Here is a 1,104,034-nt window from a genome sequence, read left to right on the forward strand (position 1 = left end):
TTTCTATATATTCTATGAAGCCAGGAGTCATTCAGCCACTGACAATAAGAACATGCAGGGAGAAAGTCGAAATTCTGTTGTGTTCTCTAGTAGACCTGAAGCATTTTGTTGTGACGTTGAAATAAAGAATGCTATCTTGAGGTTCCTCAACAACTTTTTTCTAGTGAAAATGTAGTCTTGTGTAGTCTTTCCTCTGTACAAACTAAGCTCTTTTGTCTATTCATCAGAAATTCCTGATTGGATCCATAGTGCATAAACAAATACTGCAAACAACAAAACATTATACGAAAAGCTACATTAGAAAAGTTGTGATGAGAACAGGCCATTGAGCTCATCCATCCTATTCAGCTGGACTGTCCAAAAAAAAAAGTCAGGTCAAGATTTGAAGGTCCCTAAAAGTCTTCTCTCCATGTGTGAATGTTTTTTTGCATGAAGAGAAACATTGTAACATTCAGAAGAAATGTGCTCTTAACAGGTTGCTAACTATGTCCCTGTGTTCTTGTTGCAGATTTGTTTTTAAAGTAGCAATTGGCATCCATTGTACTGATTCCCTTCATCATTTTAAACACTTCAATCATGTCCCCTCTTAATCTCCATTTGCTTAATATCTGTATTCAGTAATGCTTCACTGGACAAGCTTTCTCTTGCCTTTTTATTAATTTCCATAATTCACTTCTGTCATGGGATGAACAAAAGCAACATGTTAAACAGACTTTGCATCACAAATGATTTCTATTTTTTGTTAGTATAATTCTTATCAACTAAACATTCTTTCAGATTCACAAAACACTGCCTTGAACGCTAGATTATTAAGCTTACTAGTATACTACAGTACTACAACATCTTCATTTTTGTATTCCTCCAAACAGCCAGTAAGGTTAACATGAATCACTCGTATCAACAAACTATAATGCAAAATGCAGCATTCTGCAAAAAATGTTACCATTGAATTAGAGTTGCTTTTGAAGCCATAATCTGTGGGAAAACACAAAACCTCCAAGTGCCCTCTACTCAAATGATCTGCATTGACAGATACTGTACGTTACAATCTCTTACATTTGTAAATTTCATAATTCAAGGTGCTTAGGCAAGTGTGCATTAAAAGGCAGACAAAACCTTATCCTTTAGTGACATGCTATATAACAAAAAAAAATATTTGACACTATAGGTCTCTAAAACAAAGCAAAACATAACAGATAAAAAAAAAATTGTTTCTGTTTTGTCCACCATATTGAGGATAACCCGGGAGGCAACTTTTGTAAAAAGAAAGACGTAAAGACAACAGCAAAAATGTTACCTGAAGAAATCCACACATTACATAATCATCAAACACTGGGAGGGTGGGCCTGCTTTCTCTGTAAATGTAGAGTGTGTAAATGGACTTAATTACAGGCTGCGGCTGGAACTCATCCACCACCAAGATGTTGATTCTATTGATGCCCAAGCCAACAGGGTAGTTTGCAGCACTGTAAAAAATATAATATTGAGATCATAAGGTCATTTTCAAAATGTGATTACAGCTTGTTAGCAATACACTAATGTCTCCTAAATTTTATAGGTTCCTGAATCCTAAAAAAGCCTGAAGGCAAACTCACTTGGCAGCACACTTCATTAATGCTGTGGACACCTTTTTAGAATAAAGGTAAAATGAGTTACATTGAAGGGCATACTGCCATGACTGTGACAGTGAAATCAGAAGTTTTCTTCCTTTTTAATTTCCTTCTTTGTTCAGAGCAAAGTGTGCATGTATATTTATTCATTTATTTACTTACTTTTCTACCTATTTATGTATTTATTTAAAGAGCTTCTGCAAAAAGCCTCGTTTTCCCTTGGGGACAAATAAAGTTAGATCTACCTATCTAAATGAAATGAGAGACTTACTTATTAATTGGAAAGGAGTATAGAGTGGGGTGTTACATTGAATAATGATTTATGCCACCAAAAATGTAACAATGTCAGGTGACACAAAGATTACTAAAAGATTTCAAAGAAGGAATCCAGCACCTTTAAGGCCTGTTTCATTCATGGACACTACTCTATCCAAATATTAATGCCTGTAACTATTACTTGTGGCACAATCCGAGCAGATCTTACCTTATCTTACTGACACTTACAAGCCTGTTTTTGACAGTAGCAGTTCTTTGTTATCCAAGGCAAGTTTTTATGCATGTTTGGTGATGGGTGGGGAGGATTGTTGTTTGTTTTTGTCATGTTTATTTATTTATTTTTGAAGCTTGAAGCTAATTTCCAGTTGGGTACAAATAAAGTATAATATATATGTCTATCTGCGGTGGGCTGGCGCCCTGCCCGGGGTTTATTTCCTCCCTTGTGCCCTGTGTTGGCTGGGATTGGCTCCAGCAGACCCCCGTGACCCTGTAATTAGGATATAGCGGGTTGGATAATGGATGGATGGATATATGTCTATCTATCTAGCACTGTTGCCACTGAGGTCTAGGACACTGGACATCTGAATTCCTGCATAGTCACTGTAATGCAGTTTTACTTCCACAACCCAATGGCATGAAGGTTTGGTTAATTAGCAAAGCTAAACTGGCTCAGTTAAGGTTTGTGTGTGTAAGGGTTAGTGTCCTACCCAACTGACTATTTCCTGCTCCAGGGTTAGTTCATGTTTTCCATCAAGTGATGGCATGTAGACTCCAGCACCGTGTAACTTAAAACAAAACAATTTTGGCAGGAGTGGGTCATTTATCAACAAACAGCTATACACTTAAGTTTAAAAAAATATAAATCAAGTAAACTTCTGAAGGTCTTCAAAGCACTGCTATCCATCCCACTACGGTACTTGGTAGCTTATTTCTTGTATCTATGACTCTGTAGTGTTTGTGTGAAATCGACCTTGAAATAGCTTCCATTTTGCTCATAATATTGATAGATACTTTCTATCGTGTCAAATGACAATGATCCTATAAACCTGTACTGTACTTACATTGAAAATGCTACACTTTTAATACATCTGTGAAGGGGGTACCTTGCTGCCATGATGTTTCCAAGGGTAAGTGCACGAGTCAGGGTTAAATCCTGCTGATGAATCCCAGGCAAGAGTCATGGAGCAACATTGGTACAATCAGAGGTTTAAAAGTTGTCACTGTAAAAGCAAAGTGACTGTTATGAGGCAATATGCCATGTGTGTTGGCGTAGGTGTTTGGCCAAGAACAATATTAAGCAGTAGAGCCAGCTTGAACATGAAAGAAAGATGGCTTGGATAGAAGCATGCTATGCATCCTCCTGGATGATAAGGGGCAAGTGAACAAAGATCCATGGCCTTCTAGCTAAAAAGAGAGCAGGGTCTGAAAGGAAAAAAAACAGAGATGGCAATACTTCAATGCTACTAGAGAGCACACTGTCCAAAACAGCGGACATACTGTATGAGATCATACTGTTGCTCAATAGATACTGCATACAGATAAAACCGTTTCCTTGCTGAAATAAGATATATTTCTCTAGCTCTTATTACATTCAGTGCCCAGTCTACACAATTAAAAAGGATACAACACCAAATAATTCTGAGCAGGTTACTTTACTGAGAGTGGTTTACACTTTCAAATATCGGCAACTAAGGGAAGCCCATTGCAAGTAGCTAGGTTTTGGCTCTCTGGCTTTCTTATGTTGACACAGAAAAAAATGGAACATCTTGTCTAGGGCATGCCAGGGGGTTTGCACATTTTTCATGTTGTCCGTGAGTGAGCTGCAGGTTTGATATGCGATAGCTCAGCAATTAAATCTGTTACAGTTCCAGCTGTGAATGTGGAACAGAGTTCTTTAAAAAAGACTGCAATTGGTCACAGAGGGTTTTTCATTCACATCTATCTGGTTAAACCCTTACGTGTTACTATTTGTTAGTGAAGTCATCTGTGTTAATAAGCATGGCTGGTAGCGTCGGACCACTCCATATTCTTGTCTCACAATGTGGTCTTCCCAGCTCACTTAGGGCAGGAAACAGTGGGGTAGCTACGGGGGAATCTGTCCCCGGGTGCAGCATCCAGGGGGCGCCAAATTGATGTTACGAAATTTTAGAATGAAATGTTTTCCATTCTTAAATGCACTAAAAAGTAAATAAAAAACATTTGCATACTCAGTCCGTCACTCCATCAGTATTAGGATATCTTTTTCCAATGTTTTTTGTCTCTTTCTGATTTCGAAGCACGTATAAGTTCTATATACACAACAGACAATAATTTATGCCCTCCATTACTCTAACATGCTTGACGCCCACCCAAAAACATTTTTGACATTATTAAACAGGTCGCGCGACTGACATGAGGCATTAGTGTATCATTGTCTAAGTTGTTGCAAACGCCATTTCTGTGTGCCATGTGATTTGTGTTTATGTGTTTAATAGAATATTGATTTAGCTTTAGTATTCTAGTAGATGGCTGCAAAAGTCTAGACGTTTCCCCATCATATTTTCATACGAATAAATTGTAAGTAATGCAGTTTTTATAAATATATAATTATTTTGCTTTATCATTTGCTATATACTTTCTTTAAAATTATTTTTAAATTCGGAAAACACATTTTTTCTTACAAAAACTAATGACGGATTTAGATTTCAAAGAACATGAGGCGGCGTTATCATTTTTGGAGACTTATATGAAATTTTTTTTTTAAAATACTATTATTTTAAATACATTTTTAAAAATGTTCTTTCCTTTCCCCATTGCATTTTGGCAAACTGGAGGAGGCGCGAAATCTTCAGTTGTTCCCGGGCGCTGAAAACCCTAGCTACGCCTCTGACAGGAAGGCCTGCTCAAACCAGAACAAAAACGTTACAGTATCACTTTTGAAAGAAAAGTTATGAACAAAAACATTTTGTTTACACCTTTAAGGTGTAATATGCAATATCCAATTTTTAAGCTATACTGAAGCAGCAATTCTCCCAATACAACAGAGCAGACAACTGGTGGCTAACTCAGAGGCCTAGCCCTTTAAGGGAAGCTAAAAGGTAAGTCACTAAGGGGGATTTCTATCCTGGGGCCACCACTTTTGCCTTTATTTTTGTTAATGTTATACACTGTGGTCCCCGGCCGGGACGCCCAGGAGGAGGAGAGGAGGGCTCGTGCCTCCTCCAGACCGCGAGGGGGCGTCCGTCTTGGTTGTGTAGGGGACCACGGGTACAGGGCTTGGAAGCCCAGCCCTGTAGGGACCGTGGACACCGCGGCGGCGCCGATGCCGGTTTACCCTGTGTGGTCTTTGGCCGGGGATGGAGCCCGGCCGGGACGCCTTGGAAGACCGGAGGAGGGCGTGTGCCTCCTCCAGACTGAGTGGGGGCGTCCGTCCTGGTTAGGCAGGGGGCCTCGGGTACAGGGCTTGGAAGCCCAGCCCTGTAGGGACCCGTGGACACCGCCGGGCGGCGCCCCGATGCCTAATTATCCCGGGAGCCCGGCACTTCCGCCACACCAGGAAGTGCCGGGGGGAAGACTTTGGGTGGCGCCCGGAGAGCCGCCAGGAAAGCAGCCGACACTTCCGCCACGCTGGGGCGTGGCTAAGAGAAGAGGCCGGAAACACCTGGGGCTCATCCGGGGCATTATTTAAGGGGACGCCTCCCTCCATTCATTTGGTGGAAGTTCGGGAGGAAGCAGACGGAGCTGGAGAGAGGACAGGAGGCGGCCAGAGGAAAGGCACAGTGACTCTGGGCCCTGGACTTTTGGGGGATTCAGTGCCAGCAGCACTGGGGTTGTGTAAGTGCACGTGACTTTTGTACATAATAATAATTGTAAATAAACAGTGTGTTGGGCAAAATATGTCGTCCGTCTGTCTGTGCTGGGGCCAGCGTTCACAACACTTTTAATTTTAAATTTAAAACAGCATAAATACATGAAGACTCTCCAACAACCTGGCACATTCATACTGAACCGCAGAGTTTTAGGGCAGTCAATTGACAGTGATGGCCAGGTGGCCCTGCCTCTTGGGGGACCACACTCAAAACACATGGTATATAATAACTGATGCTTAAAACATAATGAAACTAAAGAATCATTGTTAATGTAAATAGTGAACAAAATAGACATAAAAGATGCATTTGAACCCCAACCAGGGGAGGAACCCTAAGTAGTATGAAGTATAACATATTGTTGTTTTTTTATTTTTTTATTTAAGTTTTTATTGAAAAGAGATACAATCCAATACATCTGTTTATGACTTTTGTCACGTTTACAACAGATATAGCTTATATATTATCAAAAAAGCTCTTCATGGCATAAAACAGATCAATATATCTCTTTGGGTTATCTCTCAATTATAGAAAAAAAGAAAAAAACTATTTACAGAAGACAGGGGATGTATAGACAATACCTATTCATAAAACACAGATTCTATAACAGAAAAACATCTGGTTCAATAGGGGTTATATACTCAATCCACCTATCGACAAACAGATCTATTTGGTTATTGATACTGAAAGTAATTTTCTCCATTATAAACACATTTTTTACAACATCAATCCAATCCTGTATTAGTGGCGGATTAGGTTTGTACCAGCATCTAGTAATAGCTTTTTTACTTGAAGCAAGAATTATTCTATACATGTATTTATTTTTCCCTACCCAGGAAACCATTGACACCGTGCCCATATAAAGTACCTTAAAACTGAAATCAATTGTAATGTTTAAAATAATTTCCAGTAACTTATGTATATCTTTCCAAAAACCTCTAATTTTAGGACATCCCCAAAATATGTGAAAATGGTTCGCATCCTGTGAGCCACAATGTCTCCAACAATTTGAGTTGCCTTGAACATTATTTTTCTGTTTTGGGGTAAGGAAAAACCTAATAGTATTTCTCCAGCAGAATTCTCTCCAATATGGACAACGGGAAGTTGCCCATTGTTGTTTGCATATGTTTTCCCAGTCTTCGGTTGAGAAGATAATCCCACTTTCTTTCTCCCATCTTTCGTTAATGTACAAGGATGAATCTCCTTGTAAATCCATCAAGGCTCTATAAAGTTTTGTAATAGTATTTAAACATTGGTTCAGCCTTATAAGCTGAGGAGAATATTTTAACTAGAGCACTCTTATTTGGATCCTCATCGATCCCTTTTTTAATTTTCTGGTAGAAATGTTGTCGGAGCTGGAGGTATCTGTAAAAGTCTTTGGATTCCAAACTAAATTTTTCTTTTAGAGAATTAAAATCTAATAATTGTCCCTTTTCCAGGATTGAGCAATAAGCAGTGATCCCTTTTTTAGCCCATATTTTAAAACGCATATCTAATGTACAGTATTTGGTTTAAAATCAGAATCATATGATGGCCATTTCAATACATTAACAGAATCCTTTAGATTATAGTCCTTAATAATCTCAAACCAATTTTTAAGTGTTACCTTAATCCATTGATTTTCTTTCTTATTTTTAATTAAATGATCATCTATGATGCTAGCTTGAATAGGGATCCTGTCAAACCAGCCAATCTCTATATCCTTCCACCTTGCTTGATAAGTATAACATATTGTTGACGGTAATGCTTGCCTTTTGCTATTGGCTGACACCAGGAAGTGATGCATCGTAATATCACCTGGAGAGTATTTAAGATGGACTGCCAGGGCCCAAGATTTTGAATTATGATAACACAATTGTTATGGTCCTAGTTAAAAGCCCTTTACATGTTACTATTGACTACATTTTTTTGGTTAATGTAGGGGGCTTTGGAATTTTGTTTGTCTTCCTGGCTTCTAACAACTGCATACTTGACTAAGAGTTTTTCCTTTCATTTCCTGATTGATTTGCCTTTTTCTCACTGCCACTTCCAACGTGGCAGTACACTGTGAATTGTTTGCTTCAACACAAACCCATCTCCATCTCAAATCATATTTCAGTGAGGGCAGATTTGGGAGAAAACTGGAGAAAGATTGTACTTTAAGCCCTTTTTTGTATCTCTCTCTTTTTGCAATAAGGTTGCAATTCTTTATGTGTGTGCCTTCTTTCTTTGGTCCTGAATGTGGAAGGTTAGACTGAGAGCTACAGTATCACTCCATAGAGACACAGACACAAATGAAAAGTAAGGATTTGTGTTTTGCAGCTTTCAAGCAGAATGTTTCTTTATTTTTAATTTTTCTTAGTATAAAAGGATCAAAAACATCCTCTTGCAATAAATACACCATGAATTTTAATGCTACACACATGCAGTTGTTTATATGCCTGTGTCCATTCTTTGAAAAAAAGGAACTTTTATATGGATTCAATTAGAACGTCGATTGGAACAACATTGCTGTCCTGTCTGCTCAGAGGAGACTTTTAATCATCATCCCTCCTCTAAAACACGATGCTGTACACATGAGTATACCTGGACAGCTCAGAGGTATCGTGGGGCTAGCCTAACCAGCTCACAGCACTCAGGTGGAGGTTCGATCCTTCACTGTGTGAAGGTTGCATATGCTTTTTGTGATTATGCAGACTCCAAAGACATGCTGCCAAACTAGCTGGCGACTCTAAATTGTCCTGAATTGAATAAGTGTGTAGTACTGTTTGTGTGCTCTCTATGGTGATTAGCTAATTGGATTGAAAACAGCAGCATGACTATTTGTATATGTTGTACTTTAATAGCCAATTTCATAAAATGTATAAAGTTTTTAGTGCCATTAAAGTAATATACAGATGGTATAGTGGTTAACATGGTTGACTATTCTGCCAGCATGGAGAAACTGACATGTCACAATGAACAAGGTAATGATCAGAGGAAAGAGACAAAATGGGAAAACCAGGGGGTCAAAAAGGGGATGAGCAATCATGCATCTAATTTAATATGTAAACCAAAATTTGAAGTCAAAGAAAAAAAAAACTTAAATTTAACTTATTAAAAGACCTTTGCAAAGGTTTTGTTTTAATTACTATACTATAAATTTGAATGGTAACTCGGTCATATATAACTGACAACACATGATGTGATTTCTGGCCACCATAGCAACTGTTCACCATTGCTATCAATTAAAAACTAAAAAATAGCAACATCCATCCATCCATTTTCTAACCCGCCGAATCCGAATACAGGGTCACGGGGGTCTGCTGGAGCCAATCCCAGCCAACACAGGGCACAAGGCAGGAACCAATCCCGGGCAGGGTGCCAACCCACCGCAGGACACACACAAACACCAAGCACACACTAGGGCCAATTTAGAATCGCCAATCCACCTAACCTGCATGTCTTTTGGATTGTGGGAGGAAACCGGAGCGCCCGGAGGAAACCCACGCAGACACGGGGAGAACATGCAAACTCCACGCAGGGAGAACCCGGGAAGCGAACCCGGGTCTCCTAACTGCGAGGCAGCAGCACTACCACTGCGCCACCGTGCCGCCCTAAATAGCAACATGTATTAAAAAAAATAATGACGCAGAAAGGTTAACTGAATAATAATTAAAATTAAGCAAAGTTCAAAATTAAAACTGATAGAAAAAATAAGAGCAGAAATATATTCCACATGTAAAAAAACCCTAAAACTGATAACACTGCCTCACGACTCCATGGAGTTTCCCCACTCTGTGATTGTCACTTACATTTTCACCCCATGTTAAGCTTGCCAAAGACATGAATGTTAGGTTAATTTGTCACTCAAAGCCAACCAGAGTCGGGCGTGAGAACGACTGTGCACTCTGATTGACAAGCATCCTTGTAATGGAGCAAGTAAGTCGAGAAAAGAGACTGATTAGAAGGTTCCCCAATACTCTTGGTCTTAAAATTATCAAGCAGGCACAAGGCGGCCAGCAAGGTTAAGTTAAATGACCCTTTGTTTCACTACTAGCCATGAAGGTTGCAAATTTTCCACTGGCAATTGGTATCCTTTGAGTGGCACTAGCATTCACACTGATCTGGGCAAGGCTACTGAGACAAAGAGCACATCAAAGCACAAAATGATGTTGGCCTCAAGTGGGCCACATTTGAAAGATGTTTCACATAATCGAGGTGTGAAGAGGCAGTGAGCCCCTCTAAACTGATAGGGATTAGATTGTCAACAGTAGCAGCTGTTAGGAGATAAAACCCAAGACAGATGATAGGACTGCCTACCTGGGCCCTCTTCTCTCATCCAGATGCACCTGGCAGTGACAATTAATGGGCTCAGCTCTAATCCAGACAGTCACCATATCAAATGGCACATCCACGTGGTATTCTTTCAGTTTGGGATCAAACTGAGGCTTCAGATCCAGGGGCGGGTCCGTGATAATCTGCTTGATGTAGGGAAGCGTGCATTTGTCTGCAAACAAAATTAAAATTTGGAGATAAACCAACTTTGGTAAGATAAATTTAATACAGCAGTTTCAAGCATTTATTTGAAATACACACTCAGTTGTCTGGCAGAGCAGGCATTAGGGCCACCAGTTCGCCTTCACGGTACAGGTAGATACATGGACGTTACGGTTTATTAATGAACATAGGACTTTAGTGAAAGCTATTGTGTGTATGAAATGTTGTTATTCGATGATGGGAGGCAACATACAGAAAAAGAACAAAGTATTACTCAGTTGTGTGTGCCCCAGCATCTCAAAATAAAGAACGTTAAGTTCTGTTTTCATTCTACTGACAGCACTGATCATTGGAAAACAACAAAAAAAAATGTAACAAATATATTGTATATTCATTGTAAGGAGCACCCTCTAGTGGTATATTATTTCTACGGCAAGAACTGATCAAATGCATGGTTTTCACCAGAATTTTATCTGTTTGCTACAATCGTCAGTGACATCATCAACTATAATGTGCTGAGTTAGACTACAAGATTTTTTTCTGATTGTTCAATGTTGTTCTTAAGTATCCTTCTATTGTTGAATTAAAGATGTCCTAAAGAATGGTTTTTGGGTAAAGAACAATTTTGTAGGGGTGGTGTGTTCTTGTCTTTTTCTATGCACTGTGTTAACCTTTAAAATGTGTATTTTAGCCTTCTCTTTTATTTTGCTTAAATGTTTCTTTTGCCTTAATTGATTTTATTGTGCAGCACTTTGATTGACATTGGTTGTCTTTTAAATGTGCTATATAAATAAATATGACTTGAGTTGACTTTTTTACAAAACCCTGCATATAATGGGCCCCCTTGATACTAGTTAGGAGCTGAGAAAATTGGGAAGACAGGTTAAAGTTCAATAAAGATAAGCTATGTACCTCTAAAGTGCAGTCTCTGGACCAAAGTATAGTCATCCAGAAAAAAATAACCAGGGTCAGAGGTTTTATAAACAACATTTCAAGTTTTCCTTTTTTCTTTATTCTTAAAACTCATTTTCCCCATTTTCATCTCCCTGTTCACATGTATTTGATTGAGACAGTGAGGGGCCATTTAAATCCCATTCTATGCACTCAAATTCCTCACATCAGTGCCACCAGAGAGCCAACCAATAAATCACTTTTACAATTGGCATTAAAGTTAATTTTCACTCTTCCAATCACAATCAGAAAGCACTTGACAGCAGTTAAAACCAGGTGTCAACGTACCTGTGAATGGATAACTCGGAGCGCATACAGAGGTGGTCAGAAATGTGATAACAAGTGTACATGGAAATGCACTTTATACCCACATACAGAAGCAGAACTTGGTTTGAACTTTATGAGGAGAATATGACATCAGATCTTTGTCCCAGTCTCTGTGTCAGGGTATAATTGTTATTTGGCTAAATTAAATGTAGATACAATCCAGATACAGATCTCACATTAATTACATATAATTAGTAATGCAGTATGTGTGTAATTATTAATTTGTAAACTCGGAGTTGTACTTTACCTGTGAACTTGTCACAGCATTCTCAGCTTGTACTCTGAGAAGAGTGCTACACAAAAATAAACTGAATTAAATTGAGAGCCAGGCAATGAAGTCAAAGACAGAAGGTTGAGGTATAGGGTCATTCTTGTGTTTGTCTGTCCACCCTATTTTTCATCTGGACCCAAATACTATCTTCTAGGCAGCAGTGCAACATTGTAGTATGTGAATTTAACAAGCTTTGAGCGCATATAAATAGCCTACTTATAAAATATTTTCTTTCATAGGCAATGTACAGAATGTATTTGTAAATTTCTGTGTATTACTGTTAAGTTATAGTGCTTGTTCTTCCTTTTTATTATGCACTGCCTGCCTTTTATTTTCATTCTTGTCCTGTATAAGTCAGTGAGATATCATTTCTTGGGCTTAGCCAGAAGAAACGTTGAGAAAGTTGTTTTGCATACATTTTTAAAAAAGAGGTCATGAAGCTCCTAGTTAGGCATAGATGGTTTTATTGTAACAAAACATTATTAACATAAGATTACCAACATTGTGACTGCACTTTAGCACTTGAGAACTCACAGGTAAGTAGAAAAACCTTTCCACAGTTTGATTCCAAACACTGAACCTGGTCAATTCATGGAGCTAGCACTCCATTCTGGGCACATTCTCTTCATGAGAGGGCCTACTGCAAACCCAATGTGAAGAAGTATACAATTTGGCTGAAGAAATTTCGATAGAAAACCATACCTACTTAACTGTCAATCTCTAAATACGTCTTTTCCCACTTTATCCTGACCCACATCATGTTTTCTAGGATTTTATAAGCACATTATAGGGTCATCACGGGTTATATAGCAGAGGCTCTACATGATTGTTAAAATCAGTTCTTGTCCTTGATCAACTACATAAAAACCATTCTTCTTGGCTGGTGGTACACTAATATATTCTCATTTGGTACCATTGACAAGATGTTTATTTATCTATAAAATGTCCTACAGTTCCTGCTACAAGTGAAACAAGGGATTCTTTTTTAATTATTTCCGAATATGGATTGATTACAGCAAACAATATTGGTTGGCCTCGTAGTAAGCAGACCAGGATTTGCATCCCAGCCACTCCTTGAGTGGAGTTTGCATGTTCTCCCTGGGTCTGTAAGGATTTCTCCAGGTCTTCCAGTTTCCTCCCACTGTCCAAAAACACATTTGTTTTGTGAATTGGTGATGCTAAATTGACCCTGTGGTGTGTGTGTGTGTGTGTGTGAGTTTGCACTATATTGGACTGGTGGTCTACCCAGGGCTAGTTACTGCCTTGCACCCTGGGTTAGCTGGGAGACCAGGGACTCTTACCAGCAACTCTGGTCTGGATTAGAAAATTAGAACACTCTAGACGAGAACAGGCCATTCAGCTCAACAAAGCTTACTGTCCTATCCACTTATTTCCTCCAAGAAAACATCAAGTCGAGTTTTGAAAGTCCCTAACGTCTTACTGTCTACCACACTACTTGGTAGCTTATTCCAAGTGTCTATCGTTCTTTGTGTAAAGAAAAACTTCCTAATGTTCGTATGAAATTTACCCTTAACAAGTTTCCAACTGTGTCCCTGTGTTCTTGATGAACTCATTTTAAAATAACAGTCTCGACCCACTGTACTAATTCTCTTCAGAATTTTAAACACTTCAATCAAGTCACCTCTTAATCTTCTTTTGCTTAAACTGTAAAGGCTCAGCTCTTTTAATCTTTCCTCATAATTCAACCCCTGTAGACCTGGAATCAGCCTAGTCGCTCTTCTCTGGACCTTTTCTAGTGCTGCTATGTCCTTTTTGTAGCCTGGAGACCAAAACTGCACACAGTACTCAAGATGAGGCCTCACCAGTGCATTATAAAGGTTGAGCATAACCTCCTTGGACTCGTACTCCACAGATCGTGCTATATAACCTAACATTCTGTTAGCCTTCTTAATGGCTTCTGAACACTGTTGGGAAGTTGATAGCTTTGAGTCCACTATGACTCTTAAATCCTTCTCATAAGGTGTACTCTCGATTTTCTGACCGCCCATTGTGTATTCAAACCTAATATTTTTACTTCCTATGTGTAATACTTTACATTTACTGACATTAAATTTCATCTGCCACAAATCTGCCCAAGCCTGTATGCTATCCAAAGCCTTCTGTAATGATATAACGGATTCCAAATTATCTGCTAATCTACCTATCTTGGTATCATCTGCAAACTTAACCAGCTTGTTACTTATATTCCTATCTAAATCATTTATATATATTAAAAATAGCAACGGCCCTAGCACTGACCCCTGTGGAGCACCACTCTTAACATCGGCCAGTTCTGATGAGGTTCCTCGCACCATCACCCTCTGCTTCCTGTGTCTGAGCCAATTCTGCACCCATCTAAAAACATCACCCTGAACTCCAATTTCTTTTAATTTGATGCCCAACCTCTCATGTGGCACCTTATCAAATGCTTTCTGAAAGTCCAGATAAATAATATCATAAGCTCCACTTTGATCGTATCCTTTTGTTGCCTCCTCATAGAATTCCAACATGTTAGTAAAACACGACCTCCCTCTTCTGAACCCATGCTGACTGTTCAGAATAACTCCTGTCCTTGCCATGTGTTGCTCAATCTTATCCTTAATAATTCCTTCCATTAATTTTCCCGTGATGCATGTTAAGCTTACCTAAGCTGGCCTAAGGAGCAGGTTAGAAAATAACATAGTAGTAAACAATATTAATTTGTTTTACTTAAACTATTTCTTGGCTTGAAATAGGTCAACTCTCAAACAATTCATATAAAAAACAGTAAACCTTACCTTTCTGTTGTTCCCTCCATCCATTTTCTGAGCCTACAGGAACACTAAATGGAACTCGTTTTTGATGTGGCTCATGGTTTCCTTGCCTGTGGAAACAATAACCACCGAGACTTTATCTGATCTCTCATAAATACAATATAATGGCACTCCCCATGAAAACTGTTATTTGAAATATGCATAAAACAGGTACAGTATATTCGATTCATTACCAGTTTTAAATTAATTTTAAGCACCACATTTTCCTGTGTAGGGTTGCAGAATACTTTTCAAAAGACAGAAACAATATAATAAAATAATTGCCTTATTATACCACTGAGGCTTTACTCGACCGGCCATATTTACATTGCAGAGGCTCAATGGCTGCTCTGAAACCAAGAAACCTCTGCTTTTGTCTTCTATTACAAGTTAGTCTATGTTTGGCAGGAAGTAGCTACAATATTTACACCTTATAATGGAGTCAACTTTAAGAACTGATTTAGAGTAGGTTGATGAGTCAGGGTTCACTACCAATGACCCACAATCAGCATACAAAACTACCTCTGCTGATCACTCAGGGGACTGCACAGATGCCAAAATGATCTTTAAAAAAACTATGGCCATATTCTAGGTCACAAATAAAACCATCCCTCATGTTTCACACCATTTCATGCCACATCCCAGGAGACAAAATTTTTTACTGATCTCAGACATGTGTAACATCTGTGTGTACTGTCTGTATGAACCTGAGTCTGGCTTCAGTCGCCCTCCAAAACAAGTTTTCAGTGGCCTAAATCTGTAGAGTTTTCTCTAAATGACCAATTTCTGTGTTCATATTTCTTGTCATGCATCCCATGTTACAGTGTACAGTGAGGACCAAGCTATACTTTTTTGTCGATATGAACTCTTTACTGCCTGGATAAAAATGTATTCCTTGTGCTTTGAGTTTATATGTGACATGCCAGCCCTAATTGGAATAGAGGAGATGTCAATGCAATGGCAAAAAACATTTTACTTTACTTTTACTTTTAAATTGCCAGATTAAGAAATTATGTTTAAAAGAAAAAGTTAAAAACAATCCTATAAGGTTTAATATTCTATCCAAAAGTTCTCTGATTATAGAGTAGGAGCAGATCATGGGCTTCCACAGGTGATGTTACCAGAATGCAAGTCGTCATCTGTTTATTTATTCATTTGACTAAATCACCAATGTAGTTGCACCCAGGACATCAATAACAAGGTCATCCTACTGAAATGTACACAACCCACCATGCAACCATTACACAATTTTTTTTCAGTTTTCTCAGAAATAACATACATTGTTTGCCCATATCAGAGCAATTCAACCTTTTTGTGACTATACCAAAAACCTTAGTAATAAGAAGAAACTTTAAAAAGTGGTATAATTGCTTATAAGTCACCCCTCTACTTAGACATACATGCTAGGTAACAACTGAGAGAAACTTTTGTTTGTGATGCTTTAAAAATATTACCCTGGCAAATGATCAGTAAAATGCTTTGCTTCAGAGGAGTGAAGTTCTTGTAGCAGCCAAAGCAGCAGTACGTTCCTTCTAGTGACAGAAGAGCCTCCTTGCTGTTGATCGATGGCAAAAAAATCTGACAGGTGAGCCTGCAGGCTGGGCGATGGATAAAGCTGTAAAACAGAGACGTGCAGAATTAATTCAGCATGTTATTCTGGTTTCCTTTCATCTACTGTAGATCCACATACTTCATACTCTTGCACTGTTCTGTCTTGCTACAAGCTGCTACTTTGTGATGTCATTAATCAATTTCAGCAGAAAAGTATGTCAAAGATTTTGAATATCACCTGGGTGAGTGTGGAGTTGAGCAATGAATTCAAAGTTCTCATAATGCTGTAAAGGATAGATTATACTAAAAGGCATTAAAAAGCAGACAAGCACAAATTTTTTAAACTTTTTTATATAAAACTTTTTAATAATAAGCACCAATTTACATGTACTTTAAGTATAAGATTCGTCCTTTACAAATATCAAGAATTTGATGAAGCTAGCAGGTCACTTCTCATATATAAAACTGAATTTTGCAGTTTTAACCCATCACAATGCATACACCAACAGTAGTTATCTCTGTAGAGTAAAATATATTGTGTGAATGGATTTACATTCTAACACTCCAAAAATTGTCTAACTTTGGGCACACTAACATTACCTTCAACATACAGTATATACTGTTGCGTACGGGGGTGCACAGCTCCCTAAACCCAACACAAGCGGATGCATGACAAGTTCAGCACACACTTTTTTATTTTTTGCACAGCACACCGAACTTTCTTTTCTTCTCTCTTTCTCTTTATCTTCCTTCCATCTCCACTCCTCCCGGTAGGCTTTTTTTCCCTTCCTCCTGACTCTGGTCCCCAAATGGAATAAGGGGGCTCCTTGTACAATGCACTTGGAAGAGCTCCAAGTGTCACGTAATCTGCAGAGTGTGTTGCTGTGCTGCCACGTTTGTGCATTTATGCTGCTGAATCAGGTTGCCACAAGAATAAATTTGCAGGTCCCTGCCTTACAATGGCCAGGAATCCTGCCAACTACGCCATTTGTCACCTGCAGGGGGCACACAGCTCCCCTAAACCTAACACAAGCAGACGCAGCACACAATTTCAACACACACTTTTTATCAATTTGTTTTGTTGTGGGAAACGCTTTCCCTCATTTCCTACCTCCTCATCACAGTACAGCAAGCACCCTTAACACTTTTGCACAGCACACAGCCCCTTCTTTCTAGTCTCTCTTCCTCTTTGTCTTCCATCCACCTCCACTCCTCCCAGCAAGCTTTGTCTCCCTTCTTCCCAACTCTGGCTCCCTGAATGGAGTTAGGGGGCTTCTTTTATAGAACACCGGGAAGTGCTCCAAGTGTCCCATAATCTGCTTCTGGCAGCATTTCCAGGTGTGGCAGAAGTGCCGCAATAAAAGGGTTCAGCAGTTCCTGTAGCACCCCCTGGTGACACCCACAGAACCCAACAGGGCTGTGCTGAAGTCCAATTCCCATGTTGCTCTGCAGGAGTCCAAGGCATCACTGCAAACCCAGGGGTCCTGTGGAAGCTCTCTCACCTAGTCCTTCCATTATATAAGCGTTCTGGCCAGGTAAGGGCCCTGAGTGCCAGCCACTATATATATTTATAAATAAAATCTATATATATGCCATATGTAGTGTGGTCCCCAGCCGGGACGCCCAGGAGGACTGGAGGAGGATTTGTGCCTCCTCCAGACCGCGAGGGGGCGTCCGCCCTGGTTATGTTGGGGGCCTCGGGTGAAGGGCTTGGAAGCCCAGCCCTGTAGGGACCCATGGCCACCGCCAGGCGGCGCCCCAGTGCCTAAATATCCCGGGAGCCCAGCACTTCAGCCACACCAGGAAGTGCTGGGGGGAAGACGACAGGGGACACCCGGACGGCTTCCGGGTGCGCAGCTGGCACTTCCGCCACACTGGGGTGTGGCTATAAACAAATGCCGGGAAGCAGCTGGAGCCCATCCGGGTTCCCATTTAAGGGGCCGCCTCCCTTCAATCATGTGTGAATGTCGGGTGGAAGAGGACAGAGCTGGAGAGAGGACGGGAGGCGGCCAGGAAGGCATAAGGACTGTGAGGCCTGGACATTGGGGGAATACTTGGTGCAAGAAGAAGCACTGGGGAGTGCACGTTAAATTGTAAATCTATTGTAAATAAAGAGTGTGTGGTGAGAAACAACGATGTCCGTCTGCCTGTGTCCGGGTTCAAGTCCACAGTAGGAAAAATAAAGAAAGTTATAATACATGAATGTACAAATTAACAAGTAATGTTATATACTATTATATGTTATTTAACCATCCATTTTCAAATGCACTACAGCATATCCAGCTATACTGTCACAAAGGGCTACAGGGTATCCTGGCAGCATAAGTTTGGATTGAGCTGTCAGCTCATTGCATAGCATACTTATTCATGTACCAACACTCACTTATACCAGGCCAGTTCAGTATCACTAAGAATTTTAAGATAGACTATTAGAATGTAATATATTTTCAGTATGTCCATCCTGTTTGCAACCATCTATCTATTATAAAAAATGGCAATGTTACATGTTCAGACATATGAATGTGTAAAAAAAAAGGTTAGATTTAAAATAACATTGTTATCCAAATAACAATACTACAAGAAAATCTTCATTACTGAAAATCAGTCTTAAGGTTTAAAATGATTTCTGTGTAACCTTACAGTACAGCAACAACATTTATTTATATAGCACATTTTCATACAAACAATGTAGCTCAAAGTGCTTCATAAAATTAAATTAAAGGAAGTTAATATAAAACAAACAAACAAGATTAGGCAATAATATTATACAGTATGTAACAAGCAAAAAGATAAGGTTGAATGGCCAAGAGGACAGAAAAAAAAAAAACTCCAGCCAGGCTGGAGAGAAAAACAAATTCTGCAGGGGTTCCACTGGGTGTTCTACCTAAAATAGATTTTCTAAATCAGTCCTTATGATTTTCAGGCTTCGAATGGAAGAAATTGATGACGATGGTCATGTGGACATCTGGCAGAATGGTGCCTTGATAAGGTGGTGGTGGCACAGATCGCCACCACAGAAAAACTGGAAAAACTACAGAGTACACATATATTTTTTATATGATACAGTACCTGCCAAATAATACAAAGAGTTCACAACACATGTTTCACCATAATTAGGGCTCATCAGGTATATACACTTTTGCTTCTCCCTACAGGGATGGAACCTCAGATGTCAGCACCTGAGACAAAGCCTCTGACATTGCGCTTTGGAGGCTGGTTCACTTACTTGAAAGGGTGAAGATCAGAGTATTACATTCATAGCTCTAAATCGCAATCTGATTATTTGGATGGTTACCGACCAGGTAACGTTTGTGGTTGATCGGCCAGTCAGTAAACATCTACCACATCCTCTCAGTTGTGAGAAGCATCCATCCATTGCCTAACCCACTGAATCCAAACACAGGGTCACGGGGGTCTGCTGGAGCCAATCCCAGCCAACAAAGGGCACAAGGCAGGAACCAATCCTGGGCAGGGTGCCAACCCACCGCAGGACACACACAAACACACCCACACACCAAGCACACACTAGGGCCAATTTAGAATCGCCAATCCACCTAACCTGCATGTCTTTGGATTGTGGGAAGAAACCAGAGCGCCCGGAGGAAACCCACGCAGACACGGGGAGAACATGCAAACTCCACGCAGGGAGGACCCGGGAAGTGAACCCGGCTCTCCTAACTGCGAGGCAGCAGCGCTACCACTACTCCACCGTGCCGCCTCTGTGAGAAGCAGATTATAGATATACAAAGGACCTTAGGAACGTGGAATAAATTATCAAGCAATATGGTGGAGAACAGGACATTGAGGACCTTCAAATCACAACTTGGTTTTTATTTTGGACAATCTAGGTGGATAGGATGGACAAGCTTGTTAGGTTGATTGTCCAGTTCTGGTAACAATTGTTGTAATTTTGTAAAGTAAATTAGAATAAATTAAACATCTTCAGCCCTCATCAGTTTGCTTTACACTTACTGTATGTCAACTTTGTAAATAACAGAGATTTTTTTATAGATAAGAGTTTATAGCAGATATTTCCAAGAATTTCTTAAAGTAGGTTGGAAAATTGATAACAGTACTTATTCTTCAAGATGGCAGATGCAGACTCTAATTCTGAAGAATAGATTTTTGTGTTGATTGAATTGCATATTATTGTGTGGTGCAACCTTTTAGGCTGTCCTTCTGATCAATTGGTATGTAGGTAGTCACTGTTTATTTCATTGCCACAGATACATATTCTTTTTTTTACCACTAAAACACATTTGTCACTCATTGGCAAATACAATATTAAGGCTTATCCTACTGATTGTTCTCAGATGGTATACTACAGCTTTGAATGTATCAGATTGCAAATTATATGGAACAAAAGTCTTTTCTTATTATGTGGCAGCAAGAAAGGAGTGCTAATCCCCATCCTGCTTTAGTTATGAGTAAAGTTAATTATCCTTTTCTGCCTATTTATTTATTTATTTATTTATTTATTTTGTTCATGATCTGGCCCGTATTTTTTCCTTATTGCCTTTCAATTTCACAGTGTGTTTTAATATTTGATTATTTTCTTCAGTCCAACACTCAGTTCTTCTTACCTACTCTTTTCTTCTTAAACACAGACCCAAGCAGAGCAACAAAGCCTGCAGTAAAAGGAGCAGGTTTCAACAACACTATTTACCGGTACCTCTAATCCAGTATACAAAGTTCAAAGCTATAAGTCTGTAAATTAGGCTTGTCAAACAATATAAATTTTTAATCATGATTGATCACATGTCCCATGAATAATTGCATTTTTAACCAAGCCGATTCAGTGATGTCCAGTATCCCTTGTGAATGTAACTGCTCTACAACTTCTTAGCTGATCAAACTATAAAGATGCAGTATGTGCCTTTTATATATATTCTTGATTTATAATACTTTTGTCCCATGTGAAGTTAATGTGTAAGAATTGTCAGAGCTTCCTGAATGATGTCTCTCACTCCTGTATCTTCAAGTAAACTTAGAGGTCTATAGTCTGATAGTGATAGCTAATGGTATAAATTTTATAACGTTGAATTGTACATTCATAAATTATAGTGTGCTTCAGATTTTGCTTCCTAACAAAAACAGTTTTTGATGGTCACCTCAGGCATGTTTTGCTCTTAAGTGATAAGCTAAAGATCATGTAAATCTGAGAAATTTACTGTAAATTTGCTCACTGTAAGTTTACAAGTATTTACAGTTTTATCCTTTGAACTGTTTTGGAGAGTTTTAAATTAAAAGCAAGCATAATACAATTTCATGTTTCTCAGCAGTTGTTAACAGAATAGCTTAGAACAGGGGTTCCCAAAATTGAAGTTAAGGCCACACCATTAATATAAACCTAAAGCAGTGAAGAGGAGAACCATCTTGCATCTTGGTCACCGATAAAAGTAATAATTAGTGCTGATCGGCGAAATTTGTCAAAGCATTTTTCGCAGTGAAACATACTGTAATTGCTAGTGATCTTCTTTACTGAATATTCTCCTGGAAATTTGCCTTTCAGTCAGCTTAAACATCTTTTTCCTAGTGCACCATGATGTGATGTCACAGAGCTGTAGCAGCCACATGCAGAACTTTAATACGTGAACACTGTTTCCTATCTGCTTTGGGCATGTGTGATGTCAAGACCCAATGAGTATATCAGCCTTCCACTATCATGCATTTCAAAAAACAAACAAAAAAAACTTGCAATATTTTCATTTAGGGGTACATTAGCTGACCATAATCAGAATATTACTAGTAGTGTGACCAGATATATTACACAGATCCCTGTAGCAACACATGGGCAATGTTCATGCATAATTAGCCATGTGCTGCAGGTTCATCCAAAACAAGCCGTAAAGGAGCCCTCCCCTTCCCACACCCTGAGAAAGGTGAGCCCGTCAAATAATATTAATAACAAAAGATTTATTACTGTTTACAAGGAATTTCTATTTTTTCATGGAAGTAAGAAATGCAAAGCACCTGCACATATACATGGGAAACAAAAAAGACATTCCAGCTGCTGCCTGAGCCACTTCAAACCATGGAAGGAGCCAGTCACATCCTTCTGCAAATGTGTGTACTGAGATTGGAAGTATACATATAATTTTGGCTAGTTTATAGTCATTCACCAGATTTCCCCATGGACTAATAAAGTTCTATCTGTTTGTTGTATTTGTGTTCATGGTTATCATTCTGGGTAAGCCATTTATTGTTGGAGGCACTGAGGTACAGTGGTTAGTACTGCTGCCGCAAAGCTCAGATCACATTTTTGATCACAATAATTGGTACCCCTCGTGCCTGCATGGTTTTCCTCCGGGTGCTCCGGTTTCCTCCCATAGTCCAAAGACATGCAGGTTTGGTGCATTGGCAATCCTAAATTATCCCTAGTGTGTGCTTGGTGTGTGTGTGTTTGTGTGAGTGCGCCCTGCCTGGGGTTTGTTTCCTGCCTTGAGCCCTGTGTTGGCTGGGATTGGCTCCGGCGGACCCCCGTGATCCTGTGGTTAGGGTATAACGGGTTGGATAATGGATGGATGGATGGATTCTGGTTAAGCCATTTGTTGTTTGAAGCACTGAGGTACAGTGGTTAGTACTGCTGCTGCAAAGCTCAGATCACATTTTTGACCACAATAATTGGTGCCCCCCTGTCTGCTTGGGTTTCCTCCGGGTGCTCCGGTTTCCTCTCACAGTCCAAAGACATGCAGGTTAGGTGCACAGGCGATCCTAAATTGTCCCTAGTGTGTGCTTGGTATGTGGGTGTGTGTGTGTGTGTGTGTCCTGTGGTGGGCTGGCACCCTGCCCGGGGATTTGTTCCTGCCTTGTGCCCTGTATTGGCTGGGATTGGCTCCAGCAGACCCCCATGGCCCTGTATTAGGATATAACGGGTTAGAAAAGGGATGGATAGATGGATAATTGGTCCCACATAGTTGGTAGATGCTTCTCTAGCTATTTGGGACATTTAGTAACGCCAGTGCAATCCACACAAAACAAAAGTTTAGTTCCTACTTTCCTGGTAACCTCAATACAATGTCCCTGAACATTTCCGTGATTTCACAGCAATGCAAAATCCACAGGGTTCACTCACCATTAGTAGTAACACGGCATGATTTTGTATAATAGCTGAGGTGTTAATCAAAGCAAATGCTTAACTACAGCAGGCTGTTGACACATACTGCATGTGATTATATGTCACATCATAACTCTAGGCCAAGTGTTTTCAAACTTTTTTCTTGATGAACCACTTTCAGGAGTTGAAATATTTTAAAATAATTATATATTTTTTTCAATCTTAAATTGTTAAGTACTAAACTCTAACTAGGCACAACTAAAAGTGAAACTTCTTAACTCCCACCTCTACCCCTAACATTGAATTTGGGGATTTTAACCATTGATTACAGAGATTGTTTTGTGTGGTTGTGTATGTCTTTTAGCTTTTCTTATGCACATCAAGTACTTTTTTCATGAATTGATTTAATTAATGTAAGGACGATAGCATGGTTTGAAAAGATATACAAATTAGAAAGCCTAAAATTTCCATAATTATATATGAATCCAAAATAATGAAAGTTATTATCATTATTATTAAAGTTACAAATTACTTCAGGTCAAAAACTTGAAAATATCTCAAAGTAAACGTCGAGGGACTTGATATCCATTATTATCAATGTCAGATTCCAGTTTTGATAACTATATGCACAGATCTGCTTCTAACGTTAGCCTATTACTGTATTTATTTTTAATGAAAGAATGAAGGTTACCAAACATTGGCAACTCTGTCTGAAACAATATCTTTGCACTGTTGATTAATATTAGTAATACAAAAATGAAATGTTAGATGCATTTAATTTATTATTAATAATTGTGAAAATTCGTCTTCATTGTACAGTATAATAGTCTGTCATAGTCTGCCCATTTCTAAAAACGGTTGTAAAAATGACAAAAAAGACATTCATCAAAATTAAAAACTTTTAACAACAGCTGACCTGACCTAAAAGATAAGAGATACAGACAGACAGACATGCTGCCCAGCCTGCTTGTGTGGGCGTGGGTGTCGGGATTGAGACAGATGGCACTCACCTGAGATTTGCCCTTTCACTGAAATCCAATGGCTTTGGTGCAAATTGTGAAAAGCCAGAAAGAACTTCTCTCTTGGAGCCAATGTGAAATTTGAAAGGCTTCGATTTGGAAAGACCGGAGGACCTCAGGAGCACCGAGAGGAGGCACAGTTAACTCAAAACATGTGGTGATGTTGGTTCAGCTGCTCTGTGTCATTTTAAGGCCCTCTTTTGACCAGTTTATTTATTGATGTAATTTTGGTTCCCTTGCTGTTTGTGTACCACGCTTCTTTCGGGTATAACTATTCATATACAAATACTTTTATGTAACAACAATGTTTTCTGTCAAATGTATGGTTATTCAAAAACTAATTGATGCTTTTAATAATTCCAGCCTCTCAGAGACCAAAGCCCTCAGTGTGAAAACCATTGGCATAGATAGCAAGGGATGTCAATTAATGTGATTAAGGAAAAATAATACGTATAACTTTGAAAATGAGTCGCATGTGTTAATGCGTTAACTTTGACAGCTCTACTATAATATTAAATGGGTAATTTTAAAGATCAATTTCTAATTATTTTTTAATGATTTTGCAAACTTCCTTATTTTAGTATAAGTTTTAAAGCACTAGAATCTGACACACAAAACCGTGAATGACTTTGCAAGAGTCACACAATCCCTCACACTGGACCAAATTAGATACCCCAATTAAGCCAACATGCATACATTGGGAGTCTAGGAGGAAACCAGAGTATCTTAAAAAAAAGACACACAAATGCATAGGAAGAACTGGCAAACCCCACACAGAGTTACTGGGCCAAGATTTGAATGTCGTCTCCCAGAACTGTGGGGCAAGAGTGCAAAACACTGCATCATAATGCCCTGAAAAATACATATAAATGAAAGACCTGTGTGTGTATGGAGCAGTCCACTCTGCCTCTGCCACAGCCACTAGATGGCGCATGCATGCACTTTTAAAACTTTTCGGCGCTTGCATGCATGTCAGTTCTCACGACGAAAGACATGTATGCAGAAAACACCACCGCGCAACAAGGACATCGTACTAATGACACGGTTGGTGACAATGTCTAAAAGAAGCAAATGCTGCGGTTCAACAACGTGTAAGTGAAACACCTCAGCAGCAGAGTGCAAGCCTTGAAGTTTTCACTAAAAACATTGTCTATCTGGAGATATTTTCTCGAGACAGAGATTAATAGGACTCATATGCTTGTGATACAGCTAAGATACGGTATCGCCAGTGTCTTTTATGATAGCCAGTGGGGCAGCAAGCAGAGGTGGGTCCATGTCCCCTGGCCTGGCTAATTCTTAAGTTATATTAACTAAGAGTTAGTTAATGCCTCTACAAGTTCACAAATATAGTAGAACTGCTAGGGAGTCTTTGGGTTGTTTTTTTGTCCTGAAGACCACATGCAGCTAGTCTAAACTAGGGTTTTCAGATTAGAAAATTGAGATTATATTACTACTAGCAAAATACCCGCGCTTCGCAGCGGAGAAGTAGTGTGTTAATGAAGTAATGAAAAAGAAAAGGAAACATTTTGAAAATAACGTAACATGATTGTCAATGTAATTGTTTTGTCACTGTTGTGAATGATGAGTGTTGCTGTCATATATATATATATATATATATATATATATATATATATACACACACATAGAAACATATATATATACATATCCATACATATATACATATACACATATACACACATACATATACATACACACATACATACATACATACACACACATATATAAACATATATATACATACAGTATACATACATATCTACATATATACATATACACACATACAGTACATATATATATATATATATATACAGTCTTTGGGGTGCGAGCAACTGTTGCTGGGGGTGGCAGAATCCATCAAGGAAGAAAAATGAAAAACATTACTTGTACAAAATCTTAATTAATTTATCCATTCCTAAATAATTAAATGGGCAGGCTATTTCGTATCAGTGCAATACGCTGCTTGTTAAAACGGATGACTCCCGCTCTTACGTGCAAGTCTGTGTGGATATTATGAACTATCGTATCTGTTCAAGTTCTATTTAAATTTTAAATAAAATGAATTTTTATTTAGTCGACAGAAATATCTTTGGTAGGAACGTAAGTTAAATGTAGGCATCATTGCATAAATTTTTCTTCACCATACTAATGTAAAGAGTAAATTCGCCTTACATTCCAACCAAAGATATTTTTGTGTCGACTAAATAGAACTTGAAAAGATATATTTTTTCGAATGTGATCACGCAATTCAGATCGAGTTGACGCGCACTACAGTACATCGAGCCCGAGTGCTATTGTGGTTTTGTCTGTGTGCCTCAATAAGTCACCCTCCCCTCGCTCTTACTTTTTTACCGTTCATCTAATGAATACACTGAGTATGGTTTTACAAAAACAATCATTGATGGCAAATAAAGTATCCATTATTCATGAAGCTTCAATTGGTGATCTGTCTTTCTGCGTTAACCGCATATTTTTTCATATGTCTCAAACCAAGGGGATGCGAGGGTAAAATGAATCGGGAAGCGCACGTACATACTCAGTGCAACCCCTCTTGGGAATCGAACCTCGGCACTAGAGGCGAAGCCTCTACCACTGTGCCACGGTGTGTGGTTTGTCTATTTGAGCATATGTAGATCGGGGTATATATATACATATATATATATACCCGCGCTTCGCAGCGGAGAAGTAGTGTGTTAAAGAAGTTATGAAAAAGAAAAGGGAACATTTTAAAAATAATGTAACATGATTGTCAATATACAGTAATTGTTTTGTGAGTGTTATGAGTGTTGCTGTCATCAAGGATTTGATTATCATTATTTCTTTCAATCAGGTTCTTATTTGAAACGTGACACACTGCATGCACGGGTTTTTTTTTACACTGTCTTCCTTTAGCGGGACATTGAGTTTTTCCACCGTGTGCTTTGTTTCCGCAGTAGCTGCACTTATGAATATGCTTGTATGTATCACACGCTTCATATTGTTTTGCTGCTTTCTCAATCGTGTAATTCGTTTTTTGTTCAGCACTCTTTGGAATTGTTGCTTTTTGTCTGTGCACTGCGTCATTTCACGTTTCAAGTTTCTCTCGCAGTTTCGCCGAGTTTGTGCCAAACACCACCCTGGCCATCTCATCTTCCTCTGCATAAGCACAGTCCTTCACCCGTGAATATTTAGCGGCAGTGTTTCTATTGGATTGCCGTTGACGGACGGCCTTATATGGGCAGGCACTAAATTGCGTGGGAGGCGTAACTCCGCCTCCCACGGGCATCGAGCAGAAGTCTATTATAGTATATGGACGAAAAAATAGGTTCCAGTTATGACCATTACACGTAGAATTTCAAAATGAAACCTGCCCAACTTTTGTAAGTAAGCTGTAAGGAATGAGCCTGCCAAATTTCAGCCTTCTACCTACACGGGAAGTTGGAGAATTAGTGATGAGTCAGTGAGTGAGTCAGTGAGGGCTTTGCCTTTTATTAGTATATATATATATATATATATATATATATATATATATATATATATATATATATATATATATATATATATATATATATATATATATATATATATATATATTATACATGCCCCCTACACACCCAGACCAATATATTATGTAAAAGTAGAGACATAAGTTAAAAGCATAAAGCAAGGATTTTAATGAGTTATGAGGAAAACAAAAGTAAAATCATTTGAAAATTATTTAATACAAGCTAACAAAAATTCTGTAAAAGTGAAATCATTTGGAAATATTTATTTAATACAGAGAAATATTATTATTTAATACAGGCAGTTAGAAAAAAAGTGGGCCGTGTCAAGTAGTAACAACACACTTTGTTGACGCTGTATGTTGCAATGCTGATACAGAACTACACAGCAGCGCGGCTGGAGAGCAAAATGGTAACAGTGTTGCTGTCCTCAGCCAAACATAGCAAATGAACAAGTTGCAAACAGGCAGCAAACACTAGTTTCCTCGTTACAATTTAGGGTATTTTCAACAAGAGAATCTGAGAAAAGAAAGTATAATTACTTATAAAGTTACAACTAAGTACCGTAAGAAGGTAGTAAAAATATATTTTTATTAAGAAAATTGAAAATGAACTAAATACGGAACATTTGGGTGTCCCTGAAAGGTCAGTACGGGACAAGGGACAAAATTATCGAATATGGGACATGTCCTGTATATAAGGGACGTCTGGCAACCCTAAACCTTAAATATTGTAGCAGCCAGCATTGTCACCCTAGAGATGGGCGGGGGCTGGACGGATGATTGACAGCAGGGTATTCACAGGTGTGATGAGCTCTGCCTTCCAGGAACTCCTGGAACTTTCTCATTATACCTTTCAAGTCCTAGAAGTCTCGAGAAGACAGGTGGAGACTTCCATGGAATCATAAATACAGCCTTGCCGATGATAACGGGGGAAAAAGACACGATACGAGACACTGTACACTGCGAGAGTGGAACAGCCTGCTTATAATGAAGTGACTGTTATTTTTACAGGGCGTTTGCAAGTTTGATTCTGAAAGAACACATGCGAAAATGAGGAAGACGGGACAAATTACTGCTTTGAAAAGGCTATGGCTCTGGAAAAGAAACTGTTTAGGTGTCTATTAGTTTTAGTGTTAATTAACCTAAGGCATCTACCAGAGGGGAGTTTTTGGAACAAGTGACGGCCTGGGTGAGCTAAGACAGTGGTGATCCTTTTGACATGGCTTATGACATTGAATGCATTTAGGTCTGTAACAGATGGATGAGTTCAGCCATTTATTTTTTCAACAGACCTCACAACACACTGTAATTTATATTTGGAGTGGACCGTTGCTGAACCAAACCAGATGACAATAGAGAATTTGAAGACACTTTTAATTTGGTTTTGAAGAATTGTACTAGGATGGGTCGGGAAAATTTTAATTTCTTTAACTAGCTTAAAAATAACATCCATTGCTGAGCCTTCTTAGTGAAGGAAGAGGCATTAATTAGTTGAATCCACAAAATTTGAAGGATTTCAGTTCCACCATATTGACTGTAGAATCATTAATATCTAGTGAGAAGGGTGGTAACTGCTGTTTGCAAAAGTCAATTACCATTTCCACTTTCTTGGTGGCATTGAATACCAGCTTATTGGTAGCACACCAAGACACAAGATGAGTCCCCTCCTTTCTACAGTATATGCTGTTTCATAACCATTAGTAATTACTATAAAAATGGTGGTGTCATCAGCAAACTTAATCATTTTTACCAAAATGTCAGTGGATCTAAAGTTATTGGTGTACAAGCAAGGAGTAGTGGGGAAAATATACCTCCTTAAGGGACATTAGTGCTGATATACAAACAGTTTGAGAGGTGGGATCCCCTCCAAACATGCTGCTTTCTGTTTGTCATTTACAGATAGAAACTTTTGGGTCAGTTTGTAGATACTTAGTTAACAACAGTTCAGAGACAATAGGGCCAATGCTGAACTAAAGACTGCAAATAGTATTCCGGCATATGTTCCTTTACAGTTCTAGCACAAAGTGAAGGCCTATGTTTATGGCATTGTCCACAGATCTCTTTGTCCTATGCAAACTGGTGTGGGTGAAGTTGAGGAACAGTAATAGATTTAAGATGAGTGAGAACAAGGCGTTCAAATGTTTTCATTAGAACTGATGTAAGTGCAATAAACCTGTAATCATGGAGGCAGCTTATTTTATCTTTTTTGGGGATTGGAATGATAAGTTAAAATTTTAAACAATTTGGAACAGTGCACTGTGCTAGAGACTTAGTTAAAGATGTCAGTGAAGAGAAGAGAAAGGTGGCTTGCACAGTGTTTGATTGTTGAAAGTGAGAGAATGAAATTGCTATTCAGGTTAGCTGTATGTGCTTGTGGTCTTTAAGATTGTGCTTCGGACAGTAGGACATTTGTGAATGCTGATGATGATGTCCTTCATCAGCTGTATTGCACTCTTGTTGCCTGATAGGAACTATAGTCCCCATGTCTTCTCTAGTTTTTGGGTTGTCCTTTTATTGTATAATCCCTCTGCCCGAAATGTCATACAATCCATATTTTAAGGTGGACACAACAACTTGTTATGTGCAAAATTTCATGAAAATCGGTTCAGCCATTTTTGCACAATTAGCACGTAATCAAACAGACATCCAAATGACTTATGATTTTATTTATATTGATCATACAATTACTTGAACATAGGATTCAAATGACAAAAAAGTAATATACTGTACCAATTGGAAGGGTCCAGGGTTTTTGACTTCATTTAGAAATTGACTGAAAAAGCGAATATCTTCAGGAGTTAAGCACACACTTTGTATTGAAACACAGTCATCAACCTGTATAAAAAAAGAAAAAGAATGTCAAATTAAGAGGAAATGTATTCTTTTTGTTACAATTTGAAAAATAAATGTATACAAGCATGGAAAATGTAAATAATAAAAATGTTTATGTCAGTTCCTAGATGATGAATTTCAACAGCGGAACTACAGCAACCTGAATTCTCCTGGAATTCCAGCACTGTCTGTGATTCTAACACTTCAAAGTCATTAGATGTGTGTGCCCACATCTTTCATTTGCCCGCAGCAGACTGCAAAGATAAGAAAGGGCTTTCAGAAAAGCTCTACAGTATTCAGGACAACTTTTCTGACAATTTGGTAATAAGCAACCTTTTGATTTTATTATAAGAAAAAAATAACACATTTCAAATATCACAGAAGTACACAGCAAAATGATGACAGCCTGAGTCCACATAAAGGTTGCTTTCCTCTTGTCATATCTCATTCCATCAGACATATAGCTGATTTCTCTTAGTAAGTATCACAGAGGGCTAAACTCAGCTGTGGCAAGTGCATGGTAGGAACCAATCTTGGAAGGAATCCCACAGTTCCACTCACACTAAGCTTATTTAGAGACATGAGTTTAGCTAATTAATGTCTATGGATTGTGGGAGAAAAAAAAATAGAACTTTTCAGAGAAACACATGGAGAGCACAATCAGCTACCAGTTCCACAGGCAGAACCACCTTAAATCCCATCAAAGTCTTGTGTATTTCAAATTTGAAACTTTAAAAAGTAAAATGTTTTATATTATTTAAGCCAATAAAATAAAGAAATCAACCCAGTTTAAGTTACATTGAAAAAAGAATATCCAAACACATGGGTGCTGTGAATTTAACTGTTTATGAATTTTTATATCACATAAACCTAGCTGTTTCTTATACATTTAGAATATGTAATTGTTTTTGTTTAACTATTTTTAGACTGTAGATTAACAAACAATTAGAAAATAGTGGCGCTTTCCACTTAGAATTACTACATGAACACACTTCAAGTGATAGCTCTCATTGGGACCTGCTTAGGTGCCTGAGTATGTTGTTATTGTGTAACACTGATCTCATTTCTTTGTATAAAATGATAAAAAAAATCCAGCACAGCCAAAAATGGCACCTACCAGTTTCACTGCATTGCAGTAATGCTATATCTACCTAAATGCAGGTCATTTTAATTTGTGCTTGGTATGGAGGGGTGGCACTGCTGACTCATAGAACCAGTGCCATAGGTCCAAATCTCATGCCAGGTTATTGCATGTGTGAAAATTTCATGCTTTCTTCTTCTTGCATTGTCTGTGTGGGTTTTCCTCTTGGTAAACATTTTCTCCTTAAAGACATGCATGTTAGGCCGGTGAGTCCAAACTAGCTTTGTGTGAGTATAATTGTGGGTAAGGGTGTTGGTGGTTGCTGTCTTTCACTGATTACTGCAAGGACATGCTCCAGCCATGTGTGACACTAAAGATGGATTAGCGAGTTACAGAATGTTATTATTGGCATAAGCAGTAAATCTGCAGTGACCTCCCTCAAAATGCCGACTGGAGATATATGTGAAAAGAACAAAGACAAAGGTATCACAAATGGTGTTTCTGAACTCCATACACTGCATCAACACCACCATACATCACTAGAAGGCTAGTAACTTTTAAACGAATACCTGATCTTCTATGGTTCATTAGAAATGCTTACATCTCTGTAGGGTGTAAGATCATGGTATAACAAGCTGTGAGAATTTAATCAATTTGTTCAAGCCCAATGTGCTAGAAACTGAATTCCCCCACTTGCTGCAGTCCGGATGAGGTAGTTTTTAGACACCTCGCTTTCTAGCCCACACCATCGAATGACAAAAGTTTTCAGGAATAAAGGTTTGGATGATGTCATGATTAGGCTTTTGTTTTTGATTCTCTTTTATAATATCTCCTTGGCCTCAGAAAATAAATTAGACTTTGCTTTAGGGATTTCAGAGGTCAAGGAATCTAATGGATATATTTGTTTTTGTGTGGATTCCTCTCAACAACCATTGTTTTTCTTATGGATGCTGCCATTTGGAGAGTTACTTGTAGGTGGTTGCTATGCCTTTGCTAGGTAAGCTTAGCTGGAAGTGGACAGTGTGTGACATTATCAGGTCGAGGGTATAAAAGTCCATATCATGCATTTCCAGGTTGTTCTTTCCAAGGTTGTGGCTTCACAACAAACCTTAAGTTGTTTTTCCTTTATTGTTATGAAAAGCTTTGATTAACAAATTACAGCGATGTTTCTTGACTACAGTTTAAGATAAACATTTTGGCTCTGGTATCATGTGTATTTACTGGTTTTTGAATTCCTGTCCTACCACTTGACTATGATTTTTGTTACATATATTTAGCCTTAATTATTAGTTTGAATTCCTGTTTACGACTTGCTGCTTGATATTTCAGTTGTGTTTCACTTTGCGATTCTAATTCCAACTAAAATCTGCTCCTGCATTTTGCGGTCAGCATAGCTGAATTATTATAATGAACTCAAATTCAGATTCAGATTTTTAATAATAATAATAATAATAAATTACATTTATTGAGTGCCTTTCACAAACCCAAGGTTGCTTTACATACAGAGTAAAAAAAAATTACACAGATGACAAAAGTTCATAGAAGAGGAAAGTTTTCAGTTGAGATTTAAAAATGCAGGAAGAGGAGCAATCTCAGAGAGACTAAGGAGGAGAGTTCCAGAGTTGAGAGGCTATAGCACTGAAGGGCCTGCCTCCCAAGGTGGACAGTCTGGTGTGTGGGACAGTAAGGAGATTACTGCTCAAAGACCTGACAGAGTGACAAGGAGTGTAAGGAGCTAGTAGCTGAGTGAGGTAGAGGAGGGCAAGGTTATGTAGGGTTTTGGAGGTGAGAAGCAGAATCTTGAATTTAATCCTTGATGGAACCGGTAACCAGTGAAGCTGGGAGAGAACAGGGGAGATGTGAGCAAAACGCTTTATGTGGGTGAGGACTCAGGCTGAGGAGTTCTGAATATACTGTAGCTTCTGTATATATTTTGCAGGGAAACCAATGAAGAAGGAATTACAGTAACCAATAAGAGACATTATGAAACAACGAACCAGAGTCTGAGCATCATTAAAGGACAGAAATGGACGGAGGCGGGCAATGTTACGGAGATGATAGAATGAAATTTTGGAAAGAGACCTCATGTGTAACTCAAAGTTAAGTGATGAATCAATCAAAACACTAAGATTTCTGATAACAGGAGCAGGTTTGACAAGTGTACCATCAACAGAAACAGAGAAATTGGATGCCTTAGAAAGTTGAGATTTTGGACCTACCAGCAACACTTCAGTTTTATTGGCATTAAGTTTGAGAAAGTTATTTTCCATCTAGAGCTTAAGATCAGTGATGTGGTCAGTGAGTGTGCTGGGAGGTGAATCTGTAGGGGAGTCTGTACTAAGATATAACTGTATATCGTCTGCATAACAGTGGAAGTTAAGGCCATGTCTGTGAAAAATCTTACCCAAAGGAAGGATACAGAGTAGAAAAAGTAATGGCCCAAGGACTGAACCCTGAGGGACACCACGCGACACAGGTGATGCGAAGGATTTATATCGGCCGAGTGTGACAAACTATTGCCTATTAGAGAGATATGATGTGAGCCATTGAAGGGCTAAGCCAGAGATGCCTACAGCAGAGAGACGTGACAGGAGGATTTCATGATTAACAGTGTCAAATGCTGCACTTAAGTCAAGAAAGAGGAGAATATTAAGTGAACCATAGTCTGCAGACCGGAGAAGATCATTAACTACACGGAGAAGAGCTGTCTCAGTGCTATACGAAAGCCAGACTGAAAAGGCTCATAGAGTGAATTATCTAGAAGAAAAGCATGAAGCTGTGTAGCAACCACGCGTTCCATCACCTTAGCCAAAAAAGGGAGATTAGAGGTTGGAGATATTTTTATGTTTGTATATCATGAACAATGGGTTCATGTGAAATTTCCCAGTGGGTGGCTTCTTTCACTCATATCTACCATAGCACATTTTATTTGTTTTTTTTTACTTGTATTAAAGTTCCATGTGATGTTATACTGCATGGTCCTACATGTGGGTAGGCTTTTCTAGAGCTATTGATTGGGTACCTCATGGAAGATTTATTATTAAAATAGATGAGGCCACATACAGTAACTGGTTCTGCAGAGGTTTGTTTTAGAGATGATACACCTCAAATAACATGAAATCCATCCATCCATCCATTTTCTAACCCGCCGAATCCGAATACAGGGTCACGGGGGTCTGCTGGAGCCAATCCCAGCCAACACAGGGCACAAGGCAGGAACCAATCCTGGGCAGGGTGCCAACCCACCGCAGTAACATGAAATAATTTACATACAAATGTAGCTAAAATTATACTAAGTAAGTATGTCTAGAAAAATGCATAATGTAATGTTCTTATAGAATACTGGTCTTTAGCCTCCATGTTACAAGAAGGATATACATAACAGTGCTAGAGCGTTATTTTAGAAATTCATAAGCTACAGTATGTGGGGCTGAGTTCTCTTTAAAATGTTTCAGTTCTTGAATTATATAATGTTTCTTTAGATTAATGACACATTAAAAATGTTTAAACAAGCTTGAAAAACATCATTACTTAAATGCTTATGTTAAGGACGCATTAAAGCACAAATGAATATTGTAAGTATTTATTGAAATTTTAAATTTGGTTAATGAAATCTGGTAGAGGTTTTGAATATAGCAGAGCTTGGTTATCAGTAATAACTCCTGCTAAATCAATAACCCAAGGGTTCATGACATGAAAATAGTTAGTTACACTAACATGCTTAAGGTGAATGAAAAAACTTTTGACTAAAGTGAGTAAATGAATTATGAGTACAATTTTAAAGTCTAATTTGGAATTTACTTGTGTAGGCCTGAAACTTTGAGCCTCAGATAAGGAGCATTATGTTATGTAGGAAATAATCCAGCATTGTACAGAAGTTTATTATTTGTCACTAAAAGACTACTGCAAGTTGTAAGACGTTTTTACTTGTAGCAAGGGTGTGTTTTATATTTTTGACAGCTGGATGGAAGAAAAGAAACAATCATAAATGGAATACTTTATTACTTTACTCATTTCATTTTGCATGGACAGAAACGTTCATAACTTATATAAAAGTACTCTATGCTGTATGGCAGCAGGATGACATAGTTGACATTACAGCTATCTAAAAACATCATCTTCTTCTTCTTTCGGCTGCGCCCGTTAGGGGTTGCCACAGCAGATCATCTTCTTCCATATCTTTATGTCCTCAATATTCAATTCCTACCTTGGACACTGTGTGAAGTTTGAGTGTTCATGAGCTAATGGGTATTTGTGCGTGTGAGTTTGCCCTAGGACTGTTGGACTGGTGCCCCTTAAAGGGTCAGATGCTGCTTTGCCTCAAGTACTGCCAGAATATGGTGGGCTCCAACTCATGAGTGACTCAGTTTTAAAAAATATGTGTTAAGGAAAGATTGAAAAAAGCATGCTGTTATTTGAAAAATACACAGTGAGCTCTACACTTTAGGCCCTGTGTTAAAATAACATTCACAATGAGTGGAGCCACAATGATATCAGGGTCTGACTAGTAAAGTATTCAGACATTGTCATACAGGGAGAATAAGGTAAATGTGACATACAGTATACCAGCTTACTAACAAACTAAAGCTATTCATAGAGATAACCTGACTTTAGTAATCAAACAAGAAATGCCACCAAGATACGTCAGTAACAGAAAAATAATGTATTACCGTTTCTCCCACTGCTAAGCTGGTTTGCCTGAAAATGTTATGTAAGCTGCCATCATCCACGGTGCTGGGCAAAATAAAGTTCAGTGCATCCTCTATGATGAACTTTTTTCTTATTTGACCATCACCTTTAAAGTCTTTCAAGTCTTCTGAATCAAACTCACTATGTATCTGAAATGAGAAAAACAAACCAATTAAAAACATCACAGAGAATCTTAAGGATCCACCAGGCATTACTGCAATTGAGCACCTAAAGCAGCACTTGTACAACCTGAGACTGAATAACCTTTGTGGGACTGAATACAGAAAATCTGCATTCATTTAAAAAACCTTTAAAAGCATGTCATGTTCTAGGAAGATCTGTGTGGTTCATTAATAGGTTCCCATATTACAGGTATATTAAAACATTGGTTAATTTTGTTACTGTTTATAGTACGTGCACATAATACACTGGACAATTTTAGGCTTTAAACCTTTTTCTTTTCATTTTTACTTTCTATAAACTTATCCAGGTGAGCCCTGTGAGGGCAGGGAACTCAGTTTGGCCTTGAGCGTAATGAGGAACAATGTGTACATTTGGGAAATCAGTCTAATGGAGGGAGCTAAAGAATAATGCAAAATCAAACTATCTTTCTTCATAAATATCTTTTATTGAATACTAACAACACATGGGTTGTCCATTCGGTCTTCTGTTGTAATGTGCACCTGATCCCATTCCCTTGCTGCGGCCCTTTCCTCTTCAGACAGTGCTGCTAATTTTTGCCACTTCCTCTCGGTGTCACTGGTTGAAATGACCACTCTTATAGTTGAAGTGTTTTGCTGGGAAAATGTGGCAGTGGTCCCATTTTGGCCTGGTTTGGTGACTCTAGCCTAGTTGTGTCAGAGCATTGGCTTCCTGACTTGTGTGTTGATTTATTGTTATTTTCACTCATTTATTACCCACAAGACAGAGTTAGCAGTCATTAGCATTACAGCTACAAACATCAAATAAATTGCTGCTAAACCGCTGTTGCTGGTGTATAATATTGCTATCAGAATAGGTCAAAAAGACTAATATTTCTTATTTTTTGAATCTTACTTGGTATTAGTATTATCTTTATTTATTTTTTTGACCCTTGTTCTACATGCTTTGCCTATTTTCACATTTTTTACCTAACCCTAGCAACCAGGCAGAACAGATACACAGACACTTGTTCTTTTATTAAGGTGGATTATGTTGTGGAAACAATAGAATTGATCTCATTTTTCAGGTGTACTACTACTTTTTTTAAGTTTCTAAGGATATAATGTTAACAAAACTACCTAAAGGTTCAAATGGTTTGAAAAACAATCCTACAATGTCCTTGTTCACCCTCTGCTGACTAAAAAGTATATTAAAAAAAAAAAGCCTAGTTAGAAAATGGTGGAGTGTTAGCACCATCTGTTGGACATGAAGCATAAGGACACGCATATGAATAAAGTTTCTAATAAATTCAGCAATGTAAAAAGCAGAGAGCAATGAATGCTCCTTCAGCAAGCCATTTATACCAGTATTTGTAGAGCAAGGGTTATTTATGTGTTCTTGATGATCTAATAAGAAGTTGTCTTGGCTTCTTATGCATTTTTATGGTGTTCATAATAATTACTTAAGAATGTCTGAAATCATTTCAGTTTTTTTGCCCTGTGCATCCTGACTTACCAATATTAGATAACCCATACATATGATATACCGTTCAGCTTGTCTTGATGTCTAGTTTTGTTTTGGGATTCCCCCCAATTTTTGTCCTTCTAGTCTGCAAAACCCTAATTTGTAGGCCATGTTTGGACCATATTTTGTGCAGAAAATTATACCCTTATGATAAAGAGCAAACCAATAGGTGTCTTCAGCAAAAATGATCAGAAGGATTTGAAGTTGTGCAAAATGTAAAAAGTAGTCAAAACATGTAGAAGAAGGGTGTAAAAATAAAATGATAATAAAAATACCAAATAAGGGTGTAAAATCTGGATTTATATGCCTATTCTGCTGTCCATCATTATATATTGGCTACTGCAGTGTGGTAGCAACTTTCTTGAACCTGCTCAGGTCATGTGAATGAGGTTTATAGCTGTAATGCTAATGAACATAATGAAAAATCGATACATGCATCAAGAAACCAAATCCCTGGCACAACAAGGCTAGAGTCACTAAACCAAACCACTGTCGTAGAGACTACTGCTGCATTTTCCCAGCAAAACACTTTGAGTGGTTGCTTTAATCAATGATACTCAGAGAAAGTGACAAAAATGGGTAGCTCTGTTTACAGAGGGAAAGGCAGCAGTGATGGAAAGGGATCAAGTGTGCATTGCTATAGAAGACCAAATGGATAACCCATGTACTGTTGGTACTCAACAAAAGAGATATATAGATAAAATATGGACAGGAAAGGCACTACACGATAGATAGATAGATAGATAGATAGATAGATAGATAGATAGATAGATAGATAGATAGAAGCAAGAACTTACCTTAAGAATCACAGGAATCTGAGTGAAATTATAACCAAGTGTAAAAGTGAGGGGCTGAAAACATAACCTACACCTGGAAAACAAATTAAATTCAAATGAGTCAGCATGCAAAACCAACAAAAACTGTAATCCAATTTCATAAGATCAGGTTACACGTGTGCATGCCAGATGTAATTACATGAAAAGGTAGAATTACTGCCAAAGAATATAAAACAAAGTGGCGATCTTCTAAGAAGGGCTGGCTAATGCAGGGTTAAGACAGCCTAACAGTTTTCCCTGAGTTTGAAAGAAAAAGAACGAGGGCAAATCTGTGACTTAATACAGAGAGAGGTGCAACATAAGTGCAATGTTTATAGGGTACAGAGCTCAGTGAAATTGTTACTTCTATGTGCTAATCAACATGCAACACATCAACACTCTCTAGTGCCATGATTGCTATTTACTTATTTGGCTGATGCCTTTACTTGCAACATTTGAGATACAATTATGTACATTTCGTTTATTTTTCCAATTGACTTTCCAAGTGACTTACTCCTGATCACAAAGTGTGAGTGGTGGGATTTGAACACACAACATCAAGTCCAACATCTTAACCACTTAAAAAAATATCAGAATACATTTAACAAAATGTGTCATAACTACAACCATCCCATTGCAACAGATACTGCACTGACCCAGATGGAAGATGTCACAGTAGAAATTTGAACTTAAGGACCAAACAATGTGAGAAGGCAGCCATGTGCTGTCATTCCTTCTATGTAACAGCCATTCATGATGTTATTTTATTCTGTGTATCTGACCTGGAGTACTGTAATGTAAAAACCAGTATTTCCCAAATGTTGTTATTGACTTTCATAAAAGAAAATAACAATAAAAAAATAATAAAGGTATTCTAATTAAATACAGATTGTCACAAAAGAAAGCAATAATGTCAAAGGGAGTGCTGGAGTCTATCCCTGCTAGAATAGGGTGCAAGGCAGGAACAATCCCTGGACAGGGCACCAGTCTATCGCAGGACAAAACACACACCAAGCACACACTAGGGACAATATAGGATCACCAATGGACCTAACCTGCATGTCATTTGACTGTGGGAGGAAACCCACGCAGATACCAGGTGAACATGAAAATTCCATGCAGGGAGGACCCAGGATGTGAACCCTTGCCTCCTTACTGCGACACACCCATTGAATATCCTCTACTTTAATACTCACTTGCCTAACACTGAATCACTGAAGTTGCATGCACGTTCTTAATTTCTCAATACCCTGTGATATTAAAGCAGAAAAGCAAGTGGTGTTACACTGTATTCATGCATTGACTGTTGACTGCTTCCTTACAGTGAAACATGTACATGGTGCCATGTTGCAATATGTTGGACTCCATTGCACATGTGTTGTCAGTATCTGCAGCTGTGTTCAGATTATATCCCAAATACAGTCCATTATTACCTTTGATTTGGCCATCATCATATAATTATTTGGATTGTTACTCAATAAACAAGAAAGTCTGTTGGTACCAGAACCTGGACTGGGCAAGCAATGGTCTAGTAGTAAAAATGTGATGTAATAAACAACAAGATCAGAATTAACAACACAAAACTTCAGTTTATAAATAAACTCAGGATGAAAAGCATTTAAATTAGCTTTACTGTAATAGTTCATATTTTAAAATACAGTTCAGCTTATTAGATAGATTATTAGACAGAACTTTATTTGACCATCTTTAAAATTTCAGGGTGAAAAACATTTAAAGTAGACTTACTTTGATGCTTTATATTTAAAAATAAAATTCAGCTTATTAGATAGATTATTAGACATAACTTTATTTGTCCCTTTGTGAAATTTGTTTTTTTACAGAAGGTTTTAGGTAGATAGATAGATTTTTAAAGAAAATTTAAAAAGGCAGAAATCTTCTGACTTGTCAGTCCCAGTGAAGCATTATTCAGGCATGCTGTTGGTATAAAGCAGCCCAGTAGCAATTCTTGACACACGTCTGCTTAATAATGCAGTGACAGAACGTGTTCATTGTTTGTGTGTCAGAGAGAGGACGTGCCAGACTGTTCATTCAGTTTTGTTTTAATTCTCTCGTGTGCCACTCCCTCCAGGGGGTGTTATAACTGAGCTTCACCTTTTAATTAGTATGGTGATTCAGTGGGCATATCTTGAAGTAAAGTTACTGACCCAGAACACCACAGTGTAGAAAATCACACTGGCCATCACAGAGTTGTAGACGTTGTGCAAGATGTCACTGCCCACATTAAAGGAACACAGTCTACTAAGAAAAAGGAGCCTACTCTGTCCTTTCTTATGTAGCTTCTCCGTGTTATGAGATCATGTTATGTTATGAAGTTGTGGGGGGAAAAAAGAGCTTAGAACATATTGAGGTAAAGTTTTTTTCTTTAATCTGCATATAATACTGAGGTTGTGTTATTTTTTATCTGCTCTCAACTGGCCTTAAGCATTTTTTAAGCATACGACATTTGTTATTAAATATTCACTAACTAAACTTATGTACTTCTTTACATATGACAGACTATGTAGCATTCTGAGCTGACCTTCTGTTAAGGACAGTATACAGAAAAACCCTGAATTGAAATGACGTAATACATTCTCTGAAATAAGTACCCTTTCCAATTACCTGTAAATGTGTGCTGTGTTTGGCGAACAATCAAAGACAGATTTAGTTTCAAACATGGAGCAGGATTTTGTAGTTAAGCCTGTTTATAATGTTGACAGTTGTACACTCTAATACATTCAATTTTGATTTTAGTTTCTATAAAAAAAACCTTAGTGGTTAGAAATGTATACTCCATAAATTTTAAGCCAACCATTCCTAAAAAAAAAATACATTAATTCATTTTCAAATAATTGTGATTCTTATTCAGGGTCAAGATGGACTAAAGCCTCTTCCTGTTAACATTTGGCACAAGGCAAGAATCAGTTCTGAATAAGATGCCAGTTCACTTCTGGACACCATCCCTTACACTGAGTCAGTTTAGATGTGTAAATCTCGATCAACATCTGGGAGGAAAACAGAGTCCCTGGAGAAAGGCCATACGGACACAGTAAGAACATGCAAATAGAGGGTGCTAGGCCAGGATTCTTAAAGATAAAAGGTTGCACTCCTACATATCTGGCAACCCAAAAGCTGACATCAACCTAACAAATTCCCTTAAATTCCCTTTAAATTGAATAGAATAATTTGTGATCTTGCTTCATGTCTCTTGATCCTGGAATCAGTCTCGTCTCTCTTATATGGACTTTCACTAGTGCTATGACGTTACACCCCTCTTATAATACAGTATGGAGACTCAGCCTAGCTTCATTTAAATTAGCCCAATTGATTTTCTGTCCTCTCAGCGAAAAATCTGGGCTCCACTCAGTATAGATATAAAGAAACAGTTCTCACCAGTCTCCCGCTGGACCTACACAGTGGGGTTGCAGGGGTATAGCATGTATTCTTTAAACTGTGGAATAAACTTTTTTTTCTTTTCATTTTGACTTCATAACCTTTAAGCATATAATTTTGTTTAGGGGTACAGCACATTCACTTGGAGTTTAACATCTTATTACAAGCTACCTTTTGGCTGTTGATTGTTGATTTCTTGGTTGCAAATAAAGGAACTGTTAAAAATGTTTGGTTCAAGTGGACTAAGGAATACAAACACTGGAGAATAAAGAGCTATAAAAACAATAACTAGTACAATGAAAACAGCCGTATGTTGTAGCAGAGGAACACATTTTAAAGTAACAGCTGGCATCCATCCACCTTCGTAATTTTTACACTCATCCAACAGTAGCCTTGGTCATGTATTATCCTGATGGTCATGTTAATCTTAAGGTTAGTGTTGTGTGACAATATGAGATGGCCAGTGGTAGAATCGTGATCAGTGCATTTGAGGCAGAATAGATGAAATGAGAAAAGTAATGTGGAAAGCACATTCAGATTTGAGATAGAGAAGGTGGGTTCTTGATTGATTTAAATGAACTTCATGGATAGACCAAGGGAGGGATGTAAAGAAAGCAGGAGTGAAAAAGATACGTGAGCTTCATGAGTGTACAGAATAGTAAGAAGATCAAACAATCTTCAGTATCTGGCAGGACAATATAAGGCAAGCAAAGGTGACATAAATGTCTTCTATGGTTATGGCTCTTTAATTTCAGCCTCTACAGCAACAGTAAAGCTTACTTTTATTACTGCTATCATTCTTAACTTCCATCCATCCATTATCCATCCATCCATTTTCTAACCCGCTGAATCCGAATACAGGGTCACGGGGGTCTGCTGGAGCCAATCCCAGCCAACACAGGACGCAAGGCAGGAAACAAACCCCGGGCAGGGCGCCAGCCCACCGCAGGGCACATTCTTAACTTTTGGGATCAAAACAGTGATAGGTAAGGGTGAAGGGCATGAAAGATAAGTTAGAGAATGGGAGATTAATAAATAAAGATGTTCTGAATAAATACTCTGCATTTCATATAATTTCTACATTATACATTTGTTCATTATTATACATTGTATAATATAATATATGACATTGTTAAACCTTTATCTGTTTAAAATAGCATGAAAATAACTTTATAAACAACAGGGACATAAGGTAATCTGAGGCATACCAACCTTGTTAAATTTTTTATTCTTCTGTCTGATGTTTGACTAGCCATTTCTGCAGCAATTAACATCATTGATATTATTTTCTTCATGTTGTCCAAAGCATGGCTTGAAGCATCCATTCCAAAGTGACTCTCAAAAAATGTATGTATCTGTTAAAAATATAACATTTATAATTTTAGTGTAATGTATGACTAATCAAGGAGTGTGGATTTCCAGTATATTATGTTTTTTTATAGTTTTTTTTCAGTATCTATTATTATGTCTCTTTCATTCAGAAGGATCATGATTTTCTTGTAAAAAAATTCTTACAATTAAATGCCAGACATTTGTAGGTAATATTTTATACAAAATACATATACAGTACAATGTCTTCCGGCACTCAGTATAAATTGTGTTCAGTTTTCATAGAAATACCTGTAGTTAAATACATCTAAACATTCCCTGTCTATTTTAGGTCAGCAAAGCTTCCCAATGACAATGTCACAGGTCTAATTAGAATTTGTTCTGTTTTTATCTTAAGGAATACTCAAAAGTGTGTCTCTTTTAAGGTATAAGATAAGACAGGCTTAATGTATACTAACTGTATATGGCTACACCCTGTGATGGGTTAATTTCCTATCTTATAAGCAGTGCTTCCAGTACTAATAACTGGAAAAACTGATATTGCTTACTCAACTTACCTTAATAGCATAGCTGCTTTTATCAACTTCATTGATCACCAGCACAGTAGAATGAAAAAATGCAGTCAGCGGTGGAAATGAGGTAATCAGAACATATACTTTGATAATGGAGAACATATCTTGCTCTGTTAAAGACTGCAGAGGCACATGTGCCATGGACCTGAAATTAATAATTAGCATTAGACAGACAGACAGACAGATAGATAGATAGATAGATAGATAGATAGATAGATAGATAGATAGATAGATAGATAGATAGATAGATACTGCTATTCTATAAACGCCTAACCTATACATGACCACTAGATGGCATATTAGGAAGCAAAGAAATGAGATGGACTGACTTACTGAATAGAACAGAAACTGCTGCTTTTGACAAAACATTGCTTATTTGAATATGTGTGTGCTTGTTGACTTAAGAGAAACTCCACAGCATATTTTCTCCTCATCAAGTAATGGTCTATACGATAGTCACTATATACTGTATATAGTACTGTATTGATTTTTTGAAATTCTTCCTGCTTGCCTGTCATGCTGTACATCTCTGACATTACTACAGGTACATACAGTTGATATTTCTTCTTCTTTTTCTGGACCACATTCACTTCATTTAATTTAATACGCTCAGTGTGCTTGTTATATCTGGTGTCTGTATCCAGTCTGTATCTACATTCACTGACATAAATAGCCCACAACATATATTCATAGCTACTTTGATACCATATACACGATTCACAATTCATTTTTCAGATGTATGTTTTTTAGCTGGGTGGCACGGTGGCACAGTGGTAGCGCTGATGCCTCGCAGTTAGGAGACCCGGGTTCGCTTTCCAGGTCTTCCCTGCGTGGAGTATGCATGTTCTCCCCGTGTCTGCATGGGTTTCCTCCAGGTACATCCGGTTTCCTCCCACAGTCCAAAGACATGCAGGTTAGGTGCATTGGTGAATCTAAAATTGTCCTTGGCATGTGCGCCTTGCGGTGGGCTGGCACCCTGCCCAGGGTTTGTTTCCTGTGTTGGCTGGGATTGGCTCCAGCAGACCTGCATGACTCTGTAGTTAGGATATAGTGGGATGGATGGATGTTTTTTTAACTCTCTTGCTTTCTTCTTTTTGAGCATCTAGCACAATTCTATTTAATTCTTGTTCGTATAGTTCTTCACTTGATCATCCTCCTCCTTGAGTATTCATTTCTACTAATTGATGATTTTGGTATCCTAACCAAAGCTGACTTACTGACATCATTTACAGAGTTAATCCTTTCTCAATGGCTTATATCTATTTATTCCTTATTCTTTCAGTCATTTAATATATTACTTCTTAGTCGTGCCATTTTAGAATTTTTTTTTACATATCTCTATATTTCTTGCTATATACTGTATTGTATTCCCCCCAAAACTGTACTTCTCTTTCCTCTTCTCCACAGCCCTATCATGAACACTTTAGGCCTTTAACTAATTTCCCACGTAAACAGCTGAGTGTGCTGTCAAAGTTCAGGCACACTTATCTAACAAGTTCTTTTTTTATTTTCATAGTGTCCAACGTATTAACCTTTCAATTTATAGACATATTACTACCTACTGTAAATTCTGTATTTACATGCACAATATACAGTATACATATATTTATATAGGTATCCAAGATGAAAAGCTGAATCATAAACATTTAAACAGGGAAATATGTAGCAACAATGGAGCAAAAGCAAATCTTGAAGTCACAAACAGGCAAAAACCTGCAATCACAAAATTGATTTTTATTTTTTCAAAAAGAATGAAAACATCTTTCATTTTCAATTGTGCAATTAAGATGAGTTAGACCTGAATGTTACTCTTTTATAACATGGCATTGATTAAGCCACGAGCTGATGCAAGCACAAAAGTACTTTAGGAAAAGGTTAAAGAGAGATGGCTCAGGAAAGAGAAGGTTGCTTTAATGTCAGGCAAAGAAACAACTAGTGCTGTTTTTGCATCGTGACAGCATATAGTGGAGAACTGAGGAAAACAAAAAGATTTGCTTATGGAAAGGAGATGAGAAAAGTATGTGATGATTGTCTTGGATATGTTTGGGGGAGTGATGACCTGGGTTAGAAGAATTGTCAAGGTAATAGACAAGATTCCAATCAGGGATCTTCATTAAATCCTTGCCTCTTTGATCTCATTATGGATATGTTGAGTCATGGGATTAAAGACCAGTTCCCCTAGTGCATGTTTTTTTGCTGATGACATTGTGTGGTGGAGCACGAGAGGTTTAATGATGATAAGGATTCAGAAATTAGCCTGCAAGTAGAGCTATAGAAAAGAGTTGATAAATTTAAAGATCTAGAATCAGTGGTAACCCAAGATGGAAAATCAGATGTTGAGAATACACAGAGTGACGTGTGAATAGAATGGAAAAAGACATCAGGAGTGTTGTGTGATCGAAGAATCAAGGTTAGATTTTTAAGATAGTGGTAAAATCACCAATGATGCATTGAGCTTGTAAAGGTAAGCACTAACCTCTTTTCTTCTGTATGATCACTGGCATTCTCTGGTCCGACTTTCACCTCCCCACAAAATGAATGAATGATAGGAAGTCCAGCTTCTGAAAAGCACATTGGCATGATGTCATGTTATATGTGATTTACACTGCAGTTCTTACCACTTTGAATGCTCCTTCCAATTTACTTTCAAAATATGAACAAAAAGTGTCAAATGGCACAAAAACCATAAGGTTCCCCACCCAACTTCGTTCTTCAAAGTATATTTGACAGAATTCCAATTATAAATATGTATTTGGTGGTTATTAAACAGTAACTTAAATGCTGGCATATTACCAAAAAAAAATCTGTTGCAAAATTTTAAAATCTTTGTAGGAAAACGTTTACATTTACATTGTTAGAAGATGATCCCAAGTTTGAGACTCTTTTTTATTTTTTTTAAACCAGTCCTATGAATAGCTGTGCTTCGTTCAAAAAAATCATTCAAGGCATTAATATTACATGCGTTTATCATGGAGATCAATTTTGAGCAAGTATGAAGAGATAAACAGCTTTAGTGTAGCAAACCCATACTGGGCACCTTTATGGAGAATACTGAACCTTGGAGAGAGCTGGAAAAAGCTTAAAGCAGGCAGGAAGTGTGGCTTTGTGGCTATAAATGTAGACAACAAGACTGCTGCTTCAGTCCTCAACTCTGACTCATTCTGCGAGTCTGAGAAAGCTTCTTAAGCTGTCCACACCTAAAATGAAAAACTATGTGGAATCTACAGCCCTATTATAAAAGGTAGTATGGAGACACGAGTAACGAGTACATCAGTGTGATTTCTCATCTGTTAAATAAAATTTAGTTCTGTATTTTAATACATTGTAGTTAATTGTGGCACTGCAGCGTGGGGATGTACTGGAGTACTGGCACTGGAGTGTGCGGATATGTTGGCTGGACGTACAAATTCGAATTTCACCATGACAACACTACTGCTACTATTACTTCTAAAAGTGTTGATGTTAATTATATAAAGATGCTATGCCAAATGAAAGTGTGTTGTTTCTAAAGTTGAAGAAGTGACAGGAACAAGGGATTCTAGCTTAGAGTCCTTCATTGGGTTAGACACCCATGGATAGCAAACTGATCACCATGAAACAAAGTGGACATTGGCCGATTTTGGGACTTATTCATTCATTCATTTGCTGGTTTAAATGTGGGTTACTTCAAGGCAAAAGCAGCATAGTAATACAAAGCCAATGCATAGTTGTTTTCTCTCTTGTGTCTATGACACTTCAGCGAACAAATTTTAGTCGGTGGTGGAAGACAAGCACAGCTTGTAAAAGCCCCTGAGGAGTAAAATGAGAAAGAAACAGCCATTGCTCTATATTTTGAATGGAATGAAACTCCATCATCATTTAAGGAATGTCTGACTTGATGTCACACAAGTGGAATTAGCTACTGGGAAATATCAACTAACTGATACTCTATCTTGAATCTTTATATGAGCATACTTTGCTCTTGTTATTGATTGAAAAATAAAATCTGTCGCAATTTCTTCCTACTGTGTCACAGGTAGACTGAAAACTGATACACCTCTAATGAAGTAAAGGTTCAGCATCATAAACATTGCTGTTAAAGTTAGGTTAGCTGCATATTAAACATACATATATTTTCTAATTAATTTTAATGTATTATTGTGTCGGATGTCAGCCCAGTGTACACTGTTAACATGAGTGTCTAATACACCTGCAAACACAGAATCATGTTATCTGTCAAAAGTAATACAGAATCTCACATGTAAATCTATCTAGTATGATCCTGTTTTTGAATCTTCATTAATGCAGAAAAAAGATATGGCTATCACAGATTAAGGAAAGGTTTAGTTTCTAAATAAATATTGTTAGATTATGGCAGGAGAGCAAGTATGTGTGTATGCAGAGGAAAAGAAAGAAAACAAAGATTTTAAATAAAGCAGAAAGGAACAGCAAAGGAAACTGGAATGACCGATGATGGACATTTTGAGCACGCTGCCAACCTGAGTTGGGATTTGGAAATTTCTCTGAAGTAAATGAAGGAGGCAAGCATGCAACCTAGCATAGGCAAAAAAAAATATTCAAGTTCAAACTGTGCATTGGCAGTCGTTCACATTGTGTAGAAGCCAGTCACTTATAGTTGATGAGGTTGTTTGCTGTGTATACAATATATGTGCATATAAAGTATACTGAATACAAAACAAAAATGAACGGAAACACCAAGGGCAATATTCTGGAACTTCTGTCTACTCTATCTCATCCTCACACAGTCTTAGAAAACAAGTAATGTCTTCTCAGAGGCCCTACACCCAATGATGTCGATACAGCCTTTGGCTCCCTCCGATTGAAAAGTGTCTCCTGAAAAAGGCATGGATAGAATATACTGTATATGATTATTGTGCTATGTCTGCAGAAAACCACCATAGTTTAGTTGAGAGGGTGACCAGAAGATGGAGATTTTGTCTTTTGTTTTTCTTTTCTTCATTATGTAAAGCACTTTGAGCTACTTTTTGTATGAAAATGTGCTATATAAATAAATGTTGTTGTTGTTGAGATGAACCTAAGATGACATGCCTAAGTCAATAGCCAAAAGATCAAACCAACCGAAGTGACAGAGCCTTAATATTGCTCAAAAAATGATAACTCAGGGGCTTGAATGGAATCGATAAGAAAGCACACTAAGTATTTATTTGTGCAGATTTTAGAATTTGCCCACAACCTTGGATGGCGATGGTCCTGTGCGGTCACAGTATATTGACACTAGTAGGTGATGTCACAATAAGAAAAACATGGGGGTCATGTGACTGCTGTGCCTCATTGTTATTATAGAAACCTATCATGGCTGCTTGGAAAATACACAAAGTGGCGATGGAGCATGAAAGTAAACAATGCACAAAATGCCAGAATGAACCCTGATAAAAGTATTTGGCAGTAAAACTAAATATTATTGAAATGGGTAAAACAGGACAAAACGTGTGAAACCCATACTAAATAATCCTACAGTGTAAAAATCATAACAATTAGCTTATGAAATTCACCTGCTTTACACAGGTGGCAGTAATAGAAAGATTATTGGAAGAAGTAATCAACAGATGAAGTCATTAAAGATGAAAATGGATCATTATTGCTGACTTCAGGAAGAACCAGGTTTTTTTTCTTCATTTTTTTGAGCTCAAAATGTAACAGAGCAGGAATTATCTTAATGCTTTAGTTTTTGATCCCATTGTTTTTATTATAAATAAGTGTTTTACACATTTTGAAAAAAAAATCTTACTATATTGTCAAAAGCATTATTATACAGGAAAAAGGAATAGAGCAAAAGGTATACATGCAAAAAGGAACATTAAAGCCATAGTAACAATATAAATGATCATAAATAATTAATATTTCAGGGATATTTCTTATTTCGTAGTCATGCTACCTGTCTAAGACAGGTAATAGAATAATGTAAAAAATATCTGCTTTGTTTTGCAGTATGTGTACCTTCAGCTCCTATCCTCTGTATTTACGTGTGCGAATGTCTCTTAGGCAGCACTCCTTCTCTTGAGTGTGTTCCCGTAACGCCTGCTTTTCAGACCCTGTCATTAATATCGAGGCACCTTTCTCTCCTCCTGTCTGGTTTTATACCTGCTGTCTTTGAAGGCAACTCTTTCAGTGTGCACTAACTCCTCCTTGTGCATCTCACTTTTGTCACCGCACAAAAGCCAAACTGACCAATCAGATTGTTTTGGGGCCTATTATATAGTAGTTTAGGCTTTAATGTGTCATATTAACATTATATTATTCCTTAATTTTAGGATAAATAGTTGTCCATAGCCAGGCAAAGTGCACTGCCCTTGTTTTACATTAAACTTTGTTAAGCTTTCCTAAAGGGAAACAGCATCCTTTAGAAGCAAAACACTGAGGAATTTGTGGCAATTCATAAATACTTTCTTACAGTGGTGTTTACCTTGGTATTCCCATTAAAATTCCTGGTCAGCGCATCAGAGCTGGTCCAGATGACCCCATGCATGTAAGGAATGAAAAAACTAACCTGCTTCTACTGCCTGTTAAAGAAATGTATTGGAGCCTATGTGGCTGAAGCCATCCATAAGTTGAGAGAAACAGCAGGTGAAAATAAACCAAAACATGAGAATGCCAGACTGATTATGAATGATTTCAAAAGAGAAGCAGATAAAATCATTTTTCTGTGATCTGAAAGGAAACAAACAAGCATTTCAGCTACTCTGCAACAGTATTTCCTCCTTGTGTTCCTTGGATCAAAAGGTTACAGCTTCTTCCATGGTGTCCACTGTTAAATTTGGCTTAGATTATATTTTTGATTTATAAATGCTACACAGTTTCAATCGCCATACTTTGGAAATAACGCTTTGTAGTATGAAGACTATACAATTCACATTAACTGAGACCTGGCAGACACCATAAACAGCAGTATCTAAAAAATGTTCACAGAATACAACACTGCGTACCCTTTGAACCGCAGTAAATAACTTCAGTGTTTTTCATTTTTATTTCTTGGCAGTGGTTGATCTCATGTAATGAACAATATTTTGAATACTTAGCTATAATAACCCTCCCACACACCTTTGGCATATTTAAAATGTAACAAAAACATGCTTGTTAATGATAACCACACCATCTAAAATACATCTGAGTTCTTTATACTATGTGATTCACCACTCATTTATTTTTGCGCCTAACAGTAACATTCTAAAAGGAGAACACAGCAACTTTTTTCTGAGAGCAATCTAACCAGACCTGCCTTGACTTAGAACACAGCACACTCATTTCAATGAATCCATGGATCTCCCCGAGGTATCAGCTTTTCTGATCCTCTTGACAGACAATTTACCAGAGTATTCTGATTTATATTCAATTTGTCACACTATGTACTCTGTTGTCAGGGTTAGGATTGCAGGGTAAAAAAGGGGCTGAATCATCAGTGTGGGTTCTAAATAATTCCCATCTTAAGGAAAATAGAATACTTTGGCAGGAACGACACAGCTGCTAGATCCTGTCTCCTTGAAGATATCAGATTGCATGAGTAGAATATGCAGGGAATGCAAATTACACAGCTCCATGATGACTGTTCAGTACAGTTTCAAATATCCTAAGCATCATAAAGTGACAGCCAAGTAACGTGTTGCGTGAACAGTGCTGGTGGCTGTAGTAATGCTTTACAGGTATGTTCAGTTTAACCAAAATATCAGTCCTTTCCTTTTCCTTTTGCCACTTTGCCATGATATGACAAACACAATATATCAGGAAGACGATGGTCTTTTCGGTTTGTGCAGTCCAAAAGACCCATTTTCATTTTTTTCCGAAGTCACTAGAGAAGCAAATGTCAAAAACCTTAACTATTACGTGAATTAGATTTCTCAATAAATTAACTTATTTTTACAAGACAGGCTATAACTCTGAATGCAGTGCCAGTGCATTGAGGAGGCCACTGGTGCACATATCTAGATGCGGCCAACTTACAGTCACCAGTTAGCTCAGCACGGGATGTTGGGGGGAATCTGGAGGATGTGGAGGAAAAACCATGTAAACATGAGAGGAAAAAGCAAACCTCATTATAACAACAACTTGGTAACTGGGTATGGGAGTCAAAAACAGGACTCCAGATCGTACAGAAGCAGGATTAACCACTGTGCCGCTTTTACAACCTTGTTTATTCCGTTCACAATCTAGACACTTTGGAGGAAAAATACCACTGTTTAAATGAATTTTATAATAAATCGCACTGTTTAGTCATGGGATAAGTTTGAAAGTTCTCAAAATACATACCTGATTTTTCAAAGAGTCATAATTGAAAACTTAGCAACATTCAATACATTTGTAGGAACTGTGCCATATTAGCATTACTATATTAAGTCAAAGTTAAAGTGAACTTTATTGTCATCTCAACCATATACAAGTATACAGATAGACGAAATTGCGAAGCTCAGGGTCCACAGTGTAACAACATGATGTGCAAATAATAAATTAAAAATAGAATTAAAATTTAAAAATTAAAAATTAAAACACAAACAAGACAAGACATTGTGCAAAGATAGGACAAATAAATAGCAGCAATATTGATGTGTAAGATATGTAATATAATAAATAATAAATAATAGATATAGATAATACAGAGATTATCAGTGTATGATAATAGTTGTTTAAGACATTTGTAAACAACGACAGGTCAGAATGTTTCACAGCAGAAGGATATCAAGAGTGTCAAAATACTTAAAGGTCAGTATGACAGTGGTTTTCATGTATAAAAGTTCTGTTTTTAGAGGTGGTTGAGGCAGTGTGGAAGGTCCCAGGGGGCAGCCTGGTGTTAAGGAGTCTAACAGCTTGGGGGTAAAAACTCTCCTGCAGCCTGGCAGATTTGGCTTTGATGCTGCAATATCTTCTCTTGGATGGCAGAAGTGTGAAAAGTCCATGTGATGGGTGTAAGGGGTCCTGCACAATGCTGCAGGACTTGCAGACACTGCGTTTGTAAAATATGCCCTGCAGTGACGGGAGAGGCACCCCAATAATGTTCTCTGCTGTCTTCACTATCCTTTGCAGGCGCTTGCGGTTGGATATGTAACGTGTATATTATTAAATGATATGCAACTGAAATCCACTGGGTCAATTTTGATTTAAGAGAAGTGTCGCCACCACCTCCAGTGAGCCTCAGTAACTTACTTGAAAAGGAAAGTATCCACCAGGAGATGTGCTCTGTGTCAGAAGGCCAGTAGAGCACCACTGAGGTATGAGATTTAAAGGCCAGAAGAATTAATGAGGAATTGAAAAAAAGAGAGAGAAAGAGGGAATAGAATTTGAAATGGGAATGTGCCCTGATGCTGGACTGTTTATCTGAGGTAGGCAAATGAGATAACCACCCAAATCGCCAATTAAGGACTGACTTACAACGTGGAGCAGGAGGAGTATAATATGATATTTGCTGCTTTTGTTCTTCTAATAAGTATACTCCTCTGGTTAACTGGCACAATTTTGGAATTTTTGGCTTTTTCATTATATTATCATTGATCTGTTTGAAATATTGTATTACTGATACATTAATCAATGGGTTCTCATACAAATTCTAAATACTAAATGGAAAACTGACTTAATGTAGTAATTTCTGAAATGCACAGCCTTTTGATTTGCCACCAGGCAGTTAGTATTTTTCAAAAGGTGCTTAGTATGACCTCAAGTCCCTATGGATCCTACTTGAAGAGTCAGGAATAATTACAGTAAATTAGTGGTCAATTGTAAAAGGCAATACTGCTAAGGTATGCCTAGGTCCTGGTCAAATGTCTGTTTAAGCTTGCACAGATTAATTTTGTGCTCTCTAGAACACATCTTCTCTCTGCTGCATAGGCATTTCATTAATCAATTAGTCACAATTCCCTTAATCTTTACCCAGAATCCTCATATTTTAGAAAAGCAGAGTAGACTGCAAATTTCCAGACCATTTGTAGCTTTGTTCCCTATTATCATGTCTTCTGCTTTTATAAAATTGTTATAATTTTCTGCACCACTGTCTCATGTCTACATTGCCTGCTAAGTACCCATGCTAGACTCACAAAGAATATTTTCCTGTGGTCAAAAGGTTAACCTTTAAGCACAGGGATGGGTGATTTGCTGCAGAATTAAATGTGTTTTAAATGTTAGAATAAACGAGTTAAGTACAAAATGAGAATATTTAAATTTCAAAATGAAGTTTATGGAAACACTTCCAGACTACTGTTTATTTTAGGCAGAATCTTCAGAACATTTAAACACATTACATAAAAGAACACCTTCTGGTAAAAATATTACAGGGGGAAAAATATTTCTGTTTCTCACAGCTTTAAAAATTCATCCATAAAAGGCATGATAATCATCTAAAGAAACAATATTTTTAGAGGCTTATAATGAAGAATTCAAATTTGAATAAATATAAACATTGGAAACAAGCCAAAATAAACAATAGCAATGCCAAATCTCACTGTAGCATTTCTAGATCTTTAGAAAAGTCTTCTGAAAACAATAGGTCAGTTTCCGTAGGAAAAACCCTAGTCATATTTGCAGTTTTTTTTTCTTTGGAATACACAATACTCACTTGTACAGCAGCCAATAGCTTCAGGGAGATATAATAAAATCATTCACCTTTATTAGACTAACCTCGCAGCAGTGGGCAGATGGTAGAGACTCTTCTTGAATGGGAAGTCAGCCTCTCTGGGTCCAGACATGTATGCTCCCAAATTTAGGCACCCACTCACACAGCAGGAATTTAAAGACATCTATTCACCTAACAGCTTGTACTGTTCCTGCCATGCGGCCTATACTGGTTGTAATAGGCTCCAGCTTCCTTGAGACCCTGCTCAGGGTAAAGAAACTTTAGAAGATGGATGTTTCAGGAGAACAAGGACAATAGGCGCAGTTTCCATCCATCCATCCATTATCCAATCCTCTATATCCTAACTACAGGGTCATGAGGGTCTGCTGGAGCCAATCCCAGCCACACAGTGTGTATTGATGATATGACTGCTGGCAAAAGTAGCAGGATGAATTCTGAAATGTATAGGGCTATACTGTCTGCTCAGAATCATCCAAATCCTGCAAACCTGATATGATGCTTCACAGTACTGATGGACAATGATAATATACTGCGAAAGCAAACCAAGTGCTTTTTAAAGCAAAGTAGTGAAATATTCTTCAAAGGCCAAGTCAATCAACTGACGTCAACCCAAATGGACATGCATTCCACAAAAATTATGGCAGAAATTCCAACGAATAAACAGCAACTGAAGACAGCTGCAGTAAAGGTCTGGCAAAGTGTCACTAGAGTGAAACCCTGCACTTGAAGATGGCCATGGGTTCCAGACCTCAGGTAGTCATTAACTGTAAAGGATTTTCAACCAAATATTGATTATATTTATGACTGTTTTGAGCCCCTGATAATAGGGGGACTATGTATAAAAATGTCTGCTCATACATTATTTTTGTTAACCCCCTTTAATTAAAGCTGAAAGTCTACACTTCAATCACATTTTCATGGCTTTGTTTCAAATCCATCGTGGTATTGTAAAGAGTCAACATTATAAATTGTGTCACTGTCTCAGCAGTGGAGTGCCCTCTCAGGGTTGGGGGAGAGATCCTGCCCCAAGTGGAGGAGTTCAAGTATCTCGGGGTCTTGTTCACGAATGAGGGAAGAATGGAGCGTGAGATCGACAGGCGGATCGGTGCGGCATCCGCAGTGATGCGGCTCTGCATCGGTCTGTCGTGGTGAAAAAGGAGCTGAGCCGTAAGGCAAAGCTCTCAATTTACCAGTCGATCTACGCTCCTACCCTCACCTATGGTCATGAGCTATGGGTAGTGACAGAAAGAACGAGATCGCGAATACAAGCGGCTGAAATGAGTTTCCTCCGCAGGGTGTCTGGGCTTTCCCTTAAAGATAGGGTGAGAAGCTCAGTCATCTGGGAGGGGCTCAGAGTAGAGCCGCTGCTCCTCCGCATCGAGAGGAGTCAGATGAGGTGGCTCGGGCATCTGATCAGGATGCCTCCTGGGCGCCTCCCTGGTGAGGTGTTCCGGGCACGTCCAACCGGGAGGAGGCCCCAGGGAAGACCCAGGACACGCTGGAGGGACTATGTCTCCCGGCTGGCCTGGGAACGCCTTGGGATTCTCCCGGAAGAGCTGGAAGAAGTGGCGGGGAGAGGGAAGTCTGGGCCTCTCTGCTTAAGCTGCTACCCCCGCGACCCGACCTCGGATAAGCGGAAGAGGATGGATGGATGGATGGATGGTCACTGTCCAAATACATATGGACCTGACTGTGTTCCTTTACGTGACAGGTAGGCAAGTAGGCAAGTTCAGTAAGAATGGCCGGTACCTCTGCATTAATTAGATACTACATACAATAATTGTGAGCTCCAGAAGATGCAAATAAGCCAAACTCAACATGTGGCTGGTGAGGCAAAAATAAGTAAAATAAAAAAAATCTATTTCTGTACATGAGAATTTTACTTGTTCAATAAATCAATCAGATACTACACATGTTCTACATGCTAGCTTACTAGTGCTTGTTGTGAATTACTTATGGCACATCTTGCAGCATGTTTCAAAGTATGTATTACTTAGATTAAGCTCACTACAAGCGAATACATTATACATGCGCTTGCACTGATGTGAATGTCAGCACAGAAAAATTAATTTGCACTAAAATTAACTTGGCTGCTGCTAGCAATAAGTGCAGCTCAGTAAGAACACCATGACAACAAGAATATCTGGATGCTTGTTTTTCCAAAGTAACACCTCCACTACTTTAGGTCTATGTCCCTTTCCCTGGGTAATTCTTTGGAAATAGCTGACACCTCTGTAATATGTGACTCTAGAATCATCACGATTTATCTGTGTGAGGGTTTTAACTAGTTTTAACTAGTATGGCAGTCCAGAGGCTGTCTGAAAGACCTGAGATTTTAAGAGTTATAGAATGTGTGGGGGCTGTAGTGGCTATAGGGGTTGCCAAGTGTGCACTGTGTCAAAATGGCACTGAGACCTATCCCTGATAACAGAAGTAATTCTGAGTTTAGTCAGACATGACACTGGGAAGAAGGTTAAAGCTGTCTCACAGTAGACAACCTTGTATGTCTAGAGTTATTATGGGGAGATGGGGGAAGAGTGCTATTTGTGGGAGAAAGAAAGGCCAGATGTGGGAGATGGGAGGACAGATGGAGAGAAGAGAGAATTGTTCTGTATTTTAAGGTGAGTGAGTAGGTAATCCAGCACTTCTGGCAGACACTAATAAAAAATCAAAAAGGTAGCTCATAGAAGCTACACGGCTTGTTGTTTTTGTTTCATTTTTGGGTTTGGGCACATAAACTAGACTAGGCACATGCCCATTTCAGAGCACACTCATTCATAATGGACCAATTCAGAGTTACCAATTAACCTTACCTTTTTTGAAATAAGTGATTAAACTGGAGTAGCTGGTGAAAAGACATATGGACATAGGGAGAATATTTAACTACTGCTAAACATGGAATGAAACAAGGTGCTCGCCATTCAAGAGGCAATGCTTTACTTTTAAAATTAAAACAGATAATAAATACATTAATGGTGCTACCTGGTAGTCTGTCAAGTATTTCAAAGTTGCACAGTTTCTCTTTGTCCCCGATTGCTTCTTTAATTTCTGGAATCATATTCACCTACAAATGGCAAAATGGAAAGTTTTAGTACCCAAATACAGCAAATAATCATTATGTGTCATTTGTCTCAGAATGAGTATAAGGCACAATCCCTTTAGAACCCAGGTGGATATGTGTAGTTGATGGCCAGCTCAAACATTTCATCCAGAAGGTTTCCGAATGACGGAAGAGAGCCTGCATCAGCCATGTGACCAGATAGATTGTATTAGACACCTACTACCTTTGTGTGAAGAAGCTCTTCCTGGATTAAGTACTCTCTCATTTCCTGTCCACCTCTGCCTACTGTATTTCAGTATTAACATAAAAAACTAGTTCAGAGGGAGTTTTTTAAATCAAAATTAGGATCCCAGAAAGTGTTCTCCACTGAAAACAGATACGATGTATTTCCATTAGTTGATCAGTGAAGAAAATGTCCTTTATTTCATTGCTGCATCTTTTTCAAATAATTGCTTATGGAGTAGAACAGTGACTTCAATTCACATTGTATTTCATGTACATTAATCACAGGTGTGCACACAGAGATTTTGTCATAATCTGATCATATCATTGGTGCTAATATTAGGAAATATAATTTATCAAACCAGGCAAAGACCTTCTAGTATGCCAGCACTTGTGCACCTCTGCCCACCACAACTACACCATCCAGTTTTCAGCAGCACCAGTACAGCTTACTTGAAAAAGTAACTCGTAGTCGCTTATTTACTAAGTGTACTGCATGAGTTATTCTGCACAAAATATTTGAACTCCAAAAGACATGTTTCATTAGTTGTCTGTTTTGATTCACAGGATCATGGAATTAAATATTTCTTGGACGCTGACTCTTAGTCTACCCATGACACTGCTGTCCAAGAAACCCCTAGGAAGCTTTCATACAGTTTGTCATTCTTTGTTTCTTAATAAAAAAAAATATGCATTATACATTTTCTCTGTCCTGGTTATTAAAAATGATTTTTACTTTGTTTATGTGCCTTTTTACATTATTTTAATATTTTTTTTTTTGTTTTGCATTTTTTTGCAGCAGTAGTACTGAAACAAAAGTAGCAAGCTGGCCCAGTTACACTTGTTGCTGCATTATAGTTCCAGAAGTTAAGGACCGATCCCTGGCATAGTAATGGAAAATTGCTCATCGCCTCCCAGTTATGTATGAGTTTACTCTGTGTGCTCCAGTTTTCTTCTGCATTCCTAATACACTTTTATAAATTTTATTTAATTGACCCAGCATGAGAGCGTATGTCAGCCCTGCAAAGGACTGCTGTTTACTCTGGGCTGAAGGGTCACATGGTGGAAGGGTTAAGGGTAAGGGAAGCAACCCAAAGTATGGCAGCCCAGTATACGGGAGAGGTATATACTAGTACTGCTTGATGGTCCCTTGCTATTGTTTATTATATTTATTTGTATTCAGTGATGCTCAACGAATGAGAACTGTGTTTGCTGGTCACCTGGTCTTGGATCCCTCTTTCATTCAGTGATGTTGACTGGTGGTCTGACTAAACTGACATACCTTTTTTTTTCTATGTTATCTTTGTGGATAGAGACATTGAAATGTAACACACCATTTTTGAAATATGGCTAAAAGTACATGTATGACTGAACTGGATATATTAGAACATATTTTTCAAGACTCTCTCAGTGATGATTCTGACAAGCTTGACAGTTTGTCACGTCTTACTGTGCGCAACCACTTCCCAGGTAAACGTCCTTATGAAGGAACTGGCTTAGGTCTGAACTTACTGTGTGATTTTGTTGTTTTTTTTAATGCTGGATAGTGTTAGCAATAATGATTGTTTGCCAGTGTTATAGTGTGAATACACGTGGTGTATACCTCCTAGATTTGATCTAGATTGTACTATATATATTCATTCCTTCATTTATTTTCTAAAGCAATTTGATCAGTTATTGATTTTCAGTGCACACACACACACACACACACACACACACACACACACACACAAAATCATTTACACTAGGCCAGTTACAATGGCCAGTCAGGTACACTGGCAGAAAAAGCAACGTCCAAAAAGACGCCGACCTTGTGAGAACATGCAGTTCAAACTTCTTTTCTTCCTCTTTATTATCGATAAGCAAGCCTTGCTGCATTCGTTCTGTCTCGAGTTCTGCGAAATCACGGAAATATTCAGGAACTTCACCAATGTGAGAGAAATAAATTGAAGTCAATAGGAAAGGACAAACTTAACTTAATTTGAGTGGATTATAATGGTGCAATGTTTTTTAAGTGTCCCTAAAGGATAAGGAAATGTCTGTTGGCTGTGCTGAATTTATTATTGTGGTCAAAAATGTGAACTGGGCTGGAACGCAGCAGTTTTGACCAAGGTGCTACCGTGCCTCCCTGAGATAGATTCAATAGCATTAAATATCAGAACAGTAACATTTCTTGCAGACAGTGGAGAAAAGTATGAATTCTCTAAGGCTTGCAAACCAAAAAGTACTTTGTTTTTTATTCTCCTGACACACTTCCTTGCTTACCGCCGCTTCTACCAAGTAAGTGCACCAGTAAAGCGTATTGATAATTTACTTCTTCCTTTTTGCATTAACTGTACAGCACTCTGGGTAATAGAGTTAGCTGATATCATACAGGTCACATACAAGTATATACAGAAAGACATTACATTTACGACACAATTACACCAACACATTTCCAATTTCGTTCAGCATGCATGTTTAGTGTTTAGATAGATAGATAGATAGATAGATAGATAGATACTTTATTAATCCCAAGCAGCAGCAGCATACTGATAAATAACAATATTACATTAAGGAGTGATAAAAATGCTGGTATAACAGACAATTTAAATGTATTAATTTACATGTATTTGTAAGTTTTCTCCTAATTTTTGGCGCACTACTAAGATCAGTGTTATATCAGTGTTAAATACTCAGGGGCTGTCCAATCCAACATTGGTGGTTACAGTTCTGCCATGTTACACTGGCTTTGCAAAGCATCATGGGGTGCTGGAAAAAAAAGTTTAACACGTCAAATTTACAGGAATATATTTGGGGAACAAAGTCAGTGGCAAACACAGGATATTTGCAATGAAAAACATTTTGCCACGTAAATAAGTACCGAATTGTGCTTTACACTTACTTCCCTTCACAAATTATACTATACTTGTAAAAAAACAAATATGTCTTCATTGAAAAAAATCACAGGTTTAAACAGAATAACATTCTCAAATCTAAATCTGCACAGTCCAATTCAGAGTTAATGGGATCCAAAGCACAAGACAGGAACCAACCCATATAGGGCTGTAGTCCACTGTAAAACATCATGAACTGAAAAAGGAAAAAATTGGTATAGTAGACAGAACCAAAACGAGACTTTGATTCTCATGAATTATCAATTCAAATCTCTATAAGAAAATAATCCTTGATCAGCAAAATTACAGAGGCCAGCAGCTTCTACATGTGTGTAAAAATGCATTATATTTGACCCTGAAGAACTGAGTCGTACCTCTTGGATTTCAAAATCTACATTCCTCATTCATTTTCTCCATCCAAATGACTGTCTTTAATGTTTTCATAACAACCTATCACCAGGGGGCCGAGATCATTTGACTATTGCAATTTAGAAGACATCTGGAGCACAGACTTTTGAACCTGACAACTCAAAGGTTTACTCCCTTTAATTGTTAACACATTTTCTAAAATAATATAGGAATGTGCATGCATCTGTTTCTTAACTTTATGCCACTACTTAACAGTTTTCCATGTGGTTTACATAAAAGGAAAAACAAAAAGGATGTGCTGGATAAAAGCTGTATGTGTAGAAGTACAAAGCCTTTCAACTTTTCTTGATTCATTATATGGTGGATATTTTAAAAGTCTATCCTTCTTTAACAGAAAAGTCCACTTTAGTAATGTGAAGGCAGGCATTTTATACTGTAGCAAAATCTTTTAAGTGAAAACAAATGGATTATAGTTAGAAAAAAAATATTAGAAATAAAAAATCACTCTGATATGACTAGTTATGATCTTGACCGCAACTAAATATTTGCTTCTTTCACTTATCAGCTGTGTTAAAAATACCTAGAGGTCTTTTACAATGTGATGCCTTCCAAGTGCACAAGTGAGAAACCTGGGAGTGTGGACAGGCTTCTGGCCAGAGCAGGGTGCCTCCATGTGTCTACACAGATAAAAGCAGGCTGTCAACTCTGTGTGACAAGTTTAAAGAGATAGGTACAAAGTCCCGGAAGTCCTTCCCATGCTACCTGTCAGACCAGGTAAGCATGAGGAGATCAGACGGTTTAATATACAGCTCAGATCATGGTGCAAAGGTTTTTGGGACATTGGACTGACTTCTGGAACAGATGGGACTTGCACCACAGGGTCAGATTAAATTTAAAACGGAGGGTCAGTGATGTATTTGGAAGGGGCAAGAGCAGGTTAGTTGAGGACTGGGAATTGTAAGGCAGGTACTTTAAGGAGTGCAATGTTTAAAAGTTCAGGAAAGACAATGAACTGTACAGTTAATAAAAATAGAAAAGGCAAGTTGAAATTACTAGCTCACAAATCAAATGCTAAAATAAAATCAGAAATACACTAAAAGTTACTTAATGCTTTAACTATTGAAAATAAAGCAAATGAACTGGAGATATGTGGAGCTGCAAATAATTTTGATGTTATAACAGACACAGAAGCCTGGCCAACTCCTTGAGACAGGAATGCGAGTAATATAAATAGGTACATGTTTAGAAAAAACAGTTAAAATCAAAAAGGAGGGGAAGGTGGTCATTTATATAAGAGAGGATTTAAATATGAGATCTGCTTCAAATAGGTGTTGACTCATATCCTAATGAAAATTTGAGCAGCATGGAGGAAGACATTGTGAGTTTGTTATAGACCCCCTGGCCTCAATAATAGTGTCAATAAACAACTCTGTAAAAATGTATTAAAAAATACAAGTTTACAATGGAGTTCTAGATCTTTAATTACTCAAATACACAAACACCATACAAAAAGTGAAGCAAAAGAACAGGAATTCACAGATGTAATAGTATTTATCTCATTATGTTAACCTAAAACAACAAACAGATGAGAGGCCTGTCCTGATTCAATATTTTAGAATAATAAGCCAGGAATTCATGGATAAAGGTCATTGCAGATGCACAGCAATCCATTAGGATCTACAGTAGTTATCACAAAATAACACATTTCACAGTGTTCTGGCAGAGCAGATATTACAAAAAAGTAAAACTGTTACATTTTATTTTAATAAGACCAATTATTTCCAAACATAGATAAGCCCGAAAGACACAAAGTGGGACAAAATATATATGAAGATGGTCTAGAAGCAGTAGAGTAAGTTAAAAAGTGCATTACTTGCAAAACACGATACAATGAGAAGTCAAGCAAAATGACACCTTTTATTGGACCTCTAAAAAGATTACGACATGCAAGCTTTAAAGGCAGCTCTTGCCTGAAGAAGAGGCCTCTGAGCTGCCTCGAAAGCTTGCATATTGTAATTTTTTTAGTTAGCGAATAAAAGGTGCCATTTTGCTTAACTTCTCTTTGCATCCATAATGGATAACACAGTATAACACTCTGCTATTGCAAAGCAGGACAAATTCTTTCTGATGGTTTAGACGGATAGATGGATCACACTTCATTTGTCTCAAGGGGAAAATGTAGCGTTGTACAGAAGCTCAATAGATGAACAAATGAACACTATGATAAACAACAACATCAACTCCTTCAAATAAACCCCAGAAACAGAAAACAGAAAGGAAGACTTCTGACTTGGCATTCGCCGTCCCAGTGAGGCAGTATGTAACTGTACAGCTGTTGGTATAAAAGAGCTCTGGCAGCTCAGTTTTTTGACATACTTCTGCAGAATAATTCATTGGCTGAAAGTCTCAGTTTTATTGTGTCAGATAAAATGGCACTCAGTTTTGTTTTCATTCTCTCCTTTGCTATGACGTCCAGGGTGTGTCCTATAACTGAGCTTGCCCTTTAAATTCGCTTTTTGATTCAGTAGGCCTCTCTTGAAGTGATGTTACCAGCCCAGCCCAGCACACCACAGCATAGAAAATCACATTGGCCATCACAGAGTTATAGAAGATGTGGAGGATGTCACTTCCCACAATGGTCTGAAGGAAAAAGAGCCTGCTCTGCCACTTCTTATGTATTTCCTTTGTGTTTTGAAACCAATCCAATTTTGAAACATTCAGAAATTTAAAAGATATCCACAGTGAATGAATTTTAAACTTTGTAAGAAGCTACAAAGAAAAAGCAGCTGACACGTACACACCTCCATAATTAATCATAGGACTTATGGAGATATGAGGACTATGGTTAAAAGGAATACAGTATTTGGCAAGATAAAAGGCAGCTAAAGAGGAATAGCATGAAGAAATCAAAGGATAACCCGAAGAATGACTGTTAAAACAATCTTTTCACTTTACAAAATGGATATTAAGATGAGCTCACTCATACATGTTTTAAAGCAAAACTTTTTTTAACAAAGTTTCTGTGCTCTTTATCTTAAACTCATGAACTCTTTTAATTCTTCACTTAGTGAACCTATTTTAATTTTGGTTTGGTTAATTATAAGTCCAGTCTTTTAGATGTCCTGGAAACCCTACCTGAAAGAGGAAATATCTCTGTAGGTCAAAGGTGTGCTTTGCTTCTTCTGAGAAAACCCCTTTCAGTCACAACCACATATTATCCTGGTGTGCTGGTTGGTCTCAAGATTATACCCAGAGGTTCCTCTGTGGAAATCCATACTTTCGGCCCCTATTTGAGCGTTAGGAGTAGCCTAGATTGTCAAAATCATAGTGAACTGCCTGCTTACTCCTCAACTCCTCATCCTTCCTGCATAAAGCTGACAGGTCTGGCCATATAAAGTCCAACTTGTCATTCGACTGAAGTACTGAAGTGTAGGTTGTTATGTGTAAGAAACTGAGCTAGAGAGAATCCATGCTCTAGTGGAGTAGTACAGTATGAAGGCAGTACCCTGCTTTGATTCTTGTCCCCTTCTTAAAAGGTCTGTAAATTTTTGTACAACCTTCCTATTTGCTTTAGGATAACAAGAGCTGTTGTCATGTGTGTGAACATACCCTCATTTGCAAATATTTTAAATACTTCTGATGAGAACTGTGGCCCCTTGTCCCATGTCGGAAAATGCTTCTGTGATGGCTCGTATTGTAGCATTTCACAATGTGGACTCAAGTTCAGCCAGCTCAATAAATCTAGAGAAGTAATCCACAATCAGTACACAAGTCTTCTTCGACCACTCAAACAGACCCATCTCCACATTTTGCTATGAGCGATCTGGGATTTAGGAGGGCACCAGTGGTTATCTATATTGAGATCTGTGTTTCACTGCTCTCCATTACCTGACCTCTCTGGAAGGAGATATCAGGCCAAAATACAGACTCAGGGGGGTTAACTCCACATTTTGAAATTCCCTTATGCTCTTCCTGGAGTTTCTGTAGTATTTCAGCTCTTAGAGATGGTAGTAATCACAAGTCTTTCTCCTTTCATAAGAACATTCCCAGGAATGTGAAGATATGTTCAAATTTGCCAGTATGGCTTAATCTCTTGGTCGAGGCAGTATTGTATCACTTTTTTTGCAAATGTCATCTTCTTGTTATGCCTTTCTGATTTCCTCTAGTCTCTTGTCTGTGGCAGGAAGGTAAGACACAAGTCAATCAACAAACTGTAAATCTGCTGCAGTTGGTGGACTCTTCACTGTTGTGGTAAATCATCTAAACCTCTATTCAAAGGTTTGTGGTCTTTCAGCAGTATGAAATGTAGACCCTGAAGGTAGGATGGGAGTCTTTCACATACACATGAGGCAGTTAGTGCCTCTTTCTCAGTGTGCGCATAGTGCCTGTCTGTGTCTGTTAATCCTCTTGAAATATATCTCTTATCATCATGAACCATCAGTCTGCTTGTGAGTTAGCACAGTTCAAATACCATATGCTGATGTATCAATGACATTTTAGTACAGTGCCAACACCCTTGGAGATCTTAGTTCTTCTTTCAGTGTCTGAAAAGTTACAATTTGAAGCTCTTCCTAAAATCCATTCATTTTTTCCTCTTAATAATTTTTTCAATGGCATGGCGATTGTGGCCATTTGAGGTAGAAACTTACTAAGATAGATAACCATTCATATAAAATGCCGAACACCTTTTGGTGCATGTTGGTTCTGGCATCTGTCGAACTGCCTTCACCCTATCAGGGTCAGGTTCAATGCCTTTTGTACAGACCTTATACCCCACAAGAATAATATATTCTTTTGTGAACTCACATTTCTTATTTAGGGCTAGACTTTCATTTTGCATTTTCGGCAGAACACAGAGTATTCTATAGTCATGCTTGTTTTTATTTCTTCCAAACATGACAGAGCACTACATCAAAGCCTTTATCCTCCTCTGAAAATGCCCCTCATGAGCTGGTAATCTTCCAAAGGGGTGTTGACTGAACTGAATCTCTCAAATGGAGTGACAAATGGTGTAAAGTTGTGTGACTCTTGTATGAATGGAACTTGCCAGAAACCAGACTGGCATCCAGTTTTGCAAACACTTTTGCATCTGTCATCACTGCCAGATTTGGTTAACTGCTCGTAAGGTAGGCACTCTCTTTTCAGTGCTGCATTCAGAGGTGTGAGATCTACACAATTCCTGATCTTATCTGTCATAGGCTTACAGAAGACAACCATACCTGAACACCATTCTGTTAGTTTGTCACTTTTGTGATTACTCATATCTTTTCTGTTCTGTCCGGCTCTGCATTCTCTCTGTCTCTAAGGGGCAAAGGGAGTGAACAAGGTTTGGCTCCAAGTTCAAACTCAGTGAGATATGGATCTTTTAGGCTGACCCTGAAAAACTGCTGAATATGTCGATGTAAAATCAGGTTCTTTGTCTCCTATTTCATCTACTCTGTAGACTAGTCTTAAAGCCTTTAAATATGGTCGGCCTAGAAGGACTTGTGCCACTCCTGCTACCAGGTAAATGTTCTGTGAGGTAGAGCCTGTGATTGTTGCTATTTCTCTTTTAAATCACCCTTCCACCATAAGTAGCTATTTACCTGTTCCAAACAATGTCTTCTGTGTTGTTGTCAATTTACCATGTCTCTCAGATCCTTTAATTTGAAACAAACAGGTACTGAATTTAAAAATTATTAAAATCAGAAAAGACAGGAATACCGAAATTAAAGCAAACCTTGAGACAGGAATCAAGGCCAAAAATGGGAGCACAAGTCAAAAAAATGGAGAATCAAAAAATTAGCAAAACATTAAAAGGCTCAAAAAGAGAGGTAGTACATTGAATCTTGAAACTCAAATAGAAAGGCATCTTTTTAAATCCATTGCACCATTTTCAGTGGTCATGACTTCTGAGAACATGTCCCTAACAACATGGAAAGCTGCCTAACAACAACAGCACAAAATGCTGCCAAGCTTGAAACAACAAAATAGTTGCAACAACGGCCTACATACATTTACACAATTGAAACCAAGCTGTTAGTCAACAAACTAATAGTAAATTCAGGTTGTGGGGTATAAAAAACCAAAAACAAGACCAAGAACTCACAAAAAGGTGAAGGATTTCATCCACAAAATTAAATAAAACTTGTGGCAGACAGCTGTCAGCTCATCCTGGCCAGGACACCCCTGTGGTGGAAGGATGGGGGAAGGCAGCTTTTTCCGGTCACTGCCTCCCCCAAAACGCTAGATAGCTGCTTCCCTGGGATCTGGCGATGGCCTGGATTCCCACATGGCATCCTGGAACTTGAAGTTCGGTTGTGCAGCCCTGTTGGGTGCAACTGGTGGCCGCCAGGGGGAAATGTAAAGGAACAGAAGGACTTGTGCCATATCTATAGCCTGGAAGTAATCCCAGGTCACGAGGACGGGAATCCCAAAGTACTTCCGGGTTGAAGAAAAATCCAAGTCTCCATCTGACCCGGAAGTGGTAGCAAGTCACGTGAGTGGAGGAACAGAAGCACTTCTGGGTCAATAACTATATAACAGACTAATGGAGACCCAGCAGGTGAGTCGGAGTCAGGAGGAGTGTGACAGAGCTTGCTGGCAGGTGGGGGAGAGAATTATTCGATCCATCCATTATCCAACCCTCTATATCCTAACTACAGGGGGTCTGCTGGAGCCAATCCAAGGCACAAGGCAGGAAACAAACTCACCAGCTCACTGCAGGGTGCACACACACACCCACACACCAAGCACACACTAGGGACAATTTAGAATCGCCAATGCACCTAACCTGCATGTCTTTGGACTGTGGAAGGAAACCCACGCAGACACAGGGAGAACATGCAAACTCCACACAGGGAGGACCCGGGAAGCGAACATGGGTCTCCTAACTGTGAGGTAGCAGCGCTACCACTGCGCTACTGCGCCACTGTGCCACCCGAGAAAATTATTGTGTTTGTTTATTTATTGCCTTTTTATTATGGCTGGCGTGCTTTGAAGGCACTGCAAAGGAAAAGAAGAATTAAAAAGATCTTATTGCTTTTACCCTGTGTCTACGTCTGTTTTTTGGGTTTCAGGGGGTAACAGCGCCACCAAGCATTTGACAAACTGTAGTTTATAACACAAAGACACATTATATGAGTTATATAAATAAACGTATTCTGGTTTTCCTAATTCTGAGAGTATTAATGTAGCAGAAAGTGTAAGATTCTATGCAGTCATACCTTATCTTCATGCAGCCCTCTGACCACTGTTACTAGGATAAAGACAATACTGCTTGACAGTGACAGTAAATAAAGCTTTTTTAATATATCTAAATCATAAAGACATACATCCATAAGAGGGTAAGAGATTGGTGGAGAGCTAAGTTGGTTGATATAAAACTATTAAAGTTAAAAGAGTATTTGTAGCACATCTCTTTGCAAATGGTTGTTTAGTTTGTAACTGCAACAAAACTCTTGTGCACAAGCAGCTAAACATGTGATGAAAGGACACAACATTACAATATTATAGACCATTGTACTTAGCTTGGTTTTTATTTTATCTCTGGTTTAATCTGAAATATAGAACTAAGCTACATCTCATCATCAGAACAAAGAAATCTCTAATCCACAATAGTAAAAGAAGGAAAAGCAGAAGGCAAGCCTCTTGTCAAAAGTTGGATTCTTTACTCTTTAGTGATGTCATTGTGGCTTGGTGTATAAAAAAAATCCAAATAGCAGAAAACCTGATTGATTCATAATGGCATTGGATGATGTAGTCATCACATTATTCAAAATCTGTTCATAAAAGTCTGACAATTAAAGATGTAAAAATGTTCTTCTCTTTCTTTTCTCTTGCACTGCTTACATAAAAGCTTTTGAAAACCCTGTGGCTGTTCCAGTGGAGCTCACTAGGCAGATCCCAGGCATTCCTGGATTCTTGAGATCACTTAAATAATTAAACAGCCTGATATCCTTTGTAGCTCTCGTGCTGCCTACTATTTGTTTGAGGCAGGAACTCATGGTGATACCTATTGGTCTCAGGAAGTTCACCTGGCCTTCTACCATTCTATTATAATGTCTCCTGTGCTCTCTACCCCCAAGACATCAATTAAAAATAAAACATACCATAAACTGTTTACTCATAATGGCATTTGGATGGGTTTCTTCAGTCAATAGTGCAGGTTGCAAGTCTTTCCCATGGTTATTTGCCAATCTTCTGACCGCTTCCCTTGCCAGCTGAGTAACTGGTTACATATCATTTTATAGAATTGTTTCACAATGCTGTTAGATCACACAACATTAGCTCTTACCTTCTGGTGTGGCTTTAGCAAGTTAAACTCTTCTTCATTAAGACAGCTTCTTTCTGCAGCAGGTAAACACATCAGGATGTCCCAGTCAGAAGAGACAACTAGAAAAGTCAAAAGAGTTAAAATGAGACTGGCCACTTTGCAACTCCTTTCATTATTCAACCAATCTTTGTTTTAAGCAGAACCACCATGATATGACATTAAAAAGCCAACAATAATCAAACAAAAAGACAAAGGAATAAACTTTAGGTTTAATGCAAAGAAATGATACTGTAAACCATGAGACACTTTAATGAGCATGCAGATATCATTGGGTTAAGATAGAATACAAACCAGCCAAGCAAATCTTAATAAGGGTATATTGTGAAAAATAATGAATCCATTTATTAGACATAATATAGTACGCGTGCATAAACAGTAGTGACAAAACAGAAATAAGCATAGAGAAGACAAAGTACTGCATGATGAGCTATTTAAAGGTTATGACTGATGGAATCTCACAAACAGAACAGGACAACACATTAGAACCCCAAAGCTAATTAAAAGAAAATAAAAAACAGCTTCTCTATAAATATAGTTGAACAAATATACTGTACTTTACTTTGTAAGGAGTGGAAAGCTTCCTTGTCCACAAAAGTATGAATCTTCAATTTGAAGAAGACCACATTGGTTTGTTCCACTTTTATCTTTCTACCCTTCCATATGTAGCTGTTTGTTTTCCTCTTCATTGAACAAGATTTTAACTTATCCGTCAAATACCACATGTCAAGTTTACCTATATAATCTTCTTAATACTTGATGACCTCCTGTGATCTAACCGTACAAATAAACAAGCATGTCCCAAAAAGAACATTATAGTGCAGTAACGTGTTGAAACACTAACTTCTAAGGCAATATTTAAAGCTTATGTAAAAAGATAAATTTCTCCCTTGGGACAAATAAAGTACTATTTATGTATAGTTTTGTCTCTGGACAGGAGATGAGATGCAATGAAGGTATTCTTTGTACTGCCATCCCATATAACCATATAAGTGTTACCCTAGTTTTGCAGGGCCAGACGTGATTCCTGAATGAGAACATACATATGAGGACAACTTCCTAAAAAGTATGTGGAGAATAGCTGCAAAATAAACTGCAGAAAAGGCTCCACCCACTGGGTTTCCTTCAAAAAAATTAGACACACAATTTCCTCCAGTCCGTACACTTTAAACATTCTGTGTTGTGGTGTCCTATTTCTACTCATGTATTAGACAACTACATAAAATAAATGGGGAAAGACAGGGAGAGAGTAAAAACTGAACAGAAGGCGTGCCACTAAGAGGAAATAGAAAGGTAAAACTGCTGTTATCAATTTAGGAGCTCAGTAGCACAAGATAACTAAAATAGAATAATTAATTTATACATTGTAATGAGGTCAGCGAAAGAGACAGAAACAAACACTTAGTCCATTCCAGGTACTTGGCCCCATGCGTTTGAGCTGTGATTTTTGCCTGTTACGATATCTTCCTGTCATTTTGCCTACTACATATAAATTGCAAATTGAGTTTACATTAAGCATTGGCATCTATGGATATACTACGTGTTAAAATGGTGTGGCTCTTTTCTAGCATGGCATGTTTGCATTTCCAATTAGAAAGTAATGTTAAATTTCTTTAGTTTTTAGATATGCAGTCAGAAATCGGACGCCGTGCAGTCTAGTTTATGGTTCTGCTGGAGTTGTGTTAGTGTCGTTGGCATATTTAGTGATTTGGATGTTTTGAGTATTGCTTCTGCATCTCTAGTTGGTCTTCATTATCAGCTCTCTTAATGGCAGTCCTTTTCACCTCCTTTTGATGGGGTGTGACACACCGTTTACTTCAAATGCAAATTTTGCAATTCATATTTTCACAAATGAAGCTTCCAATTCTTTCACCTTACTTTAATTCAGACACTATCGCCATAAGTGAACAACAGAGAGCACCAGCAGCAATAGATCATTCACTTTTACCACTCGTCTATTGATGTCTTTGAATGCCAATGCATAATCTGATCCTACAGAAAGTTTTTTCCCTTGCAACAGATTATATTTATCTTTTACTGAAGCAGTGTCCTCTACAACCCATGTGACACAAATTTATGTTTAATAGGGGTCTTTCTAGGGGACTTTTCAGCTGTAGACAGTATGTTGTAATCAGAAACTTGCTCTCTGTGAGACCAGGTTAACGAGAGTACTTTAATCTTTGCAGTTCAAAATCACCTCCCCTACTTTGAATGAAGTCTTCATATGGGTTGGATTGGTTTAGAAGTGTGATACTCTGTGAGCTCTCTAATTGTTCCCTCCCTGTTTTAAGTATAATTCCCTTATGGTTGTCTCCAGGTACATATTATACGTTTGGCTCTGTGAGACTAGTGTTACCCAAGGATGTGGATTGGTATTTAGAGATTTTGATTTCTCAATTAAATTTTTATATTTTTATTCAATTTTCTAAACCTCACCTATAGACATTTTACATGGAACTCCTGTACTATCTTGTATAACACTGATTTATAAATTTTAATCCATAATTTGCGCCTTGTGAAAATCATTAGTAAAATGTGCTGCGTTAATCATCAGTAGTGCATTACTTAAATAATTTCAAATGCTAAAATGATAGATCCAAGTATCAGTTGTCATCACTTTTTGCATCAGGTACACCATTTTGTCACCATGAAACACCCAAATCTATTCCTTGCACAATATTTTATGCAGGACTGTTCTCCTGTTTAGCACATGTTCAACAATTCTATCTTTTACCTAACTCCTTGAACCGTCACCCCCCTCCTTGAACCGTCACCTTATCGTGGTGGAGGGGTTTGCGTGTCCCAATGATCCTAGGAGCTATGTTGTCCTAGGTGAGGGATGAGACAAAGAGCGGTTCAACAAACCTCCGATGAAGAAAAAAAACCTTGGACGACGTTTTCCCTTGCCCGGACGCAGGTCACTAGGGCCCCCCTCTGGAGCCAGGCCTGGAGGTGGGGCTTGATGGCGAGCACCTGGTGGCTGGGCCTGCACCCATCGGGCTCGGCAGGGCACAGCCCAAAGAGGTAACGTGGGTCCTCCTCCCCATGGGCTCACCACCTATGGGAGGGGCCAAGGAGGTTGGGTACAGTGTGAGTTGGGTGGTGGCCAAAGGCGGGGACCTTGGCGGTCTGATCCTCGGCTACAGAAACTGGCTCTTGGGACGGAATGTCACCTCTCTGAAGGGAAAGGAGCCTGAGCTTGTGTGCGAGGTCGAGAGGTTCCGCTAGATATAGTCGGACTCACCTCGACGCACAGCTTGGACTCTGGAACCAATCTCCTTGAGTGGGGCTGGACTCTCTACCACTCTGGAGTTGCCCCGTGAGAGGCCGAGCAGGTGTGGGCATACTTATTGCCCCCCGACTCGAAGCCTGTGCATTGGGGTTTACCCCGTGGACGAGAGGGTGGCCTCCCTCCGCCTTCAGGTGGGGAAGGGTCCTGACTGTTGTTTGTGCGTATGCCAACAGCAGTTTGGAGTATCCACCCTTTTTGGAGTCTCTGGAGGGGGTGCTAGAGGGCATACCTTCTGGGATTCCCTCGCTTTGCTGGGAGACTTCAATGCTCACGGGGCAATGACAGTGAGACCTGGAAGGGCTGATTGGGAGGAATGGCCCCGATCTGAACCCGAGCGGTGTTTTGTTATTGGACTTCTGTGCTCGCCACGGATTGTCCATAACGAACACCATGTTCAAGCATAAGGGTGTTCATATGTGCACTTGGCACCAGGACACCCTAGGCCTCAGGTCGATGATCGACTTTGTGGTCGTGTCGGGACTTGCGCCATATGTCTTGGACACTCGGGTGAAGAGAGGGGCGGAGCTGTCAACTGATCACCACCTGGTGGTGAGTTGGCTTCGATGGTGGGGGAAGATGCCGGTCAGACCTGGTAGGCCTAAACGTGTTGTGAGGGTCTGCTGGGAACGGCTGGCAGAGTCCCCTGTCAGAAGTAGCTTCAACTCCCACCTCCGCAGAACTTCAACCACGCCCCGAGGGAGGTGGGGACATTGAGTCCAATGGGCCATGTTCCGCGCCTCTATTGTTGAGGCGGCTGACCGGAGCTGTGGCCGCAAGGTGGTCGGTGCCTGTCGTGGCGGCAATCCCCAACCCGCTGGTGGACACCGCGTGAGGGATGCCGCCAAGCTGAAGAAGGAGTCCTATAGGACTTTTTGTCCTGTGGGTCTCTGGAGGCAGCTGATAGGTACCGCAGGCCAAGCGAACGCTTGGTTGTTGCTGAGGCAAAACTCGGGCATGGGAGGAGTTTGGAGAGGCCATGGAGAACACTTTCGACGGCTTCAGGAGATTCTGGTCCACCGTCCGCGCCTCAGGAGGGGAAGCAGTGCAGTGTCAACACCGTATATGGTGGGATGGTGCTGCTGACCTCACTGACGTGGGTCGGTGGGGGAGTACTTCAAGACCTCCTCAATCCCACTAACATGCCTTCCACGAGGAAGCAGAGCCTGGGGACTCTGAGGTGGGCTCTCCCATCTCTGGGACTGAAGTCACCGAGGTGGTCAAAAACTCCTTGGTGGCAGGGCCCCGGGTGGATGAGATACCGAGTTCCTTAAGGCTCTGGATGTTGTAGGACTGTCTTGGTTGACACGCCTCTGCAACATCGCATGGACATCGGGACAGTGCCTCTGGATTGGCAGACGGGGTGGTGGTCCCCTCTTTAAAAGGGGACCGGAGGGTGTGTTCCAACTATAGAGGGATCACACTCCTCAGCCTCCCTGGAAAAGTCTATTCGGGGTTCTGGAGAGGAGGGTCCGCCGGATAGTCAACCTCGGATTCAGGAGGAACAGTGTGGTTTTCGGCCCTGGTCGCGAACAGTGGACCAGCTCTTCACCCTTAGCAGAGTCCTGGAGGGTGCATGGGAGTTTGCCCAACCAGTCTACATGTGTTTTGTGGACTTGGAAAAGGCATTCACCGTCCCTCGGGAATCCTGGGGGTGCTCGGGAGTATGGGGTACCGGACCCCTGATAAGAGCTGTTCGGTCCTGTACAACCGTGTCAGAGCTTGGTCCGCATTGCCGCAGTAAGTCGAGCCCGCTTCCAGTGAGAGTTGGACTCGCCAGGGCTGCCCTTTGTCACCATTCTGTTCATAACTTTTATGGACAGAATTTCTAGGCGCAGCCAGGGTGTTGAAGGGGTCCGTTTGGTGGACTCAGGATTGGGTCACTGCTTTTGCAGATGATGTTGTCCTGTTTGCTTCATCAGGCCGTGATCTTCAGCTCTCTGGATCGGTTCGCAGCTGAGTGTGAAGCGGCTGGGATGAGAATCAGCACCTCCAAATCCGAGACATGGTCCTCAGCCGAAAAGGGTGGAGTGCCCTCTCAGGGTTGGGGAGAGATCCTGCCCCAAGTGGAGGAGTTCAAGTATCTCGGGTCTTGTTCACAAGTGAGGGAAGAATGGAGCGTGAGATCGACAGGCGGATCGGTGCGGCATCCGCAGTGATGCGGGCTCTGCATCGGTCTGTCGTGGTGAAAAAGGAGCTGAGCCGTAAGGCAAAGCTCTCAATTTACCAGTCGATCTACGCCCTACCCTCACCTATGGTCATGAGCTATGGGTAGTGACCAAAGAACGAGATCGCAATACAAGGGCTGAAATGAGTTTCCTCCGCAGAGTGTCTAGTTTTTCCCTTAAAGATAGGGTGAGAAGCTCAGTCATCCGGGAGGGGCTCAGAGTAGAGCCGCTGCTCCTCCGCATCGAGAGGAGTCAGATGAGGTGGCTTGGGCATCTGATCAGGATGCCTCCTGGACGCCTCCCTGGTGAGGTGTTCCGGCACGCCCAACCGGGAGGAGGCCCGGGAAGACCCAGGACACGCTGGAGGGACTATGTCTCCGGCTGGCCTGGGAACGCCTTTGGGATTCTCCCGAAGAGCTGGAAGAAGTGGCCGGGAGAGGGAAGTCTGGGCCTCTCTGCTTAAGCTGCTGCCCCCGCGTCCCGACCTCGGATAAGCGGAAGAGGATGGATGGATGGATATCTTTTACCTCAGCCTTTCTACCTCCCAGCTCCCAGTTTTAACTGTGCATTGGTGAGGACTTTGCTTATTTAAGAACCATACCCTCTAAATCTATCACTGTCTACTGCAATTATTACTAAGCCTATTTATTTGCATTAAATACAATAAAAATAAAGTATGAAAATTGAATAGACATGGCAAAGAAAGTGCCATAACACTGCATTGAAATAAGTCTCAAGAATGGATGTTGCGACAGGTGAATGAAAAAGAAAATCCTATAGCACCTTACTAGAATAAGTAGGTGGGAAAATATATGAATGAATGAATTTAAAAGAAAAATCAGAGTCCCTGGCTTTTTTGTTCTGCTTTGATTAATTTAAAATAAATTCTTCATTTACAATGATTCCTTGTTAGATTGATTCATTAGCCTAAAAAAGCATTTTTAGTGTATTTTGCAAAAATGTAAATATATGTTGAACATTTTGAACTTCAAAAGGAAATTTCTCATTTCAGGTTTGTGCAAGATTAAGCCTGCCCGTTTGGGTTTTGGCACCCCTGGAGCACAGACAGGCTACTGAAGGTCGTGGGCTGGTTTTGTGGGCTTTTTGACACCTCTGACACTTTTGTTATTTTTCAGTACATTTCATGACAAAAGTAAGACAGTTCAGGTGATTTCAGTTAGCAAACATTCATAGAAGCCGAATTGCTGTTTCAAATCTCTGGCTGTTGTAACCACATCAAGTAGACATGAGCTTTGGAGATTACATTGAGTCAATGACTTTAAATGGTGGGTGAAGGGAGCGCTTGATAGGGTGCACCAACAGGAGGTTCTGGTGTTAGGAGTATTTCTGTCTCCTGCTATACTTCCTTCCTTCCAAATGGAAAGGAGAAGGAACACCTAAAAATTTTATAAATAGCAGGACACTCCCTCTGCCATTGCTTCCTGCTGTATTTTGCAGTTTGGCGCCATTTTCTACTGGATCCTGACCAGTGCCAAGGGGTGATGGTAATACAATGTTGGTTATTTGTTTTATGTCAGCTACTATGCAATTTGAAATATTTTATTACATTATTGCAATTGCACTGGGATAAGAGAGAATGTCAAATTATATTTCTAAAAATTGAAAATGCCACTTTTCCCCCCGTTATTAACAGTGGATACCAAAACATATCTCAAGTAATTTCTTCCATTAGTTTTCGGAACATGAAAAGCTTAAATGTGAGCCAAGTTTAAACAACATCTGGATACAATTTTGTAATGCAGAGCCACCTAAGGAAATGTTTTAGTTTTTTTTGGATCAGAAACCAGACAACAGGCGTCTTGCAGATCTAAGTAATAAATATGAGAAGCACAGTATTTAAACTGAAATTGTTTGTGCTTTTCTGAACCTATCAGTGAACCTCTCAAAAATAAAATGCTACTGCTAAAATGGTGAGCATCCAGCCTAGTGGTGTAAATTTCCCATTTTTTGCAAATCTGATTAGAAACTCCTAACATATTTATCACTGTGTGTGCTACCTCAAAGCCACAGCCAGTCCTCCATATCAAATCCTAGTTGTTTGTTGAGCAGTATGTTCTTCCAAAAAATGCCGAGCACAAATGTATCAAAAAGACTCCCATCGTAATCACTAGAACATCATAACACACTTCAGTGTAGACTTGTACTGTCAACATTTAAAGACTTAATAATGAGCTGAAACATAGACAGCCCATCTATTTTTAGTTTGGTGCTGTAAGCTTTCAAATAAAAAAAAAAAAGGGCTAGCAAGGCCCACTTTACACAACGTCACAGTACATGCGGAACAAAAAGCCATTCTTCAACAAAAACCATAAGAGTCGTGTGTGGGGCAGGATGCAGAAATGTACAAACTGGTTATCTAGAATAAGAGTTTATTTATTCTCACAATTGACTTCGACAAATACAGTTTGTGCCAGCGTTGGAGGCTGAATACAAAGACATCAGTGCTGAAAGGGGAGACATGAGGTGGGGGGGAACTGACAAGCAGGCGACATGGTAGTCAAATTATACTCAAGTTTCCTCTAATTACAACATTACTGCCACATTTTACCTCTAATTAGGTATCTTGATTTCAATTAAACTGTGTTCAGTTCTGCAACTTAATTTTTCATTGTCCGAATTGTTACTTTTTGCCACAGGGGATGAGAAATGTCTTCAGCTGATGCGTGCTTGCATGCCATAACAATGTGTAATGCATTTGGAAAGCAGTGACATGGCAATGTGAGCTTCCTAGCTGACTCCGACATAGAGAAAGTCTTTATTTACCACAAATAAATCTGGAAATTCAATCAAATTCAGCAGTGAGAGACTCAATGAAAAGAAAAGAGTATAATTTGATTTTATACTGAATTGGATTATGTGGGTTGAGAAAGTTATGTTACTTGTACTAAAAATATATATTTTTAATTATTTCTATAGTATATGGGAGGCCCAGCAGCAGCTTGACCAAAGTGCCTCATAGCTACTAGAAGCTCGGTTCAAATTTCACTCTGTCTGTGTGGAGTTTGCATGTTCACCCTATGCCTGCAAGAGTTTTTCTCCATGTGATTCAATTTTCTCTCACATCCCTTGATGTGCATCTTAAATTGGCTGATGACTCTAGTGTGATTGTGTGGCCTGTGGTGCAACATCCAGGGTAGGTTTCTTGCTTGTGCCCAGTGCTGCTAGAATAGGCTCTGGCAACCGTGACACTGAACTGGACTATATGGCTTAGATAATGGATGGAAACTTAAAATCCTTTATCAATTTGGATTAACACAATGTCCTTGAGATGGATCTAGAGGTCTCATAAAACATATAGCAATAGTAGTAATGTCATGTCAACATAGTACAATGAAATTCTTACTTGCATGTTCAACTGAGGGCAGCATGGTGGTACACTGGTAGTGCTGCTGCCTCACAGTAAGGAGACCAGGGTTTGCGTCCTGGGTCCTTCCTGCATGTAGTTTACATGTTCTCCCCATGTCTGTGTTGGTTTCCTCCAGGTGCTGTGGTTTTATTCCACTGTCCAAAGACATACAGGTTAGGTGAATTAGTGATAATAACTTGGCCCGATGTGTGTGTGTTGTCCCAGGAATACACTCGCTCGCCATCCCGGCTTTATACCTGGCTTGCGCCCTATGCTAGCTAGGATAGAGTCTGGTGTTCCCCTGCAACTGGTTTAAGTGGGTTAGAAAATGACATGATGTATTCAACCAGCATGCCGGAGAACTCCACTGATGGCATGATAAACAACTATGTATTTAAAAGTAGATGTTACAATATCAGTTATTTCCCTCATTATTTTTATTTAATAAATGTATCACATTTTCGCTCATATCACTCTAATGAACAAGGAGGGCTTGAGATTTATCAGACTGATTGTCAGTGTAGCATTTCTGGCTCATTATAGTTGGATCCTGCTTTGATTTTTATCCCAGGTGTCATCTATGTGAACTTTACATGTTCTCAGAGATTCTGGGTGGATTTCCTCAGAGGAGGCCCCAAGCCACTAAACTTACTGGTAATGATAAATTCTCCACAAAACCTGACCAGAGAAGAGATGAATAAAATGATTACATTTTCAAAAATAATAAGTTCCACTGGAACAAATGCCCATTGTATTAATTCCATCTCTTTAGTAAGCATTCAATGTGCAGCCTTAAGTCTACAAGTGTCAAACTACTCATTCGTTACTGCTAAGCACAGCAGGCCAAAACTGCCCAGTGTGCAATGGAAGAGTGTGTGTCTACATAACTGGTGCTCACAGGGCTTAAAAGCAGAATATAAAATGGTAATGTAAGGAATAAAATTATAGAATTAACCAAAGTCAATAAAAAGTTTCAACACAGTCCTGAAACAGAAGAAGTAACTTAGAAAAAGAATTGAGGGCCAAATATAATGTGTAGCAAGCAAAAGAGACAGGCAGATAGCTTAATGTAGCTATTATTTCTAAAACATTTAAGGTCCTCAAGCTGCTCCAAAATTTGTTTCATGTACCTACAGTTCTCGGAGAAACAGAGACATTTAAAGTAAGGACTAAAATAGAACTTAAGGTAAATAATGGCAGAGTTCATATCAGGCACAGTCATTTACCTACTAAGTAAGTCAAATACATAAAGTCCCAATGACAGGCCCAGCTATTCATAACTTTCTTTTTTGGATATTTTTTTAGGCTTTCAACCAGAATAAACATTCATTCATTGGTGAGAGATGCATTTTTAAATTAGGATTGTGGAAGACAGAGGAGCCTACTGGTACAAGGAAAACTAAACTTTCCCGACTGAAAGTTGACAATATCCAAAACAACTACTTCTTTATATTTAAAATTTGCCACCAATGCAAGCTTTACGCTCATATATTTTTATCTAGTCATTTTCTGGATTCACAGTCAACTTTGGGCAAAATGAAGGGACAATCTCCAGATAGGCTCATTTATAAAAAGCCAAATTTAGGGTCATTGGTCAACACAACATTGATATTTCTGTTATACTTCGAAATTGAAACTAGAGAAGTTCCAAAACCCATAGCAGGAACCTGAAAACTTTAAACAAATAGTGATCTGGCCACATACTTGCGAGGGAGCTAATAGTCCAAACCACGCCACCATACATTCCTATAAAGGGGAACATAATCCTGATATGGTAAATCAGAGGATGACATCTTTACTGAGTCTTACTGAAGTCAACCCATACATTTCAGTCTCTTTGAACTTTTCAGTATAATTAATTTCAGTCTAAATAGCTCAGAACCTCAGACAGGGCACTGTGGAGCTACCTCCTAATTTCCTGCAATAAAGTACCAGGGTATACTCATAAATTTAAACAAATAAAGCATGCATTGGTTTCTTTTGAGTTTTAATTTCATACTGATCAAAACTGCCATCCAGGTACTAAATGGAATTTCAAATACAAATATATTAGGGTTACTCAATCAATGTTTGAAATAACAGGCTGTCATGGTCATGATGAGTCACACATACCTAACAGGAATAAGCAAAGGGAGTTACAGGAATCTCATTAGAGGGTTGTGGAAGATGCCAATGAATTACCGCTGTTGTCGGCTTCCTCCACAAGTCCAAATGTAATGTGCAACTTGTTTTACACAATGCCTTTGGCAACACCATTGGTGTCTTAGTGCATGTTCAGGTCCTCAAAATGAAATGGGCTGTTACCATCACGGACACAAATCCTTACCAAGCCTTTTTTTGTGTTTGCACTGACAAGATAAAATAGTTTTGATTTGTACAATGATGATACTCAATGAATTATAATTTCCATCCATCCATCCATCCATCCTTTTAACCCATTTACCTAAGACAGGGCTATGGAGATGTTGGAGCTTATCTCTGCAAGTATCAGGTGCAAGGTAAGAACGATTCCTGGACAGAGTACCAGTCCATAACAGTGATAATTTTCATAATTAGAAAATATTTATTGTTTCTGACTGCTGCCATATAAAAGAAGTCAGGAGGGAAGATCTATGATAAAAACCTGGGCATAATCTGCAAAGCACTGCAGGACAAAATCTGCTGTTTGATTTTGATTTCCTTATTCTATATATTTTTTTACTGTTTTCTATATTGTTACCTTGTTTCATGTTATATAGAAAATATGGGCTTTTAATTAAACATTTATAGCTTTAACAAATTTGGTAGGAAGTTTAACTCTTGAACAAATTGGCTAGAATAAATCTCAAGTTTCTATCATACACATAAATGTGGTCCTAATTTGAATATTCAATTTAAACATAGCAATAGTTCCCAATCGCTTTTGCCTCTCACACATTTAAGATGTGGCCAGAAGACTTCTTAGCAAATACCTTGAACTTACTCCCTTATGTTCATGTTGCTCATGCTCTTCCTCCAGCCACCTACACTTTGCACCAAAGGATACAATCAAAATACAGATTAACAGCAATAAGATCAAGTTTTTTAAAGTTTAAAGTACTCCTGCTTTCAGATTTACTGCCTGAGTCAAGCACATGGAAGCACAGTATGGGTAACACTGAAAGTGTTTAACTTTTGGTTATATATTACTTTTGTGCTATTTAACAAAGAGGCAATCTTGATAACTCTGAGAAGTGATGGTTATGGGAAGTTGAGAATGGAAATATGGGAATTTGATGCATTTTCCAGGTCTATCCATTTTATTAAAAAAATTATCTCTGCTAGGTAAATGTCTATGTACATCTACTCTCTCTGAAATCAAGATGTAGCCATGGATTCACAGACACTTTTATTTTGAGCAACTAGTTTTAAAGATATATATCATGCACTTGGATCAGTTTAACACTCGTAATGTGAAACTGATGATCTTATATATAAACATGTATGAATGGAAGTGTGTGTGTCTGTCTGTCCAGCCTGGATGTGCGAGGCTACAGCATGAAGTACAAAGAAGGCAACTCTGCCGCCAAAGTGAAACCACAGAGAAAAGAGAAACACGCTTACCTGCTAATACACAAGTGAGGCGCAGCACGTCGGCAAAACGAAACTGCCGAGGAAAGTGAACCTCGCTTAGCCAGTAATGCACAACTGATGCGATTGATTGACTGATTGAAGTGCCAGAATCCATGGTTTCTAGGAGCCCGGGCCTTTTACAGCACGGGCTTACACAGCTATACATACATATATATATATCGCCAGATGGAGCCCTCCTTGCAGCATAGGTGCCCCAAATGCCATCAGGGAATTATGGACCGTGGACTTATAATGTACAGCCCTGCTGGATACCAAGGGGGCTGCCAGGAGTCGCTGCAGGGAGGCCCAGGGATTTATATTTCCCATATAGCCCGGAAGTATTTCCAAGTCACAGGAATGGAAGAAATGATATACTTCCGTGCTGAAGAAAAAGAGTTTTTACCCGACCCGGAAGTGCTGGATAATCACATGGACTGAGGGCTCAGAAGCACTTCCGGGTCGAGGACTATAAAGGACTGTGGGAAATCCCAGACAATTGAGCTGAGTTGGGAGGCAGTGTGGCTAAGCGTCTGGGAGTGGAGGATTGGTTTATTTGAGTATTGAGAATTGTGGAGAGGAGTTTGCTTTGTGCACTTTATTATTATAATAAATCTTATTATTTGACTTTTACCTGGTGTCTGATGTGGTGTCTGAGGGTTCAAGGGAGCAAGAGAGCCTTAAACTGTCACAATATATATACACATACAAGTATATGCTTCATTGTCTTCAGCTAATGTAGGTAACTGATTTTTGGGCACATCTAAATCATGAAACATTTCTGGAAGTTCTCCTTTACTAGTAGTTCTCTCTTCTGACTAGTAGTTTTTGCAATGACTTACGTTGTGTGACACTGCACATAGTTTTGTAACCTTTATTTGGAGATTTGCAGTGAATTAAGACATCATACCATCAGAGTTTCAAATTCATTTAAACTTGTCTACACACACATATCAGTGGATCATCATGTGCAAGATGTTTGATTCACACTAGACACAATAAGTGCAAAGTTCAACATTCATGGCATTAAATGAAAAATGAACAGAAAAAGTCCCACACAAACATACATTTTTCTTATTGAAAGTTAAACAACCAGGAATCAGCACCATGGGTATTTATCGGTTACATGTAAATGGGATGTGTACATCTAAAAAAAAAAAAAACATAGCTAATAAGTCTAAAGAGAGTAGAACTTCTGATTAGGAAGAAATCATTATCTTCAGCATCTGGGTGAAAACTGGAAACTCAGTTTTATGAGGAGCTGCATTAAGATACTGCATAAATAAGAAAAAAGAATCACAGCTGCTGTGGATGAGGATTGATATGCAGTTTATAGCAGCTTATGCTTGAGTGGGGGCCAGGAGAATCAAAAGATGGAGAGGTGAATGTCTGGTGGCTTTTTATGTTCCACTTGGACTAAAAGATGTAGAGTCAAAAACATAAGCGATGCTTAGAAAATCATTTGCTTAGCTCACAGAACTGGACTACCACATTCAGAAACTGTTCAAATAATTTAATCAAATAATTTCCTTCTTGGGACAAAGAAAATACTATCTATCTATTTACTGATAATAATAAATTTCTTTCTCACCTACAACTTCTGGTTTTGTGTGGTGTAAGAAAGTCTGACCTATTTAATTATCCTTGCCAATTTATGGTTATGATTTCTATATGTTGTGCTCTGCCTCCTGGGAAACATATTAAAATAAGTAGTAACATGGTCTATTTTCATTGAGAGGATCTCGTTAGTCTCATAGCTACAGACTATGAGTTACTCGAAGGTTCGATTGAAGGTAATGAATTAATACTAAAAGTGGCCCATTTGCTGGTTTATGTAGGATGATAATTGCAGTCTAGAGGAGCGACTGGGAGAGAACAGACATGGAAAGAACTCCACTGAGAGGCTAATCTGGGTTGAATGTTGTATATTTATCTGGCTATTTAGGTATTTAGTTTTTTCTGTGATAATCACTCAGATAACCGGGGGCATAACCAGGCGTTCTGTTTTATAGGCTCCTATGCTGACCATGATTTTTCCTTGCATATCCCTCATTGTTAGACATTACCAAAATACCTTAAATCTCATACACTTACAAATCTGTAGCCAGCTACATTACTTTGGTTCAGCACTTCCATCCCCCCTCCTTCTTTATTTAAACTTCAAGCAATTAGACAGAATAAAGGATCCGACAGGAGTTAAGTTACATATTTAATTATGTATTATTGATGATGAGGTCAAAAATATTAAGGAAACATGTTACAATGTGAATGCTGGAAAACCAGACCCTTACAGCCTAAGTAGCAGAGCATCTTGTGTTCACAGGTGCCTCTTGGCTTATTTTCAGTCTAGCTTGCTTTGCTACCACATGGCCTTTGAACGAAGTACCAAAACAAACCACAGGCTTGTCTCAATATGGCTGCTGAGACAGAGTTGTCTACATCATGGTCATCTCTTCATGGCCAGATGGTAAGAGAGAAAGGTAAAGGCAAGTTGCCAAACTTAATGTCAATCTTACCACAGAACACAATCCAGTGGTACAAGACGGCCTACATTTCAAAACCAATCATAAACAGCCATACTTCAGACCAGTAGAAATAGTTTACCTGTCCTTTACTGGCCCACTTACCAATGAATACAACTCATCTCAGCTTTGCTTTGTTTAGGTAATTTATGGCCTTCCTGCACTGGATGTCTTATAGGCTTAAAGTTCAAACACAGTCACCCCTGCCAAGCTGATGTGATACATGCTCAATCACCCCCACCATAAATGTCTCATCCTGAACCTGCCCCTATCCTGAGCAAGTCTGGGGAGCATGGTTAGGTAAATAGCACCGCTGTTCTCACCAATGAAGTAATACACAATTTAATATTACATTTGTTTTGCCTAGCTTACAAATAAAAACATACAAAATATTTATCAAATTATATTCTAGATATCACTCCACCATACCAGGGTAGCACTACAAGTATCCTGCATGTCTGGAATTAAGTTTACTACACAGTATTTGAGTACGTTTACTGCGTGCTCATGTCAGTGACAACATTTATTTTCTGTAAGGATTTTTTGGCAGTATAAAATACGGCACTTCATTCCCAACACTTTCAAAATCCGGCTAAATACTCCCACTTTTTCTCCTGCTGTTTCATAACCTCATATCGTATTTTTAGCAATATCCTCTATTATTAACTTTTATCTTGAGCTACTTTGGTTGTTCACAGGAAGCTCTTTTTCTTCTTGCATCTGCTCTGCACTGGCAGTCCTTGATCTTTTAGATCTGTTGGTGTAGGCCAAGTACAGTTTTCCAGTATTTTAAATACTGTGCTCTTTCTTTAGAAAATAATACAGTGTTATATGCAATGTTTAACATTCCTTAATATGAAGATCAAGGAAATTCAGTGTCAAGAATATTTAATAGTGAGTAACCTTTTTTTTTTTTTTTTTACAAATTTATGAACAAATGTATTGTTTGCATGCTTTCTGTATTTCTGAAAAAATAAAAGCCAGAAGCTTAGTGTTGGTCTTACTTGTGAAGTTTAGGTGAACAAAGTCAAAATAATGTTTAAAGTAAAACTGTAAATGTGCCGTAAGGCTGTATCACATTACATGACATGTACGGTGGTTTTCAGCCCGAGATTATTGCCGTACCCACAGAATCAATTTAATCAGTCTGTGACTCATCCAAACAAGTTCTCTTTCCTGTCTCTCTCCATATTCTCCTCATCCACACAGCAAACCAAAAAAAATGATATGAAAATATTTATTGTATGTGCACTTCTATGGCCATGAGAATTCACAACTTGCCTTTGAAGAAGAACTACATGGGTGGCATTTGTCTGCCTTGCTTCCTACTGTTTGTACAGCTTGTGTCTCACTCAGGGTTTTCTACACAATTCGGATTCTCAGAAAATTACATTTTCATTTAAAAAAAAACAATGAATGACTTTAGTGTTCTACTGATTTGTATCTTCTATTGGAGTCACTGCATAAAAGAATCGAGCAACTCCAAGCAAAAAGTAATTCTGAATATCACATGTGCTTGTAATGCCCCAACTCCCGTAGCCATGAACATCTTTATTTATCTGAGACATTGATAATCATGAGCCAAGCAAGGACCATGGAAAGTAAGCAGAAAACCTAGACTTTAAAGTCAAAAGAACTGCAGTGTACTAAAACAAGTCCAAAAAGTGTGAAACACTGCAGTTCAATAAAGAGTTCCATAAATTAAATCCATAAAATCCATGCCATTGAACAAACTGTGCCTTGGGGTGAAAATACATAAGTAGCAAATCCGAATAAATAAGTAGTTTGTTAAAATTCCAAAAAAGGTGGAGAGGGAACACCCTTGTTGTTCCTTCTCTTTTGTCTCTCTCCATGTCCTCATCTGGACATTGGGAGACCCCTTAACATAATCTGCCACATTCTGGTCCACCATGCAGACCATTTGCCAGCGGCCTCTATGAATGCTACCACATCCTGAAACTTCATTGTCCAACACATTCCAGCACTCTCTCTCTTGTCATTTCGACCAGCACACACTTTCACGAGCAAACCTTGTACCGGCATGAGCAAAAAACAACGGGTTATGCTAAACTCTATGAAAATGATTACATAAATGGAACAATTAACACCCTCCTGGACACGTCTTACAGTGCTCAATAATGCTTGTGTGCAGATATAACGGTTGGGGGGTGTCTTTATATGCATTATTCACTTAAGAACACAGGCTCTCCATATATGCATTTTTAGTTACTCCCTCCATTTCCCCAGACTACCCAATGGAAGTGATTGCCTTTGGAAACTGAACATTTCCAGGGAATAACTTAGACCAGAAATGAATGGAACATTACATCTGGAAATGCATGATTTCTAAGTCAAAAGGGAGACAAAAAGTCTTCATGAACTTAATAAAAAGAAGTGCATCAGTGGCACACTAAGCAACTCACAAGTTCAGCATGTAATATATACCAATAAGTTAAGAGGACAAAGAGTGAAATAAAGCCACAACCAAAATATAAAACAAGTACCTTCCTGGTTTGGGTTTACCATATTTCATTGTACTCTCAGCTTGTTTGAGATTGAGCACTTCCTGTTTTCCAACATGTGCACAATAAAAGCAGTATGTATTTATTATCTGTTCTTATTTTAAGCAGTGAATTTATCCATCCATATGTTAAACTCATTCTTTCAATTCAGTGTTTCAAGGCCTTATCACACCCTTGGTGTAACACAACTCAATTTGCAGGGCACATGTACCCACTTATTCATTCCAATATTCCAGATGTGGGGACACGCAGACACACTGAGTTCACTTTCACTAATCTTTACACCTTTGTGATGTGGCAGGGAAAGCTAGAGAGTCCTTACTATACATACAGTATTAAGCTTACCTTGTTTTTGATTCTGGAGACATCCCTTCTTAGTGCATCGTGCCAAAGTGACCAAGTAACCATGCCGAGCAAATATGCGCTTGTAGAGCTGAATGTCTGCTTCATTTATCGGCTGATACCCAAACAAAAGTGCTCGTTTCTCACTGCTGGCAGTTTGTACCTGTCAAAAAATAAAATAACATTAGCATTTACTAATTCTAACAAATGCCAGTGTGGTCCATGCTGCATAGTTTTAAGGAGCTATAAAAGAATTGTAAAAAGTCTATAGAAAAACCTATACATTTGGTTAAACTGACAACAACAAAATTTTGTGGCTTTATTGAATGGTACCTAGAGGCCACAGGAAATGAGAGAATTAAATCAAAACTGAGTGTCATTATGAACAATGCTGCACATCCTCCCTCTGTCACACTAACACTGAGTATTTTCATCCAATGAATTATTCAGCAGACGTGTGTCATAAACACTATGGGAGCTCCTTTCTACCAACAGCAATATCTGCATAATGCCGGACTGTGACTGGGACTGCCAAGTCAGAACTTTTCTTTCTTTTTAGTCATTCTGATGTCTGTTCAGATCATAGTGTACACACACACATGTAGCTATTGTGGTCCTCCAGGGACTGCACTCAACACTGCTGATCTACTTTCTGGTTTTTGGTGTCATTGTCTGAGAAACTAGCCTCACCTCCACAACACTTTATTGTGTTTGTTCTTCCAAAAAAACTGAGTCTAGCTTGCAAAATTGGGTGTAATTTTTTTGTCTGAATGTAGTTTCTACATTTGCCCACTTTTTTGTTAGAACTGGAGAACACTGCACTTCTTCTGCTTGTGAATTTAAGCATCCACTTTTCTTGAGATTTGTATTGTTTTTCGGAGTCTTATTTATAAAGTTTCCTTTGTGTAAGTTTGATTCTTTATTGCATTAATACATTGAGTCCTATGGATATTAAACATCCATCACTAAGAGCTTTCTAAGGAATGAGGTTATCAATATGTCTATACCAAATCTAATGGAAAGAAAGAGGCAATATTATATTATGATAAGCTTAGTTCATTTTAGAAAGAAATATCTGGTCTTAAAATATGATATGCTCTGTCTTAGTCATCCTATTGGGATGCAACTATGGACTTCTGTCAGTAAAGGACTTTGGGAAGCATAATTGTTTTAATTTAAACATACTTAAAAGAACATTTTTTGAGCGACTATGGATGAAGAATTTTGAACAGAAGAATTAATTTGAACTATTTAGTCACAGCATAACTAAATTTTACCTTTCTCCATTTTATACCAGATATATAAATATGAATATTAACTTGTTCCTCATTTAACTTCCATCAATAAATTATCAACACATTTGCACACTCACCAACTTTTATAGAATGCAGTTTGGCATAATAAAGTCACTGCAGGAATTCAAAGGAACTACGTGTCATAAAACTTGTCAAGAATTACAACAGGTCACGCCACAGGAATAGGAATTTCATGCAAAGTATTTTGCTCAGACTTTTAGTATGACGACAGAAGGTCAAAGGTGTAGAAGTAAAGTATTAGGCTAAGCTGGCACACTCTTGGACGTATCCACATAGGCCTTACTTTGAAATGTTGTTTTCTTTTAATTTATAAGGATTCATACATCCACATTTCTTTATGGAGTTACTGAAGGACTATGTCAATTGCATCTGCTAAAGGGTGGATGGATGGATGGATGGATAGATAGATAGATACGTTATTAAACTCCAAGAGGAAATTCACATACTCCAGCTGCAGCATACTGATAAAAACAATATTAAATACAGAGCAATCAAAGCACAGTGCAAGTTAAAAAATGCAAGGTGGAAAGTGAGAGGCAGGTATAACAGTCAATAATCTTGTGTAGTGTTAACGTTTAACCCCCCCGGGGTGTGGGGGAGGAACGATCTCCTCAGTCTGTCAGTGGAGCAGGACAGTGACAGCAGTCTGTCACTGAAGCTGCTCCTCTGTCTGGAGATGATACTGTTCAGTGGATACAGTGGATTCTCCATGATTGACAGGAGCCTGCTAAGCGCCCGTTGCTCTGCCACAGATGTCAATCTGTCCAACTCTGAGCCTACAAAAGAGCCTGCCTTCCTCAACCAGTTTGTCCAGGCGTGAGGTGTCCTTCTTCTTTATGCTGCCTCCCCAGCACACCACTGCGTAGAAGAGGGCACTCGCCACAACCGTTTGATAGAACATCTGCAGCATCTTATTGCAGATGTTGAAGGACGCCAGCTTTCTAAGGAAGTATAGTTGGCTCTGTCCTCTCTTGCACAGAACATAAGTATTGGCAGTCCAGTCCAGTTTATCATCCAGCTGCACTCCCAGATATTTATAGGTCTGTACCCTCTGCACACAGTCACCTGTGATGATAATGGGGTCCATGAGGGGCCTGGGCCTCTTAAAATCCACCTTCAGCTCCTTGGTTTTGCTGGTGTTCAGTTGTAGGTGGTTTGAGTCGTATCATTGAACAAAGTCCTTGATTAGGTTCCTATACTCCTCCTCCTGCCCACTCCTGATGCAGGCCATGATAGAAGTGTCGTCAGTGAACTTTTGCACATGGCAGGACTCTGAGTTGTATTGAAGGTCTGATGTAGGCTGAACAGGACCGGAGAAAGCACAGTCCCCTGCAGCACTCCTGTGCTGCTGACCACAATGTCAGACCTGCAGTTCCCGAGACGCACATACTGAGGTTTGTCTGTAAGATAGTCCACGATCCATGCCACCAGGTATGAATCTACTCCCATCTCTGTCAGCTTGTCACTAAGAAGCTGAGGTTAGATGGTGTTGAAGGAGCTAGAGAAGTCCAGAAACATAATTCTTACTGCATCACTGCCTCTGTCCAAGTGGGAGAGGGATCGGTGTAGCATGTAGATGATGGCATCCTCCGCTCCCACCTTTTCCTGGTATGCGAACTGCAGAGAGTCGAGGGCGTGGCGGACCTGTGGCCTCAGGTGGTGAAGCAGCAGCTGCTCCATGGTCTTCATCTCATGTGACGTCAGAGCGACAGGCCGAAAGTCATTCAGCTCACTAGGACGTGATAACTTTAGGACTGGGATGATGCAAGATGTTTTCCAAAGCCTTGGGACTCTCTCCTGTTCCAGGCTCAGGTTGAAGATGCACTGTAGAGGACTCCCCAGCTCCAACGCACAGGCCTTCAGCAGTCGAGGTGATATTCCATCTGGACTCACTGCTTTGCTGGCACAAAGTCTCCTCAGCTATCTGCTTACCTGGGCTGCTGTAATTGTGGGTGGGGGGAAACTCTCTCCTATGCTGGTATCAGCAGAAGGATGGGTGGAGAGTGTAGTACTCTAAGGTGAGAGTGGGTTAGGGTGGTCAAACCTGTTAAAGAAGTTGTTTATCTGGTTTGCTCTCTCCACGTCTCTCTCGAAGGTGGCACCCTTTTTCGAGCTGCAGCCGTTGATGATCTTCATCCCATCCCAGACTTCCTTCATGCCGTTATTTTGCAACTTATGCTCCAGTTTTCTCCTGTGCTGCTCTTTCGCTGCCCTGAGCTGGACTCAGAGTTCCTTCTGCATGCGCTTGAGCTCATGCTGATCACCGCCTTTAGAAGCCCTTTTCTTCTGGTTCAAAAGGCCCTTGATGTCACTTGTAATCCATGGCTTGTTGTTAGCATAGCAGCGTACTGTTCTTACTGGAACTACAATGTCCCATACAGAAGGTGATGTAATCAGTTGTTCAGTCAACTACCTCCTCAATGTTCTCAGTATGTGATCCCTGCAGGATATCCCAGTCCGTAGTTCCAAAGCAGTCTCTCAGAGCCTGCTCTGCCTTAGGGGACCACTTCCTGAATGAGCGCGTGGTTGTAGGTAGCTCTTGGTTTGTAGTGAGGCTGAAGCAGAACCAGGTTATGATCTGCTTTCCCAAGTGCAGGCAGCGGGGTGGCGCTGTATGCGTCTTTAACATTTGCATACAGTAGGTCAATAGTCCTATTTCCACGGGTGTTACAATCCACATACTGGGAGAAGGCGGGTAATGTTTCATTTTTGATGAAACATATAAAAGTTATTTCCATGCTGAAAAATAGTAGGGGAAAATATTAGAGACACAATGTGTAGCCTTCATCATTACACACCTGAAACAGGCTATGCAGCCAAAACATTGTGCCCGTAAACTTCTCTCTTTTAGCTGAGCCAGTTACTTCAAGTCTATACTGTAGAAAGCACAATGTCCAGGATTCAACCGCCAAATGAGGGGCACTCAAAGCAAACTCAATCACTGTAAGTTTAATGCTACAGACTAACAAATTCAGAAAGAAGATGAACAACTGTACAAAAATATCAAGTAGAAAGACAAATCAGTTCTATTAGCGCAAAAATCAAAAGGCATTTCAGCCTTCCACAAACTGTGTTAGACATTCCTACTACCACTTACAAGAGTAGAAATGCAGACAAATTGTAAAAAAAAACTCACCTAACTTGGCAGGGTAATTTGCATAACATCATTTATTTCAGATTTCATGAGTCTTCGGTGTCTAATTCAATAAATATCGATGGGAGAATGAAGAAGAGAACATCATGAAACCTGATCCTATAGGGCCATTTGTTTTTAAATAATGAACTTCTTTTACAGAATAATGGCAGAAGCAAACAAAACTGAAAATTTTTAAAAAGACTGAGCATCGCCAAGAGAAGATCTACAGTATGCTAGAAAAAAGACCAAATGAACATTTGGGAGTTAACTGCTTCCCTGAAGATTGTGCATTCATCAATTTATGAATCTGCTTAATCTAAATCATATCTTAATCATCATCAAGAGTAATTTGTTTAGTGACATACAGTATGTAAAAGAAGACCATTTTATTAGATGAAAGTTTCTATTTCTATGTATTATTTTGTTAACAAACTTGTTTAATCTCATTCGGGGCTGTTTTGGGATTAGAGCCTATCATGAATTAACACGAGGGAATGACAATCCATCACAGGGCACATTCACATACACATGCAGAAAGTTAGACTTGTGAATCAAACTAACATATATCTTAGGGATGTGGGAGAATACTGGTCTACATGGAGAGAATATGCATTCTCCACAAAGAATTAAATTAAATGTATTGAGATTGTGTTCCTGCATTTCCATAACTCTCAACTAGGGAACAGCTAAAATTAGACTGTGTATCAGAAAGTGTTGCTACTGGAAAACATAGTTAAATCATTCAGTCACTAAAGATAACAATTTAAGTTGTAAAGTACTTTTTATTTCAAACATTGCATTCCCATATTTAAAAACTGAGTGAATTTTCCATGAGCTATACAAACATTGCATGCCCATATTTAAAAACTAACTGAATTTTCCAAGAGCTTGGCAAATGAGAACTCTGGAACTGGCAATGAAACCTTTGTTATAGTTGCTGGGTTACAAATTTCTCATAATAAAAAAATCATAACATAAAAAAGCACAACTCGAACAAATAAAAAGTTATAACACTGAATATCCACTAAAACTGGCCAAAGCTTTGCTCCTCTGCTCAGCCTGCATCCTCATATGCTGTTAATTTACTACTTCATTATCAATTCCATTACAAATGTCACTGCATATGCAGGACAAAGTGGCAAACAGAAGGCTGGATACATACATTTAAATGCAGAATTTAAGCAGCAATATACTGTATGGCAATAAAAAATGAACTTAATTGAATCAAAGATTGTGCACTGTCAACAAAAAAAATGCTCCAAAGAGATTTATTTGCAATGTGGCTTCACAGCTGCTACCATGGCCTACAAAAAAAATAACCAAAACAAGTAAAAATTAGGCCCCTATTTAATTGAAATCTCTTTGCTATTTTATAACATCGCTGTAGCAGAAAGGCTCAAATGAATGAAGATATTAAATTGTAATAGAAAATGCTCCTCTGCCATCAGTGTTAAATTGCTCATGGCCATGCTCCTCTCCGTTACATGTCTTCACACACAGTGACGTGCGGTGAGGTTCATAGCTGGTGAGGCACTGACTCCTTCAGAGTCAGAGTTACAAATATATGAACCCCAAAGAGTAGCTTATTCACTATTCAGCTGGCAGCATGCACATTGACTACTGGTTATGTTTCATATCTCATTATAGGTAAGGCACATATTTGGATAAGAAAGAACGTTACATTTATAGTGGCAAGAGAGAGCAGAGAGGGCGCATTTGCTCTGCACCCTCCAAGTGTTCTAAATGTGCCGTTGCAATTCCACAATTCATACTCATTCACTACAAATAAAAGTGTAGAGTGGTGTACAAAAAAAAAAAACGGATTTCAATTTTAATCTTATTTTAAATATTTAGTTGTTAAAAGTTTTTAATTATGGTGCTTTATCAATTTTAATACAGACTATTCAACAAAAGGATAACAAGAAAAACAAAAGATATTTTATTTAAGGACAAAATTTAGTTTATAAGTATTGGAATGTTTTTTTTTTCTTAGTCTGATCCCATTTTGAAACCATTTATGGTTTTACCTTTATTTGTAAATGAAGTCAATGCGCCTATCCTTCTCTATGAAAATCTCCGTCACTTTCCTGTAAAAGTCCTCCTTATTTTCCTTTAGTTTTAAAAGTCTCTCTTTGACTTTCTGATATCACTAACGTATTGGCACCTAGAGCATCTGCATAGAAAAACAGCAGCCTCAAGCACAAGTTGGGCTCACATCCGCCCCCTTCAGTGGGCACAGTACTGTCTGCCTTTTCACTGTGGTTTTATGTCTGATCAGCAAGACTAAATATGTCACACACATTCATTAAAGATATTAGCCAGACTGTGGAAAGTCAGGGTGTATAATAAACGTGTCTGCAAACATTATATTGGCGACAATACAGAGAGACAGCAACAGGCATGCACCAACTTCATGGATCAACACAGTGTGTGAGGGAGAGTGCAGTCTGAGGTGAGGTGAGGCTCGCGCTGCCGCACCTCACGTTTCTCTCCCGTATTTGAACAGGAAATGTGCAAATTTAGCGATTTTCACTATAGAAATTATCACAATTATTGGAATCGTACAGAAAACAAATTTATAGCACAGACCAGTGGAAAAATTTATTTTAGATTTTATGCTATCATTATTAGTTTTTTTACTTTTCATAATGCCTCACCTGACCGCACGTCCCTGCTCACATGGAGAGTCTGACTATGAACTGGAAGCCTTAAAGTCAGTAAGCAGCAGCTTATTCAGAGGTAACTCTGCTAATCTAATCACCCTCTGCAATCGCTTGTTAAAATCCCCAAGTACAAAATTAGAGTCTGGGGTGGAAGTTAAAAAATGTCACTTTTAGTTGTACCTGGTAAGAGTTTAGTACTTTAAGACTGAAAGAAAATGGGGATACTTCCAAATATTTAAATTCCTGGAGGTTGAAAACCTCTGACCTAAAGATATCATGTGACCATTAATCAAAGATGTGTCAATCGTCTGCTTTAGTTAAGCATTTGCTTTGATTATTAGGTCTACTATTTCATACAATCACGTAGTATGACTACTACTCTCTCTTCTGTTTCTTTTTCCGGTTTCTTTGTGGTGGTGGCCTGTGCCACCACCACCTACTCAAAGCATCATGGTGCTCAAACAATGATGGATGGATTAAAAGCCAGAAGTCTACGTGACCTTCATCATCAAGTCCTTCTGTGAGAACCCTAAATACAAAGAGGACTGTTTCACTTATGTTAGGTAGAATGCCCAGAGGGGACTGGGCAGTCTAATGGTCTGGAATCCCTACAGATTTTATTTTTTTTCTCCAGCCGTCTGGAGTTTTTTTTGTTATTTCTGTCCACCCTGGCCATTGGACCTTACTCTTATTCTATGTCAATTAATGTTAACTTATTTTATTTTCTTACTGTGTCTTTTATTTTTCTATTCTTCATTATGTAAAGCACTTTGAGCTACTGTTTGTATGAAAATGTGCTATATAAATAAATGTTGTTGTTGTTGTGGTACTGTTAGTCGTGACTGAGATCCAAGATCAGGCTCTGTACCACTGCATTGGCTTTTTATTAGTGGGATCCTGACAAGAGGAACTCTAAATGTTTAGGAAGCCCTGCTTTAAGTTTTTTTAAGACAGTCTGAATACAGACATAGACTAAAAAGTTAATCTTCAGAGATCACAGTGATGAGATGAGTGTCCTAGGGCCTTAAACCAGAGGGGACTGGGTGGTCTCTTGGTCTGGAATCCCTACAGATTTTATTTTTTTTTCTCCAGCATCTGGAGTTTTTTTTTTTTTTTGTTTGTTTTTTCTGTCCACCCTGGCCATCGGACCTTACTTATTCTATGTTAATTAATGTTGACTTATGTTTATTTTTTATTGTGTCTTCTATTTTTCTATTCTTCATTTTGTAAAGCACTTTGAGCTACATTTTTGTATGAAAATGTGCTATATAAGTAAATGTTGTTGTTAATCAAATGTAATGTATTAAAAAGTTGGCTGGATGCTTTTTTAAGTTGACTGCATGCAAACATCATTAATTAACAGCCAACTGGCTTTGCTTATTTTTTGACTCTTCTGTCTAAGAGGTTCTTTCAGTAACAACTAGAAAGAAGCCATATCTGAATACACACACACAAAAGTATAAGTATTGAGGCATCATAATGGAATTAAGAAAATGAGTGAGACTTTAAGATATACATTTGTTTGAGTGGAGGATTGATGTCATGATATTTTTATGTTAACATTTCAGCATTATGGTTTGAATGTAATTGGCACTATTTTATTTGTAATTATTGTATAATACACTGAAGGCATACATGGAAGTTCACTTAATAAGAATAAACTGATTTAACTGAATGATGGTTACATACAATTGTGAAAATATTGTTTTACCATACCTAATATATGTATGTGGTGGTACCCCATGGCTCCAGTAGGCTGAGTTCTAATCCCAGTCTGGGTGCTGCCTGTGTAGAGTTGGCATACTCTCCTTGTGTCTGGCACTCCAGTTGTCCTCCCACATCCCAGTATGAAGCTTAGTAGATTAATTAGAGACTGTTTACCAGTCTGGTGTGAGTGAGCATAGTTGATGTCCTGATCATGTTGTGGACTTGCTCTCCACCCAAGGTTGGTTCCTTCCTTATGTCTGATGCTTCTGTGATGATGTGTAGATAAACTAAAATTAATAGACCTTTTTTTCCAGAGATACATCAGATTCCAACTAAAAGGCTCCCTGCTGATAAATCTCTCTTTGAATTGTATGGGCCTGTTTTTCAGAGGACCAGCCTGGCCAAGCAGCATCAGGTGTAAAACGGAAAACAATCTTGGATGCGATGAAACTCTCTCACATGGCACATTCAACCAAGAAATCCACAATAGCCATATTAGAGACATAAATTGATTTTTGCATGCATGTTTTTGAGACTAAAATTTTACATGGAGAATGGGCAGACTCACAACATGACTGTGAATTGATTCTAATTTACTTAGACCATGAGGCAGCAGCACTAACCACTGTGTCTCTTAAAGCACACATCACGCAGTCAGCATTCATTGTGTCCAGGCTATCAGTGATGGCTGTCAACAGAAAAATGCACAGCTCTAGGCAATGCTTCATTGAACAGCATGGAGTTCCTGGTAAACTGCCAGTGGCTGAGATAATTTTCTGTATGATGAACTCTTCCTAACAAAAAGGTTTTTTTAACAACTGTAAAAATTTGATCTGAATTCCCTCCCTGTCTACAATATACATATTCCATCTTCTAAATTATTGTTCTAAAGCGTAAGTTGATTTTACGATCTGTTCATCCCCCAGCTCCTAGACCTCAATCAGCACAGTCTCAAAGGAAAATAATAATTAATATCAGCCGGCAGTCTGCTGCGGCCAGGATATGAAAATGAGACAAAAACCCACTCCGCATTAACAAGTGTTTATACAAGGAAAGAAACTGGCATCTTAATAGTCCCTACTTTGGAATTTGTTTGATTTATTCCTCAACCATTTCAAAAATAATCTCCTTTTCACTTCCTTTTTGTCATGGGCTTGCAAAAAAAAAAAATCCCTAGTGAGGAAATAATAGCATTAACATGTTGGATGACCTCCAGTGTCACAATTCTTGAAAGTACAGTAGCTTGTCAAGTTTGTTTGTTTTTTATCTTTGTGACAATCATCTATAAAGCAGGCTCACATCTTCCAGAGACTGGACCTGAATCCCAACTTTGTCACTATGTGGGCTTTTCATGTCCCCTTGATGTCTATGTGGCTTTTCTTATAGTTTTCAAAAGACCTGCAGTTAGATTACATCGGTGACTTCGGGTATGTACAGGAGTGTGTCCAGTGATGGATTGGTACTCTTTCCAGAGATGTTTATTCCCATCACACCATTGCTGCTGTGGTGGGCTCTTGATCCATTGTATCCCTGAATTGAAGATTGAAAAACCTGAGGGATAAATAGGTGGATGGATAGATTTATTAAGCATTATTTGACTTTTTGGTACAGATGAGATCATTTGACTCTTCAATTCCACACGGGGGAGTAAATGCGAACATTAATTTTATTTTAATTCTTTTCATTTTTATTACTATTTAATTTAATATTGTTTCTTTGTATCAGTATACTGCCGCTGGATTATGTGAATTTCCCCTTGGGATTAATAAAGTATCTATCTATCTATCTATTAAAGTTAGTACTGTCAAAGTTTATTATAAAAAGCATAATAATTAGTAATGTCTTTTTTCCTCAGATGAGGCGGCAGCACCGAGAAACACCATCACAGGCACTCATTTCTTTCCTATCACTCCCTCTTTGTTCAAGCCCTCTGACTACCTCCCTTCTTCCCAGCTGAATTGTGGGTTAATTTTCCATCCAGTCATGACACTTTTCAAAATTGAAATATTTCATTCACCAATATTCTTATTCATTTTTTAATGTCTCAGGATCACAATCCTGAGCTGAACCTATTCAGTTTAAGCAAAAGATGACTGAAATGTTTAAAATTTTGAAGGGAATTAGTACAGTGGATTAAGACTGTTATTGTAAAATGAGTTCATCAAGAACACAGGGACACGGTTGGAAACTTGTTAAGGATTAATTTCACACAGACATTAGGACGTTTTTCTTCACACAGAGAACCATAGACACATGGAATAAGCTACCAAGTAGTGTGGTGGACAGTAAGACTTTAGGGACTTTCAAAACTCGACTTGATGTTTTTTTTAGAAGAATTAAGTGGATAGGACTGGCAAGCTTGTTTTGGGCTGAATGGCCTGTTCTTGTCTAGATTGTTCTAATGAGTCTAAACCTGCTCAGCAGCAATGGTCAGGAGTGAGGAACCATCTTTAACTGTTAGTCCAACGTAAGCCACTTTCTTATGAGAGCAATGTCTAGATGTGAGTTAAATTGACTGAATGTCTTAAGTTTGGGGAATAAATCAGTATCTTAACAGAAAACTTATCAAAAGAAAAGAAGAACATGCAAATGCCACACAGATGGAACCCCAGCCGATATTTGTAAGTGCTCTGAGGTGACACTACTCACACTACTTAGTTATTATGCCTGCCAAATATTTCAACTTAGACTAAGAAATTTACTCCAAATTTTGCTTTTTGCTTAATGCTGTTATACACAATCTTTTGATGTTTTTTTTCCATTTTAAAAAGTTATGAATACCCACGACTGGGTATTTGATTAAAGTGATTCAAAAGTAAATGGATTGATGAATGGTAAAACAAAATAAAAAAAAAGCATGTTCCTTTATAGTGGTGAAAATTGCATTAGCTTGTTCTGTTTTGTTTCTGATATCTACTATTTAAGGAACATCAAAGTAGCTATTATATTTGCTTCTTACATTTTTTTTGAAGTTTTATTAATTTTATTGTAATCATTCCATACAAATCAATCAATTTTTACAAAAAGTAAAATTGAGTTAAGAACAAGTCGACCCCCACCCCTGATGCTTCTTAAGGTTACTAAATCTTTAGAAAGCACTGAAACTGCTGACCAGCAGGCTCACTGTGCCTTTTCCTATATGGAATGAGACACGTGTTGATCATTTCAATGGGACAAAATAGAAAAAGTTTGTTAGATTGATAGGTTGAGACTTTGCCCCTTCTCTGCTCTCCTGAAAATATTCCTCATAAGAGTACGTTGGTGGTTGCATCGGTGACAAGGTCATGGACTACTGTACACTTATATTAATAGAACATAGCATTTTGTAAAGTGTGCTGGGGTGGCTTGGTGGCTGTGAACCAAGAACAGAACTGTCTGCTCATGACAGGTGGTGATAGGTATTTCCAAAAATAAAAAATAACACAATTATGAATAATGTGTAAGGAAGGTAAGGGAAGATTAATAAGAAAGAAGTACAAAGTCAGATTGGAATAGCAAAAAGATCCTGGCATGATCTGATCAACAACATTTTAGAATAAGCATTTATAATGGAGAAAAGGATTCTCTTCCCTCTTTCATACTCTTATTAAAGTTTTACTCTGGCTGTTGGCCTTCCTCTCTTTCTCTTGGGTGGGGGTTGAATTGAATTTAGACTTGTTAAGTTTGACTTGATTGTATGGAATGTTACTTGCTTTTAATAAAACAAACAAACAAATAAATAAATGTTAATGCCAAACAGTTGGGATATATGAGTAACAACTAAGAAAGATACATATTGATGAACATGTGAGAAAGAAAATCTACTCATGGATACAGAGACAGAAAAAAAATGTGGACCCAGTGGCGGACTGTTTCTTATTGAGCTGTGTGATGCTTAGCATGCTCCATCTTCCACACATGATCTGTTGATAAGCAATGGCTGGCTATTGCACACTTTTTAAACATTGCCACTGGTTCATAGGAAAGTAATGAATGATTGTGTACCTAAACTGGACAAGAGTGCATCGGTGGAAAAATCCCTTCAAGGGATCATAACGCAGCCTGCCTGGGGAAAGTACCACAAAATTGTTGAGATCAGGTAATTATTTGCCTTTCGCACATGTAGCATTCAAACTGTACAAAATGCAAATTAGATACAAACAGGCAATCAATGCAACATGCTCCATGGAAAGCAGCTTTTATGTGGGAATATGATTTTCATCAGTGAAGGGTGTCCAATCAGGGAATGTGAAGTTGTAATGAGCAGGATCCAATCAGTGAAGAGTCATGAAATAAGCAATCAGAGCACAATTGCAGTCTTTGTTTTCAAATGTCTGTGGTTTCACCCATCAACACTGCAATGCTGAGCTGGTGTTTTTAGAAATACATGTCTCTGGGAGCTGTTTCAAAAGTCTCTATATTTGGGGGTTAGAAACCCTGGGGTAGTGTGGATGAAAAGCAAAATAAACAGTCTTTTTTTAAAAAATGAAAACATAGTAGTACAATACAAATTTATTTTTGTATAGCCCAAAGTCACACAAGGAGTGCCACAATGGGCTTTAACAGACCCTGCCTTTTGAAAGCCCCCCAGCTTTGACTCTCGAAGAAGACAAGGAAAAACACCCAAAAAAAAACCTGTAAGGAAAAAAAAAAAATAATAATAATAATAGTACAGTGCAAAAATGAAATCTAAGCAAGTGAAAAGTTTTTATATCATGACATTAAATCTTGATTTCCTTATTGTAAGAATTATTGACTTATTTGTATGTACAATTATTTAGCCTACTTTAAGAAATCTTGTCAAATAAATTTTGCTTACCCCATTGGCTGATTCTTTTGCTAAATAGAAGCAAAACAATTCCCCTTTAAAGTTTTTTTGGCTAGTTTTTGCTTGTGCATTTTTTGTAGCGTATGGATGTTTCCTTAGAGCACCAACCCTTAAGTTCTTTAAAGTCTGTTATTTTTAACTTGTGTGTTGTCTCCAGCCCACATGAACACTGTTGTAATATCCTTGTGGAAAACTCATTTTCTGAACTCAAATCAAACAACCTGAAACTAAAAAGAGCAATGACGCAACAGCATGAGGCAGTAAGTCTGATACTGTTACATGATTTTAAAAGATGTTTCTCCAAAAAAGACTGCCCTCCTATCTTTAAGTGACCTTTTATAAGTTATATTCCTAGCATTAATAAAATTAATCAGAAAAAAAACATTTGCCTAACCATTCAACTCTTTTTTATTTAAGGGATAAAAAAAGTCCTGGGCCCTGTGGTGGGCTGGCACCCTGCCTGGAGTTTGTTTCCTGCCCTGCTCCCTGTGTTGGCTGGAATTGGCTCCAGCAGACCCCCGTGACCCTGTAGTTAGGATCTAGCGGGTTGGATAATAGATGGATGGATCGAAAAGCCCTAGTTTTTTTTTTTTCTTTTGTAAGTTTGTTGGAATAAATAAGCATCACCCCTTAGGAAATCTGAAAATGTGAAACTCCAATGTAGCTCAAGATTGTTAAATAAATACAGAAACCCTGCAATGTGCTTTATCAGCCCGCCCGCTGTTTTCTGGTTTGATTCCCAGAGACAGTATGTGCTTGCAGGTACACCACCATACATGGCCGCTGTCAGTTTTCACCTAAATGGAGAGAAAATATTCAGTTTGCGTTTTCCAACCTTCTCTTCTCAGTTTACATAAACACTGCCATGTGTTTAAGAGACCACACCAAATAAAGGCACCGCCGCCGCTCCCCGCCAAGCCTCTTCACAATACTCCTTAGCAGCAGACCTTATCAGAGGCCTCCAATTTATTCTTTCTCCCTCTAGACATGCTCATTTAGCTTTTCCTATTTAAAATCCACCCAGTACACCTAGTGATTTAGCTACCTTCAAATGGTCTAATTGCAGAGTTGCTTAAGTCTAGAAGTCACTGCATGAGAGTCGGCACAGAGGGTTTCAAGGAATCTGAAATAAAAACAGCTTTACAGAAGGACGCAGGACTTTTACAATATGAATGCAGACACCACATTCCATCATTTATTCAAACCATGTACCTCAAGTTTAAAATGGGTAGCAGCTGGTATTAATTTAGTGTCTTTGAATGACCGTAGCACTCTGCCAATACCCTGTGCTCCTCCGAGTTTCTGTATGTGATTACCTAGGCCATGTATTTTAAAATGTCTGACATGAACAGCAAACTATTCACCTACCCCAGCACCACTGGATGGATGGGAGCTGCAATGTCTGGATACACAAACATCACACTCAATCACACTGGGCAAAGCCTGAGTGGTTAATTCACCTAACACACATATGTTTGGGTTATGAGGGATAAAAGCCTACCCACTCATGGGGAGAAAGTGCAAACTCCATGCCAGAAGTGTCTAAGCCTATGATTCAAACCCAGAAATCAGCAGCACTGCCCCCTAGGCCCCTGCAAGACAGCAAATCTCATTGCAGCATTTCCAAAACCACTCAATCTAAGTTATAGTTGTGGAGGGCTAGAGTCTATCCCAGTTGCACTGGGGTCAACAATAGAAAATTAGAAAATAAACAGTGTTGTAAAGATGTAGTCGAGAACGGGCCTATCTCCTCAACAAACTCACCAGTCCTGTCCCCAAAATAACATTAAGTTCTAAAAGGCCCTAAAGTCCTACTGTCTACCACACTACTTGCTAGCTTATTTCATGTGTCTGTGGTTCTCCGTGTGAAGAAAAACTTCCTAACGCTTGTGTGAAATTTACCCTTAAGAAGTTTCCAGATGTGCCCCTGTGTTTTTGATGGACTCATTTTAAAGTAACAGTCTCAATCTACTGGGTTAATTTCCTTCATAATTTCAAACACTTGAATCATGCCTCCCTTTAATCTCCTTTTAGTTTAAACAAGGCAGGATATAGCCCTCAATGGGACGCTAGGCTGTTGCATGACCCACCCGTGCATGCATCCACATTGACATGGGGCCAGTTTAGAGCCCCCAGTTCACTATTTGTGGGGTTGTGGAAGAAAAACTGGAATATCAGTGCAAACAATTATGGCAACTGCCAGCGAGGACCAGTGCAAACACAGGGCACACATGTAGGCAAATTCACAAATTCCTGCTTCCTTTTAGTAGCTCTAAACCACCATGCCACCAAAGGACATAAAATGCTTCTTTGTAAATATTGCAGCACTTCTACTACTATATGTCATATTTCATAAATGGATTTGTGAACTAGCAGATTAGATTCACACTGGGTGTCTGAACTGTACTCCATAAATATTGGGTGGGAGTGGGTGTGGGGAAGCTGTCAAGAGTAATAATAATAATAATACTACATTTTATTTATTTATCTCCCAGCTCATGCTTGAAGAAGCAGCTAACCCATTATATCAATCATTCTCTTTAAAATAAATAAATGTCATCCAATGACAACATTTATCAGCAGCAGACGGCTAAGTTAAACTAAAATGAGGGAGCGTGGCATAGCAATGTGACCCGTGCTGACCTACTCAAGCTATGACTTGGGCCCAGTGTGTACAAACCTCTCCCTGTGCAGCTACTCTGAATAAAGCAGACCAAGGCTCGCAAAAATGAAAAAATAAATAAATAAATAAATAATTAAAACAGCTCAGAAAATGCTCCCCGTGTTCTGCCTCACCCGCAGTGTGTAGAAACTGCTACAGTAAGCAATATCAGTTTTCAACCACTAAGCAAAAGGACGTAAATTGATAGCCATCAGAAAATTTCTTAACCAGTGAAATTAGGGAAAAAACTGTTCTTCTTTAAGAAATGTTTCATAGTAAAAAAAAAACAAGAAAAAATGTTCACCAGCCCTTCCAAATATGGCTGAAAGGCACCTCCCCATTTGCTGTGGCTTAGCTTATTAAAACTCCACTAATCAGAGCTGAGATAAACCAAATGATGAACAATCATGTGTTATTATTCACATCGGCCTGTCAGTTAACGCTGCTCCATATTTAGAGTTTACTGGCTGATGTCACAGTTTCTGCCACTCCCTGTCAGACTTTTCAAATGAAATGATGCAAGTGTGACTTTTGTACTTATGGAGAGTTAAGCAAGTGCTTTAAAAACTAAAATCTCATCACATTCTCCGAGCAGTTCAGTGGTACTGGAGCTTCTCAAGGCCATGGCAAGTAAAAGATAGGAAACAGCCCTGCACAGGCTACTAGTCTACCTCAGGCCCACCTGAAGGCCCACCACACAGAAGTTTATTTTTTAAATATACACTTACTTATCGTCAATAGCTATTTTTCATATAAGGCCAGTCATAGAATACAACATTAGAAAGAAAGAGCGTATATGCCTACTATATGTCCGTACTGACCCCTACTCTCTTTTTCTGTTTCTTTTTACGGTTTCTTTGTGGTGGTGGCCTGCGCCACCTCCACCTACTCAAAGCTTCATGATGCTCCAACAATGATGGATGGATTAAAAGACAGAAGTCTACGGGACCATCATCATCAAGTCCTTCCGTGTGAACCCTAAATCCAAAGAGGACTGTTTCATTTATGTTAGGTAGAATGCCCAGAGGGGACTGGGCGGTCTCATGGTCTGGAATCCCTACAGATTTTATTTTTTCTCCAGCCGTCTGGAGTTTTTTTTGTTTTTTCTGTCCCCCCGGCCATTGGACCTTACTCTTATTCGATGTTAATTAATGTTGATTTATTTTGTTTTCTTATTGTGTCTTTTATTTTTCTATTCTTTATTATGTAAAGCACTTTGAGCTACTGTTTGTATGAAAATGTGCTATATAAATAAATGTTGTTGACGTTGTTACATTGGTCTAATTCAGAGCTTGTTGCACCAGTTGGAGCCGCACTGACACACAGCTCCAAGGATTCGGATTTCAATTCCCAGTCAGGTTGCTGTGCATGTGGAAGTTGCACATACTCCCTGGATTCCAATACATTCTCTCTGATCTAATATGTTCAAGTTAGGTTAGCTGGTGAATACTTGAGTGTGCCCTGCAAGGCATTGGCATTCCGTCTAAAGTTAGATACCGCCTTGCACCCAAAGCTTCTAGGATAAAGTAAAGCAGATTCAGAAACGATACTGGGCCAAAGTACAATATTTGATATAGGGCCTTTGCTAGCAGGTATTATAATTATGTCTGCCAGCAGAAAAAGTTTGAGAACATTTTAGAAATTAAACACAAAACACACTAAAAGACCGTAACTAATAATAGAGCCAAGCTATACTTCTCTCTCTAGGAAGAAAGTGGCCAAGTTAAGGGAAAGACTCGTTGTGGAGGCAGTAGTGTGCTAAGGAAAAGCTGACTAAGGTGGTGTGGAAATGTGGTGTGAAAAGCAGATGAATGAAGAGGTGCGTCAAAATGGAGGTCAACAAAGGTGTGGCAGATGATACGAAAAGAATGGGCCTCAGCAAAAAAAATGTCCAGGAATACAAGAAAAAAAGATTTGGAGGACAACCAGATAAGTTAGTCTGCTAAAACGGGGATAATGATGACGCTGATTAATACCTGTCTATTTACTAAATCCTCTTCATATTGTTGAAGGGAAGTTCAAGAAGAGAACCCATCCCAGACAGGATACTTGCCCTTCACATTCCCATATCAAGCTAAATTAGAGCAACCTAAAATCTTTGAAGGAGGAAATCTTAGAGATGGACATAGTGAGGACCTAAAAACTCTACATAGACTGTGACTGTGTTCAGAATCTGTGCCAAGTACTACACCACCATGCTGCCCTGAGCTTAAATCCACTTTTTTTTTTTAATTAGTATTCCCATTGTTTATACGTTAAAGCAGAGAGCGACACGGTGGTTCTCACTGGTGCCTCATAAACCCAGAGTTTTAGGGGTGAATCCCACATCCAGTTCTTAACTGTATGAATTTTCCTCAAGATTTTCCATTTCCTGTCTTGTGCCCAGTGCAGTCAAGATAAGCACATGAGCCCAAATTGAAATAAGTAAGTTTAAGAATATTTTTCCTTAGCCACATGTTGGATGTAATAATTCTAGAAATCCAGAGTAACAATTTGAGGATTTGTTTCCTTTACCTGCATATGTGTTTGATGTAACAAATCCAGAAGAACAATTCAAACAGGATGAGCGACTTCCCAACTGTCAATGGTTATTGGCAACTGCTACCCTAAAAATTTCCATTCCAGAGTGGCACTCTAGTGTTGGATGAGGTTACATAACAGATGAACAAGTTTCTTGTTGCCTGACCATTTTATACAATTTGGATAACTTCCTTGTTTTAAATACAAGGTGCTACTGTATACAGATAAAATGTATTGTTGTTATTATTATTATTATTATTATTAAGCACTTGGGGATCCACATTAATAACAGTTTGGACTGATCTCATAAAACAGAGGAACTATATAAGAAAGGGCAGAGCAGGTTCTTTTTTCTTTGGGGACAGCATTTCTTTAATGTGGATAGTGGAATCTTTACATCTTCTACAACTCTCTGATGGCCAGTGTGGTGTTACTGTGGTGAATAGGCAACATCACTTCAAGGGAAGCCCACCAAATCAGCAAAATAATTAAAAAAAGCAGGCTCTCCCAAAAGGAGAGAATTAAAATGAAACTGAGTGCCATTATGAACAATGCTGCACATCCTTTCTCTGACACACTAACACTGAGGACTTTCAGCCAATGAATTATTCAGCAGACGTGTGTCAAGAAAAGCTACTGGGGCTCCTTTATACCAACAGAAATACACCCGCGTAATGCCTCACTGTGACTGCTCTCTCATTTTAAGACAAGTCCGTTTATTCTTTTTTTTTTCGTAATTCTGGTGTTTGTTTGAGTCGGGGTTGTTGTTGTTTGTTATAATACTCTTATATATTCTGAACTTCCGTAAAAGCTGAATTACTCCTTGGGACAAATAAAGTGCTATCTATGTATCTATGTATACAAATGTGTGTCATAAAGCTTTAATATTTTCCATCATCTAATCATTTTTAGAAAAACATCCAGTTTTCTTTCCCCAGGCAGCCACTTTTATTTATTTTTTATTTATTTAATTTAAAGTTGCAATCATTCATCAAAGTAGCTGGCACAAGTAAAACCTGAGTCTCCATTAGTAATGATATAATGACAGTAGCATGAGTATACTCCAAATAGCATTCTGCTTCTGCATCAAATATATTAAGCTTTTTTGGGTTGGACCAAATGGCTTCTTCTTGTCAAAACTGTTCTTACGTTATTGTCAAGACAATGAAGCCAGTTAACCCTGTTGCGCCATCAAATCATCATTAATATGTGGAGTTAACACCTGTTGTCCCTGCTTAATGTGTCACAAATATGAATGCAAGTGTCATAGACTGTACAGCATTTGGCATTAACAGTTCTCAAAATTAGCTAATGGTTACCCTACAAAAAAAGACAAATTACATTGTTCATTATTTACACCATGATAATGCTGGCATAGGCCAATTTAGATTTACCACGCAACCTGAAATTGCCTATCTCTGGGATGTGGGAGGAAGTCAAAATACAGAAAGAATAACCCCACCTGAACACAGAGAGAACATGCCTACTCCACACAGAGAGGGGCCAAAATGGGTTTTATACCCTGAACATACGGTTTTGCCTATGTTTTACAGAAACTCTGCAATCACATGAGCTTAGTGCTGCACCACTACAGTACCACAGTCCTTGGAGCAAACCCCAGTTTGGCTACTTTCTGTGTGTACATTCTTCCTGCACAGGTTCTTCTCTGGATATTCAGTTATTCTGCCATATACCCAAGACATGCGTGAGGGACTAACTGGCGAGTTGAAATTGGCTTGGTGCGAGACTGGGCTTGCTCTTTGCAAAAGATGAAAAATTAATACTTATGGCATGGCATAAAATAACCATGTATATGTACAGTATGTGTCTGATTATATACTATACAATAGGGACCACCTTTTAATAAGGGAAGAATGACCCCCACCTAGGGTGAGTTAACATGGTCCTTAACTCCTTCTCCCCTTTCATCAACATAACGAAGGAGGAGGGACAAGAAGACGTCTGATGTTACTTTCTAGAGCAGCCCATAGTCTCGTCCATTCTGCCCTGTTAGGTGTTTAGGAGATTGTCAGACCAGAAGTTGGTGGTTAGTTTTGAACCCATGCTCCCTACAAAGAAAGTTGGGTTTATTATAAAAAATTAGGCACACACAGGGAAATAACATAAGGAGCAACACAAAGTACAAATTAAATAACGTGAAGTAAATTAAATATTGCTGTTCTGGGCCTGCCTACAAAATATCTGCATCTTTTTCTCATCCATGGGGTGCACTTGCCTTTCCACACTACAGTATATTTGTAACTATCATATAACATACCTTTTACCTAAGTGGAAATGTCCTTAATAAATATAAATTGAACCAAATTAATGACAGTTGCAAGCAATTGTGGATTTTGTTTATGCCACACAGTTTCAGGAAATTGAGTTCAAAACCCACCTTCCTCATTCCTTGTGTGGAATTTGCACCTTCTCCCTTGTCTTTGTGTTTTTCCACTAGGCCCTTTGGTTTTCCTCACACACCACAAAGACCTTTAGGGTATTGTAGTTGGTGTGTTATGAGTGGTGTCCTTTAATGGACTGGTGGCCCATTCCTGATGGTTCAGTTCAAGGTTCTTGCAGTAAGTGAGCTCAGAAAATGCACAATACATGTACATGCTAATTATTTCTTTGCACAGCTTTCAAAATTATAAACAGCCTGAACACTTCTAGACATGGGATCAAGTAGTCCTAATGACTTCCCAATCTTGATTTGCTTTAATAAAGCACAAATTTTTACTTCCACCTTTTCATTTTGTCTTGATAATTATTTTTTTTGGTAAAATCTGAAATATGCATAACAGTAAAGCTGCATTTCTATGACAGATTTACAAGCACTTGAATATATTTGTTGTTGTGTTAAAAATACTACCAGTCAGAACATAAACCCCCTTCAACCATGTGGCCTGCGCTGACGACTCCGGCTGTTTGTATTACAAGGCACACACAGAAGCTTCTGGCCCGGGACAGGATGTGGCTTTCAGTTACAGCTGGCTCCAATAAGGTGGTTATAAATACACTGCGTACGTCGGATTTCTTTTCTGACTTCTCCCTTCTATCTGCAGCAAGTCAATTCACATTCCACCCAAGGGCAGCCTTGATGAACATCAAAGTGTCAGGATCCATTTAAAAGATTGTCACACACATTTCATGCTATTGAAAGCCTGGCCTGTTTGCTGGAGCAGCGCAAGGAAAGGGGCACAAGACTGCTGGGTCAGTTGCAACTGATGCTGTACAGAAAGTCGTTCTCTGCAGCTGACACTTCTGTCTTTTTTGGAAGCTTACCATCACTATATGGACATATTATACCATACTGGATAAAATCACTGTTTGGTGGTACTGCTTTAACTATTTTTCAGCCATATTCTTGAATTAGAAAGCCGTGTATTAACATATGAAACTGGTATAACTGTGGATGAAAGGAGCATGCAAGGGTTATTTCTCAATTCACTAAACACCTAAAAGAATCAGAAATAAAAAAAAAGGATTTCTAAAATCAGAATAATAAGCAGAAGGGTCCATGGTGATGCTGAGGGAAAGATGCAGGATAAAGAAAACCAAAAGTTCACAGCCTCTCTGAATCTAACATTCTTACTTGTCTGCTGAGTAGGATGGGTGCCCACTTGCCTTCCCTTCAGTATTTTACAACACCTACAAGGGTTCTGCCTTCCAGAGCAATCTCAAAGTGGGGCCGAATTAGTTGGCTGCACAGGATCCCACGCTTTGGGTGGGCCCTGCACACCAGACGTCTCCATATTCCACAAATCTGCATTCCTTCTTCACACATGCATAAAATACATTTAAAAATGTTGAAATATTTTAATAAAGTGGCACAAAAACTCAAGATAAAGACTAAAATATGACAAACAGTGGCTGTATTGTATATTCCAAAGAGGATACATCTCCATCAAACACAAATTACATTACCACTTGCAAGTTAAGAGAGTCTGTAGAATGCAGCATTACCAAATTAGACATCATGCAACTCGGCACAGAGAACAACAGGAGAGAAGCTTCACAGAGAGAAGCCTAAAAGTAAAAATAAAGGAGCAAGATGAAAACACCATACTTGCAGCATCAAAACCTAGGCTTTAGTGCTGTGACTAAGCCACTCAGCCATCGTGTCACCCATTAAGATGACCATTAAATATATATATTATCACACACGTACGATTTGGAAGCAGCTAAAGGGCCTGAATAATAGTGATAAAACACCAGACAGGGGCAGCAAGTTGCACTAAATCTCTCTCTCAATCCTCTGCAGACCATCCACGAGAAATCCCACTAGGTTCTGGCACCATTGATGACATTACTTTCATTATCCAGAAACATTGATGATGTCACTTCCGTTACCTTCTTGGGGGTTTAGAAGGGGGCATGCACCATTGATGATGTCACTTCCGATCTGGTTCATATGATGACATCATTTCCGGTCATGATGACATCACTTCCGGTCCCTGATGACGTCATTTCCTGTAGTGGCCTTCAAAGCTGCCATCTTTCCTCCATTACCATCAGTTCCATTTTGAAATCCAATCTATGCATAACTTATACCCTTTTTCAGCCAGGGAACAATATATGGGTGGCTGCCCCAAACCTTTTTTGACTTTTTGTTTGCTTATTGTGACAATATATATATATATATATATATATATATATATATATATATATATATATATATATATATATATATATATAAAATGCTAAGTGTTGTCTGTCACTCAAAAATCCACGCACGGTTGGTCCTTGAATCTTCACCTTGGTATCAATAGACAGCTTATGCCATGATAACATGTCCCATGAATTGAAAGGTCAGGCCATGGTGGCTTGGAAATTGGGCTGCTGCTCCTTTTCACAGCCAGCAGAGACTCGGTAGTGCATGCAACTTAGCTGGGTCTGAATTGGACGATTTACAACACATACACAGCTCCTTATTTTTTCTACCCTCTATTGATAATCCTCCATGAAATGGTACCAGCATGTTCAGAATTCATAATCAAGTTTATCATTATATTGGTGGACTATGCCCCTACAAAGACCAACCTCCAGCCTATGCCAAACGTACATTATAGATTCTAATAAATTGCTAAGTCAAAGACTTGTAAGGCCTGAAAATAAGCACATCTCTCCTCATTTGCTCTGAAAACTACAAGATTTCATTTCTACAATTCTTACGTCTGAGCCCTAAAATATGACACAAGTTCAAGAAAATGAAAGACAAAAACAACAGATGGGTGCAGTCCAAGAAGTTAAACCATGCTTCACGACCGATATTACACTCACCTGGTGATGTTATAATGTTAACACAGTAAGTGCTATTGCTTCCATGATCACTACAAACAATGGGCAAACCACCACCATGGAATTTAGCCATTTTCTACAACAAAGACAAAGCTTGACACTCATCCATTTTAGACCCTCATGTCAATTTGATTGTTGTCCATTCCCTTTATCCAAGGACCAGTGGTCTGCTTGTTCTACTAGTGAAATAATATTTCAAAGAGTTATACATTAGTTTTATTTCTCATAATGTGTTAAACTGAGATTAACAACATTTTGTTTCCACTAACACACATACCAAAATAATTTTGCTCACCTGAATGACATGAGAATGCAGAAATGAACAAAACTATTTACAGTCAGTTGTTAGTGGTGTGCTGTGACTTGCTCAATAAGGCATGTAAAAACTATTTATGTAAGTCAGAGAATGTAATGTACGTAGATGGGCTGGGATTTAAGGGACCACAAAGACCACAAATGAGTACAAAAATGAATATGCTCAGCCTCTCCTGAAAGACACTGTACAGTACCACAATCCTCTGACAAATATTCTGCTATAGCATCACAGAGGCTCTTCCTCAGAAACCCAGTCCACTTGGTAATGTAGCGACTCTTATAAATACATTTTATGAAGACCAGCCAGTAACATGTATGCTTCACAAAGGGACATGAGAAATATGAAAGCAAATGGTTAGCAATACTAGCTTGTAGAAGCCACAAAGGCAATCTCTGGGCCTGGCATTCAGACCTGGGGCTATGAGGCAACAGTGCAAAATAATTCCCATTTGTGAAATATTTAATTATTATATAATTATTCACTAATGCCTTTACCCAAAGTAAATTAAAAGCCACAGGTATGGTATGTGTTCTCCTTATTTCTACCTCTGGACTTATCACCTTGCTCAAGGCCACATTTAAGTCACCTATTACAATTATTAAGCTTCTAAATAAGTTAATTACTTAAAAGATAATATTCGACACCATGCCACTTATTTTCAAGTTAATTATCAGGTTGATACAGTGGCACAATTGTTAGCACATCTGTCTCACCGCCCCAGGGGCCCAGGTTTGATTCCTGGTCAGGTGTCTGTCTGTGGCTGACATTTTCCTTCTATTTTCATGAGATTTCCTCTGAGTATGCAAGTTTGTACAGTACTTTACACATACACACGTTAAGTTAGTCAATAACTCTAAACAGCCCGGGATGACTGAGTGTATATGAGTGTAAGTATTGTATATGCACGGGTGTGACCTCTGATGGACTGCTGCGTCATACAGAGTCAGGACCTACCTTGCACCCAGTGGAAAGTCTTTAATCAGACAATCATTTACAGACCTGTTTAATCCAGTTCTTGGTTGTGGAGAAAATGAACATATCACATGAGCACTAGGTCCAATATAGGAAGAAGACCTGGGTAGGGTGGCAGCCTGCCACAGAAACACACTTGCACTGGAGACAATTTAGAGTCGGTGGTTAATCTAATCTGTACATGTCTGGGGATGTAAGAGGAACATAGGACTATCTGAAGGAAAAAACCCACACACAGGGAGAACATGTAAATGCTACATAGACAAAAAAACTGTTGCAGGATTCAAACAAAACACACTGGATCAATGACAAAGCATCGCTATCCACTGGACTAATAGATAGATAGATAGATAGATAGATAGATAGATAGATAGATAGATAGATAGATAGATAGATAGATAGATAGATAGATAGATAGATAGATACTTTATTAATCCCAAGGGGAAATTCACATAGGTATATAGATGTTCTCAATACTTCAGTTACTGAATTTTTCCTCCTCAGTGTTCTAATCAACTTTGTCAACAGGAGGTAGCAATACATTTTGCACAAAACTTGCAAACGATTGTGTCTGCTGGAGATGACAAAAAATAAAAGATATAATATTTTTATGCCTCTGTCCTTTTTGCAGGGTTTAGGTCTAAGGCCTTCCTTGAAGGATTTAGGCTTTTAATGATTTGGTTTATTAGGCCTGTATCATAACAAGGGAGAGGTTTACAGCCACATCAGGATGAAAAGCTTATAACTGATTTGAGGCAGGTACTTACTGTCAGGAGGAATACAGATAACAGTCCTGAGTGATATGGCTGTAGGGGGGGGAACAGGGTTACTTTTTAGTACTGGTTTGCATGATAAATGGATATGTCACTGAGATCAACAGTTGCAAAGGCAGGTCCACAAAGGCTAAAAGGTTTGTTGATTTGCTGTGTATTTTGTACTTTGCCATTTTCCTTTTGTCCATTGTTTTCTTATTGTGCATAAGGTCAGGATTTTGTGTTCTTTAGCATCCTGTTTTGGGAAGCCTGGCACAAGAGCTGCCTACTTCTGTTATAGACACAATGTCAAAACAGAATAGCTAAGATACAAGTCATTGTCATTTGCTTTCTTTACTATCATTAGGCACCTTAAAATACTATAAGCATATAGAAGCCCTTAATACATCTATGTGTGTATTATATGCATCTCTGCCAGGAGGCAATTTGGAGTTGGTATGGGACCAGAATGTGAAACGTAGCAAAATATCAAACCAAAGTTGAAACTGGGAAGTCAATGGAACCAAATAATGATGGTAAAATGCTAAGTGTGAAATGCAGTAGAGAAGCCAAAGTGTAAGGATCTAAACCAGCACTTCTTAAGCAATTAAACACCCACAAAAGTCTTTAGTGTAATCCACAATTTGAGAATAACCAGGAAGTGAAAAAATGGTGCTGAGAAAAAGGTGAATACTTTGCATCTAAATTAAAAAAAAAACTTCAGAATAAAAAAATGAATATCAGAATTAGAAAGAGCAACTCCAAAAAATTATATTTGAAAATATGCTTCCGAACAATGATTAAAAATAAGAAATGAATCCAAGTGATAACATACTGTATGTATGCAGGTGTCTTTTTTTATTTCAAATATATTATTTTTACAAAAGCCCCAAAGTAGACAGGCATTACAGAGTTAGTTTCTGCATTGCGGACGATGTTTTCAGAAAAGCCTTTGGACCCCCACAAGATTTAACTGAATTAAGTAGGTTTGAGAAAGTGTTCTGTAAGATAAACCGGATTGAGTGAAAGTAAAAAGCTTTTTTTTACCCCTAGAGTCTTTTTCTGTCATAGGATTAATATGATTTCAAATCATACACCTTACTTCAATATCTAACCAGGATTAAGCAATCAGTGACAGATGCTAGGCACCATTCTCATGCAATTACATTTTCACTCTGATGTGTTGGGTCTGAATTGGACTAAAAGTCAAAGGAAGAGTCAAGTTTCTTTAAAGATCATTTGAGACCACCACCAAAACCAACATGCTAGACTAATCAAAACCTGAATTCAACACCAAAAAATCTTTCTAAATCACTTGTTTCTGTTTGCTCAAAGGCTGCTCTCTTGCTCTCATACATTTTACCAAAGTTCAGATGTCTTGGGCACTTGAACAAGGCCCTTAACCTGCAATTGCTTCATCCAGGGTATGACGTTAATCTTCACCCAGCCCTGAAAGCAGGTCCTTCAATTTAAAGTGCCAGGGAAAACTTGGGGGTTGGGGTAGGATTGGCACTCCAGCCATTGTAAAGAACCTCACACTGTTCCAGTGTGGTGTTGAGGTGTCACCCACTGCACTTGAGTCCCAATCCAGGCGGTTCATTGTGTGGTGGGTGCAGCAATACTGCAATCAGCGCATGCTCCCAACCTCTATCTTGAATATCATGGCGGTCATGAGCTCAGAGATCTCATGGCATGTGCATTCCATGAATAGCAACAACACTTAAAAAATGGAGATGTCTATTGAATATACAAAAATAAAATGGTGACACTCTTGGGGAAAAAAAAAAATAGACAAAAATGGCAAAGCAATGATGTGACCAAAATGATAAAAAAAATTAAAAGCAAAAATCACAACAATATTGTTCAACAGATTAAATTAAACAAAAAGGTTTTTTAACAAATTCTTAACATGAAATATAAAAATGCTGAATAAATAGGAGTTCTATATTATGTTAGAGACCAGGGATCCATTTTGCGGTTACTAGTGATATGAAAGTAGTAGTGCAGTCAGGATGCTTTCATGAATTCAGCAATGTAGGGAATTATACAGCACCATCTACTGTCATGCAGTGAAAATGCAAAATTGTCTAAAGGGATATAATCTGGAAATCATTGGAAACAAAAAAATATAAACAGTGTGACCAGTATTGCATTGTAGAAGCCCAAATCCCAGTCACAACTGCAGAGACAGAAGTTTCAGTTTATTGACATAAATATCTCATGAAAGGGATATAAACATAAGCCTTCTTCTCCTTTCTTCTTTCCCCTCTCCTTCCACTCCCTCAAGCAAGCCTTGTCTGTCTTTCACTTGACACTAAGTCGCCTGGATGAGTCTGAGCAGCTTCTTTTATCTTATACCTAAATACTTCCGGTGTTAGGGCATGACCTGTTGGAAGCACCTCTGGATTGAGCGGAAATTCCTGAAAGCAGGGATCACAAATCTCCACAGCACCCTCTGGTGGCACTGCTGGAACCCAACAAGGCTGGACCCATTGGGATTATAGTTCCCAGCATTCCTTGTGGGTGTCTGTACTGGTAGTGCTGTCCAGGGATGCTGCCACCTAACGTGATGTTTGGGGCACATAGCCCTGCCAGGTTGTCTCCTCCTGTCCGTCCATCATACTGGCCTCCAGGTTGGGAATTGCCAGCATGCCCGCTTCTGCACTGACATCTTCTACCACCTTCCTGGCTTAGGCAGTGAACACCCTGCTACTCTTTCTGTCCATTTGCCACCTGGGCCTTCCAGCAGGGACGCTAGTCTCTGTTTTCTGCCCCTCATGCTGTTAACTATTACTGTTATTTGTGCTCCCCCTTTGTCTTGCAATTGTGATAAATGTCTATGAAACTCACATAAAACATGTAGGTCCCATAATGAACATTTAAATGCAATGCACCCCATGTGTCTCATGTAAGCACCTCTTTATCTCTTGTTTTGGTCACATCCGAAACATATCTTTAAGGTATATAAACCCCTGGGTCTGGTTAGTTGTGGTGCACAGCAATCTGAACCTGTCTACGTGCTTCTCTTTTTCACGATCCGACCGTGGAAATCACTCACCATGCAAGTGTATTTTAAAGCTTTATTGTTTAATGTATACTGTCTGCTATGTATTGATTTGTAAATCATTATTCATTGTCTTTGGTTGTATACCGATAGGTTTCTTTAGTATATATTTCAGTTTACAATGAGGTACGTCCAGTAAATGCGTTCAAGGAAGCTCACTCTTGTCGTTTTTAAGTTTGTGCTGAATTGTTTAAGCTCTTTGTGGCCGCGATGCACGAACGCTGCTGAGTGAGATAGAAAACCCTGCATGCCATCCATTACACAATAATCATGAGAAAAGACTAAATCCTCATATCTGGATGTCACTGAAGAGCATTTAGAGTATTTTATTTATTGTTTGGAAGCATTACATTATTTTGTCATTGTTTGGTTCTCATTAAATGTGTTTTATACCTGAAATTATTATTGGAATCATTTTGGCTGTTATAAAACTTGTACTTGTTTTTGGACACTCCTATACTGATAGCAACAGCACACATTACTAGCCACAAAGGCCAGCAGTGATACAAAGTGTGACATCAGTGCAGTGCTGCTATAAAAGATGGCTGTATCCAGACACTGATGTCTGAATTTTGGAAAAACAAAATAATGACCAGAAATATCTTGCTGCTTTAGCAATCTATGAAGAAAATAAAAGACATTTGAACGTCTCAAAAACAACTAGATATTCTCTTTGCATCTCCAAGCCTGATATGCAATAACATTCAAGGACAGCTGGGCAGGCAGTGCTCCAGATGTTTCACTTTGACCACTGACCTGGAATGCGTTTTTGTCTTTAACCTTGGCATGTCTTTAATAAATTCAGTATGGGGAGCAAATAGCAAACTTTTCTGATGGAAACAAGAGCAGTCTGGTGTGTTAAAAAGAAAAAAAAAAGAGGTGAGGTGAGCTGTGCCATGTGCAATTATTAAGGTGTAAGTGGGGCAGATGATTCATCATTTTGCTGCACTGTTTTGTGCCCTGCACCTCATGCTGCTCAAACAAGCCATGAAAAACATGTTCATAATATTTAATAAGCGGTGTGACTGCAGGACACATAGTAGCTGAGGTCTGATACTCCTGTTTGCTATCATCAAACCTGCTTAACCCAGAGCTGAACAATGCAGCCACCTAATCTGGACAGGATGCCAATCTATGACAAGACACACTCACAACAGGTACATAAACAGTTGCTCATTAACCTAACTCATACATCTCTGGGTTATCAGAGAAATATCGGAAACCCCATACATAGACCATGCAAACTCTAGACATACAGGTGCCGGTCATAAAATTAGAATATCATGACAAAGTTGATTTATTTCAGTAATTCCATTCAAAAAGTGAAACTTGTATATTAGATTCATTCATTACACACAGACTGTTGTATTTTAAATGTTTATTTCTTTTAATTTTGATGATTATAACTGACAACTAATGAAAGTCCCAAATTCAGTATCTTAGAAAATTAGAATATCAATTAAGACCAATGCAAAAAAAGGATTTTTAGAAATGTTGGCCAACTGAAAGGTATGAACATGAAAAGTATGAGCATGTACAGCACTCAATATTTAGTTGGGGCTCCTTTGCCCTGGATTACTGCAGCAATGCAGTGTGGCATGGAGTCGATCAGTCTGTGGCACTGCTCAGGTGTTATGAGAGCCCATGTTGTTCTGATAGTGGCCTTCAGCTCTTCTGAATTGTTGGGTCTGGCGTATTGCATCTTCCTCTAGGTCAGGTGAGTTTGCTGACCAATCAAGAACAGGGATACCATGGTCCTTAAACCAGGTACTGGTAGTTTTGGCACTTTGTGCAGGTGCCAGGTCCTGTTGGAAAATGAAATCTGCATCCCCATAAAGTTTGTCAGCAGCAGGAAGCATGAAGTGCTCTAAAACATGCCCAACATGTTTATTTTGCATATGTAACTGTTTGCTATAATTGCTTAGTGTTTTGAAAGTATATATTAGGAATATCTCTGCCACTGCATCAAACGTTTCACTCACCAATCAATGTTTTACAACATTCCACAATAACCAGTGCTTGTCAGAGAACATGGGCTGCTAAATACAGCTTATCATCACCTATTAAATTGTTTGAATTTTGCACAATGAAGATCTTTTCAATAGGAAGAACCTTTTAATACAGTAAACACTTTCACGCAGCTTAATCTGTTGCAGTGTGGCCTTAGTCCCCCATTGGTGATGTTCAGTATGCATATTCTCCCTGTGTTCATATGATCTGGTAATTGACAAATCTTAAATGGCCTGTTGTAAGTGTCAGTGTGCCTTGTAATGGACTGGGATCCTACCACAGAGTTGGTCCTTGTCGTGTTTCTAATTCTGCCACGATACGCTATGACCACATATGGGAAGGAGTGGTTTTGAGAAAATAAATGAATGGATAGATGGACCTCTTTTCAGCACTTTCCCAGCACATGCAGCAAAGCTAAGTTTGTGATGTAAACAGCTATTTCATTGTTGTGTCTGGATTAAAATGGTGGAAAAGGAAGGGGGGCTAGAAATGGAGAGAAAGAAATGGAAGGAAAAAAATAAAAGAGTTACTTGGATTGCTTTTCTTATTTAAGTGTTTCATTGCCTACAACAATTATAAATGGTACTAATGCATGGAGGGCAGCATGGTGGCGCTGTGGTAGCACTGCTGCCTTACAGTAAGGAGACGTGGGTTCGCTTCCCGGGTCCTCCCTGCATGGAGTTTGCATGTTCTCCCCGTGTCTGCGTGGGTTTCCTCCCAAAGACATGGAGGTTAGGTGCATTGGCGATTCTAAATTGTCCCTAGTGTGGGTGTGCCCTGCAGTGGGCTGGCGCCCTGCCTGGGGTTTGTTCCTGCCTTGCGCCCTGGGATTGGCCCTGGGACCCTGTGTTAGAATATAGTGGGTAGGACAATGACTGATTGAATAATGCATGGAAAATCATAGACGTTGAACATTTTATTAAAATTAGAGCATTCAAAAGCCAATGCTCAGAAACATGTGGAATCTATTTTAACATTCCTCTTTTAAAATGACAGTTATGGATCATTATAAAGCAGGCCATGTGGCTTATTAATCTGCACAAGGATGCAGGTTCAGTCCCCGCTCTTGACATGTCGCATGATCCTAAGCAAGCCACTTCAAAAATCACGGAAGCAGTGGCTTCTCTGTACTTATGACTTTCTTTGGAGCTGGGTTCACAATGGAAAGGTGCTATATAAAGCAAAGGCTGTGTTTAATGTGTTAATGATGACGCTGGTCAGCACAACATCCAGAGGAAAATTAAAATACTTTATAAACTATACTGATTTTGAGAGTGGAAAGCAAATATTGCTGTAAATTATTAATGTGGCTTTATCCATCTATAAGCACAGGCATGACAATAAAGTCATTCAGTACAATAAAATGGTAAATGGTTATAATTACTTCCTCGTGCATATCTTACTGTAGGGCATGTCCTTCCCAACTATTCAACAATTGTACTCTGATGATGTTGCTTAAGCATTGCGCCCACAAGTATAATGTGATAATGGGAAATGTATTATGTATCTTATTAACTGTTTTCATTTTACAACAAGCTTGCAGCTCCAAGTAAAATCATACAATTGTAAAAATACAACTTACACAGAAATATACAGTTTATACATTGTGAAATGGTATGCTAGTGGCCATCAGACTGACCACATGTTAGGGCCGTGAAACAAACTAATCCATGCGTGAAAATGCCTCATTATGAAGGGCATTCTGGTGAAGATATGACCACAACTTGCATGGTATGAAACAAATTACATGAAAATGTCCTTGAAAGCTAGAAGCATACCACAAAGGATAAGTTGCACCAGATGGACATGTTAAAATTGAACATTTCAAATTAAACTGGGCCAGGCTTCTTTTTTGTGTCACAGTGTTTACCATCATTTGTTAATGATAGCAAAAGATTGCTGTTCAAGACAGACCCATTACTAAAAAGCATAATCATTCCTTCATTCTAAAGCTTTTTAAAACACTACAGGTTCATAATATGGATGGAGTGCTTAAAAATATTGTGTTGCAATCCTTTCTTAGTGGAGTGGGATGGTTGAGAATATCTGGCTACCTCCTGCCCCGTATCTAAATGCTGCTGCTTCTTAAAGGAGGAGAAGAGAGTGGAGGATAATTTAAAAGAAATGCAAACTGAATGAAGAGGATCCGTCTGAGCTTGAACAACAACCCTAACGCTGATCATAGATCATCTTTCTTTTGCTACTACTTTTCAAAGAAATCAGTCATTAAGAAACTCATTTCTGATTCAATTCAGTCTTTACTGGAGCATCAGTTCCTTTGTCTTGATCCCCACTCCATGAGTCAGTACTGGATTAATCAGGTTCAACGAGGGACGTAACAAAAACATGGCCGACGGTAATGGACTTCAGCATACACGGCACAAAATAGACATAATCACATAGGACACTTCATACCAGTCAAGCACGCTTAGCTTTCTCAGGTTTTGTTTAAAAGTAAATTTACAAATGCAAACCTGACCCTGAAAGTGGTATCAAAAGAAACAGGTAGATTTTATTTTTGTACAAATATTTGCACTAATTTAGAAGCTCAAGTGTGAAGTTTTAGCTTTGCCCTTGTGTAAGGAGTGCAAGAGTGCAGTGCAGCTTTCTGACTCGACACCACAAAGCTTCAAGCCCATCTCAGTCCATTCACTAGCCATTTGACTCGAAGCAAGCCACTCAACCTGTGAGTGCTACAAATGGAGCAATAAGGCATGAGTTAAAGAATATTAGTGTATAAGTGGCATTTGTTAGGTGTACTGATAAGCAATCAAAACATTCTGCAGTTCTATATGGAAGGTATAATGTTGTATATAAGATTACTGCTACTGGAAACATTACTCTGTTTAATGATTCTCATATCACACTTATTCTTCATATGAGGGATCTCTATTACTCTGACTTGTCATAGACAAAAAGTTTTAAGACGTGTTCATGGTCAAGATTCCATAAATAATGTCTGTTTTGATTTTTATTCTTATTTTTTACCTATATGGTATTTTTTTTGTTTATTTATTTTTATTGTCACTACCATTTTGAGATTTTGTCAGACACAAGTGCTTAGGGGATACCTTCAGTGCTCTGATAAGGTAAGCAGTATTAAGCTACACCAGATGTGTGGTCACTAATACTTTCTCCTCTTGCCTCTGAAGTCATGGGGAACCCAAAGAGACCAACTGAGGTCACTTCTATGTACAGTATGTCCACCCCTTCTAGAATCCCACAGTATATAAACACTGGAAGAGAGTGTTCATAACTGAACCAGTTAGTGCTACTGAGCTCGCACTTTGACGCAGTTACAAGCCTGACACTTTGTGCAAACCAGGTGTTGTCAATGAATTTGCACTTGCTTTATTACGTTAACTGTCTTTTTGATATTCAGTTACACAGGGATCATTGTAGAAGTGGCCAGATTCTTCTTTTGTCTTGTTCCCCACGGTTTCAGTTTATAATATAATATAATGACCACCATAAAGTCACACACAATGCTGCATGAGCAGCATGTGCCTAGCAACACACAGAGTCATTGCACTTAGTCACACCAAAATGGAAATCCACATGAAAAATAAACAAATGACATAACCATTGCAGTGGTAAAAGATAAAGATAAAAATAAAACAAGCTATATATTATTTATCCAGTTCTGGCACACATCCTGTGAATTTAGCATATCTTCCTTGAGTGTTTTCTATGGACATTCTGTATTCTTTCCACATCCCAAACATGTGGAGGGTAGACTACCTGGCAACTCTAAAGTGTTCAGATATTCAGGTTTGATTCCTGCCTTATACCTAATAACTGTAGTGCCAAGATCAAAACTGGCTTGTCGAAGACCTCTAAAAGAATGAATAAAATATCAGGGGGAGAATAGTTTGAAGTTTTAGTCCTGCCATCTTGCATCCATTCATCCACCATGATGAAAACTAAGAAACCCACACTGATGGGTCAGCAACCCGTTATCAAACGCACACTGGCACACACCAACAAAAATACTTAGATGTGCCAGTCAACCTCATGATACTGTATTTAGACTATGGTAAAACTACAAGTATCATCTTGTATTTCTCAGCAAATTCATACCACGTCAAACCTAGTAATTAGTACATTCTTAACAGATCATATGTTCTTTTTTCCCTGCGGAGGTTTTAGTTAGTGAAAGGTTTCATATTCACAATTAGATTCAGTATCAGTAACAATCCAGTAGTGAATTCCACTTTTTTCCTTCACAACAGACAAACCTGAACTTCGTAAAGAATATATTTTTATTTATTGATTGGTGCTAAATGCCATTTTGGTCATTACACAATACTAAAAGCAAAATGAATTGAAGTATACTTTCCACAACTGCAAAGACTAACAGTGGTTTGTGTGGCATTGTCCCAGACACAAAGATGGTTCATCACATCACTGCTTAAGATCAACTGTAATTTTACTCAGAAGTTACACCTTGAGGTCAAGGTGGCCACATAAAAAACACAAAATAAATGTCTACAAATACAAACAGGCTGATATTTTTACTGGTTCATCTGCTCATTCCAGTGTTTCAGGTCCCTTACACTAAGCAAGCACGGATGACTCTTTGTTTTTTGTCTTTTTTTCCACACCTTCTGCTTCTCTTTGACGTTTCAACACCTTGCATTTCCTTATGCTCTTGGCTCCAGCTGTAACTTTAAATATCTTAATTACTGAAGTATTCCAGTATAACCAGGCATCCAGAGTGTGTTCCATCAGCACTATCTACGGAAGAGTAAGATAAAGGATTCACAGGAGGAATGTTGGGGGAAACTAGGGGAGATGGGAATTTGTCTAACTTCTTCAGAACTCTTGACATTACTAACCTCAGACTGACTCTGCCCTTCACCCACACCCACAGGAACTCCAATATAAAAAAGGCATAACACTGTACTCTAATGTCTCTTGTGTGATTCACTAACTGATTTTATCCTTATGTTTCAGTTTTAAAGATTTTCAAGATTTTTTGGCCTTTTTATTTGTCTCTTGAATTTTGCCACATGTTCCTTTTCCTGCTCATAGCTCTTCTTGAGTTGTACTCTATCCATTGTTGAATAACCCTCTTTCCTTTTTACCTCTCGTGAACTGGGAGTCCCAAAAGCACATACCTCCCATAAATACTTCCAAAATTGCCCACTAGGGGAATTACTGTCAAAACCCCAAATAGAAACAAAAAGGGCCTTGAAAAATCTTAAATAAAATGGAAGACTTATTTTTAACAAAAATTTCTTAAGCACGAAAAGGAGTTCCTCGAGAAGGCAAGGCAATCTAAAGCAAACACAGCCTCAGTACATAATCCTAAGGTGAATTCAAGAAACAAACTAAAGGACAAAATACAGTGGGATGCAAAGGTTTGGGCAACCTTGTTAATAGTCATTATTTTCCTGTATAAATCGTTGGTTGTTACGATAAAAAATGTCAGTTAAATATATCATATAGGAGACACACACAGTGATATTTGAGAAGTGAAATGAAGTTTATTGGATTTACAGAAAGTGTGCAATAATTGTTCAAACAAAATCAGGCAGGTGCATAAAGTTGGGCACCGTTGTCATTTTATTGATTCCAAAACTTTTAGAACTAATTATTGGAACGGATGGCTCGGAAGCTATCAAACCTGAATGAACTAGAGATGTTTTGTAAAGAGGAATGGTCCAAAATACCTTCAACCACAATCCAGACTCTCATTGGAACCGACAGGAAGCGTTTAGAGGCTGTAATTTCTGCAAAAGGCGGATCTACTAAATATTGATTTCATTTCTTTTTTGTGGTGCCCAAATTTATGCACCTGCCTGATTTTGTTTGGACAATTACTGCACACTTTCTGTAAATCCAATAAACTTCATTTCACTTCTCAAATATCACTGTGTGTCTCCTATATGATATATTTAACTGACATTTTTTATCGTTACAACCAACGATTTATACAGGAAAATAATGACTATTAAAAAGGTTGTCCAAACTTTTGCATCCCACTGTATTTCCATAAATTACAATAAGCAAAGGCACAGCAAACAAGTACTGAAGTCACCAAGAACTCCGTAGCACATTTGAAATGATCTGCCAAGAATTATTGGAGGCTCTCCAGCTTTACAGGGAGGAGGGCAGTTCCTGGCAGCAATTGGCCAATGGCCCCATCTCTTGGGGGAACAACCCTCAAAACATATGGGACATAAACAAGGCATTTCATAATTAAAGACAAAAGCAAAGAATAATGCACATAATAAACAAAAGAAACATTAACATAGATAAATGGCACAAAAATTGACAAAAAAAAGGCAAGAAACACGACTTTTGAACCCCAGCCAGGGGAAAACCCTGACTGAAACATTACATTGACCACTGATCTTCTTGCTCCTGACCTGCTTTTGCTATGGCTCTCATTTCTTCCTATAACTTAATCACAAGTACTACGCTATTTCATACAGTGTAAGTTTATTCTGTGATTAAAAGTCTGGACGTCCATCAAAATAAAGCCATTTTGGTGTATCATGGTGAATGCTTGACCACACTTGCCTGTTCAATAGAGTGCGGCAGCATCATGGCACAGTGCTAAGGCCCAAGTGTGGTACTAAATATGGATTCAGCCCACATGCATACTGAGACAGGTTTCTGTCATTAATCACAGCTTCAGAAAGCTTTGAGCTTCTCCTTAGTATGTAACACATCGCCTGCGCAAAAGAAAAAATTGTCAGCTTTCAGCACTCATAAATCTTGCTAGTGACTTTGTCCTTTACTGTGCTCATTCGTAAAATCCCCCTTTACAATTACATTTGCAGGGACTCCTCAGTTATTTCCATTCTATACAGAATCTATTTTATGAAAATTTTCAGTAGTCTACTGCGGTGTGATTCTTTATTTCTCACTTTTAAGTTTATGGTCATCTGTCTTTTCGTCTTTCGGGTTCATCATCTTATTTTGAACTTTCATATCTATTCAGTTGAAAAATATGTCAACATATCAGTTTTGGAAACTTGTAAAAGTAAATATCAAGTCAATGAAAAAAGAGTTGAAGGGAGCAGTAGAGGGTAAATGAAAGATATTCAAGTCAAAGTAGAAGTGGCATGAGCTTCAGGTCCAGGTCCAACGTGGTGGTGAAGACACGGTCTTGAGGGAGACCTCTGGCTCAAAACAGCATCATCAAGATCGACTTAGTAAACAAAGGTTTTTGTTTTGGGATACAGAGGAAAGTGAGATCTGTTTTTAAAGAATGGACTAAATGTTTTGATGTTTAGTTTATTTTTTCCTAGCACACAGTGGAACTTAGCAGCTAATGTACTGGATTGCAAAGCAGATGGTTGTCCAGTCTCCACCCTGACCTAGTGTGCCAAAACTGGGCAAGGCACTTGGATTTCCTGTGCTTCATTTGTGACTCTGTATTCTGTGTATAAAGTTGTTTTGAACAATGTTTGGCAAACCTTCAATTTACTTCCAGACGTGAACAAATTTATCAACTTTTTATTTTACATTTACCTACCATTTTTATAAGCAGCTTGGTGTTGCCTGAAAGGCATAGCTGCTCTACTGCCAGACACAGTAAAGGAAAAAAAAGATGAGGTGCAAGCAACACAACTTTGAAACTCTTATTGTAAAGGTCACCTCAAACACAGCTCACGCCTTCATGTAAATGGTATGTGGGTTTATAAAAATTGTTCATTAAAAAAATGCATCTTGCCAACTACAGTCCTATAGCCAAAATCTGGTAAATGTGAGGAGCTCATCCTGGTTACATCAATAGTTTTGTGGCAAACACAGGCACAGGCTAAATGAGTCTTTAAAATAATAATAATTCTTCACATTTATATAGCACCTTTTTCACTACACAAAGTGCTTTCATAGTGAGTGGGCAGCCACTTCAACCACCACTAATGTGTAGCATCCACCTGGATGATGTGACTGCAGCCATTTTCCCACCAGTATGCTCAAAACACATTAGCTATTAGGCAGTAAAGTGGTGAGAGAGAAAACCAACTAGGGAGAGGGGATGATTAGGGGGCCAGAATTACTAGGCACTGATGGGCAGTTCAGCCAGGACATCGAGATACATCCTGCTTCTTATGAAGGATGCCCAGGGATCTATCATGACCACATCTCAATCAAAGGATGGCACCATTTTTACAGCACAGTGTCCCCACCTATTCTTCTGACAGTCTCCACCAAGGTACGGCTGATTCTTTTGGAAATTAAGGTCATCATACATATTGTATTATATTATAATGGGTTTGTAATGTTTCTCCTTTTAGTCCCAATCTCTGACTGGACTGTAGGCTAGCTCCACTCTAACTGAAAGGAATAGTTGAACTGACCACTTAACTTTGATACTGCAAAACTCACCAACACCTGCTGTTCAGATGAAACAGGTGACATCCAGCGACAGGAACACCAAAAAAGAAAGCGGCATGCCAGTGACAGGATTAAAATAACTGATACAGTGATCCCATAATATAATAAATACCTACAATTTATAAATAGATATGAACAGTTTGTGTATCTTATAGTGATCAACTGACACTGAGCAAAATATAATCGTGCAACTAATATAGCAAACTTCTGATTAACGTATATTACAATCATACTTTACACAGAAACAATTTTCAGTGAATACTGTCTTATGACCTGGGATGTTTAGAGTACAATTGTCACATATTTCTATAACTGGACAGTTAAGAGTTCTGGCCAGCCACATACAATGGTCTGGGTGTTAAGCCAGTGAGTTGCACTGCCTCTGAAATCACAGCAAATCATCAAACGGCAAGCTTTTTATAGGGCAGAATTGTACCTTTTTAGAAGGCTGCCGGACTGTAATTACAGTTGACTGCTGACTAAAGTCAGCTGTCGCTCCCTTTAACCCTCACAGTCAGTGTCTTCAGTATGTCGGCATGTGGAATAAAGCAGCACAAAGGCTCCAAAAACAGGGACACCTAGCAGTTACTTACTTCAGGTTATTTTTAAAACACTTCAGAATATGCTTTTATCTTTGGAAAAATCAACATTTAAGAAGTATGCTAAGAATACAAAATAAAAATACAGAATCATCTATGGCAGATTAGGCTTACTTTACAAAGCAGTTTTGAATGTATTTAATTTCTTTCTTTGTTTAATTTCCTACAGCGTATACCATCCTGAGGGGCTCGACAAGAAGACGGATTTCGTACAGTTATTCTGATATATTTTAATCTTTGGATAACAAGAAAATTAATTGACTTGCTCTGAGTCACAATATAGTTTAGAGGTGTGCAATAGACTGGTCTACAATCCAACACCTCAGCCACTAGGCCATGCTGCTTACGCAATGTGCTTCTTAAAGTGAAAATCTTTACAAAATATGGTCAAGCAGGACAAAAGCCATTTCTAGGAAGATCTGAGCCACATTAGTAGTATAACAGAGTTTATGCTTTTACTTTTTTCTCAGATCGTTTAATAATAATTTATACTTCATAATCTCTGCCTATGAGGAAAGACAGAAGTGCTAAACATTAATTTATAGTATATACATTAGGTAGTTTAAACTTAAATGGTAGCTCATATAAGATTAATATGGGTACAACAGGTTTCATGAAATTAGATGTGCGTTTAAATTGTATATTACTGGTAATAACGAAAGCTTGCATGCTGAAACCTGTTTTATGTTTCTTGTGAAATGGATAACAGTTATCATAATAGTACATACTAAAAAGAGAAATCTGCGGAATAGTAATGACTTTTGAACAGGAGTGATAATCCTATGCATCCAGACAATAAAATATAAAATAAACAGCTGTCTTAATACGCAACAAACAGAAGACTGAACAGTATCAATATCTTACATTTTTCGGAACAATGTGGGAGAATACTTTTTTCCTGATAAGATATACGTTTATAGAAATAAAGAATGTTTCATTGTTAATAATAATAATTCTTTGCATTTATATAGCGCTTTTCTCACTATTGTTGATAACATTTAAGTAGTATTAATACTTCTGAATATATTTTTATATATGAAATATAAATAAGATCAAGATGAAAAACAAAAGGAGACAGGTGAGATTTGAACCTCATCAAACAATGACTTGCACTTGCTATCATCTGCGTTATTCTGCAGCCTCTTGTAGACTGACACAAAAACTCACCTTTCCGACCACTAAATGCGGTTTCTCAGATTCTTTCAGAAATAAATTCCTTTTCCAGTGAGGCCGGATTGTTCTTGGCCTTCTTCAAATAATGAAAAACATTTCAATGAGGCTTTCTAGAAATAGCTAAGAATTTCATGTCAGTCTGTCAGCAAATCAGTTAGGGCCATGAATTTTTAACTTTTGTTGATCACTTAAACCTGGCGGGGTGGGGCCTCTGTGTTTTATTATTGCAGTGACTTGATGTGCAACACAAGAAGCTGCTGCAGTCTCATTCTTTGCTAAGCCATTGACTGGCATTCCCTTCTTCACAACAGCTGTCCTCTGAGGATTAAGGTTTTTGTTTCATTATGTTATATCCTTTTAAATCTTCATTTTTAGTACATATAATCTTGAGGCTTTGTTTTGGGATTTTTTTTTGTTTGTCTTTTGAAAATGTGTTTGTCTTATTATTATTATTAGATAGATAGATAGATAGATAGATAGATAGATAGATAGATAGATAGATAGATAGATAGATAGATAGATAGATACTTTATTAATCACAAGGGGAAATTCACATAATCCAGCAGCAGTATACTGATACAAAAAACAATATTAAATTAAATAGTAATAAAAATGCATGTAAAAACAGACAATAACTTTGAATAATGTTAGCGTTTACCCTAGGGTGGAATTGAAGAGTCGCACAGTGTGGGGGAGGAACGATCTCCTCAGTCTGTCAGTGGAGCAGGACGGTGACAGCAGTCTGTCGCTGAAGCTGCTCCTCTGTCTGGAGATGACACTGTGCAGTGGATGGAGTGGATTCTCCATGATTGACAGGAGCCTGCTCAGCGCCCGTCGCTCTGCCACAGATGTTAAACTGTCCAGCTTCATTCTTACAATAGAGCCTGCCTTTCTCACCAGTTTGTCCAGGTGAGAGGCGTCCTTCATCTTTATGCTGCCTCCCCAGCACACCACCGCGTAGAAGAGGGCGCTCGCCACAACCGTCTGGTAGAACATCTGCAACATCTTATTGCAGATGTTGAAAGACGCCAGCCTTCTAAGAAAGTATAGTCGGCTCTGACCTTTCTTACACAGAGCATCAGTATTGGCAGTCCAGTCCAATTTATCATCCAGCTGCACTCCCAGGTATTTATAGGTCTGCACCCTCTGCGCACAGTCGCCTCTGATGATCACGGGGTCCATGAGGGGCCTGGTCCTCCTATTCCTTTGCTTTGGAGTTGTTATCTACTCTCTATATATAAAATCCTAAGCCTAAAATTGCAACGATTTTGTGCAATGATTTTATGTGACGTTTTTATGTCACTTTTTTTTGTCACGCATTAAATCAGGCTTATTTTAAAACTTACATATATATGTTTGGTATCATTCTTTAATGTGATGTTGCTAGATTTTCAGATTCTTATTTCGTTTTTAAATTATAAGCTAAAATATTAAGAACTCACATCCTGCGAGACGAGACTTTATGCCAGCAGATTGAACCACGCCTGGGGCCGGAAATAAAAGACAAAGAGCAGATGACAAAGACAGCTGCTGTACAGGTTTTTAAACATTCAAAGAACCGTGCGAGATGCAGTTCACATGGCAGGGCAGCAACAGCATCCCAGACACCAGCTGATCGAGCAAAAAGGAGGTTGAAAAAAAAACTGTATTTGCTTCAATAACAATAATAATAATAATAATAATAATAATAAGACACCCATTTTCTGTTTCAGGTCCTGATTATAAAATTTCCTTTACTATTTTTTAGCATATTAGTAAAGTGCTAATTCTTGTTACTGTATCTCCCTTGGTTCATTACTGAATTGGTTTCTTAGCTGTTCTTTTTATTCTGTATTCCTTTTTATTAACAAATTATTTATTTAAAGTATTAATAAGCTAAACTCTTTTGGTAGTTTGTTCAGATTTTTTTTTTATTTCACACAGGTTATTAGAGCTAAGAATGGCATTTTGTCTCTTAAGAGTGTGAAGGTCTGTTAGTATCTTCACAGCCATAACAGTGCACACATTATTTACAAGGTATTTAAGATATATACTCTACTTTTCCTTTTTCTTCCTTCTTTCTTTACTATAGTCTGTTTTTTTTTTACATCTGCTTACGATACATATGACCAAACTGTTTCCTGCAATGGGACAACAAAGTTTTCCTTGACCCTAGAACCTTTAATATTGCTTAAGTCATCCATAATATTAACATTAATAAAAATTCAAAGATTATTTTGTTGTTTTTTTAGCTTATAGTACAGATTTTAGACTATTTCATAAACCTTTATTTCATATACATTGTGTGGGCTCACTTTTTCTAATACAGGAGCCAAAGCCCAATGAGTGTATAAGTGCAGTGCCACATGCAAGACAGGAACGAGCCCTGAATGAGTCCATCACACAGTACACAGACATGGTCAGTATAGAGTCACCAAGGAATTTTAGCTGCAGAGTAAATGTAGCCTAACACACAATGCTGGCATGTGGCAGGAAACTGTATGCCCCCAAGGAAACCTGCATGAACACAAAGAGAACACACCTACTCTACTTAGACACTGACCAGGTCAGCAAACCAACATATGGTCCCTGTAACTCTGCAAATCACATCATCAGTCTACTGATTTTTGTTTACGTAATGAAAATTATCTGTGATGGATCAGTTGCCACCCAGAATGGGTTGTGCCATTCACTCAAAGCTGACAATTGGGATGAGCTCCAGTACCCTGTGACCCTAAATTGGTGTAAAGTGGTTTGAGAATGTTACTTTATGTTACCTTTGATCATAAATTGCTATTTTATTGTATTTTACTGCCTAGTCATTTTTTTTATTAAATACTTCTGGTTTCCTCTCCACTCTTCAGAATGCTAAAAATGAATGGATGTTTTATTGATTCCCCAATTGCTCAGAATTGCTAGGACAGGCTCAGGATTCCCTCAAATCTAAGCTGGACTGAGCAGATTCAAAACTGGTTGGAGAGATGGATGGATTATCATCCTGTTCATCTCTGGCTCCTTCCTTGAACAAGGGATAAGCCATTATTTAATATATTTTTGACAATAATAATTTAGTCCTGCAGTGGGCTGGCGCCCTGCCCGGGGTTTGTTTCCTGCCTTGCTCCCTGTGTTGGCTGGGACTGGCTCCAGCACACCCCCCGTGACTCTGTAGTTAGAATATAGTGGGTTGGATAATGGATGGAGGGATAATTTAGTCAGAAGTTGTGATTTTTATTGATTTCATCTGGAATGATTCTGTGGAACCATACGAAAGGCAAGAATTATTAGTGTAAATCAGCAAAAACAAAATACTACTTAGTCTCCTGATTATTAATTTTCTTTTTCTTTTCAAAATAGAGCAAATACAGACCCACCTTGTGATGATGTTTTTGGAAACATAGTCAGTCTGTTTCCTATTGCTATTTGTGACAGTGATCATAGTGGATGCCCTACAGCTCTTGGACATTAGGTTTGAATCCCATCCCATATTGTAAAACTAAATGAACTGTGGACACCAAGCTAACATTCTGTATGACTGAGTATAAATTTGGGTATGAGTTGGCTCTCTTTAATTAAGCAACTCACATGACTGAAATGAGCAGGGATGTAGCTTCAGCACTTGCAAATCAGTTCTCAGATGAGAAAGGGTTAGCACAATGCTTTAGGTTATCCACACAGGACACTTCAGGGGATCCCATCCATTAGGTGTTAAGACAAGGGAATGGTTTTATAGTGGGGTAACTCTGCTCATATTTACATCTATGGAAGTCAGTATATCAGTATGAGGGCATTCCATTTACTTCCTTCACTTAAAATGATGAGCCCAACAGTAATATTAGCAGCTCCGACTGGTTTTGTTGTAAATTTCTAATGTGAATTAAAGCTTATATTCAGTTTTAGAAATGTTTTATTAGAACTCATCATTTGTGTGGTAAGATATTGTAACCTACTTCCATATTTCATTGTGTAAGGATCAGCTCAGTTCAGGACAGCAAGGAGCTATGTGTTACAAAAAGGGACCCAGCTATATATTATAGACAGGCCTTCTAGAGAGATTCATGGATACTAGGTACTTCTGGGTGTCCCTTCCCCAAACAGGAATTAGCCCCTGATCCAGAAGTATGTCCAATGGGAATGGAAGACATCTCATATATGTTGACTAGGTGGGGCTAGCCTGAGAGCCTTTGACTTGAGAAGGGCATGGGTTTAAGTGGCATAAGGAAGTGCAGCCACAGGTATTGAGTGGGAGAGGCTGAGTAGTGGCATTAAGTAAATTTCATTTTATTTTGTTTAAAAACTGCCTGTTAGACAGGATTAAAAACTTTGTAATAGCTAGGCTCAATAGGGTGACCAAGTTTTTTTTTTATTTTTCTTGCTTAATTTACTTTTATTTGTTATCCAGTTCCCTTGTTATTAGCTTTTATCAAACACAGTATTTTCAGGACCAGGGAGACCAGATGACTCACTCTAGTGAACACATAAAAACCTTGGGAGTCGCCAGCTAAACAATGAAAGATACCATTGGACTGGACAGCTAGGCAGATGGCACTTAAGTCAGTGGGCTGTAATTGCAATTTGTAGGCAGCATCATTATTTGGGCTGCTCAGCTCAGCCTGTTATTAAAGCAAAGGAGAGCAGAAACAAGAGTTTTGCTAGGATAACCTGGTGAAGAAAAACCGCGGGTGACTTTCGTAATCTACTTTAACTCAGTCACACAATTACTGCAGTCATGCATCAGATCTGGGCAGATGTTTAGCAAAATTCACTTGCCACATTTGCTTTTACTTCGAGTTAGTATTTGGTTATATGTTGTAGTTTAATGTTTATAATGTTCATAAGTGCAAAGAACCTGGGAAGAAGCCAGAAGTTCAACCCTAGGTAAGGGTTCTCATCTTCAGTTAAATGGAAATTGCAGTCACATCACGTTGCTGAAAGCACATTGTTTTTTTGCTATGAATTTATTAAATTAACTTAATTACCTTTATTAACAGACTACAGTGCATCCAGAAAGTATTCACAGTGCATCACTTTTTCCACATTTTGTTATGTTACAACTTTATTCCAAAATGGATTAAATTCATTTCTCTCCTCAGAATACTACACACAACACCCCATAATGACAACGTGAAAAATGTTTACTTGAGGTTTTTGCAAATTTATTAAAAATAAAAAAAACTGAGAAATCACATGTACATAAGTATTCACAGCCTTTGCTCAGTACTTTGTCGATGCACCTTTGGCAGCAATTACAGCCTCAAGTCTTTTTGAATATGATGCCACAAGCTTGGCACACCAATCCTTGGCCAGTTTCGCCCATTCCTCTTTGCAGCACCTCTCAAGCTCCATCAGGTTGGATGGGAAGCGTTGGTGCACAGCCATTTTAAGATCTCTCCAGAGATGTTCAATCGGATTCAAGTCTGGGCTCTGGCTGGTCCACTCAAGGACATTCACAGAGTTGTCCTGAAGCCACTCCTTTGATATCTTGGCTGTGTGCTTAGGGTCGTTGTCCTGATGAAAGATGAACCGTCACCCCAGTCTGAGGTCAAGAGCGCTCTGGAGCAGGTTTTCATCCAGGATGTCTCTGTACATTGCTGCAGTCATCTTTACCTTTATCCTGACTAGTCTCCCAGTTCCTGCCGCTGAATAACATCCCCACAGCATGATGCTGCCACCACCATGTTTCACTGTAGAGATGGTATTGGCCTGGTGATGAGCGGTGCCTGGTTTCCTCCAAATGTGACGCCTGGCATTCACACCACAGAGTTCAATCTTTGTCTTATCAGACCAGATCATTTTGTTTCTCACGTTCTGAGAGTCCTTCAGGTGCCTTTTGGCAAACTCCAGGCGGGCTGCCATGTGCCTTTTACTAAGGAGTGGCTTCCGTCTGGTGACTCTACCATACAGGCCTGATTGGTGGATTGCTGCAGAGATGGTTGTCCTTCTGGAAGGTTCTCCTCTCTCCACAGAGGACCTCTGGAGCTCTGACAGAGTGACCATCGAGTTCTTGGTCACCTCCCTGACTAAGGCTCTTCTCCCCCGATTGCTCAGTTTAGATGGCCGGCGAGCTCTAGGAAGAGTCCTGGTGGTTTCCAACTTCTTCCACTTACAGATGATGGAGGCCACTGTGCTCATTGGGACCTTCAAAGCAGCAGAAATTTTTCTGGAACCTTCCCCAGATTTGTGCCTCGAGACAATCCTGTCTCGGAGGTCTACAGACAATTCCTTTGACTTCATGCTTGGTTTGTGCTCTGACATGAACTGTCAACTGTGGGACCTTATATAGACAGGTGTGTGCCTTTTAAAATCATGTCCAATCAACTGAATTTACCACAGGTGGACTCCAATTAAGCTGCAGAAACATCTCAAGGATGATCAGGGGAAACAGGATGCACCTGAGCTCAATTTTGAGCTTCATGGCAAAGGCTGTGGATACTTATGTATATATGCTTTCTCAATTTTTTTATTTTTAAAAAATTTGCAAAAACCTCAAGTTAACTTTTTTCACGTTGCCATTATGGGGTGTTGTGTGTAGAATTCTGAGGAAAAAAATGAATTTAATCCATTCTGGAATAAGGCTGTAACATAACAAAATGTGGAAAAAGTGATGCGCTGTGAATACTTTCCGGATGCACTGTAACTTTACATTTTTCTTTAATTAAAGTGCTGCTTAACTTGAACCAAATAGCAACAAACTTATGAAAATCATTTATAACGCAGTTGCCTGTTCAAAGATTATTTATCTTGTTATTGGTTAAATATTTTAAACTGTCCCGGTGAAGCCAATCTTTATTTAAGTTGTTATAATTATTCAGTTGATGATTTGCTAAAATCTAAAAACAAATATTTCAAGTCAACAAAAATAACACAACAGATTGCAACAAGGTTTTTGAGTTATGTCAATTCTGTTTAAATTAAGTAGATCCACCACACTCCAATGAGTAAGTTAATTAAATTTTCCTTTACATTTAAAACTTTTTTAATTACTATGAGTTTAATAATTACCAGTATAAACACAAGTTTTTAAATTGGCTACACAAAAAGATTCCAAAGTAAAAATATTTTGACCATCAACTATCCCTCTCAGAACATAAACCCTGATCTTTTCATTGTGAGGGAGCAGTGCTACCGCTGTGCTAATGGGTTATGTAATTATAAGTAGAAACAGAAGTTTTAAAATTGATAACATTTTATACATTTACTGTATGCTGTTCCATAATGGTTTTATCTAAATATATTTAGAAACTAAAAAATTTATATGCAAACCTCACTTTCTCTCCACTAAACCAAAAAAGCGACTCCACTCCGTTTTTTTTTTTTGCAATAAAAGAAGAGCTAATACCTGTCCTTTAATTTTTTTCCAACAATGCCTTTGGCTTTATTCTTTGACATCTGCTGTATTCTTTCAATGGCTTTTACTTCTGACTCCTTGTTCACAAGGGTGGTATGCAGGTCACTGCCGGCTGGATGCTCACTTGTGCCTGTGCGGATTTGCCTCCAGGTGCTCCGGTTTTTCTCCAACGTCCCAAAGACGCGCATGGTAAGATGATTGGATGCCCTAACTGCACCTTCTCTGCAGACAGCTCGCAGATTATAAAGACAGTAAACCATTCTAAAGAAGTACACAAGAGCGTCCCTTCTAGCGATAGGGTAAAGAGACATCCCGTCCCAGTCCTGGCTCACTCACTCTACGAGAAGTTCGCCAAACTGCTTATCGAAAAGTTGCCTTTCCAGACACTAAGGCGATTTTTGTCACAATATTCATAAGATCGATCTCCGCTTCCAGACTTTCGATCGCCATTCTGTAAGAAACCTACTTAGAGGGTCTGTTCAAAAACTTATGTGCTGTCCACGCCATGAGTGACAATAATGCCTAAGGACACACAGCTCGCTGTTTTCGCGGGACAAGCTGCCTGATTTGCTAAGATTCTTCGGCGATGCTGATGGTTTTGATAATGGATGGATGAATTCTAAGGATCGACTGTTTGAATTAATTACTGAGGTATTGAGTGTTTAACAATATGTAAACAAACCTCGTCGAACGAATATCCGATGTTTCAATACAACATATATCAATGTATAAACTTAAAAAGACACGAAACGGTGAATATGTACAGTTTCAGACTTGCACTTGATGAAATGCATCACACGTGCGTTACAGAAAATACCCACTTTGGAAATCTCCCTGGAATTTTGCAGCTCAAAAGGCGATGCCACTCGTTACAGATGTGCATATATATAAGTATACATGTATTTGTGCAAGCATGAGATCACTGAAAAAGACGCAGCCTACTTCAGGGTACAGTTTACTGGCATAGGCAGGCACGGTAACCGTTTAATACTCACTCTGCTCAGGCTCTGCAAAACTTCCCTCCAGGTCTTCTTGGCGTAATCCTCCCGAGTGTCACTTTGCTTTGAGTCGTTCCGGACGCTTTCCGGGTCGGTGCTTGTTTTAAAAAACCGAGTACGTGCCGTCATCAGAGTCTGGTAGAACAGGCAGAGCAGTAGTGCCACAAGCAACAGCGGACGGCGGCGACACAACTGGACGCGTCTGCAGCGCATCGCCACCCTGTGCCCAAATCCCACATTAAGGTTGTTCATTTAAAAGAGACATTGGTTCGCGTTAACGATCCTCCTGGGCATTGCTACTACTTATACGAAAAAGTAAGTAACATTATAAGTTAGCAGATCACTCAGTTTCATGACGTTTGCTCTTAGTCTTCAGAGAACCACCATAAAGTATGGAGCGCAAGTTTATCCGTAACGGTCACAATGATTCATCGCAAGCACCCATGCGTTCTTCAGCTCCAAGATCTTTTGATGTAATCCTGGCGTTCAAATGTAACACAAAAATGGTTATCTTGGAAAAAAAAAAAACTGCAGAGGGATTCTAATGGACTGCTAATTAAAACCTCCCCGCAACCCCCCTACTCTACCTCATGACTCCAGCTAGATACAAGGCTTCTCTGTGCAGATTTGACAGTTACACGCACATTTTCTCCGTAGTCAAAGTTCCAAACAAAACGTTTTTCATATTTTTTAAACCGGCGAAATATTTGAATCGTTTTTTCAGGTGTACAAAATATATATATATATATATATATATATATATATATATATATGTATTCTGTGAAATTAAAAGTCCAGCAAAACGCGCGAGATGTCCGAACTCCCTTGACAGATGATTCGCTTTGACAGACGAGTGAATATTTTCTCCTCCCTTTACTCTCCACCTGGTTTGTGTTAATCGCACAAATGTAAACAGTAACTTCCTTTCGGCGCAGTGGAGATGGAGAAAATAAAAGACTCTTGTGCTCGGAAGGAAAAAAAAAAAGAAAGAAATTACAAACCGCTAACTGCGCCTGTTTTGCCAGAATGGTTGCGCACTCCAAACACTAAACAAAGTTCGCTGAGGCTTTCGTTTCGTCACAAAGGAAGTTCCAGGCTCTACAAATGTCAGTCCCGATGTCAACTAGCTGCTTAAAAAAAGAATTCTATTCTTGGTATCGAGTCTCATTATGATTTTTAAGCCGCGCAAGACACTGAACTATCCGTATGATGTTTGCTTTGGCAATAAAGATACAAAGAATACTTTAAAAAGTTGTGTGCTTAGATACTGAGGTGCTTTTAGTGCGTTATAATTAATGCTGAATAAGGATCTGGATTTCAGTTGCAAACTAGTCAAATTTGATTTAATATTTTTCCTTCAGAATATTCACTAGGACACATAGGTTTACATAGAACTATTATTATAAAATAGTGAAAGCATTGCGTGGGTTGCTGTAGCTATCAAGTTTTATTTTATTGTATAGTTATGCATCTTTACGGTAAAGGAATCTGTAAGAAGCGTTTGGGAGGAAGCAATGTTTTTATGACGTTTATTAGCAACACATGTCTATTATTGATGACAACTGTGTGTACTCTCAAAGCATATACTGTATGAAGCTTTATTTTACAAAAAAAACAGGAAACAATTGAGCTCATGTTTATTCCTACGCACAGCTCATTTCTGGTTGTATCTGTATCCTCAGTAGTTGACGGCATCTTATTTTTATTCATTTTGATAAGTGCCCTGACAAGAATGCCATCTAAGTGGAATTTGATAAAAGAATCTCTGCCAACAAGGTATTAATCAAATATTGCCTTTCCAAATGGCAGTCTCACTGCTCTGAACAGTCCCTGTGAATGCTGGCAGGGTTCTAATGTCTGATTTGAAATTGTGTTTGTTGATATAAGGCGAGTAGACTGAGAGGAAACACAAGGGTGAGAGAGGGCAGAGCTGTATCAAACTACCAGTACAGTACTCAGCAGACTGAATGGACTGGTTACTTTTTCCAAGAGCTGCAGCTACACATCATTGTAAATGCATCAGAGGGTCCTCAACTCTCACAATCACAACATTCTCCAAGCTAGAAAAAATGCATCTTGCAACTTTCAACAATTAGTAACAATTACATAGCAGATTGACATCTACAACAAACCCAACTTAATTAATCTTTTCTACACAATCTGCCAAAATGGAATGGATTTAACAACAAATGGAATCTCCATTTTCAACATGGATTTTGAGGATATAGTTCCATAATATAAGTTCAGCTAAAGACATCGAACAGTTGTGATGAGAACAGGCTATTCAGTCCAACAAGGCTTGTTCGTTATATTTGTTTAGCTTGTCTAAAATAAAATCAAGTTGAGGTCTAAAGGTCCCTAAAGTCCTATTCGCCATCACATTACTTGGGAATTTTTTTCCATATGGTTCTTTACAAGAAGAAATACTTTTAAACATTTAATTAAAATCTGCTTGTAACAAGTGTCCAGTGATGTTCCTGTGTTCTTGTTGAAGACTTTAAAGTAACAGTCTTGATCCATAATACTAATTCTCATCATAATTTGAAACACTTCCATTATGTCACCTTATGATTTTGGTTTGCTTAAACTGAACAAATTCAACTCCTCTCTCCCCTGATAGCTCATGAAATTAGCTTAGTTGCTTGTCTCTGTACTTTGTCTATCTCCACTACATCTTTTTTTTGTAATATGGAGACCAAAACTACACACAGTACTCCTGCTGAGGCCTCACTAGTGCACTATATAACTTAAGTACAACCTCCTTTAACACCACACCTACAACCTAACGTTCTAATAGTAGACGGATTGAGAGAGCATGGGGGGTCATGAGGTCGCTTGAAAGGGGTGTGTGGCTATCTATACAAAAGGATGAAAGGTCCAAGTCTTTAGAGTCCTGTTGCTTCCTGTCTTGCTATACGGTTGTGAGACATTGACGCTATCCAGTGACCTGAGATGAAGACTGAACTCCTTTGGTACTGTGTCTCTCCAGATAATCCTTGGGTACCATTGGTTTGACTTTGTGTCAAATGAGTGAATGCCCACTGAGTCCCGAATGAGGCAAATTACCTGCATTGTGAGGAAGCGTCAGTTTTGACACTATGGCCATGTGGTGCGATTCCCTGAGGCTGATCCGACTCACAGTATCCTCATTGCTGAGGACGCGAGTGGCTGGACCAGGTCAAGGGGATGCCCACGTAACACCTGGCTGCGGCAGATAGAGGGTCATTTCCGGAGGGTGGCACTGGACCCCATGTCTGCCTGAGGGGTTACTAACCAGATTCCCGAGTTGTTTCATTGTAAGGTGGATGCATCAACGCACTGTATACTCCCCGACCCTGTTCTAATAGCATTCTTGATCACATCAGTACATTTTCTGGATATACACTCACCTAAAGGATTACTAGGAACACCATACTAATACAGTGTTTGACCCCCTTTCGCCTTCAGAACTGCCTTAATTCTACATGGCATTGATTCAACAAGGTGCTGAAAGCATTCTTTAGAAATGTTGGCCCATATTGATAGGATAGCATCTTGCAGTTGATGGAGATTTGTGGGATGCACATCCAGGGCACGAAGCTCCCGTTCCACCACATCCCAAAGATGCTCTATTGGGTTGAGATCTGGTGACTGTGGGGGCCATTTTAATACAGTGAACTCATTGTCATGTTCAAGAAACCAATTTGAAATGATTCGAGCTTTGTGACAAGGTGCATTATCCTGCTGGAAGTAGCCATCAGAGGATGGGTACATGGTGGTCATGAAGGGATGGACATGGTCAGAAACAATGCTCAGGTAGCCCGTGGCATTTAAACGATGCCCAATTGGCACTAAGGGGCTTAAAGTGTGCCAAGAAAACATCCCCCACACCATTACACCACCACCACCAGCCTGCACAGTGGTAACAAGGCATGATGGATCCATGTTCTCATTCTGTTCATGCCAAATTCTGACTCTACCATAATATGTCTCAACAGAAATCGAGACTCATCAGACCAAGCAACATTTTTCCAGTCTTCAACTGTCCAATTTTGGTGAGCTTGTGCAAATTGTAGCCTCTTTTTCCTATTTGTAGTGGAGATGAGTGGTACCCGGTGGGGTCTTCTGCTGTTGTAGCCCATCCGCCTCAAGGTTGTGCGTGTTGTGGCTTCACAAATGCTTTGCTGCATACCTCGGTTGTAATGAGTGGTTATTTCAGTCAAAGTTGCTCTTCTATCAGCTTGAATCAGTCAGCCCATTCTCCTCTGACCTCTAGCATCAACAAGGCATTTTCACCCACAGGACTGCCGATGTTTTTACCTTTTCACACCATTCTTTGTAAACCCTAGAAATTGTTGTACCTGAAAATCCCAGTAACTGAGCAGATTGTGAAATACTCAGACTGGCCCGTCTGGCACCAACAACCATGCCACGCTCAAAATTGCTTAAATCACCTTTCTTTCCCATTCTGATATTCGGTTTGGAGTTCAGGAGATTGTCTTGACCAGGACCACACCCCTAAATGCATTGAAGCAACTGCCATGTGATTGGTTGATTAGATAATTGCATTAATGAGAAATTGAACAGGTGTTCCTAATAATCCTTTAGGTGAGTGTAGACTCTGATGAGTCCACTATGACTCCTAGGCAGGAGCTAGCTCTTAATTTTTGGTGCCCTAGGCAAAGGTGGAAATATCGCAGCCAAAGCACACAGTCTTAAATGTAACTGCTGTACACATATCACCTGGAAGTGCTTGGGTAGGGTTTATATATATATATATAAACTAGACATTAGGCCCGTTACAATAACGGGTGCTAGAACAGTATTGCATAAACATTAGTAGGAACAGTCTGTATTAAATGGCAAGGGACCTCAACCTCATTCTGCTTCTTGTCATAATTTTTTTTTTTTAAATATTTTTGCAAGAAGCCTAAAGTAAAATAATAATAAAAATAAAATAGAAACATATATGATAATACAGTAAGTATAATTAATATTGCCTTAGTGTAAAACTTTGTAACAATATGTAATATACAATATCTGAAGAAGATATTTAGGAAAAAGGTTTTATTTTTTTACCTCATGAAATTTTTCTATAAAATTTCATTATAGACCACATTCTTTGTAAATATTCTGTCTGAGTTTGGCAACAGTTTGCCTTGTTCAGGACCATCTACAACCTTGACAACAACATCTGAAAAACTTCTAACTCTTGATAATGCCACATATAACTGACTGTGGCTAAATACTAGTTGGGGCAAGTAAATGGCAACTTTTTCTAAGGTTTGCCCCTGAGCTTTATTAATTGTTATGGCAAAGGCTAATGTAACTGGAAATTGTCGCCTTTTTAAGGTAGAGGGTAAATTAGTAGAGGATGGAGCCAAATCAATACGGGGAATAAAGACGATGTCCGCTTCAGCTGAACCTGTTATTACTTGAGCAATGATGAGGTTTCTAAACACTCTTTTAGTGTTTATATTCCTAAGGAGCATAATTATTATCCCTTTTTAAGGTTCAGTTTATGTCTCGGCATTCCTGTTGGAGTTAGCTGATTAAGAAACTCAATAGGGTAGTTCTGCATATCTTGCTCAGTTGATAATTTTTTTTTACGCTCATTTTCCTGCTCTTCTGAGTCTTTCTCTTGTAGCTTTTTTATGACGCTCATTTTCTTTGTCTTCAATCGATCTATGTGCTCGTATTTTTCTTTGTCTTTCAGCCTTTCTTTTGTTGATGTTTACTTGTTGAGCTGACCGTTCTTCCAGGAGATGTTGCTTAAAAAGGGTTTGAGTGTCTGTGTCTTTTGTCCCACTTGACGTGTCCTTCTTTTTGGGTGGCATGTTGTTAGTAGATGTTAGTAAAAATGCGTGGGGCACTATGTGTGGCGTCTCTCCAGCAATGGATTTTATGTGCGCGGCCGTGAGTACCCAATTAGCACTCTCCCCAGCAAATGCGCGGGGCACTATGTGTGGCGTCTCCCTAGCAATGGATTTAATGTGCATGGTTTCCACCTTTATTTGCTTATCATGCGCGGCCGAGGCTACGCCATTCACTGTGTTGCTTATCATGCGCGGCCGAGGCTACGCCATCCACTGTGTTGCTTATCATGCGCGGCCGAGGCTACGCCATTCACTGTGTTCCCAGTTTCCACCTTTATTTGCTTATCATGCGCGGCTGAGGCTATGCCATTCACTGTCGTGCAAATGGGCGGGGCACGGTGCAGCCCAGCGCATGCGCACTTCTCCAGAAGACACACACACACGGACACCTGGACGTACACAGGGGTTTTATTAAAGAGGATGATATATTACAGTGAGTGTAGTAAATGTTCACGAAGCTGAAGATTCCTTGCAATCCCCATTTCATTTCCATGTGTGCTATTAAAATTTATCTTGAATATATCGAATCAAAGGCTAGGGGTGAAGGGTGGGGGGTTTCCTCAGTGTTAGTATAATAGAGTTTGTGATGATTGACAAATTAAGCCCTTTGCCATTTTAGGAGCCTAGTACATCGGTATGGTAGAGCCAGCCCTGCTCCTTTGTCCCTCTCATCACAGGGACTTTCATCTTTCAGATCTCCCATTGTGTATTCAAATTTAACAAGCCATGAAAACCATGTTAGCAACCTGATGTCAAGTAATCAAGTGGACAGGCCTATTTGTCCTCTTTGTATTCTAACTGAGCATATCAAGGACCAGCGTTATTAGTAAGTAGATGGCTAGTGTTCTTCAACTCATCTTTTTTCCTGTAAAGCTTTGCTTTTTTAGATTTTTTGACTTAGTAAATAATAATACTAATATAATTAATTTCATTAGTGCAGCAGGTTTTCTAACTACTCAAAATGGTTTACATAGACAATGAGAAACCACTTCAACCACCACCAGTGTGTAGCATCCACCTGGAGGGTGCAACAGGAGCATTTCTTGAGCCAGCACTCTCATCACACATTAGCTAATAAGTGGTGAAGGGATGATAGAGTTAGCCAAATAGAAACAGGGGATGACTAGGGGACCTGTTTAGCCAGGACAGCTGGGAAAGATTGCCTGGCATCTTTTATTACCATAGAGAGCGAGGACCTTGGTTTTACATCTCATCCAAAGCAAGCATCATTTTTACTGCACAGTGTCACCATCATTGCACTGGCACATTGGAATCCACACCCAGACCACAGGGTAAGCATCCTGATAGGCTCACCAACACCTCTTCCAGTAGCAAACCAAATTTCTCTAAGATGTTCTCCAATCCAAGTATGGGGCGGGACCAAAAATGCTTAGCTTCAGCCAGCTTACTGCTCTGAAGAGCAGGTGGTACGGCTGCTGATTATATGGCATTCTGATTTTTTATTCATTTTATGTTCATTTTAGAGTTTTGTATTTTTAAATTTAATATTTTATTTTTTAATTTGGTATTTCTGTAATTGTTAACTAAATAAATAAAGATTTGTATCGTCAAGGCATCTATTGTTTTCCTATTCAGGAACAATTATAGCAGGATTTGAGTGCAACTTCTGAGAAAAGTGCTATATAGAAATAAAATGATTTACATGAATTGAATAAGCCTGTTTCAAGACTTTTGTTATTTTTGGAAGATTTCTTTCACAGTGAGCATTAGATTTCACTACACTATTCTTTGTGCAGCAGTATTCATCTACTGGGATCAGGTGAGCCACACAGTTTGTTTCTGGTGAAAAGGGCAACATTTGCTACATGCTGTTTAAAAGGCTTATGTGTGACTCTTGGATCTGCTTTTGCGTTCATTAGGACAGGTGCTCAAGTTGTGCTCCAGTGCTATGAATACCAAGGGCACTAAAACAGTCCAGTCCCACGATCATGAATGACAAATAATTTAAAATCAATAGCTCTTTAACCATACACCTTCAAAAGATGATTATAACAACTGGAGCATTTCTGTACAGTAATGCCGGATCAGTGATAGATCGTCAGGGCACAAGGCATGATATGTTTCTTTATGGATTATCGAACATATGAAACCTAAATTCTCTTCCATTCAAAGCAACATCTTGTTTAGGTAAGGCATGGCTTGAGATGGATCCCAGGCTCGTCAGTTACCTTAAATAACAAGGTCATCTGTACCTTTATTGCTTATGGTATGTACTGTACTATACTGTTGTTGTGTCTGCTTCTTTTTTAAACAGTTTTGTGGGTCAATATTTCCTTTTGCATACTCGTATTACAGATATTAGCTTGCACAAGTTGATTAAATACATGTGGAAAAAGTCAAGTTCTGTAAGTGTCAACATTAGCTGCATGGCTTTTACTCTTCATGTTGTGGTACTCCATTTGACATGGTTGGAAAAGGGCCTTCTTATAAACATAAGCCAAAAGGTAGTATAGGTGTTGCGGAGAGAGAAGCATTTCAGGTTTGAGTAACACTGAAATATATTTTATGTCAGTTCCAACTTAGTTATTGATGTACTTCCTCATTGCCCCATGAAATTAATCCTTGCTATGCACCCGAAAGGTAAGAGTTGTTAAAGAAAGTAATCTACCACTGATCTCTGAGATAAATGCCTTTTCAGTGGTCAGCTTAACTAAGAAATGTAATATCCACGGTTCTTCAGTCTGATCCTGTAATTAGATGTGAACCACCCAATCTCACTGAGATTGCACAGAGGATAAATCAGCTAAGGGTAAGGAAGGCTGCAGGGATCTGTGGTATCTGGGGTGAACTCCTCCAGGTTGGCGTTAAGGTTGTCATCCTGGCATTGAAAGCAGTCTTTGTTTCCTTTTTTTTTTTACATTTTATTAATTTTACTAGCAGAATACCCGCGCTTCGCAGCGGAGAAGTAGTTTGTTAAAGAAGTTATGAAAAAGAAAAGCAAACATTTTAAAAATAACGTAAGATGATTGTTAATGTAATTGTTTTGTCATTGATATGAGTGTTGTTGTCATATCTATCTATTTATATATATATATATATATATATATATATCAAAATAGCTGCATTGGCAGCGGAGAAGTAAAAAGAAAAGGAAACATTTTAATAATAACGTAACATGATTGACAATGTAATTGTTTTGTAATTGTCATGAGTGTTGCTGGCATATATATATATATATATATATATATATATATATATATACATATACACACATACATATATATATACATATACATATATATACACATACTGTATATATACACACACACATATATACATACTGTATATACAACATATACATATCTACATATATACTGTATATACACATATATACAAATCTACATATATATATCTACATATATATATTAGGGGTGGGACTCGATTAAAAAAATTAATCCAATTAATTAGAGGCTGTGTAAGAATTAATCTTGATTAATCGTATGTAATCGCGCACGTAAATTTGCCCCAAATCGCAAATGTTTTTTTTTTTTTAAAAGGTTTTAGTGGGCTTACAGAATCAAATAATAGACATGGACATGAATATTGTAAACTGAAGCTGTTTTAATTTCTGGAAAAAAGCTTTTAAACTGTATTTGAATTCAAAACAGAAACAAAAATATTATCCCTGGTTAAAATTGGGCAGACTTAAAAATAAAGTGGTAGTTTAAGTACTTTAAGTACATTTTCAGAATAGTATTGTCTTTAAATAATAATAACCAAAATTTCACCATAAAGTGCAGTTTTTCTTCTTAAAAAAATAAGTCAGAAACATAAAAGGTAATTTGACCAGCTTACTCTTTAAACTCTGAGTAACATTAGCCAAAATTATTTTGTACATTAGGCTAAAACAGTGTGATCATTGAACATTTTGTAATTAGATGTATTTAGAATTACTAACGGTCACGGAAGTCCAATGATCCCCAGTAAGAGCCACAAAGTCCGCTTTCTGTAATGCATCTAATTTTGCTTGCTTTTCAGTGTGCACAAAACCATGCTTTTATCAAGGCTTCGCTCGGGTAGTCGAAATGATCAGTCGTAGGAGCGCGCTTTATTCCGACTCTAACATTTTTGTAGCTGTGATGTGTGCATCAGTGTAATGGATGTACCAGGAAATCATGCATTGACAAAAGTTCCCGTTTGCTTGGAATTGAAAGTGTGATTAAATGCGTTATTTTTTAACACGTTATGGAGTACATGCATCGAAGCTTCTCAACTGTGCTTGTGCTAAGAAAGGGAAAATTTTAAAAATAACGTAACATGATTCTGCGTTACGTTTTTTTTCATACGTCCCAAACCAAGGAGATGGGAAGGTAAAATGCATCAGGAAGCGCGCGTACATAGTCAGTTCCCTCTCGGGAATCGAACCTCGAATATCGGCGTTAGAGGCGAAGACTCTACAATTGCGCCACCGCTTGTTTATGCTAAAGTATGTATTGTAGATCGGGCTATAGATATACATTTATATATATATACCCGTGTATCGCAGTGGAGAAGTAGAAGTTATGAAAAAGAAAAGGGAACATTTTAAAAATAACGTAACATGATTGTCAATATACAGTAATTGTTTTGTGAGTGTTATTGAATGTTGCTGTCATCAAGGATTTGATTATCATTATTTCTTTCAATCAGGCTCGTATTTGTACGATGTGTTCAAGTTACATTCCGTGTTTGTCAATCGTTGTAAAGATAAGAGGTTTCATTCATCGATTAGTTCCTTACTGCATCAATAAACAGCTCGCCTTCCTTTTTATCTGTGATGTGACAAACTGCATGCACGGGTTTTTTTTTTACGCTGTCTTCCTTTAGCGGGACATTGACTTTTTCCACCGTGTGCTTTGTTTCCACAGTAGCTGCATTTATGAATATGCTTATCAGACGCTTCATATTTTTTGCTGCCTTTTCAATTGTGTAATTCGGTTTTGTTCAGCTCTTTGGAACTGTTGCTTTTATCTGTGCACTGCATCAGTTCACGTGAGCCACTCGGTGTACTTGCATCGAAGGTTCCCAGCTGTGCTGGTGCCATCTCGTGCTATGTCCATGGCTTTATTTAATGTTACCTTAGTCCTGGCACTTAAAACTTTCTCTGGCAGTTTCGCTGAGTTTGTGTCAAACACCACCCTGACCATCTCATCTTCCTCTCCATAAGCACAGTCCTTCACCCGTGAATATTTACCCGTGGCAGTTTGCTATTGGATTGCCGCTGACGGATGGCCTTATATGGGCAGGCACTAAATTACAAACGCCAGCGGCAGCCTGTCTATGAACTTAATTTAAAGTGTAGGTTTACATCGTGCTTTGTTTCCGAAGTAGCAGAACTCGCTTCTTATTGTTTCGCTGCCTTCTCAATTATATAATGCATGTTTTCTTGAGCGCTTTTTTGAGGTCTTCCTGGTTTTCTATGTACTGCGTGATTACGTGGGAGGCGTGATGATGTCACACGAAACTCCGCCCCCACGGCGTTGAAGCTCATCTCCATTACAGTAAATGGAGAAAAACTGCTTCCAGTTATGACCATTACGCGTAGAATTTCGATATAAAACCTGTACAACTTTTGTAAGGAAGCTGTAAGGAATCAACCTGCCAAATTTCAGCCTTCCACCCACACGGGAAGTTGGAGAATTAGTGATGAGTCAGTGAGTGAGTGAGTGAGTGAGTGAGTGAGTGAGTGAGGGCTTTGCCTTTTATTAGTATAGATTGCAATCATTCCATACAAATCAATCAATTTTTACAAAAAGTAGGATTGAGAACAAGTCGACCCCCAGCCCTGAGAGAGAGAACATGGCCAATGGAGTAAAACTTAAGGCTTGTAAACATACCTAAATTGATGAGTTTGATAAGCCAATAGAGATGAATGGAGAAGAAAAAGAAATACTGAAATAATTGCTTCCTCTGTGCTTTAAGAGCTTATTCTAAATATTACTGATTAGATCCTGCCATGTTTTGAAAAAAAATCTGTACAGATCCTCTAACTGAGTATTTCATTTTTTTCCCAATTTCAAATACAGTAATCCTTCCTCGATTGCCGGGGTTGCGTTCCAGAACCCCCCGCGATAGGTGAAAATCCACGAAGTACAAACCATATGTTTGTATGGTTATTTTTATATATTTTAAGCCCTTAGAAACTCTCCCACACTGTTTATAAATATTCTCCGCACAGTTATACAGTAAACCCTCGTTTATTTACAGTTAATCCGCTCCAGACAGATAAATGAATTTCCACGAAGTAGGATTCTTTATTTATAAATCTAATATTTTCGCAGTTAGAGCATAGAAAACCTGCTTACGACCTTCTAAATAAATTTTTTAACATTATTAGAGCCCTCTAGACATGAAATAACACCCTTTAGTCAAAAGTTTAAACTGTGCTCCATGACAAGACAGAGATGACAGTTCTTACTCACAATTAAAAGAAGTGCGCGTCAGGAACAGAGAATGTCAGAGAGAGAGAGAGAAAACTAAACAATCAAAAATCAATAGGGCTGTTGGGCTTGTAAGTATACAAAGCACCGCAATAAAGCGGCCGCAATGAAGGGATCAATGTGAAGGTAGTCTATCAGCATTTTTTAGAGAAGTGTCTGTATCTTCTAAGCAAACAGCCTCTGTGTAAACAGCCCCTCTGCTCACACCCACTCCGTCAGGAGCAGAGAATGTCAGAGATAGTGAGAGAGACAGAGAAAAGCAAACAATCAAAAATCAATATGGGCTGTTAGAGCTTTGAAGTGTGCGAAGCACCGCGCGGGAAGCATATCTTATATCATTGAGGAGTTTTATTTAATACGTAATACGTGCTCTGATTGGGTAGTTTCTCAGCCATCCGCCAAAAGCGTCCCTTGTATAAAATCAACTGGGCAAACAAACTGTGGAAATATGAACTATAAATTAAAAGACTCATTGTCCACAGAAATCCGCGAACCAGTGAAAAATCTGTGATATATATTTAGATATGCTTACATTTAAAATCTGCGATGGAGTGAAGCCGTGAAAGTCGAAGCGCGATATAGTGAGGTATCACTGTAGTATACACATTGGTTTCCCACTGACTTAAAAGAGGAGAGTTAGGATTTTTCCAGTTTAGCAAAATAAGTCTGCATGCCAAAAGTGTAGTGAATGCAATCACAGTTTGTTTGTCCTTCTCCACTTTAAACCCATCTGGAAGAACCCCAAACACAGCTGTTAATGGGTTAGGAGGGACTGTGACACCAAGGCTGTCTGAAAGGCAATTAAAAATTTTGGTCCAACAACAACAACATTTATTTATATAGCACATTTTCATACAAAAAATGTAGCTCAAAGTTCTTTACAAAATGAAGACTAGAAAAATAGAAGACACAATAAAAAATAAAAATAAGTCAACATTAATTAACATAGAATAAGTAAAGTCCGATGGCCAGGGTGGACAGAAAAAACAAAAAAAAACTCCAGATGGCTGGAGAAAAAAAATAAAATCTGCAGGGATTCCAGACCAAGAGACCGCCCAGTCCCCTCTGGCCAATCTACCTAACATAAGTGAAACAGTCCTCTTTGTATTTAGGGTTCTCATGGAAGGACGCGAAGGATGATGATGGTCACGTAGACTTCTGGCTTTCAGTCCATCAATGTTGGAGCATCATGATGCTTTGAGTAGGTGGTGGTCACCACAAAGAAACCAGAAAAAGAGAGAGAGACTAGGGGTCAGTATGGATTTTAGAGCCACTATGAATAGTTATTATGATGAATTGAACATACAGAGCATCAGGATTAAGTTAAAGTGAAGTTAGGAGACAGCCATGTTAAAGTAATGTGTTTTCAGCAGTTTTTTAAAGTGCTCCACTGTATCAGCCTGGCAAATTCCTACTGGCAGGCTATTCCAGATTTTAGGTGCATAGCAGCTGAAGGCCGCCTCACCACTTCTTTTAAGTTTAGCATTTGGAAATTTTAAGGAGACACTCATTTGAAGATCTAAGGTTACGATTTGGAATATAAGGTGTCAGACATTCTGATATATAAGATGGAGCGAGATTATTTAGGGCTTTATAAACCATAAGTAGAATTTTAAAGTCAATCCTGAATGACACAGGTAACCAGGGTAGTGACATCAAAACTGGAGAGATGTGCTCGGATTTTCTAGTTAGGATTCTAGCAGCTGCATTCTGCAATCGTTGCAAGTGATTTATGTCTTTTTTAGGTAGTCCTGAGAGGAGTGCGTTACAGTAATCTAGTCGACTGAAAACAAAAGCGTGAATTAATTTATCAGCATCTTTCAATGATATAAGAGGTCTAACTTTAGCTATGTTTCTTAAGTGAAAAAATGCTGTCCTAGTGGTCTGATGAATATGCGATTTAAAATTCAGATTACAGTCAACAGTTACCCCTAAGTTTTTTACTTCCATCTTAACTTTTAATCCTAATGCATCAAGTTTATTTCTGATAACCTCATTGTATCCATTATTGCCAATTACTAAAATCCAGAATGATGTTAATTTGGTGCAAGGCCAAAACATGTGACCCAGTGAGGCTGGGACTTGATTGCAGCGTTCACAGATTGGATCTTTCCCTGGAAACATTTTGGAGAGTTTTAGGTGAAACAGATGTGCTCGATATATAAATTTTGAGTTGAATAATTGTATGCTTTGCGCATATGGAGCTCGAGTGAATTCTCTGCATTGCTATTTTCCACTCCTTTTCTGATATATTAATTGAGAGATCTTTTTCCCAGTGTCCTCTTGGATCTTTGAAAGGGAGGACCTGTAAAATAATTTCATATATTGCAGAGGTGGCATCTAAGTCCTTGAAATTGAGCAATATTTTTTCCAGCATGGATGAGGGTGCAAGATGAGGAAAATCGGGCAGGTTATGTTTAACAAAGTTCCTAATTTGAAGATGGTGAAAGAAATGTGTAGCTGGAATGTTAAATTTGGAATGCAATTGTTCATAGGATGCAAAGATGTTGTCTATATAAAGATCTCTAAGCAAGTTAATCCCAAATTGTTCCAGACATTAAAAACTGCATATGTTTGTGAAGGTTGAAAAAGGTGGTTCTCTTGCAGAGGTGCCACAGATAAAAGATTCTCCATCTTAAAATGCTTTCTACATTGGTTCCATATTTTAAATGAGTGAAGCACAATTGGGTTATTAGTATATTGCCGATAACTTGCTTTTATTGGGGCACAGAGCAGGAATATAAAGAAGTACTGCAGGATTTTACTTCTATTGCGGACCAAGCCTGTGTATGTTCTTCTATTTGTGTCCAGGTTTTTTTTATAGCTTGTATGTTTGCTGCCCAGTAATAAAACTGGAAGTTAGGTAGAGCCATGCCACCTTCTGCCTTTTGTCTTTGTAGGGTCGCTCTTTGGACACGTGGATGTTTTGAATTCCAAATAAATTAGGTTATTGTTGAATCTAATTGCTTAAAAATGATTTATTGATGTATATTGGAATGTTTTGAAATAAAAAGGAGCTTAGGAAGAATATTCATCTTAACAGTGTTAATTCTTCCAGCTAGAGTGAGATGAAGGGTTGACCATCTATGCAAGTCTTGCTTAATTTTTTCCATGCAGACGGTGAAATTTTGTTGATAAAGAGCTTTATGTTTACTTGTGATGTTTACCCTAGGTATTTAAACTGTTCTGCAATGATAAAAGGTAGGGTGTCTAATCTAATATTATATGCTTGAGAATTCACTGGAAAGAGTACACTTTTATTCAGATTAATTCTGAGACCAGAGATCTTTTGAAATTCTGTGAGTGCTGTTAAGACTGCAGGCAGAGAATTTTGTGGGTCTGATATACAGTACCATATCATCTGCATATAATGAAATTTTCTGTTCCAGTCCTTCTCTGATAATCCCCTTTATCTGATCAGTATTTCGACAGTGTATTGCCAGTGGTTCAATGGATTGCAAACAGCAGCGTGACAAGGGGCATCCTTGTCTGGTACCACGTTCTAGTTTAAAGTAGTCTGAACAAATGTTGTTGATACAAACTGAAGCTTCTGGATTGGTATACAGTAGTTTGATCCATGCACAAATGTTGGGCCAAACCCAAATTTCTCCAATGTAGTAAAAGGTATTTCCATTCAATCATGTCAAATGCTTTTTCTGCATCCAATGATAATAATATTTCTGGGGTGTTTGAGTTGGTGAGTATATTACATTAAACAGGTTTGAAGATTTGACGAGAAGTATTGACCCTTGATAAATCCAGTTTGATCTTGTGATATTACCGAATGGGGCACTTTCTCCATCCTTCTAGCTATGATTTTGAGAGTATTTTAACGTCATTATTCAAAGTGAAATTGGTCTGTATGATGCAGATTGTAATAAGTCCTTATTTTGTTTAGGAAAAACGGTGATTAAGGCTTGGCGAAAATTTTGAGGAAGAGTTTGATTGTCTCTGGCTTCTGTAAATGTTGCTAATAGGAGGGAAGCTAGCTGAGCGAAGAATTTCTTATAAAATTCTGCAGGGTAGCCATCAGGGCCCGCTGCTTTCCCGCCTTGAAGTGACTTTATAGCATCTAGTAATTCTGATAATGCCAGGGGTTTATCTAGTTCCTCCGCACTAAAAGTGTCTATTTGTGGTATCTGTAATGTATCCAGAATGCATTTGATTGTGTGTTGTCTTCTTTAAACTCAGTAGAATATAAGGATTTATAGCAGTCTCTAAATGTGTGCATTATATTTTTGTGGTCGATGATTTTGTCTCCGTTCGTGTTGGTGATTACTGGGATTGTGTTGCGGACTTCTTGCTTGTGAATTTGTTGAGCTAAAAGCTTATTAGCTTTCTCTCCATGTTCATAGTAATGATGTCTGGATTTATAAATTAGTTGTTCAGTTTCTTTAGTTGTCAAGAGGTTTAGTTCTGAATGCAGAGCTGCCTTTTCCTATGTAGAGCCTCGCTTGGAAGTCTGGCATGTTCTTCATCTATTCTAGTAATTTGCTTTTTCTCTGCTACTTTCTTGGTTTCTAATTTATTTCTGTGGGAAAGATATGAGATAATTTGTCCTCTTAAGAAGGCCTTAAGAGTTTCCCAGAGTAGAAATCTCTGAGGATGTATTTGTCTCTAGGAAGAAACTGATTTGTTTGGATAAAAATTCTGTACAATTCTTGTCTGCTAATAGAAGCGGGTTGAGACGCCATCTGCGAGGTGAGTGTGTGGGGCTTAGTAATTTTAGCTCCAAGATTATAGGTGCATGGTCAGAAATAACAATAGCATTGTATTTGCAAGATTTAATCGTAGGCAAGAAATTATTATCTATAAAGAAATAATCAATTCTTGAGTAGCAATGATGTACTGGTGAGTAGAAAGAATATGTTCTTGAGTTTGGGTTTAAAAACCTCCAGGGTCTGATAAGTTGTGATCAGTTATAAACTACGTAATTATCTTTGCAGTGTTAGATGTCATCCCCCCTGTGATAGAAGTCCAATCTAAGAGTGGATTTAAAACACAATTAAAGTCCCCAGCCATTATAATTTTATGAGTGTTCAGATTGGGAATGGATGCAAATAAATTTTGTATAAATTCCTTATCATCGACATTGGGTGCATAAGCATTTATCAAAATCATTTTACAGTTAGATAGTTAGTCCAGGATCCAATACTGCATCTGAAATGAGACTGTTCTATGTATGAGAATTCCCACACCTCTAGTTTTCTTTGTAAAGCTAGAATGGAACATTTGGCCAGTCCAGTCCTTTTGCAGCCGGAACTGATCCTTGCTTAGTAAGTGGGTCTCCTGTAAAAATACTATTTTAGCATTTAAACCTGTTAGGTGAGAGAGTACTTTCTTTCTCTTTAATTCATGATTCAGGCCTTTAACATTCCAGCTCACAAAGTTAACTGTCCCATCATGGAGACATTGATTCTGAATTTTTGATGTCATTTTATAGTCTTAACTGCAAGTGAGACAGCTTTTACCTTCATTTCCTATGTCCCCAAGAGTTATTGCCATGCTGCCTATTGTTACGTCGGTAGTTATAAAGATTAAAAGGATAGATTTGATACAGCCTGCTCTCTTTCTCTCTCCCCTTTAACCCCCCCGTCCTCCCATTTTGCTTCCCCACATGAGGCTGGACCCCACTTCACAGAGTCCCGGTCCTCTGACATACCCAGAGACAGAGCACGGCCAAAGCAAAACAAGCCCCCACGCAGCGGTGTTTTAGGATTAAAAAATGGAGATATTGCCAATATAGTCTAAATACTATATTCCTAAAATATAATCATTAACAAACTATGAACTTAAAATATATATAATCTTCAGCAATCTTAATGTATTAAGATAATAAACCCAGATAATAAAGCCATGGAATGGTGTTAGAAAGTGGTCCAGAATAAGCACAGTTAGTCTTAATGCAATAATAACAATAACAATAAACCAAGGATATGATGTTAAACAGTCTCCTTTAGGGTAGAGAAAAAATAAATAAGACAAAAAAAAAAAGAATTAAGCACAAACGTCTATAATTGTAATTAAAACATAAACAGCATCTGAGTAATAAAGAGGATATATAATTATAAAAACCCGTATCTTAACAAATAGATCAGACAGTAGGCTATTTATCCTTGCCATGTCATGACAGGCTACGACTCACTATTATGTTTCAGAATAGTGTCGGGATCAGCTTTCTTAATTCCTTTTCTGCTTCTTCCTTGCTGGCAAAGACATAGAATTGACTGTGCAATTCCACTTTCAGTTTGGCAGGATACAAGAGGCTATATTTGATATTGGCTTGCCGTAACCACTGTTTAATGTTGTAGAAGGCTACACGTTTAGTAGCTGTTGCTGGAGAGAAATCAGGGAAGATACGAATGTGGTTAATTTCATATATAATCTCTTGCTTGTGGCTGAGGAGTGCCATCACCTCTATCTTAAATAATAATCTCTCGAAGTGAATAATAAAAGATCTAGGTCTAACGGTATTTGATCCGCATACGCGATAAGCTGCTGCTCAGAATCTGCTTTAAAGTCCTCTTCAATTATTTTGGAAAATAGTTCAGCTGCGAATTTCACTTGGTTTGGACTTTCTCGATTCTCAGGTAGACCTTCGATTCTAAAATTATTCCTTCTACTTCCATCTTCCAAAGCAGCAAGTCTGTCTCCGAGTTTTTTGCATTCGGAGTTGGCAGTTGTTGCTTTTTCTTCAGCACTGGCAGCTAGATTTTCGGCTGTTTCAATCCGAGTCGTGAATGTCTCCTTGACATCCTCCAGTTGATCAGCAAGTGTGCTCAGTTTTGACGAGGTTTCCTGAATGTGCTCTTCAATTTTACCCAGCATATCTTTAAAGACTGCCTCAAAGCGAATACATATGCGTTTCTCCAAGTCTTTATTATCCTGCTGCCACTCCTGTCGCAGCTTCTCATTTAGCTTCTCATTTGCATTTTCCCTTGCCTTCTCGCTTTTCTTTATATTTTTCTTTATCTCTTGCTTGAGCCCAGCGATCATCACCTTCAGTTCAGACAGATCATTTCTGCTTTCGTGCATTTTAGGCGAGGCGGTGGGCTCTATTGCAGCCGGTGTTCCCGGCTCATGTGGAGTAGTCGAAAGTGCGGACTGCAAGGCCTTTTACAGTTTCAGATGATCTTCTCCAATCGGCGAGCTATCGTGACCTGCGTCACTCACACTCGTATATTCGCTCCCCATTTCTCTCTCAGCCGGAGACGATGTAGCAGACCGTGGTCCCAAGGAGTCTGGGCTTTTGCTCATCTGATCCAGGTCAGTCTCTGAAAGGCCGTACCTTGAGCTTGAACTTGCCGATCTGAGCTTGGATGTAGCTTTAGTTTTTGTTTCTTTCGTTACTTTCTGAACCCCTTTCTTGTTGGCCATGTTTATATATGCTTGCATATATTGTAGTAGTGTCCTCAGGTTGGATAAATACAGGATCTCTCAGGATAATAAGAAGATAATATGAAAAATAACACCGCCGCTAGTGGAGCTCCGCTTCAGACGTCCATCTCTCGCAACGGACGAAACCAAAATGCCCAGACGAGACCAAAATACAGTCTTTGCTTCCATTTGGGAGATGGGCATCATCCCAACTGACTGGAAAAGAGGACTTGTTGTCCCTTATCTGGAAAAGGAAGGGTGATTGCCTGAATTGTGGCAACTACAAGGTGATAACACTGCTCTCAGTGCTGGTAAGGTCCTTGCTAGGGTTGTCCTCAATAAGATTGGTGATCACTTACTCACCTACCAGTGACCGGAACAGTCTGGTTTTATGCCTAAGAAGTCTACCATTGACCACGTCCTTGCACTGAGGATTCTCACAGAGCATAAACGCAAATATCAGCAGAGTTTCTTTGCAGTCTTTGTCGATTTTGGTAAAGCGTTTGACAAAGTTGATCACGCTGCCATGTGGGATATCCTGAGACTTTGCAAGATCCCCCCAAGGTTGCTGGATATCATGGCCAGCCTGTACACTGGGACTGTGATGCTGGGCAGAGTGGAGGCAGAACCTCTGTATTTTCAACTTTCTGCAAGGAGACAACCACGTAACACCAGGCTGCGGCAGATACAGGGTAATTTCCAGAGGGTAGGACTGGACCGCTTGTCTGCCTGGGGGGGGTTGCCAACCAGCATCCAAAGCTGTTTCATTGTGTGGTGGATATGGCAAGGTGCTGTACCAGTGTTATGTTCCCCAACCTGATACCACTTTTAACCTAAAATGTAAAATAAAGCACAACACACAATATTAAGTAACATAGCATGCTTACCTGTGCCAAGTTACAACAACAAAATTTGCTTCTATAGCACATTTTTCATACACAGGCTGTATCTTAAAGTGCTTTACAAGATGTCATAAAAAAAGTTGCAAGAAAAGAAAAATAAGTTCAAAATAGATAAGGAAATGGAAAACAAAAAGGGATCTAAGGAGGAAGATGTCATGTGGTGGTCGGTGGAAGTGCATAGTTGGAGATGGTTGGATCTGGCAACTCAAGCTATCAAGGCCATTGGCCCTAGCACATAGGTGTACTATCAAATTGTTCAAATAATTCTTTTATATAACTAATCTCTGTAAACTGGTCTTGTTGGGCAAGGTGTGCCATAAATGGCCAGGAAAGCTGTCTTGTTGAGATAAAGAAGATGACATACACAACAGCCATTTAAATGCATTTTTAAAAAGTGGTGCTATGTTGTGCTGAGCTAAGTATTTATTTAATCAATACTTTTCTACCATACACTTTGATTTATTGATGTATACATGTGGGAGCTTAGCACTGTCATACAGCAATACTCCTTTTACCGATTTTGTGACCTGCCATTATGAAAAACCATTGACATATGTTGTTCAAGATAAAAGAGAAACTGAGCCTCCATGAGTGACAAGATGGAATCCACAGTTCCTCCATGTGACTAGAAACAAGTGACAGTGTGAATGTGATGGAGCAGAAGTTGGAGTGGAAAGTAGTAATGGAATAACTGATGATGGTTAAAATATCTTACTTTTGCAAATAAAAAAATACAAAACACGTGAATACATTGCCAGAGCCCCTACACAGCGAATCCAGCTTTTTAAATTTACCCTTAGAGAGGTTCTTCCAACTTTCATATTCATTTTATATGCCACTCATGATGGCAAAACATACAAGTTATTGAAATGGCAGTGGGGCTAAAAACACAGGTTTGAACTTAATACTGTAACCCAAAAAAATACTTGAAACTGCCTGCCTGTTTAACTGGGACATCTTGACATTTCCACTTATCTTTACATAAGAAAATAAGTTCATACAGTAAATATCATTTAACTTTTCTGTTCTCTGACAACAGTTTACAAGAAGTCTTTATAAGAAGTCTTATTTCTTACAGTTTGGTATTTTACTTATTATTCAATTCAGAAGTGTGTTTCTGGGGTATACCATTTATGCAAAGCTGATAAGTGAAAATTAAAACATATTTCACTTTGCTATGTAAACAAACCCAGCTGATAAAAGGAAGTGATCTGTACGATTTCTTCTGTCTGCCATGATGCTTTGAATAAGTCACATAGGGGCTTAACCAATAGATGCAAATATAGGACGGCCATGTTTGAATTTCACATATGGCGACGGCTTAAGACTTTTGTTTATTTTGTATTTTCTGCAGCACCATTATGTCAGCTACTTGTGCTCTTCAGAACATGTTTTAATTCTCTGTCAAATACTTCTTCCAACATTTTTATGTTAAAGAAAGATGAATAATTAGATACTTCACAACAATCAACTGTCAACAGCACATCAATCAATGCAATTTTACCATCACTTGAGTTGGAATCTGTTAAAGGTATTTAAAAAAGAACTATTAAAGCTATTTCAGTCCCCATAAGCCTTTTTGGCACAGATTTATCTACCTGATGTTGTAAACTGCTATTAAAAGCAAGTATTTTATGTACATTTCTAATAAGAGGAAATACTTTGAATAGCATCAAACAATAACAGTAATAATAGCAATGTTAAAGATTTTTAATGAACAAAAATGTGATATACAGTAAGTCTCTATGACTAACAAACAGAAATTAACAATTTCCCAACTTCCAAAACAGTTGGCTAAAAGTTACATCATGTGTAAACTTTCAGACTTTTTATTTTTTTTCATGTCATGTGGAAACAAAACCATTTAGTGATGCACTATGACCATCCAAATCAACTCAGAGCACAATTCTCTCCTAATTCATTTAAAATGGGTACTCAAGTGTTGCTAGTCAACCTCTCAAGCATGCTGAACTGTTTGTGGAAATCGGAAACCCACACTAACAAAAGGATTAGATGCAAACTTCAATGTTCAAAGCCCAATATCACTGAGCTGTCTTGTTATTTATACAGCACCTTGAGCTGTACCATAATCCCAAATGACGCACAAGAAGGCCTCTCACACTGAAAGAAAGATTCAGATTTATAAAATTAGGAGCTGGTCACTTGCCAAGGATCACACTGAGATACGTTGCAACTTGTAAGCCAAAGAGATGAAGCCAACTTCACTGTAAGGCTCCACCACATGTAGCAAGCCACAAGATCAAAGATGAGGATCTTTTAGAAAGAGTTATGTTGTTTAATGATTTTTGTTTAAAAAAAAAAAACCAAACATTTCCTTAGATCACATGTTAAGTAAATACGTTTTCATATAAATTAAAGAAATAAGTTCATCAATGATCATTGCCAATGCGAGACCTGTACCCCCATACTAGAGAGTCCACCTCCATCTTTACAAAATATGCAGCTTCCTAGAAAAAGGGTTGGTGGTGAGGAGCAGAGAGCAAACTGTAGAAATATATAGTTGGTGCTCTATTGTCTAGACATAAACAAAGTAGAATAGGATGATTTATTGTCAATTGCTTAATGAACTCTCTACCACAGCTACTCAGCAAACAGCTGGTATCAACCTCTCAGATTTTTTTGTAAGGTATTGTGAGAAGATGAGGAACATTTGGATTAATACAAAAACACACCCTTCTCATTTCTAACTCTGAAATCAGAGTTTCCAGATTCTTGTAATCTTCCTGTAATCAAGACTGTCGGCATGTATACTGGGCTTTCCTACGCCCACTGCACTACCATGTTATTTCATATTTCTTTTTAAATGGTTTTATTGTCTGTGCAAGTTTATTTTTAACATATTTTAGATCACCCTGAAACTGGACCAAGTATATTATGACAAGAAGTAGCTTAAGGACACAGAAGTGGAGCAGCCATTCACCAGATGATAGGACCAAATGTCACTTATGGCTCCCTGTAGGATTAGCAGCAAGTAACATAAATCGGTCTTTTCATATGGAAGATGTCATATTAACAGATCACACAAGACACAAATTAATAGCCAGCTTTGATGGGCATAGGGTAAAGTCTGGATGTAGTTCATAAAGATAAGTGCCAGGAGAAAAGGACAGTATGGCAGAATTCAGTGGAGGTTTATCACTTGAGAGTAAAGAAGTTTAATGCCGATAAAATACAAACTGATAACTTTAGATTTGTACTAACCATTGTGCCGGCCAATACCCCCAGGCCGCCAGATGGAGCCCTCCCTGCAGTATGGAGGTGCCCCAAAGATACCACAGGGGCTGCAAGAGGAAGCTGCAGAGAGGACCAAAGACTTATTTGTGCCCTATGACCCGGAAGTTCGTCAAAGGAAGAGCGACGGGCTTCCGGGGTGAAGAAAAGAACTTTTACCTGACCCGGAAGTGATACAGGATCACATGGACTGGGACTGGGAACACTTCCACGTCAGGGAATATAAAAGGATTGTGGGAGCTCCCATACGGCGAGCTGAGCTGGGTGGAAGGGTGGCAACGCGTCTGGGAGTTGGAGGATTGTATTATTGTGCTTGTATGAGTATAGTGGAGGAGAGGGTGCTTTGTGCACTGTGGAAGATTAATAAAGTCACTTATTGGACTTTTACCTGGTGTCTGGAGTCGTGGACAGGGGTTCAAGGGAGCAATATCCATTTTCTGAGCTTGTGTAATCCATCATAGGTAGTACTGGTAGCACGTGGCAGATCTGCTCTTAATCACACCAGGCCAACCGACATTTTCATATTAGCCTAATATGCAAAAACCCACTAAAGAAAACAGTCAACATCCATGAAATGTGTTAATTAAGTTGTCTATCTGTCTATCATCATACCTGCCTGATCCAATTTGGGGTCACGAGGTACCAGAGCAAGAGGTATGATCCAAAAATTAACTGTAGATTAGGTCCCCCTCACTCATACATTCAAAGGGGCTAACTGCCAACTAACCAGAGCCGGCACAAGCCATCCTGTCATTCTTAGCAAGAAGTGTTTTAGCCCTCTTTGAATTAACAAAATCACAATCAAGGAGCAATACCACATAAACAGTAAATATTGTAGTGCTGCCGCACTTCTACTTTAAACACTCATCAAGTGTGTTATAGGACAGTGCGAGAATAGGAAGTTTTCATGGCGGTTCGATACATCCTGCACCAACTCAGATCTCTTGATAAGACACCGTCTCTTTCTCTCCCACATGTGTGAGTCAACCTGGACACTTATGGGGAAAAATGTCTGCACAAAACAGACTGACAGCATACTTAAACAACTAAAAATAAAGCAGTATAGCATTAGTTAAACTTTCCTTTCTGAATTTTAGACACTGGATCTTTATGGCTGCAAAGATTTTAACTACATCTTTTAAGAAAGCATGGAAAAGGTTTTATATAAATAGAAGACATTATTATAATAAACACATGCAGGGACAGGGCCTGGATTTAAAGCAAGTGTCCTTGAGCTGGCACAGCAGCACTGTGTCATTTTAATCTGACTAACATCATTCAAATTATTACCAGTAATATTAATTAACCAAATGTATTGCAGTTATTCAAATGCAATGTTTTTTGGAAAGCGTCTTTAGTTTCCAAATGAATACATTTAAAGCTCTAAATACTTCTTGATATTTTTATTAAAATACAGTAAATGTATTAATAAATCTCAGGGAATCAAGTAGACTGTAAGGTGAATATTAATAAAATCAGTGCATTATTGAATATTTAAAGTACATCCAAAGTCATCTAAACATTACTGAAAGACTAATTAATTGCTATAGATTTTATGGTAACCAATATTAATTTCGAATATTAAAAAATAGTTTCATTTTCTTGGTATTATTTAGTAGAATGTTAATAAAATGGGTCTCTGTCCTCACTGCCATAAGGAAACATATTGCTCATTAAAGGATAAAATTATACACATTTGATTTGTTTAGTTTAGTTATTTATATTTTTTGTAATAATTAATCATTAAAATTTATAATATACTTTTAAGTATTTAAAAAAAATCCACTTCTCTACCATTCCTAATTGCTTTACACAGTAACAGATTATTACAGATCCAGTTCAATAGAGAGTTGGTTCTACTTGCTAACATTTCAGAATCACTAAAGTTTAAAATGTTTTAGGAAAGTCAAACAACTTCCTTGACTTTTAAGCTAAGTGATGTTTCCTTCACATCAAAAAGTCAATATTGTTTTCCTCTCTGTAAGTAAATATCCCCATTTTTGCCTTGCAGTCAGGATTAAATTCTACAGTTTACACCTCATCATATAAAGAATAGTCCCACTATACTTCTTTGAAAGTAAAGACAACATAATATTACTTACTACACTCTGTTACCTCATGAATTGGGTACTTCCAACCTGAATATGGACCACTGCCCCCATCCACCCACTCAGCCACAGGGAGATGATCTGTCTGTCAGGCAGCCGCAGCCCCAATGAAGTCTGTATTGAGCGTGAGCAGCTACTGGCCCCCTAATACAGATCCCCACTTCTCAGCCTCTTCTAGGTTAAGATCAAGTGTAGTATCTGTACTTATTTTAATATCTGATAGATTCCCCTGCTGGCAAGAAGCTGCTCCATATTAAACAGATTTTTGAGAACAGGGGCTGAGAGTCTTTTCCGGACCCTAATCATCCCTAATGTCTAATTGGCTAACTTTCTCTTCTGTTTCCACTCCTCTATCCCTCAGACACTTTATGTGGCAGTGTAGGTGCTGCAATGCCAACACGTGGAGCTGTCAATGGAGAATGACTACACTGGTCTCTCAATCGCATTTATGTGCTGAATTAGCCAAACACTTCGTCAGACACTCACCTCACTGATGCCACTGATCTGAGTAGCCACTGTACCACTAAAAACTGAACTTGCCATCTTTGCCAGAGCTCCATGACATGTAGTGTCACACTCCTAAACACAGATGCATAATTATATATAAATTAGTTTCTACACAATTCTGATTCAAGCATTCAATTTCAAATTATATTATCAGTTTTGAATTCAGTAGCAAACAAAGTCAAATTGTTGTGATTGCTTGTCCTTTGATATTGTTTACAGTTCTCTAAAAAGATTGGAGCTGTGTCATATATGAGTGAAAAAAATGAGAAGTGAGCTGCCGTGTCTACTACTACATGTCAGGATTGCATCATTAATTTATTACATTTTCTTTTGTTTCCATATCGTCGCATTGCTCATGAAAACATAAACGCATTACCAGTTTGTGCGTCTGACTACCGTGATGCTGAGTAGTTGGAAGGCATGTGATGCACAAGCCATATGACATCATGGTGGCCATGATATAAAACATTGCTGCCTGAATTAACTAATCATCCAAATTTTAAGACCTCTCAAAAGGAAAGATCCCTCTGAGAAGCTACTACTTGAGTGATAAAAAGTACTATTTAGAAACAAAGATTGGGTCTTATTTTTGGTTGGTTGGTGCTACAATTCTGTTTTTGTGTTACAGATCGCATAAATATTATTATAGTTTTCTGTAATAAAGAACTATTAATGACTTGGACGATCCTCACGCCTAATCCCTAAACAAAAATACACCTGTGCACTTTCATGTTTTTGCAACTCTCTTCTAAAAAGCAGCCAAATAGAAATGCCTTTCTGTCCATCTTAAATGTAATAATGAGGGGGGTGCTTCACCTAACCAGGCTGTGTTTTGGCTGGAGAAGTCTGTGTACAATGAAAGGAACAGTGTTCACTACGAAAGCCATTTCACTAAATGTATGTGTAAATTTAAAGAGTGTAGTAACAAAAATGATGTCATCTTTACTTACACAGAAGTATAGTGGGAAAGAAGAGTGACATTTTCTTTATATGAAGAGGTATAAACTGTTATATTTAATCCTGACTGCAAGAATAAAATGGGCAGATCTATTTATAGAGAGCAAAACAATGATTACTTTATTTATGTGAAGTTAACATCACTTACTGTTTAAGTAAAAGTCAGGGAAATTATTTGACTTTCCTAAAACTTTGTAGAATGAAACAATTCTGAAATGTTAGCAAGTAGAGCCCCCATGTGGCCAACTGTCTACTGAACTGGATCTGTAATAATCTGTTATTGTGTAAAAGAATTAGGAATGGTAGAGAAGTTGATTTGTTTCTTTTTTTAATGCTTACAAGTATATTATACATTTTTTATCATCATTTTTACAAAAATATAAATAAAATCAAACAAAGAAAATGTTTATAATTTCATTAGTGTGGCCAGAGACCAATTTTTATTAACATCCATCCATCCAGCCATCCATTTTCCAATCCGCTAAATCCGAACACAGGGTCACGGGGGTCTGCTGGAGCCAATCCCAGCCAACACAGGGCACAAGGCAGGAACCAATCCCGGGCAGGGTGCCAAGCCACCACAGGACACACACAAACACACCCACACACCAAGCACACACTAGGGCCAATTTAGAATCGCCAATCCACCTAACCTGCATGTCTTTGGATTGTGGGAGGAAACCGAGCGCCCGGAGGAAACCCACGCAGACACGGGGAGAACATGCAAACTCCACGCAGGGAGGACCCGGGAAGCGAATCCGGCTCTCCTAACTGCGAGGCAGCAGTGCTACCACTGCGCCACCGTGCCGCCCTTTATTAACATTCTTCTCAATAATACCAGGAAAGTGAAACTATTTTTTAATATGTGAAGTTAATATTTGTTACCATAAAATCTATAGCAATTAATTAGTCTTTTAGTAATATGTTTAGATGACTTTGAAAGTCTTAATTTTAAAAATATTCAAATTGTAATAATGCACTGATTTTAATAATAGTCACTTTACAGTCTACTTACTTACTTGATTCCTTTAGATCTATTAATACATTTTTTTTAATAAAAATATGAAGAGGTATTTATAACTTTAAATGTATTAATTTGGAAACTAAAGAAGTTTCCCAAAAAACGTTTGAATAACCGTAATGCATTTGGTTAATTAATATTACTGGTAAAAATTTGAATAAAGGTTAAAGGTGAGTGCCAGCTCATTGCTTTAAATCTAGGCATTGCCATTGCATGTTTGTAATAATAATAATAATAATAATGTATCTTTATATACGGTGCATCCGGAAAGTATTCACAGCACATCACTTTTTCCACATTTTGTTATGTTACAGTCTTATTCCAAATGGATTAAATTAATTTTTTTCCTCAGAATTCTACACACAACACCCCATAATGACAACATGAAAAAAGTTTATTTGAGATTGGTGTCCAGGTTGACTCACACACGTGTGAGTGAAAGATACGGTGTCTTACCAAGAGATCCGAGTTGGTGCAGATTGTATTGAACGCTGTGAAAGCTTCCTATTCTCGCATTGTCCTATAACACTCTTGATGAGTGTTTAAAGTAGAAGCGCGGCAGCACTATAATATTTACTGTTTATGTTGTATTGGTGCTTGGTTGTGATTTTGTTATCTCAAAGAGGGCTAAAAAAGAATAGCAGAATGGCTTGTGTCAGCTCTGGTTAGTTGGCTCTCGTAGCTACTGTGGATGTATGAGGGGGTGAGGCCTCACCTACAGTTAATTTTTGTATCATATCTCTTGCTCTGGTACCCCATTACCCCAATTTAGATTAAGCAAGTATGAAGACAAATAGGAAGCTGGATTAACACATTTCATGGATGATGACTGTTTTCTTTAGTGGGTTTTTGCATATTAGGCTAATCTGAAAATATCAGTTGACCTGATGTGATTAAGAGCAGATTTACCACGTGTTACGCATACTACCTATAATGGATTATACAAGCTCAGAAAATGGATAAATGGCTAGTACAAATCTAAAGTTATCAGTAGGGGTGCAACGATACACAAAATTTACGGTTCGGTTCGGTTCGGTACTTTGGTGTCACGGTTCGATATTTTTTCGATACAAAAAAATTTTCATGCCTTTTTTAATTTGTAATTTATTAAAATTATATATATTTCTTTTAACTCAAAAATACAGTTTTTAAATTAAATGTTGCTGAAAAAACAAAATAATAAAAAAAATAAAAGAGTTTGGAAACGAGTTTATTACAGAGAAAGGTCCCTTTCCAAAATAAAAGCTATGCTATACCCTTCTTCTGGGGTATATTCTCAGGAGCATATTGAACATATCATGTCCCCATAAAATGAACCACTCTCTGATGGACCTCCCCTCACACTCATCTTCTGGAGTGCTAGCACTTAGCTGCATATACAACAAAACAACTTAAATAAAAATATGTATTGCACAGAAATGCCTTCCTAAATATATTTTGAAACATTTGAAATGTTCTAAAATTAAGGTATCAACCACATACAGTTCTGCATTATTTGGGATCCCTGACTGTATTTTCTATACTTGGTAGAATATAAAACAAACACACCCAATGGTACATGCTTCCTCAGTTTGTTTGCCCAGTTGATTTCATACAAGGGACGCTATTGGCGGATGGCTTAGAAGCTACCCAATCAGAGCACGTATTACATATTAACTAAAACTCCTCAATGCTATAAGATATGCCTCCTGCGCGGTGCTCGATTGTTTGCTTGTCTCTGCCTCCATCTCACCCTCTCTGACATTCTCTGCGCCTGACGGAGAGGGTGTGTGCTGAGGTGTTGTTTGCACAGAAGCTGTTTGCCTAGTGGATACGGACGCTCCTCTAAGAAATGCCGCTTTATCGAGGTGCGTCCAAAAGCTCACTTATTGATTTTTTGATTGGTTGCTTTAATCTCGCGCTCTCTCTTTCTCTCTCTCCGACGTTCTCTGCGCTTGACGGAGGAGATGTGAGCAGAGGGGCTTTTTGCATAGAGGCTGTTTGCTTAGAAGATAGGGACGCTCCTGTAAAAAATGCTGAAAGGCTACCTTCGCATTGATCCCTTCATTGCCGCTGCTTTATCGCGGTGCTTGCATAATTAAAAGCGCAACAGCCCTATTGATTTTTCATTGTTTACTTTACTCTCTCTCTGACATTCTCTGCTCCTTACGCGCGCACTTTGAAGAGGAAGATATGTTTGCATTCTTTTAATTGTGAGAAAGAACTGTCATCTCTGTCTTGTCATGGAGCACAGTTTAAACTTTTGACTAAAGGGTGTTATTTCATGTCTAGAGGGCTCTAATAATGTTAAAAAACGTATTTAGAAGGTCGTAAACAGGTTTTCTATGCTCTAACTGCGAAAATATTAGATTTATAAATAAAGAATCCTACTTCGTGGAAATTCATTTATCTGTCTGGAGCGGATTAACCGCGATAAACAAGGGTTTACTGTATAACTGTGCGGAGAATATTTATAAACAGTGTGGGAGAGTTTCTAAGGGCTTAAAATATATAAAAATAATCATACAAACATATGGTTTCTACTTCGCAGATTTTCACCTATCGCGGGGGGTTCTGGAACGCAACCCCCACGATCGAGGAGGGATTACTGTATATAATTTTGTATCGTTCAATACATATGCGTACCGAACCGAAAGCACGGTTCAATATCGATACATGTATCGTTGCACCCTTAGTTATCAGTGTTATCAGCATAAACTACTTAATTCTCAAGCGATAAATTTCCACCAAATTCTATTAGTTCTGCATTGTTATTTTTTGTATCCTGACAGTTATCATTATGGACTACATCCAGACTTTACCCTATGCCCACCAAAGCTGGCTGTTAATTTGTGCCTTGTGTGATCTGTTAATATTACATTGTGGTATAGTGGCTATGGCTTTGGACAATCCACGAGGTTGTGAGTTCAAATGTTGCTATTGACACTAAGTGATCATCAGCATGACACCTCAAGCCACTTCACCTGCCTGTGCTTCTATTGGCAAAACAAAAGTAATCTAATCAATTGCATCGCAAATGTTCTAAGTTGCCTTGGATAAAGGCATCAGCTAAATAAGTAAATAAATAACTTGCCAAGATGTTGCCACTGTGGCCTTTGTGTATGGCTGCCCAAATCAAATGTACTGTAAAATGTCAGAGTCAACCTGTTCTACCATTCTGATGTCCAGTACCCATTGGTAAACATGAAATTTGTGGCAGCAAATATCTCACTAAGTCATTTCAGCAGTCCTCATGATGGACCTATATATGTTGTACCTGTTACTATGTACAGTATACATTGTGTGCATGTGACAAACCAAGCTTTGCAGTCTTAAAGTTCTATTTGATGTCTCCCTTTCTATGGAAAAATACCTGCATATTTAAGGAAAAGCATTTAAAAAGTGGTGTGCCATGTGGGTTTCCTCCCACAGTCAAAAGACAGATGGGTTAGGTGAATTGGCATTGTTAAATTAGCCTGGGTGCTTGTGTATGTACTGTATGTTCTCCCTGTGATTTACTGGCACCCTCTCCAGGTGTTACTCCTGCCTTGCACACTATGCTATCTGGGATAGACTCCACATGCCACATGACCCTGCCCTGGATTAGCAGGTTAGGCAGGTGGATGGCTGGATGGTAGGAATGAGTAAGTCCATCCATTCATTTTTCAAACTTCCTTATACATGCACTCTGTAATTATGACTGGTGTAACTTTATAAGCACTTTCTAGTTCAAGTAGCAGGTTCAGGATAAATATTGAATGTCATATTAGATGTGATACTCTTTTAATAATAACCAGTAATCCTTACTGGCTCTTTAAGATATACAACTCATTTCATACTGCTAGCTAGTTTAAAAATGGACATTGCCTGCATGTTAGCGTGCACCATCTTTTTACAGAGCATTCCATTGATTTACTACAAGTCACTTCCCATATTTAGAAAATATACTCATCACATTTTAAAAGGTAAAAGGTTATAGTGGAATTTAAATAGAACTCGTGTTCAGAGGGAAAACAATGAACAGCTGAGTACTCCCATAAAATCCCATTTTAGGCATGGAATTTATTATAGCTATGCAAGAAGCGCCACTAAAAGGTGCAACACCATTTAGGATTTTATAACTGGTGGGTGTGTGTTTTGTACTTTTTTTCCTGAAAACAAGTCTTAATTTTTTAACAAAATGTTTAGATTCACAGAACATGTATATTTGTTGTTTATTAAAGGGCCAAAGTATAACACACTTCATAAATGTTAAGCCCTTCATAGTCAAGAATGGAGGTTTCACCTTCTGCTTGGATAATACTCCACTAATTCTTAGAGCTTCAATATGGTGTTGAAAGCCTTGGGCTCAGGGTGGGGAAGAAAACATTAATTACATCCAAAATGAATGACTCAAAAATTGACTAGCATTATAGAGTCGATGAGAACAAACAGAACTTGCCAGTGGTGTTCACAGATGAGTGACTCACATAGCTCAGTCATGCTTAGCCTGAAAAAGCTACCTGGAGCTTCTCAGTCAGCAAAGCAGTTGTGTATGTTTGGCACTGATTTGTGTGAGACGTGTTGGCTGCAATTGCGGTTAGAAAATCAGCATGAGAAGGAATTGGTATGTTCTATGAGAGAGACCAATGGTGGGTCTGGGGTAGTTACAACCCCCTGGCTTTGTGTCATGCAGTCTGTTTTAATGAAGTTCAGGCTCGCTTTAAAATGATATCAAGCATGTCTGAGTTACATAAGCTTTGATTGTCTTTTGTATGTATGCAGTGCGGCACGGTGTTGCAGTGAGTAGCGCTGCTGCCTCCCAGTAAGGAGACCTGGGTTCTTCCTGGGTGTTCCCTGCGTGGAGTTTGCATGTTCTCCCAGTTTCCTCCCACATTTCCTGGTTTCCTCCCACAGTCCAAAGACATGCAGGTTAGGTGCATTGGCGATTCTAAATTGTCTCGTGTGTGTGTGTGTGTGTGTGTGTGTGTGTGTGTGTGCACCCTGCGGTGGGCTGGGATTGGCTCCAGCAGACCCCACGTGACCCTGTAGTTAGGATATAGCAGGATGTATAATGGATGGATGGATGTATGCAGTGCTTAAGTTGAGTCAGAATGTAGTCCTGGCTAATATCCCAGTCCAGACAACCATACAGTGTAGCTCAACAGAGTACCAGTCTGTACGTCTTTTTTGTAAAACATATCGTCTTACCCAAACCTGCTAATCCAATTAGTGTGTTTAAGCGATGCATTGACAAGTAAACCTGCTTCCAGTTAGTTATCCAGCAATGGATTGGTTTATTCCACTTTTCACCTTTCATATCCAAAAATCAACTTTTCAATGAAAAAAGAAGTATCATTGAAAAGCACTACACAGTGAAAGCATAAACAGAGGACAATGGCTATAAATTTTTCAAGTAAGTATTCCTTTACAATTACCAATGGAAGCATCTTAACTTGTTTTTATACCAGTATAGTGGCAATTTAAGGTAATCCGATTTTTTTTTTTATTTTTAAAGTTAGCTCACTCTGTTTTGACTGGCAACAATATATTAGAAACAATATGGAATAAATAACATAAATTAGATGAAATGTCATAAATTAACAATATCTAAGCGGTGTTACTAAGTTAACATTTATCTCACTATTGTTTCAAAAGTTTTTTTTCAGATTTGTTGTATATTAATTACTAAGTTCCTGCCATGATATGCAGAAACATACTACATTAGATGTGCGTTTAAAGTTACAGTTCATTTTCTTGGTAAAAAAAAAAAAATGTATCTCATTGCAGTTGCATTAAGTTGGACAAACTGACCAGGAGCAGATGTCATGGAGTAGTCATGTTTCATTGAAAAGAGGCCTGCTGTGCTTTTTTCCATCAGCACAGCCTGTCACATATTAGCTCAGAGACAAGCATTTGTCCTTCCAAAAGGTGATTCCTGCTTCAGTAGGACACTAAAGTTGATCCAGCTGAAAAATCTGAATTTTTAGACTCCCACCAAAAATTATTTCTCATTGTATACACCTCACAAACTTCAACTGAGGATAAATATTTGACATAAAGTACAAGACACTGAATGTGATTCCAAAATACTGCTCAACATATTGGACAATTAGTCTCTACATAATGCTGGGGGAGTAATCACATCTGAAGATTACCATGACACCTTATATATGCTATACATACCACTGTGAACATCTTCAGCTGTATCACGTAAAGGGGCTAAAAGAAAGCAAGAATGATGGCCAGTAGAAATTGGCTAATCGCACTCAGTGAGACAGATTTTTAAATGACAGATATAGTCTTTTAGCAGTTTCTATCTTGGATATCTTCATTGGCACATGTATTTTGCTCTAAACTGTGTTAGTATTGTACTTGTGTTTGCTTTAATTATGTATACTAGTGATAACGTTTCCAGCATTTTTTTGGTTAAGAATTTCCAACATAATTACAAAAAAGAAAATAGGTCTTTTCCCAGGTCTGTTATAACCACGTGCCTTTTCCAGCAATAACAGTGTGGTTGTGGAGCACCCTCAGATCTATATCCACCACTGAAAGATGAAAAGGGCTCTTGCTGAAGGTGTTAAAAAACACATGATAACCTTACCTAGAACTTCGGTCTTCCTTGCCTGAAAAATCTCAGAACATTATCTGCCATAGGTGACATTAAGATAGATTACTTTCAATTTTGCTTTTTCCAACAAGGCATTTTTGGGTGTTTTTTATTGTCTTTTTACAGGGCCAAGGCTTGGGTGTGGGTCAAAAAAACGGCCTGTTAAAGATAATTGAGGAATTCCTTAAGTGAATTTGAGTTATAAAAGAATAAATTGTTGTTGAATATGTTCTGTGTAACTACAGGAAATGACAGTGTTTTTTCTTTTTAGGAATAAAGCCAAGTAAGAATCTTCATTATCATAAAACATTAATTGGCCATGATGCCTCTGTTACATAGAAATGAAGTACCTTAGTAGGAAAGCCACTATGTATGTAAAAAGATGTTATTTGGATAATAAAGCTAGTTACACACATGCAACAGCTGACATTTGCAGTTTATAGTGGATGAACACCAGTGATTTCCTCTTGTTTTTTGTGATGTTAAGATCAAAACATCTGTGAAGTTAAGGCTGTTATTGCTTGTCCTTAACTGAACATGCAGATGCTAAAACTTCACAATCAGTGAAATGCATCAGATATAAAACGGAGAGAGAGCCTGTCGTAAGGATCCTTTTTGATCACACACTCTATTGATCATTTTTCCATCTCAACTTGTTTTATAAAAGGAAAATGAAAACAAAAAAATAATGTTGTGTACTGTAATGTGAATAGTCAGTTAATTTTATTATTTGAGCTACTATTCACATTTTCTTCCAATATGGTGTGTGTAATGAAAATGTGATGTGGGTATCTCCGAGCTTATTTCATATCATTTTCATAATTTTTACATATAGTTGTGCTCATAAATGTATATACCCAGGCAGAATCTGTGAAATATTGGCCATTGTTTGGAAAATATAAGTAAACAGGCTTTCTGTTTAATTAGGGAATATTCTCGGAAAAATAAATTTATTATCACATAATTGTGTGTGCCCTTTGTAAAATCAAAATGATAACTGAAACAACCTAAATGGACATAATCAAAAGTTTACATACCCTTGAATGTTGGCGCAGATAATTTCAAATTAAGGGTAATCAAGGGAGGGCATCTACACCTGTAACCTCTCTGATTGCAATCTGTGTGTGTGTATAAACAGTCAATTTACTGGATACCAAGCCATGGAGAATGCAAAAGAACTGTCAAAGGACCTGCAAGAAAAGGTTGTTGATATGTATAAATCAGGAAACAGATTTAAAAAATATCCAGAGATCTGAAATGCCTGTTAGTAGTGTTCAAACTCTGATGAAAAAATGGAAAGTTAGGGGTTCTGTTGTTACCAAGCCATGGTGAGGTAGACCAACCAAGATTTCAGCTACAACTGCCAGGATCATGTGTCAAGATGCCAAGAAAAATCCACAAGGCACTTCAGCTGAAATGCAGGCGAGATCCACCTCCATTCTTCACAGTAGGGATGGTCTACTTTTCATCATGGACCTTGTTGCATCCTCTCCAAACATAGCGTTCACAGTTGTGAACATAAAGTTAAAATTTGGTCTCATCACTCCAAAGGACTTCATTCCAGAAGTTTTGAGGCTTATCTAGATGTTGTTTGGCATATTCTAAGCAGACCGTTTTGTGGCGTTGTCGCAGTAAAGGCTTTTTTATTGCAACTCGACTATGCAGCCTATTTTTGTTCAAGTACCTTTCAGCTGGAGTGGCTTGTGGGTTTTTCTTAGCATCTCAACAAATAATCCTGGCAGTTGTGGCTGAAATCTTGATTGGTCTGCCTGACAGTGGTTTGTTAACAACAGAACCCCTATATTTCCAATTTTTTATCAGAGTTTGAACACTACTGACAGGCATCTTCAAATCTCTGGATATTTCTTAATATTTTTTCCCCTGATTTATAAAAGTCAACAACCTTTGCTTGCAGGTCCTTTGGCAGTTCTTTTGCTTTCCCCATGGCTCAGTATCCAGCAAAGTCAGTGAAGCTCTGCATGAATTTAAATTGACTATTTATACACAGATACTGATTATAATCAAAGAGGTTATAGGTGTAGACACCCTCCCTTAAATACCCTTATTTTGAATCTCTGTGTCTATTATCAGCACCAACATTCAAGGGTATGTAAACTTTTGATCAGGCTCATTTGGGTGATTCTGTCCTTATGATTTAAAAAGGGCACACCCAATTATGTGATAATAAATTGCTTTGCCGGAGCACAATCCCTAATTAAAAGGAAAACTTTCTGCATGATATATTTTCCCAAACAATGGGCAATATTTCACAAATTCAGCAAGGGTATGTAAACTTAAGAGCACAACCGTATGTACTTTTGTGTACTTATATATTATCTTGCTATTTTGGCAATGTATTTTAATATTTTGTGAATGGATGCAGCTATTTCATAGCCATCTTTGCAAGGCTGCCCCACGTTGTTTATAGTTGCTATGCCCGTGACGAGTGTCATTACACTCCTATAGAAGATGGTGACTCTTCTGAAATTTTAACAGTGTGGTACATTCAGATAAATCCATCCTGTCACTGATCAAATGTACTCCCAACTACTGCGTCTTTTCACAAACATTTAGGTGGGGGTTACGTCTGTAATTCATTTGCAAAATTAGAAATATTTTACATTGAAAGCACAAATGAAAATGCAACCATTTTAAAATGTAATCATGTATTTCTAAAATATTCCTTAGCATCATCTACTTCCTGTACTTGAATGAATGACAGGATCTGGGAGCACATTGAAAAACATGAGAAAGTGGACTGAAAGCTCAGGAAGGCTTTGAATCATTTCTATTCACCTTTGAGGTGGGAACTGCAAATACATCACAGGGGACACAGCTAGAGGTGCTGGTCAGACAATATGCCTCAGGAGAGTCGGAGAGATGACAAACACACTACCTGTCTGGTTTCATATCTCAAGCACATAGAAAAGGAGACTCAAGAGGAGGGACATCCATTTGTCAGTCTTCTTTTTAGATTAAACCATTTTTATGTCAGAAGTGGAACTGCATGCAAATTAAAAATAAAGACATAGTTTTATAAATTATTGAAATGCTGTCTAAGTCTATTTTAAAGTTCCTTCCTTTTAAAGATCCCAAAGTACAGTGGGAAAAGGATCTCTTACTCAACATTTCAGAAAAGGAGTGAAAGGGAGCCATGCACAGTATTCACTTGAGATCCATAGGTGCAAAATGTTCAATTTTTCAACTTAAAATTATCTATTGAGCACATCTATCACATTTAAAATTGTCCAAAATGTTTCCAGGGTAAGATCCAACCTGTGAACGCTGCAATCAAGTTCCAGCTTCATTAGGCCACATATTTTTGGTGTGTACCAAATTCACATCATTCTGGACAAACATTTTTAAATGCCTATCTAACAGCCTTGGTGTCACAATTTCCCCTAATCCACTAATACTAGTGTTTGGTGAACTCCTAGACGAGCTTAAGGTGGAGAAGGACAAACAAACTGTAGTTGCCTTTATTTCACTATTAGCACATAGACTTATCTGGCTCAGCTGGTAGAATCCTGGCCCACCTCCATTAAGCCAGTGGGTAACTGATGTTATATACCATTTGAAATTTTAAAAAGGGACCAGATTCTCTCTTAGAGGATCTGTTCATAACTTTTTTTTTTAACCTGGCAGGATCTAATCAATAATAATTTTAGAATAAGCACTTATATTGGGGAGAAAGACTCCTTTCCCTCTATACTACTCTCAAATGTTTTACTCTGGCTGTTGGCCTTTCTCTCTGTCTTTCTCTCTCTCATGGGGGGCATTGAATTGAATTTAGTTTAAGTTTGACTTGATTGTATGGCATGTTACATGCTTTAAATAAAATTCAATAAAAGTAAAAAATAAATAAATAAAGACATAGAATGCCTGGTTAGCACAGGTATAGGGTGTCATTAATACAGCACAAAAATACACTGCCATTACACAATTATAAACTGAAAAAATGTACAGTCTCAGGTGTAAAACAGTGCATACTTTAAACCTAACTGCTGTTTTTAAGGGTCATTGTGGCATACCCTTACTTTAAATTAATTAACTTTGAGACTAAATTAGTGCTGTCTTATGTAGTCATTTAACTTCAATGTTCGAGCATTACCTAAGGTTGACTCTATGCTATAAAAGTAGTGCTGAAGGAAATAAAGGCAGCATTTCTAGACTCTTTCAAAATATCCCAGAGGCATGATTTGATTAGAACCTGAGATAACGGATGGGATTCAGCCATTGTCAAGATACAATTCTCACCAATTTGTGCCAAGAACGGTGTAAATACGTTTTAAAAATTGTACATTACAAATTTGTTTCCACTAAAGACATTCAAAATTTCATCATATTTTCAGCGTAATTTATGCAGCATAACGAATTACACAAATTTATTTAAGCGTCTCTTTTCTTCTCAGAGACAGAACGTGAAAAAGGACCAAAACAAAAGCAGCGGGGGGCCTGATGGTTGCCAAAGAGATCAGCTAAGATACGTCAGACGCCGGGCTTCCCAAGAGTTCGGGACATCAATGTCACTAGGATGTGAGCCCAGGTGAAGACGCGGGGTGCCATACGAATGTCAAGGTGCTCGAAGATGAAGGGCTGCAAATGTGTTTAATGACAACTCAGACGCGCATTCGGCCACTTTCGTGGATGATAAATATGGGGTCATTAGATATTCCAAATAACTTCCGAAACAACACCAGCGGAGAACTGATCCACCTGATGTCTCTTCTGGCCCACGGGTTAATTTTGTCGCTCACCTTCTTAGCAGGCATTGCGGGGAACACGCTGGTCATCTGGGCGGTGTACCGTAAGGCAGCACTTCAAACTCCCAACAACGCCCTGCTGGTGAACCTAGCAGTCGGCGACCTCCTCCGATGCCTGATCGACATCCCGTTACTTCTGACGATCGTGCTATTGGGGGACCGCCGGCAGGATTTGGGCACCGGACCGTGCCACGCTCAAGTCTTCGCTTTTTCCTTGAGTTGCTGCGTGCAGTTGTTTACCTTGGCGAGCATCGGCGCCGAACGGTATCAGGCTATCGCGCACCCTTTTAAAACGGCCAAGAGGAAGAAGAGAGTTCAGGTGCTCATTCCGCTCACCTGGCTCGGGGCAGCGCTCATCTCTGCAGCGTGCATCGCTTTCGTGAAGAGCACTCCGGTCTACGCGGTGTGCCGGGGCATGGCAGTACACGTGTGCGTCTACAGCGACTCCTTCGGGTTGTACGTTCTGGTGCCAGTATGGCTAGCGTCCCTTGGTTTCATTGTGGGCTTTTACGCTCGGATCTACCTTTTAGTGAAGACTCACGCCAAGAAAATTTTTGACGAGGGAAAGTCCCAGGACGGGAACTCAGCAGGTATGCGGACACAAGACAATACAGCGGCTTCTTCAGCCGCTGTGCCAACCGGAGTCAATGAACAGATGAGTTCTGCTTTAAAAACACAGGCTCAATCATCAGGGTGCCCCCCTCTTAAAGCAGATATCAACGACGAGCCTCAAGTGCAAACCACCGTGGGGCAACAGGCGGTTGATCAGCCGGCCGGGGTTGACTGCACCCCGAGCGGGGCACTCCCTATGGAGACAGAGGACGGGCGGTTGGCGGCCACGGCTCCGCCTGTGGATATTGTCGGGGCCGTGTGCATCATGCCGAAAGGAAACAGAGAGAAAGCGCGGAAGAGGACAGAGGGCAAGCTGGCCAAACGCTCGGGCTACATCATTCTTACCTTCCTGGCCTTGTGGTTGCCGCTTATCGTGCTGGTGATTTTTAATTTCATTGTCTGCCACAGCAATACCGCCGTAAGTTATTACAACACGCAGTCGGTTGAATGAAAAGCGCTCAGTATCTCACAGGAACTTTATCGTTTACATTTGAATAGCAACGCTCTGTAACAGCATCCACTCACCAGAACGGCAATTCAGAGTCTAAGGTTAAAAGTGCGATTGGTTTACTGAGTGGGGTTTGCTTCTGACACGTGACGAATCGGTACAGGTTAGTTAGGGTGATCAGCCTTTACTGCGCGAGTGCGTTATATCCAAGTTGGTGAACACAAGTATCCTGCTTCTGAAGCGGACAGAATAGACTCGGAGCGCATGAAGCCCGTAAAGGCGGGGCGTAGTTAAAACATAGGAAGGTTGTAAATGATCAACGCAGTGATGTTTCATTTCCATTACATTGCGCCAGGCGACTACTAATATTTGAGATACAATTGGTTGCAATCCTTCTTTTTTGTTGTACGTAAGGAGTATATTTAATCATTATTGCACTGATGAGAATTATTGTAATGCTAGTCGTTCAGCATAACATTTAATTATGTTATACTGGAGAGATTAATCATGCAAATGAGATATATTAATATTAATTAAATACTCACTGCTTGGTGCCAGCCTGAGGGCACCCCTTAACAGATGTGTGTCCTTTCAAAGACAAGTTTGCTACCATGTGGCCAATGATGATAAGATCAGTTCACGCCCACAAGTTAGACAGTTTCTAACCTGCTTACTCCTGAACAGAGTCATGGGGAGTACTGAAGCCTATCCAGGACAGCACAGAGTACAAGGCATGAACAACCACTGGACAGCGTGCCACTTAATTGCAGGGCGAACAAACAAACACCCCCCAACCACACAGTAGGTCTAATCTACAGTAGTATTGTCAATCCACCTGACCTGTTTGTCTTTGGACTGTGGGGGGAAGCTGGAGGACTCAAAGGAAGCCCACACAGACATGGGTAGAACATGAAAAATCCATGGAGGGAGGACCTTGGATATGAACCCTGGTCTCTTTACAGCGAGGCAGCAGCACTACCATGCTGCCCCAGGTTCATAAGTGATTTTGAATATGATAATCTAGGTAAAGAATGAGCTTGATTAAATAGTAAACACTTAACATGAACGACTGGGATACATTGGGTAATGCACTTAAATCTGTGTTTTTCCATCTGATTTAAATTAGGTGAATGATAAACATGACTCTGTTAGTGTGTTCACCCTGTGACAGGCTGTCGCCCTGTCCAGGGATTGTGCCTGCCTTGCACCTTATGTTTGCTTGGACAGGCTTCTGCTTCCCTATTGACCTTGCTCAGTAAAAGCAAAAGAAAAGTAGGAAAAGGATGGATGGTTTAGCATTATTAGCTTTAATTGCATTCAGCACTTAATGTAGTGTATCTCAGATAATCACTGCAGAATAAACTGCACAAAAAGAAAGACTTGGTCCCGCTTATTTACATCACAGCCGCTTTTAGGACAGGACAGCAGTATCCACTATCCAGTGGTTAGCATGGCTACCTTACAACTGTTAGGTTAAGTAGTATCTTTATATTAGTCTTCTGTGCACATTTAGTTAACATTTCTATCTTCTCTGGATGTGTGCGCCTTGCAATGGAGAGACATATGAGCCAAGGCTGGTTCAGGCCCCATGCCTAAAACTGCTTGAAAGAGGTCAGGCATCCAAAACCCCAGTCAGGATTAAGAAGGTAAAATGGTACATAAGAAAAATTTAGTCACCAGGAAATGAGACCATGAAGATGCTCTGAAACAGGGAGTAATAAAATTCTATTGGTACTGTTTATCAAAAGTAACACACAGTGAAAGCAACATCACTTATATTCAAATGGATACTTAAGGGTTTCTTACTGAAACGTTTGGTAAAATCCAGTTTACAGTGATTCTAGTATTTACTAGGTAAGTACCACACAAAATACATGAAATTACAACTCCCATTCTTATTCTCCATTGGAATGATTTTGGGGAACAATATAATACAGAATTGTTCTTTGGGAATACAATATCAATTCTTCCATGTTCTTGAATAAGCATTATACATTTTCAAAATCCAGATGAAATTGCCATTTGTAGGAGTTCTTTGAATGCACATTGAATATGTTCAATATGCATTATTATGGTCATTGACACTGGAATTGCCATGTTAAAATGTCCATTTCTAAAGATGAAAATACACATGCTAACAAATACAACTGGCCCAAACTCATTACATATTATGTGCTGCACTAAGAAAACTCAGGATATAATGCTGCTATATTAAACATGTTGTGGAAAAAAAAAGAATACACTATAACCAGAATTTGAACTTTTTATTGTATAAAAACTAAAGATTACTTTGTGCAAAATGGCCACAGTCATGTTTTCACATTATTGCTGTCTGCATTATGCAGAAGATATTCAGAAATTGTAGCTGTTGTGAAGAGCTGAACATCTAACTGCATTACCCCAGCTTTGTGAAATGATCACTTATGAAAACAAGCAAGTCACTGTAGCACCAATTACAGCTTAAGGAGTTTATAAAGAAAATTATTAGAACCACAGAGGATAACAGAACACTTTGTTACTTAATGCACATTTAATCAAAGTCTATTTTTGTCACCTTTTTCAGATCCAGCTGGCATTAGAAGGGGAAATATTTGCTACAGCAGTAACATGCACTACTTCAGCTATAAACCCCATAACCTATGCTGTTGTCAACCCACAGTTCAGAACAGAATTTCAGCAACTGCGGATAAAAGTTATTTCTAAACTTTGCTCTAGAGTTACATAAAATGTAATATAATTTGAAATACATATTTGTAAAAATGTAAACTTTAATGTAATTATTTCTATACTGCAGTATCTTTGTTTAAACCCTGTAAATCACTGTTCAACAAAAGTTAAAGACACTTTAATGCAGTAAGATTACATACTGCAGGTTTGAATGACTGAATGAAGACCAGCTTATCAAGTAAAACTTGTAATTTGTAAATAAATGTAAAATAAACTTGGTAGTATCAAAATATTTTGATCATTTTTATTTTTATACAACTGTGTAATATCCAAACCGTAACTAAATCCAATGGCACAGTCAGAATTACATACTGAACAGCACTGTTTTCTTGAGTTTATGGTGGTTGCTGTATGATTTGCCTTTGGTAGACAGCTTTATCTTGTCTCAGCCTGCTGACAAGATTGTATAAAACCAAGATATCACCACAGTTTATATAAGGATATGTGCACATTTAGTTAACATTTCTAGCATCTCTTGCTGCAGCCAATGTTAGCTGACTTTTTCTTTCTGATAGACAATGTGTAAAATAGCTTTTTGATGCTATGATCATTTAGGTCTTCTTAATAAACATAAAAAGCATTTCATGCCAATAAAAGTACAGAATAGTATGTGGCAGATGTTCACAAATTTAGGAATGTGTGGTTTGTGTTTTCAAAAATAGAAAAAAGGAGAAATGACAGCATCCACCCTATTTTATTTACAAAATATTTCAATTCAAGGAATAGTTATCCTTGTTTAGCACAATAAATTCTAGAATTTCTAAACAAAAGCAGCATGTAAAAATGTGTGTCAAAAATAACACCACGAATATTCATTAAAAGTCAATGAAGTGACATTTGTGAAGAAGTTCATTTTGTGATAAAATATTTAAACAGTTTATTTATGCCTGCTTCCTCTTCTCTTCATAGCAGCTGTACATTGAGGACAGTACCACTTGCCCTTTGGAGCCTCTGTTAATCCAACACATCCATAATGAAACCATTCAATCGGACACTGGCAAGAAAAATATTGAGCAAGCATTACCACAACTGAATAAATATAGTAATTCAAATTTGTTCATTACATATTTTATAATTATATATATATATATATATATATATATATATATATATACATACATACATACACACACAAGTCAGTCACGGGGGGGGGGACTCGCATCCTGACACTGTATGAGCTACGCAGCAATTAGACTCCAGAATGGGACAAAAGTGTAGTAATAATACTTATAATGTTATATATAAATTATCTTATTAAAAAAATTGCATCAAAGTTAATTACGTAGCCTTAAGTACATATATATATATATATATATATATATATATATATATATATATATATATATATATATATATATATATATATATATATATATATATTCATCATAGTGGAACTTAAAAACAAACCAAAAAAATCTATTTAGCCTAAATTTGTATATCCTTTTACATTTTTAAAACTCGTTGCAAGGCTGGGTTCATAACCTTTAAGACATTACTTAAAACCACCGTTGAATTTAAAATAGAATTTCATTAAATATTTATAAACATCTGAACTTGATACTTAGTTGTGCACTTTTTTATTCTCTGATATGTTATTAAAAAACATTTACTGAAATGTACATGTGCATTAAAATTTAGTTTAATTCTTAGGATACTTACATCTTGGTTATCACAACCCACCATTTCTCCATATGATACCTGAATAAGACATGAACAAATGAAACTATATTTTATGGAAAAATAAAATTTGTGAATCAGCGTAAACGTTGACTCTGCTAATTCTGAAATGAAAATATGTGAATCACAATAAATTTATAAAACATCATACAATTTTTTAATATAACAGCAAGCAACATCAGGTGCACCTAAAAGTATCAAATATTTAGTAACTGTGCTTCAAATGTTAATTTTCTCAGAGGTGGTTGGTTAGACCTTTCACTGTGAATTTAGAGTTACATTTAAGTCTTGTACAGGAAATGTGGCACTCCCGACAATCCAAATGCAGGTAAAATTCCGTTACAACGAATATCTTTACAACAAAATTTTCATTACAACTAAGTATTTTTACAGTCTCGACAGCTTCCCCATATGACACGAGTCTATAGAAATCTCGTAACTACGAAGTACATTCAGCAGATACTTTCATTACAATGAAATGCACAAAAGACCTTGAAATGCCTGAATGAATCATCTGCAGAGCAGTTAGTTCTGTGACCACAGCTCAGTTGTGTACAAAGATCCCCAAACAGAAACACTGTAAATTTATTTTCTTTCTCATACTGTTTTTTGTTTTGCCTTTTTTTGTTTCCTGCAGTTTTCAGTGATACCTTTTGCTTATTGCTCGTCAACATTTGAAAAACATCCATTGGAATAACTCATTGTCACCCTCCTATAGAAACGGCAGACACGAAAAAACGATAACAGTTCATATTAGGGAAAAAAAACTAATTTTTTGCAGCTCTCAATTGCGGCAAAAAGAAAAAAGACTTTACCAATGATTTCGGAATTTTGCCATCAACTTTCTTGAAAGACAGAGCAAAAAAAGAAGAAAAATCTTGGGCTGCAAACGTATGTGAAATGCTGCATTTGAAGACATCGAAAAAGCAGTTTTTATGTGGTTCAGTGATGCTCATTCAAGAAACATTCCTATAAATGTGGCACTCATTCAAGAAAATGTGAGGTTTGTAAACTCCCTTGGGACCTCCCCCAACTAGACAGTACACCAAAGAGCGCCTTGAAGTGCGATCTCCGCATCTGTACGGGGCAATAGCAGGGTCACAGCTATGCTGCATCTCTCCACCAAAGAAAATAGAAAAGGTCTCGATGGGTGATGCAAAGTTAGGAGCACATACATTGTAAATGCAGATAATAGCATTACCTGGTCACTGACCTGGCCACGACCCTGTCTGACTGCTGTGTCTGCATATAGCAGAGTGGCAGATCACACTACAATAAATAACTGTGCCGATCTGGTTTCAAGCTGAATAAAGCAGGTTTTGCCAAAGTACTGAGACTAAGCCTCATGTTTTAGGGTGCAAGAGAGGGACGTCTAGTGCAACCCCGATCTTTTATGATTTGCTTCTGTGGTGCTTCACTGCACCGCTGTGAGCCTGCTATTGCCCTGCCCTAGCAACGGACAATCTTCCACAGACGCTGCCATCGCTCTTCGGGACGCACTTCAGTGTGTCGTTTCTGTTGGGTGGGGGGATCCCAAAATGTGTTCAGAAACCTCACAATATGAAGAAGAAAAGGATGAATCGGCTTCTGATTGATAACTATGCTGCACACAACATGCTTCCACATTTAGATAATGTTTGTGTTGAATTCCTCCCACCCAATTGTACAGCAGTGCTTCAGCCATTGGATTTGGGTATCATTCGCACCCTGAAAGTGTATTATGGCAAGGAAATGCTGAGAAAAATTCTCGTCAGCATAACTTGCAGGCAGGAGCTATTGAAATGATTGCAAACGCCTGGACACAAGTTAAAGAAAACACTATAGTAACACACAATCTCATTACAACAAAATATTTTTAAGGTCCCTGGGAGTTTGTTGTAACGGAATTTTACCTGTAGTTTGTTGGTGTTGAGTTTAACTGCATATGTGCGAAAAAACACTAGCAAAGGACCATCAGTATGTTTCTATTACCCCTTTTGATGGTTTAATCATTAAAAACTTAAGTTCTGAAAACTAAACACATGAAAAAAACATATAAACACAAATTCCTTTCCTATGTGTATGATAGTAATAGCTACATTCTTATAACATTTTCTCTTTATCCACCATTCAGCATTTTCATTTAATAGTCTCACCTATTTTTGAAATCATGAGTCCAAACCTGACAGATATACTGTATCTAGCAGATACGTTTTTGCAAAATGAACAATATGTGGATATTTGACACTTGCCTGGATTTTCCACCAGTCAGAAATTTTGTGCCTGCATTTCTACCAGACAGAAACTCTGTCAACATTGATATCTTCCTATCTTATATATAAAAAAAACCTTGTACAGAACCTATGTAAGTTTTACTAAAAAGAGATCCCAAAGAGGTCAAAACTACCTTTCTTTCATTTTCCACCCCCATTCAAATGAGGTGCATTAATACTTTTTATTTTTGTGCAATTCTGAAACACACCTATTTTTCTTGCTCCTCTTCTAAATAGATTACACTATTGTAAATAAGTAGTTTTTCTTTGTTTTAATAGCATATACTGTATGCCAAGTAGTTATAGGAGAAAAGGAGATTGCACATTTTCCTCCTTGGCTCCTATTAGCCATAAGGCATTTTATGGTAAGAAACAAGAGAATGATGCAGAACTTTTTGTAACAAAAAATACATACAAACATACATACATAGACAAATAAATCTGTACTTCCATTCCTCCTCCTCTCTCCTTTTATCATTCCTAAGTTGTCAGTTTCTCTGTTGCTGGTCTGAGCAATAGTTTCTCAACTGCCTGTACCTGGTACACCTAGAACATCAGCTAACATCTGTAAACCAGGCTCAAACTCTTAGTGTTGCATATTATACGACTGTTGCTATCCACAATATTACATTGAATATACATTCTGATGTCAAATTTTCACAGTAGAGGATCTTCAGATGGCCAAGAGGTTTTTCAATTATTTCAATGCACATATACAATGCTAAGTCATCTGAAATGCCTAGCCCTATATTTATTCTACACTCTACTCAAAACTGACTCACTATGGTATGTACTTAATTCATCAAGGACTTTAATAATTTTAAAGAAGAGAAAGGATACTTTTTCTTTTTTTTTTTTAACTTTAAGGTAGGGCCATTCACAACTTTGAAATATCTTTAAATGCTGAAAAATACATTCAGAACCTTACAGTGCTCTACCACTAAATATTTTTGTAAGCAAATAAGCATTAAGTGTAAAGTTCATATTGTAGGCAGAAAATGTAATATGTTTCAAAAAACATTCTATAACAGCAAGAGAGATTTGCATGAGGGTTTTTCTTATACATTTTATCATTATCATTTTTCATTTGTTTAATGATTTAGCAGCAAAGTAAACTGATGACATCTCATCTAATTTATTAAAACTACTGGCTATAAATATAGGCAATAGTATCTTTAATTTATCAGAACAAATTTCAAATCACAAAATGAAAACTTCTCTATATCCCACAGGCAGCTAACAAACTACCTTAATCACTATTATCATCTGACTACATATCACATAAGCTGAATTTTTCTTGAGCTAATTTACACAGACATTGTAACATTGTGACATTGGAAAACTGTGCACCTCATTTCAGTGTAAATGCTAATCTAGTCACTTAATCTGAAATAATCATCATTATTAATTGTTCTGATAAGTAATTTTCAGGGTTGCTCTGTAAATGAATCACACAATGAATCCTTGTACAGCCAAGTGAAAAATAATGATTGGATATGAAAATATCCTCATTGTCAGATTATATATTTCTATAAAGTAGTTCACTTTCATATCAAAATCAAATTTTTCTTTTTTAACTTAATTGTTATTTTTAAATAAAACTTGTGGCCCCTGTAGAATGGTGCTATGTTACATGTTGATTACACATTCAAGTACAAATTTCATTGTGCTCTGCACTTGTGATAATATTTACCATATAAATATAGAAGTGCAGTACTTATATCATGCATTGTGGTTGAATATCACTAAATCCCAGGTTAAACAATAAAATGTGCATACCTGATTACAAATACAATAACGGGGCTCATTTGGATCATATGTCCAGTCAACTTGACTGTTTGAGTCAGATTCTGGAAGTGAAGCAGCCTGCTGTGAAAGTTCCTGTGCTAATGCTGAAGACGATGAACAGGAGGACAAAGAAGATGAGGAAGAGGATGATGAAGACTGATGGTTTGAAGATTTGGTGTTACTTCTTTACAAAAAAAAGAAAAGAAAAGGAAGATTAAAAAAAAGATTAGGATTCAGGAAATCAATATCATTTTGTTTAAAAACAATCCATACTATTAAAATTTTATTTTTCCCCCAAATATTACAACCACCAGGCACATATCTGTGACAAAACTTTTGTATTTAAAAGAACTGCAAAAATAGTACAATTTAACATAATTCAATATAATAAATAACCACAATATCTTTTGTTTCCCCTTTTTTAAGACAGAACCAAGGAAAACATTTTATAGGCAATAGTTTAATTTTTGATCTCAACTATAGTGTACAAACCGGATTCCAAAAAAGTTGGGACACTAAACAAATTGTGAATAAAAACAGAATGCAATGATGTGGAGATGGCAAATGTCAATGTTTTATTTGTAATAGAACATAAATGACAGATCAAATGTTTAATTCAAGTAAATGTATCATTTCAAAGGAAAAATATGTTGATTCAAAATTTCACGGTGTCAACAAATCCCAAAAAATTTGGGACAAGTAGCAATAAGAGGCTGGAGAAAGTAAATTTGAGCATAACGAAGAGCTGGAAGACCAATAAACACTAATTAGGTCAATTGGCAACATGATTGGGTATAAAAAGAGCTTCTCAGAGTGGCAGTGTCTCTCAGAAGCCAAGATGGGTAGAGGATCACCAATTCCCACAATGTTGCAGAAAGATAGTGGAGCAATATCAGAAAGGTGTTACCCAGCGAAAAATTGCAAAGACTTTGCATCTATCATCATCAACTGTGCATAACATCATCCGAAGATTCAGAGAATCTGGAACAATCTCTGTGCGTAAGGGTCAAGGCCGTAAAACCATACTGGATGCCCGTGATCTCCGGGCCCTTAAACGACACTGCACCACAAACAGGAATGCTACTGTAAAGGAAATCACAGAATGGGCTCAGGAATACTTCCAGAAACCATTGTCAGTGAACACAATCCACCGTGCCATCCGCCGTTGCCAGCTGAAACTCTACAGTGCAAAGAAGAAGCCATTTCTAAGCAAGAGCCACAAGCTCAGGCGTTGTCACTGGGCCAGGAATCATTTAAAATGGAGTGTGGCAAAATGGAAGACTGTTCTGTGGTCAGACGAGTCATGATTCGAAGTTCTTTTTGGAAATCTGGGACGCCATTTCATCCGGACCAAAGAGGACAAGGACAACCCAAGTTGTTATCAACGCTCAGTTCAGAAGCCTGCATCTCTGATGGTATGGGGTTGCATGAGTGCGTGTGGCATGGGCAGCTTGCATGTCTGGAAAGGCACCATCAATGCAGAAAAATATATTCAGGTTCTAGAACAGCATATGCTCCCATCCAGACGTCATCTCTTTCAGGGAAGACCCTGCATTTTCAAAAAGATAATGCCAGACCACATTCTGCATCAATCACAACATCATGGCTGCGTAGGAGAAGAATCCGTGTACTGAAATGGCCAGTCTGCAGTCTAGATCTTTCACCTATAGAGAACATTTGGCGCATCATAAAGAGGAAGGTGCGACAAAGAAGGCCCAAGACGATCGAACAGTTAGAGGCCTGTATTAGACAAGAATGGGAGAGCATTCCTATTTCTAAACTTGAGAAACTGGTCTCCTCGGTCCCCAGATGTCTGTTGAGTGTTGTAAGAAGAAGGGGAGATGCCACACAGTGGTGAAAATGGCCTTGTCCCAACTTTTTTGGGATTTGTTGACACCATGAAATTCTGAATCAACATATTTTTCCCTTAAAATGATACATTTTCTCAGTTTAAACTTTTGTTCTGTGATTTATGTTCTATTCTGAATAAAATATTAGAAGTTGGCACCTCCACATCATTACATTCAGTTTTTATTCACGATTTGTATAGTGTCCCAACTTTTTTGGAATCCGGTTTGTATATAGGACTTTTGACAATATACAATTAGGTCCATAAATATTTGGACAGAGAACTTTTTTTCTAATTTTGGTTCTGTACATTACATTTTTTTAATTTTAAATGAAACAACTCAGATGCAGTTGAAGTGCAGACTTTCAGCTTTAATTCAGTGGGTTGAACAAAAAGATTGCATAAAAATGTGAGGCAACTAAAGCATTTTTTTTTAACACAATCCCTTCATTTCAAAAGTAATTGGACAAATAAAATAACTGGAAATAAAATGTTCATTTCTAACACTTGGTTGAAAACCTTTTGCTGGCAATGACAGCCTGAAGTCTTCAACTCATGGACATCACCAGATGCTGGGTTTCCTCCTTTAAAGTCCATAAAGACATGGGGAGAATGTGTAAACCTTAAGCAAACCCTGGTGGTGTGAGGCATGAATATGAATGTCAGCTCTCTGCTACCTGGAGAAGCCAGCAGCAAAAAAAAAAAAAAAAGCTTCATGAGCAATAGCAGAAGTAGCAGCAGCATTGCCTAGGGGGAGCTTGGGCACACAGACACAGCACTTACAGACCATTTCGGACGTGTCTCCAAGTTACCACAGTCCATATTTGGCCCCGATATGTAGCCACCAATAAAGAGTCAAAAGAAAAGAGTTGCATACAGGTGGCATCTAACCCAGGAGACATCTACAGTGGTGTGAAAAACTATTTGCCCCCTTCCTGATTTCTTATTCTTTTGTATGTTTGTCACACAAAATGTTTCTGATCATCAAACACATTTAACCATTAGTCAAATATAACACAAGTAAACACAAAATGCAGTTTTTAAATGATGGTTTTATTATTTAGGGAGAAAAAATCCAAACCTACATGGCCCTGTGTGAAAAAGTAATTGCCCCCTGAACCTAATAACTGGTTGGGCCATCCTTAGCAGCAATAACTGCAATCAAGCGTTTGCGATAACTTGCAATGAGTCTTTTACAGCGCTCTGGAGGAATTTTGGCCCACTCATCTTTGCAGAATTGTTGTAATTCAGCTTTATTTGAGGGTTTTCTAGCATGAACCACCTTTTTAAGATCATGCCATAGCATCTCAATTGGATTCAGGTCAGGACTTTGACTAGGCCACTCCAAAGTCTTCATTTTGTTTTTCTTCAGCCATTCAGAGGTGGATTTGCTGGTGTGTTTTGGGTCATTGTCCTGTTGCAGCACCCAAGATCGCTTCAGCTTGAGTTGACGAACAGATGGCCGGACATTCTCCTTCAGGATTTTTGGTAGACAGTAGAATTCATGGTTCCATCTATCACAGCAAGCCTTCCAGGTCCTGAAGCAGCAAAACAACCCCAGACCATCACACTACCACCACCATATTTTACTGTTGGTATGATGTTCTTTTTCTGAAATGCTGTGTTCCTTTTACGCCAGATGTAACGGGACATTTGCCTTCCAAAAACTTCAACTTTGGTCTCATCAGTCCACAAGGTATTTTCCCAAAAGTCTTGGCAATCATTGAGATGTTTCTTAGCAAAATTGAGATGAGCCCTAATGTTCTTTTTGCTTAACAGTGGTTTGCGTCTTGGAAATCTGCCATGTAGGGCGTTTTTGCCCAGTCTCTTTCTTATGGTGGAGTCGTGAACACTGACCTTAATTGAGGCAAGTGAGGCCTGCAGTTCTTAAGACGTTGTCCTGGGGTCTTTTGTGACCTCTCGGATGAGTCGTCTCTGCGCTCTTGGGGTAATTTTGGTCGGCCGGCCACTCCTGGGAAGGTTCACCACTGTTCCATGTTTTTGCCATTTGTGGATAATGGCTCTCACTGTGGTTCGCTGGAGTCCCAAAGTTTTAGAAATGGCTTTATAACCTTTACCAGACTGGTAGATCTCAATTACTTCTGTTCTCATTTGTTCCTGAATTTCTTTGGATCTTGGCATGATGTCTAGCCTTTGAGGTGCTTTTGGTCTACTTCTCTGTGTCAGGCAGCTCCTATTGAAGTGATTTCTTGATTGAACTCAGGTGTGGCAGTAATCAGGCCTGGGGGTGGCTACGGAAATTGAACTCAGGTGTGATACACCACAGTTAGGTTATTTTTTAATAAGGGGGCAATTACTTTTTCACACAGGGCCATGTAGGTTTGGATTTTTTCTCCCTAAATAATAAAAACCATCATTTAAAAACTGCATTTTGTGTTTACTTGTGTTATATTTGACTAATGGTTAAATGTGTTTGATGATCAGAAACATTTTGTGTGACAAACATGCAAAAGAATAAGACATCAGGAAGGGGGCAAATAGTTTTTCACACCACTGTATGTGCAGTCTAAAGGACAATGCAGCAGGGAGCACATGTCGCTGCATGGTGGAAGCAGCCATTCAAAAAACCATGATGTCCTTTTTAAGGCTACCTCACCAACAGTCAGCGTAAAGTGATTAATTTCATTCCTCTATCTCTCGCAGGGGTCATTACAATGACCCTCTCACTACTGCATGCGCATACATTATCAGTCCAGCGGAAGCAGAAAATACTTTTACTAAATAATAAACAAGCTTCAATATAGTGAAAGAGATAAGCAATTGTAGATGTGACTTTTTGGTTATTATTGCCTAGTCAACATAACAAAAGACAGAGATTCGCATATGGACACCAATACTTATTAAAGTCAATAACCGTGCTTGGCAATGACTTTCAGAGGTGAATTCATGTCCCCAGTCCTGAAAGAAGAAGAGCAGTGGAATAGAGTGCATAGTCTCCTTTTAAAATCTCCATGTGTCACCACAATGTTTTATATTGTGCTCATTTTCCTTCTTAAAATTACACGGATATGCTGTTTTGCAATACGTATGTAATCTCAACACCCGAATTAAAACTTACAAAATATTATTAATCTTTCAAACCAAAATGTTATCAAGTATTAAAGTTTTTTCAGACAACCAGTTCAGTTAGATACATTCTAGCTGTGCAACTTTAGGAAATTTTACAGCCCCATTAAAACGGATGTAAACATTATACCATTAAATGCCATTAGGCATGTCCTTTCTGGAACAACCTTTACCTACTCCATTCATCTATTAAAGGTTAGTGGGCAACTCATGCTTGCAAAACATTTCTGTAAAACTAATCAGACACTCCGACTGGTGAACAGCCACAATTAACCAATCAGAGGGTGTAGGGAAATGTGCCGTGACACTGCACAGCAGGGAGTGCTAAAAGACTATGATAAGCAGTGATCATTATGTCAGTGTTTCCCAACCTCTGTCCTGGTGACTTACTGTGGCTGCAGGTTTTTGTTCCAACCAGATTCCTAATCAGTGACCACACCTGATAGCACTGATCTCCTTTAATTAGCTGGGATTATTTTTATTTTATTCTACATTCAGAAAAGCACAGCAGCATGATTTGTACATTTATAAGACATTTAGAAATATTTCTGCTTTTGCTATAGATTTAAATACTTGACTCTCTTTTGTTGATTTCATTATATTTTGCCCTTTCTCTCTGCAGTTTTCCCCCTGCGTTGTATCTTATTAATGGCAATTAAAAATGAGATGAGCAGATACACTGGCAAACAACACTGAATGATCAAAGGCTGCAACTAACTGAGCGTCAGCTCAATACCTCCCCCGGGACGCTTGGTGGCAGCCTCCCCGGCCGTTATTCGTTTCTCAGTCTCCCACGTGGCTCCATGGGACATGGAGTCCTCCACAGCCTGGTTGGGAGATGGGGTGGCCGCTAGGGGGTGCTGCCAAGAGCCAATAACCCGGTTGGACGAGTTATCAGCCCCACCCAGAGGTGCAATCAGGGCCAGCTGGTCAAGCACCTGGAACACTTCTGGGTGGGCTATAAAATGGGCCAGCCTCCCTTCATTCAAGGCCAGAATCGGGAGGAAGAGGTTGCCTGGGAGGAGTGGTGGTGCCAGGAAGGGTTGTTTCAGCTGTGTAGTTGTGCTTTTGGAACTGTGCTGGGCATGTGGGACACTGGGAAGACGTGTATATAGCGCCTTTTACTATAAAGGGCTACAAATTCTACATTTGTGAAATCCATACTTTCTCTGCAAAGAATTATTTGTTTTTTTAAGTCATTGAAATGATTTTGTCATCATATCACTGATTTGTGCTTAAAATAGACCTTTTCTGCCGAAGTAATGAAGAGCTTCCTGTTTAAACGGGGCTGCAAGACATGAACTCAGCTCTTCAGAGCACCTCATTTGATTTTTTTCCGGCAAACAAATTTTCAAAACAAACTATTTTACGTGGTCATTTGAGATCTGAGATCAGCTAAAATTTAAACAATGACCATTGTTAATACCCATCCTTCATTACTCAGTTTGGCAATACATGTCAGAAGGACGAATGCCAAAACTGAACTGCCCAAAGATAGATTTCGACGTACAGAGGCAGAGTCCCATTGCATGATTCTAACTTGTATTGAGTCGAGGTATTGATGCGAACACCATACATATGGATAGTATCAAATATATACTATATATATATATATATATATAAATATATACTATATATATATATATATATATATATTTTATATATATATATATATATATATAAAAACATAGTTTTCCAATTTCTATACTGTTCCCAAAACACAGAACTTGGGAAATAACACATCACTTAATTAGCCCAAGTGTCCAATTAAAAACAGAAGCTGATTGGTACAAAAATCTGCAGCCACAGTGTACCCCCCAGGACTGAGCTTGGGAAACACTGCATTATGTGATGTGGAGCACAAACATTTCTGGTGTTCCTCTGGGATGCAATAAAGGGCAGGACTGGACATTTGTTTATTTTCTAAATTTTCTAATTCTTTGCTAAAATGTTTGCAAAACTGGGTCTACGCAGAGCACTTAGATCTAAGTTGACAATGTTAGAGTAATTCAAATATAAAAAGGATTAAGATTTAAAGAAAATATAATGAGTGATATATACAATTAGAAGCTCACACTGGATGAGGACAACAATGACCAAAACGAGTTTCATCAATTCAGTCATAGTATGACTGCCACTTCCCATTTAAGAAAAAAAAAAATCATTTTTGATTTTCCTGTTTGCAAGCAGACTGTCTGCTGTAATTGAGTGATTACTTCGTATATTGTTTATATAATTTGACGTTCCACACATCTCACAAGATTGCTGCAAACCCTCTACTGCAGTGTCCTATACCTCTCAACATTGCTGGTCAGTTTTTTCCCTCTGCAGACAATGGTTGGTCTTTTGTTTGGTAGGCATATGTCTCCTTTCAGCTGACTGTATGATGTTAGGCTTGTTGGTCCTGACTAACAAAGCAGGACTGCAGGAGCAATGGATCTTGCCCATTACTGGGTTGAAGTCCTGTGCCTCAGTTATTACAGGTCTCATTTTTCATCACATTAATACACTTTTATCTTCTGGCTTTGTTCCATCTTCACTTAAAACTGCTACTGTTAACACCTTTTCTTAGGAAACCTGGTCTTTATAGCTTCAGGCCCATTCTTCAAATTTTCAGAAGCAGTTTCAGGCCGACTAAGTTAAACAGGATCTTTATGAACCTTTTCAGTGTGATTTTCATGTTGCCCAAAACTGAGACTGCCCTCTTGAAAGTCTTTATTGATTGCCTTTTATCTACTTATACTGGGTCACTCAATATTCTCCTATTTCTTGATCTTAGTACAAGCATGATCAGGTTGGCAACAAAAATGGAAAAAAATACACTTCCAGTAATTTCATTTGAGGGGAACAATAGCTGAGCATAACAGGAATATTATGAGTACTACCACCAGTTATAACACTGATCCCTGTGTGCTCACTTATACACTTGCTGCTGTACATTGCCTCATGGCTAAATTTGTATGCTAAACTAATGCATGCCTATTATACCACGTGTCACAGTTATTAGTCAAAACATGCATTAAAAAAGCCTTCCCATTTGCTGGCCTTTCTGTTAAAACACTTTCTTTGCTGCACTATATCCAGAAGGCAGTTGCTTTGTTCTCACATACACCAAGCATGCAGAACACATCTCTCTCCCTTTACCATATGCACTGGCTGCCTGTTTCATTATGTATAACATATAAACTTGCATTCTTTACTATGACCAAATTAGAAATTACACATCCTTTACATCAGTGCCCCGGAAGATAGATGCTAAATTAAGTAGTAACTTTGTTTGAAAAATATTCCAAGATGTTGCTACTTTGAAAGATTTAATCTGCAGCACCCCTAAGAAGTTCAATCTAAAGTTCTCTCAATTAATAAACACTCATTCATGGCCTGCATGTCTCCCAATCCTTAAACTAAAGAATTTACTGTTATAGCTATCTGCAGAATCTGTTCTCACAGACTCATTTTATTCACATTTATCAAAAGTTGTAAGCCATTTTGCAACACTGCAGGATGAGATGGGTTAAACATCTAGGAGTTGTATTTGTAGCCACATGCAGTCAAAAAAAAAAAACCTAAGAGGCCTATTACGCATGAGCAATAACGAGTCTGCAATGCCATTAGATGTTTAGGGGTGCATACGTGCTATACTGAACACATCAATGTGTGTCTATGCAAAAGTGACCGAGAGGTGTGAGTAAATGGTTGAACACCATTCAAGATGGAGATTGGGACTTGCAGTCATGCCCCTGCCCTTAGACCACACTGCCTGTTGCTACTATCAATGGGTTAGTTAGGTTCTCAGTTTAGCCATGCTGTGGTCGATCACAGCCTCTGGCATAGAGCCTAGAAAGCAATCGAATTTGACTACAGAGGACGTTATCCTGTAACAAGATTTCAGCAAGCCACAGAAAAAAATGCTTCAGCATCTGTAGTTTCTGTATACATGGGGTTTTTCTGGAATATAACTCCCACGAACAATGAGAATCGACTGTATCATACTCAGTCATTATAAAGTAACAAAAAAATATAAAAAATTCTATTAATTCTTCTTTGGCTTAGTTGATATACACCAATCAAAACAGACAAGTGTTTAAACTGGCAGTGAAATACATTTCAGTGTAAATTCTGTTTCAACACTACTCCAATTTTTCAATGAGAGATGCATACACTAAAAAAAAGGTGAAAAAAATCCATCTTAAGACAGACACAGCTATGCCTCTATTATGATCAATGCATATAACAAAAAAAACAAAAACACACACACACACACTCAACTACTTAATATACTGTAGTACCTTTTCTATTATTGACTTTACAGTCTCCTAACCACTACACAACAAAACTTGCAAACTACTGTACATTAAAATACATATTTTAGCTTAACTTTCATAGTAACTTAAAAAAGACAACTCAAAAGAAAACCTATTCCACAGAGGTAGTCATAACTAAAAATGTTAACAAGCAGTTTTTATAATCCAGATACAGAGAGAGAAGTTAAAACTTACTTGGTTTTACGGCCACTTCTTGAATCTGACGAGTTTGAAGTTAGTGTTTGTGTAAGTGTTGAAGCCAAAGCAGAAGAATACCCTGCATTCTCTCTTGTTAAAGAAAATTCTCTTCCAATCTGAAAATCGTTATTTTTGATTGCTTCAAAACTAGCCTTTAAACTTGACGTTCTCCTTCCTTCTTTCATCTAAATAAAAATGGGGTAAAATATTAAAGTTTTAAAAAGTATTTTGAGTCATTAATGAACTACCAAAGTAAATTCTACACACAAACATAATAAAAATAATGATACTTAAATGAGTATCAAATGCATTTATTTACATGTTGACATTGACTTTTTATTGTAGTAGAGGTAAGATCCCACAATATATTGTCCAAATACAACAACAACAACATTTACTTATATAGCACATTTTCATACAAAAAAGTGTAGCTCAAAGTGCTTTACAAAATGAAGAATAGAAAAATAGAAGACACAATAAAAAATAAACATAAGTCAACATTAATTAACATAGAATAAGTAAGGTCCAATGGCCAGGGTGGACAGAAAAAAAAAAAATAGGCTAGAGAAAAAAAATAAAATCTGTAGGGATTCCAGACCAAGAGACCGCCCAGTCCCCTCTGGGCAATACGTCATTAGGATACTATTGCTGTTTTACTATGTTCTGAGTTAGTGTGAATCAATTCTGAAATTATTTAAATATAAAGGAAGAACTAAGTTATAGTAATGTTAAAGCTGAAAGCATATCCCTAAAGGCAAAAAATGCACAAAAATATTACACTCAATAAGAAAAACCTTTCACTATTTTTTTCCTCCAATTAGAACTTTTTCATATTTTGGAAATACATATCAAATATCTCACCAATCTTCACAGAAAGACTTGGAATCCTCAGTTACTTTACATAACAAACAAAGGTACAACATCTAAGGTTAGTTCTGAATGAAACCATGTGAGGTGAACATCTGTGTTTGTAGTTAAATCAAAGAACAAACCCCCAGAGTGGGGTGGCGCATCCTATGATGTTTTTTATCTGTTTAATTATTAGTTTTTACTTTATATATATATACTTTTAACTATATTAGCTTTACTGCTTATTATAGAACATTATTGCAGTTTACACCAAATAAACTTAATCCAACTGCAGTCGAATTGCTTCTTTTCTTTAATTACATCAGTTTTTATAAACCAGTCTTGTCCGCTGGGTTTGGAGGAATTTAGAGTATGCCAAATGATACATTTTAATAAGAAATACTGGCATAACTTTTCACAATTTTTTTTACTTCTTGTCACCTTTGATAATGTTAATTTTGAAATACAAGGTTAATAACTTTATTAGCTAAAAAGGTAATCATGTAAAGATTTGCAATAAACAAACAGATAAACAAGAGACGTCTTTTTTTTTTTTTTAACAGCTCAGTAGACATGAACAGTAAATATGCGGATTCCAAACTAATTTATTCATCTCGAAATGCAATGAGCAGGTTGTCCTCATTTGATGACTGCATTGGAGTCGCTTATGAAGCAGTGAGCACCACAAAGCACCATCATTCAATCAATGACTGCAACGCTTTGGTGACGGGGGACTTTGTGGAGGAGGAAATACTCCTCCATAAAGTACAGCAACATGGTTACCAAAAGCATTTTCATTTGCGCTAGGTGTCCTTATTTCAATACGAGTCCAGTAAATTTTAGGAAAACTGGGCACTGCTGCAAATTGCCTTTTCATGTTTGCAGAAACATGTTATGTTTTACATATGTACAACCACACCACACAAAAACTGAATATAGCATCTCGGTCAGTTGGTTTATTAATGGTTGGTTAATCCAGTACAGAAGGCATGATGGAGTGTATGTTGGCCGAGATATTTCTCACCTGTCAACCAGTTCCCTGAGAAGCAAGAACTGGTAGCACATATAAAAGTAACCCAAAAAAAAAAAAAACAGTTCTTCAGTGCAAATACACAGAACTGTTCCTCTTAAAATTAAAATACAGTCTGGTACAGAGAACTAAAAAGCAGTCTGTACATCATATTCATCACTTTTGAGGCTTAATATATTTGTCGTGCCAACGCACATTACAATAAAGGTTCAGTGATATGAATTTACCTGGTTTGGCTGCCAATTCTCTACTTGATCAAGGGTGTCACCAAGATATCTCATTATATTATGTTATATTATATGCAAATATTTCAAAATCCAAAATACTTCTGGTCCCAGACATTTTGGGTTAAGGATACTCAACCTGTTCTAGTCTCAACAAAAATGAAAATGAATTGCTTGGGCATATTTCAGTATTGGTAACTAAAAAATAAATAAAAAAAATTGAGGACTCACCTTTAAAATATAAATGTTTAGAATTTGGCAAAAAACAGTTATATATATAACTGCAAATTAAAAAAATAGAATTCTAAGAAACCATGGTACTTTACGTAGAAGTGTCTATACAAAATTCTTCAGTATTAGATGAAGAAATAATTTAATTAATGTGTTTTTTATTTTACAGGAGGTAGATGTGCCTCTCTACACATGTCAGATATAAACGTATTTAATACCTGAGCAGTTGCTTGGACAGCTTGAGCGGCTGCCATAGTGATTGCACCAGCACCAGCTGCAGCTCCCGAAGACAGGGAGTTCAGACTGTAGGATGTAATAGGCTGAGCAGAGTTTACATTGTAAACATTGTTTGAAGAGGTGGATATATTATTGTTGCGACATCCTGTGAATATAAAAAGGAATTTCGAATATATTTTAAATGTTAAACAGTAATACAAAAACAGACATAAGATACTGAAGAACTACAGCTGTATCAATTATAATAAAAGTAAAGGCAGACTGATCTTACTTTAAGCTAGAACTTGTTCAGTGACACACTGATAAAATATAATTGAGGCTTTGCAAATTCTTTTTCCCTACAAGGAATATTTCTAAAAAACAAGAATACACATTACTTTTATATTATTAACAAAATACTGGCATTTTAATATAACCTATATGACAAGTCTGTGGTTGACGTTTTGAACTTACTTTGTTGATGCGTGCACTTTACAAAGAATCTCTGAATGCTGCAAGAGGCTGTTGTAAAAATGTGCACATCATAAACCAACACTGAAAAAGGTCACATTCCATTCCCGATAATCAGGTCTTGCTCATAAAATAGAGCCATTTAAATGGAGACTAAAAAATTGTGTTATTTCTAGCATTTAAAAAGAGTTATGGAGTACAAGTATTATTGCAGAGTTAATAAACAGATTTTACCAAATTTAAGTTCGGTAAATATATATGATAAAAAAAACTTAAATATTATAATCATGTGCAGAGTTAATGCTACACCAATTAGAAGATTTTTTAAAAAAAATGCATTATCTTAGGAACATGGTAAAATCTAGAACTGTCAACAGATGCTTTGAAGGATCCACTCACCACTCATTCATTAGTCATTTCTAAAAATACATACAATAACTCCATGTTGGTCAAATAGAAATACAGTAATTGGGTAAGCTTTAACTTAATGACTTCAAGCAACTAAAATGTAATTCATTTAACAATTGCTTTCCTGTCTATTAAAAAAAAATCTTTCAATAAACAATGAAATGTAATTACTGCGGGTAGAGTTTATTACTTTTTCTTTTATTTAAAAATGTGAGACTGCTAAATTTGGACTGTAGCAATTAGTTCTGCCAGCATTGTCAGTCACTTTTGCAAAGATTTTGCAAATGCTCCAGATCCTGCTGGAATTGGCCCCCCACTAACCTGGTTTTATTTAAAGTAACTGCCAAGATATGCCATCAGTCTGCTTCTCAGGTAGGAGAGGCCATGAATTCCTTCATTCACAAAAAGGTTTTAACCTAAAGCTTATTTAACCTAATTTACTCTTCTCCTTCTGCATTATTACTGACATTAAATGGATAGACCAAAATAAACAAATAACAAGATAAATAAAGCATGTATTTTTTTTTTTTAACAGATGGATGCAATATTACCTTAGAATAGGTAAAATATACGCTTCTGAACTTTACTGGGTGACATTTTACACTAGGGTACAGTCACATTAAAGACCAGAAACAAAATCTGATCTACTGTATGCATCATACTCCTACAGCTTTAGTCCTATCAGGACGTTTAAAATTCCTCAATTATACATAGGATATGTGGTAGTATTTTACATACATAAAACACACACAAGGCTAAGATTACCTTGATTATTTTCTTTAGAAGCATCTGAAGTGAGGGTGGATAAAAGTGCTTCAGATTTAAACTTCTTTTCAGGAAGATGTTCTGTAGCATGGTGAGTAGGAGTTGTATATTTTCTTTCTATTAAAATATAACAACACATTTAATATAATAAAATGTAGCAAGTCTGATGCTTGAAGGAACAATAATCATGGGGGAAACAAAGCACTTACTTTCAACTGAAGTGTGTGAATGAGAATGATGATTATTTACTGGTTGAGATGGGCTATCCATTTCTAAAGAGCCTGGAGGGAAGCAAACCAGATTAGGACAATACAGGATTTGAATACTGTAGTTGATTTTTTTCAAATGATTAAGTGCATTAAAGGATGATATTCACACAAGACTGTAAACACTTCATACTAGGGAATCCATTCCCGGGAATTCAGGAATCTCGCATGTCATTCCCGGGAATCCCGTGGATGACACAGTGCACGGGCATCTCACATGTGAATGGTTTTATAACGACTGACACTTATTTTTAATAAAACTACTGCAATATGTTGACACCAATAAAAGACTAACCTTATCTACAAGCAGTTCAGGCTGTCATATAAGTACGCGTATCTAGTTCAGGGGTGCCCAATGCGTCGATCACGATCGACCGGTAGATCGCAAAGGTAGTGCTGGTAGATTGGGTTGCATTCAAAAGAATTTTTTTTTAATGTTAGTCATTTGCCACTTGATTGACATACAGGGTGGCCAGTCTGAGATCCCGCACGTATGATCAAACGCGTGAGATACTGCAAAACTCCGGCTGTGATCTAGTTAGCCTTCCAATTTATATCGACTAAGAAGGGATTTTAAAAAAAATTGTTGGAGGAGGGTATGGGCTGGATGTGGAATTGGAAGAGGATTTTTTTTCTCACAATGTCATAATCGAAGTGCGTTTGATCTGTCAATCTATCATTGCTATTCCAAAGAAGGAAAATGTGGAAAGGCACTTTCAAGCTGTTCATAAAAACTACAAAACTGACTTCCTTCCAAAAAGCGATCTGAGAAAGACAAAGGAGAGGGAACTAAAATCGGCTGAATTCAAAAGCTCCTTGACTGCATTATTCGGCTCTACTTATTTATGCGAGTCAGCCTTTTCCCACATGACGATTATTAAATCCAAAACCTGTAGTGACCATAAATATATTGAATTGTTATTATATCATAAAGGTTATTCAGTTATGCAAGGTACGACAACATATACTGTATTTTATGTTATTATATATATATATATATATATATAAATCATTTTAATGTAGGTACATCATTTCGACCTGGTCATTTTAAAAGTAGCTCGCAAGCCGAAAAACTGTGGGCACCCCTGATCTAGTTAGTTGCAGTAATAAGAGAGTAGAAAGCGCAACATGTCCAGCGTGCAGTCGTCAAGGCGAGAGCGTACTTCATGCAGAGTACGCCAGCTGCTGAGAAAGCACGCTCTGCCTCCACTGAAGTAGGCAGCACAGTCATCAGATACAGATACACTTGTTCTAAACAACGCCCACGCTTGCAGTCGTTCTGAAACACTGCCATTTCAGCTTTTATTGATGCATCCAGTTTCTTGTCATCATTCTATGATGGCAAGTTTCTTGGCACAGAAAATGTGGATGCAACAGACTGACGCATTGCAATTTCAAGTTGCTGTTCAAAGCTGTTTTCTGACAGACGTCAATGAAATCTTCAGTTTTAAACTATACCTCTGTTATTTCTTGATCGAGTTTTACACTTTTATACGCTATATATGTGAGCCTGGCTGTTCCCTGTCTCCCGGGAATTACAGCAGTTTCATTCCAAGGAATGAAAAATGTCCGGGAATCGGGAGCCCGGGAATGGATTCCCTACTTCATATCTATTCATTTATACAAATGATTAAAAAATAAGAAACTTATACACTAAGAAAACGCATAAGTAACTGCAGTACAGGAAAATAAAGCAATAAAAAAAAAAAAGATTATTTTAAGGTAAAGAACAATCACCGGAAAACTGATGATATTAAAAAAAATAAAAAAAAGCGCAAGTACACTCTGACTTATACAGATTAGTCTGCCACATTTTGTTTTATAATTGTTATTTTTATTTTACTTTTTATAGTGGGTGATTGATTAAGTTGGATGATTTTTTGTGTCTTATTATATCCATTATTGTGTTTGCAAATCTTGAACAATTTTTTAGATATTTATTCCCCTTAAGCTTTGTTACATGCTATAGTTCGATTGTTTCCACTGTTTGTTAATGAGCGCTTGTATGAAATTTGCCTAATAAATATGTACCTCTGTATCTGTTGATTTTTGTAACTGAATACTACTTACTAAAGATGATGAGGTCATTCTATTTTGATTAAACAAATTTTGATCTTGGGGGGAAAAAAAAGTTTAGGAATAAATACATGGATTTTTGAGTTTCCAATGAGCTACAAATGAGCTATTTAGAAAATTATTTTCTTGCTGCCCATGGTGAATAACAGAGCTAATTACCTCAAGGAGAAAAATAAAAGCTCTGAAAGTTTCATCAACATCAAAAAGAGCACTGTATATGCAATTTACTTAATTGAAATGGTATTACCAATTGGATCCAAACAGTCTTAACAAAATTGTGCAGTGTGCCAAAATGGTTAAATGTGTAACCAGCATAACTTTTACATATTATGTTAGGAAGGCTCCAAGTATGAATCGATTTCTAAGTGGTTATGAGGCATTGTATGTTATTGAAAGTCTTCAAAAATTAATCTTTCATTCTTTACTATGACAAGAAAGCTGGTTTTATCTGTACCCCAAAATGAATTACTGTCATTAAATACAAGAATAGTTTAGTTGTTTAGTCACACAAAAATTAAAAAAAAAAAACAAAAAAAAAACAAACAAACAAAAAAAAAAAACCTTCCTGGTTCTTGGCTTGATCTGAAAAAAAAGGGTTTTTTTTTTGTTTTTTTAATTAAAGTTGGTGGTTTTCTGGATTTAATTATATTAAGTGGGTTTAAAATGAAATGGTGAATTTTGTTAAATAAATAGATGCACTGTCAACGACAAGCTTGCCAAATGACTGTAAAGACAACTGTTACAAGTTGTACTTTTAAAGTGTGATTAAAAATACTGAATAATATAGATGTCAGTCTTCATACTACTCTTAGGGTGTAAAATATTCAGAATTAATGGAGTGGTACAATAACTGTGGAAAGAATTTTACTATGCTCTTCCAGCGTATGTGACAATAAAGATCTCTAATCTCATATAACCTGAAAGGGTGCATATACTTATGACAATATAAGATTATATTCTAAAGAAAAACAATGTTTTCACATATGTAATATCTTGCATAAAGTACTATTTTCATGTTAGTATTGTGAAAAACAATCATAATACTCACGTCTTTCTAATATTTCTGTAATACCAGCATTATCAGCTTCCAATTCCATTTTAAATTTTGCAAGTTCTTGATCGAGTTTTCTGAGGTGTCTATCAACCTGTTTAACAATTTAACATAAATTAATTCTATACATCTCATTCAACTAAAATAAATGGTTTATTTAAATACCATGTAAATAAAATGCTAGGAATTCAATTGTCTTTTCATAAATTAAAAACTTTTCCTCACTTGACTAAGCCATTCATATCTGAAGACTAACCAAAGCTAGAGACTGCCATCTACTGCCAAAACTATGCAAAATGCTTGGACATTTTCTTAAGAAAGATACTTCCAAAAACTGACTTCAAGGATATTATTCAGAATTTCAACTGTTTGACACTTTAAATTGGTTACTTACCAAATCATATATCTGGTTTGCTAACTGAACCTTCTCATCAGCATCTTCTAATGCTTTGTAATAATCCTTCAAATGAGATAAATACAAATCAGATACTTTTGTCAACATTACGTTACTCAAATTTAAGATTGCTATTAAGAGGGATAAAAATGACAAAACAATCCCTAATAACATATAAAAATGCATACATATTTTGCACCACCAACTAAATTAAATTAACAAAAACAGATAGTAATGATACACCTGAAATAGTCAGGTTGCCACCACCATACCAACATAAAATCACTACATGTTAACAGAAAAGGCTTACTGCAGAGCTTTAAACTTCTTCTTGCTGAAAAGGTTTACTATAAGACAAAGCTTTAATAATAGGAAGCATATCCTGTTGTGGTTTAATATTTGTATATCTAAAGCTTAAGTACATGTGACTGCTCAATGCAGACAAGAAAACCTATAAATTATATATATTATATATCTGGTTTAAAGGGATACATTTGTAGAACCACATGAAACTTAGGATGAATGTTCTGGCTAATAATTTATTTTCATCTTGATTAAATGTGAAAAAATTAAAAAGGCTAAAGTGCACCTACATATTATTAAGGTATAAAATAAAATTGCACCACTTTACACCGATGTTTTATTGAAAGTATAAAATGACACAAATTTGTTGTACAGCCTGTCGGGGCATAATCCTAGTAAACTTACAAAAAGTAGCTTTGCATTTCACAATATCATGCACATTTGTTTCTCATGCGTAAAAATTCTGGACGCTCCAGAACAACGATTCTTCATGCACTCCAAAATGATCGAAACTACTTTAAGATTTAGATGTAAACAAATAGAAGTCCTCACTATATTAAACAATTATTAACACCAAATATTTCACTTTACTTTCCAATAAATCAAGTGTCAGGAAAAAATACATTGCTCTTTAGCACGTCACATAAATCAGGTTTCATAACAAACATTTTTGAGCAAGTTAAAATATTAATACTGAAATTTAGAAATACTCGTTACTTTTCAGTCAGACTAAATGTGCAGATGATTTTTTTTCTTTAGCAATTTTCAAAACAAAAAACTAAACAGCCTTACCTTTTTTATTGCTTCCATTTGTTCATCTCTCCACTCAGGCTTGTTTTTCTTTGCATTTATAAAAAATTCATTGACTCTCTGTTCGAGTTGATCCATTGCATCTAAAAAATGAAGAAATACTTAAGCTGAAATATTCTGCATGATTTTTAAATAGAAAGCAAAATAAAAAATGAAGTCCTATTAACACAGAATCTCAGTTTTAAAAGTTGTGCCAAGTAGAAATGTAAGATTAGACCATTGGGAGAATTGAAAACTTCTGAGTGGTGTAGCAGTGCATGTCACTTCTTCTTTCGGCTGTTCCCGTTAGGGGTTGCCACAGCGGATCATCTTCTTCCATATCTTTCTGTCCTCTGTACAGTATCTTGTTCTGCTACACCCATCACCTGCATGTCCTCTCTCACCACATCCATAAACCTTCTCTTAGGCCTTCCTCTTTTTCTCTTCCCTAGCAGCTCTATCCTTAGCATCCTTCTCCCAATATACTCAGCATCTCTCCTCTGCACATGTCCAAACCAAAGCAATCTCGCCTCTCTGACTTTGTCTCCCAACCGTCCAACTTGAGCTGACCCTCTAATGTACTCATTTCTAATCCTATCTATCCTCATCACACCCAATGCAAATCTTAGTATCTTTAACTCTGCCACCTCCAGCTCTAAAAACTGTTTTTAATGACATTTTTCTGGGTTTTGTAGTTCCTCATAGACCAACTGTTTGACCAAATAGAATTTCATTCTGAGAAGAGCTCTGTGCATTTGAAATTAGTTCTTTGGACTTTGAAAAGATTTCTAACACCTGTATGTAGAAAAAAACAGAAACCTTTTAATGTATAATCGGCTACCTAGAAGGATACAGCAGATCAAGAAAACTCAAACTTATCCTGTGTTATTGTATGCAGCAAACGTCAGTCTAAAAATCACAAACCCTTTGGTGTTTCAGAAATCTGTTATAATCATGGTTATTTATGGAACCTGATTTTGGATCTAAATAAAGAAAAGTTCTTTCATGAACCTTCTTGTGGACGTCTTTTTAAGGAACCAAAAATGGTTCCCCTATAGCATCACTCTGAAACCTTTGTGTACATTGGTCAGTAATCATAAGTTTTAGATAAATGTGAAATTTCCTAGGATCAGTTATTCTGTGATCAGGTCTCATTTTTATTCTCAATAACTAACTTAAGAATCTGGAAAAATTACTTAACTAAACACGGGGTAATTTTGTAGCATAAAGTTGTTAAAATGCACAGTTTAAAGACTACATGTACTAACCTCTGGCTTTTAAGACACTTAAATTAGTAACTGTCATGTACTTTAAAACTTAACTTCCTATTAAAATTCTTAAAGAGGTCGAAAACGTCATTCTAGACTTTTAAGAGGTAATGTGTACATTAAATTGGAATGACTGACTGTTTTTTTTACAAATTAATGTACGTGTGTTCAGAACTAGTGCAAAATATAAAAACTAATCCGTATCATTCATCTTTAGGGATGAAAATTAAGAAATTCTAAAAGTAATTTATTAATAAAGCATTTTGAGACATCCATTCCATACTACATCATTTAGGTGTTAAATCCCTTTGGACAAAATTTCTTCTTAGGAGTTAATCATATTCAAAACTTAAATTCCATATAAATCATCAGAATTCGTGGTTTGCATTTAAACTTCTTAAATACTTTTCCTCCTTATCAAAACACCAAGGACCGTAATGTTATCAACTCTACAGCACGGTGTCACGTTGCCGCAATGCATACTCTGAACTTGTAGATCCATTTCTCTCATTTCCGTAAACCTGTCGCGCAGATCCATGGGAAGCTGCTCGATCACTGCCAAAAGGAGGAGGAAAAAAAACAAGAGAACCATAATAAGTCACCGATTGTAAACGGAGAAATGTAATAGCAGTTAACGTTTCAAATTAAGTGTTTGCTTCCGTTCCAACGTCAAACAGTAATACTTACTTTCAAGATAATCTTCGAGGTACAGCATATTTGCAAATTCGATGTTCTTGTACTTTAATTAAAAGAATGTATGGCTTTCAATATGGCGTCTCCTTCCACGACCGCTTCAGCGAAAAAAAAACTGTCGGAGGTCACCCTGTCAGACTCATCCGAAATACTGTTACCGGATTGGTGGCCCTCCCACGGCTACGTCATCGCGAAAAGCTTATCGGTAATTGTAGTTTATTTTCTGTTATCAGTGCTTGCCACAACAACGTATAAAACTACAAAGCCCATAACTCACGTTAACTCGCTAAGTTTCCAGAGAACGCACATATAAAACTATATTACTATAGTGCGTACATGCTTGCATGTTGTTTTGAGAACGATAATTTAAAAGTAAATTTGCCAAACAAAAACAAACATGCTTCATGCCTATATTTCATCCTGTTGAATCACAGCATAAAGAAATAAAAAAGGTTGTATACATCATTAATAACAATGAAAAAACTAGCAAAATAAAAAGTGTTTTAGGGTTGCACCTGACAGCAGATAACTGTTCTATAAGTCATTTTTATGTCATTTTCTTGCGGGAAAAACATGCTTAGTAATTTTTATGGTAGAATGTCAAAAATGTAATGTAATAATACCAAAATTACTTGGTAATTGTGTATTGACCCTGGTGTTAATAGGGGTGTGTGTTAGTGAGCCCTTGTGTCCTGTTTAGGGTAGTTTCCTGCCCAATGCTACTGGGATAGGCTCCATAAGCACCCACCACATTTGCAAGATTGTGAATGAGTTGGATTAAGCAGGCTTGAGAATGCAAGTTGTCTTTTTAGTACAAGAAATATACTTTAATTTAACAATTTTTTTCAAGTTTAGGTGTAACTGGAGCATGGGTTTGCAAATATATAATTTTTCTAGTTCCCCAGGTAAACCAAACTGGAACAGCAAGATAAGTCATAAAGAAGGGGGTTGAGAACTCTATATCTCTCAGAGCCAATATTTCTTTTCCTGCAGGAAGAAACTCAAAGTGATGTAGGAAGGAAAATGTCGGAGAGGGTGACCCGATGTCCTAGGGAGAAGGGCCAATCTATGGTCTACAGAAATGCAAAATACCCGCTGCCTCTGTTCACATGCCTCAAAAATATATAAAAGAGAGCCAAAAAGAGAAAGGTTATTTTATGAATGAGCACAGACACAAGAGTTAGAACTCCACCTGTGAGGCTGTTGCAGATAAAATTCAAAAACTGAAGTGGACATTAAGGGTGGACATTGTAACTTTGTCATGCCAGTTAGTAAATAATGTTTTGTAAAAGTATGACTCAGATAATTCAAGAAAGAGAACTGACAGTAGGTGCTGTGGAACTCCAATAATAAAAATATCTATATATTCTGAACAAAATACTACAGGATATTTTTTCTTTAGTTTGCCAAGCACCTATAATGGTCAAGATCTATATCTATCTATCTATCTATCTATCTATCTATCTATCTATCTATCTATCTATCTATCTATCTATCTATCTATCTATCAAACTGTTCAACATATTTACAAGGCTACCCAATCTTTAAATGTGTCTTTCTGTGGTAATGTGCAACATTCTTATGAAGCTATCCAAAAAGTTATTGACTATCTGGGCATTGTTTAATTGCTTATGAAAACATTCTATAGCATTAAAATAAACAGTAATAAATGTTAATGTAACAACAAATAATTCATTGAGTGTTCTGAGGCCCTCTTCAAATGGCTAGAACAACAAATTTTTGCATCCCAAACCTCTCCTTAAGGCACAGCTGATTCATGTTAATGAGATGGATACTAGCTGAACCAGGTGTGCCAGTGGTTCAGTTTAACAAATAAATTGGTGTATTGGTTATTAACCACATATACTGGGTTGTGCTGAGGAAAGGTTTGGAAACTGCCAAGCAAACAAACTTTTACAGAAATAAAAGAATAATTTTGAATCAACAAAGCTATATCCGTGAGCAGGAGCACACCAATCTGGAATTTCAAGATGTAATGTTCAAGCTGTTCTAAAGAAATTAGAAGAAACTTGGCAAACTGAAGAAAGAAAACAAAATGGAAGACACAAAATGCATCTGATGAACAGAACTTAAAGGTCACTTAAGGGACAAAAGGAAATCCAGTGAAGTGCTTGCTCAGCATCTGGTAGAGTCATCTTTCACCAAAGAACGCAACTATTTGGAGAATCTTTAAGGAAATAATCTTGTAGGAATTGTCCCAGCTAAGAAACCAAAAAAAGCAACAAGAAAAAGAGATTGAGAATGATTGTAAAGCACAATGTAATGACATGTTGCAAATATTCTTATCAAGCAATGATTTCCAAATGTGAATATTTTTGTTCAAAAATACACTGGTATGTCAGAAAACGTGTAGGCAAAATGCCTCTCTACAACCTTTTCTGATGTAAATTGATGGCTCTGTTGCGGTCTGTATGTGCAATTTAGGCAACGCTTTGGGAGAAATCTGGTCAGAAGAGGTGCAATTATTATTGCTGAATAATATAAGCTGATTTAAGAAAAAGACTTACTGGTAGCATCTCTTATTTCAGCAAAACAGCTGCCTCAAACACCTTGCAAAATATAATTATACCATACTTTGACCACCTCAGAGTCCTGATCACAGTGTTACAGATGTTGTGTGGAAAAGAAAAGAATAAAATTTAGTCAGAAGAAGAGTTATAGCTAATTCTGTAAGGAGTTCAGAAGAATTTACCATAGGAAGTCTTGAAAAAAATATGCAACAGTGTACCAATGTTAATTGCCTTAGGATTACAATCTAAGGGAGGCCACATAAACTGTTATTTGGTTAAAAAGCAAAATTCATTAAAATTTTTTAGTTTATCTATTTTTATTCCATTGATGTTTATTATTTTGACAAACAAATAAACACACATTTCTCAGATAAGGTTTAGAAATAATTTTACAGCACGCAATGCTTTTCAATGGCGTTGTTATACAGCATTGAATCACACTAGATATAACTTGTCTTTTTTTGTTTTATATACACTGTTATTTAATATTGAATAATAAAATGTGAAAAATATCTGAGAAGGTGAATGCATTTTATAGGCACTGTACATACCTTGTTTCATTGTGTTTCATTGCATGGGTAACTTTAATGAGATAAATTGAAACATTCTTGGATTTATTCATTATCAGATCCTTAATATCTACCCATTATTAAACGTAGGGTGATACCTAAAGTTTTAGAGCTAACTATTCACTCTTAAAAATGCTACAATTCTTTTCTGAAAAATTCTGATTTCAACATACTTTAATGAAACATATACTATACATTATATTCGTCGAGTAAATGTTTCCAGCTGCTTACTACATTTTTTTAATGTTTCTTATTCTTGTCTGTAAAAGTAATGAGTATTTTTTCACCTCTTCTATACACGGCCCTTGATACAGTAGTTCTTTAACTTCCCTGATAAAAATCATCTACGTCATTTTATAGTTTTTATTTTGACATTCTTGTTTCTGTATAAATGGACTCTAGATAGATATACAGTATTCTACTGATCCTTGAGGATTTCAAATTAATTTTGTAATGAACATTTTTATTGTCAAGTCAGATTTCTCATATTTTTGATATTTTTTCTGTAACATTTTGTGTAAACTCTGACCTTAAATATCAAATCATCCTACCTAATAATGTTTCATATTCATTAACATTAGCAATATATTTTGTTAATGATTGGATGTGCTTAGAGTAGTTTTATTTTTTAGTTTTGTTAAGCAAGATATTTTTTACTTTAAAAATTTATTTGGCTTGGTTTTATTCCTCTAAATACTGCATATACCCCATAAACAATGGAATTAGAATTAGTGAAGAGCTGAGTCAACATGTATCTTTAAAAAGTAAAAAGTAAAGTGAAAATAATACAAAATAAGGTTAGAGACATAAATGTTCCAACTGTATAGCCTTCATTAGAGAGACTAATAAAGAAAAAATATAAGTTACATGTATAAAGGTGAGAGAATTGTAACACTGAAAGACAAGAGTATATGCAAAAAGCAACCATTAAACAACATGAATAAAAATCTTAAAAAGTTTCTGTCTCATTAAAATATGGAGTAATATGTGATCTAAGCCTGAGAATGAGATTAGCTTCTCCTCTATTTGGTAATGGCATATATGAAAATCAATGAAAAATCTCATATTAGTGTGGCTGTAATTAAGGGATATGAAATGTTGTACAGTTGGTTTGTAAGGTCTCTGATCTTAACTGCTTGAATGTGCTTCCAGAAATTATGTGTAAGCTGTCTCCCTGTTTCACCCATTTAGATGACAAGGCATTTCCTAGAAAAGGTGCAGTAGGGCCCCTGTTGCAACTGAAAGTGCCCAATGGGGAAAGTGCCCCTGGTTTTTGAAGTGAGCTGTAGATAATTCTTCTTGAAGGAAATCTAGGGAAGTTAGGAAAAAAAAAGATCTGTTTGTAAAATGGTGAAATTGTGTTTAATGATCTGTTGGAAAGATACCACGTTAGGATGCAAATGGAGAATTAACATGATGCAGGTTTCATTTCTGTTTTTTCTTTGGGTAGATGTTGGGAGGTTTACCTCTGACTTATTAAAGAACACTATTTGTAGTTTATGAAAGGTAACCTAAAAAAAAAATCCTCATTCTGAGTGGAATTCAACTTTATTGCTGCAGGAGAGACAGAGTTCAGAGTTTTGTGTATGTCAGGGACGGAACCATCTATAAAGAAGGCAATTGTGTAAGTTAGTTGCCTTTTATTACATTGAGGTTTTAAGTTTTGTAAAGCTCTCAGAGATGCTGATATTCAGAAATAGTACAATTTTTAGCCATATTTTGACTGTGAACCAAATAGATAAATGGAAAATGGTAAAATTGTTAATGCATTACTGAGGAAGAAAGCAATACCAGACACAATCATTGATACAGTTTATCTTTTGTACAGGTCAGGTATAATGCTAAGTGGAAGAGAAATATCCTCCTACCCGGCTGACAAAGATGTTAGCATCACTAGTTTACATCATAGTACCCATTACAACTCTACTGACCTTCTATCAAAATAGAATGCATTAAGCTTAAGAACTAATTCTGCTACTCTAAAGAGGCTGTATGTAGGCACATCCTGCACTTGCATCTGTTAACTAAATGAAAGGACGCCTTCATTGTGGTGAATGATGGTAGAGAAGTGGTGTCCATGATAAAAATGAAATGTTCAACATCCTGGAACTGCAAGATGTCAAACAACTGGGGAGCATGATTATTGTCCTTTAAATATGCTAAGAGAGATTCAACCATTGGTTTGTCAAGAAAAACTAAAATATGAGTTGTAGGACAGTTACATCGAGAAACAATTGTGCATCCAGGATTGTCCAGTTTATGGATTTGGGAAGTAACACAGAATTAAGATATCTATGGGTTTCAGCAATGAGATAGTTAGCATTAGGAAGCAATGGTAGAAATAACTATTGGTAGAGAAATTGTAGATATAACATGTTGTTGTTAGTCTTTTGCAGGTTCCCGTGTTAGTGACAGATAGGCAGCAGTGTCAAGGGGTTGTCTCAAAGCCTCAGCAATACAAAGGTCCTTCTGCCAGACCACCAATGAATTTTGAGCCTATCGTTGCAGGACTGGACATAAGGCAGAAAGCTGTTCTAAATAGGGCATTAGTCTATCTGAGACTGGGTCATAAATGTTTATATATATACTGTATTGATTATTATAATAAAACAATTATTCCAATTGAAAACAACTAAGGTTTTAATGCTCATATTAGTTTCAAGTAGCAGAGACACCCTTATCTACCCAATTATAAGATTAGACTTCTACAACATAAACATTTTGACATCCAATAACTAAAATGATTTTATCTCCCTAATATTAAAGAAATTATTTCTCCTTTTAGTTCCTTTCAGAACATAAAGAAAATCAATCCTAGATCTGTCATTTGAAAATAAACATTTTAAACCCAGTACATATGGATTTTCTAGGAAATGTTTCTTTTTTCTTTAATCTTTTAAACCATAAGAAGATTCCATTTTTATTATTTTAGTTTTTAAAATTGTTGGGATGTCTTGGCTGATACAACTTTTCAGTGTTGTCAGCCCGGGGTGTAGGCCCCTTTTTTAAATAGGGATCACATTTGTCAGTCTCTGCCAAGTTGTGGAACCTTAGATCCAGGCGGAACAATGTGGATTTATCCAGGCCATTGTGCAGTGAACCAACTCTTTACCCTCATGAGGATCCTGGAGGGGGCACGGTAGTACATACAGTTGGTCTACATGTGTATTGTGGATTTAGAGAAGGAGAATGACTGTGTTCCTCACAGGATTCTAAGGGAAGTTCTGGGAGAGCATGTGTCTATATGCTTAGAAAAACATCAGCACTGAGCTTTGTCTCCTATCCTGTTTGTTATTTTAATGGACAGGATATCAAGGTTCTGCCAAGGAGTTGGGGGTGTTCAGTTCAGAGGCCCTAGAATTGTGTCACTGCTTTTTGAAAACAAAGTGGTCCTGTTGGCTTCCTTGGACTTTGAACTCTAATACGCATTTTGACAGTTTGCAACTGAGGGTGAAATGGCAGGAGGATCAACACATCCAAATCTGATGCCATGGTCCTCATTAGGAAAACGATGGACTGTCCTCTCAAACTGGGAGGTGAGTTACTGCCACAAGTGGAGGAAGTTAAGTATCTCAGGGTCTTGTTCACGACTAAGTGGAAAAGGGATGGTGAGATTGACAGATGGATTGGGGTGGTGAGCACAGTTATGCGGTCACTATACTGATCTGTGGTGAAGAAGGAGCTGAGCCAGAATGCAAGCTTTTGATTTACTAGTTGATCATTGTCCCAGTCCTCACCTATGGTCATGGACTTTGGGTAATGAACGAAAGGACCAGATCAGGGGTACAAGTGGCGAAAATGAGCTTTCTGTTCAGGGTGCTTGGACACTCCTTTAGAGACAGGGTGAGAGGTTCAGACATCTGGGAGAGGCTAGGAATAGAGCCACTGACCATTTACATCGAGAAGAGCCAGTTGTGTTTTGGATATCTAATACGATTCCTCTCAGGCAACTCCCTTTGGTGGTTTTACGGGCACAACCAGCTAGGAGAATACCTTATGGAAATACCAAAGGCTCACTGGGAGTATTATCTCTCCCAGAAGGCCTGGGAACTCCTTGGGATCCCACAGTATGAGCTGCCAAGTGTGGCTGGGGATAAAAACATATGGGCCTCACTTCTTCTACAGTTGCCCTCTTGACCCAATCCCGGATAAGTGGTAAAAAATAAATTAATGTATAAATGAATTCCACATTCCTAATTAGTATGAAGTTTATGTATATTTGAGGAGTGTAGGCTAGCACTTGATTTTTAAGGTTTACTTTTTTTTAAATTATCACAATTTCAACTTTGGCATCTTGTTCAAGTAGTGCTCTATCCTGGGTTTATTCTAGCCTTGCCACAGATGCTGCTTAGTATAGAGTCTCAGTTTCCATGATCATGAAATAGAATTCTGTTTCATGTTGTCACATGAAATAGATTAATGGATGTATATGGTATGAGTAAGTGTAGTTACTGTATGCACTTATCATTAATATAAAGCTCTTCAAAAATTGTCTAAAATTAATCCAGGACAAGACCTATTATGAGTCACTAGGTCACATATTTTGTTAATTTTCTATTAAAAATAATTTTCGACAAAACATTTTGTATATCTGATAGATTGTCAGATCTAAAATCAGTCCCAACACTTTAACAAAATTATCTTTATATATAGTATGCTACTGTGGCCGTCTGTTTGTCTGTCCAGGATTTTAAATCGCCTGTAGCTTACGAACCATTTGAACTAGCATTTTGTGACATTTCTTCTTGAGAAGTGCTACATAAATAATATTTACTTACTTACTTGCCTACTATAGCTATAAAATATTTGCCAAATTTTTTTTAATGGGCAACAAAAGCACCCGGCATGTATTTCAGACTTACTAAACTTGCATACTAAATTTAAACAGTTTGTACTAAACAATCTTTATATATAATATGCTACCGTGGCTGTTCTTTTGTCTGTCCAGGATTTTAAATCACCTGTAGCTCGCAAACTGTTTGACTTATTGACCTGAAATTTGGTACACATATATTACGTGATGTCTGCTATCTGCTTTCAATGTGATGATTGACCTCCAAGGTTATTCCTCTTTTTATTTTTATTTTATTTTATTGTAGAATCAACTCTTGGCAGCAGCCAGCAAGGCGGCCATGCAATGCATGTGTACGGACGCCGTTCTCATCCCTACCACTTTTGCCATCACCTCCCCTACCTCTTGATATCGTAAATAATTCTTGAGGCAGATTGAAGACTTAAGTGCCAGCTTAAGTGAACAATTAAAGAAAACATATTAACACAAATACTGACTTAAAAAGATGCTGACCAAAGAAGAGAAGAAGCAGGCCGCTAGGGTGGAGAAAAGAAGAGCTGCTCAGGAAGCAGCAAGCACATCAACCTCTGAGCAAACGAATGCTAATAGTACAGAGAAAGAGTATGAAAACTACGAATGCTCAAGTCAAGTGTATTCACTGCACATTATCGAACCATTACTGGTTCAGAATAATACCAAATGGGATAGTATAATGCTATGAAAGATATGTTGTAATATAATTTACCAAACTATTTGCACAAATGTTTTCTTTGCCCAACTGGAAGAATCATAGTCTCTCGATAACTCATCAAGAAACCAATATTATCCTATTCTAAATTTCTTTATGATTATCAATTAATAATTTTTTTAGAAGTTGATAAGAATTCATTCATATAATTCAAAACTAAGTATGCCGATACTCTGTTAAAACATTTTACTTTGTTTTCTAGTTTATTCTGTAGTGGAGTTCTCTTGTCATACTGTACTGTTTAAGTTGGGTGGGACTGTGGCCTGTGTTCTATTTTATGGATTGTATTTGAAACATTAATGTACTGTACAGTACTTGTGTTTTTTTTCTTTATTCAAATTGAATTGTTTTTTCTTTCTGTGTTTTGTCTTTAAATTCTTAAAAAGAAAGTGACTGAATAATAATAATGATAAATTACATTTACATAGAAATTGAGGAACCACTGTATAACATCCACCTCAAAAATGCAGCTGTTCTTGCATTAGTTTGCTCACCCCACACTAGCTATTGATGGTGAAAGAGTTAGTTGGCTGTGGTGGGCAGTTTAGTCAGGACATTGGGAAACACCCTACTATTTTCAAAAGACAGCCAGGGATCTTTTATAACTACAGATATTCAGGGCCTCATTTTTAAGTCTCATCCAAAGGAGGTTCCATTTTTTACAGCAGTGTTTTCGTTGCTGCACTGGTGAATTGGGATCCACACACAAACCACAGGGTCAGTGCCTCCGGCTGGCCCCACAGAAACCTCTTCCAGCAGTAATCCAAGCTGTTCCTAGATGGTCCATAATTCTGAATTGCAGGTAGTATGACTGCTGGATATAGTGTTCCAGTGTTAACATGTTATTTTCTACTGGGGCAGATGAGCATTTATAAATTCATAGCAAGAAATGCATGAAAGCCTTATATATCATAGATATTTGAGCTTTCTTTCAGCTGACACTTTAAATTTAAGTGTCTTAAATTATGTGATTTTCATCAATTTGATGCTGAAATTTTATTTGTAAGCTATTTCACTGAGCCTCCATCCAACAAAGAAGAAAAAATTAAAAATTAATAAAAATGTAAAAATAAAAAATGTCATTTTTAAAACATTTACACCCCTCAGTCAGTATATTGCTAAATATCTCTGTCAGGCAGTCACCATTGCAAAACTACTGTTACTCTTTGACTCTTCCTTAATGGACCTTCTTCTTCTTGTAGACTGTCAATCCATTTTTATAGCCATCTACATCTAAAAAACGCTTTCATTATAACTACTGGCCCAGCAGTAGCTCCCCTAAGAAGTGCCATTGTTTTTAGTGAGTTAGGTTCAGAGGGGCAGCTAGATTTAGACACTGTGGTGTAATTAATTTTTTCCATTCCTGCCCAATAGACTGTGTCTAGCCCCAAGGTATTTTCAGTTCCTTTAAATGATTTTGTACTGTACTGTAATCAGATTTTTGACTGGGAATACTCCTTTGTCATTATTAGTGCCTTTTATAAATATAGTATATTTATCCAATAGATTATTTTAAACCATGTGATCCACTAATTTCCTACACAGATGTAAAGTCCACCAGATAATAATTTGAATTATTTAGCTAATATATTAAGACTGAGCAAATTTAGGTCATAGTAACAAAAAGGATGAATGTTTTTTGTTCTTTTTAATCTTTTAATTATACAGAAGAATAATGTGACATGGTGCATTATCATGTTTTAAGTAGTCATTAGAAGATAGGTAAATTGTAGTCATAAAGGAATCCTCATGTCCAGGATAGGCTGTGGCATTCAGGTGATGATTGATTGATATTATACAATACAATACAATACAATTTATTTTTGTATAGCCCAAAATCACACAAGAAGTGTCACAATGGGCTTTAACAGGCCCTGCCTCTTGTCAGCCCCCCAGCCTTGACTCTTTAAGAAGACAAAGAAAAACTCACAAAAAACCCTTGTTGGGAAAAAATGGAAGAAACCTTGGGAAAGGCAGTTCAAAAAGAAACCCTTTTCTAGGTAGGTTGGGCGTGCAGTGGGTGTCAAAAAGAAGGGGATCAATGCAATACAACAACAACAACAACATGTATTTATGTAGCACATTTTCAGACAAATTATGCAGCTCAAAGTGCTTTACATGATGAAGAAAGAGAAAAAAGACAAAATGAATAAAAATTAAAATAACACTAATTAACATAGGAAAAAAAGTAAGGTCCGTTGGCCAGGGAGGACAGAAAAAAAAAAACTCCAGACAGCTGGAGAAAAAAATAAAATCTGCAGGGGTTCCAGGCCACGAGACCGTCCAGCCCCCTCTAGGCTTTCTACCTAACATAAATGACCTCAATCAGTCCTCATGGTAGTCAGGATTCTTATGGAACCCTTTAATCCATAAATGTAGGGATATCACGGTGCTTTGATCAGGTGGTCGTGGCGCAGGTTGCCACCCCAGAAAACCGGAAAAAGAACAGAAGAGAAAGTAGGGGTTAGCACGGATTTTGGAGCCACCATGAATAATCATGATAATTAATTGAATATACAGTGCATCAGGATTAAACTAAAATGAAGTTATGAGAAGGCCATATTAAAGTAATGTGATTTCAGCAGTGTTTTAAAGTGCTCCACTGTATTAGCCTGGCGAATTTCTATTGGCAAGCTATTCCAGATTTTAGGTGCATAACAGCAGAAGGCTGTCTCACCACTTCTTTTAAGTTTAGCTCTTGGAATTCTAAGCAGACACTCGTTTGAAGATCTAAGGTTACGATTTGGAGTGTAAGGTGTAAGACATTCTGAAATATAAGATGGAGCGAGATTATTTAAGGCTTTGTACAGTAAACTATAAGCAGTATTTTAAAGTCAATTCTAAATGACACAGGTAACCAATGTAGTAACATCAAAACTGGAGAGATGTGCTTGGATTTTCTTTTCCTAGTTAAGATTCTAGCAGCTGCATTCTGCACTTGTTGCAATCAATTTATGTATTTTTTGGATAGTCTTGAGAGGAGGGTGTTACAGTAATCTAGTCAACTGAAAACAAAAGCAGGGATTAATCTCTCAGCATCTTGCAATGTTATAAGTGGTCTGACTTTTGATATATTTCTTAAGTGGAAAAATGCTGTCCTAGTAATTTGATTAATATGTGATTTAAAATTCAGGTCAGAGTCAATAGTTACCCCTAAATTCCTTACCTCTGTTTTGACTACAATACACAGATCAGAACAAATCCTCAATACAGTATATAAATAAAAATTTTACAAGTACGGACCAGAATTTAACAGTAGATGATATTGCATAATATGATTTGGATTTGTTTAGAGTCCTGGAGACTTCAGCCATCAAGCTGCCTCCCCCATTTGGCCATTCCACAGCTGAAACAGCACTGGGCCAGCCAATCTGATGAAAGGACCCCTCTAAACCACGATTCCTGCGATCTTCCATCAGGGATGACTTTACCTTAGGCAGGCAAAACAACTTGGCAGGTGGGCCATGGCACCAACTGCCACATTTGAGTACCGAGAAGCGAAACAGAATAGGTGAGGGTTAGTAATAAATTATAACTATCATGTTACTTATGTTTTAGTGCTAATGACTAACAACAGAGATGCAGTATGTACAGTTAATCAGCAGCTCTATTCAGGATATGCTAAACTGAAGTAGTGAGTCTTCAGCTGGAATTTAAAAGCTGAGACCGAAGGGAAATCTCTTATAGTAGCAGGCAGACCATTCCACAATTTAGGGGCCCTGTAACTAAAAGCTAGACCTCCCACTGTTATTTTATTAATCCTTGGAATCATAAGCAGACCAGCATCTTGAGATCTTAATGTGCGCTCTGGTTTGTAAGTCATGATAAGTTCAGACAAGTAAGCCAGACCTTGGCCATTTAATGCTTTATATGTTAAAAGGAGGATTTTGAAATCTCCCCTAAACTTAAATGGGAGCCATTATCAGGCCAATAGATAAGAAATGTTCCAAGAGAACTTTTCCCACACCAGTACCTCACCACCAGCCTGGACTATTGACAGAAGGTTGTCTGGGTGCATGAATTAATGCTGTTGGTGCCAAATTCTAACTCTTCCATCCATGTGCCTTAGCAGAAATCGAGATTCATTCGACCAGGCTATGTTTTTCCAGTTTTCAGTTGTCCAATTTTGTTGCACCTGTGCCTAGTTCAGTCTCAGCTTTCTGTTCTTAGCTATCAAGAGTGGATCCCAATATGGTCTTCTGCTGTTGTAGCCCATCCTCCTCAAGGTTCGACATATTGTGCATTCTAATATGTTTTTCTGTTCACCATGGTTGTAGAGAGTGTTTATCTGCATTACTGTAGCTTTTCTGTCAGTTTGAACCAGTCTAGCCATTTTCCTCTGGCCTTTCTCATCAACAAGGCATTGCCATCCACAGAACAGCCACTTACTGGATATTCTTTATTTTTCTTACCATTCTGAGTAAACTCTACTGACAGAAATACTCAAACCAGCCTGTCTGGCACCAACTGTCATGCCATCATTAAGGTTAAGATATATTAATTAAAAAATATATATAAAACATATAAATAAAAAGGTGCATACTAAACAATAATTGTCCTCCAGAATAAAGTCAAATAAGACTTTCCAAAATAAGATTCACTACTTAGTCAATAAATATAATAATGCTCTTTAGAGTATTTATTAATACAGGTGACATCTCATTATTATGTGCTAAGGGCATGGGAAATGATCAGGCATAGTTCCAACAGGTTTTATAATACACAAACAAGCACTGTTAGGTATTAAAAGAAGAAAAAAGTGATTGTCTAAAGAAGGTTTATGTCTTATTTTGGATTCTATTATTCTGGGCACAAGATCAGAAACAATCCTGAAAAGTACCCCCAGTCCATTGCAGGGATTTTTTTTTTATTTAAAATTATTATTTGACATTGCAATTATACAGAAAACTATATTAAAGTGATTTCAATGTAAAACATGTACATAATGTGATTGAAAAATATTTAATTATTAAATAAAATAGATATAAGCTTATCACCATACTGAAGGATATGCGTCTGAGCACTTCATTATGCAGCTGAATTTTTAACTTCCTGACAGGCAGACATCACCTCATCATTCCTCACCCTCAACACAGGTGCTCCATAGAACTATGTTCTGAGTCCTCAGCTGGACTCCCTCTATATGTATGACTGAACAGATACACATGATTATAACATCATTCTCAAATTTGCTGATGACACAGCTATGGCAGGTCTGATATCTATCAACAACATACAGTTTTCCTGGATGAAATGGAGAGTCTGTCACACTGATGGCAGGACAGTAGCCTACTCCTGAATGTCAGTAAGATAAAGGAACTGATTGTGGACATACTACTATCCCTTCACTGCAGCACTCAGGGATAAAGGGTGGACAGTTTCAGATACCTAAGTTTCCACATTATGGACAACTTAGCCTGGTCCAAACACAATGACACCTTAGTAAAGAAGGTATGACAATGCCTTTACCACCTATGATGCCTCAGGGATTTCATGCTGCACTCCCAGAAACTAAAGAACTTCTATGTATTCACTATTAAAAGTGCTCTGACAGGAAGTATTACAGCCTTGATTGGGAATAACATGTAGCTGGATCTCAAGGTTCTGCAGAGTGGTGTAGTCAGCTGAATGCATCACTGGATGTGCACTCTGTAACATCAAGAACATCTGCACAAAGCAATGTTGGACCAGGGAAAAGAAAATTATCAGAAATATCAACCATCACAACAATGGCCACCTCTCTGTTCTGTGGTTAGAACAATGGTACTGTTGCCTGAAGACCAGCTCAGAGAAACTGAGAAGCATCTATTTCCCAAAGACCATTCACATCTTGAGTAAGGAAAATGTTTATAACTATACAATGCCCCATTGTTAATTCTCTTACATTAAGTTATTTATTTAGTTATTATTTATTATTAATCACATATTTACAATTTCATGAATGATTTTTGATATTTATAAAGGTGTGTATTATTGTCATTGTCCTTAAAATTCGTCTTAAATGCACAGTCATTGTTGTTGAGCAAATGTGACAAATGCTATCTTATTTCAAATAAATGTTTAGTGTAGTTTTTTGCAACAAAGATAGTGCAGTACGTGCTAATTCTTTAGATGCCATTTTAAGATACAGGCTTAAAAATCTGTTCTGCAATGCTTGTTTTCAGCAATTTCACATGGAAATGTCAAATTTAAGCTTGGGTTGGTACAACACAGAAAATCAAGCCCCCCCCAAAAGGGCTGGGTAGCAATAGCAAACTTAGCTAGAGCCTCTCAAAGTGTAATAATTATTTAGAGTGATAGTAGTAGCATTGCCATGTGAACAGAATACAGTACAGTGAAGTTTATCTTGCATGACGTCATCACATGATGAACACAAAATTATTAAAATGCATAACTTCACTTTGTTGAATACATACTGTAATGCAAATCAGCTTACCTGACGTACTCCTTAACCTTCTATATATACTATTTGTTCAGTGATAATTTCTGTGCCTGAAACCTTGTGGAGAACAGCTATAGTTAGAAAAATATAGTACTATTTCAAAGTGCAAACAAAATTGAATGAATAGTAATACAGTTATAATCAGATTTTATGAAATACTGCTACACAGTGTAATAGTTAATAATTCAGGCAACAAATATGTGACAATATTTTTAACTTTTTAATCTTCCATTCATCCATACATTAGCCAACCCGCTATATCCTAACTACAGGGTCACGGGGGTCTGCTGGAGCCAATCCCAGCCAACACAGGGCACAAGCGAGGAAACAAACCCCGGGCAGGGCGCCAGCCCACCGCAGAACTTTTTAATCTTTCACTGCAGAAGTCTGGTTTACTACAGGGAAACACCTTGTCCCTAAAAAACATAGGTTATTTAGTTGACAAATTTAAGGGAGGCTAATAAAATAATATTTGATACATTAACCCAAAAGGACATAACAAAAGTGCCTGGCTGCCTTGAAAACAGAACTGCTAATGAATAAACATAGTAACTAATAATTACATCATGATGTCTCTTGGACTGGTAGCCAAGACTCAGAAGAGTTTTCAGATCCATATGATAGTCCAATGCCTACTGTAGTAGGGTCAAGATCCAAATAAATATATTACAAACAACTGGAAAATGTTCACAACAGCATCATACCTCCTTGTTGTCAGAGAAGCTAAGGAGGTTAGAGGAAAATGCAAATGGTATTCAGCAGGTTCAAGTCAGAGTTTTTATTAATGGCTTGATGATCACAACCAAGTCAATATCTGTGAGCAGATAACAATGATAATTAAAATGTGAGGTTTGCATGTTCTTTTAACATGTCCACATGAGATTTCTGTGGATGCTTGGGTTTCCTCCCACAGTCCAAAGACATGAAGTTTAGATGGATTAGCAAAAACGAAATTGACTCCTGATGTGAATGTGTGTATGTAGTGCAGGATGGACGTTCTCATGGCTTAGGAACCCCTGCAGATTTTGTTTTTTATCTTCAGCCCTCTGGAGTTTTTATTTTGTTTTTTTGTGTCCTCCTGGCCATCGGACCTTACTTTATTCTTTGTTACTTAGTATTGTGCCCAATGCGTGGATCACAATCGACCGGTAGATCGCAAAGATAGTGCAGGTAGATCGCGTTGCATTCAGAAATGATTTTTTTTAAATGTTAGTCTATCATATATCCTTCCTATGGCATTTGCCACTTGTCTGACATACAGGGCGGCCAGTCTGAGATCTCTTTTCTTCTAACACACTGGTCATCCCACACACATGATCAAACGTGTGAGCTACTTTAAAACTCTGGCTGTGATCTAGTTAGTCTTCCAATTTATATTGACTAAAGAAGGGATTAAAAAAAATTTGTGTTTGGGGAGAGTATGGGCTGGATGTGGAATTGGAAGAGGATTTTTTTTTCTCACAATGTCACAATCGAAGTGTGTTTGTCTCATCTGTTGATCTTTCATTACTATTTCAAAGAAGGAAAATGTGGAAAGGCACTTTCAAACTGTTCATAAAAACTGCAAAACTGACTTCCTTCCGAAAAGCGATCTGAGAAAGAGAAAGGAGAGAGAACTAAAATCGCAGTTAATCGGACAGCCGTCATTTTTCACTCGGCTGAATTCAAAAGCTCCTTGACAGCATTATTCGGCCCTACTTATTTATGCGAGTCAGCCTTTTCCCACATGAAGATTATTAAATCCAAATACTGTAGTGACCATAAATTTATTGACTTGTTATTGTGCCATAAAGGTTATTCAGTTACGCAAGGTACGAAAACATACATTTTATGTATAAAGTATGCTCAGTATATAATATATATATATAGCATTTTTAATGTAGGTAGATCATTTCGACCTGGTCATTTTAAAAGTAGCTCGCAAGCCGAGAAAGTGTGGACACCCCTGGTCCAATGTTATTTTGATATTTTACTTTTTTCTTTCTTCATCTTGTAAAGCACTTTGAGCTACATCATTTGTATGAAAACATGTTACTGTATATAGATACATTTTTGTTGTTGTTTGCCCTTTGATTAGCTGGTGCCATGTCCAAGGACTGTTCCTGCCTTCTGCGCAGTACTGTACTTGCTGGAATAAACTCCAGATTCCCTGACACCCTGCTCTGTATAAGTGGGATTAGAAATAGATGGATTAACTAAGCATTCAAGTTTAAGCAAATTCCTGAATCATAGCTTCCTTTCTGATCAGACTGTATAATTCAGGTAGTAGTCTGCAGTTACTTCAGAAGTAGATTGCCTCCAGGCTAACAAGACACACATCGCCATGATTTCAGAAAGTTTGGAGAGAAGGTTTAGCAATTTCAAACAGGTCTGGTTGGAAATGCAGAGCACTCAGACAGGAAGCATAATTTCTTCAACATGTCAGTATTGCTTGGACCACAAATCAAAGTTGTGAATTGTACATTAGTTAAAATCATAGGAAGGCAGGTTGGAATGAGTAAATGCATATGGTTCAGAAAAGGTTTAGAAAGATGGTGGAGGAAACTCTGTAAATAACAGCTAAAAAATTAGAATTCAGAAAAGCTGAAATTTTAGACATAGATAAAAGCAAATATTAATTTCAACAGGTTTGGAAGGTGAAACAATTTCTATGTCATTTATACAATCTTTAATAAAACCCCTGTGTGCGTCCAGGTGTCCGTGTGTGTGTCTTCTGGTGAAGTGCACATGTGCGGGGCCACAAATGTTCAGTCTCTCCCTGTGCATTCCCTGTGCAGAGAGAGAGAGAGAGAGAAAGAGAGAGAGAGAGAGACACACACAGGCGTGTGCGTGAGAGAGACACACACACAGGCGCATGAGAGAGAGAGACACACGCACACAGGCGCGCGAGAGAGAGAGAGACACACAGACACACAGGCGCGCGAGAGAGAGAGACACATATACACAGGCGCGTGAGAGACACACACAAACACACACACACAGGCGCACGCGTGCATTGTTGCAATGTTACTTTTCTTGGTTGTTTATTAAATTACGGATTTTTCAAATGTTCATTTTTTTCCCTGTGCTTAAAACTTATTAAAAAAAGTGTTTTTCGCGAGCTGTTCTTAGCGCTATAGCGCAAACTCTTGCAGTGTTACTTTTCTCTGTTGTTCAAGGTTTTCTCAGTGTTATTCAATGTTTTTACATTTAGTTTACTATTACACTGTGCATTCTATGGTGTAATTAATTATATTTGTGCTTAAAATCTTAAAAAAATATATATTTACATACAGTTCATACGGCCTGGAATGGATTAATTGTATTTACATACAATCCTATGGGGGAAATTACTTTGGTTCACGACCAAATCAGATTTCAACCAGGGTTTTGGAACGAATTATGGTTGTGAACCGAGGTTACACTGTATTACTGTCAGAGAAAATTACAGGCATTTTACGGAAATACAAACCAGTATTACTGAGAGAGAAAATTAAAGGCGCACAATACAGTGACACATATTACAGCCACATACAAGGTTCCTTGCCATTTAATATAGACTGTTCCTACTAATGTTTATGCACTACTGTTCTAGCACCCGCTATTGTGACAGGCTTAATGTCTAGTATAATAATAAACAGTTAACTAGGAGCAGCTTTAATGCACTGTGAAATATTCAGCTATAAATGTATTCTTATCTACAAAGTGTTACATTTCTTGTCTTGTGTGCATATTAGAAAATATCAGCAAAATACAAATAAAATATATTTGTTATTCATCTTTACAGGAGCATTTGAACCTTAGATAATTTATTTATTTTTTTATAAATGAGATAAGCTACAGTATTTAGGGTCCTAAATACCGCTGCATTAATTCTCTGACTTCTTGTATTGTTCTGTGCCATCTGCTGGTGTGGTGTCCACTCTCAGTTCTTTCACACAGACAACTGTTAAATGGATGCTCACAGGAACAAGCTCTTTCTATGCATAATGCTCCATATCTTGACTTTACTATTGAACCAATGTTACCCTGTGTTGACCAAGAGACCCAGGTGAACTATACATGGGAAGTCTAGGCAACTTGGACCATGTCCTACAGTCTTGCTTTGACATCCTAGTTGATGGAAGTGTCAAGAATATTAGAAATGCTATGACAAAAAATACACCACCATAGCTCTCCATTTCCTGTTTGCTTAATGTTAGTAAAACAGGCCTGATATATGAAGAGCTACTATACCACCTGGTAGCCTATGTTATGTGTTAATAGGTCCTTCCTATTATGTGTGCAAAATTTACATTTAAAAAGCTTCTCTCTTTGTGTTGTGTTCTTTTTGAAGAACTTGTTTTAATATAGCAGCTGGCATCTACTGTAATCACTTCCTTCATAACTTTCAATACTTCAGTTGTTACCTCTTAATTTTCATTTTCTTAAAATTCCTTTAATCTTTCCTAACTGAACAGCTCATATACTATAGTCCTGAAATAAGCATATCTTATCTGAGATTCTGAAGCCCTCCTCATATTATGAAGATTATCCTACTCAGAGGTTGTCACATGTGGTTTTCAAAGTATTTAACAGTTAAGCATAACCTTTCTTGACATGTACTCTACTTAACCCAGCATTATTGTAGTTTTTTATATTGTTTCTATACACTCTCTGAAACTCCCCAGCCTCTCACATAAGTCAGACTGTACTTTCTAGCTCACACAGTGCATTGTGACAATACGTAAAATAGATATATTGGGTCATTGTCATATGTTTAGAATACAGTAAATTTTTACTTGCATGTGCTAAGCAGCTTGCAGTATGTCACAACAATGATTGGCAGGTATATTTACCTTGCCTTGACACTTCTGTTTTCCTTACCTAAGATTTCTGTTTATTTACATTATACTGTATATTGAAACTTCCATTGCACATAAATGCAACATGTGCCAGACATTATATTCTAGGCCCTGAAACATTGCACCAGAGTAATAAAGAAACCAGCATTTCACTAGGAGCAGAAGATGGTAGATACCCATTAGTTTAAGCCTGGGAAATATCACCTCTTATCTATAATTCCTGCTGGAAAGCCTTGATCTCTCTAGTGGACATTGGCAGTCTTGGAATAAATAAACAAGGTTTTGTGAAGGAGCTTGAGTGTGTTGGAGTTTGATGGAACATGCAAGAGACTGACAAACAGGCAGGGGAAGATTCATGGTGGATATGGCTGAAAATGACACATGACAGAAGCCTCAGTTAAGTGGGGGTGGTTCTAGTGTGATTATCCTAATACTAAATCCACTCAAGTTACTTTGGTTTAATCAAGATGGGAAGTTCTCCAGAGAGAATCTGGTGGGAGGCTTTTCAGCTGTTAAAGCAGCAGCTAAAAAGGAACATTGATTGACCAGCCAATTTCTTAGAAAAGACCGGTTAGTGAAGACTGGTCAAAACAGCCATAAGTGATGACTCTGTTTTATTTGTATATTCAATACAGTACATCATATCTTTAGTACAATGTCACTCAGCCTCTCGTTCTTATGATATTCACTAGTTTGAACTGACTTCCAAAGAACATTCTGTGGTAAATGTGTGCTGTTTTGGAGATATTTTTGTTTCCAGCTTTTACATGGCAATTTCTTTCCAACTTATTATAGTTTGATAACGCCTCACCCTCTGTACCTTTGGCATAATTTATTATTATTTGAATATCTTTTTCATCTTTAACCTTTTGATTATAACATTTTATTAACAATAAAAAACATGTACAATAATATTTGCCCTGCGATATACTGGATATTAACCTTTCTGACCTTTCTTCAGTTATTGCCAGGATAGGCCCCTGCAACTCTGCACTGAAATAAAAGGATTCATAAAATGCATAACATTACTTGACATTCTCACATAATCTTAATCTAGTTCAGAGTCACCAGGGTCCAAAACATAGAATGGGAAGCATAGGACACAAAGCAGAAATTAATATAGCACTAGTTTATTGAAAGGACAGCTCAAACACACACATACACATGTGCACACTCACATGGGGTTAGTTTAGAGTCCCCCCTTAACGTAGCACACACGACTTTGATGATATGAATGTAAAAATAGTGCCAGAAGAAACCCCTTTCTTACATGGGTAGAACATGCAAACTCCTCATAGTCAGCCACTAGACATGGAATTCAAACTGGGTATGCTAGGTTCATAAGATAATGGCTCTGTGCCTCTGTGTATGAACAGATGAATACATTATATTTTATTATCAAGATGGTATCAATTGTATTTGAGTGAGCAAAGGTTTAATGTATATTCTTCAGTTCAATTAAAACTCTATATTTGTTTAAATAAACAATATGCATTATTTATCCTTCTAGCTCTTTCTAATCCTGGTTAATCCAGGTCAGTTTCACAGGTGGAAGTCTATCCCAGCACCACTGAGTGAATTGCAGGGACCAACCCTAAACAAGACATATGCCCATTATAAAGCACACTCATGCACGCATATTCACCCTCAATCATGCAGACCATTTTAGAGTTGTTAAGTTACCAGAATGCTCCTAGGATATCTGACTTAGACACAGGGAGTGTGTGTCAAGTTCATAAGGATGGGAAGGAGACAAGGATTTCATGCAACCCAAAAAACAGGTATAAGGCCTCAAGCATAATAGAAAATACTGTATATTAATTTGTGTGGACCTATTTGATAAAGAAATTGCAAACACTACTCATGAAAAATAATTTGAATTGATTTATTTTGTTCTCATTGAGCTAACCTGTTAAGTCCTCTTTTCATTTGTTATTATTTGATTTTTTTTAAATTTTTGTTGTAAAATACGTCTCTCCTACCTTTGATTATATTGATTTATTTCACAAGTGTAGGTATCTTTTTAAAGTTTGGAGACTGTAATTTTTTTATTTTGATTTTAGTTATGAAATAATTATCAGTTAAGGCCATTTGCTATATAAGACAAATGCCTTTATTGGGGTGAACAAATGGGAAGAAGAGAGTGCAAAAAAAATTTTCAGTAATGAACATGACATGAGCTGCAGCAAAAAGGCTCTCATGGATTTAGTCCTTGCGGTTTTTGGAGTATTATTGTTGCTCTGTGGGATGGTTTTGAAGGAGTTCTTAACCTTACTTTAACAGCAGACACATTTATCCAAGGTGACTCATAGCATTTGAGGCACAATTAGGTACATTTATTTTGTATTTCCTATTCGAGCACAGACTGATGTAGTGACTTGATCATGGTCACACAGTGTTAGTAGCAGGATTTGAACCCACAACCTCGGGATTTAATGTCCAAACCACTACACCATGCTGCCTATATCTAGTGTGAAGTTTTGCCTGATAGGTACAGGGTTGCCAGGAAGAAAAGGGTGTGATTGGACAGGGCTAGGGCACATTGTGCTCAACAGAGAGAGTAGAAAGGAGAGCGCCAGTGAGGAGAGAAAGACTTAGAAAGGGACAGAGGAGGTGAAGAAATGTTTTTTTGATACTTTTAGACTAGGCAAATGTAAAAATTTTGTTGACAGAGGTTCAATGCCCATTAACAAAGGGCTAGTGTGGTTGAAGACATTGTCTTTTGTTTTGTGTTCTCCCTTTGTTTTTCCCTCCTTGGCGTGTATTACCAATAGGTGGAGTGTGCCTTTTAACATAAAATAGCATTTTTGTGATGTGAAGTGTTATCCATTTGTAGACAATTTGGATCATAATTGCTGAGCTTTGACACTGCTGCGAAACAGGAACAAGAAAGTCGACTAGTTTAGATAAGATTAGATTAGATTAAATAAACTGCATTAATCCAATGGGCAAATTTGGATGCAAACAGCAGTAGTGACATAAAAAACAAGGATACAGACTCACAGCACAAATAATACATCCAATCAAACAATTAATCAAATCAATCGATAAATAAATAAATAAATAAATAAATAAATAAACTTGATGAGTACATCGGGTGGAAACAGTGAATTGCCTGATAGCAGTGGGCAGAAAAGAACACCAGAGTCGCTTCTTAGCATACCATGGTGGAATGAGTCTGTGGTTTAAAGTGCTTCAAGAGAGTGCCTCCTAGAAAGGATGGAAGGGGTTTTTCATTTGATTTTTCATTTTTCCCCTTTTCCACAACAGCTTGCAGTGTGTCCAGAGTTCGCCCTGTGATGGAGCAGGCATTCCTGATAAGTTTGTTTGGGCATTGTGCTTCCTTTGAGAACTGATGAGGTGATAATCAAGTACAGTAAAATGAGATATTTTTAATTATTTTATAATACACATATTTTAGGTTCACTCATTTCTGCATTTAGATCCATAACTTTCTGTTTGAGGTCTGAACTAGAAGCAATAGTCCATAACTATATGTATATATAGTTTCATATAAATATATATAAATCTATATATATATATATATAAAAATATATATATATATATATATATATATATATGATGAAACATGGGGCATGTATTATAAAAGTAAATATGATTATTTGTTAAGACTCAAAATGTATTACATTACACTTTGGAAAACATTATCTTTTCAAAGCATTCTGATTTTTTTTGCTTACTATTTGACATTGAAAATGTTTTTTGCTTCTAATAAGAAAGTGTTAGCAACCAAAACTATAGCGTAATATATGTGTGCTTGCAATTCAAGGACTAGTCATTCATCAGGCATCCAAGCAGACTCCTAAGAGGCTAGAACAGCTGTCCCAGCTTAAAAGATTATAAATACAGAATTCTTTTTTCTGGACACTCCATGGCCTTAATGTTAAAATAGGACAATTATTAGTGGCAGCTATGTCAGAATTGCAGGCACCAGTCTAAATCTGGTGTGTCATGTGACAGAGTGGCAACCCCATCTTCCTCTTGTTTTTTGAATCCTTTTGAGTATGTTACACTTTATTGGCCTTCTTAATATAAAACCTTAATATGCAAGATACATGTATTTTTGATCAGTATTTTGGTTATTAATTTAGAATGGATCTTTTCTGTATTTGCCTTTGGAGTCTGCATTTGGGCTGAATCCATATTGGGTTTATGCCTATAAGATAATCAAAGGATGGTCTGGCATGGAGGTGTCTCCCTGCAGTTGGGCTGTGGTTTAAATGATTGAGTTGAGATATGGCTTGCATCCAGAGACACATATTTAGATTAACTGTTACTTAAGCCAGCCTGGTGTTAATATGTATGGATAGTTATATTAATGGCCTGTGCAGTAAACTTTTTTCAAATTCTTACTGTCCACATTTTGCTTTCTAGATAGGCTCCTGCACTTATGGATTCTAAATAACTAGCAAAGTGGACAAAGAGATTAGAAGAATGAATTAATGGATAGACAAAAATTTCACTGTTACTGCCTGCTAGATAATCTACTGTACATTGTTAAAGCATCAATAGTCCCTAACCTAACATTTTTAGATCCTTAGCTGCAGAGCACAGAAATACCTGCCATAGTTTTCTCTGACAGTAAAAACAAACACAAAGTTCCTGGCCTGGTACTTTTCAATTTGGAGCTGTTTAAGTTTGAGTGGACAGACATTATATCCAGAGCTGTTTCTGGCCTTTCAGTTTTGCCAGAATTTGCTGCAACACCATCCCCACTTTGAATATGTATTGGCATGGGAAGATTTAGTTAATAAATGGAGCAATGGAATTTTACATAGTGAACATCATCCCAAAGCTACCAACCTAGAATACAGATGACTGCATACATTTTCACAGTTGCAGTGCTGGCATATTAAGTTGACTCACCGAAGGTCATGCAGCAAATTAACAGAGAGGACTGATCCTGTAGTTTAAAGCCTGCTGCCTTAACCACTAGGCCACACTGCCTAAAAGAGATGAGTATTAGCTGACTTCAAATAGCTACACTGCAAGTATTCTGACTTCTGCCCACCTTTAAGCTCTGATGTTCACTTCTAAAGCTGGAATACTCACTTATGCCCATGTGTGTGAGAGATTCCTCTTTTCAGTATGCAAAATTTGATTGTCATGATGTGTGCTTCACCTCCTGGTTGTTGCAATGCTTCATAACAAATATAATCATACATATCAATTACCTAATAATCCTGTTGAAGATAGCACTTTGGAGCCTATAGATTACACCTTTATACAGTACTGTTTTGGAAACACTTTCTTATTTGGACTTCATAAGCTATTTCAGCAGAATTGGCTGTCTATGTCAAAATTTTGTCGAATTTTTAGAGGCTTACATTACTAAAGGCATTGATAATGTGGGCTAAAATGAATTGAAAATGTGACAAGGTTTTTGAATTGGCCTTAAATGCCTATGACTATAATAGTCCTGAAGAATGTCATTAATTATTATTTCACATTTTTTAGTCTTTTTTTCATATTTTAAAACTAGAAACATTTCTCAAGTTGACCTTCACATTCATGAATGTAAAATTCCTTCACTTAAACACAATACACCTGCACACCATACTGCATCACTAAATATAATTGATTTCATAGTGGAAATTACATGAAAAGGAAGTTCCATTGTTGTTTTCTTTTTTATTTCTTTAATTATCTTTTCTGCAATTGTGATTCGTTTACTAATCTCAAATAATTTCTGTCTTCTGACACAAGGTTTGTATTATTGAAGATGTGCTGGCAAATTATGTAGGCAGGGACTATGACACTTGACTTTAAAATACAAGGTTGTTTGTGACATTCGCTGCTCACTCACTGTGTGACCCTGACTAGCTCATTCAATCTGTGTATATTTGAAATGTAAAAACTTATTCAAGAAAGAATAATGCATACTGATATTGTAAATCACTTTGGAAAAACGTTTCTGCCATATAGGTTGTAACAAGAGGAGACCAGAGACGTAGAAAGGTTTGGGGCAGCCACCCGTTTAATTCGGTTTCCCGGCTGCAAAAGTCTTTGAGGCATAATTAACAGTTGTCACACAACAGAGTCCAAAACAGAACTGCCTGCCTAAGCAAGGCAGTGAGCTTTATAGCACAGAGGGCGGAAATGATGTCGTCCTCTGGGCCGGAACCGGAAGTGACCTCATCCTTGGGGCCGGAACCGGAAGTGACCTCATTCTTGGGGCCAGAACCGGAAGTGATGTGTCCTTCCTGGAAATGGCGGCTCCTGGTGGGATTTCCCGGGTAAGACCTGCAGAGAACTCAGAAAGAGCGTCAGTGTACCCCGCCCCCCCCTGGGCAGATGTATAAACAGTATTTCCTAAGCCCTTCAGCTGCTTCCCATGCACACGTGTGTGACAAGACTCCCCTCAGCCCAGACCCGTGGGTCGGGCGACCTGCACCGAGAGGTCGTGGGCCCGGGAGAGGGCATCGGCGTTGGCATGAAGAGACCCCTGTCGATGAACGAGTGTATACTTGTACTGCTGCAGGTCAAGAAACCACCTCGTGACCCGTGGATTCGACTCCCTGTGAAGGGCCATCCACTTCAGAGGTGCATGATCCGTCACCAGAGTGAACACGCGACCCAAGAGGTAGTACCGCAGCTGAGTTACCGCCCATTTGATCGCCAGAGCCTCTTTCTCCACCGCCGCGCACCTGGTCTCCCTGTCCAACAGTTTCCGCTCAGGTACATAACGGGTGTTCAACACCGTCGACGCTTTGGCTCAACACGGCACCTAAGCCTGTGTCCGAAGCGTCCGCCTGGAGGATAAAAGGAAGAGAGAAGTTAGGGGAGATCAAGATAGGTGCTGAAGTCAGAGCCCTTTTAAGTCACTGAATGCAGCCCCGCTTTATCAGACCATACCACCGTATTAGGAGCTCTTTTCTTTGTCAAATCGGTCAAGGCGCCTCTCTCGGAGAAGCGAGGCACAAACCGGCGGTAGTACCCGCCAAACCGAGAAAGGATTGGACTTGCCGCTTGGTTTGGGACGGGCCAGGCCATTATGGCTTGCAACTTGGAACACTGTGGTCTCACAGTACCCCGGCCCACTAGGTAGCCCCAAATATTTGGCTTCCTCAATCCAAAGAAACATTTCTTGGGGTTGATTCGGAGCCCGGCCTCTCCCAGCGTCCGTAATACTGCTGTGACCTGCTGTATGTGTTCCTTCCAGGTGCTGGAATAAATGACGACGTCATCCAGATAGGCAGCACAGAACGAGTTATGGGGCCGGAGCACTTTGTCCACCAGACGCTGAAAAGTCGCAGGCGCCCCGTGTAACCCGAATGGAAGGACACGATACTGCCAGTGTCCGCTAGGAGTGCTAAACGCGTTTTTTTCCTTCGCGGACTCGTTAAAGGAACCTGCCAGTACCCCTTTGTCATGTCAAGTGTAGTCAAGAATTTGGCTGGTCCCAGTCTCCGAGGAGGTCATCCACGCGAGGCATGGGATAAGCATCGAATTTGGAAACTTGGTTAAGCCGACGGAAGTCATTGCAAAACCTCCAACTGCCGTCAGGCTTAGCAATCAAGACGATGGGACTGGACCAGGGACTACTACTTTCCTCTATTACTCCTAGTGCCAGCATTCGCTTGATTTCCAGCTCCACTTCAACTTTCTTTGCCTCCGGGAGTCTGTAGGGTCGCTCACGGACGATCACCCCCGGGTCAGTCAATATGTCATGCGCAATCAGAGAGGTCCGACCGGGTTTTCACTTACCACCTCTGGGACAGAGCAGATAGCTGCTTCGAGCTCTTGTTTCTGCCTGGGGATAGCTGCTCACAAATTAAGGGAACTTACTTCAGCGAAGAGAGAGCAGGGCTGTCCGGAGGAGGGATCGGGATCCCTCTCCTTCCACGGTTTCAGCAGGTTTACATGATATATTCGCTCAGTTGGTCGGCGATTGGGCTGTTTCACCAAATAGTCAACCAATCCCTTCCTTTCCTTAATTTCGTAGGGGCCTAGCCAATGGGCGAGCAGTTTAGAGTGAGAAGTTGGTACCAATACCATGACGCGATCCCCCGGTTGGAACTCCCGGAGAGTCGTACACGGTCATAAAGGCGGGCCTGTGCTGATTGCGCCTCCTCTATATGACTTTTAGAATCGGTCTTATTGCATCAAATCTACCGCAATTGGGCGATATATTCCAAAATATTAGTGGAGGGCTGTGCCTCCCTTCCCAGCCCTCTTTAAAATATCCAATAAACCCCGGGGTTGTCTTCCGTACAGTAATTCAAATGGAGAGAACCCCGTAGAGGCTTGAGGAACTTCCCGATATGCAAAGAGGACAAGGGGGAGGAGTTGGTCCCAATCCCTCCCATCCTTGCTGACTACCTTACGTAGCATTTGCTTGAGAGTTTGATTAAATCTCTCCACTAGGCCATCGGTTTGAGGATGATACACCGAGGTCTTTAAATGCTTTATTTTCAGTAACTTGGCAGTCTCCTTGAACGTTTCCGAGGTAAAAGGCGTTCCTTGGTCTGTCAGGACTTCTCAGGAATGCCTACTCGCGAAAAGACTCCTACTAGTTCCCGTGCAATATTTTTTGTGGTAGCCGAGCAACAGGAACGGCTTCAGGGAATCGGGTAGCATAATCCACGAGGACGAGTATATATTTATATCCTCGGGCTGAGGGTTCTAGGGGTCCTACTATGTCAACCCCAATCCTATCAAAGGAACGCCAATAAGGGAAGGGGAATCAGAGGAGCACGGTCCTCCTAGGAATTTGCCGCAGTTGACATTCCGGACAGGAAAGCAAAAGCGCTAACCTCCTCATTAATCCCGGCCAGAAAAAACGGAGCTTAATTCGCTCTAATGTTTTATCGGAGCCGAGATGGCCTCCAAGAAGGTGGGAGTGTGCTAACTCGCAAACCTGCCGCCAGTAGGTCCGCGGGATTAGCAACAACTTCCGGACCTTCCCCTCATGTTCAGCGACCCGATACAACAAATCATTGTCAAGGACAAAGTGAGGTCCCTGTGGCATGGGCAAATGCGTGCGTTGGCCGTTAACGAGAACCACTGCATTCTTTATGTGTTTCAGAGAGTCGCCATTCCACTGTTCTCTCTTGAAAGAAGCCGGCGTCGCTCTAAACTGAAAGTGCAACTCAGAGAGCGGGTCCGGTCTGACCTCAAGGGGCGGAGATTCCTCCCTCGCTGCCGGGGCGCTAGTGGATGACGTAGTAGCCCGCGACGGTCCGGGAGTGTCTTCGTCATTCTCTTGGCCTACCGCCCCACTCCCTGTCGGCTGATTACACGGTGTGGAAGCAGCTTGAGATGAATCGTTGTCATCTATAACGAGGCCATAAGTTTTTCGGGGACACCATCCTGCCGACTACGCCACTGTAACAAGAGGAGACCAGAGACGTAGAAAGGTTTGGGGCAGCCACCCGTTTAATTCGGTTTCCCGGCTGCAAAAGTCTTTGAGGCATAATTAACAGTTGTCACACAACAGAGTCCAAAACAGAACTGCCTGCCTAAGCAAGGCAGTGAGCTTTATAGCACAGAGGGCGGAAATGATGTCGTCCTCTGGGCCGGAACCGGAAGTGACCTCGTCCTTGGGGCCGGAACCGGAAGTGACCTCATTCTTGGGGCCGGAACCGGAAGTGATGTGTCCTTCCTGGAAATGGCGGCTCCTGGTGGGATTTCCCGGGTAAGACCTGCAGAGAACTCAGAAAGAGCGTCAGTGTACCCCGCCCCCCCCTGGGCAGATGTATAAACAGTATTTCCTAAGCCCTTCAGCTGCTTCCCATGCACACGTGTGTGACAAGGTATAATAAAGCTTGCAGACTCTATTAAACCTTCTTATTGCTATCACTGTCTCTCCATGTGCTTCTTGTATTTTTCATCCTTTATTCAGGGTTTACTCCCATCACTTCTTATAAACTTGTTTTTCTTTCGGGAACTCACAAAGTTTTCGTTTTCCTCTCTTAAAGTTTCAAAATTTTTCAACTTGACGTTTATCTCAGAAATGTGTTTCATGACCTCTGTCACTTACCTTTCCCTTGTTGATCTCTTTTTAATATTTTTCATTATTTATTCTTTTATTTTCACATAATTCTCATTCTAATTGAACTCATTCTTCATTGCTTTTAATTTAATAACCTTTACATTATCAATCTTGTTCTAATTCGCTCACTCTCTCTTCCTCACATGCCTGTAATTCCTTTTGATTTATTACAAATAGGGTAATTTTTCTGACTTAATGCCTAACATTCTCAATGTCTTCTTTTAGCTCACTTTCATCCATTTCATCCACCTTAACCCAACTACTTCTTCTGTTTTGTTCTTTATCTGTTTCAGTCACAATACATAGTTATTTTCTTTTATCTTCCTTGTGCTCTATTTTAACTTGGCTTGCATTTTACTAGGAAAGGTTTCTAAATATTCACAAGAAGCATCAAAAATGGTTGTCTTGCCCCATGAGGAATAAGAATGCGAAGCTAGGTGTTGAACCCCCTTAATATGTTAAATAATGGATGGATGGATGGACGGGTGTTCTTCCCATTCACGCATTCTGTCTTGTTGGAACTAATCACCAAATGATACTCTTTTACTCTAATCAAATTTGGATTATTGTGGGTATATACTGTGTAGTAACTACCTTACCATTTTTATATTTCATTTTGAATTTGAATGTGCAGCGTTTAGTCTTGGTCCTGTTGCTTTCATGAAATTGTTGTCCCCAATCTACCAAACAATTTCTCAATAAAAAGTATTTTAGAAATGAAAGATTTAGTTTGCATTTTTATATCAGTACATTGAGTACTCTGCGGTGGGCTAGTGCCCTGCTTGGGGTTTGTTTCCTTCCCTGTGTTGGCTGGGATTGGCTCCAGCAGACCCCTGTGACCCTGTAGTTAGGATATAGCGGGTTGGATAATGGATGGATGGACATTTTGTACTTTTCAATACAGCCATAATCCTCATACCTATCAAGACAGTTGCCTTACCTTTCTTGTTTTTAAAATCCTCTATATATCTTTCATATTGTAGCATCCCAGCCAGGATGAAGCCTGGCGGCTGAGGGACTGTTGAGTCTATAGCGGGTCGTCGGAGAGCAGTGCGGAGGCCTGCAGTCAGGGAAATGATTAACAATACATGAAAAGAAAGAGGTTGTTTCTTAAACGGAGGAGTTGGAAATGGAGTTGGGGGGTTCTGGATGGTTCTGGGAACGATGGGCAGGTGCAGTATATAGGGGTGAGGTATGAGTGCTGGGGGTGGAATGGATGCTGTGCAGTAACCGGAGTTTTTCTTTTATGATGTCTCTCAAGGCCACAACAATAAGAGGTTTATAGATACAGTAATTGTAAATAGTTCATGTTCAATTTCCTATATTTTTATTTCATATCTTGTGTATTTTTCTTACACTGTTAGGAGTACACTTTTCTGTAACCAATTCTTTAGTCGTGCCGTGTCTTTCTTCCAAACCTATTATGATGAGGGTGCTACAATATGATTCCTTGATTGCACCAACAGCTCAGTTATTTTTCTGACATGACTGGTCAAATTAAAGATCTACTTACTAAAGTGTGCTTCCAAGCATGTCTTGTGGAATATTATTCCATTCCGTACTGTCATTTAGCTTTTTACTTACAGTACAGCACTTCAGACTCCTTCTGGTTCTTCTGGATCTCCTAAATAGGATCTTCTCCTCTAAAATCCTCACCTGCAAAGTACACCAGACCTATTCTGTTCTTCTGTTCAGAAAGCCCAATGCAATGATGGATCTGAAAACCGATTGCATCAGCAACCCATATGTTGCTTGACTAATTTGCTTGAAATAAGTTCTGAACCCAGCTATTATATTTGATTTTAGCCAAAATCTAAAAAGTAGCTATTCTGACAAAATGAGAACCACAAGAGGGCACACAGTTTTGGGATTATACCTCAGGAGTCCTCTGGTACATGACCTGAGTGAAGAGACATTAGTATCTATGTTTAATTTAAACTATGTAGTCCTGAAGAAGTTTTACTTGTATGTGGCATGTTGGTTTTAGGAATTGTAGTGGACTTGACAAGTGCCAGACAGTGTTCAGAAGCCATTAAGAAGGCTAACAGAATTTTAGGTTATATAACACAATGTGTGGAGTACAAGTCCAAGAAGGTTATGCTCAAACTTTATAACACACTGGTGAGGCCTCTTCTGGAGTACTGTCTATGGTTTTGGACTCCAGGCTACAAACAGGAAATTACAGTGCTGTGGAAGGTCCATAGAAGAGTAACTAGAGTGATTCCATGGCTAAAGGGGATGAATTACTGTATATGGTAAGATTAAAAGAGATTAGCCTTTTCAGTTTACGCAAAAAAAAAAAAAGATTAAGAGGAGACCTGATTGAAGAATTTAAAATTATGAAGGGAATTAGTAAGGTGGACTGAGACTATTATTTTAAAATGAGTTAATCAAGAACATGGGAACACAGGTGGAAACTTGTTAAGGGTAAATTTTGCACAAACATTAGAAAGTTTTTCTTTATACAAAGAACTATAAACACATGGAATAAGCAACCAAGTAGTGTGGTAGACAGTAGGAACTTAGGGACTTTCAAAACTCGACTTGATGTTATTTTGGAATAGTTAAGTGGATAAGACTGGTGAGCTTTGTTGAGGTGAATGGCCTGTTCTCATCTAGAATGTTCTAAAGTGGATACTCAAAAATGAGAGGTGCAGTCTTGTGTGGCCAGAACTGGAATATAGATACAATGCATATTCTTTACCAGAAAATAAAGAGAAGGGGAAGGGAAAGCATTATAATTTCAGTCTTTCATGTCATCATTTAGCTGAAAAGATCACTAATAAAAACACAGATGTCAACATTAAATCATGCAATATGATACTCATCAATATATTAATTGAATTAAATTTTCATAGTGCTACAGTGACAGCAAACTCCTTATTTTCTTTAGAAACTGCAGCAGCAGGCTATACATTCAAAAGTTTTCTAGAAAATATGTTACATGAAACTTCCTTTGTTGAAGCAATGTTTCTTTCCTTGCATTTCCTTCTTATTGTAAGGAAAGAGTGTATTACAACTATGCTCCTTTTTAAAGAAACTTTATCATGGTATTTGGGTTATGTCCTTTAAGAAAGTAGTACGAAATGGTACATAGAGTTCTCTTAGCACCTCTGTTCTGTTTCTTATCAACTGGATTCTGCATCTTAAACATCACTTCTCTGGAGGTGAAATGTACGTTAAGGATAATAAAATAACATCCATTTGTGTGCACCAGTGGGTTTTATATATTGATGGGCATGTTACAATTCTAAAGGCTTTTTTCACATGGTGTACTTTTTAACTGTAAAATTTTATACTGAATATGTTTATTGAACAGCAGTTTGAGCTTGGTGCTATTGGAATAGGATAGGATAGAATAGGCTAAGAACCGTCATAACTATGTGGGTTCAGAGAATGTATGAATGGATTTTTCCTTCCATTCCTAATAATACTTTTAGTTACTTTAGTTTTTTTTTTTTATTTCCCAAGTGTCATCTAATCAATCTTTAAAAAGACTGACAAATGCAAAACCTAATGGCCTCAAAATAATGAATAAAGAATTCTGATCCTTGAACTCTGGATTTAGAAGCCACACTGTTATGCAAAGGCTATGTACATGTTTCAATAAGTAAATGTTGCTTATCTCTTAATTACTTTTCTGACAGTATCAGCACTTTCTCTATTATTTATACTTATCAGTTTACGGCCTATGGGACTTATTAGCCTAAACCTACTGTAAATGCAATCTATCTCAGATGTTAATATAGCTGATAAGTATCTCACATTTGCAATGATAACCTGAAGACAGTTGTCACTCTGAGAGTCACCCAGTATATCAGTGATGGGGACTGATAGTGTAGCCATGTCCTTTCAATTCAGTACTCTCCACCATTTAAAAGATAACCTTGCAACACATAGATAAAGTATGATGTTGTCCGGTAGTGTTGCTGAACCATATTTCAAAAGTGTGAGCCAACAGGCAGGTCAGCAGTATTTGCAGTATCCTTATCTACTATCTTGCCTCTTTTTGTACTTTACTGCATCTGTGTTGTAAAGTACATACTAGGAAAAGTGCTGTTTCAGCATTTATTAATTAATATTTCAATACCATAATCATCCCAAACAATATTTATTAAAAACCTAAATTCACCGATTGATTAACAACATTATAATGCATTTTAATGGGGACCTAATCCAGGTCTTCAAAGTCTTCAAAGGCATTGATAAAGTAGACCCAAAGGAATTCTTTCAGTTTAATGGTGAATCACGTACAAAAGTGAAAATTAAGGGCAAAATAATTTGCATTTAAGACTGAAGCCAGGAAGCACTTCTTTATGCAAAGATTTGTTGGAATCAGGAACAAACTGTCAAGACATGTAGTTGAAACAAAAATTCTGACAACCTTTAAGAAATATCTGGATGTGATATTGGGGTAGCTTAGCTATTAGCTAAACAAAGAAAAATGCTCTACTCTCATTTGCCAAATTTGTTATGTTCTTATGCTACCAAATTTGTTTTGGGGCTTTCTCCTGATTTAGTTCCATTATTTCAGTAAATTTCCACCATGGTGCCATACTAGAATTGTGAGATTAGGAAAATGGACGGAGCCTTGGATAGATCTGAGATTATATACATTTATTTTATACTTTGTTTTTGTACTGAGGTTCACTTATCTTGTAAAGTGATAGTTATGGAACATGTTATACAGAAATGTATTGATTAATATTTTTTTTTGTAGTCATTGTAAGCAGCAGCATTACAAGATGATAGCTGGATATTTGGATAAATAGAAAAGGGAACTAAATGTCACAACAAGTTAAAACTTTATTTTTTGCTGATTTTTCATTAGGTGAACAGATGACCCTTTTAGGCAAAACTGCCCAGCACAATTAACCACGTTCCAATCAGGTCACACACTCACACTTACTTATACTGGTACAGGTTAGTTTTTAACCAGTCTAACAGCTTGTCTTTGGACTGTGTCCTTGACTGGTCCCAGCCTTGCCCCCAAAAGACTGCTGTGACAGATTCCAGATTCCAAGTCTCCATGACCCTGTACTAGAAAGGCAGGCTCAGAAAAAATATGGCAAGATCATAAACATGCACTGCCTTCTTTCATTTTGTTATCCATCTATTGTAAGATGAATAATATAAATGGTTCTACATAAAAATATAGAGTGCATTGACACATTTGCCCACATTCATTCACAACAAGGCAGTTAAAATTCCCAAGTCTTACATTTGGGATGTCCCTAGACTGATCTTCACTTTTTGCCTATTACCTGTTTGCTGCCATAGTAAACTCTAGTTCCTTGAGTCTCTGCAAAGAAAGAAGTGACTGAAAAAAGAAAGGAAGAATGGGTGTTTTAATATGAAAGTCTTCATACATAAAAAGTGTAGCTGTTTTTGTCAGGGTTTTTCAGTAATGCCAATCACCTTTGTGAACATTGTAAAAAATTGTAAGAAAAACAAAAAAGTCTGATAACTAATGAATAATTATTAATAGTTATGCTCTCAAATGAAAATGTAAAAACTATTTAAAAAGCTATTATAAAAATGCAAATATAATCTATCCATTGTTTAACCAGTTGCATTCAGTTCAAAGTTGTGAAAGACACAGACTAACTCATCAATACTTGTTGGGGCCAAGACTTGAACCAGTTCATTGCTGGGGACAATGTGGCAGACAAATTTAAAGTCGCTAGTTGACACATAGGCCGCAAGATTCCGCACACATAGATGGGAAGACCATGCAAACTTCACACATGCAGTGATAAGGTTGGGAGACAATGGGGCCAAACAGTCTTCCTCCGAGGACAGAGGTAGTAAAAGTAATAATAAGAGTATGTGAGTTAAACCATAGCTCGAGTCAGAGGAGAATAAATATTCTCTCGATAATCATCTTGAAAGTCAGGTCAGATAGCCTTCTTTCTGTTTCTTTGCAGTTACTCTGAATTGCTGATAAGATAAGGAGTGAGTTTATTTGTTCCAGAAGGTGACTGACTCTATTCAGTGCTTCGATCTCTTTTCTTTGGCAGAAGTGTCAAGCCTCTAGGACCCAGAAGAGCACCCGATGCGCCTATTTTTTTGGAGAGGAGAGTGCGCATTTTGTCCGAAAGAGCTCTGCCTCATCTAGGCTGTTGAAATTGTGACAGCAGCAAAAACATTCGGCAGGGATGGCAACTTGGAGAACCGCCGGCGAGAGGAGTTTGCAAGAACGACGTTAACTTGAGGCTCCGCTTTAGGATATTGTCTTGTCGTTTTTAAGATCACATCCAGCAAGTGCGCTCTTCCAGCTTTCACCCAAGTTTGCCTAAGTTTTCCGCTCTCTTAAGTGCTAGTGGGTGGCAGATGAGCGTACGGCGTGCACTGATTTTCTCTGCTCATGCTTGTTGTGGGTAAGATTTGCTCCGCTCTGGATTACAATGCTGTGTTCACACTCTTTTAAAGACATGTAATGCCTCTTTTTCGATTTGATTTTAAACTTCCGCGTAAGGAAGTATTGATTTTTCTGTGAATGAACAAGACAATTGTTTACGCTTCATCATCTGGCAAAGTTAAACGCGGAAAGCTGTCTGCCCTAAAATCATCATCGTGATACATATTCTGTCCAGGAAACGGCAAAAAGCAAGCGGACAACATGTGTGCACAGCTGTGGTGATATTGCCTGATTCCAGGGAAATTACAGCGCAACAATAAGAGCAAGATCAAGTTTGCCATCGGCGTACTTAAAGAAGTTAATGTGGCATGCCGGGTTTTCTTCGTCTTCATGTTTCAAGGGTGATACGCCTTTGCCGACGCCTGTGATTGTTTCTGCGCCCTGTGTCAAATGTCAAGCAGAGCCGACACGTCTCGGATTGGATCAGCACGGCTCGCTCCGCTGCGCCTTCTCTAGATATGGTGCCAGCTTGTGCTACAATGCCGGGATGTGCTGAGCCGCCGCGAATCTCAGAATGGCCCGCGAGGACTCGTTGAAGTGCCTACGCTCCCTCCTCTACGCTCTCAATTTACTCTTCTGGGTAAGACAAGACACCGGCAAGCAGGTGGCAGCTTCTCTGCTCACATTACACACTTTAATAAGGCTGAGTAGGCGTATTGCCACATGGGGCTGGCACGTAACTTGTCTCTGTATATGTAATAGAATTATTACCATCTTTCAAATTAAAAGTGGTTGCCCCATCGGTCACCATTCAGTGCAATTAACGCGATCCTTCCCTTGCAGCGTATAGTATTCAGGGTTTCTCAACCGCTTACCTTTGAGAATTGTAGTTGCTGAATTTCTTTGCGAATGTCTTACTTATTTAAAAGCGTATTTATTTAGTACAATTCCCTATTTGCCTTTTCAGTTTTTTTCTCGCTACAAAACCAAGTTTACTGCCTAAACATTTCAGACAAGCCTCCCTTAAGGAAGAGTTGGATTGTTTTGTTGCAGTAAATTGCATTTCAGTGCAAGCACATAAACAGTACAGTATTCAAGACTTAAAGATTTATAGAAATAATCTCCTAAGAAAATCAGCTACTCATCACATGAACAAATGTCCTATTAAAAGGCATGTTCTCCACTTGTGCCTGTGTAGGTTTTCCATCCGGTATTCCAACTTTCCTACCACATGCCCATGTTAGAATTCCCATTGTTTCTGAATATCCCAATAGTAATAGAAAATGAATGTGCCCTGTGATAATCTGGCAACTGGTTCAGGATTTGTACCCTCTTGTACCCAGTGCTGTCACAACAGGCTAACACAGATCTGGGTAAATGGGTTAGATTCTATTGTAGATTCCGTTAGAAAATGGATGAGTGGATAATGTAAAGCATCTTGCTAAGGAATTCAGAAAAAAAAAATCTCATCTGCTCAAATTCCTGAGAATCACTGTAACTAGAGGTTTTCATTTTAGGCCAAGATGCATAGGATTTTAGCAACTTATTTTGTAAACCAACTGCATCTATGTGAGGCCATACGTTTGAATTTATTAACAAGTATTTCAAGAGGTTACCATACTGTGTTGATTATGATTTGTTGCTTTAAAGTTTGCCATCTCCTGAATTACATGTTTGCATGTTAGGTTGTAATAATTAAAATAATTAATTGTTTATAGATGAGATCTGCCTTTTTCAATGTTATAGTAAGAGTTGAATTAAGAAGAGTGCAGTGACATTAATGAAAGTAAGCTCAGTCAAAGTATTGCTACAAAGAAAGTCAAACTATGGAAAAATGACCTCTAATAATGGGCATGTTAAAGTGTATCATTATCAGTATGTTAGGTGTCTGCTTATGTCAATAATTAATGCACTTTATGTTATATACAAGTCAGTGTGCTACCTTTGATTTCTATGCTGCTCATTTTTTGTGGATGTGAACTTTTCAAAAAGTGAATATTGGACTGTTTGGGTATTTGGTTTTGAAATGTGTATTGCAATTGTACTAATACTTTAGAGTAATTTGTGATACCGCATGTTGTTAACGGCACTACATCAAATAGAGATTGAGTAATTGATTCACTGAGTTTCTATAGAAATGAATGATGTTATCATACCTATTTTAGAACAAGCAACTCCCTGTCCATAATGGTGAGCAAACTATTAGCATGGTCAGATTTTATTTTCTTTGAATTGATTAACCATCCATCCTTTGCAAAACCTGCGTAATCCACTTTAGGGTTGCAAGGGCTGATGTCTGTCCTTGCTACATCAGGCTAAAGTCAGGAAACAATCCAAGATAGGGCTTCAGTCCATCCAAATTTTTATTGATTCACAAAGCAATGTATATAAGATAATAATTGACATTCAGTTCATAGTGGTTCATATCCTATCACAGATTCATAGTTTACTAAATAGTACAATACATAGTTATAAGTTTTAATAAGTCAGCACATTCTTTGATGAATGGATGTGCAGGTAATTTCTTTACATTGTTCCATCACAAATTTTTTGCAAAAACATTGTCTATTTCATGTTGCATATTTATCCTCTTGAGTAATTATTATTATACACAAACCTCTGTAGATAAACACTCCATACTGGAAATTTGGTTTTATGTAATTACTTTTTTAAAGTCTCTTTTCCAAAAACAGGCTCATGCCCACTGCCTAACTTTAGAAGTGTTGTGTTTAATTGAGTAGCCCTGAATGAGATGAGGAAAGAAGCATCTGAATTGGTATCGACCAACACTAAACAAACAGTAGCAGATAAATAAGTAATGAACATCCATCCATTATCCAACCCACTAAATCCTAACTACAGGGTCACGGAGGTCTGCTGGAGCCAATCCCAGCGTGCAAGGCAGGAAACAAACCACGGGCAGGGTGCCAGCCCACCACAGGACACACACACACACACACACACACCAAGGTCAATTTAGAATCGCCAATCCACCTAACCTGCATGTCTTTGGACTGTGGGAGGAAACCGGAGTACCTGGAGGAAACCCATGCAGACACGGGAAGAACATGCAAACTCCACTCAGCTAGGACCCAGGAAGAGAACCCGGGTCTTCTAACTGCAAGGTTGCAGCGTTACCCACTTCGCCACCGTGCCACCCCTAAGTAATAAACAAAAAAAAACAACAAAAAAAAAATCATTTTGAAACCTTATTAATCAAGTTCAGGGTCATGGGGGACTGGAACCTAGCCCAGTAACCCTGAGGATAAGACAGGAATCAGAATAAGATACGGTGCAATCATATTGTAGTGCACTCACCCACATACCCATACCCTTATTCAAACACTCACAGTAGCAAGGTGTTGTACAGTGTTTGCCATTATGGATGTAATGCGAAGTCAAGCAAAATGACACCATTAATTGGGTAACTAAAAAGATTGCAATACACAAGCTTTTGAGGCAGCTTCTTTAGGCAAGATTTAAGAAGAAGAAGGGGCCTGAGCTGCCTTGAAAGGGAGTGATGACTCATTTTTTTATAGTTCTTTGTGCACAGTATAATAGAGTTTTCATCTTCAAATTCACTTTTCATATTGGCTTATTGAGCTTTGCTTTGCCTTAGCATATCATAGCATACAGTAAATTGTTTAAATGAGCATCAACGTTACAGCTAAACTAAACTGTACATGATCAATGTCAGCGAGAGGAAGATGTAAGACAAACCAGTTGCATCATTTTAATGGCAGCATATAAAATTATTCACTTAGCTATTACAGTGCTTCCCAAATTCGGTCCTAGGGACTCACTATAGCTGCAGGTTTTTGTTCAAACCAGACTCCTGGGCTAATTAAGTGAACCGTTATTTCCCAAGTTCTGTGTTTTGGGAGCAATATAGAAATTAGAAAACTAAGTTTGGTAAAACAAAAAATATATATCAAAATGTACCAAGCAGTTATATGGGAATAATGTATTTTTTTCTTTTTAACAATATTTTCATCTTGATTTTCATTCTACTTTTCCAGGTGTTTTACTTGTTTAATTAATCCATTATTTACTACAGTAATTAGTGGGTCTGATGCTAAAGTAGTTGCAGCTTTTGATTATTCAGTGTTGTTTGCCTGGGTGTCTGCTCTGCACATTTTTATTAATCATTAATAAGATACAATGAATGGGGAAAACTGCACAGAGAAAGGGCAGCGTATAATGAAATCAACAAAAGAGAGTTAAGCATTTAAATCTATAGCAAAAGCAGAAATATTTCTAAAATGTCCTATAAATGTAAAAATCATGCTGCTGTGCTTTTCTGAAAGTAGAATAAGAGATGAGAGAAAAAAATACCAGCTAATCAAATGAGATCAGTGTTATCAGGTGTTGTCACTGATTATGAATCTGGTTGGAACAAAAACTTGCAGCCACAGTAAGTCCCCAGGACCGAGTATGAGAACCCCTGAGCTATTAGGATTCTTTTTACTGTCAGGTTAATGCAGATAATTCCCTGATTTTTGTTTTACAATTTATGATATTTGTACCATTATTTTGTGATTTCAATTTGTCACCATTTTGTGAGTTTGTTTTTACCATGGGTGTTGAGATTCTTTTGTATTTGGTCGCTATAATGCTTTGGGGATCCTGAACATGTCAGGCATTAATATAATATAATTTCAACCATGTTTTAGAAAATGGCTGTGCAGGTAAAATAATGTTTGAACTTTGAAATAATATAAAGAAAAGACCTCATGAAAAAAACTGTGTTTTGAGAACATCTTTTTGTTAGGAAATGCCTGTTTTAAATTTAGTGTAATCCCTTTAATGGCGCTACAGCTAGCTTTCTGAACAATTCACTTAAATTAAATAAATGTGGTCCTACAGAACTTCATGGAAAAATTTAGATGGTTAAACACACACCGTCTTGGACACAAGTGCAGTAAACAAGAGGATTTATTTTTGTGGCAAACTCTTCCAGTAGGCAGTTCCCATGCCACAATACAAATTTACAGACACTCTGCAATTCTGTAGTCTTCCCTGTCTTTCTCTCTGTCTTTGCTTCCTCCACTGCTCTACAAAAGCTTTCGTCCTCCTCCTCCCAACTCTAGCTCATGGAGATGTGGCAGGCAGCTTCTCTTGTGTCCCCAAAGCTGTGGTACAAAAGCACTTCCAGTGTAGGTTTAGGGCTAACGAGCGCATTCACCACCCCCTGGCAGCACCCATGGAGTCCAACAGGAATGACTCAACAAACTCCAAATCCCAAGATTCCCTGTGGGAATTCATGGCAATACTGTAGCCCTTTGGCGGCTGCCATCTAGCACCCTGGTGTAGACAAACCTTATGCAGACTTTCTCCCCTGTCCTTCCATGCAGGGGGTATCCTGGTCAGGTAAGGTTCCCTAGTGTCCCTCAAACCATGTTGAAACTCAGTCTTGGGTTTCTGTAGCATTGAGGCAGTTGAATTGAAAAAAAAGACTAGTAAAGCATAACCTTGTGTTTGTTTCAAAACAAAGATAGTATAAGAAGACAAATAACATTGATTTTAATCAACAGCAAACAAATTATTGATTAACAACCTCCAAAATCCATCATTTGTATTTCTTTCCTTTTGGGAATGCTAAAAAAGTATTTTTTTTTTCATTAAATACTACTTCAGCATTTTCTGGCAGAGAGCGGTCTTTAGCGTGACCTAATTTACTCTTGGCTGCCAGCCTTATCCACTGGGCACAGATCAGTCTGATCACTTTGTTCAAAGATTTATTGTACCACATCACACCTTTCAATAGACCAAACCAACTGGCTGCAGTCCAACTGTAATTGGAAACATTTTGGATTATTTCCCAGTTATAAGTTCCGTTAAACGCAATTTAATCCTATTTTTGTGTCATTCAGTTCTGTACATTACAGGTAAGTGAATGAACTTTCATTTTGTCAACATGTCACTAAGAGTTCCAGGAGAGTGACATTAATATTTAAATATTGGAGCCCCTTTTACATGATGAATATAGAAATATGATCTCTGGTGAAGAATTTAAGTACAATCGAGAAGGTTAGTACAATGAGAAAATCTTTCTTAAAATGCATACTAATACAATATCAAAGCATAAATTGACAAGCAGTTCAAAAGGAATATTGAGGTAAAAATCAATTCACGCTGCGTCAAAATATCTACTATCATGCCTGTTTTCCACCTCCATGGAATTATGGAGACAAGAGAAAGAAATTCAGATTTAACCAAGTAATACAGGTCTCATAGACAAATGCATTATGGGAAATCCCTCCTTCACATTTAAACTTCATCCCAGATTGTAGCCCATTTACTGTTAAAGCACATACTAATACTATCATTAATGTGGCAAGAAAACATTCTTAACAGGTTGGAAGAAGTCAGCTAAATTTATGATTGCTTCTTTACTAAAATGTAAAGGAAAGTTTAGTGACGCACACTCTAATTATAATTTTGTTGCACTGGTTTCCATACGTTCTGCCTATGGCAAATTAACATCTTTGACAATTTCTGGAAATGAGTAGGAGCCTTTTGTACATGTTGGTACAAAAGGTTGATAATGTTCATTTGGTGCCTTACTTTTTCAATTGTTAGATTAAGAATATGCAGTAAAAGTTCTCTATAAATATAAATAATTAATTTGTCTTTCAGTTGATGTCAGTCTGCATTTTGGGTGTTTCTGCTTGGATGAGGGATTACCTCAACAATGTCATCATTTTAACTGCTGACACCAGGTACACTATGCTTCCCTGCTTATTTGAATATATGACAAATTGAAATAATGAAAAATTTGCATGTTTATAGTCAAATGCTCACTTTGTTTGGCAGCAGTGAACTTTAATTGACAGGACAGGTACAATGAGTGAATGCATCAACAACAAAAAAAATGAAATGTGTTGAAATAGAAATTTAAAGGAGAACCTTAATTTTGTCGTTTGACTCCGCTACCTTGCTCATGTCCAATACTATGCTTACTCTCGCAGGACTGGATGCACAATTCATATTGTTCTGGTTAGACACAGGATGATATACAAATAAGTGCATATGATTATTACATTAGGGTGTACTGTCAAGTACTGTGGCATGCAGTATTTGCAGAATACAGAAGATTGCAAAATTCCTGTGATGTAGTTAACTAACTGTTTCATACTCTTATTTTCCAGATACTAAACACCTGTAATGTGCATTTAAAACACAGTGTCGCATACTTTATTATAAGCGCTTCTCCAGATAATTAGAAAAATGAACCTTACATAAGCACAGCAAATAATGTCTTTACAAATGCATGTGTGACTAATTAAAATTACACACGTTAAACATTTTTCTCACATCTTAATGTTTTCTTAAGTGGATGCTAAAATGGAAAATACAGCAAGTTTTTAGTATGCTAGACAGCAGAATAAACATAAAGAAGAACTATTAATAACAACTGCTGAGGGCAAGCAGGCTTCCCATGGGTAAACACAAAAGTAAAACCAACAACATCTTTTCTCCAAACTATGTTGCATAACTTGCTTTTTATTTATTTATTTATACTTTAATTTTATTTGCAGGCTGGAAGAAGCAGTTCTTCGGACCTATTCCCCGGTGATTCATCCAGTGATGATTACTGTGTGCTGTTTTCTAATCATTGTGGGAATGCTTGGGTATTGTGGTACTGTGAAAGGAAATCCTCTGCTTCTGTCATGGGTAAGTATACTGTGTGGTAAAACTGCTGCATCTGTGACCTTTGATTCAGAAAATGCATTATTTCCTGTTAGTTCAGCAAAATGCAGTTTATTAATTGTAATGTTTTCAACATTCCTACTGTTAACTGTGTGACTTTTGGAGAAATAAATCTGTATTCTTGAAAAATGAAAACACTTGCAGTCACTGGCTTTAACTGTAATATGTTGCTATACAGTATGTATTGTTACAAACAATCATATTTACTGTATAATGTGAAGTCACTATCCAGTTTAGACCTGACACAAAATTAAAATGCTCTCACAGACAGGGGGTAGTAACAGAAGGAGAGACACAATAGAACAGGCAAAAAACAATAAAACAGCTGTCATTTCATGTTTAGGTTTCTTTTTTTACAGGTGCTGGCAGCTCTTTACACCGTCTGCCATCCAATACTACACTTTTCATTCTATGGCCAGCAGCCGACTGGCCTAATTCTCCAAGCACAAAACTATCAGCCAGCTACAGAGATAAAACTTTTATATCACTTAAGATTTACATGCTCATTCATACCTTTAGATGGATGTTCTGTGTGGCAGCTTCAGCCTACAATGCATCCCATAGCCTAGACTCTTTATAAAAAATTGGATGTCCATGAAATTCGTATTGTATTTCCTGATCTTATCTGTCAGCGACAAGTCTCATAGAGCTCCCTGAATTTGGTCTTTTAAGGCTAAATTTAATATAATTGACCCAGAGAAGGATGCTAATATTATAATAGCAGGCTAACCATTTGGAATGGAAAGTACTGGTCTTCTAGAATGATCTTTTCCCGAAGAGCTATGTAGGCCTTTAGGAATGATTCAATTAGATAAACTTTATTAATCCTATGAGGAAATTCAGAAGCATACAGTAGCAGAAATATAAAATCAAGGATACAGACTTACAGGACAGACAATGCGGCCAATAAAACAATTGATACGAAAATAAATATATCAAAATACACTTAATGAATACATTGAATTGCCTGATAGCAGTGGGAAGAAAAGACATGCAGGGGTGTTTCTTAGTACACTGAGGTGGAATGAGTTTATGGCTAAAAATGTCCAAGCGAGCAACACCTGGAGGAGATGGATGGGATTTTTAATGATGGCATACAATTTTGCCATCATCTTCTCTTCCACAACAGTTTCCAGTGTGTCTAGGGTTCACCCTGTGATGGATCAGCCTTTCTTAATAAGTTTGTTCAGGCATTGTGCTTCTTTTGAGCTCAGTTTACTTCCACAGAAGACTGCAGCTTGGAACAGCACATTAGCTACTATGGACTGATAGAACATTTCCAACACTTTCACTTGTCTATCATAAATTAATTTAAAAAGAGGTGAATGTCAAGGAGAGTGGCCAAATTGAGACAGCCCATAAGGAGCAGGACATATGTGTGGTTGGTTTGACTACAGAGAGTGTTTAAGGAGTATGATCACCACTCATGAATAGAGTGCAGTTAGTGAAGTAACCAGTAGTTTCAATTCAGTTCATATTTGTTCCTTTAGAGGTGATAACTCCTAACCCCCTATCATGAACCTAACAGCAGGAAACTCTGCTTTGGAGAATGAAGATTGGGGAGCAATCAGATTTTCAGTAAGAAAGATGGGCTGAATTGACAATTCCGATGTTTTTTTCCATCTTGGTGCTTGTTAAAATATTGCATAATACATCAGCTTAGTTTTTCCATGCATGAAGGTCGTCTTTCTTGCTCAGAATCTGGTAATATGTAAATATGTTTCCCTAAATACTGACTTTACTATGTACTCCCATCTCCTTTCTCCATGGAAGTCCCTTTTATCTTCCACTGTTGGTGGTGTGATGGATTAGGAGAGTTTTCTAGGCATACATGCATTTCACTGTTTGCCTGATTACAACAATCAATTTGAACTTTGTTACTGTCTTGCCACATTCTTTCATGCTTATCCATTATTCATCTATGTACTGTGTCAAAAAAAGGTGAGGTTTGTCTGGGAATGGTTATACAACTAAGATAAGCTTTAAGCTTTAAATCAAAAAATGATAAAATAATGCATTAGAAGAAGTGTAGGAGTCAATCTGGCTTGTTGGCCTGTACATAATCAATGTATGTACTGTATGTATGTGTATATGAGTAGTATATATTACATGTTTAGAGTTTAGTATTTAATTCTGCAATAGGTGTAAGTCAGTGCTGGAAAACTCAAATCAGCCAAGTGTGGACCTTTCAACCTACAGTATTTCTACTTCAGATGAGTTACACTCTTTCTCAGGCTATCTCGAACAATTGGTTGCCTATCTGGTGCAGGTCACTTACTGGTCATCAACTCCTGACCTATTGACAAACCATTTAATGGGATAAATACAAAAAAAGGTAATGCTAGGAATTCCAACTTTCCACCCCTAAGCCTTGTACTTAGTTAACTAACAGGCAGGTGCAGTCATCTCTGTAGCAGCTCACGTGTACACTCTCGACTCTTTTACACCAGATGGTATATGGATTAATTGCTTTGCTTTTAAAGTCTGTGCTGCATGTTTCTCATGGCTTCACATTGTATTTGCTCTATTGAGATCTGATTAAAAGCCCAATTGTTCTGGTTGCAAATCATGATTATATATTAGCCTGCAGAGAACAAAGTAATGTGAAATCCAATGCCAATCCGGATACAGAAAGCTGCAGTTAAGTTTTTCACACAGCACTGCAAGGTGTACACCTGTGAAATAATATTTTACCTCATGGTATAAAGCTATTACTGACACTTGTGATTTTCTTTTACTCATTTGAGCTTTCAGATTGGTAAAATATACTGATTTCCAAAAGATTCCAATGTCAAAGTTTAAAAAAATAATGGAAAAAATCATTTTAAACAATTTAGCATCAGGACATAAAACTACTACATATTTGTTGTGTTTTTGATCTCCATTATCCTAAAACCCAATTGTTTTACAATTAGATATCAGCTTTTACTAATTGTATATTCAGCTGATACATTTATTCAATTTGAATTTTATTTGCCGAGGGGCTACAGTTGGAGGACAGGCTGGCTAAATTAGCTCAAGGTCACACAGTGAGTCAAAGGCAGGACCTGAACCTGCATCCTATGCATTGGCCACTAAACCATTGTGCTGCTATTATTCTATGGTAGTAGGTCTCAAAATAAAGTCTACCGTCCCCTCACAATGTATTTATTTTCTGTTACAGCCTCCCAAAAGGAAATGCTGGGATTCTGTGACACTATAAACAAACCTTATGAATATACACAATAAGAAGCCTCACCTGCTCTTAGTATGTGAGAAAACACAGACAGGGAAAATAACTCTTTAACAATGAATTATTTCAAACACCACCACCAACACAGTATTTACAGCTTACAACAAAATGCTTAAATAAATAAAACTTTACAGAGTTAAAAGTACCTGTCTATGATGAAAGCTGAGTATTTGTACTAGTATAGAACAGATGGATAAAGCAGATAAACTGAAGTAAGTCACATTGTATTATTTATTAAGTACTAGCAAAATACCCAAGCTTCGCAGCGGAGAAGTATTGTGTTAAAGAAGTAATGAAAAAGAAAAGGAAACATTTTAATAATAACGTAACATGATTGACAATGTAATTGTGTTGTCATTGTCATGAGTGTTGCTGGCATATATATATATATATACACACACACATATAAACATATATATACACACATACACATACTGTATACTGTATATAGATACATAGGCTTCCGTCAAGGCTTCCATCGGGTAGTCTTTTGAAATGAAATTTCCCTCCGATCAGTCCTAGAAACGCGCTTTCTTCCGACTCCTACATTTTTGTAGCTCTGATGTGTGCATCAATGTAATCGATGTAAAAGAAAATCATACATTGACAAAAGTTACCCTTTGCTTGGAATGCAAAGTGTGATTAAATGCGTTATTTTTTTAACGCGTTATGGAGTACATGCATCGAAGCTTCTCATCTGTGCTTGTGCTAAGAAAAGGAAACATTTTAAAAATAACGTAACATGATTGTCAATGTAATAGTCTTGTGACCGTTATGAGTGTTGCTGTCATCAAGGATTTGATTAGCATTATTTCTTTCAGTCAGGTTCGTATTTGGAGGAGGTGTTGTGTTCAAGTTTATTTCGTGTTTGTCACCCGTTGTAAAGATAACAGGTTTCATTCATCGAAGTGTTCACCACCCAAATCGGAACTCGTGAGTGTAAGATGTTCAACAGACATTCCCGGTAGTAAGTTGTGGAAATTGCCTGTGAATATTTAGCGGTAGTGTGTGTATGAACTTAATTTAATCTTTTCCAGTCCTGCAAAGTCAGTTGACGCGAGCCGCTCGGAGTACATGCATCGAAGCTTCTCAGCCGTGCTCGTGCGATCTTGTGATGTCCAAGACTTTATTTAATGTTAGCTAAGAAACTTCAAAGTTTCTTGCTACAGCAATTTTAACTCCGCAACAAAGTGATCCAAAGTCTCGTTTATACCTCGTGTCTTATCATTAAACTTGTATCTTGCGAATACCATACTCGTCGTAGGCATGACAAACAACAGCGGGAGTGTGTCTATAAACTTAATTTAAACTTACGGTTCACACCGTGCTTTGTTTCTGCAGTTGTGTAATTTGTTTTTTGTTCAGCACTCTTTGGAACTGTTGCTTTTTGTCTGTGCACTGTGTCAGTTCATGTGAGCCACTCGGTGTACATGCATCGAAGGTTCCCAGCTGTGCTGGTGCCATCTCGTGCGATGTTCACGGCTGTATTTAATGTTAGCTAAGACCCGGCACTTAAAAGTTTCTCTCGCAGTTTCGCTGAGTTTGTGCCAAACACCACCCTGACCATCTCATCTTCGTCTGCATAAGCACAGTCCTTCACCCGTGAATATTTAGCGGCAGTGTTTCTATTGGATTGCCGCTGACGGACGGCCCTATATGGGCAGGCAGTAAATTACGTGGGAGGCACCTCCCACGGCCATCGAGCAGACATCTATTATAGTATATGGACGAAAAAATAGGTTCCAGTTATGACCATTACGCGTAGAATGAAATGAAACCTGCCCAACTTTTGTAAGTAAGCTGTAAGGAATGAGCCTGCCAAATTTCAGCCTTCTACCTACACGGGAAGTTGGAGAATTAGTGATGAGTCAGTGAGTAAGTGAGTGAGTCAGTGAGGGCTTTGCCTTTTATTAGTATAGATAACTTTCTGACAGAAAGTATGAATGAGACACTTTGAGGTTTACATCCCATCGCAGCTTCTAAAGAGGCTTGGTGCCTGTTATCCTTTGTCATTCCTTTTATCAAAATTTTAGTGTTACTTTAATGTCACTTTAAGGTTTTCTTATTTCAAGATAATAAAACTTTTAAAAGCAGACAGTTTCCTGCCATTAAGTCACAAGTGCTGGTATTGACTCATTTTGTGATCTCACTTTCAGTATTTGTGGATAAAACCACAAGTTTGAAAACTAATATTCTATGGTTTAGCTTCAATTATTATCCTTCAGGACAACCCCGTCAAATCCATTTAACATTTACACGGCCTACCACTGGCCAAATTGAAAGAGCTATGTACCTTTGCTAACGTAACATTATGAAGTACAATAAATTGTTAGCAGTACTTATTGTGTAAAGACGAGACAAAACAATGTCAAAGAGTTGGGGCACCACCCTTGTCACCCTGTATAATTACAAGATTTATAAACACAAAATACCCACAAAGAGTTGTGGATGCGTCTTTTCACAAGAGAACTCAGAATAGAGCTAATTTAAAATGTCCAAACTTCTGGTCATATGGGTTCCAGGCAGCAAGGGTTAGATTCAGTGGTGGAACAATTGAATGAGTGAAGGAACCATGGTTCAGCGAGTAATTGCCATCACCAAAGCCCTTAAGCTGTTTCTTATGTGCGCAAGCGTGTGAAAACTGTATATAAAAACACACATGTAAATGATCACTTCTTTTATATCAGAGTTAATGTTGCAGTGGCGGTAGTTTTTCAATCCCACCAATTTGTTATTTCCTGCTGTTAACTGAAGTTCTCATTGAATTATATGACTTGCCCCCGCTCTCGACTAAAGTCTGAAACAATGACTAACCCTGTGGATTAAGCATGATGACAAGCAAGAATGATGTTTATTTCCACAGCATGTTACAAGATCAACACACCATACTCATTATTTGTTTCTGTTATCTGTCTTGATGGGTGTAAAGACTAGAGCTATTATCATTCTTATAAGAGCTGTTCAAAACTTTTCTTAATGCACACTAATATCATGCATAATAGGGGATATAATTGCAGTTCAAGCTCAGGTCATGTTTTTAAGCTATTTTTGCATTAAGCAAAGAGAATAGTTTTAAAATAGATAACCAGCTGTTGATTACACTTTTGATAAACTGCAGTGGAGCAACTCTGACTCAGCCTTCATCCGTTGGTTTCCGATGTAAATTTAGTATTAATACACTACGCAAGCAATAAAAGAGCACTAAATCAGGGGTTTTTCTCTTTTGCTTGTTTATGTTTTGCTGCCTAACACTGAAAATGTCATTAAAAACTGTACTGTTATGAAAGAAATCATTCGAAGCCTGTCAACATATTTGAATAATTGTGATATAAATGATTTATGGCTGTAGTATTATGTATTACAAACCGGAGTCAACACATTCATCAGTCTTACAAGCCTGACAGGACAAGTGAACAAACAGGACCTCCCAAGCATTAATCAGCATTTGGAGGTGTGGGATTAGCTTGTTCAATCACTGGCATTACCCATGTGGAAGATAAAACTGTTTTATGACTAGGGGTCTGGCAGCATGTGGAGAATTTGCATGTTATAGTTCTAGCATATTGTGAAAATGTAAAAAAGTAATAGTTTATCCAAAACCATTTTTATGTTAGGAATTTCCTCTTCTAAGGCTATATTTAAAATTGTCACACTGATGTATAGTATATACATTAGACAGTTTTACTCATATTGATTAAAATGTAAAGTTTGAGTATATATTATAGAATAATCCTGTCAGATATTTTTAAGTATATATACTTTAATCAAAAACAAAGGGCAGGTTGGTACAGTAGGTAGTGGTTAAAGGCCGCTTGTCCTAGACTTGAATCCCAGCTTAGCTGGTGTTTATGTAAAGCTTTGTACAGTTTCTCTGTATTTTTTCACCAGAATCCATGGTCTTCCTCTCACATCTAAATGACATGCAGATTACAGTATGTAGGTTAGAAATTCCTAATTGGTCCTGCGTGGGTTAATATGTAATTCAGTTGACAAGGCGTTGCATGAAAGGAGAGTCTCTTCATTTTCTGAACATGTCAGGAAAGGCTTTGCCTTCTTGTTTCCCATGTTCCGAAAGTGAATGAATGAACGAATTTAGAAAAGGAGATGAGATGGTAAGGTTGCTGGTGGACCTCAAAGATCCTTTTCTGGCGTTATAGGCTCCTGATAGGTTTATCCTTGACAGACTGCCAGGAATGTGCATCTTTGCTTCTGGAAGCACAGAGTGGCTGCAGGTTTTTTAGTCAACTGCTTGTTATGAAACCAATGTTTGCTATTAACACAACCAGTTAAAACAATCTGTTTTTTATGTTACTGCTTTGATTCAGCCAGGGCATTTTTATATTGTAGATTTTTCCAAAAAATATCACCTAAATGATTGGTGGGTTAGCAATAATATTTTTATTTCTAAGAGGCCCTATCATTTTTATTATATGTTTTGGTTACAACTTTCTTCTGAATCTGAATTTCGATTTTTGTTTTGTCCTTTGATTCTTGTTCTTGTTTTAGCTTCACCACAATTCTGACCCTTTCTTGTCTTTTTGACCATGATTTCATGTTTTTACTGGTGGTTTTATGCTAATTATCCTCGGTACTCTATGAGTAACAGCCACATTCAATTACTGTGCTGCCTTACAGTGCCTGTATGAATGTTTTCAGTTCAGCTGCAATCTTGTCCTAATCATTTTCCTTACTCTTGTGGTATAACAAACATGAAATGTTGGATTGACAAGCCTCTCTTCTGTTTGCATTGTCCTAAACACCTGTTTTCTTTTATTTCCTTGTGCTGGTATCACATACATTGTAATTTCAGATGAGTACACATTGATTATCAGCTCTTGCACAATTAACACACAAGCCTGATCCTATGGCTTAAGACAAAATAAAACCTGTTTGACTGATAACATCTCATGACTCTGTAGCTCTGTAGCTCTACTGGAAAGTAATTGTGGAGAATGATGTACATACCTTTTGGGGTATGACTGGGAGGATTGTCTTTCCAGAATTGAATCCAAGCATCAGATTTTTATGGGTTTCTGTACTATCAACTAGGGTTGATCAAAAGTGTACTTGGGCCCAGAACACATTTGGACAATGATCAATCATTGTCTTTGTAATTGTTTCAGTATAATGGAGACTATATATTCTGAAAAGAAGGCCGCTGAGTCATTAGCAGATCACTACTTGAAGGTAAGGCAGCTCAGAACTGATGTAGAATCTGCTGCCAGATTTCAAAGACAAATATGAGTCGTGAGGGTATGCTGGGAAAAAATAGTGGATGCCTCTCTTCAGAAAGAGTTCAACCTTCCCTTTCTGAAGAACTTCTCCCTCATCCTGGGAGAAGTCAATGGTATAGGGTCTGAATGGACCCTGTTCATGACCTCAGCCATGGGAGGCAGCTTAACTCTTTGAGGGCTGAATATTTTTTCAAAAACTTTCTAAATTTTCTTAAAAACACACAAAGCAATGGTTTCATACATAAATCAACATAAAAAGTCTTTTGTTATGTGCTGTGGCTGCTGTTGACGCATGTTCGGCATCTCTGGCAGCAGTTGCTACGCAGGGGTGCCTTGATGGTCAGCAGAAATACACAGTGGGTCGGCTGCCTGGCTGTCTTCGCAAAGCAGGTGGGCAGCAGTGGCAGCAGCAGTGTGGCACAATATGGTTTGTACATCTTGTCATCATATGTGGTGGTCCTCCCAGGTGAATGCTGCTGTAGGCACATCAGCTACACAAAAGTGTTAATCACCAAGATCATCTGGGGACCGATCAGATGATGCTGGTACCTCACTTTTGTTTTTGATCTCCATCTCCAGGTCACTTGCATTAAACTGAAAATCCGAAAAGTCATAGTCCTATTCAACAAAATTACATAAAACGTCCATGGAGTATTTTGCTTTGCACATTCGCTTTGGTCTCTTGCCAGATGTCGATGCCATTTTAGAGGTTGTTTGCTCTTCACTGCTCACACATGCATAGGGAATCGAGGTTAAATCGGCAAAGCTATGTAACTTTCCTTCTAGCAAAGAGAGTCGAACAGTCGAGTTTTGTCGCAGTTTACAGCCAATTACTGTCCTCTAGCCCTGAATTTTGACAAAAGTTGACATCAGCCCTGAAAGAGTTAAAAGAGTGGTGGCCAGGAGAGTGCTGACACCTGTCATGTCAGCAATCCTGTAATCTTCTGGTGTTCACCCATGTGTTGGAAAGCTGTTAGGTTGAAGAAAACCCCATTCTGTAAAGTGCTAGCAGATCTTTAAGTTTAACTGAGAGATACTGTCAAAGCACAGGCACAGATGTGGGTAGAGTTTGTTGAGGTCATAGATAATTTCCTTTGGACAGCCATCAAGAATTTCTGGCAGTTGAATCAATGATTCAATGATGCACAAATTCTTTACAACTTGAGAGGTGGATGAAAATTTTAGGACACCCAGCAGATACACTCTCCTAGAAGGAATCAATGCCACAAATATCAGTTGGGGTTGTGTTTGTATCTTCGGTGGATGTCTCAGTTTTACTTAAATTGTTCTGTAGTGACAAGGTTGCAGGAGAGGATGAAGCAGTGGGTGTTGCAGGGATGTTTTGGTTAATAAACAGTGTTTCGTAGAACGTTGGAACAGTACATTGAGACTAACAGATGTGAGTGGTAGTCTCCAGTTTTAAAAGAGGGACAAAATGTGTGTTCCAGTTACAGAGCACCTTAGCACCCCTCAGAAGACCTTTTTTACTAAGGCTATTTAAATGGTGGTTCAATCTGATACATCTCAGATCTGTGAGAAGCAATGTACTGAATATTTATTTCTGGACATGTAACAATGGACCAACTCTTTTTTTGCACAGATGTTTGAGGAAGTACAGGAGTTGCCAGTCCTGTGTACATGTGCTTTGTATTCTTTGAAAAAGTAAAGTTTGTCTGCCCTGTGCTATCTTGTGGAGTATCACTGGTTGAAAGATAATTTCCTGTGTTTAGCCAAGTAAGCTAGTTTCCCCCCTCAAATCTATCTCATCCATTTCCCATTGTGCCTGGCATTCTTTGGGGTGAGAATCACACTTTTCATACAATGTGCCACCCCATTTCATAACATTTTTAGCCTGTTTCCTGGCCCTCATGCCCTCCACTTCAATCTTGGTACATCTCCTCCTCTGCCTTTTTCTCCACATTCCCAAACTGCCTTAGTTTGTTTTTGGCCAGGACAACATCTCTCACGTCCATCCCAAGTGTTTCTCTTAACTCAGTACTCATCTTTGTCTCATTCTGTAACACTCTACACATCTATTTGGTCATTCTCATCTACGTATGTTCCTCCCAGCATTGCTTCAAGTTCCACCTTCATTGGCCTTGTCTCACTCTCATAGACCATGCTACTTCTCACACAGCTTTAATAATTACTAGGGAGAGACTCCTTTTAAAGAATTGTAGACAGCTCCCAGAATTTCTTTACATTCCTCTCACCAACGCTGTCACTGCTGTGACTGCTCTTCAATCTGAACTCAACATGTTACATAAGTAGAAGACCTACCATAATTTAACCAAAACAAATCTATTGCTTATATCTAAGTTTACACTTGCTGCAGGATATCAGTATTTAGGACATCAGTATCTTCTCTTTTCTTTTCAGTTTTTGCCGTCAGTACAAGATCAGTTGTATACAACAGCTCCAAGGATTTCAATGATTTCTATGATATATAAAATTGCTAATAACCAATATTAAACCATTTTAATTTTCAGAGTTATTGAAAATTGGTATACACAATATGATAGGGTATTAATATTTATGAGAAAAATAAGAAAAACACAAGGAATTGTCTTTAGCATATGATTTTTAAAAATTAATTCTTTACCGCTTGCCACAGGTCGTAATTTGATTAATTGAACGTCTTAAGTGTTTTGCTCTGAAAATGGGGTTTTTCAGACATACAGGGTAAAGACAACACTACATGCCTATCTTTAGTTTGACATAGGCATCACTGGTTGATTTCACTGATTTGCTTAGTTAAGCAAAGGAGTCCGTAATAATTTGGATTATATCTTGGACTCATCATGCATATCCTCAAAAGTCAATTACATTTGACCTAATTCTTAATCAGGACTTGTAGTTTAATAGAAACATTAATCTTTTTAGTTGTAATACTTGCTCCTTAGATTTTGGCCTAGTCCAGAAAGAATCATTTGATTTTAATGAATTGCTGCCTTAGCTGTAGTTAGCACTTAGTCACCCTGGCGTTTTTTGTCATACATCTATGATTTGTTTGGCACTTAAAAAAAAAAGTCTGATATAAAATAAAATAAAGGCAAATCAGTAACATATAGTATATATATATTTGACACTACCATCATAAGCAACAGAAAAATTACTGACAAGTTTTATACCATTTTACAGAATTCCAACCCAAACCAAAGAAACACTGACTAAGAAGCATCCTAGATCTTAATCAGCATAGCTTTGTTCAGAAGAGTAATTTTCTCAAATACATACATTCATCTATGAGAGCAGTAAAGGCTCCATTCCATTTGAAATTGCTGTATGTTTTTAAGTACTTTTAGGGTTGGTCTGATTGCTGATACAGTGACATGGGATGCTCCTTATCTAGAGAGTGTGCTTATGATCTCGGTCCAGAACTTTAGCAATGTTTTGCAAGGTATCAGTTCTCTCTCTACCAGGTATTGAATTCCATGATGCCCACTCAGGAGTCAGAATTACAGAAATAGTGTTCTGCTGTCCTAGAAATGCAAGACCATTTCTTGCTATATGCTGACTCAAATCAAGTCTCACCTTCTAAAATTAGTTGACCCTAGCAAGTTCCTGCCATTTTTTTCAGAAACATTCTTTTCTTTTTCTAGTTTGTGGCAAGTGATCTGTTGAATTGCCTTGTTAATGCCTTCACCTCTGTGATTTTTGGGGCAATGCATTTAGTCGGAAATAGGTTGTGCTATCTTCAAAATAGTAACAAAAATGATTAATATGTAAGTGCTTGGGTCCTATACTTTTTCAACAGTCACAATATGTTCTTTATAAAATAAGCAATAAAATTTAAGGTTTAAAAAACACTTTACAGCTATAATTTCGGTGTAATATCTTGAGAAATGGACACTGTTTCAATAGAGCTTAATTGAAAATGGCAGTTATCATCAATGATCTGAAGTGTCAGGCTCATGCATGTCTGATACAACTTTAAATTTACTGTACAACAGCCATTCTCCTTCTTCTTCTGTACTCAGCATTTCAGATAGATGAAATTTTCTAAGAAGTAAATATATTACTTGGGCATAACAGTGGTTCAGTTATTTATTTATTTATTTTTTCAAAAGATTTCACTCCTGTCTTCATTATACATTATACTTATGTGTTCTTTGTCCCTTACACTCTTTCTTTGCACTTTGAGCTACTGTTTGTATGAAAATGTGCTATATAAATAAATGTTGTTGTTGTTACACTAAGTAGTCATTGCCTTGTTCAATTTGCTTGTCTGGAACTTTCTCAATTTACAATGAATGTTTGGATTTGGTGTCTGCATAAGAGAAAAGCTATATTTAGAAATTATAAACTCTTTTATAATTCAAGCAACAACATGATATACTTGAATTTAACGCAATTCACACATTTATCCAAATTGCTATATCAGTTTTTATCAAAATGAAAACATTGTGAATCACAGTAATTATAACTATAAAGCTTTAATGCAACAATAAATATATTTAAAGTGTAATCTATGACAAATGACATGAAAAAAGTACAAATAATAAATTAATTTATTAACAGTGAAAATAGTAAAGTGCAGCTTTATTTATTTGTGTTTCCATAATCAATGATTTAAGGTTGACTACTTATCTCAGTCTCTGTCTCTAATCATTCTAAGTTTTTGTTCATCGAGACCTCATTTTTGTGTAGCTTTACTCTTTTGACTGACTTTTTCCTGTTGTTAATATTTTTCTGCACCATTCTGAATTTTAGTTTTATTGCAGTTGGTGCTATGTTGTTGGCAGAAATTAAGTTCTGTCAGCAGTCATGTACATGCCATTATAACACTTTTTCAAAAGTTGTCTGCTTGTTTACCTGCAGTATTCATTTGTGTATTTGATCCAACTGTGAAATTAATACCAGAGGATCAGCAGATTGATACACTGTTTATTAGGCTAAAAAGAAACCAAAATGTAAAACACATGTGAAGAGCACCAAAAGCCAATTTTGTAATCCAATGAAAACAGTTCTCACAAAATTTCAAATAATAGTAGCAATATATGTAAATAAGGGATATAGACAAGAATATTGATAGTGGTTCTATAGTTAAAATGGTCTTCAATTTCTGTCACTCATTTTATGTTTATCCATTCACTTAATTTCATTTGTATTACATAAAAGCTCTCTCATATACACTGTTTTAGGAGACTTGGTGTGAAGAAGTCTTCCAACCTTTAACACAAGTAAAAAAACAGTCTGGTTAAAAAGTCTGGAAAACAAGCACAAACTGATCTTGCAGATGGACAGAAAATAGAAAGTCTTTGGAAATTTTAAAAATATAGATTATACCATGATGAAGTGATTTGAATGCTTCTTTCCTGACATTACTGTTAGACCTTTTAGTCAGTTTTACTTAAAAGCATATACTTCATAAGACATAAAATAATACCAAGGGACAACTGTACATTACTCCACAATCCCTTTCTGTGTTGCTCAATCTCCCTTTAATCTTTTGTTAATGTTAATGGAAGCTAAAGAATACCTCTGTGAAAACTTTAGTGTTAGGACCTTTTGTTTTTTTTCCTTGATGTATTTTTCCCTTATTTGCAGCAGTGTACCCTTCAGTGTGGTTACTAGTTAAGAGATACAGAAATTTCATAGTAGTGATGAGCTTAAGATTAGGTATCCACAAACAGTTATTTTTGCTCATCTTAGCGTGTACTCACACTGGCAGTTTGTTTTGTGCCCAAGCATGTTGTTTTCATGTAACCCCACAAAGTCTAGTTCGTTTGACTAGTGTGATCGCTCCATGCAGGGCCAACTATACCATGTCCTGACCCACTTCAAAGAGGTGCATGATTTAGTAGCAATCGGGAACAGTGTGATCACTAAGCGTGCCAGAGCACGGAAAACAAACATGACGTAATCGATGTGACAAGTCAGATAGTGCAATTCTTATTTCATTCAATATCTTTCAAAATAAAAACAGGTTTTTATTCTCACCTTTCACATGAATATGAATTGTAGTTTGCATGAAATGCAGCAAATTCCCTTCCTTAGCATCAATTGTCTCAGTAAAAATCTTCTCTTACGTGCAACAAAAGCAAAACACTCAATAAATCTGTAAGAGGGTAGAGCGTTACCCTGCACTACATGACTCCAAAATAGCTACAAAATAAGTAAAATCATTTTGACATGAACGCTATCACTCTGTTTTCAGATCTTGTTTTGACTTTACACAAAGTAGCACAGTCATGACAAAAGCGGTCCCAGGCCCAGTACGTTAAATGCAGTACGTGAGTGCAGGCCAGCGCGGGAGTAGGGAAGGGGGCATGGTACAGAGAAACATGCCTAGTTTGACAACACCTATATAAAATTTGTTACTGGGGACTTCTGTCAACCTTTTGCAGTAAAAAGGAGTGTGGTGGACAGTGAACACACTGACTGATACAGGAAGGCAAGACATTTCAAAGGAGACAGTATTCTTTTTAGTATTTCAAGTTTGAATTAGGCTCCACTGATTAATGTGTTAGTCATATGCTTGTTTGAACTCATCACTATAGCTCATAGTTTTGCAGGAATTAAATTTTCCTTGCCAAACAAGATGGTCTCCTTTCTTTAATTTTTTTTCTCTTAATAATAATTCCAGAAACATAAGAAGCATGTTTTAATGTAGGAGCAAGCCCTGTGTCTTATTTCCAACACTAAAAAAGTAAGCTTCTCTCGAATTCTGCATAGTTGCATATACATGACAAATATTCTTATTGCATTGTGCAGCCAAGAACAGAGATTTTTGAAGTAGGCCCCTTTCTTTTCTGATTCAAAAGAGTTAATGCAGACTATCATGACACTATAAAATATCTTGATTTGGTGAAGGCCAGGGAATTAAATCATTGTACCCAATCCTATGAATTTTGTAGAATGTGTCACAATGAAAAAATCTGAAGCTTTTGTGCCTAATGGTTCCAGAAGGCAGGGCTCAGTTGCATTCTGGCTACTGTGTGGGGTCTGCACATTCTCACATGTCTTTGCTGTTTTCCTCTGAGTTCTCTGGATTTTTGCCACATGCCAAAGGTGTATGAGTTATTTTGAAGGAAAAGCTCTGTACTGTCCCAGTATGAGTAGCTATAGGTGTGCCCAGACGTGGACTGGCATTTTTCCAAAGGATTATTCCTGCCTTCTGCCTGACCTCTTTGGAAAGTCTCCAGCTTCCTGTACTTCTCTAACCAGGTTTATGGATACTGTAGATGGTATTTCATGGAAGTCTGAAATAGTTCATAAAATGATCCATAATCAAAACTGTACAAATTAAATGTGTTTACCTTAACAATAAACACCAGTTCAGAAAACAAAAATGAAAAATAGTTGATAAAGTTTACATGATCTTAAGTACACTATTTATTGTTCAAAAGAATAGGTGCATCTTCATTTGAATTAATTAAAAAAACAGCTTATACTGTATAGCTGCAGATGGAGATATGCAAGGTGAAAATGAACACATCCTCACTTACTGTAAATACTGTGTCTTTTAATACTGGAAATCTAAGAGTGGTGCTTATCCCCACTTGTCCATTTATTCTTTTCACTGTGGTGTTTAATGTATTTATAAAATCATATACTGTAGATCCTGGGCAAGGATTAGTTTTATTTATATTAGTTCTATGTATATAGAGACGGCATGTTCCCCCACGTTAGTTACCATCTTGGATAACTGATTGCTTGCTGTAAATCTGTTCTAGTGGGAGAATCTACAGTGTACAGTGTTTTCCATTTGTGTTACCATTTGTCCCCTATTTCATCCCAAATACTGTCTTTTGGAATAGTAAGAAACAAGAAGAGAATGACAAGTCTTGCATAATAATTGATTAATCATCTTTTTTCTCATTGTATCTTCATTATTGTCTTGTCCCTGACTGATGTTCATTTTTTGGAGCAAATGATTAAAGGTGGAAGTTTTATTTCACTAAGAAGACATTGGAATTCAGTATTGTTTTTTTTTTTTTTTAAATACATTTTACCATACAGATAATTGTTTGAAAAGAAACATATCAGCTATATTTGTCCAATGAAAATATTTAGAATGTTTGGGCAAACATACCAAACTTTGGAATTTTAATGTAGTTAAGGGCTAACTTAATGGAAAGTAAACTAAACATTGGTCTTAGTAGTGGGGAATTTGTGAGCTTAGCATTAAGATATTGCTGTACATTAGCTACAGTAGCAGTTTACATTATATTCTTTGCAAAAAAAATTCTCTTTTCATCTTTTATACTCATAATCATACAGTATACTAATTTTTCTTATTGTAATAACCAGAATGTCAGTCTCTCCTTTGTTTCCATACAGAAATGCTGGAGGTTCAACAGCTTGCTCTCCATTTCACCCCTGTCAACTTCAACTCTGTAGTGTTGCTATTAAAAGAATGAGCAGTTGTGAAACAATTATATTAATACAGCTTCCCAAGTTATAAATTAGTGCTGTCAGTGAGATGGATCAAACTATAAAATTGTGCAATAATAGACAGAAAATAAACTTAATCACAGCACACTTAGTACAGTATATAATACTTACACTTTATGATCTATTGACTGAGAAGCAGCACCACACATACTGTGGTGGTACGATGGTTTTCAACCAAAAAATCCAGGTTCAACTCCTGAACCAGAACATTTAACTTTCTCTTTAATGAATCTCTTCTCTCACTGTTTTAGTCCTGGCCCCACATTGTTGTTGTAACATTGCAATCTGAAGTTGCAAGTGTAACCTATCACCATTACTCCACAATCAAAAAATGCCTGGCACTGTTCCTTTTCTTTTTCTGAAGGTGCATAAATCAGGTTTTTAACAGATGACTTTCGGCATTGCACCCCCATTTGGAGGGCAGGAGTAATTCACAGTATAACTCCACACCTGACTCAACTCTCTTAATAAACGGGGATTACATCTCATGTTTACTCTAAACATAGTGCCTTTTCCCACTTTAAATTTGTAGCAACAAAATCTGGAAATAATAACGCAGGGAATCGATACTTTGAGCTTGAGAGTCCCATAGCACGCAGTCCCGAACAATGACTCAAAAATGCCCACTGGGAGGGAAATACTAAACCCTGGCAAGAAGAAAAAAGGATGATGAAGAATCTCTATATAATAAAATTTTACATTTTCATTAAAGCTCTGTAGAACACAAATAATCTCTGAGGAGCACAAAGGCACAGAAGGCAGTGCCTTCAAAAGACAAACCCAAAAGCGAACAAAGTCCGAATCTGAAATTCAAGAGGCAAAGTCAAAAAACAGAACACAAGTTAAAAAAATCCAGAATATTACAAAAGCACAGAATAAACTCTAGAGAGAACTCACCACACCATGAGCATATTCACAATGAACTGTAAGAGACTGTGAGTTGTCCTCACCTTTATAGGACTGAGGGCAGTTCCTTGATGGAGAAGGGCAGGTGGACCCACCTCCTGGAGGACCACCCACAACACACATGGAACATTAAGAAAGATACATAGATACAAAGAAAATAAATGACCAACAACAGTACCATAAACAAATATATAAGAAATGAACAAAACAAACATAAAAATGGCATTTGAACCCAAGCTAGGGGAGGAAACCTAGCTGAAATATAACAACAGACCTATGTGACCTATCAACTGAGAAACAGCACCTCAAAGATTGTATTGGTGGTTTGATGATTAGTATGCTTGCCTTTCAATTAAGAAATCTGGGTTTGATTCCCACCAATCACATTTTGTATCCATCCATCCACCCATCCACCCATCCATCCATTATCCACCGCTTATCCAAGGTCGGGTCACGGGGGCAGCAACCTAAGCAGGGAAACTCAGACTTCCCTCTCCCTGGCCACCTCCTCCAGCTCCTCTGGGAGGACTCCAAGGTGTTCCAAGGCCAGCCGGGAGATATAATGCCTCCAGCATGTCCTGGGTCTGCCCCGTGGCCTTCTCCCAGTGGTGCATGCCCGGAATACCCCTCCAGGGAGGCACCCAGGGGCATCCTAACCAGATGCCCGAACCACCTCAACTGACTCCTCTCAATGCGGAGGAGCAGCGACTCTACTCCGAGTCTCTCCTGGATAACTGAACTCCTCACCCTGTCTCTAAGGGAAAATCCAGCCACCCTGCGGAGAAAACTCATTTCGGCCGCTTGTATCTGCGATCTTGCTCTTTTGGTCACCACCCAAAGCTTGTGGCTATAGCTGAGTGTAGGAACATAGATCGCCTTTTGGCTCAGCTCTCTGTTCGCTACGACGGACCATTGCAGAGCTCGCATTACTGCGGATGCCGCACTGATCCATCTGTCAACCTCCCGCTCCATTCTTCCCTCACTCGTGAACAAGACCCCGAGATAGCAATATGTTCCCAACCTGGAGAGGGCATTCCACCCTTTTCCAACTGAGAACCATGGCCTCGGATTTAGAAGTGCTGACTCTCATCCCCGCCGCTTCACACTCGGCTGTGAACCGCTCCAGTGAGAGCTGTAGGTCACTGTCCGATGAAGAGAAAAGGACCACATCATCTGCAAATAGCAGAGATGAGATTCTGAGGTCATCGAACCAGACCCCCTCCGCTCCTTGGATGCGCCTAGAAATTCAGTCCATATAACTTGAACAGAATCGGTGACAAAGGGCAGCCCTGGCGGAATCCATACATTTTGTAACTAGTATATTATACTGTCGGGCGGCATGGTGGCGCAGTGGTAGCGCTGCTGCCTTGTAGCGGGTTGGATAATGGATGGATGGATGGAATTAGGTATAAATGTGAGAGTGTGATAAGGTGAGATGGCAAAAGATTGTAATTAAACACTGTTGAGGAATGTTAACTTATCAAAATGTTTCACATCTTTGATTAACCAAAGCTGTACAATAAAACACAAATCTAGGTGGCTACCCTAGTGATAATAGTGGAATATTTTGACTTAAAACAGACACGTGAGCAATGTTAACACAATATCCTTTTTGTTTTTATGACGCTTTTGCTCAGCAATATTCATGAGGGCATTTATTAAAATTAGCACCTTATACATAAGAGATATCCAACTAATGCTAGCTGAATAACTGAGACAGTATAATATCCATCCATTTTCTAACCCGCTGAATCCGAATACAGGGTCACGGGGGTCTGCCGGAGCCAATCCCAGCCAACACAGGGCACAAGGCAGGAACCAATCCTGGGCAGGGTGCCAACCCACCGCAGGACACACATAAACACACCAAGCACACACTAGGGCCAATTTAGAGTCACCAATCCACATGTCTTTGGATTGTGGGAGGAAACCGGAGCGCCCGGAGGAAACCCACGCAGACACGGGGAGAACATGCAAACTCCACGCAGGGAGGACCCGGGAAGGGAAGGGCCCTGGGCCCTTGGGAGATGGATGATACTCATGGCTGCAGGAACCCAGATATTGGTGCAAGTGCAAAGTACAATAAATACTGCTCAGAAATAAAGTGCGGTACTTCAAAAGGTCTTCAATAAAAAAAGTGTTTCTTTTTTTCTCATCTCTGCTGCTCATCCTCTGAGTTTTGTAGCATGGCTGAGACACCAGCAAACACGGTCAACCATCTGTCCCTAGTCCCAACCAACTTTTCATCAGCACAGACCCACAGACTCTCATATCCTCCCACTTTCATTGGCATCCGCAGAGCCCTTGGGGCACTTGACCCTCTCCTGCAGCATCATTTCCCTTGCTCAAACATGGACTTTGCAGTCTTACCTTTAGTTCTATAGGGGGACATGTTATATGCAGTATAAAATCAAGGTTAGAAGTCACTCTGTTAATCCAGTGCTGTCATGTAGTTTTGCTTAATGTTTGTCCCATTGTGTCAGTTGCCTGTCTAGCTAAAGCTACCAAACAATAGTCTAATCAGACCTACACCCATATCTAGTGGAAGCCATTACCTCATTTTGAGGCTTCAAGTACTTTATAATATAATTAATTGAGCTCCTTGGCTCGTCTTATTTGCTAGGTTATTGTGTGCTAAAACTTGGCATATGTTCATTATAGGTCTCAAATTGTCTTTGGCATCCATTTTGCTCTTAATATGCAAAGCACCTAAATGCAAAGTCTTCAAAATAATTATCTATCCATTTTCTGAAGCTAATGTTTTCATTGCTAGAGCCCATTCCTGTGGCATCTTTCACAAGATGGGAGTCTGCTCTGGAGTAGATGCTGCCGGTCAACTGCAAGACACCTAAACATATTAAACCAGGACAGATGAGCTAACTTACATGTTTTTAGGGATGAGAAAAAAAACTAGAATACCTTGAGAAAACCAACTTTAATAATGGGACACAAAGCAAATGTCACACTAACAGTAGTTGAGCTGGAGAGAAATGAGAGGAGAGGTTAGGAGCATGCACTGATGCAGACAAACCAACTCAGGAACCCTGTAAATAGGACCCAAGTGCAACCATGCAATGGGTAACACCTCAGCACCACACTAGTTCAGATGGAATGGAACAGTGTGAGTTTTTTATGGTGGCTGGAGTGCCAATTCTGCTACCAACCCCCAGGTTTTTCCCTGCAGGCTGGAAAGTCTACATGCAGGGCTGGATGCAGATTAACATCATACTCAGGATGGTAGAATTGCAGGTTAAGGGCCTTGAGCTGGGAAGTGAAAGAAAAAAAAACCCTCAGCAACAGCCCTAAGCAGTTTTCCACTGTGCCATGGCAAGAAATGTTTTTTGCCATTTCTATCAGTATATACTGTATACATTAATATATTGACAACCTAATGTATTTATTAATTTCTAAATGAAAATCTAAATATTTTACTTTACCATTAATCTTACAATACTGGCATTTAATTTAAAAAATAGCCATGCTGTTGTTATTCTTTGCTTAACTTGGGAATCAACCTGATAATCATTTGATTTTCCATTTTTACTATATTTTAAACATAATTCTACAGATTCTCTTTTAAGTCAGTCAGTCAATCAGTCAGTCATTTTTCAACCCGCTATATCCTAACACAGGGTCACGGGAGTCGGCTGGAGCCAATTCCAGCCAGCACAGGGCACAAGGCAGGAACAAATCCCAGGCAGGGCAGCAGAACACCGCAGGGTACACACATACACCCACACGGGACAATTTAGGGGCGCCAATGCACCTAACCTGCATGTCTTTGGACTGTGGGAGGAAACTGGAGCACCCGGAGGAAACCCACACAGACATGCAAACTCCATGCAGGGAGGACCGGGGAAAAGAACCCAGGTCTCCTTATTGTGTGGCAGCTCCACTACCACTGTACCACCGTGCTGCCCTTCTCTTTTAAGGTTTATCTTTATTTTGATTCAAAGCAACATAACAAAGTAATATAAATGTGGAAAATAATGATGCTACAGTGCTGAAAAATACACAGATCTTGGTATTAAGTAGAAGGCATTTACTGGATCTACTTGCAGGGCCTGCCAAAGTTAGTAAAGTTTGATAAGACTTTTTTTTTACCAAATAACTTTCTTTTCCTTCCCAATGTTAGAATGCAATATAAAAGATCAGTTATCTTCCAAAAATGTAAACAAACATATATCTTTAAAAAAATCAGCCATCTCGCTGGCATAATGAAGGGAGACTAAATAGAGATTTACTAGAATTTTTTGGAGAAGGTGCACAGTTCATTTTCACATTTTTCTTATCTAAACACGGAATCTGTTTATTTCTTGAACACAGAAGTAGCTAATAGCCTGAAAAAACACTTTTTGTAACAGAATGCTGTACTTTGTAAAAAATATTGCCCTCAAAAGGCTTTGTTAAAACTTTTTCCCCATTTTGTGTGGTTTTACCATTCATATTGCTGTATTGTCCAATGAAAAGTGTCCTTAGTTTGTAGCTTTTAGCATATCAATAGGGGAAATTTTAGGTCTCACTCAAATGTGAAAAGAAATTATTTCCAAATGGTTATTGATTCTGTCCACATCCAGACTCCTGCCATTCTCCCAGTGCTTTCGAGATAAAAGTCTGCCCCTGAATTGATAGATAGATAGATAGATAGATACTTTATTAATCTCAAGGGGAAATTCACATAATCCAGCAGCAGTATACTGATACAAAAAACAATATTAAATTAAATAGTAATAAAAATGCATGTAAAAGCAGACAACAACTTTGAGTAATGTTAGCATTTACTCCCCCGGGTGGAATTGAAGAGTCGCATAGTGTGGGGTTAATTAATTAATAATTAATAGTTAATAGGATTAAGCCGGTTTGAGAATGTTATGTTAGGCTTATTGATAAAATAAAAGAACTGTTCACAGTCAAGTCTTTATTTTCAGTTTCTACAAATAAGGCACAATTAAAGGAAAGTATTTTTATTTTCAGTAATTTCTTTTTTATCTTTTGAGCAAAATATGTATAAACACTAGTAATATTCAATCTTGTATTTAACCAACTACCATCATTATGTGTTAGGAATGATTTTAAATCCAATTTGGTCTGAGATATATTAAAAAACATTTGTCCAAAATAATTTAAGTGTATGTAGGGGATTTCCAAAATATATGGCCTAGCACTGGATACACATTATTTTAAATATGATTTTGTTTGAATTTTATATATGTCTTGTTTATCATTTTACAGTATTTTGGGAGTTTGTTGGTTATATTCTGTGTGGAATTGGCCAGTGGTGTTTGGACTTATGAACAGGATAATGTGGTAAGTCTCTGTTTTGTATTTCAAAATATTATATTTTTCATTCTTATTGTGTAAAACCTTGGATCAAGTTAATTATTTGATGTGCATCTATGCTTTTTGTAGCAACTGCAACATATAAAAAGTGTTGGATTGAGACTGTTAAGAGAATGCTGCCACATGGCTGCCATTGCAGATTGTTGATGGCTAAGTTTGTTTTATTCCTATGTTTTAATCAAATATGATGAATGTGATTTTATTATTAAATATATCACAAAATACATTTATTGAAAGACTGTAAAATAAAAACACTGAAATATACTGAGCAGTTACAGTAGAATTAGATTCAATTTTTTACACTGCATATTCAGCACACATTTGTTTTGAATTGTTGCTATGGATGAAAGCATGTGGGGGAGTTAGAGATGGTACAACTGATGTTGTATGATAATTTCAGTCATTGCAACCATCTCCGAGTCAAAAATCAGATAATCAGATTGCAGTTAATAAAATAACATTTTTATGCCTGCTTAACCAATTCTAGTTATGTTGTTAATAAAATATAAAGTATGTAGAAAAAGGGATCTTTCTTCATATAACACATGTCCTTGTTTGATTTGTAAAGCTCTTTGTGAAGGTGAAGCATGTTATATAAAATAAAGATAGATGGATATATAGATAGAAGCAATAAATCAATCCATACATATTTCCATTCATCTAGTCATTTTCCAAATCAGTTTAAAATATTTTAGAGTTGGAGCTGATGCCAGAAACATTGGGCACAGGGCAGAAATCAACCCAGAGTGAAGTACTTGTCCATAGCCGGGCTTACTTCCTGACAAATCACTCTTGCTCAGTCTGGACTAGTACAGAGAAGGCAGTATAACACATACATCTTTGGGCTGTGATTGGGAAATGGAGTACCCAAGAAGATGTTCACACAGCCAAGACGATATGTAAATTCCATACAAACAGTGACTGAACATGGTATTCTAATTCAGTTATAACCAGGACTCTGCAGCAATGTAGTATCAGGGTGAAAAGTCTGCTGTAGTAATTGCATTAGTGCAGGTGATGCCAAAAAATTCTTAAATTTATAAAAGAAACTCTGTCCTTGGAATCAGCTTGACTCTATGGAGGCAATGTCTGAAAAGGAAAACTTAATTAAAGACTGGCCATCATAGAAAGTCACACTTGCTGTGTCTTTGTCATAGTATCTAAACAGAGAAGTATCTTTGTGACAGTTCAGGTCAGCACCGTGCTCCCACTTCAGCTTTGGGAGCCTCTTGAACCTGACACCATCGATAGTCATGACCGGATGAGCCAGTGGATGAGGACAAACACATAAGTGTAAAAAGTGCTTTAGTACTTTTATTAAATATTCAAAATCAATCGGTGTACAAATAATAATGCAGTGTGTCCATCCATAAATAAATAATCCTTTAAAGTGAACTGTGGAAGCTAAAATGCAATAAAATATTCCCTAAAAATGAGGTTAAAAACACAGGCAAGAATCTTCTTCAAAATATACAGTCCCTAGTGTTCTCCTTTAAAACCAATGCCTCTCCGGATTATCCTGCTTGGACCTTGAACCAAGGTGAGATGTCAACCAACAGGAGCAGACACCCTTTAGTCTGTGTCCCTGCTGCCCAATTCATGGCGTTCCACGGGGAACCACCAGGCCCTGCTTTGCTCTGCACTTACCACTGCCAAAGAACTCGACCTGGCGAAAGGACACTCCTGAGTGTAATGATCACTCCTGCCCCCTAGTCTCTCAACAGGTGTGATCCCCAAGCCCCGTCCAGTGCGCTTCCCATGTGCTTCTCCCTGGGGCTCCATTCCCATCCACCTGCTTCCCTCTCTAAACACCAGCTCAGTCTCATTCCTGCCTGTCTCTCTGTCTGGTTAATCTCTGATCTTCTTTCTCCATTTTCCTTTCCTGGATCATTCTCTCTTTTTTATTCTTTTCTCTTTTTCTTTGGATTACTTTTTTTCCCTCATTCGTCCTCTTTTTGTGCTGGCTCGTTCTTATAGGCCTCTGTGTGTGCAGTGTCTCAATTGTTCGCACCACTAGAAGTTGAAGAAGCAATTAAAACAGACTGCACCCTCACGTGTAGGTGTATCTCACCCCAATCACTCAATGAGCTCCCCACAGTTGCATGAGTACGCACAATCACGGAGAATAAGCCAGCCAATCAATCATTTATTTTTTAAAAATGGGCTCCTGATTATCAAGCTGCAGATCTGTCATACTGCAATCTTCAGCAACACACCATCCCAAATACACTGCTGTTCTTCTTCTTTCGGCTGCTTCCGTTAGGGGTTGCCACAGCGGATCATCTTCTTCAATATCTTATGTCCTCTCTCACCACATCCATAAACCTTCGCTTAGGCCTTCCTCTTTTCCTCTTCCCTGGCAGCTCTATCCTTAGCATCCTTCTCCCAATATACCCAGCATCTCTCCTCTGCACATGTCCAAACCAATGCAATCTTGCCTCTCTGACTTTGTCTCCCAACCGTCCAACTTGAGCTGACCCTCTAATGTACTCATTTCTAATCCTGTTCATCCTTGTCACACCCAAAGCAAATCTTAGCATCTTTAACTCTGCCGCCTCCAGCTTTGTCTCCTGCTTTCAGGTCAGTGGCACCATCTCCAACCCATATAACATAGCTGGTCTCACTACCATCCTGTAGACCTTCCCTTTCACTCTTGCTGATACTAGTCTGTCACAAATTACTCCTGACACTCTTCTCCACCTATTCCACCCTGCCTGCACTCTCTTTTTCACCTCTCTTCCACAATCCCCATTACACTGTACTGTTGATCCCAAGTATTTTAACTCGTCCACCTTTTGCCAGCTGTACTCCCTGCATCTTCACCATTCCACTGACCTCCCTGTCATGTATTCTGTCTTGTTCCTACTGACCTTCATTCCTCTCCTCTCTAGAGCATATCTCCACCTCTCCAGGGTCTCCTCAACCTGCTCCCTACTATCGCTACAGATCACAATGTAATCAGCAAACATCATAGTCCATGGGGACTCCTGTCTAATCTCGTCTGTCAACCTGTCCAACACCATTGCAAATAAGAAAGGGCTCAGAGCCGATCCCTGATGTAATCCCACTTCCAACTTGAATTCATCCATCACTCCTACCGTAGACCTCACCACTGTCACACGTCCCTTGTACATATCCTATACAACTGTTACATACTTCCGTGCCACTCTCAACTTCCTCATACAATACCACAGCTCCTCTTGAGGCACTCTATCATATGCTTTCTCCAGGTCCACAAAGACGCAATGCAACTCCTTCTGGCCTTCTCTAAACTTCTCCATTAACATCCTCAGAGCAAACATTGCATCTGTGGTGCTCTTTCTTGGCATGAAATCATACTGCTACTCACTAATCATCACCTCACTTCTTAACCTAGCTTCCACAACTCTTTCCCATAACTTCATGCTATGGCTCATAAATTTTATTCCCCTGTAGTTACTGCAGTCCTGCACATCCCCCTTATTCTTAAATATTGGCACCAGTACACTTCTCGCGTTGCACTTCCTCCACATCATGCAACCTCTTCTCTCTCTCGTTCTCTTCATTCATCAGCCTCTCAAAGTACTCTTTCCATCTGTTCAACACACTGTCCTCGCTTGTGAGTAAGTTCCCATCTTTATCCTTAATCACCCTAACCTGCTGCACATCTTTCCCAGCTCGGTCTCTCTGTCCAGCCAATCGGTACAGGTCCTTTTCTCCCTCCTTAGTGTCCAACCTGTCAGACAACTCATCATACACCTTTTTTTTAGCCTTCGCCACCTCTCTCTTCACCTTGCGCCTTCTGCATCTCTCTGACTATCCCACTTCTTCTTTGCCATCCTCTTCCTCTGTATACTCTCCTGTATTTCCTCATTCTACCACCAGGTTTCCTTTCCTTCTTCCTCTTTTCAGATGTCATGCCAAGCACCCTTCTTGCTGTCACCCTTACTACATCTGCTGTAGTTTCCAATCTGTCTGGTAAAACTCTTCATTCCCACCCAGTGCCTGTCTCACCTCCTCCCTAAACTCAACCTTGCAGTCTTCCACCATTTGATCCTTGGCTCTGTCTTCACTCTCTTCCTCTTCTTGATCTCCAATGTGATCCTACATACCACTATCCATTGCTGCTTAACTACACTTTCCCCTGCCACCACTTTGCAGTCTTCAATTTCCTTCAGATCAACTCTTCTGCATAGAATGTAATCTACCTGTGTGCATCTTCCTCCACTCTTGTATGTAACCCTATGTTCCTCCCTCTTCTTAAAATACGTATTCACCACAGCCATGTCCATCCTTTTGACAAAATCCACTATCCTCTGACCTTCTTCATTCCTCTCCTTGACACCATACCAACCCATCACCTCCTCGTCTCCACTGTTCCCTTCACCAACATGCCCATTGAAATCCGCTCCAATCACCACTTTCTGTCCGTTGGGTACACTGTTCATCACTTCATCCAAATCACTCCAAAAATCGTTTTTCTCACCCACTGCACACCCAACTTGCATATAAACTGTGGTCCCGAGGACTGGAGGATGGCTTGTGCCTCCTCCAGACCGCGAGGGGGCATCCGTCCTGGTTATGTTGGGGGCCTCGGGTGAAGGGCTTGGAAGCCCAGCCCTGTAGGGACCTGTGGCCACCGCCAGGCGGCGCCCCAGTGCCAGAATATCCCGCGTGGTACCTGGCCGGGACGCCCAGGAGGACTGGAGGAGGGCTTGTGCCTCCTCCAGACCACGAGAGGGCGTCCGTCCTGGTTATGTTGGGGGCCTCGGGTGAAGGGCTTGGAAGCCCAGCCCTGTAGGGACCCGTGTCCACCTCCAGGCGGCGCCGCAGTGCCTGAATATCCTGGGAGCCCAGCACTTCCGCCACACCAGGAAGTGCTGGGGGGAAGACGACAGGGGACACCCAGATGGCTTCCGGGTGCGCAGCCGGCACTTCTGCCACACTGGGGCGTGGCTACCGAGGAATGCCGGGAAGCAGCTGGAGCCCATCCGGGTTCCTATTTAAGGGGCTGTCTCCCTCCAGTCAGTGGCAGAAGTTGGTGGAAGAGGACGCAAGGCGGCCAGGAGAAAGGCAGCGGAACTGTGTGGCCTGGACATTGGGGGAATCGGTGCAAGAGGCACTGGGGTTTGCGGTGCACGTGACTGAACTTTGTAAATATAATTATTAGTGTAAATAAACTTGTGTTGGGTGAAATATGATGTCCGTCTGTGTGTGTCTGGGCCAGCGTCCACAACACTAATAACATTCATCATCACACCTCCAATTTCCAGCTTCATAATCATTACTCTGTCTGGCACTCTTTTCACCTCCAAAACACTCTTGACATTCTGTTCCTTCAGAATAACGCCTACCCCATTTCTCCTCCCATCCACATCATGATAGAACAATTTGAATCCACCTTCGATCCACCTGGCCTTACTCCCCTTCCATTTAGTCTTTTGTACGCACAATATATCAACCTTCCTTCTCTCCATCATATCTGCTAACTCTCTCCCCTTACCAGTCATACTGCCAACATTTAAAGTTCCTACTCTCAGTTCCACTCTCTTTACTTTCCTCCTCTCCTCCTGCCTCCAGACATGTTTCCCCCCTCTTCTTCTCCTTCTTCTTCTTCAGCCAACAGTAGCCCAATTTCCGTCAGCACCCTGTTGGCTAACAGTACTGGTGGCAGTCGTTGTTAACCCTGGGATCGACCGATCCGGTATGGAAATTTATATTGTTGCGCGCATATTGATTTGGCAAAATTTGCCCTTCCTGACGTAACCCTTCTCATTTATCCGGGCTTGGGACCGGCACAAAGAAACAGCTGCTTGAGAGTGTTACTTGAGGTAATTTTTTTTCTAGCAGCCTTTAATTCCTATAATAAAACCTTCTCCTTGGGATCAGTAAAGTTTCTAAACTAATCTAATTTAATCTCACTTTTTAAAATAATAGTTAAAGTCCATTCATCTGGAGTATTCTAACCTGTTAATCCAATTCAGGGTGGTGGGGAGCTGAAACCTATGCCAGCAGCACTGGATGTAAGGTGGGGCGGAACCCTGGATGGGATGCCTGTTCTTCATTAAACTGTTAATAATTTATCCCTTGGTTTGACTGCAATCGAATATCTTTGCTGCAGGATGAATTTTTGTAAAATATTTATTCTTATTAATTATGTATTCATCAGTTCAATACATAGAAACGTTTTTGATCCGGTAAAGGCACTGTTAATGAAGTGTGGTGCAATACCCATCTTTTGATGCATTTGTCAATATTTGGAAATAGGGAAATTATTATGAATGCATTCATCACTCAGGATATAATTTGAAGGTACTTTTATTCTGCTTAATGTCAATATTTGAAAATATTTCTTCTAAGCCAGCACTCTTTCAAGCACTATGTAATGTTTTCTCTATGGAATGGGACTATACCCCTTTGGGAAAATATTGCCTTTGTCGCTGAAATTGATTTGCTTTTCATTAAATTAAACACTGATCCATTCACTCATTGCAGTTGCTCTCCTGTTTGTTTGATAAAACACTATTTTTAATTATTCATCCATCTATCTTTTCTACATACTTTCTATTTTTTCAAGGTCACAGGCAGAGTAGAATTGGCTGAAACTAGAGTGAATGTTTCCCCATCTGTTGGAATACTCAGTATAGAGCCACACTCAGTCACACATGCTAGACAAATTTAGAGACACCAATTAAGTTAGCATACATTTTTTTCAAGTATGAAGAAACTGTAGTACTCTGAGAAAAACTGACAAAGACATATTTTCCTTGTAAAAGGGAAGTTGACAGTGTTGACAGCCAGACCATTATCTGCCCACTCTACTTGTTGGCCAATTCAATTTCAGTCACTGCCTTAAAAGATCCAAATAAGTAATAATAAGATACAAATACGGTATAACATGTTCATTTATATATAAATTATATAATTTATATATAACACAAGTTGAGTTTAAAGATATGTAACATTTTGAAATCTTCAGGGGTTGATGACCATGTGCATGAAAGCGAGAAAATAAAATACGAGTGAAAGGTTCCATAACAAGTAAGACACTGCCACTATTAAAGAACATATTTACTATGACATCAATTCACTGCTCAATTATGTCATTTAAGCAATCTAAAGCAAAGCCATAGCATATCAAATACATTTCTATAATGACAGTTTAACAAAGATAATTGTTACATTGAAAATTGTGACGTGTGGTCTGTGGCGCAGTGTCAGTTTTAAATATTTAATTGTGCCCTGTGTTTTCTCTATGTGTGTGTGAGGGTGTGTAAATGCGTTTAGCTCTGTGGTTAGCTGAGGCACTGTCTCGCCATGCTGCATTCACACAACTGCAGAGGCGGGCGGATCAGGCAGGAGCATCCATGTGGCTGTAGAGGTAGCAGCTATAGGATAATAAAAGTTGAAAACAACAAGAAATACAAATTAATAACATATCAAAATTAAGCAAAAGCTGTTGACAACTTACAACATTCTTCTGACATGATTAAACTGATAATTAAGATGGTTATAGATATAAGGGAAATGAATTGAAGAATGACAGAGGAGTTAACCGATATCAAACAGTTAGTTAAAGTGAAATACCAGACAAATGCCAGACTGTTTTTTTGAAGTGACACTAAAATAAAAATGCTTGGGTCTCAACTCAAAGATGCAAGAAACATGTTAACAACTTGCAGAGTGAAGAGAAAATGAAATGGTAAAATGCCAAAGATGAAAGGATGACTGCCATGTAAAATTAATATAAAACACTTAAGGATAAATTAAGGAATTTATAAGAGACAGCAAAAATAAAGGACATTCTTGGAATTTCAGAAGGTTTTGAATGTAGAAATCTAAGGACATTTATTTGGTTTTACTTAGCTTATCATTTACCTGGTAAATGCTCTCTGAGGACTATCATCATTAAATTTGAAGAAAATAGCATATTATTACATGTTACAGAGACTGATATTTTCTCTTCAGTTTTCTGTTTTCTCTTTAAGTGTTGTCTTTTCTTTAATTTATCATTCTGATTGGATATTATTAGAATTTTTTTAATGCAGTGTATCATAGTTTAGTTCAAAATTATAAACCAAGATAGTGTTTTTTTGTCATGTTTACCTTCTTCTCTTCACATTGTGTTGATTCCCTTTATTGTTTGCATGATTATTTTTATCTTTTGATTATTTACTTGAAATTTTTATAATGATTTGTATATATTGATATTTTAAGCAACTTATATTCTCTACTGTCTGTATGTTTTGGCCATGTCATATTTTCTTTTTTCTTTTTGTGATTAACTTTTTATTTAACAAAGTCAAAAAGAAATCAACATGAGAATAAACCCAAATAGTGTCCCTCATTCACCCCTTTCACCCTATCTGATGTCCTGTATAATACTATAGTAGCATCAGTAGCACCAATCAACCACACTAGTACACTTGACTAAGGGACTGACTGCATCAAAAGTCTGCACATAACAGACTTAACTCTAGAATTAGCAGAATCCCAGTTGGGAATATAGTCACTGAATACTCTGTTAATTTGAGATCTGGACAACATGAGAAGAATCAAGCTGTCAAAGGTAAACAGTCAGCATAATTAGATTAGGGGTCTTCCAGAGGCAAGCAGAAGTTTAGCAGTGTTGTGCTTTAGGTCAAATTGGACATAACACATTTTGGTAGAGATTTTAATGGCACAAAATGCGGGTTAAGACAGCAGATTTAACAGCAATGCAGAAATTCAGCTGTGTCCATGTGAAGGTGCGGGTCCTGCTTCACACTCCCTCTTCTAGATTTGGGAGCCCTCAAACCCAACACTATCGGTAATGTAACCACATGAGCTGGTCTGATGGGACAAATCAAACTGAGCAAAGTGATGGTACAAAAGGTGCAATTTCTTTTATTCAATAAAACAAATCCAAACAACAGTGTCCAACTAAAGTGCAGTGCATCAAAGTTCCATAAATAAAGAATCCATAAAATCAGGTAAAAAATCCAAATGCTTAAAACAAGGCTAAAACATGAGAATAAAAACCTGCAGCAGTCATTGGGGCCACACTAGCCAAACACACTTTCCAGTCTCTCCAGCTCACCCATGGCTTGCTCAGCTGAAGCGCCTTCAGCTGCCGCAGTCCTCACACTACACGGTCTTGGCTGCCTCCGCCGGCGTCTGCCAGACTGCTCGGGGTCGGTTGACCTCCTGTCTTCATTCTCACACCCGTAGTCATCCCTCAGATCCCTAGGGAGGACTCCACCTCGATAATGCCCACTCCTCATATTCAGTGGGCGCAATCCGTCCCTCAAGCACCGATCCTTCGCTCCAAATGGGACCCCTGACCATGCTGACCTCTCTCATAAGCTAGCTGGCTCATCCGCTCACTTTCACTGCCCCAATGCCGCACTGTCGCTCTCAAAGCCTTTCCTCCCTTTTTCTTTTTTGTCCTCTTTCTCCCTTTTTTCCTCCTTTTATATTCTTCCTCCTGTACGGCTCCATGGGTGCAGCGGCTCAATCACGCACCAGAGTTAGATCGCACCCTCACGTGCAGGTGTGACTCACCCCAATTACTTCATCTACTGTCTGCACAATCATGCCAATGGGGACTGACATGGCCCAATGGATTATTTAAAAACTGACCTTTCATTTCGAGCCGCGGACCCACTATATCACATTCCACCCCTTCTGCATTCCTCCATAAATGCACGAACTGCATCTTGAAGCCAACCCTTTGGTCAGCTCCATACTTCATTTTATAACAAAGGTGCACAACAGAATTGACACCCCTGCAGAGACTCCTGAAGACAAGAAAGCACACAAAAGGACGTTTATTTTAGACTTGTAACCACTAATTGAACTATGACTTGATGTGATTAACAAAATTACACACTAATAAACAGGGACTGGATATGTAACTGGAAGAAACTTTGATCCAATCACCAGAGGTTACACTTTCCTTCAAAACTAGCTGCATTCATCTCTTCTGTTCTCTTTGAGGAAGTGAAAACTTATGAACCACCTCTTTGGGTTGAGAAGCCACCCACTCTCTGTGGATTAAAAAGTTCACAGATTTTCTTTGGCCTGGAATCTACAGTCCATAGAGCCTTTGAGTTGGACAACCTGTACTAGCTCTAGGATCCACACTCTGTGCTCAGTGACTAAACCCTGTCTGACAAGACTGAGAAGCTGCATTAATTCAAGAAGGGAACAGCAAAGAGTCTAACAGTCATCTGAGGAAGGCAGCATCACACCATGGACAAAGGGCCAAGAGACAAAGAGAAAGAATGCACTCCAAAAGAAGAAGAGTCCTCCACTTGAACTTGCATCAACCCCGCTTAAGTCCACACAGCATTGGACATCATCCTTGAAGCTTGGCATCGTAACACTGTTTATCTGTGCCAAGATAAATTAGAACTCTAAATAGCCAGTAAATAGTTAGTCTTTTCTGTGTTATGGGTTGTCTGTCTTGTATGTGTTGCATCCCGTTTTCTTTGTAAATATGTGTATATATGTCATATATATATAGCTATATTTCTATAACCCTTGTGTTTATCAATAAATTGAATTATTCTATTTCTTAAAACAAGTGTTTCATTTATTTTGATACATGTCTAACAGCTGGAGATCTCCTTTCAGATAAAGGTAAGGAAGATAAAGTGGATCCTTACCAAATTACTGGCATTGTCAAAGCCAAAATGGATAATTAATTAACTGATTGATTAACATCAATCAATTATTTTTCCCACATCCCTACACCATTGTTCTACATTTAATTTGGAGACCCTGGGTGGGCAGAGACATCCTTCACTCAGTTTTGCTACAGTAATTTGGCTTCACTGGGTGGGAGGTGAAAGTGCCCAGACAGTAAAGAAATACCATATTTCATAGCATGTCAGAGAACAGGGTGTCTGAAGTGTTTGATCTTAACCTTGTTTAGGGTGGGAAAGAAGGAAAAGACAAGAAGCTATACAGGATCTTATTCAATAGCGTGTCATTGTGAGATTTTGCTAAATGTGTTTTTGTGACATTTTTTTAGCTGCGGACAAAGCTCCATTTTCCTGGAAAAAAAGAATAAAATTTAAAAAGATTTTTTTTTTTCTGTTTCAAAAGACTAGTTGAAAAAAATAAAGATGATATATTGGTGGGGGCTGATTGAGAATCTGAGTTGTGCCCTTTGCAGAAGACCAGCAAGTTTCAAGTGCACACTTTTAACTTGCCAGTCAAGCCTTAAGGATGGGAAGATTAGGTGGAAGCATGATGAGATTCTTGGCTCAAGTGGCAGTGGGCCTAGAGGAAGAGAGGAAGAAGAGTCGAAATAACATCAAACTAAAGGGGCCCTGCTTTATCAGATTTGCAAAACCAGAAGAAAGCTATAGCACAACATCAACTGGCACTGGAGTCCTGAGATGAGAGTGAATCTCTCATAGGAGATTAGCAGCTCAATGCTCAGGCCAGATATAGTAGTATCGTCTAAAGAAACTTGTGGCTAACATTACCAAATAAGTAGAGTTAGCATTGAGGTGTCTGTAGCTGACGTGCAATGAATGCTAGAAAACTCACTCAGCAGAGGGGAGATACATAGAGTTGAATGGATGTGAGGCATGAGGGGGCCGAAGGGGCTGCCCCAGAATGCTTATGTTTGCTGTCAAGCACCCCAGAGGTGTTGTGGGGTTAAACAACTGAAACACCTGGGAAGGAGGGTGCCCACCTGATGACTCTCAGAAAGTTACAACGGCCCTACTACAAATCTCCGCAAAGAAGGAAACTTGATTGCTTGCCATCCATCTCATGCAAGATACAATGAACGTCCCTGCTAATGAGATTGTAGTGTTGAACCCATTGTATTGTAGATATTATATATTATGTTTTAAGCTTGAATATTTAATATCTGAATCCTAAACATACTATGAGAGGAAAACTGTTTCCACATCTAAATTCCCTATGTTCATTTGAAGAGTACAGTAAAAATAAATATCAATCAAAAAGAGTTTGGATTGTTCAAGAGTAAAAATTCTGAATCACAAAGCAATCAACTTGATAGCTGCTAGGATAATTGCAGACCCTTAAGGACACTATATCATCATGGTAGAAAACTAAAAACTAAATGGTTAATGTATTTTCTCCAAATTCAGATGATAAGGAATTACTAGCTAAAAGCTTTATGTTAAATCTCAGTATGAGTTCTCAATAAGCCTTTAATGGCAGGTGATATAAATTGTGTGTTAAAATTCTATTAAGTTACAGCATGAAGTCAACAATTGTAACTGCAGCATCTAAAATGGGGATTTTGTAGTGTTTTATTTTTCATTTTTGCCCTTTTATTCAGTTCCATATTGATTTGGATTATTTGACAATTTTTTGTTGCTTTTTTCATTGATTATTGTGTCACAATTTTGTTTCCCAGGCACTGATACTTTGAATTTTTTGTTGTTGGAAACAGCTCACAGTTGCTACCACATGCTGGCCGAAGGTTGCATGGTGGGACATCAGAGGTGTATTGTCTGCATTGATTCTGTTATTCAAAAGATTTTGCAGTGTGCTGTTTTGTTTTTTGTTTAGAGTTTTTAATTTATTAACTTTTTTGCCACAATTTTCATTTAATGGTTTAATGTGAGGGCGGCACGGTGGCGCAGTGGTAGCGCTGCTGCCTCGCAGTTAGGAGACCCGGGTCCTCCCTGCGTGGAGTTTGCATGTTCTCCCCGTGTCTGCGTGGGTTTCCTCCGGGCGCTCCGGTTTCCTCCCACAATCCAAAGACATGCAGGTTAGGTGGATTGGCGATTCTAAATTGGCCCTAGTGTGTGCTTGGTGTGTGGGTGTGTTAGTGTGTGTCCTGCGGTGGGTTGGCACCCTGCCCAGGATTGGTTCCTGCCTTGTGCCCTGTGTTGGCTGGGATTGGCTCCAGCAGACCCCCGTGACCCTGTATTCGGATTCAGCGGGTTAGAAAATGGATGGATGGATGGATGGTTTAATGTGATACGTTTGGTTTTGATTCATTACTGGTTTGATTCGTATATGTTATTATTACAACTTCACTTTTTTGTGATCTGGTCCAGATCAATCTTTTTCACAGTCCCTCCTGAAAAAAATCCACATTTTATTAAGAATCATCATTTTTTCAGACCTATGTACTATAGGTTTCTGTACCTATACTTTAGACAACATTCCTGTTTTTGCTGGTAATTTGTTCTGAAACCTGTAGGTAAAGGCAGATTTAATTTGTAATAAAACAATGAGACATAGACAAAAAGTCAGTCCATGTTCAATACCAATAAATCAATAATTTGTGATGTCTAAATTCAAACACTAACCCAAAATTCTTTGCCAGGAAAGCACAAACAGAATTGTCTAGAAAAAACAGGTAAAGAAAAACTCACTGACAAGTCTTTCCAAATTTTATCTACAGTCTCAGACAACTAGGAAGTATGTAACGTTGACCTTTATACCTTTGACCCGATGATGTCACGTGCTAGACACTTCCAGTTGACCTTGCCTGCAGCCATCAACAAAAAATTCTCAAAATGTTGGTGCCCAGAGGGAAACAAAATGCCATTGTAGGAGATTACTAACATTTTTAACATAATTAAAAAAAAAAAGCTCATCAAATAAAAGTTTGGACCCCTAATATATTTGTAGTTAATTCATTACATTTCTACTATTACCACTGCCTCATTAATATTAGTGAATGAAGATTTATGATTCTACACAAACTGATATTTTAATAGAGACAAAAGCACCCTCAGTGCATGTCTGAGGATACAAATCTTTTAATATGCCTCACAAAAAATAAATTGCAAATTAGAAGGATGACAGTACTAATTACTGAGATTTTTAAATCACCTAAGGATATGCTGAATAAAAATGATGCCTTTACAAACAGTACATAATCTTTTGACCACAAGAGAAACAAAGCAAGTAATATGTTAATCACATTATTCTTTTTTGGAAAATTGTTCCTGCCTCACGCAAGATGCTTGCTGTACCGTGCGCAACATTCAATGAAATAATTTATTGCAGCAGTACTGTCTCTTTCAAATGTACTAACCTCAATTCCTGTCCTTCCTTTTCTTTCTCCAAGTACCCAATCGCCACAAAATCAGCTCTGTAATAGACGTTACAGCCATCTGTAAGCTTAGAACGCCGATTAATCAAAACTTTTAAGGAACATTGAAATATCTTCGTAGTGCATGTTTAATTATTTTATACATCTATCCTTCCAGTGTTGCACCAGCCCCAGCAAGAATACAGCGCGAGCCAGGAACAATCCCTGAATGAGGCACCAGCTCCTTGCTAGTGTCCTCACAAGTTTAATTATTAACAATATAGATTATTTAAATGATGTTAACATTTTATCTGTATAATGTAATTATATTTTGCTGCATTTCATCTTAAAAATAATATCATCATCATATGTAAGTATGCGCTTTATAAAGTGGCTGAGGTTGTGCAATATTATAACTGTATCGCCAGTTTACAGTGAGGTAATTGTACTTATAAGTACAAACAGTTCTACAAGGAGAACTTGATGGAGTGATTGAGTGAGTTTATAGTTCTTGGGATGAAACTGTTTCTGAGCCGCAAGGTCCGTGCAGGAAAGGCTCTGAAGCATTTGCCGTATCTCGTATGGAAGCAGTTCAAATAGACAGCATGGCGTGTGTGCTTGATGCTGTATACCGATAATTCTCTTTCCAATCATCTGCTGTAGAGCTGTGATTGCACACTCGGATACAGTGATATAAATACTCATAGTGGTGTAGTGAGAGTAATATGGAAAAACATGATCCGCTCTGGCAACCCTTAACAGGAGCAGCTGAAAGAAGAAGAAGGTGCAGCTATGGTATTTGGAATAGTTTGGCCATTCCGTGGACCATTATATCGTTACAGGTTAATTACAATCAGATGACTTAAACTAATAAACAATATGCGTTTAATTTCAGTGTATATGATAAAGTCGCATCAGGGATGTGGATCTAAAAAAGAAAGGAAAACCACACAGGAACAGTAGCACTGCTTTGATGCTGGATGCTGCCAGTTTGCAAAACTGAGCGGAGAAGTTGTGTACGCCAAGTATTTAGCTGGCATTAAAATGTGCGTGGCTTTATGCCAGGTTTAGTTTTTATACATCACGAAGTAAGCGTGGAAACAGGCATATGCAACATTTTTGTGCGTACACACTGTTTATACATGAGGCCCCTGAAATGCAAGAATGAATGTATGTTAACAAATGAAATGAAGTTGACCAGACAAAATACAAAATATCTTGGGTTCATACTGTCTGCAATGAAAAACGTCAAAGTACATGTAAGAATCACTACATCTTTGTGTTTTTAATTAGCATTTTTCATACTGTCCCAACTTTTGGATTGGACTCTGGATTGGGGTTGTATAGTATTAGTAACAGGCAAAAGGAGCTTTGTTGAAAACAGAAAAAGACATAAAGAAAAAGTTAAATAAATTATGCAACTCTCTGGTTTATTAGGCACTTAGATTAGGCAGGGTCAGTTTCAGACAGGATGACAAACTAGGACTGTCAAATAAAAAAAAGTTTGATTACTAATATATTTAGTAATATTTACAAATATATTTGAATGTAAGTTAAAATTTAACTTGTTTCATGCACATTTGTATTTGTGGGTTTTTTTATATTTATACTTTTTTTTCGTATAGTTCATTTATAAAGCATGAAGTGCATATGTCTTTGTGAACTTTGGCCTAAAAGACACACATGACACTCAAACAAATCTGACACTTGAAAACACAGTCATCACAAAAATGTGTAAAAAGTGACATGATCAAAGAGAAGATGGAGCTAAGAACGATTCACACAACCAGTAATGCACATAAGAAACCCTGACAAATTCACTTGAGAAACATGTTAAGTACAGTGACTAATATATATATATATATTTTACAGCTACAGTTCTTTATGCTCTTAGATGCCAGAAAATATTGAACTCAGAACCATATTGTGCTTGGTATTTTGAGTTACTGTATGTAAGTGGGGAAGCTATCTGCACTAAATACTCAGAAACTGACTTCTAATGTTAGTTTGTTAATTCTTTACATGTTTCCTTTGGTCAACCCTTCTTTGACTTTTAATCTATCTATCTATCTATCTGTCTATCTATCTATCTATCTATCTATACTGGTATATCACTATATATACTGTATATATCTATACTAATAAAAGGCAAAGCCCTCACTCACTCACTCACTCACTCACTCACTTACTCACTCACTCACTCACTCACTCACTGACTCACTCACTCACTGACTCATCACTAATTCTCCAACTTCCCGTGTAGGTAGAAGGCTGAAATTTGGCAGGCTCATTCCTTACACCTTACTTACAAAAGTTGGGCAGGTTTCATTTCGAAATTCTACGCCTAATGGTCATAACTGGAAGGTATTTTTCTCCATTAACTGTAATGAAGTTGAGCTGGAATGACGTGGGGGGGCGGAGTTTCGTGTGACATCATCACGCCTCCCACGTAATCACGTGAACTGATTGTCAACGCAGTGCGTAGAAAACCAGGAAGACCTCCAAAAAGCGCTTAAGAAAACATGCATTATATAATTGAGAAGACAGCGAAAAACAATAAGAAGCGAGCGAGTGACATATACTACCATATTCATGACTGCTGCTACCTTGGAAAGAAAGCAAGGTGTAAACCTAAACTTTAAATTAAGTTCATAGACAGGCTACCGCTGGCGTTTCACATGCCCACAGGTAATGCGGGATACAAGTTTAATGAGAGGACACAGGATATAAACGAGAGTTTTGATCACTTTGTAACTAAGTTAAAATTGTAGGTGAAGGGGTGTGCTTATGCAAATTCGAGAGACTGTGTTTGTGGGGGATTGACGGATAAGGCGGGTGGGGGAGTCACGTCATCATATCCCCTCCCATTTACCTCATTTCGCTCTGAGCTGAGCTCCGCACCGTCTTCCGAAGCAACTTTGTCACACTGCCACCAAATACTCCCAGAAAAATCCACAAGTTAATACACACGCTGTCTCTAGAGTTTCTACACACTGAATCCTCCAGGCACTACTTACAAAAGGTTACATTGACAATCGTGTTACGTTATTTTTAAAATCTTTCCTTTTCTTAGCACAAGCACAGCTGAGAAGCTTCGATGCATGTGCTCCATAACGCGTTAAAAAATAATGCATTTAATCACACTTTGCATTACAAGCAAAGGGGAGCTTTTGTCAATGCATGATTTCCTGGTACACGATTACATTGATCAGCGCATCCCGATTCATTTTACCCTCGCACCACCTTAGTTTGAGAAGAAGTATGAAAAAATATGAGGTTAACACAGAAAAACAGATCACCAATTCAAGCTTTATGAATAATCGATTCGCCATCAATAATTGTTTTGGTAAAGCCATCCTCCTTCCATTTTATAATTTTTCCGCCATTAGCCATGATTAAATGAACGGTAAATAAAGTAAGAGCAAAGCGAGGGTGACTTATTTAGGCAGGCATATATATGACAGCAACACTCATGACAATGTCAATCATGTTACGTTATTATTAAAATGTTTCCTTTTCTTTTTCATTACTTCTTTAACACACTACTTCTCCACTGCAAGGCGCGGGTATTTTGCTATATATATAATATATGAATGACCTCCAAAGAGCGCTGAGACTTTTGATATCATGAACGTGTCTGCAAAAACTGTAGTCTGCTGCCCTGCAAAAGTCGAGCAGCCAGCGCACGCATAGCTGTGCCGCCTTTGAGACGCTGACTGCGCTTCCGCCTTAAGTCAAAGTGAGCACTTTTAATTTTTTTCATCCTCCCCCTGCGCTATAGCCCAGACAAGTGCAAACACGGGACCCCTTTTCTACACTGCGGCAAACTAATATTAAGGCGATTCGCACTTTCTTTTACGTTACGATTATGAGGTTGTCAGCTCGGATTATGAAGACACGCATACGAGTGGAGGACTCACAGTGCCATCACAGCCGATTAATGGCGGGACGTCTCACCAGTCTACACAAGACCCACCCCAAGACTGTCCCCAAAAGGTGATCATAACGTCAGCGAACACATCTCTCTATACTATATAAAAGAAAAGGCAACTTTCCTTTCTTTACACCTTTTTTTCCTTTTATCCCAAACCAAAGCCTTTCTCTCTTAACACTGCAGAAGACACAAAACTAATTTTCTTTAAATGCCGGTAAGGCACATTACCAGAGGCACAAATTTGAACGCTCACATAGAAAATGTAATTTCTATACCACAGCCGTCGTGTAGCGCCTTTCAAAAGGGATCTACTACCGAGAGATGATCCATATACATTTTAGCTGCTGTTAGTTACTTACCTGTTGTGTTACACGTCTTTAAAATGTAGTTTACCCAAATCACTCCAGTAGTGCTCAATGTACCTGTACTTCTTAAAACGTTAATGTTTTACTGTTTAATAACTTATAGACTATATTTTATTATTTTTCCCTTGCACTCAGTGACCAAAGCTATACACACACATATAGACACATACAAACATACACACAAGTATATGTATGTGTATATATATGTATGTATGTGTATATATATATATATACAGAGACACACCCCATCTACATTTTATATATATATATATATATATATATATATATATATATATATATATACACACTCACATACACACACACACATACATACATACACACATATATATAATTTGTGTGTGTGTATGTATGTGTGTATATATGATGTAGATAGGTATGTATATATATAAGTGTATATGTAGATATGTATATAGATATGAAGATATGTATGTGTATATATATGTATATATATATATATGTATGTGTGTGTGTATGACAGCAGCAATCCAAGCTGTGAGAAAACGGTAAAAAGGAGGCGTGTCAGACGTCGTGGTACATTTTCTGATTCAGCTAGATGAAAAAAACTTTGTGACGCTGCCGCCAAATACACAAAACAATTACTTTGACAATCATGTTACGTTATTTTCAAAATGTTTCCTTTTCTTTCTCTTTCCTTCTTTAACACACTACTTCTCCGCTGCCAATATATATATATATATATATATATATATATAGATAGATAGATAGATAGATAGATAGATAGAGATATATAGATAGATAGATATGAGAACAACACTCATATCAATGACAAAACAATTACATTAACAATCATGTTACGTTATTTTTAAAATTTTTCCTTTTCTTTTTCGTACCTTCTTTAACACACTACTTCTCCGCTGCGAAGCACGGGTATTCTGCTAGTATATATATATAGTGCAGTATGTGCATACATTCGTATTTAAGATGCACAGAGGTGTCACCAAACATTTAAACACAGCTGGTTAAGGGGATAACAAAATGTAGGCTCAGTGTCATACGCAAATAGGTCCTTCTGGATTAAAAAATACATAAACTCATAAGTAATACAAGTGAGTAACTGGGTATCATTGTAAACCATAGCAGTGTTCTTATTTTTAGAATGTTTTTCTTAATTAATTTTCACAAAGTAAACTAACAAAAATACCTATCATTTTTGTTTGCTCATTACTTACAGGTCCCTGTACAAAGGTCCGATATGATTAGTTTAAAGTCTCGAATGCACAGCTATGGCTTACCCCGCTACCAATGGTTAACACACGCGTGGAACTTTTTTCAGAAGGAGGTAAGCAGAAATGTGTGTTGCAAAATGTTTCTGTATTAATGTCTATCAATCCATTTATTGAGGCCTGTAACTGTGCAGTGACGTCTAATATAAATAGTGAAAACATTAATTTAATTCATTCATTTTTCCATATGTCTATTTTCAAACTCTTCATCTACAAAACAAAGAGCATTTTTGGTAAATTGATTACATCACTAAACACTTAACCACTTGCCACATAAATAACTATAGCTATCTATCTATCTATATTCTCTGACATGTGTACAAATATTGCCTGCTGCAGTTTTCATTTTACAGGGCAGAATATTTATAACCCAGCTGGCACTGTACAATCAAGAATCAGTGAAGGTCTTAGGTTTTTTTAACCCACTGGACATCCATTATTTTTTGTGACAGAGTGCTCCCACGTCCTTACTGTTCATTTGAGCCACTACAGATAAAGCCTGGAACATAATTACATATAAACAAACGTGCCAGCCAGGCTACTGTAGTATCGTCTCGAAAGTCACATGTACTACAGGAAATCAGCAGTTGTTGTAATTGGTGCCCTTAGCATTTACATAAAGTTTATTTATTATTATTTACCATATCTGGAAAGGTTACTTTTTATCAAAATAATGCTGTCCAGAGTGTACAAGCTGTGTTTTCTGAGTAACCAACAGCTCTTATTTTAATATTTTCAGTTCAAGTGCTGTGGAGTTTTATACTTCACAGACTGGCTGGAAATGACAGAGATGGAGTGGCCCCCTGACTCATGCTGCATGAAGGAATTCCCTGGGTGTGCCAGACAGGCGCACCTCGAGGACCTCAGTGACCTCTATCAAGAGGTAAGTTAATGCAAAACCGAAGAATGAACAGCTTAGAAAAAGTAGGTTATCTCTGAGTTATTACCCTGTGGGCACAGGACATCTAAAAAGTAATCGTCATCTAAAGTCTGTAACTAAACTGTCCTCCCCAAGACCAGCTTTAATAGGGGAGTTAAGTGTAAAATATCAATTCCAGCTAAACTTGTCTTATCTCCAGGGATATTTCATTATTCCCAATGTAGGAACAGATTAATGTATGTGGATATTTCTAATAAGATTAAGCTATCTTCTCAAGTTACACAAATTTGAATTTGCACTTGCTAGTGTCTTTTTAATTGATTCAGAGCTTTGTTTAAATCTCTCAGTAGGTTTGACATATCTTAGGTAAATGTGCACATTTCAGAATATATCATCGTGCTTCCCTCTTTTTTTCTTAAAATGACTGTGCCTCCTTGAGAATGTCTTGGTGAAAAGCTGGAGGAGAATTTAAATTAGTGTTGATGTTTCTTAGTTTTTGTTGGCCATAAAGAACAAAAAAGTGAGGATTGTAAAACTGTTTGAAAAATATTGGTTTTCCATATTGATTTCATAAAATGTTCTCCTTTGTGAAATTTTTACATTCAAAGAAAAATATGATGCTAAAACAATAAAACCAATTTTAACTCTTTCAAATTTACTTTAGTCAAAAATTTAAAAATATTTAATTCTAAAGCAAGCGTTCTCATTCCCTACCACCTTCGCGGTCACTTCCCCTATCTCTTCATATCATTCTTGAGGCAGATTGAAGACTTAAGTGCCAGCTTAAGTGAAAAATTAAACAAAACGTACTAAGTAATTGCAACACAAAAACTAACTTAATCAGCTTTAATGCAGAAAGATGCTGATGCTAGGGTGCAGAAAAGGAGAGCTGCTCAGGAAGCAGCAAGCGCATCAACCTCTGAGCAAACGAATGCTAAACGTACAGAGAAAGAGTATAAAATTTATGAATGCTCAAGTCAAATGTATTCACTGCACGTTATCGTGCAGTACAACAACAACATTTATTTATATAGCACATTTTCATACAAAAAGTAGCTCAAAGTGCTTTACATAATGAAGAATAGAAAAATAAAAGACACAGTAAGAAAATAAAATCAGTTAACATTAATTAACATAGAATAAGAGGAAGGTACAATGGCCAGGGTGGACAGAAAAAACAAAAAAAAACTCCAGACGGCTGGAGAAAAAAAATAAAATCTGTAGGGATTCCAGACCATTAGACTGCCCAGTCCCCTCTGGGCATTCTACCTAACATAAATGAAACTGTCCTTTTTGGATTTAGGGTTCTCACAGAAGGACTTGATGATGAAGGTCACGTAGACTTCTGGCTTTTAATCTATCCATCATTGTTGGAGCACCATGATGCTTTGAGTAGGTGGTGGTGGCGCAGGCCGGACCGGAAAAAGAAACAGAAGAGAGAGTAGGGGTCAGTACGGATTTTAGAGCCACCATGAATAGTTATTTTAATGAACTGAACATACAGAGTATCAGGATTAAGTTAAAGTGAAGTTATGAAAAGGCCATGTTAAAGTAATGTGTTTTCAGCAGTGTTTTAAAGTGCTCTACTGTATTAGCCTGGCAAATTCATATTGGCAGGCTATTCCAGATTTTAGGTGCATAACAGCAGAAGGCCGCCTCACCACTTCTTTTAAGTTTTGTTCTTGGAATTCTAAGGAGACACTCATTTGAGGATCTGAGGTTACGATTTGGAATATAAGGTGTCAGACATTCCGATATATAAGATGGGGCGAGATTATTTAAGGCTTTATAAACCATAAGCAGAATTTTAAAGTCAATCCTGAATGACACAAGTAACCAGTGTAGTGACATCAAAACTGGAGTAATGTGTTCAGATTTTCTTTTCCTAGTTAGGATTCTAGCAGCTGCATTCTGCACTAGTTGCAAACGATTTATGTCTTTTTTGGGTAGTCCTGAGAGTAATGCGTTACAGTAATCTAATCGACTGAAAACAAACTCGTGAACTAATTTCTCAGCATCTTTCAGTGATATAAGAGGTCTAACTTTAGCTATGTTTCTTAAGTAAAAAAATGCTGTCCTAGTGATCTGATTAATATGCAATTTAAAATTCAGATTACAGTCAACAATTACCCCTAAGCTTTTTACCTCCGTTTTGACTTTTAATCCTAATGTATCCAGTTTATTTCAAATAGCCTCATTGTATCCATTATTGACAATCACTAAGATTTCAGTTTTCTCTTTATTTAACTTGAGAAAGTTACTATTCATCCTTTCTGAGATGAAAGTCAGACATTGTGTTAGTGAATCAAGAGAATCAGGGTCATCAGGTGTTATTGATAAATACAGCTGTGTGTCGTCAGCATAGCTGTGGTAGGTCACGTTGTGCCCTGAGATAATCTGACCTAACAGAAGCATATACAGTTGATTGAAGTACAGTACAGTACACCGTTACTGGTATTTTTATAATTTCTTTGAACATTTGATGTTGGTTTTGTCAATGATATCACCAGCTTCCTTGTAGTAGCAGGAGGATCTTTAAATTTAAATAAATTAAGAATTATTAAGAAAAAAGCTACAACTTTTTTTTGTCTTCATGTTTTTTTTTCCCTTACAGTTTTAGCATACTTTATTTCTTATTTAGTGTTTGATCTTTTCATATTGCTGATTATGAGTATCTCTACCTTATTTTTTATAATCTCTGCTACTCATAGATCATACATCATAATACATCATGTTAAGTGTATATGAAAGATCTATACAGTAATGAAACACTAAGGCCTACCATCTCACTATTCCAATGACTCAGTGTGTAGCTTTTGGCCAGCACTCATTGAGCACCAGGTAATAATCTCTTTCACACATGCAGGCTATCCCACTAATCTGCTTTTACAATCCTGATTCAGTTACATGTGTCAACAAATATGGGTCCAGGATTTCAGAAAACTTGACCTGGCAGTTTCCTGTGCCAAGAGATAGCATAACTCATAATAGAACTTACTGATTGGCATGTATGTAAAAAAGAAAAAAAAAAAAACAGCAAATAGAAAATTGCTTAATAAAATGTAAGAGGGTCCTCATTTAAGATGTGCAAATGCCCATTTGAGTAAAGAGTAAAACATGACGGATGTGGTGTGATGATGAATGCAAGTCTTGCTCTTAGGTTAGTATTTTGAAATACGGAGGTTCCATCCAAGCCCAAGAAATAAACTTAAGCCCACTTACCACCTAACCCAGCCATGTGTTTCCTTCAGAACTGTTGTTTTCCACTTGTGAAGAAGCAGTATAATGTGAGGCGGAGGGGTGTGTAGTGCTTAGCGCATATCTTCTGGAAACTCAGTTTAGTGAAAGTAGTAACATATATCATTCTATACTCATTGTTTTATATTTACATTTGGTTTTTTTAGTGCCTGATAGTGTGATTTATTCCTCAAACACATTTTTATGATTCAAACACATGATATATGATAAAAAATAAAAATGAGGTCAGCATTTGAGCATTGTGGCCCCTTGCCAATTAAGAGGCCACTAAACTTTTTCGATGCCTACCTCCTTTCATGGCAAGAGAGGCTCATGTATCAACATCATAAACCTGGAAAGGGCAAATTTTAGTAAATCATTATGATGGTTAACTTTTAAATGTCCCAGGTTGCGTGGTCACATAAAGTACTTAATCTCTAGCCAGATGACCATTTTCCACTACCTGTTTAACAATATAAGCAGACTCTTGATGTAAATTCATAAATCTGTAAATTTATAGTTGAAGAGTGCCCAGTAGTCTGCTTTGGATATATTTCAGGCGGACAACAATACCTGGTGAGTGGCATAGTGACAGAATGGCTAGCACTGCCTCATTATGGATTCACTATCCTGAGTTCAAATTCTGCACCTAGCTTCTGTACGTTTGGAACTTTTGTATTTGCCTTTTTTTTCAGAATAATTCTGTTTCCTTCCCACATTCCCAAAAATGTTTATATGACTGTAGCTGAATTGGTTGACTCTAAATTGGCTCTACATGGGTCTGTGCACAGGTGGGCACTGTCCAAGGCTAGATTTTGTGTTGAGCCAGATGTTGCTGGGATAGCTTCCAGTCCCTTGCAACATTTCTTAAAGTTGGTTTGAAAATGTTAGGTTACCGTATGTTAACAATATAGACTGTAAGTGTAAGCAACACATGAAAAAATGTGTAACTCCAGCCATGTTTCTGGATGAGATCAGCTTCTATCAGCCACAACCTGACTAGGAAATGGAGGTAGAATCTGAGAACAGGCCCATCCATACTGGACAGGACAGTGATTGCTCAGATGGATGATGGAGCAATCTGCATGGCATTTATGTGACACAATAGAGGTTTATCACAAAGCAGAACAAAGAAACGGGTAGGTTACCTTTTTTTTAGAAAGTCTAAAGTTATACAGTCTGACAATTAAAGATCAATAGGTAGATAGATAGATAGACAGACATACAGTCAGATGATAAGGTTAAAATCAATTAAAAAGACAAACGTGAGTATTCTACAATGAAAAGGTGAATATTGGAATGTACATGTCCTTTCTGGTGCATTAGTCTCTTGTATGACAGCTTTGTAAATTGACAATCAAAGGGTGTCTATGCAGTTATCCTTAAATGACGATTCTGTATTAGAAACAGGGCCCATGTAGACAAAGAACTCTGTCATGACTGGCTGGCAACAGACACAATACTGACTGCTTTCGCTTATGCAAGTGTCCCATATCCAACTTTTTCCTGGGGGGAGGGGATTCGCCACTTGAAGGTTTTATGGAACATTACTTTAACATTTATTTGTCTTCCTAAAATTAACCTTTTCTTAAAAAATTGCTTATGGCTAATTAACTGTGTAAGACGAGGTATGACAGATGTGTTGAAAATAATAAAAGAGAAATACATGTAATACTAGCTGTTATATTAAAATAAAATCTTCAGCAGGTTAGAAAAATAATGCAAAAGTAATGTTATATAAGAAATATTAAAACATGAAAATGTTTTAATATTAATGCCTAGTGAAATGGTACACAACAGTACATTACAAACATTCTACGAAAGACTCATGTCATTTCTTTTTGAGAGTGGGAAAAAAAGCATGAGTATCGATAGTGTATCTAAATGACTTTATAAGCTGACTACAAAAATCCTACTTCCTTTGTTTAGCACTGCCTGGAAATATTCAGCTATTTTCAGTGCATTTGCTGCATTATGCATTACACAAATAATATGTCTACTTTTTTGCAGTTTTTTAAGTTTTATAAAAGGAGATCCTCAGTTTATTTTTCCACAATCAGAAATAACTCCAAAGAGTCACAAATAAACTAAAAACGCCATCTTTCTTAGACAACAATATTACAGTGAAGGAGTGTCAGGATAGCACATTGGTTAACTTATGGATATACATCCTAGTTTTGAATGTCTTGGTCATTTATTTTGTGAACATTCTTCCTGTGTCTATATAATTTTGTTTCAATCCATTCTGACTTTCCTCTCATAGTTTGTGCTAAGATATCAAATCGTTCTAAATTGGCCTCTCATTGTGCTTATAAGTTTCAGTCCCTTACATTCCAGGACTGGATTATGAAAGTTTAATAATGTACAGCAGCAGTTCCCAAACTCGGTCCTGGGGACCCACTGTGGCTGCAGGTTTTTGTTCCAACCAGATTCACAATCGGTGATAATAATCGATAAAAACTGATCTCATTTAATTAGCTGGTCTTTTTTACTCTTCTCTTATTCTGCATTCAGAAAAACAGAACAGTATGTTTTTACATTTATAAGATATTTAGAAATATTTCTATTTTTTCTAAAGCTATAAAGGCTTAAATCTCTTTTGTTGTTTTCCTATTATTTTCTCCTTTTCATGTGTAGTTTGCTCCCTTCATTTAACCCTAATAGTGACAATTAACAACCAACACAGCAGACACCCAGGAGGATGAAAGCAGCAATGACTTCAGTGCCAGACCTGCTAATTACTAAATAATCAATTAAATAACCAGAACACCTGGAAAAGCAGAATGAAAAGAAGGCTGAAAATACTGTTAACGACTTAAAAAAAATTAATATTCCCCATATAACTGCTTATTATATTTTAATAAAAATTTACCAAACTTTGTAATTTCTACATTGACAGAGTCCAATGAAAACCAGAACTTGGTTGGAACAAAAACCTGCAGCCACAGTGGGTCCCCAGGACCGAGTTTGGGAAGCACTGATGTACAGTATATATGTACTGTATGTCTGTACTGTAGGAAGGGAGTGATGAAGGAAGAACACAAAACACACAAAAAGCAATAACAATCCCTAAACAACAAAACCTGCTGCCCCTTACTAACAGGATTAAAACTTTTATCTACTTGCTGGAGTGGTTTGCCACTTGCCCACTGCATTGCTCCTCAAAGGGTCCCTGTCAGCCCTCTTTAAACTCTACTCAGATTTTATTTTCAGTTAAACTCCAGAATCACTTTTAAGGTCAGATTAAACCTTTAATCTTCCTTGAGGGGCACGAGGTCATAGTTCCCTATAGTGGCCCTGCAATCCTGAGCCTTCTGTTATGCCTCCAACACAATTACCAAGCCTTTTACGTTATCATAGGAACAACAAATTAATATACATTGCCATTTAGGGCAACGTGCATTGTAGTTGTCAGCAGGTGTTATCTATTTGCTGTTTACTTCTTGGTCTCATTCTCTTTTCAAGGATATGGTCAAGCACATCTAGCTTGTCTGCTAGCAACTCTGTAGCTAATATGCTGATGTTCCTCCCTAATTTGCTTCCAGGCATCTGCAGAATTGTTCTTATTACCAGCGTGATACTGTTTTCTAGAGGTCCTGCATGGAACTACCCCTAACCTGTGCCATCTTGGTGTTGCCCTTGCCACTAATAACATCCCTCCAGCCACTCAGTCCCCTCCTTGTATGTAGATGATACATATAATTATTATAACATTTTACTTCTGAAAGCACACTAAATCTTGAATTTATTTACGTTTTACTATACTTAACCTGATTTGAATGTGTCCATTTCTGGTTAATGTTTGAACATTACAACAATCTAGTTGAGAACAGGCCATTTAGCCCAACAAAGCTCGCCAGTCCTATCCACTTAATTCTTCTAAAAAACATCAAGTCAAGTTTTGAAAGTCCCCAAAGTCCTAATGTCTACCACACTATTTGGTAGCTTATTTCAAGTTTCTATGATTAAGTCTAGGTTTATTGATGTAAGTCTCCAAAGAAGCTGTTGATCCACCTGGTAGGGTGTCATCTGTATGTTAATTTTACATAATTTGCATAATGAGCATATTTAGTTGTCATTATAGAAACAGTTCCCTGAAATGACATTGAGCATCTGTCTATCCTTGAGCAGAATCAAATCCTCACATTTCCTCCCCATCTACAAGCCACACACTGTCCATTATAAGTTGCTTGTTATCATTATTTAGTGTCTGTAGACTCCCAGTGCTTCCTCTGCTTGGGAAATGCATTCCAGAAATTGTTGACCTTAACCTTTGAAATGAGATTTCCTCCCAGAGTACATAAGCATTGGCTGTGCATTGTTAAGCACATAGATTTTTTTGGGCACCCAGTTTACATTTGTCATACTGAAATGCCAGTGTTGAAATCATCTCAAGCACACACGCAAGCCATCAGTGTCACTCCCACAAATTAATGTGCAGCAGCTTTATAAAGAACTTGGCTAATGCTTTGGGATATGTCCGCCTTTGTCATAGCTTGCATACACAACATTTCCTGAAGTGTGCAAACAGTAATTGTTTCCCATAATCAATAATTAGCATGTCACTGGAATGTGTGCTTTAAATAATTATGCAGACATGTATCTAATATATTTTTACACAAAGATTTAAGTTATATTGTATATACTGTACACATATAAAAATATTTTGGCTTGTACTGGGAATTTGAGACACAATACGAGCCACAGAGCAAGACCTTTTAAAAAATTTAAAATCTAGAGATGAACAAGAAAACCAGACTAGAACTGAAAGCCTAGACATTGTCAGAGTTTCTGTTAAATGAGGTAAAGACTGGGAAGAAGGGACACATATAGTACTGCATCCTTTAGTGGAGAAATGTAAATCATTTTTAAATGATAAGAAGGGCAACGTTGGCACTGGTGTTCTAATTGTCTCTTGCCTTTGAACTCTTCCACTAGGACTTAGCTAGAAGTTCGCCTTGATCCTTTGGTACAGAGTCTGATGTTTGATAATATTAGTGGCTTGCCTTGCTTGAAGGCATTGAAATTCCTCTTGAGTGATATTTTCCTCTAATGCCTGACTGTTTTGCTCTCCACTGTTTGTTTTAAGGCATGTGTAGCTGTGTCTGTGGGCCAACATTAAGCCATGAGGTAAAGGTAAAAGAATCTATTTTTCAGGCAGAATGTGTCCCACTCTACAAAACACACAGCTAATGACTTCAAGCTTAGCTTAAAATCCACATGCTGTAGTGTCATTGTTCTTTCTCAGACTTTATCTTGACATTCTAAGTCCTTTTATAATAGACTTAGAATCATTTAAGTGTCATAAATCAGGAGAGGACATGCTCCATCATTTCTGGTCCAGAGTCTAGACAAATCCAAATGTAAATTCAGTTTTAGAGAGATGGTGTCAATGGAAATTCAAAAGCTGCAATTGAGCTCCAGCCTCACTGGGCCACATGTTTTGGGCCTGCACCAAATTAACATCATTCTGAACAAAAATCTGTGCATGCCTATCAGACAGCCTTGGTGTCACAATCACTCCTAGCCCATTAACAGCTGTGTTTGATGTTTTCCTGGATGGGCTTAAAGTGGAGAAAGACAAAAAATTGTATTTGTCTTTACATCACTAGTAGCTTGTAGACTTGTCTTGCTCAACTCTAAGAATCCTGTCCCACCTCTTTTTAGTCAGTGGTTAACTGATGTCCTATACTATCTGAAATTGGAAAAGTTTCAAATTCTTGTTTAGAGGATGTGTTTGAAACTTTTTTAAAGTATGGAAGGATCTAATCAATAACATTTTAAGACACCCTTCCTGCCTTGCTGCTTTTAAAGATTTGCCCTGGTTGATGGCTCTCAAGTTTGATTTGATTGTATGGAATGATATTTGCTTCTGATAAATCAATTAAAAAAAAGCTGCATTTGTACATTAACGTTGTTTCACCATTAGTGACAGGCCTGATGTGAAGGAGAATCAAATCGTATTGGCTACACTTGTGTCCCTACTTGTGAAACTGCAGTATTTTATCCTGCAGTTATGTAGGATACCACAAGGGGTGTAGTACATTTTCCTGGATGGACATTTGACCCATTATGTAGCATGATTGGTTGACCCAGTGTACAACCAGTGGATGGTAGAAATAACCTTGGGAGTAGCCTTGGGCGTAATTTAAAATTGAAAGATGCTGGGGATAGTGTTGTAATGGGCAAGGGTTCCCAAGTCTGTAGTGGGCAAGGAACCAAGGGTTTTGTTTGGCCCTTATTAGAATATTGGCACGTACGATGACATAGATACCTCTTGCTGCTTGATGGAGCTCTGCAAGAATGATCACAAGAATGGTCAAGGACATTTCTGACCCTAAGATTTATTCTAGGGACATGCCAGATAGCAGTTTCTAGCCAAAACCTAAAATCTCAATTTAGCTAGTTGAGCTCTAAACTTAGAGTTGGGTGACAGAAGCACAAACGCTTGATTGATGGTGAGAATAGAGGCCAGAGATGGTGTTGAAGAGAGTAGTATGAAAAGTGAGGAAGAGGAGTTCTTGTGCAATACCTTTGGTCAGAAAAAGCATAAGACATCACACCTTTTAGACAGTGGTGCAAATCATGTTTAGTAGACCCAGAAGAGCAGCAGTTTATTTTCCTTTGCTTATTTTTTGTAGTGTATCTCTTACTATGTCTATCCGTCCCTAGTATAATTTGTTTTTATAATAAGCATGCTGTAGCACCAAACCAGTGCTCACCAGTGCCTACTAAATGTATTTTTGCTTTTTACATTGCTGTTTTAGTTAGTTCATTGTCTTTAGAAGGATAGCTAACTGTTGTCCCTCTAGTTTGAATTCATATATATGACTTTGGAAAGCTTGTCATTCTTATATCCTCCCCTGCAGTTGGCTCTGAAGCTCCACATTTGCATATCGGAACCTTCCCCCAGGCTGGTGTAGCTTCTCAGTAGTACCTTTTTTTGTATTTCATTGGTATTATATGGATTCGTGGATGAACACCCCCTACTGACCACACTGGCAAAACCAGTAATAATCTTTATTACACTATAAGTGTTCTATAAAGTACATTTATAATAGAATAATTTGGTATATTACTGACATTTACATCAGCCCTGTCTTTTCTATCTAATGCATTCAGAACCACTAATGTCTGAATCTAAACAATGAATACTGATAGTCATATACTGTATTCATAGTACATGTATCTGTGCATTTATAAATACGCTCATATATGCTCACTTTGTCTATAAGTACCTCCAATGGATTTGTGCAAGTAAAAGCTTAGGATGGTTAGCCTCATATTAGCACGGCTTCTTTTAAAGCTATTTTACAATGAGCCACACTTATAAATCTCTTGACATTTTGCATTCTCAATATTTATTGCATGCAGTTGTCTCCCTGAAGGATTCTGTTTAAGGAAATAATAAGAGTGTTCCATTTCTGACACTCTGAACTATGCAAGCTTTCAATAAAGCTAAAATGTGAACTGCCTGACAATATAGCATATTATTTAGAGCGTATTCTTTTGAGAAATTCTTCCTAATGGGAGCATATAATCTTCTGTGCGATATAATTATCGTTTTATATACTTCAGTATTGTGATGGTTTGCCCCCATAGATTTACCAAGTGGCTCACAAGCCAGTAAATCATCTTCATTTATTTGGATGTGTCATCTCTGCTGAATAATGCACAAGAAAAGATGAACAAAGGCAAAGGTACATGTACTCAATAGAATCAAACAATGATGCATAGCCCTTTCTGAGGCATACCTGATACACTTTGAGGGTGAGGGTGCTTTGTTTGTTTACAGGACAGATAAGACAAATTAGCATTTCTTTACCACCCATAGATTAGATCCTCAGTACCTCCTGCAGTATTATCCTACTCCTTAGAATAAAATGAGTAAGCACTTGAATTAAACCAAAGTGTAATTTAATTCAATTGAAAACTTGTTGTGTAATCTATTTGCTAGGAGTATCTCTTGGTATTTCAGCCATTCATATACAAATAGGAATATCACAATAAAGCAAAATATATAATACTTACTGTCACTGCACCATTAAAAAGCACAAAGAAAATGTTTGCCTCCCGGTCTGATTTTGATTGTTACATATTTGTCTGATGGCAAGGTGAGTTACAAGATCAGTCCTCACTAAATGTGTCTACTCGGATGATTTTGTGTGATTGGAGCTCAGGCAGGTCAAGTGATTTGCTCAGGGCAACATAGTGAGTTGGAGATAGGGGTTGAGAGGGCAGCCTTGTGGATAAAGTTTTAATGGCATACCACTCCTTGACACCAGCATCTGTTGCGGCCACTTTCTTTTTTATCAATTAAACCAAATTGATTTTGGAAAATTAAACATTTTTTAGGCATTTCACTGGTTTTTCCTTATAAAACACACAAACAGCTGAAGAGCTATAAAAACAAGCCTGACGTTATTATTAAGGAACGTGAGGCCTGTGTGGCATCCACTGCTGTGAAATAATATATTATTGTATTACTGTGTGAGTTTGTGGCAAATTCCCTGACACTGCAGGTACTTTTGGTTTTTGATTGGCAAACAGCCGCTCTGCTCACACCCCCTCCGTCAGGCGCAGAGAACGTCAGAGAGAGAGAGCGGGCAGTTTAAAGCAAACAATCATAAAATCAATACTTTTGTGCTTTTAAGTATGCCGAAGCACCGCGATAAAGCTGCATTTCTTAGAGGAGCGTCCATATCCACTAGGCAAACAGCCTCTGTGCAAACAGCCCCTCTGCTCACAGCCCATCTGTCAGGCGCAGAGAATGTCAGAGAGGGTGAGATAGAGGCAGAGACAAGCAAACAATCAAGCACCGCTCGGCAAACATATCTTATAGCATTGAGGAGTTTTAGTTAATATGTAATACAAGCTCTGATTGGGTAGCTTCTAAGCCATCCGCCAATAGCGTCCCTTGTATGAAATCAACTGGGCAAACAAACTGAGGAAGCATGTACCATAAATTAAAAGACCCATTGTCCGCAGAAATCCAAGAACCAGCGAAAAATCTGTGATATATATTTAGATATGCTTACATTTAAAATCCGCGATAGAGTGAAGCCACGAAAGTCGAAGCGCGATATAGCAAGGGATTACTGTACTGCAATTTTGTTTCTCTGTTTATATTGGAACATTATGTTCTTTTATTATTATGCTCGGTTTTGATTGCTTTTGTAATCATTGTACATCATACTGAACTCATATGTGAAGTGGAAGTAATGGAAATAAATTGAAGAGAATTTAAATAATTAAATACAGTTTTCTCTTTTTCAAAGTGCAACTTAATGTACCCATCCATCTAATTTCTTAACCTGCTTACTCCAAAACTAGAGCAACAAAAACCCATCTAGACACAAGAAGTACTCCACAAAAACAGATTCCGGGATAATAATCTCTCCATGTCTCTGGAGCTTTGAGACAGTAGTACCAACCACTGCTTCACTGTGCTGCTCCAGAAAGCTGACTTTATATGACTACTGATGTGGATTCAGCTTCTAAGAGTATCTTTTCAGAAGCTGCCCCATTTCTTCTATTATGTTTTTATATACAGTATCTGCCTCTCCTCAACCTGCTGTGCAGTGTTTAATGCTCCTGCCACCCAGCTCCAGAGTCCTGGTTTTGACTCCCTGTATGGGCACTGCCAATATGGTGTCTGCATACTGTCTACATGGGATTCTATTAGACATTCTAAAGATGTGCTTTTTTGGTTACAGTAAACTGACTGTGTGTGGGTGTTTGCATGACCAATCCCTGGACGCAGCCAAACAGGGTTGGTCAGAAAAGTGGATGAATGGATTTTCTTTGTGTCATCTGATGGATTTGTTGATTATTTAATACCAGTAACGGCACACTGCACAATAACGTGCAGTGAATACACTTGACTTGAGCATTCCTAGTTTTCACTGTCTTTCTCTGTCTCTGTTTAGCATTCGTTCACTCAGAGGTTGATGCGCTTGCTGCTTCCTGAGCAGCTCTATTTTCCTCAGCCCTAGCTGCCTGCTTTCTTCTTCTCTTCTTGCGTCGGCATCTTTTCGTATTAAAACTGATTAAGTCAGTGTTTGTGTTGGAATTACTTAGTACATTTTCTTTAATTTTTCACTTAAGCTGGCACTTAAGTCTTCAATCTGCCTCAGGAATGATTTAAAATATGAAGATGTAGGGGAAGTGACGGTGAAGGTGGTAGAGATGAAAACGGCGCCTGTACACATGCGCTGCACAGCTGCCCTGCTGTCCGCTGCTGAGAGTTCATTCTACAATAAAATAAAAATAAAAATAAAAAGAGGAATAACCTTGGAGGTTAATCATCACTTGAAAGCGGCTAGTAAACGTCACATATTATATGTATACCAAGTTTCAGGTCAATACATCTGAGGCACAGGTGATTTAAAATCCTGGACAGACAAACTAACAGCCACGGTAGCGTATTACAGTTGTGGAACATGGCCCGGACACAGACACACGGACATCGTTTCTTCCACCACACACCCGTTTATTGTACACACTATTTACAATATTAATCAGTACACTAACCCAGTGCCTCCAGCACCGATCCCCCCCAAAGTCCAGGCCTCACAGTCACTAAATGCCTTTCTGGCCGCCTCCAGTCCTCTCTCCAGCTCCGTCCTTCTTCCACCCGACTTCCGCTACTGAATGAAGGGAGGCGGCCCCTTATATAGGAACCCGGATTGGCTCCAGCTGCTTCCCGGCATTCCTCCGCAGACACGCCCCAGTGTGGCGGAAGTGCCGGCTGCGCACCCGTAAGCCCTCCGGGTATCCCCTGTCTTCTTCCCCCCAGCACGTCCTGGTGTGGCAGAAGTGCTGGGCTCCAGGTTTCTTCAGGCACTGGGGTGCCGCCAGGCCAGGTGGCCCCCAATACAACCAGGGCGGTCGCCCCCTCGCGGTCTGGAGGAGGTACAAGCCCTCCTCCGGTCCTCCTGGGCGTCCCGGCTGGGCTCCACCCCCAGCCGGATGCCACAGTATATATAAAGATTGTTTAGTACAAACTGTTTAAATTTAGTATGAAAGTTTTGTAAGTCTGAAATACATGCCGAGTGATTTGTTGTCCATTAAGAAATAATTGGCAAATATTTTATAGCTATAGTAAACAATTAAAAAGTAGATATAATTTATGTAGCACTTCTCAAGAAGAAATGTCACAAAGTGCTTTACACACATCGCAGACACTAACACAAAAGCAAGTTAATAAATTACAACCAGGACTACAATGCATAAACATACACAATGAAACTTAATAACTTACAAAAGTAAACTTAAGCAATTTAAAACAATGAATATGCATACACAAACACAATAAAACTTGAAAACACATAAAAGCAAGCTTGAACAAATTAAGACCTGGAAAAAAAAGACATACATAGTAAAACTCAGTAATGTTACACAAAGGTGAGCTTGAATAAATGGAACTTAAGCTTATTTTTGAAAATGCTACATTGTCTATTGATCTCACATCTACAGGAAGAGAGTTCCAGAATTTAGGGGCCACAACCTCAAACGCACATTCTCCTTTAGTTTTAAGTCTGGTGTGTGGCACAGCTAACAAACCATGATCAGAAGACCTCAAAGACCAGTGGATGTAATACAGTATAAGTCATCAGTAGCTCAGTAATATAGGTCGGACTTTGACCATTTAGGGCTCTGAAAGTGAGAACCAGGATTTTAAAATGCACTCTGATTTTCATGGGAAGCCAGTGCAAAGGAATCAGTATGGGTGGAATGTGAGATCTTTTATGGTAAGAAAAATCTTTTGTAGTCAAATTCTTTACCAGGGAGTAATGTCAATGTCAATGTCAATTTATTTATATAGCACATTTAAAACAACATAGGAATGCTGTGGCCAAAGTGCTTTACAATAATAGAATAAAAGAAAACATACAAATAACATAAATGACATAAATAGAAATAAAATATATGAACATAAATAAAATAAATAATAAATAGAAGTAATGTTATATAATCACAATGAGGAAACCATCAGTATTACTGAAGGTCACGGAATGCAAGTGAATAGAAATGAGTCTTTAATCTTGTTTTAAAATTTCAATTGTAGCCGACTCCTTTAAGTAATGAGGTAAAGAGTTCCACAGGCGAGGAGCAGCAGCTACACCTAAGCTTACACAAGAGACAACTGACAAGAAGATCTAAGCACTCTGGATGGTTAGTGTAAAACACACAATTCAGATAAATAGGCAGCCCATGTAAAGATTTAAAAACTAGCAACAAGATTTTAAAATCAATTCGAAAACTGACAGGCAGACAGCGTAAAGAAGCTAAAACTGGAGAAACAGAGTCAGACTTTCTTGCCCCAACCAGAAAGCGAGCGGCAGCATTCTGGACCAACTGTAATCTGCGTATCAGGGATTTGCTAATCCCAGAATACAGCGAGTTGCAGTAATCAAGGCGAGAAAAGATAAAAGCATTAGTAGCTTTCTCAAGATTCCTAGAAGATAAAAAAGGTTTGATCTTACCTAATAGACAAAGTTGGAAAAAGCAACTCTTGACTACAGAATTAACCTGTTTCTCAAAAGAGAGGTTACTGTCTAAGATAACACTAAGATTGCAGACTTGAGGTTTGCAAAAGACAGAGAAAGAGCCGAGAAGTCCAAGACCAATTTGGGCTTTAGCTGATAGACCTGCTATAAGCACCTGTTTTATTTTGATTCAGATCAAGAAAATTATTAGCCATTCAGGATCTTAGTTCAAAAAGACAGTTGTGCAGTTGATTTATTGCAGAGTTGCAGACGGGAATATAAACCTGTGTATCATCAGCATAGCAGTGAAAAGAAATGTTCAATTTCCTAAAAATAGATCTTGTTACTTTGAGGATGTCAGATTACCAAATAGGAATCTCAGGGGGTGACGAGTTACATAACTCCGTGCAGACTTTTCAGCACTGTTTTAAAAATACAAGATATCAGACAGGTAAGCAACGTTGGTCCTGGAGGGCCGCAGTGGCTGCAGGTTTCCGTTCCAAGCCAATTGCTTAGTTAGAAACCAATCCTTGCCAATCTTAGACCTCATTAAATTTCATGGCTTGTTAGTCTACAATGTTAGGTTCATATATTGTTGATTTTTCGGTTTCCAAGGAAATCATCCAAATGATTTGAATCCTAAAATGGATCGTTTTCAATCTGTCACATTTTTCTTTTATGTGTTTTATTATAATAGATGCATGATGAACACACATAGGTGTAAACAGAAACTAGTTAGAATGCGAACTGCTGGATCCTTTGTGATTTGCATCTTATTGCTAATAAGGATCGATTAAAAACAGTGATAGCAGCTGTTTAAGACTGAAAAAAGCAATTACGAGTGAGGAACCTTAACAAGCAAGACAACTAAAATGAAGCATAATTGACTTCTCTTTAAAAAATTGGGTTCAAACTAAAACCTGCGCCACTGCAGCACTCCAGGACCGACACTGGTTCTCCATCTAACTTGTTTCCATTTACCTGTTACCTGTGTGTGTTCATCATGCACTATATGGTTTAATAAAACACTTAAGAGAAAAATGCGACAAACTGAAAATTTAGGCTTGAATCATTTAGATAACATCCTTGGAAATAAAAACAATCTATGATACAAGAACCTAACATTGCAGACTAACAAGCCATAAAATTAAAATAAAGTCTGAAACTGGCAAGGATTGGTCTTTAATTAAGCAATTGGGTTGGAATGAAAACCTACAGCCACTATGGCCCTCTAGCACTGATATTTCCTACCTCTGACCTAAAGTAACTCACAAAATAACATCCATCTGAACTCCCAAGGTCTCTAATGTCCTACTATTTACCACCGTACATGATGTTTTATTCCACATATCTACAGTATACTTCTCTGCCTAAAGAATAACTTTCAAATTTTTTTCAGGATTTATCCTTAACCGATTCCTATCTGCACATGAGTTCTTTCTTAAGAGTTCATTTTAAAATAACAGCTGGAATCCACTGTTCTAATTCCCTTAATAGTTCTGAACGCTCCATTGCTTTAAGTAAAGGATTCAGCTTTTTAAATCTGATCAGTTTTTCTCCTGTCCACACAGTGTACTTTAAACTCCCACTTGTCTTAATCTGATCACTAGCCTTTCATGTGCTGCAATATCAAAAGATTTTTGAAAATCAGGATAATTGATATCATATGCAACTCTACAGTCACATGCTTTTGCTGGTTTGTCATAGAATCTGAGCCTATTAGTGAAACACAATTACTACCATTTACAAATCTGTTGAGTGTTCTGAAATACTTGAAGTTCAACCCTGAATTCCTGGCTCAATTGTTAAAAGAAAATGCCTAGTGCAAGCGAGATGTAAAATTCCTAGTGGTTTGTTATCTCATTTATTTCTAAAATTATGGCTTAACTGTGTTTTGATTTGATATCAGCACAATTTTCAAATTGCAGATATCATGGAATATACTATATGCTGTAGTCGTCAACAGCGAAAGACACCTTTTTGAAATGCTCTGATTGCTTTGCTCTTCTTAATTGCCATGATTAACTACTTCAATCAAAACTCCTCACTGAGATTTACATATATAAATACGAATGTCCTCATTGTGCAGTACTAGCTTACTATAAGTGGTGCTAGCTATCATGGTAAGAAATTAGTACTGTATAAGAGTTAAAAAAAACAATGTGAAATTTGCCAATGGTGCCTGGTACTAGTTATAGAGTTCAAAATGATGTTTTTGCGACCATTTGGTTTAAAGTGACCCCAAATTCTCTATAGTGCAGTGCTGTGAAAGTACATAGATTTCATTTAAATGTGTTATTGGAAGGTCAGGTTTAGTTTTTTTTTTCCAATACTTTCATTTTTCATTTTATAATTAGAAATGAATTTCATGTTTAATTGATAATTCAAGATCATTTCTAATACATACAGTGATCTTAAAAACAAACTGTTGAAGAATGTCTTTGGGAGTATTCGGGTCAGAGTGTGAAAGGCATTGAGGTGTACTTAACATTAATATTTAATTGTATTGTAGAGTGGATTTAAGTATACAGACTACATTTTTTCCATAATTTAATTTACCTTGAGAAGTGTTTTGCTGAAATGTATGCTTTCAAATTGACAGGAGTCTTTTCTAACAAGCACCAGATAGGTCTCAAAGGAAACTATTAACACAGGTGTGAGACTTGCAGGAGGAAGTGAGGTTGCCCTTCATGACAAGCACTTTAAAATTCATCTAAAACACAGTGTGATGAATGTAGTGTTCATCAAAGTTATTAGGATAATAAAGGCACTGGAGACTGACAGGGTTGGGTTCAGCACTAGACATTACGGTATAGTAACCTGACAAGAATTGCTAATTGTTTTTGGAAAAAGAAGTTTATCTATCTATTTTTGAGTGTCAGTGAAAAAAATGTTTTACTTTTATTTATAATACCAGTCACAACTGCATAAATAGAAATTATGCTGCCCTAATGAGGTAAAATTTTACATAAGGTCCACATGTTTACACATTGTTAAATTATTAAAGAATCTAGTTTATAATTTATTTTGAAAAGTTCCAAATTAACATTGTAACAAAACATCATCCAACACTTGTGTCTGCCTAAACCTTAACTGAAATCCAGTCCTCTTGGTGTCAGATCTACAAGGTGTTACGCACACAAGTTGCTTACCAAGCTGAGAAAAACAAGAACTAGTTTGAAATTTCCACCATTGTTATTTTCTGAGGGTTCTGTGCTCTTGTGGTGTAACTGGTTTTCATGTTCAACACAGTTAAACCCCACACCACCAAATCAGCAAAATTTTCAGTTATCAACAAAGTGTATCATCTTTTCTGATTCCTTTGTAAATGAGACATAGGACCTTGTTAGCACCAACCCCAGCGTGTCCCCCACCTCAGCACAAATCCTTATGCTGTGTTTAAGACCTTTTTTGCAAACTACAAATAAGAATATATGAAAGATTTAGAAAAAGTGGTCATTCAGGCATAATAACTTGCTAATCCCCATTTACTCATCTCTTGCAAAATATTCGTATCATTAAGTCAAGGTTTAAAGGATCCCAAAAGCACTATTTACTAGACTGTTTGATATCACATTCCATTGACTTATGATCATCTGTATAAAGAAAACTTTTCTAATACAGAGAGAGAATGCGTCCGTTATATTCAAGTGACTAATGATCTAAACTAGAGAAGTGCAGTTACATTAGAGCATTGGAACTTTAAAACAACCGAGATGAGAAAAAGCCATTCAGCCCAACAATCTCATCCATCCTATTCACCTTGATTGTCTAAAATAACATCTTGCAGAGTTTTGACGGCCCTTTAGAAATCACTCTCTACCACACTTCCTGGTAATTTAATCCATGGTTTTTTGTATGAAGAAAAACTTCACCAACATCTGTGCTAAATTTGCTTTTACCAAGTTTCCAACCATGTCCCTGTGTTCTTGTTGAAGAATTTATTTTAAAGTAACAGCCGGGATCCACTTTATTAATTCCATTCATAACTGTAAACACTTTGATAATGTCTTCTCATAATCTCTGTTTGCTTAAACTGAAAAGATTCCTGTCCTTCAATCTTTTGTAGTAGCTCATAGCTCTTAGTTTCAGAATCAGCCTAGTCGCTCTTCTCAGAACTTCCATGAGCACTGCTTTATCTGTTTTTGTAATATGGAGACCAAACCTGTACACATTACTCCATGTGAGGCCTTATTACTGCCTTATATAACTTAAGCGTAACCTACCTTTACCTGTGGGAGTATCATAAACTAGACATCCAATATTAAGGATATGGATTGAAATTCTTGATTTTACCATTTGACTGTGAAGTTTAACTTGCATTACTTATTTGTTACAATGTCTTATATTTACTAAATTATTTTCAGAGTTTTCCAGGTATAGTTAGGTAAAGGTATATTATTTGTTACTAAGCATCACACAGATTGATGATAGAGTTGCAGTTAAGGATCAGTTTTGATGGTTAAACTGAAACACTTTTAAATGATCTTTATCTGCAGAACTCATTAATCATTTGGAATTTTTTATTTTGTATAGTAGGATGAGATTCTCCTGTTCACATATAATCAGTGTAAAAAATGTTAGTATGCTCTGTTGCAGATGTCTGGTTTTCATACTCAAATTCCTCTTTTTGTCTTCCCCTGCAGGAGTTCCATACAATTTTCATATAGCTCGACCAACAATTCCTATCAGTAGTTGCCAAAGGTTGTTGTTTTCTCGTCCAACTTGTACTAATGTTCTAATATTTTAATAGACAATTGTCCTAGGAATTTTACTTTTTCGGATAGGGCAATCCTTGGTAGGAATTATGTTATAATTTCTATACCATGCTTAATTGGAAGGTAGTTCCGCTTTGTGGTGCTCCTGTAATGCCCATTCAGTCTTTGTGTTTAATACCTAACTTACTCTCATTTACTTTTATTTTACATTACACAAGTGTTAAAACTATGATAAATGAGTTCATCTGCTGTTTTTTTTATTTTATTTTGCATTTGCGCTGTATATTTTTATCTCATCATTGTTGACCAATTTATTTACATATGTGTTAAACAAAATGGAAAGCAGTCCTGGTTGATTTCCTAAAAGACAGATGTCAAGTTAACACATCTTATGCAATCATATTTTTTGCAAGTACTGTCAATCATCCACTTGCTGTTGCACATTTAGACATTTAAACAATCTATATTTTGAAAAATGTCAAAAAGGAAAGCTTCTCTGTCAGCTACAGTTTTACTCATGTCATTAATTTTAAAATGTTACGGCTTGAGATGCAGTGTTTGATTTTCCAGTGGAAATGCACAGGGATGTGCAGCCAATTCAGAATAAATCAAGTGCACTAATCACACCACATGTCAATTTGTAGAAAAGTGGTGAAGGTGAAGTAGTTTATATACAAGCTTAAGATTTATAGAATGCTGTTTACTGTTCATATTTTGCTAATAAATCAATAACAGCATAAGAAAGGTAACAAATGTATGGACTATTAAGCCTATGGCATGAAGTTCCTGTATCCTTTCACATTCAAATTTTATTGCATTTAGCTTGTGACGTATGATAGAACCTCTGTTTGAAATGAGAATTCACATTTTAATATGGCCATTTTAAAGTTCTGTGAAGAACATACATATATTTTTTCATTGCTCTGTACTGAAAATGTACTGTTTGATGCAAGATGTCAAGCTATACAGCTTTGATTACTGGCATTTTAGTCAGCTCTCACCAGTAGACCGACAGTGTAATGTTGTACCAAACTGCAGTGTAGTGATATGAAAGTCCCCATGGATAACAACAATAAACAAAATCAATTAAAGCAAAAATGTTACATTATAAAAAACTACTGGGTATAAATTTAGGGATATTATGCTAAAACATTATAATGTACTACTAAGGCCATATTTGAAATCTAGTGTGCTGCTGTGGTCATACTGAGAGTTGATGAAATGGACAACCAAGGCTATAGTCCCTGAAATAAAAGGTGTGGTCTTCTCTGACAGGCTAAGAGAATTAAACCTTGCTAGTCCTGGATAAGGCTGCATGGTAACCTGATACAAAATTCTAAAATGCATCAATAAAATTAATTAAGCAGAATTGTTCCAATTTAATACTGAATTATGTTCTTCAGGATATGTTTGAAGATTATAGGATGTGCGGTCAAGGTGATACCAGGATCACTTCTTTACATAAAAGATTGTGGAAATATAAAAAACAAATTCTCAGTCATGTAAATAAGATATACACTTTTGTAGTTTTTAAAAATGACTTAAAAATGAGGTTTGGCTATTGATTAACTAGAAGTGGTTACATTTTTGAGATGATTGGGGGCTATTGCTCTTATTAGTCATGTTAATTAAGTTATTGGTGTATCTGCTCTTCTTCAGAGGCGTGATGAGCACCAATAACCCACAAATATCTTTTTGTAAGACTCCCATAAAACTCGGTGGATGGATGAGCGCTAGTGTAGGGCCACTCACTTTCTTCTACTTTTTCTATATATATCTTCTAAAAGCTGCTCATAAATACTTTAATCCTCTCACCTTTCATCAAAGGTTGAAAATCACAATAAGGCCTTGGAACAGCGTGGGCCATCTTTTATTCCAGTATGTACAGGGCAGGTATCAAAGAAGTAAAGCTTGCATCATAATCATTAAAGAAAAGCAGTTAATGGTGACCAAATATATCCATCCATTATCTAACCCGCTATATCCCAACTACAGGGTCACGGGGGTCTGCTGGAGCCAATCCCAAACCAACACAGGGCGCAAGGCTGGAGACAAATCCCGGGCAGGGTGCCAGCCCACCGCAGGGCACACACACACCAAGCACAATTTAGAATCGCCAATGCACCTAACCTGCATGGCTTTGGACCGTGGGAGGAAACCAGAGCACCCGGAGGAAACCCATGCAGACATGGGGAGAACATGCAAACTCCACTCAGGGAGGACCCAGGAAGCAAACCCAGGTCTCCTAACTGCGAGGCAGCAGCGCTACCCACTGTGCCACCGTGCCGCCCCTTGACCAAATATAGTTCACAAAAAATCAACCAATAGGTGGCTTAAAATAGCACTATCTTTCAAAACCCAAGGTGGAACTAAAAGTGCTCATGTTTCTGCAGATGTACACACTTGAGCAAAGGTATGTAAAGAGCACAAGGTTCAAAAGGTCCGTCCAAGCAACCCAGAAAAGGCCAGCAGCACCAGAAACAGAAAATTTCACATACTCTTTTACACAAGAAATATTTTTCTTTCACACAAGAAATATTTTTCTAAATAAGAAATTTAATTGAGTAAAAAAAGGAAAATTGGAAGAATTTGATTATGATGTCAAGGTTGAGTTTACTTTGGAGATTATAACAATCTGTGAAATTTCTGAGGCAACTTTTCTATAGGGTGGTTCAGATCTAATTATGCAATTTTCATTACACTATAACTTATTAAGTTTATTACATAGAAAATCACCCAAAAAATCCCGGACCATCGAGAAGTGTGCGGACTGACAACATGAAGAATCGTATTCGCGCCAAACTGGAATCATCCCCACATAAATCAAAGTCATCCAGATGATCTGGATCTGCATAATTAAATCTGGACCACCCTGTACTTATTTAATTACAGTGGTGTGAAAAACTATTTGCCCCCTTCCTGATTTCTTATTCTTTTGCATGTTTGTCACACAAAATGTTTCTGATCATCAAACACATTTAACCATTAGTCAAATATAACACAAGTAAACACAAAATGCAGTTTTTAAATGATGGTTTTTATTATTTAGGGAGAAAAAATCCAAACCTACATGGCCCTGTGTGAAAAAGTAATTGCCCCCTGAACCTAATAACTGGTTGGGCCACCCTTAGCAGCAATAACTGCAAGCAAGCGTTTGCGATAACTTGCAATGAGTCTTTTACAGCGCTCTGGAGGAATTTTGGCCCACTCATCTTTGCAGAATTGTTGTAATTCAGCTTTATTTGAAGGTTTTCTAGCATGAACCGCCTTTTTAAGGTCATGCCATAGCATCTCAATTGGATTCAGGTCAGGACTTTGACTAGGCCACTCCAAAGTCTTCATTTTGTTTTTCTTCAGCCATTCAGAGGTGGATTTGCTGGTGTGTTTTGGGTCATTGTCCTGTTGCAGCACCCAAGATCGCTTCAGCTTGAGTTGACGAACAGATGGCCGGACATTCTCCTTCAGGATTTTTTGGTAGACAGTAGAATTCATGGTTCCATCTATCACAGCAAGCCTTCCAGGTCCTGTAGCAGCAAAACAGCCCCAGACCATCACACTACCACCACCATATTTTACTGTTGGTATGATGTTCTTTTTCTGAAATGCTGTGTTCCTTTCATGCCAGACGTAACGGGACATTTGCCTTCCAAAAAATTCTACTTTTGTCTCATCAGTCCACAAGATATTTTCCCAAAAGTCTTGGCAATCATTGAGATGTTTCTTAGCAAAATTGAGACGAGCCCTAATGTTCTTTTTGCTTAACAGTGGTTTGCGTCTTGGAAATCTGCCATGTAGGCCGTTTTTGCCCAGTCTCTTTCTAATGGTGGAGTCGTGAAAACTGACCTTAATTGAGGCAAGTGAGGCCTGCAGTATTTTGGAAGTTGTCCTGGGGTCTTTTGTGACCTCTCGGATGAGTCGTCTCTGCGCTCTTGGGGTGATTTTGGTCGGCCAGCCACTCCTGGGAAGGTTCACCACTGTTCCATGTTTTTGCCGTTTGTGGATAATGGCTCTCACTGTGATTTACCAGACTGATAGATCTCAATTACTTCTGTTCTCATTTGTTCCTGAATTTCTTTGGATCTTGGCATGATGTCTAGCTTTTGAGGTGCTTTTGGTCTACTTCTCTGTGTCAGGCAGCTCCTATTTAAGTGATTTCTTGTTTGAAACAGGTGTGGCAGTAATCAGACCTGGGAGTGGCTACGGAAATTGAACTCAGGTGTGATACACCACAGTTCGGTTATTTTTTAACAAGGGGGCAATTACTTTTTCACACATGGCCATGTAGGTTTGGATTTTTTTTTCTCCCTAAATAATAAAAACCATCATTTAAAAACTGCATTTTGTGTTTACTTGTGTTATATTTGACTAATGGTTAAATGTGTTTGATGATCAGAAACATTTTGTGTGACAAACATGCAAAAGAATAAGAAATCTGGAAGGGGGCAAATAGTTTTTCACACCACTGTATGTATAACATGGCCATCTTGGTCCTTGAAAACATACTCCAGCCAAAAATATTTTTTTATATGTTAATTATCCTGTGTAGTCTGTAGTGATGGCCGAACAGATTTCGTCCATTGTTAAGAGCTGTTTTTTTTCAGCTAAGACTGCTTACTAGAGTCACACCATTTCTGAGGCTCTCTGATTTGAAGAAGGTATGCCATGCTTTTATTATATCGCACCTCAATTATTGTAATTCACTTTATTTTGGAATCAGTAAATTACATTTTTCTCGGCTACAGATGGTTCAGAGTGCTTCTGCTTGTTTTCTTACTGGGTCTCAGAAAATTGTGTCCATTACTTCAATTCTGGCCTCACTTAATTGGCTCCCATTTGAATTCAGGATTAATTTTAAAATTTTACCTTTGGTTTATAATTTGCTAAATGGTGTTGCCCCATCCTATCTGGCCGAGTTGCTGGATCCATGTACACCAGTCTACTCTTTACGTTCCTCTCAACAACAATTGTTGGTTGTACCAAAGTCTAAGATGAAGACAAGGGATGATTGTGCCTTTGTAGTACTAACACCAAACTTATGGAATGCTCTGCCAATTAAAATTAGGTCAGCACCATCAACTCAAATGTTTAAATCTAGACTTAAAACAAACTTGTTTTCGATTGCTTTTAACTGTAAATGAGTAACTCGTATCAATTTTATTACTATAAATAATTTTATTATTATGACTTATTAATTTTTTCATATCCATTGTTGTGGTGGGCTGGCACTCTCCCCGGGGTTTGTTTCCTGTCTTGCGCCCTGTGTTGGCTGGGATTGGCTCCAGCGGACCCCCGTGAGCTGTAGTTGGGATATAGCGAGTTGGATAATGGAGGGATGGATATCCATTGTTTTTCTGTAAATTGTTTATCTTCTAATCTGTTATTTTAACGTATTTGTTTTAGTATTAATGTAATTTTTGTCCTTTGTTTACTGATTTATAATTGATATTTTTTGATTTTGTTGTACAGCACATTGGTTTGCACTTATAGTGTTTTAAAATTGTGCTTTATAAATAAATTTTGATTTGATTTTAATTTTGAACAAGACTTTGAATGTCATGTTTTCATGCAAAACAGAGAAAAAACTGTTTACGGTGTAAAAGAACCCAATGGTGACAAACAATGTGAAAAACGTCCATGAAAAAAAAGAAAAAAAAATCTTGTGTTACTCGTGTCTCATAATCCACATGCCTGTTATCTAGTTAAGATGGATAAGATGAATTTGGCCAGCAAGAAACAGTAGTTATCTTAAAGACTCCCTTTAATGTGTGTTTTAGCATGATGCCAGAGATGTAACAGACTCATGATGGAAGAGTAGTTCAACTTAACCCATTCCATGGCAGTTACGCCACCTACTTTTTAAGGCTGCCCACGCTTCTGCAACTTACCTGACTAATGACTTAATTGTTGTATGTGGACAGAAAATGCATTTGCATTTCCAGTCACGCTGAATGTGATTGCTTTCAATTTCCCACCAACTCTCAATGTGGTCTGTGTGATCTATCACCAGCATGTTTAAATCCATATTTTTAGTGTGGTCAGGTGTCATGATACATGTTAATGCGGGTGTAAATTAATATACTTTGCTTTAAAAATTCTTATTCAATTGTATGTGTTGATGTAATTTTTTCACTCAATGCTGATTTCATTTCCTTGGCTGTTGGTTGCTTTCCTAGCCAGCCATAATGTCCAAAAAGAGAAAAGCTGGCAAAGAGGAAAGGCATGAAGCAGGATATACAATTGTGATGAGCAGAAAGATAACCGTTTATCTTGTTTATTAAGAAAATATGATGGTAGGTGTTTGTTGATATATCCCAGCCTCCATTGGTTATAGAGAGTTATTTTGGGTCCTTAATAAAACTGATTTGACACCTTACTCTAGCTTGTGTGTTGTTTTTAAGATATAAAATATCCAAATGGCAAAACGACTCTTTCAAAAGTGCATTGCTAATTTATGTAAGACGGTAATAGAAACTATAAATAACTGTTCTAATCAGAGAGTCTAATATACAAATAATCTTCTGTTAGCAAGTGAGCAAATGTGCTCTTCTCATGAATTTATTCTTGATTGTCAGTTGCTATGGTATTTGCCAAGCAATAATAGTAATCTTCTCTGCAAAGTCAATTTTCATAATACGACAGCAATTTTCATAATTTGGAGATTTCCAGGTGAAAACTAGAAAGTTATAAGCAGTTTTAACCAGGTGTTATGCAGTCTGTCAAAGTACATGAAATGTATTAATACCTTAAAAATGCAATTTGCGCAAATTATCTCACATTGTAACAACTTACCTGAGGTAAAGGTTTTGGTCAAATTAAAAATTGAATTTACTTATTGCAATTAATACTAATTGTAAACAAAATTTATCAAATGAATAAATATTAATGAATGAATTACATGAATTTTTATTTTTCAGTTTGAATATTATTGTAATTAATAGTGGAAATATCTGGTATAGTATAATTTTCCTTCTTTACATGTTTAGTATCAATATATTATTTTTTAGTTAGTATGGAATATTTGCTGCGGTGGGCTGGGTCCCTGTCCAGGGTTTGTTTCCTGCCTTGCACCCTATGTTGGCTAGGATTGGCTCCAGCAGACCCCCGTGACCCTGTGTTAGGAGATAGCCAGTTAGGTAATGACTGACTGACTGGAATATTTGTACTTTTCCCTCATTTCTCATTTTTCCCTGAATCTTCCAAAAAGGCCAGCTCACCGTGTGTCCCCAAAAACCTGTATCTTCCTGGGCATCTGATCAGCTTTTTACCCACCAATACCCAATGTTTGCCATTTAAATTCTGATACATAAAGAATTACATTTCCAATTATGGTCAAAGAATACAGCATTTTGCTGCTTCTGTGAAATAAGGCTGTAGATAAGTTGACTGAAGTTGCAATAACTAATAATATTAATTTAATTTACTAGTTATATTACAGATCCCATACAATATTTAAAAGGTTTGGTATTTGTTTACATTTTGAGCTATACAGTAGTTCATGTAAGAGCAGGGTACAAAGTTTTATGGTGAAATAGGAAAAACTTTATTGGAGGCTTCAGGATGGTTTTCAGTGTTCTATTACTTTCTCCAGAATTTAGTATTGTACAGTTGGTGGCACACTCTTCTGCCTGTTCTGCCAAGGTAAAAAAGGCAGGTCACCCAGGCTTTATTTGAAAAATGGGTAAGTAGAAAATTAATGGTAGGGATTTGAGCTCATAGACCAAAAATACTAATAGCATGGAATAGGGGTCCATGGCTGGGAAATTAGGAGACAATTTCAAATAAATAGATGATTAATTTTGCTGGCTCGGTTTCCGTGGGTGTGCATGCTCATGCAGCTGCAGGAGGTTGGTGAGGTAATTGGTGCGAGATGCACCAGTATGTGAGGGTGTGGTCTGTCTCAATTGCTTCATCGGCTTTCTGCAGTGTGTGATTGAGGAGCTGTGCCCCTGAGGCATATAAGAGACAGCATGAGAAAAAGGAGAAAAGAGGAAAGGAGGGAGGATACACTGGCTAGTGAGAGAGAACAGAGAAGAGAAAAGCATGAGGTTAAAAGAACAGGAACAAAATAAAAAGATTAAGAGAGCACCCATGCTGAACTGAGTTAAGTAGGTGGTTGGATATGAGTTGCGGGGCTGTAGGAACCACAGGCTGTGAAAATGTGCTCCTACTGAGTGTTTGCCTGAGAGTAGGAGCAGCCTGATATGCGGTGTTCCCACAGATGCCGAGGGACTGGTGGTGGGAGACGTGTGCAGCTGAGTGTAGCACCCCAGGATTGCCGAAGGCTGGGTATTGGGCACCTGATCAAGGATACAAAGGTTCACTGCACACCAAGTAAGAAGAAAGGATTTAGGCTCATTTTTTTTAATGGACTATCTGTAGCTTTAACAGAGGTGGGTAGTAACAAGTTACATTTACTCCGTTACATTTACTTGATTAACTTTTTAGAAAAATTGTACTTCTACGAGTAGTTTTACTGCACCACACTTTTTACTTTTACTTGAGTACATTTGTGAAGAAGAAACGCTACTTTTACTCCGCTACATTGGGCAACACTCGACTGGTTACTTTTTTCATTTACACATTTAAATCTCTATATATAATCTTCATTTGGATCTTGATCTTTGTTTGTCCGCGAATGAATTAGAAGAAGCACTCGATGGCAGTAGAGAGACAGCTAAAACATAGGCATTGCATTAAGAATCTCCTACAAGCTTATACTACTGAAGACTGTAGTACTCCAGTCACACCTCAAAACACAGACATTCAAACTAAACAAATTGTTGTACTTTAAATTAACTAAAGAGACCTTCATTTAGATCTTGATCTTTGTTTGTCCGCGAATTCCACGCATGCGTAGACCACCTTCCAGTTTAGTACGTTGTTGTTACTCACGGATGTCAACAATGTGCTGGAATAACGAAAGGGGTGGTGGACAGTGTTACGCTGGTTAGCTCCTGAGGCCTGGTTAGAGAATGAGATTGCCGAAGATAAAAGGTACGTGCCTACGTAACATATGAATGAAAGAAAGACGGTGGGTAAAATGAATGACAACATAACAGCACATTCTGGAAATTATTATTTTTACGTTGTAGCCGGCGAGTGCTGCGCGTCTCACAGTTGTACCGTGGCTTGCTCACATGTCAGTGAAGTGATACCTATTTATGCTTTAAAGAGCCTGGATACGTATGTGTCCCCCTTTTATAACCATTGCTCCGTGTATATTGCCTTACTCTTTGGATTGCCAAAAAGCAACCTGCGAGATTAGAGAGAGGTTAAGAAGACATCATGAGAGGAAACGGCAGCGTCGTGAAAACGAGACGGACTGTGAACGGACAGAAGCAGAAATGCTCCTACACCACCACATAATTACTATTCGGACAGTGATTCCGAGTAGGCCGTTCCTATCGAATCAATGTCCAAGGGTTTTCTTTTGTAATTTTGTTTCCATTATAAAAAATTATAATGCTTTGCGACAAAGGGCCCAGTACACGACTGGCAGCCGCGTTTAAACAGGGAGCCCTTCACAGACAACTAACACATGCAACGTAGTTGGGCGCACATGGCTAGTACGTTATATTTTAGTTGGAGAGAAGTCGCCAGTATATCCACTGAATGACTGTTTCACCAATCAGACGTAGCAACAATAATCACATGAGTCTGTTTCACCAAACAGACGTAGCAACAATAATCACATGACTCCGTTTCACTAATCAGACATAGCCATGCAGTCACATGAACACACACAAACTTCCTGCGTCTGCAGCCTGTGAAAGACGTTTTAGTCATACAAGGCTCCTGATCACTGCTAAACAGTCACAGCTTCACTGCAGGAACCTTGAGAGCCAACTCCTGCTGAAGCTTAAGCATCACTTCACTGAATGAAGAACAAGCACGTTTTAACCAAACATGCACAGACACTGACAGTCAAGGTAAATTGAGACTTCTTGTACGTGCAGAAGCTGCCTTGGTCTAATGTTATTTTCTATTAGCTGTGCATTTTGGAGGGCAAGTGAATATGCAGTATTATACTGTCAGTGTACAGTATATCTTGTCACTGTAAGGAGTTTGCACTGTTCAGATATATATGATACCTACTGTAGGTATTGGCTTCAAAAGCTTTTTTGTGAAAAACTGAGATTTGGAACTTTGTGTTATTTGTGAATCTTTATTTTGTAAAGATGTGATTTATTTTTACTCATTTTTTTATTTTGTTATTTGGAAATAGCAGAATTTGCACATTATTTTATATTTTTTCTGCCTTATTACATTTCTAAAAAATAAATAATTTATTATGATTAAACAGTTACACAGTACTTGAGTAGTCTTTTCACCAAATACTTTTTTACTCTTACATGAGTAATTTTTTGAATGACTACTTTTTACTTCTACTTGAGTAATATTATTTTGAAGTAACGCTACTCTTACTTGAGTACAATTTTTGGCTACTCTACCCACCTCTGAGTTTTAACCTCTGATTTAAATGGATTATCACCTTCACCCTGTTTTTATTGGATTATTTATTTCTTGAAGAATGTAGAGCCTTGCACTTTGGCACTTTTTTTGCACTTTTGTCCACCTACCTCTTCCCTTGTGTGAGTGTCCTCATCTGCTGGCCCATCCCTCAGGTACGTTATGGACAAAAGCAGGTTCAAGAGACACCTTAGAGTAACTGGGAATGTGGAGCCGACCAGCATATTCACAAACAGCAGTAAGATCAAGATTATTACAAAGAAAGCACTCAGTCAGTAAACGTGCAGAATTCTAGCAGGTTCAAAAGATTTTGAAATGATTAAACAAGCACACCAGGTTTTTATTTTAAATTCAAAAGCATGGGCATCAGAACTGATGCACCACCAAACATGCCAAAAATATTAGCATGGCTATGAGATCATGTGTTGCATCTTTCCTCTTCATGTGGTGGCAACAAGGCACTGTCATTATCAACAACACACCCACAGTCAAGCAAAAACACACAAAATGGAAGCAATCGTAATCAAAAATTCACAAATAAAATGACAACGTGAGGATGCCAGATGAATAATGATAAATTATTACAATAATGACAAAATGTAAGATTAAGATAAGAAAAAACAGAAAAATAAAGCAAAATTACAAACACTCTGAATTATGAAACTGTTATTGATGATTGTGATAAAAACCAAGTTATTTGTATTAGCTCAAAAAAAATACTTGGAAAGGAATACATTTTAAGAAGCTTTTTTCACATTGTCATTATGGGGTGTTGTGTGTAGAAATCTGAGGAAAAAAATGAATTTAATCAATTTTGGAATAAGGCTGTAACATAACAAAATGTGGAAAAAGTGATGTGCTGTGAATACTTTCCGGATGCACTGTATGTCATCTTTCTTTTTATTCAGAGAAACTATGCAAATACTTAAACTGCCTTTATACAGTATTCAGATCACACCTGACAGTGAAGAACCATTTGCCAAGAATTAATGAAGTTCTCTTTCATGCATTTTTGTAAGAACATGTTCCTTCTGAGTCCAGATTATACACATTTACTATTCAGAGTGATGAGCTGATAACAATAAAAGACTACTTTCAGCATGTCAACAGTCATTGTTGATGTTCCAAAAAATGGAAAAAGAATTCAAAAAATCTAGACAGCAAAAACTTACTTTGCTCACTTTTTTTTCTTTTGTAGCTAGTCTGAAAAGAAAAGAACATTTTAATAATTACTATCTGGCTCTTCTTTGAGATATCAAGAAGTTGAAATGTTGAAAAAGAAATTGAAATGATTATTATACTTAAAAACAGAGCATTTTGTAGGACAAGTCATGAATGTTTTCTATAAGCCTTACTTAGTATGAGGGTGTAATTTTAATCCAGCCATTGTGGTGTACTTGCATTTCAACAATTGCTTGACTGCAACTCTTTAACAGCTTTGGGTTGATGCTTATTTTTAAATACACTAGTTAAAATAAACCTTTTCTGATTAATGCTGGGGGCCACATAGTGGTAAAGCATTTTGAAACTCTTCCCTTCTATATGCATTTTTCTCCAGATACTCCAACTTATTTCCCACATCCCAAAGATGTTCAGGTTAGGTGGACTGGCAACATTTAGCTGCCCTAGTTTGAGTGAATGTGACTGTGTATGAGTGGGCCCTGTGACCCAAGGAACTAGTGCTAGATCTTGGGTTGATGTTTGCCTGATGGTGCTGGAATAGACTTAGGCTTCCTTGATCTCAAATTAGATTACTTTAAAAATGATTGTTGGATGGATAGATGGATGCATCAGATGCTTGGGGTGGTTTTCACAAATGAGAAGATAAGTTGTTAATATTGAGGAGCTTTATGACCAGAGGTGCTTTCAAAAAGCAGGATTGTCTTAAGGCCACATCATAATTGACTTCTTTTTCCTTGATCTTAGTGAGTTGGGCATAGTTGTGGTATGCTCCCATAAACGGAAGTTATGTAGTATGGTGTACCCAGTGACTCTTGTCCAACAAGCCTGTGACTAGTGCCAACAACATCAAAAAGGAAGCACAATGCTTATAAAGCAGTAATGAGGAATAAGGAACATGAATATTTTGGACCTCGCAAATAGTTGAAACTGATTAATTCGACATTGTCTTTAGCTAGACCAGTTGTCATCCAGGTGATACACCTTAGCATGTAAAGGTAAAACTATTCATACCCAAATCACTTTCTCTCCAAAGAAGTGGAACCACATGAAAGTGATATTTAATCATAGATGATATTTTACATGAAAGGTGTGAAGCAGCGCAAGTGACTGAATTTTCAGGGCCAGTAAATTGTCAGTAATTCTTTAGTGTTAAGTAATAATTTTGAAATCTTTTAAACTTGTGTTACATGTGTTAGAGTATGAATGATTAGGGTGACCAGTTTGCTCTAGAAGAATAGGGTACATGTGCCTACAAAGAGCCTTTTTATTTGCAGCTGGAAAAAGATTCATTTTATAGATGGCTGATTGTGACAATGTGCACAGTTCATTTTGGCATTAAACAACTATTTGTTTTTTTGCATTTAAACATGGAATACTAGAGTCATCAAGCATCTTTAGACAGTTGGAGAAACTGGGAATCCCAGGCAGAAATACACATTCTTGTGGCTTGTAGCTAATCCTACTCTGCAGGAAGACAGGAATCAGCTGTGAATTGCATACAGTAACTATTCACTTACCAAAGGCTAATGTAGGACCAACAGTTAACATTACATCTTTGTGTTTTGACTGAGGAAGGAAAGTCCTGAAAAAACCCCAGTAAGTAAAGGAACAACAGTCCCACAGAAGGTCAGTTTCACTTGGAATGGAAAAGGGTGCTACCCATTCACTTAAATGATGACTTATTTATTTTAACTCATGTTATATTCAGTAACACATCTTTTCCATAGAAACAAATTTGAAAATTGAATTTGATTGGCAACCTACCATTTTATAGAGACAAACCTTCATTGAGTGATGTTTCTGGTGCAAGTCACCTCTGTGTAATCACAGTAAAACAATCAAAGGAAGCTACAGTTCCATGTTTCTTTAACACCACTGTGATCTTTTCAGCTGGAAATAGTAGCAACCTCTTGTGACAGCTAAGCAAACTGCTACCACTTTTATTTGTTGTCTTGGAAGCTGTCCCAGCTGCTAGTAAAAAATGTAGAATATCAGTTTGCCAGACACTTTTCCAAAATAATAATTACATTTACTGGCCATAGGTGGGTGGCACAGTGGCGCAGTGGTAGCGCTGCTGCCTCGCAGTTAGGAGACCTGGGTTCACTTCCCAGGTCCTCCCTGCGTGGAGTATGCATGTTCTCCCTGTGTCTGTGTAGGTTTCCTCCGGGTGCTCCGGTTTCCTCCCACAATCCAAAGACATGCAGGTTAGGTGGATTGGCGATTCTAAATTGGGCTTGGTGTCTGGGTGTATTTGTGTGTGTCCTGTGGTGGGTTGGCACCCTGCCCAGGATTGGTTCCTGCCTTGTGCCCTGTGTTGGCTGGGATTGGCTCCAGCAGACCCCCGTGACCCTGTGTTTGGATTCAGCAGGTTAGAAAATGGCTGGCTGACTGGCCATAGGCTTACTGCCTACAAACATTTGCACTTTTAAAGATTTAAAGTATAGAAAGGAGTTATTTTTGGCATCAGAATAGCAAGTACATTAACCTGTTTGCCTTTAATATGAATTCTCCCAAGATCAAATAATCAATATGCGATGGGCGCAAAAATAATATTAATTGATGAAAACATATTTCTTTCATTAAATGTAAACTTGCTGAAGAGCTGTACTATAAACAATAAATCTGTGGGCACAGTTCCCACCATTTACTGAGTAAACTTTGAGAAGAGGTTGTTATTTTTGTTTTAAATATAGAACTATAAATTTATTTATGTTTGCTTGCATTGGTTTGATGATTAAAAATATCAAATGATGGCAATCATTAAACACGAAATGGAAGAGGCAAAAAATGTCAAACTTAAAGTAAGCTTGCCAGATGTAATAATTTGGTTACTTTTAAACATAGTTGTTAGCATATGTGAGCCATGATTAAATTCCAGTTCAGTGGCCATGTAAAGGCTAATTAAACAAACTAATGCTAGCACAGACCATTAGAATTCGATTCAGTGAAAGATTTTTGGCTTTTGGGAAACATTATGGGCCCCCCTTCTAAAGCTGTAAAATATAGAACTGAGGGCTAAAGGCATAGACATGCTAGTTCATCAGAAAAGAAGTTACTTAGATGCAATACTTGCCTGTAGATAGTAATGGCAACAATTTAAAGCCTCCATTTGTATTGAACAGCTCAAAAGGTAAAAGGGACCACCTCTGTAGATAGATAGATAGATAGATAGATAGATAGATAGATAGATAGATAGATAGATAGATAATCAAAAGAGAAACTGCATTGTTACAGCTGTCAGATAACAAACATACATACATACATACATACATTCTTCGGTCAGCAGCATGGGGCACAAGGCATTTCTCTAGAGTCCTGGAGAGGGTATCAGTCCAACAATGAAAGTTCAAATCAGACAAATTACATAAATAAAATATTTTCATAATCTACTTAATTAGCATATTAAATTCTATTAAAATAGCAGGTAAATATTCTAAAGGAAAGGGAGATAAATACTCTGTGGAAATGGGTCCTTAGCTTGCCACTTTAATGCAGAAGTGCTCTGGCATGCTTTTATTACCTTTCTTTCAGATTACTGCACATCAATTCAATCCCAACTGGTTGAAAGCACAACTCTTCTCCTGTAATACATTTAGTTCAGTCACCCTATAATTCTTTTATTATGTTCCAAGTAGCAGGCAAGGTAAAGCTGGGAAGGCAGTTTTAGAGTTAAAGACATCTTTAATTGACTTCATTGCTGAATACAGGAGGCATTGCGAGCTAATGAAATCAGAGTAATCTCAGGTTGTTATGCTACCATTAATTGCAAAGCAGGAAAGATGGAAGTTGAAAACCGGCTGACAGAAGTCCATTGGAATTGGGAAGAAGGCAACATACTATCTGCCGAAGAGCTGTCAATAAATTTTAAACAATGTGGCCCTATATACTGTAGAGGCCACATGTTAGAAATGAGTAGTCAAAGTGATTAGACCGATAGATTGATTGGTCCCCAAGGATAAATTTACTAGCTTCAGCATCAACATACAACCCACAGTCATTGGCCAAAAAAATTTAAAAAGACAATATGTACAGCATGTATCTGATGTGTCCTTAAAGAAGTACTGACATTATGCCAGTGCGTACACTGTAACTTGCTAATGTGAAGATGAGTATGATGGAAAAGGGATCCCCAGATATTTATATGGCTGCGTATAGTTGAATATTAATTATTACACAGATTCTACTTTGCTGTATTTATGTTAATGAATGTTAGTGAATTTCATAATTTCTCTTCATGATGATGTGAGGCAGGGTCCTTGGCATATCTGAAGTGCCTATTACCATGCTTGATTGCTTAGTCTGTATTGTGTTTTTGTTTCTTTTTAGAGAACTGTTTACTTGTGATTATGCATAATTTTCAGAAAATGCTCCTGATTTAAATTAGGATTGCAATACAGCCAGAAATCCTAAAAGCTCTCAGTGGTGTTGTGGTGTCTTTCTTAATATGTCTCTTCTATATTTTGTATAAAACTTTTTGATGGTGTATCAATATTTGAAGGACTAGGGTGATGATTACTATTTCTGAAAATGGAGGACAAGTGGGAGTTTTCCAGGTACTGAGAGATCACACTCATAATCCTCCCTGGAAGTGCATATACAGGAATGGAGATTCCAGCTGACAATAAAATATAAGATTTAAAAGAAAAAATAGGATTCCACTTCAACTGTGGATCAGTGAAAAAGCTCTCTGTCCTGCTATAGATATTTAAGGGTTCACAGGAATTTTCCAGTTGTCCAGAAGGCTTGCAATTATATGACCATTTTATCTTGCAGAAGGTGCTACAAGAATATGGTGTCAGTCTCTGGGGCTGCTACCATGTGTGTTTTTTTCTCTGTATTTGAAGAGAAAGACCTGTTTTGGCAAACTGTAAAGTTTATTTGAAGTTGGTATTAGGCTCCAAAAAGGGATTATTTTGCATCATTTCTTGTAAATGAATTTCATCAACAAGATATCCAAGTGCAGCAAAGGCCTGCTGATGATGTTGTTCTCTTGACCTTGTCAGAGTTCAGTGTACACTGAAGTGATTCTCAGCCAAGTGTGTAAGAATCAGGGTGAGAATCTGGATTTTTAGATTTGAGGTCAGGGCCCTAAAGAGTGACTTGCAGTATGTAGGCTATAGGGGAGCAGCTGCTCCAAATGGAGGACTTCAAGTTTACCAGAGTGTTTTTCACAAATGAAGGTAAAGGTGATCATGATGGCAGTGGCTTTCAAACATTGTACCAGGCAGTAGTGTAAAGCAGGTGCTGAATCAATAGAAAAAAAATATTTACTTTCTAATGTACATTATTTTCCTTATCTGTGGTAATGAGTTCCTGAGACTGAGAGTACAGGTTAAAATGAAGTATCTACACAGTGCTGATGTACTCAATACAGTGACAGACCAAACTCTCAGCTGTTTGATGGGGTTTCACTGTAGAATTCCTGCTTTTCTAGATCAAGAGTAGCCAGTTGAGATGGTTTGGACATCTGGTAAGGAATCCCCTCTAGACTAATTTCTTGGGATGGTCATTAACTAGGCACGTCTCACTTGTTGAAAACCCTAAAGCAGATCCAGGACAAGCTGGGGTAATTATATTCTTCACTCACCAGAGGTAGTACAGTTCGCTGTGTTCAACTTTTGCCTGCACAAGCAGAAGGAAAATAAATAAATGTGAAGTGGTGAATGACTACTATAACTGTCAAATGTCTTATAGTTGAGTAAGTCTGAACGAGCATGGGAAGGTGTACTGTATGTGTGTATGAGCATTGCAGCAATGTGACTTTTATTCTGTGCAATCACCAGCTTCCCACAATACCCACTGTGTTGAATCCTCTTAAGACGAAGTGTATAATACCAATTAGGAACTGTGAAGATGTGGGTTCTGCTCCAAGCTCCCATCTCCCTTTTGGGAGCTCTTGAACCCAACAACATTGGTAATGTAACCAGGTGAGCTGGACAATGAAGACAACAACGAAGCAAGGTGAAAGGTGCAAAAGTGCAAAACAATGCTTTTATTAAAACAACAAAACCAGTGCCCTGCAATCCAAATGTTCATAAATAAATAATCCATAAAACAAGGTTAAAATACTGCCAGGAAGCAGTCCTTTCTTTTAAAATGAACACGGTGCTTTCTTCAACTGGCCGCTCCCCTGCTTCTCCAATCCAGGCTCTGCACCAGGACCTGGATCTGCTAGACCGAGGCTTGGGTTAATCAGCTACCAGAGCACTCACGCTGGGGCATCCACCTCCCAAGCCTCCTAACTCCCGCTGCCTTCTGCGGCCATAAGTGGTGAGCCAACCTCCTCCCCGTCACTACTCACTAACGCTCAGCAGGAGCGACCACTACCACCTGCCCCCTGGTTGCTGTTACAATTTTGAAGTGGAATTGTTCATGATTATATACAAACAGATGTTAGTTGAAATTCATCATGACCATTTCCACATCATAACTGTAATAGTGAATACATAATATCATCTATGGTTGAAGTCCATTCAAGGATAAATGTATTTTCCATACTTTGATAAGCTTTGTGTTGAAGTGCAGGCCCACGTATCACAGTGTTAGGTCCTCACTATGTAAGTACAGCAAAGCCTTCTCTGAAAATGTGATGGCTTTCAAATATACACAAACTGTTGGCTCTAACCCCAGGCCTGTCTTGGATAGAATGTATATGTGCTAGAATAGTCCTTAGATGGACCACTTCAACTACTTATATTGTTACCAGAAATAAAATATTAGCAAATAGTGATGTGGCACTTACGATTTTATTAGAAACATTATTTATCTTTGATGTATGGCTGCCAAAAATTGATGAAGTCTTGTCACACAGGATTTGGGTTTTGGTTGCCTCTAAGGAACCGTGTGGGAATTTTTTAAAGCTTTTTTCCCTTTAGAAGGGTTTTTTGCTTTTTTCGCCCGCACAAGAGCAAAAGTAGCTGGGTGTTTGGAAGTGCGCTTGGAAAAGTTATTTGTACTTGTTCTTTTTCTTGTTATCTGTATTTGAATTAGCATCGAGGCGGCAGGGTAGAAAGCAGCAGTAACTGATATCGGCATTTGTAAATAAATAACCGCGTCGTCGTAACAGCGATTCCTTAGTTTAAAGGAAAAGAAAAAAAGGCCGCGGCTGACTTCAAAGCAGTAAAAGGTGGAAACTCAGTAGTGCGCAGGTAAGCGGCCTGCGTTAAGACACCGTTCAGGCACAAGGAGCAGTAGGAGCAAATAAGGTAGTAAAGTTTTATTTATTTGTTTATTTTAGATTAAACAGTCCTTAGCGGTCCAGAGGCAGAACAGTTAAGTGGGCGACAGTGTATTGGTTCATTAATACGGGGGAATACAAACAGTGCGAGTGAAGAGCTTATAAGTAAGAAGAGCGCAAAGCTAGAAGAGACAGAGAAAAGTAAAGTTAACCTCATAGAAAGGCAGGCAGCTGAGAGGGAGAACAGTACAGGAGCTTAAGGGGGAAAAGGTGTAAAATATCTGTAGCAGATCTTAGTGTTACCATTTAAGTTAAGGAGCAGCTGAAAGAAGAAGAAATTTAATTTTAAGAAAAAAAAATATATATAGTTAAGGCAGCTTAGTAATCCCAAATCAAATTTTAATAATGAGGCCAGTGCAATGCAAGTCCTGTTGGATGTTGGACTTTTAGATGATGGTTTGGAAGAGCCAGTTGTCTATGAGGGCTACATCTGCAAGAGATGCCAGCTGATCCAGCACCTCGAGCTCAGGGTCGCTGAACTGGAGGAGGAGTTGGCTGACCTGCGTTGTAATAGAGAATTGGCGGACTTGGCCCAGGTGTCCTTTAGAGATAGTGTGCACCCCTAAGGTGGCGGGAGGAGATTCCAGACCAGACAGGTAGGAATAGGTGGGTCACGGTCGCAAGGCGTAAGGTAAAGGGTGCACACTGTCCGGGGGCATCAACCCCAGAATTAGAAGTGTCTAACCGTTATCATGTCCTGGCGGAGCTGGACGGTGACTCTGATAATTCTGAGGTGGTAGGCAGGGTTGAGGAGCCCCAACGGGCCACCTCAAAACCAGTTCCCAAAAAGAGAGAGGTAGTGATAGTTGGGGACTCAATCATTAGGGGGATTGAAGCGCAGGTGTGCTCCAGAGAGAGAGTCTCAGCGGTGTGTTGCCTTCCGGGAGCACAGGTGGGAGACCTCCTGGAAGGGTGGATAGGCTCTTGGCCAGAGCGGGTGGATCCAGTTGTCATTGTCCACGTTGGAACAAATGACATACATAAGGGTAGTCTGTCAGTTCTGCGATCCAAATTCAAAGAGTTAGGTACCAAGCTGAGGAGCAGAACTGACAAGGTAGTCTTCTCCGAAGTTCTGCCTGTGCCACGCCAGTCCAGGTAAGATTGAGGAGATTAGAAGGCTTAACGCGTGGCTCAAATCTTGGTGCAGGGTAGAAGGGTATAGGTTTATGGGGCATTGGGACTCCTTTTGGAACAGATGGGACCTGTTCCGCCGTGACGGGTTACATCTGAACCGGAGGGGCACCAATGTATTGGGGAGGCGTATGTGTAGGCTAGTCGAGGATTGTTTAAACTAGGGAATGGGGGCAGGGAGTTTAGGACAGGCCAGATTTAGATCTATACATGGAAGAACAAACAATGGTGTAGAAATAAAAATGCATAGTAATGTAAATTTTAAGCAAACACGTAAAGATAGAAGGATTAACACATTAAAAATAGCTTGCCTTAATGCTAGAAGTATCAAAAATAAGGTAAGTGAGTTGGAGTTGTATGTAGCAGAGCACAATTATGATATTATAGCAATAACGGAAACCTGGCTAAATAACAAAGATGGGGATGAGTGTAACATAGAGGGATACACATTTTTTAGGAAGGATAGACAGAACAGAAAAGGAGGTGGGGTTGCTGTTTATGCCAAACAGGAATTAAATGTAAGTCATCTTCAGTTGGATGATGAGCCCCATCTTAGTGAGGACATGTGGCTTCGCCTGGAAAATATTAGGGAAAAGGTCTCATTTTAGGAGTGTGTTATAGACCACCCAATTCAGACAGTAATTTCAACACACATCTTTTAGTAATATCAAAAGGCAAGTTTACAGGGGATATTATAGTCATGGGGACTTTAATTATCCAAATATTAACTGGGATAACCTTACAGATGGAGGAGCACAAGAGCAGGAGTTTTAGAAGTAATCGCGACTGTTTTTAACACAGCATGTTAAAGCACCAACAAGGGGTGAAGCCTATCTGGATTTAGTATTCTGTAATAATCAGGATAGAATTGAGGGTGTAGAGGTGATTGAACCACTAGGGTCAAGTGACCATAATGTAATACAATTCTCAGTATTTTGTAAGAGTACAGATGCAAAGACTAAAATTGTTAAGTTGAACTTTAGTAGGGCTAATTTTGAGCAGATGCGACAAAGTCTAAGTAGGATAGACTGGGATAAGCTTTTAAATGTGGAGACAGTCGAGGAGCAGTGGAACAGGTTTAAAATGTTTTACATGTAATGCAGGACAGATACATACCTAAATTTGGAAGTAATAGGAAACTAAAAAATCTCCACGATGGATTAATAAAGATTTAAAAAGAAGTTGCAAAGGAAAAACTGCTGTATAAGGCATATAAGACTAATGACTGCAAAGAGAACCGTAGCGTATGAGAACATGAGGGCAACCATTAAGAAGGATATCAGAGAGGCTAAAAGACAGTTGGAGAGGAATATAGCAGATAAGGCGAAAGAAGACCCCAAGAGATTCTTTCAGTATTTTAGTAGTAAAAGAACAGTTAAGGAGGAGGTCAAGTTCATCAGGAATAGTAAAGGGAATTAAAAGATACAGACAATGAAATAGCAGATGCCCTAAACTTACATTTTTCTGAGGTGTTTACAAGTGAGCAAGTGGATAACCTGCCAGAGGTAAACACAACTACTAAGGAGGTACTGAGGGATTTGGAAATTGTAGAGGGAGAAGTGCTGCTCAGATTAAATAAGATGAAATCAAACAAATCACCAGGCCCAGATAATATTTATCCTCGTGTTCTTAAGGAGGCTAGTGAGTACATATATAAACCCTTGACACATATTTTTAGGAAGTCACTGTGCACTGGAGAGATTCCAAAGGACTGGAAAATGGCAAATATCATCCCATTATATAAAAAGGGTGACAGGGCAGATCCAAGCAACTATAGGCCAGTAAGCTTAACAAGCATCACAGGAAAATTAATGGAAGGAATTATTAAGGATAAGATTGAGCAACACATGACAAGGACAGGAGTTATTCTGAACAGTCAGCATGGGTTCAGAAGGGGAGGTCGTGTTTTACTAACATGTTGGAATTCTATGAGGAGGCAACAAAAGGATACGATCAAAGTGGAGCTTATGATATTATTTATCTGGACTTTCAGAAAGCATTTGATAAGGTGCCACATGAGAGGTTGGGCATCAAGTTAAAAGAAGTGGGAATTCAGGGTGATGTTTTTAGATGGGTGCAGAATTGGCTCAGACACAGGAAGCAGAGGGTGATGGTGCGAGGAACCTCATCAGAACTGGCTGATGTTAAGAGTGGTGTTCCACAGGGGTCAGTGCTAGGGCCGCTGCTATTTTTAATATATATAAATGATTTAGATAGGAATATAAGTAACAAGCTGGTTAAGTTTGCAGATGATACCAAGATAGGTGGATTAGCAGATAATTTGGAATCCGTTATATCATTACAGAAGGACTTGGATAGCATACAGGCTTGGGCAGATTTGTGGCAGATGAAATTTAATGTCAGTAAATGTAAAGTATTACACATAGGAAGTAAAAATATTAGGTTTGAATACACAATGGGCGGTCGAAAAATCGAGAGTACACCTTATGAGAAGGATTTAGGAGTCATAGTGGACTCCAAGCTATCAACTTCCAAACAGTGTTCAGAAGCCATTAAGAAGGCTAACAGAATGTTAGGTTATATAGCACGATCTGTGGAGTACAAGTCCAAGGAGGTTATGCTCAACCTTTATAATGCACTGGTGAGGCCTCATCTTGAGTACTGTGTGCAGTTTTGGTCTCCAGGCTACAAAAGGACATAGCAGCACTAGAAAAGGTCCAGAGAAGAGCGACTAGGCTGATTCCAGGTCTACAGGGGTTGAATTATGAGGAAAGATTAAAAGAGCTGGGCCTTTACAGTTTAAGCAAAAGAAGATTAAGAGGTGACATGATTGAAGTGTTTAAAATTATGAAGGGAATTAGTACAGTGGATCGAGACTTGTATTTTAAAATGAGCTCATCAAGAACACGGGGACACAGTTGGAAACTTGTTAAGGGTAAATTTCGCACAAACATTAGGAAGTTTTTCTTTACACAAAGAACGATAGACACTTGGAATAAGTTACCAAGTAGTGTGGTAGACAGTAAGACGTTAGGGACTTTCAAAACTCGACTTGATGTTTTCTTGGAGGAAGCAAGTGGATAGGACTGGCGAGCTTTGTTGGGCTGAATGGCCTGTTCTCGTCTAGATTGTTCTAATTGTTCTAATTGCTGCAGGAGATATGGTTAAGGCTGGGTTTATACTTCACGTGACACGGATTCTCCTGCTACGCAAGCGTTTTACTGTTTATACTTGTGAACATACTTTATGTAAATCTGGAGGAATCCACCAGGTGGCATTGCGAGATATTATCACGGTGAGAACAGGTTCGGCTTCGCTGTGTTGTGAAATTTCTGCAACACCCATTAAATTCTGATGACACCTTGCCGCAATATCTAGAAAAGGATGTTTAATGATTAAATCCATCAATCCAGGGATGTGCCCATTCCAGCTAGCATTGGGCACGAGGCAGAAACAATCCCTAGACAGGGCATCATCTCATCACAAGGTAAATACAATCACTCACATACACCAGTGTCATTGTAGTTTTACCAAATCTGCATATCTTTAGAAGGAAATCGGAGCACACTGAGGAAACCCAGCAGGAAAACATGTAAACTCCAAGCAGGGAATACCAGCAACGTGACTCCCTGCGAGACAGCAGTGCTACCACCACGCCACCATGTGTCCCCAATGTGTGTAATTATTAACAGTATTCATTATTTAAACAAAATTAACGATTTATCTGTAAAATGTAACATACATACTTTAAAGCATTTCATCATGAAAGTGATATCAGGTATAAATCTTAGGATTCTAAATGTGCAGAGAGTTGGAATATCATACATTTAATGTGTTCTTTGTGGTGATCTATTGCCGCTTGCTGCTGCTATTAGGTCAGGAGGAAGTGCCAGAAGCTTGTAGCAATTAAAAACTGGCATTTACGACGGTCTTCTTTAATAATAAAGTAAACTACGAGGTTAAAGTGGACATTTCGAGGTTAAAGCCAAAATTTCCACTTTAATCACAAAATACACCTCTTCTCTGTGGCTGTACATTATGTTACTGTTGTGAAGTTGCAAAAAAAAAGACGGCATGAAAGATGGTATGTGGGACTTTTAAAATGTGTCATGTCATTACGATGAGGAATATGCGACGCTTAAATATAAAAGCACCACAAATGCATCTGTATGTCAGCATTTTGCTTCACCACATTGAACCACTCATCAAACATCGAAGGAAGCACATCGATTCCGTAGGATCCACACAGCAACTTATATCACACTACACCCACGTTAATTTCTGAGGACCTGCTCAGAGGACGCGTCAAATGAACACTGGGAACGCGTGGCAGCCATGATGCGTGCGCGTATCCGTTCTGAGCGTGAAGGTATAAACTAGCCCTTACACTGTTCAGTATAACTGGTGTATTCATAACAATTGCAGTTATTCTCATATAGTGCTCTACACTTTGGGACTTCCTGAATGAGGCACATTATCTGCATTGTGACGGAGCACGAGTTACGGTACTACAGCCATGTGGCGCACTTCTCTGAGGGTGATCCTGCTCACAGGATCCTCATTGTTGAGGACCCGAGCGGCTAGACCAGGCCAAGGGGATGCCCATGTAACACTTGGCTGCGATGGATGGATGGTCTTTTCCAGAGTGTGGGACTGGAGTTCTTGTCTGCCTGGGGGTTTGCTGACTAGGATCACAAGCTTTTTCCTTCTGTAACTGTACCAGTGCATGCTGCCCAATCTGACCTGACCTGCTCTGCAGTGAATGTAGATTTGGAGTTCTCATACTGTATATACAGTACAGTGTACTTACTATTATAATATGAAAGTACAGCATTCTTTTACCTGCTTATTCCACTCTGGGGTCTATCACGGCAGCACTAGGTTGGACATGAACTTGGACAGTTCATTGCAGGGTCCACTCACACTCACATGGGGCCAACTTGGAATCTGACTTCACATGCAGGACTTTGAATAGGCAGAAGGAAAAACCTTGGGATGCAAGATACTGTGTATAGTGAAGGCAAAGTACACAAATGGTAAAAATGTGTACCGTGACACATATTCTTAAAATAGTTACATACAATAACATAAATATTACGATTAAAGAGAAAAAAAGTTGTGTGTGTAAATATTAAAAAGAAATTCAGTAATATAAACTCCTGTGCAGCATTAAAATTTAGATGCGGCTAGCTGACAAAAAAGTGAAAAATAAAACTCCTGGTAATAGCAGTTCTTGAAAAAATAAATTCTTGGGGATCCACAATTCATTTATAGAGGCAAAGTAATAATTTTACTGACTTAGACTAACTGACCACTGACAACACTCTGCCTTGGATGGCAATCTCATTTGCTCCAACTATTTCCTTGACAGGGACAGCAGCTTGACAAAATACTGGCATCTGAAGAGTAGAAGACGGTTGACAATAGTTCATAACAAATTGTCGTGTTTATTTTATAGATTACCTGCCACATAAAGACTGTTTAAAGAAAAGGAAAATATATGAGCCTTGGGATATCATTGTTTTTATTGTCATGCATTTAAGACAATCTTAAGACAATTTTAAAAGACAATCTTGATAGTTGGGTTTAATTTATTTTTTTCAGTCTAACTTCTTTCATGTTGCCTGTAATATATAGAGAATTACAGTAAAAAAACAATTGGGCAAGGTTTCTGTGCACACTTAGTGCTCAGCTTGTATGTTCTTCGAGGTAGATCCCACTGCCCAATAGTAATGTTATAGCTTTTGCTATAAAATATTATATTCTGAGTGTCCATCTGTACATGTGATAAAGAGTGGATCTTTTATTTTTACTTTCACAGGGATGTGGGCCTAAAATGTTCAGCTTCATAAGAGGAACAAAGCAAGTCCAAGTCCTGCGTTTCCTGGGCATCTCGATAGGTGTCTCTCAAATCCTTGCTATGATTCTCACGGTGACTTTGCTTTGGGCTCTTTATTATGATAGAAGAGCTCAACAGATGGAGCAGATTATGCCGTTCAGTAGTGATGCTTCTCAACACCTGCCCTGCCATTCAACAGAACTGCTTAAACCCAGCCTATCAAGAACCTTTGAACACGGGATGGCTCCTAACAACTTCAGCACCCAGTTTGAAATGCAGCAGCTTTCATAGTGCAAAAACAGCTAAAGTTGTGTATTTTACATTTGCAAAAATGCATGGTTACCTGTGAAGGTTAGTAAACCTGATGATATTTCTGCTCTTGGAGTTATGTTTTAAAATTTGCAACCATCTGGTGATGAAAGTTCTGTTCTGGTAATTGCACCGTTATTTAAAAAAAATACAGAAACACTAATTAGAAACAACAAAATGATGAATTTTTATGCTTGTACCCATACATAATGATTATCAAATGCCCTTTTTGTAAATAATCCTAGGTGTTTAATAGCCTTTTTAACCTTTTTAAGTTCTAATATTTATTTTAACTGTGATTTTAAGTTTTACAAATGTGTGTATAGTTATTATATTGCATAATTATTTTGCGGTTATAACAGGCAGCACATTGATGTGAGTGCTACTGTAGCCATCTGACATTTCCTGGACTGCATTGCCTGCTAGGCTCTCTCTTTTATGAAGACTTTGCATGTTCTCTCTTTGTTCTGATGGATTTTTTCCACCTGTCTAAAACATGCTGGTTAGGGGATGTTGTCTGTGAATGTGTGGGTCCTGAATTTGAGCAGCATCCAGTACCAGGTGATCTCCTGCCTTATCAAGTTTTTTTTCATTAGCGGTTAAACGCAGGTTAAAGAAAACAAAGGAATGTACATCATGGCAATAACTGTGTTAGGTTTGACTGCTTCTGTAATTAAAATATCAATTGTTTTACTAATATTAGTAATTGTTAGAACTAGCAAGAGCCTGGTTATTTATTTGGCCAATTACTTTAAATATTAAGTGATATTTCACAAAAAAGAAGGACAATCACCCAGTATCTCTTTTTTTAAAACTGAAGTAGCATACAGTATGTGTGCACATTCATGACAACAGGCTGGCATTTTCATTCTGATGTGTTCCTACCTCGTGCCCTTTGTTCTTGAGATGAGCTCCAGCTTTCTGTGGATACAGACGGGATTTAAGAGGATCACAACGTGAATGAAGGAGATGCTGACAATCACTGTATACAATTCTGTTTGTAGCTCATTTTAGTGGGTTAGGTTTGGTCAGAAGGTTCTGGCACCTTATAAAATGACATTGTTCCTTATTTCCTGTATGAGATTTGCATAAATCATCAATTATAAAAAAATACTGTTTTGCTGGAACGTTAATTTAATATTAATTTTAATTTTATACAATGGAAAATGAAAGGAAGCACTTGAAACATTTCTTTGTATCGTGTGGTTTTCCTGTGCCATATTTCTTTTCCAATAAAATATCTTACAAATGCAAGGACTAATGCTACCTTAGTAAACAATCACAATAGGAAAGCAGAGAAAATTTATTTAAGTATCTTTATTTTGTATTTATTTTTTTGAATGTACTGTAAGTTTCATATAAAATGTTTTATTGTTTTGAGGGATATTTTGGTATGAAAAATTCATGTTGTGTACTTTTGATTGTATTTTCTAATAAGGATTGTTTTAAACATTGTATAATTATAATGTTAAAAAAATTAATAATTACATTTAAGACAATTAAATATTGTGAAAATCATCAAAGATATAATATTGTTCTTTATGCATATTGGTATCAAGGTATAGAATTGTTTTTAATTTTTTTTTTATGTCTTAGCTACTTTTAAGGTAATGAAGATTATACCAGCATATAAGGGTTCATGTTTTAAATGCAAAATTTGCATCCCATAATTTGTACTCCACTTCTCAGGGTGCAGTGAACTCAGTACAATACTGAGTCACAGATGAAAAACAAATGTCTTTGGTGTAAATAAGCTGAATGAGAATGTTTGTTGCTTTCTTACTTTCACAGTACCTTATTTTATCAGAGTAAATATTTAATCAATCATGTGGCATAACCTTGACTATTAAATACATTTTAAAAATGTAAATAAATATAATTTGCTAATTATCTGATATGGTATTTTTCGGCCCATTTTTAAAATGGTTTCTAATGTGTCAATGCTCAAGTTGTCAAATATCAGAGGAAGGAGATTGTAAGTATCTATCTATCTATCTATCTATCTATCTATCTATCTATCTATCTATCTATAGTATGATACATAAATCATTGAGATCTTATAAATTATATAACACTTTTTTTCTAATTGATACATTTATTAAATTGTTGTTCCCAACCCACTTATTCCAATTCATAGCTACTGTGGCTATAACATATGTGAACAATGAATGAAGCAGCCCTAGGCGGGGTATCAGTCCATTATAGTGCACACTCATTCATACCTAAGTAGTCACCCACACAGTCTAATCTCTTTATTTGCGATATGTCAGCAATAATCAGAAATTGTGTGGAAAACATATGTATATGTAATACATATCTAAATGATTTATCCATTTAGAATTTTGTAAGTTTCTTAATCAGTAAATATTTTATATGCATACATGTTTGATAGTAAACTTCACAGGCAAAGCATAAAGCAATTTTATCCATATTTCTGAGTGTCTAGTCTTTTTTATCATCTTTTTTATCATCATCTAACCTTAAAAGAGGCTTGGGGGTCACCTAGGTGCTTCATGACAAGTGAGACAAACACTCATGTTCTTCTTGGTTAGTGGTATTATCCTCGTTGCTGCTATCCAATGAAGTCCATCTTTGCCCATCATCTTTGTGACTGTTGAATCAGGAATACTAAACTTTCCTGATGAATGAGAAGCCTACAGTCCTTTGGATATTTTTTAGGAAATCATTATAATTTCTTGGATAATTTTTACATTGTAATCTTGCGGTTTTGTCATGCTGGCCTCACCTGTGAAGATTCTGTACTATGTGTGGGGACCTAATTGAGGTCTTCAGAATCCTCAAAGGCATTGATAAAGTAAATCCAGCAAATTCTTTCAGCTTCAGGGTGAATCACGTACTCGAGGACACCAGTGGAAATTAAGGGGAAGTGCATTTAAAACTGAAGGCAGGGAAGCACATCTTTATGCAAAGAGTTGTGGAACTCTGGAACAAACTACACAGACATGTAGTTGAAGCAGAAACCTTGACAACCTTTAAGTAAAATCTGGAACAGAAATTGGGACAATTTAACCGTTAGCTAAATAAACAAGCTTGAATGTTCTCCTCTCAAATGTCAGATTTCTTATATTCCATTCCAGATGTTTTGCATTTGTTTGTTCATCAGTGAAAAGAGAAATGTTTTATATGAAACTTTCTATTTCCTCATCTTGTTTTCATATTGCACAGTTCGGTTCTGTTTTTTAATAGTTATATGTAGTTTATTTAGTTTTAGATATAGTTTTTCACTATATTTTAAAATGCTAAGCTGAAGAAGCCGCTACCTATACAAAGAAAGGTTGACTTCAGAATTGAAAAGAGTTGTCACACGAAATGTTGTAACATTAAGAACAGCTTTGCCTGAAACTCTTATCCATCTTACAGAATATTTTCCACTAACATATAAATATTGTATGGTGGGCTGCACAGTGATACCACTCCTTAACAGTGCTGCCACACAGCTCCAGGAGACTGGGTTAGAGTCACAGCCTGGTCACTGTTTTGGGTTTGTATATTATCCTGCTGTTTGGGTAGGTGTTTCTCTAGGCACTCTGGTTTTCCTTTCACATTCCAAAGACGTGCTAGTTCAGTTAAATAATAACAACAGATTGTGAGTTAGTGGTCCTTGCAGCTGGCTGGCATCCTATTTAGTGTTGGTTCCTGCCTCGTGTCTGGTTCTGCTGGGCTAGGCTCTGGTCCCTGCAATACTGAAGGGGATTAAGTGGTTTAAAAGAGGGAGGGAATGATGGATGGATAATAAATTGTTGTATGGAGTATTGCAAGTTACTTAAATCACACTTGATGATGGGTAAACAGACAGACTTCCTTAATGGGATAAGCAGAGTGTAACTAGAGCAAAAGGTGTACATCTGGGAATCCGTGGCTTTTTCTATTCCTAAAGAATCAACATTTCTGCAGAGTTCTACATCAGTGTCTTATGATTTAAGTTGTGACAGCCTTATTTGTTTTACAAATATAAAAAATGTTTTAAATCCTAGTACTGACTGTATGCTGGCAGAGCAAGTTCTGGCTTGATTAGACATACAGTTTTAGAGTAGGTCCTTTGCATGATACATTTTCATTTGAATCATATATGAGCCAAACTAAGCATAGGCAGAAAATAAGCAGTCATGGAAATGTGTCACAGTAATTGGGGCTTTAACCTCAAAGCTCCAGGAGATATAACTCATTCACAGTAAGGAGGGTACTCATTGCACTTTGTCTGCAGAGATTTTAGTCTGGGTGCTCATATTTGCCTTTCTTTTAAATTAATTACTGGCTCCAAATTGACCTAGTGGAAGTGAGGTGTGGAATGAAATGGTCATCTTTCCAGTGCTGGCTTCTGTTTTGGCTTCTGATTGTTAAGTCTGCCAAAGGAAGGGTCAGATTTTTAGAATAACAGAGGTGACCAAGCGAATAGATGTCAAAAAATACCAGCCAAAAAAAGTTTGTAACCTTATCTAACATTAAGCCTAATGGCTAAAACAAAGCCAGAAAAGGGTCTAAAGCACTACCAATGAATAATAACAACCATCACACAACAAACTCATTAGGTTTATCTGCAAACCCAAATGTGTGTCCCCACGGTGTTGACATTTTATACTTTTGTGGTAATACCTCAGCACCTTGTACTTCTGAGGGTTGTGGTATACTGTAGCAGAACTATATGTGCAGAGGGTGCATACCTATAAATATCTGGTGTGTGCAGAGGGTGCAGATCTATAAATATCTGGGAGTGCAGCTGGATGACAAATTGGACTGGACTGCCAATACTGATGCTCTATGTAAGAAAGCTCAGAGCAGACTATACTTTCTGAGAAGGTTGGCATCCTTCAATATCTGCAGTAAGATGCTGCAGATGTTCTACCAGACGGTTGTGGCGAGTGCCCTCTTCTACGCGGTGGTGTGCTGGGGTGGCAGCATAAAGATGAAAGACGCCTCACGCCTGGACAAACTTGTTAAGAAGGCAGGCTCCATTGTAGGATTAAAGTTGGACAGTTTAACATCTGTGGCAGAGCGACGGGCACTAAGCAAACTCCTGTCAATCATGAAGAATCCACTGCATCCACTTAACAGTATCATCTCCAGACAGATGAGCAGCTTAAGCGACAGGCTGCTGTCACTGTCCTGTTCCACTGACAGACTAAAGAGATCGTTCCTCCCCCACACTATGCGACTCTTCAATTCCACCCGGGGGGTAAATGTGAACATTAATTTTATTTTAATTCTTTTCATTTTTATTACTATTTAATTTAATATTGTTTCTTTGTATCAGTATACTGCTGCTGGATTATGTGAATTTCCCCTTGGGATTAATAAAGTATCTATCTATCTATCTATCTATCTATCTATCTAGCAACTAATGCATAAAATCCAGAATCAAAAATGGTGTCGAAAAAAATTGCAAACTATTAGAAAATGATTTTCAATCAGAAAATCTATGCCAAAATTAGTTTCAATGACCCTAACAGAGTTCATATAAAATGAGAAAGTTAATTAAGACAAATCCAAATTATAATACTGATGCTCTTGGAATAGACTTTGGGCTCCTACTACTCTAATATGGAATTAGGCAATTCAAAAAATGGATCAATGCATGGTGCCATAGGGTAATGTCTCTAAAAGTACATTACATGAGGTGACATGACTGATACATCAAGTGTGGTTCAGTATCACATTGAACTGTACATCGGCCTGAAATCTTCCATCAACCAATCTGCTCTTTATGAGCTAAAAGGCAAGTTCAGTCTTAGGAGTTACGCTAGACTCACAGGAGGAAGTGGTACAAAAGAGGTTACTCAGAAAGCTGCTGACTATTCTGGACAGTGTCGGAGATGGCTGGGGTGGCGACCCAGCTGGGGCGCCTAGGAAGACCGGAGGAGGGCTTATGCCTTCAACAGACCATGTGGGGGCGACCGTCCTGGTTCCTTTGGGGGAAATGAAGAATGCTTATCCTCGTCATCCATTATCCAGCTGGAGCCAATCCAAACTGGGTGTTGCTAAGTGTGAAGGATATCCCTAATTTGTTTTAAATTTCAATTTCATCTTTAAATATAAAACAAACAAATCTGACATAGGGCTGTGGTATTAAGATTCAAATATTCATATTAAAAATATGCATTTATGTGAATGTAGCTTAAGTTTTCTTGATGCTCTATATACATTTGTGTCGTGTGCCTTTTTTAATATCTCTTTCCTTTTTTCTTGCACTACATCTGTGAAGTATGCAATGTTTATGACTATTGCACTGAAAACTGCAACCTTCAATTGAATGGGAAACTCAAAAGTGCAATCTGGTGCTAAATGAATACTTCACAGGTACAGCAAGTTCAGCCTCTGACTTTTTTTTCTTTTGTCTATTCTGTCATGGTGCATAAAATTTGAGACATCAAAAAATAATTGAATAATTGAAACATCAAATAGACACCTTTCTTCTCTTTGTGAGGTCCAAAATAAGTTCCTTATTCCTCATTCTTTGCTTTGAACTTCCATTTGAAAGCTCATTGGGTGTCAGCTCTCAGAGTCACAGGGCTTGTCCCAATGATTAAAGAGAAAATCAAACTCGTTTGATTCAGTTGCAAACTGGTTTGTTTGAGTTGATGGAAATGTCAGAGTACACAGCTTGGAATTGTGAGATAAAGCTGTGAATGCCCCTGACTCACTGAGATTATGTAAATGCAGTCTGCAACTGAAAATCACTGGAAAGTCATTTAATGTGACAGGACCTTTGGACGTAGACTGTGCATTAAGTGCTTGAAAGCTGAGGTAGCTAAATGAGTATTTTGGACATTAGAACAAACTAGACGAGACCAGGCCGTTCAGCCCAACAAAGCCTGCCAGTCCTTTCCATTTAATTCTCCTAAAATAAAATCAAGCTGAGTTTTGAGGGTCACTAAAGTCCTACTGTCTACACACTACTTGGAAACTTATATGGTTCTCTGTGTAAAGATAAACTTCCTAATGTTTGTGCGAAATTTACCCTTAACAAGTTTCCAACTGTGTCCCCGTGTTCTTGATGAACTCATTTTAAAATAATAGTCTCGATCCACTGTACTAATTCCCTTCATAATTTTAAGCACTTCAATCATGTCACCTCTTAATCTTATTTTGCTTTAACTGAAGAGGCTCAGCTCTTTTAATCTTTCCTCATAATTCAACCCCTGTAGACCTGGAATCTGCCTAGTCGCTCTTCTCTGGACCTTTTCTAGTGCTGCTATGTGCTTTTTGTAGCCTGGTGACCAAAACTCCACACAATTACCTCAAGATGAGGCCTCACCAGTGCATTATAAAGGTTGAGCATAACCCATTAAGAATTGTGACTTTAAATCTGTTATAATAACAAAAGGAAAATTAGAAATGCTGTACTGTCTACAAACATTAAAATGCTTGATGAGAAAATGTGAGATAACTTGTTTCATATTTGACTGAAGAAATCTGTAAAACTCACAAGTCACATGCAACTTGCTTACAGAGGAAAATCTATTCTTAAAATTATTTATTTAGAAATGTAACTTGTTTTTCTCTACTCCCTTTCTAAAATCTAGCTACATATGTAAATCTCCAGACATATTATGATGGGATGGCCAGCAGAAATTTGGAAAACCTGAGGTATCACCATTGAAAGAAAGTTTGGTGATTTAAGTAATTAACAACAACAAAAGATTAAATGTTGAGAGAGCTACAGAGAAGGACATACATCATAAAGTTTTGAAAACCTAAGGTGGGTTCAAAACTAAAACAAAGATTCAGTTCCCTTGGCCTGTCAGAGTATGACATGTCCTTTACTCCAGAAATGCAGAGGGATGCTCTTCTCATTTCGAACATATCAATAGAAATCCTTGCCTCCATTTTCAGAATGTACTTCTTTTAGGTCGGGATCACTTATGTTATATTTGCAATGGATGCTATTTCTGTCAGCTTGAAGCACTTTTAAACTGTGTCCACTGATTTTAGAGTTGTATGAAATTGACAAAGGTCAAAATATACCTTCAGTATAACCAGGACGGCTGGTTGGAGAGGCTGGATTAATAGTTGCTTATTTAAGCCGCAGGGTGCACCATATGTGAGCCTGATATTTTATGTTCCAGAGGTTGATGCCTTGTGAGTACAACATAAGGTGAATTCTACTTTTGCAAGATAACTTGGAGAAATAATTTAAACCTAAGTAAGCTTAAGATATGAGCTCATTAAAGATTCACATTACAAATCATTGATAATACAGAGGAAAGCAAGTGAGTCAATCACTAAAAAAAATAGAGAAATAACTGCCTTACCCTCTTCCTCTGCTAAATAAGGTGATGTATTTTGGGTCCTTTAAAAACTAATGACTTGTTTCCTGGGTGCACCTATTCACCCATCTCTAGTTCATACTGAATAGCAGCTCCAGTAACCTGTGTTCATTTACCAGCATGGATTTCATTCATTTCTCTCGTCCCTGAAACTCTGTTTTTATGCCAGGGAGATGTTCAAGTTCAGTTTTGTGCACTACAATACACTTCTCCTGGGTTGTCCAAGATGCTGCAAATCCAGTGCAGTGTAAATCAATGTTGCATAAAAATAAAATGTGAATATTTGAAAGATGGGAATGCTTTTAATAGACATGGCATGTAATGTAGAGACCATTACTGTACATATAAGGCTGCACGCTGTAGTTTAAGCATAACGTCCTTGACTTGCACCCAGCAAAGTGTGGTAGTCAGTGATTCCTGGCCAGTTCAACAGAAGGAGAGCTGCAAAGAACTTTTAGATAACTGTGACCAGTAGGGCTTGAATGCTCACAAAGGAGTAGTGGCTTTATTTTATTACTAAACATGCAGAAAGATAGCACAATTGGACAATCTGTTAGAATTTCTTAATGCTTTTTCAACTGTAAAATGTTATTCAGATACTCATTGGCACTGAATGATGAAAACACAGAAGCAATGTCTTATTTTTCTGCAGAAATGATAGGAAATGGGATATCACTGGATACTGAGCTGTATCTAAATGCACTTTTTTATTTCTTTTTTTGTTTTTTGGTTGTTTATTGTTATTGATATATCCTTCCATAGTACCAACTGTAATAAATGATGTATATGTATATATTTTGGTGGATGGTTGGGGTCCTTGCCCAGCCAGAATGCCTACACGCTGGGAGGACTGGGGGAGCCAGCCTATCCAGTGCGTTTCCTCCACCGGAGTGCTAGATGGCAGCCCCCTGGGTTGCAGCAGTGCCTTGGACTCCCAAAGGGTTTCATGGGAGTTAGAGTTTGGTGCAGCCCTGCTGGGATCCGTGGGTGCCGCCAGGAAGTACTATAACTGCTGTTGAGCCCTACAGAGCAGCTCTTCCGCCGCACCTGGAAGTGTTGCCAGAAATAGGTTGTCAAGGACCTGGAGCACTTCTGGGTGCAATACAAAAGGAGCCAGCAGCCACTACTTCGGGAGCCAGAGTCGGGAGAAGGGAGATGAAGCTTGCCTGGAGGAGTGGAAGAGAAAAAAGGAATAAGAGGAAAAGAATTGTGTTTTGCTATGTGCTGGGGACTGTGTTTGGCTTATAGGAAATGGAGGAAGATGTTTACCACAAGAGAAAAAAGAAAATAAATATTGTGTGTGCTTTGAAGTTGTGTCCTATGCCTGTCTGTGTCGGGGTTAGCCTTTACAATATTTATATATATATATATATATATATATATATATATATATATATATATATATATATATATATATATATATATATATATTTAATTTACATGATTTAAACAAGATCTACTTTTCCTATAAACAATGTCTTCCATGTTGCCATAAACATCCTAAAGAAAAACAAAATATGTAGTTTTCATCTACAAGGTTTCCAGTGAAAGCATGCAGGTTTTTTTATACCATTTTCTTTATTTATCAGGACATTATTATGTTGGTATTGTGTTATGTGAACAAGTATGATAAAGGAACATCATTAAAAAAGAGACATTAGTAAAGAAACTCAGGAAAATACACAGAAGAAATACATTTCATTTACAGTACAGATGCACTATACACAGATCAACAAAAAATATTTCACAATCAAAAACAGTAAAAATGGTCATCTACCTAAACAGTGAAACATTGTGTCCTAAAAATATGGGGTTTATTTTAATACAAAGAAAAGGGATAGAAAAAGCCATTTTAAGCAATTTATGAAAAGCTTTACTACTCTTAGACCATATAAAATGCATGGGCCAAAGCATTTGATGGGTAATTTTGAGAACTGAGCTGTGTCACAATCAGGGGAATAGGAAGGGGTGGCAATTTTTCATCTTATTTGACTGGAAAACATTAAACAGATTCTCAATCACTGTTATCATTTTGTGTTTGGTTAGTAGAATTGTTAAACAGCCAACTGAATATATTTATTTAAAAAAATATATATATATATATATATATTAAATATTTTCAGCATTGTCTGTGGTGGGCTGGCACCCTGCCCAAGGTTTATTTCCTGCCTTGCACCCTGTGTTGGCTGGGATTGGCTCCAGCAGACCCCCGTGACCCTATAGTTAGGATATAGCAGGTTGGATAATGGATGGATGGATTTTCAGCATTGTATATGCTCAGCATGATTATATGATGGTGAACCTCATTTCTTCCACTATTTGTTACTTCAGAATTCATTATTATTTTGCCCTTCTCTTAGATCTGTGTAAAATAAGAAGAGCAAGGAGTTTAGTTTATATGCATTTTCTCAGCAACACACTGATATTTGATTAAAACATGGTAAGTTGTGTAATAGGAATGCTTGAGCTCTTGGGCTAGCCAATGAATCCAAGTTCAGACCCAGAAGCCTGAGAACAGCTAGTTCATGCATCTGTTTTCATAGCTACATTTTCTATACCCAATGTAGCAAGGAACCAAAATCAGCCTCAGCTGAGGGGTCCAGTCCCAGGCTGCATACCAATGTACAGGCACCACTTAACCTTACAGTCTTTGGATTGCAAGAGCAAACATACAATAAGAGATTAACAATATGAAGACTCCAACTAAGAATCAAAAATGCTCTCTAATCACAATGAGGCAGCAATCTTTGAAACATATGAAACCTTCATGTTGATCCATCAATTTTCATTTAATACACCTCCATCTTTACAGTGCACATGACCCCTCTCTATGCACATCCTCTCTACTACTCTTTAACACTCAGCCTTGTCTTGCTTCACTTACTGCAGTAATAAAGAATTACAGAGCCAAATCAGCCAGATCAGTGACTACCTACACAATAAATTCAACAGTGCAAAACATCCAGTTACACCCTATCTATCTATCTATCTATCTATCTATCTATCTACATTTCAACTGTAAGTTTAAAAACAGTGACTTTCCCATGTAGATGGTTAATTTAAATTTGCAATATTCCCTTTCAACAGTGCCATATGACTGTTGATGATTACAAAGGATCTGGACCGTAATGAAGGTTTCATTCAAAAACATAACTAATTTTCTGCTGTTATAGCTGTCTTCTTAAAGACAAGTGCCCACTCCTGTAATTTAATCTCATATTCCAATACTGAAAAAGCAATCCCTTGGTTACACCTTAAAAACATCAAGCTGCAAAATGGTAGAGTTGCATAGATGGCCTATACATTTGAATTGTAGAAAATTTCCCGAAAATATTGTAAACTGTTTTGAAGAAAGGATTCTTTCCATGAATGGTAAATAAAAAATTGCATTTAATTATGTTGTCTTTTTTTATCCATCCATCCATTTTCCAACCCACTGAATCCAAACACAGGGTCATGGGGGTCTGCTGGAGCCAATCCCAGCCAATAAAGCAGGAAATAAACCCGGGCAGAGTGCCAACCCACCGCAAGACACACACAAACATCAAGCACACACTAGGGCCAATTTAGAATCCACCTAACCTGCATGTCTTAGGACTATAGGAGGAAACCCACGCAGACACAGGGAGAACATGCAAACTCCACGGAGGGAGGACCCAGGAAGCAAACCCAGGTCTCCTAACTGTGAAGCAGCAGCACTACCACTGCGCCATCGTGCTACCTGTCTTATTTTATAAAAAAAAATATATATAACATAATGGGCGGCAGGTTAGGTGGATTGGCGATTCTAAATTGGCCCTAGTGTGTGCATGGTGTGTGGGTGTGTTTGTGTGTGTCCTGCAGTGGGTTGGCATCCTGCTCAGGATTGGTTCCTGCCTTGTGCCCTGTGTTGGCTGTGATTGGCTCCAGCAGACCCCTATGACCATGACCCTGTATTCGGATTCAGTGGGTTGGAAAATGGATGGATGGATATATAATATAGACTATGTATTGTGACCCATTGGACAGAATTACACAAGCCACTTCAAAATGTTGGGGCACCAACTGGGTGTCCCTATTTAACTGATATAAAGTAAGAAATAAGAACCGTACTTGATGGCACTAATGGCAGAAAATCACAGCATGTTGGCCAAGTCAACAAAAAAGAGTTCCTCTTATTAAGGGACAGCTTTTTCGAAGAAGCTTACAACAGGCCCAGTTCAAGTCAGACAACCGAACACAGCAGACATTGGGTTTTTATAGAGTCCAAACCAAAGTGCCAGGCCAGTTCTGAGTTCTGCATTTGGGCCATTTGCCTGGTGGTTTCTCAGGGCTGCAGGTGGAAAGCGGGAGATTGTTAGCGTGAGTGCCCCATCCCATCCCACTGTGGTACCACTTATCCCAGCAGTTACAGGAAGGTTACGCAAGACAATGCGTTTATGCTTTTTTCCACATTTAGAAAGGTTAATATATTTGTCTACAGTTTTGATTTAAGCCTGAGCTGTGGCAGTGTCCTTCTTTCTTTTTAACTTTCAATGGGAACAAGGCATGGAGTAAAATTTGTAACTGTATCTTTATATTGTTTATTGTGAACTGTAATGGTAGTTGCCTTGTAATGGCACTCATTAAAAAATTACACTCTGAAACTGGGTTGTTGGGCAAGAGTAGGGGGTGTTTTGGGACTGAGCCTGAAGTATATCTTGGCAGCACTGGTTTCAAGGCCGGAATCTGCACTAAATAGGGTGACACTTGATCACAAACGCACTCAAACACACACCTACTGTATACTCACACTAGAGCAATTTGAATTCACCAATCAAACATGCACTCTTTGGGATGTTGAGAGATAAGTAGAATACCTGGGGGAAATCAAACCCACTATACTGGATATATACTGTAGTCAGTGCCCTCCATAGATTATAGCATAGTGGTTTATTCCTGCTGTAGGTGATTAAGAGCCTTGGTCAGGATCACACAGAGAATTGGCGGGAGGGCTGATCTGGCACCCGTGCACATTACAAAAATGCTAGTCAGTAGGCCACACATTAAAGAGCAATCTAACATCATCAAGTGAATCAAATTACTGTCACACCATGTATATATCTTCTTATGGCCCTGACTAAAAAGCCTTCAACACAAACAAAATTGGACAAAGTTGTACATTCCTTTTTCTGAAGAGCTAATTTTTTTCACAAGACTTGCCAGAACACTTATTCTTACGCTGTTGCTTGCTACATCCTGTACATCAGAAAACCTTTGCACCAATCTGTGCACAAAAGCCATGTTCCCAGTTCTTCATTAGTCTACTGTACTCTAAACAATCAAATAGTAGAGTATGCCATTTCAGTTCCAAACAAGTAAAAGGTGCTCTACTTATCAGTCAATCCATTTCTCATGGTTTAATGATTGTGTATGGTAATATTGTGTTATTCCTGCAAATAAAGGCCCCAGCATGTGGCAACAGATTTCATTACATTTCACAAACACCATCTAACGAGTGAGACATGTGTGGAAAAATAATGAATAGTTTGATCAGTTTGATCAATCTGGTATACATGATAAAGCCACGCAGAACCTGTCTTGTCTATAATGCAAGTGCAACTTCTTGTTTCTCCTAATGAACAAAAAACCACAAGTGACCAACTGATGAACTTAAAGGATGTGCTAAATGCTGATCCAAGCAAAATGTTGTAAGATGTAATGGTTTGAAATTCTTGTGCAACCAAAGTCATAAGACAAAGGCCCTATAAAAGATTTGGGATACCGACCCTCGAGCAGGCGAAGGGCAGGTGTCCTAGGACTGTTCTTCTCTGTCATTTTACCTTTGCCTGGTGTGTATTAATAAAAGATTTTTTACTAACTTTAATTATATCTCTCTGTCTTCAGTCACAAGAAACGATACCACAGAAAAAGTGTAGACACGTGCTTTTGAAAATACACAGTAAAGATATTACAAGCTAAACTAAATGTAACATAGCAAAACATCAGTAGTTTGACTAAATTGAAATGGAAGTAATTTTTGTTAATAGTTTAACTGTTTGACATTGTGTGATGCATGATTTCCATTTCATCATATATGCAGAAACATACATGCATACACACACACACACATATATTTATACAGTATATATATATATATATACTATATACATATGTATATGTGTGCGTGTGTTATTTTTTAACATATTTCATATTTCATGTAGGTAGTTGCTTCATATTACATTGCAAGTTCCTTTTTATTCAGTCAGTCAATATTTGTTTTAAAAAGCACTGTGTTACAAAGACAAAAAACAACAATTATCTTCCTAAGAAGACATTACAATAGATCTTTAATAATCCAAAAGAGAAATTTACTTGAAGTGCACACAAAAATCACAAAAAGCAAATGAATCACCCATCCAAATACCCATCTTTATTTAATGTAAATCCTTTCACTGCAAGCACTGTCAACATGTGTTGTACAAATCAATTAATTCTACATAAAGTCTGAATGTTTTCTACAACTAAAACAAGCATAAGTGGGCTTGACGGAATCCTCTGTAGGCTCCTGGTATGTCTTTTTGGAATCTTATTAAGTGGACACTATTAACATGCTTATCACGTCACTCCTTGTGACCTCTTGAGGATGCCTGTCATTCTGTCTTCCAGTGAGGTAATGGAATTAGAAGGAAATGTGTCCTTTTCAGAGAAAACTGAAATGCATGTTAAGTAAAAGTACTAGTGTTTAAACTAGTTTTACAGAATGATGTCAGAGGTCACACTATTGTTTAACAGCAATCTGAATGCCCACTGGAGATAACTTTGCAGGTGGCATTGGCAATGGAAATCATTTTTGAACACTCTACTTCTAAATACAGACATGAATAATAGGTCACCAAAGTTAAATTACAGAGCCATATTCCCAAGTGACACAGTTATTCTTAAATGATTGACAGCTTGAGTGCAAACATTCCTTCAGTTGACATTGGGAAGCAATGCTACTACATAATTTTTCTTAGTTTTTTTTTCAATGAAAGTATATGATATAGCAGCTGATAGCTTCAGTTATATACTTTCACAAGCAGATATGGACAAAAAAGGCATTATTACTGTTAATAAATAATAATAGATAAGAACCTGGACACAAATAGAAGAACATACAAAGGCTTGGACCGCAATAGAAGTAAAATCCTGCAGTACTTCTTTGTATTCCTTGCTCTGCGCTCCAATAAACACACGTCATCGGCAATACACTAATAACCCAATTGTGCTCCACTCACTTAGAATCTGGAACCAATGTAGAAAGCATTTTAAGACGGAGAAGCTTCTATCTGTGGCACCCCTGCAAGAGAACCACCTCTTTCAACCTTCACAAACATATGCAGTTTTTAATATCTGGAAAAAATTTGGATGTAACTTGCTTAGAGATCTTTATATAGACAACGTCTTTGCATTCTATGAACAATTACATTCCAAATTTAACATTCCAGCTACACATTTCTTTCACTATCTTCAAATCAGGAACTTTGTTAAACAGAACCTTCCAGATTTTCCTCATCTTGCACCCTCACCCATACTGGAAAAAATATTGCTCAATCTCAAGGATTTAGACTCCATCTCTACAATATATAAAATCATTTTACAATCCCTTCCTTTCAAAAATCCAAGAGGACACTGGGAAAAAGATCTCTCAATTAATATATCAGAAAAGGAGTGTAAAGTAGCAATGCAGAGAATTCACTTGAGCTCCATATGCAAAAGCATACAATTATACAACTCAAAATTATATATCGAGCACATCTGTCTCGACTAAAACTCTCCAAAATGTTTCCAGGACATGATCCAACCTGCGAACGTTGCAACCAAGTTCCAGCCTCACTGGGTCACATGTTCTGGGCCTGCTCCAAATTAACATTATTCTGGACAATAATTTTTAATTACCTCTCAGACAGTCTTGGACTCACAATCCCTCCTAACCCATTAACAGCTGTGTTTGGGGTTCTTCCAGAGGGTCTTAAGGTGGAGAAAGACAAACAAATTGTGATTGCATTCACTACACTGTTGGCACGCAGACTTATTCTGATAAACTGGAAGAACCCAAACTCTCCTCTTTTAAGTCAGTGGGAAACTGATGTGTTATATTATTTGAAATTGGAAAAAATCAAATACTCAGTTAGAGGATCTGTACAGACTTTTTTCAAAACATGGCAGGATCTAATCGGTAATATTTTAAAATAAGTTTATAAAGCACAGAGAATTTATTAATTTAGGTATGTTTACAAGCCTTAAATTTTACGCCGTTTGGCTTGCTCTCTCTCTCAGGGGTGGGGATCGATCTGTTCTAAACTCAATTTTTCTTTTTGTAAAAACTTGATTGCTTTGTATGGATTGTAATAAAATCAATAAAAATAAAAATAAATAAATAAATAATAATAGCCAAATGTGAATGTATCATACAGCATATGTATGCATAAACATTATTGCATGTAAGGAAAAAATGCTAAATAATGTAATTTAAAAGATTATACTTGTGTATATATTGTGGCTGGGGGTGGTACTCAGCTGGGACGCCCAGGAGGACCGGAGGAGGGCTTGTGCCTCCTCCAGACCATGAGGGGGCAACCGCCCTGGTTATGTTGGGGGCCACGGGTAGAGGGCTTGGAAGCCCAACCCTGTAGGGGCCCGTGGTCACCGCCAGGGGGTGCCCCAATGCCTTGGAAGCCCTGGACCTCACCACTTTCGCCACACCAGGAAGTGCTGGGGGGAAGAGGATCAGGGACACCCAGAGGGCTTCTGGCTACACAGCTGGTACTTCCGCCACACGGGGTGTGTCGGTGGAGGCTCCTCAGGAAGCACCTGGGGCCCATCCGGGGTGCATAAAAGGGGCTGGAGTCAGGTGGAAGTGGACGAAGCTCGGAGGAGAGGAGTAGAGGCGGTCTGAAAATTGTGAGAGGCATTGTGTGTTGGCCAAGACTTAAAGGGGTGATTGGTGCTGAGGTGCTGGGTTTGTGCACTGTAAATAAGACTGTAAATAAACGTGTGTGGTGAAACAACATGTCTGCCTGTCTGTGTCCAGGCTGTACCCCACAATATATATATTATATAAAAAAATCCTGGGTTGAGATGAGATTTTTTAGTCTGGGATGAGACATGACTTTTTCAGAGAAATACTTTCACACCCTGTGAGACAAGACTTTGTGCCAAGAGATTTAACCACGACTGGGGCCGGAAATAAAAGACAAAGAGTAGGACAGCTGCTGTACAAGCTTTTAAATGTTTGAAGTGCCATGTGAGATGCAAAAAAAAAAAAACTATATTTTTTTCATTTGTATCACCATTTAAGAGGGGATTTCAGAGGAGCGACAGTGTCTCCTTGGGGTGTGCTCAGCTCAGCTCAGCTCAGAGACATGAAGTGGATGGCATGTAGCGCAAGCCAGAGGGGTTGGCAAGTGAAGTGAGCAGGGGTGTACCTCCTGGTATTCATATATACCTCATATATTTAGGTAGCAGAACACCAAGTGTAAATAGTGCAAGACAGCCTATAATTTGACTAAGAAAAATAATATTCTCATAGTTTAGTGTTGCACTCTACAGGGTTTGCCAAAAAAATACAGTGTCTTTCTGGCCTTGAAACTTTATCGATGCTTTCATGACTTTGGAAATGTTTTTCTGACTAGAACTCACCCAAGAAGGAGCATTAAAAACCTATTTCCATGGAGTGTATAGTTTTAGGGTGAATTGGGATAAGAGTCCACTGATGAGAGAAAGAGAGAGCAGAATTGTGAATGAAAGAAAGAGATTGGAGATGAAGACCAACATGCGATTGTGCGATTTTGAAGTGAGGAGGTGACTGAGCCTTCCTGCCTTTTGGATAGTGGCTCAAGACCCATTTAGGAACCCACAGAGAGTGAGCAAGATTTATCATGTCGTCTGTTTAGCTTGTGGTTTTCAGTATCCTCAAATTCCTATGTTTTCAAAATAAATCAACCACTTTTTTCCACTTTTCATAGTCTGTAAGACACCCTAGATTTTTTTTCTGTAATTGTATTTTTGGTGGTTTTTTTTTTGACTTTTTCATTAATGTATCAGTAGAAAAGAGACAACTTTGGATTTGCAAACATTAATAGTAAAGAAAATACATGCTGCAGAAAAATTTGGTTTAAAAAGGAACATATTAAATAATAAACTTCAAATCATCAGTTCTTACACCATGCCTGAAGTTAGCATAGAAGACACAAGGTGGTCATCCTGCATTAGCACAGTCTCTCCCAAGCGGAAACACCATGGCAGATAGTTACAAGGTCTTCTGTCAAAGCCTTTTAGAAGAAACACAAGGAAACAGGCAAGCTTGAAGACTAGAAACACAGCAATTGGCCAAGGAAGCTAAGTACAACAGACGATAGATACAGCGTAGTACTGATGTTCCAAGAACTTCAGCAATGCTATCAGCTCTGACCTCACAGAAGCCACTAGAATCAAAGAGTAGCCTTCTATAGCCCTGAAGACTGTTTTCAGAATTAGTCAACATGAAGAAGCTGCTGCCAAAAAGCTTCTCAAAATGGAAAAAAAATTAGAGACTCATCTACACAAAAAATATGAGGACTGAAGTTCTGAACAACAGCATGTGCCCTGGACTGATGAGTCAAACTTTGACATTTTTGTCTTAGACAACAAACATTTCTTTCAATAAATGAGCTGAAAGTTGTTATATGGGGGGTTGTCAGCAGCCAACAGTGAATTAAGTGGAGGTTCCCTGCACGGTTGGAGGTAATCTGGTCAGAATTAATTAATGGTATTGTCAGTGCTGAGAAGTGTAAGCAGATTCTGGTCCAACAACTCAATACCACTAGGGATGCATCTGATCATGGTAACAGCTTCAATATACAGCAGGGCAGTGACTGCAAACACAAAACCAAGATTTAAATGGCAAACTGGACTGGTCTGACAACACGCAGTGAAGGGCCAGAGCAGACTGTATTTCTTTAGGAGACTCAGGTCTTTTTATTTATGCAGGAAGCTGCTGGAAATGTTGTATCAGTCTATAGTAGCCAGTGTATTGTTCTATGCTGCAGTCTCCTGGAGAAAAAATTTGAGCTCAAAAGATGCACAATGCCTGAACAAAATTATTAAGAAAGCCCGGTGAACCCTGAAAGTTGTTGTGGGAAAGAAGATCCCTCCATGGTTTGCTCTCTTGAAGTGCTTTTAGTCACAGTCTCATACCTCCATGTTGTGCCATAAAGCAGCTCTGGGGGTCTTTTCTGCCCAACGCTATCAGTCAATTCAATGCTCCCTCCTGATGTCCCAAACTAAATGCTGATAATCTTTAAATTAATATTGTAATTTCTGCATAGTATATAATTATTTGTTTATTTATTTATTGATTAACTGATTTTATTATTTGTCCTGTGAGATTATACCTTTGTTTTTATAATTCTGCTGCTATATGTATCTAACTTCCTTTTGGGATTGATAAAATATCTAATCTGATCTAATTTTATCTAATCTGATCAAGCACTATTTTAAGAAAAAAATAACAAGGAGTTTTGTAACAGGTCACATGGCCTCTACAGAGCCTTGACCTCAACATCATTAAGGCTGTTTGGGATTATTTGCTAGAGACACAGCCAAAGTCTGCAGAAGAATTGGGACAAATTCTCTATGGGGCTTGGAACAAAATTCTAGCTCATTAATTATCTGTACTAATAAAAGGCAAAGCCCTCACTGACTGACTGACTGACTCACTCACTCACTCACTCACTCACTCACTCACTCACTGACTCATCACTAATTCTCCAACTTTCCGTGTAGGTAGAAGGCTGAAATTTGGCAGGCTTATTCCTTACAGCTTACTTACAAAAGTTAAGCAGGTTTCATTTAGAAATTCTACACGTAACGGTCATAATGGTCGACAACGTCCGCCATGTTGAACTTTCTTATTTATGGCCCCATCTTCACAAAATTTGGCAGGCGGCTTTCGTGCGCTAACCGAAACTGATGTACGTACTTATTTTGGTGGTATGATGCCACTGTCGGCCGCCATATTGAACTTTCCAAGTCACTAATTCTCCAACTTCCTGTGTAGGTAGAAGGCTGAAATTTGGCAGGCTTATTCCTTACAGCTTACTTACAAAAGTTAAGCAGGTTTCATTTCGAAATTCTACGCGTAACAGTCATAACGGTCGATAATGTCCGCCATGTTGAACTTTCTTATTTATGGCCCCATCTTCACGAAATTTTGTAGACGGCTTCCCTGCGCTAACCGAAACCGATGTATGTACTTATTTCGAAGGTATGATGCCACTGTCGGCCGCCATATTGAACTTTCCAACGTCACTAATTCTCCAACTTCCCATGTAGGTAGAAGGCTGAAATTTGGTAGGCTCATTCCTTACAGCTTACTTACAAAAGTTAAGCAGGTTTCATTTTGAAATTTTACGCGTAACGGTCATAATGGTTGACAACGTTCACCATGTTGAACTTTCTTATTTATGGCCCCATCTTCATGAAATTTGGTAGGCGGCTTCCCTGCGCTAACCGAAACCGATGTACGTACTTGTTTCAGTGGTGTGATGCCACTGGCGGGCCATATTGAACTTTCCAACATCACTAATTCTCCAACTTCTCGTGTAGGTAGAAGGCTGAAATTTGGCAGGCTCATTCCTTACAGCTTACTTACAATAATTAAGCAGGTTTCATTTCAAAATTCTACGCATAACGGTCATAACGGTCAACAACTTTTGCCATGTTGAACTTTCTTATTTATGGCCCCATCTTCACGAAATTTGGTAGGAGGCTTCCCTGTGCTAACCGAAACCAATGTACGTACTTATTTTGGTGGTATGATGCCACTGTCGGCCGCCATATTGAACTTTCCAAGTCACTAATTCTCCAACTTCCTGTGTAGGTAGAAGGCTGAAATTTGGCAGGCTCATTCCTTACAGCTTACTTACAAAAGTTAAGCAGGTTTCATTTCGAAATACTACGCGTAACAGTCATAACGGTCGATAACGTGCGCCATGTTGAACTTTCTTATTTATGGCCCCATCTTAACGAAATTTTGTAGACGGCTTCCCTGCGCTAACCGAAACCGATGTATGTACTTATTTCGAAGGTATGATGCCACTGTCGGCCGCCATATTGAACTTTCCAACGTCACTAATTCTCCAACTTCCCATGTAGGTAGAAGGCTGAAATTTGGTAGGCTCATTCCTTACAGCTTACTTACAAAAGTTAAGCAGGTTTCATTTTGAAATTTTACGCGTAACGGTCATAATGGTCGACAACGTTCACCATGTTGAACTTTCTTATTTATGGCCCCATCTTCATGAAATTTGGTAGGCGGCTTCCCTGCGCTAACCGAAACCGATGTACGTACTTATTTCAGTGGTGTGATGCCACTGGCGGCATCATATTGAACTTTCCAACATCACTAATCCTCCAACTTCTCGTGTAGGTAGAAGGCTGAAATTTGGCAGGCTCATTCCTTACAGCTTACTTACAATAATTAAGCAGGTTTCATTTCAAAATTCTACGCATAACGGTCAACAACTTTTGCCATGTTGAACTTTCTTATTTATGGCCCCATCTTCACGAAATTTGGTAGGAGGCTTCCCTGTGCTAACCGAAACCAATGTACGTACTTATTTCGGTGGTATGACGCCACTGTTGGCCGCCATATTGAACTTTCCAATGGTCTTTGTTACTTATGGGCCCATCTTCAAGAAATTTGGTATGCGGGTTCCCAACGCTAACTGAATCCTACTTATGTACATATATACGTCCATAGCCTGCAGCTCGGTCACCGTGTGAGGCGGCATCGGGTCCCCCATCCCAACGCCTCCCACGTCGTTGGCTGCCTACCTATATAAGTCCGTCCGTCACTCCGGTCTCTACATTCCCTTTCTTGCTTTGCCATGGGATTCACGTCTCCCTGCTGATAACTACAGCCTTTTATTTAATCCACGGCTTCTCCGCTGTTTTATTGTTCGTTTATTATTATAGTTATTATAGTTATTGTGTAGGTATTTTAGACTTCTTTTACATTGTCCAGGTACCCATTTCCTTTATCGTTTTAACCTTACCCCTATTAACATGTCTATCAAGGTGATCACCATCGATCAAAGAACTGTCACTTACCGAGTGGTTTCTATGCCCGGAGATGGCACCTGCCTTTTCCATTCTCTTTGTTACATATTGCACGGCCATATCAGGCTCACTCTTGATATTCGGAGGAACATTGTGTCTTATGTATTGAATGACTGGGACAGGTTCAAGGTGTGGACTGATGATGGTACAGGAGATAATTATTCTACACAGGAGCACTATAAGAGTGAAATGCTTAAGCCCTTCACCTATGGTTCTGTATGTGAGTTGATGGCTGCCGTTGAATTGTTTGGTTGTCGCTTTGAAGTGTACCGAAATGGCCAAATATTTTACACCTTTGGACAACCACCAATGCCTCTAACCACCTAAACATCTTAGATTCACAGGTGACGATTTGAGTAGTGGACACTTTGATGTCTATGAATGTTTAAACTCTCAAAAGCTGGATGTGAAGATATCAATGAAACCGGTTGTATGCTTACAACGCTTGACAGATGCCGAATGTCACTTCAACACAAGTCCTGGAAATTGAAACAAACCATGAAACTCAAACCGATTGTGACAGCAGCAATCCAAGCTGTGAGATTTGAAACAAGATTACTGTTCACATGGCCAATTGTACGTTGCATAATGCTTATTATACCCGGAGGGCCGAAATGACAATGTGGTATACAAAGAGATCCTTAACAAATAATTATTAGTATATTTTCCCTCAGTTAAAAAAGGTTTAATTTTCTTCTTAATAAAAATTTTAAGGGCAGTACTTTGCCGCTGCGAAGGGTGAGTATTTTGCTTGTTAACTATAATTATTAATTATAGTTAACTTCATGACAGTGTATACAGTTTTAAAGACAAGAGGTGATCACACCAAATATTGATTTATATTAGTATGTTTACTGTTTGTTGTACTTTATAGTAATTTTGATGCAGTGTTTTTAAAATTTTGATTATTTTTGAAAGCATCTTTGCATTATAGATTTTTGCCCTAAACATTTTTGCATAGTGCTCTGTGTTTACTGTTTATTCATTTCTGAAGCCATATATTAAATATTATGCCAATCTTCTGACCCATTATAAGGACATGCAATCCAATTACAGCGTCCCAGGTAAGTAGAGAGCTGAGAAGACTTCGTGCCAGCGAAGCAGTGGGTCCAGATGGAGTATTGCCACGACTGCTGAAGGCATGTGTGTTGGAGCTGGGGAGTCCTCTACAGCGCATCTTCAACCTGAGCTTGGAATAGAGGAGGGTCTCGAGGCTTTGGAAAACATCTTGCATCACTCCAATCCCAAATTTATCACATCCTAGTGAGCTGAATGACTTCCGGCTTGTCGCTCGGACGTCACATGTGATGAAGACCATGGAGTAGCTGCTGCTTCACCACCCGAGGCCACAGGTCCGCCATGCCCTCGACCATCTGCAGTTTGCATACCAGGAGAAGGTGGGAGCAGAGGATGCCATCATCTACATGCTACACCGATCCCTCTCCCACTTGGACCGAGGCAGTGGTGCTGTAAAAATTATGTTTCTGGACTTATCTAGCCCCTTCAGCACCATCTAACCTCTGCCCCTTAGGGACAAGCTGACAGAGATGGGAGTAGATTCATACTTGGTGGCATAGATCGTGGACTATCTTACAGACAGACCTCAGTATGTGTGTCTTGGGAACTGCAGGTCTGACATTGTGGTCAGCAGCACAGGAGCGCCGCAGGGGACTTTCTCCGGTCCTGTTCAGCCTATATACATCGGACTTCCAATACAACTCAGAGTCCTGCCATGTGCAAAAGTTTGCTGATGACACAGCTATCTTAGGTTGAATCAGGAGTGGGCAGGAGGAGGAGTATAGGAACCTAATCAAGGACTTTGTTAAATAATGCGACTCAAACCACCTACAACTGAACACCAGCAAAACCAAGGAGCTGGTGGTGAATTTTAGGAGGACCAGGCCCCTCATGGACCCAGTGATCATCAGAGGCGACTGTGTGCAGAGGGTGCAGACCTATAAATACCTGGGAGTGCAGCTGGATGATAAATTGGACTGGACTGCCAATACTGATGCTCTGTGCAAGAGAGGACAGAGCCAACTATACTTCCTTAGAAGGCTGGCATCTTTCAACATCTGCAATAAGATGCCGCAGATGTTCTATCAGACGATTGTGGCGAGTGCCCTCTTCTCTGCAGTGGTGTGCTGGGGAGGCAGCATAAAGAAGAGGAATGCCTCACGCCTGGACAAACTTGTGAGGAAGGCAGGCTCTATTGTAGGCTCAGAGCTGGACAGTTTGACATCCATGGCAGAGCGACAGACACTGAGCAGGCTCCTGTCAATCATGGAGAATCAACGGCATCCACTGAACAGTATCATCTCCAGACAGATGAGCAGCTTAAGCGACAGGCTGCTGTCACTGTCCTGCTCCACTGACAGACTGAGGAGATCGTTCCTCCCCCACACTATGCCACTCTTCAATTCAACCCAGGGCGGCAAACGTTAACATTATTATACAGTAGAATGTTATTGACTGTTATACCTGCATTTTTGTCATTCTTTAATTTAGTATTGTTTTTTATGAGTATGCTGCTGCTGGAGTATGTGAATTTCCCCTTGGGATTAATAAAGTATCTATCTATCTATTGGAGAAAGAATGATAAAAAAAACTGCTGAGCTTATTCCATGGGATATGATTAAAAATTAAAAGAGCTGAATCTTTTCAACCTACACAAATGTAGATTAAGGAAAGGCATGGGAAAACAATGATGATGAGTGTAAGTTGGGTGCAGATTGTGATAAACAGACACATAGACACACTGTTGTCAAGAAAAAACACTTTTACTCCTTTCTTTATACTGTATTGCTTCTGCATACAGCTAATGCAAATAACCACTACAAATATCACTATTCAAAAAATCCTTCCTCTTTTGTCCCAATAACCATAATGCAGACACCAGTCAGTATCAGTTAGTAGTGGCAGGCAATCCAAACCCCTCCCAACTTCAAAAGAATGCTCTCATTACCAAACAGTATTAAAACAAACTGTTTAAAGCTGAAAATCAAACAAATTATAATGAAAAGTCTATTTATTCGATGCACACTGCAGAGCATCCTGGAATGTCTTCGGTCGTTACGATATCAGCTGTTTCTTTCATTTAAGGTCTTCAGCAAGGACCCACGCACACGTGTCAGAGATGACAAGATGTATTTGTCAGAGTGGTCTGTTCTCTTCCTTTAATACACCAGTGGCATCAGTGTGATTCTTTGAGTTAAGGCCATTTTAAATACTGTATATATGCTGTTATAATAGTGTAGTATGTCATTATTTAACTTTGTAAAGTATTTTATGTTTGTGTGAAATGATAATCTCAGAAACATCCTGTATGTTGTAATCTTTGTATGAAATAAATGTGTTTAATAAACAAAGTGAGCTAAATGCCAAAGTATTGGACATTAACATCATATTTAGAAGAGCTTAATATTATTTCATTCCATAAGCAGATGGAATAAACTTTCTTAGGAACGTACAGTGAGCCCCGATTAGAGATGTGCAACTGCCTGTGAATATACTGCCTTAATTTAAAAGTCAAAAATTTTGTTTTAGACAGATAATGGATTATAGTGAGTTTTAAAACAAATTATACCCTTGAGAAGAATCACTCATTAAGTGGATTTTGTGACCTTTTTTTTGCATAAATAGTTGATAGCCGTCCTGCCTCACCAGCTCCAGAATCTGTGATTAAATTCCCAGCCTAGACACTGCACTTGAGGAATTTGCATATTTTCCTAGTATATACATGTGTTTACTCGGTGAATTCCTGCATTCTCCAAAATATCAACGTTTTTCAAATTAAGTTAATTGACGATTCTTATTTGAACCTCTATAAGTGAGCCTACAGTATGTGGTCTATGTCCCATTTGGATTACATGATTTCAATGACAGAATAGCTGAGGTAACGTAAGAATAGTCTTACTTCACCAAAGTGCTCTGTTTTGAGTTTAACAAAAAAGGTCCACTTTTGTACTGCATATATTTATAGTTTTGTGATTCAGGAGATTCGAAAATCATGGATTTTGTTAATGTATTTTTTTGTTGTTGTTTTCAAAAGATAGGCTGTAGGAAGAACTTTTAAATAGAGTGGATAAAGTTAAATATCTTGGATCATTGGTAGCCAGAAATGGAAAACTAGATGCAGAGATAAGCCACAGCGTGGATGGAACAAATGAAAGAAGGTACAGTATCAGGAGTATTGTGTGATAGAAGAAATAAGGTAAAGGTTAAAGGTAAGGTTATTAAGACAGTGGTAAGACCAGCAATGGTGAATGGAGCAGAGACATGGGCAGTAAACGGAGTGCAGGAGAAGAGTCTAGATGTGGCAGAAATAAGAATGTTCAGATGGTGATGTGGAGTTACAAAAAAAAGGACAGAATAAGAAATGAGACAAGCAGAGGTACTGTATAATAAAAGTGGGAGAGACATCTAATAATGTACAATAAAGTAGAACATGTAATGAGGAGAAACAAAGAATATGCTGGCAAAAGTGTGATGGGAATGGAAGTATAGGGAAAGACAAAATGATGAAGGCCAAAGCAGAGGTGGATCATTGCTGCTGCCAAGTTTTTGTTAACAATAGTGCTACATTTCAACCATGTGCCAAGAGAAAGTTGTGATGCATGACAACATCACTCAGAAAGAATTTAAAATGGCAGAGCACTAGTATTGACATCCAGCATTTAAGATTCAGTAAAAAACCCTTTTGCTAGCAGTAAAACCACTTTAAGGAGTTAGGTGTTTGCACATATATTGTGTCTACTAGATAATATTTTGGCTCAGTATTCTGCATGTTTTTTGCCTTTTGTCTCCTGAGCTTTTCTTCATATTTTTGTGATAAATTCTACTTTGGCAGATATAAAAATGTTGAAAGGAAAAACAAACACAATATCTGACAGCATCTTTTCACGCATTACTGCAAAGTGCCATTTGCACAATTGCTAGAAACTGCTGTTAAATTCTTGGCACTCTTCTCACCTTAGACTTTTTCACATACTGTTTTGTTACAGCTTGAATTTTACACTTACTGTATTTCATTTTTATTTTCTACTGTAACATGCAGAACCTAGTACACACATATGAGGCATAGTGGTTGGTGGAGTTAAAAATAAAACCTGAAAGGTGTTAATTGGTTAAGTATTACCAAAGATATTTATAAAAATAACTCCTATTATCAGGATAGGAAGTCTAAAGCTGGCATGTATTTCATTATTCACTCATACGATCTCTTGCATTAACCCTGACCATTTTTTTTTTACATTTTTGTTCCATCTGTTAATCTTTTTAAGTATTAACTGAGCTCTTTATATTTACCAGTACAGTCTAGCAATGGATGAAAAATTAGTGGAAAGTAGAACTGAGCTATTTTTACCCTACCCACAACTTATTTAGTGATTATTTCTTGTTAGTTTAGCTCTTAGGAACCTCTTTAGAGCCACACTTGCAGGCAGTAGGGTGGGCTTGATTTCTAGGATTGTTGCTTTTTTGCACCAAATAAAAACTGAATATCTTTCTGCCTGAGAAATACAGACCAATGGATGGAGCAGATCTACAATCATTTCACAGCACTGAACCACAATTAAAACAAAGCATTAAGTATACATTGTGCCTTAATTTACATGCATTTTTCTTACAAATCTGTAAAAAAAAATCTTCCTAAACATGGATAAAGTCTATATATTATTTATCAAGGATATTATCTGCCAAAATGTTGCTGTAAATTTAAAGTGGGAAATAAAAATATTGAGTTTAGACCAGGTACGATCAGAGATTGACATTTTTTGAGATTAGACCCAGTTTTGGAGTTACGATAATAGGAAGTGGTTCTAAGAATATGTTGTGAAATATAGCAGAGTAACATTAGAACTTCACAAAAACGGTGGTGTAATGTTCAGAGATTATGCTTGGGAGCAAATTTGCATTAAATAATAATAATAGAAAAAATAGTTCCTGCATGGGTGGCATTGGGCCATGACAGCCATAGCGAAAAAGAAAAAATAAATGTCAGTGAGTCTTTATCTGAACTGCTGTGTCCTGTACAGGGTCGTGGGGGGTTCTAGAGCCTATCCCAGGGCATAAGGCAGGAACAAACCCTGGACAGAGTGCCATACACACACACACATATGCTTTAGTGTCGTCAATTCACCTAACCTGCATGTCTTTGGACTGTGGGATGAAACCCACGCAGACACAGGGAGAACATACAAACTCTACACAGGGAGTACTGGGATGTGAACCCTGGTCTCCTTTCTGAGGGAAAGCAGTGCTGCCACTGTGCCACCCTAAAAGTAAAATGTGATGGGAGAAATCAAACCTTATCGTCTGCTTTAAAGGCATGAACACTAGCCGTTATACCACCATCACCACCCCTCTGATGTATTTTATGACACTTGTCCCTCTGATAATTCCATATTTATATTCAAAGTTAGATACGCTGAATTATCCCCCACTTTTCATGAAAATGAATGCAGCTGGCTTTGGATAATGTCAGAACAAATATAAAACCAAACATATGTACAAACAGTTGCTAACTCAGCTCATTTTACAGAGATTACATAATAATAAAAATTCACTAAATTAAATTTGAGACTTGCAGACTAGAGATTCTTCAAATTTACCTCTTTTATATCTTTCATTTTTCATTTGCTCTTTGTAAAACACTTATCAGTAGAGCAAGTTTGCAGTTTTTTTTTTTGCTGTTACTACATTTTTTCTGTTACTCCATTTTGGTCATGCGGGACACTAGACATCAGGGAAATATCACATTTAGGTATTTTGTTTTTATTATTTAACTACAAGGAAAAATAATTTTTTAATGTTATGTTTTAAGTTTGTTGCATTCCCATTTTGTTTGGTGCTTCAACGTGTAATGCTGGTGTTGTCGATATGCACTGTACTCTTGCTAGAGAAGATGCTTTCAGGAGGCTTGATGCACCACATCACTAATGGTACGCTTTATAACTTTTCCTGCATTTAGCAGTGTCTTTTAGTTGTCAACCCTTAGCTACTCTTCCCCTGGCTACATTTATGGTTGAGTGTCTAGGTTCTGGTAATAGTGTGTGTTTTAGTTTACAACTTTTGGAAATTCTCATTTTAATTTTGTCTATGTTTGAGTGCTTAGGTTTTGGCAACAGTTTCTCCAATTCCTAATATTGATTCTCACTATGGTTTCTTTGGTATACGCCCAAGTCCCAGTCCAGTTCACCACATACTAGTGGGTGACCACATTCACTCATGAAGGTAATTCAGGATGATCTGCAGGAGATTAATAAAGCAGGTGGACAAAGCCTATGCTGCAGCTCAGCAGATTATTCTGGATAGCACGACTGGCACAAGACACTTGTGTAATAGAGACATCCAGTAAATATTGTTCTTGTTATTACGTCATTTCCATAACATCCTCATCAAGGCTTTTTGACATTTCAGCCTAAAATTCATAAGTATGTAAACTTAATTTGTTGCTGTTATATACACACTTTAGGATGGCACAGTACTAAATTCAAATCTTGCATTTGGTCATTGTCTATGTGCAGTTTGCGTCTTTTCTCAGTATCTGCAAATTCCTGTCACATTATCAAAGACATGATGTTGAGATTAACTGGTGGCTCTAAATTGATCACAGTGTGGCTGCATATATGAGCGCACCCTTTGATGGCATGGTCCGCAGCTCAGGGTTGATTCCTCCCAGTTAGTTTGTTGCTACCAGGATAGGCTCTAGCACCATCAGCAGCTCCAAACTGGATTTTATCGGGGTCTTAAAAAACAGAAAGTTATGTTATGTTATACATGTGATTGGAAAGCAGATGACGTGAGGTTAAAAAATGATCCAAAAATGTAAATTAGTTAAGAATTCACTAGCATTTCTATGCACCTCATCCATATGCCAGTTTCCAGCCTATATCAAATGACACAAATGGGCTATAGAAATCTCAAAAAAAAGTTCAATATTAATGCCATCACCAGTAAAAAACCTACACGTCATCCTACCCAAAAGCAGCTCTGTTAAAGCAGCATTGGTCAGTGAAGACACTAAGTAATTTTAGAGTACAAGAACCTACCCTAACCCTAGCAATGATCCTAATAATAACTCCTCCATCCATATATGCATACTTTTTCTAAAGTTTATCCAGTTCAGGGTTCAGAGGTCAATGACTATCTTAACAACATTGGATATACAGTATGGTGGGACACAACCCTGAACAGGGTATCAATTAACCAAGGCAGCATTCCTTAATTAATAATCATTCTCCTCATGTGCTTGAAAATCTGTGCAAGGAGCTTTCATAGACATGAATGGTTGGTTGCTTGTAGGACATAAGCCTTCTCCTCAAGACGTTCTCACATGTCAAACAGAAATTTGTGTTTGTTTGTTATACAGTAGATTTTTATTTACATGCATGTGATTGAAAAATTGGCAATGAACAGTCAAAGGAAAACAAAAGCCATGTATAGACAAGGAGAGAACATAATATAATAATAGTTATTTAACAACAAAAAAAAGCCTGCATAAAAATGTGGCAATAAGAAATCTTTCTGGAACTAAAAATACATGGAAAAGTTCCTCACCCATCACTGAGACAGAAAGCTTTTATGCTAGAAGAAGGTTCAAGTACAGTTAAGTACAAAGCTTCTGGTTCACTGATGTTGCTATGCATGGTGGAAGTACCATCAACTGTGGCAATGGACACGGCAAGGAAAAACAAAATCAGGTTATATATTAATGATACAAAAAGAGGAAAAAGTTGGGGAAAAATGCATTCTAAGAAAGCAATAGAGTTTCACCGACAGAACAAACATCTAAAGAACAGTCAAATCTCATGTGAGTGTGAAAAACAGTAGACAAGACCATTACTGCTGCTTTGGGAAGGGTCTTAAAACTTTGCAATTTTCTTACCACAAAATATGACTACGTACCGTACTATCAATCCAGTTCTGGGCTGGACAAACACAGCTTACATCCTGAGCTGGACAGATGTGTTGGTTGTACAGCCAGTCAGGAATTTTGAAAACAACTTTGGAACCGATTAAGTGTATTATACAAAAATCACTTTAGTGATTTAAGTGAGGAACCCATGGGAATCCCTCTAGAGCTCACCCATGGGCAAGCTGCTGTGAATCACACATGCAACTTGGAGTGCCCCTCAGGCAGGACTTTCCACTACTCTGAATTGGTTTAGAATGAACCAGTGAATCAGTATGATCACTGTATCCATGGATTGTCCTGAGATGTTTACCTTTGGAAATGATGGGCTCTATAAGTAAACCTTCCAATTCTGTATCCTTTGGTGAATAACTTGTAGTGGGTTCCATTACAAGCTTACCTGTCATTCCCTCTCCACAGGAGTAAGTCCTAGGTGCAAGTCATTCCCTGTTCATACACAAAATAACACAACTTTCAAAGGATCAAAAATATGAAAACATTTGAGTGATTTACTCAAACCCTTACATCAAATGGCAAATTTATGAAAAGATGAAGAGATTGCTGTCCAACAAAGACCCCCTAAGAGCTTATCAGAGTCTGGGGAAGAAGAAGATGAAGAAGCAGAAGAAGAAGAAGAAGAAGAAGAAGGAGAAGGATAGAAAAATCAGCAATCCAGATGTTAAAAAACAGAAAATTACAACTGTAAAAGCTGGATTCATACAGAAACATCCACCGTACATTTTCTGAATCACTTTTCTTAATACAGGACCTCCAGGACCATTTGTCAGCAGCATCAGGCATTGGACAAAAGGGCAACAACCACCCCTGAATGGAATGCTAGTCACTAACTGGTTCAGTTTTAGAGTTGCCACTTCTTGTAACATGCTCACTTTTGGGATGTGAGAGGCTGCCCAGGGAGAATGTGCAAAGCCCACATAGAGGGGGGTTTAAAATTGTGAACTGACAGCCCTTACCATGCCAGGCTTGGAATGCTTACAGTATTTAACTCTTTGAGGGCTGAATATTTTTTCCAAAAAAGCATTGTATGGCTTCACATAGAAATCAACATAAAACGTCTGTTGCTGCATGCTGTGGCTACCAGTTTGCCAAGTATTTGCTGCAGGCAAGCTGCCAGGCTGTGTTCACGTGGCTGCATGGGGCAGCAGCAGCAGTCACAGTGGATTGCAATCTGGCTTCTACCTCTTATCATTGTTAAGTGGCAGTCCTCCCAGATGAACAGTGCCATAAGCTGTGTCAGCTACATGAACCTGTTCAGCACCACGATGAGCTGGGGACCACTCAGGTGAATCTGCAAAACCTCATATTCATTTTCGATCGCTTGTATCAAAATCAGAGTCTGACAAGTCTTAGTCCAATTCAGAGAGAACAGGCAAAACCTTGTCCATGGAGTATTTTGCTTTATGCATTCACTTTGATCTCTCACCAGATGTCAGTGCCATTTTGCCATTGTCTGCCACAGCAGTGCAGGAAATCTCGGTCAAAACCAATGAAGCTAACTTACCTTCTACCAAAGAGAGTTTAACTAAAACGTAACGGTTGGTTTTGTCACAGTTTACAGCTGATTACCGATTATCATAAGCTCCTCCTTTTGACAAAAGTTGACATCAGCCCTGAAAGAGTTAAGACATTTCAGTTTTTTTAAGTGGCGGTCCACAATGAATACTCTCTTCAAAGCATAAAGTAAGCTGTATAAATAGATATTAAAAATGCAATTAGCTTTGGCTAAACTTCATGTTTTGATAAAGTAAAATTAGAACAATTCGGGGCACGCTAAGAAAGATGTGATGAATAATATTATGTTTATTCATGCTTTACTTTTTAATTCTCGTTTAAAAGATCCATTGTAATTTAAAACTAATAATATACACTGCTACACCACTTCCAAGGATAGAGCAATTTAATGTAAGGAAAAATAGACAGTTCTTTGATCATAAGGAAACCTAAAATACAGTACACCATAATGGATGACAGACAGAGCATGATCTAAACCTTTAAACTGCTGTCATGGCACAGACATAAAGCTGTAAGAGCAGTCAGCAGTGACAAACATATTATTAGAAAGATGACAGTACAATTAGCAAACAGCCTAAATATGAATTAACCCATGTTGTGCTGCTAACATTGCATTCATGCAATGGCAAAAACACAGGAAAAACTCTCCTTTGCACATGAAGATGATAAGAGTGTGGATTAAATGTTAAAAAAGAGAGAAGCTCTTAACCACCCACTGGCAGATCTATGAAATCTCACAAGTACAGCTGTTCAGTTTTTGGCAGTGCCTAATGATGTTTCCATATTCGAAAATGATGCACATCACAATCTGTGTGACCTAACAGCAGAAAAGAAACATTTAATGGAGCAAATCCTTCAGACACACACACACACACACACACACACATAAAGGCAAATGAATCATAACTGAGGCTGCTAGAAAGAAACGAAACTAAGGAACAGTTACTTGGAGAAAAATTACATACAATTTTCCAAGCTACAGTTTGGTTCATGATTTCTCTTGTTTATTAAGTGGCTCTTTATGCCAGCATGGGACTAATGTGTAGGGTATGAAACAGAATGGCTAGTGAAAGAAAATGGAAACATATTCATTTGATGTTATTCTTGTTTTGTATAAGGAAAAACTATAATGATTTTCTGCTGACAAATAACAAAAACTGGTAATTTACTTGCATGAGCTGTACATTATTTATATGAGTAGCTCTCCTTAAACAAAATGGACAGTTGGTCGGCCGTTTTCACTGGACCATCTTATAACATTTTAACATAACTTTATAAACAAAAAACAATACTATTGCAGCTTCACATGTTTTAAATAACTGGTGGAAAGAAATTAAAAGAATTTGTTGCAGATTAAGTAAACATTATTGGTACAATAAACAACTTTTTAAAATTTCCAATGTTGGATGGATATTGACATTCTACAAACCATACACAGAGATAAACAATAAGCCAAAAAACACAACAGGACACATAGTCTGTAATAAAACAGAATCCAATACAGCATTTTAGCTCCACACACTTTTCCAGTTCCATGTTATTTGAAATTTTCTAGTAGTTTTGAATGTCCTCAATGGAAATTTAAAGGAGGTAAAGAAGATAAAGGAGACAATATGTGAATAAATGCAGGTTTGCTGGAGGAGCAGCAACCAGCCCAGCTGTATATTTGAAACTGGGTGGATATCTGTATATTACTTGACTGGCTTAAGAAGGTTTTGGATTTCTCCAGGAAGATCTGGAAAATGTTGTTGAAGATAAGGTGGCCTGGCCTGTCCAACTCGACAAGAACAGTAGATCGAAAGTGATGTGAAAGTTTAAGTAACTTTCCTGTGGGCTTCAGGGAGGCAGCTCCATATAAGTAATGCAAGAAAAGAAAGAAAATTGAGAAAACAAAGGCCTGACTAGGCCTGAACAAGATGTGCTGTGCTGATTAAGTTGCTGGGGGGTCATCTTTCCATTGAAATTTCCTTCTGTTAAGGGAACATTTTGGTAAAGTTTGGGTAATGATGGCTGAGGGCACAAACATTATATGGAAACTTAATGAAGTTTTATTCATCAATAAACAATTATTAAAAATGGATTTAGGGGCACAACATGATTTTTGCACAACACCAGAAAACACTTTTACTTTTTCATACCAAGATTTGTAACTATGAAACTAGATGCCTAGGCAGTGAATCTGAACCTTTAAGTTTTGATTTCATCTAATTTTGAAAACACTATGTAGATAACAATCGTCAAGCTACTATGCTCTCAGCTAAATAGTCAATGTCTCATCTGTGGTTTTTATCTCAGTAAATCCAACGAAAGGTTCCACTGCAGTAGAATAAACAGAAAATAATTAGAAAGCAAGTTATGTTAATTAGTAAAGCTTACACAGAAATTAATCTTTCACTTATAATACAAAAAGCGCATGACGGGGACAGAACTTTACAACCAGTGGTATTAACTTTAAATGATTCAGTTGAACTGCAGTCAAGGGAAAAAACAAAAATAATCCCATAGGCTCTTTTTTTAATGATCACATATCATAACATAAATCACTGCTTGTCCTGAAAAACAATAGAAAGAGAATATGATTTTTTTTTTACTGTCTGGAACAGAACACGTTTACAGTACATGCAAAAGTTACTTTTTGTGGTTTCGCCTCACCCTAGCTGTTTGACTCAATACTTCAGCTTCAACAAACAGCAGACATTAAAACATACAATTGTTTCACTCCATTTTCTTTGATACCAACTAAATTGGTTATCTTTTGAAAAGGCGTGTTGGCAAACATTTGAAGACAATCCAATACAAAAATGGAAAACTGGTGCCATTTCATTGAGATGTTTCCCCATTTAGAACTGAAGGGGTCAATATGTAGTTTAAAAAGTATCTGGTAGCTTTCAGCTTGGTTTTCTGAGAACTACTGAATGTAAGAATTACATATATACAACATGAAAAAAGTGCACCTAAGCCAGTAACAATTAACCTTAACAGAATTTGGTAATGGCACAAAATAGCTTATCATCAAACCTGGATGGATCATGTCTTTCTAGAAGGAGTTACTCTCTCAGGTTCCACACAAAGCACGCACAAGGGTGATCATTGCTGTAAAGTCCAAGAGTGTGCTAAATGGTTCACTTTATCTGATGATTACCATTGTAGATATTTTAAAACCTTACACTTGTTTTCCTAATTTATGTTGGCTTTACTAATGCTCTTGTTACTTAAGACTTGATTCTTGTAAGTTCAGTTAACATAAATGCAGAAAGCTTCATTGTTCACATTTTTTCAGATATGGAGAACTTGTTTTAACTACAGAGATGTTACCTCTTAGACATAAATGAAACAAATTAAAATTTAACAGACAAATATTTACTTTCTAAATAAATTAACTCTCTGCCTGGACAAGCATTTTCTAAATAAAAAGTCTTAGCATCTTCCTCACTTCTTCAACCAACCTTTCCACTGTCACATTAAAACTGGACAGAACCAGAGCATTGGTAAGCTTAGAGTCCTTGCAGTGCACCAATGACCAAGTTTATAAAGCGGACACTTTTACAATGTTGCTCTGGGAGTAGTCTGGAGACTGTGATGTGTCCTCTTCAGGTGTGGTCACGGGAGGAGTTGGAATGCTAATTATTGCTGCCGTGACATACGGCTGGTCACAGTTTAACTGGGCTGTGTCTTCAATCTTCGCGTTCAAACTGGATCGACTAGAAGAAAAAAAGAGAACCACTTGTAACTGTATGAAACGCTGGCGATCTGTACAGGTTATTTTCTCTACATGTTCATGGTTAGCAAGAGGCTAAAGGAAAAAGTCCCCTCCCCTTTCTCCCTAAAAATAGAGATCATACTATATGATGTATGCTTATTATCAGAAGCCAAACAGCAGCCATCTTGATATTGAAAATCATTACTAGGTATTTTTCTTAACCTCTTTCACATTTCTGGGGCATTATATGTCAAGAAAGTGTTATTAGTTCACTGTCTACTCCTCTTGATTTACCTCTAGGTATCCCTGTCAACAACACGCGCAATTCAGATTTGTGCATTGCCTGTATTTCACTCCCCATAAATATTTCGCTATGGGCCTTTCTAATGGTAACATTTGTTTTTGTTGTTCTTGTAAACCCACAGATTTGTTTTTACAGATGCACTGGAAATGTCCTAAACTTTGTAGAACTGTGTTTCAGTTTCTTTGTTCTGTCCTCTTCTATAATATCCCATTTATGCCTCAAGTTTTCCTTCTCTTGGATCTTTCCAGAAGAGACCTGGAATGAAAACAAGTTGACTAAGTGTAAAAAGGAGGTAATGATTGAGCTGAGACTTAAACCTAGATGTCTGGAACTGTGAGGACATTGATCATGATGTATTTTGAAAAATATACTAGTCTTAGAAGGCATCACCACTTTAGGCAGTTGTGGCTATAATGTGACAGCTTGATGTTACAGGGTGCAATTCCTGAGGTTGCACTGTTTGACATTATTTCAGGGATGCATATATTCCCTAAAACTGTTTTTCGTTACTGCTTAGTGTAGAAATTTCTAGTTTAGAAATTTTGTTTTTGACCTTTTATTTATGCATTGCCTCCAACATATGATGTTTTATCGTTTTAGTATCAAGCACCTACTTTGTGTTCTTGCTAAATTTCATGTCCTGGTTCAATCTTCCTTCCAGGTGCCTGCCAAATTTCACACTGTGGCAGTATACCAAAGAGGAAAATTGTATCATGAAAATAAATAAAAATGAAAATAGTAGTAAAAATTAATAAAAAAGTGTAAAATAGACAAATAATTACAATTAGAGCACAATCCACCAAGTCTACATTTGGAATATTATGTGCACTTCCAGTCTGCTGTACATAGATGAACAATGAAGTGCATCCCTAAAAGACTAAAGTGTATGTTCTACTGTGACAGACTAAGGCAATTAAACTTCTTTATACTTAAGAAAAAAAGGCTGCATGGGGACCTAATCCAGGTTTTCAATACTCTCCAAGGCTTTGATAATGGTGATCTTAAAGAATCCTTCATTGAAGTAATGACTCATGTACTTTAGCGCCCAGATAGAAATCACAATAATAACATTTATTTCTATTACACATTTTCATACACAGGATGCAGCTCAAAGTGGTTTACTAGATGTTAAAGAAATTCAGATGCAAAGCGAAACTATATAATAGTGCACACTTAATGCACACTTAATATAGGACATACAATTAATAGAAAAGTATAGTCATTATATATAGTAGAATTGGTCTTTATGTTTGTAATAATGTGACCAATGATAAAGTCAGATGGCCAAGAAGACAGGAAAGAAAAACTCCCTAGACTGAATTGAATGGGTACCTCAATGGCACAAAAATTAAGATTATTTACGCCACTGGCATGATCCTCAAATGAAAAAGCTTTTCCATAACTTCCCAGTTGCTTGAAGGTATTTTATGCAGCTGGAAGTTACGGCATGCCGGCATCTCTTTTGATCTTCTCAAAAGGTCAGTGGCAGCAGCCGAGGTAGGCAATGACTTCAACCTATCATCAACATAAAAGTCACTTTCACCAAACCGCATTCCATCTGTGCTGTAATCCTGTTCTTCATCTTTAGCAGCATGTTGAAGGCAATAGATAGCTAGAGCTGGGGAGGGAATGTTGCCAAAGTTATTCACTTTCATTCTATAGTCAATGACTTGTTTATTGGGATTGTTGTCTTCATACCAAAAGAACTGCAAGATGTTTTTGTCTTCACGTGTAATGACAAAACAATGAACATTTGTTGTATATCTGCCATGAAAGGAACAGTGTCCTTTCAGAAGTGGACAAGCACTTCATGGGGGCTGTTGTTTAGATAGGGGGCTATCAACAAGACATCATTCAAAGAAACTCCACCACATCAAGCACTTGGATCAAAGACCATTCTGATTTGGTTAGATTTCTTTAGATGGTATACTCCAAAAAAGAACAAGTACCAGCACTCTCCATCCTTCCTTAGTAGAAGTGCAACCACATATGCTTTTGTCCATTCTGCAATGTTTTCTCCATAAACGGGTTGAAGCAATTTTTTATCTCAGGTTTTGAGTCAAAGGATCAATGTAATGCCCTTAATTGGCCCAAAACGTGAGCCTTGTTATTGAGAAGGCATTGTCTTTGCAGCTTAAATGGCAAAAGAACCACCCAGCTGTTCTGTTCATCTCTGTGAATATTCTTATCTCCACGCAAAATTGCCGTCTTGTCATCATCCTTTGTCCTTCTAAATGCAGTGCATTCTAGATTATCTCCCATTTTCTCAAAGTGAAGTCTCTCTGCCTGCAATGCAGTATGAAGGCTTGTTGGGAAAATAAATCATGCTGGAGTACAGGAAGCAATTCACTACACAAATTTTTGCCAGAATCTAGAACAAAAAAGCAAATGGGTGTTTCTTGCAATGCTTCAGACATTCACCAGAAATATACATGCTTTACTGAAAACAATGCCTAGCAGCAGATGGGCTTAGAAGCACATGTCTTGTGTTAAAGTGTGATATTAGTGCATAATACTCATAAAAGACCAATTTGATCTGTCTTTATTGCCAATTTATAAAGGTGAACCTCACCATTATATTTAGTACTTGGTTTTCTGCTCATATACTGCAATCCCTCATGAGTATTTTACTCATGGAATAGCAACAATTGAAAAGGAAAATGTACTGCAATCACATAACAGCAGTGCTAGAGTAAACTTTATTATAAATGTTACCAGCAATGGCTTCCAGATGTAGGGTAGTGTCTCTTTTAGTTTGATATACATTTTAAATGCATTGATATGCATTTTATATCCGAGAAAACATTAGTGGTGTGTCAACTAGGGTATCATTGACAAGAGTCATTACTTTCTGGATGCAATAGCAACCCTGAAAAGCGGATGTGCTCTCTTGGAGTTAGAAGAAGGATAGCAGAAGTTGTGTTATTGTTTTAGGCAGTGGATTCAATGAAAATGTGGGCTAAATTCTCTAACTCTGTGTGAGTTTAACAAACATATTTTTGCAGTACTAGAGTAACAGCATGTGAGGTGCTATTGATTGCCTGCTTTGACAGACTAAAGTTCAGGCACTGGTATTCATGGAAGAGTGACAGACTGATGTATAACCTAAAATTAATATGTATCCAGGGCTGTACTGGTTAAAATAACTTCTGGCTGCACAGGATAATGGTGAATGTACTTTACTGGTGATTTCTATACTGTATTCAATTTAATTTATGGTTTAGCTTCTTGGATATTGTCTCATATTCTACAGTTAATCACTGTCTGCATGAAAAAATGTTTTCAAATAGAAGTATTTTAAAATGTTCTTTATGTATTATGGCTTTATTAATAAATAATCTATGTACTTTTAACGTTCATTGAAAAAATACATCAAAGAGAAAGCACCCTGTGTATCCATTTCAATCCTAACTAGATGCATACTAAACTTGGTGAGAATGTTGATGCAAATGCAACATTCATTTCATTGTTGTTTTTATTCAGGATCTGGAACTATACATCAATCCACCCAATGTGAGACAATTAGGGCAAAAATGAGATACCATAGGATTGAGTAAAAAAAACTCCTTACAGCACAATATGATGGTTAGCATAAACAAACCAAATCAAAGTCTGAGTGAAAATTCAGAATAAAGTGAAAAATTATCATTGTTGAAGGAAAAATACATTTCCTTCATATTTATGTTAAAAGTATAAATTGTTGACTTCCCTCTATACTGTCATGGAATTTATAAATTTAGAAGCATAGTAATTAATTTTATTAAGGATCCTTAGTGTTTATCCATTATGTTCCTCACAGTTGACTTGCTCAGAAATGGACAGTGACTTTATTGCTTTCTGAAGGGTTACAAAGTGAATACTGACTCCAGCACCTTAGAGGGGCATGTGTAAAACAAGCCTTATACTCATAATTATTACAAAAAGCAGGTAAAGCTTTAACTAAAAAGAAACAAACAAACAAAGGAAAGAAGAACTGCGTGGTAATTGGGATTACACTGAAATCTGACCCTGGTAATCCTAACCCCGTAATCACAGAGAGCGGTCACTTTTGATGGGCCATACATACACACTTATACATGCTGTGTGCAACACTAAAATTGTTGATACATTAGGCAAATGAAGGCATGCAAATTAAGGAAATATCATGCCACAAAGCAGTTCATTAATCTAGCACTGCCCAGCAATGCACTAGTTAGGTAAAACAGTATTAGGTAATATCAAGTGCAGAAAGGTTTTCCTCTACAATTTCTGTCAATTTGTGCTATACACTGTCACATTATTCAGCATAACTAAGACCAAGTCAAGCACTAACACCACTATGGGGCTCTTATTATCTTCTATGAAAATCTCTACCGTATTTCTTATCAAAGAACTCACTTCATTTCCCATTTTGCTGCAGTTCAAGTATCTAATCCTACCCAGCCTGTGAGGAGCTTGCCAACAACTGATTTTTCACCCTAAAAGCGCAAAACTGTCTGCCAGGTACTACAATATTTTTTCGCCAAACCAGTAATGTGCACTGAGTGATTTATAACACCATCACATGTTCTTAAATGCATTATTAGAAACACTAGAAGTTAATTAAAAGGTCTCAGACCATACCAGGATGGCCTATATTTCCCCCATTGATTACAATATGAATGAAAAAAAACCCTAATATAACTTTCTGATAATTCAAGATCTTTACAAACATTTTGCAAATACATATAATTAATACTAGTTCGTTCAACTGTATTTAATATTTATCGTGTTTACACAATACAGGAAGAATATAATCTAGAAATAGGACACTAAGGAAGAAGGTTTATTTTAATCCCACCCCTCTGTTAGTAGATTTTTACACCTTTGTCATATGCACACTAATCCACCTGGTCCACCTTTCATGACCATGATAGCCTACTAGCTTTAGTAGTGTATATCTACAGCCATGGCCAAAAGTTTTGAGAATGACACAAATATTAATTTTCACAAAGTTTGCTGCTTCATGTTTTTAGATCTTTTTGTCAGATGTTTCTATGGATTACAAACCATCCTCCGAGGGCAACTTCTCCCAAACATCCAAGAACAGTTTGGTGATAAACAAGGCCTTTTCCAGCATGATGAAGCACTGTGCCATAAGGCAAAAGTTATAACTAAGTTGGTCTAGGAACAAAACATCGAAATTTTGGGCCTATGCCCAAGAAACTCCCCAGACCTTAATCCCATTGAGAACTTGTGGCCAATCTTCAAGAAGTGGGTGGACAAACAAAAACCCACAAATTCTGACAAACTCCAAGCATTGATTATGCAAGAATGGGCTGCCATCAGTCAAGATTTGGCCCAGAAGATGATTGACAGCATGCCAGGGCGAATTGCAGAGGTCTTGAAAAAGAATGGCCAACACTGCAAATATTGACTCTGCGCATAAACTTAATGTAATTGTGAATAAAAGCCTTTGAAACTTATGAAATGCTTGCAATTTATACTTCAGTATACCATATCACCGGGCTTTGTGAGGGAATAAAAAAACTTTGGCATATATTTAAAATTTCCTACATTGTCCCCAATGCTGATAACAATATATCTCACATCAGATAACCTTTTGATTCCTCTGTGCAATCATGCTATTAACTGCTTGTTATACTAACCTCAGTTTCTAAAATAGTAGCAAATATTCTCTAAATGGTTTATGCTTGATGGTACTGTACTCTAATAGCAAAACCTGTTTCAAGACTTTAAAAAAAGTATTTAAGAAGTTTTTAACAATTAAGTAGTAGAACAAGATTACCTATTAGACAAAGGTGGCCTCTCCCGGATCTGTATAGTGCTAAGCTCTTGCACACTTCCAGGACGGCTGCCAGACATGTTTGAGTTTGGAAGGCGGAAGGTCTTTTTGTTCCTTCGAGAGCAGCAAGTTGCTGTGAGACCATGCTGAGAAGAAATTGATGAACTCCTGGATCCTGACTGGTTCACAGTAGAGACCTCCATGCAGCTCATCTCATATGTCTGTTCATCCACAAATTCATGATTCTGATGTGATAAAACAGAAAGAAGCAAGTAATCAGTCAGTAAAAAGTAAAATACATTCATTTATCACTGCACTGTCCCACAGAACATGGAAATCGGAAAATTTGAAATTGAAATTAAAGACGATGTCATGAAATGACAGTGAATAGTGTCACACAGTAAATCAGTGGTTGGGAATGATCTAACAATCTTTGAGTTTATAGTTCAATTACTTGACCAGAAGATTCCATAGCCTAACCCATGCAATTTCAGCAAGCTAAGAAGTCTCCAGACCATGGTGGGATTTTGTTATACATGAATAAAAATTAAGTACTATCACAATATATGAATTTTCTAGCAATTTTCAAATGAAGATTTAATTTATATAAGAGGCAGTCTCAGCTCACATGGAGGCCATCATGTAGTTTGACATTCCCAGCAACTCAGCCAGACCAATCAGTAAGGAAGCCAATAACCGATGAGTACACACCAGGAATTACAATACAAACAATACAGCAGTGAAATAAAAAGGAAAGTGGGTGTTTTGGACCACATAACCAGAAGACAGACTTGACTGTCTGATGCCTCATGCTTTTTGTATCATAACAGAATTCAAAAAGGTAAATAAAAGGGCAGAAACTGCGGCTGAATTTGCCATACATGGAAAGCCTTTCTACAAGCAACAATTTTGTTATACACCAGAATATTGGCTGTCAGAAAGTGGCAAGCTTGTCATATTTTGGAAATGTGATACTATGCTGAAATGTCATCTTGGAGCGGCCTTCTCAAGGTGATACAATCAACAATGTCAATCATCAAGTTTGACATCCCCTCTGACTAGAAGTCGTGTAAAGGCCTACCAGATTTTCCCAAATACTAGGAAGTCCAGTCATCTCAGCCTTTAATGAAACTCAAACCCAATTATTGTAAGTTTCAATTCTATATAGTAATTTTTGAAAACACAAAAAAACTTTCCTTGAAAAATAAATTAGAAATATTTTACAAGTTGTACTTAAAATTGTATAATCAGCTGACCAATTGTTTAAAAAACGTTTTGACTGCACACAATGCCAAAAGATTTTTTTCCTTCTATGTGCCTCTAGAGTAAATCTAGTTGTTATTTAAGCTGTTTGTTTTCAGAGACTGTGTAGAAAAATGACCCATTAAGAAGGCCTTTTAGTTGTATACACTCTGGAATAGATGAATTGAAGAGAAGTAAAGCTTTTAGGTAAAGATTGGACCAAATAACAGTTATTTGCTTCTTGGATGAGTGGCTATCAAAGTGAAAGGCTTTTAACAATGCAGAAGGCCACAAAATACATTTCTGAAAAAGAGATTATTCCAGAAGAAGTGTTTAAATGCACTAACTTGATACAGTGACAACAGAAAAGCCTTACATAAGGCAAAATCAAAGCTCTTATTCTAGTGGGGGTTTGTGGTCCACTGGGAGACAAGAAAAAAAAATCAATGAAATTTACAAAAACAATGAAATACAAAATATTAAACAAGATACCAATACTGAAACATTTATAAATATTCAGTAGCACACTGGGAAGGCAATACCAGTGTGCTTTGTAAATCAAATAGCACTGTAACTGAAACAATTAGCCGCAAAGAATTCAAAACATCAGTGGGAGAAATTTTATAGGTAAATGTGGAATCCTGCATCGAGCCACATTGCAGTACTTGACAAGGCAATATGATTTTGCATTTAGAATAAAAATTTGTCAAAACTAAATGAAAGGTCCTGTATAAGCCACACAAGCACAAAAGAACCTTGCCTAAGGAAATCGCTGCTTGGAAGTTTGGCCTTGATCTGTTCCCATAACAAACTTGCTGATTTGATCAGTACGTATGCTGAAATGTAAAATGACAGCACTGCCTTACAGAAAAATGAATAAAGTAAAACCAAAACTAATTTACAGCAGTTTGTTTTAGCTGTCATTTACAGTATGTCTCATACAGTAGTTGACAAGTTAGCCTGCCCAATTGATTGAGAACAAGTTCTTGTTTTTGCATTTTAGTTTCCTATATACAAATCAGAATCTAATATGTTATCCATGTCAGACATTTTAATATAACCCTAATCCTATCCCTGCATAACACAACCCTTAAGTACAGAATACTGTATAAAATACAAAGACAAAAATGTGATGACTTCTGGTTTTTAAAGGATTTAATATAAACATGTCAGGAATACATGTACATGACATGATCATTTTCAGAGTATGTTTCTCATTGTGTGTAAAGATACAGTAATAATAATAAGACAAAGGAGAAGAGCACATCATAGTGTTGATCAATTCCTGGTGCTAGCACCAAAAGAATATACTCAAGGACACAATTAGATAGCTAGATACTTGCACTGGTCAATACATTGGTATTATTACTATGATCACCAGCCTAAAAAGGCTGTCAAGATGGAATACACCACTATTATGTACAACATAGTTGTAAATATCCATTGTACAATTGGAGCCAACAAACTGGACATCATTCTCCATGACTAGAGCAAGAGGCCCATTGTCTACACATTTATGTAGCCATTCCAGATGACGTGAATGTCTCAGACAAAGGTAAAAAATCTCAGCAAATACAAAGACCTGTGGAACTTAAAGGCTAATGTGATTTTGATTGTAATTGGAGCACTTGGAACTACTTGACTAGGTCTCCAAAAATATCTTGATGAACTGCCTGGTAAAGCGAGTGCCACTCAGTTGAAGAAGATCGCCCTCCTTGAAACTGCCCACATACTTCATAAAGTCCTGACCATCAGACAAGACCTACGTAACGCAGCGCTGGGTTCGCTGTAAAAAGCAACCAGCACAAACTGAGGAAAAAAAAGATAATAATAATAATCATAATAATAATAATCTATTTTATTTATTTAGCACCTTTCTCATGCTCAGAACACTTCACAAAAATCTAGACCGAACAAAAAAAATACCAATTAAACAACACTGGATACGAAATAATAACAGTAGAAAACACCAAATAATAGATAAACACATATGAATTTGTTCCCAAGTTAACTCAAAAACAAATCTCTCAATCTGAATGAAATTGGCCACAGTAAGTCAGACTGACAAATGCTTTAAGCATTTGAACTGTAGATCACTGATGAGTTTCTTATGAGGACTGATTTCAGGGGTGAATGAGGGGAAAAAATGGGTGTTGCACAGTCACTGACCTATTTCTAGTTTCTGCCCTTAGTGTGGCAAAGTACACCTAGAAGATTACCTGTAACTCAAACAGAGCTCCACCTCCCCTGGGGCCTCATGTATAAATGGTGTGTACGGACAAAAATGTTGCGTACACCCGTTTCCGTTTTGCAAACTGGCGGCAACCAACGTCAAAGCAGTGCTACTGTTTGTGTGTGATCTCCCTTTTTTCAGATTTGCATCAGTGATGCGGGATTTATCAATTACACCGATATTAATTTCATATCATATACAAATTTAATTCACTTGATTGTAATCATTCTGTAACAATATAATGGTAAACAGAATGAACAATCTATTCCAAATACCATAGCTGCTTTACCGTTGTTACTCTCAGAGCACTAATCAGATTATTTTAACCAATTGTATGTGTGTGTGGTATCACAGGTGCAAAGCAGCTGATCGGAAAGCTCTACGGCGGGTTGTGTCGAGAGCACAGAAGAATTATTGGAATACAGCTTGCAGCCCTTGAGGACATTTATAGCAAATGCAGCCTAAGGAAAGCCACCAACATCTGCATTGATTCCATTCAGCCATGCCACAGTCTATTTGAACCTCCCCAATCTGACAAATGTTTCACAGCCTTTCTTGCATGGACCTTGGGGCTCAGAAACAGTTTCCTCAAAAGCTATAAACGCACTCAATCAGTCCATCAAGTGCTCCCGGTTGAACTGCTTGTACTTATAATTACAATTACCTCACTGTAAACTTGCACTACAAATGTAACATTGCACAACCTGTGCCACATTATGAGCCATCTGCACTGTATATACATGTTTATTGTACTTATAGTTTCATATTGTATTATTGTTATTGTTTTTTATAATTTTAAAGAAAAATAAGTTTGAGGATTTGCATATTGAATCTCATTGTACCATACAATGACAATAAAGGAATTCAGTTCAACTCAATAGAAGAGAGCGCATATTTACAGATGATAATGACTGGCTTCTAAGTCAATTTAGGCAAGAACAGTCCCGCTGCGCTACCGTACCCCCACATGTTTAATACATGTTTTAATACAAAGTACATTGTATCATGAAAATGATATCAAGTATACATCTTACTATTCTAAAACATTCAAAGAGCTGTAATATCATGAATGTAATGTATTCTCTGTGGCAATCACTGCCTGCATGCTCTTGTCTTATAAAGAGAAAGCTTGTTTAAGAAGCACGTAGTAATTCACACACAAAGAACACATGGAATACAAAGCATTTAACATACTTCTTTAGCTATGATGGGATTTGAGAAACTGTAATAAATTAAATATCGATTTTAAGCCAACTTGACATTGACATCTGACTACTTGTTTTTTATTTTGGGCACTGTGTGACTTTGTGAACTTGAACTTTTAACAACACTCCATTAGTTCCCTTTTGTTGCTGATACTATTGCCTAAGCCAGCAAAAATTATGTTTTCGGACCTCCACTTCACAATCAAGTTTTTATTTTCCCCCGTGCTGTTGTATTTTGTCTTTTCACAAAATGCTGAACGTACAGTAAGGGGCTACAGTATTTATATTGATTTGCATATTCAAAATGGTTTAATTCAGGGAGAAGTCGAGGTGGGGTGGCAGGCGCGTGGACATGCTTTACATTTCACTCTGATCAGTATTTATGGAGTGGAAATGCTTTGAAGTTGGCTTATGCATGGTTTTGTGCATCTGAAAATTTAGTGTGTACACACATTTTCACTTTTGTCCATACGCCATGTTTTAGTGTGAATTCTACACACGGCGTTATACATGAGGCCCCTGGTGATACCCTTTAAAACTGTCCTGAAAGAGAAAGCAGACATCACTTCAATGACCAGCATTTTGGAAGACTAATTTGCATTATTGACTGTTAGCGTTTCTCAGATTTCTAACAGCAACCTTTGCCAAAACCAGCTAAGCATGTTCAGTTTTGACAGCTTTAATGTATTTATTCATTAACATCATCTTTGGACATGATTTGACAAATTTTGCAGTGATCTGTGTGTCTTTTGAGAGCTGGTTCCATACTTACTGTATGACTGGTTTTCAGTCTGTAGACATGCTGCAACAACTCATACTAAATAATCTCATTGTGAAATACTAGAAGACAATTTATTTTCATCAAAATAGCTCCAATAGGTTTTACACTTCAAGGAAAATGATTATGTGAATAGAATATGGATACTACAGGTAGTGCAGGTGCCTATTCTTATGATGGACTCTTCTCCAAATTTATTTTGTATCTTTTCGGTATATAACTGAGATAATGTTTATGTGTTATCTGCAATTTTTGACACTTGCTTTTTGATAAAAAGCCTCCTTTAAAACATGAAACTTTATTTGCATTATTACATGACACCATTTTGTTTTGCACCTGGATGCTTCCATTTAAGGTATTAGTGTTGTTGTTTCTGTGAGAACTCTCGCACAAGACTCATTTTTGGGTAAGTCAAAATCATGATACTTTGTATACATGTGATTCTCTGAATTGCTTACATTGCTGAACTGAGCTTTCTCTTCAAGACTTTAGATTTTTGAATAGTGTTTTTGGGGTTGACAAAAGATTGGCTTGACTTCCTGGTTAAGAATCTTGGTGCACATTTTTGACTGTGTCTATCTTCTGATCTTTTTCATTTAGAATTTTCCATTTGCTCCACAGACCTTGGTTTGTTTCCCAGTCCAGTCTCTGTCTATGCATAGCTTGGACATCCTCCTGCTTCTCCAAATAACCTGGTTTTCCGCCGACATTCCAAACACAGACATATTAAGTTATTCAATGGTGCTAAATTGTGTCAGTTTAAGTGAAATGCGATGTTTTGTGTGTGTGTTGGTGGAACCTATGATGGACTGGTATCACATATGAGGTTGTTTCTTGCCTTGCAGCCAGTTCAGATGGCATAGGGTTTCCATTGGCATAACTGTAGAATGGAAAAGAATGGGTTCAAAAAATGGAAGGATGGATTAGCTGCAATGTTTGTGCTACACATAACACCGATTTCTCCACTAGTGAAAAACTGAAAAATGTATGGTGTATTTGTTCTTACTCTTCTATTTTATTTTATTTTTCCCATTTTATCCTCTTCCTGACCATTTTACATCTATCTATTCATCCATCCCTTCTTGTTTTTCTCTACTAGCTTTTATTTTCCTCAGGATCACGAAGAACAAGACACTAGTACCATTCACAGAGCAGCTCTAAATTGGACACTAGAATGTATTGCAGCCTTGTCCATTCTCGTATTATTATATGTTTAATCTTTTAGGGCTTGTTTTCAGGCAGGTTATATACATAATCAAATTGATTACAACCTGCCTGAAAAAGGGGCCTGAGTTGCCTCAAATATTTTAATTGGTTCAGTTAGCCAATAAAACATGTTATTTTGCTTGCATCCATAATGTCTAGCACAGTACAACACCCTACTACTACAGGGCTTGTTTTTGAATTTTGCAGTATTCCTACCACCATTTAGTTTCTCTTATATCCTATTAAGTTTTTAAACAACTTCCTTTTCCACTGAAATGAACTTACTTGATAACACTTTGTAATGCTACACTGATATTCCAGAATCAGCTCCCAAAGCTCTGTCTGTGATTGTTTCAGACAAACAGAAAATGTAACACATTATTCCATTCATCTTTATTCTTTTTCATGTCATTTTATCATAAATAATGCATAGCAAACTATGCTTCTTCTTTATTGTAACCATCTCTTGCATGATTTAAAAGAACACTGCTTTTTTCCCTCTGTAAATCTCCTGTTTGATTTATTTTATGATAAAAACCCTTTTTTTTTTAAAAGATCCACAAAATTCTTTTTAGTAAAACATTTGTTTATTTTTATACTAAGATGGCGTGTTGTAGTTGCAGGTCTTCTTGTTCTAGCCTTATATATAATACACCTGAATTAAGGACAGAATCCCAGTGTTTTTCTCTCATTCAAGCAACCCCTAGTTGATCATCATCAGGGAGGCTGGGACAATACCTGCCTAGTCTGCTCTGCACCAGGCCTCACAAATGATGTTCTTTGCTTCAAATTACTATTCTTCTTAAACTCTTGTTCGCAGAGTCCATTAGGAAAGGTACTCGCCAATTTTCTGAATGTACTTGTTCATTTTTACCCAGTCAAAGTCTAAATTGTATAACATCATTCTCAAAATCATTTAATACAACTCAGAATCGTTGTATAGCTGTCACAAGCAAGAAATTTTCAGCAAGGCTGAAATCTTCACACTGAAATTCTGGCTGAGGACCTTAAGCTTTCGGTTTAGTAAGCAGCAGCTCATTCAGTTGGGCTACTCACTCTTCCTGCAAGTGAGAAAGAGGGCTTCTAATTTTCGTATTGCACAGTGCCAGACCTGAGTGATGAAGGACAAGACCTTAAACATAACTGGCAAAAAATTGCTCAAAGCTCCACACTTCTCAAACTCTTTTCCTCACACACAGACTATACCTTCAAAACTGGACCCTGCAAGTTAGTAAGCCGCAGCATATCCAGTTGCGCTCAATGGGATTCCCTTACACTCGTGGCCCAATTTCTTGTGTGAGGAGAGGTTTCCGTATGGTCAATAACTGGAAACGTGATTTGAAAACAAGACAACTTATTCATGAATCCACAGATCTTAATCAGTGCAGTACTATGCCACATACTGTGGTCTACAAAATGTTAACATAAATTCCAATGCAGGAAAATTTTCTTTCTTGAAAAGCATTACATACAGTATATGTAGCATCTATACTTTCACTCACTTATAAAGTAATAATAAAGCTTTCCATGTTTTGTGACGTAGGTACCTTGAATTCAACAGAGACTAAAACATAACTTTTTTATGTTAGAGTGCTTTTAATGGCAGCTCTTACTAAAGTGGCAAATTCATAAAAGCTGATGACACATAAATATTTTCAAGTAACTTCAGGATTCAAATGTGAATAGTAATCTGATAAAAGTATTATGAATAATCTCTAAATGTAATAAATTTAATAATACAATTCTACTAAACAATGAGTGGATAACAATTGATTGTTTAAAGTGATCAAAGGTATTAATCAGTCTCACTGACTGACATTTTAAAGTGATCAAAGATAGTCTAAAATATAAATGTATTAATTTGTTTTCTGAATGTTCATCTTCCATTACAGGCACAAAGGAGGCAAGAGTCCATTTAAGCAGAATTAGGTATGAGGCAGACACCAGTCTTAATTGTAGGCCACACTCATGTGACTTTACCCAACTATAGACACTTAAATGTTAATAATTTACCTAATATGCAGTCTTTGGGATTTCGGAGAGAACTGTAGTACCCAGACTAATACCAAGCTGACAGAACAAGCAAGATCCACAGAGACTATGACTGGTGGCACTTTAACATACAGCAGTGCTGTCACAACATCATAATATCAGAAAATGAACAAATATGTATATATTCAAATACCTTAAAAAGGAGTGGGTCTTTTTAAAGATATTAAAGAAGTGATCGCTTACTTCTTAGTGTATATTTCATTAACTACTGCAGTTCATACAGTTAACTTACCATATTTTTAAAATGTATGAGCATTCATTTATCACCTCAGTCAAAAATGTTGTGTAGGGGTCAGTTTTCAACACTTAATGATGAAAGTTGGAAAACCTATACTATGTGTAAGCAGTAAGCATTTACAGTATATGAAAATGACCAAGTGTATAAATGACATTTTTAGAAACATTCCACAGAACATGAATTAAGGTGATAATTGCTATTGACTATTGTCCACTGCTAAAAATGTATTTGTATAAATGTATAATAGTTAAATTTAGCTAATACTGTGTAATTTATTTTTATGGTGTGTGGGATGATTTTCTTCACCCCACTGCCCAAAGTTAGATGGGTGTTTTAGAAACATGGACAAGTAGGTTATTTCAGTGGTCACTTCACCATAGTCTTAGTTGAATAATGTTTAGTAAAACATGAGGTTTGGAATCTGTTCTGTCCCGCCCCAAAGCCTGTAGGATTTTAGAGGGCAGTACTCCCAACAGTCCTATGGTGCTGTATATCTAATGTCCATTCAAATGATTTACAGCATATGATGTAATGTAAATCACAAAATATTCTTGTCTTTTAAATCTAGGTTTTATAGTGACAATCTGTTGCATCAGTGTTTGTGAAATATCATAGATGGCTTTTTTGATACCGTTAGACACTGAACATCCATCCATCCATTATCCAACCCGCTATATCCTAACTACAGAGTCACGGGGGTCTGCTGGAGCCAATCCCAGCCAACACACGGCACAAGGCAGGAAACAAACCCTGGGCAGGGCGCACACACACACACCAAGCACACACTAGGGACAATTTAGAATCGCCAATGCACCTAACCTGCATGTCTTTGGACTGTGGGAGGAAACCGGAGTACCCGGAGGAAACCCATGCAGACACGGGGAGAAAATGCAAACTCCACGCAGGGAGGACCCAGGAAGTGAACCCAAGTCTCCTAACTGTGAGGTAGCATCGCTACCACTGCGCCACCCCAAATAATGCAAAGAGTATGCAACACATGTTTCGCCCTTATTTGGGCTCATCAGGTGTACACACTCCACTGCTCCCCTTGCTGGGATCGAACCTCGGATGTCAGCATCAGAGACAAAGTCCCTTTACGCTGCGCCACGGCATGTAGTGACACTTAATCCAAAATTCTTTTGTCAGTAGATGGAAAGTAATGCCATTGACCTAAGAAATTTGTTTTTGATGGTATTTGTGATAACAGCTACATTCTGCTTCATCTTAATTTTTTAAAATTTGTGTATAATGCCATCATTTTGCCACCCACTGCCCTAGCTATTCACAATTTTACAAAAAAGATATATCAAAGGATAACTTGTATCCCAGGCAAAGTAAAATAAAGAAAGAAATCTGCTTACCGTTGTTTTCTCCAGGCAGTGCAGTAAGTGATGATGCTGTCTTTCAAAGGAAGAGCTTGTTTTGCTAACCAAAGCCTGTCCTGCTTCCTTTGATGCCTTTGAATATATGAGGAAACAATAAGAAACAATAAATAATTGGCATAATATAATATTTCTGCATGTTATGAAACGGGAAGACTCCATCTTTAAGGCTTGATTGATCAGTGAAATGTATGATCGTGTATGATGATAACAGATTCTAAATGGTCGATGCACTATAATAATAGAAAAGATTTTTTAAAGCTATAAAACTCTCTTGATTTACAAATGACTATATGCAGTTTTAGGAATCCATATGTCCATTCCTTAACTATCCAAAGTAGGAATCCAAACATTTTTTTGTTTTTTAAGCTTTCAGGACTAATTTATATTTTAAAATTTACTGATGTAGCATGACTGAACAGATTACTACGTAAGTGTGCCAAGCAAGTCATTGGTCAGACAGAGAGTCTTATACATATTTGCAAGCAAGATAATGAATGATATATAAAATGCCTATTTCCAATTATTTTCCTCAGCAATGAAAACCTTTAATAATGCGCTAGTGTTGGCTATAAACATTATTATGAGTTCCTTTCATATTCATCAACAAAGAATTTTTTGCAGACATGCAGTAGAAAAAAGTAATGATCTTTAAATTGTATAGTACAAGAACCACAGGAATATGTTTGAGATTTTTTCAACACATAAGAAAAAAGAAAGAAATAATGGAAAGAAACAGGAAACTGTCTTTAGAGAAATAGAAATGATGTAAGACAACTGGAAGAGATGAAGGTTCCTTCTTGATCAGGGTTTTCCACTCCTTGCTCCACTGTTTGTCAGCATGCATTGTTTGGAGTGGGAAATAGCAAATTAACTACTCTTTTCACCCTACTGAAAGCAGGGCTTCTTTTTTTATGAGGAGTACATCCACAAGACATGCAAGATCTGAAATCCAAGAATGTTTTGCTGGGTGTTTACTGGTTCTCGGAAATGGAAACCAAAAGCGTTACAGGAAGGGAGAGTAAAGCAGTAAGGCCGCATGCGTTGCTGTACATAACACTATTGACTGAAATGTCCGAGAATCCTTCAAAAGTCACATGCAGCAGCTTACTGTGTCCACAAGCAGAGATTCCTCTATCAAGTGTGACCATTACCTGCTCAAGTGAATCGCTCAGCAAGCCATTGCGTTTGCTTTGAATATAAGCATTAGCACTTCCACTCTTCGCCACTCGAATTCTAGCAAGTCTGGCTTTCTGTTTGGAAAACACATGCCATTTAGCTTTCTATTCTCTTAACTACTGAAGTCTTCTTCATTTTTACCCAGAACAAATATTTTCAAAGTTAAACAATTAAATCACAGCGATTTCCTTTGATTTGATGACGAGGCTCACCTCAATAGTTTTAATCCTTTCAAAATAATTTCAAATTAGATTAATTAGCCCTGATAGACACAACAGAATTTAAAATAATAACAAAAATGTATATTGTATAGACAGAGGCACAGAAAATGTCAAAAGTAGATTTCATGCCATGTTTCCAAAGCTTTTAAATATAACAGCAATTTTTTTTGACTGAGGTCTAGTGAAATAACCTTGTCAGCATTGTTCCACTTTAATCTGACTGTGTCATTTTCTGTCCATATTATTGTAGACATTCATTGCTCCAGTATTTCCAGCTATGATAACCAGTCCGAGAAAAGAATGAATAATTCCACGTCTTCTCATCTTAGTGGCTGTGTTTGCAGTAAAAAGAAATGTCACTCCTCATTTTAGAAATATGTGGAAGGTTGTTGTTCTTGATAAAGTTAAATGCCATTATTATTGTCAGAAGTATTCTACTGTAGATTGAGTTGTTTATATTAAATTATGTGCATATTTTACCACATACAACTTTCTTTATAGTTTATCCCCCACTTTTATAGTCTGTTTTTCTGTGTGTGTGTGTGTGTGTGTTATTGGGGTCATTCCCAGTTTGATGGACTTAAGATGTTGCTTATGGTCAGTCCAACAATTTTTTACTTAGGCAAAAGATCATTTGTTATTATGCTCAGATGTGTTACAAGTAACATCATTAGCGAGTAATTTGCATCTTTATTTATTTACTTTAAATTACTTAGTCAAGAACTATTATATATTTAAGCCATAAATTTAAATATACAGCATTAAATTCACTATACTCTATACAAATACCAATAATGACCCTATCAACCCCTTTTTTTAAGTCATGATACAATGTATTTTGGCTAGCTGGAGTACAACTCATATTATTAATACTTGCCGACAGCTATCTATTTGCACCCAGTGCCATTCAACATCTCTAGGAATGAGTTGTTACTGCTGTTAGCACTTTAAATTTACTTGCTGAAAAAGAGAAGAAAAAGTCTACTAAGTATATTTTATCCAGACCCACCAAATCTACAAAGCTGGAAAACAGCAGTGGAAACATGGCTTTGTACTCTGTGGTGACAAGGAATGTAAATCAGATCCTTGACCCTGAGTCACTGTAATTCTCACCTGCTTGACACTTGCCAAAGCAAAAAATCATTATTAAATCATTTGGATAAAATAAGGCAGATAATAATATGTTAAAGGCATTACCCTTCACAAAGCAGCTTGAACGTAATGTATCACAAAGTGGATTTATCCTAGCAGTCAAAGTATCTTAATGTATTACACAAATGAAATATTTCAGGCATCTGGCTTCTTCATTAAATAAATGATAGCAAAAGCAAACTTAAGACATGAAACTATTTTTAATCTAATTACTTGAATTATTCTTATAAGGTTAAATTAAATTAATTTGTCATACAAAACAGGTAAGAGCATACAAGTAGTTTTCAACATGTCATAAATAAAATTTATTGAACATTACATGCAACATAATTTAAATTGCCATAAAACTTACTGAAGAATCAAATTCCCACTACAGAGAAAAACACAGCTCATTGCTTAATTTTTTGGATTACTTTAGTTAAGCCCCTAAGCGGACATGTTGACTGTACAAGAGCTGACACTGCCAATTTACACTATTAATGTTAGTAAAACCAAACGAAAAAATGCACAGAAAAGCCTTAAACCATTTAAACATTGTTTTTATAAAGATGGTGCCTACACTGGAACATGACAGCTATGAAGTATAGGTTGACATTTTCTAGAAAGCTTCTACCTCACTGCTGTCATTTTAATACTCTACTTAAATGGGAACTATAGCCTGTTCGGCCTGGTAATGCGATTTTTATAAGAAGGCATGAGGGAAAAATAATGTGACTTTGTAATTGGATGATAATTTATAATGCAACCTTTGGTTATCTGTATTGGGGGTTACCTGTAACAGTGATGAAAATTAGCCAGGGTTATTGTCATGGGTAAGGGAATTGCTAGTAGCACAATCTTATTGTCCTGGGAGTGAGAATGAATTAGGGTCAATTATTCTGGAGGTGTGAATTATCATATGTTAAGTGCTTCAGGTGTGGTGATTAATCCACAAATTAGAATGTCACAGAAAGTTAGCTTGATTTTACTGGAAGGGATTTATGGCTTACTGGTGACATATTTCATTGGGAGGGAGGATTATTCAGAACTAACTCTTTTGTATTTGTGAGTTAGCATAGTTTAGCTGTTTTATGAAGAGAAAAAACTTCTGGTCTAACTAAAACAGCAATGAAAACGATCCTAGGTTTATTGTCTATAAAGTGAGGATTGGAATACTCTTATGTTCCAGGAGTAAAGACTAATCAAGGGTAACTTTAATGATGGTGTAATTTAAAGGAGAACTTCTTTCAATGGAGAAAAACATATTCTATGCTAAAAATTTTTGTGATAAAAGTAGTAAGTTAACTGTCAAAGCAGGAAATAAATAATGGTGGTAAATACCTGACTGGATATACAGTATAATAAAATGTAGTAATGAAGTAAATGTGACAAAATTGCTTTGTTAATAAGTCTGCTCTTACTGTCATAACAGTTAAAGTTTTTTAAATTTTAGCTTTCCCTGGACTAACAAGTAAAAATTACCCTGAAAATTTGCTTTCTAGCGCCAGATCAAGGTTTTAAAACCATACAAAATTAGGACAATGTTTGATGAAGATGTTTGCCGCTCTTTGTATTATATAATGTTGGATTTACACGTATCCCAGGTCCTCTAACTACACAGATAGGACTAGACTACGCACTGATGAATTCACAATGATTTTCTACATTACATCATTAGTGCATCAACTGATTTTGCTTACCTGGAAGACTCCTAATACACCCACCATATCTCAAAGGGAAGTGCAGTCAGTCATTTTCTAACCTGCTCTGTCCTGAACAGGGTGGTGGGAGTCTGCTGGAGCCTATCCCAGCCAGCACGGCGTGTAAGGCAGGAATAAACCTGGACAGAGTGCCAGTCCATTGCAGGGTGAACACAAATACACATGCCAATTACACATCAGGGCCAATTTAGTACCATCAATACATGTAACCTGCATGTCTTTGGACTGTGGGAGGAAACCGGAGCACCCGGAGGAAATCCACACAGACACAGGGAGGGAGAACATGCAAACTCCACACAGGGAGGACCTGAGACGTGAACACTGGTCTCCTTATCTGGAGGCAGCAGCGCTACCACTGCATCACCGTGCAGCCTTCATGATGTCTTGTATTATTTTAAGATAAAAAAAATCTAATTTTATTTTGGAAGAACAGTGCTGAGTGCTTCCAGAATTTGGTAAGAATTAATGTTATTCTATAATTAGTCTGCTTTGCTCCTGCCTTTGTGTCTGTTTTACCCCCAGTGCTATAATGTATAAGAGGAACTATTTAATAATGGGTCGTTCTTTTTAAATGATTCTACAAACTGCGTTAGGTTAGGGGTTTATGATTCAATGCATTTTAAGTCTCTCTTTGAAATGTTGCAATGATTCTATTAATGATTGGACTGTAGTTTATATATTGTAATTTGACCTTTATTACATTGTGTGCCTGATTGCTTGGTTATAACCCTTTAATTGTGGTACATACATTTTGAAACTTAATAAAACTGTCAGAGTGAATTAAAATTAACACAGTCTTGTTGTTTGGGGAGTAATTTATCACTCAGTGATGGTAAGAAGCCTCAAGGTAGTTTATGTAGAAAATCTATATTCTTCTTGCTCTAGGAGAGACAACCTATCAGAGCTTACTGTAAAAGAATATTTGGAGAACGCAGGCCTGCCTCCTATCTTCTAATCAAGCAACAATTATTCTATTTATCATTCTTCTATTTATTTAGTCGAATATTGCAAAATTCTATAAAGTATGTCTTTAATGTATAATATAACTCTTAAAGTATTCCTTTATATGTCTGGAGCAAACTGATTAATTCAGGGCTCAATGGTAGGATATGGTGTGACGGTCTTGTAGAATTATTCAAGGTCAGTGTACTACAAGTGTGAGAAATCATGTGGGATGACTCAAAAGGGCTTAGAGTAAGTCACTGTAGTTGGAAGAAAGGTGCAAAATAAATGAAATGTAAGCAGAGAATGTAGTCAAGGTTCTTGTGCGGCTAAACTATACTGCCAGGGCACTCCACTGGATTATGATAGTTAATTTAAGACTTAGTAAAATGGCACTAGAAATTATTCAAATGTGTTTAGAATTATGGTAAGAAGATTGTAGGATTTACCACCTCAGGGGTGAAAGAGCAATGTCATGCTTTAGTATTAGTGGCATGGTAAAGAAATTTAAGGTAATGAACTGTAACATTTTTTAAATTACAAAATAAAAAAAAAAATATGATAAATTGCATGGTTTATTAAAGTCAACAAGTAAAGAATTATAGTGTGAAGATGGTCTAGGGAGGTTTTTAAACTGTCTTTGTATCCTTTAAGGCTGAACTAATCGCACAATGTATTGTTGGATGCTTTCATTGAAAAGGCTTGTCAAATCTTTTAATATTCGTTTAAGTTATCCAACATTAAATTAACTAATCTTTTAATATCCATGTAAATTATCCAATATTCAATTAACTCATCTTTTAATATCCATTTCAATGATACAAAATTAAACTAACTGCATGTGCTATTATTCACTTAAACATTTTATTTTCCTTTGCTTGATTTTAAGATATCTGCCCTCCTTCCATTCGATTTTTTTAAGATTTAGATCTTTCTGCTATCTTTTCTTTCCTAAGACACAGTTAACTTAACTCAAAAAGCAGACTGTTGTTTTTGAAAGTGCTTTTTCCTGGTTTTGCATTTATCTCCCAGGATCCTGGCAGGGATATATATTTTTTCTCTCTGAAAAGCCCCTTGTGAACTTTGGGGAAGAACTGTGCTAAATTAGAAGCTAGGAGAAAACTCTGACTTATCATATGATATTGAGTTCAAAAATAAAAATATTGGAAACTTCTGTGAAAGAGACAGAATGTCATGGAGACTTTTTTTCTGGGTGTAAAATGTAAAGAGGCCACACTATTATACTGGCAATTGCAGTCTGTCATAATAAATGTTCTATAAAGCAAAAGTTTAACATTGATAAAATCCTTCAGTGACTTTGAGAATAAAGCCAATCCACACTGTGCTGTATAGCTCATGACAGGTTGAAAATTCCGTTAAACAAGACAGAGTAGTTTAGGCCATTTTAAGAGTAATGAAGAGAATTTCAATAAATAAAGAAACACAATTATAGTTTCCATAGATAATATTTTACCAAAGAGAGACCGACAAGCCATTTTTATATGATTCCAGGTTTTGGAGGTGTGTAAAGTACATTAAAATGATTGATGAAATTTTTTGTTGAAGGCAGCAAGCAATGATGCACAGCCTGAATGAAATCTTTTAGTAAATTGTAGCAGATGTCTCCTGACAGGCATACATATCTCATTTTTATCTAATGAGCTAGTGTTATTTCATGAAAGTGCCAGAAATAAAATAAATAAAGTGTTATACAGAAATGTCCATGTAAAGCATAGCTCTACATTGGCACAATAAAACGCAAAATGATGATTTGTGCATTTCATTGGTTTTACAAGCCTTAAAGGGAAAATTTATAAATCACAAGACATTGAGGAGAAAGCATTTGAGTACAAAAATTTATTTTTAGATTTTCATGTATATATATATTTATAATATTTCATGATATGTATATGTTCACATAGATTTTTGCATCTTACAGTTTATAAAAGCATTATATTAATTTTTCTGCAGATAACATGTTTACAAACCTATTAAACTCAGAAAGCAAAACAAGAATACTTTGTAAATATTGTTAGTTTTTATAGCAGCTTTTAAATGATGTAATCTGAATAAATTTGACACCTTTGTGGTGTTGATTCATGGACTCATTGTCACTTAATGATTTACATCCTATTTTTTATGCTTAAATGCCTTACTTAGTACCAGAAGCTAAACTTCCTTAAATCTGACAAATCCTGACAAAAGAAACCCATACTTTATTCTGTCAAGGTAAAAATCAATTTATAACATCTCTTTTTTTCTCAGACAATCTGACATTATTCCAAATGCCTTAGTAAACAACATATACTATGTCAATATTTTTTGTATTCAATGTATTTCAGCTTATTTTATGAAGGATCTTCTGTGTTAAAGCTAACATTGTTGTACCTTTCTAGTCCCTGTCTCCAAGAAAGAGAGCATAATTAAAACAAAAATTATATTTGTTTGGGGAAAACTATTTTTGTGTGTAAGCTTTAACCTGAAATACATGTTCAGCTGCATTCTTTTTTTAAATGGTGTTGCATAAAGTTAAACACTTTATACATTAACTATATCCATTCACTCTCACCAGGTATACCTGATGATCAAAATCTAAATTTTAAAGACAATGTTTCTATTCAGTTCTTATGCTAGGTGTTCGAATGTTTTTCTATATCCCATAACACAGTAAAGACCACACTTTGTGCATAAAAGAGACAGGAAGGCAGACATACCTTCTGAGCCTTGCGTTTGTCGGCTCTTTGATTCTGATGATATATTCGACTGAAGTTGGAGACAATAACAGGAACTGGCAAGGCAATAACTAAGACACCACTCAGAGAGCAGATTGAGCCAAAGATTTTTCCCGCTATCGTCTTGGGCACCATATCACCATACCTAAAAAAAAGAGTGAAAAAGGAGACTTTAGGATGTAAACTGGAACCTTCAAAATATAAATTGTGTACCAGTGCTCATCTGTGCATAGCCAATCATGATTTTTTTAATGCAACGTATTTTACTTGAATATTGCATATATTATAATGTACTTGCATTAGTTTTTATTTCCTACACAACTTCAAACACATTTTGGGAAGTTAAAACAATAACTAAAAAAACATGATAATTAAGTTTATTGTAATATTTCTTTCTTATTGTTACAATATCAAGCTCCTTGATATTCTAGTCAATACAAATATACAAAAACAGACATTAAATTAGTAAAAATTAATCTCGGTATACAAATACAATGTAATACAATAGATAAAACATTTAAAACAGCATTCATGTATGAACAAACATACATTGTAGCAATTCTATTGAATGGAGGTATTAATTCTCGATGGTAAGACCAGAACAGCATTCTGAAGTTTAAATAATGTCCAATAGAGGGCAAAATCAAGCCACTTAAATGATCTGAAAGCTAAATGTGATCTGAACTACAGCCCGACTTGCCTTTTTTAAGATAGTTACCTTTTTATTATTATATTCATTTTTTATTCCTGAAATTCAGTTTCTTCAAGCTGTCTACAATAGATAGTTACACCTGAAAATACTGGAATGCCGCTTTCAATTACCTTGTACATATACAGCAATTGTCGATTCTTGTTAATAATATACCTTTTTGTGTATGCAGTTCATACATAACAGAAAGTGTGGTGTAGTTTTTAAAGACTCACAACAGCAGAGCAATACCAACAAGTGGCACAATAATCTGGAAGGTTGCTGGTTCAGATCCCCTTACTGCCAGAAGGGATCCTACTCTGTTGAGTCATTGAGCAAAGCTCTTAACCTGAAAATTGCTCCAGGGGCACTGAACAATGGCTGACACTGAGCTCTGATCTCAAAAAATATATCAAATCAAATAAACAAACCCTGATCATCTAAAAACTACATCATACACTGGCTGTAATATACTGTGTGTGTACATATATATATATATATATATATATATATATATATATATATATATATATATATATATATATATATCTGTGGGTTGGCACCCTGCCCAGGATTGGTTCCTGCCTTGTGCCCTTTGTTGGCTGGGATTGGCTCCAGCAGACCCCCGTGACCCTGTGTTCGGATTCAGCGGGTTAGAAAATGGATGGATGGATGGATATATATATATATATACTGTATATATATGGCGACACGGTGGCGCAGTGGGTAGCGCTGCTGCTATGCAGTAAGGAGACTTGTGTATATTTGAATGTTTTGAAATAAAAAAAAGCAAAGGAAGGATATTCATCTTAACAATGTTAATTCTTCCAACTAAAGTGAGATGAAGGGTTGACCATCTATGCAAGTCTTGCTTCATTTTTTCCATACAGACGGCAAAATTTTGCTGATAAAAACCTTTATATTTACTCCATTCAAACTTATTATTGCATATAATTCAGTAAATTCATTTAACTCATGAAAAGGACACTGGCAATATAAAGTAATGACATGAGACAAGTATATTCACATGGAGAAAGGGAAATCACCACCTATATATGATAGCAATCACCTAAACCCTCTTGAAAAACAATTATTTCTTCAACTTCTTCAATAATTTTTAAACAATTCAATAATTTAAGTTTTAGGTTTGAAGGAAAAAGTCGCTATCATTTGGAAAACATTTAGAAACCTTGAAAGAAAATCTTGTGAACTGAAGCATTTAAAAAAAGAACCATTTAGACTTTAATTTGCTGTTGGTGTAACTGGTTAACTGGTTTTTTTTTTACATTATGACCAGGCAAGGCTATAATACAGAATTGTAAGATTTAGGCAAATAATATGGCAAGTTCTCATTTGTATTTAGGTTGGTGTCCTGAGCTGGTCACACTGTGAGACCTCAAAGCTAAGATATTAAGCTACTGTTTGCTCTGCTCATTATCAATCATAGTGGAAAATTGGAGGTGACATTTTTATCTACTGAAAAACTCATGTGAAAGGTACAAATGAGTGAAAGAACTGAAATTATATGAAGTCCCAAAGCAATTTGTGATGGGACTAATTGATGAATCCAAATGGACTTCGTCAAGATGTGCTGTGTGACAGATTGCCATTCTGTGCTGAACGGAGAGCCTCTTACTGACTCTGTCATAGAAAATCTATTTTCTTGAAATGACTTTAAGTATGGTCTGAAGATGGTCAACATAGCTTTAGGTACTCTGGTAAAGAAAATATCATCATAATTTTACTATTTTGTTAAGAAAAGATCATTCCAAATATCATTTGTGGAAGCAGATTATTTTCCACAATATTTCATATACAAATTTTACGTGATAATAAAAAAATGACAGCTGATGTGGCTAAAATTGCAGTAGGTGGCAGTGTCAGACAATTCTAGTAACATCAGCAAAGGACAGTGAGAATGATTTGCAAATCTGAAAATGCAATTTCTTGCACTACCTTTTAAACAGCCCTGGTACTTCTGTTTTATGTTTCATGGCTGAAAAAAACAGAGATTTTCAAAATGTCTTGTTGGCAACACTGTAAAGTTTTTAAAATAGCAAAATGAAAACAATTGGTAAAACACTCATTTTTATTTGAAAATGTGTGATCTTTCATAAGTAGCAATCAAAGATAATGCAAATTGCATTGTTTTGGAATAACATATATCATTGTTTTGGAATAACATATAGATCCATTTTAATAATATAATATCTATATACACATGCTGAAAAATCTTTGTATTGCAATATGAAAAACAGCATCGCCATCGGCTATAGAAAAAAATGAGCTTCATTTTATTCAACAATAGCTTGGCTCCATTGGTTAATTTGCGTTTAATTTTTTTTGCACTTTCCTTTTTATTTTTTCATCTTCAAAAAGTGTTGATCAATGAAATTTAACTACCATATGGAATTAAACAACAGTATTAGCTTTACATAAAATAATGTAGTGCAATCAGTTTACCTCATACTAGCTGTCCCCCGCGGCTCCGCCCATGTAGTAGTGAAACAGGACAAACTTCCTGTTTGTCAATAAACAAAAGGTATTGCTTGCTAAGTCAAGGCAAGGTACACTCCAAAACGATGAGGATGACCGACTCTCCACTCCTGATGTTGAGCTTCCCCCTCCCCATGGCCCGCAGCCTCTGTCTTGGATTAGTGCAAATGTATTGTTCCTGCAAATGAACTATGATTCTTAGCGCAATGAGAGAAGTCGCAAGATCAATTGGAATGTTCAAGCAAATTATAGAAAAAAAAGAGATCTAGATCCATTAAGTAGTTCTCTCGTTCACTAGCTAAGAGGATGTAAACTACGCTCCATTTGTGAGTGCTGATGAAATCACCTGCAGCAGCATGCTGGCTGATGGGAATTGTAGTCCCAACTTCAGCGTTTGCACAAAGTTGCAGATAAGATGAAGGCATGGTGGGGTTAAATACAGTATATTAAATACTTTTCTTATAGGATCAGTTAACTGTGCACACAGCCACAGTGCCCGACAAGTCTTATTTGAGCTTTGCCGAACTATCCTCCTTTCACTTCACTTCTACAGACAGCCTTCATTTGCATAAAATGGCACGCCCCATTTTGCCATCAGATCTCTGTCAGTACTTTGATGAAACAGGGGATTCATTGCATTAGAATGCGCAACTCACTAAAGCATTATTAATGACAAATATTAATAAATAAAAAAACATGTAGACTAATTTTGCATTTTCTACAACGCCATAAAATTGTAATCAAAACTACCAAAGCATTTTTGAGATTTTAAGGTAGCTATTTTTCCTATTGTGAAGTTTTTTTATATATCATAATGCCCTTTCTTAGTGGATATCTACTGTCCTGGATTTACCAAATTTAACCATTTTATCTAAACTCGATTTAGAGTTTTTTTTATTGATTAGTGGGCTAGTGAATGAGTCAGTCATATTTTCTTTATATATTTTGACCACAAGGGGGTGCTAGAGAGCACCAAACCCTAGACACAATTGATATACCCACTCACAGATTCAAATAAAGGTTTTCTATTCTTCCAATACCTTTCCTCCTGCAAGTGTTGCCCACTTCCTCCCAACTCCGACTTGCTGAATGAGATTAAGCAGATCCTTTAATCTTGGACCCAGGAGTACTTCCAGTGCCACATCATAGCCCAACAAAAGTATTTCCAGGTCAACCAGAAGTTCCCTAAAGCAGTGAGCACAACTCCTGGTAGCACCCTCTGGTGCAGTAGGGCTGCACTACAAGTCCCGTGATTCATGGTCAGTATCCGAATGGGTCCTGAAGCCCAGGGATGCTACCACTTAGCATGTTGGGGGACGCATATAGTTTTGAAATGAAGCTTTCTTCCATTGTTCTGTCACATTAGTCGGTTAATAGAAAGGAACCAGTCCCAGTGGACCACCCATGTGTGTGATTCTTTAGTATATATATATATACTAGCAAAATACCTGCGCTTCGCAGCGGAGAAGTAGTGTGTTAAAGAAGTAATGAAAAAGAAAAGGAAACATTTTAATAATAACATAACATGATTGACAATGTAATTGTGTTGTCATTGTCATGAGTGTTGCTGGCATATATATATATATATATATATGTATATATATATATAAACACATATACAAATATATACATATATACAGATATATATATATACATATATATATACACATATATACATACGTATATATATATAGCAGAATACCTGCGCTTCGCAGCGGAGAAGTAGTGTGTTAAAGAAGTTATGAAAAAGAAAAGGAAAAATTTAAAAAATAACGTAACATGATTGTTATTGTTTTGTCTTTGATATGAGTGTTGTTGTCATATCTATATATATCTATATATATATATATCTATATATATATATATATATATATATATATATATATATATATATATATATATATATATATATATATATATATATATATCTATATATATACCTGTATATATAGCAAAATACCCGCACTTGGCAGCGGAGAAGTAAAAAGAAAAGGAAACATTTTAATAATAACATAACATGATTGACAATGTAATTGTTTTGTCATTGTCATGAGTGTTGCTGGCATATATATATATATATATATATACACAAAGTACATACATACTGTACATGTGTACATATATACACACACACATATACTATGGGGTGCCAAACAGGCAAATAAATTGATTTTGTGAATATATATATAAAGTCAGCGCTGGAATATATAAAGTCAAAACCTGAATATATAAAATCAGCGTCGGAATTTATAAAGTCATTCCTGATTATATAAAGTCAACATCGGAGTATATAAACTCACTCCTGAATATATAAAGTGAAAGTCAAAATCTATTGATTGAAACGACTCTGAACTGAACTAAGTTAACAAAAACGTATTCAGAAAAATAAATTAAAAAAACACTGTTCGGTTAATGTTTTGAAAATGATGCATGTGCCTTGCCCAGGATTGGTTCCTGCCTTGCGCCCAGTATTGGCTGGGATTGGCTCCAGTAGATCCCTGTGACCCTGTGGTCGGATTCAACGTGTTGGGAAATGGATGGATATTCCAGCGCTGACTTTGTATATTGAAGTTTTGACTTTATATATCGCAGCGCTTACTTTATAGCCTGTATTCCGACGCTGACTTTATATATTCAAGATTTGACTTTATAGATTCCAGCGCTGACTTTATATATTCCGAAATATTCCAACCCCGTCTTTATATACTCAGGTTTTGACTTTATATATTTGGGAATGACTTTAGGCTATATATTCAGGTTTTGACTTTATATAGTCCAGCGCTGACTTTATATAATCAAGTTTTGACTTTATATATTCGCAAATGACTTTATATATACAAGTTTTGACTTTATATAGTTAAATTTAGTCATCATTGCATAACTTTTTCTTTCCAATAGAAATTTAAAGACTAAATTCAACTTCCATTCCTAACAAAGATATTTCTGGCGACTAAATAGAAGCTACTTATATCCAAATTCGAGCTATTGAGCTGTCGCCTGCCTGCCTGAATAAATCACTCTCGCTTCGCTCTTACTTTTTTACCGTTCATTCAATCATGGCTAGTGGCGGAAAAAAAATAAAATGGAAGGAGGATTACACTGAGTATGGCTTTACCAAAACAATTATTGATGGCGAATCGATTATTCATAAAGCTTCAATTGGTGATCTGTTTTTCTGTGTTAACCTCATATTTTTTCATACTTCTTCTCAAACCAAGCGGGTGCGAGGCGAATCGGGAAGCGCTGATCAATGTAATCGGTGTACCAGGAAATCATGCATTGACAGAAGTTCTCCTTTGCTTTTGATTAAATGCGTGATTTTTAACACGTTATGGAGCACATGCATCGAAGCTTCTCAGCTGTGCTTGTACTAAGAAAAGGAAGTATTTTAAAAATAACACGATTGTCAATGTAACCTTTTGTAAGTAGTGCCTGGAGGATTCAGTGTGGAGAAACTCTAGACACAGCGTGTGTATTAACTTGTGGATTTTTCTGTGAGTATTTGGTGGCAGCGTCACAAAGTCGTAACACTGCATTAGCTGTGAAGCGCAGCTCAGAGCGAAATGAGGTGAATTGGAGGGGAGATGATGACGTGACTCCCCACCCGCCTTAACTGTCCATCCCCCACAAACACAGTCTCTTGAAATTTGCATAAGCACAGCCCCTCACCTGCAATTTTAACTTAGTTACAAAGTGATCAAAACTCTCGTTTATACCCTGCGTCCTCTCATTAAACTTGTATCCCGCATTACCCGTGGGCATGACAAACGCCAGCGGCCGCCTGTTTATGAACCTAATTTAAACTTTAGGTTTACACCGTGCTTTGTTTCCGAAGTAGCAGCACTCATGAATATGGTTGCTTCTTATTGTTTCGCTGCCTTCTGAATTATATAATGCATGTTTTCTTCAGCGCTTTTTGGAGCTCTTCCTGGTTTTCTACGTACTGCGTTGACACTCAGTTCACGTGATTACGTGGGAGGCGTGATGATGTCACACGAAACTCCGCCCCCACAGCTTTCGAGCTCAACTCCATTACAGTATATGTAGAAAAATAGCTACCAGCTATGACCATTACGCGTAGAATTTCGAAATGAAACTTGCCGAACTTTTGTAAGTAAGCTGTTAGGAATGAGCCTGCCAAATTTCAGCCTTCCACCTACACGGGAAGTTGGGGAATTAGTGATGAGTGAGTGAGTGAGTGAGTGAGGGCTTTGCCTTTTATTAGTGTATATATATATATATATATATATATATATATATATATATATATATATATATATATACACATATATATATACATATACATATATATACATATATACACATATATACACACACACACATATATACATATATATACATATACATATCTACATATACAGTATACTGTATATACACATATATATATATACAAATCTACATATATATATCTACATATATATATTAGGGGTGGGACTCGATTAAAAAAATTTATCTAATTAATTAGAGGCTGTGTAATAATTAATCTTGATTAATCGTATGTAATCACACATGAAAATTTGCCCCAAATCGCAAATGTTTTTTTTAATTTAAAAGGGTTTTAGTGGGCAACAGAATCAAATAATAGACATGGACATGAATATTGTAAACTCAAGCTCTTTTAATTTCTGAAAAAAAAAAATGCTTTTAAACTGAATTTCATTTCAAAACAGAAACAAAAATATCATCCCTGGCTAAAATTGTGTAGACTTTAAAATAAAGTGGTAGTTTAAGTACTTCAAGTACATTTTCAGAATGGCATTGTCTTTAAATAATAATAACAAAAATTTCAACATAAAGTGCAGTTTTTCTTCTTAAAAAAATAAGGCAGAAACATAAAAGGTAATTTGACCAGCTTCACCTTTAAACTCTGAGTAACCTTAGCCAAAATTATTTTGTACATTAGGCTAAAACAGTGTGATCATTAAACATTTTGTAATTAGATGTAATTAAAATTACTAACGGTCACGGAAGTCCAATGATCCCCAGTAAGAGCCACAAAGTCTGCTTTCTGTAATGCATCTAATTTTGCTTGGTTTTCAGTGTGTACAAAACCATGCTTTTATCAAGGCTTCCGTCGGGTAGTCTTTTGAAATGAAATTTTCCTCCGATCAGTCGTAGGAATGCGCTTTATTCCGACTATAACATTTTTGTAGCTCTGATGTGTGAATCAATGTAATCTATATAGCAGAAAATCATGCATTGACAAAAGTTCCCCTTTGCTTGGAATTGAAAGTGTGATTAAATGCGTTATTTTATTTTAACGCGTTATGGAGTACATTCATCGAAGCTTCTCAGCTGTGCTTGTGCTAAGAAAAGGAAACATTTTAAAAATAACGTAACATGATTGTAAATGTAATAGCTTTGTGACCGTTATGAGTGTTGCTGTCATCAAGGATTTGATTATAATTTCTTTCAATCAGGTTCGTATTTGGACAGTTTGCACAAAACCACGCTTTTATCAAGGCTTCCGTCGGGTAGTCTTTTGAAATGAAATTTGCCTCCGATCAGTCTTAGGAACGCGCTTTGTATCCATTATTCATAAAGCTTCAATTGGTGATCTGTCTTTCTGCGTTAACCGCATATTTTTTCATATGTCTCAAACCAAGGGGATGCAAGGGTAAAATGAATCGGGAAGCGCCGTACATACTCAGTGCACCCCCTGTCGGGAATCGAACCTCGGCGCTAGAGGCGAAGTCTCTACTATTGCGCCACGGCGTGTGGTTTGTCTATTTGAGAGTATGTAGATCGGGGTATATACACTCACCTAAAGGATTATTAGGAACACCATACTAATATGGTGTTTGACCCCCTTTCGCCTTCAGAACTGCCTTAATTCTACATGGCATTGATTCAACAAGGTGCTGAAAGCATTCTTTAGAAATGTTGGCCCATATTGATAGGATAGCATCTTGCAGTTGATGGAGATTTGTGGGATGCACATCCAGGGCACGAAGCTCCCGTTCCACCACATCCCAAAGATGCTCTTTTGGGTTGAGATCTGGTGACTGTGGGGGCCATTTTAGTACAGTGAACTCATTGTCATGTTCAGGAAACCAATTTGAAATGATTCGAGCTTTGTGACATGGTGCATTATCCTGCTGGAAGTAGCCATCAGAGGATGGGTACATGGTGGTCATGAAGGGATGGACATGGTCAGAAACAATGCTCAGGTAGCCCGTGGCATTTAAACGATGCCCAATTGGCACTAAGGAGCCTAAAATGTGCCAAGAAAACATCCCCCACACCATTACACCACCACCACCAGCCTGCACAGTGGTAACAAGGCATGATGGATCCATGTTCTCATTCTGTTTACACCAAATTCTGACTCTACCATTTGAATGTCTCAACAGAAATCGAGACTCATCAGACCAGGCAACATTTTTCCAGTCTTCAACTGTCCAATTTTGGTGAGCTTGTGCAAATTGTAGCGTCTTTTTCCTATTTGTAGTGGAGATGAGTGGTACCCGGTGGGGTCTTCTGCTGTTGTAGCCCATCCGCCTCAAGGTTGTGCGTGTTGTGGCTTCACTTCTATCAGCTTGAATCAGTCGTCCCATTCTCCTCTGACCTCTAGCATCAACAAGGCATTTTCGCCCACAGGACTGCCGCATACTGGATGTTTTTCCCTTTTCACACCGTTCTTTGTAAACCCTAGTAATGGTTGTGCGTGAAAATGAGCAGATTGTGAAATACTCAGACCGGCCCGTCTGGCACCAACAACCATGCCACGCTCAAAATTGCTTAAATCACCTTTCTTTCCCATTCTGACATTCAGTTTGGAGTTCAGGAGATTGTCTTGACCAGGACCACACCCCTAAATGCATTGAGGCAACTGCCATGTGATTGGTTGATTAGATAATTGCATTAATAAGAAATTGAACAGGTGTTCCTAATAATCCTTTAGGTGAGTGTATATATATATATATATATATATATATATATACCCGACTTCACTTGAAGTAGTGTGTTAAAGAAGTTATGAAAAGAAAAGGGAACATTTTAAAAATAACGTAACATGATTGTCAATATACAGTAATTGTTTTGTGAGTGTTATGAGTGTTGCTGTCATCGAGGATTTGATTATCATTATTTCTTTCAATCAGGGTCGTATTTGTACGATGTGTTGTGTTCAAGTTACATTCTGTGTTTGTCAATCGTTGTAAAGATAACAGGTTTCATTCATCGATTCATTTCTTACTGAATCAATAAACACCTCGTCTTCTTCTTTATCTGAGACGTGACACACAGCATGTGCAGGGTTTTTTTTACACTGTCTTCCTTTATGCGGGACATTGACTTTTTCCACCGTGTGCTTTGTTTCCGCAGTAGCTGCACTTATGAATATGTTTGTATGTATCACACACTTCATATTTTTTTGCTGCCTTCTCAATTGTGTAATTCGGTTTTTGTTCAGCACTCTTTGGATTTGTTGCTTTTTGTCTGTGCACTGCGTCATTTCATGTGAGCCGCTCGGTGTACATGCATCGAAGGTTCCCAGCTGTGCTGGTGCCATCTCGTGCGATGTCCACGGCTGTATTTAATGTTAGCTAAGACCCGGCACTTAAAAGTTTCTCTCGCAGTTTCGCCGAGTTTGTGCCAAACACCACCCTGACCATCTCATCTTCCTCTGCATAAGCACAGTCCTTCACCCGTGCATATTTAGCGGCAGTGTTTCTATTGGATTGCCGCTGACGGACGGCCTTATATGGACAGGCACTAAATTACGTGGGAGGTGTAACTCCGCCTCCCACGGCCATCGAGCAGAAGTCTATTATAGTATATGGCCGAAAAAATAGGTTCCAGTTATGACCATTACGCGTAGAATTTCGAAATGAAACCTGCCGAACTTTTGTAAGTAAGCTGTAAGGAATGAGCCTGACAAATTTCAGCCTTCTACCAACACGGGAAGTTGGAGAATTTGTGATGAGTCAGTGAGTGAGTCAGTGAGGGCTTTGCCTTTTATTAGTATAGATATATATACATACAGTACAAGCCAAAAGTTTGGACACACCTCCTCATTCAATGTGTTTTCTTTATTTTCATGACCATTTACATTGGTAGATTCTCACTGAAGGCATCAAAACTATGAATGAACACACGTGGAGTTATGTACTTAACAAAAAAAGGTGCAATAACTGAAAACATGTTTTATATTGTAGTTTCTTCAAAATAGCCACCCTTTGCTCTGATTACTGCTTTGCACACTCTTGGCATTCTCTCGATGAGCTTCAACAGGTAGTCACCCAAAACCATTTCATATAAAACATGTTTTCAGTTATTTCACCTTTTTTTGTTAAGTACTTAACTCCACATGTGTTAATTCATAGTTTTGATGCCTTCAGTGAGAATCTACCAATGTAAATGATCATGAAAATAAAGAAAACACATTGAATGAGGAGGTATTTCCAAACATTTGGCCTGTACTGTATATATACTGTATATATATATATATATATATATATATATACTGTATATGTAGTATAAACACAAGTCAAACATCCCTAATCTGAAATGCTTCAAAATCTGAAACAGAAACCACCATTATCCAGTTATAACAATGGTGTATGAGTCAATATAAGGTTTGACAGGACTAGCAACTATGTTCATGAAAACATTAATTACAAAATATGCATTCAATGGTATCAATTTGTCACAACCCATCAAAAGGAGGTAAAAAGGACTACCATGATGAGAGTTGATAACAGGAGATGCAGATTTAAGTATTTAAATCACAGAAATTAGTAAATGTGCCTAATGACAGCACTGGAAGCACAGACAAGTCTGCACAGCATCCACCTTCTGACTGCACATCTAATCAAATAACTAAAGGATTGTAACATTATTGTTTATTTGGAAAAGCAAACATCTCATGCCAGAATATAGCTGCAGTATGTTAACACATAGTATACACAGACCACATGCTTATCTAAACTGTTCTTGAATGCTGTTATGCAATATAGTGATGCAATTATAGCTGTAGTTGGTGTTTGGAAGTTATTTAGAGCCCTTGAAATTTTGTCAAAAGGCATCAGCACCTCTTGGCTGATAGGTGAGAATTTCTAACTCCATACCTAACAAAATGAAGACACTATTGCACATTTGACAGTGAGGAATGGATGGAATGGATAGGAGGACAATCATTTCACTTTTGTCTGTCTTGTTGCAAAATATGCCCCCCAGCTGATTTGACTGCCTCTTCAAGCTGTGCAGAACATAAGCTGTCTGGTAGACCTACTTTTTGTATTTCCCTGTATTTTCAAAACCACACAGTATTTCCATTCATTTATCAAAAGGGATTAGGAGTACTGGAGCACCAGGGGCTACTAAGTGGAGTTCGAGCCTGTCCTGCAGCTGTCCTTAAGCACAATAAGTATCTGGGGATTGGCTACAAGGGATCACAGGAAGAAATTTAAAACCAGCTCAGGCCCAAAGTGTCATTGAGTCTTAGGTACTGGGGAGTGTTAATGAACGGTTGGTTGGTTGGTGGAAAGAAATGCAGCAGGCTGACAGAGATATAGAGAGGAACTGACGAGAGAGGTAGTGGCTTCATGTGGTACCGAAGAGATGGGCAAGTGAGTCAGACACTTCACTGCACAGATGTTAAAATAATTTAGTATAGCCCAGATACAGTAAATGTGACCTTTGTTGTTTTGTTGCATCTTTATGTTTCTTTCTCCTTATTTACCTCCCCCACCATCCACTTTAATTTGTGTAATAAACGCAACATTTGAGATATTCTAGATTATTGGTAATTATTTTGGGTGTGGAGTGACAACTAGGTGTCTCCTTCTCTCCATTCAACTACAGTACATACCATTAAACATGTTATATGTTTATTAGTATATAGTTAATTAGTATACTTATAAATATGTATAAGTATATATTACCTATAAGTATATATAATAAATATATACACATAACATGTGTATACAGCATGTAAAACAGTAAGTATTTGCATATCTCTTTGTCAAGCATGACTGCAATTTCAGGAGCGCAAGTGGTAAAATGAAAATGTGATTGTTTGGCCTTATTGAAATATGGCTTTTGCCAGCATAATTAGAAAACAAATGAAAGTCATTCAAGTGCATCCTCAAGTGCTGGCATGAATATTATTATAACCATATGATTAATATCTTCAAGGGTCAGGCCTGCCCTCATATTGATTATATACAAATTCATTGTCTTTCATCGCTCTGGGTCCATCAATTTATTTTTCATCCTGGCTTACAAAGCTGGCATTTGCACATCAGATAATGACTTAATTGCCCCCTTACCCCCTTTGACTTAGTGTGTTTCTGGATTAATTCTCACAGATGTTTTAAAAATTCACTTGTTTTAAATTTTCAGTGATGTCTTCCCTTGATAAAAAATTATTTCACCCCTTTAGGTGAGAAAGTAAGAAAATGCCTTTGAGCAATCCTCTAATTTGCTTTCCTGTTGGTAATTTTACACTGTTGTTTGTCATTCGGTATTAAATATGACAGCAACCTAATTTACCTCACAACATATGCAGTTTTCCGTTAATGCCTCAGGCTGTTTTAAAGAATGCATTTTTGCTCATGCCATTCTCTGTAAAAGCTATTTCTTTAGATAATTAAGGTGACTAGAGAAGCTGATTTGTTGGTTGCATAACTTAAATAAGAAACAAATACAAATCAAAGACCCTTTGGTTTAGTGTTGTCTTACACGGTCCCTACTACAGCTACTGTCTCCAGCTACATGTAAAGTTTTCTATAACACCCAGCAGGCAACAAGTGATCTATTTGCTAATCATCCATTGTTTAATGTGGCTTTAAATGAAATTCTCACAGAGGCAACGCATCATAACCAACTTGCCTTTTTAAAGTCTGGAAGATACAGTAGCGCTAGTGCATTCAAGCCAAGTGCAATATGATTACTTGGAATATACAATTAAGCTTAAAGGCAATTACAAAAACTAACTTGCATTTGCTGAATTTCTTTCATTCATCAAACTCAGTTTTACATGAACTTCTAGAAACCCTGTACCAACATAATGCTGCCCTTGACCCTTTAACCACTAAACTCAACTGCTGTGAATCATCGGGTTGCTATCCTTAACATCCAATACCCATAAGAATATTTTAGTTCTGGTAATTAGGTTGTTTCACATGTTCTGAAAAATTATACTGTAGTAATACAAATATGGAGGTATACTGGTAGAAGATCAGCTCTGCAGTGGCCTATTTCTAATTAAAACTAGGGACTTCTGCTCAGTATCATTAATGTGGATTTAAGCGCAATATATGAATTAAGTGAGAATATAGCTGTTATTTATTTCTATAGTTAAAAAAGCTATTTGTCAATGGGGCAATGGCAAATTTATTAATATCACTGCCATGCTGGCACTTTAGACAAACAGCATGGGATGTCTCTTTTCAACATCAAGATGCCTGTCCATATGGTCTGAAACTACAATGCTATTAGGAAACAGAAAGAAGGATCAAACACTTTAGTAAAAATGCTGTCGACATACTAATAATTCTCAAAAGTAATACATGGTTGCAATTATTATTCCTCTATAAAGAATATGTGGGCAATACATTTAAAAATTAGAGGCCATGTGGTCTGAAGCAAATCTAAATAATTTTAACCTATTTAGAATAATTACAGTTACAAATGTAATTCATATGAAAAATGATAATGTAACCAGTTTAACCCAATACAAGGCAGGAAGCAACTCTGGGCAGAATGCCAGTCCATTGCAGGGCTTACCCAAGATTCATAAGGACACGGGTCCAATTTGGAGTCATCAGTTAGCCTGAAATACACTTTTATGAGGCTATAGGACACGCAGAGAGTATGCAGAGAGCAGGCAAACTGAACATGGAGAACAACTGGAACTGAGATAAAAACCAGGTCACTTGGACATATAAGGCACCAGTGTTCCTTAATCTATGAAAACTAATGTTCAAAACTATTTAATTAATTTGGATACAGAGCTGTTCTGATTGCAAAGCTCAGAACCGTAATCTGTACATATTTACTAATTCCATCAGTCACTTATTCTTCTTGTCCTTGGCTTTGTGTGGGTCACTTTGGAGTTTGCATGTTCGAGTTTGCATGTTCTCCCCGTGTCTGCGTGGGTTTCCTCCGGGCGCTCCGGTTTCCTCCCACAATCCAAAGACATGCAGGTTAGGTGGATTGGCGATTCTAAATTGGCCGCTTGGTGTGTGGGTGTGTTTGTGTGTGTCCTGCCGTGGGTTGGCACCCTGCCCAGGATTGGTTCCTGCCTTGTGCCCTGTGTTGGCTGGGATTGGCTCCAGCAGACCCCCGTGACCTTGTATTCGGATTCAGTGGGTTAGAAAATGGATGGATGGATGGATGGACTTTGCCAATATACTGAGCTGGCTGGTCCAGAACACCCTATGTTCAAATGTGGTGATCATGGGATATACTTAATGCTACATGTTGCATGTGCTTGTGCTACACAAGCAATGTACTGTTTATACATGCACACATAATTGAATTAAATCTGGAGGATCCTACTGGGCGATATTGTGAGATATCATCACAACAATACAATGTCTAGTTTCCTGTGTTGTGAGTTAAGGAATTAAGATGTTAAAAATAAAAATTGTTTGTATTCTGATGGCGCTGCGAAGGTGCAAAAAAAAAAAAAAAAGATGACATAGTATGTGAAACCTAAATTATTGCGTCATTATGATGGGGAATATGTGATGTTTGTATTGCCTATGCGAGAAATGGATGAAGAAAAGCACATTTGCATGTCAGCATTTAACTCTGATGATTTGCTTCACTGCATCAAACCATTCGTCAAACATCAAAGCATGCAGATTGATCCTGTTGGATCTGCAATGTGGCTTACCATCACATGTTGATAATAAACAGTGATGCTGACTTCATGTACAAACACTTAAATATACATGCCACCCACATTTTTACTGGTACTGCAACTTGCATATAACGTCATGTTAAGTTTTGATGACATGTTCTGAGGGCATATCAGAACAACACTGGGAACATGTGGCAGCCATGATGTTTGCACAAGCGTTCTGAGCATGAAGTATAAACCAGCCCTATTGGCTGAACACTAAAATCTCACTCAGGTGCTATTGAGAATATAATAAGTTACTGTAGGCATGTGGAATGTTATCACTTAGGACAGGTACATCTTAATTAGGCAAATTGCATCATACATGGTTACACAATCTGCAAACAAAAGTCATGACGGTTTGCACTTTTGACAAATGTTAAACTTGGATATATATCACATTTGGACCAGTAAACAGTAATGATGGCTATTTCATTATACAGATGAGATACTTACACGCTGCGGAAAAATTCAACTCCTTGCCACAGAGCAGCGCTGTACCTCTAGTTTGTTAAGAAAATGGAAGGCAGAAGCAGGCAATTTTGAGAATTAAGCAGTATTTTCCAAAAAAAATGATAGTCTGTGTCACTTTATCACTATCCACCATTACACTCTTCGGTATTGCTGAGACTAAGATAAGCAGTAATGTGGCTATTACCTGTACTTTTTTTTTTTAAAGTCTCTGGTGTGCTCTTTCTTGAATTTTCTCTTGAGACTTGCCAAAGGACATGCTACCCTACCCTGCTGTACGGGGTGCTACCACTCAAGCACTCCACCCAGCCTGTGAAGAGCTCACAACATTCTGCCTTCATTCCATACCTGTGTATAGCTGTTGGTGTAGGACTGTCTGTTGGCTGTTACAATACTTTCTTGCCGACCCAGCCATTTGTGATTTATAAACCCATAGCATGTTTTTAAAATGTATTTTCAGGGAGACCCCTCTTGGCAATAATTCTTATTTTCAAATTTCCAGGAGGTCCAGTATGGTTAATTAAGGCTGTCAGACCCTCCAGGATTCCGTCTATTTGGTAATTTAACCCACTCCCTAAAATAAGTTTCTATGTTCTCCTGAGGTATTCGCAGAAGCTTTCAGACTTAATGAGAGACGTGATCGCTTCAGTGAGTGGGCACATTTATCTATTATGTCTGTCAGCCTAAGTAAATGGTGATGTATGTTAGAGTATGTTTGTGGCAACACAAGAGCAAAAAGCAAAACTCCAGTTTACAAAAGACAAAATAAATCTGATTAGACTCAGGGCTCATTGGGTAAGGCAAATTCAAGACAGAACTGATCTAGTCCGATTGGCCACCCACTTCCTTTCAAAGTAGATCTGATCTAGGTCAACTGTTGACTCACTTTCTCTTTGTGTATGGTATAACATACAGATGACTTGGAAAACTCTGCAGGGATGTATACCCTCTTTAGATTGAAATCTAAAATTATCAAAGAAATCGATTCAAAGCAGCATTGCTCCTCTCATAAACAGTTCTGCTAATCATAAAACCACTTACCACTGGACTGAAAACTACTTCTTTAACCCACTGTGTTACTTGGACAATTAGTGGGACACACATAAGAAAAAATGTCCATCCATCCATCCATCCTCTTCCGCTTATCCGAGGTCGGGTCGCGGGGGCAGCAGCTTAAGCAGAGAGGCCCAGACTTCCCTCTCCCCGGCCACTTCTTCCAACTCTTCCGGGAGAATCCCAAGGACATAGTCCCTCCAGCGTGTCCTGGGTCTTCCCCAGGGCCTCCTCCCGGTTGGACGTGCCCGGAACACCTCACCAGGGAGGCGTCCAGGAGGCATCCTGATCAGATGCCCGAGCCACCTCATCTGACTCCTCTCGATGCGGAGGAGTAGCGGCTCTACTCTGAGCCCCTCCCGGATGACTGAGCTTCTCACCCTATCTTTAAGGGAAAGCCCAGACACCCTGCGGCGGAAACTCATTTCAGCCGCTTGTATTCGCGATCTCATTCTTTCGGTCACTACCCATAGCTAATGGCCATAGGTGAGGGTAGGAGCATAGATTGACTGTTAAATTGAGAGCTTTGCCTTACGGCTCAGCTCCTTTTTCACCACGACAGACCGATGCAGAGCCCGCATCACTGCGGATGCCGCACCGATCCGCCTGTCGATCTCCAGAGCCTTAAGGAACTCTGGGTGTATCTCATCCACCCGGGGCCCTGCCACCAAGGAGTTTTTTGACCACCTCGGTGACTTCAGTCCCAGAGATGGGAGAGCCCACCTCAGAGTCCCCAGGCTCTGCTTCCTCATTGGAAGGCATGTTAATGGGATTGAGGAGGTCTTCGAAGTACTCCTCCCACCGACCCTAGCGTCGAGTCGAGGTCAGCAGTGCACCATCCCCACCATATACGGTGTTGACACTGCACTGCTTCCCCCTCCTGAGACGCCGGACGGTGGAACAGAATCTCCTCGAAGCCGTCCGAAAGTTGTTCTCCATGGCCTCTCCAAACTCCTCCCACGCCCGAGTTTTTGCCTCAGCAACAACCAAAGCCGCGTTCCCCTTGGCCTGCCAGTACCTATCAGCTGCCTCCAGAGACCCACAGGACAAAAAGTCCTATAGGACTCCTTCTTCAGCTTGACAGCATCCCTCACCGCCAGTGTCCACCAACGGGTTTGGGGATTGCCGCCATGACAGGCACCAACCACCTTGCGGCCACAGCTCCGGTCAGCCGCCTCAACAATAGAGGCACGGAACATGGCCCATTCGGACTCAATGTCCCCCACCTCCCTCGGGACGTGGTTGAAGTTCTGCCGGAGGTGGTAGTTGAAGCTACTTCTGACAGGGGACTCTGTCAGCCGTTCCCAGCAGACCCTCACAACACGTTTGGGCCTACCAGGTCTGACCTGCATCTTCCCCCACCATCGAAGCCAATTCACCACCAGGTGGTGATCAGTTGACAGCTCCGCCCCTCTCTTCACCCGTGTCCAAGTCATATGGCCGCAAGTCCGACGACACGACCACAAAGTCGATCATCGACCTGAGGCCTAGGGTGTCCCGGTGCCAAGTGCACATATGAACACCCTTATGCTTGAACATGGTGTTCGTTATGGACAATCCGTGGCGAGCACAGAAGTCCAATAACAAAGCACCGCTCGGGTTCAGATCGGGGGGGCTATTCCTCCCAATCACGCCCTTCCAGGTCTCACTGTCATTGCCCACGTGAGCATTGAAGACTCCCAGCAAAACGAGGGAATCCCCAGAAGGTATGCCCTCTAGCACCCCCTCCAGAGACTCCAAAAAGGGTGGATACTCCAAACTACTGTTCGGTGCATACGCACAAACAACAGTCAGGACCCTTCCCCACCCGGCGGTGGGAGGCCACCCTCTCGTCCACCGGGGTAAACCCCAATGCACAGGCTCCGAGTCGGGGGGCAATAAGTATGCCCACACCTGCTCGGCGCCTCTCACCGGGGCAACTCCAGAGTGGTAGAGAGTCCAGCCCCTCTCAAGGAGATTGGTTCCAGAGTCCAAGCTGTGCGTCGAGGTGAGTCCGACTATATCTAGCGGAACCTCTCGACCTCGCGTACTAGCTCAGGCTCCTTCCCCTTCAGAGAGGTGACATTCCACGTCCCAAGAGCCAGTTTCTGTAGCCGAGGATCAGACCGCCAAGGTCCCGCCTTCGGCCACCACCCAACTCACACTGCACCCAACCTCCTTGGCCCCTCCCATAGGTGGTGAGCCCATGGGGAGGAGGACCCACGTTACCTCTTCGGGCTGTGCCCGGTTGAGCCCCATTTTTCATTAGAAAAAATGTAAGGAACAAAATGACCTTTTACATACCTTTTGACTTGAGCAGGTAGATTGGCCCTTAGAGATTTTCTTAGATAAACAAGCAGATATTCGAAGACTTAATATATTTTCAGTATGAAGTTTTGTTCAAAGGATGTCCCTGTTCTAATGGCTCAAACTGTCAACTGCATATAAATAGAAACTTTAGCCCCTAAAAATCAGAATTACCCAAAAATAACTCAGTCCCAAGGATTGTCAGGAATATAAAAGGATTGTCTTTTTAGGGGTTTCTGAGTATATAAAATTAATTATAAAATAGATTTTCTTATCTGGGTCTTTTTCAGTTTGTTTAAAATAATTTCTGTCTTGGCGGACCACTATTTTTCTTTACTTATGTGTGCCACCATTTTGACTTGTATTGCTTGTGGTTGCTATGCATGTTGCTACCATGTGACTACAAAGAGGTCACACCTTGTGATGTCACTAGCGTGATGGTATAAATGATGACATTGCACATCTCCGAGACCCTTGATTTGTAATAGCTTTGTGAGTGATTTTGAGAGTTTTATTTTGATTTTTGACATCAAAGTTTGCTGTTATTCTTGGCTTTGATTCTTGCTAACGGATTGATTTAGATGCACTAAATTGTTTTGACATCCCAGTCTCTAAACATTGCTTCATATTTTCCTCAGACAAGGAAAAGACAGATGAGTATGACTTTATGGACCTTTGCAGTGTACCTCAAATAGTACCATACTAGTAGTAGCTCAAGAGCAGACTGTGTAGTACAATACTAAGAGGTGATGATCCTCAGGTCTATATGCTTTTGCAGTGAACAGTGGAACAAGTTCAATATCAGCTTTAATTTAGTTGCTGCTAGACATGTTTTTACTTTGTGATTGAACTCAGTTTATTCAGCTGGCTGTTTAATTGTGAGTTAACGATGAATGTCTCACCGTCTTAATGACATGCCACTACACATTGTTCTCGATTTCAAGGGACAGAGCACAGGGAAAAGTTTGACCTCAAATAAACTTATCAAAACAGAATTCCAAACAATAAACTACATTAGATTGGCTGCCATTATTGTAAACATTATTCACTTCAAGTGTATGAAAAGGCCTATATATCCCTATATGGAGTAAAATGACTGCAAGAGGTACTCATTAGTGGAATCATATCTGAAGCATAATTGTCTCACTCTAACTCATGGACAGATCTACCATCAGGGTGACTTGGGTGCGTGCCCTGGAGCTCTGGCTGCCAAGGGCCCTCAGTATATTTGAGAAAAAAAGTAATGCAGGCACTTTACTGTTTCAATAGTGTCACGCTATTCCATGCAACACATGTACACAGTTATTTGTACATTATATCAATTCCTCCGCAATGTACAAGTGACTGCTTGTTTAAAGTATAGAGGAGAACCATTTCCCCTGCTCATTTTATATTTGAATATTATATCCATAGATTGCAAAAATATTAATCTGACACCCTGGGTCCTCTGGGTATCTTAATATGGTGTTGCTATAACTCATGTCATACCGGGAAAATTGCATCGCAAACAAAGGTGATGATGTAGAAAAGTGATGTCATTGGTTTTTGAAATTCTTAATAAATAGTTAAAAAAAAAGTGTGGAATCTTTTCGAATGTCATTCATTAATCTTGCAGGAGATCAGCGGCCAAGTGATTTAATTATGGACATCGACTTTGTGTCTTTTTACTGAAAATTAATGGTTAAATGTATGTTGAGCCATATTTTTCTATTACTTATATTATGCAATATGAATATTTCCATGTATTGTTTGTCTTTGTCTGTAGCACTAAGTTAAATATATTTGAATCGGAATGAAATATATTTCATTATTTCACTACAAATATAATTATAAAATTGATATCCATTTTTTTAATGGAATATTTGTGCTTTTTCATGTCTGTAATGGTCTCTTTTCTGATGCATGCTGAATTCATTTTATAACATTAGCAACTGTACCAAGTACATTAAACCTGCTCTTGAGGTAGTATAGTGTACAACTTTGTTTCCCGTCTCCAACCCCAAGAAGTACACTACAACACCACTTAGTCGTAGTCTTTGTCCACAGCAGCCAAGTCTGCAGCTCTGATGCACACTGCATCAGCTATAAAACCAACAGCATCAAACGAGATCAGCACGGGATCATCCTAGTTAATAGCACATTGCAACTGACCAAATGGTTATAGAAATAACCTAGCCACAATGATCACTACAGTTCAGACATCATTCCCAAGTACCGTGCAGCTTTATGTATATCATGGTGTGGTTTCAATAGATACTTTGCCCTGTGCTTTTTGCAGACCACCAATTCCCATTACCTAACACCTCTGGGAGACTCTCTACCTACGTATTGCCATTGGTTGCGGTAGGTTTGGATGACTGACTCCTTTGGATTCCTGTGTTTACAGTTCTCAGGTGACTTGGGCTTGTTGCATTCATACTACACTGAGGGAGGTAGAGACACAAGTGCCTTGACACTGAGATGGCTGAATAATGTTCTTTCTGCACTCTGTTACTGATTATTTACATTGTATATTGCATATAACAATGGAATATTATGCCACTAATCATATTTCCTCTTTATTAGGAAGGATATATCTGTTTTTGTTTTGCTCAGAGAACAAATGCAAATTAGCATTCATCTGTACTGGTTACAAGTGACAAGACTAGAAACCTTCAACGAGGTGTACAAACATATACTTCTAATTCTGCCACTGGATGGCAAGTGTATTACAAAGGAAGGCTTAACGATTATAATGTTATACTTTATACTGTATATTACTTTCATATGCATTATTTCAAAGGCTCTTTGATGTTATCATTTAAGCGAAAAGTACTGTATATAGTACACTATCCACTAAATTATCCTACTGTAGAGTTTTCTGTTCTTTTCAAGAAGGTGTAAGCAGGAGTATAAAAAATAGCTCTTTTATTTGAAAACCCTTCTGAGGACAATAAAAACTGATTAAAATTTACACACATCTTGTCAGGAAATGCAGGTGCATCAGAAATTACATATGGGAAAAACAACAAGGTAACTAAAAACCAATGTAATGTCCCTCAGCCTACTGTCTTCAGACATAAATGCACCTCTCATCAAATACATAAGCAAAACGCATTATGGAAACTGGTACAAAAGAAACAACAAGGAGAATACTGAAAAAATACCAGTATAGTAAATACATGTTTGTATGTGTGGGTTTTTGTTAGTTTTTTTATCATGTGAAATTAATTTGTGGGAGTTGCTAACCATTTTTGTTTGTTTTCAAAGTTTATTTTTTGTATTTTGTTTTGATCCATTCTTTTGTTTATGTGACTCAGGGAACATACGACATGCCCATGATTGGAACATTTGTGATGTGCAAAGTAATGATACTGGAAGTGTCCTTGGTTAGATAAAGTTTAAAGATTTTTAGCAATAGCTTGACTGCAACTCAAGTAGGTCAAGGACTAGGTTTTGTTTAGGTTTGGGGTCTCCTTGTGACTTTGATTTTTTGTTTTCCCCTCTGATGTATTTACTTTTGTTTCTTTTTGAACTGTGGGATTTGATTTTCCCTGGTCCTAACTACTTTTTTCATCTTAAGTTATTATCTCCTGGGGCTTCATGCATAACGCTGTGCGTAGAATTCGAACTATAACATGACATAAGTACAAAAGCAGAAATGTGCTTACGTACAAAAAAATCAAGATGCATAAATCTGTGTGAACGCCAGCTTCCACGTTCTTCTGCTATATAAATCCCAGTCAGCATGAAAATTAACACACGTGCATGCACCTGCTGCCCCACCCCAACTCCTCCCAGAATTACACCTCTTTGAATATATAAATCAATATAAATAACCCTTATGCTCAGTGTTCTGTGAAAATGCAATGGCAAAAGCACGAGGGAAAAGAAGAAGAGAAAGAATTTCAGTGAATACCAAGTGGAGGCAAAGAAAAACGTACTATTTGTTGGTTAAAACAGTGGTATACAGTAATCCCTCGCTATATCGCGCTTTGACTTTCGCGGTTTCACTCTATCGCGGATTTTAAATGTAAGCATATCTAAATATATATCATGGATTTTTGCTGGTTCGCTGCTTTCTGTGGACAATGGGTCTTTTAATTTAGGTTACATGCTTCCTCAGTTTGATTGCCCAGTTGATTTCATACAAGGGATGCTATTGGCGGTTGGCTTAAAAGCTACCCAATCAGAGCATGTATTACATATTAAGTAAAACTCCTCAATGCTATAAGATATGCTTCCCGTGTGGCGCTTGTTTGCTTCTCTCTATCTTTCTCACTCTCTCTGCCTGACGGAGGGGGTGTGAGCAGAGGGGCTGTTTGCACAGAGGACACGGACGCTCTTCTACAAAATGCCGCTTTATCGCGGTGCTTCTGTATACTTAAAAGCATGTATTGATTTTTTGATTGTTTGCTTTTCTTTGCGAGTGCTCTCTCTTTGACATTTTCTGCTCCTGACGGCGCTCCTTTAAAGATAAGATATGTTTGCATTCTTTTAATTGTGAGAAAGAACTGCCATCTCTGTCTTGTAATGAAGCACAGTTTAAACGTTTGACTAAAGGGTGTTATTTCATGTCTAGAGGGCTCTAATAATGTTAACAGTGTGGGAGAGTTTATAAGGGCTTAAAATATATAAAAATAACCATACAAACATATGGTTTCTACTTCGCGGATTTTGACCTATCGCGGGGGGGTCTGGAACGCAACCCCCGCGATCGAGGAGGGATTACTGTAAACCACAAAAGGAAGTTGATAGAGTGACATAGTGTGTCGGAGAAACTCGAAAGCTCAAGTTCACAAAGTTGCACAATGCCCGAAATAAAAAAGAAGTTGTCAGATATCAAAGTTGCCATGAAAAGGCGAGTCGTAGCCCACCGTCTGAGTATCACATGAAAGCTTATTAGGGTACAGAGAAAAAAAAAAAAAGGCACACAGTGGGGAAAAAAGCATGAAATGTCAACTTTAATCTCAAGATTTCCGCTTTAATCACATAGTTTATTTTGTCATTAAAGTAGAACACCATAAACTTCATCTTAAAATTGTTTAATTTACTAGTTTCTGAAATCCCATTGTAACTAAAGTAGCACGTTAAAGACTTTGTTTTGTATTTGATCTTCTATGTGCTCTGTGTGTGAATCACTACGTGCTTCCGTTCTTTCTCTTCCTCCAACAGGACACAGAATCTATTACATTTGTGATATTACAGCTCTCTGAATAATTAAAATACTGAGATGTATACATGATATCATTTTCATGATGATAGGAGTTAAAGCATGTTATTAAACATGGGAACACGGTGGCGCAGTGATTGTTCATGTCTCCCGCAAGATGCTTGCTGCGCCATGCATGACCTTCGATGAAATACTTTATTGTAGAAGTACTGTCTCTTTCAAACGTACTAACCTCCAATTCCTGTCCTTACTTTTCTTTCTCCAAATACCCATACAATCAGCTCTGTAGTAGATGTTAAACCATCTGTAAGCCTAGAATGGCGATTCACGAACACTTTTAAGGAACATTGAAATATCTTCGTAGAACGTGTTTAATTATTCTATCCATCTATCCTTCCAGTGTCGCATCAGCCGCAGCAAGAGTACAACGCAAGGCAGGAAAAAATCTGTAAACAGAGCGCCAGTGGCTCGCTAGCGCTGCAGCACCGTGTCCTCACAAGTTAAAGTTTTATCTGTATAATATAATAAACATATTTTGCTGCATTTCATCTTAAAAATGATATCATCATCATATGTAAATACGTGCTCAGGTTGTGCAATATTATAACTGTTTACAGTGAGGTAATTGTACTAATAAGTACAAACAGTTCTACAAGAAGCACTTGATGGGCTGATTGAGTGTGTTTAGAGTTCTTGGGATGAAACTGTTTCTGAACCGTGAGGAAAGGCTCTGAAGCGTTTGCCATATGAGAGCAGTTCAATAGACAGCATGGCTGAGGCAATGTGTGCTTGATGCTGTATACCGATAATTCTCTTTCCGATCAGCTGCTGTACAGCTGTGATTCACACTCAGATACAGTGATATAAATATGCAGTGAGAGTAATATGGAAAAAGATGATCCGATGTGGCAACCCCTAACGGGAGCAGCTGAAAGAAGAAGAAGAAGGTGCAGTGAGAGTAACAACGATAAAGCAGTTATGGTATTTGGAATAGTTTGATCATTCTGTGGACCATTATATTGTTACAGGTTAATTACAATCAGATGCATTAAACTAATAAACAACATGCGGTTAATTTCAGTGTATTTATAAAGCCTCTGATTTATGTAGTGGAAGAACGTGGAAGTTGCTGAAAGCACAGATTTATGCATATGGAATTTTTTGTGTGTATGCACATTTCTGCTTTTGTCAGTACACCATGTTTTAGTGTGAATTCTACACACGGCGTTATGCATGAGGCCCCAGGTCTCATAAAAACCAGAAACTAACCATCTGATATGTAGATGGTTTCTATCTTTTAATCGTGTGCCAGAATACTATTTTTGCAACCCATAGATTAATTTACAATGCAGATTAGCAAAAAACACTTTACAAAGCAGAAACATTTTTTTTAATGTTTTGTCAGATGACAGATTATTATCCAGGGACATGTATACAATTTTACATAAGGCACATATATCATAATAAGTTATTATTCTGCACATAATTCATTTCTTAAAAAACAAAATGCTGATATACACCAATAATTACTTATTGTTGTTTGAACTGTTGTCAGATCTAATCAAATTAACTGCAAACTGTCTCTTTGAAAAAATGTCTCAATTCCAAACACAAGTTCTTGCCACTTGCACATTGTATTGGAAGATCTCACTGTACACTGACAGTTCTTATACAGTAATGAGACAATAATCATGGCAAGTCTGGTATCAAAAACTTGGAGACAGATTATAGGAATGAGTCTTATCTGGTTCAAAGCACAGTAGCAATAATTCAATCCTTTTTGTCTTACCTTGATGGATTCTGACAACCATTGTTCCTAAATCGTTTTGTTTGCTATAGACAAGATTTATTAAACTTAAAGGGAGTCTGATTTAATGCACAGCAGCTGTTTTAGCTCAATTCCAATAAAGGCCTGCACTATGTCAACATATACAGTATTGTACTGATAGGGTGAGCTCTCATTCCCACTTTTGGAATTTAGGTGATGTTTTGATTCAGTGTTGACTGGAGGATTACTGAAAATAAATTTGTAGTTGATGTGCCTGCTTTTAGGATATTAGTAAAGTAAAGTAAGTCAGTTATATCTATGGCCATCATCATTCAACAAGCTGAGTTATGATGAAAAGGAATGGAAGGAATTATTAAGGATAAGATTGAGCAACATCTGGCAAAGACAGGAGTTATTCTGAACAGTCGGCATGGGTTCAGAAGAGGGAGGTCATGTTTTACTAACATGCTGGAATTCTATGAGGAGGCAACAAAAGGATATGATTAAAGTGGAGCTTATGATATTATTTATCTGGACTTTCAGAAAGCATTTAATAATGTGCCACATGAGAGGTTGGGCATCAAATTAAAAGGAGTGGGAGTTCAGGGTGATGTTTTTAGATGTGTGCAGAATTGGGTCAGACACAGGAAGCAGAGGGTGATGGTGCGAGGAACTTCATCAGAACTGGCCGATGTTAAGAGTGGTGTTCCACAGGGGTCAGTGCTAGGGCCACTGCTGTTTTTAATATATATAAATGATTTAGATAGGAATATAAGTAACAAGCTGGTTGATACCAAGATAGGTGGATTAGCAGATAATTTGGAATCCGTTATATCATTACAGAAGGACTTGGATAGCATGCAGAATTGGGCAGATTTGTGGCAGATGAAATTTAATGTCAGTAAATGTAAAGTATTACACATAGGAAGTAATAATTTTAGGTTTGAATACACAATGGGCGGTCGGAAAATCGAGAGTAGACCTTATGAGAAGGATTTAGGAGTCAGAGTGGACTCTAAGCTATCGACTTCCCGACAGTATTCAGAAGCCATTAAGAAGGCTAACAGAATAATAGGATATATAGCATGATATGTGGAGTACGTCCAAATGGTTATGCTCAACCTTTATAATGCACTGGTGAGGCCTCATCTTGAGTACTGTGTGCAGTTTTGAACTCCAGGCTACAAAAAGGACATAGCAGTGCTAGAAGAGGTCCAGAGAAGAGCGACTAGGCTGATTCCAGGGCTACAGAGACTGTTATTTTAAAATGAGTTCATCAAGAACACGGGGACACAGTTGGAAACTTGTTAAGGGTAATTTTCACACAAATATTAGGAATTTTTTTTTTTACACAAAGAACGATAGATACTTGGAATAAGCTACCAAGTAGTGTGGTAGACAGTAAGACGTTAGAGACTTTCAAAACTCGGCTTGATGTTTTCTTGGAAGAAATAAGTGGATGGGACTGGTAAGCTTTGTTGGGCTGAATGGCCTGTTCTCGTCTAGAGTGTTCTAATGTTCTAATGTTATGATGAAAACGGTTGGATGAAGAGAGCATAAAACAACACTGGGAGAGATCTGGAGACCTGAGAAGGGTGAAAATCTGGAATGTGGGTTTTTAAATACTGTGAATTAGCTTCATGATAGCAGAGAATGATAGAATCTGGTAACAGAAGAGGTTTTAAAAATGCTGTTGTGAGACCACTAGGGGGTAGTCTGCCATGTAAGTGTGCTTTACCCCAGACCCATGTAATACCCCAGAACACTAGATGCCATGTGGCAATTGCCAAGAACATCTAGTCCAGTAACTAAAGGAAGAGTGAGGGGTAAATGCCAGAAGTAAAATACCTCCAGTGTGGCGGTGGGCCTAGGGCAGTAACCCAAGATATTCAGCTCTCTCTTGTATAGACATAGGGATGAGAGACATAGAGGAAATGGTGGTCTTAAGTTCCTTAAGGTTTACTCCGCATTTCCACACCTCTCGGACTATCTCTTAGTTATGGGGGCTTTAACAGGCTTGGCTGCTTGTTGTAAACTTGAAGCCCTTGTTGTCCTGTGCTTCACATCCTTAGTACTGTTTCAACAAGGCACCCACAAAACTTCTGAGACCAAAAAAAATGAAAAATAAAAGACACATTTATGTTAAAAGTCAGATTTATTTAACCACATAATAAACTACAATAAAATATGACTAAACAAATGTAATTAAAAAATGCAACAAGCTAATTTAGATAGATGATAGATAGAGAGATACTTTATTAATCCCAAGGGGAAATTCACATACTCCAGCAACAGCATACTGATAAAAAACAATATTAAATTAAAGAGTAATAACAATGAAGGTATAACAGACAGACACTAATATTGTATAATATTGTATAATATTAACATTTACCTCCCCTATCTGAAGTATAATATAAAATAGTTAAAGAATGAGTGAAAAAGAAACAAAAAGGACCATAAAAATTTCATCCTTCTTGTCCATCTTCAAAATGGAATGCCTGCCTCAATCAGTCTTCCACCCTTTTGTAATCAAAATTCTGAACAAGTGTTTTTGTTTTTTTTTTAATTTCTAAATAATTTTACCCTGAAAAGAGCATTTTGTTCTTGATTCTCTAATTGCCTTTAGCAATTTCTTCTTTTTTTGATTATTCTTAATTTATATTAACACACAAAAAACACAAGAAATACAGCAAATTTCTTAATAATTAACCTTTTTCCTGACATTCTCCTGCTTCTTATCCTAATTTTAGTTACAATTAACCAACAATCTCAAGCTTATAATTATTTTCAAAACCGTGTCAATTTATTATTTAATGAAATATTTTGGAACAGACAGCTTTGGCTTTGACACATCTCAGTTCAAAAGTGCATTTAAACTAAATGCCACAGAAAAGGAGAATATCCCTGTGGTTTTACAGCCTTGCCCAAACCATTTGTTAGATAGTTTTCTCAGTTTTTTCAGTTTGGCTTTCTTGCCCACTTTTAATTTTAAATTGTTTAATTGAACTGTCTATAATCAGGTCCTCCAACTTACAGAGAAAACTTGGGGGTTGGTGGCAGGATTGGCACTCCAGCCACTTTAAAAAAAAAACCTCATATTCTTTCACTCCATTTAAACTAGTGTGGTGCTAAGGTGTCACCCGTTGCAAGGCTGTGCTCAGGTCTTAATGTGGGACCCTGTGGTGGTTCATCGTGTGGTGGGCACGACAACGCATTATATCAGTGCATGCTCTCAACCTCTATTTCTACTTTAATTATCAAATGTTCACACTTTAACTTTTTATTTAGATCCTGAGTATCATCATTCCATTCTGGACTTGAATTGGTTCTTGGCTAAGATTTTACTAGCGGATCAAGGTTGCTTATTTTCTTATTTTTTGGCTTCTACAAAGCACACAGTCCCAAAAGGAATCTAAATGGACCACACTGTTGTTATAAAAGGGCTGGTAGCTGAGGAAACTGATCCTTTAAGGGCAGAGAAAGCCTCAGGGCTGTAAACACTAGTAGACAGTAAAGAAAGCTGTAATCTATTGTTCCAAGAACAATTCCGAGATTGTCCATGACCCCTGTTTTATCCTGTATAGGGTGTAGTCTCCTTAGCATCATGTTTACACCAGAAAAAACAAGCCAAAAATGTAGAATTTTGTTCAAGAACAAAAAAATGTTATTACATGTAACAGAAACCTGTAAATATCAAACATCTATATGAATAACAGTAGAAAAGGTATGACTAGAGATGCAGATTTTGTACAGTTACTTACACACAGCCTGACATTGCAATCAGGACAGTTGAAGCATGTTTCTTTGCACTCTTTTCTTGTGATATTGTTTCTGTTGCTTTTTCATGAGAGTGTACAATGTTAGTGCCTGATCCGCATGGTTGATACACCACTACCACAGTGCAAGGGTTTGTGACTTCCACATTTGCCCTGACTCGAAAATTGACAGTTGCTGCATTGTGAAGAGTGCTTACTTGTCCCTGCACTTGATTACAATAATTTTGCCTTTTTGTCATGCAGCTATTGTTGCACCACACAACCAGATTCACGGTGCATATCACAGCGGTTTGGTCATACAGTGCAGGATGCATCACTTTCACTTCCTGATTCAACATCTGCTTAACATTTACATCATCCTCGCTATTGCTCAACTGACGCAACGGTTCAGGTTAATTTTGTTCTAAAACTTCCTTTACGGATTTTCGTTTTCCATTGTTTTTTTAATTAGAGGTTCTACCCAGCTCACGAATATTGATGAGTTACCCAAGAGTGGCAAAACATATAGAAATACTCATGATTTTTTGCAGCATGATGTTATTTTATCCACTAGATGACAGCAGAATATTGCCACAAGCATTATTAAGTTTTAAAAATTCTAAGTGGATTGTTACACATCACCCGGAGTCTAACTTGAGGTTAACCATAATTGCATAGAATTCAGAGCCCAAGAGATGCTCAGAGTTAACTCCATGAAGGTTAAAGCGACCCTACAGTCAGAAGGTCATTGAAACTGTAAATGGGAGGAGAGCTGTTGACAAAGGCTCAGCTAATGGGGTGAAGACAGGCCAGAATCTCATATCTAAGAGAGAAAAGGAGGGAGGTGGGAAGTTACAAGGGGAATGATTTGGCAAAGGACTGGAGCGGGACAAGTAGGTAAGTTAAATTGCTATATAAGTAGGTATTCAAAACCTGTTTAATCAGGCACAGAGAGGAAGTTTTGTTTCATTTATGTTTGTTTTCCTGCCTGGGATAATCCTAGTCTATTCTGGGTTTTGATAAAGGTGCCATTTCATTTACTTTTGCCTCATGGACTTTGCCTGTGTGTGGAAGATGGCCACATGAATCCCTTTCTATCATAAGACTCGTGTTTCTTCCCAGTTGGCCTTTCTAATCAGCTGCTCCCAAGAACACTCTTAACGTAAAACTGATGTATTTAATCAGTCTATATTTGGTATGGTGCAGTTTGATCTGCTTTACATGTTATAAAAACTGTAGTGGGCCATTTTAGAGAGACTGAGACAATATTATTTTTGGATAAGTCTGGAACCCTTGAACTATGAGAGCTTATATTTTCCAGCTTATATTTTATATCTGACAAAGGGGCCACATTGCCAGCAAAGTGACTGCCACAGTTTTTTACACCATAAGTTACATGTTCATGCTCAGTTTAAGTTTTCAGAGTATATTTTATTTAACATTTATTAGTTTATATCATTCCTCATTTTCACTTCTATAATAATAATTTGCAAAGTTTGACAGTTTCTACACTAAATTATATTCTTCAGAATGTAACAGCAGTGCAGGAATGAAGTATTAGGAGGCTTTTTTACTTCTTCAGTTCCCTAGGCTATAGTGCAAGCTTATCAATTACTATATAAATTAGAAACCATTGGTCACTGTCCAAAGCTGAGATATCTAGCCCCCGGATCTGAACTTCTAGCTGTGAAATGAAATGGAAACAATTTATTTAGTCACAAAGCAGCTGTACATGATGTGGCTCTAATTTCCCTTGTTGAATTATAATAAAATAATAGCTGTAAGACCTTGAGCTTTAATTAAGCTGAATTTTGTACAATCAAACACTCTTTACATCAATTTTAATCCCTAACAACAGTCTACATGACAGTTTTTTTGGCCTCATTAATTGCACAGTCACTGATTCTCAGGTCAAATGAAAAAAATGATCAACTTTGACCTGATGCTTCACATAACACGTGTTAAGCCTGTAATTATAAAAAACACATTGCAACAAACATAGTCAGAATTTAACAGGGAAATCAGGCAGCTTTCACTACTGAAATCTGTTAAGCTCTCTCTGAATATTACCTATAAATATTACTTTTCTCTTTTGTCTACTGCCTTTTGTCTGCTCTTAATTAGAAACGCAACCTGAAGGTCCTGGTGATGCCCCTCGATCGGGTCACTCTAACAGGAGGAAATAAATCCTTACATTGTACAATTTGATTCAGCACTGTTTATCACAAATGGTTGCTTTCTATTTTGACATAAGATTTTTTACACCCTATATATAACAGAGAGCCATTATTTTTAAAATATTTGACCCAATGAAGGTATTTGTCTGAAGATCTGAAGGAAAACTGCTTGACTAAGGAGGTGGTGCAGGACCCAGCTCTATGGAGAAAGTTGATCAAGCACATCAACCACATATAGAACTGGGAAAAGATGAAGTGAAAGAAGAAAAAGAGGAAACATTTCTGCATTAGTTTGTTGTTAGCACACATGGATATTTTGGAGCAAAGGACTGGCACTCTGACTAGATGTGCGGTACCATTGAACTACTTTCATTTGTATCAAATACAGACTACCCTTATAAAACAGACAGCCAGATAGATAGACAGATAGATAGATAGATAGATAGATAGATAGATAGATAGAACGTTATTTGTCCCAATGGCAAAATCTGGCTGTGTACAGAAGCTCAATAAATAAATCATCTGCCTTTGCAAAGTATGACATAAACATGGAACATATTAGTTTTGAAATATGTTATCATTTAGTCTCCACCTAACTAAAAATTCGAATCACAGGCTTAAATTACACTGTGCCTCTTTGATCTGCAAGATGTTTTCCCATCTGAACAGTATATTCCATATGGGATGAGATGATCAGTGGAGCCATTCAAGGATCAGTGCCAGGGCTACTACTTTTAACAATTTATATTAATAAAACAGAATCATATTGGTTACATTTGCCTGTGCTGCCAAATGTTTAAGATGTGACTATAAAATAGTTTAGAAGGAGCAGAACAGTACTTTAAACTGGGAAAATAACTTAACAATTTAAGTCAATGCAAAGTGCAAAATACACGATGGGTGGTACTGGCTTAAAGGAAGCAGCCTCTGGAAAGGATTTAGGTTTTATGGTGATGCAATATTCTTATTTAAAAAGCAATGTATATAAGTAAAATGCAAATTATGAAAAGTATCATTAAAGTTGGTTCATCAGAATTCATTCAGTTGAGGTGTAAATAATATACCTTAGGACACAGACAGAAAGTAAAAGGAAGCTCATTCAACACAGAAACTAGGAAGAACTTCTTCACACAAATACACTGTGAGAATCTTACACAAACTCCTTAGTCTTAAAGTTAAAGATCCTAATATCATTTCTAAACTGGTTTGGTTGAGGTATTGGGGCAAGTAGGTTATTAGATTACTAGATGCACTTGTTCTCCATTCTTTTGTTAAATTTCACGTGGTACTGTATTTTTCTTTCAAACAGTATTAGCTACAAGGTGGAAGAGTAATAAGTTTAAATTAAATATTGATAAACACAGCAACCAATATTGTTTGCTTTAAATCAACATTTACACTAAAACACATTGCACAGCTCAGTGTAATATGGTACTTTCAGGATAGTCAATCACACAAGAGGGAATAGACATGCTTAAAGCATTCTGGTATTAGATAATAAGTTAGCTCATCTTTTCACTTTTTAATGTTCTGCTGAAGCAATTAAGTGATGAAGTAAAAGTATCAGATGTGACAAAAAATTGACAAGCCATTCTTGTTTAACCCGAGTTAAAAAATACATAAATAAATAAATAAATAATGCACTGTATTTAGTATATGTGAAGATACTTTTTCTGGTAATTATTTTCTGCTTTTCTCATAATTTAAGACTTATTGTTATCCACATGTATCATTTCTCTCTCTCGTTACTCTTGATTTTCCTAAAGAGTTGTCTGAGAAGCATTCTGCACATAGAAAGCTCGGAGGCTTTCATCAACCGTAAAGATTACTTTACATTAGGGCTCTGAATAGCAAAGTGGTTTGCTTTCCAATCTTCATTTACTTGTGATTTATGGTGCTGTTTGTACTTTAACAAGGGTTCTTTTTCATTTTTTTAATGCTGTAATTGTAAGGCTTTGATTAAAGTAATTAGTCATGATGGCGATTAAAACACATTAAAAAAATAATAAATTGAGTGACCACTGTCTTATACTTATGAAAAGTCAAACACAGCAATTCTTTCAGTCATTTTCTAAACCTGTTTTTCCCTTTAAAGAAGGAATCTGTCCCTCATGAGACACCTATCCAATACAGGACAGTGGCAACAGGGCCGTTTTAACAGCAGTATAGGCCACCAGGCAAAGCAGTGCACTGGGGCCCCTACCTACACAACCACTCAGCAAGTCACAACATACATAGATTAACGTGGGGCGCCCAGGCAACTGCCCGGCGTGCCCATGCGTCAAGATGGCCCTGAGTGGCACACTCATTCACTTTAGAGCTAATTAACCTAACTTGGTGGCGCACTGGGTGGTGATCCAAGATCCTGGGTTTGAATCTCTTGTCTGGGCACTCTGCGTGTAGCATTTGCGTGTTCTGTTTGGGCCTGTATGGGGGTTTCCTCTATGTACTTTTTCATACCCCCTACATTCCTAACACGTTACAGTTTAGATTAATGGCTGATTTCTAACCAACTCTGTGTGAAATGTTTGTGTGAGTCGGTCTTGCGATGGACTTGTACAGTTTCCTGAGATGAATCCAGTGCTGCTAGCAGAGTTTCTGGACCCCCATGACAGTGAATTGGATTAAATAAGTCTTAGAAAGTTATGTGAATTAACTTGAATTGCACTTTTTTGGGATGTGCAAGGAAATTCAAGTGTACTATTGGAAAGCCAGCAGATTCTTTGCAAATAGTAAATGGAGCAGGACTTGAACTCAGAAGCTGTGAGGGTATACCCTTAATCATTATTCTAATCCATTGCAAATCCCTTTCTACTTAATGTAATACCCGAGTGGTTATTTAGAATGAGGTTGTATAAGTTTAACCAAAATACCTAGCTGATAAAATGAGCAGAGATAAAATAAGGTTTAAGTCTGTTAGTTTTAAACATGATAACATAAGATGCATTTATTTTCTTGTAAAGAGCATTTCTTAAAATATATTTTGTAAGATATGGCCGGCCATGTACCCCGGCCAATACCCCCAAGCCGCCAGGTGGAGCCCTCCTTGCAGCATGGAGGTCCCCAGAAGACCAGCAGGGCATCATGGACAATGGAGTTTTTATGCACCGCCCTGCTGGATGCCATGGGGGCCACGAGAGGGAGCTGCAGGGAGGACCGAAGAGTTCTTCGTGCCCTATGACCCGGAAGTTCGTCATAGGAAGAGCGACGGGCTTCCGGGGTGAGAAAAGCATTGTTTACCCTGACCCGGAAGGAATAAGGACTTGTGGACTGTTGGATTGGGAACACTTCCGGGTCGGGAGATATAAAAGGACTGTGGGAATTCCCAGGCAATGAGCTGAGTTGGGAGGCAGGGTGGCTAAGCGTCTGGGAGAGTGGAGGATTATTATTGGTTTATTGTATTGTTATTGGAGTATTTGGGAGTGGAGAATGCTTTGTGCACATTATTATTATAATAAATTTCACTATTGTACTTTTACCTGTTGTCTGACGTGGTGTCTGAGGGTGCAAGGGTGCGAGCAAACCCTTAATCTGTCACAATTTATATATGTACAATATGCTTAACATCTGCATAAATCATTTAGCAGTGTGCGGGATGGGTGCTTGCATGATTGGACTGGCACCCTACACAGGATTGTTTTGTGCTCCCTTTGCAAGGTTAGGTTAGGTTTTGTCCCTGTGACTCTGATGCAATACTATAAGCTTAAAATGTTCAAATATATAGAGAAAGCCTGCAGTAATTTTCCTCTTCTATATAAATCTTGCATTACAGTCTCTAAGAGCATTAAATGTGAAAAATATACACCTTTTATTTAATACGAGGATTGTATGTAAGATGAGCAGACAGCACTGACACATTATATCACAAATGCAAGATGAATAACATTCCCTTTATTATAATATAAACAGTATATTTCAAAATAATTTGACATATATAAGTAAAACTGAATAAATATTTGAATTTAACAAACAGTAAATAATTTTCTGGTTGTACAAATTATTTTTATTTTCTTAAGAAAAGATGCTAGTCTTTCAGAGCTTTTCCTCCTTTTGGTGAAGATGTAAAATTAAGGGTTTTCTGTCAATTGCAAACAATATCTTATCTAACCTGCACATTTCTTTATTACATTAGAATGAGTAATAGAATAACACAGAAGTGTTCTTCTGAAAAATTGGATTTTTCATGTTGAGTAACATGTTTGTCATATATATTTGTGAATTGTCAATATGAATTTACTGTGTCAACTGCATTTTTTATCACTCTGTTCTTTGGCAGGGGGAAATTGATTGGGAAACAGACAACAAGAAAACTTGTTTTTTATATAACAAGCAAAATATAATTTATAAACCCCTAACATCCCATGAATACGAAGATAATTTATTTTGTTTACTCTTCTACCGATATATGAGAATAATTTGAAACTTAAAACAGTTGGCAATGGGGGTTTTGATGTGTACCTGCAAATGAGTTTTTATTGCCCTTTTTGAACTTTTTCATTGATGATTTCTAATAGAATTCATCAGCCTAGAACATCTTTTCATCATCTCAGTGTGGTGTCTTACCTTTAGATGTATGGGTGTGATTTTTGCGTGCAGCCTATAATCAGAAGTTCATTGCTTCATATTATAATATTGCTGACATGGCTGTTTGATGAGAAAGAAAGAATTCATTCATACTCCTTCCTGAATCCACAGCAGCTTTACACAATTAGAAATTCATATGATTGGTTATAGCATAGCACTTATTTAAAAAAAAAACACTACTTCGGTGCAGATGTAGTGGATGGGCGACACAAACATAACAAAATGGGTGTGAAGATTTGTAAAAGTCTCAAGACATAGGCCTGGACCTTCACCAACATTCTCAGTTGTATAAACCCTGTAAAATACTCATAAAATATGCACTCTTCAGATGTCCAAATCCCCAGCCTTAACTATAAAGACAGAGGGTGGTTCTTCAGGAATGACATCACGACGGTCCCGCCTCTTGATGTTCCACCCACAAAACAAAAGGAACATTTACACTTAAATGTAAAATACATTAAAAATAATTAATAAAAACATGAATTACACAGAAACAAGAACAATGTTGTAATTCAAAAACAATCATATCAACAGTGCATATAAATCCTGGTTGTTACACAATAACATGATCCAAATGGACTTATCTGTCCATTTTATGAACCTATTAAATTCAGGTTCAGTGTGGCTAGTGGCCAGAGACTTAACCTGGCAATATAACAAAGACATTTGGTGTTCCTGGATCTGAAGCCTATTTATTGCAGGCTCACTCTCAAACACACGTTTACTGTTGATACTTTATATAATTCACATATGTTTATGATTTTGGAGAAAGACTATATTAGTTCTGATAAAACCAACTCAGACACTTGAACAACAATCACACAGACAGTGATGAGACCAGGATTCAGATTCAACTGTGATGTAGCAGCTCTAGCAAATGTATCACTAAGCCCCAGTGAACAGCTGTAATGCCATTATAAATATTATAATGTGGGTTTCGAAACGTTAAATTGATGATGTCAAAACAAAGAACAAATTGTGAGCTTAACTAGGAAATTTGTTGTAATCCCTCAGATATATAGTGTTGCTCAGATGAGTCACATAGCTCAATTTATTTTAGAAGACTCAATACATTCACTATTTCATACATTTTCAAAGCTCCCCTAAGGGAGGCGCTACAGAATACAGAGTGCAAAGACCATTTTTACAAAGTCCTTTATTCCATCATTTTATCTGAACTCTTGACAAGTCTTACTAAGCTGCATGAAATTTATAACTGGGCTAGCTGCTGAAGCTCCATCATAGCGGGTATGATTACATGTTGTATCAAGCTTAATCTCTTATTACTGTAACTGTTACTCTATACTGCTTTTCTTTTCATTCTAACACTTTAAAGGCCGCGGAGAGTAAAGTTTTCACTTTTCTGTTGTTCTCCACCTAAGTGCATTTGAGCCCAGGTTGTTTTTGAATATACAGGGTGAGTCAAAATTATGTTAACACTAAAGGATTATTTTTATTTCAACCACCTCTTTCCAGGTCCACTGCCATGGCCTCCACACTCCCCTGATTTATCATCCTGTGATTTCTGGTTATGGGGTATGGTGAAGAAGCGTGTGTATAGCAGGAAAGTTAATGATATCAATGACCTGAAGGACAGAATATGGACTGTGCTATCATCTATTCTCCTTGAAGTGTGTGTTCAGGCTTTAAATGATACTGTTGTTCGTTGGTTTTTGTGTGTTGAACATGATGGCAAACAGGTTGAGACATTCCTGTAAATCATCTTGCACATATGAAGTATGTTTTGTGAATAAATTGTTTCCGCTATTCAAATGTTAACATAATTTTGACTCACCCTGTATATTAGGGCTGCATGGTAGTACAGTGATTGGTGATGCTGCTTCCTGAATTCAAAATATTGTGTTCAAATCTCACACTTGGTTGTTGTTTCTGTGGAGTTTCCATGTCATTTCCATATCTGTGTGGGGCTGTTTTTGAGGTGTTCCACCTCTCAATATCTCCAAAGATGTGTTCTTTCTTAGTGCATGTGACAGGGCCCTGTCATGTCCAGGGTTGGTTCCTGCCTTGTTCTGCAATAGGCTCCAGTCAGTCGCCATCTTCAACTTTTCTTGGATTCACAGAAATGAGTTTACTTTACATTAGCATTTTCTGTAGAACGTGTTGATTTAAGTTTGAATGTTTCATTACAAATATATTGCAAGATTCTGTCTGGATAGGCAGATATAAAAATGAACTGAAGGATGACTATGCCACTTCCTTTAGTGCGAATTTACAAAAACTGTTTTGCATTGAATACTGTAAGAGTACTTCTGTGAACTAAAAATGATAGGTTTCACTAAAACATGGGCACAATCTAGTCAAGTACAGTGGCAGTTGGTGAAAAACATTTGGGCGGGGCACAGTTGGGGGTGGGACAAACTGAAGAAGCACTCATCTATTTTATAGTGCTTTTCACACCTGTCTATCTGGTAAACATCACAGTGTCAATGGAATCTTGTCCTATCCTGTACCAGACCCACAAAACAAATTCAGGCTACAATGTATTATACCCTTTCCACCATGCTTCCCAATCTGATGCCAGCTTTTCCATTTCTACTGTGCTCCAAAACTTCAGTCTGTGACATCCACAGTCCCTTAATTATTCCTATAACTTGCTGCATAGATATGAAAAGGAACAGGTGCACCTGCCACTCATATTTTATAATACAACTTTCTCTAAATTGCTCAATTCTCTGCTAAATTGCCCAGTTCCCCATTCTGTCAAAACCAACACCATAATGTCTGCTACCCCACCTCCATAATCTTCCAATAACGTGGACTTCCATCTGTCCTATAACACATCCATAGCATAAGCTGAATCCAAATTTTATTCTGCCTCTGCTAATAAAGTGCCCAGTCCTGGGCCATTTCCATTGTATTCCAAAAATCCACATCATATAATCACTAGGCCTCTGTTTTTCCTAAAGTGTTGCATCACATGTTATCATTTAGCACACTCACAGAGTCATTCCCACCTTAATTATATTCTACACTTCCTACCAGTCTGCCCAGTCCTATGCAAATTTGCCAGGCTTACCTCACCTGTACACAAATTCACAATGTAAGATCCACAGACACCCAAATCTTAAAGCATAACTCACCAGCCAAACTGTCTTGTATTAGTGTTTATAGTAAACATAGTTAAATATTTACTTCAATGACAACCAACAGAAATGAACACAGTCTTTGAAGATCTGGCAAAGTGGGCTCCATGAACTTTAGGGACCTTCAAATTGTAACTTGATATGGAGAATCTAGGTGAATAGGATTGGTGAACTTGTTGGGCTGAATGGCCTTTTCTCATCATCCATCCATCCATCCATCCATCCATCCATCAAACCCGCTTTATCTTGAAGCAGGGTCACAAGGGGGTAGAGCCTATCCCAGAAAGTACAGGCATGAGGTAGGAACAATCCCTGAACATAGCACAAGTACATCCCAAGGTGAACACACACACGCGCACACACACACACACACACACACACACACACACTTAGTCTTAGCTCCGTGGAGGAAACCAGATCATTCAGAAGAAACTCACACAGGCATGGGGAACACATGCAAAGTTTAGACAGTGAGGACCTGAAATATGAAACCAGTTGCTCTAAAGTTCTAATAGTATGCTGGATACAAAGGAAAGCAGGAGAAACAAGTATGAACAGACTCCAATAGGGTGCAGTATTTCCTCTATTTCTTTATAAGAAGCCCAGACCAGTTTCAGGTAAGGCAATCTAGATATAAAGTGAATATTCAGGAGCACGCCGTACTGCAATTCAGAACTCCCCAATATGTAAATCTGCATAATCCACCACTAGACGGATAGCCTTACACTGTCTGTTTTTTATTTATTTTTGTGTACTATTCTTTTTATTTCCTTTTGTTCTTGTCTTTTAGAGTTATTTTATTAACACCATGGTCAGTCTAATGGAGCCTCTGACCCTCAGTCTCCTAACAAGCCCCATGCTGGAGGCAATAATATCACTCAGCTCTTAAGAGGTCTTTCCTTGGATATCTAAATACAGGGCTTATGGATACCTTATACCTGTGAGGACAAAGTAGGCCATGATAAGGAGTTGTATTCTGGTACTCTTTATACTGTATATAAACCCAGTTTTGACCCTAGAACATAAAAATCAGAGGAGTTTTAAAATTCAGAAGTGAGCTGAGGGCAAGCACTTCTCTGGTGGTGAGGAGAGGGAGATTTATGGGAAATCAAAGCTGAGACAGAGAAGTGTTTAATGCGTTACAAATATGGGAAAATGGACTAGTCACTGGATTTGGTAGGTAGTGTCACCAATATGTTTAAAAATGCCCATAAAGGAAGCAGGATTTCAGTTCTTTTCTACTTATTTTGTATTTTTGATACTCCTTTTCTTTATCCGTCCTTGTGTGCTTATTTGTCTAATAGACACATACCTTTTCTGTTCATTTTTGGCTTTTTCAGGACTATTTTGGGTTTGATGACTGCTTCCTCTATTGCATTATTGCATCAGCTGGACATTACTTTTGCTTATTACACGGCCTGTAAAAATAAAGAAGAATGCTATGGTGTTTGTATAACTTCTGGACAATCCTGTTGGGTAATTCTTTGGGCTACAAATTGAAAAAAAGAAAGCTTAAACCAGTTTTGCACATCAAGCTTGCATAAGAGATTATGAGAAATGGGTGGATGAGTGAATGCTAGGATAATTGCATATTATAAATTACTTTCATTCAGGCTAAGAGAGGCCATCCATTTCTAAGGATTAGCGAAGTAATTAATGACATCTCTGCAGGGAGCTACTGTCCCTATTTTTCATATTTTTAATTTGGAATAATTACATTTCATGAGTACATCTGTATAGGTTTGTGTCTAAACATTTAGAAGCATATACAGTACAATTAGCAGTAGTTCATATTTTTATACGTAACACTTCTATTAATCAAAGCAGTTATCCATAGATAGAAGATGCATGCTGCTGCTCTGTGTTGGGATCTAGATTAAATGCTTTATTAATGTAATTAATTATATTATGAATGCCCACACATACACACACACACATATATACGTATATATATATTTATAGTGGATCAGGGGGCGTACTTCTCCCCAACCCTGACACAGACAGGCTGAGACACAAGTCTTGCCAAATAGCACACCTTTAATTCAGGAAGCATTTTTCTTTTGGCCCCCCACTACACAACACAGTACAAAGCACCAAATAACACACATGCCTTTCTTCCTCTTCCCTTCTCTCAGTCTCCACTCTTCCTCCCTAAAGCTTTGTTCTCCACCTCCCGACTCTGGCTTCTCCATTTTTATAGCACCCCCTGGCAACACCCACAGTACCCAACAGGGCCGAGATAAAGAACTCCAAGTCCCATAGTACCCTGTGGGAATCCAGGGCTCGGCTACAATCCAGGGGAGCTGACATCTAGTGTTCTGGGGGATGCAGTGCCCTAAAGAGGCTGCCTTCCCCCATCCTTCCACTTCTTTGGCGTCCAAGCCGGATTGGGCTGCTGGCTGTCGGTTACAATATACGAGGGACGTTCAAAAAGTTTCTGCACTTTTCCTGCAGAACCACCATATGTTGCTGCGTCTGTAGTTCCGTCAACTCCTCCATTGTCAGTTCCTCGGAATGTGCAGTGACAAGCTCTTTGATGGCTCGTATTTTGAATTTTGTCTTGTAACAAAAGGCAAAAAAATCTACCTAGCAACGGCTCGTATCTCAAAACAAAGCATTCATAAAGGCACCAGGAGCTTATTCCAGCAGCATCAAGCGTATACAGCTATAACTAGGGCCCACGATTTACCACGGCAAGAAATGGTAAATTCCACAGCATGTTTTTTTAAATTCCACGTCCTACCGCAGCGCGGCAAATGCAGTACCAGAACTCCATAAGACTAATTCGTAACCCAAGCAAAATAAATGCAATTTTTCTTATTCATAATCCTTGATAATAATCAATCATAATTCATAATACTAATCAAATAGGTATATCAAAGCTTTCACATCTGCACATTTTAATCCACAGATTTGCTTTAGGCAAACGATGCTGAAACATATGTAGGCATAATATTATTCTCAACAAACTATCGAATAATGTTTCTAAAGTTATTGTTTATTTATTGTTGAAGAAAACGGCACAGTAAGCTCGTAGGTTTTCTTGACGAGATGCTATGTCCAGATAAGCTTGCCATTCATTTGCTGCAGCCATCATTGTTGGCACTGATGGTGCATGATCAGCAAAATTCTTTGATAAGAGTGGTAGCTGCCGTGGATCAAATATTCTCACAGATCTGAATAGGTCTATTGCCGGCTGTTTGGTTCCTACAAAATATTCTTCAAGTTTAGCAGCAGCATTGTGCTTTGCATCTTCACAGCTGCTGGTTGCAATTTGGCAATCCGGACGATTTCAAGCAAGACAGTAAGTCAGACACTTTGTTGTAGACATTGACAGCCATGAATGACTGTGCCTCAAAAGAAGTCAGACTGTTCATAATTGGCTGGGAGTTAACAGATACAAATTCAAGTTCACCTCTCAGCTCGTTAAGTTTATCAGTACTTTGCAGCAATGCCGACAGCTTCTTTAACTGGACTGTAGCTCCACTGTGTTCGATTTCATTAACAACGAACGAGATATTAATGAGATGATGCAATAGGCTAAAGAAAGAACTTAAAGAAATAATCAAAACTAATCATGTTAATATCAATATGCCTCAAATGGTGAGATTTTATTCAGATTTGGTATTTTCTGCGGCAGTTAGGTTAATTCCGCTGCAAAACCCTCAATTCCACAGCGTGGTGTTAAATTCTGCAGACCGCGGTAAATCGTGGGCCCTAGTTACTGTATAAGCAACACTAGATGGGATGCCAGTCCATCATAGGGCTCATACACATATCCAGACTCACACTCATTTGTAAATCTTCTTAACCTAACATGTGTAACAAAGGTGCTATATGAGCGCCAACCTGACACAAACTGACACCAAATGCACATATAAAAACAAATAAACTTTTATTGTCTTCACTCATGGGACACATCTTCCATGTGTCCCACAGGCACAGCACAATCCCCCAAGCACAAAAGAGCAACACAAAAGCACAATGCAAAACACACTTCTCTTAACCACCACCACCACCACCACCACCACCACCACTCCTCCTCCTCCTCCTCCTCCTCCTCCTGTCAAGTGTTGTCCTCCGACTCTGGCTCCCGGAGTGGTGGCTGCTGGCTCCTTATATAGCCCACCCAGAAGTGCTTCAGGTGATAATTAACCTAATTCAGGCTGCACTTCTGGGTGTGGCTGCATTCCAGCCCACACGGACTCATTAAACCATGCAGCTCCCCCTGGTGGTGGCCACGGAGTCCAACAAGGCTAAGCTCCGACGTCCCATGCCTGTGGCCCCGATGCATCCCAGGGGTCTACCACTAAGCGTTCCGGGAGAAGTAGCGTGTAGCCCATGGCGATTCCCCCGGACCAAGTGCCAAAGGGGCGTCTCGACCAGGCATAGGCCCCAGCCATCCGTCACACATGCATATGTTTTGATGTGGGAAGAAAACCAAAGTAACTGAAGAAAAAACAATGCAGGCACAGAAAAATATATAAGCTCAACACATCCATTGGACAGGCATGGAATAATGATAAAGGCAGCAGTGCTAACCTGTGTGCCACCATGCCACCCTACTATATGCTATATATGATACCTGTGCTCTAAGGTTCTGCAAACATAAATTTTTCTTTGGGTATGCCCATGTCAAATCATAATTTTATTTTTTGGAGCCCTTTAATTGGATCAGTTTTAACCAACGCGTTATCCTGTCTTTTAAATTCTTCACAAATGTCTCATTTTATATTTCATTTCTAATGTACATTGCACACTGAACTGCATAATAATTTGCTATGTCACAAAACATTTCCTACTGCAAAGCTCTGTGCTATTTTAACTGTGAAAGATGATTGACCAGATGCTTTGCATTTCTGTGAAATACTGTGTAAGCAGGCTACTGTCCAGCAGGTCTGACTCTATCATTTATCACTGCAATCTGTTGGTGAGGTGCCCATTTCTCAAGAACAAATGCAACCTACAGGCAACATTTAAATGTTTAAGTGCTACATAGGCATTTGATGCATACAGATGAACTATATTTATTAACATTAAATTCTCAAACCCATTTAATACAATAGTAAATTGTAACCCTAATCATTGATTTATCTGTCTTACTCTGAAATGATAGGTGTGTCACAGGGCACCTATACAAGCATTCATACAGGCTTAGATACCGACTCACACGCTGAGTCATTGTAACATGTCCAATGACTTGTTTTCAGGGTCATTTTACAACTGGGCAGACAATAAGGCGTGCTTTCATATTACACACAAAGGAGAGATTCACAGCTCTAAACCTAGAGGTTTGTCTTGGTGTCATGTCCCAACTGCTGCTGGCAAAACAGAATGCAAGACAAAATAATTTCTATATTCTGCAAACGTAAATTATAGTCTTTTTACTGAATACAAATATTGCCTGCATAAATGATCCCACATCATTTCATTACATTGTGTTCACATAAATGCATAGCTGGCAAACTGGGGAACATAATGCTTTTATCACCTAGTGGACTGATTTATCCAGTATAGCACATCTATGTTTATCACATTTTTATGCATATGCATTAGTATCAATACATTTTTCAAATTTAAACATTGGCAGTACATGATGGGCAGTATACGTGCCGTAAATGTAATTAATAGGTTTGTCACTTTGATTTATAGTTTAAATACCCATGCAGACATGTATGCGTTTTTGCTGTGTTTACACATATCTTTTATGCATATATATATATTTTATCTTCATTTAATCATAGTAGACACTTTGAGCTGAGTAACATCCTGATACAAACTTTAAAAAAAGACAGACCTAAAGATTATGAGCACAATATTTTATATAACCAAGAATATTCTGGCTACAGAAGAAAGAATAGGGAAGAATGGCATTGTTGGAATAATTTCTGCCTATGATATCTGAATAAGATGTATCATGCATATGAGCTTTGTGATTGCCCTACAGGGACCAATTTACTGGGACACGAGGGCAACAGGATAGAGGGTTGCATCTTTTATCTAAGCAATTGCCATTCATTTTCTTAGATCAGAAGAAGTCTTGCCCAGAGACTAATGTCATTTCTGGTCTCACCTTATGAATTCCCTTCTGGTAATGTCAGGATATAAAGTATTGAATACAAGATGTTATCAGTTGATTGGCAATGCTCTTAAGAAACACTAGGTCATATCACGCTACTTATAAGATGCATTAAACATCTCATGTGTGTACTTAATGTAACTTAGAAAAAAGCTTCCTTTAAACAGAGTTTTACCTGCTATGACTAGAATGATTAAAAGGCTACCAACACATCCTGCGTCTTTCTGTCTTTTTCTCTCTATGTTTTGACATCAGAGTGCTATGCCGAAAATTTCCTCTAGCCTTTGAATATCGTTCCTCATGGCCAAAAGGGCACAGCTGAATAGCCACAAACTCAATACTTGACAAGAAACCTGCTCATGACCCTGTTGTACCAGAGACTATTGTTCTGATAAGTATAATGCTGTGACCCTTATCCATATGGCTGCTTGTAACTGAGTTGTTAAATCAGCATTAAAATCATGTGCTATTTATTCTTTAATGTTTGAGTGTTTTGTTCTTTTCCACCTATTTGGAGCTGTGTGTTTATGTCTGTGGGCAGGAAATAGACTGAGATATAAGAACCAGATTTTAGTGGAATATAAACAAGTAAGGTTTTCTGCTCCTGTTCATCTCACTTCATTATCTTCATAAAGGACACAGTTTACGTTCATGCTCAAGTTCTGGAAGCTGCACATTATATATTCCTGCTGAGAACAGCAAGGATTCATATCAACTTATGTGCCATTGTGAAAAAGGAATGCTTATTCTTACAGAGAGTTTTATTGTCTTTCAGATTTTTTGAAGTGTCCATACTTGGGTTATGTTACTACACAGCCCAAAACTGGTGTGTAAATACACATTTTGTTTCACTCTGGGACTAGCTGATAATTATATCAATCTCATTTAGAGACCCATTTAAAGAAATCCACAGAGGGAGAAATCATTCATTAATGATACCCATGACACAAGTCAATTCCCTTGAGGAGCAGGATGTACAACACCCACAAAAGCAGCAGCAGTGACAACATCTATAGCAGTAGAACATGAACAGAGATGTTGCAGCTTCAAGTCAGTTTGCCACATTAAAAAGAATAGTCCATTAAAAAATAAAAATAGCTGGCAGCAACAAAAGATGTTATTCTGCCAGAAGGCTAAAGAGAGAAAAGATAAAAAAAAAATGAACTAGGAGATGAATCATAGTTAAAAAGCCAGAGATGGATTATTTACTAAAAAGAATTGAATTCTGCTATTAAAGCCAAAATGAAATCTAAAAGACACCGTCAAAAGGGTAATTTAAAGAATTCAAAAACAAAAATTCAAAAAGAAACATACAAAAGTTCTTTGTTTTTCATCATAACAATATATGCTGTGACATGTAAAACCATAGCTCTTGGCAACTGTGAGAGACACCAGGTACTCTTAAAATGGTGGTGGTGTCCAAAATAAAGGATCTGCTGTAGCACAAAAATAATAACTACCAGAAGCTGTGAAACACAGTCCCAATACGAATGGTCAAAAGACTGAGCAAAAACCCAAAAATCAAAAATAATCAAAAGAGCAAGAAACAAACGAGAAATCACCACCTGCCTAGCGTATTCAATGAACTTCAAAGAACAGGGCTGAGGGTAGTCCCCAGTGGCAATGGGGACCTCCCAGAAAACAGAAGGAACACAGCAGAACAGACATCCGCATATAAAAAGTAAGTAACCTACACTGCTAACATAAAAAACAAACAAAACAGACAAAAATGAAACATCTGAACGAAGCTGGGATGAAGCCTGGCTGAAATATAATAGACCTATAAGAACAAGTAGGCTGAATTGTTCCTTGCTATTATTAAACACTCCATATACTATACCTTTTGCAGGAAAGAAAGGTTCATTAGGCTCATAATACATTTTTAAAATGTAAAAGTCATAACAGATAATGGATCTCACACTGTTCTATTGTAAGTACTAAGAGAAACAACTTTAGGACTTCCATTAACCGGTTCAAGGTAATATAAAATGAAAATTACTGGATTACAATCAACATTATTGTAGGAATATTTTCATAAATTGTTTTCCATGTCAAAAAATCAATTGCCTAGTTTAGACACACCAATATTTAAAATGTTTTGGCCAGAGTTTATTCCATGGCTTATTCTAATTTGTTAGAATGTATTTGTTCCAGTATGTAACTTGTTGTATTATTTATATATAAAAATAATTTGTTTGTTCTAGTATGTGACTTGCTGTATTATTTATACATAAAAAAGAAAATTTGTTTGGTTTAGTATGTAAATTGTTTTATTATTTATATATAATATATTCATCCATTTTTACACTTAATTAATCTAACTAAAGGATCGCATGAGCCTATCCTGCCATCAGTCGGTGCAAGATAAATTCATTGGCTCCTGCCTTATGCCCAATACTATCTTCATGAGCCATGACCCCTGCCACCCTGAAATAGATGAAGCAGGTAAAAATATGGATGGAGCTCTGGTTATAGGATGGTAAACACAATTAGGGGGTGAAAGGCATTTGAATGGATCAAGGATAATGCACTTGTTTTTATAATATACAGTACATACAGTATGTCAAGGAATATGCAAATTGATCAGATAGATTAATACAAAATTTCAAGATTTTCATTAGCAAGAAAACTACAATAAGATTAATAATGTGAATTAGGGCAGGAGAGGTCAGTAATTTTGCTGTCTGTTAGGAGGAATTACCACCCCTTTCCTTCCCCAGGATGGATAAATGTGTCATTATTCATTTTTAAGTAATGTTACAAACCAGTGGTGCTGAATTTTAGGTCAGGCGTCTAGGATGGTCCCCAAGTTAATATGCAATAATTAAACAAAACCGTTAAATATAGCATGCTGACATGGAGAATGTGAGCCTAAAAGATAAGGCTCATTTTCTAAATGGAGTTCAGGCACAACTTGAGTCTCAATTCACAGAAGCCATCAATTTCACTGACATCCTAGCGAAAAGTATGAATGGTTAGCAAATTAATGATTATGTTTTCTGGCTGGAATAAAGATTAAAAATTGATTAAGGCACAATGAGTATCGACTGGCTCAGAAATTCAGAAAATAATGTTAGTTAAGATATTCAGAGTGACCTTGCCTTAGGAGAATTTTCATTTAAGCAAGTCATTTGAAAAGCCATAAGTAAAAAATTGGTTGATAGGAAGAAAAACAAAGACCCCTTGGAAATAAAAATCAAGTCAGACATCCTCCATTCAGGTTACCTAAGGAAGTAAAGAATTCACTTGGTGATGTTGTTGAAAGTAGCTATTTATAGTGACTTGTACAGTAAATCAAAACAGTAATAACAGTATTATCAACAGTGAGTGTGGTCACAGTTTTGATGATTCAGTAGAATTAAGAAGAGAATCGGATAATAAATAAGTTTAAATAAGTTTGACTATATTATTTTATAAACAATCCTTTTCTTTATTAGTGCTATATTTTTAGTAGCTTTATACTTTGGTAATCTCAGAGGGGAAATTGTCTTTTAACATGACCTTTGGGCTTCAGAGTGCAGGGTCAGCCATTGTACATTACCCTGGAACAATTTTAAGGTTAAGGGCCTTACTCAACAGAGTAGGATCCTTTCCAGCACTAACAGGATTTAAACTGGCAACCTTCTAGCTACTAGCATAGATCCTTAGCCACAAAGCCACCAGTCTGCATTTATCTCATATACCTTGGCACACAATAATCAGGGCACAATTATGTTCTTTTTTCTACTGTTGGATCAGTATTACAACATTGACTTTAATATAATGAGTAACTTTCAGATGACAATATTGGACTCTCCCCCACCCCGTCTCACTCTAGCCTCTAGATAAACCTCTCAATTGTGTGCTTCCCTGTTGTTCCACATAACCATCCAATTACTTGCCTTACTGTGCTGAACTCTGTGTAAATACAAGCAGCATTTCACCTTTAAAAAAGAAAGGTGAAGCGGTACAGTGTGTCAATGAGCAAGGTCAGGGAGGTGTGGGTTTTGTCCCCCGTGGAGTCTTCAGCACATCGGAAGAACAAATAGCTGTGCACAAGGTATTTGAAAAGTACCATTTACTTCCAGTATCAAAATACTGTTACCATACCATTTCAAAAGTTGTTTCTTTTTTGTATTCTTTTAGTACCGGTGTAGCACATTACTCTCATTTCTTCATATAATTAATTGCCAAGGGATCACAGGTTTGGTTTGTTTCATTATTATTTTACCATCTTCATTCTTTTTTTCAAGTTTATTACTTTTACTCTATATTTCTGTATATAATATTGTGAATTTCCCCTTGGGATTAATAAAGTATCTATCTATCTATCTATCTATCTATCTATCTATCTATCTATCTATCTATCTATCTATCTAATAAAATTCTTCCTTTAGTAAATTGTTTTATGATGACACACAATAACACATAGTTGTAAGAAAGTTAAATAACCATAATTGATTCAATAACTTCTTTGCATCTTCACATGAGACCCAGATGGAAAAGTTAACAAACTATAATGTACATTAGAATTTTAAAATTCATATGTTATACCAAATGCTTAGAAAATACCTATGTAAAAAGTCAAGTGATTGTCTGATACCACTAAAACTTTGCATCATTGTACATTAATTTAGAGTTTGCTCAACAAAGTCCAGATTTGGTACATATCACCAAAATTATGTTCTGTGATTATAAAATGATTTACTCCCCTTTGACATTTTTTTGTTTTTTATAGCACTGAAACTAACACCGGGATGGCAGCAATGAGACACACTCACCAAACATAGTTAAAAACCTGAACCGGGCGTCTTTATTACAAATTAGCAGTGCTGCAACCTAACATGCCTATTGTTGTTCAGGCCACAGGAAGTTCCTGCCAAAATAACAAATTCAAACTGTAGCAATGTCACACTCACTGATTCTCTCACTTTTTCCACACACTTATTCCAAAGAAGAAAGTTATTTTTCATACTGGCTCCCACATATCCTTTTTTTCGGTTGCAGACCCTGCCTGCCTTCTTTTATATTTCTAAAGGTTCTCTGAAGAGCACTCACTTCACCTGACTGCCTCACCTCTGTCAATCCAGTCCCCAGCACCACCCACCACTCCAGCCCAACTGCTACACTAGTAATAAAACACTTTACAGTTTTACAGATAGCCGCATACTACTTTATATTGTTCATAAACACAAGAAAGAAAGTAATTTATTTGAGAAACAATATTTATTCCAGAATCTTTCATTCCCATAGCTATTACACTTCTGTTAGGACGTATTGTTACCTAGTTTTTTAGGTATTCACAAACTGCATGACTGGAGTCACTTTGCAAACAATTAATCTGATCCACTGAATGTTTAAGTTCTACAGACCTACAGCATTTCTAGGAACCGTCTCACCTTGTTAAAAAGTTCCTGCTAACATGTTCATATATGAGATGCATACTGATAACACAAATGGCAGGTAGATGTAGAGGGTGCAGAAATAATGTGGTGTTTAAGAGAGCTGTGACAGAAATATGGACACAAACAATGAGATTGGGGTGGCAGTGTAGCACAGTGGTAGTGCTGCTGCCTTGCAGTAAGGAGACCAGGGTTAGCGTCCTGGGTCCTCTGTGTATAGAGTTTGCATGTTCTCTTCTGGATTTCTTCTGTTTTCCTGCCACAGTTCAAAGACAAACCAGTTATGTGGATTGTCAATAGTAAATTGGCCCTAATGTGTGTGTGTGTAATGTGAGTGTGTGTTCGACCTGTGATGGACTGGTGTCTGGTCCAAGGTTCATTTCGGCTTTGTCCCCTATGCTAGCGGGGATAGGTCCCAGAACTCCCTGCAGCCCTGTTCAGGACCAAGCAGGTTAGACAATGATTGACAATAGGATGGGCAACATAAATTGGATTGTAAAAAACTGATGGGGTGGTATTGCCTACATTCTGGAAGGAATTATTTCAAGACTACAGAGATAGTGACTGACAGAATACAACAGAAATCTCCTGTTCAGAACAAGTTGTTCCCTGCTGTACAGGGCTTTGGACAAACTAACTAAGTGGTCACTAAGTAATTGAAAAGCAAGCTAGGGATCATGGCTTCCGTTTTTATAGGACTAGTAGGTACAAGCCAGTCTTTCCATCATGAGTGTTTACCACTTTAGTTTACTCTTACTTGTAAGTATTGACTTTGTTAAACCACGATGATTCTAATAACTCTACAGGGTGTCCCTAACCCTGAAACTATTTAGAAGTTATTACCCAAAAGTGATTACTGCATGATGCTTAAAACCCATTCGAGTCAAGGCTCCAGGGAGCTTGGAGTCAGGGGGTGAGACAAAGCGGAGTATGTAGTAAGGTCAGGGACTTGAAGAAAAGGATATAGAAATTTAAGGTGGAGTGTGTTGTAGTGGTATGAAAGTGGAAAACGGATCAGGGATCCTTACATTTTATATGAGGCAACTGAGCTGCTTAGAAAGGCCCAGGTATCAAGCTAGGTGGTTTGTGCTTATTTTGTACTTTTGTCGATCTTACACTCTGTTTTGTGTGCAATTATTTCAAATAAAGGCACTTTTTAAAACGTAATTTTCATTTCGGGTTCAGGAAGGCTTGAGAACCTCAGGCACTTGTTCACAATTATGATGATAGAGGGAAATAAGAGGATCTGTGTTTCATTGTGTTGCTTAGGTTTTTGTGTTGCTGAGCTCTCTGAAGTGAAACTTTGTAGATCTAGTCCTTGATTAGTCTTGAAATAGACCTGTGTAACTCATTTCTTAAGGTCTTTAAATCGTCCTGAACATTAGCATCCTATATCATCAGTCTTACTATACTTGACCTTGATTCTTGTTTTTTTTTAAATTATTACGTTGTACAAGGTTTTGCTAGCTGACCTAGCCTTTCTGACCCAAATTGTACCCCTCACCTGAAAAAAAAAACTAATACATCCAGGCCTTCATAGAAATAGTTAGTCCAATAATTTTTGAAAGTAAGACCCAATGGTAACTGTAATGATTGATATTTCACCTGAAAAGTGTGAGCTAATTTTAAAGGTGGCAAAACAGACATTTGGAGGTGGTACATGAAATTATCTTGCTGAGACTGCTTCGCTTGACATGGCACTGAAAGCCAACTCATCTAAAAATCTGTGAGCTTTGCCAATAGGAATGACAAAAGTCTTATGCCTAAAATACTCCCTGGAATTATTTATATAAGTGCCTTAAACATGGGAAAGGTGCTATATAAATACAATGTACTATTAAAATTATTATAGCATTAAAAGTGGTCAGTTTTACAGGACAGAGGAAAACTTAGATGAATTGTTCTCATTGAATGACAGACTTAGAATCCTCAGGTCATATTTCACATATAAAGACTGGATAAATAAGCTTTTGATGGTGAAAAAATGAAAACAAACTTAAAAGGGAAAAAAGAAATAATCAGGCAACACAAAAATGAAACAAGATAAACAACACCACCACAACATGTGGCACCCTTTAGAGAGTAACAATGATCACATGTTTTACAACTGTCTTCTCTCTGCAAATCAAAACACAGAAGTAAGAGTCTGTTGAGAGCCAGAAGGAAAATATGAGACTTCAGCACACATTTAAACAGGACATCTATATGAGGGTGGGAGAAAACAAGAGTAATGGAGGAAAAGCCATATATAAAAATGGAGGAAATGTGCTAACTCTGCACAGACTGGGTCTGACTAGTGAAAGAGAATACAAAGAAATAAATAACTAAGTGGCCAAAGAAGTAAAAAGAACAAGCAGATTTCAAACATCAAAACAGGTAAACAGCTAAAGACATCTGATTAGACTAAATTACACATTTGCAAATATACAAACAATAATTGAACATAATACCATAAATTAGCTTAATGTTAAAAGAAAGCAATATAGAATAAAGCACCAGTGATTTTGGCCCACTTTGGCAATTTTATAATATGAGTGATTTTTATTTTCACAAAAGTCTGCCCCATGGAATGAGAAAAACGCCCTTAAAGTAGTCTTAAATTCATCCAGCCAGACTCTCTACAGAGCTGAAAATTTGCTGCTGAGTAGGATTTAGTGTTCACTTTTAATTTAACTGCAATTGTGACCTTTAATTGCAGATTTCAGCATAGCCTTTAGGTAAGCTTGAGGAGATCAGAAAATGAAACACAGGGCTTAATATTCATTACTAATCATGACAGAATTCAGAATGTCAATGCCATTACAGCGATTATAGCATACGGTAATTAGCAAAACTCAGAAATTATACACACTGTGTATGCAAGAGAACTGCATTTTGTTTGTATTTGCTTTCAAATTTGTGTGTAGGTCATACGACAAATGTTGCACTTTACAATGCTTTTGATGGCAAATTAAAAATAGACTTTAGAGAATCAATTAAAGGAACCAAGTTTTAAGAAGAAAATGATGTTAAGAAAAAACCAAAACAAATTAACCTGAAAAGAGAGAAAAATGATGAGAGTTAGGTTCCTAATCTTTTTCTGGTTTCACACTTCAGACAATAACTATTTAGATAATAAATAAAAACGGAAGTTTATTTTCAATTGATACATTGTAATGTAGACAACCTTCAGATTTAGAAATTGTATAAATCTACTGTATACCTCTATTCTTTTAGCTGGTAAATCCAATACAAAGAAGGCTGGAGCTATTCCCGACTTCAGTACTACTAGTTTTGTACCAAAGAACCAGTCCTGGAAGCAGCACCAGATTATCAAAGGTCACGAGCAACCAGAACCGACAAGCACAATGTCGAGGAATTAAGGAGGGGCCATGGTGAGAGATTTCAACATGGGAGAACCACAACAAGGTAGCCAAAGAATGCAGCGGAAAAAAGTCAAGTAACATCACAGCAAAGTAGTGTTCTGCTACAGTTCACGAGGTAGGAATGTTATTATGGAAAAGGATCAAAGACATGGAAGAGACAAAATTTGTAGCTGAAATAGAAAAGAAAAGGTCACAAACAGAGTGTCAAACAATCACGTATCTAAACTTTAATCCTAATCTAAGATCAAAATCCAATAAATACAACGTAAAAACCTATCCACTTTCCTAACCTTCTTATCCAGGGCGGGGCTATTGGGAATCTGTAATCTATCCCATCAAGCATAAGGTGTGAGGTAGGAGCAAAGTGGTAAATTCCTAAATTCTCATTCTAACATAGAAACATTACAAAGTACCCACGATCTTGGACAACATCATATCTTGAGCCACGCCCCCTAGCAGCAAATTAGTGTGTCATAGCAACAATACCACAAAATGGTGACACCTGCTAGAAAACAAAATAAAAATACAATTAATGAAACTTAAAGAAGAATAGTCTTCAAAAACAAACGTAAATGTAAACTGTTTTGTTTTAAAGGCATATAAGACCATATATAAAAGTTTTAAAGGATAAAAAAAAAGTTTTAAATGAATTATAACCAGCGGGTGTCTTTAAATAGCCCTTAAGTGATTGCAGGCCTAATGACAACAGACCCAAAACCTAACACGAAAGGTAATAACACATTTTCGTAATCTGTTATATTGAAAAAAGCAATTTAAAAGCAGTTAAATTGAAAGAGTCTAGCGTGTCTGTTCAGAAATTTCAATTGCCAACCAACTGCATCAGAACAGTATAACTAGAGAAAAATGGCATGACACCACCTATTATAAATATGCATACAATAGTAACCTAGCAGTCATGGCTGTCTCTAGGGAAGAAGTAAACCCAGAGCAAGGTTGGCATCATACTGCATTGATGCGATTTTCTTTTGTGGAGCGGAGTAGTACTTAGGAAAGAAAACAGCTACGCAAGCGACCAGCACAAGTGTTGTTAATGCCATCAGTACCTTCAGGTGTCTCACTAGCATCTGTGATGTCGACATCACCACCTATGGGCTTCACTTCTTTGCGCCTGGTTTTTACAACAAACCTGTCAAAAGACCTTCTAAAAGCTAGACTGGCATTTTCCCTCTTTTGTTTCCTTCTTCTTTTCTTGCACTCACAGTAATGGGAAGTCAAGCAAAAATGACACTTTTTATTGGCTAACTGAACAGATTACAATATGCAAGGTTTTGAGGCAGCTCAGGCCCCTTCTTCACAATAGTAATTTGTTCCTGTATTGGTTTGTGCATTCCATTTTTCCTGAGCTACTTAGGTTTTGCTGCATTCTGCAATAATGTTTAACTTGAAACTGAAGTGCCTTCAGTTTTGAATAATGCAACTACCCTTCCACTTTTTTTAGATTTCCTAATAATTTTGTGTGTGGCTTTATTAAAATATTTAAACATGCATTATTTTTATTCACATTTAATAAGGTATTGTAGATTGCAGAGACCCGTTGCTTGCACCGTCTTTCAATTTTACTGGAGTTGACTGTCCCACATGGATAATAATGATGCCCCAGAAGGTGTTCATGTCTCCATTTTATGCCTTCTTAACTGATAAAAGTTATACAATCACCTTTGGAAAATGAAGACGTACTGCACATAGCTACCAATTCATATTTAAATAGTGTTGGTTAAAATATGATTCTTTCCAAGAACAACAAGGTGCACAAACCATCAAATACATAAATAAATAAAAGCAGCCTTTGCCACATAGCCAATTCAGAGATTCTTTTTTCAGCAGCATAATAAATGAGATGAAGATGCCAAGATACCTAGAGTTCATCAGAGGGCAACACAATACACAACATCTCAAAACAATCAACGAGATTTATTTCTGTAATATGCAAGGCTGAGAGAAGCAACCATGTAAAGTATAACAAGCACAGAAGAGGCTTCAGCATGATCAGTATTTGGCTGGAGTCCACAGAGGATGCATGTTAAGGTTATATCTTTTTCTGTTGCTGTGAGTCTATAAACAACTGTGGAAAGACTGAAGCCTACTGCTAACAGCATGTCCAAAGGTAAATTACCCAAGTGATTTCAGCCTGACTTAAAGTTAAACCGCAAAAGAGGAAGCTGCTCTTGTAGTGAAGACAAGTTTCAATGCTGCATAAGATGTAAAAAACAATCCTTTAAAAAATTGATTTGTTTTATATAAAATGTAGTCTGATATAGTTAATAATATAAGATGTGTGTATGTAACTCAGGGCTAAGGTGTCTGGATTTCTTAGTTCAACTTTAATTCTACAGTAACTAGAGGTTTTCATTGCTGTCATAATGTTTTCGTATATGAAATCCTTACTTCATTTTCTCAATGTCTGATTCAATAAACAATCATGATCTACCAAGAGAAACATAAAATGTTACTTCACTTTTTTGACATTGTATTTTTTCTATATTCTTTTTAAAACCCATACTCTAAACATGTTGAAAATGGAGAGATAATTTAGTAAGAACAGCTTATCTTACAGAACGTTGACACACAAATACTCTGCCAGCCAGAAGAAAAACTACAGCCAAATAATTAATGATAAATGTCAGATGTGTAACTAGCACTTAGTACTTAGTAGTCACAAGATGACTCCATGGAGAAAATTATAATAATAATACAGGTAACTATACAAAAAGTTTTCTACTCTTTTCAAAATTATACCAAGCTATTTCAAAACAAACTCTAACACATACTTGGTCATCTCAAATAATTTTATCATCTTCAGGTTAGTTACAGAGTATTAAAATCAGGGTATACAGCCAGAACCAATTACTGAAAAAGTTATTGATTGAAATGAATCCTATCAAGGACTGAATGCTATGATCTCCCTTTACATTGTGAACGTTAAACATATCAGGAAAACATATGTACTGGAGAAAATGCTAACTAAATCCACCTTAATGAAAGTATAAGTGCCTGTGTATCTGTGTATCCATCTTGTTGCTATGTATCTTTCATTCCAACATATGGCACAGCACAAATATTTGTAGTAATAGAATGCATTATTATGCATTGCATTTGTCATTCCAATATATGGTGCATCACAAATATTTGTAGTAACACATTTTATTACTACAAACGCTTGTGATGTACCATCTCTTAGAGTGAAAAATGAAATGTATTTAATTACTACATGCATTACAAAATACATTACAGTGGGTGATTCACCACAAACATTAATGGCAAGTTCTACATTGATTACTTTTCAAACATATAATAACATAAGAGGTTTACCAAATTATAATACACTATTTATTTTGTCAGTTTTATCTGGTACAGTATCTCATTCAGATATATTTTTTAAATTGTCCAGGACTCTGCTTCAGCTACATAACTTAATTATTTAGATCAGATTCCCATGATCCTTTCTGTAAAGAAAAGCCTTTGGATTTGTGAACACACTACCCCTTAATTTCCAGTGGTGTCCTTAAGTTCATGATTGAGAATTATTCTGAACTAGCAAAATACCCGCGCTTCGCAGCGGCGAAGTACTGCCTTAAAATTTTTATTAAGAAGAAAATTAAACCTTTTTAAACTGAGGGAAAATATACCAATAATTATTTGTTAAGGCTCTCTTTATATACCACATTGTCAGTACGGCCCTCCGGTTGTAATATGACCAAGCTGTGTGCTGAGCTTACTCTTGAGCATGCAACGTACAGTTGGCCATGTGAACAGTAATCTTGTTTCAAATCTCACAGCTTGGATTGCTGCTGTCATAATGGGTTTCAGTTTCATGGTTTGTTTCAATTACGTCAGTATTTATAGGACTTGTGTTGAAGTGACATTTGGCATCTGTCAAGCGTTGTAAGCATACAACCGGTTTTATCGATAACTTCACATCCAGCTTTTTAGAGTTTAAACATTCATAAACATCAAAGTGTCCACTACTGAAATCGTCACCTGTGAATCTAAGATGTTTAAGAGGCATTGGCAGTTGTCCAAAGGTGTAAAATATTTGGCCATTTCAGTACACTTGAAAGCAACAACCGAACAATTCAGCGGCAGCCATCAACTCACATGCAGTAATAAACGAACAATAAAACAGCGGAGAAACCGTGGATTAAATAAAAAGGCTGCAGTTATCAGTAGGGAGACGTGAATCCCGTGGCGAAGCAAGGAAGGGAATGTAGAGACCGGAGCGACGGACGGCCTTATATAGGCATGCAGCCAACAACGTGGGAGGCGTGAGGATGGGGGAGCCAACACCACCTCACACGGTGACCGAGCTGCAGGCTATGGACGTATATATGTACGTAAGTAGGATTTAGTTAGCGTTGGGAACCTGCGTACCAAATTTCTTGAAGATGGGCCCATAAGTAACAAAGACCATTGAAAAGTTCAATATGGCGGCCGACAGTGGCATCACACCACTGAAATAAGTACGTACATTGGTTTCGGTTAGCGCAGGGAAGCTGCCTACCAAATTTCGTGAAGATGGGGCCATAAATAAGAAAGTTCACCATGGCGGACGTTGTCGACCGTTATTACCGTTACGCGTGGAATTTTGAAATGAAACCTGCTTAACTTTTGTAAGTAAGCTGTAAGGAATATGTCTGCCAAATTTCAGCCTTCTACCTACACGGGAAGTTGGAGAATTAGCGACGTTGGAAAGTTCAATATGGCAGGCTGCTTGCTGCTTGGGCTTATCGACACATTTATAAGACAAAAGAGGCTGATGGAGAGTTGTGAAGGGATTTAAGGTGGGCCGGATTTACAAGTTTTCTCGTTGGCGCTAGTAATTCTAGTATTAATAACAACTCCATTCTCTACTAAACAACTTACGAGGTCAGTTGTACAACAAACACCAGAACTGCACTGCTCACTCGTGAAGCAGAGCGGGTATCTTTGCAATCGATCATCTTGCCAACCGCCAAAACACACAACCTCTGAACAGCAAGTCAACTCAGGTGTCACTTTTACACTATTCCATCTCATATAAGCTTTTGGAATTCATAACTACAAAGTGGGCCACCCCCTGGGAAGGCTATACTGGCCGTCCTCGGTGTACACCAATCACCAAAAAAGCAATTGACAGAAAAAACAGTAAGAAGATGCAATAAAGATGGACAACCCTTCAAACACTCCCTTTCACTGTCCCATTCCTCTCACAAAGCTCTACCCATTCATCATTCTCGCAAGAAAGAAAGAAAGAGCTGACTATAAGAAAAAGCAAAGTTATGTTAAACAGTCAGAAGATGGCAGATACAGACACTTTATTGGAGAAGGTCCAGGGAAGAGTTAATAGACTGCAGGGTGTGAGATATAAAGAAAGGGGGAATGAGATTAATTTCTGTAAAAAAAAAAGAAACTTGATATGTGTTTAAAATTATGATTTAATTTTACTGGTTACTATTTTATTATAGTTTAATGCTTTCTGTATCACCAAATAAAACCTATAATTTGTCAGAAAATATTTCTTCAGAGTACTTTACATACTGTATAGAAGGTTAACTGGAAATGTATTTGAAAGTAGCACCATGAACACTTACTTTTAAATCTGGATTCAGTTTTATTTTGGGTATATTTGAGTATTAGGAAGTGACAAACTTGCTTGGCACCTCTTCCTACCTACATATAGTATATTCTCAAACTAACTTAATCCAAAGGCTCTAAATCTGTGCAGAATGTCAGGCCATTGCTGGGCCCACTCACACTGCAGACAAGGCCAGTTTTCAGCTGTGAATTAAACTAACACGTGTGAGTGGAAAAAAAGGTATACCTGAAGGAAACCCACATGCAAACTGCACATGCACAAAGACTGGGATGGCTTCAAATGCAGGATGCTTGATGTGTAAAGTAATATCTCTAACCACCGTGCAATTCCCCTAACAAACAGTATCATCTATTAAGTATGACACCCACACAGTCAAATCCATTCTCTCTGCTCCAATTTAGTGTCACTAGTCAACTTCAGAAGTATCTCTTTGACTTTTAAAAAGGGAATTTTAAATTGCAGCTTTTTGTGATTATGCATAGTTAAAACCATTCTATTTTCAATAGCACCATCAGCCAATTAAGTAGAAAATCCTGTAAAAAAACTTCTTTTTAACCAATAGAATAACCTAATTTCACCAATGCACCTTATTATAAGCAGAAAGACCAGCGGTCATTTCAGATGTTTGCTGTAACATGAGGCAAAGTCTTAGAGTTCTTTATGAGGAAAGATCTGATGGGAAGGATTTTGATTATGTAGTTTTTAATTTCTATACAGATTTAAATGTTATAAAGGATGTTGTAGTGACACTTATTTGAATTCTCCACCATTGTGTAACACTTCAGTAATTTCCAGTTCCATAATAAACAAGAATGAATTAAAATACAAAACGTAATATTATTTATCATGTCTTTACCTTGGTAATGCCTATTTCATACATTGTTGTTCAAATCATTTTATTATTTTAAATGTAAAGACACCATAGACATTTACATTTCCCTATTCCAAGCTGTTACAGTTGGTGAAGTGAATTCACACACTAGGGAAGCAGCAACACAGTCCTAAAGTTTGAGCAGTCAACATACTTCACAGTGTTTGAATGCCACTCTGATTCTGATCTACAGTACTATCTGTCACATATTTGCTTGCATTGCTTTCTGGCTTCCTTGAAAATACCAAGTGAACATTGATAGACTTTTGACTCTGCTTAACTTGAAACCTGCTTAACTTTTGTAAGTAAGCTGAAAGGAATGAGCCTGCCAAATTTCAGGCTTCTACCTACACGGGAAGTTGGAGAATTAGTGACGTTGGAAAGTTCAATATGGCGGCCGACAGTGGTGTCATACCAACGAAATAAGTACGTACATCGGTTTCCATTAAAAGTTCAATATGGGGCCGACAGTGGCATCATACCACCGAAATAAGTACCAAATTTCAGTCTTCTACCTACACGGGAAGTTGGAAAATTAGTGACGTTGGAAAGTTCAATATGACGGCTGACAGTGGCATCATACCACCGAAATTAGTATGTACATTGGTTTCAGTTAGCGCATGGAAGCCGCCTACCAAATTTCGTGAAGATGGGGCCATGAATAAGAAAGTTCAATATGGCGGACGTTGTTGACCGTTATGCATAGAATTTCGAAATGAAACCTGCTTAACTTTTGTAAGTAAGCTGTAAGGAATGGGCCTCCCAAATTTCAGCCTTCTACCTACACGGGAAGCTGGAGAATTAGTGACGTTTTAAAAATTCAATATGGCGGCCGACAATGGCGTCATACCACCGAAATAAGTAAGTACATCAGTTTCGGTTAGCGCAGGGAAGCCGCCAACCAAATTTCGTGAAGATGGGGCCATAAATAAGAAAGTTCAACATGGCGGACGTTGTCGACCGTTATCAACCGTTATGACCATTACGTGTAGAATTTTGAAATGAAACCTGCTTAACTTTTGTAAGTAAGCTGTAAGGAATAAGCCTGCCAAATTTCAGCCTTCTACCTACATGGGAAGTTGGAGAATTAGTGATGAGTCAGTGAGTGAGTGAGTCAGTCAGTGAGGGCTTTGCCTTTTATTAGTATAGATTCAAAGAGGAGAGCATTTGTGAAAAAGACGTCCAGTGTACTTGTGAAGTATGAAAAAAAGATTACAATAAAAGCTGAAAAAACTGAAAGAAGGAAGAGGTTGGGTTAGGTAGACCCTTATGCTACTGGAAGGTTTTCTAATGGCAGCAAAAATGTATGATTGATCATACTGAAAGGACCACTAAGGTCAAGTGAAATAAGCAAGGAAGAACTGCCAGTTTCTGAACTGTGATATTATACAGCAGATTGCAGTGGCTCAAAAATATTATTAACTTGAAAATTGTACAGATTAAATATTAGCCACACATTCAAGAACCTTGATAAAAAAAAAAAAGTTAAAGACGAGTCTGGACTCTGCTAATTAGCATGAAAAGTAGGCTTTGTTAAAGAAGTTCAATAACCTCTTATCATTAAGAACAATACCCATGCCAGAACTGTTAATTATTTTTGTTATTATGAGCCTAATGTCAAACAGATATGATTAACTAAAAAGAAGCGAGTCCAAAGCAGAAGTCACTTTGCTCTAAAAAGATAATACCTTGCTCTTCAGCTAAAGTTAAAGTAATTGAAAAGTAGTACAGAGTAACTATTTTCAATTTTCAGAGAAAAAATATTTTAATTTTGTATACAAAAGACACCTCAACGGCTCCAGTATCACATATTCCCCAATCTGTTTAAAGAATAATAGAACTTAACAGTAAACCTGTATCTGCTGTAGTCATGGAAAACAGATCAAAAAGCGCTGAGATAAATGAGTAAACAGTACCAGCTTGTTTTTACAAGAGTGAGTTCATTTGAAAGTTTAAACTGTTTATTACATTGCTTTGGCAAATTTGTCAGATTTGATTGTTAAAGGTTTTATACAGATTGTTCTCTTTTTACAAAATCATGTGGAATTCATATGTTTAAAACACAGGGCATAAAGGGCGATTTAGGATGTTCAAAACAGAAAAAAAACCCAATGTATTAAGAAAAACAAAATCGAGGTAATTAGCATGTCCATATGTACAGTATGTGCCACCACGTTTACATTTGTTGCCATCCACAGCTTTCTAGTATTTCAGAAATGCACTGAAAAACTGTCTCTACAGATAATATGTTAAAACCTCGAAGGAGCAGAAATGTGTCTTCAGTTATTAGTATAAATGCCAGCTGCTCAGCCACAATAGATTTAAAAAGTACTTGGATGTGAAGCTACCAAAAAAGAAACTGATAGATATTATAAACCAGGTATTCAGATAACAGCAGAAATCAGCCGTGGGACTCAGCATTTAAAAATAAAGCATTTGACTGCAGCTTCATTTAGTGAATGGATTAACTCTTGGGGGGGAATATTTTTATGGGATGTTTATGTTAAAAATAAATTTCTTATTGTTAAATGATTCATTCCACAAACATGATTTGTTGTTTAAGGAGTGGAAATTTAAAAATAAGGAATTATCATTCGTATTCGATTTTTGTTGGGATTATGAGATCTGTATAATGTTCATGCCATTTTCCTTACAGCCAAGGTGCAAGCATTGTACTTAATCCTGTGAGAGAAGACCACCTGACCAGTGATCCTCCTACTTCCTAAAAATGTGTTTGTTAGCTTAATTGGTCCCATGGGAATGTATGCATTGGTTTAATTAGGCACTGCAATATATGCTGAACATAATGCTGTTGTGATTGGCTTAGAGTTCAAGAATTGGATTAGTTGAGACTGAGAGTATTATGTCATGTTATGATTTGTGCTTTCTAGTGCTCAGGAACATATATGGTGCAGAAAGACTCAAACCATGAAGATGTTTAAGGACCCTGGTGTTGGAAATGATAGAAGGTAGGAAGAAATATAAAAAATAAAAATATACTTATAATGTGAAATATTCAAATATTTTAATTTGTGTGAGAAGTAGAAGCTAAAATACACACAAGTCCCTCCTAACTGGACTGCAAGCAGGCTAACAAAAAAAAATCATCACTGTGTATAGTTAAACTGACATACATATGCACTGGATCATTCAATGATCTTAATTAATTTGTGTAATTTGCATATTTTTGGGATGGGGTAGAGTGAGGGAAACTGAATTACTTAAAGAAAACCAAGTAGATAAACAGAGAACATACAAAAGGAACAGAAACAGTGACTGGCCAAGAACCAAATGTAGGCCTCTGTCATTCAACATTGCTAACTATGATTCACCCAACTAGATGTGAACCCAACTTATATATATATATATAGTGCATTTCACAGAGTACACCAAAGGAACGGGTAAGCAAAAATGTTTCAAATAAAAACAAATGTTGTTTAATTGCATGATTGAATAACATGCTTTACTTTGAAGTTTTAGTAAGCTGTGAATTCTTAGTTTTTTTTAACAATTATACCTTATGAAAATTTTTATGATACTGTATAAGTGTTTTTGACATTATAGTGTCTAAGGCTTGGAGCAAGAGGGTTGTGTAGTACTACAAAATAACATAAGTGCATCAGAAAATAAACTAAGGACTGTATACTGTCTTATAGAGAGACAGCAATTTGACTGACTGAGAGGTAAGTGTACTTAAAACACTGGGCCAAAGTCACAACCAAGAATTCTAACAGTACTGTCATCAAACCCTGAACCCTAACCAAAAGCTGAAGTCTTAAAGCCAGAAGGGAATCCAAAAAAATCTTAACTAGAAAAGCACATATACAAAAGTTTGTCCAAATTTCGGATAATTACGATTGTTATGCATATGCAGATCTTTATACAGTCACTTTGGTGATGTCATACATAACAACCCTGTGATCTTCTGAGAAATGTTAACCTTAAAAAAAAAAACATTGTGAAAGTACACAAAATGGTGGCACTCACAACAAAAAAAAAATGGTGATGCAATATAACAGTAAATAAAATTTCAAGTCTGTACAGTGACTTTATAAGGGAAAAAATGTTATTATTGAATTCCAAGGGTATGAAAACCTTCAACTGGATGTATACCTTGTGAACCCTGACACAGACAGGCAAGACATTAATTCTAGTCCACTCAGCACACGGTTTATTTATATTTGCACTCTAAAGCACAAGGTAAAGCACAGTCTCTTCTTTCAGCCAGTCCTTCTGCCTCCACTCCTCCTTACAAACTCCATCCACTTCCTCCTGACTCAGCCATTGAGTGGTGGTGACTGGCTCCTTTCATAGGACACCCAGAAGGAGTTCAGGTGCCCAACAAGCTTCTCCTGGCAGCATTTCTGGGTGTGGCAGAAGTGCTGCCAAATAGGGCCCTGCAAGCATCCAGGCGCCCCCCCCGGGCGGTGCCCATGGGCCCCAGCAGGGTTAAGCTTCAATACTCATGACCCGCAGCCCCGTTGGAAACCAAGAGGGCTGCCTTCTACCGGTCAGGGGGAGAAACAGTCCTGAAAGTAGTCTCCCCCCCAGGTCCTTCCATGGTTGGAGCGTCCCAGTCGTCCGTCCCCCAACCTTAAATTAGTAAAAATTAAAGCACTTACCAGATCATAAAAGACTGATTGAAAATATAACAAGGAAGAGCATGGTAACATCAGTCTTTTCCCTAAAGTCAACGCAGTATGTGAATTAATATAGATAAAAACACACACTAATTTTGGTGTTGTCAATGAACAACAATAAGAATACACAAATACATGACATTAAAGGCACAATTCAAGACACTGAAGATTTCTAGCTGTAATATTGTTAAGTGATAAAAAAAAAATACACAAAGCCTACAAAACCCCGTACCAATTCGCAAAGAGTTAATGGATAACCTAACCAAAAAAAGAGTATCAAATATAAAAAAGAAAATCATGTGAGGCCAAACCATTCCCTCTACCAGTATTACCAAAATCCATTTCTCATTAATGTACAAAGCACATAATACTTCACGAATAAAGGTGACAGAATTAAGTTAAATCCCCTACATCTGACACACATTTGTAAAAGAACTAGAAGAAATATGACAGCTGTTCGAAACCCTGCTGCGTAGGTGGGAATTCATTGCTCAAGTCACATTATTATTAAAAAATGTGGTGCTACTTCAGATAAACACAGAAGGACTGTTGCATGAATATATGTGGTTATTCACATCAACTTATATTTTTTCTTTTATTTCTCTTGAACTTTCTTTAATGATATGAGATGTCTACTTCTTCACCATTAAGTGAAATGATTATTTTAAATGGATTCGCTTATTGAGCAGCTTAAAGGAACAGGACTTAGTGCTGCAGCCTTTCCGCTCCAGAAATATGGATTCACATCATGGTCCAATCACTGTCTGAATTCATGTTCTTCTCATGTAAGATTTTCCTTTTACATCTCAAAGATACAGCCTCAAACTGGGTTACTTCAGTGAAGGCTGGCAAGGGTTTTGGGGAAGGGGGGTGATTTGGGGTAGCGCAGCCTGTTACAACTACATTGTGCACAAGGCAGGACCAGAGCACCAGCATAACACTAAGCTCACTTGTTTGTAGTCACACTTATACTTAAAACTCTTTGGGGATGTGGGTGGAAAACCCAGGTAGACGTGGAAAGAACATGCAGAGTCCACCTTGACAATGAACAGATGGAGGATTCAAACCTGGGATGCTGGATCCATGAATCATTGTCAGTAAACACTGTGTCACCATACTATCCTAACCAAAAAGATTTAACAGTTAAGTTCTGCTCACACTACATTAATATGGTGTCTTGTACTGTCTTGTACCTACTAACATATCTATTTTTTTCTTCTTGTAAATTATATCACCTTCTTTTAACTATTAAAAACTCAATTATCTTAAAAGCACATTTATAATTTTGAAACACTGCAAAGGCATTGCTATCTATAACAATAAATGCTAGCCAGCCCTCCATGTTAATTTATATAAACATAAACCACAGGGACAACACACAGTGAGTCAAACTGCCCATTTGGGGCTTACAAAGCACTTGGTAGCGTAGATATATTGCATTTTATGCAAGGTCTATCCCCTCATATTTCAGAACCAGCATTCTAAATGTGACATGCTTCTGTACGTATACAGTATAAATAATGTTGATTCAGCTTAAGTCTCCATGAATTAACATCACAGGATATTCACTAAGGCAATTGAGAGCATCATTTTTCTGCAATGCCAGAAACTTTTTGATAGTATAATCTGTGAAAGACTGTAAAAGATAAAGATCCACACATTGAGCACTTCCTTAACGCAGTTCAGAGTTGTCGGGATAAAATAAAGATGGCTTGAATAATTTTGAAGAACTGCTAAATATTGCTTCATTTTTACACATTTGGAAAAATTTGTAAAAACAAACGATGTCTTTTGTGCAGTTGGAATACTAATATTTTCTTATTTATCACTTGATACAGAGCTTCCATGAAAGGATTTGAGTGTTTCTGTTAGAAGTTCACTGCCTCCCAATTCGACAAAGCAGTGATGCGATGACAAGAGGACACAACCTTTAATGTCAAAATGGTGTTTTAAATGTGTAAAGTAATCAACTTAAACTAATAATGCATACTGTAGCCACTGTAGCCAAGTAGTCTGTGTCTAGTGGATGAACTGCATGATATTTAGTTATTAGCTTCTTAATCTGTAGGATGCATTTGTTCAAAATTTCTTATTGTTGTATTTTGATTTGTAGATTCTGGAGGTGCTAATGCATATTAAAATGTACAATTTTAGCTCTTATGAGGGTCGGCTGGCTTTCATTTAAGAGCCTGTCTTTTTAAAATGGTACTTCCTCTGGCTAACATTCACAAATTCTGTCCGCAAGTGAATACATTCTGCTCTCTCCTGACGTATTCACTGAAGAAAGGCAGCGTATCCCAGATGGGCTTTTCTTTAGGCTGCATGAAGGCAGAAGTATCACATCGGGAGGTTTAACATTGTTAAGCAGTGCAATGAGGATAAAATCAAAAAACTCATACCTTTCAAATAGAGAGGATCTGCCATTATGAGCCTGGGGATTAAGGGTATCATCTTAGCTTGCTGATGGTTTCTGAAGCACTTACACATGATATGAATACCAAAGTAGGTCAAATGGAGATTTTCACACATCAGCTTGCTTTGTTTTCTTGAATTAATAAACTAGTTTGGTAGCCAGAAGGAGGTTCTTCATTAGGAAGTGGGCTCAAACATACACTTCCTGCCATCCAGTGTTCTGTACTAATGTGCAACCGTGCTAATCAGTAACAAATCAAACTGCTTCTTTACTTGGAAAAGACTTGAGCAAACAAATGGGAAGCCATGTGTAAACCTAGCAGGCTCTTAAGAGTAGGCCTGCTTGTGGAATAAGGATACATCAGTTGCAATAAATCATAGCCTGTAGCATGTTTGGAAAGCTGTGGAAGTACCCGCTTAATTATGCATCTCTAAAGATTTCATCTTTAAGGGCACCAGGAATTCAAATAGTGTCTCCACATCTCCAAATTTCCCTAGAGCATTGAGCATTTGTGTTCAGAGCTGAACTACATAGTAGCAGTTGGTGCTGTACTATATGAATATAAATAATCCCCAGGTTGAAAAATGGACTGATGTAATTTTTGTTTTGAGACACACAATCTAATAAAAAAGGAGTAATCCATTCTTTTCATTTCCCATGATTTCCTTTGCTGGCGGCAGCACAATAATAGTGCCTCACTGCTCCAGCTTTCATATTCCGGCCTTCTTACTGTAGTACCCCAATTTTCTGCTCCATTCCAAAGATGTGTAAGTCAACTTGAGTAGTGACTCCAAATCACGTGTGGAGATTAACGGTTATCTGGTCAGTTATCTTTGCCTACACTACAAAATCCTTAATTGGAATAAGATAGTTCCGAAAATTAATGGGATTAACCTGACAGAATTGTTAAAGTGAGTCCTTATTTCTCATACTGAAATGTATTCTAAAGTAGAATGCAGTGTAATTAGAGTTTGGGTATAGATTAACAACTTTTTAAATTAAATTCTCCACATGGAGTTTGGAAGTACTTATGTTTCAGGGTAGACAAGTCTAAAACTTGAAGAATATATACAAAATATTACAAATTGCAAGAAACCATCCCCCACATATTGCAGGTGGCTGACAATTTGAATAAATTTTACTGCTGGTTTGAGAAGCCTACATACAACAGAATACACACAACATTATTTCCAGCCCTCTCAGCGACTCCCCCCACCAACACATTCTCCAACTCAACCTGTATTAAATATTTTTGAGGAGGATGTGTGTCGACTCTTCAAAGGACAGCAAGCTAAGAAATAACAGGTCCAGATGGAGTCTAACCCTCCTGTTTAAAAAGCTGTGCTGTTCACAACCCAGGGACAAATGCAAGGATTCTGTTCGTGGACTTCAGCTCCTCATTCAATACAATAATCACAGAACTCCTCCACTCCAAACTCACCCAGCTTTCCCTCTCTGCCTCCACCTGTCAATGGATCACCAATTTCTTGATCAAAAGAAAACAGCAGGTGAAATTGGGGAAACTCACATCTGGCTATCGCACAATCAACACGTGCACCACTTAGGGATGTGTGCTTTCCCCACTGCTCTCCTCCCTCTACACTAATGATTGCACCTCTAAAGACCACTCTGTCAAAATTATCAAATGTGCAAACGACACAACCATCATTGGGCTCATCAGGAATGGTGATGAGTTTGCATACTGACAGGAGGCTGAGCAGCTGGCCCTTTGGTGTAGTCAGGGAAATCTGGAGATAAATACTCTCAAAACTGCGTAGATGACAGTGGACTGAAGGAGAGGTCCCAAAATATTACCCCATACTTATTACTGCTTCGACAGTTGTGGAAAACTTCACATTTCTGGGATCCAGAATCTATCTGGACTTGAAATGGGAATCCAATGTAGGGTCCATCTTAAAAAGAACACAACAGCAAATGTACTTCCTGTGACAGCTGAGGAAGTTCAGCCTTCTCAGGAGCTGCTGATTCAGTACACAGCAATCATTGAGTCTGTTCTTAGCTCATCCATCACAGTGTGGTTTGGATCAGTGACTAAATATAACAAAAACAGGCTACAACAAATAGTCAGGTATGCCAAAAAAAAATCATTGGTGCCAGTCTGCACACCTTACAGGACCTGAACTATTCCAGAGTCATGAAACAGTCAAGGAAAGTCATCACCAACCCCTCACATCCAGGCAACAACCTTCATGAACCTCTTCCATCAGCCAGGTATTTAATATACGTCTAAACAAGCAATTCAGTTCAATTCTTTATTGTCATGTGTACAAGTACCTTGTCCAATGAAATGCTTCCTTACATGTGCCCCCGCAGACAGTGAACATAGACTAAAAACACACAATAAATAAATGAATTTAAATAAGTAAATAAATAAAACCAGAATCCTAGGAATAAATAGGGACAGTGGCAGAAGTATATGTGCAGGTAGCAGTGGAGGTGACACAAGGTTACAGATTGTTCATGAGTCTGCAGTTGGGTAGAAACTGTTCCTGAACCTGGAGGTGCACGTCCGAATGGACTTTAGTCGCTTCCCAGATGGTAGGAGGGTGAAAAGTTGACAGTGCAGGGAGGCTGGGGTCCCGCCTGATACGGTTCACTTTCCTGAGACAGCATGTAGTGTGGATATCATGGATCCACCTCTCTTTTTACTGGAGGAGACCGACCGATCAGTGGATAGAGAAGACGTCTGGCTGGACAGCCGAATCCAGTGTGCAGGCGGTGAGCCATGTTTCCGTGAGGCAGAAAATACAAGAGTCACATATATCTCGCTGGAAACAAAGTCTACCACAGAGATCGTCTAGTTTGTTGTCCATAGACTGGGACTTGGCCAGGAAAATGCTAGGCAGTGGAAGTCGCAGTCCTCTGCATTTCGTCCTCACTTGGATCCCGGAACACCGACCACATTTTCTCATCCGCGTCCTCCGGGTTTGGTAGGGTGGGCCGTGTCCGCCACCTTGGTCTCAAGTTATTGTGGTGAGCATCCCCTGGTTAATAACTTCAAAAGTAGTGACTGGTGCCTTTGTTGCTCCAATGTTTAGCAATTTTGTATGGTTGTACTTAATAAAACAGAGAACAGACAGTACAAACTGCAACAATAACAAAAATACAGACACAAAAACAAAAAGTCTGCGAGGAGCAGCACGCAACACGTCGCCTCTGTCCAGCGCCATGATGTCAGATATAAGAACAATTTTTCACCACAGGCCATCAAACTCATAAATAGTTACTTTAGCTTAATCTGTCTGGACACTGCACCCCAGGCTTCCTAGGGTCTTACAATACTGTTTACATATTGTTAATACTTGTTTTTCAGTTTTAAATTTCAATATATATTTACATTCTCCATTTTGTCTTTTATATGTGTGTAAGTTGAGAATGTAATTTATACTTGGAGAGACACCAAGGCCTGAGTCAGATTCCTTGTACAGTATATGTGCATACTTAGCAATTAAATGTGATTCTGAATTCTGATTTCACGTGACCACGTCTTTATCTGTCTTCAACACATTACTATTTAATACAGATATATTCAGTTCAGTTTCAGCAGTTTTTAATTTAAAAAAAAACAAATGTTTTGATGACATCTACCTAATCTGTGTCCAGCACACAAATATGTTTACAGGTTGTCTTTGTCAGATATAAAGTCTGTGTGCACATCGGCTTCATGGTGAATATGAAGCAAAGTCCACAGGCTTTGGTGAAAGACAACATATACTGTAGAAAGTTCTGAAAATTATTTGAAAAATAAACTTGTTTGTGATAAATTAAAAATATTTGTATGTTATAAGCTAAAATTAAAAACAAAAACAATAAAAACTTTGTCTAGAATAGAAATGCATTGTTGAAGGAAGTGAAAACAAGTTGCTTGCTGCCAGTCAGGAACTAAAATCAGTAAAGAGTTTCTATGATGTGTTGAAATGCAATTGCTATTCTTTTCTTCTTTTGTAAACTTTAGTTCAGCCAGAGTTTCAGCTAACAAAATTTGTCCTTCTTATTTTTTGCAAGAAATGTATAAACCTTAGGTAAACTGTAAGGTATGCCCTTTCAACGAATTTTGAAAACAACTCCATTGTGCCTCTAGATACTAACAACTCCTCTGCACAGTGTGCACTGTAAACATGACTAAATAAATAAATAAACAGGTACATGAGTACACAGATAGGTAGATAAATAAATAAATATGTTCATAAAGAAGAAAGGGCATCGCAAGACGTTTGCAGCCTGACATTTCAGGAGGAGCTGATGTGACCTTAACCTTTAAATTCAGGCCCTCATCTAAATGAATCTGCCATGTCAGTTCCAGTGCTGGTGAACTTCATCATTCAAGTGATACAGTAAGCAGAAGCTGTGAATTGCTTTACTCTCTTATAAAAGTGGGCAAGGTAACTAAAAGTGTGTGGAAGTGTCTTTTGCCAATGATTTTACAAAATTTGCCGGGAGGCTGAAAATATTTAGAAATAAGGTTTATATGACCCTGAATATTTTTTTCTGGACCTTGGACCCTCTAATCTCTGAAGAATTACTAATATATCTGCACAAAAGCCAGCAATATATGATAATGTATATTTCTTTGACTATCTAGTAATATTTTGCCAAATGTTCATACTAGAAGATAAGTAAATACAGTTTTCTATTGTCAAGATCAGCACCTTTTTTGATTTAAAGAACAGAATGATAGAGTTATGCTGTCAGGTCAGGTTATAGTATTATTTTGTATGCTGATGGTAGTATTCACAATCTTCACATTCACTTACAGTAAAGATCTGCTCACAAACAGTTTTATATGCTCAAAATATATTCAGCAGCACATTATTTAGGTATTTTTAATTTCAACCTTTATTATTACTTTGAAACTACCTGTATAGCTCTTTTTTTGTTTTTCTTTCCTCTGATATGAACTACCCATAGTCCACAGATCAACAATTAATTAATAACTGATCAATTTGGGTTTTGTTTAAGTTAATCAGTATTCCTGTTGTTTTCCTGTCTGATTAAACAAATCACTGCGCATGTGCACTCATTATATCATTAGTAATTTATAAAAATAGTACTGGCATTTTAACTAAGAACCAGACACAGCACTCTGCATCTGCACTCAAAAAAGGATTGGTTACTTTTATCCATTATGGCCATATGAAGGTTTTATCTGTAAATATGTGGCAGCAGGGAGGACCAGAATGAATAGTACGAAAGGCAGTAAGCGCAAAAGCAGTCAGACGATCTCTGACAGAAGATGTTTTTATTTTACAGAGGTGATCGTTATTTCTGAAAAACAGTAATATTGCATTGCATTGCAAGTCAAGGCTACTTTAGGAAGAATAAGGAATCAAAACACTTGATTATAAATCTAAACTGACACATTCAGGTGCACAACTGTCGCCATTCAGGTTTGGTTCCTACATTGCACTTTTACTTCTTACATGCTTCTTGGAAAAAAAATGGGTTCAGAAAAGGAGATGAGATAGGTGGACTAAAGCAAGCAAAGCTCGGTGTGATCAATTTTTAATATTAACAGTTGCGGCGTAGCCAAGGATCTTGCAGAAATGTAAGACACAGTAGAGATAACATTTGAAAATAACAACAAATTGTCCACTGGGTAGTCTGATGTTCATTTGAAAAGGTTCTAGAGATTCAATAAGACAGTGATGCAGCCCCAGTAGTGTTTCAGCGGTCATAAAGGCCAAACTGGTGATATATTGTTACTTGTTATTATGGGACTGTGCTGTCAAGGGATTTTATGCTCATTTTGTGTGATTTGTTGGTATTTCCTTGTGTGTGTCCTTTCTCCAATCTGATTCTTCCCACTGATGCCTAGTCAGAAATCTAAGAACATGAACTGATTTTTCACTGTTAGAATATTATTTAATTGCCTCACACTCTTATTCTTACTGAGTATCTCCATTATAAAACATTACAAATAAGACATTAAAGAGTCTCCTTATTAGCAAATTTAGCTCTGCGGTGAGCACAAATGATGTATCCATCATGAGTGAGAGAGCACAGCCTACAAAGATACGAGTTTCTTTTTGTGTCACTGTAGGCAAATTACTGCCTCATTGGCGTGGTAACACATCACTTACTCTGGGTGACTGATCCATTAACAACAACAACAACATTTATTTATATTGCACATTTTCATACAAAAGATGTAGCTCAAAGTGCTTTACAGGATAAAGAAACAGGAAAAAAGACAAAATATAAAAACAAAATTGGGCAATCTCTCATATATATTTCTCTTTTGGTTCATCCTGCTTCCACTAACTGGTCCCGCCGACACGGCATTTCTCGATTCCTATTCGTCCTCTTTCAAACCCCTCCCCATGCTACCAGCAGCTCCTCTTCAAAACTGGTCCCGTCCACACACAGCTGACACGGTATTTCTCACCAAACTTCTCAAGTACGCTTACAAAATAAAGCAAACTCTGCATGGAGCGAAAATGTACTTCTCCAACTAGATTCCATGCTCAGAACCATCAAACCCTTCACTAAATCATACAAACACATGCATGAAATCGCTCAGTCCAATCCAACAGCATCTGTGCGAATGCTTTTTGAGGAAAAGCCTAGGCAGGATGTATGACGATACAATACCCCGACATGTCACACCAATGTTGCAGCGATTTTCGTCAAAGAAGATGGCGAACCGCCTGCCGAAAGGGGCATTTGCATCTATCCCATAGGCAACTCCTGTAAACAAATTGCCACGCTCAATATGAATTGCGATCCTATAGTTTACCCACTTTGATTCCCTTATGGAGACATTGGCTGGCACAAAAATTTACAACATGTTCCCGATAAAAGAACCGCCAAGTGAATAAGGCTTACTCAATGCCAATGTTACGCATAGAGATTAGCAATGAGGAATACATTTAATATTTTGCACTCCAGCAGTGAACTATTCCAACAGTACGTCGTATGCTAAACAACAGATGCGTATGCTAAAACAGAGGTCGCGCGTCTCAACTATCTCAGATTAGATCAACAAGATCTGCGTGTGGAACAATACAAAAGACTGTCAGACGCACAGCAAGCAAACGCTGAAAATAACAACGTATGTGTAGGCAAAGTGATCATATTACCGTCCACATGTCCAGGAAGTCCAAGATACATGCAACACAAATAGCAGGATGCCATGGCCATAGTACATAAAATCGGACTGCCTCATTTATTTATCACTTTCACATGTAATCCTGCTTGGCCAGAAATTCTATATCCACTGTCGGATAACCAAAGACTGGAGCACAGACCTGATATTGTAGTACGAGTGTTTTGGATGAAGCTGCAAGAATTACTTAGAGACATTCTACAACAACATCTTTTTGGGGTTGTTATTGATTATATTTACGTAATCAAATTTTAGAAGCGCGGCCTTCCTCATACCCACATGATGTTTACTCTTCACAATAATTCTAACAACCAGTCTTCAGCCACGGTCAGTTGTATATGGCTTTTTCTAGGGTTAGATATTTCGACTCATTATCTGTCGTCTCCACCAAAACACCTATTCACAACTGCGTCTTTCAAGAAGTATTTCTTTCTTGTTTTCTGAATTCCTTTCTCACCGTTTTCTGTTCCTGTTCTTACACCGCCATATGCTACGGCGGGTGTCTGCTAGTACTAATTAACATAGAATAAAAGTAAGGTCCAATGGCCAGGGAGGACAGAATAAACAAAAAAAAAACTCCAGACGGCTAGAGAAAAACACAAAATCTGCAGGGGTTCAAGGCCACAAGACCACCCAGCCCCCTCTAGGCATTTTACCTAACATAAATAATCTCAATCAGTCATGGTTTTAACTGAGAAAATGTCCCGAGTTCAAGAGAGTATGCCAGCTGCAGGACCCCGGGCATCATAGTCAGAAAAAGATTCCAGCTAGAGTGAGGCAAATGCCTGCATTGGAAATGTTATGTTGGACAGCACAACTTTCTTTTCTCTAAATCAACCCTTCTCACTGAGCTTAAATCATATTTCTACTGATTTTTGGACTCCTATACATGTATTCCAGATGTGAGAACTAGAACATTAGAACACTCTAGACAAGAACAGGCCATTCAGCCCCAACAAAGATTACCAGTGCTATTCACTTAATTGTGCTCAAATGGTATTTTCCTGATATATCAACCCATTTACTTTACCTGCTGAATCTAATTTTCCATGTGAAGGATTGGTTTCTGCCTTGTGCCCATTGCTCTTAGGATACTTTCCAGATTCCACGAACCTGAACTAAATTAAATTACTTTCTCAATGAATAGATAAATAAATGGCCTAGTTCAGTTTTTGCAAAGAACTGGGTGCAAAGACAGAACCAATACCAAATGATGTGCTGGTTCATTTTCTATTGGAAGAATAACAAATTAGCAGAGTTTTAATATATAGAAAAGGTATGCAAAGCAGCAAGGAGGGTGCAGATTGCTAATTTTGCAATTAATTTTACTTAATTTTGAAGCTGGTAGTGTATGTATCATTGTAAACAGAATCCTCCATTACCCATGTCCAACATTTTTCTCACTTCTCACCCATGCTTCTGTCATCTCAGTTTTCATGGTCTTCATAACTGGAAAGCACACTAGCTGAACATAGTGATTTTGAAGTATTTGTCTTTTAACAAGAAATTCTACCATTTCATTTTACTTCAGTTCTGTTTATTTTTGTGCTGTGCTCCTCGCAGAGTGCAGTTTTAAGGCACTGTAACAAGTTCACGGGTAAAATGCAGTTATTACTTTAGAAATTAATAATTACAATTAGGTTTAGTCAATCAGTATGCAAGATTCCTGCTTTTTTTAATGATCACTGCAACATCCAAGATTATTGCTAATGATCTTGGAAAATGAGCAAAACAAACCAAACAGTCCCACTTCTACCCTTCTTTCCACAAACTGTATAGGGTCAAGCCCGGTTCACTTCACTTAGGCTATCAGGATCTTGAGATTTCTCTGTTTTTAACTCAGCTTCCATTTGTGCTGCAGTTTTTCGATTTCATCTCTAGCTGGATGTATTGCTCCTCAGCTGGGAATCCTCACATCTTAATTTTTATTTACCAATAGAAGTATTAAATATTGATTTTTGCCAAGGCATGTTATTGATTCATTAGTCAATTACAGCAGCTTGAAACACTTTTCATATGCTTATGCATTGCTCTCTTTGACAAAGGACAAGTATTAGATGTGAAGTAGCTTGCAAGTGGCCTCTCAAATAAATAAATAAACACAAACATTTCCAATAATCTCATGCACCAAGGATCTATTTATGTTTTTTCAAGATACAATGAAAAAGCACTAAAGAACAAAAAGCCTTGATAAATGAACAAAGATGGCAAGGGAAGGTGAATAATATACTAATACAAAATTATGTCTGGATTGAAATTGCTAGAAATGTCGATATTACACATTACAATTTTTCTTCAACTATTCAAGTTATCAGTTAGTAAAATAACCAGGCAAAAAATAAAGTCCACACAGACTTAAAGCCTCTTATCATCACATTTGTCATCAATGTCTTGGACTCCTTGAGTGTAGCCAGTGCATCACAGAGATTCTGGCCTACCACACTACAGATTATAAATCAACTGAGCTGAAATCAGATGACAATACAAGACAGTAATTAAGCACTGCTTCTTAAATGGGGGCACATTATTACGTGTGCTACTGAATCCCCTGCACGCCTTCACACTGACACATAGATAATCCTCTAGCTGGATAATTCCACCATGAATATTCAAGAGTCCTTTGCAGATGCATGGGGCTCTGCTGCGTACGTCTATCTGTTAGAGTGAATAAGTGATAAATCTACAGAGTTCATCTGTCAGCTCTGACAAAGGAGCCCTGTCTCTATTTTCCGTTGAAGTGATTTTCTTGTAGTTTTCTGTCTTCACTAGCAGGGATTACTGGGAAACACTGTCACATACAAATTTCAGGAATGCTACAGCTGCTATGAGCAAATCGCTTCATGACCAGAGACTGTGCAGTAAGAGAAATGTTACTTGCAGCTTTTCACGAATGAGACAGAGCCGTACAAGTTTCAGTATATAAAACTGATGCCAGCAATCAGTAAGCTTTCAGATGTGTGTTTTTACTTTGTGTAAGATATAAATGGACTATGGATAACATGTTGTTTAAGGAAGTGTAAATTCTTTGAAATTCATTGCTTGAAAAATAATAACATGTTGCATATTGTTGGCCTTTCACTGGGTTTCTTGTTTCATGGAATAGAATGCCAAGTTTAACAGGAATAGATGCAGCCATATACATGCATGCTCGACTGATTCTCATTCATAAGATTTAGGCAGAATATGTGATTAAAAACATCCACCTGTTTGGGTCTGGCTGGATAGATATGCTGCCTCCGAATGCCTTCACATTTGCCGTCTTGCCAGTAAAGAAGCCTTTAGTTGCAGAGCATCCTCTAACATAGAATGTCTCAATGGGACGTTTTAGTCATCTTCGAGATAGTGGCACTCACACATGCCCCCAAGTCTAAAGCTGCCAGCTCCAGCTCATTCTTTCCGTCTGCTCTGTCACAGACTCCAACGGAAAGCCTCAGGTCCTTTGCTGTGTGTAACTAACTGATCTGTGATAACTGTGGAATGAAAGCGTTCACTAACTTGAATGGGTGATGTCTTTTGCTTGTCCTGAGGGAACTGTGAATTTTGCATCACTTCCATTGCATCTGGCTCTTATGCTGCTTTTTATCTCTGAGTCAATTGATTAAAAACAACAAAAAAAAAAAGAAAAGAAAAGAAAATGCAAGGGTAGATGTGAACATGTCATTTGCAGCCTGTTAGCTTGTGTATGGAAATGGAGAACAAGGAGAAGGGAAGCACTGTTGGACAAGTTTGCATTTGATCATAGCTGCTTTCTGTGTTTTATAGTGGGCGACATACATATGGTGTCACTCCACATTCTGTCTCCAGGATGATGGAGAATGTCTGGTTAAATATGAGAAATTAAAGTTCAAATATTGTTATTGCATGTCATAATTATTAGGTTTGAGTTCACGTTTCTTTTCTTATTCAGTCTTATAAAATGTACTCTTTTAAAAACTCGGAGGAGCAGCCAGGAGGGAAAACTTGTTATTAAAGGATTTCTTAGAAGAATCATATCAATTTGAACAGATGTAATTTATTTAATGCACTGGGACTGTTTTGGAACACTATCTGAACATTTTTATGGCCAAGACACCAACATGTTATTACTACAATGAACATTATTGTAGGTAAGTGGAGTATTGAAAAAATGAGTCTGAAATTGCCAGGCAGAGGTGTACACAAGAGTACTAAAAATATTTTTTGATGTTTTTAATGTCATCCACCTGGATGATGTGTCAGCAGCCATTTTTACTCCAGTACACTCATCACACATTAACTATAAGGAGGTGAAGGGGTAAGAGAGAGTTAATCAGTTAGAGTCAAGGGCCAGAATGGACAAGGCAATGAACATCGGAAAACTCCCTGTGCTTTTCAAATGATGTCCAGGTATCGTTTTTGACCACAAGGAGTTAGGACTTCTGTTTTATATTTCATCTGAAAGAGTATCGTTTATACAGAACAGTGTCCCCATCTCTCCATTGAGGCTTGGAAATCCACATAAACAACGCAGGGTAAGCACACCCTGATGGCCTCAACAACATCTTCTCTAGATGTCTTTTTGAGTGTTGTATTGTGAACTCCAATTTCCCCTTACTGTTCAAACACACCATTTTATGATGATGAGAAATCTCAATTGTTTTTGTGTGCCCTAACAAAAGACTGATTTTCCAACTAGTTAGGCTGTCATTAGGTCAGTGATTCCCAAAGTGTGGGTCGTGACCCCCTGGGGGGACTCGCAATAAAGAACCGGGGGGGTTGTGACAAGATTTCAAAATTAAAAGAAAAAATGCCTTATTAAGGTGCTTATTAACGCCTCATTATAAAAGAAGCATGGTGTTCAAGTATGAACTGGTGTCCTATCTATTGATTCAAATCGACAGTCGTAAGCCGGGGCAAGCTGAAGGACTTGCACCAAGTTTAATTATTGTTTGAGATGGAAAAATTTGCACCAAAATTTGATTGCTATGCTGTATCCACTAGGCTGGCATCATGCTGGACAAGATGGCTAGGATCATTTGACTTGTTCGTGGATGGCAAAGGACTCATTTTAACAGATAATGTACCAGAGGTGAGAAAACAATGGAGAAGGGTATTACTTTTGCACCATGTGGGTCTGGATGTGCAGGATGTATTTTCTACTTTAGAAAATACTGGTGGGCTGGTGGATTGTAACAGCGCATTAGCTACATTAAACACTTACTTCATGCCCCATGTAAACACGGCTTTTATAAGACAAGCTTTCTACCAGCAGACACAAAAGCAATGTGAGACCATTCAACAGTTTCTTATGTGGCTCAGGAAAGCAGCTAAAGTCTTTGGTTTCAAGGTTGACAGAGACAATCAAATCAGAGATGCAATATTAAGCAAGTTTACTTCAGAATGCGTACAAAGAATTGCTAGAAGAGGGCTCATGCTAACACAGTCACTTGAGATAGCAGCACAGTGTGAGCTCAGAATTTACCATATTAAGTACAGTTACATTTTCCATGAGTTCTTGAATGCACTGGAAGGAATCAAATGTATTTTTGTCAATTGAATTCAACCAGAAATAATAATAATGATAATAATAATAATATCGTCTGCCATGTTGTTTATTCTTCTTTGGATCACATTATTGAAGAAAGGTTTTGTTTTGAACTTGTCAGCCTCTTTTTCACCAAAAATTATTTGCAGCATATCAACAGCAGTCGGTAAAATCAGATTTTTGGCAATTGTAGGTGGCTTACCGGCTTTTGCAATGCGAAATACAACTCGATAACTTGCTAGTGATGCTTTTTCATTAGTAGTAGCTGCCAAAGTAAAAATGACTTGCTTGTGAAGGTAGTTTAGCTATCTTTCAAAGAATTCCACAGGCTTGTAATTTTTGTCTGGATGTTTGGTATTTAAATGTCGTAGTAGCTTTCAAGGCTTCATACTTTCTTTTGACAGCACTTCTCAACAAACTACACACTAGGGTTTATTGGAAATAACAGTAAAAACATATTTGAGATATTCATCGCTGTACAATCTTTTTTACTTTGTATTCTTGTCACTGCCAGATGTAGAAGGCTCCAATGATCTTTTTAAAAATGTATCCATCTTTAACAAAATGGGTATAGTTTGTACATATAATTTATATTGTATTTGTCACTCAACAGCACAGCTTGGAAATAATGCCTCATTGCACTTCGCTGCTTATATAAATAAAGCTGAAATGAAATTCCAGAAGACTCCAATACCATCGATTAACGATGCAGCAATTAAAAATAATTAGCATGCGCTTTCTTGAACATGGTGGAAACATGAAGAACAAAGACAAGCAAATTGCACTACTGGGTAACAGATGACACCAGCATTTCTATTATTTGATTATTTTACTGAATGTCAACTGTTTGTTTACAAATAGGGTTCAGTATGGTAGTAGGGGGGGTCGCAAACAAAATTCTCACCCAAACGTGGGCTATACCATAAAAAAGTTTGGGAACCACTGACCTGATCAAAATCTCCACCCTTCAATAGATGTCATAGATGCAGCTATATTGTGAGCTTGATCCATGTTCACTCTTTAATTTAATATTGTTCTTTATGTATGCTGCTGCTGGAGTATTTGAATTTCCCCTTGTGATTAATAAAGTATCTATCTATCTATCTATCTATCTATCTACTGTTTAGAATCATAAAAATATCTCCAGGCTATTACAAGACCAGCCATCCTGTGCTTCAGTCATAACATCAGAATCTCACACTTCATTCTTCTTACTACTAATGCCATTTGAAGTCCTTCACTCATTGCCTGTGCAGCCTCATTTTCCATGAGACATTTGGGTTCTCAGCTGCCTACTACTCCACTAAGGATATTTGTTAATCAGTTTCAGTGCTTATTAATATAATTCACATTTTGTATGTTTCCACCTTTTTCTCCTTTCCTACTATTTTCCCTTCCTCTGCTCTCAGTACAGACTCAGGCACAAACCAAATGACTAATTGAAGAAACTCACATTACACCCTCACCTCTCAGGAGCCCAGTCTCTTAGAGTACTGTTTGTCTGGTTTTAATAGAATAAATATGACAAGCTTACTTGATGCATTAAAGTAAAGAAAAAATAAATTAATAAATGTATGCTGTCAGAGCCTGGAACACTATAAGAATTGCAGTCCACTGAGACATATTTATTTCTAATTAAAATCTAATTAACCTAATTTGAGTCCTGTCTTTTTCAGTGGTAATCATACATTTCAAATCTAAATATACTGAAGCACTAAGTAAAATTGTCAGCATTACTAGAAATAATTGGTTGGTCACAAATTAAGTAATTAGATCATAACTGTTTAACTGGGAATATGTGCTCTCGTAGTGGCCCTCTCAACCCAGAATACTGACCAAAAGAGGTCAAAATATACCAAATGGTATACTTATTGAAATAAGTGATTACATAATAATTTAGTCTTCTCTTTTATTTTGTGCTTTAGTAATAAATGAGTAATTTGTATGCTTACATGGGCACTAGAGCTTGTCTACCAGGTGGAGTGACTTATCCATGCACCCACCACTCTAGTAGTCCCAAACACTACTACATCTGTTCTGTGACTCTCACTAACCTGCTCCCCCATCTAACTTCCAACTGCCCCAGCTCCTCTTTACACTTTATACTCAAAGGATTCTGCTCTTAGGTGGCTTTAAACTGCCTTCAGAAGTGGGTATGTAAAAGACATTGTGGGGACATGACCACTGCACACCTGAGCCTCCAGCTCTTGAACGGCCGGTCCTCATAGACTCTCTATCATCCTTCTCACTTGTAATGGCAACACAGTCCCATTGCCTGCAGTCATTGATGTGGGCTGTCTGTTGATGGGATAAAGGGAAACATTTGTCCTCCAGCCAGCCTTTCACATTCCCATCTTTTAAAGGATAACATGACCCACCTCCCTAGTTGGAATTATGTGCTGTCCTAACAAGTATCTGTCAACTTTGCTCTCCTTTCTAGCCACACTTCATGGTTTATTTTCCTCGCTCTGTCTTTCTGTGATTCTTTAAAATATTACTTGCCCTGAAGTGTCTTGGTGAAACATTGTTCTTGCCTGAATATGTTGTAATGTAATCTTGCTTGTACTGGTGTCCCTACCCTTTTGTTTTTGGTCACCTAATAAATGTATAAGACTAACAGTGTTAAATGTAGCTTTTAATGCATAATGCTTTATGCACAGTCTGTATTTCTTTTCATTGTTGTCAGTATTGTGCTACTGTAAATAGTCTGTGGGAGACATATAAGTAGGAATTTCATTGTACTGTGTACAATGTTTGTACACTTGACAGTAAATTCGAACTTGAACTTAGAGTGGCATAATGAAATACATTGTTGCTGTCAGTTCATTGTTCTCTCTTTTAGTGCCTCACACAATCCTGTACCTTAGCATGACTACAGTTACAAGCTCATAGTTGTGCTTCCAAATTTGTATATATTTTATCATTTTATATTTGCATATCTAACTAAAATTTGCATGAGCTTTGCCTATTTTACAAATAGGCCAATTAATGCTGTACATTTGTTTATATAAGAATATCATGAAAAACGATTTGACAACTCCATCTAGTTATTTAGATAAAAAAAAATGATCAATTATCAAAATGCATTCAGTCATTTTGTATAAATAATGACAGTACATCTGCTAGGACCGGACAGGTTTTTCTCAAGCTTCATTTACTTTTGTGGAAAGAAATGTTTCATTTTTTAACATTTTAAATTAATGAATCCACACTTAAGTTTAATGACTATGAACATTTTAAATTGATGAATCCATAGCTAAGTTTAATAACTATGACTATGTGTTTGACTATCGACATTAAATAAATCTGCTGTATTCTATTTATTACTATTATTATTATTCAGGTTTTGAGTACGAACAATAAATTATCAATCCACCTTTAATCATTTTTTATCTATCTATCGCTTAGAAAAGTATACATATTATCAAAAATATTCATTATTTTTGGATGATTCTCGATGGCTGTCTAAAAAATGGGATGAAGAATTACCTGTTTTTCAGCTTGCAACTCAGCCATCTTTCAAGTGGTGATGAATATGTGGACAGTGCAGTGACCGAGTACCATTGCTCATTTCCAAGGCTGTTCTCTGTTTATTTCAAGTTTGCATTTTCAACCACCTGCAGATGTAGAGAGTAGGATGACTGACTCTGTAATCTCATAGGAGTGTGTGGTTGTGTGCACAAGTGTAACCTCTGTTGCACTGCAGTCTTATCTAGGAATGGTTTCTGCCTTACACTTAATTGTCCTGGGATGGGCTCCAGCTCATCACAACTTTATACTTAGGGAGGCTTAGAAAATGGGTGAATGAATCATCATTTCATAAGGGCAATGTGGGCAAAAGAAAAGAAAAGAAAAAAGAGAAAAGGAAGATGACTATTGCAAGAAATGCCAAATTGCAGAATACAGCCTCGCAGGCTAAACAATTGGGGGGTTGGAGGGAACACTGAGTTAATGGAAATTAAGGGGTGTCCTTCTCTCTTAAATTTCTCATGCAGAGATGCAGAGACTCACTTCAGAAGGATGCATTCAAGCATGAGATCTGACCAGTGCTGAAATACCAAAGGCAGTCAGATTAATGTTACCATAGTGACATTATCACTATACACATTTCACGGTGATATTTACACTAGCGTATATTTCATGTCAGAACACCAAATTAAATTTAATAGCAGAATGCAAGTGATTAATGCGATCTATAAAGGCAAATCAGACAGAATCAGCAGGTTGTTTTTCCTTCACATCAAAATAATATGTGGTCTTGTACTTTATTTTGAAGTGATTTCTTTCATAGGAATGCTGTTCAAAGTAAAATAGCTTCTAGAATTTAGGTATTATTAATTGTTTTTTTTATATTATATATATATATATATATATATATATATATATATGTAGGGCGGCATGGTGGCGCAGTGGTAGGGCTGCTGCCTCGCAGTTAGGAGACCGGGTTCGCTTCCCGGGTCCTCCCTGCGTGAAGTTTGCATGTTCTGCGTGGGTTTCCTCCGGGTGCTCCGGTTTCCTCCCACAATCCAAAGACATGCATGTTAGGTGGATTGGCGATTCTAAATTGGCCCTAGTGTGTGCTTGGTGTGTGGGTGTGTTTGTGTGTGTCCTGCAGTGGGTTGGCACCCTGCCCAGGATTGGTTCCTGCCTTGTGCCCTGTGTTGGCTGGGATTGGCTCCAGCAGACCCCCGTGACCCTGTATTCGGATTCAGCGGGTTGGAAAATGGATGGATGGATATATATATGTTAGAATGGAAGTGATATGGTTTACATATTTGTAGCTAGCGATCCACAATGGGAGAAAATGAGTCGCATATCTTAAAATAGCTTTTTAATTCCAAAGATTTTGAAAATCTGCCAGGTGTCATCATCACAGGAAAATGATTAGACATACGGGAATCAAAGGCAATATATACAGTAGCTGGTGAAGGGTGGGGATAGAGAGGGAGGTTGTAAGGGGTGGGTCAATTAGTAAGGTGGGGTTTGGAAGGTGTTGGTTATAATGCCTTTTTTCTATTATTTATATGTTCTTCTTTTTAAGCTTGCATATGCTGGGTTTAAATCCAACTGTCTGTCTGCCCAGAATTCTACGGCCTCCCAAAAATCCACAAGACCCCTTTAAAACTCAGACCTGTAATCACCCTAACAAGTGGACCACTAACAACATATCTAAAACACTTTTCCAAATGCTCAAACATATAACATACGACTCAGAACATCTAAATACTTGAAAAGACTTGCTATGACCAACACTTTTCAAACCACCCACATACTTACAAAAAAAACCCCCTTTATTCCCACCCTTCACCAGCTACATACTGCCTTTAATTCCTGTATGTTTAATCATTTCCCTCTGATAATGACACCTGGCAGATTTTCGAAAGCTTAGGAATAAAAAACTATTTTAAGATAAGTGATTTTCTCATTTTCTCTCTAGGTACAAATATATATGATGGTTCATTTTGCAATATAAATGTTTAAAGCACTTAAATTATATTTTTGAAACATATTGGGTATTGATAATTTTTTTTAAAACACTTGAATACTATTATTAGCATAGGTTGTACATTGTTAATTTATCTTACTGTTACTAAAGCATGCACAGATTTAAACTGTGAAATCTGAATGAATAAACCCCACAGACTGCATAGAGAATGCTGCTACAAATTCCATACAAATGTATTAATATGTCAGTCTACATGCATGTTGTAATACAGACAGGGCTATATTTGTGCATGTTATCAGCTGATTTGACTTTGTCCTCATCAGTTTGATTAGGCAAATTTCTTACTGTTAACAATGACTGCAGGTTCATGCTAATGCTGCATGAAAAGGAAGAATGAAAAATATAATAAACTGATCCGTTGGAATACGTTCAGTTCGATTTTAAGCTCCATTTCCCAAAGGGATTTTTCAGTTCTGTTTTGAAGAGAAGTGATGTTTTTTCTTCAAATCACTTGTTCACTTTCTGCTAATGTTAATGTATGACTGACCTCTTTATTGAAGACAGCTGATCACACAGTGAGTGAACATATGCTCAGTGCAGGCCAAGCTCCAACAGCACATACGCTCCATTGAGATTTAAGTGCTACACTTAAGTTGATAGTGACACACCTTTCAAACAAATATTTAGTAATAAAAGAAAAATATGTATGTTACACAAAAATCCATCCACTTGACATCTATTTTTGTAAGCTGAATAACCTGTCCCAGGGTCTTAGGTCGCTATTACGTAATTCTGCATAGCTGTAACTCAGTCAAGTCTATAAGAGGTAAACATTGGACTTAAATTTGTCCTCCTTCATATGCTAAGTTAATTGAGTCTCCATATGATGTCTCATGCTTTAAGGGAAAATAAGATATTCTACAGTGGATTAGTCAGGATCGGACTTTTGTGACAAAGTCACAGGTGGGTGATTCCCAATATTTGGGGTAAATTAAATTGTAAGCAGACGTGTGGAAAAGGTGACTAAGTCTATAGGACTGGGGCACACAGATGTTGAACTGGCCTATGGCATAAGTTGACTTTTGTGTTGGTTTTATGTAAGATGTTCATGGAGACAATGCCAGATTTGGCATAGAGAATCAAGAAAATTAAATCATTTAATTAACAAGAATGCCACCCTACCCACCCTTAGCTGGTGCTGTTAATTTGAGACCATATGGTGCCGGACTTGGAGGTGATGGGCATTGGCTATATTAAAATTACTTTTATTGAAGCAATGAAACAGCAATATTTGACCAAAAATGTATGCTTCTTTCTAATAGAGTGCAAATTAAAATCCAGAATTTTATCACTTGATAAAGTTTCACCCAGGCTTGATTCAAAGCTGAGAACCTTTTGTACTGAAAACCATGATACACAAGATGTTTGAAAGTGATAGTTTGTTGGAACAAGAGGATATGGAAATGAATACAAGGAGTGTTCCATTACAGTAGGGACTGGAATACCTCCATCCTACCTTTAATAAATGAATATGTACTTATATAACAAGGCTGATGAGTATGACACTAATCCTGCATTAAGTGAAGGTAATGCAACCTGTTTGCAGTTAAAAGCCTTAATGGCTACTTGAACTAAGTGCATTCTACTTTAGTTCATCCAACTAAGGAGTAGCTTGTCACGCTCCAAGGGATGGGTCGGACCAGAGCTCTCAGGTTAAGGGTACAAAATTAACATTATTACATTGACACTGTGATTTCCCTCGCTCCGCAATGAATGCCCAAATTTCCCAAGGTAGAATATGAAAAGGCTCATTCGTATTAGCTTGTTAACAAAATGAAAGTGACATCACTTGAATCACAAATACACGGGTACTCCATTGGCTTCAGTGAATGAACAACACGGTTTCACATTCTAGGGATTTAAATGTACGCTCTCAAAAAGGTGGGAGTGCCATTTGTGTGAGTTCTCTTTCAGCTGAACCATCAAATCAGGTTGCTTTGGCAGACCACGGGGAGACAGGATCCCAGTCTCAATACTACAGGTGGAATAAGTGTACATGTACACTGATTTCAAATATTTAGCCAGTTTGCTTATCTTGGTCTTCCCATTGATTTTAATAAATTTAGACATAAAGCTTGGTTTTGTATAAGGATAAAATACATCACTGAACCATACAAATAATACATTCATAAGTATTTGAATACGGCAAACCCTGAACAGTGAAAACCGGATTTGACTTCATATATTGTGGAAATAAGGAAAATGTACAGTAGTGAGTTGTGTTAAATAAAAAATAAGAAATTAAAAACAATTATGGGTGTTACTACAATCAGTATGCTGTATATCTCAATGGTTGGTTGAGAGACAGTAATCCAAGATAATGATAAATGAAATATTAAGTTTGAAGGAAAGAGAGAAAGAGAGAGTGAGTGACAGGAGACCAAGGGCAGGATAAAAGTTATGTACGAATATCATTACTTAATCAACTCTGCAGTATTTGATTGCTGCATGCTTGTTTCCAGTAGAACATTTGCTGCACTCACCAGCTGTGAGTCAGTGGTATTTAATTCAAAACATAAAGTACATTTTAACAGTTGCACATTTAAAAAGGTGACATTTAAAAATGCATGCTTTTATATTTATATTTTCTAAAATGACTAAGATTGTGTACTGAATGGCTGGTCTTTTCTTTGATAAAACTGTTTCATGCATTAGGCACACTAGAGGGCGCTCTTTCATTAAAATACTTCAATTGTGAAACAAATGTGTCATAAAAGCTTCTTAAATCTGCTGAAAAGCTGGCACCAGATATTGGATTATATAAAATATATATATTTATATATAAAAATATTTATATATTTCTCTTTTAAATGTATTTTCATTAATTTGATACTATGACAGACATTGTAGAAATTATAAATCACTGAAAAGTACCCAGAAAAACAAATTCTTAATCTTAATAAAGTTTGCAAGGGTTATGGTCTATGTGGTTCACAGTCACAAGACTTCTGTCAGTCCATTCATCTATCCAGACAGCTGAATGAAGCCACTGAAGGACTGTGGGGCACCAGAGCACCAGTCCACAGTAGTCCAACAAGAGTGGTACAACACATATGATTTTGCTTTCCCTTTCCGCTTATTTCTTTAGTCACAAGGCTACAGCACCCGAGCCATTTGAAATCTGTTGTATTCATGTTATGTCTGACAGTATGCCTACTTGTCTTTATTCAACGTTGTTTGAAGAAAGCTCTTGGTTTAAAATACAGTAGTGGTTGTTATTTGGTGCTTTTAACTGGCCCCTGATAATCTGGAAAGGCCATCTGGAAAAGAATTTTTAATTTTGCCAAAGTTATTTTACACAATTAAGCAAGACAGCATAAAGCTGCAGCTTAGCATATCAGCATGTGTTGTAGTCAACAGATCAAACCAAAACGAGACAAAGGGCTTGATTTTTACATTTATTATTATTATTAGACATTATGTATCAAATGAAAAGATATACACAGTTGGTAGATGAGTACAAGCAACACCTGAGCCCATTCATTACCATAATTTAATTATTAAAAAAAAAGATTAAATAAATAATGATGTGCATATTGTGGGACAAAGTCAGAAGATCCTGTCAGATTCATGCCTGCATAATTGCCTATTAGAACTGTAAATTAATAATTAAGACGCTGAACTTAAAAACCACAAGACTAAAAGTTCATCTCTTACTAGTTTTATTTGCTTTAAATGTTTCAGGATGAGTCACCCCAGAGACATGGCTGGAACAAAGTGGGTGGGTGCCTGATCTGAAGGAGATATAAACCTAAGTAAAATGACAGATAGCCTCAGTCCAAATCAGGGAGTGTCACCCTCCATATCGGAGTAGAAGGTCCAGCAAGGGCTTTGGTGTTGGTCTGGCTGGATTACTTCTAGAAGGTGTTAACCCTGTATACATATTACTGAAGATCTAATCAAGTGAAATCCCTGAGAGCTTTGCCTCCAATGAACCAATACTAAATGGACTAATTTCTCAGAAAATGCAACAAATACACCCTTCTTCCAGGAACAGTTTTTGAGATCCTCCTGAGAAATAAACAGATATTCCCACGAAAGTTGAGACCTGTACCGTAATTGTATTAGTAAGTGCTGGGTCTACTGTTAGGTCTTCTTTCAGACCTCAAGTTTTCTTGTATTGGCCATGTTTGGTACAACCTCTACTACCGACACCAATTCCTCTTGAGATGGACAAGCAGAGATTCTATGTTAGTTTCTTCTGTACTGTTCAGTTTTTGCTACAGATCCAGACACATTAATTTTTGTTTTAAAAGCTGAAAGGGATGTTTTCTCCTTTTTTCAACCCTCACTGAAAATTTGCGACCTCTGTTCCCCAGCAAGGACAGGAATATGTTAGAGACAGAGTGGTATAAACCACTTCTAAAATCACTGGTTGCCATTTTCTTTCATTTACCCAGACTGAAACATGTAATTTTCATTTCCTCACCCACTTTATCCAGACCAGGGTCATGGGGGGCTGCTGGAACCTATCCTAGCTAGGACAGGGCGCAAGACAGGAACATGAGCTTGACAGGGTGGCAGTCCATCACAGGGCAACCACACACACTAGGACCAATTTAAAGTTGTCAGATCCCCTAACCTGCAGTCTTTGGACAGTGGGAGGAAACCAGAGCACCCGGAGGAAATCCACAAAGACATGGAAAAAACATGAAAACCTCATGCAGGGAGGACTCAGGTTGAGACCACTGGGTCCCCTTACTGTTAGGCAGCAGTGCTGTCATGTTCCACCATGCCATCCAGATTGAAACATAAAGCCTTGACTTCTTCTCAGACTCATCACACCCTGCATAACCTCTGTATGAGCTTTATCAAATAATATTAATTGCAACACATTGTTATAGCAATAAAGGATTTACAATACTTACTTACAATTCCGATCTAAATGGACAGTCATGGCAATAGCAAATGCTTCTCAAGAATCCCTATTATTTTAACCTCCGAGAGTATTAATATGAGCCCCTGACATCAAGATCTGTGGTGTATATTCTGACCACTGGCATAATGATAGTTACAAATATGTCTGCCAACCTGTGCTGCATCACTACAGTGGCCTCGTACACAATGTGTGCATCATACATTGTACTAAGTTTTAAGTAGGTTGATTTAAAAGAGACATAGCTTTTAATCTTCTGTCTGTATTGCAGCATGTGCTATGTTCATTAATCAAGAACAAGTGTTATTTGAAAGCACAAACATGAGCTAGTGTGCCTTATAGCTTTGTTTTTCATGTTTTATAAGGAACATAAAGGACATGTCTATAAAAGCAATGCTCCTTGTATGGAACGCAAAATGCCATCACTTATTAGTTCTTGGATGTCAACATTTTACCTTCTGTACAATCTAAAAAAGAAAGACATTTTAGTAACTATGCTCCTTCATCACAGCTTATTAAAAGAAAATGCAAAGATTCTTGATTCAAGCAGAGAACATCCAAGCTGAGAAAGGAGGTTAAAAAGCCCTATAATGCAGTTTGTTCCGATGACTCAATAGATACACTTTGAAGCAGTCTATAGAATGCAAGAAGCAAAGACAATGAGACTAGAGGACCATGATGTTAACCTACCTGTCAGTGTAAACCTGGTAGGTGTTATTGTTTTGTGTGTCTGATTGTATCTTAAACTTTTTGTTCCCCTTCTTTGCTCAATTATTTTTGTTCTTAAAAGCTTAGACATGTCTATCACCTAGTAGGACCAGAGGAGAGGGGTATAGACATGCCCTGTGTAGGTGGCACACAGGATGGACAGGCATACCAACAAGGGATTGGGAAGATACCTTACCCAGATGGGAGGCCCCAAGTAGAGAAGGAAGGATATCGCACCTGGACAAGGCTTCCCTGATGGATGGACGGACATCCCAGCCAGAAGAAAAGATGGTTCCTAACCCAGGCAGGAAGTCTCAAACAAATGGACAAGTATTCCAACGGGACATATGTGTGGCACTTTCCCTGGCCGTGATAAAAGAGGAGAACAGGGAAGGACAGTCTCTGAGGGGTGTTTATTCCCCCCAATTACTAGATGGCAGTAGCCCATTTGGGAACCAGTGGGGAATGCCTGCTGCTGGGGTCCATGGCTGCTGCAAGAGGGCGATGCAGGGAGATGCACTCCCTGTCATGTGGGAAGTGCTTCCTATGGGCAACAGTCCAGGCACTGGAAGTACTCCCAGGTCCTCAATAAAAGAGACCGCACTGCCTTGTCCAGGTGAGTCGGAGCTGGGAGGAGGACGAGAGCAGTGCGGTGGAGAAAGGAGAGGTCATTGGAAGAGAGAGGACTTATGTTTTGCTACTTTTTTTTTTGCTATTTTTTTGGGGTATTTGTGCAATAAACAACTGTTTGTTTGAACCCGGAACTACCTTGGTACGTTCATGTTGGGGTTTGGGTGCCTTAACACCTGGTATAGAAGACATAAACCACATTGTGGTATTTTTTATAAAATTTGATGTTAAATGAACTACATAATTAAGAATGTTTTCACTGGAAAGTTCTACTGAACATGTTTAATATGTTATCTTTGTGTAGCACATTTGGAAGTAATTGACCTCTGCATAAAAGATCTTTCTTTAACTTACTGTGTGCAAACACTGAAATACCTCATGAAAATAATGAGAAATTAACCTTTTTTTTCTCTCATTGGTGTCACCTGAGACTAGTTTATGTAAAAGGTCCAGATGTGTATTAAGTCAGCGCAATCTGTTTGTGATAAGCAGGAGTTATCTCAGATTGGCAGTCTGTCATCCAGCTTCAGCCAGGTGCTCTTCTACAATGTCATATCATTTCTACTTATGTAGATATTTCTATTTATAGCTGCATAATGATAAACAGCATGAATGAAATCAATGAGTATGAATGCTTATTTGTGTTCTTTTCATTTTGTGGATACATCTGCATTGATTTTTTTTCCCACAAATGAAGATTAATCCCTAATTGGAATTCAAATCTCTTCTCTGGGCAATGAGAAGTGGTTTTCTCTCATGTTAATTAATAATTTAAGTGGAGTATGTTTAAGTGCCCATTTATATAAAATAAAAAGACTCAAATTAATAAAATGAACGGCCTTTATATGTGGAGTTATGCTTTTGAAGATAGTACATGCACAAATGGCTGATGAGAATAACCACTTTCCACTGTTCTGTTTTGTTATGAAAGTCTCGCCATCTTTTATTCCAATTTCAACACACTTTCTCTCATATGCAGGGCTTAAAACAATAGATAGCAGCTTAAGTACCTTGCAAAAACAGAGCACACAGTGAGCTGGAAAGCAACAAAGCTTAGAGCTCAAATAACACCTATTGCTAAGAAAAAAAATAGGCAGCAAATGATACTAAGCCAGATTGAGAGAAACACCAGCACAAAGGATTCACTTACTGTAGGCTCAAGTTTAACAGAAATGTGGATATTTTCTAGGGGAAAATGGAAATGTAAAATGTGAAAAATTGAAACATTTGACATGGTTATGTGTCTCCAGCCAAGATGATACAGCACATACTGTGAACCTAGGGTGTGTTGTTACAGAAAGAAAGGAAGAGCATACAATGTGAGTGAAAGTCAGACAGGGAAGGAAAAGCTATTTAATGTTGCTGTCATGTCCAGCAGGCAGAAATAAAATGTATATTATGATGTACTGGACTTGGCACAAAGAACAATAGGGGCACAATAAAGAAATAGCGTGTAGTGGAATAGTGGCAGAGAAGATCCTAACACTAGTCCAGGAATGAACAAAAAACATATAAAAAGACTATATATATGAATCTGCATGAGTTTTATTAATTTACATGTTCCTAGAAAGACAGACATGAGTGCCTTTCTGTAATAACCAGGCTCTAATAGGGTAATATACCACCAAATAAAAGGAAAAAGGTAAAACAAAACACAGAAATATACACCGAATAATGTAAAATGATAAGAAAAATACTGTAGGAGAAAGTTGGCACTCTGTCATTAGGCAAGGAGAAAAGCAAGGGAGTGTTGTTCAGGATAATATAACATGTTCAACAACTGACCCAGTCTTGGTCATCATAGTCATTTTTATTCCAAGGAGAATGGAAAAGGTAAATAGAGAGCAGAAACGCAATGGAGTTAAGGTGTACCTGGCTGCAGAGGAAAACAACATGAGTCGCTGTGCACCTGCTAAATCCTTCCCCAGTTTTCCTTCAACACTGATCCCTGAAAGGTCTGTGGTTGAGTTTGAGGGGCTTCAAAAATGTTGTTAAAACAGAACTGATGGGGCCAACTGTGAGATTACAAACATTTTTATACTCATGCCTCATAATAGCTCTGCACTTGGTCATATGTCCCACAGCATCCTATAACTAAAAGGGGAACGCCATACCTGGTTCACCCAGCTAGCCTGAGCATTGCGGAACATGAGACCTCACCAGATAGCCAAACATTTCTGATAATGGTTGCTACAAGGCGGAGAGGATTTAAAACAGGAACTAGAAAAAGAACTGAGAGTCAGAAACCAAGCCAAGTATGTAACCAGATAGTTTAGTTGATTTTTTATCAAACCAAAAACATAATCCTAAATTGTAGACAAAGTACAAAGTCAATAATTCTTTTAACCAGGAAAATGATTTCCAGGTAATCCACCCACCAGGCTGACCTTTTAAACCATCACTACGGTGTTGTAATGTACCTGCAAAAAACAAGATGGTGATGGAAAAAGATGCAAATACATTTTAACTCCCTGAAAATTAAACTGAAACAAAAAAAGATATGTCAGGAATGTGCAAAGCCCTGGAAGTACATACCCCTGATGTTGTAATCTCACCTTAAAAATAACGCGTGTAAATAACTGTATACTCTGACACATAGATTTTGACAATCAGAACATTGGATTAATGAATGAGCTAAATGCAAAAACCACTCACAGGTAAACTCAGGAGTATCTAGAAGACCTGAAGAAAATGATCTAGGATGACATTATACTAAGACTAGCAAAGCTGACTGTTTCACCCAAGTGTGTGCTAGATCAGGATACCTGGACATCAAGCTCTCACTGGAATAATTTAAGATAATACCATTCAACAAAATATTTGAACATTATCAATGCATCTATGACCCATTTGACATTATATCCACAGAAAAGTTCCAATAGAAAACTAAGAAGGTGAATAAACACCATAGCAGGGTTCCAGTTATTATAGGTGACATTTTGGTCAAAGGATGAAACAGTAATTTGGCGAAAACTTTTGTCTTGAATTTAAGTCATTTATTTTGGCAATTTTAAGTCCATTTGCATAAATGAAAAAGGACCTGTTGTCATTGTTATTTGTGTGTGTTCTTGTGAAACAACTCTGCTCTCAGTGCACTTCATTTGTTCAAATTTGGTAAATATCAGTTTTTGTTGAGATATCTCAAATACAGCACACTACACACATTTTCAGAATTTCAAAAACTCCAATTTTTAAAGCACTGGCAAATTCATTTATCTTAAAACAGAGAAAATATCCTGGGCAATTTCAGTTGCTGATTAATTTACTTGGTCAAATTTACTTCAAGAGTGGTTGCTTCAGTTTGTTGATTTCCCTCTTTCCTCCAATAACCACTCCTGAAGACAAGACAAATCTCCAATACAAGCTGTTGAAATGGCAGCAGAATGTACCATCCCGACCGCTAATTGTGCATGACTGAGCGGAATTCAACATAGAGTTTTAACCCTCTATCTGAGACTTTTTCGAAATTTCTATGTTTAAGAAATACAAACCACAGTTAGACCCTCCACAACCAACAGCTAGCAATGGTGTGTCAATTTTTACATAACCTAATTGGTCTCTGGTGTCTATGAAAGCTTTTTAGCCACCACAAAACCAATTTAGCTCTTTTTTACTACAAGATTTTATGAAATGCTACTTTAAGTAAGTTTTTTTTTATCTACTCCACTAATGCATGTAATTTCATTCTATTACCAATATTTTTTTAATTTGATTCATTGTTAGAAAAATATGTAGTAGAAGTAGTAGAAAATATAACATCTCTGTCTATGATGAAGCACATAAATAAAAAATTAATACTGCTCCAACTTTCAAAACAGTTAATGGTCCCCAAACACCACTGAATGTTACACTACACATACATTTTCCAAGTTGTGTTGCGAAGAGACATTTGACAACAAATAGGAACAAGAATGAACACCTGACATGACAAGCTAATTGCTAAAGATTGTTCTGAGGCTACCCTTGGTCAATTCTCACTGAAGGTTCAGGTAACGTTTTTTTAGCATAACCAGCATGGACACAACATTCAAAAGTATGAAAGATTTGATTACTAATAAAGCAGGTCTGGTGCTAACCTTCTTGACTAAAGGAGCTAAAGCTCTAGATAAATGCATGGTCATATCAACTAGGTGTTTTTTTTCTAAAGGATGGTAATATGGGACTCATTATAATGTTTTCAAGATATCATAACAAATAGAAACATAAACATAGGTTATTTTGTTTGGCCATAAAAATCGTCAAAGAAGATCCATCACAAGTACATCTGTTTTTGTGGATGTCACCTATAACCCAGTTGATGATTTCATTACAGTATGGTCATGGAAGGTCCAAGCATTGATTTGTGATCTTTTGGTCATCCATAAACTGAGTAGGGGTATTTATCCTGTAAATCTATTAGCAGACTAAGAAAACAGACCTGGTGAAGGAACTGACAAACAGGCAGCTTTGAAAGAAATTTGAATAGTTATTGAAAATAACACGGAATTTTGAGAAACCATACAATGCAGCTACTCTGAGAAGAGCAGGAAAGGCCCTCAAAGTGTTGATACAATTCTAATATCCCAGGCAAAAAAACACAGTCTTCAAGCATGAGAAAATGAACCATTCCAGCTTTGTTCACACACATTAACTATTTACAATCCCATGTAAATAAAGACACAGCAACATAATATTCTTTTCTGGGTTGTGTAGACACAGGGAGTGATTAATTATTAATTCATTTTAAATGTGAGATCTGTAACACTAAAGGACCTATTGTAAATCACAATGTCCCAAATGTAACATGGTAAATAATAGCACCAAATCTGTTTATATGGAATATCTTAGAGACACAAAACTTATTTAATATAAGATTTGAATTCAATAGTCACTTGATTTGGCTTACAAGAAACTCTCATATCAGACAAAGGCAAACACATCAAAAGAGTTTATGATTTTATTCAGTGAATGGGAATTAACCTCCAAAGTAACAATCGTTATGGCAAATATATTCAGATTGTGAAGTCAAAGAAAACGTCACACTAAACCAAAAACAAAATAACCTTAGTGTTGCAGAATACTAATTTATCAGCAAAGTATCTGCCTACACAGACTAAACTAGAAATGAGGAAGCACATGGAATTATGTAACAGACAGAACAGCATAAAAATGAGATTGACATGTAAGTGAAACCAATTGTGCAGCTATATGAAGGAGAAATAATCTATAGTGACAAGATATTGAAAACCAGAAGATAATATACATCTGAAACTGATCAGCGATCATATTTTGTGTACATTACCATAGGACTAGCAGATACAGGCACTATCTGCTCAGCACCAATAACAAACAACACAATACATAATATGATCGAGGGCTATATGGAGTACATAGCTACTGTACCACACACTCGTGAGCAGTCACAACACACATCTTGACATATTATTCCAGACCAATTATATATAATTATATATAACTGGCTGCACGACATGGCCAATTGCAGCTCTCATAATGTCATTGTCCTTTTCTCTACAGTACAATCAGGTGCATTATAATACATATTAAAAAAGATTCATTACATAGAAGGCAAAATAGTTTCACTTATGCATTTGTTTCTCTAACCCAATAAATAGACAATATTGGCAAACTTGTGCTGCAGAACTTGAATGATCTAGTAAGAAAATGGATCTAAATACTGCATATATGCAGAGCAGCCACATAATGGTTAGCAGTTCTAAGGAACTGGGCTAAAAACCCAGCCCAGTGACTTGCTGTGTGGAATTCCCCCTGTATTGGGGTATATTTCATAGGTTTGTTACTAGATCCCAAAGATATGCATGTTAGGTTCATCATCCATCCATTATCCAACGCAATATCCTAACTATAGGGTCATCATGTCTTTAAATTGGCCTGGTGGTGGTGAGTGTGGCTTTGTATGTTAATTTTGCTCCCCAATAGATTGGCACCTTGACAATCAGTCCATTCAAAAAAATGAATGGACTGATTAAATACAGAAGTGGATACTGAAGCACCTTTAAACCTGTGGATTCTGAAAAACAAGGCATGTAAGCCACAGTATCTGCTGGCTTGCCACTTGTGAAAACACACTTTTCTGAATAAACCTCCCATAAGTCAAATCTTGTTTCTTTTTAATAATATTGTGCTTGCTATTGTATAGTAAAATGCTTTTGGGGTCCTCTCTGTAACATGCAGCCTTCCATAAATGGCAGCTCATTAGCGCTGCTATAAATTATTTCCAATAAAGGGTCTTTAAAAATCTAGCACACAGTTGACTCTGCCATTAGCAGCGGCCTCTGAGACAGATAGTTAGTTGTAAGGGGTTTTCAGAAGTGAGATTCCACCAGAGGTAGGGTGAAAATAAAGCAGGGCTAAAAATACACTGTGTTATTCGGCAGGCAGTGAAAAACAGTGCATAATAAGTTCAGTTGCACGCCTTCGTTTCTAAAGAGCCATTAATATCTTCATGCTGCTGTACTGCAGTGAATACAGCAAGATTAAGATCCAGAATTCATAGATGGAAATATGATGTTAATCAATTTCAGATCACAAAAAGAAAATGGAAATTATTCTAAAATATTTAATTACAATACTCAGAAGGTGTAATCTCAGGGGTTTTAGCTCTGAAAAGATGTATAAAAAAATATTCTGCAAGACTAGTAATAGAAGGCATAGGGGAATTGTTACTGCTAGACGAAAAGAAGGGAGAAATGAAGTAATGCAAATTTATTCTGTGCTGTCATGTCATGCATTAATAAGATCTTAAAATAGCTACATGTAAAATCATTTAACTGTCCAGAAAACGAAGACAAAACACCACAGAGTAGCAAATATTATCAAGTTTACAATTTACTTTGTAATAGCCTGTTCTGCAAAGTTCAAAAGTCACTATGGTTTATTTGAACATCAAATGTAACAAGCGTTGATCGCATTTTATCTCATTTTAAATGCTAAATAATTGAATGATTGTCCAGTACGTCTGTATGTGTAACCTGTGTTGTAAAGTGTCACCAATTGAAACTGAATACATTTTTATTTAGGACATTAAAGGCAATCAGTGAGTTGTACAAAAGCTGCCATGATATCTCTCCTTTTGAGGATTTAATATATGAATACAAGTAATATTCAGTAAAATGCTCTAAACAAAATACAGTCTTCAATCAAATACTGTAGTCACTAATAACAATTTTAAGGATGGCCAAGCAAATTTGCCCTTATTTTAAAAAAAAAATAATAATAATTAATAATAAGTACTGCAAATATCTTTCCCAACGGTGCAAATCTATTAGCAAAAAATATTTTTTCCACATTTGCTGTAAGATGTTTTATATCTCTGCTTTATCTCATTATAACCTTTAAATTATGTCTCTATTGAGGGGATGGAGCAAAAAAAAAACCCTCATCTAGTGTGTTATGCTTAACACCCAACCTGACACTTGTCACATAATCAAGTAGGTGTAAGGAAAACAAATAAGAGCAGAGAAAGGAGGATGGCAGTGTAACAGATTGCCTTTGGTTCAGTCAAAGTTCAGATTCATTGTTTGATATTCATAACGCCGGAGCTGTTGTTTCAGCTATTCCACCACTTAAATGTTTAGTGGAATTAACTAATTAGACTATATATGCTAATAAGGCACTTACTATTTCTACACCACTAATAAAAGAGCTGTTCACAGCTGCATTTAAAGAAGTAGATCTTCAAAACCCTAGATATAGGATTCATGTTCTGTGTTAATCACTTTGTACTTTTTAATTGAAACAAATTAACTCACAAACACAACATACTCTGTTTCCCTTAGGGAGATAAAGCCTTGTTAAAAATATTGGTTCCTAATCTTCTCACTGGATATGAATTGTAAAGCAGAATTGACTTTTTCTGTTGGTCTTAATAACCTGGGAAAGAGCTCCTCTTGTTGCGTTTGCAATTCCATTCGTTCGCAAAATTGTTTACTCGAATTGAGTGAGAAAATTATATGTAAAATTGGAAAGGAGAAACGGTTAATCCAGAACAAAAACAAATTGTGTATTATTAGGAAAGCTAAACCTATCCATTCATTTTTTGAGTCTGCATTATCCTTTTGAGAGTTCTTCGGACGATAGAGCCTGGCAGCTAACTGTGGATGGGGTACCAGGATATTGTCACATTCACAAAAAAGACCAATATGAGGTTGTTAATGCAATATGTCTGAATATATTTGTAATGTAGGTGGAAACCTGCATGGAAAGGATGTGGAAGCTTCTCAAAGACTCAGCTATCAAACAATGATCCTCTTTGCCATGAGGTAATAGCACTGTGACACACAGACTTAGAAAACCGCAAGCCTTAAGTTGTCCAATTACTTAATTTTATACACGTAACCTACACATTAAAAAACATACTTTAGGTATACAGAATTCAATAGAACTGAAACATGTCATTCAACTGCAGTGCTCCGGTTTCCTCCCACAGTCCAAAGACATGCAGGTTAGGTGCATTGGGGATTCTAAATTGTCCCTAGTGTATGCGTGTGCACCCTGCGGTGGGCTGGTGCTCTGCCTGGGGTGTTTTTCCTGCCTTGAGCCCTTTGTTGGCTGGGATTGGCTCCAGCAGACCCCCGTGACTCTGCAGTTAGGATATAGCAGGTTGGATAATGGATGGATGAATACTTCTTTTACCTCGAATTGGATTAAGTGGGTGTGAGAATGTAAGTGTTTACGTAGTCTTTCTACTGTGCACATATTCTCATCACAAACTAGAGATTTCTTGGCCACATTAATGATCAATGATCAAGCTGAAGTAACAAAGCATTTTGCATATCAAGTTACATGTACAACAATGATAAAACATTTCCAGTGACTGTAGTGATAGAAAAGATAGGACTTGCAGCTCCCATGGTATCTTGTCAAACACTACATTCCACATATGTACATTGGTAGCTGCATCAGAAGCTAAAAGCAAACAACGAGGCACCAGATGTGTACAAATGATACAGACATGGGAAACAATCCAATTAGGTTATTGTATCCGTCAGTCTCTGCTCCTCCAAGGAATACATTATTTTTCAAAGTAAATAGCAAGGCAGTAATATAGCTGATATTGATAACTGTCATCATCTTCAACATCAAAAAGTCTAATTTAATGTAAATGAAACCTAAATATATAAAACATTTATAGCACAGATGTCTCTCAACCCAGGTAGACTAGTCTTCTGTGAACTGTTTCTGCTCTTACAGCCTCTACCTGTTACTTACTAAATTTATGCTTTCTCCAATTATCTGTCTACATTTCCAGATCCATATAAAATTCTTCAACAATCAAGACTCCTTGTCTGTTCATTGAGGTAATTCCCCTACACTGGTAGATGACCAGTGGATGGCATTTGCAGGGCATTATTGCTGTAAACCATCTCAAACAATTTGCAGAAAAAAAATAAAGTTTCTAAATCTGTATTCTGATACATGTTCATCTTATGACAAATCATTGATAATAATTTATCTTATGAGGAACAGGTTAATGAATATAATTCCATTGTCCAAAATATTTTTGTATCAGAGGATTATGGATGCCAAATAGAAAAGAAGAATTATGTCAGCTATCTTCAAAGTCAAATGAAATATCCTGCGATAAATACCACCTCCTTGCAACCCTGAACTAGATAGGTACACTAGAAAGAAAGGATTATTATACAGCTCTATATCATCTATCAATATGTCTCTCAAACTCTCATTGGACAGTATAACCAAACAAGGATGAAAGCTCCTCAGCACAGGGATTAAAGAAAAGAAGAAATAAAGTATATCACAACTTAGGAAGGGTGTGAAAAATAAAGTGTAACTATTGTGTTAAATTGTTCTACGTTTCAGCCTCTTCTGTAAAATGAATTGTCTTGCTTCAAGGTTTAATTTTAACTTTGCTGGCTGGAAAGAACTTTTGACAAAGCTTAATGTTAGCTATTTATTTTCGAAAAACAAGCACTTGGTCCCTGTGAGTTGCCTCTGACTTTTATTGTATATGAAATCTACACCAACTATTTCTTATATTATAAATATAGACTGATTGAACATAGAAGCAGAACACCATTTCTTAAAAAAAAAAAATATAAGGACCTAACATAATTTCAGTAGTATGAAAATATTACAAGGTCACATGTCACACATCAAGTTACAATAAAAGCCTTTGTGAAGGTTTGATCATTTAAAGTAATTGCTGAGACATTCTTAATGGAGGATGCTTACAATAAATCACTAACAGTTTTTTTTTCTCTGTGAAAAGAGTTACAATAGGAGTTATAATATAAAACCTAAGCCGCATTTGGATTTAATGTCTCTTTTCCAGGATTACAATTTTGATTGAGTTTGAATTCTGGAAGCTTTTTTGTATCATAATTCTAACTTGACACAGTAGTTATTACAGCAACACACACAACAGCTCATACAAAAATGTTCTGGTCTCAGGAGCAAAGCCCACCTTCAGCTTTCTTTTCTTCCTTTTTATCTATTTATCAGCATGCAATTCATGTGCTCTGTTCTATACTTTAACACGTTCCTTTGAAACCCTGTCTCAGCTGGAGCAGTACACTGTAAATGTTTTCTATCTCTGGTAATTCTAGATATCCACAGAAGCACAGGATGTATTTATACAGTCCATCATTTACAGCTGCACTGATCAGTAGCTTAAGGAAATGGAAAAATTTCTTTCACTGTATTTTATAAAAAGTCACACCAGAATTAGAAGTAAATCATGTAGCCATATTAACTGAAATATAGTAAGAAATATTTATGTGTGGTGCTAGTTGTTGATATTTATCATTTAATTTCCCAGATTTATGTAGGTTATAGTAAGATTTTTAAATTCTAGCAATACAGAATAATCCAGATTCACATTCTCCCATAAATACAATTAAACATGTGTAATATATGTTCTACAATTCTGTAGTATATCCATGTATTTTCTGAATCTTTCTCTTCCATCACACGTTTCCAAGGAGCCAGATGTTCTCCTTCCAGCTTCGGGTGCAAAGCAGGAAATGACTCTGTGAAGGATGTCAGCCTGTCTCAGGGCCAGCTTAGAGTTACTAATAAACAATTTTTCTGGAGATCATTGTAAATCCTAGTCTATTAACAATGAAAGCAAAAATGCTCAAAAACTGCTGTGTTATGAGTGAAGCAGTTGTAACTCAAACAATTTATGGAACCAGTTCACTTGTAAATTCCTTCTGTGTTGAAAACCTGCCACATTGACACTCCGTTAATTCATGCTGCTTTTCATAATCATTTTCTCCCTGTGACCTTCATCCTACATGCTAGGATGCATAGAGAGAAAGCATAGTCAAGAAGTAGTGCTAGCAATTTGTTGTCCCTATTCTGATTCAATTACTGGAAAGAAACTGTTTATAATGGCATTCGAGTGAATAAAAGTACTGTGAAAAGCAATGTGTCCGTTTGTAACACATTCTAATCAAAAGAAATAGTTAGGCATTGAACTGAGACTTAGAGACACTGTAGCTCTTTTTTTCTTAGAAAAACAATAAAATTGAAACCATTAGATTTTGACTTGATAAGGCTTCTGGTGGTGGGTTATGGGTTAACATATAAATGGATAAGATACAGACAGCAGGCTTAGAAGACTGGACAAAAAAACAATTACATTTTGATTGTTAGGGCTTCAACCTCTTCACTTTAAAACATTTGTATTTGTCCGTGACATGCTTTACACTTAAGTGACAGGTGGTGAAAATAAGTGCTCTTTGTTTCATTTGGCAAATAATACATGATTACGTTTTCCCATTTACAAATTGTAAAAGATAACATCTGATAAGAATTCAAAAGTGCAGAGTACGAAATAGATTTACTTGGGAAAGTGGTGAACTGCTAATGCAACTAATAACTAGAACAGGGAGCAAAGTGTTTTATTTTCCCATTTCTCCCTGCATAAAGTATATGTATAATTTATAATGTGTGATTATATAGTCTAGCTGAGTTAATGAGAACTTCAGCTATAAGAGCTAAAGTATATTCTATCCACGGTGTGCCTAGTTTGTTGTAGAAAGCTAGAATGAGAAATCAAACCAGCTCATAATATGGCCTTGGTTATCTGGCTTGAAGGAAGGTCCAATAGGGGGTAGTGAGCCAGTTATGTAAAAATTAGCTTAATCTCGGGATGTGGATGCAAACAACGATCATATGTAAAACAGCCCATGAGCAACATGGATGAAGGGATATCTGGAAGAAACAAACATTTAAGGAAAACTACTGTGACAAAGTATAAAAAAAAACAACACAATTTAATAATGGTCAAATCGCACTTGTTAAGAAAGATAATTATTTTTATGAACACTTACAGATTAGTAATTGTGGGTAGGCCTTGGGTGTTGTGCTCACCTGTTTAGGCACACAATGTAAAAGTGACATGTTATGATAGTTCAAGAAAAAAAAGTGATCGGGAGATGATGTGCAAGCTAAAAGCAAACAGTGTCAAAGCAAGAAAATTACTGGGTATCAAATTAAAACATTAACCAAAAATAAAAAATCAAAAAAGAAAGCCACAGTCAAAAAACAGAATTTGAAACTAAAGTGAAAAGAAAAAATATCAAAGAGCTGTTAAGAATTTCATCCGCAATTTTGGATAAATAAAATAGTACAACACAGGCTTATAAACTAAAGCAGTGATGATGTGGCTTGGCTTCCGGAACGTGCTCCCAAGAAACAGGCACCTGTATCACAATAACAGCAAAATAACAGCAAAATAAAAAAAATATGCCAATGGAACAAAAATTTACAAGACGAAACAATAACAAAAATGGAAAACAATCAAAACAAACTATACCAACGAAACAATAATTCCAAATGAAATTCTGATGTTAAAAACACCCATACAACTGAAATTTTTTGAACAACAGGCACTCTTAGACCTAGGGAATATGATTACGTTTCATATGCAGATTGGCTGGTTAGTCAATGCAAGTGGTAACAGAACGTTGCTTTACGTTGCTGATATGTGTGTATTGTCACGCATGTGCGTTTGTGGATCACTCTCTGGGCTCATCTGAGGTATGTCCTATCACCTCAGGTCGAGAGGAGGTGCTGGTGCTAACTACGTCCTCTCTGTTGCCTCCACAGTACCGATAAGATGACCATTGAGGGCATTTAACTCCACCCCTTCTGGTCTTCCACATATAAATCAAGAATCCACTGGAAGGAAGTGTCACTCTCTGAAAAGAGCACACCGCAGGGCAGAGCTCATATCTTGTGACTAATCTTAACCCTGTTACAAAGCCTCACAGTTCCGTTTGATTTGTGTTGACTTTTCTGTTACATTTTGCGTTGCAGAGCACCTAATTTTGTTTTTTTTTTGTGATTAAACAATGATGACTTGGTTGGTGCCCCAACATTTCCTCTGTAGACGTGTTGCTCCTCACTCAACCACAGTATGTTCAAAATTGTCAATGTAGATCACTAATAATTACCAAGCTGACATCATATGAAAAAGTATGGTATGGGTATTAAAAATTATTTAAATTTCACCCTGCTACTTTAACAATAAATGAGATTGAACTCTGCTATTGAAGTGGAAAAGCCAAACACTAATGGTGACAGAATGAAGTCAACAGGTGGTATGAGAAGGGTATTCATTCCCATTAACCCCAAGCAAGACGGCAAGGAGATTCAGGCTCAAAAATATGTGCCAAATTCATTCACTGTGGATGTAACCAAATGATACTGGAAAAATACTGCGGGAGCTGCATGCAGGGGAAGTTATTATTTTCTTCTGTCTCTCAATCTTTCTTTCTCCTTCCACTTTGCTACTTGTATGTGTGTATGTGTGTGCGTGTCCTCCCAGTCATTCATCTTCAACCATATAGGTATAAACTTAACTATTTGCATCATAAAGAAGGGACTTAATTTTCAAAAGTCCATGAGTTCAAATGCTTTAATAATGTATTAATTTGATTTTAAATTGGAAATTTATATCGACTCGTGACCTCCAATTAAATGCTAAAGCCCAACAACAGGCATGATCCCTTTTCCTTTACAAAAAAACTCTACTTTGATTGGCCTTGTGGTCTGGCACAATATTAGCATCATCTTGAGATGTGACAGTGTGTACCAGTATGATAATACATACAAAGAGACTATCAGATATCTTAACCAACTTACTCTGCTGCTGCTTTTTTGATATTTTAGCCTCTTCTTTTTTTTTTGTAATTTTCAACAAACTGTCATGATTTGTTATGATTCTCAGTCCTCAAATGGCTCCATTTTTTAATTCTACGGTTACGTCCACTTCCAGGATTGCTAGAAGTGTAGTCTCTGAGGTAATCTTGTGTAATCAATGCAACGGGATAAAAGGACGGTTTTGAGTTAGATAGATAGATAGATAGATAGATAGATAGATAGATAGATAGATAGATAGATAGATAGATAGATAGATAGATAGATAGATAGATAGATAGATAGATAGATACTTTATTAAATTAATAAGGGGAAATTCACATAATCCAGCAGCAGTTTCCGGGTGGAATTGACCAGGGAGCAATTCCACATAAAAGAAAGTGGTAGAAGTGATCAGTGTCAAGTCATTATCTGATACCAAAACGCAGAAGAACTCAAAGTCGTCCTTTTATCCCATCTTGTCGATTACACAAGGGCCACAACCTGAGAAACCATACCTCTATCAATGCTGGAAGCAGACCTAATGATGAATTTAAAACAACTGTGGTGTTTGAGAGTGCAAAACCATACCAAATCATGACACAAACATAAGCAATTCAGGTCTAGGTAGGAACTGGCAAATTAAAATCTCTAAGAATTGAGAGCATTCCTGGTTATAGATAAGTGGTAGTGAGCAGCGGCACCACATGTATCAATCTTAAATACTAAACCCTTAGATGAATCTCTCCTTTGAGCTGTCTTTTGCAACATTCTTGCCTATTGATATGAGCAATAGGTAGTGGCCTAAAGAAAATGAACATGGATACAAGCAGCTAAACTTACTTTAGTCTGAAAGGTTGCAGCTCAACAGTGAAGACTTTCAAATGGGGCTACTGCCATACTCTGAAGACAGCAGTTTAAGGTGGCTTGGGTTTCTCCTGAGGATGGCCTTTTGTTGACTGCCACAGACAATGGACACACTCACTGAAAAAGGTAATTCTTCCAGCAGATTGTGGCTGTCTTCCAATTGATTTGAGTGTCCCTGAAGGAACCAGGTGTGACTGTAAAACACAGGTGAGTAGAGTCATCTCAGCTCAGTCTATCTAGGGAAAGTGGGAAATGAAAAAAGATTGGACGCAGAATAGACTGAAGTGGAGTATGAACATGTCCTCTACGGGAGTTAGAAGGGTTAAAATTAAGAAAGAATCTAAAATTATTCTTTTTTTTTTTTTTAAAGAGTTAATCTGGAGAGTTGGAGACATAAAACACCTTTAAAAACACTGATAATATCCTATAAACTAGTGTAAGAAAAACATGTATTTGTTTACACAGAAAGTACAGAAAATGAGGCAATTGTCAATCATATGTATCGCCTTATAAAAACTATTCAGCACACTTTAATGCCAAAAGAAATTTCAATCAAATGTATGCATTCAGCCAAGCAGAAATGAAACCATTGAAATACTTTTCTTGCAGAAGTAATATATCTTTATACAGCTTACCCTAACATATTTCAGCATTGTTCGGTTTCAGGAAAAGACCCAGGCTTCAGTAGGATAAGGTAAGATGAACACACAGCATAGTGTTACATTCAGTGTGAAACATTTGCTTAAACATTTCTATTTCTGTTGTTACAAGATTTCATGATGTGGTTTTACAGAGGAATCCTCACATAAATGACTTCAGTGAGGTGTGGAGGGGGAGTTTATTAAACATAAAAGAATGTAAAACATTGAAAATCCTGTACCTTGATAAATCAATCTTTATTTTGTATAGAGCCATTAACAATGTGCACTGCCCCTTGGAGCTTTGCAGAGCAAACACAATTACAACACAGTATTAATCTGACCAAATTATGAGTTCAGTAACATTTAAATGACAGCACTCTAAAAATACAGAGCAACTTGCTGAGGACACAGTAACATCAATTAAAATAAGAGAAACTGTAACATTGTAAAGTATGACATTGTCCATTAATCCTGGAGAAGCAGTTCTAGAAATCAAGCTTGAAGAAAGGAGTATGTAGACTTGAGTTAAATGTTAGCAAGCATCTATGAAATTAAAAAGAACGTTCATCAAAAGTTGAGTAGTGAGGAAAGAAACAGCAGCCTTAGCTTTATGAACAGATTTTAACAGCCTCAAGTAGGTAAATGACATATACATGTAAACTTAATAAATCCTAAATGTGTATACTTTTTAAAGATAAAGACTGACAAGAATAAAAATTAACGTAAATGTATTTGGATTGGGAGTACAACAAAACAGGTTGTGCTGTTAGAATAAACATACCAAAGAAACGTGGAGTCTCTAGTAAGTTACTGTTGGATGGCCATGTAAAAATTTAAAGAAAAAAGCATTATTCTTTACAGAAGAATGTCTGAGAAAGGAAGCCTGTTATTTTTCAAATATTTTATAAAGCATGACTAAAAATTGTCTCTGTATTGAAGTCAGTCAAGTGTATGTTCTTTCGATTGTCAAACGTGGTAGCTCTCAGGTACATTACTTAACATGTACACTGTACCTACTACATCAGGTTCTGTCTGTCTTTTATCAGCCATTATCTATGCATCTATTCAGACAGCTCAAATAATGAGTCAGTTTAAATGTGCTGTTCAAAGGCAAAGGGAGCTGCAACTTCTAACATTAGCTTATGAATCATGAATAAAACATAAAACTGAAACTAGACTCTCCACCTATCACTAAAGAAACCTTTTTTAAAGACAGAGAGAGCTAAAGCTGACTATACAGTTTTTCATGCATTGTTCATTTTCCAATTTTTCACTAACATGTAAAGACAAAGTTTCTGCATTGCAGTAATGTATTTATTGGTAAAGCTGTTAGTGCAAACCCTTTATGCTATCCAGTAGCAGAATTAAATAGCACCAGTGAGTAATTTAAAAAAATAATGCTTTTTATTTGAAGAAAAAAAATAAATAAAATAAGAGTTAAAAATGGAAAAATCACAGCAAAAGCAATCATCTATTTCTGGCCATTTTTTATGCCTACCATTGTAGGTGCCAGTTTCCTTGACTTTCAGGCATTACGCTGCCCGAAACATTGTTTTTATAGTTTGTTTGGACCCTGCTAGCATATAAATGATACATTTTCTGCATGCCTCTGAGTTGCCTGGATTTTAATTGTGTTAGAGGTTTACCAAAAACAGCATTGTGATGTAAAGCCCTAAAAGAGGGTAGTGCCAATCTGAAAACGACAGCAGCAGAAGACGCCTTATTGTGAAGCCTACATATGCTAGCATATCTTCTACAGTTGTAACTCAAAATGATAACACAATGATTAGATTGCCTATTATTACAAATTATTTTTTTGTAGTAATTACTTATAACCTTTAACCTTTTTAGAATTGCATAATGATAATCAATTAGATAGATAGATACTTTATTAATTACATCATCATTTTAGATTTTTAGTTGTCCCTAAACATGGCCAGTTAGTTTTACCACCTATCCTATTAAAAAGGATAGGTGGTAAAATTGCATTTAATGTGGGCAATAGCACAACCTTCTCAACACATTGGACTGTGAGCTTAAAAATAGTAACAAATAAACTATATTTTACCACTCTAGAGATATAACACTCCAACAGACGGTACTACTTGGTCATTCTATCTGACGCAAATTAACCTCTTTGTGTTTTATTCTCTTATGGTTTGTTTTTTTTTTTGACACTGGTTATTTCTGTGCACTTATTTTCTTGCTCCTAACTCATATATCAAGCATAATAAACTCACAGTTGTGACTTTTTTGGCCTGGGCATTACATCTATCTTATATGTTGTTCGTAACTTTTAGTTCTGATACACCAAGTCATGGTCCTGTAGGTCACTAAACAAGAAGAGCACACAGCACCTGCCAATAGGTGGTTGCAAGTCTACAGTTTTAGCAGGAACTCCATCCTTCCAAATTATGGAGCTTGTTTCTGATAAGATACAATGGTATTTGGTCTAATTACTCACGGGGAACTCAAAACTTCTCAGTCTTTATAAATTTAGCAGCAGACCTAAATACATTATGCCTTTTTACTCTAACAGTCGAACTTGACTAAACACATCTAGACCTTATTTATCTTGATGACATGATAAATATACACACGTCTATGGGTTCAAGGATGAACTACAGTTTAGCCCATCATGTCAACTTCATTTTCTCATTGCTTCATTCAAACCTCACCTAATTATGCTGTTTTAATATTTTGAATGGTTTTCATAAAAGCTGTCTTCCTTGTAAAATGACTAGAGATGTAATGAAATTCATGTTCAGTCAATATGTATATGTGGTGGTGCATATTTCTATGAAATATGTAAGCTCATTTACTGCAATTGCATGTTATTTTCTTCTGGCTTCCAGATTTCAAATGTAAAAGGAGAACTTGCCTTCAAAATATGACCCTAGCCTTTAAGTGAAGCCTAGACCCAAAACATGACCTTCTCTCTCAGAATATATGGGCTTCATTCTAAAGAAGCACAATAAAGAGGGCCAATAACCAAAACAGTCCTTAATAATCATCCAAAATATATACTATAATTTAAAAAGATGGATATGATCTTAAATGACAGTGCCGAGGTTCCCTAATTAAAAATATGTTCCTAGGAATAAATTAAAATAAAATAAAATAAAGATGTAGAAAACTGACAAAAGAGTAGATGTAAAAAAAACCAACCCACAGCAAACCCTACCAGTCCACAAATCAATAATTTACAATACTCAATACAAAATTAAAAACTATAGCCTACAGAGCAGCTTAGACCCAGCTGAGCTACAATTTTACTAAGATTTCTAAAGGGAGTTACAAGCAGTTTATCATAAACATTATATAGTCGTTTTTTTCCCCAATCATTATCAATTTAAAAAAAAAAAAGACAAAAAAATGTAATCTTCTTTGTATCCAGAATTTTAGACCTTGAGAAGGATGATGACTGTTATGGCATTGATAATCATGTTGGTTTAAGTCAATCTAACATCCAGTACCTTTTAACCCAATATGAGCCTGCAGTAAAGGTTGATTTCTAGAGACTCTATCCCAAACTCAAGTCTGCTACTGCAAACAAGTCTCATTGTGTCTTACCCAAATCTCAGTTTTTTTGCAACAGTGTTTTGATCCACCGATTCCAGTGTTTTTTGCTTATTCATTTGAACCTTCCACACTCATACCACCTCCTCTATAGAACCACCAACTGTTTTTCTCTTTTGCCACATCCACTAATATACTCATTTCTTTTTTTGTGTTGATGTAGTAATATCTAACCTCCATACTCTGTGTTTTACCACTTTTGTTGAATTAATTTCCTAACTTTTGCCACTGTTTTTGATCTGTTTCCAGTCTGTATTTTCGTAAAGAACCTCTTTAATCAAGGACACACAAATTAAATTAAAGAACCTCTTTCATTAAGCCTTTATATGTTACTATTTCTTTTGGACTCCCATAACCAGTACCTTCATTTGCCTTTGATGTTCAGCCTGAGATTCCTGTCTTTGCCAGACACCATGGGCAGTCAGCACTTGCCTTTGCCAACCAGCCTGAGCCTGCTATGACTTTGGGATAGGTCAGTTCTGAGTTGTTGTTGCTGCCTATAACACCAGGAGGTGGCACATCTGAGTTCCAAAAAGGGGGCATTATTTCACCTTTCACCATGTCCCTTTGTGATTTGCCACCAGAAAGCCTAGTGACCCTTTCTTCACTTGAGGGCCCTGACTTTTCAGAGGTTAATATACATTTAAATAACCTCCCTCTTAGCTTGATTTTACAGACTCATAATCAGTACTGGGTCAAGGTCTTTTTGCTTCATCTTTCTTGTGGGGTTGAGTTCATGTTAACATTCTGGCTGAGGAATGAACTTTTTATCTTGTTGTCCTTGTTTTATTACCCTGTCTGGATAATAAGGTTCCTAATTTCATTATACCTGCTACTTAAAGATCTTCATATCATGCCATCTCAGCCAGGAAATTAACTTGTATTTTATGGACATTAAATGCATGTTTTTCAACTGTTATGGATTATGTTTGCCATGTCTGAAAGCCACATCTTAAAGATGGGGTCTGTGCAGTTGAGAAGCCACCTTCAACCTTCCTATTAGATTGAGCAGCATAGATCCTTAAGAGTGGCATTGTGGTTTGTAGAGGAAATAATGTTGTAACCACAATTTGGATATTTCTGTTTTTTGATTATACAGTATTTGCTCAGTATTGTGGATATTCTAAAAGATACTTGTGCTCTTGTTCATCATGTTTTCTTTGGCATTTTGAACCTGGTATTCCCATTGACTTTGATTTTGGTATTCCCCTACAATTAGTCCCATTGATAATCTTCACTTTCAGTTTCTGACCTTTGCTTTGACTTTTAACAACAACACATTTCCTGGTCCTCCTCTATAATATATTGTCTCCACCTCTACACAGCGGTTTCAGAACATTGCCAAATAAGTTTTTAGTACTGTTTAAAAGCTTTTTTTATACCTCATTATGATCCTTCAAGAGCAGGAATGATAGGTATTTGTAAGGCAAAATTGAGAGTAAAATGAAGTTATAGACTGACAACATCACAGATAATATAATAGGAAGGTTTGTCTTGCAAGTAAGCAGGACGTGGATTTACGTGGCAGCATTATATGTGGTGAGATTGCTACTTAAATCAAATAGATGGTTGATAATTTTTATGAATCATACCTTTTTTGAGGCAGCATCATGTTATAGTAGTTATCACTACTGCTTCACAAATTCAGCATCCTGGTTTGAATTCAAATTCCCAACTGATCCTGTGTTAACTATAGGCCCTTTAATGGACCAGGATGTTGTCCATTGATGCCACTTGCTTTATGCTCGATATCGTAGGGGTAGACTCCAGCTCCACGCAACCCTGAATTTACTTGAGTGAGTTTAGTGAAAAGTCAAGCAAAATTACACCTTTTACTGGCTAACTAAAAATATTGCAATATGCAAGCTTTCATATTGTAATCTTTTTAGTTAGCCAATAAAAGCTGTCATTTTGCTTGACTATTCACTACATTCATAATGGCTAACACGGTACAACACCCTAGCACTTGAGTGTGTTTGACAGTTTTATAAGTCTAATTGATTCTGTTCTTAAGCAGGTAGCTTAAAAAGATCAACATAAATAACAATTTTTAAAACAAAGTTAGTGACTTGCTAAGAGTCACTGGAGATGGATTGTGCAAATGCACTGTTTAAAGTCTAATGTATCAACTACACCATACCAAACATCTACCACAGCCCTAAGAGTGTGTGGGAGAAAGGTTTAAACGGAAATTAAATACAGTGTTAGTGGCTTTAATATAGCATGGTTGTGACTAACAGATGTGTCCCCATCAGTATTTCATGAAAGGTATTTCAAATTGGGTTTTGTTGCACTGGTGTCTTGAGAATGAACACCATCGAAAAAATGTTCAGGCCTTGGTAGTTCTATAGTTAGAAGCAAAATGTTTATGAATCTTTCATGGTTTTTCAAGGCTTGTGCAGAGTAACAGACAAGCGTTGGCTAGCCAGTAACAGATAAACACAAAGGTAAAATGATGTAAATCAGAATTTAGAGCTTGTCAGAAGTATGACAGCTCAAGTCTAGGATATGGATAAACACCTGGGGCCTCATGCATAACGCCATGTGTAGAATTCACATTAAAAAATGGCATATAAAAAGTAGAAATGTGCGTATGCACAAAAAAATTCAGATGCACAAAACCATGCGTAAGCCAACTTCCACGCACTTCCACTACATAAATCCCGGTCACCGTGAAATGTAATGCTCGTGCATGCACCTGCTACCCCACCCTGACTCCTCCCAGAATTTTGCATATTTTAATATGCAAATCAATATAAACAGCCCTTTCCTTTCAGTGTTCAGTTAAAAGACAATGGAAAGAGCACGTGAAAAAAAGAATTTCAGCGAAGGCGAAGTTGAGGCAAGGAAAAACATATTATTTGTTGTCTTAAGCAGTGGTATAAACAACAAAAGGAAGTTGATCAAGTGATACAGAGTGCAGAGAAACTCCAAAGTTGAAGTTCAGAAAGTCACACAATGCCTGAAATAAAAAATAAGTGGTCAGATATCAAAGTCATTGTGAAAAGGCGAGTCGTTGCCCACCATCTGAATGTCATATGGAAGTGTATTAGGGTACAAAGAAAAGGAAAAAAACAAGAACATAGTGGGGGAGAAAAAGGATGAAATTTTCACTTTAATCACAGTTTATTTTGTCATTAAAGTAGAACGTCATGAACTTCATCTTAAAATCATTTAGTAGTTTCTCAAATCTCATTGTAACTAAATTCTATGTATTCAGTGTGTTCTATGTGTATGAATCACTACGTGTTTCTTAAATAGGCTTTCTCTTATGTCGACAGGACACAGAATACATTGCATTCACGATATTAAATCTCTCTAAACAATTTAAATACTAAGATGTATACTTGAAATTATGTTCATGTGAAATGAATTCAAGCATGTATTAAACAAGAGGGCGCTGTGGTAGTGATTGCTCCTGCCTCCCACAAGATGCTTGCTGCACTGTGCACAACCCTCAATAAAATAATTTAATGCATCAGTACTGTCTCTTTCAAACCTAGTAACCCCCAATTCCTTTCCTTCCTTTTCTTTCTCCAAGTAAAACATCTCCATACAATCAGCTCTTTAATAAATATCAAGTCATCTGTTTGCTTAGAACGCCGATTCTTCAAAACCTTTAAGGAACATTGAAATATCTTTGTAGCACATGTTTAATTATTCCATCCACCTATCCATCCAGGGTTGCACCAATTCCAGCATGCATACAGCGCAAGGCATGAACAATCTCTGAACGGGGCGCCAGCTCGTTGCTACCACTGTCCACACATTTAATTATAAACAGTATACATTATTTAAATGTAGTTAAAATGTATCTGTATAATGTAATATATATGCTTTACTGCATTTCATCTTAAAAATCATATCAAGAGCTCCAAGAAGATAGCACCTGGAAATCTACATCGACTTAAAAGCCAGTCGTCATCATCTGTAAATACACAATCTTCTATTGAATTTAATAGAGATTCCGTTATTATTATTGTATGGTACAATAAATTCAATATGCAAATCCTACATAAACTTATTTTCCTATGAAATGGTAAAATAATAATAAGAAGATAAAAAACATTTAAAAATATACAATATGAAAGCATAAATGGCTCATATTGTACAATATTACAACTGTAAGTTTACAGTGAGGTAATTGTACTTATAATTACAAACAGTTCTACTGGGAGCAATTGATGACTGATTGAGTGCCTTTAGAGCTCTTAGGATGAAACAGTTTCTGAACTGCGAGGTCTGTACAAGAAAGGCTCTGAAGCGTTTGTCGAATGGGAGATGTTCACATAGACTGTGCGCATGGCTGAGGCAGCGTGTGCTAGAAGCTTTATCCTGCTATTTCTTCCCCACTTTTGACACAATCTGCTGTAGAGCTTTCCGATCAGCTGCTGTATAGCTGTGATTCCACACTCAGATACAGTGGGTTAAACTACTCTGAGTGGTGCACTAAGAGTAACAACTCTAAAGCAGCTATGGTATTTTTTTAATAATTTGGCCATTCCGTGCACCATTATATGGTTACAGGTTGATTACAATCAGATGCCTTAAACTAAAAAACAATATGCGGTTAATTTCAGTGTATTTGATAAAGCCACATCAGGGATATGAATCTAAAAAATAAAGGGAAACCACACAGGAAGAGTACCATTGCTTTGACGCTGGGTGCCACCATTTTGCAAAACTGAGCTGAAAACTTGTGTATGTGAGAATGTGCTTGGCTTTATGCCAGGTTTAGTTTTTATACATCGTGATGTGAGCGTGGAAACAGGCATACACAACATACTCTAAACAGAAGTATGGGCCAGAACACCACACAGACATAAACACAATAATCAATCAAAGTAAAACTGAGTCATTGGATGGTTGTAAATTGATATTCTGAAAATCTTTATTACATTTGCGGTCAATTGTGCCTCTCAAGTAATTAGACTTCCTTTTCAAAAAAATCCAGAAGACCTTCTCCAATACTGTTGTAACAAATAATGAAGCCAATGATGCAACTATAAAACATAAACAGAAGAATAACAAAATGTATTTCACAGAATAATGACTACATAGAAATATGAACAATCAAATTTACAATCTGATTTGTCTAGGATATGACCATCTTGCATAACAGGTGAGATTTTAACGAAGTATGTAATGAAGTGAAAACATCATATCTTGTTCCAATATGTCTATTCCTCATACCAACATTTGTTGTACTTGGTGAACAAATATATTCAAAATACAAAATTATTAGGTCAGTACTTACTATAGACTGGCAGCCTGTCTAGGGCAGTTTTCTGCCTTGCCGGGATAGGCTCTGGCCCCTTATAACCCTAACCTGGTTTAAGTAGGTTTGAGAATGACATAACATTTCTGTAGAGCGAAATCTTCTGCATTGAACAGACTCTGATTCAAGATGCTTCTAGAATTTTGCAATGTTAATAGTACAATCTAATTGAAACAATGCTCTGCTATCATGACCAACAGATTCACATTCTGATGCATAAAACGTGATCAGATTTCAAGGATTCCCGAAATGTTTAAATCTGTTGATAATTTGACAATTAAATTTTAATTCTATGACAATACTATGGGGTAAATCAGAATCTTTATTGACTGGCATACCTGGGCAATACTTCCAATGACTTGTGCTCACAAAAAAATCAGGTGGTTCTGGCTTTCAAGTAGTTATTAATTTAATATGGTTAACAAAGTATTGCTATTAGTTGTTCATGCATCCAATTGTGAAATAATAGTTTTTTTTTCATGAATGTATAAAATGCCTCTCTGCTTCATTCCTTCAAATACAGTTTATGCCATACACACTAGACAAAAAATGTTTGCTATCCCCAGCTAATATTATGTGTGCTACAAGTAACCAATGGTAGAAGCATAAGGTGGGAAAAGTTACCATTCATTTTCTAAATGCAGCAAAAAATTTAAGTATATCAAAAATAGACTTGATAGGTTTGTATTTTGTCTGACTTCTTGCAACTTCAATTCTAAAATTGTACAGTTAAACAGATTAGTATTTCAAACCTCAGATCAAGGCTTCGAAATTTCACCCCACCAGCACATGTTAAAGGGGTAAAATGATTGCCAAATTGATCAGATTTATAGTTCAGTATTTGAAATAAAAACCACTACATGATTACTGTATCACTGTGCAATTCAAGGGAATACAGTGAGAAGGGGGTATTCAATTTCATGTTGCTTTAATGTGCATTTGTATTAATGAGTTCATTAATGGATGTTATTCCCCAGGCTTAAAGAATAATCAAATCGAGCATGTAAGGAAACATGTTTTATCAGTCTCTGATGTTGGCTTTCCAGAGTACATTCACTGCTTGCAGCTGGGTCATCAAATTATGCATTGCAATGCAGATCAGTCATTACAAAAATTGATTTGAGGCAATGATTGTTTTTTATAGTTCTTAGTTCTGAGTTTCAATATTTTGTACCTGGCCAAAGCAAATAGTAAGATATATTTTTCATCTCTATTAACTGCTCACACTAACAGCTGCTTCATCTTGAATAATTTGTAATACATAAGCGCTTAGGCAACCATACCTGTTTCACAGATGAAAGGTTCAGTGTGGACAGTGTGAAAGCTCAGTAGTAGACCACTCACATATACAAATTTTTATTTTCATTGCTGTGTATTTGTCCAAAAATAAGTAGATTACTGAATATGCATAAAAGCCTTGGGAACGTTAGTTAAATAAAAAAATAAATAAATTTATGTCTCGGAGAAGCCCATCGCATACCCCCTGCTATGGATTTACGTAATAAACTTGGGCTTGGTGTCCTTGTAGAACTTTTTTTTTTTTCCTTTTCCTTTCCTTATCCAGCTGAAAAACTTTTACAATGGAAGAATGGAAGGAGACTCTCTCCTGGGGCCATGTTTACCCTCAAAAAATAGGTGAAACCATCCTTCTGGTGGATCTCCCATGTGCACATCTGCAAGGCTGCATGGCAGCTATTTTCCCAATGGGCACACCTGATGGGTAGCCTAGGATAAACTGTCAGGAGAGAACTTCTCTAATTTAAGAGGGTTTCACAAGACCCAGAAGTGCTTCCTTGGTGCAATGCTGTGGCAACAGAAGTACTCCCGAGTCTGGTATAAAAGAAGCCAAACCACCTCAACCAGGCAAGTTGGAGTCAGAAAAAGAGATGGACAATGATCGCTTGGGAGGAGTACAGGAGAAAGGGAAAAAAGACAAATTGTATTGTAATTGTACATGGTGGATTGTGGAAGAAGCCTATTTTAAATTGTGCCGGTATGGTTGTGTCTGGTACACAACAGACAGACAGACAGACAGACAGACAGATAGATAGATAGATAGATAGATAGATAGATAGATAGATAGATAGATAGATAGATAGATAGATAGATAGATAGATAGATAGAGTCATAAGAACACGAGACTTTTTGATTGGGACATGCCCCACAAAATCTTTTTAAGTATTGCCTACACACTGGTCTCATTTGATAACATTCCTGTTTTATATCTTTTATTGTCTTTTATATATGTACTAGCAGAATACCCGCGCTTCGCAGCGGAGAAGTAGTGTGTTAAAGAAGGTACGAAAAAGAAAAGGAAAAATTTAAAAAATAACGTAACATGGTTGTTAATGTAATTGTTTTGTCATTGATATGAGTGTTGTTCTCATATCTATCTATATATATATATCTCTATCTATCTATATATATATATATATACCCGCGCTTGGCAGCGGAGAAGTAGTGTGTTAAAGAAGAAAAGAGAAAGAAAAGGAAACATTTTGAAAATAATGTAATATGATTGTCAGTGTAATTGTTTTGTCACTGTTATGAGTGTCGCTGTGATATATATATATATATAGCAAAATACCCGCGCTTCACAGCGATGTCATGTGTTAAAGAAGTTATGAAAAAGAAAAGGAAACATTTTAAAAATAATGTAACATGATTGTCAAAGTAATTGTTTTGTGTATTTGGTGGCAGCGTCACGAAGTTGTTTTGGCAGCTGCATCAGAAAATGTACCATGACGTCTGACACGCCTCCTTTTTACTGTTTTCTCACAGCTTGGATTGCTGCTGTCATATATATACACACACACACACACACACACACATACATACATACACATACACATATATATATATATATATATATACACATACATATCTTCATATCTACATATACACATATATATATATATATATACATACATACCTATCTACATCATATATACACACATACATACATACACACACACAAATTATATATATGTGTGTATGTATGTATGTATGTATGTGTGTGTGTGTGTGTATATATATATACACATACATATACTTGTGTGTATGTTTGTATGTGTCTATATGTGTGTGTATAGGTTTGGTCACTGAGTGCAAGGGAAAAATAATAAATTATAGTCTATAAGTTATTAAACAGTAAAACATTAACGTTTTAAGAAGTACAGGTACATTGAAATTACATTTTCTATGTGAACGTTCAAATTTGTGCCTCTGGTAATGTGCCTTACCGGCATTTAAAGAAAATTAGTTTTGTGTCCTCTGCAGTGTTAAGAGAGAAAGGCTTTGGTTTGGGATAAAAGGAAAAAAGGTGTAAAGAAAGGAAAGTTGCCTTTTTCTTTTATATAGTATGGAGAGATGTGTTCGCTGACGTTATGATCGCCTTTTGGGGACAGTCGCGGTGGGTCTTGTGTAGACTGGTGAGACGTCCCGCCATTAATCGGCTGTGATGGCACTGTCAGTCCTGCACTCGTGTGTGTGTCTTCATAATTCGAGGTGAGGACCTGATAATCGTATACGTGCAAAAGAAAGTGTGAATCGCCTTAATATTATTTTGCCGTGGTGTAGAAAAGGGGTCCCGTGTTTGCACTTGTCTGGGCTATAGCGCAGGGGAGGATGAAAAAAATTAAAAGTGCTCACTTTGACTTAAGGCAGAAGCGCAGTCAGCGTCTCAAAGGCCGGCACAGCTATGCGCTGCTGGCTGCTCGACTTTTGCTGGGCAGGAGACCCCAGTTTTGCAGACACGTTCATGATATCAAAAGTCTCAGCGCTCTTTGGAGGTCATTCATATATATATATATATAGCAAAATACCCGCGCCATGCGGAGAAGTAGTGTGTTAAAGAAGTAATGAAAAAGAAAAGGAAACATTTTAATAATAACGTAACATGATTGACATTGTCATGAGTGTTGCTGTCATATATATGCCTGCCTAAATAAGTCACCCTCGCTTTGCTCTTACTTTTTACCGCTCATTTAATCATGGCTAGTGGCGGAAAAATTATAAAATGGAAGGAGGATGGCTTTACCAAAACAATTATTGATGGCGAATCGATTATTCATAAAGCTTGAATTGGTGATCTGTTTTTCTGTGTTAACCTCATATTTTTTCATACTTCTTCTCAAACTAAGGTGGTGCGAGGGTAAAATGAATCGGGATGCGCTGATCAATGTAATCGTGTACCAGGAAATCATGCATTGACAAAGCTCCCTTTGCTTGTAATGCAAAGTGTGATTAAATGCATTATTTTTAACGCGTTATGGAGCACATGCATGAAGCTTCTCAGCTGTGCTTGTGCTAAGAAAAGGAAAGATTTTAAAAATAACGTAACACGATTGTCAATGTGACCTTTTGTAAGTAGTGCCTGGAGGATTCAGTGTGGAGAAACTCTAGAGACAGCGTGTGTATTAACTTGTGGATTTTTCTGTGAGTATTTGGTGGCAGTCTGACGGTTGCTTGAAGACAGCGTTAGCTGAGCTCAGCTCAGAGCAAAATGAGGTGGGAGGGGAGATGATGACGTTATCCCCCACCCGCCTTAACTGTCAATCCCCCACAAACACAGTCTCTCGGAATTTGCATAAGCACACCCCTTCACCTACAATTTTAACTTAGTTACAAAGTGATCAAAACTCTTGTTTATATCCTGCGTCCTCTCATTAAACTTGTATCCCGCATTACCTGTGGGTATGTGAAACGCCAGCGGTAGCCTGTCTATGAACTTAATTTAAAGTTTAGGTTTACACCTTGCTTTCTTTCCGAGCTGGCAACACTCATGAATATGGTAGTATATGTCACTCGCTCACTTCTTATTGTTTCGCTGCCTTCTCAATTATAAAATGCATGTTTTCTTAAGCGCTTTTTGGAGGTCTTCCTGGTTTTCTACGCACTGCGTTGACAGTCAGTTCACGTGATTACGTGGGAGGCGTGATGATGTCACACAAAACTCCGCCCCCCCACGTCATTCCAGCTCAACTCCATTACAGTTAATGGAGAAAAATACCTTCCAGTTATGACCATTAGGCGTAGAATTTCGAAATGAAACCTGCCCAACTTTTGTAAGTAAGCTGTAAGGAATGAGCCTGCCAAATTTCAGCCTTCTACCTACACGGGAAGTTGGAGAATTAGTGATGAGTGAGTGAGTGAGTGAGTGAGTGAGTGAGTGAGGGCTTTGCCTTTTATTAGTATAGATAAAACAGACACCGATATAAAAGCACTAGAGAGTTTTTATTCATGGGAAACTCTTCAGTAAGCGTTTCCCACTGCAGTCCCAAGGACAAACACAATAAGCAAAGCACACGGCAATATTTTATTTTCTTCTTTGTCTTTCTCTCTCTCTCTGCCTCCTCGGCTCCTGGCAAGCTTTGTTCTTCACTTCCTGACTCTGGCTCCTGGAATTGAGGCAGGCAGCTCCTTTTATCTACCTCCCTGGAAGTATTAATAAAGTTTATACATTTAAGTGAAATGCTTATTAGGTGATGATAGGGGGTCTAAATAATTTTTAGGGTTTTTTTGTGTTAAGTCATTGTTCAACTTAAGTCATTCCTTTTGTAACTAATTACTGACATAGGAAGAGATATTACTGTATTGGTAATTAAAACCTGCTTAAATGTAAATATACCTGCACTTATAGGTTTTAGTCATTTTTAATTCATAATTCTTGAGGTGTAATTATAAATATGGATTACCATTTTAATAATCCAGTACTTCTTTCTTACCAAAACCTATACTATATGACACACAGCAACAAATAATAAACATAGTACAAATCTTTAAAATAGCCACAAATGTATCAAATGTTCATGAGTTGTTTATCAAGAACACACAAGACTATATGCTTAACAGGTTTATAAGTAAAAGACACATTTTGCTATTAAGCTAACAACACTATTGTTAACTAAGCAGCAATTTCAAATTCATCTTTATCTTTTCTTTTTCCAATTTAAAAGCTGAGGCACTTAAAACAAACTTGCTGTCCAAACTCAGATGGTATCCATTTTAATTGAAGGACAAGATAAAAAGATCTGAATTCATTAAAGTAGTTTTTCTTGCTGTCTGTTTAACTACATGGGACAACTTCTCTGGTTCCTATTTCTCAGATTATTACTTACATTAAGGAACAATAGTCACAAAATCAGACCTTATCTTACAGATTATGCCGCACAACTTCTGGTCCAGGCTTTGGTGTTGTCGTATTTGGACTACTGCAACTCACTCTGGCTGGGGTAACCACTTGTGCAATCAAGCTGCTGCTTGACTCTTTTCCTGTATAGTGCCTTGTTGGTGAAATGGGCTAGCCACCTCCATTCATACTGCTGGATCTTTCAGTGCATTTAAGAAGCAATTGAAGACCCATCTGTTCTGTGAATATCTGTCTAATTGATAATAGGAAAAAATAAAAGCTATGCTCTATGATCTTTTATATTGTTGGTTAATTTGTTGTTTAAGTTTAATCACTTTATCTGTTATAATATCTGATTGTAAATTATTAGTTTTTACACCTCCTCACTTTTGGCAATCAACTTTTGTTACATGTCCTATTACGCTTGCTGAACAAACAGATCCTAGCCTAATGTTGCTTGAATGTGTTTATTTCTGTTGTGAGTTGCTTTGGATAAAAGTATATGCCAAGCAAATAAATGTAAATGTTGTGACACTGCGGGTTCTCTTCAGGCTCCCAATGTCCTTATGGGGGTCCTGAACCCAACACCATCGGTAATGTCACCGAGATGAGCTGACAAATGAGGACAATTCTCAAAGGAAGCCAGAGGATATATCCATAAAATGCCAAAGTGCTTTTATTATAACAATAAAGTGAAGTGCATCAGTTTCATTAAATATTCCACCAAACCAAGTGTCCAGTTGTGATAAAAATTATCAATAAATAAATCCTTTAAAATCCGAGGTTAAAATGCAGAAGTTAAAATGCAGTCTCTCTCTCTTTACTCTCCGACCCACCTCCATCTCTATTTCTCCCCGGCTTGAAGAGACATACATTCTAAGAAGACTGACAACACAAAGGCTATTTGCCATAGTGGCTGCAAACAGTCTGCTAAAATGCATTACATTGCCTGCAAAAACATCATAATTAAAAAGAATTTCACAATGGTGACACGATTTTTTGTTCACTTTTTCTAATCTATATATATAATTCACTAAGGCAAGACAACCATGGAAAGCATGCCAGAAGGGGCGTGGATTCACTGAGCCGCCGACATGTAAGACACCTATGGCGCATGCAGGAAGGAGCCATGCCCACCAACTCCTGGCACCTCTGAGCCACCTTGACTGTTCATTGAGACATGTTTCTCGAGGTGAATCGCCATATGCAGCGTGTAAAGCGGTTTGCGAGGGGTATCCCATAGGATCCTTATAACAATCCTTTACAAATGAGGTTAAAACACAATAAAGTTTTCGGTTATGACGCACGACGGGGTGCACCATAGCAAACTGTTTTACACGCTACATACAGCAATTCGCATCCGCGACAAACATGCGTCTTCTTAGATGCTCCTGCAGGACAACGGAAATTCTACGTGAGTCACAGGTGCATCTGGACTGTGCAAAGATGACAACGACTCAAGTGACGAGTTGGAGGTGGGCACACGAGCGATGGTGGTCTGCCAGTTTTCAGTCATGGACGATTGTGTGTTGGTTCGTTCCGTGCATTGTTACAATGTTGCTTTTCTTGCTGATTTATTACATTACCGATTTTTCAAATGTTAATTTTCTCCCTGTGCTTAAAAATCCGGCCTGATTATGCGGCGTATAGTATGCTGCGGGTTGGCTAGTACAGTATATATAATTAACTAAGGCTAGACAACCATGGAAAGCACGCCGGAAGGGGTGTGGATACACTGAGCCGCCGACAAGTAAGACACCTATGGCGCACGCAGGAAGGAGCCACACCCACTAACTCCTGGCACCTCCGAGCCACGTTGACTGTTCATAGAGGCATGTTTCTCACGGAGGTGAATCGCCACATGCACCGTGTAAAACGGCTTGCGAAGGGGGATCCTTAAAACAATCCTTTCCAACTGAGGTTAAAACACAATGAAGTAAGCAGTCTTTAAAAACTGAGTTTTCAATTATGACGCACGACCGCATGCACCATAGCAAACTGTTTTACACCCTACATACAGCAATTCGCATCCGCAACAAACATGCGTCTTCTTCACTCACGGACAATTATATGTTGCTCTCTCCAGAGTTCCATCTTTTCATTCACTTTCTGTTGTATCCTCAAACCCTCCCTAATTAGACAACTGTGTCTTTCCAGAAGTGTTTAGCATTCAATTAATAATTATGCATGAGATTGAGCGTGTGTCTACCCGGCGCAGAGAGGCGTGGGTAAGCCGTTGAACCCCATTCGGGCTGCAACTCATATGCTCCCACTGGTTACATCCCTACCCTTTGTACACACCCCCCCTCCCACCTCGCTACTACCGTGGTCGGGTGTCTTGGTGGATTATATATAGAAAAGCAGCCAAAACCACACATAGCAATGAAAAGTTTACATGAGTCACAGATGCATCTGGACTGTACAAAGACGACAACGACTCAAGTAACGAGTTGGAGGTGGGCACATGAGCGGGCAGTGCATACTGAACAAGAAATCAGCAGACTAGCATGACGGAGGGAGCTGAGTGGACGTCCTTCTCCTCTCCTGCCGTTCCACACTCTACGCCTGAGCAGAGTGCACTCGCATCCCATCTTCTGGCAGGAGAAGGCGCGATTGGGGTCTGCCAGTTTTCAGTCACGGACGATTGTGTGTTGGTTCGTTCCGTGCATTGGTACAATGTTGCTTTTCTTGCTGATTTATTACATTACCGATTTTTCAAATGTTAATTTTCTCCCTGTGCTTAAAAATCATTAAAAAATCGTCCTGATTATGTGGCGTATGGTACGCCGCAGGTTGGCTAGTTATTCATAATTTATTTAAAATGTATAAATAATGTACTTAAATTAGTTCATGAAAGGTGCTATATAACAAAAATAGAATGGTTCCCGAAGCTTATGTATACCAATTTTGTTCACAAGGCTTTTTTCCTAAACCACTACATACTGTATTTATGTACATAAGGAGTCTGCATGTTTAAATACTGTTAGATAAATTAATTAGATTAGTTTTAATTTTAAAGTGTTAGGTTAATTACTAACTCTAAAAGGGCTTAGTCCCTGAGATAAAGACATAGAACCACAGGGAAGAATTCAATTTCAGAAACTCTACTCTGACACCATGGCTCATAAAGACTACTAGTTAAATTAGGAGCATCAGGGACTGAAAAATATTAAAAAATTAATATTTAACAAGATGAAAGGAAGAAGTTAGAAGCTTGGCAGCATGGCTGATATCACAATTAATGATACTCCTCTGCATGCCTGAAAAGAAGGAGCAGAGAAAAACTATTAGAGATCTTTAAATTCTTTAAAGGTGTGAAGAAAATATGCTCTTTAGGTAAACTGGAAACTGCAGAAAGTGAAATGGAGTGAAGGACAAGGAACCACAAATACAGTCCAAGCTGGAAAAGAAGCCATCTGTTTGTCAGTGACTCTTATATGTTTTTCCCATTAAAAACCAAAATGTCTTTTTCTCACATACATGTTTCTGGCAGGTGCAGCACAATTAGCTGCTGAAAGCATAATCTGGATTTTACAAAGATAAAATGTAGCAAGTCTGCATGGACTAAATGGCTTTTCCTAACCTAACCAATATGTCTGCTTTTTCTTCTCTGCATTTTGTATTCAAAGAGTTTCATTTGTAATAGCATTCACTCAATCACTTGATGGCAAGTACAACTCTAATAAATCAAGCAGTCCAAGCCTTCTGCTTTATATACTCAAAATCTGCATGTTCACATTAATGAATACAATCTCCACACAGTCAGCATTTGTCACTCTTTTCTGCTTGATGCTTAGCTTAAGCACTAAGAATAAACACCAATAATCATCTAGAAGTCAAACAATCCATCATAGATTCCACTGTGGCCTAGTTACAAAGTACAGGTCTATTTAGCATCCTGAATGCTACTCTACCCTTGGTAAGTGGCAGCACAAGTCACAAAGTCTTACAACTGTGAAATCCTATGACATTTTGGAGTTATTTTATGATTCAGGAAGTTGAAAATTAAAGTTAATACCAATTATATTAAATATAAAACTAAACATGTATCTGTTAGGAATTTACTGTGTAGGCTTAATTTTATATAACTTTCATGACACTGATTAACTTAAAACTGAACTACAAGATTCAAATGACACTAGATACAGCTTCAAGATCAAGATTCAAATCCCATTCTGTCTTTCTGGAGTTTGCATATTCTCCCCAGCTCTGTGTTTCTATTTGTTTCCCCAGTAGATGCTTCTCATATCCTGTAAACCAAAAACTTGTGTGTTAGGTTAATTATCAGAGTGTAAAAACAAACTGAAAATGAAAAATAATGTCTGAAAAGGGAAGCATGGGGAAAATCGGTTTAAAACACTTATTATTCTGAAGTAGTAGAGTGTAAGATGTTCATTTTCCATTTAAAGTGAATTAAAAAATAAGACCCTCAGGCAGATGTCCGTCCACCTCCAGCCACTTTTTACCACAACTTCATGCTATAATTATTACAAAGAGAAGTAACTCCAAATTATTCATTTCATACTCCAGTCCACCTTAACAGAGATCTTGCTGCTCAATCAGTGCTGGGAAAATGGCCACGTATAACCACTTGTTTTTCCTTAGGTAAATATAAAAATGCATTTATTGTTTTGTAGTCTTCAATTATATTTTGAAGGTTGCCTCTGAGCTCTAATGAAATAAGCAATGGATTGCACAATGAATGATAATGAGTACTCAAGTGAAGATGAGTGAATAGATCAAAGGGAAAGGTGGATGCCTGTATCCCAACTGAGTCCTAACTGGAATTGCAAATAAGTTACATTCTTTGTACTGTCCTTGTGAAATACCTTTTGTAATTTTATAGAAGGAAAATCATTTTAATTCATATATTTTTGATATGTTGTTTCAAAGACAAATCAAAAAAAGTAAACACATCATTTTATTCAACAACTTTTTAAATAGTTTGATTATTATAAATATAAATTAATGTTAGGAGGTGCTGTTGAACCATTTGCAAGCCCAAATAATTACCAAGGAGGTAATAAATATAAAACAAGTCGTGATGTTATTATAAAGAATTAATTAAACAATGGGGGAACACAAAGTACAAAATAAACAGGAAAACAGCAAAGACCTAATGCACCATAATACATATGGATGTCCCCAACTACAATGTGGAATGACTGGCCCACTTTTCCTCTGTTATATTACAGCCAGGGTTTATTACTCTGGTTTATATTTATTTCGTGCTTCATTTTCATTTCTAAATTATTCTTCTTCATGCTGTGGTAATATTTCTGTTTTGTGGGTGGAAACTCAAAAGGTAGGCCCACTCTGACATTTAGTCCTTCCTGTAGTTTTATATATTGGTCAGAAAAGAAGATACAGAGTTGATTCATTTTATGGAGTCGTTTTGTGTAAGTGAAAGATGAAATCCTTCCTCCATTTTTGGAAATACAGATCATAACATCTACTAGTACTCAATAACATTTTGCTTACTTTTCTTCACAGAAATAAAAAAAAAATCTTCCTTCCAACGCTGAATCAGCATCTCAATCCGCATTTAACATGTCATCTACTAAAAGTTGTGATCTTTCCCTACCTTGTTTCAAAGCAAGTGCATCATTAACATCAAGTTTACCTTTATTTCATCATCATATAACACCACTGTTTTACAAATTTGACAAATGTAGGCCACGATTGCCACTGGAAGACTACAGCTCATACCACTTCTAGGAATTCAACTACTAAACAAAATTCTTTTCAACAGCCTAATCACACAAACTGAAAAGCTATGTATACTTGGCCTCAGCACTTCCTATTCCGTCTCATACTAGGAAACCATTTTCATTTTATTACATTCTTGCAATATCTTATTGCAATTGTCACCAACACCAGTTGTCACCAAACAGCAGAGCAAGCTCTTTCTTTTGAGGAGACTGTATTACTTTAATGTGGGTAGTGACATTCTTCACATATTCTACAGTTCTGTGATGGCCAGTATGGTTTTCTATGCTGTGGTGTGCTGGTCCAGTTACATTACTGAAAGAGAGGCCCATTGAATGAACAAGCTAATTAAAAGGGCTGACTTAGTTATGGGACACATTCTGGAACCCCTGGAGGTTGCAGCAAAGGAGAGAATTAAAACAAACGTCAGTGGCATCATGATCAATGCTGCACATCCTGTCTCTGATACACTAACACCAATGACTTTCAGCCAGCAAATTATTCAGCAAAAAACTACTGGGGCTCCTTCATACCAACAGAAGTATGCCTACATAATGCCTCACTGGTTCTGTGACTGCCAAGTCAGAAGTTTTCTTTGTTTTTAATCTTCTTCCTTTCTAGTTATTTTAATGTGTGTATGGACCAAACTGTCTGTCTGTCTGTCTATCTATCTATCTGCAGCTTTAAAAATTATAGAATTTATCAAAATTCAAAATCTATTTAATCAGTATCTGCAAAAAAGCCAAACTTTTCCTAGGGGAAAAATAAAACTAACAACAGACTCAGAAAGGAATCCTTACAAAAGTACACACGTGTGACAAACAAGAGAAAGACAAATTTGGCTGGTTAACTATTAGCTAAGCTGAATCAAAATCTTATCCAAATATTTTTTAAGTTATCAAAGTTTCTACTTGATCAACATTACTCAAGAATTTCAGATTGTCCTGACCTTTTGTGAGAAGAAGCACTTCCTTTACATTTTCTTTTAATTTCCACTGTTCTCCTTGAGTTCTAGGTTCACTGTTTTGCTGACAGAATTCTGCTGGATAAATCGTACTTATCCCTTTGACCACTTTTAATACCCGTATAAGGACTCCATGTAGACTTATAGTATCAGCTCAACACTAAAAAGGTTCCTTAGCCTGACAGTGTAAGACAGGGCCTTTGAACTGCTATATATTTTTTTTTCATGGTGGCCAAAAATGTCACAATCTTATGAGCTAATTATAGCATATGTGCTTAAATCTAATGATTTCTTCCATCTTTTTACTATGTAGTCAAACACTAAGGTCTGTGTGTCCAGTATCTCTGAGCAATCTGAATGGCCAGTTTGACTTTAGCATGATCGGTCAGTTTGGCTTTGATGATTGGTCAGTTTGGCTTTGCGACAAAACAGGAAGCACAAGTGTGAGATGCACGAGGAGGAGTAAAGGACTATACGGCATACTGAAAGAGTCACCTTCAAAGACAGCAAGTAGAAAAACGAACTGGAGATGATAAAGGTGCCTCAAAAATAATAACAGACCTTGAGAAGGAGGATTTAAAGGAACGCACATTATTCACTTCGTAATTTTCGTTATCTTTGTTTACTGTTCTGTTTATCATTCATGCTTCATGGTCTTCTTACATTGACATTAATTAAGATATCTACTACTTATCAACACATTATTTTCAAACTTCTGCTTCACATTGGAACAGATAAATGATGGCAGCAAGTAATCAGTAGGCATCCCTATTTATGACAAAAAATATGTTTCTGTTAATATGCAAGCTGAATGTGAAAGAGTACTTCTTGCAGGCTGATCTGGCAATTGGATGAACCTTCAATTCAGCACTAGTAATGTATATATAATACTTTAGTAATGCTGTAATCTTGACCTGAGTGAAGCGCCAAAAATCTTCTTTATTAGAGCATAAGGTAATATTGCCATGCTACCATTTATGATAATTACAGTATATTCATCCAAAATTGTTGAAAGTACACTAATCAATCTTCACAATGACAATGAAGCCCTTTAGTGACCTAAGTAATCAACATATAACTTGTTGCTTCAGCTTTTGGAACAAGAGCCCTGAAGGACACTTACACATTTATTAGTGTTTAATTTTTTATCACATTCTGTTGTCTAAAATTTCATTACAGTAGAGCCTAAAAATATTATATAGATAGATAGATAGATAGATAGATATTATCCCTTTTGAATTAAGTCCAAGGAAGACTATGTTATTCATTTCCTTCGATTCATGATTGATATCACTGACAATAACATTTAATATTTTTTTTAAAATGCACACAGCATACCACAACTAAATGAGATATACTCTAACAAGAAGACAGTACTATTGGACTTCATACATTCAGGATACCGTTTTTGACTACTTAAAATGTTTTTTTGGTTTGTTCAAATACATTCTTTTAACATTTTAATGAAAGAATTCCAAAAACAGTTAATCACCATTTACTAGTGAATGCAAATTAGATAATACATGGTGGACACACAAAAGGATACTTTTCTCACTTTTGAGAGCACATTACTTGCTGGAGTCTGATGGTCTGTGAGACAGCAGAGATAAAAGAAACCTGGCACTGGGGTGGTCTGGCATGGCGACAATGCATGTGCAATTCCAAAGAGAGGGTTTTAGGAATTAGGTGTCCTGCAGTAATGGATTGTATACAAAAGCTCATTTACACAAAGTGGTCTTCAGGGTTCAACTGATTACACAGATCTCACTTTAAATGTCCTACAGACTATGCCAATTACACATTTCCAATACAAATAATTCATAATATATCTCATAGAGTGAAGCACTAGTTATTTTAGGATTTTTGGTTGTGTGTGTTCATTATAGAGGAACTGCTTAAATTGACTTTAAATGAAATAGAAGGGCAAAATCTTATGAAAAGCAGAGTCAGCTTCTAGTTTATATGAAACACCCTTGCACTCCAGTTAGCTTTCTCTGAAAAGCAGAGCTCATCTGAGTTTGATTTGCTTGTAAAGAATAAAGGCACAAAGGAGCAGTCAAATCAAACAAATGCTGAGTTAATGGCAGGAATTAACCTCATAAGGTGGAAGAGTCATGTTGCTTCAGGGAATAGGACCTATTGGATTAAACGAAGAAGACTGAGTATAAGTAGTTGTCTCTGGTCAACAGTTTTTTGTTTTTTGTCATAATACCAACTGGCCCTCACAGTCAACTGTTTACATGTCAGTATTTCAGTTTAGTCACCACCTAACCTAGTAGACACCTAGTAGACTCATGGAGGATGTGTGCCTAGGCTGATATTCAAGCTAAGTTTTAGAAGCTTAGATGTATGTACTGTATATCATGTATGCACATTCATAAGTAGATTCCCAAACCCGTTTAATCCATTTTGGGATTGTGAGGGTTCAGAGCATTTCCCAGAAGAAACAAGCAAAAAAGAATACTCCAGACCAACACTTCAACACAGAACAGATATGTGGACACCTAAACTCATTGAACATATGTTCAACCTGAAGACACCAGAAAAACTAACATCCACCTTTTTGAAAAGAAAAATCCAGGTAGCTCCACAAAGACGTTCATATGCAGATTGCTGGATTTGTGATCCATCAGCATTAAAAACTGTGCTCATTACCACCCTACAATATTACCAATAAAGAGTGAATTATTATGTATGTTATTTTTCACAAAGTTGACTATAGCCGAGTGCCTTGCAAAGAACACAAGACAACTTGCAACAACAGCATTACCAAGACTCACAGTATATACAATGAAAAAAGGGAAATTATCAAACATTGGAAAGGGGCAAAAGAAGTAGAAATTAACTGGACTCACAAAGTAGCAGCATGCCGTTAAGTGTGGCTTGACAATACAGTCAAATCAGCATTTGTACAGTAGGAAAAAGAGTCAGTTAGTATAGATAAGTAAATAAACACAGATATAATAGGACAGCTAAAAGGTGGCAGTGACTTACGATTACTCCAAGGGAAAGAGTGGAAGTGAAGCTGTCAACAGTCAACAAACAAGATTCCGCATGTTTGCTTTGAATTAATATTTTGGATTGCCTGTCTTTGACTGTTTGCTTAATTCATTGCTCCTCAGTGCCTTCCTACGTGCAAATTTCAATGTGCTCATAAGTTGCTCCCTTTGCATTTAAAATATTTCAATTTGAAAATAAGTGTATTTCAAAAATGGATGGCTGTAATTGAAGTTTGAGATCATAATTGGTATGCATAATAGCATCTGAGTAAATGGCAATTACTGAGCATCTATTATTATGTATTTAAAATGCAAGCCTCTCATAATGATGATTAACATTAGTCAATGTTTATATGGGGATCTGTGGTGAAGCGGATTAAATATGAAAATCTGCAGATTTGATAAAAGAAGCAGCACTGCCAAATTGTAACACAATCCAGATAACTTAAGGGACCTGATGTCTTATTGAATATGCTAATACAGGCCCAAAGGCACTGTAATGTTGCATCCAAGGAAAAAGAAAATGGGGCATATTTATGATAATATTCCTCAGAAACCACATTAAAAATTACTCTCTCAGACTTTCAGAAGAAGCATTTGAAATCCTTGACTGAAATGATTCCAGAAATATCTTGTCATTGATTCCATTTATGCCAAAATAACCAAAACTAAAAAAAAAAAAGTTTGCTGTTGTCTCATTGGCCTCTAAATAATTGATTACTAAATGATCCTGAATCGCTAATAAACAAAGCAGTTATATTAAGATATTTCTAAACAACTCCAATAACTAGAAACATAGCTTTATTCTGTTGTTTCAAAATATGCTAAATGGAATTTATGTTCCTTAAAATTTGTATTGCATAGTTTTACAATTGTCTTTACCTCACCATCAGAAGTTGTATTGAAATGGTAACATTTGGAGCAGCACCATATCCTCCATTTCATCTGGATTAGGATAAATGCAATCAACTCTAATAAAATTCAAGTATTGTCATAAATTCAGGGTAAAATAATAATTATATTTATTCCAAAGGCTTTATAGGAGACTATATTTGTCTGATTTTGGGCTATACAAAAATAAATTGTATTGTATTGTATTTCAATATGTATTTGGTACTTGATGCACCATGTTTAAATGTGTATATCCTGTTATGCTTTGTCTTTGACTGTAATCCACATATGTTCTTTCCTAATTTCTAAAAGAAATCTTTTCAAGATTTCATTGTTGTTTAGTGAATTCTAAAAAAATAAAATAAAACCTTGCATACGCAAAATTTCCAAATGGAAAAAAACAAAAAATGTAGCAATGGGTTTCAATACTTGTTGAAAAGCACTGTTGGTTACTTTTGAGTTTTTATTTCATTTTTGATATATAGGGAATATTCATGCTATTTGTTATAAGGAAATATATCAGTTCTTTGCTTGAAACATTGCAGTTCATAAAACAACAAAAACAGCAAACACAGCAATTATAATAGTAATAATAATAATACAGGTGCAGTAAAATAAAACAAAATGACCAAAACAACATGAATGCATTGCTAAAGATTGATTTAAACCAAAAATATAAGGGTTGTCCAAATGGTCTCACATTAAAGCATAGGTTTCATCTTGACAAACATCTTCTTTCATTGTTTTTTTACCATATTTGAATTGGTTAACAACACTCTTCTTGTTAGTTGTTAGATCACTAAAATGTTCTTTATAGTCATCTTTTCATTTGACATGCAATGAGTTGATGGTGATATTGTGCTTGTTGCATACTGTATGTTGGTGTGGACACAGTAAACAGGACTTATAGGCTAGAGGTTAATGATGAATATTCTATTAAAAGTGGATGTGAGTTTATGATTGTATTAGAATAGTCAGTTTATTTTAATAACCTAAATTAAATGCAAATGTTTATGGGACTGCTTTTGTAAGAGTTTGATTTTGCTGTCACTGTTATAAGTTAAGCTGATACGTCACGTACACCTCAGCCTTTATAAGTAGCCTGTAGCAGTGTACAGACTCAAATGCACCTAACACAGACATTTAAATTGAATTTTACTATTCTGATTTTTCTCCAACTTTGTTCTGGAACTGAGGGGCCAACTGACCCAACGCCTAAAGGCCCCACATAGATGGTGCCTACAGACATGAATAATTCCCTAGTGTAGTAAGGAATGGTGGCACCAGGCATTCATAGATGTATTTCGTGATGCACAGCTTTTGTCAGTCACTAGTGTATACTGTATAGTCTGTACATACTATACCATATTTGCGTGTTGTTTCACTGTAGTAAACCACTTGCAGCTCTCTAAGGGCACATCTTCATCTTAGTATCTATTTGTAATTGTCAACTCTGATACAATCCTTTCCAACCATTTTGTCTATTTATGTGGCTCAAATTAAAGCTGTAAGTATTAGTAAATGTTCAAGATATTTCTTCTGTAGTTTGAATCTGTTTTAATGATAATGTGAATTATATTTTATATAATATGGGGCTAAATGATTTTATAATATTTTGGGTGGTTATATAATTTAAGGATAGTAATTCCTGCCATACAGGGATGTGCAGTCAGGAGAGGCAGGGGAGGCAGAGCTAAACCTGTCATCATGAAAAATAAAAAAACTAATAATGATAACATAAAATAAATTTGTCCACTGGTCTGTGCTATAAATTTGTTTTCTGTATGATTCCAAATTTTTTGATCATTTTTATAGTCAAAATTGCTGACTTTGCACAATTTCTGTTCAAATATTGAGGAGAAATGTGAGGTGTGGCAGCAACGAGCTGAGCCTCACCTCGGACTGTGCTCTTCCTCACACTGGGTTGATGCATGAAATCGGCATGTGCCTGTTGCTGTCTCTCTCTGTATGTCACTAATATAATGTTTGCAGACACATTTATTATATACCCTGACTTTCCACAGTATGGCTAATATCTTTAATGAATGTGTGTGAAATATTTAGTCTTGCAGATCGGACATAAAACCGCAGTGAAAAGGCACAAGGTAAGGCAGACAGTACCATGCCTAACTGAAGGGGGTGCACGTGAGCCCAAAGGGTGCTTGTTGCTGCTGTTCTTCTACGCAGAGGCTGTAGGCGCCAATAAGTTAGCAATGTCAGAAAGTCACTGCAGCAGTCCGTTTATTTTTATTTTTTGTTCCGACTGACTGCTAAAATGGAAAATTAAGACTTTTAAAACTAAAGGAAAATAAAGAGGACTGATACAAGAATGTGGTGGAGATTTTCATGGAGAAGTATAGGCGCATGGACTTCACTTACAAATAAAGGTAAGACAATAAACGGTTTTCAATTTTATAAAAAAAAGGAATCAGACTAAGAAAAAAACTATTTAGAAACTAACTTTTGACCTTAAATAAAATATTCCTTTGTTTGTCTTGTTATCATTTTGTTGAACAGTCTGTATTAAAGTTGGTTTAAGCATCAGAATTAAAAGCTTTTAAAAACAACTAAATATTTCAATTAAGGTCGAAATTGAAATCTGTTTTTTTGTACACCACTCTATACTTTCATTTGTATTGAATGAGTATGAATTGTGAGGTTGCAATGGTAAATTTAGAACACATGGAAGATGCAGAGTAAATGCGTTTTTTCCGCTTTCTCTTGCCACTATAAATGTAACATTGTTTTTTGGCAATGTGCATTCTGGCTGATAACTGAATAGTAAATATACTGCTCTTTGGGGTTCATATATTTGTAAATCTGATTCTGAAGGAGTCACCAGCCATGAACTTCACCGCACGTCACTGCTGCCATACAATGTGTAATCTATAAGTTCAGTCCTTTGAAATAACTGAGCATTCTGTGCATGATTATTATAGAACAAAAGAGTAGGTCAAGTGAAATGTTTGACTCCACTGATGTAGGATTAAGTATAACAGTACACATTTTCTTATTCTGAATCTGTAAATATCAATGTTTAGCCATGTGACTATTTATTCAAAGTTATATAAAAATTTCTATTCTAAAAAATGGAAGCGATTATTCTATTTTATTGAGCCCTATTAACAAGATGCAAAGATAATTGAATTACACTATTGAAAACAAAGCTTATCAGGGCAACACAACACACCCATCCTTCCATTATTCTATCTGTGTATCCAGTTCAGAATAAAAAAGACCTGGGAGGTATGCATGAAAAATGTTAATAGCCACTGTCATTGAAGGTTATGCTCTCATGTCATGGAGAGCAGTTGCCTATTCTGGTTGGATTGTCAGTCCATTGGATACATACTCTTGCACACACTAATTTTAGGCACTTTCAAAACTCGATTTGATGTTTTCTTGGAGGAAACAAGTGGATAGGACTGGCGAGCTTTGTTGGGCTGAATGGCCTGTTCTCGTCTAGATTGTTCTAATGTTCTAATGCCAGTTTAGAATTGACAATCAATTTGACAGCATGTCTTGGAATACTATGGATATCAGAAAGAAAATCCACATGAAGATGAAGAGTAGAAAGAGAGAGGGCAACACAGCATGGACTGGAACCAAAAGTAAATGATTTCTCCAAATTGTATTTTACCTTAACATTATATAATTTTTAAATTAGAGTATATTTCCATAAACAACAAGAATAATGCTGGGGCTTTTAGTGTCTGTTCTATTTGGCATATTATATGTTTTCTTTTGGCATTATACAAATTTGCAACACTACTTTAAGCAGGGTGCTTGGCATTCACATTTGCAATTTTGTACACAAATGCTACACCATTTCAGGTATGAAATTGCGCATAATTCTCTGAATGTTTACTGTTTGTTAAAATTAACAGTATTCAAAATGCAGATGGACAGGGAAGGCTGCTGGGTAAAGAGCACAGACAGCATGTTTTTAATGTACTCTTCATTAGTAGCAGCCTTTCAATCTCTCTAATTAAATTCTTATTTATGAAGCATGCATGTTTTTTTTTCCTTACAAATGTGATATATTGAATTTATTAATAATACATTTGGCCATTTCAGTTCATATATTGTATTAAAATGTCCCCACCTTTATGTAAAAATTCATTAATCTCAGAATATATGGAATATAATGATTCAGTATTGCCAGTTATTCTAGTGAGCAAGGTTTATGTATTCGCTTATTTCAAGGGACACAGCCATTGCCAAAACATCAATTTCACCTCAGTTTGAGTACTTACTTACCATTTTATCTTGTCAGTTATATTGAATGTTTCAGCAGTATTTAGTTATCAACAGAAAGGAAAAAAAAATAAATAAATAAGATGCAGAGCACATTCTTTATTAGACCGGAAACCTGAATAGGAGGATAGAGCCCTCTGCTGAAGTTGGATCCAGAGCATTAATCTTTTTGATTGTTTCAATCTGCAGGACTGTAGATTAACATTGATTAGTCTGCAGGCAGTATCTTCTGTTCAGCTTTTTTATTTCATCTTAAGCTGGCACTCTTGCTTATTTCTACATCATCATAGAGAATAAATTAATTTATGATAAGCTAGATGCATTGATCGACACATTCTGCTTACGCACACCTCTAGCTCTCTATGAGACAAGGCTAGTCACATAATGTTAAGAGGGGGACAATTGTTTATCTAAATGATTTGTTTGAGATTTATGATGAAGCATTTTCGTGAACTGTCATATACAATTCAACCTTTCAATGCTCAGGCTCATGACAGTATGCTCGTAAACTAATTGCGGTATGATCGTCTCTTTTAAAGAGGGAGCTATCATAACTGCCAGGCCATTAAATGACTGTGTTAATTATTTTGGTCCGCATCCCAGCAGTAGAAAGGAACACTCACAATTGCAAAAGACTTAATGTACATTTAGTTGAAAAAGATTGAGAGTTTACAGCACATATTCCAATTCTCATTAAAATAGAGTTAATTAAGCCTGGCATACATGAGACCCCAGTAAAATTGCTCTGGTATTACAATCTGGCTCACTAATTAAATTGTTTTTATTTCTAAATGTTTCATTTGTGTGTGTGTGTGTGTGTTTGTCTAGATCAATGTCATTGATTTTCATTTTAATTGTTATTAACAGTGAAGAAAAGGTTGATGTAAAATACACTGTGGAGTGAATTTGTTGTTACTTTCCACTTAACCTGTTCTGAAGCTGTCTTCTAGGAATTGTAAAACACGAACAAGTGGATCCATGTAGTTGTATGTAAGGAGTGTGTCACAGGTTTGTATCCCACCTCTTATTAGCCGACCAACCATTGCTGAGTCACTTGGCCTGTCTACTCTCTAGTCTTTGTTGTCCTTTGTGATTCTAGACTTCCAGACTTATTTTCTAAGTATTCAAATGAGCTAGTGGTTAGGGGTCTAAAACCATTTAAGGACTCAAGTGTTAAGTAAGCCTTACCTTAAAGCACTAGCAAAAGTAATGCAATACAACTAACCTTGGGCAGACTTATCATACAGTTTCTAAAATACTTTTCCATATCCAGTGCTACCAACAGAATTTCGAACCAAAGCACCAGTTGTATGTTACAAAGTGGTAAGTGATACATTCACTAGCTTCTGGAGGGGTTCCTAGTGCATCTTCATTCAGGTTTCTGCCATTTTGGTTCTCTTGTGTCCTCATGTGCTCCAAGGCAGCGAATTAGCACTCTGTCACAGATGTTACTGCAAAATAATTGAGGTTGCGGGATGTTACCTCCTCATAAACTCTTAAAAATAAAGGTGCCAAAGTAGTTCTTCAGATTGATGCCACTACTGCATACACAAGCTAAGTTCAGGTTTTCCTGATCTGTTAGGTAGCCTACTATACATTACAAGATGTTTGTTTTGTCCACATGTAAGGAACCTTTTCAAAGCCCAAAGAAACAATTTCTAATGCAAAGAACCCTTTCCAGCAGAATTAATTGACTACTTGTCAAGCAATGGTTATATGAGGAACCACAAAATCCTATTTTTTAAGAATGTAATCCCAGGAATGTTTGCACTTCTGCTACTACTCAGAACACATAAAAGAGGCACATACCAGTCCTTGGAATAAACTCATCACTTATTACTACTGATGACTTCTATAACAGAGAAAGTATAAATGTGACACTATGCAAGGTGTGCTAATCTCTTTAACAACTTCAATTCAACCTTACAGGTACCAAAATGATAAAGAGTTTGGTAATCTTATTATCAAGCCATTTCCTTTCCTGTTTGTTCACCTTGATTAGCACTTATTATTTTAGATTCTTCAGGCACAAATACACTTTGTTTGGTTTTGGCCTTTTATTTTGCTGACCATGCCTATTTGATTTACATTTACTTATTTGGCTAACGCCTTTATTCAAGTTGACTTACAACATTTATGATACAATTGGTTATATTTCTTTTGGTTTTCCAATTGGAGCACAGGCAGGTTAAGTGACCTGCTTATTGTCGCACAGTGTCAGTAGTGGGATTTAAACCCCACAACCCCAAAGCTTTAACCACTACAGCACTCTGCCTGCCTAGTCTAGGATTGAAGTTAATGATATTGACCAAGCTGTTATGTTATGGTGTAAAGTGTAAAGGAAGTTGATTTCCACAGCATTCTGGGAAATCCTGGCAACAGCTTTAGCAGTGGATACCCTGCTAAATGTTCAAGTTACTATTAAAGGCAGAAGACCTAACAATTATGAGGGAAAGGACTTGTCTATATGTAGTATTAATCTGCACATTTACATGACAGTGATTGAGGAGGACTATTCTTACATTTGTTTTATTCAGGACCCCAGTCATTATTACTCCTGTGTTTTAAACTGCATCACGTTTGACTGACATCCTTATGTTTATTATTGCGATCACACAGTGCCATAGTGGTTAGTGCTGCTGCTTCAAGGATGAAGCTTGCTGGGTTTGAATCCCATGACCAGTTGTTGTTCATTTATAGTGTGTATGTTCTCCCTGTGTGTGGATTTTCCTAAAAGAATTCTAATTTTCCTCCTACATTGTCAAAATCATGCCAGTTAGAATGACTGTGGAGACTCTGGATTCCAAACAGGCTAACTATGAGTATGGGTATGCATGTGTGTGTATGTGTGTGAATAGGCCTTGAAGTAAGCTGTTCACAAGTCCAGAGCTTTTCCCAGCCTTGCAGTATTATTTTTATTTATTTATTTTGATATAATCTTTCCTTAGGTTTTGCATTTATTCATGAGGTGAATCAGTGTCCCATTCAAAAAGATTTGTGTTTTGTATCCATAGTCTAGAACTTAGGGTCTGCCCTACTGAAGTACTCCTCCACCAAAGAGAAAATGCAGTTTGCTAAGTGAACACATCAATAAATCTGTTTATTCCAGACAATAAAATGAGTTTATGAAGGTCAGAAACCAATCATTAAATATACTGTATGTGACATGCACCCACATAGGTCATCAAAAGTGCAAAGTCTCGGTTTATTAGATACCAGTGATGCGATTACGTTTTCCTTTCAAATCTCCTATCTATTGATGTAATAGTTTTTAATTGCTGCTGCATCTATCTGAATTAAATAGCTTTCTTTAACAATGCTCCTATTGGCATTTTCAATTATTCTTCTTTATGTGTGTACTTGTATTTTGAATTAGGTCTTTTAATTTCAAGAATGACTTTTATTGTAGCATTCTTCCTGCTAAGCTATCGAAGGAAATGTCTTGCCGTCTCATTTGACTCCCTACAAAAGCTGACACTTGACCCTTAATAGTTCTTAGACTTGCAATAACTTTAGGCTACTGACTGAACAGCTCTATGTAATGTACAATGTACACAAACACAAGTAAATGAATAACACTGTCGCTCTCAAGGTGTGCCTACCATATTACTGAGTCTCTGTTTAATAGGTGGTTTGTATTTTCCACTTTCCCACATCAAGTACTTTAAATTAATTTCACTTGCAAGCAAATTTCTTAGTTTTTTTTCCCCATAAGTTTAGAAGACAGGAACGCATATTTGAACCAGTGGTGTGGAAAGTTGAGTGAGGAACTTGTGTTTTCAATTAAAAAAAAATGAATTATGAATTTCTAGTTTATAATGGTGCTGACGGAGTGGAGACATGTTGCATGTTGGTTAGACATGCATGTTCTACAAGATGACAATACTACTATGTCTTCTGTGGCTGCTGCTGATGCTTTTGCTATGACTGCTACTTCTACTACAACGACTATTACTTCACCAAATTGCTTGATTCACCACATCAAGTAAATTTTCCAAAATTTTCTCATGACTCCACACTCAGCCTCTTCAGATGAGATATTTTTAAAGTCCATCAAATTAATTTTCAACCAAGCCTTGGAATTAGTTCTGTGCCCTGGGGAGACCTTATTTTTCTAACTGGGCCACTAATCTAGAGCTTCCTTGAAGTGTCTCCTGGTATCCCTGCACTTTGTATGTGGCCTTGACTCTGTATCTTCAGTAACTACCTACCATTTTGTTCTGTCATGCTCCTACTTTGTATAGGACCGCACTGCTTGTAGTTCTCCTCTTCACCAGTATGTTCCTAAGAACAGAAAATTCTCTAATATGGCCTATTATGAAGTAAAGTGAAGATGTGTTTTAGCATACACAGCTGCCAGTATATGTCCCAGCAATCTATGTAATGTTAACGGAACAATTAGATTAAAAAAAAAAAAGGACTTAAAAATTAAAATCAAATAAATGATAACATTTGAATAACAATAACCAATTATACCACAATAGTGTCATTGTTATATATTTCTACAGTAAAAGATGATGACAACAGATTATTAAATTATGTTTTTATATTTAAGATTTAGCTCATAAACCCATACTGTTTAACAGACAAAATAAAGATGTAGTGCAATAAACATGCAATTGCACGATATGGAAATGTTCCATTAAAAATATATATATTTCAGTTTTTAGTTTTACTTTCAAAAAGGAGCACTACAACAATGATAATGTGAATGACTGCCCTTAGCTGATTCAAGCTCGGTTATCATTCTGATGTACTGTTTTCTGTAATCCTCTAACACTTTCTGTATCTGTTCGTTTCATTTCTCTAAACCAAGGAGACATATTAACATTGCTGTATCAAACAAGATAACATTCATTGCTAATATTAACAGTTAAACAGTCTGAATATATTTATGTACTGTATATACATGTATATACACACAGTACATATATACACTATATATACCCAAACATTTGTATAACTATGTTGTATTTAATCTATAAAACTTCCCAAAGCTAATATACATTTAAACAACTTTCTTTTATTTACAGTTTAATATATTTTTATATTTCCACCATCATTCGAATCTCACTTTTTTAAAAATGAATGTACACAATTTGATAAGTATTTATAATAAATCTTTTGAGGTTCAGTGGAAATGTGTATGCTCAGTGGCCAAGAATAATTCTTCATTCATTCACTGAGAATTACAACAGATCAAAGAAAATTTATTTCTGTATTATTTTTTCCCCAACTGCTTCTCTATCATGCAGCTGAGTTGCAAATGATGCATGAAACATTTAAATATTCACGAAATAGACCGATTGCATTGCTAAAGACAAGCTTCTGAGATATTTAAAAAAAAATTCTGTTTATATCCAGCTACTTGATTTCAGCTGCAACGCCAAGCAAGCAGACCAATCCAATCCAATGAAAAATGAAGAAAAAAAAACAGTCCACACTTAAATTGATTTTACGCAATTGCTTCTCATTTCCTACTAAATATAACATAAAATTCTTTAATTTGTTTATGCTGAAAAACATCTTTAAAATGGCTTGTGTTAGTGAAATAAAAGGAATGCTGAAGGAAGGGTGATGACCAAACACAAAGGTCCAGGCAAACTCATAGTCTAATAAACAGGCAAGGTCAAGATACAAAAAATGTATAAGTGCATGAGACAAGACAGCAGTAAAATTTTAGAGATCAATTTAAAAAATATTGCTGAAAAGGTAAAATTCAGACTGAACATAAACTATGTGAGGATAAGGTTTCGCCACATGCTACCGGGTCCTTCCGAGGAGACTCTTGAATCCGCTACCGCCAATAAGGTACCTGAGGGATAAGCCAGCAGATGAGGACACTCACACAAAGCAAGGGGTAGACACATAAAAGTGCTTTTATTAAAAACCATCCAAAACCAAATAGGATCCAAAGTGCAGTGCTCTACGTTCTTCAATAAATAAATAATCTAATAAAAATTAACAGTGTCTAAATGAAGATTAAAAACAGTTCAACACAGGTTTAAAAATAATATGAGACCACTCCTTTAAAACTCCCAAAAACAGTGCTACCTTCCAAAAGAAGACATCACCTCAGCATACCCTATATAGGATCTGGCCACTGAGGAGTCAGTCAGGTGCAGTCATTAATTACTTCATAAGTCCAAGTCCCTATTGGGCCATGGCTCCCAGCGGGGCTCCCAATCCGAGCCTCCACATGTCCCTGTCTGCCAGTCCCTTACCTCGTGTCAGCTCTCCCTTATATGCCTCCGTGGGTGCAGTGTTTAACACTAGAATTACCAGAACCTACGAAAAAACTCATAAATCCGTGCCACCTTAAATCGCTTCTTAAAATCGTTCACAGCTCTCCACCAGCGTCTTTTGTCATCTAAATGTGCTGATAAAAGCAGGCTGCAAGTAGCCGGCTATTCCATCCCCCCACTGACTTAGAACATGCACAAACTTCTGCCAGCTCATGCCTTGATTGATTTTCTGGGAGTGAAGTGGAGTTTTATAGTGGAAATAATAGATTGTTGTTTGGAACACACGCATTTCATGTCTGTTCCATTTCTACAGTAATCTGTGTAAACACATTGTTAAAACAGAAACTTTTTTTATATTCTAATAGTAGATGACAAAATGTAGGCATAAACTATATAATGTATGAAGCCTGAAGTCCAAATATCAAAGAAATACTTTCACAGAAGGTACAAATCTAACAAAACAATTGTGCTTTTATTCAAAAATATAACTGCAGAAACAAAAACATGTGACGTTGACAGCCATTTATTATGACTGCCTCTGTGGCGTAATAGAATCAGCTGCCAACTGGGAATTAAAAGGTTGTGAGTTCGATCCTGCACCACTCCGTTTTGAGAAGTAAACTGCTCTTAGTCTTACTATTTTAGAATAAAAACATACATTTGATTTCAATCTGTATCAGCCAGTGTAATTTATGATACTTGTAAAGGTTAGCTTTGTTTTTTTTTTTGGTTTTTTTTTAAAGTTAGTTTTATTATCTCAGCCGCGTTCACAAGCCCAAACACACCCCACCCCCGCATCTGACACTGCTGTTTTCACATAGACACGCTATAACAGAGGTAAACTCAGCTCCCTTCTACGTCGGAGCAAGAATGCACATACCATTGCTTGCATACTAAAGCTTCAGCAGGCACTTTTCTTGGCATTACACACATTTTTAAGCATGCCCTCTGCACACTACTTGTGACTTTAGGCTTTAGGAAGTAAATAAATAAATAAAGGTAAATCGTGTCATAAAATGATTTCTTCAAAACGTCACATATATTTGTCTCTTTCTTTTTTTAAAATGTGCGTTGATCACCGCCAGCATGTTGTAGCACACAACATCTGGCCACCTGCATGTTCTTGCGCGCACTGAATAAGAGACAAATATACAGTCTGACTGAGAGAATCAGACTGAAAAAAAGCAAAGCTGTTCGCTTTCAAATAATATTGCATTTGTGTGATGATGTTTTCACATATATTGTCTCTTTCTTTCAGGTGTGTAATAGAAACCACAGCATAGAAAGAAGTGTGCACAACGCTTCTTACAGGAAAAGGTGATGGAAAAAGAAAAGATGATGCAGCATCAACAAGCTTCAGTTCTTTATTTACCTTTAGTTACCTTTATTTATTTGCTCACTTACTACAGCGTAAAGGCACTTGTAAAATGCAGAGCTTCCCATATACATATACAAAGTACAGTGATGGCAAAAGTGCGATGTGCATTCTTGCTCCGACGCTAGATTTATTTGGCACAGACATGCTCAAAAAATACATGTGTAATGCCACAAAAAGTGCATGCAGAAACTTAATTTCGCAACCATTGGTAAGAGAATCTATCGTGTTACACTGCAGAGCTATAGCTGGTCTTTATGTGAAAAAAACAGTGTCAGATGGAATGGGATTTTAGGGAAGGATCCTGAACGCAACTGAGAGAATGAAAAGTGAATAAAAAAAAACAAAGCTAACCTTTACAAGTATCATAAATTACACCGGCTGTTACAGACTGAAATCAAATTTTATTCTAAAATAGAATAGAAGATAAGATCAGTTTACTTCTCAAAATGGAGTCGTGAGGGATTGAACTCATGACCTTTTGATTCCCAGTCAGCAGCTGATATCATTACACCACCACAGAATAAAAGTGCATTTGTTCTGTTATATATGTACCTTTTGTGAAAGTGTTTCTTTGATATTTGCACTTCATACATTATATAGTTTATGCCTACATTTTGTCATTTACTACTAGAATATAAAAACGTTTCTGTTTTAAAAATGTGTTTACACAGATTACTGTAGAAACGGAACAGACATGAAATGCATGTGTTCCAAACAATGATCTATTATTTCGACTCTAAAACTCCACTTCACTCCCTGAAAATCAATCAAGGCATGAGCTGGCAGAAGTTTGTGCACGTTCTAAGTTGGTGGGGGTATGGAATAGCTGGCTGCTTGTAGCTTCTCTTTATCAGCACATTTAGATGACAAAAGACGCTGTTGGAGAGCTGTGAATGATTTTAAGAACTGATTTAAGGTGGGACGGATTTACGAGTTTTTTCGTAGGCTCTGGTAATTCTAGTGTTAAATCGCACACCGCAAGAAGCTGATGAAGCAATTCAGACAAACCACACCCTCAAGTGCAGGTGGGCCTCACCTCGATTACTCAACCAACCTCCAGCAGCTGCGTGAGAACGCACACCCACAGAGATCGATAAAATATTAAAAATAAATAATAACCAAAATAAGTTTATAGATATGTGCAAAAAATGAAACTGCATTCAAACAAACCAAAATTCATGACAGTTTAATCCAATATAAGGTCATGGAGCCCAAAGCTTATCTCTGCAGCATAGGACTGAAAGGCAGGAACTAACCTTGGACAGGGTATAAGTTGTTCTCAGGGCCCTACCATGCATGCAGGGCCATTTGAGAAATATCTGTGAACCTAAGATGCCAGTCTTTGAGACGTGGGAAGAAAATTGCAGTAACGAATGAAAAAACATACAAAATGGAAAGACGTACAAACTATACATACAGCAACTGATAGTGAGCTTTGAGCCACGGATGCTGGATCTGTGAAGTCGTAGTTCTAATCACTAACCACATGGTGTACTACTTATTGGCATTTCTCTATTTAAATAGATATATATTTTACACACATTTAGCTGATCAGTCAGTGATCTTAATCATTTTATTATTTTTATTTTAGTGTGCATCATTAGGTAATTAGTTAATAAGATGCCAACACTGCAGATGTTACACTAAAATACAAGCCAATATGGTAATATTGTCATAGTGCTATGGAAAAATAGCTGACTAAATGTAGTTGTCTGGTGATATTGGGTGACTGATAAAAGAAACACAGCGATAATTAAACATGAAAAGGACTTGCATTGTCACTCTCTCTTTTTTGTTCGATACAACATGCTACCCTTGTTGGAGGTCACCACTTCTTCAGGCATCATTCCATGCACAGCTTAAAAGAAAACGGAAGTATGATCATTGTGACTTTTAGAACATTGCATGTTAAGTTATTTTGTTATAACTCTTTTATTGTAATGCAATACAGTATTTTGATACTAAATAAAAAAAATAAGTTTGATAGATTCAGTAAAAAAAACAACTGTTTTTGATATGCTTGGCACCTTTTTCATTCATTGCTTTAAAAAGTAAAATTAAAAATTTAAACACTTAAAGCATTTGGGGATAACCTTAGCCAGGTAAAAATGTGAGGGTTTGAAACCAAAAAAGTAAAAATTTAGGAGATAATTCATTCATCCATTTATCTCCTTGTCCATTTTTGAATTGCAGGGGCTGGAACCTACTCCAATAACATTTGTCAGCCCTGTACAGGACATCAAAATTTCAAAGGAATCAATCACTCATGAACTCAGCCACACTCTTTTATATCCCAGTCACCAATTAACCTGGGATGTGGGAAGAAAACCAGAGTACCAGGAAAACAATCCACGTAGACACAAGGAGACTGTGCAAACTTCACCGAGACAGGACCTAAGAGTTGTGAGACAGCAGTGCTAACAATGTGCCAGCAATAATCTTTGTATTATTTTCTGCAGCTAGATTCAGTTCAGAAATACTACACTAGACTATAATAGGCAAATAGGGCAAGTTATTTACCTAATTTACATAGAAAAACACAAAATGTACTAGTGTGCCATTTATTGTAATGGAGAACACCTGACATAAAAAAACAGATCTTGAGATGTAGCATGGATGATTAAAAGTTACAAACACACTTAGAGAGACATAAGGGATGATGAGTGCAATTCATTCTTTGAAAGCAATCATTAAACAGACAAGTTCAATCAAATATGTAACTAATATTATACCTTAAATTGCAGAACATCCCTTTTTCATTATATGTGCAATCCAAGTGTTGATAGTTCTATCACTTTAAAGATTAGGTTGATAAATCACAATCCACTGTGGTTTAATGACATCCAACAAAAAACTCTTCTGCATGGCTAGTAGCTTCAGCAGCAGGATGTCAATAGAAATGTTTAATGCAGTTAGTATTTTGTTGATCGCTGCTTAAGGCTTATGAGAAAATGCTGGATCTTCAAATTAGCATGTAAGATGTTAATTTAAAAAAAAAGACACAATATTTTAATGCATTTCATAGTTTCATAAAAAAGTCAATTGTTATACTCTTATCTATATATTTAACTTTACATATTTATATGTTTTACTTTATATATATATATATGCATATAAATATTATATATAAATATATATATATATATATATATATATATATATATATATATATATATATAAATAAGTCCACATGGCACTATTCATTATGCAGCTTAACAATGTATCAGCATACTTTTCCAAGTGATGGGCATTACTTAATTTAGCAGATGAGCAGTTTAATTATTTATTTATTTGTTTTTTATCTTTAAATCAAAACCATTAAAAGATAAATAGAAAAAGCACAAAGAAACAGTAATTCACTTCTTGTCATTTACATTTTGCAGACAACAATGTGCCCGTAATTAATAGAAATATAAATGAAGCACAGTGCCTTTGACAGTATCGTAATAACTGACATCCAAGATAAGTGGGTTCAGCGTTGTTTTTGGATCAGACTAACTGTGCTATCTAATCCACTTTCCATTTCCTGCTCCATGTAGCAGAGGATGAAGCCTGAAATAGGCGAAAATCGAGTCATCCAGCATATTATACTTGTTAACAAGGAGCCAAACTAAAATAGATCTCAAAGCCCCACAAAACATAATAAAGGTGTGCTTAATTTATAAATATCACTTTGACAACAAACAGCGATTTAATAAGTTTTAGGAGGAAATAAATTAATTAAGTACTGTGCTAAAATGAAATTTAATTAAATTAAAGGCCCAGCTCTGTGCAGTGACTGCAGGCAAAAATATTTAGGTTTAAAGCTGTTTCATTTAAGGATCAAAAAGGGCTATGAATTTACAAAATATGATTGGTTTCTATTTATTAGTTGTTTAACTATGTATTTGATTTGATAGAAGGACATTTTCTCTGTACAGTGCCTATAATTGGTATTATTATAGCAATGAGATTTCTAACTTTGCAAATCATTATGCAGTGCAGCATCTCTATATAAATGTCATTATCATTTTACTGCTTTCCTTATCCCTCTTGAGCTCTAAAATGACAGTTAAATTGTTATCTTTCCATTGCAACTTTGGTTTATTTAGAAATAATTGCAATATAGATCTGAAATCTTTATATTGTTCTTTCAGTGTCAGATACCCTTTTTACACGTACAAGTGAGTCGGAGCAGCATTAGGTCACCTTCATAATCAGACATGGCATGGTCTAATCCACGGGTGTCAAACTCTACTCCTGGAGGGCCACAGTGGCTGCAGGTTTTCCTTCTAACTATCTTCTTTATTAGTGACCAGTTTTTGCTGCTAATTACCTTCTTTTGCGTTAGTTTTAATTAACTTGACTCAGGCCCCTTAGTTGTCTCTTTTTCCTTAATCAGCAGCCAATCAATAAGGACAAAACAAACTGCCACATGACCAGCTGTGCCAGTCACACAATATCTGAAAATAAAGGTGATGGTCTCGGTAAGGTTGATCTCTCAGGTCACCAAAACATTTTGACGGTGCTCTTAGCAAAAACAGAAAAATCTATAGTTTTAGAAATGTCTGCTGTTGCAGAACGAGAGCACCAACAAGCCATGGAATGAAATAACCAGTTTAATTAACAGCAAGAAATGGCTTCTCATTAAGAGATTGGTTAGAGTGAAATTGGTTGGAGTTTGAAATCTCAGTTTAGTTGGTCGACTGTTGACTTGTTTCAATCTCATTTCTGTTTGGCTACCATTTAATGAAGAAAGGAATAAATACAGAGGACTGAATCCTTAAAAACAAGGCTATTAAAATGAAGGGAAAAGACATTCATTAGCAGTGAAAACTGGTCACTGATTAGGAAAAGGGTTAGAATGAAAACCTGCAGCCACTGTGGCCCTCCAAGCCTGAAGTTTGACACCCCTGGTCTAATCTAACAAGCTGTAGATATGACCATTTGTGCAAACCTTACCATCACATTCTGTCCTTGTTTTCATTTTTTTCCTGAGGAAAGGACTACACTTGTAAATAATGGAAAAAGAAATAGGGGTTGATGTCGCCTTTGTATTTCCTGTCCTATGCACACCTACTGGTTACCTTTAATGTAAGGTGCCTACCCTCACACTTCATTGGCAGCACTTTCCCACTGTGTGTTGTGTCATTGACTCTGTGGGTTGTTGAGTGCACTCATTACATTGATGTATACTTAGTGATGGGATGCATTGATTCAGCTGAATTCTGTGACAATAAGAGCATCATTCAGTTTGGCAGTACAGTACTTACTCCGTGTAGCCTTAGCCATAACTACATAATTTTCACCATTATTACTTAAATACCATACCATTTTCGATCTCTGCTTAATCTTATGCAGGGTCATGAGGGGCTGAAATCTATCCCAGCAAGGACTGGGCGCAAGGCAGGAACAATCCTGGCAGGACACCAGTCAATCGCTGGGGAACACACTAACGCACACACATAACACACACCCACTAGTGCCAATTTACCATAGCCAATACATCTAACTTGCATGTCTTATATTAAACTAAAACCTTGCAGTTTATTACTAGTTTTATGTAAAAAAATATCATTGAATGCAACTTCCAATTATTTTATATGTAAAGGTCAAAGGCATGGCTTAAATAAAAGACTAGTTAAGTTAACCAACTAAAGTGTAATTCATTTACTTTTCTAAAATGCACTCTGAAAGTGTTACATATACCATGATTTCTTCTATGTATTCAAAACTGACATTACATATTTCATTACTAATTTTAAGTATTCAGAATGGGACTGGTTTATGCATTTAGATATTCACTATATTATATTGTATTATATTATATATTATATTAAATTAAATTTTGTCACACATGAAGAATATGAACTAGCAGAAACATGGGGGAAGGATACGAGTAAGTATACGAGAGTAATAACCTTCTATTTTTAACAATTTTACCTTTTGTCTTAGCAGCTTTGAGAGATTTTGTGATGCAGCACTAAGTGTTGTTGTCTCAGCTTCAGAAATCCATCCATCCATTATCTAACCCACTATATCCTAACTACAGGGTCCCGGGGGTCTGCTGGAGCCAATTCCAGCCAACACTGGGCCTAAGGCAGGAAACAAACCCCGGGCAGGGTGCCAGCCCACCGCAGGGCATGCACACACACGCTTCAGAAATATGTGTTTAAATCTCAGAAAATGTGTGAACTTTTTACTTTCTACCTGTGTTCACATGGGATTTCCGTGGGTACCCCAATTTATTTAAATATCATAATGCTATCCATCTTATATATTATATATTAAAATCTCTATTATCTTTGTTATCTCAATATCAATGTAAAGAGAATTAATAGAGCATTTAGATGGTAAAAGAGAGCTCCATTTAGAACCATACATAAATATGTGCAATATGTAGTGTCGTGTATGATGTACTGTATGACAGTTCCAATGTTAAATAACAGCAGGAAAACAATCATAAATAATGTGAAAAAATTATTTTAAAAAATGTATATGACCTTTCTGTGCCTTCTCTGTACTGTTATTGTATGTGTTCACCAGGGTGTTAAGCATGTTTCATCTATGAAGTAAGAGGGAGATTAACATTTTTATTTAAAAAAACTGAGATTAAGAGGTGACATGACAGAAGTGTTAAAATTGTGAAAGGAATTCCTAGTATGAATTCCAGCTTTTGCTTTAAAATAAATTCTTCAGAATGTAACATATAAGCAAAATAGAAACTATGGGCAAATTTTATAGTAAGATCAAAATGTGTTTTCTTCAATAACAGAACAATAGATATACTGTATGTACTGTTTCCTAGTCCATAGTATTTTGTGGATCTTCAGATGTTACCATGATCAGAGTAGAGATTGTTGAGGTATACTGAGCTAAATGACGTTATTGTCAACTCTTTCTTATGCTCCTGTTTGACTATAATGATGATTTCACTGCCATTAGTTAGCTTGTGAGCTAATGATGGAGTAGCAGTCAAAGCAGGCTAGATAAATATCATAAAATAAGTAACCCAACGCTGGACTGGACTCAATTAGCTAATAAACATAATTAATACAAATAAATATATTCAAATGATACCAGAAAATGTACTGCAATTATTTATTGTTTCTGAAAAAATCCCAAAGTCACACCCACAATTTCATTTGAAAGATATGCCAACAGATTAATAATTCATGAAAAACTCTTTCCCTTTCATACAGAATATCAAACACCGGTTTTGCTGACTGCCTCAAAAAAAGCAAAGACCCCAATGCATGCTGATGCGCTCTGCTTGTTGTAGATTACACACAGGGAAATCAAAAGCTAGAAACCTAAAAGAATGCTGTTTACTGACCGAAGCACTCATGGAGGTTAATGGCAAACAACTGAACATTAGGTGCAACATATCAAAATGATGCCACCCCACAGTAATCATTTGACCATGCTTATCTTTATTTATAACACATTCATTAAAATTAGAAGAGTGGAAATTAACAGGAAATCTTCAAAGACTTGCAATCCAAATAATAGAATTCAAATCAATTTTACATTTATTTTAAGGAGCCTTGCATTTTTATGACAGAGCTCAGTATATTGCAGTATTATGACATAGTGTGCCATAAAATTATGCACTTTGTTCTGACACTAATTTAGACTACATTTTATTAATTTGTTCATTCCCCAAACTTGCTTAATTAAGCAGCATTAGATGCATGGCAAGAAACAACATTCAATAGGATGTCAATATGCATTCCTTAATGGATAGCTTTACTTAACGGCATAATGAAAAAATAGTCTTCATTTACAGTTCAGTTTTAGTAATGTGGCATAGTTGAAAAAGAAACTTTTTTTTTACAGCTGGAGCACAAGAACCTGGCCACAGGGGATGCATAAACTAGTGCATTTCTTCGTGTCGGTCTCAAGTCTACATGAATGGGGTGGGTTATGTCAGGAAGGGGATCTGCTGTAAAATTTTATCAGATCAATATGCAGACAAAAATACAGATTTCCATACTGAATTGGTAGAGGCCCTGGATAACAATGGCCACCATCAGTACTGTTAGCCAACATGGTGTTGGTGGAAATTGGACTGCTTTTGGCAGAAGAAGAAGAAAGCAGGTCCAGGGACAGAGGGAGAAGTTGAAGGTAAAGAGAGTGGAAGTGAGGGTAGGAACTTTAAATGATGGCAGTGTGACTGGTGATGGGAGAGTTAGCTGATGTCATGGAGTGAAGGAAGGTTCATATATTGTGTGTGCAAGAGGCCAGGTATATTGGAGGTGGGCTCAAATTGTCCTACCATGGTGTGAATGGGGAAAGAAATGGGGTAGGGGTTATCCTGAAGGAACAGCATGCCAGAAGTCCACATGACCATCATCATCAAGTTCTTCCATGAGAACCCTGAATACAATGAGGTCTGATTAAGGTCATTTATGTTAGGTAGAATGCCTAGAGGGGGCTGGGCGATCTCGTGGCCTGGAACCCTTGCAGATTTTTTTTTTTCTCCAGCCATCTGGAATTTTTTTTTTGTTTGTTTTTTCTGTCCTCCCTGGCCATCGAACCTTACTTTTATTCTATGTTAATTTGTGTTCTCTTATTTTAATTCTTATTTATTTAGTCTTTTTTTCTCTTTCTTCATCATGCAAAGCACTTTAAGCTACATTATTTGTATAAAAATGTGCTATATAAATGCTGTTGTTGTTTTGGAGGTGAAAAGAGTGTCGGACTGAGTGATGATTATGAAGCTGGAAAATGAAGGTTTGATGATGAATGTTGTTAGTGCATATGCCCCACAAGATGGGTGTGAAATGGATGAGAAAGAAGATTTCTGGAGTGAGTTGGATGAAGTGGTGAAGAGTGTACCAAATGGAGAAAGAGTGGTGATGGGACCAGATTCAGTGGACATGTTGGTGAAGGGAACAGAAGGGATGAGGATGTGATGGGTAGGTATGGTGTCAAGGAGAGGAATGAAGAAGGTCAGATGATAGTGGATTTTACAAAAAGGATAGACATGGCTGTGATGAATACTCAATTTAAGAAGAAGGAGAAACATAGGGCAGTTTACAAGAGTGGAGGAAGATGCACACAGGTAGATTATATCCTATGCCAGAGGGTCAGTTTGAATGAGATTGAAGACTGCAAAGTGGTGGCAGGGGAAAGTGTTGTTAGGCAGCATAGAATGGAGGTCTGTAGGATGACATTGAATATCAAGAAAAGGAGAAGAGTGTGGGCAGATCCATTAATCAAATGGTGGACATTGGAAAAGGAAGACAGTAAAGTAGAGCTCACTGAGAAGGTAAGACAGGCAATGGGTGGCAGTGAAGAGTTACCAGATAGCTAGGCAACTACAGCAAAAGTTGTAAGAGAGACAGCTAGAAGAGTGTGTAGTGTGACATTTGTACAGAGGAGGGAAGTCAAAGAAAGATAGTGGTGGAATGGGGAAGTACAAAAAAGTATATAGAGGATGATGTTGTCAAAGATGAAGTGAAATATTCGGAGAGATGCGGAAAGTAGATAGGAATACAAGAAGATAAGGCATAAGGTGAAGAGAGAAGTGATAAAGGCAAACGAAAAGGGGTATGGTGAGTGGTGTGAGATGTTGGACACTAAGGAAGGAGAAAAGGTCTTGTACCAATTGGCTAAACAGTGGGACTGAGCTAGGAAAGATGTGCAGCAGGTTAGGGAGATAAAGGATAAAGATGGAAACATACTCACAAGTTAGGAGAGTGTGTTGAGAAGATGGAAAGCGCACTTTGAGGGGCTGATGAATAAAGAAAATGAGAGGGTGAGAAGGTTGGATGATGGGGAGATAGTAAATTAGGAAGTACAACAGTTTAGCAAGGAGGAATCAAGGACAGCTATGAAGAGGATGAATAACAGATATGCTGTTTGGCCAGATGATATACCTGTGGAAGCATGGAGGTGTTTAGGAGAGATGGCAGTGGAGTTTTTAACGAAATTGTTTAATGCAATCTTGGAAAGTGAGAAGATACCTAAGGAGTGGAAAAAAATTTACTGGTACAGATTTTTAAGAATAAGGGGGATGTGCAGAGCTGTAGTAACTACAGAGGGATACTACATGGGCCACAGCATGAATTTATGGGAAAGAGTAGTGGAAGCTAGGGGAGGTGATGATTAGTAAGCAGCAGCATGGTTTCATGCCAAGAAAGAGCACCACAGATACAATGTTTGCTCTGAGGGTGTTGATGGTGAAGTAAAGAGAAGGACAGAAGGAGTGGAATTGTGTCTCTGTGGACTTACAGAAAACATATGACAGAGTGCCTAGAGAAGAGTTGTGGTATGGAGTAAGGAACTGGATAGATTAGAGAAAGCTGGAATAATTTCTAAAATTGAAAGAAGCAACTGTGCTAACCAAATCGTAGTAGTACCAAAACGTGACCAGCCACTCAGAATATGTGGTGATTATAAAGGGATAGAAGAAGAGCAGTACCCACTGTCTACAGCAGAAGATCTGTTTGCTATTGTTGCTGGGGGTAGGCTGTTTACCAAATTAGACTTGTTGCATGCTTACCAACAGTTAGAGATGGATGAGAAGTCAAAACAATACCTGGTAGTCAACACCCATAAGGATTTATACTGCTTTGGCAGCTGGTCATATAGAGTTTCCAGTGCACCTGCCATTTTTTAGTTGGTAATGAACCAGATTTTACAAGGATTAGAACATTTCACTTGTTTTCTGGATGACATACTGATTACTGCTAAAACAGCACATTTTCAATGCAGTGTTGTCAAGGTTGGAACAATATGGAGTCAGAGTGAAACAGGCAAAGTGTAGTTTTATGCAAGAAAGTGTGCAGTATTTGGGGCACTGAAAATGGAGAGTTTAGGCAAGTCCATTAGGATCTTCTATGGAAAGCTGAAGCCAGTGAAGCAAATAGTAGAAATGTGGAACCCACGATTTTCAATTCACCACTTTCATTGGATGGACCAAAAGCCATTACCTAGGGAATTCAAGGTAGCCAACTCAGTTATGATAGACACTTCCAGGGTACAGAACACTGAGAAACCCCCTCTAGGCAGTGTTCATTTGGAGGAAGAAAATACAGCAATTCCTAAAATGGAAGAAGAAGATCCACCTATATTTTTAAAAGAGAAGCGCTATCCATTTAAGGAGAGAAGGCCTTCACAAAGACTCAGTTATTAAGAGACTGACTAATATATTAAGGTTATGATAGGAATCCAGTTCTCAGGATAAGGGAAAAATAATTCCTTGAACTGTGAGTTAAGGATTGTAGCAGTCTACTTTCATCCAGTATTCTTTCTATATTCTACTGTGCCTCTGAGTAAAATTGGAGGTGGAATGTGTATAGAATATTGAATATATCATATTTAAAAAAATGACTCTTAAACTTAAGAGGGAAGAGTGTTATGTAGTGTTATGTATTCATCTTGATTTGTAAAATGTTAAGGGGTATCCTGTTATGTGCACATGTGTAATATTAAATAAAAAGGGGATGTGGAGTTTAGAGTAAACAGTGTGTATGGAATGAGCGATTAAGAGACCAGTGTGTGAGAAAGATATATAAGTGTTTGTGATTGTTTCAATTTAGCTAAATAAAGTTTTCCTGTTGTTCATCACCCTGTGGGATTGGTTGTAACTAGACATATGCAAAAAATAATATATAACAGACAGGTTGACAGATGAAATTAGAAAGGAGTCCCTGTGGCCTATGATGTTTGCGGATGACATTGTGATCGGTAGCAAGAGTAGGGAGCAGGTTGAAGAGACCCTGGAGAGGTGGAAATATGCTGTAGAGATGAGAGGAGAGAAGGTCAAGAGGAACAAGACAGTATAAATGTGTGTGAATGAGGGAGACTTCAGAGGAATGGTGAGGATGCAGGGAGTAGAGTTGGCGAAGGTGGATTTTAAATACCTGGGATCAACAGTACAGAGTAACGGGAACTGTGGAAAAGAGATGAAGAAGAGAGTGCAGGCAGGGTGAAGTGGGTATAGAAAAGTGTCAGGAGTAATATGTGACAGACGGTTATCAGCAGGAGTGAAAGGGAAGGACTACAAGATGGCATTGGGACCAGCTATGTTATATGGGTTGGAGGCAGTGGCATTGACCAAAAAACAGGAGACATAGCTGAAGGTGGCAGAGTTAAAGATGCTAAGATTTTTATTGGGTGTGACAACGATGGACAGGATTAGAAATGAATACATTAGAGGGTCGGCTCAGGTTGGACTGTTGGGAAACAATGTCAGAGAGGCGAGTTTGCATTGGTTTGGAAATGTGCAGAGGAGAGATGGGTATGTTGGGAAAAGGATACTAAGGATAGAGCTTCCAGGCAAGAGGAAGGCCTAAGAGAAGGTTTATGGATGTGGTGAGAGAGGGCATACAAGTGATGGATGTAACAGTGCAAGATGTAGAGGACAGGAAGATATGGAAGAAGATGATCCGCTGTGGCAACCCCTAACGGGAGCAGCCGAAAGAAGAAGGAGAACAATACAGTTGAGGCACAGGCAGATTCAAGGAGTTGCTCTGTGTCACTCCCTGTGTGACACCAAGCAAGTCACTTAACCCACATAAGCTGCAGTTGTTACAAAATGTGTTAACAGTTCTGTTGTGTAGCTGGACATTTAAAGTGCTTAGGAGTGGTGTTGGCAATAGAAAGGTGCTATATAAAATAAAAAGCTGTTTGCTTGTATTACATTGTCACCAAACTACTGTGCACTGTTAACAGCACAATGGGATACTAAATAAAGTGGAACATTACACTCTCCTTGGAACGCAGTAAAGATGAATGTCACACAGCAGGCTATAAAAAAAAATGGGCCAGGAAAAGGTTAATGTTGTATCCTGAGAATGGCACAAAAGCCTTTTCATAAGGAACCACATGAAAGGTACTCTATATTTATTATGGCGCATGCAGAAATCTTCAAAGGGAAATAGTGTTTTACAAACCTGTGATGAAGTGAACAAAGTAATACCTACTGTATGGCTATATAGTCAGTGCATTTACCTTATAATGGTAGCTTCTTGTTTTGTTAATGACTTTCTTTATTTAAAGCACATAATTTAAAATTTATTATGTATATATTGACCCTAATATTGCCTGAAGTGGGTTATTCTACATCATTCTTTAAAAGCCTAGCATCAACTATGACAGAGTGTCGGAGAGAATCATCATTAGCTGTTCTGTGTAAAATGTGTGTATTGTCCACTATGTGGACTTTCATGTTGCACTAAAATATTATGATCTGAAATATCACATACACAGGTTCTATATACATATGTTACAGAAGACAGTAACCTTGCAGAAAGATGCTCTCATTTTTTCTAGGTAATATAATTTGCCCTGTGTTATATTTGTGGACATTGTAAGAGGTTTAAAAGCACCTGAAATAGGGCTGCCTGTGTTATTTTTTTATTCAGAGTAACACATGTCCCTTTTTGTTTTAATTCACCCTGGTTAAAATATACAATGCATAATATATTATGATGGAGCTAGCTGTGAGCAAAGGTTGAACAGCATGGTGTTTGCTCAGTACAAATGCAAACATGTAGGGGGATAGTGGGATAAAAACACTTTGAAACAATAAAATAAAAAAATACATAAAAAGCATTTCTTCTAGTCAGATTTACCATTGCACTTATATTGGCAGGGCCAATGTCTTTTTTTGTGCACCTTATTCTTTTGTAAGAGTGGTTTTCTGACAGTTTCTCCTGAATCTGCTAAAGAATTCTCTAATATTTGCAATAGCAGACAAGGATCAAACATTGTTTATACAGACTGACTCCCTGGGACTGCTGATTTTAGTCAGTTTCAGCAGCAGGTGACCATGCATTTTCTTGTAGGAATCCCATATGCATCCTACTGCACACAGAAAGGGATTTTGATTTGATTTATATGATACTGAATAATAATGCAGGGGAAAATTGATATTTCTTTTGAAACTTACAACACAGCTGTATCTCTACAATTTGAGCTCAGCAGCCTTACAAAAATAGGAAATACATGTTCAGTTAACAGGTGGTTGGTGCTCCTATAGAGTCCGAGGTTTAACTATGGGCCCAATGACTGTTTTTAAGGGTGTAAAATCTTCTTGCATGTCCGTTAATTCTCACATTTCACAGACATATATGCTAGGTTAATTAATGATGCAGAAATGGTCCCATGTTTGTCAGTGTTGTCTGTCTCTATAAGCCTGACACTACTGGTATAGACTCCCACACACAAAACCCTGCAATGGAAGAGTGGATTAAAAAATGTTTAAAACATTGAAATGTACACTAGCAGTTGAATGGAGTTAAAGTACAGTGATCCATTTGTTTTCTTAATTTGCTTTTACAGTCTCACAATCTCACACACACAATGTGTTAATCTATAGATGGCAAATCCCCCAACATTTGCTGTTTTTGAATATGACAAGGAATAACTTGAGAAACCCCACAAAAACACAGAAGAAAGTATTTTTTTTTTCCAAAGAGGGAATTCAATGCGTGGCCCATCACTGCAAGATCAGCCACTGGTTTCATCAGCATTCACAGCAGTGGGCTCTTTTAAATATCTTGTTTGAGGTTATTAAAGTATATGTAATATATCATCATATGTATCAGAGTCTATAATCTAATGTATAAAGTGAGTTAGTCCACCTCCAAAATCATGTGTGATCAATAAGGTGCAATGAAAGAGCACTCCCAACACCCAAAATAATGCCAAGAAAGCAAAAAGAAGTTAATTAACCAAAAAGAATAATAAACAGAATGTCGTAGAATAGACTGCGGTAGGCTGGTGCCCTGCCTGGGGTTTGTTCCTGCCTTGCGCCCTGTGTTAGCTGGGATTGGCCCAAGTAGACCCCTGTGTTAGGATATAGTGGGTTGGAAAATGACTGACTGATGTCATAGAATAGCGGAACAAAAGATACAAAATATAAAAAGAAGCAAATAAATGGCCTCTCTGGGCCTTCCTACCATAGACCAAAACAGTCTGTTGGATAGGATGGCTGATCCATTTCCTACCTACTAGCATTTTTCTTGTGCCCTACACTCTTCCATCTTTTAACTTATTTTCCTCCCACTTGTCTCAGTTCCTCTTGTTATCTGGGCACTTGCCAATAACTCTGCCCAACTCCACACACGCACCTACCACAGTACGATAGATAGATAGATAGATAGATAGATAGATAGATAGATAGATAGATAGATAGATAGATAGATAGATAGATAGATAGATAGATAGGATGACTTTTCATCCCCTACTATGTTTTTTGTTCCAATATGTATCAGAAACACAGGATATTGCATACAGAAATCCAACTGATTCAAGCAATGGTGTTTTCTGTTACATCATATGGATGTGAGAGTTGGATAGTGTTAAAGCATGAGAGGAGAATTAATGCTTTTGAACTGTGGTTTTGTCAAAGAGTGTTATGCATACCATGGACTACCCGAAGAACAAATCAATCAGTTTTAGAGGTGATCCAACCAAAAATGTCCTTGGAAACTCAAATGGCCAGCCTTTGACTCTATTATTTTGGGCATACTATACCATGCAGAGAGAAGGACATCATGCTTGAGAAGGTTGAATGACAGTAGAAAAGAGGAAGACCAGCATTCAGATGGATTGATGCAATAACAGCAGATGTGTGAATTGCACTATCCTGGTCAGCCGTTTGATGGAAGACCTGACCCAAAAGTTTTCTAAAGAGCTATCCATGAGGTTGTTATGACTCAACATAATTTTGATGGCAATTATCTAGGTAATGCCTAAGAAATACCTGAATAATACTGCGGTAATTCATCTGATTGAGACATCGTAGTTCAACTGGGATTGAGCAGTCTAGGGTTCCTTTCCTGAATGGTGTAACAATTCCAGTAATCAGAACCAAACCAGGTCCTCCTGCATTCCTAATTAGAATTTACTTTACATACATATTTTTTTGGTCTTATTCACTTAAATTTCAAATCGTAAAGCACATGCAAGCTATGTGTCAAGCTATAATTAAATATTACACTCCCCAAGCTTCACACTTTTGGTGACCTTTCTGTGCTAATTTCATGAGCTTTTTATGCAGAATGTACATCTATCTAGTCATAGGCCACATCCTTTCCTATTTGATAAATTACATGCTGAGGAGTTTTCCAATCTGAAAAGCCCTTTCTAGGGCCCTCCAAATAGCTATTCCAGAAGTTCCCATCCATTATACATAAGCAAAGCAGAAATTTCACTTTCACATACCAGGGTTCATTGGTTCTTTCGAGCACTGCCAAGACAATGTTGGAATACAAGCCTTCTAATAGTTGAAAATATTCACAAATGTAAGCATTTTCCTTTTTAAAATGTTGTCAATGTTATTATCTGTAGCTATTCATCAATTTATTTTTCTTGCAAATTATGCACACCTATTGTATTTTGGCAGTTCACCAACTGACCAACACTGTGATGAAAAGCAGCCCATCCATAAATAATGATATTGACATGTATGTCTGTCTCACTAGTTCACTTAGCAAGATGGTGGACATAGATACACGTGTGTTTGTGTGTACTGTACGTCTTTCTGGTTCTGAAGCTGTTAAACAGGATCAAATCCTTACAAACTTGCATCTCAGACTGAGGTCATGTAGAAATATTTCAGACCTTAAAGAGAGATGTGTCCTTTTTCAGATCTTCATTTCTAATTATGTATGACGTTTCAAAAGTAGGTTCCATTCACCTCCCAAGGAAACACTCGATAAAGTTAATTGATACCACAAGGAATTATTGAACAGTGAACACTGACAGTGAAGAACAATTCAGAAAATAATAAAAGAAATGTGATCAAGCAGAAGAGAATAATGAAATTAATGAGCTGGTCCAACTAAACATACTTGTCAATAGGCGAACAGACCCCTCAGAAAGACAAGGAGTCCATTTAAATAATTAAAACTACAGTGGTCTAAGTAGTTTTTCTTTTGTATTTGTATTGTGGGGCACTGTGCACTATTACATTTCTCTTTTCTTGCAATGTGTACAATGCATACAAACACATTTGGATAAACAAAGGAGACCATTGGAATATATTTGCCTGCCACAAAGACAAATGTTCAATGTTGTCATATATGTACGTGGTAAAATGTATTTAAGAAAGAGCACAAGTAGTAAAAAAAACTAAAGGAATGTTTTTTCCATTTATTAAATGAATTCTGTGGCACACTGTTCCAGATCAATACAGTCTGATGACTTTCCAAGCCTTAAATTATCAAGACAAAATGAAAGTTGTCCTTCTCTGTGTCCCAAATAATAATATGGCTTGACTCTGTCGCTCTTTCATTTTTTGTAGCCTTTTCATTTCTATCATGACTAGTCTTATGAAAAATATAAAAGCCACAACTGACAGGGTAGCAGTGTAAAGCTGAAAACTAAGATACCAAGTTTGGAAAATAACCCAAAGAATGATACCATTGGCTGTATACATTTTTTATAATTTACATGTGCTGCTGTTGTTATAAATTAAGAAATCCTCTAAACTACTAAGTAGTCAAATTTCACCTGAAAAATGTAAAACCACCATAGCCCTTGTAAAAGCAAGTATGAGGTAAAAATGTAATTTACATAGGATGGATTATAGAGAGAGAATTAGCAACACAAACCCAAAAGCAAGAGACAGAATGACAGTCATAACACATACAAAGAAAGTTACAGGGGACATTAAGAGAACGTGCTATAAGTGGCAAAAGGATTAGAAGACAATCTCTATCTGTTTATGGGGATGACATCTCAATAGTGTAAAATGTTAAACTAAATATATTTGTGTTTTGATTTTTGAGGCTATGCAGTTATTGTTAAAAAATATTGTTAAAATACAAAGAAAGAGCAAACCAAACTGAACAAATGGGGAAGGGGTCAATAAGAAACTTTACATAAAATGGTGTTTACTGCAACAACTGGCTTCTTTTCTTACTTGGATAAGGAACAATAAAAAATAATAGTGAGTGGAATGTAAGGGGAAAGATAATAAAACTGCACATAACTGAAGAACTGATCTTATCAGGAGGTAAAAGGAGAATGAAGAGAAAAGAATAGAAAATGTTTAACCATAAGGAATGAAATGCCAGGAGACATCAAAAATGTCACCTGGTGTGTCAAGATCCTGACATGGCCATGAAGAGTGTCATCCAGTCCTGGGAGCCTCTTTGTTAAGAACAGGAGTCGGAATACTAGGTCTGACAAGAACCTTGGTGCCACTTGAAACAATGATGTGTCTGAAGTGCAGAGAAAGTAAGAGGATTGCACTTACAGAGGTGGGCCTTAATTTTTATGGAGAAAAAAGGAAGGGGAAATAGGAAACAAATGGAGGCTAAGTTAAGCTCAAGAGGGAGCCAAGAAAGCAGACTAGAAGGCTGGACAGTTACTAATTAATATGCAGGGTAAATATTCAGCAGTATAACTCTAAATGAGCCAAAATCCACCACTTCTTCACAGCTGCCTTGTTGGAGTTCTAAAGAAAGCAAAAAAGGAGAGCTCAACCCTTAAATATCAACCACTGACAACTCATTTAATCAATATCGTGACAAAATGTATATACTGTGTGTATATATATATATATATATATATATATATATATATAGTCTGTTTAGGATTTTAAATCACCTGTAGCTCACAAACAGTTTGATCCTTTGACATGAAATTTGGAACACAAATTCTACTTGACATCTACTATCCGCTTTCAGGGTGATGATTGACCTACAAGGTTATTCCTCTTTTTATTTTTATTTTATTTTATTGTAGAATCAACTCTTCCCCTACCTCTTCATACCTTAAATCATTCTTAAGTCTTCAATCTGCCTCAAGGTGCCAGATTAAGTGAAGAATTAAGGAAAATGTACTAAGTAATTGCAACACAAACACTGACTTAATCAGTCTTAACGTGAAAAGATGCAGGCGAAAGAAGAGAAGAAGTGGGCGCTAGGGTGGAGAAAAGAGCTACTCAGCAAGCAGCAAGCGCATCAACCGCTGAAAAAACTAATACTAAACGTACAGAGAAAGAGTATGAAAACTATGAATGCTCAAGTCAGGTGTATTAACTGTATGTCATTGTGCAGTGCGCTGTTACTGGCATATATATTGTAGAAGATCAGCCCAGCTACAGACAGACACACAGATTCAGAAGTCTCATAACACACACTTTTATTTTGCTCCTTGTCTGTACAGCACACAACACTCTAATCAGCAACAATTACTCTGCCCTTTTTACTTTTACTTTGGTGTGGCGGAAGTGCTGCATGGGCACCTGGAAACAATCTGGGTGTACCTGGTCCCTGTTCTGGTAGCACTTCATGCTGCAGTTCATGTCTCCGGAACTATCTAGGCACTCCCTGGCGGCGGAATCCAGGGGGGCTACCCTCTTGCGTTCCGGAGAAGGAAGTGCCCTTCTCTTGGTCCTTTACTTCTCCAGGTGTCCCAGGTGTCTGTCACTATATATATATATATATATATATATATATATATATATATATTGTGGAAGACTGCCGGCTTCCCAGGCCGTCCGCACCCCAGGCCGACAGGAGGAGCTCTCCCGACAGCACGATCATGCCCGAGGTCCAGCAGGGCCTTATGGACTCTGTAGTGTTTATACACAGCCCTGCTGGATACCTTGGGGACCACCAGGAGTCGCTGTGGGGACTTGTGGGATCTGTTGTGCCCTATGACCGAGTACGTCACAGTCACGTGACGGGAAGGAATGGCGTGCTCGGGTGATGTGAAAGACTGATTGCCCTGACCCGGAAGGAATAAGGAACTGTGGACTGCTGGGACAGGAACACCTCCGGTCAGGGGCTATAAAGGACGGTGCCTCAGTCCAGACACTGAGCTGAGCTGGGAGGTAGAGGAGCAAGTGTCTGGGCGAGGAGGAGTGTTTATTGTTATAGTATTGATAGTGGTTTGAATGAGTAGTGTGGAAGGTGCTTGGTGCACTGAGGAAAAGATAAATAAAAGGTCTTCGACTTTTACCTGGTGTCTGGAGTTGTACCTGAGGGTTCAAGGGTGCACTACTGCCCCCTACTGCCACAATATATATATATATATATATATATATATATATATATATATATACACACACACATACAACTGTAATATATCCTGATGACTGGTTCAGTCCTAAAAAACGTGCACAATAAATCACATGTATTATACCTTACACTTTTATTATTTGACCAGTAATTGTGCTATAATCTGGAAACAATGTATATACTGGTCTTCAAGAGTTACATTTGTACAACCAAGACTCCATTTTTTTTTTTTTTTGTTCAATCTAATTGAGATGGTTCATTATTAGTCTTGGACATGAAGAATTACTATGCGAAATCCCGGCACCTCTCAACTGTCAACACAAAAAAAAACATTAAACATCACAAAGACTAAGAAAAATCACCAGTCATGGAGGGTTACCATCCTCTACATTTTCTCTAATGTCTACAATATGAATGTCTTTTCTTCTGTTGCCTGTCTGTCAGATGATGGAGCTAAATCTACGTATATTCTTGTCGCTGTAAGGCTTCTTATTATTTATTCTTTTATTCTGACACTGAGACCTTCCCTCAACACCCATTCCATAAATCTGTTTCCACCAGTATTTCACAATATTTCAAGAATCCAGGTTTTCAAAATATTCAAGTTTATGATGGTTCACCATACTAATATTGCACTGTAAAAGCATGTTGTCATGGGTCCCTCCTGCTTTGCAAGTATCGCAGATACTTTTTTTTCCACATGTTTTAGGAATACCTCAAGTCTCAGTTTTCTGCAAATGTTTTCTTGACTAACTTCACCAAATTGTTCATTTATTGAACCTAATGTCCTCTACCTAACTTTCATCTAGCAGAAGTTGTTTTGTCTAGAGAAAATGGTTGCAAAGCTATCTTTAGCTTTTCTCCTGAAATACAATGTCCCTATCTCTTTTACAACTTGGTTAGCTTCATTTTTCTGCCTTACTCTTCTGAATCTCTCAGCAGAAGTAATCAATGGGTTATCTATTTCATATATTACAGAATGGAGAATGGTCTGCTCTAATGCAACTTTTTTGAAATCAGATGGCCTCAGATGCCAATCATTTTCTGTTTCTTCCTGTTTGCCTTTCCCTTCTAAGTTTTCTTCAGACAATTTTCCTTTTACCTCTTTCAACAGGGCAAAGTTTGAAAGAGAGGTGGAGTATGGGTGGGGGTGAGTTTACCATTAATTGTTACCACAGCTTCTAATGACCTTTTTATTTTATAAGAAACCTGCTGACTATCATACTGTATATGAATGTAAAAAAAAAGCTTTCTTAGCAGTTTTTCTTTGTTAGTCTTTAACTTCATTTAATACTGTTTTTGGGTACCAAGCTGCTGAACATCCAGAACCTTGTTCTGACAGAAACTACTTCTTATTTTCTAAGAAATGGGCCATGTTAGAAGTGCAGCATCCCTAGCAGAGCAGTATCGGTACAATGATCTTGCATCGCTAATCTGCTTCTGAATGGGACCTCTACACTGAAGATGACATAGGCAGTCCTAAGAAAAATGTTTATAGGCATTTGAATATGGGTAATGGGAGGAAAGAACTATCCAAAACACTTTATAACAAGCAGCCTCAGAGCGCCATTTTAGCACACATCCATCAGCTGCCACAAGTTCCGTGATAATCCGTATTTTCTATTGTAATATCCCAAAGCTAATACAGGACTTTATAATGACAGGAGTCTAGTCTTGTCTCACTGTGTTCCAAATGCATTAGACAGTGTTGCCAGCAGTTCCATTAGACAAAGACACTGAGCCATAGTTACATCAATGAATGAAATGTTGCCAGCATGAACTGTGACGCTCCTCAAGAGGTTTAGATATTAGAGGGTCAGTTTACATGTGCACATTTTCAGCCATTTCATCTCCAGGCAACTTGAGTGAACATTTTCTGCACAGTGCTGGTGGGTAAACCATATTTTTATAAATTAGAATTAATTTCTCAAATGCAAATTAATAATTCCACCTCACTGCTTTATATATGTGTATAACTGTAACAGCTGTTTCAGTTTACAGAGTAATTCTAATAATTACTACATTCTTTATTTATCTTTATTTATCATATACATAGTTATACAGGACAACACACAGTGAAATGCATCTTTTTGCATACCCCTTGGGGTCAGAACGCAAGGTCAGCCATTGTACACTGCCCTGGAGCAGTTGAAGGTTAAGGGCCTTGCTCAAGGGCCCACCAGAGTAGCATCTCTTTTGGCAGTGATGGGGATTTGAACCAGCAACCTTTGGGATGCCAGTGCAGATCCTTAGGCTCAGAGCCACCACTTCGCCCAACTAAAATATAGTTTTTACAATTTTCTAGAGCTACGGTGGCTGCTGGGTTTCTTTCCAATCAATTTCCTAATTAGAAGCAAATTTTTGTTGTTAAATGTATTGCATGCTAATGCTCCCATTCTGCTGCATCACATTTTTCTGGTAATGTAAAGAGCGTCGGCACATCATTTTAAGAGTTAACATCTCTCTGTCCTTCACTGTTTAGTGTTATTGCTTTACATATTTTTATTTAAACAGATACTTGTTATGAACATGCACAGATGCAAATAGAACCAAGGGAGCTAGCTGCTTTGCTGTTGATCCCCTTGTTATTTGCATCTCATTGTAAATTGGCAGCTAGATAAAAAAGAGAAGCAATTAAACACACTGAATGCAGCTGTTTAAGAGTTAGAGAAACAATTATGTATTCTGTATCTTAAGCAAGAGAACTAAGTGAAGCCAAAAAAAAAATCATGTTCTACAGAATTAGAAGCAATAATAATGATTATAATTATTTATTTAGCAGATACCTATATACAAGGCGACTTACAAAGCAAGTTACATAACACATACTAGAATGCTTAGAAAATTCAAGCATCAATAGCAACAGAGAAGAAGATAAAAAAAACAGCAATATAATTTTACCTGCAACTGGAGTAAGACAAAAATCAGTTTCCTAAACTTTTTATCATAATAACATCATTTATCCTTTGGAAAAGAAATTAAGCAGTTTCAAAATATTTAATTAAAAGAGCATTTTCATAAGATGGCTAAACATAAGTAAATTGAGAGCTGTTTGAATAACCAAAGGAAGATCATTCAGAACTTTGGTGCAAGAATGGAGAAGCTTTGTCCAGTCTTGACACGTCTGGCAAGAGGAGGGGCAGGCAGCAGACAGGCAAAGGCAGAGTGGAGAATTCTTGAAGGGATATATGGGGAGACCAAAGTCTGGAGATATCATTCAGGAAACTGTAAGTAATTAAAACAACACTTGCTTTTAATAAAGAAACTAAACATACTAAAATCTGTGACCATCATGACTGCCCAGGAACTGAGCATAACACTATGGCTTTAAAGTATCATCTGAGAATGTGTTTCTTATGATGAAACTTTTGAGAACTAAGACAGTTTGTTCACTAATAAATTAAACTTTAACCAACAAGGGTTTGACTTTAATACCTACCACTGCCTCACTTAATGACCCTGAGCAATTTCCCTATTGTGTGAAAAATATATATTTACTTGTATATGTTGACAACAGTAATGTATCCTTGTCTTGTTAACTCTAACCAAGTTTAACCCTAAGAAAGGCACACATTAAATAACATATTTTTCTCTTCATATTCAATGCTTGTGCAATTAATTGAACAATATTTTTTACTTCTAAAACTTATAGAGGCAATGTATAAGTACTGTAAGAATAGTATATACATATTGGCTTGGGATTTAATTCATTCAGAATGGCTATCAATTTCTTGCTTCACGTGAAGAGCACTCCTGGAGCCTTTCATTCTTCAAATACCCAACCCTAAAACATCTGAAGCACTGAGAACACTATGAGGGTCATTACTTTACACACTATATCGACATTTTTATGTACACCTGCCATCTCAGAACTGCACACCTAAATAACATTCAGGAAGAGAGCAGTTACCACTCACAAACAGCTTGCTAAATAAAGTTTTAAATATATCAGTCAATTCAACCTACAACGCAGTGAAATGTAGTTGAGTCAATTTCAGTGGGTTAATGTCAGCAGAAACTTTAGCTTATATTTAAATAGTATCTGTTGGCCGGCCGTTTATCCCGGCCAATACCTCTAAGCCGCCAGGTGGAGCCCTCCTTGCAGTATGGAGGTCTTCCCCAGAAGACCAGCAGGGCATCATGGACAATGTGGTTTTTATGCACAGCCCTGCTGGATGCCATGGGGGCCACAAGAGGGAGCTGCAGGGAGGACTGAGGACTTCTTCGTGCCCTATGACCCGGAGGTTTATCATAGGAAGATCAACGGGCTTCCGGGTTGAAGAGAAGAGCTTTTACCTGACCCGGAAGTGATTGAGAATCACATGGACTGGGGATTGGGAACACTTCCGGGTCGGGAGATATAAAGGACTGTGGGAGCTCCCAGACGGGGAGCTGAGCTGGGTGGAAGGGTGGCAACGCGTCTGGGAGCTGGAGGATTGTTTATTGTTTGTGATTGATTTATGAGTATTGTGGTGGAAAGTGTGCTTTGTACACTGTGGAAGTTTAATAAAGTCAAGGATTGGACTTTTACCCGGTGTCTGGAGTCGTGGACAGGGGTTCAAGGGAGCGAGAGCGCCCCCTATCTACCACACTGTGTTACCTGGCCTACTGGCTATAGTGGTGTTGGTTCATTATTTGTATCACATGCTCTATGTAAATGAGTGATTTTCTGCATGCAATATTGGTTACTTTTTTACCTGTGGTTAATATTATTTGTTCATGGCAACTCCTTGCTCTTTTACTCTATATGCTACATACAATTGTCTAGGAGTAAAAAAATTGTGTCCGAGATCAATTCCTGCTTTTCCTACAGACTGACTTTAGCTTTTTATTGGATTGATGGTCATTTTAAAACACAATTTTACAGGAAAGTGTATTATTTTAAACCGAATAAGGTAATTAACAGGAATAATGGGAATTTGGGGTATACTATAAATACAATTTCACCCCATAGCACATCCAGTCAAAATGGTAACTTTAATTGCATTCATCCAATCACTTTTGTCAACAAAGGAGCAGTGTGTGTTACTAACAAATGAGTGTCATTAATATGTGACCTAAACTGTAGAACTTGGTGTTAAATAATTGAGTAAAAGCTTTTGTGTACATTGAAGAGCTGAAGAGCACAGAGACTTGAGAAACACTACTAGTTCTATCTATCTATCTATCTATCTAGTTATAGAGAGCAGTAATGTAGATTCCCTATTAAAGAAATGTAAAATGTGAGTGATGTGACCAGACATATAGACACATTCAGATGTAGCACGTTACAGCTGTTCTAGCATACTGTAGCTTACCAAGCAGTTCAAAGTTAATAGTGTCAAAGAGCAGTACGATTAGGGAGCACAAATGCAAAAAGGTGAACTATTAGCATCATTTATATGGTGGCCATTCATGATGCACTTCAAATCTCAGAGTTTACTTGATTTTTTTGCCTATTTTGGAACAGAAAACTTTTATTTACTGTGAGTCAGACACCCATAATGATTTGTATCATTTGTTCACTAATTTTCAGAGTTTAGCTCTTAGATATTTTGAGATCATTCAATCTGTTTGCAGACTTGATAATGAGATCATCACATTTTGATTTCCTGCTCTTTATTTTGACATTTTACCATTTTATTTTTACTGTCTTCATATTTATTGTCCTTTCTTCTTGTTTCATGTTCTGTCCCAATACACAGGAGGGTATGCAGTCTCCATTAAATCTGGTCCAGTCTGCTTTTGCACTCCAGCCTCCATAGTACAGGACTCCTGAAAATTGATCTATATGGAGGAAATGAAAATAACTGGATCCATTACCTTGGAAGCAGGATATGTTGAACTGCCTGTTTTTAAGGACCTTCAATCCCTTATATACTAAGCTCAATGCTTTGACTTCATCCCCTAATATATTCTTTATTCACTTATTTGCCTAACCTCATATCATCAGATACAAAGAATGAGAACCAACCCTGCAGCACACAATACACATTTGCATGTCCCTGTTCTCACTTAAACCAACTTAGTATAGTTCAGCTTATCTTTGAGTACTACAGCATGTCTCTCAGTTTTAAAAAATGTGCATATTAGAAACACTGATGCCTCTCCACTGGCCCTGTATGTGCACGAATGAGCTCTGTGATGGACTGGCACCCCATTCAGGGTTGGATCCGGCTTTGTTTTCTCAAATTTTGTAGATTTTAATCTCTTAATTGTTCTTTGTAAATCTCAATATCTAGGTACACTGAAAACTTTCACTTAACAACCTTTACACCTTTCAGATAGTCATGGGTCACTGTTTCAATAACTGGTGTATGCTTTCAGCCTGTTCTGTATTATTTATTAATTGCTGTTATGAAGCTTCTACAACTTTTTCACAAAAAAATGACCATTCACATATTTTATATTCTAAATTCTCTCTGTTTTTGCCTTAAATGCATAAGTACATAATTTAATTTTCCTCAAAACCAACATGTAAATGACTTCAATCTGAGCCTTTCCATTCAGGATCTTAAGTTCACGAGAGTAAAGTTTCACACCATGACGAAACTGTACATACTTGTAAATGCTGACACTGGATCACCTTCTGTGCATATTTATATTTGGCATCATTGACTGTGACCTCCTGCTGATGTCTATAAATAACTGGAACCTGCTGACTGGAAAGTGCTCCTTTTGAATGTGTTCCCAACTTTCTAGACATATTTCCCATTTTCTTTGGAGGAAAAACTAATTTTCCTCTCCCTGACATGCCAACAACTTCTCAGCTTGGCCCTCTTTGATTGAGTGCCTCCTGCCTCCTCAATCACTATCTTGATATCATCTTTAACAATAATGATAATTAAACTTTACACTAAAGGGAGAGCAATAGTGAACAGATAATATCTAAGGAAACACCCTACATATTTTAGTAATATTAATACTTAAATACTGTATAAAGTTGAACAACTTCTTGTAACTACTTCAGAATAATTTAAGAACTTCATTTTATTCACTGTAAACCTTATTATCTTCCAGCCACCAACGTGCAGTTATTTCCCCAGCTTTGCAATTCTTAGTAGTAACTTGAACCAGACTTTTTTATCTTGGCTCTAGTTAAAATTACATTTCATCAAATATTACATTTCCATGGCCCCATGGTTCAAACAGCCCCTCTCATCTCAGATGCGGAAATAATATTAATTGGTCTCAAACTGCTTCTGCAGAAATAATATTAATTGCTCTCAAAATATTTTTGCACTTTTCTTCCCACCAAAATCATTAAAAGACTTCAGCTGATTCTATACTTTGCAAATGGTAGCACCACATACCTTCATTGTTGGTAGTTAAGCCCATCTATCTATACCCAAACACAATGAGCCAGACCTGTTCCAGTAGTATCTTATCAGAAACTTTGTAGAAACATCAATATCAATCTAGTTCTTCATAGGATATACATTTACCCACACATCCACACTCCATTTCATTTTACAGATATCCATCAGGCTAATCAGCACATCTTTGAGATGTTTTAGGAAATCACAATGCCCAATGAGAAAAACAGCAAAGAGAACTTATAATCTTCATTCACACATTGCCCAGGCCAAGAGTCACACCCACCTGCACTGTTCTATACAAATTTAATGAACTGACACTTTTTATTTATTTTTTGACATGTTTGTCTTTGTTGGTATTGTACTACTGTTAACTGTCCATCCATCCATCCATTATCCAGCCTGCTATATCCTAACTACAGGGTCACGGGAGTCTGCTGGAGCCAACACGGGGAGCAAGGGTTGTTAAAGTGCTGTTAACTGTTCTGAGGAAACATACAGTACAATTAAGAATTCATTGTACTATGTATACATGACAATAAGCTTGAATTTGAAAATCGACTTGTAGAAAACCTAAGTGGTTTGGAAAAAACTTTTTCTGAAAGGTGCTATAAAAACTATGCTTCAGTTAGATTTTCCCAAAGATATGGTTACTCTTTTTAAAATGAAGCTTTTTTTAATCCGTTAGTCATGATAAATTATGTGCGATAATATAAGATGAATAACAGGAGGTAAAACCAAACAAAAAGCGACAAACGGGCTAGTGAGCCGGCGTGTGAACTATAGGGCATACCGTACATACTTTTATTAACAATGATACTGAGGACAGTTGCCAAGGAAACTGACAATCCAATTGAGTTTTATAGCATCTAATGATAAACTGAAGCACTAAACTCACCCCGGTTTTTCAATTACATCTAAAATAAAAATCAATTATCTATTACCATAAGATTTCCTTCAGTAAAGAAAACATGCATAATCAGACAAAGCTGTTCTAGGCATAGAAGGTAGTGGGATATACGTTTTAAAGCAATATCATTAAAACTAAATGTGACAAAAAAAACAGATATTGTCATCCAAATATGCAATATATATAGTGTAAAATATATATATATATAGTGTATTCATTATTATCCATAACATTTGTAAATAAAGCAACAAAACAAATTAAATGGTGGGTGAAGACAAAGTGACACAGTAAATTCACTAAGTGATCAAGTGCAGTTCCTGGGTCTTAGTTAATTAAAAATTTCCTTTTCTCAGGCAGTAAAGACCTGGCATAGTTCATCAAGTGACAAAGCCAGGAGTCTTCTGAAAATGTGTTCATGAGATTATCTGTCATTAAGAACTAATGAAGTTGGTAAATCATTTTAGAATCAATGTGCTTTGCAGTTGCTCTGGTGGTTTAGGCCATATGAGGTTGGAACTAATCCAGGGTGTATGTCTTTAATTAGGCAAGATTTGATTAAATCCATCGATGTCAACACACATTATTTTTTTAGCATCTTCCATTATTTTGTCATGTTACAAATATAACGTTTGCAAACCTCTTCCCAGCAAAATGCAGATTTTGAGGTGGTGATGTGTAGGAAATTCTACAGATTTATCCTGGCATGGCCTTCAAAACATGCTTCAGAAAATAATAAGCCAATCACATACCAAAGAACATTAACAAGATGGTGAAATTCACCAATCATCTCTATTAATTGATTGTGTATTGCTTCTCTAAAAGTCAACTTAACAAGGGCATACTACACCTGCTACTTTCAAGCAGCAAAATGATATCGTTGAACTGTTTTAAATTAAACAAGCTTCACTCGTTTTCAGTCCAAGGGTATATTCCAACACAGTCAAAACTCTGGTCTTGAGATTTATTTATAGCTATAGCAAATGCTAACACTAGTGGAAATTGTCGTCTATGTAAGATGAATGGTAATCTACTTACTGAATATCTCCAGTATCTAACTTAATATGTGGAAGGAATACGACTTCTTCTGCATGATCACCAGTCATGATTTTGTCAACAGCTCAATGTTTATACAGTTTTGCAGTTTGCAAGTGTGTGCCACTCCATAGGCTTTATTTGACAACTGCTAAAACACAACTGAACTACTGTTCTTAGCGGAGCAGATGTAAATAACATGTTTTTTTTGACATATGCCTGTTAAATTGGTTGTATTGACATGAGAGTATCATTGTTCTATTCTCCTAATGAAGATGAAAAAATTATACAGTTTATAGAAGTATACTATATGACATACAGTGTTGAAGAAAAATGAGCATTGCATGAAAATGTCACATGAAAACATTGCACAATTTTAATAATCTTTTTATATATGTAGCATAGATTAGACAGATGTTAGTGGAAAAATCAGTCATGAATTAAGCACTTTTATGCAGTGAAGCATGGATAATTATTTTATGCTTACTGTATATATTGCATCAATTGTACCTTCAAAAATGTAATAGTATTGAAATCTTTGAGTACAGCTATTACTGGAATATAACAGTGTTTGACATGCAAGACTGTTAAAATACCATCTCCTGACTGCTCTTACGAAAACCAGTTGACCCATAGTCAAAAGAACAGCATGAGAAAAGTTAAGGAAACTGAGTGGTGTGGAACTGCATAAGACTTGGTAGCAACAAAACAAAAATATAAGTTACACTCTACGACAAATAAGGGATGAGCATCTTGCTTATAGAAAAATGTAATATATGAACAGTGTTGGGGAATGATACTTTTAAAAAAAGCATAGTTACCTTACTCATTACTTACAAAAAAGTAACTAAATATGTTATATAGTTACTTACTATAAAACATAATACTTTAGAAAAAGTGATTTTCTTTTCTGTTGCCTTTTCCTCTTTTGTCTGAAAAACTTCACATTTGAATAGCCGGCATTTATTAAATTTTAAGCCCAGATATGAATTTTCTTGTATGTTATAAGTACGTTTATTCCTTCATGTGCTGTGAAGTAAATAACATTCATCCCCTTTTTTCATCCTTACCCTAGACCCCAAAGATACATTGTGTAAATACTAGAAACTGCAACACCCAGTCACAGTGTTTCAAAATATCTGTAGAAAATAACTGGATTAAAAGTAAACAAATAATTATTAGATTTCTGTTAATGGATTGAAAGCATCACACATTTTTCTGATTGGATGAGCCCTGCAGAGAACCAGTATACCATCCACCATGTTTGCTTGTGGCTTTACATCCAGTCCTGCTATAGTAATCATTGGCCCCCAATGACCCTAAACTGGGAAGATTAAAATTAACTCTCAGCACATGCAGAATTAAATGTAAACTTATAACTTATGTTAAGTTCTTTTCATTGCATGCTATGCATCACAAAAAATCTTTGTGAATAAAGGCAATACATTTGCAAAATAATGCATTTTTCTTTTTTTTTTTGGAGTAGTGGGAATAAACATCTGTAGTAATGCACTTATGTATTTTTAAAAGTATTTTTGCTTCAATAAATTAAACCTGGGCTTGTTATTTATTACTTTAAAAAGTAATCTGACAATGTAACGCACGTTACTTTGAACACGTTAGCCCCAACACTGTATACAGGTATATACTTTAAATGAACAAAATAATTCCATGCATTCCACATTATACCATTTCGCTTATACAGATGAACTATTATCATTTAATTGGGTACTTTAAATTGGCCCCATATAAGTGCGTGCATGGGTCTGTTTAAATGTGCCCTACAATGAACTGGCATCCCATTCAGAGTTGGTTCCAGCCTTGCGCCCAGTGATCCCAGTAAAGGTACTGGTGACTCTACACTAGATAACTCAATTAGTAACTGGGTAGGGTGATTACACTGCTTATCCATCAATCTATCCAATGCATAGTTTTACATAATGGAAGTACCAATAGTTACAATAAAAACAAAATGAAGAAGTCCTTGCCAGAAACTCTGGCCCTTTCTATAACAGTTCCAAGCTTCCAGTTCTGTCTTGTAAAATTCCTTGAAAGCTCCCATTCTATTCTTTCTCAGTTCTTAAATACTGTTGGGCTCAGTCCTGCCATATGCCCCCAGCAAACCAAAATCTATGTACAAAGGTATTTCAGCAATCCATAGGGACATTATGCATTTAACATATGATGTAATTAAAATATAAGGCTACTGTGGTGACTTAAGGAGCTATTATTCCAATTAAAGGTCTAACTCTAATGAAAGGACTATGCCATTTTCATAAAAGTCTCAGTTTCTGTAAGCCTTTCAATAGTGGGACCTCAGATACTTCACATGTTTAATTATCAGTTTACTAACCAAATACTTAACCTCTTTTCTTTGAAAGAATTCTAAAGTTGACTTTACTGTTTTGGAACTGTTGGTGCTCTGAAGGCATTGTCACAAAAACACTTTTATGAAATTTCTCCAAATTTGGAGTACACATGTGAACACAGAGACATTCAACCAGCTCTCAAGCATAGGTACATATCAAACGCAGGAAAAGAATCCCAAAATGTACATTATAAATTGGATGCTATTTACAGCAGTTCTGTTTTCTTTATCTATTAAAATGGTTGCTAGATGCCAAATATCTTATTACTGAACATCCTACAATATCCAAAGTTTGCCATTTCCCCAAAGCTACAGACAATCCTGAAATTTGGTTTAGGTCTCTGTGGTACAGATTAAGAGGTCTCTGTGGTTTTTACTTAATACGACTTCTGGCTGATCCTACCAAAGTTCCATCCCACTCTCGACCATATTCACAATTTCCCCTCTTAAAGGCACTTGACTTGGTCATGTACAGTAGCCAAGATAGATTTTTAAAACAGCAGAATCTAAAGAATCTGTATATGGCTGTTTGTTGATCATAATACAATCAATGGAGGCTTATTCCTATAATTTTCAAAACATCAATAGATAGAATAAGAGACAAACAGAGAGTATTATTAATTTTTCAGTAATTACACTATGACTACATTACATTTATTTATTTGGTAAATGCCTTTATACAATGCAACTTACAATGTTTGAGATACAATTGGCTACATTTCTTTTTTCAATTTGGGGCACAGGTGGGAGAAGCAACTTGCTCAGGGTCACACAGTGTCAGTGGGGGGATATGAACCCACTACCTCAGGGTGTAAAGTCAAAAACCTTAACCACTGTGCCACACTCCAGTTAATCCAATTAATTAATTAATGATCTGAATAAAGTCCATTTTAGTTCCACACTACAAAATTTCCATGGGAATGCAGACCTCTAGCTCAAGTGGTTCTATTCCAAAATCAACATTATAAAGACCATCCAACCCGCTATATCCTAACTACAGGGTCACAGGGGTCTGCTGGAGCCAATCCCAGCCAACACAGGGCGCAAGGCAGGAAACAAACTCCGGGCAGGGTGCCAGCCCACTGCATGGCACACACACCCACAAACCAAACACACACTAGGGACAATTTAGAATCGCCAATGCACCTAACCTGCATGTCTTTGGACTGTGGGAGGAAACTGGAGTACCCGGAGGAAACCCATGCAGACATGGGGAGATCATGCAAACTCCACGCAGGCAGGACCCGGGAAGCAAACCCGGATCTCCTATCCTAACTGCAAGGCAGCAGCGCTATGCACTGCGCCACCATGCCGCCCACAGTCTTTGGTCAGATTGTGACAATACATTACTTCTACTTAATTGCTTTATATGACCACAAGTTGATGATTACACTTAGAAGCAATGTTCTGCAGTTGTATCATATGTGCCAATTTTGCAGACCTAATTGCTACTCTTTCCATTATGGACAAAAGTTGTTTGCACAAGATTATTATCAGTGATGAAGCCTCAATCATACTCAGATCTGCATTTAACAAATCTTACGTAGACCAGCCTCCCATGGAAATCCTAATGTCCGTGGTAAAAATTGATGTCACAATTAATTTTATGTCCTTGTTATAATATCCACATGAAAATATGGTGCTACACATTTGCAGAACAATTTTCAAAGTCAAATATTGTTTCTACACAAATATGAATGTTCATATTATAAAATAAAAACACTGTTGACATGAGACACAATATTTTTACTGTGAAGCATTTTAAACAAGTAGTGTCCTAGTGTGCTGAAAATTACTGTTTGCTTTAAGTGTACAAAACTACAAAAATGAAAGGATTAAATGTCACAGTGTGAGATGGGTGTGATAGTAAAGTGTTTCTTCTTTTCTGACCTAAATTAGCTTTACACGGTACCTGACATGCAAAACTAATGCAGACAACAACAGAAATCTTCTTACTGAATAGAATGTGCATAGTCCACAAGGTGATCAGACTGGGATTTGAATAAAGATTCCTATATTACATTATCACCTCCTGGAAATGTGCTCTTTTTAAACTGAATTCCTGCTAAAAACCAAAGCCCTTTCAGACAGTATAGGTAGTGAAAAAAGAAAGAGAAACATTAGTGAGCGAGAGAGAGGGTAGATTTAGCTTGATTTCTAATTGTGGCTTACAATCCCAAATTAAAACAGCTAAAAGAAGGCCATGAAATAGTACAATTTCATGTCACATTAAGGTCATTGACACTCTTCAGTAGAGTAGGAGGCACATCTTTCTTAATCTGACAAGAAGGGATGACTTGTTGGTCTTTAAGTGAGTTTTAAGTGTTTTGAGATTGTATCAACACAAGAAATCATGCCTATCTAACTAAACATGTGTTTGTCATCCCTCTATTGGTTGTAATCAGACAAATTGCCAATCTCATTTTTTAAGTGACTACAGTTACCCCTCCTGGACATATCAGAAAAAATGGAGTGAATTCCACATTCTTGCCTTTATTGGAAGTCTTTGAGGGGGGAACATTTTCTGGTCCCATCCACTGTTTCCCTACCAATGACTACTTAACCCTCACAGCCTTGCAATCTATAATTATAGAAACTGTCCCTGGTTTAATGAAAACACTCAAACTCTTAAATTAGTGTCAAAAAATGGAGCACATATGGAGAACAACAAAGCCACATGTCTTTCAAATTGCATGACCAGAGAGTGTTAATAAATATAAAAAAAGCCCTCTTTAAAGCTCACTCAGAATACTATTCTACAATAATAGATAGCAATAATAAAAATCTTCTGGTACTGTTTAAAACAGTGGCTAAATTAACAAATGGAAATTCAGATCTACAGTGCAAAATACCAACAGATATTAGAAGTACAGACTTTATGAAGTCCACAACTTGTTACCTAGATCCAGTGCCAACAAAACTAGTAAAAAGTGCAATGGATGTTCTTGCAGCGCCTATTTTAAACATTATCAATAGTTCATTAATGCATGGCACAGTACCTGAAGCACTAAAATTGTCAGTCATTAAACCATTACTTAAAAAGTCAGACCTAGACCCACACATACTAAATAATTATAGGACTATTTCAAATTTACCCTTTCTCTCTAAAATACTAGAAAAAGTAGTCGCCAATCAGCTTCAGTCACACCTTACGCATTGCAATTTATTTGAGAAATTCCAGTCTGGTTTTCACACTGGTCATAGTACAGAAACGGCACTAACGCGGGTTATAAATGACATTCTGATATCCTCTGATGAAGGAAACTCCACTGTAATTATATTGTTGGACTTGAGTGCAGCATTTGACACCATTGACCATTCTATTTTACTGCACAGGCTTAAAAATAATGTTGGGCTTACAGACACCGTGCTCGCTTGGTTTAGTTCTTATTTATCAAATCGATTCCAATATGTACAGAAATATGCTGACAGTACCCCATCATGATACACAGAAGTTCAATATGGTGTCCCGCATGGCTCAGTACTGGGACCTTTACTGTTTTCACTTTACATGCTTCCACTGGGATCTCTCATTAGGAAACATCATTTTAATTTTCACTCGTATGCAGATGACACCCAGTTATACCTTTCATTTAGATCAAATGAATTTTCTCCGATGTTGTCTTTAATTCGTTGTGTTAATGAATTAAAGGAGTGGATGGATGAGAACTGTTTGTCTTTAAACACAGATAAAACAGAGATATTAATTGTTGGAGGGAATGAGGCTGATCACAACATTATTTTGTCATCATTTAACTCAGTTGGAATCCCCATTAATTTTACTGATTCAGCCCGTAATCTAGGAGTTATCTTGACTCTAGCATGTCATTTAAAGCGCGTATTACAAAGTTGTCCAAATCATATTTCTTACATCTTAAAAACGTTAGGAAATTAAGGCGCATTCTAAATAAACAGGATTCTGAGAAATTAATTCTTGCATTTATTTCTAGTAGGATTGACTACTGCAATGCGGTGTTCACGGGATGTTCAAACTGTTCTTTATATAGCCTCCAGTTAATACAAAATGCGGCTGCAAGAATTATTACAAGAACAAGAAAATATGAACACATAACTCCAGTTCTTAAATCCTTACACTGGCTCCTGGTTAAGTTTAGGGCAGATTTCAAAATCCTCCTTTTAACATATAAAGCATTAAATGGCCAAGGTCCGGCTTACTTGTCTGAACTTACCATGACTTACAAACCAGAGAGCACATTAAGATCTCAAGATGCTAGTCTGCTTATGATTCCAAGGATTAATAAAATAACAGTGGGAGGTTGAGCTTTTAGTTACAGGGCCCCTAAACTATGGAATGGTCTACCTGCTACTATAAGAGATGCTTTTAAATCCCGGCTGAAGACTCACTACTTCAGTTTAGCATATCCTGACTAGAGCTGCTGATTAACTGTACATACTGCATCCCTGTTGTTAGTCATTAGCACTAAAACATAAGTAACATGACAATTATAATTTGTTACTAACTTTCACCTATTCTGTTTCTCTTCTCAGTATTCAAATGTGGCACTTAGTGCCATGGCCCACCTGCCAAATTGTTTTGACTGCCTAAGTTAAAGTCTTCCCTGATGGAGGATCGCAGGAATCATGAGGTAGAGGGGTCCTTTAATTGGATTGGCTGGCCCAGCGCTGTTTCAGCCATGGAATGGCCAAATGGGGGAGGCAACTTGATGGATGAGGTCTCCAGGACTCTAAACATATCCAAATCATATTATGTGATATCCTCTACTGTTAAATTCTGCTACATACTTCTAAAATTTTTATTTTTGTACTGTATTGAGGATTTGTTCTGTTCTGTGTATTGTATTGTATTGTATTGACCGCCTTCTTTTTGACACCGACTGCATGCCCAACCTACCTAGAAAGGGGTCTCTCTTTGAACTGCCTTTCTTTAATTTTTTCCCTACAAGGTTTTTTTGGGGGGGAGTTTTTCCTTGTCTTCTTACAGAGTCAAGGCTGGGGGGCTGTCAAGAGGCAGGGTCTGTTAAAGCCCATTGCAGCACTTCTTGTGTGATTTTGGGCTATACAAAAATAAATTGTATTGTATTGTATTCACAAGACAAAGTCACCATGCAAAACAGATATATTATGTTGCAAATGGAGATACTATGTAACTCCAAATTACTGCAAAAAAGTATTTACAATCCCATAGAACACCAGGCCGTTTATTTGTGCAGTAAACCTATCTACTTCATTTCTTATAAAATGTGTGCAGTGTTTTACTATATATGTTAAATATGGAGATGGTTTGTATAATGCTTTGGGGAGCACATCATAGCTTCCAGGATCAAACATTAAAACACTTCTTTAGGTCTATTTTGGCATATTTCTTTTTAACAAAGAAACACTGATCTGCCTCTGTGTGTAGGTGTCACAGTGAAAAAAATAGAACCTTTTTATACACACTGAAAATCTTACTAATCTTTTAACCCATGACCACCTTTTGTATCCATTATGAACGTCTAGCCTTTTCACCAACTGAGATTTTGTTTCCTTCCCTTATTTCACTTCTCTCTCACCTCTGTATGTCTCCCATAAGCTACTCTGTATCAACTGGGATATGGGAACATTGTTTCCCTAACTTTCTGAGTTTATTTATTCTTTAACTCATTTCAAAAAGATCACATCTTTCAAGTGTTTTATTTATTATAGTAAACACTGTGAAACCTTGATTATTCACAGCTATACAAGAGAGGTATTTGCTTGTTAAAGAAAATTCAAGCTTAATCAAGAGCAGTTTGTGATTTGATGAGTGTTTTTATCATATGTGTCAAGTGATATTCACCCATTCAGTTGATGAAAGGAGTATCACCACAGTAACTCAGTTACTCTTAACTGAAAAATCCATCATAGTTAGCAAAATGACACTACTGATCAAGGTACCAGGATCAATCGATCACTTTGAAAAGAGGTTATTTATGTCCATTGGTCCTAAAATAAGTGAACTAGTAGGCACCTTTTGAGCCTATTGGAAGGAATAGCCTGTTTATTATCCTTTGTTCTATTCTTGTAGTATCCTTTATTCTATTGTAGTATTTATTAGTAGCAGTATTGTCATATTTACTGAAATTCGTACTTATATGTCAAACCATCTATTTTTGGTAATCATGATTATCCTTTACTTTTTGTTCTGTTCTATTCATGATTAAAACAACTTATTAGCAATGCACATTTAGGCACACACTTAAGGTTATACAAAATAAGTATTTTAAGAAATCATTCCACTCCATTATGCAACTTGTTTATCCCTAAATTTTGCAAAAATGAAAACATTTTGTTAGTATTGTACATTTGACTGAAGCTTTTAGCCAAGGTAACTTTTAATTACTTATTTTTTTGTAGGTAGGTGGGCAAAATATCATGCTCAGAGCAACACAGTGAATCAGAGGCAGAAACTAAACTAATAATTGTGCTTTAAATCCCAGTCCTTTACAAAATAGATCCCATTATATGTCCACTTTGGCCTTTTCTCTTATTTTTGCTCTTTTTATTTTTACTGTATTTTTTTCAGTTCATTAATTACCTTTATTCATGCCTTTTGAGTTATGTTCTTCGGACTAACCAGTAAATGATCAGAGATAATGGGCTACAAAACCAGAAGAAGAAAGTTACTTTGTTAAGAAGTGTAGTTTATGTCCCTTTACTTAAAGTTATTCTAAGACGTGTTTGTAGTTGTTGGCCACCCTTGACTGAAATAAGGAGAACAGAAAAGGGATGGATGGAAAGGATCTTTAACAGGATTACAAGTTGTCACTGGGTGTCTAATTTTAGTTTAGTAGTCTAGTTTATTGGTTCATTACCAGTTGAATTATTATTGCTGCACTCATTTCATTTTACAGTTTGCAAAGTTTCAATAGGCAGCTATACCATCCTGATTAGTGCACAAAAGTACTTTATGCCCACCTCAATGCGGCTCACAAAAGACACTATACAGTTTCAAAGCAGCATGAGCTATTACTGTTCAATATCAGTAGGACCAAATTGTGACGTAATATATTATACACTGTTTAGCTCTGCGTTCATTTAGTATGTCAGAAAATAAAATATAGCTGAAAAAACTGTAGATCAATATGAAATTGTATTTTGTGTTTATTGCTCAAATGTAAACCTAGCTTAAATTGCATACCGTATATACTTGCGTTTAAGGTCTTGATTTTACCATATAATTTTCGGTATTTTATAATGTTGGTCGTATAAGTCGAATGCGGAAAACTCAAACTATTGGTCCAAGAGATTATAATATGCTAACACCCACCTGGGAGAGTAACCACAGAGTACACAGCCTTTATTTTCTATGTATTGTGCCTACGTGACCAGACATTAATACCCAAACTATTCCAAAGTGACGTTTGCACTGTTTTGTGTTTTTGGCATCTCACACCCTTTATCGTAAGAGCATCCCTTAGCTACGATGGAGCATTCGATCAGAAGAAAATATGAAGCTGGTTTTAAATTAAAAGTCATTGAAGTGGCAAAAGAAATTGGTAACTGTGCTGCTGCAACAACATTTGATGTGTCTGAGGAACTGGTGCAAGATTAGAGGAAGCAAGAAGATGGAAAAAAAAAATGTAAGAGTTGCATATTTGAACAGGTGTATAAGTCGGGGTCTGATTTTATGATCAAGTTTTTGGGTTTCAAGACCTGACTTATACGTGAGTATATACGGTAATTAAAATGAAACAATGCTTCTTTAAAGAATATTTTTATCATTTTAATAAATCAAGAATTTTTTGTTATTTAACTTGCAATAATGAAACTTTTTTAGTTAGGGACGCATGTATAGCACCATAAAAGAACTCCTGTTACAAACAGATAACATGCAAAACTCTACAAATAACATTAAGTTTATTCACCTATGGCACTTTTACCATCATTATAACTGCAAAACTTCTCATAAGTTGTGATCAGAAATGCACTGAATACAGCAGGCTAACTTTGATTAGAACACAATAAAAAGTGGGAGCTGGGATAGGATCTGACTCCCTACAGCCACAGTGAAAATTCCAAGCTTTAGCTTATGCAACAGTTGAAACAAATTTTACTGTATATTACTGTAGTTATCAATGTAGTATAGATTAAAACTATATTAGTAAGATAACAAACAAAATGGTTTTCAATATACAGTACTTGCATTCCCTAAAATGTTCTTAATTGATTGTGATAATAAAGACAATAGAGAAAATTGTTTTACTGTTAAAGTAAAGAATGGTTGAAAATGTCCATTCATTCATCAAACACAATGGAACATGAGAGTTGAAATTTAGAAATCAAAATTTTATATAGCTCCTTTCAAATCAAGTACCTAATAAGATCTTTATTGTTACCGGTGTTTCATGATAATAATAAATGTATAGTTAACAACTTAGAGTTACTTTTCAGTTTACCTTCCTAATGTGCCTAAAACTGTGGTGAGGCAGGAATTCAAGGTTTGAAATGGTTTAAGGTTTGAGTATAAGAAGTAGGTGAAGGAGAGCAGCAAAAATATTTAGTTAACAGCTTAAAGATAACATTGACTTGGGAAGGTCAGGATGAAGTGCATTGAGCATGGGAAAGGACCTATGTAAGTAATATGTATTACTAGCAAAATACCCGCGCTTCGCAGAGGAGAAGTAGTGTGTTAAAGAAGTAATGAAAAAGAAAAGGAAACATTTTGAAAATAACGTAACATGATTGTCAATGTAATTATTTTGTCACTGTTGTGAGTGTTGCTGTCATATATATATATATATATATATATATACATACACACACACACATATAAACATATATATATACATATCCATACATATATACATATACACATATACACATACATATACTCAGCAAAAAAAGAAACGTCCCTTTTTCAAGACTGTGTATTTCAACAATAATGTTTTAAAAATCCAAATAACTTTACAGATCTTCATTGTAAAGGGTTTAAACAATGTTTTCCATGCATGTTCAATTAACCATAATCAATTAATTAACATGCACCTGTGGAATGGTCGTTAAGACCTTAACAGCTTACAGAAAGTAGGCATTTAAGGTCACAGTTCTAAAACGCAGGACACTAAAGAGACTTGTCTACCGACTGTGAAAAACACCCAAAGAAAGATGCCCAGGGTCCTTGCTCATCTGCGTGAACGTGCATTAGGCATGCTGCAGGGAGGCATGAGGACTGCTGATGTGGCTAGGGCAATAAATTGCCATGTCCGCACTGTGAGACGCCTAAGACAGCGCTACAGGGAGACAGGAAGGACAGCTGATCATCCTCGCAGTGGAAGACCACGTGTAACAACACCTGCACAGGATCGGTACATCCGAATATCACACCTGCGTGACAGGTACAGGATGGCCACAACAACTGCCCGAGTCACACCAGGAACACACAACCCCTCCATCAGTGCTCAGACTGTCCGCAATAGGCTGAGAGAGGCTGGACTGAGGGCTTGTAGGCCTGTTGTAAGGCAGGTCCTTACCAGACATCACCAGCAACAACACCGCCTATGGGCACAAACCCACCTTCGCTGGACCAGACAGGAGTGGCAAAAAGTGCTCTTCACTGATGAGTCACGGTTTTGTCTCACCAGGGGTGATAAGACGGATTCGTGTTTATCATCGAAGGAATTGAGCACGTCTGGGACCTGTTGGATCGCAGGGTGAGGGCTAGGGCCATTCCCCCCAGAAATGTCCAGGAACTTGCAGGTGCCTTGGCGGAAGAGTGGGGTAACATCTCACAGCAAGAACTGACAAATCTGGTCCAGTCCATGAGGAGGAGATGCACTGCAGTACTTCAAGCAGCTGGTGGCCACACCAGATACTGACTGGTACTTTTGATTTTGAGCCTCCCTTCATTCAGGGACACACTGTGAAACATTTTTAGTTTATGTCTTATGGTGTTGACTCTTTTAGTGTTCATACAAATATTTACACATTAAGTTTACTGAAAGTAAAAACAGTTGAAAGTCAGAGGACGTTTCTTTTTTTGCTGAGTATATATACACACACACACATATACTGTATACATACATACATACACATACATCCACATATATATATATACATATCTACATATACACACATACATATACATACACACACACACGCACATATAAACATATATATACATACATATCTACATATATACATATATACACATATATATATATACATATATATATATATATATATATATATATATATATACACATATATATATATATACACACACACGCACACACACGCATATATATATATATACACACATATATACAGTCTTTGGGTGCGAGCAACTGTTGCTAGGGGTGCCAGAATCCATGAAGGAAGAAAAATGAAAAACATTATTTGTACAAAATCTTAATTTATTTATCCATTCCTAAATAATTAAATGGGCAGGCTATTTCGTATCAGTGCAATACGCTGCTTGTTAAAATGGATGACTCCCGCTCTTACGCAAGTCTGCCTGGATATTATGAACTATCGTTTCTGTTCAAGTTCTATTTAAATTTTAAATAGAAGGAATTTTTATTTAGTCGACAGAATATTATTCCGGAATAAATCAACTCAAACCTTAAATAACTTATAATATTTTGCTCTCCATAAAAATATATCCTGTCTAAATTATACAAGTTAGAAATAAAGTAAACGTTAAAAGAACAAACATTCAAATTTCTTTACTCTTATGTAATTTTATATAAAAAATAAACTTAAATTTTAAATATCCCAAAAGATTTTGCTCTCCATAAAAATATATCCTGTCAAAATTATACAAATTCAAATATGAACATGGTGCATAACAAAACCTGGAAATATAAATAAAATTTGTTCTTTTCAGCAATAACAAATCAAATCATTCAGTTGTCTTTGCTCATATGTCATTTTATCAGAGCTGGACGCCTGGCATCTTTTTTGGCAACAAGTTCGTTTCTGTTTGGTGTGAGGTTCTGTGTTGTGGAGATTCTCAGGATGGACTGCAGGTGCTCATCAGTGAGGCGACTCCTGTGTGCTGTTTTGTTAGTCTTCATGACTGAGAAGAGCTTCTCACACAGATATGTGCTACCAAACATACACAAGGTTCGAGCCGCATGTAGACGGAGCTGGAGCATTTCTGTGGGAATGGAGTGAATAAACTGTGCGGGCCGTGCAGTATCGTACTTTGCCTTCAGTGTGCCATTACACTGCAGCTCAATCACCTCCATCTGAATCTGCACAGGTGCAGTTTCCACATCGACGGCAAATGGGTTGCGAAACAACTGAAAATTCTTTTTTTGTTCTTCAAAGTCACCAAAGCGCCATGCAAACTCAGTGCGCAGTGCGCTTAGTTTATCAGCAAAGTGCGTATTTGGGATCACCGTTGTGTCGACTTGGTTCAACATTACTTGGCAACAGGGAAAGTGGGGCAAGTTGCACTGGTGCATTTGTGTCTCCCATAAAAGTAGCTTCACTTGAAATCACTTTGTGATTTTGCACGGGTAAAACGTCTGCTGAAGTGTCAGATTCTTCTTTAACTCTTCTGCTTTCTGTATCTTGTGCATTGCATTCAGGTCTTTCAGGTTATCTTGATGTTTTGTCTCATAGTGCCGTCTTAGATTAAATTCTGTAATTACAGCCACATTAGCTCCACAAATGAGACACACGGGTTTACCGGCAATGTCAGTAAACATATACTCAGCCTCCCATCGGTTTTTAAAGGCTCTATGTTGAGAATCACCTTTTCTCTTCGGCATCGTGTGGGCTAGCTTCGCAATAACTTGCAGCATCATAAGCTAGACTTGATTAACGCGTAAGTGTTCGCAAGGCAGCTGAAGCCTGCATTATGGGATCTGTAGTTTATTGTGTTACCAGCGCTCATATCCCGGCCATTAATAACAATAATACAGTATATAAAATGATCTTGCGCGCCGGATATAATTACACGCCGGGCCGGATGTGGCCCGTGGGCCTTGAGTTTGACACATATGGACTAAATAGAACTTGAAAAGAAATATTTTTTCGAATGTGATCGCAATTCAGATCGAGTTGACGCACACTACAGTACATCGAGCCCGCGTGCTATTGTGGTTTTGCCTGTGTGCCTCAATAAGTTACCCTCCCCTCGCTCTTACTTTTTACCGCTCATCTAATGAATACACTGAGTATGGCTTTACCAAAACAATCATTGATCGCGAATAAAGTATCCATTATTCATAAAGCTTCAATTGGTGATCTGTCTTTCTGCGTTAACCGCATATTTTTTCATACGTCTCAAACCAAGGGATGCGAGGCTAAAATGAATCGAGAAGCGCGTGTACATACTTAGTGCATCCCCTCTTGTGAATCGAACCTTGGCGCTAGAGGCGAAGCCTCTACTATTGCGCCACGTCGTGCGGTTTGTCTATTTGAGTGTAGCAGTGTAATTCGGTTTTTGTTCAGCACTCTTTGGAACTGTTGCTTTTTGTCTGCGCACTGCATCAGTTCACGTGAGCCGCTAAATATGGTTTTATATGTCACTCGCTCGCTTCTAATTGTTTCGCTGCCTTCTTAATTATATAATGCATGTTTTCTTCAGCGCTTTTTGTAGCTCTTCCTGGTTTTCTAAATAATGCGTGATTACGTGAGAGGCGTGATGATGTCACACGAAACTCCGCCCCCACAGCTTTCGAGCTCAACTCCATTACAGTAAATGCAGAAAAATAGCTTCTAGTTATGAATTTCGAAATGAAACCTGCCCAACTTTTGTAAGGAAGCTGTAAGGAATGAGCCTGCCAAATTTCAGCCTTCTACCTATAAGGGAAGTTGGAGAATTAGTGATGAGTCAGTGAGTCAGTCAGTGAGGGCTTTGCCTTTTATTAGTATAGATTATTATTGTTATTAAACTTTCACTTTAACATTTAGTGTTTATAAAGTTTTACACATAGGATGTCTATACACTGGAGCTGAAAAGTGCAGCTTATTAGAAACATGTTGACTCATCTTTGTCAAAAACCAGACGGATTAAAAATGCTAAGGTTATACAGCACACGGTGTTTAGTGCAAGTTCAGAGATCATAGGCTTGTGATGCACTTATGAGGGCACATCTGAAATACTAATGGAAAAAACGGTTACCAAAAATTTTCTAGGACTGCTAAGCATAACTATGAGTACGGATTGTGACAAAAAAAAGAGTTTAAACTAAATTTCATCTTAAAGATATTTCTTCAGAGTTTTGGGTGGTGTATTAAAGATTCATCTTGAGGCTTGAGCCCCTGTGGTACTAATCTGGATTAAATAGATTTGATAACTGACGGATGAGTGGATTTCTTATATTTTGATACCCTTAGAGAGCATCTTACTATTCATTTAACTTGCAAGATGTACATTCAAGATTACAATTAAAAATTTGAATATTTAATGTCTACCCCCTCTATAGTCTTCATCTCTTTATTGGAATAAGTAGGTGCAGACAATGGATGAATAGGCAGACACATTTAATAAATATTGTGTAATTCTGACTGCTTGGACCAATCAGCATTATAGAAGTATTATAAATACTTCATTTTAAATGTAATTTATTTTTCAGATTACCTTTAAAAAATAGAAAACTGTTGAATTGCCCTGGCTAGGGTTAGATTAAGTTATGTTGACTTTTATTTCCTCACTAGCAGGAGTACCCGGCGTTGCCCGGGAATCTATAACCGGTGAATTGCCATAATGAAAGAAACAGAATATAGAAATAGAACAAAACATTTTCTGATTCCCATTTTATTGTAATAGGTGCTCATTCCAGAGTCATTGGATACACTATATTTTTGTTTTCCCTTGTGGTGAGAAATTGAACAAATTCTGAGGATTGCCCACTGTAGAACAGCCACGTAGAGTTGTCCGTGTGAAAAGCATGGATTTTCGAAATTGATGCCTGCAACATGTAGTGATTGCCCTTGAGCCTTATTAATTGACATAGCAAAAGCAAAACAAACAGGAAATTGGAGCAGTTTGAAATCAAAGGGTAAATCATTCGGAATCAGTGGTATTCTTGGTATGAAAATATCTTTACGTCTTGCACAACGTGTCATGATAGTTGCTTCAATAATATTTGGATAGAGAGTCTTGACACAAAGGTATTACACAGTAAGGAGCGTCTGTGTTGAACCATGCTGCTATCTAACGAGAGTTGGCGATGGTAACTAGAGAGAGAAGTGACATACAACCGCTGCTGCGTGTGTGGAAAATGGCGGGGGAAAGATGCTGTCTTTTTAAGGCGAGTCTCTGTTCAAACATGCTGCCATATAACAGACGTTGGCAAATGAAATACACCACTATTAGTGCATGTGGTAGTGTGACTCACGGTGTGTCAGCGGGTCACGCGTACTGGGTCATTCACGTTTTACTATAACCGGTGAATTTCCCGAATGAAAGAAACAGAACATAGAAATAGAACAAACATTTTTGTGATTGACATTTGATTGGAAGTTCCTCGACTCTGGATTCTGTGTGCTGTGGCGCTTCAGATGCCCATGAAATAGACTTTGTTGTGGCATCTGAAGTGGACCTTACAATTCATATATCTTTTTTTTGGTGGCATGGGTATATTAGCGAAAAGCAGGACAATTGTAATGTGTTACATGGTATTATGAACGGAATAAGCACCACAGTGAGATGAAGTAACGTTATTTACAATACCTCAAAAAGCGAACATATAGCAATGGCAGGGAGGGGTGCTCTGTTTGTAGTAAGTGTCTGTGTTGAACCGTGATGTCATCTAACAGACGTACAGAGAGAAGTGAAATACAACCGGTGCTGCTTTTGGGTAAAATGGTGGGGGAGGATGCTGTCTTTTTAAGGCGAGTCTCTGTTCAAATGTGCTTGCATATAACGGACGTAGGCGAATGAAATACAACACTATTGGTGCGTGTGGGAGTGTGACGTGCGGATACGCGGGTGTGTCAGCCGGTCACGCGCACTGGGTCGTTGACGTTTTATATCCATACGGCAGTTCATCTTCGACAATTCTGCCATTTCTTGGCAATATAAAGAAACATGGGTAAAGAGCAACGCTCAGACACCAAAGCTGCCGCAAGATGGCACCGCCATCTTGTCGATGATAAGTACGGGGTGTCCGTATGCCGAAGGTTGTGTCGGTGAAAAGGTGCCCTGCACTTGACCACGAACATTTTTCACAACCAAACATACCCCATAACCTCCTCCTGGTCACAAAGGAGCCCCATCCCTAGTTTGGTGGCGATCGTACACCCGGTGCAGATTTGTATGGCGGACAAACAAACATACATACATTGACTCTGCTTTATATATTAGATTATTTGCAGCAGAAAGTCCTAACAGAGAGAGTAAAGCTTTAGAAGTTATAACCAACACATTGAGAAGCATGGGATAATGGGAGAATAATAAATTATTGCTGCAGTACTGACAAAAGAAGAAAAAGTGAGAGTGAAAAACTATTTTGAATGAATGACTTAAAAATAGGAAATAAAGCATTTCCTTTGGATAGGACATAGTTTTTCCTGGAGGCAATAAAATGTAGGGCAGGCTTAGGACAGAGGGCTGGTGAAACTATGTCACAGAGTCAGTTATTAACTGCTCAGATGATCTCTCTAGACAGGTTGCAAAATTATCTTGGAACAGAAAGAACTTATTTTTAGCTCCCAACCTGCCCATTAGATCTGAACTCACAGATGTTTCTGAAAAGTATTCTTTTCTTCAGACAGCTCCAGGATTATGCAATGTGTGAGCTCTCTGCCTGTTGTGATGTTGTTGCCAGTTGTAGTGACAGCCAATAGGCAGTCATGATGTGTCCTAGTAACTAAGACACTGGACTTTGAGCTGGTTCAGTGCCTGCTACTGACTTTTTGTGTACAGTAAGTCTCTACTTTAATATATGCAAATAGTGTAAGTATATTTCTCTTTACTGTTAAAACACATAGGAACAGTGATAGACAGACACTTCACATAATCAGCCATATTTATATTTCATGAAGTTTATTTCCTCATCTCATTTTGTTACATGTCAATCCTCATTTCTGCCAGTTCTTCACAACTTTGACTAAAATTACAACAGTAAAAAGTGTGTTGATATTTTTAAAATTGTATTTAGGTATTTGTCATAAAATATATGAACAGTTTTTCCATATGTATAGTTCTATCTCATTTCATAACCCAGATTTTGTATCTTTGGTCAAGCAGAAGGTGGGACATGGCATTTAGATTCTACATCCACCTAATTGCCATAATATTGTATTTGCTTTGGCCTAAAATTGTTTCCTTCACCATAAATGGGCTGCCTTTGAGACCATATGATGCCATAATTTTGCCGTTCTTAAGCCAAGTGGGGCACAAAAGGACGTAAAGTAAAGCAAGTGGACGGACAAACAAAATAAGTCCATAGACATTTTGGAGGTAAAAAGGCTGACCTCTCATTCATACACACAGAGCTCCTACTGTAAATGTGATGTCATGAGTGGTGTTCTGAGATGTAACCTTATCATACCAGTCTTGCACAAGACTTTCACAGAGGAATTTGAACAAGATATCCTCTAGCTTCTAATCATGCACAGTTTTTAAGATATTAACAAATTCATAAGGTTCCTATTATATAATCTCATTAGAGGATAAATCATGCCTAAAATGAAACTTATCACTGAAAGTTTTTTTTTTTTTAATAAAACCATTTTAAAGAAAGTTGAAAGAAGATGACATTAGGTTCATTAATGACCCTGAAACTATCTTTGTATGTGTAAATGTGGGGGTGCTAGTGTGCCATGTTATTAACTGACAACTTGTTCTGGCTTGTGCTTGATGCCACCATGATAGGTTTTAGCATCCTAATAAAGTGGATACATGAATGTGTGAGTTGGCCCTGCAGTGGTCTGGTGTCTCATCTTCCTTGCATTCACTGCTGCTGGAAAAGTCCTCCCTCAGAGCTGAATTAGATTAAGTGGGTTTGAGAATGGTATGTTATGCATTCACTTAATAGGTACTGTATGTGGATATATGTATGTGGACTAAAAGGGGCATTACAGAGCTGTGATGATGAAAGAGTCAAACAAAGATTTTTTATTAAATAAATAAGGGGATTGAGTGAGTTAGGAGAGAACAGAAAGTTAAAACAAAGAGATCACTTTCAATGCCTTGTCTAACTGTTTCTTTCTTGTCTCTCTCTCTCCCTCTCTCTCTCACCTATTATCCCATGTATGTGCAGCTGCTCCCATTTGAAGTATCCAGTTCCGTGGGTCATTTGTCCAGATCTCCTCTAGGCTGCCCCCAATATCACTGTCAGGCTCTTGGCCCTTAATCCAGGGGCTATAATACAGCCAGCCTTCTTCTGCTGCCCAAATAACGCAAGTTTGGAATGTGTGATCCTTTTTCACGCACTCCCCACTGTCTTCCTGATACAGGGCCTTTCTCCTATTATAAAGTGTGTGGAACAGTCATTGTCAGAACTTTACCTTTCTTTGGCCTCCTTGCCAGCGCAAGATAACTTTGGCCAATTCCAGGATTATCAATTTTAGCTCCAACCCCCCATACTATTACATGTATTAAAGCAGAACTTTACTTTATATATTGTACATAAGAGACATAGTTGGAAGAGGATAATGATATGAGACTCTATACTCTAGAAAGAATTTTGTAACAATGAACTCAAGACATGCAATTGAAGCAAATTAAAGCAGACAAATGCCAAGTGATTGCTGCTGTTATGTCATTTTTATTAACCTACATCAATATTCATACTCTAATCAGATAAGATGCAAACTGCTCATTTAAAGTGGAAGCTTTCAGTATTGGATGCTACATTTCAAGAGAGCTATAAGATATGCAAGGCCTCGCAATTTCATTTTCCTCCACCCATGCACAACACCACTTCTCTTATTGATTTGCAGTACTTAAAGAGCTGACACTGTTTCAAGCTACTTTGTTAAACATAACAGATCAATATCTCTGCTAAAGAGGCAGCATGAGCTAAAGAGAAGAAAAGCCATACTTAATGCAGAATTTTATATCAGGCCATAGCAAACCCAACTGTGTCGCAAAACATATTAGACTTAATTGAAGGATCCCGCACATGTTGCACATCTCTATGCTGGAGGTTATATGAAGAAATGTGTACAACAGTTATATACTCTATTTCAAAACTGAAAGAGAAATCTGAAAAAAAAAATATGTATACGTATATAATTAAAATACTTTTTAAAGTCAAAGTCTTAGTGTTTTTACAAGCTGGGCTTAACATAACAAATGAGTTTGAAATTAAGATCACTAACATTCAAAAGCAGCAGCTGAGCAGCATTAATATGACTTCAAAAGACTTATTTACCTTATTAAGACATTTACCTCCATCTGTTGAAAGTGCTATGGCTTTGTTTTTATACATTAATCAAAATAAGTGAATAAGCGTAACAAACCAATTGTAAAAGACCATCAGTTCATCCATTATTGAAGCTGTAGATTCTAGGTCAGAATCACAGAAGGCAGAGCCTATAGTAGGAGTATCAGGCTCAAGGTAAGAACTAACCATAGACAGGATGGCAGTCCATTGCCAGGCGTACTGATGCTGACTGATATGTGCCCATGATACTTTCATGAACAGTTAAATGACAAATGGCTATAATTGGGATTATAAACATTCTACTCCTATCTACATTCGTAGAATTTCACAGAATGATGAAGGTGGCACACAATATTAGCATCACATAGCTGCCTTCTGTTTAGGAGATACATATATATATATATATATATATATATATATATATATATATATATATATATATATATATATATATATATATATATATAATATATAAAACACTCATTTAGAAAGACAAAGAGCATTATTAAAAACATCAGCCATTCTGCACAACTGTATTTGTCTCTCATCCTTTGCATTCAGTCATTAGAAAGAGTGTCCTCTGAAGACACAACCCTTTATCACACTAAAGGTTTAATTTTTCTAAGATATTGGAATCCCATTTACAAACTGAGGCATTACATTTTCTTGATTGGCTATTTTTCTTCATTATATTTGATACAGTTTGTAGGCAAAGTGGTGTATGACAACTGCACTAACCTCCTGACCAACAAAAGTCCACTTTTGCCTTTCATAAACTTTCGCTATTTCCTCTCATTTGTAGCCTAAGAAAATGACTTAGCCAAGGGACAGGAAAGTTATCTTCTCATCCCATTATAGAGTTTCACACACTAAAAGTGTCATAATGTTGCTAAACAAATTGGACACTCTTTTACAATCTCAGACACTATAATTTCCTGATTGGCTGCTTTTTTTGAATTGCATTGGCTCTGTTATATGCACTATTGTGGGTGTGGCTATAGGCAAATTATAACCAACCCATGGCCTATGCAATTTATTGTGTTGTCCCGGGACCTGTCATTTCCATCTGGAAAACCACCACGCTATTTCAGCAGTGAAATGTTGAAGAATATCCTTCTTAAAGAGTTTGTAAACCTGCCAGAGGGCATCTTACTGAGACAAGTGCACTGGATCTGGCCCTGAGGCAGAGTCTTTACATTGCCTGCAAGCAAATTTAAAATGATTAGCAGAATTTATCTGGCTCACAGATCAAATATTGTACTCAACTGATTTAGACTAATATCTAAACAAAATTACATTAAAACAAACTTTAAAAGTTTTAAATGAACTAGATGAAAATAATTAAAGAGGAAGGTCAAGAAAAGGTAGCAGGATAAGATAACCCAACAGATAAAATCCTGCAACCTGGTCTGTCACAGATGACTTCAACACATTCACATTTCTACTTCATCTATAAGCTCCAATAGCCTACACAGAAAGCATGCTTTCTATCTTTATGAGAGGAGAGAGAAAATTCCTTTGGAGTTTTAGATGTTTAACAAGTATTGCTATGGTTGACTTAAGGTACAACATTGAAATGGTTTCTGCTGTAATTGAAATGTTTAAGCATGCAGGTTAGTTAAAGGATCAGGTTAGTCCATTCTCCCAGATATTAGATGCCAGCTTTATGAAACCTCTGAGCTTGTTTGATGGCCTTAATACCTCATTTAGAGCTTCTTCAACTCTGTTCAGCAGCCATGTTACATTTACCCCATTTTTATTATGAGTACTATTAAACTATTTGTGGGGCTACCATGTTAGGAAAAGCTCTTATGATAGAATAGAATGACAGACTGTTTCATCAGTGGTGTAAGGCTTTGTCAACTCTCTTAGCATTATGTTTACCCCAGAAAAATAAGTAAAAAATTGTATTTTTATAACCATAGAAAATGTTATTATGTATAACAGAAACATGTACATATCAACAAAAATACAGTGTCAGCGGCTATACTGATGCAGATTTAGTGGGATATATTTTGAAACAGTCACCCATCTACAGTCCGACGTTGCAATTGGGTGTGTTTGTTTGCACACTTTTTTTTATACATGTTTTGTTGATTGCACATTAGAGGGTAGAATGACAGTACTGTGTCCACACAATAGACAAACCTGTTGTGTTAATGTAGGTGACCACAGTGCAATGCTAAGTTTCTCCCAAATTTCCCCTGACTCGAACAACAGTTGCTGCATTGTGAACTTGTTAGGGGACTATTGTCTTTCTTGTCCTTCCACATGAAACAAAATGAGCAGGCATGAGATTTATTGCACAGAGAGGATAGAAAATGTTTGAAGAAAACAGTGGAGCAATAAATCTGTATGGTGATACTCCCTTGTGCTGAAGAAAAAAAAAAAAAAACAGTTTGTTAAAAGCTTCAGAGCCTTTGATCATTGGCATTAGATTATGTGGAGTTAATTAGTTTCCTTAGAAAAAAAAAAAAAACCTCTGCGTCATATTTTGTGAAAGAATAAAACCCAATTAAAGAAACAAATGAACATTTAGTGTATTTAGTCCACATCAATTGTAAAAGTGCTTCAGATCATCTTGGCTCACGCTTATTGCTTACAGATGATGACTCCTGGCTTCCCTTAAATCCATCTGATATCTTGTCATCCAGACCTAACTTATGTAGTAGGTTAATTTCCCATATGTTGCAATTGGGATTTAACTTTATCAAATATAATATCTTTTTTAGAAATGTGTTTAAATCAAAGTCATAGAAAATGAGATACAGACTGCAAGAATCGCTCTTCTCAAGTGTTTTGTAATTACGTAAATATTTTAATAGCCTTGCAAAAGCTGCTATTTCCACTTCAGACCACAAAGCCACAAAGCACAGCAGCCAGATCAATAGACACAGACTTTATACATGGCTCTCTGCGGGCCAGCTTCCGAAAACAGAGCCAGACTTCCTTCTCTCTGTGGAATGACAGATGTGATTATTGTATTAAATAAATTACATCTTTTGTACGCCAGGTGTCAGTAATAATATATGGGATCATAACTTGTCTAATCTTTCTTTCTTCTTTGTGCACTCAGTATGTTGAAGCAGAAAAAAAGAATAAAAAGCAGACAACAAAGCTCAAAACATTAAGGTAAACAACTTGCACAGCTGGGAAAGAAACTGCAAGAAGATAGTATTACATTCAGTACTTACGAGCACAGATTTAATTGAATAAACTAACATTTTACTCATGCTACTGGAAATCTATAAATATCCCTTTTATTGGTTTTGCAGCATACTTGATGCTAAGAGGAATAAGCTACAGCATTGTGCACAAAGGATATACCACACAAATGAGCCCAAATTGTGTTGTTTATCACACTTTCATTATGGAATGAAGCTTTGTAAAGCTGTAACAAACAATTTTGGCATTAAGTGATTCTAATGAGGTAACTGTACTTGTGGATAACTTTTCCATATCTTAATTTGCATTTCAAAGGGAAAGATTAATGCTGTACCTCATATTGTTTCAGCTGGCAATGTCTATCAGTCCACCTTAAAGCATAAGCATTATGGTGACAATGGTACAGGTGCATTAATCACATTACAAAGTCTAATAAATCAATAACAATTGGCATGACTGGGATGGTTTAATGCCTTCAGCCAGTTGCTGCTTGCATAGGCTTAGAAAAACAGTCAGAGAATACAATTTATGTGACTCATAAATTATACTGAATTTGTAGAAAACACAATATGGAGTAATAATTATGTTTTTGTATGTGGTGTTGGGTAAAGGTGTCAGCTAAATAAACCCTAGCATAACTGTGTTTCACGTCAAAACAGCTCTTTAAGCTAAGACCTGGATAAAAACACATATTCATGTTGAATATTTATAGAAATTTATAGAGATATATAGATAGATTTATAGAGATGCGAGACTGCGTTGGTATGGCCATGTGCAGAAGGGTGATGCTGGGTATATTGGGAGAAGGATGCTAAGGACAGAGCTGCCAGGCAAGAGAAAAAGAGGAAGGCCTAAGAGAAGGTTAATGGATATGGTGAGAGAGGACATGCAGGTGATGGGTGTAACAGAACAAGATGAAGAGGACAGAAAGATATGGAAGAAGATGATCCGCTGTGGCAACCTCTAAGCTGGAAGAAGAAGAAGAACTAAATGAGATATCTAATATATAGTTACATTCACAATTAGTTTTGTATCAAAACAAGAAGACAGAAACGGTGATGTGTAACGTTTATCAAAACTAGAACCAAGGATCAATTTGCTTCTCCAAAGTAAGGGCTACAATCTATGGGTTCAAGCCTAAACTCTGATGATTGGCCAAAACAGCTCTTAATGCATCGTGGCCTGCATTTTTACAGGAGACAAAAAATATTCAATCCCAGGGCATGTTGAGTCATATTGTGTAACTTCTGCTGAAAGTTTGTAAATGACTCACAGAAGCTGTGGAGCAGACTGCAGCTAGCATCCAAAAATGCCAAACACTGGAGCCAGGTCCAGGAACATGATCGACAAGGGTAGGTTATTTATGCCTTGTAAGCATTTGTGGAAGATATGATTGGGCATTACCCTGTTGATAGTCACCCACGATAGGCCTACTGTGAAATGTTTTAAACTTGGTGAAAGGAATTGTTTGATCTATGGTTGTGTTTTTAAACTATCCCAGCTCACAGCAGAAGTAACCCTTTTTTGCTGGCAATGGTGCTGTACACCATAATACCTACTATGCTGGCCATGCACCATTCAAGAATGCTATCTGATTACCAGATGTCAGTGCCCAGAGGTTAAGACTGTTTGAACTTGACAGTAGTCCAGATGCAACTGGTAATAGCGTGGGATCAATGGTATATCAAAATCCCATCTCTGCAACACTTTGGCCCATAGTCTGAAATACTGATATGAAATGAATCATTCCAGATGATGCCTTTTTTTGTCATTCACATAATACAGTCCACTTATTGTCAATTCAGAGTCTCTCCAATAATTTCATGGTTAGCATTATCTTACTGTCACATCAATAAAGGCAACTCATAGCCTGATGCAATAGGTTGGTCACCCAAGCTCTTAAAATCTATTAATTTAGTGACTTTATAAATTTACTAATTTATTTGTACTGCTGATGAATATGTCTTCACCACATTTTTTTTTTTTGTTGCTGTAACCGCAGTACATTTAGTAGTAATATAAGCATGTGGTGGACATCTAAATACAACCCTGTCTGATTACCCCCTTCTTATGACAAACTAATACAGTAAGTTTTAAATTTGTAGTGTTTTAGGTTCCTTATATATTCTCTTGCTTACCATTGTAACATTTGGAAATGCAGAAATAAATAAATAAACAGAAAGAAAATCTATCCATCCATTATTTCATAATCTTCTTACTTCAGTTTTGGTTAATGTGGCCTATAACAATAGTATCAGGCACATGGAAAGAACCAATCGAGAGTACAAGTCTATCATGAAGCATGCTCACAAACAGCTTTACTCAATCATGCTGGAACAGTTGTGCTTTGCTTATGAATGTAGTACATAAGTCTCTGGGATGAGTGATCAGAAACAAAATAACTTAAGAAAAGCCATATACTCAATGGCTGGCCAAAGTTTATAACCCAAACTGTTGTAGCCATGAGACAGCAACTCTACCAAGATAAAGAGGTTTACCTTTTATGTATTCATAGAAAATTAAACACATTGACAAGGTTTATGTGCAAATATTGTTAAGGAACTTTAAACTATTTCAGCAATTTCAAGAGACACTCCAGTCCTTTGTAGCTATTTATTATGTTAAACCAATTCTAGCTTTGTATTCTATTTAAACGCACTGATGTAACAAATTATATCAAGAATATCTCACAACACCGAAATCCCAAGCAAAACATTAACAAAATGCAGACTTTCCGCAAACAGTTTTTTTTAAGTTAAACAAACACATACTATCATTAAGGGTGCTGTTCTGATTCTTGCCTCCTCATGTTTATAGTAGACTATCTCCTGTCTTCATGTAAACATTTATTGGTCTCTTTGAAATTATAATATAATTTTGTTTATTTTACTCTATCCTTAACTCTAATGTGCCTGTTTCCCTTCCATCCTCATCTGCTCTTTTATTCTCTATCTATGCTCATCTTGCAGACTGACCTGTATGCATCTGCTCTCTTATGTGCCAACAAGGTAGACTTCTTTACTTTATCATTTGCCTTGGTCGCTTTTTTCTGCTTTGGAGAGAATAAAAAGACCACATTTGTGAAAGAAATCCATTGCAATCCAATGTGCAGAACAAAATCGCTGGTGAAACCACTGGTGGCCAAGGAAACTACCTTACCTTTGGGATGAAGTGGGAACTTCTTCATTGAAGAAAAACTTGAACTCTGAGCCAAGAGCAACAGAAGTTGCTGCGCCAAGAAATCATTATGATGCCGTAGTGTTGTAATTCTTATGATGCCACCTGTTATGGTTACCTTTACCATATAACACATAACACTTACTCCACAAACATTATGATTCTGAGTCATGCATTAAGACTCCGTATCCAAAATAAAGCAATAGATTTCTACTATATGTTGACCCAAACTTAGACTGTGAACACATTGTCAAGGAGGAGATGCCTAAAACTTTGTACACCCGATCACACAATAGGGGTGCTTAACCCAGTCTTTCATAAAGTTTACTTATTTGTTTTATGCTTAGTGTGTGTTTAATACCTGAAATGTTGTAGCCAGCATTTATGTTTCCACGTATGAGCCTGATAATATTTGTTAAAAAACTGATAACCCACTACAAATAAAACTGAGTAAAGTAAAGGATCAGAGATTTGGTTATAAGTAACAATATTAACATCAAAAGTGCTTTGATTCCATTGCCTTTATGTGGCTAGGATACCATCAAAACACACAACAAACAACTGCACCCTAAGAGCTGTTTATCTGTTCAATGCCACCCTAACATCAGACTCATATTCAAAGAGCTTCAACAAGACACTTGATGACAAAAACAAGCCCCACCAGGTCATTGAGCAGGTAGCGTGCTATCTGCTCCTGAAAGCACTTCCCCAGGGCTTCACCCAGCAATGTCTGAGCTCATAGAGCTTCTGGAAACACAGAGGGCGGCCTCACACTCTGGGAGAGCAGAACCGCCCTTCTGCCAAACTCAGCCGGGTATGTCCCAAGACCTAGCCCCTCCCTGTATAACCCGGAGCTTGCATCGGCGTCCGCCGCTGGCACGCTGCACCCTAAGAGCTGTTTATCTGTTCAATGCCACCCTAACATCAGACTCATATTCAAAGAGCTTCAACAAGACACTTGATGACAAAAATGAGCAAATATAGCTAAGCAGCATAAATTCTGTTACACATTTGTGGAATTTAGCAGACAGTATGATTATAGTGTACTCTAGCTCTCCTAACAAAGCGTGAAGTAACAGTACTGAATGTGCACATTTTCTATAATGTTCTTAACTAGGAGAAGAATGCTCTTGCTTTTACAGTTTGTTAAGACAGCTGTGATACTGGTGAATCTTTCGGTGTTATTGTGTTGTTCATTTATTTTTTTAAATATACAGCCTGCAATGGTAATTTTTTTTCTCCAGCTTACAGTAATTAGTTAATTTAGATTGCCCTGTGCTGCTTTTATATTGGGAGCTCTCCCTCAGGATACAATCAGAAATTTCTCTCGAAGCTTGCTGCCCTGTTGTTTATATACAGCCACAGTTTATTGACTGTCAAGTTGCACTGCTGTTCCCTGATTAGAGAACTAAATAATATGCTCTGCTAGTTCATGGATGCTACCTTTGGGATTTTTCAATGTCCTAAGAATAAAATATTCAACTAAAAACTACATGTTACATAATGTTTAGGACCTGAAAATTGACTTGTATAATACTGTTGCAAAATGTAACTAAACAATATCCTTAATTCATAAATAAAAATATGATCAGAATGCTCTTTTAATTTGTCCAACAGAGAAGCTAAAGTCTTTGTCCATCATCAATCAGATGTATTTCTTATTGTTTCTAGACAAAGACTAGATTTTTCATACTTATGCATACAGATGCCACTTCAAACTTCAGCTGACAGATTGGCATCTTGTGCTAATGTATTCAACCAAAATAAAAATTTCAATTTTATTTAAAATAGTACCTTTGCACATCAAATAGCAACCCATTGTATTACAAAGGAAGTACTGCACAATCTCTGTGATTGTTCTACTGTTAGCATACTTGAAAGCAACTTCCCCAATTTCATAGATTCATTGGTAAATAATGAAATTACACTTTAAAAATCCTATAATAAAATGAAACAGACACACAAAAAAATAAAATAAAAACATGCACAGCAAAAATACAATACAGTTTTACTCCATTTGAGGTACAGGAGTCATGAATTTTAATAAGTATTCCAAACTGCAGCCAAATAGGGTTATCAAAGGTCATTAAGGCGAATTGATAAGTATTAAGTACATGGTTAAAACTATTTACATTCAAAATAAGTAACCTTTAATTTACAACATGGGCTGCACGGTGGCACAGTGGTAGCGCTGCTGCCTCATAGTAAGGAGACCTGGGTTCGCTTTCCGGGACCTCCCTGCGTGGAGTTCTCCCCGTGTCCAAAGACATGCAGGTTAGGTGCATTGGCGATCCTTAATTGTCCCTAGCGTGGGTATGTGTGTGTGTGTGCCCTGCGGTGGGCTGGCGCCCTGCCCGAGGTTTGTTCCTTACTTGCGCCATGTGTTGGCTGGGATTGGCTCCAGCAGATCCCCATGTGACCCTGTAGTTAGGATATAGCGGGTTGGAAACTGACTAATTTATAACACACATTTGTGTACCAAAAGCCATTCAAAGGAACAATGCAGAACTATAGTACAATTGCTTAGAACTGGAGCATAGCTGAGAGACATGAGTCAGAGGTGGGGTTTGAACAAGTGGTTTTGTGGTTTAGGCCAAAGCTTTAGCTACTAGGCCACTCAGCATTCAAAACCCATCTGTGGTCATCTGAATTACTTAGCAGAGGATATTAATCTAGCATAATAAACTGAAAATGATAGTGCAGTTAAATATGGTTTTAAAATGTACTTCTCCTTATTATACACCATTCATCCATCCACTATTGAATACACTTATACCAGTTTAGGGTCATGGAAAGTATTAAATACCTATAGCATAAATGCTTACATTATTTTAGTGTTGTTTCTTAGGCAACTTCATCCAAAAATGTGTACCAAAATATCTGGCTGATAAATAACATTGAGTACCAATTGAATACTGAGTAGAGTTTTGGGAAGAACGTGCAGAAGCATCAATAATAAAAACAGAGTAATTGATTTGTTAGCATTACTGGTTTTCATACTACATCCTGAACAACGTCCATCTAGCCATGTTTTTTAGTGTTTTGTTGTAGGGAGTCAATACTTATTTTGGCTCAAATAAGATCACTTAACATGCTGTTGAATTACACTACACCTGCTACCAATAAATTATATAATCTACCAGGACGAGACCTAATGTGATTAGAAAGAACAGAGGTCGAAACCAGCCCCAGACAAGACTGCCCGACATGCACAACTTCAGGATATGAGAGGCACCCCTGAAAAAACCAACGCAATCAAAAACAGAGCAATCTACACAAAACTACAAGGTATGAGGCACTAGGCTTTCTTACTTCTTTTTGATAAAGGTTTGTTTTTTAAAAGGGCATGTGCATATTCTTTCTTCCTATGCTAAGTAGAAAGAAAATGCAAAACTGGAGATACCACACACAATTAATTTACATAATGAACAACTGCAGGATTGAAACTCAAGACATCATCTGTGTGGTAGTGTCACTAATTGGTAAATCGTAATTATTTTATTTTACAGCGGATATTTCTTTGAGAGCACATTGAATAGAGTTGCTTCCTCACAGGCCCAGAATCCTGTCTGCTGTATGTGTGCAGTTTTCATATTCCTATCATGTCCATGTGGGTTTTCTGCAGGTGTTTCAGACATGATTGCTAACTCTAAATTGCTATTGTGTCTGTGTGTTCTCTTGTGGACTGCCAATCCCCCCACCCCACAACCCCTGTCGTTTCCAACATTCATAAAACTCACAGAATGAATAAATGGATGGGCATTTCATAGAAATCATTTTCTCTAAGCTCTGTATTAATACATTTGCAATACTGTAGTTCAAAAGACATCAAACATTATATTAATAATAATGAGAAAGGAGTAAATTCAGTACATTTGACAAGTAAGAGTACATTGAGTAGGTAAGGACAGATATAGACGAGGATAACATAGAACCAGAAAATTAAATGTCACAGTTAAAGAATGAGAATGTCAATGTTTAATACACAGCCAGAGGAGATACATGTTTAAAGTGGATTTCAATACAGGAACCAAAAATAAGTATAAAAAGACAGTTAAAATGTGTTTTATTTTAATATTATGTACAGAAATAAATATGTATGGCATAATGTACTATTCCAGTAAAATGTTTTGTTTTTTTATCAGAGTAGCTGCTGTGCCGAAAAAATCTAAAATTACTGAACCTAGCAAACATATTGTCCATAAAAGAGAGAACATTAGAATCACTTCTGTGAGATCTTGCCAGAAATATTCAAGTAGTTAGATTTATGCTGTATTGTGTCAAAGTTATTAAATGATCACAATCCTTAACTTTCTAAGGTAAACCTAAGCTTGCATGCCCCCAAGCAGGCAGAGGAAAGATGAAGCAAGATTGTTACCTATCTAATGAATTTCCAAAATTGCTTATCTAAAATATGGCTACTGAGGCTGAAAGCCTAAGTCATTATTACCAGACACAACATGGGAACAACTCACACTTACTTCTGTTTGGATAATTTAGAACATCTAATCATCCTAACACATACAGTATATCGTAGGGAAATTTCAGGAAATCCGGGATATCTGAAGAAAAAGTCATGTAGACACAGAAAAACATGAGATGAGAAATTCTAATAAAAATTGTGACTCTGAAGATTTTAGTAAAAGAGCAAAATGTTAGATAATTATTAATACAATATGTAGCTATTATAGTCTGTAAATATGGGTTACAAATATATATATATATATATATATATATATATATATATATATATATATATATATATATATATATATATATATATATATATATATATATATATATATATATATCTGATGGCCAGGGCCCTTACCAGGTCTGGAAGCCTCCATAAAGGAAGAACTGAGGAAAGAGAACTTGCACAGGGCATTATCTCCCACATAACACTACATTGTAAAAATGAAATCTAAGCAAATGAAAAGTATTTATACCATGACATTAAATCTTGTTTTCCTTATTGTAAGAATCACTGAATTATCAAAAAAAAAAAACAAGTCCCATTTAAAGTTATTTTTGTCTACATTTTGCTAATGCATCTTTTTGCATTATACATGGCAGCCCTCCATACTTTGTTGGGCTTTTGCCTCACCCAGAAATGCTTCTGGATCACGCTGACAGGCCACTGGAAGTACTCCCAGGAGCAAGATAAAAGAAGCCTGCTGCAACTGCTCCAGGAGCAAGAGTCTGGTGGTAGCAGACAAAGTTTGCTGGATGAAGAATGGAAGACGAACCGGAGAGAAGGACAGACAGTGGAAGAGATGGAAAGAAAGACAGAGAAAAAGAACATATACACATGTATACACACACACAAATATATATTGTGACCGGTGTATTCCTACTGCGTAACGCCTGCAGCAGCACTCTGACACTCTATTAGTTGCTCACTGACTCTCTGTTAAACAGCAAACCAATGGCAAAAAAACACAGCTGCCCTTCGGAAAAACTCTCTCTTAAACAGCATCTCAATGGGAAGCAAGCACACTCTTAACTGGCCCTCTCCAGGATCAGCTGCAGGTTTGCAGGCATGCTCCATGATGTTCTTGTCCTGTCCTCTCTACTCCAGACTGTGTCTGCCCCACCTACTGAATGAAGAAGAGTTTGTGTTCTTTTAATCTGAAGAAGGGAGCCAGAGCAGGATGATTGTCTGTGTCGCTGTTTTTAACCTGTGTGCTTGTGTGCTGAAGAAAAACTCCTATTTTCAATAAAGCCTTGAGACTGTTCCTGCCTAGTCACAATAACGTTATTTTTCCTTGGAAACCTGGACTCATCTTCCTGCCTCTTGTAAAACTCTGAAATCCAAACTTGAAAAGAGGTACCAGAAGTGGATTCTCAGCAGCCACAGTACATTCAGCCTCAGCACATTCCTCTTTCATATGACCCGGAGGATGTGACTTCAAGGGTACTAGCCCCTAACTGTCCCAGGGATGTGATTGTGAAGATGACTGTTTTGGATGACCCAGAGTGTTTCCTTTTTCACTTTGAATGCACAACCTGCTCTTAATTCTGTCACTGCCACATTCCACTTGAGTTGAATAATTCTCTAACGACTCTTATTTGCTTTGCTTGAGATTAATATGCATTGTTAAAAAAATGTTTTATTTGGCATGGTGAGGAACTAAAGTTTAAAGGTTTGGTATAAGGATGCTTTCAGATATCCAACTTGTTTCCATCTCATGGTGGAAGAGTATTACTTCTGTCGAGTGTAAGCCCAGCTGGGCAGGTCTAGGTAGCAGTTAACTACTGTAATCTGCTTATTTGTGTAATGAACCCTAAGGCTCTATTTGATCTCTTTTACCGATTTTTCACAAATACAAGGCAACTTTTAATCTCTTATTTTATCTTCAACAGTTATTAAGTCTTAATGTCTTGTCACTTAAGCAATGGAAAGGCCAAGAGTGCACCATTGTTGGGCTGTGCTTAGGGCATCAGTTGGCCTTAATATGTGCCTGCTTAAGTCAAAGTTGCTACCAACAATACACAACAACAAGACAAAAAAGCAAAAAAATACAAAACAGCACAGATACAAAAATATTATAAATAGGTTAACAGGTCAAATCGCAGAATACAATTATACTATTTTACTTGAAAACATGACAATAGAAAATCTCAGACAAGGGGAGTGAACAACAAAGAGAACAAATGTAATGCCCCAGCAGTTAGTGTTAAACTGTAAAAGAGGAGCTCAAATGGCAGACCCATTAGCTACACACCTCCGTAAATAGGAGGTCCTGCGTCCACAGGCACAACATAAGGAATGGGGAGCAAGAAGCAAAGTAAAACAGAATAATTATAATCAATCAAAGAAAATGACAAAAACATTAACAATTAATTAAAAATAATTGGACACAAGAAGAAGGTAATTAATAAAAGGAATTACATTAAGAAAATGAATAGAATAAGTTATAAAGAAAAAAATAACAAATACAATAGATTCCGTGTACTGATTCTGACTTCTGTGCCCATTTTTTTTTTTTTATCTGTATGGAATGTGCACATTTTCCTGACTGTGTGGGTTTTTCTCTGGGTGCTCTGATTTTCGTCTTAATCCCATGCTGGCCAAGTGAGAGCACAGATATGAGAGAGTGGGCCTTGTGATGGACTTTTGCGCTGTCCACGGTGGTGTCTTGACTTGGATTCAGTGCTGCTGAGTTGTGCTTTGGCTTCTTTGGAAATCTGAGCAGGATTAAGCAGGTTTAAAAATGTCATGTTATGTTAATTGAAATATAAAGGAGATGCTATATGCAAAAAAGGGTCTCCCAATTAAAATATTCAGAGGCTGAGACAGTATGAAATTACTTTTGATGTCATGCAAAGATAAGAGATTATCATATTTCTTCAAGATTTTGGTGTTTAATTGGAGGATTAATGCTCTGTCTTATTGTGTAGTTACATTACGATTTCAAGGCAGCCAATACAATTTACTGCAGGAAAATCAAACACCAGGGTGTTTACTGAATGGATACTATTACAGCTTGTATAAGTAAGAGTTTCACATTTCATGGGCAAGGGATTAGTCCAGTGTATTCAGTTATCTATTGGAGATGTGCCTGGAGGCAGTGGCAGATGTTGGCGGTGTTTGCTTATTTATACATAAGCATGGCACTTAGTATCCATCATACAGGTTTAAAGCACAAAGGAGATTTAAGAATTGAATTGTTTAGAATATTTCAGTCTTTCAATGAGAAAGTAATAAAGTCCTAAAACAGATCAAAACTAGCAATGTGCCCAAAGAGTAGATAGTGAATTTCTATCATTCTGTTAGTATTTTGAAATTATACCTCTGTAAGAAGCCAGATGTGAGTGTGTTTTCCACATCAGTTATTGCCAAGTGGAATATGCTTAATAAACCCATGAGATATTAATAGATGTGTGCAAGCTATTAAAACTGGAACAAAGGTCGGGGTGTAACCTGCTCCTGATCACCGCTTTTGGAAGAGCTGGAGTTTCAAAAAGGTGATCTAATTAAAAGTAGCAAAAAAATATATATAAATAAATAAAAGACTAGAAGAAAGGAGAAGCCAAATGGGGTTGTGCTTTACTGTCTTTACCAAATGACCTTTTAATAAACTCTTGGGGACTGCCAAGAAGCAACGCCTCAAGAAAAGAATACAAGGGTTTGAAGAACCGTTTTGGGCCTTCAAGGAGGTTGTGGGTACAGTTAAATCAGTACAACTCTTTATTTTCTGGAACTCGTGAAGCCCAGGTTATTACAATGCAGAACATAATAATTGGGGTGACATGGTGGCACAGAAGTTAACTCTCATTCCTTAGCTCCAGAATCCTGGATTTGAACTCTGGCTTTGTCACTCTCTGTGTAGAAACTGCACATTCTCATATCTCTTTGTCTCCAGGTATTCTTTAACATCCGAAACACCTGAATTTTGGGAAGACTGACACCTGTAAATTGTTTGAGTGTACTCTACAATGAACTAGAATTATTTCCAGGCCTTGTTCCTGCTTTACAAGCAGTGCTACTAGAAGGTGTCCCAGTTTCCAGCTTATCTAAGATTAGATTAAGCAGGTTTAGAGAAAATATAAACGGATAGATTAGCTTGTTCAAAAAATGGACATGTAAATAGCTCTGATTAATAAAACCCACTGTATCATTTTGGGTGGTTTAGTAGGAAATTAACATACAGTGACACCTGCATCATTAGGGTATAAAAAAACAGCCAAAAATACAGGCTCCACATCAACATAATGCATTCATTCCTAACGCAAATTGACAGGCTAAGGTTAGAAATGAAGCCAGAGACTCAAAAATGTTTATCATGTAGTTTGGGAAATAGCCAAGAGTAAAACCACTTTCCAGGGGAATATTTGATCATTTAGAATAAGCCACTTCTTATTCGTCATCAAAGTACTATTTTAATATTGGCAGTATTTTATCAGTATGTGATAGTATGGGTCTAGTGCGTGAATAATTGTGTAATTATCTTCTCATTATAAGTAAAAATCTTTGACCTAAGTTCAAGTTCAAGTGTGCTTATTACTCTTTTTGTAAGAGATTCTTCTAATTAAGGTATTATTTTTAATTAGTTTGGATTATTTCATCAATTATTACATGTAGTAGTATGACCTCAGTGTGAAGTACACAGTCAGCTGGAGGGTTAGGCGAATGTATTGGACTATTTAAGAAAAGATAAACCATAAGACTAATCATGGTAAACTAGCCTTCTTGAACAGCAAAATGTTTGATTCAATGAACCTGAGGTCTCGGTAACCAATAATTATCTTTGCTTTTTGTCGTAGTTTAATCTGAATCTTTTTTTTTTTTTTAAATGTTTATTGGTTTTGATATATTTTGCTGTATGTGTTTATACATTTTAAAAGTTTTCACTTCTCTTGAGTACACAGTATGTGGCAACCACAATGAGTAAGTCATGGAGGAATTATTATTGGTTAACTACAAAAGCAGCCCTCTTGCATTTACATTTACAGAGTCATGCCACAGTCTGAAAAGGCCCTATCACTGCCTGCTGCCTGGGTCATGGAGATATATCTCCAAAATAACAAAACAAGTTCACCTTCAGTCTGCTTATTTTTTTTTTTTTATCTTTCTTCCACTCTCACTCCTTTCTTTTGTGTGTTACACCCCTTTCCCAAACTGCCAATTGCTCCTGGCGCTTATGTACCTCTATTTAGCACGCACACTATCACATCTTCCTCTAGAGATGTGCGTTTACCGCACAAGAGGGTGGACCTCATCACTGTTCTTCATTCTACTTCCTAATTCTTCACATATGTCTGCATCATAATTAGTGATGAGCAAACCCTGCTGAAGTTGTTTGACCTCAAAATCAGCAAAACATTTGGGAACTGCGCTGCACTGAACTCAAATGGAAAGAGAAACTGAACTAATTCTGAGTTGATTATAATGGTGCAATGGTCTTTAAAGTGTTCCTGATGGCTAGGGAAATGTTTTAAGCTGGACCAATTATTGTAGCCTTCACAGCTGAGCTGTGAGGCAGCAGTGCTAACCATTGCGCCGCCATACACCCCTGAGGCAAAATCAATAGAATTAAACAGGATACATGTATTTACCAAGGCTCTGCCACTACAGATTTGATAGCACCTCACTCAAACTGAAATGTACGTTTTTTTTTTCCCATTGATTTTGTTCATTCACTGTCATTGCTACCAAATAAGCACAACACTAATGTATGTGGATTCTTCACTCCTTCCTGTTTTTATTAACTGCACAGCTGTCTGGGTAATATTATTAAAGGGGTATGTTCACATCTTACACACAGGCAACACACAAGTCCATACAAAAAGAAATTAGTTTAAAAACACAAATATACTGATATATTTCTAGTTTCCTTCTGCATGTGCATTTAGTGTTTAAACGTAATTGCAAGTTTTGCACTAATTTTTAGTCCACTACTAGGATAGTGTTATATTCTCAGGGGCATTGTCTGCTGCAGCTCTGTGGTGTGATGTTGGCCTCACAAAACATCATGGGGTGCTGGGAAAAAAATCTAACTAAACCAGAAAAACAGCTGTTTTCCAGGAAAATATTTGGTGGACAAAGTCATTAATGAACACTGCATATTCATTGCAAAAAAAAACTTTGGTGAATTTTCGCCCTGTAACACTAAATACAGTATACTTTTTTTAATCTTGTTTCTCTTCTGTCAAATGAAATATATTTTATTTCCTTTGTGATAATTACGCAGCTTTATAATACTTCTTTTCCCATGAAATGGTCTTTGGGAGCTGTGAACCTGTCTTGGAACCAACTCTGAATAAGATGTCAATCAATTTCAATTGATCTTGCAAAATACAGTCAATACTAGGAGTGATCAATGAAAATATTTAAAATATTTTATCCATCTGTCTTCTTATACCCAACATTATATAGTATCAAGCCTGGGAATGTGACCAGTCCATCATAGGGTACATTCACACATAATGAGCCATTTAAGAATAGATTTAAATTAACCTCTCATAACATCTCTGCACTGTCAGAAAAAAAAAACAAAGTCTCCAAAGGAACATGATGTGAAGATGAAGAAGCATGCAAACATAATGGGTATGAGGCAGCAACGCACATCTACTGTGTCACCTTAAACAGTTCTCAGTTATGGTCATTTCCAAAGTAGAAAGCATACATGTAAGCTGACTGAGAAAATGACACAGAGTAACCAATGACACGTACAGTATGCTGTATAGACTTAGTTTTTAATGTTAAATGCTACTCTTAACAAAGCTTAAAGGAATTATTTCCTCTGGAAGGTCTTGTGTGTTTAAATGCTAGTCATTTTTATAAACATTTTTATAAAGCTTTTTTCCTTTAAGATAGTAGGTTATTTGCTGTTTGCTCAGATTTTGTAAACACACAGTACTCCAAAAAAAACATTTATTAAGATCAGACAAAATGCAAAATCAAACCTTAAAGGTCTGCACTAAAATAATGTATTTACTTAAATGATTAGTTGAATAAAATAATGGAACAAATAAAGCCAAATTTAACAATATGTTAAATGCAACATATCCAATCGTAGCTTTGTAAAAATGTTTTTAATTAATGGTGAATGCCTTCTCGTCTTTGTTAATCTCGTATTGATGCATATTATGTCTTCTTTATTAGCATGGCCTGCTTTTTATATACAGTATAACTTTAGCATCACTCACCCTCAATGTTAAACTCATATCAATTACACTATGTAATAACTTTTAAATTTTAAGTCAGTGTCTTCCAGAGTGTTATGTTTAATTGGATTGTTTACTGGATTGATTAAGTATTTAATATTACAATCATTAGCACAATCTCTGAAGAAGAGCACGGATCCCAGGAGATTTAAGAATTCCCATGCATTTAATCAGCATTGTTGAGGTTTTGATTAAATTGTAACACCAGACCCTGCTATTAACTTACATAGCTGCCAAAACCAACGATCCAGAATACCTGCGAGTACTGCTTACACTGTTTAAATCCAGATCTGTTCCACCAGTTGTAACATTAAAATTAAATTTCAAGGCCTATCTCATCCGTTTTTCTTGCTCCACTAACTGTATAAAAAGAGCTGCTTTCCTTGTTTGAAATTAAGTCTCTCTTTCTCAGTTCTATGTTCATGATATTTCTTGCTCATCCATGTATGTTTCAGAGCTGCAATCTTGTTGTAACTCATTTTACAGTTTCTTTTTTTTTTGTACTGCTTGTTTCATAATTTATTTGAATCTTCTTTTTCTGTTTAAAGTGATTTGTGATAATTGAATTGTTTTTATTTTGCTATATACACTAATGATTGATTGATATCAGTTTTCTATACAGTGCTTACTAATGCATCTATGTGTTTTTTTAAATGTTCATATGCACATGCTACACTTTTGATAATCCATCCATCCATTATCCATCGTGCTATATCCTAACTACAGGGTCACGGGGGTCTGCTGGAGCCAACCCCAGCCAACACAGGGCACAAGTCAGGAAACAAACCCCGGGCAGGGCGCCAGCCCACCGCAAGGCGTGCACACACACACACACACACACCCACTAGGGACAATTTAGGATCGCCAATGCACCAAACCTACATGTCTTTGGACTGTGGGATGAAACTGGAGTACCCGAAGGAAACCCACGCAGACACGGGAAGAACATGCAAACTCCACGGAGGGAGGACCCAGGAACCAAACCCGGGTCTCCTAACTGCGAGGCAGCCGTTGCTACATACTGTACCACCCACTTTTGATAATGAATCTGTGATTTTTTTTTTCTTTTTCTTATCACAAGGATGCCACATAAATGTGGAAGGCATGTTTTCTTAAGTTGAAACCTTTGCCATTTCATAGTGGACGTTCTGGTAAGTTTTAAGGCTTTTTTATTTTGCTATAGACTCCATGTATCCTTTACTTCCATTGTAAGCTGCAAGAATGGATAGGAAATTTTAAAATTCCTAAATTCACTATAGAGCACAATTTTATGTAGCAAATTAATATGTACAGTATAATAATTACAAAAAAGTAACTTTCACTTGAAAAATACTAAACTTATCCTTTAAGACCCTTCTTGAAAATTAACTATAATAGTCTTATTGAAAGGTCAAATAAACTGTCAAAAAATGAGTAGTTTACTTAAATTGTTTTCAGTGATGTAACTACACAGTGGTTCTTAAAAAAGGACTACTGTATAAGAAACATTGCCATTCCCAGAGTGCAGTGCTGATAGAAATTTCCTCTTAAAATTAGAATGAACAGGTTCAGAAAATGGATAAATGAACTCATCTGTATGGGCTTTCTTCCCATATTCCCAAAGACCTGCTAGTTAGGTTCACTGGTGACTCCAAATTGGTCCTGTTGTAAGTGTAAGTACAAATGAAGACGTGTGTAAGTGGGCCTTGTGATGAACTGACACCCTGTTTTGGGCCAGTTCCTGCCTTGTGACCAATGCTAGAAGGATTACACTAGGTGACAACTTTGTATTATTAAATATTTAAACTTATAACAATATGAAATAAGAAATAAAGTGTGATTGAGTATTAATTAACCTACAGTATGTTACATCTCCATTTGACAAATTAGCCTTTAACATACAGTATATGAATCTTTTGCACAGATTTAAATAGATTCACTGAATCATTCCTTACATGTTCTCTACTTGTTACGCTACATGGTGTTGTTCTTTTAATTAACCAGGATCACTTTGGCTAAGTGTTTCCACTAGATAAGTAAATGTAAATGCAAATTTAGATCTTCATGGGTGGCAACATAAATAGGAAGAAAGTCACTGTTGGGAAAAAAGCGATTTGCAGTTCATCACTATATGCGACACTTACTGTGTCATAAGACATTTCATGTCCAAATGAACTTACTCAAAATCAATTCCACTCTTATCTGGTACTATTTACTCTTTAAATTTCTCTCATCTAAGTTTCTGTCTCTAGTGACCCTCTGCATGACTGAAACTAAGCAAATCATAATTTATCACTGGTAGCTTGATTACTTTCAAAACTTACTGTGAAGTCTGCTTTACCTGCACATTCTAGTTATTTATTTTGCATCAGAACTGCTATTACAACAGCCACAAAAAAGAGTCTCATGTAATATGCCAAAACTAAACAACAATTAAATCCCTGAAGTGTACAAACATTTATACATTAAGGCAGACCCCTTCTGGATTTAAAAATGTATATACTGGAACAACAACTGTGTTATTAGTATTGTACAAGTTATTTTCTTTACCCTTGGAATATTTGCTAACCAAAATAACTAGATATGTCCTCTCATAATTTTGCAATTTAGATCACTCAAACTTAAATGGGGTTATTAGGTACATAGCATACAATGTCAAGTAATAACCAAGAGAGGTTATTCAACTTTACTATGCAGTTGTGAAGAATCATCTAAAACATTGTGTGCAATTTTCATTGAAAAATTACTAAAAATCTTTAAATAGTGCAAGAGAACATCAAAAGAAGAGCAATTAGACATATTCTTAGACTGTGGTTACAAGGAAAAGTTTGAAGAAATGGAATATTTTTGGTTTAAGGAAACAGATTAAAGAGGACAATATTCTGAATTATGAAGGAAATTAGTACTGTAGATAACAGTAGCAAACTAATGCATTTTAATTTAATATTAGTTCTTCAGCAAGAACACAGATAGAAGTAGGTTGACAATAAATTTTGCCCAAACACTGTGACGCTTTTCTTCACACGGCATACTGTAAGTAGTGCGGATGGGACTTTCAAATGTCAACTTCATAATGTTTGGCAAAAGTCAGGTGTAGAGGGATTAACAAGCTTTGATGGGCTGAATGACCCGATGTCATCAAAATATTGTGATAATCTTAAAGCCTTAAATCTGAAATTTAAATTCTTTAAATCCTTTAAATTCTTAGATTACCTGTCTAACTGTCTGATTCACATGGGGCAATGCAAAAACATACTCTAGGACTGCTATGGGGATGTTATTCTCATTAAAACTAAGCATGACATTTATATTAATAACGCTATTACACTAGCAGTGCAGATTTGGTTATGTGTGTTTTTTCTGCTATCAAATAAGTCAGACGGGAGAGTTTGTGACTGGAAGTACTCTGGACTACTTAAGAAAAAGTTTTTTGAAAAATCTAACTTTCCATCACTATAGTGTCCCCTGGTTTAATGATTGCTTGCTTCTTTGCTGATACTATCTTCAGTGCTAGACCTTCTGTAATCCACTAAAGATTGTGGTTTTCGTACACAGAAATTATTGAAATTGAGGTGGCAAGGGGGTATTGAGGACAATGCTACTGCCTCATAACTTCAAACTTCCAGGTTCTAATCCCCGCATTTAGATTTGGGAATTGAGCAGAGTGTCCTACTAAGTGACATCCATCCATGGTAGGAGTAGGCTATGTATTATTGCCAGGATGGGCTCTAACCTCCTGCAACACAGGACTGAATGAAGCCGGAACAGAATCCTAAAGGGCATTTTGCTGAACAGTGAAATGTAGTTTATGTTCCCATAATTTTTGTAAGCCTTCCAAATAATAATAATAGCAGTAATAATAATTCTAAAATGGCTTGAGTATGCATAAGATAGGATCTCATCACTGCAGAAAGCACTCTTTTTATTACAGTAAAAAGGTCCCAAAATGAATATCATCTGACTTTGTAAACATTTCTGTTACTACTGCATACAGTATGAAAATGAAACTTCAAACATAGTAATAATGTGTACTGCATGTACTGAGATTTATAAGTTTTCTAACTCATAAAGGTAGGACTAAATGTAACTAATAAAGACCAGAATAAAATTACAAATGGTATACAAAATGATGTGATTTCATGAAATTTCCTTAGCCAAAACTGTCCAGTCAAACAAAAGGTAGCATTTGAGCATATAATAAATAATCAGTTGATTAATTTGTTAACGATCTTTTTTCAAATTAAGTATATATTTTTTTCTAATAACCATATAAACACGATAAAGTTTCTTTCAAACATCCAGAGCATGAATCATGAAATCGTATGTAGCAGACCCTGCAAACCTAGCCAATGTTATTTCTTTTTCTTTAAATAGAAAACCAATACTTTTTTGATTTTTGTTAGACAGTTTTTTTTAGCTGGAAAATATATAGAGCTCTATACTTTATGTGTGGAAAGAACTATGACATTAATAACAATTCCACCTTCCACATCTAACCACCATATCCCCCTTTTCCTTAACAGCACTGCTGGCTACCAAATCTGAATCAATTGTAATTTAGATGTTCTAATAACAACCTTAAAATATGGCCTTTTTCAAAATTTCTCTAACATCACATTCATGTGACACTGCATACGATATTGAAGGTCTGACTTGAGCATAACTTCTCCAGAGTTTTGTTGCATACCAAGATATATAGTGTAGTACAGTATACAACTGTGTTTCCTTTTGTTATTTTAGCAAAGTGTTTAGCTATGATCAGTGTTTATAAAAATACAGGATTTCTTTAATTACACTTGAGCAATTTGAGCTATATCCTTTAACTTTGTCATTTAGTCTGAACAACTGTTCGCCAATTAAAATTGTATGAAAAATGATGGCAGTGAAAAGGTGGGTTCAATATGAGTGTTGTAAGTTGCCATCTTCAAATGTAACTGTCTAATTCTCATTGGCATGTCTGACAGCTCTTCAGTTAGAACTAAACCATCTTTGCCTGCAGTCTTGTATCTGAATAATTTGCCAACTACTGTATTTAACTCATCACTGCTCCATATAAAATGTTCTTGTGTGTAGAGTATAAAGTAGCAGTCTATCACTCAAAACTTTATATTTTTGGCCTTTTTGGTCTTTCACACAATTACACATCATATTTTGCTTTACATTAATATTTCATATATTCTGCCTTCACCACTATACAGTCAATGCAAATGTTGTAGACTAGCTTCATATCTGAATTTTAACTAAGATCAATTAATTTCTAAAGGTTCTGAATGCCATCATTGTGTCAGACTGATAATATTTTAAAATGGAGTGTTCTTTGTTCCTATATTCCTTGGCAACTACCAAGATTGTAATGATGTTAATTTTACATTTTTTCCTCAAACTGATAAAAAATATACCATTTCTTTGTTCTACAGTACGTCATTTTAGTTGCCATTTCTGATGCTTTATACTGGGAATGGAATCGAATTCCTTAACAAGACTGTTGATGTACTCCTTTGTTAATAAGTCTTGAATTTATCCAAATCTGATCAAGCTTTCTGTGAGTTTCTTTCTGCACACTAAACCCTTTTGATATCTTTAATGTTTGCAAGCTCTACATGCATTATTTTAACACTTATGTTTTTTTAACTCTGTACTGAGTTCATGCACAGTTTGCCTAATTATTGCTCAGAGAATGGAACGCATCCCATACCGCATATGCTTTACCGTCCCAACTTTTCTTGGAATGTGTTGCAGGCCTGAAATGCAGGAATGGATGTATATTAACAAATGAAAGGAAGTTGACCAGACAAAACATGAAACATCTTGGGTTCATACTGTCTGCAATGAAATAAAAGGCAAAGTATCAATCAATGCAGTTTATTTTTTTATTTGCATTTTCCATACCATCTCAACTTTTTCTGATTTGATGATGAGACTAAAAATGGATTGATGCAACCATTGAAATGTATCTTTGCATGTTCTGACAATTTTGAATTTTGTCTAGACCTGTACATATTGATTCAGCAGCTTAAAACACCTTAATGAACTAACATAATATACTGTAATTTAAAATCCTAATTAACTTGCTTTTGACACATTTATTTAAATTATCTGTTGTATGCAAAATACATAAAACAAAATGCACAAATTGTTTCTTTCTATATAAATGCCACTGAGGATTTGTATTTAGAATATCTTTTGTCCTGTTGTTGTACTTTACTTTGTATTTTATTTGTACTATACTATATTTCTAATGGAGTAGGGGGAGGATAGAAGGACATAAATTGAAAGGCACTTTGTAAGAATAAATTGAGCTGAACTGAGTTGAATTCAATTTGTTAACTAAGAAAAGATTCCTCATTCTTTGTGCATACAAACAACCTGCATTCTGCTTTACACTCGGATATGACAGTAGCTGTAAATAAATGTGTTTTGTGCATTCATTCATTGTTTGGTTTCATAAAAATCAAATGCAAGGACAGCTGCTTGTATTCAATACACAATGCTTATTGAATGAACACTACGCACCCAGAGTTGATTGGGTTTTGACTGCTAATAGTTAATTACTAATATGAAACAAGTAGAAAAATATCCAACTGAAAAGTTCAGTTATTGTAGACTGATACTCATTTTCAGCTTTCATTTACATGATTGATATTATCATTTTATTTACTATCTTTTTTCTTACACAGATCTGTTGTTAAAAGTAAAGGTCCATCATTGAAATCTCTAATAAGATTCACTATTTGCATTTAGAATGTGGAGGAACAATACTTTATTTTACATGTTTTATTTCACTTGGGGAGAATAGATGTTGATATTATCTTAATAGGCTGCATTTTTTAAAAGGTGAACTTTGATGTTCTAGGGCTAAAGTTGTTTTTTGATTGTGTGTTTGATTAATAGTAAGTTGTTTAATAATATATGTGCTTACATTTACTTTAAAAATAATGTTCTATCAATTTAAGAGTGCATATTTTGAAATATCACTGTTATTGCTTATTAGAAGCATAGATGAGTAACATGATGTTCACCTATTCGTTTGAATGAAAAATGTATTTAAAGTTAAACGGTCTTCAAGGAAGGAGCCTATTGCAATGAACACAAGTTGCCCATAGAAAGGGTTAAAACATTTCTTCAGGTAAAGTTTGATGCAGTAATTTACTAAGCGTAGTCAAAGTATATGTATTGTACAGTGCTATGCTGTTGGTAAGAACAAATATTTTATATATTGGTGATAGAGTGTGACAGGATTTAAAGTTAATACATATTTTGTTTGTACACAGTACTAGAAGAAGTGTCAAAATGTGACACCATACAGACAGTTAATAACAGCCAAAAGAATCATAATGGGACTGTATTATTCTGATAGTAAAAGTGTAGTTAAGTATCTTTTGTTTATATAACAACACAGGTAAAACAAGTTTTTATGACTATGAGAATTACAGTATTGCATACTGCATGTGGTGTTCATGACATAGTCTGCAAGATACAGTAAATACAGTAATCATTCATGCCTTAAGCATATGTTACCAGGACTGAAAGCTGAATTGGGATGCAAATATAAAGGCCATACATAAAAAAGTCCAGAGTCGGGTATTGCCTGAGGCGGCTCAGGTAATTTGTTAGAAGGAACATTTCTGCATATGTTCCTTCATTTCTCCATATGTTTTGTCAAACTGAGGCTGCAGGTGTACTTACTGATGCAGCAGTATGATGGAGCACTAGTACGAGAATAAGAGATATACTTAACACTTTATCTGTCTACCTGTCTAATTGGTAAAGTTTGTAGTTCTATTGTCTTCTCAACCTGTCTTACATATGCATTTGTTTTAGTTGTCTCTAGGCACGGACAAAAATCAATGATGAAATCCATTGAGGATCAATTGAATGTTGCATTTGAAAGTAGCTATAAAAACAGAGTTAATTAATTTACATGATGTTAAGAGAATACAGTAGGCTCTAATCAATGAACTCAGGATGTGATCTTTCTGAATGGAAATAAAATATACAAATGTTAACACTCAGTTTTGTCATTTTTTGGGTTAATCTTTTGAAACAGAGGCTTTAATTAAACATTTATTGCAGTTGAAGGCAAGCATGAGCAAGTTACTTTGAGCTCTTTTGTGGCCAAAAGCCTTTTCCATAAATATACTTTTCTACTCTACGCTAAGCTGGCCTTTGTTAAGGGATAGCCATTTAAATCCCACTTTCAGGACAGCAGGGTATGTCAATAATCACTTCTAGAGCTTTAAGTGTCATAAATAATCCAAGAGCTACACGTAATCATCTGGTGATCCCTACAACAATAACATGGATGAACCCTCCACCAAATAAGCATACAGGCATCCATAGGATGATCTACACTGCATCTCCTTTTGAGTTTAAGTCTGCTGCCATCTAAACACCTAGCAGCATGCTGTTGTCTTCCTCGCAGTTCTCCACAACCTTTCTGTTTTTATGGGGAATTCCTTTCTATGAAGTCCTTTCAGTCACAGAACCCGCTGCTCCTTTTGCCGTGTTGGTTTCAGTGCCTCTGTCTAAATGACACATCTCAAAGCCTTCCTTTACTCTATTTCATGTTCATGTTTTTACTGTTACTGGCATGTCTTCTGGGCAATTAATTACAAGGAAATATATAGAAAATGAACAAAATTGAATTTTTACACCATGCTAATGGAATGAAAATAGTGTAAGTGTCAAAATGAATAAACAGAAAGTATCTCTGAAATATGACGGTCAATGATTTTTTATTTTAGAACGCAAGCCAAAAATAAGGATTAATATCTGGATGTGTTATAGAGCTTCAGAGACTACAACTTTAAATGCACTGTTCTGAATCATAGAACTAAATATAAAAGAGAGTTTAAAATAAATTAGATTTGAAAAATCTTTCTTAGATTCCCCACCTCCTCTGTCACATAATATACCACTAATCCCATCCATTTTCTTCTTTCATACTTCAAAGGCACAAAGCACGCCTTCTTTACTTGTCTAGTCTTGTATATCCAATTAGAGTTAAGTTTTTTATTCATTTTCTTTATGTTAGCACATCATGCATCCTAAAGCTGACTACTGTATATGCTAAAGGAATTACTGTATCGTACAGTGGTAATAAAACATGTATGTCTTTGGTCACTAATCTTTTTTGCAACATACATTAATATTTCAGTGGGGGATTAAGCATAGTTTATTGAATAAGGAAATGGATTTCGGCTGTTATATTTTTAAATCTAAAACACTCTTAAGGGATATTTCTCCAGTTTTATACATAACAGTACTTCTATTTGCTGTATTGGACTGCGACACAATATTTTATGAGAAAGATGATTTCATTATTTTTACATTATTTAAAAAAAAAAAAAAAGGCACGTTCCATTCTATAGATGTATGTATCTTATTTTCTAAAAATACAGATGAAATTAAAATAAAATAATGTAGCTCTACTGTCTCAGCTTCAGTGGGTTACTGTATGTACTGAATTTATCATATCCAGGTACCTAATTGCACAAATTATTGAATTGTTAAAATGGTAATATAAAAATAGATCTGAAACAGATTCGACTGTATAACAAGTGTCCTTTGAAAAAAATGGCCATTGTTATTTAATTACATTTGCATAAGAATATGTAACCATATCAAGGGATTACTTGTGTACTGAGCTGCTATTGACTAGTCCTGAAACTAATTCCTTTATTTTTCAGTCAGTGTATAGACTCATCTTCAAAACAGGCATCTGACCCTCTAGGCAAAAATATCACTTCACAGGAAAATTAAGCCTGTTTTTGAAACTCAGGAGATGACATTTTATACTAGTAAATCGTCCAGAAATCATATATAACCAACAAATTTTGATCACTAGTAATCTCATATGAAGACTAGTTAGAAAAAAAGCGTAGGCAACATCGTTTCATTATACTGATTGTGAAAACAATTAAGACAATTAATTTTCACTTCCATCCAGGGGGTTAAACGTTAACGTTATACAATGTTATTGTCTGTTTTACGTGCATTTTTATCACACCTTTAATTTAATATTGTTTTTTATCAGTATGCTGCTGCTGGAGTATGTGAATTTCCCCTTGGGATTAATAAAGTATCTATCTATCTATCTATCTATCTATCTATCTATAACACTGAATTTCAAAATAATTATCACATTTCCTGTCTTATGTGAACTGTTAATGCTGCCATTTCAGTTCAAACTAAATTGTTTCTTCCAGTCCAAGATGTTTCTATCATATTATTCCCTGGAGCAATTTTTATTATATTTGAATGTGTGATTTATTTCTTACAACTACAAGGTTGATCAAGTCTATTCACAAATTGAAAATTGATGAGAAAAATGTACAGATAGCCTTCTACAGTAAGACCTCTACTTAAGATTCAAGTACACTATAGACATGATATTTTAATATCATTACCAAAGCTAATACCATTGATGGACCTAAAAGTGTAAACAAATATTATTTAAAAATTTGTCTGCAACATTGTTCCTTCAGAATGCATGCATAGTCAGGATCTTATACATAGTTTTGTAAGTGAATCTACCATTACAAGACTCCAAATACAAATAATAACTACACTGGATTAATTATTAACACTATCTAAAATCATTTGTGTTATAAAATTTATTCTAAACAGAAATTTGGCTGAATTTTATTTATAAAAATACATTAAAATATTACAATGTATGCTATAAATGATAAGAAAGATGTTAGAATGAAAATATTATGAAACATATTGCAGCTAGCTTGAATTCCTTAAAAAACGAAAAGTAAACTGAATCGTTAATAAGTAAGATACAAGTAAAACCCACCCATTTCTTTCTTCAATACTTTAATCAAAGCTCTGGTAAAGGCACTCAGTACCTGTCTTGATGTTCTTCAGTTATTTCAAAGGTCTAGTTAAGATGTATTAATAGCAGAGACAGTCTCTTTAATTTTTTCTGTTTATTTTGTGCAATAAGCACCTCATGCATCACATTCAGGGTTGAATCCTGCCTTATTCCTGCTACTGTCAGGCTAGTCCATTGACACCCATGAGTCTGACGTGGATCGAGTGAGTCTGAGTATATTACTTTATGTTATTAACCTACTGCACTCATGGTTATTATTATATTTTATATACTGAAAAACATTTTTGATAAAGATGATTGGAGTGTTTTGGACACACTAAATAGCCTGGAATTTGAAAGAACATTTGTTTACTCAATAAAACTGTTATATTCCAATCCAGAAATGATTTCTTCTTCACATCTCTTCCTTTACTATTGCTACTGAACTGCTTTCTATTTCTTCTTACAGCAGTTTTAATTTATGCACATCACATGCAGATGTTTTCACTTCAATTTGTACTGCAAATAATGGACAAATATTAAATGGATTTCAGGGTTCAAGATAAACTTGATTAAATATGTGTCATTTTCCATGTATGTTAGGGCTTTCTTTCACTGTGTCACGGAAAGTTTTTTTATTAGACATAATTAACCAACAAATTTACAGATCTGTTCAAACAAAATTGTGTTTCCTCCAACAGAGTAACAAACAAGACTTTACCCTTGGTCAGTTTCTCATGGGTACTGAAGAATCAATGCAGTTAAAAGAAATATTGGAACGAGTTCTTATGCTTTTTCAATTTATTTCTGTTTAGTTAGCTAATGTTGTTTTAAGACTTTACATGTATTTATATTTTCATTTCTTTAAAATATTAAAAATTAAACAATAAAATAAGAAACAAACAAATTTTCTAAATATTGTTTAAGAGTTCTAAGTCTTAGGATGGTTTGGCTCTTTCAGAATTTCTGTTAGCTAACTATGCACAGAACATGTAGGAAAAGGATTCTGGCATGAACTTTACAATTTATCCGTCTGAACCTACACTGGTTACTTTGAAAAGTATGAGTATATGACTGGTTGACTTGATTATGTGAATTACATGACACAAGTAACAGATTTTTTAATAGACACTTTGACATTGTTTGCTGTTGTCCAGCATTGATTTTTTATCTCAGTACTGCATGAAAATTATTATGATTTTCAGTACAGTATTTATATATCTTTTGTATTTTTGAATTCCTGGTCACAAATATGTGTTCTTGTTTGTTGACTCTGAAATTGTGGTCAGGTTTTGGGCTTTGATGAAAGATCTCTCTGATTTCCCAGTTTTGACCTTGTTGTGTTTTTTGACAATTGCATCTTCTGGTCATTTTTATTTTTTGTCCTCTGTCTCTCTTTGGGCATAACAGGACATTTTCATATTGTTTATTCTTGCCTAACGTTGGTCAGTATTGACTTATGTAGCATCAGAAATTTTTATTAATCTCTGTATTGCATGAAAACATGAGATTAGATTTTTTTCTAGAGCATCACAACAGACTACATGGGGTAAGTAGCATATAAAAAATGCAAACTTTATGTGGCATTTTCCTTTAAATATAAATCAATATCTAAATGTCTTATTGATTTTGTTTTGCCGAAATCAGCACACTTTATACAAGGCTGTCAAGACATTTTGTATTCTTTATGTGACATTAGCCAAGGCAATAGATCTCTCTGAAATATACTTGTTGATCACTGTACAAGAGAATGGCAACATATGGTGCCATGTAGGTAAGAATTTCACTACATTATCAACATGACAATAGTGCAGCATTGGCACCATATTGCTTATGTTGTTGCATACCTCAAAAATGCCTCAGAAGAACATTTATTCCCCCAGCGGCTGTATGGGACACGTTAAAAAAGGCCAGGCCACACATTAACTCTAGAAAGACTATTTATGGGCTTAGAGGCTATAAATTTCTAGTGTATATAGTGGGCCTGTAAAAGGTTAAAACTGAAAATCTCAGGGATAGATGCCATTAACAAATACATCGGCCAATGAACAAAAGGCAAATTTAGGCTCTTTTGCCCCTTGCTGGTTACTATAGGAGATTCATTAGAACACTCTAGACGAGAGCAGGCCATTCAGCCCAACAAAGCTCACCAGTCCTATCCACTTGTTTCTTCCAAGAAAACATCAAGTTGAGTTTTGAAAGTCCCTAACGTCTTACTGTCTACCACACTACTTGGCAGCTTATTCCAAGTGTCTGTCGTTCTTTGTGTAAAGAAAAACTTCCTAATGTTTGTGCGAAATTTACCCTTAACAAGTTTCCAACTGTGTCCCCGTGTTCTTGATGAACTCATTTTAAAATACAGTCTCGATCCACTGTACTGATTCCCTTCATAATGTTAAACACTTCAATCATGTCTCCTCTTAATCTTCTTTTGGTTAAACTGTATAGGCTTAGCTCTTTTAATCTTTCCATCATAATTCAACCCCTGTAGCCCTGGAATCAGCCTAGTCGCTCTTCTCTGGACCTTTTCTAGTGCTGCTATGTGCTTTTTGTAGCCTGGAGACCAAAACTGCACATAGTACTCAAGATGAGGCCTCACCAGTGCATTATAAAGGTTGAGCATAACCTCCTTGGACTCGTACTCCACAGATCGTGCTATATAACCTAACATTCTGTTAGCCTTCTTTATGGCTTCTGAACACTGTCGGGAAGTTGATAGCTTAGAGTCCACTATGACTCCTAAATCCTTCTCAAAAGGTGTACTCTCGATTTTCCGACTGCCCACTGTGTATTCAAACCTAATATTTTTAGTTCCTATGTATAATACTTGACATTTACTGACATTAAATTTCATCTGCCGCAAATCTGCCTAAGACTGTATGCTATCCAAGTCCATCTGTAATGATATAACAGATCCCAAATTATCTGCTAATCCACCTCTCTTGGTATCATCTGCATACTTAAGCAGCTTGTTACTTATATTCCTATCTAAATCATTTTTATATATTAAAAACAGCAGCGGCCCTAGCACTGACCCCTGTGAAACACCACTCTTAACATCGGCCAGTTCTGATGAAGTTCCTCTCACCATCAACCTCTGCTTCATGTCTGAGCCAATTCTGCACCCATCTAAAACCCTGAACTCCCACTTCTTTTAATCTGATGCACAACCTCTCATGTGGCACCTTATCAAATGCTTTCTGAAAGTCCAGATAAATAATATCATAAGCTCCACTTTGATCCTATTCTTTCGTTGCCTCCTCATAGAATTCCAGCATGTTAGTGAAACACGACCTCCCTCTTCTGAATCCATGCTGACTGTTCAGAATAACTCCTGTCCTTGCCATGTGTTGCTCAATCTTATCCTTAATAATTCCTTCTATTAATTTTACAGTGATGCATGTTAAGCTTACTGGCCTATAGTTGCTTGGATTTGCCCTGTCACCCTTTTTATTTAATGGGATAATAATTGCCATCTTCCAGTCCTTCTGAATCTCTCTAGTGCACAATGACTTCCTAAAAATATGTGTCAAGGGTTTATATATGTACTCACTAGCCTCCTTAAGAACACGAGGATAAATATTATCTGTTCCTGGTGATTTGTTTGATTTCAGCTTATTTAATCTGAGTAGCACTTCTCCCTTTACAATTTCCAAATCCTTCAGTACCTCCTTAGTCGTCACATTTACCTCTGGGAGGTCATCCACTTGGTAGGAGACCCAGGTTCACTTCCCTGGTCCTCCCAGCGAGGAGTTTGCATGTTCTCCCCGTGTCTGCGTGGGTTTCTTCCCACAGTCCAAAGACATGCAGGTTAGGTGCATTGGTGATTCTAAATTGTCCCTAGTGCGTGTGTGTGTGTGTATGTGTGTGCCCTGCGGTGGGCTGGCACCCTGCCCGGGGTTTGTTTCCTGCCTTGCACCCTGTATTGGCTGGGATTGGCTCCAGCAGACTCCGTGACCCTGTAGTTAGGATATAGCAGGTAGGATAATGGATGGATGGAGGTTATCCACTTGCTCACTTGTAAACACCTCAGAAAAATGTAAGTTTAGGGCATCTGCTATTTCACTGTCTGTATCTTTTAATTCCCCTTTACTATTCCTGATGCAATTGACCTCCTCCTTAACTGTACTTTTACTACTAAAATACTGAAAGAATCTCTTAGGGTCTTCTTTCACCTTATCTGCTATATTCCTCTCCAACTTTCCTTTAGCCTCCCTGATATCCTTCTTAAATGTTGCCCTCATGTTCTCATACGCACTACAATTCATTTTGCAGTCATTAGTCTTATATGCCTTATACAGCAGTTTTTTCCTTTGCAACTTCTTTTTAAAATTTTTATTAATCCACCGTGGAGTTTTTTTAATTTCCTATTAATTCCAAATTTAGGTATGTATCTGTCCTGCATTACATGTAACACATTTTTAAACCTGTTCCACTGCTCCTCAACTGTCTCCACATTTAAAAGCTTATCCCAGTGTATCCTACTTAGACTTTTTCGCATCTGCTCAAAATTAGCCCTACCAAAGTTCATCTTAACAATTTTAGTCTTTGCATCTGTACTCTTACAAAATACTGAGAATTGTATTACATTATGGTCACTTGACCCTAGTGGTTCAATCACCTCTACACCCTCAATTCTATCCTGATTATTACAGAATACTAAATCTAGACAGGCTTCACCCTGTGTTGGTGCTTTAACATGCTGTGTTAAAAAACAGTCACTGATTACTTCTAAAAACTCTTGCTCTTGTGCTCCTCCATCTGCAAGGTTATCCCAGTTAATATTTGGATAATTAATGTCCCCCATGACTATAATATCTCCCTGTAAACTTACCTTTTTGATATTACTAAAAAGGTGTGTGTTTAAATCATAAAACACTTGTCAGAAAGAGTAGTACAGAGTCAGATTGTTAACAGAGAAGGAAACTCTTGAACCAAAAAATGAGATATGTTACTGTGGAAGGCAAATTCCTAACAATTTAGTGGAGTATAATTCATGTTAGGTCCTAACTGTTGGTTTGAGAGTTCACCTTGGAAACCAATCATTATCTGCTGCGATGGATGGCAGCCCGTAAGGAAGTGAATGCCTCCAGGTGGTTTTTAAACAGTCAGTTCCATACATTTCTGAGAAGAAAACTGGAAAGGGACACTCTACAGCAATACAGGTATACTCTTTTACATTCAGAACATTGTAGCCTAGCATCCTCTGAGTTTTAAAATAGAGCCAAAGTGCGTTATCAGATTTAGGAGTATAGAAAATATCCTAGAGGGGTGTGGAACCAATTAAAAGGGGACTTGGGGAATGATTTTGGTATTATACCTTAGCCTACCATTTTACCTCTTCTAACTCAAGTCAAAAAAATCCAGACCTGGATCGCAACTGCTACAGTAATTGTCTGGTAAGTCATGATGCCCTCATTGGTTATCTCATCCCATCTTATTGTCTATGTCCAGTTTCATTTTGATTCTTTGTTTCACAAGTACAGGTAGATTTTTTCCTAGATATCTACAACTCCTTTTTCTTGTAGCCAAAATGTAGAGGAGGTTTAATTCAGCTTTAGCTTTTCAGGATTTAGCCTATGTTGTCAGTACTGGGCACAAGATAGGGAATAAAGCCCTAGACACAAGTATGATTTTATCACAGGACACACGTATGCACATATCCACATGGCCTGATCTACAATTAACCAAATCTGCACGTTTAAGAATATGGGAAGGAGACTAGAATACCTGAAGGAAACCCCATGTAGACATGGAAACAGCATTCAGTCACTACATAGACATTAACCAGGCACAGGATTCTCACTGAATGCTGGATCCATAAGTGGCTGTATTACCCCTCTGCAATACTGTGCTATCCATTTACATTAGTTACAGCAAAGTAATACATGAACTTCCATCAGCTCTATGATGGTTCAAGTAGATTAGCTATATTATGATTAAAAACTATTTTTAGATTCACATCACATCACAATGATGTTTTTTTAGAAACATAGTTTACAACATATTTTAGAATGTGCTGTGCTCTACATAAATACTTCATACTACAACACATTAAAATGTTAAAATGTCCCAGTTGAGCATTACTACTTTTTTATAGCCTCTATTTTTTCCATTTAAGATGCCATTCTATAGTGTATTACACAACCGTTATACCACAATTGAAAATAAATATAATCTGGCATTTGAATTACAGCCAGTTTAAGTGAGGTGGGAATTAAACAAGGGTTCTTATAGATTCAGTTCTAACTCCTAATCAATAGATGAGACCTTGCGCCTCAGTTTTCCTCCCAATGTATCATATATTTGCAACAAGAAAACCTCTGTGGCGGCATAAATGGAACATTGGCAGTAGATTAAGTCTAAACATGACATCTTTTTATAGCTGTAGATTTTATAACATTATGATTCCAAACAAAACTAAAACTGGCTTACTTCCCTTGCAAGAGACAAGCTGTTGTAGGGCGCTGTTCCAGTCAGAACATAATAACTAGACAATGCCTATGCAATCCCTCATTCTCATGAGCTCCAGCCAGGCTGTCTACTGATGCACTTTAGTTTTCCTTCCACACACACCTCACTTTACTTCCAACCATTTTTCTGAAATCCTGAGTCCTTGAGACTCTTTGTTAAGCATTGCCAGGTAAAGCGCTGTTTTAGTTTATTCTTGATTTTCCATGTGAGTCCAACATGAGGGAGTTCACTTTAAAGCACTTCTGAGGAATAAAGGAAGCATCGAGACACAATCAAGCACAACATTTATGACAGAAGTTAAGTTATATTTATTAAATATATAAATTAAAAATCCTCAAGTATTTATTCTATGGGTCGCAATGTATTACATTTTGTATAGCCTTCAAAACGCCCTGTGAAAGTCTAAGAAATTGATCCCTAAAAATGAAAAAGAAGTCATCCATTCTATAGAAATTCTGCACTTTTTTATTGACTGAGCTATTGTTCACCTCCCAAAGGAGTTAAGGATGACATCAATGTAAAAATTACAGAAAAGCGATCAGGGGCAACAAATTTAGATTCTGACAAACTGCTATTTCACAATTGAAAATTGCCAGCAATTTTGGTGCTCCTCTCTTGATATAACATTTATGTGAGAAAACTGAAAATGATTCCAACTGAATAAGCAACCAGACAGTCCAGGATTACTGTTTGTCTGCTTACTTCTCAAGCTTTATAATGCAAAAATACACAAGCAACCGTACATTTTTAAATGCATAATGTTTTGTGGAAAGGTAAAATAAGAAAGAAAATGTTTCTGTGAATGAAGAAAAGTAAATCTCTGAACTACAGTACCGCAATTGTCTCTAACAATGGGGCTTAGACTCTTGTGGATTTTTGGAAAGCTGTACAAAGTGTTAAGAGACATCAGCATAAACAGTCTTCCACAAGATATGCTGCTCTGCATATTTTTCATTATTTCCTCCTCTAATATATCTGTCCTGTTGAAATGATGAAAATATAATATGCTAGAATTGTTTTTCCAATTTTTCTAATGGAAATGTCAGGGCAAGACTTTGATTAACTTTAGCAAGGCTATTTGATGATAGCTCTTTAATATTACATCATTGAACAATTTTTCTCATTAAAATAAACCAAATGATTCCAGGCATGAGAAGTTTTAAAATTATTTTCACTTGACAGGATCATACGAATTTCTAATTGAAAGTTGTAAAATGCACAATATTCTATATAATTACATGTCATAACAAATAACCAGATGAAATGGAGGAAAATATCTTCCATAGACGGTCGGGTAAGTGTTCATCTTCCTCTAAATGAAAGGACCGGTGCTACACACTCCACTTTGGTGAATGATAAATGGTGTAACGTGGGGTTTGATGTTTAGCCAACTTTGATAATGAATGACTGTAATTACATAATTTCTGTTCAGACATTTTGATAAAACCCGATTGAGCAACATTTTCCCATTGTGATGTCATTTACCTCCCTTTACGTAGTAGCCCATCTTGAATTATTAAGAGATTTTAGTTTAATTATTACTTCAATTAGGTGTAAATGGTTGAGCTCGACCTCAGTAATACTTTCTGTCACAAGGTGGCAGTAATGTCTGGTCTATTTCTGACTGACTTGAATGACGCAATGCAGGAATGCATATTTAATTTCTAAATGGTCAGAAAAAAAAATTTTTGGTATTGCATGGTCCTGATTAAATGCAAGGTTCACTTCTACTCACCTCCAGACTATTGAGTACCCTTATATTGTATTTCCATATACATACTACATAATTTATCCTCCCTTTGAGCTACTTCCATGTGTCAGTGGTTGTGGATTAAGAAAAAAGGACTGCAGTGTAGATAGAATGCTGCCCTCTGCTGTCTATTCCTACTATTGAACAGTACTTTCTGAGAACAGCATGCTCTGTCTCATTGTGATCCTGGCAGGACCTCAATGCTATCCTTATGTGTCTTAAACTGGGAAATTTTAAAATAATGATATTAATTCTGAGCAAAGGCTGCAGAAGGCTTCTTGTTGTGAGGTTCTGTATATTCTTTGAGCATTTGTGGTATTGTTTTAGAAGTTAATTTAAGTTTTGTTTTAGCTGTGGTGTTGTTTTTAGTGAACTAACTTAGCACACACTTCTCGTTATTGTTACACATCCTTTGTAGTTGCCCACTTGGCTCTGAGCATGTGTCGACTACCTAATATTGGTGACAATTTTATATAAGAATTGGGATTAGTAATGTTCCTTCTGTGAACTTTTAATTAAGAAAGGAAACACCTTTTTCTATCAGTGTTAATTAAGAAAGGAAAGACATTCTGCCATCAGTTTTAGAATGTCACATTGTTTCATGCATGGACTGTTAAACAATAATAGCATGCTATGCCATTGTTTGAAGAACTCTCACACATTCCATGATATTTCCTCTATTTTTAAACATCTTCTGTAATCTGGAAATCCGATAAACATACCAGAAAACTAAAATTAAGTATTAAAATATTTTGACCAAGATATGGCATGTTAAGTTTATATCGAGTAACAAAAAATGTATCAAAGAAACCTGTAGGTCACTAGACACATTACTTCACTCAGTGAGAATTCCAGGCAACTCACTTTCATTTTGTGAAAGTGTAGTGAATCTCAGGCTATCATTTTGTAAATGTGACTTTCTGATTGGACAGACTAATGAAAGCAATTTCTCTCCCCAGTTTGACACTCTACATGAGTATAATTTAAGATGATTTTCCAGCTGCTTTGAGCATATACCATGGAGGCATACAATTCCACAATACTGACATATGATACGCTGGGCTGCAGACAAATGATAATGGAAAGCTGCATGTTGTACCAGATGTAATAAAGTACCACGAAGAAGAGCTGTACATTTCTAAACAGTTTCTTCTTTAACTGTGCATTTATTATTAAATAAAAATTGATCAGTGATCACTAGACATGTGATCAGATCTGATACAAACATCTACCATTAGAAAATAACAACAAGAATAATATAAATATTTGAAACAGTTTCAAAACTTGCTAACAGGTATTCTTTAAATGATAATATTATAGCACCTGTTGTGTTGCCATTATCACTGCACACATTATACAATTTGATGTTTGTTTAAACGTGATGTGTCCTATTTCTTTAATTCAAATTAGGGATGCTACATTTAAATAATAATATATATACTTTGAAAACAGAAGCCCAAAAAATATCATATAAATGGAAAATAGCAAAGATGAAGTTGTACCATTTGCAAAGATAAGAAATTGTTAGCAAGTATAAGGAAGCATTTTTTCTATTCAGGACTCCAATTTTTGTCAGATTAAAACACAAACCATACACAAGATCCATTTAAAGCTAAATAGCTAAATAGCTAAATCTGAAGAGCTCATTCAAGGCTGGCTCCTGCCTTGCACTTGATGCTAGCAAGAAAGGCTCTGGCCCCCTGGACCCTCAACTACATTAAGTAGGCAAGATGCATATCCAGCCATGTTTGGCTACCCTACTAAAAAAATATCTAACTAGATGACAGTATTTCACTTGATTTAAATAACAAAAAGTTTATGGATTTCTTTAACAGATTAGTTTGATAGTCATCTTCGATTCTGTGTCCCTGCCGGTTATAAAGCTTCTTCCAATTCTGTCATGTGCCACTTCCTCCAGGTTTCTTCCCCTTGCTACTCTGTCACCATATCTATTTTCTCTGTCACCACCTTTTGGCCTTCCTGCTCTTTTACTTCCTACTGGAAACCATTTTTTCACTCTTATTGTCTTATGTCTGACATTATTGAATCCTTGAATGTCTCGCCATACACTTCCCACCCAATTGATTTCTAAAATTACTTCCTTTACCAAAACCCCATAAGACTCACTTGTAGTTGTTACTGAATACAATTATAACATCTTTACTGAATGGCACTTGTTGCAAACTAGAATTAGCTGGTTAATCGGCAGAAGATAGTAAGTATAAATATAAGAACAACACTCCACATGGGGTCTGTACTGGGACCATATTTTAAGTAATTTATATTAATGTCATATATTCACACTTAGTAAGTAAATTTGGGTGATGTTTCATAGAGTTGAATGAATACCAAATACTAAGAAGACAGTAAAAAAAGATCTAGACAATCTTAAAAAAATGAGACAACTCTTGAAAAATATAGTCTAAAGTAGACAGTATCAAAGTGATACTTATGGATAAAAAATGTTAATTGTTAAAACAAATTGGTAAATCTACCAACCAAAAGAAAACCTCTAAAGGTGTTTATGGATTTATGTTAATGGAACAACGTATTTATCCAAACAATGTACACAGGAAACTAAGATAAACAAAATACAATATATGACATCAAAAGTTCAGGAGTGACATGAGCAGTGTTTTAGGACTACTGTGTGTTGCTGAGGTTATCACATGACAAAATAAATAGCAGGAGAAGAAGCTGTGCAGATATCCAGCAAATTTAGTCTTGATGCAAACCTTAAATTACTTGATAACCAAAAAATAAGGTGTATAATTAGACCAAGTGATAAAAGCACACCCTCCACCAGGGGCACCTGTATTAGAAATTTACTTCAAATTAAAACAAAAAATATATCACCAGTTCAGAAAGAAGCATGCAGTTTTAAATGCTGCTTATTGAACATTCGCTCCCTTGACAGTAAAGCTATTTTGGTATAATGATATTATATTAAGTACAAAATCTGATCTGTGTCTTCTCACTGAAACCTGGCTCAGTAAATATGACACTGTTCCCCTAGCTGAGGCGTCACCAGATGGATACTTTGTTCCTTCATAAGTCTAGAGATTCTGGTCGAGGAGGAGGCCTTGGAATAATTCATTATAACAAAATGCAAATCACGTCTAAAAATGTAGGCGACTTTACACCCTTTGAGGCACTCACTTTAAATGTTAAAACAGATTCCAACACAGTTATAGCGCTAGTCTACAGATCACCAGGGCCATATTTACTGATCATGACTGAATTTAGCAACCTTCTATCTGATTTGGCTATAAATTATGATCACGTAGTATTGATGGGGGATTTTAATGTACACGTTGATGTGGAAACTGACACTTTTAGCAAATGTTTTACTTATTTGTTAAATTCAGTAGGATTTTGTCAGATTGTCAAAGGTCCAACTCATAATCATAACCACACATTAGATTTAATTATAATTTACAAAGTTGAAATTAAAAATTTAAATATTACTCTATTAAATGAAGTTATTTCCGATTACTACTTAATTAAATTTGATTTAGTCCTGCCCTTGCCAATGCACTCACAGATTAAAACAAAGACAGTGTGACATCTACATTGTAATTATGCTTCAAAATTTATAGATACTTTGAGTAAGTCGAGTGTAATTGTGGAAAACCATTTAGATCAGATGTTGTAGACACAGTGGCTCTCCTTAAAACAAAAGTGATCAAAGCACATAGAAACTCTCCCTGGTTTAATGAAAACACTCGAGCTCTTAAATTAGAGTGTTGAAAACTGGAGCGCAGATGGAGAACAACAAAGCTACATGTCTTTCAAATTGCATGGACAGAGAGTGTTAATAAATATAAAAAAGCCCTCTTTAAAGCTTGCTCAGAATACTATTCTACAATAATAGATAGCAATAATAAAAATCCTCAGGTACTGTTTAGAGCAGTTGCTAAATTAACAAATGGGAATTCAGATCAACAGTGCAAAATACCAACAGATATTAGCAGTACAGACTTTATGAACTTCTTCAATGAGAAAATATAAGATCCCAGATCTCAGCATCACAGTACAAACTGCATACTAGCTTAGCAGACCCTGCCTCACATTGCATTCAGCACTTTAGTAATTTTAATCCTGTAACTGAGCAGGAAGTCTTAACTTTAATTTCTAAAATGAAGCCCACTACTTGTTCCCTAGATCCAGTGCCAACAAAACTAGTAAAAAGTGCAATGGATGTTCTTGCAGTGCCTATTCTAAACATTATCAATAGTTCATTATTGCATGGCACAGTACCTGATGCACTAAAAGTGTCAGTCATTAAACCATTACTTAAAAAGTCAGACCTAGACCCACACATACTAAATAATTATAGGCCTATTTCAAATTTACCCTTTCTCTCTAAAATACTAGAAAAAGTAGTCGCCAATCAGCTTCAGTCACACCTTACGCATTGCAATTTATTTGAGAAATTCCAGTCTGGTTTCACACTGGTCATAGTACAGAAACGGCACTAACACGGGTTGTAAATGACATTCTGATATCCTCTGATGAGGGAAACTCCACTGTAATTATGTTGTTAGACTTAAGTGCATTCGACACCTTTGACCATTCTATTTTACTGCACAGGCTAAAAAATGATGTTGGCCTTACAGGCACTGTGCTCGCTTGGTTTAGTTCTTATTTATTAAATCGATTCCAATATGTACAGAAATGTGCTGACAGCACTCCATCATTATACACAGAAGTGAGTTATGGTGTCCCACAGGGCTCAGTGCTTCCACTGGGATCTCTCATTAGGAAACATAATGTTAATTTTCACTTGTATGCAGATGACACCCAGTTATACCTTTCATTTAAATCAAATGAAGTTTCTCCGATGTTGTCTTTAATTAGTTGTGTTAGTGAATTAAAGGAGTGGATGGATGAGAACTACTTGTCTTTAAACACAGATAAAACAGAGATATTAATTGTTGGAGGAAATGACGTTGATCACAGCAATATTTTGTCATCATTTAACTCAGTTAGAATCCCCATTAATTTTACTGATCAGCCCGTAATCTAGGAGTTATCTTTGACTCTACCATGTCATTTAAAGCGCATATTACAAAGATGTCCAAATCATATTTCTTCCATCTTAAAAATGTTGGGAAATTAAGGGGCTTTCTAAATAAACAGGATTCTGAGAAATTAATTCAGGCATTTATTTCTAGTAGGATTGACTACTGCAATGCGGTGTTCACTGGATGTTCAAACTGTTCTTTAAACAGCCTCCTGTTAATCCAAAATGCTGCTGCAAGAATTATTACAAGAACAAGAAAATTTGAACACATAACTCCAGTTCTTAAATCCTTACATTGGCTCCCGGTTAAGTTTAGGGCAGATTTCAAAATCCTCCTTTTAACATATAAAGCATTAAATGGCCAAGGTCCGGCTTACTTGTCTGAACTTATCATGACTTACAAACCTGAGCGCACATTAAGATCTCAAGATGCCGGTCTGCTTAGGATTCCAAGGATTAATAAAATAACAGTGGGAGGTCAAGCTTTTAGTTACAGGGTCCCTAAACTGTGGAATGGTCTGCCTGCTAATATAAGAGATGCCCCTTCTGTCTCAGCTTTTAAATCCCTGCTGAACTACTTTAGTTTAGCATATCCTGACTAGAGCTGCTGATTAACTGTACAGTCTGCATCTCTGTTGTTAGTCATTAGCACTAAAACATAAGTAACATGATAATTATAATTTGTTACTAACTCTCACCTATTCTGTTTCTCTTCTCGGTACTCAAATGTGGCACTTGGTGCCATGGCCCACCTGCCAAGTTGTTTTGCCTACCTAAGGTAAAGTCATCCCTGATGGAGGATCGCAGGAATCGTGGGGTAGAGTGGTCCTTTCATCGGATTAGCTTGGCCAGCGCGGTTTCAGCTGTGGAATGGCCAAATGGGGGAGGCAGCTTGATGGCTGAGGTCTGCAGGACTCTAAGCAAATCCAAATCATATTATGTGATATCATCTACTGTTAAATTCTGCTCCGTACTTGTAAAAGTTATTTTTATACTGTATTGAGGATTTGTTCTGTTCTGTGTATTGTATTGTATTGACCCCCTTCTTTTGACACCCACTGCACACCCAACCTACCTGGAAAGGGGTCTCTCTTTGAACTGCCTTTCTCAAGGTTTCTTCCATTTTTTCCCTACAAGGGTTTTTTTTGGGAGCTTTTCATGGTCTTCTTAGAGATTCAAGGGTGGGGAGTTGCCAAGAGGCAGGACCTGTTAAAGCCCATTGCGGCTTTGTATATTTGTATTGTATAAGATCAACCAATTAAGTATATCAATGGAATAAAGCTCGTCCGAGTTTGACAAACTAAAAGAACTAACTAAACCTCTTTAAGCTCAAACTAAGAAATATTTACAGGGGCTTAATCTAGGTCCACAAATGTCTAACAGGCAATGATGACCCATCAGAATTCTTTCATTTAATTAAGGAATCATATACTATTTAAATTTCATGGGAAGACTTTCAAGATGGAACCCCTTGTTCACGCAAAGGGATTAGGGAATCTAGACTAAACTACCTGCATACCTAAAGCATAAATGTTGATAATTTTTAAATGTTATCTGGACAAGAATTTGGGACAGCTAAGCTATCAGTTACCCAAATAACCATAAAGGGGTATCCTCTTGTGAGTACAGTTTCTTGATATTTTTTTCCAAGCCTTAATGGAGACATGCTCATTTATTTATATTTTTCTTAGTATATTTGTAACTTTGTGACAAGTAAACAACTTCTATCCCTGAAGTATTTTAAGGTTTAAACAACTTCATTCCTAGAAATTCCATAAAAACAAACTAGAAATAAGAAAGAGTTGTGTATCTAATATTTCTTCAAATCTATAAAAGCTGCTCTTGTTAAGGTTTTGAAAATGCACTGTTGTCATTTCTATTGCATAAAAGTACTCTGGAACCTTGTTATTATGTTGACGGAAGTCAATTTTAAATAGACAGGTCAATCATGCAGGTCACTGCTTCATGATTCTGTTTAGAAATGAAAGATGGGTTTAATTTCACTTCACAGAAAGAAGACGACTTCATGGATATGGTGAAAGGAAAACAGAAGATCTCCACAGTTAGCAACTTTTCAACCTTATCCAATGTTATTCTTAGAAAATATTTCCTTTGCCTTCAGTTTAATTGCATTCCCAGTTTTAGAAGCTGAGGTAGTAAGCTAAAAGATGTAATTAGATTTTAAGAGCTGTTTGCTCACTGAGCTTCAGGGGCAAAAAGTCTGCCCTTTCACAGCTTTACTATTAAATTTGCTTTCACTTCACTTCTGAGAAATCCCTATTAGGTCTAGTTTAATAGCTCACATTTCCATGAGCCATTGTCAGGCTACTGTTTTGTTTTGTTTTTTTACTTATTTTTTCATCTTTAACATGTGCATTTCTGTTAATGTACTAATGTTTCATGGGTTTTGATTTTTTGCAAAAACTGTTGCTGACACATTCCCATTAGGTGCTTTTTAAGATGAGCATAGTGTTTAATGGATAACCTACACAATAGGAATCGGACTTGCTTCCAAGTACAGATGCCTCCTGCATTGAACGCTGAAAGCCAAAAGTGTCTAGTAACATTATTACAAGAATAGGGTCCAACATGAAAAGGACATGTTTAATTTAGTTCAATGTAATGTTGCCATTTATTGGGCTGAGGTGTATTTTATGTTTTATTGTTTTTGAGTTGTTATATGTTTTATTTTCATGCATTTTTCTGTTATGTCTATAATTACATTATATATGAGCCTGATTGACGGGTGATTCCAAAACATGCTCAAATTTAAAGAGAGAGAGGAAGGTAGGAACACGTGCTGATACAGCGCATTGCCTCACCCACCATATGACAAACCAACTTAGGATCCCAGATTAGGACCCAAATGCAGCCATGCAACGGGCAACACCTCTAGTTCAGATGGAATGGAACAGTGTGAGGTTTTTATGGTGGCCCTGCAGGTTGGGAAGAGGTTTAAAGAGACAGTACCTAACTATAAACATAACAGAAAATACAATAAAATAAAATGCATAGCAACTCAGAAACAACATAAACAACAATGAAACATAAAATACAAATAACTTCAGCCAAATGTGTTCTTGGATATCACTTTTCTCACAAGAATGGTCCAGAAAACATAGTTACAAATAGAACAGAAAATATACTGTAAATAATAAGCATATTTCAGCAAACACGGTGATGCAGTGGTGGCGCTGTTGCCTCGCAGTAAAGAGGCCTGGGTTTGCTTCCCGGGTCCTCCCTGCGTGGAGTTTACATGTTCTCCCCTGAGTGCTCCGGTTTCCTCCCACAGTCCAAAGACATACAGGTTAGGTGCATTGGCGATCCTAAATTGTCCCGTGTGTGCTTGGTGTGTGGATTTGTGTGTGTGCATGTGCCCTGCAGTGGGCTGGTGCCCTGCCCAGGATTTGTTTCTGCTTTGAGCCCTGTGGTGGCTGGGATTGGCTCCAGCAGACCCTCGTGACATTGTGTTAGGATATAGCAGGCTGGATAATGACTAACTGACATTATTAAATTAACAGAACATAAAAACCTGGATATCTGCATGTACATTAGTCCACAAAAATGGACAATTTTCTAAATAGAACTAAAAATCGAGCTAATAATGGATACAGGAATAATACAGGAAAATGCAGACGTTATCAAAGGGAGAATGTGTTGCTGTGGACTCACACCATGAACAATCTCAGTTCGCAGATTTGCTCAGTGGTGAACTACCAGTGGTCAACCGTAACTCACAATGCCTAGGGTCAGAACTGATCTCCTTACAGTGTGTGCTAATTGGAGAGCTCCTTGTCTCTGCCTTGCAAAAGCTGCTTCTGAACACTGCAAGCACGGCGCTTCCTGGTAATGTCAGCCGATCTCTCTCTCTCTCTCTTCTTTAGCCCACACCTTTTCTGTGCAACACCACCTCTGCATAGGTGGAAAAAAAAATCAAGATAACAGTGTTGCTGGGAATATTAAACAGGTATGAATCCACAAGTAAACTCATGGCTGAGGAAACCCAGGACAACTAACTGTCCAAAGCAAATCAGTTATTTGGTAATTATGTGTTAGTGCCAATACATGTAATATAATTTATACAGTAGTCTGGTACCACAGATGCTTTGTTCTATGGCCTGGAGTAATTGCTTGGCCACAATACTGGTGACACAGTTACTACAGCAATAGAACTAAAGAACAGGAAAAGTAAAGGAACAGGCAGACATACACCGATCAACCACAACATTAAAACTACCTGCCTAATATTGTTTTGGTCTCCTTCCCTCCCTCTGCCAAAACAGCTCTGACCTGCTGAGGCATTGATTCCACAAGACCTCTGAAACTACCCTGTGGTATCTGGCACAAATGTGTTAGTAGCAGATTCTTTAAGTACATGTAAGTTTCAAGGCGGGGCCTTCATGTATCGGACTTGCTCTTCAAGCATACCCCACATATGCTCAATTGGATTAAGGCCTGGATAATTTGGAGGCCAATTTAACACTGTGAACTCTTTGTCATGTTCCTCAAACCATTACTAAACCATCTTTGCAATGTAGCAAGGCACATTATCCTGCTAAAAGAGACCACTGCCATCAGGGAATTCCATTGCCTTACAACGGTGTAAGTGGTCTGCAACAATCGTATGTAGGTGTTATTGTCAAAGTAACATCCAGATGAATGCCAGGACCCAAGTTCTCCTAGCAGAACATTGCACAGAGCATCACACTGGCTCTGCTGGCTTGCCTGTTCCCAAGGTCAGTTGTGCACAGACCATGATCTGAAAGTAAATGTGATTCATCAGACTAGGCCACCTTCTCTCATCCATGGTCCAGTTCTGTAGGTAGGTTCTGTAGGTGGAGGAAGGGCATTAGCATGGGCAATTTGACCGGTCTATGGCTACACAGCAAGCTATGAGACACTGTGTGTTTTAATACCTTTCTCTCATGGAATTAAGCATTACGTTTTTCAGCAATTTGTGCTATAGTAAGTCTTTTGTGGTATTGGACAAGACAGACTAGCCTTCACACACCGCTCACATCAATGAAACTTGTGTGCCCTTGACTCTGTTGACTGTTCGCCAGTCATCCTTCCTTGGACTACTTTAGGTAGGTACTAACCATTGCATACCAGGAACATCCCACAAGATACAGTATGCTGTTTTGTATCTGCTCTGACCCAGTCATCTAGTCACCACAACATGGCCCTTGTCACGGTCATTCAGATACTTACATTTGTCAATTTTTCCTGCTTCCAACACATCACCTTCAAGAACTGATGTATCACTTGCTTCCTTATGTATTCCACCCCTTAAGAGGTGCTACTGTAACAAGATAATCAATTTTATTCACTTCACCTGTCATTGGTTTTAATGCTATAGCTAATCAGTGTAGGACCAAGTAATAACAGACATGACCAAAAGAAGTAAAAGTACAGTAAGCAGGTATACTGTAGAAACAAAACACAAATAATAATAATAATATCTACAAACAATCAAAATTAAATACAGAATAACTAGACAAATAAACAGGTAATATGACAGGATATGGGCGGCACGGTGGCACAGTGGTAGCGCTGTTGCCTTGCAGTCAGGAGACCCCCGTGTCTGCGTGGGTTTCCTCTGGGTACTCCGGTTTCCTCCCACAGTCCAAAGACATGCAGGTTAGGTGGACTGGCGATTCTAAATTGTCCCTAGTGTGTGCTTGGTGTGTGGATGTAGGTGTGTGTGTCTGCGGTGGGTTGGCGCCCTGCCCGGGATTGGTTCCTGCCTTGCACCCTGTGTTGGCTGGGATTGGCTCCAGCAGACCTCTGTGACCCTGTCTTGGAAAATGAATGGATGATAGGATAGCAGCCTTTTGGGACTAGAACAACACCATGAAGGCCCAATGTTAAAAAAAAACAAAACATTTGTATAGGTTTATAGGATTGTTATTGTCTCATATTTAGAGTACAGTGAAATTCTTACTTGAATGTGTTAATCACCATGCAACACAACACCACTGTTTGGCACCATAATTAGTAAGATGAACTAACTTACCATAAAAGTTCTGTTTTTCTTATCTGAAATATATGATCTGTCATTATAAAAATTGGTTGTATTGAAACCCTTTAATGTCATTGTTTCTAAGATGGCACTGTGTGGCTGATGTGAGTAATCTGTAATATTATACTCTGCACATACTTGTGAGGTTTAATTTCACAGAGAAAAAAGAAAAAAATTGTGGACTCCATAAAGAACATGTCATGTTCTATTTAAAGCAGTAAATATGTATAAAGGATTGCAAAACTGTGTAGTGGTTAATGCTGCTGTCATCTCAACGCTCTAGAGACCAGTTGTTCCTGAATATTGACACAGGCCCAATCTGTGTGGAGTCTGTTTTCTCCAAGCAGTCTGATTGTCCTCCCTGATGCAAAGGATACATATTAGGTTAATTGTACCATTTTATAACCACCAATCTTAGGAAACATGCCAATATGGAACTGATCTTTAGTTTGAGCTTGATATTGTCTAATAGGCTTCCGCTTCAACAGAGCTGAAATCAAGCTGATTTAATATCAAATAAATAATAAAATACTCAATGAGATAAATGGTATGGAAGCAAGTGAAACACAAAGAAAAAAAAACGTTCCTGGCACCTTCCCTTTTTTTCACTGTCCAGCCAGTGAATGGAGTCATTTGACCATGCATCTGCATTCAAAGTACACCTAACCACTCCCTTTCATCATATCTATCTCTTTACCTCAACTCCTTCATCCATATTCAGGCTTCAATCTTTACTCTCTTCCCACCTCAAGACTTAAAGTGACTCTCTCAGTGATGCTGTTTTAAACTGAGCTCATTTCTGAATAAGAACCACTTCTGTCGTTGAGCACTCTTCTAATTTTGATATTGGGACAGCAGGTTAAAACTTTGTCTCTGCAATTATTGGCCTTTAGTTGTTCTTAAAGGGAACATTCATGCTGAATTCACTGTTAAAGCGACAATATAGCCCATCCTGCTACCTAGAAGGTCCTACCACCAGGTCCTAACCCTTTTGTCTGGCTTGCTTCTGGCTTTCTTTCTGCCTTCATTCTTTTTTGGTCAACTTTCCTCATGAGGCGTATGGGGAAATAATGTTTACACCCAGGCTACAACTTTCTCTGTTTTCCATACTGCTACCCCTATCTATTGTTCTTCCTGGACACCTAGCACAAAGCATATTGCTCTCTAGCAGCTTCTGTGTTCCTATAATTGCTGATGCTGGTTTAGTTGTTTTCTCTTTTCCATGTACTACTTGAATACTATTTATGGCTTGATCAAACATAGATGGATCGCCTAAGCAGGAGTGACTGATGATGAAAGACTCAAAATACCTTATGACTTCAAAGTTACATCACTGATAATGTGTTTATGTTCATTATGACATATATTCTTAAAAAACGCAAGTGAATTCTGTTTGTTCCTTCCCAGTCTAGTTATGCTCTTGGTTGTGGCAACTTCAGGCCAAGTAAGAACCTCTTTATAGTAATTAGTTGGAGTGAGAGGTCAAAAACACAACAAACTAAAAAAATATCCAAATCAACTATGACAAATACATAATGGAAAAAAAATGGAAAAAATTCCAAAAGCCATCTAAAATAATGAGACCAATTAAATTAAAAAAATATTGCTATCAATAGTCGGGAGTCAAAAAAGGTGCAAACTGAGACAAACAGGTGTCTCCTAAGGACTTTGCTTTACAAATTGACTTCACCCTTCTTGTTGTCCGGCTTGTGAATGTTATTTGAAGGTTCTAAAACTATCAATGTTGGCATCATTTTGAGTTTGTTGTGTTTACTTATTTTTCTTCTTGCATTGGTGACATCACATTGCTTCCATTTTGGTAAGGTTGTTTTCATTTCGGCTGTTTTCTTTCTTGTGCCTTGATCAGCTTGTTTTAGTGACATGACCCTGACCTTATGGAATTATTTCCTCAAATATGTAAAAAAAAAAACACAACTCTCTGGTTATCCTAGTTTTCGGATCTTCAAGACAAAGTGTGACTATGTGGTCACGTTAGGGAATTTATTTATGGTTAATTAAAACAGTCCTTTTTATCTCCCGTTGATAATAATCTTGGCACAGACTCTGTCTGTCCCTTACAATAGGGCTTGAGCATTGCAGAATTTGTAAAAGTTCTCTGTTTCCTATTAGCTTATGGGAAGTAAAATATGTGATTTTTGTGTGTGCATATATTTTGCCTCTTTAAGCCAGTCTTGTTTTGGATTTTAAGTATTTTTTGTGACTGTGACTACAAACTTGCTCTTTCAGAAAAATCTGGCTCTCAATCTCTGTTTCTGCTACAGTTATCATTTTTGCAATTTTCCGGATCACTCACTCAAACCTGCTCAATAACATGTTTGTCACACAGACCAGAATACTTCATAAAGTATCATGTTGATATGCCCTCCAACCTCAAAGCTGGCTTTCTGCCTGGTGCTATATTCTGGTTGCTTGGCATGTCTTCAGTGAGTGGCTAGCCTGTGTAAGAGAATTGTCGGTTTTTACACTACTTAGTCTGATAACTGTGATGTTTGAGCATTAGTTCAAGGAACAAGACCAAACAGGTGTGCAACTTAGAAGTGCTAAATTCAGTCATGGAAAGGCAACTTCATCAAGAACAGTCCACTAAGAAAACTACAGAGCATGATATCTGAGGTCAGTTTCCGTGCACAAACCAATCATTCCTTCAACTTACACGTACAGTATTTATAACTATGGCAATGCAAAGAGCACAAGTAATACACTAACTGCCATAATTCACACCATCTTTTTTCACTTGTTGTTTATTTATAAAAATGAATTTTCTTCAACTCGTTAGTGATGTTTTTCCAGTTTTTTGTACCTCCCATGTTAATGACCTCTTGTATTAGTTTTAATCACTATGATTTGCATTCATTTGTATGTTCTAGCCCATTTTTGATCTCTGTATCTGTGCAACACTCAAGTCATTCTAGTATTTTCTTTCACTTAAAGGCCACATCATAGCAGTAGGCCAACTAATGGTAGCAGATTTCTATTTCTGACAGGACTAAAATCTCTGGGAGTAAAATGGGTGGTGTTTATTAAAGGAAGTTCACTCACCTGATTTGTCACTTCAGAGAGTGAAGAATTCTATCCTACTTATCCACCCTCTCAGCACTGGACTTGCTAAATTCATTTCTGACTCATAGAGACCTGTACATGGTGCAAGGCAGGAAGCAAACTTACAGTAAAATGGTCTCAGGAGTCAATTTTGCAATGGTACAGCATATGGTACATTTCTTTGGAGAGGCTTAAGTGCTCTCATCCCCTTATGAAGTAAAATCCATCTGCATTTGCACATTTATAGATTTCTTTTTATTATTACCATGCTTTTTTTTAACTTCACCTGTTTGTTGTCTGGTACAAATCTTGTAATCGATATTTAACCCACTTCTTATTGTTCAAATGACTTGAAATTTTGCACACTTACTCGCTTCCGATGATAATACATAAATCAATAATCAGTTTCACTAATTGATCAATTAATCTATGCTATTCAAGAAATTAAATGTTCATATGAAGAATAGTTAAAGATTTCACCAACAGATGGCGCTAGTTACGGATAGAAATATTAAAGGAAGTGTTAAAATATTGATTACAAAATTATACTAAAACAAACCCAAGACAAAAAATAATTTATATATATATAAAAAATACTTTTAAAAGCCACGCTTATATTAAGTTAAAAAGTGTACTAAAAAGTAAAAATAAGTCTCTCATTCATCACTCATAAAATAAAAGCGTGGGCACTTTTCATCAATCAATAATATCTTAGTAAAGGCACCTTTTAACCTAATATAAGAGAGGTTTTAAAAATATATATATATATATATATATATATATATATATATATATATATATATATATATATATATATATATATATATATATAATTTTTTTAACTCTTTAACATCACTTCCAAGAAACTGGTGGATATAGACTTTTTATCTTAGAAATGTATGGACTAGTTTTGATTAAGCAATGAAGAATGTCCTGCCGTGGGCTGGCACCCTGCCTGGGGTTTGTTTCCTGCCTAGTGCCCTGTGTTGGCTGGGAGTGGCTCCAGCAGACCCCCGTGACCCTGCAGTTAGGATATAGCGGGTTGGATAACGGATGGATGGCTGCGGTGGGTTGGCACCCTGCCCATGATTGGTTCCTGCCTTGTGCCCTGTGTTGGCTGGGATTGGCTCCAGCAGACCCCCGTGACCCTGTGTTCGGATTCAGCGGGTTGGAAAATGGATGGATGAATGGATGGATGTAAGAATGTCATTTAATGATTTAAGGAACCATAATAGGTATTAACAAACATTCAAACAACATGAAACTTTATATTGTGGTCTCATAAGACATCATCTATAATTAGCATTTGTATGTTGGAAAGATACCAGAATTGCCTTCACCCCCTGAATGCACACTCATGATCTTGAATTGGACTATACAGGTTTTATTTTTTTATTGTTTAACTAAATATCTTTGTATTTGCTGTCTTAAAAAAGTCATACGGGAATATGAAACTGATGAGCAAACTGTTGATGTTAAATAGACTAGTAAAATTAAAAATAATCCTGGTAAGATAAATAAGATAACTATAAGAAGCATGATATTTGTTATAAATGTGTAACTGGAATACAACTAAACTAATCATTCCCCAGAGTATGCATGCATATTAATTTTGTATACCTTGAGCAGATATTAAAAAATAAATGTTTAGTTTAATATGTGTTATGCCACAGGCTTTTGGCACAAGAATAAAAAAATGCAACTGGCAGGACACTAGGATTCAGGCATTTGGTTTTCTTTGTATCCTACTGTTCAAGAAAAATGAATCATATATGGAGTACTGAGTATATATAGTCTTTACTATTTTAAGACTTTCATTATTTGGTCATTTTAGGAGCTGAGCTATGAAATTTAAGCAGTATTAAACCTCAGCAGAATCATCAAAGGTGTTCTGTATTTTACATTTGTTTTAGATTTTTATAATGCAAAAATTACTTTTAAGTCGAATTTGTTTTCCTCAGGTAGATGTTAGGCAGCATATCTGGATCTTCTTTAAGGAATGGAGAGTTCCCCAGAAAACTGTAGTACTGGTTGCTTTTTGTTCATTTAGTGCTTAGACTTAGGATATTTTTAATTGCATTTTTAGAATTCTTTTACCAGAATTTGGTACCTTGCACTTTACACTACTTGGGGAAAGTTTGATTCCATGCAATTGTAAAAACTGGATTATATAGTAAATGGATGCATGAATTACTGTGTTAACTGTGCTGTTTTCTGTTATTTAGTGTAATATTTGTTTCAGGTTGCTATTGTTTTTGTGTATTATATTCCTTCCGTTGTTTCCGTTGCGATACAAGCTCAACTATGAGTACATAAATTACACTCACACTTTGAGCTGGTCTGTCTTGTTTGATTGCTGAAACAGGTAAAGATTTTTTGTTGCATGTTGAAAGTGATTTTTTAATAAACAGATTAGCAGATACTATTTATGTTTTTTTTAATTTTTTTTAATTATTTTAGATTTCTACCCATTGATGTTACGGATCACTGCTTGTTAAGTTAATTAGCAGCTCAAATTGGTCCAATAGGAGACAGTGACACTGTGTGTTTGATTATATGAATGCAGAAAGTAGATAAAAAGATGATTTTATTTTTGAAGGGAAATATTCTTTACATTGTACAGTATGTGACTAGATATTTGTGTATTTATAACTATTGCTTTTCAATTGATATTTGCAGAGTTGTTTTCTTTCCCTGTTTTGTTAGGCAGAAATTAAATTCAGTGCTCTTAATGACTTTATTTTTTAGAAGCTGTAAATATGCTGAAAGAGTGAAAATCAGTTATAAAATAAATGTATATGAGGCACAGTCTAAACAATATCTGTGTGAAATTGGAAGTTCTCTCTATGGCTGCATGGACTTTCTGTAGATTTTTCAGTTTCCTCACATTTCAAGTTTGATAGCTTGAGAGGAGACAATAAATTGGTTTAGTAAGAGCGGAAGTGTGTGACTGTGAATGTCCCCAGCAGGTAAATGGTGCCCATTCCATATTTGGCTCTTACCTTGCACCACAATCGGTTCAAAATGTCTGTCAAGCTATTTTGGAAAATGAAGATTGAGATGCTTATTTTTTCTCATTTATTTTATGCAACTTCATTATTCAGTTGTTCTAAACTAAACTATGGGACTTCCCTGACCCAAGACTATTTTAGGAAAGAACTACTTTTATCATTTTATTAATAGTACCCTTTGAAGTAAAAAAAAAAAAGGAAATGTTTATTTGAAATAGTTATGGAAGAACCTCTTTTTTTAACTTGTCCTGACTTGAGAGGTTGCATTTTTAGGCGTGTGAGTATCTGCATATGCCACTACTGCCTCTCTGGGAGTTCTGCTAACTAAACTAATAACAGATAGTTTATCACTTACACAGCAGCCACCTTAGAAGCAATTGGAGCATTCATTCAAAAATAAATTCCTGATGATAAAGAGATTTCCTAACAACTATGTATTTGATTTTTATTATTAACTTGTTGCTTAAGTAAATAAGCTGTACATTTACAGAATGTTCCTAATCATGCATCTAACAGCCTTTAAGAACAAGCCAAAGCATAAACCAGAAAAAAATGCCTATAAAGGAAACCAAGTAACTAAACATTCTAATGTTATTTTTAAAAATGCAGATGTTAATAGAAAGAGAAAATCTTTTAAATTGCATATTAAACTGTAAACTACAGAGACTTGCATTTTAACCGTAATACAATTATGAGTAGAAAATTGTTATTTCAGCCTCATATGGAGCACCTGATAAAACCCCACTGACATAATATTATAATTTTTATAAGATAAACTCTTTCCTTCAACTTCTTAATGGAAAAAGCGAGTTCAGTAAGTGGAATGAAGAATAATAATTTCTGGCACACCTGCTTTTTATTTCCTTTCCCAAATTCTAGTAAAATCTTTTCCTTTAAAACTTGTTCAAATTAACTGTGTCCGCTCCTCATTATTATGAATAGGACACATGCATGCAAATTAAAACACATTAAAATTGAATTATGGTATATAATAATGTATAAAAAGATGACCCTTTTTACAGGAAAAAAACATCAGTAGTACAAACATCATCTGCTTTGGTGATTATGTTAATTAGTGATTCATATTCACAACATGTTAATTGTCATCATTATCACTTCCCCAACATTAGCTGTGATTATGTAGGCATAACAGATAGCTGTTTAGGAGATGTCTCGGGCAAATGCTTATGCATAGTGGAAAAAAGACAAAACTTTTTAGAAAATGATAAACTAACATTCTCAACAAACATTACAAAATTTACCAGACATTTTAAATCTTAAAACTTGCCCTACTGAAAAAAATTGTGTTACTGCTTTATATATTATAATAATGCACTAAATGGTGGCATGATGGTGTAACAAAACACAGTTTCCACTTTAAACACTTTGGTCCCTTTTTCAGTACTGGGATGCGGCACCTTTGATGTTTATATTGAACATAAATTATATAACAGAATAATTCACACAAGATATATAATGTGGTTCCTTGCCCAGAAGGGAGGCTGTAATGGAAGGACAGAGCTTTGTCGCTTTGACTAGGATGAATTTTGGATCCTTACTGGAACAGGAGGTTGTATCGGAATGTTGAAGATGGAATGGCGTAATGACTGGGATGGGTACTGGTTCCACACCAGGACTGGACATCTCCTCCGAGGAAGAACAGAATGTGTTTGTGGACCGGGAGTATGTGTTCTCCTAGTACACATGGTGACAGCATCCCACCGGGGGAAACACCAAACAACTACCTACAGGGCAGGTTGGGAATTGCGGTCCCGTAGGAGTGCCCTGCCGGAGTTCCTGGGGGCTGCCAGGTAGTGCTGCCGGGGAACCTTGTCTCTTCTTTGATAACCAGATAACAAAGAAGCACTTCCAAGGTGCAATGTTGTGGCAGTGAAAGTACTAGCAGGTCCAGCATTAAGGGAGCGTGTCTTCTCCTATAAGGTAGTCAGAGCTGGTTAGAGAGTGGATAAGTCTATGTGGGAGGCGTGGAAGATGATAAAAAACATATTATTGTATTGTACTATTGTGAAAGAGGTTATGGAAGTCTGTGAAAGTACTGTAAAATAAAAAAAACATCTTGTGTTTGTACTCAGGACTCAGGAAAATAAAATGTAAAAATAATTTGTTACTCCAGCATTTCTTTTCTTTAGTACTGTACACAAATAGCTTGAATTCTGTATGGCTTTTTCAACATGGTGGAATGGCAAAAGAGTTTCCTCCTTATAGAGGCCAACATTCCTAATTTTTATGTGAAGCATTCACTTTCTTAGTCAGTTCCTGTGAGTTTTTGTCTGCTTTCCTCCAGCTATTCTCTCAGTTTGAACAGTGTGCCTCTCTAAGTCTGTTTCTGAATACTCTCATAAGCTCATATTATCTGCTCTACTACTGTGAAGTGATGGCCCAATATTTTTTTCCTGTACTAAGCGATGTACAACTTTGGTAGTCTTCTATATGTAATAAATGAAACATTCAGAAAAAATTTGATAGGGCTTTTTTTGAAATATTAAGAACTTTGTCTAAAAACATTTGGTATTTATATATGTGTTTGCTTATTTAATTAGCTTTTAAGTAAATTGGCCTTCCCTGCAGTCCTGAACTGGATAGGTGGGTTTTGAAAACCGATGGATGGATGGATGGATGGATGAGGTGTCCTAATCCTCACTACTGACAAATCATGTGTCTCTAACCAAATGTCTAAATTAAGCTTGTTGAAAAAGATGGCGAACTTCCTACATTCACTTAACCCATTCAAGGTTATAAGGAGCAAAACCTTCAGGGAGTCAACTTTGAATTGTGTAGAGATGTAAAATTCTGATGTATGATATATAGATGTATAAAAATGAATTGCAACACTTAGAATAAGAATTGCACTGAAGTCAGATCAGTTCAAGGACTGCCTTGACATTTGCTTTATGTGCGCAAAATAAAAACTGATCAAGGTAAATAGTTTTTTCATATTTAGTAAGAGCAAGATTTCATAATCACTATAAATGTGGTGTAGAAATAAGGCTTCTACATAATGGCATTCAAGGCTGAAAACTATTTACTTTCATAGAGGTTAAATTCTTTGTTTAAAACAAGGTTATAGGAAAAACACTACATTAAATCTTCTGCAGTTTAGTGGTAGATTAAAACTACTGTTGTTCAGTGGATTCCTCTGAGTAGACTGGTTTTCCTTCCCATAAATCCAAACATGTTCTGGTTAAGTTAACTGATGATTCTAAATTGACTTCTATGTAACTTTGAGTTGTGATGCAATGCAATGCAACTGTTTAAAACCTTTTTCTGCCTTGTACCCACTGCTGTTGGGGTGGGCTCTGGTCCCTCATGAATCTGAATTAGATTAAGCAGGTTTGAGAATGTTATTTTACCTATTAATCAATACATTTATGTATTTTTTACTAATGCTTCTGTAACAAAACACAGTAGCTATACAGTGCACAATGAAGGTACAATATATTTATTGCTATTTACCGGAACAAAGTATGACTAGTGACAAATGCCCCAGACGCAAAGAATTACCAGATTATAAGGGAGTTGTTACTTTTCCTTGTGGGGACGTTTTCTGTGCAAGTCAATCAGCTTTATGCAGATGTCTCATTAAGAAACAAGTGTATCCATTAGGAGAGCAGAAATTCATACAAGTCCCATGGGCTAACTAGCAGCAAAGAGATAAATTGCTGGAGTTCCTAGTGCTCTTTCAGCCACAGATCATCCACATGTGGTAACTAAAACTGTTTCTACAATCTGCTTCAGGGCTTTATGAAGTATAAAGCACATTCACAGAAAGACAGTGTACGTCACTTTGGATTTGATATGTCACATCACACAATTACTTTTTGCTTTTCTCAGACACATGACATTACTCCCACATAATACCCTCCTCTGCACTTTCAAATTTTGAAAATATGCAACATACTGGTTAATCACTGATAAGAGTATTTTGCATTTGATTTATTTTTGTTTTATATTCTCTAAAATCACACATTATGAAACATTTCTTGCATAAGGAATCCAGTTCCAAAAAATGAACTGTTCTGTTCTCTTCACTCTGAAGCTGATTTATGTGCTTTACTTTTTATGTTTAGCTTTTTTAGCAAATTATTTATTCCAACATTCTATTATATTTCATTTAATCATCTTTATATTATTTAACCCAAAACTGTATTATGTTAGTTTTTTAACATAACGTACAACATCTGCAAGACCTTATCTGACAGAGTATACAGTACAACTTCTGGTCCAGGCTTTGGTTTTGTTGTGTCTGGACTACTGCAGCTCGCTTCTGGCAGGAGTACCCACTTGTGCTATCAAGCTACTGAAGAGGGTCCAGAATGAGCGTCCCGTTTTGTATTTAAACAGCCGAGATGGGCACATGTCACTCCTCTCTTCAGGTCGCTACATTGGCTCCCTGTAGCATCGGACATTAAGTTCAAATCCCTGATGCTTGCATACAAAATAGTCAGTGTGTCGAGCACATGAGTATATGGAGACAATGGTAAGGTGCTATGCTCCTTTTCACCTACTCAGTTCTACAATGGAACAGCATCTGTGTGGTATCAAGTCTCAATTCAGACCTGTATAGTTTAAAATTTATGGAACGGGCTACCCACCTCCAATTGAACTGCTGACTCCCTCAATGCATTTAAGAAGCAATTGTAGATAAAATGGGTGATGTTCTCTAGTGATTTAGTCAGAGCCATAATTTTATTCCAGGGGAAATCTGTAGAAGAATTTGGCAGTTATTCTACACCTGCAGTACCCTTCGATTTTGAAACACTTTTGTAAATATGGAAAAAGAATGGGTAAAACCTTCACTGTCTACATATGCAATGGTGGAAGGTGCATTTGTCAAAATTACTAATGAGGATGAATACATACAGATTCAATTTTTATCATTTTCTTTTCACATTGATATTAACATTTTCCTGTGGTGGGCTGGCACCCTGCCTTGCGCCCTGTGTTGGCTGGGATTAGCAGACCCCCATGACTTTGTAGTTAGGATATAGTGGGTTGGATAATGGATGGATGGATGGAATAACATTTTCACATTGATCAATGGCACAAAAATACCCCTTAGCTACTGTACATACATTAAGATTCCGTGTTGTACTACTGAATCCTTTCAATAATTCCTAACAAAATAAATACTTTATATAAAAATTTCACAGATATTTTCAGGGGCAGCTGATCCACCAATACCTTTCAGAATACATTTTAAAACCCTCTTTCACCTCCAAACACACTTTTCCACATTTACATATTCTTTCTCTTGATAGTAAGTTTTTTTTCCCCCATCCCACCTCACTAGTGGGTATAACTAGAGAACATTTTGAAACAAGTCATGGAGGTTAGGGGGGTTTATCAAAAAGTCTGAAGATTTTATTGGATATTAACCATACGGGACTCCATTATACCCTGGATGCTTATCTTTATTTTAAAATGTTTAATGCCTGAGGTTGTGTGACTAACCATTTCACAAGCAGAACACTTCATGTTTTCTTGCTTTGGCATACCAGATAGGAAGATTGTGCACACCATATATCGCCATATAGCAACTGCAGCTACAACTGCTAGTCATTCTGACAGTGACATTTTGCTCTGTTTCACATGTGTCCAGTTTTCATTACTGAGCTGTGACTAAACTATGTTTCTATACATGTGTTGCTATGTTGATCCTTCCACAATCGTAGATACCCAGAGCTGACCACTAAATTAGAGAAAAGATATTAACTCTTTCATACTTATTTCACCCATGATGCTCCATTTATTTGGTTTTCCATATCATCAAGAGTAATACTTCTGTATAAATCAAGTTACAGTAGCTTGTAAGACATTGAAACTTGCTAATAGTCTATTATAACTTCTAAAACATATTAATCAGAGATCATTTCCTAGTTTGAAACATGACAATTTAAAAATGCCTTAAAAGGGAAATCAAAAACATATTTCTTTTACAAAGTAAACCTGTAAATGACTGAGGTGTATATGGATCTTCAACATGCAAAGGAGTCAGTTATGCTTCTTTTTAACAAATACAGGACATGAAAAGCATTAAAGATGTGGACACTGAGTGAACAAATTTGACATGAGATGGACAGGAGGAGAAGGCTTAATAGCCCTTTTCACACATGTAGGCTGTACCAGGAATTTAGCAATAAATTGCTAGGTTGAGGGTATAGGTGATCAAAGCAAGAATCAAAAAATCTCAAGAAACAGAAGCCTGCAATTTCCCAGGTGAAAGGGTAGTATACAGTAATTCACTGGAATTTAGTACGCCTGCATATGTGGGAACAATCCTTAACATAGTTAAGACTGACAAATGTCGAATGTTGAGTGGTGATGTGTAAAGGTCTACAACAAGCTTAATCTTTCTCTACATGTTTATTTGTTTAGCAAGTTTAGCTACTTGGCAGGTGTCCAGAAATTAGACAGTTTCTAAAACAAGTGACCTCCTCTCTAACTGATAAGGAAACATTTGAGTCAAGTTGTAAAAGACAAAGTACACATTAGGTATCTGAAGGAAAATGAGCTTTATTAAACTTTTGTGAATATGAAAAAGAGTAGAATATGTCTGCATGTATGGTGTTAACATGACTTAATTATTTCTGTTCCCCATGTCACCCACTGCACTTGGGACCCAATCCAGGTAGATCATCGTGTGGTGAGTGCGGTAATGCTCACAACCTCCTCCTCCATCCAGATAAATGTTTATGTTAAAAATGCATCTTTGTGGTCTTAGTAGATTTTTCTATAGAATACTTGTCTAAAGTAGGTGCGAATATATACCTAATATAAAAATTTCACAGATATTTTCAGTGGCAGCTGATCCACCAATACCTTTCAGAATACATTTTAAAGCCCTCTTTCACCTCCAAACACACTTTTCACATTTACATATTCTTTCTCTTGATAGTAAGTTTTTTTTTCCCACCATCCCACCTCACTAGTGAGTATAATTAGAGAATAAGAAGAGCTTTCAGCTGTTGCTGTACAATGGCTGGTTTTAGGCAAAGCAACTGTGATGTTCATGTTTGGGGGCATTTGCCGGTTTTTCAGTACATCTGCCTACTATGTGTAAATGTTATAGACACAGCTGATTACTAAGTTGCCTGAATTGTGAGATGAAAATGATTTCAGTAAATTGTTGGGATGGTTAAATCTTTGAATTTTTAGTGTCTTATGTTTGAAAGGATCTGTTAAGATCCTATGCGTAATTAATGCAATATGTAAGAAGGATGGAAAGAGGTTCTAGACAGAAGCGAAAAGGATGATTACAGAGTGAGAGGTGCAACCACAGTGTTGCAAAACTAGACTGGGTGAAAGAAGATACATTTTATGTGTGCCTTTTGAGGGGTGTTCAACAGATGAATAATGAGAGGATGTGATCCCTGGGTAGAGTCAAAATAAGGAGGGTGGGCTTATAGTACTTCAGAATCTTTGAAAATTCCACAAGAAAGACAAATTTAGATTCTAATCTGTGTGTTTAAATTAATAAGCAGTAAATAATATACAAACAACCTGATATCTTCAGGATCATCATTTTTGATATTTGTGATTTCAGAGCAATAAATCAATCTGTTTTAAACCAAGTAAGGTGTTTTAGTGGGGTAAGCCAAACTGAACATTTTGGCCAGAAAATATTCCTGTTTACCTGAAGTTTCACTTCATGTCTTTTCTACCTCTAGCTTATTAGCCCTAATATTTTGAGTGAAAAATGCAAACATAAGATACAACTTTTAACTACTTGTATTGTGCAAATAACTCTTTATAAGCCAATTTGTGCATTTAACCGTGTGTTATTTATAGCTGCCCATGTATTTTCACTGTAAATGCACCAAAAGGAGATTTTATAGACAAAGGATGATTTTTGACTCAGAAGCATATCAATCAATATATCAATCTATAAATCAATTATCCTTCACTAAGCCTTTATTTCATCACATGGTTAGACTGTGTCTATCCCAATAGCGTTGGGAACCAGTCAAGAAACAGCCCTGAAACTGATTTTCATTAAGTATACGACATAACCACTCATAAATATCCACTCAAACCAGGAATATTTACAGTAAATTTAAAACTGACATACAGGTCTTTAGGATGGACAGGAAACTAGGAAACACAAAGAAAAATCACAGTGATTTTTCATCAAATCTGCTGGCACCAGATTGTGATTTTTCTGTGCTTGGGCGAATTTCTGGATAGTTCAACCACTGCGCTACTATTCTTTGGGTTTATGTATTGGAACATTTAGTCTCTGGATTGCCTTTTGATTTTTTTAAACAACTACCTTGCCTTTGTGCTCTTTGAAGCTTGTTTTGTGCTACATTTCATTTTTGTAAAGATAAATCTTTTTATTTATAATGATTTTACGTTGCCCTTTTTGCATTTTTGTGACCAGCTGGGATTTGATGGTTCCCCAATTTAGTGGATATTTTAAGATATTTTGGGACTTATTGTGCCAAAGAACCCCAGATACACAAAACTTTCCAGTCATATTTGAGATGCTGGGGCTGTTCTAGTAGTATGATTCCATCCCCATTTTGACAATTATGATCACAATTTTGATGATTGCAATCCGAAAGATGCATTTGAAACAGGAAAGACTTTTGAAGCTCTACAGTGCTCTCAGAGTGAAGCTCGTCAATCTCCTTTACAGCAATCAAGAAATGGGAAAAGGTGTTTTTGTTTAGAAGAGCCTTGCTTTTCTGAACAATCTTTTTATTGTTTCACTCTATTAGGCTGTTTGATTAAGTTATCAGATGTCATTTAGTTAATGACAACAGTAAATTATTTTTCAAAAACTACCTGTCCACATTGTACTGTTAACATCTTTGTTCTTAATCTGGGTCAAGTTTGCATATTTTTTCCTATGTTTATAGGTTTCTACCCAACAAAACCTGGTATCCAAAATAAGTGGAAACACTAAAGAACCCTAGTGTCAGGCTGCACGTAGGTACATTACAAACCAATGAATAATAAGCTTGACCTTGATGTTGCAGAGTACATTTTGGAATATAATTGTTACAGAAAATGCTTGTCTTCATATGTAAATATGGAAACTTACTGTGAGTTGCAATATCGACATACTGTGCAATATTTACATACCAGTAATGGCGTACTGCACGATAATGTGGAGTGAATACACTTGACTTGAGCATTCCTAGTTTTCAAACTCTTTCTCCGTACATTTACCATTCGTTTGCTCAGAGGTTGATGCACTTGCTGCTTCCTGAGCAGCTCTTCTTTTCTCCAACCTAGCACTCTGCTGCTTCTCTTCTTCTGTCAGCATCTTTTCACGTTAAAACGGATTAAGTCAGTGTTTGTGTTACAATTACTTCATCTTCAATCTGCTTCAAGAATGATTTAAGATATGAAGAGGTAGGGGAAGTGATGGCGAAGGTGGTTGGGATGAATACGGCACCCATACACATGCGGCCCACGCCCGCCCTGCTGCCCACTGCTGAGAGTTGATTCTAAAATAAAATAAAAGTATAAAGAGTAATAATTCCAAAACTCTTCGCTTTTAATATAAAGCTGTAATGCAGAGTTTCAGCATAGTATATGTTTATCAAATTTCAGGCTACAGGTTATTTGATTTTTAACCTTGACCTTTCTGGGTTGACCTTTGAGCTTGAAGGTCAATCATCACTGCGAAAGTGGATAGTAGAGGTCCAAATTTTAGGTCAATAGGTCAAACAATTTGTGAGCTACAGGTGATTTAAAATCCTGGACAGACAAACAAACAGCAGCCACGGTAGCTTATTATATAAAAAGATAGGGTACAGTCCTTTCTCATTTTCTCTTTACTCTGTATACCCCTGACTACAAATATGACACCAGATCATGGCACTTGCAGATATTCTCAGATGGTTCTGCACTTATGGGGTGTATTGATAAGGGGGATGAGACAGAGTATAGGAGTCAGGTGGAAAAGTTTGTTTGTTGGTGCAAACAGAACTGTCATTAATTTAACATCAGCAAAACCATTGAACTGGGTACTGACTTTTGCCACACCAAAGAGCCTCTATCTTCAGTCTTGATTCAAAGAGTAAATGTAGAGGTGGTGCACTCCTACAAGTGCTTGTGGGTCCACATCAATGACAGGTTGGACTGTTCTCAGAACACAGAGGAACTATATAAGAAAGGGCAAGAACAGGCTGTTTTTCCTTAGGAGACTGCACTCCTTTAATGTGGGAAGAGACATCTTTTACATCCTCTACAATTCTGTGTTGGCCAGTGTGACTTTCTACACTGTGGGGTGTGGATAACATCACTTCAAGAGAGGCCCATCAAATTAACAAGCTAATTAAAAGGGCAAGCTCAGTTACAGGATGCAATCTGGACCCCCTGGAGGTCCTAATGAAGGAGAAAATTAAAACAAAACTGAGTGACATTATGACCAAAGCTGCATTTTCCCTGTCTGACACACTAACACTGAGAATTTTCAGCCAATGAATTATTCAGCAAAAGTGTATCAAGAAAAGCTACTGGGGCTCCATTATACCAACAGCAATAAATATCTGCATAATGCCTCACTGTGACAGTGACAGCCACATCAGAAGTGTTTTTCTTTTAAATTGTCTTGCTTTATAGTCATTTTGGTGTATTTGCACACACAGGTATGTATGTGTGTTTATTTATTTATCTGCTTACTTATCTATCTACCTGTATATGCATATTTATTTATTTAAACAGCTTTTATAAAAAGCCAGATATTCCCCGGGAACAAATAAAGTAAATAAATCTATCTATCTACATTAAACAACATAACTTCACTAAACTAAAAAATCAATATTCAAAAGCTCAAATGCTGTTAATATTATATTGCTCTGCACTAAAGCAACAGCATGATATTATTCTTAAAATGTGCAGATATATGTTAAATGCAGAACATCTTATATCATAATTATAAGGAGGAGTAAGAGTGGAACAGGCCACAGGAACATTAGGCGATTTGATAGCAGCATCCTAATATCAGCAGTAGGCAATGTCTGTGTGTGTCAGTCTGGCCAAAAAAACAAAGAACATACTGTAAGAAAAGCTGTGGGCTGCTGCCTACAGTATGCTGCACCCAACCTGCCACTAAGCTGTTAGTTATTTTATTTTTAGCCTCATGTCTGCATTATTGTCCCACACAGCCGCTACAGCGCTGAATAATTGAGATAAATGTTTTCTGAATATTATTTTCAAGCAAATCAGTACCTATAATTTATGGAACACTGCCTTGAACAAGTTCCAATTGGACTGACAGATACGGGAGAATTTTTGCATTGATATGAATGTTAAAAAGAAAAAGTACTTTGGCAACAAAATGACAAGAGATGAACATGATAGGTAGCTTAGCTCTACTTTATTTATTTATTACCAATGAACGACAATGACTAGCAAAGGCCCGGGGATTTTTTTTAAACGATTATCTCTAGACATGCAGGAGCTTCAGATCTTACTTTCATGAAAGCAATTTACACTGCTGCTCAGTGATGACTAGATCTGTCATGTAGCCAAGGAGCAGAAGGCCTCAAGACCTCAGGTTAAGCAATAGTTCTCTAAACAGCAGGTGATTATCGTGAAATCCAGAGGAAAAAGTATTAAAGCTTTCTGCAGCTACTTTATTATACTAGTAAGTACCATATCTGTCAAAATGTGAAAAAAAAACAAAATCATTTCACAGTATTTATTAAGTAATTTGTTTAATGCACATAGTGAAGCAATATGGTGCCGTGGTTAGTATTTCTGGCCACAAGACACATGGTTTCAGTTCTCGTTCTGCATAATATCTGTATGGAGTTGCCACACAACTCATGGTGGAACATGACAGTCATCCCAAGAGTGAATTTAGTCAACACTATAAAAGTACAAGGAGGCTCTGCAGTTTCAAACTGAATGTACCCCACCAGACTAGCAGCACCCTCACAGCTGAAGTGGTCCATGATTCAATACTACCTGCTATGCCACTCTCTAAGTTTAATTACGGTTGTTTTAAATATAATTCACGTCTTCAGGAGTTGTAGGATTATAGTAAGCATCAAGATTAAGGAAGTAATAGATCTAAGGCTCTTTTTGTTACTTTTTCTGCAGGGTCTATGCTTCATTAAAAAATTAAACGCAAATAGCAATGACCGTGAATTAATTTTATGTTGATGCATTTTATTGTTTGTTTTTTTATTGGAAGCCTTAGAATTCACTCAAAAATGCAAAACAAAAAAAAACTTAGTTGCTTAGCTTTCTGTAGTTACACAAATCAATTGTGTAACACAGGGTCAACAGGAAAGACAGAAATGTCAAAAAGATCTGATTTGAGAAATAACCAATGTATTAAGCTTTACAGCTGCTTATTCTTTTCTAAGCTGTTAGCTGCCAGTCTGAATTATGATGGTCATTAAAGACTCAGAGGCTGATTTTGACAGTAGCATCTTTCTTTCTTTCTTTGTGGAAACCTGAACAAACCTGAAGGCACCTTTTCATTATGTGGAAGTGCACTGTCTGCCACAAAAAAGCCAGCCTTTAGAATCACTATTGTAATCTGACAGGAATAACAATAGTAGAATGGACAGATTATATTTAAAAGTAATTAATGTCCACAACAACACTTCTTACATTAGTACATGGGACAATATAGTAGTAAATTGCATTGGTATGTACCTGTAATTAAATTGTCCCTTAAATGCATATAAATAAAAAACTGGCTGCTGTTTATGCCATGCTTTGAGCTATGTTTAATGTGTTTGAAATAATATGGAAATTTTTACCTTGTTGATTGTCAGAAAAAAACCAAACTATCCAATTTCCACTACATAGTAGCTTTCCCTGCTTAAGCAGTATTACATGACTGCAGAGGCAGAAAGAGCATCAAGGCATGGCTGCAGATATGCTTGCAATAGGAATTCGATTTCCTCATTAACGGAAATAAGACAACAAGAAGAATTAGTGCTGGAGTCTCAAACTGCAGTCCTTGATTGCTGCAGGGTCTTCTGGTTTACATTTTAGCTGACACTCTCCATTACCTTAATTGGGGAATGCATTTTGTCAGTTGCATACCACTCTTATTGTTTCATGCTTTTAGAGTTGATAGCTTTTTCAAATCGTTTTAAGAACAGGTTCCAGTTTTAAAAATAAATCTCAGGCACAACAAAAACTAAATGTGAATGATTTAATGAGTACCAGAAAATAAATTTACATGCCCAACCTTCACATAAATTAAAAAATTCCCTCAACTGCCTGGGATATGAGGCAGTTTTTTTTCATCTAATTATCAATTCATTAATGTATATATTTTCCTAAATCTATTTTTTCTAATACATTATAGTGGGAATCCAGAATCACTCCAGATAGCACTAAGCATAAGATAGGAACAAACTATAGAAGGGATACCAGCCACTCTGTACAGCAATATGTCTCTAGATATATTTTTCAAAATTTAAATCTATCATTTTAATAATTTTAAAAGTTTACTTTTCTACTAAAATCACTATTTAAGTTTCTGTTGCAGATAATCGAGGAAAAATTTGTTTCTTTTTCAACTACCAGATCTTTGTGGCATGAGCCTCAATCCAATCAGCCACAAAAAAACAGCACAGTAATATTCATTTGGTTTGGCCTTCATGATAATGCAGTACACAGAATGAGCTTGGACTGCATACACAAGCTGTTCAATTTTACCAAATGCACATATGAACATTTCTGCAGTGGGCTGGAACCCTGCCCAGTGTTTGTTTCCTGCCTTGCACCCTGTGTTGGCTGGGATTGGCTCCAGCAGACCCACGTGACCCTGTAGTTAGGATATAGCGGGTTGGATATATACATCTACACACATATATATATATATATATATATATATATATATATATATATATATATATATATATATATACATATATATATATATATATATATATATATATATATATATACTAATAAAAGGCAAAGCCCTCACTGACTCACTCACTCACTGACTGACTCACTCATCACTAATTCTCCAACTTCCCGTGTAGGTAGAAGGCTGAAATTTGGCAGGCTCATTTCTTACAGCTTACTTACAAAAGTTGGGCGGGTTTTATTTCGAAATTCTACGCGTAATGGTCATAACTGGAACGTATTTTCGTCCATATACAGTAATAGAATGCAGCTTGATAGCCGTGGAAGACGGAGTTTCGTATTAATATATTTAACCAATCACATTTCAGCCATCATTTGTTGCCAGGCAGAGAGGCTTTCACAATCTGTTGTGGAGGCACTCTAACACAGAATAAATGTCGATTAACCTGTTGCTTCAACCAATCAGATTTTGAGTTTGTGTCAGTAGGGCCCTCTAGTAGGAATACGGCAACATCACCGTATTCAGACCCATTGATTGGATAGAAGCCGATATGAGGAACTCTACGAGGCCACTGAACGCACTGCAAACGCTCCGAGCGAAAGATCGTTGTGTGCACTACGGCCAACTCCATGGCAGGATTCTGGACAATATTATTTGCCAGACACAGACCAGATTTCAAGACCATGAAAACCTGATGTTTGTCACGTTCCTCGAGCCCCAGAAGTTTCAGGAATACAAGAAAAATTTCACGCATGCAGCCTTCTCCAGTTTAACACAAGAGCCACGGAGCGCTTTTTGATCTGGCTAAAAACAGAACTGACTGTAATGTATGCCATGGATGATTTTGCAGGAGAATCTCCCACTGATCATCTTGACTTTCTTCATCAGAAAAATCTGAATGAGAGCGTGGGGCAGCTGTTCACATTGCTATATTTGGCGGTGAGCATTCCTGTGTACACTGCTTCTGTCGAGCGGACATTTTCAGCCATAAAGCAAAATGAAACTTATGACAGAAATACCATGGGGCGGGTTCGCCTTTCAGCATTAGCTTCGATGGCGATAGAAAGTGAGGTTTTGATGGAACTGAAGCACACAGATAATCCGTACGACAGAGTAATTGAACTGTTTTTGAGGAAAGAGAGGATGATGGATTTTGTTTACAAATAATCCGAATTTTTGGTGAGTAAAATGTTGTGATTTTCCTAAATAATATTGCAAATTTATGAGTTATTATTGATGTTTTTTATGTGTGTCGCGGCTGTGGCTGCAGTAGAAAGGAACTTGTTAAGGTATTTATTGTGGCTACAGGTGTTTATATATATATATACTATTTCAATATATTCAATATATATATATATCAGCGCTTCCCAATTCATTTTACCCTCGCACCCCCATGGTTTGACAAAAAGTATGAAAAAATATGAGGTTAACGCAGAAAAACAGATCACCAATTGAAGCTTTATGAATAATGGGTACTTTATTCACCATCAATAATTGTTTTGGTAAAGCCATACTCAGTGTAATCCTCCTTCCATTTTATAATTTTTCCGCGACTAGCCATGATGGAATGAACGGTAAAAAAGTAAGAGCGAAGCGAAGGTGACTTATTCAGGCAGGCAGGTGACAGCTCAATAGCTCGAATTTGGATATAAGTAGGTTCTATTTAGTCGACAGAAATATCTTTGGTAGGAATGTAAGTCAAATTTAGTCTTTACATTTCTATGGTGAAGAAAAATTTATGCAATGATGACTAAATTTAACTTACATTCCTACCAAACATATTTCTGTCGACTAAATAAAAATTACTTATATTTAAAATTTAAATAGAACTTGAACAGATACGATAATTCATAATACCCACGCAGCACTAAGTGCACGTAAGAGTCATCCATTTTAACAAGCAGCATATTGCACTGATACGAAATAGCCTGCCCATTTAATTATTTAGGAATGGACAGATAAATTAAGATTTTGTACAAATAATGTTTTTCATTTTTCTTCCTCGATGGATTCTGGCACCCCCAGCAACAGCTGCTCACACCCCCAAGGAGATATAGATAGATAGATAGATAGATAGATAGATAGATAGATAGATAGATAGATAGATAGATAGATATACATATATAGATATAGATATATAGATATAGATAGATATATATATATAATATAGATAGAGATACAGATATATATGTATATATGTATGTGTGTGTGTGTGTATATATATATATATATATATATATATATATATATATATATATATATATATATATATGACAGCAATACTCATAACAGTGACAAAACAATTACATTGGTTACATTGACAATCATGTTACGTTATTTTCAAAATGTTTCCTTTTCTTTTTCATTACTTCTTTAACACACTACTTCTCTGCTCCAGGTATCCTGGTGGGGCAAGGTCCCTGGTCGTCTGCCACAATATACATATACATATATATAATAATTTATTAAGTACACCTTCAAATCTCCATTTATTTCAGAAACAGCAGGCTAGTACAAAAAATTAGCCATGCTGGGCTGAACGCCCAATGTAAGTTAAAAATTCTGTTATACTCATTATTTAGTCAGGATGCCTCAACAGTTGAAATATTGTATTTTTATGTTAATACATTTTCAAACCTTCTAATCTAATTTCAGGGTGGCAGGTGGGCTGAAGTCTCTAGAGTGCAAGTCAGGAAACAGCCCTGGACAATGTGGAATTGCACAATATGTTATTAGCTTTCCCTTTTGTTACTTTTGTCAATGTGCACTGATAAAGATCCCAACAGATTTAAGATGGCTTTAGATATCCATGATTTAGGATTCCTTTAAATTACAGCTTTTTTTTGTTGTTGGAATGAGAGTGAAGGATTTTGAGGATTTTTAAAGTTAAAACATTTTTGCGATATATATTTAGATATTATTATCCCTGTGGACATTTCAGGGTGACTAAAGCACTGACTTCAAGGTTAATGGCCTTCTGACCAAGAGTCCCTTTTAAGCCACAGTGCTAATGGAGACATTTCTGATCCCCTGGAGACACTTCAGGGCCAGAGACCAGCCTGTCCTTGATGAGGGCTACCAAATCAAAGCACCCCATAGTGCAGTATGTTGTCCTTGCAGCTTCACAGGGCTCTGTACATAATATATAGCACTCTCTCCTGCCCCAAGTTGCACTGAATGTCACAACCCACATTTCAACTTAGATTAAAGTACATAAATGGAGCACATAATGTACAGAATTCTTCCCAATGTATTCTCCATCCACAATATAAAGACCCAATGATGCTGCTGAAAGTAAATTGTTAATTTCATGTTTAAAAGTGAAAGAAGGTCAATATGGCTGGGGGATGATGTGACATATATGTAACTTATGGGTAACTACTTCACATGTGTCCTAAAATGTTGCAAAGCCAGCCTTTTTTTCTCATTCCTACACTGGATTGATTAATATAATTCCTAAAATTTCTCTCTCATCTCTCAATTGATAATCCATTTTTTCCATCTTATTCTGTGTTTTGATGTCTGTAGTGTTTAATAGAGAAACGTGTGCTGCTCAGCAAACTTATCGTGACCATTCTAGCAAAGCATTTGCAGTGGTTTAAAATAAATACCCACCTCTGTGGACCAAGTTAAAGAAAAAAGAGAGTCAGGCACTGTAGCCAATTCCAGTAATTCATCTGAATTAGAAAACTGGCATAAATTGAAGATGAGCCACACTTTGATGCAACATTTAAGTGAAACCTTGACTCAGGAACTCATAAAAAAAACACAGTGCTACTTGTTTATATTAAAGACCCAACTTGTATGTGCCTTTCATAGAAAAAAAAAATCTTTATATTTTGTAACTGCATTGAAGATGTGGTTTTGCTGTTTGCTGGGTAAAATGCACTTGAGATGAACTTTAAGGTTTGGCTTATCTCCGTTGTGCCATTTTAATGAACATGGTTCAGTATTTTTTAGTGTTATGTACCTTAACAAAATTAATTTTTACTTTGGGCAAATGAAGACAAGAATAATTGTTTGTTCTGTTGCTTGCCAACATTCTGATAACTTTATTGCCCAATTTAATTTTAACAAAACCTTCACAGAAGCCACCATAAATGTTTTATCGCCCATTTCTTTTTACATAGAAATGAACATTGACCACTGCAATAAAAACAGAAGCTTGAATAAACACCACAATCCTCACCAGGAAAGGTGGTTTCAGAAAATGGGATGAGATGAGCAGGAAAAAAGTTGTCTTAGGTTCTGAATAAGGTATAGTTTAGTTGGGCTGTATTCCACAGTCTTTGGCACAGTTGTTAGTGCTGTAGCCTCACAGCATCCTGAGTTCAAACCCCATACTTTGGTTGTTGACTGTATGGTGTTTGCGCAATCTCCCCATGTGTTATTTTTTCCTCCAAGTTCTTCAGTTTTCCTCTCACATTCCAAAGATGTGGCTTACATTAGAGAAGCTGAACTGGCCCCACGTGAGTGTGGGTACGGACATAAAGGTGTTCTACGATGGACTAGCATCCAGTTGATTCCTGTGTTGTGACCAGGTCATTCTGAAAAGACTTTGCACACTATAACTGTAAACTGAATTAAACTGATTGAAAATGTTATGCTATACTTTCAGAAGCTTCTGATTTTATTTAGATAACATCTATGGATAAGTTTAACTTTTGTTTACTAATCTAGATTGTAATTGCAGATAAAGTCTGAATTTCTCAATTAAAATTTCTATCTTGTTAACATATAATGGATAAAAAAATCAAAGTTATGTATAACCTTCCAAACTTCCACACTATCTTAGAGGCGGCAGTTAACACAGAACAAACATGCAAGCTCCACATTTGCAGTGGACCAGTCGAGGCTTCAAACTCACAGCTACAAACCGACAGCACTTTTCATTTCATTTCATTACTGTGCATATCTAGAATATGTTTTAAAGGAATTTCTCAACACATTTACACCAAAAAACAAATATCATAATATAGATTTATAAAGTTTTCCTTGGTAAATGCAAGTTGTTTGACCCAGTGATTGCAATTTGGATTAGGCACATAAACACTACATGGATGTATTAATATTTCATTCTTAGCATGTCTGTGGGTGAACTCAGGGAAGCAAGGCGACAATATTATTTGTCCAGAATTGCTTTATACTGGTCGAATAGCAAACTACGGCAATGAACTGCATTTTTTTTTTATTTTGTGCCATTCTCTAAGGGTGTGTTTAATGGAGCAGAGGCCATACCATTCTGACAAATCAGCAGGATGTTTCCTGCAGATGCTGCACTACTGCCAGTATCTCTGCTCTGTATGCATCATGTTCTTTTCCTGGGATTTGTTTACTTCAACATATACTGTATGGTTTTTTTAATAACAATCAAGGTATCAATTCTCTGGTCTTTTGTATGATTCCTCCAAAGCTATTTCACTCTCAGATTACTGTAATTTACACACAGTTTGCAGTAGCATTATTGTCAAACTCACAGGCACAGAAAGTATTCCAAAGAATTGTCAGCAAAGCTTAGAAGAAACAGGAATATCCCAAGCTAAACAAAATTTCAAGCCACTGGCAACAAAATAAATAAAATAAAAATAGATAAAACACTGGTCTGATGAACTCTTTAAATGTAGGATACACTTTCTCAGTTTCTGTCAGCCCTACAGTATCTAGATCGCCTCTGCTCATTTCAGGTTAACTGTGAGATCAGAGATCAAAATCTATTTCATACTCTGTTTAGTAGAGTAACATAGTAATGGAACTGAGCGCATTCAGATGGCCCTCAACTGGAGCTAAAGTGGGGACCTTTGGCTTCCCAATCAAGCATTCAGCACTCTAAGTTAAAAAAAAAACCATAGACTGCTCTCTGCTTCATTAGTAAGAATAAATAGACTGGCCGGCACTACTCTGTGTGCTGCATCATCATGAACTGCAATCTGATCTCATAACTTGTGAAAAATTTCCAAAAAAGACAAACACACCTGAAAGCCTTTAAAACACACCCAGCTGACACAATGTTTTCTTTTTAAGTGCCCATGGTACGTTGGTTTCTCGCTTGCTGTTAAAAGAGACTTTGATACCTAACAACTTAAGATAAAAAGTGTATAAAACTGATAGATGCAAGGATTTTAAAAACATATCAACAAACCTCCAATGAAGAGCAAAAACTTTGGACAACGTTTTCCCTTGCCCGGACGCAGGTCACTGGGGCCCCCCTCTGGAGCCAGGCCTGGAGGTGGGGCTCGATGGCGAGCGCCTGGTGGCCGGGAAGGCACCCATGGGGCTCGGCCGGGCACAGCCTGATGAGGTAACGTGGGTCCTCCTTCCCATGGTGTTTCCTGCAGAGGCATTAGCTCTCTTGGAAATGTGTTCTTTTAATATTGTGGCTTATTAAATAATTAGACAATATCATAATATACCAGAAAAGGCGATATCCCTCCCATAACGATTACGGAGCCTCCCAGCGTAGGGACGGAAAAATGGCTGACTGTGTTGATCCAGATTCCCACCTGGATAAAGTCTGTCCATATGCCTCCTCGCCTGTAACTGCGCGAAAAACGCCAGTAAATGTAAGCTAAAAGATATTTTGTCTCATGTGATTCTTGTACCGTAATCATTATGGGAGGGATATCGCTTTTCTGGTATATTATGATATTGTCTAATTATTTAATAAGCCACAATATTAAAAGAACACATTTCCAAGAGAGCTAATGCCTCTGCAGGAAACATAATGGCGTAGTCGGCAGGATTGTGGCTACATTAATAATTATATTATTATATATTAATTATACTATTTTATATATATATTAAAAATATGCTTACACTGATGAATGGGAGGCTGTGCCAACATAGGTGTTGGAAACCCTCCCAGCGTAGGGACGGAAAAAATGGCTGACTGTGTTGATCCAGATTCCCACCTGGATAAAGTCTGTCCATATGCCTCCTCGTCTGTAACTGCGTAAAACGTCAGTAAATGTAAGCTAAAAGATATTTTGTCTCATGTGATTCTTGTACCGCCGTAATCACTATAGGAGGGATATCGCCTTTTCTGGTATATTATGATATCGTCTAATTATTTAATAAGCCACAATATTAAAAGAACACATTTCCAAGAGAGCTAATGCCTCTGCAGGAAACACATGGGCTCACCACCTATGGGAGGGGCCAAGGAGGTTGGGTGCAGTGTGAGTTGGGTGGTGGCCGAAGGCGGGGACCTTGGCGGTCTAATCCTCGGCTACAGAAACTGGCTCTTGAGACGTTAAATGTCACCTCTCTGAAGGGAAGGAGCCTGAGCTAGTGCGCGAGGTCGAGAGGTTCGGCTAGATATAGTCGGACTCACCTCGCGCACAGCTTGGACTCTGGAACCAATCTCCTTGAGAGGGGCTGGACTCTCTACCACTCTGGAGTTGCCCCCGGTGAGAGGCGCCGAGCAGGTGTGGGCATACTTATTGCCCCCCGACTTGGAGCCTGTGCATTGGGGTGGACGAGAGGGTGGCTTCCCTCCGCTTCGGGTGGGAGGGAAGGGTCCTGACTGTTGTTTGTGCGTATCGCCCGAACAGCAGTTTGGAGTATCCACCCTTTTGGAGTCTCTGGAGGGGTGCTAGAGGGCATACCTTCTGGGATTCCCTCGTTTTGCTGGGAGACTTCAATGCTCACGTGGGCAATGACAGTGAGACCTGGAAGGGCGTGATTGGGAGGAATGGCCCCGATCTGAACCTGAGTGGTGTTTTGTTATTGGACTTCTGTACTCGTCACGGATTGTCCGTAACGAACACCATGTTCAAGCATAAGGGTGTTCATATGTGCACTTGGCACCAGGACACCCTAGGCCTCAGTTCGATGACCGACTTTGTGGTCGTGTCGTCGGACTTGCGCCATATGTCTTGGACACTTTCGGGTGAAGAGAGGGATGGAGCTGTCAACTGATCACCACCTGGTGGTGAGTTGGCTTGATGGTGGGGAAGATGCGGTCAGACCTGGTAGGCCCAAACGTGTTGTGAGGGTCTGCTGGGAACGGCTGTCAGAGTCCCCTGTCAGAAGTAGCTTCAACTCCCACCTCCGCAGAACTTCAACCACGTCCCCGAGGGAGGTGGGGACATTGAGTGGAATGGGCCATGTTCCGTGCCTCTATTGTTGAGGCGGCTGACCGGAGCTGTGGCCATAAGGTGGTGGTGCCTGTCGTGGCGGCAATCCCGAACCCGTTGGTGGACACCGGCGTGAGGGATGCCATCAAGCTGAAGAAGGAGTCCTATAGGACTTTTTTGTCCTGTGGGTCTCTGGAGGCAGCTGATAGGTACCGGCAGGCCAAGCGGAATGCGCTTCGTTGTTGCTGAGGCAAAACTTCGGGCATGGGAGGAGTTTGAGAGGCCATGGAGAACGACTTTGGACGGCTTTGAGGAGATTCTGGTCCACCGTCCGGCGTCTCAGGAGGGGGAAGCAGTGCAGTGTCAACACCGTATATGGTGGGGATGGTGCACTGCTGACCTCACTTCGGGCGTTATGGGTCGGTGGGGGTACTTCAAGACCTCCTCAATCCCACTAACATGCCTTCCAATGAGGAAGCAGAGCCTGGGGACTCTGAGGTGGGCTCTCCCATCTCTGGGACTGAAGTCACCGAGGTGGTCAAAAAACTCCTTGGTGGCAGGGCCCCGGGGGTGGATGAGATACTCCCGGAGTTCCTTAAGGCTCTGGATGTTGTAGGACTGTCTTGGTTGACACGTCTCTGCAACATCGCATGGACATCGGGACAGTGCCTCTGGATTGGCAGACGGGGTGGTGGTCCCCTCTTTAAAAGGGGACCGGAGGGTGTGTTCCAACTATAGAGGGATCACACTCCTCAGCCTCCCTGGAAAAGTCTATTCGGGGGTTCTGGAGAGGAGGGTCCGTCGGATAGTCGAACCTTGGATTCAGGAGGAACAGTGTGGTTTTCGTCCTGGTCGCGAGCAGTGGACCAGCTCTTCACCCTTAGCAGAGTCCTGGAGGGTGCATGGGAGTTTGCCCAACCAGTCTACATGTGTTTTGTGGACTTGGAAAAGGCGTTCGACCGTGTCCCTCGGGGAATCCTGTGGGGGGGAGTTCGGGAGTATGGGGTCCGGACCCCCTGATAAGAGCTGTTCGGTCCCTGTACAACCGGTGTCAGAGCTTGGTCCGCATTGCCGGCAGTAAGTCGAGCCCGTTTCCAGTGAGAGTTGGACTCCGCCAGGGCTGCCCTTTGTCACCGATTCTGTTCATAACTTTTATGGACAGAATTTCTAGGCACATCCAGGGTGTTGAAGGGGTCCAGTTTGGTGGACTCAGGATTGGGTCATTGCTTTTTGCAGATGATGTTGTCCTGTTTGCTTCATCAGGCCGTGATCTTCAGCTCTCTCTGGAATGGTTTCGCAGCTGAGTGTGAAGCGGCTGGGATGAGAATCAGCACCTCCAAATCCAAGACCATGGTCCTCAGCCAGAAAAGGGTGGAGTGCCCTCTCAGGGTTGGGGGAGAGATCCTGCCCCAAGTGGAGAAGTTCAAGTATCTCGGGGTCTTGCTCACAAGTGAGGGAAGACTGGACCGTGAGATCGACAGGTGCGGGCTCTGCATCGGTCTGTCGTGGTGAAAAAGGAGCTGAGCCGTAAGGCAAAGCTCCCAATTTACCAGTCGATCTACGTTCCTACCCTCACCTATGGTCATGAGCTATGGGTAGTGACCGAAAGAACGAGATCGCGAATACAAGCAGCTAAAATGAGTTTCCTCCACAGGGTGTCTGGCCGTTCCCTTAAATATAGGGTGAGAAGCTCAGTCATCCGGGAGGGTCTCAGAGTAGAGCCGCTGCTCCTCCGCATCGAGAGGAGTCAGATGAGGTGGCTCGGGCATCTGATCAGGATGCCTCCTGGACGCCTTCCTGGTGAGCTGTTCAGGGCACATCCAACCGGGAGGAGGCCCCGGGAAAGACCTAGGGACTATGTCTCCCGGCTGGCCTGGGAACGCCTTGGGATTCTCCCGGAAGAGCTGGAAGAAGTGGCCGGGGAGAGGGAAGTCTGGGCCTCTCTGCTTAAGCTGCTGCCCCCGCGACCCGGCCCCGGATAAGCCTAAGAGGATGGAAGGATGGATGGTATCTTATATTTTCTTGGAGCAACATATGATCCATATACAAATATTTTGCTTCCATTATGCCTTGGCATTGTCTCTATTTTTGTTGTGTTCCTGTTCCTTTAACCCATTTTTGTTAATTAATTCCAATTTAGTATCGACCCTAAGGGGACTGGAACTCTACTTGCTCTATTTTCCTCAGTTGCTGGTGCAATTAGTAGCAAAGCCACCTGAGAGAGATCCAGAAACCAGCTTGACCACAGCTCTTTTCTGTTGCATTGCTCTTGGTTCTCTTCTCAATATTCTCCCCTTTCTCTCTCCATCTCCCCCTCTCTGATCTAAGTAGGCCCTTGATTGTTATATATTATGTGGTTTAGTTGTTTTGTTTTTTTAACTTTTAATGGTTCCATGCTAGTTTATTTTCTCTGGATTAGTGTTTCTCTGTTGTGACTTCTGAGCCCATAAAACTCAAAGACAGGCCTGAAAAACGTAAGGTCGGTTTAAAAAAAAAAAATCTTTAAACAAGACAAAGTGCAAAAAACAGAGGATCAAAATACAAATATATAATAAACTTACAAAAATGTTCTCAACACGAATCCAAAATGAACCAAATAGCATAAGTAGGAGATCATTTTCAGCAATAGGCTGAATCATCGTAGGCCTTATATAGGCTGAGGGTTGCCCCACATCCTAGGGCTCAAAATATAAAAGACAAGAAAGATGACATATAACAACAACACAATAATTCAAAAACCAAAAGTCACACTAAAACAATAAATAATAGGAATTAATTTAATAAAAAACAAACATAGAAGAACAGCCAATGAAAAATAACAAAATAAACAAATGTAATAAAGGAGAACAGAGCCCTTGTTGCACCTTAACATTCTCTTGATTAAGAATTTAAATCTTAGGATTTCTAGTGATTAATTTTTTGGCTTCTTTTCTTTTGGATTTTGTATTTGTGATTTTCTTATGTGGGTTTTTGTAAGATTAATAGTTCTCTTTTTTCTATGTTTTGTTTAGTTTGCTAGTTGTTAATTGCTGTCTTTCTTTTGTCATGAATTTTGTTATAAATTCCTTCTTAATTAAAATTAGTTTTCATAATTCTTTTTTATTCTGTCAATTATTCCTGCACATGTTCTTATTAATCCTGTCTGATTTTGTTTCATAACAGCTAAATAAATATTCATTTAATATTATTGCTGATTGTTTTTTGTAGTTTACAAAGTGTTAGTCTTTCCATTGTGAAGCTCATAACAGCTTCTTAAACATGCATGAAGATGAAGTTGGTCACCACAGCAGTAGTGCACATATTGTATGGACCAGCCCTTCACAGGATGCCAACCTGTTTCTGATTTTAAAGCCCATACTTATATGCCCTCCACTAATTGCTTACAACAAGTCGATATACTGTAGAGCTGAACATCATATTAATAGCATTTCTTTAGTTTGCTGCTGGAAAACCAAGAAAAATGACACCTTTTATTGGTTAACTAATAAGATTACAATAAGAAGAGGCCGTGACTTGCCTCGAATGCTTGCATATTGTAATCTTTTCCGTTAGCCAATAAACGGTGTCATTCTGCTTGACTTTTCTCTACATTCATAATGGCTAACACAGTACAACACCCTAGTACTGTAGGAAAACAAAATTCTTTGAGAAAATCAAGTGAATTGCAGGAAAACATAGCTATAAATGTGACTGTGGTCCAAGTACCATAAAGAGGCACATAATACCATCCATCCATCCATTTACTGAAGCCACTTACTCCAGCGTTAGGACAGTGAGAGGCTGGAGCCTATCCCAGTAGCAATGGACACAGTCAGGAATCAAGTCTAACATGTTATATTTCATCACATGATTTAATATTAGCCCGCTATTATTATTTAGCGTCTTAATTCAAGAGGTCTCTTTAACCTACAGTTCTTTATTCAAATCTTTTTTTTTTATTTCTGCTGAAATAATTTTGAAGTATTGAAACTTTACAGTTAACCTTTTTTTTAAAAAAAAATGTATTTAGGTCCTTCTGTTACAGAACTATTATTTTCCAGTACTAGAGGTGTTTACACACCTACATAGCACTGTGTCAAAAAAGAACATTAATATTTATGATTCATAGTTCTTTCAGTTAGCTAGGAAACATGCATCAAAGTCAGATCTCAGTGTTGAAAGGCTGATTATTTCTTCAGGCATCCTTTAAAATCGTCTGATATATCCTATGAAATTTCATCCTACTTTTTGAACAAAAATTTCATAGAGGATAAAAAAAAAAATGTCTTTTCTTTATCTGGAGGACAGCTGAGTCTACCTGTTTGTGTATGTGGCATAATGCCTAGAAAATGTTTTGATGAATTACAGGGAAGAAAGTGCAATACCTGGACCTTCTCCAAAATAAACTATGTTCTGCAATTAAATATACAAATAAAAACACTCTGAACAAACATCAGCATGGAATTGACATGATTTTTGTGTCACTCAAAGTCCATAAAACACAGATAATCCTACTAACATGTTGATTAGGCAAATGACATATGCTCATTTTGCCATGTTCATTATAAACCATGCAAATACCTTGAATGAATGAGTGTTTACACATTTAAAATAGGGTACATGCCCTAGACTTATTAAAACATGCTATTTCATTATCATTGGCCACATTATTTCCAACTAAACATATTATTTATTATCACATTCATTATTATCCACTATGATATACCTCCTGAAAGAACACACCCTCATAAATTACCATTATTTAAAATTCATACATTTTAAATTAAACTATCCTGCACATGGATTAATTTATTACAATAAGACTAAGATATAAACATAAACTGAAAAAGAGACTTTTTCTTTATATTTCCCTTCGAATTGCAGTTACATTACACTCCCTGGCCGTCACCGATGTCTATCAGAGTAGGCCCTTTTAAAAGTGTAAATTATAACAAATGTATTAAAAAAAATCTAAAATAAAGCTGGCATTTTTTAAATTTCTCCTGTGTGCTGCAGATATTGTTTTTATAATCAGGTTCTCATCACTCAGGCACTACTTCCCTCACACTTTGTCCCCATGGGGCTCCCAGGATACAAACCAGGGTCCACACTCTTAGCTAATCGACTCAAAGGTGAACTCTGTCAGCTCAAGTGATAACTTGCCCTCTAACTACAAGATGTCTCTTCATTGTAGTGGGCTCATTACAGATATTTCCATATAGTAAGATGTACATACTGTAAATAATCTTCATGGTTATACAGTCCTGTTCCTTTGAATAGGGTAAGGAAAGTTCATAGATGTTTTTCCATATCCATTTATTCATTTCTCTCTTTCTATTCTGAAACCTTTACAATTCTACGTTCCATTCAGTGCAGAGGCCAAGATAACTGTAAGTATTCTTTGCTTTGACAAATTTGGTGTGTGAACTTTTAGTGATAGTGCCATATGGTTATCCACAGCACTTAAGATGTTCAACTTCAAACCCTGATGTTGTGGGTTCTGCTACTGACACTGTGTAACCAAGAGCTAGTCACTTTACCTGCCTGTGCTCCATTTGGAAAAACAAAAGAAATGTAACTAATTGTATCTCAAATGTTATTAGTTGCCTTGGATAAAGGTATCAGCCAAATAAGTAAATCTATATATATAAAATTCAAAGTGTGTATGTATGTATCAGCATCACGTCCAAACGGCTGGAGAGATTTTCATGAAACTTGGTACACATTTCTTATTGGTCAACTAAAAACACTGTAGGGTGAAATTAGCCCTAACTCACCCCCTTCTGGGTAGGGTGGGGGCTGATCTTGCGGTCTTGTATGCATGTTTTCACCCAGTTGACACTCGGCACGACCACCAGAGGGCAAACTAGAGGTGATTGCCAGCATTCTTTATGTTTGAGCAACACCGCGCCCCTGTTGCTTTTGAAATTAAATAGACTTGGCCGAGTTGGCATCCCAACTATTTTTAGGACTCATTCTGTCTTTGTGACTCGAAGAGCCATATATATATATAAAAACGTCTAAGCGTGGAAGTGTGTGTGTCTGTCCGGCCCAGAAGTGAGAGGTAGAGTCAGGGTAAAGGCTGCAGCTCTGAGGATATGCAAGCGAGGCCATCACACCGACAAAAGGAAACCGAAGAAAAACATTCGCTTAGCTGCTAATGCACAAACGCCCATCATTTTTGAAAAAATAGAGTTGGTCCGTTCCGAGCTGGATGATAACATACATACAAGAGCACAAGACAAGCACATTAGTGACTCTTCATTGTTTGTTAATTTATATTTATTTTTAAAGTTGATATTTTTCTCAATTAAAAAAAAACACTTAATTTTATTCCCAGGCAACGCTGGGTATTTCGGTTAGTAATAAATAAATAACTCTGAGTTACAGTACCTTCTCCCAGTTTCATATCCAGTGTAGTGTCTAGGTTTTGGTGATAATACGTATTTTAGTAATTCATGCCTGGGTTTTCTCCTTTCAACATCATCTACAGTTGTGTTTTAGCTTTGTCAATGGTTTCCCAGATTTTTCACAGCCTACAATGAAGTTTCTTGAACCTAGGCACATCTCCGAGCCCAGTTAATTCTGTCCAGCAGTTGGCCACATTCCCTTTTGCCAGCAGGCAATCCAGGGTCTGCTGGAACTAAAAAAGCAAGAGGCTGTTATCTACACTGCAGTCCAGCTGATTATCATAGATAAAGCAACTTGCAGAAACATACACAAGACTCATTTATTCTTACTAATCCAATCCATAGTTGCCAATTAACAACGTGCATGTTTTGGACAATTATAAAGAAACTAGGATACAATAAAAAATAGATTTGGGAAAACATACAGATTCTACACAGACAGCGGCCAGGCGCCTTTGCAGCTGTTAGTCAGCAATAATAACTACTGTTTCATTGTGCTAGCATCTGTTTTTAATTAAAAGGTTTTGACGCATTATTTTTAGTAAACCTTTATTTGAATTTAAATTAATGTAGTGCAGTATATTCACCCATGGTCTTATATGAATTTTTTAACCAATTCTCAGAAGTAGAGGGCTCTAGTCTTTGAAAAGTAAGTCATTTTTTAACTTCTTAGTTCTAGAAACGATATGAATGCTTTAGAAGAGGTGCATCCTCAGCACTTGGGGAATGGATTTGAACTCAGTAGGGTAAGTGAGGCTGTGTTCCTCTCTGTTCTACCATAATGCATGTGCCCAGCAGGATAGTACAGTTCAATAATTCTCAACTGCTTACATTTTATCAGTCCAGTTTAGTAGTTTTTAATGAACTTAGTTTTCATAAAGCTTTCATATCATTCCATTCCATTTGTGCCTTAATAAAGAAATAAAACTCAAATGGCAAAAAAAAGAAAGAAAAATAATGCAGTATTTCAGCTGTTGAAAGCTTATCCAGTAAATCCAGAATCCTTTTCACATCCTATTTTTCATTTAAATTTAGCATATCATTATTCCTGTAAGTTAAATCCTTCCAAAAATGTTACCTATTCAGCATATGTTCCAACAAATTCACAACAAACAAACCTGCTTAAATTTCCTTTCATCTTGTTTGGTTGTATCAACATTTCTTGCCTAAGGGTGTCATGTAATGTACTGCATATAATGTAGATTAATAGATACCTTTTCATGGTTTTGGCTGTTGTTTTTAATAGTAATCTTTTCCATGTTCTTTCAACACTTTTTTGTTCTACAACCCATTATAATTACATAGCATAAATGAAATTATTAAAAATCTGTATAGCTATTAGGAGGTGCATAAAAAGAAGTGAAAATAGTTTATAACTGCCCACAACTGACAAAGTTATTGTCATAAATAAAAATCAAATGTTATAAAGTACTGTTACATTGATAGTGAACACCAATGGCTACTTCTTTACTTTCAGTATAATGAACTAGGTGATTTTTAATAGAGCTATTTATGTAAGCAGAATTTCCGTAATTGTTAATTAAACAGTGACAGCACAGCTATTGCATTCAAAATTAACTGACACTGACCCTGCATATGTCAAAGAGGCCATAAAGCGAGGCAAAACAATATGTTTAAAATACAAAAGTGATATACAAAATAAAAGACAAGGTAAAACAATAAACCTGTGCACCACTGAGCCTGGCTAAGCATCAAGTTCCCTGTCTCCTTATTAGATTGGCTAGCTCTGTTTCTTACCTTTTGAAGCCCTTACTACTTTACGCCTTTCTCTGACATCTCTTCCTCTCACCAGGAAAGCTTTTGTCTCAACTACAGTGTTTCTCCCAACTCCAAGCTCACCTTGTTAAGGTGTGGAATGGCCTTTCAGACCCCTTTAGGAATTCCTCCACTTTATGTTTTAGGACCACATCTGGGGTCAGGATCTCCTGAGGCTCACTGGGTGAAGCTCTGCCTTTTGTTTCCTAAAGTTCCTGAGGGTCTGACTCCCAATTCCCATTTAAGGAGCTATACTAACCATGGCTGATTTTTCATTTCATTTTTCAAGCCATTCATAATAAAAGAGACATTAAAATAATCTCTACCAACTACTATTCTGAGGACTGGGACCATCACAGCATTTTACTACCTGACTTACATCATTCATATGGTTTCCTCCTCCACAATACATATACAGTAAATATGCAATAAATATATAATAATAAGTATATAATATAAACATATGATACAGAAATTAAAACGTATAAATATATAGCATGTAACAGAAAAAATAAGTATCAATCAGACAGCAGACAATAACATTAACTGAACTATAGAATGGTCAGTAACCTTGAATCAGTGCTGCAAAATACTGAAAGTAAAAGTATTACAGAGCAACATTTTGTTCACATATCAAGAAGGTGATTGTATGTAAGTTAATAGATTAAAGGCTTAGAGATACAAAATTCTTTGTGAATCTGCTGGTATAGCATCAAATGCCATGATATCATTTGCCAGAGTGCTGGGGGGCAAGAAGTCTGTTGCTGGTGATGGGAGATCTAAGACAATATAATGTGTTTTATTCTGGCTTGTCTTGCCATAAATATCATCTGTTGAAGCGGGGTTGGTGCTAGTGATTAAATCAGCTGTTTGAACCACATGCTCCTTGAAATTGCTTTATACTCTCTACAGATAGCTGGTATATTCTCCACAGCAGATGTGTCAGGTAATAATTGCATGCACAGAACACCCAGCTATAACATGCAACGATATATACCTGTAGTCTAATACCTAAGCTGCTAGGTCACATCACAAGTTCATTCAGGCCTCTAAAAAATTGAGCAGCTATGGAAATGCTTCAAAGAGTGAGAAAAGCATATCAGAAGTACAAATGTCAGAAAGCATTCTGAGCATTTATACAGAGAGAGTTAATATGTTTGGTAATAAAGCTACCTTGCGATCCACATCTTATTAATGAATCCAGTATAATGTATAAATGATGATGAATAATCAGCTTCCATTTTACTTGTAGTGTTTATCATATGTCCTGCCACTGGTGTAAAAAGAGATAAACAGTAGAAATTCCTGTTGGAATAGTAAGTATGATTGGGAAAAGAAATGGAGACATCAATACAATCTGCTGTCACAAAATCAGAAAACAGAACCAGCAATAAAAAATGCACTGGTATTGCAGAAGCAAGAAAGTGAATTTGGTAAATGTGTGATCTCCTGCTGGGAGTCAAATGTATTGCAAAGATAAAACGATGCAAAGAAAGTCATACAATTGACAGAAGGAAATAAGCAAATGTTATGGTTTGTGAACACAAAATCAAGGAGGATGTGGTTTGAGAAGCAATATAAAATGGGTGCACAGTTCAGTTAAACTTTTAAATGTCTTTATTGAATGCAACATCTTCTATGCTTCACAATAAAAAGGTATGCATTCACACTGCCAAAGAAAAAAAATACCTAATTCAACTTATAATTAGAACAGCATATTATTTACACGTTTTACAACTGGAGCTGAGGAGGGTTCAGACACTCACTATGGAGTTATGCAGTGAGTCAGTAGTAAATGGGGATTGAACTGGCAACCTTGGGTTTTACAATCCATGTCATTCCTAACCTATCCGTCTTATGTAACTGGAAAAAGATTTTTTTCTAGCAATGCAGACTATAAGGCAGACTGACCCTGGAAAAGATCACTTGTCACACCGATAGAGGTAAGCAAACTAAATCAGGTCAGGGCAGTTTAGAGTCACCAATTAATGAATAATGTGTTTTTGGAATGTGAAGGAGACAAGAGCATTGAGACAAAACACAAGTGAACATAAGAAAGACTTGTTAAAGACAGTCAGTTGGCAATCAAACCCATGTCCATCTAGATATGAGGCATCAGCAACAGCTGAGGTGCTACCCTAGATCACATATACAGGGTGACACAGAAAAACGTGAACTTTTGAAAAACCCAATAAAAATAGAAGAAATCCAACAAAAAAATTTTATTGATAGCAATTGAACCACTACAACTTGCCTTTTAAGAGATAGTAATCCAAATTATCAATGTCTGAAAATTACGTCCTGTAGATGGCGTCCTCCTGTACGTATGCATTCTTCCAATCTGCTGTTGAGGTTCCCTATTGATCGCTGCAACATCTCAGCTGGGATACCACAAATTTCATCTTGAATTCTTTGTTTCAAGTCATTTAGTGTCCTTGGCCGAGTCGTGTAGACCCAACTCTTAAGGTAGCACCACAAGAAAAAAATGACAAACGGACAAATCCGGTGATCTTGAGGGCCAGGGAATGTCACCGAATCTTGAGATGACACGGTTACCGAACAATTCTCGCACAGCTGCCATTGATTGCCTTGCAATTGATTACTAAATTACTAAATGGTGAGATTGTTTAAAGCTCAAGGTCCCTGTTCCGCAGTGCTGACAACTGTACATGGCTGCCACTACGCATTTCAAAAGTTCCCGTTTTTCTGTGTCACCCTGTATATTTTTTATAATGTTTTATCAGATTTTTGTACATTTGATGAGTGGACCTTAACAATAAACAAAAACTATGTTCGACAGCACCAGCATCAGGAAATTATAGCACGTTGGTTGGCTCAAAACAAAAAAGTTTCTGTTAGGGAGGTTAAGGAATAGTGTAGGAGCCTGCTCCAGGCCAAGTTTGAATCCATAAAGCAGACTACCATCATCAGGCTATTATAGAGAACTAAGCAGAAGATGAGGTCAGCTCTGGACACTGCTCTTAGGTCAGTTGCCCATTTCTCATCCCATCATGGTACCACTTACCTCAGCAGAGCCAGGAAAGCCATTCCCAGGTGCACTTGCATGGCCATTTTTAATACTTATTTAACCATTTCATTACTACCAAAACTCAGTTGATAGGTGATAGAAATTATTGATAGAAATATTTATATCTGTTGAAACTTATTTAATAAAACAATCAGTGCCAAAGAATCCAACAATACACACAATAGTCATACCAGTACTGAGCACTGCTATAGAGTCCTAGGCTTGAATCATGGCCTGGGCACCGTCTGTATTCTCTACATATCTGTGTGGGTTTCTTTCCAAGTGTAGTTAGAGTTCCTGTATCCCAAAGAAATGTGTATTAGGCTAGTAGAGCATTTTAAATTGGTTTTGAGTGAGTAGTGAAAGATTAATATACTTTCATGAACTCTGATGCAGATTTTAAAGATTACGACAAGTTACAATCTGAAAGATGTTGACCATTCTCTTACTATGCTTTGCTTTTGCTGATTAATAGTTGCTCAGACCATAATGATCTTTAAAAAACTGAATATTTACATAACTCGTATAATGCATAACACGTTTCAAATATGTTATTTTCAGTCTCAAAAACCCAGAATAAAAAGTGGTTTATCTATCATGGCACACTGTAACAGACTTTCAAAATCCTTATCTGACTGGCAGGGCTCAAGGGGCCATATTAGCAGCAGAGTGCAATCTCCTCAAGTGAAGGCTATACTAGTAACAATGAGCAATCTCATCATGCAAAGACATCTCTCAAGCATTCTGTATTCATTATGTTCTTCTGAGGCAATGTTTGAAAACCTATTCGTTTATTAGGCACGATGCAACACACTACTCCATCCATGGGATAACACTATAGTACAAATCAGACAATATCATTCTAGTAGACAGATACAGTACTTCAGCACACTCAGGAAACAGCATGAGCTAAATGATTCTGAATGCATTGATGAGAGCAGTCAATAGATAAGTTATTTAAAAAAAATCTTTAAATATGTTGTGAAGAAATTTTAGTTTTCTTTTATTTTGGTTATGCATCACTCATTAATGATGTCACCAGCTTCTGTGTCAAGCACAGACATTGCTATGGCTCTTTGCTGTTTCCTACATGCAAACTATGTGGCATCTGACATAACTCCAGCAATTTATATCATAGCAATCCATGTTGTCAAACACACAAGCATTTTAATGGTTTGTGCTGGACAAATATTGAAAAAAATAAGTGTTACTTTTGTTTAGCATGTTTCCATCTGTTTTATCTTAGGGTACAGGAAAAGTAACCAGTGGAGGATCGCTGAGGTCATATCTGCTTCGCATGAGGCCTGGCCACATCTGGCCTCGGCAGTATTTAAATTGATGGAACACCCGAAGTCAGCATTCATTCATAGAGCATCTTCTAAGGACACTGAAGCTCTGAAGCACTGAAGGTTCCTTTACTAAAGATGGCAGACTGATTATTTTTCATCCTCTGGATATTTTCATTAAATGGGGTTAACTTTGGAACTCCAAGCCTCATTACAACAACTTAGTTTAAGCTTTACTTAAATTAAAAATTAAGAGAAAATTTTCATGAAGGAAACAATTCTTTAGCAACTCAAAACAAGGACAAATTTTAGTTTTGATTTCTGCCTGTTAGAATAACTTCAACTTTTTTTTGTTAGAAGGAAATTTTTTTTTTAATCTTGGTATTGAACTACCCTGTTCGTACAAAAAAAATGATGACTGGAGAGTATTTATATTCATGAATGGATCTACTGTACATAGTTTTGACAAAATCTTCAGAGATACAACAGTGTCAAGAGATGTATCAATAATTGTGCAAAAACCAGGTAATGTCCAATTATGAATTGTAGTGAGATAATAGGGGTTAAAAAATCTAAGTATGCGAAAAGGTCACAGTCCTTAACAGAAATGTCAAATACAATTGTGGTTTAGGAGCACATCGACTGCTCTTTGTTAATACTCACATTTGGCACAGAGTAGCACTAAATAATTATTATACTAAAAAAAAAACAAGATGCTAAAGCTACAGTTGAACAAAAAATAATCAGTTAAAAAACATCAACTGGTTTAGCTTTACAGATTGGCTTCACAAATGACAGGTCCAGGGTATAGTAACAGCCACATAAGGTAATGGTTGCATTTTGCCAGTTGTCAGCACTATAGGCTCTTGATTTGATCTGCTCAGTGATATCATCTGATATCAAGATAATGTGTTATGTCACGCTGCAACAAATGGATAATTTAAAAATGATGCAGGGAAAATACAGCGATTGTAATCATCCAGTCAACAAACTAAAATGAGCATATGTGGCATGAAATGGAACAACGCTCTTTACAGGTAGAATTGAGTTAATACAAATCTGATGGACAAAGTTTCATTCAAAGGGTGTCTAGGACACAATGGCAATGTGTCTTAGATGCTTTTTCTTCCCAATGGCTCTTCCTGAAGCTAAATGAAAATTACTCATTTAAAGCTGAGTATAATAATAAAACATCCATTGAGCATATGGGATTTTAGAAGACAGCTTCTGACAAACTTTGCAAATACATCTGAAAATGTTACCATTTTACTCATATTAACTTACTCTTGAAGAAAGAGTATCTACTAGATTTCAAGAAGTATAAAGCAATCCAAATAATTACAATGAATTTAAACAGAGAATTTAAAACACCAAAAAGGCCAAATAAACATTGATGGCTCATTAAAGTGGTAAGTTTCTTTGTTTTTGTTGTTGCTTTCTTTTACTCCCATGAATTGCTTTTCCTCACCTTATCAATCTCCTTTCAGTCCTAGGACATGGTCTTCTCACCCTCCTGATCAAATAAGATATGTTGTGTCTGTGATTGAAAGTACCAAAAAAGTGCAGTACTCACAAGAAAAGTTACAAGCAGAAAGCACATCCAAATTGAATTGCTTTATTTTGAAGATAAAGCAGAAAACTTAGATTGCACAACAGCAAGTAAGACAATTACGGTACTAGGCTCAGTAGCTGATTCCCTACTAACAACCCCTCCAGTAGAAAGTGCTTTATATAAATTCTGGACCAGGGCATTTCCCAAAACAAGGTGAACCTTTACATTTCTGTAAAATACGTAATCAAAGGACCCTTCAATTTAAAACATACTACAAGGTGGCTCTAACTAGGTCCACTTTGGCTGTGCAGCAAACCTTGACATGAATGACAGCATGGCTTTATTTGTGTCCTGGCATATGAAATAATGTGAAAGAACATATTAAGTTTCATGCAGCAAAGCTGGACTCTGTTAGCAAGCTCTATTACTGTTTGCAGAGGAGTGTTTTAGAAAAAGATGGCTATAGTGATCTAGATATATAAATGAATTAATTCACCAAGAGATGTGGTAGGTTCATGATAATGCTGTAATATAATGTAGGATAATATAGTGTTTTTTGTATAGTATCTATCTATCTAGCTATCTATCTATTGTGACAGACAGCCGGGTCCCATGCCTGGCCGGGACGCCCCTGCTGCATATGTTCCGGGGGAGCCACCATGGACAGCTCAATACCTCCCCCGGGATGCTTGGGGGCAGCCTCCCTGGCCGTTGTTCATTTCCCAGTCTCCCACGTGGCTCCATGGGACATGGAGTCCTCCACAGCCTGGTTGGGAGATGGGGTGGCCACTAGGGGTGCTGCCGAGAGCCAACAACCCGGATGGACGAGTTATCAGCCCCACCCTGAGGTGCAATCAGGGCCAGCTGGTCAAGCACCTGGAACACTTCCGGGTGGGCTATAAAACGAGCCAGCCTCCCTTTAATCAAGGCCAGAATCGGGAGGAAGAGGACAAGGTTGCCTGGGAGGAGTGGTGGTGCCAGGAAGGGTTCTTAGAGCTTTGTGTTAAAGTGTTTTGGGACTGTGTTGGGCTTGTGGGACACGGGGAAGATGTGCGCCCACGGGTGAAGAGAAATAAAAAAGCATGTTTGTTTTACACGTGCCTCTGCGTAGTCTGTGCCGGGTCAGGCGCTATATAGCACCTTTTACACTATCTATCTATCTATCTATCTATCTATCTATCTATCTATCTATCTATCTATCTATCTATCTATCTATCTATCATAAAATGCCATTAATGTCTATCTGTTATATGGAGCCTTTCTCTACTTCACTTGTCTATCATTGAAGTTCTATCTATCTAGCTATCATATTGTAACTGTCACTTCTGTCTGTCTAACTGAACCTTCTCTGGGACGAGTTTGGCAGTGCGTTTTATGCAGAACATTATTCTTCCATTATCTAGTACACTACAGTGGATTGCAATATCCATATTCACTTTTCATTCCTACTTATTCCAGTGACTTGGGCTACTACCTCCCCAAGAAACCACTAGTTCAAAGCAGGATCACAGTTTGAATGTGTTACATGACACATCCCTGGACATGAAATTCATCAGTTCAGTACATACTGTACAATCTTTCAGAAAATTGTATTTTAGTCAGATCACAGAGTACAGTGAACATAGTGAGAACATGCCTTTGACATACACACAGTAGAAGGCCCAAACTATACAGTTACTATGCGGATAAGAACGGTGAGATGTTAGTTAACTTTTGCTTAAGTAACATGTAATTTGTAATGAACACAAAATGAAAGAATTACTTTAAGTTATGCACACATATTTGTTAGTTCTCATACTGCTTTGTATGCTAAATGCTCTGTCTATAATCTCTTGCTACCGGCAATTGTCATTTTTGTTCTGACTAATCACTGGGCTTATATCTTCTTTCCCCGACATCTTTGATCTGCTATCAAATGTGCAAGTTATGAACTAAATAAATAAACAACCTAGGTTGCCAGTTTATTTATATTAAAAAAAAACATATGCTGGAGGTAAGCCATTTTTCAATATTGCATGTAACACTGTTAATTTTATTAAAAGTAGAAATTGCACTTTATTTTTCTTAACATCCATATACTGTATATGTTAAGACTGCTTTTTGTAGAAATATCTTTTCATTTTAAATTAAATAAAGAAACCAAACAGAAAAAAATTGTGTCTTCTATGTGTAAACTTTAAATCTGGATAATTCATTGCTTGCTGTGTTAATTAAAGAAAAACCAAAGATAAGGATTGTTTTGAAGAAAACACCTCAAGTTATACATGTTTCATAAACTGTTGTTTGTTTTGTTGAGTGTAAGAAATATGCCTGCCATAAAGGCATTTCTTCCAGAATTGGGGTAAGATATATATTTATGGTCAAAAATCCCCAGAAGGAAACATTTATATAGCATGTGAGCTGCAGTGTTTAGATGTGCTGAGAGATGAAGGCATAAATATTGGAGAGATGATCACCACAGTAATCTCAGCACTGCAGGACAGCAGGTTTATTGCATCTTTCGGTAGTTCAGTGTTTATGTGCTAATCTAGACATGTGACAGGTTCAGTTTTAAAGGAAATCATTTCAATTAAGGATTTTTCTAAAGGCAAAGCAGTTACTGTTGGAGAAAAGACCACCACATCATTTTAACTACACACCCCCACCCCATAAGGCAGAATTTAGAAGTTGCTAGTTAGAGCATGAAAGCTATAAAGAGTCAAAATGTTAAAGCAGGAAATAAATATTTAAAATTGATTTCTGTTGAGAAAGAAAAAAAAAACACATCTTTAATTTTTAATTTTATAATAGGAGCATAAAAGGTCAGTGAAGTTACCTGGTAATATATTCTAGTTACTAACCGATTTAGTTATTTCATTTCTTCAAAAGCAGCCAGATAACCACTCAAGAAAATGACTGGGCAGTTTGCTGCAGCCCTCAATCGATTTGTTATCAGTTGGCTGAATAGATGTCATCAGTGTTCATCAGTCAGTAAGTACTCATGGAGTCTACTAGATTTAGCACATTTATTATCAGTGATCTAAGCAGCAATAATAACCACGTTTGAGCTTATTAGCATGCAGAATTTTGATTGTTGCAATGTGCCCATGCTGAAGCACTATTGAGTTAATGCATGAGTGTGAGTGATTTTGCTTTGGTAAATTATGATAATTATTACTTGACCATGAACCTAAAATATTTTAAGTGGGTTTCAGAATGTTATGTTACGTCATTGCTTCATGTTTAATAGTATATCATGCATCACATTTTCAAAGAATATCCATGAATAGTAATATACTCTTACTGGTTTCTATATTTGTATTAATGATGATTCTGTGTTGATGGAGATTACTTTTAAAATGAGTGATCAGCAGTATGAGAGCAATAACTAGAATGACAGCACTATCATTAAATACCATGCTTGGAGGGAGCATAGGACTTGCTATCACTCGTTAATAAGTAATAATGAACCTCCTACACCTAATTTTACTCTCAGCAAACACCTACTAGACCTTTTTTACTGGACAGATAAGACTTGATAAGGCTCATACAAACCCATTGACTTGCTCTAGACACCTCTCTGTTGGCCTTAGTCGTACCTGTCTGTTAAAAGGGTTAAGAAAATGGATGGACAGATGAATGAATTGAAATAAAGAACCATATGTTGTAAATAAACAAGAAAGTACAAGTTAAAATTGCAAATCCAAAAATCTGCTATCTGCTTGGATACTGTATATACATTTAAAATAAGATATAATAAAACTGTGCATGTTTTCTTAGAAACTGCTCTCTTTGTATTACAAACTTATCCGACTTGACAGACTGAGATATTCAGTTTCGCTGAGGAAGCCAACATGTTCAGTGATCCTCAATAGGTGATGACTGATGTACGGTATGAATATCTAGCAGGCCCCAATACACTTATTTGTCACAATTTGTCTCAACAGATTGTGCCAGCTTGAAAATGAAGAAAGAAAGATTAGAAGAACCAAGCAAAATCATTAATAATTATCATTAAAACTATATCCATCCATCCATTATCCAATCCACTATATCCTAATTACAGGGTCACGGGGGTCTGCTGGAGCCAATCCCAGCCAACACAGGGTACAAGGCAGGAACAAACCCCGGGCAGGGCACTAGCCCACCGCAGTAAAACTATATTATTAGCTATATTTTCTATATAAATTCTGAATATCCTGGAAATTAAATTAGGCCAGGCATAATAATAATAACAATAATAATAACGATAACAATAATAATAATAACAACAATAATAATAATCCTTTTTATTTATATAGCATCTTTTCTACTAATGGATTTATTTCCAAATCTGAACTACCTTTGTTGTCTAAGAAAATGCTGTGACCATGAAAAACTGGCAGATTTTAAAAGTACTAGAAGATTTTAAAAAGATTTAAAAGTAAACAGCTTTTATTTACAGCTGCCAACTTGGTGTGGCAATAAGGCACTGTAGTGAGCATGTAAATGGATATTGGAAGCACACAACAGACATTAATGAATGCCACCAGTGCAAGGCAATTCTCTCATACCTTTTAAATGGCAGTGAAGCAACACTTAGGTTGAAAAAGACAACAGGCAGATTATTCAGGAAGAGCTGATGTTTCTTCTGTTGAACTCAACGTTGTGAAATACCTGGCCCATAGCCTCTTAAAAAAACCTTTTACACAAAGATATTAGAGACACCAGCACATACAGGCTGCAAGAAGGTAAATTAGCTGCTATTGGATCGTGTTGCTTTTAAGAAAAAGCAGCCAAATGGTAGTCTATGCTATCTAGCATGGGTGCAGCAACTCTAGAAGTGAAGGTGAAAACCAGAAAGGGATGAAAAGCTGCCAATTAGATGTATAATGGGGCATTCAAGTGCTATCTGACAGATCTGATCTATCTGAGTTTCTAAATTATCTGAGTTTGTAAATGATCATGTGATAGCATGGACAGCCCAAACAGTTTTCAGAATTTCACCCCGTCCAGAAGGCTCTGTCAAAGGCAGCAAAGGACTTGTAAAACTGCATGCTTGGGTAGTGTCCTATTACTCTTAATTTTGTTGAATTTTATGAGAAGGCAAACACTTTGGTATTTAAAAAGTATATACAGTAACAATTAATGTGATAGTCAAAACATTACTCATTTTGGCGCTGAACGATTTCAAACACCGAGTTTTTGTGCCCAAGAAGGAAAAGTTCATTTTTATTGTGTTCTGAGACAAAGATCTCGGTGAATGACTGAGATGACTTGACAGATGGATTTACTTTATAATTATAGTTAAACAAATACAGCTAATGTACTGAGGACTCTCATCTCCAGGAATTATTAAGAGTAAAGAATAGACTGGGAAATGCAAACATGAGACTTGAATAAAGGTCAGGGGGAAGGCAGTGCAAAAACCAGAAAGGGCACCAACAAATTGAGCAAATGAAACACGTGGGTGAAACCAAGAATCAGGTGTCAGAACCGAAAGGAGATCAAAACTGTAAATGAATTCCTAGCACAAGACCTACTTGTTGAAAACCTAACTACACAAAAGGTTTGTTGTTTTTTGTAATTCATTTGGGGGAATGATGCATTTCAGGGCTACTGCCATAGTTATACAGTCACTACAGGTGATGTCATGCATACAACTCTTGTAGTCACTTGCCATTTCTCCTGTGCTGCTTAAACAAAGAGCAGGTTGAAGAAAAACAAAAATAAACTTTATCAAAATTAATTAAAATGGAAAAAAAGGCTAATAATTCATTCTTTGTGATAAAAAAAACGCAAATAAAGGAAAAAGTACAGCATGCATTACTACAGTTAAAAATGTTTTATAAATATGAACTCTAGATTTAAAACAGATGCACTGCAACAAAACTACCAATAGCTGGCAAAAAGGAATTTGATCAATGCAAAAACATCTAATTGCTGGCGAAAGCTATCAAGACCCAAATGTGCTCACCACAATATACAAGATGGCTGCTTCTGCCTTAATGCAGCACTGTTTGCAATAGCCACAGTGAGTGCAGGTGTATTGCAGTTATGAATTACTGCCAGTTTTTAAAAGACTTTGCAAGACTTTCATACATATTTAAGATAAACACAAAAATATTTCTCATCCAATAATAATGCAGCATAGCATTCCGAAATCTGCCTAATCCAATTTGGGGTCACAGCAGGCCAGAGCTTAGCCCATTAGTAATGGGCGCAAGGCAAGAAGCAGCTGTAGACAAACTAAGCATGCACAAATGTTTCATGATAGTTTTCAAATATGAAGTAATCATTTTCTTTTATGTGTTGGTGCAATAGTTCTTCAGGGTTTTGAAGTGTTAATTTAATGTGATTATGTTGTTAAACATTTGAGAGCTCTTCTACTCCAGTCTAGTTTTTGCATTACCTATCAGTGAAAGAGCATTTTGCAAACCTCACATGGCCTTCCTCTCAGTACTTCAGTATGATCATTCTACTCTGTTCTGCTAATTGGGCTGGCTAAGCAGTAGTGGTTGACTGACCACTCAAGAAAAAGCAATTTTCAGGGAATAGCTTTGTAGATATAAGAAATACCTTATTTTACCAATGATGGAAAGCTTATAAGAACTAAATAAAAGAAAACAAATTATAGCAAGAGCTGAACAAAACTTGTTTAGATTGTGAAATTAGGTAGAAAAAAAAGTCTATCAAACACTACACTAGCTGTTTAGTTGAACTGAGTAATATGCAAGTGCCTTAGATCAGAAAGAAGTTTTCTACTATCAGTTCTGCCAAGCTGCTAATGCTTCTTTAAAAAATGACATTCTATGATGGACTGGCACACTGTTCAGATTGATTCCTGCCATGTGTCGGATGCTATATTGGATTTGCGAATGTTATTTTATCTAGAAATATTGATCATTATCAATCAATTGCAATATGTGCTTCAGTGACTGGCTGCTTAATTATTAAAGTCCTTTTTGGAGTTAATATGAAAATCCAAGCAATATTACTTTGATCACAACACAAGGGTATTTTTGCACAGTTGGTGTCTTTTCCCCAGCAGATTTAAAAATACAAGCAATAAGTGATAGTTTCTGTTACAAAGTGTCCTTTCACACTTTAACAAGAAACTGCTACAGGCATCAACACTGGTGAAAGACACCTGGGCTTCTTCAAAACCACCTTGCTTGAAGTAGATTCACTTTACTTATCAGGAGTCCATTGCTGTAACTCATTCCCTTTTCCCATAGCTGATTGAAGCAGCTTGTAGACACCACAGGCATGAATTTGATGCTACTGATCAAGTGCTTCAGGTCTGATGAGTATTCAGTTATGAAATGAATGCTTATTATCATTGCATTTTTATATATTTTTTACTTTCAAGTTTAGAGTGTATGTTCCCCGAAGAGACAGTTAAGAGGAGGCTGACTGAGTTGATGGCCCTATCTACAGGTCCATTCCATTAATGATAATTAGAAAATTACTACATTTATATTCCCAAGAGGAACAGAATCTTGTTTTCTTTTAAAGGTGAATATTCAGAAATTTTATTTAATTTTTTTTTTTACAAAGCAATCTGATTTCTAAAACATCTACTTATGATTCAGAACTTTAAGCACTTTAAGTCACAGTTTCTGTGACTGACTGGCAGTCATGCCAGACAGTGTTCCCTCCATTGCCTCAGTGCTTCCAGGTTAGGTGCCACCTCCTGGCACTAATGGATACAACTCTCAGTAATCAATCTCTATATTTTTATTTTTGTAGTATTGGTAAAATAAGTGGATAGATTTCCCAGTTTGGATTCTAACTGGTAGAATTATTGGATGCAAGTGCTGTTTTAGGTAGCAAAGCATGATTTAGAAAGGACGTATTGTGTACGTGTAAAAGAAATCATGTTTAATTAGTATATGCATTTGCAATAAATTGCAATACAAACAAAACAAGTATATTAACATGTAATTAAAGACTAAGCATGATGAGCAAGGGCAGCTTTATTAAGAGTCCATTAACACAGTACATTTAAACCCTGTACGTTGTTGTTGGGGATTAATTTTTTTTTTGTTTGTCTCTATTTTAATCCATATTTCTGTTGTTTTGGAGACACTGACTTCAGACTTTCAAATTATTTCAAGCTGGTATGCTGTGAAAGCTGAGAAATTCAAATTAATCAGCCAGTCACTTTGCTGGTTGAGCTCATTGTTCTTTGTCATTGAAAACAATGCTTAAACTTGAAATGAATGGCACTAACCATGTAACATTTTGTGAAACAATGTGTTAGCAATTTTGCTAAATTTGCTTCTTATTTGTTTTTAGTCTTTTGTATTTCTTTTTCCTTGGAGTACTTGACCTTTCCCTATGTTTGTTTGTATGGAAAAATAGGGTTATAGTTTGTTTTTTTTTAAATTTAAAGGTCACTATTGTCACAGTCTTTTTTCATTAACTTTTGGAACAGAACAAGATAGTCCATTTGATACTGATCTGTGGACCTTGGGTAAAAGATGTGTTATTCATATAAAACTATCATCAAAACAATTAAAAAATATTTCACATATACTTCATTTATGCTCATTGGGAGGTTAAGTGGTCTTATTCAGCACAACATCTAACGTTTGTTTAATACTGTTTTAACTCATTGATATTAATTATTTATGGTCACAAGTTGTCTATTCTTTAGTGCAAGCAAGTCAAAAGGTAACAATGATGACTCTATAATGGCTTTATAAAGAGGATGTGGCTTAGAGATACCAACACCCTTACCGTAGTAGAGGCCTCACCTAATGGTTTCACTTTTCACCATACATTCCACAGCTGTAGGGTAAGGACAAAGATTTTAAATTACTTTTAATAACCGTGATCACAATTCTCATAAAATATTTTACATAGCTTAACATTATGTTAGATAACATAACATATAATTATATTAGGATTGAATAGTGGACATAGTGTGTGCTCCTATATGAATGTGAGTTAGGCTATCAGCCGTGCCACATTGCCATCATAGTATTAGATACTCAAAATGACTTAAACATAACTATATTACTAATTTACAGGTCCCCCATACCATAATCCATTTTTCTGCTGAGATAAATATCTAATTAAAAGTGGAAAACCTATTTTGGCCATTAGAAAACTTTTTTGGTTTAGACTTTATTTTTTCCACTGCATGAGAATTTAACATTTTGAAAGCTGAATTTTCCAACTTTATTTTCAGGTGTGTGTTTTAGTTTTGTTTCCTTGCCAGTGAATGATTTATATTTTTTATGTTTAATTTTCAAGTGAATTACACTACCATTTGAGAATCTCTGCAGGAGGACAATGGGTTGTTAAAAGAACTTGCCTGGTTGCGATGGACCACCACTCAAATAGTTCATGTCATAAAGAGTCGTTTATAAATTCCAGCAAAGCACCAGTAGCTGCTGGTCCAGGATTGTAGATATGAGCTGAGAACAAGTGCAGTTTAGTGATTTAGTGTCTGGCATTCTGGTTTATGACTCCTAGCTTCTTCATTTCAACTCCACTATTTTTCTTTGCATTTTAACTCCAGTTGAATAATACTGTAGTGGTCACGCTAACGACTTCTTGCAATTCGTGTCTGACTACGATAATAGTTTAGCCCTCTAGTTTATAGCAAATTGTTGTCCAATAAGAAACTGGTTTTGTGTTTTGTCAAAAGACGGGCACACCCCCTGGTCTGTTGCCAATTACATCTCAGCAGGTGCTCGCTCTCGCTCTCTTTTTGTCATCGGTCTGTTTGAAGAGGTCAGCTGAAGATAAAAAGGCAGGCGGTTAAGCATCAGTGCTGCAGTTCAGCTTAGCTTCTTCACGTTTTCATGGCTGACCTAAAAATATCTGAGAAAACTATACATTACGATCAAACAATATTAAAAGATTAACTCAATGTTCAAATACACACCAACACTCACATTCTCAGAAACGTTTTCCCAAATTGTGTCTTTAAACCTAACTTTTCTCCATGTTTAAAATGTAATTGCGCTGTACAATTTCACTGTAGTTCTTTAATTATGTCTACCATAAATTTACAGTTGAAAATACATATATGGTAGTAACTTACTACTAATTCTAATTTTATAGCTTAGATATTTAAAGCAAGTGGGAAAAGATTCAGTAAAGAATTCAATGTATCCAATTATCTATTTTTGAGCCTGCATAATCAAGTCTAGGGTTCTAGGAGTCAAAGCCTGTCCCAGCAGCATTGGGAAACCCAGACTGGCACCTAACATGCAGTTTGTCTGAAATGCATATTCTGGGGATATGGCAGGAAACCCCCATTTAGACACAAGCATAATGTGACAAAAGCCTCACTGGCAGGAACCGGGCCAACAACTACCAAACTTGTTTTTATTTAAACATTCTTAAAAATTGTAGCAATTAAGAGCCATGATGAAATTGACTTTTTTGTTTCTTTCTAGGAGTCTTGTCTTGCTATAAACATTTACCGTCACTCACAGTTAGCTTTACCATTGTGTTAATTAAATGTAGTATGGGATTTTGTCATAATTGTTATGTGGAAATTTGCTTTAAGTGAGAGCTGTCATGAAAATATAAAAGCTGAACTTCAGTGACTGTTACTGTTCCTTACCAGCAATCTGTGTCAGGCATCTGTCTCATACATGCAATAATTACAGCATCTTCTCCCACTCATACTGTAAGTGGCTAATAAAATGCACGTATAAATAGACATAATTACCCAAACACCGTAAATCAGAGATCAAAGTAGAATCCTCCAAAACATTTGTGAAGATATTTACTGGACTTTTATCTTAAATGAACGACATCTCTTTCCCTGAAGGCAGGACTTGTTTGATCTCTTAGTTTCTTCATCTATAATACTAATCACTGAAATGGACGAAGTGCTGCTGATTAGTATGCCTTTTTCAGAATTTTATAGCTCTTTTGACCCTGCTTCCCATTTTATATGCAGGCATGATTAGCTACAGTAAGTAATCTCTTCTGTGAGAATAACCCCTATTTATAGGCTTTTACATATTTTGAATATTACTGTAAAGCATGCATCCCAAATGATCACGGCCTTTGTGGTCATCTTATCTGAACAGGTTACTAAATGAGTTGTTACAGGTACAATAAAGTTCTCTCTGCATTAAAGTAATATTTTCTTAGTAGACACAACAAATGCCTAAATCGTTTATATTTATTTTTGTCCATGCTTTTAATGAACAAAATACATAAAATTGAATTGTTGGGCTTCAAAGGATCAAAACATTACAAGTGGTTTTAAAACAGTTAATTTATTTTATTTAAAACTCTGCATTGTTTTAATTACATCATATGTAGTTACTTAGAAACCAAAGGGAATACTTAGGGTTCCATAGAGGTATTAAACTTTAAGAATTTATTGCTTTTAAGCCACTGCTTCTCACTAGGAGGCAGAGCAACTAACAGAGAGCTAAATGACTGGCATATGTTTTCACTGAGTTGCACTTTTTATGAAAGTAGACTGAAACCATCATTGTTATTACTAGATTGAGGTTGAGGACAACACAAGAACAACAATCTGGACAAAGCAGGAGTTGAATACAAGTGTCTAGGAATCAGCAATCAAAATGAAAGGCCAAGACCAGGGGTGTCCTCTCCAGTCCTGGTGGGCCTCAGTGGCTGCAGGATTTCATTCGAACCCTTTTCCTAATCTTTGAGCACTTTTCACTGCTAATTAATTCCTTTTCCCTTCAATTTAATATTCAGTCCTATGAAATGATTCATTTCTTCATTAAATCACAGCCAGATAGAAATGAGATGTGAAACAAGCCAACAGATGACCAGCTAAACTGGAATGTCAAACTCCAGCCAATTTTACTCCAACCAATTTCTTAATGAGTTATTGAATATCATGGGTTGTTGCTGCTCTCATTCTGCCACAGCAGACTGTTGATCTTCAGTTTGTTCTAAGAACACCATCAAGATGTTTTGGTGACCTGTGCAGACCAACATGACCTTCACCTTTGTTTATTTTCAGGTTAGCTGGTCATGTGGCAGCTTGTTTTGTGCCTCATTATTAATTGGCTGCTCATTAAGGAAAAATAAACTTAATCTTAAATAAACTTAAAGGTGTCTGAATCACATCAATTGAAGTTATCAGCAGCAAAAATGACTCACTAATTAAAAAGATGGTTAGAATAAAAACCTGCAGCCACTGTGGCCCACTAGGACCGGAGTTGGATGCTCCTGGCCTAGACTCAAAGAAGTTAGCAAAAAATAAAGTAAAAAAACAAAACCTCCTTGAAAATAAATTTCCTAAATGATTAATATTCTCAAGCTAAACCAATAGTCTTTTTTTTAAAGGCAAACAATTAAGAAGCATGAGGTTTGCTCTTAAATAAGATGCCTCCAAAACCATACGATCACACATACAGGAGATGCCTCATGTCATTGGATGGTGCCAAAGCAACAAAAAACCCAAATTACAAAACAATAACATTAAAATAAACAGCAAGACAACAGTGTGACACTTTTAAAGAATATCTGAAGCTAGGGATCTGCACTGGCAATCGGAAGGTTGCCGGTTTGAATCCAGTAAATGCCAAAAAGGGACTCTTCTCTGTTGGGACCTTGAGCAAGGCCCTTAACCTGCAATTGCCAAGCGCTTTGAGTAGTGAGAAAAGCGCTATATAAATGCAAAGAATTATTATTATTATTATTAATATGATCACAGCGGTGTACATATCATTCACCTTGATTTTCCAAAGGCCACATGAGAGATTAGACCCAAAATCTAGACATAACATACTTTCAGAATTGATTTGCTTCTTATTGATGTTTTCCTAACTAGCTTTGGTCCTCTTTGACTATATTTTTTTTTATTACAGATAAATGGAAAATTAGTCCTTCGATAAGTTTTCCAGTGATGAAATTTCAGGTCCCTGTTTATCAACATCAAGCACGCAATTAATTCCTCACAATAGATTATACATGCATAGAGATGCCATAGCATTATTAGAAGACATACATACAGAGCAGTATTTCCCTTTTATCCCTGCTTTTTCAAAATAAAGCTCAATTTCTAAATAAAAACACAACAGCTCTTAGCTAATCTATGTGGATGTAAATCCTTGAGTTATTAATGAAGCAAATGTCATGGTATAATTTATTTGTTTTTACTTTGTTTGTTATTTACCTCCTTAGTCTCTTTCTATTTCACATACACAATAGAAAAGTATCAAATATGAGATCAGGAATTTGTAAAAAAAAAAAAAAGAGGCTGCATGGTGGCATATTAGTTACTTCTGTAGAATTGCCTCACATCTATAGAGAGCTGGGTGTAATTTCTATCATAGTTACTGTTCTTGTACAGTTTTTATTCTCTCTCTGTGTGTGTCTCTGTGGGCCATCCCCTGGTATTTCACTCTTCTTGCACATCTAAAGATGCTCTGTGATGGACAGCACTCTCTACCAAATTTTATGTGTGCCTTATCTTTGATGCTGCTGAGAGTACAGTATGTCTGATGTCCTGAGACACAGTAATGGAAAAATACAGTTAAGGAAAATAGATAAAACAGTTGATCTTGAAACTTGATTCAATTCATGTGACTAGATATTTTAATACATTTCTTGGTATATACCCTGATTGTTTGTGCTCCAGAACATGCCATGTTTCAATGAAGAAGAGATAAAGTAAAATATTTAGCGAGTTTATAAAATTATTTATTTTTTCATTTAAGATATACTGCAGGGTTACTTTAGTTTTTTTCAGTCTTCATTTAAAATGTTTCCGACCAAAGCTAGTTTAGTTCCTCTGTCATTACAGTCTGTAATCACTGGGAGAGGAGAGTGTTGCAATGACGTTGCTGAACAGATGGTTCTTCTTGTTTCCTTTGTACTGTCATTACAAAATTACTAGCACTCAAGTTTTTCTGCAGCGTTCTTTCTTTGGATTCAGTTTTTCAATAGCTTAAATGCCAGTGGCTATGAAAACCAGGTAATAGGGCTATTAAATATTTATATGAGCAGGCTAGCTACCCTCAAGTAACTAGTCTATTGTGAGTTACAGTACTGCAATAAACTAAATAAAAAACACATAAAAGGTAAACTAGAAAACAGACATTTAAAGTTTTCTGTAAATGGAAAAAGTATATAAAGCGCTGAATGGCTTATTCACTTTAATTATTATTTACAAAATGTGACCTGCAAAAAAGATGTTAAATTCCTAACTCTGCCATTATTTTATTATTTAAATTCCAATTATGAAAGCATTTAATCAAAAATGTACCTGCAAATACAATTCTCTTATGAGATTTACAACACAATGTTAAAAATAATCCAGCATAATAATGTGTAAGAGATGGCATCCCGACCGGGAATGAACAGGAATCCTTATGTGGTCGAGAGGCCATTATAACAGAAGGACAATTTGTTCAAGACAATTTCTTCCCCCATACATTCAGTGGCAGACCCCTTGGCTCAGGTTGCTCACATGGATGACCACACGGCATGCTGGGAGTTGTGCAGTAGAGCAGACCTGTTGGGTTCCATGGGAGCCACCAGGGGGACCTGAAGGGATTAACAATCTCTATTTTGTGGGACTTGTGATGGCCCTGGAAGTGCTCCCAACAGGCTATGCACTGGCACCGGAAGTACTCCTGGGTCCAAGATAACAACAACCGCCCTGCCACATTTGGGCGAGTCAGAGCTGGAAGGTGGGAAGGCAACACTTGCAGAAGGGACGTGGATATAGAGAAAGAAAAGAGAGGCCAAAGAACAAGTATTTATATTGTGTATTGGCTGTTTTAATTGTCCTCTTAAGAACTGTGTGGAATAAAAGTCATTTTTTTGAACCAGAGTGAATGTCTGAGGTCTGTGAGGCTGCAGTACCCACTACTGGTCACGCTTATAAGTTTTATACTCATAGTTCAGACTACTTATTTTTTTGCAAACCTCATTAGAAAAGCTTATGATGTTTATTATCAGTCTCCACCACTCTCATAAAATGCCTCACTAAAAGAATTAATAACAACACTTCATTGGCAAGCAACCTGAACCGTATGAAACTAACATAAGAAATTAGTAATCGATCATTAGCTTTTAATCAAGTGCTATGGTATAATATTAAAGTAAACGTGTTAATGTTTTGGCCAATAGCCATAGGAAGATGTTTCAAGTATTAAGGTGGCACATTCCAGAAAGACCAAAATATCAGGAGTGCTTCTTGGCATTTGGACTAAGGTACAGTGAGATGCAATTAACTGCAATCCTGTCAACTGAAAGAAAACAATAAATCAAAACCTAATATTAGAAATCTGAACAGGTATTGATCTGGGAACCAAATTCTGTGTTGCACCCATCCTCGCCAGAACTGATGTTGTCCATTTGAGTGTTCATTGGCATTGGCAGACTAAAAAGAATCCAGGGGACTTGCTCCACTAAAAAAGACAGACAGAATGCACCCAGGAGAAAGCTGCATGACTAATACCTCCCTGTCAGTCCAAATGAAGCCATAGACAGTAGACCTGTCTGGCAGAGGGCCAATTCCATTGCCCTTTCCTTTTGCAATATATCATTGGTATCCTGGCAGGTAGTGGTGATGTCTAATTGGCCATCCAAAGGCATCAGCAGATTAAACAGAATTCTGTGTGCTTGTCCCACTTAAAGATGAGTGACTGATGGTGCACTGAGTTGTTTCAGTTTTTTAAAGAACTATAGTTGAAAAATTTTTAATTATTTTCACTCATAGTGTGTACTCTTGTTATTTCTGCGTATGCAAAAATGCAATATTACAGGCCAATTAGCAAATGTCTTTGTAGGTCAGGCTAAGATAGTAATCTGAAAAAGGAATATAAATTAAATGCTTGTTATCCTCATAAAAGGTTAAAAATGTTAGGTGGAATCTAATCTTTTTCTTTGAGTGTGTCCTGGAATCAAGGTTGTAATATAAACTTGGCCAGTCATAATTCAGCTAATGCTAATGAAAGCTTTAAGAAATATTCCCAAAAATGTATTTTAAATTAATGTATCCAAATGTTCATGCTAAAAAGTTAAAGTATATATGAGAAAAGGTACAAAAACAGAACTGATAAACCTTTGCTTCAATGTAAAGGATCTCACCCTGAAAAAGGGGTTGGGGTGGGGGCGTTCTGCAAAAGAAAAGTTAGAACAAAAAGGCAGAATGATTTCAATCTACAGCAATCTACTGATCAATTACATCATGTTTTTGAACCTCCTTGGCTAAAAGGTCCATTCCCATCTAAGGCAACACATAAAATGGATTGTCCATATATTCTATAAGGCATTCTAAGTCAACCTAGAAAATGAACTTTGAGAATTTCAACTATGCAAACGGGTGTGTAGGTATAATTGAACTCATTTTTCTTTCTGAAATAATGACTAGCACTGTTGATGGTCAGAAGGTGCCCATCATTCACAAGACATTATTATAGACCCTATGAGTCAATAATTTTGAAATGGCTTTTGACCTTCACTTTATTTTACATTTACTACAAAAAACATTAAGTTCTAGGACAAACCCTTAAATGGGGTTTTCACTTTAACGCACACAGATCACTAATGTTGTAGTCAGTTGGATGGTGGAAACTTCCCACTACACAGGTTAGCACATTAGCAACACGGCATTATCTAGGGAAAGACAGAGAGAAAAAGCTCAAGAAAGTCTTGCGAGGTGCAACAAGTAGAAAAGGGTGCTGAGAAGGGGCTATGAGAACATTTAAGACCAAGTACCTCATAAATTTGTTGGATGAGAACTTGCAGGAACAGAGCTAGAAAGAAGCTGTAGGGTGTCAGCATGAAACCTTAATAACAGGAAAACTCCAAGAAGTACAATCAGGGTAAATCTATCCTCTAAGAAGTCCAAAAGGCCAAAAGATAAGCAAAGGATCTAAATGACATTTGCTCTGAGCATGTAAGAGCCATTTTTGAAATGCTCCTTCAGAAAAACCCAGTGGTTACTCCAATTGTGTGTTGTCACCATGCACGTCTGAGGATCACCTTCTAGGCTCATCAGAGGTATGTAATACCACTCTGGGACAAGAGGGTGCAGTGTTACTAACATTACTGTCTCTTTCTTCCTCCTCGGCTTAGAGAGAAGACACCCAGTGGAGCAACTGACTTCACCTCTTCTGGGCCTAGTCCTGAAAAACCAGTCATTCCTAGAAGGAGGCATTTCACTTTTTTATGAGTCAGACTGGAAGACAGAGGTCCTCCATGCCAGACCCAGTTAAAAGAAGGCTATAGCCGGTGTTTCATTATTTGATGCTATTATACGGTATTTTTGTTTTCAGTGTTTTTCTTTGAAGTAATCAGGATGACCCAGCTGGCATTTTTTGGAACTGATCTCTATTCCCACCTCACCACATTGTGTAAATTCTTTCATAGTGTTAGCTACTCTATTATTATTGCATAATATCCTATTGTTTAAACTGCACTCAATTATGGCATAAATAAATTACTAAATTGCATACACAATTACACCAAGAAGTTTCATTCACCTTTGTGCCAAAACCTGTTGGTTAAGAGTTGTCATCTTTTACATCAACACCAAATTCAAATAAAACTGGGAAAAAGTGGTCCAGAGACTCTATGTGGATGATCAACTTTTCCCATTTCAAACAGTGCAATTTATTCCAGAGTCATATTAAGATAATGCAGAAGTAAGCTGAAGGATGCTGCACTTGCAGTTCCATTGTGTGAAAAACTTTTCATTCTGCTTTTCAACTAACTTCTGCTTTACTTACTAAATTGGATATGTGGTGCACAACAGTGTTCAATTTTGGGGAAATAACAGCATTTTGCTGTCTGAACATAATAAAAGATGTAGGAAATGCTTTACACCATTTAGTGATTAGGGCACACACTAGTAGCACCCTCATACTCAGAATAATGCACAGAGGCCAAAGATATACCAAATGGTGTCTTTTTTATGTAAATAAGTTTTCTTGCTGTGCTTTAACAAAAAGAGAACAGAAAACTGCAAAAGTAAACATCTATATCTTAGCAGGTCTTGAATCCTCTGTATTGGTGGGGGTGCCTCCGCTTCTCATTCTCACTTTCTTTCAACCGTGGCTACCATTCTGTTGCCAGAGAGTTTTTGTCCTAACTCTCCTTCCAACTTTGGACTCATTTTCCCTATATTCTGTGGTTATAGGCATGACAACTAAGAGTATTTACACTGTTTGGCCCTCCTTGAGATTCTGAAAATCTGAAAGGTCTTGATGACTTCTTCTAAGGCAGAAAAGTCAGTGACTCCAGACATATCCTTGGCCACCTAAACTCTAATGTCCTCATACTAACAGAATATTTGCTATTGGAAAATGTACAATACATTGAGAACATTTTTATACTACCTGGGCATACAAACTACTGGCATCCCTGTCTGCTAATATTGGCATTTACCAGGCCTCTACTTTTCCAGTTTGGGTTTCATTGCTTAAGATGACATACACTTAGTTGGTGAGGCCCTTATTTATGGCAACTCGTCATTACAGACACTATATGTATGTTTATGTGAATGTTGACAAATATCAATAAATTTAAACACCACACAAAAGGGAGATAACTAGAGTATGCATTGAAATTGATAATGACAAAAATACTGTTTTAAAGGAAAATATACAGAAGTACAATTAAACTACAGCATTATTACAAAAGTGTTGTAATTTAAGGTAATTATAGAACCAATATTTTTGGTAAGATGTAGTTAGCAATTAAGTACTTGACAGTTTTAAATAAATCAGCTATTTAAAACGTATTGACAATCAAAATTACAGTCTAGTCATGATCTTAATAAATACACTGCAAGTCATCTATGAGAGCGAGAGGTTTGAGGATTGAGATCCGAGTGCAGCGGGTCACACCTCAGCACCACAGTGAAGAACGTGAGGTTTTTCACTGTGGCTGGAGTGCCAATTTTGCCACCAACCCCCTGGTTTTCTATGCAAGTTGGATGACCTGCTCAAAGGGCTGGATGCAGATTACTGTCATACCCAGGACGGAGCAATTGCAGTTTAAGGGCCTTGCTCAAGCGCCCAGTGGAGCAGAGTCACTTCTAGCGTTTTATGGGACTCGATTGCTGGTGCAAATCCCTAGCCTCAGAGCCACCACTCTGCCTACATAATTCAGCTATACCTTATTTATTTCGAAAGGAGGTTGCGACACTCATAGCACATACATAAAACTTGAAACATTATGCCCATCGCATAATTGGAAGGAAATAATAATCTTTTGGTGTTGGGTGAATGGTTTAGTAACATGAAATTTGAGTAATTAATTCTTTTGTAGAATGCTGACTTCTACAGTGTTTTCTCACTAATCCACTAAAGGTCAAAATGAGATGCCAGAATGCAGTTAAGAATATTACTGCTTCTGAATTACAGTTATAAAAATATAATGACAGTGACAGCCATTTTATGAAATGCAGTATCAGCAGTAATTTCAATGATGATCTTCTTGTAAAACAAAATAATATTCTTTACTAGAAGATGAGGCAAATGTCTACAATTTTTAATTGATGAAGCCAGCTTCCGTTACATTCCCATTACAGCAACGTCTTCTGACTGGCGCTCTGTGACTGGTGGTTATACCTCCGAAGAGCAGCTTCTTATGCACATGCTGCAGTAACTTCTTTCGGTGTTTGACTGAGGCAACATGAGTGGCAAAGCTCATTAGTTCTTTCGATATTATGAAAATCGTACTCTATGGTATTTTCTAGTGTTTCCTTTTTCCTCATAATCTGCCACATTGCTCTCATTATCTGACTTCCAAGATGATGAAAATCTTTCCTGTAATTTACTAAAATACTTTCATTTTCACCCTTCCGTGACACCCTCCATTTGAAATAATAATGCAGACAGATGTAATAAGGCAAATGATATATGTTGATTAGATATTTCAGAATCAGCAGAGAGCAGAGTGTGCTTTTTTAGCTGTATGATGCTAAAGACAGATAAAGTGGATATGACTAAAAAAAGAGGTTCAAAGAAGCAATAAATACATTTCTTATTTGATTAAATTGCTAATGTATTAATATACTATGGATACTGTATTTACTGTATTAAATTTTGCCTTTATAAATGTTAAGCACTCCATTGTCTGTGTGGAGGTGTCACATTCTGTACTGTTGATTTTTTCATGTATCCAGGCTTCCACCCACATCATGGAAATATCCAGATTAGGTAGTGTGGTAACTCTGAAATGATCCTATAAGAATAAAGATGAGCCTGCATGTAAGTGCATCTTGCAGTGGGTTGGCAGCCTTGTCTTGGCCAGAATTTCTAGAATTGCTAATCTTGTGTTGGAATATGCTCTCCGAAAAAAAAAGAATAAATAAATAAATGTCTATTGAAAACATAACACAATTTTGCTTTCCCCATAATACAACTGTAGTGAGGCTGGAGCAGAATACAGTAAAACACCATCAGAATTCACTTTATTGGCCGGGTACACTAATGTCTACTAGAAACTTGTCTTGATGTGTTTACAGTACGCATACTAACTAAACTAAATATCTAACAATAAAACGTTAACAAATCACTCAGCAGGACCTAATGTTGACACATTTAAACATGAATAAAGAAGAACAGAATAAATACTAACTTAAAATAGTTTGACCTCTTCACCAGCAAGTCTGTGACAATTCTTTTTGCTCAAAGTATCATCCTGTATGGAATCAAACAATTTAGATGATCAGAAATACTTAAGATATTTAAATACACATTAACGTACCCATCTAAGCCATGGGTTTCCAAGGTTATCCCCACTGAAAGACTGACTTGCTTTTTTTACTCCAGTCTATTACTGATTCAGCCATGAATTAGATTCCTTGTATAATTAGTCAGATTGCTTGTGGTGCTGACTAAGTAAAACCCGTAGTGATTATTGAACATTTGCTGGCAATTTAAAAATGTTACTAATTCACTTTCCTGTTAAGTGTTCTCTTCTCCTAAATAGTTAAAACTGATACAGTTAACAAAGAAAAAGGTGGATTCCTTTGATAATACATGAAAAACATTTAATTAACTACAATAATTTTCTTATACATTATTCTGAACATGTTTTTTCTTATAAAGTTGCTAATTAATTACATAATTGACAATAAGGTATAAAAATGTAATACCAAAAAGAAACACGTGGCAACCTGATCATGATTTGGAGTTTTGAGATATGCAGATTTCAGCTTTGCCCTTACATTTTGTGCATTTAGTCATATTAACCTTGTACATTTTTTTATGATGATGTTTATTAAAATAATCACATTACTATCTTAGATTGTAGTTTTGTATTGTGAGTGTTGCCATTTTAGTGTATTGTTGTATGACCATGTCCAGATTGTTTACAGTTTATGGGCCACACTAGTTACAGGTAATATGACCCCAGAGTCGCAGGATGCATTTTGTTGTTGCTTCTATAAGATGGCCAATTGCTAGTCTTGGTATCCAAGAGTATGGTTATTGTGATCAACCTTTATGGAACATTTAGCCATTGAAAAGCTTTTTTAAGGAATTAGAAGTTTGTATGTATTTCTCGATTTAGATGTTTTGGCTTTTGTATTGCTTTTTGGCATTTTGGTTTACAAATTTTGCTGCCTTTTGATTTGGACCCATTTTGTACAATCAGAGTAAGCTTTGTGAAATACAGAACTATTCTGATAAAGGTAGCACATGACCCCAACAACAGAGCTACACTTAAATAAATGTTAAAAAATATGATAGACCTGGAATCTTCAGGTTCAGTTCTATAGGGCCACAGTGGCTGCAGGGTTTGGATGACCTTATGTTTTTAAATGAAAACACTACAAAACTTATACAATTAAGTAAGATCTTCTGTCAGTTAGGGTTGGCTTTGACTTAACCAGTTGGTTTGGAACAAAACCTGCAGTCACTGTGGTCATCCAGAGACCAACTATAGAGGTTTTGAATTCAAAGACAGATGTATTCAGTATAGCAAATGAAAGCACTTAAACCAACTGAATCGTGGGCAAGAACAAAAACATTTTCATATGTAGACATTCTGGGTTTGAAAGAAAAGTAAACGTCCATAAAAATTAAAAGGTAAAATAGATTTGATGCTTATACTAAAAGCAAATTGAGGAGTAATTAGAACAGTGCTGTCATTGTACAGCTAAAACGCTCAAGGCTACTGCATCTCTTTATTAGTGAAATATGTTTAAAATGTAGACAAAAGGACATATATGAATGAGAAGTAAGTTGATCAAGATGCTATGAAGCATCTCATTAGCGGTGTAAAAGAAAAAAAGATGAGACAGAGGATAATAAAAATATGGGACGTTTGCATCATTTGAAATAAATAAAGATTTCTAAAATAGAACAATTTAGAGTATGCCTGATGGTGAATAAGAGAAAAGTACAGTTTGAAGTAGATAATGGTTGTGTAATGACTGTAATGAACAGAATATGCCAAACTCTGAGATAATACAAAAGAAAGAAAAAATAACCTGCAAAGGAATATGGACATTTTTAAGCTTGGCTAAAGTGAAATTACAGCAAAAAAAACATAAGTAAGAAGTGAAATAAAATTTTCCAAGGGTAACAGTGCTACTTTATATTAATAAGTGATGTTTAGGACACTCTTTTATGCTAATGGCATAAAATGAAGAAATATTTGTTTTGCCATAGCTAGTAAGAAATGGATAGGTCACAAGGAAAAAAGACAAGAAAAAGGGAGCAGAAGATGAACACAATAACTGTGAAACAAGGTTAGTTCAGTACCAGAAAGATGTCCAAACTATTAATAAGAAAACAAAACAAAAATACAAATAAGAAAAAGCACGTCAAAAGTCATAATCAAGAAAGTCCTACTCAAAGCAACACGTATTAGTTTGAATATCACTGACTTGGACAACCACAAAAAGCATGTTGCATTTAATATACAAGCTAACTTTTGACACCATACACAATGACCTTCAGGAGTCCTGCAATAGCAGAACATCTTTGCTGGAAACAAAAGTCCCAAAATACTGGCAACAATAATCAAAAAAAGAAAGTCTTGCCATAAATAAAAAAAAATAAAATCATATATAAAACAAAACCAGAACTATGATATGCTAAGAGAATCATGTTTAGAATATTACTATACCTTGAACATATGTACTAGGACACACTTTCTGAGATCAACTATAAGGCTCCATCAGTCCTGTTGGCTCATAGGCCATTAAATACCTTCTGACCTTTATATTTTTATGGTCTCTAATTTTTCACCCTGACTTGCCATTAAAGGTAAACCTTCACTTTCAGCTTTCAACCTGGCTGCTTCTGCATGAGTATCAATCAAAAAATATTAATAATAATAACAACAGTAATAAATATTGCAATAGTAATAATAAATAATAATTAATAATATGAATTGTGTTCAGGAATTGTATCCTTTTAACTCATTGTTTTTTCTGAAAAAAAGCTTAAATAAGGAATGTTTTAACAGGAGCCTAATGATGGAATTTATCCTTATCAAAGAACTACAGTATAAATAAGTAGGGTTAACTCATAATTTTTGATTTCATTTTAACATTACTTGTGGAATTCAAAGCTAAGCAGAATTATTTACATGTGCACAAATAGTACTTAAACTTGTTTAATGAGCAAGGAATCAAATCTAAATACAAACTAAACTTATGGTAACAAAATATATCTCTGAAGCATTATATAGAATGAATCATGAAGAGCAAAGCTCAGAACAGAACTGATATTGTTATCTTATTCAATTATAGTCTTAAATTATCTTTTGAAATATCGATTGTACCACCTCTCAAACAGTGTCTGTTTATTCATTCTTCTCGTTGTTACTAGGTATCTAACTCATATAATTACATTTTTGTTAATGTAGAACTTTCACTATATCAGTTCCTTCAATTACTTCAAAACATTTTCCACTAATCAGTAACATTCATTGAAAATAATTCTAAAATTTGGTTCTCTGAAACAGGATTTTGCATTAAAAAATCTGAAATTTGTAGAGACACCTGTCAACCTTAGAGAAGCTGTGTGAGTATTTTAATGTGTATAAAAACCATTACAAATGAAGGTCATCTGAATTTTTACTGTTGTTTCACGTTACTCACTCAGACTTCATTTTCAACCATTTAGCAATGTTTAGGTCTGTACCAATAGCAAACAATTAAAGGCTATTGCTCTTATTAGTCTAATATATGAAATCTGTTTTTAACTTATGAAATTGGACCTTTCATACTTAAATTATAACTGTTGTCACACACGTGCGCATGGGAGGCAGCTAAAGGGCTTGAGTGAAGGCAGTTCGAAGGCATGCCGGGGTGTGGCAGAGTGCACTGACTCTTTTCTCCCTTGCCTGTAGACCATCCCGGGATTTCACCTGGATCACCTGACATCACTTCCGGGACTGAGCCAATGGAAGTCGGCCACACCAGCTCCAGTCCCTCTGATGTCACCTCCGCTACTGAGCCAATGGTGGAAGACCACGTGCCGGATCCATACGACCTCACTTCCTGTCTCCCCCTTTAAAACCTGCCCCTTTTCCTTTGTTTCTTTAGTCTTGTTTTGGACTCGGTTGTGTGCACTTCAGTGCTCTGTATTTTGTTAAAGAAAACGACTTTTGCAGCCAGGATACCACAATATACGGGTGGCTGCCCCAACTCTTTATCTGTCAATGTCTCGTTCTTGTGACAGTGGCGTAGTCGGCAGGATGGAGAAGTCCCGGAGGAGAAGGGGACAGGACCTGCAATATACCCAGGTGGGAGCGCATGCGGGGCGAGTATTCAGGCGGGAGGGTGCCCGTGGTTGGGCGTGACCGGTGCGGGCTCCGCTCCCGCACTCATAACTAGCCCATCTGGAGTGGCCAGGGAGTGTGCGGGTGGGGCTCACAGAATTGGGCTGCCCTGGAGGGGGGAGGCAAAAGGGACTCAGTATGCTCTCTTGGGGGAGAGTGCCTGCCTCCCTGCGAAACCAAAGCCCCATTTACCACCTAGGGGTGCCCCAGACTGGCAGGTGAATAAAATAAAACATGGAGGTTGGACCCTGACGGCCAACCAACAAACAAGCCTGGTCCTTATGGGCAATGGTAGGGCATTGGCTACGCCATTTGAAAACACGCCCTACCAAATAATAGAGCAGGTAGCTTGCTATCTGCTCCTGGAAGCGCTTCCCCGTGGCTTCACCCAGCCGGTTTGGGGCGAGCGGTTCAAGAACATGGCTGAGCTCATAGAGCTTATGGAGACGCAGAGGGCGGCCTCACACTCTAGGGAGCAGCACCGCCCTCATGTCAAACTCAGCCGGGGTACGTTCCAAGACCTAGCCCCACCCTGTACAATCCGGAGCCCGTATTGGCGTCCGCGGGAAACCGCTTGGAGGCAAGGAGGAATGCAGGTGGAGGGTGAGGAGGGGTTGGTGTGCTCTGGCTAATCCGTTGGCGGTCCCACATACTGGCGTGGTGATCGTCAACGGACACAAGACCACAGGTTTGTTCGACCGCAGCAACATTTCATTGTTGCCCGCCGCTTTGTGCAACCGCAACAGTGGCTAAATTTAAGACCGGTATAACCTGTGTCCACGGAGACATCCGCTGGTACAGGTCCGCCGCTGTGTCATCAGTTACGGAGGGTCAGTTCGTAAGCTCACCGTAGCGTCCTACCTGATCCTCCACACCCGGTGATACTAGGGCCGGACTGGTCTAAAATCAAAAGCGGTGAGACACATACCACTCCCGGGGTTAATTTGGGCCTCGTTATGGACGGTGATAACCCGTCTCAAGCTGCCTCCACGCCGTGTAATCAGCCGGCAGAGAGAGACGGCAGTCGCCCTGACTGACGTGGCAACTCCGGCCGCCGCGGGCTAACACGCCATCCACCAACGCGCGGGAGCGGGAGGAAACCACGCCCATTGAGGTCGACGCTGACCCTCTCTCCGTGTTGCGGTTCCAATTTAAAGAAACGCCGGCTTCTTTTAGGAGGGAGCAATGGAATGATGACTCCCTGAAGTTTGTAAAAAATGCAGTGGTCCTTGTCAATGGCCAGCGCACTAATCAGTCGATGCCACAGGGCCCCTACTTTGTGCTAGATAATGACCTCCTTTACCGTGTAGCAATGCATGACGGGCAGGAGACGAGGCTGCTGCTAGTGCCGCATACCTTCCGGCGGCAGGTGTGTGAGCTAGCACACGCCCACCTCCTAGGTGGCCACCTGGGCACCGAAAAACTCTGGAGCGGATCAAGCTCCGTTTCTACTGGCCAGGAATTAATGAGGAGGTTCGCCGCTTTGGCGCTTCCTGCCCGGAGTGTCAACTGCGACAAATTCCTAGGAGGGACCGTGCTCCTCTCATTCCTATTCCACTGATTGACGTTCCCTTCCACAGAATCGGGTCGACCTGGTGGGACCCTGGAGCCCTCAGCCCGAGGACACAAGTACATTTTAGTCCTCGTGGATTACGCTACACGATACCCGAAGCTGTTCCGTTGCGCCAGCTACCTCTAAAGCCATCGCACGGGAATTACTAGGGGTATTCGGCGTGGGGATCCCCAAAGAAGTCTTGACAGACCAGGGGACCCCTTCACCTCGGAAACGTTCAAGGAGACTGCCAGATTACTGAAAATAAAGCATTTAAAGACCTCGTGTATCATCCTCAAACCGACGGATTAGTAGAGAGGTTTAATCAAACTCTCAAGCAAATGCTGCGTAAGGTGGTCAGCGAGGATGGAAGGAACTGGGATCAGCTCCTCCCCCTCGTCCTTTTTGCCTATCGGAAGTCCCACAAGCCTCCACGGGTTCTCCCCTTTGAACTACTATACGGGCGACAACCTCGGGCATATTAGATATTTTGAAAGAAGGCTGGGAAGAAGAGGCTCTTCCCTCCACAAACATACTGGATATATCGCGCAGTTACGCGATAGATTTGGAAAAATTCGCCTGTCCTTAAAAGTCACATGGAGGAGGCTCAAGCAGCAGGCCCGGTACTACAACCGCTGCACGCCTCTTGGGAGTTCCGCCCGGAGATCGGGTCATGGTCCTAGTGCCTACCTCCCACTCTAAATTGCTTGCCCACTGGCAGGGCCCCTACGGTTAAGGAGAGGAAGGGACTGGTCGACTATTTGGTGAGTCAACCCAATGCCGGCCAAAGGAGCGGGTTTATCATGTGAACCTGCTGAAACCGTGGAAGGACAGGGACCCCGATCCCTCCTCCGCCAGCCCGCTCACTCTTCGCTCACACACACGACCTTAACTTCGCACGGACTTAAGTCCCAGACAGCGGCAGGAGCTGGAAACAGTTATCCGGACCGCTCGGGAGGTAGTCAGTGAGAACCCGGAAGGACCTCTCTGATTGAGCACAACATCGTGACAGAGCCCGGGTTGTTGTCCGAGAACGCCTGTATCGCCTTCCCGAGGCAAAAAGGCTGAAGTGGAGCTTGAGATCAAGCGCATGCTGGAGCTAGGTGTGATTGAGGAAAGTTATAGTCCCTGGTCCAGCCCCATTGTGCTCGTCGGTAAGCCTGACGGAAGTTGGAGGTTCTGCAATGACTTCCGTCGGCTTAATCAAGTCTCCCAATTTGATGCTTATCCAATGCCACGCGTGGACGACCTCCTCGAGAGGCTTGGACAGGCTCAATACCTGACCACACTTGACATGACGAAGGGTACTGGCAGGTTCCTTTAACGGACTCCGAAGGAAAAAGCGCTTAGTACCCCTAGCGGACACTGGCAGTATCGTGTCCTTCCATTTGGGTTACACGGGCTCCAGCAACCTTTCAGCGCCTGGTGGACAAAGTGCTTCGGCCTCATAACTCATACAGTGCTGCCTACCTGGATGACGTGGTCATCTATTCCAGCACATGGAAGGAACACCTACAGCATGTCCAAGCGGTATTACGGACACTTGGTGAGGCGGGCTCGGATTAATCCCAAGAAATGCTTCTTGGATTAAGCGAGCCAAATATTTAGGCTACCTGGTGGGTCGGGTACCGTAAGGCCACAGTGCTCCAAAATTGATGCCATTCTGAAATGGCCCGTCCATGAACCAAGCGGCAAGTCCAAGCCTTTCGGTTAGCGGGTACTACCGCCGGTTTGTACCCGGTTTTGGAGAGAGCGGCGCCTTGACTGATTTAACAAAGAAGAGGGCCCGAACATTGTGGTATGGACTGAAAAACAGGCGCTGCATTTAGTGACTTAAAGCAGGCCCTTACGTCCACACCTGTTTTGATGGCACCTAACTTTTCTTTGCCTTTCATCCTCCAGACGGACGCTTCGGACACAGGCCTGGGCGCGTGCTGAGCCAAAGCGTCGATGGTGTGGAGCACCCCATCATGTTCCTGAGCCGGAAACTGTTGGACCGGGAGACCAGGTATGCTGCGGTGGAGAGGGAGGCTCTGGCGATTAAATGGGCGATTACTCAGCTGAGGTACTACCTGTTGGGCCGGGAATTCACCCTTGTCACGGACCATGCACCCCTACAGTGGATGGCCCTCCACAAGGAGTCGAATCCACGGGTCACCCGGTGGTTTCTTGACCTGCAGCCGTACAAGTTTTCGCTCGTTCATCGTCGGGGCGCTCTCCACGCCAACGCTGATGCTCTTTCTCGGGTTCACGACCTCTCGGTTAGGGTCGCCCGACCCGTCGGGTCTGGGCTAAGGGGGCCTTGTCACACACGTGCGCATGGGAGGCAGCTAAAGGGCTTGAGTGAAGGCAGTTCAGAGGCATGCCGGGTGTGGCAGAGTGCACTGACTCTTTTTCTCCCTTGCCTGTAGACCATCCCCGGGGGGATTTCACCTGGATCACCTGACATCACTTCCGGGACGGAGCCAATGGAAGTCGGCCACACCAGCTCCAGTCCCTCTGATGTCACCTCCGGCTACGAGCCAATGGTGGAAGACCACGTGCCGGATCCATACGACCTCACTTCCTGTCTCCCCCTTTAAAACCTGCCCCTTTTCCTTTGTTTCTTTAGTCTTGTTTTGGACTCGGTTGTGTGCACTTCAGTGCTCTGTATTTTGTTAAAAGAAAACGACTTTTGCAGCCAGGATACCACAATATGTGGCTGCCCCAACTCTTTATCTGTCAATGTCTCGTTCTTGGGACACTGTATAAAGCATGTATTGCCGTACAGCTTAGCATCTTATTAGAAACTGCTAATTGTTCTAAAATCCACACTAAAATTTACACATTGAGAATTTCTTAGAAAATTCCTTCCAGCATCAGGTTTTCTATTTATTCAAGCAGCAGCTACTTGATGTATTATACTCTGCTAGGAAAATGTGTCTAAAGTGTTATGCTAGCAATATGTATGCATTTTGACAAATTGTTACTTTCTACACCTGGATGAAAGCAAGTTAGGTTGCTTATTACCTGTAAATTGGCCTGAGTGTGTGTGTGGAGCGCTTTCTAGGACTGACTCTTGCCTTGAGTGATTTGTGTTTCTGACTCACAAAACTCACAGTCCTAGGAAGCTGGACTGAAACACAGGCCCCACCACAATTTCCATGGAGTCTGCATGTTCTCCCTGTATGAATGTAGATTTTATACTACCTACTAGTATGGTTTCCTCCAAAATTTAAAGTATTACAATTACAGACTTGAAACTATGGATCAAAAGTGAAAGTCTTTTTCTGAGTGATTCATGGACTGATGATTGTTTTTGTGTTTGACTCTATATTGCCAGGATAGGGTGGCTCCCCATGATAATTTATTGGAATAAACAGGATTGGAAAATGAATGAATAAATAAATAAATATTGCTCTCACAATGCATGTCTCAACATTCTATGTTAGTAAGTTATGACATAAAGATGAGTAGCTTCACTGAGCACAATTCAATCTATTATTTTCTAATCTTCATAAATATTACATGACTAAAATAATAAAATCTTTACTTGATGTATTCATATTACAATAGTTTATACATACATAAGACCTAATTCTGGCGCAGGCATATTTTTTTTTCAATCTATTTATTTTCTGAACTGCCTGTTTAGTTTAGGGTCATGGTAATCTATCCCAGAGCCAGATACATTATGTGTATTATCATATTGTGGTTCCTTCTCAAGTGCTGAAGTCTGTTGTGTTCATGTATGAGTGACTGTTTCTAATTTGGAAACTTAAAAATGCTGTTTCACCATCTAATTATAAGTAGTACATTGCTGTTATATGAAGGGGTCAATTTTGCAACAAAACCGCAAAGAGGTGCAATGACTTAACTTATGAAGTGAGTAACTATTTTTTCTTTGGCCACCCGGAAGTGTGGCCGGAAGAAGCTCGTTAGGCACCTGGAGTACTTCCAGGTGCCTCACAAAAGGGGCCAGTCCCCACCATTCGGGGGCCAGAGTCGGGAGGAAGAGGACAAAGCCGGAGGAGGAGTGGAGGGAGATGGACTGGCGGCAAGAAGGAACTGTCTATTGTGTTGTCAGGTGATTGGTGCACTGTGCTGTGGGGAGCAGGGTGAAACGCTCCCCAATTGTAAATAAATGGGTGTTTTGTTGCAAAATCTGTCTCCTGCCTGTCTGTGTCCGGTTTAGGGCAGCTGTATGTGCCCTGGTGGCTCACAACAAATATATTTAGAGAGAGAGAGAGAGACTTATTTTACATCATTTTTGTGTTTGTTGTTATTAATGTAAAGTCTAAGATCAATACAGAAAACATTCACATCATGTTTAAAGATAGACTGCCTTAGCATGACCTCAATTAAATGATTCTGATTAACCCTGCATAAAACAATCCACTTGAAGGTTATTTGGCTGTATAATGCTGAGATAACCATGGTCCACAAGTCAGTATCCTATCTACTTAAGCATCTTAAGGTATCAAGGTATCATGAGATATCCTTAATGAATGATCCATCCATCCAGTCCCACCCTCCGTAAATGACCCTCTATCTGCCGCAGCCAGGTGTTACGTGGGCAACCCTTTGGCCTGGTCCAGCCACTCGGGTCCCCAGCAATGAGGATCCTACGAGCTGGATCAGCCTTGGGGAAACGCGCCACATGGCCGTAGTGCCGTAACTGACGCTCCCTCACAATGCAGGTAATGTGTCTCATGCAGGACTCCATGAGCAACTGCTCACTCGACACAAAGTCAAACCAACGGTACCCAAGGATTTTCCGGAGAGACACAGTACCAAAGGAGTTCAGTCTTCGTCTCAGATAGGATAGGACATGGATAGCGTCCATGTCTTGCAACCATATAGCAAGACAGGAAGCACCAGGACTCTAAAGACTTGGACCTTCATCCTTTTGCATAGATATCGGGAGTGCCACACACCCCTTTCCAGCAACCTCATGACCCCCCATGCTCTCCCAATCTGTCTACTGGCTTCATAGGAAGAGTCACCAGAGAATGTCACTGCCAAGATACTGTAAGTAAACCTCTCGACAAGGCCGACACTCTCTCCGCAAACAGAAACACTGCTGATGGCTGTGCCCAAGAGGTCATTAAAGGCCTGGACCTTGGTTTTTATCCAGGACACTCGCAAGACCAGGCTTTTGGACTCCTCGCTTAGTCTCTCGAGTGCCCTGATCAGAGACTCCATTGACTCCGCAAAGATCACAGCATCATCAGCAAAGTCAAGATCCGTGAATCTTTCTTCACCAACAGATGCCCCACAGCTGCTGGACCACAGGACCTTGCCCAACACCCAGTCCATACAAGCATTGAACAGAGCAGGAGCAAGAACGCACCCCTAACGTACCCCAGAATCAACTGGGAATAACGCAGAGGTTCTGCCTCCACTCTGCACAGCACTCACAATACCAGTATACAGGCTGGCCATGATATCCAGCAACTTTGTGGGGATCCCACGAACCCTCAGGATGTCCCACAGGGCAGCTCGATCAACAGAGTCGAAAGCTTTGCGAAAATCGACAATAACTACAAAGAAACTCTGCCGATATTCACGTTTGCACTCCATGAGAACCCTTAGTGCCAGGATTCGGTCGATGGTAGACTTCTTAGGCATAAAACCAGACTGATCTGGTCGCTGGTATGTGAGCAAGTGATCACGGATCCTACTGAGGACAACCCTAGCAAGGACCTTACCCAGCACAGAGAGCAGTGTTATCCCCCTGTAGTTGCTGCAATCCAGGAGATCACCCTTCCCTTTCCAGATAGGGATGACAAGTCCCATTTTTCAGTCAGTTGGGATGATGCCAGTCTCCCAAATGGAAGCAAAGATTGCTTGCAATGCCAGGAGGACAGCCTTACCACCAGTCTGGTGAAGTTCACCCCGGATACCACAGATCCCTGCAGCCTTCCCCCCCTCAGTTGGTTCACCACCTGTGCAAACTCAGTGAGACTGGGTGGTTCACAGCTAATTGGAGGATCAGCCTCAAGAACCGTAAACCCAGAGCTATCCTTCGTCCTAGCCAGACAGAGACCCCATTAATGATTCAGTACAAGTCAGTACTCACCTATTTTGAGTTGCTGACACTGAGGAACAAATGGTTGTTTACGCCCTGCCTCTCACCATTGTGGTAATTTGACCCAGCGCTGTTAAGTCATCAGCAGATTTCATGACAGAGTTTGCATCAAGTTGTCTATACTGTTGTAAGTAAAATGCTATCACTACTACTGCTACTAGTAGTGGAGAACAGCCGTAGGCTTTACAATGATTAGTGTGTGTGTACACCGAGTTATATCGACCTTGATGACTCCTCAATGAGGTGGTGGTGATATTGTACCTACTGAGTGGCTTTATATTGCATCTTCAAAAATGAGGCAATTCTCACAGTTCTGTATCCTCTTTTTAAATAATAACTTTAGTGGTTTGAATTTGCTGTGTTTTGTATCATTCTCACTATGAAGTATAAAGCGAATAGGGTACTGGACCAATTATGACGTGAAAGCATTTGCTGAGTATTTTCAGTGTAACTCTGACTCTTACATGTATAATGAAGCTCTCCATATTAATTAAAATCAAAGAAATTAGTAGAAATGGACATTTCTTGTGCAGTGGAAAACAAAAAAATAAATACAAATTAAAAAAAAGGATTAATAAGAATGATTGGCACTGCTGCAGTTTTTTTTCCAAGTCTACAATATGGTCAAGGTTGCAAATATCAATCATTTACAATTGATATATGCATTATAGTAGAAATTGCGTCTTTATTCTTGGAGGGTCCACGTGCTAGTGGAAAAGCAGCACAAGTGCTTTTAGATACAGTTTTGGTACTCTTCAAATAAAAGCACTATTTACATTATTCAAAATCATATTGTCCCTTTTTATTTTTTTCATTTAAGTCCACATAACTAACGATGGACTGGTGCCCTGTTCAGATGTTGACCCAGCCTTGCATTTGATGGTTACTGGGATAGGCAGCAGCTGCACCTCAACCCTCATCTACTGTAGATAAGCAGGTTTGGAAAATGAATGGATAACTAATGACTTCTTATCTGCATTAGCCTGACTCGAAATCACTTGAACTTTGAATTATAAAGTCCTCTTTTGACTTCATGGGAACAGTCCCATGCTGTACACATGATAGAAGGAAGTCATAGGTCTTTCCTAATTAATAATTACCCAATCCCCCTATGTTGGCACCTTGCACAGAGTCTTTATTTGTTAAAAGAATATACTTGTTTCTTGGTAACTAGTGTTTAAATATGTCTAATTTATACCAGTTGTATCCAAGGAGAGGAATGACATTCCAACAACAAAAGACACAAGGTAAACAGCAGCCATGAATGGAATGTCAGTTCATCATAGGATGCTAACAACATGACACAGAGGTCAATATCAGTTGACTGTCAACCCAACCATTGTAGAAGGAAGCCATAAACACAGTGAGAAGTGTCAAATTCTACACAAAAGTCTCCCCAGCTGGGAACTGAATCCAGGGTCCAAGTTGCTGACAAGCCCACATAAAAACTGCTTATATAATATTAGTAAGTCTATGACTGCAAGATGAAAAGAGAACTGAATTCTGTAGGATGGCTTTACCCACACACAGAAAAGAGAACTGCAATAAAGCAAAAGCAAACAAATATTAAAAAGGCAAAATTGCATGTGTTTTTCCTTTGCTTTTCCTTTTACATTTGCTCTCCATTTACACAAGAAGAGAGAAAATGAACTGTATGTCATGCTGGTAGTAATAAAGGTTTATTGTTCAGTTCACGGTAATGGCATACTATTATGTGAAGCAGGTAAAGAAAGAAATGCATTTTCATGTGAAATTGTTTTCTAAGAAGTGATCTGGAACACAAGTATTTGAGATAAATAATGTTCAACATTTCCAATGTATTGCATATAGTATGAGAAACTGATTTATTTGGAAATGCAGTAATATAAAACCAAAGTTTGGTGCTCTGCTGCTTCAGCAGATTAAGTGGAATAAATATTTTTGTGGGCTGTAATGGTCTTCAGAACAGAGGTACTGCAATGACAAGATTCCACTCTGTCCCGTGTGATATGATTTTGGAAGGTCAAGAAAGTCATCATCTACATGTGCATACATTAGTGTAGAATTCTTTAGATACAATCTGACATCCTCTTGAGACTTAAAAGAGATTTAAAAGAGTGTTGTATAATAAGCCAATATAACCAAATCAATTTTAAACTTAATACTAAGATCTTTTTTCCATTCCTCTCTAAATGTTGTTAGGGTATGTCGACATGAATTAATATGTGACATTTGGTTCTGTGCAGTTTCTTGCATACTTAGCTCTTAATAATGCCTTTGATGAGAGTGTTATTTGAAACAGTATCACTTATTAAAATCAGCTTTTGTGTCAAGTCATCATTGAGTCTTTAATTTTGTTTTCAGCCTTCATTAGGAAGAAGATGAACAACTAAGTTTAAAAATATGTGAAATGCACTGTCTCCAGAAAATATAGCTATAATGTTTAAAGAATTTATTTACATCTTCTAATTTGCCCTTAATAATTTAAATTATAATGAAAATAATATGGTTTATTATCAGATAAGTGTGGCCTGTCCATAAAGATAACGGGGAAGCCAGCCTCCTAAGCTATAGGTGTTCCTCCTTAACTCTAATCTGTTTTTTCCCTAGTGAGACAGAGTGATGCTTAGGCTGGAGTTCAATACTAGATCAAAAATAAGCCATGTTGGGCATTAAAGATAAATCCAGTCTTATTTATAATGTTATTACAGCACTTGAAGAAAAAGACCTCCATGGCAGGAGGGGGATGTAGTGTGAGAAATAGATATGTTCAGTTACACTGTCTATCTAAAGACTTATCTTGAGGTGTTCATGAGAAATACATTTGTGAATAACAAATTAGTATATTATACAGTGAGACTGCTGTAAGTAACTATTCATCCATCCATTCATTCATTTTCAAACAAACTTGAACTCCTCATATGAACAAAAAGGGCCTGACCTTATCTTGGCAGCACCATGTACAAAGAACTATCCATCCTTGAACACTGTGCCATTCCACTGCCGAGTGCATGCACATGTATATCCACACTGAACAGTAAGGAGAAAGTCTAGAGTAACTAATTAATACATGATTTGGGACATGGGAAGAAAATGAGAATAATTTAGCAAAACTCCATTTTTGCAAATTCAGGACAGGACTCATACCCAATCTCCTGTAGATGATAAGCCTCCCGGTTTGACAATCCAAAGGTCACATTTACAGTAAGTAAGCAATCGAACAGTGCAGACATGCTGTCTTCACACATGTACACCTTCTGCTTCATGGGTATAATGTTTTCATGCAGTTAAAAAAAAATAAGTTTAAGATAAAACAAACCTTCAGTCTGACACTTTCTGGATTTTGACAGTTTCTCATGATGTTGTGGCCTTCTAACCTCATTGTTTTCTGATTGTACCTCATTTATCTGGAAATATTATTTCAATTGAACACGCAGTTTTAGCCATGCTTTTTTTACTTATGAGGTGCAACATTGAAAACTGCTGAATTTTCATTTGCTTTGCTTACTTGCAATAATTTTGAAATGTTTTTGCTGGGAGTTATTGAAAGTATTTGAATGTGTTTCCTGGGAATTATTATTCGCTTGTTTTTCAGTAGTAAATATTTTCAGAAATTTCGATTATCACTGAAATGACAGATGATGTGCAGAAGACAAGACATGATGATGATAAAAATTAAATAAATTATGATTATTCAGAAATAAACTAAAGCTTCTAATTAATTTCAAAATGTATTCTATTTACCATAACATTTTCTGTACTCACTTTTTCCTGAGCAGGGTCATGGAGGAGCTGTACCCTGTCCCAGCAAGCATAGGGCTCAAGGCAAAAACAATCCTTGGACAGGGCACTAGCGCATTGCAGGCAAACATACAGACACACACTCACAATGAATGGCCAATGAAGCATCACTAAACCACCTAAACTGCATGCCTTCTGGACTGTGAGAGGGAAGCGGAGCACTCGGAGGAAACTCACACACAAACTTCACATAAGGAGGACCTGGAACACAAACCTTGGTCTCCTTAGTGTGAGGCAGCTGTGCTACCATGGTGTTACCCAAATTCCAATTAATTACATTCAAATAATTAATTATTATTAAGTTATTAATTACTAATAATGATTTACTAATTAATAAGTTAATTCAACATACAGATGCTCTGTGTCAAGCAAGTTCAGCCTTGCACCCAAACTTTTAACAGGCAGTTTAAAAATATGAATGAAATAGGTTATACCTTTTTTTTTAAATTTTTTTTATTTATTAATTTTATTACAATCAATACATAGCAATCAAGTTTTTACAAAAAAAAAGAATTATGCTAAGAACAGATCGATCCCCACCCTTGAGAGAGAGAGCAAGCCAAACGGTGTAAAATTTAAGGCTTGTAAAAATACCTAAATCAACAAATTCTCTGTGCTTTATAAACTCATTTCAAAATATTACTGATTAGATCCTGCCATGTTTTGAAAAAAGTCTGTACAGATCCTCTAACTGAGTATTTGATTTTTTCCAATTTCAAATAATATAACACATCAGTTTCCCACTGACTTAAAAGAGGAGAGTTTGGGTTCTTCCAGTTTATCAGAATAAGTCTGCGTGCCAACAGTGTAGTGAATGCAATCACAGTTTGTTTGTCTTTCTCCACTTTAATACCCTCTGGAAGAACCCCAAACACAGCTGTTAATGGGTTAGGAGGGATTGTGAGTCCAAGACTGTCTGAGAGGTAATTAAAAATTTTTGTCCAGAATAATGTTAATTTGGTGCAGGCCCAGAACATGTGACCCAGTGAGGCTGGGGTATACCTTTTTATTATATTTCCAGAAGTGACGGTTTAATACCTGGTCTAGAAATTGTATGGCTTTACCAGATGCTCTGCTTTCTTTCCACTTCAGAAAAATGTGGAAACTGTATTAAGTTAACTGACATTTTTAAATTTGCCCACTGTGAGTGACTGTGATGATTTGGCATGATTTTGAGTCCTCAAAGGCCACCAGTGTTTATTTCCATTGCCAATGGGTTTTGTTGCCAGGTTGTAGTTTTCTCACCCAATGGGTCTATTTTCAATTATTGTTGTCCACTGGGAAAAAAAATGGGCTTTTGTGGGTTGTAGTTTTCCAGGATAATTAAAAAAAAAATCCCCTATCCCCTGAATTTTTACCATGTTTTCCAGCCATATGTCACTCTTTCCACTGCTATTTGTACACTTGTATATGGTCTTTACCATTATAAAATCTCCGGTGGGACCCAACCAACCTGCATTGTGTGATGGTATATACCCATTCTATAATGCTGAAGTATCTCTGAGGGTACAATCCCCAGCCTGGGCTTTGATGCTATGTACCTAATCTTCTTGCTCCCCTGCTTTCTGGTTTGTCATTTTGTCTACTTAAGGAATGGGCTATTTTTTGGGGCAAATTTTATATTTTTAAGCTGTCATGGGGGTGTACATTTTTTTAAGGATCTGGTAACCCTGGCGATGAGTTAAAAGGATGGATGTGAGTGTAAATCATTTTTCAATCTGTGGATTCAAAGTATTCAAAATTTATCTTTGTGCTCTTTTCTAGTGTGCACTTTTGGATTTAACCCTTTTGTTCCCTCAACCAGTATTATTGTCTGGTTTCATTGCTTACAGAATAGTTTTGGGCTTCTCAGAATTATGAAAAGGGATATTAACATAATGTAACCTAACCTTCTCAAATCCATTTAATCCAATTCAGGGTCACTAGCTTTGCATTAGACACAACCCTACAATAGTCACTAATCTATCATAGGGCTCACCTACACAAGCAGCCACTAAGAGCCGATTTAGAACAAGCAATTAACCTAACATGCCCATTTTTAGAATGTAGGAGGAATAGTCGAGAAACCTGGGGAAAAATCCAGAACACTGAAGGGTGCTATATTTATATGATTTAGTATTTATCCGCCAATTATTTCTTCTATGGAAAAAAAATAGAATATTAAAACAAGTTTGATGAGAACAGGCCATTCAGCCCAATATGCCTGCCAATTTGAATACTTTAGTTAAAATTAACTACCTATACAATGTGGCAGCATTTTCTGTGTGGTAACTATATTTGCATCAATTCATAAAAATTAATTTTGAAAATCTTTTGAGATTCTGATATAAAAGTTTGAAGTTGCTGACTTTTTTATTATATCAAAGACCAACTAAATCAGGTAATGGTATCTTCAGTTATTATCCCTTGACTAAACAGACGTAATTGTCACAATCTGGAACCGTCACTGCATTAAGTTCAAACAGGCAGCCTCTAGAATAGCTGGTACATCACATTTAGAAGTGCTTGTGCCAGCTAACAGACCTTTATTATGGTTTAATGACAGGTAAGCTGCCCAGCAGTCGACCATGTCATTTGAGGCTTTTTTTTTCCCCCCGATTTTTTTGGTGTGTTTATTTCTTGACTCAACATGTTGCCCTGTGCATGCCAATTCTAAAGACTAAGGCTTATCTGAAGGTGCTGGCAGCAATCATTTTCAATTTTTGAAGGGAGAGCTCAGCTGCTGTGATGAGTGTAGAACCCCAAGCTCAAAGAAATCGTAGTAATGACAGCAATTGACGGAGGAATTGTGCTTTTGGTTTATTTCTAGAAGGGAGAAAGTCCAAATTAAACAAATCTGTAGCCATGATAGCTATAGAGAACTCCAGCCAATAGATAAAACCCTTCTTGCTGTTCCTTGTTATTTTTTGCACTTCTTTATTATTTTGTCTTTTGTTGTAACTCCCACTCTTTTAGTTTTAATAAATTCATGCTTAGAGACAAAACACAAGGCATATTTTTGAAGCAATGCCCTCAGTCTTCCTCGAACAAATAACAATTCAGATTAGCTGCTACTGTATACAAGGCATGCATGGTAAGTCAGCCTGATCATATCACAGCCATGGACTTAACACAGGTTTACAGATAATACAACAGCTTTAAGATTACAATCTTACAACAGAAAGTCAGTAAAATGTGCCCTTTCGCTGCATGCCATAGTAAATGCTAAATGAAGCATCACACTGACTAGATGTTTGACATCAATAACATTTACAACCTGCTGCCCAGGGTGGGAATGACTAAACCAATCCAGTTACTGTAAGTCTGCTTATATTCATAGTGATTCATGATTTTGGAGTGCTTTGGGGGAGATGTGGTTGGATTGCTTTAGCAATTACACATTTTCATTGTGCTTTCATAACCAAAATAATGTTAGTACATTATCTGGAACATCACAAAATATAATAGAGGAAAATTATATGAAACCATAGATAAACAGACACCATATTCACCCTCAAAACCACTTCCAATTACTTTACATGTTTAAACTGTCAGCTTTGTCAGTTTAAATCCATTTATGTCACCTTTAGAATTCTTTAGACCAATTGCTTTCTACTAAAAAATATTGATTCTGGCTCTGAGGTGCAAAATATTATTACAAATAAAATAACTGAAATTTTATTGAACATAGTGAGCAGTAGGTCAACAAGCTGGATAGCTCTGCCGCCTGATGGATCTGACATCCCATGTCTGGTCTTGTTCTGGATAGAGCTGGCACCACATCTCCATATCTGTGTGGGTTTCCTACCATCCCCACAAGTGTGAATGTTAGGCTGAGTGACAATTTCAAATTGGCACCATGCAAGTGCTTGTGTTGGTTTGTGCATGAGTCTGTCCTTCAATGCACTGAGGCTCTATCCTGGGCTGATTTCTGGCTTGTGTCCACCGTCATGATAGGCTCCAACCCCTGTGACCTTGAATTGGGCTAAACTCTTCTATGTTTGTGTAATTTCTTTGTGGACACTTGTTTCCCCGCACAGTTCAGCAAAATTAATTAAACACATTGCATTTGCTTGGAGTGTGTGAATGTGGGTGAATTGCAAGTGGGTTTTGCAATAGACTGGTGTTCTATATAGGGCTAATTCCACTGATGCTACAATAGTAAAAACAATGAAAAGATTATGACAAATATTTAATTTGTGGATGAACCGCTGCATACGACTGAATTATTAAACATGTCACATGATGACAAAGTTTAATGAGGACTGCTCTACACCACCTTTGCAGTTAGCTCTTCATTATATAATTGAGGTCAGTTACACAGGGTGCTGTACGCCAACATTATTACCTACAAAATACACAAACTAGACTGTCAAATCCAACTTAAGTAAGAAGCTGTCAAAACTAATCATTTATTAAATTACTGTATAACATTTCAGCATGTCTTATTAAAAAAAACACTTAATACTAATTTAAAAACAGAGTATCTGCATAAAAATGCTTATGCCTAAGGTTATGCATCTATTACATGAATGATTTTGCTGATTCAGCCTGTACAATTATGGTCTTAAACATCCCACAGCCAATACCAAAGACAGCTGTAATAAACCTGCCATTCATATATAAAAGAGAAGCTTGCTTTTACTAATGTGTGGTGCAGTGTGCCCCACAGTCATATCATTCATCAATTAAGAGTAAATTGCAGCTACGATTATATGATTTTGCAATTATTACCTGGCAAGTAGTTTGGACAATCTTATTACTCCATGAATGGTCATTCAGGTTATTTTAACAAGCTCGATCAATATGTGGTGTGATAATTTAAAGTCTCTAGAGAATATGGTGGATTCAAAGTGCAAGCAGCAGAAAATTAAAAGAAGTAGTGCATGTAGGATACGAGGGATGGCAACATTATAGCAAAAACGGCTACTAATGCTGACATGCATGCAGTGGATAATGTTCTTAGATGACAGTCTCTGATAGATCCTCAACTTTTGTTCCCTCTGGGACTGTTCCTGCCTACAGCCCTTTTATGCTTGGGAATCTGAATCTGAACATAGCTAGATGAATGCAAGCCACTACACAAAGTTTCTGAAAGATTTTTTTCAAATGTTTAATAGCCTTCTATCTAAACATTGCATTTCTTAAAGTCAAAGTTAATGTCTTTGATACCATGTTTTGTGGAGATACTTTATGAATTAGTCTATTAGTTTCATGGATGTAATAATGTTATGTCTGTGGTATACTGTGATCTGCTGTACCTGAAAGCCGTTTCTTAAAACATGTTCTTGAATATTTAAGATGAATATCCTGTTAAGCTCAAAGTTGAATAGTAAAAAATCCTGTTGTCATTATTTAGTAAGTAATTGAATCCATGTAATCCTGCTCAAAGTAGTAGGGGTTGGAATCAGTGCCTAATGAAGTGCCAGTCCATCACAGATCACAATGATTTTCATTCATACAGGCCAAAATTACAGTTGATAATTCTTTGCATACATGTCTAGGAGGAAAGAGAGGAAAACTTGTTTAGACAACAGTCGAGAGATACAGAAGCATCGCCCAGGCCAGGATTTGAACCTCTTGCCTGGTAATAAAGTATTTAAAGTTATTTTGCAGTGTTTACTCTCAATCATAACCAAGTAATTGAAGATTGTAACATTCTCTGGCCAAGGGAATACTGATATTGATAGCACGTTATGCCCTATAATGATATAGGATACCACCAGGAAGGTAAACAATTCCCCAGTATGCTACAAGTCATCGTCAGCCAATTTCTATAGAAAAAAAGTGCTAGAGGTGAGAAAGCAGCGTTTTGGAAATTGTTAGTAGTAGTTAAAGGCTTTAGACACCCCTTCTGATAGTTAGGAAGCCTAATCTTGTTAAAAAAAACATGCCAGCAAGTAGTTTTGTTACCCCATTTAGTGTTTTTATTTTCACTTATTTTTCTCTGTTAGTATTTATCTTTTATTCCATTAAACATCTTTGTTTAATCCTCTTTGGTCTTTAGGGTCATTCTGAGTTTCCCATACCGAGCACTAGGTATATCCCCTATATAGTTTATGGATGACTTTTTTGTATTAAAACAAATGAATGAGTGAGTATAGATGTTTATGCTTGACACAGCTAGATAGAATTCTACTCACACAGCCTGAGGCCATGTGGGAGCCTAACCTTCACATTTAAATTCTGATAGGAAATCAATCTAGATGCTGCATCTTCTTTTTTTGTATCATGATGAAAAGCCTGGTGTACTGTGGGTTTGTTGGTAGGAAGGAGTGACAAGAGGCAGAGATAAGACTAAGCAATGTCTTTAGAAAGACCAAACTTTGTGCACTGATAGACATCATTGTGCCCCAGAAAGGCACTAAGGAAAGACACCAGAAAAAGAGCAACTGGGGAAGGAAAGGCTAATGTTGCTTCAAAGAATTAAAAAAGAATGCAGCATTCCACCAGGTGCTATGGTTATAAAGTATAAAATAGGCCCCATGTGCTGATGTAGGTTGGAACACCTTCTTGTCAAAAGAGTGCAAAACTTTATCTTAGAGTAGTTGAATAGAAGGCTCAGTTTTTTATTGTTTTCTTTTGTTGCTGTTAACATTTTTATATTTCTGATATTTTTACAAGTAGATGAATACATTTCTTCTGTTTTTAGTATTTGATGCATTTTAGCTAAATACATTGACCATTTTTGGTATCCAGTCTTAGAAAATATGAAAAAACTCAGTGTTATGGAAAGCACAGTGTATGACATTCACATCAATCAGGTGCAACCAGAAAGATGGTCAACAGGACTTTCCTACAGCAGCTTCCATAATGCATAATGAAACATAAGAACGGGCAGCAGAATAATGCCCCGTCACATCCGGCTAATACTGAAAGCTGAACTTGTGGTCCAATTCAGAATGAGCAGAAACATATACAGAAAGTATGATAAGCCCACAAATATATTGTCGTGCTGTACTGTTGCTCGCCCAATGGATGCTGACTCTTTACATTGCTGTTTGAGATAGCTCACTGTCCTTAGAAGGATGTCTCACTCTTGCTGCTCTAATTGCAATTACTGTGACAGCAAAGTTCTCTTGTTTTAATGGGCTTCCCTGCAGCTGGCCCTGAAGTTGCTCAATTGAATGGAATGCCAGCTCATGCTGTTTGTGACTCCTCTGTGGCTGAAGAAACTTGTCAGTGCGATTATTAAAGTCTGTAATCCATAAAGAGATAACTACAAACAAACATGAAATCAGCACCCAGAAAGGCATTCAAAATTGTAATCAAAAGTAAAATGAAAATTAACATAGACAATATTTCAAAAATACTAGGCACTAGATAAAAACTACATGGAAATAAAGGCTGAGCTGGCTCAATGCTCACTATCATCAACGGTCCCTCAAAATAAGAATGGTGCCTGCAATGGTGTTTTTTTTTTTTTATCTTAGATGGCTTACACTTCCAATCTTCAAATTACAGATCTTTGAACAGTCAGACAAGTGGTTCTGTTTGTTTGAGAGCTGCTTCTCAAATCTCTCATTTCACTGTGGTTGTTGGATTGCTTCATTCTACCAAGATCCGCTGAGGCCATAGAACCTTGTGCGGTCAGAGGACAACCTCAGTCCCTACCATACAAACGCCTAGAACACTTGCATGCCTAATGGAAAGCATACCAACAAAATGACCCTATGCTAAAATATTATTGAAAATCAGTACTCCATTTTTTTATTTATCTCTCAGGTGTGCTGCAACATGATAGGTGTTGCCCATCACAACAACCATACTGTATCAGCAAGGATGTTTTGGTGGGCTGGGCATTTTAGATCAGTTAGTGACTCTAAATTGTCCCGGTGTTGGTCTTATACATGAATGTGCTTTCATGTCTTGTTTGCGATGCTCTTGGAATAGGCTCCAGCTCACTATCAGCATGCAATGGAAAAATGTAATTATTAATTATTTTTGTACACATTGAAGACAAGCATGTTATTTAGCCTTTTTCATTTTACCAATATAGTTTTATTATTAGAAAATGTGTGCACTAACTGAAGAATGACAGCTCTGTGCTACAAACACAATCTCCTTTTTCACATACGATTTTCTGTGCTTGCACTGACATCAAATAAAATTTAATTTGGTGATAGTTGGTTTCCCTGAAAATTTCAATAGAACAGCTATAATAACAGCCTACTTTCCTCAACACAGATTTCAGAAGGGTTGACATTGCTTGAACAAAAGTGAGGTAAACACAAAAATCTATCCTATCAGTGTTTGCTGACATAAAATCAAGCCAAATACGTATAATCCCAGGACTTACCTCTTATTTTGTAAAAAGCCATTTTTTAAATGCGTACATTTTTTCCTTGTCCTCAGCCAGATAATACAGTGTGATATTGCCTTGTTTATTAATAGAATCCAAAAGTCATGCTCTGTTCACTAAAATAGATCATGAGCCTACTGTGCAATTAGAATAATGTATGAAGTAATTTATGTGACAATTAACTTGACGTTAAAGTATTGTTAGCCCCAGCCAGTAATGCAGCTGCTATGAATTATACCCTATTGTAAACACATATGTCATGAGCTATTTCAACAATATTTCTATTGCTTCTTGTAATTCAGTTAGGGGCAAGTAAAACCAAAAGCAAACAGGGTGGCTAGCAATACTGCATATGGAGGAACATAAAAAATGTCTGGCCACACATCATCTGTCAATTGGCGTTGTCAGGCTGTGTGATTCTAAAATCTGTTTGCTGTGTCAAAACATAGTTTGAGAAATATGACCATAATTTAAACAAATGTATAGTTATTTTGCTACATTAATTAGTAGTCTTTAAATAGTCTTTCATCAGTGGTGACAACATTCTGTATGATATTGTTTGTCTACATTTACACATATTAAGCCATTGATTCATTTGCAAATCTGATTCATCACATTCATGGTGGTGAAATGGAAGGACATTTTTTTGGTAGCATCAGCTGGTAAAGTAAGAACCAACATTGGACTGGACATCAGTCCATCACAAGGCTAATGTACAATCACCACCTATCCTAATGTGCAAATTTTTATTATGTGGAAGGAAAGTCAGAGCACCCTGATAAAAAAAAAAACATATGTACTGTATACGAAGAGTCTACTGTACATGTATTCACTATAACAGAATTCAAACCAAGACTCTTGGAGGTATGAGACAGTGGTCCTAACCACTCCACCACCGCCATTTAAAGCTATTTCCATGGTGAAAAGAAAAGCAGGCAAGGGACGGCTTGTTTCAGATTACTTCATGTCTTGCATGCTATGCTGATGGAATAGACTTAAGCACTCAATGACCCAGTAATATACTGTAAAATGCAGGATCGAAAAATAGATAGATAAAACATATTCAGACAGTTATAAATAATATGATTTATTCACTTTTGTGAGGTTGTGTTGACTTAAACATTAGACCAAATTACAATGAGATTTATAGTTAGGAAAAATGTGTGTATGTGTGTATAATAATATACTTGAATCTATTTGATGACTTACTAAGTATGATAAGCATTATAACTAAAAGTTGAACTTGCATTTGAATATATCATTTTTATAAACTTCTCTGTAATATTTAGACAAGAGATTTTTTTCTGTATGGTATTATTCACATCCAATGGCATATTTGGCATGCAGATTCTGGTGGAGCCACATACATCCTGAAAGAGAGATCCTTACAGAAAAAGCAGAGCCATCCTGAGGAGCCAAAAAAGCGTATGTTTGGTTGTGAGTTGGCAGTCTGATGAAGCAGCCTTTTGAAGTTATATACCAGAAATTCTGGAATTCCTTATCAATAAAGCTCTGCCAGACTAATATTGTGGAACATTAAAAAAAAATCCTTAAAATACAATTTATAATTTGCCATTTTGTAACTGCTTTTTAGCACCACTTCTTACAGATTGCATATGTATCATATAGCTCTTTGATTTGGAATCATTACTAACCCCTACTATTCTCTGTTCCCTTTTCCAATTTTCTATAATTTCATTTTGTACCACTGCCATCAGATCAAATTACTCTATGCATTTCACCTGTGGTGTTGGAAGTAATGGGAATGCTCCCTTTGTTGATGAAACCCACTGCATTGAACCTTACAGAATGAAGCATAAAAACAATAGAAACTACTAAAGCTCCTTTATGTTTGGTAAAAAGCCCAGTGTTTTATTGTTTGACCCCACTGGCCATCTGACCATAGCATCAGATATATTGTTATAATCATTAGAAACTTAAAAATGAATCTAGCAATTTAATCCATAACTAAGGACTACTTTATCTGTTAATTGGTTTTCTGCATTATATGAGTGTGTATTGATATTTGATATTTTTGCTATATGATTTTTTTCGAATTAATCATTTTCCTTTTTACTTAATTTTTTTTTCTTTGTCATCTTGTAAAGAACTTTGAGATACATTTTGAGATAAAATGTACTACTGAAACAAATGATGTTAACAGAGAAGGATAATCACGCGCTTAAAGAGCAGATTTACAAGACCTGCTCCTCTGCTTAAATCTATTGGCCTGGGTACATGGCTACCATCAAGCCTTGGGAATGATTCTTGCTTGGATCAGCTCAGAGAGTTGGGAGAAGTGAATGTAGATGGTGTTGTGTTTGACCACAAGTATAAGTGTACAAACAAATGTAAATGTGCAGGCAGGGAATGCAACGTAGAAAAGAGGAGCTGTGGAAGACAGGACTGGCATCAGTGGCATTAAAGGGAGTCCAAAGAAGAAGGCAGCTTCTAATGAACCTTGTGTGCAGAATGAGGGGCAGACACTGCGGTAAACATTATCATATAGTACAACCACCAATATACAGTATTAAAAGAAATCCCCACGTCATCATTAAATGATCAGGGCTGAAAGTAGAAATACAAATGAATATACATAAAATGTCCAGTTTTTGTTCAGTTAGAATAATGCAAAAATATGCTAAATTATTATATGTAAGTAATCAATGTGATTTGTGATAATGGTGACAAGTACTCCAAAACAGTGAGATGTGCAAATTTACGCACCCTTTGAGTTGCAGCACATAAAATCAATCAATGGGTGGTTTAAGAGGGGCTCAAGCCTGTAAACCCCAAAGTGGAACTGAAATAGTCAGGTTGCTCATGTGCACATAGGAGCAAATATACTCAGCAAAAAAAGAAGCGTCCTCTGACTTTCAACTGTTTTTACTTTCAGTAAACTTAATGTGTAAATATTTGTATGAACACTAAAAGAGTCAACACCATAAGACATAAACTAAAAATGTTTCACAATGTGTCCCTGAACGAAGGGAGGCTCAAAATCAAAAGTACCAGTCAGTATCTGGTGTGGCCACCAGCTGCTTGAAGTACTGCAGTGCATCTCCTCCTCATGGACTGGACCAGATTTGTCAGTTCTTGCTGTGAGATGTTACCCCACTCTTCCACCAGGGCACCTGCAAGTTCCTGGACATTTCTGGGGGGAATGGCCCTAGCCCTCACCCTGCGATCCAACAGATCCCAGACGTGCTCAATGGGATTGAGATCCGGGTTTCTTCCACTGCGAGGATGATCAGCTGTCCTTCCTGTCTCCCTGTAGCGCTGTCTTAGGCGTCTCACAGTGCGGACATGGCAATTTATTTCCCTAGCCACATCAGCAATCCTCATGCCTCCCTGCAGAATGCCTAATGCACGTTCACGCAGATGAGCAGGGACCCTGGGCATCTTTCTTTGGGTGTTTTTCACAGTCGGTAGACAAGTCTCTTTAGTGTCCTGCGTTTTTAGAACTGTGACCTTAAATGCCTACTTTCTGTAAGCTGTTAAGGTCTTAACGACCATTCCACAGGTGTATGTTAATTAATTGATTATGGTTAATTGAACATGCATGGAAAACATTGTTTAAACCCTTTACAATGAAGATCTGTAAAGTTATTTGAATTTTTTTTTTTTTTTTTTTTTTATTTATTAATTTTATTACAATCAATACATAGCAATCAAGTTTTTACAAAAAAAAGAATTATGCTAAGAACAGATCGATCCCCACCCTTGAGAGAGAGAGCAAGCCAAACGGTGTAAAATTTAAGGCTTTTAAAAATACCTAAATCAACAAATTCTCTGTGCTTTATAAAATCATTTCAAAATATTACTGATTAGATCCTGCCATGTTTTGAAAAAAGTCTGCACAGATCCTCTAACTGAGTATTTGATTTTTTCCAATTTTAAATAATATAACACATCAGTTTCCCACTGACTTAAAAGAGGAGAGTTTGGGTTCTTCCAGTTTATCAGAATAAGTCTGCGTGCCAACAGTGTAGTGAATGCAATCACAGTTTGTTTGTCCTTCTCCACTTTAAGCCCCTCTGGAAGAACCCCAAACACAGCTGTTAATGGGTTAGGAGGGATTGTGAGTCCAAGACTGTCTGAGAGGTAATTAAAAATTTTTGTCCAGAATAATGTTAATTTGGAGCAGGCCCAGAACATGTGACCTAGTGAGGCTGGGGCTTGGTTGCAACGTTCGCAGGTTGGATCATGCCCTGGAAACATTTTGGAGAGTTTTAAGTTATTTGAATTTTTAAAACATTATTGTTGAACTACACAGTCCTGAAAAAGGGACGTTTCTTTTCTTGCTGAGTATAAATGCTGAGAACAATGAAGGGTGGAATGGCTGGCAATAGCAACCTGGAAATGGATTAGCAGCACCAGTTACAAAGAAAACTTTACATACTCAGAAAATAAAATATTTTCTAGATAACAAATTCCATTGAGCACATCATGGAAAATTGGAAAACATGATAAAAATAACTGTGTTGAATTTGCTGTAAACAATTTAACAGTATGAATAATTACTGAGGCACTTTAAATACTTATTTTATTTTTGCACAACACTGCCATCTGCTGGGAGACAGAGGTGGCAAAGCTCCACTTGCCCTGTATGCAGAGATGCCACTGTTCACGTTTCTTTGCACAAATAGATTTCAAGGACTAATTTCTTAAATAAAAGATAAAATAAAGTATCAAGAAGTCTCTGGTCTGCTTTGGATGAACCTGAAATGTAGTCATTCTCACTGGGTGAGTAACAAAAGAGATGTAATCCTGAAAAAAATGCACCTGAGTTTTCTTTCTCAAGCATTAATATTTCAAACCATACACAATCATTTAAACAGTTAAAAAGATATCATATTTTCAATTTGATTACGATAATGTTAAATTGTTTTCATACTAAATTATAAATAGCAGTAAGAATAAAAAATATGTGACTCATACAATTAGAAGTATTGCTCATTCTCACACTGTTTATATCTAAACTTTTTTATGAGAAATTGTATCTCCATGGTGAAAATCTGAGTTTGCAGAAAAGAAACACACCTTAAAACAATGCTATTTTTATCAGAAAACTAAAACCAACTGCTCTAATACTCCCACAGTTTCCTGCATCAGTAAGTTCATCTGTGAAGGAAGAGTTAAAGGCCTGTTATACTTCTGAAATTAAAAAAAAAAACATACAATGGATTTACATATACTGTATAAAGAAAAACAGGCAAAGGCTTTTCTCCTTTACACAAAGAAGTCCAACATAACCCTGTTTAACATATCGTCACGCATTCTGTCAGTGGATGGCCTTCTGGACTCAGCTGAAGTACATAATACTACCCTGAAGTAAGAGGTGGTGCAGCCGCCAAGCTTGTTACTTGTTTCTACCTCCACAGCTCCATGAAGATGCCCAGTGAGGGTAATTGACTCAGCCTCTCCTGAGCCAAGTCCTACAAAGCCAGGCATCCATGGAAGGAGGTGTCTCACTTTGAGTCAAGCTGGCCCAGAGGACAGAGCTCCACAAGAAGTGTAGACTCACTCAGTCAAGCAACATGCTTAAAAGAAAGAAGGCTACTGCCTATTTTTTTCAGTTCTGTAGCTCCATTGTGTGCTTGCTTTGTTTTCCTTTAAAAAAAGAATTAAATGGGGCAACCTGGTTGGTGTCCCAACATTTCATCTTGAACGTGGGGTTCAATACTGTTCAACCACAATATATTTATGAGAAGCGGAACTATAATAGTGCAAGAAGGATCTATGAAAGAAACTGAATCCCCCTATCACAGGACTAAATCAGAGAATTATAATAATTATGTTATCCATAATACAGGGTACAATATTTGCAGCAGTGGTCACTTTGGTTGTATCACAGACTTAAGCATGTAGATAGACATTAATACATATCTTTAGGTTGGCATGTTTATTAAAAATATCTATGTTACAATTATTTTCTTAATCTTACATTCTAATTGTATTGTTTTATACAGGTTAGTACTGTTACCTTCTATTTGTAGGGTCCAGGGTTCAGCCCCAATCACATCAGTGTCAGTGCGGTGTTTGTCTGGGTGTTACTTGCCAATCCAAAACTGGATCCTGTCTTACCCCAGATGATGCCTGTCTCCCCACAACCTATTTCAGAACAAGTCAAATGTTTTTTGATGATCATATCACAAATACAGTCTAGGGGCACAACCTTAGAAAGAGAAGGATCAACTGAACAGTTGGGTTGAAAGGATACTTCATTCTGGCACTACTGCCCAGTGATCACAGGAAGTTTAGAAATGATGAAAATGTCACAATATTGTTTTTTATCCCAACTTTTTTTTCAATATTAGAGCCATTTCATAAATGACATTAACTGCAGAAAAACACATAAAAAGAATAAATAAAAAACAAATGACCTGAAAACACTGATGGAATTAGTACAAAATAGCATAGGGTAGTATTTCAAAAGAAAAGACACTGAGGGTAAACAGCGAACAAGCCGACTTTAAACAATTCCTCAGCAGAGCAGGTCTCTGTGCTTCTGTGTCTTTTTTTAGCTCAGGTCAAGCACTGTTTTACTGAAATCAATAACTGGGCTACTCAAAATTAATCTTGCTCTGATCTTTACTTTCTTGGAACTGCAGATGCTTTAAGAAATTAAATTTGTTTCTTCATGGTCTCCGGCAAGCCATCTGTGGACAGCTGGGCAATATTCACTGCTGTAACACATTCAGATTGCAAGATCAAATGCAATGGCGGAGATTTTTGTTTTCCTCACTCAGCATCCATCCATGCTTCTATGTGTAGATATTTTCAGTATATGATTGTTTGTTTTGATAACGTAAGTGTGTTGTTTTGTTTGATTTTTTTAAATTTACGTTATTGTGTCTGTGCACAATAAAAGGGAAATAGCTCTTAGGAAGACATTTGGATTTACTTTGCAAATTATATTCATCAAGTACGGAGGCTAATAGAGGAAAAGTATCAAGAGTTTAATTTGCTTTTTCAGTTTTTATTCCTTAGAATAAAAGACCTGCCAGATAGAGAAGATGTGATTTACTCCTGAAAAACTGCATCATTTGCTTCACTGAACTAGAATACTGACTTTCACTTGCATAGAAAGAGCAAATAAAATTGCTTAAATGGAGGGCAAAAGTCAGTAATGCTAAAAGGCTGGATGAAGTCTTTCAAGTGCTGAGGCTGAAGACATTTTATGCATGTCCCAGTACATTTATAATAGGTGTCATTCACCTACTTCTTAAAATTTTTATGCTTTAAACCAAGTTACAAAAATCAAAAGGGCAAACATTTTCACTTAATGTATCACAATTAAATTGTCAGTTTCACCGAGACACAATGACAGAGTAGGCAGTCACACCGTGTCTCTGATGCTATGAGGCAGCACCTACAACCACTGCGGCACTGCACTGCTTACACAACAGGATACCATAATCATCATTTTCATTCTGCTTTTCTAGGTGAGGGTCAAAATGATATAAAAACACTGCAATGCTTTATCAAATTTTCCCACATTTTCACAATGTTGCTACACCTGCTCAATGTCAGCATACTTTATTTCCGTCTATATGAATCAGAGCACATGCATGTGGAATGTAAACAAGATTAAAAGGACCACTATTATATAAATAACTAACCCTTTAATAAAACTTTAATCCTGTGTATACCAGTTATTTTAATTTGTACCTAAAAAAATTCTATTCCTCGCACAAACAACTCCTGATGTTCTGTATAATCTTTATCATTGAGTCTCTCTCCTTTAGAGATCTGTCTAATCTTCCTCTTTTGTTAACATTCCTTCACCCCAGATTACATCCTGATACTAAGGTCAGCAGACTGTTATCTGTCAATTATTTTTATACTCCTAAAATATATATTTTAAACAGCCACAAACACCAGATGTTGTTGAATTAAGACTAATCCAGAAAGTCATATATTCTGACTGACCCTGCTGCCACTTTTATTATTATACAAGTTTTCCTATTGCCATTCAGCACATTACAGTCACTCTTTTGACACAGAAAGCTTTCGTTTTTTAAAAGCTCGATTGAAAAGCATAGGGTTTACAACCTTTAGCTACCTTCCTTATAGTCTCACTGGCAATTGAAGAGGTTTTCCACCCATGAGTATCACCTGCGGCACACAAAGCTCCCTTTGTCTGCAATCTCTTTGTCCCCTCAGGTACAAAACTGACAAAGAGTATCTGCAACAATAGGTTTGCATTGCGTTTTCACTACCAGGATATATATACACTTTTGCCAAAACTCAAACTCTAAAAAGATCTGCCTGTAAAAAAAGGGGGAGGTTCCAATGGTTGCAGTGTACGTATCAAGGATAAAGACTCTGCTTTACCATAGCATAATGTTATAGATTTTGGTTCAGTAAATCAATGTGTACAATGCCTGTGAGCTAATTCCATAAAATTAAATTATAATTATTAAGATGGGTTGTTATTAACCCTTTCCCATTCAGTTTTTATACTTAGTATTCTATATTAAACACATCATCTGAATAATTAATCAACATGCTTTATATTTAAATTTGTGTTTATTTAATTGTATTCAAATGTAGGTCAAAAAGTCTGAAAGCTACATGTACTTTCTCATAAAGTGTACCTGTCACAAAAAAGTAAATTGTTTTCAGAATAAATTATTAATTAAACAAGTACAGATCCAGATCATCTGGATGACTTTGATTTATGTGGGGACGATTACATTTCGGCGCGAACACAATTCTTCATGTCGTCAGTGTGCACACTTCTCGATGGTCCGGGATTTTCCAGGTGATTTTATATGTAATAAACTTAACAAGCTATAGCGTAATGAAAATTGCATAATTACTGTAGATCTGGACCATCCTATATATTTTCAACAGATTCTGGTACTGTTGCTAACCAATTTAAAAATTCCTCTGTATTCATAACAGTTCAGTGTCAAATAACCATCTTTAAAAAACATCTTGCAACACTCCTCATCATCTCCATTTTTTGTATTTTTTACTTCTGCTAACAGGGTCTGTTGCAGCTCAGTTGAGATTTAGACTGATATCAGGGTGAACTTTGGCTGGACAGCAGCAAACAACCATGACTGATGTTCTTACAGTTCACACACTTGTGAGTTCAGCCACTATTGGAGAAATTTGACAAAGGGTTCTTCAAAGTTTTTCATGGACTGCTCTTTAATGCATTTCTTTCTCTCCACTGGATCTACAACTGTGCTGTTCCTATCAAAGATAAATCATCCACAGTTTTAGTTTTCATCTAGCCTTGGGACTAACTGTTGTACCAGACTTGTAGCATTCTACTTTCTGCTCTTGGAGAGCTGTTAAATGTATGCTTTCTCCCAAATCAATCCAGCCATTTTATGGAAATTTCTTGTGAAATTAGTTTAGATAGAAGTGATAGTAACATACTGTATAGAATTGCTGATAAGAAATCATGTGCCAATTATTATAATAGACCCATGAACCATTGGTATAAACTGGACTACGATGTACATGTTATGTGGGTAGGTCAACAAATGTGTTTGTTTCAATTGCAAATAATTGCCTATGATGTCCATATATTTTGTTAGCTCTTTTATCTGCACATGCTCCCAACCTACATTTAGGTTATGCAGATAACATATAAATAGTTATTATCACAGTTTGCATTTGCAAAATTCCTGGTGTAGTGTACTTTCATCACTATTTGTATTTAATAATTTATTTTCAATAAAATGAAGTTTATTATGGTTTTAGAGAGTGGCAACATGTTTATTTAAAATGTGGGTATGATTTCACTTAACTCTGTAGAAGTGACATTACTTCTGCTACTCCTGCAATATGACATTCAGTTCATTTACATTTACTTGTATGAAATAAATTAACTGTTAGTATTTCTGTTTACATAAATGGGAAAAAAAAGCAGTGACATTGTGTTTTCTCAGATGCTAAAACACATTAAGCGTAATTGCATACAGATTATCAACTGTGAGATTTATTAGACTGATGCCCTTTGATTTTACCAGGCTTTCTTTCTTGTTCCTCAGGTGCCCAATAGAATTCACAGTCTGGTCATCAACCGTCCATCGTGAAGTTACTTTCCTTCACCAGCCTCTCTCTAGTCCAAGTGGGTATTAAGGGACATTTTTCTCTGCATGTAACTATTTGTGGGTGGTTAAGTTGGTATATGGCTGTTCTATTGCACCCTTTTAGCTTTGTCTGTTTTTTTTTAAACTTTCAGGTTGTGACAGATAGGGGGCGCTCTCGCTCCCTTGAACCCCTGTCCACGACTCTAGACACCAGGTAAAAGTCCACAAGTTGACTTTATTTAAATGCCACACTGCACAAAGCACCCTCTCCTCCACTATACTCATATAAATAACAATAATCACAATAATACACAATCCTCCAACTCCCAGACGCGTTGCCCTCCTACCACCCAGCTCAGCTCCCCGTCTGGGAGCTCCCACAATCCTTTTAAATACCCTGACCCAGAAGCATTCTAATCCCCAGTCCATGTGACTCTCAATCACTTCCGGGTCAGGTAAAAAGTCCTTTTCTTCACCCCGGAAGCATGTCATTCCAATTGTCCACGTGTGCTTCTGGGGCGTAGGGAAAATACCCGTTATTCCTCCCTGCAGTGTCTCCTAGTGGCCCCCATGGCATCCAGCAGGGCTGCATATAAAAACTACAATGTCCATGATGCCCTGCTGGTCTTCTGGGGACCTCCATACTGCAAGGAGGGCTCCACCTGGTGGCTTGGGGGTATTGGCCGGGATAAACGGCCGGCCATACACCACAAGGTATATTTTTATATCTGGTTTTCACCTCATATTATTTCTTTATACAGTGTTTATATAGACACCTTCACCTTATATCTCACTAGTATCTTCAACAACTAAAAGCATTATAAAACAAATAACCTACTCATTTTTGAAAGTTTTTTTAATCTCCCCATGTTCTGAAATTAGAAGATGCAAAAGGTTCTTAGTCACATGCCCTTATTTTGTAGTTGGGAGCTGTAGTCCTGCTTGAGAGCACAGAGAATATGGAAAACAAGCAGCCATTTGGCCAAGACCTGGAATTCAAGTATACCTACAAAATTAAATAAAATAATAATAATACAGTACAAGTAATTGTGTTAAAACTTTGACCACTTTACCAAGACCCCGCAATCCACAAAATAACTGCAAAGCACCTCCTGACTGTTCTGAACATGTTTTGCTCAATCATATCAATACTGACTTTCCATATAGGGTTTGTACCACCTCAGAAATTTCTATTGGTGGTGTTCTGCTTCAACTGTTTTTCTCTTTGTAATATTTGCTTCACTGTGCACCTGACTCTGCATATTTATGCTCAGTTTCTTCTTTTTTCTGTTTACTCATCCTTTTGTAAAACACTTTCTAAAAGAATGTGTGGTGATTAGGATGACTTTTAAGCCACCCTTATCCTTTTTATCCCATATCTTGTCTACGAGTCTCTGTGTCTTTTCTTGGTATCCTGTTAGGATCCTGTTTTTCTTGATGATACATTTATGAATTATTGTTTAAAACAAATTCAACAATATAATACTTTTCAATTAAACTTAATTTTTTTAACTTTCACTGTTGCCAGTCTTTAATGGACTACTACCACACTTTCAACTATATCTTCAGTTTTTGACTAAAGCCATTTTCTTTGGAGGTTTACTAAGTCATTTGGGAATGTGATAGAAGGATGTCTGGATCAATTTAACATTTGACAAAGTTATTTATAGTGTCTAAACAATTGTATATCTGCTAAGTTTTCATAACCTGTTCATCTAAAGTCATAAAATACTTGTTACCACTAAACCTTTGACATCACAGTGGTGCAGTGTTCACTTCAGCACTGTTGCTTCCTGGATCCAGTCCAATGCCTGGTTATTATCCATTTCAGAAAGATTGCATACTTTTTGTTTATGTGGTTTTCTTCTGGGTACTTCAGTTTTCTTCCTACATTCTCAAAGACATGCAAGTTTGGTTAATTGGTGACTCTTGATTGATCCATGTGTACCTGTATATGAGTGGATCCTGTAATTTACTATTACCCCGTCCAGGACTGTTTCCTTTCTTGCACTCAGTGCTGCTGGGATAATTCTGGCTTCCCCGCGCCCTGAACTGGATTAAGAAGGTTTATAAATGTCACAAATGTAGGTCACAGCAAGAAAATCATTAAAATCACAAAATCTTAGGCAAACTTTCTAGTTAATCCTAACACTATTGTCTTTCATTTGATGGCACTAAGCTTGATTACCTGTGTAGGCCTGCCACTATCTCATATACTAACTGTACAATAATATCATCCCACATCCATGTAACTGGAAATCAATGTCTTTGCCACAAGCAATATGCCCACTGACATGAAACAAAGGATGGAAATAGCAATGCCTACTAGAAAGCAACACACAAACAAAACTGCACTGTGATAGCATCAAAAAAATATTGCTAAAAGTTAATAACAATGCCAAAAAAAATACAAAATAAGTCCATTTTATTTATGCTTTGGTCAGTCTTCCCTTTCAGTTGTTCTTTCAAAGCAGATCTTCACATGATCAGCCATTTTCTGAAAGTTCTGTGTTAAAGGAGCATGCGAGTCTGAAGCAGAGTTTTGTCTATTTCATGGTAATCATCAGTGTTGCTTCTGTATATTCATTGATTACAGATAGTTTTGACTTGGTATGCAGTATTAGACGTCTACAGTATATGTTGTTCCAGTTGTCTGAAGGTGTGAGCAGTGCTTCCATTTGCATGCATTTTACTTTGAACAGGACTGTAATTGCATTTTTCTTCCCAAGAGATACTAGGGTCAACTCCTAAAATTAAACTTCCATTTTATTATTATTATTATTAGTAGTACTAGTAGTAGTAGTAGTAATAGTAGTAGTAGTAATAGAAGTAGTAGTAGTAGTAGTAGTAGTAGTAGTAGTAGTAGTAGTAGCATTGTCCTGCTGGTTTTTGTTTAGCCTGTCTGGTCTATCAGTTTAAAGGGCTATTTCATCTTATATTATCTGTTCTTTTTATATCTTTTAATTCTACTGTCATTTTACCTGTCTGTCTAACAATTTCTTGTTTCTTAGATGCCTTTCGCACTTCTTTTAAGAGGCACCATTGGCATTCCATCCAATGTTTTACCAGCCTCCTTAGGTGCAGTAAAAGTTGAACAGGGCGCTTTCAATAAATTTCTTCTGTCTATTTTATTTTTTGTGTGATTAGGGAGTTCTGCCTACATCTGGGCCACACAAGTCTACATAGTACCCTGGACAGCTCCAAGATGTAGTTCTCTAGGAAATTATGAAAGCCTTATCTAAACTGACAAAAATAACACAATGAGAATCAGAAAATTGATGGCTTCTTTGAAGATCTAGCCTTGAGAATTAGAACACTGTTTTTATAGCTCATGCTTTTCCCAACTGGGCAACTTACCACAAATCAGGAACTATAAAAGAATAGTAATACATATTATTGTGTACGTGAACCTGGGAAATGCCAAACAATACTGTAACAATTATTTTATATGCATTTGTACCATACCACAGGTAAATAATTATTGAAATGTAAAGCATATTTAATGTTAATTACGTGCATTTGTAACTTTGCTTAACTGTGGATATTTAGCTCTTTGTATTTTGCAAATTGGCTTACAATGTGCAGAAAGTCAAAGTATTACTAGTAATATATTAATGAGTAGGTATATAAAAAGACTGGTTCACTTTTTTTCTTTAATATCATGAAACACTCTGAGCAGGCACTCTGCTAGATAAATGTCTGTTCTGTGTGGCTTGCCTGTGCTTTGTCATAAAAGCTGCCTGTGTTAGGTAAATCTCACTCTGCTGTTATACAATTCTAAGGGATTTAGCAGTGGATTACCAGAGTCTATGTCAAAGACTGCCAGCCTAGATGCAGTATTTTGTATATATTGTACTTTAGGACCATATTCCTTTATCAGAGAGAATACATTTGTCAAGAAAGGGAGGATTTCACATGCATGAAAACAGATTTGTTTTGTAATTCACTGCCTTTTCTGTACAACATATTACAATTATTGGTAAAAAAAAAAGCATACAAAATATTTTTGGTAGGTAATGCTTACTAATTTCATCTTGTTTGCTACTCAAGGCACGGCCTTACAGTACATTATTGAGTTTCAATAATAGGAATCTCTCATCTATTACAATATTTTGTAAAAGAAGACACGAAAAAGTCCAAAAGTGTTTAAACCTTGAGAAGCTGGCTTAATTAACTGCCTGCATTAATCAAACCACCATGGTATCACTAGAGCTGCACTTTCGGTCCCTTTTATCAGAGAAGTTGATTGTGTTCTGTCTCAGAAACATTTAGATAATCCTGCCAGATCCCAATTCACACAGAGCAATAATCTGCAATCTGTGAGAGGTATCTTTGCCATCAGCCTCTTTCCACAGAACAAGAGCGTTTTGAAACTGTGTGAATCTGTGTGTGTGTGCTTTCCCTACATATTATACTTTTTTGCTTTATTTTTATTACTTTTTAGATATAGTTTACATGATATGTAACAGAAATAAAGTTCAATGCACATTCACTTTGGTGGGATCCTGCAGCACAGTAGGTGGATAATTAAGATATTATTTTAATTTCAAACACAAAGTGGCAAAGTGACAGTAAATAACACTGCTGCCTCATAACACCAATTCCTTGGTTTAGCTCTAGTCTAGTTATACCAGGTTCTGCTTACATGTAAGGTTATTTGATGTGCTGTTTTCTCATTTTTCTCAGTTTTTTTTTCTTTGGAATTCATTTTATTTGTTTTTATTTTTTCTAACATTTTCTTTATATCTATGATGCAATGCTTCTCTGTCCATTGTTTTTTTGCTGGAGGAGCCCTGTCATTGCCTGATGACCATAATGTATGCAGTTCATGACATTATAGGCACCATGTTATTTCTGAATGGATGGCTAAAGTAGCCACTTGATTTTTTTTATACAATTTTAAAGAAGAAGGCTGCTTACTTTTCATTAAGAAATATAAATAAAGAATTTCAGGTTTTTGACTTTGACAGTCCTGATGTTGACATTTTGGTTTGTTCAGTTCATGAAAGTTTAACCAGTTGTTTTGACCAAATCCTTCTTGATGATTCTGTTTTTTAGTATAACAATTTCAAACGACAACAACTCTCTTCTATAATGCGGTATATTAATTACTTAGTGTCACAGTTACTGCCTGTTTGGAGGTTTGCATTCTTCTTGTGAGATTTTTCTGGCAGATTCAGCTTTCACCACAAATGCATTCCTGTCAAACTGCTTGGAAATCTACAGTACTTGGAATAGCACAAAACACAAAGAGAACATGCATATCCAACACTAACAGATCCCACCAAACTGCTTGGAGCTATGAAGCTGCAGTGCTAATCACTTTAGCAAATAGACATTTATAAATGAAAATCTTTACCCATTTTCTTCTTCTTTCGGCTGTTCCCGTTAGGGGTTGCCACAGCGGATCATCATCTTCTTCCATATCTTTCTGTCCTCTGCATCTTGTTCTATTACACCCATCACCTGCATGTCCTCTTTCAACACTTCCATAAACCTTCTCTTAGGCCTTCCTCTTTTCCTCCTCCCTGGCAGCTCTATCCTTAGCATTCTTCTCCCAATATACCCAGCGTCTCTCCTCTACACATGTCCAAACCAACGCAATATTACCTCTGACTTTGTCTCTCAACTGTCCAACTTGAGCTGACCCTCTCATGTACTAATTTCTAATCCTATACATCCTCGTCACACCCAATGCAAATCTTAGCATCTTTAACTCTGCTACCTCCAGCTCTGTCTCCTGCTTTCTGGTCAGTGCCACCGTCTCCAACCCATATATCATAGCTGGTCTCACTACCGTCCTGTAGACCTTCCCTTTCACTCTTGCTGATACTCGTCTGTCACAAATTACTCCTGACACTCTTCTCCACCCATTCCACCCTGCCTGCACTCTCTTTTTCACCTCTCTTAAACAATCCCCATTACTTTGTACTGCTGAGCCCAAGTATTTAAACTCATCCACCTTCGCCAACTCTACTCCCTGCATCCTCAACATTCCACTGACCTCCCTCTCATTTACACACATGTATTCTCTCTTGTTCCTACTGACCTTCATTCCTCTCCTTTCTACAGCATATCTCCACCTCTCCAGGGTCTCCTCAACCTACTCCCCACTATCGCTAAAGATCACAATGTCATCAGCAAATAACATCGTCCACGGGGACTCCTGTCTAATCTCATCTGTCAACCTGTCCATCACCATTGCAAATAAGAAAGGGCTCAGAGCTGATCCCTGATGTAATCCCACCTCCACCTTGAATGCATCTGTCACTCCTACTGCAGACCTCATCACGGTCACACTTCCCTCGTACATATCCTGTACAGCTCTTATGTACTTCTCTGCAACTCTTGACTTCCTCATACAATACCACAGCTCCTCTTGAGGCACCCTGTCATATGCTTTCTCCAGGTCCACAAAGACGCAATGCAACTCCTTCTGGTCTTCTCTAAACTTCTCCATCAACATCCTCAGAGCAAACACTGCATCTGTGGTGCTCTTTCTTGGCATGAAACCACACTGCTGCTCACTAATCATCACCTAACTTCTTAACTTAGCTTCCACTACTCTTTCCCATAACTTCATGCTGTGGCTCATCAATTTTATTCCCCTGTAGTTACTGCAGTCCTGCACATCCCCCTTATTCTTAAATATTGGTACCAGTACACTTCCTCTCCACTCCTCAGGCATCCTCTCACTTTCCATGATTCCATTAAACAATCTGGTTAAAAACTCCACTGCCATCTCTCCTAAACACCTCCATGCTTCCTTAGGTATGTCATCTGGACCAACAGCCTTTCGATTTTTCATCCTCTTCATAGCTGTCCTTACTTCCTCCTTGCTAATTCATTGCACTTCCCGTTTCACTATCTCCTCATCATTCAACCTCTTCTCTCTCTCATTCATCAGCCTCTCAAAGTACTCTTTCCATCTGCTCAAAACACCCTCCTCGCTTGTGAATATGTTTCCATCTTTATTCTTTATCACCCTAACTCAGGGTACAGGTCCTTTTCTCCCTCTTTAGTGTTCAACCTCTCATACAACTCATCATACACCTTTTCTTTAGCCTTTGATACCTCTCTATTCACCTTGCACCTTGTCTGCTTGTACTCTTGTCTACTTTCTGCATTTCTCTGATTATCCCACTTCTTCTTTGCCATCCTCTTCCTCTGTATACTCTCCTGTACTTCCTCATTCCACCAATATTATTATTATTTGTATGGTATTCAGTATTGGCTATAATGATATCTTTTCCTATTAAATGCTTTTTAGTGAAAGGCAATTATTCCCCCACCAAGAGTTTTGATTGCATGTGTTAAATCAAACAGAGTAAATCACTAACATTATTCAAAATTACAACCTTCTTCAGGTGTGATGCCTTATTCTGACATTAACCCTCGCAATTCAAAGTGCATATCAACAAGCAGTAAAATATGTGTTCATTTTAATAGCCTATGCTTTTTACACAAAAGGTGACTTGCTGCAAGAGGTCTCACTGGCTGTGCTATCAATATCCCATATGTAATTAGCATCTAATACAAATAGTTCACATGATACCAAACAGTTGTGAATTGCATCCATTATTTGTTAACCTTTTCCAGTTTTCAGTGATAGACATCACATATACGGCCTACATTTATATTCTGACCTCTGCTTTTCTGTTTACTTTTGGTTTTGTAGCATTCATTTATTACTATTAACTGTTCTCATAAACACAAAAATGCTGCAATGATGAAGACTGCTTTATGAAATAAAACATATTCTAGGCACAGCTCAACTTCATTAGGTATGAAAAACCACACATGCAAGATGTTTCATATTATAGGTGACAAGAACACTGCAAGTCTGTCTTTTTTGTTTTATGAAAAAGAAATTCACATTCACGAGATTAAAAAAATCACATGGACACTTATTTGAAGTAGATGCTGTTTTGCTGTCAGTGTATTTGCTTCTTACTAATAAAGAAACCCTTCAATGATGATGAAAGGCCACAGTGAGTGAGACTAGAAGCAGACTGGAAAGCACAGGTAGCATTAAAAGATTAGATGGCTGTTTAGAGCTGGGGAATGTAAATCAAGTTTGAGAATGGGCTATGTTGCCTCCATATATTTCTGAGAATCCTTGTAAAATAAAATAAACAGACTGATCAAAGTCTATATGGCAAAAGCTGTAAAATATTAAGCAATGGGCTTGGAGAAGTTGCTTATCATAAAAGCACTGATGTATTCAATGAAAGTTTTATGCAGTCTCCTTTCTATCTGAACAATGTTAATGGCCAGATACTTTCCACAAGCAGTGTGGTAAATGAGGTTAGTAGATAATCATAAGATATTCTGGCCAATAAATATAAATATTATGTTACTTTGGAACAAGAAACAGATGCAGGGGTAGTGCAGACTGAATAGCTCAAGAAAAGAAAATGTAGAACTTGAAGGCTTATTTTTTTTCATTTCACAACTTTCTTGACTAATCTTTTACCTATATTAGTAAGTAAAAGAAATGAAGGCTGCTTAGTATTAAGAAGTAGCAGTACATACATGCAAAGTATATTTTACCTGGTCAAAATTGGAGTCCAAAATGTTGTTTATCACTGGCTCTCTTCCATTCTTAAAGACAGAAATCATTTTGTCCAAATCAAGACTTTTTACTGAGGCCAGTCCTGTTCAATATTTATCTTCCTCCCCTTGGTAATATTTTTCATATTACTATGGAACTGAATACCATAGAAGTGAAAATCTTTGCTATGGAACTGAACTCCATTACTCTATCTATCCATCAAACCTACATGCACTTCTCCACCTGAGACACTCACTTTGCGTCTCCGGGACATAAGAACATTAGAACAAACTAGATGAGAGCAGGCCATTCAGTCCAACAAAGCTTACCAGTCCTATCCACTTAATTCTTCTAAAAAAAACATCAAGTCGAGTTTTGACAGTCCCAAAAGTCCCAAGACCCCTTAATACAGACAAAAGTCGAAATGTGTGTATGCACAAAAAATTCAGATGCAGAAAACTGTGCATAAGCCAATTTCTACGCACTTCCGCTACATAAATCCCAGTCAGCGTGAAATGTAATGCTCGTGCATATGCCTGCTGCCCCTCCCAGAATTATGCCTCTTTGAATATGCAAATCAATATAAATATTCCCTTAAGTTCAGCGTTCTGTGAAAAGACAATGGCAAAAGCATGGAGAAAAAAGAAGAATATCAGTGAATGCCAAGTGGAGGCAAGGAAAATGTACCATTTGTTTATTTTAAGAAGTTGCATAAACAACAAAAGGAAGTTCAGAAAGCTGCACAGTGCCCAAAATAAAAAAGAAACTGTCAGATATCAAAGTCCCCGTGAAAAAGTGAGTCGTAGCCCACCGTTTGAGTGTCATATGGAAGCTTATTAGGGTACAAAGAAAAGAAAAAAAATAGGGACACAGTGGGGGAAAAAAACTTGAAATGTCAACTTTAATCTGGAAATTTCCACTTTAATCACATAGTTTATCTTGTTATTAAAGTAGAACATCATAAACTTAATCTTAAAATCTTTTAATTTACTAGTTTCTCAAATCCCATCGAAGCTAAAGTACCACATTAAATGCTTCCTATTCTGTGTGTTCTTCTATGTACTCTATGTATGTGAATCACTACTTGCTTCTTAAACAGGCTTTCTCTTATGCCAGCAGGACACAGAAGACATTGCATTCATGACACTAAAGCTCTCTGAACAATTTAAATACTAAAATCCATCCATCCATTTTCTAACCCGCTGAATCCGAATACAGGGTCACGGGGGTCTGCTGGAGCCAATCCCAGCCAACACAGGGCACAAGGCAGGAACCAATCCTGGGCAGGGTGCCAACCCACCGCAGTAAATACTAAAATGTATACCTGAAATCATTTTCATGATGAAATTAATTAAAGCATGCATTAAACATGTGGCCACAGTGGTGCAGTATTAGCGATGAGCTGGCACCCTGTCCAGAGATTGTTCCTGCCTTCTGCAAGAAGCTTGCTGCGTAACCCTCGATGAAATAATTTATTGCAGCAGTACCATCTCTTTCAAACGTACTAATCCCCAATTCCTGTCCTTCCTTTGTTTTCTCCAAGTAACCAATTGCCAGACAATTAGCTCTTTTATAATTGTCAAGCCATATGTAAGCTTAGAATTCAGATTCTTGAGAACTTTTAAGGAACATTGAAATATCTTCGTAGTACATGTTTAATTACTCCATTCACCTATCCATCCAGGGTCACGCTAGTCCCAGCAAGCATACAACGCGAGGCAGGAACAATCCCTGAACGGGGTGGCAGTTCATCGCTACCGCTGTCCACCATGTCCACATGTTTAATAACAGTATACATTACTTAAATGAAGTTAAAAATGTATCTGTATAATATAATATACTGCAGTGGGCTGGCGCCCTGCCCGGGGTTTAGTCAAGTGGCAGACTCCCCGTGACCCTGTAGTTAGGATATAGCGGGTTGGATAATAAATGGATGGATGGATAATGTAATATATATACTTTACTGCATTTCATCTGAAAAATGATATCAAGAGCTCTAAGAAGATAGTGCTTGGAAATTTAAATCGACTTAGAAGCCAGTCGTCATCATCTGTAAATATGCTCTCTCTTCTATTGAATTGAATTCCTTTATTGTTATTGTATGGTACATTGAGATTCAATATGCAAATCATCCATAAAATTATTTTCCTATAAAATGGTAAAATAACAACAAAGAATAATAATAATAATACAATAAAAAAGGAAAAATATACAATATGAAAGCATAAATGGCTCAAGCTGTGCAATATGTACAACTGTAATGCAAGTTTACAGTGAGGTAATTGCACCTATAAGTACAAACAGCTCTACCGGGGGCACTTGATGGACTGATTGAGTGCGTTTAGAGCTCTTGGGATGAAACTGTTTCTGAACTGCGACGGCACTACAGGAACGGCTCTGAAGTGTTTGCAGAACGGGTGAAATTCAAATAGACTGTGCGCATGGCTCAGGCAGCGTGTGCTAGAAGCTGTACCCTGAGAATTCTCTCTGCTCTTGACAAAATCTGCGGTAGAGCTTTCCGATCAGCTGCTGTAGAGCTGTGAATCCACACTTGGATGCAGTGGGTTAAAATAGTCAGTGGTGCACTGAGAGTAACAACTCTAAAGCAATTATAGTATTTGGAATAGTTCTGTGCACCTTTATATGGTTATAGGTTGATTACAATCAGATGCCTTAAATTAAAAAGCGATATGCGGTTAATATCAGTGTATTTGATAAAGCCACTTCAGGGATGTGAATCTCAAAAATAAAGGGAAGCCACCCAGGAACAGTAGCACTGCTTTGATGCTGGGTGCTGACAGTTTGCAAAACTTGTTTAGGCTATGGTTTGAGCTGGTGTGAGAATGTGAGTGGCTCTATGGAAAGTTAGGTTTTTTACATTGCAATATGAGCATGGAAATGGATGCACACAACATTTTTGTGTGTATGAACCGTTTGTACATGGGACCCCTGCTGTCTTCCACACTACTTGGTAACTTATTTCATGTGTCTATGGTTCTATGTGTAAAGAAAAAACTAATTTTTGTGCAAAATTTACCTTTAACTAGTTTCCAACATTTTTTCCATGTTCTTGATGAATAACAGTCTCGATCCACTGTACTAATTCCCTTCATAATTTAAAAACTTCAATCATTTCTCCTCCTAATCTTATTTTGCTTAAACTGCAAAGGCTCAGCTCTTTCAATCTTTCTTCATAATTCATTCCCTATAGCCCTGGAATGAGCCTAGCCATTTTTCTCTTGACTTTTTCTTGTGCTGCTATGTCCTTTTCATACCCTGGCAACCAAAAGGAGTTGGATGACAATCAGTTTCCTTAAACTCAACAACAGTAAAACAAAATTATTATTGTTGTCTCCTTTGATGATTCCATTTTTACTCATGTAAAGAGCCTTGGTGTAATTCTGGACAGCACTTTCTCTTTTGCCTGGCATATAAATATTACCTCCTGGACTGCCTTCTACCAAATTCGGAATATTGCCAGTATTCATCCTGACTTGATACAATGTAGCACTGACGTTTTAGTCAATGCTTTAGTTATTTTTTCTCAATTTAGTACATATAATCAAATCATTTGTCTGTTACTCAAAATCAACAGTTAATCTAACCTTATAAACAAGTGAGAACAACATAACATTCATTCATAAGCAGTGGGAGGTCAAGCTTTTAGTTACAGGTCCCCAAAGCTGTGGAATGAGCTGCCTGCTAATATAATAGATGCCAATTTGGTGTCAGCTTTTAAATCCAGGCTGAAGACTCACTACTTTAGATTAGCATACTCTGACTAGAGCAGCTGATTAGCTGTGCATATTGCAAGTCTATTTATTAGTCATTTGTAAAAAAATAATTATAAATATTGTACAAATACAAATATTACTTCTGTTTCTCTTCTCTGTATCTTGAGATGGCATTTGATACCACTGCTCTACTGCCAGGCTTGCCTCCTGCATTTGGGAAAGTCATCTCAGATAAAGCAGCATTGGAATCATCAGATTGAAAGCTGGACTGTGAGTGAGTCTGACTTTGACTTTCTCTCTTTTACCATTTTCATCTCATTTACTGTATTGTCAAATAATGGACAGATGTTGTTTTTTATTTATGTCAAACAGTTTCTACTTTGTTTTCTGTGTGTTTAAATACATTTCTATCTTTTTATATGTACTATTTCTGTATTTAGTATTTAGTATAATCTATGCATGCTTTAAAAGAGAATTTGTTCACAGCTGGAGCCTATACTCAGTGAGGAGCACTATACAAAAAATAAGCTGTATTGTATTGTAATATGGAAATCCTACAGCCATCGCACTTGTGCACACAGAGAACTACCAATCAGAGTGGGCCTTGATTTGGAGTTGTGAAGTACAGCAGCAGCAGCAACCAATATGCTAGAAATAGAGAAAGAGAGAGAGAGATAAAAGAGTACATACCATATACATTTGGGAGACGGATCAACTAAATTTTGTGAGTGTAGTTGGGAAAGTGTTAAACAGTGATCTAAATATGTAACAGCCTCAATTTGACCACATGATGTATAGATTACCCTGCACAGGTTTTGACCAAGTGGCCTACATTGGATGATACTGCAATGCATCATGCTATTTATAGGCTGCTGCTGTCAAATACTGAAATAAAGTGCACAGAAAAAATATCCTGAAAGATGAGTTAACTAAAATACAAAACTAATATGAACATTAATAATGTAAAGTAAATCTGACGAAAATGTTCAAGGTATTTAGCATCGTTCCATTTTCTAACCTTTTCAATCAGGTCAAAGTTGTGGGGAGGAAGTCCTTAATCTGGCAGCACTGGTCATAAAGTTATAATTTTGGAGTCCATCAAAGCTCACTTTTACAAACACACATTCTTTCAGTGAGTCAAAAATTTAAAGTAATCTGCAAATATTTGAGGTCGAGGGAGGAATGCAAAGTACCTGCAGGAAAAAAAAGAAGATGCAGATAAAGTGAAAACTCCAGAAATGCATTAGTTGGGATGCGATTTGAACCCAGGAGTCTGTGATTCTTCAGCAGCAACCAATGCAACACCATATCAAGCTCATCTTTATGTGGATAAAAGTCTACTGCAGTTTAATAAAGCACTGCCAACTGAAATTTACTAAATCTTTAATATATTTTTCAACATTGTTATCTAAATAACATTTTTAGTAAAGAGGTATCAATAGAATTCTTTACAACTTAGAAAATTTTTCTTCATATTTTTATTTTTGCATTACATCCTGGTTATAACTGATAGGACAGTTCCCAGGTTTGGATTTTATCACAAAAGAAAAACAGAAAAACTGATAAAAATGTAACCATTTGCAGAAATTAGAGGCATTAAATAGATAAATATAGGTTTTGTATTTTGCTGTTATCATTTTGGCCTAATTTTGAAAATAAGTCTGCATTGTTTCTTGATATTTTAATCATAAAAAAATTCCCTTTCCTTTTTAATGTTGACGCTATGCTGTACTTGCTAAAGTGATGTCACTGATGTCACAGTATATCACTAAGAAGCTTTTATGACAGGTAGCATAAGTAAGTGCTGCACTTTGCTGACCTGACCTATTCTATGTCATTTATAATCTACTCCAGTTTATTTGGATTGCTTTGAGTGTAGCTGTGAACAGTTTTTTTTTTAAGATGTAATTTATTTTTCTCTCTTCTTCAAAAATAATTGTTGGCACATAAATGGGCATTTATCCACTTCCAAAAAGAAACACTTGGGTTATCACTATAAAAATACAAAGGACGCATTGACCATCACTGATTCATATGCACATTGTTTAACGTTCTAATTTAAAAAGAGTTGCAAAACCTTTTGTTTACTATTTTTACTTATCTGGAATATTAGTAGTATTTTCATACTTTCATAAATATAAGTAGAAAACCATATCAAGCATTACTAGATATGATTACAAATTATAAAACCAAAACCAAAACCACAAACATGCAATTCAAAATAAAGCTTTTAAATTGTTTTTATTTTTCCCTAATTGAAGGTATTAATTTTGTCTGTTTCTCCATGTCAGTGGCTCTTCATTTCTTGCCATAAATAAAGTCATTTTAGTTTTGTGTGAAGATAATTGATTTTGGTTGCCGATGTGGTCTATTTATCACTTCCATAAATAGTCCAAGCCATTTTTTCATTGTTTGCATCTACAATGATCCAAAATCTACAACCTTCCTTCAAGTTTCTACATATGTACATTTCAAAAGCCTCTGCTTCTGTTACACAATTCATGTTAACCTAAACAGTGAGTGTTACACTTCCAACTCCAGTCTAATTGATATTCACTTTATTCACACATTTACTTTATAGTGTTGAAGTTTAAGATCATAATGATTTTACCAGTCAAGTTCTGACTTTTTAAACTTGGAATAATAGCCCACAGCATTGCACAGCTGCAGACTACAAGAGATAAAAATGCTATTCCAATAATACAACAAAAATTGAACTTTTCTTTCTTCAAATTCAATAATATATATAAATAAACTGCTCAAAAAAATTAAAGGAACACTTTGAAAACACATCAGATCTCAATGGGAAAAAGAAATCCTCCTGGATATCTATACTGATATAGACTGGGTAATGTGTTAGGAACGAAAGGATGCCACATCGTTTGATGGAAATGAAAATGATCAACCTACAGAGCCCTGAATTCAAAGATGCCCCAAAAATCAGAGTGAAAAATTATGTGGCAGGCTAGTCCATTTTGCCAAAATTTAATTGCAGCAACTCAAAATTGTACGCAGCACTTTGTATGGCCCCTGTGTTCTTGTATACATGCCTGACAACATCGGTGCATACTTCTAATGAGATGACAGATGGTGTTGTGGGGGATCTCCTCCCAGATCTGGACCAGGGCATCACTGAGCTCCTGGAAAGTCTGAGGTGCAACCTGGTGGCATTGGATGGACCAAAACATAATGTCCCAGAGGTGTTCTATTGGATTTAGGTCAGGAAAGTGTGGTGGCCAGTCAATGGTATCAATTCCTTCATCCTCCAGGAACTGCCTGCATACTCTCACCACATGAGGCCAGGAATTGTCGTGCACCAGGAGCCACTGTACCAGCATAGGGTCTGACAATGGGTCCAAGGATTTCATCCTGTTACCTAATGGCAGCCAAGGTGCCTTTGTCAAGCCTGTAGCGGTCTGTGTGACCCTCCATGGATATGCCTCCCCAGACAATCATTAACCCACCACCAAACTGCTCATGCTGAATGATGTTACAGGCAGCATAATGTTCTCCATGGCTTCTCCAGACCCTTTCACTTCTGTCACGTGCTCAGGGTGAACCTGCTCTCATCTGTAAAAGCACAGGGCACCAGTGGTGCATCTGCCAATTCTGGTATTCTATGGCGAATGCCAATCGAGCTGCATGCTGCTGGGCAGTGAGCTCAGGGCCCATTAGAGGACATGGGGCCCTTGGGTCACCCTCATGAAGTCTTTCTGGTTGTTTGGTCAGAGACATTCACACCAGTGACCTGCTGGAGGTCATTTTGTAGGGCTCTGGCAGTGCTCATCCTGTTCCTCCTTGCCCAAAGGAGCAGATACTGGTCCTGCTGATGGGTTATGGAACTTCTATGGCCCTCTCCAGCTCTCCTAGAGTAACTGCTTGTCTCCTAGAATCTCCTCCATGCCCTTGAGACTGTGCAGGGAGACACAGCAAACCTTCTGGCAATGACACGTATTGATGTGCCATCCTGGAGAAGTTGGACTACCTGTGCAACCTCTGTAGGGTCCAGGTATCGCCTCATGCTACCAGTAGTGACACTGACTGTAGCCAAATGCAAAACTAGTGAAGAAACAGTCAGAAAAGATGAGGAGGGAAAAATGTCAGTGGCCTCCACCTGTTAAACCATTCCTGTTTTGGGGTCATCTCATTGTTGCCCCTCTAGTGCATCTGTTGTTAATTTCATTAACACCACAGCAGCTGAAACTGATTAACAACCCCTCTGCTACTTAACTGACCAGATTAATATCCCATAAGTTTCAGTGACTTTATGCTATACTCTGATTAAAAAGTGCTCCTTTAATTCTTTTGAGCAGTATATATATATATATATATATATATATATATATATATATATATATATATATATATATACTGTATATAAGTCAAGATTATGTACATAGTACAATGAATTCCTTAATTACTTGCTATACCCATATACACTATATAATTATTGGTCAAGCAGTTGGTAAATTTTAGAATAAAAGTGGACATGTTTATTAATTAGAATATAAATATTCTATACACATACAAATTATTTTATATGGTAGCAAACAGTCCTTTGTTTTACTTGTATACAACATTTCATCTCTCAAACCCCAAACTCCAAACTAACTCATGCCTATAGCCCCACCCCAAGTCCTCCCAGAATTTCACCTATTTGAATATGCAAATCAGTATAAATAGCCCCTTCCATTTAGTGTTTCGTTAAAAGAGAATGGCAAAAGTCAGTGTAAAAAAGAAGAATTTCAGTGAAGGTAAAATGAAGGTCCTACTCAGTGAAGTGGACACAAGGAAAAATGTAATGTTTGGTTGCTTAAGCATTAGTATAAGCAACAAAAGGAAATTGAAGGAGTGGCACAGTGTGGTGAAGGCACTCAAAAGTCCAAATTCAGAAAGTCACAAAGTGCCCAAAATAAAAAAAAGTGGTCAGATATCAAAGTCGATGTGAAATGGCAAGTGTCCAAGTGTCACACTGAAGCATATTAGGGCCGCAAACAAGAAAAAAACAAAAAAATAGGGACACAATGAAGAAAAAAGGTCTATGTTGATGTTAAAGTCAAAATGATGACTTTAATCTCGAAATTTTCAGTTTAACCTCATTGTTTGTTTTGTCATTAAAGTAGAATTCTGTAAACTTCATCTTAAAATTGATGTTTAATTTACTAAAGTTTCTCAAACATCATCATAACTGAAGTAGCACGTTAAATGCTTCCTATTCCAAGTGTTTTCCCAACCTAGTCATTAATCGCCTCATGCTTCTTAAATGGGCTCTCTCTTTTACGCCGACAGAAGCACACAGGCAGTGATCGCCACACAGAATATATTACATACATGCTATTACAGCTCCCTGAAGATTTTAGAATACTAAGATGTATACTTGATATAATTTTCATGATTAAATACATTAAAGCATGTATTAAACATGTGGGGGAGAGGTAGCGCTGCTGCACCAGTCCCAGCAAGCATTGATTGTGTGGCAGGATCAATCCCTGGAAGGAGCGCCAGCTCATCGCAGGGTGAAACAAGCATGCAAATCCACTAGTGGCTTCAATTTAACTTCACCAAATTCGCATTCTGCATGCCTTTGGATGGAAACCGAAGTACATGGAGGAAACACACAAGGAAGAGACATTCAAATTCCAGACAGTGAACACCCGGGACAATATGCCCTTACTCCGAGGCAGCAACGCTTCCACCACGTCATCGTGCACACACATGTTTAATTATTGACAGTATACATTATTTAAATGAAGTAAGCAATATATCTGTAAAATGTAATATACTTACTTTAATGCATTTCATCATAAAAGTGATATCAGGCATACATATTAGTATTCTAACAGTACACAGTTCCAAGAAGATAGCTTTCGGAAATCTAAATCAACTTAGAAGCCAGTCATCATCATCTGTAAATGCGCACTCTCTTCTAAGTCTTGCATTAGCAATGTCTTTTAACAACGCTAAAGCAGCCATGGTAGTTGGAATAGTTACAGAATGATTGCAATCAAGTGCCTCAAATTTGTAAACAATATGCAGTTAATTTCGCTGTATTTGATGAGGCCTATGTTATGGATGCAAATATGAAAAAAAGAAAGAAACCACACAAAAACAGTAGCACTGCTTTGGCATTAGGTGCTGCCCGTTTACAAAACCGAGCAGAAACCTGCGTGCGCATGGTGTGAGGCTGCTGTGAAAATGTGTGTGGCTTTATGCCAAGTTTAATTTTTGTACATCTCGATATGACAGTGGAAATGGGCATATGCAACAAATTTGCCATCGTTCAGGAGCTCAGTTCGTATGCCAGTTCCTCCATTGACATTTTAGTTACGTTAATTTCTGAATACATCAAGAATAGCAATTGTAAAAGCACATACCTTATCTTTGCCTCATAATCGATCCTAACAATAGGTGTTTGCTGTATGTAATGAGCCATCTTTATCTCCAGCACTGTGTTTTATCAAGTATGTTTGTAAGTTTCCTCCAGTTTACTTTGTCAAAGACATACTGTATTAATAAAGCATACATTATGCACCAGCATATTGTTCTTTTCTGTTACAAACAATTGTGAATGTAGCCCTTGCTTCTTTTTCTTCGACGTTTTCTCTAAACACCACATTGCACAGTATAAAGAAATATACTCTATATAATGAACCACCACCTCAAGCACTATTGATCACTTTGTCTCATCTTCACTCTGTGATACATGTGAAGTCAAACTGGTTGTTCAATGAGGTGTACATTTCCTCACTTTTTTCTCTCTTTCCTTGCAACAAAATAAGTGATTCATATAGTTAATCTCTCTACTGCTCTTTCCATTCCTATGATGCTAATAGCTTCTTTATTTTTTCAAAGCTCTTTTCCCTTTAATAATAAAACTGAGTCCCATAATAAATTCTTTAGGATGTAAAGCTTTTTTATTAACATAGAATAGTACTTGTATGGTCCTCAGCAAAGACAGAAGCAGCTCCTAGAATATTCACAAAAGATGTTTCAGCTGCTATACGTAGCTTAACCAGTCAGAATTTAATGGTAGCACACTCCTGCCTAATCATGTTACAGTCAAATGCATATTATGTACTGCCAACCTGTACAATATATAAAAAAAGGGCAAATGGACAAATTATCAAAGACATCCTTCTTGCCCCATTGTGACAACTGCAAAACATGTGACACATTGTCTCTAAGGTCTGGTGTTTGCCACATTGATCTTATCATTCATGATTAAGCAGCCTTTCTGTGCTTTAGCTTCTGTCAGCCTCACATCAAATTGACAAAGAGGCAAGCATCTGTGTGCTTAAATACCACCAGGAGCTGACAAGGAATGGTGTCTTAGTAACCTTTAAACAAAACCTCAATTTCCTTTCAAACTGAAAAATGCATTTGCAAGTAGAAAAATACATACAAAACAGTCATAAAGTTATTAAAAGCTTCTTCACTTTCTGAGGCTGTAGATAAGCCACAAGCACTCCACTGCTTGACTTTATACTTACTGCCTATTATATTCTCATGTAGAATTTAGAACCTTAATGTACCATGCAGAAATTTGGTGCCACTAGAAGATTAACTCTTTAAACAAGGAAGTAGGCTCTGAGATATTAGATAAGTTTGCATTTGTGTAAATCTGTAGCATGTAACCACCAGGGTGGCACCATATGACAACATTTAGTATTATTTGGGATTTTTCTGACTGTATTGTCAAGACCATTGAAAATGTTCCGAACAGGAGATGAAATTCCAGGGAGTTCAGAGACTGCTTTTATTTGTTCAGCTTTCTTTTGTAAACACACTCAACCATCAGCTGTTCTGCCACAGAACAAGGCAAGAAATTTCTTATGGAAAAGGACCAGGTGATGATAGAGGTAAAATTAATCTCTATATGTATAATATCCAACATCTGTCTGTCTGTATTTCTGTCTGCTTTTCACGAGAGAACTTCTCAACAAATGCAGTTTAATGTTTTTTTCTATAATTTGCTTGAACATTCCGGTTGATTTTGCGACCTCTCTCATTGAATTAAGTATCATAGTTCGTTTATGGTACCGATTTATTTGCGTGAATCCATGAGGGATGCAGCAGGCCAAGGCGAAGGGGGCGGGATGCTCCTCATTTACTCACCAGCCTCGGGCCGTACCTTACAGCCACTTAGCTAGCAAACGAGAGAACTGCTTAACGGATTCAGCTTGGGCTTTTTTCTAGAATTTGCTCAAACATTTCGGTTGATTTTGCAACTTCTGTCAATGCGCTAAGAATCATAGTTTGCGTGCAGGAGCGATATATTCAGGCTAATCTGAGAGAGAGGCTGCGGGCCGAGGGGAGGAGGAAGCGTGACGTCAGAAGTAGGGAGCCAGGCAGGGCCCTCATTGCTGTTCTGTTTCACTTCTATTGTATGTGGGCAGAGCCGCGGTACACAGCTAGTAATAGATAAACAAAACAAAAGGTCAGAACAATTGTGTACCTAAGCATTAATGCTAACCCAAACTCAAAATCCTTTCAATGGTACTCAAAGATCATAACCTTATCTCCAAATCAACAAAAATTAAAAATAATATTAATTCCAAACAAAGAAAGGCAATTCAATATAAACAAAAACAAATCTGCTGATTTGCTGATTAGCCACAATAATAAAACCACTGATGGGTGAAGTGAATAACACTGATTATTTCATCACAATGAAACCTGTCTAGGGGTGGGATATATTAAGCAGCAGTACAAATCGGGATGTATAAGGATTTGAGTGACTTTTACAAGAGCTAAATTGTGATGGCCAGATGGCTGGGTCAAAACTACTCCAAAATTGCGGGTCTTGTGTGGTGTTCCTGGTAAGCAGTGGTCAGCAGCCACAAAAAGTGGTCCAAGGAAGGACAACCAGTGCACCAGTGACAGTGGCATTGGCTCATTGATGCTCATAGGGAGCGAAGACTAGCTGTCTTGTGTGATCCCACAGAACTACTGAAGCACAAATTGCTGAAAAACTCAATACTGGCAATGTGGGGAGCATTTTAGAACACACGGTACATTTTAGCTTGCTGTGTATGCAGCTTCATAGCTGCACATCGATCAGCCTGCCCAACCCTGTCAAATACAGAAAGCGCTTACAATGGGTATGTGTCAGAGCTGGACTTTGGAACAATGGAAGAAGGTGGCCTTATCTGATAAATCACTTTTCACTTAGATCATATGCATGGCTGGGTACATGTGCATCATTTACCATGGAAAAGATGGCAGCAGGATGTACTATGAGAAGGAGGCAAGCCGAGGGATGCAGTGTGATGCTCTGGGCAATATTTTACTGGGAAACCTTAATTGTGGCATTGAAGAATTAAATGACCTGCTGGTGACATCTTACTGTAAGATACTGTACCACAGAGGTCTTGTTGAGTTCATGCCTCAACAGGTGAGAGGTGCTTTAGGAGCATGAGGGGGGCTACACAATAGTAGGCAGGTGGTTTTAATGTTGTGGTTGATTGCTGTATTTCATTATATAGTTTTTTTTTTTTTGCTTGCTTCTTTAGGCTGTCTTCTTTTGACTATGAATTTGGTTTAGGTTTCTGGCATGCTTGCTTATTTGATGTAAATTTCATCCTTGTTTTTATTTGGCCTGTTATTTTATCTATATTTTGTCTTCTGGTCCTAATAAAAATTCCAACTGCTTATGATCACTCTAGGCAGTACACTTACTGTTTTAGTAGACTATAACTTGAGGATTATTGACATATGACGGGGGGAAGTGACCCACATATAAACAGAGAAAGAATAAGAGTAGAAACAGAGTCAGACCTCTGCCAAGACTGAAAACAGAGAGTTGAAAGATGATTGACGCATCAGTATTTAAAGAGCAAAATGAAACAAAGCCAAGGATGAAGAAAGGTAAACACCAAAAGAATCTGGTGCTACACCTTCTTTAAAAGAAGCTACCCAATATTAATAAGTAACATGATGTTATGTCCGGCAACAAGCATAGTGGTGGCAGCACTGAAGGAAAAAAAAACATTGAAGGAAAAAGAAGAAAGTTGTGAAGATTAAATAAATAACATATCTGTTGAAAAAATCAATACAAATAGCTTCTGCAGAAACTAATGACCTCAGAAAGTCAGAGTCTACATGAAATTAATATAGACAAACCAACACAGCATTAAAAAGGAATAAAATTCCTAATACTTATGAACTCAAAAGAGAACACGAAAAGGGAGCCAGGCAACACAAGCAGGCAATGTTAATGGCTCAGCTTTAGCCTGAGGCATACCAGGTCTTTATATAAGCTCACACCACAGGCAACAGCAGCAGGAGGCCCTACCCCCTAGGGTTCAACATATAAACTAAACATTAGCAGAAACAGAAGACAAAAGAAAAAGTATAAAATGATTAATAAACATGATTATACAAAATATAGAACAGTTCAATAGAAAAAGAAAAAGTTAAAAACACATCTTTTAACAAAATAAAAACCAAAAGGGGGGAAAAAAACTAAATACAGGGAGAAAGCCCTGGTAGAACCATTAACACTAAAGAGGTGAGTCGAATTAGGGAAAACTAATTTGGAAAAGAAAGATAGGCAGTCAAAATGATGAAGAAAATTAACTGCAAGTGACAATTGACCAGTTGTACCCTTCAACAGACAGATGCTTAAAATTTGAAAGAAGTAGGTCAAGAGCAGCATTGATATTTTATGTATTCATTTCATTGGACTTTGGGTACTTCACTGAGCTCTGTATGAGTGAATTTTGTGTGTCGTTATGTACTGTGCATGAGGTGTGTCTGTTGGCTAAAACTTTGTTCATAATATAAAGTAAGTGCTCTTCATGAGTAAGACTGATAATAATAATAATTCTTTGCATTTATATAGTTATTTTTGTTGGTTTGAGGCCACCACTGTCAATGTTCCACATAACTTACATACTTGGACATAAATCTAGAAAGTACAAATCAAGGAAGATAGTGATTCATGACAGGCTAGCAACAAGCAAGTCTAAAGCACAGTTGAAAAGGAGAAACAATGAATCAAAAATATTCAAAGAGCAATCACTAAAAACAAAGAGAGTACAGCTCAAGTCCAAACCTTATTAGTAAGCAATGAGGCAATGATTTAAATTTGCATGGGTCATGATATTATTGTACTAAACTGGGGGTTGTTTAATATTACAAGCAATGTGGATGCTGTTAGAGTAAAAAAAAGAGAAATGCAGATACTAATAAATAAAAAAAATATTACAAGATGCTCAAACTGAAAAAAATAATCAAAGTGAATTTACAACATTACTTAAATTTAATTTACTGTGCACTACGACTACAACAAATTTCATTGAAGACAATAAAGGTACTTGGTTCATTACTTGTCAAATTAAAAGGAAGATGATGGAGCATCAGTGTGTTTCAAGGTCACCATGAGCAAAATTTCAAATTTACCAAATTTAACTGTATAACAGAGTCAGGCAAAGAACTACTGAAATTTATAAAATGCAATTTAAGCAGGCGTAGGCTTAGAACCCTGGTCACAATAAGCTGTAATAAATGGTTTTAGAAATGTGTGTTTTTTATAATATAAATGATATTTAAACTGCACTGTAACTTCACAAAATCAAAAGACATTGAGCCTTCTTTGGTCAGTATTGATTTACTTAAAAATGTTATACAATGTGTTACACAACGTGAGCTACCACAGCTATGCTGATGACACACAGCTGTACTTATCAATAACACCTGATGACCCCGATTCTCTTGATTCACTAGCACAATGTCTGACTTGTATCTCAGAATAGATGAATAGTAACTTTCTCAAGTTAAATAAAGAGAAAACTGAAATCTTAGTGATTAGCAATAATGGATACAATGAGGCTATTAGAAATAAACTGGATACGTTAGAATTAAAAGTCAAGACAGAGGTAAAAAGCTTAGGGGTGATTGTTGACTGTAATCTGAATTTTAAATCGAATATTAATCAGATCATTAGGACAGCATTTTTTCTCCTAAGAAACATTACACCTCTTATATCATTGAAAGATGCTGAGAAATTAGTTCACGCGTTTGTTTTCAGTCGACTAGATTACTGTAACGCACTTCTCTCAGGACTACCCAAAAAAGACATAAATCATTTGCAACTAGTGCAGAATGCAGCTGCTAGAATCCAAACTAGGAAAAGAAAATCTGAGCACATTTCTCCAGTTTTAATGTCACTACACTGGTTATCTTTGTCATTCAGGATTGACTTTAAAATACTGCTTATGGTTTATAAAGCCTTAAATAATCTCGCCCCATCTTATATATCAGAATGCCTGACACGTTATATTCCAAATCGTAACCTCAGATCCTCAAATGAGTGTCTCCTTAGAATTCCAAAAGCTAAACTTAAAAGAAGTGGTGAGGTGGCCTTCTGCTGTTATGCACCTAAAATCTGGAATAGCCTGCCAATAGGAATTTGCCAGGCTAGTACAGTAGAGCACTTTAAAACACTACTGAAAACACATTACTTTAACATGGCCTTTCTAGAACTTCAATTTAACTTAATCCTGATATTTTGTATGTTCAGTTCATCATAATAACTATTCATGATGGCTCTAAAATCCGTACTGACCCCTACTCTCTCTTCTGTTTCTTTTTCCGGTTTCTTTGTGGTGGTGGCCTGCGCCACCACCACCTACTCAAAGCTTCATGATGCTCCAACAATGATGGATGGATTTAAAGGCAGAAGTCTACGTGACCATCATTTTCAATTCCTTCCGTGAGAACCCTAAATCCAAAGAGGACAGTTTCATTTATGTTAGGTAGATTGTCCAGAGGGGACTGGGCAGTCTAATGGTCTGGAATCCCTACAGATTTAATTTTTTTCTCCAGCTGTCTGGAGTATTTTTTTTGTTTGAATCATGTATGCAATTGTTGCCCTAAGCTTGTTCATCTCCAAATGTCTGAGTGAATTTTCATCTAAGATGTGTGTGATTGGTTAATTGGCAGTTTTAAATGGGCTTCAGGTGTGCATGAGTGGGTCCTGGTAATAACTGGTGCCTTGTGCAAGGCTGCCTGGCATCATGTCCTTTCTGTGATCAGGCATTGGCCTTCTGAGATGCTGAATTGGATTAAGAGAGAATGCTTTGTCAGGTAGATCACACACATCAATAACAATGAGTAAAAAAAAATAGGATAACATAAATAGTACACAAAAAAAATAAATAAAACTAACTGAAGCAGAATAAGGAAAAAGTGGGAACCATGTGCTTATTGCCCAGGTGGATGTTCATTTTTATTATACAATATTGTTTTAATTAAGAGTTATAACACAAACACAGCAATTAAGAATAATATTACAAAACAAAATGAACAAATGGTGTACTGTATGCACACTGAATACAAAAAAGAGGCAATATATAAATAAATCAGAAGAGTAAATCAAAAATTAATGAAAGATTTAAGTGGGAGCAGGAAATGAAAGCAAAACATAGAGATTATAAGGACTTGGTTCAAAGTATTTCTGTTAAATACAGGGGAAAAAATGCTTTCCGATGCTTCAGAAACCAAAGGGATGATAATCACGTGGCTAATTGCCAAGTTATAAGAACAGAAAAAGGAAGAATCTGAGCTGCCCTAATTGGAAGCATTCATGCTCATAATAAGGTGAAAGCTGTGTGATACTGCAATAAATCATATTTTATGGGCTACAGACAGAGAACAGGGGAGCAACAAAATAAAATAAAAATGTTTCTAAAATTTGCATTTTTAAGAACACCAAAACATTAATATTACAGAAAAAGCTTGCACTGTCTATGAATTAGGTTCCCGGAATAGAATCAAGTCAAGTGGGTAGTGTTTAAACCTTTCAGTTTTGTAGACTTTCTATTCTGCAATAATTGTAATCTGTGTAGAGCACTGGAGTGATTTTGTTGCATTTTCCACTTGAGCAGTAGTGCTGTAGCACATGCTTGTTCCTTCCATTATATTCTTTACTTTCATACTCCTTAATCCAATTCAAGATTAAAGGATGCTGAAGCCAATGCCAGAAATAATGGATACATAAAATATTCATACTCACAACTACAATCACACAGGACCAATTTAGATTATCCAATTAACCCAAGACACACGTCTATGAGATAGGGGAGGAAAATCATTTGAAGAATCCCATTGAAGCAACAAGCTAATTATTGGATGCACTCTAGATCTGCTGGAGGTAAGTAGTGGACGAGAGATGGCCATTATGAATAATACTGACACATTACCATACCAATAGCATACCTACTGCAATATACCTTTATAATGCCCACTATGATTTTTTTATGTTTAGCCAAGTCTGAAGTTTTCTTCTTGATGTAATTCTTGTTTGTATTTGAAGGGAGTTGTTATAATTGTTGTATGTTATAATATTTCTTGAGCTTCTGTAAAAAGTTACATTTCTCCTTTGGAAAAAATAAAGTACTATCTGCCAATCTAAAACTCAGGTAACCCTAAGAAGAGCCCATGCAGAAAGAGGAAGGCAACATACAAGCTGCTCACAGATACTGACCAATGTACCACCGTGCTGTAAATTTTTATTCCACTCACTTACCTACTCAACATACTGAACTCTTTATATTGGAAGTCTAAAGTTGCCCACTCGTAGACAATGTGAATGTTTTTAACCAGTGCCCAGCTTTCTCATTCTCTGAGAAGAGCACTATAGAGGAATAAATTGAATAGAAAACAGTTTGAGACAACAACATAAAATGTAAAGAACCCGAATGAAACAAATGGCATTTAATTACATTCAATCCTTTAGAGACTTTTTATGTTCAAGTATTGTAGTGTTCATGGACTCTAATGAATGTTTACATGCTGACTGACAGGTTTTGTCAAAAGCATGAAGCAGCAAAGTAACTTTCATTAGCGTCAAATGAACATAAATAATCATATAAGGAATAACACAATCAAATACCACAACCTAATATTTTTAAAACTGTTTATTCCAATCCCGGATGGTGGATGGACCAGAGCCTATCTTGAAAGCACTGGACACAAAACAAGAAGCAGTTCTGGATGGACCACCATTCTCTTGAAAATGTAGGCAATAAAGCAGTGCTAAATATAGACAGATGATTAGTTCATCATGGAGTTAAGTATTGTGAGATAAATCCAAAAGTTTTTGTTGTTTATATTTCCGCAGCAAAGTTGGACAAACAGAAATAAAAATAAGCTAGTTTTATCACTGTGGGCAGTTTCGTTTTATGTATCCCTGTTACTACACTGCATGCACAATAGAAAAAAATACTGTTTTTTGAAATGAGCTTTTTATATGCACAGCTCAAGGGTATAGAAAACAGACCTAGGCATTTACCAGCTATTGCCATGGTTACTGCTCATCCCCTTACATGATTTGTATTGGTGTTAATTCTCCCAGAGGCTCTTACACTTATAATGATATTAGTTTCTTACCATATGAGAGTAACCATTCAATTTTTTTTCAGAGAACAACACAATCATTACCAGAAAGTCATGCTTGTCTCAAAATGATTTTCTGAAATGAGATTTTGCACACTGGAAATTTATGTAAGTATCAGAATTTCATAAAACTGAATCTACAAATCTATAAATATAAAAGAGAAAGTATTCCTGAAAATTAAAGACTGCAGCTGTCCATTGCCAAGGAAAAAAATATGGGTAAAAATAATTAGGTCTAAAATTAGGCTATATCCATCTGGTGATTTTCACTTCAAACACAGATTTTAGAACACATTTCTAAATAAGGAAACTGCTACACTTAACTCTTTAATTAATTTGCAAAATAAGACTTTCCATAGTTATAACAGAAATCTCATAGCTTTCTGGCTCAAAACTTAAGAGAACACTTCCCATAATGTCTTTACGGACCTAGCATGCTATACATCAGTTTCTCAGTTGTCATTGTCTGACATGAATCCTGACCAGATACACATCATACGTCACTGGTTTGGAAGTAATTGCAAGAAGCTTGTTTGTGTAAGTAAAGTCAACCTGTGATTAGGGTGGCAGTACCGTAGGTATACAGAGGATAAGAGGTAGTGGCTGTGGAAGTGTGACCTAATAGCTACAATACTATAAACCATATAGCCTGCTTGTCCTCTTACCGCCACTGGTTTATTGTGTGCACCTACAGAGGTCTATTCATCTCCCACTAACCCTATTTAAGAAAAAAATGAACTGTTATTGCAGACAGACTGATGTATGAGTAGACATTGTTGTCTCAGAGTTTGGGCTCGATATCCAGCCCAGTCTATGTGTAGAGTATGTATGTTCCACATCTATCTTTTGTTTGTCCTCTGTATCCCCAAGAGGTGCACAGCAGGTTAATTGGCAGCTTTAAATGGACTGTATGTGACCCTACAATGATCTGGAACCCCATCCGGAGTTCATTCCTACCTCGAATCTAATATTGTTAGGAAAGGTTCTGGCCCAATAGGTCTTAGAGCTTGGATTATGTAGATTTACAAAATGGATAAGTGAATGGATCCAACATATATGTAGAGTGTGGCAAACTGTCTTAGTCATAAAATAAGGACACTTTATTCCTCACAAGCTATGTATCTTTTTGGAATGTAAAAAAAAGATCAGGCAAATTCCATCAACTGATTGCTTTGTGCTTTATACATGATTGGATATTAGTGGTCCTTCCTCTTGAACTTACTTTAACAAGATCCCATCAATTTTCTGGGTTCAACGATGTTTCTTCAAGCTAGTGGACTAATTCACTGATGTGAAGGCAGATATAAACTTACTTTTTAAGGTCAAGACTGAGATTTGTATTGTGCCAAAATCAGTTTTTAACCCTATAATTAGAGTGCACTTGTGTAAATTATACATTGGCAGCCAAGCGTGAAATGGGATCTAATACAGAAACTCCCCTTGACCATTTTTTTTTATCAATATACATCTTCCTATCTGTTTTGTGGTCATGTTTCAGTACCTAGTTTTCTATGTTTTGGTATAGTCCTCGTACCTACATTTTTTTTTATGATTGCTCTCTTCTCATTTTCCTTCAGTTGTTTCTCTCTACCTTGCTTTCTTGTTCTGATTAATCATGTAAGGTTAGGACATCTACTCAAACTATTTCTCATTATGTGTTGCAGCATTTAGAAACGCAGCTAACTGTGGGAGATGTACAGTAAAAGCTTAGTCTGATCCTTACAGTTGTTGCTGTGGCGTTTTTTTTTTTTGCTTTTATGGCTCACCTTCTGTGTACAAATACATTCTAAAGCTCCTTAAGTACAATTATGGTTTTGGTTGTTTGTGTCTCCCATTTGAAGATTTACATTTCTTTAGGGCATTACAACAGTTTTAATGAGAACAGGGCATTCAACCCAACAGATCCTATCAACTGTATTCACCTGTTTCTTATTGTTCCTTTTCTTTTGAATTTTTGAATTTCTGCCTTTCAGTTTAGTCATCACTCTTTCAAAGTTAAGGATTGTAATGCAGAATTTAATATGATTCTGTGTCTTAAATTCTGGCATATATGTGTCATGTTTCTGCCAGGGTTTCTCATTTGGCTGCATTTTAAAGTATTGTTTCAGGTCTTTTTTGTTTAATTTTTTTGTCATTTATTTATGTTGAGGTTTCTTTTTTGTTTATCTGCAGTGTGTAATATGTTTTGCTTTTGTTCCATTTGTTTTGTGGGTTGTTCCCCAAAAGGTTCATTTCGAATGGGCTGGGGAATTTTGGCGAGTTCCTGTTTTTTGATGTGGTTTTGTAAAGTTCTGGATTTTTGACCCTCTTTGGCTCGGTTTGTTGACCTTTCTCTGAATTTGTGATTTGAGACTTGTGTTTTAGGCAGCTTCATTTTTTCCATTTTGCTCTTCACAGTTTAACAGTATTACAGAGCCACTCTTGTGGAAATAAAACCTTTTTATTTTTATAAAGTCTCTGTGTTTGTTTAACTAGACAGGTTTTGACTTTGTACCCCAGTGTTGGAAATTTTGGAAGTGCTTTTTGAGACTTTGGGACTCCCAGTCGTTACGATAAGTTTTCTAAAGAAAACACTTTTTTGTGCTGTTAAAATAAAATTTACTTCCCCTCCCACTATGACTATTATTTATTATCCATTTCTAGTTTTGACTTGAGTAGGTTTATTTATTTATGTCCGCTTTTTATAAATATTTTTAAGTTTTTATTCTAATTTTCTGTATTTCTGTCCATACAATAATTGTTAAATAATAACTTAAATTGTTAGTTAATAATTTTTTGATGGTGGAGGACATTTTAGATTTTGTCTCTTCCCAATAGCACTAAACTATAACACCCAATATTAAAGAGTGATAAGCAGAAAACATCCCTGGACTGGATGCCAGTTCACCACTGAACCCATATGCTTACCCATATTCACTCCCTCTAGTAACAATGACTGAACAATTTGGTTTGAGAGAAAAACACATCATTAATGGAGGAAAAGCAATTCAAACATAGCAAGAGTATGAAAACTCAACATTCGAAGGCACCCTAAAAGCAAAACATCTATGTCAGGCTAAAAAAGTTCATATTGCACTTAGTTAAATTTCAGTTAAAAGGAAGACAAGAATCCTACTGATCGTTAAATAATACCACAATTTTCAGTTCTCTAGTACAGGGATTTACAGATCATAACTAAATTCATTTACTAAATTAATCAAGTTTGGGAATGTATGAATGCATTTTTGTAAAGGATAATGTGTCAACGAGAATGTCTTTCTTTGCCTAAGCAGCATATCTCCAGCGTAGGTTGCAAATTTTGTAAAACAAACCACTGAAATCAGAAGGTTAAGCCAGGCAAGGGTTGATTAGTTTTAAACATTCAGACAAACTTTTATATACAGTAAAAAAAAAAAATCACTGTCAAGAGAGAAAAGTATTACTGTCTTAACCTTGGAGGGTTGGTGTCGGTGAAAGGGGGTTATTTTTTTCATCAATATATTCTTGTGTGGTCACTTCTACATACAGTGGGATGCAAAAGTTTGGGCAACCTTGTTAATAGTCATTATTTTCCTGTATAAATCATTGGTTGTTATGATAAAAAATGTCAGTTAAATATATCATATAGGAGACACACACAGTGATATTTGAGAAGTGAAATGAAGTTTATTGGATTTACAGAAAGTGTGCAATAATTGTTCAAACAAAATCAGGCAGGTGCATAAATTTGGGCACCACAAAAAAGAAATGAAATCAATATTTAGTAGATCCGCCTTTTGCAGAAATTACAGCCTCTAAACGCTTCCTGTAGGTTCCAATGAGAGTCTGGATTGTGGTTGAAGGTATTTTGGACCATTCCTCTTTACAAAACATCTCTAGTTCATTCAGGTTTGATGGCTTCCGAGCATGGACAGCTCTCTTTAACTCACACCACAGATTTTCAATTATATTCAGGTCTGGGGACTGAGATGGCCATTCCAGAACATTGTACTTGTTCCTCTGCATGAATGCCTTAGTGGATTTTGAGCAGTGTTTCGGGTCGTTGTCTTGTTGAAAGATCCAGCCCCGGCGCAGCTTCAGCTTTGTCACTGATTCCTGGACATTGGTCTCCAGAATCTGCTGATACTGAGTGGAATCCATGCGTCCCTCAACTTTGACAAGATTCCCAGTCCCTGCACTGGCCACACAGCATGATGGAACCACCACCATATTTTACTGTAGGTAGCAGGTGTTTTTCTTGGAATGCTGTGTTCTTTTTCCTCCATGCATAACGCCCCTTGTTATGCCCAAATAACTCAATTTTAGTTTCATCAGTCCACAGCACCTTATTCCAAAATGAAGCTGGCTTGTCCAAATGTGCTTGAGCATACCTCAAGCGGCTCTGTTTGTGCTGTGGGCAGAGAAAAGGCTTCCTCTGCATCACTCTCGCATACAGCATCTCCTTGTGTAAAGTGTGCCGAATGGTTGAACGATGCACAGTGACTCCATCTGCTGCAAGATGATGTTGTAGGTCTTTGGTGCTGGTCTGTGGGTTGACTCTGACTGTTCTCACCATTCGTCGCTTCTGTCTATCCGAAATCTTTCTTGGTCTGCCACTTGAGCCTTAACTTGAACTGAGCCTGTGGTCTTCCATTTCCTCAATATGTTCCTAACTGTGGAAACAGACAGCTTAAATCTCTGGGACAGCTTTCTGTATCCTTCCCCTAAACCATGATGGTGAACAATCTTTGTCTTCAGGTCATTTGAGAGTTGTTTTGTGACCCCATGTTGCTACACTTCAGAGAAAATTAAAGGAGGAGGGAAACTTACAATTGACCCCCTTAAATATTCTTTCTCATTATAGGATTCACCTGTGTATGTAGGTCAGGGGTCATTGAGCTTACCAAGCCAATTTGAGTTCCAATAATTAGTTCTAAAAGTTTTGGAATCAATAAAATGACAACGGTGCCCAAATTTATGTACCTGCCTAATTTTGTTTGAACAATTGTTGCACACTTTCTGTAAATCCAATAAACTTCATTTCACTTCTCAAATATCACTGTGTGTGTCTCCTATATGATATATTTAACTGACATTTTTTATCATAACAACCAACGATTAATACAGGAAAATAATAACTATTAACAAGGTTGCCCAAACTTTTGCATCCCACTGTATATATTGATTATTATCAATAATATTTATCATAAAAAGTCTAACTAGGAATATTGGTTGTATTATTTCATAATAAAGCAGTCTTTCCTTTATTTTTATGTGCAAATGGTTAGTTCCAAAAGCACTAAAACTATGCCCATCTTGATGTTGTAATGTACCTTTAAAAACGTTACATCAGAAGGTATGTGGACATAGGAATAACTCCACAAAGAATTGGCATTACTAGTTTAAAACATAGCTTTCTCAAACCCACTTCAATGAATTAAGAGTTATGGACCAGTAAGTTCTATCCCAGCAACACCAGGTACTAGGCACAAACCAGCTCCAGCCACAGCACCATTCCGACGCAGGACCCATTTATATTTGCACTCATCGAAGTCCAATTTAGCTTTACAAATCAACCAAATACCTGTGGAAGAAAAATAAGTGTACCCAAGGAATGGGGAGAAATAGGCAGAACATTTCTGCATAGACAGTGACATGGCATGGAATTCATACTGAGTCCATTTACAATCGCTTATTTGGCTGATTCCTGCATGTGAGTTGACTTACAACACCTGAGAGACCCAACTGGTTACATATCTTTTAAGTACTAGCCTTTTAAGATTACTGCTTAAATGGTTAGTACGTTTAGCAACTACGCTTAAATTATTTTTTGAAATAGCAATGGAAAATACTTTTGAAAGATCTTTAATGTAATGATTGTAATGATGTATTTTTGCAAGTACTTCTAAACATAGTGGCCTTGGAACATGCATACACAAAATCTATTAAATGATTATCACTCTGCTCTAGTGTAACTGGGGAAAAGGACACTTTCAATATTAATTGAAATAAGAAAAACTGCACATTAATTTTATGGCTCAAATCCTTTGAGTACACTGTTTACTCTTTTCTTAATTAGATATTAAACTGTACTTAAGATTAGGGCATCAGTGTCAGTGTAATAAGTCGTGGTTTCTAGTTTCACTGTAAGCTAAACAATGTCACATACTGAATATTACAGGGATTTGATACACACTTTGGCTGTATTAGTGGGGTGTTTGTGCAAAGCCTTTGAGGGGTTGTGTTGGATCTTATTTAGTGTGTCTGTTTAGCATGTCCAACAGCAAACAATTCTAATTCCTATAGCCACAAGGGGGGCAGTGGCATTGTAAAATAGAAGGGTGGATCACTCAGAACACACAGTATGATTGCAGTTCTTTCAGCAAGCTCACAGGTAGAGCAGGTGCATAGGAATAATAAGGCCATTAATATGAAGGACTCTTTGCAACTAACACAGCAAAGAAATTGTAAATATGTATTTTCAAAATAAATATAGATTTATGTACACAATACATTTGAAGTTTGTGAGTTAAATATCTTTTTTATTTTGATCAGTACACCAACCTGAGCTACAGTAGAGTACATCTTATTGTAAATTATCTAAAATGCATGGGCATGACACATTTAGAAGCTTAAGTTACTTCATTGAAAACTAATGCTGCTCCTATACATTGCCATTATTAGACCTCAATTAAGTGTATTCGTTAAACTTTAATGGATAGGTTTTCTTACCAACAGAATTAACACTGAGGCGACATTAACTGAAGTACAATAATTCATTTTGGGAATTAAATCTGAGAAGTAATATTTGAATTCACAGTTCAAACAACTTTTAGCATAGTACACAATAAAAGAAAATCTAAAAATTCATAGTCTGAAAAAAAGAAATGAAAAAATAATATGAAGAATGCAACAGTACTTGCTATTGGTGGGAAGAAATACTTTAAACTGTATTGCTTCCACTGCTGAGATACAAGAACTGTCATTGCAATGACTCACCTATAATTGGCTTCATCTGCTATTTATTCTATTAATGTAAAATGTAATGTTGATATTAATTGATATGCAATCAGCAAATTAAGTAAAGTTCACTTATGTGTTAATTAGCAGCCTAGTGATATTTAACAGATGGGCTGAGACTGATATGACTTAATAGCTGAGTACAGCAGTTTATACAGATTTCATTTGTTTTCAATAGAATGTGAAGGATAGAAATGTTCAAAGGCAGTTTATAACTGAAAAACAACCCTTTAGAGAAGGCAAATAATTTTATTTAAAAAAATTAATAACTATAGGCATTTTGTGGCTGCCTACTTTTAAATCCACCCTAATTTTCTTGGCTGTATTGGTTTCAGAATCAACAACAATCCACAAAGTCTAGGACATCTTAATCTTCGTATATTTCCTTTCTGACAATTATTATAGCACCAAGTTGCAAAAGTCTCTTTTGTCTTGCTCTCTATATATGTTTTCTATTCATCCATTATGTGTTTTCAGAATTTCTTGTTTCCAATAAAATTTTACATGATGTCGAAGCTGGTAGGAAGAGGCATAAGACAGAAAAAAGCCTTGGATAACTTGCAGAGTAACACTCATACTGTACACTCAGTGATCGCTCATATTCTTTAATGTTGCCATGCAAGACACGTGGAAATAATTTACAAGATCAAAATCGAGAACAAGTGAGAGCTTGCTTTATTTGAACACAGGAAAACAGTCCTCTGCCCACTTGATGCTTTTACCGCTATTTGCTCTAGTAGATTGAACAGTACTGTGTTACTTCCAGTATATGTGTACTCCACGCCAATGCTATATTCCCATTGTTCTATAAAGGAATTTTGCATATACTGCATACTTTTAAACACAGACATACAGCTAAACATTAATCATGATGCCGATTTTTCTTGACCTAGAATCTGAACAATGCCAGATTGTTGTCAAACAAAAATGGAATATGAGCCCATATTAAAGTCTTTGAATCTGAGAGTATTTTTTCCACCAGCCTGCAATTTCTTGTATGGTGCTGTTTTTTGGCTTTGCCCATCTCATGCTGCTCCTCTGACACAGGTATCCCTTTCTCCATGATTATTACAGCCTCACTGTGTAGTGTCTTCCTCATTCTCCTTACAGCCATCTCCTTCTTCAGGAACTGATTATTGCCAGGTCTTGGTTTCTGCCAGTTCCCCCATACCTCTTTCCTGTAGTTGTCACAATATTATATTATCTTTCGTACTCCACAAGGTCCCCAAGCCTTGTGGTGTTGCTATTGAACATTGACCAGAGTTCATAGCATTTGAGGACAGAGAGTGGTTTCGTTTACATCTTGTAGTAAGTTTAGTTCCTTCTGTTGAAGCTTGACAAGCTTTTTATTTAACTTTGGTGGGGTGCTTTGGTTTCAACAGTGCACTGGCTTCTGCCTGGGTGTTGCTCAGGACATGGCCAGGTGTATTTCTTAATGTGAGTAGAGTTAGGTGTGGATATGTATTGATGTTTTGGGCTGTTTTGAACATAGGTTTGATCATCTGAATCATCCATTCTGCCCTCTAATTTGACTGTAGATAGCTTGAGCCTGAATATGTCCGTGTTACTCCTCACTCTCTCACGCCCTGATGGACCTCATCACAGACAAATGACACATAATCACCCACTAGTTCTTTTGGTATACCCAGTCTCGCTGAAACAATCATCAATATTGCAATTCCCATTTGTGCTCTCTCGTCTTAAATTTGCTGTACCTCTAGATATTTAGAGAGATAAACCACTACGACCAAGAAGGGCCTACCTCGCAGCTCAAAAATGTCCATTCCTAATTTGGAACAGGGCAGATGTAGCAGGTCATAAGTTTTCAGTGGCTTCTTTTAACTTCTAGGTCAGGACTGTTTACAAGCTGAATAGTTCCTAACATTTATGCAATATCATCTGACATGCCTGGCCAACATAAATATGTGTGTGGCAATTCCATGATGTGCTGTGTGTAACTTTTGCAAAATTAGTTGTCTTAGTCTTCTTGGGATAATTATCCTGTCTCCTGGCATTATGATTTCCTCAAAGACTTTACTGTTGTCTGGATTTGGCCAGTAAACCTTTCAGTGTCTAGTCTAGTCACCCTTTTTGTTGTGGCCAACCCTGCTTCCAGTTACAAAATAGCTTCATCAATGTTTCATAATTGCTTGTGGTTTTCTTTAGCTGCTTGTGCATCTTTTCCCCAAGTGACTACATGGTATGTACGGCATAGACTACTCTTTCATCTATTGTTCATCCACCATATCAAATGATCTAGATAATGTGTCTGCAATTAGCATTTCCTTGTCTGGAGTGTATTTCCATGTAGGTCATACCATTGCAGCCACAGAAGCATTCTTGTTGGGGCAAAACAGAATATCGCTTCTAAAGGTTTATGATGAATGCTAGGAATGGATTGCTCGATACCAACCAGTCTGGTTTCAAGAGGAACTATTCAATTGAGACAGTTCTTGTGATACTGGATGGCCATTCTGGTCAACAACCTATCTCTGTACAGCTTGGCTCACTGTCACTAACACCTACCAAGTCAGTATGTAACCTTGGTAAAGTGACTGATGAGCAGCTATCTTTTTCTGACTACATTTCTACTGTCTCTTGTTCATGCAGTACAACATCTGCAAGATCAGACCTTATCTGACTGAGTATGCAGCACAACCGCAAGTTAAGGCTCTGGTCTTGTCATGTCTGGACTACTGCAACTCACTTCTGGCAAGAGAAACCACATGTGATATCAAGCCACAGAAGATTGTCTAGAATGCAGAGGCCCATCTTATATTTAACCTGAGACGGGCACATGTTACTCCTCTATTCAGGTCATTAAATTGACTCCCTGTAACATCCATCCATTCACCCATTATCCAACACGCTATATCCTAACTATAGGGTCACGGGGGTCTGCTGGAGCCAATCCCAGCCAACACAGGGCGCAAGGCAGGAAACAAACCCCGGGCAGTGTGCCAGCCCTCTGTAGGGCACACACACCCACACACATTAGGGACAATTTCAGATCGCCAATGCACCTAGCCTGCATGTCTGCTGCTGGAGGAAACCCATGCAAACTCCACGCAGGGAGGACCCAGGAAGCGAACCCAGGTCTCCTAACTGTGAGGCTGTAGCACCGTGCCACCCCTCCCTGTAACAGCATACATTAAATTCAAATCTCTGATGCTTGTCTACAGAGTAGTCAGTAGGTTAGCACCTGCATATATGGAGACACTGGTGAGGTGCTATGCTCCTTCTCACCCACTCAGGTGTGCCAGTGAACAGAGTATTGTGATGCTGTCTCTGCCTGGTATCAAGTCTCTGTCCAGACTCTTTTCCCTGTGTAGTTCCTTATTAATGGAACAGGCTACCCACCTCCATTCGTACTGCTGAAGTATAGAAGAAACAAAAATTTAGCTCTGTGATATTTTATATTGTTGGTTAATTTGTTGTAAAATTAAGTTTAATTGCTTTATTGATTATAATATATGATTGTAAATGTATTAGTTATTACATATTTTCACTTGTGGCAATTAGCTTGTTGCAGGTCCTACTACACTTGCTGTACAAACAGGCCTTAGCCTAATGTAACTTGATTATCTTTACCTCTTCTGTAAGTCACTTTGGATAAAAGCATCTACCAAGAAAATAAATGTAATGTAAATGTAAATGAATGAACAGTGACTGGAATGACACAGACATACAGGTGGAATTTCAATGTGGTAAAGACCACACCAAGTAGCTCTTTTTTGATTCTTTTAACAAACATTCACCAAAATGATCACAGAATTTTAGTACTGGAGCATCCTGTAGTGTTTTCGTCTGGCTGTTTAGTGCTGGTTCTTGCTCATGAGATCCAATTACTTTGTATATTGAATGTCCACAGTACTTAGTAGCCAGTACAATTGAACAGTTACTTCAGCTTCTTTATGTACTAGGTCATCCCCTAGAGCCTCTACAGGCCCTTCTTATCACTTTTTCTTTGTCAGACTGGACTTCTTCAGGTGTTACCACATGACTCATATACTTTAGCTTTGTAACCTTCTACTGCACTTTGTCTTTATTACACTTCATGTTATTTTCTTTTGCTCTTTGCGTCACCTTGTGTATAATCATTACACATTTTTCCCTATCGGCAGCAGCATTGATCATGTCATCTGCAATCACATGCACACCTTGAATGTCTTCTGAACAGCTGGCTTTTCTTTTACTGAAAACTTACTGGCAAACGTTTTACCAGATGGAAACCCCTGTAACATCCCCATTTTGTGTTAATGATTCAATGTATTTTGAAGTTTTGACTGACTTGATTTGCCAGTAACCATCTTTTACCTCAAGAATTGTGAATAATCTCTTGCTAGCTAGCCATTCTGGTTTGCAAATCTTCAGGAGAGGTTGTTGCATAGTGTTGCTACCTGATATCCATCCATCCATCCATTATCCAATTCACTATATCCTAACTACAGGGTCATGGGGGTCTGCTGGAGCCAGTCCCAGCCAACATGGGGTGCAAGGCAGGAAACAAACAATGGACAGGGCACCAGCCTACCACAGTGTTACCTGATAACTATATTTAATTAATTCGGATCTATACATAGTTGCAGGCAGATATTCTTTTACCTGTTATAACAGGATTGTTGAACCATTTGAATGGCTCTCTAAGTGTCGTAATCATACCATCAGAGACAAGATGGTTTAATGATGTTCTGTCCATAATTTCATATGCAACCTTATTGCACTAATGAATCACATAAATAAAAGTTAGGTTGGTGTGTATGAGGTACTCCCCTAAGATTTCACCAAGCCCTAGGAATACTTTTGGTTACTGATATTCTAGCTCCACTATTATTGTAGGACAGTGCCTCTTGATTTCTTCTACACACTTTACAAAATTAAATTCATGACACTCAGCTCTTCATATGTAAGTATGGTGATATAGAACTGTAAAATTGACTCTGTAAAATCTGTGGTGCATTTTAAGTAGACACATCCAGTTAGTTTGATTTTAGCACCACTGTGTGCTACCAATATTGTCTCTAATATTGGGCCAAGGATGTATAACTTTGTCCTGCCTCAGGACCTCTGCACCTGCACTATATCTTTTTGCACAACGTGATTTGGTTGTCAGTTATCTCATTTTTGGGGTATTTAAATATATCCTTGGTAGTTTTATCTACTTTTTGTTCTCCTGGTCATGTAGCACCTGTGATTGTAAGTACTTTAATTTCTTTCTTTATAGCCACCATCATGCTGATTTGCTCCTTAGCAATATCTGAGGCTCTGCAAATGTCAATGACATTAAGTTAAAGCTTAATTTAGTTCTCTTAGGTTTTCTATAATGTGTTTGTCACTAACATGAAAGACAATTTTGTCCCTAATTATAACATCTCCTGTTGTGCCAAACTCACAGATTTTGCTTTTCTACTTTAGTTCTGCCAGAAACTTATGAATGTGCATTAATTTCCACATCGTGTTTATCCAAAACTGATGTCACTCCAACAAAACATCCTACTTTGCCATGTAGTAGCTCCTGAAAGCATTCAATGTGGCTTCTATTGTTATCTCCAGGTTATATACTTCTAATAATTGTTTCCCTAACTGGTACTTTCATATCTTTTTTATCAAGTTCAGCTTCCATAGTATGCTAATACCTTTGCTGCCATCTGTACCAGTTTTAGCTCAGGTTGCCCACTGCTCCCTATTTGTTTAATTTTTTGTTACTTTTTTCTTTTTTCTCACTTTAGTCCTAACACTTATCATTGACTGCTGAAATGACTACAGATAGATAGTAAATGTTAAGCTCACCACTCCTTTTTGTGAAATCTATGTTTACTGGCATTTCTTTCACCTCTCATTTTCGCAGCTGCTATCACTCTCGACTTCTGATACTATGGAGTTTTTTTGTTAACATTGCTGTGCACGGGCACATGGAAACAATTTACATTAATTAGAACAAGCAATAGGTTTTATTAATTGAATACAGGAAAACAGTCCATATACTACACATATCTGTCCAACTTCAAATCACTAACAAATGTGTTGGTATCATGCAGAAATCTGTACCCAGAAAAAATACAAACAAATGTGATGCAATGTTACCCAAACTTCATGGACATTATGACAAGGCTACAAATACAAGTAAGTTCACTTGATGTGTAAAGCAGTAGTGCAATTCTTAATAATTTCTTTAATTAATGATTTAATTTTAAATGAATAAAATTTTGTACCAATGAGATTGGATCAGGAATTGTTGGCTTTACAAAAACACAGTAAAAAAAATTAAATTTGTAAGCTTATGGGTTGACACAGTATGGCATATAACATGGAAACCCATTCATCCCTTCTATTGTAATAGCCTTTAAGCAAATAACTGCAATAAAATGCCTTTTAGTACTCTACAGCATGCCACTTAAAACCCTGATGGCACCAATTTTGAAAATGACCATCTTGAAATAATCGTTGGTTTAGAGATCTGTTTAAACTTTTCTGAAGAACTGTATTTACTCTGTTCTACTACCCTGATTTAAATTAGTGAATATTCACCTTCATTAATGCAAAGATGCTGCTGAATATTTAGGGAAGTAATACCACATGCAAACAGAACAATCTATGCCTGGAAAATAAGTTCTGAAAGAATTTTTTTTAACTTACGGGACACAGAACCTTTTGTTTTGGGCTGAATGTGCCTCAATACTATAGAGTCAATACTCTCACTCTAACAACTCAGCAGCCATAGCACATGCACTTCAGAACAGGTCATTCACCTTAAGCTAAGCATGTTTAGGCCCAACCAGTACTTGAATGGAGACCATTTATAAAAAGTTTGGGTTGCTGTTGGTGAGACCACCTGAAGGCACTTACCCTGTGGCCTGAATGTGGATTCATGTGCAGTGATGGGGACACTGTGCTGTAAAAATGGTGCCATCCTTTGGGTGAGATGGAAATTGAGGTCCTGACTTTGTGTGGTCATAAAGAGTAGAGTGTATCCCTATGTCCTGCCTAAATTACTCATCACAGGCTAGTCATTCTAGCCCCCTAATCATAATAATTCTTTGCATTTATATAGTGCTTTTCTCACTACTCAAAGCACTCAGCAATTGCAGGTTAAGGGCCTTGCTCAAGGGCCCAACAGAGCAGAGTCCCTTTTGGCATTTATGGGATTCAAACCGGCAACCTTCTGATTGCCAGTGCAGATCTCTAGCCTCAAAGCCACCACTCTGCTTATAATCATCCCCTGCCTCCAATTGGCTCACTACCTCTCATCACTCACCACCTAACAGCTAAGTGTGGTGAGCAAAATTGGCAGACATCACATCATTCAGGTGGATGCTACACTTTAGTGGTGAATGAAGTGGCTCCCCACTCACTGAAGCACTTTCAGTAATGAGAAAAGCACTATATAAATGTAAAGAATTATTATCATTATTATTAACCAGGTGGGGTACTAATGTACTGGGAATGACATGTATAGTGTCAGCAGCATACCTTTCCAATACCTAAGAACAATTAGGGGTGCAAAAGTGATAACAATCAACAAATATCAGATTAACACTGGTCACTGCATCTTTGATTCTTTAAGCACTAAACAGTTATTTTGTTTGTTTTAGTAATTATGACTTGCAGTGAGTTGGTATTATTTTATGCAATTACATAATTAAAAAAATAAATAATTACAAGACAATTCACCTTGAAATCAATATATTCCCAAATGATCTATGGTAGTTATATACTGTGTGCTTTAGTCAATCCACTCTGATGGGCAGCTATAACTCTCTTTATGTTTATGTCCAGAACACTGTTGCAGTGGTTAATACTGCTGCCCCAAAGCTTCAGGGGAATATGTTTAAGTGCTACACCCAGCTGCTGTCTGTGTGGAGTTTACACATTCTCTCAAATCTGAGCACATGTTGCTCTGAGTCCTCTGGTTTCTGTCCTACATCCTAAAAATGCAAAATAGACTAACAGATGCCTCTAAATAACACAGTTTGGTTGAGTATGATCTGCAGTCATCTGTGTCTCAGTTCAGAAGTGATTCCTGCATGCAAATCTTTACTTGGCATTGCAAATTAGTGGATGGATGTTTAATTAGGTTTTAATAATTATGGAAATTGTTGTGATCGACTTTTACTAAGTCTCCCTTTTTTTCTTGCTGAACATGGTTTCCAACTGTATCAGTGCCGTACTCCTGTTATTTGTTATTTTTATTTTTTTTTTGGCGTTTTTGTTCTTCCTGCCTTCATTTTTTCTGCTATAGTCCACTCCTCTCAGTTGTGTTATAAGTTTACAGATGCAGGACTTTGGACCTTGGATCAGGACTTCCAGGTGCTGTGGTTACAAGTATAAGGGCTGCATTTACCTGACAGGACTATATAAGACTCTCATATTGCTAGCCTTCACTTGCCCTCCTTCTCTTACAAATCTTGTGTTTTCAGCCTCTTCTATTCTCAGTACTACATATTTAGCCTTTATGTCTTTCAGTTTTGGTTTTGACTTGATTAATATTAAGGTTTAGTTTTTCCCCAGGGTTTTGTTTTTTTGGTCTGATACACTTCAGTGATATGATTTTTGTTTTGGCATGTTCATTTTTATGTTTACTTAAATTTCTTTAATTTTACTAATTATAGAATTATTACTTTATGTTCTTTTATTTGAAATATACTTTAGTGTAAAAAGAGACATATTACAATGGTTTTACCCTTTTTGATTTAACACTGTTATTTGCAATTACCACCATTTTGATCTAATTATTACTCCTCACTTTGTAATCGGACTATGGCATCACCAATTACAGACATGACATCATATGATTTTTGTGAAATACAATAAAATTAACTAGGTACTTTTTTTCTGGAATATTTTGAAAAGAGCTAGACAAGGAACTGACCAGAAACAGGTAAGACCTGCAAAGATAAGATTTTTTCTTTCTCTCATACATTGGCAGCTGGGTTTATCTTGGTAAAACATTTAATATATTTATTACTATACAGGCATCCCACAAAGCTTAATTTAAGCAAAATCCATACTGAACTTTTTATGTGTTATTGCAAAGTAATCATTCTTAAAGTATATTATTACTTTATATTCAAAAACACATACAGCATTCAGGGATTATAAATAAATGTAAAATATACAAGTAAATTAAACTGAATTGAATTTAAAGATAAAATTGTCTAAATATTTACAATACCACTAAGCTATTAAAAAATGTTTATAAATAATTTAGTTTAAACAGTAAAAAAATGCAGCAAGTCCTAAAAGATATTCCCCATATATTTGATTTTTATAGTGTGTCATTGAGAGCTTTTACCAAGTCAATTATGAAAATATCTCAAAATGAATCACCTTATTTAACATTTCAAAACTGATGGGAAATTAGGCAGTAATGTAGATTTCTGTTTTGAAATATTGAATAACTGCACGAAGGGTAAGTGCAAGTAATTGTTAAATGTTGTGCTACTCTTGTTCATTCTAATTTAGAAATCAGAGTGCTTTTGTAAAAACGGCATACCTACTGAACTTCTGATTGGCTAACAACACATCTTGACTGAACAGAATTATCAATAATTACTCCAACATTTCACCACTCATAATGTATTTATTCTGCCATTAACAGCAGCCCCAATCTTTCAGTTTAAAAAAGGGTTATCATGAAAACATTTTTAAGATCAATAAAGTAAGTAAGTAAATTATTTTTAGTCTTTTGATTCAGCAAAGCACAGTAATGGGGAAGAAGTTATTAATGACAAAAAGTGTACTAACAATTTGATATACTTCAGTGAGCTTCCTGAAAGTGTGCTTAATAAAACTATTAAGAAGAGTTGCATAAGACAGCTTCAAACCATGTAAACAATAATGGAAATCCATATATGTAAATAATAAATAACAAAAGTTACCTGTGCAATAGTAGATCTCCAACAAAATTCAAGTCTTCATTACAAAGACTCTATATATTAACACTAACCTCTTACATCTGCAACATATTATCTGTATATGAATTAATTTGCCTGTAAATGGTGACTGTACTTTTGAGTATATTGGTGCAAAATGCAAAGCAGGCATTCATAAACCTGATACCCTTATCAATAGCAAAGCAATCTACAGTGATCTGTTCATTAAGACATTTTATAAATATGCAAGATACTAAGAAATTATTCCATTTATTAATTTCTATTAGGATTGACTATTGCAATGCATTATTAACTGGATGTTCAAATTGTTCTTTATGCAGCTTTCTGTTAATTGAAAATGTTGCTGCAAGAATTATTACACAAACCAGAAAATATAAACCCATAACTCCAGTTCTTAAGTCTTTACTCTGGCTCCCAGGTAAGTTTAGGGATGATTTCAACATCGTCCTTTTAACTTATCAAATATTAAAATGCCAAGGTCCTGCTTACTTATCTAAACTTATCATTACTTACAAACTAGAGGCACAAACATCTCAACATGCAGGCCACATAAGATTGCAAGGATTAATAAACTAACAGTAGGACGTTGTGTTTTAAGTTACAGGCTCCTAAAGCTGTGGAATGATCTGCCTTCTAGTTATGTTTAATCAGTTTCTATATTGTTTATTATAACAAATTAGATTTTATATGTCTACTAGTTCTGTGTTTAGTAGCTATATCTGTTTTAGTAGTTAGTTTAATCTACATTTGTAAATTAACTGTGAATTTTTCACAACGCTCTGCACCTGCACTCAGTGAAGACTGCTATACAAAAAATAAGTTGCATCTTAAGAGGTTTGGCAATCAAATATTTCTTTTTAAGTAGTCACAGTTAACTAACATATCGGCTGAAATTAAAGGCTATTTTTAATCTTCTAACCCACACATGGATTTTTTTTCACAAATCCTTATTCTTCTGATTTTCTTGATTACATCATTACACTACACATTACTAAAGTGATAGGAGTAGAAAAAATGTTATAGCAAAGCAAACATCTACAAAACAAAACAAAAGTATTTGTTCAGATGCTGAAATATAAACAGAGTATGATGCACACGTTTTAGGCTTAAAATATTGAATTAGGTCTTCGCCCATACATTCTGAATTACAAATTATTGCTAAGCATAAAATATTTGGCAATGAATATTGTCCAAGTCAGTATATTCTCAAATCCCAAAAAGTGCAGGTGAAACTAATAATAACATTTAAGATTTTAAACATATCATCCTCAAACCGGCATAATCTAATTCAGGGTCACAACATACTAGAGCCTATTCTGACAGAACTGGGAGCCAGGCAGGAACCAACCATGGACAAGATGGCAGTCTTATATAATTTCTAACATGTACCAAATTTTTAAAAGCAGATATGATGTAAAATTTAAAAAGTGTGAAAACATACACGAGAAACATTGTTCTTGGCAAAAATATTTCAATATCTAGAAGTCAAATACAAAGCATGTGAATAAATAAATAAGACAAAACAAGGAGGTAATGTAATGAAATAAAGTAGAAAAAGCAAGAATGGCCAAATGCAGTATTTGAATTTATATGTTGAGTAGTGCTAGACACTTGTGATTTGATAAGTGATAATGAAGCACATTTAATGACATGATATTCTATACTATGGAATCGACACAAAAGGATCAGCCAGATGTAAGAAAAAATTTAAAGAACATGTTGTGTACATAAAAATGACTTGTAAATGCTTTTTGAAGTTATATATATTTTCTTTGACAAACAGTATATTATGAATTATTGTGCTAAGATTATAAGGCATTTTCCTGCCTATTAATGCCAATAATTATGTCAAAATTATCTCCTTTCTGTTACATCCAATTTTATGTTAAATTGACACAAAATGATTCTAACATGGGATTTGAATTATCTATTAGGCAGTCATCATTATATGGGCTATGGCATTGTAAGAATAATGTGGTGAATTTGGCAAACAATGACTTCTACAGGCAAGTACGTAGATAAGGAGTCAAACATAAACCTTGTTAGCTTGAATTAGATTTTAATGGCAACCCCATGCAGAAGAAAAATTTAAGTCAGAAATGAATCCAAAGAAGCCAGAGTTTTTTTTTTAATAAAGCTAGATAAAGTGATTGGCAATTTCAAAAATCCTGCCTAAAAGCTAAAAAAAAAAAATTGCTATAGCATATATGAAACAAACATACATATTATTTTGCTGTACTGAAATCCAAAGCAGGATAATATACAAGTGCAGAGATACAGTATAATTGTTCTGCATGTGCCTAATTATATACAGTTTGATTATTGTTTTTTTTTTTTAATTACTTGCTTGGTGTTAAGAAAACAACCAGTACCATCGTCATTTAAAGCCCAACACATTTAGCCAGTAGTCAGAGAAGAGGCCATTTAAAAAGCATCAGATCTTGTTTAAGGAACACTTTAAGGTTAAGAGAGAACTTATGTGATTGATAGGAGTAAAAACTGAAGGGCTTCAAAGACAAACATGGGATCTTTCTGTAGCCATTGCTGTCAAGACCCTTAAATACCGAAGTCAAAGGTAAAACTGGTTATTTAATCTAAACAAAAATAAAGCAAGAGATTGACAGTTTATTTAATTAAGAAAAAACTGCCAGGTGAAATGGAAAGGAAGAGAATAATTACAACAAACCAAAAATCTTTAAAAATCCACAAGAGAACTGAAATGTTTGTTCAGATCTGAAAGCAGGGGATTATTGAAAAAAATCAATAATAGCTAGAACTTCGAAAATAGGATCAATGGATGCTTCCAAAAATTAAAAATAGCACTAGTCTTACCAAACTTTCTGAAATAGGTGATTAAGATTTTTATTTTTAATCCATCATGGTATATGAATGAACTGGCCTTGTAGTTCTTTCTCTAAATTAAAAGAATTCAGTGCTGTCAACTTAAAGTAAGAGAAATTTACAGAAAGATAAAAATGTAGCCTAACAAAAACATGTTATTTTTATGACATTGTTATATTAAGCAATAATATTTTTCTTTATAAATATTACAGATATGTATTATGACCTTTAAGAGGCACCAGAGTGCTCCAAACACCCATGACACAACTTCACACAAGTCATGGGTTGAAATAAAGAACATTTTTTATTATACTAAGTACATTTGACAGAATGTTCTTTCAATTGGCACAATCCCAGCCTAGACACAATTCCTTTTTTCTGTATCCTCCTTTATCCTGCTCCTCCTCCACTCTCCTCCCGGCAAGCCTTGTGCACTATCTATTGACTCCAACTCAATGGGTCAGGCATGGCTCATAAATGTTATGACCAAGAGAGCCTCACAAATAGGTTTAGGTAGAATGTTCAGGACAGAAGATGTGGCAAAATTAAATTAACATTCTTCAAGAATGTGGGCAGTAAGAAGATTATCTCTAGAACAATAAACAAGTACTACTTCAAAAAGACAAATGATAATCTCTATATTGACTTTAAAACTGGAACTTTAAAAATGACACACTGTGTCTTCTAATGAAATGTTCTACCTATTTCTGAGGATAGCTATCATGATGCTTTTTGTTGGTCTGTTTCAAACTTTTGTTTTTGATATATTTACATAAATGTTTTAGAGAAAATAAATACATCTGAGTTATTCATGGCATGAGATTAACTAAGTAGAAGTTGTGAATCAGCTTCTTCTTTAAATTCTAGCAGAGAAGGCTTTATGAATGCTTATGAAAATCAGGGGTAAATCTCCAGAACTGTAGAATGTAGATCATTAGAGTCCGTTATACAGCACATTAATGCTACCTCACTTGCACTGCAATTATTAGACAAGAATGACATTGAAAGTCAACAATTCATGAAATATGGGTTCAGTATATTTGCTTAAAAACAATATGTTCAGTTTTTTTAAAAGAATTAAGACAAGTGAGGGCTTAGCATAACAAAACCTGATATTCTCAAACCCTCTTAATCCAATACTATTCTAGCAGCACTGAGTAGAAGGCAGGTAACAGCCATGGATTAGCCACCACTCCATCCTAGGTCTGTTGACTTAACATGCATGTCTTTGGGTAGGTAGGAGAAAGAATAGAGAATTGGGAGAAAAACCCATGCAGATAAAAGGGGAAAGAGCAAACTGCACATAGACTAAGCATAGTACTTGAACCCAGAGTGCTGCATCCATGTGGCAGTTGTATTAACCAATTCAATACCTTGCTTCCCCATGGAGAAGTTAATTAACTATAAATCTGTGAATTTCTGAAACTATTCTTTTATGGAATTTGGTACTCTACAAACCTAAAAAGGCACATTCAAGGCATACAGTTTAAAAATACAGTACTCTTTCTTTAATGGAACTTTATGATTCTTTACTGGGTTGTGTGGTTCCTTGTAAAACTACTGCTTGACCAAGCAATATCTCATCATGGGATGGGTTCTTTGCATATTACTGCAATACTATATTGCATACTAACTTTTAAGGCCATCCATAACCTCGCACCTCCATATCTGTCTGACCTTCTACATGTTGCCATTCCATCCCATAACCTTAGATCCTCTTCCTCCACCCATCTGACCGTTCCTTCCTCCCGTCTAACCACCATGGGGAGCAGAGCTTTCAGCCGTTCTGCTTCCAAGCACTGGAACTCATTACTTGCAGATCTCCGAAATATCAAATCATATTCATCTTTCAAATGTAAACTTAAAACACATTTGTTTAAAATGGCTTTTTCTTCTTCCTCCTAATTACAGTGGTTTTGTTTGGTTTTAATTTTTAGATTTTCTGATGTTTTAAGTTGTTTATAATTGTGTTTTGTATTTATTTATTTGTTTGTTCGGTGTCCTTGAGTTCTCTGAAAGGCTCCTTGTATAAATAAAATGTATTATTATTATTATTATTATTATATGAAGTTGGTTTCTTCTGCTTTCAAAGCTTAGACAAAAATTAATTTTTTATGTATAGTATGCCACCTAGGATGACACAAACAAATTAAGAAAACCTGTGTCATTGTATGCAGCAGGAGTACATTTAAAACCGCAACTCATTGCTATTTCTATCTATCTATCTATTTCACAAGCCTGTTACCATACCTTCCTAGCTATTTACTGTGTGGAACCTGTTATGGATCTAAATAAATAAAGGTTCTTTGTGGAACCTTTATGTGGACAGGTCTTTTGGGAACCAAAATGGTTTCCCTATGGCAATGCTCTGAAGAACCGCTCTGGCACATTTATTTTAAGAGTGTAGAAAGAAGTAAAACCTCTTCACATTCAAATTAAATTATAAATTAAGAACACATAATATATTTTGAAGAGGTGGCTTGATTTGTGGCTTGTACTTAATTATGGAAAGATACAAAAACTTGTTCCTTGACTTTCAGAACTGTTTTTGCTTACTCACAGTGTTGCTTTTTTTTACTGTGTTTATATACCAAAATTGTACAATTTTGAAAACTTTTAGACCGAAACATACAATACTATATGAGCTGAGTTGCCTCATTTTCCCATAATTACTAGTGTTGTTGCTCAAATATTATTATAATATAACACATTTAAGGAAACTGCTGACATTGAAATATTACAACACCATAGGTGCAGAAAAATATAGTGAACTCAGTATAAGTAATTAGTTACTTATAAGATCAATTAGATATGACAGTGTGAACTATAACCATTGAGGTTTGTTTTGCCAGCAGAGTATACAGACTAATATTCTACAAAACACACCAAGCAATTTTTTAAATAGCACTAATAAATTACATTTCGGTAGCATTCTGTTTCCCAACTTTTCTGAGCATGATATGAATACATTATATGAGGAAATGTGCATGTATTATGGTAGGAGAACCTCTAGGATTTAATACAGAATACATTTTCTGAATTTCCTTATACAGTATATTCTGCACCACTATTGGGTAAAATGTAGGGGCGAATTTCATGTTGTAGGCAGTTCCTACACAAGCAAGATGACTAGGCCCTTGTCATTTCTTTATTTTATTTTAAGTTATTCTTTTTTCTGGGAGTTTAATGCTATATATCAAGTGTGCCACTTGCATACTAATCCAGGACCTTTGACTTTGATTTCAGATATTCCCAATTTTCTTTGTGACAGTAGTAATTCACTAAGCTAAATTTTTATCAGTTATATGTTGTTAGTTTTATTACTAAATTACCTCTTTTTATCCATGACTTCATTTTTTTACAGCATCACCAAGTTCAACATAATGACAAACATGACACAACTGCAAGTCCTTTAGGTGAGATTATCAACTAGTTACTTAATATACACTTGTTAGGCAAAAGGCACAGGAATCTGTGTATCTTTGGCTAATATACAAATTAAAAATAATTAAAAAATATGCACAAAGAAGTGTTAGCACATAAGCCACCTCATAATGAGCCATTAAGAGGAAACCTTTGAACTTCAAAGTATCTGCTTGATTACATTTTAGAATCACTGTGTGAATGGGTAACCACAAAATATTATAAGCTAGTGATCTAGTATCGAATTACTGTATGCAATTTATGCTGCAGTTTTTTCCCCCTTTCTTTATAAGGCACATCTTTTCATTACCATGTAACTTTGTTATTCTAGGATTGAATATCATTACTAACTACAGTATATTGGCTTTCCTGATTAACTACATTCTTAAAAGTAAATACCGCTCTCATTCGAGAGCCCCATTAGTGGTAATAAGGCACTTCTACACGTATCAATGAATATTTTGGGTTATTGCTTTTTATTAACTGATAATAAAACAAAGGATCACTTACTTAGACAATGTATTTAATGAATTTTTTAACTGCATTTAAAAGTCAGTTGCTGTAGTACATCAACGTTTATGGCAAAGAGGCATGCAATGATGTGAGAATTTCCAGTGCACTAACCAAGACATAAGAGGCCTCAAGACTAATCAACTTTCTTTTTAGATAGTAACATGACAAATAAATTAAATGTTCATTTTTTCATTTCTGCAAGCAAAACTGATATGAATTTTCTTGTGTCAGATTTGCTATTTAATAGTAGTCTTTAGGTTCATCAGTTAATGTTAAGTAAGGTAGTAGTATTACAGATGAGGGTTTTTTAAAAAATGGCAGTATTTTACAGTTCAGATATTTAAAGGGTGATGCAATATCATTGGGATGAGTGTGTGCATGTGAAGCCAAAGAGGACTGATGGGAGACATACATGAACCTAATACAGAGAAGACGGTACAATCCCACTACTGGGGTCATTTGACCATTTATGGGCAAGCCAGGGCTTAAGGGTATAATAGTCTCTGGAACCTTCAAAAGGCCCTGTTGCAAGGTAGACTTGCCCTTTTAAGTCCAAACTTTAGGATAAAGTTTAAAAAGGTCACCTTCATCCATTGTAAATATACATATATAAAACGAAACATGATACATATGGTTAGAACTTCAAGTGTAAAAGAAAGTCTGATACATACAATGAATTTGAAAACTCAAATTGAAAAAGATAATATACTGTAGCGACCCGTGGTTGAGTCTTAAAGTTTTCAGAGCCGAACTCAGCCGTGCACTTCCCCCAAGCTGGTCGGCCAGCGGAATGCCAGCGCCATGCACGCAGCTGTACCTAGCTCATTAAGCAAGCGAGCACTCGTGTCCCATACACCGCACGACTCCGAGTGTCTCGGCAATCATTGCTTAGATGAAATCTTAGCAATACACAGCTCTGTCCTGTTGTATCTCTTTATTAGAGCAGATAGTCAGAAAACAAAGCCCAATCTCATTGCAAAGCCATTGCCAAGGTCATTAACGAAGCCATCTTTCTCATTGATGGTAACTATTTACAATTTAATAACCCGGACGGCAAAAACCCAAACCCACCCCACCAGTTGAACACAAACACATACAACAATTACAACAGGAACAATAATTCGATTGCCTTGCTAATTTAACACAACAGTAAACTTTACATAAATTACCCACAATACATCATGCCGCCAGCGCTGGCTGCCGGGTCACTACAATACTATGAAATACTATATATCAGAAAATTACTCTATCAGTGCTGTAAGTGAGAAAAAGAGTGAGGCTGGCACTGTGGAAGAACAGGAAATCAAGTCTTTCATAATGCTAGAAGGCTGGCAACCCAGAAGGGAAAAGTGTGGTTGATCTCACTGCCATAGTTCTCCTTGTGTCTTCTGGGTTGCTGGCAAGAAGGATAGCTCAAGGTTCAGGAATAGTAGCTCTAGATGACTCAACGTGTGTTTGTTCTCTCTTTTTCTCAGATGAAGCTGGACATCTGCACAAGCACCTATCCCCAGAAAGATTAAGGAATTGAGTGAAGAGGATATGCCCAATCAGGTCCTTATCCTAGACACCGTGGGAACACCTCTTTTGGGCATGCAACCTTGAGGCCACATTTAAAATAAGGAACTGGAAGAGGGATGACCAGTTCCAATCCAGTTTCAGCTGATAAATGATCTAAACCATACAGAGGTTGCACTATATGGCTAATCTCACAAAGAAAAGAAAAGACTGTCAGACAGACAGTCTTTGCTAGAGCTTTTATAGAAACTTATTGTATTATTCTTTGTGCCTTCAAGGCAATATTCTGTCAAAATACTGATTTGTGGAACAGAATATAAATATCTTTTATATAAAAATGAAATGGCTGTGGTGTTAAATGACTTCCTGTTAGTCAGAATGTCCCATTGAGTCTACATTATACTTAAGGAAAAAGAAGACATGAAGGTTTAGCAAAAGTCAGGCCAAAAGAATTCTTAGTAGATAGGTTAAAGTTCAGATTCTCTATCTTTCATTTTTCCATTTTTGTGTGACCTGAGAGAGAACTGGCAAAGGACAATTACCCTACCACCAAGAAGATGACAACTACATGTAGAACAGAAACAAGGTCAGAGTATAATGGTGTGACTAGAGAGGTCAGCACGTGAGAAGATCATGACAAATAACAGAAACAGTGTAACTACGCCCAGCAGGGCAGAAACGTTCTATAATTTCCCTTCATTATTTTTGTTTTTCCTTAACTTGGACACTCTATTTTCTATGTGTTTATATTAATACACCTTTCGTGATACAAGATTCCTGGTGCCCTACCAGAAGTAACAGTACCACAGAACACACATACATAAATAAAAATCTCTTACAATATTATAAAAGAAAAATTTAAGAGAGATCAGTGATCAATGGGAGAACATAATGTACCAAGTTAAAATAGAAATACAAATAGACCTTAGCTGCTTCATTATGCCTGAGTATTGAACTGCCACAGTATAAAAAAGGAGACAGACTTTTATTAAGAATAGGACCAGAAGACATGAGAGAAATAAATTATGGAACAGCCTGAGGTCAAAACCAGAGAAAAACACCAAAACAAAAACCAAAGTCTTTTAAAACCCATATCTTCACTACAGCATTCCAGAATATGTTTGTTATTTATCCAGAAACCTACAGGCATGTCACTATCTGAAATAATGGATTTAGGAGTTCCAGGTTACCAAAACACTCCTATAAGGAATAACGCCACCACGCTGCTAGGCAGTGGTTTGATTCTTCAAAGAAATTAACATTTTAGAAGAATCTGTCAACTATTGCAAGAACTGTAGTGAAGTTGTCACATCAGTACTGAAATCTATTGATATTTTTTGGCATGAATGGTTTGGGTGAAGGAACTGGTTGAAGAAACCCCAAAAAGTAGCAATTATCTCAAAGACCACTAAGGCAATTAAAAATTATTTTTGGTGCAACAACTTGCATAAGGATGTCAGCGGTGTTATTTAATTTTTTAAAGCGTTTAGGTCTCAGGCCTTTTGAGTAATTTTGGGCCTTTTAAAGTATTCAGCTCTCCTTTTGAAGTCTTTAGTTTAAACCATAAAAACACTCTACTCGTGAACTCCCTATGTCTCTCTAGATCAGTGATACCAATTGGACTATTAGGAAAATTCAACAGGAAATACTCCAGTTCAAGAAAACTTCTGTCTCACTACTTTTCTCCAAAATAAATATTGTGGGGGCACCATTTATTCACCTCTTGGCAATTAAACATATACCTGTTATGAACTTGAGAGTCCCAAAGCACGGAACAGCCAAACAATGACTCAAAATACCAACTAGAAGGGCAATTACTGTCAAACCTTAGGTATAAAAGTGCAACAAGGAATCTTTATAAAATAAAAATATTTTTTTTTAACAAGAGCTCTATAGAACAAAAATAAGCTCTAAGGAGCACAAAGGTGTAGATGGCAATAGCTTCCAAATGGCAATTCCAATAACAAAGAAATTCCCAATCCAAAATCTGAGAATGGTAAAAAAAACAGAGCACAGAGGTCAAAAATCCAGTAACCACAAAAAGCACAGAAATAACTCAGGAGAACTCACCACACTACACCCACATTTACAATAAACCACAGGGGACCATGGGTAATAACAGACTTTATAGGACTGAGGACTGCCACTTGATGGTGATGAGCAAGTGGCCACCCTCTTAGGGTACCACCTGTAAAACCCATGGCACATAATAAATGATGCTTAAACATAAAAAAAAAATAGTAGTCAACATAAATAATGAAGAGGATAAGACATAAAAATGGCATTATAAGAAGGTCACCTTGTTGTGACCTTACTTTGTATTCCCTCTTAATTGACCCGCTATGTCCTGGCAACCTTTTTTGCAGCACCATAATAATCCATAGTATTTTTACATTCAAGTTTAAGTTTATTGTTATGTGTAGAAATGCAATGAAATCCTTACTTGCATGTCTTTTCAGATATAAATCATAAGTGTCCCAAAAGAAAATCCGTGCCATTATCTGACTATCTACCAAGACATATTTAAGTTCACAGACCTATAAATGTTTTATTGCATCCTCATTGTCGTCTGCTTTTTAGGACATTGTACATTTCTGTCTGCCCTGTGTTATAAAAGTCTAAGTAGTCCATTGATGATTCAGATTCCCATGGTTCATATTTCTGTGTCTAGTTCACATAAAACAATTTTATTTAATATTTATGCAGTACTTTACTTTTTTTTCAATATACTTTAGGCTGATAACAGAATTGTAAATGTTTGAAAAATATTAAGGATAAAACAGACAATTCTGTTTTGACTACAGTAACTGTAAAAGTTTCAGAATTCTGCCCATGCATTCATATATCCATCTATCTCATATATGCCAATATTTTCTTAGACAAGCTAATCAAAGCAGCATGCTCTTATGCAAAAAGTGTAAAATAATCCTGGATGAATGCTAGTCCATCTAACTGAGCAAATAAAGTCACAAAAGTGTCACTAGTCAACATTAAATGAACAGCAGATTAAATGTAACAAAGGATCTGTGCTATGAATCTTCCCAGTCATATCTCCAAAAATTATTTCAGGTATTGGCTGGGTTCAGTCCAGTGCCTCTGCTGATGGGATAGTTACTTCAAACTCCTCACACTGTCCAAATAAGAAATGCACCTTCAGTGATGCAATTCTTCTGCCACTTGTTGAATAACAAAAAAAAAATTAAAAGTGCAGAAATTCTATTAAGACCTGATCTGAAGAAAGGATTATGAATAGACAGTCAGTAATACAAAATTATGATTGTACTTAAGAATAAATGGATTGTACTAGAGGCATAAATGCATGGAATGATTTTAAAGTTATTGTTGAATAGTAAAACCCTGGTGTACTTTTTGAGAAATATGAGCAGAATATAAATTCATTTTTTTTTATTTATTTGATGTTTCTTGCAGATAAAAGCAGTCATGAACAAAACTAAAGAATACTAAATAGCTTATTTAGATATCCAAAAATTGGTGATCCTACATCAAACTGAACAATTATCAAATGTGCAGAAAACTGAAACCATTAAGAAGACGGGAATGGATACAATAGAACATCTTGGTAATTTTCATTAATACTGTTTCCCTATTTTAAAATTTGATGTAAATTTAGATACAGGCATTATAAATAAAATGGTCACATTACCTGATGATACCAAAATAGAAGAATTTACAAATATTAATACACAAGTAAAAATAAATTATTCTAGATCATAAAAAATCAATTCAAATTGCTTGCTACCAGCAGTCAGCAAGAACTTAAATGATAACTAAAAGATATGCCAATCCATCTATTTACTCATTGTATTATGCACATAATCTAGATAGGGGTCATGGGGATGGAGCCTACCCTCACCGCATCAGACAAAAGGCAGGAAACCAAATCTGTCAATAACAGAGCACACTGAAAAGCATACTCCAAAATTAACTTAGAGGTGCATTTTAAACTTGGCAATGAACCATACATGAAAGATTTGAAAAGAAAACCATGGTCCCAAAACCAACGGAGGAACATCTGGTCATTGCTATGTGACCACTGGTATTGTTGTAAATCTGGTTTGCTCATTTCATCTTTCTCATTCTAGAACAGTCCCAGATAAGATCATTGTCAACAGTAATAAATGCAACAAAGGGACACACCAGTCTTTCACAAAACAAACAAATTACAAGATGGGAGACAATAAACCAGGTGGTGCTGTGGGTTCTAGCACCCTAGTTTTAAATCTTGTGCCCACTACTTGTGCATGTGAAACCTGTAGTTCTCTCCATTTCTAACTGCCTTTCCCCCTAGATCCTCAAAGACAAGAAAGTTAGGTTAAATAATGATTTCAGATTGTTGGGATGTATGAGTGAGTGGGCCTTTGTGAAAGACTCAAACTGTCTCTGGACCTTTTATCAACTGTGTTCCCAGTGCTGAGGACATTGGCCACAACCCAGGAATGGTTGGAAAATGAGATGGGAAAAATACACTTTTAGAAATAAACACTTAAAACAAGTTTGTAGTGTATGTTGTCATAATGTACTTTTCCTTTAAGTAATGATCAGAAGCCAATAAAAAGGCAAAAAAAAGAAATGTTTACTTGAATGATAGAACATCATTTAAAAGACATTTGACCCATATTATTATGCAATGAAAAATTATGAGAAACCAGCTACAATTTTTTTAAATTTGTTAAAATTCAGAATCTTACTATAATTTAGCTAGAAAGGTTTCCTTTAACATTTAACTTAACTTGACAGGTTTAATCCGATTATCAAGGTATATCACATACTAGGCTGACCCACCTTTTAAGGTGACCACTTCTTAAGGCAATTCAATATGTAGATCAATTTGATATATTATACAAACTCATTAATTTGGTTATATTGCATTTGAGCGGTATTACTTTAATACTCGTAGTTTCTGTTATTTTTGTGATGAAATTTAAACTTTTTTTCTATATTGAGGTCGCCCTTTTGAACCCCCCTGATATTTACTATGCGGTGAGGCATTTGTACTCCATCAACATGAATTATTTCCAGAGACATAATTTTGTCTATTTTTCCAGCTCATCGCGCACAAAAGCAAGGGAACGATGGGGGCACCAGAACTCTGCTCACATCATGTCGCTTCGTACCGCAAGCTGCAAATAGTAAGTCTGTGATAAGCGGAATACCGCTACGCTTTCCACTCATGGGACGGAAGGACAATCCCGACCGCTTTTATATAGTAAGAAAGAAGAAGAAGATATCGCACAGTCTGGAGTAGAAAATCATCTTTTACCTGGAAAAACTAAACCACAAATCCCATTGTGCATTGCAAAACGGACGGGGCGTGTGTGAAACTCCGCGCCTGCGTAGCACTCACGGGACGGAAGGACAATCTGGACCGCTTTTATATAGAAGGATGTGGAGTGTGTAGCAATGAAGCCACTAAGCCAAACAATGTTGTAATGATAACTTTAAAGTCTCTTGAGGTGGATTTTTATCTTTTTAAATTATGACTTTTTTCCTTTACTTTCTTTTCTTCATTTGGTATTGTAGGTCAGTGTAGTTCCCAATTTTCTTAAAAGCAAAAAATAAGTTGTGTGAAAATGACGAAAGGCTAACCTTGAAAAATGTAGGTTACATATGATGCCAAGGATGGTAGTATGATGATGTAGTAATCATTACTGCCTTACATGTTTGTTGGTCTAAGTTCAGTTACTGTCACTATTGAGTCTTCCCCCTCTTCCTATGTCCACATTGTCCTAAATTCTTCTGGACTGGTGTGATTGAGTATGAGTTTGTGTCTTAATGTCTCCATTCCAAGATGTTTTTTGCTTTATCTCTGGTGTTTACAGGAAAAGCTTATACTTTCTGCACTCCTGTAACATACAAAGCAAATTTACAAAAACAATGTAAAGAGGGGGAGTTGCTGGAGTCAGCTGAATGGTGTTGACATGTAAATTGGAAAAAAAATCAAGAAGTTACATTTTTTTGGGGGGTTTTTATTACTTGATCAGAAGGATTGTACTCAATTATTATGGACAGTGTTCAGTCCAGTATGCACAGTGTTTGAAAAGGTGGACATTAATGTGGATAAAATGCATCCACTTCCAATCAAAACAGATGCAGCTTGAAGGTAGCAAGAACTAAGGCATAATTAAAATTGAAATAAAAATACTTTAATCACTTTTTTTTTCTTTTTTAATTATTGCACTTCTTAATCATTCTAAATACCTTACAGCTGGCAAAATGTCTTTAGCACAGATTACTGTAGTTAATTGTCAGATATTAGAGGTACATCATAAATGCTAATCAAAGAGAGTCGGAACAGTCATCCCTGGTTTAAAGTACAATATTAACATTTCTAATAGATGTTCCTAAAAAAAATTATTTGAGTCAGTTTGTCACTGAGTCAGCGCTACCATCTGGATTTGTTTTCTTCAAGGGAGAATGATATTGTGTGACACATCATGAAGTGTAATGTATGGGTCATCTAGCAAGAAAATTATACACTGCACATACACATATAGACTGAGGCATAAATTATAACCATGCCAGGTTTATATAGCTAAAGCAGATAGGCATTAAACACCTGTAAATACAGTTTACGTATGTTTCTAATGTGCATGCTGCAGACATGATAGAGTGACATAGTAGTTAGCATATTTATGCCTCACAATGCCACATGTCTGGGTTTGCCTAGCCTAGCAGATTTTCGAGGTGCTCTGCTTTTCCCTACCAAAGTTAAATGTGTGCTAAGTTAATTAGCATTTGTAAATTTGAGTAGCGCACTATGACTGATCTTTGTCAGGGGTCTGAATGTGCCTTGCAATTGACAGCCTGTTAGACTGATTGGTTAAATAAGTTTTATGGTTAGACTGAGTTTACTGTGGCGGCACGGTGGCTCAGTGGGTAGCGTTGCTGCCTCGCATTTAGGAGACCCAGGTTTGCTTCCCGGGTCCTCCCTGTGTGGAGTTTGCATGTTCTCCCCGTGTCTGAGTGGGTTTCCTCCCACAGTCCAAAGACATGCAGGTTAGGTGCATTGGTGATCCTAAATTGCCCCTAGTGTGTGCTTTGTGTGTGTGACCTGCGGCAGGCTGGCACCCTGCCTGGGGTTTGTTTCCTGTGTTGTGCTCTGTGATTGGCTCCAGCAGACTCCAGTGACCCTGTAGTTAGGATTTAGTAGGTTGGATAATGGATGGAAGAGTTTACTCCATTTGACTTCCAGTTTGAGTGAACGCTTGCGGGACTGGTCGCCGCTGCTCGCCGGTAGCTAGAATATTGATCTTGATGCTTCAGCCTAACCTCCGTTTCGTTTGAAACTTACCGATTTATTCTCTGGACGTCTGAGCTGCCTGCGGCATCCTCGCCTACAATGTGGACTGGTAAGATTTTTGCTTGGTTAATGCTTGTTTGGAGTCTTCTGTCGCTCGTTATTCAACCTGTGACTGGCCTCCTCCAGTACCCAGCTGCTGAGCTGCTTCGACTGCGTCTTCTCCAATCTGTGCCTCTGCTGTCGGTGCTATATTTCGACCCGGACATCAATCGTGGGTCCCACCGGAGATTCCGAACGGACGCATCGAAAGGAATTAACTCTTTTTTGGTCTGATTTTCGGCACCCTCCACATAACACAGATAGGAACGCTGACCATAGCGTGTTGGCCAGCTTAGCTCACTCGACTAACTCCACTGTCAAATGTGACAGCAACATTGTCAGCTTTGATTTATTGAACATCCGCTCACTTACGAACAAGGGACATCTCATTCAGGATCTCCTCATTGACCGTAAGTTTGACTTTCTCTGTTTAACTGAGACTTGGCAGCAACCTCAAGACTTTTCACAACTTAATGAATGCACCTCCCCGGGGTTTGTTTACACTTGTCAACCCCGTGCATCTGGCCGTGGAGGAGGTGTCGCGATAATTTATCGTGAGAAGTGGAAAGTCCTGCCATTGCCTGCTCCTGCTGTTAGCTCTTTTAAATCGACTGTGTGTCAACTGTCTGGGCCAGTTCCAACCATCATTGCAACTGTCTACCATCCTCCTAAGTCTAAAAACAATTTTGTAGCGATCTTGCTACCTTCCTTACCAATCTATCTGTAATTACTCCAAATATAATTCTGCTGGGGGATTTTAATATACATCTGGACAATATCAATATCCCTCTCACTAGAGAATTTTTATCTTGCCTGGAGAGTTTTGGATACCAGCAGCACACTGATGTTCCTACCCATTGTAAAGGACATATCTTGGACCTGATTTGCTGCTCTGGTGTTGTTCCTTTTGATCTTACAGCAGATGAACTCACTATAACTGACCACTTTCTCCTCTCATTCAACGCTAAACTTACCTTTTCTGTTCCTAAGCTTGCGCGTCTCATAGCCTTTCGTAACATTAAGAATATTAACTTGAATTTGCTGTCTTCTAGAATTGAAATCGCAAATGGACTTTTATAATTTATCCACTCCCATAGAACTGGTCTCATATTATGACACTTGTCTTAATGGTATTCTTAATTCTCTGGCTCCGCTAAAAACCAGATCTGTTTCTTTTTCCTTTTCTGCCCCCTGGTTTACGCCTGAACTTCGGCTTCTGAAACCTAAAGGCAGGCAACTTGAAAGGTTGTTTAAAAAACCAGACTCTTTGTCCACAAAGAGATGTACAGTATAAAAATTATCTACTCTATTACAAGGATTGTATAGCTCAAACCAAATCTAATTATTACACTCAGTTAATTACTTGTAATACAGGTAACACCAAGTCTTTGTTTTCTTTACTTAATAATGTTACACAACCTCCAGACTCTTTACCATCTCACCTTTACTCAACTGCCTTCTGTAATTCTCCAAGAAAAGTAACATTGCAACAATGCACGCTACGAACCAACATACAATTGTCCGTGACTGAAAACTGGAGGAATGCCATCGCGCTTTCTCCTTCCAAAGCGACGACGGGTTGAACGGCGCCGCTCAGTACGCACTGCCCGCTTATGTGCCCGCCCCAACTCCCTACCTGAGTCGCTTCTGTGTACAGTCCACACGCACCTGTGAGACACGTTGACTGTTAATTTTCCAAACACCGCCTCAGTCAGTTTCCACGTTGATTTTTCATTGTTCTTTGTGGTTCCGGCTGCTTTTTTTTTTTTTATATATAATCCACAAAGTCACCCGACCATGGGGGGCAGGGACGTAATCAGTGCGAGCGTATGACCCGCACGTACTGGGAATTTCTCGTTCGTGGGGAACAATTGGAAGCCACGGTCTCCATCACAAATGAGGTTCAACGGCTTACCCACGCCGGGTAGACACACGTTGATCCATTCAGTGTAGCGCGTGCAGTACCGACATACAAGTGCATCACAGACCTGTTAATGCTCAATCTCACGCGGCTGAAAGCCACTTGTCCCTCCAAGAATTTGGACGCCGACTGCTGTTGGGTCGTGTAACTATTTAGTAGGCGGGAGTCTCGTTCGTTTTCGGAAATAACCAGCCAAATCGCTCCACCAACTAAGAACTGCCATGCACCACCACCCACAGAATCAAGAAAGAGTTATCAATCTGTCAATCCTGTCTGTGTTCGGGTGAGGTTTCCTGTGTTGAGTCAAATGAAGCGAAAGGCTCCACAGCTGGTGGTGCCCTTCCGTCAATTCCTTTAAGTTTCAGCTTTGTAACCATACTCCCCCCGAACCCAAAGACTTTGGTTACCCGGTTGGCTGCCCGGCGGGTCATGGGAATGACGCCGCCGGATCGCCTGTTGCGGGGCCTGCATTGGTGATGAAGCAGAGGCACAGGGCTTATTGGTTTTTAAAGACTGCTTCCTTCATTGGGTTTTAACCAATGCAAGGAACAAACCAACACACAATTGTCCGTGCGGCGCTCAGGGTGGAACGGGAGGAGAGGAGAAGGACATCCACTCCGCTCCCTCCGTCATGCTAGTCTGCTGGTTTCTCATTCAGTATACACTGCCTGCTCATGTGCCCACCTCCAACTTGTCACTCAAGTCTTTGTACAGTCCAGATGCACCTGTGACTCACGTAGACTTTTCATTGCTCTGTGCGGCTGCCTTTCTATATATAATCCACCAAGACAGCCGACCACGGTGGGAGGGCGGCGTATACAAAGTGCAGGAGCATCTAAGAAGACGCATGTTTGTCGCGGATGTGAATTGCTGTATGTAGCGTGTAAAACAGTTTGCTATGGTCACGCGGTCGTGCGTCATAACCGAAAACTCGTTTTTTAAAGACTGCTTACTTCATTGTGTTCTAACCTTAGTTGTAAAGGAATACTTTAAGGATCCCATGGGATACCCCTCGCAAACCGTTTTACACGCTGCATATGGCGATTCACCTCCGCGAGAAACATGCCTCTATGAACAGTCAGCGTGGGTCGGAGCTGCATGTTGCCTCTACGACAGACGAATATAAATGACGCCATTTTTTCTGTGTCGTCGCATCTGAGTTGGTGGGCGTGGCTCTGCGAGTTGTCGTCGTATCCAATGGTCTTGGAGTTGGTGGCCGTGGCTCCTTCCTGCGTGCGCCATAGGTGTCTCACTTGTCGGCGGCTTAGTGAATCCACGCCCCTTCCGGCGTGCTTTCCATGGTCGTCTTGCCTTAGTGAATTATATATATAGATGAGAAGTTCCAGTCTGGTTTTCGCCCTCTTCATAGTACAGAAACGGCACTTGTTAAAATTACCAATGACCTCCTCATGGCTGCTGATTCTGGTCTAATCACTATTCTCATCCTTCTTGATCTGAGTGCGGCCTTTGATATTATTTGTCATACCACTCTCCTTAATAGATTATCTTTGATTGGCATTTCTCACACTTCACTTGATTGGTTTAGATCTTACCTCTCAGGCCGCACTCAGTTCATACAGCTTAAAACCTTCACATCCCAACCCACCGCTGTTACTTCTGGTGTGCCCCAAGGCTCTGTCCTGGGGCCTCTTCTTTTTATTATTTACCTTCTTCCCCTTGGCAATATTTTTCGCAAATATAACATTAATTTTCACTGTTATGCTGATGACATACAGCTCTACCTTGCTGGTAAACCCACCTCCTCTTTTCCACCACCCTCGCTTATTGACTGCATTTCTGAAATTAAATCCTGGTTCTCTTCAAATTTTCTTAAATTAAAGTGATAAAACTGAGGTTCTCCTCATTGGTTCAAAATCATCATTATCCAAAACCAATAATTTTTCTTTTATTATTGATAACTCTGTTGTTTCCTTATCATATCAGGTCAAGAGTCTGGGTGTCATCCTTGACAGTACTCTATCTTTCCAATGTCACATTAATAACATCACCCGGTCTGCTTACTTCCACTTACATAATATTAATCGCATTCGCCCCTTCCTCACTCCTCATACCACTGCCATTCTTGGTCATAGTCTTGTCACTTCTCGGCTGGACTACTGCAATTCACTCCTCTTTGGTCTCCCTAATAAATCTCTTCATAAGCTTCAGTAGTCCAGAATTCTGCAGCACGTATCATCACTGGAATCCCATCTTTTCACCATATTACTTCCGGTCTTGCAGCAGCTTCATTGGCTCCCGATCAAGTTGTGTATTGATTTTAAGATTCTGCTACTCACATTTAAGGCCATCCATAACCTTGCACCTCTATATCTGTCTGACCTTCTACATGTTGCCATTCCCTCCCGTAACCTTAGATCCTCTTCCTCCACCCATCTGACCGTTCCTCCCGCCTTCTAACCACCATGGGGAGCAGAGCTTTCAGCCGTTCTGCTCCCAAGCACTGGAACTCATTACCTGCCGATCTCCGAAATATCAAATCATATTCATCTTTCAAATGTAAACTTAAAACACGTTTGTTTAAAATGGCTTTTTCTTCTTCCTCCTGATTATAGTGGTTTTGTTTGGTTTTAATTTTTAGATTTTCTGTTGTTTTAAGTTGTTTATAATTGTGTCTTTTATTTATTTATTTATTTATTTGTTGTTTGTTTGGTGTCCTTGAGTTCTTTGAAAGGCACCTTGTATAAATAAAATGTAGTAGTAGTAGTAGTACTATGCTTAATGTTTTTGAGAATTGCTGCCTTGGTATTACTTTACATCTTTTTGTGTGTCTTTACATGCTTTCGTGTTTGTGTGCTTTCCTACCTATTTCTGTGTCCTAGAATCAATTTTTGTCATTTATTTTCATGTTAGTCATTCTTTGAAGTTGTTAAAATGTTAAACTTTTTTGTGGTGCCATTTTTTTTTTTTATGGGCACCGTCATTTGGTTTATGGTTGCCATCCTGGTTGGTACAAGGAATGAGAATAAAAAAGGTTTAAATGTGTAATCGATCTGAAGTTGAAAACTGTTTAAAAAAAATAAAAACAGTTATGGCCTAAGCCTAATTCCCTTCTACCCCAATCACAATGTACCTTACGGAAAAACAATTTTTTTTTGTCAAATTCCAGGTTGATTCTATAAATTTCATTTGCACAACTGAATCAAATCAAGTATAATAACAATGCAACCTGTGACAGGCCCAGGTACAATGAGTTTTAGAACACTTTCTTACTAGCTTTCTTCATTAATCAGAACTTATTAATGCACTAAGTGCTACTTTTGTAACACAGGCATGGAAGCAACAACTGTGTTATAGTCAATAAAGCAAGCAAACAAAGTAGTGAGATACTGTTGTGTATATTGTGAGTGTTTACACTAATCAAAAAAGGGTCACAACTTTCTCAGCTTTAGGACACAATAATTACAATTAGCAATGTTAATTTTTAACAGTTGTAGGTGTCATTGAGCTCCTTCTGCTTTAACTGGTAAAAGCATTGCTGGTATTACTTGCAGCTTAGTCTGATTACAGGCATTTTTGACAGGCTATGTGAGATGTCGTTCAGTATTTTAGTTTTTGTAAAAGAAAGTAATATTTTAAAATGTTGCATTTAATGCCAATATTGTGCTCTTACACTTTTTTTGCCTTTGTTCAAACTGGAACAGTGACACGGTGGTGTCTTTCCAACTATAAGTGTGAGTGGTTTTTGTGTTATGAATATTAGTTTTCTTTTAAAGAGTAATTTACACCTACACTTTCATATTCTAGTCATTTAATATGACCTCAATCAGTGCTCTTTTTGAATGTGTTGTAGTGGCATGCAGAAGCATAACTCCATTTCAGGGTATGTGGAATTCCTCAGCAAAAGAACAATCAATATTTGTACAGTAAGTTGTAGTTCTTCCTCACATGGGTCACTTACTTCTTGGCATTTGATATACGGGAGGAATATTCTGGGCCCATAAACAAAGAACTGTCATTCTCTGGTTTACATAAATCATCCTAATCTAGCTAAATAAACTTTACCCTGTCCACTGTACAAATTTACTTTACTCCCATTTTAACATGGGTGAATTGGAATGGCTAAAAGGAAACAGACAGAATCAACTGCATGTGACAAGTGACCTTACAACCCACTTCACATCTGCCCTGCTAGTGAGTGAGTGAAAGTAAGACAGTGAGAGTGCACAGTGAGAAGGTAAGAACAATAAAATGAGAAAAGTATTGCAATAGCAAGAGAATGCATGCAGCACATCTGAAACCTCAGCGCTTAACATTTAAGCATAAACCACCTACAAAGGGAAATGGAATAATCTGCAGGGCCTTTGTGTCAGGGTAGTGGACATTCTAGAGGCACTCACGTGATCTTTCATTGCTGAACGGTATTCAACAAAACTTGGACAAACATTAAATCTGTGAATTCTGATTTGCTTTTATTTGACAGTAGTAATTTTCGAATTCTGTGCATATGTTTACATGGTTCTCACTCTTTATACAAAGTACAAAATGTTTACCAGATTTCTTGGATTTTAACATTCCAAGTTGCTATCAAGTGAGAGCAGGAATGATGTCATCATTGCCACAGTACAAAAATGTACGTCATGCAATTCCTGATTTTTCAAATTTGTGGATAATTTTAAAAACATTCTGAAACATTTTGTCTAGGCTTCTCAGTTTAAGAAGAATTCAGCGTTGTCTTTAATTTTGGGATTATTGTTCAGCACTTGACAGTCCTGCCTGAATAATTAAAGAACTTTTAGCAACATATCATGACTTCAATTTACTGTTTTTTGTGATTCAGGATTTAGTTACCGATGCAGGCAGTACACTTTGTACTACTGTATATCTATATCTCAATAGTTAGATTTTTAATGTTTCACATAGTGAGTGGTATGTGACCAATGTGAAGACCATGTTCTATTCTTGCATTATTGTTCTTGTTTGCTATCTCAAGTTACTACCTTCTTTCCTTTTTCTGAATATGTCTAAACCTGCTTCAAACCTGTTATGATAAGGGGGAGAAATTAGTTAGTCTGATAAACATAACTATAGTAGTAGTTTATTTGTAACTCGGTACTCTGCTATATGTCCCACTTTGATGCCTAACAAAATATAGCTCAACAAAAATATAACTCAACCAATTCTGACTTGTCATAAATTTAGCGTGTTACACAACTATTTAAAACTTTTTGTTTATTATCTACTCCAAGAACGAAATCAATATATAAGCATGTGAAAGACTTTAAACTTCTTTGAAAAAGGTGAACAAGATATTGTCCACAGCACACCATCTCACATTTAATGTGCAAGGAATCCTGAACATTGATTCATCATACAATTATTCCTTGTTTCCTTTTTTCTTTTTAAAGGAGACTATGATAATACATTGCAGGAAGAAATACGTTTGACAGTAAAAAAAAAAGGGCCCGTTCCACCAAAAGGCTTCATTCATGTCTAATTTATTCTTGTTAGACTGACATAATTAGATTTGCTGCCATGGCCGTGCTGCTTAAAATTTCTAAAAATGACTTAGCAATAAAGCACATTTATTACATCTTGCTCCGATTACTGCAGCTGTCTTTGCAAGGTTTCTTTTAGCCTCCATTCACATTTAGACTGCACTGAATACAAACCACAATTCTCACATTATACTTCCATAATTTAATGAACACACAGCTGAGCATCCTTTTTAAAATATCCTTTTATGGTGTACAACTGAAATTAACTTGTATAACAGTTGAGAATCTCATTGTCAGCCTTTAAAATGTATTTCTCTTTGTGAATGGTGATTTGCAAAAATTGAGTATACCCCAAAATGTATTGTGAAAGAAAGAAATGTGCCTTGATCCTGTTATCATATTCTACTTGCAAATGTTTGTAAGCACTATGTGCCTGCACTCAGTGACCAGTAGATTTAACAATAAATCAGAACTGAATTAAACGTCCCTGAAACTATTCCTATCTGAAATCTTACTAGAGACGATCAAACACAGGAGAAATATCTGTTTAGATGGTAGTATGGTTGTGGTATGAATGTGTTTATTTGCTTACTTCAGAGGATCTAGAAAATACCCCAAGACTACTGCAATAATTACAGCTGGCAACTCTTCATGTGACTGTTACTGTATACTGGTAGGAGACATTCGTGTTACTTTTTCAATTGACATTTGTTTGTGTTTATTCTGTTGGTGTTTTTCATTAGTAAATATATACATAACATCAAAGATACCTATCTTTGAAAAATAATTTTCTTGGGTGGCCTATGACCTTTGCACAGTTCTGTGCATACATACAAACATTCACAGAGTTTACAAAACCAGCCAGATTATGCTCATGTGGGAAGTATCTAAACCGTTGTTCAGTACCAACCTGCTACACAGCTGCAAACCAGCAAGCACAGTAAACTGAAAAACTATGTTTGAAGAGAGAATGATAGAGTACCAGCTCATCATCGTGACTTGTGAGGAAGCTGAAATCCCTACAAAACAGGAACACTTCTGCTTTTAGAAAGATTCTGAGAAAATCTCACAAAGCCATCTAACAAATAGCCCACAGAGACTGAAAAAAAGGTTCTTTTAAAGTATGCAGTTAAAACTAGGGTTGCCAGACATCCCTTATATATGGAACATGTCCCATATTTGATAATTATGTCCCCTGTCCTGTACTGACCTTTCAGGGACACACAAATGTCCCGTATTTAGTTCATTTTCAAATTTCCTAATAAAAAAATATTTTTACTACCTTCTTACGGGTACTTAGTTGTACATTTTAAAGTACTGTAATTATACTTTCTTTTCTCAGATTCTCTTGACCCAAATGTAACAAGGAAACTAGTGTTTGCTGCCTGTTTGCAACTTGTTCATTTGCTATGTTTGGCTGAAGACAGCAACACTGTTACCATTTTGCTCTCCAGCCGCGCTGCTGTGTGGTTCTGTATCAGCATTGCAACTTTCAGCGTCAACAAAGTGTGTTGTAACTACTTGACACGGCCCACTTTTTTTCTAACTGCCTGTATTAAATAATAATATTTCTCTGTTTTCTGTATTAAATAAATATTTTTTTAGCTTGTATTAAATAATTTTCAAATGATTTCATTTTTGTTTTCCTCATAACTCATTAAAATCATTGCTTTATGTTTTTAACTTACTGTATGTCTCTACTTTTATATAATATATTGGTCTGGGTGTGTAGGGGGCATGTATAAATTTATATATATAGTAATATAGAGAGAGATTTTAAAAGTGTCCTGTATTTCTAATTCTTAATTCTGGCAAGCCTAGTTAAAACTCAAATTCAGTGTCATACTTTTACATAATATGGTAAAACTTAATAGATTTAAGGCAAAGAACAGAAATGAAATGACAATAAGCAAAACTTGTCAGGATACATTTTCCAAAGCCATTATTGTAAACAGCAGAATGGAACTGTGAAGGTTAGGTTGTATTCCACTTATAAAAGATTATTCAATCAATCTTTATTTTACTTTGCACCATAAAGAGTATAAAACATTATCATTAGGTTTTCTGGAGTGTAAACTTGATTACAATATACAGTATTATCATGCATCCAGGCATACACTACCAAAGTTGTATCATACAGTTCAGGAACACTAAAGAATTTTCCAGTAGCATCAGTATCAAGGTGCGAGCCAGTCCTGGATAAGGAGCCAGTCTATTTAAGGGCACACTCATTTACAAAAACTGCAGTTTTTAGCTCTGTAATTAATCAAGTGTACAAATTACTAGAACGTGAGAGGAAAAATCATGCAGAAAGGTACAATATACAAACTCCTTACAGAAAGTGACTGTCCTGGCTTTTGAAGGGCTCTATATGTGACATGTCAAGAACAACAATCAAGCTTTTTTGATCATATGTTTAAAATATTTAAACAAAGCTACAGTATGGCAAACATACAGGGGAAACAATTACATTCTTTGGTCCTTTCTTAGGACCTTTTCGGCTGTTAGCAATGATGATGGTCTACTTTACTATTGTATGCAAACTGGGACTATCACAACGAATAGGAGGACCTATATTGGCATAAATTAAAAAGCCTTTCTCACTTTCTCACCTAACAGGTCTAAATGCTAAAATAGTATTTTTACAGGAAACCCACTTACTAAGTAAGGATCAGTTCCGGCTGCAAAAAGACTGGACTGGCCAAATGTTCCATTCTAGTTTTACAAAGAAAACTAGAGGGGTGGGAATTCTCATACATAGAACAGTACCATTTGTAGCATCAGATGTAGTATTGGATCCTGAAGGGAGATATGTGATGGTCATGGGAGACTTATCTAACTGTAAAATGATTTTGATAAATGTTTATGCACCTAATGTTGATGATAAGGAATTTATACAAAATTTATTAGCATCCATTCCCAATCTGAACACTCATAAACTTATAATGGCTGGGGACTTTAATTGTGTTCTAAATCCACTTTTAGATAAGACTTCCTCCACAGGGGGAACGGCAACTAACACCGCAAAGATAATTACAAAGTTTATAACTGATCACAACTTATCAGATCCCTGGAGGTTTTTAAACCCAAATTCAAGAACATATTCTTTCTACTCACCAGTACATCATTGCTACTCAAGGATTGATTACTTTATAGATAATAACTTCTTGCCTAAGATTAAATCTTGTAAATACGATGCTATTGTTATTTCAGACCATGCTCCGATGATCTTGGAGCTGAAATTACTAAGCCCCATACACTCACCCCGCAGATGGCGTCTCAATCCGCTTCTATTAGCTGACGAGAATTGTACTGAATTTATATCCAAACAAATTGAATTCTTTCTAGAGACAAATACATCCCCTGAGATCTCTGCAGGAATACTCTGGGAAACTCTTAAGGCCTTCTTAAGAGGACAGATTATCTCATATCTTTCCCACAGAAATAAATCCGAAGAAGAAAGTAGCAGAGATAAAAAGCGAAATTACTAAAATAGATGAAGAACATGCCAGACTACCAAGCGAGACTCTACATAAGAGGAGGCAGGCTCTACATTCAGAATTAAACCTCTTGACAACTAAAGAAACCGAACAACTAATTTACAAATCCAGACATCATTATTATGAACATGGAGAGAAAGCTAATAAGCTTTTAGCGCAACAAATTCACAAGCAAGATGTACGCATACGCAATCTCGGTAATTACTAACACGACGGAGATAAAATCATCGAACACAAAAATATAATGTACACTTTTAGAGACTACTATAAATCCCTATATACTACTGAGTTTAAAGAAGACAATATACAATCTAATGCATTTCTGGATAAATTACAGATACCACAAATTGACGCTATTAGTGTGGAGGAGCTCGATAAACCTCTGTCATTATCAGAATTACTGGATGCTATAAAGTCACTCCAAGGTGGAAAAGCAGCAGGCCCTGACGGCTACCCTGCAGAGTTTTACAAGAAATTCTCCGCTCAGCTAGCTCCCTCCTATTAGCAACATTTACAGAAGCCAGAGATAACCAATCTCTTCCACAAACCTTTCGCCAAGCACTAATCACTGTCTTTCCAAAACAAAATAAGGACTTATTACAATGTGCATCATACAGACCAATTTCACTTCTGAATAACGACGTTAAAATACTCTCTAAAATCATAGCTAGAAGGATGGAGAAAGTGCTCCCTCAGTAATATCACAAGACCAAACTGGATTTATTAGGGGCCGACACTTATCTTCAAATCTTCGACGCCTGTTTAATGTAATATACTCACCAACTAAATCAAACACCCCAGAAATATTATTATCATTGGATGCAGAAAAAGCATTCGACATGATTGAATGGAAATACCTTTTACTATTTTGGATAAGTTTGGGTTTGGCCCAACATTTGTGCATGGATTAAATTACTGTATACTAACCCAGAAGCTTCAGTTTGCATCAATAACATTTGCTCAGACTACTTTAAACTAGAGCGTGGCACAAGACAAGGATGCCCTTTGTCACCACTGCTGTTTGCAATTGCCATTGAACCACTGGCAATACATTGTCGAAATACTGATCAGATAAAGGGGATTAGCAGAGAAGGACTGGAACAGAAAATCTCATTATATGCAGATGACATGGTACTGTATATATCGGACCCAGAAAATTCTGTGCCTGCAGTCTTAGCAGCACTCACAGAATTTCAAAAGCTCTCTGGTCTCAGAATTAATCTGAATAAAAGTGTACTCTTTCCGGTGAATTCGCAAGCATATAATATTAGATTAGACACCCTTCCTTTTATCATTGCAGAACAGTTTAAATACCTCGGGGTAAACATCACAAGTAAACATAAAGCTCTTTATCAACAAAATTTCGTCGTCTGCATGGAAAAAATTAAACAAGACTTGCATAGATGGTCAACCCTTCATCTCACACTAGCTGGAAGAATTAACACTGTTAAGATGAATATTCTTCCTAAGCTCCTTTTTATTTCAAAACATACCAATATACATTAATAAATCGTTCTTTAAGCAATTAGATTCAACAATAACCTCATTTATTTGGAATTCTAAACATCCACGCATCAAAAGAGCGACCTACAAAGACAAAAGGCAGAAGGCGGCATGGCTCTACCTAACTTCCAGTTTTATTACTGGGCGCAAATATACAGTCGATAAGAACCTGGACACAAATAGAAGAACATACACAGGCATGGACCGCAATAGAAGTAAAATCCTGCAGTACTTCTTTGTATTCCTTGCTTTGTGCTCCAATAAACACACGTTATCGGCAATACACTAATAACCCAATTGTGCTCCACTCACTTAGAATCTGGAACCAATGTAGAAAGCATTTTAAGACGGAGAAGCTTCTTTCTGTGGCACCCTGCAAAAGAACCACCTCTTTCAACCCTCACAAACATATGCAGTTTTAATATCTGGAAAAATTTGGAATTAACTTGCTTAGAGATCTTTATATAGACAACGTCTTTGCATCCTATGAACAATTACATTCCAAATTTAACATTCCAGCTACAAATTTCTTTCACTATCTTCAAATCAGGAACTTTGTTAAACAGAACCTTCCAGATTTTCCTCATCTTGCACCCTCATCCACGCTGGAAAAATTATTGCTCAATTTCAAGGAGTTAGACTCCATCTCTACAATATATAAAATCCTTTTACAATCCCTTCCTTTCAAAGATCCAAGAGGACACTGGGAAAATGACCTCTCAATTAATATATCAGAAAAGGAGTGGAAAGTAGCAATGCAGAGAATTCACTCAAGCTCCATATGCAAAGCATACAATTATACAACTCAAAATTATATATCGAGCACATCTGTCTCGACTAAAACTCTCAAAATGTTTCCAGGGCATGATCCAACCTGTGAACGCTGCAAAAGCCCCAGCCTCACTAGGTCACATGTTCTGGGCCTGCACCAAATTAACATTATTCTGGACAAAAATTTTTAATTACCTCTCAGACAGTCTTGGACTCACAATCCCTCCTAACCCATTAACAGCTGTGTTTGGGGTTCTTCCAGAGGGTCTTAAAGTGGAGAAAGACAAACAAATTGTGATTGCATTCACTACACTGTTGGCACGCAGACTTATTCTGATAAACTGGAAGAACCCAAACTCTCCTCTTTTAAGTCAGTGGGAAACTGATGTGTTATATTATTTAAAATTGGAAAAAATCAAATACTCAGTTAGAGGATCTGTGCAGACTTTTTCAAAACATGGCAGGATCTAATCAGTAATATTTTGAAATGTTTATAAAGCACAGAGAATTTGTTGATTTAGGTATTTTTAAAAGCCTTAAATTTTACACCGTTTGGCTTGCTCTCTCTCTCAAGGGTGGGGATCAATCTGTTCTTAACATAATTCTTTTTTTTGTAAAAATTGATTGCTATGTATTGATTGTAATAAAATTAATAAAAAAAAAAAAAAAATAAACTAAAAAAAAAGCCACAGAAAACAGAGGAGTCTTCAATCTGGATCCAAACATCAACACAGATGCGTCTCCGCAAAAACGACTTTGCATTGCAGATAATAACAGCAGCATAGAGTCATTTAAAGATGTTTTACATTTAAAGATCTCAAATATCTAACAGGATTGTATGGCAGCATAAATAGGTTTCCCTTATTACTAGATCCATTTGGATAAACTCTGATAGAACCTATTGTCATCATCATTTCTGCCTGTCAATCTATCCACATAATACAACTTGACCCCTGACTGATTTCCTCAAAAACAGGTATACTTATTCTTCAAGGAATTTTGCCTTGAACATTACATTTTTGTGAGACACCCTGAAATAAGCATATTATATACATTTCTGAAATTTCAAAAGCTCTCATAAACTTTTGGAAATTGCCATAAAAAACAGAGGAACATTCTGTGAGTAAAATATTGTAACCTTCTCCAGCTGTTGTGTACACTACCTTCCTTAAGACCCTCTTTTTTAAAATAGTACAGTGACAGTTAATAAGACTTTTGTTTCCTAGAATATCAGATATACAAAATTATATCTCTACTCACTGCGGTGGGTTGGCACCCTGCTCAGGATTGGTTCCAGTCTTGTGCCCTGTGTTGGCTGCGATTGGCTCCAGCAGACCCCCGTGCCCCTGTATTCGGATTCAGCGGGTTAGAAAATGGATGGATGGATGGATGGATATCTCTACTCAAAATTTTTGTTCATTTCTAGTAATGCATTGTGCCAGCATACAGCAGTTATATTGCCAAATTTTTCTTGTCACTTTGCTGTACTTATATTGGCTTACCGACTATGACTACGATATGTGAAGTTCAATGAATTTATATTTGTGTTGCTTGAACAAACAGTGGGGAAATAAAGATTCCATTGCCTTCATGATGTGGCCAAATGACATGAAAGATGGTATTCCAGTTAAAATTATCAAAAGGTTTTTCAACAGCAAGGGAGAAGATTGTGAGTAAATTCATGATGCAACATTGGACATAAAGAAAGAAGCTAATCAGTTTCTGTTTGAACTTTTTAGTAAGCAAGAAACTATATATAAATCTAAAAAAAGAACTTCGGACTTACAAACTCAATTCAAAAATAACTAAACATATTAGCACATACAAGTCTGGGAAAACTAGACTCAATGGGAACTCTATCCCTCTGCCACATAGAATAACCTAATAAATGTCAACAATTTTAGCTTTCTTATACAGTGATAAAATTCTGTAGATAAAGTTATCTAAGAAACAGACCATATTCCTTTAATGTGCAATTTGAAGCACATAATATAAGTAAGAACAGTCTGTATGATTTAAATTAAGCCCAAGCTATTCTTTGAACATCTCAAATTATATGCTATTGCAGTATATACAACAGGACTGATCCAAAGCCATAAGGAACACAGAGGCACAGCGTTTTGTGTCTCCATCTCATAGCACCATAGAAGCAGATGGGTTTTTTGGTAAGGTCAGAGTTTGTAATGGGTTTGCACATTCTCCCCTTGTCTGTATGCATTTAATATATGGATGTCCTCTCACATTCCAGAGACATGCACAACAATGGGTTAGAAAGTGGCTGTTGGCCCATTAAACTCGTATGTTTGAATGTGCCCTGCAATGTTTGATGTTTTACCTTAAGCTAACAACATAGGCTCTAATGCCCCAAGATCCTGCAACTGGTAAAGTTACTGATAATGGATGAATGTATTAACTTCCAAATACCTCAACAATAAATTACTTTCAAAAGCTTCAGAAATATATCATGCAGCACTTTAGAAAAGTGGCACTTTATATTCCACATAGTGATGATAACAAAAAAATAAGTTCATGTTCTTTGTTAAACAGTTGTATTTATTGTGATAGAACTATGGAATTACAACACAATATATTCAATCGTTTATCATTGTTCTACAACTTTCTATGGCGGAAAAATAAAGGTTTGAGAATAAAAGAACTAAAAAATATTTTATTTGTAAGTGTACTTCCAAGGATAATTACCCACTGCATCAGAAGTGCTCAAAATATAGACAGCTGCCCTGGAGACTAAATTCAAACATTACAGCAAAAATCCTCTCGACAGAAGAAAAACTAATGATCTTGGCAGATTTTCAAACATTTGTTTTACATCTAAGATGTCAGGCTACCACATATTTTAACTAAAAATATTCTTGTATAATTTTTCCTACTACTGAAAAGAGCTCAGAAGGTACTGGTATTTTTTTGAAATTGTGTTAAGTAGGTGACCAAAAGTGTTCTTTTTACTGTCTATATTTTAGGTATTCAAGCAGTATAAAAGTAAAAAAAAAATGTTAACATGTTTCATTTTCATTTGGTATTTCACGGTATGAAATCCAGCCTTAATACAGACAGAGAAATAAATACCCTGTTTCTCTAAGTTGCTGTTTGTTGTTTTGCATTTCCAGCTAAGATATCTAAAGTCTCGTTAGCTACACGATGAACCCAGAACAGTTATCAGCCTAGTGCTAGTGTCCTATATAGTATTGTCATTACAAGAAAAAATAAAGCACAGTATTTTATAAATTAAATATATGCTATCGTAACATCTCTGTTATAATACATTCAAAATATGATGAGGTTCAGAAACTCTACTCAAAATGGCACGCTGGGCCACTCTTAATATAACTTATTATTTAATATTACTAGGGGGCTTCGCCCCATGCTCACTTCGCTCACCAACCCCCATGTTTGGTTTTCCGGATACACACTTGTAAGATTTTTTTTCTTTGAATTGTTGCTATTTTATTAGTTTCACTTTTATTTCAGAACTTCTGTAAAAACAATATTTGGAATGTCCCAATATGCTGAATCTTTTAAATGAGGTCTGTGAGACTTGTGTTTAATGACTTCGTACCATATTTTAGGATAGGTTTCTCTGTTTGGAATTTCAGCACAGACAAAACGATCCACATCATCAGCAGTTAATAATTTTTTTTTGCAAAGTAATCAATAAATGCATGTGAGTTAAACCCCGTTTTTGAAATTCTCCGACTTAAACTAATTTCCTTTTGAGTGCGTCAATGCGATCTGTACTATCTTTTTTTTGATACTGTAGCGACTGACGTAATAAAGTGTCACAAAAGTTCTACTTTAACAATCGCCAACTGTGTAACCCCAAACACAACTTTCTAGCATCCTCTCCAACCCCTCCTCCCACAGGTCTCGTCATCATCAGCATCAATCAGCACCCAGCTATCAGTCTTCCGTGCTGTACTCTGCCCTCCCTCGAACGGACCTAACAGTCACTTAAAACAAAAAAGGCTTCAGCTTGGCTGGGACGCTACAATACTTTCGAATTTTACTGCTTTCATATTCTGTACATTTCTCTGCATATGTATCGTGCCTTGGAGTCTCTTTTCTCTGCGCTGCTCTTTCTTCTTTGCTGAGAGCACAGGATCTGTGTGTGCCACGTGACTTTACATGAATTAATGTTTTGCTGGCTGTCCATGCTCTTATTTGATAAGAAGGGCGTGTCTTGCAAGAATCTTATGTTCCACGTCCCCTAGAGACTGCCCTGGGACAATCTTTTTTGTCTCGTGGGTCTTTAAAATGAAGATCACGTATCGTTGCCTTGCTTTTCCATTCCAGGATTTTTTTTATTATATATATATATATATATATACAGTATATAAATATATATATATATGTGTATATTGTGACGGACAGCCGGGTCCCATGCTGCACACGTCCCAGGGGAGCCACCATGGACAGTGCAATGCCTCCCCCGGGGCGCCTGGGGCAGCCTCCCTGGCCGTGGGTCCTTCCTCAGTCCCCCCCCGTGGCTCCATGGGACATGGAGTCCACCACAGCCCGGTTGGGAGATGGGGTGGCCGCTAGGGGGTGCTGCGGAGAGCCAGCTGCCACAATGGACGACTTCCCAGCCCCACCCGGAGGTGCAATTAAGACCAGCTGGTCAGGCACCTGGAGCACTGCTGGGTGGACCATAAAATGGCAAACCCTCCTTCAGTTGAGGCCAGAATCGGGAGGAAGAGGATGAGGTTGCCTGGGAGGAGTGGTGGTGCCAGGAAGGGTTGTATAACGTCTGTTTTGTGCTTTTGGGACTGTGTTGGGCGTGTGGGACACGGGGAAGGCGTGCCCCAGGGCTGAAGAAAAGAAATAAAAAACCTATTTGTTTTACACGTGCCTCTGCGTACGTCTGTGCCAGGTCCGGTGCTATATAGCGCCTTTTACTATATATATAAACAGAGAAAGAGAGAGAATTCCCAAGCAAAAACCATGCTCTGCACATTCTCTTGTCTCTTATAAGGTAGCCTTGGATCTGTCTTTATCTATCAGTTTTGCACATCTGTACACAGCAATTTTCCCCAGTCTTCTTTTGCAAAACTCTGGTTGTGTCAGGTATCATGGAGATCACGAGTGAACAGCCTTTTCTAAGACCAGATGGAAATTCTCATTTGGCTGAGATCTGGACAATAACTCTTTTGTTTTAAATCATTCCTGTGAAGCTTTGGTTTTATATTTTTGGGTTTGGTGTTTTGCTGGAAAATAAATCTTTTTCCAAGGCACAGACTTCTTGTAGACTTAATCATGTTTTTCCTCCAAGATTTCTCTGTATTTCACTGTGTCCATTTTACCCTGTATCTTCACAAGCTTTCCAGTGCCTGCTGCAGAGACGTGATGGTGTGTTTCTGATTTACTTAAAATATGGCATTTAGTCTGACAGCCAAGAAGCTTGATTTTGGTGTCATCACACCACAGAACTGTCTGCCACCTGACTTGAGGGTCTCTCATGTGTCTGTTGGCAAACTCTAGCCAAAATGTCATGTGCATTTTTAATTAACGGTGACTTCCTCTTTGCTAGTCTCCCATAAAGCTAGGACAGTAAAGGACTCGGGCAACAGTTGTATATAGTCTCTCCAACCTTAGTCTCTCTATCTTGTAACTCCTTTAGAGTTATCATAGGTATTTTGGTGGCCTCCCCTGCTAGTCTCTTTGCATGATCACTCAGTCAGATTGGCTGCTTTAGGCAGATTTACAGCTGTGCCACTTATATTACAATCAATTGCATCATCTTGATTATAGACACTGATCTACTTATGTGACTTCTAAGATAAATTGGCTACACCAGTGATAAGTTAGATGTGCCATACTACAGGAGGCAAATAATTATTACTCATGCTATCAACTATTTTCTGTTATATATTTGTAAGTACTATAGATCATTTTGCAGTGATCTGTTTTGACCTTAACATTAAATAGTCTTTTTCTGTCAATCAGTTTCAAAAATGGCCAACTAAATCCTCTATGATTCAATGTTGTATAACAATGAAATGTGAAAACTTCCAAGATGTGAATACTTTTTAAAGGCATGGTATGGAACCAATTGTTGCTTCTAGAATAAGACGCCAAGACACTACAGAATGATTAAGGTGGGTTTGTTTTTCTAAAACTTCCCTTGAGATTTGTGTTCCCTACTTTCTATTATAGAATATTCTATTACAATATATTTCAAGCATTATTCTAATTTTTAACTTCACCTACGGTATAAGACCACATGAGAAAATAAGTGTGAAATATTAAAAAGAAATACAGCAACAACAGGAAAGGTCCTGCTTTTAACTAAAATCAAGAATTACAATAAAGTCAGATCAGTACACCAACGTTTGCAAATGCCCAGGGTTGTTAAGAACTGAAAACAGAGAAGATCATTCAATGTGTGCTATTTTTGACTCTTAAACTTTAACAGAAAATTTGAAGAGCACAGTATAGATTTTTAGACTATGTCTCATGCAGTACTTGTAAGTCACTGCCACTGCTACAAAGATACCTTCAAAAAGAGGAAAACCTACTGTACTAAAGTAAAATAAGTGGGAAAAAATTGGCAGGCAATCCATAACAGGAAACAACCCTGTATAAAAGTGTTAGTCCATCTTTGGACCCTGGATATCTGCATCTCCAGACCTCATATAGTCAAAGGATTTTCAACCAAATATTGAAAATGATCATTATATTTATGATCATGTTAGTTTGTCCAAATACTTTTGAGCCCTGGAAATTAGGGGGCAATGCAGAATAATTTCTGTCATTACTAAATGGCTCATATATTTTTGGTAAACCCCTTTAATTAAAGCTGAAAATCCACACTTCAGTCACATAATGATTACTTTATTTCACGTCCATTGTGGTGGCATACAGAGCCAAAATTATGAAACTTGTGTCACTGTCCAAATAGTTATGGACCTAACTGTATACAGGACTTATTAGAACCATCCTTTTTTCTACATATAATTCTGACGTACTTGCTGTGCTTGGAATTAGTGGGTTTAATTGCCAGTGGTACTCAGCTAATGCCTTACTGATCAGTGTGATGTACACTAATCAAATGCAAGAAAGATCTTAGTTACTTTCTTTGATAAAACAAAATTCAATAGGATGTTATTTTCCTTGCACTGACCTACTATGATTCCTGTTCTCTTTTTGGTTTTAGTCACTCATTTTAAATGTGTGGGCAGTAATGTAATGGGAAGTTTTAAATCTCCTAAGAATCTCTGGGTTAAAGATTCCCATGTCTTCTAGATGATTCACTTTGATTGATCTGAAGCCACTGGCATTTTCATTCTTTTTATCATCCACTAACTAAAATATCAAATTCAACAGTTCAGTTCTTTAAGGTCAAGTGCAAAAGCTTAAGCTGTTGCAATGAAAGTTCCATGACTCAGCTTGCACTGAACAAGTTCCCTTTTGAGATAACTGCCCTTTAACTATGCTCACAGCGGCATAACATTTTCTTAGCTAACATTATGGGAGTGTTTTTCAAAGTGAAAAAATTTGGATTCAAAGCTACTGCAAAGTATAGAAACAGAACATTATGCAAAGTTTCTTATGCCAATCATGGTATTTATTTCAAAAACCTCTGTTTCATAATTTGAGATAGATCACTTAAAACAATGATAAAGGAATTAATATTTTCTTTACAAGTATTAGCCAATCATGCAACCATATGAACAGAGGTGTCAACATGGACTTTGGTGTAAAGTAATGCTGTATCTCAGGCCTTATAGTCTAATTACAACTTTAACTAGAATACTCACTTTATGCTTAATAGTTTCAACATGTGCAGAGGAGAGATGCTGAGTATATTTGGGAGAAGGATGTTAAGGATAAAGCTGCCAGGCAAAAGTAAAAGAGGAAGGCCTAAGAAGAGGTTTATGGATGTGGTGAGAGAGGACATGCAGGTGATTGGTGTAACAGAACAAGATGCAGAGGACAGAAAGATATGGAAAATGATGATCCGCTGTGGCAACCCTTAATGGGAGCAGCCAAAAGAGGAAGAAGAAGTGTTACAGAGTCAGTGAAATTATCAAAAAGGAGATGGTTCAGCCAGCAGACATAAAACTTTCAAAGCATACCCAGAATAGAAAGTAACATGGCCTGTCTGAACAGAATTTAAGATCATGTCACAAAGTGGTGAGAATTTTTGGTCTGGCATATGTAATAGAACAGACTGTTTGAGGTAATTCCACCAGCACAACAAATAAAGGACAGCCAGCAATTTGAAACATTGTTCAGTGCGAAGTGAGGAGTTTCAAAAGGGTGTCAGAAATTTCTCCAGCAATGCCTTCCTGTAAACCCTGTGCTTCTAGGAATTTTTTTGTTTTGTTATTTGTCATTTTCAGATTTCCCCCTAAATGAATAAAACATCCAATCAATTCAGTGATGCTGAGTGTGTTCAGGACAGCATGATCTTCTAGTGGTTTGTGCTTAGTGGTTAGTGGTCCAGTAGTTAAAATCCTGAAAGTTGTCTGTGTAGTGTTTACACTTTCTCCCCATGTCTACACCAACTCAAATGCCATTTTCCTTCTACATTTCCAAAGAGGTGCAGTTGTAGCCTCTAAAGACACAATTCACATGCACTGCAGTGTGGGAGGAGGCAGGGTGATGGGGGAATAGGTAACAGTTGTATATAGTTAAAGTATGTTCAACAAAGTGTGAGTAGATTTTGCCTGCATTAAAAAAACGTCTGTCATGTTTTCTTTCCTCGCAGGGCACTACAGTGGTGACCCCGACGCTATTGGACGATTCCAGAGTTTTGGGAACAGCAAGCCGCAGCGTGGTTCACCCAAGCAGAGGCATAGTTTGTGTTGGAGATACGAAATCCTCCATGTTGATGGACTACATGTAAGCTTTGCTAGGTAGTCAGAAGTCCTGTTCTATATTTACTGTAAAGAGATGCTTCTCCAACAGATTCCCAAACTAGTGCGCATTGCCCTGGCCAACATGTCCATTATTGACTACCGAGAGTTAGCCAAGATGGCCGATAGCCTGCACTCTGTTTTGCAGAGCTATCTATGTCCTGCAGTCCTCGTCAGTCCCATTAATAAGTCCACGTCTCGTACTACTCATCCCCCCTCCTGCCGTCATATAGACAACTGACCTGTGTTTTTACCATGCCTGATTCGGCAAGAACGCAAAGAAATGTCGCCCTCCTTTTAAGTTTAACCACCCGGGTCAGTCAACACTATCTCATCAGAACCTGCAGACCACCTACTCTGCATAACATATACCAAGTCTGACCGACGTTTTCTATGTAAAACTGGCGCACAGGTGGGTGTGCTTCCTGCATCATCTATTGATGTGGCTTCAGGGAGAAAAGGACCCGTTTTGGAGGCTGCTAATGGCATTAGGATCCCCACCTATGAAACGCAGCACACAACCTTATCTTTCAGTGGAAGGCATTTCACTTGGACATTTGTCTTGGCTAAGGTGGCCAGGTCGCTGCTGGGCATGGACTTCCTGTGTGCAAATGTGTTGCTGGTTGATGTTAAGAACCATCACCTGTAGTTGCAAAGGACTTTGCCTCCCTTCCCTGAACACTCAGCAGTATCACTACCTCCACCCTATACAATATGATAGCTATGACTTGCAACTTCACCTGCCTTCTCAACAATTTCCCCCAGTTATCAAAACCCACCTTTTCCACAGCAGAAACCAAGCATGGCGTGGAACACTACATTTCTACTTCTGGTCCACACCCACGTCCATCGGCTGGCCCCTGACAAGCAGGCTATTGCAAAGGCTGAATTTGCCGACATGGAGTACCTAGGGATCATGCGCCAATCAAACAGCCGGGGGACATCACCCCTCCATATGGTGCCCAAAGCTTGTGGAGGTTTCCGACCTTTTGGGGATTACCTCTGCCTAAACGATCACACTGTCTCGGACTGCTACCCAATTCTACACATACAAGATTTCTTGACACGGCTCTCTGGAAAAATAATCTTTTCAAAGGTGGACCTGGTCTGTGGCTACCACCAAGTACCTGTGCACCTGGCAGACATCCCCGAAACAGCAGTCATCACCCCCTTTGAATTATTTGAATTCCTATGAACACCATTCAGTCTTAAAAACACTGTGCAAACATTCCAGAGGTTGATGGACGCTATCCTCAGTGATTTTGACTTCCTTTTTCTCTACCTAGATGACATCCTGGTTGCCAGCTCCTCCAAAGTGGAGCATCTCACCCATCTTCGAGTCTTGTTCGAGTGCCTGAGCCTGCATGGACTGATTATCAATCCCGCTATGTGTCTATTTGTGTCTGTCATAGATTTCTTGGGACATTGCATTTCAAAAGAGGGTGTGATTCCTTTGCCTTCCAAAGTCTCTGCTGTCACCGATTTTCCACAACCACGCACCTTATGTTCCCTCTGGGTATTCTTGGGCATGTTCAATTTCTACCACCGCTTCATTCCGGAGGTCCAAGCTCTTCACTCGGCCAACACTAGCCTGCAGTTGTCAGAGTTGCAGTTAGATGGCAGCGCTGCTAAGCTCCTGTGAGACACCAGCACAGGTTACCCACGCCCAATTGTCATTGTCCCCAGCAACTGGAGATGGTGCATCTTTGACACCATACACAGCCTCTCACATCCGGGACGAAAGGCATCCCAGCTTTTGGTGGCAAGCAAATTTGTTTACGGGGCCTCAAAAAAGATGTTCATAGCTGGGCAGCAGCTTGTGTTGCATGTCAAAAGGCTAAAATACATTGCCATGTTAAAGCCCCACTGACACCTTTCCCAGTGCCTGCTCGCCATTTCGACTATGTTCATGTGGACCTAGGTAGGTCCTCTTCCTCCTTCTAACGGTTTTACACACCTGCTCACTGTGGTTGACAGGACCACCAGGTGGCCTGAAGCTGTCCCTTTGACATCCACAAATGCAGCAGAAGTAGCGAGAGCCTTTATCAACACTTGAGTTGCATGGTTTGGCACGCCATCCCACATCACAACCGACCGAGGTGCACAGTTTATTTCACAGCTATGGGCCACAATGGCACAAGACCTTGGGATGACTGCCTATCACCCCCAAGCTAACGGCCTTTGTGAGCGATTTCACCGGTCGCTAAAGTCAGCCCTCAAGGCCTCCCTTACCAACGACAGCTGGGTCGACCATCTGCCGTGGGTGCTGTTTGGGTTACGTACAGCTGCAAGAGGATCTGCAAGTGGTGTTCCGCTGAATTGGTGTTTGGCCAACCCCTCTGTGTGCCCGGGGATTTTATCCCTCAGAGTTCTGCCCCCTGGCCTGCACATTTGGATTCCTCTGATGTTTTTGACTCTTTTCCAGCACCCGTTGGTGACCTGGCACCTGCTTCCCCTAACACACCTGTACCTAAAGGGCATTCAGATGTTAATTCTCCAGGTCTGCTCACAACCCTGCCTAACCTCACTCAGACAAGGCTCATAGTGCGTGCCCTGACAAAGTTAACGTTGCCCGTGCATGTGAATTCTAGGGGGACCTGTGTAGTGGCCCGGAAGCGCTGCACCCCTAAAGACACAATTCACATGCACTGCAGTGTGAGAGGAGGCAGGGGTGATGAGGAAATAGGTGACAGTTATGTATAGTTAAAGCACATTCAATAAACATTCAGTATTTTTTGCCTGCATTTGGTATGTTTTCTTTCCTCGCAGGGCACTGCACAGTTTAGGTTACCTGGAGATTCTAAACTTTCAGAGTCAGTGTGGGTGTATGTATAAGTGGGCATTGTTTCCAGCTTGAATCCAGTGCTTCTGGAATCGACTCTGACTCTCATTTGGACCAAAAAAAAAGATTAAGCTGGTTTCATTATTGTTATTTTGTTCATAAGGTTAATTCTTTGTAATGTAGTCAGTATTTTTATCAACAATTTACAGTTAGAAAGTGAACTACAAAAACACTTCATGGTGAAAAAGCTACACATTTCTGTAAAAGTTTTTTGCTAGCGTTACAAAACAGTTTACATAAATGCTCTATAATGTATTTGAAGTCAACTGATATTAAATTCTGTCATGCCTAAGGGTCTGATTTGTAGGTTTTGCACAGTCAAAATAACCAATACATTACTGTTTGAGTGATATAATATCCTTTGCAACACCTGCACACTTTTTCATTATGATCCTGTTTGTGCTGTGTAATGTAGTAAAGCTGAAATATATAAGGTGCATAACAAACCTTTAAAACTAATGCACATCTGAAGCTTAGTACACAAAGATTAATAGTCCATGGTGCACAGGGTTGTCTGAGGCATAGATGCTGTCAGCATTGTACCTCCTGACCTATAGAAAAAACAACCCTGATACATGTCAGTATGGACAGAAAGAAAGCACTGGGGTAGTATATCCTGATGTACAGTCTCTTTACTGAGCTTATTAGAAATATAACAGTCAAGTACAGACAACAAAAGACAGCATGCAACTGTGACAACTAGCATTCTCTAATGCCCTAAAAAACGTAAAGCTATAGGCCCAGCTCAATAAAGGCCGCACAGTAATTAGGGGTGCAGGCAAATAAAGTACTGCCAGAGAACTCTGGTGGGCGCCGGGAATGGGGTTTCCCATATTAATGAGCATTGCGTTTTCAAATTTTTAATTACTTCAACAGTGTATAAGTCACACTTCTGCCCTTCTTGACTTTTTTCTAAATAGCCCTATTGCAAATGCGTATGTCATTATAACCAAAATTTCATTTACAAAAAACAGAAAAAATATATTTTTCTTAGATATGTTTAAATAAAACTGTTACACTTCAGTCACTAAGATTGTTTCACTGCATGTGATGAAGATGATCACAGACAAATATTGAAACTGTCTGCAGTATTGCTATTTAAGTTAGGTAAAAATGTGAATTAACCAAACTGAAATTCCACCAACATGTTTTTTACACAAGTTAGAGCAAAATATACACAGCCAGCATTAATTTCCACTTAGAGAAAAGAGAAGATAATTTTTGCACTTGATGTTAAATGGAACAAATTATGGGTAGAATACTGGTAGGTGGCCTTCTCACAGAATTTTCACTGACACAACAGACCTAACAATATATACAAATGCAAGCATTTTTTCTTTGCTTCTATGACTTGAAGGTGTTGGCGCATACATGAGATTGTGCCAAAGTTTAAGTTGGAAGAACCATGGCAACAAGTAACTTGACTGTATATAAGACGCTGTTTAACCTCCTTAGTGCTGCATTTTATTCCATAAAACGCATTGCATTTTTTTGGCATGAAAAATTACATTTTTAGTAAATCTCAAAAGTATAATAATGATACAAATGATAATAGTAATAAAGAATAAAAATAATATGAAATGAACAATAATAACAAAAATAATAATAACAGTAATAATAATACTACTAATGATGCCAAAACAGTGTATAATCTCAAAATGAGTCCTTCGTGTGGTAAATCTTAAAGTACGATGAAAGACATAATCCAACATCACAGTCGGGACCATAATAGCGTGTTTCTTTTCAGAGTTTCTTTCCAGATTTATCTGTTTTTGAACAGCACACTGCACAGGTACAAATTGGATTCTTTTTTTTCTGTTGGAGGTATATAATCAATAAAAAGTCTACCAATAAGATGTTCTGGACTGATCCGGGATGTGCTGGGGTGACAGCGTCTCTTTAGCGGTAGTGTAGATGGTGGATGTGCAGCAATGATTTGTTTTATAAGCTGTCATGTAAAGTTTGCAGGAGATATAGTTTTGCCAGCTTTTTCTTTGTATAAAATGAATGCATTCCAAATGCACTTTTCCACCAGATGATGAAATATCTTTTTGTAGTATTTCTTTTGTTGCCTCAGCATAATGGGTTAGAAAGTCAATTCTTGATCCACACGATTTACGCTACCCATTGTGCTATTGTAGTTAACCACAGCACAAGGTTTCATAACCTGCTTGTTGCCTTTTGCCTGTACAGTGACTTCAGCTGCTTTATGTAAAGTGCTAAGAAGTCAAACACCTTTCTTGTTCTTCCATTTCAGCGCAAGCACTTTACCCTTTTACCAAGCTACTAGTGCACCTCGCTGAAATTTAGCTCTGCCAAAGTCTTCAGGCATGTCATGATGGATAGGATGCTCTGCTCCATATGTGTCATCTTATGCAGTAAGATATCAAATAGCTCTGGCGAAGTATTAAAATTGCCCATGGTTACAGAGTAACCTTGATCCAGCAGAGCATCTATCAAACGATGAAGTAGTAACACCGTACTGGTTGTATTTTGGATCAAACATTGCCCCTTTCCCTGTGTACAGAACCGAATTCCAAATGTATCTCGTTTTAGATTCACAAAGCTTGTAAAGCTTTATGCCAGATCTTGCTCTTTTTGACAGTGATGTACTGTATCCATGACAGTCTGCCCTTATAAGCCTTGAGACTTTCGTCAATGCTGACATCACAGTCCGAAATGTAAACATTCCAAAATTTTGTTACAATGGCCTGGTATACCTAGTATATCAGACCAACGTTGAGCAGTCTGGCTGGCGCCACTTAAAGACAGCTAAGGCAGGGGTTTGATGGTGAGGACTGCAGCTGGTAGTGTCTCCGCCGGCTGAGACAGCAATGGATGAGCTGGGGAGACAGCACATGAAGGACCCGATAACTATTGGTTTACTCTCGTTTCTGATTTTTAATCTCATTTATCGTCACCTATTTTTTTAAGAATTATTTATTTATTGAAGAAAGCCCTACACTTTAAGATACTGTTTTTGCTGGTTTTAATAAAAACACTGCAGCACTTTATGCACCTACCCCTTGATATGTGTGTTGTGTCCTCATCTGCTGGCTCATCCCTTGGGTATGTTATCAGCAATAGCAGGTTCAAGAGGCTCCTGGGATGCAACTGGTATGGTGAAGCCAACACGCAACTTCACACCACCCCAAAAAATGAGATATTCCCAAAGAAAGTGAAGTATTTAGTCCTCCAAATATTGTACAGTGGGCAGTTTACAAACAAATCAAAGCTTTAAACTTATATTCAGTCTGGCTGGATATTCTAAAGTAAAAATATTGTGTATTTCTTATTCTGTTCATAAAAGACAAAAATAATAATTTAAATGTGAAAAGCAATTGTTAGAAAACTGCATAATGAAGAATTCATTATTAATGCAAACTCCTTATCACTCAGCAGTTTTGCTGATCAAAGGCATCAGTGGTTGTATTTTAATGGCCTACTAATCAAAGTTACTGCAATTTTTATGAAATTCTATAATTTCATCAAAGGCACCTTACATTGCTTTTTGAGAAAACACAGAAAATGCTGTGTTTGACTAGAAAATCCTTTGAAAGGTACAGCATTTTTTATTTTAATAAACAGATGTTGGCTTAAACCATACTCAGCGTATGGATAATTATGCATAATTCCTGGCTTTCTGCTCAGTACTCGTTTACATATTACTGTAAGACATGCATAATTCTGTTTCCTTGTCGATTCTAGGACACAGCAGTAAATAATAGGTCACATTCAAGGTGGCAGTAATATGTGAATTTTTGATTTTTCCCAAAGTGATTTTTAATGTGTTCCCTTGGGGAAAGTTATGGTAAAAATCTTATAATCTAAATGGTACCACAATCCATTTCTTTCTGCTTGCCAGCTTCAGCTATTTTATTTTGTAGAACTACACAAAAAATTACAGATCACTTTACATGATTTATTTGCCTCTAACATGGTATGCAGGGTAAGGAAAGAAAATAAGATTATTGAAGGTGTCTGCCATTTATTTACCTCCTATCTATCTTCAGGTTGGACTTTTTTTAAATAATGCTTGCCCAGTAGGTGTGAAACATATTATATTACCTCCATATCACATTTGAGAATACACTAATAAAACTAGGAAAAAACAGGATTATTCAATACTTGCAGGAATTGTTATCTGTTTGTGCAGGTGGAAAAAAATAACTTCGGGGCTAAAGCCAATGCAGCAGTATATCTGCAATTTACATGGGAGCTTTAAGATAAAAAGTATACCGCAAGTTCTGCCATGAAAGATTACGCAAAAGTCCTGTCCCATTTAATACCTGCCATGAAAAATCAAACAGCATGTCTTAAATATTATAGTTGAAATAAGAACAGAGTCATAGGTTTCTGCAGACAGCCATTACAGTCCTTAGGCATTCCGCTCCAAACAGTGAATAAAAGCCAAATAGCTTTCATTTTCTGCTGTGAGGCTCATCCTGTACACAGACACAAACATAATTAAATGTTAGGTATAAGTACTAACATAAAATAACCACACTAGCAACTCTGACCTCCTAAACTAGGAAGGTTTCTTCAGCTATGTCATTATTATGGTTTACCTTATCTTTGATTTAAAACATGTCTACCTATCTTCATTAGCCATATAGGCTTCCTGCCAGCAGGCTCTAGACCTCAAGCACTCCACCTCCACAGAAACTAAAGTTTCATTGATTTAATTGTCCATAGTGAGGCATTTTTGTTCATTATTTTCAGATCAATTATTGAAAATGTGACTAAAGTCACATGATAATGTAAAAAGAGCACACGCCCAAGAAAGTACTGCCTTAACAAGCCCCAGCCATAACCATGTCCTTTATAACTCCAGCTACATGTGCTCGGCTCGAACTTCAGGCCTTGTAAAGTACAGAACTGTTACCACCTGCCAGCTCCTTCTTTCACTCTGTTATCCTCTCATCAGCATGATGGTTTCTTTATTATAGACCACATGACCCTGCCTCTTGTCCTCCAGATAACCCTTTGTCGCTGTGCACACTGTGAGTAGACACGCATGCTGTGACAGTATCTATAAATTTAGGAGATGAACGGGATATCATTTAGCCTTCTTTCTGAGAAAAGCTACAGCATAGATGCACTGCCTGTGGCACACAGATATTTTTTGTTTCATTTTATGCAGCAGACCCTTTCAGAAAATTAGTTCTAAAATTACACCACCATCATTCTCAATTTCTTTGTCTTTGCAGATCATCTTAAATGTTTTCTTGATATGGTGGGTCAGTTTAATCTGCAGTCAATTTGCCTTTCAGGAAGAAGAGTCCTTTTTAGTTTTTGGCAGGAATTCTTCACTGGGAGCTAATTTCAGGAGCGATTTATCAGTAGGAGTGTTCCAGTGTAACATCAGAAGATGCTTTGTACTGTAATTGAGAACAAGTTGTCTACAGACTAAGTGTAATTATCATTAAAAATAACACTAAACATTTCTTACAGTAGTTATTTTTCCCTATATCTGTATAAAATGAAGAGCTGTCATTTAGATTCATTATATACTTTATAATGGCATGGTAAAACTAAAGAATTACATCAGGCACATTACTGTACAAAATAAAATAATTTCTCAGTACATTCTATAAAAATTAACAAGATTATATATAAATTACATATAAAATTATAAATGATTATATATACTACAGTATATGTAAATGTATATAGATTCACAAATCTACACAATTTTCGGTTTGTTATTTGTGTGCTATATAACCCTTACACAAAGCGTAAAGACTTGTAAGAGATATGTGAGAAGCACAAATTGTGCAATATGATCAAACAGTAATCAAATGAATACACAGCTTGGGCTCTGCTAACAGGTTATCACGGTCAAAGCAAAATTTAGGTGAGAGTGCTCCTAGATCCTTCATAAATTAGTTAGAATGAGTGCTTTAGGAAAAAAAAACAAGACTCAAGTGTTTCCACCAGAGGAAGCAAACAATAACAAATATCATCTACCACATTCTTAAAAATAATAATCATTAAAGCCATGCCATTCAATGCAGGTAGTATGCATGTCTGAAAAATGTAATGTATAATGTGAATTCTCTAATTTCAACAGTGACAGTAAGAAGCGATAGGTAAACCTGTGCTGTTTTTTTAGTACTGAATAGTAAAATATTTCAGTCAGTATAATTAATTAAATATTGAGAGTGGATGCACACAGTCTTGGGGGGCATAACAGGCATTTACCTTTGGTGTATGACAAGGGTGCCTGTTGTTAGATGCCCAAGTGTATATTTCATGTCAAACTAGAAAGTGCACTTTCTAGCCCTATATGCTAAGCTGTGACCTTAGATCTTCTAATAGTGGCCTACTTATAATTCCAAGAGCCAAGCTTAAAAGAACTGGTGAGGTACCAAAAATCTCAAATACTTTACCAATCGGCTAATACTGTGGGACACTTTAAGAAACTCCTAAAATCCCACTTTCCAGTTTTGCTTCTCCTAGCTTTAATTTAGTTCTACTCTTAATAACTCAGATATGCATAGAATTATCTTTCACTTTATTGGATCTGCATTCATTAATCTTTTCCAGTTCTTCTATGGTGAGGTAGACCTGGTCAAGGTTCTGTGCAGCCGCTTGTGATGTCTAAATGAAAGCTGATAGCTCAACTTATCACAAGGCCCACTGTGTAAAATCCTCTAAGGCAAAGCCTATAAAAAAATCAAGAACTATTTGAGAACATTTATGTTAGGCAGAATGCCCACTGCTGGCTGGGTGGTCTTTTTGGCTTGAAACCCTGGAAGATTACATTTTTTTTCTCCACCTAAACTGGAGTTTTCTTTTTTTTCTGTCCACTCCAACCATTTGATCTAATAATTGGTATGACATTTAGAACCTTAAAAAACAATTGTATAAGGACTCTTCTTCCCTTTATTTATCTTTCATATGTACAGTAAGTGTGCCTTATTTATTTATCTTTTGTATACTAATTATTATTATTCTTATCTAAATTTAAAATTGCTAGTCTTTGCATGTGACTAATTCTTTGAACTTTTGTATAACCCATTGAGCTACATCCTTTGTATGAAAATACAGAAATCAATGTTGTTGTTCATGGGCAGCTACTACTACTCTGACCATGCCAGTACAACCAGACCAGCAAAACAAAAGAACACTGAGCCCCTTGTTAGCATAAACAGCCCCAAATAATGTAGTCTGGAGGTAACAATGGAAGGGTAATGGGTGATGCTAATTATTGGGACAAAAATCTCCCTGTTTTAAATATGGCAACAATAGCAGTGGATAGAACTACTGTTAATAAAAAGGGTCAAAAGACCTAAGGGTTGCCCAAACTTAGAAATCAAGGGTTGAGAATTGCAAGGACATCTTAGACTGCTAAAGGGAATGCTAGGAGGAGGAGGTTTTTGTTAAGCTTAGTCTTATGTTTTTACCAGGGCTCTGTTACTAGTCTCTGTTTAACATTATTGTGCATGTTTTATGTTATTCTTTTTTGATTATGTTTAATTATTTTACAATATTAATGTTTTTCCTTGTTACTTAATAATGTATAGGCTTCAAGTTATGTTAATGCAGTGAATGTCAGTTAGAAAATTAGAAGAATCTAATTGAGAACAGGCCATTCAGCCCAACAGAGCTCCCCAGTCTATCCACTTATTTCTACCAATAAAACATCAAGTCAAGTTTTGAAAGTCCCTAAGGTCTTACTGTGTGCCGCAGTACTTGGTAGCTTATTCCAAGAGTGCATCAATCTTGATATAAAGAAAAACTTCCTAATGTTTGTGCAAAATTTACCCTTAACAAGTTTCCAACTGTGTCCCCATGTTCTTGATGAACTCATTTTAAAATAACAGTCTCGATCCAGTGTACTAATTCCCTTCATAATTTTAAACACTTCAATAATGTCTCCTCTTAATCTTCTTTTGCTTAAACTGGGGCTCCGCTCTCTTAATCCTTCCTCATAATTCAACCCCTGTAGCCCTGAAATTAGCCTAGTTGCTCTTCTCTGGACCGTTTCTAGTGCTGCTATGTCCTTTCTATATCCTCGAGACCAAAACTGCCTGCAGTTCTCCAGATGAGGCTATAGCAGTGCATTATAAAGTTTGAGCATAACTTCCTTGGACTTGTAATCTGCACATTGTGCTATATATCCTAACATTCTGTTTGCCTTCTTAATGGTCTCTGAACTCCGTCGGGAAGTCGAGTCGAGCTTAGAGTCCACTATGACTCCTAAATCCTTCTCATAAACTGTACTCTTAATTTTCTGACCGCCCTAAGATTTTTATTTCCTATGTGAAATACTTTGCATTTACTGACATTATATTTCATCTGCCATAAATGTGCCCAAGCCTGCATGCTATCCAAATCCTTCTGTATTAATATAACAAATTCCAAATTATCTGCTAATCCACCTATCTTGGTATCATCTGCAAACTTAACCAGCTTGTTACTTATATTCCTGTATATAACATTTATATATATTAAAAATAGCAGCGGCCCTAGCACTGACTCCTGTGGAACACCACTCTTAACATTGGCCAGTTCTGATGAGGTTCCTCGCACCATCACCCTCTGCTTCCTGTGTCTGAGCCAATTCTGCACCCATCTAAAAACATCACCCTGAACTCCCATTTCTTTTAACTTGATGCCCAACCTCTCATGTGGCACCTTATCAAATGCTTTTTGAAAGTCAAGGTAAATAATATCATATGCTCCTCTTTGATCATATCCTTTGTTGCTTCCTCATAGAATTCCAGCATGTTAGCAAAAGACAACCTTCCTATTCTGAACCCATGCTAACTGTTCTTAATAACTCTTGTTATTGGAAGGTGTTGTCAATCTTATCCTTAATAATTCCTTCCATTAATTTTCCTGTGATGCATGTTAAGCTTACTGGCCTGTGGTTGCTTGGATCTACCATGTCACTCTTTTTATACTAATGGGATGATATGTGCCATTTTCCAGTCCTTTGGAATCTCTCCAGTGCACAGTGACTTCCTAAAAATATGTGTCAAGCGTTTATATACTGTATGTACTCTCTAGCCTCCATAAGAACTCTAGGGTAAATATTATCTGGTCCTGGTGATTTGTTTGATTTAACTTATTCAATCTGAGCAGCACATCTCCCTCTACAATTTCCAAATCCCTCAGTACCTCCTTAATAGTCGCGTTTACCTCTGGGAGGTTTTCCACTTGCTCACTTGTGAAGACCTCAGAAAAGTAAGTTTAGGGCATTTGCTATTTTATTGTCTGTATCTTTTAATTCCTTTTTTACTATTTCTGATGCACTTCACATCCTCCTTGACTGTTTTTTTACTACTAAAATACTGAAAGAATCTCTTCTTTTGTCTTATCTGCTATATTCCTCTCCAACTGTCTTTTAGCCTCTCTGATATCCTTCTTAATGGTTGCCCTCATGTTCTCATACGCTCTACGATTCACTTTGCAGTCATTAGTCTTACATGCCTTATAGAGCAGTTTTTTTCCTTTGCAGTTTCTTTTTTAAATCTTTATTAATCCACTGTGGAGTTTTTTTTTTTTTAAATATCCTATTAATTCCAAATTTAGGTATGTATCTGTCCTGTATTACATGTAAAACATTTTTAAACCTGTTCCACTGATCCTCGACTGATACCAACCTTAAAAGCTTATCCCAGTCTATCCTCCTTAGACTTTGCCACATCTGTTGAAAATTTGCCGTGCCAGAAGTTCAACTTAACAATTTTAGTCTTTGCATCAGCACTCTTACAAAATGAGAATTGTATTATATTATGGTCACTTGACCCTAGTGGTTCAATCACCTCTACACCCTCAATTCTATCCTGATTATTACAAAATACTAAATCCAGACAGCCTTCACCCCGTGTTGGTGCTTTAACATACTGTGTTAAAAAATGGTCACCGATTATTTCTAAAAACTCCTGTTCTTGTGCTCCTCCATCTGCAAGGATATCCCAGTTAATATTGGGATAACGAAAGCCCCAATGACTATAATATCTCCCTGTAAACTTGCCTTTTTGATATTACTAAAACGATTTGTGTTGAAATTACTGTCTAAATTGGGTGGTCTATAATACACTCTTAAAATAAGACTTCTTTCCCTAATATTTTCCAGGCAAAGCCACATGTCCTCACTAAGATGGGCTCATTGTCCAACTGAAGAGGACTTACATTTAAATTCTGTTTGACATAAACAGCAACCCCACCCCCTTTCCTGTTCCTTCTATCCTTCTTAAAAAATATGTATCTCTCTATGTTATCATCCCCATCTTTGTTATTTAGCCAGTTTTAATGTGAAAAGATGCAGACAAAAGAAGAGAAGAAGCGGGCCGCTGAGGTGAAGAAAAGAAGAGCTGTTAAGGAAGCAGCAAGTACAATAAACCTTTGAGCAAACGAATGCTAAACGTACAGAGAAAGAATATAAAAACTATGAATGTTCAAGTCACCATTACTGGTAATATCATAATTTTGCTCTGCTACATACAGCTCTAATTCACTTTACTTATTTTTGATACTTCTAGCATTAAGACAAGCTATTTTTAATGTGTTACTCCTTCTACATTTAAATGTTGACTTAGAATTTACATTACTACACATTTTTATTTCTACAGTGTTGTATGTTCCTCTATGCATAGATCTAAACCTGGCCTGTCCTAAATCCCTTGCCCCCCATTCCCTAGTATAAACAATCCTCGACTAGCCTACTCATACGCCTCCCCAACACATTGGTGCCCCTCCACTTCAGATTTAACCTGTCACAGCGGAACAGGTCCCATCTTTCCAAAAGGAGTCCCAATGCCCCAAAAACCTATAACCTTCTGCCCTGCACCAGGATTTGATCCACAAGTTAAGCCTTCTAATCTCCTCAATCTTACATGGACTGGTGCGTGGCACAGCAAGTACTTCAGAGAAGACTACCCTTATGTATGTGATTTGTTCCACCATGGACAATGACAACTGGATCCACCCCCGCTCTGGCCAAGAGCCTATCCACCGTTCCAGGGAGGTCCCCTACCTGTGTACCCGGAAGGCAACACGCCGTGCGAGACTCTCTGTCTCTGGAGCACACCTGCGCTTCAAGCCCCGTAATGATTTCTGACAATTATGTTCCTTGTTATCTGTATGTTGAACCTAGGGGTCAGGGCCCCTTGATGCCACAGCAGGAAACTTACACCATTGCCATTTAAGATCAAGTAAATAATGTAATGGTAGCTTCAACATTGTAGTTAAACTTCAGTGCTTTTGCATTATTTTTATTCCTGTTTATGATGTTTTTATTTTTGATTTATGGAAATTGGCTTGTTTGGATTGATTTTGTTCTGCTTCTCTACACATTGGAAACAGTTATTTAGTGGTACCTGCATGATTATAAAAGAAGTTCCAGTGTGACAGACCAGTGAACGAAGCAAATTAGATATTGCATCTTTACAGTAAAATTCAATGTAGTATATATATATATTAGCTATACTTTATTTACTGTAACAGCAGGATACTGACAAAATTAACCAATAATTGTCCTTTCCTTTAAAATTGCCATGGTGTTCTAATACCTCCAGTATATGGTTTTGCCTTTAGCAAGTCATGTTGTGCATATATGTTTCAAAAACTTAAATTACCTTTTAAAATAGCTCCCTTTATAACACACTTGTAATTGTAAATATTTAAGACTACTGAGTGTTCTATTTCCTTATTTAATTGTAAATCTATAAATTTATTCTAGATATGTTAAACCTTACATGCACACAGATGATGTCAGACAATCAGTTGTAAACTCCTTGACGTGTTTATTTACCTGAACTAAACTCCAGGATACAAGAATACTCCTGAAGTAATGTTTAAATATGCATTCATGTCATGTTGGATGAAAGTACTGGTAATTTTCTTCAATAAGAAAGCTGTCTGCTTTTATTTATTCAGTTATTTATCTGTTTGTTTCTTTGTTTTTCTACAGATTTCTAATGTACCTATGTCTTCAGTTCAAAAAATGAAATCTAAGCCTATGAAAAGTTACATCTTTTCCTTATTGTAAAATGTATTGACTTTTCAAGAAATTTCTATTTAAAATCATTTGGCTTATTTAACAAAAGCATGTCAAGTAAATTTTGTTTACCTTATGGGCACATTTTTTGCCAAGTAAAATACTTGCTTTTTTATTTAGCAAAAAATAAATAAATTTACCAAGTGGGTAAATGAAATTTAATTGGCAAGATTTCTTAAAATATTCTAAATAATCTTACAATAAGATAAACAATATTTAGTGGCTTGAAATAAAAACTTTTCACTAACTTAAATTTTTTTTTTGCAGTGAAAAATTGGATTTAAACTAATTATTTTTATGTTTTCAATAATTCATTTGATTAACAATTGCACTCTTTCATATACCATATATAATATGCAGCAATGATTTAAGGATACATTACATTAGAATCATTCTTAATAATTTAGTAAATGCTATAAAAGTGCTAATTACTTCAGTACATTGGGAGCATTATAAATTAAACATCTATTGAATCCCTTTATTGCATTACTAAGTAGAAACAAAAACATTTTGGGAAGGTTTATTCATTTTTTAGTCTGACATTTCTAGTACAATGTCATGGAAAAAAGTAAGATTATCCCATCAACTCTGGGCAGCACTGGGAATAATTTAGAAACAAACCTTCAGTGTGGCACTGGTCCACGATAAGACGTTCACATTCATCAATTAACATAAGATGCACATCTTCAGAATAAAATTAAAATGTCTAAAGACCCACCCAGGCCTTTGAAGCAGGAAGCTGGTAAGCATAACAATTGAATCCTACTAAAAGCAAAACAATCACTCAATAAACATGTGATATATTTTTAACATTATTTTTAAATGAAACATTAGAACATAAGATGAGGAACCGAGAGGAGACCATTCAGTCCATCATGCTTGTTTGATTAGCTTGTAGCTAAGTTGTCCCAATATTCAGATGCTATTTTAACATTATTATGGCTTAGTAGTTTGTTCCAAATTACAGAACTCTTCTATAAAGAAATACTTCTTGTCTGGTTTCAGTGTCAAATGCACCTCACCATAACTTCCACCAGTGTCCACAAGTACATGCTTAACTATGTAATAGAAATAACTCAGATATATAAACTTTATCGATTGGTCAGTGATGTCTGCACACAATTTCCTCTACTCAAGAATAAAAAGGTTTGATTTTCTGAGCTTGTTACAGTAGTAAATGTTCTTAAGTCATGGAGTCATTGGTTGCTCTTCTCTGCACAGCTTCAACTGCTTTTATGTGTTTTTTGTAGCATGCTAACCAAATTTGCACCCAGTGCTTCAGACACGGTCTCACAGCACATTATATAGTCTAAGCATGATGTCCCTTGATTAATATTCAACAACTATTGTAATACACATATTAATTGCCTTTACAATTGCTTCTACATTTCCTAGATGGTGTGAAAGTTGCAGTGTTCTGTCTGGTATCCTAGCTCCAGTCAGCTCTCTGAACTCTGCCAGAGAGAGTCCTTAACTCTTTATTCCACTTGCATTATTGCATGTTGCTTCTTATACGGAATATTTTGCAGCATACTAAAAGATTCCTTCCAAATATATTATCTCTGCTTGTATGGATTTACTACAATGATTTCCTTATATTATATTTATTTCCTGCTCCTAAAAAATCATTATATCTTAACATCCTTAAAAAAAACAAACAACAGAACGCACATTAAAATTTAGGACTGTGACTCTCTCCATAAACATTCCTATAGAAGTCATTTTTGTAAGTGTATAAAGACACCTCTTCCCTCTCTCTCTCATATTTTTGATGTGTAACTCTGGTAATTTATTTATGAAAACTGAAGTCATTATATGTTTTTTTGGGGTTCTGACTACACTGATACATTGATTGACCAATGGGCAGCACTGAAATGTAGTGGATAGCATTACTGTTTTTGACTTCCAAGAGACTGAATATATATTGTTCTTTGTTTGGGTGCTCTCGTTTCCAGATTTTCCAGGTCGGTTAATTTAGGGCTCTAATCTACCCCAATATGACTGTCTGTGCTTGTGTGTGGTTGTGTGTGCGTGTGAATAACTCTGCCCTGCAAGTGCTAGTAGACTATTAATCTACTTAGTGCTTGTTCTTGGCAGTGCAATCCTAATTCACAAAACCATGTGCAGAATACCCAATAAAATCAGGATATTTTGTTATTTTTAATACGTCTTTCTAAAGCACTCTTTTTATAATATACTTTTTTCCTTATAACAGAATGCATATTTTACTGCATATTACATATAAAAGAAACTGATTACAATATGTTCTTGACATAAATCTACAAAGGTTACAGCATTCAAAATTCTACCCTGATTAGAGGAAATTAGGCTTTGACAGAATGCATGCATGCTGGTAGACTAAGTTCAGAAACAATCATTTACACTGGCAAATTCTGATTACTGTGTTCTGTTAACTCAAAAATACAGACTTGGAGAATGACACTGATGATTCTTGTTATATCTGCACTATAGAAACTGAAAAGGAGATACAGTAGGATGATGCACATTAACCAAATATATACATTATGTCAAAAACAAGCAAATGTCCTGGACTACATAACAATTTACCATCTCATATAACAATTAATTTGCTGTACAAGGAATTAGTTGGGTATTACATACAGGGTACATTTGCTTAGAAATTCCTTTTAAAATTAATTTGTATGTAATCAACCAACACACCTGTTTCATTCTGACTTCTGAGAATACTGTAAAATAAGTGACACAAATATGCATTCAATACTAGAATCCATTTTGTCCAAAGTAGGGTTATGGAACCTGGTGTCAGTCCTGATTACATGAGATGAAATGCAAGAACCAACCCTTTGTGGGTTTTCAGGGCAAACAAAAACTACATACAGTATGCACACTCACAATCAAAATGGGTAGCCTTTTGGATGTAAGGAGAAAATGAAGTACTAGGAAAAACCCCACAAACTCCAAGCACACAGAAGCTGGACATGGAATTGCATCCATGCACTGGAGCTGTGAACTTTCAATATCATTTGTACCTTATGATTGCTCAGTTGTTTTCTTTATTTTGTCAGTTACTTGTGTTTCCTTCTTTATATAATCATTTTGCAGGTACTGTTGCATATTTATTGCATTCATGTTTCATTATATATATGCTCTGACGTCACATCTGATGAAGACCATGGAGCGGCTGCTGCTTCACCATCTGAGGCCACAGGTCCGCCACGCCCTCGACCCTCTGCAGTTCGCATACCAGGAGAAGGTGGGAGCAGAGGATGCCATCATCTATATGCTTCACTGATCCCTCTCCCACCTGGACAGAGGCAGTGGTGCTGTAAGAATTATGTTTTTGGACTTCTCTGGCGCCTTCAACACCATCCAACCTCTGCTCCTTAGAGACAAGCTGACTGAGATGGGAGTAGATTCACACCTTGTGGCATGGATTGTGGACTATCTTACAGACAGACCTCAATATGTGCGTCTTGGGAACTGCAGGTCTGACATCGTGTGCAGCAATACAGGGGCGCCGCAGGGGACTGTACTTTCTCCGGTCCTGTTCAATCTATATACATCAGACTTCCAATATGACTCGGAGTCCTGCCACGTGCAAAAGTTCGCTGATGACACTGCTATTGTGGGCTGCATCAGGAGTGGGCAGGATGATGAGTACAGAAAGTTAATCAAAGACTTTGTTAAATGGTGCGACTCAAACCACTTACACCTTAACACCAGCAAGACCAAGGAGCTGGTGGTGGATTTTAGGAGGCCCAGGTCCCTCATGGACCCTGTGATCATCAGAGGTGACTGTGTGGAGAGGGTGCAGACCTTTAAATATCTGGGAGTGCAGCTGGATGACAAATTGGACTGGACTGCCAATACTGATGCTCTATGTAAGAAAGGTCAGAGCAGACTATACTTTCTGAGAAGGTTGGCATTCTTCAATATCTGCAGTAAGATGCTGCAGATGTTCTACCAGACGGTTGTGGCGAATGCCCACTTCTACGCGGTGGTGTGCTGGGGTAGCAGCATAAAGATGAAAGACGCCTCACGCCTGGACAAACTTGTTAAGAAGGCAGGCTCCATTGTAGGATTAAAGTTGGACAGTTTAACATCTGTGGCAGAGCGACGGGCACTAAGCAAACTCCTTTCAATCATGAAGAATCCACTGCATCCACTTAACAGTGTCATCTCCAGACAGAGGAGTAGCTTCAGTGACAGACTTTTGTCACTGTCTTGCTCCACTGACAGACTGAGGAGATCGTTCCTCCCCCACACTATGCGACTCTTCAATTCCACCCGGGGGAGTAAATGCTAACATTCATTTTATTTTAATTTTTTTCATTTTTATTACTATTTAATTTAATATTGTTTCTTTGTATCAGTATACTGCTGCTGGATTATGTGAATTTCCCCTTGGGATTAATAAAGTATCTATCTATCTAACTATCTGTATACAAAACAGATAAGTGTTGCTTCCTCAAAACTCTTGAAACTCAACTTCAATTCATATTTTTAAAATTGATTTCAGTATGTATGTAAATGTGTCTGTCACTATATTCAGAAGTGAAATAGGATGGATGCCAGGGCTCAGGATTCAGACCTTTACTTGTTTACACTTTACATGCTTGTTTATTACAAACAGTAACAATAACTTTGACATGTATGCAAACTATGCCCACCTTAACTGTACATTTCCTTTAGACCAAATGACAATTATCCAATAGTGTCCTTTATTAACTGTGTTAAATGAATTAAAGAATGGGGTAATGATGATTATACTATAACAGTATCTATATCTAGTTTCCTCTACCTCAATATGCTGGAAAAATGTGTACATTTTCAAAATATAGAGGATACAGAGAAAATAATTTATAATGCAAATTTTAGTTAATTCAAAATGCTGCTTTACAAATCTTTACAAGAACTATAATGAATGACCACATAACTCCAGTTCACAAGTCACCAGACCAGCTTCCAGTTACTGTAAGCTAAGAGCTTATTTCAAAATCCTTTCTTACATTTAAAGCTTTAAATTAACATTTCCCTACTTACCTATCTAAACCTATCATTATCCATCCATCCATTTTCCAATCCGTTGAATCCGAACACAGGGTCACGGGGGTCTGCTGGAGCCAATCCCAGCCAACACAGGGCGCAAGGCAGGAACCAATCCCGGGCAGGGCGCCAACCCACCGCAGAACCAATCATTATATACTTTATATTACTGAGCATGAATTATGATCTGCTAAAGATTAAAAAAATAACAGTGGGAGATTGACCTTTCATGATCCCAAAACTCAGGAACTATCTGCTTTGATATGAGAAATGCTCCTTTGGTCTGACATTTTAAATCAAGACTGAAGACTCAGTACTTTGGTCAGAATGTCCTGATGATTAGCTGTTTCATTAGTCACTTGTACAAAAAAAATATATAAGCATTGCATTGAACAGTTATTAAACCTGGTCTATTCTGTTTCTCTTCTTGATATCCTGCTGTGTAGTTGCAGCCACTGCTCTTCTTCCAAGCTGTTTTCCTGCCCATGAGAAGTGACCAGAAACGCTGGGAACCTTGGCATCATAGAACAGAAAGATTCTAGTGTTCTTATTAGACTGCTGGGCAAAATCTTAATATACTATAGTATGCGGAGGATGGGGTGTGCATCCAGTTGGCCTAGGTCATCAGAACTGTGACTGTTTCTATCTTTAGTTTTTAACCTTCAGTTATAACTGGAAGTGGATAACACCAGAGGTTTATATTCTTTCGGGATGGTGCTAACTGGAATTTTTCTTTTCCTTTCTGCCATTGTCAACTTCTCAACGATAATCTTAATAAACATATAGTGTTAGGATTTAGGGTTTCAAATTGCTTTGTTTTATTGTCTGTTCAAGGAAATGTGTATATTTATGTGTATGCATTATGCAATTAGTAATTACTAATTTTTGTAATTGTGGTTTACCTGATACAGCACTCAGAGTGCAATCAGTTAGAAGTGCTTTGCATAAACTGAAATAAATTCAATTGATTGTATCTGTGGAGTTTACACCTTCTAACCTTGACTATACTAATATCCTCTAGAGGTACAAATTTCCTACTGAACCCTAAAGTCATGAACAAAATTGGTCCAGTAAGTGAAAGAATATGGTGGGCTTGTGAATATTGAAAGACTAGTGTCATATTCGTGATTCTACTGACCGAAAAATTGTTTCGGATAGTGGATGACTTGTTATAATGCAAAGTTTTCACCAAAGGCAATAAGCACATTCTGTACAATATCCCTTCATCTGGCTCAACTATCGTTGCTGGCTGTATGGTGTCTGAGGAAACTCTCCTTCTGACTTATTAAACTGATGATTACAAAACCCAGGATTACTCAACATAAATAGATTAACCTTACCAGTTCTATGCTCCACTGAGATCTTCGTACACTGGGTATCGTAAAATGCAAAAGACCTGCTTTACAACTCTCAGTAAGTTCTCATTAGGTTATGAGCCTCCTACACTATGTATAGGTCTGTTTGTGAAGATCCATCATTTGTGGACTCATTCATACCTCACTTAAAGACTCACATAGTTTCTCATTTTCTGCTTCTACCATATCATCTCTCAGGATGTTCATCAACTCCACTTTTTTATTTATGTACTCTTTAATTGTAATACATTATTGGAAGCTTATATTTTTACTACTGATTTCAACATTTATCCTTATTTGCCTTGTAAAATATCTTTCATACGTGTTAACATATGAATGATTTATCAGTTGACGGAGTTTGATGAGGAATCTTTATTGGGAAATATAAACACTTTAATTTTCTTGTTGATTTTTTAATATGTAAAATATGCATAATGGCTTGTAACCAATTGCCAACTAATTTTGAAAGGTTTATAGAGATACAGAAACTTATATTGTAGTAATCCCCTTTTTTAATTATTCAAGCCAAAATGCTGCAGCAAGAAACATACTAAATAAGCCTGGGCATTTCATTTCATGTTTTAAATCCAGCTGATTTTATTTTCTATATAAAAAATACATTATTGCACGGAAGTAATTCAGCGTAATATACTGGACAAGTTTTGTGCAGATTTGTTTTTTTAATTCATTACTGAAGACTCATAAGAAACACTTTTATGTTGGATGTACTGTAAGTCAGATGTCAGAAAATACAAAATGTTCTGATTTCACTTCACAATGCTATGTTGAATGAAAGAGTTCCAAGAAATCTCAAATCCCATATGCAGTTTGCAACCAAGCGTTTAATTGATTCTAAAAACATTTGTCAACAATGTTCTGGTAAGTTAAGATAAAACTAAAACTTTCATGTAAAATTTATAAGGTGTAAACAAGATGCAGGGGTTTATCACTTTTGTCAAACCTGAAACTGGGAACTTTATAGATATTGAAGGCAAAATAGCTAAAAGAGTATGGTCAAAGCTTCACTAAAATACCTTAACAAGAACATCAGTTCATGTCTTTCAGATGCCATGTTAATCATGTTGACTGAAATACAAATAAATATAAGTGAAAAGGATTGAAAAATATTGCCTCTAATTAAACTTTCAAAGGTAAAGCAATTTTGTCTATACAAATAGATGTTAATTTAAAGCTGCCTGAATGAATAACTGAAATACACCAGGCTAAAACAGATGTGTGTTTAACACAAGATTTAATTCTTGGACTTTTTTAAGAACATTCCTAGCAGCCTTGACAATAAGTTTTAAATTGTGAAAAAAGTTATTTGAATTAAATTAAACTATTATGCAATCATGACATTTTACATTTTGACCAAATTGTAACTATTTTTGTTGATGAAAAATATTTACTACTGATGTTGTAAGTGGGCAGCAAGATGGCGCAGTGGGTAGCTCTGCTGCCTCGCAGTTAGTTTGCATGTTCTCCCTGTGTCTGCAAGGGTTTCCTCCAGGTGCTCCGGTTTCCTCCCACAGTCCAAAGACATGCAGGGTTAGGTGCATTGGTGATTCTAAATTGTCCCTAGTGTGTGTGTGCCCTGCGGTGAGCTGGCGCCCTGCCCGGGGTTTGTTTCCTGCCTTGTGCCCTGTGTTGTCTGGAATTGACTCCAGCAGACCGTGACCCTGTATTTAGGATATAGCGGGATGGATGAATGGATGTTGTAAGTTCTCAGAATATAAAGTTATTTTCATAAAAAGGTATTATTTTGTAAAGTCATGCACAAAATGCTTCTAACAAAGAGATGTCAGAGAATACAAAATTCAGTGATATACAAAGAATACTTGTTCTAATATCCGATCATCCACTACAAGAACCCACTCATGAATTTTAGGGTCACAGGGGACTAAAGTCAATCCAAGGATCATCAGGCACATAGTAGGGACACGTTTTGGAGGGGTTGCCAGACCATTCCTAGTGTTAAAAACTATGGACTTGTGGCATTTCGAGAAAGTGTTAGTGTGAAATACAGAGGGATATTTAGCCACACATCTGGGTATGTCAATTTTGAGAACAGTTGCCTGTGACTTATTTCAGTCTTGGTTTTGATTTTATTTTATCTAAGCTCACCCTTTAAATATCCATGTTTTAACCTTCCTTCTATAAGCAGTTTCAAATTTTGTACAGCACTGTTCCGATAATTTTCAAAAAACACAGCCTAGCTAACCTAGCATGAGTTTTTCCCTGTAAAGAAACTAATGAAATACCCTTAATTTAACAAAGCACACACTTGCAGAAATGTAGAGTTCCATATTTTTTGTAAAATGTAATAGTTTTATTCAAATCAGTTTTTCATGTCTTAACATTACTTTGTTGTAAGGTAAATAAACGCAGGTAATCTAACATCCAACAGCACGATTAATGAGTCCCTCAGAGAATTAATTGTACTAGGCTGGTAAAATTGAGTGTTTCAATGAAAGTCAATAGCAGAGTGTAATGATATCTGAAGTTTTGGGTCAAAGAGTTAAAAATAGTTGATATTTGACTTCTGTGTAGTTTTAATTTTTAAACATTCAGTAATGCCTGATATTGCACTTTCATTTATTTATTTTTTTAACATTTTAATCATATTATATCAAACACACAATGCTTTCTAAATAGAGTATGACATACAGTATGTGAATCTATTATAAACAGTGGATCAGAAAGTATTCAGAATCCTTCACTTTCTGCACAATTTATTGTGTTGTAGATTTAATTTTAAATGGATCCATTTACTATGTTTATCCATCAATCTACACTTTATAAATTCATAACAATAAAGTGAAATCATGTTTACAGAAAGGTTTGCAAATGTATTAAAAATCAAAAATGGAAATCTCTTATTCATATAAATATGAAGACCCCTAATTCAGTACTTTGTTGAAGCGCCTTTGGCAGTAATTATAGTTTTTAGTCTTTGTGGGTAAGTATCCATGAGCTATGCATAACTGGATTTGGGTGGTTCATCCCATTCTTCATGGAAGATTCTCTCAAGTTCCATTAGATTGAATAGGAAGCATCTGTAAACTGCCATCTTCAGGTCTCTCCACAAATATTCTATGGCTTTGAAGTCACTCAAGGACAGTCAGAGACATCTCCAAACAACTCCAGCATTGTCTTGGCTGTATGCTTCAAGTTATTATCCTGCTGAAAGGTGAACAGTCACCCCATTTGTGTATTCTGGAGCAGGTTTTCTTCAAGGACCTCTCTGCATTTGACTGCATTCATCCTTCACTTACTTCTAAATAGACTCCCTTTACCTGCCTTAGTGGAACAATTCCATAACATAATGGTGCCATGGCCATTCATCACTTTAAGGATGGTATAGGGAAAGTGATGAGCAGTTCCTGGTCTTTGTCTGTCTTCGTCACACAATGTGCTTGTATCTTTGCAGAATCTCTTTCCTCATTCTCTAAAAGTCTTTTAAATGCTTTAGATGCACTACAAGTTGGAGTTAGCCACTCTATCATAAACACCTGATTGCCAGAGTGCTCCTGAGATGGTTGTCCTTCCAAACAGTTGTCTCATCTCAGCTGACTTCTGAAACATCAGTTTGAGTGACAACTGGTTTCTTGGTAACCTCCCTGACCAAGGTCCTTTTTGCCTGGTTACTCTGCTTGACTGGATAGCCAACTCCTGAAACAGTCCTGGTTGTTCAAAACTTGCATTTCACAATTATTGAGGTCACTGTACTCCTGAGAGCACTCAAGCTTTATAAATGGTTTTATACCCCTTTCCCTGATCTATGCCTCAACAAACTTTTATCACAGGAGTCTACAGATAGTTCCTTGGATTTTGTGACTTGATTTTTGTCCTGACATGCAGCGTTAATTGGGTGTACCTTTCTAAACGATGTTCAGTCATTTCACTTTGCCACAGTTGGACTCCAGTCAAGTTCTGCACACATCTCATGAATAATTAAAGCAAGTAGGATGCACATCACCACAAGTTGGAATGCCACAGCAAAGGGTTTGAATATTTATATAAATCAGTTTTTGATTTTTAATACATTTGCAAACCTTTCTGAAAACACGTTTTCACTTCGTCATTATGGGTTGATTGAACGGCAAAAATGGCAAATTCATCCATTTTAACACATTAAATTGAGCAGAAAATGAATGGGTTCGGAATACTTTCAGAATTCACTGTATGCTCGTATAGCTTAGCTCATTGCAAAATCAAATTTTTTGAACAACTTTGAGAAGGGTATAATATACTTTCTACAGTTACAATGTTTGGTAATAAATAACTAGTGGTAAACAATTCAACATTACCTGCTAGGGTTAGCTGAACATTTTTGATTAATTTTTAATCAGCTCATCCCAACTTGAGCATGACCAACACAAGTTTACAGTGAGAAAAGCACAGAGAGAAAATGTGTACAGCAACAAATGTGCACAGCTAGTAAAGAGTCACTGTACTGTTCGATTTACACTTTAATGAATAAAAGTAAAGTTTTACACAAATAAACAGACAACACAAAACAATGTGAAAAAACATTCTGCTATATATAGTGCCACATTATCTGCAATCCCTTGTAAAATTGTTCAGTCTGTCCCAAGGTTTTCAGAAAGTGCCACTGCAATGGAAATCATCCTACATTGTTTCTGTTCCAAAGATGACAGGCACCTCTACACCCAATGACTACAGATCAGTCTTTCACCTTCGAGAGGCTGTTCCTGGACTATGAATCCTCTTGTGGTAGACCACCTGGACCCACTGCAGTTTGCCAAATAAAAGACTGGAGTGAAGGATGCAATTATCTATCTGCTCCGCAAGACTGATTCTCACCTAGATAAAGCTGGCGGTACTGTGAGGATTATGTTTTTTGATTTCTCCAGTGCCTTCAATACCATCCAGTCTTTCCTGTTAAGTGGTAAAACTCAGAGATATACTGTACACGTGAATGAGCCTATGGTGTCCTGTATAATGAAGTATCTGTCAGGCAGATTGAAGTTTGTGAGACGTAAGGGCTGTGTTTCTGATACGGATGTGAACAACACTGGAGCACCACAAGGAACTGTCCTGTCTCCTTTTCTCTTCACTCTGTACACCTTAGTCTAAAAATATAACACCAGGTCATGTCACTTGCAGAAATTCTCAGATGATTCTGTGCTTATGGGGTGTATTGATAAACGGGATAAGACAGAGTACTGCACAGGAGTCAGGTGGAAACATTTGTTTCTTAATGCAAAGAGAATTGTCTGCATCTTAACATCAGCAAAAATAAGGAAATGGTTATTGACTTTTGTAGCACCGTCCGGTCACTATTCAAGGAGTGAATGTAGTCCACTCCTACAAGTACATCATTAAGAGGCTGGACTGGTACCGAAACGCAAACGCAAAGGAACTAAAAGGGCAGAGCAGGCTCTTTTTTCTTAGGAGACTATGTTCCTTTAATGTGGGAAGTGACATTCTTCACAGATATAACTCTGTGATGGCTGGTGGGATTTTTGTATGCTGTGGTATTCTGAGCCGGTAACATTACTTCAAGAGAGGCCCTCCGAATCAAAAAGCTAATTAAGCTCATAGGACATACTCTGGACCCCCAAGAGGTAGTAGTGAAGGAAAGAATTAAAACAAAACTGAGTGCCATTATGAACAATGCTCTATACCCTGTCTCTGACACACTAGCACTGAGGAACTTCAGCCAACGAATTATTCTTCAGAAGTATGTCAAAAAATGCTACTTGGGCTCCTTTATACCAACAGCAATACATCTGCATAATGCCTCACTAAGACTGTGACTGCCAAGTCAAAATGTTTGATACTCATTTTGGTGTGTGTTAAGACCAAAGTGTGTGTTTATATTTATTTATGTACTTACTGCTCTGCCTTTGTGCATATTTATTTATAAACATACTTATCTACTGTACCTATTTATGTATTTATTTATTTAAAGAGCTTCTGTAAAAAGTCAAATTTCCCACTGGGGACAATTCAGGTTTGTTCTATCTGTCTGTATATCATGTTTAAGCACATATAAGATAATACGCAAATATGTCCTTTGACAGACTCATGAGCCACTCACAGCTAGTTGTTTGCATGTGCTTGATTATCAGAATTGGTTCCTGTTTCCCATGACCCTGAGAAGGATGAATTAATTCAATAAACAGATGGATACTTGCTGTATATGAATATCATAAAAAGGGGCTTACAGTTAAATAAGCTGTATTCGCAGTTTAACACATATGAGTAAGCAGTAACTAGGTTGAAATCTGTGATTATTTTTTAAAATGCAACTTTCTAATATCATTTTTTAAACTGGACTATAGAACACTATGAATTAATAAACAGACAGAAACAGTACAGTTAATCAATAATTGTTAGTCATATGTTTTACACATTATTTCATTGTCATTGATATGCTGTGATTTCTCCAGAACATTTTACCTAGAAGAGCGGCCTGACAGCAAAGCTGTGTTTGATCTTTTATTTTCATACTCAATGGGTTTCTTTGCTGACAGAACATTTTCTTCTTCCCACACATCATATGCTTTCAGATATAATGATTAACTGTTGTATACTTATTTTTAACCAATCACACATAGCAAAGCAACCCCCTACCTTTTAGATGTGCACTGTGCTTTGCTATAAATATTTAAATAATTTTAAAAACATCAAATATATTCAGTTATAAATTGTGCAAATACAGTAAATGTAACCTTGCAAAAGAAGATGTACTTCATAAAGGTTTTAGGGAGGAGGAACATTCTGGAAATAACAGATTCACAATAAGTCAGTCTGCTGAAATTCATCATCGTGTTACTGTTATTTGGAAAGGGAATAAGAAATGCATGAACTTTCCACTGTTTCTTTAATTTCAAACTATGTAGGCCTCATTATAATTTTAAAAGGGATATGATATAATGGAACGGGCATGATGATTTTTAAATACTTGCCACAATCTAGTTTTTAATGCTTTTTATCTATTACGTGGTAGATGGTCGTGCTCTCTTCTACCCACAGGGCTTGGATAAAATAGCTGCTTTTAGATTGCATGCATCTGAAAAAAGGCAGCAGCCAGTATCTTTAAAAGAGACAGTATGCACCAGCTGTCATATCGAAATAGTATTAATTGGTGTGCTGTAATACACACCTTTACTGGGGACTTTTTTGAGTTACACCATATTATCCAGGTGTCACACACGTGCACTTGGGAGTCAACCAAAGGGACCAGGAAACACCAAATTTATGCCAGGCCAGGGGGCGGTGGGGTGCACTAAGCCTCTCTCTTTTCTCTCCGTAGATCAACCACGAGAAATCCCTCCTGTCCCGGCCCCGAGGACATCATCTCTTATGAATCACCTATAAAAACCTCTCATCCTCCATACTTAAACAGTTCTGATTTGGACTGTAGCCTGTACACATTGTATGCAAATTTAAGCCTTTTGAGACCAGGGAAACTATACGGACAGCTGCCCCAAACCTTTGTTGTGTGTCCGGCTATTCACACGATCACTTGCCAAAATCTTAAGATTTGAGTAAATGCAACAATGTTTATTTACATTGTATACCTTCATCATTTAAAAAGTATGCATTCCGCATTCAGAACAAGATGATGAATCGTCTATGGAGCTGGGAAACTACAGGTATACAATATATACAATGTTTAAACATATATAGCATTTAAGTACATATTTGTGTGTTTGTGTAGTGCAACATCAGCATACATGTGAAACATCTACACACAAAAACAAGAATCAGAAACATGGAGTGTAGATTCCTTTACAGTTGTATACAACATTCTAGGCTAAAAAGAACAAAATAGCACTGTTTGTTCTTGGAGTCTTCAAAAGTACTTTAGGAATAGTAAAAAAAAAAGACTACAGCTGAATATTATATCAGATAATTTATTTCAAAACTGTGCTAAACAAATTCATGTGGGAGCAAAAAAAGTAAGCAGAAAATTTTAATCTGTTGACATTTTGACCTAAGGAAGATTGCATTTCAATAAATATGTTAACAATTTGAAGAGAATGAAAATAATTTCCATTCTCATATGTATGAAATTATTTAAATTTGTGATTCTATTCTTTTGATAAGTAAAAATGTCTGAAATAATATAGCCCATTTATTGTGTGTATGTTTCTTTATCATCCATTATCACATCAAAATATAAATCAAGAAATCCATTTATGTAAATTGTCTAACAATTTTCTGCTTTACCATAACAGATCTGAATCCGCAAGCATTCAAAAGGTATCAAATAATTTAATTCCATTATTTTTAAGAATTTAAACAAAATGTTCAGACAGGTATTACATACCGTACTTTGTCAGGTCATTTTTTTTTTATTCAGGTTTGGGGTAGTTCTTACTTTTATGAAAGGCAGTGGGACATCAAGGTCATAATGAACTGATGGGGGAAGAATACATGAAGATGGCAGGTGATGGCCTTGCACGCTATACAACATTGCAGGTCTCAGCAACAGTGACTGAAATCTGTGGTGTGGGAAATGTCACCGGCAGCAGATATGGACTGAGGTTACCTTATCATCAGTGGTCTCATTGTGCTGGCACAGGGAAGACAGTCATTCAAGGAAAACATCAATCACAGCTGACCCAACAACAGAGAAAAATAAAGGATCAAAGTGAATTGTTCATCATTTATATTCACTGACCGATTTAAACTTTGTAAAGGCACATCTTGAAAATAAGCTCAAATTCATCTTTAGCACTTGGTGGAAGCTGTTGTCCCGAGCACTCTTGTAAACTAGAAACGACAGCGGCAAAATGGCAGGAAATAAAGAAGCATTTTTGTTTTTCCGGGAATTCTGCTGATCTCATTACCTAAGAGTCCATTCTGCATTGAGGCTAAGGATGTGATAACTGAAATTATGTCACTACTTGGGGTAACTGGCAAGGGTTATTTGCAGTGAACCTAAGCTTGCACATATTAACTGGCTGAGCTAAGTGAAAGTGTATTTTTTTCAGGTAGTTAGATTCTCTGCTTCATTTGGGAGAAAGTGCAACCCACTGATTACCCTACATAAAAACTAGACAGTAGCTACTTATAAAGATGACTGATTGGCAATACAAATGACAGTAAATGTAAGTGCTATGAGTTGCACAATGAAGTTTACAGTTCCAATCAATTCGATACATACTCAGTGGCAGGTACCTATTAAACCCATTATGTGAATTAGAGGCTTAGAAATAGTAATTTAATAATTGATAAAAAAAAGTTCATTCATATTAACAGTAAGTAATCATTTACATTCCTATAAATGACATCAACATAATTTGGTTATTACTCCCCTTACTGTACAATAAATATAACCAAATATTAAAAATGTTCCTGAGAAAATAAAAAAATGTTCATTTTATTTATTTGATTTTTGAAAATAATAGCTACATTTACATTTATTTACACTTGTGCATTCGCATAATAATACTTCAAGTACCCTCTTGCTGTCTTGATAATCTGTGTTAATTTACATGACTGCAGATCAATTATAAAATTACCAATCATCCTTGTAAGAGCAATAATTAAACCGGCATTACTGTTTATATTTCCATAACCACATATTCCTTCTTAATTTGCAAAATAATTGTTAACAAACATTGCTTAAATAAAAAGACAATGAATTGGTAACATGACTACTACAACATTAATTATAAAATAGACTAGGATTTAATTTAAATTTAGCTGGCAGAGATAATTTTTAAAAATTTACTAATGATTAGTTGTCAGGTCTTGCAAATAACAAATACACAGGAAAAAAGAAAAAATGTGACAAGTATACTTATTTGGGTCTTCTTAACCTTGACCTGAACTAGGCGAACTTTAAAGTTTATCAGAAATGACAGTTGTAATAAAGCAAATGAAGAGTGAAAGAATGATAGAGAAGATAAAACATTAAAATCCAAGATGAAGCTTTTCAGTTCCATATCACCTAGCTACCAACAGGTCAGTGTCTAATGAACTAGAAAGGGTTACTTCTAGACTTCTCATCCAAAATACCATAATCAGAATTACACTGCTTTTAATACTGCCCATCCTTCCTCTTAATAATTATCCTAGCTTCTTTTGTTTCCTGTTAGTGGAACCCTTGTATTTTAAACAACAGCCATGCAATCTCCTACTAGATTTTTTTAAGTCATTGTGATGGTGTTTCACAGCACAAAGAAGCAATGCAACAATGAATTCTGTCATCCTCTTACATGTACTACAGCCTTAAAAGAATTTTGAACTCTCAGGTTGTTGTAATACAATGGAGAATTTGACTTGTGCTATGTGAGGTAACGTTCATTTCTTGCCCAACTCTCTTGGCCTCTCCCTCACTCTACAGATTTTGGAAAACACTTGCCAGTGCAATTTCTACCTTGTAGCAGTTAATAACTCCCCCCAAGGGCACATGTAACATCTCACAGTAAATAATCATTTATAATCACTACACGCTTTTCGACTAGTGGCCCAGAACAATGAAAAATGAATGTCACAAAGATGACAGAAGAATTTAATTTGGCCAATTGCCCGCTACTTAAATTTAGGCACTCAAATCTTTCCCAAGTAGGCAAGTTGCAAGAGAAATGAATTGCACAAGCCTATCTAAGGAAATGAGGAGCTGAGAATATTCACAAAAACATAGCAGTGAAATATAGCAGATAAGTAAACATAAAACAGGTGTTAGATTTTTAAGGCACCAGGAGAATATTGTTAAGAAAATGCAATAGAAACAAAAAATAAAATGCAAAGAAAAATCTCCATACTGTGTGAAATAGTGAAGTCAAATAAATACATATAGTTACGCCAATAAAATCATATAAAAATGTAGAAATTTTGCACAATGTGTCTGCATATAGTACCCTAACACAAAATTAATGTGAACTGTGTGTGCATGTATCTGCTCTGGACTTGTATTCAGCGATATTAGGCTTGAAATTAAAAAAGTAGGTTTAATAATGGATAAATTTAGCTTTAGTAACAAAACTGCAAATATGTAATGACAATAATTAATTATTTTGTCATATGGTTCATGGCTCCTGTCAAAATGTTAGTTCCTTTATAACTTTTTATATAAAGTTGTTATGTAAGTGCAAAGGAGATCATACCTTTTAAATTACAAGCCAACTCACTCACACAGTTACTTTCTCAACACCTCCTTCCATCCCTGGCATACTACAAGCTTTCCGCACATTTCACAGTTTTTTAGACTCTACCGCTTTTGCAGTGGTGAGGCTTACTCCTGAAATGAAGCATGTAGAATGAGGAGTTTCTTCATTGATGACAATACCCTTTTGATATTATGGAGAGGGTCCTCAGTTAAGCCAGGAGTACACGTCATAACTGCGACAGGAACTGCAATAAAGAAACCCGCAGACCCCTGTGACCCTGTAGTTAGGATATAGCAGGTTGAATAATGGATGGATGGATATCCCACTGGTCCTCCCATTCCGCTCTAACACTCTCTGTCTCATACAGGTCATCAAACTAAATTTCCCTATTTTGCAGGCTCACCCTTCCACAGGAGCCTTTTTGTAAATGACCCTTTCATGATCTCCTTCTTTCAACTACCCAACATATGCAAACTTCTCATCTGCACCTCACTTTAGAGAAGATCTGCAACAGAAGCTGCTGTGTCACCTGCAAATATGTCACAATAATACCTTTGTATCTGGTCACTCTGGTGAGTATAATATTAAACTGGGTTGATTTGCCATTCTAAAAATCTTATGTACTGCATTCTTTGCAGAAAGTGCCCAGCCATCTACTGCACTTGAGTAAAACAGGGAAACGACTAGTAGAAAGTTTTAGGGAGCACGTTCAAGCCATTAAATCCAAAGTCCCTTACAAAGCTTACTATAGAACACTTCACACCTCTTGATCATAGCCACACCGATTGCTCTCCTTGTGTTCTTTCAAAGGGCATCAAATACACTTTTCAAAAAATACAGGGTGAGTCAAAATTATGTTAACACTAATGGTACTGCTATGTATGTACTTAAATGCAATTTTTGTGGACAATATATGTGCCACTAATGGTTCATGTGTTGAACATGATGGCAAACAGTTTGAGACATTCCTGTAAATCATCTTGCAAATATGAAGTATGTTTTGTGAATAAATTGTTTCCTCCATTCAAATGTTAACATAATTTTGACTAACCCTGTATTTCTCCAGCTCTTAATGCCATATTGCTCCCTTTATTCTTTGTTTTCTTTTCACACTTCCTCTCACCTTTTTCTTTTCATCTCCTCTGGCTTTGTTCGCTCCTCCCCTCCTGTATAACTTGCCTGCTCTTCTCTTGTCAGTTGCACACCTGATGAAGGCTATATAGCCTACAATCTTCTTTCCTTTTCAAGGTGGAGATTAACTTGAACCTTTTTATGCCTTTTCAATGTTTAGTAGATGTTACTTGTTCATTTTAATATTGTTATACATTCTGGGGTATAAAAAAAGCACAATAGAACAATAAATAAACTCTTGCTTATAAAGTAATTTACATGCTACAATATAATAAATAGTAACACTGTTTATTTTGCTGTTTTGTCAATGAATTAGCATCAATGAGGAAAATGCATAATTAAATATCAAACAATAACCTGAAGTGCCTATGAAACAATTCAAAACACGCTGGGGTGAAAGGTGCTTTTAATGTCCCTTGCAAATAGGAATGACATCATTTGTGTGTATTGTACTGTTGCATATGGTATGTACAGCATTCAAAGGTATCATTTTTATATTTTATATTACCATTGTGATAAATATATTGTAGACATAAGCCGCAAGGGATAAGCGAGTATTTTTCACCTTTTACAAATTTGTCTCTGCATTTACATTTATTTATTTATCCCAAGCATATTACAAATCATTATGACATACTGTAATACAGTCGCTGCAATGTTTCATGCTAGAATCAGGAAGATAATGTTTTATCCACACTATCAATACCCAGCCCACTGCCAGATTGTTCTCTGCATAATCTTAATTGACAACCACAGTACAAACTTGCAAAATATTTAGAGCATTATACAGTATGTGTTTCCTGGCCTTTGAAGGTAACAAGATTCACAAGCTAGCAAGAATCTGCAATTGGGAAAATGGAGGTATGGTCTGGTCTGTTTAGCTTGTTGCTACTGGGAGCCTAATTAGCCATGGTAAAATCAAATGGGTTCTAAGTGCAAATTTTAGTGTTGGAGTATAAATCATTTCCTCAGTAACTCACAATAAAATCCCTTATCTTCTAAGCAAAGGTTTCCCCAAATTTGAAATCTAACTACATAAGGAATAGATAGAATCTTACTGATTTAACATGTAGTCCACATACAGCTAATGGCATGCATTAAAACATCCAAGCCTTGCACTTCTGGAATAAATAAAGAGTTACTGTTTTGATATTAATATGTTTATTAATTTGGTTTTTTTTTTGTTTTTGGATGTAAGATTTTCCTTGTTAAATCTATATGCATTTAAGATATATGGACAGCTGGAATCAGTTTTTCAGTAACAAGAAAAAGTGCTTCTTTAAAATATCTGACATCTGAGGCATTTGAAGTAAATAGAAAATGATTCTGAACCATGAAGTATGATGAAACTGTTTTGCAAAGTGACAATCAACTTTCTAGGACTGTTTACTGCCTTAGGGTAATGATTTCCTTTATATCTGCCACTATCTTGCCTTGATTTTCTTTCTATGTCCCAATTTTTTTTATCATAGATTTGAATGTTTCTAAGGAACAGTCATAAAATCTGTCATGTACGACACAATAATATGTTAAAGTCTATAAAACCTCTCTGTTCATTTAAGCTGTAAGGCTTGAAGTCCTCTTGCTTATTTCTTCATGCGTTTCCTTTTTTTGATTAGGAGATTTGTATTTAAGCCAATACAGCACCCAATCAATCATTTGAGGTGATGAAAAATATCAACATAGTTATAGAAAACAGAGAAAAGTATATGATAGATACCAGTTACACTGACAAAGAATAATCCTTTTAAAAGAAATGTAATACTAAGAGAAAATGGAACATTTTGTAATGGCGTATTCATGTCTCTGCTAGGAGTGCCCTAGGAACTTGCATAAGACTGTAATCACCAAAATTATAAGTTTTGGGATTCTTGCAGCACTGCAAAATAAAAAAAATATATATCATTCTTTCAGTATGGGAATTTCAAGTCAGTCTATTGGACTGGTAGATGTAGTACTGTGCAGTTAACATAGAGCTTACTGAAATGCAGTACCTTCACTTTTAACTTCACTTTAGATGGGGCCAAAAGGTTACTGCAGTGCTGTACTGTCATTTAAAACAGATGTACATTATATGAATCCTGAATTAAAGTAATGCTATACAAAGGACTAGCCCAAATCATAAGTGCCATTTATTGAAGATTTTTTGGTCAATTGTTGCCCTAATCCTAAACTGAGGCAGCAATGCCCTTCTAAAACTTGCAGCAATGCTAGAGAAAATTCACACTAGTAAAAAAAGTTCATATCGGACGAATGTGAGTCTGGATGTCGCTGCAGACAACTACAAAGGTCAATCTGTACTGTGTTCATCAGCTCAACAAGTAATCTACTGTGATACTGGCTTCAAAACCATAATCTTACCAAAGCAGCCCAATAAAGCATAAACATACAAATTAAATAAACTGGCTTGCCCAATATTATCACAAAATTTGATGCAAGTGAAATATAACAATCATCCATATGCATTGCTCATGATTCCTATCTACTGTGCCCATGCCAACGAATGATGAGAGCCAAATGTCTACATCCGCTTAATGCATGCATGATGTTAGAGTTTTTCAAATAAAAGACAACTACACATTATTATTATTACAAATACATTAATTGTCTATTATTATTGCAGTGGTTGTTTTTGTTTTATGAAATGTGAAGCAGTACATAAATAACTTTCAGGGAAAGCATGAATATCAAGAGCAATCTTGCCATTGTTCCAAATAGTATATTTTCTCTAGAGTAGCCTACAATGCCTTTCAACAAGTATTCATAACCTGCAGTTTGTTGCTTGTCGAAGACTACTGTCCTCAAACACATTTGAGTTTTCAATGTATCACTCTTTTCTGCTGTTGAGCTTTTCAATACCAATGACTAATCTCTGAACTTAATCTCTGAACCGAACTAATCTGAGATGCGAATGGTACGGTATTGAGGACAAACAAATGGAATTATTATTATTTATGTTGTAGCTTATAATTGTTTTCTCACCCAAAGCTAATGACAAGTTGACATCTATGGTCCAAACACCCAAAGTGATCACTAAAAAAAAAACAGACTTATCAAGTATAGGTCAGTTCATGGCATTATTCAGTGTTAGGAGTTAGAGTGGCCTGAGAGCAAAACTTGTATCAAAAATGGATGTTGAAGTATTTTTGTGGATTGTACATCAACACAGTCTTAGGTGAGGGTTGCAGGCACAAACAGATTTTCCTGAATTTCTGCTTCACTAAATGTTTAACTGGCTTCTGCATAAAATGTACAGTTACATGTGGGCATTCAGGAGGCAGCACCAGATGAAAGCCTCATGTACAGGAACTGCTCACACATTCGGTTTAATATATCACTTGGTTGAACATGCTTATAATAGTTGGAAGACAGAAGACATCTTCTTTTTTGTAAAAAGTTCTGAAGCTGGACAATGGAAAGAGAAGATTTGGAAGTTATTACTATACTTCAGAGAAGCACTTTATGGAAGTCCTCTAAAGCATGTATCTTCTGGCAATAAAAATAATAGTAACAATATTAATCATCAGGGGCCTCATGCATAATGCCGTGCGTAGAATTCGCACTATAACATGACGTAAGCACAAAAGCCGAAATGTGCTTACACATCGAAAAATCCAGATGCAGGAATCTGTGCGTTCGCCAACTTCCGTGTTCTTCCGCTACATAAATCCCAGTCAGCGTGAAAAGTAACGCTCGTGCACCGCCGTGCTGTCCCGCCCCAACTCCTCCCAGAATTACGCCTCTTTGAATATGCAAATCAATATAAATCGCCCTTAAGCTCAGCCTTCTGTGAAAAGACAATGGGAAAAGCACGGGGGAAAATATAAGAATTTCAGCGAATACCAAGTGGAGGCAAAGGAAAAACATACTATTTGTTGATTTAAACAGTGGAATAAACAACAAAAGGAAGTTGATCGAGTGACATAGAAACTCGAAAGCTCAAGTTCACAAAGTCGCAAAGTGCCAAAATAAAAAAGAAGTCACATATCAAAGTCGCCATGAAAAGGCGAGTTGTAGCCCACCATCTGAGTGTCATATGAAAGCTCATTAGGGTACAGACAAAAAAATAGGCACACAGTGGAGAAAAAAAGCACAAAATGTCAACTTAAATCTAGAAATTTCCACTTTAATCATGTAGTTTATTTTGTCATTAAAATAGAACATCATAAACTTCACCTTTAAATCATTTAATTTACTAGTTTCTCAAATCCCATCGTAACTAAAGTAGCATGTTAAATGCTTTGTTTTGTGTTTGATCTTCAATGTGCTCTATGTGTGTGAATCAATACGTGCTTCCATTTCTTTCTCTTTCTCCGACAGGACACAGAATCCATTACATTCGTGATATTACAGCTCTCTGAATAATTAAAATACTGAGATGTATACGTGATATCATTTTCATGATGATTGTAATGAAAGCATGTTATTAAACATGGGAACACGATGGCACAGTGATTGTTCATGTCTCACACAAGAGGCTGCTGCGCCATGCGCGACCTTTGATGAAATAATTTATTGTTGCAGTACTGTCTCTTTTAAACGTACTAACCTGTAGTACTAGGGTGTTGTACCGCGTTAGCCATTATGAATGTAGAGAAAAGCCAAGCAAAATGATACCTTTTATTGGTTAACTAAAAAGATTACAATATGCAAGCTTTCGCGGCAACTCAGGCCCCTTCTTCATCTTGCCTGAAGAAGGGGACTGAGTTGCCTCGAAAGCTTGCATACTGTAATCTTTTTAGTTAGCCAATAACAAAAATACTAACCTCAAATTCCTGTCGTTACTTTTCTTTCCCCAAATACCCAATCGAAACACAATCAGCTCTGTAATATACGTTAAGCCATCTGTAAGCTTACGACGACGATTTTTCGAAACTTTTAAGGAACATTGAAATATCTTCATAGTACATGTTTAATTATTCTACCCTTCCAGTGTCGCGCCAGCCTCAGCAAATATACAGCGCGAGGCAGGAACAATACGTGAACTTGATAGCGCTGCGGCACCGTGTCCTCACATGTTTAATTATTAACAATACAGATTATTTAAATGATGTTAAAGTTTTATCTGTATAATATAATCAACATATTTTGCTGCATTTCATCTTAAAAATGATATCGTTATCATATGTAAATACGCGCTTTATAAAGTGGTGCAAGTTGTGCAATATTATAACTGTAGTGCAAGTTTACAGTGGGGTAATTGTACTTATAAGTACAAACAGTTCTACAAGGAGCAATTGATTGAGTGCGTTTATAGTTCTTGGGATGAAACTGTTTCTGAACCGTGAGGTCCGCACAGGAAAGGCTTTGAAACGTTTTGCCGTGGCTGAGCCAACATGTGCTTGATGCTGTATACCGATAATTCTCTTTCCGATCAGCTGCTGCGGTGATTCCCCACTCTGATACAGTGATAAAAATACTCTGAGTGGTGCAGTGAGAGTAATATGGAAAAAGATGATCCGCTGTGGCAACCCCTAACGGGAGCAGCTAACGCTAAAGCAGTTATGGTAGTTGGAATACTATGGCTATTCCCTGGACCATTATATTGTTACAGGTTAATTACAATCAGTTGCATTATACTAATAAACAATATGCGGTTAATTTCTGTGTATTTATAAAGCCACGTCAGGAAAAGAAAGAATAACCACACAGGAACAGTAGCACTGTTTTGATGCTGGGTGCTGCCAGTCTGCAAAACCGAGCGGAGAACTTGCGTACCACAGGGTTTGAACGTGGAAATGTTCTTAGGCAACATTTCTGAGCGTATGCACCATTTATACATGAGGTCCCAGAACTTTTTTTCTAGGAGTAAAGGAATACTTCTAGTTGCAATCCTGAATTTTCTTGGATTTAATTTAGAGGCTGAAATTTCTGGAACATGACAGACAAATTAATGCAGAAGTATAATTTATTTCTACAGCACACATTCATACATCCATCCATCCATTATCCACCCCAGTATATCATAACTACAGGGTCACGGGGGTCTCCTGGAGCCAATCCCAGCCAACACAGGGCGCAAGGCAGGAAACAAACCCTGGGCAGGGTACACTTTAATAGATGAAAGTGCTTTATAAATGTTAAAGAAATAGTAAGAAGAAAGACGGATATTAGGTAAGAACAATAACGAATAAGTAACAAAAAATCAATATGTGCCTACATAGCACAGATATATGTTTAGTAGCAAAATAGTGCCTTTAGATGTGATATCGTATTATAAGTCTCTAAAGGTCAGATGGTAGCAAGAACAAAAAAAAACTCTGAAATATCTTATTACAGTTTACATAATCAGAACACTTGTCTAAGCACTAGGAAGTGTTGAATAAATGCTATACAGCCTCATATTCCACCAATGAGTGAGATATTGAATCCAATCTGTAACTCAAAGATACCTAATAATCATTTGTACCTAACATTTCAAAACATAATCAACCAGAACGAGCAGTTTAAAACAGTATGCACTGTACCTCAATCAGACTCTGACTAGAATATTCACATAAAAAGCACTAGAAAATGAAGAGTATAAAAAATCAGCAACACTTTACAGTAAAGTCCACTTAGGTGGCTCTAGTACTCAATTAGTGCTACGTAACAAGCTGCAGCACTTTGTTTACTCTTAAGAAGACTTGCAAAGCACGAATAAAGGTTCTAAATAGGGGCTAGTTAGCATGTATCTAAAAGTCACATACTACTATATAGGAAGACTTTAACAAAGGCTTTGTATTATGTAGAAATAATTAATAGGTGCTCTTTAGCATTCCATTAAACCCCCCATTCTAAAGTGTTAATAAATAAGCTGGTGACTGTAATTATATATATAAGGGGGAGATTACACTGAAGGTATTCTTGACTGCATTTATTAACTGAACAGTCCCCAGATGGTGGGAAATCTATATTAAAATCAGCTGAAAACGGGACCATGGTCTCTGTTGAATGATAATAGAACACAAACCACCCACAACTAGATTTCTAATAAAAGTCACATTCTCATTAGTAGCGCACTTTATACAGTATGTTGAGAATAATGGTCACTGCACAAGTCACGTAATATGCTCTAGGGTATCTGTTCTAAATAGCTGACATGTTATCAGGTACTCATTTGCCTATTTTAGTAATAAAGCCATGCAAAGTCCTAATAATTTGTAAACAGGGCATTGACAAAACAAGTCCTCGAACCAATTCAATAGTAAAGACATCAACAAGGAATGGGTGGTCTTATGTGTGAGACATTCTGGAAAGACTGCAGGCAGGGGAACCACCACTGGATGTCCTAGAATAGGACAAAAGTATTAGTCCATACAGTATGTTAAAAGGAAAGCATGACCCTCCAAGGTTTAGCAATGGCTCATGCATAAAGGAATCCTTAGCTTTATAAACCTGGAACAAAAACTGAGCTTCCTGTGACACTGGAAGTCATTTTGGAGTATGGTTAGACTACAGAACACCACCCAGGTTACCTTGAATTTATAAGAATGATGTTTGGCAAGAGCCTGAACAGTGGAAGGAAGACTGGCAAGAGTCAGACAGAGGGAGGAGAGAAAAAAGAAGCTTTTTGGTAATAGCTGCTTGATATAGGTAAGTGGGGAGGTGCACATGGATATGTATAGGTTATTAGTAAAGGGCTTGAACCGTTTCTAGGAAGGCCCAGAGGAGTACTGTGGGATTGTTGTGTTGCCTCGGTTACTTTGTACTATCTTTACAAATTTGTTTAACTCTCCATTATAATTATAATTCACTTTATACAAAAATCTTTATAAATAAATACTTTGTTCTCTTTGGCATCATTTCAGGTTTAGTGTAGGTACCAAAATGTGCCGCCTATCTTTAAAAGCAGCCACTTTTTAATTGTGTGCAACAGCTAAAACCCACAGATGGCAGTTTAGAATTCATGTAACCTTGTACTGAAGAAACAATCGTGTAGTTCTCTGACTCTCTCTTGCATTTTAAAACTCTGTAACATACAGTGTAAAGCCTATATTATGTGACAATGTCACAAAATGGTTAAAACTCCAGCCATCGGTATCCTGGGTTAAAACTCCATGCTCAGTTCTTGTTTGTATGGAATTCTTCCCATGTCTTCTTGAGTTTTCCTCTGATTTTTCTACCACATTCCTAGTGATGTCCGTGATGGATTAATTAGTAACTCCTGGACCTGTGTTAAGTGTTTCCTGACTTGTATTTGATGCTGCCAGACCCCTGAACAGGATTAGGTAGGTTTGTCATGTTATGTTACATTATACTAATAATGATATGTAGGACTACTTTTAAAGAAACGTGAAAACGTACAGACTTTTAATGGCTGAACATATGTCTCATCAGTACTAGTTTTGCTTACTCTGAAGGAGACATCAAAGCACAACTGGTATTGAATATTTACAATCAGACTTGCTGTTGTTTTACTGCTGAACTGCATGAAGAGCTGCAATATCATGTGGACTAAAATATGGGTAAGTTTTTCAGTATTAGAAGTACACTCTCTGTGTAATATTAATAACCCTTCTCAATTAGCTCCAAAGCTACTAATACCTTTAATCCATGTGCATAATGATTTCAGACGCTCTCCCGGGTTACTGAAGCTTTATAGGATTTTCAACAAAGGAAAGCAATTAGAAGTATTTAAGAGCTGGCTATATATGCTCTACAACAGGGGTGGGCACTTTTGGCAATTGATCTTGAAAACTTTACATATTTTTTAATTAGGAGCCACACAGGCAAATATTTCAAGTTTAACATGTCTGGAAATATATATTGATATGGGGTATACGGTCACTGACGCATACTTTACATGTAGCTTTGTATTTCTTTGCTGAATATTTAGCTCAAGGGTAAATTATGAAAAAGTACTTTTAATATTTGAATTATACAATTAGACCTGGTAAACACAATGTCAGAAGTATATACAGTCATTTAAAATCAAAATAAAACAGTGTCAGAAGGATGTACAGTTATTTAAAATTTAAATAAATAAAAAATAAATACATTTATGAGAAATAGTTAAAACTTCTCTAAAATCAGGAATGTATTAACATTGTCTTCCCTTAATCAAATCATTGGAATACTGAGTAACTGCTTCATATTAAATCTTTATTTTTCTGTCTCTAGATGGTGTGGGGAGTGACCAATCTGATTTGATGTATTATTGTATATCTTATTAATTTGTAATTTATTTGCTATAAAGAAATCATTAAAATCAATAAAATTAACTTACATTTAAATATGAAGTCTTACCATAAAATTCAATATTTTGGTTTTCATTTCTTTCACTTAATACCCCCCACAGATGACTTTCGTGACCAAGTGTGTACATTTGTAACTATGTATTATGTAGCTAATGTTTTCTTTATTCTCGTGTTTTTTTCTATTACCTGAGTAAACTTTTTAACCTTTCTTACTCTAATTGAAAAGATAAGTGGAGGCTAATGTTATTTGTATGCTACGCAAACACAAATCCTGGTCTCCTTACTGTCTGTAGACAACTTGTGTTCAGTTTGTCTGTTCTCCTCATGTCCGTGTAGGTTTTCTGAAGGTGCTCTGGTTTCCATCTATAATCCAACAATATGCAGCTTGTGGCTGATTGTTGTCCACAGTCTGGTCTAAAGTGAGAGAATATGGGTGGAGTGTGTAGGTATGATTTGCAATGCAAATGGCATGCTGCTCACGGCTGTTTTTTGCTTTGCACATTAGGCTGCCAGGATATGTTCTGCTCCCTGCATCACCATAATAAAATAAGCAGCTCTGAAAAGAAATTTGGCACACACCTGTACATGGAGAGTTTTTTACCAGTGTCCACTGTGAAGGCACAGGGGAAGAAGGGAGAAAAAAATTATTGAGTCTCTAACAGGCTTTGAATTCTCGTTCCAGGGCTGAATAAGACGACGACTGGTGATAATTTGACCCATTACTTAATTCTGAGCCTCATATTATGTTCCTCAGCAAAACTGCATTCTTTCACCTCCATAACATTGTTTGTCTCCACGGATTTCTCACTAATAATGGTGCACAAACTTTGGTTCATGCTTTCATTATGTTGCATATTAGTTATTGTAATGTTCACTGCATTGGTCTTCCTGCAAATTCTTTACAGAAGTTACAGAATATTCTAAAGATAGAGTTTTTAACCTATATGAAGCATTCTGCTCAGATCAACTCCATTCTCTTTCAGCTCCATTGGTTACCAGTTCAGTAATGTATCCAGGTCAAAATGTTGCTTCTCACTTTCAAAATGCTGCATGACCTTGTTCCTCTTTACCTTAGCAAACTCTTGGTCAATTACTCCCCTTCTTACTCCCTCAGGTCTTCTAGTCATTATCTACTTGCTGTCCCATGCAACAAGACTTTTCACCATTGGAGTCCTTCAGTGCCACGGCCACTAAACTAAATTATCTTCCCCGATCTCTCTGTGACTGTTCTTCCTTCCCTTTTCCTTCACATCTGATTCAAAGACTTTTCTCCTCAGTAAACATTTTTCTTTTAGAATATAAGAACAAAAAAATGTGTTAAGAGGCACTATATAAATATGACTTCTTCTTATTAAGAAAATATATGTCACTTCTGCCTGGCTGCTAGTCCTGACCCTTCTCACCCACCATGATTAAAGAATGTTGTGGTCCAGAAGTGGGTCGTCAGTGAACAATAACTTCATTAGAGAAAATATTCTGAAGCGGAGCAGTCAAACTGTTGCAATAGCCAGTGAACCTTGTTTTATTTATTTTTCTTTTCTCTCTTGCAATTAAATGTGGACTGCTCTTGGAATCACAATGTATTTTTGTACTTTTCTGTTTTACAGAGTGCATATGTAAATGTTCCATAGGACACTGGCAGATGATATACGTAGTAATTTTATCATACCAGATTATGATTGTAGAAATTTTAGCTTTTTCTATTGTCACTGCTAACATGTTTTATTCATTTTAAAATACAGAATGTTTACTAGCAAATGTTTAAAAGTCTCTTTCTAAATTTTTGCTGCATGTTTCAATATCTTTTATTTTATACATATATCTTATATTTTTAAAAAATATTGTGGCGACCACCCTGGTGGTTTTGGGGACCATGGGAACAGAGCTTGAAGCTCAAAGCTATAGGGGCCCGTGGTCACCGCCAGGGGGCGCCCCAATGCCTGAGGAGCCCTGGCCCTCAGCACTTCCACCACACCCAGAAGTGCTGGGGGGAAGAAGACCAGGGACACCCGGAGTGCTTCTGGGTGCACGGCTGGCACTTCCGTCACACTTGGGAGTGCCGGTTGAAGCTAATTGGGAGGCACCTGGAGCATGTCCCAGTGTGTATAAAAGGGGCCACCTCCCTCTATTCAATGGCTTGAGTCGGGAGGAAGCTAGATGGAGCTTGGGAGGAAAGGAGAGGAGTGGAGGCAGCCTGAAGAAAGAGAAGCATTGGAAGGGCCTGGACTTTGGGAAAGTACTGGGGTTGTATGTGGCACTTTACTATTGTAAATATGAACGATGTAAATAAACATGTGATGAGCCATCGGTGTCCGCCTGTCTTTGTCAGGGCCAGTCTCCAAAATGGCATCCCAGATGGGACTCTCTGCCAGTTACAAGACAGGGACCTGTCACAAATAAGTTTTTGGACGGCCCGGCACAGCAGGGGAGCCCACACACGAGCCGTGGGAGCAGCACGCACACAACCCCGCAAGACAGACTCGCCCCATGGACCGCCACCGGACCACAGAATGGCCATTCCCATCTCATGTGGGAAGACAATGACAAGCGTAGCTGGAGTGCAGTGTGCTCCTACGAGCGCACCACCACTGAAGGTGCCCGGGACAGCATCACATCTAGTCAGGCCACGCAGAGGACATTTCCTCGGACAGACAGGATCCAGGAGGTAAGTTCTTTGCCCACCGGCAGCCGGTCCTGCGGCATATTTTGTATGTTGCAGGCAGGGGCTGCCCAGATCTGCGTCGGTGCCAGACGCTTGCCGATCTGTGGGGCTTCATCGACGCGGCTGTAGCATGGAGAGCTGCCAAGGAGGAGATGTTGCAGCACAAAAAGCCGCAGCAGTTGCAGAGCTGCCCAGAGGCACACCACACCAGAAGGAGGGGAAGCAAGATGGCTGCGGACTGGACGCTCCTCCCCGAGACAGGCAAGGGATTGGACGGTATGTCTTGCGTGCCCGCCGATGATTGGATAGAGGCGGGACCAAGGAATGTCCATCCCGAGCCAGGGAAGGACCTGATTGGGCTGGAGGAGAGGCCCCACAGGAAACAGCCGGCGTGAGAGATTGATCAACAGGTAAGTCCACCGTCGACTGACTGTCTGTGCTTGCCAGCAGCTCTGTGCGAGCTGGGAGACGCCTTCAACCTGCAGAGTCCCTAATGCAGATGTTACATGCCCTCCAAGAGGAATTGGAGAAGCTGGAGAGGAAGACAGTCGTGTCCGTGACGACGCTGCGACAGTGTGCAGATCGCCGTGACATTGGATCCTCCTGCCAGAACGGCACAGCAGAGCAGGTGAGTGGAAATCGCCCTGAAAAGGATAAGGGAGACCCCACCGAAAAGAACTGTGACGTAAATGAATGGATTCAAGTAGGTGGGGCTCCAACAGTGGACGCGGCGGTGAGGTGAGAGAGCGAGAGGGCAGGCAGGACGGCGGCTGATGAGTGCCGCGGGTCCTAGCGCCCTACGCCCAGAGCAAGCGATGGTCTCACGCCGCTCCAAAGGGACGTAGATGGGACAGGGTCTATACCTTTCCCATAGGGGGACCCAAGCCGTCATGGCATCCCAGAGAATAAGAAGAAATAGAGGGAAAAGAGCCAGTTCTTCCGATAGGAAAGGACGTGTTGCTGGGAGCTCACATCCAGAGAAGAGCCGCCCTGTGCGGAGGCAGAGGGAAACTCCACATCCGGCTGATGTGACAGGGGCACATGCGGTCTCGTCAGATGTCCCAACATGGGGGGCACGGAGGTCTCGGAAGGGGGGCGAAGTGGCAAGTGCCAGGGTGCCGGTCAGAGGGGGGAGCTTTGCTTGTCTATGAGACAAAGCGATGCTGAATGAGGGCGTCAGTGCAACGTCTCTGCCCCTTGTTCCAACTTGTGTTTTGTAAGACCGGGCCCTGAAGAGGAATGTTTTGCTGGCAGAAGCTAATCGGGAGGCACCTGGAGCAAGTCCGGGTGTGTATAAAAGGGGCCGCTTCCCTCCATTCGATGGCTGTAGTCGGGAGAGTAGAAGGACAGAACTCGGAGGACAGGAGTGGAGGCAGACCTGAAGAAGGCAGTGTGAGAAAGCCCTGGACTTTGTGGGAGTTTAGGGCTGTGTGTGCACCTTGTAAATAGTAATATATTGTAAATAAACATGCGTTGGGTGATTTAAAACCATGTCTGCCTGTCTGTGTCTGGGCCGAGCTCCACAATACATACAGCATAAATCATACCCTACATTTTAGCATTAGATGAATAATTTCAATTGACCATATTTCTGTAAAAACCTTTAAGCTTTTCTTATTTATTTATTTTTATAAATAAATATTTTTCTTGATTCTCCTTATCATCTCATTATTTTTTGAAACATGTCTTTTATATTTTTCTTACATCATTTTTGTCTTGTCTTTGTCTTTCTATAACTTAACTTTTTTCATGTCTTCATTTTCTGCACTTGTCCAGTGTTCTTGCAGTGCACATTTAATGTCAACAGTCTTTTATCTATTTCCCAACTAGCCCTGTGTCCCACTCAAAAATCTGCCAACTCAATAGAAAGATGCCCTTGTATTTCCTATTGTTTGCAAATTCATTCAATTTTTCTACTTCATTACTCTCATTGTTTTTTTCCCTTTTATTCACCATTTCCTTTTTTTGTGCAGTGTGAAGTCAATTTTTACTGAATATGGTCGATTAGCTTGACAATGTGAACCCAGCTGAATTTGGGTAAGCAGATTATAAACTGAAGCACAATATGCTTGTGGTTTATGGTTCTTCACCCTAACGTTATTCTCAGTAGTTCTTATTAAAAATGCATTCTGCTGTTAATCATAATTTTTCTTATTGTTTGCCACTAAGTGCAGTGTTTTGTAAAGCCTGTTATTATATTTCCCACTGAGTTTGATACTGTAATGAAACATAAATTCAAAAAGTTCACCAAGTAATTTAAATGAAATAATTCGCCTTATGGTTATTTCAATTGCTGTTTCTGCACAACTAAACAGTTTTGCTTTTTGTATGCCTATTGTTATAAAATAAGTGGTCAGTTTGCTGCTTCCACCTACCCATCCCATATACTGTAAGAGATTGCTCAATCAGTGCAAATAACTCTGTATAAAAAATAAAGTAATTGTTTTCCAATGCACTGTGTGTCTATGCTTTTGTTTAATAGTTTAATAGAACTAGCAGTAGGGCGGCACGGTGGCGCAGTGGTAGCGCTGCTGCCTCGCAGTTAGGAGACCCGGGTTCGCTTCCGGGTCCTCCCTGCGTGGAGTTTGCATGTTCTCCCCGTGTCTGCGTGGGTTTCCTCCCACAATCCAAAGACATGCATGTTAGGTGGATTGGTGATTCTAAATTGGCCCTAGGGTGTGAGGGTGTGTTTGTGTGTGTCCTGTGGTGGGTTGGCACCCTGCCCAGGATTGGTTCCTGCCTTGTGCCGTGTGTTGGCTAGGATTGGCTCCAGCAGACCCCCGTGACCCTATTTGGATTCAGTGGGTTAGACAATGGATGGATGGAACTAGCAGTAACCCTTATGGAGGTTTAAAACAGTAATGCACTAGGGTTTTTAGAAGTAAGCCATCAATGGCATGAAGCGGACAGTGGCACTATCTGCAGAACTGACCACTAATTAAGGGTCAAATTCATGGAAGAAGAAACATTTAATGAGTAATAGCATTAATTCCATTTGCTAACAGCAGAGTACAGTAGTGGTTCCAGTCCATCTGATAAAGGACGAGAAGATATGGTCATAGTGGCCAAAGAAACATGAGCCCTCAAAGATTGAAAAGATATTGTCCAGTCTGGTGAGGCCTAGATTCTGCTAAATCACTTTTAAGGTGTGACCAGGAAATGCTGAAAATTCAACATGTTCATGAATCAACAGTGTATTGTATACTGATTTCAGCGATCTCATGGCATTGTCCTTTGATGTCAAAAGGACAGCACTTGAAACCACTATTATTTTAAGGATCACTGATGATCAGCTATATCTCTTCCTGGAAACAGATTCAAGGTCCCATGTCAGAGCAGTATTCACAGTAAAAAGATTTTAATTAAAATTAAAAATTTGTAGAATAAGTTGGAAAGAGCAATTCGGAGGACAGTTTGCTAATTCGAAACAAAAATCTACACACACTGTAGTCAACATTGGCCAGCGTTGGAGTCCTACAGGCCTTCTAACATTTAGTTAATTAGGTGAAGTTCAAATTGTATTACTTTTCACTCATGACTTAATTTAAACTATTGAGGTCCATATTTTTGTTATTTATTATGTTGAAGCTTGCCTTAATACACTCATCGCCTATGTGGTGTTTTCAAAAATAAACCTAGGAAGCATTTACAGTGATTTAGATTGCCTCTTATTAGTTGAACTGCAGAAGAAAATTTCCTCATACTAGGTGTGAAATTGAATTGGAGATGTCAGACTCTACCCTGCTTATGGACATGACAAAAGAAACTTCTGCTATAAAATATTGCAAAAATAACTGCAGAAACTGATAAGCTTAGAAGAAAAATAAACAACAATCAGTGCTCTGTTGTGGAATTCAGGTGATTTTATTTTTGAAAATGATTGAATTTCACACTGGTTGGTTTTGTGGGCTCCAATTGAAGGTGCAGTTGATAAAATGTTTATTGGAATATGTTATTCTGACTGGTAATAGAATTTAAGCCAAATGGATTTTGCCTAAAATGTAACTTCAAAAGATATATGCCAAGCAAATCCTATAGGAATTTATATCTTTAGAAGAAATGCCATTTCAGGTATTTTGACAAATCCTAATTTACCTAGACATATATCAAAAGCCTAAGCAACCACAAGAGAGCAGATGACATTAAAACTATAGCTGAACTGACCAAGGACAAAGTTTCAAAGTGATGCCTGTCCAAACCCCAATAGACCATAACAACTTGCAAGTCTCACTTTGGTCTCTCAAAATGCACCAATCTGATATATAAACTCCCCACTGTTTCTAAGACAACAGTCAGATAAACACTGATAGAAAAGAAAGCTACATTTTGCAGAGCTCAGATCACAATAAAACGCCAGCAAGTTTATAGCAATCAAAAGCATCTCACACTAAATGCCTTCATAATAACAGGGTAAAAGCAGCCAACCAGTTAGCAATAAAGTCTTAAATCACACAGCTAGACAACATATAGCAGAGTGTCGTACTTGACAAAACATTTTTGCAAGAGTATTGCCCAGAGGATTCCTCCAATGTCAAACATGTTGTAATATCAACCAAAGTGCGGATCATTAAAATCAAGAAGTGGGTAGATACGTTTCAGCCTCTGGCCATTAATTTGATTATAATTTATCCACTACACTGAACTAAGAACCATGCACATCAAACCACCATCTTTGTTACATATCCTGTGGATGTATATATCAGTCCTAACAATATTCAGAATATCATTTTTGGGTATTTGTTGTGATTGCTTTAATGGCTCGGAATTTAATCAATTAATTTAAAATTTCAAGAAAATTTCACAAACATTCTGTCAAAATGCTGCATCCAGTTACTAACTGACATGTCCTTGAATCATATGATTAAACTTACTGACATGGTATTTCTTCAGCAACAAGAGGATTTCCAGAGATCTTCTGAAGGCGGGTTATAGAGCAATATCAAAGGAATTTAAAGACAGTATTTACACAAAAAAATAGGTTATCTACAGACTACATTTATTTTTGTTTTCACCGGGACAAAGCTGGAACCACTATAAGGATTATTCTTTTTGATTTCTCCAGTGCCTTCAATACAGTCCAGTGGTCAGAGATATGCATGTAATATGCATGTGATGCGTAATGTATATAATTCTAGAAAAGACCACAGAAGCAATAGCACTGATTTGATTCTGGCTGCAGAAAAGTGTGTACACATGTTGTGAGGTTGCCGTGAAAATGTGCATGGCTTTATGCCAACTTCAGTTTTTATACATCTCGAAGTGAACATGGAAATGGGCATATACAACATTTTTGTGTACGCACCATTTATACAAGGGATGTTCAAAAGTTTCTGCTCTTTTTAAACAAAAACAAATTACACCACTTTTCTACATAGTCACCTTCATTTGCGATGCACTTTTCCCAGCATTGTACCAATCTTTTAATGCCCAATTATTGCTCCTCCTGCTTTCACCGTTTCTAACCAAAATATAAAAGTGCTGAAACCTTTTGAACATCCCTCATACATGAGGGCCCAGAACTGTGTTTCTGATGTGGATGTGATCAATGCTGGAGCACCACAAGGAACAGTCCTGTCACCTTTTCTCTTCACTCTGTACACCTCAGACTATAAATATATCACCAGGTCATATCACTTGCAGAAATATTCTGATGATTCTGCACTTTTGGAGTGTATTGATAAGAGGTATGAGACAGGGTATATGAGTCAGGTGGAGAAATTTGTTAACAAATTTCACATCAGCAAAACCGCAAACTGGTTATTGACTTTTGCCATACCAAGGAAACCTGTACACCCAGTCACAATTCAGGGAGTGAATATACAGGTGGTAGCCTCCTACAAGTACTTGGGGGTCCACATCAATGATATGTTGGACTGTTCTCATAACAAAGGAGGATATTTATAGGAAAGATCAGAACAGAGTCTTTTTTCTTAAGAAAACTGTTCTCTTCAGTCCATACTGTGATGGCCAGTGTAATTTCTACGCTGTGGTGTGCTGGTAACATCACTTCAAGAGAGGTCAACCAAGTCAACAAATCAGTTAAAAGAGCAGGACTCTGGACCCCTCTGGAGGTAGCAGTGAAGAGAGAGAATGAAAACAAAAAACAGTGCCATTATAAACAATTCTGCACCCCTTCTCTTTGAAACACTAACAGAGGACTTTCAGGCAACAAATCATTCAGCAGAAGTGTGTCAAGAAACACTACTGGGGCTCCTTCAAGTGTTTGTGTGTGTATTATTTAATGAGCTTCTGCAAAAATCCAAATTTACCCCCGAGACCAAATAAAGTTCTAACTAACCATCTACCTCACATCACTGGCAATTTGCCAAGAATGAGCCAACTCATCATATTCAGTTCATGCCAAAACAACATTCAGAATAGTCAACAAGAATGAAAGGTTAAGTAAAAATACATTAAGCAGTCTCTCACCAACTCTAAGGTGACTGAGTCAACTGTCAGAAAAATTTGCCGAAATTCACTACAGCCTTGAATCTGTGTTTTCAATTAAAAAAACACTTAAATATGGATTCACGGACCTTTAAACATTACTTAACTGTGACATATTAAAATGATACAGTATATTTAGAATTGAACAACTTCATGAAGTCAGAGACCTGTGCTGAAGTCCTGGCTTAGTCATTTTGTGCAGTTTGTATTGTACATTCTGCCTTGGGTTACGTATAGCAACTTCCTCTCATAATCCTAAACTGAGCATCTTAGAATTATCGTGAAATCTAACTAAATTCTCATTATTGATTATTTTTTACATTCTGATAAGGTCATCATTAAACCGCTATTTTGAATGGTTGATTTTTGTGGCTGCCACCATTTTGTGCTTGTTTGTCATGGCTGTGGCCATTTTATTTTTAGTCATTTTGCCTGTTTCCAGTAATATGATACAATATTACGAGATGTCTAAGAGGACAGCCTTAATTAAGGGTAACTCAAACAAAATAATGTTAAGACATTTCACTACATACTTTTCTGACTATCTACATCCTTAGTTTGTGTTCTAGTTTTGACATTCAGTTCTGTAATCTTTCTCTTGGTTTTCATAACACTGCCTGCGCTTAGACTGTTGTTTAGCTTTTCCTTCTTGCGGCTTTCATCTCTTAGATATTTTTTGTTTAAAGGAGACACATTTCCCTCGCAAAGTGTCTATAACATCTATGAATGAATGGAGGTGTGGAATCAACTTGTCCTCCAATAGACTAAGATTCCATCCAGAGTTGCTTCTTGCCTTGTGGAAAATTAATAAACATTCTTGGCTATGGCCTAGTCAACATCATCTATTCCTAGTCATTGTTTTGTTTTGACTATTCCCACACTGGAGTTCATCTTTGTCATTATGCATTCAACAAACAATCATCCAGCATGCAATGTGGAAAGACATGAAATCCATAGTTCTGAAAACCTTCATTGAAGAGGTAATTAGAACCAGGTGTGTTTGAATAGTTTGCCGAGCATCAAAATATAATTACAAAAGTAATGAAAACACTTTTTGAAATTTTGTAAATCTGAACTAAGTTTTAGATATAGGGTATGTTATTGAGCTAGATCAACAGCAATCTGTTACTGTATTATTAGTGTCAGAAGAACTATTAAACCATACCCTAATTTCACAGTATATGTCAATGCATTATAAGATACAAATGAAAAAAAAAATCTAGACTTCTCACAATTTACCCAGGAGCTGGTTTTTGAACAAATTCTACAAGCTCTGGTAGGCAGTCCATCCTAGTAGTCTCAAAAGCACTCCATGGGTGAGAAGTCCACAGACCTTATTCATTGTGGTAAACAAAAACGTTTACAAGTTCTTCACAAAGAAACATATTTAGTAAGAATGGACTTCATTCTGTGTTCTCCATTGCTGCACACATTGAGTATACTAAATAGCATTTGAATGAAACATAAGATTCAGGGAGTAACATGAAAATGACAAATTAATAAAATCTGGACTTGCCTGGCAAATCCTAAATTACACCTTTGACCAGAATAAGCACATACTGTACACACGATATGTAATATTGAGGGGGGGAATTTTCTTGGTCCTATTTAGTTGCCTCAAGACATGGATTCTTTAATATCACATAGTCTAATAAAAAATCCATACTACACCAGAGCATCCTGCGTGATAGTTTGAGAATATTTTAAACATAACCAAAGTGTAGATCCAAAACATCTAAGTATATCTACAACAGAACAGTTAAAAATTTTGATTAATCTGTTTAATTACTATATAGGTAATATGATCTATGCGGTGGGTTGGCACCCTGCCTAGGATTGGTTCCTGCCTTGTGCCCTGTGTTGGCTGGGATTGGCTCCAGCAGACCCCCGTGACCCTATTCGGATTCAGCGGGTTAGAAAATGGATGGATGGATAATATGATCTAATGTCTGAAGCAGTGAGCTTTAAGCTACACGATTGCATGCTGACTTTCTATTCCTATTCCTGCTCTACTGCGTAACCCTGAGCAAGTAAATTAACTGCTTGGTTTCCAGTTGTAAAATATCTGTACATAGTTGAGAAGCATCCTAATTTTATAACCTGCAGTGGATAAATGTGTTCAGAAATGTAACACCCAGTTTTAAATCACATTTACTACACTTACAAAACTTTTAAGATAATCTGACAAGAAATAAACAAACTATTCAAATGGAGTGAATGAAAGTACAGTTTACACAAGGTCACCTTTACTGTATGTGCAATCCCTTAAATCTGAAATGCTAAATGAAAGCACACCGTTTTCCACTGAGTTGCTCTTCTTTAAGGCCAAGCACATAAAACCAACATTATAATAAAATTCAAAAACTTTTCTAGTAGACTTCATTCAAGGAAAACTAGTTTTAGAACTTTAATCTCGGACCAGTGGATTCCATTAATCTTTCAGTCTTAAGCTCATGCCATAAAACTGCTGAATGGAGCAAAATAAAAATGCCATATCCCATTGCCTTATACTACATCACTGTAGCCGGATGAACCCAGTGCATCTGATTTAAAAGGAAAACAAGCCGGGGAATTTTATGTAAGGTTAGAAGAAAAAAAAAAATGAGAAAGCAGCAATAAAACAACTTGTGTTCTAAGTCTAGAAATAAGCATGGGAACTGTTTTTGGAAATAAGCTTTAAAATGTGCAGATCAAATTAATTAAAAAAGAATAACACAATTAAATAAAGTAGCACATCTTTATGTTATGAAATATCTGCCAGATGCAGAGCTTGCATTCAGGAGTCCATTTAGGACTTAAAGCAATTAATGCAACAGCCTAATTTTCTCTTTAAAAACCCACAGCTAAAGTTTGCCAAAAGTAAATGGATTGCTTAAGCTGGAATGCTCCAATTTGACAGCAAGCTTTTTTCTACAGTTTATTTTAACATTTTGTATAGCAAGCAACTATGGAGTATCTCGTCCTCCTTAATAAAGCTCTGGCACTTCATTTTACTCAGAGCTACTGTCCAAGCAGTGACTTAATTAATTCTTGACTAGAATGTGATTTTTCTGAGAAGGATCTTAATTAAACATACTCTTATAACTTGCAGATTCAATTGCATTGTTTACGGTTTGTGTGTTATTATTATGGTCCCTCCTTACACTTCCCTGCTTAGTCATCTTCTTTCTTCAGTTTTACAATTTATTGCTTTTCCAAGTCTCACTCTTATAGCATTTATTACTTCAGTCTTGCCAATCAAATCCCTTTTTTACATTTACTTATTTGGCTGACACCTTTACCCAAGGCAGTTTACAACATTTATAATACAATTGGTTACATTTCGTTTGGTGTTCCAATTGGAGAACAAGCAGGTGAAGTGACACTTACTCAGTGTCAGCAGCAGGATTTGAACCCACAGCCACAGGGTTTGAAGTCTAAAGCCTTAATCACTACACCACACTGCCTGAGTTTTTTTTTTTAACTTTACTTTTTTTTTTTTTACATTCAGCATCTCATTTTTCAGTCTGTCTGATCCTATTTGATCAGATTCAATTCTTTCATTTTTTTATATTGTTCTTATCTTATGCAGTTTTTTGTGTTATACAGCAGCCTTCTCATGCATTCCTTCCACCTACATTTAATGTTGTTAGGTCCTTTAGTAACTTCACATTTTTATCTTTGCTGTATTCCTAGTTTTTCAGCTCTTCTGCTGTTTTTTTGTAATTTTCGTTATATCGCTATACACTCAAATCTATTTTGCTAGGTTTCTCTAATGATTTCTGACTTGTGCGTTTTGCTTCCCACCAAAAGCTTTCTCATTTACTTTTCTAAATTCGTTTTTCCGTTGCGATAGCCTTGTCATTTCATTCTACAGCAATCAATATTTTTCTTCTTTTTCTCATCTGTCAATATGTATTTATTTAGCTGGTGCTTTAATTTAATGTACACATAAAAACTGTTATAACTTACACTGTTTCATCAACTTGAGCTCAAGTAGGTTAAGTGATTTCATCAGGGTCACACTGTGCGTGACGGTGTTGGGAACTGAACCTGAAAGATAAGCAACCACTGCCAGATTGCATTCCATCATTTTAGCTTTCTTTCTCCCTCACTTTTATTATTTTGATTTTTATCATCTGCTAGACTCTTAATTTCCCCTAAAGCATTGTATCTAAAAACTTTCTGTTATACTTGCACTTTTTTTTTTTAACTTTCTTCTTTGTTTTATACTGTATACTCAGCATTTTCTTTGAAGCCTCTTTGCTTTCTTTTTTGACACCCTAAATCTATTCTTTTTTCTCCCCCATTTTATTCAGCATTTGTACTGCCTCCTTCATTACAAAGTTGTGATCTGGCTTAATATCTGCTCTCCGGCAAATTACACTTTTGGACAATACTGTATATCCTACATTCGCAGCACTCTCACTATGTCACCAGGTTGTAAGTGTAATGGAGAATCAGTTTAAGGTAAGAGAATAGTCTGAGAGAGAGCTGTCCACATGATTTGTTTATACAGTAAAAAACAGTGAAAAAGTGAACTGAAGAAAGCTATTAGAGATACAGGAAAACAAAAAAACAAGGGTGACTAGCAAGTAAGATGCACTCAATAATAAGGTATATGTGATATACCTCAGAGGAAGATATTGCTCAAAGCAAGCACCATATGACATTATGATCTATCTATTCACCTTTCAAATTCCTGGTACAGTATATCAAAAGAGTAAAAACAGGGCATAATGAAGAAAATAAAATTGCAGATGAATGTGTTAAGATTCTGAAGAACAGAACCAAAATGCAGCTCCCTTTATCCACATGAAATTAAAGTCATGTTTCCCTTCTTTAAGTCCATCAGTCTTACATGCTATCCAGATCTGGAAGAAAGTCAACAAACATCTTGGCATAACTCTAATTTGGCACAGACATACCTCAGGTCTTCCAAAATCCAGCCCTTCACATTTCTTTTCTGATATTGCTTGTTTGATACAATAAGAAGCTCAGTGACATTTATGATGGCTCTGGTGTTTGAATGTTCCAATTACTTTTCTTCCTTCAACCTTCTTTATTTTATTTTGAAATCCAGACACTCCTTAAAGCAAACAGGATCCCAATATCCTTGGCACATCCTTCCCATCCTGTATCTAATTGTTCCTGTTTGTTACATCCCAACTTTAAGGCAGTGGCATTCCTATATGCAAGCCTGTGTAAGACACCTTCTAGATCTTTACCCTATTTTCAGGCTAGCAGCGTGACCTCCAGTTGGCTGGGGGTCCATGTCATGCTATTAATCTTAGTACCTAATTCTTCTGTTTTGCAATTTCTCTCCCCCCTCTTAGACTCACTTTGTCAGTCGGCCTATCTCACTGGTCTACACAAGCATCTTCAACTTTTAATCCTATAAAGCCCTCTTTACCAAAGTGATTTGGGATGGGGGTGATTTTCCACTCCTGTGGCGTGTTTGCCTACATTTTCAATATTATTTTATTTAAGATTTTTGAATTTTGTTTTTAATTGAACTCAGAATTTTAAAAAAATGAAAAAGAGCTAAAAAAACAGATGACTCCAGGCAAGAAATATACCATAGATATTAGCTTGAAAAACACATATGCTTGTATTGTTCATCATCATTAACACTTAAACAAATTGAGGAAACAAGCAAAGCCTGAAATGAGTTAGACAAGTCACACAGGTAATAGTCTTTCGATTTAATTGGTTTCTTTTAGCCATGAGCAAACTAGTTAAGTTATATTTTGCATGCAGTTTCTCCAAACGCAATTGCAAAGCTCAAACCTAACTGCAACCTAACTGAGCCTTTTTGGGGTTTTCAAGTTTTTTTGGTGGAAAGCAAGGAATAATGCTTACTAAGGCTTACTATTTCCCCCCTCACCCTTTTGCAGGGCATCCCTGTGAATCCACTAATCCTTCAGTGCATCCCCACATGCTCTCATCTGTTTTGTCAACTGCCTACCTGCACATTCACACCACCACTTCTGCCTTGTACTGCTCATTTGGGTTCAGAAGTAACACTAATGGCAATTACTTTTCTCATCCCCAAAAAATAATCTAAGCCAGGATCTTTTCAGAGACTCACCAGTGGCCACGTAACCAGGCCATAGATTTGTGCAGTGGAGAAGCACCTCCAGATCTCGGCAGCTATGACAGCGATAGTCAAAGAAAAAGAGACAGAACCATTCGCCTCCAAAAAAAAAAAAAATTACAACCCAAAAAAATACCAAATGAAAAATGGGTCAAATCATAAAATAGAATCTAGTCAAACAAAAGTCTGAATGCCAAAAATACGAAATTAAGCGGAAACCAAGTATCTTGTTGGTACTGAAGAAAAGCAATAAATAGGCCCTTTTCTCAACACATATGTGAGTTTAGTTATAACAGTGTCATATTCCAAATGGGAATAATTTACTCAGCTGAATATAAGTGACCCTAGGCTGGAAAACACTTGGAGGTTAATAACCAGGAACGTTTTGGACATTTTGATTCTACCTGTGCATCCAGACATTAATTTAATGTCAAGAAGCAGAACAGATCATTTACCTTGTTAAAGCTTTCAAGAGTCATTCTGTTAAACCTGAAAATTCAGGATGTTTCTCCTCAAGTTAATCATTTGTCAAAAGTCCTTTTTTGTATTGTTTGCTTTTTAATTGTATTATAATTCCATGGACCATATGGCCAGAATAGAAAATACCCCTTAAAAGTGAAGATAAAATTAAGATTGATTAAATAGAGCTGGTAACTTGGTGTCAGAATACAGTATATTTTTATATTATATTAATTGGACTGTTTCTTTTTATCAGTATAGCATTCTCACCTATAATTAAGCATGTTGTGTAGAAATTATAGAACTGATCTAAATGTACAAGAGTATTCTGTAAGATCTTAATGTTCTATTACAAGCATAACAACTACAGTATAAGAAATTCAATCTTTTACATAGTTCTGAGAAAGAAGGTGGCATCATTTTTCTGACTTAACCTTCAGACCCATTGGCATTTGCCTAAATGGCAGAATGCTATAAAAATTACTTAATTAGTTTACTTTTAACATGTTATTTTCCATTATGAAAATGTTGTTAAATATTGCATGAACATGCATATGCATATGAATTTAAGCAGAGATCTTCACACCTCTTTTATCCTGAGTTCTTTACAGTCTAAAATGCTTTCTATGTTGAGTTGTTTTACAGATCCTATTAAATCCTGTAATAAAATGGTAAGAAAATGAAAAGACAGATGGATGGGAGGTTGGATTTATGGAATTTCTTACAGGTAGCAAAAAACTGGACAGTATAATGAAACAGAGATCTTACAAGGATAGCACACCTCAATCAATAAAGCAATGGTTTCTTAAGTAGGAAAATATGGCTGTGAAAGTGGTACTCTAAAGAGAGAAAAGAGAAAGAAAATCAATACTTTTAATTGGTGATACTTAAGAAGGTTACCATGTATAGCAAAATGTTCAAATTGAACACTTTTAGATCAGATTATACCCAATTCCACAATGAAATTATCTTTACAAGTCTGAAGCAAAACTAGTTTAATCACATTATAAGAAAACAGGGTATACTGTGGAAGCCACTTGTCATGCTATAAGTCCACCTCAGCAGCACCTATGGGCACACAGAGAAGTTTGCCTACATAATAAATCAGTTTTGAAGAAAGATCAATGCAGGGGGCAATATAGTAGATCTAAGAAAGAAGTACCCAGAAACTGATTAATCATGGGCATCAAAGTTTCTTTCTCTTTTAGGATGGTTCCAAGCTATAGGTATTACAGTATAGCCTGTCTGAGATTTACCTGAAAGCCATGACCCTTTAAATAAGATGTTGGGTTTGGAAGTGCATAAAGACCTGGTGCAGTAGGAGAAGGTTATGGGAATATGACCAAGGAATTCTTGAGTCCAGAAGTCACACCAAATATGCCAATTCAGAATAAGAGTTGAGTGAAGAGGCAAGAGGTGTACAGGTGGAAAGCGTTGAAGAGGGGAAGAAGCCAAGGTTTGGTGAGAGAAATCGCAGTGAGAGGTGCAGAGTCGTAGTGAGCCATTGGGTAAGATAACCCCAATTCCTGAAACCTAAGCAGCACTAGATTGATTCTTTTCTGCTCTTTTGTGATAGTTTTTGATCCCTGTGTTTATAATCACCTTTTCCTTCTCTAATCCCTCCACCTCCTTGTATTCTTTTAACTTCTCTGGTGCTATTTAGATTTCAGGGGTGACTGTGGGGATCACTCTAATTTCTCACAATACACTTAATGTATTATGTTACTTTTACTTTTATGATTAGCTTTTCATGCTGATCTATCAGCAAAGGAAACAACTGCAGTATATTTACAGTGTAATATTACAACCGAAATACATCATTAATTACCTGAGTAAATGTATATTTTAGCATATAATGAACAAAAGTGATACATGTTTAGTAGGTAGAGAAAGACAGTAGTGACTGTCTTACTGTCATTTGCAAAATGACAGTCTAATACTCTGAATGTATATGGGTCATAGAAGCAGAAATGTTATCAGCTTTATCAGTAATAAGTGGAACTATTGAGTTTTGTGAATCTCTAAATTCACAAATGTCATGGCATATTGGGGGAAGTGTATTTAGTAAAAGCAGTGCTTTAAGTAAAAAATCCCTAAACATAGTAAGCCATTGTCCTTGAACATTAGCATACTCATTAAATGTCAAGAGTATCTTCTCTCAAGGCAAATCCATCTGTGTGCACAATTTGCTGAAGTAATATGAGGATTAAGTTCAGAATTATGGAGCAGAGACATTCAGCAGCTGGGCCAATAGGTTTAGGTAAAATTGCAGTAATTTACTTTTCTGTTGGTGCACCTGAGCCAAAGTAAGCTCTCACAGAACAGCTTGTTCTTTGCGGAGTATTTTTAATCAAGCAAGTTCTGAAGCATTCTCTACAAAACGTTATAGTACCGGCGACAGAAATGCAACCAACTGGCTTAAATACACATAACAATCTCATTTCAAATAGAATGTTTATTGATTTTACCCTAAAAACTGTCCAATATTCACTACCAAATAAAACTTTCTGCAGACCTTTGTTCTTTCACAGAAGGAAATCTTGCCCATATTTAAGTAAATGATTTGGTTACTGTTTCCCCCTTTTTATATTAAGCTTCAAAGACAACAGGTCCTACATTTGCACAAAATTCACAGAACTGTCACAGGTACTCACTTTACTACCTGTTGAGATGTTTCATTTAAGTGTGTGAATGTTTACACTCACAAGACTCAGGGGGTTTACAGGGTCAAGGAAAACATGGGCCTGGTGCTACAGTAGCTGCACCATTTCATTTCAGAAATGGTCTTCATTCCTAAAATTTCCTTCATTAGGTCAGTCCTTCCATTTTTTTTTTAAATCTTTTGCCTGCATACATAAAAAATACCCATAGTGTGATTTTTATTTTGTATGAAACTTGGATGCTTTTGTTTTCACATATTTTAGTGCAAAATATGTATGCATTCTGCATAGCTATAAACTTTATTTTAGCTTACTTGGTTTTTAAACATTTAAGTTGTTATTTGTATCTCTGTTTCTTTGACAGAAATTAGTGAACAATGCAGTCTTAATAAAGCAGTGGAGCAGCTAACTCAATGATACTTCCATCAATGAATGTTTGCCTTGAAGTATACTAATACTAATAATAAGAATAAGAATACATTTTATTTATACAGCTCCTTTCCCATGTTCATAGCACTTATTAATAAAGTACTCAGGGAGAGACAAGAACATTTGAACACTTAGAGGTACAAGTCTACTACTACTGAATAAAACACATGCTTGTGAGAAACCAAATCAAGATCTAGTAGTTTTATTAAATTAGTTTTCATTAATAACTGAAATGGACTGCTGTTTCAGACTCTGCAATAAGAACCTAGGGCCTCCATGGTGCTCCAGGAACTCGGTTGCATTCCACCCTAAATACGAGGGAAGTCAAAAAGTAAAGAGATTTTTTAAATTTCTCTTTTCAGAGTTTGGTAACACTGTTCGTATCCAGTGCTGAATGAGTGTAGTCACCAAAACTTCTATACAACGTGTAACTATTATTCCCGCATTATTCGTTGGAGTGTAGCAGACCGTTAAATATGACAGCTCCATTGTCGATCTGCACCAAGGAGGAAATGAGGGCAGTGATTCGCTTTTTGTTTTGGCGGAAGGTTTTAAACCTGCGGCCCGTTATCGTGGCGAGGGAGATGGATTTTTACAGCAAATTGTTACTGTAGATGAAACTTGGGTTCATCATCACGAACCGGAAAGTAAGGCTGCGAGCATGGTTTGGAAACTAAAGGAAGCGCTAAGGGGAAGAAGATTTGCAAGTGAGGAAGAAGTCACTGATGTGGTGCAAAATTAATTGGTTGCAGATGCAACCGAAAACCTTTTTTTCTGACGGAATCAAAAAACTTGTGAAACGTTGGGAAAAGTGCATTGAAGTCCAGGTAGGTTATGTAGAAAAATAAGGTATGTTTCACATTTCTATCATTAGAATAAATGCCCCTTTTCTCAAATGTCCCTTTACTTTTTGACTTCCCCTCGTATTTCCAGCAGTGTTATGGTGAGGATTCAATGTTCTCATATCTTTTACTATATTCATGACCAAAAATTTTTTCAGCCAGCTTTTTGATTGGACCAAATTCAACCATTATTAAGGATTCTGCTGGACCCTTTACAATGGTTACCAAGGTCTGAAGTTTTTGTCACATTCAAACTGTTACCTTTTGGAGCCAAGCAAGTAAGTCTTTTTTTCTGGCCATCCCCAAGTACTTCGGAAACTTTTTAATAGAGGACAAACAGACTTTAAAAAATGCAGACCCTAAATGTTACACTTTCATATAGAAAAAGAAAATATCTTGTCATACACCACATTGGGGTCACCTTCACGGCTTTTGTGAGGTAAGCAATACCACCACAGGACAAGAGGGGGCGCTATAGCCAATTTCATTTTTGTCCTCTATCCACAGATTTGAAGGGCAGAACCAGGAAATTGCTTGACCACACTAAGCATTTCTGGGGAGAGTGTTATATACAGTATTTGGTCCAGTCACCAGAAGCAACCGATTCAGGACCCACATACAAAAGAGACAGAGCTGATATACTCCATACATCCATCCATTTTCCAACCCGCTGAATCCGAACACAGGGTCACGGGGGTCTGCTGGAGCCAATCCCAGCCAACACAGGGTACAAGGCAGAAACCAATCCTGGGCAGGGTGCCAACCCACCACAGGACACACACACACACACCAAGCACACACTAGGGTCAATTTAGAATCGCCAATCCACCTAACCTGCATGTTTTTGGACTGTGGGAGGAAACCCACACAGACACGAGGAGAACATGCAAACTCCACGCAGGGAGGACCTGGGAAGCGAACCTGGGTCTCCTAACTGTGAGGCAGCAGCGCTACCACTGCGCCACCGTGCTGCCCTACTCCATACATACTTTGTATAATTCATGGCAGTGACCATTTTCCTTATTTTCTCAATCTGTACCCAGAATTAAGCAGGTTTTATGAAGGAGGTACCTGAGCCCTTGTTCTGTGGTCTCTAGAGTCTGTGACAATTTGTTTTTTATTTGGGTTGAATAAATATAAAATACCTGTAATTGCATTACATAAGCTAAATAACAGACATAACCTAAGTGTGAATAAACTGCTCTTTCTACATAATATTTAAACATCTACCAAGCAATGAAGATCATACCTTCATGCTACATCACTGAAATGTGGTTTTAGCCAGGCAAAAAGATAATATCAGAATTAAGCTTTTGTTACCTACTCATAATGAGTTCATGTCATTGAACTTCATATAAAGTTTAGACACGAAAGGATTTTCAGGACAGTGTGCTTGAAAGTGGCAATCAACAATTAATTCTTTTCTTTTCTTTTTTTCTGAAAGCACACTTTATCCTTTTAAAAATATCCTATTGTATTATCAACAATACAAACAATACAATGTACTCATACTGACTTACAATATTATAAATCATATGCATAATTCAATGAAGCCCATTTTATGTCTTTGTAGAAGCCACTTTGTTTTGCAAATTTTTCAGTGCAATGAAAGCGTTACATAATTTAAAAATAAATTCACTATTTTTATTTAAAATCAGGCAGTAGCTGATCCATCAATTTATTTTTAAAACCAAAACACAATCACATTTAGCTGGCAACACTGCCCATAAGTCAATATGACAAAATGAGATTATTAAGTTGATAATATTTATGTCCCTTTATCAACACTATGTACAGTCGGCTCAAACTGCACTGAGAAATGTACAATAGCTCATTGACAGGCAGCCAATCCAACAACTGCTATTATATATATTATTACTGTTTAACCATCACTGTTTCTGAAATTACATTTGAAAGATTCAATTTCTGGAGGAGTCAACTGTAATCTCATTTTGAGTTTAGCATTTTTATACACCATAATTTCTGGAATTCAGCTGTATGATCAAGTGTCTCACAAAATTTGAGTGATTTTATAAAAAAATATTATTGCTTCAGAACATATTATAGCAAGCTGTAGATGGTGTCTGAGACAATAGTAGTAGCCTACTGAGTTACATAAATATACAATATATTTTTAGTCATGTAAAAATAAAAATATTGTAGTGAGAATGGTAAATTAACATACATTTTATTACAAGTTTCACTTAAGACAAATGATTTCTGTATAATAGCCATAACGATGGACAAACTTTAAAGAATTCACAATTTAGTATGGTAGTTTATATTAAGAAACATTGAATGCTGGCACATTGGTTTTTGAATGCCAAATATTTACTTTGTGAAAATTCAAAATGTATCATCACTTATTTATCTTTAAACTTCACCTAAATAAAGGCCATCCAAAAGGTATTTTAAAATTTGAGTCAAAGTCATGTACCTTCAGCCAATCTTCATTACAGTTAGCCTCTAATATCACAAAGCAGGGACCACAGGAAAAGGCCAGTATATTCCCCCAGTGGAATAAAACAAATACTGTATACTGTACATATGTCTTTGAAAGGAAGAATTCTGCAATTATTTAAATTTCAAAACTCAGGTAGATTTTTGTAGGCCAATATTTAAGAATGTGAAATATTGTGCCTTGTGCATATAAACCCTGTTTTATGATCACTGGGGTAAATTTAAAGTTTATTGGTTAAATGTAAATGATTATCTTGGGAAAACAATTTTAATGTGGTTCCAGGAACAATGGAAACCTAAGGAAATCAGGTTATCTGTATAATTATCGCATTCAACGAATGCTTTAGACACATTTCCCTGTAGACAAATGCCAGGCATTTGCAGTTAAAACTATCTGACATTTCATACTGTAATATAGTGCTTGCAAATGACATGAAACATGCAGACCATAAGGTGTGTAAGCTGATTGGTGTTTCTACCTGTGCATGAGTTGGATAGGACTACATTCATGAAACAATATTAATTTATCTAGTGTTTTGGAAGTGTTTAAAAACAAGTTGGTTGTATTTGTTGTATGTGATTACCTGGGGTTGTTACTTTGAATTTTAATATTTTTAACACTGCAAAGTTATTCTTAGTACACATGTTTGGTTTGTTTAAATTATTTTTAAAAGTAGATTGAAAACTAAAAGATGGCTTAGAAAATAATTATTAATGTGCACCAATCTCAGGCTCCTTTTTAATCTGTCATTTTCTCAGGCTAATCAAATGGTTCCTGTTTAAGTTCGAGGTAAGCTCTATGCTGCCTTTTCCATATATCATCTTCTGCGCTCCTTGTCTTTCTTAAATCTCCAATTTTTTCTGCTGTCGCAGATCTTCCCTATCTTTCTGGGTCCACAACCTGCAGTTTAAATCCTCTACTTGTATTCCTTTTCAATTCTTCTGGGGCTGAAATTGCCCCTTTTATAGTATGAATTATCTTTTTGCCCTTCTTGTGTAGTTTGTGTCCTATTTCCTTGAAGCTTTTGATAGATTCACTAAAAAAATCAACCCTGGACCCTTCTGTTCTGATCAGCATTATTTCTTATCAACGTATCCTTTCTCGCATCATAGAATATTGTTTTTTCTCAGCTTGGTCTCTATTACTGCCTGTTGAAAGCTTACCTCAAGAATTGTAATTTGCAAAGTAATTTGTGTTTTAAATGACACTTTTCCTAGTAATGATGATGAATCCCCCTCTGTATAACTAGTTTTTGGTAATACCCTTCTGAGAGGTCTGAGAAATGACCCAAGGCTTAAAAACAACTTTGGGCCTTGGATGTCTACCTTATGAATACTGCTAGAGATGCATCTTGCATACACAGTTGCGACTGACCAGCAAACAAAATTAATTGTGCAATTTTGTCTAACTAAAGTATATACCAGTACATCCACCAGTCACACTTCAACGACTGGGGAGCTAGTCAGATAACTGGAAAAAAATGCTTGCTGCACTTTTCAGGTAATACATTTTCAGTTAATACTTTTTAGATACAAAACTCACTTTAGTGCATAAGCTGTGCAGCAGAGGTGTCCATCCTGGGTGTCTCAATTGACTACTCAACAATTTTTTTTCTCATTTAATGCTTGACACAGTTTATCTCTTGAAGCTGTGCTTTGAGGCTGTTTATATCACGTTTTTTTATGTTAATGTAAGAGTACATTGCCACAACTCTCAAATAAAAACCAAGCTCCATAAATGAACTGTACAATATCTACAGTAGCTTAAATCAAGTTAATTTTATTTATATAGCACATTTAAAACAACAGCACTTGACCAAAGTGCTGTACAGTTTCCATAAATATACCAATAAATAAATAAATACATAAGTAAATTAGAAAACGGTGCTCTCATGCAAGTTTAAAGAAACAGATTTCATATTCTACTAAATCCAAAGAGGAGATCCGCATAAATAAATAAATCAATCAATCTCTTTAAAAATATTATATTATTTCACTCTTTCCCTTACATATCAAATAAAAAGTTAAAGATTTTAAAATGAGTTTCAACATAAATGAAATGATCATCTAACAGTGTACTTAAACGTAACTAAACAGAAACAATGTGAAGAGTTGGGAAATAAAATATTTGAATGATTATGATAGACAAATAAGCTGAAATACAAATGGTTTTCAATACAATTCACATGATTGTCTTCCATTTCCATAAAAAGAATGTATTTGGTTAGCATTCAGAATGGTACTACAGATCATATAATACACTTACTCCTTATACAATATCTAAAACATATTTGTTCCTACACTTAGTCCTACAGCCTTGTATTTCCAAACCCAAACTGATTCTTTTGATAAATAGGATTATTTTATGAAGCTAACTAGAATATCATATGGCAGATGTTTTGATTAGAAGCTGTTCTGAGAAGGAGAACTTTTTGTTGGCTGCCATTTTTGTTGTCAATGTTAGATTGCATAAAACCTCCTTCATGTCTCACACGGACTTCATTAAATCAAAAGCTTCAGTATAAGGAATACTTATAGCTAACCATCAAGTACTGGAGGATTTTTGTTATTTTTTTTAAATTATCCTTTAGCTAAAAACAATTTAGAAACATGTCTCTTTGATTGATAGTTGCAGAAGATATTAAATGTACTGTAAATGGCTACAATCAAAAAAAGGACACATGAAATAGAAATACAGATTAATAAGAGTTGTGATGCTATTTTTAACATTATTAAGTTATTACATTTAAAAGTATGAATTGAGTAAATAAGGCTGATATCATCATTAGGCTCTTCAGCATCGTGGCATAGATGGAAGGTGTTTAAAAGTAAATGAAATATTTTTTTTTCAGTCAACAGAAAGCCAAAGCCGTAGAACTCCAAAAATGTTGACTAGCAATATACAGTAGCTACATACTGTAGATGTGGTCAATGAGATAATACAGTAAAGCAATCAATATTTCATTATCGTTAAAGTCATGAGTAATAACGCTGTAGAGACCCAGTAGATCATTATGTTGTCAGCAAAGGCTCAGAAAGACAGTGCTAATTTTTGGAGCTGGGTGCAGTTAGTTGGGGCTTCAAGAATTTTGCTTTACAAAAAACAGTGACTAAGGTGAGGTTTACAGTGGCAACAGTGGAAAAAGCTCCAACATTAATTTAGGATGCACAGAAAAATCAGACAGACAACGGTGGGACTACAGAGTTCTTCCTAATATGGATGGAGGGATTTTATTTTTCAACAATTTTTTAATTATAGGAAAGCTGTGCTTGGATCGCAATGTATAACCCATAGATAGATAGATAGATAGATACTTTATTAATCCTAAGGGGAAATTCACATACTCCAGCAGCAGCATACTGATACAAAACAATATTAAATTAAAGAGTGATAAAAATGCAGGTATAACAGACAATAACTTTGTATAATAATGTTAATGTTACCCCCAGGGTGGAATTGATGAGTCGCATAGTGTGGGGGAGGAACAATCTCCTCAGTCTGTCAGTGGAGCAGGACAGTGACAGCAGTCTGTCGCTGAAGCTGCTCCTCTGTCTGGAGATGATACTGTTCAGTGGATGCAGTGGATTCTCCATGATTGACTGGAGCCTGCTCAGCGCCCGTCGCTCTGCCACGGATGTTAAGTTGTCCTGCTCTGTACCTACAATAGAGCCTGCCTTCCTCACCAGTTTGTCCAGGTGTGAAGTGTCCCTCTTCTTTATGCTGCCTCCCCAGCACACCACTGCATAAAAGAGGGCGCTCGCCACAACCGTCTGATGGAACATTTGCAGCATCTTATTGCAGATGTTGAAGGACGCCAGCCTTCTAAGGAAGTATAGTTGGCTCTGTCCTCTCTTGCACAGAGCATCAGTATTGGCAGTCCAGTCCAATTTATCATCCAGCTGCACTCCCAGGTATTTATAGGTCTTCACCCTCTGCACACAGTCACCTCTGATGATCACGGGGTCCATGAGGGGCCTGGTCCTCCTAAAATCCACTACCAGCTCCTTGGTTTTGCTGGTGTTCAGGTGTAAGTGGTTTGAGTCGCACCATTTAACACCTTGATTAGGCTCCTATACTTCTCCTCCTGCCCACTCCTGATACAGCACCCGATAGCAGTGTCGTCAGCGAATGCTTGCATGTGGCAGGACTCCAAGTTGTATTGGAAGTCCGATGTATATAGGCTAAACAGGACAGGAGAAAGTACAGTCCCCGAGGAGCTCCTGTGTTGCTGACCACAATGTCAGACCTGCAGTTCCTGAGATGCACATACTGAGGTCTGTCTGTAAGATAGTCCATGATCCATGCCACCAGGTGTGAATCTGCTCCCATCTCTGTCAGCTTGTCCCTAAGGAGCAGAGGTTGGATGCTGTTGAAAGCGCTAGAGAAGTCCAGAAGTATAATTCTTACAGTACCACTGCCTCTGTCCAAGTGGGCGAGGGATCGGTGTAACATTTAGATGATGGCATCCTCAAAAATGTACCTTTTCTGTAACAGTATTGTAAAGAGCACAAGTGGAGGTCTAGTAATTACTGGAAAAAGTCAGATCACTTATTTATTAAAATTTTTCACTGTGTATCACACCCAGTCATTGCCTTTGTCCACCCTATCTCTATGTCTGTGAGTTTTTGCTCCCACATCATGCAACATTAAATTAGAAACGCTAAATTGGCCCTTTTTAAGTGCCAATTTGTTTGTGAGTGGACCCTGTGACAGACTGACACCTTATTCACAGTTTGTTTTTATGTTATGTTTGATGCTGCTAGAACAGGCTCTGAACCTCTGAACATTGAATTGGAATATGTGACCATAAAGTTTATGTTTTAGATCTTATTATTAAAATTTAAATAGGTATTTCCTTTATTTTTTCACATACTCTACCTAGGCATTTATTGCTAACAAAATACAGTTATCACAGTTTTTATTACAAAGAAAAACCATGTAAAAAGCAAATTTAAAACATGTAAAGTACTATTCTAGTATTTCAATTGTATAAATGGCTCCAGTGATATATAACATATATATTATCCTCTGTGTATGTTGAATATTTTTTTTTTACAAATGTCTGGTCCATATTGAAATCAATAACATAAGACAACACATCTTGTTCTAATCAGTAAGAAATTCAATTCTTCTAACAATCTAGCTCTAAGCTGATCAGCCTGAAGCCTTCTTCAGGTATAAAATCTTATTATTATTGATTCAGAACCCAAAGTGAATGCTTTTCTTGTTGTACCTAATAAGCTAATGTGCAATGGTAGACATTTAAATGGCAACAAAATTGTATGCTTGTATATTGTGGCCTTTTGTATAGTCAATAGATTGATCTGTTAAATGTGAGCAAAACACAATAAAGTACTTTTTACTGAATAATACTCAAATAATATGAAAAAGAATGGTTTCTTCAGAATAGTAAAAAGGATTAGACTGCAAATCTGACAAAAATGGGTTTACACAGTGACAGGATGTTTTAGTCATGTAGTATTATTGATTTTCTTTTCTTTTTTTTTCAACTATTTGCTATAAAATAAATCTCCGCCCCAAACCCCCCGCTTTGCTTTCCTACTCTTAACTCTCACTGTCTAATCAAATCTTTATTTCACATATGTACTTGCAAAGACTGCACCATCACAGGGTACTTTACAATTAAATAATGAGATTTCAATACAAAAAAAAGTATTATATGTACTGTATTATTATTATATTGCAAAATAAAATAAAAAGATGACTTAGTTTTGCAGTGCAACAGGTGAACGCTGAAAATTGTATATATGAATAATTTGTTTTGGTGCAGATAGCGCATTGGTTAATTTTTTTCTTTGTGATCCTCTAAAACAATCTTCATTAAAGTAGCTAATTCTTTTCCCTTCGGACTAAGCACTTAATTAAAGTATTCATAAGCTTGTAAAAACATAAAAATGATTTTGCACTGTTTTCATGCTTGCTTTCTACTTGAAGTTAAGTTAGTTAGTTTTACTCTATTGTGTGCATGGGTGATGTGGTTCATTCTGCATTGCAAATATCCCAAAATGAATGTTTTCAGTGGGCTAAGCTGGCCCAGTTTTTTGGCTGAGAATATTTCTGTTTACATTCTTTAACAGACTGATGGAAAGCCTATGAAAAAGTGCCTTACCGAAAAATCATTCAACAGGCTTGTTTATCTCACAGCTAAGTTTATATGCTGAGCTCCTGGTGCATATTTACTTCAGTTCATTTCTGCCAGCTACCTCAGTACCATTCTGATGCTGTCGCTTCTCCCCAAGTGGATTTATGGCGGACATAGGGTTTAGTTTGTGAATAATAATAAAAGATATGTAAGATGTCAGAATATTAATGTAAATTTTTAGTAAACTGAACTGAAATAATCAAATCCAAGATCTCACACTCAAGCAGCTTCTTGCCTGTGAAATAAAAACTTACACGTTTGTTGTGTTTCTATCTACATCTAAAAAATAGTCTGCTGGCTTTTAAAACTACTTTTATTGTGCATAATATTCAATATTCTAGCTGATATCCAGTAAACATTCACGGGTAAACTTTTGTTTTTACGTAATCAGCAGAAATGGTGCTGCTGTTATTGGTTCTACATTTTCAGTGACATATAAATGTCTGGACTATGTAGTTTGTTTAAAGCCTTAGAGCGCAAAAGTAAAGCACTTGCATGTTAGTTTTTCTTTACAAAAGAGTATAAATAGGTTCCAAATTATCACTTATTGGATAAATCTCCACAAAAGTCTCTAATTCTTTATTAAAAGCATTATTTGTTATGCGAAGAATGCAAAGAAACAGAAAAAACATAAAAGGCATTGCTTTCAAAAAGCTGTGGATGATGATTTAAGTGTTAAATACAGTCACATTTATTGATTTTTTGCATGTTTATTAATATGATCCAAAACTTTATTTATAATTAACTTTAACAAGATCCTTCTGATGATCTTTGAATCATCTCTTGTACCACTCTTAGTTCAAATATTCTTTCTGATGTTTTCATGCCACTTCTGACTGCAGGCTGTTGAAACTGCATTCACATCAGACTTGATGGTAGTTGTTTTGTTTTTGTTTTTTTAGCACAAATGGTTAGTTTTATATTTGTGAATGTGTAAACACATCGGTATAAAATCATCTATTTTTGCAACTCGCATTATTGTCTATGGGGGTTACAGAAAGCCGAAAATCTATTCAGGTGGCACAGGACAAAAAATAAGAAGGTGCCCTGGATGGGACGAATATGGGTGTGAATAATGCTTCACTTCTGCTTTCACATCTGGCATAATCATGTTTAAAAGGATATAATATATTTCATGCACAACATTGCATGGTTAAACCCTTGTACTGAAAGTGTTGTTGGTGATATACAACTAGAACTCAATTAGCATATTATTTAAATTAAAATGTTATATTGCATATTTTTGGTATAAATAAAATGCCCATATTTGTTGACTTTGCAGGAGTTAAAGCATATTAACATTGCAAAATTTAATACTCGCATATTTTCTTTGTAATTAAAACATGCATTTTCCAAATATGTTTTCCTGAGAAAAATATCTGAACGTATGTCTTTGTATTTTCAGTGGTGGCGAGTATGCTATTGAAACATCAGAACAGCTGAAATGAAAATTATTTTGAAGAAATGTACAGATTGGTGAGTGGATAATCTATTAATCAAGGGCTTAGAAAAGATTTATTTGTGAAAATAATTACATTTCATGTTTTCCTTTTAATAAACCTCTAGAACAGCTGCATTACAGGTAACTCATTAGGACTTAACAAGGACAATGTTAATATGTTAATGAGTCTTTATCAATCAAATAGTCTTCACTTGTATTTCATAGTCATACTTTCTAATAAAGCTTGAGGTTTATATGTTTGCTATTGTCACATGTTGATAGGACAGTGAAATTATTACTTCCATGTTCTAATCAGCATGCAACACATCTCCACTCTCCAGTGGCATGATCACCACAAACAACAGACTTATCTCAAAACTTTTGTCTTCTTTTTCTGTAAAATAAACCAGTGTCAGTTATGACAGTGCCAAATGAATATTATATATTAAACTATGCCATTATCTAATATATAAAGCAGAGTCAAAGTGTGTATGTATGTTTGTTTGTCCACCATACAAATCTGCACTGGGCGTCCGTTCGGCACCAAACTGGGCAAGGGGCTCCTTTGTGACCAGGAGAAGGTCATGGGGTATGATTGATTTGGAAAAATGTTCATGGTGAACCACAGGGCAGCTTTTTACCGACACAACCTTCGGCACACGTACCCGTACTTATCATCAACAAGATGGCCGCTCGTTCAAACAGACGTTCTTTGCAGCGCCATCTAGTAGCAGCTTTGGTCTCTGTGCGTCGCTCTTTACCCATATTTCTTTAAATTGCCAACAGATGGCGGAAGGGTCCAAGCATGAGAGGGCTGACTGCTTTGATCGGGTGAAGAGCAACTGCCGTATGGATATAAAACCTGAACGACCCAGTAAGCGTGACTGGCTGACACACCCACATTTCCGCACGTCACACTCCCACACGCACTGATAGTGCTGTATTTCATTTGCCCACGTCCATTGTATGCAATCACGTTTGAACAGAGACTCACCTTAAAAAGACACCATCCTTTCCCCACCATTTTCCCCAAAACACAGCATTGGTTGTATGTCACTTCTCTCTGTAGTTACCATCACCAACGTCCGTTAGATACCATCACGGTTCAACACAGACGCTCCTTACAAACAGACCACCCCTCCCCGCCACTTTTCCCAGTACGGTTTTAGAACTACTCTTTCTCACTGGCTTTCCGTATTTGTAGTGCTATTTGCTCCCTTTCCGACTGACAGTGCGATTTCAGTGTTGCCCTTTATGACTGACTGCTGCTGTTTGTTCACTTTCCGACGTATTATAAATAACATAAATTCATCTCACTGTGTTTCTTATTCCGTACGTAATAACATGGAACACATTATAATTGTCCTTCTTTTTGCTAATATACCCATGCCACCGAAAAAAAGACATAGAATTGGAAGGTCCACTTTAGATCCCACCACAAAGTCTATTTCAAGCCCGTCTCAAATGACATAACACAGAATCCAGCGTAGAGGAACATACAATAAAATGTCAATCAGAAAAATGTTTGTTCTATTTCTATGTTCTGTTTCTTTCATTTGGGAAATTCACCGGTTATAGATTCCTGGGCAACGTCGGGTACTCCTGCTAGTAATACATAAATACAAAAGTAATGTTCAAGTATTTATGTGCATTTATTATGCACAAGGACGCACAGAATACCTTTAAAATGTAACTATTAAACAGATGTATTCAATGTTATCTCACACATAAGCAAGTGATAATGGCTTTTTCATTTAAAATTAGCCACTTGTCTTGCAAATTGAACTTTACAGTGTTGTTCTTTTTTCAAAACAAGTGCATAAGAGAATTGTTATTTCTTAACTAAAATTAGTTACAAGCAACACAAAAACATAATGTGCTCTCCCCTCATAAACAAAATGGTCTATTAAAAATATAACTTTTAGCTGATGCAAGATAAAAATTGTGTTTCTGGCAATAAATGTGTATTAAAAAGTTTGGGTAAAGCCAGGGAATAGAGTGACAAATGGATGGCCCTTCCAGACTCCCTATAGTGTGACAAAAAAGAGCCTCACAAGGGAAATAAGATGTTTGCACAGAGAGAAAAGGAATTCTCCATGGACACTAATAATACACCAATGACAGCTGTATAAAAGTGTAAATACATACTATTAAAACAATAAGGAAAGATCATTAGAAAGCCAAGCTTAAACATTTTAGTTTGGAATGGAGTGGTTTATCTGGAAGGTGCCTCTGGAGTTGAGATGGCCAGGTAATGAGGCAGGTAGTTCAGGAACTTTCTGGGGAAGATTGTAGCTGTACACATAACAGTCTGAAGGTTATGACTACATGTTACAAATGTCTATCTGAGGCTTCTTTCACTCAAAAAACAGTGGTAAAGGCAAACACAGGCCAGTTTGTGTTCGTAATTAATTGCTGAAAACAGTAATTTTTACTAGAAGGTACAGTGAAAAGAGAGATGATAGAGAAAAAAAAGAAGAAGGGAAAAAGGAGGAGGCAATAAGATTGGACAAGCCATAAGTGAGGTTGGCGTCTCTTACCAGCAGGTTAACTGCACAATCTGTTACTAGACTGTCCATTGTTTATTTTTAAGGCATACTGCTAATTTGACACACAGTTGCATTTTGAGAAAAAAAAAAACTTTAACTCTGTTGACATTTTTATCCATGCTGTGACTCAGAAGGGGCCAAGAGGATTTTGGGCTGTAATCGATAATTTTTACCTGGCACTTGTTCCCTTGAGGATTTTATTTTAGCTTACTTCATAATTTTTTTTTCCAGAAGGATTCTTGCCAACTTGTCTTATTATTTAAATAATTCATATACATTTTGCTGTAAATAAAATACAAATGAATGATTCACTTTTACTGTAGCACATAATATTCACAACCAACTTAATCCAATTCAGAGTCACAAAGGTTAGAGCCTATCTAAGCATCATCTGATGCAATGAAGAAACCAACCCTGCACTGGGGCAATTTAGAGCAGCCAATTAAAGAAGCACACATATCTTTAGGGAGGTCGAAAGAACACTGGAGTGAAACACTTGGTGACACAGGCAGAATGTAAAAAATCCACACAGACAACAGCCAAGCATGGGATCTGAACCCAGGATGGTGGCTTCATGACTCCATACTATAATACATGGTCACTAAAATGTAATGTTACATCAATGGCCATTGTCAATTAACTCTGAGTTAATTTTTTTTAATTATTTACTGTATCAATAATTTATTTACTTATATTTAGCAAAATTTACAATAAGAAAATATATTTTTCATTCCTCTCACTAAAAACAAGTGTTACTGTTTTCATACCATACTTTTATACTGTACTATATGCAGCACTTTGAAATATTCATTTCTAAAAATTAAACTAATCCAAATGAATACATACATTTAATAAAACGCACTTACAATGTGATGTGGTCATGAATAAAGTAGGGATATGTGAAATAAACATTTTTGTCTCCTTGACAGTATATATAAAATCATAAAAAAGAGACTTGTGGAATGCTTTGATAAATTGCATACAACAGATTAATATTAAAAAGAATATTTTTTTTCACTTCCTTTTGCGCATATTATTTTTTTAATTACATTTTAAATACTTGAACTGAATGGGTGTATGAACTTTACTTAGTCATTTTCATACTTGCTTTGGTTTTAAGGGAATTAAAAATAAATTCCGTGTAATGATTTGAAAATGGTGGGATGGTCAAATGAAGCAAAATGTTAATGGCTTGGGTTACTTAGATCTCACCATCCAACCTTTCATAAGTAATTTGCAACTGAGTCTCTGCTGCAAACCTTAAAATTCATGCAAATTCTCTGATAACACCAAATCAATGACAACAATGTTATGGGGATAAGGAAACAGATCTGATAAAAAGGTAGATTTATTAAATAATACAATATAAATGCTCAGACACACCCAGAAATAAAAGCTCACAATTCTATAATTGTGTCTCATATTCATCTTTCAACTCAAACCCAAACAGCTTATGTACTTCACAAAAAATTGTAATTTTGACTTCCTTCTTCCCATGCTAATAAAAGGCACTGTATTTCATTGTTTTAAATCTAACATTAGAAATAGAATGCATTCAGTCTTATAACTGAAATATAATAAACTTAATTGCATTGCATGAGCGAGAACAAGTGCACTTCTCAAATTCTGAATACAAGCCTACTGACACTTGAATACAGCCTACTCTTCATTTTGTTTTGTTGATAATATCTGTTGTTACAGGATTTGAAAGAATAGCACTAAATACTATAGTTGCTGAAATTGTGTGAAAATGATTCAGTGCTGTTTTGTTCTGATTTGAATGTTGACGGCAATATCCAAAAGAGTCCAAGCCACCCTATTTATCTGGTCTGTGTGAAAGCTCCTTAATTCATGAAGGATACAATGTCCTATATATCACACAGGTTCAATCTGAAAATATGAGCAAATCCTGGAAGTGCAGTTGTGGATTCCTAATTATTTTTGGCTGAACTAGTCATAATTAGGAGAAAATAAATGAACTGGAAAAGATTGCACTCCCAGACAGCTCTGTTTCTTGTGGAATTAATGGCATGGTCAATACAGTTACAAACTGTTATCTGTTTGCCCTTTAGTTTGACAAATCCTCTGACTTGTTTGTGAAATTTTGCCTTGGCATGTCAGAGGGAAATCATAAAGGGTGATGTTTGTTTTTCTGTTTAATTTTTCAGTAAGTAACAGGTACAGTGTATGCCTAGGCACTTCATCAATGCATCAGCTTTGCAGACCAAAAATGAATAAAATACAAAACCACATCACATGGGAGCTTCTTTTTTAAAGAAGATTATATTGTACTATTTTTCCTTACCTACGGCATCTATGCCTGTCTCTTGCAATTTACTGCACTTTTCTTGATGACAGTATACAAAGTATATTCCTTTCATAAACATTATTATCAGAATGCTTTTCTTCCTTTTAATGTGTAACTCTGAAAACTCAAATAAAACAATACTCAGATACTATAGGGAAGGCAATGATATACACTGACAATCCTGACTTCTGTTATCAACACAGACAGGACATTGCAACTCAAGCTTATGTTAATTTTATGCACATGAAGTATGTTAATTGTTTTATGGATAAAGTGTTCTTTCATGACCCTCCCAATATAAATATCAAAGAATCAATATGTTGACTTGAATCACAGCGGATGGCATTTTACTTAGATGTCACTTCCCATTCAGTTTAAATATAAATAAATTAGCAGTGTAATTGCCATGAACAATATGATACATTTTTATGATACTGGTGTCAAAATAGAATAACATTGTGATTTTTTTTTTATATTTTGTGAAAAATGTAGTATTTAAGATTCAACTCAACTAATTTCAAGTGTTGCTACTTCTTGTTCCTTCTTTTATTTGACTGATGTCAAAATCACATCACTATATACAAAAAAATGCCAATATGAATTCTCCTTGGCTCATTATATCTAGAAATTGAATTCAAGTGCCTCAGCAGTCTCGTTATGGTATGTAACACATGTCAGTATATCACCTAAACTTAATGCTGAAAAACTCTTCAAATGAACCCCTGTGATTGCAGTACGGCTATTCATTGATAACAGAATACTTTGCATATAATATAATACTCAAATATACACATTGAACATTTGAATGTAAACTAATTCACATTTGAAAAGCTGTTGCTACATATATGTAAATTGACATTTGTAGTATATTGTTTAATTTATAATAATCCATTTAGAATCCCAAGCACTGCTAACATGAGTGCGTTATCGTCTTTGGGAATGAAGAGGCAATGCTTTTTTTTTAATGCAAATATCAAATACATGTGTTGCCTCAGAATTCACACAGATGGCCCTTTACTTGTCCTCAGGCTGTCAAAGATTTATCACAATGAAAAAAAACTGCTATGCTCTATTATCATTTTGCCCCTCATAGCCCCATTTCACCCTATGTATGCTATAAATGAAATAATAACACCATGTGAGTTGTGCTTGCTGTACAATTAAAACAGCAAAAGTGTTCTGTTTTCTGTCAATGTAGTTTTTCAACTCTATTTTTAAAACAATCAATTCTTTTGGACTTGCTGATTATAAGTTATTCTAGTTTCGTCTGTAAAGTAATTTAATATCAATGAATTTCTTTCAGATTTTGAGCACACAATTACTTTAACAAGTGTTATATTATTTGGAAATGACTGACTTATTCTAAGACTCTTTAAAACATATTAAACCTATTGTACACTTTGTGCTTTGAATTTAAAACCTGTTATCACAGACTTCATTTAAATAATATTGAAATAATGATAACAAGGCCCTAATCAATTTCAGAGCAATTGTATGAGAAAAACCGACTTTTCCACTACAGTAACTACCACTTAGTCAGGCTGTCATTTGTATCAATTCATTCTAAGGCATGATTTGTAAAAGAGGAAGACACGATAATGTAACACAAGAAATATGAAAAAACGAAAAAAAAAATCTTGCTCTGCCATGTAATGTAAGAGACTACTAGAAAGATTATAATGCATATCAACTATATGTGTGGCAAGTATATGAATTAGTTTGAAATTATACCCAAAGTAGTTTATTTTATTAAAACTAATTCTACATCACAAATGCATACCTCAATTCATATATTTTACAGGTTAAACACTGGAAACTTAACTAGAATATAGTAATATTTTAGTAGCAACACTGTATACACATGCAATATTTGGATTTTTATAGATAATTGCTTTAGAATGGCATGTCCATAATATGTTTCCTTTTATGGAGTTTCTAAAATGTAACTGCTTTTTCACTGTAATAACAAACACAAGTGGTCAGAGAAAATTTAAAACATTATAAATTTTAAACAGTGTATAAACTCAGTTTAGTCAGAACTTACACTTCAAAACATTTTTCAAAAATCCATAGCAAGTGACCTCATTGATGTAACATTCCCTAGTAAATCTCTTGCGTGTACTTCGAGAGATTAAATGAAGCAATCAAATCACTAAAAACAAATGCATCACAAGTGTCACCATTCGAATATATTGCTGGACAAATACATATGTTAAATACACTTTTTGTGGCTACTTCTGTAATTTTCATGCAACAACAACAAGTAGTCTAAACTGTCTTTCTTAGTTTGTGATCCAAAGCCTCTTTTCCACTGCCTACAGTTTGCTTTTGATTACATTCATTCTGCTAATTTGTATACAAATTGGAGAGCCTAGAAATCACAAATATTTACTTGGATAACATCGTTGAAGATATTGATTAATCATGAGAACGTGCATCATAGGAAATAGAGTAAAACTCAAACTGTTAGCAACTTTCCATAAATTTGTGTTTTTAGTCTGTAATAAAATGTCCCAGTTTACTAGAAGAAACATTTTGGAACTCAGTGTTACAAACATTAATCTAACTGGAGTAATGACAAGTTGTCATAAAGTGGGAGCCCAAAAGTGCAAAAGTCATAAATACTGTACTTGCAAAAATTACTCTCTTGGGGAGATTTTGTCAAAACCCCAACTAGAAACAAAATGTGCATTGAAATATCTTTATAAAAGATTTGTTTTTAACAAAAATTATCTGTAGCAGAAGAATCTCCTTAGAGCAAAAAATGAATTGTCTGAGAAGACAAGGCAATCGACAGCAAACAGTGGCAATACAGAATCTCAAGGTGAACTCAAAAATAGGCCACTAGTTCAAAAATACAGGAAATCACAATAAGGACAAAGCAAAACACAAGTAAACACTCCACTCCCCAGCGCATCCGAAATGAATTACCAGGAACAATGGAAGGCCTCCAATCTATAGGATGGAGCATAGTTCCTGGCAGTGATCGGCAGATGGCCCCTTCTCTTGGGGAACCACCCACTAAAACATATGCTACCTAACACAGGCTACATATAAACATAAACAAAACCAAAAATAAAGAATAAACATTAGGTACATTAGTTAACAAATCAAAAATGAACAAAAGAAAGATTAAACACAAACTTGAATCCCAGAAGAGGAACCTTGGTAGAGATATGACATAAGTTTTGAGAACACCTAATATTTATATGTTTTTTTCCCCAAAATCTTTGCCACCATTTTATGATGCCTTAATTTATGTTTCCTTATTCATACACAAGTAAAATCACCTTTTATCTTTGAAACAGTGGTCTGTGAAAAATATCATGTCTTGCAACAAAGGTTCTGCAAATGAAAGTCATTAAAGTACACCTATGTTCCCATGCTTCATTGATCTCAGCAATGTTGCATCTGAAACTATGGACATTAGCATTGTTCTTTTGTGACAGATTAGGACCAGAGATCAATCACAAATGTGAACACTAAGAAGATAATGTATCACATAAATACAGATTTCAAAATGGTGTCTGAGATTACCGCTCAGTCAGACATGAGGGTGTGCTTGAGTTATTTTTTTTAATCTGTAGTTTAAAGCAAGAAGAATAGCTGACACAATCCTAAATTATAACTTTAATTACAAAAGCGTTAAATGTTACTATATGCTAAATTACAAAGGAAACAATGGAAGCTGAGATTTATGTACTGTTAACTGAAATTAAATGTTGATTATCAATATTTATTTTGTACTGCAACTCTGAATCATCATTTAAATTAAGAGTATGTTTACAGTGAAAAAAGTGAATGTGATTATTGAACAATTACAAGATAAGTAAAAGTTAATCAGAAGTCAAAAAGAAGATATCAATGTAGCAAATATGGAAAAAATAGCAAATTAAACAAACTCAGTATTTTATATATAATAAATCCAGTAAGCTCCAGTGTAACAACATTTAAACTGAACACAGCAGTAGACCAACTAATGAGGCAGAATATTATTAAGTTTATTAACAAAGAGCCTGGGATAATGTACACAGGCAGAGCAGACACATTTGTATTTTTGATTTATTCTGCATGGCCCACAACTTAAATAAATGAATGTATTTAATTCTATGCATATCTTTCATTTATTCATTTTTTCTAATCACCTTTCATAGTGAACATAATCACAAGTTAATTCACATTGTACTGCATATCCATCACTTGTACCAATTAATCAAGAAGAGTTGTGTTATGTTTATAAATCTAAATGGCTTATTTTTTAATATCAAACTTTAGCACAGAATTCATTTGCGATATTAAATACTGAAGTTTGGTAGGTTCATAACAAGGATGAATCTAAATCAACTGGTTTTAGGTTGGCATATACTGTATGGTAGTGGTCTGTGGGACCCAGACTTTTGAAAGACATAATACATCAAGAATGACTGCATTGTGAAAAAGAAAAATATATCATCACAAAGGGATTTACTCACATCTGGATGGTTTTTCCCTCTCATAGATTCTGCTGTTGTCACACTCCACTTAAGCTATCACCCCAATTCAAGTGCCTTTTAAAGGGGAAAGCAGTAATGCAGCTGGAAGTAGAATGAAACCTTAGGCAGGTGTGCAAGTAAGTGGATGGAAATGGGTCGACACAGGATGGAATTTTGCCAGGATCAGCCAAGAGTGGAATAAAACCATGGCGAGAGTGGCCAGATGCAGGACTGAAAAATCATACCAAGCAGACCTGTGCTATATGGAATACATACACCCACACACACACAAATACCAATAAGGCACTCTCTGTTATACTCTTTTTCCAATCACCTTGCAATGTAGGAGCCATTAAAAATTCCTTCTAATGAGGAGTTCTGTCCAAGTGTGCACCAACGTAGACATGCATTAAATGATATATACTAACAATAGCAGGTTACAGATATTAAGAGCATATTGACTTCTTGATTATTTAAAATCAAAGTAACATATTAGAATTAATTCATACTCTTTATTATCTGAATTTAGGTTGTATTAATATAATGTATAATATTGCTTCATATTTGCATATTATTGCTATATTTCATATGGGAAAATAACTACGATTTCAATGGTTTTGATAAACAAAAAACTACAGACCAGTGGCACATAAATTTCACATTATGAAGACCTTTGAGAGACTGTTCCTGGACTACAAGTCCTCTTGTGATAGACCACCAGGACCCATTGGACAAAGATTGGAGTGGAGGATATAATTATCTGTTTGTTCCACAAGTCTTATTCTCAACTGGACAAAGCTGGCAGCACTGTAAGGATTGTGTTTTGATTTCTCAAGCGTCTTCAATACCATCCAGCCATCCCTGTAAAGGGGTAAACTCAGAGATATGCAGGTGGATGAGCCTATGGTGTCCTGGATAATGGACTATCTAACAGACCACAGTTTGTGATATTCAAGGACTGTATCTCTGATATGATTGTGAACAGCACTGGAGCACCAAAGGAATAACCCTGTCTGCTTTTCTCTTCAGCCTGTACAACTTGGTCATGTCACTTGCAGAAATTCTGAGATGGTTCTGCACTTAAGGGTGAGTACTGATAAGGAGGATGAAAGAGTATAAGAGTCAGGTGGAGAACTTTGTTTCTTGGTGCAGAAAGAACTGCTTGCAACTTAACCTAAGCAAAACCAAGGAACTTGTTATTGATCATCAGCACATCAAAGAGCCTCTATGCCCAGTCATAATCCAGGAAGTGGTGACAGGTTGGACTGATCTCACAACACAGAGGACCTATATAAGAAAGAACGGTGCAGGTTCTTTTTTCTTGGGAGACTGTGTTTCGTTAATGTGGGTAGTGACTTCCTTAACATCTTCTACAACTCTGTGATGCTCAGTGCAAATTTGTATGCTGTGGTATGCTGAGCCAGTAACCTCACTTCAAGAGAGGTCCATCAACCGAATGAGGCTGAATCAACATACTAATTAAAAGGGAGGGCTCAGTTATGGGATGCACTCCGAACCCTGCAGAGGTAGTAGCAAAAGAAAGAATGAAAAAAAAAGTGTCATGTGAGTGCTATTAGAACAATGCTGCAAGTACTTTCTCTGACACAGTAAATCTTTCAGCCAACAAATTATTCAGCAGATGTGTGTCAAGAAACGATACTGGGGCTCCTTTATACCAACAGCAATATGCCTGCAAACTGAAATGGTAACTGACAAGTCAGAAGGTTTTTTTTTTTCTTTTTAACCTTCTTCCTTTTTAGTTATTTTGGTGTCTGTTCAGACCATAGTGGGTGTATATTGTGTATAGTTCCTCCACGGGCAAATAAAATTCTACCACTCTATATAGTTTTTCCATAAGTTGCAAGAATGAGGGTTTGATTCAGCATATGTTAGTCAAATCATCATTAATTCAGGCTGCATTACTCTCGAGGGGTCCCAGTTCCCTTTAAGAATTTTATTTTATTAAATTTCAAACTGACTTTTTTTTAGAAAGCATTTCTTTAGTCAAAGAAAAAATGTGACTTACCTTTATATATTTTAAATTATATTCATATACAGTATTTAATGCTTTGGGGTTCTTTACTTGATCCTAGAATACAATCATAGTTAAGCTTATGTGTTCAAGAGAAAGTCACCTTTACAGTAATCCATAAATTGTAACAATTTTAACTTATGACAACATTTAAAATGAGCTTAAATCCTTAAGTATACTTACATTATAATTTCAGCAAATTACTGACAAATTGCTGTGCAGTATGCATGTCATTTATGAACCAAAAAGGCATCTGTCAGGTTCTGGGAAAATGTTGGTGTCCTAGATAATCATTTCTCCTAAATTTAAGTTTAATTCTCAACCCTAAACTCATGTCATGATGTCTTAGAGAGGTACCGCAAGAGTGTTGAATTCCACAATGTTTATAAATGATTTTATACCTTGCTATAAACAGATAAGCACTTATAATCCTTTTTCTGAACCTTTCTGCTTTTTGAAATACTGGGAAACAACTTGTTTCCTCAATATTCATTAAATTAAGCTAAAAGATCACCCATCTTCGGATGCCTAGCCATTGAAAATATACTGAATATACTTAAAGTAATCTTCTACAGAGGTTTGACTCAATCATTTGGCATAATGCTTAGTTTACATAATCTCCAGTAAAGTCAAAAATATCTCAAAAACAACTGCATATTGACCGCTCTAAATTTAGTCTTAAGCGTATTTAAGAATCACAAGTATATCGCCACTGTCTGCTTAAAAACACAACTCCTCTAAATTATTTGCAGAGGTTTTTTATTAGTGTCTACCATCATTACACTCAGGGTGTTGAGTAAAAAGGATAGGCTACAGTGGCAATAGCACCTGTTACTTTCCCCTTATTGCCTCAAGTACAGAATTGATTGTTTCTGAACAAAAGTGTATTTGTCTGTTTAGGTGTGAGAAACAGAGAAAATGTAGCTATAAACAACATTCTTATCAAACTTTGGTAGTTTACTATCCATATTGAAATATAATATACAATAATCACTGCTATTAATTGTACAAAAATTGTATAATAAATACTTGTGTTCTTGCTGTGTTGGTTTGTATTTCGTCACAACACAGAAGCAAAATGTAGAGTCTGTGCAGAAGCCTCACATAGTCACACGGCAACTTTTCCATTTGGCATGTTAGAGTTATCACCCACTCCTCACTGCCAAAAGGTATTGGAGTTTTATAAAACAACTGCTTTTTATAGCGCACATTAACACCAATGAACTTAAACCCAGTAAGGCACAATAAAACCCACATACGTCTGCATACACTATGTGCGTGCCTGGAAAAAAGAGTGAGTGATTTTGGTAGCACCATTTGAGTTCAGCCATGTCAGGTATATTGACAGAACTGAGAGTATTGAACTCTGCATACACCTGCCCAAAAACAGCACCCAAGCAATTCTGGGTAAATCCAAATAGTCTGATGCTATTTTAGTGTTTCCAGCACTGTTTCAGTTACTGAAAATCAATGCCACATTTCCTGTGCCAACAACAACTCCTGAATTACGTTTTTTCCAAATTCAATTAGTTTAAGCCCAAACTAAGAAATCCATATGGACAAGACAAGCTCTCTGCTCTTCTAATTTTGATAATAGCGATTAAACTAAAAGAAATATGAAATGTTGCAATCTATAAAATAAATTGATGCAAAAAGATTTTGCTATAAAACTCAAAAGCTGTCCAGACATAGAAAGCAAAAGGGTATCATCATTTTTCTTTTGTTTTTTGTTTTCTTTTTTTACTAGGAGATCTTAATAGACATATAAAATTATTTTACATTAAACTTTAAACTTCTGTTATTAATCATTTTACTTTTCCTTGTTGAAAGTATGTACATAATGCAACAGACAAAAAACGATGGTGATATTTGATGCCAGATGATTGGTTCTACTGACTTGAATATTTTCCCATAGTAGGCACTTTTAAGCAAAAATACATGTTTGATTTGATATGCTATGATATGAATTCTTGTTGTTAAGGTCTCTTTGTTATTTCATATTACTAGGTAGACATTCCTTATTTACTTTTTTATCTTAAGATGTATTGTATTAGGAAAATAAAGTATACATGTGGTAGAAGGAATCTTGTCTCTTTCCTAGTAATCAGTCAGAATCAGTAAGTCAGTTAAATAAACATGGGCCTCCACTAGATTTTGTAAAATTTAGACACCTCAGTTGCTTATGCCAATATATTATTAGTAGATTTCAGTTTTTTTACTTAACGCAATCATTCAAGAGCTTCTCTGCAGGAAACTGATCAGTATGAATCTGGTTTATGTCAGACTTTCCAAGGGACAGATGTCAGACAGTAAAGATTGGAAAATATCAGACAGGGCCCCTAACCCTGTGCACAGGTTCCTCTCAGGGATCTGTTCCGTCTCCTCTCCTTTCCTTTGTCTACAGCTCAAGTGACCAATCTGTTAAACTGCTGACGTTTACTAATGACATATGCTCAAATCACAAATGGTGACGAGGTACCAAATTGGAGGGAAGTGGATCAGCTGGCCAGTGACTGCATCCTCAATAATCTTAACTTGAATACCTTAAAAACAGTGCAAATGGTTGTGGGTTTCATGAGACACTCCTCACCTCCTACATTCCTAGTTATAGATGGTTTCACTGTGAACATGGTGGAATCTTTTAAATTTCTTGGTACAACTATAAATCACAGTCTGAACTGTCATGAAAACAACTATCAAAAAAGCTCAGCAGTGCTTGTTTTTTTTCCCCTCGTCAACTTCATACATTTAACCTGCCCCAATCTATGCTGACACATTGAAAGCAGCCTCTCTTTCTCTATAACAGTCTGGTGTGGCAATGCATCTGGTCACTCAAAACAAACTGCAGCGTGTTATTTGGACAGCAGAAAAGATTGTAGGCCTGAAAACTGCGCTCCATTAATGTGCTTTATACATCACGGGTCAGGAAACATGCTGGAAATATAATCAAAGACTACATTCACCCGGGCAACCATCGCTTTCAGTTATTACCATCAAGAAAATGTTACTGGTCACTAAAGCCAAGAACTACTAGACATATAAATAGTTTTTTTTTTCCACCACAGTCAAACACAGTCTGTTTATTACTCTCCTTTACAGATTTCTAAACTTCTCCTTCCAATATAAATATAAGCACTTACTTGATGTATTACTGTAAAGGAGTGCAATTCTATACTGTCATATTATTTTATATATTTGTTTTTTCATTACTACTGTATATAATATTGTGATGTTGTCATGTATTGCATATTGTATTGTTACTTGTATTTACCTTGTTATGGTAGATTCCTGTATAATGCCTAATGCTTAGTTCCCAGGATGCAAAAATGCTTAAAGTATCATTGATTGACAGGAGGCTTTCTGTACCATATATGAGTAAGGTACTGCCAGAATGCCATCAAATTGTTAAAGTAGCACCAGGATGCAGACAATTTGAATGGAATGACCAGTAGAGTAGTCATTAAAACAGGAAAGAGACAGTAACCAGAAAATAGAGAGAAAGAAACAGCATCACAAAATACAGTGGTACCTCAGTATACGTCTGCTTTGGAATAAGTCCAACTTATGTTTGGACAGGAAAAATTTTGCTTGGTATGCGACCTTTGTTTGGAATACGACTCGTGTGCTACCGTTGTGTACCTCTCTCTTGAGACAAAGCCACGACTGCCCATGAGCGTCAGTACGGCAGTTGCTAAAATTCAGTGAACAACCTGTGTACTACCTGTTGCATATGATTGTTCAATGATGCTTTTGTCCATTGCTTTATGTTCAGGTGTCGATTGCTATGGTCTGCGTCTTTTGAGACGTATGACTGCCGGAGGGAGGGGTGTGGTTTAGAAGGCACGCTGTATGGAGAGTTGGTTAAACATGGTTCAAAATAAACAGCATTCGAAACGTTATTCTGAGTGTGTAGCTACTTCAATCTAGAGAACACTACACTACCTTTGCTTACCTCTCTCGAGACAAAGCCATGATTGCCCACGAGCGTCAGTATGCCAGTTGCTAGCATTCAGTGAACAACCCGCGCTATAACTCTCTGTGAATTTTCATGTGATTTTGTGTTTTTTCGCGTAAATTTGAATTGATTGTTGAAAAGTATGAAGGTGGACTAGGCTGCTGCATACCGTAAGCCAAAAACGACGGTATCTACTATTGTGAAAAACAAAGACATGATTAAAAAAGTAAATTGGGGTTGAATTTTCATTTATTTCATCTAATTGCTTTTGTATTTATGTATTTTAGTATTAAGCAGTGTTTAAATTATTTTATACAACCCCATCAATGTATAATATGCCAATAACAATAGGATTTTTTTTCATGGGAACGGATTAATCATTTTTCCTTTATTTCTTATGGAAAAAATTTGTTTGGCATACGTCCTGTTTGGTATAAGTCAAAGGATCTGGAACGGATTAAGGACATATACCGAGGTACCACTGTAGTAACCAAGGACAGTAATTGAAAACAGAAGCGAGGGCTTAGGAGTCAAATAAAGGAAATTAAGACAGCAAACATGTAAGATTTTTATTCAAAATCTGTCACAATGTTCTGTTGTGGGAATCTTTACACCGTCACACCAATAACATAATTTACCCAACCTCCAAGGCTGCTTTCCATGGAAACCACAGACACAAAACTGCTATCAGAAAATGGAAATGACAAGTCGGCCCACCTTATTAGTGGGCATATGTTTGTAGTACCCCAGTGAATATGCAAAAACCATGGAGGCTCAGGACTTATATATAAAAGCATAAAGATGATTGTCCACATGAAGTGAAAACAAGGGCCGAGTGTTGGCTGGGCTTGGGTATGCAATGCCTCAGTAGTATCATCCTGCACATGTTGTGTCTTTTGAGTATTTAATGGGCAGGCTGCAAGTAGGAATTTCACATTTTTTTTTTTTTAACTAGAATGTTCCAGATTTTTTTTATAATTTCAAACCTGCAGATAGAGGAGACCAACTGTATTTGTATAATCCTTAAATCATGTTTTTTTTATTAATTAACAAAGATTACTAAAGAGGTTAATAGACAAGTTCATAGAAAATATCACTTTCTAAATCTGTTAACTAAAATAACTTCTTCTAACTCAATTCCATAAGGAAAAAAGTTACATTCAAATCAAAAATCAAAAGGACTGTGTAGTAAAAACACACTACTTTTTCTTTTGTTAGAAATAGAACACCATGATTTCTTCTAAGACATGAGGAGTTTTTTTTTCTTTAGAAATAAACTAGAAAGTATTGAAATCGTCAAAATAAAAAATGAAATGTAGAGATGTCAGGTAATTGAAAGGAACTACTCTGGGCACCTCTCTTCTAGGAGGATTCGTTTTACCGACTTGCTTGCCTCGTTTGTGTATTAGCGGCGGGAAGAAAAGTAAAAGGAATACCGTTTTGCCGATGTTAACGGCTAAGTGACTATGTCTTTCTTCTGAGGTTTCATTTTGCTGATGTTCTTACTTTATTTGGGTTATTAGCGGCTAAGCAAGTTTTCTTTTTCCTTGGACATGGAGCCCTTACCCCGACACCACCTCTTAGTTCTGGGCCGGACAGACACTCACACATCCATGAGTACACACTTATATATAAGAAGGTTTACTCAAGGAATCATTGTAAACAACAAACATGAAGCCTATGATGGAGTATGTAGTATAGTCACAGTGAAAAACACAAATGAAATGAAAAAATATTCCAAAATGTAGAGTAAAAATGCTTAATAATAATGTTCTAAAACATTCAAATGTCATGGGATTGTAAGTACAAACCACCATGCCAGCCTTCTTTAATTGTTAAAATGACTATCTTGAGGTAGTTCTCATCTAATGACTTCCCTCAAGAAGTGTACAACTGAACAGACTTTCTCTTATCATTTTGATGGCAGGACAGCCTTTCATGACATATATAGTGAAGAGGTACTTGGTTGGCAAGAATTTGTTGTGACACAAGGTCACTTCCAGGATTGCAAAGGCCATGAGAAATGGTCACACACTGGGAGATGGGCAGCACAACGCTGTCTCAGCATGGAACAGCAATTAGAGCTAAGACCCTTCCATGCATGGTGCAATAAGCCTACACAGCAATTCAAGAGAAAGAAAGAAAGAAAGAAAGAAAGAAAGAAAGATGTAGCACTTTGCCTTTAGCTGGGAAAGCTGCAGCCAGGGGGAGTGGCACAGCATAACCTGGCATCTTATTGAAACCCTTTGTCAAATGCAAACTATGCTTTTCAGTTTATTTAAGCTTCAGAATATTCTTCATCTTGATCAGGAAAGCGTAGATCTTTATGAGGTAGGCCTCAGAGCATTTAGAGGATTTATGTCATTGATTCATCCCAAATGACAGGTTCTTCCACAAGTCCAATCATTACACACACACAAACATACATCCTCCTAAACCAGTCATTCTAAATCTTTTTTGAGTCATGGATCCCTTGAAGAATCTAATGAATGCTATGGACCACTTTTCCAGGAAATATTCACATAACCACAACTTTGCATGCAATGAATATAAAGTACTTTATTTATCGAGATTTGATTGACTCATACATATGATATACACAAAGTATTAGTAAACTTTACAGTAAACAATCTAAAAAAACACTCCTTTTATATGCAAAAAGTAATGGCCACTCATTATAATTATGAAATATAGTCCTCTTGTGCAAATTAAAACTGATCTACTACTTCTACATTATCTACTAGCATTACATCTACTCTAAGTCAACCAGACCAGTACCAACCAGTACCAGGCTGTATAGTGAATACAAATGCTATTTTTTATTTATTTGGACCCCCTAGGGGTACATGGACTTCAGGTTAAAAACCCCTGCTCTAAACTGTGTCTTCTCTTAACATAAGTTTTCATGATCAGAAAAGCAGATTTGTAGTAAAAAGCCTTAATGTTTAGGTGAAAAAGTGGAATATAGGAATTTACCAGTCTACAGCAATGAATTAGTTTTATTGTTGATGCATCAGTCACCACAACGCTATTTTCAAAGATAGGCTTATACACTGATTATCCATTACTGAGCCATTACAAGCCAGAAGATTCACATAGTTTTCAAAGCTATTTTTGTTCTTTATTTCGCCTTATACAATTTCTTGTATTAGGAATTTTCCATCACTCTACACTTTTTCCATGGTCCCTCAAACTCATTTACTTCAGTTATAATAACATATATTTTAATATAGGGTGGTATGGTGATGCAGTGGTAAAGCTGCTCCCTCGCAGTAATGAGACCTGGGTTGGTGTGTACTCCCCGTGTCTGTATAGGTTTTCTTTAGGGGCTTTGATTTCCTCCCCCAATCCAAACATGTGCAGCTTATGTGGACTGGAGATACCGAATTGGTAATAGTGTGTGGTTGGTATGTGTGTGTATGTGTTCACTCTGGCACCATGTCCAGGGTTTGTTCCTACCTTACACCCTTTGCTAGCTGGGATTGGCTCCAGCACCCACTGCGACCCTGTTCAGGACAAAGCAGTTTAGGAAATGACATGACATATTTTAACACAGAGGAAATTAGAAAACATTTCATCATTTTTTTAAAAACGGTCTTTTCTATTTTAGTGCCACCATCCACACGTGGCACTTTCATGTACTGTAACAAAAGTTACTGCATTACATGAAATTGTGTCTCTAGCAATTCAGTCATCACATTGAAGAATTTACATTGTCATTGAAGTAAATGAATCACACAGTACTGGTCTTAAGTTGAAAGTCTGGGATGTGCCCAATGAAGTTCATTTTGTCTCTGCTCCTCATATAGTGGTCTGTGTGTCCATGTTCTTTTCCCAGGACTTTTCTTTATCTCAGCTCGTATATTCTTAATATTGTAGCCATGTTGGCCACCATTCACTCATTCTGGTGATTAGTTTCACCTTCACTCTTGTTATGCACCCCAAAACTTATTTTAGCTCTTTAACCCAAATCATGTAACACATAAGTACCAGCATATTACCTTTTATGTTTTTTCAGCATGAATGTTGACTTTTTAAATTAAATTCTGTACAATTCTATAGCAGATGATCACTGTGTCTACTTTGGCACATGTCCACTAAATGTAAGTTTAAACATATAGTCATGTCAAAAAGTATAAATGTATTCAGTTGTATGGCTTATTATTTTTTTAATTATTAAATCCATCAATAAAACTAAAATCTGTTACATGCTATTTGTTACATGACATTAGATTCCTATGGTTTTAAAACCTAAACTGATATTAACATTAACAGTTGGGAGTACTTAATTTTGCACACAACTTTTTATTGAAGATCATAATGAACCACTCCGGGCGCTCCGGTTTCCTCCCACAATCCAAAGACATGCAGGTTAGGTGGATTGGCGATTCTAAATTGGCCCTAGTGTGTGCTTGGTGTGTGGGTGTGTTTGTGCGCGTCCTGCGGTGGGTTGGCACCCTGCCCTGGATTGGTTCCTGCCTTGTGCCCTGTGTTGGCTGGGATTGGCTCCAGCAGACCCCCGTGACCCTGTATTTGGATTCAGCGGGTTAGAAAATGGATGGATGGATGGATAATGAACCAAAAGAATACCTAACACAAAATTACTCAAAAATCAAGGAAAGCAAATGGAAATGGATGGAAGTTTTCCTAGAGAGGTTCATTTTATATTTACTGGAATTAATTCATTCTTATGTAATGTTTTGCCTGTGTTTATTTATTGATGGTTTAGTTTGTTTTCATAGTCATTTTAAAATTCTAAGCTTTTTAACAGTGTTTGATTTTTATGTGGATAATGTAATGCTATTTATTCACTGAAATAGAGGATTGTCTGTGTCTGAACTTAGAACAATGTTTATTTTTGACCTTTACGCTAGAATTATACCTGACTCATAGCTGAATATTTAATTAATTTTTTTAAGAGGAAATGAATGTTCATGTTTAGAGGATTCACTGTATTTCTAGCTTCATTGTGTTATGCAGGCTTTTTTTGCTTTAGATTTGTATTTAAAGTAATGGCAACCAGGGTGCCTCCATCTGCAGACTGCTTTATTTGGAACCTTGTGCCGCTCATTTTAGTATTTAGTCATTCCTGTAGCAGGTTTCCATTATCCTGTATTTTCATTAATGACCCCAAAATAGGGTGTTTGTACTGTGTTTCATTGCAGAATATGATAGTTGGGAATCTGGGTCTATAAACCTTTTGACCTGTTATGAAACTTTTATTAGTATTTTAAAAAGACTGAATACAGATAGATAGGAAGACAGTGTACTTTGTGAGAATTAATTCTGTCATGCTGATCTTTAATCTGCTTTGGGCTGGCTAGATGCCATTTTTTTCCTATTCACCACTAATCTGAATGAGCAAATTCTGTTCCTATTTCTTGAACCAATTTATTGCTTTACTGGGTGGCAAAGTGGCAGAAATTACTTTTCAAACCTGCTTAACATCGCTTGGAGCCACAACCAATCATAGTCTTACAGTATGTGACACAAGGCAGGTAGCAAACCTTGGTGGGACGCCAGTCCATTGTAGAGCACACATACACAAATCTACTCTCACTCACAAAGGGTGAAAGTGTCAGGAAGGAGGAGACTAAATAAATAGTTCATTTTGAAATGCATGTAATTAGAGTTACCAATAATCTAAAATGCATATCTTTGGGATATGGGAGCAAAACTGGTGCCCCCTGTGAAAACTCACAAAGTGATGATGGGAATGTGTAAATTCCACACTGACTGTAATGAGGCCAGGATTTAGACCCAGGCCACTCAGGCTGTAAGGCAGCAATGTTACACTCAGAGCTATTGTATAACAACTCCCAACACGTTCTCAGATAAAAAGTAGCTCAAGTGTTGTTTATCTACACCCATGTATTCTAAGAACTAAAATTACTTCAGTCCATTTCCTCAGATTGAAGTTTACAGGAGCGTTTCCTTTTGACGTGTCTGATCTGTATAACTGTATAACTAAATACACTAAGACCCTTAATGTAAATGCTTTTAAAAAACAGAACACTATTGCCTAATGTGCAGTGATGGCAGAGCAATGCTGATCCAAGCTGGAATTCTGGGATGTCTTCCAAACTGCATGTATTATCTAAGTGACAGAGTTGCCAAGCAATTCAGATAAGATAAGGCTTAAGGGGTGAATAAAATTTTCAGAACATTTGATTTAAGATCCTGAAACTGCCCATTATACTTGACAAAGTGTAGGCAGTTGATCTTTAATAAATTTCAACTTAAAATTGTATTGAATACTGTCATCTAAACTATTACATCTAGTCTGATGTACATAACTGAAGGACATCTAAAAGGTTTGCTTTGACAAGCATATTTCATGTCCTCCATTATATTTAATGAAATACACTGAAAATGGTGTTAAAAGTCAAAAAGGAGATTCTCCAAAGTACAGTAAGTATCTAATATTGAGACCTGAAAGACACTGGATAATGCAAAAATTCTTGTGAAGGGAAAGGGAGCCATCCTAGGGGCATATGACATATCAGACTCTTACAGTATGGGTGCCGATGGGTAGTATTTTGAAATAATAGTGGTAAAAATCATCAATTTCATAACTTAACATTCTCAAAATCCATTTTATTAAATTTTAGGGTTGCAGGTCACTATAAACAGTTCATACAAATTATATAATTTAAATACCAATACCCTACTACTGTACTGACCTTTCCATTCATATCATATGTTAAATTATTCAAGTCTGCATGAATGTTTGGTGTGGGCATGGGCATAAGTGAGCCCTGGCATTGATGAAAACCCTGTTCAAGGATGGTTTGTACCTTGTGCCCAGTGGTGCCAAGATATGTTTTAAACTACTCCCCAATATGTGAGCAGGTTTAAGAATCTTGCATCGTGTTGTATTTGTTATTATTCTGAATGCAGTGAGAATGCACACATCCATATCCATCTCTGCCAGAGACAGTCAAACCTATCAAGAAGAAATGTTGTAGTTTATTCACACATAAATGAGCTAGACCATGTTTAAATGTTTAATTTACAAACAAATAGAAATAAATGAACAAAAACATTGGGAGTGGCAAAAAATTACAAAATAAAATGTAAATGTCAATTTTGTTGTAATGCTGTCAGTTTCTTCACATCTTATATGCATTTCAGATTTTAAAATCTATTAACAATAATCATTTTTCAATAACAAACATTTTTCATCTTCTGGTTTTCCTACACTTAGCTGCACACTAACACTTTCTTTTAACTTTCACTTGACGTTGCTTGTCTCTTTGCAGGTTGGCTTTATTGCTTTCATCAATGCATGAACAGCAGCAAAAGCATGACTAATGTTGCATTTGTCATATTTGCTTGTCTTCAGCTGCAAACAAATACATTCAGATGCCAACCATAAGCAGCACCTTCTCTGGCTTTCAACATGAAGCAACTCACAAATGAAGCAGTGTGTTTTTGATGCCAGCTGGAAACATTAAGAAGCACAGCTGTAGTTCCTATTAAATGGTGAGCAGCAATACTCCTTTATCTATCCAACCATCCATTTTTAAAAGAGCTCATTTCAGGCTTTTAATGCTGTGGGTCTCACAGTGGCAGGAGGAATGAGACTAAATAGTTCATTTTGAAATGGTACAAAATACATTCAAAAGCCATAATACCTACATTTTAATTTTAGGAAAGATTATCAATAAAGTGACATTGTATTATTTATAAAACAACTTATACTTCACAATAAAGTATGTTTAACATTAGCTTTAAAAAGCACAAAAAAAATGTAGAAATAACTTGGTTACACCATTTCATCTCCAAAATATTCTTGTTTTTGTTTATATTGTGCCTGCATCTGATTTAATATGAAAGTATCATCCTTTATGTTTTCAGGAAACAGCAAGTATAAAAACCGAATATGATACGATTTGCTTTGATTATTTCAACAGTAATGGGGTTACTGTTATGGGATAGATAGATAGATAGATAGATAGATAGATAGATAGATAGATAGATAGATAGATAGATAGATAGATAGATAGATCTTTATTTACCCCAAGAGGAGGTTTACATGTTGCAGTAGCAGCACAGAACATACAGTGCTCTCACACAAACTGTTAAACAATAAAAAAAGTGCAGACCAATGTACATGTAATGCAAAATACTAATTCTAAAGTGGCTCTAAAGGAATATTGTCCCCAGAGCAATATACCTGTTATACATGGATATGCTAAAGATGTACAATGACATTTGTTTGCAGCTCAATTAAAATACACTAAATACAATAAATATACACACACATACACGCATATATTTTGGACATGACATATCTGCCGTGACCAATAAACTCCTGGGGTAATACATTGTTTTTGGCTTCAAATAAGCTGATAAATGTTTCTGAAATGTTAATCATTAAGAATAACAGAAGTAGAGTTTGATACCTTTAAGCCCTCAAACCCAAAACAACTGCTGTGTTGCCTCTAAAGAAACATGAACAGTTCTTTGGGAATTTTCAGGGAGACCTTAAAATAATATGGTAGAACTAGGCAATTGTATAATCCAGCCAAGGATTGTTTTTGTTTTTTTCCACAGGACAATCAAAGTCTGTCAGAGGTAGGGCATTGCAATCATTATATTTAAGCAGGATTACTGTTATACAAAGAACAAACAGCTGTGCCCCATCGCTTTTGATTCTTGGTTTGCCCCTGAACTGATCTAGACCCTGTCAGAATACAAGCTAACTCTTTGGGTTCCTTACTGGTGGCCTTGATGACATTATATTTTCTTTCTAACCAGAGTACAGTATCATCGTTGGTTTCATCTTTCAGGTCTTCAGTGCTGTTTGGAATTACATCCAGTATGTTTCTCTTTATAAGCCACAATGTACAATACACAGGTTTTCCTGGTTTAATTACACTCCCACTGAAGCTCATCTATCACCTGTCATGAACTATTGTACCTTGACAGGCAGGCACATAGGTGATATATTGATTCCTTAGTTTTAATAGCAACAGCTGACACTTCCACTTTGCAGTCTTTCGCACAATTATTCATGATTATCTGTAGATAAAAACTTTCATTGGCCATAAAATGAACATACGTTGCTTGTATTTTATGGAAAAAAAAGTCCATTAAACTGATTTTTGTGCTTGTTTGCATGCTACTCCAAGTGCATTTGCACAGTTTAAATAAACAATGTATCAATCCATTGTGTTTTAATTAAAAGAAAAAGCTATCTAAAAAGTAAAGGATCATTTGACTACTCTCTGGAATATTTACAGTGAACAAAATGCTACAGATCATGAGATATAAATAAATAAATAAATAAATAAACAAACAACCTCAAGTTCATTTTTGAATTTCACATCACTAATATTATGGAAGACTTTGCATTTACAACTGTTTTTAAGGCAGTTTGTGTTTACCTCGTAAATGCCTTGCAAATATGCAGCAATTTGTTTATGAACAGAGCACACTTTCAAATGCCTTATTCACCCCACTTTCTTATAATGTTACTGTACATGTCAATGGTACATATCTAGCATTGATAACATGCAGCTTCATTGTTAAATACTGTATATGTTTTGTAAATACTTCTGTTATTTTGTGTAAAAGCAGTTAGGGCAGAATATCAAACTTTGAAGATTAATTTCCTTTTAAAAATCAAATTATTCTTTAAGGAATCCAGAAGATATTTATTTTGTAAAAAAAAAAGTAATGACCTTGAACAGTATAAGAGATGAACTGCACAGATGATAAGCTGTATCTACTTTAACAAATGCTATTGAACAGTTTAGTATTCTGTAAATAAATTCTGTAATTACTTTTCCTATGTTCTTCTGTAATTAACAAAAATATGTATTGTAGAGTTTAACAGAGGTGATTCATGATTAAAAACAGCTGGTATAATTTGCAGTGTGGATGAAAAATATATTAAAAAATATAGATGTACATTGTAATTTATACCAAAAAAAAAGAAAAAAAAAAATCTGTGGGACTTTTATATAATTGTAACCATCCTCAAAACGGTGGGATACGGTTGCTTAGCAACCAGGAAGAAGATGCCAGCTAGAAGATTCAGCCGCTTTTAAAACAGACACACATTGCCGTTTTGCAGATGATTCACAGTATAAGCTTCTTCCAGAAAGAAGTGTTTTATAAAGACTTGGAAAGGATTTTGCCTTTGAGCATGAAATGTATTCTTTTACAGAAGTGAAATACTGTATATTGAGAATTTTGAAGGTAACTAACTTTAATTGCTTAAATTTTTCTTCTCTAGGTTTTTGCTCTAAATTGAAAGTTCCAAAATATTTTTTATTAAAAATAAACTGCCCATATGGGAATGTTATTGTATTTCCTTACCATTTTATTTGCTTTATAAAAATTGCTAAAATGAAGAAATACTACCTGTTGACTTTCTCTCATAATATTTGAGCAATATTATGCTAATGGACCTGTTTAGAATACTGCATTGTGAGGCAAGTTTATGATGAAACTCTGGAAAGAATTTTAAAAGATGTCAAAACAGTTTTTCTCAAGTGCAAAAGCATGCCCATTTTATGCAAAAATAATGTAATTCATTAATTTGTCAATGTGCAATAGTATAAGAGTGAATACAAGGGTTCAGAGAACATTATATACACACAGTATTTACCACCAGTCTCTATATTAGAAGCAGCATTAAGTATTATTTAATCATTACTTTTAAAAAGTGCTTAGTGGGTAATCCCTGAACTGAAAGTGTTTATAAAAGGTAAATACACTTATTTCAAATATTGGTCCACTGCTACAAAGTATACATATTGTTATAACTGAAAAGGCAGTTTCTGCCTTTAATTATCATGCTTTTGTAAAAGAAGAGTATATGTGGAAATTGAAATAATTTTGTATTAATTTTCCATTTATACTCCTACAAATCTTTGAGCTTGCTATAAAACTACAGCGTGAGTTACTTACAAGGTGCAAAATCTACTATGTGAAAAATAGCCTGGAATACTTGAAAATTATCAAATATTCTCCTCAGATTTCTCTGTCCAGTATAAAAGCTCTGTTCTGTAATATGCAATGAAATCCGGTTCTAACGTGTGAAAGGGTGCATGATATTCAATGGTGGTACTGTACACATGCATAGCTTTCTCTTCAGGGTTATGTACTAGTGATCAAATTAATATCACATCTTTATCTCTTTTTATCATTCAAGGAAGATTTTTTTTGTATAATAAGCATCAAACACTTTTCTTTCATTATGAACTACCCAATGTAAAGAAATTTCATTTCATTTTCAAACTTGCATAGTCCTGTACAAGGTCGCAGCTGGTGTTGGGACCATCTTGTGCTATCATAGGACACAGTGCAGGAACAAACCTAAAACAGGGTGCCAGTCCATCACAGGGCAAACACACACCCCCAGCCAAACACAACAGACAATTTAGTATCACCACCTAACCTGCATGTTTTTGGACTGTGGAAGGAAACTGGAACACCCCGAGGAAACCCATGCAGACACAGAGAGAACATGAAAACTCCACACAGGGAGAACTTGAAACACAAGCCCAGGTCTCCTAAAGTACAGAAATTACCTAAGACATTGCATGGCATACCTAGCATATAAGAGAAACTCATTCAAAAGTTTTAAATTGACTTTTAGATTAAATTTTATTACAAGTTTATTTCTTTATACTCCAATGTAAGAAAACAAAATTCTGCTCAGTTCCTTCAGGAAGCATTTAGTTCCCTTCATGCACATTTTTCACTATTGTGCTAAAATCAGTTGAATTAGTTTTTTTTTAATTTATCAAACAGCACTCAATACCACAGAATGACAACGTGAAAACAGGATTTTAGAAATTTTTGCAGCTCTGTGGTTAATTTAGTTTAAAATTTTCAGGGGATACCACATATCTAGACATGTCAATTTTGTTATGCATCTCCAGGGTGGTATGTATGTCATACCCACATTAGATCTGTATGACAGAATGTTTCTTATTAAAGTCCCCACTTTGACTGCTTCCATCCACTATACAGTATAAAAAAAAAAAACATCATAAGCCATTGCAAAATTAAGATTCTTAACGGAGATGTGCACTTTTGGCATGAATACATTCCTTTGTTTACTTTAAGTGCTTGTTTGGCTTCAGATGCCAAGTTTCACTTACTGTGTGTTTACTTTGAGTGGATATGGAAACTACTTTCAGTGAAGTATGACCATTGAAGAACACACATGCATCAGAGACCTACCATAATGTCCCTTACATGGCAGATGCTGGAAATTAAATGAGAAGAACTACATTTGTCTGATTACACTTTTGGTATGTATTGCATTCGGAGGACAAAATTTGTATGTCAGTATTAGAAGTGTCAGATTTTGCAGCCGTGCCAACAAAGTATTAAGCAAGCGGAAAAAAAATCCTGCACAAAATGACATGAATGAATATTTTCACACACAAGTTCAACAAAATTTGTTACTTTTCATTGCTTAATGCCAGTAGGGAGCACATCTTACTTCTTTGTAAAGAACAATTTGGTTTGGTTGAGAAGCATTTGACACAGCTCAGATTGTTCAGTTGCTTTCTTTCTAACTCTATAACAAGTGAAAGCCTGGTCCAAATGTCTGGCTTCCTTGTCTTTTTAATGGGTGGTTTTGATTGCCCTTTGCACATCTGCCCGTTTCGTTTTCTTAATATGCTTTGATTGTCTGGCACAATAACATCATAAATATTATGCATTATGATTGAATTTGTAACATATAAGCAAAATATTTTAAACTGTACAGGTTTTTGCTCATATTCAATGCAGTAACATTTTTTACTAAAGTTGTATTGCACATTATTTAAAATTTGATACCCTGCATTTTTTTGACTGCCAACTCTTACCTAAATGATTGTGAAAGGATTCCATATCCACAATTTTTACTTTGAGACCCATAGAATCCTAGCCCTGATGTACTCCCCTAACACACAATTTAATTTGCTTTACACAATAAGACATGACGGTGTGCATTACGATTCACATTTAAAATAAATTAATAATTACTGCACAGAGTGTAAGAACACTCTTACAAAAAGCTCCAGTTTGAATGATGGCACATACTAAAGTTGGGGTCTCATTCAGACTCTTACTCTTTAAGCATTCTAGAGTCGAAGTGTCACAAGCTCATAATTACTCCACAACCTAATAATTTCAATTATGAAATATAAGCCTGTCCACAATTGTGATTTTACCACTGAAAAGAGTGTTTAATTTACTGCAAATAAATTGAAAGAATGAAAATATGTCAAAACAAAACATATAATGCTAAGATAAACGCTAAATGGAGAGAAAACAAAACAGTTTAAATAAAAGGGTAACCGTACTTTGTAATTTTTTTTCTCTTACTAAAAGTCTAAATGCAGCACCTGTCCATATGTTGATATTACTCGTTGAATGCTGAACATATCAATTTGAACTCCTCTATGTCAGGAAGAGAGAGTATTCACAAGCTCTTGAAAACATGTCATCACAAAAAACAAAACTTAAAGCTAATAAATTGTTAAGTTACCGGCAAACCTTTTTGGTGTTTTTGTAAGTAACTATTGAATTCTATTCTATTAACAGCAGAGATCTGTATTTTGCACACACATACTTTTTCGGTACACGTTTGTCTCTGGTTCATTTTGTCAGCACATATTTTTCGTCTCTCTTTTGTCCCATGCACTTCAGTCACTTTACCCAACAGAGAAAATGGCAAAGGTAAGAAGAATACTGAGGGGAAAATTTATACAAGAACGGACATACAAGACAGTCTGAAGCCATACCTGGGAAACTCTGACAGCACCAGAAAGTAGTATATACATATATATACATACATACATATATACACACACACTTACACATACAGTACATACGTACATACATACCAGTAATGGCACACTGCACAATGACATGCAGTAAATACACCTGATTTGAGCATTCATAGTTTTCATACTCTTTCTCTGTACGTTTAGCATTCGTTTGCTCAGAGGTTGATGCGCTTACTGCTTCCTGAGCAGCTCTTCTTTTCTCTACCCTAGTGGCCCGCTTCTTCTCTTCTTTCGCCAGCATCATTTTGCGTTAAAACTGATTAAGTCAGTGTTTGTGTTACAATTACTTAGTACATTTTCTTTAATTTTTCCACTTAAGCTGGCACTTAAGTCTTCAATCTGCCTTAAGAATGATTTAAGATATGAAGAGGAAGGGGAAGTGACATTGAAGATTGTAGGGAATGAGAACGATGCACGTACACATGCGCTGCACTGTCACCCTACTGGCCGCTGCCAATAAATAAAAATAACCTTGGAGGTCAATCATCACCCCGAAAGCGGATAGTAGACGTCACGTAGTATATGTGGACCAAAATTCAGGGCAATAGGTCAAACGGTTTGCAAGCTACAGGCGATTTAAAATCCTGGACAGACAAACGAACAGCCAAGGTAGCATATTTTATATACTGTATGCAAAATTTTGATCTTTGTCCACTCAGGTAACTGCATTTGACTGAAGAGCTGAGAAGAGTGTAAAATTATTTATAACAAAAAAATTGGAAAGGGTAAATATTTTTTCACAACACTATACATATCTTTCTATATTTCATAACAAACAATAGTTTTTTTTGTGGCAGGAGTTTTCAAACTAGGCAATGAATAATTCCTGTGGCACTTTTATTTTTTGCTACAGTATTTCTTAAACAGAAGTCAATTTTTTGTTTTTGATTCAAGGCTATTTCAATTGGATGACCTTTTTATGTTCTCTGTATTTAGAATTTGTGAATGATACTGCCACAACTTTTAGTTCAATGGAGACTTGTCATCCTTCTAAATAATCTCAAACCACAATTACTACATCTTCTGCAGTAGACTTGGCTGGTGCCTACAGTATATTGTATCCAGGACTGCTATTATTATAGTCTCCACGGCTCTCATTTATAACATTTTGTGTGGATTCAATCGTGAAAATATGCCTACATCAAAAAAAAACAGTAAAAAGTGTACACCAAAAAAAAAAAATCCCAACATCTTTTAAATGTGTGTATGTGAACAGACCATAAACCCAACGTAGCCATACATGGACTATACGAATGAACTGCATACATATGCAGTCACGATGCTACAGAACTTCATTGGCTAGTAGAGTCACCTCCATCCTGACGCATTGAAATCCTGCCACCTGCATTTAAGGAGTCTATGCTGTGTTAAGCAACTGAGCGTGCAATAGCATGGGTGGTATTATAGTGCCTCTCCTCTGCATTCTGGCTGTTGGGGAAGGGTGTCATGTGCCAGCATCTGAGCAGGAAGCCATTGTTACCTGATACATGTAATAACATAATTTCTGTTACAATGAATAGTACAAGCCATATAAAAAAACTGAAGCTTCAGCCACACACCTTACAAACAAGCCAGCCTCCGTGTACAGTACAGTCTCATCTTGGCATCACAGATGATTTGTACATTAATGAAATGTCACTGGTCATGGTTAATAAAATGTCTTTCATCCTCACTAGATGCCCTTATTGCAATATGAGTGCAGTAAATTGCCCAGATTACTTTGGGAAAACTGGACACTACTGCAAATTGCCTATTTACGTTTGCAGCTTTTTTTTTTTTTATTGTTGGCAAAGACATGTTAGGTTTTATGCACATACACCCACACCATGTGAAACCTAAATGTAACATTAGTTAATGGCTTCCAGCACAGGGGACATGATGAATTGAATCTTGTCCAAGATATTCCTGACCTGTTAATCAGTTCCCTGAGAAGTTCTCCAGTGCAAATACACAGCATTGGACCTCTTAGAAGGGAACTAAAATGGAGGCTGTATATCATATTCATCACTTTTGAGGTTTAATATGTTTCTCACATGAACACACATTATAAAAACTGCTTGCTGATATGATTTATTGTCATTTAGCTGGTATGGCTTCATTTCCCTACTTGATCAAGGGCATTGCCATTTCCCACTTTCTCAGATTTAATATGAGCAGGTTCTCCTGCAAAGTTTTCTTTTATAAATCCCGATATTTGTGTGGAAAGTTGTGTACGCACATTTTGGGCCTCTCCTTGTGCATACGGTATGCAAGTTTCATAAATGTGATGTGTGGGCCACAAAAATATGTACTGGAAATCATGGGTCAGAGAATGGATTCCTGAATAGGAATTAAAAAAAAAATAATGGAACAAGAACTAACAGCTATGCAGATACGTCAACATACTGTTCAGGGAGCTTTAAGAAAATTTTAATTTATAAAAAGGAATCCTTGTGGGATCTCTTTAGGGTATTCTAATTTTTTGTGCAAATGTATTGGGTTAGGTTTTTTGGAGATTCTACATTTTTCCTGTGAGTGTATATGCACGGGAGAGTGTGTAAGTTGGATCTCTGACTGGCCAGTTCACCTGTCCAGAGCAGTTTCCCCACTTTGTACCCAATACTTCGGTAACCCAAATGTTGTGGAATATAGTGTTTACTGCACTTTGTTATTACAAATGGTACATACCAAAAAAAAATCATACTGAAAAGATATTTTCCTTGAACAACTGATATTTTACAGTTTTGTAAATTTGTAGTCTTAAATCCGTTCTATATAATAACTAATGTCAGACTAATATTTTTATGAGTGTGATGACTTATTTTTTCTTTTTGTATTCCATTTACAATTCTACTGATTTTTTTTTCCTTTGCACCATCTAATCTTTCCATCTAAAGTATGTTTCTAATACACCTTTAACATACACCAATGACACATATAAACACATTGAAAATTAGGAAAGTAATAATGCTGTCAGAAAACTATTTTGAAAGCATACTGATCCCTTAACTGTAATTTTTGTCCTACTTTCACTAATGCTCAAGAGGCATCAATTTTCTTCCATTTAATCTATCCAGCTGAGTTTGTTCTATGGTGCCATTCTGCTTATGGCAGCATAAGTACTAAGTCTGTCGCACATTTGCAGGGTTCATTCTAACATACATTTTGCATTGGCTCTCCATCTCTCTTTCTGCTGTTTAAAAAACTTATAATAATGTGATGTTTACTTCGCTTTGAAATTCAGACACTCCTATGACTTTCAGTGCAGAGGTGTTCCATTTTTTTACATTGTTTATCCCTATTTTCTTTTACTTACTTCTCTGTAATTTTAGGTCTTTTACTTATTTATGTAGTCTCCCTAGCATTATGTTAACCCCCAGAAAAACAAGCCTAAAGTGTTGATTTTTTTTTCAACTTGAAAAATTATTATTATGTATAACATGTTAATACCAAAATATCAACATAATTACAGTAAGAAAGGTATGACTAGCATCCACTGCTGCATCCTTCATGTAATATGTTTTGAAACAGTCACCAACACACAGCCTAATGATGAAATCTGGAGAGTAGTGTTTCTTTGTGCACTTTTCTTGTAATATTTTTTCTTTTGCTAGCACATAAGAGAATAGAATGTTAGTGCCTGATCTGAAATGTACCCTTTGTGTTATTGTAGGCCATCACAACATGAGGCTTAGTGATTTGGACATTTCCCCTGACATAAACATTCATAGCTACATTCTGAATAGTACTTAACAGGCTAATGTCTTTCTTATCCTTCCACTTGATTGCAATCATTTTGCCTTTTTGCCACACTGTACTTTTATGCGACTTCAGTAGTGCAGTGCCATAAGCATCAGTATCGCTATCCATGTTAATGTCACATGACTAAGTTACATTGTCATCGTTATCGCTTGATTCAACTAATGCTTATGTTTTAGTTTGTTCAAATACTAGCTTTACAGGTTTTCATTTACATGCTGTTGTGTTGGGTTATTTGAAGACCCGTCCTACTCTTGAATATTTATAACTCACCATGGAGTGGCAAAATATACATAAAAGTTCAGGATTTTTTTGCAGAATGACATTATTTCATCCACAATGGCAGCAGACTACTGCGTCAAGAGTTATTTGGACTTAACACTTTTATATGTGATGAAATAAAAAGTCACCCAAAATGCATTTCGGGGTTTACCATATTTACATAGGATTCCACACCTCAGCGTGTCTCAGGGTTAACGCCATAGAGGTTAATTTAACCAGAATACAATTAAAGATGAGTCAAAATTATATAAATCAATCAGAAATAACCCAATTCAGCATCAGCAACATTAACACTCAGTTTACAATGGCCTCTTATCCTAACATACTTGTCTGGAACACCAAGTTCCTTCAAAAAACCTACACAGACTCGAAGAGAGCATGCAATGCAAAATTTCACACCAGCAATGAATGGGTATTTTGTATAACTACTGCAACATCATGCTACCCACAAATATTAGAATGGAAAATAATAATAATGATTTTAACAGTCACATAAATCTTGTCAGTAAAACACTTGCTAGTGATTATGCTGTATTAGACATTTTATAAAGTGGCCCATACAGATTATAATCAATATTCATGTATTTCATATAGTCATTGTTAAAAAATGTTTTTTTAAAATTGGTTATAGGCAAGAACTAAACATAATAAAATGAGTTTGCTAAAAATCTGTCATTTAGTTAGTGTATGATACAATTTAGAAAGGTTTCTTGTACAAAAAAGAAATAAAATACAAGTGTCTTTTTATTAATATTAATTAAAGGGATTGTTAATGTAAAAAGAGCTGAAAATATATCACTCAGGAAATTAAACATCACAAATCCAAAGTTAATCTTAAAAATGTCATTTTTGAATAGAGAAGAAAATGATTGGAACATCCTAAAGACTGATGGCTAGTCTGTGATATACAACAATTTCATATTACTGTACTTTTGAATTAAACAGAGCAACTATGCCATCTGATGTAATTTTTTTACTTGAAAACAATATATCTTCTCCTTCTTGAATGCTGGCACTACCACAAGGCCCGAAGGCTAAATTATCCTTTCACCATTCATTACCCTAATTTAAAGATATAGAGAGTACAGCTGTGGCCAATGGGAGAAATCAAACAATAGAACTGCTCTATTTGGATGAAATTAAATTCTCATCAGAGGTAAAGGTAAAATCATTTTAGAGCCAAATGTGAAGGTGCTTCAATAATTCTGAAACTGAAATATTAGTCTTTAAGTCTGAAACTCTTCTTTGTGTACCCAGACTTGACATACTTAAAGTGCCCTTGTGGCAGAATGGTTTGAAGTAGGGTCTTTTAAGAGGAAAGTGCATCGCCCTATTTCTCTGATATAAAGTTAAAGTTTCAAGCCACTAGATCTAAATCATTGATACATTGGGTAGTCATTTTTATTTCAGGGTTGAGGAAAAATTTATGTTTGCTTTACACCTAACATGATACAGAAATATGGGGCAAACACTTTAACAATATAAAAAAAATGATTCATAGTTTTATGTTAATTCCAGTGGAATAATAAAATTGTATACTTGTAAGCTAGCTAGTCATTGGACCATAAGATGAAATACTGACCCCACAGGAACTTGTGCTACAGGGGTATATAGATGTAAAATTGGCGCTCACTGCAAGTTTTATCCAAACTGAGTTCCCAAGGTTGTTACAACATTTCCACTGCATGCTTCTAATGTATAACTGTTCATGGCTGCCCATGACCCTAATTTGGATTACGAGGGTTCAGGAAATGGATAACTGAATGGATGAATGCTGAAAACATGCAATTTCTGCCTTTAGGTTTGTTCTGCCCAAAAATGTTGCCATCATATTATCAAAACGATAATTCCTCTAATTTTAAACTGAAGAGTCTTACTTTTACATAAAACGCAAAACAGAAATTTGAATGAACGGCGTAGATGCACCAGCCTCGTAACTTTAACTATAAAATATTTGCCTTATGTTAAACATGAATCAAAATGCAGGTACTTCTAAGCAACATTATGAGTGCAACATATTTTAAGATTAAACCAATGGACAGTAAATGATTACAGTAAATGTACATTAAAGGGTTAGTGCTCTTCTTGGAATTATCAGAAGCAGCTGAGGCACAGTGATTTATAGACCAAATTGAAATTCTTATGAATTCTAAACAATTTATTATATAGCCTACAATGGGATGACATATTGCTAGACAGAATTTGAAAATGTGTCTTTATATCAATTCCCTATCTATCTAATCTTTGCAACATGAAAGTTGGTAAAACAGTTGAATGGTCAAAACTTTGTTGTAGTTTCCTTGACAATTTAATTGGTGTAGGCTGCACAACAAACAACTAAGCAGCTTTTAACTTCCAGATCCATATTATATTAAGATTTTGTCATATTACATTTGCACTTTTTGTACACATCCTGAATCATTACTACTCATTGTTAGTGTATGCAACATACTTCCTGAGGGAAGTATAATTCTTAGGCATACTATAATACACATTTTTATTTCTATGCTGGAAACAGGCTGCTAAATCTGTCCATAAATCGAAACCTATTTAGAAGGTTAGGGTCTTGCTTCAGAGATGATAATGCCATAAGCCACTGATAATTTTCCAGTCTTAAATGATGATGAATGGAAATAATTCACAGACACAATAATGCAAGCAGCAAAATAATGACATCTAGTCTACAGTAAATGCCATTACATTCAGTTTTAGCACAAATAACATCCATATTATGTCTGACCTTCTGAATGCTGATGTCTGATCAAAGCCTGTGTGCCTTCTCCTTGACCTTTGAAATATGAATTGCTTAACCCACCTCAAACTTGTATTTCTTCACTGACTGTATGATTAATGACGAATCTTGTTTTTCAAAGCTTTGTGTGATGTTTCTTCAGGTTCAGGGTCTGGTGTTTATTCCACACTCCTCTTCAAGATCTACATTATTCTTCTGGGTTACCTTATTTTACCTGCTTCACACTTCAGTCATTCATTATTGACACTGAATTCATGCCTCAGTGACATTGGTTCTTGGAAGAATTCAAACTTTATTTAGTTAAACACAACTAAAGAACTACTTTTTATGTAACCTCCAGAACAAACAAGAAGTTTTAACTAATCAGAATTCTAAATCACACACCATAGTGAATCATTGAATAGACCTAAATGCCGAACATTTTATCCCATTGTCCAGTTTCATCAATGTCTGTTAGAATTAAAGCAATTCTGCCTTTAATAGTTCCACTTCACAAAATAAATACAGTAAATTTGAAATTTCAGCCTCTTAGAATCCAGATTCCAAAGAAACACAGGAATAATGTTATATCTTAACAAGCCTGACCATACTGGATACCTGTCCTTAAAGAAACAGAATCATCTGCAGAACTCTGAGGAGTCTATCCAAATAATGTCTACTCAACTTAAGCCTAAGACACTACACTGTGACAGAGGCTTAAATTCTTTTTCTTCTTCTTCTTTCGGCTGCTCCCATTAGGGGTTGCCACAGCAGATCATCTGTTTCCATATCTTCCTGTCCTCTGCACTTGCTCTGTCACACCAGCCAACTGTATGTCCTCTCTTACCACATCCCTAAACCTCCTCTTAGGCCTTCCTCATTTTCCTCTTGCTTTAACATCCTTCTCCCAACATACCCAGCATTTCTCCACTCTACATGGCCAAACCAATGCAATCTTACCTCTCTGACTTTCTCTTCAAACCATCTAACTTAAGCGGACCCTCTAATGTACTCGTTACTAATCCTGTCCATCCTCGTCACACCCAATGTAAATCTTACCATTTTTAACTTTGCCATCTTCAGCTCTATCTTTTTGTCAGTGCCACCATCTCCAACCCATATTACACAGCTGGACTCACTACCTTCTTGTAAACCTTCCCTTTCACATTTGCTGGTACCAGTCTGCCACAAATCCCTCCTGATATTCTTTACTCAAGCGCTCCACTGCCTGTATTCTTTTCTTCACCTCTCTTCCACACTCTCCATTACTCTGTACTGTTGATCCCAGGTATTTAAACTCATCCACCTTCGCCAACTCTACTCACTGCATCCTAACCATTCCTTTGACCTCTTTCTCATTCACACACATGTATTCTGTCTTGGTCCTACTGACCTTCATTCCTCTCTATCTTTAGAGCATGTCTCCACTTTTACAGGGTCTCCAACCTGTCCATCACCACTGCAAATAAGAAAGGGCTCAGAGCCAATCTCTGATGTAATTCCACCTCAATCTTAAATGCATCCATCACTCCTACTGCAGACGTCACCACTGTCTCACTTCCCTAGTACATATCCTGTACCACTCTTACACATACTTCTCTGCCAATCCTGACTTCCTCATACAATACCACAACTCCTCTCCAGGCACCCTGTCACATGCTTTTTCTAGGTCCAAAAAAAACGCAGATGCCATCTGGACCAACAGCCTTCCCATTCTTTATCCTCATCCTTACTTTACTTACCTTAATCTTTTGCACTTCCTGGTTCACTATCTTTACATCATCCAACATTCTCTCTCTCTCTCTCTCTTTCACATTCTCTTCATTCATTAACCTCTCAAAGTACTCTTTCCATCTCGCTACACACTCTCCTTACTTATTCTTATATCAGTCTAACCTGTTGCTCATCTTTCCCAGCTTGGTACTGCTGTCTAGCCAATTGGTTCAGGTCCTTTTCTCCCTCCTTAGTGTCCAACCTCTCATACCACTCACCATAGACCTTATCTTTACTCTTTCCAACCTCTCTCTTCACCTTACACCTTATCTCCTTGTACTCATCTCTACTTTCTTCATGTCTTTAATTATCCCACTTCTTCACTAAGCTCTTCCTTATGGACACTTCCCTGTACTTCCCCATTTCTCCTCCAGGTTTCTTTGTCCTCCTTCCTCAGTCTAGATGTTGTACCAATCACCTTTCTAGCTGTCTCTCTTACTACTTCTGCTAGGCTGTAGTTGCCTAGCTATCTGGTAACTTTTCACTGCCACCTAGTGTTTGTCTTACATCCCTGAACTCCACCTTACAGTCTTCCTTTTATAACTTCCACCATTTGATCCTTGGCTCTGCCCTCACTCTCCTCTTCATAATCTCCAACATCATCCTACAAACCACCATTCTAAGCTGTCTAACTATGTTCTCCCCTGCCACAACTTTGCAGTCTCTAATCTCTTTCTGGCTGAACCTCCAGCACTGGATATAATCTACCTGTGTGCATCTTTCTTCAATCTTGTACATCACCCTATGTTTCTCCCTCTTCTTAAAATACATATTCACCATAGCCATGTCCATCCTTTTCACAAAATCCACTACCATCTGGCCTTCTTCATTCCTCTTCTTAACACTATATCTACCCATCACCTCCTCATCCCCATATCTGGGCTAGTCGGACCTGGGAGTAAAGAGGGCAACACACACTGGAGGGAGGTGAACAAAGACAAAAGAGAAACAAAAGAGTAAGTATTCATTCTTTGTATTGGCTGTGTTTATTGTCCTCTTAAAAGCTGTGTGGCGTTGGAAACACGTACTGGAAGGGTTTCCCACAATAAAAATCCTTTTATTGAACCAGAGTGGTATTTGGTCTGTGTGTACGGGGTTCGGGGGCTCAGCAGCCTCCTTGCTGTTCACTACATATGCTGATTTTAAAGCAATATTTAAATGGTAAATTACTAAGAATATATAGTATACTTGACTATAAGCACAGTTTGGTCATACATGCCTAAGCACTATAATTTAGTATTTGGTTTATCTACCACATACTTGTACACGGTCTGGTATGGACAGGAAGAGATATTGGATCTGTGTTTGAGGATCGGTATGCCATGCAGCTTCTATATGTGCCCACTGGTGGTCTCTAGCAGACCAGTCAACATCTGACCACGTATCAGACATTCTCAATAGGTGAAAAAATCTGGTAAATTTGTAGATTAAGCAAGAAGTGGCAAGCTGGAATTTGTCTGAACACACAATATGATGTCAGCCATCCTTCCATTTGTAGCATTCTTGGAAGCCACAAATGCACATAGTCAAGGGTTTCCGATGCAATAAGCAGTGAGTGAGATGGCAAATGGCATCAAGCAGTTTATGCACGTACCATTTGGTATGTGACAGATTCCAGCTGTTGGGCTAGGGTCTGTGATATGGCTGTCCATGCATATTATTCTCATTCACTGGTGTGTTGGGGTGCTCCAGACCCCTTATTTTGGTGGTTCTGACTCTCCTCTACCCACTGATGCCATACTCCCAACACAAATATTGATATCCCAGAAAGAGTACCCATATTTCCGCATTCCCACAATTCTCCCTCACTCAAAGTACAACAGTTGGGTGTATGGATGTTGACCTCTGCAACGGGGCATGTTTAGTCATTTAGAGAACATAGTGCCAGCAGTACACAACTACTAGCAGTCACTCAATGAAGTTCCCTTTGGAGATGCCTTTTATACTCGTTGGAAAGTCCAGGAAGCATAACTCATGACCTATCCATCCTGCAGGTTCGGACCAATATGACATGCTGCAATTTTAATTTCCAGCAGTGTATGTGTATATATAGATATATATTAAGGAAATGTACATAAATATACACCAATGAGTGAATTCTTAGACTTCTTACACTATCAGCCTTTATTTCAACATCAAACGAAATTCACAATAATAATGAAAAATCAATCCTTCTTAAACACTACAATAGTTAGCTAAGTAAACAAAAATGTAACAACATCGTACAGGTCAGTACACTCAATTTATTCAAGATTAGTGCTCCCTCATGTTAGAAATGAATTCAGGATAATTCAGTCTTGTCTTACCTTGTAATGCTGTTTTGTGAAACTGCAAATTAAAGTGTCCATGTGAAAAGTATTGTCCCATAACTTGTTCAGTGTGCCTCCTGGAACACACTAGTCCAAATTTTTTCCCATCCACAAGGAGGCAAACATGCAGCCTCAGGAAACAACACACGGAAAATATGACTTTAGAAACTGTCATCATATTCATTTTTGGTGTGTTCATAGTTATAAAGTAACTGTAAGATCAAAAAGGAATTACATGTTCTGAGATAATGATGTCAGTGTGCTAAGTTATGAAGTTATTCCATACCTCATAATTGAGGCCAGACATTTTAACAGCTTATATATTGTTTCTAGTTAAAAACTGTGATTCAGAAAAGTACACAAATATTTATGCTATTTACTATTTATGTAGTGTATGCATTTTCTGCATATTACTTTGATCAGTTACTATGAGACTGTTACTTTAGTGAACTCAGTGTGCGAATAAGCACATGTGTAGATTAAAAGAAGGCCTCCAGTATCATCTAAAGATGTTGAATATATTCTTAAGAGACATGCAATAGATCTTTTCTGAAACATAGTTAGTGTTCCTACTCAGTTTTGTAGCATATAAATGTAGTGAGACAGTTATAGCCATGTTATAATTTATACTGTTTATTACATCCATCAATCTTCCTAACCTGTATATATCCATTGTTATTTCAGAAAAACCACAAACATGCATAAAGTGATAAAAAGAAACACCAACTCAATTATTCATGTCTTGTCAGTTGAGTTGAGGGTTAAAAAGGCACTGATAATAAGACTTTTCATTGTCTCTGTATTTTTCAGCCAGCAGTGGGTTCATCATTCCCCAATTCAGAATCACAATGGTGAAGTTGCCTGAGGCACAACTCTTCATTTCAGTATATACAGTATATTATTTTTTTATGATCAATGCAGCTAAATTGATTTAAACATCCTACAACACCACCTTTTTCATGGCTTGAGCTAAAGGGTGAAATGAGAAACCTTCTGTTCCCTGAGACTGGTTTCCTCCAGTTATTTTCTTTTGTTGAGAGGCACACCTTGGTCAAGAGTTTTTCTGCCAGATTGAAGATCAATTATACACTCAACTACACTTTAAAGAATTTTAATGGATGTTTGAGCCAGAAGTATGTTGTTGGGCAATTTAGCTCTAATATGTTTGACCAAAACTTCGTTTATCAAAACTTGTCTTGAGCAAACTGGTATGTTCAGCTGCTTTGGTGAACACCAAAAACCAGAAGCTGTTGTTCTAACCTATACGTAAACTTTGGCTTCAAGAATTGTGCAACATGAACTGCTCATCCAAAATATCATTAGCACAAACAGATGTTGTTTGTGTTAATGCTAATACCAAATATAAGGAAAGAAATTCAAAGTATTGCTTCATACCATATATACGGTACTGTAAAATATACGGCATAAGACAGCTACCTTTAGTTAAGGCAAAATTAAATACACATAAACAAGGCAGTTATGGCAGCAGCTTTAAAATGTACAGAGAAAATTTCAGCTTTCCTTAGTACCTGAGATATTTGGTTTGGTCTACTTATTCAATCACCGTTTTACGTTTTTATTAAGGCTATTGAAAATATCTGTTTTATGTCTTTACTTTATTATATTCTATGCTAGTTGCATAGATTACTCCCTCCACCTCTTCTTGAATTTTATGACACATTATGACTACTGTTTTTTAGTATTGGCTATAAATGACAATATATGTGGTTATTTTTAACCGAGAATAAAAATGGATAAAAGAATACTTAGATAGGTGGTTATGTGACTGGTCAAACAGTCTTGTCACTGTATTAACATTCAGAAATATGGCAAGAGAGACAATTAAAGGTATAAAATAAAATGCCCGCAAAATAAGTAAATCACACAAAAGAAATGTGTTACAGAAAAGTACAAGGACTTAAGTTTATAAATATAATGAGCTCACAAAGTTGTAACGAAGTCAACTTGTAATTAGCATGTATCCAAATAGGTCTGAGGATTAGTTATGCAACAAAAAAACGTCTTCAGCATCAAAAGTTGGAAATAATTCCAATACGTTTAATTTTAGTTATAGCACATATTTGATGTATATAATGTTATCAAAAAACATTAAAAGTCCCAACTTTTAATTACAGTGAATCGTTAAAATTTAAATAAAACCTGCACGAGTAACACAGCATGTTTTTATTGAAACACTTTTTTTGTTCTAATAACTCACAGATAACCGGCATGTATATTGTTGAGCTGCCCCAAGCTCACATCTGTTTATTTTCTTGTAGTCAAAGTAGTCTTACTGCTTTTCTTCTTACTGGGTCACATAAAAAAAACATCCAAAACAACAATCCCCGTTATGACCAATTTCTTTTTTTCCTGGATCACTAGTACTTCCTTAACTATCCTGTTCCTTATTGTCCATTTACTTTGTCATTGTTCCTTTCCTACTGGTCCAACCAACCCTCTGTTCTTTTTAAAGAAACAGTTTATGAGTGTTTCCTACCTTCTTGACATATCAGTCCCAACAGCTTTATTGCCTCTTTTGCTCCACAACTCCTCACAGTTCAGTAAGTGACTGGCTGTAAAGTCAAAGAATCTCAATGCCACTGAATACACAGGACTCAACCTTAGTATAAAGAGAAGCAGTAAATACATGTGTAGTTTACTTATCATGAACAGAAGCTGAATCACCTTGTAGGCTTTAGATCATGAAACGGAACACAAAGAGATTTAGCTACCCTTCTCTGTATGTAAGCTAGTTACACAAAATTTAGCGAATAATTGTTATTTAATAGCATAACCAAGCAACTAAGTTTTTAATTAAAGAATTCTACTACTTTATGTATGAAAAATAACTCTTTTCTTCAATTTCAAACAAACTAGCTATGATTTAAAGCAGTATACTAAATTGCGTTTTTCTGCTTACTGTATTTGGCAGTTATTGAAATATACTTTTAGTCCTTCTAAAAATCTTCTCTCCCAAAGTTTGAAGGAAATGTATTCCTTTACAATTTAAGATTATGATTTACTGGATCAAAAAGTTCAAGATTACTCCTGTGTACAGTCTTCTCTAATTGTTACCCACATTTACTTTATCTTCATTAACCTTTTGCCTTGCTATAATTTCAAAATGTAACAAGGGCCCAATTCATATTCAAAAACAAATGTGTACAATATTATGAAAATTGGTGTATACCTGCTAAAATGCAATGTAAATGTTCATCAGTAAATATTCTCAATGCTTCTTTTCTATGAATTTTTTTTTCTAATCAAAAACTATGTATAATCAAATAATCAATGAAACTGTTAATTTATTTATTTATTTTTTTATTTTATTTTATTATACTTTATTAATCCCTAAGGAAATTACTTTGTTTTTCGCATACCCCTTGGGGATGTACAGCACCCCTGGAGCAATTGAAGGTTATTTATCAGATATGTAGTGTACCCTGCCTTTTTCTACATGTATCATAATGTAATAGTATCGAATCGTATCAAGCAAGTTTAGGGCCACTGTGGGCAGAAGCCTATCCGAACAACACAGGCCACAAGGAAAGACCCAGCCCTAAAGAGGTTACCCGCCTATTACAGGGCCTGCTCACACATGCATACCCACACTCACACAATGCATATTTGAAATGACCTGTTAACATAACCTGCATGCCTTTATTAGCATGGGAGGGGGAAGCAGATAATCAAGCAGATAACCCATGCAGACCCTGGTAGACTTCAAATAGACATGGGAATCAAACCCAGAAGGCTGAATCTGTGACCATGGGTAATAGTTGCACCATCATGGCATTTTCTCTTTCTCATTCAAAATATCTCTTTCGCATATATATATATCTGTATATATATATATCTATATATATATCTGTATATCTGTATATATATCTGTATATATATATATATATATATATATATATATATCTGCAACAAAAAACACAATCAAAGAGGGACGTAAGGGCAAGAAAGTCTAATAGGACGTAAGGCATATCCTTTGAACAGATGTTTGTAAATGCAAATTGCAATTGAAATAGACAGATTTACCTTTGTACCATTAAGCTCATTTTAATAAATGGGCATTTTGCTAAGCTAGTATAACCAACCAACCATTACATTATCCAACCTGCTATATCCTAACTACAGGGTCATGGGGGTCTGCTGGAGCCAATCCCAGCCAATACAAGGCACAAGGCAAGAAACAAACCCTGGGCAGGGCGCACACACACACCAAGCACACACTAGGGACAATGCAAACTCCATGCAGGGAGGACCCGGGAAGCAAACCCGGGTCTCCTAACTGTGAGGTAGCAGCGCTAGCTAGTATAACATACAGTAATTATATATACCCAAACATCAAATCCTTGACACAACTACATAACAACCTGTCACATGTTAAAATAACCTTTTATTTACAAAAAGTACCTTTACAGGTTTTTAGTCACACACAATTATCTTCCTTTATCTCAGTCCTCCCTTCCTCCACTCACTCCAGGCAAGTGTTATCCTCCTCCTCTTCCTGGCTCTAACTCCCAGGGTGAGATCAACAGACCCATTTTATTCACAGCCAGGATCATTTCTAGAGCCAGGACATTGCATGAAGCCCTTCTTAGTCAGGTGGAAGCCCCTCAGAGAAAGGAGAACCCTCTTCTGTAGCTGCCCTGATCCAGCCATGTATAGTCCTGTCTTGGAATAGAAACACTATCTGTTCCAGTCAGGACATCAATTCGGTGTAGCCTTCCATTACTATACTTTAACCATAGTCTCGAAGACTTGTACACGAGTATCTGCTACCTGAAAAACACCAGTGTGGTATAATGGGTCCAGAGCTCAGAATAAAGGTGGCCATCCCTCGTGTACATTATCAACCGTCAGCCAGCGAGTGAGGACAAACACACATACATAACAAGGGGTACCTAGAGCAACTGAGAGGGTGGATCCGACCCAGTATCGTCAAAGCCAGTAAAAATAATTTGTTTCTACAAAACTCTTAATTTAACCACCTGCAAACTTTTCAAATCAGTACAAAGACTGATTCATTCACTGACTGATCAAACTAGTAATACAATGTTGAACTAGTCTAAAATGTTTAGTTTGTAGTTATTTAATTGACCATTAATAATCCCCTAAAATCCTAGTTTGAAGGTAGTAGAGTGATTTTATTAGTTTCAATTTAAATGACCAATTTACCTTAACTGTAGCAGAGTAAAATGTATTTGTATTCCCATGAATTCTAAAAAATAAGCCTGAAAATGGTAAGAGTCTTACTTGTAGGTAACCTAGTCTAAAATCTGCTCAGATGAACAGCTTGTATGTTAATGCTGAAGCAATTATATCTTTTGCATACTTAAGAAGAACTATAATCAGAAATTTTAGCCTTGTCTCTTTACCTTACTAGTTTGTAATAATCTTACACTAAGCGATATTTGACAGACTATATATGCCCGATTCTCCAAAGAAGCAGGATTTTGGCTGTATCCCTCATCACATGTAAAGCATGCAAATGGAAAAGTAATTAAGGGCTGAGGTCACTCATGACAAATGACAAACCTACTATTAACCAGTCAGATGTAAAACAAAGATGACAACAGCTGCCACAATACGGTGAAGTGAGACTACTGTTAGTTTTTGTTATTCCATATCTGATATATGCAGCACATTCTTATAACAAAATTCAGCACTGCATAAAATTTCAGACAAAGTAACTAGTCATTCTATTATTGCTGGATCTACCTAAAATTAATCATACCCTAACAGAAATGATATGGCTGTACAAACTTAGAAGGATATCTATTCATCCTGTTTATAGTGTGTATGACTAACATAAATCCTTTCAGATAGCTGTTATAAACTCCAGCTGAATCCTTATGAATCCACCACAGGTGGTTCTAGCACTTTTCAGATTTCACTTTTATATGACAAATGGTTCATAAGGAATGCAATGACAATGACATCTCCAGTATCACTATAAAGCAATGTGCCTGCTGTTGATTAATGTAGTGCAAATTAACTAACTGAAGCACTTGGAAAAAACGTAAAACCACCAACAGAATTAATAAACACAGCATGACTTCCTACAGCCCTATGTAGTAACACTTAACAAGATATTTTCAAGAAGTGACAGAATCAAGGACACAATCACGTTGATATTTTACAGCCTAAAAAAAAAAAAAAAAAATCACAGTTTCTACAGTGTGATGGACGAAAGGGTCCCTTTCCCAGCCAGAAGGCCGTCATAATGGAAGGACTGGAAGAGAAAATGTACACTGGGCACTGCCTCCCCCAGAGTGCCAGATGGCAACACCCCTGGGTTGTAGTGGCACCTCAGATCCCCGCAGGGCTCCATGGTAGTCAGAGTCTGGAACAGCCCTATTCGATTCCATGGGAGCCGCTAGAGGGTGCTGCAGAGCCCTATTTTGTTGACCTTTCACAGCACCTGGGAATGGTTCCAGACCTCCCAAATGAGCCACCTGGAGTACTACCAGATGCAGCATAAAAGAAACCACCTACCTTTATTCAAGGAGCCAGACTTGGGAGGAAGAGGGATGAAGCTTGCTGAAGGAGGAGTGAAGGAGGAAGAACAAAGACAGAGACAAGAAGTGCTATTTTGTTTCTCTCTTTTGTAGAAGACGTGTGTATTGCTGGACTTGTGCTTGGTGTCTGTCTGTGTCAGGTTTGGGGAGCTGGTTTGCCCACTGGTGGCCACAACAGGAAAAACAGAGAGAGAGAGATTGAGAGTCACAGGAGAAGTCTTGATCATGCCGGCAAAGGCTTCTGGGAATGACTGATACACCATGTATGTGGGCTTGTTGCCCCAGATATGCAACAGTTTAGAGACAAGTGGTGCCCGCCTGAGTGGAAACATTTTCTTAGGACTCTAACAGACACCAGGAACTCTGGACTCTCTCACTAATCAGAGATTTAGACCAAAAAGAGCAGGAAAGAGGTTAAAGGACTTGCTGACCGACAGGCATGTTACCACTATCTAGACACCAATAGTCTGTCAACTATCTGTTACAGTGCAGCACAGACTGGGCATTACACTGGAAGTCAGCGAGGCACAGCCCTTTAAGAACACATGAAGGTTTCAAGAGACAGGGGCACAAAGAGCTGCTAGACAAAATTCTAGCTTGGTGCTGTTCAGGCAAAAGTAGCACTGCTCAATTTCCAAGGCTTGGCTGAAAACAACCTCTAGGGTGGTATTTAAAGATGCCACAAGGCAAATATGGCAAGACTGAAACAGAGTGAAAATTGAGGTGAAAAAAACAGTGCTGAGTCCAAGTATGTGGCAAGCAGGAGAGAAAAACTGAACCTAATAGATTGGGCACAACCTCATGTAGAGTTAAGATGCAGAGATGCTATTGGAATTTCTTCTCTTTATTTGCATTTCCCGCCACCCTTGTTTATTTTCTTAATACAAGCACCGTTTTTGATCACATTGGACTTCTTTTAAATATTATTTTGTATGTGGAGAGTTAGTACCCCTTCTTTACATATCCTGTAATATTAAGTATGCAATATAATTCTTTAAGGAACGCTAATGTGATTTCTGAAAATCCTTATTTTTCATTTGTCACAATCTTTTTTAGCAAGTAACACATACACATAATGACAAATAAACATTGACTTAAAACAAGTTACATTTAACATTATATTATATATATATCCCAGTGAAATATTAAACATTTGTAAATCTATTTCTCATAAACAAATATTACACCCAATATATATTGTGATAGATGGCCGGGGACTTTGCCCCACCATGAGGCCTGGAGAAGCAGGGGACCAGGAGAGGGGCAATTCCTACCCCGGGACTCAAGAGGGCAGCCCTGTGGGATTGCATCGGAAACACGGAGTTGGGAAGCTGAACCCTGTGGGGATCCGTGACCACTGCCAGAGGGCGCCTGAATGTTTCAGAAGCCTTGGTATGTAGCACCGTTACACCAGGAAGTGCTTTAAGAAGGTCATCAGGGATCACCTGGAGTACATCCAAGTGTATTATAAAAGGGGCTGCCTCACTCCACTCAGAGAGCCGGAGTTGGGAGGAAGAGGACAGAGCTTGCGAGTGAAGGGTGAGAGAAGAAAGAAAGGTGAATTGTTTATGGTGCATTATGCTGTGTGAACTGTGAAGAGTGCCTCCGGCATCTGTCTGTGTCGGGTGGTATAACGCCATCTATTGCCACAATATCAAAAATATTTATATATTTAATATTTTTGCCATTGATTGACACTTAAACCTCTTTACAATCAAACTGAAAGTAAAATTCTACCACCTCACTTATTTTAATTATAGAAGGCCATCTCCTTCATACAGCATACCTTTACTAATATAGTTTCAAATAAGATGTTTCATTAGTGCCTACATTTGCTCAAAAGTGCCACAGTTGATTAAATAGCTTATACTGAAGATTTAAAAATATCCAACAGCATATATGGAAATGTTCTTGATTTGAAAATCTTTCCAAGTATTATAAAATACATTAAAAAGGTGAAGAAAATAAAGCACAACTATGAAATCTAGAACAGGACATCCTCAATAAAATGAAAGACCAATATGAGGAAATGGCAATCCAAATGAACTGTAATATTACATGGTTGAAATGGAAGAATCTGTGCATACTGTATGGCAATAATAACCCATGTGCTAGATATTATTTGCAAAAAAAGTAACCTATTGCTGAAAAAGCCTAACACCTCAGCTTGAATTCAGTTTGCCATAAGGCATGTGGGGGATTTGGAGAACATAAAAAGAAATTCCCTAGCGTAATGGGATATTTTCTTTTGGACTGCAAGGCTTGTCAAGACGATGAAATTTTTACTTCGATTCATGGTGGAGGATGGGGTGCATCTCTTTTTTTGAGTTTGGAAGTACTGTAAAAAGAGCTTACAAAAATGAATGCTACAAGGTAAAGAGAAATTGACTAGAATAATCTGCTGCAATCTGCAAGATGTCTTTGAAGATTCTACTTTCAACAAAAAAGTAACACAAAGTATATGAACAAGGCCAAAGTCTTAACAACCGAAAAAAATTAAAATCAGTATTCCAAGGGACCCAGTCAAAGACTAGACCTCAATGTTCACAAGAATATATTTGCCAGGAGTTCACAAACTTTAGCCATCTTTAGGAAGAGTGTGTACGTCCAGATGTACTCATGCTAAAAAAACCTCACAGGGGTAGTTTTCATCCAGAAATGTTGCTGCTTCATTAAGACACATTTGGGACAATACTTGAAAAATTATGCATTTTCCATATTCACTTTACAAAAATCTTCAGATTTAATAATGGCAAATACCCTAAGATTCCATACAGTATTATAAAAGACAATGTGAAAAATCTTCTTGGATGAAAATCTTTTTCCAGCATTTCCAAGATTCAAGTAAGTCGAGATCCTAAATCATTAAATGGAGAAACCTTTTGTCTTGTATAAATTAGTGTAATTAATTATAAAATCAACCCTTAATACACAATATTTTTTAATCTTTCTCATACAATATGATATGATTCAGAACTATTATTAATAAGATTTAAAAAGCCAGCCTCTTGCTAATCTCTAACAGAAAAAGAGGGGTTAGAAAATGGGTGGGCGGATTGATGAATGAGTCATTCGTAAACTTCTTTTTTCTCCAATTAGTAACAAGAGCAGATATGCAGAATGATCATATTTCTACATATTACTATTAAAGGAAACTGTTTTATTTCCATTAAAAATCAGTCTGATTTTTAAAAAGCTCTAAAAATAAATAAATAAAAACATACATTTCTCACATTCTTCTATAAAGGTATATATTGTATGATTCAAGTTAGTTTAGGTCTGTGAGAAACTTCAAACATCTTTGAATGGGAATCTGGGTATTTATTTTCTCCTCCGGGAGTGTTGGTTAAAGTTTACAATTTAAAGACATTATCTTCATTTTGCTATTTTAAAAGCCACCTCTGAATTGGCATATGTTGCACAAATCCCCTGCCCCTTCATCTTGGCATACTTGTAACTCTAATGACAGAATGTGAAAATGCAAAAGGATCACTGTTATATCTAGATGTCTTGATTAGCACAAAAGCTTTATTTATTTTTGAAGTGATGCTTATCTACATTTTTGAAATAGTCTAGCAATTATTACCATATCATGTGGATTTTAAAGTTAAAAAATAGGAATGTTTGTTGACCCTTAAGTCTTCTTTTTGTGCATAAAAATACCTCCACTTCACCTTTCAGGTTCAGGCTCTCTTGGCTACTCCAGTGTATCAGCAATTATGAGCACTGTTGCATCTCCATTAGTTTCAATTTGAATGCCAATAAGCCAATTAAAATACTGTTGATTAAATTGGCTTAGCACTTGAGAGGTTGTAAATAAGTCAATAAGGTCCGCCTTGGGGGATGTCAGGGTTAACGTTACATGAAGCACTGATTCGGTTTCTAGATATGTTTTACATAATCAAACTAGTGCTGCTCAGTTTTCTTATTGCAATTATAGACATTTTGCCTGAGAGTTAAAACCATGACATGTTCAATAAATTGCTTCTGTCTAGTAATTGTTATGAAGTTCTTTTTCCCCACAAGAGCATCATTGTGCATTGTATCTTCAACCATTAGATATAACTCCTGGCCATTGGTCCTGGCATGAAAGTAATGAGGCATAAATAAGTAATTTGCACATTTAAAAATAGCCATATTCAATTTACAAGAGTGCTTTCTTGGATATCTTAGTAAATGACACACAGTCATCTGTCCACAGCTATTGTATGTGACACAAGCAAACGTTTTGTCTAGATCTACGCAGTTCATACAGTTGAAGCAGGACTGAGAATACTTTTCACTCAGATACATTACAGTGTAAAAGATACGTGGATAACTGAAGTGCTGATAACCCACATTGACTCAGGTACAGTTCTGTCTAATCTTTAACTGTGTAAGGTAAGTTTGAGTTTACATATTGTCCAAGTTTACTAAAAAAAAAACATACAGAATATAACATCTGTAAATGAAATTTGTCTCCATAACTTTATACAAGTACCTATTTTAGAAGAAAGAACAAACTAAGAACAACTAAGACTTTAATTACTTTGGAAAGAACATGTAAATGCACTGTTAAGTAAACAAGTAATCTTTTATGTGCTCCTAAGTTGTTGTATTAAACTGTTGCTACAAGAAAACACAATAAAAACGACAAAAAAAAGAGCTTGTTTTATATGTCAACATAAAAAGAGTTCCACTTCTTTTTGCTGGTACATTTGTCTTGCATGCACTGTACGGAATGAAAATGGAAAGAAAGTTTGCTTGACTTAGCATGGAAAGTCAAATGATGTTGATCGGTATTATAAATAAATCGGAGTAAACACATGGAATGAGCTTCCTTTCTACAGTTCTGTAAAGTGGATGTGTGATAAAGGAGACACGGTATTGAAAGGATACAGGCTTTCTAGAGACTTGATTCAAATTCCCACCCAGGCATTGCTGGATCTTGCCAGTTTTGCATTGTTTCCTCACAATATATAACATTGACGGGTAGCTCTAAGCAGACCTTACATGGATGTGCATCCTACAATTGATTGGCATCCCTTCCTTATGCATGATGCTTACCAATAGGTTCTGGCACTCTAAGACTCTGAATTTTAATAAACAGGCTCAGACAGACAGAGGAATAGACATGCTTAGTTAAGAAGTGAGAGAGAAACTTTGCTTTCTGCCTTATATTAAGAGAACAGCAGCAAATTGTTAATATTCTTATAACTGAAAAGGGTGACATTTTAAATTATCTGGCTAGGTGTAATATAATCATTACTATGGCATTTTCATATGGTTTAGCACAGTTGATGCAGAAAATGTAGGTAAGATGATAAAAATTGAACTGTAAAACAGGAAAACTACAGGATCACTCCCTGCCACTGACTTATTCAGTGATTCTCAATGAGATACTTAACCATCCAGTACCACCTTTTAGAGCAATAGAAACAACCATGCCAACTATGAGAAGTGGATTGTGATGCTGTCCACTTTAAAAATCCATCCATCCATTTTCCTACCCGCTGAATCTGAACACAGGGTCACAGGGGTCTGCAATCCCAGTCAACACAGGGTACAACGCAGGAAACAAACCTGGGCAGGGTGACAACCCACCGCAGGACACACACACAAACACACCCACACACTAGAGCTAATTTAGAATCACCAATCCACCATGTCTTTGGACTGTGGGAGGAAACCGGAGCGCCTGGAGGAAACCCACGCAGACACGGGGAGAACATGCAAACTCCATGCAGGGAGGACCTGGGAAGCAAACCTGGGTCTCCAAACTGTGAGGCAGCAGCACTACCACTGCACCACCGTGCTGCCCGCTTTAAAAATCCCCTTCATATATTTATATATACTGTATAAAGTTCATATTCATATACAATGCCTACAAAAAGTCTTCAACTTCAATTTTATTCTTATACAACATTGTAAAGCAAGAGATTTAATTTGGCTTTTTTCAAACTGATTGAAAGAAAAAGAGTTGTAAATGTCATAATGAAAACAGATCTCTGCAAAGCGATCTAAAATAATTACAAATATAAAACACAAAAATAATAGTTATTCATTAAAGAAACAGATCCAATGTTTTAATATTAGAAACGGTGTACTGCCATCTTATATTGAGGGATGACATGACAGGGTGTCATGCAATTTCTGTGTCACGTTGGCCACCAAACTAAAACAAAAAACAAAATGGTGTCACAAGAACAAAAATAAAATTTATAAGCAATCAGAAAAACAAATTGCAAAAATGAAATTAGTCTAAAGTTATCCAAAACTTTGATTTATTACAAGTGATCTCTACTTTCAATGAGTTGTTTGCTCCTAGCATTGCCCATCTGTGCTTCTTATCAGAGTGCACTATTCCTGCTGTTCACATGTGATAAAAGAGGCAACAGAAATGAAACATGAGCTAAGTTTAGTGCTCTCGCATTCTGTGACTTTAAACTCTAGGAATGTCACTCATTTTTTCTTGTTTAAAATAGATGTTTTATTTTGTAGTGTTTTATGGCTTTGATTTTTATCATTCTGAATACTTGTTTGCTGACCTTTCCATGTTCTACTCTATTTACTTGTTTTTGGTTAATTGCTTTTCTATTATGAACAATGAAAGCACAATGTCATCTTCTGCCTAGCTTTGTCTTGGCTCCTCTCTGTGGACCTCCTCATACTCATCCATACCAATATTTCAGCTTGTCACGCCTCCATCACATTTTGTTTTGTTTTAGTCTGAACCACAGAGGCTCTGGTTCTGTTCCCCAGAAATGCTGCCTGAATGGCATGCTGAGCTGACTAACGACTGTAACAGTATGATTGGCGGGCATGAGTCAAACACCTAAAGATATTAATTAAAAAGACATTGAGCCATTTCTGCAGAATTCAAAAATATTTCACAAGCACATGAAAATATTCAGACGAAGAAGCATACAAGCAGCTGACTACAAAAATAGTAATAGAAAGTTACTTAAAGATTAATCACCAGAAAAAACACTTTGTTGCATAATGTCTGTTGTATAATGATGCTCAATGTGTAGATTGAGATCTTTAACATCTTATACATTTTCATATAAAAATGAAAACAGAATAATTTTGTTACTGTCCAGATATATCCTGTGCATTGTATTGAGCTCCCCAAACTGCTAATTAAAGCCTTAGAAATTTCAGCGCATGCTGGACCAAACCTCAAAAACTGACCTAAGTAAATAAATTAATAATCAATATAGGGAAGAATAAACTGGTGAAATTGTACTTCATAAAATACATTATTGGTATACTAAGAGTCTAATATTATTATAGAAAATGCATTTGTCAATAATTAAAAAAAGAAAACAAAACAAAAGCAAAGCAAAATGTTGGGTCAGCCGTACATGGCCTAACTGTGATGCATTAAGTGCATGTATTGTTAGTTTAGCTTCTCTCATATACCATTACTCTCACATTAGGCACCTGTCAGAATTTTCACTTCACTTTAATTTTTAATTCATAGCATATGATTAACCATAATTCAAGATGTCTGTAGTTCAAGATTCAGTACTACTCGAAGCTTTCACACTTTACAAAACAGTGTCCTTTTGTCAGCAATAATCATATACTGTTATAAGGATGTTTAGCATGTGGGTCATTTGCACTTGCTAATAGTTAACACAGCTAACCGCGCTGCTTGCCGCCCGAATTGAAAGTACTTTCACTCAGCTCATCTGCAGCAACTTTGAGTTCAAGGGTCTGGGTTTAATCTCAGATGAGGGATGAGCCATAGAAGGCAATAAGGAAAATTTAGGTACAGGTTACAATTAAACTCAAATGAGATTTCCAAAATAACCACACTAGTGAATTTATATTATATCAGGAGAGTCAAGTATTCAAAAGTATTTCAATCTGAGGATGAATGTTTTCTAAAATACAGCACTGATTATGTATAATACTGTATATCCTATTTAAAAAAATGTTTCAAGAAACACATTAAGGAATTTTATCTAAATATTATACTATGGACTACATTAATTCATGTTTGTAATAAAGGCACACATGGGTGAGGTGGTTTGGTCAGGGTAAAACTCAAAGGCAAATGTAAAACATAACTCTATTATTTCAAACCAAAGTATGAAAGCTGCAATCACACAATCCTCTATTCTTATACTACAAAGAATAGTCCTAATTATTCCTGAAAAGTACTAAAAACATGCAGTCAATTAGGTACCTTAAGTCTTCCTTTTGGCCCTTTAAATGAGGGGCATGTGTGTGATGTAAGGCGGCAGGAGAATAAAAAAGCTTGTTTGAAACAAAAATGAGACAAAGTGGGAAACTCAACTTGGTATCACCGAGAAAAACATCTAAAAGGGATGAGTCGTTATAGTGAAGCTAAAATGTCAATACAGAACAGCCCCGCCAAAAGGGCTTGAATTGGTAGGACAGAGAAAAAAATACAGAAGGAAAACAGTGCTTTTATATTAAAATATTATAATGTATATAAAGTATATTTAACACTGACACCTCACAGACCCAGCATCCTGGGTTAAAATCTTTACTTAGTTGTAGATTGCATCGAGTTGTCAATGGGCCTGCAATGGAATGACACCCTACAAAGGCTGTTTCTTGCATTGCACCCAGTTCTGCACTTTTTTTATTTAATTCTATTTATTAAGAATTTTAAAAAACAAATGACATCACTTTTCTACATAGTCGCCTTCATTTGTGATGCAATTTTCCCACCATTGTACCAGCTTTTTAATGCCCTATTTCTACTCCTCCCGTCTTCACCGTTTCCAATGGAAATTTAAGTGCAGAAACTTATTGATTGTCCCTTGTGTTTTATATATATATATATATATTACACACACATATACAGTATACGCGAGAGAGGGCCGGCAGCTTATCCTGGCCAGTACATCCAGTCCGCTAGATGGAGTACTCCCTGCAGAATGTAGGTGCCATGTATTCCCGCAGGGCATCATGGAAGATGGAGTGCGACTTCACAATCCTGCTGGGTGCCATCAGAGGACATTGCAGGGAGACACCAGGATTTCTATTTTCCCTATAGCCCGAAAGTATTCCCAAGTCACGGGAATGGAAGAACAGAAGTACTTCCGGGCTGAAGAAAAATATGAATCTTCAACCGACCCGGAAGTGCTAGTGAATCATGTGGACTGAAGGACAGGAGCACTTCCGGGTTACAGACTATTTAAAGGACTGTGGGAAACCCAGCAAGCGGAGCCGGAGTTGGGAGGAAGTGTGATGGAGCTACTGGGTGGAAAGGAGGATTTATTGTGTTATTGATTATTGATTTGTGTATTGTTCATGGTGATGGAGGTGCTTTGGGGCACTTTAAGAACAAATTAAAATATTTCTAGTGCTTTTTACCTGGTATCTGGGTGTGTAGACTGTGGGTTTAGAGGAGCGACAGTGCCCTCTATTGTCATAATATATATTGTCACACACGTACAACTAGGAGGAAGTCAGAAAGTCCAAAGGTCAGTGAAATATCGCGAGATGAAGGATTGTCACGTGGTACTTACCTGAACCTTTTCTCCCAACAGGAAAACCGAAGAAAGATAATAGCCGCTATTTCCGGGTTTCAAAATGGCCACCATAACGTCACTTCCGGCAACTCCATTTTTCATCATTTCCACCTCCCACCATGGACCTCACTTCAGTTTCCTCCACAATGACGCTGTCACTTCCTGCCAACCAGTTCCTGTTCCCATAATGTATCCTCTATAAAAACGCCATCTTGCCATATCCATTTTGTCAACTGATACTGAAATACAAGTACTTTTGATCACTTTTGTATCCTTTTGTCTGCAGGATAATATATGGGGACGGTCCCCAAAACTTTCTTTGTGGAGTTTCTTTTCTTTCTTGAATAATTTCCACAATTGACGTAGCTAGCAGGATTTTTGCTCTTGAAAATGGCAGAAGAGCAGGACCTCAACACCATCTTATCGATGATAGTGAGTGAGCTGCACACGATATATATACACACACACACACACACACACACACACATATACACACAGACCCTATGGTCTGAACAGACTGGCTTGTACTAACAAAGTGACAGACCTGCAGAGGTGACAAATGTAAAGCTTGAGAACATCTGTTATACCATCAACTTAACCCCTTCAAGCCAAAAAAAGAATAAAATTTAAAAAAAATGAAAGCTTGAAATCATTTCATTCATTTAGACACAACTTCACACTGTGGTTTGAACATGTGTTACACTTAACAGAAGTACATTATAATTAAAATACTACAGGGCGAGGCAACCCAAGCTGAAAAAATAAACATTATGATGGTAGTAATTCACTTTCAGATTGTTTTCTGTAGACTGTTCAGCATTTGACATTTTAACAAAATTAAAAGTGAATGAAACCTGATAAATAAATACTACAATATTGATTCTCAGGCAAAAATTCTCTTGCTGCTTCAAGACAATAGCACATTAAGTACACACACAGTGCAAAACAGTAAAAACATGCTACCACATATCCAAGGATGCTGCTAAACACACTAAACACACAATATACCCAATACACATTTGATACACAGAGTGATGACCTGTGGTGAAGGCAGACTCAACAGAATGCATTATGGATCCTTCATTTGATGGCTGTGGGCAAAAAAAGAATCACAGCAGCACCTCTTAGCACACTGTTGGAGAATGAGCTAATGGAGCTCTATGTGTTGTAGACGGGATGAGCAGCATTCCACCTGGTGGCTTCTAATTTTGCCATCATCTTCTGTTATCACACCATCTCCAACAAGGCCAGGGTCATTTGTGTAGTAGTACATTAAAGACCAGTGTGGCCACTTTCTTACTGTCCACCACAGTGTGAATTGTATATATGTAAATTTAAAATCATTCCATCTTTTAGATGCCTTCTCTAAATAGTAAAGGATAATTGTTTTTTAAATAATACATGTTTTACTGTAAACCGATCAGCTGGGAGTCATTAGCATTGTTAATTTTCAAAAAACATTAATATGCGTTTCATAAAAAAATATAGCTTAGTAACTACAGCTGGTATGTAGGTTTAACATCACTTTGAATTACTAATTTGTTTTTTGTGCATACTGTATATATCACCATTTTTAGTTTAAATTGGCCTTTGGTTTGCATACTCAGTTTTTAAAAAAAGACAGCCTTTGAAAGCTAAGAGTGTGAATTATGCCTCATTATTTTAGTGTGATTAGCTTTTTTACATATTATGATTGAGTGTAAGAAGTAATAAGGAAAATACATTCTTTCAGTGTCAGCCATCAGAAGTGTTTAATGGCTCAAGTCCTGACAAGTGAGTCAAACACTTATTTAATAAACTATGTGCATTACAAGGAGCTACTTTTCCTCCTCCACAGCATAAGGGCAGGCAACTTTTTACCGATCAAATTTCCACCCATGACTCTTGTATTTAAAAATGTGTTTTTGCAGTGCATAATAAGGTTAAATTTTCACTGGGCTATTAACCATTCACTATGGGGCATATTTATTTATAGGCATAGTGTTCATCAAAAATCCTTCCTTAATTGGAGATTCAAAAAGTAAAAGGTGAACATACCCACACCATCATTAGTTAAACATCTATATACTGGAACTGGTGCCTACTATAAATTTTTGTGAAATTTGATCATTTGGTCCTTAATTGCGTCACTTTTCTAGCTAAGAAGTAATGAAGAAGTGGCAAAACTCATCCTTTGCAACAAGAGAGTTTATAGCATCAAGGATGTGAGAGTCATATAACCCACTGCTCTCGGCTGTTTGTGGTCAAGACTTCACTATTTCTTAACTGCAGGTACAATTAAACATACTGGCTAATTTCTGGGGAGTTTACAGTATTTGAAAAATAACTTTTATATTTTAATAATTGGGTATTTTTCAAAGACACTTATAAATATAAACACATATCTGTTTTAATTTAGGACAGCACAGTGGCGCAGTGGTAGCACTGCTGCCTTGCAGAAAAGAAGACCTGGGTTTGCATCTCAGGTCCTACCTGCGTGGAGTTTGCATGTTCTCTTAGTGTCTGAGTGGGTTTTCTCCGGGTGCTCTGGTTTCCACCCACAGTCCAAAGACATCCAGGTTAGGTGCATTGGCGATCCTGAATTGTCCCTAGTGTGTGCTGGGTGTGTGTATGTGTTTGTGCCCTGCGGTGGGCTGGCACCCTGCCTGGGGTTTGTTCCTGCCTTGCGCCCTGTGTTGGCTGGGATTGGCTCCAGTGTTACCCTGTGTTAGGATATAGCGGGTTGGACACTGACTGTTTGAATTTCTAAAAGAAACTTTATATTTCCATAAAGACTTGCACTTTCACACATTACACATCATATTATACAGTATATATATTTTTGGATGATGAAATCTTATATTACTATAAACATCCACTGTACTTTCATCAGTAATTAATAATAGAATGTCTTTTGGGTTTAATGTTTAATATATAGTTGCTTGCTTCAAAATCTTATCAACACATGTTGATTTTTAAAGTTTTTGCTAAAGATCACTTATGCAATAAGTGTTAAACATTTGTTTTGATATGAGAGAAGTATGACGTATGCGTGATTATCAGTGCTTGAATATGCAATACGGTTTTGATGCCTTAGATCGGGAGAGTACAAAATGTACTACTTGGGGTTTCAGCCAAAAGTTGATATTGCCTTGATTAACAGTTGCACATTAGATATACTTGTAATAAGGTCAAAGCAGACTTTATTATACCAAGCATCATCTATCACTAATGCACTGCTTCATACTGTTTGCCAAAGTTACAGTGCAACTCAAAGCATTTTACACTGAATGAAAAAAGGATGCATTAATGGTGTGAGTGTATATGGGAGCAACACAACCAAAGTGGAGGAACGATGAGTTTGAGTTAACATCAATAAAAACAAAAATAATTATTAATTACACACAAAAACACATACACATACAGTTGTGTTTGAAAGTTTGTGAACCCTTTAGAATTTTCTATATTTCTGCATAAATATGACCTAAAACATCATCAGATTTTCACTCAAGTCCTAAAAGTAGATAAAGAGAAACCAGTTAAACAAATGAGACAAAGATATTATACTTGGTCATTTATTTATTGAGGAAAATGATCGAATATTACATATTTGTGAGTGGCAAAAGTATGTGAACCTCAAGGATTAGCAGTGAGTTTGAAGGTGAAATTAGAGTCAGGTGTTTTCAATCAATGGGATGACAATCAGGTGTGAGTGGGCACCCTGTGTTATTTAAAGAACAGGGATCTATCAAAGTCTGCTCTTCACAACACGTTTGTGGAAGTGTATCATGGCACGAACAAAGGATTTCTGAGGACCTCAGAAAAAGAGTTGTTGATGCTCATCAGGCAGGAAAAGGTTACAAAACTATCTCTAAAGAGTTTGGACTCCACGAATCCACAGTCAGACAGATTGTGTACAAATGGAGGAAATTCAAGACCACTGTTACCCTCCCCAGGAGTGGTCGACCAACAAAGATCACTCCAAGAGCAAGTAGTGTAATATAGGTCACAAAGGACACCAGGGTAACATCTAAGCAACTGAAGGCTTCTCTCACATTGGCTAATGTTCATGTTCATGAGTCCACCATCAGGAGAACACTGAACAACAATGGTGTGCATGGCAGGGTTGCAAGGAGAAAGCCACTGCTCTCCAAAAAAAACATTGTTGCTCGTCTGCAGTTTGCTAAAGATCACGTGGACAAACCAGAAGGCTATTGGAAGAATGTTTTGTGGACGGATGAGATCAAAATAGAACTTTTTGGTGTAAATGAAAGCGTTATGTTTGGAGAAAGGAAAACACTGCATTCCAGCACAAGAACCTTATCCCATCTATGAAGCATGGTGGTGGTAGTATCATGGTTTGGTCCTGTTTTGCTGCATCTGGCAGGATGACTTGCCTTCATTGATGGAACAATGAATTCTGAATTATATCAGAGAATTCTAAAGGAAAATGTCAGGACATCTGTCCATGAACTGAATCTCAAGAGAAGGTGGGTCATGCAGCAAGACAACGACCCTAAGCACACAAGTCGTTCTACCAAAGAGCGGTTAAAGAAGAATAAAGTTAATGTTTTGGAATGACCAAGTCAAAGTCCTGACCTTAATCCAATCAAAATGCTGTGGAAGGACCTGAAGTGAGCAGTTAATGTGAGGAAACCCACCAACATCCCAGAGTTGAAGCTGTTCTGTACGGAAGAATGGGCTAAAATTCCTCCAAGCCGGTGTGCAGGAATGATCAAAAGTTACCGGAAACATACATATATACATACATACATACATACATACATACATACATACATACATACATACATATATATATATATATATATATGTATATATATATACATATATCCACATATACATATATATATACACACACACACACACACACACACACACACACACACATACATACATATATATATATATATATATATATATATATATATAAATAAACACACACACACACACACACATATATACATATATAGCACTTTTCTACTACTCAAAGTATTTTTCATGTATGGTGGGGAACACATCAACCACCACCAATGTGTAGCACCACCTGGATGACGCAATGGCAGCCATTCTTGCACCAGAAAGTTCACCACACAATAAAATATTAAGAGGTAAAGTAAAGTGGTGAGAGAGATAGGCAGTTAGAGACAGAGAAAGATTAGGTGGCCAGAATGGGCATTGAGATACACCCTACTCTTTCAAAAAATGCCCAGGGATCTTTAATGACCACAAAGAGCCAGCACCTCACTTTTACATCTCATCCTTAGTACAGCACCATATTTACAGCACAGTGTCCCAGTCACTGTACTGAGACATTAGGATCCACACACACAGATCACAAAGTAAGTGCCCCCTGCTGGCCTCGCCTATACCTCTTCCAGCAGCAACCCAAACTTATCCTAGATGATCTCCCATCCAAATACTGGCCAGGCCTGAACATGCTTAGCTTCCGGTTGATGACCAGTTCTGAAGTGCATATGGTATGACGACTGGCTTGTCGACTGGCTTGAAGACTGCAACAAAAAGATTCTCAGAAGAGATCAGTTTCCTAGGAAAGAGTGGAAAGTAATGAAGCAAACAGATATGAAAAAAAGGATTCTGAAATCCAACTCTCTTGACCAGTCAAAAATAATAGTTACAGCAGTGGGAGAAAACAGTGCTGGAACAGCAAAGAAAATGAGGAAATCAAGTAACCTTTCTAGAATTGGGGTCAATCACAGAAGAATTTAAGAATACTAAAAAAGATCATCAGTCAAGGTGATCTGTAAGGGTGTCTAGAAAAGTCCTCAGGAGGAAAAGTAAAAGAACTATTCAGTCTGAGGAGAAAAAAAAGTATTTAAGTTATGGGGTACACTGGCAATAATGTCATTTTGCTAAGTATGGCATAATGTAAGAACGGAAAGGAATCAGTAAAGGTGACCAGTGAAATCAATGTAGAAAGAGAGTATACTGTATAAATCAAGCATATATAAATACTGTAGATACAATATACCGTTAAGATGCACTTCAGTGGTACTTTTTTTTTTTTCCATTTTTGACAAATAAAAAATACAAAAGGTTGTTTCTATTACTGAACGTTTAGGGGGAAAAAAAAACAAAACTCCAGCCCTGTAAATAAGGTCACCTAGTAAAGGAAACATAGTATAATTGGCCAATCTTTAAAAAAAAAACGAGCCTTGCTAGTTTACTCTTATTGCTACATTTGATTGCAAGAGGAGCACATAGCTTTGCATTAGTTCAGCAAAGTGTCATCGATTTATTTAATGTGATTAAAAACTGGTCTTCCTTTTACAGACTACGTGAAATTTTTCAGAATGCTATATTTTTGAAGAAATAACTTGCTGTATTTGGTGTAACTCCAGCCTTTCAGAGATATTGTGTGATGGTAGCAGATCTGGAGGCTTACACTTATTTGTATCTGTTATGGATCGAACAGTGGAAACATTAACATGGCTGTTTACTATAATATTTTAAGTCAGATTTTTCCCCCCCGAGGGCTCTTAGTTACTTCTCCGTGGATCAAAACATTCCATTAGACAAGTTATAGGAAATACTGATTTTTGTGGCAGTGTAACTTGCAATAGTAATTCATTTCTAAAGAAGCCAGCAATATGGTACTTTGGGCAGCACACAGGGCCAAAATTTTGGTGATTGGGCCTCATGTCTAGTTCTGGGCCAATCATGTGAACTGTACTTGCTTTGTCTTTGTTTGGTTAGACATTCTCCAATTCTCCAAAAACCTGTCATCTGGTTGATTGGTACCTGCAAAGGGCACCTGATGTGTGGACAGTGCAATAGCCTACCATCAAAATGACTTTGTATAAGCATGAAACTGGTGCTTTATGATTTCAAGTTACCATAAACAATGGATGGAAGGAAGAACATTTTTCAAACTCTTAGATCAAAAACTTGTATCCACTTAACTCTGCATACATATTGACTGCTAGTAATGAAAATTACTGTAAATAATATATACAGTATATTATAGGAGGAATCTAATCAGTGATTGATAGTCCAATTCTCCACAATGAAGACAAGGATAGATAAGCTGAAAAAGTATCAATTGGATGTTTAAGCATAAACTACAGACTTTGTACTATACAAATAAATTAACTTTAATTTGTTTTATTTGTCCGTTTATTATCCTGTTTATTTTTCACTTTTGTGTTCTTTCTTAAGTGAAAGATTTGAAAATCAACAAACCTCTTGATTTAGCTAGGGACTCTTTTTTTTTGTGCATGTGTGATTAAAATCTAAAGTAGGGTTATACCATTTAAATACATAAAGGTACTTTTCAGTGTAAATAGGCATCAGCACTAAACACTTCTCACATTTCTACACTGACAGACTATTTGGCACAGAATACAAGAAGCATTTCCAACCTCAATTGTTGTATACAAGTGTGAATGAGATAGAAGAATTGCATGTGTCATTTTAAGTCATCAGATAATCCGGAAAAACAAAATGAGCCTTTTAAGGTCTGCAATAAAGTAGCATACCTAAGGCTACTACAAGCTGGTTTGTGGATCAGAATCTGTTTTTGGTATCTGCAGTACAGGCAGATCCTGGCTATTCATATGTTTACTCATTCAAGCAAATTTGTATTTTTGAGTGTTTGCTTTCAGTAATTTCCTTACTACAGTGCTGCTGTTGTACTTTCAAAGCTGTCAGTGCGGAAAGGTGAAAGTTGTAAATAAGTGCAACTCTAACACATCTAGACCAAAGGCACAAATGCATGCAAGTTTCCTTAACTCCTTTTGTACTCCGTAATCAGTGGTTAAAGGTCCACATTCATGAAAACATATGAAAATACTACTAATTTAAAAAACAAACAAAAACAAACAAACTAATGAGCACTTTCAAAACCAATGTCTAGTTAACCTAGTTGTTGTACATATGTACCTATTATATGGCATACACTTGCACTTAAATTATATTCATACAGTACTTTGCTTCAAAACGTAAGTACATTACATATGCTGTACATGCATTAACAGAGTAATTGCTATACCGTATCTTGTATTGAAATGGGCTTTTAAAAAGAAAGCCATCAAACTGAATGTTCACTGCAGTACATCTTGGAATTTCAATGAATTCTTTAACAAGTGTACCATACTAAAAATATTAAATATTAAACCAAGAACGCCATTTATCTGCTAATGAATCCAGCCAAAGATTTCTATTAACCAATTTCTCTCAAGTAGTTCACCATGTTGGTAACCCAGCCACAGGGGATGCACAGACAAGTGTGTTTCTTTGTGCCGGTCCCAAACCCAGATAAATGGGAATGGTTACGTCAGGAAGGGCATCCAGTGTAAGATTTTGCCAAATCAATATGTGAACAACAATAGAAATTTCCATACCAGATCAGTCGAGCCCTGGGTTAACAACGACCGCCACCAGTACTGTTAGTCAACAGGGTGCTGGCAGAAATTGGGCTACTGCTGGTCGAAGAAGCAGAAGGAGGAGAAGAAGAGGGGGGAAAGACGTGTCTGGAGGCAGGAGGAGAGGTGGAAGGTAAAGAGAGTGGAACAGAAGGTAGGCACTTTTAATGTTGGCAGTGTGACTGGTAAGGGCAAAGAGTTAGCCGATATGATGGAGAGAAGGAAGGTTGATATATTGTTTGTGCAAGAGACTAAATGGAAGAGGAGTAAGGCCAGGTGGATTGGAAGTGGATTCAAATTGTTCTATCATGGTGTGGATAGGAAGAGAAATGGAGTAGGCGTTATTCTGAAGGAACAGTATGTCAAGAGTGTTCTGGAGGTGAAAAGAGTGTCAGAGTAATGATTATGAAGCTGGAAATTGGAGGTGTGATGATGAATACTGTTAGTGCAATGGATGAGAAAGAAGATTTCTGGAGTGAGTTGGATGAAGTGATGAACAGTGTACCCAAGGGACAGAAAGTGGTGATTGGAGCGGATTTCAATTGACATGTTGGTGAAGGTAACAGAGGAGACAAGGTGGTGATGGGTAGGTACAGTATCAAGAAGAGGAATGAAGAAGGTCAGAGGATAGTGGATTTTGCCAAAAGGATGGACATGGCTGTGGTAAATATGTATTTTAAGAAGAGGGAGGAGCATAGGGTTATGTACAAGAGTGGAGGAAAATGCACACAGGTAGATTACATCCTATGCAGAAAAGTCAATCTGAAGGATATTAAATAATAATTCTTTGCATTTATATAGTGCTTTTCTCACTACTCAAAGCGCTTAGCAATTGCAGGTTAAGGGCCTTGCTCAAGACCCCAACAGAGCAGAGTCCCTTTTGGCATTTACAGGATTCAAACTGGCAAACTTCCGAAAGCCAGTGCAGATCCCTAGCCTCAAAGGCACCACATTGAAGACTACAAAGTAGTGGCAGGGGAAAGTGTAGTAAATCAGCATAGGATGGTGGTCTGTAGGATGATGTTGGAGATCAAGAAGAGGAAGAGAGTGAGGGCAGAGCCAAGGATCAAATGGTCAAAGTTGAAAAAGGAAGACTGCAAGGTTGAGTTAAGGGAGAAGGTGAGACAGGCACTGGGTGATAGTGAAGAATTACCAGACAGTTGGGAAACTACAGCAGATGTAGTAAGGGTGACAGCAAGAAAGGTGCTTGATGCGACATCTGGACAGAGGAAGGAGGAAATGGAAACCTGGTGGTGGAATGGGGGAAGTACAGGAGAGTGTACAGAGGAAGAGGAAGGCAACGAAGAAGTGGGATAGTCAGAGAGATGCAGAAAGTAGATAAGAGTATAAGGAGATAAGGCGCAAGGTGAAGAGAGAGGTGGCGAAGGCTAAAGAAAAAGCGTATGATGAGTTGTATGAGAGTTTGGACACTAAGGAGGGAGAAAATTACCTGTACCAACTGGCTAGACAGAGAGACTGAATGAGAAAGATGTGCAGCAGGTTAGGGTGATAAAGGATAAAGATGGAAACATACTCACAAGTGAGGAGAGTGTGTTGAGCAGATGGAAAGAGTACTTTGAGAGGCCTATGAATGAAGAGAATGAGAGAGAGAAGAGGTTGGATGATGTGGAGATAGTGAATCAGGAAGTGCAACGGATTAGCAAGGAGGACGTAAGGACAGCTATGAAGAGGATGAAGAATGGAAAAGCTGTTGGTCCAGATGACATACCTATGGAAGCATGGAGGTGTTTAGGAGAGATGGCAGTGGAGTTTTTAACCAGATTGTTTAATGGAATCTTGAAAAGTGAAAGGATGCCTGCGGAGTGGAGAAGAAGTGTACTGGTGCCGTGGGAAGTGTGACTGTGGTGAGGTCTGCGGAAGGAGTGATTGGATGCATTCAAGGTGACCATCATCATCAAGTCCTTCCGTGAGAACCCTAAATACAAAGAGGACTGTTTCATTTATGTGAGGTAGAATGCCCAGAGGGGACTGGGTGGCCTCATGGTCTGGAATCCCTGCAGATTTTATTTTTTTCTCCAGGCGTCTGGAGTTTTTTTTTTTTTTTGTTTGTTTGTTTTTTCTGTCCTCCCTGGCCATCGGACCTTACTCTTATTCTATGTTAATTAATGTTGACTTATTTTATTTTCTTACTGTCTTTTATCTTTCTATTCTTCATTATGTAAAGCACTTTGAGCTTCATTTTTTTGTATGAAAATATGCTATATAAATAAATGTTGTTCCTGTTGTTGGAAGTGGGATTACATCAGGGATCGGCTCTGAGCCCTTTCTTATTTGCAATGGTGATGGACAGGTTGACAGACAAGATTAGACAGGAGTCTCCGTGGAGTATGATGTTTGCTGATGACATTGTGATCTGTAGCGACAGTAGGGAGCAGGTTGAGGAGACCCTGGAGAGGTGGAGATATGCTCTTGAGAGGAGAGGAATGAAGGGCAGTAGGAACAAGACAGAATACATGTGTGTAAATGAGAGGAAGGTCAGTGGAACGGTGATGATGCAAGGAGTAGATTTGGCGAAGGTGGATGAGTTTAAAATACTTGGGATCAACAGTACAGAGTAATGGGGATTGTAGAAGAGAGGTGAAAAAGAATGCATGCAGGGTGGAATGGGTGGAGAAGAGTTTCAGGAGTGATTTGTGACAGACAGATATTAGCAAGAGTGAAAGTGAAGGTCTACAAGACGGTAGTGAGACCAGCTATGTTATATGGGTTGGAGATGGTGGCAAAGACCAGAAAGCAGGAGACAGAGCTGGAGGTGGCAGAGTTAAAGATGCTAAGATTTGCATTGGGTGTAACGAGGATGGCCAGGGTTAGAAATGAGTACATTAGAGGGTCAGCTCAGGATGGACGGTTGGGAGACAAAGTCAGAGAGGGGAGATTGCGTTGGTTTGGACATGTGCAGAGGAGAGATGCTGGGTATATTGGGAGAAGGATGCTAAGGATAGAGGTGCCAGGCAAGAGAAAATGAGAAATGCCTAAGTGAAGGTTTATGGATGTGGCGAGAGAGGACATGCAGGTGATGGGTGTAACAGAACAAGACGCAGAGGACAGAAAGATATGGAAGAAGATGATCTGCTGTGGCAAACCCTAACGGGAGCAGTCGAAAGAAGTTCACCATGTTTGTAGGAAATGCTTTAAGCAAATATCACACTGAAATATACAAAAAAGCTAAAACCTATCATGAAAGTTTAGATTTTTTTCAGCACTTTGTAAAATGGATGTTTTACAATATAACTGATAGTTTTTTGCCGATTACTTCTATTGGCAGTCCTCTGTGCACCTTGCTCAGAGGTGCTTCAAAGCTTTACAGAAGAGGTGAGCTTTCAAAGAGGATTGATGTTTAATTATTTGTGAACAATTGCAGGGTTCCCCATATTGTATAAAACACAGTGATCACTAAGGAAAGGATTGTATACTCGAATCTGATTAAAAACTACTGTTACATGTTATAATTATACGGATATATTAAATATTGAAGTAGCAGTCTTTTTGGTGACCTGGTCTCCTCTATATGGTGTAAGCAAATCCAACTTAGAGTATTTTCACTCCAATAGCCATCCCCTACAGTGCTAACATGTTGTAATTTTACAGCATTGATTTTTTTCTACTACTTTAATCTTCCTTGACGTAAGTCTTTCTATTGACAATCCAGAACTGAAGACATCTCTTTAATAGAAATCAATTCAATCTTAGAAATATTTTCTCTATGAAGCTTTTTCTATCCTAGGTAAACTGTAAACTTCTTACTTTTTCAAGGTATTGTAAATTCCAATAGCTCTCTAGCACCAATTCAGATTTCCAGGGGCATGCACAGAATTTTGATTAGATTCCTAAGCAAATGTGCAATGTTTATCACAACACTATGTCTCTGTATTGTGTTATCAAAAATAATTTTACAACTTTACAAATATGACCTTTCCACAGTAACCTTTTTTGTATACCCCTCTAGTATCAGAGGAGTTAATTTTTGTATCTTGTCCTCAGCTACTTGCTTAGAAGTATTGCTTTATTGAGTCTATTAAAAGAATGTAACATTCCATGCAATCAAGTCAAACTTAACAAAACTAAATTCAGTTCAAGTCCCACCCAAGGGAAGTATTGCTTTTACTGTCTTAATTCAATGATTAGTATCAGCAATCAACCAGCTTCTATTGTTTACCAATATCCAGAGATAGAGCACCTTAAATTCCTCTACTAGGGGAAGCTGTTTGACTTTTACCGTGAGATGATACTTTATTCATTTCCACAAAAAAAAAAAAAAAAATCAGCACCTACCTGAATTTACAGTTGTGTCATATCTGGCAACAAATGTTTGGGATCATATTAAATGAAATGAAAGTCAGCATTTGCAATAATCAGAAATGCCTTTCTAACTTTTGAAAATAGATGCTCCATTTTTACCTCATAGTAATTTGGTGCTTGCAAAACCTATAGACAACATGTGAGTAGATGATGCACACATTGTCAGGTCCAAACATCAACATAAATAAATTTGACTGCAGTTCTTACTCCACAACTACAAGGACTGATAGCACATGGCAGAGTCCTTAATATCACTTACCAATGCCATTACTTCCATAATATACTAAGAGGTACAACAGTCATAAGCATTCTCTAAATTCATGATCGTAAAAATACTTTGAATGTATAACTCCTGCAAGCTTTCCAATATCTTTGTAAATACAAAGTCTAATGCACCTTTCCATTGGAAAATTGCCATTTCTACTCTTAAATGTGAGGCTTGACTAGTGGATGGAACCTCTTTTCTGCAACCTTAGGGGACGATGATGAATATTATGTTTCTGTAGCTGGAACCCAACATCTAGACAACATTCCAACTTTCCATGAATATTGACCTTTAATTGTCTAATATCTTTAGAAATTATTTCTCATTTCTGCATGCTGGCTTATCATTAAGGACATTTGTAACCTCTACAGTGAACCCAACTACAAATATCTAACCACCTTTTACAGGAGGTTTCCATCCCTGTCTCATAAGGAAAGATGTTATTTGAGGTGCCTACTTATTCCATTTACTCCTCAGTTAAGTTTATCTCATGTGTTATCTAATAATTTACCACTGCCTGTTCTAAACCATCAAACAAAGATTTTTCAGTCGTTTTATTAAATAAATTTTCACAAAAAGTCAGCAGCAGATTTTCTGGCATATCTGTAACATCCCTCTGGGGACATTACCATTCCATGAGAAGTAGCTTGTAGATCTTCAAGATATATTTGCAGGAGCCACATGTAGATTAACAACCCAAATGGAAAAGGTTGATTGGATTTGTCACAATGAAATTTAAAGAGTTTTGCATATAAAATCAATATTTTTTTCATACTTTTGCTTAATTGTCTGTTTACATAGATAAACACCTGCACAAATACACATCTTAAGCTACATATTTACAAATTATATTCAGAAAGGCTAAATTGAACGATCTTGGTCAAGTGTGATAAGTAGGCATTTTTAAAGCACACAACAAAATATCCACTTATATAATTGAACATTTAATAACCACCTCTGTACCAGACTTTACACAAGCAATACTTCTTGCAATATCATTTCAACCAAAAATGAATAAAGGAGATTAGTAGACTGTGTTCCTTTAATGTGAGAAGTGACATCCTTCACATCTTCTACAACTTTGTGATGACCAGTGCGATTTTCTATGCTGTGATGTGCTGGTAATGTCACTTCAAGAGAGGCCCACTGAATCGCCAAGCTAATTAAAAGGTCAGGTTCAGTTATGGGATACGCTTTGGACCCCTTGGAGATAATAGCAAAGGAGAGAATTAAAACAAAAAAAAACTGAGTGTCATTATGAACAATGCTGCACATCCTCTCTCTGACATACTAACACTGAGTATTTTCAGCCAATTAATTATTCAGCAGAGGTGTGTCAAAAAACACTTCTGGGGTTCTTTATAGAAACAGCAATACACCATAGTATGCATGTGAATACAGTATATATACAGGGGTGGGCAAAAGTACGTTTACAGTTGTTAGTATGGAAAAGACATGCAGGTTGTAATTATTACAATAGCTTTACTAGCTCAATAAAATTTATTAACTCGAAAGAATATCACAATGGCACAGTGTATTTAGGTACAATCTCAGAAGTACTTAAATTGCTGGCCTCATGTACTACTTTTGCCCACCCCTGTATGTTTGTGTGTGTGTATATATATATATATATATATATATATATATATATATATATATATATATATTTACTGAAAGCTTCTGTAAAAAGCCAAAATTCCACCTGGGGAAAAACAAAATTGTATCTATCGAAAACCCTTGTTTTCAAAAATATATTCCAATGCTGAAGAAAATATTCTCATACTGCAAAAGTGACTGTTAACAATGAAAAAGCCTTAAAAGTATATACATATTTTTTAATAACATGGACTACAGTCCAAATAATTAATCTAATGAATCCAGAATTTATATTTCAGTTCATTGGCAATTTATTATTTAATCACATTTTAGATAAAGTGAATGAGTACAATTAAAAACCAAAAATGCACAACCATAATGTTTCTTATATTTTCATATTTTCAGTACACTTACTTCATCGTCTATCATGCTACTGGTGGATACACAAAGAAAAAAACATCCCTGTGATAAATAAGCAAGTTGATGCATGCTGTTAAGCTACTGTACAACTCATTAATGAGATGCCCTACTGAATCATCATGAATACAACTCTAGCAGGGCAGTCTTTTAATTTTTTGGTTTTTTTATGGCCCTCCAACTTACAGGGAAAACTCAGGGGTAGGTGGCAGGATTGGCACTCCAGCCACTGTAAAAAACCTCACAAGTTCAGTGTGGTGCTGAAGTGTCATCTGTTGCACAGAGTTGACAACTAATTGCCTCTTCATGCTGACATTATATAGCATGACATCTAGGACAAGACTGGAGGATAGGTATAAATGAGTTAGTGAGTGACTGAGTAAGGTGTAGCATGACCTCAAACTATGTCTACAATAGGACTTCTTTGCCAATCTTGCTATTGTCAACTGTTTATGTATAAAAGTTTCACCACCATGCTGCATAACATGATTTTGTGCCACTGTTTGCTGCAATACTGTATATGGTTAGTATGACAATAAAGTCACTTCACTTGACTGTACCAAATTAAGAAATTGGCAGTTCTTTTGGTGTTTTCACAAAAAAGGAAAGTCTGTTAAAGAAGAAAATTATTCTTTAGCATTGAGTACTACAGAGCTTGTAAGTGTGAATGAGTAACTGAGTTCCTTACAAACCTCAGATGAATGTAATTGTGTCACAAATATTTTCACTGACCACTAAGTTTGAAGCAAGAATTATTATTATTTTTCATTTACTTATTTGTCTGATGCATTTATCCAAGGTGATTTACAACATTGAATATACAACTTCATACATATTTCTTTAATTTTTTCCAATTGAAGCACAGGCAAGGGAAGTGACTTTCTCACGGTCAAACAATGCCAGTAGTGAGTATGTAAACCCACAACCTCAGGGTCTGACATCCAAAGTCTTAACCAGTACAGCACACTCTCTGCCATATTTATGAATTTAGCCAATATTTTGTTAAATAATCTAAATTTATCATCTTTACAATTGCCGAGGATGTATCAAACAAACTGATACATTGGCCTATGCATCTGGAAGCAAAATTTATTATACTAGCATATAAAGCTTGCGGTTTTTTTTTTTTGGTTTTTTTCTATTAAGGTACAAGATGTGTGGTAATTAATTACTTTTCAAATATCCTGGAAATTGTTAAACCATTTAAATTATGTGAAACTAAATATTAATCACTTTGCCCATGAATAGTTATAAACAATAGAAAACATCATAACACTATAACTAAGCATCTTTTCTGTCATTTGATGCAGTAATTTTCCTAAAATGTTAATAATTTAGCTTAATTTATAAAACTGTACATGAAAGTATTTAACATATTATCTGTACTTCTGTATTTGTTTATTTAAACAGTAAAATATTGAGGAGTAGTAACTCACTGTCAGATGTGTTTTGCTGTTTAGTATTTTGCATAAGTTAGTTTACTTTAAGCATGTTGGTTTAAAATATAAGGATTTCTTATTCCTCAGTGCATAAGAGTTTCAATGCCATATCTTTTTATAAGCCCGCTTGATTCTAAGTAGGATCATGGGGGACTGGATTCTATACCAGGAACAATCCCCTGGACAGTGTGCAAGTCCATCGCTCGAGAACACACCCACACTCACTTGGGGCAATTTCACATTGCCAATCCACCTAACCTGCATGGCTTTGTACTGTGCAAGGAAACGGAGCCCTCTGAGTAAACCTATGCAGACACAGGGAGAACATACAAACTCCGTGCAGGAAGGACCTGGGATGAGAACGCGGGTCTTTTTACAACAAGGCAGCAATGCTACCACTTCACCACCATGCACCCCACTATCAGAGCATCCATTAACAATAAATTACAAATAATAACAAATAGCAAAAACAATTTACAAAATAAGAAAACTATTTAAAGTCTGAATGCTTTTTAAAGCTAGGGCATGGCCCAATGTTACTATAAGTAGAAGAGCTGTGCTGTTTTCTCTGTAAAAAAAACTTTAACACTCTGCGTGCAACATAAATTCCATGAATAGATGAACACCCACACAGTCTATTTAGAATAAAAGCTTACATGGGGCATTTATCCCCATACGAATAACTTAATGCAAAGCAACAGTTTGTAAATGTTGCAGCAATTTGCTCTTATTAACTTCATGTGTATTGTATTTTTAAAAGGACAACTCTAATATGGCTAAATCACTCTAATATGGGTTAATCATTTCAAGTGTCAATAGTAATATCACTGTTTTTATCACAGTATTTAGTATGTTTGTCATACTCGCTTTATAAATAATTGTTTAGAAACTTTTTAGTGGATATTTTAAGGATTATTACTGAAGACCATTTTTGCAATAAATTTAAATGATGTTTTCTTTTTAAAAATTTTGACTGCCTGCTTTAAATGTACAAAGTGTATCTGATTTATGCATTAAATCTGAAGATAGTGAAGCTACTAGTCTTAACTGAGTAAAATCTTTATTTTAAAGTGCAGTTTATTAAAATTTTAATTAAAAAAAGGCACTGAAGTGTCTCAAATTATAGCTTGAAGTCTTCCATAAAGCCCAGACATTCTTGAAAATTTATGATGAATAACCTCTGTTCTTTGTATTTCCATGTGTGGTGAATTTCACCATTTGTCATTCGTTGCAAGACAATACATCCAGCCCAGTAAAGTGGTCTTTGCACCTTACTCTATGACACTTTTCTCAAATTTATACTCAGATACTGATCACTAAACTTTAAATTGATATATACTGTATATGTTGTTCATATAAGAAAACACACACACACAAAAAAAATATTATAATTTCTTTAGGAAAGGAATTTGACATCCCAAAACAAATACCAAGCAAAATGGTAACTACTGAGAAGTCTTCAAAGCCAAGTTAAAAATCTAACAACTTTTAAGATATGACATTTCCAAAATATGATGAGCACTGTTTCCATCTTCCATGGCTTAAAACTCACAAGAACATGTTAGAAAAGTGTACATACAGAATTTCTGTAACTGGAGAACTGTCAAACAAAATGTCTTGGAGTCACCGATTAAGTCACCTGTTGGCACTGAGCTTGTTTTACAGTTCAAACTTTATCCAGAAGGTTACACTGCCTGTGCAAATAATTTTGTTTGTATTACAATCATAAAATAGTTGTCCCATTACACTTGAGTTGACATTTGTTACTAAATAAATATTGGTTATAAAAAGTCATATCTAGAATAAAAGCAAAGGAATTATATTAAAAAAGAATAACGCCAAGGCCCAGAGAAGCAGTATGACAATATAAAGACTCCAATAAAAAGTAATTATATATCCTGCACGGACTTTTTCAATGTGTCCTCTTTGGGAAAAGTGATTTCAGCACCTTGGATAGCAACAGATTACCAGCATTATTACAAGCCAGAACTTCAGAATGCTCAGATAATAAAAGGCAACCTAGTTTTCCACGGTTTCAGTTTTCAATCCCTGCATGCATTTAGTGCTAGTATGATCATTATGCAACACGTGGGGTGATGTAATATGTAAGGAATCCAAAGTTACAACGATCGACACGTCAAACTTAACGCCATTCTGCCTACATACACTCTAGTGGAATCAACAATAAATCGATCAGTTAGTGCAATTTGGAAGTAAAAACTCAAGGACCTACCCGAGTGTCGTCATAGTAACGATAGTGTACCAGAAAGCCGCAGGAATACTTGTGAATTTGCTGGCAGTGGAGCCTTTCTCGGCGTAGAACATAACCGTAGCAAATATGATAATGGCCATAGTGAGTGAGAAGAGCAAGAATCCCAGCTCAGAAGCGCAGCTCTTTAAAGTGTAGCCCAGGATGCGCAGCCCCTGTGAATGGCGAGAAAACTTGAAAATTCGAAACACCCTGAATACTCTTAGGGTTACAAAAGCGCCACTTACGTCCTCATTATCAGTCATCACCAAACCAATATAATAGGGCATGATGGCAACGACATCAATTATGCTCATCACACTTCGAACAAATTTATAACGACTGGGAGCTGCTATCAAACGTAGCAAGTATTCGATAGTAAATATCATCACGCAGGCTGTATCCAAACAGAAGAAAGCCAAGGCGTAGCGCTCCCCACATGGCAAGTCTTTGACTCTTCCAGGAGATGTCCCGCACGGTACAGTTTCTACCACATTGGCTATAACAGAAACAGCAATGAAAAAGCCAGTAACATAATAGAACACTAGCGCCAATGTGCTGGTATGTGGATTTTCAAAAGCACGCCACATAGTCTGGCGGAGGGTCATGTCCGGCAAAACTCCATCGTTATTATTCTCCGTATCGGCGTCATCCTGGAGTCTTTCGGCATTTTCTCGCCTGCGGTCCTTGTACTCTTCGTAACAACAATCACCTATGATCTCGGGGATTATACCAAAAAAAGATAGCTCCTCGTCATATGCCGAAATGCATTCGTGTCTCGGGTAGTGAAGTTTACCTGTACGGTAAAAATTAAGTATATGCCTAAAGATGTCAGGGTCCCGGTCAAAGAAATACTCATTTGTTTCTTCGTTAAAAAAGAAATCTCGTTCCGTGCTTCCCAGCAGAGTGTCTGGATACCTTTCCAAAGTATTCCTCCAGGTTTGAAACTTGGTCCCACTTACATTCAAAATGATCAAGCCGTCCTGGGTTCTCCTTTTGTCTCTGGGGGGTGCTGGCATCGGGGCACTGGCCACGGGCATCCATCCTATAGCCGCCGCACGGGCGAACGGAAGCCAAGCAGCTACTCCCGCAGCCATTCCGATCTGCTGGTCTACACCGTACACCAGTTAAGGCAACGCAGAAGGCTGTTCTTGCACAATTACGCAAATTCAGGGTTTCGATGTTGGGACATCTGGGGAAAAAGTTGCGTGGAAAAGAAAGAACTGTTAGAAGGACAGAGATTTCCAGCAACCGCACGTTACATTAAATCCACAGTAAATCTCATGTGCGTAAAGCTGCTTTTTACTAAACAGCCAGGCAATCACTTTTTATTTGTATCGTGGCCGAGAAAGATCTTTTTGCGTAAAATTTAATGTAAAAAATGCATTACTTGCAAAATACGTACTGCTAAAGAAATTAAAGACATTTTGAATGTCTGAGGTAAGCACAGATTTGCAAAATCTTACCTGGTAATAGATAGATTGATAAAGTCACTTCTGCACTTCCTAGCATATTTACTAAACTACACAGTTTATTATACTGGGTGCTCAAAATAAAAGTGATTTAGGCTTCAAAATATATTTAGCAAAACGATAACGAGTATTCTTGTAACAGAAAGAAAAATAAACTAATTAAGTTATATCATTTAAATATTAAAAGGTAATAAATGACTTACCACTGCATAATGTCCATTCATGTGAACAGGACGCATAGAGAAAAAAAATTTCCAACAGTATTCACCGTCCTTCCTTGTATTAATTATATTTTCAAGAGATTCTGGACGATGGAGGTTGCTTTTAATCCAAAGCTGCCGAAAATTGTTTCGGTTTCAGGAAAGCTGCAACAAGTTCAAGGGAAACCTAATTACACTCGACGCTTTAACGCTAGTTACGCATTGTCAACAAAGATCATGCCTCGCTCTTTCTTTTTTCTTCTTAGTTACATCAGAAGGATCGTGGTGGATGATCCACATTATGGTTTAAAAACTGAAGGCAGCGAGCTGCTGTCTGGAGAGCGCAATATTACTCCACTCTCAGTGAATCAGACATCACCTCTTCAAAGGCTGCGGGAAATACAGGTTTTTACTCCTCTTTCCTTCGAAAAAGGTAACTGAAGTCTGCATCTGTAAAATTCAAGAATAATCGATTCGTGTCCTTCATGTGCCTCGTGCGAATTAGAAAAATAGTTTGTGCATAGTTAGGAAAGCGTGGTGCATTGTTACATTTTCTCCTCCTTCAGAACGTCCAGGAGTATTGTGGTTAAGTTGAGCCATTTTCTCAAAGAAAAAAACGGAGGCGTGTCTCTAGCAATGAGAATCTTTTAACTAACGTTGGCACACGGCTTCTTTTAAATCCATATTAAGATTTGTATAGACTCTACTAAGCAAGAACATTAAGTCCGATCACCAACACGCCAATGCAAAATAAGAAATCAGTACGGCACAAGTCAAGCGTGATAAAGACCAAATTAGAGGGCAAAAAGAGGTTCGCACGCGCGCGGGTTATGTTTTGTTGGTTGTGGGATACATGTAAATGTGTTAATTCCAAAAAGGCGGGCTGGTTACTTCCAACTCAATCTCCTTGCTAAATTGGCAAACAAATAAAAAGCAAGTGCGAAGGAGAATGAGTGATCGGAAGTAAGAATGATAGGTGACGCAGTTCAAACGCAAATCCTCTGTGGCAATGTGAGAAGAAATAAAAGAGAGGCATACACACGCGTACACACAATGATAAAAATGTTATATTGTCCCCCATGTGCTGTAGGCACGAGCGTCAGTAAAAGATGACAAGGGTCCTGATTAACTAACGTTGTGCCGGAAAAAAAGAGGTTAATCATCGCGTGGGGAGAAATGGAAATCGACATTCGTCATATTATATTCATAAAACAAACAGTTAATTGGGCGCAGTAATGTGCATTTTGACAAACTCGCTTCTGTTAATATTCTGAACACGTCGCCTACGCTCTTTCTTCCTCTTATTCTCTGAGCCCGTGAGTGTGCGTGTTATCTGTGTCAAGATAAAGTGGAGAGTGAAAGACGGGGAAGAAAGGAGGCTTGAAATGCGCCACTAGGTGGAGACAACAATTAATTTCCCAATGTCAGATGCACACAATAATTCTAAAAATAAACACATAAAAGGAATAAATAAAAAAAAAACTTACAGAACGGACATCCGTGGCCTGCAGGTTGCATAATAAATATAAGTTAAAAATAACTCAAGAAACAAATATATACGTGTAAAACATTACGTTAACTTAACAGACTTGGCAAACTGAACGATGCAAAAGAAACACGTCATGTGCAATAATGAAGGATCACATAATTTTCATAAAAATAATTTAATAAACAAATAATTGGAGATATGTTAATAAATAAAAACAGTTGCCCGTGTCAGACTGATCCTTTTTCTCGGTTAAATTCAGTTTAATGTATTTTTTTAGCACACTCCACAGTACACAGCATGGAGTACACGGTGTTCACGTCCATATACACAGATTGGTTTTGAACACAGGCAGATATGTTCTAATGAAAAATAATTTATTTTAACCATCTAAATATAGTTTGTCAGAAACTGATGGATAGTAGAAATAAATCAATAAAACAAAGTAGGATTTTTGTTTTAATGAGGTTTAATGCTTTGTATGTAAAGTAATAGTAATAATAGTAATAGCACTGTCCCATGTACAAAGTCCAAGTCCAACCAACATGCAACACACTGATATCAACCAGCACCACGATAATGCTTTAAAATACATAATTTAAAAAAAAAACTTTTTACTTTGTATTTTTATCTTTCTGTTGTTTTCTCAAGATTTATTTTGAAGTAAACTGTTATGTTATTATTTGTTTGAGTAATATTCCCTTGCAATGTTCTGCGTTTTTTTAACGTAAAATACATACCATTTTTTTATTAGAAAACTGCAATAAGCTTACCTTACGTGAACACTCTTAAAAACAAAGCTGCTTAAATGCTTCTTCAGAGCGATGCCACAGGTGAACCATTTCTGGTTCCACAACACACCCATCCACTTGAAAGCTATAGAAAGAACCTTTATATATTCACAACTGTAACTGGTTCTGTACAGTAAATATGCATGAATAGATAGTAACAGGGCGGCACGGTGGCACAGTGGTAGCGCTGCTGCCTCGCAGTTAGGAGACCCGGGTTCGCTTCTTGGGTCCTCCCTGCGTGGAGTTTGCATGTTCTCCCCGTATCTGCGTGGGTTTCCTCCGGGTGCTCCGGTTTCCGTCCAAAGACATGCAAGTTAGGTGGATTGGCAATTCTAAAGTGGCCCTAGTGTTTGCTTTGTGTGTTTTCTGCGGTGGGTGGTTCCTGCCTTGTGCCCTGTGTTGGCTGGAATTGGCTCCAGCAGACCCCTGTGACCCTGTGTTTGGATTCAGCGGGTTGGAAAATGGATGGATGGCTGGATAGATGGTAACAGATTCATGAAATACTAATAAGCATCCATCCATTATCCAACCCGCTATATCTTAACTACAGGGTCACGGGGGTCTGCAATGATTTTAAAAGGACTGCTGCTACATAAAATAATTAATCTGTTAGGGTCCTGCTAGGTTGTGTGGACTCTAGGGGGCACCAATTAGGAGACACAACTACCACAGACGCAGTGGTAGTTAAAAGAAAGTCATCTTATATACCAATACCTTGACAGGCTTTTAGGTCAGTCCACACTGTATAATTCAGTAATTCAATGCCTTTCTGTCTCCTTCCATCTTTACATTGAGTGTAATCCTATTCTTCCTGACTCTAACTCATTTAAGTGAGGCAAGATGACTACTTTTAGGTTGGACCCAGGAGTACTTCCAATGTCCCAACACAGCATGGCGGAATCACTGCCGGGTCATGTGGAAGCTTCCTAAAGCAGGGACATTTTTACCCGGCAGCACCGTCTGGCTGTATCCAGGAACCCTGACGGGGTTGCTTTTTCAAAATTACAAGTCACATGGAACCCTGCGGGACTCCAAACTAGGATTATACCAGAGTAGCACTACCACCTTTTGTCCTGGGGGATAAACTGTCCCTGAGAACCAGTCTCCCTCAGTCGATCCATTATGTGACCATCCCGAATCGAAATGGAACCTAACACCATCTCGGGCACATTGCACCTCCACTTAAGCAGTTCATCCATTATGGCTCCCGGCTAGGCAAGGTATTGTTCCTCATCCTAGATGAGATGCCTGTGCATCCATTATGGCATCTACAATAGCTTATAATACATTAAAGATTTTACTTGTTTTCCACATATTATTATGTTTTTCAAAGCACAAAGTACCAACTTCATATGTAAAGAACCATTCCCAGAATGAAATGGTGCTGTGTCAAACAATAGCTCTACAAGGAACCACACAATCCAGTAAACTAATCATAACATGGCATGGCATGGCATTTATTTTTAAGAGGGATTATTCCTGTTTTGTGTCCATATTAGCTTGCAGAAAAAAACCTTAAGGAAAACTGCAGTATAGTTAGATTTCCTGAAGTCTTGTAATGTTTAGTTATAAGTTGGAGCATGTGCTGATAGTGTGTTGCCGCATCAATCTACATGACGAACCACCTGGATTGGGACCAGAGTTCAGCTGGTGACACCTCAGCACCACACTGGAACAGTGTGAGGTTTTCTTAGAGTGGCTGGAGTGCCAATCCTGCCACCAACCCCCAAGCTTTCCCTGTAAGTTGGAGGACCTGCTAGCAGGGCTGGATGCAGATTAATGTCATACCCAGGACAAAGCAAGTTATAGGAATTAAAATAAAAAGAAGGAGTTTAAAATGGTACTTCTGACCAAATGAATGTGACAACTTAGCAATTTAATTTATATTAACACCTGTAAGATAAGAATGGGTATCCTGGCCGGGAAGGAGGAAGATTTATTACCCAGACGGGAGGCCCATGAGGGACGGCGGATGGATTGAACAGCTAGACGAAAAGATAACTTTATATTAAATAATGGATGGAACAGTGGAAGCCAGAACCGTTCCATCTTCCATATGGCAAGTGGCAGTGGCCCTCGTGTGGCAGCCCAGTCGGGACATCCACAGGGGTGCAGCCCTGTGTGGGTCCCAGGGTGTTGAAGAAAGATATTGTCAGGGGAGGACCTCCCAGGGAGACACAGCATAACACTGGAAGCATTCTCAGGTCTGGCTTAAAAACAAGCCCACTGCCTTACATCAAGAGTTGGGAAGCAGCAGGCAAAGCTCAGCTGGAGGACGGAAAAAGGAAGAATTGCTAAGTTACTGCTTGATTTATTGTATACTTGTGCCTTATTACTGGAAAAAGGATTGTGAAGAAGTGCCTGGAGAAGAATAAAAATCCTTTATTTTATTCATATATTGTTTGCTTTATTGCTGTGTCTGTGATTTGGGACTCCCTGGTGTCCCCTTGTGGTTACACACCCTTACTTATTAAAAAGAATGGCCTCTCTTCACTACCTAATATTCAAAAAATGTTAAAGTTACTAGTAATTTATTAGTATAGTATAGTATAGTATTATAGCTCAGTACCAAAACAAACCAAAAGCATACAATTTTATCTCTATTTCAAAAGAATCAGAGCACAGTAGTGTGAAGTCTGTGTGAAACACCCTGGAAGCATAATGCTTGAATCAGAAAGTGTAGCAAAGCTTTGCTAACAGTGCCATCTGCCAAGACAAGACATAATGTTCATTACAGAGGTTTATGAAGGGCACAAGTTCCTACACATTTTTAGTTGACAGAGAAATCATGTGCCCCACAATCAAATTTGAGGCATTGAAATGATTAGAAAAATTAGATACTTTACAAATATGTCTTTTTCTGATCCTGCATTTTAATCTAATGAAACCAATGCAATTGGGTGTTAATTTAATACTTGGGAATAAGCTGCAATTTTTAAAAATGTATTATCAGCATAAGGGATGCAATCTCATTTCATAATGTGGAAAGTTGTATGTTCAGGAAAAACAGTATGTATAATTTTATATATATTATATATATATATTTATCATATTTTCTATAATTAACTCTGGGACATTATCATATAGAATTTATTTACAGTAAACATTTGAAAACAATTATATAACTCATAAAATATATATTATGCTCTCAGTTCTTGAAGACAGCTGAAGCATTTTGTTTTAAAAAATGTCAACTCCCACAGTTCCATTTAACCTTAATAGCTTGTAATGATGATATGGAATGTTTTAAAAACTTCCTAATTTATGTGATAAAGTATATATATTCTGCAAGTAATACCATTTGCTGAAGATTGCTGGCCAGGTGGACAGATGTGTCAGTGTTCAACTCAAATTGGCCTTGCTTCTTTTGTCACTTATGCCACAGATCACTTACATACCTACAAGAATGCATTCAAATGTTCTATAGTAAATTATCCTTAAATTTCCTTTAATTAAACCTTAAGCATTATCTTTTAAAGTAGCATGAATTCAGCTACAAAATTGTTCCTTTCCTTATTAGCTACTTTTTTATTAAGTATGCTCAAGAACTAGAAAGTTTTTTCCCCCAAACTTTCAACCATATGTGAAGGGCTTAAGCATTTCACTCTTCTAGAGCTCCTGTGTAGTATAATTATCTCCTGTACCGTCATCAGTCCACACCTTGAACCTGTCCCAGTCATTCAATACATAAGACAAAATGTTCCTCCGGATATCAAGAGTGAGCCTGATATGGCCGTGCAATATGTAACAAAGAGAATGGAAAAGGTATTTGCCATCTTCAGGCATGGAAACCACTCGGTAAGTGACAGTTCTTTGATCGATGGTGATCACCTCGATAGACATGGTAATGGGGGTTGTGATGATAAAGGAAATGGGTACCTGAGAAATGTAAAGTAAGTCTAAAATACCTATACAATAACTATAATTGTAATAAACAAACAATAAAACAGCAGAGAAGCTGTGGATTAAACAAAAAGGCTGCAGTTATCAGTAGGGAGACGTGAATCCCGTGGCAAAGCAAGGAAGGGAATGTAGAGACCAGAGCGACGGACGGCCTTATATAGGCAGGCATCCAACAACGTGGGAGGCGTTGAGATGGAGGACCCAACGCCACCTCACACGGTGACCGAGCTGCAGGCTATGGACGTATATATGTACGTAAGTAGTATTCAGTTAGCGTTGGGAACCCATGTACCAAGTTTCCTGAAGATGGGCCCATAGGTAACAAAGACTGTTGAAAAGTTCAATATGGCGGCCGACAGTGGCATTATACCACCGAAATAAGTACGTACATTGGTTTCGGTTAGTGCAGGGAAGCCGCCTACCAAATTTCAAGAAGATGGGGCCATAAATAAGAAAGTTCAACATGGCAGACGTTGTTGACCGTTATGAGCATTACGCATAGAATTTTGAAATGAAACCTGCTTAACTTTTGTAAGTAAGCTGTAAGGAATGAGCCTACCAAATTTCAGCCTTCTACCTACACGGAAAGTTGGAGAATTAGTGATGTTGGAAAGTTCAATATGGTGGCTGACAGTGGCGTCATACCACCGAAATAAGTATGTAAATTGGTTTTGGTTAGCGCAAGGAAGCCACCTACCAAATTTCGTGAAGATGGGGCCATGAATAAGAAAGTTCAATATTGCGGACATTGTTGACCGTTATGACCGTTACGCATAGAATTTCGAAATGAAACCTGCTTAACTTTTGTAAGTAAGCTGTAAGGAATGGACCTCCCAAATTTCAGCCTTCTACCTACACGGGAAGTTGGAGAATTAGTGACGTTTGGAAAATTCAATATGGCGACCAACAGTGGCGTCATACCACCGAAATAAGTACGTACATCGGTTTTGGTTAGCGCAGGGAAGCCACCTACCAAATTTTGTGAAGATGGGGTCAGCCTTCCACCTACACGGGAAGTTGGAAAATTGGTGACGTTGGAAAGTTCAATATGGTGGCTGACAGTGGCGTCATACCATCGAAATAAGTAAGTACATTGGTTTCGGTTAGCGCAGGGAAGCCGCCTACCAAATTTCGTGAAGATGTGGCCATAAATAAGAAAGTTCAACATGGCGGACATTGTCGACCGTTATGACCGTTACATGTAGAATTTCGAAATGAAACCTACTTAACTTTTGTAAGTAAGCTGTAAGGAATAACCTGCCAAATTTCAGCTTTCTACCTACATGGGAAGTTGGAGAATTAGTGATGAGTCAGTGAGTGAGTCAGTCAGTGAGTGAGGGCTTTGCCTTTTATTAGTATATATATATATATATATATATATATATATATATATATATATATTCTGCTCAAAAAATGAAAGGAACACTTTTTAATCAGAGTATAGCATCAAGTCAATGAATCTTTTGGGATATTGATCTGGTCAGTTAAGTAGCAGAGGGGGTTGTTAATCAGATTCAGCTGCTTTAGTGTTAATGAAATTAAGAACAGGTGCACTAGGGTGGCAACAATGAGACAACCCCCGAAACAGAAATGGTTTAACAGGAGGAAGCCACTGACATTTGTCCCTGCTCATCTTTTCTGACTGTTTCTTCACTAGTGTTGCATTTGGCTACGGTCAGTGTCACTACTGGTAGCATGAGGCGATACCTGAACCATACAGAGGTTACACAGTTAGTCCAATTTCTCCAGGATAGCACATCAATACGTGCCATTGCCAGAAGGTTTGATGTGTCTCCCAGCACAGTCTCAAGGGCATGGAGGAGATTCAAGGAGACAAGCAGTTGCTGTAGGAAAGCAGGACAGGGCTGTAGAAGGTTATTAACCCATCATCAGGACCAGTCTTGCTCCTTTGGGCAAGGAGGAACAGAATGAGCACTGCCAAAGCCCTACAAAATGACTTTCAGCAGGCCACTGGTGTGATGATCTCTGACCAAACAATCAGAAATAGAGTTCATGAGAGTGGCCTGAGGGCCCAACGTTCTCTAGTGAGCCCTGTGCTCACTGCCCAGCACCATGGAGCTTGACTGGCATTTGCCATAGAATACCAGAATTGGAAGGTCCACCACTGGAGCCCTGTGTTTTTGACAGATGAAAGCAGGTTCTCCCTGAGCACGTGACAGATGTGAAAGGGTCTAGAGAAGCCGAGGAGAACATTATCCTGCCTGTAACATCGTTCAGCATGACTGGTTTGGTGGTGGATCAGTAATAGTCTGCGGAGGTATATCCATGGAGGGATGCACATACCTCTACAGGCAAAAAAATGGCACCTTGACTGCCATTAGTTATTGGGATGAAATCCTTGGACCCATTGTCAGACCCTATGCTGGTGCAGTGGATCCTGGGTTCCTCCTTGTACACGACAATGCCTGGCCTCATGTGGCGAGAGTATGCAGGCAGTTCCTGGAGGATAAAGGAATTGACACCATTGATTAGGCCCTAGGGTGGCATGGTGGCGCATGGCGCTGCTGCCTCGCAGTTAGGAGCCCCGGGTTTGCTTCCCAGGTCCTCCCTGCGTGGAGTTTGCATGTTCTCCCCGTGTCTACGTGGGTTTCCTCTGGGTGCTCTGGTTTCCTCTCACTGTCCAAAGAGATGCAGGTTAGGTGCATTGGCGATTCTAAATTGTCCCTAGTGTGTGCTTGGTGTGTGTATGTGTGTGCCCTGTGGTGGGCTGGCACCCTGCCCAGGGTTTGTCTCCTGCCTTGCGCCCTGCATTGGCTGGGATTGGCTCCAGCAGACTCCTGTGACCCTGTAGTTAGGATATAGCAGGTTGGATAATGGATGGATGGATGGATGGACTAGGCCCTACACTCTCATGACCAAAATCCAATAGAACACCTCTGGGATATTATGTTTCGGTCTATCAGACAGTCCGGGAGCTCAGTGGTCCCTGGTCCAGATTTGGGACTAGATCCTCCAGGATACCATCTGTTGTCTCATTGGGATCATGCCCAGATGTTGTCAGGCATGCATACAAGCACATGGGGGCCATACAAACTACTGAGTACGATTTTGAGCTCCTGAAATGAAATTTCAGGAAAATGGACTAGCCTGCTGCATAATTTTTTCATTTTGATTTTCGGGGTTTCTTTGAAGTCAGCCCTCTGTAGGTTGATAATTTTCATTTCCATCAAATGATGTGGCATCCTTTCATTCCTAACACATTACCCAGCTCTTTTCAGTATATATATCCAGCATGATTTTTTTTTTCCCATTGAGATCTGATGTTTTTTCATTTCTTTTTTCAAAGTGTTCCTTTAATTTTTGAGCAGTTTATATATATATATATATATATATATATATATATATATATATATATATATATATATAGCTAGACAGATAGTTGACTAAGGGAACATGCACCAAAGATATCATGTAGCGCTAGCTGGATTATCCTTTTTAATAATTAAATATTTTCATGAAATAAACTGGAACACGTTGGCATGATTTAACAACAAAACAAAAAGAAGGCAGCATCACCTGGTCTGCTGAGGGTGAGTAAGACTTTGCAGAGCGGTCACAAGGTCAGGTTGGAGCTCTGTCCGGCTGTCAGCTTTTCCCGAAATGAGACCACCGCTTCTGGGAGCATCTTATAGTCGCAGGACTGGAAGGGGTGGAGTCAGAGGTGGAAAAGGAGACTATTGTCAGTGACAGCACACTCTAATCTCCAGAGTGGTAGTGCATACTTCTGATGCGCGTGAAAAGCGACCCTCTGACGCACATGCATGTTTTTTCTCCACAAGTAAAATGAAAGCAAAGTGTCTCACTATTCCCAGGAATGTTCATTAACTGACTCTCATAAGGAGAACATAAACTATCAAAATAACAAGCAAAGCCAAGTAAAATCTGTTGCCCCATAGATAGACAGAAGCATGATAAAAAGATTTCTGGAGAAGCTCAATAAATACATCCATAAATACATATAACAAACAAATCCAAAAATTAATTTCTAAAAAGAAAAAGTCTTTTATTTATTTTATTTATTATTTTGAGTCTTCATTACAGTCTTCCACCCCCATCTTTCTGGTGGGATGATCTGGCAACTTCCTCTCACTCATATCTCTATTTCATTCCATCTCTGCACCCTCAGTATACATCTCCTCCTGACTCTAGTTTCAAATTCCTAAAGTTTAATACTGCTTTAAACACCATCTTAGGATTACCTTCAGAGTATGAAGAAGCCATGTTTGGGAACAGGAACACCAGACTACAATATCTACTAGCAGTTTCTGGTTTCTCTTGATGCCACTGTAACTCCCTTAAATAGCCACATTCTAATACAACTTCTATGCTATCTTTCTTAAATCATTAACAGTCCCTCATCCCAATCATCATGTGTGGAATAAAAGTGCTTGCTTTCTGACAGTGGTTCCTGATCCAGATTTTGAGGCAAATGTATGATAAGCTGGGTTGTTAGTACTCAAACGCCCTGGGAAAGTATTACAGACTTCTTCCCAGTCTGCTGTATCCTGTCAGTTATGAAGATATTCCTGAAGGTTCTGTCCCAATTCACATCCTACAATGACAAATCTGTTGCTCATTTGCAAGCTCTGCATTCCCAAACTGACACGGAATGCTGCAGCATGCCTAGTTTTTTTCTCTAGGAGGTCCCAGCTGAGACAATTACCAGTCATCTGTCCCATTTTCAGTATTAGTTTCTTTTATTGATTTGTTTTTGTGTAATACTATTTGCTGACTACAGGCTTATATGTATACATACACACAGAGTTACAATAAATCAATATCAAAATGCTAAAGTATGCAACATTTACATATATGAATACACAAACTATGTTAAGTACAAAGTAAAACAGAACAATTTCAATCTGATTAATACAAACAAATCATAACAATATAAAGCTTATTAACATTATAATTGGGATATGGCCAATTGAAAATCGAAGACAAGAAAATAGAACCTCCAGTCAACTGCATTAGTGGAGAAAATAAACCTCTAGGGGATCCACAGTCTATTATAACTGTCAAATTCACAGTCTAAAAAAACAAAGTCACACTTCTGATAATCTAGGCCAAGTAGCCACCTACAGTATTTCCTTATGGTCATATACAATAGCATTAATGCATGCTGGACATTGCGTAAAAAGAAGAATAAATAATTCTTCATATTGTTAAACCCAAGGCTCCTTGTATTTCTGGTGGTTCCTATGGGGAGAAGTAGTAGTTTATAAAATGTAGCAGTGACTCCAAGTGCTACAGCAGGGTGCCAACAGAATACAGAAAGCTGCATTTGTATTTTTATGCAAATGACCAGCAAACTGAGTTGCAACATGAACCGCTAATCAGCAGCTTAAACTAGACTAAACTAATGAGTCTGCAGCCTGGATTTGAATGCCAAGACCAATGGGACACCTGTTACACAAGCAGGTCGATCATTGCACAGGTTTACTTTTATGAATCCTTGGAACTCACAGGAGACCTGTAGCGTGAGACTGTAATGAATGCAAGTTATGTATTGACTAGTTCTGTTAGCTAAATTAGGCTGAAGCCATTTAAAGCTTTACGTGTAAGAAGAAGGACTTTACCAGAAGGCAATGTAAAAACTTAAAAACAGAAGCTTTGTGGTTTTACTTCTTAATTGATCCAATGAACTAGAAAACTACAAATTAAACAATTTGTACATTCTGAGAATGACATATTAAGGTAGTTGATTCTACTAGAAATTAATAAATTAGCCTCTGTATATATCCCACATTCTATCAAAACATTTTACATTTCCATTTTTAACTGGAAAAAAGCAAGGTCTATATTGTTGTGTGTGGTGTGAAAAATAACACCTAAGTTAAATGTTCATTCAGTAAAACTAATGCCATGGCCTATTTTGTTAAAAACCAATATGATTCTGTCGCAGTTTGTATAATTCCCACCATTTAATTTTTTGGATACAAAGAAATAGTTTTTGCTCATCCAATGTCCTAACTCATTAACACAATTAATTAAGGACAGAATAGGAGAAATGTCATTTGGTCTCAAGACCAAGCTGAGTATCATGTGGATTTAGGGGTGCAACATGGAAAATGAAAACAGTAACAGTTCAAATACTGAGACCTGAGGGATACCTTATCTAATTTCAGAATGTAATAACAGAGTATCTTCAACATATTTCTGTACATACTGAGGTTAATTTCATAAATATGAATTAAACCACATACCTGAGAGCAGTATTCCCTCTAAGATGAGCATGTGAGCAAGTTCTACTACACTTTTGAAGCTTCACCCCTCACAAAAAGATCTGACTTTTAAACAAAATTAAACTGTAAAATTTAATATGAAATGAATTAAACTAAATCAATTACTGCACTGGATTTAAATGAATTTCAAACAAAATTGTGCTATATGAAACGGTCTGTTTTGTTGTTTCTTTATCACTTCCATTTTTGTTTCTTTGTCACTTTAAACATGTCGAAGTGCAATGCTGATAAGAATTTAAGTAGTACATCGAAGAAACTGTGTTTAAGACAGAATGTTTTGCTAAACCAGATTTACCACAAAGCGCAGGACAGCACATGCTTCTTGCTTCTACTACACAGATGGTGTAATTTGCAAAATGTCTTTGAAAAAAAGTTCATATCAAACAGGTTATTTTTACTTTTAGACAAGTGTGTCACATTCTAGGGATTAAGTGCTGACTGTGATGGAGAGATTTAGTGTAATCAACAATAAAAAAAATAAACCTTAGAATTACTTAGATGCCGTGTATTTCGAAAACTTGTGAGAATTCAATTCCTAACACAATGTAAACTAATAGAAGTTATATCAGTTCAGTTAATTTTTTGATACTTAACACTAATTTTGCAATATAGTAAATAATCATATGTGAGATGTTTTTGATGCCGCTGTATAATTGGTGAAAAAAATAAAGTAAATCTATACAAGTAAGTTAAAATGTGTAAGGTGAGTCCTGAGCAACGAGGGTACACCATTTTCAAGTACTTCAGAAAGAAAGGATTTATGTCAATTTGAAAATATTTTTTCAATAATGTTCTGACAATCTGCTTTTTTAATGCATTAGGAACTATGCCAGTCAATAAGTAACTAAGTCAATTGATAATAGATTGAGAGGTGACAGAATTGATTACCTACAGAAATTTTGAAATGGAAATGTAGGTAAGCAACCTCATCAGTTAGACCGAGGTCAACAACCAGTTACTGGATATTGTTCCAGGTTGGTTGTTAGATTTTTCTTTGTCTTCTTTTTAGTTGTATTTTGTGTTTTTCTTAAGTTTATTCCTTGCTTATTGCATCCCTTGCTGATTTTATAGTATTAGTTTTCTTGGCATTTATACTTAATACAAAGATTTGTCACTTGCATCACTTGTAATTAACTGTTCTGGAGTAGAATTCATTAAGATCACTGGACATCAATAATAAGCAAATTTTCTAATGGTCAGTTAATTAACTTACAATATATAAATATGAAATGTTGCTGTATATTTATGCTTATTTATGCGTATTATTTGCAAGATGATTATTTCATTGGCAATAAAGAAAAACTGGAAAACAAATAATTTTTCAGATTGGAACATAAATAATTCACAGATCTTTGGTGAAAATTATTTTTATGTAAATATCAAACAAATACAGAGAAAGAGAGACAGAGATAGAGGTTAGAAGCACACGCTGATATGGTGCATTGCCGCACCCACCACATGACAAATCAACTCAGGATCCCATTACAACCTGTAAAGGTGTACAGCAACTAAAAATAATCCCAAAGGAGGAACAAACCAAAAAGGTTTTGTGAAAAAAGACACAGCACCAACATTAGAATTGCAGGACACAAAGCAAATTGTTTAAATTGGTATCACAAAGACCAATGCATTTCTTGAGTCAGTTTTGTCTATGACATAACAACAAGGAGTTGAAGCCTATTTTGCAGTAACACTGAGAACAAATAAAAATGGCAGTCTATCACAGGGCATATTCACTCACACACCTGTCTTCCCCAGCATTATGTCAACTTGAAGAGTCATCAAACAAGCTAACACGGAAATGTGATCAAGGTGCTGGAAATAAAAAAAAAATTTGCTTTTATAAAAAAAATTCTGCACATACACCAAGCTCATAAAGGAACCTATGTCCCTGGAGCTGCAAGGTAGCATATCTAACCACTGTTCCACAATGCTTCCATAAATTATGGAGTATATTAATTGTGACATAGAAAACACAGGTAAAACATTTGGACACCATCTGATGAACCCCGTTTAATTCACAAATTGGTTTATTCAAAAAATAATAAAAGCAGAAAAAATAGAATTTCAGTCAGAGGAGCTCTGATATGTCTTTTAGATGTGAGTTATAATAGTGACTGCTCCTTATTTAGTCCTTAATAAGAAAGACCTCCAGTGAAAGCAGAAATGACATCATGAGTTCTCAAGCCTCCTGTTTTCCATTCAGAGGGCAAAAGAAAGAAAGCCATTAATGACCGCACCATCCTGAAGCTCGGGGTGGAATTACAATTAATCTACAAGATTGCCCCCTACTTATGTGTGTGTGACAAAACATTTATAGTTCATGTGTTTTTCTGAATGTGTTACTGTTGTATATTGTAACGATCTGGGAAAGAAATTGCCACTGAGGCAGTGTGTTCTAAAAATTTTTTTTAAAAAAGGAGCTGCACGGAGTGCTGTGAAGAGGGGCAGGAAGTGGAGACACAACTGCCACTCTTAATAAGCAGCCTCTGGGGTGCTAGGGAGGAGGGACTTTGGAAAGGAGGTTCAGTATTAGAGTGTGTTTGACTCGCTCTTTTGGGGTGGTTTTTGTTCAATGCCTGTTTGTTTGTCCTGACTACATTGTTTCTGGTCAGTTAAGTCAGAAGAAAAGAAATAAAATCATTGTTTTGTTTTTTTTTTTTTGACAATTACCACCACTTGCTTGTGAGGTTTATTTGCTTGCCTGGGAAGGGATATTACAATATTATTAAATATGTAAAGAATTGTTCTTACACAATACATTTTGGTATTTATATACTTTTGTCATTTTCTTATACAAATGGGTGAAAAAAATGGAAGACGTTTGTGTTTTTATTTCAAAACATCTTCCATAAAGTACTGAATTTCATCATATCCTTATTCTAAAGCCAGACTCAAAAAAAAAAAATTTAGTACTTTTGACCCTTAAATCCTAATAATGAATATTCTAATGAAAATGTACATGCTATTACTACCCCAATATGAATAATAATATTAAAGTCAATAATACAGTATTAACATTTTCTGGTAATTAATTCTTTACATTATAAAGTTAAACTTACTGGTTACTGTTATAATAGAGACTAAATTATACTGTATGCCATAGTGCCAGGCTAGAATTAAAAAGTCACAGTGAACTGCTTATATTATGTAAGGTGAAACATTTTCTTCATTTTCTGACTTCACTGTACTGCAAATTAAACTTGCCTTTTGTCAGTTAAACCTAAGCTATTATTTCAAGTTCTATCTGCAGAACCTGTGTGAATATCTAACCATTTATGCTTCACATGTAAACATGCCCACATTAACAGATGGCCTGCATTAATTAGTCCAGCATGGCAATTTCTTATTTGGGTTTTGTAAACTGGCCCCGGCCCAATTCACAAGCTTTTAATATCACAAAGGCACCAAAATCTTAAGGTAAAAATCTTTGTTTCAAGTTCCATAAAATAGTTTCTATTAACTCCTCAGAAGCAAACACTTTTACAGCTACATGTAGTCTTAGACAGCACTTTAAGAATTAAATTAAGTTTTACTCAACTATTGCAAAATATAACTAAATAGTTTATTTCATAATATAAAAATGAACAGGAGTGGACTCTAGACCTTTGTCCTTAGCCCCTCATTTTCCCTGTCATTTCCCTAAGACTCTTGTTATCAGTGTCCATAGCTTTGTACTTGTTTACCCTTAGAAAGTCTCTAGGTTACTTTCAGCATTTTTTAAAGTTTTGTAATTTTAATGTCTTACTTTTTAATGGCCTTTTATTTATTTTTTTCTTTTGTTTAATACTTTGGGTACTTTCCCTTATTCTGTGCCTCCTTTCTTATGCTTGGCCTCTGCCTGTTTTTAATTTGCTCTTTCAATTGCTGTCACTAATCAGCAAAACCAAGAAACTGGTTATTGACATTCGCCGCACCAAACAGCCTCTATGTCTGGTCACTATTCAGGGAGTGTGTGTACAGGTGGTTCACTCTTACAGGTACTTAGCGGTCTACATTAATGATAGGTTGGACTGGTCTTGGAACATAGAGGAACTATTTAAGAAGAGGTAAAGCAGGCTATTTTTCCTCAGGAGACTGCATTCTTTTAACGTGGGAAGTGACTTCCTTCACATCTTCTACAACTCTCTAATGGCCATTGCGATTTCAACTCTGTGGTGTGCTAGGCTGGTAACATCACTTCAAGAATTACAAGCTAATTAAAAGGGTGGGCTCAGTTTTGGGACACACTTTGGACACCCAGGAGGTAGTAATGAAGAATAGAATTAAAATGAAACTGATTAGCATTATGAACAATGCTGTAGTACATCCCCTCTCTGACACACTAACACAGAATACTTTCAGCCAACAAATTATTCGGAAGAAGTCTGTCAAGAAACAGCAATACTGTATGCCTGTGTAATGCCTCTCTGTGACTGACTGCCAAGTGAGAGGTTTTCTTTTCTTTTAAATTTTTCATTCTGGTGTATGTTGAGACCATATTGTGTGTGTGTGTGTATATATTTATCCATTTATGTATTTATTTATTAATAGAGCTACTATAAAAACAAATCTCCTCCTGGGGCAAATAAAGGTCTACCTAATCTGTTAAAATATATGAAATCTATACCTGTTTCTCACGGCTTCAGTCCTGCTTGCTTATGCAGCCTTGCATTCACACCATGGTGCATTCTACCAGACACTCTTTAAAGGGTTGTGCTTGTGCTTCAAGCCTTTCAGTCTGTGGAAGCCAGTATTCAGGATATGTGCTGCACCCATTCCTACCTCTGTGGGGATCCAAATATTTAGCATACAAAGAAACTAAGAGCTCGCTTGCATACTTGTGAAGGAAAAAGAAAAGATAAATTCCACTGAAAAGTGCATCAATTTACAGTGCCTACAAAAAATATTCACCCCTTGGAGGTTATCACATTTTATTGTTATACAGCATTGAATCACAATGCATTTCATTTGGCTTTTCCAATACTGATCAACAGAAAAAGACTCTTTAATGTCAAAGTGAAAACAGATATCTACAAAGTGATATAAATTAATTATTTTAATTTAAGCTTGTATATACCTTTATAAAATAAAGGCAACAATAACATCTGAAAACTTCCAACTGGTTGAGCACTTTTTATTGGCACTGTATCGAACAATAAATTATATTATTGTACAGTATAAGGCAATATTTACACTATACACAATATAATGTTCTAATGACTAGCCTTTAATAATGACCTCTGTATTATTTTAAATTGAATCCAAAATATCTAATCTCAGATAATCCCTTTAATTTTAGGCAAAGATGAGTTTCTTCACCATTTCTTTGGTGGTGTCAAACACTTTATAAAAAGGAAGGCAAGCGTAGAGCAAAATGTTAAACTCAAAGACATTAAAGGCAGTGATTTAATATTTTCTTAGTGTCTAACCTACCTCTTTGTCCATTTTGCTGAATTCCCTGAGGTCTCTAAGATTCTCTGTCTATTGTGGGATCGTTATAAATGGCGATCAAAAAGAAACTGAAAGGTATATTACATTATTTAGTTATAGTTTTTTTTTTTTGTAAATAGCTTACAGTGGAGGTTACATAGTGGTTAGCTCAAAGAGACTAAGGTCAAATCCTACTGTTTTTAAAGATTTTTCAAGTTGTCTCTTTGTTTCTTTGGGGTGTTTTTCTAAGTACATTTGAAAGACAAGCAGACTAGGTTGATTGGCATCTCTAAATTAGCCCACTGTGACTGAGTGTGGGTGAATGCAGATGTCTGGCCTGTGACTGACTGGCAGCTCATTTCTGCCTTACATCTGATGCCTCTATGATAGGCTCAGGCTCGTCATGTCCCTGAAATTAGATTAAGGTGATTAACTGAAAGAATGGATAGGTAGATTACAAAGTTACCTAAGCAACTTGAAATCTTAATTTTCCTAATGAATGCTGTGAGAAACAGCTGTGTAAACAACACAGAGTTTAATTCTTCTTTCTGCTGTTCTTAATGATAGCAAAGAATATACAGTCTATCAACAGTATGGTTTTTTTAAATTTCATGCATGTAGTTTCAAGGTTTGTTATAGGTCTGTAATGTCTTTTCTGAAGTAAGCATTTACATTTTATTCATGCATTCCCTTTTATGAAAAATAAAACATATCCAGTTATTGTGTTCATAAGAATGACCTTTTTTGCCTGACACCTCCCGACTCCCCGGTTCAGGAAACCCCTCCATGTATAATATCTTTATGTCTAGCTATGCAAGAATTTTTACATTTTGGGATTGCCTCGTATTTTTGGCCCTCTTGATCCAAAAAAGAAACATACTTGGTAGACAAATTTTGAACAATATGCTATGCAGAAAATGACACCCTTATGATAAAGCATAAACCAATAGGTATCTTGAGCAAAAAGGAGTAGAAGGACTTGAAGTTGTGCATACAACATCAACCAACCCTAGGAATTCATCCCCTAATGGAACATGAGAATTCAAAAAGTTACTCTTCACAAAACTTTGAAAAAAAGGTGATCAGTAATATAGAAGTGTAGAGAATCATTTTATGCCATTTCAAGGTTGCTGATCATGAATATGATAATCATTTTTGATATTTAATTCTTCCAGGTGGTTCTATCCCTCTATGGGCCACCACTAGAAGGTTAAAATTGACAAATTTCAATTATAAGCAAGTGAGGTATCATTTTAGAATATTTCATGGTTAGTGATTATGAATATGATGTTATTTTTGATTTTTTATCCTTTAGTAGTGAACTAGTCCTCAATGGACCTCTATCAGAGAGTGGAAATAACACATTTCTATTATAATCAAGAAACATTTAGATTTTGAACATTTAAACTGAAGCATGCATATTAATATATCAGATATATGATGCAACTATTATTATGTGCTTTTTTCCTCATGAATAAATCATTACATTTCTTAAACACACCACAAGTTAGGGCAGCTTATGGTATTTCATACATTTTTAATATACTGCATTCTCTTATCTGTTTGTGGTTTTTCAACTGAAATACATTCATTCCTTCTTTTCATATCTACCTTAAATATAGAGGTATCATATATGTGAAATATTAAATGTAATGCAAAACAGTTTATCTGAAGAGATGTTTTAGAAAGACGTTCAAAAACTCAGAGTAAGTCATGAAACTGGAATGTGGCTACTTGGAATGAAAAAGGAACATTGATAAAAAAGGTTCCACACAGTATCTGCCTCATCTCCAATCAAAGTAACAAAATCTCAGAACCTTGTCAAGTAAATCCAGGTGATAGTGTAACCAGTTTACTAGTTCTCCTCCAAGAAACGCAACTCACATCTACAATGTCTCTGTGAAATGCTAACATAGGAACGCTGCTGACCTGAATGCATCAACTGTGAGCAAGGATACAATGACTGCATTTTACCTTATGGTGGTCACCTCTTTCAAAAATGTTGTCAAGGACAATTTCTCTGTAACTGTTTAGGTTATTGAGTGTAACAACCATGTATTTGTAGATTACTGGAGTAATGCTATGCTTTGACTATTAAAACATGTAAAACATAACATATTAATTGGAATATAAAAAGGTATGAAACTGTATTGCTACCAGTTAAATTTGGCAGATAAAAAAATTAACTTAAATAAGCCCTCTTATGCTCTCTTTCTTGTCAAATTAAAATTGATTAAGAGAATAATCTTTTAGTAATAGCATTCAAAAAAGCAATGTTAACAAATTAGAAAATAAATGCATTTGCGTGCATGTTGATTTTTTTAATTCCTTCAAAAAGTCAGTTTTGGTTTATTAAAATGATTTTTAACAGTGAGTCATATTTGAAAATAACAATCATAATAGAATTTAATTATATGTATTAGTAGACTACATTAATATCATGCACTTATAAACGTAGCCCAATTAGACTTCTGAAGGGTCAATAGCTTTAATAGGCAGCAGATTCAAATTCAAGTGATGTAAATATTGTATTGATTGATGTTCTCTTGTTAGCTGGTTTTTGTGTAGTGTCCGTGAGTAACTGTAGTTATAATATCTTAAATATAACATTTTTGGCGTACATACACAAAGGTAAGTTAAAATCGATGTTAAAGGCTGCAGGTAAAATTAGTGGCTGCTTTAGACCAGAATTGAGAGGGAATCTTGAACTTTGACAATCAAGTCAAGTCAAGTTGGGGAGCATGCACTGGTACAGTGCGTTACCGCACTACACGACGAAACGACTCAGGATCCCAGTTTGCAACCCCCCCAGGCAGACACACGGTCCAGTCCCACCCTCCGGAAATGAACTTCTATCTGCCGCAGCCAGGTGTTATGTGGGCGACCCTTTGGCCTGGTCCAGCCAAAGCAACCGCTCATTCGACACAAAGTCAAACCAACGGTAGACAAGGATTCTCCGAAGAGATACAGTACCAAAGGAGTCCAATCCTCGTCTCCATATAGTAAGACAGGAAGCAACAGGACTCTAAAGACTTGGACCTTCGTCCTTTTGCATAGATATCGTGAGCACCACACACCCCTTTCCACCGACCTCATGGCCCCCCATGCTCTCCCAGTGAATAAATAACTTTGCCAATGGTATCAGAGAAATAAAAATTCAGATAAGAGCATCAGTAGGCTTTGTGCCGTAAGAACCAACTTATCCAAACTATTCTATAGCATTTCAGTAATTATTTACCACTCTGATGCTGATCTTTTTGATCATCAAATAGGTCATTATAATAGCAATTGATGAGAAGAATATAATTAATTGCAGAATTACGGTATTTGAGGCTTCCTTTTGAGTCCCTCTTTCAATTGCACAATTTGGCTCAAAAACTAATTAGCATATCATCATCTCCTAACAGGCTTAAGTTTCAAGTTTGGTATTTTTCCATCCAGCCATTTTAGTTGTAGACCATCCTCAAGAAACGGTGACACACAAACAAACACATACCCATCATCGAGATATCAATGTTCTCGGTATCCAGAGACCCTAAAATGTCAAAATCCATCAAAAACTGGAGATTCAAATTTTTGATGAATCTAAATCTTTCGCTCCACCCCCATAGACAATAGGTTATGAAGGGGGGGCACAAAGCAATAAATCATTATATTGTGTAAAAAATCCAGCCATGAGGTTGTTTTAAAATGTAACATAGTAGGGATGTCATGATATCTGAAATTTGATATTCAATACTAATACCAGTGAATATTTGTGATACTTAGTACCTTTCGATACCATAGCAAAAAACAGAAATCCTATTCAATGGATTTTCATTAATGTACCTCCATTTATTGAAGTGAACAATACTGGGCTTTTTTCTGTAATACAGTATAAAATATAAATAAATAAATACAAACAGTAATAACAGGTTTATAATACTGGTACTGTATATTAATTAAGTTGTTATCCACCTATCACCTAAGTAGAAAAGTATAGGATGTGTATAAGTATAAATATCAAAATACAATGCAAGGCTTAAATTTTAATATGACAGAGATGGAGAGATTTATTATATTTGGAGGATTTCAGCCTAGGGTTTATAAAGAATAATATATCATGAACAGCCTAATTTATCATAGCATGTGCACATTCTAAATTTATTCTTTGACATTTTCTGTCCAGTAACTTAAAACTACTTCTTAAAATCCATACTACATATAAAAATTCAAACATTATTATATATGTACTGATGAATTAGTGAATTCCAAGATAATTCCTGATATTTCCAACTCTTTAAAGCTGTTTTTGTAACATGTTTCTTCCACCTAGTTTTCCAGTGAACCAATAGGTTAGGTTTGTAATATGTGATATTATTTTTATATTTGAATAATTAGCTGGTTAAAAAATATTTCTAAAGAGTAATGCTTAACAGATTAGTCATGTTTTTCATTTTTAATTGTGTTGTACTTTTTAAAATTTTTTTGTTTTAATTTTTTTGTCCCAAATTTAAAACTTCATGTGTGAAACCAAACTTGTGAGTTTTACATGAATCCTTTTTTTCAGAACTCCTGTTAAACAAAAATTGTTTCACAGTTTTCAATGTTGCTTGTTTCTTTGTTATTTCTTATGCCTGTGTACAAGTCTTGAATTGAAAATTACTTGGGCTGTCATTACCTGTACTCAACAAATGTATACTGTGATACAGCATTACATACTTCAGCATAACATTTAAATATATGATATGCGCTTTCACTTACAGGTTATACTAATGAATGGTAGTTTGCCTTCAAAAGTAAAATGAATGAGATAAATTCAGTATTTGAAATTAAAATTTAGCAATGAAGTATGCTGTTTTATTTGTTCTACCAACTGCCATCTTTGTTAACACAATACATGTCATAAGAAGATACTGTATACCTTGTCCTTGGAAGTACTGAACGATTAAATAAATTTTATTTTGGTATTAACACAGTTCATGTCATTGCCAGTGTAGACAAGCCAAATAGCCAATTCATTTGAATCTTACATCCATATTTCTTCCTGCAACTATTGTTAGTGCTGTCAATCTGCTCAAATTCCATAGTCCTATGTGCGTAACTGTGGATGTGTGTAAGTTGTACTGCAGTGTGGCCCTGAATTGTATAAACGTATTAGAAAATGGACATATGCTTGGACTGATACAAATCTGTAAAAGTGCTCATTTTAATCAAAGAATGAATGCTAAGCCTCCAATCATTGATCGCAGCATGCCGGAGACTGTTTAAAATCAATTAATCTCGTTATCTTTTCATCTCTTTATACACATTTGTGACAATACAAGTTAAATGATTCCACCTCATTTTCATTAGTGACATTATTTTGCTCTCAAAGTACAGACAAATTTGTTTTTGAATTAATGACATAATGGCTTAAAAGTGACAATAACTCAACCCTGTGTGTATGTTACGCTTCTTTTTTTTCTTTTTTACATTTTAGTTTAGGTACTGCAAAAATGCATCTATTATTCATTTACTTTTATATAACAAGATCTTAACAAGTACTTCTTTGGCTCTTCTTAACAGTTACAAAGCATCACTACAATGTGACACACTAACAAAACTTCACTTTGGAGTGGTGTGAGGTGGCTAAACTGAGACACAATTCTCTTGGTGTTGACATTTTTGTATAAGACCTGTGAATCCTTCATATTAACAAGTAATTTTACTATCAAGTCAATTTGCCAAACCGCACAGAGATGAATAACCTATCTACTGATGTTTTATAAGTTTTATGAAGACCAAAAGAAGCCTGTGTTAAGGTCTTGTTCCACAGGAGTAAATAAGTAATAGATGCATTTTTGCAGTACCCATGTTATTTAATAACATGCGATCCCAGCACTTGCTTGCTGACATTTTCTGCACAAACACAAAAGCATTTCCAGCCATGACCTGCTGCTTTTCTTTTCGACATATGTTGATGAGTTGCAGTATCATTACCACAAAGTGACGCATTTTTATATGTCATTTTTAATTATTTTTTCCCATGTATTGTTGTGCCTTCCGGAGTAATTTGTCAATCAAATCAAAGAAACAGTTTCACAAAAAGTACAAATATAATAGAACAAGGCGCTTTTATTCAAAAATATAACTACAGAAAAACAACCCGCGTTAGAGTGCGATATTAACACACATTTGTTAAGAGTGCTGTGGTGGCACAACGATATCAGCTCTTGACTGGTAGTCTGAACTTCTCGGGTTCGATTCCAGATGAGTCCGTTTTGAAAAGTGAGCTGTACGTATTCTTACTATTTAAAAAAAAAAACATATAATTGATTCCAGTCTGTAACAGCCAGTGTAATTTATGATACTTGTAAAGGTTATTCTCTCAGTCACGTTCACGATCCCAACTCAAACCAACCCCCCACACACATTTGACACTGCTGTTTTCTCAGACGCGCTATAACAGAGGCAAACTCAAATCATGATGACTGTTCTGCATTGGATCAAGAATGCACTTTTGCCATCGCTGTGCTTTATATATGTACATAGGAAGCACTGCACTCGTGACTTTACGCTGTAGGAAGTAAGTAAATAAATAATATCTATATAGTAATAACAGTAATTTTATTATTATATAGCAGCTTCCCTGTCTGCCTATCATATAATGCATTTCCTTCCGATCTATCTATATATCTATCCCCTTAGCTGTTTTTTATATATCTCTTATACAGTGCCCTATGGGGTGCCAAGCAGGCAATTACAACGATTTTCGGAATATATAAAGTCATTCCTGAATATATAAAGTCAAAACTTGGCTACATTCTTCTAATTCAAATGTAAATTGTTCTGAACATTGTGCAGCTCTTTCATATGTTTATATGTCACAGTGACCTATCTGGAAAATGTCAGATTTAAGGCTATACATCTCTGGACTTGATTAATCAGACGTATTCTTTCCATTCATAGCACCATTCAAAACATAGGAAGCCACACCTGCCTTTAGGCATTTTCTTTAATCAAGAACATTAGAAAAATGTTAGACAGCATCACATTATATTGTAAAAATGACAAGAGTGTGAAAAAGTGTTATTCTGATCAAAAGGGGAAGATAAACATAATGTATTGTTATTGACAGCAGCTGTGTTATCCAAGCCTGAATTTTGTATGTGTTTGTTTGAGGGGAGGGTGTTGTTTATTTTTATTATATTTATTTATTTGATTCTTTACATAGAGAATCTGATAACAGTGAAAACTGTAATGCTTTTTGCTAAAATTCAAAAGCCATAAAATATTTAGAAGTTAGATATATTGTTCCAATAACAATAAATAAGGAATATTTACACTAACCAAAAAATATGCAATCTATATATATAATTCACTAAGGGCACACAAGACACTGAGCACAAGCAAGACAGAGCCCCGCCCGCCAACTCTAAGACCATGGGATACGCTCGGCAGAGCTCCGCCCACAAACTCTAACCCTCCTACCGTGTCATGGGATACGGATGACAGAGCCACGCACACCAACTGTAACCGTCCTCCCGAGTCCAGCGTCGCTCTCGAGGCACTCAACAACTCACCAAACACAGCCTCAGTCGCTTTCGTCTGTGCAATAGTCCACATGCACCTCTGAGCCATGTTGACTTTACACGCAAGACAGAGAGCCACGCCCGCCAACTCACAGAGCCCCGCCCACCAACTCTAAGACCATGGGATACGCACGCATTTAGTGCATAAATGGATATAAATAATTGCATGTAAACGATTCGCCAAAATCTGTTGTATGTAAACGATACTGTTTAAAACGTTATTGTTTTTTCATCAGAAAACCCGGTTTCCACGTCTACCTGTATTAGTTTAAATGGCACTTTTACCACTCGCACTAGTGCGGACGTGCTGACTTATCGTGTCAACTGGGCAACACAGTGAATGCAGCATCTATCTATATATGTCTATGTTTTCCGTAGCCTGCTACAGGAAGGTACTCTCTTGACCATTGGCATTGATTTCGCTCCTTGCTATTTTCATTATACTGCGATGGTGGTTTCCTAAGCCTTTGTTATACTGAATTACTTTCTCACTTTTTTCCGTTCCTATTCTATGCATATGCTAGGGTGGGCTTCGGCTAGTTTACCATAGTTTTTCACTGATGTGACAGATTATGGTTTTTCTCGCACCCTTGTACCCTCGGACCACACGTCAGACACCAGATAAAAGTCCAATCATAGGATTTATTATAATAATAAAGTGCACAAAGCACGCTCCTCTCCACAGTTCTCAATAAACAATTAAATACCAATAACAAATAACCAATCCTCCAGCTCCCAGACACGTTGCCACCCTTCCACCCAGCTCAGCTCATTGTCTGAGAGCTCCCACAGTCCTTTTATACTCCCTGAACCGGAGGTGTTCCTGCCCAACAGTCCACAAGTCCTTATTCCTTCCGGGTCAGGGTAAACGATGCTTTTTCTCACCCCGGAAACCCGTCGCTCTTCCTGTGACGAACTTCCGGGTCATAGGGCACGAAGAACTCTTCAGTTCTCCCTGCAGCTCCCTCTCGTGGCCCCCATGGCATCCAGCAGGGCGGTGCATAAAAACTCCATTGTCCATGATGCCCTGCTGGTCTTCTGGGGACCTCCATGCTGCAAGGAGAGCTCCACCTGGCGGCTTGGGGGTATTGGCCGGGATAAACAGCCGGCCATCCTCCACACTGAGCAAAAAGAAAATAAAAATCTTTAGAACCAAATTTAAAAAGTTTTCTTCTCTTATTTTATTTCTGATGTTCATTGATCTCGTTCTTCAGTAAGGACAGCCAAAAGAAAACCATTGTAAAACAGATACTGACACCAAAGTCTTCAGATTGTGTGTATGGGAGGCTGACATATTTCAGATAACAGGACAAAGTCCTACAGTCCTGTCATTTGAAATATAAGTGTATGGTTTTCTAAGAAAAGCTGAATGGCAAATTAGGACTCAGAGTATTTTACATCATTAGAAAGTGTGTCTTCTGATCCCCAACCTTGATTTGGTGGTAATAGATTAGTACCATTTTCAGTGTTTTGAGAAAATGTCTGCTCTGCTAGTGGAAAGAAAGACAGATGTGTGTGTTCATTTTGAGCACAAAGAGAGGGGAAGAATGATTGCTTTGCGTTAAGAGTTTTTTTCAAAAGGAGTTCTCTCAGTTTAAAGATTTGTTGCAAAAATGAAACATTTAATTCAAATGTTTTCTGACCTATGTGTAAACAGCTCAGCTCAGTTGTAAGAAATGGACATTTATAAAGAGTCCTTTGGCTAATATAGGCAATCTGAGAAAAATCATGGTGCACCTTCATGGACACTTGTAAAGGGGCTTTTTCTCTAGCAAAAAAATCTTTCTCTTCATTTTTCAATTAAAGATGTATATAATCTTTAACTAAGGAACTTGCCCATCTCTGAAATGTGATCTTGAACTAAATGAACAATTCACAAACCCAGTGAGGCTGTATAATTCTTTGGTTTGGTTATTTTTGCTAACTGTTATTATGCAAATAAAGACAATTTTTAGGTAAAATCTTAAAGTCTTGAATTGTTACTAGTGTTGCCAAGTACTATGATTAACCATTAGTTGTGGTCCCTTAAGTGCACAATAGACACTTTGGCCGCAAAACTGGGTTGAAGTAAAGAAGTGAACACAAAAGACAGTCTCAGTCAGCAAGCAGCCTTCCATTAGAGGTCTCTCGTGTTGATTATGTTAGCTACAATATGAACAGTGAGTCAGTTAAGATGTTACGGGTAGCAGTTGTATAGCTGGTTTTTACATTTGACATCCCCCATTAAGAAAAGAACCTAATAGGTTATTTGGTACAATTTATGTTAGGTGCATTTGATAACATACTAAAACATCACTTTTCAAAGTAGCAAATACTGTAAGCAGCTATTAGCTAAGAATGTAGTGAGCTGAAGCAAAGCAGATATCTTTGTAACATTCTCATTTTCTGCTTGCTGTTGCTTTTTGTTGGTTTTCAGTATCTCATAATTTCACCCTGTGTTTTTAAACATTTTTTAGGGTTCTTTGTCGCAGAAACCTAAAAAGATCAATATTAATCTGGGCAAACATAATCACATTCTAGGTATTAGTAAAAATGTCTGCTTTCACTTTCCATGTGACTTAAAATAACTTCTGCTTCATTCAGACTGTAATTTTACACACCTTTTACACGATCCTGCCAACTTGTATCCCAGTCTCCCAGCAACACATACATACACACAATCCTCCACTCATGGCTTTTTTGCTTTGTTACAATGCATTGTTTTCCATGAGGTTTCCACAGTGCTTCCCTATAACATCTGTGTAGATCACATTTATAGTTATCCATCCATCCATTATCCAACCTGCTATATCCTAACTACAGGGTCATGGGGCTCTGCTGGAGCCAATCCCAGCCAACACAGGGCGCAAGGCAGGAACCAATCCTGGGCAGGGCACCAGCCCACCAGCCCACCACACCATTTATAGTTATTTATTACTTAATTTATTAAGAAGCTAAGTGCATTTTATTATTTATTATATACAAAATAAATAGGTAAAATTATGCTTACAGATCACAGTGGCACATAAATTATTAATAATAACAATTATCATTTTGTTTTGGGCTTATACTCTAGGTACCATGTCTTTGGAGCAGCATATATGCATATTATGATTAAAACCTCCACATTACCAAAACCTAAAGCAATCTTTTCTTGATAGAGACTCTAATAATAATAATGGTCCCTAGCTGATTAGAAAATTGCACACAAAATAACAGCTTGTGCTTTCCCAGAAGCAGCTCAGGTACAAAAATGTAAAAACGTTAAACAGTGAGCTTTCAAAAAAGTGATTTACAAATTAAGGGGTTAAATTGGATAAACTTTTTTACATGTATCAGTGCTAACTGAAATACAATGTTGGAAGAGGAGAATTGACCTTTGTACTAAGGAGGATCAGGATTTAAAGGATGAAGTGGATCAGTTCATCCTCAGCCAATAATTCAGACAGAAGAGCTACTGTAAGTACATCTAATCCCAGCATCAAGTGAGACAATAGAGTGTTGTTTGATGAAGGCTGGTCAGTGTAACAATGTATATCTGGCATGGGGTTGTGTATCCCACCTGTAGGAACTAGTATGAATCTACAGCACCATTTATGGAAAAACTAACTTTCCTAAGATGTAAGAGGAATGAAGAGACATCAGTGCAAAATGCTAGAACTTATGGTACTTGATCTGGATGCCGGTGCTGCTTTGGGATTGATTATTTCATTGCTGTGAGAATAGTAACAATAATCTTGAGAAGCATAGAAAAGGTGGAAGTCTGCTCCAGACAGTAAATTTGCTTAGGCCTTCAAGGGCTTTGTAGAACAATAAATGTAGTTTGACCTGGCTGCCTGTCACCGCTGTCATGGCTGACTTTGAGGAAGGGCCAGTGTAAACTTGAAAGGGTTTAACTTGCTGGGTGGAACTGCTTCACAAATAAAGTACTGGCATGGGATAATAGAGATTTAGATTAATAAAAATACTAATAAGATAAAATTATAATTTAAAAATCATATTGTGAATAAAGTATAATTAAAATACTATATAAACTAAAAAAATGTTGACAAATTATGAGGATGGCATGCAAATGTTACACCAAAACCCATTGAAGGAATATAACATTCAATTAGAATCCTGTGAAAAAAGAGACTGCTGTGGCAGTGTAGTACAAGGAATGTACTTTAAAAGGTTAAGCAAAAATGGGAGCATTTCATTGCGCAGGGCAGCTGTTAGCCTTCATCGGGAATAGAAAGGTCTATTGGCAGAAGAATGAAACATCTGGTGCACTAATGCATCACTTTCATGAATTGTAGGCTTAGCCAGCTGACTGAGATCAAACTGAGCAGATCTGCTCCTTTAAAACACAAAGCAAACAAATAGTTATTGTACATGACTCTCTTAAATATCTGCTTAAATACATGTCTTAGAAAAGAATAATGAAATGCGGGGGAGTAAATTAGTCATTCTTACTAGGTCTTATGTTGACTCATTGTGCAACACATGAGCTCTTAAGCTGCACAACACTGCATAATGGTTTATTAAGATTACAAGTTCTACTGCATAAATTTATTAACTTACAAAATGAAAAAATGTTGCATATATATATTATACTGTTTATATGTATATATGGAGGAAATGAATTAAGCATTTTTCTGGAAGGGACATACTATAGATGTAGGCTTTGTACTTTCACAAAAGGCTGTTGTTTTAGCACTCTGTAAAAGCTGTGATACTCATTTCATAAATCATGAACTTGTCCCATAACACGAAAGGTGAGTAGGTGCTCTTTCACAGTCAACGAGATCCAGGTAGAACAATACCTGATAAGATTACACTTTAAAAAGCCTTAATTCAAAGGTTAGCTCAATGCAGAACATTGCCCTCACTCTGTGCATGGCTTAATACCTTGAATGACACCTGAAGTGAGAGACACTTGAAGTCAACATTGACAAAAACAATTAATTTAGCTGCCTCAGTATCTTTGCTGCAAGCAAGGGTTTAGCAGACCAGCAGAACACACAAGTATCCAATAGCTAATCAACCTTAATATCATTATCAGGAAAATCAGGTTGGTCCAACTGAGATATTGTTTCAAATACTGTATATCTCCTGCATTGCTTATGAAACTGCTGGCAGACACTTTAGTGACTCATCAGTGACAAAACAGTAAAAGGCCAGTCCCATTCAACTGGTCTTAGATCATGGTGATATGTTGAAAGCACTCAGCTTACACCTCCTGGATATCTGACCTTACAGCAGAACAAAGCCAGGACACACAAAGCTGCTCTGGTTAAAGCTGTGCTGAGTAATGCTGGTGTGCAGACACTGACTTGGCCTTCCTTCTCTACCGAGATTAACCCTAATCAAACTGGGTTAGTCCACTTCAAACCGCCAGCTTAGTTGGCAGTGGTCCAACTTATGAAAGAGAAGGTTTATCCATCTGTCCATCCCCTTTTTATCCTGCTTGGTCTACCGCAGGGTCTTGGGGAAGTGGGGCTATCCCAGTGACACTCACACCAAGCCAATTTAGTGATGTCAGTTAGATGGAAAAACCCTACATTGACATGAAGAGAACATGCAAAGTCCAAACATGCAGAAAGCAGACTGAGGATCAAAGCCATGTCTCTGGAGCAGTAAGGCAGCAGTGATTCTCAAAGTGTCTTACTATTACCCATAAAGGAAAGGTACAAAATGAAAATTAATGTTATATATATCCAAAGATGGTTAATCCTCTAACTTACCCAGTATTTGAATCCCAACAAAGACTCTGCGCAACATATATACTCAGCAAAAAAAGAAACGTCCTCTGACTTTCAACTGTTTTTACTTTCAGTAAACTTAATGTGTAAATATTTGTATGAACACTAAAAGAGTCAACACCATAAGACATAAACTAAAAATGTTTCACAATGTGTCCCTGAATGAAGGGAGGCTCAAAATCAAAAGTACCAGTCAGTATCTGGTGTGGCCACCAGCTGCTTGAAGTACTGCAGTGCATCTCCTCCTCATGGACTGGACCAGATTTGTCAGTTCTTGCTGTGAGATGTTACCCCACTCTTCCACCAAGGCACCTGCAAGTTCCTGGACATTTCTAGGGGGAATGGCCCTAGCCCTTACCCTGCGATCCAACAGGTCCCAGACGTGCTCAATTCCTTTGACGATAAACACAAATCCGTCTATCACCCCTGGTGAGACAAAACCGTGACTCATCAGTGAAGAGCACTTTTTGCCACTCCTGTCTGGTCCAGCAAAGGTGGGTTTGTGCCCATAGGCGGCGTTGTTGCTAGTGATGTCTGGTAAGGACCTGCCTTACAACAGGCCTACAAGCCCTCAGTCCAGCCTCTCTCAGCCTATTGCAGACAGTCTGAGCACTGATGGAGGGATTGTGTGTTCCTGGTGTGACTCGGGCAGTTGTTGCGGCCATCCTGTACCTGTCACGTAGGTGTGATATTCGGATGTACCAATCCTGTGCAGGTGTTGTTACACGTGGTCTTCCACTGCGAGGATGATCAGCTGTCCTTCCTGTCTCCATGTAGCGCTGTCTTAGGCGTCTCACAGTGCGGACATGGCAATTTATTGCCCTAGCCACATCAGCAGTCCTCATGCCTCCCTGCAGCATGCCTAATGCACGTTCACGCAGATGAGCAGGGACCCTGGGCATCTTTCTTTGGGTGTTTTTCACTGTCGGTAGACAAGTCTCTTTAGTGTCCTGCGTTTTTAGAACTGTGACCTTAAATGCCTACTTTCTGTAAGCTGTTAAGGTCTTAACGACCATTCCACAGGTGCATGTTAATTAATTGATTATGGTTAATTGAACATGCATGGAAAACATTGTTTAAACCCTTTACAATGAAGATCTGTAAAGTTATTTGGATTTTTAAAACATTATTGTTGAAATACACAGTCCTGAAAAAGGGACGTTTCTTTTTTTGCTGAGTATATATGTGTTAGATTAGGTGGAATAAATAAATATGCCCAACAATATACTGGTAATCCTGCTGGGGTAGGCAGGTTTCCCACAAACCCAAACTGGATAAGTGGGTTAGAAAACATATGAATGGATAATCCAAGAAGCCATATTGTGAATGAAACTGAAATCCTATTTATCTTTTAAATCAAATGTTACTGAGCAGGCAGTAGTTTTATTTATAATAATCTTTGTCCTTATTCTTCTTTTTGAATTTAAATTGATATTTTTGTTTATGCATTGAAAGCATAGTATAGGAAAAGGAGCATTTTCAATTAATTAAAATTTACTTTCACTGAATATAATTTTCTTGATTGAATTTAAAATATATTTCAATCAATTTAAATTGTGAATTCATATGTAATATTTTCACTTTTACATTTAAATTTTCCTAAAGTGTACCACACATATTTTTATTAATATAACTCCTGAGTTGATGTTTAGCTAAATTTACTGATCTAATTTTCACTCTTCTGTTTAATACAATTTGTCATACTTGTACCCAATATCATTTGAATTATTCCTTTCATTTTTCTACCATTTTTTAAAATTTGTTCTTTAACTATTGAATGATATATTACTGACCTGCACATTTGTTTCCTTTTCACATATATATTACGCAGGGAATTGTCAGTGATATACAATCAGAAAAATAAATGCTACTACATCATTATTTAAAAATACAGATATAACAAAACACAAACATTTTACCATTAAAAGAACAGTCTGCTCAAAAATGATAAGCATATGTATTTTTACTAAAATATTGTTAAATAAACCATTTTGGAAAATTCTTTTGTGAACGCAAAAAGAATACACTCAGAGATGTATGAGCATTTGAATTGAACACCCACCCTCCCCCTTATTCATTAGCCACAAGCCCAGCCCAGTAAAAGCGTATTCATTTCCTAATACTGCTCTTCACTTAATATCAAAATTGCAAACTGCACTGAGACATGAGTGCAACTGAAGATTAAAAGGTAAAGAAAAGTAAGTAAAACATTACCAAGAAGAGACTATGCCTTGGACTTGGGTATATCTGAGATGCTTCAACAAGCAAAAGGTCAGTTTATCCGACTGAGTCAGTTTCGCTGACTGACGCAAAATAATTCCAAGGTACTCCAGTTGTGGATATGAATAAAAATGTAAGGATGGGAGGCAGATCTACAATTCAAGCACTTGTTCGCAACTAAAATGTTCCATTTTCGTTCGCAATAGAATTATCTATAAATTGTGTATTTAACAATATTTTAGAAAAAATAAATATGTTTGGGATATCCTGAGCATACAGCTGGATGACTTGAGATGTGGATAATGTGAAATGAGTAACAAGGGATTTTTTCATGGACGTATTTATATTGTTTGCTGTGGTCCAGAGTAGGTCACTGTAGACACCCATTCTATCAGAAACTCTGTTATGTCCATTCTCCATGAAAACATTAGGTTACAATTTTTTCTTGGTCATCACTACAAATACATAGAGTAATATATAAAAATAATATTTTTGGATGGAATATTACTTTTAGTCTGTATCATTAGGTGAGTGTTTAAGAACTATAAAGTTTTAAGAGTTAACTTCCTGAGATATACTAATGAAGTATGGTATTGTCAAAAGGAGGATAAATTTCATAACACTCATTCTACCTCAACATTGTAGTACATCTGATGAAAACTGTCATGCCGTGATAACATAACAAAGGACAGGCCACATGTGTATGTAGTTGATGAGATCATTTCGAGGGGAGTGAGCGAAACTGCTAAATCAGGGGAAACTATGAGAAGAAGAAAAAAAAAATCAGCACTGGTGTTGTCACACAAGTTGTTACTGACTCCAACCAAAAAGCATGTACTGAATAGTGCTCATTGGTAAAATTTCCAAAAGTGTTTTTCACAATGAATATGCTGTATCTGTAGAGGATCTTGTTCAAAAAATAATTTCCTGGAAATTCACCTTGTGGCCAGCTTAGCCCACCATGATGCTTTTGTGAGCCCAGGCTGAGATCACAGACCTGTAGCAGCCATGTACAGAACTTTCATGCATGCATACTCCATATCACATTTTACATTGCTGCCCAACTTGCTTTCCAAATATGTGGTATCACTACTCCAGCAGGATTTTCACCCCTCATGTGGTTAAAAAAAACAAAAAAACTTGTAGTATTTGCATTAGAGGGGTACCTCACCTGAACATAATAAGAATATTATGACAATACTTTGCTCTTCTGTATAGATTCTTTGTATGTGGCGTCTTCAATGAAGGATTAAGCATGTTGTGCTCCTCGCTACGTACTGAAGATCAGGTAGTGAGAGGCACATCACTCTCAAGTATGTAACGCAGATCCTTTACATCACATGCTCTTTAGGTTTACCAGTACACGTTGGTATGCATACATTATCTGCTGGTACTCTGACACTTAAACATGGATGTACTGGTAAGGAGTAATGCAAACCAATCTTTGAATCTCAACCGCCATATGCCTGGTCCATATAAGGGAGGTAGTGCAGGCTTAACGTATACACATGAAATGGCACAGCACCTAGTTAAACGAACCTTAAAGGAGCAATCCCACCCATCCCAAGGTCAGAAAACACATGAGACCTAATAATAATAACAAAATATTTATTACTATTTTAGTTTGTGCTATGAGCTTCGTTTTGTTGCCAGTCAGTGCCCTGAAGACTGGAACTCTGAATGTGCAATGATATATATTTACTTACTTCAAGCCTGTGGCCATTTGTCGTATTTTGCTTGTGGTTATCGTTTCATCTGCATTTTGTGTTGTTTCTGGTATGGTGGTGCAGTGGTTAGCATTGCTATCTCATAACTCAGGTCACATTTTTCGCCATAGTACTCACTCCAGGAAAGTTGGCAGATGCTTCCCTAGCCCTCTGGGATAATTAATAGACCATTTCACCATTATCATCAAAATAGTTCAAGTATTCTTTCCCCTTTGACTTCAATGCATTTTTTTTTGGTTCCCCAAAAAATTACAGTGATTTCACTGAACTCACAGCAAAGTTAACTCCTTGGGATTTGCTCATCACTAGTATTTAATCAGCAGCTTATTCAAGTACCCAAAAGGGCTTGCTTCACCTAGTCCAACCTATGACAGGAGAAATTAGGCATCTGCCTACAATAACTGTCACCTAGGAGCAAACAAGAAATTATGAAAAATTAACAGAACAACTGAACACAAAAAAATAAAGCATTTGCAGAAGCCCAAATCAGAACGGCACACTAAAGCAGAGTATTGGTAAAGAGGCAATTACAACAATGAGGGGTTTCTTTCTACAACTGTCGAAGTGTTCACAGCTTGCTCTGTAATCAGAACCTATTAATCTTATTCTCACTCGTAACTTAACATGCCAGCACCTGCATATGCTGTGAGAAGCACATGAAGGTGTTAACAAAAGTGGGCACTGAGGAAATGACCACCAGCTATAACCCTGCAACTGAAACTTATGAACAAATGGCTTAATTACCTAAATGCATCCAAAAAAAAAACCAAAAAAATAAAAGGCACACAAGAAAATTTTACTTAAACAAATTCAGGAGGCAACTGATCTGAAAAATATGTTTATTTAAATTGATGATTGTACAGTGTCTATTGTATTAGGCTTATAAAAGGTGGTGATTAAGTACACAAACTGAAAAGTGGTTTGTTTTTCAACTCTTGTAAATGTTATCCTCATTTTAATACCATGAGGGTATCTTAATATAGGAAATTACAGAAAGTTGCATTTCACAATTATTCAGTGAACAAAATCAGCACTTTGGTTATTTAATTGCAGGCACTGTATATTGCATTGATAGTGTTTGGGGTCATTGTCTAGTTGTAAAATTTGTTCTCAGTTTAGCATCTAAATTTTCAAAGGTGGCCCCTAATTCAAGTTAAGTATTCTAAGGTATACTGTGGAATTCATAGTTCACGTTTTAAGCAACAGGCTGCCCTGGCTCTGAATTGCTAAAGCAGTCCCAAACAATAATGTTCTTATCAGCACAATTAATTATGTGTTTCTACACCCAGATATAACCTGGGAGTTTAAAGTTTTTTGAGAACAAAGCTTTCATTAGTTTTGCCCTCCCCATGTATACCACTTTAATGCAATTTTGTGTTGCTATATATCCTTTGATGTTAACCTCGCCTTCTTGAAGACTTCTTGAAGCATTTCTGGTTAGTATGTGAGCTGAATTTGAAGAGACATGAATGCCTTTGGTAGATTGCTAGTCAATTTTCAGTTTTCTGCTCTGTGGAGTAAAAGACAGGTTACCCAGGTGAGTGTGGCCTTTGATTGTACTGTCTTTTCATGTTTTGATCTGAGATGTAAGTCCTGCAGTATAGATAGTGTAGCTTCAGACCAAACATTTTAAAGGCAAACTATTATGAAGGAAGTGAGGACACATTCTATAACTGCCTAATAAAAAACAGACTGACAACCATTGAGATTTCACACAACTTACAGGATCTTCAACTCTTTCAAAAACCAGTATAATACCATGATATCCAAAACCAGTTCACCCATTATCACAAAATTCAGTTTCAATTTTTTTTTGAAGGTGTATCAAGTAATTTTCATATCCACCTCCACCCAATCTGATATACTGTATTATTTCTCTCTGAGATCAAGTTTAACAGAGTAGAGTCTTCTAAAAACCTTTGATGAAGAAGAGATGGGCCAGTAGCTGATGGAATCACACCTTATTAAATATAACATGTGTTGTAAGGGCTGAAATGGTCAGGAATATAATAGCATTTGATTAGGCACTCTCTTAAAATGCACTTGCAGATTTGCCAGTAGAATTTCTGAAAAAAAAAAACAGTTCCAAGGATAATAACTGGCAGTGGGGAAGGATACTGGCTTATGCCCAGCCTTAGGGTTTAATATTTTCTGTGTATTATTTGGCATTTTTGTTCCTCCACCTGCCCCTTTACCTGTATTTTGTTAATAAATCACCTGCTTTTCTCTTCCCCTGGGGTTCCCTGCTGCTAGTATGGGTTCAGGGTTTCACACGAATACTCCTAAGGTAAGCAAATGGATCGGCGATTTTTGGGAAATAATACAAAGGATTTTAGAAAGAGAAGGTGAAATAAGAATTTTCTTTCTGTGCTTACTTTTCTACATTTACTTGTAGTTTCCATGTCAGATACTTTGGCCAACTTTTATACGAAGCATAATATGTATTTTATTGTCTTAAATTATGTCTTAATGTGTCTTTAATTAAAGTGATGCTAATTGATAATCAGTTCTTCCTGTGTATTACATGTATTCTGTGACACACTGTCCATTCTTTTGGTATCAGTTATTTATTAAAGATCCACTAAACTGCTGTCTGTCAAACAATTCTCTACATGTGCACCAATATCTAATGACAAGTACACCATTACAGTTGACTATTTTGCTCTGCAGATTTGTTATGATTCTTGATTCATATCCATATATCAGTTGTAGATAAATAATAAATACTCATGGAAATTTGCATTTAGTCACTAGACCTGTCTTGGTTTTTGCTCTGAAGTTTCAGTCAATGGCATTTTCTGCATAAAATGAGGCAGCTAATTAATGATCTTTCCATGTTCAGTTAACTATTTGATTCTGAGTCTTCACTTACTGTTTTAGACATGGCATCTTACAGCTAATTAAAATGCAGCATTTTCAAAACAATGCCTGAGATGCACGCTGTGATGTTCTCAAAGTCTGGCACTACTACTTTTTTTCTCTTAGAAGAAAACAACACGAATAAAACCAGACACCTTTGACATGTACTGCGGCCTTTCTTCCACTCTCTCTAGCCTCTACAATATTTTGTCTCTTAGTCCTTTTTAAGTACTCTATTAGTAAGGAAGCTACATTCTAATTAAGCAGGTGATCTGAACAAATTTCATTGGAGGAGCATAAAGATATTTCTTATATGCTAAAAAATATTATAGTTAAAAGGATATAAGGATTCCACATTGAATAGGATAAATGTGTCCTTGTACTCTTAATAATTTCCAATTTATCCTTTTTTAAACCAGCTTATTCCATTACAAGGTTGTTGGGTTGTTTTTATTGTCAATTTCATTTTATTATTATAACACATACTGGAAATTTGTAAAGCAGCAGCTGCTGCAGCACCTGATGTTACCCAGGTAAGTGCTTTTAATGCAAAACTCATTTCTATAACCTGCATTTCTTAAAGTGTATCTTCCCAAAGACAAATTAAATTAATTTAGTTTATTTTAAGGCACTCTCTTTAAAACTCACTGAAGTCAAAAAAATTGTTGAATATAAATTACTTTTCCCAAATGTAGCTCCCATTGTAAAATGTTGAATTTCAAAGTATTTAAGTCAATCGTTTTATTGACATCCCATTCAGTCAGTGGGAGGTATTTTCTGCAAAAAAGGAAATGCAAACTACAATTATAAAATTAAAATGTAATCTCTTTTACCTTTTATTTTTCATAGTCTATGTATAAGAATGCTTCGAAAATTTAAAATAAAGTGACGTAATACTCTCTGCAGTTTCATTTTCCACATAAAGTTATTTGAGAAAAATTTAAAAATAATATGAAATCACTATTTTGTCATTAATTTTCCCTTTTGTAATTTTCATTTTCCATACCCTGTCTTGATGTGCCAGTGTCATAATTAAAATTAAAATGCAATTCCCACTTTAGAGTTGATTATTCTTCATAGCATGCATAATAACTGCTAAAATGAAAATTAAAATTCAATATTTGCTTTTCCTTTAGGTTTGCAGTATGTACAGTATGTGACAAAATTTAAACAAAAACTCAAAATGGATAAATCAATCACAAAGTCCCCATTTGGATATCAATTTTCTGTGTGAATAGGAATAAAGAGAGAAAGGTTGGGACCATACACTACACTCACCAGACGATGAACCACCTGAACTGGGACCCAAGCGTAGAAATGCAATTGGTGACACCTCAGCACCGCACTGGAACAGTGTGAGATTTTTTTTTTTTTACAGTACCAATCCTGCCACCATCCCCTTAGTTTTCCATGCAAGTTGGAGGACCTGTTTGCTGGGATGGATGTAGATTAATGTCATACACAGGGTGAAGTAATTGCAGGTTAAGAGCCTTGTTCAAGGGCCCAACAGAGTAGAGTCACTTCTGGCATTTACGGAATTCGAACTGGCAACCTCCTGATTGCCGATGCAAAAAGAAAAGCCAAACACAAATAAGGACTAGCGCCACCTGCTGCTCATTAAATTCTCATATTCCACTTTGCATTTTCATTTTATAGTTCCCAAACAAGCAAATATATTTTAATAAGTGTTGGTCAATGGGAGAGGCTAAGACTACACATACAGTTTAAAGGTGTGGTTTCTTAAACAACACCCCCCACTACACCTGATGTGAGACTGCTGTTTAAACAAAAGTACAAAAAAATGGGAAAAAAAGAGTCAGTGAGTAAACTAGCAAACACACCATGCAAAAGCAAGAAAAAAAAACAAGAAATAAAAGGAAAGGTGTACAAGGAAAAAACTGCATCACAGAACAACCCCCAACCACCTCTTTACTAACTGAAAATTGTGAAGCCAGTTGCAGATAGTAGAGCCAGAAGAATTGTTGATCCTGGATACAGAAAGTTGAAGAGGGACAAGATTGTAACATAAAGACTGCCAAATAGCAGAAGAGACAAGGGCAGGAAATTTCCAGAGGCTAAAAGCAATTTAGCTGTAATGGTCACAGTTACTAACAGCCACCGCAGGGAGAAAGAAGGAGAGAGTGAGGGAAGAGAAGAAAGGTCTAGGAGAAATAGAACTTGAGGGGACCGAGGAATAGAGAAAGAAGGGATTAGTGAGTGATTCCGCTACATACCACCAGAGGAAAACTGCTAGGGACTTTAAGAGGACAAAGGTGACATAGGGGATTTAATTCTACTCCCATTATACGGTGTCTCCTGAGAGTAGGCTACACTTTCAGAACAAATTTAAATTGCGTGTGCTTGCTGCTAATTAATATTTTTTGAATTAATTTTAATTGACTTATTCTTGAAGACTCAGACCCCTCAATTGTTTCTTTTTCCTTAATTAGCAGTCAAACAATAATGAAATATAAAACGAGCCAAAACAAGACCAGCGAACTGTGTCTGTCATACAATATCTGAAAATAAAGAAAGATGAAGGTCTCAGAAATGCTGATCTCCTCAGGTCCACGAAACATTTTAACAGTGCTCTCAGGAAAGAGAAAATCAACAATTTCAGAAATGTATGCCATTGCACAATGTGAGCAGCAACCAGCCATGGAATTAAAGAATGGGTTTAATTAACAACAAGAATTGATGCCTAATTATGCAACTGGTTGGAGTGAAATTGGTTGGAGTTTGAGGCCCCAATTTAGTTGATCTTCTGCTGGCTCACTCACTTCACATTTCATTTCTGTTTAGGTGCCATTTAAGGAATGAAATGAAGCAATTCAGAGGAACAATGAAGAAATTCAGGGCGACAAATCTTTAAAAAAACAAGTAATTTAAAATGAAAGGAAAATTAATTAATTAATGATTAATTAATTAATATGGTTAGAATAAAAACCTGCAGCCACTGCGGCCCTCCAGGACCGGAGTTTGAGACCACTGATGTAGAGGATGAGGAAAGGTCTGTTAGCCAATTAGACATGATTGGAAGTGTTTGAAGGGAAGCTTTACAGAGAAGGGAATAGAGACCAGATATTGGTTTGGAATTATGAGAAAGGGATAAAGCAAATAAGTACAGGTGATGCATTGGAAGATAGGAAGAGAGGGAGACTCCACATGCCCTGAGCACAGACCTCAGCTGCAGATATCAAAAAACAGGAAGCGGAAGGGATAGGATGCCTGGATCAAACAGAAAGGAATGTATCCAGCCCTAATTCATAAAAAATATTTCCTAGCACAGATATACCAGACTGACACCAAGGGGAAGAGAAAATTGGACAGCCTCCAATATTATGGCAGAATTTCAAAATAAAGGATTGTGGAGGTGCCATCTTGGCAGCTGAGTCATCAATTTTTCAACATTTCTCCATGCCTGAAGTGCATACGAGTCAATGGGGCCAAAAGAAGAGGAAAGGGAGTTTACTTAATTAGAAAGAACTGGAAAATGAAGTTGCACAATGTGGGAAAATATATGTTGTCTTTATGGGTAACCAGGAAGGAGGACACTGGGAAGAACAGACCCAGCTCCAGATTGGCCTTAGAGTAAAGGCAAGGTGGTACAGCGCAAAAACAAACAGGGTGACACCACCGTCTGACCTGTCGCGGATTAAAGTGGAGCATTTGATAGATGATCTCCTGTGATTCCAAAGACTTGTGACTTAACAGATAGAGATTTGAGACGACAGAATTTAGTTGGGTGAGAGAGAAGGAACATAGAGCTAACAAAGTTAATTCTAGGGTGTAAATTAATTTTAATAATTGCCAGTCTGGATTGGTATGAGTGAAGAAGATGGAATCAAGAAGAAATCGATTCTTTGACACCCTTCAGGACACAGCAAAAGTTGGCAGCTGCAAGCTCCTGGACCTCGGCATAGATTTCAAATCTCAGGTATCTGAAAGACGCTGTCCGAGGAATGAATGAGGGAAATGTTGAAAGATGACAGGAATAATTTAGTGGGTAAAAAAACAGATGTAGACCAGTGAATATTATAACCAGACATTAAACAGATGGGGAGATCAGGGCATTATCAAGGTAGAGAAAAACATCATCTGCATACAATGAAACGTTTTGGGGTATATCTTTAATATATACAGGACTGATATTATCTGAGTTTGGTCATCTACTGCCAGAGGCTCTAATGAAAGTATAAAGAGAAGCAGGGAAAGAGTACAGCCCTGTCTGACTCCTTGAAACACACGAAAAGCAAAGGAAATGTAAGCGTTAGTAATAACAATAGAAGAGGGGGATGAATAAAGGGTCTGGACTATTTTTTATAAAGGCTGGGCCAAAGCCCAATCAACCCAGGACCTTCCATAAAAAGGTCTAGTTCACCTGTCAAATATCTTCTCTGCATCTAAGGGAAAAATAGCAGAAGGCAAGGTAAGAGTAGGGGCATGCAAAACATGGAGCAAGTGCCAAACATTGTCAGCTGCATGGTGGGACTTAATAAAGCTGGATTAATCAGGGTCGAATCAATTTAGGAATCACAGCCTGCAGTCGATGTGCAAGTACCTTTGCCACCACCTTGACATCAGAATTTATCAATGATAGCTGATAACTAGAGCAATTGGTGTTATCCTTTCCCTGTTTAAACAATAGGATAATCAAAGCAAAATTAAGTAAGTAAGATTACGAAAGAGCAGAGTTAAGCATCTGGAATAGTGTGACTGAGAGCTGCTTCCAAAACCCACACAGAATCTCAGGGGGAAACCCATCAGGCCCCAGAGATTTCTCAGAGCTCACACAGTCCAGGGCTTCTTTTAGTTCATTAACACTAGAATCCCTGAAGCCATCCTATGCAAAACTGTGTATTTTATATTCCAGTAACCACTTGAATGAGATTGAATCTGTCTCTGCCTCTCTCGCGCACGCGTACACGCATTCATACATGAAAAAGTCACAATTTGAAAACGCTATTCTATTTGAACACGAGTTGTCATTTGAACATTTTTTTGGTTTTTTTTCGATCTTGCCTGTACTGTAAGAAGTCTGTCTGCATTTTCAGTACCATGCACCAAAGTGGAGTACTGGCAAGATCGAAAAAAAACAAAAAAAAAATGTTCATATGTTTTTTTTACATTGGTTATATTCTTGAATAAATAATAAAAGCACACATGTTTATGTGATATTTGGACTAAAGTCAGTCAGTAAGTTAGTCATTATCCAACCCGCTAACACAGGGTCACAGGTATCTGCTGGAGCCAATTCCAGCCAAAACAAGGCACAAGGCAGGAACAAATCCCAGGCAGGGTGCCATCCCACCGCAGTGTACTAAAGTCTTCACACATTATACACTTCATATCATTATTAGTATAACATGGAAAAAGTTTCTTCTTTAGGTATGTGTTCAGCATTTCTTGCATTTCTCTCATTTCCTTTTATCCTACACTTACCCAGATCTTTGTAGACACAGAACACACATGAAATGCATGTATTCCAAATAATGATATACCCTATATATATAATGATTTACCCTATACAACTCCATGCACATCACACACAGATAAGGAGCCTTTGCTTGAGCGGGGAGAACTTTTTGCCTGAGTTCAGCTCCAACGGGGTGGGGGTGGGGGGGGAATGGTCAGCAGGCTGCTTGTTTCTTGTGCTGATCGACACATTTACAAAACAAAAGACGATGATGGAGAGGTGCAAAGGAATTTAAGGCAGGCTGGGATTACGAGTTTTTTCGTAGGCTTCAGGGATTCTAATGTTAAATGATAGGGGACTATCCACAGCAGAGGCCTTTGATTCTGACAGCTCAGAGAGGCGTAGCGATTTTAGAAATGAGACCACATCAGCAGGACCAGAGGGAGAGGATGAAGTGAACAGATCAGTAAAGAACTAAAAAAACACTTACTGATTTTGACAGGATTTGTAGGGAGACCTCCCTTCCTTGGTTTTTAGGGCTGGAATCATAACAAAGGAATCACATTTGCAAAGCCTGAGAGCCAGAAGTTTACTGGGTCTAGAAACAGTAGTGTGTCCTCCTGGTGCGGTTAACCAGGAATTCTGCACAACGCAACAGCAAAGCATTCAGTTCCACCCTAGTACTAGGTATGAGCGTTTGATGGTCTTTGTCCACCACATGGGGACGTGAGCTCTCTAAAAGCGAGAGACAGGTTTCCATATGGGAGATTTTTGACGAGACTCATGGGCCAAACCACTGGCAAAAGCATTAGTGGTATCACGAAGGAAATCTTTAACAGCCATCCAGCAAAAGGCATGGTCTTGGGTTCACTCAGCAGTGATAGAAATAAATTATTTAAGCTTAGGAGCCAAATAAGCAAGGAATTTAGGGGTTCTGAAGAAGTGATATATTAAATTTCAAATGTGGTACTTAGGAGACCAGAGAGGGCAAAAAAAAATGTGTAAGAGTTGTAGAAGGTACATACAGATGATGTTGCCTCTGACCCAAAATCAGCAGTGTGAGGCTGGGTTGTCGGTGATGATGTGCTGGCAGTAGATGTGGCAGAGCAAAGATTATTGGACGTATGGAAGGAGCCATGGAATATCAGAGTGAGGAAGTGGTGTAGGATGGCAGCTGACAAAAGACGTAATCTTCAGTAAACCTCCCAAGGGAGAACGAGTGCCACTGAAACACTAAATGCCAATAAATGGCAAAAACCTGAAAAAATCAAATAACCTGGCATAGTGAAAAATATATTTGTATTTGTTATAAAAATGCAAACTCATAAAAAGTAACTTGAGTGACAATGATAGTGACTTTTTGTCCTCAAGTAGAGATGTTTTCTGTTTCAATTGACAGCATGGGGCAGCACTAAGCATACACTTCCCCATATAGTCAATTAATTAATTAGGTAATTAATTAGCGTAACGAATATAATAATATGTACAATAAAATGTAACATAAAGAGATGGCAAATTAGATGAGATACAATATTTTAAGAGTAGAAGAGTCTCTGAAATCATTATTCTAAGGTATTTGTAGTCTGTTCAGTTACTGAAGAGTTACATTGTTTTCTACTATGTCACATTTTTCTTACTGAGCAATTTAATCATAGTAAGGTATTGCTGCCCCTATTTAATATGAAAAACCACCCCAGCTATAAGTAGTTGTTCACCCAGCATATGTGGTTTTCTGCAGTCCTGGACAGAATTTTGTTTCTGTTTTTATCCTTAAAATCCTGAGCATTTCTGTTCACAGACAGTAAAGCTTACTATATTTTTCCTCATCTTACTCTTGTTTCTCTTCTAAAGCCCATCATATCTTGCCAGAAATGAGAAAGGTAGTAAACATACACAGTAATTCCACCAAATCCTGGGGGACACATCAACATTTCTCAGCTTTCTTGTCATATTTCTCCTTAACTGACATGTTCTGTAAATAGAAGCTTGTTTTCACTGAATTTCAAAATGCTGTCCATGACAGCAATTACTTAACCTACAGTTTCTCACCATTTCTATTTGCTCACTATTTAGGATTAGTATCTGTTCTGAAATCAATAAACAGTTTTTGTGTCCATCACAAGTAATTAAAATTCATTCTCCTAGAACCACCTCTGCACCTTCTTGGTCTGTTTCAAAAAGGAATGTGATGCTGTTGAAGGGTGGCACATAATCTGTTGTCTTGACTGCTATGCAACTGTTGTTCAAGCCAGTCTAATTTTAGTATAAAAGCAGAAGAAAACAGAAATAGCTGTACTTTAGGGGCCCCTGTAGATGAATATTGGAAAGCAAATAAATCATTGTTTGCCCTTACATACTACTATTTATTGAGGACTACAGTTGCACAGAATTTCATGATTCATGCAGTTGAAAGGTGATGAGAATAAATAAAATAAACCAATGTGGGAGTGTGGGTTTTCAAAGCAGTTATGTAGTGTGCAGAACAGTTTTAACTCCATTGAGTGATTCTGTGTGAACATAAATAAAAATGATTTGGGAGATGTTCTAGAATTAGGCATTCCAAATGTCTGGCCTCAACTTATAATAATACCACTCATAGAACTCATTTAATTTGGCCAAGATGTATATGATTAGAACGGGTATAAGCATCTAACGACAGTAGTGGAATTGATGGCTCAATTTATCAACTAGCTCCCCACTACATTCTCTCCAGTTTTTCCTCTAAATACAATCAGGTGCCTCGAAGACTTCACCCTCTTCAGTACTTACCTAACCTCTCTTACATTACAGGTTCTCAAATCACTGTCTTCAATGCTTTTTCTATTTTATTTTCTTCATCATTGCCTTGGGCTTAATTTTTGGCAAAAAAAGGCAGTAAAATGCACAAAAGTCATAATAAATTTTATTTTGTAAGTTGTGCCTTCTCTGTGTTACTCTTGATTATATTCTGCCTTGACTTGGTTGGCAGACCCTGCTTGGCCTTTCATATTTCCCCAGTGAACAATATTTATAACACTTCTAGACATTAATACTGTTATAATTACCATTAAATGTAAAATATTTTACTTAAGTAGGTTATTTTATAGGAATTTAACATCACTACTTTTTTCGTGGAAAGCTAGTTTGAAAGCACAAGAGGTTTCATTTGCAAAATGCAAAAAACAGGAGAAGGCTGTGTACAGTTACATCTGTGATGCCCCATGTTTACACCCCATCTTCCAATGGCTCCTAAACAAGGCATAAAGTAGTCATGTCCGAGCCTAAACCAGGGTGAGCCAGTGAAACACAGACAAGATGTCAAACAAGTATATATACAGTCCTTTATTAAAAGCAAGTGATATGAAAATATCAGTTTTGGTGTCTTCCAAGTCTTCCAAAATCCTTGGTTGAACAAATAAGGTGCAAGCAGTGCAAATTCCATATTTGTGCAACTGAAAAAAATAAAAATAAAAACAAACAAACAAAAACACTGGCACTCTGGACCTATTTTTCCCCCTCTCTCCTTATTCAGGCTAATTAGAAAAGGTTCTCTCAAGGCACTCAAAGTCCACTCCTACACACCACTCCTTTATCCCTTCATCATCTTTTCAGGTCTCTTCAGGGCAGGGATGGCTTACAACACCAAAAAAAAAACAATTCACCAAAAATCCAGCTCACCATTTATCCCCCCACTCCTGAAATAATCTGGGTAAGTAAACTAAAACAAGTGCATCTTTCCAAGCACTCATCCTAGCCTTTCCAGGGATTCAAAATGTACTCTTCACTACAACAGCCACTTTCGAAGCTTGCACGCTCTCTCTCTCCAGTTTAGTGCTTACCTCCCCAACAGCAGTCTTATGCATCCTCCATATTTCTGCCTCCAAGCCTGACCGTTTCCTTTCCCCACTTCCACTAATTACCATGCACACCCCTTAATCTGTTCTACATGTCATGATCCAGCAGCAACTTTACAAAGCCAACTGCCCTATACCTGCACGTGTATTCATAACTATCCACAACACAGCCCTTACAACTTCTGATTACTCTCCTAGTAAGCAATGACTACTCCTTTCACTCTTATCCTCTTATCTCTCTACATGAAACAGCACACTTTTTCATTCTTGTACACAGCTACACATTGCAGCGGGGTCTTCTTGTGTTGTGCACCACAAACGTCCCGTCTTGCTGCTGAACGTGCACCTCCAGCCTGTAGCCGCCTGCCGTCTCCTACTACTACCGGAGCTTCAAACTTTCCTAACCTGCTAAAGATAATGAATACATTACAGTGGAACCTTGATTTACAAGTAATTTGCTTTATGAGTGTTTTGCAAGACAAGCAAAATTTTTTAATAAATTTTGACTTGATAAACGAACGATGTCTTGCAATACGAATAGTATGGATACACTTTGTCTGTTGAGCGTTATGTGATCACAACTGAGCTGATGGTTCTTCTCTTTCTTCATGCGCGTCTCTCTCTCATCTCTGTCGCGCGCGCGTGTGTCTCTCTCTCTCTCTCTCTCTCTCTCTCTCTCTCTCTCTCTCTCTCTCTCTCTCCTTATCTTGCTTGCTCTTGCATGTGCGTCTCTCTCTCTCTCTCTCTCTCTCTCTCTCTCATCGCTCTCCCGCGCAGTGCGTCTCTCTCTCTCTCTCCTTATCGCTCTCGCTCGCCCGCATGTCTCTCTCTCCTTATCTTGCTCGCTCGCGTGTCTCTCTCTCTCTCTTCTCTTGAGGGCAATCGTCTCCTATTCTCCATCTGAGTCTGTGTGCCTCACTCATATAGTCAACATCTGTACGATTGTATACTGTTTACTACAGCATTGTGACTGTGTGTGTGTGCGCGCGTGTGCACGTGTGTGTGCTGTGAAGTGCGAGTCCCCATCTTGCGCCCTAAAACACGAAGCTGAGTCTCAGTACTTTAACAACACCAGCTTTATTCAGCTTGAAACAGCAACAGCGCTGTTATTTATTGTAGCGGGATATTTATAATGTTCCTTGTATCACCCATCGACGGCAGGAGCTTATAGCATGTCTGCGTTCTTTTTGGATGCGCTCATACGGTGACTGCTACAGCGCTGGGAGACTGCGATTGCTTTGGGCCACTCTTCTGCGTAAAACAACACAGCTCACTAATTTATATACATGTAACTTTTGGAAAATATCATAAAGGTTTTCTGATGTTAGTCCTATTTTGAACTTCTGAATGCTGCAAGTGTAGAGGCTCATTTAAAGGCTGCACAAACCTAATTGGAAACTCTTTTGGCATTGAGAAAGTTTCTCTGAGTCATTAGCTTCCTTCATCTCTTCTTTTATTAAGAGTGGTTTTGTGGTTGTGTGTTTTGTTATTTGATTTTTCAGGTTTTCAGTATCTTTGGCCTTTCATAATTTTGAGTATTTTGGATGTTTTTTGGCCTTTAAGTAATTTTTATACTTTGAAGTTCTTGACCTTGTATATTTTTAAGCTTTTTTTGGTTGTTTGCCTGTTTCAGCTTTAAAACTTTTTGAGGTTTTTTTTTTAATTATTAGACATTGTTGGTGTGTTGTGTATTGTTTGCAAATTATTTGGCCACAACTCCTTCATTGTATTTTGTAATTATCTTAGACTAATCAACCCTTGTTCTTTTCAGTAAATAAAATACACATCAAAACAAGCCATGAAATCATTTCAGATGATGTGAAAATGTTACTGCACTTTCTATTTAAAAGTTCTGATGAAATTGGAAGTTTATTTAGAAAAACACTGGTGAGTACCCTGCAACAAAACATTTTTGGACCAAGTATTAGAACTTCAAGGGGGGTAATTTCCGTATATCGCTTAAATCATCCGAGATTAGATGCCTCATCTTGGATGAGTTAATGCTGGTGAAGCTCATCCAGAATAAGTCGGTTTTTCAAACGCAGCGGTGTAGTAGATTAGTCTAGCTGGATCTAATTATCCAAGATGAATGTGCGTACCTGCGCTGATAGAAAAGCCCATATATATTGAGTCTAGAAAACATGATCAGCAAGTCTTTGATAGGCTGCAACAAAATGACGAAAGAACGGGCGCATTTTTTTTCACACAAGCGGAGCAGGACCTTTTATTCGAAGGATATGAAGAATTCCAAGAATTAATATGCACAAGGGGTAACACTGCAAAAGCAGCCCAAACCAGAAAAGACAGCTAGTAAAAAGTGTTCGACAAATTAAACGCTAAGTAGTGTGCATTGTACTTACTGAATGCAGCGTATCATTTCCTGTGTCAGATTAATTATTATTTAATAGGTCATAATTCCAGATCAAACCTGAGCACAAGGAGAACATGGGAACAGTTTAAAGTGAAGTACAAGAATATACTTCAAACTGGTAAATATTGGTATATAACTATTTAAAGAATTGTTGACATAAAGAATCATATATAATATAAAAAACATTAATTTTAAAACTAATAAGAAGGCCCTGTTTCTGAGGGCATTTTTTTTTGTTGGGTCAGTTTCAGGGAATGTCATATCCGTAGAACTTCTGTCTGACCAACGAGATATTGACGAAGGTCAAATATTTGATGAAGACACTGTGTCTGATTATTCTTCGGGAGGAGAGGAAAATTTTCCACATAATATTTGATCAAACTCCACTCTGATCAGTCCCATGTGCCCCAATCACATTTAGAAATCCTGGGTAATTAGAATGTTAGGCTGATTGTGAGATTCTTTATGGAACTGTGGGTGTTTTTGCCTGTGTACCTGCAATGGCATGAAACGCTTCTTTTATTGTCAGCTCACGCAGGTGTCCAGGAAACACTATGAAAACCCAAAGGAAATATTTCAGATCCAAACAGACTTTACAAATTGCCTGGCAAACTGCACTTTTAGATATATTTTCCGCATCGCCTACAGTATATAAAAAAAGTGCCGCTTGCAAAAAAACTCAAAGCAATGCATACTGTCTGTGTGGTTGTGAGAGCCCGACTTTGCCTAGTTTAACTTCGAATATAAGGTGTGTGGACTTGGACCCGGACACAGGTAGACGGACAACATAGTTCCACCACACACTATTTATTGATAATAATATTTACAAATTCGTGCTCACAAACCCCAGTGCCTCTTGCACCGATTCCCCAAAGTCCAGGCCACACTCTCAGTCACTGTGCCTCTCGACCGCCTCCCGTCCTCTCTCCAGCTCTGTCCTCTTCCACCCGACATCCACTGCTGACTGGAGGGAGACGGCCCCTTATATGGGAACCCGGATGGGTTCCAGCTGCTTCCCGGCAATCAGTCCTAGCCACACCCCAGTGTGGCGGAAGTGCCGCTGCGCACCCGGAAGCCGTCCGGGTGTCCCCTGTTCTCTTCCCCCCAGCACTTCCTGGTGTGGCGGAAATGCTGGGCTCCAGGGTTCCTCAGGCACCAGGGCGCCGCCTGGCGGTGGCCATGGGCCCCTACAGGGTTGGGCTTCCAAGCCCTCTACTCGTGGCCCCCAATACAACCAGGGCGATCGCCCACTTGCGGTCTGGAGGAGGCACAAGCCCTCCTCTGGTCCTCCTGGGCGTCCCCGGCCGGGGACCACAGGTACTAATAAATCTTTGAGGTACAATATTCCCTCCGGGAGCTACGAAAAATACCCCCCGGTATTTGTGTAGTATTTTCAGCCAGTGGAATCAAGGAGATTTCAAGAACACTACTGATAATTTAATAATGTGATTATTGGACTGCAGTTTTATTGAGTCTTTACTGATGCTCACATGGAACCACCAGTTCTAGCCTTAACTGCTGCCTATGCAGATTCACCAACTTTTCCTTTATTGTTGCTTACATTACACCACCAATTCCAGTCTCAACTCCTGCATGGTATACACCACCAGTTCCTGTCTTTAGTTTTGGAAGTTTGAGGAATACATTCCCTCTCTTTTCATTTGGAACTTCAGCTTAGAATGTTAGGTTAATACCCCAAGTCTCACTGTCTGTCTTTTGTTTTTTAGTTCAGTAATCTGTACTCCATTCTCAAGATGTGTTTCTGAGCCTTCTATCATACTTTCACGAGGAGATGTTCATGAATCATTTCCAGCACCAATAAGGGGTTGTTTTCATGTCCAGCATTGTTTATACCATTAAAGAACTGTTTAATCTGATCAATAAGATACTATTTGTAAACTTTTTAAGAGTTTCTGAAGACACTCCTTAATAGAGAGAGCTACAGTATATCATACTTTCATTTCTGACTTTGGCTTTGTTTTCTGTTGCTTGTCTATTTTATTATTACCTGTATTTTTAAATTTCTTTTTAATTGCCTTATTTAAGTATTTACTTGTTTTTCACTAAGTGCCTTCTTTTTTGTAATTATTCATTATCCTTAAATTATGTTAATTTATTTTATTATACAGTATTCCTATCTCAGTTGAGCCCTGGGAGAGAGCCTCTCAATGTTGTACCAAAGTGTGTGCCTAACAGGGCTAGCACCTGAGCCCTTACTCAAAGGCTGAACATTCTCTATGAAATTGGAGTTCTTGTTCTCTTTTGTCAGACTAGTTTTGCACTTGTGCATTTTCCTCTGTTCCAGGGTTTCAGTATTTTTGTCCTTTTGTATTTTTAGGCTTTTTGTGGCCCATTTCAGTTTCAGTTTTAGGCCAATTGGATATTTTTAAATTTTTAGTCTTTGTTTATATTTTTAGGCTTTTTTTTAACTTTTGTACTGCTTTTTTTGGATTTAAGTAGAGGTTTTTATTTTTCACTAAACTTTTGTCAACTGGCTATATCCTTCTATATAAAAGCGGTCGGGTGTCCTTCCGTCCCGTGAGTGCTACGCAGGCGCGGAGTTTCACACATACCCTGTCCATTTTGTAATGCACGATGGGATTTGCAGTTTCGTTTTTCCAGGTAAAAGATGATTTTCTACTCCAGACTGTGCGATATCTTCTTCTTCTTTCTTACTATATTAAAGCAGTCGGGATTGTCCTTCCGTCCCGTGAGTGGAAAGCGTAGTGGTATTCCGCTTATCACAGACTTACTACTTGCAGCTTGCGGTACGATGTGAGCAGAGTTCTGGTGCTCCCATCGTTCCCTTGCTTTTGTGCGTGATGCGCTGGAAAAATAGACAAAATTATGTCTCTGGAAATAATTAATGTTGATGGAGAACAAATGCCTCACCATGTAGTAAATATCAGGGGGGTTCAATATAGAAAAACAGTTTAAATTTCATCACAAAAATAACAGAAACTACAAGTATTAAAGTACTGTGATACCGCTCAAATGCAATATAACCAAATTAATGAGTTTGTATAAAATATCAAATTGATCTACATATTGAATTGCCTTAAGAAGTGGTCAACTTAAAAGTTGGTCGCCTTAAAAGGCGGGTCAGCCTAGTCTCAATTATAATGTGACAGGGATATTCAATTGCCACTTTTACTGTGTTTAATATGGTTTGTGTGTTCATGTATGTAAATATTGTATGAGTTAGCACTCTGATGTTGAGTTTGTGTATATTCTTCACTCAGTGAAGAGTCTTGTACAAAATATATTGAAACTAAAGGTTAATTTCAAGTGCAACTGTGCAGACCATAATGTAAACAATTTAATCAGCGTCTGTCAGATAATGGTTTGGATTTTTGGTGTCACAATGGTTAGTTCTGTTGCATTACAGCATAACGATTTTATTCCAATAATTGTTCACATAAAGTTTGCATGCTCTCTGTATATCTATGTGATTTTTCTCAGCATTCTGCCATTTATTCTTTCATCCTGAGGGCATGCATTTTAAATTTATTTTGTAAATGTGTATGCCTTTAATAGTTTGTAAACAACAACAGTTCTACAGAGTGTAACATTATAACAAATAATGTATTGTAATAATTACCTCAAAATGACAAAGTTTAATTATAATTTTTCTTAAGTTACAGTTGCTTTGTAACTGATTAAGCATTTAATGTAAAACAGCAATATACTGGTAAAATTGTGGGCATTTACAACTAAGATACTGTTTGTTTCCTTGAAAAGTATACTGGAGTATAAAAGAGAAATGATTTTTTGAGCTTCTTTATTTTTGATATAATGCATGAAATTGAAGTTAACTGACCTTAAATACCGTTGAAGCAGGTGGAAGGAAATAAAAGTGAGCTTTGATGAGTAACAGCTCTCATACAAGTTAATTTACAGTGAATGAGATTGTAGCAATTATTTTTAATAAAGAAGAAGTGATATCTGCAACAAGTACAGGGGACTAGTGAATCATGCATTAAGGTAAGAATAAAATGAACATGTTTATATGCTGAACAAAGGTGCCATGCAAAGAGTAATCTAAAAAGCGCTAAAGAAATGGGCTTTGTGATAATAATCTCTAACCAGGTTGCTTTACAGCAGAACGGAATGAAAGTAAAGGAAATATTACATTTGAAATTAGAAGAAAAAATTAATAGCAAGCACAATGTTAAGTAATACTGTACCTCTGTGAACAAAATAGTATAATTATTAATGTGTAGTTCTAGGTACCTGCATTAATTGCATTTAATTGAAGTGTTTGTTTAAGGTTCTGTTTCAGTTTTAAGCTTTGTATAGTAATATATATGTGTGCTTTTGTAAAGATACACTATCTAATTATCAAATCTTTCTGTTTGGTAAGTATAATTTAGTTTTAAAAGCTTAGGAAGAAAAACTCTGTCACCACAAAAATGGTTATAGGTCTCATAATAACAGTCCTGTACCTCACATGGGAGTAAACCCACGGAGCAGGTCAGCCTAGCCCTAACTCAACAGGCAGGCTTTTTCCCATTTGCCCAAAAATGGGTTTAAGGATTCTTTAAAGTTTAAAGTCTTTAAATTTTCAGCATGGAACAACTGTAAAACCTCCTAAAAAACATAAAAAGTGTTTTTATAATTTGAAGAATTTATTTGAAGGATTCCAAAAAAGCTTGCAAAAAAAGGTTTGCCCTAAAGGTCAAAACTAAAAGTCCCATAAATCTAAATTCAAATACAACTGTACCTTTTAAAAATCTTTAGGGGGTCGATGCCAGTAACTCTAAATATCATAAACCAAAGGACAGCTTTGTTGTGTTTTTTTTTGTTTGTTTTTATTTTATTAATTTAAAAAAAACATTCCATATGAATAAATCAAGTTTTACAAAAACAGGTTCAAAACAAATCAACCCCACCCCTTTGAGAAACAGAGCTAGGCCAGCAGAGGAAAACTTTAAGCTAATAAAAATAAGTACTGTACATAGGTAAATTAATAAAGATAAATGGAGTAAAAGGGGGACAGAACCTGCTTCCTCAATTTAAATGCTTATTCTAAAATGTTATTAATTAGATCCTGCCAGGTTTTGAAAAAGTTTTGTATAGATCCTCTAAGTGCAAATTAGATTTTTTCCAATTTCATATAGTATATATCATCAGATACCCACCGACTTAGAATAGGAGAGTTAAGATTCTTCCAATTGGTGAAGATAAGTCTACGTGCTAATAGTGAAATAAAGGCAATTAAAATTTGTATGTCCTTCTCCACTTTGAGCCCATCTGGGAGTACCCCAAACACAGCTGTTATTGGGTTAGGAGGTATTGTGACACCAAGGGTGTCTGAAAGGCATTTAAAGATTTTGTTCCAGAATTGTGTTAATTTGGTGCCGGCCCAAAACATATGGCCCAGGAAGGCCAGAACTTGATTGCAGCGTTCTCAGATTGGATCTTGCCCTGGAAACATTTTGGACAATTTTAAATGAGAGAGATGCGCTCGATATATAATTTTGAGTTGAATAATTCTATGCTTTGCGAATATGGAGCTCAAGTGAATTCTGTGCATTGTTGTCTTCAACTCCTTTTCTGAGATGTTGAGTGAGAGATCCTTTTCCCACTGTACTCTTGGGTCTTTGAAAGGGAGGGACTGGAATATGGTTTTAAATATTACAGAAATACTGTTTGAGCCCTCAAGACTGATCAATATTTTTTCTGGCTTAAAGGTAGGTGGGAAGTGAGGGAAACTGGGCAGGTTTTAGCAAAGTTTCGAATTTGAAGGTAGTGAAAGAAATGTGCTGATGGAAAGTTAAATTTGAAGTGTAATTGTTCATAGGATGCAAAGACGTTGTCTATGTACAGATCTGTAAGTGATTAAATCCCAAATATTTCCAGACATTGAAAACTGTATACTTTTGAGAGTGTGGAAAAAGGTGGTTCTCATGCAGAGGTGCCACCAATAGAAGCTTCTCTATCTTAAAATACTTCCTACATTGGTTCCATATTCTGAGCGAGTGATGCATAAGTGGGTTGTTAGTGTATTGGCGATAACTTGTATTTATTGGGGTGCAAAGCAAGCAATATAAAGAAGTACAGCAGGATGTTATTTCTATTACAGACCAAGACAGTGTCTGTTCATTTATTTTGTGTCCATGTCCATGTTTTACTAGATTGTATATTTGCTGCCCTGTAATAAAACTGATCGTTAAGTAGAGCCATGCTGCCTTCCACCTTAGGTCTTTGTAGGGTCCCCCTTTGGATACATGGATGTTTTAAATTCCAAATAAATGAGGTTATGGTTGAGTCTAATTTAATAAAAAAATATTTATTGATGTATATTGGAATGTTTTGAAATAAAAAGAGAAGCTTAGGAAGCATATTCATCTTAACAATGTTAATTCTTCCAGCTAAAGTGAGATGAAGGGTTGACCATCTATGTAAGTCTTGCTTAATTTTTTTCCATACACAGCCAAATTTATGTTGATAAAGAGCTTGATATTTCCTTGTGATATTTACTCCTAGGTATTTAAACTGATCTGCAATGATAAAAGGGAAGGTGTCCAATCTAATATTGTATGCTTGAGAATTCACTGGGAAGAGCACACTTTTTTATTCAAATTAATTTTGAGTCCAGAAATCTTTTGAAATTCTGTTAGTGCTGTTAGGACTGCAGGCACAGTATTTTGTAGGTCTGATATACACAGTACCATATCATCTGCATATAAAGAAACTTTCTGCTCCAGTCCTTCTCTGATAATCCCCTTTATCTCATAAGCATTTTGACAGTAGTGATGGGAAGTTCGGATCATTTTACTGACTCGGACCTTTGAGTCTCGTTCAGCAAAATGAACAAATCATTTTTTCGAGTCATTTCATTCAATTCTGTTTCTGGCTCAGACTGCATAGGTTAAGCTTATGGGGCTGTCACGTGATGAACGAACGACTCGAACCCGAAGACTCGAGAGATGAACTAATCAATTCTGTTTCCGGCTCAGACTGAGTTTGTTAAGCTTATGGGGCTGTCACGTGATGAACGAACGACTCGCAAAACCCGAAGACTCGAAACAAGTGAATCAATTCCAATACAGAAACTATAGGAAGTTGCGCAAATGCGCATTCGGGACTGAATGACTCACTCCCATGAGACGACTCGTTCTTCCCAAGTCACATTAAAGTTTATTTTAACATGAACGAATCGTTCAAGAACGACCCATCACTATTCGACAGTGAACTGCCAGTGGCTCAATAGTGATAGCAAAAAGCAACTGTGACAGCACCACAGCTGTTTAATCACATGGCCCGCCTCTTTGAGCTCTACTTACAGGCAGCAGATCAGACAACAAAAAACACTTACTGTAAATATATATAACATAACAAAATATCAATATAAAAATTATACAATATAAATTTAAAGACAAAACAAAAATCAAAACCAAAATTAACAATACATGTAACAGTATGTTTAAATTATAAGAAAAGATTAAATAAATAACAAATAATACCAACCCTAGCTGTATCATAACACACAGATTCTTGTACTGCATTTTTGAGTTGTTGTACGCCATTGATATTTTGAATAAATGACACCAGGGTTGATGTAACTAAATATTTTTAAATAAATGCTAACAGCATACAATTGTGTTTTGTGGGATTTCAACATCAATTCAAGAAGACATGTTCATTTTTACAGAATACTGGAAACTGTCAAATAATGCAGTCATTACCTGTAAAAGAGTTCCACAGCTGAATTTGCCATTTTTCTACACATATTTCTGCTGTATTCAGACACACATTTCACCACTTAATTTAGCACTTTAAGAAACCATCCTTCCCCTCATATCAAAAGTAGTAAAAGAAGTAATTTCTTACCACTTTTACAGATTACTGAGGTTCTCTCTTCTTTGGACTTTTTTGTGCAATTTCAAAGAAATTACAAAAGTTCAATGCAGCCTATACAATCTTGATTCAGTCCTACAATAGTGGTGACAACTACCTTTTATGTTTTTTGTTGGATGCAAAATTGCCTAAAAAACCTCAGCATTTGACAGACCTCATCAATGCAAAGGGGCACCATAACTTGGGGAGACAATTCCAAGGCCAGACAAAGACCTTGAAAAATACTGGAAAATAAATGTATCAGGTCTTGTTTGTATTATTAGCCAGTTATTCAGTTATTTGAATTTTTTTCAGAATTTTTTTTAACAAAAGCAACAATATGGGTTGTCGGTACATTGCATTTCCCCCTTCTTTTAGCCATCATGGTTCCAGTCATAACCCACATACTTGAATTGTAGAGTGGTAAAACACACACAGCAACTAGCAAACATGAGCTATGCTTTCAATTGAAAAAATTGAAATGCTGAAGCCAAATTCTGGGTTCAAGAAAATGAAGGGCAAGAAACACTTAAAAGAGAAAAGAGAGGGTAACAGTTGGTACTCAGTTTTTCATAGATCAGTTTATTAATGTTAGGCAATTCCCAATATGTGGTTTCCAAAAAATCATTTTACAGGACTGTTCAATCTAACTCATCAACTAAAAGATCAAACAATTCTAATCCGAAGCCAGTCCGAAGCAGGCATATGCTTATTATTAACTAATCCACAAGAAATGGGCAGTATCACAGTAAAAAGAACAGGATACATTTTTGTCACTGATGGTTTTAATGCTAGACAGCTTTTTAATGTTGTTAACTTAATGCTTTACCGGTAAACACTCAAAACTTGTTTTACAGAATTTAAGGTATATACGTCTTAATAGTTTAGTGGATCAAAATTTTTTTTGCATAAAGACTCAATTTGGGCTCGTATTCAAAAATACACTTTAAGAGATATGGTGTTCTTAATTTTCTTCTTTGGTGTAACTTTGAATGCAAGAGACTGTCCATATTGTTTGTGTCCTTTTATTCTACTGTAATATTTTAATATACATTTTATTACAATGCAACATTTCATATATTCAGTTACTTCATTTGGGAGACACAAATATAGTCATCATCTTATTCAATTGAATCACAGCACCTTAATTTATATAAAAGAGATCATCTTCAGGGCCCAATGAGCAAAAAAACACTTAGCAAAATAAAATAAACACTGCATTTAGCTTGTTTTAGCATTCCTGGGTGATTTTGTCTGATCATACCCGTTATAATACACAGGTATTTTCAAGCGCCTCTTACATTTGAAGGCTGCAGTATCTATGCAACATTGTCATAAGTGCTTCATATGAATTCAAAAAGGTAAAAATATGAATAATAATGTAGAGAAATTTGGTGAAAATGAGTGTGGTTTGTAAGGATTTAAACTACTTTTCTCAGCTGCATTAATGGCTCACAATGCTAAAATGTTTTTGCTTACCCAGTCATCGGTTCAAAAGTCAAGATGGCTGTGCATATGCTTATTTTACACAGTGTACCTGTACAGGACTTTGGTGGAGTTTATATTTACATAACAGTTACCTGTCACTATTATTTTTTTCTGTTCACTTTTGTTGTTGATGTTGCTGCCATTAATATGATATACCTAAATAATTGTGTAAAAACGAGCAAAATCTAGAATTCTTCACCTAAGTTCAAATGTATACAAATACTTACTAGTTTTTAATTTGAATATTTAAACCTTATTTTTTGGAAAAAATATATGAAATTTGAAAATGAAAAAATTTGACAGTCCTAATAAGTATGGGACTCAACTACAGCTGTACTAGTCTACATAGGTAAAGAAATCAAAAAATTTAATTGGAATTTGGCAGGGGATAGTTTGGTTAAAGTGGTGAGTCCAATATTATATGCGTTCATGAGGCCTAAAATCTCCAGCAACACCCCTGTCAGCACCCCAGAATATGTGTCAGATGTGCTCACCTTTTATTAACACATGAAAACTTTTGATTTGTGTTGTCATACTATTGTAAGATTTCACTACTAAACTTCTTATGAAAATTCTACAGGTTAAGACAGTAGCTAACCTTAGAAAGGCCAGCTATCTGTCTCTCACAAGTCACAAACACGTTTTTAAAAGAAACAGCCTGTCAAGCCCCAGCATAGTTGGTTGCTGCCTCAATTGTATGCTCTGAATTGTTTTGTTCCTTCATAGCAAGCATTCATATCATTGTGTGTACAGTATAGTGGTTTTCTTTGGTGCTCTGTGAGTACTGATGGTTTCTGCCATGCACCTTTCCTTTATTAAGTTTCAAAAAGCCAGATGTAATTTATCTGCAGAAGCCATGCTTTGTGACCAACAGAATAACACTTCTGAAAGTGCATGTATTGTAGGTTTCTGTTTTTCTGAGCAACTGAATGACTTTAAAATATATACAGTATATATGTTTAATTATTTCATAACAGTCTTTCCTTTATCTTTTAGTCAAAGTTCAGACAAGAATAAACCCTTTAGTGATATTTCTGGGGAAGAGTCCATATAAACCAGCACAATATCATCATTGGAGGACATCAAAGAGGCAATAAAAATATTATGAATATAAAGTGGTAATTCAGCCACCATACACAGACAGACACCAAATGTCCAAAAACACACATGTTTAATAATTATCTGCAATGTACAGCACCTCACAATGCTCAGATCAGGCAAATACTCCGTCCCTTCTTTCTCTCTTTTTCTCCTTCTACCGCCCTCACTCCTCCACACACAAGCTTCATCCTCTTCCACCCGACTCCAGCCAAGCTAATGGAGTGAGGCGGCTCCTTTTATAATAACCCGGATGTGCTCCAGGTGCTTCATGATGATCTTCTGGCAGCACTTCCTGGTGTGGTGGAAGTGTCGCATGAGCACCCAGAAGCACTCCAGGTGTTCCTGGAATCTGTTTCGGCAGCACTTCTGGGTGTGGCAGAAGTGTTGCAACCCAAGGCTCTATAATCCTCTGGGCACCCCCTGGGTTGAGCTTCTAACCTCTGATCCCGAGTCCCCCATGTGAACCAGGACGGCTGCACTCTCGTGGGGCGGAGAAGGTATTGTCGCTCTCCTGGTCCATCCAGGTGTCCTTGCGGGGTAGGGTCCCCAGCCATCTGCCACAATAATTACAAATAAATACAAAAAGCAGATAATGGAAAACAATTTGAAACACTCCAAATATATAAAAAAAAATGACATCGCCTACCATATACAGTACAAAAAAGTGCCGCTTGCAAAAACCACAACTTCTCTGAGTTTGGCTCCTAATATAGGTACAGTGGAACCTCGGTTCACGACCATAATTCATTCCAAAACTCTGGTCGTAAACCAAGTTGGTTGTGAACCGAAGCAATTTCCCCCATAGGATTGTATGTAAATACAACTAATTCGTTCCAGACCATACGAACTGTATGTAAATATATTTTTGTTAAAGATTAAGCACACATATAGTTAATTACACCATAGAATGCACAGTGTAATAGGAAACTAATGTAAAAACATTGAATAACACTGACACAAAACACCCAGGCTCCCTGCTCAGATGCACGAGCAGGCTCACTCTCTCTCTCAGCAGCACGCACCCTCCTCCTCTCTCTCAGCAGCAGCGCTCGCTCTCTCTCTCTCTCTCTCAGCAGCACGCGCTCGCCGCTCTCTCTCTCTCTCTCTCAGCGGCACGCACCCTCCCCCTCTCTCTCAGCAGCACCCACCCTCCCTCTCTCTCTCAGCGGCACGTGCTCGCTCCCTCTCTCTCTCTCTGAACAGAGCGGAACATTTGAACAATTTCGAACTTAAATTTAAAAACCAATCACAAGCAACCAAAAAAGTAACATTGCAGGAGTTCACGCTAATAGCCTTACAGCCTGATCGCTGTAAACACTTTTTTTAAAATGAGTTTTAAGCACAGGGAAAAAAAGGAACATTTGAAAAATCTGTAATTTAATAAACCACCAAGAAAAGTAACATTGCAACAAATCACGCTATGATCCACTCCATATAAACACTTTTTTTTAATGAGTTTTAAGCACAGGGAAAAAAACAAACATTTGAAAAAAGAGAAAAGTAACATTGCAACAATTCCGCTATGAACTGAAAAATTTACTTTTGAAAAATCCGTAATACAAAAACTATAAACCACCAAGAAAACTAACCTTGCATGAGTCGAGTTCTGGCATTAAGTAAGGAGGAACTGGGTGGAGAGGAGCCCGGCTCCGTGATGGAGGGATTTTTTCCTTCAGGTGTTTTCTCTATTGTGATTTCTTGGGTTTCTTTTGCAGGCAGGCAGGCACGCACGGGCATGCAGGCAGGCACGTGCAGGCAGGCAGGCACGTCTGACCGAGAACAATGCAACACGTGTGGAAATCATTGGCGCGCACAAACCGAAAGGGAAACTGGCTTGTTCGTATACCGAGTGTGTCGTCGTGAACCGAGGCAAACGTTTGGCAAACTTTTTGGTTGTGAACCGAGTTGTACGTGTACCGAGACGTTTGTGAACCGAGGTTCCACTGTAGCTAATACATTGCTAAAGTATAAAATTCCCTCTAAACTGAAGTGATATGTCTCAAAAAGATGATTAATGGACAAATCCTGAGGGACAGAGGGGTCCAGCTATGTCTCCATAAAAATCCCAATGAAAAGCCAGTCTGGCTCTTAGTTCATCCATCGTATTTTCCAAGGATTAGACGTTCACTAGTAAAATACTGGGAGCCAGGGAATGGTGTTGTCTGTTCCTCCATCTGACCAGAATTCCTGCTCTTCTCTCCTTTTTCCTCCAGCGGTGCTTCTGCCGAGCTAGTCAATGTAAGATATCTCCATTCATATATATACGTTTCAGGCCACACCTCTTCGGAGTAGCAGTGAGCTGAAGCACAGAGCAGCGGTGTCTCCCACTGGCACGTAGCCCTTCACAAACACCCGAGTAAATTCAACTGAAGTAAAGCCAGTAACTAACCAGGAGAAATAACCGGAAGTAAGAAATCAAAGTTGATCGCTCAGCGGGTGGTGGAAACTTAAAGCCAACGGTCTCTTAGTGATTCAGCTGAAGTTACTACAAAAACGGAGAAGATGATATCAACACTAAACATAAGTTCTATCTGCTCTCTGCTCATTGAGAGCACGTTTATATGTTGTGTGTCCTGCAGCATGTACAGTTCAGGTTTTCCGGCCGACAGTGTAGACAGCTTCATCTGCCAAAAGTGTTTAGTTAATTTAGAGTTGGTCGGGAAAATATGTGAATTGGAGGACCACGTTAGGAATCTGATAGCAATTAGGCAAACTGAAAAGTTTGAGTTTTTAAGTCAACAGCCACATATAAATCAAATGCTTTTTTTTTATTTGGTTATATTCTTGAATAAAAGTGCATGTGTTTATTTGATATTTGGACTAAAGTCTTCACACATTATAAACTTCTGTCATTACTAGAATAAGATGGAAAACGTTTCTGCTTGTGTTCAGCATTTCTTGCATTTCTTTTCATCCTACACTTACTCAGATCTTTGTAGACACAGAATACACATGAAATACATGTATTCCAAATAACAATATACTGTATTAATAACCCTGTACAACTCCATGCAGATAAGGAGCCTTGGCTTGAGCTGGGAGAACTTTTTGCACGAGCTGAGCTCCATCAAGTGGGGAGGGGGGTTGATGGTCATTGGGACAGCAGGCTGCTTGCTGCTTCCTCTGATCGACACATTTACAAAGCAAAAGACTCTGATGCAGAGGTGTGAAGGGATTTAAGGTGGGCTGGGATTACGAGTATTTTCGTAGGTTTCAGGAATTCTAGTGTTAAAATGTATTGCATCACTATGACATGGAAAATATGATGCTTTTATTGCTTATGAGAGAAATAGACAAAGAAAAGCACCACAAATACATTTATATGTCAGCATTTAAATTTGATGATTTGCTTAACCACGTTGAACCATTCATAAAACACTGAAGCACACACATTGATCTTGTAGGATCTGCAAAGTGACTTGCTCTCACATGTTGATAGTAAACAAAAAATCTGATGTCATGTTCAAATTTGAACACATTGCACCCTCCGATTTTCTGATGGTAGTTCAAGTCGCACATGCGTCATGTTAATTTCTGAGGATGTGTCAAATGAACACTGGGAATATGTGGCAGCCATAATGCGTGCACATACACGTTCTGAGTGTTAAGTATAAAGCCCTAACACAATAAAATAATTGTAAAAATAAACAATAAATTGTAAAACAAAAACAAAGCATAGAAGGTCAGCTGCAGTGTGCTCTGAGCTGGGGATGATCCCATGCTGGTCTGTTGGTCTTTATACATATTTATGATAACAAGACAAGTATCAGTGTGCCTCAAACTTGCGGACTAGCAACGAATAAAAACCAACACTAAAACGCAGTTGCTGTGTGCTTATTGGAGACAGTGATGGGGAACAAAGTTGCATACTAACTTAGACCACCTTGTGAGCCAGGTTTAATGGACTTAGTACAGTAGCTAATTTAAAAAAATATGATTGTGAAAAAGCACAAATAATGAAAATATATCTTATATTTATATTTGGACTGAAGTATAGTTTGAATCGAATATACTGTATATTTAAGTCTGTGCCAGAGAAAAGGACAAGATATGTATGGAAATGTGTATATTGTGTAATATAAGAAGTAGAAAAATATGGATCAACATACATTTAACCATTAATCCTCAATAAAAAGAGTCTGTGTCACTAATTAAGAAACCACTTGGCCACTGGTTCGCACAGAGCACATTAAAAGATGCTGCTGCTTTCCTCCATACTGTAGTCCTTTGTAGTATTGCAGAGGTATCTTTGTGAGTGTTCTCCAGATCTTATAAGAGTTCTCCCACACTATGTATTATATACTGACTGTGATTTACTGTGAATTTTGCACTGTGATGAGGAATTCTTTATGAATATTGTCTGGCCTCTGACTAGGTATTTTACACACTTTGGTGACTGTTAGATTAATTCACTTATTAGGAAATGCTGAGTACTTAATGAATAACAAGTATTAACTCTTCTTTGAGAAAATGAGTTATAGCATTACCAATTTAAAATGCCACACATACTCCAGGGTGTCACATTCATATATTTACACTCTGTGTACATCACATACAAAAATAAAGAGCACCATTGGTCTGCCTCAGAGATTTAAACCAGCCGTCACTCGTACTTTAGTATGAGGAGCAGCAATATAATGTATGAGAAACTACATTGCGTGGAATGATGCAAAGTGCCTCTGAAACAGGAACATGCTGGTGCTATTGACAGAGGGCACAACTTGAGAAATTTCATGACTGTAGTTGCAACACAGCTACTTTTAGGAAGGAGAGAAATATCTACAGTATAATGTACAGGTCATGTACAGATGAAATCTGACATGATTCTGACCTTCCAGTATGTAGTTAAGGGTGAGGTAACCATTGTGGCAAGGGTAATATCAACATCCTAAAATCCTGTTGCAGCTGCAGTTGCATAATATTGCCTAACGCTCAATGCAGTAACACACAAAATAGAAATAAATGTGTTCTTAAGATTACTCTAGGCTCTGATAATAATATGGCTGAATTAATCAATAGCACTTACATATTTACCTGAAAAACGATAAACAAAGTCCCTATTGGCTTGGATGACATGCACACACATAGATGTTTTTGGTGCACCACCAACATCGCTTCACCCTGATATTAGATAATCATCCATCCATGAGTTACAGAGAGAATTCTTCTTCACATATGATTCAACTAGCATTTACTTTTCATTGTCATTACTTTATATATACTTTCAATAGATTGCATTAAATTTTCAGACTCTCGAAGGGAATGTTAATTTACAGTAGTGACGACTCTTTCAATCTAATGTAACTTATTGATTTTATTTAGTTTACATAAGAGTGTACTTTTTCCCTGTGTTCTGTTCCTGTTTGTTAAATTGAGAGGAATGTGCAGCTACAAGTCGTTAATTGAGAAAGGACGACTCATTAATTGCAGGTGGGCCACCAACAAGGAATTTGGTGGCCAGCTGAGCAAGCCAAGGAGAAACCTGAAACAACAACAAGACTAGCTGCATATTAGTTAAACTTGGTTTCGATCTTGTTCCACTATTTCACTACAACATCACTTAGACCCGAGGATTGTCTCCTCTTAATTCTATACTAAGTAGTCTCTGTCTTGATCCACAGCTAGTATGGTAGTATTTCAGGTACACTGATTTCTCATAACATTTCAACTGGTTTTATTAAATATGCAATAAAAATATCCAAAATGAATACTGATTATAAGTTTACAACAAAGTTTCATAATCGATAAGGTGTTTTATGTGTGAGAATATGTAAATATTTATATATCTTTATTTTATGGCATAAATTACATCATCTGCGGTGGGTTGGCATCCTGCCCAGGATTGGTTCCTGCCTTGTGCCCTGTGTTGGCTGGGATTGGCTCCAGCAGACCCCTGTGACCCTATTCGGATTCAGTGGGTTAGAAAATGGATGGATGGATGGAAATTACATCATATTATTATCTATCTTCTGGCAATGCATAACGTGATGGTTGTTTATTATGGAGTTGTCTTCTGTTGGACTTCTTTGAGGTAGTGGATGTGTGAGTGAGTATGTGTGTGAGAGAGAGAGAGAGAGTGCTCTACAATAGACTGGTGCCCCCATTTAGGGCTGGTTTCTAACTTACATGTAATACAGCCATGACAGTCTTGGGTGAATGGAAGAAATATGTTTGTATTTCCTATAAACCTTCCTTTAGCCTAATTTATAAGTTGTATGGTACCAAGGATGTTTTTTCTATTCAACATGGGTTTCTACCTGAATAAATTTAAATCCACATTTATTTATTTCTGCATTATAAATGCAGTGTTGTCAAAACAACTCTTCCTTCTTAAGTCAGCTTTTTGGCCAGCAAGTCCCCCTTTCCCAGTGGTCAATAAGTACATTAAGCTAAGTTAAGAAATCCATATAAACATTTGTGGGTAGATTTGTGAATGAATGCTGTTTCTTTGTTAAAAATGGATATAACTCTGGAAAAAAATCAGATTGTATCAGCCTTTGTTCTGTCTGTAGTGCACATTATTGTTTGTTAAGGTTGTTTTAGATTAGCTGAAAATTATCTTCTCATCCAAATGGTCTGATATTTGTTTGAAACGTAATCATCTTAACAATGGACAATGAAATAATATAATCTAACATTGTGATGAGTGCCAGCTTGTTATTAAATGTTTTCCACTGAATTTGTGAGCTTTGGGATTTTTCTAAATTGAAATGCAAATAACAGTGTCAACATAAATTGCATCTTTATGACTTTGTTTTTTGTTTCCCGTGTTTTTTATTTTATTTTATTTTTTTTACAAAACCAAGCAACAGTAACAATATTGGCCTTTAATATTCAGTTAATTGAAAGCCAACTTGTATTCTTTATAATGCAAGTTTCTATGTAATGTTACATTTTTTTAACTATTTTTATTTTCTGTTGTCAATACTGTGAACATCTTAATACACAGTAGTATAAAGGCAAACTGTGCAATTTATGGGAATCATTCTGTTTGCATAATATCACAGTGCTGTAAATGTATTCAGTTTAATCTTTCTAAGTCCTTGTAGAAACTAATTTTAAAATATCCCTACGGGTATTTTAAAATGTATTGTCTCTAGCTAAGTATTGTTTTCATTATTTCCCCAATTATTAGTGTTTCTTCTTTTCCAATTTGAACATTCAGATCTTAATTGAAGACAAGACTATTCAAAAGAAGTCCGCAATTTGAACATTTTTTTCCCAGCATGTATGGGGATTCCTGTACTTTTGTGAGTTGCTTTTATGGTGTATATTAAAATTGTAAAAGATTTTTCTTTATTCTAAATAACAGAAAGTAGCTTTTTAATTTTCTTTGCCATAAATCAACTTCCAGCCTGATCATGTCAACTCTCAAGAATAATGCAAAAGAACACTCAGAAATTAGATTGTTGATACATATTGCAACGCCACTGCACAAGAAGACATTAAATATTAAAAAAAAAATCCCTGGACAATAGGTACACATACAGTTTTTTTTACCTGTTTTTTCCATTCTATGTAAACTGCACAAATATAATTTAAAGAGCACAACTTGGGCAATAAAGGGTTTTGTATTTTTGGAAATTTGCCTGCACTTTTTCTTTCTGACACAAACTAATGGTAGTTCAACAGTCCATTGTTTGACTTACAAGAGTGATTTTGTTTTGCAGTTCGCTAACTCACTGTACCACATATACATTGTTTATCAGCATAACTATTTAATCCTGTATCTTTCACTCACTCTTCATTCACTTTTGATTAATGTGACTGATCTAAATGTAATGTTTTCAATAATCCTTTTGTATATCTTAAGGTGTTTTCACAGAGCCTGTTTCCTTTGTACATGATGACGAGAAGATATATTATTTTGTTTCAATCTTAAGTTACTTTTAGTACGTTTCAACCTGAAAACTATCAAGCAAACCAGAACTTAATGATAAATTAACCTGTGGGTGTGTCATGAACTTCTTTCATTAAACAGAAGCATTTTTTCTCAGATAAAGTAATCATGATGGGTCAATAACATGTGTTTGTGCACCACCACATTTGCAGTAATTTTGTGGTTTGTTTATCAAACAATGCTCTAACAACAGAATGTTTATTAACTGATAACTAGAAGAGTGTATTACAATTATGCACTACTTCGCATGCTACAAAAAGAACAGCATGTTTCACCTTGGTCACTCTACAGAAGATGGCAGGCTTTGCTGAGGGCATAAAATGATATGCTTTAATTTTATTTAATGTAATGTATCAGCTGCGGTGGGCTGGCACCCTGCCCAGGATTTATTTCCTGCCTTGTGCTCTGTGTTGGCTGGGATTGGCTCTAGCAGACCCCCGTGACCCTGTAGTTAGGATATAGTGGGTTGGATAATGGATGGATGGTAATGTATTAGGTGAGTTTTGTCTGATGATATTGAACATTTTCTCTTTGGTAGTCTTCTATATGCAGTAAGTGTAACCTCTATTTAGCTTATCTCAAATGTTATGTCCGGTCTCTTGCATGTAAATATTTTTTAATAATGTTCATTTTCAAATGTTTGATTAACATTTAATAATAGTATTATAGTTAATGTGCCCAAAGAGCAATTGCATTAAGAAAACAGTCAATCAATTAATATACCTACTGTGTTTCGTACTGCATTCTTTACCGACCATGCTATTGCAAACACTTTACAATACTTATAAGAATAACATCTGATGAAACAAAGAAAAAGTACAACACATGGTAATACAAAGTTAAATGCAAAGTGGTTGAATCTTGGAATTCAGAACAAAAGGATGTGTCGACATGGCCAGCTCACCTGAATGGAAACAAACTGCCTTGGAAAAAATGTCTAGCAAATACAAAAAGGTCTACACTGTTCACATTGAAAACTGTGCACTGTCTAGATTTTGTCTTATCAGATTTGCTCACCTTGAGATTTAAATCAACGCAAATACAGGGGCTATGAGAGCACTGAGAGTCTGAGACAGCACCTACTTAACTCTTTGGACTCTTTGAAATCCTTGAAAATTCAAAATGGGTGGGAATAGATGCTTGAGTGGCATTATCCTGTTTGGCAGGAAAGGGAAGTGAAATGTTTGACAGGCCTTAAGGCAATTTGAGGAAAGCAGTAAAGACTTTCAGAGAGAAAGTATGAATAGGAGCCTCCCATAGTCAATAGTGTGATGATTTAGACAGAAATACATTTTTGGTTATCTCTTTATAAAATTTTGCTTCTGAGTTATTTAACATTTAGGAAGGTTTTGGAGATAAGAGAATCTCTTGTATGGTTATTTTCATATATTATTTCACCCACACATACATATGTTAATTTTTATTTGCTTTACTACATCACCATTTTGGTTTTGGCGAAGTTGCATCATGTAATGTCATCGACGTGATTCTTTCAAAGTCAGGGCTACATCTTCACTGGATTATTATTGGTTAGTTTTCAATGCATTATCAATGAATTAGAGGTTAAGAACCACAGCAAGAATTACAAGTTTGCCTAGAATTCTGGTTTTAGTGATAGATTTTCCTGAGCGTCTGGTTTTTGACTTTTCTTAACTTAAAGGTTACAGTCCAAGTTCTAATATCATTTTGCCAGCTTCTTTTTGTAGCATAGAATTTTGACTTTACAAAGAGTTATATTGTGATCCTACTGAACTTCCAGCTCTTCAGTCTGGCTTTTTAAAAGAAACAGTTTTGTTTATACTCTGCCTTTTTTCAGTGCAGAACAGTTAGTGTTTGCCTTGGTCTCAGTAATGCTGAAGATGGATGAAAGTGCTGGTACTGTGATACAGATATTGTACATACTTCAGAGGTACGCTGCTTCATACTTGAAATGGAGTACTTCTGCCTTTGGTGGTTTTAACAAACCAGAGCTGCAGCAGTGCTCTGTGGCAGGGTGGTCAATTGGTTCACAGCACACAATTACCTTAATCAATATGACAAAATAGCTATTTCACCTTTGCAAACACACAGCATCTAAGCACATAGGTCTGTTGTGCATGATGTTGGCTAGAAGTACAGAGCTATTGTTCATAGATTGCATTTTCATGGATGACTTGATTTGTCTGAATAAGATATACATATTCTAACTGATAGCATTCTCTGCAAATATTTTATTGTATAATCCAGGATAACAGAGTAAGAGTTCACTGTTCTGAAAACGTTATAGGACTAACTTACTGCAGGGTAAGAAACACACACTGGCTGTGAAAATGCTTTGATAAGAAGGCATGATGACAAGCATATTTACAGTAGAATGCTGTGCAAGTGTACATAACACAACCAATAGCATTTATATCTTTCTTATTCCAAGTAAAAGATATACTTTGACTTCTACTGCATCAATTCAGTTTCTTTTTGCCTAGTGCTCCTCACTGAGTACTGGCTCAGAACATTGTAACAATTTCTCAGGTAAAATGCAGTTTCAGCTTTCAAGTTATTATTTAGATAATGCATACATATTTGGATACATATTTTTTAAACACACAGTAAAACAAAGCCATTCCAAACCAATGATCATACAGTAAATGGAACCTCTCAAAAGCTGCCCATTAACATTATCGTTGGAATATGGCCAGTTGGGTTACAGGAAAACAAAAAGTCCAATTATCAGCAATCACTGAAGAACTTTTGGGGGACCAGAAGGCAGTTATAACAGGCCAAAAAAGACGACGAAATGAGACCAAGGGACATAATACATAATCTATAAGACACTATATTTCTACCTTAGAAAGTTAGGCACTAGTTGTTAGCAATAACTAAAGGTGCAAATGACCTTTCTTCAACTCTTTCATATCCTAATAAAGCAGTTAGTGTCTTTATTGAGATTTTCATCAATGTCAAGAACTACCATTTGTTTGAAATAATCAAAGAAAATTTGATTTTTATATCTGTGCATTGTGTCCTCTATTTACTAGACATGTCATTTTCCCAGTGACAAAATTGGTGAATCAATCCCTGTGCTCGAGCTGATTTTAGTGAAGGTTGGTGTCATGAATGTGCACAGACATAAAGACAAGAAAGTGAATGATGCAGATATTCTTATGTGGGTCAACGGACATATAGGGAAATTACTTTGAAATATTAATTTAAAATTCACAATTTGCACAGTCACTCACTATCTTAATCAAATTGAAATCCATACCTGCAAAATCATGCATGGTGCAACCACAATGGTTCACCTGGACGCACTGTGAAGAAACTCACACCTTACCCAGTTTATTGTAAAACAACTTTATTTTTTTTGGGTTTGGTAGTCTTGTAAATTCAACAGTTCAATACCAGTTCAATACCTAGCATTTCTGACCTACTGGACTCACTTAGAGTCTTTCATAACTTTTAATATAAACTACTTTTCAATATGGAGCGGCAATTAAAAGTACAGAGGTTTAGTATGATTACTTAAAATGTATTCTTTACAAGTTCAGAAATAACGAATCAAGTGACCTGCATGGGGTCACAAAAACATTACCATTTTTGAAGACTACTGCTAGAATAATGCATAAACCCATTTCCTATTAATTTTGCTTTGGCATGTAAATAAAATGTTTGATGAATGTACTTAACTAACAAAAATGTCTCAAAAACAATGTTTATTAGAGTACTGATTTTTCAAAAGCAGAATAAAATGGAAGTCCATTAGGATTGGTGCTGAAGTGGATGTGGTACGATATCCCTGGTATTCCTTCACATGGAAGTTTATTTACCTATTTTTTTTTCTTTAACTTCTTTGAAAGCATTTTGAGCTACAAATTTAAAATTAAAAAGTGCTATAGAAATAAATGTTGTTACTGAAAATAAATTGGATCTGGCATGAAATGAGCAAAATCAAACAAGTGATATAAACAGTGTGTGTCCTGATATCAGCAGGTTTAACTGTGCTAACAGAACACTAGTGCCCTCCTCAGCCATAAAGCACTATTCTGTCTGCTAACACTACAATGCCACAGCTGATGGGTCTGAGATATCTACTCCAAGGTTTTTCAATGCTATTGTAAAATATCATCAGGACTGGTATCTTTATTATCATTTAATGTACCAAGTGTATCTAGTGCACTAACATGGTCTATTTTATTTTTTAACAACTCAAGATACTTTGAAGAGATATGAAACATATTAAAAATATGTGCCTCGGTGTTATGATGAGGTCCATTGAAGTCTCACAGAAACAGTGTTACAGGCTTTGCTGGGTGATTTTCATAATCTATAGAATCTTTATGCTGCCTCTGAGGCAACTAGCTATATATTTTTCAACTTTTCAAAAAGATGCTATCAAGCTATAAATGTGGTTCAAGCTACATGTGCCATATGAGTTTTATTCATAAGCAGGAAAAGTTCCAGATTAATGGTTTTAAATAAAAAATAAAAATAAAAGAGCAAAATGAGGCTTAGCTTATCACTCACCAGTGAGCCCAGTTATTTATCAACTGCTACAGCTTCAGTTATGAATGATAAGCAGTGCACACTCCACAAAGGATAAGGGAGGTTCTGAAAGACTTGCCTTTTTTCTACTCACTAAATGGTTTCACTTCGCAAAAGCCTCACTTTTGCGAAGAAAAGAAAAATCTGATGTACAACATTTACTAAAAGCAATTTCCAGTACTTCATTACTTGGTAACATGCCAACTTCAGAGAAAAGTTAATAGCTGACAAGAAGTTTTGCATTTCTGTAATTTAAACTGTACACTAGGAATAAGGGTGCAGTATGACAAAGGGGGGTTTCTTAGGCTAATTCTAGCCCCACATCTCATGATGCAGATGTTTCCTTTGAAAGTGAATCTAAGGCTGGATTAGAGATAATGCCAAGGAAGGCACCATCAAGGTGATAGGACAGCAATGTTGCTTCTACATTCTGGACACTTTTCAAAACATATCAGACCTGGCAAATATTCTGCATGCAGTTGATCCAGTTATTTGCTTCTGAATGGAAAGCAAGACTGAATACTGAATGGTATAATAATTTTCTTTCTTTTTGGTTACAAGCAGTAATTGTTGCTTTAATAGCTTTTTTCATCATCATTCCTATTGTTCTACTGTATTTTTAAATGCACTATGCAAGCTTTTATGTCACTTGTCACAAACCTCATGGTAAACATTTCTGCTCCCCCTCCTGAATTTGATTATGCTGCCTTATCACTTCAACTAGCTTATGGTAATGTAGGCCTACCTGAATCAATTGGTTAAAGTAAATGCTTATTTATTATTGTTGTTCTAAAAAAACGAAAGTGGAGATTGCTAGAATTGATTCCTATTGTTAAATATGATTTTCACGATTTGATTATCGGTCATATTGAATGACTTATATCCTTGTTAGCTGAAACCGTTAACTATTAGTTGTTTTGCCTTTAGCACTCTGTGGTCGGGCAGTGAAAGGACAGACTGGAAACAGTTGGAATGTAGGGACACCAACCGAGTCGACCCTTTTAATTGTCACGAGACGAAACAAACAAAATAAACAAAAGCAACGAAAATAGTGCCTATGCGCTATCCCAATCAGAGATTTCTTTCAGAGGAATAATCCTTTCGAGAGTCCCGTGCTCCGCCGTGCAGCTCGTTCTGGTCTCCCAGCAAAACACATCTTTCTCTTTGCCGGTGCTTCTTTTATAGCGGTACTTCTGGAAGGGGCGGGGTTAAGTGCTCTTGCCAGGTGGTTTCTCGGAGCTGTGAGGGAAGAAGAACAGGATAAATTTAGTGGTAGCCCCCCCTCTCACCTTGGTGGGCTATTGTGTACCTTTCCCACACCCATGCGTGACACACTCACTGAAAGTATTTTAAGAAAAGTCTCTTCATCTGTGACCTAGTCCTGCTGCTACTTCTCTGCAAGGTTAAGTATTGATAAGAGAACCAATATAATTTAGTGTAACTTGCAAGGACATGAGAAATAAAACTAACATGCTTCTGTATTTAACAGTGTATTGAAGAAGTGTAAACAACAGATGTAAGTCAGTCATCTCCTTCCTTGTATTGTGTGACTCTGTGCACTTGTCAAATAAATATACAGTGTACTATTCATCCTGAACTGGCTTCATGAATGTGACTTTGACACAGCCAGATTCCCATTTTATTATCTGAAGCATAGCACATGTTAATTCGTTGTTGGTGCAGCCTAGTGAGAAATTATATGGTGCAGTTTCAGCATGATGTCTGTTTACTTAAATCTTACCCTTTTAACTGATTTATGTAGTATGGGTTATTTTTCTTATGTTTAAATATTTCTATTATGTATTTATTATAATTACAATTAAATACAGATTTTCTTATTTTGCATGTGATATTATTACGTGTTGTCTTAATTTACTTTCATTATAATTTTATTGTATTTCCCATTATTTCTAAAAACATAAGTCACGCAGCAATGACTCATGCAGGTTTAGTTGCTAAAATGCCCATTTTAGATTTTATACCATGTACAGAATGTGACCATTCATCTGGCCTTATGGGGACTAAATTAAAGATGGCACAAGGGAATGGTTTAGAAGTTCCACAGGAACTTTTGTGTATATAAAACATATTAGGGCACAATGGTATTAGGAGCTATCATTCATTTTCTAAACTTACTTAAATCAATTTTTGCACCACCAGAGATTATTTTTGTAGCATTGGCTACAAGGCTGAAATGAACACTCGACAGGGCCTTAGACTATCATCATCATGAATTTATAGGTGCTACTCGTCATAACCAACATATCTTTGGATGGGTGAGAAAAGCAGCAGTGCCTAGTAAAACAAACTTTAGTTGACCCTAGGCTAATGTGTGAATACCAACCACACAGACAGCTGGAGTTTTCATAAGGTCTTCTGTAGCCGTGAGGCAACAGCGCTAACCACTGTGCAACTCTATCATCCAAAATAATGGTTTAACACATTTTGTTTTGACTGTTTTATTTTAAGATGGCACAATAGTTGACCAAAATCAGTAGCTAACCAAGGAGAGTAGAGACCCACCACCAAAGGTTGTCTTTTCTAGGAATGTTGTTACCTGGAGTTTTTGAAATTAGATTGTAGACTTTAGAAAACCTACATTTAATGTCAATTCTACTTAATGACTAATTTTGAAAACTATGATTTATGATTCATCTTTTGATCCAGTTCAGAATCTGTGGGTAAATTTAGGGTGAATTTTTTTTTGGGTTACACAGGTGCATGGTCTTCAATTTAGTTTTAACCTGAATGTAACAGTACATTTCTTTTAAAATAGGTGAATGATCTGGAACTGGGTTCACCAGAGCCAAAAATGAAAACATGAATGGATGAATATTTGGGAGAGTGATAGATAAAACTTTATTTGTCCTCAGGGTGAACTTTGGCTTTTTACAGAAGCTCTTTAAAAAAAACAATTACATAAATATACTAGGGGGTTTATGTAATGCATGCTTCGCTCGCCAACCCCCCTTACCTGCGGTATGCACCAGCCACTTCGCGTCTCTGCCGTTGTGAAGAGGGGGACTGAATGTACCCCAAGGAGACACAGTTACTCGTCCGAAACCACCTCTTAAACGGTGATACAATGGGAAACAAATACAGTTTTTTTTACCTCGATCAGCTGCTGGCTTGCTGCTTCTGCTGCTGTGTGGCATGATCTGCGTCTCGCGTGGCACTTAAAACATTTAAAAGCCTGTACAGCTGTTGTCTTTCTGATCTACTCTTTGTCTTTTATTTCTAGCCCCAGGTGTGGTTAAATCTATTGGCACAAAGTCTCATGATTTCATCATATTTTTTAGTTTATAATTTGTAAACGTAATAAGAATCTGAAAATCTAACAACATCACATTAAAGTTCGATAAATTCTGAAAAGAATGATACCAAACATATATATGAAGGTTTAAATTAAGCCTGATTTAAAGAGTGACAAAAAATGTGACATAAAATCTTTGCACAAAATCGTTGCACTTTAAGGCATGGGATTTTATATATATAGACTAGCAAAATACCCGCGCTTCGCAGCGGAGAAGTAGTGTGCTAAAGAAGCAATGAAAAAGAAAAGGAAACATTTTGAAAATTACGTAACATGATTGTCAATGTAATTGTTTTGTCACTGTTGTCCTACACGGAAAGTTGGAGAATTAGTGACGTTTGGAAAATTCAATATGGCGGCCAACAGTGGCGTCATACCACCGAAATAAGTACGTACATCGGTTTTGGTTAGCGCAGGGAAGCCACCTACCAAATTTCCTGAAGATGGGGTCAGCCTTCTACCTACACGGGAAGTTTGAAAATTGGTGACGTTGGAAAGTTCAACATGGCAGACGTTGTCGACCGTTATCGACCGTTATGACCGTTACATGTAGAATTTCAAAATTAAACCTGTTTAACTTTTGTAAGTAAGCTGTAAGGAATAAGCCTGCCAAATTTCAGCTTTCTACCTACATGGGAAGTTGGAGAATTAGTGATGAGTCAGTTAGTGAGGGCTTTGCCTTTTATTATTATACTGTAGATATATATATATATATATATATATATATATATATATATATATATATATATATATATATATATAAACCAATATACATACTGTCAAATAAACGAACCACAAGTTGTGGCGCTGACGTTTGATTCCCAAGATAGGGTGCAGTGAGTGTGTACGACTGATGAGCCCAGAATTAGGGAGAAACACGTGCCGCGTACTCTTTGCATTATTTGACAGTAAAACTATTTATATATATTATATATATACTAGCAAAATACCAGCTCGCAGGAGAAGTAGTGTGTTGAAGAAGCAATGAAAAGAAAAGGAAACATTTTGAAAATAACGTAACATGATTGTCAATGTAATTGTTTTGTCACTGTTGTGAGTGATGAGTGTTGCTGTCATATATATATATATATATATAAATATATATATATATATTTACACACACACACATAAACATATATATATACATATCTATACATATATATATATATATACATACACACACACATATATAAACATATATATACATATACATACATATCTACATATATACACACACAGCTATTTCAGTATCAGTGCAATACGCTGCTTGTTAAAACGGATAACTCCGCTCTTACGTGCAAGTCTGCGTGGATATTATGAACTATCGTATTTGTTCAAGTTCTATTTAAATTTTAAATAGAAGGAATTTTTATTTAGTCGACAGAAATATCTTTGGTAGGAATGGTAAAAACAGACAGGAATATTATTCGTGAATAAATCAACTCAAACCTTAAACAACTTATAATATTTTGCTCTCCATAAAAATATATCCTGTCTAAATTATACAAGTTAGAAATAAAGTAAACGTTAAAAGAACAAACATTCAAATTTCTTTACTCTTATGTAATTTTATATAAAAATAAACTTAGATTTTAAATATCCCAAAAGATTTTGCTCTCCATAAAAATATATCCTGTCAAAATTATACAAATTCAAATATGAACATGCTGCATAACAAAACCTAGAAATATAAATAAAATGTGTTCCTTTCAGCAATAACAAATCAAATCATTCAGTTGTCTTTGCTCATATGTCATTTTAGAGCTGGACGCCTGGCATCCTTTTTTGGCCACAGGTTCGTTTCTGTTTGGTGTGAGGTTCTGTGTTGTGGAGATTCTCAGGATGGATTGCAGGTGCTCATCAGTGAGGCGACTCCTGTGTGCTGTTTTGTTAGTCTTTATCACTGAGAAGAGCTTCTCACACAGATATGTGCTACCAAACATGCACAAGGTTCGAGCCGCATGTAGACGGACTTTTTGTTCTTCAAAGTCACCAAAGCGCGTGCAAACTCAGTGCGCTCAGTTTATCAGCAAAGTGCGATTTGGGAACACCGTAGTGACGACTTGGTTTAACATTACTTGGCAACAGGGAAAGTGGGGCAAATTGCACTGGTGCATTTGTGTCTCCCATAAAAGCAGCTTCACTTGAAATCACTTTGTGATTGTGCACGGGTAAAACGTCCGCTGAAGTGTCAGATTCTTATTTAATTTTCTGCTTTCTGTATCTTCTGCATTGCATTCAGGTTACCCTGATGTTTTGTCTCATAGTGCCGTCTTAGATTAAATTCTGTAATTACAGCCACATTAGCTCCACAAATGAGACACACGGGTTCAGTAAACATATACTCAGCCTCCCATCGGTTTTAAAGGCTCTATTTTCAGAATCAACTTTTCTCTTCAGCATCGTGTGAGCTAGCTTCGCAATAACTTGCAGCATCATAAGCTAGACTTGATTAACGCGTAAGTGTTCGCAAGGCAGCTGAAGCGCTGCATTATGGGATCTGTAGTTTATTGTGTTACCAGCGCTTCATATACCGGGCCATTAATAACAATAATACAGTATATAAAATGATCTCGCTGGGCGGATGTGGCCCGCCCCTTGAGTTTGACACATATGGACTAAATAGAACTTGAAAATATATATTTTTTAAATGTGATCGCAATTCAGATAGAGTTGACGCAAGACTACAGCCTGCATGCCTCAATAAGTCATCCTCCCTCGCTCTTACTTTTTACCGTTCATCTAATGAATACACTGAGTATGGCTTTACCAAAACAATCATTGATGGCGAATAAAGTATCCATTATTCGAGTATGTAGATCGGGATATATATATACATATATATATACCCGTGTATCATAGCGAGAAGTAGTGTGTTAAAAAGCTAGAAAAGAAAAGGGAACATTTTAAAAATAACGTAACATGACTGTCAATATACAGTATTTGTTTTGTGAGTGTTACTGAGTGTTGCTGTCATCAAGGATTTGATTATCATTATTTCTTTCAATCAGGTTCGTATTTGTAGGATGTGTTGTGTTCAAGTTACATTCCGTGTTTGTCAATCGTTGTAAAGATGACAGGTTTCATTCATCGATTCGTTTCTTACTGCATCAATAAACAGCTCGTCTTCTTCTTTATCTGAGACCTGACACACTGCATGCACGGGTTTTTTACACTGTCTTCCTTTAGCGGGACATTAACTTTTTCCACCGTGTGCTTTGTTTCCTCAGTAGCTGGATTTATGAATATCCCTGTATGTATCAGACGCTTCATATTTTTTGCTGCCTTTTCAATTGTGTAATTCGGTTTTGTTCAGCTCTTTGGAACTGTTGCTTTTATCTGTGCACTGCGTCAGTTCACGTGAGCCACTCGGTGTACATGCATCGAAGTTTCCCAGCTGTGCTGGTGCCATCTCGTGCTATGTCCATGGCTGTATTTAATGTTACCTTAGTCCTGGCACTTAAAACTTTCTCTTGCAGTTTCGCTGAGTTTGTACCAAACACCACCCTGACCATCTCATCTTCCTCTGCATAAGCACAGTCCTTAACCCGTGAATATTTAGTGGGAGTTTGCTATTGGATTGCCGCTGACGGACGGCCTTATATGGGCAGGCACTAAATTACAAACGCCAGAGGCAGCCTGTCTATGAACTTAATTTAAAGTGTAGGTTTACATCGTGCTTTGTTTCAGTAGCAGAACTCATGAATATGGTTGTATATGTCACTCGCTCGCTTCTTATTGTTTCGCTGCCTTCTAAATTATATAATGCATGTTTTCTTCAGCGCTTTTTGGAGGTCTTCCTGGTTTTCTATGTACTGCGTGATTACGTGAAGGCGTGATGATGTCACACGAAACTCCGCCCCCACGGCGTTCAAGCTCATCTCCATTACAGTAAATGGAGAAAAACTGCTTCCAGTTATGACCATTATGCATAGAATTTCGATATAAAACCTGCCCAACTTTTGTAAGGAAGCTGTAAGGAATGAACCTGCCAAATTTCAGCCTTCCACCCACACGGGAAGTTGGAGAATTAGTGATGAGTGAGTGAGTGAGTGAGTGAGTGAGTGAGTGAGTGAGTGAGTGAGGGCTTTGCCTTTTATTAGTATAGATTAGATAGTTATATATAGACAAATAATATGATCTAAACATACAACAGAATAACTACAAAGAAAAAAAATATAAAAAGAAAGAAAAATTCTGACTTGGCTGTCACAGTCACAGTGAGTTATTATGCAGACATATTGCTGTTGTATAAAGGAGGCCCAGTAGCGTTTCTTGACACACTTCTGCTGAATGATTTGTTGGCTGAACGTTTCAGTGTTAGTGTGTCAGAGAAAGGATGTACAGCACTATTCATAATGGCACTCAGTTTTGTTTTAATTTCCTCTTTTGCTACTACCTTTGAGCCTGCCCTTTTAATAAGCTTGTTGATTCAGTGTGCTGCTCTTGAAGTGATGTTATCAGCCCAGCACACCAAAGCATAGAAAATTGCAAGGGCTATCACAGTTGTAGAACGTGAGAAGGATGTCACAACTCACATTAAAGGAACACAGTATTCTAAGAAAAAAGAGCCTGCTCTACCCTTTCATATATAGTTTCTCTGTGCTTTGACACCAGTCCAACCTGTTATTGATGTGGACCCCCAAGTACTTGTAGGAGTGCACTACCTCTACATCCACTCCTTGAACAGTGGCAGGACATACAGGCTCTTTGGTGTGATGAAAGTCAGTAACCAGTTCCTTGTTTTTGATGATGTTATGATGCAGGCAGATCTCTTTGCACCAAGAAACAAAGTTCCAAAACTAACTCCTGTACTCATCTCCGATATTGATACACCCCATAAGTGCAGAATCATCTGAGAATTTCTGAAAATTACATGACCTGGTGTTACATTTACAGTTTGTGGTGTACAGAGTGAAGAGAAAAGGAGACATATGAAGGTCCAGGTCAGTTCCATAATCCCTGGTTGCTTCCATGAGCCTTTTGAACCTCGACCTGTTGATTTGTCACGAACCAAGATGAGCTGAGCAAATGTGGACACACAAAGTCAGCAAGGGGTTGGGGCAAAGTGTTCAGTGCTTTTATTAGATGATAGATACTTTATTAATCCCCAAAGGGAAATTGACATACTCCAGCAGCAGTATACTGATAAAAAACAATATTAATTAAAGAGCAATAAAAGCACAGTGCAAGTTAAAAAATGCAAGGTGGAGAGTGCAAGGCAGGTATAACAGATAATAACTTTGTATAATGTTAATGTTTTTGGTGGAATTGAAGAGTCGCACAGTGTGGAGGAGGAATGATCTCCTCAGTCTGTTAGTGAAGCAGAACAGTGACAGTAGTCTGTCGCTGAAGCTGCTCCTCTGCCTGGTGATGACACTGTTCAGTGGATGAAGTGGATTCTCCATGATTGATAGGAGCCTGCTCAGCGCCTGTCGCTCTGCCACAGATGTCAAACTGTCCATCTCCGTGCCTACAATAGAGCCTGCCTTCCTCACCAGTTTGTCCAGGCATGAGGTGTCCCTCTTCTTTATGCTGCCTCCCCAGCACACCACCGTGTAGAAGAGAGTGCTCGACACAACCGTCTGATAGAACATCTGCAGCATCTTATTGCAGATGTTGAAAGACACCAGCCTTCTAAGGAAGTATAGTCAGCTCTGTAATCTCTTGCACAAAGCATCAGTATTGGTAGTTCAGTCCAATTTATCATCCAGCTGCACTCCCAGGTATTTATAGGTCTATACCCTCTGCACACAGTCGCCTCTGATAATCACGGGGTATGGGAGGGGCCTGGACCTCCTAAAATCCACTACCAGTTCCTTGGTTTTGCTGGTGTTCAGGTGAAGGCGGTTTGAGTCGCACCATTTAACAAAATCCTTAATTAGATTTCTATATTCCTCCTCCTGTCCACTCCTGATGCAGCCCACAATAGCAGTGTCATCAGCGAACTTTTGCTCGTGGCAGGACCCCGAGTTGTATTGGAAGTCCAATGTATATAGGCTGAACAGGACTGGAGAAAGCACAGTGCCCTGCAGTGCACCTGTGTTGCTGACCACAATGCCAGACCTGCAGTTCCCGAGACTAACATACTGAGGTCTGTCTGTAAGATAGTCCACAATCCAAACTGCCAGGTATGAATCTACTCCCATTTCTGTCAGCTTGTCCCTAAGGAGCATAGGTTGGATGGTGCTGAAGGCTTCAGAGAAATCCAGAAACATAATTCTTACTGCACCACTGCCTCTGTCCAAGTGAGAGAGGGATTGGTGTAGCATATAGAAAAGGCATCCTCCGCTCCCATCTTCTCCCTGTATGCAAAGTATGCAAAGATTCAAAGTGTTCAAAACATAGTGCACTGTAAAAACAGATGCCCAATAAATAAATAATCAATAAGATCTAAATATGTTGAGTGGAGGTTAAAAACAAGCAAAAAATATATTTTATAAAAACGAGGTTAAAATCCCAGGTGTGTTTCTCTATTAAAACAGTAATGTGTCTCCCTCTAAAATCTGGCATCTTCCTAGCTTATTCCAGCAGGACCTTGCAGCATGAGGAGATGCCCGCCAACAGGTGCAGTCATCCATTTATTCCCGGGTTTGGGGTCCTACCACCAGTCTGTCGGCATCCTTAAGACTCCTCACAAATCCCCACTTACGTCTCCCTCAGCCAGTCCATTGGTGTCTCTAGGTAGACATGCACCACAGGACCACTCCTACACCTCTTCATTGGTCTAAGGAGCACCTCTTCTCCCACCCACCCTGCATGCCACTCACTTCCTTAGGGGAATATTCCTGATGACCTTCCCACTCTCCTCATGACATGGGCTCCTCACCCACTCTCTCTCTCACTACCTGTAATCTCAGTTCTCTTTCATCTCATTTTCTTTTCAGATTTCTTTGTTCTTCCCATCTCTGCCAGGCTCCCTTATATACTTCCTGATTGGGTGCTGGTGCCCCACCTACTCGGAGGCGTGAATGAGGAACCTGACTGAATAGCTTGCATTTGTATATAAATGTGTGATCTGCCAAGCACCCCAGTCAACCCCAGATTGGCGCCATCATGCTTACACCAGCATCCATTCATAGCCTGCACACTCCAGGACCTGATTGCTTATTTAAAAATCATACTTTGCCACAGACCTCTTATCACAAGACAGGCCAGTTCCTTGTGGTGCTCCAATGTTGCTCACATCCGTATCATAAACACAGTCTTACAACTCATAAACTGTGGTCTGCTTTATTGATAGTCTGTTATCCAGGACACCATAGGCTCCCCACCTGCATATCTCTGAGTTTACCCCTTGACAGAGATGGCTGGATGGTATTGAAGGCACTGGAGAAATCAAAAAACACAGTGCTGCCAGCTTTGTTCAAGTGAGAATAAGGGTTGTGGAGAAGACAGGTAATTGTATCCCCCACTCCAATCTTTGTTTGATAGGCAAAATGCAGTGGGTCCAGGTGGTCTATCACAAGAGGACTCATATAGTCCAGGTCCAACCTTTCAAAGATCTACATAATGTGAGAAATAATACTGCTTTTTGATAGTTAAGTTTACATTATTAGTAACTACCATATAGTATAATTAAGGCATTTAAGCTGGCCTGTAACCAACATTTCTTCAATTAGCAATAGTGCCTCATCACCAGCTACTTTTTTCTTTAGTTTCTATTTCTCTGTCAACAAATTAATATGACTTATTAATATTAATATAAATTAATATGACTCTGTTTACTTAATGTTGTATTTTGATGTTTCCTAGTTTTCTTTAGTTGAAACTTTAAGGTAATCTATACTATCCAAAGTTTTGCTTCCTACTAGTTTCAAACTTTTTTATTATTCTATTATATCTGCAGCCCTGTATTGAGTAGATCTTCTATGCCCTTACCAAATAAAAAATACATAGAATGGGACAGACTTTCTGTGTTATTTTGACATTTTCCAAATAAAAGAAAAAAACACTGAAATGTTAATATTTTTCCTTCAGGATGACAAATTCCCTGCCTTATCAGGGGACTATCATAAAACATGAAGGGGCCAGCACAAGCATGCATCAGTGCTCATTTTTTGTATGTGTTCATTCCTAGATGGTTTTATCTTTCAATCAACACACTTTGGAATAGGCTATTGTTTTCTTCTTCTCTTTAGGCACAGGCATATACAGTTATTTCCCCTGAAAGTAAAGCATTCAGAGAAAAAGATAAAGTCAAAACAACAAATAGCCATGGAGTTCCAGTTTGGTAAACCTGAAACTTTAAAATTAATTTGTTGCAGTATTCACTGAAGACCACTATAGTTCACAGTACTAAACAATGTGTACATATTCTTAAAATATACTTTTGTTTAAAATTATTATTTAGGTTGTGGGAATATTAGAATAACCGATTGATCAAAAATTCTTCCACTGTAATTCTGGCCATTCCGCCCAAGGCTGGTACCTGCTTTGTATCGATTACTACCAAGTTAGGTATTTGCTTCCTATGACTATCTACTGTAAGAGTTATAGTAGGTGGGTGAGTTATATTTACTAGATTATTTATCCATCTAGCCCATCATCAACCCACTCCCTTTTCATACCACTAAATTCAAAATACATCTCATTCAAACAGGGTCATAGACAGCAGGTGAAGAATTAAATGTAAAGTATTATGAGGGGCACTACTCCAGAACCTTACCCAGCAGGGATGCTCACAGCATAGAAGGACGGGTGAAGGCAGCTTATTCAGCGCATTGCCTCCCCCAAGCCGCTAGGTGGCAGCCCCCCTGGGTTACGGTACCACTATGGATTCCTACAGGGCACGCTGGGACTTGTAGTTCATTGCCTCAGGCCTGTTGGGTTCTGTGGGGACCATCAGGGGTACAGAAGGGACTAGTGAGCCCTATTTAGTCAGGCTGCAGTCTTGCCCAGAGTGCTCCCAGGCCACAGCTTTGGGACACCAGAAGTACTCCTGGGCTTTTGATAAAAGGATCAGCCTCGCTTCAACCAGGAAGTCAGAGTCGGGGAAAAAGGAGGACAAAGCTTGCTTATTGGAGCACAGGAGTCTGAGAGAGAGAGAGAGTAGATGACAGATGGGTATTGTGTGTTACTGTGCTTAGGGGCTGTAACTGTGCTTGGTGCTGTGGAAAACACTTAATGGGAAATGTTTGACACCAAATAAAATCCTCTTGTTTTTGGCAAACTTGTGTCCAAGTCTGTGTGTCATGTATCTGATTTATTTATTTTATGTTTTCACAGTTTTAAATTCTTGCAATGTTGTAATGCTTAAAAACCTATTGTATAACCTGTTTACAGACATTAATCTGATATCCATTCCTTATTGTAGGTCTGAGATTAAATGGCATCTGCTGGACATTTAGGAATTCTGGTTTTCACAAACTGAATTTTTGGTCACTTGTGACAGAAAGTGCTAGTTTTAATGCTTAATGACTTGTATTTCCTTTCTTTCTGTTTGTTTGAAGGATCCTGATAAACAAAATTAACTGAGGTGGGGGGCTGTGCCGGGACTATTCCATTGGTGACTGGCCCAGGAAGGAGTGTGTGTCAGGATCTACACAGGGACAATAAAGAGAGAGACTTGCAAAGGCTTGCTCTCTCTCAAATCCACGTTGCATCCTGACAAAAGCAGACCAGATGATAACGTGAATAAAGCAGGCTGCATGGGCCTGTGCAAAAAAATGAGCTGACCAGGAACAGTCAAATGCAACAATTAAGTTATTGTGCCACCTGAAATTACACATCTTGCATTATCAGGTCATATGGTCTTGGTTTACAAAGCCACATTCTGTTTGTTTGTATGGCACTAGTTATAATAAAATTTATTACCTATAATAAAGAGTTAAAAGTGTAGCTCTTTTTCCTGCCTGTTTTTTCAATCTGTCTAATTACCTCAGGTTATAGATAAAGAAGGGAAGGAGGGAGGAAGTGCTGAACTGAAGTAGCGTATCTGACCACACAGTGGTAAGTGTAAGGGATTTGAGGCATTTTGATTAAGTCTACACAATAAAGAATATAAAGGGGAAAATAGGCTCACCATAGGACCCTACACGACAAAACAACTATACTGAAGCCAAGTCTTAATTTCAAAGTATATCTAAGCTGACTTGTATAGGTGTGCACTGTAACAACAGACATTCCCATCATATATTCCCATGCTGTTTTTATCCGTAGATTAGCAGATTAACTGGTAAAGCAGAAAGAAAGCACATCAAATGATTGCTTTATGTCACACGGCAAAAAACATACCTCTTTCTAATTTTCTCTACTTCCCAAGTGAGGCAGTGGTAACAACAAAATGGATTTCAGAGATTCAAACAGATGAGGATATTTATTTTTGTAGCAAGTCTATTCTATTTTCTTTTAATGGAGAACGACTTGAGAGCCCAGCAAAAATTGTAATCTCTTGTAAATTAGACAGCACAAATCCTGACTGCACAAGAGCAGTCACATCCCTGTTTCCTGCAGATACATCTAACACACTGATATGCTAAACACTGTTACTACACATTGTCAACATCATCAAGCAGTGGCTGCATTAGCCACAATTTCCCATCAGGGAACATTTGAAAATGAAAGCCGAAGTAGGCATGATTTACCAAAATGTTTTTTATAGTTATACTATACAGACAATGTTGAAAATGTTAATAAAAATAACGAACATTATTTTTTAAGAAACATTTTATCTCATTTATACACATGGGTGATTTATTTACTTCATAGCCCTTTTAAGTTGTTGGCAATATGCTCACAGCACAAACAATACAAACATCCAATCACAAAATTTGATTTAATATGAATAAAGGTTATTTTCCACCTAAAAGTGCTTGTAAGTAGACTTTCCAGTTAGTGTATGAAATAATTATAATGAGAAATTAGGGTTAAAAGTCCTTCATGAGCTCAGGAGCTTTTTAAAGAATGAGCAAAACAGGTTCTCATTTTAGAAAGAAGTGACAAGCCTGGTATAAAGCTTAAGCACGTAGAAAGCAGCCTAATGAGAAAATGCTACCAGCAGCTAAATAGAACTTTCTTGATACCATATGCTTAAATGTCAAATGTTGATTTTATAAAGATGAGATAGCTTTTTAGAATGTATTTGTCTGATAACCTGGTTATTTTTATTGTGTTGCCTTTCATATTTTTGTTATTTCTCTATAAAAACATCAAAGCTTTTTAAAGTTCTTAATAACTTGCTCAATTTACATTGACAGAGACAACATAAAGTGATATTGATTTTATCTGTGTTCTGGTAGATTGAAATGTATTCTCTTGAAGAGTTCTCATCTCCTTAATAATATGTGGCTGATATTTGTTTTAACTACCGAAAACTGTTCTGCTTCAAACTTTCAGACTATAAAATAGATACCTTTAAAAAGAGCAAAATTATATAGGTTAATTCTTTATCCTTAGCAACACCACAGTCTCCCACTGTATGTTCTGGAAATTAATTTCAACTTTAAAAAGTGTATGAACTTGCAAGTTGTGTTACCACCTTGTGAACTCTGTGTAAACCATACACTTTAAGAAAAAAACATTTACGGAAGTTAGATAGTTCTGCCTCAAAATTACCCTGTCAACTTTGGGTGCTTCTGCTAGTTGTTAATAAAACAAAAATTATCATTCAAAATAGAGAAGAGATTCTTGAGGTTTATCACTACCAGTGTAAATGCTTTGGAAATTCTTCTTTGTAACAGGTTTGGCAGGAGGACATGATAATTCTCCATATGATAGTATGAGAAAACTCGTAAATCTGGCCCATCTTAAATCCGTTCACAACTCTTGTTCTGTAAATGTGCCGATTAAGACAAGCAGCAAGCAGCCTGCTATTCCATCCCCCCATCATCGCAGAACGTTCACAAACTTCTCCTAGCTTGTGCCTTGTTTGATTATCTGGGAGTGAACTGCTGGAGTTTTAGAGTGGAAATAATAGATCGTTATTTGGAACACATGCATTTCATGTGTGTTCCATTTCTACAGTAATTTGTGTAAACACATTGTTAAAACAGAAACTTTTTCATATTTTAGTAATAAATGTTACAAAATGTAGACATAAACTATAGAATCGGTTGTATTGAGTTAAAAAAGAAATATATTTGTCAAAAAAGTAATCATTGTTGTTTATTGCCTAATTTTATCATCTGTGGCAATAACTCCGAACGTGACTTGAAATTATAGGCTCAGAATTCTAGGCAATCACAGTTAAGTCCAAGTCAGACTCAGGGCGATGTGTAATGATACTCTTTATAGTGTTAATGCCAAATAACTCTCTGGACAGTATTCTGCTGCCATCTAGTGGATGAAATAACATGATGCTATAAAAAATCTATACTAATAAAAGGCAAAGCCCTCACTGACTGACTGACTCACTGACTGACTCATCACTAATTCTCCAACTTCCCGTGTAGGTAGAAGGCTGCAATTTGGCAGGCTCATTCCTTAAAGCTTACTTACAAAAGTTAGGCAGGTTTCATTTAAAAATTCTACACGTAACGGTCATAACTGGAACCTACTTATGTACATATATATGGCCATAGCCTGCAGCTCAGTCACTGTGTGAGGCGGAGTTGCATCCCTCATCGTCACGCCTCCCACGTAATTGACTGCCTGCCCATATAAGGCTGTCCGTCGGCAGCAATCCAATAGACATGCTGCCGCTAAATATTCGCGGGTGAAGGACTGTGCTTATGTAAACGAAGATGAGATGGTCAGGGATAGACTAGTGTTTGGCACAAACTCAGCTAAAGTGCGAGAGAAACTTTTACGTGCCGGTCTTAGCTAACATTAAATAAAGCCGTGGACATCGCAAGATCGCACGAGATAGCACAAGCACAGCTGAGAACCTTCGATGCATGTACTCCGAGCGGCTCATGTGAACTGACTGTGAACGCAGTACACAGAGAACAAGGAAGAGCTCCAAAGAGTGCTGAACAAAAAACATATTACACAATTGAGAAGGCAGCAAAAGAAAATGAACACATACAAGCATATTCATAAGTGCAGCTACTGTGGAAACAAAGCACGGTGTAAACCTTAAGTTTAAATTAAGTTCATAGACAGGCTGCCGCTGGCATTTGTCATGCCTACAACGAATATGATATTTGCGAGATACAAGTTTAATGAGAAGACGCAGGGCATAAACGAGACTTTTGATCACTTTGTAACAAAGTTAAAATTGCTATAACGGAGTTAAAATTGCTGGTGAAGGACTGTGCTTATGCAAACGAATAGGAAAGCAAGGTGTAAAGCTTAACTTTAAATTAGGTTCACAGACACGCTGCCGCTGGCGTTTGTCATGCCTAAGACGAATATGATATTCGCGAGATACAAGTTTAATGAGAGGACGCAGGGTATAAACGAGACTTTTCATCACTTTGTAACGGAATTAAAATTGCTGGTGAAGGACTGTGCTCATGCAAACGAAGATGAGATGGTAAGGGATAGAATAGTGTTTGGCACAAACTCAGCAAAAGTGCAAGAGAAACTTTTAAGTGCCGGGTCTGAGCTAACGTTAAATAAAGCCGTGGATATCACAATATCGCACGAGATAGCAGAAGCACAGCTGAGAACCTTCAATGCATGTACTCTGAGCGGTTCCCGTGAATTGACTTTGCAGGACTGGGAATGGTAAACCCGTGCATGCAGTGTGTGATGTCTCAGATAAAGAGGAAGACGAGCTGTTTATTGATGCAGTAAGAAAGGAACAACCCTCTGAATCTGAACAAGCCTTTGTAGACATGTCAATAGGAAAGCAAGGTGTAAAGCTTAAGTTTAAATAAAGTTTATAGACACGCTGCCGCTAAATAATCGCAGGCAAATCCACAACTTAATACCGGGAATGCCTGTTAAACATCTTAGATTCACGAGTACCGATTTGGGTAGTGAACACTTCGATGAATGAAACCTGTTAACTTTACAACAGTTGACAAACTCGGAATATAACTTGAACACAACACATCCTCCAAATACGAACCTGATTGAAAGAAATAATGATAATCAAATCCTTGATGACAGCAACACTCATAACAGTGAGAAAACAATTACATTGACAATCATGTTACGTTATTTTTAAAATTTTTACTTTTCTTTTTCATAACTTCTTTAACACACTACTTCTCCGCTGCGAAGCGCAGGTATTTTGCTAGTCATTAATATTTCTATGTGTTCTGAAACTTTATGGGAACTCTATGGTAACTTGTCAATATTTATGAGTAGGGTGGAACCTCCAATGAAAAATATAATGGCAAATAAAAATCCGTAAAGGCAGTTTTAGAATGAACTGAAATTGAACCATTGCTAGAATTAAGCAATAGTGATGATGATGTGAATTGGTCATCAGATGTTGACACAGAAAGTGAAACTGATGCATGATATACAGTAGCACTGAACAACCCAAGTGATATGACTGATGAAGTTGGTCATGTGAAATTTCACAAAGGTGTGGCAGTTGCTGCTTGACAAAAAGGCAAAATAATTGTGATCTAGTGCAAGGACAAGCAAAACGTTAGTCCCATAAGCACTTTTCACACTGCCGCAACTATCAGTTTTTCTGTCAGGTGAAATTTGCTTGGCCGCCTGCAATAACACAAAGGGTGCATCAATTGTACAAATCACACACTGGCATTCTACCTTCTCATGCATGAGCAACAGAATAATTATTATTAGAAAAATGCACAAAGAGACACCCTTCTACGCTCTGGATTGTAGCATCAGGCTGTACATAGATGACTGTCTCAAAACATATCATGCAAAATATGTGTATTAAATCTGCATCAGTACAGCAATGGACACTAAATAAACCATTTCTACTATGTTTATGATGAAAAAAAAATTTTTTGGCTTATCTTTCCTTGGGTAAATATACCGCTAAGGTATATATATAAGGAGGCTACATAATGTAATTAAAAAAAAAGATTTTCAAATGATCTCCACGATTTTCCATATGCTGATTTTCATTTTACAATTCAATAAACCTAGTAAAAAACTGAGTGACCTAATTAAATTGTTCTATAAAATTTTATGTGCTATTTGAATTTTATATGGTTGTTAGGATAAACCTTGATCAAGAATTCAACAAACAGACCAATCTGAAATGTTTAATACTACTGACTGACATTGTACTGAATGCTGATTCTTCAACACAAATAATTAATAAATAAATACAAATACAAAGAATGAAGAAATAGAAGAAATGAGGACTCATACAATAAAACTAAATAATTGAAAAGAGTGAACTAAAGAAATAAAAGGTAAAGCACCACTTCTGGTTAATCAGAAATAGCCCAAAAGTTGCTAGAAATCTATGTTTTGTACCTAATACTTGCATGCGAAATTTGTTTGACCTAAGTGAAAGTGTACTCAAGTTATCACGTTTACATACACACACACACAGATGCACAGACATAATTTGAAAAATGGTATTTTCGGACTCAGGGAGGTCAAAAACATTGAGATTCATCAAAATCTCAACATCAAATCTTTGTACAATTACAATACTTCCCTATACTTCAAAAAAGTAAAAAATCAATTAATCAAAATATAAAGTGGCAAAACCTAGATTCCTTATACTGTGAATGTAGGTATAAAGTGAGTGAAAATCCAAAAAGCTAGCTCCCAGATCAGACAAAGAACAAAGTCAGTAATTCAAGAGCCAAAGGAGCAAGCTGAGAAGGCAAGGAGCAGTAACACTAGTGGCTCTACTGGAGGGGTACTGCAGAGTGACAACATACAGTCACTCTGAAGGTTTGAGCAGCCCCTTCATTAGCTCTTAAATTGATATGAGTTAGAGAACTTCAAAAATATATTAAATATCTAATAAATTTGTTATTCATCCTTTTGTTTTGAAGATTACTACACCACCATTTTATCAGGCTATGGGTGCAGCCATTTTGTTGGTTGCTTTAATGCAGCTCCAAGTGGTTGGGGAAACATTGCTTCATGTAACATCATCGACACAATGCTTTATAAAAAAAGAATGAAAGATCTGGAAAACTGAGATTGGGATAAAAAAACTAAGCTTTTCTGTGCACAATTTTGACTAATCTGGTACTGAAAGCTTTAGAATTCCCAAGGCAATAATTTTTGGTTAGCATTTGGCTTTGGTAAGTAGTATTGTGCTTTCCTAGTTAATAACTTGTCTGTGACTTCTGACGTTTTCCTGTCCTGTACACTGGTAGCTGCTGTAATAGATAGCAAAATTGAGGAAATAGCAGTGATTGGAAGCCAACTCCCTTGGGTTGAATTTATAACAAATTGAATCGGAAAAAGAAACATAAACATAAACAGAGGAACATGCAGAAACATTTAAAAATCTGAAGCCAGGGCAGAGCTCTAGTTCTATGGCACACATCGTTGTACGGGTCAATATAAGAAAATGCAAAAAACAATACATTAAATTTACACCAATAATAAATTGCATATTAATTGTTACAGTAATATAAAGCTAAAGAAACACATAACTACAATACAAATTATTTGTAGTTACATATTTCCAGATGTTAGAATTTAAATAAAGTCTTAAGATTTGAGATTTCAGTAGTTTTTGAAAACTGGAGATAGACAACAGCTGTTCTCAGAAAGTAATGGAATCAGCTCACTTGATTGTTATTGGTAGACATTGCAACACCAAATGCTGAGAAGCAGCTCAAAGCAGATTTTCAGACCTTTAGCAGTATCATTACCAAATACGTAATGTAGTCTAACTTAGAGATCTGTTTGGCAGTGTTCTAGAGTTATGCAAAATAAGAAATTATACAAACAAATTACAGCTTTTAAAACTCACATAAGAAACTACTGATGACCAGTGTAGAAACATATAAAGGCTTCTAGAATGAGAACATATAGAGATTTTGTACTGTAAATAAGCTTATGCATTCTAGTGAACTGGAGCATTAAGAAGACCCAGCCCAAGAGTCATGTGAAGAGAAATGAAAGAACGTGAGTGATCACAACTGTGACTATTTTTAGTTCATTTCTAGTTGTCTACAGGACAGAGGCAGCCACTCATACCTGGGCATTAACATTCAATAATGTCAATAATGACACTCAGAGATAACATTTTCAGGAGAAAAGAAAATTTGAAAGTTTGCTACAGAGCATATAGCCAGACTCCTTTTAAAACGACTAAATCTCACAAAATGTTTTGCTTTTTTTCCTTTTTAAAAGGATATGAGTACTTTGTTTTGCAATTTTTATGCAGTCTCAAAAATACACAAATCAATACTACAATAATATTTCAGGCATGAAAAATTGACATATACATGATTCTGTTTTTCATTTCATCCATTAGCTCCATTATAACATGCAACGTGCAGGATAGTTATTTGTTAAAATTCATAAAATATGCTTTATTTTAGACTGCAATTTCATGTGGCAGATTAAAATATACAATGATTGTGAAGAACTAACTTTGAAAATACTGAACTTATTTTCTAATAAGCTAAAAGTCAAATTCTGAATACTTCCTATGATGTTTAATAGGCTTTTTTGATTATAATTAAGAATCTTAATAAATTACTGCAGAAAAAAATGAAAATAACAACTACAGTATATTAAAAAATACACATATGTCTGCAAGACGACACATCATTTTCCAGCACAAACTGAACAAAAGAATACACCTGAAAAATTTTGCTCAGAAAGCAGGTGCAAGTTTAATTGTATGCATACTTTAAGTCTATATTCACACTAGAGAGATCCCACAGACACATCCTTGTATTCTATTACAGTCCTGTTTCCTCTTTTATGTACTTACTGTAAAAAACTGTCACCTACTTATCTCCATCTAAAAACATCACTTTACCTATGAATCATTTATTCTCATAACCTTTAAAACATCAGGCACAGTAGATTTCTGGCAATAATATAGTTTATATGAAGACTTGGACAGCTGCCCTTGTGTTCAGGTATGCATGTCTAGACTCTAATTTGATATTCAATTAATAACATTTATAATGTACACCATACTGTATATCAAATCATAAGTTAATCAGGGAAATGGATACAAAACAAAGCAACATTTAAAAGAAAGTGTGTCATATTGTGGAAGGTTTTAAAGTAAACTACTGCCCAGGTATGCAAAAATCAGTGTCCACACAAGAGGAGTCTCTCCTGTCCCATTATGCCTGACTGTCAGAAGTCCTTTGAAGAGGCACACAAGGGTTGTCTTTGTCCTTTCAGCTCTAAAACCCTGATGAGGTCTGTTGTGATGTGAGATTTAGCATATAACTTGATAAATATTTTGTATGTCTTTATTTGTAATTTAGACAAAGCAATGTAATATTAGTGAGAAGCATTCATGTTTACAACCCAAGGAATGGGTCTCTTTGAATTTTACGACAGGATTTGGGGGATGTGCCTTAAACCAGTTTGGCGAGTCTTTCAACCCCCGCAAGAAAGCCAGGTTACATTAACATATGGTTTGGGGGCAGGTGTTAAGATGTTCTGTTCCCCCATTGGTCTGATGTATGGCTGTTTGGAATTGACTTGGATCAGAAACTTTTAAGTACCATGATGTCCTATTGGCTTTAGGGGTTAGACAGAACATCTATAAATGTACTTGTTTAACCTCACAATCTCTCTCTTGCTAACCTCTGATGATGAAGAAGTATCTCTCTCTTACTAACCTCTGATGATGAAGAAGTCTCTCTCGCACTAACCTCTGATGATGAAGAAGTCTCTCTCTCTTACTAACATATGATGAAGAAGACAACACAATGAAGAGCACAGTTTGGCAGCCATATTGAACAAGCTTGCAGCCTGTTCTATAGAAAGCAGAGCACCAATGATGCCTTAACTAGAGACATTTTAAATAACTAACAAGTCTGTGTGCTGCCTGAAACTACACATCACCATTTAATCAGGTTGTATGGTTGCCAATATTCAAATGTACTTTGCATATTGTTATTATTTATGAATATTACCAATAATACATTATTTTAAATTGTATGTAACTCCTGCTTGTCTTTTTGCTACATCTAATTGCCTGAGGTTATAGATATAGAAGGGAAGGTGGGGAGAAGTTATATACAATAATACCTTATAAACAGTGGTAAGTCTGTGGGATTAGACATTCTGACAAAGGCTACATCTTAATAATACAAAAGGGAAAGTAGAGCAATATATTACTCTACCAAGATAAAACAAGGTCCATAAAGATACTTTGCTCTACAGAGCAGACAAATAGCATCTACAAAGAAAATCAAACCAAAACTAAAATATTTTTTTGAAAGCACAAGTTAACTAGAAAGCAACCGACAAGCAGGTCCAAAAATAACCTTTAGAAACACAGAAAAGAATGACACACAGACAGCATCAAGTAGTTTGAAGAAAAGGACAGGGGAAGCTGGCAACACATGTAATGCATATCAGCTCTTTTAAACATCATCTGCTGTTATGTCACATGTAACATTAACAACAAGCACTGTAGAGTGCCTACACACATATGCATATACAGGGTGCAGCAGAAATAACTCCCAAGTTTTGAAAAATTACTGTGGGGTCCCCAAAGCAGGTAGAGGGGTGCAGTCTGTTCCGTTAGGTACGGTACATAATAAAGTTTTCAGTTGTCACCATGCCGTGGTCGGGTGAGCATCGAGGCTTTGTAGTGGAGGCTTTTTTCAAAAATGGCAAATCTGTAGCTGCAATGCAGAGGGTGTTTCGCACACAGTTCGGTTTACATGCTAATGAAAGTGTTCCAGACTGGAAAGCGATTTTGCTGTGAGTTCAAAGAGTAAGGGCAACAGGAGGTTTTCAAACATCATCCTCAGTCCTTGGACCAACTAAAGGAGGCTATTTAAGAAGAAATTGAAGGAATTTCACCCGACATGCTAGTGAGAGTGATGGAAAACTTCCAAGAACGGCTCCAAATGTGTACCAGCCGTCAAGGTCACTATTTGGACGATATAATTTTTGAAACTTGAAGTAAAAAAACTTTTTATATCTACATTTGGAAAATAAAAAGTTTTTGGTGATACCTCGTAGCATTTTTTTTCAATCCCCCTTTGAAATGAGGGAGTTATTTCTGCCGCACCCTGTATGACTTTCACCACAGCTTAACAGCCACTATAGTGATGAAGTCAAATACAGCAGGAAATGTAATGTAACTGTCACCAGTACACAATGATTAATGGAGAGAATACCACAGAAGTGGAAGAATAGTGTGATTGTACCCATTTATAAGGAGAAGGATGATATTCAGTACTGTAGAAATTATAGTGGGTTAAAGCTGATGTCACACACAAAGAAATTTTAGGAAAGGGTTATAGAGAGAAAAAGAGACCACCATAGGGAAGGAGCAGTTTAATTTTACGCCAGGGAAAGGGACAACTAATGCAGTCTTTTCACTGAGACAGCTTACATGCAGAGATAACTCAAGGAGTGCAGTGTGGATAGAACATTTGGAAGAAGTCATCAGGAGTATTGTGTGATCAAAGAATTAATGCAGAAGTTTAAGGTAAGGTTTTATAAAATAGTGGTAAGACCAGCAATGATTTACAGAGCTGAGGTATGGGCAGTAATGGGACTGCAGGAGAAAAAGTTATATGTGGCTGAAATGAGAACATTGAGATGGATGTGTGGAGTTATAAAAAAGAATATATTAAGAAATGAGGCAATCAGATGTACAACAAAAGTGGGAGAGATAACTAAGAGAGTACTGGAAAGTAGGTTAAAAGTGAAATGGACATGTGATGAGGAGAGACAATGAATATGTGGGCAAAAAAGTGATGGAAGCTGAGGTACAGTGGAAAAGAAAGGACATTAATGGATAAAGTAAAAGAAGCTCTGAAGAAAAGGTTCTGATTGGGAAGGATGAGCAGGATCAAGTTTTTTGGAGAAGTTTGATCAAACACATCGACCCCACTTAGAAGTGGGAAAGATTAAGAGGAAGGAGAAGAAAAAAGTAACTAAATTGTGTTAAGTAAATACAGCACTCAACTAATGCTACCAACTGTGAAAGCTCACACTGGACGTGATACCTTTGGGACTGGGGTGATGCAAGATGTTTTCCAAAGCCTCGGGACTCTCCCCTGTTCCAGGCTCAGGTTGAAGATGCGCTGTAGGGGACTCCCCAGTTCCAGCGCACAGGCCTTCAGCAGTCGTGGTGATACTACATCTGGACCCACTGCTTTGCTGACACTTATTCTCCTCAGCTCTCTGCTCACCTGGGCTGCTGTAATTGTGGGTGGGGATGTCTCTCCTATGCTGGTATCAGCAGAAGGATGGGTGGAGGGTGCAGTACTCCAAGGTGAGAGTGGGTTAGGGTGGTCAAACCTGTTAAAGAAGTTGTTCATTTGGTATGCTTTCTCCATGTCTCTCTCGATGGTGGCACCCCGCTTCGAGCTGCAGCCAGTGATGATCTTCATCCCATCCCACACTTCTTTCATGCTGTTATTCTGCAACTTCTGCTCCAGCTTTCTACTGTACTGCTCCTTCGCTGCCCTGAGCTGGACTCGGAGTTCTTTCTGCACACCCTTGAGCTCATGCTGCTCACCGCCTGTAAAAGCCCTTTTCTTCTGGTTCAAAAGCCCCTTGATGTCACTTGTAATCCATGGCTTGTTGTTAACATAGCAGCATACTGTTCTTACTGGAACTACAATGTCCATACAGAAGTTGATGTAGTCAGTAGTGCAGTCAACAACCTCCTCAATGTTCTCACTATGTGACCCCCGCAGGATATCCGAGTCCGTAGTCCAAAAGCAGACTCTCAGAGCCTGCTCTGCCTTAGGGGACCACTTCCTGAATGAGCATATCATGGTAGGTAGCTCCCTCACTCTTGGTTTGTAGGGAGGCTGAAGCAGAACCAGGTTAATATCTGCTTTCCCAAGTGCAGGCAGCGGGGTGGCGCTGTATGCGTCTTTAACATTTGCATACAGTAGGTCAATAGTCCTATTTCCACGGGTGTTACAATCCACATACTGGGAGAAGGCAGGTAATGTTTTGTCCAGCGTCACATGGTTAAAGTCTCCAGCGATTAGCACATGCACCTTAGGGTGCTGTGTTTGTAACTTAGCAACAGCAGAATTTATTATGTCACCCGCTATCTCCACATCCGCCCGAGGAGGGATGTAAACGATAACAACAATGACATGTCCAAACTCTCTGGGCAAGTAATAGGGACGCAGACTTACGGCCATCAGTTCGATGTCCCAGCAGCAAGTGGAGATTTTGACATTTACATGTCTAGAGTTACACCACCTTGTATTTACATAGATAGCGAGTCCTCTACCTTTCCGCTTTCCGCAGGTATTTGCATCTCTGTCTGCTCTAACTGTGCTAAACCCAGGTAGCTCCATGTTAGCATCTGAGATGTTAGTTGTTAGCCACGTTTCACAAAAACACAATAAACTGCATTCTCTGTATGTCCTGACATTTTTCATCAGCGCGGCCAGTTTGTCGATCTTATTTGGTAGTGAGTTCACATTTCCCAGGATCACAGAAGGCACCGAAGGTTTGAAACGCCACTTTCTCGCAAGCCGCTTCACTTTTTGCTTAGCTCCGGCTCTGCTGCCACGATACCGCCTTCTTACCTCATCAGGTAAATAAGGGAACCACACCGGCGCGGGCATTTGTTCTCAGCGCTTGAAGTTGACTACTTGAATAGACAAATCTCGGCATGTAAAAATCCATGTCCAAGTAGTAAAAAGTGTCCAGGGAACAAGTCCACATAAAAGAAAGTGATAGGAATAATCAGTGAAATAGAGAAAAATAGAGAAAAAAGTAGAAAGATAAAGTCGCACATGGAGCTGCTGGAAAGGCTGCCACTCCCGGCGGCGCCTGAGTCAAAGCCAAGACACAAATAAAATGTTAGAGTTTCCCATTGCAGTTGCTTTTTTGAGTATAACAACATGGAAACACAATGTTACTACTTTTGTGAGAACAAATGAATACCACTTCACATAGACTGATGGAAGAAAAGAAGAAAAAATATCTGGCAAGTGAATACTTTGGTATGAATGCTAAATCCATAGTGTCAAAGAAGGTGTTTTTAAGGTAGGGCTTAATTTAAATCAGCTGAGCTCTCATTGTCAACCCACCAGGTTAATATGTTAATATTACTAAAGAGAGACATAAATTTATAGGTGACAGAAGGGATTGTTTCAAGGTCTTCAGAAGTCACACACAACCTTTTTCATGTAGTGTTTATTTTAAAATGTTATCAGTAAAAACAACAAACAAATTTGTACCATTCATAACATTTACCACAGCTGATAGTCAAGCATGTTCTTTCAAATATTACTGCTATGTGTTACTATTGTTGTAAACTGTCTTTCAACATGTTCCAAAATAAATGACAGATCTATAAGACATCATAGGGGAATGTGCTGAATATTTTTAAATGCTTATATCCATTGTTAGAATTTAAATGCAATCTTAGTATAATGTGGGGATCTTTAGACTTATTTCTAGTTCTCTCCTCAGAACAATCTCCTCCAGGCACAAATATATGTAGTTTAAGTACTGCATAAAACAAAACTCAAAACAGTAAGGTCTGCATGTAAAGTGTTCATTTTTAAGTGTATTTTAAGAAATTATTGTGAAGAGTAAATTCTCATTATTCTCATTCTGAACACTGTCTGTGACCAAATTCTGAACTTTGACCTTTAAAGGAAAGCTATTGTATGCTGACCACAAAAGTACTCATTTACTCTCAAATTAGTCCTTGATTATTAATCAGCCTTAACATCTGTGTGGTATTTGTAAGAAAATGACACAGATACTATAGGAGAATGCCCTGTAAGATTTATGGTAAAATAAGAATGCATTAATCCACATATGTAAGAAGATTTCCTTGAGCTAACCTGATTTAGTGCTTTATGAGTTTATAAAGTAACAGCTGCATACCACAACGCATGAAAAAGCATTTGCTATATAACCATACTTGATTTGCATTTCTAGAGCATAAACTATTTCTTGATCATATGCCAAAGCCACCTGGACATACTGCCTTGATAATGGGTGCAGCATTTCTACATTATTCACTTGACGGAATAAACATATTCAGAGTGAACTACAGATGCTCAATGAGACTTGTATCTATAGACATTTGTGATGATGCAACGTATTTATGGGAGAAAAATCATAAACCTAACAGTAAAAGCAAAGTTTCATAACCTTGTCATCTGTGAATGCAACACCTTCATTAAGCAGATAACCCAGGCAATCTGTTACACATTCACATTTATTGAGATGGTCAAATTTGCTTAAAGAGTTTTAAAAATACAAAAAGTTAAATAGACCTGTATGCTAGATAATGTAGTTAGAATGTATAGTGTGTTTACCTATTTTTTTCTTTAAATTTCATTTACATCCAATTATGTAATTAATAATGGTAAAAGCCTCTGCAACTATTTTTAAACCGCTGTTTAAAATATGACTACAGTACATTTAGGCTAACACGGTTTTTTCTTACTCTGTTAAATAGAAAATTGTCTTTATAAATAAGCAGTTCAACCACTTGATCAGGTATAGGAGACCCAACAGAGCAGCTCAGTTTTCATTGAATCTCTAATCACTTGTAATTTCAAGTCTCTTGTATTTCTCTCCATTACGTATATTATTTGCATTTTAAAATGTATATGTAGCTTCACATGCATTATTCTGAATGTGGAGAATTGCAATAAGGGTGCTTTTTCTGGCTGTACATTTATTTAAATCTTTTACTTAATTTTAACAACAACAGGTTTATAGATCTCTCACAAATGAACCTATAAACAGATTTATATACTGCACTTAATCGATTATAAATCATATTTGAATTTTACTTATTTGCTTTAATTATTTTACTTTTAAGCATATAACTTACCAAAATCAAGTAAATTCTGTATATTAGGCTGGTGACAGTCTTCTTTAAAAACCATCAGCAATGATATGATGCTTTTGAGTGGCACCCAAAAAGATACGGTATATTGCTTTCAACAAAACCTAAGTGATTCACAAGCTTAGGTGATCTCAATTAATCAATACCCTCAGTTTCTACAGTAATGAGGTGTAATATATAGAGGATAAAAAACAGAAAGTTGTAAATGATTAGAATACAATACAATATTTATTTATATAGCACACTTTCATACAAATGATGTAACTCAAAGTGCTTTACAGGATGAAAAAAAAGACAAAATATAAAGCATAAAATTGGGCAATTCTAATTATATAAGAGTAGGGTCCGATGGCCAGGAAGGACAGAAAAAACAAAAAACAGCTGGAGAAAATAAAAAAATAAAATCTGCAGGGGTTCAGAGGCCACGAGACCGCTCAGCCCCCTCTAGGAAGAGGCAGGTTTGGCAAGGGTGAGGACTTCATTCAGTCCCTCAAGATTGATTGCTTAGATAATATTGTAGTTATGTCGTCCCAGCATTTCATCCAGATTCCTTTTACAAATTATTAAGGTCATCACTTAAGTTATATGACTCTGTAATTTGTCCTAAACTGCTAAAGCACTTTTTGTTAAGAATTGCTTCTGGGCCTTCATGTCACATGCTGTTTCCCATAATTTCCACCCTTGCCTTTCAGTGCATGATTTCTTTTTCAACAAAATAACTGTGCTGGATCAACAACACATCGGGACATAGGGACAGTAGTTAGTGCTGCTGCCACACCGCTACAGAATCCTAGATTGGGGACTGTCTATGTAGAGTTTACTTGTTCTTCATGTGCCTACATGTTTTTTTGATCCCAGAACTTCTTTCATGTAGTGGTATTTATGTATAAGATAATAGCAGATGGTGTTGGTGTATGGCAGTGTATTGTAATGTTCATTTTGTTTAAGGCTGGTTAATGACTTTTACCTTATGCTGCCTGGATTGGCTCTGACCAACCATTACTCTGGACTGAAACGAAGGTTAAACTTTCAAACAACTCCAAAATCATCTGTCTCCTTATACCCTATATGACCATTCCTGCTTCTGTCTCGATTAGCTTACTATTCTGCTTTATTTCTGCATTATCTGTTACACAAGTATTGTAGTCACAACTGGATGTGGAAGTTAATAGGTCAACATCCATATTCCTTGTTTGTAAGTGGAGAAAAAAGACAAAGATATTAATTACAGAAAGCAAAATTAACATTATTGAACCTATACAGTAATATGTGAAGTTTTTTTTTCTTCTTAATATAAAATATTTTCTTATAGCAACTGTATCTCATATACCAAATACACATTACTTAAAGTGACTCCTTCATTTTTTCTGGATGAAAAAGTGCTCACAAGCTTGCTAATGGCAATGTATTGGTCTGCTGTCACAGTAAATATTAGATCAATCAATATTTATCTTCTTTTGCTATCTTGCTAATGGATTTGCCGCAGTTCATACCGGTCTCTTTAGGTGTTTCCTTTTCCTTTTGAATTTTCTACTGTTTCCATAACATTATTACTGTTTAAGGAGCTTTCAATCATGTAGATAGAGTAATATTATTTAACTCGACCACTAGGTTTTATTTTCTCATTTCCATTTTACTTTTTTTGAAGGTTATTTTTCTGTTGCTCTAAAGTACATTTAGCACTAAGCGATAGACTGGCTATGTTTTTAGTACAGTACAGTGAGGTGAAAAAGACTTTTTACCCCTTCCTGATTTCCTTAATTATTATAAATTATTGACAGTAAATACTTGCCAGTTTTCAAAAAATCTATATTACATAAAGGGCACATTTTTAAAACATATTTACTCAATATAATGAATCTAGCAAACACCAAATTGCATGACAAGGTGTAAAAATATAATTACCCCATAGTTAAAGAGTTAATAGGAATTAACTGTGGTCTGCCTAGAGATGAAAAATGGCAAATTACAAGGGCAGGGAATGATGGCATCAAAAGATGGAATGAAAGTCAGAAACAGGCAGAGTCAAAACCAGAAAAATAAGCCTATCTTTCATCAGTGCCAAAATGTAAATCATAAATCAAGGTCAGAACAGCAGAGCTTTAGTTAGTTTGCCAGAAATCAATAGTAAGAATTGCACTAGTTTATAAATTTTTGTGCCATTGATGACTCACAATGCAACTTCCAGGATGGCCCCTATAGCCTCTCAACAGTGTGTCACAGCAACAAGTTGTATAAAATAGCAGCTTGCACAAAAAGCAAAATGTTGATGTGAAAAATTACAATGTTTTAACAATAAATAATATTGTGACACCCCACGTAGTTGGAAATGGGGGCACTAGTCTACAGGTGTCTATTATACAGAACCGACAGTGACCAGGATGGTGGTGTACAACAGGGTGACACAAACACAAAAGGGTTGGATTTTGCAAAATCAAAGTGAGATTGTATTTACAGGTGCACACAAAGAAAAACAAGTAAATGATGTCATGTGGAATATACAGTACATTTAAATACACAGTTCAATACAGCAAAGAACACACGAAAACAGTTATGAAACTGGGCCCAACAATGATGCATTTATACATTATTTACAGTGTTGACTGAAAGTCCCAAATGAAAAAAAAATGCCTAAAAACTAGTGAGACCTACATATACACAAAAATAAAGCTATCTTCCTCCACAGTAATCCAAATAATGTACAGTACAGGGTTTAGCCACAAAGACATTTAAAATATAGAAAAAGGAAAATGTGTTTATACAAAAATAAACAATGCACCATTAACCTCAACCCTATAAACACCTCCACCAAAGCTAATCAAGAGATATTTCTCAAAATATATACAGGAAAAAAGAAATATTTACAAAAATCAAGGCACTAGCCACAGTGCTCGGGAAACTCACAATAACGCTCTACCAAGTACCACTCTCAGTGCAGTGTAGCCAGAAGACCCTCCTCTAGAGGCCAGAAATTCTCCCAGACAACTGCCGATATGGGATCCCTTTATAAGCCGCAATAGGCCAGTACTAAGACGGTTCTCACTGTCTCTTGCCCTTCCAGTGCTACGAGTTTGTGGGAGGCATGCACAAGTGTGGGAGATGGACAGTGGCAGAGTTATCTTTCAACTATCGCACAAAACCTGCCACGATTATCAGCAAAGATGTCCCTCTACACTTTCTAAATGGACAAAAAAGGCAAGTGTTACAGTATTTTTTATTTGTCCTTTTTTTCCCAAAACTTATGTTTCTCTTTCAAAACTCCAAAGGAAGCAAAACTAACTTATTGTAACCACTGGTAAAGCCATTGAGGAACATTACCACAGATATTAGTATATTTTAAATCAAAAAACATGAAGAAAACACTGAAAAATTTAGAAAACCCAATATGCAAAATATCCATACAAACTGTTTTTTTAATTAATAAAGTGTTATAAATCATGTCAAACTGATTGAACACAGCCTGCATTGATTACAGCCAGTCCTAGTCAATATAATTCTCAACTATTCTGACCTTTACCATCAAAGTCAAATTGACAGCATTAGGATTCAATTTGCAAATAATGCCACTATCATAAGAAATTCTAGAGAAGATCAGGAAATAACTTAATTTTGTCTATCATCCTGGAAAGAGCTATATCTAAAAGTGTGGGACTCCAATGAACAACCACATTTGTAAATGGAAAGGACTTGGAACAGTGGTGAATCTTCATAGAAGTCGTCGGCCTGACACTGTTTTTCCTTAGGGTGCAGTATAAAATAATCCAGGAAGTTACAAAAGATCCAATAAAAGATCCACAGAACTGCAATGTAATCTTGACACAGCAAACCACAATGTTGATAATTCCATAATTAGAAACACACTTCTTCAGTGGAAGAAGTAAAGTACACTACTAACCAAGAAAAAACAAACACGTGCATCTCTCAATTTGCATGGGAGGACTTGGATAATTCACCAGCCAACTGCGAATTGTTCAAAGGATAGTTGAGACTGAAATGTAACATGGGTCTTATCCTGTATGGTGTAAAGCAAACGCAGCATTCCAAAATAAGAACATCCAAACCTGGAGATGTTAGTGTGATTGTGTGGTAACATTTTGCTACCTCAAGACTCAGACTAATTGCCACTACTGAAGGAGCCACAAAGCCTGCTCTGCACCAGTTAATGGGAATGTATGATCATCTCTCTGTGAGCTGAAGCTGAAGCATGCATAAGTCATGTGGTAAGACGACAATTAAAAAACAAAAGTAAGTTCACATCAGAATGGCTCAAAAGAACCATGATTAAATAGTGAACTTGCCTAGACATAGTCCAAACCTAAACATCAATAGAGATGTTGTGGCAGGACCTGAAGAGAATTGTTCATGCTTAAAACTTTCCTGCACAGGAATGTGAAAGGCTGACATAAAAATATACTATATAATTGTTGTCATCGCAGATAAAGTTGACACAAACAATATGGGGGCTATTACACCTTTCACAAAGTATCAGATGGTGTGAGATTAATTAATTTATTTAATAAATGACATAAGAGAAAAAGTTTCATTTATTTATTCAGATGCATTTTATCTAATCTGAGATTTTGGTTGAAGTCCTGAAAAATTTAGTGTGAACATTTTACAGCAAAAGAGGAAATCAGAAAAGGAGCAAATACTTTTTAATGGCACTGTATGTGCTGTTCTTATAAACAGAAAATAGGTTTATTACACTAGTCAATACTGCATTATAAACATGACAATATAATGAAACAACTGCAATCATCAGTTAATATAATGTATATTAAAAAGATATATTGTGTTTGATATTTTGTCCAAAAGAAAATTACCCCATCAGCTGTATTTTAGCAGCTGCACTTATTCTCAACTGTTTTTTAGACTGTTTTTATGCCTTCCTTTGTTAATTAAAAAATATGGTTCAAATGATAATTGTTTGTGAAATTACCACTACACAATCACCTTCACGCCCTGTAAAGATCTATGTGATATCATACATACTAGCTAGCAAGGTATTTCTGAGGAAAACCTAACAAAAAACTCTTAAAAAGAATAAGCCATTTTATTCCAATGTACGTCATCACTGATGTTTACTTAGTCTGTCTAAAATAAAAAGGTAAAAATGGCATTTCAAATCCCTGTACCGTTTTTCAAGCAAGGATTCCCTGTAACAGTGGATTCTGCTAATTGGAAGGTAAGTTAGTTATTTTGTGTGGTATCTAAAATAGTCCCATAGATCCAGTGCCCATGTTAAAAACTCTACACCTGGTATCTTTGTGCATGGAATGTATGCATGTTGCCAATATCTGTAAGGTTTATTTTCTGGGTACTGTGCCCCCCACATGCCCACATTAATTAATGTTAGGTTGATTGACAACTTGAAGCTCTCCCAAGTATGTCTAAGTTTGATTGTGTGTGGCTCACATTGGCCAAGCATCCTGTTTATACCATGTTTCCCCAAAAATAAGACCGAGTCTTATATTAATTTTTGCTCCAAAAGATGCACTATGGCTTATTTTCAGGGGATATCTTATATTTATTCATGTACAACAATACACATTTATTCAAATACAGTCATGTCTTCTTCTTCTGGAATATCATCATAACTCTCCACATTCAAACCCTGAATTCCAGCCTGAATTTCTTGCTACTCCAGCTGCTTTTAGGATCCTCCAGGATTGATGTGCGTGCTTTGATGTTTGATGAATGCTTCAATGCCGACATACAAATGTATTATATTCAGGCATCGCATATTCCCCAAAGTAATGACACAATATACTTTAAAAGTCTCACATACCATCTTCTGTGCCTTCTTTTTGTTTTTCGCCACAGAGAAAAATAAATGACGTAGTAAAAATGTCTATTTTGTGATTAAAGTGGAAATTTTGGCTTTAAATTCAAAGTGTCCACTTTAATCTCATAGTTTTCTTTATCATTAAAGCAGGACGTCGTAAACATCATCCCAGTTCTTAATCACAACTTACTTCTGGGGCTTCCTCCTGAACTGACAGCAGCGGCAAGTGGCAATAGATCACCATACAGAACACATTAAATTTAAAATATTCCAGCTCTCTGAACATTTAGAATTCTTAGATTTATACTTGATATTACTTTCATGATGAAATGCATTAAACTATGTATGTTACATTTACAAATAATTTGTCAACTTTGTTTAAATAATGAATACTGTTAATAGTTACACAATAGGGGTGGCAGAGTGGTAGCACTGCTGTCTTGCAGGGAGTCATGTCCCTTGTGATCCTTGCCTGGAGTTTGCGCATTTTCCTGTTGGGTTTCCACAGTGTGCTCAGTTTTCCATCCAAAGATATGAAGGTTTGGGGATTGGGTGATGCTACAATAATGTTGGTGTATTTGTGTGCTTGTGTTCACCTTGTGATGAGCTGATGCCCCATCCAGAGATTTTGTTTCTGTTTTGCGCTGATGCTGCTGGACTGGTTGCATCCCCTAAATGATGGATATTGTGGCAAGGTGTCCTCGGAATTTAATGGTTGTTTCAGGTACACATGTCACATCATGTGAAATACTGTATAAACCTGGCCTATGCGCCTTACTTTTCAGCTAACGATCTTGACTAGGTCTTATTTTTGGGGTAGGGCTTATATTACAGAGCAACCTGAAAATAATGCTAAGGTTTATATTCGGAGTAGGTCCTATTTTCAGGAAAACATATTAGTTACTACTTATTTTGCACCAAATAATATTAGGACAACCTCTGGCCCTATACAACACTAAATCAGGTTAAACAGGTTTAAAAAATATGTATTTATGTATGTAATCTAGCCCATTTGGTGTGTGTGTATTTGTGTTTGTGTGTGTACATGAGTATGGCTTGGGGTATCCTGACTAAGGAGCAATTTAATAAACATCCAAATAACAGTACAGCATATTACTGCAATCATGTTGAACTCATAGAATGAAGAAAATAACATTCCATGCACTTCAGTCATACTAGAAAAAAAGACAAAAAAGAAAAAAATTAGAAAGCTATAAAAAGAGGAACAAAAAGAGAATAAACTGAACAAAACAGAATTCAAGCAGAGCTCAGAATTCAAGAAGTGAAAATGTAATGAAAATGGCAGTAATACCATAATACAAACGTGAGATGAGAAATGCCAAAAAATCAGTATAAACAAAGATGAAAAAGATTTTTTGATGTATGTAGTTATATATTGCATATTGAATATTGTTTGTGTTAAGCATTATAATTATTTATGAAGTGATCTTGGGTTTTACATATACTTTGTATGACAAGGCACAGGATACTTGAGTTTTTTTCCTTAGTAAGAAAAAATTAAATTGAAATTAGGGGGTCATAAAAATATTTCTACAAAACAGACACACTGTGGATTGCTTTAAAGAAACTTTACAATAATATAATGTTGAAAAAAGATGAATAAGAGAAATTTTCCATGGTTGAAAATGTATTTTAATTGTTATTCTTTCTTCTTTTTACTTGCAGGAAGCGGCTCTGGACAAGATAATGGATTATTTCTGAATAAAGGCAAATTCTGCACATGCAACATTTTCAAGCTGAGATTTGTTGTATTTTAAATTATTTTGTACATTTTATTTCATACATACATTTTGCAGATGTAGTCATTTTTTATATCTAACTATCTAAAGAAAGTTGATAGGGTGGTGTGTTTTAGAATTTGTACTATCATAGATTCAGCTTTGGACTTTATTTTTCATATAAACTGAAAAGAATGGTTCAAAATGTATTAATCAAACCAGAAATAAATCAAATGAAATATATGATGCACTTACTCATAGTCAGAGATCTTATTTCATCTAGTCTGCAATTTTCCTCTGTTAATCAATGCTCATTTTATACAGTGTTTCATAGAGACTAACCACAGACACAAAACTGATATAAATACACAGAATTGCAATAACCTCTATTTCTTTAAAAAATGTCCCTTTCTCATTCCTATACACAATGGTAAACATTCAGCTAGATTGAACATGAAAAATGATACATATATGGGAAAGCTAGCCATTACAAACTCAATGAGTTACTGTCCTGAATTTTATGGATATGAGTCCTAATCATCTCCTGGCCATTTTGACAATATCCTGAGCTGGTTTACATTGAAAATGAACCACCATTTCAGAATACAGCTACCCTTTTAAAGTGTGTAGTTACTGTATTTTATTGTTTAAGTCGCTATTCTGCTGTTGGACTCCACTCTTTTCATCTGAATTATTTTCCCCAGAAAACATACTTTACCTTCTGTCTTTTTCTTAGCATTAGCATTGTGCTAATTGCTGGAGATTTTAACCATGTGACGCTGGACAAACCATTACTTGCCTTCTCCCAGTATGTGGATTGTAACAACCGGAGAAACAGGACTATTAACCTACTGTATGCAAACATTAAAGACGCATACAGCGCCACCCCGTTGCCTGTGCTTGGGAAAGCAGATCATAAACTGGTTCTGTTTCAGCCACACTAGAAACCAAGATTGAGGGAGCTACCTACAACCACACGCTCATTCATGAAGTAGTCCCCTGAGGCAGAGCAGGCTCTGAGAGGCTGCTTTGGAACTACGGACTGGGATATCCTGCAGGGACCATATAGTGAGAACATTGAGGAGATTACTGACTGTACTACTGATTACATCAACTTCTGTATGGACATTGGTTCCAGTAAGAACAGTACGCTGCTATGCTAACAGCAAGCCATGGATTACAAGAGACATCAAGGGCCTTTTGAACAAGAAGAAAAGGGATCAGCATGAGCTCAAGCGTGTGCAGAAGAAACTCCGTGTCCAGCTCAGGGTGATGAAGGAGCAATATAGGAGAAAGCTGGAGCAGAAGTTGCAGAATAACAGCATGAAGGAAGTGTGGGATGGGATGAAGATCATCACTGACTGCAGCTCGAAGCAGGGTGCCACCATCGAGAGAGACGTGGAGAGAGCAAACCAGATGAACAATTTCTTTAACAGGTTTGACCACCCTAACTCACTCTCACCTCGAAGTACTGCACCCTCCACCCATCCTTCTAATGATACCAGCATAGGAGAGAGTCCCCCCCCACCACCAACAATTACAGCAGCCCAGGTAAGCAGAGAGCTAAGGAGATTTTGTGCCAGCAAAGAAGTGGGTCCAGATGGAGTATCGCCTCAACTGCTGAAGGCCTGCGTACGCAAACTTCCACATTCTTTGAAGGTCTGCGTACGCAAACTTCCACATTCTTTCGCTACATAAATCCTGGTCAGCGTGAAAAGTAATGCACGTGCACACACCTGCTGTCCTACCCTGTCTCCTCCCAGAATTATGCCTCTTTGAATATGCAAATTAATATAAATATCCCTTAAAAAGCATGGGGGGAAATAGAAGAATTTCAGCGAATACCAAGTGGAGGCAAGGAAAAACATACTATTTGTTGGTTTAAACAGTGGTATAAACAACAAAAGGAAGTTGATTGAGTGACAAAGAGTTCCAGCGAAACTCAAAAACTCAAGTTCACAAAGTTGCATGGTGCCCAAAATAAAAAATAAGTTGTCAGATATCAAAGTCACAGAGAAAAGTGTCATATGAAAGCTTATTAGGGTACAGAGGAAAAACAATAGGCACACAGTAGGAAAAAAGCACGAAATGTCAGCTTTAATCTCTAAATTTCCACTTTAATCAAATAGTTTATTTTGTCATTAAATTAGAACATCATAAACTTCATCTTAAAATCATTTAATTTACTAGTTTCTGATATAATTTTCATGATGATAGGAGTTAAAGCATGCTATTAAACATGGGAACACGGTGGCACAGTGATTGTTCATGCCTCAATCAAGATGCTTGCTGCGCCGTGCGTGGCCGTCTATGAAATCATTTATTACAGCAGTACTGTCTCTTTCAAACGTACTAACCCCCAATTCCTGTCCTTCCTTTTCTTTCTCCAAGTAACCAATCGCCACAAAATCAGCTCTGTAATAGACATTAAGCCATCTGTAAGCTTAGAACGCAGATTCTTCAAAACTTTAAAGGTACATTGAAATATCTTTGTAGTACATGTTTAATTATTCCATCCATCTATCCTTCCCTTGTTGAGCCAGCCCCAGCAAGAATACAGTGCGAAGCAGGAACAATCCCTAAACGGAGTGCCAGATCCTTGCTAGCGCTGCGGCACCATGTCCTCACATGTTTAATTATTAACAATATAGATTATGTAAATGAAGTTAAAGTTTTACCTGTATAATATAATAAATATATTTTGCTCCATTTCATCTTAAAAATTATATCGTCATCATATGCAAATACGCGCTTTATAAAGTGGCTCAGGTTGTGCAATATTATAACTGTATCGCAAGTTTATAGTGAGGTAATTGTACTTTTAAGTACAAAGCGTTCTACAAGGAGCAATTGCAGTGAGAGTAACAACGCTAAAGCAGCTATGGCATTTAGAATAGTTTCACCATTCTGTGGACCATTATATTGTTACAGGTTAATTACAGTCAGATGTATTAAACTAATAAACAGTATGCGGTTAATTTCAGTGTATTTATAAAGCCACGGCAGGGATCCGGATCTAAAAAAGAAAGGGAAACCACACTGGAACAGTAGCACTGCTTTGACGCTGGGTGCCACCAGTTTGCAAAACTGAGCACAGAACTTGCATACATCAGGGTTGGAGCTATTGTGAATATGTATGTGGCTTTATGCCAAGTTTAGGTTTTATACATCGCGATTTGAATGTGGAAAAGTTTGTATGCAACAGTTTGCGTACGCGCCGTTTATACATGAGACCCCTGGTGAGGCAGAGGCATTTACATCAGGATCTCTGCCAGACAGAGTTGGGCAATGTCCCTTCAGCTTTTAAATACTCAAGGGATCTCCCTTTACTACTCCATTTGTTTGCAGGGTTTAGCTCATCAGACAGTTCTGGCTCATGAATGTTTTACAAGATACCTTGTCTAGTTATTAAATGGCTTTACTTGGAATATACTTACCAAGACCTTAAATAAGTAAATAAGTGAACATTTGGTTAAACATTTATGGTGCTTTCAAATGACAAGATGTACAGTACCTTTAGATTTTTTCTGCTGTTTTGGTAAAGTCCTCCTGAGTTCTGCTGAGCTACATTTTCAACTACATGATATAATACAATACAGTTTATTTTGTATAGCCCAAAATCACACAGGAAGTGCCGCAATGGGCTTTAACAGGCCCTGCCTCTTGACAGCCCCCCAGCCTTGACTCTCTGAGAAGACAAGGAAAAACTCCCAAAAAACCTTGTAGGGAAAAATGGGAGAAACCTTGGAAAAGGCAGTTCAAAGAGAGACCCCTTTCCAGGTAGGCTGAGCATGCAGTGTGTGTCAAAAGAAGGGGTTCAATACAATACAATACAATACAGAACAGAACAATTCCTTAATACAGCATAATAATAAAATTTTAGAAGTATAGCAGTTTAACAGTAGATGATATGACATAATAGGTTTGGATATTTTTAGAGTCCTGGAGACCTCATCCATCTAGCTGCCTCCCCATTTGGCCATGCCACGGCTGAAACGTGCTGCTCGATGAAAGGACCCTCTTTCCCATGATTCCTGTGATCCTCCATCAGGGATGACTTTACCATAGGCAGGCAAACAACTTGGCAGGTGGGCGTGGCACCAATGCCACATTTGGGTACCGAGAAAGAAACAGAATAGGTGAGGGTTAGTATTCAAATATAATTATCATGTTACTTATGTTTTAGTGCTAGTGACTAACAACAGAGATGCAGTATGTACAGTTAATCAGCAGCTCTAGTCAGGATATGCTAAACTGAAGTAGTGAGTCTTCAGCCGGGATTTAAAGGCTGAGACCAAGGGGCATCTCTTATGGAAGCAGGAAGACCATTCCACAGTTTAGGGGCCCTGTAACTAAAAGCTCGACCTCCCACTGTTATTTTATTAATCCTTGGAATCCTAAGCAGACCGGCATCTTGAGATCTTAATGTGCTCAGGTTTGTAAGTCATGATAAGTTCAGACAAGTAAGCGGACCTTGGCCATTTAATGCTTTATATGTTAAAAGGAGGATTTTGAAATCTGCCCTAAACTTAACTGGGAGCCAGTGTAAGATTTAAGAACTGGAGTTATGTGTTCATATTTTCTTGTTCTTGTAATAATTCTTGCAGCGCATTTTGGATTAACTGGAGGCTGTATAGAGAACAGTTTGAACAGCCAGTGAACACCGCATTGCAGTAGTCAATCCTACTAGAGATAAATGCATGAATTAATTTCTCACAATCCTGTTTATTTAGAAAGCGCCTTAATTTCCTAACATTTTTAAGATGGAAAAAACATGTTTTGGACACTTTGTAATATGTGCTTTAAATGACATGCTAGAGTCAAAGATAACTCCTAGATTGCGGGCTGATTCAGTAAAATTAATTGGGATTCCAACTGAGTTAAATGATGACAAAATATTGCTGTGATCAGCGTCATTCCCTCCAACAATTAACATCTCTGTTTTATCTGTATTTAAAGACAAGTAGTTCTCATTCATCCATTCCTTTAATTCACTAACACAACTAATTAAAGACAACATCGGAGAAACTTCATTTGATTTAAATGAAAGGTATAACTGGGTGTCATCTGCATGAAAATTAACATTATGTTTCCTAATGAGAGATCCCAGTGGAAGCATGTAAAGTGAAAACAGTAAAGGTCCCAGTACTGAGCCCTGGGAACACCATATTGAACTTCTGTGTATAATGATGGAGTACTGTCAGCACATTTCTGTACATATTGGAATCGATTTGATAAATAAGAACTGAACCAAGCGAGCACGGGCCTGTAAGCCCAACATCGTTTTCTAGCCTGTGCAGTAAAATAGAATGGTCAATGGTGTCAAATGCTGCACTTAAGTCCAACAACATAATTACAGTGGAATTTCCTTCATCAGAGGATATCAGAATGTCATTTACAACCCGTGTTAGTGCCGTTTCTGTACTATGACCAGTGTGAAAGCCAGACTGGAATTTCTCAAATAAATTGTAATGCGTAAGGTGTGACTGAAGCTGACTGGCGACTACTTTTCTAGTATTTTAGAGAGAAATGGTAAATTTGAAATAGGCCTATAGTTATTTAGTATGTGTGGGTCTAGGTCTGAGTTTTTAAGTGGTTTAATGACTGACACTTTTAGTGCATCAGGTACTGTGCCATGCAATAATGAACTATTGATAATGTTTAGAATAGGCTGCAAGAACATCCATTGCACTTTTACTAGTTTTGTTGGCACTGGATCTAGGGAACAAGTAGTGGGCTTCATTTTAGTAATTAAAGTTAAGACTTCCTGCTCAGTTACAGGATTAAAATTATTAAAGTGCTGAATGCAATGTGAGCAGGGTCTGCTAAGCTAGTATTTGGTTTGTACTGTGATGCTGAGATCTGGGATCTTATATTTTTAATTTTCTCATTGAAGAAGTTCATAAAGTCTGTACTGCTAATATCTGTTGGTATTTTGCACTGTTGATCTGAATTCCCATTTGTTAATTTAGCCACTGCTCTAAAAGTACCCTAGGATTTTTATTATTGCTATCTATTAATGTAGAATAGTATTCTGAGCGAGCTTTAAAGAGGGCTTTTTATATTTATTAACACTCTCTGTCCATGCAATTTGAAAGACATGTAGCTTTGTTGTTCTCCATCTGCTCCAGTTTTCACACTCTAATTTAAGAGCTCGATGTTTTCATTAAACCAGGGAGAGTTTCTATGTGCTTTGATCACTTTTGTTTTAGGGAGCCACTGTGTCCAGAGCATCTCTCAAGGTCACATTATAATGTGATGTTAGCTGATCTAAATTGTTTTCCACGTTTACATTTGATGTTAACTGATCTAAATGGTTTTCCACAATTACACTCGACTTACTCAAGGTATCTATAAATTTTGAAGCAGAATTACAATCTAGATGTGCACTGTCTTTGTTTTAATCTGTGAGTGTGTGGCATGGGCAGAACTAAATCAAATGTAATTAAGAAGTGATCGGAAATAACTACATTTAATGGAGTAATATTTAAATTTTGAATTTCAACTTTGTAAGTTATAATTAAATCTAATGTATGGTTATGATTATGAGTTGGACCTTTGACAATCTGACAAAATCCTACTGAATTTAACAAATAAGTAAAACATTTGCTAAAAGTGTCAGTTTCCACATCAATGTGTACATTAAAATCCCCATCAGAACTACGTGATCATAATTTATAGCCAAATCAGACAGAAGGTTGCTAAATTCAGTCATGAACAATGAATATGGCCCTGGTGGTCTGTAGACTAGCACTATAATTGTGTTGGAATCTGTTTTAGTATTTAAAATGAATGCCTCAAAGGATGTAAAGTTGCCTAAATTTTTAGGAGTGATTTGCATTTTGTTACAATGAATTATTCCAAGGCCTCCTCCTCGACCAGAATCTCTAGACTTATGAAGGAACAGTATCCATCTGGTGACGCCTCAGCTAGGGAACAGTGTCATATTTACTAAGCCAGGTTTCAGTAAGAAGACACAGATCAGATTTTGTACTTAATATATATCATTTACCAAAACAGCTTTAGTGCCAAGAGAGCGAATGTTCAATAAACAGCATTTAAAACTGCATGGTTCTTTCTGAACTGCTGATATATTTTTTGTTTTAATTTGAATTAAATTTCTATTACAGATGCCCCTGGTGGAGTGTCTGGTTTTATCCCTTGGTCTAATTATACACCTTATTTTTGGTTATCAATTAATTTATGGTTTGTATCAAGACTAAATTTACTGGATGCCCCACAACAGGGATTATGGGTAACAGCTTCAGGAAAATAACAGGTGGGATAAACAACAGCCTGTGATTTAAGATCACATGACTGCGGCCTGGATGGTGCTCTAATCAGTCAACCAGGCAGTTTTGCTGCCATATTTTGGGATAATACATAAGATCCCTCCAGTTAGGATGAAGACCATCTCTTCTGAAAAATCCAGGCCTTTCCCAAAAATCATCCCAATTGTTCACAAATGCTATGCTTTTATTTGCACACCAGGTTTCTAGCCAGCAGTGAAAGGAATGCAATCTGCTATAAATCACATCCCTCTATATAATCTTGGTAAGGGACCAGATACAATTAAATTCCGACATTTTGTTTTAGCTTTGGTGCATAGAGATGAAGTTCCGCTTTAATACCTCAGATTGCTGTAAATAAATATCATTAGTGCCGACATGCAGCAATAAGGTAGATACTTCATCGTCGGCAACACGGTCCAATGCGGCCTTTATGCCAGAAATCTTGGCCCCTGCAAGGCACTTAACATTAACTGCTGGTTTAACATAGTTTGGAATTCTAACATTCCGCACTATGGAATCGCCAATTATGAGCACTTTATTATTCTCAGTTTCCACAGGCGCGCTGCGGAGAGCTGAGAACCTGTTCTGGGTCCGAATTGGTGACCTGGGTGTTGGGGACTAAATTTTGGATTCTTAGACCCCTGTCTTACTGTTACCCACTCGCCCTGTGGCTGAATTGGTGCTACTGGTTTTGGTCACACACTGACTACAGTGGGACCTGGAGAGACTGGAGCCAAATCAGATGTAGCTGAATTGTCTAAACAAATCGAAGTTGATCCAATTTTCGGTTTGCCTAATCGCTATCAGATTCCTAACCCGGTCCTCCAATTCGCGTATTTTCCCGACTCTAAATTAGCTAAACACTTTTGGCAGGTGAAGCTATCTACACTGTCGGCTGGAAAACCTGATCTGTACATACTGCAGGACACACAACATATAAACGTGCCCTCAACGGGCAGAGAGCAGATAGAACTTAAGTTACATGTTGAAGTCATCTTTGCCGTTTTTATAGGTGCTTCGGCTCTTTCCGTGTTCAGCTGAATCTCTAAGAGACAGTCGGCTTTAAGTTTCCACCACCCGCTGAGCGATCGACTTTAATTTCTCACTGCCGGTTATTTCTACTGGTCAGCTGACGGCTTTACCTCAGATGAACTTGCTTAGGTGCTTGTGAAAGGCTACGTTCCTGTGGGAGACGCCGCTGCTCTGTGCTTCCACTCGCTGATCTGCTCTGTGCTTCCGCTCACTGATCCGCTCTGTGCTGAATGAACCCTGGAGGTGGCTATCAGGCTTTTTTTTGTTAAAAAAATAATGTATTTAATATACTGTACTAACATGTAATTGCATTCTGTTATCAATGTTATTTTTGAATATGGCTCATTGTTACAACACTACTTGAACAAAAATGTGATGATAATTGACATGCTCCAATTTTCATATCAGTTAATTGAGTTGCCAAACTAAATGTTACACCATGCATACATTTTCTAGATTGTTTCTTTGGCTTTGTAATTTGTTCCTGATTCCTGCAAACTTTTACAAGACAATGTGCCTCTTGTCTTTGTTCTTAAATATATTTCAACCAGCACCCCTGAGAACATGATTCACTATTTAAACCAGAGAATGCTGCTAGCTCATTTTTATCAGCCTTTAAAAATTTTGGAAACCTGGAAACCTAGGTTTGTGGCCAAAAAATTAACCAAAGAATCACATAGATCTCGGTCATATATATATTTTTAAGTCATTAGATTTCATATATTTTTGAAATTATAACTATTAAATAATCTCTAAATTATAAAAAAAATCCATCTATAAGTATGATGTCCCTGAAGAACAAACACATTAATACAGCGAGTCAAGTCTGTCAAAAAAATTAGAGGAGTACAGATATTTATTAATAAAACATACTTTTTCTCTTCTCTAAGGTAATTTCTATCTCACAAAACAATTAGATTATAGAAGTGGGAAACCTGAAAGAACTAGACAAATCATGGTTAATGCATATGATCCTAACTGGCATAAAAAAGAAATTATAGTAACGTTTTTTTTTGGTCTCCAATACGGATACTCACAAACATACAATGGCTGAAGATTTTGTGTGGTACACCTAGTCTAGCATTGCTCACCTTTAATTGCACAATACTTAAAACTGCAAGATCAATAGAGTTTTCTACTCTCTCTCTCTATTATGTGTTACCCACAAACTGATTACATACATGACAATACAGTATGTGGGTATTCTTTGCCTTTATCTTGGAATTATGACAAAATTGTCATCTCTGACCTTGCTCTACTGATTTTGTCATTTAAAATATTATATATATATATATAAAAAGTAGCAATTTTATTTATTATTGTAAATAGATAAGAAATAATTAAATATCTGTGCACAAATTGATATTTTTGTTGAAATCAATATGTCTCTGCAGATACTTGCCAGAACTCTCAGGGAGAATCTTAAACCATATTGGAAGTGTGAATAATTTCTTATGCTTAACATAAAAATAAACTGTAAAACAGAAGGATAACAGAATGAATCAATTATATGTTAAAAATAAATGATGAATTTGTAAGATTGCAGCAGATCTTTTAAAAAAGACAGTCTTTACTAACAGAAGTCAGTTTACTGACAAGAGAACTAATCAACAATTAATTAAATTATATCATTTATTTTAAGATATACCTCAAAAAATACCTCAAGCCAATATTCAAAAGTAAATAGGATAAACATTAACAATCTTAGACACTGTTAAATGTCCACAAACTAGGAGAGCTGTAGGTCCAGGCTGCTATCCTGCAAAAGTTTATTGGAAAATAAAATTCTGTTAAATTAGGTCTCTTATTGTTAATACACTGATCCCTCCTCGATCGCAGGGGTTGCGTTTCAGAACCCCTCGCGAACGGTGAAAATCCATGACGTAAAAACCATATGTTTATATTATTATTTTTATATTGTTACGCTTGGGTCACAGATTTGCACAGAAATACAGGAGGTTGTAGAGACAGGGACTTTAAAACACTGCAAACAAACATTTGTCTCTTTTTCAAAAATTTAAACTGTGCTCCATGACAAGACAGAGATGACAGTTCCGTCTCACAATTAAAAGAATGCAAAAATATCTTCCTGCTCAAAGGAGTGTGCATCAGGAGCAGAGAATGTCAGACAGAGAGAGATAAGCAAACAATCAAAAATCAATAGGTGCTGTTCGGGCTTTTAAGTAGGCGAAGCACTGCGTGGGAAGCATATATATCATTGAGTAGTTTTATTTAATATGTAATACGTGCTCTGATTGGGTAGCTTCTCAGCCATCCGCCAGTCTGCCTTGTATGAAATCAACTGGGCAAACCAACTGAGGAAGCATATACCATAAATTAAAAGACCCATTTGTCCGTAGAAATCCACGAACTAGCGAAAAATCTGTGATATATATTTAGATATGCTTACATATACAATCCGTGATGGAGTGAAGCTGTGAAAGTTGAAGTGCGATATAGCGAGGGATCACTGTATTATCAAAAAAAAATGTATAAATAAAAATCCAGTAGAATGTTAACATTCTGGCTAAGATTGTTGAAACAATGTACTTCCTTCTATAATTACCATTGCTAAGATTTAACCTGATATAGTAAAGGCAGATGATTACTTCTCTGATGTATTTTCAACACAATATAATCTAGCAACCACAGAGTTCTCTGAGGTCACCTTTGATGCAGAAAAGACTTTGCTAGAGTTGAATGGGATCACATAATATAAATTCTCTCTTTCTCTTTTATACTTTCTTGTATACGAAGTATAGGGAAAGTATTCTAATCGTCTAAAGATTCAATGTCGAGATTTTGATGAACCTCAAAGTTTTAGACCTCCTTGACTTTTTCATATACGAATTATTAGGGAAAGTATTGAAATACTCCAAAAATTCCATTTCGAGATTTTGAGTCTGAGTATACCATTTTTGGAATTATGTCTGTGTGTGTGTATATGTAAACATGATAACTTGAGTATGCTTTCATTTAGGTCAACAAAATTTGCATACAAGTATTAGGTACAAAACATAGATATCTATCAACTTTTTGGCTATTTCTGTAAACTGGAAGTGATACTTTACCTTTTATTCATGCAGCTGCAAAGTCCAATTTATTCAACTTTACTTTTATAATAATTATTCGATATATTATTAATTTGATTTGATTTGTGCTGATGGTTCTTTAATGTACATAATATAAAAGTATAATCATTGTCTTGTGGTCTACTCCTCAAATATCCATCCCTATATCTGAGAATATGAGAAAGACTAAGGGAAACCACTCCCAATTCTTTATTTTAGAAAGAGGATTACACAGGAAAGTCCATCTATCTTCTACACCACTCTAAAGGTACTCAAGGAATTTTATAAAAATGTCATAGTTCTGCATTTTCAGATGAAAAGCATGTTAAACTAACACTTAGATTTTGTAGCTTTAGAAATTTTGTCTGTTTTCCTTAACTGTCCGATAAGATTTCACCTAATCATAAGCTCTTATCAAAACCAAATTAAAAACTTTTCAAATATAACTTCAATGGTCTGTTGGAAGTTGTTAAATACAACCTTTTTAACTTGTTATGTCTTCATTTTACTCTAACTAGATTATTGACTGTTAAAATAAACTTCCCTCCAAATTTTATATAGTAAGAAATTTTATTTAGCAACAATGGATACCATTTTAATAATTAAGGACAGTGTTGGTAACAAAAAAATTTAATTAGATTTTCAGATAATGAATGAAAGTGACTTAAAAATAAAATAGATTCTTCCTCAATGTAAGAAAAAATAAGATCTAACTCAGAATTGTTCATCACACAAACATATCATTTTCTCTTCAGACCATGTGAAATACAAGTAGTTCCTAAAATTTGTGTGACCCAACTGCTTCCCTGATTCACATTTTGAGAAATGTTCCTGCTTCTTGAAATAAAGACATATTGAGGCACTGAGCAGCCACCTCTGAGGCTCAAATAATGATGAGTGCCTCAGCTGTCCACCAGTCCCACTGTATCGAATCCTTTGAGAGCGAGACTGGAAACGATGAGGAATGATTTAAGCACGTTAATGTTAGGTAGAATGCATAGTTGGTGCTAGGCATTCTTTTGGCATTGGAACACATGCAGATTTTTTTTGTTTTGTTTTTTCTCCTCCATCGTAACTGGAGTTTTTTGTTTTTTCTGTCCTCCTGGTCATCTTCCCTAATTATTGGATTTATCAGTAGAGACTTACAGAATGCTCTTTTTTTATTAATTATATACAGGCAGTCCCTGGGTTACTTACAAGATAGGGACTGTAGGTTTGTACTTAAGTTGAATTTGTATGTATAAGTCGGAACAGGTACATTATTTTGATAAATGCTATTGTTGACGTACTGTAAGCAAGTGCTCTGCCAATGAATGGTGGCGTTTCACCTCTCTCTGACCTTTTTATTATTTCTACTTTATTTTCAATGGTGGTGGTTTTTCTCTTCTTTACTATATCACCAGTACTTGCATCAGATTTGTGTTTCAGACATTCTTAAAAGGTGAAGACAAAAGGTTAAGATGAGCTCTTCTGCACAGCACTGTACACGCTATCACAGCAGGAAGGCACCTGTCGTCAACACGTCTGATGTACTGACAAGAGATAACTTCCTGCTATGTACGTAACAGTACAAGCAGGCTTGCTGTTGAGAATGAATGGGGGCATCGACGGGCGGTTCATCACCAGCCCACCTCACAGTCACCTTCATTACAGTATGCTGCCTGCAGCGTCTGTCCACCAAGAACGAACACAGTGCAGCCAAAGGTAGGTAGTGAATCGCCCACCACCGCTCCCATTCAACAGGCAGCCAACTGTGGTACAGTACAATGATACCCTCCGCCACCCCGTTCACCCTCAATGGCCTCCGTTCAGCCACAACCGGATCACCGCTTGCAGCATTACCAGCCGCCCACTGAGAACACATGGGGCAGCCGTGTGTGGTGGCTGAACAGTGAAACCACTTGCCGCCAGGAGCTGCCCGAGTTACACTACACTGCGCGCACAGCAAAATCACCCCACTCCAGTCTCTGTCCAGCCACTGCTTGCAGCATCCCCAGGCCGAAAATGACAGAGTTGCAGTTACTGAGGCACATGCGTCGCAGCTGCGGCCCCGTTCGTAAGTCGTAGGTCAGATGCCTGTAACCTGGGGACTACCTGTACTGTATGTATGTAAGTAAGTTCATCTATATAAACTCAAATGGATGTGTTTTTAGTCACTTACTCATTATTGTTCTTATCTAATTTTATTTTTTTTCTGTCTCTTTGACATTTTATGAAGTAATTTAATCTAAATTTAGTTGGTCAATATGTGCTCTATGTGTATCAAAATGTTCAAATTACAATATGTTATTCTTGTTGTAAAATATTTGGTTATGCATCATATCATTTTGTAATTACAAAAATCCTAGATCATCTAACATCTCAATTTAGATTAACACCTGATGGGACAGTATGGTTTAATGACCAATATACTGTGATAACTGTCATGACACTCTACAGTTAGAAGTAACAGAATCCACATATCATAACACAATAGAAAAACAATATACTATTTTATTTTAAACTAAAAAAAGATGTAAGAGGAAATCTTGAAAATGTTTGTCTTTTAACATGCTACATTATTGTAAAGCTTTGCCATTTTTCAGTATGTGATTAATACATACTATATATTTTTCTTTCCCTTCTCTCTAGGCTTTTAAAAGTGGAGTTTCACTGATCAGTACTACTTTGTGTTTCATTGTTTTGTAATGTATGTTTTATAATGAATCCTTGGAATCAATAAAATAAATTAAAATGAAAAGGTGGGCCTTTACTTATTCTGAGTAGTTTTGTTCTTGACTGCCAGCATTTTTACGACCTAGTGTGAATTAATGCATTCTTTCATTCTGTTGGTAGTCTTTATCTTAAGCTAGTCTGAAATGATCTGTTGTACCGAGTGGCTACCCATGAGGGCGAGGTGCGGAAGTTGTTGCTAATTCCGCGTACCTTCCGGCGGGAGATATGCGAGTTGGCCCACGCTCACCTCCTAGGCGCCCACCTCGGGGCCGAAAAAACGCTGGAGAGAATTAAACTCCGGTTTTACTGGCCTGGGATCAATGAGGAGGTCCGGCGTTTCTGTCAATCCTGTCCGGAGTGCCAGACCCGCCAGATCCCCAGACGGGACCGTGCTCCTCTAGTCCCTATACCCCTAGTTGATGTACCCTTTGAAAGAATAGGGGTCGATCTGGTAGGACCCCTGGAGCCCTCAACCCGTGGCCACAGATATATTCTAGTCATGGTGGACTATGCCACCCGGTACCCAGAGGCGGTTCCCCTGCGCTCCGCTAATACTAAAAGCATCGCACGGGAACTGGTTAATTTGTTTTCACGCGTGGGCATACCCAAGGAGGTCCTCACGGACCAGGGTACGCCCTTTACATCGGATACGTTCAGGGAGGTAGCCAAATTACTGCAGATAAAGCACCTGAAAGCGTCTGTCTATCACCCGCAAACTGGCGGGCTGGTGGAACGCTTTAACCAGACGCTTAAGCAGATGCTTCGCAAGGTAGTCAGCGCGGACGGCAGGAACTGGGACCAGCTCCTCCCGCTCGTGCTTTTTGCTTACCGGGAGGTACCCCAGGCCTCTACTGGCTTCTCCCCATTTGAATTGTTATATGGGCGACAACCCCGGGGAATCCTCGACATCCTAAAAGAAGGCTGGGAGGCGAGGCCCTTCCTTCCTCTAACATTTTGGAGTACATAGCGCAACTCTTGCGACTGACTCACAAAGATCAGGCCCCTCCTAAAGAGCACGTGACTCGTGCGCAAGCAGCGCAGGCCCGGTGTTACAACCGCAACTCCGTCCTCAGGGAGTTCCGCCCGGGGGACCGAGTTATGGTGCTCGTCCCGACCTCCCACTCGAAGCTGCTCGCTCACTGGCAAGGGCCTTACGAGGTTAAGGAGAGGAAGGGGCTCGTCGACTATTTGGTGAAACAGCCCAATCGTCGACCGAGCGAGAGGATCTATCATGTCAACCTGCTAAAGCCCTGGAGATAGAGAGGAGCTTCCCAGCTCCCATAGGTCGCTCTCCCTCTTCACGAGCACAACTGCCCTTAACCTCGGAGAAGAGCTGACCCCCAAGCAGCGGCAGGAGTTAACCCAGACCCTCCGTGCCATCCCGAGGTGGTGGCGAGTCACCCGGCCGGACCTCGCTGATTGCCCGCGATATAATCACGGACCCGGTGTAATCATCCGGGAGAGGCCCTACAGACTCCCGGAGGCAAAACGTGCAGAGGTCGAACTGGAGGTGAAACGTATGTTGGACATGGACATAATTGAAGAGAGCCATAGTCCCTGGTCCAGCCCTATTGTCCTCGTCTCCAAGCCAGGCGGCTCCTGGAGGTTCTGTAACGACTTTAGGCGTCTGAATCAGATCTCAAGTTCGATGCCTACCCCATGCCCGCGTTGGCGACCTCCTTGGCGGCTGGAGTGCGGCTCGATATTTGACTACCCTGGACATGACGAAAGGGTATTGGCAAATTCCCTTAACGGCATCCGCAAAGGAAAAAACGGCCTTTAGCACCCCTAGCGGGCACTGGCAGTACAAGGTCCTCCCATTTGGGCTGCACGGGGCCCCGGCGACCTTCCAACGTCTGGTAGACAGAGTGCTGAAGCCCCATCAGTCCTATAGTGCGCCTACCTGGATGACGTTGTCATCTATTCCGGCACCTGGGAGGAGCATCTATTGCAGGTCGCCGCTGTCCTCCGAACACTGGCTAAAGCCGGCCTCCGCATAAACCCCCGAAAGTGTTTTTTTGGATTAAAGGAGGCCAAATATTTAGGCTACCTCGTGGGACAAGGACAGGTGCGCCACAGGGCTCCAAAGTTAAAGACATCTTAGAATGGCCCGTCCGAATACCAAGAAACAGGTGCAGGCTTTCTTGGGGCTTGCGAGTTACTACCGCCGGTTTGTTCCCCACATCTCGAAGAGCAGCACCCTTGACTAACCTGACAAAAGGCTCCCTCGGCGTGGTGTGGACCGACAAGGCAGAACAGCGTTCAGTGACCTAAAGAAGGCCCTAACGTCGGCACCTGTGTTACGGACGCCCGATTTTGGGCTCCCGTTTATCCTCCAGACCGACGCTTCGGACACAGGCCTGGGCGCCGTGCTGAGCCAAAGCGTCGATGGTGTCGAGCACCCTGTGATGTACCTTAGCCGGAAACTGATGGACCGGGAGACCGGTATGCGGCGGTGGAGAGGAGGCCTTGGCCATTAAGTGGGCAGTGACCCACCTCCGTTACTACCTGCTGGGTCGCGAATTCGCTCTGGTGACTGACCACGCTGCACTTCAGTGGATGTCCCTGCCCAAAGAGTGAATCCGCGGGTCACTAGGTGGTTTCTGGACTTGCAGCCGTATAAGTTCACTGTCACTTATCGGGGGCACCCTTCAAGCCAATGCCGATGCTCTCTCTCGTATTCACGACCTCTCGGTTAGGTCCGCCCGACCTGACGGTCCTGGGCTAAGGGGGGGATCGTGTCACGCACGAGCGATTAGGAGGCCGCGGACTGATTCGAGAACACCTGGGAAAACATTCGCCGCCAGGGAATGGCGGGTATTAACTTTCTCCCTCTGCTTCCTTGTAGAAAAGAGACCTTCCAGCACCATAGGCCTGGTTTGACCGCAGTCGGTACTTCCGCCCTTCCTCCGCCATCTTGCCCTGGCGTCATCCTTCCCATCCTCCCTTGCGGTCCTTCCCAGCTGTCCTTCACTTCCGGCTCCACCCTATAAAATGGCCGCGACGCCAGGAGACGGCGTCGCGTTATGAACTGTTTAGTTTATGCTTTTGACCTTTTTCTTTGTTTGAAAATTTCTGTACAATATACGGGGCCGGAAAACCCCAACCCTTATTGCTGTCTCCTCGGTCCTTTTTACAATATATACATATACATATATATATATATATATACATATATATATACATATATATATACATACATATATATACATATACATATATATATATACATATACATATACATATATACATATACATACATATATATATATATATACATATATATACATATATACATATATATATCTATACTAATAAAAGGCAAAGCCCTCACTCACTCACTCACTCACTGACTCATCACTAATTCTCCAACTTCCCGTGTGGGTGGAAGGCTGAAATTTGGCAGGTTCATTCCTTACAGCTTCCTTACAAAAGTTGGGCAGGTTTTATATCGAAATTCTACGCGTAATGGTCATAACTGGAAGCTGTTTTTCTCCATTTACTGTAATGGAGATGAGCTTCAACGCCGTGGGGCGGAGTTTCGTGTGACATCATCACGCCTCCCACGTAATCACGCAGTACATAGAAAACCAGGAAGACCTCAAAAAGCGCTGAAGAAAACATGCATTATATAATTGAGAAGGCAGCGAAACAATAAGAAGCGAGCGAGTGACATATACAACCATATTCATGAGTTCTGCTACTTCGGAAACAAAGCACGATGTAAACCTACACTTTAAATTAAGTTCATAGACAGGCTGCCGCTGGCGTTTGTAATTTAGTGCCTGCCCATATAAGGCCGTCCGTCAGCGGCAATCCAATAGCAAACTCCACTAAATATTCACGGGTGAAGGACTGTGTTTATGGAGAGGAAGATGAGATGGTCAGGGTGGTGTTTGACACAAACTCAGCGAAACTGCGAGAGAAGTTTTAAGTGCCAGGACTAAGGTAACATTAAATACAGCCATGGACATAGCGAGATGGCACCAGCACAGCTGGGAACCTTCGATGCATGTACACCGGCGGCTCACGTGAACTGGCGCGTGCACAGATAAAAGGCAACAGTTCCAAAGCTGAACAAAACCGAATTACACAATTGAAAAGGCAGCAAAAAATATGAAGCGTCTGATAAGCATATTCTTAAATCCAGCTACTGCGGAAACAAAGCACACGGTGGAAAAAGTCAATGTCCCGCTAAAGGAAGACAGTGTAAAAAACCCGTGCATGCAGTGTGTCAGGTCTCAGATAAAGAAGAAGACGAGCTGTTTATTGATGCAGTAAGAAGCGAATCGATGAATGAAACCTGTCATCTTTACAACGATTGACAAACACGGAATGTAACTTGAACACAACACATCCTACAAATACGAACCTGATTGAAAGAAATAATGATAATCAAATCCTTGATGACAGCAACACTCAGTAACACTCACAAAACAAATACTGTATATTGACAGTCATGTTACGTTATTTTTAAAATGTTCCCTTTTCTTTTTCTAGCTTTTTTAACACACTACTTCTCCGCTGCGATACGCGGGTATATATATATATATATGTATATATATATATATATGCCGATCTACATACTCGAATAATGGATACTTTATTCACCATCAATGATTGTTTTGGTAAAGCCATACTCAGTGTATTCATTAGATGAACGGTAAAAAAGTAACAGCGAGAGGAGGATGCAGGCTGTAGTGCGTGTCAACTCTATTTGAATTAGCGATCACATTTGAAAAATATATCTTTTCAAGTTCTATTTAGTCCATATGTGTCAAACTAAAGGGCCGGGCCACATCCGGCCAGGCGTGTAATTATATCCGGCCCGAGATCATTTTATATACTGTATTATTGTTATTAAAGCCCGGGTATATGAAGCGCTGGTAACACAATAAACTACAGATCCCATAATGCAGCACTTCAGCCGCCTTGCGAACAAGTTATTGCGAAGCTAGCTCACACGATGCTGAAGAGAAAAGTTGATTCTGAAAATAGAGCCTTTAAAAACCGATGGGAGGCTGAGTATATGTTTACTGAACCCGTGTGTCTCATTTGTGGAGCTGATGTGGCTGTAATTACAGAATTTAATCTAAGACGGCACTATGAGATAAAACATCAGGGTAACCTGAATGCAATGCAGAAGATACAGAAAGCAGCATAATTAAATAAGAATCTGACACTTCAGCGGACGTTTTAACCCGTGCACAATCACAAAGTGATTTCAAGTGAAGCTGCTTTTATGGGAGACACAAATGCACCAAGTGCACCTTGCCCCACTTTCCCTGTTGCCAAGTAATGTTAAACCAAGTCGTCACTACGGTGTTCTCAAATACGCACTTTGCTGATAAACTGAGCGCACTGAGTTTGCACGGCGCTTTGGTGACTTTGAAGAACAAAAAAAGTCCGTCTACATGCGGCTCGAACCTTGTGCATGTTTGGTAGCACAAATCTGTGTGAGAAGCTCTTCTCAGTGATAAAGACTAACAAAACAGCACACAGGAGTCGCCTCACTGATGAGCACCTGCAATCCATCCTGAGAATCTCCACAACAAAGAACCTCACACCAAACAGAAACGAACCTGTGGCCAAAAAAAGATGCCAGGCGTCCAGCTCTAAAATGACATATGAGCAAAGACAACTGAATGATTTGATTTGTTATTGCTGAAAGGAACACATTTTATTTATATTTCCAGGTTTTGTTATGCAGCATGTTCATATTTGAATTTGTATAATTTTGACAGGATATATTTTTATGGAGAGCAAAATCTTTTGGGATATTTAAAATCTAAGTTTATTTTTATATAAAATTACATAAGAGTAAAGAAATTTGAATGTTTGTTCTTTTAACGTTTACTTTATTTCTAACTTGTATAATTTAGACAGGATATATTTTTATGGAGAGCAAAATATTATAAGTTGTTTAAGGTTTGAGTTGATTTATTCACGAATAATATTCCTGTCTGTTTTTACCATTCCTACCAAAGATATTTCTGTCGACTAAATAAAAATTCCTTCTATTTAAAATTTAAATAGAACTTGAACAAATCTGATAGTTCATAATATCCACGTAGACTTGCACGTAAGAGCGGGAGTCATCCGTTTTAACAAATGCAGCGTATTGCACTGATACGAAATAGCTGTGTGTGTATATATGTAGATATGTATGTATATGTATATATGTTTATATATGTGTGTGTGTATGTATGTATATATATATATATGTATTTGTGTGTATGTATGGATTTATGTGTGTGTGTATATGTATGTGTATATATGTAGATATATATGTATGTATATATGTGTATATGTATAGATATGTATATATATATGTTTATGTGTGTGTGTGTAAATATATATATATATATATATATATGACAACAACACTCATCACTCAGAACAGTGACAAAACAATTACATTGACAATCATGTTACGTTATTTTCAAAATGTTTCCTTTTCTTTTTCATTGCTTCTTTAACACACTACTTCTCAGCTGCTGGCCTTGGTATTTTGCTAGTACATATATATATACATATATACATATATATACTGTGATGAGGATTCTTCTTTAAAAGAATGTTACACAAACAAAATAAAGTTTTGGGGACCGTCCCCATATACTGTCGTCCAGACAATCAAAGAAAAGCACGATTCAAAGTCTCAAAATAAAACAATGAAAAATTTTCCTGAGTCAAAATGGCGAATTTATAGAGGGAAGAATTATGGGACAGGAAAAGGTTGGCAGTAAGTGACGTTGAAAACAGGAACCGGAAACAACGTCATCAGGATGGGACGGAAGTGAGGTGAATTGATGGAGCCGGAAGTGACGTCATCATGGTGGACCGAAAGTGACGTTGTCGCGGCCATTTTGGAATCCGGAAGTGGAGGAGTTATTTTTCTTCCAGTTTTCTGTTGGGCAAAAGAGATTCAGGTAAGTACCACGTGACAACCCTCTATCTCGCGATGTTTCATTCACCTTTAGGCTCTTTGACTGCCTCCTAATCGCACATGTGTGACATGACCCCCCCCTCAGCCCAGAACCCTCGGGTCGGGCGACCTGCACCGAGAGGTCATGGACACGAGAGAGAGCATCTGCATTGGCCTGCAAGGAACCTTTACGATAAATGACATTGAAACGATAAGGTTGAAGATTCAAAAACCACCTAGTGACGCAAGGGTTAGACTCCCGATGAAGGGACATCTACTGTAAAGCGGCATGATCCGTCACCAGAGTAAACTCACGCCCCAGTAGGTAGTACCTCAAAGACGTGACAGCCCACTTAATCGCCAAGGCTTCTCGCTCCACCGCAGCATACTTGGTCTCGGTCCAGCAGTTTCCGGCTCAGGTACATAACAGGGTGTTCAGCACCATCAACGCATTGGCTCAGCACGGCACCCAAGCCTGTGGCCGATGCGTCGGTCTGGAGGAGGAAAGGAATACAAAAATCAGGAGATCGTAAAACAGGTGCTGAAGTAAGGGCCAACTTTAAGTCACCGAATGCTTTCTCAACCGAAACATTCCATACCACTTTTAAAGGTGCTCGTTTCCTTGTTAAATTAGATAAGGGCGCAGCAATTTCTGAGAAATGAGGTACAAAACGACGATAGTAACCTGCCAATCCCAAAAATGCTTGTACCTGCCGCTTATTCATCGGACGGGGCCAATTAAGAATGGCATCAATTTTGGAACATTGTGGTTTAACAACACCCCCTCCTACTAGGTAGCCCAAATATTTGGCTTGTCTTAATCCAAAAAAACATTTCTTTGGATTAATTCGAAGACCAGCAGTCGCTAGCGTGGAGAGTATTGTTTTAACCTGTCAGACATGATCCTTCCACGTGCTGGAATAAATGACCACATCATCTAGGTAGGCAGCACTATATGAATTGTGGGGCCTTAGCAGTGTGTCTACCAGACGTTGGAAAGTAGCTGGTGCCCGTGCAAGCCAAAAGGAAGGACCCTGTACTGCCAATGTCCACTGGGTACTAAAAGCGTTTTTTTCTTTGGCGGAGTCCGCTAAGGGAATTTGCCAATACCCTTTCGTCATGTCAAGAGTAGTTAGGAATTGAGCGTTCCCCAGCCGATCAAGTAAATCATCCACCCGCGGCATGGGATACGCATCAAATTTAGAGACCTGATTAAGTCGTCGAAAGTCATTACAAAACCTCCACGACCCATCAGGTTTAGAAACTAAGACAATTGGACTAGACCAAGGGCTATGGCTTTCCTCAATAACCCCTAATTCTAGCATTCATCTAATTTCCAACTCTACTTCCGCTTTCTTTGCCTCCGGGAGCCTATAAGGTCTCTCTCTGACAATCACTCCAGGGTTAGTAATAATATCATGAACAATCAACGCAGTACGTCCTGGTATCTCGTCCACAACTTTAGGGACAGACAAGATAGCCGTCTCGAGATCTTGTCGTTGTTTGAATGTCAAATCGGGGCACATGACATAAAAAGAGAACGAGGCTGATTGGACGAGGGATCAGGTTCCCTGTCCTTCCATGGTTTCAGCAAATTAATATGATATACTCGTTCAGTAGGTCGCCGATTAGGTTGTTTAACCAAATAATCAACGAGACCTTTTCTTTCTTTAATTTCATAAGGGCCTTGCCAATGTGCTAACAACTTTGAATGAGAAGTTGGGACGAGTACCATCACACGATCACCCGGGACAAACTCGAATGGTGGTGTTTGGTTATAATAACGGACTGCGCTGCTTGTGCCTTTTCCAAATTTTCTTTTAGAATGGGTCTGATTTTCTCTAGTCTATCGTAAATTGCGATATATTCAAGAATATTTGAAGTTGGGAGGACCTCCTCTTCCCATCCTTCTTTTAGCATATCCAAAAGTCCTCTGGG

At 37.3% G+C, this 1,104,034-nt stretch overlaps 5 protein-coding genes and 1 pseudogene across 7 annotated transcripts in view; 3 read left to right on the top strand and 3 right to left on the bottom strand.

Annotated features, from left to right (window-relative positions):
• cped1 (cadherin-like and PC-esterase domain containing 1) overlaps positions 1–138,020 on the bottom strand; it is a 333,365-nt gene extending 195,345 nt beyond the window's left edge. Inside the window, exons 1-14 of one of the 2 annotated variants that reach the window (XM_039761207.1) lie at positions 136,915–138,020; positions 87,249–87,408; positions 69,412–69,509; positions 57,591–57,672; positions 46,512–46,593; positions 44,021–44,180; positions 43,347–43,489; positions 38,724–38,796; positions 36,243–36,410; positions 30,390–30,494; positions 15,985–16,145; positions 14,516–14,601; positions 10,013–10,199; positions 1,298–1,466 (exon numbers count right to left, since the gene is read on the bottom strand). In XM_039761207.1, coding sequence (XP_039617141.1) covers positions 1,298–1,466; positions 10,013–10,199; positions 14,516–14,601; positions 15,985–16,145; positions 30,390–30,494; positions 36,243–36,410; positions 38,724–38,796; positions 43,347–43,489; positions 44,021–44,180; positions 46,512–46,593; positions 57,591–57,672; positions 69,412–69,509; positions 87,249–87,408; positions 136,915–137,169 — 1,929 coding nt within the window. In that variant the 5' untranslated portion in view covers positions 137,170–138,020. Of the gene's footprint in view, positions 1–1,297; positions 1,467–10,012; positions 10,200–14,515; positions 14,602–15,984; positions 16,146–30,389; positions 30,495–36,242; positions 36,411–38,723; positions 38,797–43,346; positions 43,490–44,020; positions 44,181–46,511; positions 46,597–57,590; positions 57,673–69,411; positions 69,510–87,248; positions 87,409–136,914 lie in introns of both variants that reach the window. The other variant, XM_039761206.1, reaches the window with a different exon arrangement.
• A 24,987-nt stretch (positions 138,021–163,007) lies between these two features.
• Positions 163,008–163,183, top strand: LOC120534788 (annotated as a pseudogene).
• Positions 163,184–176,335: 13,152 nt separating this feature from the next.
• LOC120534563 (putative tyramine receptor 2) lies at positions 176,336–180,455 on the top strand. Its single transcript, XM_039762157.1, has 2 exons — positions 176,336–177,700; positions 180,294–180,455. Exons 1-2 carry the CDS (start codon positions 176,564–176,566, stop codon positions 180,453–180,455), a joined length of 1,299 nt encoding a protein of 432 aa, XP_039618091.1. The 5' UTR covers positions 176,336–176,563.
• A 231-nt stretch (positions 180,456–180,686) lies between these two features.
• On the bottom strand, positions 180,687–206,761 carry ing3 (inhibitor of growth family, member 3). The gene is made up of 12 exons (XM_039761209.1): positions 206,641–206,761; positions 206,437–206,508; positions 204,689–204,789; positions 203,594–203,659; positions 203,197–203,293; positions 200,016–200,087; positions 199,807–199,923; positions 198,165–198,328; positions 195,610–195,797; positions 186,166–186,358; positions 182,117–182,155; positions 180,687–181,451 (listed from the first exon to the last, which is right to left on the bottom strand). The coding sequence occupies exons 1-12, from the start codon at positions 206,666–206,668 to the stop codon at positions 181,335–181,337; spliced, it is 1,254 nt and encodes a 417-aa protein (XP_039617143.1). The 5' UTR covers positions 206,669–206,761; the 3' UTR covers positions 180,687–181,334.
• Positions 206,762–242,656: 35,895 nt separating this feature from the next.
• On the top strand, positions 242,657–342,173 carry tspan12 (tetraspanin 12). The gene is made up of 7 exons (XM_039761210.1): positions 242,657–243,567; positions 249,567–249,649; positions 250,469–250,604; positions 273,645–273,719; positions 293,264–293,371; positions 294,055–294,198; positions 340,444–342,173. The coding sequence occupies exons 1-7, from the start codon at positions 243,502–243,504 to the stop codon at positions 340,750–340,752; spliced, it is 921 nt and encodes a 306-aa protein (XP_039617144.1). The 5' UTR covers positions 242,657–243,501; the 3' UTR covers positions 340,753–342,173.
• Positions 342,174–376,184: 34,011 nt separating this feature from the next.
• Positions 376,185–974,446, bottom strand: kcnd2 (potassium voltage-gated channel, Shal-related subfamily, member 2). Of its 2 annotated transcripts, XM_039761211.1 has the most exons (7): positions 973,014–974,446; positions 971,324–972,530; positions 401,618–401,780; positions 394,864–394,962; positions 393,689–393,784; positions 383,377–383,618; positions 376,185–377,306 (listed from the first exon to the last, which is right to left on the bottom strand). In XM_039761211.1, the coding sequence occupies exons 2-7, from the start codon at positions 972,433–972,435 to the stop codon at positions 377,132–377,134; spliced, it is 1,887 nt and encodes a 628-aa protein (XP_039617145.1). In that variant the 5' UTR covers positions 972,436–972,530; positions 973,014–974,446; the 3' UTR covers positions 376,185–377,131. The 2 variants fall into 2 exon arrangements, with proteins under 2 accessions (XP_039617145.1, XP_039617146.1); XM_039761212.1 differs by lacking the exon at positions 394,864–394,962 and having other exon boundaries at positions 973,014–974,445.
• Between the last annotated feature and the right edge of the window lie 129,588 nt (positions 974,447–1,104,034).

This window comes from Polypterus senegalus, chromosome 8 (genome assembly GCF_016835505.1).
Source record: "Polypterus senegalus isolate Bchr_013 chromosome 8, ASM1683550v1, whole genome shotgun sequence".
Classification (NCBI taxonomy): domain Eukaryota; kingdom Metazoa; phylum Chordata; class Cladistia; order Polypteriformes; family Polypteridae; genus Polypterus; species Polypterus senegalus.

Bases quoted from the DNA above. Each gene is read 5' to 3' on its own strand.
- LOC120534563 (XM_039762157.1), top strand. From the start codon at position 176,564: ATGGGGTCATTAGATATTCCAAATAACTTCCGAAACAACACCAGCGGA. The intron at 177,701-180,293 runs GTAAGTTATTAC...CACCTTTTTCAG, and splicing joins TCTGCCACAGCAATACCGCC to ATCCAGCTGGCATTAGAAGG.
- ing3 (XM_039761209.1), bottom strand. From the start codon at position 206,668: ATGCTGTACCTCGAAGATTATCTTGAAA. The intron at 203,294-203,593 runs GTAAGTAACCAA...ATTGTTAAACAG, and splicing joins CAAACCAGATATATGATTTG to GTTGATAGACACCTCAGAAA. The intron at 200,088-203,196 runs GTGAGTATTATG...GCTTCCCTCCAG, and splicing joins TACAGAAATATTAGAAAGAC to GCTCTTTAGAAATGGATAGC.
- tspan12 (XM_039761210.1), top strand. From the start codon at position 243,502: ATGGCCCGCGAGGACTCGTTGAAGTGCCTACGCTCCCTCCTCTACGCT. The intron at 250,605-273,644 runs GTAAGTATACTG...ATCATTTTACAG, and splicing joins ATCCTCTGCTTCTGTCATGG to TATTTTGGGAGTTTGTTGGT. The intron at 294,199-340,443 runs GTAAGTTAATGC...TTACTTTCACAG, and splicing joins TCAGTGACCTCTATCAAGAG to GGATGTGGGCCTAAAATGTT.
- kcnd2 (XM_039761211.1), bottom strand. From the start codon at position 972,435: ATGGCTGCGGGAGTAGCTGCTTGGCTTCCGTTCGCCCGTGCGGCGGCT. The intron at 401,781-971,323 runs GTAGGTCCTTGA...TCTTTTTTTTAG, and splicing joins GTTACTATGACGACACTCGG to GTATGGTGATATGGTGCCCA. The intron at 393,785-394,863 runs GTAATGGTCACA...ATATATTCAAAG, and splicing joins TGAGCGATTCACTTGAGCAG to GCATCAAAGGAAGCAGGACA.